At 36.9% G+C, this 1153433-nt stretch overlaps 5 protein-coding genes, 6 long non-coding RNA genes and 3 pseudogenes across 31 annotated transcripts; 4 read left to right on the top strand and 10 right to left on the bottom strand.

Moving 5' to 3' along the window:
- Nucleotides 1-259103: 259103 nt before the first annotated feature.
- On the top strand, nucleotides 259104-264031 carry LOC119871134. The gene is made up of 3 exons (XR_005356742.1): nucleotides 259104-259235; nucleotides 260648-260786; nucleotides 263548-264031. It is a non-coding gene; the product is annotated as an uncharacterized LOC119871134 (long non-coding RNA).
- Nucleotides 264032-385002: 120971 nt separating this feature from the next.
- Nucleotides 385003-391356, top strand: LOC111095143. Its single transcript, XR_005356743.1, has 3 exons — nucleotides 385003-385405; nucleotides 390225-390501; nucleotides 391225-391356. It is a non-coding gene; the product is annotated as an uncharacterized LOC111095143 (long non-coding RNA).
- Nucleotides 391357-406675: 15319 nt separating this feature from the next.
- LOC111095141 lies at nucleotides 406676-409178 on the bottom strand. The gene is made up of 2 exons (XR_005356735.1): nucleotides 407767-409178; nucleotides 406676-407011 (listed from the first exon to the last, which is right to left on the bottom strand). It is a non-coding gene; the product is annotated as an uncharacterized LOC111095141 (long non-coding RNA).
- A 12158-nt stretch (nucleotides 409179-421336) lies between these two features.
- On the bottom strand, nucleotides 421337-440300 carry CETN3 (centrin 3). 2 transcript variants are annotated; one of them, XM_038532376.1, is made up of 6 exons: nucleotides 440144-440300; nucleotides 437788-437923; nucleotides 435976-436090; nucleotides 429413-429604; nucleotides 427576-427655; nucleotides 421337-422733 (listed from the first exon to the last, which is right to left on the bottom strand). In XM_038532376.1, the coding sequence occupies exons 1-5, from the start codon at nucleotides 440158-440160 to the stop codon at nucleotides 427585-427587; spliced, it is 531 nt and encodes a 176-aa protein (XP_038388304.1). In that variant the 5' UTR covers nucleotides 440161-440300; the 3' UTR covers nucleotides 421337-422733; nucleotides 427576-427584. The 2 variants fall into 2 exon arrangements, with proteins under 2 accessions (XP_038388304.1, XP_038388305.1); XM_038532377.1 differs by lacking the exon at nucleotides 427576-427655 and having other exon boundaries at nucleotides 421861-422733.
- Nucleotides 440164-543096, top strand: POLR3G (RNA polymerase III subunit G). Of its 7 annotated transcripts, none has more exons than XM_038532370.1 (8): nucleotides 440164-440284; nucleotides 509760-509909; nucleotides 513041-513170; nucleotides 518276-518332; nucleotides 522018-522068; nucleotides 530718-530800; nucleotides 535524-535670; nucleotides 540722-543096. In XM_038532370.1, the coding sequence occupies exons 2-8, from the start codon at nucleotides 509793-509795 to the stop codon at nucleotides 540806-540808; spliced, it is 672 nt and encodes a 223-aa protein (XP_038388298.1). In that variant the 5' UTR covers nucleotides 440164-440284; nucleotides 509760-509792; the 3' UTR covers nucleotides 540809-543096. The 7 variants fall into 7 exon arrangements, with proteins under 7 accessions (XP_038388298.1, XP_038388301.1, XP_038388297.1 ...); XM_038532373.1 differs by lacking the exon at nucleotides 440164-440284 and adding an exon at nucleotides 501435-501574 and having other exon boundaries at nucleotides 530721-530800; XM_038532369.1 differs by lacking the exon at nucleotides 440164-440284 and adding an exon at nucleotides 501435-501574.
- On the bottom strand, nucleotides 483647-501078 carry MBLAC2 (metallo-beta-lactamase domain containing 2). Its single transcript, XM_038532378.1, has 2 exons — nucleotides 500589-501078; nucleotides 483647-486920 (listed from the first exon to the last, which is right to left on the bottom strand). The coding sequence occupies exons 1-2, from the start codon at nucleotides 501040-501042 to the stop codon at nucleotides 486535-486537; spliced, it is 840 nt and encodes a 279-aa protein (XP_038388306.1). The 5' UTR covers nucleotides 501043-501078; the 3' UTR covers nucleotides 483647-486534.
- A 779-nt stretch (nucleotides 543097-543875) lies between the features above and the next one.
- LYSMD3 (LysM domain containing 3) lies at nucleotides 543876-556594 on the bottom strand. 2 transcript variants are annotated; one of them, XM_038532368.1, is made up of 3 exons: nucleotides 556292-556594; nucleotides 552647-552909; nucleotides 543876-547473 (listed from the first exon to the last, which is right to left on the bottom strand). In XM_038532368.1, exons 2-3 carry the CDS (start codon nucleotides 552899-552901, stop codon nucleotides 546811-546813), a joined length of 918 nt encoding a protein of 305 aa, XP_038388296.1. In that variant the 5' UTR covers nucleotides 552902-552909; nucleotides 556292-556594; the 3' UTR covers nucleotides 543876-546810. The 2 variants fall into 2 exon arrangements, with proteins under 2 accessions (XP_038388296.1, XP_038388295.1); XM_038532367.1 differs by lacking the exon at nucleotides 556292-556594 and adding an exon at nucleotides 555673-556156.
- Nucleotides 556595-584666: 28072 nt separating this feature from the next.
- On the top strand, nucleotides 584667-1103247 carry ADGRV1 (adhesion G protein-coupled receptor V1). Its single transcript, XM_038532347.1, has 90 exons — nucleotides 584667-584812; nucleotides 617475-617659; nucleotides 619630-619779; nucleotides 621277-621372; nucleotides 623659-623763; nucleotides 625741-625854; nucleotides 628206-628771; nucleotides 629118-629388; nucleotides 629773-630102; nucleotides 636620-636796; nucleotides 639208-639431; nucleotides 643641-643767; nucleotides 643872-644057; nucleotides 644792-644972; nucleotides 645710-645873; nucleotides 647122-647245; nucleotides 648848-649114; nucleotides 653811-653937; nucleotides 654570-654787; nucleotides 655415-656158; nucleotides 658429-658802; nucleotides 669970-670146; nucleotides 674564-674744; nucleotides 675649-675851; nucleotides 680103-680232; nucleotides 682305-682385; nucleotides 683778-683917; nucleotides 685460-686069; nucleotides 689259-689474; nucleotides 691351-691566; nucleotides 692272-692516; nucleotides 693711-693892; nucleotides 694701-695512; nucleotides 697991-698200; nucleotides 704410-704540; nucleotides 705572-705671; nucleotides 706623-706802; nucleotides 707584-707747; nucleotides 711173-711266; nucleotides 713172-713250; nucleotides 713353-713491; nucleotides 714136-714277; nucleotides 718639-718901; nucleotides 721045-721220; nucleotides 722006-722130; nucleotides 724805-724962; nucleotides 725048-725194; nucleotides 725765-725872; nucleotides 728735-728999; nucleotides 729716-729838; nucleotides 735765-735987; nucleotides 736310-736514; nucleotides 741365-741511; nucleotides 744183-744438; nucleotides 746202-746404; nucleotides 747585-747761; nucleotides 748254-748436; nucleotides 750679-750858; nucleotides 754546-754710; nucleotides 755268-755385; nucleotides 757175-757295; nucleotides 758352-758490; nucleotides 758666-758851; nucleotides 759201-759433; nucleotides 762618-762766; nucleotides 765148-765349; nucleotides 765858-766077; nucleotides 768628-768867; nucleotides 770135-770284; nucleotides 771566-772039; nucleotides 774421-774564; nucleotides 777304-777478; nucleotides 778283-778418; nucleotides 780341-781449; nucleotides 785161-785278; nucleotides 786146-786317; nucleotides 793985-794227; nucleotides 799677-800084; nucleotides 805998-806182; nucleotides 811635-811884; nucleotides 812407-812546; nucleotides 814081-814241; nucleotides 822909-823009; nucleotides 917386-917502; nucleotides 930498-930676; nucleotides 1010856-1011013; nucleotides 1038628-1038749; nucleotides 1090690-1090881; nucleotides 1093757-1093934; nucleotides 1102785-1103247. Exons 1-90 carry the CDS (start codon nucleotides 584791-584793, stop codon nucleotides 1102901-1102903), a joined length of 18927 nt encoding a protein of 6308 aa, XP_038388275.1. The 5' UTR covers nucleotides 584667-584790; the 3' UTR covers nucleotides 1102904-1103247.
- Nucleotides 673159-673715, bottom strand: LOC100684717 (annotated as a pseudogene).
- On the bottom strand, nucleotides 760529-761000 carry LOC119870900 (annotated as a pseudogene).
- Nucleotides 783905-784079, bottom strand: LOC119871377 (annotated as a pseudogene).
- LOC119871126 lies at nucleotides 859477-889315 on the bottom strand. The gene is made up of 3 exons (XR_005356733.1): nucleotides 889181-889315; nucleotides 882087-882228; nucleotides 859477-861676 (listed from the first exon to the last, which is right to left on the bottom strand). It is a non-coding gene; the product is annotated as an uncharacterized LOC119871126 (long non-coding RNA).
- Nucleotides 924353-1023657, bottom strand: LOC102152204. Of its 12 annotated transcripts, none has more exons than XR_005356719.1 (11): nucleotides 1023443-1023644; nucleotides 1022167-1022258; nucleotides 1019426-1019531; nucleotides 1017076-1017372; nucleotides 1014527-1014696; nucleotides 1014176-1014267; nucleotides 1005077-1005211; nucleotides 1002695-1002784; nucleotides 998601-998685; nucleotides 987191-987272; nucleotides 982765-982971 (listed from the first exon to the last, which is right to left on the bottom strand). It is a non-coding gene; the product is annotated as an uncharacterized LOC102152204 (long non-coding RNA). The 12 variants fall into 12 exon arrangements; XR_005356730.1 differs by lacking the exons at nucleotides 982765-982971; nucleotides 987191-987272 and adding exons at nucleotides 993516-993770; nucleotides 1010832-1011051 and having other exon boundaries at nucleotides 1023443-1023657; XR_005356729.1 differs by lacking the exons at nucleotides 982765-982971; nucleotides 987191-987272 and adding exons at nucleotides 993516-993770; nucleotides 1008611-1008871 and having other exon boundaries at nucleotides 1023443-1023657.
- Nucleotides 1055535-1080263, bottom strand: LOC119871125. 2 transcript variants are annotated; one of them, XR_005356732.1, is made up of 4 exons: nucleotides 1080020-1080263; nucleotides 1074828-1074955; nucleotides 1072142-1072282; nucleotides 1055535-1056794 (listed from the first exon to the last, which is right to left on the bottom strand). It is a non-coding gene; the product is annotated as an uncharacterized LOC119871125 (long non-coding RNA). The 2 variants fall into 2 exon arrangements; XR_005356731.1 differs by lacking the exon at nucleotides 1055535-1056794 and adding an exon at nucleotides 1061237-1061362 and having other exon boundaries at nucleotides 1080020-1080258.
- Nucleotides 1103248-1153433: the final 50186 nt, after the last annotated feature.

Genomic DNA, 1153433 nt, shown 5'->3' with positions numbered 1-1153433 from the left:
AGCATCTGCTTTCGCTCAGGTCGTGGACCTGGGACCCAGTCCGGCATCGGGCTCCCCACAGCAAGCCTGCCTCTTCCTCTGCCGATGTTTCTGCCTCTCTCTCTATGTCTCTCATGAATAAATAAATAAAATCTTTTTTAAAAAATTAAATAATAAAAAATAAGTATCAGTGGTGGGATAAATATGAATCACTATTTGCTTTCTAATGTACTATTGTATTTTCTTAATTCTTCCAATTTTTTTACATTAATATGGGAATAATTCAAGAAAAGGCTGATTTTATTTTCTCTGCATATATATGGAATATATTCCTAGAAGTCTTTTGGCTCTACTTAAGCCAGCTGCCTAGTTTGCCCCCACAATACTATCATAGTGGAGTTAACCTGTAGCAAACAGGCAGCTGGAGGCAGTTGGCAATTGTAATAGGCAGTTATCAAAATGGCATTAAAATTATATAAAACTACAAATAACAACAATCTTGATAAGTTTTTAAAATATCCTTTGAAACTATTTCACATCTGGAATGGCTAAATTGAGATGATCATCACAGGAAAATTAAGTCACCAAAAATAATACGATAATAATCCATTACAACACACAGCAGCTTTATATCAGCAATGTTAAGCTAATGGGAGAAGTGCAAAAGTCTCAACTCTATCACCATTTAGCCTGGAATAAATAAAAACTTATGACAGAACAAATTAAGGAGTGAACGATTTAATACCGTAATTAGTAGTGAGAAATGTAAAAATTAGTAATTATTGAAGAAACCATATGTTTAATGTATTAACTGTAGCTATTAAAACTGTATTATATTATTTTGTCAGATTATGTAATGAGTGAGATTTTTCCAAAGTATAAGCTACTTCCTGGGAGGAAGATTAGGTTTTGGGAAAGCCTCATTATTTAGGCCACAGTTAACTGTACATTAGTTTCGTATTATGGTTTGCACACTGGGAGGTCTAATTCAATTGTAAAAATAGGTTTTTAAAAGAGTTTGATGAGGTGTCAAAAAACAATATTTAGCAACTGGTAATTCCTGGGCACTGAATAAATCTGGAGTCTCTATGCCTGCCAGGATCGAGTGAGATTTTAGGAGATAGACCTGGGAAAGTTCCAGTTGTCCCTCACTCATACAGGAATCCTTTGCCAGATAAGACTTAAACCCATGCTCAGAAATGCTCAGTATATGAGGTTAATTCCAGAATATTCCCAGGAATACCCGTATTTGCTAGATGAGACAAGGTCCATTCATAACCATAGAAATACTTGAAGAAAACTACATGCAGACCCCACCAAAATTATTTAGGATATGTTTAAACTTTCATGGGTTGATACAGGGAATATTCTTATTCATTGAATTATTAATTCTTCACAGAAGATTAAACACCTCCACTATAGCATGTGCTGGGATATACTTCCAATTACAGGCCTTATATTTTATTTGGGAAGAGATTAAATATAAGCACGTAAACAGGCATGCATACGTAAATGAAACTAACTCAAAGTTGGGTTAAATGCTTTGAAATACATTCCCAAGGGGCTAAAAATATTATTGGGTACAGGATCTCTTTTACAAAGCCTCTGAGGAAGTAACATTTACAACAACCTGAAAGAACAGGAACCAGCCTTGACAAGTATACCAGGAAAGAACATTCCAGGGAAAGCATGTGCAGAAGAATTTCCTGGAGTAGAATAGAATTTGGTGAATATTCACAAAACAGAATTCCATCATAGCTGGAATACATTGGAGGGGAGAGTACCTGTCACACACATACACAAAGACACACATTCATACACCCCACACATACACACTGATTGTTCTGAAATACAGAGCATGCAAAATTGGAATAAGGTGGATACAGAGCTATAGAAACCGATAAACTTTCAGAACCACAGACTTATTCAGGTTGGTTTGTAAACCATAAAATTCAATATTATAAGTACCAGTTTAATGATTTTAATAAATACATAAAATTGTGCAACCACCAACAACCAGCTTAAAACTCTTCATTACCCCAAAAAGTTGCCTCATGTACTTTAATCACTACTCCTTTCTCCAGCCCCAGACAACCAGCGACCTGCATCTTTTCTTCTTTTTCGTTTTCTAGAAATGTCATATAAATTTAATCACGCAATATGTAGTCTTTGTGTCTAGTTTCTTTCACTTACCATTATGCATTTGAGGTTTCTCTTTCATTTCATGCATCAGTAGTAGTTTGTCACTTTTTATTTTTGAATTATATTTCATTGTATGGATATACCACATTTTCTTTACTCATTTACCAGATGATGGACATTTGGACTGTTTCCACTTGGGGGCTATTATGCATGATGCTGCTATAAATATTGGTTTATAAGTCTTTATATGAACACAAGTTTGGGGTAGATAATTCGGAATGAAATTTCTTGATCATATGGTAACTCTACGATTCACTTTTTGAGAAGCTGCCACATTGTTTGAGCCATATGTTTTTAATTCCTTGCTCATAGACTAGTTTGAGAGGATGATAACAATTACTGGAGAGCCTACTGGGATACTTGAGGAACCTGTACCATACTTCTTTTACCCCAATATGACACTCTAACATTACAAGGAGTGTGGATATGAAAATAACCACTATTGCCATCCACAGATAGGAGAGTTCAGAAGAGAACGAAGTGACAACTTTATGAAAAGTTCACATGAACATTAACTAATTAAATGTTTTTAATGAACCTCACAGGTCATCATGTTAATACTGGGTCAAAAAAAATTTCTTCGAATTATTGGAACTAAGATGTGTGTAGAGGCCCACACAATTTGGAAATGCACTTTGTGCTAAATATGTATCCACTCTTCTCTACTAATAAGAATTGTTTCCATAATCTTAAAGTATTTCTAGCTGCCCATCGTCTCCATCTGAAAAATGGACTTTCCCATGATATCTTTGGATCCCCAAAATTTTAAAGGTAAATTAAAAGCTAAATGGGCCTGTTAGTAGAGAGGGGCAAAACTGATGAAGACAATGTGAAATGACTTTCTATATGAGGCAGAAACATGCACAACGCATAAAGAAAAAGAAACTAAATATATCTGATGTTGTTATAAAGGAAAACAGAGCCAAAAGCAATTTGTCTGTGCTTCTTTCCCATCTGTGTGGCTCCTTCAGTTAAACAGCCAATGTAGTCAAATCTGATCTGCTTTCCCATTATAAAAGTTGTAGCTTAACTAGGAGCTATGCTGGAATGTCTAGATAAAGACATCTTTACATAAATACTGTATATACATCTATGTTTTATACATATGCTTTCTACATGTGATTTTTATACACACACCCTGTTTTCCCATCTTCAGGTAATATATTAGCCCATGAGAAACATTCAAAGGGAAGGTTTTCTCTCAGAGCTAAGAGAATTGTTCTTTCTCCTAAACTTGACTCTAACACTAGAAAAGCTACAGAGAGTTATTTGCCTGTTCTTGTATCAGAAAAGAAAGTTCTTAATCTCCTTTACAGTCAGGAATGGAAGAAATAAACTGAATACTTTAAGAAATATTCCCCGGGGAAATAGGAGGTATATGTACTGTGGTCCATGTCCATCTGACTGAGACTAAGAGGCTGAGTCCAACATTAAGAGCTTCTCATGAGGAGTCAAAAATGACATCAGATAGCCTTTCCTTCAGACTAGTGCTCCAACCAGCTGACCATCTAGCTATAAACATTTGCCCCAGCTGTATTTTCCCACTCCTGGATGATTGTCTGCCTGGCAACAAGACGACAGAAGTACTAAGCCAAAATATCCTTATGTGGGCATAGCTGCCTCTTCATGGCAGAGCCAATTTGGAACCTATCCATTGGCAGGGATGTCCCAGAAGCAGCCAATTTTAGTTCAGCTTCTTTAAAACCCTGGATTGTAAACAAACAGTAAGATTTTCCACTGTGGAAGGGAGAATAATGAGAAGGATACAGAAGAGATGTTAGGTGAGCCTAACACCTAGATCACTAAAGCAATTGGGAATTAAAAGAATGAGCTGAAACACTTCAGGGGTAAGGCCCCAGATCTTTCACTTCTGAAAATACATGAACTACTACGTGGAGCTCTTCCCTCCTTTTTCCCCTGCTCTCAAGTTATTAAATTTCCATATCCTCCCTTGCTTTTTCTCCTCTTTCTTCTTGATATTTTAAATAGCAGGCCAAAATTGGACACGTTTAGTAGTTGCTGATTTAATGGTAAGGGGTAGTTGCTGTAATTGTTTGAATAGCATTAACATCATATCATGGATTTCACAAATGAATTTTTCTAGATTAAATGTTTTTTAAAAAATCGTATTTTTTTAGATTCAACAAAATTTAAGGCAGGTCCAGTTATATTCATTCCATAAATAGAGGTCTTCTAGAATCATCTCACATGTCACACTGCCCTGTAGTATGATAGAGTCAAAAGAGTAAGGAGTTTAGAGTCAGGTAGCCAAGCTAGAATTTAAAGCCCATATTACTTATTGGTTTACTGAGTGTCCTAAGGCAATAACCTTGAGTTCTCTGAGCCTTTTCCTCTTAGCAAAAAAGGGAATAATAATGATGATTACTTCGCAGGGTTGCTGTAAAAACTAAATGACTCTCTGTACCCAACTATTTGATAACAAATAATTATCAGAGTTGTTTATTACACATTAATGTATTAGCATGCTATTAATGTGAAATGAATGTGAAATTGCTGACGACCAGCTCACAATATGGATGTGATAAAAAAAAAAAAATCGTTTCAGTTTGGAGTCAGTAAGGTCAGTAAGGTACCTATGGTCAATAATATCATCTTAAAATTTGATGCATTGAGCATTATAACTTACAATGTAAAAAATACAGGTAACCCAATACCATCTGTTAATTGAGGAAATACAGTAAGAAAAAAAATGCCATCTTGAATTTAGGATCTCTTTTAAATGCATTTGTATTTTATTGATCACAGCAGTATTTATACGTATTTAAGAAAAAACATAGTACATTTTCATGTTAGAAATATTTTTCAGATTACTAAAAAAAAAGTTTGGTGTGCATATGGATTGGTGGGTTCTGTCCAACAACTCCATCACTCCTCACAGTCCCTTGGCACACAGACTGGGAATCACCAATGTTGGTTAAGGTCAAAATAGACAAGGGAGCTTTACACTTACTAGCTCTGCTTGCCAAGTAGAAATGCTAACCTGCTCTTTCCCAGGATTTTTAAAAAAGCATTTGAAGATATTTCACAAGATAAATGGAAATGGGATAAACACAAGGCCTTAAGGAAAATATACTTCTGGTGCATTTATTAAGCACTTGGATCTGATGCATGACACCTGCTTGAAACTCAAAGAATTATCACAGGCTTTGCCGAGGAAGAAAAGACAAGAATTATGACTGCACACAGGCTCATACTTCAGCAAGTCAATGTTTTTAAATCAATGAAAAACAATCCAGTGATTGTGTTTGCTTCGAAGAGAAAGCAATGTAAGATGACATACAGTATTTCAAGCTGTTCAAATTACTGATGGCAGAGTGGCAAGATATATATCCATTAAAACCAAATAGTCGTTTCAAAGTATGTTGGCCAACAGAGATAAATAGTGTCTCTCTGAAAAATATAAAATAATTTCTTTACTCAGAATTTTGGACCCTATAATGCTTTCAACCACAAGTACCTCTTACTTATTCAGAAATCTTCAATTTTGCATCTTCATTCAGGATTTCTTGAGTTAGCTCACCAAAATCATTTCTGCCTAGCAAAGAGGCATATGCATTAGGAACAAAGTATGCATATTTCTATGCATATGCTCTCTGATGGTCTTATTCATATTAATAAATTGATTATATTGAATGAGTTAAACGTGAATAGGTACAATGTATTAAATGCAAAGGCTATTCTCATAGTAGTATTACATCATCAATACTACCACCAAGCTAGAAATTAATGGGCCATGTTTAAAAGCATTACTTTTTGAGAGAAAGAACTATGTGCAATTTATCTTTCTTTCTTGATTCTTCTCTCATCAGCATTTTCATTAATAAACTTTAAAAAAAAAAGAGAACTTTAATATACAAAGTACTAATCACCATCTTCTTTTCCTCAAAGGCTTGCATCCTCCTAATCAGTGAAAATTATCCTTTCTGTCTAGAAACTCCAAGTTAGTTAATGTGGGATCACAGAATACTGACCAATCAATAGCATTTACCAATTCTAGGTGTTCAAAACTTAAATAGATTCCTTCTATACAAAAATTTTGTACAAATGACAATTTTAAAAAGACCTTACTATTATTCCAAGCTGTTTTCCTCTCAAATGTAAGCTATGCCCCTTCTCATAAGACACAGCCTAAAAAAGAGAAATGTAAGTTCCTCAAAACTGGAAAAAACTACTTTATTTAATCTCTCCTACCATACTCTCTTCACAGAACTGACCATGATTGTAAGTCCAGAAGCCAGACTTCCATTTTCGTCAGAAACCTGGAAAACTCCAAGAGATGCTAATGAATTCTGTTTGATAAAAACACCCAATAGAAAAGAGTAGTATTTGTTGAAGGCCAAAATATATTATGATGTTTTTAAATAAAAGGTTGAAAGTATATGAATAAAGTGATTAATTCCTGGTTCCTGGTCTTTATAAAGAAAACCACATAGGATAATGAAAGATGTGAAAATGACCAAAGTTTGTACTGATTGATGGTATAAATCTCTATGAGTCTTAGATAACTGACTAGGAGAAAGCAACACATTACTATGGTTAAAACAACACTGTGGTATATTTAAAAGAATGTAAATTTGTTAAATAATTGATTAAACACTAACACTACTGTTTTAATTTTTAAACTCTGCAATTTGGACAGGCATCTTAGAGTCATGGCATAAAATATTAACTAAGAATATTAAAATTTGGAAAACAGAAAAAATGGATTTCAAATTCTAATCTCAAATTTAGTAATAATGCTGATGTACCTAAGTATTCTTTATGAAGTGCCTATTTTTTTTTCATTTTCACAATCCTATGCTTATATTTTCAGTTATGCTCAAGACCAAGTTCAGGATGCCTGGGTGGCTCAGCGGCTGAGTGTCTGCCTTAGGCTCAGGGCATGATCCCAGGATCCGGGATTGAGTCCCACAATGGGCTCCCTGAGGGGAGCCTGCTTTTCCCTCTGCCTATGTCTCTGCCTCTTCTCTTTGTGTCTCTCACGAATAAATAAATATATCTTTAAAAAAAAAAAAAAAAAGACCATTGGGTTCAAAGTACCTAAGTTGAGAATTAGATTCAGTTATGCCTAACTTCAAAGTCTGTGACCCTAACTACTATTACACATATTACTATGAAATCTTGGTTCTACTTCTAGACCTATTTCTCCCTAAGTTTTCCCCATAATAATAAAGAAACCATCACCCCTCAATTAGTCAAACCTTAAGCATGGGCATTACTCTTGATTCTCTCTTTCACTTCCCCTCTACATTCAATTTATCAGCAAGCCCTGCCTATCTCTTCAAATTTTACTCTGAATTTCCACCTCTACCAACCTGTCCTGAGTCAACATTTTCTCTCAACCAGAATACTCAATATCCTAACTGGTATTCCTGCTTCCATTTCTGCTATAATACACAGCAGACCTGGTAATATTTTAAAATGTAAATCAGATCTGGTTCCAAAGGCTTCCCACTCTGCTTAGAATAAAATCTTAAATTTCTATTCTAGCATATCAAAGCCCCACATGACCTGGTCCCTCCCTCTCTCCCAAACCTCATTCTCTAGACTCCCTATTTTCTAATGAGAGTCAGACATTAACATGCATGCCAAGTTTATCTCCATCTGTAGAGTCCTTACATTTGTTCTTACCTCTCTCTGCAGTGCCTTTGCTTAGGGCTGGCCTCGTCTTACAGTCAGATCTGAATTTATATGTCACCTCCCCCAAGAAATATCTTTCTTGACTCGAAAATCTAAAGTAGCCAGCCATTCACTCTCTATTCACTTTGCCCTATTCTAATTCTCTGGCCTAACATTTCTCACACCTGGCATTGGTTTTGTTGGTTTTGTTGGTTTGTTCATTATTTTTCTTTTTTTCATTTTAAGATTTATTTATTTTAGAGAGAAAGAATACATGGGAGAATAGGGGCAGAGCAAGAGGAAAAGAGAGAATCTCAAGCAGACTCCCCAATGATCGAGGAGCCCAACACAGGGCTCCATCCCATGACCCCAAGATCATGACCTGAGCTGAAATCAATAGTCAGAATCTCAACCAACTGAGTCACTCAGGCACTCCTGCTTACTCTTTTTCTACCTTCAATAGAACAAGTTCTATAAGACTTTGTCGAATTTGCTGCTGGACTCCCAGTGCTGTAGACACTAGATGCCCAATGAATATTTTTGAATGAATCATGAATGCTCACATGTGGAGCAATTTACCAATCACCTGCACAGGATGATTGCAGCAATGCTGACAACTATGTGCCAACCCTCCTCCCACCCTCTCTTGTCCCAATTTATAGATACTGTAACCCTGTGATTAAAACTTCAATCTAAAAAGATGCCCTTTGCTAAAGTTTGGACACCCATCTTCAATGGCTTACATTTTAAGCTTTAGCAGTCATTTACACCTCAATGAAAATAAGTTTAATGATTCTGTGTCTGGAGATAGGGATGAAAAAGTTAAAAAAAAAAAAAAAAAGCCTGATGCTATCAAGGGACTTAAGTGAGGAAAAGGGGAACTAGGGCTTCTAGACACACCTGATGAATTCAAAGACTGTCCAGCTTCTGTTCTGAAAAAAAGGAGCTCTAACAAGTGAGGTCTGATGCAGACTTCATGTCTCTTAGAAACAGTCTTCAAGTACTGACAAAAGATGGCCATCTGTTCTTCTGATGCTAAAGACAGACAAAGGGAGAAAGAATAAAATGCAGTACAGAGGGTTTGGCTTAGATATGGACAGGAATGCCTACACAGAAATGTGAGGTGTTATACAATGGAATAAGTTTCTGGAAGGAAATAGTTTTAAATTATCTTAATATGGAGCTCTTTAGAACTAATTTAGGTTTGTATTAGCAAAGAAGTCAGGAAAAGTGGACTTTATTCCTCTGTTCTTGTGAGTGACATCATTTGATACAGTGAATAAAGATATCTAAAAGCTCTTGAACAATTAGAAATCCAGGGCAAAAAAATGCCTAATGACAAATGTGATATATGCGGGACCATCAACTGCATGCTGCAGATTGAAGTCCAGAAACTCAACCTGAGCACATTAAGCTTTTGTATTCAATTCACTTGTATCAGAAGTCACCTCCTGCATAACATAGAATTTCCTAGGTGGTTGCAAGGAGAGTGCCAGAACACAAAGCAAGAAAGAAGAATGTCAGTGGTTTTTATGATTTTTCCCACTTTCTCCATATGATATTCTTCCTTTCTTCAAATCTTTTATTTGAGTATCTAACAAACCACCAACCTGCAGAAGTTCATGTTTACGATTCAAAATTTCTTCTCTGTTCTAATTTCACATTCATTCTATATTCCCAAGCCAGACCAATGCACCAAGGAATAGTTACAGGTTTTCAGAGACCCAAGAACAAGGGTCTACTCATTTTGGTTTTGAAGCTCTGGAAATTTTGTTGTTCTCAATGTTTTTAATGTTTTATTTTCTAAAAGAATTTTAGAATAGTGATATTAGTATATTCCATCCAATCTGCATGACTGCCTTATGACCAGGTACCTTGTTTACATTCAATCATGTTTTAAGGAACTGAAGGCCAAATGATGTTCAGCACACTTTCTGAATGAAGTTTGCACAGCATTTGTCGTCAAAAAGGTTGTAACTGTGGCATTTCTGGGTGGCTCAGTCCGTTAAGCATCTGCATTCAGCTCAGGTCATGATCTCAGGGTCCAGGAATGGAGCCCTGCATTGGCTTCCTACTCAGTGGGGAGACTGCGTCTCCTTTTCCCTCTGCCCCTTTCCCCACTCCTGTGCATATGCGCATGCACTTCTCTCTCTCTCTCTGCTCTCTCTCTCTCTCAAATAATCTTAAAAAAAAGAAAAAAAGCTTGTGGTTGTAAAAACACACTGACCAGAAAAAACCTGTCCAATCGACAACACAGACTAGTCTAACTGCAGAGCATCTTGCAATAATTCATTATCGGTGCATATAAAAACCAATATGTCTGGAGAATGTTTCATTTAGTTATCATTTCTATGATTGTATTTTACATTTTGTACATGGCCCATGTAAAATGACTGGCCCATGAAAATAAAATTAATAGTTAAAATTTAAAATTAATTTAAAAAAGAAATAAAGCAATAATGAATGAAATTACAGTATCTAGTGTTCAAAAGCAAAAAAATTTACATTGACAATGAGTGACATGGAAAAAAAGGAGGTACATTCACTACTTTAAAATATGACACAAGACAGCTTCAATAAAAAAATCTTCATTTTTAATAATAATAATATAATATTAATAATAATAATAAAATATAATATTATTATTATAACTTGAATAATATATTTTTATGGCTTTGTTTGGACTTAATTTATACATTATAGTGCATTTTATAATTATATAAAATGTATATTTGGTTAATTCTGTGACTCTTTTCCCAAGCACCTCAGGTAGTACTGATGCAGGTGAACCCAGGTCTACTCTCAGACAAACATACTTTACCATGATAACATGACAACAAGAAGACAGTACATTGGGTTCCTTGTGATTGTGTCACACAAATAAATGACTGGGTCAGAGAAATGACTGGCAAATTTCAGAGAACTGCAACTGGAGGGCCACCTTGGTACTGAGTATAAGTTAGTGATCATCACTGTTTAGTCAGTTTTTTTAACCACAAGATAAAGCCTGCTGATATATCTGTCCATTTGGTGCCCACATTTTAAATGTCTACATTTTTATGTTATAAGAAACTTCATTATATAAACTTCAAAGACTGAGCTCTTGAGATTTAGCTCCTGATCATATCCCAGTTACTCCACTTACCAGTTATGTGACTACAGTTATTTAACTTCTTAGTTCTAGTTTTCTTACCTGTAACATGGGAATGAAAATAATCTCATGGAAATAATAAGGATGTTAAATAAAATAATGGGTGAAGCTAGAATCCTGTGTAGCCACATAGTTGGAGTCCAGTAGATTTTAGATGGTCTTATTATTGTTATCATTATCTTGATCATTGCTCTTTTCATGATCATTATATACATTTTTTAAAATCCACAAATATTTATAAGTAATATCTATTTATAAAACACTGTGCTAGAAAAGAGGGGAAAATTCAAGCTCAAAATACCTTATAAGCTAATGGAATAATTGAGATATATATTTAAGTAAAACTAATAAAAAATGGAGAAAGCAGAAATTAATAAAAGACCAAGGAAATGTGGACAGAGTTCAGAGAAGTGTGTCATTATTTGTGACCTATGTAAATGACAGAATCAGAGATGCTTCATGGCAGAGAGGACATTTGTGTTGAGAACTGAGTAACTGAAATATGGAGATAAAGAGCTAAGAGCTTTCCAGGTAGATTGGATTAGCATAACAAAACATGAAGGTAGAAAAATATTTGGGTATGCTCTTTAACAGTGAGTTCTATTCTATGTGCTAAAGCATCAAGCAGAGCAGGACTGACTCTATTTTGGGCTGCACCCGCCTTGTGCTGACCTGCTTATTACTTAGGGCACTGCCCCGCCCTAGTCAAAGACCAGGACACACCCTAATCGGAAATCCGGCTCAGTGATACTGCCCTGCCCTAGTCAAAGACCAGGGCATACCCTAATCGGAAATCCGGCTCAGCGGACCAGCATGACTGTGCAACTTTCTGCGTATCCCATTGGCCACTGGCCCCTATAAAGTTGCTAAGCCTCTTAGTCTCGGGGTCCAAGTCCCTGCTCCGTTGCATCCGGTATACTTGGACCCAGGCTCCAGCTTGTAAATAAACCCTCGTGTGTTTGCATCCCTCTCCGCTCCTGGGTGGTTTCTCAGGATTCGCGATCCTGGGCACAACATAAAGCAGTGGGAATAGAGAGATAAAAGGGTTGAGTCGACAATATTATAAAAAATAAAGTCCACCTTCTTGGCATTTGTTAGTCTTTGTCATCATTAGTTGAAGAAAAAGATTTATCAAAAAGATAACCCTTAGCTCAATTTATATATGAGTCTGAAAATATGAAAGTGGGCTAATTACACTTTCTCCTACTTTAAAAATTTAAATTCCATTAAAGGAGAAAAGAGACGATTCTGCTGCACAACCATTAAAATTAGCATAGTAAATTTTGTATGATTTTGACAATCTCTGTTATCAGTAAATCTAGAACTACCAGACCTCTCTTGCTAAATTCCAACTCTATTTAGTTTCACACTGTGATTTTTTTAATGGTCTTATTTGTGCATTATTTCAATTTTTCATTATATATTGTGCCATTTAGTATTCTCCATGATTATGTTTTCACTGAACAGATGCACTACGGTTTCGCTGCACCAAATTCTATGATCCATAATTAGATGTCAATATGTTTTCTTTATGAACTAAATACATTTTTAGTTACTTGGACATTAATTAAAATCACATGCTGGATTGTTACATCCTTTCAACACATTTTTGAGGAAATATTTTTGGTTTACTTGAATGCTTTAAAACATTCAATTTTATACTATATAATTCTTTTTTCCATAAGAACAGATACTGTAGCTAATATATAAATATTAATTACAGAGTTACACCACAAAAGCCATTAATGAGATATAACCATTCACATGCAAAAACATTGACATTTGATGAATTAGGAGAAAAGAATAAATTTTTCTTAATTGTTCTCTAAACATATCATGATCTATATTTATTTTCGTGGCAATCCTAGGAAAAAGAATAAATGAAACAAAATTTCAGAATAATGGCAAACAATGACCACTACTGAAATACCATGGGAATAGAAGCAGATTTAAAAATTCATAAAAATTCACATACAGATAAAAACAGCCAGAATGATAAGGTGATACAGAATTCACACTCATTAGTCATGTTATATTGTACCATCTGAATATTCTCAACTCATGAATTTGAATGATGCACTTATCTCATGGAAAAATTAAGAACAGGCATTCCAAAGGAAGAAGAGAACATTTCTAGAATCCAACATTTTGTTAGATTTTCCAAATCTAACCCTAGACAGTGACTCCACTTACTTCAGGCATTCCCATCTGCTTTTGTAAATATAGTATGGAACTGACCAGACGTTAGAGGAGAAAGAGAGGCAGGCATATAGAAATTATTCTAGCATGTCTCTATCACTTCTATCTCTGTTACTCTACTGTTTACCCATTTAGATCTATACACAGCTCATGCAAAAATTCAGGTATAAAACTCCCCTCACTGCAGTTGGTATAATGGAAGCTAATGTGCTTCCTAACATTAGTTCAGATTCTACCTCAAATACAAGGCAACATGAAGAAATACACTGTGACCTATTTTGGAAACATGTTTATTCAAATGACTCTTCCCCTTGGGGTTTTAGGGAATATCACATACAGTACACTGATAGTTATCTGGTCATCCATGAAGCATCCTGAACTACAAATATTTGTATGAGCAAGGGAGCAGGAGTAGCTTCCAGTATTTCAGTATTTTAACAAATGTAGTATTTTGAGAATATGTTTCAGGAAGGGCTACTTTTAAGAATTAAGCCTACTGAACCCATAGCCACATTTTATCAGTGATGTTTACAAGCATGCTTAACAAAGTTCAAAAGAAAACTATTTCTGCCTTGGAGGGAGCAACAAAAAGTTCTTGTCTAAGGAGAGACTATTGTTTGAAATTTCTCTTATCTGAAGAGGAGATTCCATGTTTACATTTAGAGCAGAACTCGTTCACATTAGAAATGTAGAATCTAAAAAAAAAAAAAAAAAAAAAAAAAAAAAAAAGAACGAAAGAAAAGAACAGAAATTAAAAGAAATGCAGAATCTGATCTTCCACCCATACCTACTAACTCAGAATCCAGAGTTTGACAAGATACTCCTGGTGATGTGTATTGCATACTAAAGCTTGCAACGTACTCTCTAAGGCTTTCATTTGGTCAAAATATAGTACTTATAAATCATATGCTCCATGATATCCACTATCACCTAAGATACTTGGGATGAGAGATGGCTGGATAAAAGCAAATAATTGTGACATAGGCTTAAAAATATTCACTATATATCTAAAATTCAAAGTAACTAGATGCCCTGTATTTAATCTCACAGCCCTATCTGTGAAGCACACACTGACTTCGTCCCTCCAATTTTGTACAATGAAACTCACTCTAGCCTATTCTAGACCAACCTCTTCCATAGGAATAGTGTTTTGGTTTCTATCCTGAACTATTCCTCAGTTAGGAATCACTCTTGTATTTGGCTTGCATGCTGAGACCATTCCCAGGATTAAAAAATTACTTAAACCAATGGTAACTTTTTCCTCCTCCTGTAAGTTTTACTTCAATATTTGCTAGTCAAAACATAGACTTGCATTTCTAGCAATATTGTACACCCACCTCTCCACTGAAGAAACTTCTAAAATGTTAATAGGGGGATCCCTGGGTGGCGCAGCAGTTTGGCGCCTGCCTTTGGCCCAGGGCGCGATCCTGGAGACCCAGGATCGAATCCCACATCAGGCTCCCGGTGCATGGAGCCTGCTTCTCCCTCTGCCTGTGTCTCTGCCTCTCTCTCTCTCTCTCTGTGACTATCATAAATAAATAAAAATTAAAAAAAAATAAAAAAAAAATAATAAAATGTTAATAGGTATCTTCTTAAATGCTTTGATTAATTCACAAGAAAATAAGGAATATTCAGACTAAAATCTAAGTAAAAGTGGAAAATAGTGTTAAGAGGATCTCTGAAACCAGGTTTCACCTTGAGAGATTTACTAAACAAGGTAGAATTAAAGTTTCCTTTTCATAGCCTTCAAGGGCTCAAGGAACAAGAGGCATAGATGAAGTTCTGGTCAAGGTAAGGAGACTAAGAGAAAATTCTTAAATAGCTATAACCCTGAAGGTCCCACCTTCATAGCAGAAGTGAAGTTAAAGATATTCTCTGAGATTTCATAAGCAAAATCTAGTTTTCACATGGGTTTATAGCTTAAATTCATACATGTGGGTACTTTGAAAATCTCAAGCCAAAAAGCTGAATTTACATTGGTCCCAACCTACGTAATAGACACAGATGTCACACAGAGGTGAATAAAAATTCTCTTTCAAGAGCTATCTTCATCCTGGACTGAAATAGTTCCCACAGTTGCAATTTCAAGAAACTTAAGTTTATTGCTCAAAATTGCATAACTCACCAAATCCCCAAGACATCAAAAGAGAAAACAAGCACGAAGACAGGAGTGGATTTATGAATATAAAATATTAAATATACACATATTTTTAAATTAATACTAAAATATGAATAGAAAAACTGATAACTGATTTAAAAAAACTGACCAAACAGATTCAAAAAATAATCAAAGAGAATTTATGGAAGTAAAAAAAAAATAGAGATTTAAATTTTACTACATAGAATTAATAATAGATCAAGGATACAGATACATAAAAAATAATATATCAGGGATATATTTGTAAACAGATGAGGAGTCTTAGAGAAAACCCCTGAAATCTGTGACCTTCAAAGGTCCAATCTTCATAGTAAAGACAATGCTTAAAACATACGTGAACAGAAGCCAGTTTCTACATGGTTTTACTGCTTCAATTCACACAACTTGAGTGCTCTGAAAAACTTGTGCTAATATTTAAATTTATAGAAACACATACAGAAGAAAAAGAGAAAAACTAAGGTAGAGGCAGTATTTGAAAGAAAATTTCTGGAAATTATCCAATATAAATGAAAGATATAAATCCACATACTCTAAAGGCCTCCAAACTTCCAAGTTAGAAAAATAAAAAGAAATCCTCAACTAGATTCACCACAGTGAACCACACTGAAACACAGAACATCAAAGACAAGGAGAAAAATCATATGAGAATTAAAAAGTCAAATTATTTTCTATAGAGTATAAGCTGATAGTTGACTTAATTTGACAATGATTTACAGAATTCAATGGAACTATATATTCAATGTGACAGACAAAATAACTGTGAACAATTAATTTGATGAATTCAATGTTCATAACAGTAATAGTAATTATTAATTAATTTGTGGCATTGGCAAATATAAACTCAAAAACCATAATAACAAAGTCATATACCTTGGGATAGGAGATATTAGAGATAAACAATACTAAAGTCCTCATATTTTTTAACAAAAGGTGAAGCTATTGTTTAATATTAAATGGTTAAATATTAAATATTCATGTTAAATGTATAGGGTATAGTGATTGGAAGTACACAGACCATGTTGTTAATCACAATGTAATTAAATCAGAGATAATTAAAAAAGGATAACTACAATAGGGTAGTTAATCTGGGTGGCTCAATCCATTAAGTGTCTTGCTCTTGATTTCAGCTCAGGTCATAGAGCTCCACACTCATGGGGGAGTCTGCTTGAGATTCTTTCCCTCTCCCTTCCTCCTTCCATCCACTCCTCATGCTCGCTTGCTCTCAAATAAATAAATCCTTAAAATAATTCTTTTTTAAAATAAAAAAGATTAGTATAATGACCATATTTAAAATTTTTTAAAACACCATTCCAAATAATGATTCAAAAAATGAAACATGATGAAAATAATAATATATTTAAATCCAGATAATAATACTATATATCACTATTATGGAATAAAATTAAAACAGTATTTAGAAAAGAATTTAAATTTATATGTCTATTTTAATAAAGAAGTCAGATAATTAAAATAAGATAGAAAAATAAAAAATGTTAAGAAAGCAAGAAAGTTACTGGTTCATTCTATCATATGCATATTTTCTTTTATTTACTTCTGTTTTTTAATCCTTATAGATAAGCATATTTCTTATTTTTTAAAGCAATCATAAAATTGTCAATCATCTGGCACAAATAATTTTTAAAAATTTGTAAGGTGCTAAAAATAGAAATAAAAAATGAGACAGTGCTACATTACAATAAACTTCACAAAGATCATAAATGGGTTTTGTTTTATATGAGTAAATATTAAAAAACACGTTTAAATGCCAAAAAAAATCCTATAAATATAACTTAACAGAACTGTCTAAAGATGAAATAGAATATCTGAAGAGTTCTATAGCTTGTAAATAAATTAAATCTGTAGATAAATTCTTCCTGTACTGAAAATTCCATGTATGGATAGTTTTAGCAGTGAGTTTAATGAAGCAATATGGATCACATAATTAAAATCCTAAAATTCTATTCTAGGATATAGTAAAAAGTATGCATTCCTCAACTTATTTTATGATACTAGAATACCTTGGATAAAAACTCAACCCAGACAAGGACAATATGAGAAAGATAGTCTCATAATCTTCAGATGTATAAATCTAAATATATATATATGAGCAAATTAAACCTAGAAATGTGTGAAAAATTATGACTGAATTAGATCATCCTAGAAATGTATGGGTTGTCTTTGCCTTCAAAAACTAAGTATTGTAATTTATTACATTAATTGACTACAGGGAAAAATCACATGGTAGTATCTATTGGTTTAGAAACACTTAATAATTCAGAAATTGTACATGATTAAAGGGAAAAAAAAAACCCTCTTAGCACAGAAGAAATAGAAAGGAACATCCTTGACTGGATAAATATATTTGGGGGGGAAAAGGGATAAACATTATTCTTAATAGTGGAATAATCAAAGCTTTCCCTACAGCATCAGGAACAAGACAACAATACCTATTATCTTCACTTCTATTCATGATTGTACTAGTTGTTATAGCCAGCATAGTAAGGCAAGAAAAATAAATTAAAATGAAAAAAATAAAACTTTCACTAATCATGAATATATTATTGTCTAGCTACAAAGTCTAAGAAAATCAATATATATATTATTATAACTGATTAGAATTTCACAAGCCTGTAAGATACAAAATAGCACACAAAAACCCATTACACTTTTTATACCTCAGCCACAAATTTAGAATGTAAATATTTTTAAGTTATTTAATGTTTTATAAAAATATATGAAGTCTGAGAAAAAACTAACAAAAATCTGTAAAACCTTTTAGAGAGAAAATTATAAATTTTATTAAATATTAAAGAAGAATTAAATAGAGAGATGTATTTAGGTTGGAGGATTTGATCCCATAAATTCCAAATCTCCCCAAATTTATCAATAAAATTCTAAACAGTCTCTAAATAAAATTTTTAAGTGTAACTTGACAGGCTGAATAAAAGTAGAAGAGCAATAGGCTAAGACTTGTTAAGACCCTCCTGAATAACAAGTCAGAATATATCTCCTACCGAGTATCAAAAATTATTTTTAATTTATTAAAATTAAGAGTATAGTATTGCTAAAGACTAAAAAATAGTTCAGTTAAACAACATATCCCAGAAAAAATATCCACACATTCAAGAAAACTTGATTTATAACAAAAGTGGTATTTCAGATCAATGGTAAAAGTACAGAATTTACATCACATCATGTTGGGGCAATTGGTTATCCATAGGGAATACCCTTCAAAAAGTCAATACAGACCAAGCTAGGGAAACCAAAACTATAAAACTTTTATAAGATAAAATAGAACACTTCTTTATAAACAGAGTAAGGACCCCATACAAAAAGTGCAATCTATACAAGATAGGATTGAAAACTGAAACACCAGGGCACCTGGGTGGCTCAGTGGTTGAGCATCTGCCTTTGTCTCAGGTCGTGATCCTGGGGTCCTGGGATCAAGTCTCACATCAGGCTCACATCACAGGGAGCCTGCTTCTCCCTCTGCCTGTCTCTGCTTCTCTCTGTGTCTCTCATGAATAAATAAATAAAATCTTGAAAGAAAGAAAGAAGAAAGAAAAAGAAAGAAAAAAGAAAGAAAGAAAGAAAGAAGAAAAAAAAGAAGAAAGAAAGAAAGAAAAGAAACTAAAGAACGAAAAGAAGAATAAGAAGGTGAGAAGAATCCAGAAGAAAGAAAGAACGAAAGAAAGAAATAAAGAAAGAAAGACAAACGAAAGATCGAGAAAATCCGGCAAGCCCAAAGCCAGCCCATCCCTGCCCGACTCTTCCGCTCCATCTCGCTTCCGCGCCCTCCCGACAACCGCACCCTCCCTACGAAAAAGAAAGAGAAAAGAAAGAAAGAAAATTGAAACACCTTCAGATTAAGTAGTTTGTTAAACAAATGACACCAACCAGAGAAAAAGAGAAAATGTTTTCACCGAAGTAACAAAGGACTAGGATACAACATTTCTATAAAATGGGTAATAAATAAGAAAACACAGAAGAGAAAATGAGCAAAGAACTGAACAGATACTTCACAGAAAAGGAAATCCAAACAAATGAAAAAGTAATATCCAGCATTAGTTTTCAGGGAAATGTAAATAAAAACTACAATAAGGTAAGCATTGTATACCCACTAGATTGCCAACAAAACAAAACAAAAAACTTATGTCTGACAACACCAAGTGTTGGCAAGCATGTTATGCAAGCAAATATTTTATACATGTATACACTAATGGTCATTGTATAGACTGATAAACTACTTTGGAAAACAGTCTGAGCTAATCTAGCAAATTTGAATGTACATATTTCTTTTGATACATAAATTTCATTTCTAGGTTTAATCTTAAAGAAACACACATATATGTACCAGAAGAATGTTCATAATAGCATAGTTTAAAATAGCAAATGCTCATTAAAATATAATAAATCATTCAGGGTGTGATCATACAATGGAGTGCTGGAGAGTACTGGAAAGTCAATTAATTACAATGACTTGCATCAATGTCTAAACCTCTGAAACCTAATACCGAGTAAAAAAAAGCAAATCACTGAATACATAAAGTAATGTTCTATTTATTAAAATTTAAAAGGGCACTTGGGTGGCTCAGTCAGTTAAGCATCCATCTCTTCATTTTGGCTCAGGTCATGATCTCAGGGTCAAGAGATTGAGCCCTGTGTAGGGTTCTGCATTCAGTGGGAGTCTGCATGAGATTCTCTCTCTCCCTCTGCTTCTCCCACCACTTGTATGCATGCACCCTCTCTCTCTCTACATACATAATAACATCTTTTTTTAAAAAGTTAAAGGTAACCTGTAAAAGCAAGTATATATGGCTTAACAGTAGTAATATAGTTAAAAATATAAAGGCAAGCAAATGATAAACATAAACTTAGACTAGTGATTTTCTCCAAGTTACATGGGAATGAAATGGGTTCAGACAAAGGAACACAAAAGATTTTAAAGGCATAGTATTCCATTTTGTAATCCATACATAAGCATTCTTTGAATAATGATTTGTACATTACCTATATTTTATAAATATTTCTTGGAATCTACTCAATATTTGATAAAACAAAAGTATTAATATGAAGTAAATGGATTTATTAATCCTCATATTCAATACAATTGATTTTAAAGGTAATATAGTCCAAGATCATCATAGGACTAGAAACTGGAGATTCCATAATGTATCATCTGTCTACAGTATGTCAAACATTGAAAACAATTTAAACAAAGTCTCTAATTTCAATCTCTACTTGGAGTGTCACTGAATTCTATTTCCTTATTGTATTTAGTAAGTGGTGAACTAGGGCCCAAAGACTGTATGAAAAAGTCCACATGATGATTAAATGTTTATCAATATGTTACCCCAATAAGCATTTACTGAGTACCCAATTATGTAAAAGGCAATATCTAGTGCTGTGGATTTTACAAAAATACAGAGGATACTCAGTTCTTCTCTCACCTGGAATTTCTAAATAACTTCTTAGTATCTCATTCTCAGTCTTTCTCTCTCTCTTTCCCTCCCACTCTCTCTCCCCGTTCTGTTCCTAGCAAACCCACCCCAACCATCTTCTCTTTGCTCCCAGTTCCATACTTCTATTGTACAGAGCCTAACACAGTGCCCAAATGATGATAAACATTTTAAGTGGATTTCTCTATTTTTGTAAAGCCTCTGGTGGTCCCCATCATGTTCAGGGCCCAGACATTTAAATGCTTACAAGGTTCAGGTGGTCATTTAGATGAAAGAGGACTACCAATTGGAAGGAAAAAAATGGAAAGCAGAAACTCTAAGTAAAAAAAGACAGTAGCTAACCTGTTCGAGCCAAGTACTGCCTCATAAGAATAGAGGCTCAGTGTTTCAAAATCATGAAAATTGAATGTTTATTGAAATCACTCAACTTTCCAATTCATTTTCAAAATCATAAGAAGACCTTCTGACCTACAAATAGGGTAGTGTTCCCTTCTTGACATAGCATGCAGGGCTCTTCAAACTATGTTTCCAAACTAACTTCCTCCTGTCTCTTCCCACACTCTATGTTCTGCACTCAGACTTCCTGAACACGCCATGTTCTTTAACAGTTCCAAGATGGGTGTAGTTAGACTGTGGGCCAATCTCTGATCCAAGTGTGTTCACCTCTAAGGACCACAGTTGAGACACCTCTACCTGGAAGTCTTCCTGAACACCTACAGGATAGTCAGCCATGGTTTACTATATCTGTCTCCTTTTCTTTGTTCATGTACATACAGGCTGTCCCTGACTCTCATATTTTCAGCTTCTGAACAGCCAACACTTTCATGCATTATACATCGACACTCCAAAGTGCCTTTTGTATGCCAAATCCAGACTTTCATACATCAGCAGATCAACGAACATTTTGCACTAATGTGTGGTGGCACCGCCTGACAGCCAAGAGTTCTGTTTGGGCAGTCATGCCATCTTTGTCTGTAAGAGCAGGCTTTATGTAATTATTTGAATGTTTTTTGCTCTTTGCCCTTATTATTTTGCCAAAATGAGTAGAAAATGAACATTGAAAATGCTGATAATGGTGATAAAATCATAGGTCTCATAAGCTTAATACAGTTGAAACAAAGATGAAATTATTAGTCATTCCCATTATGGCATGTCTTTAACCCCAATCAGGCTCTTATTAGATTTAAACCCAGTCAACTGTGGTTCAATTATGAAGGAAAAACATAATATTAAGGACCTTGTATAAAATGCTGGAAATAAATTGTTGAAGATTGTATGTAAATGGCAAGATATAATTAAAGATTATGTCATATATACTTTAGACCTGAAAGGAAAAAGAAAACTCTGTATAACATTCAAGTCTATTTTTTTTTAATTTAACAATATGATTCTATTATGTGTTTAAAGAATGTATTATGTATGAATCCATGAATATTTGATGAGCTGTTTCATTGGGAATCATGGTGCTTTTTACTATATCCTTAACGTTTGGGTGCCCTTGATCAACTTGTTCCCTCGTTTGCTCACTCACCTACACACCATTCAGGAGTTCTAAAAATATCTAACCTTGTTTATCCTCCACTTGATAACCACCATTTCCAAAGTAGAGGCTATCATATAACTTCTGTCACCAGCAGAGATGAAATATCTCATTTAGAGCAAAGATGACACATATCTTGTGGAGCAAAGAGATAAGACCTCAAGTATTGGGGAATAAAAGAAAGCATTCTAACAATTTCTGACTCCATGGCAGGTACTATTTGTAAGGTCACTTTATTATCCTCATAAAAACTTCTCAAGGGCCATTGAACAGATGAGGAAAATGAACTCAGAGATTTTGAGTAACTTAGCCAAAGTCATACGTACACACTACTAGTCAAGATACAGGTTAAAACCAACTGTATTTGAATCCAAAATGCATCCTCTTTCAAAACTACAATGCCTTCAAAGTGTTCAGTATTACAAATACTGGTCAAGGTTTTTTTTTTATTTTTTTTATTTTTTATTTATTTATGATAGTCACAGAGAGAGAGAGAGAGAGAGAGAGAGAGAGAGGCAGAGACACAGGCAGAGGGAGAAGCAGGCTCCATGCACCGGGAGCCCGATGTGGGATTCAATCCCAGGTCTCCAGGATCGCGCCCCGGGCCAAAGGCAGGCGCCAAACCGCTGCGCCACCCAGGGATCCCCAAGGCTTTTTTTTTTTTTTTTAAGATTTATTTATTTGAGAGAGAGAGAGAGTGCACGAGTGGGAGGGGCAGAGGGAGAGGGAGAGAGAATCTCAAGCAGACTCCACATTGAGCATGGAGCTCAACTCAGGGCTCAATCTCACAACCCTGAGATCGTGACCTGAGCTGAAATGAAGAATTGAGCACTTAACCAACTCTACCATCCAGGCAACCCTGGTCAAAGCTACTATGTGCTACTATTACATGATCAAATTATGGTTTTTCTGATCCATCCTGTAAAGTTATCCCTCTGTTTATGATGATTTTTCTTTTTCAGAAAGTTCTATTGTAGCAAATTCTTAAATGGTTGGTTTGAATAATTGCTACAAAGAAACATATCATTCTTCACCCAATAGGTGGTGATTTTTTAAAATATTAAATGTTTTACACAGTTCACTTAGAGTCAATGTTTTTTTAAATTAATTCCCTTTACTCTTCTCAGGAGTGAACTTATTAGCCTATGTGCATTTTCTCAGTTTTTCCATTCAAAGAGATTCTAAATTTTATGATATATATGAAAGTGATGAATACAATGTGCAATTAGGTGAAAATCAAACTTACACTTCCTGCTTACAGTCATATGCCATGTGATACCAATGGGATCATGGCAAATTCAAGTTTTTTACTCTATAAATTGATGCTCAAATACATGAATGAATAATTGAGGATTATTCTTGTGGATGTCTTACTCCCTTTCCTCAACTTCTTGCTATCCTTTTCCTCCTTGAGGCATTAGTGCCTACAAATCTAATAAATCTATGTGTCTTAAAGGTTTCCAATATCTACCTGCCCAAGCCCATTAGCTTGTTTTCTTTGGCTTCTTTATAGAATTTAATATGTGCATTGTCCTTGCAGTATTTCTATCTTGTACTCTAGCTCTTCTGAAAAAGATTAGTACCAGAGGTTGTGAAGACTCTATTCTCTGGCTGCAATCACTTACCTGCATCTATATTTATTTCTACAAGCTGAATGTCTATTGAAGACATTATTAGTGGCCCTCCCATATATACATGAATCCCTTTTACCTGCTATTAGCTCAGATCCTCAACCTCCTCAGATCATGAACCCCACAGGATCCTGGAATCACCTAAGTAAGGTACCTGAGAGAAACACCCCACTTTGGGTGACTCTGAGCAAGTTAGTAGCTAATGTGGATACAAAAGCCCTACTGCCTCAAGATGGGAACAGACTCTCTTGTGTAATTTATGTTCCACTGTTTTCTTGTGAGATCAGGCTAAAGGTGGACACCCAAAACCAAGTCTTTCCATAGCTTTTTCCTTTCCCTGTCCTCTTCTCTCACTCACATAGAAATTTCTCCTGAACACATACTCTCCTTCTTAGTTTTAGAAATTGTCTTAGGTGAAGCTCTACTGCTAAGGACGATGAATGATCTAGAGAAGATGCCTAAAGTCAAAAGAGAGTATGTCGATTTTTTTTTTTCCTGTAATCAGTAGCCATAACCCAGTTTACTGGTTGTGTGACTACAAAATTTTAGGCTGTGGGATGTTCCTCCTAAAATCTGTTACTTGTCTGCTACATCTAACTGGAGCTAAAAATGGAGTTTAAATCCAGTCTGGTAATAAAATCATTTCCTGTCCACCTCTTCATGTCTTGGCCAAGCTTCTATATGTACCTGTTGTTCTTCTGCAATAAAGGGAATCTGGTCACATTCTAGGGTGGAGATTCAGGACCTCAACACTTATAGACATATGGATATTGTGGCCCTATGGGTAACTGAGGAGCGCACCTTTGAAAGGAGGAGACTCAGGATCAAAGAAACAATCAGAGTAAATCTAATCCAAGAAGACAAAAATAAATTCCAAAGCAAAAAGTTTACACTAAGATCAAGAGATGGATCATGGAAGTTTAGGAGAGTGAATTTAGGACTGAGCTTGATGCAGTATCAGGCACACAGTACATAGACTCATGCCTTTGGAACAAATAGTGGCCTTTTAAAACAGCTATTTTTCACATATCTGGAGGATGAAACTCTATCTACTTTCTTGGAGATCAACTGATCTGTTTTCATCGGACTGCTACAATGCACTTTTAATTTAAGATTTTTTTCAATTTATTTTATTTTATTATTTTTTAAAGATTTTATTTATTTATTTATTCATGAGAGACACACACTGAGAGAGGTAAAGACAGGCAGAGGGAGAAGCAGGCTCCATGCAGGAAGCCCGATGTGGGATTCGATTCCGGATTCCAGGATCACTCCCTGAGCCAAAGGCAGATGCTCAGCCACAGAGCCACCCAGGTATCCCCTACAATGCACTTTTTAAAACTAAACTCCTAAAAAAAAAAATAAAAAAAAAAATAAACTAAACTCCTTTTACCATTCCTCTACCATGATCCTTTAAGCTTGTGATGAGTTCTCTGCAGTTAAGATTTCTGTAGGCTCTTCTCCCTCAGTATCTGACTCCTTACTGTAAGGACAACCACACAGAAGCTGGATTTCCTGCAGTCTTGTGCTTCCAAACCACTCTCTTCTGTTGCCACAGAAGAAATAATATGGTACTTTTCAATATTAATTTTGACCATTCAAGTTATATACTATTTTTAATTGCATATCTGCTTCCATCTTCTAGATTAGACTAAAAGCTCCAAGAAGAGCCGTATTAATATCCTCTTCAAATCTTAGTGTTTTGTCAGAGTAGACCTTGCATATTTTTAAGATGGATGAATAGCTGTTAGTTATTTAACAAGAAATTATTGGGCACCCATGCACTAGGACCTTTCCTACCCATATGTATAAGTGTATCACTTTGAATGATACAAACACAATGGTCTCTTCATAGAATTATACAACTAATTGAGCAAAAATGGTTAATAAATAAATCACAGGTAGTAGTAAAGTTGTATAAAAGCAATAAAACAGAGAAGTATGAGAGAAAATAATTGGTTGGGAGAGAGGCCCCTTTAGTTAGAGTGCTGAGGAGGGATTGCCTGAAGAACTGATTCTCTGAGAAATAAAAGAGTGAGAAAGCTATGCTGGGAGGAAGCACTGGCAAGCATCAAGTTTCTGAAGTAAGAAACAGAAAGAACCATGTTGAAGAAGCAGACAGAAGGTCAGTGGGGATAAAAGGCAGAATGAGGAAGATGAGTTCCATGAGATGCAGCCTGAGAAGTAGGCAAAGGCATTCAGGCTTAGTCACTAACCTTCTTAAGATTCAGCCACATATACCAGCATGAGCTGCACAATTTGCAAGACCTGGTGCAAAATGACAATGTGAGCTCTTTACTTTTAAAAAATGGAGGGAAATGCAGTTTGAAGTACTAAAGTACAAAGATGTAACCCATTTTGCTTTCCTCCTCAATCTCTTTCAATCTGTCACCAAGTCTTTCATTTGCTATTTAAATGACTCACTCCATCAGGCATGGGGATACTTGTTGGGTAGGCACATCAGGACACCTTCCACCATGGTCCATCCCCAAACATGGTGCAGTATAAGCCCAACCCCTCAGTTCCACATGCCCTTGACTCCTCAGAGACTAAGATAATATAAGTTCTCTGACTCAGAAAAACTGTTAATACCATTTTTAATGGAAAAACTAGGCTGTGGAGAAGGTAATGCCTTAACTACTCAAACACAAATTGGAAGCACCAGAAACATAATTTTCAAGGAATAAAATACCTAAAATGATCATATACTGTCTCCTTCAGCTTGCAAGATATACCTCACAATTCCTAGATCTAGAGACAGTCAAGACACAGCTGAAGAATCTCTTCCAATTCCGTTTTTTTCCTTCACTAAATTCCTAAATCCCAAGATTTCTGTTTAGAACAGGATTTTTCTCATTCAACATTTATTGAGTACTCACCATGTGCCAGGCACATACCTGAATACATTAACACCCAAACTAAAATGCGAACCACAATATAACTTAAAATTTAGCTTCTTATATAGTACAGTGTTTTCACAATGAGAGTTCCATGTTCCCAATGAAACTAACTTTTAAATTTAGCAGTTTTTAATGTCCTAAATACTGCTCCATCTTATTTAACACCTCAAAGTCTAAGACAGATTTCCACATTTGTAGATGAGGTAACTGTAGAGCGGAACTGTTAGGTAATCGGAGGAGATGCACAAAAGGAGACTGAGCTTTCAATTCAGGATTGTCTCACTGTAAAAACTGAATTTTTCCTCTAAATCACCCTCTCCTCCTTCTTCCTCTTCTTCACTGAATTACTATGCCTCTTATATCCTCACATTCAGAAGCACTCCATAAGTCAACAACTCTGAAATATCCATTTAAAAAAAAGCCTATGTTGTTTGTATTTACTTAGTTTTAGAAGAGCTCTACTTCAATTCTTTGAATTACCTATAAGAAATGCTGAATGCAATTACTAGTAAACTGCAACACTTGCACATAGTACCCACTATAAATGTTAAACATAAATGTCTCACTGAAATACTAAAAATCAAGCATGGAATTAGGTTATTCAAAGAGACAAGATTGTGACTTAATGCTATTTACTACCTTATTTACAAGGATCATATCTTCCCCAAACTGTAACAGTTGTTTGTGCTTAAAAAGAAGTCTATAGATCAAGGCCGTGATTTTCTGAATACATCAAAAGTCTTAGAGCATTCCCAAGGATCTGCTGATTAACCCAGTAGGATATTAATTACGAACACATCTGCCATTCTTACTTTTTGTTCTTTTTCTTTAAATAGGAGTGGAGTAATTCAGTGTGTATGATTAGGTGTAGCTAGCAGTACATGATGAGCTAGATTTAGATACATTTATGAAGCATTAGATAAAATGAAACAGTTTACTAGAAAACATAACTTGTATTGGAGATTCAATGTTTAAAGTAGGGAAAAGTTGTTTTTTTTAAAGCTTAACCTTAAATGAAACAGCATATGAAGTGGTTGAATGTGAAAGAATAGATAGCTTCATTGTTTCTGGAGAACAAGAGTATTTATAGTTCCTTACTTTGTGACTCATCACTGTGCTGTAAAATATTTGGGGTATTACTCATAACCACAAAAAAGACAGAATAGAACGGTTTGATGTTAGGGCAAGGGACAAGGTGAACAATCTGGCATCTACTTGTGAACATTCTCATTTATAAGAAATTGAACAATTTCTGTAATTTTTAGCTGCTTTTCTTTCTCTGCAAAATGAACGTATCATTTAAAATAAGTGGTAATCCACATGCCTCAAATCTAAAACTATCAAAACTGGTAAAATGGAAATAAGACATAAGACTATAAGAAATGTAGCAGATTGTAATGAACCTTCCCCCCAACTTCAGATTTTTTTGAACAATGCAAGTTTATGATATTTTTGAAAGATTTTACTTATTTATTAATGAGAGATTCAGAGAAAGAGGCAGAGACATAAGCAGAGGGAGAAGCAAGCTCCCTGTAGGGAGCCTGATGAGAGACTTGATCCCAGGACCCCAGGATCATGACCTGAGCCAAAGGCATCAGACGCTCAACCAGAGCCACCCAGGCATTCCTAAGTTTATGACTACTATGAAGACATGCGTTGGGGAGCAAACATATTATTCAAAGGGCATTTCCTTCAAATGTTCCTTCTCTCTACAAATAAGATGAGCACAGAGAGAAAGAGATATAACAAAATGGAGGAAGTACTGATAACAAATGAGAAGAGCGACAGGATATAAATTCTGTAATATAAAAAAACATTTTTGCAGATAAGAATATTAATTTTTTAAAAGACTAGTAATTTTAAGTAATAGCTTATTAATAGAAAACAATTCATTTTATACCCTTTTTCTATTCTTTTTCACTAAGTACTAAATACACTCTAAAATGAAGTTAACTTTCCACAATAATATTAGTTCTTCTTAAAGAAAATGCTGATTAATTAACAGTTGCTCCAAACCATTTCAAGAATAGAGAGAAAAAATATGACCAAACATTACTATCTTCCCAGGAATATAATTTAATATTACCTCTCTTGAAAACTATAGAAATTTTTGCTTTGTTACTAACTTTTGCCTATATTAACTAGTGCATTTGGTCAATTATATTTCTAGCATTTACATCAAGACTTTCATCCTTCAGATTATATTTCGCCAAGTTTTTAGACTTTTCATTTGTTCTAAAGGATAAGCTGAACATTGGCATAATGCAGAAGCTACCTTCTAACGACAAAAACCACTGGGAATAATTTATTCTGCAATAATAAATGGTAGATGGTTGCTATGGGCTTAGAATGTGTTAGGGATACATACATCTGTATCAAAACATATGAAATAAGTATAGCTGGACTAGTTTCCTTCAAAGTGGTGAACTATCACTTACTGGCTTTATCTCCCAGGATATTAATCCTGGAAATTCCAAAGAAAACTGAAGAAGGTGAATGGTTCTTCAGTTTACCTAGAAACTGCTGAAAAATTCTGGACTAACTGAAGGAGGTTCTAAAATATGTCTGTGTGTGCTGGGAGGTAGTGTTCTCAACCTTGACAGTCTTGACATTTTTAGTCAGATAATCTTCTGTTGAGTGGGGCTTCCCAATGTACTATAGAATTTTTAGCCCTATACCCACTATATACTAAATACCAGTAGCACAACTGCAAGCACCACCCATTCCTCTAGTCATAAAAATAAAAAATGCATCCAAACATTGACAATTTTCCCTGGAAGGCATTGAGAACCATGGATATAAATTATTCCAACCCACTGTCTCTTCTAAAATCTGTATCAGGACACATGTACAGCCTCCAAATTATGATACAGCAAAAATTCTGAGTTAATAAAATGATTCATTGCAAAAATCAAATTAAGGATATGGCCTTTTAATTCAAGCCTCAGAGCCTCAAGGTAGCCACCATAAAATTGAAAGAGAAAAAGATACTAGGATCAAAAACATTTAGCAGATTAAAGGACACTGTCTAAAAAAAGAGTTTGGGATGGTCTTCTGGAACATGAAATTTACTGAAAACAAACAGTTTGGGAGCCTATTAAATTTATAAAGCAACTATATTACCTAAGAAACCACATGACTGATTGAAAAATCATCTGTTTTCTTTAAATTTAAGACTTTTTGCACCGCCACCCCGCACCCCCCTCCCCTCGCCTTCCAAGAGTGGAAATGGGCTGAGAAAAGGTGCTAAGTTTAAGATGGCACATTTCTCAGCATCCACTTTACCCAGAACCACTGAGAACAACAGACAAAGGAAGAAAGCAGAATCATGACCTAATTAAAGAAATTCCAACCCAGAGCCTGCCCCATTCCCCACCTCCTTGAGGTAGGGGCCTTCACTTTACCTGTTCAGAAATTTCACATTTGCTATGAGTCAAGGACTATGGTATGTTTCCAATCCTTCCCCATTACTAATTAGAGAATTCCGTTGTTGTGTTTGCAGAGGAGGGCAGATATAATTTGTCTTTCAAGTTCGTGGGACTCAGGAAAACATGAAGACACGATTAGACCTAATTCAGAGGCTATCATGAATCCAGAGTTCCTGGACTATGAGTTGGATTCAGTGATTGAATAAATTTTAGATCATCTCCTTGGGGAGGAGCTGAGTTTGTTATATGAGTGGGATGAAAGTAGCAAGGGGGTATTTCATGACCTGAAGGTTGGACTGAGGCAGAATACAAATATCCATATGGTTCTTTACATTCCCCAGCTTCCCTTACAATTAGATTAAAACTATATGACTAGTTTTGGCCTCCAAAGGTCTATAAACAGAAGTGACACTTATCAGTCAGTTAAACTTATTGAGGCAGTTTAGAGCACAGTGCTTCCTCTAAATCTTTTTCCCTTTGGTGGCCTCCTTGGAAGCCATATGTTGAGATAGTGGAAGCACAAAATGGAGTGGATCTCTGAGTCACTGTGTGAGCAAGAACCCCTTCTATCTTTCACCAGGTTTTGTTGTGTCAGACCACTGGGATTACAGAATATATTTGTTACTGCATGTACTCAACAGTTCTTTAACAAAGAGTTCCAGCATCATTACAAACATGGATAGAGCTAGAAAATTTGCCCCTACAGTAAGGCTTAGCTACAAACAGAGCTGACTGTTGGTGAAGATGTATTTAGGGTTTCATTTAAAATCCATTAGACAGTATGTTGTAAAGACATGAAAGAGGAGTCTTTCCTTACTCGATATATTCTTCATACCTCTACCAGGTTAATTTTTTTTTTAAATCAAGATACCAATTACACAATTTTCTTACTTAAAATCTACCCGATATTTCCCCCATTGCCTACTATACCACATCTTTTGTTCTATCACTTGAATCTTCCTCATTATAAACCTAGCCCATGTTTCTCCTTTTGCATATGATTTCTCTCCTACCTTTATCCTGCAATTCAAACAACTGGATTATCCATGCTTCCGTGTGCTCTTCTAAACTAGGACTTTTGCTAATACCATTCTCTTTGGCCAAAATATTCTCCATCTTCCAATTCATAGTCTTCCTACCCTTTAAGATCTACTCATCAGTGACATCTTCAGCAAAACCTTTCCTAATTCCACCAATTAGTATTAGAGCCTCTTTTATAGCACTAATCAAATTTTGATTTTTTGTTATGGCATTTAGTTGAAACCAGTTTTTGTTATGTCTTTGCATTACTTGAGGTACTACTAATTTATAAGTTATTGATGGCAAAAGCTAATGTAAAATAAAAATTAAATAGATGGAATGAATTGGTGTACAGAAATAACATAATCAGTCTATTGCACTAAAGAGTCTCTCTCCATTTCTTTCTTCTCCCCACCTTTACCACAGGTATTTGAAAATTCTCTTCCTTTTAGGAACATCATCATTCACATGAGTCTGGAGGCCCACTAATCCCACTATTCTTAAGCTGACAGCATTAGATAAGACACCATCTTAAGCAAGCTTCACTAGTCCTAACTATTTGGACCCTGAATATCATTGCTCTAGTACTTCCCCACTATTGATTGCTCAGTTCCTCTGCATTATAACAGTACACTGCATCAACTTGATTCAGCCCAATCAGGAGCTCGACAGAAAATGTATTTTCATGAATATTTTATTAAATTGATCTAAGCAAAATTCCACAGAGATTTAAATTCCCATCTAGGTTTCTGCATATACGTCAACCTTTGTAAACATAGCTACATATCATCCATGTCGAGAGACATATAAGAATAACTCCCAAGGTGGATTATTCACTCTGTGGATTTCTCAAGACAAATTCACACCTGCCTCTGCCCACTATCAGGTCAGATCATAGAACAATGATTTTAAGAAAATAATTATCAGTTTAAGCATGAGTGTGGAAATACCCAGGATCCTCCACTTAAGTATGCCTTGACCTACATTCTAAAAATTTGCTACAAAAAGAGCTGTTCTATTTCACCAGTGAAAGTGACTATTAGAGTCCATGGTTTGGGATATTCTGGACCTCCTCTCTTTTCCGGTGATATATCTACCAAACCATTTTTAAAAATCAGTTCAGTAAAAGGGAAATATAACATGCATATCTGTACTCAAATAATGATGATGAATGCTTAATGCACATATCTGCACTCACTTCAAGGGAAGCCCAGCAAAAGAAAGAGAATAAAAAGTGGCTAAACTATTCCCATGTCCCTTCCTTGGGTGACCAACTGTTCTGGTTTGCCCCGGACAGAAGGAAGTTCCTAGAACAAGGGACTTTCAGTGCTAAACCAGGGAAGTCCCTTCAAATTAGGACTAATCTTTACTGTACCTTTCACAGATATTAATATGATAGCCTCAGTTCTTTGCAAATTCCAAAATATAGTAACTTATTCTAGAATTCAGTTTACTTTTCCATTTCTATAAATTATGGAGACCAGATATGATCTGTTCTTAAGAATTCCAGGCATTCCTCCTCAATCTCAGCAGGTCTAAATCCCCTTTCCCAAAGTGTTTGAGTTTCTGGGTCTCAAGCCATAAAACAGTCGGGGAATTTCTCTTAAGGAATCAACTGCTCTCTGGTGGTTCAACTGTATTAGCTAAAAGAGATCCTTTGCTTCCCTATCTTTTATTTTCTGTCCCAACTCAATCACAAAATGAGAAGGAAATTGTCATGGGGCAGGAGACTTTTCAAACTTCAGATAAATTCTCTTAGCTAAACTATTCCATTTATATATCTTGGCACAAGTTAGCAGCAAAAAACCTAAAGAGACAACAAAAGAAAAATGCATGGTTTTTTAGATTTTTTTCGGTAACTTCTGAAGCGTTAAAAAGTGTTTCTATTTAAAAGCTCCTGACAATGACTGGCAGGACCTGAGAAAACTTCACAAGATGAGCCCCAACCTTTGAGAATTACTATCAGAACAGTAATTGGGAACACCTAATCTGTTTTAACCACAATTGAGGGATCGTGATCTAATTGCTACTCATTGGTCCTTCTCAAATGCCATAAGAAGAAAGTGAACAAAGCACAGATCAATACTAAACACCATGGAAGGGATACTCAACTTCAGAGAAGGGGAGAAGTTCTAATACTCCGAATAAACTGACACAATAAAAATAGGAAAACTTGTATAGATTGATTGAGTGATTACTAACAGGCCCATTAGGCCAGTGTCTTCTCAAGAATCTGACATTTAAAATCAAAAATAGGACAGGCCTAATTTTAAATTTTGCAATTAGGGAATTTAATTTAAATGTGAAGGAGAATGGGAGGTGTACATATCAACCCAATTTAGTGCAGACAGAAAAATAGACAGAAATGAAAATTACAGAGTCAATTCAGAATAGACATAATGAAGCCCATTTACCTTTGATGTAATAGATGTTTAGAATATTAATGACCCAAAGGCAAAATTTGAAGGTACTGACAGAGTATTTAAATACCAACTTTTGAACTTTCTTTATTTTTCACAAGTACCTACTAAATTACAAATATAAATATAAGTAACCATGAAAGAGTTAAACCAAAATTTTGCCAATGAAGTAACTGAACTAAGGCCCTAGACCAATCTGGTTATGATTTAATCAATGGTGCCTCGGTAATAGGTAGCTCTGATTCCCGTAATGAATTGCCTTGAAGGTTAATTCTAAGTTCAGAAAGTTGATAGTGAGCATTATTAGTGCAGAGAAAGGGAAGCAGAAAATGGGCCTTTGACATTTATCATCAAACACGGAATACACATGCACAAATCATTTACCTTTATTCATCTTTGTGTAGTAATCAAGAAAGATGCCTTCTAACTCATTTTCTTTGTCAACCAGGCAATAGTACATGTCACCCAAATTTTAAAAGAAATTACATGGAAAAGAAGGAGACTCTAAGAAGAGGAATAGCAGACATATGCTCAAATTGTGATATTTAAAATGATATGTCATAAGATATAATATCTAATCACACATATAGAAGGGAACCATTTCTTTGTGGAAAAGAAAAACACAAAGATATTTAAGCACCAGTCTCATGCCTAGAGATATTACAATTTTTTTTACAAAGTCGGGTAAAAAAATTAAGTGAAAATCCACTTCAAGTCAGATTTTCCTTTCAAACAATAATTCACCAGGAAAGATTGATGTCTGTGAGATCCTGCCACTTTGTTAACAGGGGGTCACAAGTCCTAGTAATTACCTGCTTTTAAAAAATATTCGAGAACAGATTGAGAATCTTGGACCCAACATCTAAGTGAGAACAATAAAAACAGTCTTCAGCTGCCATTACATAACTTCTTTCTTCATTATCGCACAGCAGATGATACTTGTTTCTCTGTTTCATGTTTTGCTTTCTAACCTGAGCCACAGGCCAGATTCTCCTCCTCTGTAACTCTGCAGGGATTCTTTGGTTTGTACCTTTTGTGTAATTCTGCTTGGCATTCTAAATATGGCTCATTCCCCTGGTTTCAATACATTTCTTGATTTTTACCTGCAGACCTTCATTAAGTTGAGTGCCTTGGAACAAGGGGCAGTTTTTTCAGCAGGAGAAATCTGGGGGATATTATGGGTTTGGAGTTATAATAACTAAGTTTCTATTTCATAAATTGGAAAGGGGAAGCATCTTCTTTGAAGAATGAATTTTATCACTTTGCAATTCAAACTGCAATGTATAACTATCATGTATAGTGACCACTCCCTAGATTAAGGTAGTATAGTCATACTCCATTGAGATAATTTCCAAAATGGTTTAACAAAGATGAATTACCAGATTCTAATCTTTGCCATCTGAGGTTTGCCAAAAACAAAGCTCAAATTACAATAACCTAAGCCTCTTGTCTAAGAAATATAATTTCTGAAATGAAGTCAAAATCATTTCAAATTCATCAATCTTTGTTTAAAACAGGTGGTTTTTATGTTCCCAGTATTTTACATAATGTTTGTGTGAGGTGGTCATGCACTCCCGAAGTGCCTGGCAACTGTGACATAAACCTCAAGAGACCATCACATACTCTGTGAACATTTGTAATATTTTCAACCATTACTTTTTTGAGCTCCCTTTGATGATTCATGCTAAGGGTAGAGAACCGGAAGGGATATTTTTCCTTCAAAGCCATAAATATAGCCAAAATGTATTTTCTTAGCCATACATTTCAACATGCATAAACTCTCTGGCTGATATTTCTTGCCATTTGGTCCAACTATACTTCCTGAAGACACTGTATGAAAAGAACTAGTCTAATTTAAGAAGGAATCTGTCCCTGGTAAAACAATACATACAGAAAGGAAAAAAGAAATCATTCAATTTAGCCAGCTTCCTGAAAGCCTTGATCTTAGAATCTGGTTTTTAAATAGAAAACTTAAACAAAAGTTACTATCCAAGTAGTTTTGCTCTTAGTATGTTTAGGATCACTTTATGGAAAATAAACACAGTACATTTAAATTAATTTTAAGGTCAATGACACATAATTTAAGTAGATCCCTTCTACATGCTGCTATTCCATCTTGCAGAAACCCAGGTATATTTCACTTTCATTTGTCATCAACACTGTCCTTTCTCCTTTATTAATAATTTCTATTCTAATGGTCCATTCATTTTCAGAGAAACTTACCATTATTTTTCCAGAGATTTATTATAATATATATGGCCTCCCACAAGTGTGAAAAAGCAAGATATTCTGAAAATAACTTAATTCACAAAATATGCATTCTTTATATACGTGTAGGGAACCATTTTTGAGTAATGAAGTTCTGCCATTCTCAACTGTGGTTTAAATCACCTGTTTTGGAAAGCATATGAATTTTAAGAAAAGAATGAGTGTTTTATGATTTTTTTAATTTAAAAATTTACATGCACACAAAAGAAGTAAAGTGCCTATTTACAGACTCACTACTATGTTCAGATGGCAGTAACTATCGGGACAAACACGCTCAGCCACGGAATCTGCACAACTGAGAATAGTCTCACAATCAGAACTAAGAAGTTCCAGCAGAAAACACAGTATAGATTATCATAAATTATTAACACTTCTGAGTCTAATTCAGTGGAGCTATTATTTTATTGGAAATGGAGACAAAACTCAAGAAGGAAAGTGTAACAAGTACTTAACAGGATAAACATCATGATATTATTTACTAGGTATTTGGTATATATGAAAAACACAGCCCTGAATTCTACATTAGTGGTCCTTAAAGTGTAGTTTCTGGACCAGCAATTGCAGTATCTCCTGGGAAGCTGTTGGAAATGCAAAATCTCAGGCCCCACCCCAGATCTATCTAATCAGAAATCTGGGACTTCACAGCAAATTGTTTTAACAAGCCCTCTAGGTTATTCTGATGCATGCTCTTGTTTAAGAAACACTGTTCTAGATAAACATTTTTAGGAGGTAGTAAATTCAAAAATAGACGGAGCCACAAAATATTTTGCACATGTAATAATAAAAATAAAACAAATTTATATACTGCTTTGCAAATTACAAAGCAGTTTCAAATGCATTAATCTCATTTGATCTCTGAATATTATTGTGAGATGGCCTGAGGAGACATTCACATTTTTACTTTACACAATTAAATGGAGTTTGAGAGAGATTAAATAAATTCCACAACCTGACAAACCTTGTTAATAGAATTAGATTAGAACCCAGGTCTTTAGGCAGTAAAACATGCAGGTTACTAAGTAAAAAAAAAAAAAAAAAAAGGGGGGGGGGGGGGGGGGGAGAAAAAGAAAGTTGATGGGAATTAGTACAAATTCTTTGTTTCAACAGCCTCCACTGGCATCCAAACAATGTTGTAAACTCTTTGAGCATTTTTAATTAAGTAGCATTTTAAAATGCTATGAAGAATTTACACTGTACACATCCATTTTAGATAGATATTCAAGGTAAGCTCTACCTCTAACCAAAAACAAAATAGGAGCACCTGGGTGGCTCAGTGGTTGAGCATCTGCCTTTGGCTCAGGTTGTGATCCTGGGGTCCTGGGATTGAGTTCTGCATCAGGATCCCCATAGGGAGCCTGCTTCTCCCTCTGCCTATGTCTCTGCTTCTCTGTGTGTGTGTCTCTCATGAATAAATAAATAAAATCTTGGGGAAAAAAAAAACAAATGAAATAAATTCTCAAATTTATCAAAGTTCTAGTTAATACGTTTTTACCAATAAATATAATAATGATTCATTTTTATTCTTATTGCAAAAGAGCACTTAAGGGCCCCAGATGGCTTCAAAGAGTTCTATTTTCATAAAAGCATAAAGAAGAAAGGAGCTTAATTTGGGGGAATTCAGTTTATCATTTTTGAATATCAATTCTTCAATTTATGGTATAGGAAGTAAGAAGTCTTCTATCTGGAATTTTTGTTTCCTATCTGGAAGACAGGTTCTAGATATTCTTCACAGAGTGCTTTCCTAAAGTGAGCGAGAAGACATAACCTGGACCTGCTTCTTACCATAGGTTGAGTGCATCTCTTCCAAAATGTTAAGTCACAGTCACTTATTCTAAAATGGTTTCTATCATGACTCAATCTCTTATTATGGACTCTTAATTTTAAAAGAGGAATTTAAGGATACTAACAAAGCTGACCATGTTTTCAATTCAGCTTGACACTACTCAAGACAGAGGTATAAATGTTGTTTGTTGAGTAAAACTAATACATCACAGAATCTGTGAGGATGTCTGATATCTACAGAAAGATTCAAGCACAGTGCTGGAGAAAACATGCTTCAGACTGCTGCAGATGTTCTCAGATCCAAAGCATCTTTACCAAAAACAAACAAACAAACAAACAAAAAAAGTGAGATTTTTTTTTTTTAATGACACAGGAGGACAATTTAAAAATATAGCCCAGGATTTTCAAACTGGGATCTGAGAATGTATTCTGAATAATCAAAACATCCATAGAATATTTTCTTTCTATATTATTTGTCACTGTGATGATTAATTTAAAAACAAAACAAAACTAGCCAATTATAAAGAAATTTCTTTGAGATGATCATTCACAGTTGAATAGATTGTTTTCAAAGATTGAACATGGGGACATTGGGTGGCTCTGGTTGAGCATTTGCCTTTTGCTCAGGGTGTGATCCCAGAGTCCCAGGATCGAGTCCCACACTGGGCTTCCTGCACGAAGCATGCTTCTCTCTCTGTCTGTGTCTCTGCCCCCTTCTCTGTCTCTCATGAATAAATAAAATCTTTAAAAAAAATTGAACATGTTTTTCTTTTTTTAAGATTTTATTTATTTATTTAAGACAGAAAGCATGTGTTAAAGGGGTGAGGGAGGAGGAGAGTGAGAAAGAGATTCTCAAGAGACTCCACTCCCAGGGTGGAGCCAAATGTGTGTGTGTGGGGGGGGAGGCGCTCCATCTCAGGACCCTAAGATCATGATCTGAGCCAAAAGCAAGAGTCAAACATTCAACTGATGGAACCACCCAGGCATCCCTGAATATGTGTTTGTCATTCTTTCCTAAACTAGGGTTCAAGGATGTACATCCCAATGAATTATGAGAATGTCTTCCTTTTTTTCTTTTTAAGATTTATTTATTTATTTGGCAAAGAGAAAGAGGGCATGCTCATGCAAGAATGAGGGGAGGGGCAGAGGGAGAGAATCTCAAGCAGATTCCTCAGTGAGTGTTAGCCCAGCAGGACCCATAAGATCCTGACTTGAGCCGTGAAACCAAGAGACAGACACCTAACTGACTGAGCTACCCAAGTGCCCCAAGAACGTTTTTTCTTTTTAAAAAGGAGCAGTCTATCATTCACATCTGAGAAATAAAAGTTGCAGCAATTTATTTACTGCATTAAAAGTATAATCAATTTGAAAAAAAGAAATAAATTTTCCACTAGAAAGTTTAAATAAATATGAAACATTAGTTTGAAAGCACATAGAACATAGTGACAATGGCATAGTCTAGCAATAAATTCATGCAGTGTCAGCTGGATCAATGTGATTAACCTTGAGCGATATACCAGTGGGACGAGACAGGAATATGCCACTCCAGCAGGGAAGACTATTTTATCACTAAAAATGTTTAAATTTTCTGATCCATGAATATAATATAATGAGACTGATTTTATTTGGTTTCATTGTTTTACAATTCTTTACAATCATATCTCCTCTTACTACTTGTGCCTGGTCTGGGTGCTCCCACTGCCTATGGTCTATTACTGCTGACTTCACAGCATACACAGCTCAAAGACTCAAACCAGCTATTCAATAGGGAAAGATACCCCCCCCACCCCAGTAGTGAATTAAGACCACTATATGAAGATAATCAAGATATTCCTAGTATAGGGATCTTTAAAAAGGTCAAGGTTAAAAAAAAAAAAGAAAGAAAGTATGGCAGGGAGTAAGAGGGGCATTACATTAAAAGGGAGTGGGAGGGGTGCCTCAGTGGCTCAGTCAGTTAAGCATCTGACTCTTGATTTTGGCTCAGGTCATGAGATTAAGCCCCATGTCAGGCTCCACACTGGGCAAAGAGCCTCCTTAAGATTCTCTGTCTTCCTCTCTCCCTGCCCTCCTCATCTTCTCTCTTTTGGGGAAAAAGAGAGAGAGTGAGAGTGAAAGAGAGAGAGAGAGAGAGAGAGAAGGAAAATATACAGGAAATTCTGTGTTCCCAATAATTATACTCAATGTACTATAACTTCTTCATTCTGCCTTGTTTTCAGTGATTTAATTTAGAGCAGAAAACTGTCGGGGCACCGGAGCAGCTCAGTCAGTTAAGCGTTTGACTCAATTTCAGCTCAGGTCATGATCTCAGGGTATGAGATTGAGCTCTACATCAGGCTCCACACTTAGCAGGGAGTCTGCTTGAGAATCTCTCTCTGTCTCACTCTGTCCCTCCCCTCACTCACATGTTCTCTCTCTCTCTTTTTCAAAAACCCTGAAAATTCTTGTCAGAATTTTTTAAGTAGAAAAGCTGGCCTTCTCGGACATATCAAAATAAAGATAGCCAGCCAGATTTTTCATTGTCTAAGAACAGAGTTAAATATATGGAAAGAAAGGAACTCTGATGTTGACTTTGAACTAGAGATATCAATATAAATAGATATAGATAATGAAATAGATATAAGTATGTGTACATTATATATACATAATAATGTGTTGTGCCTCCTGAAAAAAAAAAAAAAAAAAAAAACCTAGAGGCAACAATACTCCAAAAGCAATGACCACACTTAGCATTTATACCTTGGTTTTTAAAAATCATTCTATACTACAGGAAACTGAGCTTCTTGGCTAATTGGCTGATGCCAGGGTTGGGACTGGGAAAATACAAAATGTTTTTAGAATATCTTGAGTCCAGACAGAAAGAATTTTTGTCTTGCCCTCAAATGAGAACATGTCAAGATACACACACACACACACACATACAGTTTCAATGGGCTCTAACTGGCCAATCTGAGACAAACTGTACATCAAAATAAATAATGATAGTAACAGCATATAACTCATTGAATTAAATGGAATATAAGAATCTATGAGGCCATTCTAATATAATAATACCTAATTAAAGGGGGGAATTAAAAGATCATCCTTAAATAAAAGTACAGCTAATAAATAAAAAGATATCAAGGGATGCCTGGGTGGCTCAGCCGTTTAGCCCTGCCTTCAGCCCAGGGCATGATTCTACAGTCCCAGGATTGAGTCCCATATCGGGCTCCCTGTATGGAGCCTGCTTCTCCCTCTGCCTATGTCTCTATCTCTGTCTTTGTCTCTGTCTCTCTGTGTGTCTCTCATGAATAAATAAATAAAATCTTTTTAAAAATTTTTTTTAAAATAAAAAGACAACAAATTAACAAATTCATTATATGGAAATAATCATTGTGATACTATTTGATTCAGGCACAAATCATCAATGTATACTAAAACTAAAGGGTGAATATTTGATGAGACAGGATATTTACAAAGTCTCAAAGTATCTCTCCACAAGATACTTATTAATTATGAAGGGGGAAATAGTAACTTTATGGGAGAAACCTGGCAGACACCACCTTAACCAAATGATCAAAGTTAATTCACCAGTAATGGCACAAATGGACATCAAATGCCTCCTGAGAAGGACACATCACGTCTGTGGTATTCCTGCTAAAAATGCATAACCTAAATCTAATCATGAAGAAATATCAGACAAACCAAAATGGAGAGACACGCTACAATATAACTAGTTTGCACTTCTTAAAAACATCAAGGTCATGAAAAACAAAGGAAGACTGGAAACTATTCCAGAATAAGGGAGACTAAAGAGATATGGCAACTAAATGCAACATGAGATCCCAGATCAGAAAAATAATAATAATTTGCTATAAACATGACTAGGAAAACTGGCAATATTTGAATATGTTCTTTACTATCATTTATTATATATTTTTATTATAAGAATATTAGATTGGATTTAGGGAAGGTATAAGTTTTCCTTGATCTCCTCTTAGGATCCCTGGCTGAGTCAGAAAATGAAACTAACAAAGACAGATTAACAGGAGAAAAGTATACAAATTTTACTGTATTTTTACATGTACATGAGAGCCTTCACAAGAGAATGAGACCTACGGAAACTTTCATACCTTTTAGACAAAGAAGCCATAAATTTATGAACAACTGACAAGACAAAGGCTTTGTGCTAGAGGAAGTGAATGGTGAAGAAGTTTCTAGGAAGAAAAAGGTTAGCTTATCAAGATTTGTTAATTTCCTGTCTCCAGTAATATGAATGTCTTCCCTCCTTCCAGTGCTGGGAATGTACCTACACAGGGAATATTTACCATCTTTCAGAAAAGAAAGGCAAGAAGGGAGAGAGGTCAATTATCTTTCTGCTTCTACCTTTTTCTCAAACTCGCTCATTTTAAGATATTCAATATGCCAAGGTGCCAAATTCTGGGGTAATATGTTCTGAACCCTATCAGTATCACTGTCAATTTCCTGATTTATAGAACTATACTCTGGATATTCTTGGTTTCTCCTTTCCTTTCCTTTCCTTTCCTTTCCTTTCCTTTCCTTTCCTTTCCATTCCATTCCATTCCATTCCACTCCATTCCATTCCATTCCATTCCCCTTTCCTATCCCCTTTCATTTCCTTTCCTTTTTCCTTTCTTTTTTCCTCTCCTCTCCTTTCCTCTCCTCCCTTCCCCTCCCCTCTCCTCCTCTCCTTTTCTTTCTAGAAATACACAGAAGCATTTAGATGTAAAGGGACACCATACCTGTACTTATTCTCAAACAGCTTAAGAAAGGTGGTGGGGAAATGATTACTACTCAGGGAAGCTGAGTGTATCCTTAAACACTTGTACTATTTTTTCAGTATTTCTGAAATTTTTAATTATTTTAAGATGGAAAGTTAAAAAAAAATATTCCCCCACTTGGTGGATATATAGATTATGGCATAGAAAATTCAGCCAGGAGGTTAAAGAATAATCTCAGGAGATAATGGTGTTATTGTTACTAGTCATAGGGAAGCAAGAACAAAGGTACTTTAATCAAGGAGAATGATCTTCTACTGGAAAATGCAAAGTAAGTACTAAAATAGAAAATGAAAAATGCAAAGGCATAGTAAGAAAACACCATGCCCTTTAAAATGTATGTAACCATTGAAATCTAAAGAACAACATCTTGGCAAACTGGAAGGCATATCTAAAGTTTTCTGGGAGAAGCAACTTAATTAACAATTGCAGTTTTTTTTAAAGATTTTTTTTATTTATTTATTGAGACAGAGAGAGGCAGAGACACAGGCAGAGGGAGAAGCAGGCTCCATGCAGGGAGCCCGACGTGGGACTCGATCCCACGTCTCCAAGATCACACCCCAGGCTGCAGGTGGCGCTAAACCGCTGCGCCACCGGGGCTGCCCTTGCAGATGTTAAAGTCAATCTATCTTTGGGGAATTCAAAAGGACCGCGGTGTCAGGGTATCTAGGTGCTACTCAGAAGACAAGCAGATGTTTTTATTCATCTTAAAAAATGAAGATCTTAGAAGAGGAACACAAATTTGACATTATACAGACAAAATTCTGAAACTGATTTTCAAATATTTAGGTCATGAGACTGAAAGGATCACTAAGATCAAACCAAATCAAATTAACCTTATTTCTTTTTCTGAGAAGTCCAGTAGATATGCAGGTCAGGATGCAGGTCTTTGCTACCAAGAAGCCACTAGCAACATTCTACAGTGAATCATCATGAACAAAACAGAAGGGTATGGGTTGATCACACATTCTAAAACAGTTGACAGGAGGTGGGTTTAAAATCATTTAGATCATTATTTCAAAGTGGATTCAAACTGGAGAGAATGATCTTATACTGTAAAGGATTCCATCCTGCTCAGTATGCACTAGAAAGGCAAATATGCCAAATTATTGGACATGGCTTCAGAATTGAACTATAGAAGCAGAAATGAAGGATATTTTTACAAGTTGGAATTGCTGGTGGAAGATAACAAGGCTACTGGTTCAATAAATTTTGCCTGATTATAAACTATAGAAAATTTGGAAATTACTGAAAATATAAAAATAAAACATAATGACCAACATAGAGATTGACATTGCCAGTATTTTGATGTTTTTTCTTAATTGTGTGTATATATGTGTATGTGTATTTTTAAGTGGAAACATACTGCGCATTCATTCATGATTTAGCAAATATGTACAGCATGCCTGCCAGTGCCTGGCACTATTCTACGCACTGGGGACAGTCAGCTATAAATAAAACAGACAAATACTCTTGAACTTATAAAAGTTACAGTCTATATATACTTGAATACTTTCTTCACTTAAAATTACAATGAAAGCATCCTTTATGTCATTAAATATTTTTTGAAAATGATACTAAATAACTGCATAATGTTTCATTAATGCTATTATGATGCATTTAACCATTTCCCTACTGTTGGATGTCTAAATAATTTAAAATGTTGTTGTAAATAACACTGGACAATTTGGGGAACAAATCATTAATCTTATTACTCATTTATTTCCTTATGATTCACAAAATGTTACTAATGTTCAATCCTTCCTCTATATTTATACCCAAACCAGTAATAAATGAAAGCTTGTATCTTTCCTTACCATAAGTGTTAAATTAAAATTTGAAAACAACCAACCACCATTTGGCAATTTGATGGGCTAAAAATATTTATTTTAGTGAGATTTCAATTCACATTTTTATTACAAGGGCTGGAGTTTTGCATGTTTATTGGTCATCTTCATTCACTTTTTTGTGAATTGTCTGTCATGTTTTTTCTATTGGTAAATAAAAATGTCTGTCTAGTTTACATTATTTATAAACACTCTTTATATAGGTAGGGAGAATAATTCTTTGACAAGGTAAACTTTAATATGGAAAAAGAAAAAGAAAAATGGAGTTAATCTCCCTTTCCCTCCTTCTCCCTTCGTCTCTCTCTCTCTCTCTCTCTCTCTCAGACACACATACACATCCATGCAGAAGATGAACTCCTAACTTAACTGCACTTCATCTCAATTTCAAAATCTCAAGTTTTGAGATAATTTAAGTAAATAATGAACAACACTGAAATGTATGGGGGGAAAAGCGATATTAAGAGAAGGCATGTATTCAACTGTGGAAAGCAATAGTTTTACCAGTTTTAAATAAAAAAGATCCCCCCTATTTGAGTGTACATTTTAAGAGGGATATCAACATACAAAGGCTTTTCAGAAGGCAGTAATCAGAAACAGAATGGAGGGGTGCCTGGGTGGCTCAGGTTCTAATCTCAGGGTCCTGGGATCAAGCCCAAACCCCATGTTTGGCTCCCTGTTCAGTGGAGAGTCTGCTTGTCCCTTGTCCCTCTCCCGCCGATCCTCCTCTCCACTTGTGCTCTCTCTCCCTCAATCCCAAATAAACAAATAAAATCTTTAAAAAATCAGAATATTTTAAAATTATATTGTGTCAGCAAAAGTAGAAGTGAGGATATTTATATTCACGAATGTAGTTTTTTCTCTTTCCAACTATAAGAAAAAGAAAGATGGTGTATACCAGAATGGACTAATTTTGTATACTCCAGGGCCCTGAGCTAGTGTAGCCCCAACAATGGTAGAATCTCAACAAATAACTAAATAATTATTAAATGCATGTATCAATGAGTGAGTGAGTGAATGAATCACCAAATGAGGAAAACTAATGTACTAAAACAAGTTTCAATATATATGTTTTTAGTGACACAAGGATTACCTTTCTAATCAGGAGGTTTTCCCAACAAAGGAAGAGCTGCCTCAAGGAATAATAAGCACCCCAGCATTTTTAAGTATAGAGGAGAAGGAACTGGGGTGCCAGAAAGATGAGTTAGCATCCAGCCAAACATTGAGTAAGACCACTCTTACTTCTAGGATTCTTAAATTGTATGAAAGAAGACAAATTTTATATATATATATATATACACACACACACACACACATATATATGTATATATATTCCATATATATATATTCCATATATATGTGTGTATATATATATACATATATATATATATATGGAATCAAAAAAGAAATGAATGGAATAAAAAGGAAGCTGAGAAATAAATAGACAAAACTCTGATTTCAAGCCTGAGGTAAAGAGAATAGGCTGAAGAAGAAATTATTGGAAACAGCCGAGTATTTGAAAACCAATTTCAAATTGGAAACCTGAGTGTCCAGAGCTCAGATTTTCAGTGTCGTTTAAAGTAATTCATATCTGTTTATACTATTTTTTGTATTTTAGAAAGGAATCATAAGTTTGAATGTGATATTTGACCAAAATGTTGAATGAATAGAAAGTGTTAGTGAAGTACACTCCATTCATATTCAAATTTTTTGGTTTTGTGGTTAATGAAGAGCACTCAATAAATATGATGTTTCATGATTATTAGCATTCGTCATTTAAAGATAGCTGCATTGACAGAATAAGTTATTCTAGAAAATGGGTATAACTAAAATGAGAATTTTCCTCTAAACTTTTCTACCTAATACATTAACTGCAATCATGTTTCCAGCCAAATTAATCAAAGAGATATATAAACTATTTAAGACGTTTGAGTGGGAGAGCCAGAGCCACTCTTTCTAGGCTCAGTCTGCCAAAAACCATTGGAGGCGTCTCTATTTCTAATATTAGATACTACAATTGGACCTCCGCCTCCTGTCTCCAGATAGCTACTCAGTAGGGCCGACTTTCTCTCGGCTTATGCGAAGCTAGAGGAGAACAGGATTTGTGACATTCTGGGATTTTGCCAGAATTCAGGGGGAGGTAGGACCGAGGCTGAAGGCCAAGTGACACATCCACTAGATAGCTGCACAAAACATACCCTCATGCTTTTGTTGATTAAAGTGTCATATTATATTTTTTTTCCCCAAGCGTGGGGGTAGGGAGGAAATAATCTACTTTTTGCAAGTATCTCTCCAAGAAAAATAGTTCCAAGTTGAGGCTGGTATACTGTGAGGGGGAAAAAAAAACAACTAAAATAAAAAGCTTAGCTGTAGTTCATTAACTTTAATTGGTTTTGGTTGCCTCTCCTCAGGTTTCCTGGATCCTTCAGCTATCTTCTCCCCCAACTCTCTGCTTCCCCTTCTTCTACCTCTCGCCTCCTCCCCCTCCAATCTGGCTTTCCCTCCTTCCTGGCAGCAGTTGGAGCTTTAATTTGATAGTAAAAAACTGAATCCAAAGTTACAAAATTCTTCAGATTCAACTTCTTTGAAAGAAAAAGAAGTTTTGGAAAAAGAATAGGTCTCTCAGCTTCCAACCAGCACTCCCTCAAAGGCACAGGTCTCCACAGGCTGCAGGTGCTCTAGGAAGGTGACATGGAGAGGACAAATGCCTGAAATCATTTGTCTGTTTAAAAGTGTCTTTTGGAGGACTGACTCAGTACAGGCACTGTTCTGGGCCCCTAGAGGCAAGCAGAGAACAAAACTGAGTCCCCATTCTCATGGAACTTACAGTTTAGTCAAAAGACAGGGAAAAAAAAAAATGAACCACTATATTAAAACCTGTTAATGAAAAATGCTGTCTAAAAAATAAAAGCATGGAGAAGGAATTAGAGCATCGGAGTGTGCCTTAGAGAGTTTGGTCAACAGAGGCGTCTCTAAGGAAGTGCCTCTTGAGCAGACACCTAAAGAAAATGAGAGTATAAACCATGTGACCCTAGACAAGGGAACACACAGCAGTAAGAAGGCCAATATATCTAGAGTGCAGTAAGCATGAGGGACATGAGAGAAAATGAGGTCAGAAATAAATAGAAATATATGTGTCTGTCTCACACCCCTATCCCATGGAAAATAAGACTGCATTTTATCAGCCATGTTTGATATTTAAAATGTGGCTTCAGAAATTACAAGAACCTGCCTATTTTAGATCCACTTAGAACTCCCCGCATATACAGATTCTTTTTAAAACCAAAGCAAAAACAGAAAGGAATGCTAAATTGCTTTTAGGTCCACTGGATGATTTCCATTAGCCTTGACTTATTTTAAGCTCAAGGCACACACAAGTGCTAATTTTCATCACTAATGTAGTCCAACCTGATCTATCCAGGCAGAATTGCACCTAAACCTCAGACTTAATTCAATGCTTCCTAATGGAAGTAGAAGTCAATTTTGGAAGAAAAAAAAGTTTTGGAGAAATGAAATATAGCAATAATGACTAGGCAAAGAATATTGTCCTGGACCATGAAAACAGAGTTCTAATCCTAGTATATGATAATCAGAAAGTGATTTTATTTCTCTGAGTACTCACCTGTGTAAGAAAGGCATAATGAGTTGATGATTTCTACATTAAACTTCAAGTAGATTCAAAGATTTGAAATAGATTCTGGGATAATAAATCCATAACCATGACTTATTATCCTATGATGACACTGTAGCAAACAGAATAGTAGTCAAAGCTGACAATTGTTCCTTATGGAAAAAAAGACAATGTAAGAATAAATGGAAAAGGAAAAGCAAAACAAGGAAAGATTTTGAAAAGAAGAAAAAAAGGTTAGGAAAATGAACTAAAAATGAAACCTTAAGCCCAATATAATTCTATAGATACTCAAAATACTCACCGAATGCTGAGAGTAGAACAGGAAACGAGGAAGTGGATATAGTTCAACACTAGGAAGACAAAGAAGTTCTCTTAATAGCAGCTTTTCCACCTTTAATCTCCCCTATATCCCATAGGGTTAAAGTCAAGTTGATTCAAACATGTCCCAGGACCTTAAATATATGTATATCACTAAAAATTTATATATAGTTATACACAAAATATATTGTATGTATTCTATGTACATTTATATAAAATATTACATGCTATACATATTTGACACATCTGTATACACACAAGGTCACTCAAATTAAAATACTGGCTGAGGTCCTAACCTCTGCTGTGATGATATTAGGAGATGGGGCCTTTGGGAGGTAACTGAGTTTAGGTGAGTTCATGAGAGTGGAGCCTCCATAATGGGATTAGTGCCATTACAAGAAGAGAAAGACACTAGAGCTTCCTCCTCTTCATCCCTCCCCTCCACATGAAGATAGAAGAAGAAGGCAACTGTCTGCAAGCCAGGAAAAAGGTCCTCACCAGAACCAAACATGCCCACCTTGATCTTGGACATCTCAGCTCCAAAACTGTAAGAAAAAATGATAGATGTTGTTTCAGGCACACGGTCTATGGTATTTTGTTATAGGAGCTTAAGCTAAGTCACACTCATTGCTACATTGTTCATGAGCTATTAAATCAGAAAGGTCACCTATAAAATGAATTTAAACCCAGAAGTCTTTTTTTTTTCTTTTGAGAAGAGAGACATATTAAGAGATTTTACAAATTCTATATTAAAAAAGATAACAGGGGCAGCTCGGGTGGTTCAGCAGTTTAGTGCCGCCTTCGCCCCGGGGCGTGATCCGGGAGGCCTGAGATTGAGTCCTGCATTGGGCTCCCTGCATGGAGCCTGCTTCTCCCTCTGCCTGTGTCTCTGCCTCTGTGTGTGTGTGTGTGTGTGTGTGTGTGTGTGTGTGTGTGTGTGTCTTGTGAATAAATAAATGAAATCTTTAAAAAAAAAAAAAAGATACAGGATGGGCACCTGTGTGGCTCAGTCAGTTGAGCATCCAAATCTTGGTTTCAGCTCAGGTCATGAACTCAGGGGTCGAGACTGAGCCCACCAGAGGTCTCCATGCTCAGTGGGGAGTCTGCTTGAAGATTCTCTCCCTTTACCCCTCCCACATCCCTTTCTCTAAAATAAACGAATATATCTTAAAAAAAAAAAAAAGATATGGGGGGAGAAAGAGGAAGTTAAGTAGAGACTTCAAGAAGACAATGCTTCAGGGCTCCTCCATTTTGTATTCTTTCCCTTCAGCATGTTCCCTCCTGGGCTCTGGAGAAAACTATCAAAGGACTCTATTCTTCCAGAGAAAGAGGGATGAGATAGAATTTAGGTAAGAAAAGAAAAAAAGAAAAGAAAAGAAAGAAAAGAAAAGAAAAGAAACAAAAGAAAAAAAAAAAAAGAAAAGAACAGAAAAGAAAGAAAGAAAGAAAAAAAGAGACCCCCCCTTCCCTCCCCTCCGGACATTCCATCACCTTCCCTTCCTCCCTCCATCACCCCTCCCCTCCCCCCCTCAATCCCCCCCCTCCCTCCCCGCCCCCCTCCCCTCCCCCCCCCTCCCCCTCCCTCCCCTCCCCTCCACCCCCCTCCCTCCCCTCCCCCCCCCCCCCTCCCCTCCCCTCCCCTCCCCTCCCCCCCTCCCCTCCCCTCCCCTCCCCAACCAGCTACCAAAGAAAAAGAGAAATGAAATTAGGTACAGGGACATTGGGTCTAGCAAAGATAAGTGTCCAAATCCAAGAGGCTGATACTGAAGCTTTCCCTATCCAGAAAACACTGCCCCCCCCACTATGACAAATGGCATATATTTGCCAGAATTAATATTTAATCGATAGCCATTTATGTAGTAACATGGCCACTCAGATGAAGGCTTTTAAAAAATTGAGTATTTGGCTAGTTGTTTCTCAAATAATCCTCAAGCTACCCTTTTTGTAAATCTATGTTCCCTAGAATTTCTCTTCTTCCTAATCTTAGTCTGACTTACTTTATTTGAGAAACAGGATTAATTCTGTTTTTAAAAAGTGGAGGGGGCACGAGGGTGGCTAAGTCCGTTGAGCACCTCACTTTTGGTTTCAGCTTAGGTGGCTCAGGTCATGTGATCAATCCCCCTATCAGCTCTGGGCTCAAGCAAGGAGTCTGCTTGAAATTCTCTCCCTCTCCCTCTGCTCCTCTCCCCTGCTCATGCTCTCTCTCTTCAATCAATCAATCAATCAATCAATCAACCTTAAAAAAGGGGGGGGAAGGGAAATCCTGCCATTTGCAACTACATGGATGAAACTGGAAAACATTACGCTAAATAAAATAAACCAGACAGAAAAAGACAAACACTGCATGGTATCACTATCATGTAAAATTTTTTTAAAATTATACTACTCAGAAACAGTAGAATGGTGGTTGCCAGGGGTTTTGGGGTGGAGGAAGTAGAAAGAAACTGGTATAAGGGCACAACTTTCAGTTAAGATGAATAAAGTCTGAAGATCTAGTGTAAACCATGGTGACTATAGCTGGTAATACTATACGGTATAATTGAAATTTGCTAATAGGGTAGAACTTAAGTGTTCTCACCAAAAAAGAAAAGGTAAATATGTGAAGTGATGGAAGTGCTAACTTGATGGTGGGAATCCTTTCACAATGTAACAAATCTTCACATAGTACACTTCAAATATATGTCAATTTTGTAAATTAAGCCTCAAAAGGTGAAAAAAAAAAGAAAAATTAATATTTTATGATAACTGTGAAATTAGGAATGGGATACTTGTTCCCTGAAAGTTCAGAATCAAAACATGATTTTAAAAGAGTATAAAAAATGCAAGACACCTGGATTGCTCAATGGTTGAGCATCTGCCTTTGGCTCAGGCCACGATCCCAGAGTCCTGGGATGGAGTCCCACATCAGGCTCCCTGCCTATGTCTCTGCCTCTTTCTCTGTGTCTCTCATGAATAAATAAATAAATAAAAATCTTAAAATAAATAAATAAGAGTATTAAAAATGCAATTAATTTGCTCTTACATGGATCCTTTGCCCCTAAGTACTCTACTGCAACAAACCTACAATAGCTTTTCTCAATTATTTGATCATTAATTAGCACCTATAATTATGAACCACTTTTATGCCTAAGCATACTATTTTTCTAAGAAAGGGCACACAATGATAAAACCATATAACATCAGCACATTATTTCCAGGGTGTTCTGGGTGTCAATAGTCAGTCAGCTCAACCTCTTTTCCATTACATGTAGAGCTGCACTACTGGATAAGGATCACTTCATATTCTGTGATAATCTTGAGCACCATGATATCTTTAATCATCAAAGTCTGAATCATGCTGGCTCTAAGCTGATAGGAGTAAGAAAGCATATTCATAAGTATGTTTGAGGAAAAGGATTATAACAAAATGAAAAATCAGATTTTAATTTTTCATGCAATCTCATCCTGATAAAACCTACCTTAATTTCTTTTCTAGCCTTTAGGTGTATAGTAAGAAAGAAATGTTTTCTCTCAAATTTACTGACAAAATTCCCTAAAAGACTTTACTTCTGGTGTCACCTCTTAGTTGCATTTTGTGAGATAAAGGCATAAGATTATATTTTCAGTTGCCTTGATCCCCTTATGTGGCTATTGATATTTACAATAATTTGCTACTAATATGTTTCTTAAAAATAAAAATATTTTACAATTTCATGTTCCTAAAATTCATTAATTATGTATGAACATGTAAGTATGAAGATGACAGTGTCATCCAGTATACACAACACACCTTCTCTTGAGCAGAATAATAAACCATTTATATCTTGTGATATCAAGTCATCACAAGTAGATTTGCTACTCTTTGAACCAGTTATCTTGCATACCTTCATTTCCTGTACCCCATACTGGAAGTTAACTGAAATTCCATTTCTGGAATGTAATTCCTTTAGTTTGAATTCTATTAAAATTCAAAAGTATTATAGAATGATAAGAATGAATGAGTGAATGAAAGGATGAAACTGCTATTAATATGGGTTTCAGGTTCATTCTTGAGAACTGACTCAGATTGTGAGGATTTATGGCCTCTTTCCTATAACTGAATAATATTCCATTATATGTACAGACACAACAACTTTTTTATCCATTTATCTGATGAAGGTTGTTTTTCTAGCTTGGCTATTATGAATAATGCTGCAGTGAATATGGGGATACAGATATCTCCTTGAGATAGTGATTTTGTTTTCTTTGGATATATTCCCAAAAGTGGGATTACTGGATCATATGATAGTTCTATTTTTAGTTTCTTGAGGAAAACCCATATTGTTTTCCACAATGGTTGTACCAGTTTGCATCCCACTAGTTACACAAGGGTTTCCTTGTCACCATAGCCTCACCAACATTTGTGAACTCTTGTCTTTTGGTAATAGACATCCTAACAAGTGTAAATTGGTATTTTATTGTGATTTTGACTTGCATTTCCCTGACATTTACTGAATGTTAACAGTACCTTTTTCATGTACCTGTTAGCCATTTATATGCCTCCTCTGAAAAAATGTCCATTCAGGTCTTTTGTCCACTTTTTAATTGTGTATTTGTGTTTCTGCTATTCAGTTGTATAAATTCCTTGTATATTTCAAATATTAACCATATTTAGTTATGGTTATATATCCATATATTGGACATATGGCTTGCCAATACTTTCTCCCACTCTATAGATCACCTTGTCATTTTGCTGATCATTTACTTTTTTGCACAGAAGCTTTATGGTTTGATGTAGTCTCACTTATTTATTTTTGTTTTTGTTCCCTTTGCTTTTGGTATCAATTCCAAGACTTTATTGCTACAATCAATGTCTAGGAGCATGCCCCCTTTGTTGTCTTATAGAAGTTTTGTAGTTTCACATGTTATATTCTAGTCTTTAATCCCTTTTGAGTTGATTTTTATGTATGGTATAAGACAAAGGATCCAGTATAATTCATTTGTATCTGGCTGTTCGGTTTCCCCACACCATTTATTGAAGAGACTATCCTTTACCCATGGAACATACATGGCTCCTTTGTCATAAATTAATTGACTAAAGGGGTGCCTGGATGATTCAGTCAGTTAAGCTTTTGACTCTTGGTTTTGGCTCAGGTCAGGATCTCAGGGTCAAAAGATGGAGTCCAGCATCTGGCTCTGCACTCAGCAGGGAGTCTGCTTGAGATTCTCTCCTCTCTCTGCCCCTCCCTCTGCTTGGGTATGCTCATTCTCTCTCCTCTGTGTCAAATAAATAAATAAATAAATCTTTAAAAAATTTAATTGACTAAATATGCATGGGTTTGTTTCTGGACTTTTTGTTCTGTTCTATTGACCTATGATCTGTTTTTATATCAATAAATATACTGTTTAGATTAGTAGAGCTTTGTAATATAGTTTAATATTAGGAAGTGCAATGCCTCCAACTTTGTTCTTCTTTCTCAAAATCACTTTAGTTGTTTACAGTCTTTTGTAATTCCATACACAATTTTAGTACTGTTTGTTCTATTTCTTTGAAATATGCCATTGGAATTTTGATGGGGAGTGTACTGACTCTGTAGATCGCTTTGGGTAGTATGGACATTTTTATAATTTTTCCAGTCCATTAGCATATAATATCTTTCCATTTATTTGTGACTTCATCAATTTTTTTCATCAATGTTTTATAGTTTTCAATGTACAGTTCTTTCATCTGCTTGGTAAAATTTATTTGTAAGTATTTTATTCATTTTGATGTTATATTAATGGAATTGTTTTATTTTCCTTTCTGACCATTTGTTTTTTGGTGTATAGAAAAGCAATTGATTTTTATATATTGATTTTGTATATAAAACTTTCCTAAATTCATTTTTTAGTTCTAACAGCATTTTGATGGAGTCTTTAGGGTTTTCTATACATAATATCATGTCATCAAAAACGAGACAATTTTACTTTTTTTTTTTTTTGCCTTTTATTTTACTTCTTGCCTAATTGATCTGCCTCTAGTACTATGTTGAATAAAAGAGGCAAGATTAGGCATACTTATCTTGTTCCTGTTCTTAAAGGAAAATCTTTCAGCTTTTCACCATTGAGTGGGATGTGTGCTATGGAACTGTCATATATGCCCTTTATTATGTTGAGGTACATTCCTTCTGTACTCAGTTCACTGAGAGTTTTTAATTGCAAAAGGATGTTCAATTTTGTTAAATGTTTTTTTCTGCATCTATTAAACCATGATTTTTAGCCTTCATTTTGTTAATGTCGTATATCACATTCCTTGATTCACATACATTGGACTATCCTTGCGTCCTGAGAACAGATTCCACTTGGCCATGGTATGATTCTTTTAATGTATTTAAAAGTTTTAGTTTGCTAATATTTTGCTGAGGATTTTTGCATCAGTGTCTTATTTATCAGGGATACTGGCCTAAAATTTTCTTTTCTTATAGTGCCTGTGACTAGTTTTGGTCTTAGGTAAATTTTGGCCTCATGAAATGAGTTTGGAAGAGTTTCCTCTGTTATTTTTTGAAAGAGTTTGAGGATTGGTATTAATTCTCCTTTGAATGTTTAGGAGAATTCATCTGTGAAGCCATATACTCCTGGATTTTTGTTTGCTGGGAAGTTTCTGATTAGTGATTCTATTTCCTATTCTATTACTGATTCTATTTCTCTCAGAGGGAATTACAGATTTTTTATTTCTTCATGGTTCAGTCTCAATAGTTTTAGGATTCTAGAAATATACCCATTCCTTTTAGGCTGTCCAATTTTGTTAGCATACAATTATTCATAGTAGTTTCTTATAATCTTTTGTCTTTCTGTGGTATCAGCAGTAAATATCTCTTGTTTCTGATTTTATTTATCAGTCTTCTTTTTTCTCGGTAAGTCTAGCTAAAGGTTTGTCAATTTTAACTTCTCAAAAATCAGCTTTTAGTTTCATCTTAGTTTCATTTTGGTTTGATCTTTTCTATTGTCTTTCTATTTCTCACTTCAGATCTGTTAACATTTGCTTTATATATTTAGGTGCTCCAAAGTTGAGTGCATAAATACTGACAATTATTTCATCCTCTTGATGAACTGACCGTTTTATCATTATATAATGACTTTATTTGTCCCTTGTTAAAGTCATTGATTTAAAGGCTTTTTTACCTGATAGAAGAATAGCTATCCTGCTTCTGGTTTTCATTTGCATGGAATATTTTTTTCCATTACTTCACTTTCACTTTATGTGTGTCTTTAAAGCCAAAATGTCTCTTGTAGGCATGTAATTGAGTCTTTTTTTAATCCATTTAGCCACTCTATGTCTTTTGATTGGAGAATTTAGTTCATTTACATTTATCTTTTTTAAGATGTACTTATATACGTTAGAGAGAGCATGTGTGCAAGTGGAGGGTGGGGAGAGGGAGAGAATCTACAAGCAGACTCCATGTTGAGCATGACCAGCCCGACACTGGGAGCTGGACACAGGGGGCTTGATCCCATGAACCATGACCTGAGCCAAAACGAAAAAGTCAATGCTTAACCAAGAGAGCCACCCAGGAACCCCAGTTTATTTACATTTAAAGTGATTATTGATAGGTATACACTTACTATTGCTGTTTTGTTCTTGTTTTTGGCTGTTCTACAGTTCTTTTGTTCCTTTCTTTCTCTTTGCTTTCTTACTTTGTGCTTTGATAATTTTTTAATGGTATGTTTAGATTTGTTCTTTTTATCTTTTGTGTATCTACTGCAGGTTTTTGCTTTATGGTTACCATCAAACTTACATAAACTATCTTCTCATTTTTTAAGCTGGTAAGTATTTGAGGGTGTGCCAAGACCCATCAGTGTTCCAAAGGAAGGATGCAACCTTCAGCATGTAGATGCAACCTGATTAGAAGCTGTACCCTCTGACAGCATCTGAGAAAATATGTATTGAAGCCCTTTCCAGGGAAAAACTGCGAGGTGGGCATTTTCACCTGCTTCTTCCTCTGCACAGAGTCCAAGTATGTAGCTGCAGGGGGACGTATGGGGGGGGGGGTGCTTCTGTTTCTGTATAAAAACTATTTCTTTTTTTCTTTTTCCTTTTTTTTTTTTTTTTTTTTTTTTGCCATAGACCTGTGGGACTCATGAACGCAAACCCCACTGACTATCAAGATGATTTAGCAACCCATTCCTTGGGTAGCAGTTATAAAAGTTAGAACACAAGATGTTTGGACAAGCTCATACTAGCAATTTGGCTTTACTGTTGGAGTGAGCCAGAGGGAGGAGGTAAGGGAAGTGTCCACTGGCTTCCTTGCCCTCTGGGAGAACAACAGCTGGCCCCTAGATGCGTGCAAATTAGAAGCTGGACCCTCAGGCAGCGGCTTTTAAACTATGCATTCAAACCCTTTCAGGGAAAGACAAGGGGACAGGTCTTGCTACCTGTTCCCCTCTACCCTGAGTCCTGGGAGGATAGTTGCAGAGAGTGCTTGCACAGCTATTAAGAACTGCTTCTTTGCTTACTACAGTCTTTGGATCTTGCAAAAGTAAGCCCCATGCACTTTCAGATATTGGGGTTATGAGGGCTCATTCCTAAAGTGGGAGCTTAAAAGTGGGGTACTAGAAGTACAGTAAAAACTCTTTACTGCCCAGAAAGAAGCTGGGAATTAGAGGTTCCCTCCCAACTGCAGTCACTGTGTCAGAGATGGAGAATATGGCAAGAGTATGTCTCAATCTTTCCTATTTGTTTCAATATATATATTTTTTCTCATTTGCCCAATTTGTAGGACTCACTCAGCTATTTTCTGAATTTCTCTCAGAGGAAACTGCTCCACGGGTGGCTGTATGTTTAGTGTCTGTGGGGGGAAGGAGTTTAGAAGCCTACTATGTCTCTATCCCTACTGTGCTGTTATCTTTTAATTGTGCTAGGGATTGATGATTACCCACGGCTCATCATGAGTCTGTTTCTCAACCAGAGAAAAGTCTGATTTTTTTTCTTTAACCAATTTATATACTGTTCTTCAAGCTGTTATACATGTTCCTTCCTCTATAAATCAAGTATTTTGAATATAATTTTTTATATCAACAAATATATTTTCAAGCAAAATACTGAACTTCTGAAGTGCAAAGATATTTTAATAAAAAGAGTGTTAGCCCTCTGAACTCACAGCCTAGTTAAGGAGATAAGGATGTCAGGAAATAACCATGTTATAAGCAGGCCCATTTCTAATATTTGCTGGACCTGCACAAGCATACAAATGGAGGTTCACATACCCGATGTCTATATACTTTTTAAAATCATAAACTAAGCTACAAACATTTGAATAAAATGTTTTATTATTCTACCTTGACAAATATGCCTTCTTAACAACATGGACTACCAGGTTCAAATTTAGAATTCCTGAATTCCTCAGAGTTCCAGGTTGGAGATCAATGTCATCAAACAGGCTGCCCTTCAGCCCCAGGCCTATAATATTCTTAGCCTTCTCTCACCACCCTCAGCTCTGTCTTTTAAAAGTGTGGCACATGGGATCCCTGGGTGGCGCAGCGGTTTAGCGCCTGCCTTTGGCCCAGGGTGCGATCCTAGAGACCTGGGATCGAATCCCACATCGGGCTCCCGGTGCATGGAGCCTGCTTCTCCCTCTGCCTGTGTCTCTGCCTCTCTCTCTCTGTCTCTGTGTGACTATCATAAATAAATAAAAAAAAAAAAAAAAAGTGTGGCACATGTCTGTGGACACCACAGGCAATAAGTCCAAGCGCCAGCCACATTCCACCCAACCTTCAAACTTAGTGGTGCTCACACCAACTGCATGGACTACTCTCAGATGTAAAGACCCAGAAAAGGATCCTTGGCAGTTTCTGGGTGGGAAATTTTATGGTACCAGGTATCCAGAGTATAATTCAGAAAAGGGGAGATTAGTGCTTAGGGTAATAATCTTTTGACCACATGGACATCTCTCAAATTAGGGGATGGTCAGAGACCTTTAAGTCAGGGCCCCTCTAGCCCATAGTTGGCACAGTTGGGGGTGGCACTATGTACAGTTATCTTAAAAGAGGTGTCCACAAAAAGCTAGTGGATCTCTGAATGGCAGTTCTTCTTTGCAGAATTGGGGAAGTTTTCAGAGAAGAGATGGCATTTGAGCTGGGTCTTACAGCATGAGTGGGAGTTTGCCGTGCAGAGAAAGGAGGGAAGGGCACTCCAGGAAAAGAAACAGCATATGGGAAAATACAAAGTTTGAAAGAGTGGCATATTCAGAGAATGGTGAGAAGTTCCTTGTGGCTGAAGCGTAGGGGGCATGTGGGAGATGAGAAGAGATGAAGGTGGCAGGGTTTGTGGAGGGGAAAGATTGGGGAGGCATCATGATGAATGTCGTTCTCCCAGGAGGCACTGGAGATTATGTAATGGTAGCATGGCACACTCTAGGATCCGCCTTGTGATTTCAGAGAGGACATCTGGCAATGTGGACAGATTAAAACTGGGGAGACTGATAGGCAGTTGCACCCAGAAAACAATGATGCATAAAGCCCCTGTTATCAAGCATTGACAGCCTATATATGAACATTCTTTGTTACACCTAATCTATGGGATTGGAAAAGAAACATGAAGAATGAAGAATGAAGAATGAAGAATAAGGTCTCAAATGTGCAATAATCCCCCCAAACAAAGCCATGTATATTAGGACAGAGACCCAAAATGAAAAGTACTTAAGAGGGAGAATCAGTAGGACTTACCTAATTGGGTAAGGAAGGAGGGGAAAGGGTAAAGGGAGGACTGAAGATGACTCAGAGGTTTCCAGGGTCAGTAGTTTGTGACACTGTTAACTGAGATGAGACTATGAGAAGGGGAACAGCTCTTCTAGAGTTGGCAAAATTCACTTCATTTCTATGGTATTATCCTAATGTGGAAGTAGACTGTCAGATCACAAGATTCCTGGCCTACACTGAAAAACCCCCAAAGTTTTGCAGTTTTTCCTTTTTCTATTTTTTAAACTTTCTGTCCTAATCCTTGTTGAAAGATTGTATTTTGTCTGACCTTTGTGTTGTCAAAGACCCAAAAAGACCTATAAATCAAATTATGCTATACGGTACAAGATTGAACGAGGATCAAAAGATGGACTCAGAGATTCCTCTTGATTAAAATGTGGAAACTTCAGGGCATCTCTGCTATTATTTCTTTCTTGGTTGCTTAAGAGCCCTAGCCTAATAAACTGAAATTGTCGAATTTTGACCTCCAAATAAGAGGTATAACTGCCAAAATGTGCAAAAGAGGCCTTGAGGTAATCTGAAAGAATAAGGTGTTTGTTTTTAATCTTTCAGTCCAATGGCTTTATCTTCCATGAAATACTAATTTTTTTGAAATGCTCATTTTATATTCTCCGCGATCACATCAACACTGTTGGAAAATCTCTTTATACCAACTCGGTACATGTCTGAAATATACAGGCAAACTTCAACTCAGCCATTTAAATTTCTCTCTCCCATTTCTCCCAAACCTTTTGGATAGTTTAAAGGATTCTAAAAGAAGCATTTACAGCTAGCTCAGTCCTAAGAGAACAACTGAGTAGCCTGACCTAGAAATAAAGCTGGCATCTTTAGCTGAGGCCTGGTAGAAATGCTGGAGCATGTACCAGCTGTGCTCTGTGGAGTTCACCTCCCTGGCGTGGGAAGCAGAGCCTCGCCTACTGTGGCAGGGCTGGGAGGGGCTTTCTCTGACTCCACTTGGGCTGCCGGCATGCTTCTCACCCTCCCAGCCTGTCAATCTGGTACCACTCAGTGATTACTAAACAACAGCCAAAAAATCAAATACAACAAAAACAATATTAGCCCAGGAAGGAAAACGACGATAAGTAGAATATAGATATGTTAGTGATTGCTTTCAGTTTAATAGAAATATTTCTGTTTCAGCAACTTCAGTTATATAGATATCTGTGATTGGGACTGTCATATACAAAAACAATAACGAATGTATTTTTTTTTTTACATTCTTTCCAGCATAGAATTTTTTTCAGGCATATAATTTTAGAGACTAATTTCTTCCAATTATATAACCGTATTAAGAATTTTCTCATAATTTTTAAAAATATTTTTATTCCTCCATATTTTGGTTGCTAATTAATTCAAGGTTTGGGGGTTTGTTTTTTGTTTTCTTTTTTTTTTTTTTTCTTCAATAAAAACATACTTCTGAAAGACCTCAATTATTTGCTCTCCCTAAATGTTTTTCATTGCAAGGATTAGAGGTGATAAATCACATTCAGTTTATCTCCTACGGTTTCTTCTAGCACATTGTCAACTCCCCTCTCACCCTCATGTGCACACCCCCTGCATAGTAACTGCATATGGGACAGTGTAAAGGCTGTGGGATAAGTGACACTATTAGCACAGTGTGGTGGCTTTGATGTGTAGCTCTCCGCAGGGTTGCCAGAAGAGTGACAGACTCCTGCTCTAATGCAAAGACTATTTCTCATTTACTCGGTTCACTTCTAATAGTCTTATAGATGAAAAATTTTACATCCTTGGAATTAGATTATTAAGTGCCAGTTTTCTGTATGCAATAAGACTTTTATTAAAAATAAAAATAAGGAAATATACTTTTACAAAGAAAAATACTCAAATGTATAATACTGGTACGTACCAAAATGAGGTCGATCATTTTTACTTTAATCACCACCACTTCACACTCAGGGGTAGGGGTACGGAAAACTCAAAATTTTTCTGTGCAATTTTATAAGGCAAAAGCTGTCCTACTCTCCCTGCGTGTGCCAGTGTTCTACAAATGTAGTTTGCCAGTTTCTAAGCCTTGAGCAAAATGCTGTTCCTAAACAGGAACAAAAAAAAAAATTAATGAATAATTTTGTATCTAAAAATGAACTATATTAACAGTTGAAAATTGGAAAAATAAAAAATAAAAAAATAACGATCCAAGGCACCCAAGAAAATAGAGTGGATTGCACTCTGTGAATGAAGAAGGAGTTAACCAATGAGCAGTTAACCAGTAGGTTTAAAACAGAAGCCAACCTACCTATAAATGTGGGAACATTTAAAGTGTGAGAAAGCTGTTAAAGGGGACTTAAAAGAACAAAAAGTACCATTTGTTCCCCTAATTAACTTTGAAGAGTCTAATTAAGGGCAACATAAAAGCCTAAGAAATGCTGGTTATTAGGCATGTACTTTAACTTGATCAGTGAGATGGTATTCTTGTAAACAAAGATGCTAATTTCACCCAGCCCAAAATAAACTTCTCTGCAAATATCTCACAACATAATCATGCAGTACCTTGGGAGCAGAATTCCTATCTAGTATAGGCTGCCTCTTGAGGTTCCTAATTCTCGGCATTAATGGTACTCAATTTAAAGACACATGGGAGGATAAAGAACATTCTGATAATTTGGTCTGAACACAGAGACTCCTCAGAGGAGTCTTCTTTATGTCATATTATGACTTGCCTAGGCAACTCCAAGAATTGGCCATTTTAATCATAAATTGGTAGAACTTTAGATCCAAAGTGGAGAGGAACAGGACAAAGATAAGAGTGTTTATATGTGATTAAAACAATACACCAGTATTATTCAAGGTTAAGTTAGGCTTTGCTTTTGCATCAGGAATATGCTTTGATTTTAGTTGGAACACTCAGATTTAGAGAAAAAAAAAAACATATCCCTTTTTAGAGAAGGAATCTGCCAGAATTATAAAAGTTATTATAATATTAGAATAACATTCTAATATTATAATAGATACAATTGTATAGATACAATGATGTTTTTATCTAGTTTTTATAAGTATTGAGAACCCTCATCCCAGAGTTTAAAAGTGTGACTTCTGGGAACCTGTTTCATGTTTTGATTTGGTGAAGATCAGTGTCTTTAGTTGGGGAAACCCGGATGGAGGTATTTTCAAGGAATGTTTCACAGGAATGCTGGAAAAAGACTGTTTTAAAAAGCTCTGCATTTCTTATGAAAAATGTATGATGATTCTTATTATTGTCAACACCAGTGCTAAGCACAAGTGTGTCTAAAAGTAGACAACTGTGGCTTTATGATACATTCCCATCAAATGGGATTCCCAATCTTTCTTAGTGTTTTGAACTAGCCATAGCCAGCAGTAGCCTTGCAATTGGCATACTATTAAAACTAACCCTAAAGCTTGCAGTTAGGAAAAGAGTAGCTTCTGTGATGCTTTGAGACTTTGGTTCTAACATCAGCACTCAAAAGGACAGCTTGCAAAAAAGGGCAGTGTCTAACAGCCTTGAGATGAAGGATTACAGATTATAAATAGAATGAGTTTTAAATATATATTTTGGCATACAGATACTCTTAAGCATTTTCTCCTGCTGGAATCTCAATAGCTGACTGCCTGTACTTAACCTGGCAAAACCTGTAGGAATAGCTACTTTGCTGAGGGCCTTCTGCACCTGGAGAACCAAATGAATGTAGACATTATAGACCACAAAACTACACATACCAGAGTCAGACTGGAAGAGTTACACAAAATTAAGCACCCTAGACTTGGTAACAGAGTGACCTAAACTTTAAATGTGAAAACAATACTCCTAGTTGTCTCGTGCATCAATATGCACAGGGTATGTACAGAACTGTCTGTACTATTACAAAACACCACGTGTATGTTTTTAAGAATAGCAAAAACCTGGGTAGAAAATAGATGTAAGGGGCAAGAAAACATTCAGAGGACAGAGCCACTGAATCACTTCCTTTAAGCTTAGATCTTTTACTTTTACTTTACTGAGATCTTTTAATTCAGCCTTGAAATTAATATTTAGAAATTATGGGGCCCATGAAAATTATATTGCATTGCTCCAAACTGCAATTATCTTGTCTGATTATACTCCTGCTGCTCCCCACCTAGCCATTTCCATCCATTTCTACATCCTTTGCATCATTTAGGTATGAGAATGCCATCATCTTCCAGAAGCAGAAAGAGAAACTCAGGTTAACCACACCAAATCCCTTGCAAAAAATTGACAAGAACAAAGGGCAGAATCCACTTCAGATCCATTTCCAAAGCACTACCTAAAATTTTATAAGCCTTAATCATATCATTCTTAACTACTTTTATCTCCATATTTCTCCATCACCTAGTGATAGGAATTATCCCCAATAAAAGCAACGGAGACAAGAATCATTTCTTCCAGTGACAGAGATTCAAATATAAACATTATATAGGTTTTTTTTTAAGATTGTATTTATTTATTCGTGACAGATACAGAGAGAGGGAGAGCAAGGCAGAGACACAGGAAGAGGGAGAAGCAGGCTCCATGCAGGGAGCCTGACGTGGGACTCAATCCTGGGTCCCCAGGATCACACCCTGGGCTGAAGGTGGCACCAAACCACTGAGCCACCATGGCTGCCCCTCTATAGGTTTTTGATTAGAATATTCCTCTCTGATTTGACCACGGCTATTTATGGTATTTTTCTGCTACACTGGTCTGTGAGCCTTCGATAGGCCTATAGCACTCAATGTGTCTTTACTTGCAGCAAGAGACTAATTTAGTGTTAATTGCTCAATATTGTCATCAAATAGTCCGTGTTGTCTGCAACACCTCACTACCTGCGCAGAGCTTTGGGCAGGAATGCTCTCAGTCTGCATATATATCCATTTATTAGCCTTTTAATCCATCATAGCCTTTCTTTTCCACCTTAGCCAAATTAACATCAACAACAACAAAAATTCATCGTAACTGAGAACACCATAAGTGCTGGCCTGTAAGTAATATATGGATCATTCTCCACTCTTTTCTAGATTACAAAGTTGAGGGAGAAAAGAAAGAATTGAGAAGACTGAGAGGAGGTACCTAGGTCTGTATTCCAGATCTCTTTTTCAATGTAGTGCATATCTGTATACAGATTTTCTCAAATCCTCCACCCTTACACCCTAGGGGACTTCTGTAAAGGAAGAAGTACTTCTCTGCCTTTCTCCTTATCAGAGGTTAGATGATTACATATAAGATCACTTAGCAAACTGAACATTCCTCTTCTTATCAAAACAAAATCAGGAGTCATTTCAATACCCTATGAAAAGCCAACCTTCTGCTTCCTCCCAGTTGTTTCTCTGAGCATCTAGAAGCACGCTCCCTTTTTTTTTTTTTTAAAGATTTTATTTATTTGAGAGAGAGTGAGAGAGAGAGCACAAGGAAAGGGAGAGGGAAAAGCAGACTCCACACTGAGCAGGGAGCCCAATGCAGGGCTCAACCCCAGGACCCCAGGATCATGACCTGAGCCAAAGGCAGACGCTTAACTGACTGAGCCACCCAGGCACCCCTAGAAGCATGCTTCCTGTGGTTATCTTACTCAGGTTTGGGTCCAGTCCTGATAGAAAACAGAGAAAATCTTCGTAAAATTCCATTAAACATTTCTCTTCAAAGCTGCATTTCTTACAGGTGGTTTTTGAAGGCGTACTTACCAAATTCCACATTTGTATTGAAAGGCACTGAATATGCTTTCCCTCCAAAGAATATTTTCTAACAGCATATTCAGATAAGCTGTGGGAGCCAAAGTTTAGCCTCCAGAGTACAATACCTAAGATATGTTGTCAACCTGTGTCTACCTTGCTTGATACTTGGATGGGTGAAATGCTTTATAACCAGATGTTCTAACACCTCAGTATTATTTATGACTACAAAAATACTTCAACAAGCTTCGTCAGAATACATTTTTGTTGTATTTTGTTGTGTGGGGATCAATGATTTGAGATGGGAGTTACAGACACTCACAGCCACAGGTAGCAGCCTGTTTCCTGCCATAGTTGGAAGGAAACTCACTGACGAGCATGGTGTTTACCAAGACACAGAAGAATAGCACTACAACTCACTTTTTATTGCAATCCATACTTCAGGGTTTCTACACACAAGAAGCAATGAAATTGTACTAATCAATCCATATTCCGCTTCCCAATCTTCTCGTATGGACCAACCACATCTACCCAGGATAAGTAACAGAAGGTTGGAGTCTCTTTGTAGACATAGGGCAGACAGGAGGTAATTCAGTCTCAGGGATATAGACTTGGATCATTGAGAAAATGCTATATCTAATCCACTGAGCTAACCATTTGGACAAGGGAAGAAGTGGTGTTAGAATAATGTGGGTGGGCCGACACAAATTTTTTGTAAGAACTGCTATATTTCAACCATTTAGATTGACACGTCCCTGAAAAATAGGTTTCAACAGCATGCTGCAGGTGAATCTAAATTGCACAAATGAAGGAAAAAAAAAGAAAAAGAAAGGTGCTAAAGATAAAAGTGCAAATTTACATACCATCTCCTAAAAGTTATTCATTATTAGCATTGTGAAATACCTGAAAAACATTTGTGATTTCTGTGCGACTTGTTTTATTTTTTAACAAAAATTCTGCGTTGGTGTTAAACAGATTTTCAACCCTCAACAAACCAGATGGCTAATCCAAAATTATTACATGAAATATGAATAGGAAACTAAGAACTGTACTCTACAAAAAGATAATGAGGATTTTTCAGCATTTACATTTTTACCAAATAAATTATTTCTATTTCATTGGTATCTACTTTGTAATTGTAACAAATAGTCCCAGTGATAATTACCAAATGTCTATATTTAGGGAAAACTAGCACATGTGTATCATAAATAATAGCACAAATTGATATTTCTGAATTGCCTGTTTTTCTAGATATAGACATTTGGTAATTATCGCCAGAGCTGGCATGTAAAGAGGTGTTCAGACAATTTTAAAAATGCATATTGCTTACTCAGACTATGCACTAATGATATTCTGCAATGAAACCCCAGATTTAGGTTTGGTATGATAAGGTGAGATCTTGACCCAATAGATAATAAAGGAGAAGTATACACTTTGGCTTCGTGAGCACAATAGCTTCCCTTTAGGACCACCTAAAGCTGTCCTGTCAGTGCCTGATAAATCACTTGTTAATCTAATAATGGTCCCAAGGTGAAACAACTTTGACCTTAAAACGAAAATGTTTACTGCTCAAATATTATTTTTGTACTTTGGCACAAAGAAGTTCATTAATTCTGCATCGCTTTGTCTGTCTCCTGCAGCTTTTAGTTCTGACTTATTGCCTGACTGGCAAAGAGTAACTTCCAACAGAGAAAGGCTATGCACAACTTGGCCAGAAAGGGCTTGCTTTTGGCTCCTCACCTGGTAAAACTGCTGTCTATGGAGGCAAGTCTCTTTTTCTGCTCAGGTAATATGCAGGATATACACAGACAGCAAATGCAGGCAGCAGATGGAAGGCTTGCTTGATTCCGTCCACTATCATGTCTGGCCAAGCCTTGGCAAATACTATTTTCAGAGCACAGGGAAACACGTGAAACACCATCAGCCATTACCAGGTGACGCTAACAACAGTGATGGAAGCTGTGACTTGAGCAATGGGGAGGACCAACTGGCTGGTGGTAATGTGGAGCTACTAAACCGAAGCTCTCTTGCTTGTTGCCACTGTGAGAAGATGATGCAGCTCAGTGGGCTGCTAATGAGAAGCACAAGAGGAATATAAAGGCAATGCCAACAGGCGTAAGAAAAGGAAGGAAGATAATTAAGAGACAGCATTTAAACTTCAAGTGAAATCTAAATTCTGTAGCATGTGGATTAAGGAACAGGCCCGCTTGAACTGACTTATAGTAAGAATTTAACAAATATGTATGTGATGCTTAGGCGATAAGAACAATAATACAGCATAACAAAATAGTTGGAATGGAAAGACAAGAATGGAATTTATTAAAAAACATAGTAACACAATTAGATCAAATATCAAAAGGACCTCAAGCTGGGATAAGTTAGTATGGTAGGTGCTTGCTGGTTCTTGACAGTTTTCTAAGAATTGGATAAAATTTTTCTAGATTACATGTCTTCCAATAATCTACTAGTTCAATTTAGATAATGAAATGTGCAAAATTATATAATTAAATGATTCTTCTCTTTCTTCTCACACATCAACTTACAGGGCCATTGATTCACATATCTTTTTTGTTGTAGTTGTTAATGAGTAATCCCTCATGAGACATAGTATAATGATCTCATATTGTGATAGAGACAGAGCTTACCTATTATTCCACATGCTCCCTTGCAATGCTTTTCTTCTTCTCCTCCCCTGCTTCCTCCTCCTCCCCCTTTCTCTCCGTCCTACTCCTTCTCCCCTTCCTCCCCCCTCCTCTTCTTTTCATGTGGCAACTTTTCATGTGGCCAGCTACAGTAATTCAAACACCAGTAGGTGTTGCTGTCAAGGGATTTCACAGATATAAGTAAGAAGCCACAATCAGCGGAATTTAAGTAACAGATTATCTTGGATAATTTGGGTGGGCCCGATTTAATCAGTTGAAAGGCTTTGAAAACAGACGTGAGGCGTCCCTGGGACAGAAAGAAAAGTCCTCCTTTGGATAGCAGCTTCAGCCTGTGCCTCTGAGCTCCAGCCCACTTGTGATCCTGATTTCCTTGTGGCCCTCTCTATGGATTTCAGACTTCCCTATCCAGCCCTAACAATTTTATAAAACAATTCCTTATAATAAATCTCTTAGTATCTGTATCTCCTAATAGTTCTACCTCTCTAGTCAAACCCTGGCTGATATACCCCACACATTTTCCCAACCTCCCTCGCCATTAGTTTGAAGCTGTGTGGCTAGTTTGGCATATGGACTAAGAGGTGAGAACCGACACATGTCACTTGGATACTGAGGGAGTTAAAATAAAAGTCGGTGTGCTGCCTCTGTCTCTTCCTTTGTCAGGGGCAACCTTAGAGGCCATATGTCTAGATGATAAAGCCACAGACTTCTAGAAGCAGCCTATAACCCTGAGTCCTAAAAAGGAAGTGTCCATTGAATTACATCCAACTTGGTAAAACTGAGAAACAAATCTTCCTTCTATTAAGCTTCAGATTTCTTAACCTCATTTACAGGTTTGTTTATTAGGTCAGTATAGCTTTCTTAACATATTCCCGATTTTCCTTCAGATCTCTATATTCATAGATGGAAGGTACCTAGGCAGAAACTACCTAGGCACGTTTTCCTCATAAGTTACAAAGAGTAGCACTAGTACCGAATCATAGGAAATTTTATTTTTGTTGGCAATGATTTACACTAAAAGTAAAACAAAGGTGGAAAACAAAAACTAGGTCAAAAGCATAAGCTGTAAATACTGAATTGATAGTAACTATTTTAGCAGAATCTTTGTTATTTGTAAAATGAATTTTACACTTGTTTGTTCTTAGTTTCACTGTAGCCCACATTTATTAAAATCCAGATTCTCCCAGGATCACAGAAATGTGTAAAGGGCACCACACCACAGGAAGGAGGAGGAAGAATTAACACCCTATTATTGGTGTTCAAGGATGACGAAAGAATCCACACAATAAACTGGAGAGATGGTTGACTGAAAAATACCAAATTATCAACTCTTCAGTCTTACTGGATCCTATTCTATTCAGCTGGGCTACTGATGAATAATTTCAGATTAGCCTCCTTGACTTGTCTACAGTGTTACAACCCTATCTGAAAGTAACAGATGCCCTTCTATTTGTGCAAAGTATTATTTTTCTTACAAAGAGGAGAGTAAGAACACTAAAACTTTCACCAGTAGGAAAGGTGATTATTCCAATGGTGGAATAATAGGCAATTTTAAAATTATTTTCTCTGCTCTCCTATTTTCCAATTTTTCTAAAATGAAGATGTATTATTTTAAATCAGGGGAAACTTTTATAATATAAGCACAATAAAGGAATTAATTAAATATGAAATACTGAGATAAGCATTGCAAAAGATAACATTATAAGTACAGGTCCTTGCATTTATTATAACGTTTGCTTTCCAGATAGATTTTCATCGAAAATTCACAGCACTTGGATTATTAATAAATACCTTTTCTACAGAATTATCTAAAGTATTTTTTTAATGAACATCTAATCTTTCCCTAGCAACTAATTGATGACTTTAAGCAGTAAAATCTCAACTTGAATGCACATTTCTCATTTTAACAAATATCTACTTAGCTTCCTTAGCAGATTTTTTAAAAACAAATGGGTAGGACTAAGTCATAATTAACATCATCAAATGTGTTTTATGATAAAAGATGCTACTAAATGCATAGATACACTGGAAAACACTTTATTTCTAGTCAGTATGAACATTATATTCACTTTCAAAATGTGTAAATATTAGCTTCCACTACCTTCTGCTAAGCAAAAGTAGGGTTCAACTAGTCCCCACCCAAATGATCATAAGATCTTTATTTGCAGGAACTTATTAACAGGTTTTAATGATTACTCAATTGTCCTACCACCACCCCATTTACCTATTTTTCACTATTTGTTTATTTTTCTTGGTGATACCCTTGATTTTGTAATTGTATTCTATTAATTCCAATTATGTCATGGAAGTCATTTCTAGCTTATATATACATGTTATTCCCTTTCATGTACTATATTTGCCAATAACTGATTTTGTCTTTTCTCCATTTTAAAATCTTTACCAATTGTAAGGTCGATTCAGATTTATCTTCATGGATGCAGAATTGGCATAAGTAACTAAATAAGTAGGTAAACAAATAGATAAATAAGTGAATAAACAAATTTTGAAAAACTAACCTATTACAGAGACCAGCTAATAGAGTTGAAGGCACTTCGTGACTTGTAAAGATTTAAAAGTGTTCAACCTTAGAAGTGAAGGGACAAAGGAATATGAAGGTGGTTTTGATCCATTTGAAGTTTTAAGGTCCCTACAAGTTGAAAGGGAAAGAATAAGCTACTTTATGATGAGGGGGTTCAGGGCAGGCCTCCCCAAAATATGCCACTTTGCCATAATGATTATTTTGAATTTAAATTATTTAAGAAACAACTGATGCAAGAAGGACACACTGACCCTCTGTCTCTCTGAAAGTAGGAAGTAAGTCTCTCATATGAAAGGTATCCTTTCTGAAGCAGGAGAGAGATATCCTTGGTACCAGAAATAGGGAATTTAGGGCCAACGCTATAGTAATAAACCCCGTTACTTCTTCACTATTTTACTACCCCAAGCTCAAACTTCTCTCTTGCCAATTCTTCACAAATCTATTATTCTTGGCTGAAATATATAAAAGTTGCCTGTTTTGGTCTCGTATCTCTATGAGCTCCCACAAATAAAAAATTAAATGTTTTTCTCCTGTTAATCTGTTTTATGTCAATTTATTATTAGACCAGCCAAAGAAGCTAGGAGGGAAAAAAGGAAAAGTCCTCCTCTCCTACAACAATTACTGTCTGATCTGTTCTTCTCTGACTTCTGCCTAACTTCAGTAACTCTTTCCTTCTTTCCTTTAACCCTTAATTATACACCAACCTCAAAATACTGAAATGTTACTTTTACTATGTCACCGGATCAGTCTAAAGACCAAATATAGTTTTGGTTTAACCTGTTTTACCAAGAGGCTCCACGTTTCTTGAAGCATTTTCTAGACTAGTTTTGGGGTTTGTTTATTTTAGAAAAGCTCTTTAATGTTTTTCAAAAGATAAGTAAATAAGAACAATTACACCTTTTTCTTAACGAGCAGAAGGAATCAAGGGTGTCCCTAAGGCTGTGGTGACTAAAAGAGCACCTGAGGTGAGGGCAGGGGACTGTCTCCTTCTGAGGTATTCTGCTTTGCTGTAGAAGTGCAGGAAAATGGAAGCTTTCTGTATCTTAATAAATGTAGTCATGTCATCGCTACCATAAACATGTGTACCACCCTGCCACTAGAGAAAACTACAGAATTAATGACTTTGGGTGTCTATCTACTCTTCTGGATCCCATGACTCTGACCACAGTGCCCACACCCCTATAAGTGGTTTTTGAAATTAGAAAGCCACATATATTCCCAACCATATATACAATGCATGTACAGAAATACAGCAAAAACAGCCCCGTGACATTTTCAATGAACACTTACCCAAAATACCAAGTGACTGTTTGCTGTTCCAAGACCTGTTTACTGAGAGACATAAATATAAAAATACAAATAAACATGCAAATAAAACACATAAAGTCGTCTCTTAGGCAGAAAAAATCATGTTCACCATGCGCAGTTAGTTGTAATGATGTAACCAACATTTATTTAAATTCTAAAATAATGACCCAGTCACAGAGTATACAAGTTTTTTCATTTTAATTTTTTTTGGTCTCCCAATGCTGAGTTACCGCAGGCATTACCAATCCCCATGGGGAAAATGGAAAGTTTTATATGATGGAGGAATTAAATAATAATGATAAGAGCCAGCCTACGAATCAACCCAGTTACTGGCTTAAACAGGGTTTCTTCTATACTAGGGTTTTACAGAATAAAAGAGAAACTATCTCAGATGCCAAGGCTAGCATAGATATGCACACAGAGTAGTCCGCCTGTTCATCTTGAAATATGTACCACATGTACAAAGAAAAAAAAATAAGATTCATTATCACTAATTAGCTAGCATGTAATAAAACCCAATGACAATTTTTTACAGTTCAGTATCACCCCTCTACACTACAGCTGAGTATTTTTCTTCTTCCTGAAGTGCCACAGCTGTTTCTGATTCTTTTACTATTGTTATAATTTAAAGACCAAGAAGTTTGTTTTCATTTGCACTGTATTAGATTTTCAAACTATTTGCTAAAAACTGCTCTCTAATTTCTGCTGTTACTGTTCTTCTATTTGAATAGCATTAAAAAGTCAACCTTTTCCTGGTGTTCCAATTGAAAAAGTACCCCCAGAAAAAAGTAGGCTGACAGAAAGACAACAGTCAAAATACATCGACCATTGCCCTGTAGAATTAGACCTTTATCATGTCTGTTCATCCCCCAATCAACTAGCTCGTGGTTTTATCAGATCTGCTGGCTTTTTAAAAAGAGTAAATCAAATGCCAAAATGGGCCACAAACAGGATGTAAAGGGGCATATTTATATATTTGATACACTATACAAGACCTAAAGAACTTAACAAAAATGCAATACTGTGGAAAAGTGTTACTTTTTATTTTCTGTCAATTTATGTCTTCTGATTTACACGATACCAACTATTCACCAAATCTAATAGCATTCCTCTCTCTCCATAAACTGTGCCCTGCCATACATTCTTTTCCTGATGGAGGAAGAGTAGGACACATTTCCTTTATCACAATTATCACCAAATAACTTTTGTACCCACAAAGTAGCTGCTTGGCCTTGCCTAAATTATTTAACCTCCCTGTGCTTCAATATACCCACAAATGAAATGGAGATAATAATAGTTTCAACGCTATAGGGCTGTTATAAAGATTTTTTTTTTTTAACTAACAAGTACAAAACAGGACATTCCTGGCATGCAGAGGACTTGATTAATTGTTAGATACTGTCTTATTTTTATTATCATTATTCTTTCATCATCATCACATTTCTCAACATAGAGTTTATCACAAATTTCTCAATCATGACACTCCTAAACTAATCAAATATTTCAAGACCATGGAGCCCAAAAAGATCTTACAGTAATACCAGAACCCTGTCTATGGTAGAGTTCCATTCTCATGATCATTTTTAATATTCCATATTTGGATTAAGTCATATACTTCCATAACAAAAGAAATTTCTCCTAAATTGAATTAATTTTTCAAATCTTAACATAAATTCTATACCACATAAATAAAAATTACATTTGTGGGTAGAGGTCACTTCTATTTAGAAACTGGAAATATTTAATTATGTCTTGTAATTCCTATGAATTTTCTAGAGAATAAAATATTAGTTGGAAATGTCAATTGAACAGTTTAGACTAGTTTCTGTTAGATCTGTTAAGTTGTACACATGTGTTTGTATGTATGTGAAAATACAGCCAATCTCCAGCAAAAGAAATAAATCAGGTTGGATTTTTATCATAACCTGTTGATTAACTACTAGCAATCTGTCATGTTTTGAGTCACATTACTACAGAAAATGGAGCGTCGCCTCCTGGAGTGCCCCTTTGAGAACCTCAAGTTCATGGGAATGAACAGTAGAAGGGACCTTTGAACTCTTTCCCACAGCCAAATGACAGCTGTGATTCTTTGGCCTCAGCTTGCCTTCTTAAGCTGATTCGGTATGAAATTTATGGTGCTTCCTCCACAGTATCCCATGCCAGCTCTGAGCATTTATTATCCTGGCTAGTTATTGAAGGATATATGTTTTTCCTATCATCCAGTTTGATCAAAATTCCAGCCTATAAGATAGTAGGAACAAGGCACAGCTGAGGAATGAGGTAGGCGTGTATTGGATACGCTGCCAAGTTCTGTTCCCTGCATCTCAAGTACAAACTTAAGCACACTTTGATACTGTTTTTTAAAAAGTCATGATAATGCTTCATTTTGTCAACAAATTTCTCACATCAGAACAATATAGAGGAGAAAAAAAGACATCAAAGTGGCAGATGAAGAGCCCAAATTCATTTTACAGGAATGTTAGGTTTCAAACTTTTTAAGCTTCTACTACTTATGAGAAGTGGAACCGTTGGTAGTAGATTCCCTAATCTCATTATGCCTCAGCTTTCTCACCTGCAAAATGGAAATAACAAAGCATAGTTCACGGCATTGTGAAATTCAAACAAAGTAATATACATTTAAATATTTCATACAGAGATGATTTCATGAACATTTGCTTTTACTGAAATGATCAATGAACTTTGGGTTCACATGTACTTGCTTTGGTCTTTGTTGAGATTTTTTAATTACTGACTTACCTCTTGAATACCTGAGTCTTAATTAGCTTGTGTACTAAGTCATTTAAAATTGGAAAATTAATTTTTCATCCTTAAATTTTAAAAATAAATGAGTCTTTATTTGTATGATGAGTGTGTTTCCATTTTAAGTATGATGAGCATACTCCATTTTACTCACACATAGAGGCATTACTATATTTACACAGAGAGGAATTATTATATTGGTTTTTATTATTAGCTTTATTTTTAGTTTTGTAGGATTTTTTCAAAACTATAAGAAAACAAATGTCTTCATGAATTTTATTGCTATATCCCAAATATGAAACTTTGTACCAGCATTAATTCAGCCAATATTTATTGAGCACCTGCTTTGTGCCAGACACTCTTCCTGGCACTGTGTAGTCAATGGTGAAAAGGCATGGTCCTTGTATTTAGAAAGCTTACATCACTGAGGAAGGTAGACATAATTTATACATAATAACAGTCTGTGTAGGGTTATGGAGGAAAAGTAACAGGGTGATATGAAATGACAGAAACGAATACTGGGAGAAGTGGTTTGAACACAGCCCTCTGAATAGGGCTTTTAGATAGGTAGCCATGAAATGATCTCTAAGAAGTAGCATTTAAAGTAATTCACAAGAGGCACACTTGGGTGGCTCAGTCAGTTAAATGTCCAATTCTTGATTTCAGCTCAGGTCATGATCTCAGGGTCACAAGATCAAGCCCCATGTCAAGCTCCATGCTGGGCATGGAGCCTGCTTAATATTCTCTCTCCCCCACCCAGCACTCCTCCCCCAACCCTGCTTTCTCTCTCTCTAAAAATAAAAATATATAAATAAAGTGTTTCACAAGAGATCAGAGAAGGACCTAGCCACATGAAACTTTGGAAAGGAGCATCCCAAGGTAAGTTAATGCTGTCAAACATTACAAGTGACCTTGGTGTGTTACTGGAACACAGAAAAACAAGATGGTGCAGGACTTGGAAGGCCATGAGTAGAAGCTGGTTTTATCTTAGCAGTAATGGGAGATCATTGGATACGAAATGGTCTGATTAGTCTTTGAAATAGAAGTTAAATAAGAGCACTATGAAAAAACCAGCAGGGATACTTGTTAGAAGTTAGGAGACAAACAATAGAGATGTGAACCAAGAGAGGTAGTGGAAACAAAGAGAGGTAGTCATATTTAAATACTATTTGTAGATAGAATCAAAAGGATTCTCTGATGTATCATATTTGAGTGTCGAAGGCAAGGATCAATGATGACAAATGGTGGTGCCATTTGCTAAGATGGGAAAGAAAAAAGTGAGGTATGAGAATGAGGTATCAGAATTTATCTTTTAGGACATGTAATATTTATGACGATCATTCGACAAGCATGCAGACGTAGTTAGGGCTGAGCTCACTGATCATCAAAGTTGTCATCGTATCGATACTGAGGAGTCAGTTTTAATTTAGCCAGAAATGCTTTATAATGATTTGATGCAACAACAATAAGCCCCTCCCATATAAAATTCCCTTAATTAAAGTGTCAAATATTTACTGGGAAGAAACGTTTCCTTGTTATGTGACAGGGAAAGAGAACTTTGGCTGATTGAAATTACTCTATTAAGTACATAGCCATGTGCACCTTTGTCATTATCTAGGCCTGAGACAGAGTCACATAATCATGTCAGGTGTGGGACATGGAAGATTTGGATAGAGAACAAATCAATCAGAAATCTTAGGCATACAGAGAACATTATTTAGTGTAGAAAGTAATTCCAGAGATGGCATCTAGGATAGCTAGGTAGGGTGGAACAAATCCATATCAGATGTAAAAGATAAACTTCTTCAGAGATTTCCTTTGAAATGGTAATAGGTCCAGTGAACTCTTAGTTATGGAATCATGAAATCTTGTGTCTCCAAATATCTATGCTACATATTAAACTCCTCCAATTCACATTTATAAAACAATCAACAATTCACCATACACAGACTTATATTGAGCTTTGCACTTGTTCTCTTCATTCTTTTCCTCAAATACTGTGTAATAAAATGTAAAATGAGGGCAGCCCGGGTGGCTCAGTGGTTTAGCGCCGCCTTCAGTCCAGGGTGTGATCCTGCAGTCCCAGAATCAAGTACCATGTTGGGCTCCCTGTATGGAGCCTGCTTCTCCCTCTTCCTGTGTCTCTGCCTCTCTCTCTCTGTGTCTCTCATGAATAAATAAAAAAAATCTTAAATAAAATAAAAATAAAATGTAACATGAAAAAAAAAAGGCACCCAAGGAGAAGAGACAGTACAGTCAATATATTCCATGTTTCAGGATAAACAAGGCTTTGTAAATATCCAGAACTACGATTATTTCTGAATATCACTTAATATAAATCAGAGCTGCTGTTCATAGAATGTTGAAACATATCTTGAACAATTTTCTACTCTCTGTCTAAAGGATAATACTTCATAAGAAAGGTGAAGTGTGTGTGTGTGTGTGTGTGTGTGTGTGTGTGTGTGAGAGAGAGAGAGAGAGAAAGGAAAAGAGAGAGAGAGAGAGAAGACATTTTGAAACACATCCAAAATATCATTTAAATTCTAAATCCTAGCATGGAATCATAGCAATTGGTCTTTGGAACCCTGGTGATCCCTGAGCTGGTGTTAGAGTTCTAAGTCTGAAGTCTTCCACAGTGTGGGGTAGTGGAGTGCTGCTGTCCTGCAGCTGAGCCAGCAGAGTTACACTTTCTTTTGGTCTTTCCTTCTGAGCTGCTACACAAAGACCAGGTTTGGAGCAGGTTCTTAGAGCATGAAGCCATCAAGACTGAAGCTTGGTGCTCCAAACACAGACACATTCTCACTTCCACGAATGTTTAAGTAAAAAGAATGTGCTGAAGGAGGAAATTGCTCTTTTTGTTTCCTTCCTTTCATTTTCTTTTCCTGCACAAGCACACCTCATATGGTGTTTTGACTTACAGAAATTGAAAATCAAAGACTAATTCTGAAACTGCTAATGGTGTAAAAAGAGGATTTTCAAAGAAAGTAAAAATTTTTTCATTTCCATGGAAAAACTTTTGAAGAGAAAGTTTTAATCCTTTACCTTAGAATCTTTCTTCTGAATGAAACATATTTGGCAAAGATTCATCAGAATCTTTCAATCTGTTCAAAAAAAACCTGCCATCACAAGCTGAAACTGCTACTGTTTCTATAGATTGTATTTAAAATTAGTATAATTTCTAATACAGAAATATTCCCCTATATAACAGATTTTCACTTAACAAAATACATTGATTTCAGATAATGATCACTGGAATTAACATAGTTTACAATAATGAAATAAAATCCATACTTCTCTTAAGCCAAGGAAAAGAGAATAGAATGGTTAGACCAAATAAATTGAAAATTTCCTGGTTAAGGGGATCCCTGGGTGGCTCAGTGGTTTAGCATCTGCCTTCCGCCCAGAGTGTGATCCTGGAGTCCCAGGATCGAGTCCCACATCGGGCTCCCTGCATAGAGCCTGCTTCTCTCTCTGCCTGTGTCTCTGCCTCTCTCTCTCTGTGCCTCTCATGAATAAATAAATGAAATCTTTTAAAAAAAGGAAGGAAGGAAGGAAGGAAGGAAGGAAGGAAGGAAGGAAGGAAGGAAGGAAGGAAGGAAGGAAGGAAGATAGATAGATAGTTAGTTAGTTTGTTTCCTGGTTAACTATTGCCAGAAATCAAAGTTAAAAATCTCATCCATCTCTGGCTTTTTCCAGAGCTTTCTTACCATAGCTCTGAGATCTGGCAAACCAACCATGAAAATTAAGAAGACTCTTCTCTAAAATATTACCCCTGACAATTTTGGGAGGAGAAATTACATATTTAGACACTTTGGGGAAAGGTTGGTGTCTTCTAGTGGCATCCTGTCCAGTTTACTGGTATACACTTTTGGTGTTAGCCATTGGTATTGAATCCTGTACACTTAGCACCTTGCTTACTGCCCACTCCACAGGAGTGAGAGATTAAGTGGTTGTGTGCACAGTTACCTTCTGAAATAATAATCCCAAAGGGAACACAACTATAGTTGGTTTCTTTGGGAAGAAGCTCACATGATTTTATGAAAATCATTCAATGTGTTCCTTCATTTGACTTTTGTAAAAAGGAGAAAACAATGTGAGGCCTGCAAGGAGATATTTATTTTTTAAAACTATAGGAATAAGTTGGTCAATTACCATTTGCTGACAGATTAAATAACCTAAATCAACCTTCAAAATGGGTAACAGAATCTTGATGAAGAGTACAAATCAAAATGCTTTATTTACTGGCAAATTAAAACTATCCCAGGGATTGTGGAATAAAACACTCCTCATCTCTGTTTCCACTGTTCAAATGCTTCCTCTGCTTTGTGAGCCCCTTGGGAAATCACAGTTCTCTTTAAGTTGCACTTTCCCCTTCAGCCAAGTAAACTTATGATGCAATTGCACTGCCATTTAATCCAGTATAATTGTAGTAATATATACAGTGGGGTCCACTCAGCAACAATGCCCCTCTGCCCAGGGGGGCAAAAGCCTTGTGGAATCTGGGCACTACAGTGCTAGGAAAGAAGCTCCCATTGCTCGGGATGCTGAAATCATTTCCCCCAGTGGCTGGAACTGAGAAATATATGGGTTTCCTTTTCTTAAGAGATGACAAGCTAAGTAAATCATTATGGGGAAAGACTGCAGCAGGTTTCTGGATATATGCTAACAACACTAATGCTCTAGTAAAAAAGAAAGGGGGCATAAAAAAAAAATATTAAGACTAAATAATGCTGCTGACAACAAGCTTGTCTCTCAGTGGTCATAATATGTTTTCACTCTCTTGCTCTCTTCATCTGCTTTTCTCTGGCAAAGTGAGAGGTGAATCACTTTTGTTCTGCTGTGATTATTTTTACCCCTCAAAACATAGCTTAAGGGCTCCATTTTAGGGCATAATTGCACACAGAGCCAACTTGCTCAAAAGGTTAAAAAAAAAAGAACTCCTTTAGTCTCAGTAAATATCAAGCAGCAGATGAGTCAGGTTCAAGTGAAAGCAGAAGAAACATTAACCATTTCTTACTAAAAAACAGTACATACTTCATTGTTCCTAATCAACCTCGCTCAGCTCTTTATCTGTACTTCAAGTTTCCTCTATGCAGTACACACAATAAAGTCTCCATCTTTGCAAATAGTTTGAAATCCAAAAGCATATTTGTAAATCAGTGTTTGAGCTCAAAATGTGTCTTACTATAAGGAAAAATATCACATGGTGGTAAGATTTCTAAGCTAAGGGTGGTTAATTTAACTTTGATGTATATAAAATGGTGAGCATTGTATTTGTGGTGAAAACTGCAGAATTCAATATTCTTAGACTACTAATAATCCTATACAAAGAAAAACATTTGAACTGGTGCTTTGAGTTTTTCAATGTGGAAAGCTGAAAATTTGAGTTTTAAAAGAATACTAGATTTGGGCAGCCCGGATGGCTCAGCGGTTTAGCGCCAACTTAGGCCCAGGGGGTGATCCTGGAGACCTGGGATTGAGTCCCACATCGGACTCCGTGCATAGAGCCTGCTTCTCCCTTTGCCTGTGTCTCTGCCTTTCTCTCTCTCTTTCTATGTGTGTCTCTCATGAATAAATAAATAAAATATTCAAAAAATAAATAAAAATAAAAATAAAAATAAAAGAATACTAGATTTGGTTAGAGGCCTCAAATCATTGCCTCTATGAAGGACACTAAATTTAAGAGTTAGGTTTTGATATTACAAAGAACAAAATGATAAAATTCAAACCAATAATTTGTTGACAAATTGCAAGTTACATCATCAACACGTGTGTTTATTTTGCATGAGTCTTCTTCTATGAACAAGAGGCTGAATCACACCTGCCAATGATTTTATTTCAATCTCCACATCTATTGTAGGTTTCAATCCTCTTTGGGCACAAGATGAATGAAATAAAAAATAAACCAAAAAAAATAAAATAATAAAATAATAATGACCACTTTGAAGCTTTCTTGAATCTTGTACTGCATCTCATACCTGATCAATGAGAAGGGTCTACCTTGAGCTACTTACATTGCTTGTCTTCAAGACCTGCAATAACACAACATGCCGAAGTTGTCCCCTTTACTTGTTTGGACTCTTCAAATTGGACAGTGGAGGGGAAAAAAGACATACCAGACTGAAGAGAGATGCAGCATGAGGAAAACCATGTCATCAACAGGTTTCCCTGCTTCTACTATTTTTCTATTTCCACATAACCCACAGGGTTTTATGAGATGTTGCATCACAACTCGGTCCAGATCTTATGTATTCAGTGGCTTCCATTCATACTTGGAGAAAAATCCAAACTTACTACCCTCACCTTCCAGATGTCATCTGACTACCTAGCCCCCCTCACCTCTCTGAGCTCAGCTGACATCACTCTTTACCTCATCCCCAAGCTCCTCCACGTCTGAGTACCACTTTACTCTTTCTTCAGCCTGAAGTGCTCTGCTCCAGATCTTTGTATAACCTTAACACAGTTTTGCTCTCTGTAAAGTATCATTTATTATGTGACCACTATTTTTAAAACTGCCCCTGATCTTTCTAGTTTCTATCATTCTGTGCTGCTTTACTTTTTTGAGATAATTTATACCTATCTGAAATCATATAACTTATCTTACTTGTTTCTCTTTGTTGTCTTTTTCCTCTCCACTAGATTATAAACTTCATGAGGACAGGGACTACTTATGTCATAGCTAACATTGTTTCCCTACCACCTAGCCTAGCACATAGTAAACAATAAATATGTATTAAATGAATGAACAGCTACTTATGTTAAAAAGACATCCTTGAATTTATGTTGATGTCTGTAATCATTACATTATTGTTAAATGTTATTATAATTAAATCATATTGTGACCTAGCAAAGGAAAATCACACCCTTTTTGACTGAAATGCCAAGTTCAAGAGGTGAGAGTTCAAGACACAAAGTCTGAAAACACTTTAAGCTGATTCTTTCACAAATGAACTGAAAGGAAAGGTTAAAGGGATCGAGTTTTTAGTCTACCAAATAGAAACTCTAAAAGATTAGTTAATTATTGTCTTCACATATATGGAGACATTTTTATCATGAAAATGTCAAGCTTTTTCCATCTATGAAGGGGAAAGAAAAGGAAACAGATTTAAATTAAAGCTAAAGGCAATCAGGGTGAACGTAAGACTCACTAGGCCACAACAGAATGGGTTACTAGTAGTGGTTGGGGAATATAGGGGCCAAAATTCTGACAAGACAGAGTTGAAAACATCCTTTCTGAACACATGGACAATAATTTGAGTGAGACGTGGGCACAGTTGAAATTCCCAGATGGCCTCATTTTGGTAAGGAATGTGTTGAGCAATATAAGGTTACACAAACTGATACATGTTTACATAAAATAGTTCAAATTCATACAAACTCTATAAACACATTTCACTCTTTTAATAGTCCTCTGCATCCATCTAATATTCTCTACCTGTCTGTCCAAACACACAGCTTATCTTCCAAATAGGAACTGAGTGCATCATAATTCTGTCATGGCTGATTTCTCCTTCTCCCTCCTCTCCTCTTACTTAGTTTATACAGTAGATCCCATAGGAAAACCAAAGATAAATGTCCAAACAGAAAACCACCTGTTGTATAAGAGGCATTGCTCCTATCTATTCTGTGATATCAGAAAAACAGTTTTTCTACTCCAAAGTTAGCTAAAAATAATATTGACAGTTACTGAATATGTATTATTTGTGAGGTGTTTTTCAAAGGGTTTACATGAATTACCTCACTCAAAACTTACAACTATTTAGGAAACAGAAAGGTAAAATTCATTTGTTCAAGTTGACTCAGACAGTAAAGGACAGAGCCAATCTTAGAACCTGCCCTGTTTGCATTGGCTATGTTCTGAACTCCTCTGCTAGATTAAAGTGAAATAGAGTAGGTACAGACAATAATTCACCATACAGAGGTGGCATTTTCATTTATCAGAGAACATTAGCATCTTCCTGAGTCCCATGAGAAAGTGATTATTCCTTTTTTCCTCCCATAATCTCTCCTTTGAGAATTCCTTCCCATCCAACATTATCCAAAATTGGCGACCAGCCAGTAAGTATTTTTAAGTCAATCCGTTTAAATATTGGACAGACAACCATGCTGAGACACAGAACAGTTCCAAGAGTGTGAACTGGAGAAATGCCTACAGTCTCCAGCTCTGTTTTCAGCATCCCCTCATTGTGCTCTCTCTGAGATGCCCAATTGGGATTATAGTCATATGAACTCTATCCAGATGCATACTCTAAAAAGCATTGTTATTCTGTGTAGAGACATAAATGCCATGTTAGTTGGGGCTTCTTGAGGGCAATAGGGCACGATATAAATATTTTTCAAGTGTGCATAATGTTTGCCCTAACAATTCTGCAAATTCACAAAGAAGATAATCACAATGCACACAAAGTTTAGTTAAAATTAAGGGTGTTCATTGCAGTGCTTTTTATAGTATTAAAAATAAATGAAAACAAACTGAGAATCCCCACATAGTGGATTGGTTAAATCAGTAATGGTACATCCATACAAGGGTATTAATATGATGTCTAAAAAGAAAAATTAGTTTCATTTAAAAAAAAGTTCATAATATATTAAATGAGAAAGCAATAAATAAACAATATGCACATTATAGGCTCATTTTTGCAAAAATGTTAAGATGTGTATAAACGTGCTTAAAAAAGGAAAAGTTAAACATTAAAAAGTTAATAGCTATCATTACATGATGAGATTGTATATTAATTTTATTTTTTATTTTTTGCACATATGCTTTCTAAAGCTTTTTTTTTAAGATTTTATTTATTTACTAGAGAGAGAGAGTATGAGAGAGCACAAGTACAGGGAGAGGCAGAGGCAGAAGCAGGGTTCCCGCTGAGCAGGGAACCTAGATGCGGGGGTGGATCCCAGGATTCTGGGACCATGACCTAAGCCGATTTGGGCAGATGTTCAACCAACTGAGCCACCCGAGGAACCCCGAAACCTTTTTTTTTTTTTTTTTTTTTTTTTTGAGAGAGAGTGCGTGCACATATACATGGGGAGAAGAGTAGAGGGAGAAGGACAGAGAATCACAAGCAGGCTCCAAACCCAGCATGGAACCCGAGGCAGGCTTAATCCTACAACCCTGAGATCATGACCTTGAACTGAAATCAAGAATTGGACACTTAACCAACTAAACCACCCAGGCGCCCCACATATATATACTTTCTAAAAATCACATGTATTACTTTATGAGAAAATCAAAAGAAAGAAAAAAAATGCAGTCTACTATATTGTCCTTGCATAAAGAGCATAAACTTTTGTTTTTTTAACAAGATTACTATTTGTATCAAATGATTTTAATAAAACTGTATGCCTAGGGATTTGGCATTTAGTCAGAAGTAGAAAGAAAGATTTATCATAGGTTTAAGATAATGGAAATTTCTTATTTTCATCTCTTCATGGAATTGTGAAAGAAAATGTGACATTTGATATTTATAGACATAGCTAGCACCTGAGCAACCCCTATGTGGCAGAATGGATGGAGGAAGCCAGCCAAGGTGCCCAGAAAGAAATCACTGAATACATGTTAGTGAGTTGAAAAACAGCCAGAAATTAATTGAAAGTGAAATATAATGAAAGACACCATTATGCAGAGTATTAAAATATTTTTAAAGCAACAGAATACAAAAACTAATCCTTGTATATAGATTTCCATATATTCAGTATATGGGAAAGGTGGCATTTCTTTTTTTTTTTTTTTTTTTTTTTAATTTATGATAGTCACTGAGAGAGAGAGAGAGAGAGAGAGAGAGAGAGAGGCAGAGGGAGAAGTAGGCTCCATGCACCGGGAGTCCGACGTGGGATTTGATCCAGGGTCTCCAGGATTGTGCCCTGGGCCAAAGGCAGGCGCTAAACCGCTGCGCCACCCAGGGATCCCAAAGGTGGCATTTCAAATCAGCTTTAAATGTTGAACTCTTTAATAAACAATGTTCAGATAATTGGGGAAAGAAAAAGAAGAAATTAGATTCCTACCTCACACCATTCAATGAAGTAAATTTGATAAAGATCCACATGTATACAGCCAATTATGTAAGAAATGAGAATAAAATAGTGCAATGTGGAAGTGGCTTTTGATGTCATACGTCAAAACTGCCAAGAAAATTAGTGACAGATAAAAAATAAAATATAATCTAAAATTCCTGGGATGCAAAATATACATTAAACAATATAAAAGATAAGTGGCACTTTGGGACAAATTGTAATGTTTAATGCATAAAAATCAGCAGACATTCTTAGCACAAAGGTAAGCTCTCACAAAACGATAAGAAAAATAGAAAGGGTGTATAGGAAAATAAGCATAGGATAAGAACAGGCAGTTCAAGAAATAATCCAAAGCTAATCCATGAATATAAAAAAAAAAAAAAGAAAGATTCAACATCACGAGTAATTGAGTGAGCACAAAATAAATAATGAGACACCATTTTGATCCCTGGAAGATTAACAAAAAAATGTTTTAATTAGGAAAAATATTAGGGTTGGCAATGCTGCAGTGAAATGGAGATGTTCATACACTGGATTAATGGATTATACTTTGAAACACCTGTTTTGAGGGTCAGAATAATATTACCTATCGAAAATTTAATTGTACTTCTAGGCATCTACTCCGTAAGAAAACCTCATAGTTAATAAAGACATGCATCCAGCACTGTTGTTAGTTGGTAAAACTACATACTAATCAACATGGGAATGGCTAAAGAAAATACACTACCATATACACACAAAAAGCAAAACTTGTATGTACTGTATATATTTTACAAATAAATATATGCACATTAACAAATGCAAAGATAAACCCTAAAGCAAGCATAAGTCTAGAGAAGTATAATCTCTTCACTATGTGAGGGAAAAAACGGATGAAACCTAGGTTATTAAGTAGAAGTCTGAACCGCAAAGTACATTATCTTTTTATATGTGAAGAAAAACTCACTTCTTGGTTTCAGAGAAGGACCTGGAGAAACAAAAATTTTCTATACAATAAAATCAGATGATATTTTTTTTCCTTTTGAGAGTAAAATTCTTGCTCTTGGGAGAGAAAAAAAAAAGAGGGGGCAGAAAAACATGGTGGAAGGGACAAAGGAATTCTAGGAACTACAATGAATAATTTCATCCTAAATTGTTTGTGCTGCTGTGTCATCAAATACACTGTCTTCCCAAGCTTGCAAAATCATCTGCTCTACACAAAAACTTGGTGTCTATGTAGAGGGCATGTGGTATAGGTACATGTGTGTGCAAAGTAAGGAAAAGGTCTGAGGTTCCACGCGTTGGTTGGAGCCAGGGCAGAAATAAAGAAACAGCTAGAAGAAAGGGAGAAATGAGGAAAGTAAAAAGAAGCAAGGAAGTCAGAGCCATGAAAATGTTAAGTCTACCAGTATTACTCAAAAATCTTGGAGGTGACATGTTCTTACTATAGGTCAAGTAACAGGGGTTCAAGAATATCTTGCCTAAATCATAAAAAGCAGAGATATCTTAGCTAGTACACAGGTCACAAATGTTTGTAAACATAATGGTATAATGTTTACAACATTCAAAAACTATAAAAGGAATATTATACTGGTATAAAAAATATCATAGATTAAAAGGAGAAAGCCTCTTCAGAGGCCTGGGTGGCTGAGTCAGTCAAGCGTCCAACTCTCAATCTTGGTTCAGGTCTTGATCCACACTGGGTGTGGAGCCTACGTAAGAGAAAAAGAGAGAAACCCTCTTCTCACTAGCTTCTCTGTCATTCCCACTCATTCATACAGTGCAGCGTTCTAGGCATTCACGTATTCATTGATATATAGAGAGGCTGAGTTGAACTGTTACTATTATTAATGTTGATGCTTCCTGACTTTCCATGAACTGCTCCACCCTGACAGCCTAGCTAGGATATACTAACAAGTGATACACCAGCTATCTCTATTTAGATAGGTAAAGGAGTATAATTGTGCACATTAATTGACCAAGTAGAGAACTGGAGAGTCCTAAAATGTAGTCAGGCTTACATGTCCAAGTGAACCAGAGAATGAAGAGAACTGCATCTACGCAGAAAATGAGATCAATGAATAAAATATTGTTTTGTAGAAATTGAGAAAAAAATTGTCAAGCTGATCAGATGTATTGATTATTAAATTCAGAAAGTCAAAAATCTATTTCTTAGTAAAACTTAAGGCAAGCTCAAGTATGACCAGAGATAGTGTCTAATAAAAAACAGAAAGACTAGAGACATCATGCATGATGAAAAGGCATTGACAAAGATATCTCTAAATATCTGACAAAACCAGGGATAGACTAAGAGTTAGTTTGCTGCTGGTACCTATTACCTCAACATATCAGACATTACTAATTGATCCCACCCTGTTTTCCATTTATGATAAATTCATAGTCCTTGTTTTTTTAATTTGTTATTTAAATTCAGGGATCCCTGGGTGGCGCAGCGGTTTGGCGCCTGCCTTTGGCCCAGGGCGCGATCCTGGAGACCCGGGATCGAGTCCCACGTCGGGCTCCCGGTGCATGGAGCCTGCTTCTCCCTCTGCCTGTGTCTCTGCCTCTCTCTCTCTCTCTCTCTCTGTATGACTATCATAAATAAATAATAAAAAATTTAAAAAAATTAAAAAAAAAAAATTCAATTTAGTTAACATATAGTATATTATTAGTTTCAGGGGTATAATTTATGATTTATCAGTTGCATATAATATCCAATGCTCATTACATCACGTGCCCTTCTTAATGCTCATCATCCAGTTGCCCCCACCCCCTACCCACTGCCCCTTCAGCAATCCTCGGTTTGTTTCCTATAATTAAGAGTCTCTTTTGGTTTGTCTCTCTCTCTCTGATTTCATCTTATTTTATTTTTCCTTCCATTCCCTTATGTTCATCTTTTTTGTTTCTTAAATTCTACATATGAGGGATCCCTGGGTGGCGCAGCGGTTTGGCGCCTGCCTTTGGCCCAGGGCGCGATCCTGGAGACCCAGGATCGAATCCCACATCGGGCTCCCGGTGCATGGAGCCTGCTTCTCCCTCTGCTTGTGTCTCTGCCTCTCTCTCTCTCTGTGACTATCATGAATAAATAAATAAAATCTTTAAAAAAAAAAAAAATTCTACATATGAGTGAAATCATATATTTGTCTTTCTCTGACTGACTTCTTTTGCTTAGCGTGAACCCTCTTTTTCTTTTTTTTTTTTTTTTTTTTTTAAATTTTTTTTTTTTATTTATTTATGATAGTCACAGAGAGAGGGGCAGAGACATAGGCAGAGGGAGAGGGAGAAGCAGGCTCCATGCAGGGAGCCCGACGCAGGACCCGATCTCGGGTCTCCAGGATCGCACCCTGGGCCAAAGGCAGGCGCCAAACCGCTGCGCCACCCAGGGATCCCGAACCCTCTTTTTCTATCCATGTCATTGCAAATGACAAGATTTCACTCTTTTCAATGGCTAATATTCCATTGTGTCTGTGTGTGTATACACACATCTTCAACCATTTGTCTGTCAATGGACATCTGGGCTCTTTCCATATTTTGACTATTGTGGACACTGCTGCTATAAATATTGGGGTGCACGTGGCTCTTCAAATCACTATTTGTGTATCCTTTGGATAAATACTTAGTAGTGCAATTGCTGGGTCATAGGGTAGCTCTATTTTTAACTTTTTGAGGAACCTCTATACAGTTTTCCAGAATGGCTACACCAAACTGCATTCCTACCAACAGTGTAAGAGGGTTCCCCTTTCTTCACATCCCCACCAACATCTGTTTCCTGAGTAATTCAGTCCTTATTAAAAAACAGCCCAGGCAGCAATTACCAATGGATCATAATTAATACAAGAGATAAAATCTTTTCACCACTTAAATGACTGCACAGAAATGTGCAGAAATAAAAATATCTCTAAGATATCTCCTTACCAAAGAAGAATGCAACATATATGGAATATATATATTCCAGGAATATATAATGCATCATTATATGTGTATAGCTTTTACTCCAAAGATAAAATAAATTCCTGTCAATCACTGTGTCATCAAGTATTACAGGACAGAGATGCCCTCAAAGCTATAATCAGGAAAAAAACCCATGTCAGTCTCTAAATTTTAACAATAACAACAAATAGCCTAGTCATGGTATAGAAATATAAAATGCCGGAAGGAATACAGAAGATCTCGTTCCAACTTTCAACTTCCTCTCTCCTGCCTCACCACAAAAAAAAAAAAAAAAAAAAAAAAACTCGAAGCAGGAATTACCAGCTCCCCTGACAAACCCATCAGCCTACTCCACTCCTAATCATGCAGAGAACAAAAATCTCCTGCTACACAATATTCTGTGCCTGGGGGAGGGGGGGCAGGATTTCTGCTCAAGATCAGAAGAGCAGAGAATTGCATTTGTCCTAGAGAAGGCTCTTGCAAAGTTTCTGCTGAATTGAGCTTTACATGCGGGTGGAAAACCTAGTGTAAGGCATGTGGTTGCATTAATTATAAGATTTCAATTTGACAGTTTAATTAGGAAAAGGAGAGTTAGTGTAGGGCTTGCAGAATTCATGATGAATCACATACTCCAACAGACTTCATTTTCATATTTCAATTACACACATTTCTAACTGATGAACAGCAACATAGCATTTTCTGTTTAATAAATGTGATATCTGTTGGAATTGATAACATTAGTTCAGTAATTACTGAGCCATTATTGTCAGGCTTTTAAAAAACATGGAAAGAAGCCTTAGTTATTAAAGTTTAGCATCAGCACAAAACTACATTTTCAAATGTTCCTACTAAAGAGCTTTTTAACAGTGCATTAGCTATCCCTTACATGGAGAAAGGTAAAACTCAATAGCAGATATTTGCACAGGATTGATTTTGATCTAATCACACCTATTTGATTCCCTGACATACTACTGTAGTTATTATGTTCCTTCTAAATCTTTACTCAGAATTTCAGACCAAAAAAACAAAAAACAAAAAAAACAGGGGAGCGGAACTTAGATTTGAGTGACATAATTTAATGCAAATCATGCAAAGATTCTCATATTTACTTAAAATAATAACAAAATATAACAAAAAATGTATTTTCATCAATCTAAAGATAAATGTAGATTCAAAGGGGAGCTAACTTTAAGTGACTCCGTCTGTCAAAACATGTGGAAACTTATGAGTCCATTCTCAGAGTGCCTGCTTTGAGTACTGGGAACGAAAGTTGAAAAGCTGGGTACGTTCATAGATGCACTAGGGTCTTTTCTTTTGCATGGGGTTATGAACAAACAGAAGTTCATTAAATCAAATACAGATGTCAATTTCCTCAGGGACCAAGAAAAAGATCATATCCTATAATAAACACAACTGCATATACTAGATGAAGCACACTTCTGTTTTTAAAATTACTTCCAAATTTGTTCATAATGAACTTCTGTCTACCTGAAATACCTGCTTACTACAGTTTGTCTTCCAAAAATCTTGATATTTTGCTTAATAAAGTACATTTATGTGTTTGCGTAACATATATATGTAACAAATATTTGATACAAATATATATATTTATATCAAAAGTGTTTCTAAACATTCAAATCACAAAACATAGGTAAGAAAAACAGTCTTGTAATATACTACCTATTGCTTGTTAGAATTATGGATGTAAAGAGTTTGTGTTTTGTAGTTTCAAAAAGTCTTATTTCTTCACACGATTGGTAATTCACTTCTATTAGTTTAGGGAGAAACTAATAGAGTGGAATTGAGTATTTTGTTGATTGCTTCAGAATGTTAAATACGGTAATGACTTTAAAGTAGCCAGCATACTGCCTAACACATTGCTCAATAAACGGTAAACTCTGATTATTGTTAGCAGGCTTGATTTTCTTGTACAAAACTTAAAATAATACAAAAATATAAAAGTATAAAAATTATAATCACACAAAAGTAAAAAAGTCTGAAAATTATTTCACATTTAAAAAGAAAAATCAGAAAGAGGGCATTCCTATCCACAAATGGCACTTAGAGAATATTTAAAATTAACATTCTTACTTCCTTCTCTGACATGAACTGCAGCTTGACTAATGGTCAAAGGGCTATTTTCAGGACTTAGAATTGCTCTGCCCTGCCAAGTGGTGGCAATCTAGAAGATGCAAACAAAAGAAAATCAGAAAAGCATATAGTATTTAAGGGCTAGAGATTTTCACTTTTCCTCCTGTTGTAAAGTAACTGAGGCCTAGAAAAGCAAACTTCTTTTTTCAAAATAACAACAGCTAATACATGTCAGACTAGATTGTTCTGTCTATCTTAGTAAGAGTTGCCAAAATATGGCCCACAGAGCTCAGGAGGCCCCTAATTCCCTTTCAGAGCCCAGAAACTCAAAATTAGTTTCCTAAAAATCCTAAGATATTATTTTTTTATTAACTATTGACATTTACACTAATGGTGCAAAAGAAATAGCAGATAAAACTGCTGGCACCTTTGAATGAAAGCAGTGGCACCAAACTCTATTAGTAGTGTTTGCATTCATTGCTGCCATGCTCACTATAAATAAAAATAAAAAACCAGCTTCATTAAACTTCAAGTTTTAAGTACACATCTGTGTATTTAAGGTTAATGGTAGTCTTTGGGGGAAAGCACTATGTGATTGTTCGAGTTTCCACTAAGCTAGACATTTTTCTCAATGGGACAATTTTTTTTACTTGAAAGAATGAAATCTGGTTATTCATATTTGCTTATTTAGAAGACATTACCTTGGAATTGACAAAAAGGACTCTGTCACTTCAGGGAAAATTATCTGGACAATATTTTTGCCAAAGGTAAAATTCAAGCTTTCAAGCATAAGTTACAATTTTGGAAAATTTGCACCTGTCATCATGACATCATCCCAATATTTAAAGACGTTTTTGATTAGTTGCTGATGACATTAATGAATGTACTTCATTGATATTTTAAAACAAAACGTGTGAGCCACTGGTAAATACATAACTTAATAGACCATTATTTTCCAAATCATCAATAATGATGTTATAAAATCATGTATGGGTTAAAGATAAATTTAAAGTAAAAATTGTCCAGTAGAATTTAATGTAATGAGTACAGAAAGTTCTTGGCATGCTTTCAGATTCAACAATGCAAATTACCTTTAAGATTATTAGCACTTGTTGAGTTCTGGTGTAGTATCAAAGAAGAATATTCATAATTGTCTGAAAATGCTACTTAAATATTCCCTTCTAACTATGTATGTGTATAATACTAGATTTTCTTTATATTACTTGACCAAAACAACACATAACAACAGACTGAAGAAGCAAATATATTTTCTATTAAACGAGACATTAAAGATATTTATAAATATGAAAAAGAATGCCATCTTTCTCATTAAATGTGTATTGAAAAATATAGGCATTTTCTCATAAGTATGTATGCTACATTGTACTTACAACAATGGCTTTAAAATTATCTTTAAATCAATACAATTCTTCAGTATTCTTAGCTTTAATTTCTAATATGGTATATATTGATAGTTCTCACAAAAACAAAAGGTCTTTTTGATCTTCAACAATTTTTAAGTATATAAAAAGCTCGTAAGTCCAAAAAGTTTGATAACCACTATACTGTGTTGTCCAACAGAGATGACAAATGGGTTTCAAATAGCATATAAACTTGGTAATGGCTGTATGGAATGGACAGAGAGGGAACTAAAACCTATGTTTTGAGCTATGAAGATAGAAAATTAGAAAATGTGGTGTTCAACATTCCAGATCTTTCAGAACATTCCAGATAGTCCAATATCCTACTCAACTTTCTCTTCCTCACAGCGTTAATTAAGCACAATACCTAGACAGAGTAGATGAATAAATGTTTAAAAATTTAACTAAGTCTAATAAAAATCATGTCAATAATTCTTTCTCACAAATTCTGGTACAAGATAGAGGGCCAATGGTTATGGTTCTAGGAAACAAATGCTAAAAAGGAAGTTTCAAGGTGAGGAGAAAATAGAGTGGACAACTACAAAGGTTGCATGATATCAAGGGAACAGAATAAACTTCTACCCTTAAGGAAATTTTTCTTAAACCTCTTAATTAGTGCCGAAATTCATTTTTATAATTGAAGAGATGGCCTTTTATTCTACAATGAAATCCCAAAATACAAATATTCTAAAGAGAGGTAGCATATTAATTTGAACTCACAATAAATTAAAAATGATTAATATTATCCAGGTTTCAAAGTGACATGATCAAAAGGAAATGACAGGGTAGTAGATCCCAAATGAAAGACACTAAGAGAAGATAAAAGAAACAACACTAAGTGGAAAAATCAAAGATTCAAAAAGAAATGTTATTTCATAATTTGATATAAGGCCAGTCATATTTTCAGATTCCCTAGAACAATAACAAAATTCTAGTCATGTATTTTCCAGCCCATACAAAGTACAGTAACCTACATAGAATAAAAATCTACTAAATAATATCCCAAATCTAAATCTAGCCTACTGGACTCCTACATGGCAGCTAACATTCTATCAAGTTACTGCACTGCATGTCTAGTATGAAGACTTCAACAAGACTTCCCTCCTGCAATGAAAGGAAAGAAGGGAGACTTTCAAATACACAGTGATGGCTCAGCATAATGGAAATAGAACTAGAGTTGAGATAAGTTAACTTGGGTTCCACCCAACCCTGACTATCGATCATTAGCCCTATGACTTTGGGTTAAGTTTTTTATGCTCTCTTGGTCTCAGTTTTCCCTTAAGGGAAAGGTTCTAATGATCTTTTTTTGAAATATAAAATGCAATAGTTATAAATTTAATTATTTAGATAGGAAATTAACATTTCTGTCACAGACATTATTTTTAGCATGTCTCATTGGAATTTTGTAGAACAATATTTCCTTCAAGGAAAATCAGAATACAGAATATTAAAAGCATTTTAATGAGACAAATTATGTGAGGAGAAAAATCTATATTTAAGCAACACTTTTGTTTATCTCAATTTTTCATTAACCAATTAAGTACATATACTTTCTTACCCTGCTTTCCTGAGCAATGCCCAAAGGGCTACTACCTGAATAATAAGAAAAATGCTTATAAAGAGTTTAAAATGGGAATTTGTTTCTATCAAAATCCATCTCTGGCTATTTCCTAGGGGAATTTTAAGAGTTCAAGATGTCAGAATCATGCAATTTCCAGCCCTTATAAAAATGTTACACCATATAGAATAAAAATCTACTCTTCTTCTTTCTGTTACCTCAAGAAATACCAAAAATAATTTTGTGTGGTACAGTGTTTGTCATTTTAAGTCTGCTGACAACTATGTTTAGTCAAGGTTCCCCCATTGTTGTTAAATATGACTTCAATCCTAGAGTCACTTTAGAATAGAAAGAGTAGTCTTTTCTAATATAATGGCTAGTGTCACATTACGAACTCTCAATCACTTTAAAAATCTCCCTGCCATTTTTAAAATGTGCTGTACCATGATGTAAAGAGCGCTGGATTTTATAGAAGACTGATGAATCACTGAACTCTACCTCTAAAACAAATAATACATTATGCATTAATTAGATGAATTTAAATAAATAAAATAAAATATGGTGTATCAATTTTTTTTAAAAAATACACTTTTTACCAATAACAGCTACACACTAGATTTCATAAGACCACCAAAACGACCCATCATCCAAATTCTCTGCCTGGGCTAAGTTATCAGTTACTACCTCTAATCCTTCCTTTTACTTTTAGCTTCTCTTTTTTATGTGGAACTCTCTGACATCTGTTGATATTTGTATGAATTTCCCCTAAGCTCCTAAAAAAGAAAAGAAAAAGAAAACCTAACAAACACAATGTAATTAAACACCAGAAAACAGAATGGCTGTCAAATTATCCCATGATTACAATAGATTTATTGGGAGAAATTTTCCCTCTTACTTGCCAAAGGCTGCATAACTGACAGAATTATTGACTTGGAGCATGAAATGAAGAACACTTGTCAATATGGAGCATTTTTTTTTAAAGCCAGTTAATCAACAAAGATTCCTATTTGGTCTTCAGACAGAGTAGTGCACAGTAATAATACTTTAGGTTATAAAATTTGCTCTTTGTGCTGTACTGCATATGGACCATCGCCTTTGTGCCAAAGATCTCATCACTCACTTTGGGTTGGGGGGAGGGAGATGACTTTAAGAAGATAAAGTCTGGGCTGGTCACCATGGTAATTCACATCCAGAATAATTGAAATAATGGTCTCCAGACTTCATTTGTTTCTTATGTTCTTTTTTTTACTGGAGTTTCTAAATTATTTTTAAAATTCCAGGAAAAGCATTTGTAACAAATATAGAAGACCTCTAAAATTTTGCTGTCCTTTAAAATATGAGTCAAGGATCAATTATCAAAACAAACTCATCCCGTTAATCAGTTTACAAAGGTGCAAATTATTTGTTCAGAATACAATGCCAGAGAGGCTGCTTTGTTTAATGACAACCCTAACAGCAAGAATCCCTGGGGCAGGAAGCAAGTAATCAAGAATCCATCTCTGAAACTTTGAGAATGCTGGCAACAGTCTATTATAATGCATAGTTACAGGGAGACCTTGTACAGAAAACAATACACTGAAATAGACCAGACTTGTTATGAAACAATAAACTTAAATATAGCTCTGGACCTGACTGGCTAAGTGATTTTCGCCTTCTAGGATCGAATTTAACACTCTAGGCTAAATATTTCACACAGATTTTTTACTGTCCACTTCATATGCCTAAACGCATATACCTTAATCACATCTGGTATGCAATTTTAACAACGTGTGTGTCCACAAAGGGTCATGACATCATTAAAACCCAACTTAAATGGCTAAAGGAGCTGATGTAAAGATTGTTTGGTCATGAAACAGATTATTTGAGTGCTTCCAGTGCTCACTCTATATTAGAAGAGATAAAGGATACCAAAAAAAATTGTTTTAATACATTCCACAAACCCAGGAGCAAGAAATATGTATGCAAGTGAAATATCAAGCGAAGAGAGGCCTAGGATTTGAGAGAAAGGAAAAGAGGGAGGCTGAACTGAAAAGAGCTGGGTTTGGATTGAGCTTAAACATTAAAGAGGCAGAGAAGCAGCTACAGCAGACACTGAGGAAAGGTGTAGAACTATACATTACGTAGAATAGACAGTGAGTCAGCCACCTGGGCTAAAAGCAAGGGTCCCTGAGAAAGAACAGCTAGAGGGGGTCAAATCCAGCAAGGCAGGTTGAGACCCCACTGTGCAGAATATAGGGCTGGCCTTCTAAACACAATTCCCTCCCCCCCACCCCTTTTTTTTCAGCACAGTATCTCATGGCTTTGGGAGAATGCTGTGAGGGTTTCATGACAAGTATTATTTTCCCCAACTCAGAGGTGGGGTCAGGAATGCTGGGAAGAGGTCAGGGTCACACAGAGAGTGACACAGGGAATGACAGAGAGTCCTGTTTCCCAGTCCAGCCATCTCTCAGCCAAGATACACTACAATCTCCCTGCCTCTTTCCCAGGTTCCAAAATACTGAAATGGAATGACCGTGCTGGAATGAGCTAAAATACTGGAACCGCCCCTTATTTTTTCCTTTCTCTGTGACGAGAAAGAAAAGAGAGGAGGACTATTGAACTTTAAACTTCCTGATAAACTCTAATGTGGGAAAGTGCCATTTTTAGGTTTACATGAAGGAGTTACCTCTGAGAATGGCCTCTTGGCCTGTGAAAAACTAGAAACATCCCAGGAAGTCACTGAAATGTTGTAGCACTGTGAGAATTTGTATAAAAATAAACACTGGATTATTTCAGGCCTACTCCCTTGAGAAAATGAACCAGAATTACTCAGAACTACTAGCCTAATCTTGACAGAACAGAGGAAATTAACAACTGAAGCCAGATTTTTTTCCCTTCAAAAAAACCTATTTGTGATCTTTGGAAAATGAAAAAAAGAACCAGGTTAACATGTGATTCAAATGACCCTGAAACCAAGATGGCTGAGTTTCCTGATGAGAAAATGCAGCGCAGACCAGCACTTCTTAGAAGGTGTCTGCTGGAAGCCACAGAAGCACAAGAGCTGAAATTCATGGATTCAAAGAGGCACATAATTCAGCTCTCTGTAAACTCTACTCTCTAGTGCCTGGGAGATTCTTTAAAGCTTTGCTCAATTTCTTTTTTTCCTCAGGAGAAATAAAGATTTAAAAGCCAAAGAAGCACACGCTATATCACTGTGGAAGCTGCCCCCAAGTTTGACTAAAGTACTTCCTTTCCACTGAAAAATAATTTCCCACTGAATCTCTGGTTTGAAAGAAATCTCTTTTAGGTTGCCAAGTCAGTCCACAATGCACTTCATATTTGTAACAAGAATGACTAAAAGGCAGCTCAGAGTCATTTATTGAGATGTTAAAGACAATCACTTCTTGGCAACAGCACATTATATAGTTTATTTAGTTCAATCAGTACAGCAGGTATATTGTTCAGTACCTTCTAGGGCCCAGCGCTACTCCTTCAGCTGTAAAAAAGGAAGGCCCAAGCCTTCTGTTCAAGAAATCAAGCCACTTGTACTCACAAGCAGAGAACTGTTAGTGTCATAGCTTCCTGACTTGTACCTTTCTGGGGCCACAGAGACAATCTGGGGACATAACAAAAAGCAGAGAAGGAAAATGAAGTCAATATCACGCCCCCTTATCCCTTACACCTAACTAGGAGCACTTTATTCCTGATGTAGAAAATTAACTCATGAAAGAGAAAGAGATCACAGGAAAGGCCACAAGAGAAGACAGAGCTTCTGCTAAAACTAAATGATTGGCTGGGCAGTTTGAGGTTATTATGCTTAATCACACAGAAAAATGAAAATTTAAGTGGCTTTTTTTCTTTCCAGGACTGAGTGTGTTCCTGAGAAGAGCCTGTTCCATTTAGGAGACAGGATCTCTATCATAGAGAGCTCAGTTGTAAGGACTCCTCTAGGGGATCCATGAGTGGCTCAGCGGTTTAGCGCCTGCCTTTGGCCCAGGGTGCAGTCCTGGAGTCCCGGGATCGAGTCCCGGGATCGAGTCGAGTCCCGGGATCGAGTCGAGTCCCGGCATCGAGTCCCGAGTTGGGCTCCCAGCATGGAGCCTGCTTCTCCCTCCTCCTGTGTCTCTGCCTCTCTCTCTCTCTCTCTATGTATATCATAAATAAATTAATTAATTAAAAAAAAAAAAAGGACTCCTCTATCCACTTCTTCCACACAGAATAGGTGATCAGGTCTACCACTAGAAACTCTGACAATGGAAAAGTCTTTTACTTTTGTAAAGCAACCACATCCATTTTCAGTGTGATCCACATAATGAATCAATGTATATGATTATTTAGTGAGGACTCCATTGATTATTTGGGCTTTTTTTCTCTTTCTTCAGCAGCATAAAAGACCTCCCCAGATGACCCAAAATATGAGCTAAGGAAGGGTTCTGGTGCAGACAAAGGGGGAGAGATCTCAGCTACCTGCCCATGCAGTTTTCTTGTGCTTTCTGGTCTGCTCAGGCCCAACACAAATTTATCCTTTATTCTTACAGTTCCACCCAACTTAAAGCCTTCAGGCATCCAAAAGAATCTCTACTAGGATCCAGTAACATCTCAGGAGCTATTTCCCCACTGCAGATGGCAGGGCCTTGCTCTAGAATTGTAGGACCATCAATATGATTCTCGCAGTGGGCTTGCCATAAGCTGTGGACTGCATCTTTTCCCACTACTGACATCTCCAGCATCTTAGACTCTGCTAGAAAGTATAGAGGATGTTTGCTCACCTTATAACCTTAATCTGCTGCAAAGTCCTTTCCCATTCTAGGCCCCACTCAAAGCTAAGCCTTTTGTATCATTCACATATCAGCTAGATCATTATTTCAAATATGGAACGTATTGCCTCCAGAACACAAAGAGGTTTACCAAATGTTATGTCTTCTTTGTGGTAGGAGATAAAAGAAGCTATTTGTCTTTAATTTTAGATGAAATATCCCAGCATGCCCTTGACTACCATATCTCTAAAAACTACAGACATATCAGATCTCTGAATCTTCAGTGGGTTTGTTTCCCACCCTCTGAGGCACATGTGCCTTACTGAGACCTCACAGCATACTAATCACATGTCTCTCATTCTTATCAGCTTTATTAATGCAAGATAAACCAATGTGATGCTCTGTGGAATGTCTGATTGTTCCAGGTATCTTCTATGTCAATGACAGACAGTGGGAGAGTTAATATATACCTGGAACAAAACTTTAAAAGTATATTATTGCCCTTTCCACATTAGTTCAAACTTTTTCAAATCTTTTTTTTGACTATGATAGAAAAGAATCAATTAGCTACATCAAGCCTCATGCCATATACCTGAGAATGTATTCTTTTACTCAAGCAAAGATAGCACATCCAGCACAGTGGCTTCACTCAAGTCTATACTTGGTTGAGCTTGTGGCAGTCCACTTCTCAACAGTCTATTCAGTTTCTACAGAGACCAGACTTGTGAATTAAATAGAAATATGATACAGACCACCATTCCTGCATTCTTAAGATCCTCTAATCTCTGCAACCCTTCCCAGAAGTCAATACTGGTTTAGATTCACTATCTTGGTGGCAGGAGGAGGCAATTCCAAAAGCTTCTACTTGATATCCTCTACTGTAATAGTTCTTACTCCATAGTCTAGGGATTCAGTTGGTGTTATTACAACAGCTGATTATCAGTGTCAATTCAGACTCTGTGTCAAATAGTCCTGGAAATATCTGGCATTTCCTTTCCCAACAGCATCGGTACTCAAGAAAATATCCATAGATGCTCTTGGGAAAAAATTAGGGGAATCATTACAGTATATACTTGACGCTGTGTTGCCAAGGGTTCTCTGGGGAATTTAGTCTCCTCAAAAATCATTGGACTCTGTGTCTGAAAACTAATTCAGGAACCAAAATTGGGTAGGAGAATACAGCTTCTGATTAGAGCAACCACCATCAGACACCTTATCAACATTCTTGTCTTTTTTTACATAGCACATATTAAGTAGCTCTCATAATAGTTGTCTATTTTTGACCTAGGAAAGCCATAATCTATTAACCACAACCTTTCCTATGGACAGCATCCTTAGCCCCTTACCTTGCCTTACCCCTCTTACCTTGCCAATTCTTTTTTTTTAAGATTTTATTAATTTATTAATGGGGGGGGGTGCCAAAACATAGGCAGAGGGAGAAGCAGGCTCCACGCAGGGAGCCCGATGTGGAACTTGATCCCTGGACCCCAGAGTCAGGACCTAAGCCAAAGATGCTCAACCACTGAGCGACCCAGGTGCCCCTTTCCTTGCCAATTCTTAAATAATTGTGACACCTTTGGCTTTTAGGGATTAAACACAGCTTATTGTTTCAGAGACCCATTATTCTCATGAGGTCATGAAGATTCCCAGTTCACTGACTCCTGCCATCAGCCCCAGCCTACAGAGAAAAGCTACCACTACACCTCTCAGGGTTGCTGACAGTCCCCTTACCAATGAGTTTCTGATGGTCTTAGTGAATGGGGTGTCCCCTGGGACCTCCCTGCAACATAACTCTCTGGTGGGTCTTTTGACCTCACATAATATCTGCATGCCAGCATGCCCACTTCCCTGAGCCTTGCAATACCTTCCTCCACTATCTGCCCCAGCAATTCAGGCATTTTATTGTACAAGTATGGGCCATCACTGTCTTCAGACTTGACCAAACACCCTCAAAATCCAATCCTGTGGCCCCTACCAGTACACACTAGCTCATCCTTGCAATTCCCTCAATATGACTGTTATAAATATGCCCTTTCTTCTAATCCTCAAATCCCCAAAACATCTCTGATTTGTCCTCAATAACATTAAGATCAAGCCATCAATTACACAGTCATAATAAAGAACACAGCGATTCATTTTTGCCACAGAAGTATGTAATTTTGGGATCCCTGGGTGGCTCAGCGGTTTAGCGCCTGCCTTTGACCCAGGGTGCCATCTTGGAATCCCGGGATCGAGTCCCATGTCGGGCTCCCGGCATGGGGTGGAGCCTGCTTCTCCCTCTGCCTGTGTCTCTGCCTCTCTCTCTCTCTCCCTAGGTCTATCATAAATAAATAAATAAAAAATCTTTAAAAATTTAAAAAAAAGAAGTATGTTATTTTAATTCAAACAACTGTATGTATTCAGATACTTTTAGAGCAGACAGTGGTTGTTATATGTTCTGATTCATCCTAAACCTGGTCCCCTCACAGCCCCAAAATGGCTGCCAGTGGCAACTAGGCCGGACCACTGTTTTGTTTATGTCTAGAGGGAAAGAAAAAGAAAAAAAATATTTTTATTTTCTGCAAGCAGAGATAAAAACCTGTTCTTCAGTCTGAGGAAGGCCATTTGGCCAGCATACCCATCACTAGCACTAGACCATGAGAATAATTGGGAGCTGCTGTGGCCTGAGTGGCTTTACTTTAATTCATTAACTCCAATCATAGTACGTAGGTAATTTTGTCTTTTTATATTGCTTTGGTTTATTTGTGATATTTGGCTTTGTTGTTTTGTTTTATTCTATTTTCACAGCTATATTCCCAGTGCATCAAGCAGTGCCTGGCCATAACTGGCATTCACTACATATTTGTTCAATGAATGAATGAACTGATTAATTAAAATGCCCTTCTGAAGCTGAGGATAGGTGAAATCCTGAACAGACTTGAGGAAGTCGTTAGCAAAGGGAAATTGACATACAGTGGCCAACAAATATAATCTGCCTTTCTATTTTGAAGCCGACTTTAATTTTTCCTTGAGCTGTGGGCTGCTCGTACCTATCTCAATAAGAGAAAAACACCATTTCAACTGATGAGAGAACTAATCAAACAAATGTTCTTTGTCCCTAAGAGCTAGTTCTGCCTCCATTTGGAAATATTTAGTTTTCTTGGTATTAATCAAAGTTAAGGTACTTTTTTTTCTATTTAAATAACTAGTACTTACAATGCTCTTAAGGAGGTGTTGTAATTTTAAGACCATCATATACTCATATGTCTGATATTCAAAATAATCACTCTGAAGCAATATAATATCTAATGTGAGAATTCAATATCTTCTGCCATTAACAACATCATTAATAACAAATGTCTGTTTAATTACTCTTGCTAAGATTAAAAAGGCCATTATTCTTGTAACTTGAGAAATTCATTAGCTGGAAAAGGCTGTTTAATGCCAAATGCACTCCTTAAAGATGCAGTCTTCGATATCTGAAGGTATTTCTGACATTCATGCATTTGCATTACTTTAAAAAAGCACTACCCAACTGTGCTGAAGATCATGCTGTGACAATAAGCAAGCACTGTAACATTTCAAAATCAGAAATGAAGCTACAAGACATTTTACAATACCATACAGAGTCTGTTCTTTCGAATATTTAAATTCCACACACTGAGCCCATTATTCATCATTCACCTCTCACTAATTCTGTGCTCAAATGAGTCTTGTACCAACACAGTGCATCCTAAGGTACAGTTAATATTCATAAGCACCTCCTCCAAAGGGATTCAGAGCCATAACTTAAGATCTCTGCAAGTCAATTTTAAAGTCTGAGACTTCAAGGAATTTAGACCCATTAAATGAAAATTACAAGATGGGATTTAGATCAACATCTTTCTTAATCCACTGTTTCAGCTCAATATATTTTTAGCACAAAAACCTGCTTAACATTTAGTAAAAATTAGATCAGTGACAGTATACTCACAGAAAGCAATTCAGATTGCTTCAGTAGTAATGGTTATATACAATATGCTGTATGACTCTCTCACTTTTTTGCCATGGTGAACAATAAATCAAGAGTCATAAAATGAACTACAGTGAAGCATCTCTTCTTCTAGGATCTATCTTCTTACTGAATTTGATTTACATTTCATACTCATGTTTTGGGCTCTGAGAGACAAGATTTCAACAACAGAGGGGCAGGAAGAATTGCAGAGTCCAAGGCAACTAAGGTGAATTATTATCTGGAAGGAAGTTGCTGTTCAGGAGGACAAAGAAGTATAAGTGTCTTGCAAAAGGGAATGCTTCTTCTTCTTACCTTTCTTCGTAATCTTAAGTAAGTATAAATTGAGTACCTCTTCAGTGTCAGGAATTAGCCTACCATCTATTCAGAGTTGAATAAGCCATGGTGCCTGCCATCATGGAGCTCTTAGAACTTGGTTCACATTGCTAAACCTGGAGGCCAGTGGATACAATCATGTTGTAAGTGCCTGTGCTAGACATTTGTGCAGGACATAGGACACAAACAGGAAGTGAGAAGTTTTGTACAGTCAATAAAAGCAGTTTAAAAAAACACATAGAAGAATTCAATTTTGATGCTCTTAAAGAATCAAAGAGGGTTTTGGTCATTTTTTTCCTACTGCTCTTTCATGTGATAGGGAAGATTGGAAGAAAGGTCAGTCTGATACTAACACTGAGCTTTATCAAGTGAGTTTGATCCTGTTCTTCCTGGACACTGGAGCACAGTTTGTCTTATTTCGTTTGTTTGTTTGTTTGCATCTGGCACTAGACCCAATAAACTCATAATTTTAGCACCATTTGCCACATTGCTTCTTGGGATACTTACCTTTGAGATACTCACATATCCTTCAAACATGATTGATTGATTACATGACTTGCCATCTCTAAGATTTTTACCATTCTATAAGATATATATTTATTTAAACAAAAGGAATTCCAATTGCAATAATCTTTTTGGTCCTCAGAAATTTCAAGGCAGCAATACCTGTCTGATTTCGCATATACAAAATGAAGGTAACAAGAAAAGTACATTAATCTTGGCATGTTTTCTTACTTGGAACTTTTTACCAACTTAATGCTTATGAATTTTAATGAATATAAGTAATGTAGGGCCAAACATAAGATACTAAGTGGCATCTTCATCTGTATTGACAACACTCTTATAAACACACACACAGTGTTTTTAGGTGACATGAACTGCTCTTTGACCTCGGCTGGAGCTTACTGTATTTAGCTATGCTACCCATTCCTGAAAGAAGTCCAAGGAACAACAGATAGAGTTTTATCTGGGACTCTTCAGCAGTTATAGTTCTGATACAGAATCAGAACAGGAGTCTATGACCATGGAATCCCCTCAGGCTTTTAAAGACTGCAAATAAACACAATGAGTCTCTTAGGGCTGAAACCCATCTTCATGAGAAAGGTCTGGTGTCCAAGCAGTGCTCAGAAATAAGGTTGAAAAAAAAAAAGAAATAAGGTTGAGTCTCTCCAGGCATCAGTTTCGCTCTGTTTTCCTTCTAACTTATGTTTTTATTTTTGAAGTTTCTAGTGAAGGAAATCGTATATAATTTTTCAAAGAACGAAAACTTTAGAAGGTGCATTAAAATAATTCAAATATACTACATGTTTTCCTTAGAACTTTCCCTTATTCTCCTTCAACTTTCAATAACCCTAGTCCCTTGAGCTAGCTCCATAGAAGACAAAAGGGTCTTCTTGCCAAACTTACCTGATTTCATTGTCAGAATAGAACATTAGCCTGCATGACTGGTGCTTTACTCTTAGCATGATTTTCCTCATACACATACACAAACACATGCACACAGATATTTTAAACTTGAGTTTGCATTTCCATGGGAACTAAATAGACGTTTATAGTACAGATAAAAATGAAAAGAGAAGAGACTTTTTTTCTTCTATAAAAGAATCATTTTTATTCTGTAAAACTCTACTGGGAAAAATTTAAAAGGTAAGAGTATAACTCCTTAAGTGGAAAAAAAGCTTCAGTTTTTGCTCTGAACATTAAAATTCACACCAAATTGGTTGAAAGTCTAGCCCAGGAGAAGAAAATGTGTGTGTGTGTGTGTGCATGCGCATGTGTGTGTATACATATGCATATATATTATAAAAATAGACAAATATGTAATGTTCCAAGTTATTTAAAAATTGTGAAGTTTTTACTTTAAAAAAATCCATGAGAATAAAACATATTGAAATATTTTACATGGAAATTAATTTTCAGTGAAAGCTTTCATTTCATGAAATAAATAGCTTCACAAATAGCACAAAGAGTTTCATATTTGATAAACCACCTTGAATCTGAATCTTTAGTATATGGTTTTAAGACTTTGGAGGAAAAATTTGACAGGGTCACAGCTTTGTATTCAAGACATGGTAATAAGTAAAGGATAGAATGGACCATGTGATTGCTAGTATAGTTCTAAATGAAAACCTTTAATGCTAGTCTTATGAAAACAGGTGAGATTTAGTATAAGGATAAAGGAACTCAAGAAGAGAAATGCAGCTGAGCTTCAGGAAGAAATATACTGAAAGCAACGACTAATGTGTTATACATAATTTGGGAAGTCATCTCTCCTAATCTCTCATCACCTACATCTTTTTACCCATATGTTTATTCTACTCAAGATCTCAGCCTAATACCAACTCTCTTGGCTTCCTAAATCTTTTAAATAAAAAAGTTCCCTTAAGTTCTTGATTTTATAAAAGAGCAGTCAGAGTGAAGCCACAATGTAATAGGTATAAGTCCAGTCAAACACTCTGATGGCATATTTTGGGTAACATCCCTAACTTTGGGCCGATCAACTTGGCAAGGTGAGTAAATGCACATCATCTGCAAGTGATTGCCTCTGCTGTTAGTAGGTGGGCCAAAGGAAATAGCAGTATTCAGAAAAGTGGCAGGCAATAAATTCAACCATCATCCTTGTGCACCACAAAGATTTCAAAGGCCACCTGAGCGAGAAGTACAGCCAGGGAGCAATCACAATAAGCAATGAAGGAGTTATTTGACCAATTCTTTAGCTGTGGATTAAGCAGAAAGTCAGAAACCTATGCTGGAATGAGTGTATTGGGAGATAAACTATGGCAGGGAGAATTAAGGAATTTTTTTAAATGTCAGCTACTTAAATAATAGAAAGAATAGTACACTTATTAATGTATACAGTGATGTTAGGATGTCACCTAGGAAAGTTCTCATGGGATCAGAGATCCAGAGATCAGGGATCAGCCTCAGAATCACATAGATTGTCAGTGAGAATTTTCCTTAGGTGAGGCCCTGTTCCTTAGATTTGCAGCACCTGAAAGTCCTCTCTCTAAGGCAGATGCATGTTAACTCCCCCTCTAAATAAGTCACAAGACTGATAAGTTCCAGTGCAACAAAACACCGCACATTTATATATAAGTTATAGATACATAGAGTGTGATATAAATCCAAATGCAACACACACTCACATGTGCCATAATATTCATGTGAACATAACAGACACATTCTTTCTTAAAATTCAGAAAAGTGGAAAACAACTTCTTAAATGTATCTTACTGACAACATTGCATGTGCTTAGAAAGTATGTAAAACAGATGTTTATAGCATTATTTGTATAGCAAAACATGGGAAAAAACCTAAATGAATTGCATGTTTGTTAAAGTAAACAAAGAAAAAAAAAGACAAAAAAAAAAAAGAAAAACAGACTCTTAAATACAGAAAACAAGCTGTTGGTTGCCAGAGGAGAGATGGGTGGGGAGTTGGGTAAAATAGATGAAGAGGATTAAGAACACACTTATGGTGATGAACAATTAGTAATGTACATAGAATTGTTGAACCATCATATGATCATTGTACACCTAAAACTAATATAGCACCATATGTTAATTATACTTCGGTTAAAAAAAGTAATTTAAAAAAAGATCACACTCATACACACACTCAAGTAAATGGAAAACTATACAACCATTTAAGAAATGTTCTTTCTCTTTAATATGCAATACTGCCTTTTAAAACAGACACATGGGAAATAAAATTATAATCAGAACACCAAGTTAACAATTTACAGTGAGAAATACATTTATTTCAGCAATCAGAACTCTCTTGTCCAGATAAACAGTCAATTTTCTTCCTAAAAGCAGACCTATATGGAAAACCAAATAATAATCAAGAGCTTGCCCAATGAGCATGGAATTAGAACACAAGAGGATTTAGTTAGCTAAATCAATGTTTAATGGCATCAGGATAACAGAGCCTTATGTCACCATTTGCAGATAAAGGAGATGGTATTTTATTAAACTTGGCTGTTGTTAACTACAACTCATTGTAGACTTTCCCGCAGAAATTATGGTTTAGTAAATGGGACTGCACAATACCAAAGCCCTTTAGCTAGGGGAGGCTCACCTCCTTTGGGAAAGCTGCATGGGCACATCCAAAGTTTATCTCTGTGACTTTCCTTTCTCTAAACTTCATAGACAGATACTCCCTTTATTGTCAGACAAATTCTCTGATACCCTCATTTGGAACAGATTTGCCTATGGTGTATCTTTGAAAAAGCTTAACATTTCCCAGTTTTGATGCAGTTATATAAAAATTTTAATTTAGAAGGCAGGGGGAAGATGGTGGCAGAGAAGGAAGAACCTAGGCTTGGGACACCTGGGTGGCTCAGCAGTTGAGTCTGCCTTCGGCCCAGAGCGCAATCCAAGGTTCTGAGATCAAGGCCCGCATCGGGCTCCCCGCAGGGAGCCTGCTTCTCCCTCTGCCTGTGTCTCTGCCTTTCTCTCTCTATGTCTCTCATGAATAAAAAATAAATCTTAAAAAAAAGAAAAAGGAAGAACCTAGGCTTGCCTCATCCCACAAAAAACATCTAGATAATTATCAAATCATCCTAAATACTCCCAAAAAAATCAGCCTGAAGCCTGGCAGAACTAACTCCACAACTAAAGGCACAGAAGAGGTCACACTGAAGAAGGTAAGAAGTGTGGAGAGAAGTGGATCATGGCTGCTGTGGTTGGGAGGGAGCCACCAACGCAGAGGAGGGTGAGAGACAGATTAGCACACAGGGGAAAGCATGGGAAAATGAATCCCCATAGCAATTGGCTTGGAAAGGGGAAGGCCAAATTTCCTGAGTTCTTGCAACCAGTGGCATTTAAAGCCTGCAGTTTTAAAGGTCAGCATGCTTGGCTCTGGGAGAGTTGGGAAGACATGGGTGCTGCTCTTGGGAAAAAGGCAGGGCAAACAGCCTGCAGACATAAAGCATGGAAACCATGTGAAGAGTACATGGGGCACACAGTGAGGAGGTTAGCTGCTTACCTCAGAATGTGTCCCAGAGTGGCAGTGTTCACAGAGAGACACCTCCATGAACAAAGGAACTGGCAGGCACCATTTCCCTCTCTTCCCCCTCAGCATAAGCATAGGGCCACCTGCAGGAACCAGTGTAGCATCAGCATTCCCCACCTAACTTGCTTAGGCCAAGCCCCACCACCCTCTCCCTCCATGCTCTGAAGGAACCACCCTTCCTATTCATACTTGCCTCAGTCTCAGCCCAGCCCTCCCTCAGAAGATCAGCCCAAACTCCTGCCAACACCATGTCTCCTGACCCAGGAGTTTTATGAAACTTCAATTCCTGTGGCAGCAGTGACAGGTCTCATTTCACAAGACCTAGTTTAACACGTAGTTAAAATGCACCACATTCGAGCCAGGGACCAAAGAAACACTGCCCACTATAGGCAAAGAGAGCCTCTGCAGATGACTTGCCTGAAGGATAAAGCATGCAGGACACAATAACAGACTGCAGGCAGCACATTAGAGACACTCTGGAAGTGCCAGCCCTTGAGGAACAGGGGATACTACACAGCAAGGCCATTACCCTCAAGAATGAGAGATGTAGCTGTCTATCCTAACACACAGAAACAAGCACAGAGACTTAAACAACATGAGAGAACAGAGGCATTTGTCCCAACTAAAAGAACAGGACAAGGCAGAGGCCAGATATCTAAGCAAAACAGACATAAGTAACATGTCTGATAGAGAATTTAATGGCAATGGCCATAAGGATAATCAGTGGACTTGAGAAAAGAGTGGAAGACAGGTGTAAGACTTTTAACACAAAGATAAGGAAAAACATAGCAGAGATAAAGGGCTCATTAAACAAAATGAGAAACATGCTTGATGGAGTAAATAGCAGGATGGAAGAAGGAGAGGAATGAATTAGTGACCTAGTAGACAGAGTAAAGAAGGTAATCAAGCTGGACAAAAGATACAAAAAAAGAATTATGTAAAACAAGACTAGACTTAAGGCACTCAGGGATTTCATCAAACATAATAACATTCATACCATAGGAGTCCTAGCAGAAGAAAAGAGAGAAATGGAAGCAGAAAATGTATTTGAAGAAATGATAGCTGAAAAACTTTCCTAATTGGGGGAAGGGAACACATCTAGATTTAGGAGGCACAGAACTCCCAACAAAATCAACAAAAGCAGATATATTATAATTAAAATGGCAATAAATAGTGATAAAGAAAAACTTTAAAAGCAGCAAGACAAAAGAAGTTAGAAACTTAGAAGGGAAAATGCATAAGTCTAGCAGGACATTTTTCAACAGAAACGTTGGAACCAGAAGGGAGCAACAAGATACATTTAAAGTGCTAAATGGGGGGGAAAAAAGTGCTAAATGAGAAAATGTGTAGCCAAGAATACTATATCCAGCAAGGTAATCACTCAAAATAGAAAGAGAGATAAAGAGTTTCCCAGATAAACAAAAAATAAAGGAGTTCATGACCACTAAACCAGCCCTGCAAGAATTATTAAAAACTATCTGAGAGAAAAGGAAAGACCAAAAATGACAGAATGAAGCTAGAAAACAGAAAGGCAGTATAAAAATGAATCTTCCGGTAATTCAGTCAATGAGTTCACAAAATAAAAGGATGCAAAATATGACACCATATACCTAAAACTTGAGGAAGAATAAAGAATGGGTTGAAACTTAAATTACTATCAACCTAATATAGACTGTTATGTGCAGAAAATGTTATATATAAACCTAACGGTAACCACAAATCAAAAACCACTAACAAATTTGCAAAAAATAAAGACAAAGAAATCTAAATATATCACTAAAGAAAACCAGGAAACCATTAAAGAGTAAAAGACAAGAGAGATACCTGGGGACTCAGTGGGTTAAGTGTCTGCCTCCCGCTCAGGTCATGATTTCAGGGTCCTGAAATTGAGACCCCTTGTTGGGCTCCCTGCTCAACAGAGTTTGCTTCTCCCTCTCCCTCTATCCCTCCCTCCATTTGTGCTCTACCAAGTAAATAAATAAAATATTTTTTTAAAAAGAAAAAGACAAGAAAGAATCAGAGAAAGTCTTCAGAAACAACCACAAAACAAGTAATAAAATAGCAATAAATATATACACATCAATAATTACTTTGAATATAAATGGACTAAATGCTCTAATCAAAGACACAGGCTGACAGAATGAATTAAAGAGCAAGACCCATCTCTATGCTGCCTACAAGAGAATCATTTTAGACCTAAAGACACCTGCAGATTGAAAGCTAGGGGATGTAGAAACATTTATCATGCAAATGGATGTCAAAATAAAGCCAAGGCAGCAATACTTTTATGGGACAAAATAGACCTTATAACAAGAGACAAAGAAGGACATTATATAATAATTAAAGGGGACAATCCAAAAAGAAGATGAAATCATTGTAAATATTTATGCATCCAACATGAGAGCACCCAAATACATACAACAGTTAATAAGAAATATAAAGGAACTAATCAATAGTAATACAATAATGGTAGGGGATTACACACCCCACTTACATCAATGGACAGGTGATTCAAAACGATAATCAACAAGGAAACAGTGGCTTTGAATGACACACTGGACCAGATAGATTTAAAAGATACATTCAGAACATTCCATCCAAAAACAGCAGAACACAGTTTTTTCAAGTGTATATGGAACATTCTCCAGAACAGATCATATTTTAGGCCACAAAACAAGCCTCAAATAGTTCAAAAAGATCAAAGTCATACCATGCCTCTTCCTGATCACAATGCTATGAAACCAAAAATCAAACATAAGAAAAAATCTGAAAGAGAACAAATACATGGAGGTTAAATAACATGCTATTAAACAATGAATGGGCCAACCAGAAGATCACAGAAGGTTAAACAACATTCTACTAAACAATGAATGGGTTAACCAGGAAATAAAAGAAAAATAATAAAACAGTGAACAGGCTAACTAGGAAATAAAAGAAAAAAAATAAAACCATACATGGAAACAAATGAAAATGAAAACACAATGGTTCAAAACCTTGGGGATGCTGCAAAAAGAGTTCTAAAAAGGAAGTTTTTAGCAACACAGATCTATCTCAAGAAGCAAAAAAAAAATCTCAAATAACCTAATCTTACACCTAAAGGAGCTGGAAAAAGAACAACAAACTGTAAAAATAGCAAAGGAAGAAAATAATAAAGATTAAAACAGAAATAAATGATATATAAGAAAGTGAATCAGTAAAACTCCAGGACCAGATGACTTCACAGGCAAGTCCTATGAAACATTAAAAGAAGAGTTAATACCTATTCTCAAACTATTCCAAAAAAAAAACAGAAAAGGAGGGAAATCTTCCCAATTCATCCTATGAGGCCAGCCTTACCCTGATACCAAAACCAGATAAAGATACCATTAAAAAAGAGAACTACAGGCCAGTATTCCTGATGAACACAGATTTAAAAATCTTCAGCAAAATACTAGCAAACTGAATCAACAATACATTAAAAACATCATTCACCATGATCAACATGAGATTTATTCCTGGGTTTGCAAGGGTGGTTCAGTATTCACAAATCAATCAACATGATACATCATATATCCATCCACAAGAGAAAGGATAGAACTACATGTTCACTTCAATAGATACAGAAAAAGTATTTGTCAAAGTACAGCATCCACTCACGATAGAACCCTCAACATAGTAGGTATAAAGGGAACATACCTCAACATAATAAAGGCCATATATAAAAAACCCACAGCTAATGTCAACTCTAATAGGGAAAAACTGAGAGCCCTTCCCCTAAGGTCAGGAATAAGATAAGGATGTCAACTCTCACCACTGCTGTTCAACATAGTACTAGAAGTCCTAGCCATGGCGATCAGACAACAAAAAGAAATAAAAGGCATACATATCAATAAAGAAGAAGTCAAACTTTCACTTTTCACTTTTTTCATCTTTTATCAGATGATATGATACTATATACAGAAAACCTGGAAGATTCCACCAAAAAACTGCTAGAACTAATAAATGAATTCAGCAAAGTCACAGGATAGAAAATCAATCTAAAGAAATCTTTTGTATTTCTATACACCAATAATGAAGCAGCAGAAAAATGAATTGAGAAAACAATCCTATTGACAGTTGCACCAAAAATAAGATACCTAGAAATAACTTAAACAAAGAGGTAAAAGACCTGTACTCTGAAAATTATACAACACTGATTAAAGACATGAAAGACAACACAAAGGAATGCAAGGACACGCCATGCTAATGGATTGGTGGAAAAAATAGTGATAAAATCTCTATACTACCAAAAGCAATCTACACATTGAATGCAATCCCTATCAAAATACCACAAGCATTTTTCATAGAGCTAGAAGAAACAATCCTAAAAGTTGTATGGAACTGCAAAAGACTCTGAATAGTCATAGCAATCTTGAAAAAGAAAAGCAAAGCTGGAGGTATCAAAATTCTAGACTTCAAGTTACATTACAAAGCTGTAGTCATCAAAAAAAGTATGGTACTGGCACAAAAGCAGACATATAGATCAATGGAACAGAACAGAAATTCCAGAAATAAACCTATAATTATATGGTCAATTGATCTCGACAAAGGAAAGAATATCCAATGGGAAAAAACAGTCTCTTCAATAAATGCTCTTGAGAAAACTGGACAGCAACTTGCGAAAGGATGAAACTGGACCACTCTTACACCATACACAAAAATAAATTCAAAATGAATGAATTACTGAAATGTAAGGCCTGAAAACATAAAAATCCTTTTAAAAAGAGCACAAGCAGTACTTTTTCTGACATTGACTCTAGCAACCTTTTTCTAGATCTGTCTCCTGAGGCAAAGGAAACAAAAGCAAAAATGAGCTACTGGGACTTCAAAATAAGAAGCCTCTGCAGAGCAAAGGTAACAATCAACAAAACTAAAAGGCAACCTGAGGAATAGGAGGATATATTTGCAAGTGACAATTCCAATAAAGAGTCAGTATCCAAAATATATAAATAACTTACAAAACTCATCACCCCCAAAACAAATAATCCAATTAAGAAATGGGCAAAAGACATGAATAGACATTTCTCCAAAGATGAAATCCAAATCACTAACAGACACATGAAAAGATGTTCATCATCACTTATCATCAGGGAAATGCAAATCAAAACAACTGTGAGACTGATATATTTGACTCATATCTGTCAAAATGGCCAAAATACAAAACACAGGAAACAGTAAGTGTTGACGAGGATGTGGAGACAAAGGAACTTTCTTGCACTGTTGATGGGAATGCAAACTGATGCAGCCATTCTGGAAAACAGTATGGAGTTTCCTCAGAAAGTTAATAACAGAACCACCTTACAATCCAGCAACTGTACTAATAATATTTACCCAATGAATACAAAAATGCTAATTCAAAGGGATATGTGTACCCAATGTTTATAGGCACATTATAGTAGCCAAAATATGGAAGTAGCCCAATTGTCCATCAATTGATAAATGGACAAAGAAGAAGTGGCATGTTATTCAGCCATAAGACAGAATGAAATCTTGCCATTTGAAATGACATGGTTAGAGCTAGAAAGTATAATGCTAAGTGAAATAAATCAATCAGAGAAAAGATAAATGTCATATGATTTTACTCATATGTGTAATTTAAGAAAAAAAAAGGGGGGACGAATTAAAAAGAAAAGGAGGCAAACCAAGAAACAGACTCTTAACTATAGAGAACAAATTTATGGTTACCAGAGGGGAAGTGAGTAGGAGAATGGGTGAAACAGGTGATGGAGGATGGGTGAAAAAGGTGTTGTGATGAGCACCAGGTGATTAAAATAAAAAAATAATTGAGTGAAAAAAGCAAATTATGGGGAAAAAACATTTTTGGTTTAATTTTCTAGGGACAATCTTATTTCCTTCACTTTCAAATTCTTTGGGGAAGCTTCACCTTAAACCTCGTGTGATCAATCTGCAGATTCTCTTATACATTATTCTTTGGTTCCATGGAAGTCCACTTCAAACGAGAGAAACTGGATAACTGACTACTGGATGTTTAAAAGTTTCACATCTCACCCTAGCTAACACAACTACAAGCCATCCAGGAGTCTTCACAGTGAGCCACAAGAAGAATGTAGAACCACCCAAGAAACAAATCCAAATGTAGAACTTGACCCTGAAAAAGACAGCTCGTGATTCATATCCAGAGTGAGGTCATGACATCAGAAAGTGACAATATTTGAAATATTCTGGTTGGCAATATCATAGTCCTGGGTGGTATCTTGGTTTAGATTAGGAACTCAGTCAGTGGCTAGATAAATGTGAAAATGTGCCAATTTTCAGAAGGAAGATATACTGTTAATTCACAGAAAATATTAAGCAAAACAAAGCTGATATACCAAGATCAATAGCAGACAAAATAAAATTCACGGCAATTAGTATTAATAGAGATAAAAGGGAGCCTAAATAATATTAAAATGATTCACTAATAAGAGATAGTTGACTTCACAAAGAGATAGTTGACTTCACATATACCTAAAAAGATAACTTTGAATAGATTTTTTTAAATACTTACAGAATTACAAGAAAAATACTGACAAAACCTCACTCAAGAAGGGATATTTTAGCATTTTTCTTTCTGAAACTAACAAAACAAACAAAGTAAAAGAGATATATACAACTTAACACATTTAGATGTCTCTGTTAGAAATATTTAGAACACTGTGCTCCCCAAAATACAAAACATGTATCCTTTTAAAGCACAGATGGGAAATTTTACATATATTGATGGAGCATTAGGTCACAAGGAAATCTCAACAAATATAAAAAAAATTATTACCACATACACTATGTCATCTGACCACAAGTGAATAAGAAATAAATAATAAAAGCACCATACAGTATATGTTTGGAAACTGAAAACACATTTCTAAACAGCTCTTAAGTTAAAGAATAAATCTCTAAATAAAGCATATGATAAAGAGTAGATCATGAAATAATGCATTGGTTAAAGAGTAAAGGGGAAATTATGAAATATTTAAAATTGAATAGCAATGGAAGAATTGCATTAAAATAACTAGTGGACTGCATCTAAGGCAAAATTTAAAGGTAAGTCTATAATCTGAAATAGATTTGTTAAAAAATAAGGATGATTCAAAATAATTAGCATTGAATTCAGAAAACCAGCAAAAGAGCAAAGTAAAATAAAAAAAAATAGGCAATATGGTAAATTAAGATAGTAAAAGAGAAACAATTACAGAAATTAGCAGTGAAAGTTGGTACATTAGAAAAACTAGTAGAAAAATACTTCGAAGACTAATCAAGAGAAAAAAATGCAACTATTAAAAGCTTCAAAAAGGATGAATATAGAATATAACCACTGAAAGAGTAGAGATTTTTAACATCATAGTACTAAAAGCAAATAAAGGATAATATATTTTTTAATTTCAATGAAATTTACTTTTCTAGAAAAATACACATTATCAAAACTGACTAAAGAATAAATGGAAAATTAAAGGGGTCATGAATATTCAAAAACACAAATCATTAATCCAAAAGCAGTTCCCATGAAAAAGATATGAACCAGAGACAATATTAGAAATGATGCTACAAAGCCTTCAATAAACAGATAATTCCTATCTTACAAAGTCTGTTCAAGAGATCTGGAAAGAGAAAATGCTACCCAACTTATTTCATGAAGCTAACATAAGTATGATTTCCAAACCAGGCAAAACTATTCATGAAACCTTAAAAAAAAAAAAAAAAAAGGATTCTAAAATTCATACCTAAGAGTAAAGAGCCAAAAATAACAATGGCAATTCTGAACAAGAAAGAGGAAGAGGAGGGGTTTACTGAACAATGGAACATAATACAGAGCCCAGAAATATATGTGCGCACAAATGGCAACTTTATATAAACCAAATATTTATACTTTGGTGAGAAAAGAACAGATTATTTAATACAAAATTCTGGGTCACTTCACTAATTACATGGAAAACAATTTCCTGTTTCTCTAGGACAGGAATATCAAGTAGAATAAGGAAACTGGATCCCTCTATATACCACTTACAAAATCAATTCCAGATACCTTCAGAAGGTATTATGTAAAGGATAAAACTTGAAAACTTTTAGGAGGAAATTTGAGAGAATATTTTAAGGTCACAGTAAGGAAAAAAGTGTCTTAAATAACAAACATAAAACAGGGTAGAAAGTAAACTGGCTATAGTAAAGTTTAAAACAAGGCTATGACAACAGATTCCATAAACTTAGCTAAAAGATACATTCATTTAATTTCAAAACACTCTCTTGGAAAATGTAATTGTATCCTGTATAACAAATGAAAGTATTCATAATATAAAATATACAACAAATAAGAAAAGTAAAGTTATCAAATAGAAAAATGGGCAAAAATTATGTACATTCCCAAATGAAGAAAGTTCATGTCCAATAAATACATGAACATGTACTCAATCAACCTCCTCCACTTGAATGTGGGAAATTCAAATTAAAAATAACATGACATTTTACCCAAATATATATTGACCAAAAAAAATCTTTTAAATGCTAAGAGTTGGTCAGAGTGTGGTAAAGAGGATCTAATATACAATGCAGGTAACTGTAAATTTGAAGAACAATTTGGCAATATCTCATTAAGTTAAAGATATATATACATAAGGTTAGTAAAACATTACATGTACTAAAATGCACTGATTTTGAAAACATAAATTTGAATTAAGGAGTTTACAAAATGATGTATATTGCATGCTTCCATCTATAAAACTACACAAGCACATAAACAATATTCTCTATTTCATAGATTCATACATAAGCAGCAAAAGGACAAAAGAGGAAAAATATCCTTCCGAAGGATACAAACCAACTTAAGAGTGGTGACTCAAGAGTGGGAAGAGAAGAGGATGTGCAAGGACTACAGCAAGGGGGCCATCAATTTTATCTGGAATTCTATTAAAGTCTGAAGCCAAAATAACAAGTTATTAAGATGCTTAAAATTTGGTAATTATATGGGTGTTCACTGAATTAATCTTTATAATTTTTTATGTTTTTATTATGTCACAACTTAAATAAAATTTTGAAAACTTCAAAAAGAGAATAAAGAGATATAAATGGCCTCTGTCTTAACATAATCCCTTTGGTATTGCTTATCTAAATCAAGGTACCCATAGCCCTTGGAGCACACAATACTGTGCTGAGGACTCATCAAAGTCACATAAACACATTACATCTTCCAGGAACATCAATGTTGTTCAGGCACTGGGGAAATACACATAATTATAATAATGTAACAAATACATATTTCCATGAGTGAGAGTTTGCGTTGCCTTTTATTACCTGTAACCATCGCACAGGTATCTCCTCCATTCTACCCTTTCACCACAAATGTGTTCACTATCACCTACAGCTACCTAATTGCATCTGTAAAAGCAATGCCCTAGAAGAATTCACAATACCCCATCAAATTCCCTTAACAACAGAAGAATCTATACAAAGATGAAGAGCCCAAAGGGAGGACATAGGGTCATATGGATTTACCCAACATTTGAACTATTGTATTAACAATCCTCTTTCTTGGGGATCCCTGGGTGGCGCAGCGGTTTAGCGCCTGCCTTTGGCCCAGGGCGCAATCCTGGAGACCTGGGATCGAGTCTCACGTCGGGCTCCCGGTGCATGGAGCCTGCTTCTCCCTCTGCCTATGTCTCTGCCTCTCTCTCTCTCTGTGTGACTATCATAAATAAATAAAAATTAAAAAAAAAAAAACAATCCACTTTCTTTAGCTTCATGATGTTTATGTTCAGGTATAATATAGTATGATAAATGCCAGTGAATTTCTTTTATGAATTGTGTTTTGGTGTGATACATTAATCTCATATTGAGAGACAAGGTAAACAACCTCACAAAATTCTAAGAACACTGCTAAAAATGTTCATGATACTATATAATGTCATTTTATGAAGATTCTCAAAAGTAATTTCCTTCTGATCTTATTCCAATGAAATCTTTGTTTTTTCCAAGTCCTTGATTTCTCATTACATTTTGAATAAAGTGAACTATAGAAGAGATCACACTTCTGAGTAAGAATGAAATGTGGCTCTCCGAGTACAGGTAATGAATGCTACTGGTGTCTTTTTCCTTTTTTTAAAATGTAATTTTATTTGTTTGTTTATTCTTTAAAGATTCTTTAAAATGTTTCTGTTTTGTTTAATTTTAGGGAACTCTATAAACTGCCTTAAGTCTGAAATAAACTATAGTAAATAAATAATAGCCCATAAAATAAAAATATACACTTCAAAATTTATGAACTGGAGATGTATTTTTTGCTGCTTAATTAACTATTTGGGATTTTTTAATCAAGCCCTTTTCTAATTTTTATTCTAAAATTCAATGTTTTTTCCTTTTATTTTTGATTTATTCTTAATCTGACAGTAACTGTACTCTGAATTTTTGAGTAATGAACAATGTAGAAGGCATTGATATTTGAGTAAAAAAATCATGAAATCAAGAACTGACTCTGCCACAAATGAGTTATACAATTTTGACCATCTTAGTGGGATTTTTATAAAACACACTTGCCTTGGCAAAATGTGTCCACAGGTATGTTTTTAGTATTAAGTAGATAATGTATATAAACCATATTTTAAATCATAAAATTGCCTAAAAATATAAGCCATAAGAAGAAAAGTAAATATCCCAAGTTTAACATGTAAAAACCTAAATTTAACTTCTGCTTCCATATTTACTGTGAAGCCTTGGGCAAGTCTCTTAACCTTTAAAATCTCTGAAAAGTAGGGGTAATAAGCTACTTCAGAAGTAGCTGCTAGAATTACATAAGGAATAAAAATAAAACTCCATAAAAATAAACCACTATTTTTATAAGTCACTCTTTACAGAACACATGATTATTAATTTTGTATTGCCAGAGTCTAAGACATTGCTTAAAATATAATTGCTATTTAGTAATTATGGTAAATTGAATGAACTACATTTTAGAATATAAAACACTTGTGAAATGGACCTAGCTTTTTAATATATATTTTATCTCAGAACTGTTTTTCTGAAATAACTGATTGAAAGCAAAAAAAAAAAAAAAAGAAAAGAAAAGGAAAAGAAGGAAGGAAGGAAGGAAAGAGAAAGAAACTAGGGAATTCCATTTATACACGCAATGACTTTTCTGGTATTTTTCCTACTACACTGATTGGTACATTAACTAGATTTCCAAACTATTTTAAAATAATTTTTTTGCAGAAAAAATAAGCTAGGGATGCCTGAGTGGCTCAGTGGTTGAGCGTCTGCCTTTGGCTCAGGGCATGATCCCTGGGTCCTGGGATTGAGGGGATCACAATCACAAAGGGAGCCTGCTTCTCCCACTGCCTATATCTCTGCATCTCTCTCTGTGTCTCTCATGAATAAATAAAATCTTTTTTAAAAAAAGAAAAGAAAAGTTAACAGCATATAAAATAAAATAACCTCTGTGTTTTAAGTGGTCTTTGGGGAAATATCTCCCCACACATATTTCCTTTTAGTAAACCAGTTTATCTTCCTGCATATCAACCAACATTATCATCTGTTCATCTGACAAATATGTGTATGCATGTTGACTTCATAGGTACATATGTATGTGTGCATATTCATTATTTCTTACTATGTATCATATACTGTATGCTGAATATTATGAATGAAGAAGGATAAAGGGAACACAGAATGGAGTATGTTAGGGGGAGGTTTCCCATTTTACCAAAAGTGGAAAGGAAATGATTCTTTGAGCAGTGACCTAAGTAAGATGAGGGAGCCAGCAGTGCTGATAGCTGGTACATGTGAACTTTCACATAGTAAGTAAAAGGCTAGAGGCTGGAACCCCTCCATATTTTTGGAGAGCAATGAGGAAGTCCATATACCAAGAGCAGAATGAACAAGAGGAAAATTACTAGGAGATGAAGTCAGAGAGGTGCTGAGGGGTAAGTTGAAGGGTGCTCGATGGAACTATATGGATTGAGGGGTTGCATCTCGAGCTAGATAAAATGGGAAGAATGTAGTGAAACTGAAAAGGAGCATGGAACTATGATTGTTAATTTTATGCATCAACTTGACTAGGATGACAGGTTACCCAGATATATGGTTAAATATTGTTTCTGGATGAGATTAACATTTGAATCCTAACAAAGCAGATTGCATTCCCCAATGTGGTGAACATCATCCAATCCAATAAAGGCCTGAATAGAACAAAAAGGTGGAGGAAGGAAGAATTCATTCTCTCAGTCTGACTACTGATTTGGCACATCACTCTTCTGCACTGAGAGTGAGACTTTTATACCATCAGCTCTCCAGCTCTCAGGCCTTTGGACTTGGAACTTATACTATCAGCTTATCTGGTTCTGAGGACTTTGAGCTAGAACAGGAACTGCATCGCCAGCTTTCCTGGTTCTCCAGCTAACAGATGGCAGAGGTGGAACTTCTCAATTTCCACTCTTGTTTTCCAATTGCTTATAAATAAATTCTTTGTAGGTATAGACAGATTGAAAGCTAGAGAGAAAGAGGGAGAGATACTATTGATTCTGTTTCTCTGGAAAACCCAAAATGATGACTACAGTAAATTATTTCCAAATATAAAGAGAGAGTAGAAAGCCCTCCCCTAGAGGCCCTGGTGAAGTGAAAATCAAGATGAGAGCCAGAGGTAGAGCAAAAAGGAATCAAACTTGAGGAGGAGTCATGGAAACTCTAAATATCTATGCAGAAATTTGGGAACATTAAAAAGTTGCAAGTATTGGGCAGTGTGGAGGAGGAAATGCAGTCTAGCACCAGTAAAGAGAGGCAGCAAGAGACATAAGCCAGAGACAGTGCTCTCATTACAAGCAGTCTGCATGTAGAGGCCTATGCATACCTTGATGAAGAGTGATGGAGGTTCTGAGGGGAATGGTGAAATAACAGAAGCCCAGGATCAAGATCAAGAAATTTTAGGATATGAGGGCAATCTGGCCATGACATCTGTAACCTCATGGATCTCCAGGGTTGATGTGCCTGATCTGGCTGGCTAGACGAGTGTCCCCTTCTTCCCTCACCACTCCACATGTATCCTTCCCATAACTGCATGCTCAGTCTAAGAAATGACCTTCCCTGAGAGGGGATCTTTTTTTGGTCAAGGATATGCAAGTAGCTGCACTCTCCTAGTAGAACTCCAAACAAGCTCTTGATGTCCATTTGTAGGAGAATATAGGGTAGTCAAGCTTCCAAGACTCTACACATCTAAATGAGGCACTGCATGTGGCAGTCTGCCTTTCTTTTTAAATAAATAAATGAAGTTTTTTTGTTTTTTTAAGAAAAGAAATTTTAGTGAGCTTTTAGTATGCTTGTATGCAAGTAAGTGGGGCCATGGACTTTAGTGTGGCTTCCTTCATGACAACCATAGAGGCCATATGAGACTACTCACATTGCCCATTGCCATCAATCTACCCAGATGGTATCTGGGGTAAAAGAGGAAATCCAGAGGACTAGCATTGTTATAAAAGAGACTCTTAAATATGAAGAGGCCGGGAGACCAATGATTGTGAATATTTCTTCCTTAACACCCCTCCCTGCATACTTCTCAGTGATAAGAGTGTCATAAGAAAGATGACTTATAGACCACACAATTCAGTTGTAATTTATGAATTGTGAATCCACTCCATGCCACATTTTGGAAATCTCAATTTTATATGTTGTTTACCAAAGATTTATGCCATACATTAAAATGAGTTTTCCTACTTTGTACAAGCAGATGTGACCAATAACATCTAGTTAAAAAAAATAACGATGCTTAAAAGTAACTTGACTTTATAATAAAATTTAATTGTTTGAAAGTTTGATAGGGCATCTTACTACATACAGTCTACTTAGTAGGCAAAATCTGTTGCCACTGATCATTTGCTAAAGTGCCCAACATTGTCCCGACACCTCAACTTACTGAATGGGTCTACTAAAAGCATGAGCTATATAAGTCCTGCAAATAATTTTTTAAGTATTAGAGTAACTGACTGAACTCTTCCTAAGGTTTACTATTTATAGTCAATTGAAACCAAAACACTAGATCTGAAGCTTACTGAGGAACTTTATCATTTTCTTCCTCTCCATTTAAGTTCAAGTCAGATAATATTTTGAAAGTTATATTTACTTGGATAATATCAGAAAACCAGCCTAAACAAAGTCCTTCTCATGCTATTAGTCCATTGCTATTTTTTGTATGCATTTTTTTCCCTCTTCCTTACAATCCTTATAACTTAATCCTCACTGGGGTTCTTCTGTATTAAAGCAGATAAGCAAAAGTGAATCCTTATATTAGCCGGAAGGCAGCAGGCATGAGAAGAAAAAAGAAGTAGTGGTCACAATCGAAGGACATGCTTTTCAATAGTGGCTCAGACATTTTAAAAAAGCTTACTCATCTCCTTTCATATCTGCTAGTATGACCACCTTTTTCTTCTTTTTTCAGATTGCCTTCAGGGTTATCTGCTGTTTGAATGTCATTACAAAAGTCAGGTCTGCTCAGGATCATGTCAAATAATCTATCCCCGTGTCCTTATTTTAACTCCCCATTGCTTCTTCCCAGTCCTGCACTCTGGGTCCTCACCCATACATCATGTATGCTTCCTTGCATCATTTTCTCTCTCATTATGAGTACCTATGTTATGCAAACCCCTCAAGAGTGTCTCAGGTTGTAGTTTTGCTGTGAAATCTGAACAAATACTAAGCCTCTAAGGGGGAGTAAAATAAGGCATCCTCAGAACGTATTACCTCTACAGTTTATTACACTGGGATTTCTAATCACTTAACAAAATATAATTTCAAAAATTAATTATACTTTATACATACTTTACAAATAAATCCATACTTTTAAAATTACATGCTGCTTTAACTTTGTCTGGAATCTTACCTTCTGCCCCCATATTTAACAGCTTAGTTATCTACTGTCTAAGCATTTGCCTTACATTTGAATAATACAGTTTAATCAGATTTTCTAAAGCTTTTATTAGATTATTTTAGAGTGGCATAAATAATGTAAAGTAAGCCTAATTTCATATTAGATACCTTCTGTGGTTGCTCATGCAGCTCAAGTTCTTTTTTTTTTTTTTATTTTTTTAATTAAGGCGATTCTAGCAGTCACTTCTGACTTCTGTGGCATCTTCCTACAAATCCTATCTACTTTACTGCTACACCGAGGTTCATTTGTGTCATTCAAATCTTTGCTCTTTAAATATCCACTTATAAATTTATTATGGCAATACATTCATATCTTTACATTTAATCTGAAACTTCGATAACAAGCAGGAGATGGAATAAATGAATAGCAGACACACTTGACAAAATTAAAATGCTCTCCTGTCAGTGCCCATATGAACTATTACAATGACAGAATAGCATTTTAATTTTGTCCAGTTCTTCTTTCTCCTTTTCACTCACATTTCTCCTTCTCCAGCTTGCTGTGGAACCTTTGATAAAAGACCCAGACTTTAAGTGCCCAACATCCTCACAAAAATGTTGGAGGATGTTTTAGAATCATGGATTTTGAATGACAGAGATGAACTTCGCTGCAGCACTGCTGCAGTAGGGGATTTATCATTTTGTTAATTAAGGAGGGTTTTCCAATAGTCACTCCAGAAATTGCCTCTGGAATATCATTAATTAACAATCTCACTTCCACCATGGGAGGGAGGAGGAAGGCCAAGCAGCAAAACTGACAAAAGGAGTAACTATTAAAATACACACACATACAAATTTGAAAAGCATAGAGAAAATTTGGAAAGAAGGCAAATTATTTAAAGCTGGTATTATAGGATCAACAGAGTTAACAAAAATCCAATTCATAGAATTAAAGCTATCTCTGTTCACAGGCCTTGCGCTAGACTCTAAAAAAGTCAACAGTTCAGAAACTCTTTACCTGAATTAAATAATTTACCATGTTGTTTGGAATTTGCATGTTTTTTTTTCCCCCACAATGACTGTTACCTTTCTAGGGGAGAAGAAAACAAGCCTTTTTTTCCAGTTTTCTTATTTGTTGAGTATCCAGGTAACAAACTACTTAAAATCAACCAAACAAAACTTGATAATTGGCCCCTATCCCCATCTGAGCCACAGAAGAATGTAACCATGGCAACCTGTCATTTAGAACAGACCATCTCGTGTACCTTTCAGGATTTAAGTATGTGAGAATCTATCCATTCCTAAGTAGAATTACCGTGCCGGGAACATTTTGTTCTTTATTGTAAAGGAAGTATGAAGCCAGGTTCCTAAATAGTTCTCAACAAGGTATTCAGGTGAAAGAGAGGTTCAGTAGCTGTGAAGATGCACATACATACTCTAACTGAAGTTCTTTCTGTTAAGGAATAAACAAGAAGTGGACTTTATGAAAGGGCAGCAATTAAAGCCACTACAATTGTAGCAGGGTAGCCTGCTGAAACCTTAGTTCACAAAGTAAGAAGCTTTTATAGTTAGAATGCAGTCACAGCCAGACACAGAATCAAGTCACCTTGCCTTGATTTAAAGTGGTTTCCTGTAGGAACATTTAGCATATAACAGTAAGTACTATTCCCCTTACTTTTGTTGTTGTTGTTGTCTTTCGGCAATCAAAACTACAAACAGGACATCACCTGTCTGGATTACATAATATCTGAGAACAATTGTTTTTATTTCTAGTGACAGAACTTAACCTGCCAGGTAATGATCTTAAAGACTTCATCTTCAGTTGTCCCAAACTGGTGAAAGAGTTTCAAAAGTGGTCCCTTCGGGCACCTGGATGGCTCAGTCAGTTAAATGTCTTGAGTCTTGATCTCTGCTCAGGTCTTGATCTCACACTCATGAATGAGTTCAAGTCCCAAATGGAGCTCCATGCTGGGCTTGGAGCTTACTTTAAAAAAAAAAAAAAAAAAAGTGGCCCCTTATTGACAAGAGCTAGTCTCTTTAACTGTTAAAATATTGTTAGTTATGATTAAAATATGTGATCAGTTTTAATTCTATCAATGAAACTGGCAGTCAACTTCTCTATTTCCATTAGAATAATTTTAGAGAGTAAGAAGACAAAAAAAGAACTTACTGAGTAGATATTTCAAATTGTGAGACTAACAGGAATAAAAAAAGTTTTCTTAGAGCTGGCCGTACTCTCTATGTAGTTTCTACCTCAAGGCTACAATGAGTATGAGAAGAGAACTCAAGGGTGAATTTTGTACTTTATATTTATTAACATGTTGTCAGCCAATTTATATTTCTATGTCATTGCTACTGGAGATTACTGTGAATATGGCTAACCTTTTAATCTATATACAATATCAAAGCAGCCGTGATAATTCTCTAATTCCTATTCAAGTCAACAAATGTGTACTGAGCACCTATTGTGTGAAAAGTACTTTGCAAAGTATAGTAAGGCATTCAAAGGAGCAGTGGATGATTTCCCATAAAGCTAGTATAACTTTAGTATTCCCTTCCATCTTTTTGCAAGGATCTGGCAGGAAAGCTGGCAATTTTTTAATTAATAGAATTCATAATTTTATTTATTTAAATACTTTTATTTTTATTTTATTTATTTAAACAATTATTATTTTCTTTTAAAAATTCTTCTAAAATGGTATGACCTTTAGGTTCCACAAACCTAGATGTTCATCTCTATTATCTTCCACTGAGGTTTAACAGAAATTTAACACTTGCACATTCTTCAGTGTGAAACTATTGCAAGAAGAATGGTGAGGTGCTGACTGATGGTGCTGCTAGAGGTTTGGAGACTTTTCACGGGGAAAAATAAATGTGGCTTGCTTGGGGAACATAGCACTGAAACCTAGAATAATTTAAAGGAGTCTCTGTTTTACTTATTGGGGCATATATATATATATTTATTTTGGGGCATATGTATATATTTTTTTAAGATTTTGCTTATTTATTTGAGAGAAAATATGAGCAAGGGGAGGAACAGAAGAACAAACACACTCCCCACTGAGCGGGGAGCCTGCCCGGAGCTCAATCCCAGGACCCCAAGATAATGACCTGAGCTGAAGTCAGAGTTTTAACCAACTGGGCCACTCAGGCACTCCTGGGGCATCTGTATTTAAAATTAATTTTAATATGTATAAGTTGTTAACATTAAATTTAGGAAACCATTTTAGAAATTCCCTCTTGCTAGCAAATATATGAAGTCTAAAGTAAAAAAATATATAAATGGTATAATTGCTAAATACAAGGGCACTTGTAATCCTAATAACGTTTTGTGTTGGCAGCAGGCAAAATATTTTTATATATTAAAGCCTCGTGAGGTAGATCCTATTATATTCTCAACTTTACAGAGGATCCTGGGGACAAGAGAGATTAAATAAATTTCCTAAAGTTATATTACCTTTATTTAAAATCTCACAAGAAAAAAACAGACTGTTCAGTCACTATTTCATCACAATAGATACAGGGCTCTCTTATGGAATCTTGGTTTGGTATTATAAATTAGTTGGGCTGCCCCTGAAAGAAATTTGACAACATGTGTTTTTTTAACTATAGAATTTTCATACCTTCAACTCAATAACTCCATTTCTAAAATATTAACCTAAAGAAATATTCTGAAATTAGACAAAGATTTATATCTAAAAATGCTTTTTCAGTATCATTTATAACAAGAAATAACAAATATTCAAAATTAGAGATATATAAATATAGTGGAATGTAAGGCAGATTTATACACTAGAATGATATACAGCCATCAAAAGTTTGTTTAAAGTTTTACCTAAAATTATGATATAAAAGTATTAAAGACACAAAAATGCATTTTAAAAAAAGGACTGGAATAAATTATGCCAAATTGTTTGGGTTTATGGCCATCTAGGTGGAAAAGTTTTGTGTGCAACTGAAGGTAAGAGACTGAACCTGGATTTTAAGACATTATATCAGGCTCCAAAAGGGAATCATCGAACTAATGATGAAAGTCAGTCAGCAAGACAGCATTACATGATATTTACATGTATTTTTTTTCAACTTTTTGAAGCTTTTTTGGACTTCTGAAATCTTATTTTTAAGTCTGTATTGTGTTTATAATAAAAAATTTTTAATGTGGGATCATTGAAAACAGAGATGTCGAAGAAGGATTTCAAGAGGCAGTAAGACTTAAGCTGGATTTTGAAGCATCAGCAAGATTTATATGAAGAAAGATGAAATGGCAATCCAGGCTAGTCCTAGGAGTAAAAGCTTGGAGTAGAGAATGTTCCAGCTGCACCTGTGAGAAAATGTCTTACTTTGATCTTAATTTGATGGAATGCAGGATTCTCTTTGGAAAGATAGAAAATAAACTTTAGCAATTAGCATGTGCAATTTGATGCCATCTTGAAGATTCTCAATGTTATCTAATAATAAATTGTAGATCAGTACCAACACTGAGCTACGGACTAGCATGTAAAGCTGTACGAAGATGAAAGGAGTGGCAATGTGTGGATGAAACAAGAGCTCTGGAGGTCTGGAGAGTAGAGAGTACCCTACTACAATCTTCAAAGCACAGGATTATTAGTCTTGAAACTAGTGTATTCATAATGATAATAGCAAAGAATATAAAAACCTCAGAGAGAGTTTAGGGAAAGAATCATTAGCACTTGATGGACATGAATATATGCGATTAAAATGACGGGGAGGGTACAGACCTTGAGTTCTGGTGACTTCAGTGATACCATTTTGCCCATAAAGGAGAAAGGCATAGTTTATTTGTAAAGAAAATGATCTCAAATTTTAATGTTTAGTTAGAGGAAATAGGCAGTCCATCAAGGGAACAAGTCCCAAAAAGCAATCAAGATACAGACCTCTGACGCTGGGGTAAATGGAACAAAAGTTTCTCTTATGACTCAAACAAAGCTTTGAGCCAGAAGAGAGGAAAAAAATAATCAGCTCTGCCTAGTACCATCAGAGGGTGTTAGCAGTTACTCATTTTAAGCGTCACTTTGCAAACAGACTTAAACCAACCTTTTGGAACCTAACCAAATTATAAATAGAAGTAGTTCTGTGAAGAGGAGGGCCATCAACATGGAAGTGAAAGTCAAAACCATGAGTCATAGTTGATCCAGGGAAAGTATATAAAAAGGAAAGAGAAATGGCCAAGAATTAAACTCTGAGAATGTTCACAGATAAGAAAAAAAGAAAGAATAACTTAACTCCAAAACATAGTGCCTTTAACTATTTAAAACTCTAGGATGTAAGGCCAAATTTGCTTTTCCGGTCAGATGTGGATAACACACATTGAAACTCTAGAAACAAAAGCCAGAGGAAAATAAAAAATAAACCTACTGAATTAGAATTCAGGGTCTATTGTTTACTGAAAAACAAGAAAACTCTTAAAATCAACCAGTAAATGTGTTTCACAAAAAATCAATCCATCACTAAAACAAAATGTCTTTAGGGTAAATAAGATGGAGTTAGTTACATTTTGGTTTCAAACTCCATGACCACGAGATTAAATAAGAATATATTTACCTAGTAAATAGCCCAATTAGCAGAATTAACCTGTAATGCTGAAACTGAAATGGTTATATTTTCCTTCTAAAGATACACATGTAAGTCAAAAGGACATTAAAAATAATTACCTACGTAATACAAATTTTAAATCTTTTATATGTATTTTTTTTAAGATGGCAAATACAGTAACCTGCTTTCTCTTTAAATATTCCTTCTCTAGCTATGATTTCAGAAAGATAAACTCTACTCTTAGAGAAGCACACATTTATGGGCTCTCAAGATACGATTTCACTTTCACTTGAATTAAAGCAATTATGTTCTTTTTCCTAATGGCCAAACCCAAAAAGCCCAGTTAAATTGAATCTGGACAAAGGTACCAGGTCTTGAGAGCACTTATTACTGGGAATGTAACATGTCTTGTCACCAGAGTTAGAGTAAAATACAGCACCAACCATGGAGGTAAGAGATTGTACATCAAAAACAATTAAAAATGTTAAACATGTCGGGGTCCTGGGTGGCACAGTTTAGCTATCTGACTCTTAATTTCAGCTCAGGTCATGATCTCAGGATCATGAGATTGAGCTCTGAGTCAGCTTCTGTGCTCAGCAAGGAGTTTACTTGAGATTCTCTCTTTCATCTCCCTCTCGAACCCACCACCCCACTCAAGCGCACATGCTCTCACACACTCTCTCTCTCTTTTAAACAATTTTTTAATATTACACTTGTTCTATAATGTATGACTAAAAAAAATAAAGCTCCTATTAACATACCTTTATTTACATTTAAAAATCACCCAATTTTTCTGTATTTTTTTCAAGTCCTAGTTTAAACAAAAAAAAGCAGTGCAGATAAAACCTAAAGTCCTCTATAACCATCTCTTATTCCCATTTCACTCCTTACCTCCCTAAGGCAAACTCTATAAACAGATTTCTACTTAGAAATCTTAGAAATTGGTCAATCTCACTAGTAGCTAGGGAAGTGCAAATCAAAATAATGAAACAACGATAGATAGATATAGATAGATATAGATATAGATATAGATATAGATATAGATATAGATATAGATATAGATATATAGATATAGATATAGACAGATCTCGGATTGGCTAGAAGTTACAAAGTCTAACAGTGTCAAAGCTCAGTTGAATCTTTGAGGAAGCAGGGATTTTCTTATACATCTCATGGGAATGTAAACTTGAAGGCATCACTTTGGGGAGGAATTTGCCAAAATCTTATAAATGCAGAATGTGTTTACCCCATAACAAGACAATTTCATGGCTAGGTTATAAACTATTCTTTCCTCTTTCTGGGTATATAGAAGAATTACACTCCTCAGTACCTGTGTCTTTAGGTGGGGCTAGTTCTGGGCAATAACTGGGAGACAGAAATGGATGTCACATGTTGCTGGATATATAATTATGAGTGTAAGACCTCTAAGCTACTACTTGTCTTGCCAAGATGATCTTGGAAGCATATGTTAATGTGTCAGGGACATCAGATTAAGGCAATCAAGGCAATGCTGAGCCAAACACAGCCAAAGCTGCCCCGGAGAGTCACCTGAATCCATAACAGATTTCATATGAGCAAGAAACAAATTCCTTTTGTGTTAAGCCACTGAGATTTGGAGGGAGTTCTCTATGGCAGCACAAAAAGCTTACTCTGACAAACACAAAAATATATACATCACACAAAAATTCTCACATATACACAAGGAGATATGCATCTTTGATGCAACCCTTGCAATAGTACAAAAGTGATGAATATCTCAATGTTTATGAGTAGTGAGATTGATCAGTTGTGGTATATTTATACAATGATACAATAACTGAAAATACAGAAAAATTTATGTGTGCATGAATTAATCCTAAAAACACAATTTTGACAGAAACAAGTTGCTGAATGATAAGTATAATATGATAATGCTAGAACATAAACTCAATTAGAGGAGGAAATCTACTACCATATTCCCAGTGCTTAAAACATCCTGGTAGGTGAGAGTAATGACTCAGTAAATATTTATTAAGTGAATATACAAATGGTTATTATTTTGAAAAGTTTAGAAATATATACTACATAATATCTATGGGTTAATATATGTAGCAAACATGTACTAGAAACATTTTGTTAGCTCATTTTCAGCTCAATAAAGAAACTATGACATTAGCTTAATTGCCTTGTCACTCTCAAATTAATCTTTCTTTCTGTTAGGACATTCCAATTTGACATTTGTTGTTGACTTTAGGCAAGCTACTTAATTCTTTTTTTTTTTTAAGATTTTATTCATTTATTCTAGAGTGAGAGAGAGAGTAGGGGGAGGAGTAGAGAGAAAAGGACAAGCAGACTCTGAGCTGAGCATAGAGCCTGATACAGGGCTTGATCTTAGGACCCTGAGATCATGATCTGAGTCAAAACCAAGAGTCAGACTTTTAATCAAATGAGCCACCCAGAACCCCATAAGCTACTTAATTCCTTGTTGCCATGGTCTCCTCACCAGTAAAATGAGGATTAAAATATAATATTCATAAAATTCTTGTGATGATGAAACTAGATAATATATAAAGTGCTCAGAACAGGGTGATGCATAAAGTAAGCAATCAACAATCACTAGCTGCTCCTGCTGCTGCTGCTGATTACTGCTATTATTTCTCATCTGGCCTTTAAAGCAAAGGTAAGTCTATTTTTTTAATTTTTTTTACTTGTGAATCATGATGTACATATTAAAAAATAAAATTTTCTCTTCTGTTTGCTTCTTGGCAATATATTAAGTTTTTAAGTAAACTTTTCCAATATTTAAACATTTATAGTAATAAGGAGTCCAATGGTCTAAATAAATTTTTGAGGCTGAAATACAATGGGAAAAGAAAATAGGTTAAGGAAAGAAGTTTTGAGGCACTGGCTTTCTTTTCTTAACAGTTTCCCAAATTGTTCCATTTCACACTGCAAAGCTGGATAAAAGAAAAGGTGTGTGTGCGTGTGTGTGTGATACAAAAAAAAACATTGCCATCAGCCAACTGAAATTTAGAGGTTAAAATGAATTGGCAATGTGTAGAAGTTCAAAATTCAAAGTTATTTTCTCCACTGATGAGAATTAACTTTAGTTTGGGATTGTACTCTTAAGAGTGACAATGACCCTTACCAAACTTTGTGATCACCTAAACAGACTCTCTTACATTAATCCTTCATAACTATATCTTTCTATTCTGTTTCTCATTGACAACTACTTAGAATTCTAATGTGATGGGGCACCTTAGCTCAGTTGGCTAAGCAACGGGACTCTTGATTTCAGTTCAGGTCATGATCTCAGGGTCTTGAGATCAAGCCCCATGTCAGGCTCCATGCTCAGGAGGGAGTCTACTTGCAATTCTCTCTCCCCCCTCTATGTCTCCTCCTACTTTCTCTCTCTTTCTCTCTCTCTCTCTCTCTCTCAAATAAATAAAATCTTTAAAAAAAAGGATTCTAAAGTGAAGACAAGTTGGCCATATTTAATCTTTTGTAATTTGTAATAATAAGATTGTTATTTCCAACAATGCTTTGTTCTATCTTGGGTCATGTGAAAGAGTCGCAGTTGATAGTAGACATCTGTTCACCACAGTATTTCTTCAGATAGAGTGTTCCTTTTGGAAATATGCATTAGTTAGGAAGTGACAGTGGGTATCCGAAAGAAGTAACAGTTTACAATGCCCTACTTTAAATGAACACAGTGGTTTTACTGTTTTCATTTGGAACAACTTTTGACTACTCTGTACACACCTGCAATTAAAATAATAGATACAAATTATTTTTAAAAACTAAGAGACTTCCCAATATCAGGCAAAGAAGTTTACCCTATAGCTAAAGTTCAGTGTGAAAACAAGTAACATAAACATGTTCTATGTCCATTGCACAGTTTTATTTGTATCCTTTGAACCCTCTGTGTTCTATGCTAATATCAATAATTTATAAATGTGTGTGTTGAAAATAAAGCAGATAAATATCAGATATTTTAATTTCCAGAAAGCAAATACTGCTATACCACTAAACTTTATCCTTGGAGAGTTTTATATTTCATAGATATGGATAGAAATAAAAGCTCATTAACAAAATAGTTTTTACCCAAACCATTACAACTTCATCATTTTGAATCACAGCTCATTAAAACAATTATAATCAAATGTTTCATTTCTTTTTTCCCTTGCGAGAAACAGCTGAAAAGGTTATGTTTGTTTTTCTTTATCTAAATCTCTACGGTGATATAAACAAGCTACATAGATTTGTGTGCTGTTTTTCATTTATGTTTCAATGTGTCTCTGATGCTAGTTTGAGTTTTTTCATATTTATTTTAACATTATTTCAACAGGATTTCAGAAGTTGGTGTTACAAGCATAGTTAAATTAACAAGACATTTAATACCATCCTCTCAAAATTCAAATATTGGCAGATGATTGCTTAATGGAATTCACTTACATGTTCCTGCAGGTGTATTCTATTTTGGATCTCTCTAAAGTTGTAAGAAGATAAATTCTCAATGGTTAGTTTTAAGTCTTCCTCATACTTTGAGGTCCAATATAACACACCACATAACCTGAGCAACCCTGAACAACAACAGAATAAAACCAAATCCTGGCTACAACCAAAGCCATACATATTGTAAGAGCCACAAGTCTCTAACTGAAATAGCCCCAATCTCTCCTTGTATTTTTTTTGTTTCTACTTATTCATTCTAAATACATTTAAATTAAGTATAAATCCATACTTAAGATTTGATTCAGATTGATTCACCCCAGGTCTCTGAATTGATAACTAAAAAGAGACTTGCCACTAGGATAATTTTTTAAGATTTTTTTTTTTTTTTTGAGAGAGAGAGAACATAAAAGAGAGATCAAAAGCAGGGGGAAGGGGAGGAGGGAGAAGCAGACTCTTTACTGAGCAGGAAGCCAGATGTGGGACTCAATCCCAGGATCTCAGGATCAAGACATGAGCCAAAGACAGACGCTTAACTGACTGAGTATTCAGATGCCCCAGAAAGACATTTTTAAGCAGAAGTTTGGCATCTGACTGCAACTTCTCATATGAATGCTATTCCACTGTAATATGCTATATTTTTCAACCATTTCAACAATATGTATAGTTAGAGTTTTAATTAGCAATTAACAAGTGCACAATTACTGACTTAAGTTGACAAAACTCTAGATTCAAAACTAATATTTTGCATCTTAACCTACATAGGGTAGGCAAATGTTTTGTATTTTATGTTTAAATATTTATAATTTAATAGATATTTATAAAGAAATTATTCTATGTAGAGTACTGTTCAAAGTGTTATGGAGAAATATAACAGAAAATCATCTTCCTGAAGCTCATGTTCACAACCAGAAACACATCAAATTTCTTTAAGATTACTGCATGTACAATTTTACTTCTTTTTCATCAGTTCTTTCCCAGTGACATAGGCTATAGACTTGCTAGTCATACATGAAAAAAATTAAGAAAAATAAAATTTTCTTTTTATGTGGACCAAAAAAATATTTTCTGACTTTTTTTCTCTCTAAAGTATACCCAATCCAACTGAATGGTTGTGTAGGCAAGTCAAAGAGTATAAAGCAGATTAAGTAAATAAGATGAAAATTCCAGGTTACTATATTATATACTGGATCCATCTTCCTTTTAAGTTTCAAATCATGAATAATCAAAGGGAGGTTATATTGTACCACGATGTTTAAGGACTTAAACTGAGTTGACTTTCCTTGAATGACATGGATTTCTTTCTAATGCATTTATGTTTTAAATGGTCAATAAAAATACTAAATGATTTTCTGTGATATAACTTCAAATTCTTGACAATATTTCAAAGTTGCAAAGAAAATCCACTTTCATCCAACAGGTTTTTATCAATGTATTTGCCATGAAGCATAAATGGTTAAATAAGGGTGACAAGGTCCAAACAATGGAAGCTAGCTAAGTTTACCTTCCATAAGTCAATTTGTCTGTCAGTCTATACAGCTCAAATTATTCAGGTACCCAAGAGCCCAGATAAAGACTCTCATTCACTTTGGCTTTAAATATGACAGATTTATCATTATATTAGTCTTTTCTATAATCAATACCACATGTAACTAATTACTAATTATGAGACCAGTATCTATTAACTTTAAAAATGTAATTAATCCATGCTCACCTTTATGCTATAGATAAATCCATGTTCCCCTTCATGCTAAAGATAATCCACATTCACATTCATGTTTATTAGATAAGTTGACTTAAGTGGTATAGAAAATTAAAAATGTACTAAAACATATTGAAAACTGAAAGAAGTTGTTTCACCATGTAAATGAAAAAAGTGAGGCCCAGAGGGCAAGTGACTGGCCAAAGGTCAAGTTACAAGCTACAGAGATGGTACCTGAACTCACGTCTTCTGATTCCTAATTTAGCTTTTTTTTCATTCAAACCATATGTTTCCTTGAGCATGACTATGTAACAAATGACCCCAGAACCTAGTGACTTCTTTCATACCCACTAAAATGGTTATGATCAAAAAGACATATATTAACAACTGTCGGTAAGGATGTGGAGTGATTGGAATCCTCATATATGACTGACGAAAATGTAAAATAATATAACCATTTTGGGAAACATGTTGGCATAACTCAAAAATTGAACGTACACAACCCATATGACCCAACAATTTAACATTAAAATAACAATAACAATTTAATAATTTTTTAACAATTAAAATAATAACGTTAAAAAACGTACACAACCCATATGACCCAACAATTTAACATTAAAATAACATTAACAACCTAAATGTCCATTAACTAATAAAAAATAAAAATGAAATAAATAAAAAGGTGGTATATCCATACCATGGAATACTATTCAGTCATAAAATGAGTGAAATACTGATATCTGATACAACATGGATGACCCTTAAAAGCACTATGCTAAGTTAAAGAAGTAAGCCACAAAAGGCCACATACTGTATGATTCCATTGATGTAAAATGTACAAAATAGGTAAATCCACAAAAATAGAAAAAAAAGTAATGTTTGCCAGAGGATAGGGAGAGGAGAAGAATGGGGAGTAACTACTAATGGATATAGGGTTTCGTTTTCTGGTGATGAGACATTATTAAATTAGACAGCAGTGACGGTTACATAAACTTGTGAATATACTAAAAGCCACTGAACTTTATGCTCTGAAATAGTGAAATATATGGCATGTAAATTATATCTCAAATAATATAATTAATATAATATCAAACCAAAATATCTCAACAAAAAATATTTTTTTAAAAACTTGATTTAAAACTATAATAACATATATCTTCCTAACAAATCTGCAGGATTGTCAGGGCTTTGTGTGAAATCAAGGTTGGCTAGTACTGCTCTAAGACTGAGATTTGGAGTTATCTGTAGGCTCACTCACCTATGTGTCTTTGTGCCTGGGCTGAAATTTGCAAAGCTGGTGCTGAATCAGTTAGAGATCCTCTTTCTCTACAGCAGCTTTAGGGCAAGCATACTGCCTACACATGGCAAGTTTGGCTTTCTTTGTCATACATCCTGAGAAAGAAACACAAGCCTTTTATGACTTAGCTTCTCAAGTCATGCTGCATTACTTTCACCACCTTCTCTTGCTAGAGGTGGTTGTTATATAGGTTGGCCCTGGCTCAAGTGGGAAAGAACATAGAACCTACCTCTATGTGGTGGCAGAGTATCAATGTTACATTGCAAGAAAAGCATGTGGGCTAGGTGCAACTACCTTTGGAAAATGAAATCTGCCACACCATACTTAGTAGTCATTATAAGAAATCTAAGTCTACGACATTAATATGTGCATGTCTTCTGGGGAGAACATACAACAAAACAGCAATAACAAAGACATTAATTGTGTGGAAAAAATGAAATATTGGCCACTTTGAACCAACTTTTTGGTGATGCCAACAAAATAATTCCTGCTTCCCTCTTTCAGATGTCGACTCCACACATACACCCTATACCACTCATTCTGCACTGGTTTCTAAAATTTCCTTGATGACAAGTATTTAGTAATTCCTGGCCTCGCTTTCATTTTGTCTCTTTGATTTAATTTAGGTAACTAGGTTTTAGTGTGTTGAGTTTGAGGTAGTTTTCTTTTACAAACTAGAGAAACACAAAGTAATCTTTAGTAAGGTGGAAAAATATCTAAAATACAGGTTATGAGTGAAATCTTAACACTTCCCCCTCCCCAAACCAAAAAAAAAAAAAAAATTTGAATCAATAGTACATAGAAACTCTTATTTACTTACCATCCTGAATTCAGCTTCCATGCTTCGCCCATACATATAGTAATAATAATTTGAAAGCAATGGGAGAATGAAGATAGAGTGATATCATGATTCTAAATTTTTGCTTATTTGGTATTTTTTCTCTGAATATGAGTAATTCAATCTTCCCCAAACTGAAGATATATTTAAACAAAAGTCATTGTTTTCTACAATCAGCACTGTTTCACCCTCTACATTACTTAAGATATGAAAAGTTATGCTGTGATAACAAGCTCAAAATTTCAGTGGCTTAATACAATAAAAGTTTATTTTTTCCATTATGCTAAGCCAGCTACTAACCCAGGCAACTCTTGACACAGCTATACTCCAATCGAAAATCTGTAAATCCAGGCTAATCCGATTTTGTGGTTTATCATCTCAATCCCTTAGGATCCCAGAGATTGCTTCCACAATCCCGGAGACAAAAAAAAAGTCTAGAGATGTCAGCAGGACCTCACACAGCCTCAGACTAAGAGCACCACACATGACTTTTGTTCATGTTACACTGGTTAGAATTAGAAATTAGTGCCTCTTATCTGCAAGGTAATAGAGAAGTATGTCCTTTCTTGAGGAAGAAAAGGAGAATCTGTATTAACAAATTATAGAGATGTCCATCACAATTTATTATGGTTCCTAATTCAACTGGAAAAGAAAACACTTAAGTAAATTCATAGATGCCTCTCAGACAACCACATTAGAAAGTCAAATGGTCTGAATCTTGCTAAGATCCACACTTGCTACAATGATTACTGTAGAAATCTCCTTTATGCTCACCAAAAAAGCAGAGAGTGAAAGGGTTATTAGATATTTTCTATCAGCACAAAGATGGTGTTTATAATTCACAACAACTCTAGAATTTCTGCATAAGAATACTTTAAAAATAGTAATTTCTTGTAAGATAGGGCTTTTACCTTAAAGGTCAATATTCATAGAAGGCACACTCTATTTGCAAAATTGTATGCTGATAGAGGTTTGTGGGATGCTAAAGTGCTGTCCCTGAATGTAGCATGGGTGACGTTCTGACATCTCTTCTGTTAATTTATATTAACCTGAAACTATTAATTTTTATTAACCTTTAACATTTTAACTAAAATATTTGTTTCATCTACTAATCTTATATGTCACACAGATTACTAAACATGACCTATGCCCAAAGCGATCACAACCTGCTTTCCATGGCTCTGTCTGCTAACACTGTCCATTCTGTCTTCTGAAATAATCTGCTACAGTATATTCTTATGGTTGATATTTTATAAACCAACTGCAATTCTGTGTTATAAACTGCAAACCATTTAGGTATACAAACATAGTTCAATTCAAATGCCTCTGATATGGCACTGTAAAATATCTGTGGAGGTGATGATTCTAATTCTGAAATATTTTAGAATTATAAAGTCCAACTGAGCTACGCTGGAAATAATAATCTCCACTAGATTATTACTCCTAGAGTAATAATTTCTAGGATTTATTGAACACTTACTATAAGCCAGGCACTACTCTAAATACCTACTGAGTACCTACCAGTGCATACTTCAGAGATACTAATCAGCACAACTCCGAGATACATCCTAAGATTTTCCAATTTTACAGAAAAAGGTTATGTAACTTATCCCAAGGATACAGTTAGGTAATGGTCAAGAGTTCAGATCCAGACACTTTGAGAGACTTTTGTCCTCTTTCCTACAGGCAATGTAGATAAAGTGGCAGTTTGCAACCACAGGAAACATATAAAAGTGCTGGTTATGGTTTGATTTATTTCCTTCTCTCTTCCTTATCATTTCATTCATCCCAACTTAATAAATTCTAGAACAATCTATTTTTTCACTTCCATCCATCACATTATTTGGAGCCACCAGCATTTAGAATTGGGGAGAAAAAAAAACAGCAAAAGAAACAAGCCGTTTACTTGGGGTAGCTTAATGTGTTTCCAGACCCTGAACTCAAACCCCAGTTACTAGGACTCTGGAAATGACTCACCAGCAAGAATATAATGCTTTTTACTCGTAACATACGGAAATGAATTAATACCTTATGGTTCCCTATCACAAATGTCACAAGGACATGAAGATAGAGTGGCGTAGAGAAATTGAGAACAGCTGTGTTGGTGCATCAGAAAGGAAAGCTGAATCACCTGAAAGCCTCCTGAAAAGGACTAGAAAAGGAGCCCCTTGATAAGAACTTTTGTTACATTTCTTCCATTATTCTTCAAGGTTGCAGTATTTCTAGAACTTTTAGGATAAAATTTAGGATAATAGATATTTGAATTTTCTTCAAATGTCTTTTAAGATATGGCTTCCTTAATAAAGAGTTATATCATTAGGCATCTAAATATTTTGGGTCAAAGTGCATTGAAAAGGAAAAACAAGAGTCTAAATGTAGGAGGAATACAAACACAATATTCAGATTTTCTTCAGAAATTGAAAGTACAAAAACACTGTGCTTTATGGAATTCTTTATTAATCAATACAGCCAAGTCCAAGCCTGCAAAGTGTTAATGTCTGATACTACAGACATTTAGTTATTCCAACCTCATTTACTTATGTAATTTTCCCCTAAAGTCTTCCTGTTTTCTTCCCTCATTTGTTCAAATTGTATCCCTCACTTGGGACCAGTTTTTCTTACTGCTTCCTTGATGGGAGTTGTCTCCAGATCTTTGAACTCATACTAGTTTCCTCTTTTTAATAAGAATTCTTGGACCCGGGCAGCCAGGGTAGCTCAGCGGTTTAGCGCCGCCTTCGGCCCAGGGCATGACCCTGGGGTCCCAGAATCGAGTCCCATGTCGGGCTCCCTGCATGGAGCCTGCTTCTCCCTCTGCCTATGTCTCTGCCTCTCTCTGTGTGTCTCTCATGAATAAGTAGATAAAATATTAAAAAAAAAAAATTCTTGGACCCTTCACTGCCTCTACTTTATAATAACTGTTATGCTTACCTGTTATGGTAAAATCATTAATTTCTTTGTACTGGAACATTAATTTCAGTTTTTCTGGTATCACTCAAAGGATATAATGCTGTGTTTTCCACTAAGTTAAACTTCAACAAGTATGTCTTGAATTTAACTGAATTTTTGTTGTTGTTTTGTTAATTATATTTCAAAGTATTAAAAGGTAGATGTTGCCGTTTTTATGATCATGCAATTTTAGCGAAATTATATGTCATGTACTGGAGTTATACTTTACTCAGAGGAATGCTGGCATTAAAGAAATAGATTTCATTTATCAATCTATCTTCTCCAATGGGAAGGCAAATCTTCATTTAAAAGTAAACTGACTTGTATGTTACATTTGAATTTCAAAAATAAAATCATTGTACATTTATACTTTTGAAAATCTGGATTCCTTAAAAAGCAAATCGGGATGTCATCCAGTGAAAATTACTTCAGAAAGCACTACTTAAGAATAGAGTTTGAACTGACCCTAGATTTTTAAATATACCCAAATTTAAGAAAGTCACAAAAAATAAGTTACCACAAAACTCTTTTGACTAATTATAGCTCTCTAAGATTATCGTTAATCATACAAATATAAGCACTTATTTAAAAAGAACAAAGTTCTGACATACTCAATATGAAGCCTCTGAGCCACTGGACATTGAATTTCTTCCAAAAATGAATTAGTTTATTTAGCAATGTCAAGCTGTCAATCAAATTGTCATTCATCTATCCAAAACTGTCAAGTTTGATAAGAAAAACAACTTCTAAAAGAAGGAGAACTAATAAGAACCACGGGGCAGTATTAAAATGGCCTTTTGAAAATGGAGTCCTTAAGAAATGCTCTATAGATTATTAATGGCTATCTTTATTTCAGTACCTGAAACTAACATTTAACAATCCTTCTCTGGGCTCTGTGCTCAGGATTTCTTGGGCTTAAGTTTTGCTTTCTTCTTATGAAAGTCTTATTTGGAGAAATGTAGCAATTGTGGCAATCCTGTTCCCATCACTATATCCTATAATGAAGTGGAATCTACAACTATCCTTAGTTGCTCTGCTCTTCGTCAAAAAACTATTATCACATTTTCTCTTCCAGCTATGATATAATTATAACCAGTCATATTCTTTTGTGTCAACTCAAGTTCTACTGTTTTTTGAAACAACATAACCAATCTGGCTATCTTAAAATATATCTACATATATACCACTCTGAACTTGTAATGAAGGGTGTTAGTTAGGTCTATTGTCATTGAGATTTAAGTGAACAAATTATTTTCGCAGAAGAAAGGAACCTCCAAAGTGTTGCATAAAATTAAGAGGTTGGCTTCTATTATTTTATGTTAGAGCCAATTAATGCCAACATGAGCTATTAGCAAAAAGTAATAGTATCCTGACTATAATACACATTTCTCATGATAAGCTGATTCTAATATTAACCATGGGTCCACTGTTCCCACTAGATATGTGTTTGCTCCAAAGATGAAAGGGATTATGAGAGTTAAAAACCAAGGAAGCAGACGAATAAAAATGGTCAAATGTTCCTCCATGTTTCTCCCATAATATCAAATTAAATAATATTTTTGCCTTTTATATAAATTTAATAATGCATTGTATGACCAACCTTCAAAAAAAAACTTGAACTCTTTTTGTTTTTTGCTTCAGCTGCATTTATCAATGAGTAATGCATCATCCAAATACCTTTTAGAAATTAGACCTTGTATTCCATTATGCATTCAGACATTTATAGCTGGATGATAAACCTATGTGTATCTCTGGGAGTTGGACTTATAAATCAGTGCTCACTGTAAAAATATTACACTCATATTTGAAATTATTGGGGTTCTATATCTTGTTCTGGCTTTTCCAAAGAAATATGAATTCTTTGAAAAAATATACAAATATTTGATTAAATGTACAACGTACTGTTTCCTTTATTAAAGGATACTGAGTTACATGGGTCTCCTTCTAGAACCCAGATGATTTACTAACCTCTCCACTAATAAAAGATTCAGAACAATGGTTTCTCCCACACAGCATATCACCATAAGCCCTACAACTTCCCTAATTTCTTTGAGAAAATGCGTTTGAATAAAATTGTAGAGAAATAACCTATTTATCTACCATTCTGTAGCTATAAACTTGTTGGGGAAAGCGTTAACTTATCAGAGTTGGGCTTTTCAAACCCTGCCCATTCCAAAGGAAAACCTGTCTTAAGAATGGCCCTTGGCCTGGCTCCTGGGAGATGACCTCTGACCCCTGGGAATATTCTGCATGCTAAGAATGGTTTTATACGACTGAAGCCATACTCTTACTTCAGTATGATCTGGGGTGGCTCTGGAGTCTGACTAGCTGAGGTCAGTTATGAGGACGCCTACATGACATAGCCCTAATAAAGACCCTGGTCACCAAAGCTTCAGTGAACTTCCTCGCTGGTAACACTTTACATATTCTGTCACACATTATTTCGGGAGCATTAAGCACATTCCCATCCAACTCCACTGGAAGGGAACCCCAGAAGCTTGCCAGTGGTTTTTCCCAGACTGCCCCACAAGCTTTTCTCACTCTGCTGATTTTAATCTATATCCCTTCACTGTAATAAACCATCACTGTGATTATAACAGCTTTTCAGAGTTCTATGTGTCCTTCAATCCTCAAGCCTGAGGATGGTCTTGGGGACCCTCAACATAAAATCCAATGCCAGTTTTCAAAAGAAATGTATTGGTTTCAGCCAGGTCCCCATTAATCTGCACTGCAATTACTAATCAGAATTTGGAGACCCACCCAGCCATTTTGCAGGCTTTTTTGGTTGCTCTCCAAGCCTGCTAGCACAGTCATATTATTCCCTTCTCCGCCATATTCCACACTTTGTGGTATGTCCGCATTCCTAAACTTGGATTCCTAAACATACTGGTTGATAAAACAGAATGTCTATTATCAAAAATAATGGGAATAAATTTGTGTCTTCAGAAGTGGTTCACTAGTAATTACAAGTAAGATCATATAAATTTACAGAGAATAGGATTCAGGATTTTCAAGATATAAAAATCCCAACAAAAATCTTTATTATGACCAGAACTAAAGAACTTGCCCCTTATCATTGATTTTAAAAGATTCTTCTCTCTCTCTAAAGTTGAGAGTAAGTCATCACTTCATTATGTTATCTAGGCAATATTAATATTTTCTCTGAAAGACTTTATTTCAACTGGATACGTGCTTTTTTAAATCTATATAACCCATCTGCACTTTTAATTTTATACAAAATGGTAGGCATTCATTACTTTACTTGGATTCAATTAATCTTTCACACTAAAAACTAACCCTCAAGTCTCAATGAAAATAAATCAAGATTTATATTCTAATTAAATGACATTTTAAAAATCATAGGTATGTAGTTTTCAGAGATTCTTCATAGTATCAATCTCTATTTTTACTGTGTTGCTGACATGGAGTTTGTTGATTTTTCTAAATCGGTTGAAAAAATTATAATATCTCTCCAAAAATCCTAAAAGGATTTTTCAAATTAAATTTGAGGATCAGTAAAATATACTTGAAATTGATTATCACATCATAGTTTTTTTTAAAGCCTGTGTCTAAAATTTAAATATAAGCAAAACAACAGAAAAGTAAAATATTCCCCTCTCTGCCAATCTCCAGGACTGTTATTTAGATATTAATATCAATAAAAAGAAATAATAATTACTGAATAGTATAGGTGCATATGAATAATTTCCTTTCATCAGTTCTGTCCTTCATACATTTGTAAAAAGTAAAGCCTATAGCTATAAAAGGACAAATGATGATTATATCTGCAAGATTCTGGGAAATGGTGAGAGTGTTTCCTTTTGTATAGAGAAAGAGAAAAGTCTCACAATTCAGGGACAGGAAGCTATGATTTACATAATGAACATGGCACAGAGACCCACAAAGTAGCAAGACTTAGATGGCAGGAAAATCACATTGGCTTAATTCCAAGACACCAGGCACATCCCTGGAAAATTCTGATGTGCCGGAATATAACAGTATGTACTTTTCCCAGAGCCAGAATCAGTTCAGTATTTGGCTTTCCCACTTATACTTGGAACATGGGATTCTTTTTCTCAAAGCCTATCAGGGTTCCATTTATGTTTAGCACCTGCATGCAGCCTATGGGCTCTAAGAGGGACTTTTTACATATAGGTATGAATTTCTTAACATACAGTCATTTTGTAACTTAAAGGTATAATATCTGATAATCATGAAGATAAAAGTGTTACACTTATATAATTAAAATAATCCCCTTTAAATAAGTTTCTACAATTCTTTCATAACCATAAGTAGTGAGAAATTGCTCAGCAATATCATATACAATGATAAAAGTTTATCAATAATAAAATCCAGGCCACTCTATATTTTTTTTTTTTTTTTTTTTTTAAAGCTTTATTTTTTTTTTTTTTAATTTTTTAATTTAATTTTATTTTATTTATGATAGTCACACAAAGAGAGAGAGAGAGAGGCAGAGACACAGGCAGAGGGAGAAGCAGGCTCCATGCACCGGGAGCCCGATGTGGGATTCGATCCTGGGTCTCCAGGATCACGCCCTGGGCCAAAGGCAGGCGCCAAACCGCTGCGCCACTCAGGGATCCCCAGGCCACTCTATATTACCAGACTTAAGAAACCAACCTGTGAAGTGTGAATTCCAGCTCTACCATTTACCAGCTCTGTGATACTTAGTAACTATTATAATCCCTTTAAACACCAGTAAATATGGATAATAATTAGTAAATAGGGGTAATAAATTTAGCTAACTTAAAGCTAAGGTAAAACTGAAAAGAGTATGAATGGATATAAAACACTTTTTCATAGTGCTTGATTCAGACCAAGTGTTCAATTAAAGCTACTGAGGTAAGAAAAAGGCTATGAACATGAGAAAGTCCACACCCTTCCTTCTCTCTTTGCCAGTCATGTGGAAAACTAGATGGGAAAAGAGAACGAAGTTAGTACATGCAAATTCTCAGAAGAAAATCATGAGATGAACAAACAACTTTTCTTCCAGAACCTCCACTCTTTAAGACAAGATCTAGTGAGCAAAATAGCAGAAACAGGTGGACATAGAGGAGGGTCCTAAATGGGATAAAACTGAGTAGTTCTGAAGAATCGGGAATGTTCAAAGATAGGAAAAGACAGGAGATAAGTGTTAGTGTTGACAAAAATCATTAGATGTTTATTAACCGAAAGAAGTATGATAAAAGATTGAAATTTTTGCCTGAAGCCCATTTTTTTCTAATGTACACATTCCAGAAGTGGATTTTTGGGGTCACAGATTATAGAGGTGTTATGGGCTGAATGTATCCTTCCAAAATTCATATGTTGTAGCCCTAACTCTGAGGACTCAGTATATGGCTATATTTGGGTCAGAGGGTCTTTTAAGAGGTAAGTTAAATGAAGACCATAAGGTAGGTGGTCCCTAATCCAAACGACTGGTGTCCTTATAAGAAAAGAAAATTTGAGCACACAGAATACATCAGAGATGTATGAGCAAAGAAGGACCAGGTGAGGACACAGCAATGAGATGGCCATCTGCAAGCCAAAGAGAAAGGCCTCAGGAGAAACCAAACTAGCAGACACTTTGATCTTGAACTTCCACCCTCCAGAACTGTAAGAAAGTTTATTTCTGTTGTTTAAGTCATCCAGTCTGTGGTATTCTATGGCAGTCCAAGTAAACTAATACAAGAGATAAATATTTATATTAGCTATTAAGGGGCAATAATATGCTTAGTGGTTAAAGTAGTTTGCCTGAAATCAGAATGATTTTGACTTCTCAGTTCAAATTTTAGTTCTATTACTTTGTTTGTATGACCATAAACAAGTCGTTTACTCCCTATCTCAGTTTCTTCATTTAAAAAGGGAAAGGGGGATTCATTATAATGGTGTCTACTTCATTTGGTTGTTATCAGACTTCAAGGAACTGAAATTATTAACACCTAACACAGTGACTGGCATATAATATTGATCAATGATCTTAACTATTTTAATTGGCTATTATAATTCTCCTCAAGGGTTCTCTATCCTTCTGACTTGCAGCATTTTCAAAGACTATGGCAACGCTGTGGAGAAAGTCTCCAGGTTAGCAGAAGCAATTCTGGCTGTGGAGCTTTCGAGGGACAGCTTACTCCAAGTCATATATCTTCTTTCATTTCAGTTACAATGAGAAAAGGTCTTGGATGCCAGGACCCCAGGATCACAACCTGAATTGAAGGCAGGCGCTCAACCATTGAGCTACCCAGGTGCCCCGGAAGTATGATTTTCAAAATGAGACTCATCATTGGTTCTTGAGCAGGAGGTTAAATTAAGCAGTGTTCTAGAAGGGATGTGCAGAAGAAATTAAAATTGGGGCTGTGAACAGAAAAACCATCACCCTATTTGCAGGTGTTACATAGTAAGGACCTGAACTTGGTTTGTGGCAATAGCCATGCAAAAATAGAAAGCAATGAAAAGTGTTGTGAAAGGAAAATCAGATTTGGCCACTCATTAAATGGAAGTAGAAAAGAAAAACAAACTAAGATTCAAAGAAGATCGAGGCTCCTTGAGTCTAAGTTCATTGGCTCATTCAGAGGCTATCAAGAGAAAGTAGCAGGAGGAGAAGATCCTGGTTTTAAAAAAAGATTAAGTTTGATTATATGAAATAAAACTAATATAAATACATTTGTGCTATTTTTACCTTAAGAAAGTAAAGTTCTCATGATCTAAAATAACAGGGACCAAGGAGAAACATCTTTGAATTAAAGATACATAAATTCAACATTATTTGATTTTCAGTGAGCCAGGCAAGCACATAAAGAAATTCCCCCCAGGCAAACCCTTTGCTATTGACACAAATTACTATTTGACAAGGGATTAGAAAAAAGAGTCCCAAGAAAAAAATAAAATGTAAACAGTGCTTTATCCTCTTCCTTTCTGCTTTTCGTTAAGTGCCTTACAAATTGTGAGCTAATTCTGTTTTCAGAGTTTTAAAAACAGTTGCTTGATGTTAGCCGTTTCTAGAGACATAATGCACTAGTACCAAATTTTCAACTTTTGTATTTGTACAGATACTGTAATTTATGTGACTTGGGAATAGCTCTTCACAGGAGACCTAGTTTTAAAATACCAACATCAGAGACGCCTGGGTGGCTCAGTGGTTGAGGTCTGCCTTTGGTTCAGGGTGTGGTCCCAGGGTCCCAGGATCGAGTCCTGCATCTGCTTCCTGTGTGGAGCCTGCTTCTCCCTCTGCCTATGTGTCAGCCTCTCTCTCTCTGTGTCTCTCATGAATAAATAAATAATGTCTTTAAAAAAATACCAACATCAAGTTAATGAAATTTCACTCAATTTTTAGGAATTTCAGAAATATGGAGATTTTACAGAGGCACTGAGGATTATTTGCAAAACCTTTAGCAAAATCTCCAGAGTTCTGTTGTTTTTTGTTGTTTTTAATAAGTCATTATGCTTCTACAGAAGCCAGCATATTCTCTGGAATTTTAACAGATGACATTCTTCACTTTGCCAGCATAGTACTCCAGGATATACAACAGATCAATGAACTACTCCAGCAGAGCAATAAATGGGGGCCTGAAAAAGTTAATGCACTTCTTAAATGCCAAATTCTTATAAAGTGGCTTATTTTTAAAGATAGATGTCAACCCAGAGTACTATACACATTAAATTCTTTAATGACAGATATTACTTAATAATATAAAGCTAACAAAGAAAAGTAAACACACTTTGGGAAATAATTTCTTTTTTATTTTTCTGACTTTTTAGGAAAATAAAAGTCTGATAAAACCATTAAAACTTTCTACACACCTCCTGAAATATAATTAAATGCAAAGGAATGTTGGTAATTTCTGCATTTTGGTATTTTAGTCAAGTACATAAAAGCAAAGACTAGGGACACCTGGATGGCTCAGCAGTTCAGCATCTGCCTTCAGCTCAGGGTGTGATCCCAGAGTTCCAGTATTGATTCCCACATCGGGGTCCCTGTGAGGAGCCTGCTTCTCCTACTGCCTATGTCTCTACCTTCTCCCTGTGTCTCTCATGAATAAATAAATAACATCTTTAAAAAAAAAAAAGAGCAAAGACTAATTTACTTGCTTTTAGTTGCTCCAATATTATAAACAAGTGGATATATATATATATACATGAAATATATACTTGTTTATATATACATATACATACATAGATACACATATATACATATCTAGTTGCTTGTTGTTTTACTATTGTACTTCATATATGTAGTTCCTTTTTTTTTAAAGATATCTTTAATGAATGAATGATATCTTAAATGAATATCTTTAACGACTTCAATCCATTTAGAGGTGAATCTTTACTTTGGAAGCCCTTGCTTTGCTGTCTGCCTTTTCTTCTGCTTAGCATCCCCTTTCTTCTCCCTTTAGGGTCACTCATTCATCTTTCAAAACCAATTTCACAAGTAACTTGCACAGGGAAATACTTTTGATATCCTGAGACTTGAATCAAATCCTCTTCATTTGACCATTAATTCAACAAATATATGAACACCTACTATGTGCCAGGTACTATTTTACACATGGAAATACAATAGTGATCACATTAACTAAAATCCCTCCTGGAGCATACCTCCTAATGAAGGAAAGAAGAGAGAGATAAAACACCAAATATACCACAGGGAATAATGAAACATGTAAGTGAAAGGAAAACACAGGATGGCAGAAAAACAAAGCAGGCTAGGGGAGCTAGGACATTCCCATCAGTAGGGTCATTGCTGTTAAATAGGATGATCAGGGAAAGCCTTAAGGATACAAAGGCATTTAAGCAGTAATTCCAAGGAAGTGAGGGAACAAACCTCTGTATATTCAAATGGAGAATGCTCCAGACTGAAAGGACTGCAAGTGCATAAAGTCTGAGGTAGGAATGTGCTCAGTATGTGTTAGGAACTAGAAAGGATGCCTTCACAATTGGAGCTCTGTGATTGCGGCAACATGGTGAGGAGAGGTAACATGTGAGGCCTCTCACCTAACAGACCTCGAGAACTTGAGCATTTGCTCTGAGTGAGCTGGGAAGCCACTGAGGGGGTTGAGTTGAAGAGTGTCATAATGTGACATAGGTTTAAATGAACTACTCTGATTTCTGTCTCAAGAATGGGCTTTAAAAAAAAAAAAAAAAAAAAAAAGAATGGGCTTTAGTGGGACCAGGGAGGAAGCTAGCAGATCAGTTAAAATTTTATGGTGGTTCAGAAGAAAGATAATAGGGGCTCCCTATGTGTTCCTTTTGCAAACTGACCACAAGTCCAGCCTACCATTATCCTACTCCTCTACTTTTTTCTTGATAAAAGTGACATCCCTAAAAGGAGAAACAGAATCTCTTATCACTGTATCATCAACATTTTACAAAAAACCTGGCATATTACAGTGCTGGGTAAATGTTTACTGAATGAAAAAAATCTATTAACAGAGACTTTAAAAGAAATTAAAACCCTGAACCAAACCAAATATCATGGCTTTTTAAATGGAAATATTTACGTTAACGAATAATTTGGGCTGATTCAGTGGGGGGAGAAAAAGAACTAGTATTAGCCTATATTTTTTGAGATATTGGTCTCCAATTCCATGCAGTAAAAATGCAAAGGAATAAATTAGGGCTGTGAACCAATCCCAGAAATGGCAACTAAAGTAATAAAGGTAATGGATTTTGATCAGTACATAAAATAAAAATCATAAATAATGTACATGAAAAATGTAAAGTGACATTAATAAATAAGCATCTGTTTAATATTATTAAGGTCAATTGAGAAAACCTAATTGTAGTAAATATTTTAATTAGTGTTTTGGCAAAAAGCATTTGAAATTTGAAAGATAAGGAAAAATTTTATGAATAAAGGTAGGTTTTAATATCCTACTCTCATAGTGAATCACAAAGAAAGCACTTGCCTATGTATTAGTTTGCTATTGCTGCTGTGACAAATCCCCATAAACTTAGTAAGTTAAAACAACACAAAATTATTAGCATAATTTGTAGGTCAGAATTCTGACACAGGTCTCATTGAGCTAAAAATCAAGGTGTTAGCAAAGCTTCATTCCTCTCTAGAGGCCCTAGGAGACAACATGTCTCCTTGTCTTTTCCAGCTTCTAGAGAATGTCTCAAATTATGATACATCCATATGATGGAATACTATAGAATCATTAAAATTAAGTTTCTGGAATTTTTAGTTATACGACAAAATATTAAAAGTGACAAGTGTTACAAGCCACATTAATATATGCAAAACTACTTCAACTATACAAAAATATATAAGCATGGACAAATAACTGAAAAAAGGTGTGACATGACTTCTAAATGTTGTAGTTATAAGTATCTATTTCTTCCTTATGCTCTTTTCCTAATTTTTAAATGAACTTGTATAACTTTTAAACTAGCACATTTTTAAAAACAGCACCATACATTTAAATTAATGTCCATGTTTTCATACAAATATTTCATTATCTCCTTCTGATACTTTCTTCTCCCCTTTTCCTCCAGTCAAACATGGAATTAAGACTTTGTTTCAATTTAAATGAAAAAAGGCAAACGTTGCATCGTACTCTTTCCCCTTTTATTCCATAGCCTAAATTCTTCAAAGTACCATACCCAATGCCATTTGGATTTTCTGATTTAAGTTTCAAAGATATCCTATTTCTACGAATTCCTCTTACTCTCTAGCTAGACAGTAGGTAACCTTTTCAGAAAAAAACAAGATTTTTAATTTTAACTCTGCAAGACATTCTCTTAGCTTTCAGATCTATTGAAATATTATAGCATCCTAGAATTTCTGGTATATACAAAATTGAAAGGAGGTACAAAACTATGAACACTTTAACAAGATGAGTAGTTGTGGGGTGGTGAGGTGGGAGGAGGGATGAAGAGACAAAACACAGAGGACTTTTAGGGCAATGAAAATATTCTGTATATTAGAATGGTAGATACATGTCATCATACATTTGTCCAAACTCACAGAAGTTTGGACAACATCAAGTGAACCATAATGTAAACTAAGAACTTTAAATGATAATGCTGTATCATCATAAGTTCATCAATTGTAACAAATGCACCACTCTGGTGGGAGATGCTGATAACGGGGGAGGCTCTGCATGTGTGGGGCAGAAGTACATGGGAAATCTCTGTAGCTTTCTCTCAAATTTGATGTGAACCTAAAACTTCTCTAAAAGTGTAAAATCTTTACAATTGAAAGGACAGGTAAATTTTTAAAAAAGAAATATAACGTTGGCAAATTGAACCCCAATTTAAAAAAAATGAAAAAGAAAAAGAAAGAGAGAGAGAGAGAGAGAGAGAGAGAGAGAGAAAGAAAGAAAGAAAGAAAGAAAGAAAGAAAGAAAGAAAGAAGAGAAAGAAAGAAAAAGGGAAACTCACACCTCCTCATCTATTTAAAACAACAGGAAAATTAACAAAGCTTTGTCTTTCATCTGCCAAATTTAGCTACTACAAATAAAAGGCCAACAAAATCATTTCAGCCATTTTGTTTTCATACATGTTATACATATGTACATTTGTGCATATCCATACATCACTTTCAAACAGGAAATAAATAGCCTATTATTAGATAAATCAGGCCGGGAATCAAACATATTCTCCTCTACCACTTGTCTTTCGATAATCACTCTTCTCCCACTTTGAAAAGAAAAAGCATACCCATCTTTATTCATCTAGAATCTCACAATGGTGCACTGCACTGAAGTATACATTTCTCTGGTGCCTATCAAAGGAACAATTTGAAATACTGATTATCTGTGAAGACTTCTTTAATCAAGGCACAATATACGCATGCCATAGCTCTGTATCTGTCCTTATATTTATACCTATTTCCACTGAGGGCTAAAAGTGAAATTAAACACAGGAAATTTGGCCCACATTGGAATCATTTGAATTTAGATAAATTCTGAGTAGGGTAGCATGAGTGAAGCAATTTCCATTACCTACTCCATCTTGTCCTTTTACTGCCTATGGACACTACCTCTGAGAGAGAGACCATGGGCACATAGGCACAAAATACTAAAGGTGAAGCCACCTCACTGGCAAATTCATGTTAAGACTCAATCCCTGCTTTTCCCAGCAAAATCACCTCTGGAAATCAAATGATGCAGTTATCATGAAAAAAATACCAATTTTTATAAATTTAAAAATGAAGTAGGACATTGTGTGACAGCCTGCCTTGGCTGATCTATTTGACAATGAAACTAATCTTTCCAATTAGGTTTAAGATGAACATTTTCCATGAACTGAAAGAGTTAAGTCTACAACTGAAGTTTTGATATAAAAAAAATATAACATACTTTACAAGAAAAAACTACTTTATCAAAAAATATGCATTGGCATAAATGTATTAAAATAAATGATACTTTATTTCACCAAACCTTTCTAAGTATACTGAGTTAAGCAAGGCGCCCTCATGTGAAAAACAGGAGTGACTGTCACTTGAAAAACTTTGGGAAAGCCTTTATATTGTTGATAAAGTTCATGACTAATAACTGGATAATAAATTATTTTGCAAGAGAGATGATTCCTAATTCTTTGCTTACAATGAAATTGAAAGAGACCTTTATCAACTTGACAATTAAAATTTTAGTAACATATCCCCATTATGATTTTTGACATATGACTGATAAAAACTTAAAATAGTAACAACTCGATAAAAAAAATTTCTACCTACTTATTTAGGTGAAAATATTTATCAATGTTTTCAACTACAAAAACAAAAAATAGGAATAGAAGGGGTGCAAAACTTGCCTCATTCTAGTAATATATAAATTCATGAAGATATAATACTTTTCATACCAAAAAAAAGACCTGCTACACAGCAAAAGCTGATAGATTAAGTAAAATTTCTTTCACAGAAGCTGTGGTAAAGATCAATACATGTTACCACCCATCCTCTCAGTACAGAACTTTCCTGTATATTCCATCTGGTATGAATTTGTTCTTTCCACTTTCCTCAGTTTCTTCACTAACAAAAGCAGACACCTGTGTTTTTTCTTCACTTAAATGACTTACGCATCCCTCCTTTGACAGCGTCTAGAAGTAGATGTTGTTTTGCAAGCCTCTTCCATGCATTTAGTTTTTTCACTTTTACTTTTTATTGAGATACAACGTAAAGTGCATAAATCTTAAATGTACGGCTTAATTAATTTTTGAAAACCATATGCCTTTGAAACTTCCTTCCAGATCAAAATGTAAAATACTATTTAACACCATAGGAGCTTCTTATTGCATCTTCCCAGTCATTGCTACTCACCCCACACACCGAAGGGTAAGCACTGTCCTGACCTCTAATAGGTAAGTTCTGCCTGCTTTCTAAACTTTACACCTCAGGATCATACAATATATCCTCCTTTATGTCTGGAAATTGAAGAAAAAAAAGTCATTGGATGAGAGAATATATTGACAAAACATAGTTGACAAGAGACTTGTACCAGGACATATATGTACAAATCAACAAAAAGACAGGCAATCCAGTTTTAAAGTGTGCAAACGATTTGAACAAGTATGTTACTAAAGAGACTAACCAAATAATATTTCATACATTTTGAGTACTTTCCATTTACCCCGAGTCTTTTGCGATCTCAGACGCCAAAGCTTTCAGTTCCCTTATTTAAATTAACTAATCTCTTCATTCACATATCCATAAAACATTTGTTTCATATCTCCTATGTTCAAGGCACCATGTTGTACAATGGAAAAAAAGATAAATAAAGTTCCTGGCCTCGGGGAATGAAGGGTCCAGTAGTTGAAATAAGCCATACAAAAAAAAATCCATATTAAATAGCAATACTGGCCATAATAGAAATAAAATTATTGACTGTTCCTACTTGACATTAGGGGAAGGTAGAGAGAATTGATTAAAGAAGAAAAGGTGGGATCCCTGGGTGGTGCAGCGGTTTGGCGTCTGCCTTTGGCCCAGGGCGCGATCCTGGAGACCTGGGATCGAATCCCATGTCGGGCTCCCGGTACATGGAGCCTGCTTCTCCCTCTGCCTGTGTCTCTGCCTCTTCTCTCTCTCTGTGTGTGACTATCATAAATAAATTTAAAAAATTAAAAAAATAAATAAATAAATAAATAAATAAATAAATAAATAAATAAATAAATAAGAAAAGGTGATATTTGACAGATTTAATATCTTGTGTGATTAGTGTCATACACCTAAAACAAAACTTAGACAAATATCCCCAGGGAATGTCTCTCCTGATGATTTTCTTTCCTATGCTTCTCTCATCGTGGAAGTCAGACGTCAGCCCTATGAGAAGAGGCTATAAAAAGCTTTATAGCAGTAATTTGCTGGATCAGAACACCAAGAACCATTTTTACTTTTAATTCTACTCTGACCTTAATACTCCAGAACTAGGTAACTCTTTTATCTGAATCACATTCTACAAATTATTGGATCTTCTAACCCTTAATCCTAATATCCTACTAACTGCATTCCTCACATCTACCTATAAACCTTAATCTAGCATTTTTAATGCTTAGATCACCATCCATTATCTCGTCTTTCCCTCCTGTTCCTGTATGTTATATCTGGAACCCTCAGTTAACGGTAGCTATATCTATAATATGTCTATTTGTTTGTTTTGATTTTGGAATTTTTTTCTTTGTGTTTTAAATCCATACTCACTTCCAAAAACAACAAACAGACCTGGGTCTTCCTCTTGAGTTTAGACACCTGGTTTTCACTGAATTCTGAACTATGTCCACTCTCAAGATTCAAGGCTTTCTCAGCCTAGCCCATCTTACAGCTATGGAAGTGCCAGCCACAACAAAAGGAAAAGAGGAAAGGAATTTTTTAATAAAAGCATACCATGAACACAACCTATTCTTTTCAAATCAGGATATCAACTTTGAAATTGTTGCATCTCTCACCCAAATGTACTTCATGAATTTCCCTTATGCTTTGTAATAAACTGAGTCATAACCGAGAACAATTTTCTCAAAATCTAGCCTACCTACATCAGAAAATCCTAAGCATACTTACTTTGATTAAGATCCTTAGACCCCACTGCAACCTACTGAATCAGAACCTTTGGATCTGAAGTTCACATATCAGATTTTTCCCTAAGAAGCTCCAAAGGTGATTCCAAAAGGTGGTCCAAAGAGTCCAAAGTCTTAAAACAACTGAAATGGAACAATTCCATGAACAGAATGAACACTAACCAATTTAAGGCTTTATTTTTACCTACTCATGGATAGGCACTATGGGAGAAATTCAAAGAAACTCTCCTAAAGAGGCAGGGATGACTCTGATACCATGTAAATAAACCCAGGATAGCTTCCCTTAAGGGATGAGAGATCATATGTGAAGATACTCCAGCTTTCCCTTCTAAAGCAGCTATGTGACTGAGGCCATCCGAGATTATCTAATCCAAACCTAAACTGACTCAGATGAGAAAAATTATCCTACTGATGCACAGGATTATGAGAAAAATTTTTAAAGTGTAACTTTAAGCAACTAAATTTTGAAGTGGTTTGTTATACAGCAAACACTAACTGATACACCCACTAAAATTTCTTTCACAGAAACTTTGTGGTAAGGGCTGATACATTTTACCACCCATTCTCTCAGTGTAGAACAATCTTCCTGTATATTCCATCTGGGGTGAATTTGCCTTTTCCACTTTCCTCAGTTTCTTCCATTCATTCACAAAAGTCTTGCCATTTGTTTTCACCTTAAGAGGTTCTAATCATTTTTTAAATTTTGTTTACTACATTTTAATTGCACTAACCCATCATTCACCATCTACTACATACAATGTTTTATAACAGGGTCAAGACATTCAATGAAGTTCTTTTTACATGAGCACAAAAATTGGGAACTGCCTAAATCACTAACAATAGAAGGATAGCTAGATAAATTATGGAATTTGATTGAAAAAATATTCAACTACTGAAAATCGTATTCTTTAAAGAACATTTAGTGACAAAGAAAATGCTTACAATGTAATAAAAAGTGAAAAGGTTTAAAAACTATACATATAGCTATTCAAATACCCATATATAGAAGGACATGCACTGGGATCTTAACAGTGCTTATCTCGAGATAATAAAATAACAAATGATTTTACTATCTTCTGTACTGCTTTTCTTTATCCATAATATAAATAAGCATTTATTGTTGTGCCCAAGATTGCGAATCCAAGAAACCACCAAGGAGCCAAGACCGATACAAGCACACGAGGGTTTATTAGCAAGCTCGAGCTTGGGTCCAAGTATACCCGACACAGTGGAGCAGGGACTTGGACCCCGAAGTGGGTTACGGCTGGGTTTTTTATAGGCTGGTCTAGGGGATTTTCAGAAGAGGTGAAGGAATTTCTCAAGTTCTGTTTACATTCTGATATGGGGCTTAAGGGCATTGAGCTCTGTTCTCATTCTAATATGGGACTTTCTACCACGGGCGTGGGCTCTGTTGTCTTTCTGATATGGGATTCCCTGCCAAGGACATTGAGGACGTTCTGCAGTTTTTCCCATAAAGTTCAGCTCTTATTCACAGGGGCCTAAGATGGCTGTACTTGTGCTAATGCTAAACTTTAGGTGGGATGGCCTTAATTCTTCTTGGCCTCCACATTTATTACTTTCATATTTAAAAAAACATTAAAAATACATAAATGAAAAAAAATACATAAATGGTATTCTTGCTTCCTACCAGTTCTCCAAATTAATCTGTAAAATCTTTCTAAATTACATGAATAAAAACAAAAATAATAAGGAAATGTTATTTTTGGCCACAAGAGCTTACATTTGGTCAAAATGGTATCTAATATATACACTGTTTTAGATGAAAAAATTAAAAACCAAAAAAATATATATAAAAGAAAGGTACTGCTACAGGAGTGCCTGGCTCAGTTAAATGTCTGCCTTCAACTCAAGTCATGACTGCAGGGTCCTGGGATTGAGCCTGTCAGGATCCCTGCTCAGTAAGGAGTCGCTTCTTCCTTTCCTTTTGTCCCTCCCTTCCATTCATGTTCTCTCTTGCTATCTTTATCTCTCTCTCTCAAATAAATAAAGTCTTAAAAAAAAAAAAAAGGTATTGCTACAGCCCCAACCACTCATGCACATTCACTGCTTTTACATATAAATGATCACACTGTGTTTTTCTCAAAATACAATTTTTCTATTTGATATGGAATAATGCATTAAATTTCTTGGGAGTTGGGATAACTAACCCATGCATCTGTGCAAAGCAGTTCTTTTACTATATACTGCTAGAGCAGAGACATGAATATTGTACTCTAAGTTATGTTTGTTTTCCATAGGAGTGTAAGATTAACAATTGTGAAACTACCTTATGTGTCATCTAGGATTCAGCAAATTAAATATATTATGGTATCAGAGACAGCTATCTCATTGTCAGAGTAAAGATTAATAAATAGGATAAAAGAGAAGGCTAGAATGGATCTGGTGGTTTGGATCAGAAAAGGATTAATCAGTATAAACTCGTTGTTGCTGTTGTTTTTAATACAGATAGACCTAGAAATAGATATAAATGTGTATGATGCATGTGTATGTGCACGCATGTGTGCATAAATCTTTTTCATATATTTATGTTTGTGTGTGTGTACGTCTTTCCTAGTTCTGTCCACTAAGAGTGTCTAGAAGAAAGATTACCCAATAATAATGAACATGCCTAACACCACATTTTGTTTTCCAAATACCATTTTTCAAAAAAACAGTCACCAGGGCTAGGCTAGGGAAAATGCTGTCAAAGGTTGAAGAGTATCTTCTGACATGATGCACTGAGGACACAAAATTACCTATTTTTGGCAAAAATGCATTACATCAACTCTAACATGAGATAACATCAGGCAAATTCAATTTTAAATAGATTTACTCTACCAAATATTGGCTAGTACTCTTCCAAGATGTCAAGATCACAAATGAAAAAGTATGACTGAGAAAATGGCCCAACTAAAACAGACTAAGGAGCCATGATCAGGGTTAATTTCCAGGCTTTGACAACTGTATTATAGTTATGTGAGATGTTACTGTATGGTGAAAATGAGTGAAGGAACTCTCTAGGCATTTTGTAAGAGTTTTGTAAGTCTGGAAATACTTGAAAATTAAGAGTGTAAAAAAAGATTTACTGTAGGAAAGGGAAATTTATTTTGATATTGAAAACTTTTTAAAATGTTGTTCCTAATTCTGTATTTAATTATCATTTTATCTTTTTTAAAGACCTTCCTTATTGTACCACTAATGCCCCTATTGGCAACAAGAAGAATCAAGAATTAAATGTTCAATGGTAACGTTTTACCCTTTCTTCTTCCAATACCTTTATTCTATCCTTTTAAACTTGAACTGGATTATTCTACCATTAAACCTGTAGAAGAAAGAAGCCCTTGCTTATCTCTCTAAAATTTATGTATTGTACAGCTTTTTATATACTTCCAACATCACTGAAATACTATAATAATGTGATTTTGGACACTATGGTTAAATAATTGCTATTGTCTTCATAGTTACTCAGAATAATGTAGTTAAAGTATTATTCCAAATTCCATAATAATTAGGGTTGTCTTGTTTGCATGCTACTTTCATTATTAGTTCTGTTTTTCCTTATTTTTGTCTTCCTGAGGCAATGCTGCTGACTTATCTCTGGAATGTAGTGGCTTTTTTTTTTTTTTTTTTTTTTTTTGAGTGCTGCCTCTAGTGGAATGACATGACAACTTAAGTGTTTTCTTCCCTTTCTTTTTTTCTTTATTTTTATTTTCTTTCCTTTTTCTTTTTTTTAAGTTACAGTAAAATACACATAAGATAAAATTTACCATTTTAACCATTTTTAAATGTACCGTTCAGTAGCATTTAATATATTCACATTGTTGAAAAGTTCTAAGGTTTTTTGTTTTTTTTTTTTTTAGTTTTACTTATACATCCAAAAAAGATGCAAAACAAAGATGATTTGCTTAAATTTGGAGGACTAATAAGGAGATTAGATTTCCTGTACCACTTTTTCAGACATTATTTGGAATCATTCACATGAGAGATGAATGAAAGGATCAGAACTAATCTTGATCTCAACTGATTAGGAACAAAAACGAAAAAAAACAGAAGTAGAGAACTGAAATAGTTATGTACCTCCTGTATAGAATTTGTCTAGCCAATAAACTCAACTGTCCAGAATACAACTTTACCAGAAAAAGTAAGTATATAAAGGTCTCCAAGATACAAAATTAGTGTAACAAAATTCATGTTTTTAATTTTGTATACTTTAGGCACAAAAGAATTTCATGCCTTCAATCAAGATTTTACTCTTATTTGGGGCACCTGGGTGGCTCGGATGGTTAAGCACTGGTCTCTTGATTTAGGCTCAAGTCACGATCTCAAGGCCCTGAGATCAAGCCTCTACAAGAGCTCCAGAATAGCAGGGAGTCTGCTTGAGATTCTCTCGTTCCTCATCTCTCTGCTCCTTCCATCCCCCGCTCCAGCACATTCATACTCTTTCTCTCTCTCTTTTTCAAAAATTAAACAACAACAACAATAACAAAAAGAGCTCTTACTTTAAGGGCAACACAACATACTTGGCTACCTGGTGTCTAAAAATAGCAAATACGAAGTAAAAAGAGGAATGCTTGTAGGCAATATTGGTAATATACTGAAAATAAGTTATATGTGGAAAGGATGACCATGAAAAGCAAAAAAAATGAGTGTATTGTTAAAGAATTGTGAAAGAATAAAAATATCTTTCATATCTCAAAATTCCTGGAGGCTATAAGAAATTAAAAAATGTTTTAATAAGTGATTCTTATAATGATATGTTCAGCATATTCTATTTTTAAATACAGGTAATGAAAATAAAATCATACTTAGTGTGGTGGTATCAACAGGTTTGTTATCAGATATATACCACATTCAGAATGTAAAAAATAAAGTGGCTTTTCTTTTCTTTTTGTGGTTGTTTTAAATGTGGGTGCTTCACACTAATGTGGGGGAAGGGAGACATACTGATGCAAAAAATTGCACCAGAATCTTTTTCCCCAAGATATTTCACAAAACTAGTTATCCTAATTCTCTGATTTAAAACAAAATGCTAGAAATATGAATTCCATTCTTTAAAAGTTCATTTTTTTCTCTAAATGTTGACTTTCCATTAAAATGTTACTAAACATATAGCATTAGAACAAGATGACAACACAAACACTGAAGAAAAATATGGAGAGATATTTTTTTTTTTAGACTAGAAATGCTTAAAGACATTCACTGAGAAATGACCACAGGCATTCACAGAAGATTTTATGTCTCAGAAGATGCCCAATTTGACAACTGATTAAGGCTTAAAAGGAAAATCCCAATAAAAACGGAGACTATAAAAGCTCCACGAGGCAAAGAATCCTGTCTCTCATTACCATATTGCCAATGCTTATTATGTAGAGCAAAGACTTTATACAGCAAAATTAGGACCCAGATGGGGTGCTTTCTACACACTATTACTCTTCATTTTCTCAAGTGTTCCACTGAACTACTGAGATATAACACCTGCAGCAAATAAACACAGTTCCTTTCTAGACTTAAAGTAATTTATTGCAACAGACCCTGTGTATCTAAAGTAGTATTATATTTGTTGTTGTTTTTAAGCCAGCTCACAAAACTTCCTGAGTTTTTGTGATGATAGCTTTATTAAACATTTCAATAAGCATATTAGCACCATATTAACTGTGATGTACACAAAGCACAATTTTTGGCCTAGTACACCTCCTCAAACTCTATGTCTGCTTTAATTATAGCCAATGAAAGAAATTTCAGAATCTAGGTTCTCTATATTCTTGCAATGTTTTAAATTTAATATGAATAACTGACACTTTTCATTCATTTCTTTATCAAACATGTACTGAGTGTCTACTCTTAACCAGTTACTCTACTAGACACCAAAAATACCGCGGTGTGGAAAACAAACACAGCATTTTCTTTCATGAGTCTTATACTCTGGTATGAAAAACAGGTAAAATATGCAACAAAATTAACAAAATTTTGAAATTGTAAGAATAAGCAGCAGGAGAGGTGAGAGGGAGGATCTAATTTAGTCAATAAAGTTTTCCCGAAGAGGTGACACTTCAGCTAAAATTTGAAAAAATTATGCAGCACATAGATTGAAAAGAGATTGAGAAGACAATTCTCTAAAGCTGGAAGGAGGGATCCCTGGGTGGCGCAGCGGTTTAGCGCCTGCCTTTGGCCCAGGGCGTGATCCTGGAGACCCGGGATCGAATCCCACGTCGGGCTCCCGGGGCATGGAGCCTGCCTATGTCTCTGCCTCTCTCTCTCTCTCTCTCTCTCTCTCCCTCTCTCTGTGACTATCATAAATAAATAATAATTAAAAAAAAAAAAAGATAAAGCTGGAAGGAGACTGTCATGTTAAGGAATTGAAACAAGACTGAGATAGCCAAGATCTAGCAAAGAGGTCATAATACAGAGTAAGGTTTTTCCCTAAAAGGGCTGAGAAGCCATTGAAGGAAGTTAAAGAGGAGTTTATATGGCTTTATATATTTTTATTAGTTCTTAAACTAAATTAAATAAACACTGCTAACTTAAATTTGATTTGCTCTGAAGTCTTCCATAAGGCACTTGAAATAAAGGTTTCACCAATCTTTATTGTGAACCTATTTGTGTTAAAGTAAAACTCAATTTTAATGGCGGTTTTCCAAAGTCACTCCTAACTGAACTCTTATAAACTCACAACCACTTAGGTCCTTAAACATCCTAGTTGGAAGCTCTGTTTTCCCTCTATCCTCATCATGACCACGGAGATCTACAGTTCCCACTATAATATGACAAAGTGCATTAACTGTCTGCACCAAGGGGCTCCATTAGTTGTGTTGGCAGTTTTTGTTCTTCCTTTCACCTCCCTAATGAGGCCCAGTCCCACTCACCGATGTCCTATAGCAGTCAGACAAACCACTGTCTCAAGTTCTGCCAGGAATCAAAAATAACATTAATTGCATTCTATATTGTGTATCTATATTTAATGATAATGGATAATATCTCTGATGACATTTTTTCAAAATTTGTTTCTCCATTTCCCCTTCATTTGGAAAAATGCCTTCCCGAGTATCTGTCTACCTCGCTTGTTTTAAGAATGTAAACGCTCATTCATCCTTTGACTCCTATATTATAACCTACTACAGAAGTGCTTTAAAAGATCCTGATTTTACCACCTGGAAAGAGAGTAGGCTTCATAATTGTTTAGGAGAGTTATCTATATAACCCCCACTGGGAGCCCATGCAGCTAACATGATTCTGCAAATGGGCTCACGGATATCCTGGCAACTCCTCAAGGGAACAGGAGTCTTTTCCCAGGGCACAGGACATTTCAGAAAAGGGATAAATGGAGATACCTTCTCCTTGAGCACTCCTGAAGCTGCATAATTTATATCTTTCAGGCCCCAATAATCCTTACTTGTGGCAGTCATGTTTCTCTAGGCTTTACAGTTCCACACTCTTTCCAAAGTAACATGAAAAGGTGCCAGACCAAGATATAGGACATGACTCTTCACAACGTTCCCCTGCAGACTCTTATGACCTGCATACACCAGCAAGACTAATTATCTCTCTGAGGACACAGAATAAGCTAATACATGCAAAAATATCCTGAAAGATACAAAATGGGGTATAAACATAAGGTACTAAGAACATGGCTTATTTGCTTCTGTATTCCCACTGGCTAACACCAAACCTGGTGTATAGCAGGCTCAGAGGAGATAGGTAAGTAGATAGGTAGGTGGATAGATATATATATAAATTTTATATGTAATATGATATTTATGATAAACTATACATGAAGGTAGAGAATAAATAAATCTAATAACTGCATTTTTGAGTACCAACAAATTTAGCTAGGTAAACTTTGAAATTCTCATCTTATATTTTATTGTTATCATCATGAAAATATTTTGTATTTGTTTTTGGGGTTATCTCACCTTATCTTTTCTATAATCTCCTATTACTCAACTTTCCCTAATATACACATATATATATCCAAGGTCTTCCCCACTGGCACATGGTGCCCCCCTTCCCACTCCTTAGCACCTTAGCTCTGTTTACCTCTAACCTTTTTCTAACCACTTTCCCATCAGCTATTAAGTGGAAGAGCAGAAATTCAATTCCAGGGATGTCTGTCTCTAACACTCTTTTCACTAATCTCTGCTCCTTTCCAAGGAATTTCTGGTTTTGATGACTTAACATTGATGGAAGGATTTTCCTGGAATTCCTCATACTGCTCATCATGTGGTACTGTCTCTCCTCCCATTAGTAACTGCAATACTATTTAGAAGTCACCTTTATGTATCAGGAAGCAAATGCTTTGAACTTTGAAAAACTTGAGTTTGAGGTGTTGAATTGAAAATGAAGTCATCTGAAGACTGAGATGAGGACAAAAATTCTATCTTGTGTTGTTAATTCTTATGCTCTTAAGCCAGTGAGTGTGAGAATCAGACTTGAGGAGTATTTTAGAGATACAGCCAGTTGTCTTATCACTCACTGACTCAAGAGCAGTCCCTGATGAGTCACACATTGCTTCTGTCACAGCACATCGGCCATGAGCCAAAAGTCATCAGTTGCATGGAGAGCTGTGCTATCAGTGATTCAGAGCATCTTTTCCCTTTTTCTTCTGAGGACCAAAAAGGATTCAGTTAAAGCACAAAGAATTTAGAATGGATTTGGATAAGAACACAGAGTGTAAAAGTGGTAAGAAAGTGAAATTTCCCAGTGCTAACATAAATCAGAGGTCCTCCCCCTTTATTTTAATTAAAGGATGAGGCAGTTTAAGGTGGCAAAATAGGAAAATCCCGAACTCACCTTTTCCCATGGAGACAACAAATTTATAGCCGTGTGTGGAACAATTATCTATGGAAAGATTCTAGGTAGCTAAACAGCTACTCCACAACAAAGAATAAGGGCCAGATCAAGATGGTAGGACAGTCAGAGATCATCTTGTCAAAAGCTCACCCCCAGCACAGTGACCCACCATCAGGAAGGGTCTCACAAATATGGAACTCCATCCTGAGGAGTGAGGGATTTGTACTCCACATAAGACACCCCAACAATTGGGACCTATATCAGAGAGATAATGTTTCAAAGCCAAAATGTTTGGCTTTGAAAACCAATGGGCCTTATATCCAGGAGAACCATAGGCTATAGAGAATGGAGATTATGCTCTTAAAGGGCTCCTGTGCAAACTCAATAACCCCAGGATCCAATGCAAAAGCAGAAGTTTGAAAAAGACCCAGATCATATGTGAAAAAGATTCATTTGCTAACCTTAAAGCATCTGCCAGAGGGGCAAAAGCCTGTTGAGACTCTCTACAGAGATGGAGGTACTAGCAGGCACCATTTTCACATTTTCTCTCTATTTTGCTAGTGCTGGCACTGGTGGGAACCATTTTTGCACCATTTTCTAACACGCTAGTATACTCCCCAACGTGCTGCTGCCATGCCCCACCCCACTAAGGCAATGTGTGAGGGCCTCGCCCCCCACCTAGGACCTTCTAAGCCAGGGTACACATACACAGACCACACAAGAGACATGCCCCCTGGAGCATTGGACTTTAGTAGCCAGGAGGGGTTGAATTTCTGAGATTTCGGGCCTAAAACAATCTAAGTAACAGTTCAAGAGACAACCAAGAACTAGGGAAGGTAAGCAATAAGGTTTATCTTGCTATAAAGGGTAATCCCTTCATGACTCAGAAAGATAGCTATTCATCTAACACATAGAAATAAAAACACAGTTAAGCAAAATGAAAAATCAGAAAAATATGTAACACATAGAAACAAATACACAGTTAAGCAAAATGAAAAATCAGAAAAATACATTCCAAATAAAAGAACAAGATAAAACTCCAGGAAAAAAAAAAAAAAAACTTCAATAACATAGAAGATAAGTAATTTATCTGATAACAAGCTCAAAGTAATAATGATCAAAAAGATACTTGCCAAACTTGGAAGAAAAAGGGATGAACACAGAGATAACTTAAAAAGAGACAGAAAATATAAGAAAGTATCAAAACGAATTCACAGAGCTGAAGAAAATAACAACGAAAATAAAATATGCTAGAGGGATTCAATAGAAGACTAGATGAAAGAGAAGAATCAGTTATCTGGAAGACAGGGCAGTAGAACTCACCCAAATGGAGCAGCAAAAAGAAAAAAGGAATTTTTAAAAATGAAGATAGAATAAAGGACCTAAGGAACAACATCAAGCTGAACATCATTCACATTACAGGGGGTCCCAGAAGGATAAAAAAGAGAGAAAGGAGTATAAAATGTATTTGAAGAAATAATGGTTAAAAAATTTCCCTAACCCAAGGAAGGAAATACATTTGTATGCAGATCCAGGGATTCTGGAGAGTTCCAAACAAGATGAACTAAAAAAAAACTCACACCAAGACATATTATAATTAAGATGTCAAAAATTAGAGATTTTTAAAAAGCAGTAAGAGAAAAACAACTTGTCACATACAAGGGAACCCCCAATAAGATTACTGGCAGATTTTATGAGCAGAAATTTTGTAGGTCAGAAGAATGTGGCATGATATATTCAAGGGGCTGAAAGAAAAACACTTCAACTAAGAATATTGTACCCAACAACATTATCATTCAGAATTGATTTTTTTAGACAAGTAAACACTAAAGGGGTTAGTCTTTACTAAACTAGCCCAATAAGAAAACTGAAAGGGACTTCTTCAAGTTGAAAAGAAAGGACACTAGTTAGTAATAAAACCTATGAAAGTAAACATCTCACTAGTAAACGTAAACATTAAGTAAAGGAAGTAAATTACTCACTTAGACAACTAGTAGAAAGGTTAAAAGACAAAAGCAGTAAAAATAACTATTAACTATAATACTTAGTCAAAGAATACATGAAATGAAAAGATATAAAATGTAATAACAGAAACATAAAATGTGGGTAGTGGGAGTAAAAATACAGATTTAAAATGTGTTTAAAATTAACTTGTTATCAGCTTAAAATGGACTTTTATATATAAGCCTCATGGTAACCACAAAACAAAGACCTATAATATATACACAGAAGACAATGAAAAAGGAATCTAAACATAATACTACAAAAGTCATCAAACCACAAAGGAAAAAAATGAGAAGAAAAGAACAGAGAAACTACAAAACAACCAGAAAACAACAAAATGGCAATAAATACATATCTATCAGTAATTACTTTAAACATAATTGAACTAAATTCTCTAATCAAAACACGTAAAGTAGCTCAGTGGATTAAAAATAAACCATCTAGGGCAACCCAGGTAGCTCAGAGGTTTGGTGCTGCCTTCAGCCTGATGTGTGATCCTGGAGACCCAGGATCGAGTCCCACGTCGGGCTCCCTGCATGGAGCCTGCTTCTCCCTCTGCCTCTCCTTTCTCCTCTCTGTGTTTCTCATGAGTAAATAAATAAAATATTTAAAAAATTAAAAATAAATAAACCATCTATATGTTGCCTATAACAGACTTACCTAAGATGTAAGGACACGCACAGATTGAAAGTAAAGGGATAAAGAAAGGTGTTTCATGCAAATGGGAAAACAAAGAATAGCTGGGGAAACAATACTTGTATCAGACAAAATAGACTTTAAAACAAACAAAAAAAAAAAAAATGTAGTAAGAGACAGGACAGGCATTACATGATAAAGGAGTCAACCCAACAAGAGGGTTTAACAAATGTGACTATCTATGCATCTAACATAGGAGTACCTATATATATAAAGCAAATGTTAAAGGACCTAAGGAGAGAGATCAACAGTAATAATAGTAGGGGACTTTTATACCCTACTTATATCAATGTATTGATCATTCAGTAGAAAATAAACACCAGCCTTAAATGATGTATTAGACTAGACAGATTTAATAGATAGATACAGAACATTCTATCCAGAAACAGCAAAATACACAATCTTCTCAAGTACACATGGAACATTCTCCAGGATAGATCATATGCTAGACCATAAAATAAGTATCAATAAGCTTAAGAATAATGAAATATAACAAGTATCTTTTTCTGACCAAAATGGTATGAAACTAGAAATTACAACATGAAAACTGAGAAAAATCATAAATATGTGGAGATTAAACAATAAGATCCTGTACAACCAATGAGTCAATAAACAAATCAAAGAAGAAATTTTAAAAAATACCTTGGGACAAGTAAAAATGGAAACACAATGGTCCAAAATGCTTCGGATGCAGCAAAAGCAGTTCTAAGAGGAACATTTATAATGACACAGGCCTACTTCAAGAAACAAAAAAACCTCAAATAAACAATCTAAGTTTACACTCAAAGGAACTAGACAAAAAATAACAAAGCCCAAAGTTAGTAAAAGGAAGGAAATAATAAAGATTAGAGGTGAAATAAATGACTAAAGACAAAAACAAAAACAGAAAAGCTCAATGAAACTAAGAGCTGATTCTTCAAAAAGATAAACAAAACTGACAAAACTTTACCTAGACTCATTAAGAAAAAAAAAAGGTTCAAAAAGTAAAATCTGATATGAAAGGAGAGAAATTATAATTAACACCAAAGAAATATAAAGGATCATAAGAGACTACATGAACAATTACACACCAACAAACTGGACAATCTAGAAGAACTGGATAAATTCCTCAAAACCTACAATATTCCAAGACTGAATCAAGAAGAAACAGAAAATCTGAATAGAATGATTACTAGTAAGGAGATGATTCAAGTAATCAAAAAACTCCTGACAAACCAAAGTCCAGGACCAGAGGCTTCACTGGTGAATTGTACCAAACATTCAACAAAGAGTTTATATCTATCCTTCCCAAGTTCTTCTCAAAAATTGAGGAGAAGATTCTTCCAAACTCAAGGTTGGCATACCTTGGTATCAAAACCCAGACGAGGAAAGAGAAAGAGAAAGAGAAAGAGAAAGAGAAAGAGAAAGAGAAAGAGAAAGAGAAAGAGAAAGAGAAAGAGAAAGAGAGAGAGAGAGAAAGAGAGAGAAAGAGAAAGAGAGAGAAAGAGAGAGAAAGAGAGAAAGAAAGAAAGAGAGAAAGAAAGAGAGAAAGAAAAGAAAAAAGAAAAAGAAAACGAAAACGAAAATTAAAATTACAGGCCAATATCCCTGATGAACCTTACATGCAAAAATCAACAAAATATGAGCAAACTAAATTCAACAATGCATTAAGAGGATCATATACCATGATCAAGTGGGATTTAACTCCAGGAAACAAGGATGGTTGAACATCTGCAAATCAATCAAAGTGTTATAACACCTTAACAAATGAAGGATAAAAATCATATGATCTTCTCAGTAGATGCATAAGAAGCATTTGACAAAATTTCAATCCATTTATGATAAAAAGTCTTTAACAAAGTGCGTATAGATGAAATGTAATTCAACATAATATAGGCCACACATGAGCAGCCAAAATCTAATATATTGAACAACAAACTGAAAAGTTTTTCCTCTAAGATCATAAGCAAGATAATACCCACTCCTGCCATTATAGTATTGGAAGCCCTAGGCAGAACACTAAGCAGGAAAAAAAGGCATCCAAATTGGAAAGTAAGAAATAAAACTCTTTTTTTTGCAGATAGCATGTTTTAAATATAGAAAACCCTAAAGACCCCACCAAAAACCTGTTAGAACTAAAAAACAAATTAGGTACAAAATTTGCAGAGTACAAAATCAATATACAAAATTTCTTTGTTTTTATATATTAACAGCTATCAGAAACAGAAATTTAAAAAAAATTCCATTTATAATTTCATCAAAAAGAATAAAATAACTAGGAAAAAAATCTAACCATGGAGATGAAAGACGTATACACTGAAAACTATAAGACACTGATGAAAAAACAGAAAGATAATACAAATAAATGGAAATATATCCAATGCTTGTGGATGAGAAAAATTAGTATTACAAAAATGTCCATATAACCCAAAACACTAGAGATTCAATGCAATCCCTATCAATTTCAGTGGCATTTTTCAGAGAAATAGAACAAACAGTTCTAAACAAACAAAAAACCTCACAGCTACAGAAACCAGATTGGTGGTTGCCAGGGGGAGGGAGGCTGGTTGGGTGAAATGGCTGGGCACAAACTTCCAGTTACAAAATAACTAAGTCATGGGGATGCAAGGCGGCTAGCTCTAATCAATAACATTGTATGGTAAATATGAACATTTCTAAGAAAGTAAACCTTAAAAGTTTACAGGAAAAAAAAAAGATTTTTCTTTGTAGCATTGTATTGTGAGAAATGGTAACTAGACTTTGTAATGTTTACAAATCATTTTATTGTATACCTAAAATTAATACAATGTGTCACTTATACTTTATATGTTTTAAAAAAGAAAAAGGAAAGGAAAACTCATTTCCATAAATTTTTATCAGGTGGAGCTGGGAAAGGAACTGCCAAAAAAACCAATAGGCTGAAAGCAAGACAAAGATCACTCCTCCCAAATACAGCCCCAGAGCCCATCCCAAACCTCTGCCTACAATTTAAGGAATTGTAATAGCACAATCCAGTACATGTGTGAAACCTACTAGTTCAATTTTGAAGTGTTACTTGGAATCTAGTGAAACAAAGACTTTCTGAAGAGAATTTTTTTTTTTTTTAGAACACAGTTTTCCCAAATGATTGAATGCCATTTTATTTAAAAGCGGAGAGAGAACCATAAGATACCTAGTAATAACTTAACCAAAAAGGTAAAGGATCTGAAAAGAGGTAAAGGTTCTACTCTGAAAACTATAGAGCGTTTATGAAGGAAATCAAGGAAGACACAAAGAAATGGAAAAATATTCCATGCTCATGAGTTGGAAGAACAAATATTGTTAAAATGTCTATGCTACCCAAAGCAATCTATACAATGTAATCCCTATCAAAATATCATCAATATTTTTAACAGAGCTGGAATAAACAATCTTAAAATATGTATGGAACCAGAAAAGACTCCAAATAGCTAAAGGAATGTTGAAAAAGAAAACCAAAGGTGGTGGCATCACAATGCTGGACTTCAAGCTGGAATCATCAAGACAGTATAGTACTGGCACAAAAACAGACATATAGATCTATGGAACACAAGAGAGAATCCAGAAATGGACCCTCAGTCCTATGATCAACTAATCTTTGACAAAGCAGGAAATAATATCCAATGGCAAAAAGAGAGTCTCTTCAACAAATGGTGTTAGGAAAACTGGGCAGACCCATGCAGAAGAATGAAACAGGACCACTTTCTTATACCATACATGAAAATAAACTCAAAATGGATCAAAGACTTAAATGTGAGACAGGAATCCATCAAAATCCTAGAGGAGAACACACACACAGCAACCTCTTGGACCTTGGCCACACCAACTTCTTGCTAGACATGTCTCCAAAGGCAAGTAAAACAAAAGCCAAATGAACTATTGGAACTTCATCAATATAAAAAGCTTTTTTGCACAGCAAAGGAAACAGTTGATAAAACTAAAAGATAATTGACAGAATGGGAGAAGATATTTGCAAATGTCTTATCAAAGGGCTAGTATCTAAAATCTATAAAGAATTTATCAAACTCAACACCCATAAAACAAATAATCCAGTTTAAAAAAAATGGGCAGAAGACATGAACAGATATTTCTCCAAAGAGGACATACAAATGGCCAACAGACACATGAAAAAATACTCCACATCACTCACCATTAGGGAAATATAAATCAAAACCACAATGAGATACCACCTCACACCAGTCAGAATGGCTAAATTTAACAACTTGGGACACAAGAAATGTTGGCAAGGATGAGGAGAAAGGGGAACCCTCTTACACCGTTGGTGGAAATGTAAGCTGGTGCATCCACTTCAGAACACAGGATAGAGGTTCCTCAAAAAGTTAAAAATAGAACAACCCTATGATCCAGCAGTCACAATACTCAGTATGTACCCAAAGGATACAAAAATACTGATTCAAAGGGGCACATGCACCCCAATGATTATAAACAGCAACGTCCACAATAGCCAAACTATGGAAAGAGCCCAGATGTCCATTGACAGATGAAGGGATAAAGAAGATATGGTGTGTGTGTGCGTGTGCGTGTGTGTGTCTATATATATATATATACACATATACATATATACATATGCATATATACATACACATACATACATACAACGGAATATTACTCAGCCATCAAAAAAATGAAATCTTGCCATTTGCAATGATGTGGATAGAACTAGAGGGTTATGCTAAGTGAAATAAGTGAGTCAGAAAAAGACAAATATATGAATTTACTCATATGTGGAATTTCAGAAACAAAACAGATTAACATAGAGGAAGGGAAGGAAAAATAAAATAAGATGAAATCAGAGAGGGAGACAAACCATAAAAGACTCTAAACTAAAGGGAACAAACTGAAGGTTGCTAGAGGGGAAGTGAGTGGGGGCTGGGGTCACTGGGTGATGGGCATAAAGAAGGGCACTTGATGTAATGAGCACTAGGTGTTATATGCAACTGATGAATCACTAAATCCTACCTCTGAAACTAATAATACACTATATGTTAATTAAATTGAGTTTAAATTTTAAAAACGAAGAGAGAAAACTTCAATAGGTAAATTTTTTAAATCTTTGAAAATCTGTAATTCTGATGTTTATTAAAATAAATATATAATACAAATCTTTTTATATATCATTAGCTCTGGATATTTCTATTGTTAACAATTATATTCTGTGAAGCTAAAACAAAATAAATGCTACAAAAGAAGGAATGTCTTGGCAACTTGAGTTCTACAACCAGCTATCTGCATTGGACATATAAGCTAATAATCTCAAGCCAAAGGTATTTTATAGAAATAAACGAATATTGCTGTGTATTTGCCTTCCTAAACCTTGAGCATCCTCTAAAGGAAGTGATACAACCCAGTTGGTCAAGAGTTGTTTAGATACTTATGCAACTGAATTTAATTTCAAATTAATCTAGTATTTTGAATGCTAGTTACACCTGAATTTTTTTAAGGTCTTCTATTTTTAGTACAGCATAACTTTAGTAGCTGATATTGGGTTCTCAAAATGCACTACAGTAGGGGAGGGGCGACCAACCAACCTCTTAAAGAGAGTAATACAATGAATATACATTTGTCTATCTATCCTCTCTGGAAGATAGGAATGCAAAGAGTTTTTATTTCCTACTCTTCACCCAGGGCTAGAACTTTATCAGGTCCCTGCCAGAGCTGAGTTCTGCTAGTTTCAGAAGGAAATCTTGTAAGCAGTTTAGTAAATTCTAAATGGAAACCCTGGGGAATCTGACTACACAAAATTCAAAAGTAATAGTTTAATAATTCAAAACAGAACCTCTGTGTCTCTCCTAACAGTATGTTAACCTAAGTAGAAAGATCTCTAGAGTTTCAGCAACTCTAATTGTGCCCTTTTTGCCCCTATTACCTATAAGCAATGTTTTCTTAAGAACATTAACAAAGCAACGTGTGAGCTATTTGCATATTTAATCATAAAAGGGCCCAAATCTTACTTATATGTGTTTGTTTCTTGGAGCCCTGATAAAAAGTTTCAATAAGTGTCCAGTCATAACATTCCACGTGAAAATAGTTTTAATTTTTGTAGTCACAGAACAGCTCCTGAAGAGTTTCCTTGCAGTTTAGTTAAACCAATATTTAGAGAGCATTCTATTAAGCAAAGACTCTCAGCCTCCGGTCATATAAAATGTATAAATTATGGTAGAAAAGAGAGAATAACAATTTAAGAGCTATTTGAAACGTAGGTTCATAGACAGCTATAAAAATTGAAAGTGTGATTGAAACAGACTAAAGTATATAAGTAGACATATACCAGCACCCTATGAACTCCTCAGGGAGGAGGCAAAACACTTGTGGGGCTCTCTCAAGCTTCAGTGCATTAGGAGCCAAAGCATTTTCTAATTCTGAATTCATGGGGAATAATTACAGCCTGGGTGTTCTTTTTAGGAAGCTCCAGAAACATTTGCTACTTTGAAGACATTTTTTCTTTAAAATTGGTGATTTTTTAAGCATAATTCTCAGAGAATTATACTTCAATGGATAAGTCACATAAGAATTTATATAAAACACTGTATGCCATGGCAATATCAATTAAAGTTTCTGCGGTAGATATACAGATAAAGGATAGATGATAGACATTTTAGGCTTTTGCAAGTAGGCAAATTTCAAGATTTATTCAGTCATTCTCAGGAACTAGAACAAACTAAAGAGAAGAATTCAAGGGTTAAATCCTTCAGGTTTTTATCTTACATCTGCCTTTATTTACCATATTCCCCATACACAAATGTTTCTGGAAGTCAAAGTGTTTTTTTTTTTCTTATAATCTGAGTCCTGGGGCTTAAGGAGCATGGCTATCTAGGGTCTGACAAAATTCTCTCTACATGTTGCATCTCAAATTCACAGAAGAAATCACTTTGGATTTCCCATGTTCAGAACAATTTATTTTGTGGCTTATTCATGGCCAAATTTTAATTTTGGCCTGTTACTGTATTTTACCTGGTAATTATATAAAAAGGAAATCTTATAAATAGATGATAATCAACAATAGAAATCTATGTAACACTTCCTAAAGCACAGTATAACTGATTTGCATACTTCCATTCTACAATATCTATGTTGTTACTGACAAGATGGGTAACAATTTAATTTTTTAAAAAAAGGTCGGGATCCCTGGGTGGCGCAGCGGTTTAGCGCCTGCCTTTGGCCCAGGGCGCGATCCTGGAAACCTGGGATCGAATCCCACGTCGGGCTCCCGGTGCATGGAGCCTGCTTCTCCCTCTGCCTATGTCTCTGCCTCTCTCTCTCTCTCTCTCTCTCTCCCCCATCCTCTCTCTCTGTGTGACTATCATAAATAAATAAAAATTTAATAAATAAAAATTTAATAAATTTTATTAAATTGTCATTTAATAAACTGACACAAAAACAGCCATCAAAATTATGAAATTTTGAAGTAATTCTAACTCAGCTTTCATAGACATTTTAATTGTATTAAACAATGCTTATCAGTGATAAAATACCCAAAATTTATCTACATTAACTTGCATTAGTGGGTAATAGCATAGATTTTAGAGACAAAAGCTGAGCATACTCCACACTGCCCTGTTTTGATTCAAGTGTTTTAGAATCCATGGTTTGAACTTCTACTTAAAAGACGATACTTGTGGGATAGTAAATTAAAATAGTTTTCATATGTTCTTAATTATCTACAGTTGAGGCGGCAAAAATTTTAAGTTGTTAAAGGGAAAGAGATACTTTCAAACCCAAATCAGCTAAATATTAATAGGCTGAAGCTAGAATATCAATAATCAAAAAGATGTCACCTTAAAGACACTTGATTCCTATAACCAACTGTTATTTGCTGAGTTTACTTGTTATTTTTGTCTTTAGAGAGGAAATTAGTATAGTACTTTAAAAATTACCAAAAGAATTTAGATGATTGATTTAGCTCTCTTACTTTTATTCTTTTATAACACAATCTCTGAGGTTTTACCATGTCTATCTTGATACTTACCTTTTAAAGCTCATAATCTTGACACCAAAGTTGGCCAGCAATATATCTTTATTTTATTATAGGTCTGTTTTGTTCTAGATACCTGCAGCTTTCTCAGTCCTATTAGGCTCATATTATTATTTTTTTTAAGATTTTATTTATTTATTCATGACAGATACAGAGAGAGAGAAAGAGAGAGAGAAAGGCAAAGACACAGACAGAGGGAGAAGCAGGCTCCATGCAGGGAGCCCAACGTGGGACTCAATCCCAGATCTCCAGGATCACACCCTGGGCTGACGGCGGCGCTAAACTGCTGGGTCACTGGGGCTGCCCTTGGCTCATATTACTTTTTTTTAAAAAAACCTGTTCTTTGTAGAAATTTTGGAATATCTTACTATTGAATATCTTGCTCTTGAATCTCTCCATATATGCTAATTCAGTGTCTCATAAATGTGGAACTTAAATGGTAAGGAAGTCAATTGAAGTAAGATTGATAAATCAAATATAAGGCATTAAATGTAACTATTTCCAAAGAGCATTTGGAAAGGGTCCTCATTTACTCTGAATGGACAGAACTGGTCAATAACTGGAAAGAATTTCTCAACCCTAATATTAGTATCCCAAAGAAGTGGGTAATCTTAACCCAAAAAGAAATATAATAAAAATCAGGAAATTTAAGGCTTGGAAAATGGACAGGTTAAAAGTATCAAAGGCAAGATCTGTGTAGCTGGCCAAGTACTGAAAGTCAGATGAATCTCAGGCGTTGTTGCAATAGTGTTTATAGGACAATCACAGACTTCGAGAAAAGTTATAATTGAAATCCACTAAGCCACTGTGTCCCAACTTTCTTTCTTCCCATTGTATTCCACATGTCAGATAGTGCTTACAAGAGCCATACAATTCAGTGGCAAAATTAGACTTGTTTAAAAAAAAAAAAAAAAAAGGAAAAGATAAAAGTGAAGAAATCTGAAGAATAAACCAAATAGTACTAATATCTTATTTTCATTAGCACAGCATTCAAAACATATTTATAAAACATGAAAATTAAATATTTTTAAAGATGTCAAAATAGTTTTTATAGGGAAAAATAAATGACTAATATTTTCTTTAATATTAAACCATGTTTCTTAAATACAAATTTTGAACTTTCTAGTTTCTAGAATTCTACTTAACAAATAGCATTAATAAGTTGAGCAACTCTGTAATACTAAGGAATATTCATAAGTAAATATAATTCTTTTATTACTATATATAACATACAGGCTATAACATTTTTATACAAAGAACATTCTCAAAAAGACAATTGTATTAAACTCTAAGCACCAATGTTTTATTTGGTCTCACCTTCTTTTCACTAGAAATGTATTCATAGGTAAAATTACAAAGACAATGAAAGTAAATGTAATGTCATTTTTCACAAGTTCTACAAAATACTCCAAGCCACAACTTAGTCATAAATCATTAATGGCTGGTCACTAGAGGTTACTGTGTAGCTCTGTCTCTACTTGTGATCTCTCTCACCCTTCTCAAAATCATATCCAAATACATATGAGGGCATGAGTGCAAGTGACAGCATTAGAGGAATAACCTTGACTCCTTTTAGATACATGAAAAATTCATGTCATTCACAAACTTTAGATCTTTGACTATTATTAGTAACATAGTACTTGCTACACACCCCCAAATAATACAAATATTCTAGTTCTGCCCCCAATTGAAAACACTTTGATGAGATTGTTAGCTCTTTGAGTTTCCAGGATTAGTTCTCAGCATATGGCACAAGAAGGGCACACTGTCAGCATTCAGTAATTGTGGTTGGAATTCAACTTGGCATCCGTTAGGTGACCCTACCATTGAGGAATGGTCTCCCTTCACTAATTGCAAATGAGAACTGCCAAATACAATTTGGTCCTCCAGACTGGCTGTCAGCACTTTTAATCCATATTAAAGTAAGCATGCTTACAAAGGAAAAAAATAGCTTACTTTTATAGTTTTTAGAATGATTGATAAATTTTTTATACATATATAATATTTTAGTCTTATTTTGTCTCTTTATTGAGATTCCATCAAAGCAGAGTAAGTGGGGGTGGCTACCTACATCTGAAAGTTTTGTGTTTATAAACGTGTATGTGTGTATATGTTAGAAAAAAAGTGGCATTGTTTAAAAAGGTCTCTGGAAGAAATCTAGGAGAAGAAAGATGTTGATTCTATATGATGGATGACATAAAGGATAAATCTTAAAATCTGGGATTCACAATTTATATTGATTCCTGGAGAAGACATTTTGTGTCCAATTAGGCTGTCTCAATCTCTCACAATTCAGTTTCCTAAATAAGTTTTTAAAGCTAGGTTATAATAACAGATGGGCCCTCATTCTCCAATCCTTTTTTTCCATTCAAGAAACAAAATCTTCAATTGCAATCTCATTCTCAGTTGAATGGTTAAAAGAATCAATACATGATACCAAACTTTCACAGAAACTTTAAAAGTTACAAAAACTTTGTAAAAGTTTTTTAAAAATTGCAAGGAACAGAGCTACATTTCTTTTAAAACACATTTTACTTCAATGAACACATGTAAAAGCGCCCCAATGGAAGCAGCAGCTACCAGATCATATTGAGCAGGTCTCTTTTGTTATCTGTGGATAATTATGTCCAAGATTAGTAGAAAAATGTTTTTTCTCCTTTTTTGGCAGAACTGATCTGGAATGCCTATTTAAATTAGGACAAAATGCATTAGCATTTCATAAAACTCCCATTTTTTTTTTAACAATGCAGCAATTTCCTAAACTTCTACAACCTCAACTGCAAATTAAATTTCTATGTCAGTGCCAGGTTAATTTTCCAAAAACACTTTTTGAAAAGAGGTTTATTGAATGTTCCTTATGTGCTCAGCACTATGCTAAGCAATTTTCAGGCATTATCTCATTAATTCTCACACCTATGAGGTAGGTACTATTAAAATTCTCATTTTACAGATGAGAAAAAGCAGCTTGGGGAGATGTCACCATTTGCTCAAGGTTGCAACAGCTATTACATGGTAGAACTATATTTTAGACAGAGGTCATTTTAACTTCAAAACCCACGCTACTTATCATTGTGCACATTTCTGTGTGAAAAATCTTCACTTTGGGCTTCTTCTTGCATATAGACAAAAAGAGCTTGTAGAATCTCACCTTTAGAAACACCTCTGGTGATCCTCTAGTCTCCTAGTCTTACCTCTCTGTTCTCTGATGGCTCTAAGGCTAATGAAGACATTGATGGTTATGAGGTGAGGATAGTATCTTACTTCTGCTTATTTGTCAATGCACAGAACTCTGCCTTTAATACAATAAAAGGGCAATTGGTCTTTGATGCAGACAAATTCAAAACAAGGTTTTTCACAGGATGGACCCGATCTGGGCTTATTTAATGTGTAGTCATTCAAGAAATACAGTTTTTACTGATCATCTATTACATGCTTTTCTAATTTTCTTCCCCATTTTCCAATTCAAGAATTTTTGAATGAATGAAACAGGCACATAATATATTCCCTACACAGTAAGTAGAAGTTACCCAAAATTCAAAAGCACACTAGAGATATAGGGAGTTCATTTATAATCCATATCCTTTAATAATTCAAATGTAAAAAAGAAAGCTATACAAGTTTTAAAAGTTCCTTAGTTTTAAAGGCAACCAGTTTTTCTTAGGCCAAATAAAGCAGAAATAAAACCATCAACTTATTTTTACCACTCTAATGGAATATCTACTTTAAAACACTCCTAGAAAAGACTAACTCTAACATATAAAATTAAGAAAAACATTTATTACTACTTTAAGCAACATGATATCTAATATTCTCTTTCATATCCTGAAAATATATTTCCTTAGAATCACTTTTTAAAAGAAGCTTCTCATATATGTGTGTATGTGCCTATGTGTATACGTTTCCACTATTTTACCATTCCAGACCTGATTACATTGTTATGTTACCCATTGAAAGGTTTACAAAACATGAAACCTCATAACCTCTTGACAGATTTTCCTCTCTCTTCTTAACTGGTAATGAAAGAGTGAAAATATGTGGTGAATGATATCCAACCTGAGGATCTGTCTACAAAAGAGAAACAGACATTTTAAATCCTTCTTCCTCTCTTTTTCTCTGAAAATATAAAGAGGACAGTTCTCCATGGGGACTTTTCCTTTCAGAGTAACAATACTTGAAAGTTGAGAATTCATCCACTTTCACCACCTGTTTAAAATGCCCAAGCCTTCCTTGGCCTATTGCAGCAAGTGGTCTGTAAATTTGAACAAACTCAGATTTCTTACATTCCTCCCACCTGCCACATTTTCTTAACTGAAAGCAAAAAGTGTTGCAATTGTATGTATTCCCGTGAGCCTGAAGAGATTCACAGAGTTCTAACAGACATTGCTTTACGTTTTTAAAATAGGACAAAGCAGTCTGAAAATAGTGAGGTTTTGGGGTAGATCTGTTTTTAAAAAGACTTAAATATGGTAAAATCAATCTAAAAACTGTTCTAGGCAGCCGAGAGGCTGGGGATAACACGAGCAAAGGGAATAAAGAGAGCGCCGAAGAGCCAGTACCAGTTGCTAATACTTAATCTCTTTAAATAATGAATTAGCTGCTCATATCTAGTGTGGCTGCTAAGAGAAAGCACTTTCTTTGTGGAGTGAAGTAAAGCTTGAATACCCATGAATTATTCAATATAAAGTGTGCCAGTTAAAATGCCTTGATATTGGAAGTCAAGTGTAAGATTATCTCTTGTCTGTCAAAAAGCATCTCTACCGTGTTACTGAGCCCTAGAGGAGGGGCCCAAGGAGGGGGAAAAGAAAGAAGGAAAGCCATCCAGAAACAACATAATAAAGCACTAAGCATTCAAAATGAGCTGGTAGCAGCTTTCTCACTGTAGGGAAACCTTTATTGACATGCCCTCTTTAAACAGAAGGCATTGCTTACTGCCTACTGTCACTACCTCCCTGTCCGCCAGGATGCAACACGGAAAAGTTGACTAACTCTTCCATTGGAGATAATACTTACTAATTCACCACGGCTTAATTTCCCTCACGGTGCCTGGGTGGCTCAGTCTTTAAGCTTCCAACTCTTGATTTTGGCTCAGGTCATGATCTCTGGGTCATGGGATCAAGCCCTTCCTAAGACACTCTCTCTCTCCCTCAGCCCCTCCCCCCACCCTGCACATATACACACACACACACACACACTTTCTCAAAAAAAAAAAAAAAAAGCTTCCCTCCTACTTTACCTTTTGATCAATTTAGAATTTTTAAAGCAAAATGATTAACCACAAAATATACTGGAATGTAGACCACAGAAAAATCTCAATGTACAGTACTGCATTATTACTCTATGAAGTGATTTCATATTCAGCTGGATTTCTTTTCATTGCTGGAAATTCTTCAAAAATTTGCCTTTTTTTAATAATTTGGGGAAATAATTTGGTACATAAAGAAATCCAAATCCTAAAGTCACTGTGCTCTTTTTAAAAATAAAGTACTTGGAAGCTAAATATGCTCTATCTTCAAAAAGCATTCATTAAGCACTAGTTATGGGAAGGCACTGTTCTAGGTCCTGAAAATAAAAAGATCAATAAAGGTAGTCCTGGCCCTCCAGGTATTTGCAGTATAGAAGAGGAAGCAGACATATACACATTAAACCTATAAAATGTCATAGATGATATGATAGAACATCTCAAAGGATAGAGGGCAATTATTTGAGTGGGGACAATCAGAGAAAACCCATAGAAACTATAATTCTAGAGGCTAGATTTGAAAAAAAAAAAACATGAAAGATGTTCATTTAGGCACACTGGCAAAGGGTCTTTTATTATAAGGGATGAGGATGAGTAAAAGCAGTGCAGTGAAAGCCACCTGTCATGTTTGGAGAAGTACAGCCTTCAGGGTATGAGTGAGGCATCATTTAGAGGAAGGCAGGTAATAACAGGCTAGGCTACAGACAGAAGGCTGATTGTGGATACCATGCTAAGGAGTTGGAATTGTTCTCTAAGCAATAAAAAATTCAAAGTGTTAAGCAGAAGACTTACATCTTAAGGTTCTCGTTGAGAAAGATCCCTCTGATGATGAAGTGGACAGCAGACTAAGAAAGTGCAAACTGGGAATGCGGGGGACCAGCTATGTTCCAAGAACTAATACCAGGGCAATGAAAATGAAAAAGTAAAAATAAAAAGGGTTGGTGAGGAATGGTAGTAGCTGAGGGATCTAATCCGACTGCCATGTATCTGATTCAGATGAATGAGTAGAAGTGATATTGTTCACTAGAAGAGAATAGGTGGGATGGTTAGGAGATAAAGATAGTGAGCTCAGTTCTGGATATGATAAGCAGAGATATCCAGCAGGGATTTCATCATTGTAATCTGGAGTTCAAAGTGGTCTTGGCTAAAGATGGAAATATGAAAATCATCAATTTACACTGATCAACTTACAGTAAGTGAAGACATAGGGATGGATGAATAAACCAAAAAAAGTACATAAGACTCACAGAAAACCTGTGAATACATGTGAGGCACAGGAAGAGTACAGGTCATAAAAAAAAAATTAGAACTTCCTAAAAACTTCTTCCTAGAGAAGTAGGAGAAAATTATGAATGTATATTTGACATAAAGGGATAAAGAAGTTTTAGGTGAAGAGAAGTGGCCCACAGGTTCAAAAGTCCCTTTAGAGGTCAAGTTTGAAGAGGATTAAAAATTACCTGAAGGATTTGGGATCACTGGTGACTTTTTTCATGGCAGCTAATTATTAGTGATAGGAAAAGAAACCAAATTATACAGGATTAAATAGGATCAGAAGAAATTCAAAATGATGAATACAGATAATTCTTCAGAAAACAGGTACAATAGGTGGGACAGTGGGTTGAATTGTTTCCTCTAAAAAGATATTCAAGTCTCACTTTCTGGTACCTGTGATACAGCCCTTATTTGGAAACAGGGTCTTTGGAGATGTAATTAGTCAAGCAGGCAGTCCTGGGCACTCCTTGGCCTGTAGCTGCATCACTCCCATCTCTTGCCTCTGTCTTTTCGTGGCTATCTTCCCTTTGCAGGTCTCCAAATCTCTCCCTTCATATAAGGACATCAATCATACTGGATTAAGAGCCCACCCTTCTCTAGTATGACCTAAACTTAACCAATTACATTTGCATGAATTTATTTCCAAATACAGTCACATTCTGAGGTACTGGGGATTAGGATTTTCTTTCTTTTTTAAGATTTTACTTATTCATTCATGAGAGAGACAGAGACAGGCAGAGAAATAGGCAGAGGGAGAAGCAGGCTCCCTGAGGGGAGCCCGATGAAGGACTCAATCCCAGGACCCCAGGATCACAACCTGAACCAAAGTCTCAAGACACTCAACCACTGAGCCACTTAGGTGCCCTGGTTATGATCTTCAACATATCTTTTTGGGGGACACAATTCAACCTATTATAGTATTCTAAAGACAAAGTAATCTAGCAAATAGATATAGATGTGGATAAGAATATTAAAAAGGATACTGATATACAGATATGAATACATGAAATAATTAAGGCCTAGAGGTTCACATTTTCAAGTCATACAGCAAGTCATACAGCATGAGAATACAGGTCCACTAATTGCCAGTTAGCTGCTCTTTCTCTAATGCCAGCACCCTTTATAGTTTATCGAGTGGCTTCATCTGGTCCTATGGATATTGTCCGAACTCTTTAATATGGTCTAAGGATGTGCATTATCTGGCCACAGCTTTTACTCAAGCTACTTCTCCTACTCTCCATGCTCAAGTCACACTGGCCTTCTAATTTCATAAACTGGCCTCTTTCCACTTTAGCCCCTCTGGCACAGGCTAATTCCTCTACCCAGAAAATGATACTCAATCATTGGTCCTGCTCACTTCTCTTCATTTTTCACATCTTACCAGAAAGTCATTTTCTTGAGAAAATCAATGCTGAGGTTAAATCTCCTACTATATTCCTTTATGGCATCCTCATACTTTGGAAAACTTCTCACAGGTATAATTAATGTTTTTAAGGGTTTAATGTACATTTTCTCCCACAAATTGTAGGCTCTAAGAAGCCAGGAAACATGTTAATCTTCCCCAAAGCCCAGCAGGCATTTGCTATGTATTTACCGAATGAAGGAAGAGAGTCTTGATTTCCCATCCTGTCAGATGACAAGGCATGCTGGACATGGTGAAACACTTGGATCCCTGCTGTTCCTGCAATACACATTTCCACAGGGGCATTCTTTTCAGGACATTCATTCATTCATTCTGGACTCCCCACACCCAATGTGAGGCTTGAACTCATGGCCCCGAGATCAAGAGTTGCAGGCTCTATTGACTGAGTCAGTCAGGTGCCCCATTCTTACCCAAGTTATCCTCCTTACCTTCTTCAAGCTTTTTTTTCCCCAATATCATCTCAGTGAGGACTAGTCTGGACTTACCATAATAACCCAATCCTGACCCTGCTTTACTGTTTCTTTTATCCATAGCACTTACTACTTTCTAACATATTATAATTTACATACTTATTATTTGGCTATTATCTGCCCTGCTAGAAATGTAAATTCTAGGGCAGAGATCCTTGTCTTTTCTATTCAATAATGTATCCCAACCACCATGTACTGGCATGCCCGACATGCAGTAGACCTTTCAAAAATGATTATTAAATAAATGTATTCCAGCAGCATGAAGAGGCATTACTAAAACTATCTTTATAAGAAATCAGTACAGATGCTCTGCTGCCTACATAATAATGTAAAAGAAATAGAAACAGGTATATGGTCTGAATTTCATTTTGATGCAACTCTTTTTTTTAGAGTAAAAAAAAATGGCTATATTTTGTATGCTTTGTGGTCCACATAAAAATGTCAATTGCAATCAAGAAGAGAAGTATTAAAGTAAGAGTAATAGCTAACCTCTGTTTTCCAGTATTATTTGGGAAAAAAAAAAAAACCTAAACATGAAATTCAGTAACTAAACTAATCTCTGATCCTTCCTGACAACTTAAATCACTTGACATATTGCAATATTTTCTGTAATTTTCAATGATTTGCTTAAAGCCAACTTCTACCTACTACTCTGCACATAAAGTAAAGCCAGCTTAGATGTAAGCACTCTGTGGACATTTCATAAATCTAACAAAACTATAACAATAAGCACTGTCCCAACGTTTACATTTAAATTTAAAGCTGTAGCACAAATTGTGGTAGAAAAGAGAATCTTGGAGCAATTCAAGCTAATATACTAATTCATGTGGTAACCCCCCTTTCATGCTCTCATGATCTCTTTTAGTACTCAACTGCCTGCAACTGTTCAGTGAGGACAACACCATAATGTACCAGTTGAAGGCACTCCAACTGCCTACCACACCCTTGTTGGCTCACCATTTCAGCTGCTGCTTCCAATACTGCCTTAATCTGTTGAGACTGCTACAACAAAATACCATTGACTGGATGGCTTATAAATAACAGAAACTTATTCCTCACAGTTCTGGAGGCTGGGAAGTCGAAGATCAAGATGCCAGTAGATTGACTGTCTCGTAAGAACCCATTTCCTGGTACACTGACTGTGGTCTCTCCTCCCTCTACCCTCACATGGCAGGAGTGAGAGAGCTCTCTGGGGTCTCTTTTATAAGGGGATTAATCCCATTCTTGAGGGTTCCCTCTCATGACTTAATCACCTCCCAAAGCTCCATCTCTGGTTGTCATCACATCAGGGATTAGGTTTTACCATAATAATTTTTAAGAGGACACATTCACTCTCTAGTAAACACCACTAATAAGCATTCTTGAACTCCAGCTCCTCCAAAGTTACTTTGCTGCTTCTGTCCATATAGCCTTCACCTTCTCCTTCACCGCTTCTACTACTTGACACTACCCTGGATCAATACTCCACATTCAAAAACACCAACAAATGCTACCATTGTTATGGTCCCCCAGAGTAGAAGAGTATTTGGTCATGATTTGATGGTGCTCTATAAAGTGTTCAAAAGATCGTTGAAAGTTATTTTTAATGTATTTAACTGTCTGTAGGTAGACAATATGCTTTTAATATGCTATTTTCCATTGATTCATAGAAAAAAGTTTTCAAATATTTGGACAAGTTTTGAGTTGCAGAACTCACAAATGTTTAAATAATAAAATGCATATTTTACTACCTTTAATGGTGGTGGGGAGAGGATTCCAGAGGGGAAGAAAACAACAAATGATGAAAAAGTGAAAAATAAGGGACAAAGGTAGGGAGAAAAAGAAAAAAAGAATATTTGCCAAAGAAACTATCCTGTTATAAAGCTGAGTATTTCACATAGCTTTAAAATTAGGACCACTGTTCAAGAATAATAGGCATAGAAATCCAAATCTTTTAGGTTAGAAAACATCAAGGAAGAAAAAGAAACTGCCCAAAAAAACAAGAAGGAAAATGCAAAATGTGTAAAATACCCCGAAGGTAGTTGTACATACGTGTATAACTGGCATTTTTCCCAGTTGAACCCATAAAGTTGCTATTTTTCTCAGTAGTAAGAAATAGGCCTAACTTGCCATGATGAAAAAGAATTCCCTTTAAATATTAAGACATACTAGATTTCAACATCTCCCTCATTGCTGACATTCAGTAAATATTTATTTTTACTATTAATCTCAAAAAATCTTGGAATTATGTTTGTCAAGGATATGACAATCTTAAAGGAGATCTCCAAGTAAAAATATAACTTCCTTTTGGATAATTTCAAAAAGAAACTAAGTTTGAAGCCTGGCAATCATTTTAGGTATTATGTTGTCTTTGTATCTTCCATGATGCTTCCAAAATTTAGTGAAGTTCTTTTCCTACTCGGAGATATCCATCTTTGAAAGACTAGTATAAGATAGATCTTCAGGCCTTTTGAAACCAAGTCCCCTATATTACAATATAATTCCAAATTGCTATAAATTCAAAAGGATATGTCAAGAATCTTGAGTTTGTGTTCATAATTGACTGTTTTCATTTTTTAAGCAATAGGATATATGGATAATTTGCAAAATGCATTTTAACTATTTTTTGTTTTTCTCTTAGTTCTCACATTAGATATAATTCTAAAATTAATGCACAGTTTAAAAGCTTCATTTCAAAGATATAGCAGTGGGTGTATATTTAGAGAATTTTAGAGAATTTTTATTCATTGAAAATAAGTCTACTCAGAAGGTATACTGTCGATTTTCTAACAGACATGTATCTTATTTATTTTTTTATTCTTTTTCAGGTTTTTATTTAACGGACATTTAAACAAAATATTTCTCCTACACCATTACTTTTGACCAAGGTATAATCATCAGGGATTTTTGAAAAGAGATATTAACATTAAAAAAGAAAAAAATATTTATGTATCATGTCATATAGATCATATAGCAATCTAGCTGTAGCTGCCTTTCTCTTTGATTTCTCCTTCTTCATTACACATACTAAGTGATTCTATCTGTAAAAGGTTAGGCAAAATCTTCTGCATTGGGAATTAAGAGTCTCCAAAAGCTAGTATTACAGAGATCAGCTAAGTACAATGTTTCCTTGTGGCAAGTAGGACTTTATTTTGGCAAACCTCCAAGTCAGAACTATGAGGACCCCCTAATAACATAGAAAAAAAGCAAGTTCTTACCAAAGAGGAATACACACACACACACACACACACACACATAATTTCATCTACTTGGTTTACTTTAAAAAGCAAACCCACAACTTTGAGCATTGATGAGCTTGAATTTTCATATTGTATCAGATTTTCTAAACTGTGTGTGTGTGTTTTCTATACATATTTTACATATATGCGTATATATGTATTTTATGAATACATACAAATCATATACATACATATACAAATCACAGTTACAGTCTTAGTAGAATAGGAGGTACACCCTAGTTGTGAATGAGAACAGCAAGAGACCAGTTAAGTATACTACCTACCAACCACATCTCAGCAGAGACCAGCCAATCCTCACCCACCAGCAACACACCTGTAGCACCCTGAAGCAAAGACCAGCACAAGATCAAAGATCATCCCCTCATACCCCAGTGCCTCAAATCATTGGTATTTCTCCTGAACCCAAGGGCTACCTTGAGAAAAAGAAAAGGGAAAAAAGAAAAAGGTCTGTGGAATAATCAGAGGATCAATTAAACTGGAAGAGAGTGAAGTACCACAAACACTACAAGCTTAAAATTATAGGTTAGGCTTTTTTTCCTCTACTACATAGCACAGTTGGGGTCAGATAGGGGGAGATACCAGTAAGCAAGATTACAAGAGTTGTAGAATAAAGAAGTAATGTTTTCTTTGGCCATCTCATAGACCATGAATACATCTTTAAACCACTATAGAACCAATACACATTTGAGATTTAAAAAGATGAGAAGTACATATATAATCTTTTTTTTTTTTTTTTTTTACCTTTCCCCCTTGGTCACTGTACTATATTTCTTTTCCATTTTCCTCCCCTCTTGTGTTTATTTGTCTTCGAAATAACATAAAAACTGAAGAAAAAAAAAAAAAACAGAACGGACTTTGAAAGTATTTAAGTATTTGTTCTGGTCCGCTGTTTATCATTTGGGTACCAAAACACAGAAATTACATCTTTCTGTACCTTAATAAGCTCAATAAAATGGGGATACATACAAATTCACTTCAAATAAAGTTAAGAGCAAGAGCTTTAAAAAAAAAAATGCTTGCACTTTGCAAATGTTATACAATATAAATAATTCTGTATTTTTCCAAGTGTTCCCAAAAGAGAATCAGGGCCTTGTCCTACTCTCTAGAGGTCAAGAGAGAGAACTCCCTCCTGCTCTGTTACATTTCCTAGTACCTATTGACCGAACCAGATGTTGGCAGGTATAAAATCTGAGACAGCTGGTTATCCAACCCCTTAGGGCCAAATGCTCCAAAAAAATCACTTTTTTTGCAGCACACATCCTGATTCAGAATCTCTAAGCTAATTATCAGGGTTGTGATTCTCAACCTAATCATTTCTCCTATGCCTCCAGAGTAAGAGGGAATCTCAAAATTAACACTTAGTATGCGGAATTGTACACAGACAATATGCAGATGGCCCACACAGGTTTAAATCCTTAAGGCAGTTTCCACTTCTGTTTACACTCCTCTTAGGTTTATAAGTTATCAGAACTATTTACTGAGCTCCTACTGCATGCAACCCACTTCAGAGTGACACCAAGAACTAACCTGTTTCCTACCCCTTACTGAACTCAGGATTTGAAAAAATTATAATGCAGACAAAGATGCAACTATTCAACTGACAATGCACAAAAAATAAGGAAATTTCACAAGTATGCAGGCTTAAGTTCATGACTTTGGGCATAGAGCAGCTGATAACAAGAATTATAGGCCATATTGGGTTTTCTTCTGGTCTGTAGAGATACCAGACCAGAAAATCTGGAGTCATGTTTCAAAGAATACAGGAAACGTGAAAGAAGTAGGGTTTGGCAGAGAAGAGTATGAAATTATCCTGATCATAGCAGACAGTGACTGCAAAAAGCACAGAGAGGAGAAACAGAAAAGGGATTTTTCTGACAGCTGTTGAAATTTTACTTAGTACTAAGATCTACAACCCATATGCAATCATATATCTGTATCATCACACATACTGGGGACAGGGCAGCATAATGGTTAAGAGAGGAATGATATTATCTGGGGTCAAAATCTGGCTCTCCCACACAGCAGCTTATTCTCAGTTTCTTCCTAAGTAAAACCAGAATAATAGTGGTACCTACTTCATGGGGTTGACATAACAATTAAGAGATAGCACATATGAAGCCTACCACAAACACTGAGTAAAGTTAATTGTTAATGTTGTTTTATTGTTATTTAGAAATGGATTTCCTGTATCAGTCTTGGAAAAATAGGAATTCCAAACCTATTTTCAATCTTCTTATCATGTAGTAGAGTACCTGATACTGATAGTTTATTTATAAAAAGTAGAAAAAGACTGCTTGCTCACCTCTTTAAATATATTATTCATTTATAAAATAACTATGTTAATAGTTTAAATCAAAATTCTTTGGGGATTCTCATTACCAATTATCATTATCAATTAGGCAAGGAAAAATTAAGACTCCGATAAAGGATATGTGCCTGAGAAGAGAAATGAATATGTGGAGGATGTATTTTTCTCTACCTACATTCCCAACTGGGAGTGGCATGGATTCTTACCGGGATACAGATGAGGCTGGGTAATTGATGAAACTGAGATAAGCAAGAAGAGGCTTGCTCTTGATCTTAGAAAGAATTATTAATACGCTTTTACCATGTGTGCCAGGCATTGTGTTAAGTATTTTACAAACATTGGCTCTTGTGAACTGAGATAAGCAAGAAGAGGCTTGCTCTTGATCTTAGAATTATCAATACGCTTTTACCATGTGTGCCAAGCATTGTGTTAAGTATTTAACAAACATTGGCTCTTGTGATTCCCCAGACCTAAATTGTAAAATATGAGCTACTGTCACCACCCCTGTATGATCTATGCACACCTTAGCTTGAGAGGAAGAGCGTCTTGATCAGTCTCATAAGTAGCAGGGGACAGAGTCAGGACCTGAACCTAGGCCTACCTGGTGCTAGTTCAGTTTCTTATCTACAATGTGACACTGGGAACTCTGAAGGAGGAGCCTAAGAGAAAAATAAACCAAAAAGCATCTGTGAGACAGTGTTTTTAACTTAAAAGCCAGAACTGTTCATTCTCCTGTTAGAAGCCCATTCCTCTAGAAATGTGTTTAGTTTTTATCATGGATATTATGCACATTTTAGAATTTTTTCTGAGCACTTGAGTCTTCAGAATTATTCTACTCATGCTGGGAATCTACTACAGTATTTTGTACAGCTTAGTCTAAACAATTCACAGGTGAAAAGGAAACTTAGCTTAACTTTGAAAAATTAAGCTTAGTCACCAAAAGCAAGTACATACGTGAATAAGTAAGATACCAAGGAAATACATACATATACATATATATATGAATGAATGAAGTATTTGGGATAGGAAATCAGACTTTTAAAAAAAACTGCTTATAACCATGAGATACTTCCCCATATTCCACGACATTGTCAATTTCTCCGTCAATACATGTCAAAGGTTGAAAACACCCCTATCTGGGAAGACCATGGTATCTGAATGCTAAACAAGAGTGTATTACACTGCCAAGAGAACCCCCCCCAATCCATGAAATAATAAATCATGTCAATATTTATCTTTGGGTTTTATTATATCAACCATAACTTATGTTTTGGCACAAATAATAAATTACTATATCCTCACGGTAAACAAAAAATTAAACATGACACCTAAAGCAAAAGTCCCCCAGCACATACACTTTGATCCCTCTTCAGAATAAAATTATTGAAATAAGGTATATCCTTCTAAACATCTTTTTATGTATGACTCAAACTGTGATGCCTGGACCAGCAGCAACATCACCTGGGAACTTATTAGAAATGCAAATTTTGGGGAACGGCCTCAGTGACTCAGTGGTTGAGCGCCTGCCTGGGGTTCAGGTCATGATCCTGAGATCGTGGGATCGAGTCCCGCATCGGGCTCTCTGCATGGAGCCTGCTTCTCCCTCTGCCTGTGTGTCTGCCTCAGTCTCTCACAGAGTCTCTCATGAAGAAAAAGAAAAAGAAAAAGAAAAAGAAAAAGAAAAAGAAAAAGAAAAGAAAAAAGAAGGAAAGGAAAGGAAAGGAAAGGAAAGGAAAGGAAAGGAAAGGAAAGGAAAGGAAGAAAGAAATGCAAATTCTTGAGTTCCATCCCAGATCTAACGGATCCTAAACACCGTGAGTGGCACCTGGAACTGTCCTTGGCAGACTCGCCTGGGTGGCTGACGCCCCCTCAGGTTTGAGCTGCCCAGGGAGCTCTCAGTGCTCCCGGGCTCTTGTCCTCCGGGCCTCGCTCATGCAGCCGTCGAGTCGAGCCTCATCTTCCCCAGACAGGCCATCCTACCTTCTCCCGCCAAAGCAGACGCAGCGGCAGCCGCTGACCGCAGTTCCGCCATCTTGCTCTCTCAAGGCCTGGTCCTCAAACGCGCCAGTTGAGGAGACACGGCAGCGGCGCGAACCGCGCGGGCGGGCCGGGCCGGACAGCGCCGCCCGGGGGCCGGAAGTGCGCAGAGGCCTGTGGGAGGCGGGCTGACCCCGGGCGGGGGCCTCTCCTCAGGGCTCCCGCCCGCCTCGTCCTGTCAGCCTAAGCCCACCAGTGCCTCCCGGACGCGCCGTACGCACGTGAGGGAGTCCGGCAGCTCCCGGTGTGCGTGTGCGGCCAAAGCCCGGAAGCTGATGGCGCCGGAAGATGCTCCCACCGCCCGGAAGTGGCCCTGCGTGGGGTCCGCGCGGCCGAGTCCACCCTGGGCACCCACCCTAACTGACCTTCTGAATGTCTCATCTTAAAAACCTCTGACAATGTGAATCTAAAAGTATGGACCATGCAGTTAAGTTTTTATTTTTCCACCTTTAGTTCAATTCCTTTTTTTTTTTTTAACTCCAAGTAAATGGGTAGAAACAAGAACTGTGACTTACTTCACTAAGTACCAATAACTTTAGAACACATATTTCAGATCCCAGTTAAATTAAAAGTTGAGTCAGGTGGAACACACAATTACATTTCTCCACCGTCCTCATTAAATTTCATTTCAATGGGGAATGCTGTCATTTCTTCCAGTTTTTCCTATTATATTCTTATTTTAGGCCAATACCAGCATACTCTGCAGCAAGTACTTGCAGATCCTAAGTAAATAGCGTTATATTACCAAGGAGCGGCGTGTTTAATTGTTTCTAATTTTTCTACACAGTTATTGCTTTGGTGTGAATGATCACAGATTGTTTCAAAACAGACCCCAGGTGACTACTCGGCAAAAGTCAATAGGCAAAGCTGAGGCCTAAAGTTTTCTCTTGGGGCAGCTCTGCAGTAAATTGTGTTCCTCACAACAGCTTCAACTATCTAATTTTTCAAATCTTGCTGGAATAACAAGTGGCAAATTAGTCTATCTGTCACATGAATGCTATTTGCAATTTACTTATAGTACACTCTTACTTCACGGTCAAGTTTTGTCTTGATGTTATTGACTTAACAGGCAAGTATTTATCACACTTACTGCTAGCAAACATTAATTACCTTTGACCCTGCTGAACCTCACACCCACTTATGTTAAGAAAACTTGACGAGGTTAGAGTTAGATGATTACAACTCATTGTGTACTAGCAATTCCTTAGTATAGAATGTTGCATCCTTAGGAGTCCACAGACTTATTCAAACATATTCAGAAATGTGAAGCAAAATATATCTAACAGTAAAGTACAACATTCCAGAAGAAACTGGCCAGTACTATGAAAGTAACTTCAATAGTTACACCTTTTCTTTTTTTTTTTAAGATTTCTTTTTTTTTTTTTAAGATTTTATTTATTTTTTCATGAGAGACACAGAAAGAGAGAGAGGGGCAGAGACACAGGCAGAGGGAGAAGCAGGCTCCACGCAGGGAGCCCGATGTGGGACTCCATCCCAGGTCTCCAGGATCACACCCTGGGCTGAAGACAGCACTAAACCACTGAGCCACCGGGGCTGCCCAGTTACACCTTCTCAAAACTGATGAAGCTCAAGTATTTTAGAGTGCAATATCCTGTGTCTGTGTTAATGTGACCAAGGTCCTGATGGGAAGCTGCAACACACCCTTTCTTAAAAATAATAATAATAATATAAAGACCATGTGATCTTTACTTTCTGGGAAAACTTAGATTTTATGTTTTATGTTCAAAATTCACTGCTAATGAAGAAAAGTTAAAAATTGTTTCAGATGCTAGAAGGGTTCTGAACACAAATCAAACAGTGGATAGCATTAACTATTTCATTTGTAAAATTATCAGTATGTCCAAAATTTATTCTATACATATATGAGTGTATGTTCAATGGAATCATGGCTTAAGTTCATTTAACTTATGCAAAATTAATTATATACATTTAAGAATTTAAAAAATAAAGGGGGCAGGCGATTCTCCTCACCTTCCCACTCAAAGAGCATATAGACTGGGATGTTAGAGGGACACCTGGGTGGCTCAACGGTTGAGCATCTGCCTTTGGCTCAGGGCATGACCCCAGGGTCCTAGATCGGGCCCTGCATCGAGCTCTGTATGGGGAGCCTGCTTCTCACTGTCTGTCTCTGTTTCCCAACCCCCCCCCCACCATGTCTCTCATGAATAAATAGATAAATCTTTAAAAAAAAAAAAAAAAAAAGACTGGGATGTTGGGAGTGGGAGATGCAGCTCCATGGCCCCTCAGTCATCATAGTTCGTGTATGCCTTTCATAATCTGAGCATCCTATCATGCTGAATATGATTCTGAGGTTTAACAACATGCATTTTGATGTGAGTGTGTCCTCTAAACAAGTTAGCTAGTCATTTGTTTCACAACTAAGGAAAGAGCAATTTTTTAAACACGAGGAGGAAAATATGGATATTTTGGATTCAATGAGACAATAGCTCACATCCATCTCCCATGTAACAACTTCTGAAGGGAATTAAAGTGTTATTTTGATTCTATGCAATTTTTGCCCCTCTTGTTCATATAAGAACCCAATCTACATATAAAAGAAGAATTCACTGTACCTAAAATTCACTGCAGCCATCTATTATCACATGTTCATACCCAAGTAGTATGAGAGCGGGACTGAGAACAGTAGTGCCAAGAAGCACTTTACCTCAGTGCAAAGTAGATTATATTTGCATATTTATAACTGACATGGAAGCATCGCATACCCATAATGCACTGCATACTCATAATGCAACTTGATTTAAATATGTAAATACTGATAAATATGAATATTTACATCTCAAAGAAGATTTTACATAGAAGTAGAGCATATCCATAATGTAACTTGATATTTGCCTAATATTATACCACAATCAAAAAGTTAGTGCTATCAATTGGAGATGCCTAGTAAACAAGCTGTTCCCCACCACGCTGAAAAAGCCTGCCTCAATTGAACTCAGTTTGATTCCATGCCAGGAGGTTCTCCAGGACTGAAGACAGAGGGGAATTCAATCAGAATTCTTCCTGGACAGATTCACCTTTCTTCTTGATCATTCTTAACACAAATGAAACCCAAGTGTGGTTTTAAAAAGTCACAAATATTTACTGAGTCCCTACTATATGTATAAGGAGCTGTCCTTGTTACCACAGGAAATGTAAGATATTTTTACAAGAATTCTAACTATCCACTTGGAAACAGAATTATATCCACATGAAAAGTTACAAGTAAACTGTAGGGTGGCTAGAAATCTATTGCAGTAATCTATGGAAAAAGTGATGATGGCCCAAAGCAGGACAGTAAACTGGGAATATAATGGAGAGAGCCTTTAGAGACACCTAAGAACTAGATTAGTCTTAGTAAGTAACTCCAGTTGGAGTGTGAGAGAGAAGTTAAACTGCTCTCAGTTCTAACTTGGGATAGATGGTGATAACATTAAACAAGACAGAGGATTACAGGAACGAGAAAAGGTTTAGGTAGGGAAAGAACACTTTTTTTTTTTTACTTTGTTGTTTTTGGCTTTGTTTTTTAAAATTAAGATATGGGGACCTTTTTAAATATGAGTATTTTGGAGGAAGTTGCAGATCATCTATCTAAAGTGAAATAGCAGGATCTACTGATCTATAAATCACTGTCATATAGATGATTATTCATTCAATGAATATAAATGAAATATCCAGTGAGAGTACATGCAGTATAAAGAATTGAATCTAGCAGTGTCCACATTTAGGAGCTTAGAGCAGAAATAAAAATGATGACATGGAGCGAAGAAAAACTCATGGAATAGAAACTGATGAATCCAAAGAAAAGAATAGTTTCAAGAAATGAGAGCTCAGTAATTTGTCTGCTATTATGTTGAGGTCAAAAAAAGACAAGAACAGAAAATATACTGATATTTATTTTAGTAATTAGGTCATTTGTACCTTGGAAAAGATAAGAAAGGAGCAGGGGAAAAACCATATTTTATGCTAACAAGACGGAATTAGGGGTTAAAAAATGGTATTAGAACTATAGACCAATCATCCAAACAAGAAAGGAAAGAGATCAGACGGTCATTACAACAAGTTAAGAAATGCATTTTTCAAGGTAGGGGAAAACCTTCCAATAACAAATCACACAGTTTCTCTCGAGAGCAGTTTAAAACATAATTTCTTTAGATCCCTCCCCCTTCTTTCAAACTCCCTCACTCACACTCTCACCACTAGAGCCACACTTTTCTGGTGGAGGCATGTCAAAGTTTGACATGATAAGTGTATGTCACAACTGTCCCAGCATGAAGATGGCCGAGATGCCATCCAACCTTCCTTAGGGTTCATCTTTATGAATATATGGAAGAAGTTGTCCCTTTTATTCTAAGAACTGAAGGTATGTGCTAAGATGAAAGTTCTTCTTGATTTAGTGGAAAATGGAAACTCCAGCTCTAGCATGGGGGCTAGTTCCATCTTGGAATAATGTTAAAGAAATACAATACCAAATCATGTATCCAGATGGTAAGCCCTAGGCCAATTTGAGTATAAATACTGTCTAAGTAGAAACTAGTTAGCAGAAACTAGTAAACAGGGGTAACATGAAAGTTCAGCTCTTCTTTGTGTACTTAATACAATACCTAGCATGAAGTTTCAATTACTATTTGATTGAACAGCATTTTCTAAATATTATACCAATCTAAAATTACTCTACCAAACAGCTTGTTATAGTGACAGAAGCATAAGACTAGGACACAAAAGGTTAGGGTTTTAGGTGTGCTCCAAAAATTTTTTTAAAAAAAGATTTATTTATTTTAGAGTGTGTGTGCAAGCTAGGTAGGGAGGTGAGGGAGAGTGGCAGAGGGTAAGGAGGCAGATAGACAAATAGATTCCAAGCTAAGTGCAGAGCCCCAACACAGGGCTCCATCTCAGGATCCTGAGATCATGACCTGAGCCGAAATCAAGAGTCAGGGGCTTAACCAAGTGAGCCACCTGGACCATTTTAATAAGTCTTTTATCTCTCCAATAGTTCTCTCATCTGCATTCCCATTCTGCCATACTTGACAGGTTTTAGAGGGGCACTCATGAAAAAAATGCACATGAAAATGCTTGGTATATTTTTCTATACTATACAAATATTAAGGCAATTTTTATTATTACTATTAATATATCATTTAAGATGATCAGATGTTGATATAAATTGTGCATTCTTTTTCTAAGTTGCTTTGCTACAAGTGTTATTTTATTCTTATTTACCCCTGTTTATCTAATCCCTGTTTGAAATCTGCTAAACTATTTGCCTATTTATCAGGGTGGCCCTAATTTGGAATACAGAGACTAATGGCATTGGAAAATTGCACTGAAAGGAGCCACCCATGTATTATGATAGATCATAAATATGGATGACTAGAAAGTAAGATGCTTCGCTTAAGATGCAAATTAGCAAAGAATGAGATGCAGTGAGTTGTGCACCAGAGATTCAAATCCTGATGGAGAAGTCCCTGTAGGGTCACCGACAAAAAGCAGGTTTCTGCTGTCACTCCCCAGTGAGACTGTAGACACTCCCAGGGCCTGTCATGCAACACTAATTGAACAGGATACTAATAGGAGAGAAAGTGTGCCAGCCACATCCCTGAGTGTGGAGCCACCAAGTAGAGTCTGGGGAGGCACTCCTTGCAAAAATCACACAGGCACAGAACCACAACCCAGAAATCCACAGCCAGGCCAATCCTAGCAGCAGAGTGGCTGAGAAACTGAGAAAGGCAGAAAGGGAGAAACGGAAGCTTTGCAGGAAATGCAAATGGTCATAATAAGGATAAACAGTCCTCAAGGAAACTCTAGTGCTCTGTAATCCAAACTCTCCTCCCTGCCCTCCCACAACTTGCAAGGTTTGTCACCTAAGTCCCCGATCCTGCCACCCTTCCAGATAAGATTCAGACAATGAGGTCCTGGCTGTAATATATCAAACAACAAAGGTTTGCAGTATGTCTATTCATGTAGACATAGTAATAGCATATGAATCTGTAATCTTGAGTATGGCCAATAGCAGAAATAGGGGAAGAATTTAGAAGTCAAACAGGAAGATGACCACCATGTAAAATAGAATTACAAAGTGTCTGCCATAACAGTCCCTAATAGAAGCAGAAAGTAACCAGAAACCTGGCTTTAGTTTCATATGTACTCGCATTGCCTTCTTTTTACTACTGTTAGTTCTCATATCTCTTCTCCCCTGTCTCTGTTATAAGTCTCTTCTCAGAACCAAAGTTACAATCCAAACAGGTCACATTCTTTGCAGTAATGAGTGGGAGATGAAAAGGCCAAAAGAAAGAGGGAATATGAAAAAGTAAAAGTGGGAGCAGAAAGTAAAAAATGACAGTGAATTAAAACACCATGGTTTCGTTGTCATGACTCCAGTCACCTACACACTTTTCACAAATTCTAGAACATAGGCAGGGCCATGTTCATCAGGATCACAGTCTCAGGAACACCAGACCTGGAAACAGGCATCTCTCAAGTCTGCCTTACATGACCCTCTTCCCAGAAACTCATCTGTTAAACTGAACTGCAAATTTCTCAAAAGCAGATCACTGATTCTTTCTGCTTCTGGTCACAAGATGAAGTCTTTGAAGGAACTGCCTCTCACCAAACACAAGAACTTGAGATTTAAAAGAACCAAGAAAGGAAGATAAACAAAAACACATTTAGAGCTTCTACTCCCTTGGTGGATCAGATTTCATAAATGACTTTAATAAAAGAAAAAATTACGATTGAGGAAATTTGTAATTTACCCAAGTCTTGTTTAACACAAATAAATTCAAAGCACTTTCAATCCAACAGCCAAATCATTTTCTTAAATACATGAATGGATATATCAAATGATACTTATTCATTAAGAGATCTTCACTCAGCCTCAACTATAATGAGCCTCAATACATCAGAGTCTTGCCATCAAGAATGCCATCTCTAATAACTAAAATCTAGGGGTGGGAATAGGTTGTGTGGAGGAGTACACATTAAACCAAGATACCTGCTATTACATCATATGCACGATAATCCCAAGTGTATAACCAGCATGAAGAACAGATGCCAGGTCACAGAGCAAATTAACCTGAGTGTGATCCACGGTGTTGACAGGAGCTATCAACAATAGCTACAGATCATAAGTCAAAGGAGGACAAGTAGTAATAATAATAGCTCACATTTATTGAAACCTTACTATTCGTCAGGCACTGCTATCTCACTTAATCCTTACTACACTATCATGAGATAAGCATTATAACTAGGAAACTGAGTTTTGAGAGATTAATTTGCTCAAGGCCACACAGTGAATAACTGGCTAGATTTTGAATCTGGGTACTTGACACCAGAGCTTCTACTAACCCCCATCCAAAGTTTCATCTTCCAACCTTGCCCCTCACTGAAAGATCCTTCTATGAACTTTCATGATCTATTCTTCTAAATGGGTCTCTCATTTTCTCCCCTGAGTGTCCTTCCTTCTCTTATACCACTTTTGTGTCTATTAATTTCTCCCTCTTTTCTTAACATTTCTCTTTTCTCTCCCTCTTCTTTTTCCCTCCCCCCACCTTCCTTCTCTTTCTCTCTGTCTCTTTCTTTAAATCAAATTGAATATGGAGTTCAAATAGTTCTTAAAATGATGACTATTTTATATCCTATATTTTCAACTCAAAATGCATATTGGCACTACAGGAAAAGGAGGTATTCTTTTCTATATCTAGTTCTCTTCCTCCACAGAGGAAAATATTAAAAATAAGTAGCTTTCTACTTCTTTGTGGCCCCTCAGTGATCTGTTTCTGGAATTGAGACTTATTTACATCAAAAGGTTTCACACTACCCACAACTGATGCTGTGGACTGAATTGTGTCCTTCCCAAGATATGTATGTTGAAGCACTAGTTCCCGCGCATCTATATTGGAAATAGAGCCTTTTAGAAGTCATTAAGATTAAAGGAAGTCATATGGGTATATCTCTGATCCCATAGAACTAGTATCTTTGTAAATGAAGAAGAGACACCACAGATCTCTATGTTTCCACCATGTGAGGTCACAGGGAGAAGGTGGCTGTCTGAGGCCAGGAAGAGAGCTCTCACCAGCAACCAAATCAGCTGGTACCTTGGTCTTGGACTTCTCAGGATCCAGAACTATAAGAAATAATTTTTTGTTGTTTAAGTCACCCAGTCTATGGCATTTGTTATGGCAGCCCAAGCTAATATAATTGGTTTTAAAAATATGGCTTTTCTTTATGCAAAAATTTCACTGCTTAAATTGTTAACACTATAATTTCAGTATGGGCATTCACATCATTACCAGTTTTGAACTTACTGAGTCTTGGTTAAGATGTTTCCCAGACAAAGAAGAAATACATTACAAAAATGCATGTATATAAAACATCTATTCTTTAAATCACACCAAAGATTTACCTGGCTACTTAGGACAGAAAACCACTTCTCTGAAAAGCCAAGAGATTTTGACAGATGTAATGTAACCTGGATCCCTCCTATAACAATAAATAAATAAATAAATATTTTTTACAAAACCACACACACACACACACACACACACAACACATACACACAGCAAGAAGAAAGGAAGGAGGAAGGAGAAGGCCCTAGATTTATATACATGTGAGTGTGAAATTTGGTGATCTTTTTTCCTGTTATTTTATTCAATATATAATAGATGACCCTGCTACCAATTCTATCTATATATGATAAAGAAAAATAAACTATGCATCCAGCTATCAGGTCCAAAAACTGGAAACAACCTAACACAAGAAAAATATTTTTTCAAAGTCCCTTTATCTTCCACGCTAACAGTAGTGTGTATGCTATTGTTTTGCAGCCAGTTACTAGAGCTGTTGAAATATTAAACAGTATGAAGAAAATACCAGCAGTTTTAATTATTCCTCCATTGGGAATCTTTGGCTTCATTGAAAGGGTATAGGAGTTGTTTAATGGCCAAATAGCAAAATAAAAAGCAAATGATACAGAGAATACCTGCATCAACATCTAGGTTTCATGAAACTTCAACATGAAGTTTGATAGCCTCTTGGATGACCTGAGAGGGGAAGAGTTACTGTGAATCCCTACCTCTTCTTCCTGTGAAATAAGCTGAGAAATTTGAGACAAGGGGGCCTTGTATTTGAGCCTGACTCAGACATGCTTTTTCTGATTCAGCCATAGCTTTGTTTGGAAACCTGTACGTCATGGCCTTGGCGGGCCCCCAAGCATCCTCCTATGCAGTCTGCTATTTTTCCTCTAGCTTACCCAGAATAGCTGGGCAGAGATTTAGTACAGTTGGTATGCCGGTGTTTATAGGCCAAAGTGCTGTCGACTTTCTGTGGGCAAGCAGAGGTGCTTGGAGACTGGCAAGAACAAAAGGAAAGGTGCTTCTGGCCTTCTGGTTTTGTTTCCTGGAAGAATTAGAGATCCACTTTCCCTCTTCCAAACAAGCCCAGGCTTAGAAGACCCTTACCATGTTGAACCTCCCTCATTATCTTCTTTCATTCTCTGAAAAGTCATTATCCCATTCTGAAATCCAAGTGCTTAGGTTTATAGTATATCATTAGTCATATATTTAAACGTATTTATTTATTAGGATCCTACACCGGAAAGACAGGTATAGAAATTTCCCTCCAGAGAATTTTCTGGTATATTATTTCTAGGTATTGTATTTTAAAATGCAAAGGCTGATATTTGGGGGGAGAAATGGAAGGAATAAAGATCCTATCCTAAGAAAAGAAGAAAGAGATTTGCTAACTTTTAACTATTCTATCTAGAAACTTTGTTTCTTTCCACTTATGATACAATACTTACACCTTTGTTTGCTGGTTTTATAGAAATGGAGACATGATTCTTCACTATAGTCTCCTCTTTTCTGCTCATTGTAGCCCAATAAAATAAGAAAATGGTCCCGATCTTACTTATCCATCACACTCTCTTTGGCAAATTGCTACTCCTTTTGCAATTTCCCAGCTATACCATTGCTGTTCCATTAGGCCATGCTATGAAATAACATTCAAGTTGGTGCCTTGATTCAGGTTTCACTCTTTGAAGGCCCAATTATAGATCAAGCATATGTCTCTGCCATGAAGAAAAAAAGGCAAGAACAAAATTACAGATTATACTCAGGAAATCTTCCCACTTAGAATCCCTGACTTCTTCCTGCAGCCATAAGAAAAACCACTCATGGCTCTCAGCTGCTATTTCTTCTCACCAGGGCAGGATTATGGAGCTTGGATGCCCTAAGCACTCTCCAGGTCCTTGCTCCTGACCCGAATGCATCATTAGAAACAAAACCAAACAATGAGTGACTGTTTTATAGTTTCCAAAATTACACTCATATGTATGAGTATAACATATGTTTATATATGTATGTAAATATGAAACTAGGTTCTGTCTACATCTACTAACATGTGCATTGTGTATCTGTGTTTGCTTTGCTGGGCTTGTAAGTGCTGGGGTGTGGAGCATGACTGTGTCATGTAATCATACTTGAGGCTCCTGGATTGGGTGCTGGTCTTCTTACTTTACATGTGTATGAAATGACTGACCGAACCTGACATGGCTCATCCCTGCAGAGAATATCCTAGGGAAACTGTGAGAAAAACATCAGAGAGGATCAAATAGCAATGTTCTGTCCAGCTGCCAATGTAGTAGCTCCCTAATAATAGGTTGGAGGCACCAGGAACACTAGATGTTTACATTTATTTTAAAAACACAAGCTCCAAAAGAGAGCTCTTCTTGGCACAGTACACAAACATTTATAGTGAACCTTTCATCCCCAGCCCTTTTTTAAGCATTACCTCATTAATCTTCAAAGCAGCTATACAAGGCAGGTAGAACTATTTTGCTCTGCAATTTTAAATGTGCCACTTAATATGAGTAGGAAAGTGTGCAGGGACAGCGCTACCAAGGTAGACTTTCAACAGCAAAGGTCACTCTCCAGAGAGGAGGAACCTCTCTGGCAACTTCATCTGGCCAAGTCTTCCCATCCATTCCCATCTCTCCGGAACAATTACCTACCTCTTTTAGGGCTATATCCCATCTATAGGAGCTTCCCATTGTCCCTCACCCTTAAGTTCCCATTCAAATTTGCCCATCTTTCTAGAATCCCCATAACTTTGCCTTTAGTCTGAGCAGCACTTAAATCCAAAAAATGTTCTGTGCTACACGGTCAATATGCCCTACATGTCACCCTACTATTTATATCTTGACAGAGACCTTTAGGAAGAAGACATCTTAATACAAATAAAATGAAAGGAATATGGGGGATCTGGGTGGCTCAGTCAGTTAAGTGTCTGCCTTCAGCTCAGGTCATGATTTCGGGGTCCTTGGATTGAGCCCTGTATCAAACTCCCTGCTTGTTAAGAAGCCTGCCACTCCCCCCTACTTGTACTCAATCTCTCTTTTTCTCTCTCTCTCTCTCTCTCCTCTCTCCCTCTCTCTCTCTGTCAAATAAATAAATAAAATCCTAAAAAAAAAAAAAAAAGGAATAATACCTTAAGCAGGCAGAGCCGGTGAATGTCTCTTACATGACATTAGACATTGTAGGATTTACCTTATTATTGAGTCTGTCCAGTAAAAACATAAAGTGGGTAGATTAGAATGAAGCTTAACCATCTCTTATTCTTCTTTACCACCTAAAAAATTGTGTGTGTGTGTGTCTCTGTAAGACTAATACTTCCTACATCTCTACTTCTGCACTCTAACTTTCATCAACATATAGGTCCTCTGTGTTTTCTTTTAGAGTTTAGATATTAGTTTGCATTTTAGATATTCCATTTATTATTTAGTGGAGAGATACCTGGTGTTCTGCGCTTTCACCTTTAAGAAAACTGACTATCCACAGCAGTTCTGGAATGATTAAAAGCATCAGAAATATTATTATATCCTTACTGTAACCATTTAGAAATATTAGCTTTGAGAGGCAAAAGAGAGTTATCTAACACAATTTATTGGTTTGTGTGTGACTTCCTTCCTATTCTAAAAGAACGCTAGTTCAGCTTCATTAAATCTTCTTCATACTTACTGAGTTTTCTCCTTAATAGTGTAATTCAGTTTTAATCACCTGACCCGACAATATGGCTTGTCAAAGGCAGAATTTGCCTCCTAGTGTATTGAGAACATTTGTTGTATCTTTACTTAGATTATATCTCAGAAATTACATTAGAGGCTAACATTTAATCTATATAATGACAGTTCTGTTGACATCCCAAGTCTCTCTGTGCAATTTGCATACAAAGATACCAGCTAATCCAGGAGGATTCCTCCGGGGACAACTTGAGAAAAAGCAAATTTTACATTAACCTAAGGAAAAAAAGTCAAGTCCCCACTAAGAGTAGACTTCTGGGAGAAATGAAATATAGGACGAAAAACAGCTTCTCAATAGCTTCTCTACTGTTTAAAATTGTAACCTAGGGCAGCCCAGGTGGCTCAGCGGTTTAGAGCCGCCTTCAGCCCAAGGCGTGATCCAGGAGACTAGGGATCGAGTCCCACGTCAGGCTCCCTACATGGAATCTACTTCTCCCTCTGCCTGTGTCTCAGCCTCTCTCTCTCAATCTCTCTCTCTCTCTCTCTCTCTCTCATACATAAATAAAATTTAAAAAAAAAAAAAAAAGGATTGTATGCTTAACTGACTGAGCCACCCAGGTGCCCCAACCATAAAATTGTACCTCTAACGTTTTTTCGATGATGAAATTCTAAATTGACTTCCATGCTTATATTCAAATAAGCACATATATCTCCAGTGCCCAGCACTGTGTCTGACTATAAAGATGCTCAGCAAAGTTTTGCTGGAGAAAAAATGAGTACAGAAACATTCAAATGTCAAATATTAATAATTTTTGGGCTATCTTCCATTTTTTATTAACCAGAACTCAGCTTTCTTCCATTAGAGGAAATCATCAGAATTGGCAATAGTTTAATTATATTTGAGAAGATATACAAAATCATAATATCTATGCTTATAAAACATGAGCCAAAAAACATCTAACGGTCTAAGTATGGCCATTCTCAACTGCCCTCTATTTCCTTTTTAAGCGCCACTTAAATGTTCCCATATTGCCAATTCCAGATATGTGTCTTAAATAAGTAATAAGATAATTAGCCCTGAAATACACACACTCAATAGGCTAACAACAAAAATAATAGAAGACCTTGAGGAAAAAATAATGCATTATAAAAAGAAATCATGAAGACCCAGTGGAGAGTAAGAAAAGCTGGCTACAGGACAGAATCAAATAAGCATGTACTGTGGTGTCCATGATTCCTCTTCAGCATGGCAATTTCTGAACAAAGCAAGGATTGTCATGGAGATCAGGAGATCTGGGATCTGGCCTAAATGTAAAACTACCCTGCTCTGAAGTCTGAGCATGTGATAGTCTCCTGTCTGAGTTTTGTTTTGTTTCCTTGCACACTGCAGACACTGAAGAAATATTTGAACCAACTTTCCTCATCTGTAAACATGATCATCTCAAAAATCCTCCTTTCCAAAACCAGCACGCAGTGATTCGAACATTCTGTTTCGCTGGCATGAAATCAGACACTAACTCCAATGAGAAGGGGGGAAAAATAAGAGGAAACTGTTGCTTCTGCATCAACTATCTCTAAAACACTAGATCCAGCCCCAAATTGACATGAAGGCTTCCTATTTTCTCTAATACTTAAATGCCTTATGTCCAAAATGTTTTACTTCACACTGAAAATTTGAATATTTTGAATTTTAAGAAACCACATGGGCTTGGTACTGTGTTCGTACTTGAGGTGCATCCTTACATGAGAACCAGTATTGGAAGCCATGTCATAGTCTAGCAATCAACAGGATAGATCAGGCTAGAGTGTCCTTAACCTCAGTTCTCTCCCATCAGCATCCCTATAGCAATCCAAACTGAGATCTTCAAGTAGCCAGCTGACTCAGTTGAGTAAGACTGACTTGGCCCAGCCACCATCTAGATCCATTTAGACCTGACCATTCAATAACTATTTCTTGTCTCCCTCCTCTGCATCTGGTACTACCTTAGGCAGTGAAGATTCAGAGCTGAACATTACTTAGCCTTTCCTTCAAATGTCATAGTCTAGTAGTTCATATACAGAAGTAAAGAGAGAAATAAAAACCATGATATATGTGCTAGGATGGGATAAGGACAGAATGTACAGTAGTTCCTACAAGAGGCATCTGAAAGTGTTTGGATGTAAGAGGAGGCAACATCTGAGATCTACATGTCAACTGGAGTAGAATAAAATGACAAAATCTTCAGAAAGAGGCACCCCTCTGATAGAACAAGAAGTCCAGTGTTGGCCAACATTCATATAGCAACAGACAATGGGGCAGTGTTTTTCTCCATCCACCTACAGAGTCCTACCTAGGGAAGCTGCTAAATATGCAGATTTATAGGATCCTCTGCAGCCTGACTGAATCAGAATCTCTTGGGGGTGTAACCCAGAGTTCTGAATTATAAAAGTTCAAGTGAAAAAATAAAAAATAAAAAAATAAAAGTTCAAGTGATTTTGGTGAAAGCTGAGGTTTAAGAATCACTGCAATACCATGTAGCCTCTTTATAGACACGGCTGCCAACATCCAGCAGCTGAAAATGGTCACGGGTCTGCACAGGAAGATAGTCAGCAACAGAGAATCTTGAGTGTGTTCCCAGCCACTAAGTTACAGTTTTAGAACAGATTGGAGTTATGGGGGGAAAAAAAGACTGTGAACTTGAACAAATGACCAAGCCAGAACTCTAGCAAGAGGAAAATGGACCAGAGCTAGAAGATAGAGTAGGACCATGTCATAGGAATAATGAAAAAGTTTAAATGATAATTAAATCCTAAGATCAGAGACAAAATGGTACGATGAGCGATCTTTCCTGAGGGCCAAAATATTGGGCCAGGTCTGTGTCTAGGAGTCAACTGGACTCCAATGATGAAAGAAGACAATTTCTGGGGTGTCAGCGTGGCTCAGTCAGTTGAGTGTCTGCCTTTGGTTCAGGTCATGATCCTGGGATTGAGCTATAAATTGGGCTCCCTGCTCAGCAGGGTATCTGCTTCTCCCTCTGCCCCTCACCCTGCTTATGCACTCTCTCTCACTTGCTCTGTCTCTCAAATAAATAAATACAATCTAAAGAGAGAGAGAGAGAAACAAACAAACAAACAAAGAGGGCAGCCTAGGTGGCTCAGCGGTTTAGCACCGCCTTCAGCCCAGGGCCTGATCCTCCATCCTGCATGGAGCCTGCCTCTCCCTCTGCCTGTGTCTCTGCCTCTCTCTCTCTCTCTCTCTCTGCTCATGAATAAATAAACTTTTAAAATCTTAAAAAAAAAAAAGGAAACAAAGAAGATAGTTTCTGAGGCCTGATAAATCAGGCCCATATACCCTGGGAATGATAACATGGTGTGGTATGCCAGCTGATGTTATAACTTGGTATTCTAATAAAGCCATTGAAACCCTTTTGCCCTATTATCATTCTCAGTGCTTGTAGATACATAGTTCTCAATATTTGAACATTCCTGTCCTTTATAATTAAGCAGAATCTGTTCATATTCCTAATGAGAACCAAATCTCAAATTGAGGTGCCCTCCAACAGGATTTGAGACCCATTTTTCTGATATTGAGATCAACACAAGTTTGTGATTGTAATTTAGAATCACTGATCAATGCTGGCCTTTCTAGTGTAACACAAACAAACAATCAAAATCCCTTTATTCCAAGCATTTTTTTCTGACTTAAGCTGCATTTAGAGCGTAATTAATTTCACTTGTTGTTCCTAAATGATTAGCATAGTTTCTGCAGGTCTTAGGATCAGTTGAAGGAACTATAAGCAATACTGAACAAAAAGCCCCAGCTGCGTCCTGTTATATTAATGAATCCAACACTGGTATTCATGGCTTGGTATAATAGGCTGGTTGACATTCAACCATCTCCAATACTTATGGTAGTTCTAACCGAAAGGTGTACAACAACCTCTTCAGCTGGTTTTTTTTTGTTTTTTTTTTTTTTTTGTTTTTTTTAAGTAAGAAAACAAAGTATAATCTATGGCATGGGCTCTGGAATCAGAAAGATTTGATTTAATCTTGCCCTGCATTGATTAACTTATGTGAACTTGGCAAGTTATTTATCTCCAAGATGCTTATCTGTAAAATGATGGTATTAATATTACCTAGCTCTCTAGCTCATTGAACTGCTTTAGAGATTGAGATAATCATATGTAAAGCATTCGGAAGAGCTCATGATAAGTTAATTATTACCATTCTTGTCCCTATTGTTATTGAGGCCACCCCAGTTTATAGGTACTATGAACTCACATACACAGGAATCATCTGTGTTTTACTGGGATATGTCTTCTTTTGATAATACAAAGTGCCCCACAGATTTCCTGTGGAACACCTATGGGAATGTTGCCCGTACTCATGACCAAGTGCAATCTATTATACTGTGGTCTTCATGATGTTCTGGCTTTCCTGCTTGGTGACCTGAGTAGTGTCAAAGGTCCATAACTTGAGACCACTGTAACTGCAGCTGGTACCAATGCTCATGTCTGGGATGCCTGAGTGTCTCAGTGATTGAACCGATGCCTTTGGCTCAAGGCATGATCTTGGGATCCTGGGATCAAGTCCTGCTTTGGGCTCCCTGCAGGAAGCCTGTTTCTCACTCTGCCTATGTCTCTGTGTCTCTCATGAATAAATATTTTTAAAAAAAAATACTCATGTGTGAACCTACAATGTTGCCCTTCAGTATTCTCAGAGCTGCAGTTCACTGAAGACCCAGTGATGTCACACTCCATCACTTTGAGCAAGTTGATTTAGTACCAGCCTCCATAGTTTCTGGTGAGAATAGTTTTTTCAACTAGTATGTGCAGCCCCACCCTTCACAGAGCTCAACTGTAAGTCTATGCACTGAGTCAAGTTAACTATTTCTGAAAGGAACTCTAAGCTATCCCTCCCATTTCAAATTCCTTTCACCAATTTCCACAAATCAGTATGTCAATAAGCCTTTATAACAGTGATTACTGGAAGAGAGTACAGTTCAGTTGTAAAAGTAGAGAATAGAGTCAAACTAACTGGGTTTAAGGGGGAAATGACAGCCGCTCTGTGCCTTGGAGTTTTTTGGGTTTCTTTTTCAGCAATAAAATTGATAAAATAATTAATCTAATCAACACAAAAATTTAGGGGCCTAAGTAAGATGAAGTAAACAAAATGCTTTAGCATGGTGCCCTGTACATAACATTGGCTCAGTAAACGGTAGACTTGGAGATTAGCTATTATTCCATTTCTGGTAGTAACATATGGATTGAGTGTTTGTGTCCCCCAACTAAGACTTCTTCCATAACCTATCAGAATCACAAATATTTCTATTCCCATAGGGATTTTTTGCCCCTCATTTTAATGTTTACTAAGTACTTGACAGCTATTGAAATAAAATCTCTTAAATTATGAGAAAATTATATGGAACTTTGTTTTTCAAAACCAATAACAAATTATATCCTATGTAAGGTTAAAACATCGGGTTTACAAAAGATGAATTCTTCATTTCTATAAACTTGCCACCCAACCAAATAGATTGACACATAGATTTCATTACAGTTTTATAACCATTGTTCCCCAGACTTATTCTCTTGTTGTAAAAATTAACCACGAAATATGTCCACATAAATATGTATTAAAGCAGCTCAACCCATAGTAATAACATTTATATATCACCTAATAATATAAAATATTATTTCACTTCTGTAATTTAAGCCTCACAACAACCATGTAAGGAAAATACAGTGGATACTGTGCCTATGTTATAGATAAAAAAAACTAACGCACAGAGAGGGGATAGGTCATTTGTACTAGTCACCCAGCTGGCAATGGTGAAGGCAGCACTTGAATCCAAGACTTTCTAAATCCTACAGTGATGCCTATTTACTGTGATACTGTTGGTAAAAATTAAGTGTTTGCTTTAATTTCGCCATATTGTATTTTGATATGCCAGTCCACTACCCTCCAAATCTTCCCAATTCACTTACTAAACATTTAAAAAGAATTCATTCCACCACGTACTACAATACGATGCCAAGTATCATCAATTCCTTCTCCTTCTCTGACCTCTCTTTTGAGCTTCTTACCTGAGAAAGATTGTGGACAAAGAGAATCCAGAAAGCAGTTTAGGAAAAGAGTCAGGAACCATGGATCACCACTGAATTCACCAGAGACTGGCCACACTGGGTTTTGTGAGGCTCTGGGGGACCTATGGGAAAACATTAAATTGAGAATAAGAACTATGGCTGAATTTCAGATTGTGATCTCTTTCTTCTTCCTTCTCCACCATAGGTTCTCAATTCTAGTTGTACCTTAGAAATACCTGAGGAGCTTTCCATATTCCCAAAGCCTGAGCCCCACCCAGGCCAATTAAATCAGAATCTATGGAGGAGAGACCAGGATGTGAACAAGTTATAAAAACTTACAGGTGCTTCCAAGGTGCAGCCAGGGTTTGAGAACCAGGCAGTAGGCTAACTTCACAACTCAAAGGCAAGGCTACATTGGGAAACAACAGTGGCTCTTAGGATAAGCACTCACTTCTATTATGGAGAAGGGCAAAGACCATGAAAGAACTGCTGTGCCTGGTCCCTGGAAGAACTGGAATCTGGGTCAAAAGACAGTCAGATCCAGAGTCAATGTACCAGCCCTGGCAGCAAATGCTAAAATAATACAGTGAAAATTTTTTATCTCACCCGGGGTAAGCCTCCATTCCTATATGTTGCCTGAGTTCTTTCTGCGCAGAAAGATTACTCCCAATTTTCATTGTGCCTTCTATGACAGTGATGTTAATGTTAGGGGTTTGGGGTTTTTTTTAGGATGATTCTTCATTACAAAAAAAAAATCATTCAAAATTCACTCTTTTTAAAAAAAAAAGATTTTATTTGTTTATTCATGAGAGACACAGAGAGGCAGAGACATAGGCAGAGGGAGAAGCAGGCTCCATGCAGGGAACCCAATATGGGACTTGATTCCAGGACCCCACGATCACGCCCTGGACTGAAGGCAGATGCTCAACCACTGAGCTACCCAGGTGCCCCTCAAAATTCACTCTTTAGAAAGGAATCCAGAAATATAAAACCTAACATTTTATCCCCATATACATATATATATATATATATATATATATCCTTTTTTTACTCTCTGAAATTTCTTTCAAACCTGGATGATTTTGTGAGGTAAAATCTAACAACAGTCTTAATTATAGGTATTAAATGTTAGGGAAATAAATATAACAAGAAAAAATAAATATAACAAGAAAAATACATTTCACATTTGTTATATAGTATGTTTAATTTATAACTCCAATCCTCTCATTGTCATAACTGCTGATATTTATAATATACTTAAGGTCTCAGCATTTATCAACCTTTCTTTAAACTTAAGTGACCCATTGTTTTTTGCACCATAACTCACATATAAGAAAAATCCTAAATTTGTCCTTGATTTATATGACTAAAAATATTTTTCAATGTGAAATCATTCTTTATGTGTTTGCAGTATATTTCAGATGAAGATGTAGTTTTTTTGCCACTATTCTGAACTTCTCCCATCTGCCCTGATAAAAATACAAGTTATAGATTCAAGAATCTCCATAGGAATTCTTTAACTCTGTATCAACAGACAAAGAAATCATTCTTGAAATACATCTGATGACATGATAGACTGGTAAAGTCAAATCTCTCCAGAAGCAAAAATTAACTATGATTACTTGATGTAAGACATCACTCAAACCAATCAAATGTTATTTTGGGAAATCATAAATTTATATCCAGCGTCAGTTTGTCACTCATTAAGTTCTTATAAGAATGATTAGGAAATTATCTTAATAAGTAAACGTTAGTCTTAACCTCTTCTTAGTTTGATGGCTTAAAAATATAAGTTTATATCAATCCATTGAGTCTCACTAAAAGTCTCTGCCTGCTTGGAGAGTTATTTATTGTATTATTAGTAAAATTTATCCAAGGTGAAAGAGAAAATTCTTGCATTGCTCCATTATGCAACAAATCTACCTATAACATGTTAGCAAAGGCTTTAAAATATGGTTCTACAGTAAATATTAATAAATATTGACCAAGTAGATACTATGTTCCAGGCACTGTGTGAGATGCTGGGAATATACGAAAACCTCATTATCGAAAAGTGTTCCCCTACACAAAAACTCCGGGAGCAGATTGCAGTCTTGCCAAGGTGTCGTTCTAGTGACTGACATGGATCACCACCTCCAGCAGTCAACAGTGACAGCAGGCAAAGCAGCTTAACAGGGAGTTACTGATTTTGCAGCTGTATTTTGCTTGTCGCTCCTTTGAAAGATGCTTACTTTGAAGATCCTGATCGTGTGGAAGAGAGGAAGCACGATATAACCTATAAATTAAGGAACAGAGAGATTTTAGGGCCACAAATAAATCACCTTGCCAGTAACTCAAAGAGATCACAGGGGAGGTAAACAGAATGAAGAAAATACAAAAAAGGTTCCATGACTTGATGATAAAGGAGTCAATTTCTTCTCCAATAAACATTTTTTAAAGCACTGCAGCAAGAAGAGAACTGAATAGTCTCCCTCTCACCCCTTGTGGAAAGGAAGAAAGATCCAGTCAGAGGAACTTGTCCCAGCTCTTTGAGGTACCACAAGGAATAGTTCTGGTAACAACTACCTTTTAAGGAAAAGTATGTGCTTCTCAGATTTGCTTCCAAAGTACTAATCAGTACTCTCTTCCACCCTTACTAAACCTAAAGAAAAACAAATTTCAGATACGTTACCGGTCATGTATCAATTCCTAGAACTGAGAATAACAAATTTTCTTAGGTTGACTATTCCTCAGGATTATGCAGAATGTGTGTATGAGTCTCTGGGTTTTATATCTGCAGAGATTTCCTCATTTTCACAAAAATCATGAAATAAGATGGTGATATAACTTACATTTCCTCCAATTTGTTACATTTTAAATATTTTGAACATGAAGACAATGAGGCATTGGTCATAGAAATTGTCTAAAAAGAGGACCATGTTAATGACTCTTAATTTAGCCTAATCCACCTAAATTATAGTAAAATCTCATTTAATTAGACTTCATTAATTTTAAATGTGACAAAACAACATGACATTTGGCTGAAGTTGATTTGTTGACTTCTAGATATAGATTTGAATATCAGTTTATCACTTATATAAAAATTGGTTAAACTCTCTTTACTTATCTGGAAAATGGGAATAGTCTCTTATCCATTTTTACTTTTTCTAATCACCCATACTGTTAACACTCTATTGCAATCTATGAACACCTTGTGCACAAAATCATACAAAAGCCTCCGGTTAGAGCCTTCTGCCACCATTCTTGCCCACCTACCCCCTCAAAATTATAGGCTATTATTTACACAGGGGCCATAGTGATATCAAAAATCTAAGTCAGAGAATATTACCCCTTTGTTTAAAACTCTGCAATGACTTCTTACTTTACTCAGTGAAATTCAAACTCCTTCCCATGGCTGACAAGGCCTACCTGAACTCCCTGCCCACACCACTTCCCCAACCTCATCATTTTTTCCAGCTTAGTGAGATGTGACTAAGATTGCACATATTTAAGATGTACAGTGTGGTGTTTTCATATAGATATACATTTGGAGGTGATTACATTTTGAAATGATTAATGAAGCTAATTTAAAAATCCATTACCTCACATGGTTACCTCTTTTCTTTGTGTGTGTGTGTGTATGTGTGTGAGAGAGAGAGAGAGATGAAGGCTTAAGGTTTACTTTTTTAGCAAGTTTCAAGAATACAACACATTATTATTAACTAGTCACTATGCTGTACATTAGGTCTCCAGAACTTATTCATCTTATATCTGAAAGTTTATGCCCTTTCACCAGCATCTTGGTATTTCCCCTACCCTACGGCCCCTAATAACAAGCATTCTGCCCTGAGTTTTACTTTTGTAGATTATTTCACTCAGATTAATATTCTCCATTTTTGTCCATATTGTCACTGATACAATTTCCTTTTTATTAAGGGTGAATAATATTCCTCTGTGTGTGTGTGTATCTATCTCCCAAATGTCCATTTATGGATGATGAGTGGATAAGATACACACACACACACACACACACACACACACACATATTTACATGTCAGTTTCATTTGAGATCTAAGAAGATCCTGCCCTTAATAAATGTGGTTAATTATATAATAGCTGGTACAAAAGTCCTACTAATTTGGTATTAAGAGTTATAAACTTAAAAATCACAAAAGCTAGGTGTGGTGATTTTAAATATGGCCCCAGATTCTTTCACATTTCTTTTTATTTATTTTTTAAATTTTTTATTGGAGTTCAATTTGCCAACATATAGCATAACACCCATTGCTCATCCCATCAAGTGCCCCCCTCAGTGCCCATCACCCAGTCACCCCTACCCGCCATCCACCTCCCTTTCTACCACACCTTGTTCGTTTCCCAGAGTTAGGAGTCTCTCATGTTCTGTCTCCCTTTCTGATATTTCCCACTTCTTTGACATTTCTTACATTGGGTGTGTCTACCTCTCCTTTATTTGAATCTGGGCAAACTTAAGACATTTACTTAGGGAGCTAAGTCACTATAGATGATGAGGCTTCCACCTCATTCTCTAGGAAAACGCACTGGGATTAAGCTAAGCACCATGTAAAAATTTTGACCACTCCAAGATCTCTGGTGAAGAGGACACATGTAAGAGCTCTCATCAACAGCTAAGTTTGCTGCTGCTGACCAGCATTAAGCATCAGGTGTCTTGGATCTCCAACCCAGTCAAACCCACAGATGACCACAGCCCTGGCTGACATCTAACAAAAACCGCAAAAGAAACCCCAAGGGAAAACTATCCAAGCAAGCCCTTCCAAAATCTCTGACCCACAAAACAGCATAAGCTCAAATAGTTGTGGTGTTACACTTCTAAGCTTGGAATCAATGTATTACAAGGTAATAGAGAATCTTACATGAAGAAATGTCAAAATTGACTTTCTTGTCACATACTATTTTCACCTGTATTGTTCTGACTCTACTTGCCATGTGGTAAGAAAATGATTCATGTAAAATTTGGCCATGTATAACATTGACTTTGATTCACATAAAAGGATAAAAAAATATTAAAAATGGGAAGTGTTGATTTAGGGCCTCCTAAAAATGGAGCCCAGGGAGATTGTGGCTCATGAGGAGCACTGAGAGCAGGGTGGTCAAATCACAGGACTGTGCGCCAAGTCCAGCCCACTTCCTCTTTTGTATAAAATAAAATAAATATGGCCCACAATGCCTAAAAGGTTTACTGGCTTAACCTTCACCAGAGAAGTTTGCCAATACCTGAGTTAGAAAATGGCAAAATTGAAATAGGAACTTAATTCCTCTAATTCATAGACCAGTATTCTTATTCTCATATGCTGCCTGATAAGAATGTTTCATTAACATCAGCATATTTTAATGAGCTTATTTCATGATTCTATGAGTTTAATTTATATCAGTACTTCTTAAATTTTCTAGGAGCTTTCTCTTTTTGTTTTTTTTTTTGGGGGGGGGAGACCGTTGTTTTCGTACTTTTAGTTTTGCTTTTGAAAAGAGAGGTGTTAGTCATAAGAGGGTAAATTATATTATTCAAGGTCTTCTGTGATACTATCAGAGAGGAAAAGAGAAGAGAACTGATATCCTGGATTAGGGGTCAGCAAACTTTTTCTCTAAGGGTCAGACTATTTTTGGCTTTGCAAACCACATAGTATGTGTCACAAATACTCCACACTGCTTTATAACACAAAAGCAGCCACAGACAAGGCTTAAATAAATGGGCATGGCTGTGTCCAGAAAGACTTTATTTGCCAAAGCAAGTGGTGGGCTAGAGTGGGCCTCCAGGCCTAGTTTACCAACCTCTGTCTCAGATAATCTGGGGACATATGAATGTGTAAGAATGCAATGCTGCTGCTTACAGTAAGCTCGTGGGTACAAATTCAACCGAGAGAAGTAGGGGAATATCAAACGTGACATTCATGTAACAACAATATTTTGCCTGTGTACTACATGTTTTGTTCCCTATAGTTTAAAATAATACTTAATATCCAGACTGGGCATACTATTAAATTAGATTTGAGTGAATATTACCAACTGTAAGTTAAATTTCAGTCTTTATTAGTACAGCTTGAAAGTCTTAATATTTTTACAGTTGATTTATTTCCCCAAGAAATAAAAGGAGACCATTCTAGATGTCAACAGCCCACTAAACAGCTACATCCTAACTGTAGAATCCTAAAATGGGGTCTGTTTTCACTCCGTTGCCAAAGTTTCGTGAACACAGTCTTCTCAGACAGTGTGAGATTTTTTCTTGCTAGTTTGTAGAACCTATGAAGTTCTCCCAATACCAAAAACAAAAACCAAAAAAAACAAAAAAAAAACAAAAACAACAACAACAACAACAACAAAAATAAATAAATAAATAAGACTTATTCTTACCAATTAGTAGAGGACATTCCACTTTCAAAGAGAGAGAATTTCTAACTTCCACAGGACTTTACACCATCATATATTTCCTAGACATGTTGTCACCCACATAAAAAAGGCCCGATGCCATCTAACTGCAAACCACTCTGGGACAAAGTGGATAAGGTGAGGAAGACAGTAACCCAGTCTCCATCACACTTGGTTGAAGGAGATATTAAAGTAGACTTTTAGAAAACACAGAGTATGCTTTATTTTTCAACTTAAGGTAAATGCCTACTTGAACAAAAAATAACAAAATTTTTTCCAGTGCTAAAAGCAAATAAGTGGATTTTCCAGAGTTTCAAAAAGAAAAAGAGGATTTCCTTTGTGCCTAAGATATATATAGATCTCAAAAAGATTTTTTAAAAATGCAGTGATAAAGTAAGAAACCAATCAACTACAAATTCATAGTAATGTTAATTACATTATTATATAAGTGTGTATATGTAATAATAACTATGAAAAGCAAACTAAAAACACAATATTACTTTCAACCACTTCAGTTTAAAGAATAGGAGATTTTGAAGTGTTTGCTTTGAAAACTCATAGAATTATCCACATGTGAAAAATCCAAAATTGCTGTAAAGTGTAAAAATTATCCTTTTCTCCACCTACAGGTAAGTCAAAATTGCTGTGCAAATTTTCTTCAAACTTCTTGAAAAGTAATTATCCGGAAAGGAAAATCTCTGAAGCTGCACAGTGAAAACTTGAGAGACAGAAGAAGACTTCCTGGTGCCTGCATCTACAGAGCACAGGCAAAACAGACCACCCGCCCTGCGTGTGCACACACACACATGCTATACACACATACTCTCTACAGCATGTTTATTAACTCATTCAACACAACTTTATTGGGTGTCATGTTCATTAATTCTATATGATGTTACATGTATGAACATGTGTACGTTATGTGAACGTAACCTTATGTATGAATATATCTGTGAAAGCAAAGCCAAGAGAAAGGCCTTACCTGTAAAGAGGACATATGCAGGTAAGATGACACCTTACCATGAAAGGACACCAGAAATTATCCTCTGAAGCAGGTTATACATGCACCATTCTTCTCTACACCTTTCAAATCAACATTTTAAAAAGATATATTTATTTATTTAAGAGAGTAAGAAAACACAAGTGGGGGAAGGACAGAGAAGAATCTCAAGCAGTCTCCCACTGAGCATGGAACCCCACAACCAATGAGATCTTGACCTGAGTCAAAATCACGAGTCAGATGCTTAACCGACTAAGCTACCCAGGGACCCCTCAATTCAACATTTCAAAGTGAAATTATATGAAAATATTTCTGAAGTTGCAGGGAAGACTGCTTAAATTTGTGGTTTTTCAGGTTGTAATTTGCAGTGCAACCGCACCACTGTTTTCACTGGTAAAGTAAGAGGAAGAGAGCTGGCCATTCACTTTTCTCCTTAAGGTCTGACAAACTTCTACTTCAACAGCCCTTTCATATTGATGAGAAAAGATACCAAATTAGAGTACTAGGGGTGAGATCCTGCTCATGTGGGAAGCAATTCACACATTAGAGATAAGGACTGCTCTTGTCAGAGCGACCCAGCAATCTCCAGCCTCACAGGCCACCATGTTTGTTTGAGTTAGCAGGTAGATCATAAGGATACAAGTAGGAAAAATCCAACATGGTAGAACGATAAGCAGCAACTTCTGCAAAGATGAAAACACCCTAGTAATTACAAAAGTCAGACCCTAGATTTCCAAACTAATAGAGATCCAGTCTTAATTCTGATTTAGAAATATGCACACATTTTAGAAGTTATTTCCCAAGAGAAGCAAGCAGGAAAAAAAAAATACCTCTGGGTCCTAGGAATTAAGAAAAAACAGTTTAGTTTTTAAACTGTCAGAATAATACCTTACAGAATGCAAGATGGGGGAGGGGATAAAAGAACATTCCCTCCTCCATTGCTGCTCCCAGGGAGACCAACCCTTCCCTTACTAAGAGGAAATGGCCCACTGTGAAAACACAGGGCCAACCATGAAGCTGAAGAACCAAACAGACCTGACTACTTAAGATCCAAAAGTCTCCCCAAAAGACAGAGCACTGAAAAGAGGGGAACCTGGGGAGTCCAGAAAAGCATCAGAAACTGTCCAGGCTTGGGACACCTGGGTGGCTCAGCAGTTAAGCGTCTGCCTTTAGCTCAGAGCATGATCCTGGGATACGGGATCGAGTCCCACATTGGGCTCCCTACATTGAGCCTGCTTCTCCCTCTGCCTGTGTCTCTGCCTCTCTGTGTGTGTGTCTCTCATGAATAAATAAATAAAATCTTTTAAAAAACAAAAAAAGTTTCCAGGCTTGGAAGCAATTGCTTTGCCACCTTTAGCTCCAAGCTTCTTGCAATACCTGACTTTATACACCAAGATCCCTTTATCCTGTCCTTTAGAGCTAGCACCAGACCACGTCTGCTCACCTGGTCATCCTTTATTCCCGCCTAATCAGCTCATGACGTCATTGCAGATGGCCAGACAAGGCTCCCTTCTGGGCACTGAAGGAATAAGCTCAGACACACCACCCATGAGATATGCCACTTTGGTATATTGCTTATTTTGAACTGAAAGATACTCAAAAACAGCAAATGCAGAGAGGCTGTCTCTCAACCTGTCTTATCTGCCTAAAGATTTCTCCAAAAGGAATTCAATTGTTGTAAATCCCCTCCCTAGGAGTTTACTCACCGGGGGAAGATTGATTCTGGTCACAGAAGAGACTAGATGTTGACACCACCCCCTGACAAACTGTCACAAACTACCAGACCTCCTATTTATTCCAAGGGTCCATTCATCTTTGTTAAGTGGCCTAGATTCCCACTAGCTCACATTTTGGGGAGGATTTTTATTTTTCCCTGTGATTCCCCCCATGTATGTAATGTTAAAAATGAATAAATACAATAGAGCTTTTTTTCTCTTATTAACCTGCTTGTGTTTTATTTATTTCCCGGACCCTGCTATCAAACCTCAGAGAGTAGAGGAAAAAACTTTGTTCCCCTACACAATTTCCTCTCAGCACCATCTCATCTCTGCCAGGCTGCAGGCTGCCCAACACAGGCACTTCAGAAGGAAATTGTAAAAGAGGATGAAAATGGCCTTTAATATCTTGAGCAAGATGATAACTTCTTGATAGGTTGCGCCATAATGGCACTTTTGTTAAATCGTAAGCATCTCAACGTCACATTCATTTGAAGAAGCCTTTGCCAGAAAATCATCACGATTATCCTAATGATAGTGGCATACAGGGATTTGTTCCATTACCAAAGGATGGGAATCCTTTACCAAAAGTAAGCCGTGTCTCTAAGCCACTCCTGAGCCTCTGCGCAGGTCAGCTGCCAGTTCACCTTGACTCAGGAGCCAGGGCCCAGGCAGCTAGAGCCTTCTATGCCTCAAATCAGAGGGTGCTGGAAGTTTGGCCTTTACCAGACCACCCCACGCCCACTTTCCCCAGCAGAGGTTGCTGAGAGCAAAAACCACCCGGCTCAGCCATCACAACTGGTCCACAGCCAAGTTGGCTGAAACTTGCCTATACCATACCCAGTATGGCTAACAAGAACCTTTGTTCCTAGTACATTTGATCATCAAAATAGCATTGCCTTTCCCCCTAGAGAAATGTAATTTTGTCTCTATTACAAGTAGTTTGATGTGTGGTAATCGAAGGGAGACACATTTTAAATTTGAGCTTTATGTTGTGACTAACATTAATTTAAATACCCTACATCAAAGGGCTGTGCTATTTCTCCAAACTGCTTTAAAACCCACCATGATTTTTTGTTGTTTCAAAAACCCACAGTGCAATCTGCAATGCATTATAAATTTTGAGCACAGAATCTTATCTATATTTTCTTGTGCATTCCAAAACCCCCCAAAATACTGATCAGAGACAGTTCCCACATTCCAAGACTAGTGCCACAAGCTTGCTGCAAGTTGAGAGAGAAAAGATTGAAAGTAACAGATGTTTGAGTTGCCTAGTCTTGTTATTTTCAAGACTTCATCAACAATGCAAAGTTTTAAATTAGAAATGTACTATAGTTCTATTGTTCCCTATGGAAATTTCTAACTAAAACCAGAGTCTAAGAATTCATTGTCAAACAAAAATTCTAACTTTGCTTTTAAGAGGGTGAAAAAAGTAACCTCTCCGAAGGGAAGAAAGTTCAGTCTGATGAGTCCCCCCATACACACACTCCAGTCAGCACCACTTAGGGGAGCAGGATTCAATGAGTGGCAACGGTTCTCCCACTTCTCGCAGACTTGGTGACTCCATGGGGTGGGCGCCCTGGGAAAAGGGAGGCCGTGGGGGATGCTCACAGCCCCACTACAGTGAGAAAGTTTTGTGGGTCTGTTCTCACTACACTCAGGATGGTTCCACATGCGGTATCCCGACTTGGTTCAAAGAGCAGAGAGCTTCAGAAGCCTCTCCAGAGAAGGTTTGCCTGCATCAATTCCCCCATCCATACTGCTCATCCCCTGCTAGGTTTTGTGCAACCGGGAAGGAAAGTTATTAGCTCCCTCCTGGACTCAAAGGGAAGTATGAGCAAAGTCCATTGTTTGCCCTCAAATCTGCATCCCTGGTGGCTGTTGGTTCACATATTAGCCTACTTCAAAGAGACAGCAACACAGGGCTTAAATTATACAGGATTTCAGAAGAGCTCAGATCCAGGGTTTCTAGCTGAGGATAGACCAACCAGTGAAACTGATAAAGCACTGACAGTTTGAATTGAATAAAGATTTATAGAAGGAAGTCAATATATTGTTGTCATTATTGTTGTTCCTAAAATCCTTTTGTCCTTTTATCCCAACCCTTTAAAAACACTCCTGACTACTCTAGCCCACAATGATCCCTCTGTTCTCTAAACTCTTAAAAAAATACGTATGGTATCTGTTGCCAACTAAGCACTTTATTATATACCCACCTGTATTACTGTCTGTATTATATTTTTAATACTGACTCCCTAAATTGATTTTGAGTGTCTCAAGGGCAGACAAAATGTCTTACACTTACTACCGAGGACCTATCATGGAGATAGTGGGGATGGGAGAATCCAAGAGAACCATTTGGCATAAGCTTCATATTCAAAAACAAGACTCAAATTTAGATTTTTGATGATATCTCCAAATGAGATTATACCTAGACTTTCATAGACATACTGGCAAGAGTTTTAAAAAGAAGCATTCCATCCAACAACTTTAAATTCATCACAGTTTCTATGATCCTTTTTTGGCATTACTTTATTTTTTAATATCCCAGGAGCCTCAGGGAGAGAGAGAGAGAGAGAGACAGAGAGACAGAGAGATGGCTCAGTTTGCCTCAGATTTTCTGTATTTTCTGGCACCGTGTTACAAAAAATATGCTCCGAAAATATTCTTTAAGGGTCAACAGACAATCTGTGGCCGGAAAGAGAAAAGTACGAACCTGGCATGGCACTTTCTTATGCCACAACCAGAAGTCTGAGACCCAGTGCCACTGAAAAGGGCCCTAGGTAGGCTGGCTAGAGTCCATCTCCAAAGTGATTTTGTCTTCAGGGCCCTCTGTCCTTCCATCCTTCTGTAGGGAGGAAAATATTATCAAAAGAGGGAGGATGCCTTCTTCTTTTTTAATGAGGTACCCTCTAGAAACTTGGAGATAAGGTGGCCTTTCTAAGTTTAAACCAGCAGAATCCAGAGACAATGGCTATGCTTACTTAACCAGCTGTGAGAGACAGTCATACAGGAGACTGTCATGCATGGACATGGGGATCTAAAAATCCCAGAACTCCCAATCAACGTAGTCTCTCGAGGTAATCTCAGGGAAGCAGGACTAGAATGTAATTGTAGCGTTCAAAATAACACATATTCTTAGAAGAAACATAGTGTGAAGCAAGTGTATGAGTAGTAAAGGGAAACACAAATTTGTCATGAGTTCATTGTGTAAGTTCATTTGTAAAGAGACTCCAGGGCAGCTGGTAATCTTCTGGTGACATGTCCAAAACTGCCCTTGGATCTCTTAGGTACCTCTTTCTGCTCCATTCTTGATTTTAGCTGATGTGGTAAACATTAGTCCTGTTTGCCAAATCTTTCTGGCTCTCTGCCTTCTGGAACTTTATAGAAAGCCATTCCCTCCTTCTTCTTTGCAGCTAGGCATGGTCTTGTAACTTGTGTTTCAGTCAATGAACTGTGAGTGATATAAGAACTGGTGAACAATTCACCACATCTCCATTGTCCTGCCTGGCCTAACACAGACCATAAAGGGCAGAGATGAAGCATTCCTCTTCCTGGGCCCTGAGTGAGAATGAGAGAACTTCCTCGCTGACTGGTGGTGACTATTCGCTATGAGGAAAAAAATAAACCTTTATTATTTCAAACCACGGAAATCTTAAGATTACTTTTACTACAGTATAATCTACCCTGTTCTGATTGATACGTGCAGGGAAGAGCTAAAATGGTTAATCTGCTACATCCCCAAACTGAAGTAACTTTGGCAGTTACACTATTACATACCAGGGGATTGTAGAAGCCTCCGAATAAGAAAGGCTCATCTTGTCACAGCATCCACTGGACTCGTTAATTTAAATGTTATTTTTATACTTGAAAGCTCCTAAGAGAGTAAGATCTTAAATGTTCTCACTACAAAAAAAAAAAAATAGTAATTATGTGACGTGATGGAGGTGTTAACTAATGCTAGGCTAGTAATCACTTTGCAATAGAAAAGTGTATCAAATCAACACACCATAAAGTTTAAACTTATACAATGTTATATAACATTGTATATCCCAATAAAGCAGGAAAAAATTAAGCAAGTGTTTAGTGGAAAAAGAAATGAAATGTTATTTTTGTGTTAAGATAAACATACACAGACAAGTGCAAAGTCTCATACATTTTTAAGAGAAAATAGAAAATATCAAAGAGTTTCGGAAGCATAGGTTTAGGGATGAAACAAGGAAATTAGAGCAGAAAAGGGACCTTTGTGAGGAACTTTGAGAGCCTCAGTGAACAGAAGAGGAAACTGAGATGCAGAGAATCTACATGATTCATCCAAAGTCTCCAGCCACTTAATGCAGTCCTGGTAAGCTGATTCCAGTTCAATACTCTTTGCCACACCTCGAGTGTGTAAGATAATGATTTTCCTAGTATTCTCAACGACACAGGGAAGAAAGAGATTTTTGTGCAAAAACCAGGCATCTTATCTTGTCTTCACTGTTCACTTGCAAGTGATTCCTCAGGTTGGTGGCAATAAGGTGCCCAGGAGATAGCAATGGGGTGACCCACTATTAAACTGTCACTTGTTTATAGAGAGATCTAATATTCTGTTTTCCTTTCCCAATTCCTCACTTTATCTAGGTGGACAGGTTTTAAAAATAGAGTTGTCTTCCCCCAAGGTCCAAAATTTTCCAGTTTTTGATCTTTATTTTTTTAAGATTGATTGATTGATTTGAAAGAGAGAGAGAGAGAGAGAGAGAGAGAGAGAGAGCATGTGAGGGAGAGGCAGAGGGAGAGGGAAAATCTTAAGCAGACACTGCTGAGCGCAGAGCCTGACAAGGGGCTTTATCCCAGGACCCTGAGATCATGACCTAAGCAAAACCAAGAGTCAGATGTTGAACCAACTGAGCCACCCAGGCACCCCACAGCTTTTGGCTTTTGATCTTTATAATCTAATCAATTATCTGCACTTTGAGATAATTAAATATAATGAACTATTTAAAAAATACATATATATATATGGGGTATATGTATATACCCCATATTTATTTTTTTAAGATTTTATTTATTCATCGGGGCGGGGGGGCAGAGACAGGCAGAGGAAGAAGCAGGCTACATGGAGGGAGCTCGACGTGGCACTCGATCCCAGGTCTCCAGGATCACGCCCTGGGCTGAAGGTGGCATTAAACCACTGAGCCACCTGGGCTGCCCTATATATATATATATATAAATATGGTACGTGGGTGGCTCAATCAACGAAGCATCTGCCTTCAGCTCAGGTCATGATTCTAGGGTCCTGGGATCAAGTCCCTCATCAGGCTCCCTGCTCAGTGGAGAGTCTGCTTCTCCCTCTCCCTCTGTCCCTCCACCCTCACTCTCAGTCTTCTGGAGAAATAATACTTAAGATAACTTGGTTTGAAACTCTAGAAGCAATGATATGAGCACTGGGTGTTATACTATATGTTTGTAAATTGAATTTAAATAAAATTTTGAAAAAAAGAAATTCTAGAAGCAACCTAATTAACATTCTTTGCATCTATAAAATCAGCTTATAACAATTTCAGTTCAGTAACTCATAAAAGTCAACATTCAAGTTCTACATCTTGTAAGTAGGCCCAATTTCTACTCCAGACATTACTGAACACTGGCACTGTGAGAATGCTCTGAGCCATGTTATAGTCCTATGTCATACAATGTCCCTGAGCATTGACTCAGGTTCTTGCCCACTCCCCTCTTTGTGCACATTACTCACAAAAGAGGAATTTCTTTTGCTTTGGCTCAAAACCCTGTCATTTTTAGAGAATAAAGCTTTAACAAATCAACTTTTATTTCCCTATTGTCCTCTCAGTAAACATTTTTTTTTCCTGGGATGCTCTTTACATGAACAGTGTTTCTAAATCAGTGATGACCACCTGAGTCAGATTTTAGTGATTCTATTGTTATAGCAGCTATGGAAGGAAAGTTCACAAGAAATTCTCAAAAGATCCCAAACTGAATGCTCCAGGAACATTCCCATTCTACCTGTCCAAATTTGTCCCCACTGCTCTTTACCAAAATCTTCCCTCTTAGGGTCATCTCTCCAGCAGTATTCCACACTGATTCCATTTTTCAAGCTTTCTCATATTATTTTAACTAATGCACACACCCCATGTTTGTTGCAGAAACTCTTCTCTCTGCCCATCTAAATCCTAACAGCCTAACTTTCAAAGCCTAATCCAAGTTAAAACTTCCTGGAGCACTCTCCATATTAAAATCTACTCTCAACAATAATCCAATTCTGTGAATTCTGACAGTAATTTCTGTGCTTACCATTAATTCGGATGTTTAGTTTCATTCTGCTTTGCATCATCATGCAATTGCTTCATTGCACATGTCCTGGTTCTTTGATTTGATCAAAAGCCCATGGAGAGGAGGAATATGTATAAATCAAAGAATGAAATTCATCAGGAAAAGCCTACATGGCAAATAAAATCTTCATATCTTGTCCAATTCTTAGTTCATTCACTTTCAAAAATATTCCATATTATCTACAATGACCCAAGGAGGTAGACAGAGCTTCACCTCTATCCATCCACCACAAAAGCCATCCCCAATGGTTTGCCCTTTGGAGTCAGACTAAAACAAAGGCCAAAACTCAGATGATTCAGCAAGCCATTCTACCAAATGGACTATTTCATCAATGAAGCTGAAACATTGGCCAAGGCCAGGTGGCGTGAATTTTACAAAGCAGCAGACAGTGGTGATGTGTCATAACCAGAGAAAATCAATGCCCAGCCACTATCAGCTGCAGACTCTGCCCTCATTCCCTACAGGTATAATCTACTTCCAGAAATAGTAAGCATCACAAAGATGGCCACAGAGCACAGGCATCCTTGACACGTCAGGAGATATTATCTCAAAAAAGGCAACACACCTATGTCATATAGGCAAGTTTCTCACTGTAAATAAAAGTAAAGATGGGGCAGCCAGGTGACTCAGTGGTTTAGCGCTGCCTTCAGCCCAGGGCCTGATCCTCGAGACCCAGGATGGAGTCCAGCGTTGGGGTCCCTGCATGGGCCCTGCTTCTCCCTCTGCTTGTGTCTCTGCCTCTCTCTGTGTCTCTCATGAGTAAATAAATAAAATCTTAAAAATAGGGGATCCCTGGGTGGCTCAGCGGTTTAGTGCCTGCCTTTGACCCAGGGTGCGATCCTAGAGTCCCGGGACCGAGTTCCATGTCGGGCTCCCTGCATGGAACCTGCTTCTCCCTCCTCCTGTGTCTCTGCCTCTCTCTCTCTCTGTGTCTATCATAAATAAATAAATAAATCTTTTAAAAAATAAATTAATACATAAATACATAAATGCATAAATAAAAGTAAAGATGGAAGTAGATTTCTATTACCTTGGCAGATAATATGTAGTTCTATTTATGTTTCAATGTTTTGGCTGTGCGGCAGGTTTAGTAGAGAGTGGAGAATTTTTGGTGTTTTTTTCTGCATTAGTCAATAATAACATTGTAAGATGACAAATCAGTTCACTTTTCCCAGCATCATAGACTGTGTGCATGCACGCACACACACACACACACACACACAATCTTCTTTGTACTTTACTTTTTTTGGTTAACGTTATAGTCAACATGCAGCACAGGTGGTCATCCATACAGAGGAAAAATGCTATTTTAAAAGCTGCTGTCAGTTTGTTCCTTTTGTTCTAGGGCAGCAGTTTTCAACTAGGGGTGACTCTGCCCCCAGGACACATTTGGCAATGTCTGGAGACATTTTGAGTTGTCATGACTGGAGTGGTGATGCTACTGGCATGCTGCTAAAATCTTACAATGCACAGGACAATCTCCCACAGAAAGGAATTATTACATTCATAATATCAGTAGTGTCAAGTTTGAGAAATGCTGATCTAGAGGTAAAAGCAACATATAATTTTAGGAAGAGAGTGCTTTGGATTTAAAGGAAATTACTTTAATCGCCTTTGTTTTATGCAAAAGAAAAACTGAAGTCTTATTCTGAAATAGGGAATTTCAGACTAAAGTTGAATGATGGCTTTATGAACAGCATCTCTGTGGAAACCAGTATGTTGTTAACTTCATTTTAAATTCCTTGGCTAGGATGAGAAATGAAGAAGGAGGCAGGAACAAATGTCCCAGATTTCCAGGAAGAACTGATTTGAGAGGACTCCCTTTTAAGATAAAATGACCTTGAGTAATGTCACAATAGACAAAGGGCTAAGCAGAGTCAGTCAAAAGAATGCTTCCTGTGATGAGCATGATTTGAACCAGTGGTAAGTCTTTCTTTTTCATATTATTGTTCTCTTCTAATACCCCCCAAGCCTTCCAAAGAAGTTTTGTAAAGCACCACTACCTACTACTGTTCATTGTGTTTAGGGCATAAAGATTATCAAGACAAGGATTTCATTAGGGCAAGTAGAGGTAAATGTAAGGAGAGAGCCAAGGGAAAATGGAAAAATGGTGATATCCACATGCAAGTCATAACCCGCAGGGCCTAAAAGAGAAAGAAGATTGGGTGCACTCACCCAATAGCCTAAGGGAAGTTCTGCAAGGCCGTAGGCTAAGTCTATGAGCCTAAGTTGACTGTCAGAGGCGTCATGTGTCTCCCAGGAAAGAGTCTGCCCTAATATGCCTCCCTAGCTCGATTACTGGCTAGAAAGTGTGGCCCTGGTGTGAAATGGCAGAGTGTACCAGCTGGGGAACCTTGGTCAATTACACTAACTGGACTCTGTTCGGTATATTCTCACAGTCATCTCACAAATATGACCATCACCAGCTATTGGACTGTGTCTTTTGGACACCAACTTTCAACCCCATCATCTGTTCAAATGCCTTCCTTTTTGTCACTTGCATTGATGCTTTAATTATTGATCAACAGCTCAGTAGTAGTTTCCACCCAACTGAGAGTTGAAAGAAAAAAAACAAATCCTCTATGATTGCCAGAGTAGTAGGAGAAAACTAGTAGACTTCAGAGTGCTCCAAACCAAGAAACCCTTCACCTATATGATACTTTCACCTGAAACTGACCCTGACTGTGCTGCTCAAAACTCCAGCTCAGTACCTTAGCATGTCACCAACCTCTGTCATGCAATGACTGCCAGCCCCCTTTCCAGACTTGGAACCACTCCATTAGAGACCCATCATTATCCACTATAGAACTAAGAGAAAATTGAGCTGAATAAATTATTAGCAATTTCATAATAAACTTCAAATCATCTTCCATACATTTTCCTCAAACTGCCAGAGTAATTTGTATATTAAACATTTAGATAGTACCATCCTTCCTTGTCAAGACTCCCATCTGAGAGATTGCTAAGCAAAGAGGAGACCATTATATTCCAGGAGAGTGTAAGTTCAGAAAGGCCTCAAGGCAGACCGTAAGCTGGAAGACTTCTCAGAAGTTTGCCAGCTCTGAGATTTTGTGATTTTATGATTTCAGATGAAGAACCAAATAAAATACTGAGAAACTTTCCCCACGACAGAAAAGAAAGTCAGTGGAAAAGCCAGCATTAGAGAACGCCTGGCTTCTTCAGCTAGCTCCTAAAACATGAAATATATTTTTGAACTATAGACAATCAGAACGTCTTCTAGAAGAAGTGGACAGTAGAAGATAGTATTTGTCTGCATTTGCAAACAATTCCAAAAACAGTATGCAGAAGGACAAGTGAGCTTAAAAGACCATCATGAGATTTTCGGTTTGAGTGCTGGACAGAACTTCAAGCCTGCCTAGCAGTCATGTTTTGAGTAAGTGTGGACCTAAATTCATTTCGTCCTTATATCTTACACAGTATGTTCACACCTACCAGCCCCAAAAGAAGAAATATTGATACAGTGATTTTAGACAAAGTTACAGTCAAGTTGGCCTAAAACACAGAAACGCCCTTTAGTGTGTTCTTCACACAAATCCATATGATTTTTCGTTGCTCTGACATTAAAATTACTGTACATATTGTTCCCATCTTCTGTTTGCCTAGTGCAAGAACACAGAAATGTTATTAACTCATAGAGTGAGTGCCGATGCGCATGCGCGCGTGCACACACACACACACACACACACACACACACACTCATGCAGGCACACAAAAAAAGCTCAGCTTGTCAACAGCTTTGGCGGAGTAAAATACAAATGATAATTAGAAACATGTGTCCCCAGCAAAGAGGCACAGAAACTAAAAGGTCATCTTTTTCCAAATGACCTAATTAGAAAAGCCTGGAGTGCTGGCTACAGTATAATGGTTTTACACAGCTTTTAACTCAGACTTCCTGTTTTAAAACAGTGCAATTTACTGCTCCTGTAGCAAATATGAATTGTCACTTAATGCCAACAGAATTACGCCTCACAACACCACCTGCCTCCAGCAATCTCCTCATTGTTAGACCCATCAGCTGAGGGCTGCTGATTTACCATCCCAGAATGACCATTTAGAACCTAGTGCCAGGATTGCTGCCAAGTTGAGAACAAGGATTTCATGTAGAAGAGAGCCCACGAGGTACTTTACATTAATGCCGATTGAAATATGCATGAATAGAGCAAAGGGAAAACAGTTGTTCGGAATCCGACTATCAGTGAATGCTTCTTAGATTCTTTTTTCCTGGTCCCAGAGCTAAGATTTTGATGCTGAATAATTTTAATTGCCAAGAGACAATAGACACACACTGGCTGAAAATGCCGCGTGGTAGAAACTCACACAGGCACCCAAATAGAATTGTCGTTTTAAATAGATGCCTCTGTAAATTTGTATTTAATCTCTCTCATATTTATTCAATATGTTGTGATGTTTCATTAAGTATTCATTTCGCTTGTCTGTTTCATTGCCTCAGTTCTCCCAACTGCAACACCTACCCAATGCTATGAGGAAGAACGTTTATCCTAGACCCTAAAGAATTTGGGTCTAGGATGCAGTCAATAACAGCAATGGGTACTCAGCTATGAACTATTTTTCCCAACCTCTCACGAATGGAAGGGATGAGTACAACTTCCGAGTCACCTTCGTATAGACTGTTTGCCTTGAATGCTCTCTGTCCCCGTCACTGGCTGTGGAATGGTGATGACTGGAGCCACCCTGGGTGACAGAGCTGCTCGGACAGCCCCGCACTATTCACCCATACACTTCTCTGTGAGAGAAAACCCAACCTCTATCACTCTTAAGACTCCATAGAGCAAGTACACTTTGGGATTTTTTTTCAACTCCTACACATCTTTTTTTTTTTTTTTTGTAGTTTCAAGTTTTTATTTAAATTCTAGTTACTTAATAAATAGTGTAATATTAGTTTTGGGAGTAGAATTTAGTGATTCATCACTTACGTATAACACCCAGTGCTCATCACAGCAAATGCCCTCCTTAATACCCATCACCCATTTAGCTCATCCTCCCAACTACCTCCTCTTCAGCAGCCCTCTCTCTTCTTTTTCCTTCTATGCTGCTTCATTTTTCTTTTTTTTTTTTTTTTAAGATTTGTTTATTTTAAGAGAGAGAGGGTGTGAGCAGGGGGAGGTGAAAAGGTAAAAGGAGAGGGAGACAAACAGACTCTTCACTGAGCAGGGAGCCCAATTCGGGGCTCCATCCCAGGGCCCTGAGATCATGACCTGAGCTGAAATTAAGAATCAGTCACTCAAATGACTGAGCAACTCAGGTGCTCCCATCTATTTCATTTCTTAAATTCCACATTGCGTGAAATCATAGTTGTCTTTCTCTGACCAATATATTTCGCTTAGCATAATACATTCTAGCTCCATCCACATTGTTGCAAATGGTAAATTTCATTCTTTTTTATGCCTGAGTAATATTCATATATATATATATATATATATATATATAACATCAATTGATGGACATTTGAGCTCTTTCCACAGTTTGGCTATTTTTGATAACACTGCTATAAACATCAGGGTGCACGTAAACCTTCAGATCAGTATTTTTGTATCCTCTGGATAAATACCTAGTAGTGCAATTGCTGGGTCATAGGGTAGGTCTATTTTTAACTTTTTGACTGTTTTTCCAGAGTGGCTTCACCAGTTTGCATTCCCACCAAGAGTCTAAGGTTTCCCTTTCTCCATATCCTCACCATCTGTCGTTTCTTGTATTGTTGATTTTAGCCATTCTGACCAGTTGGTGTGAGGTGGTATTTCATTGTAGTTTTGATTTGTATTTCCCTGATGATGAGTGATGTTGAATACCTTTTCATGTCTGTTAGTGATCTGTATGTCTTCTTTGGAAATATGTTTATTCATGTCTTCTGCCCCTTTTTTAACAGGATTATTTGTTTTTTGGATGTTAAGTTTGATAAGTTCTTTAAACTCTTTTATTTTTCTTAAAGGTTTTATTTATTTATTCATGAGAGACACACAGAGAGAGAGGCAGAGACATAGGCAGAGAGAGAAGCAGGCTCCATGCAGGGAGCCCGATGCAGGACCCAATCCCAGGACTCCAGGATCACACCCCACCTTTAAGGCTGGCGTTAAACCCCTGAGCCACCCAGGCATCCCTGATAAGTTCTTTATGGATTTTGGATACTAGCCTTTTATCAGATATGTAATTTAGAAATATCTCCTCCCATTCCAAAGGTTGCCTTTAGTATTGTGGATTGTTTCCTCCATTGTGCAGAAGCTTTTTATATTGATGAAGCCCCAATAATTTATTTTTCCTTTTGTTTCCCTTGCCTCAGGAGACATGTCTAGCAAGAATTTGCTATGACTGACATCAGGGAGGTTGCTGCCTGTGTTCTCCTCTAGGATTTTGTCTCACATTTAGGTCTTTCAACCATTTTGAATTTATTTTTGTATTTGGTGTAAGAAAGTGGTCCAGTTTCATTCTTCTGAGTGTTGCTGTCAGTTTTCCCAAAACCATTTGTTGAAGAGACTGTTTCCAATTGGATATTCTTTCCTGCTTTGCCGAAGATTAGTTGACCATAGAGTTATGGATCCATTTCTGAGTTTTCTATACTGTTCCATTGATCTATGTGTCCATTAATGTGCCAGCACCATACCGTCTTGATCACTACAGCTTTGTAATCTAACTAGAAGTCTGGTTCTTCGGAGTCTTTTGCGGTTCCATACAGATTTTAGGAGAGTTTGTTCTTGCTCTGTGAAAAATGCTGGTGCTATTCTGATAGGTACTGCATTCAATGTGTAGATTGCTTTGGGTAGTAAAGACTTTTTAACAATATTTATTCTGCCAATCCATGAACGTGGAATGTTTTTCCATTTCTTTGTGTCATCTTCAATTTCTTTCATAAGTGTTCCCTAGTTTTAGAGTACAGATCTTTTACCTCTTTGGTTAAGTTTATTACTATGTATCTTATGGGTTTTGGTGCAATTGTAAATGAGATCGATTCCTTAATTTCTTTTTCTGCTGCTTCGTTGTTGGTGTATAGAAATGCAACAAATTTCTATATGTTGATATTGTGTCCTCCAACTTTCCTGGATTCATGTATCAGGTACACTTTGTCACAGCAGATTAGCCTGTACCTCAGCTGATAAAACAGATGCATCAAGAAGTTGCACCCTCAAAAAAAAAAAAAAAAAAAAGAACAAGAAGAATTTGCACCCTCTTATTTTTCCTTTGATTTTGTGTGTATCTTAAATTGTTGAATTCATTAGTAAACCAAAGAGAAAGTGATTTTAGGCTAATCCTTGCTAATCCTCGAACCTAAACCAGTCTTTAAGATCAAACAGAGTTCATGAGATCTTTTCTGTAAAATAAGAGGATGAGTGTTGTTGGGAGTTTCAAAATCCTATGTTCTAAGGTTCTATACTGCACTATGACTTGAAGTAAATCAAATCTCAATTCATTTTCATGCATTATATCAAAAGAGATATACCTAAAGATTCTGTTTTTATAATTTCCCAGATAGACTTTTGATACATGCATTTCCTTCATTTAATACTTCCTTTGTAATATTTTAAATTCCTCTCTTTTTACTGGCTCCTCCCCATATCCTTAGTCACATAAAGGTCTATTACAATTTATAAAATCTTTTTATTAGCTTCTTCTGCTCAGATAATTTTATTTTACATATTCCTTTCTCTGTCCAAATTTCTCAAATGTGTGGTCTAAGCATTTGTCTGTCTCTAAGCCCTCATTCTCATTCTCTCCTTAAATCCCTAAGACTTGTGCCTCCCTCCTTCCAATCTACTATGATTTTAAAATATAACTACTCTATTTTCCCAATTCTTATATCCCTGAACCATTTTATTTATACATGCAACAAACATTTGCTGAGCCTCTCCTGTGTATGGTGAAATAAAGGAATTGGGATACAAAGCAAAGTGCTTGAGGATTTCGTCATTCTGGGCTGTTTTAAAGAATCTCCTAGGATTTGCCTCGATTAGCATGGAAACGCCATTCTGCTTCTTATACTTCAGCTCTGATTATTCCACAATCTTTCTTGGCTGTTCTCCCTCTTCTAATAGCCCTTAATAGGGGTTTCCTCCCATGCTCAGTAGCAGGTCCTCTGTTGTGTCTCTCTACTCTCTTCCTTTGGAAATAGTATCAGTTCTCCAGCTTTCAGTTATCACTTCTTAGGAATGATTCTCAAAAAAAAAAAAAAAAAAAAAAGGAATGATTCTCATCTGTCTCTAGGCATAAAATTTCACCCAAGTTTCAGTAATAAATTCACAATTATATCTCATTGCCAAACTGCCCTTGATGTCATGTCCCAACATGTCCAAAACTAACATCCCAACATGTCCCAACATGTCCAAAACTAACCTAATTCAGTTTCCTTACACATACTCCCATCCCCACATTCTATCTAATATATTCCCCTACTGACAAGTACACTAACTTCCTTAGCTTTCCCTCTCTCTTCATAGGTTAGCCACACCTTCCTATATAACAGTAGAAACAGAAGTTTCATTTGAAGTAACTTATTTCCTTGGCTGCTTTAATTTGAGCAACTCACTCATGGTAACCAGAGAGCAAGCATTTGCCCTTTCTCAGAACATGGTTTCTTCTATGCATTGCCAAATAGTTGGGAGAACAAATGAAGGAATGTCAATAAGCAATTACATAATTTACTACCAACATTAACCTGACAAGAATTAGTGGGAGAGGTAATATGCTCAATCCCCAAAGAGTTCTCAAATATTCAAGCTTCAATGGATATATTTATAAAAGCATTTTACTGCAGAACCAATTAGATGAGCACTCCTTGTTCCTCCCATTTTTGTATTATTATATAATGGGAAACTACATGTTTCCTTTCCTTTCCTTGACTATGGTTGATGTTAAACTTACCTGTCTATTGTCCTCTTACTTTTGGTTCCACTTTATGTCAGAAACCTGTTTTTTCTTGATTATGTGTTATACGTTTGCCTATCTAAAAACAAACAAACAAACAAACTATGAGACCTACTTTTGTCTTCTTTTATACCTCATTTCACACACACATACTTCTTGTTTGCTTTATCATTTAGAGTTCTCAGAAGCAAGTGGACATAGAAGGGTTCTTAAAGAATGTATATAGAGTGTCCAAGATCATCGAAAGGTCAGGCTTGGAGGCTACTTAGGAGCAATGCCCAAACCAAACTGCAGGACCACCCAGAAAAGCCCCACTTACACAGCCTAGGGCACCCAGGACAGGACACCAGAAATCATTCTACTGCTGCTCTGGAAGGCCAGATGTGTCTGCCACCATCTTCTCCTGAAATGACTTACTCATCATGCCTACTTTTTTCCCCACTGTTCACTTCTAAACTAAAGTCTCCCCAGTGGCTGTCTGATTGGAGATACCTCCGTTACGTGAGTACATCATATCTGCAAGGGAAGTTGTGAAAGTGAATTACTGCCCTCAGCTTTAGAGAAGGACTAACAGGATAAGTTACAGGATCAAATTAGAAAAGGTATCCAAGGATTCTGTGGAAATAAATAGTTCTGACACAAGAACACTACATTCACTGGCGTCTCTTCCCAACTTCTCTCTTTACCAATATTGCTATATTTTACCAAATAACCAGGACTTCTACTATAAGTCATGTGTACCTTTTTTCTCATTCAGTTCCTGGATCCTACTAATCAATAATTATTTTCAAGTCATTCACTGCTTGCCCAGCATACATGTATTGGTGCTAGGGGGATTCAGTATATGTGCTGCCAAAGTGAGCACGGTGCTGGGGGATTCAAAAGAAGTAGAGCCATAAATTAAAAAATCTGGAATTATCCTATAGAAAAAGATAAAGTATTATAAATGGCAAAATAAATGAATTGATTTATTATAACAGAATTTTGAGGAGAGATCTATCAGAGTAGATAAAGAAGACAAGAAAGGAAGATTTTATAGAAGAATTTAGTACTTCAGTGGGCCTTAAGTTTGGACTAAAGACCAGGACTGTATATACAAATTCACTGTGTTCTTCCCAGGACTTCACTAAAATAATAGCAATAAAATAGAAAATTATGAACCTATAACAAGTGATACTTACTCAGGAACAATGATCAAGCCACAGTGAGGGAATGTCCAGGAGAGATCCTCCAGTGATGCCCAGGCACTCAGCATAGAATCTGGAGAGGATCCATCAGCAGACATCAGGTTTCAGCAAAATTATAGAAGATGTTAAGTAAATAGGGAAATAATAACCAATGTGGACAAAACCACAGATTAGAAAGCTTTCACAAAAGGTTGCAGCTAATAAAGAGGTCAATTAGCCCCCACAAAATCTAGACTCATTTACCATGTACTATAGTGACTGGTCTCTACACCATAGGAAAGAGAATGAATGTTTTACCTCTGGAAAAACTGAATAAGCCTGGAGAAAGACCATAACATTCTGATACATAGCACTTCTCTAGTCATAAGCATCAGCTCCCCGAACAATAACTTCAGAATAATCCCTTCTAGTCTATGAGCCACATCCAAAAATACAAATTTGCGTTCAATTTTTTTTTTTGGTCTTTCTTTTAATGTAAACAAGATCATCAGATTTGGGGAAAAAATTGTTCAAAGTGTAAGAAAGAAGTAAAAAATCAGCTCAAATATATAACCACAGAGAAAGCAAATACTGAAAATATTTTTAAACCCCTTAATCATTACATTGTGATTGGACTAAAAAAAAAAAAAAAGGTGCTATAAAAAAAAGCGAGAGTCAGAGAACAAGAAAGAACACTTGAAAATTAAAAATACTAATGAAATAAAAGTGTAAATGATGGGTTAAAAGATAAAATATAGGTAGATTGAAATGATAAAGCAAAACAGAAAAAAAAAGATGGAAAATCTGACAGAAACTATGTAAATAAAAGGTTGTGATCTAGGAGGTTTAAGAAATGAAAGAGAACAGAACAGAATGGAGCTAAAGAAATTATCAAAAACAAGTATTAAATTTCCAAAGCTTTTCAGAGGGGTTTCCACCTTCAAATACTCTACTAAAAGAACAGAAATATTAATAAGTAAATGGAAATAGTCATACCAGATATCCTAATAATATTTCAGAACACTATTTAAGAAGAGGAGATTCTCCAAGGTGCCTGGCTGGCTCAGTTGGTTAAGTGTCCAACTGGCTCAAGTCATGACCTCACAGTTGTTGTGGGACTGAAGCCCATGTTGGGCTCCGTGCTCAGCAAAGTGTCTGCTTAAGATTCTCTCTCTCTCTCTCCTTTCCCTTTGTCCCTCCCATAGCTCACAGTCTCTCTCTCTCTCTCTCTCTTTCTCTCTCTCTCTCAAATAAATAATTTTATTTAAATGAGACAATCCTAAAATTTTACTATAAAAAGAAGGGGAGAAAATGGAGCAATGCCTTCAAATTTCTGAGGGAATATAATTTTCCATATTGATTTTTATAGAATTTTGCCAAACTACAAACTATACAATTAAATGTCTATGTATAAAGACACTATCAGACATGCAAAAACTCATACAATTTTCCTCTTATGCACTCCTTCTTGGGAAGTTATTTGGGAATGTGCTTCAGCAAGAGGAAGGAGTAAACCAAAATATATAAGCTGATAAAGTAAATCCAAAAAAATCAGTTGATTCAAACCAGTAAGGTATTGAGGGAAGTTCTAAGATTACTGTTTTATTGCAGGTTTGGTAATAACCATCCCACATGGCAAAAGAAAAAAAGGGGGGGGGGGTCATGAGGACATTAAAAGAAAAACATTTTAAAAACTTGAAAAAAAAAACACCTGATATGATAAAGGGTGTGAAAAGTTATTAGAAAGAAACCATGACAAGAAAAAAAGGGAAGATTTGAAACTTCAGAAAAAATATTCAGAAAAATAAGAATAGCAATTTTCTTAGATCTAGAGAGAACAACATTCACACAGTCATAATAATGAAAACTGACTTGAAATATCACATTACTGTATAGAGAGTATAGAAAAGGGAAATGAGGAGTGTAAGAGGCCTTTATCCTATGTTCAGGGCCTAGAACAATAGTTTCTAAAATTTTTCATCACAAAATATCAGCATAAAGAGTTAAATGACTTAAAGCGTTAAAGATTCTTTCCTCTAGGATATAGTCTAAGGGTTGACGGAGCAAGAGAGAGTTAAGTCTTTTTTATCAGCCTGTCCGTCCATGCTATTTGCTTTTACCACGTGTTAAATTTTGTCTTTAAGGGGCACCTGGTTGGGCATATGCCTTTGGGTCAGGGCGTGATCCTGGGGTCCTGGGATCGAGTCCCACATCGGGCCCCTACAGGGAACCTCCTTCTCCCTCTGCCTGTGTCTCTGCCTCTCTCTGTGTCTCCTATGAATAAATAAAATCTTCAAAAAAACTTTTTTTGTTTTTAAAGTGCTTTTGGTTTTTTGTTTGTTTTGTTTCTTAAGTAGAGAGCTTAAGGCAATGACTAGGATTCAGCAGAACCAAGGCGGGAAGGCACATCAATATCCTCCAGGAGAAGTGAAAAAGCAAAAGTACAGTGTTAATCTCAGGCACCGTGAAACGCCTTGTTGACCAGAACTGAAGGGTCACCCTAGGGTAAAACACATTTTGGGAGAAAAGGTGAGGCTAGCAGCTTATTGGGAGCTTTCAGAGATACCTGGAGGAAAGCAATGTTTTAGGAAGATCTGACTGGCTGTAGTGTGCAAGATGACAGACAGGAGAGAAAGATTCCACTTCCGGTGCCCCCCTCCCCGCCGCCCCGTCTAATACATCTATGGTCAATTATGTCCGCCAGTTCATTTTCCCCTCATAATCATAAAGCGTAACCATCATGCACACCTCTCACTTGTCAACTGGGGCCATCATAAAATCCAATTAGCATTCAGGGCTTTCCATGATCAACAGCAGTGGTTCTCACTACCAGCTTCTCACTAGTATCATCTAGGAATACTTAAAAAAAAAAAAATCATTTCTGGGCAACATCTCACACCAGACTTTCTGGGTAATGGTTTTCAAAATAAGGTCCGCAGACTAATAGCACCAATGTCATGGAAACTTGTTAGAAAGTAAATTCCTGGTTCTCACCCTATAACATTGAGTCAAGCGGGGCCCTCCAGGTGATTCTGATACTTGCTAACCAAGAACCACTGCTGTATGGTATACTGGTTCTGGGTGAGGCTTTGAAGTCAGGCAACCAATTATATGATGCTGAACAAGAGGCTTAGCCACTCTAAGCCTTGATTTCCTCATGCAAAAAAAAAAAAAAAAAAAAAAAATGAAGATAGGAATGTCTACCTAACAGGTTTATGGAAATGATTAATTTGAATAATAAATTTAGTGTATAAGAGCTCAATAAATTATTTTAAAATATTAGGGTTTAAAGATCTATATACTATGTAAACTATGTACTTTTAGATTACATACTATATGAACTATAAACTATATTCTTTTATATTCTCTATGGTCCAGGCAAGCCAATCTACTTACCATTTAATACACCTGCGTCCACATTCTATTAAATGTCAGGAAAGTGGTTTTTCCCTCAAGAAACTTGCATTGTAATGGAGACCCACACATGCTCACACACTAATAAAATTTAATAAATGCTGAAACTCATATTCAAACAAAATGCTAATAGAATAAAAAGAAATTTCAAATTAAGTCTTCCTTAAAATGGCTCAGAGAACAGCTTAAGGGGGAAGGTGGAACTGAAAGGCTGCCAGAGTATCAGCAGCTAGAAAGGGGGAGGAAGAGAGTAATGCTAACAGTCACAACAACGTGTGGCCAGTTGAACAGAACTCCTTCCAGCACATTTAATGTCCTACAATGGCACATCCCTCCTTCTCTTACTGTTTCCTCCTCCAGCTACAGCTTAAAATTGATTTTAAGCTACATTTACCCTGATCATGAGCAGCACAGGCAGTCTTCTGTGGACGAACATGGAGCTCATTACATGGAGTGTCAGGGGCATGCGTGGACCTGCAGGTGGGCATTTCAGCACGCTGGCCCCACCGCCTTTCTTCTCTTTGTGCCCTCTCCCCTTCTCATCCAGCTCCTTTCTACTTCCCACCATCCTGCCCTCACCCACATCAACTCTAGGCCTCTGAGCTCCAATATTTTCTATACTGAGAATGCTCTTCCCCTGGTGTCTCTCAAAAATCACATTTTATTTTTGGACTAAAATTCAAATGTTATCTTTTTTTTTGCAAGTTTCAGATATCCCAACCAGAACTAGAGTATTCCTAAGTAATCTCAGAGCATTTCTGTATTTATATCATAGGCCTTAACATGTGCATGCTTTCATACAGCCACCAATACACCTCCTACTATATGTATGAAACTTTAAAGAGCAGGGATCATATTTTGTTCATCTTCTTATGGTCCTCTACAGTTCTTTATAATAAGTTTTCAGTTCCTGTTAGTTGAATCGAACTGAATTGACTTTTTGCCCAGAAATCTTCAGTTATACCCTTGTGTCTATGTCATCATGACCAACATCAGAATCTTGCCATCTTCTGTGGCTATTTAGTGCCCACTCAATTTTATTCCCTACTTGACCCCAACACAAATACACCAATACAGTGACTCAGCACGGGCTGCACCTTAGAATCCCCTAAATAGCTTTTTAAAATTCCATTGCCCAGGTCCCCAAGTCTCTCCACCAAATATTTTGTAAATTGGTCAAGGGTAGGGTTTAGGTCTTTGAATTTTATTTTAATTTTAAAGATTTATTTATTTATTTGAGAGGGAGGAGGGATAGAGGGAGAAGAAGAGAATCCTTAAGCAGATGCCCCCTGAGCACAGAGCCCAGTACAGGGCTCCAGGCAGGGCTCTATCCCAGGACACTGAAAGCATAACCTGAGCCGAAATGAGAGTTGGTCCCTTAACAGACTGAGCCATCCAGGCACTGGTAGGTCTTTGCATTTTAAATAGCACTCTAGAGTATTATAATGTGAAACCATAGTTAAGAAATGAGCTAGTGTATTTGCCTCACTTTTTCCTGATAGCAATTCATTGACTTATATTTTTTTAATTCATTGACTTTTAGTAATGTTTTCATGTTTTTCTACCTATTTTGGTGACTTTTAAATACCTCTGTGTTTGTACAGGATTCACGTAGTCTCACCTCCTACAGAAACTAGTCTTCTCCCGCACTATCCCTAGCTACTCCAATCTTCTAGTTTCACATTTAATGAGTTATTATTTCATAGTTTCAAGATTAGTGCTTGACTTTCTACTACAAATGCCTGCAGGGCAGGAAATCTGACTTAAACTTGGTAAATATGCCACACTTTCAATTATCTCTGATTCGATCACATTTTAAGATAAACACTTCGTACAAAATAAATAAAACTAATAAAAACTAAATGTATAAATATATTATGATTCTATTTCTGTAACATACTATTAGGAGCCCAAACTCTAGAGTCAAGAGAACTTGGATTTGAATCCTAGCTTCAGCACTGGCTAGCTGTGTCAACTTGGGCAAGTTAACATTTCTGAGTCTCAGTTTTCTGATATGTAAAAAGTTTGTAATACTTCATTAAATTGTTGTGAAGATCAATTTTTTTTTTTTTATGATAGTCACAGAGAGAGAGAGAGAGAGGCAGAGACACAGGCAGAGGGAGAAGCAGGCTCCATGCACCGGGAGCCCGACGTGGGATTCGATCCCAGGTCTCCAGGATCGCGCCCTGGGCCAAAGGCAGGCGCCAAACCGCTGCGCCACCCAGGGATCCCCGTGTTGTGAAGATCAAATGAAAGCTTAGCAAAACATTTGGCACATAGTAAGCAATCAGTTCATAAATATAAATATAATTATTATTTGAGTGAAATCTCATGCCCAACTCCTTTTAAATCAACACTTTCTTGAGAAGCATCTACCTTGTAAGTATTTTCTTCAGAAATAAAGATAAGTGATTCTTTATGCCTTATTGCTATATCTAACTAGATTATTTCCCCATATCAAAGCTTAACTGTGTTATTATTATGTTAGAATGTTCATTACATGAAATGTTCCAAGCAATTTCAATGCTTATGGATATATCATTGCATTATATGCAGTTGCCTACAATTTACAGATTTTAATTTAGTTACCAAATAGTAGGAAATTCTGATTAAGAATTCGCCAGAGGGGAGAAACCAAATTGAAGGGGAGTGAGGTCCGTATCATGGGCCATTTAGCGGAATTAAACCCAGCTTCCATGGGATGGTACAGAAAATGATTAGAACGCTACATCTACATCTCCAGTTACTACAAACATTGAGTCGATTACCAACCAATCTGCATCTCTACATTTTCACTCTCACCACCCATGACTTCAGAACATTTCAATAATGAAACTCTACAGGGAGAAAAACTTTGAGTGTTTTTCCTTCACCTTGTGTAATCTCACTCAGCTATCTCACATTGTTGCATTGCCCTCAAATGACACCGCTGAGAAAGATGGAAAAAAGGGAGGAGGAAGGGAAGGAGTCAGAGAGAGGAGGACACAGGGGGAAAGATCACAGATCACAAAGCATGTAACTATAAAAATCAATGGAAATTCATTATAAAAAATGCAGGAGAAAAAACTTTCAAGTTTATTTACTTTGCTCTGAACCATACTCTTCAAAATAGTTTATTATTTTGCTACTTAGAAAGTGCTAAGAGATTTCTACAACAGAAGCACTTCACTGTTTTATTAGAGATTATTTTAAAATGAGCACTGAGCAATTTATAGAAAAATCCATGTTCTCTTTGGCTCGTGTGATTCAACTCTACCTGTTAAAGGCTCAATAAACTGTTATTGCTTCATATTATTGAATAGTTGCAACTATAAAAACAAAAATATAACAGCTTCACATTCCCATTCATTCTTCACATTTCATCTCCTTCTAGAGGTTTATTCTTTCCTTAACCAATGTCTTTACTTTCACTGTGTACACAAATTCACATTCTTTAAATAGTGTTTTCAGATCAAAGTACAAGTTTTCATCTGAAGTGTTTGTGTTTAGCAATTAAAAAAGAAAATGTAGCTTGATGAGTTCAGATTTTTACTGTTCAATTTCACATACTTGGTACAACTGAGGAAACTTCAAATGTAGAAGCTATATAATATGCACGAACTGTATTTTTTTTTCCCTCAGAGCACATACTGAAATCATTGGCTTATTGCCTGAGAATCAATTAACAGAATTTTTTTAAAATTTAAGAACTCATCTTTGAATATAGAAATTGCAAACATTTTTCTCTTTTAAGTTTTTGGTTTTTGCTTAGCAAATTTAAGTAAAAAACAGAAGTAGTAGCGTCTGTTGTTTCTGCCTAATAATTAGTACAGGCGGCAGGGTTACAGAGGTTAACATGAGGAAATCATTTGTTTCTGCCTACACATAGGAATATGAAAACACTTTTCAATGTAAACATACTTGAGATGCTGAGGTATATTGTGAAGAGTTAAACTGTGGGTCTTGTGTAAATTCACTTGTCTGACAAACTAGAGCATGTTTCAAAGGTTATCTATGCCTGGAAGCTATACCAGGCAGAGAGACTCTCCCCCACGCCTTCTTTATGTGCATTTGGGACACAGCGGCAATGATAATATGTATTATGAATGAAGTGCAGAAATTAAGAGGAGCAAAAGAAAGAAATGGTCTTTTTTTCCAGTTAACACAAATTGGTTATTGCTTCTTCCTGTGAAGGCCAAAATACTTTAACTATTGAGAAGTCAATGAAATAATTTTCCAGTCTTATGAATTGACACAGCAGAATTTATCTTCTTAATTTAAAAACAGATTTTGCAGTCAAAATAATCCCATCAAGCCTTCAGTATTTGGTGGCAGTGTTTGGTAGCAGCGTTTTGATCTTTGAGAAAGAATACACAAATTAGGATTATTTGGGGACACACTCACCACAAAGTGACCAGTTAATTTTTAGAGTCCACATTAGTGCTAGCATAGCAACACCTACTGGTACGTTTATGAAGTAAAATTGAAACCAACATGGCCAGAAATCGGTTCCTCCATCTTAATAAGAAAAGTTACAACCTGTTTTTTTTACCTGTGATATTGACGCATAAAAACAACTACTTCCAAACTAAAGAATGGAAAGGAAAGCTATAGTTGTTGAAGAAAAATAACTCTCTATGTTTACAGTGCCACTAAGGTGAATGTTGCACTTCTCTGAGGTTGCCATTCAGCCTGCTTCTAAAAAAATGATGCCATATAGTTCATGTTTGAGGCTGAGCTCCCTCCCCCTCTCCCCTGCCCTCTTTCCCTCCCCCTTCTCCTCCTCCTCCTCCTCCTCCTCCTCCTCCTCCTCCTCCATCTCTTTCTTCTTCATACATTCTTTAAAGGCAGTCTACACAGTTACAGGAAGCCATTCAAGAGAGTACTGAATGGATTGAAGTAAGCTAAGAGGCATCATGTTTATTTTTACCACAGATATGAAGTCTAGTCACCAAACAATGAATAATACAGCATGTAATGTCATCGTCTGCCAACTCTACCAACTCCTAAACATCTTAACTTAAAGAGACCACATAGAGCTGCAGAGAGTATAACAAGCACCAAAAGGAAAATAACCCAGAGCACTGCTAATCCCGAGGTTCAGTAGAACTTGACCTCACGATATTTAGAAAAGCCATAGCCTCGGTTAAATCCCTCTGTTCTGTAATAATTTCTTGAAAAAAAAAAACAGCCCCCAAAAAGTGAACATTCTTGTTCTTGTGGCTTCTGCCACATGCTGCTAGTTAACCAAATTGTAAGCTAGGACACTAACGGGCTGCCCTCTGTTTTCTCAAGAAAGGTAACATAAAGTTTTCGTTCATTGTCAAGTGGTCCACCAAGAGAATTTAGGAGGTAGGCAATATGAACTCTGTACTAATCCATGGAAAGGCCAGGCCTAAGGGGAAACAAAGAAGATCCAACCAAGGCAAGTCTGGTCCATCTCTAAAACCCTGAAATAAAAACCCTTTCCCTCCTCAATGAGGTAGTGACTCTTCCTTACAGTCTTCAAGGATCATATAAATTGAGCATCTGCTACTCCTAGTCTGCAATTTTACATTTCAGTTAAGTTGGACTCCGTAATATTTCTATTTCTTTAGTTACCAGTGTGGATACATTCATAATCTCTACAGACATTTTTTTAAAAAGATGTTATTTATTTATTTATTCAAGAGGAAGAAAGATAGCTAGAGAGAGCATGAGCAGAGGGGAGAGGGATAAGCAGACTTCTGGCTGAGCAGGGAGCCTTGATCCCAAGACTCTGGAATCATGACCTGAGCCGAAGGACCTAACTTACTGAGCCACCCAGGTGCCCCACTACAACAAATTTTTAAGTATTCCATTTGGCCTAAAACTCTTGAGATTTATGGCCTTTTAAGGAACACTGGGGAATTTTGTGCTCCCAAAACACAGATACATGTGGGTTTTGTACAGAGCTGGCTTGAGTCTTGACCTTTATCACCTGATGCCTGGCTTCCTAGGGCCACCTCCTAATTGCTCTCATTAATACTAAGCTTAACTCTTTCTGAACATTCCTGTCAGATTTGCTTGTCTAAAATCCTGCTCTCACCAAGTCAAGTCCCTTCTCAGAAACCTTAGCTGCTCATCTAGCCCAAGATTCTTCCAAATCCATAGCTTAATGTGTGCTGTTTTCAGCCATGGTTTTTTCACCAGCCCCTTAACACAAACCTTCCTCCCCTATCAAGCCAACTGGCAAGTTACTCTGCTTCTGTCTCTTGTGCACAGGTTCATAAACATTGCCTCCGTGTCCTAAGCAGTGCTGTTTGCCTCCTCCTTGCTCTGTTATTATAGCGTCTACTCCCTCACCCACCCCCGCATCAGTACTTTTGCCATTTCCTCTGGGTCTCTTCTAGAAACTTCTATATAGACTTCAATAGTTTATTCCAACCCCACATGGAGAATTCCTGATTTCCTTACTAAGTTTTTACTGTTTGAGATACATACTATCTTGTAATTTAATTTTTCTTCTGTATATGCTCCTTCTTCCTAATGTGGTGATAAACTCCTGTAGGATAGGGATGGAACTTTACACTTTTGTATATATAGCCTCTGTAACTCCAAACACAAATCAAAAGGTGAAAAGGGCAAAAGTAAAAAGTTTCAAAATTACTAGAAATACACTCTGAGAATATGAAATAACATCTAGAATAAAAAATAACTCCCATGTTTAAGCATTTTCACATGCATTTGTTCATTGAGTGTAAAATATTAGTATCTCAAAATAGAGCCAAGAAATTCAGGGAACTCTCATAGTTTCCACAGGAGAAGAAAATGGAAAAGCCGGTGGAATCAGAATGTGGGGTACCTATAATATCTTTTCAATGACTCAGTAACCTTTACTTATTTAAGGAGAATCCATCTCCTGAAATATTGCCATGGTATATTTTCTATAACTTGGAGTGGTATCACTGTACTTTTCTTTCATTTTTTTATTATGGCAAAATAGATATATAATCACTGCTACACAGAGTGGCTACTTCGTAATTCAGACCTCCCTAGTTTTTCCTCCCTGAATGTCCCTTTTTTTTGCTTTATAAAAGTTATATCTTTGGACTTTTGTACTTACCTACTAGGAACATATCTTGGGAAAAAACTGGGGAATCCTTTTAAAAACTGCTTTAGAGGTTCGTGAGATGATAAATGTAAAAATATGCTCTGAAACATGAGTCACTCTACAAGTTCCATCTCTTTTTATTATTGCTACAGTTATTATGGAATATTCTTAAAAAGTAAATTTTTCTCATAATACAATGCATTTGGCATCTCAGCAATCAAACCGTCTTCTACTAAACCCTCTTTTAAAGCATATTGAAGGTCCTACGCATTCCAGTGGTCTGTTTTTCCCACCGTGACATCTCAAATTATTGTTTAGGGAAGTCAAATGTTATGATCAATGGTTTGTGATGAAGTTGCTTTTGGATGTTCTTTCACTGCAGTATTTCTTTCCAGTCATCCGTTTTGAGCTAGCATCACTCAAGGTTCTCTAAGGGTAAATGATAATAAGTAATCTTCAGAGCCCCAGAGATCAGCAGGCAAACCGTCCTCCCCACAAACGTTATTAAGTTAGGGGACTTCTAAGAGGAAACTGAAAGCAGGAATGGGCGGTGGAGAAGAGGGGAAAACGTGGCATTCGTACCATGTCATTTCCATATAAACTACTACGTGAACCAAAGTAACATGCCTAAAAGCTAAACAAAGTCAGTACAAACTCTGTTCAAATCACTGGCATTGAGGAAGATAAATAAGCTACTATTGATCTGCATCCTCTTTGCTCTTTAGATCTCACTAGACATGACACAATGGTATTTCCCTCTGGGACCCAGTGTCTTGATCTGAAAACATAACCAGTCATTTCTCAGCGAGGGGGAGAGAGTAGTTTTGTTAACATCTGTTTTCTAGGCTTCTTTATTTTTAAGTTCTTGTTGAAACCTCCTTGATCTGCCTACCAGGGAATTGGAGCACATACCATGTGCCTGCTGCCTAAATCTCTCTTCTCTTTATTTGTTCTACAGAATATTGATTTAGATTTTGGCCTATTCGCATCACTTTAAACTTTTAAACACTGGCTCTTATAGCTAGAGGAAACACTTTGCTGATGCTAAAATGATCACCCAAGAGAACTTATTGGGGAAATACATAGACCAAAATTAGCCCTTGGCTCTGAATGTACAGCTCCCATTGAAACCAGTGGAAGCTGAACTCTAAGGATTTGAAGACACATTTTCCTTTACATTGAATATAAAGGCTTTTTGAAAGGGTTGGGCTTATTTGAGTTCCTGTTAAAGAAGCTGAATTAGCTCTTTGTCATATTATAAAAAGAGAGGCAGCATTGCTTCTCCAATTTGTCTTCTAAGGGTTCTTTTGATATCTAACAAAATTGCAAAGACACCCTTTTTTGTTTCTCTACACTGATTGTTTAATATTACAAAGGACCAGGCATTACACCAAGCACTTTGAGTTTTCTGTAGTTCCTACGACATTTTACTATAACATTCTCTAGTCCTTTACAACCCAAGTAGCAATAAAAACAGAGTAATGTGTAGAATCAAGATAGGAAAAGGAAGAAAAGATGGTAGAAAATCAGCAGTGTGAGATCCCTGGGTGGCGCAGTGGTTTAGCGCCTGCCTTTGGCCTAGGGCGTGATCCTGGAGACCGGGGATCGAATCCCGCATCGGGCTCCCGGTGCAAGGAGCCTGCTTCTCCCTCTTCCTGTGTCTCTGCCTCTCTCTCTCTCTCTGTGTGACTATCATAAATAAATACAAATTAAAAAAAAAAAGAAAGAAAATCAGCAGTGTGATACTTTAATAATAGAAAAAAATTAAGTTCTGACTTTACCAACTGACCACATACATCCTTCTCACTCTTCAGAAAGCTCTTTCATCATGCTGTGGATAGTGGTGTTGAGACAGAGCAGTTTTCCAAATGCCTAGCGGTGTAGCCAATCTTACTGCTAATAAGTGTGAATTAACAGGCACAGACTGATTCTAAGAGTCTGTGGCTCTATACATTCTGAAAGATGCAAGTGGTGTGGCTATGCTGACCACAGGAAGCCTCCGCACCAGTGCTAATCCTCCCACAGCAAGTGGGACTTCTCCAGGATTCATCCAGGTGCCCATATAGCACAATCAGGTTGCTAATTTATTCAAAGGAATGTTGCCCTCTTCCCATCTGATCATGAACATAAAATGCATGTCATATACTTTGAGGTAAGCGAGGGCCACAGCCTTGCCTCACTCAGTTTTGCATCTCCCATCCCTAACGTAATTCCTACACAGAACCAATTAACTAATGTCTCTCAAATTCAAATGATGAATGAGAGATGCCAGATGATACAAGCAACCTTATGGGTTCATAAAAAAACAAATTTTGAACGACCTTCAGATAATTTAATCCGTTTCTCTGCTTATAAAGTAGGACTACACTTAGACCATAGGCCCAGTCTAAGTGATAGAGCAATTTCAGGAGCACTGAGGTGGAAGCCTGACCTACCCTAAGAGGGTGATAGAGGGTTTCCTGGAAGCCTTGAGTCTCGAAAATAATAAGAGGGTGTGTATACATATTCCAAGCAAAGACAACATGCAAGCCAGAGGCAGGAGCAGGAACAATGGCACAGAGATATGAATCTATGTAACAAATATGAGTCAGGCTGTGGAGAGCTGGGCAGAGACCAGACCATCAGGAACCCTGGCTGACAAGTTAAGGGACTTCAAATTTTCCCGTCGGCCATGAGCAATCACTGAAACACTATTTAGGCTAGATATGACAGGGCCAAAGGTATTTCAGATATAACACTTTGGATGGCTGTGGGAAGAAAGAGTTAAGGAGAACAAACCTGCAAGTATGTAAGTAAATGTTGGAGATGTCACAGTAATTCAGGTGAGAGAAAATGAAGGCAAAAACAAGGGAAGTGTGAGAAAGCGAAGTCAACAGGCCTTGGTGACTAATTATCTGGGAAAGAGAGGGAATTGGCATGATGAAGACAGCAAAGAAGTTGAAAGACTAATGAGTCAAAGGTTTATGACTTGGGTGACTGACTGACTACCTGGTTACTGTCCCTACCGAATGAAAGGGAAAATACGAAAAACAAAAACAAACAAACAAACAGATGTTGTGAGAAGCAACATGAATAAAATGAGGAGAGTTGTCATGTCAAGCAAACAAGAGAACAAAGCACTTTTTTAAAAAAAGAGAATATAACAGGTAATGGGTATATTTAGCAAGAAGTCATCATGGATTGCAATCACACAAGCAACTTGATCTTGTCTCTAGTCCCCTTAAGTTTATTCAGCGAACATAGCAATTCTTCCCCTCTGGAAAAAAAATTCAGAAGTCCTCTCACTTTTCTGCTTATTTTCAGGTAACTGAAACTGTAACAATCACTTTAAGTCACAAGCACATTTTTAAGTTTTTTTAGAAATAATTAGACATTCACAGGAATTTTCAGAGAGGCCCCAAGTACCCTTCACCTACATCTCCCCAATGATTAGTTACATTTTAGATAACTATAGTGTGCTATGGAATTCAGGAAATTGACATTGGTACAATGTGTGTGGTGTAGTTCCACATCATTTTATCCATCCCTGCAGTCACAATATCAAACTATTTTATCATCACGAAGATCCCGAACTGCCTCTTAAATGTCACTCCTATACCCTTCGGCCACCACCCCAAACACCTGGCAACCACTGATCTGCTTTCTAACTCCATAATTTTGTAAATTCAAGAATTATGTTTAATGTAACCTTTTGAGATTGGCTTTTTTTCACTCGGCATAATGTCCTTGAGATCCACTAACAAGTTGTGTGTATCAATGTTTTATTTATTCCTTTTTATTTCTGAGCAGTATTCCGTAGTATGGATGTGCCAGTTCATTTAATCACTCACCAATTGAGAGCCATTTTGGTTGTTTACAGTTTTTGACTATAACAAATAAGGGTGCTATGAATGGTCATGTGCAGGTTTTTGTGTGGACGTTGAGTGTTCATTTCTCTGGGATTGCTGGGTTGTATAGTAAATCCATGTCTATTTTTTCAAGAAACTGTCAAACTTTCTTAGAATGGCTTCACCATTTTATAATCCCAACAGGAATGTATGAGAGATCCAGTTTCTTTTCATCATAGACAGCTTTTTATGTTCTCATTATGTTCTCTTTTTACTGGGCTAATAAGTGGTGGTGATATCTCATCATGGTTTTAATTTATATTTCTCTAATGTCTGGTTATGTTCAATACTTTTTCACATAGTTATTTTTAATCCATTTATCACTTCAATGAAATGTCTCTTCATTCTTTTATCTATTTTCTGGTCGAACTGCTTTGGGGTTTGTTTGGTGGGGTTTTTTGTTGTTGTTTGGGTTTTTGGGGGGTTTTTTGGTTTTTAGTGGGTTTTTTCACTATTCAGATTTGAAAGTTCTTTACATATTTCAGATATGAATGTCAGACATATGTTTTGCAAACACTTTCCTCTTAACAGAGACTTTCACAGAACAAAAGTTTTAAAATTTGATGAAGTCCAATTTATTATGCTTTTCTTTTATGGATAGTACTAGTAGTGTGATACCTAGGAACTCTTAACCAAGCCCTAGGTCTTGAAATTTATCTTCTATTTTATCATCTAAAAGTATTATAGTTTTTATCTTCATTTAATTCTATGATCCATTTTGACTTAATTTTTGTACAAGTAAGGTTTAGGTCACAGTTCATATTTTTACCTATGGATAGCCAATTGGTCTATGGATAGCATCATTTGTTGAAAAGACTATCCTTCCTCTATTAAGCATCTTTTGCACCTTTGTCAAAGATCACTTAGCCTTAGAATTTTTGTGGAGCTATTTTGTAGCTTTCTATTCTGTTGTATTGGTCCAGAAGCTTATCCCTCCACCTATAACATATAGTCTTGAATATTATAGCTATATATTAATTTTTGACATTGGGTAAAATAATTCCTCCCACTTTATTCTTTTTCAAAACTGTTTTACCTATAATATACCTTTTCTTTTTCATATAAATTTTAGAAATAAGTAGAAAAGTTGTCTTAAAATTTTCTGCTAAACTGGTACTTAGATGAGAAAGAGCAAGAATTTGTTATGTGTATGTTTTTGCTTTGTTTTTGTTTCTACACCCATTGGTCTGGATTACTGACTTCTATAGTCTTCAGTCTGAAGACTACTAGCAAAAAGAAAATCCAGGAAACTCCCCGTGCTGTCCCTCAGGTCCCAAGTTCCCTAGTTAGTCTGTCTTCTCTCCAATGTTCACAGTCTATGTCTGTTTTATACATAATGTCCAGGGATTTTTAGCTCTACTTAATGAGGGGAATATGGAAAAGAACATCTAGTACATACCTTTGGAAAAATAAGTCCTTCCAATCATAAACACTTTCTGTCTCAATTAAATTACTTAATTTTTCATTTTCCCAGTTAAGACCTCTACTTTAGGAAAGGAAGAGTAGTTGACTTCTTTTTTTTCTTTCCATCCTTCCTTACCTCCCTCCCTACTTTCTTTGCCTTTGCCTGTCTGCCTTCCTTTCCTTCCCCATCTTGGAATTTCTATACTGCCACCAACTTGGTAACCACAGCTTCTAGCCCCTCTGTGGTTGAAGGATTTAAAAGAAAGAAAGGTAAAAAGGCATCATACTCTTTAGAACAGGTGTCTATTTCAAGTTGACTCTTTTTCTTATGGATACTTTCACAGCTTCTCAAGAATCTCTCCACCCAAGTCCCCCTGAATGCCAGTCTCTTGTCATAGGAAGTACCTCCTTTTTTGGCCAGGTGCTACTGATCACACTGCAACTGCAGATTCCAGGTAGTACTCTCCATTGCCACTTGCTTCCATGGCTCTCCTTAGGCAAGATTTCTATTTAAAAGTTTCCAACCACCACCACCAAAAAAAGTCCCCAGGAAACATTTCTACTGAGAGTTCCACATCTATTTCTTAAAATCTAAGTTCTTTTGGCTATGATGGATGGAAGAGAAGTACTGCGTCAAGATCCCTAGACATGGCATCTATGTAGCTGCCAAAGGCTTTTAATTTTTTTCCCAAATGGAAGTAAGGCTAGTCTACTGTGTCCCTTTAATTAGGAAACACTTGGGGGATCCCTGGGTGGCTCAGCAGTTTAGCACCTGCCTTTGGCCCAGGGCGCGATCCAGGTGTCCCGGGATCAAGTCCCGTGTCAGGCTCCTTGCAGGGAGCCTGCTTCTCCCTCTGTGTCACTGCCTCTCCCTCTCTCTCTCTCTCTATCTCTCTATCATAAATAAATAAATCTTAAAAAAAAATTAGGAAACACTTATAAAGCACTTTCCCCACCCTTCCTGGCAGGATTTAGAGGAAAAAGAGAGAAGGAATCACACCTCAGCCTTTTCCAAAGAAATGCCATTTACTTGGGTGCCCGGGTGGCTCAGTCAGTTAAGCATCTTTCTTCAGCTCAGGTCATGATCTCAGGGTCCTAGGATCAAACCCCACATCAGTCTCTCTGCTCAGTGGGGAGCCTGCTTCTCCCTCTCTCTCTCTGCCTGCCACTCTGCCTATTTGTGCTCTCTCTCTGTGTCAAATAAATAAATAAAATCTTAAAAAAAAGAAAGAAAGAAACCCCATTCACCAAATCATCTTGAATTTTTAGCTCTCCACCTTTTTAAATGCTCAAAATAAACAAAAGGCTCACGAATCCTAAACCAGTTCTCTATCACTCCCATTGAAAATACGCATAATCATGTGATACCTCTCCCTGGCTTATGATATTATCATACCTGGTATGTGAGTCAACTTTTACCATTTAACACCTTGTTACACAGTTACAATAAGGGCAAATTCAGTAGGCATTTCATAAATATTTGTTGAATGAATGTGATATTATTGCATTTATTTACCACTTCCCTCAATTGATTAAAACAAAATGATGAGCTCCTAGAAAGAAACTGAATTTCTTCTCAATCTTAACTAAGATATCTATACATAAACTACACATAGTAGGCACTCAAATTGTAAATTGCTGAATTAGTTACACAGAAATACTACTGTTTAACCAAAGGTCAAGTAGCATATAATGAATTAGATGGCATGCAGTAATCATGTGTTATTGAATTTGGTGATGATTTACTTATTATCTGCAATGGGTTTCTGAAAAATATTTCTCTTTCCATTAAGGATTTCATTTTCAGCATTTGCTTGTCAGTTAAATCCTCACATCACTAATGTAACTTCTCATCACAGGCAAAATTGAATATTCATGCCTAGCTCAAATCACTGTTACTCTGGCCTGTTGCTTTTTTTTTCCCCCAGATAGTTAACCCATCATTTGTATGGAAAATTTATTACAGTTTTCCACTTATAGACTCTCTTTCATTCTGTTCTGTTATATAAACTGTAAATTTGCTAAGAAATTGTATTGGATTGTTATGGAGGGTGGGGGGTCATAAAAAATAGACACACAAGTAATAATCTTATATTTGTTCCACCTATTGAGATATTTACTATTCTTCTTACTTTTGCTGAATATTCCTACATGTAACAGAATTCTTCTACCACTGAAGTGTTCTTCTAAAGTTATATATTCATAATAATGAAGAAGCTTATTAAAGATCAAGGCAAATTAACCAGTGTAAGTACTTTCTATGCATATGGACAGGATGAACTGCTATGATGTCATATCACAGAAAAAGTGTACTGTTCTTTCTACCTGATAAATAGACTTGCAATTTAACTTTTTATTAGATTATCTGGTAGTAGACCAATAAATGTACTCTAGCATCTTTTGTAGATGTAATGAATTCTTTGTAATAAGAGATTTCATGACAGCCATTAATAAACTTCACTAAGAGTAAAGAGAGATGGCTGAGGTTGGTTTGAGAATTATTGGATCTGCAGATTAGTGAAATGAATGAGTCAAGTTCTACTGTATCAAAAATATTATCCATAATAATTTGTATGCTAAACAGTGTATAATGATTCTGGCCAGCAGCACAAGAAGCCACCATTAATTCATACTGATAACCCAGGGCTGGCATGTTCCTTTACTAGGCAACTTATGAAAATAAGTCCAAATTATTGTTGATGTTTAATATTAATTAGGCTCTCTCTTGCCCTGTGGCTTTCCCAAATAACTCTCTGATAGTAAGTAAACCATTAAATGGCTAAGCATGACCTGAAACAATATGTGTGCCATCAAGAGAGTAATGCAAAAGGAGAATTGGATTAACGGAGTCTCATAAACAGCATATTCCACAGAAATATGCTTACTTTCTAGGAGCTTACATTCTGAAACCTGACATTCATCATTGATATGACACACATTTTAGCATAAACACTCCCTAAATGAATATTAGTTGCATATTAACAATGTAACCCCCTTGTAATGCTCTCATAGAAAGCCAGAACTGTACAATTCATTATCAAAAAATATCTTATTATTAACTAAGCAATAACAAGCACAAAATCCCTAAGTATATTCAGGCTTCAGTTATCTACTATAATCCACACAGCATCCATTCTAGATGTTTCCACATTATAATTATATTCAGCTCATTCTAACCACACTCTTTCATAAAGAGGTACAATCACCTTGCATCCTCTCTGTTTTCTTATATCCCCAGAATCTCTTCCCTCTCTCCTTCATGACAGTTCCTATAGTTCCTTAAAATCCATTTGCTTCTCACCAACAACCCCCCTACACCTCAGCGTACCCTCATATCTCCTATTCAACTTTGGACTAGTTGCCAATGTTTTATTCAGTTTAAGAAACTTTTGTTTATCTGTTTGTTCTTTAGGATTAGGTGTTTTTGTTTTCTTTTCCTTTGAAGGAGATGAAGGAGGCTTCTTTCAATGACTATGACTTAGAATCAAGCAACCACAAGATAATCAGAATTTTTAAATGCCAAGGGTTATCTAATCTCAGAATATACAAATCCTCTGAGTTATTATGCAAAAAGTCTTTGTCTCTTCTTTTCCCTTGTGGTACTTTTACAAAAGGCCTCTCACTGTTACCTTAGCTCAGTTAGAACCTGGCCTGCCTTAGAAGGCAGATGGCTATGTGCAAGGAACCAGTATGGTGGTAGTGAGGGGGAGCAGAGGTTGGTGGCAGGGAAAATAAACTCTATCCTGCCATAATACAGATTAATAAAAATGTTGTCCTTGACCTTAAAAAAATGTATTTGTTAAGGTTGATTCACCAAAAATGAGATAAACCAACAAATAGAATCCTAGAATCTTATGGTTATAAGGGGCTTGAGAGACCATCTTGTCTATGCTTGACCATCTAAAAATACCCTTCAACTGTCTTTCAGACAAGGAAATTAATTCCTTGGGTGAAGGTCAATAATTTGAGAGAATGATCATCATTAAAGGATTGTATTTTCCATGCATACAATCAGGCAACGTGTTGTATGAAGAGTTGAAATAGCATGGCTCTGGGACCTAGAATATTACCAAAAAGTTAATAAAGTAGGTAGCAAAGAGCAAGGGGCTAAATAACATGCTTGGACCTGGTCAAGGTTAAAAGCAGAAATTACCATCCATAGAAAAATGACTAAATGTAAACTCCAAATTACACTGACAAACCAAAGCAGTCTCTGGAAATTTAACAATCTTAGCTGTAAAGTGATGGGTTAACAATCTACACTTTCAGGGGGGAAAAAAATGTAAGAGGCCAAAATAACAGTGATTTGAGCTAGGCATGAATATTCAATTTGCCTATGATGAGAAGTTACATTAATGATGTGAGGATTTAACTGACAAGTAAATGCTGAAAATGAAATCCTTAATGGAAAGAGAAATATTTTTCAGAAACCCATTGCAGATAATAAGTAAATTATTACCAACTTCAATAAAATATGATGATGAACACGTAAACCTTTAATGTCTAACATTAGGCATTACTGAACAATAGAGGTTTCAGAAAGATGAGCACCTTTTCATGTTGCTCCTTTTATTTTTAAAGTATCCACCTCTCCTTGAGATTTCTTTTAGCTACTAATAAAAGAAAAGCTGTTAGAGGGTTTTAAAGGTATTCTTTACTTCTTAAAGAATAAGGGAAATTGGAAGGTTCCCTTTTTTCTTACTAATAAATGTGATTTTTAAGAGAAGTAGGTGATTGTGTTTTCTTGGACATGTCAATAAACACATATTTATAATTTGTAGTTTAAATTTTTACCAATAGACTTCCACTAAATTAGGCTTAAAACAGAATTTATTTTATCATATTTTAAATCTAAAGTGTCAGTGTTCTCCAGTCAGTGTTACTTTGTTATTCTCAGGGGCAAAGAAGAAAAACCAACCTTTCAGAAGGTTCTTGTTAACAGTGTTACTTCACAAAGCAAAATGTATTCAGAATTCACAGTGGCTTGGCCCTTCTGGAGGAAATCCCCAAGCAGAGGACAATTTGTCAGTCAACTAACTGTGCAAGTTTGAACAGACACTGATTCCTTTCTCATCCCGGTTTACTATCTCAGCCTCTTACCGGATTAGAAAATCATCAGGATGAAACCCACCAGGATGAAAAGAAAATCAAAGACCCGTTCTGAAGGAGACTAGAAAAGGAAATCTGTAACTGCAGTAAGGTGCTAATTTCCAGTATCTACAGTGACTGAACTAGAAAGAAAGAAAGTAAGTCGGCCCAAGGTGGTGGGTACTTGGTTGGGAACCCTAAGAGTCAAAATTCCCAAGAGCTTTTTGGCTACAACAGCCTTCGAAGTTCTGCAGATGTCCAATCAGAATGGACTAATCTCTCCTCCACATAGTGATCTGAGGTAACGGTTACCTCAGTAGAAGCCAGGGTAATTTACCACTGAATGCTTGGAAGTATCTTCCTGATGCTTTCTGCTGGGAATAAAAATTAGGGAAAAGGGGGAACAAAAATTATTTGGAAAATAATTTCTTATCTTCTCTTGATCCCGGATTGAATTAACACGATTCTAATAGTATTAAGATGGGAATGACCTCCAAAAATAAATTGTTTCCATACTGAACATGATCTTACTTAGCATAATACTGGTTCTGAGTAGTCCTGAGTAAAGAACTCTATATATTCTCAGTGAGTACTTTTCATTGTATACAAGTATTCCTCTGGACTTGTATTACAAGTATTTCCAGTTGGGAAATACTGCCCTGAGCTGTAAAAAATTAAGTGAATCTTCCTTTAAGCAATATTAGCCCTGGTATTTGCCCACTAGATTTCTGTCTGCTTAGATCCTTTATCTTTCTAGTATACCTTAATGATTCAAGTTGAATTTAAAAAGAAAAAGTAGCCCTTCTATCAAAAATCAACTAGGATAGCTGAATAAAATTATAAAGAGGCTTATAGTCTGTTTTTTAAAAACATGAAACCTGAACTGAAATGACAAATGGCCACGAAAAGGGTAATGTGGCCAAATCACACAGGACATAAGACCAGGACTAGCATATGCCCCAGCCTATAACCCATTTTATTAATTCAGCACAGTGGCCCAAACCACAGACCTACTTTTTCTCTCCATGATTGTCCAAATCTGCGTCTAATTCATCCACTCTACTATTCAGCACTCTCAGAACTCCTGATTTATCAGTCTATTCCCTCTTCCTTTTCCTATCTCTCTTTCTTGATTAGATGCCCTGGTTGTGAATTGTTTCTCCCCTTCACGCTTCAGCTACTATGACCACTACCCTACTCTTGGATACAAATCTTATCCCTGATTTCCAGATCCACATACTACCCTGGATCCATCAGTTCTCTGGATCCGTCTGAAGGAATCAAACAAAACCCAGATCTTCAAACTACTAATCCACACATCATTCTTTTTTTTTTTTTTTAAGATTTTATTAATTCATTTGACAGAGAGAAGGCACAAGTAGGGGGAGCTGCAGGCAGAGGGAGAGGGAGAAGCAGACTCCCTGCTCAGAAGGGAGCTCAATCCCAGGACCCTGGGATTATAACCTGAGCCAAAGCAGTCGTTTAACCAACTGAGCCACCCAGGTGACCCACACACATCATTCCTCATGTTAGATTCACACTCACTATCTCTTCAGTAAATGCTCTCATTTATCTTATTCAAAAGGATAGTCAAGATGGCAGGTTTCCAGTTGGAGCAGGGGAAGAGGGAAGTATGCAAACAGTTTAACATAGCAAAAAATATTATTTCCCTATATTTGATCTTTGAACTAACCAAATACAGTATTAAGCTTTTATTTTAGTTTTTAATTGAAAACTGTATATTTAGCAACCGATTTATCACAACTTGAGTTTATACTGGCCAGGATGATCACATAGAGTTATCCAGCATAAGCAATAAAATTTCTTGTGTAATGGAAATCTGAGTTTTCCAGATAGGCATTGTATGAGAGGAAAGAAACTTTTCCTCTTCCCTCTAGTGTTAGTGCCAGGGTCTGTGAATTAAATTGAGAAAAGACAGAGTAAGAAGAGAAAAAAGAATTTATTTACATGTATAATGAGCATGCACATAGGTGAATTCAGTGATGAGTAATTCAAAGGAGTGGTTAAAATTGGGGGCTTCTATACCATCTTAACAAAGGGCAATAAATTATGGAGAAATGACAAGACAAAGAAAAAGGATTTGGGCTTCTAGGGATGGTAAATTGTAGGAAGGTAAACATGTGAGGGGAAACTAATGGAAGGTAAGAGTTATGTGAGTAAGGTTTGTTTATAAGGACTCATCTCAGTGCTAACTTTCTGCCTCCTATGATAAGAGTTGTTCTCCTTCTGGTACAAGATGGAGGAGGGAAGCCTATCTTCACAAAGGGAAATGCATGCCCTGCTTTTAGATAGAAAGAGGAAAGGGAGAGAGTTCCTCCTGCATTGGCTGTTTCTTAATTGTCTTCAGCTCAAAATAATTCTTATGCCAAAGTGGCATATTTCAAGGTGACATATTCTGATTCCCTTCAGCATAAAATGGAATGAAAAGAAAGTTATATGCATTTGGAACTGTAAGGATAAAACACAACCAGGCTTCAACCTAGAAAAAAAATTATTTTAAAGTGATGGCTTTTTATTTCACTTTGTGTGAACTGATACTTGATTCATATCCTATGAACCATATTTGATTCTACAGAAAATAGGAAGACTTGAAACTATAAATCAAGAGATTAAAAATATGAATAATCCCTAAATTCTCTATCTGTATAGCATATCTAGACAACTTACCATATTTATCTTCCTTACTAGGGAGTTACACAAATGTATATATGACTGTTTGGGTCCTGAAAACTTCAAGTAAAAATATTTATGCTCTGTAAGTAAATGCCCCACTGCTGGCAAGATGGTCTTCTCATTTATTATAGCTGCTAATATACCTGAAAAATGGATAAGCAGCTTTTTCCTAATTATGAAAAGTAAGAATCCCTAATGAAAGAATGAAAAAAGGATGTTTCTCAGAGCAAGTATTAGAGGAGAACTTATGTAATTTTTCACTTAATACCAGTAGAAGGCCAGGACTCTGCTTATTCTGGTGATGAGTATAAGGAAGAAGTGAGGAGCAACAAAACTCAAGGATAAGCTTACAGAATTCCAGACCAATTATAACAGCCTCCAGCCTTCCCTCCTCCTCTCCACTCTTCTTCTCTCTCTCTCTCTCTCTCTCTCTCTCCTCCTTTCCCAATCCTTGTAATCAGTCTTTAGTCTTTTTTTTTTTCTTACCCAGAGAACTAAGATTTGGGGTAACATGAATATTTTTTAATTTTAGTCTCACGAGTTTTTATGTATATGATGCTTCCTGCCAAATAGCTGAGCCATTAGAATTATAGATCTAGCCTGAAACATTGTGTGTTGTCCTTTAGTTGACCGTCTGCGCCAATGAAAGGCACTGTTGTCAAGGCATGCCCCTTTGCCCTTGTGGTTACCATTTTACTCCAAAGGATTTCCAAGGGTGAGCTATTATATTGCTTCAGCTACTGTATTCACCCTACTGAGTCACATTTTGGCCAAAAGCCTAATAGAAGGCAGAGTCAATACTGAATTCAGATGAATTTATTCTTCAATATTTTTTAAAAGACACTTTTATAACAAGGCCCTACTGGCAATTAACGGCAATATAATTGACAGTTATAAAATCAAAATAACATAGACACATGTGTCACTTAATTTAAGTAACACTTTAAAAGAAAAAAACATTCTTATGTAAAATGAATTCCTTTTAACCTGTCATTGATTTTAATCTAAATTCAGATACACATTCTGCTGGCAAAAATTTGCCCTCTGTATGTGGTAGTAGTTATAACTAAGAATATGGTTACTTACGCAAAACCAAATATTTAAAACAAAAGTAATATTGTTCTGATAAAACATTAACCAAACCTTCAAAATTATGATATAACAAACAAAAATAAATAATAAGACTCTACTATAATACCCTGAGAAACTCTGGAAGTACATCTCATTATGCCTCATTTGATACTGCTTCTCTCGAGAAAGCAAATGTTAAATCTAAAATATCCCACTTTCCCCAGGCTTCAAAATACTCCCATGCTTTAGACAATCATCTTAATTTTTATTTGTACTTTAAACACAATTTGAAGAAATTGATCTCTAAGCACTTAGGTTTAATAATCCTGAGTCATTTGGCTGTTAACTTGTTGTGTTACCCTGGACAGTTTACTTTAAATCTCTGGATTTTAGTTCCATTTACAGAATTAGGAGTAATAGGAAGTACATACTTCACTGGTTTTTCACTTTAAGGTTCCTTAGAGATGCTTGAGAGACAGCAGGAGAAAAGCTCAATTTTGTCTCTATCATGTACTCAGGTCCCACACAAGGACACCATGAAAAATGGATTGTTGGATATTTAACTGACTCCAAAGGAGCTATCTCAAATAAACATACGACCTAAGTAAAAATAGCATCCTAGCTATGTAAACATAGCTTCAAGACGAGACCTCAGCCATAACATACCTACAAACAAATTATTGCCCCCAAATCCTTCCATATAAAAATTCTTAAGCCACCACTGGACCCACTTACTATTTCATTTTAAAAGGTTTTTGGGAGAGCTTTTGCTATTTTTTTTTATTTATTTTTTTGAAAATGACTAGAGTATTCAAATAATAATGGGTTTTATAGTTAGTCCAGTTAGGACTCATATTTGCATTCTACTTTCTGTGAATCTTGGGCAGATTCTTTAATATCTTAGAGCTTCAGTTTCCTCATTTTAAAACCAAGAATAATAATATCCAACTCACAACGTTGCTGGAGCAATTAATAAAATACATATTAATTAATTAATAAAAACATATAATGGATGTTAAAAATTGGGTGGCTCTCACTGGGCTGTGAGAACTTCCCAGTTCTTCAAGCTAGCACTTCCAAGATTTCTGATAATCCCCGAGGCAATTATACACATTGTGTCCTTTGCTTCTGAGACTTTGGCTTCCTTAAATTTTACCTCTGCCTCATTACACAGGAAAATCTGTCTCCTCATTTCAGTTTTCTCTAGTGTTCATCAGTAAAAGCATGATCACATAAGGTGGTTCAAATATTTCTCTCTCTTCCTGACTTTCTCTCCCACATCTATCTCTACATTCCCATGCCTCCCTCCAGGAGTGGCCTGGAAGCTTTAATTTTTTCTCTCTCTATTATGAAAAAAACTTCTCTTACTATAAAACTTTGGCAATAGTTATTATTCATATCCGGATTCCAGTCCACACATTGTACAAGCATTATTTTCAACTGCTACCAAAAATATACTTGTAAACAACTTTAAGCATTGTGATTATCTCCCCAACACTTATTCTATCAATCTCTCATTATTTAATAGTTATGGTGGTTAAATTTAGTTAAATCTTGCTACTCAAAGTGTGGTCCATGGACCAGAAACTGGCAACTTCACCTGAAAACTCATTCAATACGCAAAATCTCAAGACCCACTCCAGACTAATGAGCTGGACCCACAGATAACCCCATCTCTCTTGCCACACAATCCTGAGAGTTCAAGCAACTCATGTCTAAGCCAATAAGTGTCATAAATTCCTGGTTTCAAGAATCAGTCTAGAATGTGGATAATGCTAACATTCTCCAATCGGAGTGATGCTCCGGATTCCTGCTTTGTGTTTATCAGCAGAGCCTTTATCTACCCTACCATATTATACCTTACACATGAAGAAGCATGGAAACCAAACTGTTCTGTGCCACCACCTTGTAATGATGAAGGAAGAAATAGGAGGACTAATCCAATGCAAAGACGGTCTCAGTAAGTCTGAATGGAGTGGAACCAGAGGTCTGATGAACTGTCCTCCAAATCTCACCCTACCTTTCAACACACAATCAAGCAAATTCATTTTCATTTCTAAAGCTGGGTGGGAAATCATGACCTAGAGCCAAATCTGGTTGGTACTGCTTCAAACTCAGAATGATTTCTGCATTTTAAAAAAGTATAGGAAGGAACTCTGAAACTAATAGTACACTATGTGTTAATTAATTGAATTTAAATAAAATAAATTTTTTAAAAAGAAGCGAATTATAAATACCAAATAAATGCTGAGAAAAAATTTAAAAATAAATAAAAAATAAAAAGGTATAGGAAAGTAGGAGGAGGAAGAGGAGGAAGAGGGAGAAGGAGGAAGAAGAAGAGGAGGAAGAAGAAGAGGAGGAAAAGGAAGGGAAAGAAACAAATATATGGCCCACAAAACCTAAAATATTTACTATCTGGCCCTATATAGTAAAAGTGTCCTGACCCCTAAGCCAATTGAAGCATCCAAACAGATGCTGTCTCTACCTCTTCATGCATACAAATGACCGGCACTTTGCAAACAATTAATATTAGTTCTCACCTACACCGTCCTGCTAAATTCTCCCTTCTCTAAGATTTTATGATATAACACATAAAATTAGCAAGTGAAATACACAATACTATGTTATATAAAATCATATTTCCTTACATCTGTAATGCTGTATATCCATCAGGAGATTGTTGTACTCTACAGTAGTTAAGGGGACTAGTTCTAGAACTAGAATGCCTGAGACCTAATCCTAATCATTCACTAGCTGTGAGATTGTGGGCAAGTTATTTAGCCTTTTTATGTCTCATTTTCCTTATCTAAGTTGGAAATAATATTAATAGCACCTACCTCATTAGGTTGACATGATGATTAAATGAGTTGTTATATATAAAGGACTCCAGATTGTGCCTAACACATGGCAAAACAAATCAACAAAGGTTATCTTTATCACATCTCTGCTTTATAATTTTCTAAAATGTTAAAATACCAATCAAGATTCATCCTAATGTTAGTAGAGAGATGTAATTGTTCAACAGATGCTCCACAACTGTGGGGAATAAAGAGCAGATTGTTCCCAACCCTACAAACTTTCTCTAGCTGATCACCGATATCCTCACCCATACTTTTAGTACATTGTTCTTGGGTAATGATGGTTTGGGGTTGGTAAAAGCATACTTTGTTGCCCATTGGTTCTCAAATTATGGGCATTGGGAAATGAAGAAAGAAGACTAAAAAGGTACCTGGAGAAATTGCTATTCTGCTTTCTCCTTTATTGGTTTAAATGCTAATCAGCCATTTCTAAAAACAAGAAATTTCCCCTAGAGCATTCCTTTTGACCTTTCTTAACTTCCTCTCCTTTCTTTCCCTCTGATTTTATTTTTAGATGGATATCAAACAGGAAATTCCAGTCCACTAGGAAATGGTGAATTTTCTAGCTAAAGAGCAGAGGGTGGAGCCCATTGGGAAATCAGTAATGGAGAACAGACCAGAGGTTTGGGCAGAGGAAGAATGGATAGATACTGGTAAACCAAGAGGCAATCTCTTTCTTTTTTCTCCTACTAGTGATGAAACCAGTAGCTTCCATCTATGCCTAAAGAACAAGTTAAAAAAAAAAAAAATAGACCAGTTGATTTAAAGCAAAATTCAAAAATCGAAAGACTGGCAAGACCTACAGAGCAGATGTAGCCACAGGACTGTTCTAATGCCCCAATACCGGATGGATGAGGGTGTGTACGGTACCAAGAGACATAACGATGATTTGCCACTTACTGCTAAGTGTTGCCAAATGTGCTTTAAGTACCTTATGTACTGGAAATACACTGCAAATTACTTTCTTTATGTTGTGAATAGGAAAAGGAGCTTTTTCTTTCTTTCCTGTTTATATTATCGATCACTGCATATTCAAATCCACCTCTTCTGCCTTGTAAGAAATTGATGTCTAGGGTGTACTTAATAATACTTTGTACTTTCAGGGTTTGAAACTGTAAGATTTCACACAGTATGACCTTTCTGAATGAGTTTATTAGCCTGAATGTAGTTTCAACTTCTTAAGCCAGTAAATACAAAATCTTAAACAACTGCTAAATTTTTCACAAATTATTTGGGATTCTCAAAGGTAGCACTATAGAGTTAGTTGATTCTGGATTAAAGAATCCACTGGAAACTTAAGTCCACAGATTGATATTACTAAAAGCCTCTAGCATTGGTTCCTGTAGTGTAAGAGATCTGGAAGTAGACTTCCCGGCTGGAAGAACAGCATCTTTGCTTAATGCTTGCACATAACAAGGAAAAGACTGTTATACACTTACATTACCAAACTGGTTAAGTTCACATAACAAATGTAGATCATAAAACTCCTTCTTATAAAAATAAGGATTCAGAAATGATTTAACACTATGAAAGCTTTCATAAAGTTTTAACCTATTAAAACTCATTAAAACTTAAGGTGCATTTTTAGTTGGCCCTCTATTTTTCTAGTCAAGTAATACTTGCTTATAGTAAAAAATGGAAACAGTACAAAAAGGTAAATATACCCAAATATTTGACTCCCTTGTACCATAGTCACCATCACAGAGGAAACTATTACTAATAGTTCATTGCATCCTTCTCAAAATTTCAATACAATATAGTAAGAGGTATCCTTCTTTAAACCCAAAGGGGAACATCTTCTGCACTTTTTTTTTTTTAACTTAACATTTTTGGATAAACTCTCATCCTACAATCTTTCAATCTAGTACTCAAATCCTAAAATCTGAATACCATAACACAAGCGCCAACTGTCATTTATGTTTCTCAGTGCACCTTCTACTTATCCAATATATGCTAAGTGAAAGAATGGTTGATCAGACATATATGAGAAACACTTGAAAAGGTAACACTTTAAAAAAAGTAAACAGCCTTCTTTCTTGCTGAGCTTTCCAGACTCCTGAATGCACTAGTTTTCATAGTGGCTCAAAAAGTTTAGGGCAGCCCGGGTGGCTCAGCGGTTTAGCGCTGCCTTCAGCTCAGGGCCTGATCCTGGAGACCTGGGATCGAGTCCCACGATGGGCTCCCTGCGTGGAGCCTGCTTCTCCCTCTGCCTGTCTCTCTCTCTCTCTCTCTCTCTCTCTCTCTCTCTGTGTCTTTCATGAATAAATAAATAAAATCTTAAAAAACAAAGTTTAGGGACGCCAGGGTGGCTTAGCAGCTTAGCGCCGCCTTCAGCCCAGGGCGTGATCCTGAGGACCTGGGATCGAGTCCCACATCAGGCTCCCTGCATGGAGCCTGCTTCTCTCTCTGCCTGTATCTCTGCCCCTCTCTCTGTGTGTGTCTCTCATGAATAAATAAATAAAATCTTAAAATAAATCAACTGGAGTAAAAAAAAAAACAAAACAAAGTTTATGCAGTACACTACATTTCACAAATTAATTTAAGCAAAGAGTTTCCTCCCAGAGGAGTACCTTTTGCAATTGGTATTCCAAAGAACACACTTTGGGAACGGCTTAACTACAATACCTAGTTTAATCATCCTAAAAATCCTGGCAGATGGGTTCTATTATGCCCGTTTTATAAAATAATGAAGCTGAGACACAGGAAATTTAAGTGACTTTCCTATGGTCACCAGCTGTTAAGTGACAGAATTGGCATCAATCCACCAACTCTAGAGTTTCCTTCCCATAGCACCCAGAGCTCATCATCCTTTTAACATCACTAGGCACTAGTAATATTCAGGAAATACACCTTGTCTTTAATCTACCTGAAAAGGCTGAGCTTAAACATATTTTGACAGTGTAGGTCTGGATACCGGAAGGGCCAAAATCACACTATATATAAAATGTGCAACAGGATTTTAGAGAAGAAATGACTGTGGACAGAGGAGCCCAGGAGAGGCTGGTCTGTCTGACCTAGAACACGTTAGTCACACCCCTCCACAGCCAGTTTCATCAGCTACAAATCTAACATAGTGCCCTTCTGGTAGCATTTCAAATCAGATAAATGAAAGCTTTCACACAAAGCCTGACTTCTTAGTCAATGTTGGTTCTTATTGCCATCTTCAAAATTTGTCTCCAATTTCCTTCCACCCCTAAACTTTATATTATTTGGAGAATGGATCATATTGTAGAAAATCGCATATTCTTACTGCATGATTCACATCAATTTCTAGCTTCCTGGAATTCAAAAATGCTAACTCTTTAAAAAATATATTTTTCTGAAATAAAAGTTCAAAAATGTTTGAAGATTTCCAAATCAAAAAGTATAGATATTTGCAAAATAAGTATCAAGCCCTGTAATTTTTGCTCACAGATTAGAAAATGGAAATGGCAAGCTGAAACCAGTCAGAAACAATTATGGCCTCAGATAATGAAGATGGGAGAAAGTTCTTGCTTGAGGTCAGCAAGTGGTGTGGAGGAAGAGCAAGGAAGACACAGACTTCTCCCATTTCCCACTGAATCAAAATGGAAAGTGGATGGGAGGAGTTTAGGAGATGTCTATCGGACAACTGAGCAGCAGAATAGAGGGTATCACTATTCCTCCATAAGGTATCAGAATTCTCTTGGCGTCATAGTTTTCTCTTCTAATCACATCCACAGCCCCAGGAATAACAAAATCCTGAGACATTTGGTTTCCAACCTTTGTTTTTAGTTGCTTCTTTAACCATTACCAAGCTGACCTATCTCTTGCTATTTCCTGAATTTCTGACAATGTCTCCTCTTCCTTGCCATAGTTATCTATGACCTCTTACTTTTGGCAGAGAAAAATGTCATTTCTTGGACTAGTTGGCCTTTTGTTCCAGTAAGATGCAATGTCTCCTAGTAAATTTCTATAGTAATATAATTTCTAGTAAATTTCTATAGTAATATAATTTAACATCAACTACATACTGCTTATTGCCTTGCTCAATGCTTATTTTATACAGGACTGATCTCCCACGCACTCTCACCCTTACTGGATCTAGATACCTTTAAGGAAGGAACCGAGTTGCAGCTCATACATTCTTCAACTATTGATTTAATTTTCTCACCCTGAGATTTTAGCGAAGTTTTCATAAGACATTTGAGAAAAGATTTTTAAATATTCATTATTTATTTTGGTAATTATACCTAACACCCCTATATACTAGCTTACACATTCTGTTGGCTTTAACTAGTATTCCAATCACTGCTGCGGCAACCAGTTCTCTGCAGGCTTCAACCACTTTCAAGCTAATGTAATCTGGCAGGACTTCACTCTGAACAATGGACATGGAAGCCAAAAAATAAAAAACTTTCTCCACTCTTTCCACCATTAGTTCTGAGATATATTTACATGGTTTCTCAGAAAGTGCCATGGGATTGAAAAACCAGTTGCCCATCAGCATGACCAACTTGATAACACATTGTTGTATTGTCTCTTCCTTCTTCCCACTTCAGTCCCCTGTCCTTAATCTCCAGCACTCTAAGAGTACATTCTCACATAGGCCTCTGTCTCAAGCTCCAATTTTGATGGCAAGTTGGTGTATTGATCAGAGTCCAGCAGGGAAACAGAAACCACCCCAGAAATTTGAACAGAGAAAATGTAATATAAAAAATTATTGGCTTCTACCAGAGGATTAACTACAAAGGGATAAGAGAATAGTAAAGAACATGATAAGAGCAGATAAAGGAAGCAGTCACTACTTCTAGGGCCAAGCGAGAGAATAAATCTGGAAGAGGGCTCTCCCCAAAGCTAAGAGTTGAACTCATTAGGGAGGTATGGCTGTGGCCTTTGAGTAGCTGAGGAGTTAGCTTGACCACCACTCGTCAGGGCTGGCCAGCAGCAGACTGCCTGGTGGAGCACCAGAGACAAAGAAAGCCATCCCCTGGAATGTCAGGAAGGCTCTCTGGGAAGCTGCCCCCCAAGGCTAGGTGAGATCCTTTAGGAAGCCATTACTGCTGTTGGTGAACTAGCCAGAAAGCCACCCTCTGGAGTATTGGTGAAACTCGCTGAGAAATGACCCCTGGCATCGGTAAAACTAACAGGAGACTGATCACTACTGGGAGCAAGAACAAACAAATACACTGAAAAGATGAAGAGAAACCCCTTTCTCCTGCAGTGACCTTCCAGTTCTTTCTACCAACAAAGCTAACATTATGCCAGCTAGCTAAGGAAAAATGTTTACAAGTTCTAGCTCCGGTAGCACAAAGCAAGGACAAAAAAGAGTGGATTGAGAACAGACAGGCAATAAGTAATAACTACCACACAAGGCAAAGACAGCTTTCTACCAATGGGCAAAACACGTTTTTTCTCCCTGGCCATTTACCAAAGTAGTTGGGACAAGGGAGCTCAGCCATGAGCAGAGTTTCAGGCCAGGTCCTACCCAAACCACATCCTACTCACTACTGTTCTTTCCCCTTTGATCCTTTCCCTGTTTCCCAGTTCACAACTGCACCTGGGTCTTCCTTCTTTCATGACTTATACCTTCCACTCAATCAGCTCCTCATACCCGTGATTGTGTGTGAGAAGTGTTCTTACAGCTCAGTTTTGACCACAAGATCCGACACAGGCCATGCCAGCTAATGAGCATCTCTGCCACCAGGGAGAGACAGTCAGCACCTACCTTTCTCTCACACTTCCATTCAGATATAGTTCTTACATGTAAGGTGCTAACTGAATCCCAGAAGTCCAAAGTGTGTAGGTGATCTCATCCCGTCAACTTCTTTTGTACTCAATAAAGCCATCATAATCACTGTTAACCTTTGGACTGGTAACCTCTATTAATCAAAATGTCACCAAGGTCTTGTTACTAAGACATTCATTTGGAAGTCAGACAAATCTGTGTTCAAATTCTGGCTCTGGCTCTACCATTTGTTGTCATGTGCTCTTAGTCAAATTTTTAGTTTTAACCTCATTCTCTTCTGTAACATAGAGATAAGGTTTGCTTTATAAGGTTATGTCGAAAAAATTTTTTTAAAAAGGAACAAAAGGCATTCACTCACCTAACAAATATTTGTTGGACATCTACTATGTGCCAGAAATTTTGCTAACCACAAAGAGAAAACAACGTATGTAAATATCTGGCTCTTAGTAGAAACTTAATACAAAAGAATTTCTTTTCCTTTCCCTTCCCTTTATGCCTGAGAACATCATCCACAGTAAGTAAGCAACACAATTTAGTTATCATTATTCCTCTTATTTGTGTTTCTTTGTTTTATAGGAAGCACAATAGAAAATTCTTTAGAGATTACATTCGTATACTAACATCACTAGGGCTAGTGCCTGTAAGGATACTCAGGTGACTGCTATGCATAATTAAGATCATTGTTAGTGATCATATATGCTCTTTATTGCACTCATTATAAGTAATAGTACATATGTCAAATACCTTTGACAATCTTATTATTTCAAAGACTTTTGTAAGTGTGAAACAGTTACATTTTATGTATGGGGATGGAGAGGTTAAATCATTTGCCCAAGGTCACTCAGTACATCAGTGACATAATTACTAGCTAAACCCCAGGCTTCTGGTGTCCTGGTCCTCCTTCCTCGCCCTCTCCTTGAGAAAACATTCGCCTACAGGGATGCCTACTTGCCTTTTACTCTTCTCTTAAAAAAGTACACTGAAAAAAAAAAGTACTTGCATTTTTCCCCCAAATCAAATTAATCAGAAAATGAAATTAAAGTACATTTATTTAGCAGAAAGCTACTCTTTCCATTAATGAGAATTTTATTAAATATAATAAAATATTTCAGGCAATTCCTTTCTTTCTGGTGTTTTTTTCCCACTTCCTTTCTCAGATTTATTGAAAAGCATTTTTATTAGTGCAATAATAGGCTCCAGGACATGCAATTATATTGAGATGCTGACACTTTCCTGTTAGTTGCAGCCTTTGGCCTGAGGCCAAACACTGAACCCAAGCACATGAGTTTCTATGCGAGCAGTCCTGGCATGTCATTCGTGTGCATTTGTCCTTACAGCAACCTCCAATTTTCATCCACTATAGAGAGAATTAACTAATTTTTCCCTCCCATTACAATTAATCCAAAGAGATACTCTCATCTCTCTTTTAGGGGAGACCAAAAATTCCTTATGAAATTGTTGGAGGATGCATTTAAGGACAGACCTGATTAAAAGCTTTTGACTTCAGTTTCATGTGGGGAAATACTATAAAGGGTTTCATTACTTTATGAGTCATTTACAAACATGAAATGCAAATGCTTGTGCCTTTGTCATGAGTATTCTTTATGGCCTTCACTTCTGTATGTTTTTTTATTACAAATCCTCCTCCTTCAAGCTCTAAACCAGAGTATCTCAGAGTAAAAGTGTAGATATTAACTATAAATAAAATACAGACCCATACCTCTAAACTTTCTTTAATTGCTTAGGCAAGAATAAACTATCCTTTAAAAAGAATAAAGAAACGACCAGAGGATGCTTCTGAATACACTCCCACTTTTTGTTTAAAAACATTAGTTCTAATCTTAAAGGAGTGAAATCTCTTATTCTTGCTAGATTCTGTGCCATAGACCTTTCCCACATATCCCAACCTCCTTCTTTGAAATACTCTATGTGTTGTTAGAAAATCCACATGTGTTGTTAGAAAATCCACCTTAAAAACTTAGCTTTTCAATTAGATATAAAAAATGAGAACACACACAATTAGACTCCGCCTTCTAAAGATGTCTCTGGTCAAAATGAGAACAAATCAAAGAGCTAAGTTGGTTCCTGTTTTCCTGAGCTTTGCCCAGAGATGCCCTGATGACCTTCAACCCCTATAGGTCGTATGACTGTTCTAATAAAGCTTGGGAGTGTTTTGGGTGTGACTTCCTCAGCTGGGAAGGATGGAAAACACTTGTTTTTCAGACCTAAATTTGGTGTGGGGGGCTCCTGAGAGAAGTCCCAAACACCTGTGATGCCCATGAACCACAGTCCCCTAGAAAGTGACCATATTTCCCTCTTTTTCTAATGACTATGCTTAGTTTCCTGGGGTCATTTCAGTCCTGTTAGATTAGGACCCTGACTCAGTGCAGCTCTCATCTGTCTCTCTTCCTGAGCACTGGCCAGACTCCTACTTGAATCTAGCCAGACCTCCTTGGAAGCAGAATGTCCCAACCTGCTGATAGAAATCATTGTGAGCACTTTACACATCGTTGCCAACCCAGATCAGGCCCTGCAGGCAGAGTCCCTTGGACACTGGATGAACTCTGCAAACTTTCCCTTAAGTTAGCCCTACAGCCCAGTACCAGGCAGATGAAACCCTAGTCCTACCCAACTGCCACCCCAGCCACTGCCCTCCAGAGATCCCACAAAACTCTAAGTAAGTCTTATTGATACAAGTGATGCAAAACTCAGAAATGACCATTTTCCATTATTAGGGAGTTATAAAGGAGCAAAAAAGAGATTTCTAGAGAGAAATCTCAGATTCAGAATGATGTGAAGTTGGGAGCAGTGGGGTGGAGGGGAGGAGAACTGAATTTGTAACCAGAATAGCCTTTTCGTAACAGGTGGGAAGTTATGATGAGGTGATGCTTTGCTGACCACCAAATCACCTCCATTGCAGCATCCCAGAGAGCTAGGATGGAGGAAGGAAAACTGCTTGGCAGATAGGAATAGGTAAGGGCCTAGTTTACAGGTAACAGATGAGGCTCCAAGTCACCTCTCCCTTACATACAGAGTATAAGACAAGGAGCCACATTCTCACACTGATAAAGCAAGATAATACAATCTACACACTAAAACATTTAGTTACTCCATTCTTTTAATGTAATCATAATATGATTAAGCATATAAAACATAGGAACATTCACATACATATGTGATGTGATCATACCTATAGATAATGGTGATTCATTAGATTTATCACAGACTGATACCTCTCTTATCAGTGAAGACATTCTCACCTCTTAACCACAGGTATACCCCTCTATATATTCCCTCACAGCACTCATAGTTTACCTGAGTTCTATTCCCTTCCCACCTGCCCCCACACCCAGATTACAGGTATTGATTGTTTTATATGTTCTATCTCCTACCCTTTTCTTTCTATCATCAGCCAGTGAATCACTGATTCACCTTTCTCCTTAAACCAGCTTCCTTGTCTCTTTACATATCAATATTTTACCGCTTTCTTTAAATAGTCTATTCAAGGATAAGAAATAATACCCATATAATTTTGCCCTTATAAATATCATTCAAGTACATCAAATTTTCTTTGAAATTTGAAATTACTTCTCTGTTTTTATTCAGAGCCTTAAAATGACTTGACAAAGACTAAATGTAAGCAGGTATAACTAATAAATTTTCTTCTAAATTAATATCTGAGTAACTGTGTGGATAATAATTGCCATTCATACCAGTAACAGTTTAATTTTGAAGCTAGACCCAGAGAATCCTAAAGATCATACATATTGGGAATTACTCTGTTTGAAATGCTTATTTCATTGGAATCTGGTTCTATAAAATATTTCAGGGAACCTGTTTCTAAAACAACATTGTAACACTGTATCCTAATGTTTACGTTTCAAAACCATACATTGGTCACATTTTATGTATAAAATAAATGAAAACTTTGCCCGATTCAATAGTCACATAATTTACATGTTACAAAGGATGAGCATATTACTGCTTACAGCTTAAGTGTCAACTCCAGGCAGAAACAAAGAAAATACAGTTTCAATATTTGGTCTACTTGACCCACCCGGTTTGAATGGCGGAATTATTAGAATTTTTTTTACTTAAGAGGAGTTGCTTCAAATTTTGAACATAAAGTGAGACTTCATTTTCTCAATCCCAAAATGAGCAAACAGTGCTCAAAGTTAAAAACAAAAATAAAAAATAATTTTAATACCTGCAAATTTTAAAGAGATTTACCAATGATTTCGGAGAGAGACCTTCCCCAAGGCTTACTAAAAGTCAGCTGAGAGGACTGTACCACTTAACCACTGCCATCCTACCACTGCCTCCACCATAGATATTAGCCATAGCCAGGAAAAAGGAGGAAGAAAGAGTCATTAGGATCATCAGCCTTATGAGAAATTCAGAATTCATGGTGAGAAAAGGTTCTCTTGCCTCCTCATGGGGGAAAGGAAAAGGGTGCCTTCTCCCAACCAGACAAATGAAGAGGGATCCAAGAGAATCACTTGTGAAGTTCAGAGGAAGCTACATGGAGAAGGAGCTCTCAATATGATAGTTTTTGAGGTAGCAGACTTGCTCATCACCTGTTTCAAGAGAGAAAAAAAGAGAATTGGGGATGTGGATAGTAGGGTGGGAACAGCTGGCAAGTTCACACCAGTTTTCCATGATTCACATGAACAGTGAAGACAGCAGTTGGCCTGAGCTATCTAACCTGAATTCCACCCAGACAGGAGACCACCATTCAAACCTAAACCCACACAGCAAGGAAATCAGAGTGAGGTAGCTCCCCTAACCCCCAGAGGTCTTTGAAGAACTTGCACACATGCCCTCAAAGGAGCCAACCTGCAGATACCCACCATGCTGGCGTCCCTATATGTGAGCCAGGCAAGCAATGATAACTAAGTGAAAACTGGTTAAGGGACACATCCCCTTTCCCCTCATCCCATCTCCTCCTACAATGCCAAAGGAGCTAGACCCAGCATAGGGAAGAAGACAAGACATTCAAAACACATAATGTGAGACCCTCCCTTCCAACATGCTAGAGTGAGAACAAGAGCAGGCCTCATTCCCTTCCTCACTTCTGGCCAGCTCTGCTCCTGAAGTAGGGATGGTGATCCAATTCAAATCATTCAGTAAACTGAAGATTTTAACTGAACTAAACTGATTCAGCCCAGGAAGTTACGCCATTTGCCTAGAATGTGTCTATGGGCTCCACAACCCAGACAGATTCTTAACAGTACACTTAAAAGTAGATATTAAAGGGTTAATAATCCACTTGCTTAAAACTCTTCAATAAAGCAGATACATTTTTATAAACCCTAAACATGAATTTACCTAACTTGGATTTGTATTAAATTACTACTGTGTACTCTACTTTTGAAAAGTATGATGTTCTGGAATTTGAAAGGGTAGGTGTAACAGTGGTTTCCAATATGTCATAAGAAGGAATATTAATGAATTTAGCCTAGATGAGTAAGAGAGGAATTTGTAGCTATGCCAGATGATAACCTAGGGTCAGCCCATACCCAGCTAAGTCTAGCTGTACTGGTCTCAGTCACAGCAAGTACAAATTCTCCATGTTCTTAACTAGTAAAATGAATGATTTATTTAATATTCTTGCTATAGTGCACTTACCAAAAGTCCAAAACTAATAAAATCTGCCTTTGCTACAAGCAGGAGGCACCAGTCCAAACTTTTCTATTTGTAAATTACAGGCAAATGCCCCATTTATAATTCAGCCATGAGTCAGTTTTAAAATGAACAGAGCTACAAATACAACCACTGCCTGCACAAACACAATTGCTTTGGTTGTATAAACCTAAGTACTTAAATTTATACCCATTTTGCTCAGCTTTGGAAAGCACAGAAATCCAAGCTTAATACTAATGGTAACAAGTATGATATTTTGATTGGGTTTTCTGTGCTTGTGAATATCAAGGAGCCCATATTATTTAAAAGTAGAGTCCTTCATTTTCTCTCATGTTAATAGCAGACGGTCGTAGCACAAACACAGTTCATCAAAGCTTTCTGTTGAGAGGAGCCATGTTAAAGCAATAGTGGGTCAAGCAGCAAACAGAGCCAAATTACACAAGGTGTTTTTGATCATGGCTTCTTTCTTGAGCAAAGAATGGCAACACATACATAGGATATCAGAGGTTGGAACAACCTTCCAATCGCAAAACTGAAATTCTGATCTGTTTAAGGTATTTTTTCTATAATTATGATAGTTCAAAAAATAATAATAATTATTATGATAGTTCACAAAATCAAAATCCAAACACCCAAATTTATGTCTGTATCTATGATATTTGGGAGCATATTTAGTATACCAGTGATAATAAAAACCAGGAACTCATAAATATGATTGTATTTAATAAAAATTTAAGCTATCTGGGTGTGTGGGTGGCACAGTCAGTTAAGCATCTAACTCTTGCTTTTCGGCTCAGGTTATGATCCTAGGGTCATGAGATCGAGCCCCGTGTTGGGGGCCACACTCAGCACAAGGTCTGCATGTGATTCTCTCTCTCTCCATCTCTCTCTGTCCCTCTCACTTGTGCACGCACACACTCTCTCTCTTTCCTCCCTTCTCAAAATAAGTTTTAAAAAAGCCTTAAAAATTAAAAAACTAAAAATAAGAGCTATAAATCAATATCAGTTATGCTAGAATACAGGTTTTATGAAAAACTATGATTATATCTCTTTTTTTCTTACTTCATTCAAATAATTTAAGCTTTTACTATATAAATTTATAATTTAGCTTCATAAAAGCAACAAATTAATTTCTTTTGTTTGGATTTCTGAAGTCTCTGTTTAAAGAGAAAACAAGTTGGTGCAAGCAATTTAACTCCATTTTTTCTCAAAATAGTAAAACCATTTTTCACCTACAGAATTTCAAGAGGATTCTCCTTATAGAGTTAACTCATCCTATGCAACTGCTCCCATCGACTTTGTAGCCAGTGACAATGTGACTATCTAAGTATTCTAATGATTCCTGATGGGAACCAAATTTAGCTACCGTTCAGCTTTTCACTATTCTGACACTTTATTTTGAATCAAAAATAAAAGTACAATCTGTTTTTCTGACCTGAGCAGACACAAATAATTCATAAGTTCAAAAAGCTAATTTTAATATTAAATATAAATATATACAGATACATATATTTAGTTTTTGTGTATATTCAGGTTGTCTTAAAAATAAGATGGAAAACAATCTGCAAGAATTGTTTCTTCTATCTGTTTTGATAAAGCTTGTAAATAACACTATACTCATGAGAAATTTCAATCGCATAAGGTTTCTAGTTTGACATTTAGGCAAGATAAAGGCTCCACATTCTTTACTAAATAGCTGAAAATTCCTTTCCACTTCTCAAAAGGATGGAAGGAAAGAAGGAAGCAAAAATGAATCTTATTACAAAAGCTAGCACAAATCAGTAAACTATTTAGGTAGTGTAATACTTCTGAGAGTAAACAGATATTGTAGAAAAAGAGGAGAGGCTATTGTTCAAAAATTAAGAGTCATAAGGAAGTTTACTTTCTTTGTCAATAAGTGTCTACAAAGTGGCTTCAATGTGCCAGACACTGTCCTAGAAGCTGGTGAAACAGCAATGAACCACATATATAAAATTTCTCTCATAATAGAGCTTGTATCCTACTGGGAAAGGCAGATAATTAACTATTTAAACCAATATAAAATGCAATGGTAGGGAGTAATAAAAGCTAGGAGAAAAAATAAGCAAGGCATGGGATAGTGAGATGTGGGCAAGGAGATTTTGGTGAGTAGGTTGGTCAAGGATGGCTTCCAGCAGAAGTGACCTGTCTCCAAAGACCTGGAAGATGGGGAGAGTGCCAGAGGAGCATCTAGCAGATCATTCCAGGAAGGGGAAAGAAGAAAACCAAGGTAGTGATTTTCTCTTGATCACTCACATATGATTCACATGCCAGCCTTCTCCAGCTCTTACTGACCCACTCAATTTTTATCAGCTTTTTAATAATAATTTCTTACTGAAGAATGGCTATGTTTTCAGTGCATTAAAATGTACATCATATAAATGTGCCCTCTTTTTAATAATGTTTATTTAAGGGAAAGGATCTTGGAGACAAAGCAGTTCATACTCTCATATTACAGATGTGGAAACTAAGTTCCAGAAAGGCTCTATGGTCTGCCTACTGTCACATAACTAGTGGATAGCAGAACCAGAAGTAAGTGTAAATCTTAGCCTGACACATCACAATCTCTCTTGCCTTATAGTTATTTGCATCTATCTCATTTCCTCAAATTGACTCTGAGTTTCCTAGGAATAAAGAAAAAAAAACATGTGTGTATATGTAAATGTATGCATATATACATATATATGGATATGGATATGGTCCAGAAGGATGCCTTTCATACAACTGTTTGGCAATTAATACCTCATGAACAAATATTCTTCTAAGTAAGCCATTTTTCAAAATCCCCTCAGATTTCTTTAAATCTTACATTATCTCTTTGGTAAACTTATTTTGTCTCTCTTACTGGAATTCTTCAAGAAACTGATAAGGATCTATTTCGCTTACTATTCTGTAAGTGCCGATAGGATTAAGCATGGTTCTTGCCAAATGGTTCATGATCTAAATTAGAAATAAAGATAGAATATAAACACAGAGGATACAGTAACATGTTCATTTCATGCCTGGATAGTCCTGCTGAATAATATGTAATTTTGACAGTAAACCCTTAAGGAAGAAACTATATTTACTGTAGAGACCTGAACACGTCTTTGGCATGAAATAATCAATACTGCTAACTCCCTAAATTTAGGTAATATGCTCTCAATAAAACACACTGATCTTTGTTGATTGCTATATATGCTATTAATACACATTTTCTTACAAACAATATTAGGCTTACTATACTTATAACACATATAAATCCAAATTGGGGCTACAAAGGCTATTATCACTTGATCCCTATAATTTGTCAATAATAACAAAATACACTGTTATATGGCATGGGAATATATCACTGGGATAGTTGACAGTTGTTAAAGAAAGTTCTTCCTAAAGTTGTTCTTCCTTTATACAAACAATATAAAAAATAATTAAATCCTTGCAGAAAGACAGCAATAAAAAAAAAAAAAATGACCTGGTTTCTGTGCCCAAGTTCCCAGTGCTCTGCAGAGCATAAGTTAAAAGTCTCAGCTTTTCCACCGTGCAATTCAGAGAATGTGGTGGGAACAGAATTTGAAGGCAACTCAGCTGGAAAATATCTTAGATGAAATATTTTTATCAAGCACTTTTCTCATGTGAATTTGCTTCTAGTTTGGTATATACCAGTCACCAGAACATGGCATTCATTTTACCTCATGTCTTGAGGATTTTTTTTTATTAATCAACAAACCGCCATATATGCCAGCAGCACAAAAGCAAAAAACAAAGCAACCATGTTTAACAGGAGCTATATCTGTTATAAGGTCAGTAGACAAGAGTCATATTTTAATATTCTCAAAGGTCGTGTCCTATGATAAAATAACAATGAGGAAAACTGCTTAAGGCTCTCTGCCCAGTTGGCTTTCTTCTCAAAATCAGATTCATTATTACCCCTAAGGATTCATTTCTATTTTTTAAAGATACATGTCAAGTTTGATAGCTTTTTATTCAAAGTGAATAATAACCTAAATATTAAAAGCATGTTTTCCCCCAGATGTGCTGATGTCTCAATAGGTTTGTTTTAATATCAAGGAAAAACAAAGCACACAAACTGCTTATCAAATTAACAGCCTGTAGAACTGACGTCCTGGAGAAAACAGCAGCCTATCTAGTAGGTGTCATCTGATCAAAAATATTTCATATATACAAAAAAAGAAAGTTAAGAGAACTGTATGAAAATATGATAGCCAGAAAAACAACCAATCTAGAAATTAACTCCTTAAATGATAAAACAAAATTAAATTAGTTATCTTGAACCCATTAAAAGTCTACATTCCAGAGCAGTGATTCTGAATTGCTCTCAAATTTCATTGTTCTGGGATAGGGGCCAGGTATCAAGATTTTTTTTTTTTTAATTCCATAGGTGACTCTAATGTGCAGAGATGGGAATCAGTATACTATATTAACAAGAAAAACTGAAATAGAAAATGGGATCTAATTCCAAATAATTTCTCAGAATACAACCATAAAGCAAAAAGGAAAATAAAAAAGAGCCTTATAAATCTAATCCTGTTCATCCAAATCATCATTTAACTTTACTTAACACTGATCACCAACTAATCAGATCCAGTAGAGGTGAATCTTCCAAAGTGCAGCCAATACTATACCCTCCAGGCCCATCACAATCCCATAAACTCCCTCCCACAGAGTACTAAGGAATGTTTTTCTCTCATTTGTTGTTGTTCTATCTGGACTGTATCTGGCTTCAAAATTGCCAGAGATCACACAAGACACAAAAGAGATGGTCGTTCTACACTTATTTATGATGATGATGCTGGTACAGTCTTAGAAGCCCTTCCTAGAAGATTAGCCTACAAAGAGGAGGTCGTCTCTGATGAAAATTTGTCACATTTTTTCAAAATTACTTGAGGTAAAGACTCCTGTGTTTTTCCAAAAACCCAGAATTTCTCATTATTTTAACAGTCACCAAGATTCAAAGATAGGCAGGGAAGAATGAATTAATCAAGATGTAGACTTTCACTTCTTTTTTTTCCATAGCTTTATTGAGGTATAATTAATGTGAAAAGTACATATTTGATGTATACAATTTGATGAGTTTGGACAAGTGTATATACCTATGATGCCATAATCAACGTAAAAAACCCATCCATCAGGATGCCTGGGTGGCTCAGCGGTTAAGCGTCTGTCTTCAGCTCAGGGTGTGATCCCAGGGTCTGGGATCGAGTCTTGCATCAGGCTTCTTGTGGAGAGCCTACTTCTCCCTCTGCCTATGTCTCTGCCTCTCTCTCTCTGTCATAAATAAATAAACCTTTAAAACAAAACAAAAACAACCATCCATAGCTTCCAAAAGTTTCCTTTGTCCCTTTGTTGTTGTTGTTGTTGTTGTTGTTGTTGTTTTTGGGGGGGTGTTTGTTTTATAGTGAGTACTCTTAACATGAGCTCTATTCTCTTTATGAATTTTAAGTGCATTTTTAAATACCGTATGTTTGGGGATCCCTGGGTGGCTCAGCGGTTTGGCCCCTGCCTTTGGCCCGGGGTGTGATCCTGGGGTCCAGGGATCTAGTCCCGTGTCGGGCTCCCTGCATGGTGCCCGCTTCTCTCTTTGCCTCTCTCTCTCTCTCTCTCTCTCTTTCTCTCTCTCTCTGCCTATCATGAATAAATTTTAAAAAATCTTTTAAACAAAATAAATAAATACATACATACATACATACATACCATATGTTTAACCATAGGCAATATGTTGAAGAACAGATCTCTAGAACTCATTCATCTTCTATAACTTTAATACCCCTTGAACAAGAATCCTCCATTTCCACTTCCCTTGGAAATCACCATTCTACTCTCTGCTTCTATGAGTTTGACTATCTTATATTCCTTCTCTAAGTGGCATCATGCAGTATTCGTCCTTTGACTGACTTATTTCACTTAGCATAATGTCTCCCAGATTTATCCATGTTGTCACAAATGATAGAATTCTTCTTTTTTAACGCTGAATATTATTCCATTGTATATTTTCCACATTTTCTTTACTCATTAATTCTTTAATGGATATTTGGATTATTTCCTTATTTACGCTATTGTGCATAATGGTACAATGAGCTTTGAAGTGCAGAAATCTCTTTGAGATTTCAATTATCTTGAATATATATATCCATAAGTGTAATTCCTAAATCACATGGTAGTTCTGTTTTTTTTTTTTTTTTTTTTTTTTTTTTTTGGTAGTTCTGTTTTTAATTTGGGGGACTACATCAAACTAAAAAGCTTCTGCAGAGTAAAAGAAACAATCAACTGAGGAAAAAAGGCAATCTACAAAATGGAAGAAAACATTTGCAGACCATATATCTGGTAAAGGATAAATATCCGAAATAATAGCAAAAAAGTTAACTCAATCGCAAAAAAATACGTAAACAAATTAAAAAATAACCTGATCAAAAATGGGCAAAAGACTCAAATAGACATTTTTAAAAGAGGACATACAGAAGGCCAACAGTGTATGAAAAGGTGCTCAACATCAGTAATCATTAGGGAAATGCAAATCAAAATCACAATAAAATAACATTACATCTGTAGGATGACTATTATCGCACGCACACACAGACATATACAAAAGGTAGCAAGTAAACAAATGTAGATGAGGTTGTAGAGAAATTGGAGTCCTTGTATACTGTTAGTGGGTCTATAAGATGGTGTAGCCACTATGAAAACAGATCTACACCTGATACCAATGAGCCTATAATTTCTCTATGTAGTCACAAAAAGAAAAGAAAAAGAGAAATAGACTGGGTTAGAACTTCATCCTTTAAACCTCTTTTTAGAATTAGTAAATAATTCCCCTTCAATTTAGTCAGAAAACACATCGTCTGCTGTTATCCCTTTTCTACAAAGAAATAGGAATATTGTATTTTCATGATGGGGTCTATGTGGCTCATAAAGATACGTGTGTCAAAAACAGTCTTCAGAGAAAGATAACTGAACAGAAGGACACAAGAGGTGGGGGTGGGAATGAGAAGAAACCTTGATTTATATTTTTTGTCCATTTCCACATTGTAAAAACTTCCATCATGGCAGAGCTCAAGCTTCCCAATATGATGTCAACCAATTAACATAATTCTGAAAATGCAATAATTGGTTCTGGTGAGCCAATACATGGGGATTTCAGCACATTGCTGTGTATTAGTTTCCAGTTTGTTTTACCTAATTCTCCCTTGTATACATCCTAAAAGCTTGATCCTATTGAAGTAATCTTTCTCCACTCACAAATGCTAAAATATATTAAGATTATATTCTATGGGAAGACATGACTTGAAGGAGAAACTCTCCAGTCAAGATTCATACCCTTTATTTTATGCTACTTGCCCCATTTCTAGTCCCTCAGAGGAATCACATTTAGAATCTCATTCTTAAGATAAATTTGAACTTGGTCGTTTTAATTTGGACATAATATTGTGGTATTATATTGTGCAAAATGTTGTCAGATTTCTAATCCTAGCTTTGCAGGTCCAGGATTTTGTAGCCCTGAAGGAAAAATCGCAATGCCCATGCAATCTTCAGTAGATTGCTATTAATGAAGGAAGTATTCTCCGTCAAGCAGGGGCAATGTTACTATTAACAGTGGAAAGTGCAGGAATGACATTCCAGAATCTCTCATTAGGAATTAGAAAGGGCAGAAGGATATTTTGTAACATAAATTACAATACAGATCAATTATATGACCCTATGAAATTTAGCAATCAATAACCAAAAGTTTATTTATATAAATTACATAAATAAATATAAATTAAAAATCATATTTTAAAAAGATTTGTTTATTTGAGAGACAGAGTGTGAGTGCATGTGTGAGCAGGGGGAGGGGCAGAGGAAGAGGGAGAGAGAGAATCTTAAGTAAGCTCCATGCCCAGCGCAGACCCCACAATGGGCTTGATCTCACAACCCTGAGGTCATGACTTGAGCTAAAATCAAGAGTTGGAGGCTTAACTGACCGAGCCATCCAAGTGTACTAAAATAAAGCATATTTTTAACAAATTCTTTTTGAAGTCAGGGAGGAACTTCCATTTCCTTGGATGTTATATAAGTTAGCCCATTCTCAGTAGGTACTGGAGGAACACTAAGAGAAAAAGGAGATCAAGAAAGGACATTTAACATTTGTTAGTTGATGAGATCTGGTTGTGACTGGTCACTTTAGTTATCTTTTAATATATTCTTTGAGTCTCCTCAGGAGGGACATGAGAACTTAGGAGAGAGAGGTATTTTCCCCAAATTTTTAGATAATCTCTTGTCATTTGTCCCCTCCCAAACACATCTAGTCATAGATACTAGGAGAGCGTCACTCACCTAGTAAAAGAGGGAAAAAATACTGAGGGAGGAGAACCATTCTACTATACCTGGAACAGAGATGTATTCGTTGCAGGCTAATATAGGGCAAAACACAGTTATTAGATAAAGCAAAAACCTGATCTTATATTGGGTTTGGGGGAAGCACAGAGTCCAGAGATTGGCCAAGTTTTAAAAATGTGAGTATAAAGGTACTGGCTAACTTTCAGTGTGTTTAGTGATTGGCTAGCTTTCAGAAACATGGATACAAGCGCAAGGCTGCTGATTGTTTAGGAAGGGTGTACAACCAGTTTTGTGGTTCCTTGCTGACAACTTGGTACTAGAACCAAACAATTGCTTCTTGTACTTCCTTTCATGAACTTGAAGAACAGGAACACCTCAGTCTCAATCAGAACAGTGACTGTTTCAATCTATTATAGAATTTCTGACAAGTAATACTTTCCTATTACATTTTATAAGAAAATATGTTGTCTTAAGAAATTAATTTTTACCTCATTAATAAACACTAATTAGTATTTACTAATAGGATAATCCATTGTATTTTTGCAATTAATCATCAAATCTCTCATGTCTCAAATATGTGATTAAATCTAGCTTTAAACCTGAGAGAATAAGCCTGAATAACCAAAGTTAAAAATGTTAAAACATGGACTATTGCATTATTGCATGTGATAGCTTGAGGACTTTTGTCCGGTATTTATCTACACCAAAAATTGGAAATTTGGGAATCAGCTGGATCTGTTCAAAATCTGTCATTTACTAGATGTGTAGCTACAGAAAAATTAGTCACATTTTCTTCACTAAAAATAAAGATAGTAATAACTTTCAATGTTGTGAGAAGTATATATAGAAGAGATGTCTGCACTCACATACAATACATTGTTGAAATTATAACCAGAAATGGAATGTGAGAAAAGTAAATGATAATGTTCCATGTCACTGCATCTATAAGAGTTGTTGCTAAATAATGATGAGGATGTTAATAATAAAATTATGTAAATCCCAAATTATGTTTGGCAGTATATTTCTATCATTTTTATATATGATTTTATCTTTATTTTTTTCCCCAGGTTAGGTTGAGACAGAAGTTTTGCCACTTTCGGGACACTTAATAATTTCCTCCCATGTCTTAATTGTACTTAATTGATGAGACACAAATTTATTAAGACTAGTGATAGCATTTTCATTTTTCTATTTCCATAAGGCAGTTAGAGAAAAATATAAAATATTCAACTCATTGCACTAATTGCCAAAGACAGCAAGAGTGCCAAACTCAAATCACTGGCTAAGAGACAACACTGCCAATGCAATACTCAAAATATCCTTTTATCCACTCAGGTGTGGATGCTGCTGCAATTTGTTATGGAAGAGATACTGCACTTATATAGTAACTATTAGCTACATGGGGCTGTTTAAATTTAAAATAATTAACATCAAAACTTCAAATTCAATTTCTCACTAGCCATATTTCAAGTGATCAATAGTGACATGTGGCTAATGGCTGCCATATTGCACAGTGTGGAGAAAATTTCAAAAATCAGAAAGTGCAGTTGGATAGAGCTGACCTAGAGACTTTTCCTTGTGTAATGTTTGAAAATGTAAATATTTTCTGAAGCCTGTCAATTCTTCCCTCATTATTTTTCATCCCTTTCTATTCGCACAGCTATGACTTTCTGAGTTCAGGATCCTCACAATTAGCTATTGCAATAATCTATTAAATGGTCTCACTGTTTTTAGTCTCTTCCCTAGCTAATACATCCTATAAACTAAAGCTGATTAATTTTTCCCAAACAATGTATTTTTCCCCATCCCAAACTTTCAGAGTCTTCACCTTAATCATGATATACGTGCTAAGTAAAAGTGTTCAGTTCGCAAGAATCTTCTATCAACTGGTTTATTTCCTTCTCCTATAAAGGGATTCCCAAACCTATGCAAGTCCTCAGTTTCATCACAATTATCAGTTCATTGTCCCCTAACTATCTTTTGCCCATTTCCACTTTTGCACAAGCTATATTTTTCTAACTGGAAATACTTATAGTTTCTATCCCACGTGCTTGAATGTTATGCCATCATCCTATCAAATCCAGTTTGTCTGATTATATCCATACTGCTGAACTTGACCACCTCATACTACCTCTATTAACCCATGTTGGTGATCTCTCCACTCTGTCTTTATTGACTATCATATTTTTCGATGTTCATCATAGCTGCTGTCCCTCATATTCAAGGAATTTACAATCTGTTTTCTAGAGAGAATTATATATCTATAAACGTAAACAAGACCTGTGGGAGGTTTTTGTTTTGTTTTGTTTGTTTTTTGTTTTTTTTGCCCCTAATCCTTCTGTGACTTCTGACCTCAGTAGCATACCCCTTAGTCTCTTACCCTGGGATCCTCTCATCCTGACTCACTATCTTCTTTTGCAGAGTCCTGTCTCCCCACCGTCTGCCACAAGTTTCATGAAATATATATATATATTTTTATTTATATATTTATATAAATTTATATATATATACATATATATAAATATGTATATATATATACATATTAAAGATTTTATTTATTTATTCCTGAGAGACACAGAGAGAGAGGCAGAGACACAGGCAGAGGGAGAAGCAGGCTCTGGGCAGGGAGCCTGATGTGGGACTTGATCCTGGGACCCCAGGATCACACCCTGAGCCGAAAGCAGATACTCAACTGGTGAGCCAACTCAGGCATCCCATGAAGTATATTTTTTAAAGTAAGAGATTGAGATTTTATCTAGAAAAGGTAGAGAAAAGTGGTATTTCTTGAACATTAACACTGTCTTTTCACAAATGATTATTAGTTACATTTTATAAAGGAGGTTCAGAGAAGTTATGTAAATTTTTCTAGGTTCCAGCTAAGAAACGGTAGATCAGAAATTTTAAAAACTTTTAAAATCTTTTAACTCAAAGGCACATCTCCTTCGAGAAAGTGCCTATGCTTTTTCCTCCAGAGCCAATACTTTGAAAAGTACTCAAGGCATATAATCAAAAGTTATCTCTGTGATTTCTATCTTCCTCTGAACTTTTAAACATGATCACAAAAGGAAATCCATCCCTGTCATTGGATTAAAAGTCAAGCAGTCCCCATGATTTTCTAGTCTCTTCTTGGTAACAGAAATTCCTATGGTCACTTTAATCCTTCACTAAGACATCACAATATTTAATCCAACAAATGAATGAACCCTTCAAACTTCATTCACAACTAAGACTCTTACACTGCTCTCCATCCAGCAGATGTGCCACCTGCCTTCAGGAATGAAATGTGGTTCATTTCTTCTCTCTTTCCCTCACTCGTCTTATCTTTCTCCCTTAATCAATAACTGCTGTTTCTTGACCTTCCAGGTTCAAATACCCAGTGGTAGGTAGGAGAGGTAAAAGACATAGAAAAGTTCTCAATGACTTTGCTGTCATGGAGAGACACCATGCTCTTCAGACCTTGCAGGATCATTCTCTCATGGGTGCTTTTGCAGATTCTTAGGAGACTTTCAGGCCAGACACCTACAAAAGTGATTCCCTTGACCAAGGCAGTGTCTCACCCACGACTGGCTGCCCCTAATCCTTCTGTGACTTCCGACCTAAGAGGCCTACCCCTTAGCCTCTTACTCTGAGATTCTCTCACCCTGATAAATCATCTTCTTTTGCAGAGTCCCATGTTTAAATGACTTCAGCTTGTGTTTTTACTGAATTTTCCCCATGGCTACAATTCATGAACCTTTGCCCCCTTAACAGAGGCATATACAGAAACTTTCCAGACCTGTTCCTTTTTCCTTAAAGGCTGCTTTAGGTTACTCAGGCATGAATCAGACATCAATCTACTCTCTTCTTAACTGTAAAAAACACGGAAACTGAACTTCTCTCAAAAGACTCCACTCACTCCTATATAGAGGAGAGGTGACACCATAGCACTTAGAGTTCTCTCCCAAACTCCCCTCACAAAATCCTAATCTCTCCCTTCTTTCTTGGTCCTCAACATAAGTTTCAGAGCAATCTCACTGATTCTCAGGCAAGGGGTCACTCTCATAATCCATTCTCAAATGTAGCCTCCAGTGTCTTCATGCCTCAGCCAAAGCTAAAAGAAGAATCTCGTTTTAACATCCTGTTACACATGTTAATGTGCAATTACCTCAGCCAGAACACAATCTCTGTTGTGGGTTATACACTGTATTGATCACAAAGTGGCAACTTATTTCTCTAAAATACCCATTTTCTATGTATCAACTCACTCTGCACCCATTCAGTCACCCAACTATTTTTTTCATGGCAACCTAATTTTTCTTTTTACTTTTTTCATCACTCTCTATATATTATATCTTCTAAGTACTTAATTATATTTTGTTTTAATTTTCATCTCAAGCATTATTCATGGCTTTCTTACTGTTTTCATGTTTCACTTTTTACCTGGATAATATTGTTCAATAATATTCCTCATCTCCACACATTTTGAGTCAGAAAAAAGGAAAAGTAGATATTGTTCTCTGCCTCTGATTTCAGATAAATTGCTAGTCTTATTGCAAGTAGTAATCTTCACTCATCCAGTTGTCTTTCACAAATAGAGCAAAGCAGAATCTGCTTCTAAGTTAAACAAAAAGCAGAAATCAGAATGTCAAATTATAATTGGCATATCCCAGACATAATCAATATTGCCTTTTGCAAGTTCCTCCCACAGTAAAAGCAAACCCTGGTTAGCGCTGGCCAAATCTTGACTAATTTGGCTTCAAGTTATTACCATACTTAATATCTCTGAATCAACAGTGATGACTAAGATAAAGTGAACTACAAGAAATGATCAGTCTTCATTGCAAAAACTTTTTCACTTTGTGCCAACTATTGCTGGTGCACCTGTTTTATGTTCAGAGTGGGAAGAAAATCAAAAAGACATGGCCAATTTTGAAAGAAACACAATGTTTTCAATGTCTCAAAATAGCTCAAATACATAGCATTGCTTCTACTACTTATTCAGGCTACAAGGCTGATTAAGCATATGTGTAAGGCAGCATGCAAATAAAAAGATTACCTACTCACATCACACCTTACTCTCCCAGGTCCCAGTTTCTTATCTAAGCATTGATACTGCACCAAGTAGAGGCAGAGAGAAACCAGTAATCCAAGGGGTTTTCAATGAGGTATACACAAGGAAGCAATATGAGAGGAATTCCAGCTTTCTGATACTGCATTTGTTAGGGACTCTAGAAATAATCTAAACCTATACCTGCTTTTTAGGGGCAGAACTTAAATTTTAGTTAAAGTAGATTGCATTGGTTAAGCTAACATAATAGTTCAATAAAGCCTCTGTGATCTAAATCCTAGAAAATTAAGGAGTGGATTTTATACTAACTAGAGTCAGATTTTTCCCAAAATTGTCATCCTAGAACCATGACAGGACTCAGAGATTGGTGATAAAAATGTATTTTTTTTTAGGATTTTATTTATTTATTCATAGAGACAGAGAGAGAGAGGCAGAGACACAGGCAGAGGGAGAAGCAGGCATCATACAGAGAGCCCGACGTGGGACTCGATCCAGGTTCTCCAGGATCACGCCCCGGGCTGCAGGCGGCGCTAAACCGCTGCGCCACCCGGGCTGCCCTAAAAATGTATTTTAAAGGATACTAAGTGAATAAGCCAATATCATTTGCCTAGAGAGCTCACAGAAGAAAAGTGGAAATGTGAAGAATCATGTTCTAGATTCATTTCTCAGTTTTGTGGGTCCCGCGGGTCCTCTCAGGGTTCAGGACAAAACGTGGGATTAGATACGTAGGGACAGTCTGAGACTTACATTTGTGCAGATCAGATATAGGCTGTGTGTGACAACATGAGAGTATGCACAATCACCAAGCATACCGGATGAGCACACTGTAATGACACTAAATATGACTCAAAACTGTGGGTAAATCCCTAGGAAGAAAAGATATCTACAGTTTTCATACAAATAACGAAAAATTCAAATCAAGTCAAAATTCAGAGTGTATGCCCAAGAAATATGGAATAGGAAGGGGTTAGAAGTCCAGATGGGTAAGGATCTACGTCCAAAGAAGATTTCAAGCACCCAGTAGCAGAATAGTGGAGAACATGACGATGCAATGCCTCCTTGCTGGGTGAATGCACATTATTTATATGGATTTTTCTCTATTGATCAAAAACGTCATTTCCCCTCATCTCCAAGGGAAATTTTTTAAATGAAATTGATATACTGACATTTTAAATAATCCACCAACATTTCCTAAAACTCTTAGGTCACTTTTTTGGGCAATTGATTCATAAACTAAATTTCAGATCAACTTCCTATACAATGGAATGCAAAAATACATTTCGTTTAAATATTGGGACAAAGTAACCAGGATACAACGATGAACAAACCATAGGATTTGCCTTACTAGAATTCATAGTGTGACAGTGAAAATACCCAAGCAATTAAAAATGTGATGAATGTTAGGAAATGAAAGCTATGGGAGTACCACGTGGAGAACTCAGCCTAATATACGGAATCAGAAAACATCTCCTAGACACACTGATATCGAACTGAGATTTGGAGACTAAGTCTACATTTACCAGGTGAAAATTTAAAAATATATGGGGGTATTTTGGACTGTCACCATGACTGAAGAGGCATGACTCAACTGACATTCATAGGAATTAACTGCCCAATAGCCAACTAACTCATGAGAAGAAATAACATATTATTGTTGTCTTCAGCCATTCAGTCTTGGGGTAATCTGTTCTTCTGCCTTCACATGGCCTAGGAAGGGGCTGATAAAGTAACAATGGTCTTCTGATCGTCCTAAGAAACTACTGACGGCAGAGTCTGATTTCTTATGCTTTTGCAGACTAAAAATTGTGAGTGCTCAAGAATGGATCAGGCATTTAAGTATTTTGTTGCCACAGTGATGGAGGGTGCTATTAGCATTTTGTGGATGGAGCCCAAAAATGCTGGACACCTTGGACCACAAGAAATTATTCAGCATCTCTTTTGACTTGAGAATATCATGCCAAATATTCAATTAGGTGAAAAATTTGAGCTTACAACTTAAGTTTCTTTTACATATAAACACAGCGTATACTTGACACAGTTTTTAGATCCACAACACTGGAGGAATGTAACTACTATGGAAAGTGAAAGAAGATTGCATTTTATTTTGTTTGAAAGCATACTTATAGTTGTTCATCATTCTGGAAAAATCACATCAGTGCACACCACTCATGGCGTCTGGGCTGCCAGTATAACACAACTGTGTCAGTTTGCATTAATATCATTAAATCCACAGCAATTCTTCAAATGGGAGCATACATCTGACTACTTCATTATGTCTTTTAGGATCACTTTGCCAGAACATTTACATATGGAAATACATACTATTTTAATATTAATCTTTTCATTTATTTCTCCTCTATGTAGAAATGGTCATATTATTGACTATTCGTGGATTTTGTTTCAGAAAAGTATAGATAACATTACCAAACAAATATTGTGAAAAAGAGAATTTTGTAAAAAGAGGACTATGCTCTCGGTCACTTGGATAGCTCAGTTATTTGAGCATCAGACTCTTGATTTTGGCTCAAATGATGATGATTGAGAGACCAAGTCCATGTTGGGCTCTAGGCTCTGTGAGGACTCTGCTTCAGAGTCTTTCTCTCTCCCTCTGCCCCTCCCACTGCTCTCTCTCTCTCTCTCTCTCCCAAGTAAATAAATAAATCTTTAAAAATAAATAAATAAACAGAGGACTAAGCTCTGAAGGAAAAATGTATCCACCATGGTCCATCAAATTCCTGTAAACATTTTTAAATGTTGGCATTTTAAAACAAGATGTTATCTTTGCATCAAGCTGATAGTTGCCCTATTCTTAGACAACTCCTTTAGAATGAGATATGAGTTAAATGTGCAATGTTTACAGCCAGTCATAATGCATACAGCTATTGAGTGCCATCCATGTGTCTCACAGCTTGAATGAATTTCTTAAGTTTGTCCCTATTTTCCCCCGAACCCAAAGACAGGCTTTCTTTGGTCATTATTGCAGCCCAATCTATTTTAGTCAGGGTTTCAACCAATTCTTCTATTGAATATCAAAATTGCCTTCTTTGAACAATTCAAACACGAATCAGCATCAGGACTGTACTCCATCCACACAAGTTCCCTGAATTAACCTTTCTCACTTTCCTCAAGTTATTTCATTTTCCATCTTTACTCACTGCTTTATCTATATATAGATTATTCCCATAAAATTCCAAAAGATATATTTCTTGTATGTTGAATTTTCCAGCACTCTTACAGTTTCTATACTACCATCTACAGTGCCATCTGAATCTTCAAATCTCTCCTGGTCACTAAATCTTAACTCAATGAATCCCTAAATCAGGTACCCATCTCCTGATTTTTGCCTTTTCCTACACAAACACTTGTAACCATCAGTCCACAATGAGTTCTATAAAATATTTTTGTCATTCAAGAATAAACGTGGGAGGGATCCCTGGGTGGCGCAGCGGTTTGGCGCCTGCCTTTGGCCCAGGGCGCGATCCTGGAGACCCGGGATCGAATCCCACGTCGGGCTCCCGGTGCATGGAGCCTGCTTCTCCCTCTGCCTGTGTCTCTGCCTCTCTCTCTCTCTCTCTCTGTGACTATCATAAATAAATAAAAATTTTAAAAAAAAGAAAAAAAAGAATAAACGTGGGATATTTTCCAAAACCTTAAGTTTTTGTGTAATTTAGGCAAATCACTTAACCTCTTTTGGCCTTAATATCCTGATATGTAAACTGAGGTTAATAAAAGGAAATTAATCTAGCAGAGTTATGAGAATTAAATGAATTAATACAGGTTCAGCAATTAAAACCGTGTTTACACATAGTAAGCACTATATAATATATTATTATTATTACATGCAATTTTGCAAGCTATATTTTACAGTCTAGTTTGGTGTTTAAAGGCAATAATTTTAACTATACTTAGTAAAACACACTAATTCCCACTTAATTAGAAAATGTGCTGATTACACAAATATAAACATGCACTATAAAATTCTAGAGTCCCCCAGGAGACAGAGAAAAATCTGGCCCATTTCCAAACAATTTGCTTCAATACCAGCAGCATGGGTGAGGCAGTCAGCAACAGTCACTAAGTAAGCCCTTGGCTGGACCTTGGCATTCACTGGGGTTTTGGTCCAACTAAGGCAGGGTAAGCCCTCCAATTTGGCAGCATCACATGTTTGCTCCAGGTTATAGGATGTGAAAAGTCATCCACTGGGCTTTCTAGAAGCTTTGGTCTCTTGGGGAAGATGGCCCACCATTTAAGCAGTTGTTCTGTGCATGCCAAATTACTATGAACTTTAAAGCCCAGAGAAGGTAAGAAATCAGCTTAAGGTCTTACCAGTATGAAAATTAATCAGAATAATGTTCAATTCTTCCCCTTAGCCTTCAAATCTGTGCTTTAATTAGACTGGTGAGGGGGAACCAGACAATAAGCTGAAACCAGTCATGAACCCCATTTCATTAAGCCCCTAGGAAACTTCCTTATTAATTGCCTACCCAACATGCCTTTCTTGACTGATAAGTTCATCCAGTTGTACAAAAGTCCAAATTAGAATTCTAATTGTATGGTTGAGGTCCTGACATCATGTGTAACATTTCACTCCAAGATTCTCAGGAAAGAGCCAGGTGTGTCCCAAGCAGTTAGTTTCAGAAGTTAAGATTGAGTGTGAGAAGGAAATATGAACACTGCAAAAGAACAGGACTTAAATCACCAGAAGAGTGATGGTTTAAAGAGGCGCTGGTTCCCATGTTCCCACCAGGGACACTAAGAGGATCTTGGCCTTCAGATAAAGGTGGACTGTAGGGAGAGACAGAGGTATGGGTCACAACAAGAGCAGAGTAGCCAAGAGATAGTGGGTAACAGGCAACAGTCATGGATTTTTATAGCCATTGGGCAGGAGAAAGATGCTTTTCTAAGCCTTTGGAAAGAAAAGTCAGGGCTTAGGCAGTAGAAGAAAGAAATATAAGAATTCAAAACACAATGAATGAGAGATTCTGTCTTCATACCCTTCCCTTTTCTCTTTCCCTCAGTGTCTCTCATTCCTTAACTGGCCATGATATAAAACTATTTTTATATGACTTGTGAAATGTATATTTATGCATCTTAATAGGAAATAGATTAAACTGCTTGAGCTTGGAGGTTTGGGGCTTTTCTTTCCTTTTTTGGGTAATGATCACTTGCCCTCCAGGAAAAAAAAAAGTAGCTACTTTGAGTAGCTACTTTGCTAAAGCAGTAAATTGTATAGCATAGTTACCAATTTTTTTAAAGGACATGCAATTTATCTGAAGAATTTAGTTGATTGAAGATGTGAATTAGCATACAGAAAACTCATCACTTGGATGGTTCACTCAATCATAGAGAGTTACAAAGTTACAGAAGCAAAATAATGATTTCATTGACAAGTCAAAAATATTATCTCTATTTCTTTCAATTGCTTATTTTCTTAACAAAGAGATTTCAAAACCATCCTTAGTGTGCTTTTATTCCCCTTTATGCCTCGCGCCATTTCTTAAAAGGATATTTATTAAACATTTTAAATGATATCACTTCCTATTTGTATGGGGTATTTGTTTTATAAGATGTTTTCATATCATGGCATTTGACAATCACCACAATTCTATAAAGGAGATAGAAAAGTCATTTTTTACTTGAATTCTATAGATAAGGAAATTCAGACTCAGAATATGTGACATTCCAAGCATTCATATTGTTATGATTGGTGGAGCTAATATTCAAGGAAGGATCTTCCAACTCTAAGTGTAGTTAGTGTATTTCCCCTATGCCACAGGACTTTAGTTAGAACGACCAACCAAGGGAGATCACAGTTGGAGCAAACGATTTACAACTATGCAAGAGATGAAGCCATGAGTAAAGAGAAAGTACAATACTTAGTTCTTATCTTTAAATAATATGTTTTCATGTCATTTAAATATATGCAAATCTAAATAGGAGAGACAACCAACCACTTTTCAAGGGTTATATTGACAGAATATAAGCAGTGCTTCTACTCAGAGAATACAGAAAATATTAACAGCAAAGTGGGGTCAGATAATCCCCACCAGTTCACACCCCAACATAACCAGACATATCCAGACTAGCTCACTGCAACCATGAAATCTCAAATTTCTTAAGTGAGACCTTATGTTAATACCCTGAGTGTCCTCAACTCTTCCAACTGTATACAATCTCCCCTACATTTAATATTTTTTAAGAAATTAAACTTATCTCACAATATGATGAATAAATAAATCCAGTCTCAAACCTACCTACTCCCCCAAACATCCTCAATGTTCCCTGCTACATTATTATTTTCCTGCTCACCCAACGGTGAAATATGGTCCACTTTTCCGTCAATTCTCCCTTGCCTCAAGTACCAATAATAAAAGGCAATAGTGAATAAAAGGCATTGTCCAAAGTATAGATTTTTAACTATAGATTAAGTGGACTGTGTCTGAAGATGGAAGGCAATATATGGAAGCATCATGCAAACCAAAAAATTAAAAATGTATTTCAGACATCCCTACCTCCTAAGTGCTTGTGCCAATCCATCAGAACAATTTCTTTTCCACAGGCAATATCTTCTCTTCAGGCCCTGGCCTCTGGTCATCTCATGGCACTCTCTCCCCTCTTGCTTTATAGCTACTGGTTTCCCCCCATCACTTGCCCATTACCCTCTCCCTCTTTGGAAGCCCTCTTTTTAAGCAGAGCCAGAGCCAGTGAGCCTTCCCTAGCAGACCACAACCTGAGACCTATCTTTTCATACTCAAATGGGCCAATTACTTGCTTTACTAAGAGTAAATAAATAAGTAAACATTAAAAATCTCTCCCAAAGTAAAAGCGTGATTAAAACTTTTGGAATAACTTAATTTTTCTCTCATCAGGAAAATCTTGATGTTTATCTTAGAAACTCCAGAATTTCTAGTAGAAATATTCTAGTCTACTCTATAAAATAACCATTTTTAATATAAAGTATTATATTAAGGGACTTTTCATCAAGTAAAATCAATACTCGGAATATATTCACAAATAGCAATTAAGACAAATACATGGGAAGTTACAGGAAAATAGGGTTTCGCTCAAAAAAAAAATTAAAACACTCCCTAGAGTTATTTGAAGTCTCACAAGTGAAAGCCATGCTTTCACAAACTGGAAAATGTTAGAGACACTAGATAAAGACTTATGAGATGGGGCGTGGAGAGAAACATCCATTATGTAGAAAGTTGGACTCCACAGTCTCTAAAGTCCCTCCTAATCCTCAGAGTCTAGAGGCCTAATTTCAGTGCCAATCAGGGCAGGAGTCTCTGTACACTTGCAGCCCTGCCTGTGGTTTGTAGTGTATCTCTGTTGCTTGGTTCAAATTCTTTACTATGTCCTAATATTTGTACTTAATAGTCAAACGATAATAACAAAGCACATTACAAATTTCATAAAGAAAACATTTAGAAAGTTGTTTACACAACTAATCTGATTCATTGGTACATATGACCAAGACTTAGTTACATTTGTTATTATGAATAATACTTGGAGATAAAAAAATTTGTTCTAAATATAATCTTATCTAATTAAATATGTTAAGGATCACTAATTACATATATAGAGTTAAGGAAAAAAAGAAGGACAGTCTTCAAACATCTACATATCAGCTGACTCACACAGGAGAATAAATAACAAGCTCTGTATAGAATTTAGGAATTCAGGGTATGGAATCTATAATCTAGTGGAAACATCCTTATGCCATGTGCCTCATAAAATGCTTCCCAGAAGTCTTCTTTATATTATTCATAATTATATGGTGTATATTAGAATTATGCTAGGTAATACCAACAATTTTAATTAAGTGAACACTTACAGTTTTTGTTTCCTAACCCTGCAAATCAAGTAGCAATTATGAAATCTAGAGTATTCTGTATTCATATCCTTGACAATACAATGTGAAAATGGTCAGGTATCCAAACTGCTTTGAACTTCAGATAGTTTTCCCATAAGAAATTCAGATTTAAAAAAAAAAAAAAAGAAATTCAAATTATCCCCAAGCTTTATAAGCCAATTTTCTTTGGTATAGACCTATTTATTCAACCAACCAAAATTTACTGAGTATCTATTAAGTGATATATACCAAGTTAGAAACTAAGGATAAAAGACACTATTCCTAATAATACCATCAACAACAACAGATGATATTTGTTACACACACACGAAGTATGCACCAGGCAGAACTATGCATTTAATTTGCATTATCTTTTTTAATCAATAACCCATCATAACAGATTTAGTTAGTTTTCCTGGTCACACATTTGATTAGGAGGTCTGCATAACTCCAATGGCCACATTTCTAGCTACTATTCTATATACCGAGATACACAAAAAGATGAACCAACAGAGATAATACAATAAAATCATACAGTAGAGTCAAGCACACAATGTAAGAAAAATCTCCTAATTCAACCCAGGAAGGGGGTGACTGAGTCAGACACAGGAGCCATACAAGTGCTTATCAGAGACAATTTTTGAGCTGAGTCTAAAGGAATGATTTGGGGAATCCCTGGGTGGCGCAGCGGTTTAGCGCCTGCCTTTGGCCCAGGGCGCGATCCTGGAGACCCAGGATCAAATCCCACGTCGGGCTCTCGGTGCATGGAGCCTGCTTCTCCCTCTGCCTATGTCTCTGCCTCTCTCTCTCTCTGTGTGACTATCATAAATAAATAAAAAATAAAAAAAATAAAAAAAATAAAGTCTAAAAAATAAAAAAAAAATAAAGGAATGATTTGGAGATAGCCAGAAGATTGAGGATGAAGGGGAGAGGCAGGAAGAAGGAAGGGAATTTGAAAAGTCACAGAATTATGAAAGTTCAGGTGTATGTTGGAATTCACATTTCAGTGTAACTTAAGTAGAAATGGCACGAGATGAAAAGAAACAAACAGGTAGCTAGGAGGCATCAGTCATTTATCAAAGACTTTGTCTGATTTGCCAATAGATTTTAATTGTATTTGAAGACAATAAAAAGTCAGCGAAGAATCTTAAGCAAATGAATGAAGTGATCAAATAACGCATTTAAGAAAAATCATTCTAACTGCTTTTTCTTTTTCTTTCCTTTTTTTTTAAAGTAGCCTCCACACCCAGCATGGAGCCCAACACAGGGCTTGAACTCACAATCCTAAGATCAAGACCTGAGCTAATATCAAGAGTTGGACACTTAACCAACTGAGCCATCCAGGTGCCCCCATTCTAACTGCTTTAATTAGTCAATAGACACGGAGGAAAGCAGATGGATTCAAGAAATCAGTTTAGGGACCAGATGAGGGTGAGAAGAGAAAGAACAGAGGAGAACATTATAGATACTCAGTAAATTTTGGTTGATTGAATAAATAAATCTATACCAAGGAAAATTGGCTTATAAAGCTTGGGGATAATTGAATTTCTTATGGGAAAACTATCTGAAGTTCAAAGCAGTTTGGATACCTGACCATTTTCACATTGTATTGTCAATGTGAAAGGAGAACATTATAAAAATGTCCAGGTTCTGACTTAGTTAAATGGGTTAATGGAGGCACATTTGCTGCAATAATGAAGAAAGCAATAGACAACTATAGGGTAAAAGAGATGTTCTGTTCTGCTTTAGATTGTTGAGACCTAAGGTTGAAGATTTCAATTATTTTAAATTTAAATAAAGATTGAATCAAAATTCCTCAGCTTTTCACTCAGTGACCTCTCAAATTCAGAAATCAAAAGAGTAGAAACAGTGGCCTTTGGATGTCTAAACTTGAACCTCCTTTACACTTGGAGAACATAGAAAGGTGGAAGGAGAGGGACGAATATTGAGTTTCTCTCTATTGGCTTATATCCTATCAGCAAAGGAGGGAATCTGTTGTAAGTGGTACCAATGATCTCTGGTTGTGAACATGTGAATGAACACTAGAAACACTGGACCTAGGATTCCAAGGTGAAAGCAAACAGTGATGATATAGGGGTGGCTTGCTTAAAGATCTTACCTACTCAAGTAAATGTAACTGGGATATGAAAATTGAGCCAGAAGCTTCGGATTCTAAATCTCCTACCTTGATGGACAGATCCTTCTTATTACTATAGATAATTTTCCTCTGAGGTCTATTTCATCTCCAGTTTATAAATATTTTTGCTAATATCCTGTCTACCATCATCTTGCATGCTTTCAAGAGGTGGATTTGTGGTATACATGTACTTGACTAATAGAAACAGGGCTACAACTAGTACTTAATTAGAAGAAGATCATTCTTTAGGATACACAAATTATATAAGAGCAACACTTTGGACAGTGAATTATTAAATGTTCCCTAGCTGGGATAGACCAACTAGCAAATGGTACCCCCCGCCCTTCCTAGAGACAGACACAGTCTCCTAATAGGGTGTAGTTTCCAGTCCTCAGCCAGCCCTTCAGGAGAACATAACCAGACATGGAGACCCTCAATCCAACTAACATCCCATGTTAGAATCTTTACAGGCAACAAAACACAATCAATATTTCACAGCCCCAGGGCCATTGCATTGCACAATGCCAGGGGATACCAAGCACACGGAAAAGTTGTGAGGGTCCCCCTGAAGTTGTTCCACATGGCTGCGTTGCATTGTATTTCTCATACAGTCATGTGGGTGGTTGGTGGGCTAGGGAATCTCTGACAAATGACACTTTTCTTGCAAACTCTTCCCTAATACACATCGTTTACCAGATATCTGATTTATCAATTCTACCTCTCGATTCAATATGTATTCAGTATTCATAATCTAATAATCAATTCAAAGTACATCTTGAATCCATGTCCTTCTCTCCATCTCCACCTTCTTATCAAGGCCCCATCCTCTCTCAGCTTTACCGCTGTTCTCATGTTTCTACTATTTTCCCTCCTCTGGTATATTTTCCACAAATAACCATAGTGATTTTCTTTCAAGAAAATTCTAGTCATGTCAACCCTTCTTAAAATTTTTCGATGGTTCTCTGTTTCTCTTAAAATAATATCCTCAATCCCATGTCAGCAAAGTCTCTGCGTGATCTCCTCATGCTCATGCTGTTAGCTTTCCCTGGAGTTCTCTTCTTTCCAACTTCCAACTGGCCACTCCTGCTAACTCTACAGGTGTCAACAGAAATGCCACTTCCTTAGAGAAGCTTCCTAACCTAAATCAAGTTCCATCATGAGGCAGTAATCCCTCATCTTCTCTTGTGCAATTTATGATTAAGTATGTATTTGTATCCTGGATTGAATGCAACTCCCAGGGTGTAAATGTTTACGGAGGGGGTAAGTGCTGCCAGGGCAAGAGCAGTGTCTGCTCTGCTAAACACTGGATCTACTCACTGTACTAGCCCACCCAGTGCCTGCTATTTTTGATGGATAACGGAGTGGATAATGGGCTCATTAGCCATTAACCCATCAGCCCATTGTTCCAAAACATTCACAGTAAGGATATATGGCCAATGACTGGAGTCTAGGGATCTCAAATATCCCTATGTATGGACAGGCCTTATGCCCAACCAAGTCAATTCCCAGCTACCCAGATGAAAAAAGAAAAGTCCATGTGAAGATGAGGGTAGTATTTGTAGCAGTGGTATTGAAGGTAGCAGTGATGTTGACAATGGTGATAAAGAGAAATCCTTATTTCCTACTCACCGTTTCCTGAACAATTTTAGTAACCTATTTTGATGTCAAACTTTATCACAGCCGAGTTCTAACTTCTAAGCATATAAACTACAGAACATAAAATCCTCCTCTTTGAGAACCATAGGCAGTTTTGACAATATATTTGAATTCATTAACCTCTTAACTCTGGTACAAGTCCATATTCACAAGTATGACAATGATTAAGTTAATGAGTTAATCATTCCCTTCTAGTTACAGTCTTTCTTAATTAGTTGATTTAAATTGGGGAGTGGGAGGAGGAAGGGAAAGAATCTTCTGTGGAGTCTATTTTCATAGTGCCAGATAAAATTTCTGAAGGCTTTTTTTTTGAAAGATTTAGAAATGTAGACATCTTTTCCATACCGTTTATGATTTTTTTAAGCTACCAAGTCCTACTAAGCCGATTATCATATTTTAGCAAAATAAATCACTTGGCAAGCACTTCTTACATGCCTGCCCTGCAGAGACCATACCCTTAAATCGGGCCCTCCAGGAAACACCAAGAGGCCAAGGGGTGTGACATGGGCTTTGCAAGCTTGCAAATTTCAAATTTGTTAGTCATCTAACCAAAAATTAAGGGCCATGGATCCGATTTTCAGGATCAGCTGCATCCCCTTATAGGGCCTTAGTTCACATGCACTAATCTGTTATGAGGTTTTAAAAAAAAAAAGAGTAAAAAAAATTTCCTCTTATGTCCCCACATAAATTGAAGCAAACCCCACAAATGCCCTATCATTATAATATGCAGACATTGTTCAAAAAATATTATCGGCATTTTAATTCCCCTTTCTCATTTATGATTTTAAGAGCTCTCTCAAGCAACCTTAAATAAATGCTAGATGAGTCTCAAATTTCCTCACTTCAATAATTGTTCTCTTATTGGTGCTCTTGTGAGTTTTTAAATATCTTTGCCCTTCCCCCTACATGGTGTACATAACTGGGATAATGCATGCTTATCCTGAACCTTGGGAGTTCAGGAGTCCTTATAAAATTTTATATCCCAGTGTCTATAGCAGAAAGAAGCAGAAAAGATGAGTTATTTAGTAAAAGAAAATGTAGCTAAAGAAGTTGGATGATCATACCAGAGATTCACTTGAGTGAAGTGATTTATACACACCTTCTCTTTCTACTTCTGCTCTCCTCCAGTCCCTAAGACATTTCTCACTTTTTGCATCTATGAGTCTATTTTACGTACCTCACGTAAGTGGAAGTATGCAGTAGTTGTCTTTCTGCAATGGGCTTATTTCACTTAGCATAATGTCCTCCAGTTTCACCCATGTCACATGAGCAGGATTTCCTTCTTCGTTAAAACTGAATAATAAAAGCAGAGAGTGGAATGGTGATTATCAGGGACTTGAGAGACGGGGAAATGGAGAGTTGTTCAACTGGTATGTAGTTTCACTTAGGCAAGATGAATGAGCTCTAGAGATCTGCTATACAACACGTGCCGGTGGTTAATAATACTGTATTACTGTACAATTAAAAATTTGTTAAGTGGGCAGAGCTCATGTTAAGTGTTTTTACCACAAAAATAATAATTATTTAAATTTCTCACTTTCTCTCCCTCTCTTCCCCTTCATATATATTTTTTTTCTTCTTACTAATATGTTCAATTCTTAAGATAAAAATCTTACCAGGATGAATTGATTTTTTTTCTTTCTGCTACTTTTTAATCAAACACAAAACATGCTTTGATTTAAATATTTTTAGGGTTTTTTTGTTTGGTTGGTTTTTGTTTTTGTTTTTGTTTTTTTACTATGCATTAGTCTCCAGGATCCAAAGAAATAAAAACGGGAACTCCATGACACTATCATCTGGAAACATTGGAAAGAGAATTTTTTCTTTAGAAGGTTTTTGAGAGATCATCTAATTGCTTATATATTTTTACAAATTTATCTTACTTTACAAATGAGAGTATTAAGGCCTCCCTGGGAGTGAACTGCTGTAATTCTCTTTAGTAAATTTAAGGATTATAATAAAGAAAGAAGGCTTTGTGAGGGCAGGAATTTATTGAAAACTGAATCCTTTTTCCAAAAGGCCAATGACCCCAGGACTTCTACATGGGTCTACAGAGAGGTTTCAACCTTTGTTTGATTTCTACTTGGCTTACACATTGCTCCCTCCTCCCCATGCAGGGGGAATGGGGTCTCAGTGTAGCTCTGAGGTCCTTAATAGGACCAAGGAGAAGAAAAAGGGGGTATGTGGGAAAGAAAAGCAAGCCAAGCACTGACTTTGCACTGACTTTGCACTGACTTTCCTGTCATTTGGTTACTGATTTGCATTTTTTTCACATATTCTGAAAAACAAAGAATATAACAATTATATGTAAGAAATCAAGAACACTGTTCTGAAAAGTATTAACCTAACATTTTCCACTTTAATACAAAAGAACAATTTTATATTGCTTATATCTTTTACATTTATTCATATTATATTGATTCTAATCTTATTTTCACACTAGATTAGAAGCATCTCGAAGGCAAGCAACTTGACACAGGGCTTGTATATACTGCTTGGGCAAATTATAAGGCGCCAAATACACAGGTGCATGAATGCTGAAATGAACGTTAGTTCGTAAGCAGTTCATAAGAAGGAAATGTTTCCTATTGATTTTACCTGTATTCCAGTAATTAATTCAAAAATGCATTTACGAAATATTTTTGATAACTATACAAGTGTTTCTTGTTTATCTGTAATTTTCAAAGACTAAAAATTGCAGAGTATGATGATCCCAGTCTAACCTTGTGTGTGCCTACCTATGAGGTTATGTGTACATTTATTCATGCGTGTATGTGGGAGGAAATGTGTGTGTGTATAATATGTGTACAAATACACGAGAGAATGGAAGGAAAGAAGCATCTCTGAGCACCTGAGCAGCCACTTGGCTGAAGAGGACTACAGCCAGCATGGCTTCTTGCCCTTGAGATTAAACACTTAATCAGTGCCTGTCTTAACACTTGCAAATCAAAAAGCTATTGATTTGCAGCTTCCCTGCTTCAGAATGTGCTACTGGTCCAGAGAGTATCTGGCAAGTGGGAGAATCAGAGTGCAAGGCACTGAGGGAGAGGGTTGCTCCGCTCAAAAACAGGGCACAGGGCTTCCGTCTTCACGATGCATGTAAAGGAAAAGGAACAGCAGCAGGACAGAGAGTAGTATAATGCATCCAATGTGATCAGACAAAGAAAAATAAGTCCCCAACAAATAACAATGTGCAACTATGAACTTGACTTGATGCAGCACGGGATAAAGAAATCATTTAACCATTATAAGTCCAACAGATCAATATTAAGCAGTCAATGTTTAAACTAAAAAGGGCATTTTTCAGACTGGTTTATGCAATTTGACAATTTCGCTTTCTAAATCAATTGGTTTAAGCAGATTGATCTATGTCACCACCCAAGTTCTTTCCACATGGATATAGTCTAAGAATGTTACAAGAATCTAAGAAAGCACATATGCAGAGTCATTTCATAGATGACTGACCAAAACTGAAATTTCCAACACTAGATAAAACAATTACAATTATGTGGATGGTGGTGGAAATTGTGTATGTAGTTTAAGGCTCTAAAACATAGGATACCTTCGATGTGTATCCAGTTTTGTTTTATTTTTAAAGATTTTATTTATTTATTCATGATAGACAGAGAGGCAGAGACATAGGCAGAGGGAGAAGCAGGCTCCCTGTGGGGAGCCTGATGCAGGACTTGATCCCAGGACCCTGGGGTCAGGACTTGAGCCGAATTAGACACTCAACCCCTGAGCCACCCAGGCATCCCTGAATCTAGGTTTATAAAGCTGCCCCCAGGCAGCCTTGCCCTAGAAGGTTCAGGGACAAGGTAGCAGAGACTCACTGAAGCATCTCCGGGCTATGAAAGGGGCTTTCAGGCCACAGCACTGTCGCGAGTTCTGAGAAGTCATTCCCAGGGAGAGGGACCACATTCGAAGAGGATTGACAGTTTAGAGTGAAAACAGCTTTCAAAGAGACTAATCTTATAAAGTCTTGCAAATGAATAAGGGCAACAGGAGTAGGTGTTCACCTGCCAGTCTCCGCCGTGCAAGATGAGAGCCTGTCTGCACTCACACATGTGCTGACTTAAAAAAAAAAAAAAATCACATAAAAAACAACATCTTTGCTTCGGAGACGTTTTTAACAAGTATTACAGAAAGAGCACCAGCTACCAAAAAGAGTTGCCAAGGCCAGAAGGAGCCATCAATCGAAACAGTTTACATTTCAAAGTTTTTCCAAGAAGAGTGAAAAACGTCTCCCTGCCTTGATGGAAAACAGAGGCGCTGTAGTAGTCTCTGCGCTGCCTTCCCGGGGAAAGCTTGCCTTCCCTAGAGAGGCCTTTTAACCTCAGCTTGGTACCTAGAGGTAGAGAGAAATAGAGGTGTCTGCCTCTCCTGGAGCTTATGCTCTGAACAGTTTACCAGCCAGTGGAATCAGGATGAAAATCTTCCTTTCATGAGTTTGATAAGAAAAAAGCCTAATTGCTCTTGGGCACTATTTGAGATAGTAGGTCACTTTTGCTTCTATACTCTACCTCCTGACATCACTTAACAAACAATTATACATATCTGCTTTGGAATGCTCCCCCCCACCCATCCCTGGAGATAATTCAGGAATTGACTCTTACTTATCTCAGCCTCTTTTACAAGGGAGGAAATGAATGCTAACAATGCTACATTTTAACCAGGGTGTACATTTTTTTGTTTGTCCCCTAAAAAAAAAAAAATTTTTTTTTTTTCAATTTGAAAGAAAAAGTATGCATGCTTTTCTGTGGCCCTGGGAAGAAAAAAGAACATTTCTTAAATTTAGTAATAATTTTCAAAAGGTACATAATCTAATGGATACTTTTGTTTTTAGATTTTAATTTTCTGCTTAATTTTTCCATGACATTACCAAACTCCAAATCTAATTTCCTGAATCTATTAGAATAAATTCTGCATACTTTCATTTTTCGTTCTAGAAGCAGGTCAAATGGAAACACTAGTCTAAGAAAAAAAATTTAATTTCATAATTAAGACTTGGCGAAAGAAGATACAGTGAGAACCTTTTGTCATTGATTTGTGTCCCATGAAAATGGTTGTTTGTGCATCTCCCTCCCACACACAATATGCCAAAAATCCCTCCACTAGATCCAAATGTGTCACCACATTTCTTTGACCGGTAAGCAATTTGTACAACCATAAGGAGGACTCAAATGCCCTGATTGCCCAGAAGTATTGCCATGACTATTTTCTTAGATTGCAATAGAGGAGATTGAAAATGACCACATGACCATAGTCTCTTTTTGCACACACAATACATATGACGTTCATTATGATTAGAAAGGTCACAGTCACTTTCTTAGATTGACCTATTGATATAAATTACATAATATCACTGAAAAATATTACGAATTTCCATACCAACGTCCTTTGTAAATACCACTGGTTCTCAATGAACTCCTTCTGACCTCCTGGTCTGAGGCTGTCACCATATGATGTACATAATTCTCTCAACACTGATCCATTACTTCTGCTCAGTGTTGGGGGTCAGGCCAATAGTGTAAAGTCAAAGATAATTAGCAGCCCTATCAATAACCAGCTACAGAATTGCCGCCTAAGTGACAGGCCAGAAAAGCCAAGAAAAGAGGTAGCAATATAAAGTAGAAGAAAAGTGCTGGTACATTCTGTGGTTCGAGCAGCTGCTATGGACTATCAGCATCACCAGGAGACCTCATTGCATTAGCATAAATTCAAATGACAAATGCACAGTGCTATTCAGAGACTCATTAATTTGCAATGGGTGCAGTGCTCATGACATATTAGTGCAAAATTCAAATGTCTTTGTAGCGATGTGAATTTAGTTGTGAGACCAAAGTCGCTAAAATGAAAATGTGTGGCTTTTTTAGCAGTTTATTAAATTATGAACTGTGATGACTATATCCGTGCATCTTTTTAAGCAGATGAGGTCCAGCGTGCTCCAGCGGCAAATCGCATGGTTTGTGTTGATATTTTCCTGTCAGACAATTTCCAAGCAGCAGATAAGATCCTAGACTGTCTGCTTTGCTCTGCGGCGTGCGGACTGAGAGCTCCCCCTTCTGGACAAATGTCATGGCCACTCTAAAAGAATACAGGACCATTTATTGTCTTCTTTTTAGATCTTTTAACAACAGGTTTTGGATGCAAAGAATTTCAGTGACCGCCTAAAGCCAAAAGAAAATAAGTTGGTATCGTTTGTTGTAAAGGAGAGTAGGTGATAACTTTCTACAAAAATGAGAACGAGTCACCCTCAATTGAAGTTGGTCTTACATAATTTTATATGAAGCTACTCCAAGACCTCTCATTTACAGGCATCTTTTAAAAAATAATTGCCTGATTTATGTATATGAAGAATATATGCAAAAATATTAAAAATTGTCGTATTCATATCGCTTCCATGATACCATAAACAGCTTACAATTACTAAGCAATTGAAATTGCAATTGTAGAAAGAAAAAAGCATGCATATACATAGACAGAGCCTGTTAAACAAAGCTACCGAGTGTATATTGTACTCAGCTCTACTGAATGAGATTATGAACAGACACAGACAAGGAAAGCCAGATCATACCTGTGCCACTTGTGTCTGGTGGACTAATTTCTCTTTTTAACATAACAAATCTTCTACCCAATTATTTCAAGCCAGTCAAAGCAAATGTATCACTGTTATGCCTTTTAAAAATTGGCATCCAATATATACATAAAAAATGACTCAGAATAGTACGATAATGGGACAAAGGAGGTTAACTTTGTCTACAGCATTGACATAACTCAATTATATGAAATGTCAACACCTGCACTTCTCAATATCCAGAACTCATAATTTCTTAGAGCAGCCCTGAATCTTCATTTATATTATACAGATACTCACGTTCATAGTTAATACTTATAAAGACATACATTTGGCATTTTTCAGTAGAAGCTATAACTTTCCAAATGATGTGTCATACCTCTGCATAAATTAAAAAGCAGGTTACCGTTTGAAAACTGCTTTGAGGAGAAGTAAAAGATTTGCCCTTTGGCCATTTGAACTAACTAATCGCCACTAGGCTATCAAAAGTGTGCTTTTGCAGATCCTTTAGAAAAAATATGTTTATCACTTTCTAAACTTTGAATACATTATACCACGTAAAAAGGAGACTATGTCATCCTATTATTGCTTCTAGACTTAATTACGTACTCTCAGCACTCGATTTATGGTGAATTTGGGGAAAGCTATTCCACTAAAAGCTGTGTACTTTTAAATTACGTTTTATAATATCATTGATGCTTTGTGTCATCTTCAACAATTAAAAGTAAGATCATTGTAATCTATTCTACTTACTTGAAATTGAATTGGTCTTGAGTTATTTAGCAGGCTCATTTTATTTTACAGTAACTGCTACATGAAAGATACAGAGCTAATGAGGATTGAGAAGGATTGCTGTACATTAAACATGTGGAGAGAGCATGTAACTCAGCAATATCAAATTTGTCACTGTAGCTGGATGTCTAGGCACTGTTTTTCCCTTTTACGTTCCCTTTCACCAAGTAATTAGAATCCTAGACTCACAGAATGTTAGAGCTAGAAGGGCCATTGTTGATCATCTCTCATTTTGCAGACACAAGAAGCCGACTGAGAAAAGTTCAGCAAATTTACCAAGATCTAACAGCTAGAAAGTGATAGAATGGTGAAAAAAGCTCTGGTCTCTAGACATTCCTTCTTAAACTTTAGCACACAAAAGAATCACCTAGAGGGACTGTGAAAAGAGATTGCTGGGGCCCCTCCCAGAGTTTCTGATTCAGTACTTGGGGAAGGGGGGTTCTCATTTCTAGCAAGTTCCAGGTAATACTGCTGTTCTTCCTGGTCCAGTCATCACATCTTGAGATCTTAAGAACTACTGCTCTCTAAACCAGTTTTTTGTAAACTGCTGTTATCTTATTTCTAATAACTTCTCTAATCATGATAAGCAAAAACACACTCAAGAATACCTCATTACTTTTCTGTCATCTCTCTAGTAGAGGGCAGGGGTCATACCTACAGCGTAAAAAGTCTCGAAGGGCACAGGAAGGAAGAAAGAAAGAAAGAAAAAAAAAAAAAAAAAGAGATACCCAGAGCCAGAATAAAGCATTCAGGGACACTAAACACTGAAAAGATTACGTGGCCACTGAGATGAATCGCTATCCTTATCCAACCCATCTAAATCTCAAGGCAGAAAGCAATATTAAACCACACACAGTGTAAAAGAAGACAATCAAAGCCTTAAAGCATTAATATTCTCTCCCTCCCCCTTCCTCCCTCTCTCTCCTTCTCTCCCTCCCACCCCTACCCCCAGCCTCAAAGGCCTCTGTCACTTATACCCTAGCATCTCCTAGTGTATCTCTCAAGCTATTCTAAAGGCAGCTCCTTGTCTACATTTCTAAACTACCCTTTTTCATTATATCTTACCATGATCACTTGTATATTTTGTGAGTGTAAAATGATGTTTGAGCTGCAGTTTTCTTAAATTATGACAGAGTCTACTTAGAAGCCAAATGGAGGCAAGATGGCCTTATCTCCATTGCCTTCCCCGACGAGCTATCAATATTTATGCAAACACAGAAGTTTGCATTGTTTTCAGACTCTAAATAAAATAGCATTTACAGACCTCACGAAATCAAAGTGCAACTCATCATTACCTATATAATATTGTCAAATTTAGGTCACAAGAACCAGAAAGAAAGAGTTCCTGGATAAAGTAGACTTGAAATTGCCGGTGTCTGAAGAACCAGCTCAGAAGAACAGAAATATATTCAAGAGAAATTTCGCCCCGGCATTTGCTAGTTCCTTAGCCTACTGCACAGAATTCAACAAACCTGCTCAGCACTCTGGTCTCACAGTTGTAATATCATTGCCTTTTTTCCTAGTTTGGAAGATGACTATGATGAAGTTAATCATCAACAACATCAACAACAACATATATATATATATATTACATATATATATATATATGTTTTTAAAATAGTGTCAGTTTGGAAAATGAAAGTGACCGATGATAGGAAAATATTTTAATTCTACATATAGCCTTTCTGTTCTCTCTGCCTTTTTTTATTACGGTATATAATTACCTCTTTTTTCATAAGATTTTAAGACTTACCTTTTATCAGTTCTAGAAACTTTTGAATTCATGGAATAGATCTTATCTCAATTCATACCATAAATACTGCATTTTTCCAAACATAAAGAGTCCTCCCCCAAAAAATAACATCCCTATTTCTAGAGTTCTTTAGTAAGTTATGACATTAAAAATCTGCTTTAAAATATTAAACTTCTACAGAAAATAAACTTTTCATTTCAAAATAATTTTCAAATATAGTTCCCAAGCAAATTTACTATGCTTTTGCCTTATATTTTCTACCATCGTCCCCATTTTTTCAGATAAGTCAACTAATCACAGAAAAATTAACATAAAGTTTCTCATGATTACAGGTGCACCCATGGTGTTGCTGAGCTTACTATATGCCTAGAGCAACATTTTATGTTCACCATCATTTCACCAGACCTTCTAGTAATACCCTCCTAATCTCAAATTCTTCCCCACTCAAGGTGCTTTCTTTTGCATTTCTTCTTCAGGTGTAGATAAAATAGACCTCCTGTTTACCACAATCCTTGAATGCTATGACATTTCTGAATTGTAACAAAACTTTTAATTTCCTCTGTCTAAATTAAGCTGAATTATTTAGTGTTTCAATCATCACTGTAAAAAAATCATGAGTGGCAAAATGGAATTTGTTTATTTAGGACAAAAGACTATGAGAATATGATTCTTCTTTACAAGACAGTGAAATACTTATTCCTTCAAAAAAAACTCTGTCCTTTCAAAAAAATTTAAGTGAGATCAAGTATTGTAACTCAGAGGTTTTTTGGCAAAAACTTTATTAATGTAAATGGCTAAAATCTAGCCTCATGTGAATACTAAAGCAGATAAAATAGCAGTCTATTAATTCAGGTTATCTGCTCTACAACTGCATTTTTATTTATACCCTTTCATTTCAAAATATATGCGCATATACTATTTTTATCCCTCAGTAAAAATAAAGCCAGATATTTTCTGGTATATTAAGCAAGTCTTTTTACCTGTTTCTAAAATCTTCTCTCTGATATTTTTAAGACAGTTATCTTACACAGACTCTAGAAATGCAAAGGCAATAAAAATGAATCATTTTGTCTCAAGCAGGAATCTTTATTAATGAATATGTGAACATTCTCTGTACAATTTAATATGCTATACCCACCCATAAAATTCTACAAAGAAGTATATTTTTGTGCATAAGCTGATTGGTAAATTTGATTTTAATAAGAAATCAGTAAAATATGCATATTACAAATGAAGAGAGTACAGGTTCCTATCTGCCATTTATAGTAAGATCTTATATTTCAGAGCTTAATAATGAACCTCCCTGGGGAAGATTTAATAAAGCAGGTGCTCTGGTATTGCAGGCACTTTTGCTTTTCTGTCTCCCTTTTTATTTCCTACCCCCACGGGGGAAAAAATCTCAATAAGATTCATGACCCTGTTTATCAAGGATAAATCTAGTATAGTCTGGACTATATACCACCCAAGCTGACCCAGATCTCCAACCCAACCCACTGTTTGTCACTGCGTTTATAAAGCACAACGTGCCCTGTGAAATTATATGTTTAAGCATTCTCTCTCCATCCTTACCACAAGAAGTATAAAACCAGTTTAGAGTAACTGTCAATAGTACAGTGTTTCAAATTTTTAAAAATACAAGTTTTGGGGGGAGGGGGGAATAGATCTTAACTGTTCTTTTCTCCTACAGAACACTGAATGTCTAAAACATGTTCAATCCTGTTAATGCTTGTCAAATATTTCACAGTTCAGCTTTGTTCAGATTTCTTACTGACTATGAAAAATCAATTTGGTGGGATTCAGATTCTAGAGCTGGAAAAGACCTTAAATGACCTTGTTCTACCAAATCTATGGGTGAAAAACTGAGTCCAAGAAAAATAAGTGATTTGCCCAAGGTTTTGCAAAGAATCCAGTTTAAAACTCATGTCTACAAGACACCTAGTTCAGCATCCTTCTCATTGCTCATTTCATCTGATTTTTTTTCTTTAATAATTAAACAATTTCAAAAGGATATATAGTGTGATTTCACAATTAAGATACAGTAGTCACATTATATCCAGGATAGTGTAGAATTTTACTTGTGCAGAATTTCATTTGGTATTTAGTCATTATAGTCGAATAGTATCATTATCTTTCAATTACAGAGATCAATTCTATTCATTAGCAAAATAAAACGCTTGCAGAAGGTCCACATGAATTCCTCAAAGCTGCAATCTTCCTAATGTCAAAAGTGAAATACATTTCATAAAAAAAAAAAAAAATTTAACAAAAGTATTTGAGGTTAAATCAAACTGTGCAATCCTCACTGACCTGAGTTATCACAGATCTACTTTAGAAAGTGTATTTCAAAGATCTGAAAAGGAGAATACATGCCATGACCAACTAATAATAGCCATTTCCCCCTATTTCATGGTTTTAGCAGTTTTTCCAAGAAAGATTAGGGTCACAGCATATTATAACATGACTAAAGCATTATAAGTATAGATTCAAGCTAAAATGACTTAGAGGCTACATAAAAGGAAGACTAGATTAATGTTTAAGCCTTACAAGAGGATTCTATCTACAGGTAAAAACAATGGCCCAAACAATATAGCTATTAAAGGTAGTGGCAATCCTATCAGGCTTTCTGAACTGACAGGCTTAATTGCTATGCAAGCAAACCCAGCCAGCTCAGCAGAGCGAACAGCAAAGAGATAACAATATTATCAATCTAAATTGATGCTAATATCCTCTCAATAAAACTATATTGGTGTATCTTGGAAGAAATCATTTACAAAAAAATATATTTATGTTCAATTATTATACAGTTGTCATATTAGAGTTTCTAAGATGATATGAACATTTCAGTCTTAAATTGTTAGAATATGTGAACCAAAATTATAGGCTTTGGCTTCCCAACATATTTTTTATTGTAGTTTTTTCTAAAGTAGTAATTGGTGATCTGCTCAGACTATAAAATGACCGACCATACTAATATCACAACTAGTTATGATCATGGTATAAAATAGGCTTGCAATAAATGGGATTTTTCCCCCACTAATAGGGACAAAAATTTAAAACCAAAAAAGTTGAAGGTGGCTACATTATGCTTTTATACATAAACCCTTTTCAATATAAGTCAACCCTTCAAAGTTTGGTTATGCAACATAAATATTACATTATCTCATTCTTCTTAGTAATAATTTGTTTCATGGGACACAATCCCTGGAATTCTAAATTAGTAGAAACTCAAGATGTTAGTTTGCTAATATAGTAGAAAGACTTTTTTGTGTCACACTGGACAAAGTGCAGTAGTAGTCAGGAAGCCTGCACAGTGTGCAAAGCAGGCAATTAGGTAAAACGGGCGATCAGGGGTGCAATGAGTTGTCAGTAAACAAGAGGAAGAACCATGTAAGAAATTAAGAGAACAGAAACAGATATAGCCTAATAAGTGAAAGAACCCTAAAAAGGATTAAAGAAAAGCCTGGCCTAGATACTAAACTTCTGAGGAAAAAGATAATACTGTTGTCTGATGGGAGGGGAAGGATGGTCGAGTGACTGTGGGATTCTCAATGGGCAGACACTGAAGCAACTCTGTGCCCAGCTATGGGGACTCAGAAGGGAAGAGTTGTGTATGTGATTAAAAAGAGGGGCACTGAGGATCCACTAAGGAACACTCAGAGTCCTCTTCCTTTGAAAGACCACATGGGTGAGCCCCAGCCATGTTTGCTGCAGCATGGACTAGCAGATGGAGAAAGTCTGAGGCTCAGCAGCAGCAGAACTCAGTGAAAAGCAAACTGATAGCAGTCAGGGACACAAAGCTGATGCAGGGAGCATCTGTATGCCTGAGTGCTGTTGGGGAGGGGCTTCCTTTTGTCTGCATAACCCCTAAAATTCTTAGATAAACATGTAAACTGGTTGGCCCCAATGCATGCCATTTTGTATTTCTAACCAATCTGACACATGGAGGCTTGAGCCAGTCCTAACTGAACCTAGCAAAGAAAAAGCTATGCATCAAGAGCCTGGAGGCTGGTTTACCCAAATTCTGTAAGTACCATAGTGTGCTGCTGTCTCTTCTACTTTAAAAATACCACAACTGACGGTAACTGCTACATATGCAGATGAAACTGAAAACTCCAGTCAATGACTTGATGGGTTCTGCATTTTTCACCCGAAAACTTAGTGTTTTGGATTATGATATTTACAAGTAAAGACTTTATGCCACAGAATGTGGTGGTGTTCCTACTCTTGCTCTCACACTTTGCTCTAGAAATAATTCCATGTTATTAGGGATGCTGATAGTCAAACTGTCCTGAATGCTACCATTACTTGGAAATTTCCAGCAATGCCCTGTTGTTTCATGAAATGTTGCTCAGCATTTTTCACTTATATTCACTTTTTAAGAAGAAAATAGAATCAAAAGAAATGCTTAGAGATATTTATGTCCACTTAATTTGACTTAGAGATCAAGGAAAACATTTTAACCATGGAGTCTAAAAAATACTAGAATGTCTAGGAATGCAGCTTTCCATAGATAACTTTAAAGTAGAAAAATAACAGGCTATCTTGAACAGCTTAGATGTCTGTTTAAGGGCAAGCACCTAGAAAAGATAACTCTGTAAATTATTCTAATCCTCAGTGTCTCAAGTGACACATTTATGCATGTGCACTAAACCACAAATGTTACAAAGAACTCTAAAGTCCCACTCAATCATCACCCCAATCCAAATCCACTCCTAAGAGGTAAGCATTGTTACCAGTTACAAGTGTATTTCTCTAAACTATTTCTTATGCATTTATAAAGAATAAGTGTATAACTGCCTTTATACATATAATTAGTGCATTGGGATATATCTTTTTATTTTTTTTTTGCTTTTACACAAACAAAGAGAAGATACCCTTTAATTCTAGCATTGCATAATTTCATTAATTGTTCTGAGCAAAATAAAACATTTCCCCGGAGCTACCAGCCTGGAAGATAGAATTGCACTTTGCTCCTGAAATAACCTATTAGTAGGAGCATCCCTTGACTAAGGAGGACAAATCTGCTTTAGTAGCCCCATCATGTCCTCAGCAGCCCTCTGACAGTGTATATTTAGCTTCAGGCTCATCTACAAACTACGGATGTTATTCATAATCAGTATCCATTATAAAAATTTGTACCTGGTGAACCTCAAAGCAAGTTTCTGGATCACACACCCTTCTGGTCCAGGAACCCACTTTACTCATCTTTTATCGCCACTGCTTGTTAAATTTGCAATGCACACACGTACAAGCATGCAGCCATGGAGAGAATTAAACCCCACACTGTTGCTCCCTTGGGGAGAAAGGAAGGAAAGAAAAACAGGAAAGTCAATATTCAATATTTGCTGTGGTTATTTAAGTATATATACATTTGTGTGTTTCCCCTTGGAGGTTGCTTGATAGAGGATGGATTTACAGAAACTTTAAATAAGTAGGTCAATCGCTATAAGACACGCAGAGACTTAACTTTTTTTCCAACTCTATTATTTGGGGCTCTTTGATTTGAAATTAAAAGGCTTAAATAAATGCTTGGAAAGTATACTGGATGGCAGTATTTAGCAATCTTGTTTTCTTTACATAACGTAACACACTAATGGACTACATTTTTCTTTGCTTTTTGCCATTAACTCTGAAAATAAGCAAGTTACTGTCCAAATCAGAGCCAAAAACACCACAGGGTTTCTGGCTGCAAAGGGACACTTCATGCATAAATGTGGGAAAGGAAAAAGTTGATAAACAGCCAGTTGGGAAGTGTGAAGAGATTATTTTTATTTCATGGTGTTTTCAGTGTGTAGTATCTCAGATGTTCAAAAATATATCACTGTGCCTGAAAGTTTACAATCCCCATAGTAGATATTATCCAATGTAGTAGATGTGAAACACTTATAATGAGGACGCTCTCCTCTTGCTCTTCCTCTTTCTTTCTCTCCCTTTCTCTACTCCAAATCTAATAGGGTTAAAACGCAGCTTTGCAGAAAGCAAGCATAGGCACATTGGAATTTTAATGAATGGGTCCATGAGATGCGGTTCCTAAAAAAGTGAAACAGATGCTGCCCCTCTGCTGCTGTTCTCTCTCCCTGGTTATTTTTATTTCTTTGCCAGTCAAAAGAGTCTGGTACTTCAGGGTGATTTTCCTTTACTAACCATCCTCTTTCCAACATTGAACACCAAAGTATTATTGTCAGACCTCAAGGTTTGCAATCAGTGTTTTAACAAAATGGGGGGGGGAGCCCTAACAATTACAATCAGCATTCCACTGTTAATTCTGTAGAAAAAAAATTTATATAAATTATATATAAATTATGTATATATATGTATATATAAATGCACACACAAATGCCTACACACATATACAATATGACTAGCCTGGATCTCTGAAATGATAAAAATTAGTCATCTGACCAAAGTTCCAACCTTCAACATCTTTGCCAGGTTTCCAGTGTGTGGTACACATTTTCAGTCTATGTGAAACATTACCTCTGCTAGTTTTGCTCATTAGTTCATTGTTCTCATTGTCATTGCCTCTGATTATTTTATTAATTATGAGCTCAAATTTTTTATTATTATTTATAGTCTGTGCTACTTTTATAATAGAGAAAACATTTGAAATTTAATAAAGCAAAACTATAACTGACTTATTTAATCAATAAAGATGTGTTGCTTGGGAGCATAAATGGGAAGTTAATTTGTTTTGCAAAATAAATGCCACAATAAGGGAAAGACAAAAAATAGTCAAATTTCTCTTAAAATAAAGGACAAAATGGAGAATATTTCCATCTGATATCTTGGAATAAGGAAGAATGAAAATATAATCAATTGACCATTGTACAATCATACAATTACACAATATAAATAGGTGTATATGTCTACCTCCTAAAACAAAGCTATTTAAAAACAAAGAAATTATCACATATGAGCTCAAAAGTACTCACATCTATAGGATACATCTTTTGCACACACATAATCTGTTGAGGGAACATTCTGAAAGGCAGAGACTTAGAGCTTTTGTGAAGCTAGAAAACAATTTGAAACCACTGTCTAGTCATAATAGGTAGTGATTACCTGGGTAACTCCCCTAGATATCCCATGCCTGTTCATTAGTTGCAAACAAGAAAACTCAGGATAAAGCTTGTTACTTGCACCCTCCATCCAAAAGAAATCAAAGTATATTACAGTATTCCCAACTTAATTTTGGAAGCTAGTCAACCCTCTGTTTAAACTTCTTAAATAATATTGGTAAAATAGTCAAAAACACAGACTCCTATCTGTTAGCTTTCCAAAGACATGTGGTCCTTCTGTTCTTAAGCAAAGAAAGGGTTTATTTCTAGTAAATAAATTATTTCATAGGAAAATTTTTTTTCATAAAGATAAGAATAATACTTTTCAAAGGAGTAAGGGGGAAAAACCCAGTGTGCTTATACTACATGTCCGTTTCTTCTTATATTAGCAGCTTTCTATCAAAACAAGGGAATAACCTGTTCTGATGATATTAAAAGATCAGCCTCTGAAGGATAGTGGTGCTTGACAAATACAAAGTACAAAACAGTGATGCCTCCTTTTATAACTTGTGAAGTTTGGTAAATTCAAAATAAATCTAAGAAATATGATGGACTAAGGAGAGTGGGCGGGGGGGGGCGGTGTTGGGGTCACTGGGTGACAGGCACTGAGGAGGCCCGAGCACTCGATGGTCACTTGACCGGGCATTTGATGGGATGAGCACTGGGTATTTTATACTATATGTTGGCAAATTGAACTTAAATAAAAACAAGTGAAAAAAAGAAATATGATGGACTCAGTAGCATCAGGAGAAGTGTTGGATGCAGAGAAAAGTCTTAACCGAAAACTCCCCCCAAATTTCCTATCTCATTTTATTTAATAAATAATCAGTTGATGGAGTAAGGGGTTGGGTGTTAAGGCTTCCTTCTTGAGTCTGCTTAATTTAGAAATAACTAAGCAAATATGCTCCCATTATGTGTTAGATAGTGATATTCAGGGTGCCTGGGTGGTTCAGTCAGTTCGGTGTCTCTGGCTTCGGCTCAGGTCCTGGTCCCAGTGTGGCTCCCTGCTCAGTGGAGGTCTGCTTATCCCTCTCCCTCAGCCCCTCCCCCACCATGCGCACGGGGTCTCTCTCAGTCTCTCTCTTTCTTAAATAAATAAAATCTCCTTTTAAAAAAAGTGATACACATCTTCGGGTCTTAATCTTTTAAGGAAATGGTCTTATACATAGATGGCCACTCCCAAATCCCTGTCCTGGGTGACCTCTCAGAGCTGTCCTGCCCAGAAAATGAATTCCATGGTTTTTCAAAAATATTTAACAGAGAATTACCACATAACCCAACAATTCTACTCCTAAGTATGTATACCCCCCAAAACTGAAAACAGGTGTTCAAACAAAGACTTGTGTAAGAATGTTCATAACAACATTATTCAAAATAGCCAAAAGGTGGAAACACCCAAATGTCCATTAATAAAAAAAATAAACAAAATATGGTGTATCTGTACAATGCAATATTACTTACCCATGGAAGATAATGAAGCATTGATACATGCTACTACATGGACGGACCTTGAAAATATGATGTTAAGTGAAAAAAGTCAGACACAAAGGGGCCTCTATTGTGATCTCATTTATATGAAATATCCAGAAAAGGCAAATGCATAGAGACAGAACACAGTTTACTGATTGCCGGGGGCCAAGAACGGTGGGGAATGCAGACTGATTCCTTAATGTGTATGAGGCTTCCTCTTAGGGTCATAAAAAAATGTCCTATAACGAAATCATGATGATGGTTGCACAGCACTGAATGCTAAAAGACACTTAATTGTAAATGGTTAAAACGGTACATTTTATTTTATGTGAATTTTAGCTCAATTAAAACAAACAAACAAACAAAAACTCAAACTAAACTCCAGTGCTTGTGACCTGGCCCAGAAAGTCATCAGAATTGGTGTGTGCCTACCACAAGTGAGCTGGGCAGCCAAGATTCTTCACAGCAGCAAGGGAGATGCTGTTTTTAAATTGGGTAAAGTTTCCCCCTTGAAGCCTAAATAAACTTCCTTGAAATGTGGCCCTAAAGGCAAAAACCCTAACATGTTGACATTTATTAGTTTAACAGTATGCATTTTCAAGAGTCCTAGATTTTGGATTTTTTTTTTTTTTTTTTAATTTAGCACTTTCTACCCTTCAGTTATTTGGCCATTAGACAAAAGAAAATTTTCAGAGGAAACAATGAATTGGCTTCCTTATGAGACAACCATATATCCAGTTTCCTGGAAGACTTCTAGTTTACATCTATTGACCTAGAAACTAATAGTAGTGTCCATACCACTTTCAAAACTGTTCCAGTCCGGCGGGTACATTAAATGGTCTCCCTACTTCACAGGGACCACTGTTAGGTTTCCCTGACTGATCTGTCCAACATGAGTCTTTTTCTGTGCCAGCTTTGATCAGTTCTCTGGCAAGTTAAATGTGATTTGTCTTAATATATGCATTCTGTTTGCCAAGGCATACATAGCATGTTTGGACAATATGGTCTCATTTCATGATCTTTTGCTCTTATTTTTTCTTCATATCCTATGGTAAAGCTAATCGTTTGTGGGAACCACAATGTTAGGAATGATGCCACAGCAAACTTTCCTTATAGCAATAGGATATACTTTTTAAAGTGGATTAACTAAAAAAAAGTCTTAATAAACTCAATTTGGGTAGACCCTAGTGTTACTATATGGTAGTGTTGGGCTAAATCTAGATGAAGTTTCACACAAGTCTATTTGATAGGATCAAGTCCTATAGTTGATTTCATAGTTGTCTTCCTATGCTTACTAACATGCCTTTAGGTAAAAAGTAATCATCTTTAAAAAAAAAAAAAAAAGATTTTATTTATTTATTCATGAGAGACACAGAAAGAGAGGCAGAGGGAGAAGCAGGCTCTATGCAGGGAGCCCGATGTGGGATTCCATCCCAGGACTCCAGGATCACACCCTGAGCCAAAGGCAAATGCTCAACCGCTGAGCCACCCAGGCGTCCCTCATCCTTCTTTTTTTATTTTTTTAACCTATGCAGAGTTTTAAAACCTATGTTCATACAAGATTAGATCAGAGAAGTAGGTGGGCTGAGAAGACAGGAATGGACTGATTTTGAAATTAGGTTACCAGTGAGCATATTAAATTTAATGCCTTCCTCCTAAACAACGCGATCTGCTTCTTATATCTACAAATTTCTTCTAGAAATTTAGTGACATAGTGATCACACACTTCAGTATTTTCTGTCAAGATCATCCTAAATAAAAATTAACCAGGCAGTATTTTAGTCGGCTTCCTTTGACTACAAGAGAGGTTGGCATAGGCCATTGTAAGAGCAAGAAAGTTTGCTGTGAGATTATTACCCAGGGACTTGAAGAAGCAGTTACTCTCTATGTCTGCCTCCCGTGGGCTAGGTGGTCATAATTACTGCCTTCTTTTGCCTATTCAGAATGTAAGCTCCCTAAAAACTTTGGTTTCATTATGGTCTACTCTGGCACTGACTTCACACCATCACATCCTTTCAGCTCTAGCTCTAGCTCTTACTTCTTTCCATTAGTTTAGGTCAAATAACTAAAAAGGAGAGTCTAATCGGTCCAATTCACCTTGTATTAGACCATGGCATAGGTCACTGGCTCCTCTCTAAGACAGCTGCCCCTATTTCAGATTCATTACCCTCTGACTATGCCCCCCAAAGCAAGATAAACTGTTTTGGCTAGAGAAGAAAGGTTGAGTCATGTAGTATAGTTAAAATCCTCACCACCGCCCTGTCAGCAGGGGTTTAGAGCAAGCCGGTTCCCTCAGAATGGGAGATTCCATATGCCCAGAGCTTTTCTCTCATGTTTTCCTCTCACTCCCTCCAGCCCATCTCCATGAAAAGCTAGTCCTGGAAAAATGTTTTATCACCATTCCTGGTCAACCGATCTTAGACCCCATTCTTATTACCTCTAACTCTTAATTAGATATCAAATATTTCCAATATCAATAGTTAATGACAACTTGATCCTGCCCTCAGGAGATTACTTTTAAATTAGTGACTCCTCAGAGCTAATGGCAACATATTGAGAACCTCTCTATACTGTTAGAGAAATATTTAGAAACAAGAACTTCTGCCGAGCACCTTCCCAGCCCCCAATCACACTATATCTGCGTGTGTGCATTTCACCAACTCAGATGTTCTTGCTTTTCCATTTCATTCAAACCAATACCCAATCAAGAGATGTTCTGCTTTATGTTTATCATTCCATAATTGTTTCAAGGCACAAAAACTAATAGTCTTATTTAAAGTCTTATTTTGAAAGTATTCTTCAATTATAAATACAAGGTGCATCCGGAAAGTCCTTTCTGGAAATTAAGGCAAGCCATCGATCAGGATGGAGGATAGGATCAAGCATACTGTGTATCTGTGCTCTCTGTTGCACAGTCTGTAAAGCAGTTTCTATGAAATGCTTAAAATTGAAAAATATCTACTATGGGACTACTTACTATAACATAGCGGTGCAAAATAATCTATTTCTTTTATAAAAGTGATCTCCCTGCCTTGGAAGAGCCTATCATGGGTATTCCCACCTTTACTCAGTTTCTCAAGTTGTCTAAATGAATACCTCATACAGAGACCAGGGAAAATAGCAAGTGGGCAGCCCTAAAAAGCTTCTCTGGACAGAAAAAAGAAAAAAAAAATCCCATAAAATTTAATGCGTTAAGAAAACATCTTTCCTATCTCTCTGGTCCCCTAAGCAAGCCTACAGAATTTTGTTGTTTGTCAATGCAGAGGACAATCAGGGACTGTAGCAGTAGTCAAGGTTCAGGAGTGAAGTGTAGGAAGCAGAGGGAGGCACCCAGAGCAAGTGCAGAAGATAAAGGCACACCTATCTTTAAGGAGCTGCGTCTTTAGGCTATCCTTTGTTCTTTCTGTTTTCCTAGGAAACTGCATTTTGGTTATGACACATGGAGAGGAAGCAAAGATATCAGACAAGGAAAAGGGGGGCAGGGGTAGATAAAGAGCCTGGCATTTCAGTATGTGAGGATTTTCCCATCTATAGGAAGTTAAAAAAAAAAAAAAAAGTTTTCTCAAGGAAATTTAACACTTTCATACTATGATTAATGTATTAACACTTAAAAAAATAGTGATATAAACTGTAGCTAATTCTGTGCTGAAAATACTGTATTCAGGCACAAATCATGCAAAGAGTCCTCAAATGTACAATGAAATACATTCCTGGAAGAGGAGCCATCAATTACATGGTGCCACTAGATTAGATTTTTCAATAGAAGTAATGTCATAAGTGGGCGGAGGAACTTCGTCCCTGGCTAAAGACTGACGTCAAACATTTTATAGACTAGGCAGCAAAAAAGCTATTTAATCTCCCCAGTAAAATGTTTGTTTTAAAATTGTACAGATTAAAACCTTCTAAACTGTACTGAAATTGAACAGCACCCCGTTTTGAATTCCAGCTCTATCATTATCAAACTATATCATTTCAGTAAGTTTTACAGGGAAACTAAAGAGATCCCATGAAAAACTGCTTTTTTTGCTCCTTTACCTGGTTCTAGTTTTGCTAAAACCTACACTTCCACCCTACCACATGCCTTATAAAACTGATAACATATGTCCTCTTTGTAAAGGTCAAGGAGTTAATGATTTCTTTGGAGTCTTCCAGCACAATCGATAATATCTAAGGAGTGACTGGAGAGAGTCGTCAAGGACATTTTCTAAGACTACTGACTCACCATGACCCCTGCCTCCAGGGCATAAGTGACTTACGGAGGACACTTGAGCACTGGTCCTTGTTTTGGTCAGTTCCTAGAGGCCTGAGAGGACACACAAACCAGATCCCAATCCTCAATAAAAACCCCAGATCCCTTGGGACACCTGGGTGGCTCAGCAGTTGAGCATCTGCCTTCGGCTCAGGGCATGATCCCATGGTCCCCAAATCAAGTCCCACATCAGGCTCCCTGCATTGAACCTGCTTCTCCCTCTGCTTATGTCTCTGCCTGCCTCTCTCTTTCTGTCTCTCATGAATAAATAAATAAAATCTAAAAAAAAAAAACAAAAAAAAAAACACGGGCCCCAAACAAAGACAAGACTCATTTAGCTTTCCTTTCTGAGTCTCCCAGAGGCTCTGTCCATATCTACACTCTCTATATCTTCAGTAAACTCTGTTCTTACTTCCTCTCGGCTCGATTTTGATTTTTATTGTACCCAAAGCCAGGGACCCTCTTGGCTGGTCCTGTGGGACCTCCTCTGGGTCCCCAGACTGGACCTGCCTGCCTTAATCCTCTCAAACTCAGTTTTCTCATCTATAAAATTGGATTATAATGATACCTACCTCATGGAATAAGAATTTAGGATAAAATAAGCAATATATTTTCGTCTTCATTCCCGGGCTTCTGGCCAGAGCTCCTAAAACCCTTACAAGTCCTTCACTGAAAAAGGTGAAAGGAATATCTTTTGTTGTAATATTTGGTTTTTGTCCCTGGATTCTGATATGGCTAGCTGTAGAGGGATAGAGGTGAAAGGAATATCTTTTGTTATTTATAACAAAATCTTTTCAACCACACCTGAGTTTATGTTAATGAGGTGACGTTTGGAAAGCCCCTAAGAATGGGAAGGCTTATTGCCAGAGGAATCAACAATGGGATTAGAGGTTGGAACTTTCAGCCCCATCCCCCCAACATGCCTGTGAAGGAGAGGGGTTGGGGGAGTGAGAGACGTTAAGCACCAATTGCCGTGATTTAATTAGTTATATTTATTTAATAAAGCCTCTATCAAATCCCTGGCTAAAGGGGCTCAGAGAGCTTCCAAGTTGGTGAAACCATCAAGGTGCAAGGAGAGTGACCCACACAGAGAAGTTACTGAAGCTCCACAACCTTGCCACATATATTGTCTTATGCCATTTGGCTGTTCCTGGGTTGTATCTTTATTTTTTTTTTAAAGATTTTATTTATTTATTTGAAAGAGAGAGAGAGAGAGAGTGCAAGCTGGGTGAGGAGCAGAGGAGAAGCCGACTCCCTGCTGCACAGGGAGCTGATGCAGGGTTCCCTCCCCAGACTTCTGGATCATGACCTGAGCTGAAGGCAGACACTTAACTGACTCAGCCACAGAGGCACCTCCTGAGTTGTATTTTTATAAAAACCAGTATTTTTATAATAAAGCACTTTCCCGAGTTCTGTGTGAACCATTCTAGCAAATTATCAAACCCAAAGAAGGGGTTGCGGGAACCCCTGATTTATAGCAGGTCAGCCAGAACTACAGGTGACAATTTGGCAAGTGACATTGGTATCTCAAGCCGGGAGCACACACTCTTCTAGGACTGGGTCCTGAACCTGTGGGGCCTGCACTAATTCCAGTCAGTGTCAGAATTGGGTTAAATTGTAGGACACTCAGTTGGTATCCACCAAGAAATGGAGAATTGCTTGGTTTATAAAAATCCATACATTGGGTGTCAGAAGTGTTATAAGAATAGAGGGGAGGAGTTTTCCTTCTATACGGTGTTTAAAAAAGAAACAATAGGTCCAAAATAGAGTGACTTGTGCTAAACCCTACATCAGCAACCAGGACTTAAAACCTAGCCTAATTGTAGTTTCAACTTCTCCCAAGATTGGAATTTTAAGCCTATAGTCCAGAATTCCCTGATCAATACTAGAGAGGAAATCTGCCTGATAGACCCATGCCCACTCCCTTTCCCAAAGGAAAGTGACCTTTCCTGAAATAATTCTACCTTCTGCTTATGACAGAATTTCCTTTCTCCTGACCCTTCTGCCTATAAAAGGCTTCTATTTTCTACAGATCCTCAGAGCTCCTTTCTACTTGCTCTAGATGGGATGCAACCCAATTGTTGAATAAAGCCAATTAGTTTTCAAATTTAATCAGTTAAATTTTTGTTTTTAGCAAGGGTATTATAAGAGTTAAATAATCTATGCAAAACACTTAGCAATGCCTAACAAACACTATGCATTTAATAAAAGTTAGTTGTTATTATCATGTGTACTTATTAAGAAACACGTTCCTGTCTTGACACTCAGCCTCTAAAACCATATCACATAGAGTCTTCCATACTTATTTCTGATATCCTTTTTTTTTTTTTTTTTTTCTGATATCACTTTTGTTCAGTCACTTAACCAGGCTTGAATCATACCTCTGGCTTCCAACAGCCTCACTGTACCCTCTTTCCCTGTAGCCATTATTTCAGCCCCCAACACTTAGTTGGGACCTGCCCAGATGAGCTATGCCTCCTGCACCAACCTTCCCAGCTCAGTGAAAGGATTTAGGTTACTGTAATTAATCATGTAAAGTTATATTTAAATAATCCAATATAAACGTATACAATACTATGTTCTCATATTTTTCCCTAATTTAATTCAATCTTGACTCTTCTCTTACTTCTATCTCATCAAAAACTGTTCCTTCCTGAGAACTTTTCATTTCAATAAAAAGCCCTCCCCCAAGTTCCCCAAATTCTAGAGGTCAAGTCCTCTTTTTTTCCACTCCCTAAATTCAATTCACTGCCAAGTTCTACCCCTGCAACTGTAAAATATATTCTGAATCCTTCTCCTTTTATCTGTATTATTAACATCTTTGTCCATTGGAGAGTCAGCATCAGTATCATCTGGGAACTTGTTGGATATTTCTTAGGTTCTGTCCCAGAAATACTGAATCAGACATCTGGTGGAGGGAAAGAGAGGAAGGGGCCTCAAACTTTGTTTTAATAGGCTCTCAGTGTGATTCTGATGAACACCCTGGACTGCAAACCACTGTTTCCAACAAAACCACCATCAGTTTCCAGTGTCAGGGTATGGGAACATTTTAACAGCCTCTTGAATCATCTCCCTGCTTCTCCGCTTGTTCCCCTACCATCCGTTTTCCTCACAGCAACAGGAATAAGATTTTTGACCTGAAATCTTCCAGTGATTTCTTATGTCCATTAAACTAAAATCTATTCCCCTTACTCTGGCTTACAAATTCCTACATGACCCAGCTACCTGCTTCTTCTCCAACCACATGCCCTCTATCTCTTTTGCTCTAGCAACAATGATCTTCTCTTTCCATAACTTAAACGTATCATGCTGGGCCTTTGTAAAAACTTGTTCCTTTGCTGGTATCATGCTTTTTGTTCAGGTCTCAGCTACAATGTTTCCTCCTCAGAAAGGTCTTCACACTAGTTCAAGCTTCTGGGGTCTAATAATTAGTCACTAACAGATAACCAACATTCATTCTCTACATATCACTTGCCATGATCTCATAGCTTTCTTGTTTCTTATTTTTAAATTCATTATCTTTCCTCTACTAGAGTAGGCTTCGAGTAAGGACTTTGTCCATGATGTTCACCTCCGTTCATCCATAAACCAGAACAATCATGGGCATATAGCAAATGTCTAATAAATAATTACTGAAATAATTAATTAATTGTAACAAAGCAGCAGAGGAAAAAATACTTCCAACAGTATCAGGGAATTTGGAAAGTCTTTGAGGAGACTGTGTCAAGTGACTAAAACGAAACAGAGTAGGACAATGGATCAAAACTAAGCTTTGGAGTAAGATCCAGCAGAGCTCAAATCCCAACTCCACCTCACAAGGTACAGGACCTGGAGAAAATTTCTATTTTTTAAAAAATATTTTATTTATTTATTCATGAGAGACACACAGAGACAGGCAGAGACATAGGCAGAGGGAGAGGCAGGCTCCCTGTGGGGAACCTGATATAGGATTTGATCCCAGAACTCTGGGAGCATGACCTCAACCACTGAGCCACCTATGTGCCCCAATTTCTATCTTTTTTTTCCCCTTCTCTTTTTACCTTTTCAACATCATCGCATCAGGGGTGCCATTGGGAATAGCTAAAACTATAGAATAGGAAACTTAGCACATGGTAAATATACAGTAATTATAACTTGGAACCTTACAGAAGATTTGGAGCTCCTTGAAAAATATGTTATATATTGCATATGAAAGGAATGTTAATCAAAATGAAATAAAGGAAGAAATTTACCTATAATCTTGTTACCTCAAACAATTTCATCTTGTCATTTCCTTTTTATATACATAGAATATTTTTACATAATAAAAATCCTATAGTACAATCAATTTTGTAATTTCTTGACTTTTTGAAAACTCAATTCAGAGATGTCTCTTTTTCTGTCTCATTTCAAAATCTCCCTCAAGCAGGCAGAGAGAAGCGATCAAGTTGCTGGTCTTCCCTGCCTTTGAAGCCAAAACTTTTACTACCTTCTTGAACTGCAATCTCTACATTAGCGATTTCATCTTGCACTCTGATATTATGAATGTCATGTCTTTAAAATGCATGAGCCAACCTTTATTTCCACTAAAAGTTCCCAGCCTTTGATCATTTCCCATCCTTTTGTCTCAAAAATAACTGCTCCAGGTTTTGACTAGAATAGTGGTCAACTTACAGACACACATTTCTGTGTTTGATCATGAATCTACAAAATTAAAAGCCTTTGTTCTCATTGGAGCAGTGTTAGTAACAGGGAGAGGAATGAATCCTGGAGGCAGATGGAATCTGGAAGTCACAGTAGCATGATGACTATTATTGTTCCAGAGAAACCCTGAGTGCCATAGTTTTCAGGGTATTCTATTCGTGGTCATTCTAAGTACTGGGAAAGGAGATAGTGTAGTGAGAAAATCATTGTAAACTGATGAATTCTCAAAAGTGTTTAACGGGGAAATGTGAAAGTCTCCAAATTCATAATCTGTCTAAACAATATTAATCAAATGGTTGGTATGTCCATGCAATATGTTAAGTGTTGGGGGAGATTATGATGATCAAAAATAAATAAATACATAAAACTGAAAACTAAATATGGTTCCTATCCCCATAAATTTATAACCTAGTGTATGAAACAATAATGAGCCCAAGAAACATACCAATAAACATAAATTTATAACTGAGATGACTACTGGAAAAAAAGACACATAGTGTTATAAGATCATTAAATAATTGGATCTCACCTAGATTTGGGGATAAGAAAGGCCTCTCTGAGTAGAAAGAATTTGAGCTAGATCTGAAAGTAGATGTTAACTAAATGCTTTGAGTTGGTAGGTGGGAATGAGTGTGCAGAACATTCCAGATAGAGAACAGCATTCACAAAGGCCCTGAATAAGGAGGAATAAGGCATGTTAAGGGATCTGATAGGATGGGGCACCTACGTGGCTCAGTCGGTTGAGCCTCTGCCGTCAGCTCAGGTCATGATCTCAGGGTCCTGAGATGGAGCCCCACGCCAGGCTCCCTTCTCAGCGGGGAGGTTCTTCTCCCTTTCTCTGTGCCTGCCCCTCCTCCTTCTTGTGCTGTCTTATTCTCTGTGTCAAATAAATAAATAAAAACTTAAAAAAAAAAAAAAAGGAACTGATAGGAAATCAATATTATGACCAAAGCTGTTCAGAAGGTCAGCTGAAGCACACTGCCAGTCAAGGTTAGATATATGTGAACCAGTGATGGGATTCTAACTCACAAAGTCTGTTACTGGGCTTAAATAAGCTAAACGAGAACATCCTGGTAAAGTTCAGTGCATGGCACAAAATGAAGTGCCTTGTAAGTGCTCTCTATTATTATAATCATTTGTCATTAGCATGTCTACTGTTTATACATTAACTATTTTCCTTGTTTCTGCCACTGTATCAGGTCAGTTCAGGTTGCAATTGTCCCTCACAAGGATCCCTGCAATAGCTTCCTTCAAATCCATTCTCCACACTAAATCTTCTCATTCCCACATGAAAGAATTTAGGGTTTCTACCTCTAGATATAGATGGAGATCTAGACAGAGATAGAGATGATAGAGATAGAGATAGAGAATATTGTTTTGGGATATGATATACTGCATGTAAAGATTACAAGATTAAAAGCCAGAAGTTATTTATACTGGCCAAAATGTATAGAAAATATAATGTCATTATTTCCTGAGACTGGTACAGAGGGTTTAAATTATAAATTTAAAATACTAGGTGGAATTAAAATATTCAGAGTAATTATAATTTTAACTAAGAATCATCTGTCAGGTACAAGCTGTAAATATCAAAACCTCAAATAGGGTAGCTAGGTAGATTGATAGGGTAAGGAAAATCACACACAGAGGGAAGATCTAGAGAGGCCAGGAAACCCTCACTGGATGCTCTCGTCACCTCAGAGGAGGACCAGCCTTTAGTAATATCCCTCCACAGTGAAGCTCCAAGAAAGTCACAGCTCTCTGCTCCTCTCAACCAATCTAAAACCCCAGCCCAAGTGTCTCCCTCACTTTCTGACCCAGGATTTTAACTTCCTGTCCAACAGGTAAGAGGTGAGGCTGGGAGGAGACAGAAAAGCAATAAAATGAACACTTGACGGACCCCAACGTGACATTTCTTCCTTTACTTTCAAATTACTCCTTCCTAGCCTCCAGGTAAATACCAACTATAACAAAGGAACCTAATCAGAGGACTCTTCAAAACCAAGAGAAGAACCAAAGTAACGGAGGACTTAAGTGATCCAGACCCTTCTAACGAGTCACCATTGCCTCAAGATAAAATCAAAAGGTCTCAGCACTCCATGTAGGGCCTCTTAAGATCTGTACATTCTGGTGCCTCCAACTTCACCTCTCATTACAACTGCACTCACAGAACTCCAAACAATCCTAATCATAGCTTTTAAAACTTCTTGAATAGACAACACTAGAGCCCACCTGTGGTCTTGGTGCAGATGTGCTGTTCTCTGCCTAGAATTTGTTTTCTCCAGATGAGAAATCATCTCCTATAAGAAGTCTGTCCTAGATGGCTTATCCTGGGATTTTGCGTCCCACCTAAATGCCCCATCTAAAAAAAAAAACAAAACAAAACCGACCCCCCTAAACAAAAACAAAAACAAAAACTACCCAAAAAAACAGTACCCTTCTTTCTATGCTTATCATGCTGTATCCATTGCCCATTTAATTTTTGCCCCAACTAGATTGTCACTTCCATGAAAGAGAGAAAATAATATCCTCACTCATTTCTTTTTCCATTCATCTGCCAAATTGAGGACTTTCTTTATAGCAGTGAATAAATCCCGTCCTCTAGAGGCTTATGTGCTTCATTTAGCTTGTCTTTGTAACATGTAATAGAGAACCTAGTATATAGTAAACACTCAGTAAGTAGGCAGAGAGGAGAGTTTGGGTGGATAGCAGTTGTTCCTGATAGTGTTATTGATTGGGAAACCCCTGAGAACAACATTGCCTGGAGGATGAGAGTTGAGAACATTTACTTTGTTTGTAATATTTATTTATTTTTTGGTTACTGAAAAAGATATTCAGTATAGAGAATTTTAAAATATATATACTAATGAGCATGAAGCAGTAAGTAGAAAAACAGCTAAAACACACGAGGGTTTTATTAATATTTCAGTGTATTTCTTTACAGTATGATTCTGTCTGTGTATGTGTTAATGTAGGGGTATCCTTGTATGCATACTTTTTTTTTTAAGATTTTATTTATTTATTCATGAGAGACAGAGAGAGAGAGAGAGAGGCAGAGACACAGGTAGAGGGAGAAGTAGGCTCCATGCAGGGAGCCTGAAGTGGGACCCAATCCTGGGTCTCCAGGATCACACCCTGGGCCGAAGGCAGGTGCCAAACTGCTAAGCCACCCAGGGATCCCCATATGTATACTTTTAACAGCTTTATTGACATATAATTTATATACTGCTCACTTTGCCCTTTTAAAATGTGCAATTCATGTTTTTTAGTAAGTTCACAGAGTTATGTACCCATTACCACAATCAGTTTTAGAACATTTACTTCCTCCCCCACAGAAACCCCAATACCCTTTCATTAACAACCACTTCCTACTCCCTCCAGTGGCCCACCACCCAGCCCTAGCAACCATTGGCTACTTTCTGTATCTACAGATTTGCCTATCCTGGGCATTTCATATAAATAGATTTATACAATTTGTAGCTTTTATGACTTGCTTCTCACTTAATATGATGTTTTCAAAGCTCATCCAGGGTGTAGCATGTACTTCATTATGTGGATATACCATATTTTTTAAAAGATTTTATTTATTGGATATAGCATATTTTATTTATCCATCAATTAATGGACATTTGGGGTTTTTTTTCTACTTTTTGGCTATTAGAAATAATGCCACTGTGAATATTTATGGACAAAAGTTTGTGTGGATGTGTGTTTCTATTCCTCTTGGATACATACTGAGGAGCAGAATTGCGGGGCTATATGCTAACTCTGTGCTTAACATTTGGAGGAACTGCTGGCCTGTTTTCAAAGTAGCTACACCATTTTACATTCCCGCCAACATGTATGAGGGTTTCAATTTCTTCTATACTTTTTAAGTTAAGATCTTAGTGCATATGAAATTGTGCCCCATAGCGTTAATGAGGTTATAAGTGTCACCAGCAAGACCCCCACTGACCCCAGGCTTCTTCACAGGAATGTTAATCCTTTCTTTTAGAGGCAAACAGCTGGAAGAGCTCCTGCTGGCCTAAACCAGTTAGAGCTCAACCTGCACAGATGGACCATAAAGTGTCCAACAGTTACCTCTACCTCCTTCTAATGTTAAACTCTCTACCCAAGTTGAAGCATGGATATACATATAGGCATGTTTCCTAAGTACAACATGTGCAACCTTATGCCCATCTCTACATATAATGACAGAACTCCTTCCGGAATATTCATCCTAATCCCAACAAACAGAACCCCCTGGCCCTCCCTCCCTTGTTCTGGGAGTCAGGACTTTAGAAGTTATTCCCCATGATCTCTTTATTCACTGCACATAGTTCCCAACTCCACTGGTGTAGTCTCTATCTGTGACTTGCCAAGGAGCAAACTCTCATTAGTTGGGTTACACATAGTTTTGTGTCCTGCTTTACAAACTACACGAGTGCTTCTCTCTTTAAAAGAATTTCTTCTTCTTTTTTTTTTTTTTTTTTTAAGATTTTATGTATTTATTTATCTACTGTGAGAGAGCTGGGGGTGGGGGCGGAGGGGGAGAGAATCTCAAGCAGACTCCTTGCTGAGCCCTATGCAGGGGCTCAATCTCATGACCCTGAGATGGTGACTTGAGCAGAAATCAAGAGTCAGATGCTTAACTGACTGAGCCACCCAAGCGCCCCCTAAAAGAATTTCTTTTAAGGGTATATCAGTTGCTCAGGCTGCTGCAGCCAAGTACCATAGACTGGATGGCTTAAACAACAGAAATGTATTGTCTCACAGTTCTAGAGGCTAAAAAGCCTAAGATCAAGGTTCTGGCAGGGTTTGGTTTCTAGTAAGAACTCTTTCCCTGGCTTGCAAAGGGCTACCTTTCTGCTTTATCCTCAAGTGGCCTTTCCCCGGAGCACTTGTGAGAAAAGAGAGACATTTGGTCTCTCTTCCTCTTCTTATAAGTACACCAGCCTCAGATTACGGCTCCACCATTATGACCTTATTTAACCTTTACTACCTCCAAACAAAGTCACATTAGGGGTTAGGGCTTCAACATACAAATTTCAGGGGGGCAAAATTCAGTCCATAGTAATGGCTAAACAATAGTCTACTGAAAAATTCCATATGAAAATAATGCTCCAGGAGCAAGATACTAAAGTTAAGAAACTTTTTCCTTAAAATATATTATTTGCAAATTTCCTTTAAAATTCATTTTGTTGTGTTAGCTACATACCCTTCACGTCCAAGTGTGGATAAAAGTGTCTTTCTGAAATTTCTCACCTGCATCTACTTGCAATCTGGAAGAACAGACTTCACACTCTTTCAAAAGATATTTAAATTTTCTGTGTAGCTCAACTGTTGTTGTCTCTAACTCCATTTCTATGCTAAAGAAAATGATGCCTTTTACACCATTGAGAGCCTGAATAATCTTGAAAGTTTTCATATGAACTGATGAAGGAAAAGAGGCCATCCTAGAGTTAGCCTTATTGGAAGCTTCTACTAAGCAAAAAACTTTAGAATTCCAAAGAAAACTAATTGGAACCCTGAAGCAGATGGGAAAAGCAGAAATTTCAGAACACCTTTGTGACCTCATTACAAGCATAATGAAGGAGGAAACGATGGAGTTAATTAGAAAAGAGGCAAGAAAAAGATTAAATGAGAGTACAAAAACAACAAAATGTAACTCACAGAAAGGGAGGCATTCAGCAAGAAATAGAATATGCTGATCTCTGCAAAACTATTCAGAACCTAAGAAGATGGGAGCTAGAATCAAACAAAAGGAATATAAACCAGGTGGCCACTGAGGATGAAAAGTCTGTAGAAAATACAAAGGGCAGGCACCTGGGAAGAAACTGGCAGATATCTGCATCAAGCAAAAAATATAGCCCTAGTAGCCAGGGGAATTTAGCTGGTTATACAAGAGGAATCATTCTAAGTTGGGTGGCACTAATTGTGTACCTGTGTAGGTGATGGATAAAACTCATGAGTTTCTTAGCAGCCATAAAGAGACATTAGTCCACATTGGTCCTTTGCCACTTAAAACCATCTTAAACTATTGACATCTTTACTAATTTCCACTACGTGTAGAGACTGAAAATTACCTCTAAAGATCAATGATTATTTTCACAAGCAATATATGTCTTTCGGATATAGTCTGTAGACAGTAAATTTTAAAACTTGTTAATAAGGTGGCATTTTACACATGCAATTTGTCCATCTATCTACGATTCACATTTGTTTTGACAGCAGCAAAGAGATAGCGTCATAGTCCCAATTTCACTGCAAAAGTTTCTGATAAACATAGACTGCCATGCTTTATGATTCAAATATAATCATGTTCCTTGTGTAGACTGACGGTTTAGATTGTGAGGAATAAGAGAAGGGATCAGGGAATTACTCAGTTTATATGAGCCAAATTCTAGCAGGTTCAGCCCCAAATCTTGTTTCTGAATTATATAGATGCATTAGATATGATGAGTACACAGACTAGATATTTTCCACATATTTTTTTATTTATATTTAAAATAATTCATATCTACATGCTGTGGTTGAATTGAACATGAAACCATGAGATATCATTTGCTATAATTCACCTTAATACCACAGCAGTAATAAATTTAAGGCTCCAGGTTTTCACTCATGCACTGCCCCAGGGATGTCCAAGCACCAAATTGAACTGGCCAGTCATTTTTGCTATACTTATCCAGCTCTGTGTATCCAGAATGTAGGATTTCTTCTAGCTCATGATTGATACATGAATAATGTAGAGGATACATTTCTCACATGTACCACATCTTTAAACCTCTCACAGCCACTACATTTTAAAGGTAAATGAAAAGTTAATGCTGCAAACTTCCTTTACAGTGTAAAGGAAGAACTGAAAATTTGAAATATAACCAGAGAAAAGGGTCAAATTATTTTGAATATGATTTTTGCAGAGTTGATTTTACTCGAGACAAAGGTAGTATCTTGTTGGAACTTATTTAAGAATTTATACCATGACAGTCTACATTACTTAACGCCATCATGACAATTGTTTCCTAGCAATTAGTATCTCCTAGAAAGTCAGAACCTCATTTTATCTAGTCCACAAATCTCTTTAATCACTCCACCTCCAAACCCTTCCAATTAACTGCCTGGCCAATTCCAAAGCTTAAAATTCCTAATTATTCTCTTCTGCTCTGAGACAGTAAACAATTTCTTTTAAAAAAAAAAAGTCAGATAGCAATATGGACTGGCTTCCACAAACTCCTACTATGTGTTTTTCCTGAATGGCTTTTAACTTCCAAGATTGCTACCACCGAATCAATAGCACCAGCTGTCCACATGTCAGCTCTGGAATCATTCCTGGCCCATCTTTTTTATAACCTCATCCTAATCTTTTTCAAGTTTTTTTTTTTTTTTTTTTTTGTTAATAACTTTGGCTCCTTATGTAGATTTCTCTCTTGACTGGCCACTTGGATTTAAACTGTGTTTTGTTTTGGTGTGGGGGGGTAGTTTTATGTTTTTTTTTTTTTAAAGATCTATTTATTTTATTTTTAGAAAGAGGGAGAGAAAGAGAGCGGGGTGGGGGTGGGGAGAAGAGGGACAGGGAGAGCGAATCCTAAGCAGACTTGGTACTGAGCACAGAGCCCAAGGCAGAGCTTGATCCCACAACCCTGAGATCACAATCTGAGCAGAAACCAAGAGTTGGACGCTTAACCAACTCTGCCCCCAGGCGCTCCTAAACTGGATTTTCAACTGTAGTTATTTGATTTTGGCTTTGCTTTTTGATAAGCCACATTCAGTGCAAAATACACTATTTACTCTTTGAGGATAGGTCTTAGTCACCTTTAATTCCCCCACACAAAGATACCATTGCAGTCACTGAATGGTATCCTGACCCTATCACCTACCTGAAAGTTCCTACCTAACCTGGTGCTCCTTCTTGGCTCCTTCCAGGTGGGGATCCATTCCAAATATTTTTCTTTCTTTTTTTTTTTTAAGTTTTTTTTTTTTAAAGGTTTTATTTATTTATTCATGAGAGACACAGAGAGAGAGAGAGGCAGAGACACAGGCAGAGGGAGAAGCAGGCTCCACACAGGGAGCCCAATGTGGGACTTGATCCCAGGTCTCCGGGATCACGCCCTGGGCCAAAGTCAGGCGCCAAATCACTGAGCCACCCAGGGATCCCATTCCAAATATTTTTCAATCTTATTCAGGCCTCAACATTACTTGATAATCCTTTTCCAATTTCTGGTTTAATTTTATCATGTTTCCTTCTGTGTTCCTCCCAGCTTCTACCATTCTCCAGAGAGTTGCCAAACACTCTACTAGACTAGACACCCTACTCCACTAATCAGTCCAAAGTCATTCAACAATATAAAGGCTCTCACCTTCTTAACATTCTAGGGGCAAGAATCATTTTCTCAAGAGCTGAGTTTGGAATGTCCATCTGGAGCCCTAATACTTGATGCTACTTGCAGGATCCTTGCAAGAATGGCAAAAACAAGGTGGTCTCCAAACTTAAGGCCCCCCTCCCCCATCTGGAGTTCTGCTAGCTAAATTGGTTTTGTTTGAAATAGATGGAAAAACTTAATAAAGTGTGTAAAACATTGAGGTACAAAGAAGGAAAAAGGGGTTACTGATATCAAATTGAGCTCATGAAGATCTTGGAAAACATTTTAAACATTCATCAAACAAGGCCTGAAAGCCAGCATCAGTCTCTAGGAAAAGTATGAGTAAACAAGCAGCAGTGAGAACTGGGTATACCAGGATGACCGTGCAAATAGAGCAGGGTGGGGAATAAAGGCATGCCTCTCCTTTGGTGGAGCTGAGCTAGGTGACAGCAATGCAGGGTGATGACAGGGGTAGAATGAATAGGATTGACTGAGTCCAGAACAAAGTGTCAACAAGGCCTCTGCTCTCACAGCAGAGGGGAAGAGAGGAAATAAGCCCACATTATTAACAAATCCTGCTCCTTTTAAAATAAATCAGGAATTCTATTGTTATAAATTGAAACATAGTCTTACACATTTTATTCTTATTCTTATTCTAAATCAGAATTACAGGCATGAAGCAACTATGTTCTATATTATATATGAAAGTTTCATGGACATATTTGGCAGCAGGTGGAAGGCATAAGGGTACAATAATAACACCACCATTGTACCTATATAGTATTTTATCTCATGCTTTTGGACAAAATAGTTAATTTTAAAATAACAGTATATATGTATAGTATTTTGTTATATAATAACAAAGACTATAATACTATATACATATATAAAATCTCTCTATATATATACATACATATGTATGTATATATTTATATATATAGTATAATAACCAATACTATAAAATGATATTTGTCTCCAAGCCTTCCACTAAAAGACCTATCATCTTCCTTTCACTTCTGGCTGGCTTCTAAGTTCTTCACACAACTCTTTGTGTGTGATTGGACTTTTAAGAGTACTTTTCTACTCAGTGAAGACCTTGCTCTGTGGTTCCTCTTTTCACTGCTTAAAAAGAGAAGCCATCCCTTTAGCCTCCGAGGCTACTGCTGCTTTTTGCTTCTCTACCTCCATTATCACCCCAGTATCAGTGTTCAGGAACATATTCTGCTCATTTATCTCATCCACTCTCAAAGCTTTCTCAATAGAACCAAAACTTCTATTGCACAGTCGCCTGAAAGCAACCAGGTAAACATCAGTTCACATTTTCAAATCTCAAATATTATGCAACGTGCAAGTAAATAGAGATTAGGGACCTGCTCATTCCAGCTTCCCTAGAGAACTACAGCAAAGAAAGACAGTCTGTATTGTAGGCAATCACTTACTGTGTACTCAGGTACATAGATCATCACAGAGGAAAATTTTTTAAAAAGTTGATGGCACGCAAAGGCCACTGAATAGTCTACTGGGGTTATCTTTAGGTTCAAAACCTGTGGAAGGCAGGTAAGTATGAAGATGGAGGAAGTAGTAATGGACAGGAAGGGATGAAGAGGAGGAGAAGGAAGAAAATAATGGTGTTCTTATTTGAAAATACATATGATACCACCTATATATAAATTGACTTAATGAAACGAAAAGTATATTTGGAAAACAACCACTGCTCAGTTAGAACCTAGATAACCACTTACCTTGATGGCTTATTTCATTCCCACAGTTGTCACTTTCCCCTAGCCATAGAGATACAGGTTGTCAAATAGAAGATACTGTAAGTTTACCTACGTGTCACTTAAGCTTTTAGCCATGTATAAATACTTGTGTTGTTCTACTTCTCTTCCAAGGCTGTAGTGCCTAATCAAACCTTGGTTTTCTGAGGGAAACCAGTGTTTAACAAATGTTTAAAGATTATAGAGTTAGTGATCCTTCAGAATGCAAAGTAATACAATTAGGATTCTTTTAAATGGTGCTGTACTACTCTTTCTGAGACTACAGACTATAACTTCATTTCTGTAAAACGTTTATAGTATATGTGTGTGTGTATATAACTTTCGAAATGTAACCATTTGATATTTTAAATTTCCTAATACTAAGCGTGAATCGATTTCAAGTAATAGAGTTCTTTTGCTTCAGCTAATTCTTTGGTCTCTGTCTTTAATGTCTTAGTGCCACATGATAAGTGCAATTCAAACTGAAATAGAGCTAGATAACACAGTATGATATAATTAGAAAACTCTTGTCCCTTGCAAATATAGCATAAATGTCTCTGAAAGAGTTAATGTAATTTCCAAAAATACCAAGCCAGGGACTATAGGAAAGCAGTGAGAAAACTGGTTCAATATGCTATTGATTTGTGGAATTCTTGAGTTCAGAGCAAGAGTTCCCCACTTGGTCTATATAGATCTAGGTATTCCTGGAACCAATATCCATAGTTCAGACACAGCTCACTAGAGATCCAGCAATCTCTAAACTTTGACTAAATTAATTGCAGGATGGTTTGGTTACAGATGCACAAACAATGGTGCCAATGTGCTCCTGTAAACCTTAGACCCTCCCATGCTAACCATCTTGCTGTGAAATGTCCAGATATACCCCAGGAGCAAAGTAAATAATGGGATTTAATAAAAGCAAATAAAGTTTAACATGTTTAACGTTTTGAATCCATTTCTTTCCCTAATATAGCAGCAGAAATTTAAAGCAAATGCTTTAATTGTGCATTTCCTCTGGCCAGTCTCATTCTAACATTAAAACAGTTCCTCCTACAACTGTGTCACTCCCACCTGCCAGTACTAATGTAGTTACAGGTCCAAATTTAAAGTATTATGGAAGTTGGTGTTCCTTTTCAATGTACATTTCTATATACAAACAGGAAGAAGTTAAGCCTAGACAAAAATCTGCATCTCTTAAGACATTTGTCCTTTTTGTTTTTTGAAGTATAATTAACATAGGACATTTTGTCTTAAGCATTTTCCTCACACTTCTTAATCTTCTTCATAAAATTGCTTTGTCAAATAAAAGCTGCTAAATTCTTAACAAAAATAGCAGAAGATTGTAAATAAATAAAGAACAGTTAAATAGTTCCTTGTTCCAAATTAATACATTTCTCATTATATTTTGTCAGTGTAGTTACAGCTTAACAGATATAAAAGGGCTCTCCGAAGCAGCAGTGTAAACAATAAATATTATCTAAAAATGAAACTCATTTTATTAGCTATTTAGGACTTTCTATTTCTTTTGGCTAATAAAGTGAATAATTCAAATATTACATTTGAAGCTGAATCATAAATCCATCAAAGAAGCTTATTTTCCTTAAATCCCAACTTCCAAAACATATGGAAAATTGCCTTAAGGTAGAGAAAGTTGTTGCCTTTATCACACTGTGCATCTAAATTCCCAAGATGATTGATTTAACGAGGTTTGCACATTAGAAAGCTTTTCCATTGTTACAATAAGAGGAAATCACAAGAAAGATTAATGCCCTCCCCATGGTGCCACTGTATTAAAATGTCTTTGAAATGTCTTCACTCCAGGAGCACTTCCTACCCATGCCAGTGCTTAGTAAAGATGGTCTCAGTGTAAAGAATTTATTAGCAATGGCGATGAAGCTGTTGTGCTGGAAATAAATACCTGTGACATGCTTACTTTCAGAGAGAAGTATAAGCCAGTCAGTTTCCAAACAAAATTTGATTTCATGGCTTGGTTACAAGGAGAGCACATCTCTGAGGTGCTTGCAAGTGAGGCCACCCACAGGTCTGCCATGGTATCTAGGATCTTGTCACAACAATGCAGTGTTAGCAAACGGGAGCTCAGCCGAGCAATCCTCCTATCACTTGGAAAGCTTCTCACACTTAGAACCTTCCTGGTGTTTTCTCTGAAGTGACAATGTTTTTCTTACCCTTACCTTCCCTCTTCTTCACAGACACAGAAGAAAAGAAAACATTTCAATCCACTCTTACAAATCACTGGGATGATGACATACACACATGAATCTGTCCCTTCCTACAGATTATATGTATATATACGATTATATAAAAGAGGTGACTTCAGAGAATAATTTTTTTGAAAACCTAATTAAGCCCTATATAGCATATGTAATCAATCATTCCACTAATAACATTAACAGGGCACCAATCATGTGCCTGGTATTGTGCTAAATGCTGGGATACACACATGAAACAATTTATGAACCAAGAAAATATTACTATTACATGAAGTAAAATAATAAAGCCCAAAGAGTGTAGCCCATAGAACAACAAAATAAGTTAGAAATATTGCAAAGCAACAGAATTGTGACGGACAGTTACTAAAATGTGCATGGCATAGAAAGACAACTGTTGGCACAGATCAAATATTAAATCACCAACCACAAAAGCAGGAAGGTTTCTATGTATCACTTCAGTCTTACTCCCTGGCATTCATGCATTTCTGTTTCTTTGCCTTGACTCATGCTCCCTTGGTTTGGAATGTTTTCTCTCCTCTTCATCAATCCAAGGGATGCTCTCCTTAAAGAGCCAGCTAAAACCCCACTTCCCCATGTGGCAACTCCAAACCCCAGCAACCTCTTTCTTCTGTGAATTCTTAATACTTTTCCTAATCTCCACCTTATATTTTGGCAAATGTCCTATACTGCTTGCTATTGTTTTCCTAGGTTAATTTTACAATCTTAACTACCTTGCAACTGTAACTTCTACCTCCCCACAATACTTATTACAGAAGTGAACACATTATTACATGCATTTAATAAATATCTGACAATTTGATTTGTGCCAGGATGGCCTGTTACCAAAAGGTTTCATGAGGTTACAAAAAAGTTGAGAATTACAGATTAGAAACATGTATTTACTCGCCACTTTGAAGTAAAACATGAAAACAATTATCAAAATATATAGAAAACTCAGACATTGAGGTACAAATAATAGAGAGGTAAGCATTTAATTAGGTCATCAGTTTCAAACAGTAAAGATAAGAATTATGAAAAATCCACAAACACATATAACAGGAACAAATATTAATGTGAGAATTCATAGCCTCTTTGCCTTACTCCAAAAATTCTAGCATTGCTTCCTGGACATCTGCTTCCCTTGCATTGGAAAAGTTAAGATATACTCTGTAGATTAACGGAGATCATGAGACTATTGGGCACAGAGGCAGAAGCAAGGAATCTATACACATGAGGCATTCGGGGAAAGAATTAAAGAGAGGATCAAGAGCAGGGCACTCGGGTGACGCAGTTGAGTAAGCAGCCAACTCTTGGTTTCAGCTCAGGTCAGGATCTCAGGGTCTGTGACATCCATCCCCATGTGGCTCCATGCTCTGTGGGGAGTCTGATTGAGATTCTCTCCCTCTCTTTCTGCCCCTCTCCCCCTCATCTCTCTAAAATAAATAAATATTAAAAAAAAAAGAGAGAGAGAGAATCAAGAAAAAAGCTATTGAGGAAGCTGCTGGTAAGAGAGGTAGGGGTGAAAACAAAAATTAGGTTTTCAGTTCTATTCAGCTACTACTGAGCAGAAAGACTTGGAAAAGTTATTTAAACTCTTTAAATTACAGATTTCATGTTTGTAAAAATCAGAGTAGTAAAACCTAGCACACAGTGTTGTTGGGAGGATTAAATGAGTTCTTAGCCTATCATTGATTCTCATTAAATGGAGTAAATTTAACAATATTATTATCAATAGCAGGTTTTGAAATTTTGACTGATAATTATTTAAAAGAAAAAAATGTATAATTTATTCCTACTTGAAAATGTTTCATCTTACATATCAGTATATCCGTAGGCAAGTTATAAGAACTGGGCATAATTGGAGGAGTTAACTAGACCAGAGACTCATCCAGTGTGATGATAGTGCAGAGTGAAGCCAGGTGAGCCGGGCAGACAGTAAACTTTCCACACATCTCCTTTCTCTCTATTTTGCAGTTCACCTTTCCCTTTCTTTTCACTATTTCAACAAGCATTGTTGCCCTCTTCCTACTTAAATCCTACAGTCACCTAATCCTCTTTCCCTACATTTTTGCATGTTCTCTTTCATCTACTCTATTACCTACACATATTGCTCCTGGGACCACAGAAATGCAAAAATAAAAAGAAAAGTATTGACTTTCTGCATGTAATAAACTGAACCACATGAAATCATCATTTTGTAGGTAAAATCTAAACAAATAAACAGTATGTTTATAATAGTATGCCTACAACAAATATCTCCTAATGCTCTTACTATCTTGAGGTTGTGAAAAATGAAGATAACTTCACTTTGGTAACATTGCAAAGTCATGTTCAAAGTGTGGTGAAATTTCAGTTGGTTTTGAAAAACCTTAAAACTTCCTTGCATTTGGCCAAGATGTGACTACAATTTGTTTTTTTTTTTTTTTGTGACTACAATTTGTAAGCCAAAAGCTTTTTCAAAAAATAAGCCATAAAAAACGGGTATGTGCGGATATACAGTTAGGATTCTTTGGTTTTAAGCAATAGAATGCAACTCTGGCTAACTTACGCCTAAAAAGTAATGCAAAGAAAGGTAAAGGATAGTTTATAGAATTTTTAAAAATCTGAACAATCAGTTCTTGGAAAAAAGAGAAGGTCAATTATGAGATCTCAGGAGCAGAAATTCATATTTAGAATCCTTAGGGCGTTCCTAAGAATGGTAAAACTCCACTTTAAAAAAAGTTAATAGAATTTATTGTTTTAAAGATTTATATATTTGAGAGAAAGAGAAAGAAAGAGAGCGCACAAGCACTCACACACACCTGAGCATGCAGAGGGAGAGAGAGACTTTTTTAAAAATATTTTTATGGTTTCAGTGTAATTAATATTCTGGGTACATCTTACCTGTTTCTTAAAGTATTTAAAACATTTAATACAATCTTAAAGTTTAGGCCTCTGATTTTAATGAAATGTTTAGTGTATTTAAATTTGAAATCAGTGGGTTTTTTTGTTTTGGTTTTATTTAAATTCAAATTAGTTTACATATAGTGGGATTTTTTTTTCTTATTTATTCTTTTATAGGGGTATATTCCATAAGTTTCCCCCATTATCAGTGTCCCCCCCAGAATGATACATTTGTTACAATAGATGGATCTACAGTGACACATCATTTTCACCCAGAGTGCAGAGTTTACACGAGGTTTCACTCTTGGTATTGTCCATTCTATGAGTTTTGACAGATGTGCAATGACATGTATCCCCCATTCTGGTGTCATACAGTGTAGTGTCATTCCCCTAACAAATCCTCTGTTTTTCACCTATTTATCCCTCTTTCCACCAACCCCTAGCAAATAATCTATTATTATGACATGATCTTGGCTTTCCTCTGAACTCTCTCTCTCTCTCTCTCTCTCTCTATATATATATATATATATATATACTTTTTTTCCCCTCAACTCTCAGAAAACCAACATAGAACACTCCTTTTCGTTAGACCTAATTTTCTTCCTACTCACATATTGCCCCATAATCAATCCCTTAATCTGATCTCTTATGACTTCACATATGTGAACAAACCAATGAGGAATCTGACCCTAGGTATTCAAGACATCACCCTCATATTGTATAGGAAAGATACAAACAAAATGTACTCATCCAGGCTTTTTAGGATTTGTTTTTTTCCACTAACCAGTTGTTGATGAATGGCACATTAGTGCAACACTGCCAGCTGAGATGCCATGTGGAAAAGAGTGAAAGAGGACCCAGGGATTTTGCTAATGTCACTCCCTCTTCATGCCCCTCGGCCCTGCTGTGGTGTGGGTATTTGTCTCCCTAGCGCCAGCTTCTGTTTACTAAGTGTGAGATGAAGGTTGAACATCAGCTAGTAAGGTCATTTGTCATCCTTAGGATGTGCCAATGAAATGACAGTGAAAGTTCCTTTCTCTTTGGTGAATTCTTCCCCCATTAATTGTATACATATGATCCAGCAAAATGCAATTTCTAGTGCCTTCTCTCAAATCTGTTCTTTCCTCAGAGTGAGATGTCTACAGATTTCTGGCCTTGTTTTGCAACATAGTCCCATTCACACAAATATTTTGGGGATATTAAAGCAAAATAAGCCACTAAAAAAAAAATAGAATATAGCTAACTTGGGATAAAATCCTGTATTATGGAAATCTGAGCCATCTCTGCTAAAATTATCTTCCCAATGTTCTTCTATGCTTCAATCTCACACAGAGGTTTCAAATATTCACCAGGTACCTTGGGTAGCAAGACCTTGGGTATTGAAATCAACCCCAGGAAAGGTTTCAGGCTGTGGAATCTTAGAACAATGGCAGGCCATTGAAAAAGAAGGAAGTAACACAAGGTAAATTCACTATTACAAATTGCAATGGATTTGGTTAACATTAAAAATAGATTCAAAGAAACTAAAGAGTACTCAGAATACACAGGTAAAGGGTAAGGTTTATTTTAGTAAATTCAGTTAACTTGCTAGTGATCAAAAAACAAGCAGGTAACAATCCCATGCAGATAGACAGTAGTGTTCCACCTTACATTGTTATTGCCTACCCACTAGCAATTTATCTGCTTTTTCTTTACTAAAACCACCCAATTCACTCAAATATTAGGTCAGCCATGTTCTTCTCAAAAGACTGGGTTTGTGTGATTCAAGTCAATTTTGGTAATTTCATTTCCCTTGCAAGTGATTACTTTAAAAAAGGGCATGTGTTGCACAAGTGCAAATAAGAAGTAAGGAAAATTTTTGAAAATGGTTGATGGGTGGATTTCATCACTCTTGGGATGCCTGGGTGGCTTAGCAGTTGAGCACCTGCCTTTGGCCCAGGATGTGACCCTGGAGTCCCAGGATCAAGGCCCATGTTGGGCTCCCTGCATGGAGCCTGCTTCTCCCTCTGCCTATTTCTCTGCCACACTCTCTGTGTCTCTCATGAATAAACAAATAAAATCTTAAAAAAAAAAGAAAAGAAAAGAAATTCATCACTCTTAAAAAAGGAACGGGAGAAAGTAAAATATTAGGAAAAGAAAGTATAAAGCATGTATTCTCTCTCTCCTGAATTTTGAGTAACCGAATAGTTGATGAGGAAAAATTCTTTATTCAAGAATTCCAATTAATAAATACAACCATTAAGAGATAATGAAGCTAGGCAACAAGCATCAGTAGATGCCAAAATATTATGCAAAAGTTGACATGGAATTTTATAAAGAATGGAACTATTGACAGCTTCCAAATTCACAGATGAATCATAATATCACTAAAAGTAGAACCACCAGACATTATCTGTGCTCTGATTTGAACTTTTAGGAAGTATCCAGTATCACTTATGTAATATTCTTGGAAAACAAAACAAAAGTAAATCTAAATCTGTTAAAGTCTCTATATTTAAATGTCTAGTTTGGAAATATAAGGAAGAAGATCAAGTTAAATGCATCACCAGGAAGCAATCAGCCCAATCCAGAATATGGATAGTCTACAGGATAAATGACACAGATCCTTCAATAAAACAAATAGAAAGAGACAGTTAAAGACTAAATAGGCTTAGAGAAATATAACAACCAAGTTCAGTGCCTGGGCCTTATTTGAACACCTTTATTTTTTCTCTAGATAGTTGGGGAAAAATTGAACACAAATTAGTGTATAAATGATTTTAAGGAATTACTATGACTTTTATATGGAATAAAGACATTATAGTTAAGTAAAAATGTCCATATTTGCTAAATGCATGCTGAAATGTTTATAGGCAAAATATGTGATGCTTGATGTAATATACTTAAAAAAAGGAGAGGAAAGAAATAAATGAAACAGATTGGCAAAATGTCAGTAACAATTAATAAGTAACAAATGCTCTATTATTTCAGATAATTGTAAGGTGAGTTTCCTATTATTTGCAGCCAAAAATATCCTATGTCATCCTAAGTGTTACATAAAGTTATTATATTGCTGTTTTAAAAATTCTCTTTTTAATTAAACAAGTAATTGCACATTCATTGAAACAAGTGACTACACACTCTTTGAAAAGGAAAACAAACAATAGAAAAGAATATAGGGCACAGAGTTATTACTTCTCTTCATGGTCCCCCCAATCTCTTAGTCCTTATCAGATGTGACCACTAACACATTTTGATTTAAATGTCATTGGAATATCTGTACCTATGTTTGCCTAGATCATACCGCTTGTGAGGACTGCTTTGTGAGTCCCTGTGCCTGTGCATCTGTGTGTATCCTCGTGTGGGACATAATCCTTTTGGCACAAAGGACTTATCTTTTCATTCACCTATAATTATCTCCCCAAGTGGCTAATGTAGCACTAAAATTTCACCCGGCACTCAGTAAACAGTTGTTTATAGGTGATACTGATGTTAACAAGAATAACTAGGCTTATAAGAATTATTTCCAAACTGCACACAAATTGAACTCCGAGTCTGAAAACGCAGTATTGCACCTTCCCCATCCCCACAGAAAAATAACAATAGAACACAACCAAAGACACCAGCAGGTGTGCAACATGCAAATGGCAAGCATGGAAACTAAAGTGACTGACATTCTGAAGACATTTTCCAGCAAGATAAATTGTCAAAGCTGAGAACATTTGAACAGCAGGGCACAGCAAAGAGGCATTACATCTTCACATTTCAAGTCATTTGGCTGTGCACAGCAGAGTTACTTGTAAAACTTAGTAAAGAGAAATCTACATTAACTGTTGAGCCATCCATAGGACTGCATTTGGTTAGGAGAGAGGGCATATGTGCCCATCTGTTCCGGATCTAGCTACCTTCCCAACCTTCCCTCTCTTGTCATTTTTAGAATGTAAACATTTTGAATGTAGGGAGGAACTGGGTTCTGTGGTATGTTCTGAACAGTTTCCAGCACTTCGAGCACTTAGAACATTTTTAAGGAATAACAACATTTTGCATTGGACTGGAGGGAATAGAACTTCCCCTTCATTTGCTAAAATGAGAATATCTTTTATTCACCAAAAGCTGTTCTTTGGCTGACCAATTTAGTAAAAGAATAAAGAACTCCTCCTCTCATGCTTAGAAGAGACCTGTTCTTAAACAATGAAATGGTAATTCAAAGAGACATGTAGCAGCAGACAGCCAGTTTGTAAAAGTATTTCTCTGAACAAGAAACATAGTTGTGGAATGTAGATGCTCAGTTGGGCCCAGCCAGGGGTTCTGTTTTGAAAGGTTCATACTCTCTAGAGCAGAAGTAGGAAAAAAAGTGTGCAGTATTTGGCCAGTTGTTCATAAAAGGGACAGAAAACTTTTGATTCCACATGCCCAAGTTTCAAAAGGGGGAGTGGGTTGGCGTCAGTCTTGTAGAATCTTTAAGAAGTATTAGTAACCTGTTTCTTAAAAAGAAAATAAAAAATTTTTAAATCTCATTTGAATTTATCCTACAGATATCATTGCTGACGTGTGAAACAGGTATAAAAATAAAGTATGTCATTATGCACTGTAATAGTGAAATATTGGAAACAGTATAAAAATCCACTAAGAGGGGACCAACCGAGTGACTTATACAGCATTTATATAGTGGAATACTACGTAGCTATAAAAAAGAATGGAAAAGTACTCTATATAGTCACAAAAGGATTTGAGTGCTACAATGCTAACCTTTAAGAAAAATACAGAATAATGTGTGTAATATAGTGACAGCTTTATGATAAAAAATGGTAAGTACCTGTATTTGTAGCAAGTATATGCATCAACAAAACTCTGTAAGGGCACATTTAGAAACCTCACAGTAACTACCTGGCAAAGAGTAGGACCAAGCATGTGAAAAAGGACTGGAGGGCTGCTTTTCATCATGTAGTTTTTCATAGTTTCTCATTTTGAATCACAGAGCTCTTAATAATTTTAATGAAGTTTCTTATAAACCTTTATTAAAATGTAAAATCAATTACAGACTAAATTTCTTCTTTAGAATGATTTTTTAAATATATTCTTCCAACTACTACAAAAGGAAGGCCATGCTGCCTCTCCTGATTGCCTCAAAAAATAAAAAATAAAAAATAAATCAGAGCTAGTAAAAGGATTTAAGTGTACAATACACTATTTTTCCCTAGACAGCTGATAACCTGAATATATAAATATTTGAAATGGTGAGTTGCTAATGTAAAATGAAAGATGTAACCTCAGGGGTAGAACTGAATTCACAAGGGAATGACTACAATTTAGAGGAAGAAAAATACATATAGTCAGACTAATGCTGAAACCTCAATTGTGTCCACAGAGACTGTAAACAAGAAGTCTAGGTGAGTGACAAACATTATAAGATCTTCAACAATGAATGCTAGTTTATATGCTCCATTCCATTTATGTCAATAACACTTATATTTATGGAATATATAGATGGCCTCACCCAAAGGCCCTATTACCATAGAAAATAAAAGTGTGGGATAAAGGGCAACTTTGCCCCTCGTCCCTGGTGAAAATAAATTGTTGAAGATACAACCTAGTCAAAGAATAAATGCCTAAAGGCCTCTGTTAAAAGTTTTAACTTAATTTCTGAAACCTTTTGTTGCATCTTTATTTTCTGTTATTTCTCAATTGTTTTGAAAATAAGTACCCATACTAGTAGGGGAAATAAGAGCTATATTAGGTTCTGTCAAGGCAATATGGATCCTTTTCCCTCAATAATAACACATAACAAAACAATTCAAGTACTATTGTTGCCTTCATTTCACTCTTTTATTTAAAAAATGTTTAAGAGGGGCACCTGGGTGGGTCAGCAGTTGAGCATCTGCCTTTGGCTCAGGTCATGATCCCAGGGTCCTGGGATCAAGTCTCACATCAGGCTCCCCATTGGGAGCCTGCTTCTCCTTCTGTTTATGTCTCTTCCTCTCTCTGTGTGTCTCTCATGAATAAATAAATAAAATCTTTTTTTAAAAAATTAAAAAATGTTTAAGAAAATCACCAATACTTTTTAATATTAATTAAATGAGAAATAAACCAATGTTACACTTTAAAATGCAATGAACATAAATGATAAACCAGTCAACATTACTGTATTTGCTATTTAATTTATAAGATACTAATTATAAATGTAAATCAGGATAATGGAGGTATAATGTTTTCTTAAGTGATAAATAATTACATATTGTGATTCATATAAAAATATTGCATTTAGGGGGATCCCTGGGTGGTTCAGCGGTTTAGCGCCTGCCTTTGGCCTAGGGCATGATCTCAGGGTCCCAGAATCGAGTCCCACATCAGGCTCCCTGTGTGGAGCCTGCTTCTCCCTCTGCTTGTGTCTCTGCCTTTCTCTTTCTCTCTCTCTCTGTGTGTTTCTCATGAATAAATAAATAAAATATTTTTAAAAATCTTGCATTTAAAAATGAAATCACTTTTTCAAATCAAGGAAAATATACTTGGGAAGATTGGAGCCTCTCCAAATGACACCTAGAAGCATAAACATGAGTTAATAATCTGAGCGTCACTTCAATTAAGTGTTTGTGAGGCGTCAGATGTACAAGAAACTATGGGGAAGAACAAGGGGAAAACATGCCTCAACAAATTATTGTTAAAAGATATTTTATTTCTATATATGATTTTGAGGTTTGTTTTAAATCAGTAATCTTTCCTAAATTCCAGACCACAGTATATCATTGAAATTTATACCCAAGTGGCTATTAATAGTTGCAACTTGAATTATAAAAGGCTCTTCAACAATTTGGGTATGCCGTACTGTGGACAAAACAAACAAAAATCCAAATACAAAAGTACAAGTGCAATCACTCATCTTAATATTTTGCTCTATGTCTCTAAATATCTGAAAGTAGAAGTAAAAACTCTTGAGGACTGGAAAGCTCTTAGAGGTTTCGGTAATCCAGCAATCCTTGACAGATGATCATTTACACTGGATAATTGGTGAGTGCTCTCAATGATGGGAAATTAACAGCCAACGGTTCCTTGCTGAATAGTTCTAATTCTTATTGGAAAGGTTTTCCTGGTTCCAATAACTAGCCCCCATACCTTACACCAATTATTCCAAAGTAAACAACAAAAAATTCTCTTTCCCCAACATGGCAGCCTTTCAAATATTCAAACATTGCTGACATGTACCCAGGTTGTTTTTGGTTCCAAACCAAACACCTTCACATTATTCAAGTGTTTTCTTATACTTTCCAGACTTTCTACCTTCTACCTTCCCCCTTTCTCTTTGATATTCTCGTATGTCAACATCCCTCCTAGTATGACACCTAAACCTGAATATAACACAAGTTTGGTCTAACTAGCAAACACTGCCCCAGGAAACGTCTCTCTCTTGATGGGGATCATGCCATGCCTCAACTAATGCAGCCTGTAATTATATGCCTTAGCAGTCAAAATGTATTTTCTTTGTCTCATATTGCATTTAGGATTAACCACAATGCTAATAAGGTCTTGGCAATATGATACTTTCTGACTATTTATATTATTTTAATAATCATAGGACTTAACATTAATATCTGCAAAATTTTATCTGATTGGTTTTATTCCATTTTTCCAATGAGTATTAATCTTGTTATCCAATATATTCACTGTACCTCAAAGTTTATTTTAATTGTATTTATAAGTTTGGGAACTGTTTCCAAAGCAGTAAAAAAATTAAATTAAATTTTTTTGCATTTAGTTCACAATTATATATAATCCCAGTTAATTGCATTATCATGTATTTCATTATCTGCTCAAAAAGCATATAATGAGCAATTGTCAAGTGAACAAGCCAGTCTCTACCATGGAATATTGCTGACCCATCAATTTAGCAATCCCTTAAGAGAAATGAAAATGGCATTACTTAGAAAGGACTTTTTGCTAGTGAATACATGCTGCCACCCAGAGATTATATTTCACATTTCTATGCATCATGTACAAACTTATTTCTTCACCAAAAAAAAAAAAAAATCTACACATATGACCATAGAATTTGGAATGCAAATGTTCTGAAGTGTGAGATTTTCAAAAACCTAAACACTAATGAAATTACTAAGAACAATCAAAAGAAGGAACAGAATTCAAGGAGGATTGATTACTCAGTTCCAGTTATATTTGGATATCCTCTACCCAGTTCTATCTCCCGTGTAGTAATAACATAAGATATTCCAGAAAAGATAGGCTTCTTTTAAACATGAATCTTATTAATGTTATTCAAAGTTGCATGTGTGTTTGTTTAAACGGCTACTCTTCTGTCAACACTTTTTATCTTCTTGGCAAATAGAGGAAGATGCTAGTCACAAAGTACTCTTCTTTATGATAGTATCTATGGTGAGCAAATGAATGAACTAATAAACAAGAAAAAGATGGGAGAGAGGGAGTGAGAATTTTGTTTACTAACAAATTAGTCCTGGTTTTTTAAAGATTTTATTTATTTTTGAGAGAGAGAGAGAATCAATGAGCAGAGGGAAGGGCAGAAGGAAAGGGAGAAGCAGACTCCCTGGGGAACCTGATGTGGGACTCGATCCCAGGGTCCTGGGATCAGGACCTGAGCTGAAGGCAGATGCTTAACTGACTGAGCCACCCAATTGCCCCTACTAACAAATTAGTCCTGTAGCTCTCTCTCTCTCTCTCCCTCTCTCTCTCTTTTTAAGATTTTATTTATTTATTCATGAGAGATACACAGAGAGAGGCAGAGACATAGGCAGAGGGAGAAGCAGGCTCCCTGCAGGGAGCTCAGTGCAGGACCCAATTCCAGGACCCTGCGATCACGACCTAAGCCAAAGACAGAGCTCAACCACTGAGCTACCCAGGCGTCCCTGTAGCTCTTTTTATTAGGGTATAAATGCTTTCCTTAAGTGGCTTATCTTGGGAGAGTGAATTCACTAAGGAGAGGGGCACAGAGGCAGTGAGAAAGAGGTATACCAATGACAAGACAATACCATCCAAATCTTTCACACAAGTTCTTGGACAGAGTTGGTTAACTTACTCCAAAAGAATTTTTAATTTTTAATAATGGGATATAAACCCTTTGAAATCTAGTCTGTGGATTATTTTTTTTAAGATTCTATTTTGTTTATTCATGAGAGACAGAGAGAGAGAAAGAGAGATAGGCAGAGGGAGAAGCAGGCTCCACGCAGGGAGCCTGACGTGGGACTCGATCCTGAGACTCCAAGATCATGCCCTGGGCTGATGGCAGGCGCCAAACTGCTGAGCCACCTAGTGATCCCCCAGTCTGTGGATTAATACAGAAACATCACAAGCCAGTTAAGAGACAGTGGTGTACCTATATGTAACATTTTAGAAGTCTTAATTAAAATTGTAAAAATGATAGAAATTATGCCTTCAATTATTTTTAAAAATATTCTTTTCTTAAAAATGATTTTAACAAAAGGCACTTCTTTTCCCCAGAGAAAAAAGTATACTTGAAATGAGTAGATTTCTGAAAAAAAAATAACTGAGTTCATGTAACTGTATAAGAAAACATTCATTATAGTACAGGTAGACTATTTAGAGATTAACTGGTCTAAAATGCCACATATTGTGAGATAAAGACAACTTGGTATCACAAAGCAACTCTATAAGGCAATCCAAAGATAAGGTTCAGAGATCATGGAAAAGTCTCAGTTTGACCTCTGCAGATTCTTTTCTTTAAAATTTCCTTTAGATTTTTTTTTTTTTTTTTGAGAGACAGAGGGGCAGAGATAATGAGAGAGATAGTAAGAGAGAACATGAGCGGGAAGGAGAGGGAGAAGCAGGCTCCCCGCTGAGCAGGGAGCCCAATTCAGGGCTCAATAAAAAAATTCCTTTAAATTTCCATTTTCATTGCAGCATATCTGCAAACTCTTGCTTTCCTTGTGGATGATGAAGCATGACATATCTAATTATTTCTCACAGAACAGTGGAAACTAAGATTTAGAACTATCGGAAAGATACCTGATATATTGGTTTTAAGGATATAAGAGTGAACTGGAGTTGGAATCTCTGGGGATGGAGCTTTCACATCTATATTTATAGAAAGTTCCAAGCATGCTTCTGAAGCGCAGCCAGGTTGGAAAAGCCTTCTACTACAGCGGATTGTAGGGAACTCCCTCATGGTTTAAATTAAGATTAACCCAGACTTTGAAACTACTCAAGTTGGGCTATTATGTTCTGATGTGATTGTTTGGAGCAAAGACACACCAGAAATATTCTAAGACTGGGGTTTCCTTAGAAAGAAGTGGAAGTGGGAAGATCCAGGGACAGGAGAGACCACCTAAGACAAGTGTGAGACTGGGATGGTGATGTCTCTGCTCATGCTGGGCCTCACAGTTCAGAGTACAGGATCTTGGAGCATTAAGAGTAGAATGTGCTTTTAGCTATGGGATATGCTGAACTTCATTCGTGGAAGCCGACCAGGAGCTAGACTAGAAAGCACATGGGAATGGACAGGGCATTGACGACTTTACCTCCATTCCGTTAAAGGATCACGTGTGCGGGGAGTTTGCACAATATTGCCCAATTATCCTTCTATATCTTATTTGTGTGTGTGTGTGTGTGTGTGTGTGTGTGTGTTGGAGTTTGCTAAATTTTATTCTGCTTTAGGACACAGATTTTCAAGAAACTATAATCCAGATATCCTTTACACCTGGTACAAAAAAAGGGGGGCAGGAAAGTTTTATCTGTCATCTCTTTTCATTTGACGTCTTCTCCATCAATAGCTCAGGATGAAATGCAAGGGCTCGCACGTGCTCCAGGCCCTGATAGAAGCAAATGTGTGGAAACCAGCAACTGCTGCTACAGTGTTCAAATTTACATGGACCGTGGAGATGACTTTGCAGGTAGCGTCAGATTCAATGATGAGGCTACATTTCATGTAAACAAGAAGTGTATCACCATAATATTTGCATGTGTACACTGAAAACTAACATGCTGAAAAGAAACATGCAATATCCACAATATTTAATGATTTTTGTGCCATTTGATGCACAAAGTCCTTCAGACCCTTCTTTTTTGACTGATGGATCTCATGACTAAATGTGCCAATATCGTGCATTTTCCCATGGCTATAGGTAGCCTCTTTAACAATTTGCACAGATGTATCCTTAAGATTCCTATTGCTGGGTAAAAAGGAACAAGTCACCTCTTGTTAGATACTGCCAAATTCCTTCCTGAGAAGTTGTACCATTTTATACCTGCTTCCCCCAGTAATATAAGAAAGTGCCTATTCCTATACGCTTACTAACAGAGTGTATTACCAAACTTTTCTATGTTGATAATCTGATAGGTGGTACATGCACCTTGGTGCCATTTTAACCCATCTTTCACTTATGACTGAGATTGAGTATCTTCTCATATGTCTAAGGATCATGTGAAATTTTTCTTTCTGTGCTGTCTCTGTTCATGTCCTTGGCTTATTTTTCTATTGGGTTGGTGGTCTTTCACTTCTCAACTTCTAAGAATTTAAACATTCCCTAACGTAGCTTACAAATTTAATACCAAGTCCAATAAAAATGCCAATATATTTGTCTTTTTTCTGAAATAGACAAGAAAGGCTGTTTTTTTTGGGGGGGTTACATCTTGCTTGTTTATTTTTTTCTATAACTTGAGAAACAACTTGGGTTTCTATAAGTATATAGAACAACATATACAATTTGCATATTTCTTGTTAAGTTTTATCTAGGTACTGTATTTCATCTTTTTTCTTGCTGTTGTAAATGGGATATTATTTTTGATGATATCTTTTGACTCATTTTTTGTGTCTGTTAAGGCTATTCATGTATATTAATTTCATATCCTGTTAACTTTCTGAGCTTTGTTTGTAATCATTTTTAAATAGATTCTCTTGCAATTTTCCAGTTATTCATTCATAGATTGTCTTTTCTTTCCTATTCTTGTTTTAATTTTCTTCTTACTTACTGTGCTAGTTAACATTGCCAGTAAAATTTTAAATAGTTGTCATTGTCTTATTTCTGAGGCCAATGCTTCCTTATCATGTAAGATGTTGTGTTGGGGATGACACACAAATATGCACATATGTTTCTACATTTCTACATATATTTTATCTATTCATTGCCATTTTATTTTTTTATAAAGCAGAAATGGAGATTGAATTTTCTCAAATGTTTTTTTCAGCATTTATAGACATAATCATATGATTTTTTCCCTTAATTCTTTTAAATTATAGTATTAAGCCATCCTCACTTTTCTGGAGTAAACCCCTACTTGGTCATGAAGTGTTCTTTTTAATGTATTATTGAATACTGTTTGCTTATATTTTATTGAATATCATTGCATCAATATTTAGAAGTAATATTGTTCTGTGGGGTTTTTTTGTCTTATGCAACTTAAGTGGTTTTGGTATCCATGTTAAACTCACTTCATAAATGAATTTGGATACATACATTCCTATGTTTTCTTTATTAAACTGGAACAGCTTAGGGCAGCCATGGTGGTGCAGCAGTTTAGCACCGCCTGCAGCCCAGGGTGTGATCCTGGAGACCCAGGATCGAGTCCCACGTCAGGCTCCTTACATGGAGCCTGCTTCTACCTCTGCCTGTGTCTGCCTCTCTCTCTCTCTCTCTCTGTCTCTCATGAATAAATAAATAAAATATTTTTTAAAAAATAAATAAACGGGAACAGCTTAAATAGCATAGAAAACATCTAGCCATATAATATTTTAACAGTTTGATAATTTTTCTATTTCCCCTAAACTCTTCTTCCCCCACCTTCTTTTCTTCCATCATCAAATTTAAGTCGATAATTATTTTTCATAATGCTTATTTTCAGAATCTTATATATGCTTACAATTCTACTACTTGATTTGTCACCTTAAAATGATATTACTCACTTCCCACTTATGACTTACAGAGCATTATTGGGCTTATTCTACTTTCTACTATCTGTACCCCCTCACCTCCCATTTTCCCTCAGGTGTTCCATTCTTACATCATCAAGGCATGTGACAATTGTACACCATTATTTCACCTTCATCCCTCTATATATTTGCTCTATTCTTGGTACTATATCTATGTATTTTTTACCACCAGTTATTGCTTCCTAGTTGGAAAAATGCATCTGCAAGTTCTTAAATGTTTTAGATTTTTTATCTGAAACTTCCACATGTGAAGGAGAGTTTGGCTAGATGTATATTTCTTGACTCCTACTTTTTTTCTTGAGTACTCAACCCTACAACAGTCTCTTAACATTGAATACATATTGAATATTGCTATTGAAAAGTCTGATATAACTTGATTTGACTTGGACTTCTTGCCTAGTTATCCAGAGGACTTATTATTATTGTTATTGTTGTTTTATTTATTTACTTTTAAGTAATCTCTACGACCAACTTGGTGCCCAAACTCACAAGCCCAAGATGAAGAGTTGTATGCTCCACTGACTGAGCTGGCTGGGTGCTCCCAGAGAATTATTTTTTTATTCTTTAAAGTACAATAATTTTATTAGCTTGTTTCCTTAGGTCTTCTTTATATTTGTTATGTTTTTTATTTGTTATATGTTTGTATATCTTCTTTGTCTTCTCTATCATTTTTCTCACTACCCTTTTTTGTGTTTTCGTCTTTTTTTCTTATTGTCTTCCCCATACCCTTATGTTCCTTGTGCTTTCTGTAATTAATTTGCATTTCTGAAATAATTGTATCTTTTTCTTTGGTTTCTTTCCTGAACTCTGTCAATTCCCATTTTCATCTTCCTATTTTCTGGCCATCTTTTCTCTAAGTTCCTTTATTTCTATTTCATGATATTTTTATAGCTGCAATTGTTTTATATACATATAGCATTCCTTTCTTCCATTGCTAAGCTCTGACTTTTCTTTCCTAATGACAACTTTGTGTGGATGTAGCAGTTTTACATTTTTACTCATAACTGAATATGTTTCTTTGTCCTGGAGAAGAGAGGTAAAGGTTGCTTTTCCAGTTTCTTAGCTCAAGGGATCTGCCCGTTGTTGTTGCTGTGACAGGTATATTCTTTAATGACTCCTAGGGCAACTTTCCACACTTCTCCCTGCTTCTTCTTGCCCCAACACCCACAGCAGTTCTCACTCAGGGAGGGCTCCCTCCTTTGGAGGGTGAATATTCGCCATTACATTTTGTGTTCTGCTTCTGCTATAAAAATCTCACTCCCAGTTCTGTCCTATAGCACCTGCCACCCTGCAACACCATTTGGTATCCCATGCTGTTCTTGTTTCATATGTTCTTCCCCAACTTATATTTTGTTTGGAGTTTATAGACCTTCCTAACTCTCCCAGTTTTACTGAAAGAGTAGAATGTGGGGTTGTAATTTTTGTTGTGGGCTCTTGTTTTTACCAGAACCCAGAATTCCTCTAGTATATATGTCAAATTATTATCTCCATTGTTCTTACCTTGTGTTATCCAGGAACCTTCAGTTAATTTTGATAAAACTCAGAACCAGGTCTCTGACAGATTGTAGAATGCTAAGAGAAGCATCTATGCTCATGTGTGGTATCAAATAAAGAGTGTGGAGGCTGCTCTTAGCCTAAGGATGGGCAGCCATCTGAGACTAGAGAAAGAATTCAGAGTAGAAGAAGGCTAGAGTCAGAGAGTGTATCTGCAATGTGGAAACAGCCAAAATAATACATGATGTGTTATTATCACTAATATTATTATTTAAGAAACTAGTAGGTAAAGTCAGGCACCCCTGCGAGTTCTTGTAGAGGAAAATAATAGTCACAGCAACGAGAGCTAATACAGAGTACCTGCTATGTGCCAAGAACTGTACTAAGTCCTTAATGTATATTAATTCATTTATCTCTCACAACACTACGAGATAGTTAGTGCTCTTATCCCTATTTTACAGATAATAAATTGAGACACATAAAGTATGAGTAATTTACAAAAGATCACACAGCTAGTGAATGGTAGAACTGGGATTCAAACCCAGTCTGCTCCAAATTCCATGCTCTTGACCACTGTGTGATCTGTATCTGTCAATCTTTTTGAAAAAAAAAAAAGAAAAGAAACAATAAGGCATCTTCAGGAAAGCTGATTTTTAGATGTGTCCAAAATAGAGAACTGTACTTCTTCAATTTTTTAGGATGCATACCTAAAGCTATCTCTAAGTGGTAATGTTATTGTGGCTGCAAGTGAGTAACAAGATAATAGGTCAGAGACTCTTCACTTCAGGTATATATATGTAGAATAAATACTACTCTGGTATTTTACAACCCAATGGTAAAAATTCAAATCTGGAAGATAGTCATTTAATTGAGAAAGTAAATGGTTTACTTCAAGATGGCAATGACTTGACGTGCTCCACATTTTAAATAGAAAACCCAGTTAATTTGGGGGGGCTCCTGGGGGGGGGGGCTCTAAGCATCTAACTCTTTAAAAAAAAAAGATTTCATTTATTTATTCATGAGAGACACACAGAGTGAGAGGCAGAGACAAAGGCAGAGGGAGAAGCAGGCTCCTCACAGGGAGCCCGATGTGGGACTCAATCCTGAACCTGGGGATCACAACCTGAGCAGAAGGCAGATGCTCAACCGCTGAGCCACCCAGGCATCCCTAAGCATCTGATCTTGATTTCAGCTCAGGTCATGATCTTAGGGTGATGAGATCAAGGCCCCCTATCCTTCCACAGGCTCCAATAATGATACTGGAGTCTGTTTCTTTCCTTCTTTCTCTCTCCTTCCATCTGCCCCTCCCCCCCAAAAGCGTGTGCTCTCTCTTTAAAATAATTAAATACATTTTTTAAAAATTTAATTTTAATTTTCTAACAACTGCCACGATCTTAACAACCACCATTGACTTATTAGCCTCACAGTCATCAGAAAGTATAGACTCTCATAGACTATTCAAGTTCTTGATCCCAAACCACTGATCTTTCTGAAAAAAAAAAAAAAAAAAAAAAAAAAAATATATATATATATATACACACAAATGTGTATATACATACACACACACACACACTTTCAGGAAAGCTGATTTCCCATCAACATTTTGAAATATTTTTATCAGAAATGCCTAAAAAATGGTTACTCTGATTCATATAATAAAATTTCCTAAAAATTTTTTGAGGAAACTCACAGTTTCAGAATTAAAAATTTCTGCTCACCAGAAAAACACCATTAAGAAAATGGCAAGACAATGGCTAGGAAAAAATATTTATAATACTTATATCTGAAAAATGATTCAGGATATGTAAAAACTCTTGTAAATAAACAGTAAGAAGATAAGCTAATAAAAATGGCCAAAAAATGTAAATACTACAGAGAAGATTTGCAAATGGTCAATAACAAAGTTTCTTTTAAGTGCTTAGCATTATTAATTTTTAGAGAAAAGTAAATTAAAAAACACAGTATCATTCCAAATAGACTGAAATAGCCAAAAAACTTTTTTAAATGATAATGCAAAATGTTGGCAAGGGATCAGAGCAACTAGAATTCTTATACCTTTCTCATAGGAGTATAAATGGTACAACTACCTTGAAAAATAGGTCGACAGTTACTTACAAAAGCAAACATATATCTATACTGTCATAGTGATTTCACCCCTATGTACTTACTCGAGAAATTAAAACAAATGTCCACACAAAGCCTTACATGGGGATATTTATAGCCAAAAACTGGGAAACAATCCACATATCCATCAACAGGAGAAAGAATAAATTATATTCATACAATGGAATACCATTTGGTAATAAAAAGGAATGACTTCTGAAACACACACAGCATGGATGAATCTTAAAAACATTACGTTGAACAAATGAAATAGGATACATAAGAATATCTATTGTGTGATTCCTTTTATCTAAAGTCCAAGAATAGGTGGTCTGTGGTGATAGATATCAGAAAGTGATTACCTCTTGAGGGTTGGGAGAGTGACTAGAAACAATCCTTATGGGGATCCTTTGGGGATAATCTAAATGTTTTAATCTTGATGTTTATACATGTGAATTCAATTATCAAACTCATCAAACAGAACACTTAATATCTCATTTTATATTTTATTTACATTAAATTTTATTTTACTTTTTATTCTACTTTTTTTTTTTTGGATGAGAAATATACCTCAACAAAAAAGGGGGACATTAACAATGGTTATTTTTCATTTATCTATCCAAAAACATTTTTTGAGTAAAGGTAGTATAATTATATACGATTTTAAAGTTTAGGCTTTTAATGATAAAATGCAATATATTTCCTGCCACTAAGGATCTTAAAGTTCATTATTATTTCTTTCTATTAAAAACAAGGGAAGACTTGTATCTGGAGTGATCCTTAAATTTTTTGGCTGGTAAGGAAAGAGCCTAAGTCCAGATTACTTCAAATAATAAGAATATTTATTGTGAGCATGCACATTCACATAGTCTCCAGAAAATCCAGAAGCAATCATGGAATAGACCTCTGGAATTTGGAACAGCTCAAAAACTGAAAGACTCAAACCACGTATGGGAGATAGCCTATCACCCCTTCAACAGAAGGGTTTTGTCGATCTCCTTCTGTTACTCACTTGTATGGGTATAGATGTATGTTTACAACTTCTGCTTCTTCCACTCTAGCTACCAAGCCAACTATCTCACTCTGTGCTGTAGTATGTCTTTTGCCTCCTGCTTATGATGCATGATTTCTGCTTGCTCATAGCTTACTCTCTAAGTGACAACTGCTTACTTCAGCTCACTTAGCCCTACTGCTGCTAATAAAATAATTCTTGTCTTCTCCATATATCTTCAGTAGGATGTACCCAGATAGAACATCTGAGTTGGCCTAAATAATCATCCATGTTTCTACACAACTTTTTTTCTTTTTTTTTTTTTTAAGATTTTATTTATTTATTTGAGATAAAGCTCAGGAGAGAGCACAAGCGGGGGTATGGGACGCAGAGGGAGAGGGAGAACCAAGCTCTCTGCTGAGGGAGCCTGATGCAGGGCTTGATCCCAGGACCCAGGATCACCACCTGAGCCAAAGTCAGATGCATAACTGACTAAGCCACCCAGGCATCCCATGAAACAGAACTTTCACGCAAAGTTACCTCATAGGCCATTCACTGGACAGCCTGTAGGCTAGCTGCACTGAGCTAGTTGCTCTTCCTTGGGTCAACAAGCTTGACATAAAGATAACATAGGCAATACTATCATAGCAAGATACAGGCAAGAAACTATATATGGCTTTTCCTTCAACAGAGGGTTTCTTAGGAGCAGAGCAATCTCCTTTATTTTTTTTTTTAAGATCGTATTTATTTATTAATGAGAGACACAGAGAGAGAGAGGCAGAGACACAGGCAGAGGGACAAACAGGCTCCATGCAGGGAGCCTGACATGGGACTTGATCCCAGGTCTCCAGGATTCCAGCCCCGGCTGAAGGCGGTGCTAAACTGCTGAGCCACCCAGACTGCCCTTATTTACTCTTTTGATTCTCATACACTCTATGAAGTAAGGAAGAGACATATGTGGAATAAGTCAGTTGTTCAATGCCAAATATCTGCTAAATGCCAGAGGTGGGGGTTTGATCATAAGCAGCCTAGCTCCAAAGTCTGTTTTAACCACTATGTTGTTTGGCATCTTTGTAGCTATTTACCAATTTACTAAGATAGAATCTAGTTTGAAAATGGAGGGCTTATTTTGTTTTGTCCTGTTTTTTTTGTTTGTTTGTTTTTTGTTTTTTTTTTTTTAAGTAAGTTCTACACCCAACATGGAGCTTGAACTCACAACCTAGCAACCAAGAGTCACATGATCCACTGACTGAGTCAGCCAGGTACTACTGATGACAATTTTAAAGAAGATAACAAAACCCTACTCTCAAAAATGACTACTTCCATGGAAATGACTTGATTAAAACTGGTAAGAAGCCACTAGGAAAGTGGCTCTTTAATTATTACTTTGAGAATAACATCTAAGTGACTCTATATCTGAAGGGGAAAAAAAAACCCACAGGCTCCATTCCTGATACTCTCTGAATATTAGTGATGCGAGAGAACCTTCTTCACCTGTAAAGTGGAAAATAGATACAAACAAGAACCAAAGTCAGACCCACAAGGCAGCAGCTGTTCACTCACCAGCAACATATGCACCTAGGAAACACCTCCCCTCCCCTCATCTTACCTTACATTGTTATACAGCACCTAATGATTTTCAAAGCATCTCTACTCCTATTTTGAGCTTATGTAGACTCACTAAAGTAGGTGGGCCTTTTCATCCACATTTCCAGATTATTATGCACAGGTGCCCAGAGGCTAAGTGATAGTGCAAGGCCACATAAAAAGTTAAATAGTGAGAAGGGATGAAGACACAGGGTTTCCTGTCCCCAGATGCAGTATTTTCCCCACAGTATATCACTAACGGACATGTGAGTGACAACCCAAGTGCTTTCACATAATAGAACAATGGGACAACTTGGCCAGGCTTTCCAGGTTAGGTCCTAAGATCAATAAGTCAGACCCCTAAAAATACCACCCTACATATATGGCAGTTCATCACTTCTGATTTCTTATCCAGCAAAGATTATAATTCATTTGGTTTTCTGTGCATTTGCCTTTTGAAGCCATCCATCTATTCACCCAGTCAGTAATAACTGGATATTACGAGAAATGTTAAGTTTGTTAACCAAATGTACACTTAAGTTTTCATGGGGGCAAATAAAAGACTCACATGGGTTAAAATAACTCAATTTCCACTACAAGTACATCCCAAAACATTAAAATCAGTTGTCCTAAACCAACACAAATGATCCACCTATATGATATTTAGGTATAACACAACATTTTACTAATAGTCTATTTTTACAAAAGCGTGTTTTAAAAATGAATTAAATAATTCTATGATTTCTAAATTATGAACAAAAACACTGTTTAAATTTCCCAAGAAATTTATCACTCATTAGGAAATAATGCATTTGTTTTGAAAATCAAACTGCATTTGATCAAGACTTTATGGATTCAAATAATTCATTCAGGAAATACATCCCCAACATAGTTTCTTTGTATGCAGCAAATACTTTCTAAAGTTCTCACTCATTCAGTTACTTATTCATTCAAAAACAGTCACTGAGTACCTGTTCTGAACTATGCTTGACACTAGGGATACAACAGTGACAAAAAAACAAATTAAAAAAAATCCTTGCCCTCTTGGAGATAGCAGTGGGGGAGGAGGCAAGCCAAATGATAATAAACAGAATGAGACAGTAAAATTTATGGTATATTAGATGGTGATGAATGCTAAGAAAAAAATAAGAAAGAGGGATCCCTGGGTGGCGCAGCGGTTTAGCGCCTGCCTTTGGCCCAGGGCGCGATCCTGGAGACCCGGGATCGAATCCCACGTCGGGCTCCCTGCATGGAGCCTGCTTCTCCCTCTGCCTGTGTCTCTGCCTCTCTCTCTCTCTCTCTCTGTGTGTGTGACTATCATAAATAAATAAAAAAATTAAAAAAAAAAAAAAAAAAAAAGAAAAAAATAAGAAAGAGAAACCAGATAGAAGAAGCTGCATTTAAATAGGGTGGCCAACACATCCTAGTTTGCGTGAGACTGAGTTTTAAAACTCAAAGACCTACGTCCTAAGAATCTTCAGTCTTAGGCAAAACAGAACACTTTGTCGCTTTAAATCTACAGTGAGTGGGGCCACCTGGGTGGCTCAGTTGATTAAGCTTCTGACTCTTGATTTTGTCTCAGGTCATGATCTAGGGGTCATGGCATCGGTCCCCTCCCCACATTGAGCTCCCCACTCAGCGGGGAGTCTGCTTGGGATTCTCTCTTCTCCCTCTGCCCCTCCCTGACTCAGGTGCACAAGTGCTTGCTCTCTCTCTCTCAAACAAATAAATCTTTAAAATCAATCAATCAATCTATAGTGAGTGGTCAGAGGAGGCATACTATGAAGATATTATTTGATTAAAAAACACATTCCAGTAGAGGAAACAAAAATGCAAAAAAGGCTGAGGCAAGAACAGGCCTAGCTTATCTGAGCAAGAGCAAGAGCAAGGACCAGTGTGGTGGGAAGTGGTGTAAGCAAGACATGAGAAAAGCAAAAGAAAAATGAAACTATGACCCAACAAAGTGCTTCAGGGAAATGCTCAGTTTCCTCAGAAGGATGAGGGAATATTGTCAATACTGCTACTCCTTACCAGGAAGAAACCTGTCGTGGATCCTGGTTGTTCCAGTTCTGACTTGTGGGACTTCTGGGGAAACCAAGGAGCAGAAAGGGACAAGGAGAATATTTGAGGAAGTGGAAAAAAATGAGCCCAGTCCCAGGGTAAAAGATTCCTCCCACAGATACATCTTCCTCAAGGAAGTTTCAGGTTAAATCCTTGGATGTGCCTGTGTATTTATCCCATCTCTTCATTTCTTCCTCTCTAATCCTGTTCAACTAGGCTCCTTCTGTTTGTTGACAATTCAGGGTTTTAAAGTTAGTACTACCACCAGGCATTCCTGCTAATGGAAGAAATCCAAATTCTATTTGGCCACGAATACAATTACACCCACAGAAGTATATTTTTGCTCCCAGCTCCAGTCTTCTTTTTGCCAGGTAGATAATTTATACAGAGCTAGAAAAAGATTGCTTAGGGGCAAATGACACAATATACTTGCCACAGATAGATACAGCACCATCTCAGAGACCAAGACACTAAGCAGTTCGCTTAACTTTTCAACTCCCATTTCAGCATCCTTTTTCATTTAAATGGAGTGGATATTTCTTTACCGTCTACTAGTTCCAGAAGGGTGTCACGAGGACATCTTTAAATGCTTTAAACTACCCAAGATGAAAGATACTTTAGGAGGAGTATGCGATGCTGTCACTGAGTCTTCCTTCTCAGTAGCCCTATTTATGTGTCTCTCTTTTTTATTTTCAACAAACATAATCATGAAGTACACCCATTGTCTGCATACTTGGCAAATTGGCTAACTATGAATTTGTGTGCTACTTCAGGTGTTTCATCCATATTTATTGATATTCATCAAATAAGCAGGAGTAGTGATGTCGCCTGTTGGCTCTTTTTTTTTCCTGCTGCTCTAGTTGCAGACGAATTAAATTGTCTCTCAGATGTTATCAGCAGCTGTCAAAAAGCATACCTTACTCAAAAATCTGTTTTGTATTCAGAAAGCATGAAATCGCACAAGTCACTCCAGCAGCAAATTCGATAGTTATCTATAGCTGTTTATTGAAGGCCAACTATGTGTCAATCACCAACTTCTTAAGATTGTATCTGGGGGCATTCCCAGGAATGGGTAACCAGCATATGAGATAAATGATTTCAAAGACGCCCAACAATAATCCTTCCCCTTAATGTATTTTCCTAAACAATTACACTCTAAATAATGTAAGACGGCCCATTAATAGTCTCCAGGCCTTGAGTGGAGGCTTCACAAATAAATGAAGCCCAAACACCCTCAAAAGAGGGATGGAGGGATCCCTGGGTGGCGCAGCGGTTTAGCGCCTGCCTTTGGCCCAGGGCGCGATCCTGGAGACCCGGGATCGAGTCCCACGTCGGGCTCCCGGTGCATGGAGCCTGCTTCTCCCTCTGCCTGTGTCTCTGCCTCTCTCTCTCTCTCTGTGACTATCATGAATAAATAAAAAAAATTAAAAAAAAAAAAAAAAGAGGGATGGATTTAGACTTGGAGGAGGGGGAATTAGAGGATAAAAGCAAAAGTATAAGAAATGCACATGAGGGACATTGAACTGCGTATGTCAGAAATGTAAAATCTGCCTAACAGGAAAATGAAGAGCAAAAATGAAAATACTGTATTTGAAAGGGCACTTTTTTAAGGTACCTTAAGTCATTCAATTTCTACAAATTCACAACTGCTACTTTGCAAGAGTTCCTAATCCAGCAAATGTGTACTCTCTAGAAATTACTCATTATGAATATTAATATAATATTAATATAAACATAGTAGGTTTTGTTGTTGTTCCACTCTCTTTTTTCTTTTATTTTCTTTGTGTTTTGTTTTGTCCCCTTTCCTTGGAAAAAATAAAATAAAAGAGGGACGCCTGGATGTCTCAGCAGTTGAGCATCTGCCTTTGGCTCAGGGCGTGATCCTGGGGTCCTGGGATGGAGTCCCACATCGGGGTCCCTGCATGGAGCCTGCTTCTCCCTCTGCCTGTGTCTCTGCCTCTCTCTCTGTGTCTCTCATGAATAAATAAATAAAATCTTTAAAAAAATAAATTAAAAAAATAAATGAGAGGAAAGTAAAATGTTTTACTAGAGCACATACACACACACACACACACACACACACACAAACATACACTAAGGAAAAAAGTTTGAATTTCTGAACTCATTTGTCCACTAGAAATAAGGAGCAATTCATTTAACTTTCATATATATTGATCTCCTAATCTATAAAATGGTTATAATATCACCATCCTTCTCTTATCACAGAGCTACTTTATCATGTGAGATAACACACACAAAAGCACTCTGAAAAATATGTCGCTATGCAAATATTAGGTGGAAATCATTATTTTTCTTGTAATTAAACTATTAATTTTATGCTCCCTTCTGTTCATCAAAGGTTGCCCTGAACCAACTTGCAAAAAGAAACCTTTTGTGTTTGCATATATAGTTGCTTTCTGTCACTTCCATAAGAGCATATGCTTAGGTTTGTCCAGCCTCTGGCAAGCACATCACTCCACCCTGTGTAGCCAGAGGGAAAGAATAGTCCTGAATAAAAAATAATGGTCAAACATTCAATTGACATAAATTTCTTCTGGTTCAGGCACTATTTGTCATGATGAGAAGCAACAAGGCTACGCTTGTATAGGAAGTTCAAAAGGAAAATTAAGAGAAAAGAAAAAGAAAAACCTGAGCAATCATTGCATATTTTTCCTTTGAGGGAACATTCCTCAGTCTGTGTTTCAAGAAGGTATTTTTGTTAAGGATTTTTTTTTTTTTTGTAGATTTCCCAATATGTAACCTTATAATGATGTAACCTGCATCTCTATAAATTATATAGCATGTGTCAGAATCAAATGCTCTTAAAATATTATCAAAGGTTGCTAAATATATTTTGCACATTCCTTCCTAACTCTATGTTATACAGTAATTGATACAGAGCCCACAAAACATCTAAAAATACTTTTACAGCAAAATAAATGCCTGCAATTTCTTTCTACTCTATGGTAAACGTGGACCACAAAAACCAATATAGAAATTCAAAAGTACAATTCAGGAAGCAAAGGAAAGGAAAGATAAAACAGTGGTCTCCGCAACTCAAGGTTTACTTCATCTCCCCCCCTAATTACCAAACTACACATGGTTGAAAGGGAATCCATTAGAATTATGACCTTTTTTCCCCAAAGATATGGAAGTATTTTTTTCTCTGGTCAGGAGACCAAATTTGAATTAAACAAATATGAAGGAACAGCAAACAACGTGGTTGGACACACTGTTGTTTTTCTATCCCACATCCACTGCCCCTTTCTCCTTCCTAACAGAAAGATGATTTTTCTTAAGTATCCACGCCTCCTCTCCATGACTCAAGGGAGGATACCCTGATTTGTCACCAACTTTAAGGGTACTTATCCATGGAGCAAATGAAAAATTGTGTAATTCTCAAAACTGCTTTGAGCCCAGGGTAAGACATGTCCTCAATTACACCAGACTAAAGTGAACCACTTGGTTCCATACCTGAGGCAGATCTCACTCTAGCCTGCTCAATGTGAACAAGAAATCATATAGCTCTGATGGCCCTGATGGTAACCATAAGGGAGAAATAGGAAAAAGATGAAGCTGGTGCCACATATGCCAGAACACACAAGAAGAAAGAACCTGGATCGTCAATGACTTGACACCAGGAACTGTATGACAAAAGCCTGCCTTACTCTTGACTTGCCAATTCTATAAAATAAATTACATAACTGTTTAACCAATTTAGTTTGGATTTGTTGTTGTTACTTGCGGCCAAATACATTGTAATTATTCCTTTTAAACATTCTTTTATTCATGCAGCTTCTTAATGAGTATAGCTGTTAGGTAGGTACAAGCAAGGGCAAACATGCACGCTTACATTCATTGTATTATATGCAAGTAAGGAGTCCAGCTAGTTGCTCTTACTAGGGGAGCAGTCAACAGTGAAAAGGCTTCATGTGTCTCCATATGAAAGTATCCACTTTAGCACTTGCACAAAGCAAATAGTCACTCTTCCCTGCTAGGAGTAATTTAAAACACCATTCCCATCACCGATGTACAAGAAGTATTTATGTACAGGAAATCTAATCATTTTAAGAGTGTACAAGCTATTTCATCAGGGAAGAGTCTTTTCATTCTTCCTCTGTATCTGATCTAGCTCTTCAGGTTTTAATTTCACTGCCTCTTCTCCTGGGAAAGACCTTGACCCATGATGACTAACCTAAATGCACTTCTTTGACATGATATGCCCATTTTTGAGAATGATATGTTCCCATAGCATTCCCAATTTACCCCAAACCCCACTCTCTATTATATGGCAATTACCTATTTGTTTATTTGTACTCTCCACTAGCAAGTAAGAATCCCTAAGGCTGGGATGGCATCTAATTGACTATTACATCCATAGTATCTAACACAATGCCTACTCATCATAGGTGCTTAATAAGTATTTGCAGAATGAACACTGGCCCAAAATGCTTTGAATAGAACAAGACAGAGAGCTGCAGCATAATATAGCCATTCCTTTTAGATTTAATAGGATGGAGCGCCTGGTTGGCTCAGTCGGTAGAGCATGCAATGTTTCATCTTGGGGCTGTGAGTTAGAGCACTGCGTGGGTATAGAGATTACTTAAAAATAAAATCTTTTTAAAAAAGATTTATTTATTTATTTGAGAGAGAGAGAGAGCGGGGGGAGGGGCAGAAGAAGAGAGGAATCTCAAGCAAACTCTCTGCTGAGCATGGAGCTGTCATTGCAAGGTTTGATCTCATGACCCTGAGGTCATGATCTGAGCCAAAACCATGAGTCGGATGCTTAACTGATCGAGCCACCCAGGTGCCTCAAAAATAAAGTCTTTTTTTTTAAGATTTTATTTATTTATTCATGAGAGACAGAGAGACAGAGAGAGGCAGAGACACAGGCAGAGTGAGAAGCAGGCTCCATGCAGGAAGCCTGACATAGGACTCAATCCTGGATTTCCAGGGTTACACCCTGGGCTGAAGGTGGCACTAAACCTCTGAGTCACCCGGGCTGCCTCAAAAATAAAATCTTAAAAAAAAAAAAAAAAGATAGAAAATTAAGTGAGAAATATTTTGGAAAAAGTAAAATTTCCAAAAGACTTTAAGGTAAATTTATCAATTTGTAATTGTATATTTCAAAAATTTTAATAAAGGTTCTGCTGCAAGAAAATAAATAAATCTTATGCTATAAAATATGGAAGAAAGAAAAACCAGGTTTACAGCAGAGAAAATGCCTTTATCCACATTGTCTAGAGCTATCACCAGTTTCTTAATGAGAAGGAACTAAACATGGAGATTAGAACTCATTTTATGTCCTTTATAGTTTGTTGTTCTTAAATACAGCTATACAGTTCAGCCATTTTTAACAATTTTGTAGGGTTCATAAATAAAGGTCCAGATTAAAGGATCCTTTCAAATAGTTTTGATATAGTCAAATCCTACTTGGCTGTTTTACCCTAAAGACTGTTGCCCAGAAATGATGATTTCTATTATGAATGAAGCTTTTAATAATTATTATCTTTTTAAATTTTAATCACTAGTAACATTACTCTGGGTGCATATAATTCTAGAGGTCAATTACTATTTAAAATGGATAAAAGGACTACTAAAACTATTTTATTACACTATAATTTTGGTATCAAATAATTACAAAAACTCAAGCTTCACTAGAACTTGGAAATCTCTTCAAAACACTTTTCCAATAGAAGACTTTGTTAAAAATAAAACTTGTATTATGCCATTAGAAAATGTCAAAATATTAATAATATAAATTGTAGCAGAAGGCTTTCATTTTGCCTAATTAGAGCAAAGAAATTTGTTTTGTTTTTAAAGTAATATTTTTATTCATAAACAGCAACACCCCAAAGAGGCCATAAAGGGTGTGAAGAGCAGATTTTATGAGAGATAAAGCAGAATAGTCATACTAGATTTCCAGAGTATTTGCATTTGGTTTTTATTTGATGCCTATTTATACTTATGTGATAGCAAGATTTTCCAATTTTATTTCTGTTGAAAGATAATGATTTTAGCTGCACACCTCAAGATGACACCTATAGAAGTTTTAAGGTGCCCTTAATATGGATTCTCCAGGTATAATTTATTAAAAGCAAACAAAGTAGATTAACTGAATTTCTTTGGAAGGTTATCATTTCTATTCATAAACGTTTCCTGAAAACCTGTTGTAGTTACTACTCAGCTCCTGCGTGGGTGCAGGGGAGTTGAAGAGGTGGTATTTAAAATACTTTCATCTTGCTTCCTAGCACCTAGATTCTTGCCTTTCACCAATAGAAAGAACGATCAAGAGATGTAAGGAGAGAGGACAAAGTCAGTGACCAAAGCTAGCTTCATAAATGCTAGGGCCCCTTTGGGCCTCTTATAACCATATGAAGGGTTCTGGTTCACTTTTATTGAGCATGTAGCCACTTAAATCTGAGCTTGTTAATTGGGACAGCCTATTCTGTTATTTCATTGGTGGTTGACGGGTTGATTTTTGTTGCTGAGGAAAGAAAGATATTATTCCCTAGACTACTATTTGTATTACTAGTTTGTTGCTATACTAGTATGTTTCTCTTAGATAGTGACTGTTCTTGTATGCCACATTAATACTACCTCCAAATATATTATATTTGTGTCTCAGTCTCATGCTCTAGTTTTCTGTCTCACTTCTCTTCTCCAATCCTATTCCCCTATGGGAAGTCACTTTTGAAAAAAATAGCTAATAATATTAAAAATGAAATTTTACACCCTACAATTATATGCATCCTGTTTTTGAAAAGAAGACTAGATAGGAAAGAAATCCAAAACCACCAATAGATTGTACCTACATAGCAGAGTTGAAATAAGAGATATATGACTACCAAGCTGACTAACTTGAGAGAGACTAAGTAAAGTTCCAAGAAGGAAGGTATTTGGAGCCTAAATTTTTGTGAAACTACATTTCACAGTGCACCACATAGACCAAAAAGCTTATGTTAAGTGAAGAGAAGTGGAAATATTAGAAACCTGACATATGAAAGGGAGAAAGGTAAAAGTTAGTTACAATCCAGAGATTAAATGGGAGGAAGGTGGCACTGAGAACAGTGAGAAAGAAATCTGAGAAATCAGAAATGCTGCTGTCCAATCCCAATCTCTTCTATAGTAGGCACAAAGGAAAAGTAGATAGTAAAGGGGAACTAAAGAAAGAGTTTATTTAAGAGAAGAAGAATGTTATCATCAAAAGTGGAAAAGTTAATAAAGGGAAAAATTAAGTAAAGTGGGAGTGCAAATTATAAAAATAATTGCATGAGATCTTGAATATTTACTTACACATACATATATGAAATATCTATTTAACAAACTGAATGCAGAACAATGGAGAACACATTGGGGCCCCTTTATGGAGTGGAAGTCAGTCTTAGGATCACACCTCCCTATGCTTGCTAAGACATTAATGTCAAAACCTAATATTGATATTAAATAAATCACTGAGTCTTTGCTAAAGTCTATAATATATACCTAGAAATAATTTTCTAAAGATGTGTGGATAAATGTGAATACTCATAATAGTGTGCTGTGAGTACTACTATAAGCACTTTTTCCTTTTTTGATATTTCAATATCCAGCAGTGTGTAATTATATAATGTCAACCTGTTATGTTTGAAAATAATACCCCCACAGGGGTTGGCTTATATCACAAGATCTTTGAATATGAATGTGGTTATAAGAATTTTCCTTTTGATTATACCTATGTTGAGGTAGATTGTTGCTATAGGTTATGGTAATAATACTTCACATTTTATAGCCTTTTCATCCAAGGATTTGGGAGATGCTGCTAAAAATAGGAGAGCTAAAATTCAATAACTAGAAAACCTAAAGTTGTGGTTCTTTACTTATTGTGGAACATTTTTGCTTACAAAAAAGTAAGATTATTTTTTTACTATTTTTTCAAATTTTTCTTTGGTAACACTGAAGAAGATTATGCTAATATAAATGTAGAGGCAATTATAAGAAACATACATAATGAATTAGAATATATATAATTGAAGAAAAATTTATATCTAAAGCAAAGATAAGCAGTTAAAAATTGCTTTGAACACTAATGAAAATATGCTATATTTAAAAGTAAGATGACACAAGTGAGCTTCTTTTTTATAATTGCTTTCTTGGGAATATAACTGGACCCATGTTTGCAAAACAGTAGACTATGTCTTGAGTGTTAGGCTAATTCACCACTTGGAATTAAATGTACAACTACTCATAAATATAATCCATTGAGCAAATCCATGATGCAAATGGCAGCTCATCTTTAATACAAAGAGTAGACCAAAGAGAAGGACTAGCAGAGGAAGAATATGATTTAGCTTGTCAAGACACAAAAAAATATTGCACGAGTGTTGTAAGTACATTCATGTGTAATGAAAATAATGAGGCTAGGGTATTATACTACTTTAAGGAAAAATATTTATGATATTTAATATCAACTACTGTGCATCTCAGACTGAAACGGATAGTATATGTAAGGGACACTTGGGTGGCTCAGAGGTTGGGCACCTGCCTTCAGCTCGGCCGTGATCCCAGGATTCGGGATCAAGTCCCATATCGGGCTCCCTGCGGGGAGCCTGCTTCTCCCTCTGCCTGTGTCTCTACCTCTCTCTCAGTCTGTGTCTCTCCTGAACAAACAAAGAAATCTTTAAAAAAATAATAACATATTAAAGTGGTAGAAATTCAGAGTATCTCAGGATGGTTTGAAATTGAATTCATGTTTCAAATTCCATTGTTTATTCATTCGATAAATATTTAAAGAGGCCTATTGTGATCCAGGCACTGGACTAAGGGCTGGGGAGAAAGCCAAAAGTTAGGCAGATGAGGTCACTGCCTTCATGGACCTAACAGTCCAGAAAAGAAGACAGATCCCAAGAAAGCAAGTGCTGTGAGAGCCATGAAAAGAAATGCAGGAGCCATGAGAGTATTGAACAGAATGGCTGTGGGAGAGAGCTGTGTAACATAAGCCATGAAAGATTGAGTAAGAGTTAGGGCTTAGCAAGGTAGAAGCACAAAGGGTAAGAGGAGGAAGAAGGACGCTTCCTGAGAGAGGGACCAAGGATTCTGAGGCAAGAAATAGCATGACAAATCAGGATAAGCCAGGAGTCTTCAAATGCACAGTCAGCACCAGCTGGGCAGTAGGCATGTTGGTTCACTGATCTATCATCCTAGTGCCTAGCACAAAGTAGTCAGTCAATTAATATTCGCCAAATAATATTTGGTTGAAGGATAGATGACTAAGAGAAAATCAGCACGAAATAGCTCTAGAGTTAATAAGGGCCAGACATGCAGGACCTCATAGAAATATTAAGAATATTTAATTTGGGAGCACTTGGGTGGCTCAGTCAGTTAGGCATCTGATTCTTGATTTTGGCTAAGATCTTGATCTTGTAGTCCTGGTTGGAGCCCCACATTGGTCTCTGCACTAGGTGTAGAGCCTAAAGAAGAAGAAGAAGAAGAAGAAGAAGAAGAAGAAGAAGAAGAAGAAGGAGGAGGAGGAGGAGGAGGAGGAGGAGGAGGAGGAGGAGGAGGAGGAGGAGAGGAGGAGGGGAGAAAAAGAAGAAGGAGGAAGAGAAAAAGAAGAATGTTTAATTTTATCCTAAAATGGGAAATCACTGAAGGTCCTGTGCTGGGTAGTAGCATATCCAGAAAGATGGATATCCAGAAAGTAGCATATCCAGAAATATTATCATATTTCATCAACTCTAAGATGTCATTTTATATATACATATGACTTACTTAAAAAAACAAATACTAATTAAACTACAGATATAAAATCAGTTGTAAGACTTCTCCCGATTTCAAAGAAATCCAAATATTTAAAAAGTATGTATCGCATATAATGAAAAATAACATGTGGAGAATGGATTAAAAGTGGGAAACCATGGGTACAGAGCAACTAGTTAGAAGGGTACTATCATGGCTGCTTCAGTGACTCAGGGTATTGCAGAAGTGTAAGAATGGACCATAATTGGGATGCCTGGGTGGCTCAGTGGTTGAGCGTCTTGCCTTTGACTCAGGGCCTGATCCCAGGATTCGGGATTGAGTCCCACATCGGTCTCCCTTCATGTAGCTTGCTTCTCCCTCTGCCTCTGTCTCTGCCTCTGTCTCTGTGTGTCTCTCATGAATAAATAAATAAAATCTTAAAAAAAAAAAAAGAATGGACCATAATAATGGTAGGTTGGAGAAAAATGAAAGAAGGAAAGCTATTCAGGAAGTAGAACTGTGAGCATTTGTAATAGCTGAGTATTAGAGTGAGAAAGTCGAAGGCATTGGGAGGATTGTTAATTGAACTGGAAACATTAATATGGATACTATGAAGTAAAATCTGGCCTAGAGATATAAATTTGATTTATCAGCATATTGATCATGAACTATATGCTCATGAGAACTTTGCTCATCATAGCAAAGAGATTTTTTTTCTAGGGCAGCAGTTTTTAACCAGGGCCATGACTCCAGCTACATTACTGAGTTTGGGGTGGAAACGATCATGATGGAAGACAATAAAACAAATCAAAATATTCTTGACCTAATACAAGAGAAAGAAATGAGGGTCTGATGAAAGCATCATCAGTGGAATGGAAAGAGGGTTCAAATTGCACAGATATCATAAAGATGGTTCAAATTGCACAGATATCATATCATAAAGGCCTGGGACTTAGTGACTATTTTGGCTGTGTAGGCTGTGAAAGCAGAACCCTTCACAGGTTTCCGGGTAGCACAGTGCCATTAACTATAATAAGGAAAAAGAAGAAGAAAGAAGAAGCTTGCACAGAAGACAATGAGTTCCAGTTTAATGCCGGTTAGTAGTTGACTCTGACGTATAGAACATCCAGATAAAGATGTTCTATATGTCAATTTTAGTGTTCAAACAAAAACAAAAACAAACAAACCTACAAACAAAACTGGGGACATTCTGATCTACCCATTTTGTTCAAGAAGAGGTATCATCACAATATCTGAGAGTTTAAGCTCTACACTTAAATGGACTTGAAGCCAGTCTTGGCTCCAGTGGCTACTGGGTAAGAGACCTTGGGCTAGACACTTGACATCTCTAGGCCTTGATTTCCTCACTGGTACACTGAGGATAATATTTAGCTTCTAAAGGTGTTTTGCAAATTAAGTAAGATACAAAAATATTTAGAACAGTGTGTGGCATGTATAAGCATTTGATAAATTGCAGCCATTTTATTATCTGTTTTGGTGTGGAACAATTTTGTCCAATGTCGATAACTGTATTTATTTTTGTCATTCTTACTTCAAATATGTATTGGACCCTTCTCTGTGGGAGATACTGGTAATTATCTGCTTCTACTATATCTCTCATCCCTTATTCTAATTATCTGAGTTACTAGCTGCTATTCCTCATTTTTTTCATCTTCTTTGTATTCTTTGATGTTTTACCTTCCAGTCTGGGTTAAAATATCAGCAAGACCTCACATGCATGTCAGCAAAGAATCATACAAACTTTCTTCCTAATAGACCAAATTAAAGGATATAAGGAAGACAGACATAATTCAAGGTAGAGAGAACCCAAGTTTGGATCAAAAACTTCTATCTCTGCATGGGTTATGTATTAAAAGAGAAAAGCAGGGGCACTTGAGTGGCTCAGTCAGTTAAGTGTCTGCCTTCAGCTCAGGTCACCACCCCAGGGTCCTGGGATCGAGTCCTACACTGGGCTCCCTGCTCAGCAGAGAGTCTGATTCCCCCTCTCCTCCTTGGTCCTGCTCTCCCTCACAGTCTCTGTTGCTATCTCTCTTTCTCTCAAATAAATAAATAAAATCTTTTTTTAGAAAGAAAAGTAATCTCAACATCAGAGAGAGTCAGTTCCTCAAAATGATTTAAATCTCTTTTTCTGCTACTATTGGGGGGAAATTGCATCATTAATTTGTTATTCTTTTTTTCTAACATTTGTAATTTTAATACCAACTTGTACCTTTCTTCCTCAGGGATTTATTCCTCTTTGCTACTATTTTGTTATCATTAAAAGGTTCTGAAAGAAAGTCAGTTTGAAGCTATTCTTGCTTATGCTTTTATTTTCTCTACTTGGTTCTAACACTAGTTTTTAAATTCTGACCCAGAGTTGCCTGTTGGAAACTGCCACTGTTAAAGAAGAGGTCACCATGATTTATAATAGATCTAGATATATATTCTTTTGTGCTTTCTAGATTTCCCTTTGCTTACTTGTTTTGGAAAATTCTACAATCTGTCTCTAATTGCTAATTGATCACTTACTCAGCTAGAACTTCACTACTTTACTTTAAAACTGTTTCCTTTTTAAAAAAATATTTATTTATTCATGAGAGACACACAAAGAGAGGCAGAGACATAGGCAGAGGGAGAAGCAGGCTCCCTGTGGCGACCTCAATGTGGGACTCGATCCCAGGATCTCAGGATCACGACATGAGCCAAAGGCAGATGCTCAACCCCTGAGCCACCCAGGTGCCAATAAAATTGTTTCCTTTTATTTATTTAATTTTTATCTTCCTCTGGTCTGTGTATGCCTGTAGAGTACTAAGAAAAATATCCTAAATATCAATATCCTGGTTTAAAAAGATTCCCATGTCAGAGCCACCTGTTGTTTCTTTGCCCATAGCAGACAACCCAGGATCCCATGTGGAATGGGAAATCTCTCATCAGTTCCTTCACTAAAGAACACACACTCCAGAATTAAAACACAAACATATATTTCCCGTATTTAGAAACAACATTTACTGGGCATATTTTTATGTGTCAGCATGGCACTCCTTTGTCAAATGTAAGAGCCTGTAATCCAGTTGGGAGAGAAAAAATACCATGGAATAGTTCAGAGGTCACCACAAACACACACAATATGAAGTGCAAATTTGAAGGGACAGTAGATAAGCTGAGTATACAAGTCACTCAAAGGGAATACAGAGCAAGTAACTGTTTCTGATCTAACAGGGTGAAAGAGAGTTCCTAAGGAGTAGAAGTTTTTAAAGTAAGTTCATCTGTTAAGAATTTAACAAACGAAAGTAATTTTGGTTCTTTCAAAAACAGGCAATGAAGTGGATGTTTCAGAGTTCCAAGAGATACAGAAACCAATGGAATAGTTTGAGACCCATTTTATTCTCAATGCGAATAATATTATACAACATCAGATGCTTTCTTTTTTTTTTTTATTTATTTATGACAGTCACACAGAGAGAGAGAGAGAGGCAGAGACACAGGCAGAGGGAGAAGCAGGCTCCATGCACCGGGAGCCCGATGTGGGATTCGATCCCGGGTCTCCAGGATCGCGCCCTGGGCCAAAGGCAGGCGCCAAACCGCTGCGCCACCCAGGGATCCCCCACATCAGATGCTTTCATATTGGTTTCAGTTCTCTGATTATCTGGATATTTTTCCTGCAAATGTTTAGCAGATAACTGCCCTACCTCTTAAAAGGGACAGAGGCACAGACAAAGAGGTTTTGCCTGAAAGTAGGTGACAACATCAAAAAGAAAATATGGTCCTTTATAACTCTCATGGAACAAAAATGTTTAGAAGTGATAGCAGCTCATCATAACTCCATTTCCTCATGTGAAATTGCCCCATAGGCAGGGCCTTCTCCATGCTTTAGTAGGAATATGAAAGTGAAGCTGGTATGATCTTTAAATGGATTTTCTTACAGAAATTCTCCAAGCAATATATGTGTTATATTTGTTACAAAATGTTTAAATTATCTTCTGAAAAAGATCTTACTTTTTTCCTTTTTTTTTTTTAAGTAAATCATTAATTGTGTGGTGAATACAAGGGGAAATTTTTATTAAGGGTCAAAGATATATTGAGACGAACCAAAGGGAATTCTGGAAAGCCCCCCAAAAAACAAAATAAGAAACTTCCCAGAAATTTTCAGACTTTAGGTAAAAGCATAACATGAGGGTTAAACAAGAAACTTTATTCTCTATGAAAGAAAATGGAAATAGTCTATTGGAGAGAATAATCTTGACTTAGAGAAGTCTCAATTAGAAAATAATTTGTCCATAATGCAGTATTAGTAATTTCAAGCATAATGAAAACTATATTAGTAAAATTACATTAGATTTTGAAAATTTATAATTCATTATAGAGTGATAAGAATATAAGAATTTACTGCTAAATAGAGAAGGCAAAGATGTGTTGCAAAAATTCCTATTTCACAAAAAAAAAAAAAATTCCTATTTCACAAATCAGTTAGTTTTGAAAAGAACTGGGTTTCTTCATGCTTGTGAGTAAAACCTAAAATTTGAAGTAAAAAAATACAAAAAACAAAAAACCCCACCTCATTACAAAATGAGGGCTTTCATGACAGAATTTTAGTTCTAATTTTATCATTTACTTTGTTCCTTTAGTATTTTTTTCTTTTTTTCCTAAGATTTATTTGTTTATTTTTAGAAAGAGTGAGGGAGTTTAGAAGGAGAGAGCACATCTCGGTCTGCATGCTGAGCACGGAGCCCAATGCAGAGCATAATCCCAGGACTCTGAGATCATAACCTCAGCCAAAACCAAGATTCAATGCTCAACTGACTGAGCCATCCACCCCACTATTTTCTTTATGTATATTAATCCTTGCTATGGAAATTTGTTATGATATATACAAAGCACCTAAAGCATCCTGTTAAGTAAAATGGATTAAACAATTAAACACACCTATTCTCTGGTCCTTCCCCAAAACTCTGTATTAAACAACAACAACAACAAAACAAAACAAAAAAACACACATGCACAAGGAGAAAAAAAACAAATTTTAAGTATAAATCCTCAAGGACAACAAAAATGAGATGAAAGAGAAGAATGTAGGAGACAAGAGATGACAAGATAAGATTAAAAGCTGAAAAGCAAATGGATGAAAGGTAAGTGTCTCAAATATCAGAAAAAGCTGAAACTAAGTCTACAATCTAATTGTGCCACAGAGCTTGAAAAGCCTCAAGAACTAGCAGCATCCAGTATTTCTGAAACTGGGTATACAATGGGACTGCAAGTAAAATTATAGACAAATCTCTCATCCATTTGTTCAGAAGGCTGAAGTTTACTCTGTGGAGACGATAAACTAGGGAGGTTTTGAATCCAGGGACAGATTACAGCTCAAGGTATGGGGAAGGTATCAAGTTGATAACAGGGGCAGTGAGTGGAAGTTTACATTAGAACAACTCCATCCTCTACTTGCCTCTAAGAACACCAGCAACCATACCTACCCCAAATCCCAAGACATAAGATTAAAGATTCTCTGAATTAGTTCAAGGAAAAAACACATAGAAATAGAAACTCAAGAGAAAGAAATTAAACATCAAAGGATCCATCTAAGAGATTTGATATCAAAATATCAGCAAGTAAAATTATAGACAAATCTCTCATCCATTTGTTCAGAAGGCTGAAGTTTACTCTGTGGAGACGATAAACTAGGGAGGTTTTGAATCCAGGGACAGATTACAGCTCAAGGTATGGGGAAGGTATCAAGTTGATAACAGGGGCAGTGAGTGGAAGTTTACATTAGAACAACTCCATCCTCTACTTGCCTCTAAGAACACCAGCAACCATACCTACCCCAAATCCCAAGACATAAGATTAAAGATTCTCTGAATTAGTTCAAGGAAAAAACACATAGAAATAGAAACTCAAGAGAAAGAAATTAAACATCAAAGGATCCATCTAAGAGATTTGATATCAAAATATCAGGAATTGTTGAAAGAAAAAAAACAAGCTAAAATGGAAGGAGATAAATTATTAAAGAATTAATGCAAAAAATGTGAAATACTGAAAGTCAGGATTTGCAAATTAAAATCTGGGTGAGAGATGCCTGGCTGACTTAGTGGCTAAGCATCTGCTTTTAGCTCAGGTCATGATCTCAGAATCCCAGGATTCAGTCCCACATCAGGTTCCCCGCAGGGGGCCTGCTTCTCCCTCTGCCTGTGGGTCTGCCTTTCTCTGTATTTTAAATAAATAAATAAATAAATAAATAAATAAATAAATAAAATCTTTATTAAAACTTTTAACCCAGATTTGTTTCGTTTTTATTTTTTAAAAAGTTTATTTATTTATTTATTTATTTGAGAGAGAGGGACAGGGGCAGGGAGAGGAGGGGGAGAGAGAATTTCAAACAGACTTCCCACTGAATGTGCAGCCCAATGTAGGCCTCAATCCCACAACCCTGAGATCATGACCTGAGCCAAAATAAATAGTTGGACACTTAACCAACTGAGCCACATAGGTACCCCAAAACAGTTCTTTGAAGGCATTGAAAACAACTAAGGCAGCCAGGATTTCAAGAACTAAGATCATAGAGAAAGAGAAATGCGCTGAAGTGAATCTTATATTCACTGATGGTCCTCAGAGCATTTGTTCATTTGTATTGTGTGGTTTTGAAGCTGAACAAAAAGGTTTGGTCCGGAGTTTGTTGTTAGTTTCAATGGTTTGGGGAGACCCAAATTCAAGTTCAGGGATGGCCAGGCTTCCAAAAATTGAGGACCCAATATCTTAAAAAAAAGGGGACCACACGGGGAAGTAAACTTGACATTCCCTGGAACTTTTTTTCCTTAAGGTATTCGTAGATTCTTAAATTTGCATTATTAGAAGCTAAGAAACCAAGCAAAAATCTGCAGTTATAACCTAAAAATGAGAAAGAGTATTTAACTGACCACAGTGTCAAGAAGACGAAAATTGGAGTTCAAAGCCCAAGAAGGATAAGAGATCTTGAAAAACACTTCCAGACTTTTAGCCAAGACCCCCAAAAGGAAATACTCTAGGAGCAAGAACAGGCTGGAAATAGACTATTTCCAAATGCATAAAGGTGATCCATCCCTCCTCCCATTGCCTGCTAAAGAAGAGAAAATTCTCTCTGGAAAAAGATAAAAATCATCCAGAACCTCTATAAGTTTTAATTTACAATGTCCAGCATTAAGTCAAAAATCACCAGGCATGAAAGGAAGACAAAAATGACTAAAAACAAAGGGAAAAAAAGAAAACAGAAACAGATCCACAGGTAGTTTAGGTATTATAGTTACCAAATGGACTTAAAACAGCTATAATAATATTCAAGGAAATCAATGGCAAGATGAAGAATCTCATCAGAACTATCTAGATTAAAAAGAATCTGATAAAAATTTAGAACTAAAAAATAAAATAACTCAGAATAAGAAATCAGTAGATGGGTATAGTAACAGATTGGACAAGCAAAGGAAAGGATTAATGAATAAGAAAATAGTTCATTAGAAAAAAAAAATCCAAACTAAAACATAAAGAGAATAAAAGAACAGAAAAGTCAGAAAAAGCATTAAGAGTTAAGCAGGGCACAGTAAAAAGGTGTAACAGGTTTAAAATTGAAATCTCAAAAAAAAAAAAAAAAAGGAAATCTCATGATGACAGTTATAGGGCAGGTCTATATAGCAACTAGTACATATTAGAACAGAGCAGAGCTCTCAAGAAGAGATATTTCTAACACATAGTGAATACAATGGTCACCCAAAGTATTAGAATTCAGTTCTGTCACAGAATTGGATGATGGATTAGTGATAGTTACATAGAAAATTTTGAAAAAAGAAAAGGAAATTTTTTATTTCAGAGAAAACATGTTATATCAGAAAGAAAATGAAATATAATATATGGTTCAGTATGCATAATGTTATATGCTCGTAATAATAAACAAATGTTGACTTAAGTAAAACTTACAGAATTTTACTAAAAGGATGAGAAAGGAGAGATATTTCTGTGTTGAAAGCATGGGATACAAGAGAGTTAACCCATAATTTTCTAGAGCAGAAAGTCAACAAATAATATTTAAAACTGACAAATCAAAAGTAACAATAAAAGCTGTAATTTAGATATATGGAAGCAAATTTTTTTTTAAACAGTTAAAAATAATTAAAAGTAGTTGCCTCTGGAGAGAAGGAATTCATAGAGAAGAGAAATAAAACAGGGGCAGCTATTTTTTTTTTTAAGTCTTGAAGTATTGTTTGCTATCTTAAGCATATACAAGTATGACTTTAAAAAGAAAAAAAATTAGGGTGCCTGGTGGCTCAGGGACATGAACATCTGACTCTTGATTTCTGCTCAGGTCATGATCTCAGGGTCATGAGATCGAGCCCCATGTTAGGCTCTGCACTTAGCATGAGTCTGATTTGGATTCTCTCTCCCTCTCCCCCTTCTCTTTCCCCTGCTTACACTCTCTATCTCCCTTTAAAATAAATAAATAAAATATTTTTATTTTTTTATTTTTATTTTTATTTTTTTAATTTTTTTTCTTTATTTATGATAGTCACACAGAGAGAGAGAGAGAGAGAGGCAGAGACACAGGCAGAGGGAGAAGCAGGCTCCATGCACCGGGAGCCCGATGTGGGATTCGATCCCGGGTTTCCAGGATCGCGCCCTGGGCCAAAGACAGGCGCCAAACCACTGCGCCACCCAGGGATCCCAAAATCTTTTTAAAAATTAAAAAAAAAGATTACAATACAAATATCATCAAGATAAAAAGATAAAGCACCTAATAAAATGACTGCTATATAGTAGGCAATCCATAAATATTTGTTATATAAATTATACAATCTCAGGGAATGTGGTAAAAGGTAAGTAATCTACATTTGTGGAGTTCAGGATTCTTCTGGAAGAACGAAGCATTTTCTGAAATTATGCCCCTTTGTATTCCCTGAGTGTGTCTTCTGCCCCCATTTGCTGGAGTCTCTCCTGATAACTATGTAGCAGTACTGTCCTGCCTCAGAGCAGAGCAGAGTAAGCAGCTGCCTACACAAGGCTATTTGATAACAGTAAATTGTCACATGCTTATAAACTAATAATATGAACTGTCATAGGCCTAGATTCTTCAATTTGTCCAAGTTCATAGAGGTTGGTTACTAACCAAATTGTGAGGTCAATTAGCTTTCTTCCTTTGATTATTAAACCCTAGAGAAACTTCAAGTCCTGATTTGATCATGCTAAGTGGTTCAGATTGTGGTGGCAAGCAAGAAATCCTCTATGTTAAAAAGTTGGAATAGTTTATCCCTCCTCCTCCCCCCACTAAACAACAACAACAGAAACCCATAACAGTCACATTTCACCTCCAAGTCACAATAGGGTCTGTTTAGGTGATCATATATCTAAGAAATGACATTTATAGTGTGGCTATTTACAGCTTCAAGTAGCACAAGCAAACCTGATAAGAACCTGGAGAAATAAAACTAGTATATAGCAGAGGCTCAATGTTAGGATGGATGGATGGAAGGACCAGTATTGACTCAGAGGACAAAATAAAGCACACAGCAACTTAATCTTAGACATGTCGAGTCTGAAAACATGAAGTTAGGCAATACCTCATATACTCCTTCCTCCCCAATTTTGGGTCCAAACAGGGTTATCTTATACCGTCACAGATCTCAAAGTTGGAAGGGATATCAGAAGATCATTTTATTCTCTTTAACAGGTGAAGAAACAAAAGCTTTAATAAGTCAAGGTAAAGGGAAATTCTGGGAAGATGGTGGTGGGTGGTGACAGTGGGGTAGTTTTAAGTCACCTCAAATTCTGTCATAAGAACAGAAAAATAGTTAAGACAACAAAACTAAAAATCCACAAACAAATATCTAAAATAAAATGGGTAATAAGATATTCTTTTGAATCTCCAAATCAAATAGTTGGTAATAAAACATCAACAGTTAAACAATCAGTGTAGAGTTAGCATTTCTGTGTAAGGAACCAGAGGGATGTCTTGACACCTGAGGACAACAAATCCCCCAAATCACTGGGGGAAAGTGATGCAGACCAAGATTAAGAGTTTGTCCTACAAAAATAAAATTGTTGCTTTAGAGATGTATGTTGATTTAATTGATATCACAGAAGATTCATATACTGTAGTCTGTAGATTATGTTCAGGAAATCTGAGTATTTGTAAATCATCAGGTTATACCAGTCCATTAGTTGGCAGTTTTTAAAAATTGCTAAGAAAATAAGTAACAACCTGAAAGACTCTGTGTGTGTGTGTGTGTGTGTGTGTGTGTAACCTTATCTATAACAATGTATCAATATTTTTATATAATCTTTCCTTCAGACTATTAGTTTTGTACTCTTTTGGCACCAAAGCAAATAATTCTAGAAAATCACTATATTTTAATTTTAAAATCATTTGGAACTATGAAATTGACCTTTAAAAATACTAATGTTTCAGGTAAGTGCTCAGGTATCCTTTTAGCATCAGGAATACATGTTCTCATCTTGCTAATATCAAAACTGTTATTTTCCTCTCAAAATGCATGAGAAGACCGTCCAGTATACATTGATATGGTGCCCCGAGGATGTCTCTATTTATAATGTGGGGTATCTCATGAACAATTCTGGTTCCAGGCAATAGTGCTCCAAGGCAGAACAGAGTGGTCTGTCCCAAGTGAGTTTCTTAGGTGGCCCCCTATGATGCAAATTGGGCTGCCCTCAAGGCACCCTATAAATTTATTATAAAAATCTAAAATAAAAAAAACACAAAATAACAAAAAAGTTTGTCTTAACTAAAATGGAAACTATTCCCCTGAACTCAGTGTAACTTTAAAATAGAGCAGAGCAACAGTTACTCTAAGAAACAATAGAAGAGTCCTCTAGAACTATTTTATTAGGAAATTCCATTTTATCAGGAAGAAGTCTGTTGTTAGGAAGAAGCACTCTAGCACTGGTATCTTGTCTATAACTCTGAGAGAAAAAAAATTCCAATTTTAAGTTGCTAAAGTGACTATGGTGCCCTATGTGCTTTGTAATCATTAATCATTTGCAATCAATCATTATGTTGCATTGTGGTTAGACTTTAGCATTAGCATTGTTGCAGTTTACTGTGCCCAGAATTTGTTTTAAAAACCTTCTTATGGAAATCCCTGGATGGCTCAGTGGTTTGGCGCCTGCCTTTGGCCCAGGGCACTATCCTGGAGTCCCGGAATCGAGTTCCGTGTGAGGCTCCCTGCATGGAGCCTGCTTCTCCCTCCTCCTGTGTCTCTGCCTCTCTCTCTCTCTCTATGTCTATCATGAATAAATAACTAAAATATTAAAAAAAAAAAAAAAGAAAAACCTTCTTATCACTTACTTTGATGTCTCCAGAAATATATATTGGCAAGAACTAGTGAATAGTTAAATCAAAATCTTAAACTACCTTTTAAACTCTAGTTATGTGAGACATCTGCTTCTGGTCATGATTGAGTTAACACAGAATCTTCCACCTTAAACAATGAGAAAATCTGACAAAAATATAGGAAAGAATTATTTTTAGACATTGAGCGACAAGCAGCACAGGAGTGTGGTCCCTAAGAAAAGGCACAGTGTGAGCTCTACCATTGTTCCAGCTTACTCCCTGAGGGCAGTTTCCAGTTTTCAGAAAGAGAAGGAAACCCTAATGGAGCCTTGTGGTCTTGCTCAGTTGAAGAGACAGAAGTTGAAATTCAGGGAAGCCAAGACAGGTAGAATTTTCAGAGCAAAGTACCAGAGAGGAGGGAGCTACACAGATAAGAGATTTCCAGAGCTCTGTGGAGGATTTCCCACAGCCCCCACTGATGTGTGCAAGAGAAGATAGTACCTTTGACCAAATAAAGCAGCAGCAGAAAGCAGTAGGCCAATTTCCACTCCTACAGGACCAGAAATTGTGCCTGCCCCTACCAACCAGAGTGGGAAGACCTCAGTATACAGGAAACCTGAGGAAGTATCTTCAGATTACACTGCCTTTGTTGCAGAGCCAAATTAGCCCTAGATTAAAGGCTGTTCAGGATCTGCCTAATAAAGCTTAAAACTCAACCAAGACAAAATACAAAATATCCTATTTATAGAAATACCAAAAAATTTAGCACTCAAAAACAAAAGCACAATATCCAGTATCCAAGCAATAGTCACTACACATGAAAAAAAAAAAGGGATACACGAGAGATAATAGAGTTAGCTAATCACGAGTGTGATGAGAGAAATGAGGTGTTTTCTTTTAATGGAACTTTCAGAGATGAAAAATTAAGTACCTGAAATAATAAAACATATATATATATATATATATATATATATATATATATATATAATGATTAACAGCAAATTAGGAACTGCAAAAAGGGAAAAAGTGCATTTGAAGACCTGCAGTAGCAACTATCCAAAATGAAGCAGAGAGAAAAGAAAAAACTAGGGGAAAAGGTATCACTGACCCTCCAGATATAAAGTTGTCTGATATGTATATAATAAAAATCTAGGGGAAAGCCAAGAGTATGGAAGAGAGAAAAATACTTGAGAAAATAATGGGTAAAAAATCTCCCAAAGTTGGTAAATTATACTTATTTTTAAAATTCATAATATCTCTGAGAAAATTCTATTCTCCAATGATTGATAAACCTAACGCTTGACTTAGGGGAGACCAAAAGCCAGAAATTCAAAGCTAGTACTAAGAAAGTCAACACAATGTCTTAACTATTTTACCAAAAAAAAAAAAAAAAAAAAAAAAAGAGAGAGAAAAAGAAAATAATTAACAGCCATAAAGAGTGAATTAAGGTTGAAATGTCATGTGGTATTTTAGCCTTAATTCTGAATTTCCTTGTTCTCATCGATCTAAATCAGGCCCTAATGATATTTAAATGAAGCTACTTGTAATTCCCATAATAGGCAAACAGAAGGGAGGTTAAAATAATTCTATTATTTCACAATGATGAAACAGATTGAATATTTCAATTATTCTACTTATTATAGTACACATAGAACAATGCTCTGTAATCTGCTTCGATATATATAGGCTCTTTAACCACACACGGTGGGACTAATACAGTCAATTTGGTTGAGCTCCACTCGCTGATTCAGTGTTGGAATAAAGTACTTCACAGATTAGCTTAGTCTGCAGCACTTAAAGGTCAGGATTTATTGTAATGTAAATCACAAAGCAATTTTATCTTGACAGAGATTACATACTGTTACAATATTTCTCGCTGAATCTAGTGATGCGTTTGCTTTTTCTTTGCAACTGCTGTGCAAATTGGACCGTAGCCCAGAAAAGAAAAAGAGATGGCAGGCTGCTTTGGCTTTTTAGAAACAACTTAATTCTCTTCATTTTTCAAAGTTCCACAAGAAAAAAAAAAAAAAAAAAAACCTCTGAAGATACACATAAAATCATACATAAATACTTGTAAACCTTTATAAACTCTAAACTCCAATGCACACAGATATCTGTGAATGACCATCTATCAAATATTTTTATGTGTTTTAGAAAAAGTATAATTGCTAAGGGCTGACCTCTAATCATTCATACTCAAGTGTCTTGATACATTATCTAAATTGTCTCCATTTTAAGCAAACAAACAGAAAGAATAAGAAGCATTCATTTCTGATGAGAGAAATTACAAAGAAAAAGAAAACAGGGTAGAAACAAAGTGAGGTGAGGAGGATTAGGGAGGCCACTGCTGACAGTGGTCTTTGTAACAAATGCTGGGAGGTAGAAGGGCAACACCCTCCCAATTTTTCTGTTTCTTTGGAGCCTGCACTTCCAGAACAGACTGGGACCAGAAATGGGGAAAGACCTTTTTGATTACCAGGGAATTAAATGAGCTGTTCAAACAGTTCAAGGAGTTTTTATTCCTGGAATTCTCAAGACAAAGCAAACTGTTTCCCAACCTAATGTCTCTCAAAAAGTAAATATGAATAAAATGTCCCCACAAAGCTAAAATCAGTGTATTAAATTTTGCCAAGTGTTGTCAATTGTTCATAGATAGTTTACATTAATAATGTATAAAAATGATGGTGAAGCCAAAGACTTACCAGAAAACGTATCCAAGCCTAATCTTCAACTGCAATTACTCCATTTCTATTCTCCTCACCTGGACCACAAGTGGGCATCTTAACTCCAATTCTCACAAAGCACTTTTCCTGGAATGCAAGGTGATGTATTATAATACTGTTTATCCCAACACGGAGTAGCTTGATCTTTCATCCTTCTGGCTTATCTGGTCAAGCAGGGCTTCCTGCCTGTCAGTCATGCCAGGTCAACCTTCCTATAACCGTAATCTCATTTTAGTTTGATTTACTTAATTGTTTTTCTTTAAATCAATCCAAATGTCGGTCTAAATAAACTTATTTAAAAAGTTTTACTTCCAAAATTATAGGTCTGGCTCAATAGTTTAGAAAAAATAATGTTTGCTGTATACCGCTTGAAATAGTCTCATGGGCCAACACCTGTTGTCCATGTAGCACATTTGGGGAAACACAAGCTACACAAAGAGTTGTGATTATAAGAGAGAAGCGATAGAAGTTCAACTTGTATGTGGGCAATAAATGATATTCGTATTCATAGAAGGCAGGCATCCCTGTCTACAATAATGTACACAGTTAGGCATTTGCCATCTGAAAATTCTCTCTACGGGAGACTAATCACACATCCTAGGTTGTTTGGGACAGTCCCCATTTTATCTGTGCTGTCCTGAAGTTCCTTCTTTCACTCTTGAAAGTGTCCTGGTTTGGATGATAACCAAAAGGGTGGAGCAAATCATCCCCAGAAAACCAGACAGTTGAAGATACTTTTTCATTGGCCACATTTTTGTCTTCAGCTCTTCTGTACATGTTATTTTATTTTATCTTACATGCCGCCCCTGTGAGTTGGCAGTATGTAAAAATTACAAATGGGGAGACAGGCTCAGAGAGCCTTAATGACTCGGGGTTTATGCAGTGGTTACAGGACACAGCTAGGATTCACGTCCAGGTCTCTGCTCCACATGGAGGGATCTTTTCTAGGGGATCAGGAGATGTGGGGGTGGAGGGAAGGAAAAGGGTATGGTTTGGGAGGCAGAAATATTCTGAGAGGGACGCCTGGGTGGCTCAGCGGTTGGGCTCGCCTCCCTCCGGCCCAGGGAGTGATCCTGGAGTCCTGGGATCAAGGTCCACATCGGGCTCCTGCATGGAGCCTGCTTCTCCCTCTGTCTGTGTCTCTGCCTCTCTCTGTGTGTGTCTCTTGTGAATAAATAAATAAAATCTAAAAAAAAAAAAAATATTCTGAGAAAAAAAACATTCCTTTTCATTGGATTTGAAGAGATTAGAGCAAGAAACAGACATGTCTGCAATCTTGCCACGTTCCCATTTTGAAAAACTCGTTTTCCCATAAAACTACATTATAAGTACTGGTTGGATTGCTAGGATCATAGTACTCGCTTCGGCAGAAAGCAAAAAGAAATGAAAGAAAGAGAAGAAAGAAAGAAAGAAAGAAAGAAAGAAAAAAAAAAATAAGGAAGGAGTAAGGAGGATTAATGAAGGAATGACGTAAGTAATCAGCACTAACCAATCCCTCCCTCCCTACCTCCCTCCCTCCCTCACGCACTCTCTTACTTCTCCTTCCTCCTTCCTTCCTGCCTTCCGCCTTACCTTCCTTCCTTCCTTCCTCCTTCCTTCCCTTCCTTCCTTCCTTCTTCCCCTTCGTCCAGTAGGACATCCTCCAGGATGAAAAGATGCCAGGATTATAATCAACAGGCCTTGTGAATCAAATGGACTTTTGTGTTCTGCCTTGAAAATCTAACCAAACACTTAATCACCAGTTAAGTTTTAGAACTCAGTTTGCCTTTTTGATGCTGCAAAGAAAAGAGGGAGACGGAGGGAAAGGAGACACCCCTGCGTGAGAAGAGAGGAAGCAAAGGGCAGGACGCTGACACAACAGTCAGCCCGCCTCTGCGCCCCTCCCTCCTCCTGCACCAGGGCGCGCTGCCAGCACATCTCTCCCCCCAGCTCCCCTGGGGGAGGGCCAGAAGCTTTACATTACACCACTGGTTTACACCCTGAGAAACGTCGCGGGAGCTGCAAAATACACTTTGAAGCAACTTTCTAAAAGGCACATCTATATTTACCAATGTGTTCCACATGATTAAACTGTGAAATTTGTCTCCAGTTTGGCAATACCTTTGAGAGATGTTGTGCGGTTTAGGAAGAAAATGCCTGTGAAGTGCCTGAAGTCCCACGAAGGGAAAGCACCATACACATCCGAGGTGCTGTTACATGCCTCGGTGCTAAAGTGGTGCAACAGCAAATAGAATAGCGTAAGTTATGATGTCACAATGTTGTCATGCAACATCATACACAGTGAGATCAAGAAAAATCTGTTTTTGAAAGGCCTCTTTTCCCCTCCTCTTCTGCATGTTAAAGCATATGGTATCTGAAACTAGTTCACAGTGAACTTCATTTCTGCCGCTGCTGTAAATGAAGTATCTTCTCAGGCAGATGTCAGTGCTAAAAGTTTGGTGCTCATAAATACCAAATTTACATAAAATCTATACAGTTCTTTTTTCAAAAGTCTTTCTTGGTTGATGTAGGCTGATTGTCTAGGATACATAGGTCACTTTCTTCTTCCTGAACCGATTATACATTCCCAAATTCACTAATTTGAAAAACAATAATTATGAGTAGGGAACAATGACATTCCTTGAGGTCTCTCTGGTCGTAAATGTCATGTGCCAGGTTGAAAAGAGACAAAAAATTAGAAAGTCAACTCAGATATTCTTGGACTGATAATTTAGGCCTAGGATTCCAAATCCTAGAATCCTTATTCTTATAAGGATAAGAAATGAATCTTGCATGTATTCTATTCCCTGAAAATATCACCAAAATAATGTGTTCTTAAAGCAAACTTGAGTTTATTGCTTGCCACAGAAGTGAGGTCACTACTACGACAAGAATCTTGGTGTTTCAGAAGAGGAAAAGTAAAGATCAGATACGTTTAAGATTTGGAGTTTGTTTTAAGATGGATCTTTTGGTGTGAGAAGTGGGGCTTGATTATAGTTTAGGATTGGTACACATGGAAGGGGGAAGTTTGCAAAGGGGGCTTTCAAAACAATTCTTGAAGAGTAACCAGCTGTTTGATGTTGCTTTAATTTGAGTAGTCTAACATAGGTTTAAAAGGATTTTCAGGGGGCACCTGAGTGGCTCAGCGGTTCAGCATCTGCCTTCGGCTCAGAGCCTGATCCCAGGATCTGGGATTGAGTCCCTCATCGGGCTCCCTGCAAGGAGCCTGCTTCTCCCTCTGCCTGTGTCTCTGCCTCTCTCTCTCTCTCTCTCTCTCTCTCTCTCTCTCTCTGAGTCTTTCATGAATAAATAAATCTATAAATAAATAAATAAATAAATAAATAAATAAATAAATAAATAAATAAAAGGATTTTCAGGGGGCGCCTGAGTGGCTCACTTGGTTAAACATCTGACTCTTGATTTCGGCTCTGGTCATGATCTCAGGGTCATGAGATCGAGCCCCACTTTGGGCTCTGAGCTCAGTGCAGAGTCTGCAGGAGATTCTCTCTACCTTTCCGTCTGTCCCTCCCTCCATTCGTGTTCACGTTTCTCTCTCTCTCTCTCTCTCTCTCTCTAGACCAATAAATCTTTTAAAAAAATGATTTTCAGGAACTTTCTGGAATTAACAGTAAAGTTATTAGCAACTTGATCTTCTCAGACAAGAACTTGCTGAAACAGTAAAATCAGGTTGATGAAAAGAGTGGGATTATAACACCACCTTAATGAAGCATCTCAATAGTAAAGTCTTATTAATGTAAGCCATAAACTGTTCCAGGTACAGATGGGCTGCATTTTCAATACATACAATGACTAGTGTTATTCAGATTCTACTGGAAAAACCCAGACACCAAGAGCAGCTGCTTTTTTGAAAAAAGGACCCACTTTAAACTACCAAAAGCCGGCAAAGTCTTCCTTTCAGATAACACCTAGCTTTACCTTGTGTCATTGATAACTATATTCAGACTGATTCATTTTTTTCTTAAAGAAGTTCTTGCCCTCCAAAAAGTCACAGTCAATTCTTGCCTTAGGGATTATTCCTTTCTTTAACACAATATCACATACCTCTATGTATACAACATAGTTTAACACTTTGGGGATAAACCTCAAGTTCTTAAGGATAAACCCTTCATTGTCATGGCCATAACAAAAATCCTGATCATATTTTTATACTTCTTAAAACTTTTTAGTAAGTCTTTTTTGTCTTCTAGATGACATCTAAACTTCTCAACATGCTTCTTGAACTTTATTTCTCTGTGTTCCTCTTTCATTCCACATCTAATGAGTACATACATAAATTCTATATGGCAATCTTATTAAACTACTTGCAATTTCAGAATATAACTGGCTCTGTCTTCCCTCACTGGAATGTCTTGTCCATGCATAGCTGTGTCTATCTTGTAATTAATTGTCCATTTATTTGCTAACCTGTTCTTCTTTGTCAGTAAACAACTTAAAGGTGAGTATTATGTCTTAGCATACTGTCTGGGAAAAAGAGGCCACTCAAGATATTTTTTCAAGAGACAGTCAATAAATGGACAGACCAAACCTTATGACTGTGAAAAGAAAGATCACAAAATGACAGGATCTCAAAATAAACATCTGATAGATCCTGAAAAATGAAGAATAATTTTCAAAGTGTTAGTTCCAAATCAAAAGTAAAATTTAAGAGAATTAAAATAAAGCTTGCACCAACCAGATTAATAAATGCATTCTGTTGTGAGGCTAGGGAAAGGCAAGCACTTTCATATATTACTGGTAAACCCTTTTGGAGGGGAATTTGGCAATATCTAACAAAACTACATGTGCATTTACCTTTTGACTCAGCTATTTCAGTTCTAGGAATTTACCCTGAAGATACACTTACAACAATAGAAAAATACATATGTACAGGGTTATTCATCACAGCATTGTTTATAATTCTGAAATATTAGAAACAATCCAAATGCCCATAAATAGAATAGTGATGAATAAACCATGCTACATCCATACACAGAATTATGCAGCTATAAAAAAAGAATAAGGAAGATCCTTATGCACTGATATGGAGTGATTTCCACCGATACATGGTTAAGAAAGGGCAGCAAAATGCAAAAAAAGTATCTGTGGCACTCTCTCATTCATGTAAGAAGAAGTAAAGGGAAATATAAGGAAATACACATGTATCTGCTAGTTTTAGCAAAAAGACACATGGAAAGGATACACCAGAAATGAATGAAATTGAGTAGTGAGTAGGAACAGAATGGAAGGGGGGCACTTGGGTGGCTCAGTGGTTGAGTGTCTGCCTTTGGCTCAGGTCATGATCCTGGAATCCTGGGATCGAGTCCCACATTGGGCTCCCTGCATGGAGCCCGCTTCTCCCTCTGCCTGTGTTCTCTGCCTCTGTGTGTGTGTGTGTGTGTGTGTGTCTCATGAATAAATAAAATCTTAAAAAAAAAAAAAAACAAGAATGAAAGGAATGGAGGAAAAGGAGCAAGTAGAATGGATAAATGGGATTATCTCTAAGTATATCTTTTTATATAATTCTGATTTTTAGAACAATGACATTGTTTCACATACATAAAATACAAACAAATGTTTAAAATCAACCAGGACTTGCAGAAAACCGAGAATGGAATATAAACAGCCACAAATGAGACCAACTATATTAGAAATTAATGATATAACCCTACTTAAGGGCACAAAGGAAAACTAACCTAAGTAACTTTAGATAAAAACATTTTTAATATATATTTTAATTCTAGAGACAAAAGAAACTGTACAGAAGTACTATACACTAATTAATAAATTATTCTGAAACTATATTCTAGGATTGAGCAAATAAACATACTGTGGACAATGAAAGCCAGGCATCTATTTTACAAATAATGAAAGGGGCTAGAGTGGATCCAGGGGTGTTGGATTAGAATTGGAGATATTGGTATAAACCACAGTTTTTATCATACAGAGAGATGGGGAAAGAGAGAGAGAGAGAGAGAGAGAGAGAATGTGTTTCCGTGTTATGTCCACTAATAGGGTTTAGAAGCAAGGACACCTGAGTAGTGATGAACACATCTAGCCCTCAGATCTTGATTTCTAAAGACATAAATAAAGGGAACCAGGACTTATTGGAGAAAAGGCTAATTCCAGGGCTAGAGAATTCAATATGGGCATGGAACATCTAATGGAACCAGAAAATATGGAAGTGTTCATATAGATAACACTCACACACATATACAAATCCTACAAAACCTAAATGAAATAAAAGAGGAAAATATACAAAATTTAAAAAAAATCACTGCTGAGGAGCACCTGACTGGCTTAGTTAGTGGAGCACACACTCTTGGTCTTGGGGTTGTGAGTTCAAGCCACACATTGGTGTAGGGAGCACTTACAAATAAAATAAATCTTAAAAAAATTACTGATGGCAAGGGAAAGTATGGAGAAAAATAAATATTCAAATAAGGTGCCTAAATTAATTCATTTAACCTTTCTTTGATTTTTTAATTTTACTTTGTCTAGGTATACAGATCCAGCTTCCCCATTCACTTATTAAAGGGTGTTTAGAATCAAAGCATAAGCAATTATTTATATCATGTACTCTAATACCATAAGCATGACAAAGGAAACATTCCATCTGCTTGATCATTTTAATCCTTCTTCTCTTTGCCTATTATGATCATTACAAAGAAAGATTAAATACTACATACTTCAATGCTATTCTCAAAAATAATTTCTAAAATAAAAAATAAGGTCCAGTTTTATGCTCATGAACTTACAATAGAGATTGGTAAGTAACTATAGACAGCATTCCTTTGCCTTCTCTGGGTTGTCCTGGAGATGGGAGGGGGGGGAAATGTAATTCTGGTTGCCAATACCAGCTTCAGGTAGATGTTTTTTTTCTTTTCTTTTCTTTTCTTTTTTTTAATGTAAAAGTTGACTACTCAGAGAATTGCATTACCATATATTCATGCTAATGGTGGGTATTATGACAATTACTCAGTTACTGCCTCAGTCAGCTCTTCTAAAGTTGCTTTTAATGTTATTTAAGTCTTCTATTTTTACTCACTTTTCCATCTGCTTTTTGTGTCTCTCTACTAGTGAATCCAAGACACCTGAGGACATAAAACTTAAAATTCTCTCTTTTGCACATCCTAAAGAATGGATCGGGGTACTAGCTTCAAGAAGATACAGTTTGAGTAAGAGTCTGCTCGGTGCCTTGCAACTTTGATATACCTCTCCATACAAAGAAGAGATAGATCAATATTACATACTGTGAATTTAAAGGAGAACCAATTAATCAGAAAAACACCTTTACTCATCTTCAAACTACTTATTAGAAAAAATTAAACACAAATAAATTGATAATCTGAAAATGGTAAGTACCATTAATCGAGTTAAATTAATCTAAATATGTTTTTATATTGGCCAGAATTTTTCTAAGAAAAAAGTAAACAAATATAAGCATCTATTTGTTTCATCCTTACAATAACTTTATAATGTAGTTATTATCCCATTTAACAGCTGATGCTCACAGAATTATTAAATTTGCTCACATTCACTTAGCTAGTAAGTGGGAGAAGTGGAATTCACAATTCAGTTTGATTTCAAATCCAATGATCTAACTATACCACATACACACACACACACACACACACACACACACACAATCACTTTGCTTTCGAAGCCAATGATTTTTCTAACTATACCCTCCCCAAACAGCCCTAATAAAACCTGAAAAAGATAAAAGCAAAATTGTTGACAAAATTTTAAATTTTGTTAAAACTAAAAACTGAGCATGAGAGGCAAAAAACAACCCTAGAAAGATAAAACCAACACAAACAGCACTGGACTAGAAGTAAGGAAACCTGGGTTCTCAACTTTTTCTCACACTATACCTCTCCACTCTTCTAATACCTATCTCATTAAAACCACTCATTAAATATTCATTGCCACACTGACTGTCTACCTAAGGGTACAAATAGCCTTTAAAACAAAATAAACCCACCATATTATAATAAAATTTCAATTAGCAAGAACAATTAGGAGATTGTTTGATATAATCTTTGATTAATCACGAATGACAAAATTCTTTTTGTAGATCCAAGTTTGCTATTGGACATCTGTTTTCTAAGCAGAGCAAATTTTATGGTACAGAAGAATTACTGGAGAACTTGCTATACTGCAGATTCTGGGGCTCTACCTTAAGAGATTCCACTTGAATTTGGTACGTATGAAAATAACTGGAGTGATTCTGACTCTGATCTTTAAGATGAAACTAAGAGTAATTACGTAATTAAGTAAAGGGTACAGAACATTAAAAAGCCTTTTTAAAATTTATATATTCATGATAGACAGAGAGAGAGAGAGAGAGAGAGAGGCAGAGACACAGGCATTGGGAGAAGCAGGCTCCATGCAGGGAGCCCAACGTGGGACTCGATCCCAGGAGCCCAGGACCAGCCCCCGCCCAAAGGCAGGCGACAAACTGCTGAGCCACCCAGGGATCCCCAAAAAGCCTTTTTTGATGACAAGACTAGACAACACCTTAGCCATCATTCTGACCATTAATCATTTTTTTCTACATCTCTGATGTTAAAGACACAGAATCCTGGACCAAAATCTAAGAGCTGATAACCCTGGTTTTTACCTTTCTCCTCTAAGGAAAGTATATATAATTGAAGTTCTATTTGCCAACATATATTATAAAACCCAGTGCTCATCCCATCAAGTGCCCTTCTCAGTGCCCATCACCCAGTTACCCCATTTCCCCCCCACCTCCCCTTCTGCTACCCCTTTGTTTTCCCAGAGTTAGAAGTCTCTCATGTTTTGTCACCCTCTCCAATTTTTCCCACTCATTTCCCCTCCTTTCCCTTACAAACCCTTCCACTATTGCTTTTCTTTTTTTTTAAGATTTATTTATTTATTCATGAGAGACTCAGAGAGAGAGAGGCAGAGACATAGGTAGAGGGAGAAGCAGGCTCCATGCAGGGAGCCCGACGTGGGACTCGATCCTGGGTCTCCAGGATCACGCAGTGGACTGAAGGCGGCGCTAAACTGCGGAGCTACCGGGCTGCCCCTCCACACAGTTTTCCAGAGTGGCTGTACCAGTTCATATTCCCACCAACAGTACAAGTACATATTTCCACATCCTCTCCAAAATTTGTTGTTTCCTGTCTTGTTAATTTTCGCCATTCTCACTGGTGTGAGGTGGTCTCTCATTGTGGTTTGCATTTGTATTTCCCTGATAGCAAGTGATGCGGAACATTTTCTCATGTGCTTGTTGGCAATGTGTAGGTCTTCTTTGGTGAAATTTCTGTTCATGTCTTCTGCCCATTTCATGGTTAGATTGTTTGTTTCTTGGTATTGAGTGTAATAAGCTCTTTACAGATCTTGGATACTAGCCCTTTATCTGATAGGTCATTTGCAAATCTCTTCTCCCATTCTGTAGGCTGTCTTTTAGTTTTGTTGACTGTTTCTTTTGCTGTGAAGAAGGTTTTTTATCCTGATTAACTCCCAATAGTTCATTTTTGCTTTTGTTCCCTTTGCCTTCATGGATGTATCTTGCAAGAAGTTGCTGTGGCCAAGTTCAAAAAGGGTGTTGCCTATGTTCTCCTCTAGGATTTTGGTGGATTCTTGTCTCACATTTAGATCTTTCATCCATTTTGAGTTTATCTTTGTGTCTGGTGTAAGAGAATGCTCTAGTTTCATTCTTCTGCACGTGGCTGTCCAATTTTCCCAGCACCATTTATTAAAGAGACTGTCCTTTTTCCAGTGGATAGTCTTTTCTGCTTTGTTGAATATGGTTGACCATAGAGTTGAAGGCCCATTTCTGGGTTCTCTATTCTGTTCCATTGATCTATGTGTCTGTTTTTGTGCCAATATCACATTGTCTTGATGATCACAGCTTTGAGGTACAGCTTGAAATCTGCCATTGTGATGCCTCCAGCTCTGGTTTTATTTCTCAATATTCCCCTGGCTATTCAGGGTCTTTTCTGCTTCGACACAAATCTTAAGATTATTTGTTCCAACTCTCTGAAGAAAGTCCATGGTATTTTGATAGGGATTGCATTGAACGTGTAAATTGCTCTGGGTAGCATTGACATTTTCACAATATTAATTCTTCCAGTCCATGAGCATGGAATATTTTTCCATCTCTTTGTGTCTTCCTCAATTTCTTTTGGAAGTGTTCTGTAGTTTTTAGGGTATAGATCCTTTACCTCTTTGGTTAGGTTTATTCCTAGGTATCTTATGCTTTTGGGTGCAATTGTAAATGGGATTGGTTCCTTAATTTCTCTTTCTTCAGTCTCATTGTTAGTGTATAGAAATGCCACTGATTTCTGGGCACTGATTTTGTATCCTGCCACACTGCCGAATTGCTGTATGAGTTCTAGAAATCTTGGGGTGGAGTCTTTTGGGTTTTCTATATAGAGTATCATGTCATTGGCAAAGAGGGAGAGTTTGACTTCTTCTTTGCCAATTTGAATGCCTTTTATGTCTTTTTGTTGTCTGATTGATGAGACTAGGACTTCTAGTACTATGTTGAATAGCGGTGGTGAGAATGGACATCCCTGTTCCTAATCTTAGGGGAAAGGCTCCCAGTATTTCCCCATTGAGTATGTTATTTGCTGTGGGCTTTTCGTAAATGGCTTTTAAGATGCTGAGGAATGTTCCCTCTATCCCTACACTCTGAAGAGTTTTGATCAGAAATGGATGCTGTATTTTGCCAAATGCTTTCTCTCCATATATTGAGAGGATCATATGGTTCTTGTTTTTTCTCTTGTTGATATGATCTATCACATTGGTTGCTTTACGAGTGTTGAACTAGCCTTGCATCCCAGGGATAAATCCCACTTGATCATGGTGAATAATCTTAATGTACTGTTGGATCCTATTTGCTAGTATCTTGTTGAGAATTTTTGCATCTGTGTTCATCAGGGATATTGATCTGTATTTCTCCTTTTTGGTGGGGTCTTCGTCTGGTTTTGGAATTAAAGTGATGCTGGCCTCATGGAACGAGTTTGTAAGTACTCCATCTCTTTCTGTCTTTCGGAACAGCTTTAGTAGAATAGGTGTGGTTTCTTCTTTAAACGTTTGATAGAATTCCCCTGGGAAGCCATCTGGCCCTGGACTTTTGTGTCTTAGAAGGTTTTTGATGACTGCTTCAATTTTCTCCCTGGTTATTGGCCTGTTCAGGTTTTCTATTTCTTCCTGTTCCAGTTTTGGTAGTTTGTGGTTTTCCAGAAATGTGTCCATTTCTTCTAGATTGCCTAATTTATTGGTGTATAGCTGCTCATAATATGTTTTTAAAATCATTTGTATTTCCTTGGTATTGGTTGTTATCTCTCCTTTTTCATTCGTGATTTTATTGAGTCTTTTCTCTCTTCTTTTTAATAAGGCTAGCTAATGGTTTATCTATCTTATTAATTCTTTCAAAGAACCAACTCCTGGTTTTGTTGATCTGTTCTACAGTTCTTCTGGTCTCTATTTCATTGAGTTCTGCTCAGATCTTTATTAACTCTCTTCTTCTGCTGGGTGTAGGTTTTATTTGCTGTTCTTTCTCCAGTTTCTTTAAGTGCAAGGTTAGCTTGTGTATTTGAGTTTTTTCCAGTTTTTTGAGGGAGGCTTATATTGTGATATATTTCCCTCTCAGGACTGCTTTTGCTATATCCCAAAGATTTTGAATGGTTGTATCTTCATTAGTTTCCATGAATCTTTTTAATTTTTCTCTAATCTACTGGTTGACTCTTTCATCTTTTAGCAGGATGCTCTTTAACCTCCATGTGTTTGAGTTTCTTCCAAATTTCTCTTTGTGACTGAGTTTCTAGTTTCAAAGCATTGTGGTTTGAAAATATGCAGGGGATAATCCCAATCTTTTTGTATCGGTTGAGACCTGATTTGTGACCCAGTATGTGGTCTATTCTGGAGAAAGTTCCACGTGCACTTGAGAAGAATGTGTATTCAGTTGTTTTCAGATGGAAAGTTCTGTATATATCTGTGAAAGCCATCTGGTCCAGTGTATCATTTAAGGACCTTGTTTCCTTGGTGATGTTTTGCTTAGAATATCTGTCATTTGCAGAAAATGCCATGTTGAAGTCTCCTATTATTAGTGTATTATTATGTAAGTATCTCTTTACTTTAGTTATTAATTGATTGATATTCTTAGCAGCTCCCACATTAGGGGGATAAATATTCATGATCATTAGGTCTTCTTGTGGGATAGACCTTTAAGTATGATATAGTGTCCCTCTTCATTTCTTACTACAGTCTTTAGCGTAAACTTTAATTTATCTGATATGAGGATTGTTACCCCAGCTTTCTTTTTAGCATCAATTTGAATGGTAAATAGTTCTCCACCCCTTCATTTTCAGGCTGGCAGTGTCCTTAGGTCTAAAATGAGTCTCTTGTAGAGAGCAAATAGATGGGTCTTGGTTTTTTATCCAGTCCAATACCCTGCGTCTTTTGATGGGATCATTTAGCCCATTCACATTCAGAGTTACTATTGAAAGATATGAATCTAGTGTCATCATAATACCTATTCAGTCCCTGTTTTTGTGGATTATTTCTTTGGGCTTCCCCTTTCTTTTACAGGGTCCCCCTTAATATTCATTGCAGAGCTGGTTTGGTGGTCATATATTCTTTCTGTTTCTGCCTATCTTGGAAGCTCTTTATCTCTCCTTTTATTCTGAATGAGAGCCTTCCTGGATAAAGTATTCTTGGCTGCATGTTCTTCTCATTTAGGACCCTGAATATATCCTGCCAGCACTTTCTGGCCTGCAAGGTCTCTGTGGAGAGGTCTGCTGTTAATCTGATATTTCTCCCCATAAGTTAAGAATCTCCTGTCTCTTGCTGCTTTAAGGATTTTCTCTTTATCTTTGGAATTTGCAAGTTACAATATTAAATGTCAAGGTGTTGAACGGTTTTTTATTGGTTTTCAGGGGGGTACCTCTCTATCCCCTGGATCTGAATGCCTGTTTCCTTCCCCAAATTAGGAAGGTTCCTAGCTATGATTTGTACAAATATACTTTGTGGTCCTCTCTGCCTCCTGGTGTCTTCTGAAACCCCAATTATACGTAGATTCTTCCTTCTCAGTGTATCATTTATTTCCCTTAACCTTTCCTCATGGTCTCTTAATTGTTTTTCTCTTTTTTCTTTCAGCTTCCTTCCTTACCATCAACTTGTCTTCTATGTCACTCACTGTTTCTTTTACCTTATTAACCTTAGCAGTTAGGACCTCCCGTTTGGATTGCATCCCACTTATTTTTTTAAAAAATTTTATTTATTTACGATAGTCACAGAGAGAGAGAGAGAGAGAGAGAGAGGCAGAGATGTAGGCAGAGGGAGAAGCAGGCTCCATGCACCGGGAGCCTGACGTGGGATTCAATCCCGGGTCTCCAGGATCGTGCCCCGAGCCAAAGGCAGGCGCTAAACCGCTGTGCCACCCAGGGATCCCCCTCACTTAACTTATTTTTAATTTTGGTCTGATTAGATCTAAATTCTGCAGTAATGAAGTCTCTAGTCTTTTATGCTTTTTTCCAGAGCCACCATTAGCTTTATAATTGTGCTTCTGAATTGGCTTTCTGAAATCGAATTGTAATCCATATTCTGTAACTCTGTGGCAGAGAGTACTGTTTCTGGTTCCTTCTTTAGTGGTGAGTTCTTCCTTCTAGTCATTTTGCTCAGTGCAGAGTAGCTGTGTGAGTGAGCTGAGTCAAAAATATCAACCACAACCTAAGTAAATTCCACCCTAGATGACACTGATGAGGTCAGAGACCAGAAAATGAAAAAGAAGATCAGAACAAAATAAAACAAAAGGACCACTAAAGTGAAAAATAAATTTTAAAACAAAGTAGTAAAAAATAAAAGGCAAAAATCCCAAAGAAGAAGAAAAAAGAAAAAGAATAAAAGAAAAAGGGGGATCCCTGGGTGGCTCAGTGGTTTAGTGCCTGCCTTCGTCCTGGGGCATGACCCTGGGGTCCCAGGATTGAGTCCCATGTCAGGCTCCCTGTGTGGAGCCTGCTTCTCCCTCTGCCTGTGTCTCTCATGAATGAATTAATGGAATCTTAAAAAAATAAATAAATAAAACAATAAAAAAGTAAAGAGGAAAAGAGAAAAAAGGAAAAAAATGGGGGAGGACTAGGGGATGGGATGGTGGTGGTGAAGAAGTAGCAGTGGAGAGAGAATGTTGTCTACCTGAGGGTCCTAGAGGGTGATCCTCTTGGTTCTGAGGGTATTTTGTTCTGTATGTTAGAAGATGCTCAATCCCAAAATTATATAAAACAGCAATACTTACAGAAAGCCCCAACATTGACCCCAAAACATAAACAAGATAACAGAGGGGGGCAGAATGGGGAGGAAGAGAGAATATAATCTCACAGAAAAACCAGCATCATATTCCACTTGGTTCTGGATGCATGTTGGTCATGTTTTAGAAGGTATTAATGTCCACCATTGTACAACAAAATAAGGCAGGGGAAACAAAAACAAAAACAAAAAACCCCAAAACCCATATCTCATAGATCTCCCAAAATTAAATTGAATATGTTGAAGGGAATCAAGAAGTGAAAAATATATCTAAGACTTGTAGAAATATGAAAGTCGAAAAGGAAAAAAATTAAAAATGAAGAGCTGGTAAAATATTGTTGTTAAGGTGGGAAAAGAGAAAAAATATTGGAAAATTTTAGTCTGATACAAAAATGAATTGTGATGGAAAAAGGAGGGGAGAAAAGAATAGGGGGGTACCCTGGTTCTATATACTGTAAATCCCTCAACTTCCCCTGGAGCGTTCCAGCGCTGCTCAGTCAAGAACTTGCTCTTCCCCTGTCCTTTCAGCCGGTCTCTGGGGGGAGGGGCTGCTGTGCTGATGCTCAGGGGTATGCACCTGGGGAGATGCCCCCCCCTTGCCAGGTGCCGGCTCAGTGATAGCTGTTGACCCCCTGAGGCCCCTGTCCCCTGGCGCCCCGCTCAGTCCCAGGCACAGGGTGACACCAGGAGGAACAACCCCACTGTCTGCGGCCAGCCCTCCAGCCCTGGAGTCAGCTCCCCCAGTAACTCCCACAGCTCGCTGTCCGCAGGGGCCTGGGTGCTCCGGCTGTGGCGGGGCCGCTGACCTGCACAGCTCGCGGGTGCCCCATGGCAGGGGAGTCCTCCCTGCCTCGGCCTCCCTGCCTCCACCCACCCCGGGCGAACACAGGATCCTGGCTGTGTCCCCTCGGGGGCCCTGGGATCCCGGCCCTGTGCCGCTGGACCCGCTCCAGGCCACTTCTCTCCCCAGGGATTGGGGCTCATCCCCCCTCTACCCGGAGCCCCCCCACTTCTCCTGAGGCCCCGGGCCGCGCTCCAGCCCTTCACCGAGACCCCGCGGGGTGGGTGCGCTCCCCCCAGCGCCCTCCTCCCCTGGTGACCCCGGGACTGGAGGCATCACCCCCCCGCGTCCCCCCATCTCCCCGCTGTGCACTTTCCCTCCGGGAAGAATCCAGCGGATCGTTAAAGCCCCAGCATCTGGGGGGCTCTCCCGCCCGAGGCTCCCCCCAGCCCGGCTCCTCGGCCCGCCCCCTCGATGCTGTTTCATTTCTCCTTCTCCGCCCCCGACCTCGTCAGAGGCGAAGGCCCTTCCCGCTGCAGCTCCCGGTTCTCTGCTCACCTCCCAGGTGGAGCTCGTGGGTGCTCAGGGGGGTGGAAGGTTGCCCCGGGAGCGGGTGGGGGGGGGGTGAGGCCCCTGTTCCTCCGCCAGCCTGCCCCGCCTCACGCAGAGAATCAGGAAAGTGTATGTTAAAACTTCAAACTGAGGTTAGTTGCCTTCTGGTAAATTGAGGTTTTGAAATTTTCATTAGTCAGAATTATCTGAGATGGTATACAAACTGAAAATTGGTATTATTAAAAACAATGTTCATGAAAAATCATTTCTCAGGATTTATCAAGAATGCATAGGCACAGTGCAAGCATTACACAGTGTGCACCAGACCCACTCTTTCCATCTTTCTATTTGAGTAGATCATAGGCTCAGCAATTCATGGTTACAACAAACAGTGCAGAATCAGTCGTCATGGTTGCTGATAGATATTTTAAGAATTAATCTATAAGTGGCAAAATTTAAAATATATATATTAAATAGCTGACACAAGAATTATTCTTCGAGAGAGAAAGAATTATATTAGTTTAGGAAAATATCCTGCTGACCCATTTAGATGGAAAAATTTAGGTCAGAAGGAAAAAGAAGAAAAGCAGGACTAAATTTCTTTGCATGAAAAAATGCAAGAAATTTGGAGAAGGGGGTGTTCCTTAAGAATGGAGGAATAATGAAGAAGGATAAAGAGAAACCATATAGCAAATACATTGAAAGTTACAAGAAATAGCCAAGTTGGATTTTTTGTTTCCCTTTAAACAGAACAGTGTTTAATGCAATTTAAAGCTGTCTGAGATATAAACTTTTTTTTATCTCTCCAAACATTCAGTGAAGTCTGCTATGCTCTAAATTAAGTGTACTTTTCATTTTAATGTCTTCTGAATTCTTCTATTTTTCACGTATACATTGACATTCATAAATAATGGAACAATAATATGCAAGTACCTTCTGAACTCTTTAACATTTAGTATCTCATTTAATCTTCAGAATAATTTTATAAAATAGGTACTGTTATTAAATCCATTTTACAGATGAGGAAGCTGAATTCTAGAGAGGCTAAATAACTTACCTAGAATGATATGCTAGTAAGGGATGTAGCCAGGATTCAAACGCCAGACCTCACGCTCTTAAACTTTACTAGTTCCAACTTATGTTCAGAGCTAAATGAGTTCATCCTTCCATAGATACACACATAAAATACATCCTAGTCTCTTTATTTAAATAGGATAGGAATATCAAAATATGAGGAATATTCAAAATATGGGTAATATTGTCATACTACTATCATTTTCAAAATATTTTGAAATCACAAAAAGTAAAAACTTAATAATAATAATCAATTTTGGCTATTGAATTCCCATCCAGTATTTCTACTTCTACCATATTATCATCCTTGAAGAGTTAATCACTGATTAGTTTATTATTATTTATTATTAATTAAGTAAAAACTAATTATTAGTTAAGTACTAAAATATAATCTCTATACTAGTTTTTAAAATACAGCCATAAGTTTCTTAATACTCCTCCCTCCAAAAGGTGGAGGCTAATTCCGTTCCCCTGAAGGGTGGGCTGGACTGTGAGCCACCTAGGAAGTGGATCCTGTAGTCTCAGTCAAGCCTTCAAATGACTGCAGCCCTAACCTTGACTGCAACCTCATGAGAGACCTCAAGACAAATCCACCCAGCTAAGGCACTCCCCATTTCCTAGGCCCACAGAAACTATGTAAGATAGTAAATAATTATTGTTTTAAGTCATCTAAGTTTAGGATAATTTGTAGAGTAGCAATAGTTAATTAATACAGTCCCTATGTCAGTGATTATCAAAATGTGGTCCAAGACCAGCAGCATCAGCATTTCCTAGGTACTTGTTAAAAAATGCAAATTCTCAGGCTCCACACTAGACTTACTGAATCAGGACCTCTGGGGTTGAGGAGCAGCAATTTATATTCTAACAAACCCTCTAGATGGTTCTAATGAACACTCACACTAAAGTTTGAGAACCATTATGCTAAGCCTTCAGTAGTTTGACTAACAATTAATCTCAAACCTCCTTAATACCAGCCCCAACTCCTACTTCCCCAGAAATCTGTGTTTATTCTTGGAATATAGTATAATATTTTAGCATCAGATTGTAAACAAGCCTCTTTGTCATGACAAAATGTCAATTCTGAAAGGGTAGGACTGCCTATCTCCACATTGTGCCCAGCACACAGCAAATGTTCAATAAATATTAGTTGGATAAATATACAAATGACTAAATATATACCTTGCTTGGTAAAGAGTAAAGTGAAGTCTTATCTTTTTTCTTTTATCGTCACTTGAATTCTTTCAAAGTGACTTCAGCTAAGAACATCTGCTGTTATGGTATCCATGGAGGTGAGAGTACATAAAAGTATAGATTAAAATGACTAAGTAGTATATAAAAGTATAGATTAAAATGACTAAGACTAATTTCATCACATATGCTCACTTAGGTGGTTTGTGGAGTTGTCCAACACAAACTGATAATCCATCAATTATCAGTCATCAACAATATGATCCCCCAGTGGATACTTATAAGGGGCTGTTTGAATACCAAAAGAGGATTTGAGGAGCCTGGCAAATGCCAACATTTGCCTAGCATTGTTCTTATCATTCTTTTCTAAAACATGTATTATTAGAATATAGTAACTCCAGGTGCCTATAGGAATATATAAAAACTAACAGGTAGTGATAAGAAGCCCTCAAAATAAGATAACTTGCTGAGTTCATAACACTAATTCTATAGCATTTTTATATAGTTAAATGAAAAAAAAGTTATATTCAAATAATTTTGGGTTACAAAGTTAAACAACTTTCATTCCTACTGGACTTATCACAGCTTTTGAAATTCTAATGTGAAATGTGAGTTTCCAAGAGGTGAATGTAGTGAGCAAGCCTCGTACATACAGCAGAGGACCTTTTGGAAGAGCAGCTTATAAAGCTAATACTTCAGAAAACACTGCCCAAACGTAAATCTTTAACAATTTCTTTACTTACTTGAGTTTGAAATTTGAAATATATTGTTTGATTTATAAAGCATCTTTTCTAGTGATAGTTAAATCATTTAAATCACTATTTCATATAATTTCTATAAACTTTACTCAAAACCCATTCTCATCTCCATATGTTATTATATAGTCATTGATATTATGATTGTATACAAAGTAATTTTTTTATTATAAAGTACAATTTGGTTGTGAAAATGACATGCCCCAAATCACGTTTTCTCTTTATATTATTAATTTAAATAAAAACCATATAGAAATATTTTAATAGCTATAACAGCTCAAAGGAATAATTTTATGAAATGATTGTAATAGTTAAATCCTTTGAGGGTATACTACTAATCTAATTGTACTAATAATACACTAGGGCAATGATTTCCAACTATACTGTATTTCAACTTCTATCTGCAGCCTACACGTTATAGGTTGTCAGCCTCCTTCTGAGAGCAAATATGTCTTCCCCACCCAGAGATGAGTCATGGAACCAGTGTATTAGTCAGTAACCCATTGCCGTAGGCCATGATTAATTGGGCCAGATTTGGATACTACACTAAAGCTTATCCAATCAGATTCACTTTCCAGGAAGTTGTATTTAGGATTAAACCATTCTAATTTGTCTCTGCTGGTGGTAAAAACTGAGTCTATATAAATTTGGGAACTTTGGGGGTGACTATTTAGATGAAAAAGAAAAAATCAATCTGCAGAAAAAAACAATAAAACATATACACCAAACAAAGTGTGTATGATCTTAGAAAAGTGCTTCATAATTATCTATTTTATAATAGCATGCCTCTTGTTTATAACGGATACTTTGCAGATTTAACAAAGAAAGGCCCTTCAGTTTGCTCACAACTTACCTGAAATAAAACAATATGATTACAAAGTAGTAGGTAAACTGTGAGTCACAGAATTATACTTAGATACTTCTAGCTTAACATAAATAAAAATAAGTAAACAAATAAAAATACATTTGCCTAGCATTCTCCATTCTCCAAGGTCAAGGTTTCAAAGATCCTTTACCCACATCTAAAGCAATGGCTCTATTTTTGTAGATGGCTTTTGTGGCTGAGCCACAAAAGAACTCACACACTGCTCTCTGACCCTCTATGGGCAGATATGATTATAGGTAATGGGCCCTTTGTAAGGAAAAACTCACTTCTGTGTGCTTCTCCTTTACTCTCACACTGCTATCACACTCACAATACTTCTGACACCAGATGTGTGGAGTTTTTTTGTTTTGTTTTTTTTTTCCCTCACATCAAGCAGTTTTCTGTGACCCCAGCTGGGTGTCCTACAATTCAATTCAATTCTGACACTAACTAGAATTAGTGCAGACCCTGCAGGTTAAGTGGTCAGTCCTACAATACTGCCCCCAATTTTAGATGCCAATTTTAAGTAGTAGGTTTCCAGGTTGCCCACAACTTCCGTCCAACTTAGCTACAAAGTAGAGGTTCCCATGACCCCTCTCCTCAGATTCAATCATTTGCTAGAATAGCTCAAAGAATTCAGAGAAACATATAGGTCTACAAATATAATAAAGGATATGATAAAAGGATACAGATGAACAGATAAAGAGATACATAGGATAAGATCTGGGAAGGTCTCAAGCACAGGAGATTCGATCTCCATGAAGACATACCACCTTCCAGCAGAAATGTGTTCACCAATCTAGAATCTCCATGAACCCTCTACTATAGGGGTTGTTATAGAGGCTTCATCACATAGGTATGATGGAATATTACCTATTTCCAGCCTTTCTCCTATCTCTAAAGAATGAAGGGTAGTGCTGAAAGTCTCAAACTTTTAATCATGACTTGGTCTTTTTGGTGACCAGCCTCCACCCAGGAGCCTACCTGGAGTCAACTCATTAGAACAAGGCATTCCTATGACCCAGGAAATTCCAAGGACTTTAGGAGTTCTGTGTTGGCCATTCCTATTGCTCAGGAGATTACAAAGGTCTCTGTGTCAGAAACTAGGGTTAAAGATAAATGTTAGGACAAAAAGATTCTCCCAGCACCCCTATTTACAGGGGTTTCAAGAGCTGTGCGTCAGGAATGAGGGTGGGGGTTAGAGATCAATATATTTTTTATTACTTACAGCCATGCCAGAACAACTCCCACAATCTTATGAACTGCCTATGACTGATATGACCCACAGAGAAAGCTAAAGTTAAAACCTAGGACATTCTTTGCCCTAGAAGGGGTGGATATTGAAAGTATAAATGACTCAATGTCTGAGATTTCAACTCTTCCTGATTCATTAGAGTATGATAACCGTTTGGGTTTTTTTTTTTTAAAAATCAAACAATTCGTTTGAAAGACAAAATATTCAGTGAGTGATCTGTGGATGGAAATCTGTGTTAAGATATCTAAATATAATAATTTTTGTTTACCTTTCTCATTAGTTCAATGGGACTGCACTATGATATGAGAATTAACTTCTAAAATGTTGTTTTAGTAACTTAACACAACCTGTTTAATTCTTCCCACACTAAAGATGAAAGGGGGAACACAGGAGATTTCAATCCTATCACTAAGTCACTAAGAAACCCAGGCTGTAGAAACTCCATCTTAACACAGAGTTTCATGATCATCACAGCAAGGGAACACCATAGACAGCAGACAGGCCCTTACCCTTCCCACCTCTGGTTGACACGTAGCACTTCTGCTCAGATTTCATTAGCCAAAACATGTGACATAGTCCACCTAACTTCACAGGGGGTGAGACTTTCAATCCTTCTATTGCCTGGAAGTAGATTGGAATACTTGTGAATACATTACGACATATTTTGCATTTGAGCACCTGACAATTCACATTTCTTAGTAAGAAGCAGGAAAACACTCAGACTCATACAGTTTCCTCTCACTTAAAGTTCAATTCTGGCCCAAGTATTTCTACTCATACCCAGCACCTCAAGCATTTCTGAGCTAGCTTCTTATGATACAGAATTCACTATGGGATTCTAGGATTTTAGCACAGGCAGTAGCAATCTTTCAAAAATCAGGGGAAGACAATTTGTGTAAGTAAGGGAAAGAGTGAGGAGTTGAACATCTCCTATCTCTGAAGTTCATCAGTTTGACATCTTTAGAGTACAGGGGACTTAAAAAACTCTATAATTTAAAAAGCAATGTATGCTCAGAAATTTTTAAAAAGAAAAAAATTAAGACAATTAAAAGTACTCCTTTATACTAGCTGGAAATATCAACTTCTTATTATAGAGAATTTTAAAACATATGCAAAAGTATCTAAGTATTTAATAATGATGCAATGGGAATTCATCTGCATCAATATTTGTGCAAATCTCTATTTATCAGATTGGATTACCACAAATATATTAACAATCAAAAAGTGCAGAAAAATTTCAAGTCCTTAAAGCATATTGCTAACTTGTAAAATCCATGAGGTCAGGAACTATCTTATTTGCTGCTGGGTCAGCAGAGCCAGAGAAGTGACTAGCGCGTAGTAGACATTCACTAAGAATATGCCAAATGAATGAATGAATATCTTACCAAGGGGCTTTCCAAAATAAACTGTACTTTCAAGTACAATTATTCCCACAGAAAGTTAAGTCTATCACTTGTCACCATCTTGGTCTGATTATTTAACTAATTTATTTCTTCCTAATACTTAGTAAAGGAATGGGTATGTTTAATGAGAGTTATTTCCAGGTAAGTAGTAGATGGGAGAAGGATACAAATTTACCTTTCCCTCCAATTCCACTCAAAATTTCCCTGGGACTTTAGGATTCAATAATTTTTGTTAACTTTACAGCAAGAAAAAAATATATACTCAATAGGTTGAAAATATTTATATTTTCCTAAAGCCTGGGTAGGGAACAGGTGCTTATAGGTGAACATAAGTAATGAAAGTAACTGGTGTGTGTGTGTGTGTGTGTGTGCACATGCGCTTGCTAATGGCTACAAAAACACCAATTACATTTTGTCTTAGATTAAAAATTGTTCATTTTCTTCAAATTAATCCATATCCAAAATGCATATATTGCTTCCCACACAGTACTGTGATCCCAGAACAGTCTTTAACAAAATCTTTAGCCTGCCTGGCTCACTTTCTCTAATACAAACGAAGTATACATGTAGTAGTTTGTTATCGAGCTTCTCTATCTCAGTTCCTAAATTAAGGCCTTTCAGAGAGCTTTTAATAATATAGTCCCATGCTTCTAGAATTACAGGCAAAGTTAAAAATCATTCCTCCTTTGCCTTTCAACAAATTTCAGTTCTCTCCTCTGTGTGCATATAAATTCTATTAATGCTAATGGAGGCGATGCACGTGCATACGGCATGAAATATATCTCTAAATCACACTTTAATCTTTAGCTACATAACTCTGGCGCTTGTTCAAATGATACATGTGCCTCAAATACACTCTATATGTCTGTTATTTCTCATCTGAATATTAAAATTTATTCATGTATTTTGAGTAGCTATTACAACATTTTGGCCAAAAAAATCTCTTACTATTGTTGTACATGTGTTGAGTTTAAACTGAGTGCTAGATGAGACCATAAACATTCCTGATTTATTATTATGCAATTAGAATGTAAATTCGATTCCTGACCAGGTTATATTTATTTTTAAAAATGAAAATTTTCTGTTGTTTTCCACCTGGTTCAACATATGTAGTAAAAAGAAAACATAATGCAAACAAAATAAATATATGTAACCTGGTTGCTTGTTTCTGTACTGAATCATGGTTATCATTACATAATAAAAAAACATTTTAATGGGTGCATTAAAAAAAAAAACTAGTTAAAGGACATCATATTTGGTTTATTTACAACAACAGTATTTTATTAACCACATTAACTTCTTAAAGTGACCAGCTAATTTTACATCATTTTTATGCAATCCTAATTAATGTTCATGTAACCGTATCATTAGCCCTTTCTCAAGAGGATCTTCACATTTTTTATTTCATATTCCACTTTCCCGACAATTTTTCACCAAAAGGTGAAAAAAAGGAAGACAATCCAAAAAAAAAAAAAAAAAAATAGAGCAAAGCCAAAATTCATATCATTTGAGCTGAGGATAAATAATAATTCTTCTTCATAACTGACCTCCTATTCTGGAGCCATATTCCTTTGGACAAGAGCAACTTGCCACTTAAATGTAATTCTGTCTATCTTCATCTTGAGCTGTGAATATTCAGTTAATGCAAAGTTCAAAGTCCTTGTCAGGATTGTTTTTCACCTTCCTTCAGTCATCTTCTTTCCCCTTCATCTTCCTGAGAAGAGTAAAGGCAGGTGAAGCTTTCATATTCTCAGGCTCTAGTTTAAGGGAGCTCCCCTGTAGTGCTGCAGGTTTTGTCAATCCTTTTGGATGCCTTCCCAAAAGACTCTGGCCTTAACCAAAGTCTTTAGGCATAAAATCCACCTTCTGCAAAAACTTCAGATTATATGGAATTTGCACATAATATCAGATCCTTCACCTAGCCTCATTCTTCACCCATCTAATCTCTTACACAATGAGTGACCCATTGGCTGTGGCTTCATCTCAATTTCAGGATTCCCTAAAAAACTTTCAATTTCTTTTTTTGTTTTTTAAGATTTCATTTATTTATTCATGAGAGACACACAAAGAGAGGCAGGGACATAAGCAGAGGGAGAAGCAGGCTCCCTGTGGGGAACCTGATGCGGTTCTGATCCCAGAACCCTAGGATCATGCCCTGAGCCAAAGGCAGACGCTCAACCACTGAGAGCCACTCAGGCATCCCAAAAACTTAAGATTTCCTAGGCTATCTTGAAAAAGTAGAATTAAGGGTCCCTTCACTAGGACTTTGGGTGTTTCTATCACCCTAATTTCCACAGTAACCCTCCCTAAATTTAAACCTCAATGTAGGGAACCAGAATATTAATCTCTGATTTACCAGCTACCTTTCTCTCTCTCCCCTTCCCAATGAAATAATTTTCTACTTCCTCTTCTTGTCACAACAGAACTATTGCTAAAGTATACATATCTTCCCTATTCCATGACATTTACCTTCTCCTCTCTTCTTCCTTGGTAAAATAATCCTGACTTTTTTCAAGTATGGGTCAGAGGTGTGTTTCAGAGGAACCTGAGCTTCTCTCCATCTTGAGTATTATTTGGATTAAGGGAACCCTGGTAATTCCATTACTCTGGCTTACTTAGTTTAGGAATGACATGCTATGCAATATGGTCACTGTGATGTAATGAGAATTGTGCTGGGGGTTTCTGGGAAAGGGTTCCTTTCTTAAAGAGGGATATGAATATGGATGTCTTTTCCTATACAGCCTTTGGATGTTTCTGAGGCATGAGATCTGGAACTGGTGAAGTCAGTTATCTTGTACCTAAGGAGAGAGTAGTCAACATAATACAAATTGCAGCTCAGAATAAGGATAGGAAACTCTGGTCCTTAATAATGTCATTGAGCCATTGAACTAGACACCCTACCCACTAATCAACCATCTCAAGGTTTCTTTTTATGTGTGAGAATATTTCTTCATGGTTAAACATTTCTAGTTGGCTTTCTATTACTAATTGATTATATCTTCCATATCAGAAGGGCCACAGGGAGACAAAACAGAGGCCAGATAAAGGAAACTATATGGAAATACAATATAAAAATATTATTCCCGTAACAAATATATAACGTCTCTTACCAAGTGCTGTAAGAACTATGTAGTATCACTTCACAACAATTCACTTTGAAGGGGCTCAACTACAAAAGAGTTATTGGTGAAATCAGGTTCCTACCCAGGAGCAATGAGTCCTAATCAGCTATTTGGACAGTACTGAGGCTGGACTAAATTTAGCCGGCATTCATAAAGAGTGCCCAAAGTGCCATTAATCCCCCTTTGATGGCATCTTTGATAGAACCCCAGATGTCCACAGTGCTTGAAAGAGAACTCCAGAGAGTTGTTAATCACTCAGATGAAAAAAGGCAGGAGGTAACTCTGATTTTTTCAGACACTGCCCTTCATTTTTTTGGTCTGTACTTTTACCAAATTTAAGGAATTGATGAGTTCTACAAAGATTTCACTTAAAAAAACAACAAGACAAAAATCTCTCTTCCCTACTGTCATATCCTGCTTCCCAGAGGCTCTTTAAATTGAATCTTATGGTGTTCAATCCAATCTTTCAATAACGATAATCTATTTGTTTGCTAAGACTGATATAACAAAGTATCATAGCCTGGGTGGCTTACGTAACTCATTTATTTTCTCACAGTTTTAAAGGCTAGAAGATCCAAAATCAAAGTGTCAGCATGTTTGGTTTCTCCTAAGGCATTTCTCCTTGGCTTGCAGACATCCACCTTCTCTGTGTGCCATCTGTGAGAAGGAAATGCTGTGTCCACACATGGTCTTTTTTTCTGTGCCCATGCAGCCTTTGTGTATGTCACTGTATGTCTTAATCTCTTCTTCTTCTTTTTTTTTTTTTCTAAAGGTTTTATTTATCTATTCATGAGAGATGCATAGAGAGAGGCGGAGACACAGGCAGAGGGAGAAACAGGCTCCATGCAGGGAGCCTGATGTGGGACTTGATCCTGGGACTCCAGGATCACGCCCTGGACTGAAGGCAGGTGCTAAACCGCTGAGCCACCCAGGGATCTCCAATCTCTTCTTTTTATAAAGACACCAGTCAGATTAGATTGGGGCCCACCCTAAGAGTCTCATTTTGACATAATTACCTCTTTAAAGGCATGTGCCTGAATCTTCACATACAGTCACAATGTAAAGTACTGGAGCTTAGGGCTTCAACATATGAATTTATGGGGGCACACAGTTCAGTCCATAACAGATAACATAAAATGAAAATATTTATATAGTAGCTACTATATAAAGTATGTTGATGTTCTAAGCTCACATTTATATTATCCTCATAATAACTATGTGATATAGTGTTATTATGATCTCTCTCTTACATATAAATACTGATGCACAGTAATTTGCCCAAGATCATACTTCTGGAAAGTAGCAGAGCTATGAATCAAACCTAGGTAGTCTGGGCTCAGTTTATGCTCTTAATACTAAAGTTTGCTCCATTCTTACATTACTAGTTCTATCTATAGAAGATAAACATTTATTTTCTCTAATTCCACCATATATGCTTATATGAGCATATATACACATATATACAACACACATTTCCTTAATCCTCCCAATATTATTTCATAAATTTTGGTTAGATCAATATTCAATGTCTGCACTTTATGATGTGTTTTTTTGGAGTCCAGCAATAAGGAACATTATTACTACTTTTTTTTTTGCATAGATTTTCATTTCCCTGGAATTAATAATGGTCTTGTTTTTACTTTTGTTTATTTAAACCCCAATTCTCTGAAAATTGTCAAATCTCTTCAATTTTTTATTCATATTAGGTATTCTAGTAATTTCATCTTCTTGAATAATTTCTGCCAGACTCTTCTTACCTGCTGCCATCTGAACTGGCCACTCTCTAAGCCTAGAGCACAGCTACCATCTTGGTATTGCCCTTAAATCCACATCAGAGATTCTGTTTTGCTTCTGTGTTGCTGGTTCTTTCATGGACATCAGATTTTTATGTTTATTATTTATACTCCCTCCTTTTAGGGAAGTATATCTTCCAGGAGCTTCCAGAAAAGACAAGTGAAGAGGTAAATATTTTGAGAACTTTTAGGTCTGCAAATGTTTTTATTCCACTTCACACTTCATTAATAGTTTAGCTAGGTATAAAGTATTACCCAGGAAGTCATTTTTCTTCACCATTTTAAACCTATTGATCTCCAGTCTTCAAGCTTCCAATGTGGTAAGAAGTCATCCTGATTTATAATACTTTTCATGTGGCCTACCTATTCTCTCTGGAAGTTTATAGAATCTTCTTTTTGCTCCTCAGTATTCTGAAATTTTGCTATGAGGTGTCCTATATACATAATTGGGCCAAGCACTCAACCTTGAAACGAGTTCTTAAGTTCTGTGAAACGTTATTGGATTATTTTACTGATGATTGCTTTCCCATTATCCTTCCCATGACACCCACTTCTGTTCTCTCCTTCTGAAACTTTTATTCAGATGCCAGATAATTAGAATGACCTTCAAAACATCTTTTCTTTCCTCTTTGTCTTTTTCTTCCACTTTCTGAGATTTTTCTCAACTTTATCTTCCAGCTTATGTACTCAATTCTTTTCACGTCTGCCATCATATATTTTCTTTAATTCCCAGAAGCTTTTTTATATTCTTTTAAGATTTCTTCTATGGTGTCTTGCTTTCTTTTTAATCTAATGGGTTTAGTATCTTATCTACCTGCAGTTATTAATCTTTTTCCCCCCACTTTTTTCTATTTATTTGTTTTGAATTCTGTTGTGAGCAGGGTTTCCTGAGACTGAGATTTAAAGGTGGATAGTTAACTGGGGAGTGCCTTCAAGAGCAGTACCTTTAAGTGACTAAGAAACTAAACTGTGATGCATTTGCAACAGCCGATCCCATAGGAAACTCTGGACCTGGGATGGCCTTTCAGAGGTGTTCCTGAGGCAAAGGAAACATATCTTTGTGCCCACAACTCAAATCCTGTATCTCAACCAGACTGGATATGGTCTGCTCTGGGGAAGAGATGGAAGCCCAGGATTAAGGAATACTCTATAGCCACTCAGCTGTGAGCCCTCAACTCAGCATAACAGCAGCTGGAGGAAAGAATGCCTCAGTCCTTGAAGGGCAGAAATGAGCAATGCAACACAGCATCTACTATACTCTTTATCTTTTATGATTAAAAACTCTCCTTGGTTACTTAGTAACCTTGTTTTTACATATTTAAAAGTGGAGGTACTAAAACGTTGTTTAAAAGCTCCTAGTTCATGCTAGCACTCATCAACCATGAGATTTACTGTAGGGTGTTTGGCTGGTCATTTCATTGGGTTCTCCAGATGTCTTTTCTCGTGACTGGTCGGATTTCATAATGAAGCATCTTCAGTGGAGATTGGATTTTAATCTGCACACCAAGTCAGAAAAGAGAGGCAAGGGAGAGGGTCTTGTTATTTGGTATACAAATGCTCAATTAATCACTTCGTTTTCATCAAGTTACTGTCCCTTTCCCCTCCTTCCCGGTACATTTCAATCCAGAGCGTTTTGTGGTGAGTTTTGTTTATTTTTTTTTGTTGTGTTGTTCCCCCCCACTCCAGAAGCTAAACCTGAAGATTGGGGAAGAGAATTTGCCTGGTCATGCAACTGAGGACTTAACTGCTTCTTAAAGAAGCTGCCAAGCAATCCTATTTATAGCCCCACCTTCAATCTCAATTCCAGAGATACCTGGGAAAGCTAATTCCTGAACCTCTTGGACAATCTGCAGTGTGAAAGCTTCTCAGCATTTCCATCAGCAAAGAATTTGGCTTTTTAGGTCTGCTGAGTCAGTACCATTCATTCACCTGCTTTCCAGCTTCCAAACATTTGCTCTTTCTTCCTCTTTGGTTCTTTGTCCTTTCAAGTGTATGCCATTTAAAAAAAAAAAAAATCCCTTTATTGTCATCTTGGGGAGCAAAAGTGTGTCTTCTTAAGCTCTGGCTTATATATTCTCTTTCTCACTTTTAAAAATAGGTAAAATATTCTCATGGTTCTAAAGAAAATATGTCTATCTGTTCCTCAGCTATCCAGTTCCCCTTTTGCTTCCAATTCCAAGCAGGTGATCACTTTTTTAATCCTTTGTGTATCCTTCAAGAGCTTATGTACACAGAAAAATGAATATATTCTTATTCTTCCCTTTTTATGCATTATGTAACTTAAGACTATTTGGTACCTTGCAGTTTTCATTTAACATTGCTTGAAGCTCTTTGCATATCGGTATAAAGCTTGCTTGTTCTTCTTAACAGCTGTATAGTATTCTATTTAATCAACCTCCAACCAAAGGACATTTGCTTCCAATTTTTGTTATAATAAACCTATGAATAATCTTAAATATAATTTTACATGTGTACAAGTATATCCATAGGCTAAAGTTCAAAGAAGAAGTTGCTGAGCCAAGTGTTGTCTAGCATTTATAGTGTTGATAGATGTTATCAACTGCCCTCCATGGTAGTTGTACCAATTTTTAATCCCAACAGTGGAGAAATGTCTGGTTTATCTACTTGCCCCAAATCCCAGCATTTAACGGAGTTGATGAAATTGTATCTCAGTGCACTTTACCATGCATTTCTCTTAGTGTAAGTAAAACTTTTCATATGTCTAGGACACACTTTCATTTCATTTTGCTTAAGCCATATTCCTTTCTTCATAATGGAGAGTTAACACTTTTCTTTGGAGAGAAAAATGGTGTGTGTGTGTGTGTAAGCAGAAATTCAAAGGCATTATTACAACATTTGGAACCAAGTGTATTATTATAGTATCTACAAAAAACATCTCTTACTATATCTAAAAAACCATGCGTTGATATTTACTAAGGACAATGGAAATTATTTGAAGGGTTATCTAGAGCAAGGTATTTCTCTTATAGAAAAGCATGTCTGACTAGAAGGCACACTAGCTCAAATTAGGAGCTCACTAGTCTAGGTTGAGGAAAGATGCTTAGAATAATGGTTAGTCCATATATAGGATGGTTAAAATAAGCTATGTTATTGTGGCAAAAATATTGGGGCAGAGTATAAGATATTACTCAAGTAATGTAATCACTCTTGGCCTTGATTTCCTGATCTGAAAAATGGGAATAGTATTATCTCCTCCACAGAATCTGTGAACTCTACTCACCACTGAGAATTATTACTGTAAATTACTTCTAATCAATAAAATTAAAAAGAAAGTAGTAATATGAGTCAGGTAAAAACAGCCAGAATATAGAAGTGGAATTACTTGAACAACAAAAAATATTAGGAAATATTAAGAGATATTAGTATGAATAAGATATGAATATGAATAAGAATAAGTAAGAATAAGATAGTAACTGATGCTAAGAAAACATATATAATCAGAAAGCACAAAATAGAATGTCCTCACAACTAGAAGTGAAGCAAAAATACAGATTTCCCAATTTTGTGACTATAAAACTTATCCATTTTGTGATTATGAGTATTATAATATTCATATACTATATGAATGAAAACATTTCATAAAAAATGTAAGCCTTTAAGCCCTAGACAAAAGCAAGTAGTTGGTAATAAAATAAACTGAATTGGCAAAATTTAGAAACGTGTTTTGTGAAAAGAGTTTCTCTGCTTTTATGTAGGTTTATCCTATAGATATTTTGAATAAATTATTCTCAGCTAAAGACTGAATTTATATTTTCATTTTTAGTCATTCTAAAAAAAGGTTAACAAAAAACCCTCATAACTTATATCTCGATTTTTATATCTTAATATATAATTAAAAATAAAAATTATAAGATGTGAAATACCGCTATGTAAAATATAACATTTTTTCAAATGTATGTATACTTCTAAAAAAATGAAAATTATTGTCATGTAACTGACATGTGAAATGCATGTTCTTCCTCAGATTTAATTTTTTAGTTGCAGCAATAGGTCCCCCTGGTGGAGGCTGAAAATATATTTTGTCCTATTTTTCTCTCCAAACCACTACTCTAATTTGAACAGATTAAGTACATTCTTTCTTGAAAAAAATGCGTAAGGAAAGGTTTAAGAGAAGAATGGGCTGATTAAAGATGGAGGTTAGAAGGCCTCTGGTTTGACTGTTATCTGTTCTACATGTAAATCTGTAGATAATTACCAGAATTAAATTCATAATTACCAGAATCAAAACCCCTCCCCCGAAAAAGAACACCCTCAAAACAAAGATTCAGTTACTAGATTAACAAAATTGAATATGCAACACAATAATGGTTTCAAAAATTAGATTCATAGAGGGGCACCTAGGTGGCTCAGTCGATTAAGGGTCTGACTCTTGGTTTTGGCTCAGATTGTGATCTCAGGGTGGTACAATTGACTACCCGCCCCCTACCAATCTTCTGCATGGGATTCTCTCTCTCTCCTTGCCACTTGCACTCTCTTGCTCTCTCTAAAACGAATAAATGAATCTTTAAAAAAAAATTAAGATTTGTAGATTATGTGAATCTAGCTAATGATTCCTTGTATCGGTCTGTATCTATTAATGCATTCAAGGCAAATGGGTCCTTAGGCTCTAAAGCACCATCAGATGCAGGGATGAAACAGGTCTCAAAATGAAACTAGAACCAACTATTCCCAATCAATTCCATCAGTAGATACTAACCCACAATCACCTTAGAACAGTCTAGAACTCAGATTTCATTCTGTGCCCTTTTGAAAACTGAGGTCAAGCAGCATCAGTACCAGGGCAAAAATAGAAATTTAGAGGATTCTGTCTTTCTTTAGCTGTTCCCCACATGCTAGATATCCTGGATACTCCAGAACATCCAAGATCAGATTATAAGCCTATAAATCACTTGAACACACAAACTGATAACTATTCAGTAGTCCTTTGCTATCAGTCTCTCTCTGCTACTCATTATTTTAACTCCTGCCTGGTTCTCTCACAGCACTCCTAAATTTCTGGCTTCCTTGAGGCCTAGGAACCACTGAGCAGCTACTGATATAGTATATTCCTCGATGCTTATTCCCTAAAATCCTAAACCACACTTCAGGATACGTCATACAATATAACAATCGTAGTTTCCTTTAATTTCATGTTTCTAGGTTTTCTTTAGAAAATAGAATATGGAGTATGTCATTAGGCAAATAAAGAGTATGTGAATTAACTAGCACTTCAGAAACTTCTACATGGATACTCTAAGTCGTATTCTAAATCACGCTCTCTTTTATCTTTCCGTCCTCACTCATCTTTAACCTTGGTCTGGATTCCTGGATCCAGTTTCTTGACTATGTAGGAATTTTAACTAGATTAACAACTCTAAGGCATAGCAAGGGATTGGCATTTTCCCTTTCCTACCGTGCTGGGACCTGGGGGAGGGGAGGGGAGTGCTGAAGAATGAGGAGGGGTTGCTATAGGTTCTGTCCCCACTTTAATGAGAGATACTTCTCAGTTAATTTAGCACTTCTCTAATCCCAGGGAGACAAGGGAAGAAGGGGAGAACAAACATGGTAAAAAGGCAGCAATCTGTGATGGAAACATGTCTTGTCCAAAGTCTCTGGTGTGAATTAGCCACAGTTAATCTCAGGGTTCAAATGTACCTCCAAATAACTGAAGTTGACTTCAATTTATCTCTTCTTCCTTCTATGTGGTTTGTGATCTATTGTTTCCAACTTAATAATCTTATTGTATTTATCTAAGGAAATTTGCTATAGATCCTTCTATGGAAAAAGACGAAAAAAATTTTATAAAATAGAAACAAAGAACTTTCAGTAAAGATCTGCCTCTTTTTTTTTTTTAACATGAATTAATTTTTAGAAGTGAAGACCCTAATAGCTGATAAAAATCAAGATTAGTTTAAGATAAATTTTAAAATGTCCGTGACCATAATAGCTTAGTAGAAATTATGATTTTTAAGCTTATTTTGACCAAATGGAATTAGTTAACAGTATTATTTCGATGAAATGTTAACGGTATATGATTTATAGGTTTATAGAATTCTCTACTTTGAGATACCTCAGGCATATATTTCCTTCAAAAAGACTTAACACGAGATCCCTGGGTGGCGCAGCGGTTTGGCGCCTGCCTTTGGCCCAGGGCGCGATCCTGGAGACCCGGGATCGAATCCCACATCGGGCTCCCGGTGCATGGAGCCTGCTTCTCCCTCTGCCTGTGTCTCTGCGCCTCTCTCTCTCTCTGTGACTATCATAAATAAATAAAAATTTTAAAAAAAATTTATTAAAAAAAAAAAAAAAAGACTTAACACTTGGCTTACTTATCTGGTTATGAATACTCCAGAAACTAATGTGAGTTTAGAATTTACTCCCAAGCATATCCTAGCTACTTGGGTCTGGGTACACTCGAGAGTTCCCAAGAGGCCTTGCAAATTCCAGAATTTCCAGGTTAAGATCGCAGAACTATACCACCTTGGCCCATAGTCCAATAATCCCAACTACAGGATAAGTATAATTATAACAATTTTTTTTTAATTTTGCAATTCAAAAAACATTTTCATAATCTATTTTTCCAAAACCAACTGGATACTAAATTTTCTAATTTCTAATTTCCCGGTTTCATATTTTAATCTTTGCAATAGCAGTGAAACCAACCTGTTAGATTTGAAGTTTTCCTTCATAAAGAAAAATTTTAGAACTCAAATTTTGCTTCCCCCCCCCCCCCCCCCCCCCCCCCCCCCCGCTTTAAGTGAGTTGTTTTTATTGCCAGTGTTGAATAATGTCCCACTATCCCTTAGGACTTAGATTAACAACAATTATCTCCCGGCAAGACTGGTATAGAAAAGGTCCCCTGGAAAGTCTAGTTTAGGGCCAGCTATTTCAGGTTTAATTGAACATTTTATTTTAATGGAAAGTGAAAAAAGGAAAATGTAGATCTTGCTTAAAGTATGGTTAAGTCTACCTGCTTGGCAGGGACTTTAAATGCATGAACTTTCAAGACAAGCAAATGCGTATTTTCTAATGAAAGATTGCTCCTCAGTAGGCCAACCCCAAATCTTTAACCTGCTGTTAAATTTAAGGAGGTCCTCAATGATAGGGAATATGATTTGGAAATATTTTTATCACTTAGCATTTAGCTGATGTATGTTGAGTGATTTTTACTCTAAAGAGCCATCGATCAGGAGTAGGCCTGCATCAGTAAGTCAGCAGAATTTATGTTCTACAACAGTACACGTTACCTAGCTGTCAGGTTTACATGGACCTTTTGGAAGACCTCGGGGATATAGAGTCTATCCTAATGCCATACAGTGAAAATGATCGCTCTTTTCAGAGAACACAGTGGTGTGTTGGACAAATGTTACAAGCATATTAAAAGTAGAAATGTCGGACTCCAGGGATTCCATTAAGTATCCTTATTTCTTTCATTATAGAATAAAAACCCACTTTAAAATATTTTTAATTAAGTATAAAATGGAAGTAACCCTGCTGATCTTTGATTCTATAAAATGTCAGTAATCTTCCTAAAATTATCATATAACAAAAAAAATCTTACATATTCTCAGATTAGCACAAGACATACAGGTTTTCCAGAGTTCTGAAGAAAAGGGTAATTTGGATTTTTGTCGGTAATTAGATAATATTATTAATAGCTCACTTAATATTTAGAGTACACCTCTCAGAGGTAACTCTAACAAAAAATATATTATCAGGCAGCCTGGGTGCCTCAGTGGTTTAGCGCCACATTCAGCCCGGGGCATGATCCTGCAGACCCGGGATCGAGTCTCACGTTGGGCTCCTTGCATGGAGCCTGCTTCTCCCTCAGCCTGGGTCCCTGCCTCTGTGTGTCTCTCATGAATAAATAAAATCCGAGATTTGGTTTTCCTAGTTTTCTTTTTTAAAGATTTTATTTATTTATTAGAGACAGAGAGAGAGGCAGAGACGCAGGCAGAGGGAGAAGCAGGCTCCATGCAGGGAGCCCGACGTGGGACTCGATCCTGGGACTCCAGGATCACGCCCCGGGCTGAAGGCGGCGCTAAACCGCTGAGCCACCGGGGCTGCCCTGGTTTCCCTAGTTTTATATTTAATTTCATATATATAAATTTAACCAGTTCTATATTTCAATCTTGGATAAAGCTTTCAATGAATGCTTTAACTACAGGGCGACAGGTGACTGAATACAGAATCAGCAAACATAAACAAATTACCTATTTCAACTGAATATGGGGGAACCTAAGCTGCTTAATTAACCAAGATCCTCAAGACCTAAACTGTCATCCAGATGACTGCCATATTTCCAAAAATTCCTGCTTGCAACCCAAATCCTGAACATGGTTTTCCTTCTACTACTAAAATAACCTTTACTGACTCCTCCTTTGACCAATGCCTTCCATTAAGACCTAGAAGAGCTTTACCTTATATCAGCTTCAGATCCATAAACCCTCCTTTCCAGCTTGATGCCTCCCATACATCCTTTTACCAACCATACTCCTAAACCCAAGCTTCCTTCCATTTCCTAAGAATTTAAGAGTTTTTTTCTTCATTCAAGCAATTCCCCCCCCCAAAAAAAATCTTCACAAGGGTAAATTGAAAAAAAAGTTTTCCTAAATTTTACTTTCAAAATGAGTCTTTTGAGTCTTCACTACTCAACATGTGCTTTCTCAATAATTAAGTGCTTGATATTCTATTTCCATTTAATATATTTTTCCCCAAACATCTAGTTTTTCAATATGTTGCCCCCCTAACTATAGACTAAGATTATTAGCTTCCAGAGGTATGGCAACAAACACTAACTCACATGGAATAACATAATACAATGAACACCAAGCTAGATTAAGCATAAGTGTTTAATCAGTGCTTTTGCTGCTGAGCTTCTGTAATCAATGTTTTTGCTGCTGAGCTTCTGAATTCTAGATATTATCTTTTAAAGGTCTTATCCTTTACACCTTGAGATAGTATATAAAAGTCACTGTAAGGAGACAGTATAATCAAGTGGTTATGAGTAGGCTCATAAGTCAGAAAGCTTACGATTAAATTCCAATTCCAATTCATGTTACCTGGAACAAGTAACTTAAACTCTCTGAGCTTTTGATTTTTCTTGCATGTAGAAAAACGTTAATCCCACAGTATCCATCCCAGAAGGTTATTAGATTATATGTATATACCTATGTGTACACCTGGTACACAGCAGCACTTAATGTTCCTAATTTTTTAAAGACATTTCCTTTATAAAACTTAGCTGCACAGCATACAGTATTCATGCAAAAAAAAACAAATCTTTCTATACTTTCATCTAAGTGCAAAGGAAAAACAGGTAGAAACAATAACCTGGTTCCAAAGATGTAACATATGGCAAATTGTGCTGGTTAACTAAGCTATCTTTTTTTCCATAGCTCCAAACCACTAGTCTATGCTCAACTGCATAATATGGGGATTAGAACTGTGCAAACTACATTTCTCCTTTGCTGACTTTTTGTTAGCATCCCAACAAATGGGAGGACTAGAAGAGTGAAACAAAGGCAGAAGAGAAATTTTGCTATTTCCTGCTTATTTTTCCTGTCAAACTTTCCCAGGGCAAAAATTCATTCCAGTAGCAGCACTTGGTTCATCTCCAGTTTATCATTCCCCACCAGTACTAGCAGTACTCTCTCCTCAAATGTCCCTAAGTCCCTGCATTAAAGGACCTTTTCTCCATGCTTCTAATTTCTGGTAACCTCTATCTTTCATTCCCTTGGCTCTAGGCATGGTACTTGCTTTAGCTAAGTGTTCCCCTTCTGAATTTTTTCTTCTCCAGTATCAGATCAACCTATTGCTCATCTAGCCTATTAAAACATCTAGTTGTATCCTTTTTCTTTTTTTTCAAGATGTATTTATTCATGAGAGATACAGAAAGGCAGAGACAGGAGAAGAGGCTCCATGCAAGGAGCCCGATGTGGGACTTGATCCCAGGACTCCAGGATCACAGCCTAAGCCGTAAGACAGCTGCTCAACCACTGAGCAACCCAGGCGTCCCTACTTGTACTCCTCTCATCTGAAATCTGACATTGATATTATTCAGAAAGGGGTAGCAATAAATTTTTTTTGCCTTTTATATAATGTCTTTATATATTACATAATTTAAATTTATTTAAAGTGATTTTAAAATTTTTGCCTTCTTCACAATGGTGTTCAGAACACTGTAAATAACTTTTTCTTTTTAAGAATACATCACTAGTAAATCCCCAAGAAAATTTACTTCCAGGGACTAGAATCAGATATGTGGGCACATTGATGTGGGCACATTAACTAAATCTGAAAGTCTTCCATAAAAGGCACATAGGTTCTTTAGAGAGTAGGCTCTGTTGTCGTAACAAAGGTGAAGGAAAAGATCTAAGCTGACAAATCCTAAACTATCAAAGCTTACCAAGACACCAGAAGAGCAATAAACTAGACAAGTTTAGCAAAAACCAACTATTTTCTTACATCATGAAATGCACTGCATGAAATAGAACTATAACGATAAATAAGACTAATACCCACCACCACCTTTCTTCTATTAAAGCAAATTCACTATTATTGCTATCTCTACCAGCTATTTTACTGGCCCTTCAACTCTACAGATACTGATTATTAACACTGAAAAAAATTATTCATACCCTTCTGCAGGAGGAAACTTCCACAAATATTAAGAAATGACGTGAGCACTTTTCCCTCAGCCCTCAGTAAAAAGAGAAGAAACAAAATTACTGGTATCCCTAAGAGTAAGTACTTAGACATTAGGAATAAAGAAGTTATCTCTGTAAGTGAGAAAAAGTAGCTTGGATTTTTATTCCAATAAAGTGGCAGAAGACAAGAAAGCCTAGATTGATTGATTAAAATTTTATTTATTTATTCATGAGAGACACAGAGAGAGTCAGAGACAGGAGAAGCAGGCTCCATGCAAGGAGCCTGATGTGGGACTTGATCCTAGGACCCCGGCCGGGATCACGACCTGAAGCAAAGGCAAACGCTCAACCACTGAACCACTCAGGCATCCCAACCTAGATTTTTTGTATCTGTTTTAGTCTTTATTTTTTTTATTCTTTAATTTCCTGGAAATCAACATACTTTGTGATCAATACATAGAAGGCAATTCATCAGTAAGGGTGATAAAAATTTTTTAATTTCAAAGAATATTTGCTGCCCTGGATATTGTTACTACTGTGACACTTATTTCATATTCAAAATTAAATTTTAGTATGATGAGCAATTAGCTTACTTTCTACTTAACTATTTGAAATGGCATCATTGTTATGTTGTTCCCTACTGATTTGTTTGTAAAATTTCTAGTGGGTAATTCTTTATGTAATACTCTCAGAAGCACACATTTCAAGTGCCTCAAATTATTACTGTACTTTAAATTTAAAACAAGAAATCTAAAGAAAGATCACTGAAATAGACAACTTTCTTCCAGAGAGCCCATACCATCAGGAACCAGATTATTAGTGAAGGATCAGCAGAGGTACCAAATCTATCTCCCATAATCATTTGTTTCCCCCACTAACATACATTTCTGTAAGGCAGAGGAGCCCACTAATACCTGGAAATTCTGTCTCTACTGTTTCCTGGTGAATCATAGAATGTTCTTTTATACAGGTAAAACTATCTTAAATGATTTCTGTGGCTTAGTTTTCTACTTTCATCATTGTGACGTTTAATTGAGTGATAATTATTGTAACAGATCAAAATTCCAAAATTTCAATCTTTCACTTTGTCAAGAAACCAGATGATTCAAACTGTACTCAATTAGTTTAAGAGGGAAATATCCAGATTTAACTGTCATAACTTATGTTAAGACACCAGAAATGCTATAGAACATAATACATGAGGATAAATGGGTCTATATGCACATTTTCTCCTTCCAAACTGAAAGACATGACTCTTAAAAAAGGAATTATGCCTCAATTGAGTCGTCATCTTGTACTGAAACATGAAATGCTAAAGTTACAATGGAAAGATGTGCTATTCTATTGTTATTTGTATTTCAGTTTTTGTTTCTGAAACTAGTAGTATAAAGAGAAAAGATATAAGAAAGATACCACTGGTTATAGGTATTTGTAATTATAAGACAGAAAATTTACCATACTTTAAAATACTACTAAAATAAACATTTTATTAATGAAAGTCTGTAACGTGTACATCAAAACAAAAGTGACTGCTGATGCCGAATAAAAAACTTTCAGAGAATGTATACCACATGATTCAATTTTTTAAACTTTATATATATATAAAAGCTGTACTATAAATACAAAGTTAACCTATTAGAGTGCTAACAATACTGTTCATACAAAGAAACTTAACAGTAGTAAAATATGAATACATAAGACACTTATTTTTGGTCCTTTTGGAAAAAAAAGAACTAAGTTGGGTTTTTTTTCTTAACATGGCTCCAAGCACAAAAATAGAATATGAGATGAGAACTGCAACATTCTTAGTGTTTATCCTTGTAATTCTTTAAATGTCACCAGTCATAATAGCAATGAACTCCTCTTGATTTACTGTGGTAAGAAAGAAAATGTAAGTCAGAAATATAAATTTTTTTCACAGAACAATACTAGTATTTTATATTAAGTACCTTCAAATTCTACATTATGCAAAATTGTTAATAAACCAAGACATACTGTTTTGCTTTTACTTCTTTGATAGGAAGTTGATCATGTTTACTAAGTACAGCCTCATGAGTACAAATATGTAACATGTGACAAATATAAATTAATATTCTATAATATTACTGAAAAGACATGATTTAAGTTATAAAGAAGTCCCTCATAATCATAATATGTATATACACTTACAAAAATATTTTTAAAGCTTGACATTTTTAATTTCTTAAATGGTTAAATCTTCTTTATAATCTTTATTCTACTAGTTCATTTAGTAAATCCTTCATAAATAAGCTTAAATCTATCATGCATATATATTTGAATTCTTTTTTTTTTTTTGTATATTTGAATTCTAAAGGAAAATATATTAGATTTAAAAAGTCAAATTGCTTTTTGAACTTTTATACATTTAAAAGCCTACTAAAAAACCAAAAACATAAATAAAAAAAATTGAAACCAGCTCACCAGACTTCAAAGTATCTAGATACAAATTTAATCTTAATTAGCAAGGTAATATAGCAACTATACTACATGGATATAAATACAGAAATAATTACTCATAAAAGGCAAACTGTTAGTTTACCAAAACCATCAATAAAATTCAGTTGGAACTTACAGTTTATATAGTACAAGATTTAAGAAAGCAACCTAGAAATAGGTAACAATCTTATTAAATATAATTTTTTTTAAAGATTGTATTTATTTATTCATGAGAGACACAAAGAGAGAGGCAGAGACACAGGCAGAGGGAGAAGCAGGCCCCATGCAAGGAGCCCTACATGGGACTTGATCCTGGAATTCCAGGATCATGCTCCGGGCAGAAGGCAGGCGCTAACCCGCTGAGCCACCCAGGGATCCCTAAATATAATTTTTTAAATGTATATATACATATACACACAAATTAATAGAGATGTTCAAAAAAGAATGTTTCTTTTTGGTAAAACAGGTGACTTCATGGGCTCCAAAACTTAACACATACCCTAACAATGCACAATTTATGAATGATCATTTTGATAATGATAACAAGAACAATGTAATGAGGAAAAAAGAAACCTGGGTTCCAGTCAGAGCTCTGAGACAGAACAGTTCTGTGTCTTAATTTCTTCATCTAAAAATACTGAACTACAAGATGATCTTTTATGTTGTTTCTACCTGGTAATAAACAGACACCAGGGTTCCTGTTCTATTGTATCTTGCAATTTAAATGAAGATATTAGGTGATATTATAAAATTATTTTTAGTTTTCTTAGCACAACAATGGCATGATAATTATGAAAGATAATATCCTTATTCTTAGCAGATGCATGCTAAAATGTTGGGAAGGTCAAGTTCATGATATATTTTTCAAATGATCCAGAAAAGAAATCTACTACAGACAAAGCAAATATAGTAAAATGCTAATTATTGAATCTAAGTAGAAGGTAGAAAGGTGTTCATTGTATTAAATTAACATTTTTTTCCTCTGTGTTTGAGAAGATTCATAAGGAAAAGCTAGAAAAAAATTAACCAATAAAAAAACATTGAGATAAATATGTACATCAAGAATGAAAAAAGTATACCGGTTCCAGAAACCACAAAGAAAATCAGTTTCAATAAATTATGTAAGTCATGTTTCATAACTGAAACAGAGAACTATTGCTGTATAACACAAAACATGATCTATTATTAAAAACCACATATCTGTGTTGAAAAACATCATAATGGGAAAAATCATTACTTCTGAGAAAAATTTATGTAAGAATAAATCTTGACTTGGGCTCTAAAATAAAAACAGGATTTGGTTTAACAGGAGGTGGAAAGAAAGCTAGGGTAGGAGAACACCATCAGCAATAGTTAAAAAAAAGAAAATAGTGTGAAAATAAACTTGAAGGAGTTAAGAATGAGATGTCCAGAAGCTGAAAATGAATCAGAATCCAAAGATTCCAATATTAAACATCTATAAGACACTATGACAGAGTAGAACAGAATATATAACCTGTAAACTTTCAATGATCTTACAAATTGTAGTAGTGATCTTTAACTTTGGCACTTAAACACATGTCTCAGTATGTTATGAAAGCTATGGCCCCTTTCTCTCCTACTTTAAAAAAGAAAAAAATAATAAGGGAAAGGAGAGGAACTGAGGGGGAAAAATTAGAGAGGGAGACAAACCATGGGAGACTAACTCAGGGAAATGAACAAAGGATTGTGGAAGGGGGGATGAGCAGGGGGTTGGGGTAACTGGGTGATGGGCACTGAGGAGGGCACTTGATGAGATGAGCATTGGGTGACATACTATATGTTGGCAAATCGAACTTCAATAAAAACAAATTAATAAGAAAATAAATTAAAAAGTACAAAATATATAAAAGTTTAAACAATCTCATCATTACACACTTTCATTTAAGAACCTGTGACTTAGTAAATCTAGACTGAGGTATCTAGACCAAAACAAGAAATAAAGTATGTTTTTAAGGAAAACAACATAAAGTAACCTCGAATGATTTGACTATAAATTATTTTAATAGCATAACAGAGCCATGATTAAATTATTCAAAATATGGAATACATGATTTGTTCCTTAAAGACCTAGAACATTTTTCTCTCAATCTGTAAAATTTCAATACTCAAATTTCAAAATTAAGTTTCATGTATCTACCTGAAACCACAAAAGTTAACTTTTCTTATATTTATGTATGAACACTTTAAAGTATTGTAGCAGTTAAACATATTTTAATCTATTCTATAATTTCCACAGCCTAAAAACAGATTACTTAAAACCAAAAAAGTAGAAAGCTGAAAGGAAGAATGTTGCTAAGGAAAGTAAATGAGCTCCTCAGGTACCAGTGAGCCTTTCAGACAATTAAGAAAACCTGTAATGCCTTTGTACATTTAGTTTCATAACCTTCTCTATCAATATTTATATCAAGTTCCTATATTTAATGTAGCACAATGCCTCCCTTTAAATAGGCACCTGATAAAATACTTACTGAATCAAACACTTCATTTTCCTCTACACCGTCTTTTAAAACAAAATTTTCATAAATCAATCATTCCATAGTGTATATCTGTCTTTTAAATAAATATTTTAATAAAGATCTTATTTCTTTGAGAGACAGAGAGCACGAGTGGGGGGAGGGGCAGAGGGTGAAGGAGAAACTGACTCTGCTGAGCAGGAAGCCCAACGTGGGGCTGGATTCCAGGACCCCGGGATCATGACCTGAGCTGAAGGCAGATGCTTAACGGACTGAGCCACCTAGACGTCCCCACTCTGGGTTTTTAAATGCTGCTTTTATTTTTTCAAAAGATTTGGGCAGCCCAGGTGGCTCAGCGGTTTGGCGCCACCCTCAGCCCAGGGCGTGATCCTGGAGACCCCGGATGAAGTCCCAGGTCGGGCTCCCTGCATGGAGCCTGCTTCTCCCTCTGCCTGTGTCTCTGCCTCTCTGTGTGTGTGTCTCTTGTGAATAAATAAATAAAATCTTAAAAAAAAAAAAAGATTTACTTTTATATATCTTGAGAGTGATAATGGGGAAGGGATTCATTCTTTCTGTATCATTGCCACAGCTCTATTTATATTTTACATTGTATCTTCCTCTCCTTTAACTCCTCATTCACCATATTTATTACTCTATATACACAATCTTTAAAAAATTTCATTGCTTCTAAATACTAAAGTGTGAAAAATTCATGAAGACAGAAGAATTACTAAAGTCTACAAAAAAGACAGTAAATACTATGATCTTTACTAGTTTAACATGTACAAAGAAAACAGGTTATATCTAAACCAAACTGCAGCCAAAAGTATCCAAATTAACAAGTTATTATAAAATGTGACTTGTGCTTTCTCAAAAAATGGGCAGTTTTTCATATAGCTGCAGAGATCCATATAAAGCAGTAGTCCAAAGCCAGACGAAATAGATTATAGCTCTCATTGTTTCTAAATATGAAAATGCCTTTCAAGAATAATTTCCTGGACTTGCCATAAGAGTTATACTTAGTATGCCTTGTTTACGAAGTAGATAATGTCAAATAGCTACTACAAATTCTGAATAAGTATTTTTATCAATTGCAAGAGCATTTACACATATAAATAAAAAATAGCAGTATATGTATTGTATACACTGGCAATACTATTATTCATATGGTCTACAGACAATATTTGATGCATACACCTAGACTACATGCAATACTTCAGGAGGACCCCACCCCCAGAAACTCACATCTCAGATTGGAAAGTATTAGATTAGTTGAACTTAATATAATAAGAACACCCTCTCCACACACAAAAAAGACAAATCTTAACAATAAAAGACTATGCATTACTGTATTTTATTTGTAATCAATCACTTGCAAAAATGAGAAAAAATGTTATCTGCCTATTGATCATTTGAATAAGTACAGTAGGATGCCCAAACAACAGTTGTACAGTCACTTAATGTAAAGCAAGCATTGAAAACCAAAGAAATGTTTTAAAGATGCACTAAAATCTTCAAGCAATGGAGCACAGGTGTGAACTCAGAGATTCAAAAGCAGCAAACAAAGCAGACTAACAAGGGATGCGAGAAATGGGCACATTTTCTAGGCAGTTTCACATCAAATTTGAATTTAAGAGGCAGCTTCCTAATTGTTATTTTCTTCTAATGTCAAATGAGGCTAATAACCAAAATCTAATTTGCATGTGCCTAGTACAGGAAAAGAAAATAACTATCTTTTGACACAGGTAAAAGCCATTACTAAAGATTTATGAACTAGACATACCAAAATTCTCTATGCCACTGAAGATAGTACCCTTACAGAATGGAGTTGCTTTAAAGCTAGTTTAGGGCAACAGCCAACAACTGTGGAAGACACAAAAATTTTTAAAATATTAAGGGAGTGGATACTAAATCCAAATATTAGAGTGACATCTTAAGAAATCATTTAAATGTCCTCAAGTTTTAATCATCTTTGTTTTAAAATATAAATAAATCTATCAATACCATTTAAAGAACTAGTATTACAAAGTATTATAATGCTCAAATAATATTTATGTAACTATGAGAAAGTATAATAATGCACAATTCTAAAGGACAATCTACAAACCTGAACTAATACCTAGTCGCTACTGTCTCACCTCCTTATTAAAGCATGCCAGTATTTCCAAGGTAATATATGTATTATGTATATATATATAGTTGATACTGTATCAATATATAACTACTGTAATACATATTCCTGCTCAGGGCTTTAAATCAATAAACATCAGAACACTTACTATGTTCAAGAAAATGCAGGGGAATATAAACATAAGTTAAGATACAAAAAATGGAAAACAAGCTTCCATTTAAGCACCTTCAAATATCTTCCTTTAATACTTAGAACCACCCTGGAAGGTATCACCATTCTCATTTTAATAAATGGGAAGCCAAGACTTAGGAAACATTGAAAACTTGCACAACCTTACATAGCAACTACATAAGTGGTAGAGATTCAATTCGAATTCAGATCTCTATGATTCCAAAGCCTTAGGGCTTTCACACTATGATTCCATAGAGCTCTTATGGGACTTACAATATACTAGAGAGATACACATACATGTAACTAACAGAAGGCATTGCATAAAAGTGTCAAAATACTTTGTTCTTCTAAATGATTCACAGAGACCACTAGAAAAGGCTTTTGAGAAAAAGATGGGGTTTGAAATGATCCAGAGAGAAAGACAAACATTAATTAGCAGACAGAAATTGGCAATTAGAACATCCGAGGATTAAGGAATGGCATGACGAAAAAATGCACAGTATATACAAGTGTTTTCAGGATAGACTGTATTTGGTCAAAGTCTGTATGTGTGGGAGGTGAAGGTTAAAGGAGAAAAGTGGAAGACCACAGTGGAAAATAAAACCAGATAGTTAGGGCAGAACATATCTTAGAAAGCTTTGAAATTTACTCTGTAGGCACTGAAGAATCATTCAGCATTTGAAGAAGGTAATGACATCATCAAACCTGTTCTTTAGGAAAAGTTATCAATAGATTAAATTAGAGGGTAGAGTCCCACAGGCTTAGAGGGCAATTAGGAAGTTAGAGGAACCACATCTGCCTTCTTCATTGTGTAGCATCAGTTAGCACACAAGGCACGGTATCCAGCAGGCATTCAAAGAAATAATGAATGAGGCTATGATAAAATTCCTACAAAGAAATTAGGGCCTGAACTAGGGCGGCAGCAGTAAATAAAGATACAAAAAAAGATTCAAAACATTTAAAGGGTAGAACCAATAGAACTTACAGATTAGAAGTGTATGTAGGTTAACAAAGAAGGCATTAAAAACTGATAGTTTATTGAGTATCTGAAATTTTGGTGATGCTTCATCCTCGAAGAAAAGTACCTTCTTGGTACTCATATTACTGGAACCACATATTACAAACAGTACAGTTGGTTTTAAATCATTCTGAATTAAATTATGTGAAATGTTTATGCAAAAAGCCCATTACAAGAAGACATTTACACCAAACACAGACAGTCTGCAATGGGTCTTGAAAATCATTTGATTTTAGAAAAATTTACTATATGCATATATCAGGAATAATACCTGGAATATATGTTTTACCCAAAACTTACTTTCTCCATCACCATCTTTATCAAATTCTTCTATCATAGCCCGAAGTTCTTCATCACTCATGTTTTCACCCAATTCTCTGGCAACACGTCGCAAATTCCTCAAGCTTATTTTACCTGAATCATCATCATCAAACAGTTTAAATGCCTTTAATATTTCTTCATGTGGATCTCTTTCCAATATCCAGTCTGTCACTACAGTTAAAAAAATTGTTTTTAATTTAAAAACACTTTGTAATCACAAATGCATTCATCTGTTAAATCAACTAAGTATTAGATGAAAAGTTATGAATCTTTCAACATTTAGTTTGATAATAAACTGCCAAATCAGAGCCCAAGAAACCAAAAAGATAAACGTGAAATTACAAATATGAAATCCATATTTTAAAATTTAATCTTTACATTATCAACAATTCATCCTATTACAAGAGTAAGCAAAACTAACTCACATAAAGGCAAAATAAAACGGATTATATACCATATTTATTTAAGGTCTACTATTATCAAGAATTGTACTAGGCTCCACTGACAGCAAGCACAAAAGTCTAGGAGTTTGTTACTTAGTCGTAGAGATGATATGCCAACAAAACAATTCAGACTCGTTAGATAAGAAAAGTTGGATGGCTGAACTTAATAGTAACATTACTGTTCTCAAATTAAATTCAATTTAAAGGAAAAAAATCATGACAAATTAATAAAATGCACTGCCAAATTGATAAAGACACAATGTCAGATGAAAATTCCGCTGATATCTTCATGATTTAAGGAACTTCCTGGTTTTCCAAAACACAAAAACTAGTTTTCAAAAGGACCATGATTACAGTAATAAAGTCCCTCCACTGAAAAAAGAAAAAGAAAAGGTCTGGAAAGATATCCCAAAAGCTATGCCCATTTTGTTCAGCAAGATAACTCTCAGACAACTAAAAGTGAGAAATATCAGATCTCAATAGTAATAATGTATTTTGGTAGGCTAAGTGTAATAATATCTAATAATATAGTAAGCTTAAACAATATTTTCAGTCTTTAATCAATAGCCACAATAAAAAAATTTTTTTTCACAATAACAAAAATTAAAAAATTTGTGGTAGAAAATTTTTTAAGTTACTAGATCAAATTCTGAAAATATCTAAGTAAACATCTCTGAAGCAATTCCACATGCTAGTTGACTACTACAACAAAAATTATTTATGACTTTCACTGTGCCATTAAAAATAATTCAGTCTTGGTGAGGTTTATAGAATCATTAAAAACTTGCACCAGTGTTTGTAGATGGAAAGTACTGGAATGTTTAATGCACCCAAAAGGAAGAATACAATTCAAGCCCACAAAAAATTATTATTGTTTTGCTGCAGTGTCATATTTGGTTGAGTAAGCTTTATTTTTTGTTTATTTTTTTTAGATTTTATTTATTTATTCATGAGAGAGAGAGAGAGAGAGAGAGAGGCAGAGACACAGGCAGAGGGAGAAGTAGGCTCCATGCAGGGACCCTGACGTGAGACTCGATCCCGAGTCTCCAGGATCAGGCCCTGGGCTGAAGGCGGCGCTAAACCACTGAGCCACCAAAGCTGCCCCTTGAGTAAGCTTTAGAATAAGCACCTATTTGAGCTAATGTTAAATCGTCTACATATATATATTTAGTAGTTTTCTATTATCCATTAATTGTACCCAAAAAGTCTTTCAAGTAACTAATTGAAGTATATTACTATAAGTATGCAAATCACCAAAGCTCATAAATATTCAATCAAAAAGGAGTTGGCATATATACAGCCATAACACCAAAATAAAATACCATGCTTAACTCTATGGCTCATACTCAACTTATTTTGAATTTAGTCCCAACAAAAAAGCAGGACAAGGAAAAAAAAAGTGTTAAGAAATTTTCTTCACCAATTAAATAATTTACATGACAGGTGAACCAAAAAAGCAGCTTGCTGAAAGTATTAATGTACTTAAAGAAGCAACAGGGTGATGTGGGGAACAGATGGGGCTCCAAGATGTATAAATTCTTATCCCACTAGTGCTTTAATTGTGTTAGTTACTTCAGACTTATGTGTATATATAATCTTTTATCAATACTTTGCCTTAGAATACAACTTTTCTTGGGAATTATAAATACCCATCATTCTGGACAGCTAAAACATTGTAAATTTATGGTGACTCTCTTCCATGCTTTCATGCTCTACTCCTATTCCACAAAGTAGAATTTAATTACAAGAAATACACTTTTTTTCCCCAATGAAAATAAATCACTAGCATACAGTTAAGGTGTGTTCAACCTAATTCACAAATCTCTGTCCTTGTAATTCTGTTTTTAAAAAAACTTATTACCAGAATTATACTTCCTCAAAATAGTAGGACCTACACATTACAAAAATTACTTAAAAACATAGCACATTAAAAGTTTATCAAAAATCATTAAAAGTACTGCTAGAAATATAGCTTCAGGTGTATTTCTCACTGCCTTTTAGGTTTTTTTTTTTTTTAAAGATTTTATTTATTTATTCATGAGAGACAGAGAGAGAGAGGCAGAGACACAGGCAGAGGGAGAAGCAGGCTCCATGCAAGGAGCCCAACGTGGGACTCAATCCTGGGACTCCAGGATCACACCCTGGGCTAAAGGCAGGCACTAAACTGCTGAGCCACCCAGGGATCCCCGCCTTTTAGGGGTTTCTATCCTAAAATACAAGTTACTTTAAACTTAACTTTTTTTTAAAATAAAGTATCTTTAAAAACAAAAAGATTTATTCATTTATTCCTGAGAGACACACAGAGAGAGGCAGAGACACAGGTAGAGGGAGAAGCAGGCTCTATGCAGGGAGCCCGATGTGGTACTCAATCCCAAGACCCCGTGATCACACCCTGGCCGAAGGCAGATGATGCTCAACCCCTGAGCCACCCAGGCATCCCTAAACTCAACATTTTGGAACCCAAACTCCTCCTACTATCACCAAGATAGTGTTTGATGCCCCACCTCCAAAAAAGATAACAGCACATTTAACAGATAGTCTCCCATATTTGAAGTCTGAACATTTTGAATCCCATAAACCTAATCAATGATTAATTACCAGAATACTGAGGATACTACCTTTTTTACTCTTAAATGTGTGTCTTTTCATTCTCACCACCCTCAGCATAAAAAGTCTATTATTTTCCTGTCTGCAGTCTCACTCCCCTGAAACCCATCTTTAATACCCTCAACAGTTACCTTTCTAAAATATATCATCTTCTCTTCCTCAGAAACTTAAAATGATCATCTGCTGACTAAAGTCCATGCTTGGGACGCCTGGGTGGCTCAGCGGCTGAGCATATGCTTTTGGCCCAGGGCATGATCCTGGAGTCCTGGATCGAGTCCCGCATCGGGCTCTGTGCATGGAGCCTGCTTCTCCCTCTGCCTGGGTCTCTGCCTCTCTCTCTGTGTGTCTCTCATGAATAAATAAATCTTTAAAGAAAATAAAGTCCAAGCTCTACATCTGATGCAAGACTTTACCTATTTGACCCAATCCTATCTTTCCATTTCCCTAACTTCGACAGTAAGAACTACCTGAAGTTTCTCAAACATACTATATACTTTTACTATACTGCTCTTTGTTGCTGTTTTCTTTGCCTGCAGTGTCTTTCTGTACTTGCTCCCACAATCTCAAGATAAAATGCTAGTCACATTCCCAAAGGCCCAAATTAAAAATCCCCTCTGCAAAGTCTTCTTCAATTGCTCGAGACCAGGAAATGACAATTCTTTTTTTGTTAAAGGCCAGATAGTAAATATTTTAGGTTTTGTGGAGAGTATAAGGTCTTTGACTCAACTACCTTATCTGCCAAGACAGCACAAAAGCAGTATAAAAGACGAGGTACTGTGGAAGCAAGAGCTGAATTTGGCCTAAGGGGTGTAGTTTGCCAACTCCTTCTCTAAACAAAATTATAATTTACCACAGAACATTATAGTTTGTTATTACCTACATTCAAATAGTAAGCTCCTTGAAAGAACCTTAGTAACTTTTAATTCCTCTCCCTCAACCCATTGAAGTACCTAATACCAAAAACTTCAGCAAATGTTTGTTAAATAAGCAAAGCAAAAACAATAATAAATATTCTTTTCTAAATAGGCAATGGAATGATTAGTTTGTGCCCAAAAAAAGAGGGAGTACAAATATCTAACTTATCTTGGTCTTATTTTGAAGGAGCAATTCCTAAAACGCCTTTGTTACTCACTAACCTCAAGCTGTCTAGATTCTTAAGTTACATTAAATATATTTTAATATTTTTTTCTAACAGTGGAAAAATTCTGGTTTAATATTAGACTTCCTCCAGAAATAGCTGTGGAACAGTATCCTTCAATAGTAATAGATAATACATAAAATTATGTATTAACCAGAATCAAATGTTCTGGTTCAGAGTTACTTGTTCCAAAGTATAAAATAGACACTCATTTGTGGTCAGTTATCATTGAAAAGTAATTAACAAATGGAGAAAATATACAGTTCTTGGCTGTTTGATTTCTAAACAGTAATAAATTTTTATTTGACTACTGGTATTTTCAATAGGTAGCCTTTAAGATAGCTAAAGTATGTGCTAAGTTGGTCAAAAGTTCTATCTTTCAAAGTCAGAGCAGATGTTTAGCCATGGTCATTTATTCTGGAAAGAACCCAGTATCAGCGGCTCCAATAATAACATAGAAAAATGAAGGGTAAGGAAAGGGTGAAGATGGCATGGGACTCTGACTTCAACTGCTAATAAAATCACATTTTAAAACTGTATTTACTTAAGATGTTATAATATGTTGCATAAAATCATTAATGACGATGATACAATGCCTAAAATAGCCTGCAACTATGAAAAAAATGTAATCAGAAAAACATGAATACAAGACTTTTTATGTTCAAGTGGATACATACACAATTATTTCCGGGTACTAAAGCAAAGTGAAACAAAGACAATTTTTTAAAGTAATAATAACAAATACTAAATAGTACTTACTATTATAGCTAGGACCCCTTCTAATAAACATTTGACATATTTTATGTATTAACTTATTTATTCCTCCCAAAAATCACAAGATACTACAACTATCCCACTATATATAGCTGCAAATGAGTCAGAGACAAGAAAAATGACCAAGTCATACAAAAACCAATATCTGAACCCAGGCAATTTGGTTCTAAAATGTCCATGATAAACCACTACATTGTATCAAATGTGCCTGAACTGTAGCTCTTTCCTAATAGTATCATTGCCACTATATCCTAATACCTGTTTCTATAAATTAACAATCTAAGTTGGAACTTGGACTAAGATCACTAACTGTAGAAGAACTTCAATAATGAAAGACTAAAAGAATAAAGATGGTTCCCTCCCCCTTCTCAAGTAAATAAGTCTACAGATTAGGAAAAACAACAACAATAACAACAATATGCTCCCCAAGAGATGAGCTGCCTTTCTAAACAGTTATTTCTTAATTTATAAAGTGGGGATATTCTGTGTTGTTCTTCCTTTCTCTTTTAGGTTTATCCTTTAATTTTCCTCTTCCTCACCTTGGTTTTGAGTTTTCAAATTAAAAAAATAAAACCAATGATTTAATGATATGAATCTATCTTTTCCAAACTCCCATTTGTTTTTGCTTTCTGTACTGCTTCATGCAGTACAATATTCATGCTGAATATTTACACAAAAGGTTTGTAACTGGATTTGTTTCTAAATTTTTAAAATATCTTAAAATAACTATATGCTTATATCATGACCCATATTAAGTATTACTGCTTTAGAAAATTAAACTCTGAATAGATGCACATTCTATGTATAATATTCTATGCAATATATTTAAATCATAATAACAAAGGCCTTGCTTTCCAGAATCTTCTATTCTAAAAAAGCTTGATATATGCTATAACTAATTCACTAAAATCAACTATATAAAAATTCAATCATATTAAGCTCATGACACATTATGCTTAGTTGGTTATTCTAAAATGTTTTCTCCTGCTTGAGTTTGCCAAATGCCTTTATTACAATCCTCTCCCCATTCTCAACTTTAAACAGATGACTTTATTCACTGAGATCAAGTCATACAGAATATGCAGCCCCTTATAAGCTTTGTCAACCTGAAGGCATGCACTTCATCTTCAGCCAAAGATACCAAATGCTATAGGTTTTCTCTTCTCCCACTCTGCCAACAAAAATCACACACCAGAATGGTCTTAGGAAATATTTTCCAAACAAAAGGATACCAAATTTTCTGTTTTAGTCTAAGAAAATAATTTTTTGATCACCTTTTTAGTTTTATCACATGATATAAACTTAGGAAGACATCATTCCACAAAAAGCTACATAATAGTTCCTTAATTAGAATCTTCAGAACAAAAGACAAAATGATAAATCCCATAGTGAAGCTGTAAATCTTATTTTTTTCTTTGAAAATAAGTAAGAAGAGTGCCCCCAAATCCCTATAATAATATCTACATTATACAGCAATGTTCAATAACAAAATTCCATAACCCAGAGAATTAAAAAAAAACTAATATTAACCAGATAATTTCCTAACAAGTGCTAATTACAAAGACTATTAAAATACACACCAACTTCATTAAAATCTTCAAAGGTGATTTTCCCTGTGGCTTCTCTGTCATAATCTTTAAGAATCTTCAGTACATCAGCTTTTTTTACATCAAACCCCAAGGCTCTCATTGCCACCTTTTGGATTAAAAGGGAAAAGCAAATTATAAAGCACTCTTTCAAAAGAAGTGACTTCCAATTCTTAAATAAGTTTTTACAACTTAAGAGATGTCAGCACATTAATAAAACATTTAAATCTTTTGCAAGTTTTATGTCTCTTAAAAAATCAAAGTGATAGCTTTTCTCCACTACTGAAATAGCAACTTTTTCATTTACATATCCTTTTTTATATGACAAACCAATCAAATGTTTATAAAATACACCATACAAGACTGACTTACTGTACAAATCATTTTAACAAATTATTTGTTCTCAAATGATTACCAAAATGAAAAAAAGTATAGCATAAATATTAAAAATGTATACAACAGAAGAGATAAAAAAATTAAAGTAAGAGTTATCATGAGACTCTACATGATTAGTTATTAAGTAAATAGTCCAGGCCCTGAGTTTAAAGAAAGAAAAGATCTTGTTACTATTAACAAAAAGGAGAGACAGGATACTGATTAAAGAAATCTTACTCGGAAAGGTTCCATTTGTTCCCTGATATATGGATGAAATAAAGTAGAAGAGCACTGAGAAAAGGATGACTGGCATTAAAACAGATACCATAATATATAGGCTTAAGGACAGTGAACAGAGCAGCTTACCATACCTGAACCGGAAGAGCTCAGGTGGAAACAAGTCCTTAGCAATGAGAAAAGTAGGTAGTAGTAAAAGTGTGGGGAGTATTCAATAAAAATAAAAGGAATCTGAACTTTATGCAGTGTACAATGAGGAGCCACTAAAGGTTTACGAACAATGAATAATAGGAGGAAAGAGTCTTAGAAAGGTGAATCTAATGGTAGTATACAGAGCAAACCAGAAATGGAGAAAACATTTAAGAAGATCCAGGTATGAAGTAAGATCCCAAACCAAGATAATAACAATGGTAACAAATGGAAGAGACAGGGCAGCCCGGGTGTCTCAGCAGTTTAGCACCATCTTCAGCCCAGGGCGTGATCCTGAGAACCTGGGATCGAGTCTCAGTCGGGCTCCCTGCATGGAGCCTGCTTCTCTCCCTGTGCCTGTCTCTCTCTCTCTGTGTCTCTCATGAAAAAATAAATAAAATTAAAAAAAAAAAAAAAAATGGAGCTACCAAAATGTCGCCTTTCTCATGCTGAGTGTGAGATCTGTACTACCCTAAACTTTAATTTTCCCTCACATCTTTATAAATAATTCTAGGCCCTAAAGTTGACATTTTCCCCCATTAGCACTGCGTTGACATCAGACATCACTTATATTGTTTGCACTAGAGAAAGTATGTACAGAATGTATTACTAACGTGTTCCAATTAAAAGAACACTCTCACAATGTGAAAAAAGAATGAGTCATACACAAATGAAAAAAAAAAAAACCCAGCAGTGGCAAAAATACAGTAAGAACTGTTTAAAACCTATAGTTTGAAATCTTTTTATTACATGAGTGAAAATAAGGCCCTACCATAGTAATATACTTTTATATTTAAAATACTATTCGCTTCACAGTGTGAAAAGGAAAGTCTAAAAAGATGCTAGTATTTAATTTTATTATAGCACTTAACTGTGAACATCTCAAATGGTTTCATATTTCCACAACCAGTTTAGTTAAAATACTTTAGATGGGTTATTTTAGCCAACTATAGAAAATGCAAACAATTTTAACAGAAAAATATACATTTTAAAGTACATTATTACCTTTAGTTCATGATAATCTATTGCTTCATCTTTGTCTGTGTCAAACAGTTCAAAAGCATCTTTAATTTCTTGTTTCTGTTCTTCAGAGAGTTCTCTTCTTTTTTTTCTCTTTGTTTTGTCTACTACAAGCTCATTTCTATGAAATGAGAAGAAAAGTCTATTCAGTCTACTTTAATTCTATTCTCCTACACATCTAGATAATTAAAATTTCAAAATGCGACAAAGAAATTAAACAAGGAAGAATTTTTTTAATTTCTAAAAAGGAATTATTTGAGAGAAAAATGAAATTTTTCTTCCCATGAGTCAAAGCCTTGCTCAATCCATAGTCTAAGCTGCTATAAATCTGCACTTTCCAAAACTGAAAAGTGTTACATGTTATTATAAGAAAAAAAGGACCTAACTTTCTTTCCTTCTGGCTTTGTATTTATTCTGATATTAATGTGGAAGAAATAACTGTGAATAAAAAAATTATTCATCACAGAAATCGCAACAAAACTAAAGCACTCCTACTTATTAACATTACTCTACAACATAGTATTAAACTAATCAAAGGAAAATTCATAATTGAGGATCATTGCATATTTGGCTTACTTTTGAGAGCATTTATAAGTTATCAAAATTACTACCAAAAAAAGCGTATCACTTAACAATTAACTTACAAAGTTTGTGGCATTGTGGGTTCAAAGTGATTTACAGTACACATTGCTAAGTTTGGGGCTTTATTTATAATTTCTTCCATTGATATTAACAAATCAACCGAAATACTGAAGTCTAAATATACCATGAAAATTAAAAGCCAAAACAAGAATGTTTGTGCTAATTTTCTATATTTTTTAAATTTCTTAAAAGGAATTATTTGAGAGAAAAATGAAATTTTTCTTCCATGAGTCAAAGCCTTGCTCACCCCATAGTGAAGAGTCCATGGTTTTCTAAATTTCACTTGTAAATTTAGATATAGCTTCTCCTAAATCCTGGAAATTTCTTGAAAGTAGATTTTATTTAAAAAGGCAGAAATGGGGATCCCTGGGTGGCCCAGCGGTTGAGCACCTGCCTTCAGTCCAGGGCGTGACCCTGGGGTCCCGGGATCGAGTCCCTGCACCGGGCTCCCTGCATTGGAGCTTGCTTCTCCATCTGCCTGTGTCTCTGCCTCTCTAACTCTCAAGAATAAATAAATGTTAAAAAAAAAAGGAAAAAAAAAAAAAAAAGCCAGGTATGTCTTAAGAGATACTCATCTTAGTGTTCCAAAATTTCGAATGGTGCCGCAACATCCGTACAAGAAGTTTGAAACCAATTTCCTAACACTTTGAAATGTAAAGCCTAGTTGATTTTATTTAATAAAAACACCTTACCTATTTGCCTGTGTTTTGCTTTCTAAAAACCTACCACAAAACCGTCAAGAGACAGACGATCAGAAGATGACCAGGAGACCTATAGTAATAAACAGAGCGGGGGGACAACCTTTCACAAGACACCTGACTTCGCGCGAACAGGGACCCCAGTCCCCGCGGTCACCTTCTCTGGACGGCCAGGTCAACAGCAGGACCCGCCACGGGGTCGAGGCAGGGCTGCCACCATCATCTCCCAACCCAAAGCCGCACCTGTTCAGAAAGGCGTAACCACCTTTTTTTTTTTTTTTTTTTTTTTTTTTTTTAAGGTGCAACGTGTAAAAACATCTAGGTGCTGCTGCTGCTGGGGGCAACGAACGGGGTTAGAGATTGGAAGTCAATGAAAGGTAAACAAAACTAAAAAAAAATTTTTTTTTGAGAAATCAATTAAAGTCATTTATATGGGTCGCCCGTTATATCTTAAAGCAGGGCCCCAGGATAAGAGCAAGGAAGAGTTTAAAGCTCTTTCCAAAATTTATAGCTCGGTCTGACGGCTGCAGGGGCTGCAGGGGCTGCAGGGGCTGCAGGGGCTGCAGGGGCTGCAGGGGCTGCAGGGGCTGCAGGGGCTGCAGGGGCTGCAGGGGCTGCAGGGGCCGGAGACCCGGAGGGCGGAGCTGAACCCAGGGAGGCTCCCCGGCCTGACTTCGCGGAGAAACACCGCGAGAAGAAGCATCGCGATATTTCACTCCCTCCTCCCAACTAGAAACCCATCTCCTCGGTGGTGCAAAGCCCGACGCGCTGATACAGACGCTAACTACCTCGGCACAAATGCACGGGACTCCTCACCTGCGGAGCACCAGGGCCCCCAGGGTGAGGAATCCGAGCCAGGAAGGCTGGCCGAGGCTCCTCGCCCTCATCCCAAAATGCATCCCCTTCCAGCTCGCCTCGGCCCAGCTACCTCCCTTCTACACACGCCAGCCCTGGGGCCCGCTGCGAGGTGTGGAGGGCATTGCGGCCTCCTCATTACCGACCTCAGAGCTAAACTCATTTTCTCTTCGGACAGAGACGTTCCCCTCGAGAACGACTTTAACGCCCTGCCCAAGGCAGCACGACTTCCACAAGCCGTTCAACAGACACCAACGACCTCAGCGGCCTCAAGGACCTCCCACAAGGTAGACGCTTCGGAGTCGGATTGGTTGACGTTGCTAACAGCCCGCCCATTGAGGCGGAAGCGTCCCTGGTCCTCTGCTCTCATTGGGCGTGCTTCGCGTCAATCAAAGAAGCCGCTCGTCCCTCTTCTTCTGCCCCTCCTCCCCGCCCTTTATTGGCTTGTTGAGGTTTCCCGGAATCCTTTGCGGAGCGAGGGTCCAGGTGTCTGCGTGGTAGTTTGGGCGGTAGGTGGCTGCACCTTGCCTCCCGCTGGGTGACCGCCGACGAGATGGACGGCTCCGGGGGAGAAGGGAGGGAGGGAGGAGAGGCGCGCCGCGGGGCCAGCCTCCTTAGCCGAAGGGAGGGAGCGGCTGGGGAATGAGGCCTGCCGAATTTGACTGCGCTGTGTTCTAAAACCTTGGGTGGCCTGAGTCCATGGGGAGTTTGTTTAAAACGCAGATTTAAACGTCCCGTCCTCCCAATTCTGATTTTAGTAGGTATGAATTTGCATTTTTTTCCCCCTTACAATCCCACGTGCTTTTAAGGCAGGTGCTGTCGCTTATAGATTGTATATCTAATGGGTTGGATTATTAGGCTACTTACGGTAAAGCGGCACTTGACGGTACCTTAGCTCCCTTCTCCCTCCCTGAAGGGATCTGTTCTCTTGCATCCTTTGTTTTACAGGGTTGGAAGCTGCTTATACACGTTATATTATCTTAAGCTCCAAACTAAGTTCTTGAAGCTCACCTGGGTAATTTGTTTACTTGTTCATCACTCCTACTAGGCTTTCTTCAAGTGCAGGATGGTATCTTTCATTTAACGCGGATCCCAGTGCCTGATACGGTGCCTGATGCACAGGCGCTCAATGAATATTTGTTGCGTTGGGTGGGATCTTGCTGTGAAAACCCACAAATCACTGAACTAAGTTGTAACCCTTATAAAGGAGTGAAATAGCCTGAATATGGCGTTGAGGCAGGGTAAGGGGGAAGATGTATAAACACTATGGGCTATGTATAAAGGATATATATATATATATATATATATCCTCAACATATATATGTTTATATATGTTTTTATATATGTTTATATATAAATATGTTTATACGTATAAACATGTTTATATATTTAATACACATGTTTATGTTGGGATCCCTGGGTGGCGCAGCGGTTTGGCGCCTGCCTTTGGCCCAGGGCACGATCCTGGAGACCCGGGATCGAATCCCATGTCGGGCTCCCGGTGCATGGAGCCTGCTTCTCCCTCTGCCTATGTCTCTGCCTCTCTCTGTGTGTGACTATCATAAATAAATAAATATATATATATATGTTTATGTATATATTTATATATGTGTTTAGGTATATATTTTTATTATATAAACATATATATATATATATGTTTAAAGAAGGGAGAGAACCAGTAGGACAGAAGAAAGTCTTCTTGAAGGATTTGGCCTATATGTTAGGCTTAGAAGGATGAACTAAATTTGGACAGGTAAAACTAGTATGATGGTGTAACTCTAAAAATTAAAGGTTAAAGGAAACCCCCCCCCAAAAAAAAAAAAAAACAAAATTAGAACACCTAACCTTTTAAAGTATTTCTATAAATCACTGTTGACTCGAAAAGGAAAGGTAATATTGCCACTAATACGGTTTTTGGTAGTTTAAAAGGAAGGTTGGGGCACCTGGCTGGATAAGTCTGTAGGGCATGCATCTCTCGATATCTGGGTTGTGAGTTCAAGCCCCACGTTGGGCATAAAGCTTATTTTAAAAAAATAACAAGAGGGAGGTTTACAAATTATTAAAGTACTTTATACGACTTCATGCTGCCAATGAATTTTAATATTGAAATGAAATAGTCACTTTCCAAGGGAAACAGATGACTCAAAAAAGATAGAAAACTGAATTAGGTCGATAACTATAGATAGAACTGAATGATAGGATGATGCCACAATTCCATGCTGTAAAATAAAAAGGCGTCCAACCCACTCAGAGTTCTGGGTGAGTTTAAAAATTCATGAGGAGCAGGCGCCTGGCTGGCTCAGTTGCAGGAGCATGCAACTCTTGATCTTGGGGTCGTGGATTCAAGCCCCACGTTGGCTGTAGAGATTACTTAAATAAAAAAGAAAAAAACACCAAACAACTTTGAATTCATAAAAATTCCCAAGGAACTAATTCTGGTGCTTTAAATTCAAAGTATGATGAAGAACTTAAATTTTGAAGCTTGCACAGAGAACATTTAAAGCATTTAATATCACTGACTGTATGCTCCATGATAAGAGGGTACATGTTGGGATGCCCGGGTGGCTTAGCAGTTAAGCGCCTGCTTTCGGCCCAGGTCGTGATCCTGGAGACTCAGGATTCAAGTCCCATGTCAGGCTTCCTGCATGGAGCCTGCTTCTCCCTCTGCCTGTGTCTCTGTCTCTGTCTCTGTCTCTCTCTTTCTCATGAATAAATAAACAAAATTTAAAAAAAGAGGGTGCATGTTACTCACCATTTTATAAGCTCATGTTTCATGTTCGCTATGAACATATGTGCAAAAATTTTAGATGTTGACAAAATCAATTTGGGATTGTCTTAAGGGAACATTTCACTATAACCAAATAGAGTTTATTTTTAAAATGCAAAGGGATGATTCAAAATACAAATCTGTATTAATTAATCATAATTCTGGATTAAGGAGATTAGCTAAACATCCAAAAAGAGACTCAAAAATACTCAAAATCTATTTCTAATAAAATATATGTTAATAAACCAGATATAGGAGGTACATTTTTAACATGAACAACATACTTCAAATATGCTAGTGTTTCTTAAACCTGGTAACTGCAACACTAGAACTTTATAGGATGTGGGCAAATAATTTGGGAAAATAGATTTTTAAGTGTTAAAATATTTTCAACAGGATATCTTTCCAAGGGAATGACAGGAAAGTTAATGCATCACTTCTACATAATTGGGAGAATTAGTGACATGTCCACTCCTTGCTACAAGGGAGGCTGGAAAAAGAAATTTCTAGCTGGGGACACCTGGGTGGCTCAGCAGTTGAGCATCTGCCTTTGGCTCAGGGCATGATCCCAGGATCCGGGATCAAGTCGCACATTGAGCCTGCTTTTCCCTCTGCCTGTGTGTCTGCCTCTCTCTGTCTCATGACTGGATAAATAAAATCTTAAAAAATAAAAAAGAATAAAAACTCTAGCTGAAAAACTGTGTGCTCTGCTAAAACTTGGGGTCAGATCATCTATTACTAAAGATAAGATAGAGGATTAACATCTCTGTCACAAACATCATTAAAAGTTATCAACACTCTCTAAAATTCTAATCAGTGATGTAATAAAAAAGAAAAAGAAGTGATATATAAGATAAACATCATGTATCAGACTATTAGAATTGAAAATAATTCAATAAAGTAGCTGATTTTCAGAAAAATTTGCAAAATCAACAAGCAAGTTAAAATAATAGCAGTATGAAATTCCTACAAATAAACTTAAAAAGAAATCTGTAGGATCAGTAGGTAGAAAATCACAAAATTTTACTAATGCACATAGATCCATAGATTTATCTGTAAGTTTAATCAAAATGAAAATTCTCCATTTTTAATTTTTTTAAAGACTTTATTTATTGAGAGGTCACATGCGCACACGAAGGGAGGGGCAGAGGAAGAGGGAGAAGCGGACTCCCCTCTGAGCAGGGAACCCAGTGTAGGGTTTGATCCTAGGTCCCTGAGATCATGACCTGAACTAAAGGCAGATGCTTAACAGACTGAGACACCCAAGCACCTCCATTTTTTCTTGAATAATAAAAATTATTCTAATGATCATCTCAAGGATAATTGGATAAAAATAAGTTACAAAATGGTGAAAAAGAATAGTAATACAAAAATCACTCTATAGGATATTAAAATGTATTTGCTACTATTGTAATCAAAATAGTAAGTCCAGAACCAGAGCCAAAAGTAGATAGAACTTGTGGTTTAAGAGGATAGTAGCATTAGTATTTGTTTAGTCTTGCTCCTGAAACCTTAATAAAACAATAGCTGAGAAATAATTTCCAATACTAAAGTGATCTGGAGAGCTAACATCAACAGAGAAGATATTTCAAAAAATATCTGAAAGATCGGGGCACCTGGGTGACTCAGTGATTGAGCATCTGCCTTTGGCTCAGGTTGTGATCCTTTGGTCCTGGAATGGAGTCCCTCATGAGGCTCCCAGCAGGGAGCCTGCCTCTCTCTCTGCCTATGTCTCTGCCTCGCTGTGTGCCTCTCATGAATAAATAAATAAAATCTTAAAAAAACATATATCTGAAAGATCCAAAGAGACATGGAAGCCTGTTGACAAATGAGACAGATCATCAAAGTCTCAACTCCTTAGAATTTCAGATGACCAAAGCGTCAGAGTTGATCTGCCTGACAGAGTCCCAGAGAGGCCCTAGGCTTAGAGTTGTCTGGCACAGAATGGGATGGAAATGAGAAGAGAGCCAAATGTAAAATTTAAAAGCTGTTTAGGAAACCATTGCACTCGAATTGTTTCAGATTCCCTGCCCCGGTATAGTCTCTCTTCACATCTATCTAGACTCCCATTCTTAAAAATGAAGAATCAAAAACTGTCAGAGATAAAAAGAAAATCAACAGCATGAAAGATAAACTAAGGAAAACCATTATCTAGGAAGACTCAGAGTCAGCTTAGGAAGCAAAACAAATTCATAATAATATTAAGTTTCCTAAGAGGTAGTCAAAAAATACTATTTTAGAGAACAGCATACTCTTGAGAGAGGAAAATTCTGAGAATAATGAAAGACTGTTGAAAATAAGCATATGATTGACAAAATCAAAAATTTAATAGAATGATGAGATAATTTAATTGAGGAAAAACTCCAGAACTTGGAGATTTCAAACAAAAACATGGAAAAATTGAAAAAAACATGGAGGATTCATCCTATAGATCCATCATATGACTAATAGGAATTCCAGAAACAGCAACAAATGGAGAAGAGGTAGAAAAATATCAAATAAATGAAGAAAATTTTCAGGAAACTGAAGATCAGTACAAGTTCTCAGATTGATAGTCCTATCCCACCTAGTACTGAGCAAACTAAAGTGGTAAAAGAAATTACATATCAGACATTTCAGAATATCAAAACTAAAAAGGTTAACTTTCAGGGACAATCTGCTCTCCTATAAAACAGTAATAATTGAACTAGCATCAGATTTCTCATCAGAAACATTAGATGCCGGAAAATAATAACTTCAAAATTATAAGGGAAAATTATTTTGAACTTAGCATTCCATTCCTTTGCAAGACAAAAACCAAATGTGAGAATGTGATAAGGATTTCAGAAAGTTCAATCATTGTATATACTTTGAGAGTTGTCCTCCAGATCACATAATCCAGAGGTACTCCAATATTGTCTATCACTCTTATTTTTATATAAATAACTATAACATAAATATGTAAGATTACATAGAGGATAATATAATTTTAAGAGTGTAGTATATACATATACTTACCATAATTAAAAAGAAAAACCCTCACAATGAAAACAAATGTGATAGTAAAACCAATAAAGAACAAAAAAAATGTCAAGATTTAAAAAAAAAGTAAAGGCAGGTGATTCAACCAGTTAAGCATCTGACTCGATTTCAGCTCAGGTCATGATCTTAGGGTTGTGAGATTGAGCCTTGCATCAGGCTCTGGGCTCAGTGGGGAGTCTGAGACTCTTCCTCTCCCCTTACCTACCCCCTCCTTCAAATAAATAAATAAATCTTTAAAAAAAATAATAAGCCAAATAATGAAATAGGAAAAATATTTGCAAAATAGAGGACAAGGGGTTATTTTTCATCATATAACAAACCTGTTTATTGTGCAGTCAGACCTTGACCTGTTCTAAATGGAAAGGAGTTTATTCTCTTTTTTCGCCAGTTGCTGCTTCAAGAATATTTTATCAAATTTTTTCTTTCCTGTTGCTTTATGTTTAGGGCATATGTTCTAGCTTCCTTTTCAGTCATTTCATGATTTTCATATTGATTATAGGAGTAAGTTCCATTTCTATAAGTATGATTTTCTCTCTGGTATTAAAATGTGCAATGTTGGGGTGCCTGGGTTGTCAGTTGAGCATCTCACTTCAGCTCAGGTTATGATGTAAGGATCCTGGGATAAAGCCCCGAGTCAGGCTCCCTGTCATTTGGGGAGTCTGCTTCTCCCTCTCCCTCTGCCTCAACTCATGCTTTCTCTCTCTCTCTCAAATAAATGAATAAAATATATTAAAAAAAAGTAATTAAGGTTAAATGAAATCATGAGAGGGGCTTTAGGGGCACCTGGGTGGGTCATTGGTTGAGCATCTGCCTTCAGCTCAGGTTGTGATCCTGGGGTCCTGGGATCCAGTCCCGCATCGAGCTCCCTGTGGGGATCCTGCTTCTCCCTCTGCCTATGTCTCTGCCTCTCTCTCGGTGTCTTTCATGAATAAATACATATAAAAATCTTTTAAAAAGAGAGGGGCTCTAATCTGACAGGAGTGATGTCCTTATAAGAAGTAGAAACACCAAAGGATGTACACCCACAGAATAAAGTCTATGTGAAGACAGAGGGAAAAGGCAGCTATCTGGATGCCAAGAAGAGGCTTCCAGAAAAACAAACCCAGGTGGCACCTTGTTCTTGAATTCCAGCCTCCAAAACTGTTAGAAAACAAATTCCTGTTGTTTACCCACCAAGTATGTGATATTTTATTATAGCAGACCTAGAAGACTAATACAATAAGAAAAAATTGACAAACTGTACTCTATGACAATGAAAATTTCTCTATGGCAAAACACTACATTAAGCAAAGTAAATAGGCAAACAAAAGCATGGAGTTAAGGTAAACGGTATTAAAAATCTTAGAATCATTGATTTGTGATGGAGAACTGTATCTTCATATATTTCCAAAGTAACACACAGCATGCATTTTCTGGTCCCAAGGGAGAAAATGTTAATTTTGCCACAGGGTGTCACCAATCTAATCTAATGGTCTAAGTTTGCATCACCAATTGGAGTATTACCAGATATTTTTGTCTGCCCATGTAATTCAATAGGAAGTACTCAATCTTAGATCTTTTATCCAATAATGTTTAACCTGAATTTAATTAAATCTTAAAATCTAATTTCTCATGTAGAGGAAATTTAGGGGATAGAAAAATCACTTTCAAAAAGAAAAAAAAGAAAAAGACACTGTGGGGAAACAATCAGACAAATCCAAAAAGTGATGCAGTCTATAGGACAACTGGCCATTCTCTTACAAATCAGTGCCTGAAAAAAGGGATTGATGTGGATTAATAGGGACTTAAAAGACATCACCCAGATAGAATGCTTTGTCCTGGACTGACGCATGGTTTGGACAAAGTAGCTATAAAAGGCATTTTGGAGACATTGACAATTTGAATATGGATAGGAATTAGATGTTACAAAGAAATTTCTATTTCATCAGGCATTTCAATAATACTTTGTCCATTTATGAAAATGTTATCCTTTTTAGAGGTGGAAACTAAAGTGGTTGAGGTGAAATGTTCAAAATGTCTCTAAAAAGGAAACTAAAGTGGTTGAGGTGAAATGTTCAAAATGTCTCTAAATTACTTTTTTTTTTAATTTTTTTTCTCTATTTTTTCTAAATTACTTTAATCAGCATATAAACATCGTCTTAATAACTTAAAAGGTACAATGATAAATTCTATGAAGAAAGTAAGAAGGAACAGTGAGAAAGGAGCTGACCATGGGTGGAGCACTATAGCATTGAGAAGGTCTGTGATAAAGTGACTTTTGAACTGTGACAGTGTAGGTCCTCTGAATTGGAGATAACAAGATAGGATCAGTCATAAAAGAGACTAGGAAACATCTGTGAAGGATAAAGGTGCGGTACGCAGAAGACAGGCGAGTCTTCAAACATCAGTACTGTCCTGAAACCTGGAAAAGGAAAGCAGGAAGGAAGGATGACTGGGTGGGAAGAGCTTCAGGGTACAGTGAGGCTGTGAGAATATTTTAAGTCAATGAGGAGACCCAGAGGAAAAATGGCTGTGTTGAAGAGTCCTGTGTTAGGCAGGAATAGATGAGCTCTAGTATTTGTTCTGTACTCCGTCGTCAGCTAGACTCAGCTCAGCATAAACGTGGCCTGAGTGTGAGTAGATCAGAAAACATGGCAGCTGAAAGGCGCTAATGATGCTCCTCACAAAGGAAGATCTGACCCATACACCTTCCTTACTGTTTCACAATCCTTCCAAAAGCCAGAAAGGACAGTATACCAAAAAGAGGAAATGGCAAAAGCAAAGGCCCTGTGTTAGGAACGGTGTTGGCATAATCATGGAAAGGAAAGAATTCAGTAAGTATGAGGTATGACGAGAAGGGCAGAACATTCCAAGAAGTCGGATTGATAAGTAGAGTCCTAATTACATAGAGAGTCTAGTAGTTTATGATGAGGGATACATTTTATTTCAAGTGTAATAGAAATCCATCAGCAGGTTTTAAGCAGTGAATCATTGTGTTCTGATTTAGGTTTTAGAGGCAAACTTCCTGAAACATGAATCTATATTCACAGCATCCATTTCCTCATATCTCATTTTCTTTCAACCCACAGCAAATCTGACTTATATTCACCTCTCTACTGGAAGTGCTTTTACTAGGTCACCAAAGACTTCTTAATTGCTCAGTTCAGTTGCTTCTCTTCAGTTCTCATCATGTTGTCCCCTGGGTTGTATCTGCATATTGACCACTCCTTAAAATTGCTCTCATGGCTGCTTTTTACTACTCCTTCATAGTTTCCTTTGATGGCTTTTCTTTATCCACTCCCTAATTGTTTGTTTGTATTCAGAATGACGTTCTTAATACTTTAATGCTATTTTTAAGCATTCTCGCCTCCTAAATTTCAACAATCACCACATAGTGAAGACTCCAAAAATTCTTCGGTTTTTTCCACTAACCCTCAACTCTCAATCTTTAAACCTAGATTTCCACTTGTGTCATGCATTTCCATCATAATGAAAAAGAATATACCAAAACAAAGATAATTATCTTCTTCTAAAATATTTATGTATTCTCCATCCTGGGTAATGGCATTACAGTGAATAACATTAAACTCATCACTATTGTCAAAGCATAACTTTCAAATTTTAAATATATGATTATTATACAAATAAATAATATTTTTAAAAAGATTTTATTTATTTATTTGACCGAGAGAGCAAGCACAAACAAGAGGAGCAGCAGAAGGAGAGGGAGAAGCAGACTATCAGCAAGCAGGGAGCTTGACATAGACCTTGATCCAGAACCTTGAGATCATAACCTGAGCCGAAATCAAGAGTTGGGCACTTAACTGGCTGAGCCACCCAGGCATCCCTCAGATCTATTTAACTTTTTACTCAGGAAACCAGCAAGATGATAAAGCTGGTTCACAGAAAAAAATAGAAAAACCCAGTATACCTAGGCAGTCACAAAAGACAAACTGAAATAAGTTGGCTAAATTACAATGTCATACAAGTTAATGTCCTACAAGTCAAAATAAACTATAGCCTTTGGAGTTGCATTCTCTACTAGACAAAAATGTTTTGTATCTCTAGAGGGCAAGAATCTATAAGTTAACATTTTACACAGTCTTTGCTGTAATCAGTAGCAACTAAAAAAGGTAAACCTCCTAGAGAATTAAATTATCATTGGGTGGAACTATTAAGCAATATTCCAGAATAATATACAGCCATCCTTTGGCATAATTTCCAAGTTTCAAATAGTTTTTCTTAAACTTTTATATGATCCCACATCACCATGTGGAGCTATATTTTAAAGGCAAATCTGATTCCTATGCCTATGTTTCCCTATGAAAAATGTGAATAGTAGACAAATTCAAGTAGTGCATAGAAATGAGAAGGAGTAAGATTAGAGAAAAGGCTTCTGATTTTCAAACTCAGTAAATCACAATAATTAAGAGAGTATGACATTGGAGAAAGTGGAAAAATACATCAATAGAGTAGATCTACTCTAGTCTGTTGATTCATTATAAAAACCCCAATGGAAAAAGACCTTAGAATAAATAGAGATATCACACAAAAAAGGAATAAACATGATTCCTACCTCCCACCAACACAAAAATTAACTTGAGATGGATGATAGACTTCTATGTGAAAGAAAAATGTAGGATAATATCTCCGTGACTTTGAGGCAGATAAGATTTCTTAAACAGGACTTAAAAAGCATTTATCATTAAAATAAAAAACGACAAACTGACATCCTCAGAATTAAAAATTTCTGCTCATCAAAGACACCATTTGAAAGTAAAAAGACAAGCCATGGAGTGGAAGAAAACATTTACGGTACGTATATCTGACAAAACATTACAACTCAATTATAAAAAGACTGAAAGCCCAGTAAGAATGTTGGATAAAAGATTCGAATAAGCAGTTTGCCAAAGTGGATATCTAAATGACCAATAAGCATATGAAAAGATGTTCAACATCATTAGTTATCAGGAAAATACAATTTAAAACCACAATGAATATTATTGCAAATACACCAAAATGGCTAATATTAAAATAAATTTAAAAAAATTTTAAAAGACTAATAATATCAAATGGTAGAAAAGGATATGGACCAACTCTCAAAAATTGCTGATAGGAATATAAAACGATACATCTACTTTGTAAGATTGTCTATCTCTACTAATGTTAAAACATTCACTTATCTTGTGACACAGTAATTTCACTCCTAGGTATATATCCAAGGGTAGTGGTATGTTCCTCCAGAAAAACTTTCACAAGAATGTTTGTTGCAGCTTTATCCATAATAACTCCATACTGGAAATAGCCCAAATTTCCATTAACATGTAAAAGGACAAACAAATAGAAGTATACTCATATAAAGAAATACTACCAGTGATAAAACACACACACACACACACACACACACACCCCAAACTAATAGTAACATTGACAATAAGATTGATATTCATGGATGTTGTTTTTAGGGAAATAACTCAGATACAAAAGAATACATGCTAATGAGTATGTTATACCCAATCCATTTATATAAAGTTCAACAACTAGCAGAACTAAATGTTTATAGTTTTCAGAATAGTGGTTACCTCTGGGCAGGCAGGGATGGGGTGGTAGTGGTGTTATATACTGCAAAAGAACATAAAAGAACTTTAGATAGTGTTAGAAATGCTCTATATCTTGATCTGCATGGTGATTTCAAGAGTGCATTAAAAAATCATCTTTGTACTTAAAATTAATTCACTTTATGCATTTTACTAGGTTGGTTATCTATCAAAAATATTAGTTTCTCACAAGGCTTTTCATTGCAGTTTTTGCAAAGTTAAGGAAAAATAGTCTAAGACTATAAAAGGCTAAGGGATGATGAAGCAGTGAGAATTAACTTCACTTTAAAGAAATTTGTGAAGAGAAGCATAATATTAAGGAATTAATAAAGATAACAAGTAAAAGAAAGTTGTTTAAAATTCTTTTAGAATAGGGAATGCTTTATTCAGGGAGAAGAAGCCAGTGGAGAGGTATAGGTTGAAGCTGGGAGTGAAAGAGGAGAAGGGAAAGTTGATAAGACTAGATATCTTGGAGTGAAAAATGAGGAATTATCTAAATAAAGAGAAGGAAGATTAAGCAAAGAAGGAGAAGTAGGATGAAGAAATTAAAGGCCTGTAAAATAGAAGATGACTTAGGGAGTTTCACAGACTTTGTCTCAGTCTCCTTAGGAAAATATAAAGTAAGGGCATCCACTAAAAGTCAGGAGCTGGGGGGAAAGGATAACAGGAAATAGAGTAGAGGGCTTGATGAAGCCAATTACTTTTTCATTAGCTTTGAAATCTGGGCAACATCTTTACTTCTTGAGTTTCCTCATCCCTATGATAGGGATTCCACTCACTTTACATTTATAGGAAGATTAAATAAGCTAAAGTGTATAAAGTATTCACATAAGATAATCAATGAATACTAGTTCTCCTTTAAAAAGGACTATAGTTGCTGAAAATTACCCTCCACAAATAGCTTGAAAAATAGAATAATCTGGAGTCAGAATAAAAGACCCAGTGTAGATAAGGAACCTAGTTACTTCCTTAACATCTGTGGAGGCTAGGGCAAATGAAGCCTCATACCTTATGTAAAAATATTTTAAAGTTATAAATCAAGCTAATAAGATGTTAAATAAAATATGTTCTATCCTCCTACTTTGACAAATATAGCTCCATAATGACCTGAGGTCTAGGTTTGAAATTAGAATCTGATTCTTGGTGTTCCACACTGAATCCTGGTAATGTGAGAAGAGCCAGACTAAGCTGGCCTTTTCTTTCTTCTTCCCCCAGTAAAAGGGGCCTTTGGTGTAGGTGGATACTCCAGCCTGAAAATCCGAGCTCCATTCTCACCTTTGGCAAAGAGCAGCCATTTGGCCACCATTAAGCTTGGGTTGTGTACTCCAATGGCATTGTTCTTGCATTCAGCTCAAAATACTTATGTCAAACAGGCATGTTTTGAGGTAGCATATTTTGCTGCCCTTCAGGTGAATATATCTCTTGAGGTGCCTGGGACTGTTCATCTCATGTAAATGCAGCATAGTAGGGCCAGAGTGGGTTCCAAAGCATGAGGCTCTGAGCAGAGGACTCTTGTGCCCAGAACTGAAAACCTTATAGTGAGTCACATTCAAGTCTAGGATTATGCATATTTCCTGCTTCCAGCAGTGAATACAGGTAGACTGTAATATTGTTGACTAGAAAGAGCAAAATATTCAAGACAAAAATATGCTAAAAAATATAATGAAAATGAAGTAGAATCTGTAAGTCCTTATTAAGAGACTGCTTTCCACTTAAAAAGTAAGCCATCTAGCCTTTTTAATTATTTTGTTGGATTGAAAGCTTTCCTATGAAGCATTGCATAAAACTGAAAATGATTTGTTAATCTCAGATCTCTTCTTCAAATCAAAATATTTAGTAACCAGCCGTGGTCTGGTAACCAGCTTTTGTGAGCTTTGGTTAAAGATAAAATCTCATAACCTCTTTTGTCTGGCTTTACATTTCTTAAAACCAAACAAGTTGTATTTAGATATTTGTGTTTATAGATTCATAGGATGTCTTTGAATCCAAATGGTGTTCTTATCACAACAGCCAAAAACAAAGGGTTTTGTATTTTTTTGATGAATTCTCATTAGTAATGAGGCACTAAGCATGCTCCTGAATACAATGTAGAGGTGAAAATTAATAGGGTTATTTTTAGCTACCACCTACATGCTATAGGCAGAAAACATCAAGAGCAAGAGGGAAATAATGGTTCTTTTAGTTTAATAAATCATAATATTCCTGAAAAATTCTTCCTCCTAAAATTGGTGCATCTAATTATATAAAGTGATTACTGTGGCAACAGCTTAGATATGAAGAGAAAGAGAAAGAGAGAGAGAGAGAGAGAGGGAGGAGGGAGACCGAGAGGGAGGGAGAATAAATTAGGCTATTAAACAAAAGGAAAAAAAAGTATTTTGACTAAAGAGCAAAATGTGGGAACTGCTGACTAGAAGAGAAAGGAAACGTTGAAAAAGTTCTGTTTAGGGCTTAAACCAGTCAATATCTCAACATTAAAGTACAGGTAAATTTTGTAAATGGAGATAAAAGAAACTAAGAATCATAACAGTGTCTTTCATAGGAGAGGGTGAGGAAATATGTACTTATTTCTAAATTATATAATAAACTGCAAGTGAAAATTTGATAGACTATAAAATGCTATGTACAATAAGAAAGCTAAAGATTACATGTTACATATTATAATATTAATGTATTATATGTTATATAATATAGAATGTATAATATGTTTCTATATTATAACAGAACCCAAAATATGGCTGACCCTTGAATAACACAGGTTTGAACGGTGGGGGTCCACTTATATGGGAGGTTTTTAAAAATAAATACAATATATACCATAAATGTGTTTTCTCTTCCTTATGGTTTTTTTTAAAAATATTTTATTTATTTATCCATGGAGACATAGAGAGGCAGAGGCAGAGCTCCCTGCAAGGAGACTGATGTGGGACTTGATCCCAGAACCCCGGGATTATGACCTGAGCCAAATCAGATGCTCAACCACTGAGCCACCTAGGTGCCCCTCGTTATGGTTTTTTAATACCATTTTCTTTTCTCTAGCATATTTTATTGTAAGAATACAGTGTATAATACATATAACATATAAAATATGTGTTAAGAGATTGTTTATGTTGGTAAGGCTTCTGGTCAAGAGAAGGTCAACTTAATTATTAGTAGTTAAGTTTTGGAGGACTTGAAAGTTATATGTTGATTTTCAACTGCGCAGCAGTGGGAGGGATGGCAGTGCCCCTAACTCCTGTGTTGTTCAGGCATCAGCTGTATATAAGACGGATCACATAAAAAGATCTACAAATATCTTGTAAACATATGACTTGTTCAGCGTCTTTAAAAAATAAGGAAAATGCTCAAGTAAACTGTAATGAGATACCTGTCTTCACTTGCTGGATTCACAAAGATCTAAGTTTGGAATTACAAACTTACTATGGAGAATAGCAGGAAGAGTCTTCCTTAATCATTGTTTCTAGTTAGTTAATTTGGGGCAACCTTTTTGGAGAGCCTTGGAGATCATATGTATCGAAATTAAAATATACTTTGAACTAGCACTTATACTTCTCAGAAATTGTTCTGTAGATATACTTGTATATAAAGTATGTGCAAAGCTATTCATTACAGCTTATAAAAGAAAAAGATTGGTTCTCATGGAATCACCGTGAAGAATAAAATTTGAGCTTTTTAACCCAAATCACAGCTGGCCCATAGTAGAGCTGCTTTTGTGAACTGAGCAGCCCCCACAGAGTGTTGATGCAAACTGGTTGCATGTCACTACCTTGGTAGAAAACAAGAAGGCTCCCTTGGTAGTAATTGCACATGATGTGGATCCTGTTGAGTTGGTTATAACTTCCTGCCTGCCCTATGTTATAAGATGGGGGTTCCCTATTGCATTGTCAAGGTGAAAGCCAGGCTGGGGCATCAGGTCCACAACAAGACCTGTACTACTGTCACTGTCACTGTTAACTCGGAAGACAAAAGAGCTCTGGCTAAACTGGTGGAAGCTATGAGGACCAATTACAAAGACAGTTATGATGAGATGCACTATCACTGGGAAGGCAATATCCTGGGTCCAAAGTCAGTGGTTTGCATTGCCACATTGGAAAAGGCAAAGGCTGAAAAACAGGCTGCCAAATGGGCTAAGTGTATGCTATTGGATTTTCTGTACAGAAAAGTAATAAAAAGTTCTCTTTCAAAAAAAGAGAAAGATTGGAAAAATATTGTCCATGAACAGAAAACAGGTTAATACATTAACTTACATCCATAGCATGGAATTATTATAAACTTGTTAAAAAGATTAAGATAGATCTGTAGAGGTCACCTGGGTGGCTCAGTTGTTGAGCCTCTGCCTTTGGCTCAGGTCGTGATCCTGGGGTCTGGAGATTGAGTCTCGCATTGGGGCCCCCCGCAGGGAGTCTGTTTCTCTCTCTGCCTATGTCTCTGCCTCTCTCTGTGTGTCTCTCATGAATGGATAGATAAAATCTTTCTAAAAAGACATCTGTAGATACTAATATGTAATATTTTTTGAATGTATCATTAAGAATAACCAGGGAGGAAATTGAAGCAGTCATCAAAAACCTCCCAAGACACAAAAGTCCAGGGCCAGATGGCTTCCCTGGGGAATTCTATCAAACGTTTAAAGAAGAAACCATACCTATTCTACTAAAGCTGTTTGAAAAGATAGAAAGAGATGGAGTACTTCCAAACTCGTTCTATGAGGCCAGCATCACCTTAATTCCAAAACCAGACAAAGACCCCACCAAAAAGAAGAATTATAGACCAATATCCCTGATGAACATGGATGCAAAAATTCTCAACAAGATACTAGCCAATAGGATCCAACAGTACATTAAGAAGATTATTCACCATGACCAAGTAGGATTTATCCCCGGGATGCAAGGCTGGTTCAACACTCGTAAAACAATCAATGTGATTCATCATATCAGCAAGAGAATAAACAAGAACCATATGATCCTTTCAATAGATGCAGAGAAAGCATTTGACAAAATACAGCATCCATTCCTGATCAAAACTCTTCAGAGTGTAGGGATAGAGGGAACATTCCTCAACATCTTAAAAGCCATCTACGAAAAGCCCACAGCAAATATCATTCTCAATGGGGAAGCACTGGGAGCCTTTCCCCTAAGATCAGGAAGAATACAGGGATGTCCACTCTCACCACTGCTATTCAACATAGTACTGGAAGTCCTAGCCTCAGCAATCAGACAACAAAAAGACATAAAAGGCATTCAAATTGGCAGAGAAGAAGTCAAACTCTCCCTCTTTGCCAATGACATGATACTCTACATAGAAAACCCAAAAGACTCCACCCCAAGATTGCTAGAACTCATACAGCAATTTGGCAGCATGGCAGATACAAAATCAATGCCCAGAAGTCAGTGGCATTTCTATACACTAACAATGAGACTGAAGAAAGAGAAATTAAGGAACCAATCCCATTGACAATTGCACCCAAAAGCATAAGATACCTAGGAATAAACCTAACCAAAGAGGTAAAGGATCTATACCCTAAAAACTATCGAACACTTCTGAAAGAAATTGAGGAAGACACAAAGAGATGGAAAAATATTCCATGCTCATGGATTGGAAGAATTAATATTGTGAAAATGTCAATGTTACCCAGGGCAACCTACACGTTTAATGCAATCCCTATCAAAATACTATGGACTTTCTTCAGAGAGTTAGAACAAATTGTTTTAAGATTTGTGTGGAATCAGAAAAGACCCGAATAGCCAGGGGAATTTTAAAAAAGAAAACCATATCTGGGGGCATCACAATGCCAGATTTCAGGTTGTACTACAAAGCTGTGGTCATCAAGACAGTGTGGTACTGGCACAAAAACAGACACATAGATCAATGGAACAGAATAGAGAACCCAGAAGTGGACCCTCAACTTTATGGTCAACTAATATTCGATAAAGGAGGAAAGACTATCCATTGGAAGAAAGTCTCTTCAATAAATGGTGCTGGGAAAATTGGACATCCACATGCAGAAGAATGAAACTAGACCACTCCCTTGCATCATACACAAAGATAAACTCAAAATGGATGAAAGATCTAAATGTGAGACAAGATTCCATCAAAATCCTAGAGAAGAATACAGACAACACCCTTTTTGAACTCGGCCACAGTAACTTCTTGCAAGATAAATCCACGAAGGCAAAAGAAACAAAAGCAAAAATGAACTATTGGGACTTCATCAAGATAAGAAGCTTTTGCACAGCAAAGGATATAGTCAGCAAAACTAAAAGACAACCTACAGAATGGGAGAAGATATTTGCAAATGACGTATCAGATAAAGGTCTAGTTTCCAAGATCTATAAAGAACTTATTAAACTCAACAGCAAAGAAACCAACAATCCAATCATGAAATGGGCAAAAGACATGAAGAGAAATCTCACAGAGGAAGACATAGACATGGCCAACATGCACATGAGAAAGTGCTCTGCATCACTGGCCATCAGGGAAATACAAATCAAAACCACAATGAGATACCACCTCACACCAGTGAGAATGGGGAAAATTAACAAGGCAGGAAATCACAAATGGAGAGGATGCGGAGGAATGGGAACCCTCTTGCACTGTTGGTGGGAATGTGAACTGGTGCAGCCACTCTGGAAAACTGTGTGGAGGTTCCTCAAAGAGTTAAAAATAGATCTGCCTTACAATCCAGCAATTGCACTGCTGGGGATTTACCCCAAAGATACAGAAGCAATGAAACGCCGGGACACCTGCACCCCGATGTTTCTAGCAGCAATGGCCACGATAGCCAAACTGTGGAAGGAGCCTCTGTGTCCATCGAAAGATGAATGGATAAAGAAGATGTGGTTTATGTATACAATGGAATATTCCTCAGCCATTAGAAACGAGAAATACCCACCATTTGCTTCGACGTGGATGGAACTGGAGGGTATGATGCTGAGTGAAATAAGTCAATCAGAGAAGGACAAACATTATATGGTCTCATTCATTTGGGGAATATAAATAATAGTGAAAGGGAATAAAGGGGAAAGGAGAAAAAATAAGTGGGAAATATCAGAAAGGGAGACAGAACATGGAAGACTCCTAACTCTGGGAAACGAACTAGGGGTGGTGGAAGGGGAAGAGGGTGGGGGGTGGGGGTGACTGGGTGGCGGGCACTGAGGTGGGCACTTGACGGGATGAGCACTGGGTGTTATTTTGTATGTTGGCAAATGAACACCAATAAAAAATAAATTTATTATTAAAAAATAATATATCATTAAGTGAGATAAAACAAAGTTCAGACCAGTATAGATAACATACTATCAATATGAGTTTAAAATAATAATAATGAGAGATTACAGCCACTTCATAATGTCAATCCTTTTCAGCCAAAAACTACTAGAAATACCTGTAGTTAAACAAGTTGCATTTTTATTTTGGGGTTTTTTTTCCTCCTTCAAACATCATGAGGGAACTCTCTTAGAGTGTAAAGAAGAACTTGGCTTTGGTTGGATGATTTTGAGGGGTCCAAGGAAGTAGGGGAAACTATATGGTTGGAAATCTTAACAAATTTTGTTATAGGGAGGGCACCCTTTAGGAAGATAAAGCTATAATTTCATGACATCTAGGTTCCCCACCTGGTCTTTGCTGGCATTAGTGAGGGTGGGGCCATAGTTTCTTTTACAGTAAATTGGTTATTTTCTAAAAGTTTGCTGTCTTAATGAGGCTTCCCTTTTCCTGGTCCTTTGGCTCAAGGGAACAGCTTTTGCTGAGTCTTTTTCTGTAGAAGCCTATTGGTATTTCCAGGTAACAGGAACCTTTTGGGAGAATAATCTCACTGAAAAAGCCAGACTGTAGTGGGCTGAGAAAGAGATGACCAGGGGCCTCCTACCAGGTAAAGAAGACCTACAGGAGGTATACTTAAATGTTTAATTTTGTTGCTAACATTCCAAAACCATGAACAAAGAACAAAATCTTTTGATTTCTGGCTTCCTTAAGGAAACCAACATTTAGTATCACAGATGCTGTACCCCTTTACAACCAAGGCATTGCTGTCCCCTTTCTGTGGGATTTGAGCTCTCTCTCCTTTTTGCCATAGTCCTCTTCACTCATTATTTTATTGCAAATGTACTGCTTCATTTTGTGAATTATGGCCTATGAGTATTTGAGTTCATTTATATACTAATGATATTCAACCTGGAGTGTTATGACACTCTAGCGTGGGTCTGATAAGTGAGAGAAAAAGGCATAGAGTCATAGAACTCAATGTGATTTGTCCACCACATGTTGAGAACTATAGTCCAAACCACCTCTGTGGCAATTAATTCTATATTCTATGCCTATTGTAATGTCTCATGCAGAGTTTTCTTGTTCTATAAGTGCTAAGTGCCATATGAATGAGTGGTGTGAGAATAAATGCTCAGGGATTCAGAGGAGGGCACAATTATTTCTGCAGTCATTAAGACAAAGAATTTTTTAAAAGTTGGGTCAAAATTTTATAAGAGAAGAGAAATAATTCCAGATGGGAGGAAAAAAAGAAAAAAACATGAGCTTAGGAAAGTACAAAATATGTGTAAGGAGTGGGAAAGTGGACTAGTATATGTGAAGCTTACTCTCCTTATCTAAGAAACTCTAAAAAAAAAAAAAAAAAAAAAAAAAGAAACTCTAACTCAGGATTTGATAGAATCACAGAAATGCTAAAACTAGAAAGGAACTTGCAGATCAAATTACTTGAAACCCTTCTTCTCATAGACAGCAACCAAGGTTTTGAGAAGTTGGGTGATTTGCTTGATGGCACATAGCTAATTCGTAAAGGAATTGAGATTAGATCTTCGGATTTCTAATGTTCTTTCTTCTATGTTTCCCTTCAATGTGGGTTATTTACATTATTGGGAAGGAGAGGAAATTATAAGCTATATACAGCTGAGTTCTGGATATGTTATTTTTAATGACCTCAAGTAGCAGTTGCCCTTTTCCTTTCATTACTCACTCACACTTCAAATTCTCAATCAGGAATTAAATTTATAAAAGTGCCCAGGAAACCTGACACATAGAGCAAAGGGTTAAAAATAGTTGATCTAGGGGCATCTGGCTGGCTCAGTCTTTGGAGTTGGTGATTCGTGGTAAGTTTGAACCCCACATTGGGTTTAGAGATTACTTAAAATCTTTAAAAAAAGAAAGACTCATGTATTTATTTTAGAGAGAAAGAGAGTGCAAGTGTGGGGAGGGGCAGACAGAGAGGGAAGAGAATCTCAAGGAAACTCCTCACTGAATGCAGAACCGCATGCGGAGCTCCATCCTCACCACCCTGAGACCGTGACCTAACTGAAATTGAGAGTTAGACATTTAACAGACTGAGCCACCCAGGCACCCCAATTTTTAAAGATTTATTTATCTATTTGAGAGAGGCAAGGGGAGGGGCAGGGGGAGAGAATTTCAAGCAGACTACCTGCTGAGCATGGAGCATCACTTGGGGCTTAATCCCACAACCCTAACAGCATGACCTGAGCCAAAATCAAGAGTTGAATGCTTAACCAACTGTGCCACCCAGGCACCCCAAATTTTTTTAAAGATTTATTTATTTAAATAAAACATTTATTTTAAATAAAATCTTAAAAAAAAAAAGAGTAGTTGATCTATCATACCACTTTCTGCCATTATGTCATTACATTTGATTTCATTCAAAAGTGACCTGCCCAACTTCTAAATTATTCACAACTACCACGCTCCGAGAAGGAGAGGAAACATTCTAGCAGGCAAGTCTCAGGCTCAGCCTTTATAATAATAAAGATTGGAATCTGAAAACAAAGGTCTCAAAGTCGTCTAAAAGAGCTTGACATACTACCTCTGGCTTTCACTCCACAGTTGGTGGTGCCTGGTTTACACTTTAGAATTTGAAACTGATGATATAGCATAGTATTGAAACCACAGGCTTTGGATTTGAATCCAGGCTATAGCATTTAGCAGCTAAGTGATGTGGATAATTTATTTAACCCCTCCAAACCTCAGTTTGCACATATATCAAATGGTGTCATTGTGTTGTCAGAACTGAGTACCTCAATTCAGGTTTCCCCCAAAGTAGACTCTGAGACAAGGATTTGGATTCAAATAGTTTATTTGGGAGATGACCCAGGAAACATGCAGAGGGTGTGACAAAGTGAGACAAGAAAAGGAATCCTACGGGATCCTCCACCACCTAGGAACTAGGAAGAGAAGGTAACCCCAACCTCCATTCCTCATTGGTTGAGGGTTGCTCCTGGGTTATTATTTCATGGACACTTCTGGCTTACCTTGAGCACAAGTCAGGCACACTGCAGGGCCCAAGGAAAGCCCTCACACAGAAAAGTTCACAGCTTGAAGTAAGAAAGAAGCATTGGGTTTTCACAGGAACCATCCACCAAGGCTCTAGGTGATTTCTGGAGGGTGCTAAGGGAGCATGAGCAAAGCATGAGCAGCATCTTCTATAGTGTTAGAGTGTGTTTGTCATAGTAGCAAGAGCAGTCTTCCCAATTAAAAAGAGGAAACACTATTACCAAGAAGATGAGAGGAGTAGAATCAAACCAGAAACCCAGAGTCAGACTTCACATTATCCTCTTCCTCCCATCCTCCACCTTTTATCCCTATCTCATCAATTTAATTACTTTAACAATCTTTCCCTTCTCTCTTCATCCCAGCAACACTACCTGAAAGCAGGCATATCACATTTCTTGCTTGAATTATCACTACAGTCTCTTAACTGGCTTTCCTGCCAGTCATACTTTCTTGCTCCACTTTGACTCCCACTCAACCCATCCACTAGGTACTCTGAGAATGCTTTTTCTAAAACCCAACTCTGATGCAGTCATCCTCTACTTCACTACTTCAGATACTTCAGTGATTCACCATTTATTTCTGGGTAAAATTAAAATGAAAGAAAGAAAAAAAAAAGATTCTTCATGGTCTAACCCTGTTTACTTCCCCATTCCCATATCCCCTGTGCCTCACTCTCAACTTCCAAATCCCAGCCAAATATAAGAAACCTTCTTTGGTGCCTCATGTATACCACATTTCTCACTGTTCAGTGCCATTTTCCATGCTCTTCCCTATCTTTCATCACGTAGAAAGTACCAGTTTTCATTCAGAAACTCAAGGATATTTAACTTTCAGTATTGGTGTGCATCAGTGATCAAATAACATATCTGCATCTCTCTCAAAACTTACCATTCACAGGAGTGCCTGGGTGGCTCAGTTGGTTAAGCATTGGACTCTTAGTTTTGGCTCAGGTCATGCTCTCAGGGTTATGGGATTGAGCCCCACCTTGGGCTTTGCACTCAGCGTGGAGTATGATAGAGATTATCTCCCACTCCCTCTCTCTCTCTGCTCCTCCCCCTGCTTGCATTCTCTCTCTCAAATAAATAAATAAAATCTTTTTTTTAAAAAAACCAACAGCTTACGACTTGCAGGGTACCTGGGTGTCTGAGTTGGTTAAGCATCTAACTTTTGATTCCAGCTCAAGCCATTATCTCAAGGTCATGAGATAGAAACCTGCATAGAGCTCTCTCTCTCTCTCTCTCTCTCTCTCTCTCTCTCACACACACACACACACACACACAAAACAAAAACAAGAAACTTAGCACTTGCATTATAAATGTCGATTTATTTTCTGTTACAAATTAGACTGGTATTCTTCATAATCAAAATACTGACCCTCTGCATTCTTAACAAGTTCCCAAGCTAATTTATATTCCCACTAAAGTCTACGAATCATTTTATTATATTAAGAGCTTCCTAAGGGGAAAAACTTTCTTTTTTCTCTTTAATTCTAGTGCCTAATATAGTACCTAGCATGTAGTTGGTATTCAATAAATAACTCCTGGGCCCCTGGGTGGCTCAGTGGTAGAGTGTGTGCCTTCAGCTCAGGTCATGATCCCGCATCGGGCTCCCCATAGGGAGCCTGCTTCTCCCTCTGCCTGTGTCTCTGCCTCTCTCTCTGTGTCTCTCATGAATAAATAAATAAAATCTTAAAAAAAGAAAAACAAAATAGGGCAGCCCCGGTGGCACAGCGGTTTAGTGCCGCCTGCAGCCCAGGGCATGATCCTGGAGACCCCAGATCGAGTCCCACATCAGGTTCCCTGCATGGAGCCTGCTTCTCCCTCTGCCTGTGTCTCTGCCTCTCTCTCTCTCTTTCTCTCTCTCAATGAATAAATAAATAAATCTTTAAAAAATTAAAAAAAACCAAAATAAATAACTTCTGAATTAATTACTACAAGTGTTTAAGTTTTGAGTTATTTCTGCCCTTTCACAGAGACTTTATCTGGTTGCCACCTATGGTAATAAGACTCACTAAAAAATCATTCCTTGTGCCAATGGTATTAGAAATTGGAAATCCCCTTGGTCATCTGCCAATCCTCTAGTTAAGTGACTATTAAATCTGACCTGCTGTTCTGCTTTTTCACCCTTGATTGCCTTTAAACCATTTCCATCAAAAGTGTTTAGTCTTACTAGTTTTGTTAACAAAGTCTAGAAGAATGATTCTCAAACCTACATATGTCAGAAAGACCTGGAGAGTTGTTAACAATAGAGACGACTGAACCCCAATCACACAGATTCTAATTCAGTATTTTAGAGAGAAAAGGCAAAGTTCTCTCCTTATAGTAAGATCTTGGAGATAAAAAATTATCCCCTGTAAAAAATAGATCTACATATTCTATAAATAGAGAAAAGGTTGACATTTCTACAAACTGATAGACACTTATGTTTTATTTCCTCCAAAGAAATACTGTGGTCCGTTTTGAAGCTAGTTACTAGCACACTTTACAAATAGCTCTTGAAGTTTAGAATTACTGTATTTTGCCTTGATTGGCTTATCTAGTAACTTAATGTACCAAAAGGAAATCCAGTGGCTAATTTTCTTCTTTCACTTTTGGTAGATATAAAGATAGATTGCATACTTATCAAAGTTAGCCAAGGAATTCAGAGTATGATCATACAGTTTGGTTCCCATGTGCTCACATGACACTCTTCCTGCGCACAACCTTCCTACTAGATGACAAAATCAAATCTTGCTCTAAACTTTGAATCTATTCTTATTTTCCAGAACAACCACAGCAGGATCTGTAATAACCTGAACCCTTGACAACAACAAGGGGACGCGGTGCTTCAGGATAGGGTGAATATGCATAGTAATATGCCTTCTTTCTCCTTACCTCTCACACTCTGCCCCAGGGTGGCATGGCAGTCAGAGCCATGAACATTTTCAGAACAGATGATTTATCATTTTATACAGGGATTATAAACTGAGTCTATCTGTCCCTCTGTCTGTCTAGTTTATTGTCTCCCCTCTAGACTTTTATATCTACTCCAGAAGATGTCATGAAAAGACATTCTTTATCTTATTTGTCCCTGGTTGGGATGTATTCCATCAGGTCCTGTCTTGATCAATGATGAGAAAGGAGCTCTCCTCTGCTAAATTCGGCATAAGCCATTATGGTCCCCAGAGTGTAAAAATGCTTTACATGTGGAGTCAAAATACTCAGAATTTTTTTAGTTTCTTTTTGATGATACCTGGGTACATGATCATCTGAAAATACAAGGGGAACCTGGGAAAATCCCTATAACAGCCAGATGAAGTCAGAGTATTTTTTGTGAACTATAGTCTCTCATACTGGTATTAGAAATTAAATAGTTCTGTAATACAGTAGAGCAATCTCGTTTTACACAGACTTAAAAAATATACCAATACAGAAAATAGATAATAATATCTGTGGATTTTTCTATCTGTACTGTAAAAATTCTGATGGACTTATAATTCTTATACATTTAAATGTCAAAGTTTTTTTGGATTGGAGAGTTTTATAGAAATAGATTTCTTATTTTATAATCAAAGTCAATGCTAATATTTTATTTTATGGAATATCTTTCCAAAGCTAATTTTGCTATAATGGAATATTAAATAAAAGCAAAGGATTTTGGTATAAGAACCTAGCTTTAGACCATGTATAATATATACCAATTTATTTTAAACTGTACTTTTTAAAAGCTTGATACGAACTATTAATTTGATTACTTGATTTTATGATTTGATTTAGGCTGTTTAACAAGTTCTTCAGTGAAACATTGTCTTTTATATATATTTGCTCCAATTATGACAGCATCTTTGCCTGTTCTAATTCATATCCTATTGAGCTTAATAAATGAGAAATATAACCTGAAAAGAAAAAAAGAGTGGCCAAGTCCGAAACCTTAATTTCAAAAAGTGTATTAATCATTGCTTTCTAAAAACTAATGCTTTTTCATTTAGCACCACATAAAGAATTAATGGAAACTTTGAGAAAAATTTTTACTGAATTTCTTCAACTAAACCACTAGATGGCAATATCTTTGTTTCTTTGTGTTTCCCCTAGACAAATGGCTCTTGAAGAAAAACACTGTCAAATGTTTTAAAGCTCTGACCTCAGCTACCAAATTGCTGTTCTTAAATTTTAAAGAAAGATAACTACAGAGGAGAAAACTCCAGTCCAGTTAAAGAGTACTTTATTGTGTTCGGGTTGTAATGAATTAACATCCTTTGCTAATAAATAGAGAAGTCTCTGGGTCGCCCAGGTGGAAGAGGATCACTCTGCTTCACTTTGGAACACACAAGCTTCAAGAGTCTAGGCTTGTAAGGAGACCAGATACAGAAACACCACTGAAACAGCACCCTCAAATCAGTCTTCATTACTTTCCACTAATTTTTTTCATTTCTTAACTAATTTTACCATCTCTAAAATTTCTTTTTCTTCTTTATGGATTAAAAAACACAGCCAAAGTTGGAAGGTAGAGTGTGAGGGCAGATAAACCTTCTGGGGGAGATTCCTTTACCACAGATAACTTTACATACTGAAGTAGAAACTATAGTCACTATATTCAAAATATCCTTTTTACTTCAAGATTATTACCTCTAGTTTTTGTGTAATTTAAGTTTACATATTTAGTAACCTGAGTTTCTTTTTCATTTGGAACTATTGAAATATAATCAAAATGTCAGGTATTTAACTGCTAAGGTATTCAAAAAGAAACAAATACTTTTTACTCCACAAAAATATAAAATCAAGACATGTGAAAGATTTTTTTAAAGATGTATTTATTTTAGAGGGAGAATAATAAACTGGTTGATAAGCTATAGAGCAATAAAATTTAATACTTATGGTAATCTTTTCTACAAGAAGAAATGAATTTTGCATCTACAAGGCAAAAAAATTTATTTTCATTGCTGTATACAATAATTATTTTCATTACTATTAGTTTTATATAAATTAATTTCTACTGTATTGAAATGTAAAACAGCCTCCTCAATAGAAAGTGATCAAAGATATACAACTTTCTATAATCTGATAATCTCCAGAGGATCTGCAAAACTCAGTAATCTCTTCTGCTCCTATCCAAGTAATCAACATTTTTTCCAAATATTACCATTTTTAAAAATAGTTATGTTGTGGGCAATACTGGTTAAAGAAAGAACCATAGTATTCCATGTGTTGCAATATTAGGGCAAACCACAAGGAGGCATTTTTTTTTTTCCAGTAGATTTCCTGCACAAATAGTTACAAGGGCCAGTGGTTAAATCAGGAACACTGTTGTTAAGATTTGGAATAAACTCATTAGCAAACAGTGGGGTCTTTAATTCTAGAAGTAGATGTCAGAGGAAGAGAGCAAAGAATTGTTCCTAAATTAAAGGAAAATAGAAATGACTTATCTGACTTTACTCACTATTTTGTGACGTGCTGCCACAAAATATTATCAAATGTGGAGATGTGTTCCAATTACTCCAGAGATAGATTTGAAAAAAGGTAAGAGAATACAGTACATCTCATGAACTAAGTAAAAAATATCAAGGCTTGCAAGCACAAATGTCTATAAGGGTAAGGCAGATAAAAATGAGGAAAGCAGGGGGGCATATAAAACAGCAAACAGTAGGAGAACTATGACATACTGAGAAGCTTATGCCCCATGTAAAGCAAGAGACTACTATTTGGACCCAAAAATTGCTGCTATATGGAGATAAAGATCCCAAAAGGCAGATTTCAGATTTTTTTTTGAAGAGAAACCAAAAAATCAAATTGTTATATGGATTCTCCTGATTTTTTTTAGATGCTGACCACTTAATAAATATATAAGTAAATACATACATACATAAATACATGAATAAACATGATGTGTTTTTTTTCTTCCTCTCCCCCCAAAAATTTCCCTAAGAGAATTTTATAGAATATCTCTCCTATTTGAAGTCTGCTGAAGGGGCAAGTTCTGAGAAGAGTGTGATTGGAGAAGTAGTGGCTAGAATTGAAGTACAGTGATGAGCAGGTAAACAGTAAGTATGTGCAAACTGTATACCTGTGAGCCAGCTGGGAAACAATAGAAATGGGTTCCTTTGGGGACTTGGACATCTCATAACTTCAGGAAAACTCGAGCTTCAAAGACCAGTTATGTTACTTTTTCCAGTCCCAGTGCAGCAGTGCTGAGTTCACTGAATGGATCAATAAATATTTGCTGCTTGAGTTATCATTCAGATAACAAGTCAACTGGAAGGATCAATATAACAGCATTAATTGTCAACTTTTTTGGTAATTTAGACACTATGTATGTACTGTCTTAATTTCCTAAAATCAGTGGGAAATGGAAGATGTGAATGATTTTTTAACATATTTCAGTGCAGAACTGGATATATACTATCTATAGCATGCTTTACTCCTTTATCCCCTAAGGATGTCACAAAACTTTAATAATGTGTATTTTAACTGACCCGGGCTTCTGTAAGGACTTATATTAGATCTCTACCCCCACCACAGCCTATTGGTCCACTTGGAGATACCTGACCTAAACTGAACCAATCAGATTCTTTTTCTTGAAACTTTTGGATACAGCTACGGAGCCAATGAATGAGAAGATGCTAAATACTCAACTGAAAGATCAGGGGTGGACCTACAAAGGAGAGCAAATCAAAACTAAGTGCAAGATAATTTATAGGGGAGCAGAGATGCCACAAGTAAACTCAGAAGCACAGAGAGAAGCAGAGGCCAGATGAAAGGAAAAGCTGGGTTTTTGAAATGGCCAGTTTTCTCCTTTAGATAAACCTTTCTTTACTGATGCTAATTTGAGTGTGTATTTGTTACTCCAAACACACAATTCATAAACACTGTCTACTAGTTGTGGCAGTGCCAGATGAAGGAAACTCATCTTTGGCAGACTGGAGAGACTTGTTAACATGACCTGAGGACACAGTGTGGTCTCCATGGTGATTCTTACAGCAGATTCCCCAGTGCTTTTTATCTATAACTCTGAAGGTAAATTGAAATGTTGCTAAAAAAGAAATGAAATAGAAGCTCAGAGTCAAACTGAGTTTTCCTTGGCATTTGCTATGTAATTCTCTCAACATATGTGTATTTCTATTAAAAATATCAAACTCTTGGTAACTGCTAGTCTTATATGTGAAGGTTGTAATTTTTGCAGTTTTAGCCATAGAAAAACATCATTTTATTATTTAAAAATTAGTCCATTTTATTGTCTACATAATGGCCAGGCTTTTCTTTTTACGATTTTATTTATTTGTTTGTTTGACAGAAAGAGAGAGAATGCGTGTATACAAGCAGGTGGAGTGGCAGGCAGAGGGAGAGAGAGAAGCAGACTCCTGCTGAGCAGGGAGCCCAAAGTGGGACTCGATCTCAGGACCCCGAGATCATAACCTTAGGTGAAGGCAGATGGTTAACTGGCTGAGCCACTCAGTCACCCCTGGTCAGGCATTTTTAAAAGCTTTAAATAACCTATATAACTCAATGGAAACAAATCACCTCAATATAAATATATTCTTGATTCCTTGATCAATGACTCAGTTATTTTTCTTTCTTTTCCTCATTGTATGTCATTTTTTTACAATAGCTCACCATAATATCTATCTGGCTTAATAATATAGAACACATTCCCAATATTTTTGTGTATTCATTTGTTTATTATCACAATATTTACTTTAGTAGGAGGTATTTTGTAAGTATTAAATAACTAAGAATTAAAGGAAATGATAAAAGATGCATATATAAGCACAAAACAGTTTTTTTCCCTAAGTTTTGTTTATTTAAGTAATCTCTACACCCCATGTAGGATTTGAACTCATGACCCTGAGATCCAGAGTCACATGCTTTCCAACTGAGCCAGTTGGGCTCCATTAAAAGTTTTCTATAAACATTTTTTCAAGTCTTATACTAGCAAGTAGCTTTATAATTATATCTAACTATACCAACTAAGTGGACAGTTATGTTATACATAATTAAATTTCATTATGTTATTTTGCTATGAACCAGCAATAAGAAGAAATAGACTCTTCAGTTTCTCTATGTCTAGTAATAAGCTTCCCTGTACATTAGTTTCAACTATCAGTAAAACATATAAGTATTAAGTGATATTGAGCTGGAAAGTACTATTGAAACCAGTGTTTTAAGGGAAATTCTTTTTTTTTTTTTTAAGAGTTTATTTATTATTTCATGAGAGACACAGAGAGAGAGGCAGAGACATAGGCAGAAGGAGAAGCAGGCTCCCTGCAGGGAGCCTGGTGCGGGCTCAATCCCAGGACTCTGGGATCATGACCTGAGCCAAAAGCAGATACTCAACTACTGAGCCATCTAGGTGCCCCATAGGGAAATTATTCTAATGATAGTGCTCAGGATTAGTTATTAATATTAACATTGCACATAAGAATCCAATCATTCGGAATAATTAGGCTCACATATTGAATAATTCTAGCCTACTCAAGATTGGCCTGAAATAGCGTTCTGTTGGCTTCCTCAGTTATTCATTTGATATATTACTGAGCACCTGTCTTCAGCATGTTTGTCTTATCCAAAGAGCAACAAGGGGCGAATGGGACAGGAATTGGGTGAACTGGGGTAGAGTGTAGAAGAGATTAGAGAGGGAAAGGGATGAGACTGGAAACGTCTTATAAAACTATATAGACCATCATAAGGGTTTAACTTTTATTTGGGATGAGGGGAAAAAATTGTTGAAGGTTTTGGGTAGAGGAGTGATATGACCCACCGTGTGAAGTTTAAAAGGTCACTTGGGATCCTTGTTGGGAATACACCGTGGGGAGTCAAGGGAGGAGAAGGGAAACCAGGAAGAATCTGGTTGTTGCAGTAATTCAGGTGACATTTGATAGGAGCTGGGGCCAGGGTAATAGTGGTGGAGATAATGAGAAATACTCAAACTCTGAATCTGAAACTAGATTTTTGAAGGCAGAGCTAATAGGACTTGTCATAAGTGGCATATATCGGTTAGGAATATCAGTTCTTCATTGGTGATTAAGAAAAGAAATATACCTAGAGTGTTTATTTGTTTAATGCAAAGTAATTCCAGAAGAAAGCCATCCATCCAGTGGTGATATGGTAGCTCTCTATAGTTATCAGGAACTCAAGTTCCTTCTCATTTTCTGCTTTACCACTGTTACACCATAGTTTTCTTTCTCAAGGGCATAGATGACTGAGGCCTTTTTCATGACTGGAAAAGAGAGGAAGGCGGAGAAGTAAAAAATGTCTTCTATTCAGCTAAGTTGAATCTTTAAAGCAGCCTTTCCATAAGTCCTACACGACATTTTGACTTACAGATTTAGCTAGAATTTAGTCACAAGGCCAGCCCTACCCTAGAAGGAATGTCTGGGAAATGTAGTCTTTCAAGTGAGAACATTATTACTGCCCCCACCCCAAAACCCTGCTGTTCCATTACTAAGGAAAATAGGAAGAATGGATACTGGTGCTAACTAGCACCCTCTGCCACATGGCTGTGAACTAATTTGAAAGGTCAAAGTTGACCAGAAGGAAAGGACTTTTACCCTTTCTATGCCATGGGCATCTTTAGCTCTCCACTGAAGCTTATGACTTGCCTTCTCAAAATACTGTTTTAAGTATATGGAGTGATGCATAAGATTACAAAGGCAGTGAATTATATTGAAATATCATTATCAAAATAATAAAACTTGTGATAAATATATGTACTTCTTCATAGTTCCTATAATTCAGAGCAATGATAAATACTAAAGATATTTCGAGATCTCTGTAACAACTGTAATGTAATATAAAAATATCTGTGATTTTTGTTGGTAACTAAGTCACAGATACTACCAACACTATTGTGGTTGATTACCTGTAATAATAATCCAAAGAAATACTAAATTTCAGTTGTACATTAGTGGTATGATAGATGTAATTTTTTCCATTCAAGTTTATAGATTCCTTGATCCCTTGAACCTTCATTAACCCAAAGGTAAGGACCACTTTTCAAAAGATTTCAGTCTGTGCAACCAGCAGGACATGGATGGAATTATTGAGATTTGAAAGAAAAAAAAAATCCAGAGTTCATCTTCAGATATGTTGAATTTGAGAGGTCTATGTTATTAGTTAGGACTGGATTCAATAAAAGTAACAGGAAGATCCAAACCACTAATGGCTTAAAATAGCATTAACATATAAAAGCCTGACACAGATGATCCAGAGTTGATATGATGGTCCCACGGTGTCAGTTACCCAGGATCCTTCTGTCTTGTTGTTCCACCATGCGTTTTTTGGTTTCTAAGTTCCCCCTATGGACTCTGCAGTCATTGTGTCCATTGTAAATGCCTACAGCAGAATTCTTGCAAGGAGTAAATATTTGTTGAATGAATACGATAGAGATTCAAATGCAATCATCTTCCAAGAAGTAACAGTGCAGGTTTTAAGAGGGAGTAAGATTTTTAAGAAAGAGGGATCCCTGGGTGGCTCAGCAGTTTAGCGCCGCCTTCAGCCCAGGGCCTGATCCTGGAAACCCGGGATTGAATTCCATGTCGGGCTCCCTGCATGGAGCCTGCTTCTCCCTCTGCCTGTGTGTGTCTCTGCCTTTCTCTCTGTGTCTCTCATGAATAAATAAAATCTTAAAAAAACACTATTTGGCAATTAGCCAAAAATATTAAAAAAAAAAAAAGATTTTTAAGAAAGAGAATAGCTCTGTGTGTGTGTTTGTATGTGTGTGTGTGTGTAAAATCATGTATATTTGAGATTTTTTTCTTAAAAACCCAATTTTATACCTAAAAGCATGTGTGTATACATATATATAGTCACATGCACACCACACACACAGAGAAGGGCCCACATTTAGAAGAGCTCTATACTTGGTTTAATACTCTACGATTGCCAACTAGCAATTCTTCATAATTTCTGAACAAGAGACCCCACAAATTATATTTTAATATCAGTTTGGAACCTTAGATGGTCTTCACATTGTACTTTGTCCCCTAGAGAAAACAAAGTCAGATAAAATTGAGTGAATGGTCCTAGAATATCAGGAGTGAGTTGGTAAAATTGCAGGTTTTAGCTCCCACAAAAAATCTCAGTTCCCATCAAATAACATATATTTAACATATGCATATAAAATTATTCAACATAAGCCTTATAGGTACCTAAAAATAACCATATATTGTGACTTGATGGAATCTAGAATAATACTGCTTTACTGTATTTACTATTTTTACTATAATTCAAAACAAGAATTTAACTCTTGTACTTGTCAGAAAAAGCTCTTAAGTGAAATTCCAAGTCTTGAGATTATTCTATCTCGGATGGATGGATGATAGCAAGAAATAAAGTTTAAAAAGAACTTGGCAGTAAGACAGAGGCTGATGGCAGATTTAAAAAAAAAAGGATTTTGAGAGATTGTATCACGAGGAATGCAACTGATTGTTCTAGTTGCATTTATCAGCTACCCTTCCATCAATCAAACATAGGCTGCTCTTCATCCTCCAAACCAGTCAAAGTGACTCACTAGCAGTTCTGAAGCATGATTGGAGAACTGGTTTGGACTGCGTCTAAATACAGAAGAGGAGTGGGGCACTGGGTGGCTCAACTGATTGAGCCTCAGACTCTTGATTTTGACTCAGGTCACGATTTCAGGGTGGTGAGATCAGGCTCTGCACTGAGTGCTCTGTGGGGAGTCTGCTTCTCTCCTCCTTTCCCTCTGCCCCCCACTTCCAAGCACATGCACCCCCCTTTAAAATAAATAAATAAATCTTTTTTAAAAACCCAGAATATGAGAGACTAACTTGTCACTTGTTGCAAAGGATTTTTAAATTTAAAAATATGTTGAGGGCAGCCCGGGGGGCTCAGCGGTTTAGCGCTGCCTTCAGCCCAGGGCCTGATCCTGGAGTCAGGGATCGAGTCCTACATCGGGCTCCCTGCATGGGGCCTGCTTCTCCCTCTGCCTGTGTCTCTGTCTCTGTCTCTCTCTCTCTCTCTGTGTCTCTCATGAACAAATAAATAAAATTTTTTTAAATAAAAATATGTTGATTATTCCAATCCAAAAGACCCAGGTTATCTTGGAAAGGGTAGGGGAAATAATATGGGTTAACAAATGTATTAATTAAAGTTACCTAAGTTGACATTCAAAATATAAATATAATAATATTTCTAACAACAGTTCTTAACCCTCTTCCAAGAATCACATTAACCAATGAAACTTTTAAACACTGAGATATCTAGGCTTTTAAAATTACAGATCCCCAGATATATTGTTTAATTAGCTTATGTGCATCCCAGGCATTCATATGTTTAAACATTCCTACATGAGTCAGATGTTCAGTCAAGGCTGAGAATTGTTATTTCTCTGTTTTCTATATAAAGAAATTAAAATATCAGTCTACTTTTTTTCTACCACACAAATACCTCTGGATTGTTTTTTGTTGTTGTTTTATTTTGTTCTGATTTTAAGTTGGAGGATAGGTCTGTGATTATCTGACTTAAACTTTAAACTTAACGGCAAACTTGGAATTCATTTTTGTTGAGTCCTGGGATTATGTAAAAAAGATAGGCAGTCACTTGCAGAATAATGCAGAAATCAACATATGTTGAGCTGATTCACATGGTTTTATTTCTGTTTTTAATTAATTAATTAATTAACTTATTTATTTATTTATTTTTGAGAGAGCGAGCACAAGCAGGGGTGAAGGGCAGAGGGAGAAGCAGACTCCCCATCCAGCAGGGAAACAGATATGGGGCTGGATCCCAGGCCCCTGAGATCAGGGCCCCAGCCAAAGGCAGCCCTTAACTGACTGAGCCACCTAGGTACCCTGATTCACATGATTTTAAAGAAGCCTTGTGTGGCATAGCATGCTCCAGGGTGAGTAGCAGCAGGACTTTATTTAATAGTAGTGAAAGGAACTTTCATGCAGTGCAAGGAAAGCCACGTCTAAGTTCAGCTAACTGGACACCTTGGGAAATAAGGCATTCTGGATGGCAGTTTTCTGGCTAACTGGATGATCTTTCCTTGAAGCGCCAAAATCTACTTTAACCATTTGGAATGTAAATAGTTGTAAATTGTGTTATATATTTGCTGTTTTTCTAAGAAATTTCTTGAATATAATCCTTTGTTGATAGTATAGAATCTTTATCAGAGTAATCAGTCAAGAAATTGTAGTGAAAGTTGGAAGTGGTCAAGTTTTATCCAAGGTCAGTATCCAAGTTATCCAAGGTCAGTAGAACTTGACTTTCTAACTTGAAGGCCCAGACTCATTCTAATCATGGCTGTTAAAAGATAAAGGGTGGCATGTTAAAATTTTTTAAGAGTTTGGGCAAAAATCAATTCTACTAAAGCAGCATCCAATCTAGCAGATAGAAAGGAGCTTTGAGGAGCTGTACAAAATCAAAGACTTATAGCCAGAAGCTAGTGGGAACAAGGAAGTTATACTAGACAAAAAAACAGATTAGTTATTCCAAAGTTACTTTTCTTTAGCAGATGGCAGAGGTTTCTCAGGGAAATTACCTAACAAGTACTGATCAGGTAATTGCTGATTGATTGGTTTAAGATTCCCTTTCTGGGAAAACCAAAACTGTAATTAGGTTAAGTCTCAGTTTGGTGACATGGGGCTTAGCATAAATGACTCCATTTTTAGGTTGTTGTCTAGTTTTTAGCATGGCCCAGAGCCATGATCATATAGGATTAAACTTATAAGATGTTTACTGGGGGGAGGGTGGTGTAAGAATGCCAAATTTGATTATGATTCTCCCATATTTTTCAGTATCACTGTAAATATTGGTGTAATGACAACTAGCACATTTTTCCTAATTTTCAAGCTTCAAGGGAAGCCAGATAAAAATTAGAAACAAATTATAGCTTTATCCTGAGAAATCTTTATAACTGAGACTCAAAATTAACCATCAAAACTAAAATTTTCTCTGTTTATGGAGAGTATACAATAATGATTGAGTGTGGGCTTTAGAACCAAACTACCTAGAATTTGATCCTGGTTCATTTATCTGTAAACTCTGTTTATAGATAGCTGCTAACAAAGGTGTGGAGGGAGGCAAGCTATTAATAGTACTTGCTTTATAGTACCTTGTTGTGAGTAGCAAATAATATAAGTGAAACAAAACAGTGTTAGTCATATGAAAAGTATTGTAAAGCAGGCCAGTATGAGAATAAGTCATATTAAAGGATAATTTTCAGAGATGGCTAAAATAATGGCTCCAATATAGATATAAAATGAACATATGTCAAAGATTATATTTAACTTATTCTTTTTTTTTAAGTTTATTTAAGTAATCTCTATACCCAATGTGAGGTTTAAACTCATGACCATGAGATCAAGAGTTGCATGCTCTTCCATCTGAGCCAGCCAAGTACGCCTATTTAACTTATTTTTAATGAGAGAACTAGGAAAATGTCACAACTGTTTAAAAGGAGAATTCAAAAAACAGAGATATCTGTAGACCAAAAATATTGAAATGAATTTGTAGAGGGACATAAAACTTGCTTTTTATGATAAATGTCCCTATTCTCCTTCTGCCAGAAAGAATTCATTTGCATGTCTATAGACAATAATTTCATGCATTGTTATTTACTCTTCCTTTTTTTAAAAAAAAAAGATTTTATTTATTCATGAGAAACAGAGAGAGAGAGAGAGAGAGAGAGAGAGAGGCAGAGACACAGGCAGAGGGAGAAGCAGGCTCCATGCAAGGAGCCTGATGTGGGACTCGATCCCAAGACCGCAGGATCACACCCTGGGCCCAAGGCAGGCGCTAAACCGCTGAGCCACCCAGGGATCCCCTGCTATTTACTCTTCCAAGGCAAGGAAACTAAACCCGAGAAATTCTCCGACTTGCATTTCAATAAACAGTATCCATTAATTTGGGAGAATCTCTCCTTCTTGAAGTATCCAAAATATCCTAATGTTTCTGGTCTGCCAGGAAACAAATTTCTTACCACTTGTAAGTCTGAAACTGTCTTGGTTCCTCCAGGTTACTGTTACAAAAATACTATAGACTAGATGGCTTATAAACAGCAGTAATGTATTACAATTCTGGAAGCTGAGAAGTCTAAGATCAAGGCAGATTCCATGTCTGGTGAAGCCCTTCTTCTTGGTTCATAGACAATCACCCTTTCACAGTGTCCTTGCAAGGCAGAAGGGATGAGGGAACTCTCTGAAAGCTCTTTTGTATGGCCATTCATCTCATTCATACAGATTCTGCTCTCATGACCTAATCACCTCCCAAAGTCTCCATCTCAAATACCAGCATGTTAGGGATTAGGTTTCAACATACAAACTTTGGGGGACCCAAACTTCATTCTATAGCAGAGACTGTGCAAGACAGGCACAGGCCGGCTTTCCTGAAGGGACTCAGTAGGCAATGGGTGCACAAGTAAGGGTAGTTTTAATTCCCAAAAAGGGGCCTATAATATCTAATTAAATGAGTTCCATTCTTAAATATGACATTGTAGTGCCTCATTAATGATTTTTCCAATTACATCCTAACAAAAAGGGGGACAGATTCTCACTGAAACCATGCAAATAACTATAGTACCTTGCAAAATACGTGTATCATTAAGAGTGTCTGAATGTTGGGGCTGGGTGTGGTCAATGAGAAGCTGGTATCTTTTAAAATATTTTCAGTTTACAAAAAGTTTATTAAATTGCTGTGGACTACAGATAGCTTAAGAAGGAAAGAGAAGGGCCTCTTTATAGATCTAGAAAATAGAACATTAAGATAATGTCAACAATACTTTAAACAAATAACCACAATAAAAATTTCCCTTATCAGTTTTTTCAGTACTGTGTAAGAAATTCTTTTTCACTACATCTTGAAATGGCAATCTTGTGAAGCCATCTGCTTCTCAACAAAGGGTTCTAGAATCTTGACTTTAGTCCCCAGTATGCTCTGAAAGTGGTCCAAGTGATATCATGAAACGCCTATATCCAAGAGCCTGTTCTTTGAAGTGTCAATATAGTCTGAAGTAGCTGGCACATTCCTTTTCCATTGGGCTCTGAAATGATTCCTTCTTTGTTAAATACACACACGGAGGCCTGTAGCTGATTTGTTGTTTCAGGCCACCATAAGAATAAAACAAAACTATTCACAGATGAGAGACTTAAAATGGCTATGGCTAATGTATTACTAATAATTTTCAAATTTGAAAGGTCTAATGAGTACTCATAATAAGATAAATGTAACAAAGAAGTTGGCTGTTTCTATTGCATGTAAATCAAATAAAGCCATTTCCAAAAAATTGACAAAATGTCCTTAAGACAATGATTAAACCTATTTTCAGAGGTCAGTGAATGTTAAAACGGATCCATAAAAATAGATGATCATAAAAAACAAACAGAAAATAGATGATCATAATTTTGAAAAGAAAAAAAAATATTGAACTATAACATATAATCCTGAGAAATAATATACCTAGTATACCAGGAATATTAAATGACTGGATTCAGTATATCTGGCATAGGTCCTGGACATCTATATTTATTTATGTAAAACTCCATATCCATACCAGGTTGAAACCACTGGCCCATATAATACTAGATTCAAATTATAAAGTAAGACTTTGGCAAGAAGCATTTTTTTATTAAAGATTTTATTTATTTATTCATGAGAGCCACAGAGAGAGAGAGAGAGAGAGAGAGAGAGAGAGGCAGAGACACAGGCAGAGGCAGAAGCAGGCTGCATGCAGGGAGCCCAATGTGGGACTCAATCCCGGGTCTCCAGGATCACGCCCTGGGGTGAATGTGGTGCTAAACTGCTGAGCCACCCGGGCTGCCCAGCAAGAAGCATTTAAAAACATAACTGAAATTATGACTAAAAATATAATAATATAGTGTTGTCTTCTTTTACTAGGCAGCATACTGCCAGGTCCCTCATAAATACAGAAAAAGTCAATAGAATTATATTTTAGTCATTTTGATCAGTGTCTTAAGTTAAAACTCATAATGGGAAATGAGGCATTGGCAAATCCCGGGAACATCCCATGAAGTATATAAAAATTTAACCTCAGGAGAAATTAAGTGTCGTTTCTGATTGGACAACTCTTCTCTTGCAACTCATCACAAGTGACATCAAAAGAACCTGTGCTTTGCTCTGCTGCCTTGGCTGCCCTCTGTTCCATTTAGCCTCTCATGTCCCCAGCCACATACAAATATTTCTTTGAGTTCATAGAATTTTTAATAATAGTGAAAAAGTAGAAACAGCCCAAATGTCTATCAACTAATAAATGAATAATCAAACTGTGGTATATATGATCAAATATTATTTGGCAATAAAAAGAAATGAAATAGTGATACAGGCTACATGAGTGAACCCTGAAAACATACTGAATGAAATAAGCCAGACTCAAAAGACACATGCTGTGTCATTTCATTTATCTGAAATGGCTAGAAAAGGCAAATCCCTAGAGACAGAAAGTAGATTAGTGGTTACCTGAGCCTGGCAGGGAGAGAAAATTCAGAGAGATTGCCAGTGGGTACAACATTTCTTTTTGGGGTGATGTTCTGGAGTTAGATAGTGATGTTGGTTGCACATTTTAGTGAGTATACTTAAAACCACTGAATTGTACACTTTAACAGGGTAAATTTTATGGTACATAAATGATATCTTAATAATGGACATCTATTTTCTTTTCTTTTTAAAAAAATTATTTACGAGAGACACAGAGACATAGACAGAGGAAGAAGCAGGCTCCCTGCAAGGAGCCAAATGTGGGACTCGATCCCAGGGCCCTGAGATTGTGAACTGAGCCAAAGGCAGATGCTCAATCCCTAAGCCACCCATGTGCCCAATAAACATCTTTTTAAAAAGATAGTGTGGAGCAAAGGCAGTCAGTGTATCTGTTTGTCAGCTGCACAGAAGCATGAGAGACCTATGGAGAATTGTCTCCCACTGTTTCTATCCAAGTACATAGTATTTTTTTAAAACAGTTTTCCTTCTATGTGTTTTGAACCTATATATTCAAATATATATTCATATATATTTCTGATATGTTTACATATGTTTCCTTACATATTTTAAGTGTATGCCTAGATATTTAAAAAATATTCAAGTACATATTATTATTATTATAAATTATATATTTGAATTCATTTTTGTTCATATAAATAGAGACTATAGATTTTTAAAAGTCTTTTTTTTTTTAGAGGAGTTTTATGTTCATAATAAAATTGAGTAGAAGATAGGGATTTCCCATAGGCTCCCTGCCTCAGCATGCATAGCCTCTTTCATCATCAACATCCCCCATCAGAATGGAACATTTGTTACAATTAATAAGTCTACACTGACCTATCATAATCATCCAAAGTTCACAGCCTACATTAGGGTTTACTCTTGATGTACATTCTATGGGTTTGACAATTATACAATGACTTGTAACCATCATTATGTATTCCACCTATTTATCCCTTCCTCCAACCCCAACCCCAACTCCTAGCAACCACAGGTCTTAAAAAAAAAAAATTATTTATTATTTTAGAGAGAGAGAGTGCACAAACGAGTGCAGTAGGAAGAAACAGAGGGAGAGGGAGAGAGAGAATCCCAAGCAGACTCCCTGCTGAGCATGGAGCCCAACACAGGACTTGATCTCCTGACACTGACATGGTGACCTGAGCCAAAGTCAAGAATCAGAAGCTTAACCAACTGAACCACCCAGACCTCCCCACCCCCACAGGTCTTTTTACCATCTCTAATGTTTGCCTTTTCCAGAATATCATTATAGTTAGAATCATACAGCATGTAGTCTTTTCAGATTGGTATCTTTTACTTAGTACTAAGCATTTCTGTTTCCTCCATATCTTTTCATGACTTGATAGCTCATTTCTTTTTAGCACTGAATAATATTCCATTATCTAGATATAGTACAGTTTATCCATTCACCTATTTTTTTTAAAGATTTTATTTATTTATTCATAGAGACAGAGAGAGAGGCAGAGACACAGGTAGAGGGAGAAGCAGGCACCATACAGAGAGCCTGACGTGGGACTCGATCCCGGGTCTCCAGGATCACACCCTGGGCTGCAGGTGGCGCTAAACCGCTGAGCCACCAGGGCTGCCCTCCATTCACCTATTTAAGAACCTCTCAGTTGCTTATTTGCCACTGGTATGTCTTCTTTGGTGAAGACTATAGGTTTTTAATGTTGATGTCATATATTGCTATTTTGTTAAATTCTCTTACTGCTTTAAGTGTTTTTTTTTACCATTTATTTTCCTTTATTCTTTTGTTTTTCCATAAGTTGTTGGCTTTGGTGTATATTTTTAAACTTAAGAGTAGAACATTTTAGAGGTCTATGTGTAAGAGAGGCAAGGAACGGAGGCCCTACAATTGTGAACTGCGTTGTAAGGTGATTTCACTGGGCTCTTTCTTTGGGGATCCCAGATTCAGTATCATTAGGTCTTTTAGGTGTCAAATTTTTCTTTCTTCCTTCCTTCCTTCCTTCCTTCCTTCCTTCCTTCCTTCCTTCCTTCCTTCCTTCCTTCCTTCCTTCCTTCCTTCCTTCCTTCCTCCCTCCCTCCCTCCCTCCCTCCCTCCCTCCCTCCCTCCCTTCCTTCCTTCTCTTTTTCTTTCTTCTTTTCTTTTTGACAAGGACTGCACTGGAGCTAGACAACAATTTGTGGAGAATTGACATTTTAACAATGTTAAGACCTCTATAGATGTCAAATTTCTAAGAAAAGATCTTTCCATCTCTTGCCTGGAGGATAGAATTGCCAACATTCTTTGAGCTAGGTTAGAGGACTCTGGGAGTGTGAACTTTAAATATGTAAACTTTCACTGTACATAAACCTTTGCTAAATCCCTCTCTTTTCATCATAGGACCCCAGTTTAACAAGGTCTAGTTTCCTCTGAATAGAGATCCTGCCTTAGCTTTTCTACATAATAAACCTATAGTCAGGACCAGATTACAGTTTTGTGGGACCTGAAACATGCAATTTGGGGGTTTGGAGAGAAAGAATAAAAAATAATTTATCTTTGCAAATTAAAAAAAAAAATGACGATCTGAACATATTTCTTGGGCCCCTCTCAAGCCTTGGCAGGTGTCCATGCAAGTGCTACCCCCTAGCTACAGATTACTTAACTTCATGGTAAATCTAAAATAGCCTCCAATTTTACCCCCCAAGATGAGGGCGAGGAAATTGCTTAGTAGTGTAGTTAGGAAGGGATTTGGTGGTCTAAATTGCAGAGAATTTAAATAAAAAAGACCTTTACCACAACTCCTAGAAGTGCCTGGTACTTTCAGTTTATCAGCCTTTTGTCGGGGTGAAGGGGTGTTGTCTAAGATTGCTTCTTGGTTTCCGCATTCATTCTGTTTTCTTGGGTTTACCAAGTTAGTTTTTGTTCATCTATCAGCTTTTCAGGATCAGAATGTTGATGCCGTTGTCTTCTTTGCCATTCTTGATGTTTAGTTTTTACCAGTTAAAAAAAAAAAAGATTTTCTTGTCATTTTACTAAGTTTCAGAAAGGGGCAGAGGTAAAGGTGTATGCTCCATCTCCCATTCTGAACTCAAAATCAGAATGTGCCAAATCACACTCCAAAACTGCCCCCTTCCCAAGTGGCTGGAAGCATTTTATACTTTGAGCAGCACAGCATGAAAATATCCACTTACCCTTACCTTTGCCAGTATTCCATGTCCTCAAATTTTCCCTATCTGGTTACAGTGAACTGTCTGATGACTTATGCATTTTCCTGATTACTGCTGAGGTTCCGCATAATTCTGTGTGTTTATTGTCCTGTGTTTCCTCTTCTGTGACTAACCTGTTCATATAATTTACCCATTTTTGTAATAGGTAGTACTAAAGGGGAAAAGAACATGCCATCCCCAAATATGCCACTTTGGCATACTGATTGACCGTGAAGGCAAGTGGTAAAGGCAGATATAGGAAAGTCCCTCTGACTTTTCCCTCTCTAAAATGGGGCATACAATTTCCCATGAGAAAGGTGCCCTCCCTGGTATCGGGAACAAGAGAACATTCTTATCACTGGAGACAGGGAGCTGACACCAAGATTAATCTATATCAACAAACCTTCTAGAATAACCCTTGTCTTTCATTATTTTCCCTCGTCTATTTCCTAATCATTTTTCCACAGTTTATCAACCCTAGCCCAAACCCCCTTTTCCTGTCTCATCAGTCTCTACAGTTTATTGTTCTTTGTTTAAATGATATGCAAACTCTCAATCCTATCCACTTCTTTGGGTTTTTTCATTTCTTATATATATAAGCCTTTTACATACATGTAAAAATATTAAAATCCAATAAAAATTGTATGCTTTGCTCTCATTAATTTGTCTTTTTAAAGTTTAATCCTTGGGCCCAGCCATAGAACCTGAGGATAGAAGAAGGGTCTTTCTTCCCTTATAGTAATTGACCTTTTTCTTATTATTTGTAGGCATTCCTTATAGCTTTAAAAAAAATTTTTTTTTGCTGTTACACAATTTGTGATTATTTTCTTCTAATTTATCTTTTTCACTTTATGGCATCTGTGTTCTAGGACATTTTAAACTTTGATATAATCCTGCTTTTTGTTTCTATATAAAGATCTTCCCTATCGTAATCTCTTATCACGATTTAAATTTTCTTTTAATATACATGTGGTTCCATTTTTCAAATTTAGGTCTTTATTCCATTTGGAATTCATTTTTATGTTGTCGAGGGTCTTTTTACCCACAGTAACAATTGGGATACATTCTAGTTTATCTTTTATCCATTGATTTAAAATACCGGGGAGGTGGTTGGGGGATGGGGTAACTAGGTAACAGGCACTGAGGGGGGACACTTGATGGGATGAGTACTGGGTGTATACTACATGTTAGTTAGCAAATTGAATTTAAATTTTAAAAAATGTAAAAAATGCCATATTTATTAACTATTAAAAGTTTATATGGGCATTTTCAGTTTCTGGATTCCTTATGCTTATCCACAGAGTTGATATCTTATTTATTACACATTTTCAAAACTGCACTTCACCTAAGAAATATCCTTGTTAGAAATTAAATGGGAATTTGCTAATATTAGAAAAAAATACCAACTAGAGATTGAAATAAAACATCCACTTTAATATTTATCACACAAATGTTTACTTACACGTATCTGAAAATTATAAGACAATTTTTGCATGTCACAATTATATTACTATTCATATAAGAACTACACATAGTCATTTATTCAACTATATCAGGATAACACACAAGGTTTTTGTTTTTTTTAGACTTCTTAGTTAAAAGCAAACACCAAGGAAAATGAATTTCCAAAGATTAAGTTATTAACAATATAAATAAAAATTATTTCTAAATGTCTTACATTTTGACAACTTTGAATTATACTTACATACTCTTAGTTCCAAAACCATAAATTATAACACGGGTCACTGTCAGGGTGAAAATATATTTTTTTAAAGCTTCTTTTAAAATATGCTATTATTATGCTTAACATCACTTGATTTATTCTTGGCACATGTGGCATCTGGAAAAGTAAAAATACACTTTGCCAATTTTATGTTATTGTGCAGGTACAAGAGAAAGAGCACAGTTTGGGAGGCAGATAGACCTGTGTTCAATTACCAGCTTTGTTCAAAGTTATGTTGTGTGAGGCTGGTCAATTACTTCTTGGCACGGGGCCAGGATTAAACCAAATAATGCATATTTTAAAATGCATAGCATGGGCACTAAATGAATGATAGATCCTTTCCCCAATCTATTCATACTGAAACAAAAGCAAAATATCAGTCTTATGTTTTTGTCCAACTTGAAAAACTGAAAAAAAATTGGAAATTTAAAAATAAAATTAACCATGTTTTGAAAAATTGTACTTTCAAGAAATAAAGCCTTCATCAGGCTTAAATATTTCTCAATAAAACTTAGTGCCTACTATACCCTGATTTTTTTAAAAGTCCTAAAGTATGATAAAATGGTCAATGGTTAAGGACTTTTGGTTTTCTTTTGTGCTACTGATATAAAAATAATGGCTATATTTAAGGCTCATTAAGTGATTGTAGTTGCCCTGAACCAAATCTATATTCTTGATGTTGAACTATCAATTGAAACAGACCTACTGCCTTGAATGAGAATGCTCATTTGGTGGCAGGTGGCAGTACAGCTTGACTCATATATACAATCACAAACCCACCTTTCTCATGCTAAATACTTGGTGTTTGGATGATCTAAGATTCCTGAAAATTAAATTTAAATTGTCACAAGGAATAGCCTACTTCAGACAGCAATGCTTTCCATCCCTGTTCTTGGCTCTTCTTGTCCCCTACCCTGACTACCCAACAAATCATCTTTCCAAATCTGACTAAAAAACCTCTCCCTCAGGAATCTTTTCTTCACCAAACTCCACATCCCTCCATTTATGTCCCTGAAACTATTCTGTAATTTGTATTAGCTTCAACCTGCATATAATATTAGTCATGTTTTGTTTGCTTTCTACTTCCAGCTAAGATGTAGTCTCTTTGACTTTTTAAACTTCCACAGTGTTTAGCACAATACTGTGCATGTATGTATTTATGTGACTGTGTATATGCATATGGTGTGTGTGTGTGTGTGTGTGTGTGTTGAATGAATAAAAGACTAAAGAACCTGGGTGGGTATAGGGTGGGAACATTTACTAATTTTTCAGAAATAAAAATTTCCTAAACCTTCTTAAGACTAAAAAATCTGGTTTCCAAAGCTATCTCAGTTTGGGTTTGAACATGTCAATAATAAAAAAGGCAGTGAAAAACCTGTTTAAAAAACCTTTATGAAATATTCCAAAAGGCTTTTTAATAAATTATAAAGAGCACCAAACTAAAATATTTTACTAAATAGTGGGTAACCTTTCTTATAACTTTATAAATGTAGACTTTTTATTCAAGACAAAGAATACTGAACAGGAATAGGTGTTGTGAATCAGGATAAAAAAGGCAATTAATCTAAGTCAATATCTAATGTGTATTTTGCAATTCATCTGAAAAGCCTTCTGTGGTACACATGTATGTTATGGTAAGTAAAAGAATGATTTATATCAGGATGTTGTAGATCTCTATAGTTTTCTGATACTATAAAATATGATACATATAGTGAAGCTGCTATTTAACAAGAAAAATTTTGTTTATAATAGCTGTTAATATTAAAATAGGATATAATAAAAAATTATTTTCAATGTGTATATTTTCAAATTTGCCTGACAGTGTCCTTTTGAGAAATCTGACAATTTGTAATTAGATTACAGACATTTGAATTTCATTTTTATGATCGAAAATATTACACTCACATAACAAACAACGCTATATAGTAGCTTTTTACTGAAGCACTCTGCAATTTATATTTAAAGCTTTGCAATAAAACAAAATTCATTGTACTCTGTAAGTAAAATTATACAACATATAATACACACCATAATTACATTAAGAATAAATAAATGAAGCATAAAAACTCTGTGCCATAACAATGGATTATTTTAGCTGTCATTCTAAATATTAATTTTTATGTTTGTATTGAGTCCTAATGTATTTTAAACTCAAGAACCTTTATCTTTAAAGAATATACTCAAAATACCAAGTTTGGAGTATAAACATAAAATTTTATGCCTCTTTCTCTAGGTCACGTAGGAAATAAAATAAGACAAATGGAAGGCAAGGACAGTTCTTTCTGTTACTGCAAAATGCCTCTTTGCTTTCACATAGATTTCTGTGTCATTTCTGGAATATTACAAGATGACAAATATTACAAGACGAGAGCTTGGCAAATTATAAAGCTTATTTAAGTGATTTCTTATTTGGAAGAAAGGAAAAAATTTAAACAAAGAACTTTTGGCTTACTCATTCTCAATCTTTTTTTCGCTAATAAAGCACTTCTTGAAATGCTCACTATTAATCATTTTAAACAGCACAAAATGAATTTGATTAATTTACAGAATTCATCACAATAGGTCATCAGTATAGATACTAGGGTGAGGTCCTAGAATTTGTTACACGTAAGGCTAAACTCGCAAGAGATCGCATGGCAAAAGTAGAAACTTTGTGACATATCCCAGCTTTTGAAATATAGTTAGAAGCCAATCGAAAAAGCCTTTCAGCACCAAAGGTATTGAAGTGCCCAGGAAGCACCTTCTCTACCAGACCTCTGTCCACTAATTCTATCAGACGTTCACAGGTTCCAACATAGTCACTTATCCTGCTGTACGGGAGCCAGTCAATCAGTGATCCATCATACACGACGTCTCCACTGAAGAGAATCTTTCGGTCTTTGTCATGTAAGCAAATACTGCCCCTGGAGTGACCAGGCATGTGCATAACAGTGAGCTGTCTGTCACCAAGGTTGATCACATCCCCTACAAATGGAAACAGATTTTACAGATAAACATGTTGTATACTTGCTTCAATCACTTAAAGAATAAAAGAACATTAGATGGTTTCAAAGAGGTTGTAGGGAAGGATGACACTTAATTTTATTTCAAAAATACAGTATTTCTTAATGATTTAAAAATAAGTTGCCCATATTTCATTTCTATTGTTTGCTTGACTAGTGTTTGTCAAGTGAGTTATGTGAAACACTATTTCTGCAGGTTGTTAGGATACATAAAAAAAGGGAAGATGCTGTAGTCAAAGAGTTTTGGAAACCTTTCCTTCAAGGAAAATGAAGCAGCTTCTTTTTTTCTGCAAGGCTTCTGACAACTTTTTAATATGCTAATCTACATTGTAGATATACAGAAGGGAGATATGATTGTACCATTTCTCAAACTTATTTGACCACAAAACTAATTTTTCAGTAAATCCATGGTACCAGTGTCCTGATGACACAATTCATGAATGCTGCTCTTTGAGGTATGAGTGCAAAATTGCTGTTTCACTGCATTTAAATCAGTACTAATTTAAGTAAATCATCATAATCTTAAAGTTCCATATGGTTATCTTTAGTGCAAATATATATACATGCAGAAAAAAAAATCAAAGACATATAGTTAAAAAGTTAATAGGGGGGATGCCTGGGTGGCTCAGTGGTTGAGCATCTGCCTTCGGCTTAGGGTGTAATCCCGGGGTCCGGGATCAAGTCCCACATTGGGCTCCTTGCGGGGAGCCTACTTCTCCCCTGCCTATATCTCTGCCTCTCTCTGTGTCTCTCATGAATAAATAAATAAAATATTTTTTAAAAAGTTAATAGAGGAATTAAAACAGTGTAAAAATCAGAATTTGTTAAACCTAAAAAACAATAAAAGAGGAAAAGAGGGATAGATAAGAAATAAGGCATAGAAAACAAATAACAAAATGGCACACTTACATTCAACTATATCAATAATTACATTAAATGTTAATGAGATAAACATTCCAGTCAAAGGCAGAGATTATCAAAATAGATTTAAAAAGAAAGACATGGGGCGCCTAGATGGCTCATCGAGTAAGTGTCTGAATTCCATTCAGGTCATGATCTCTGAATCCTGGGATTGAGCCCCCTATCTGGCTCCCTGCTTAGCAGGGAACCTACCCTCCTCCCCCGCCATACACATGTGTGCACTGTCTCTCTCCCTCTCAAATAAATAAATAACATCTTGAAAAAATAGTAATAAAAAGCAAGATACATATGCAGTCTGTAAGAGAGGACCTATAAGGTCAAAGACAAAAAGAGGTTGAAAAAGTTATACCACATAAAGATTAATAAGAGATCTAGAGTGGCTATTTTAATATTAGACAAAATAAGGACTATTAGTATAGAAAAGAGGTATATTTTATTAGGATATACATTAAGTCAACACACTAAAACATTATGAATGTGCTTGTACCTAAAGTAGAGACTAAAATTCACAAAGCAAAAACTGATAGAACTGAAATAAGAATAAACAGTTCAAGAGTACCTGGGTAGCCTAGTCATTTAATCCTCTGACTCTTGATTTTGGCTAAGGTCAGGATCTCAAACTCATGAGATCGAGCCCCATGACAGCTTAGTGTGGAGTCAGTTTAGGACTCTCTCCCTTCCCTCTGCCTTTCCCCTAGAGCCTGCTCACACATGCTCTCTCAAATAAATATCTTTAACAAAAGAATAGGGGGGAAAAAACAAAAAAATAAAAAAAAAAAAAACAAAAGAATAGAGGATCTCTGGGTGGCTCAGTGGTTTAGTGCTTGCCTTCAGCCCAGGGCGTGATCCTGGAGTCCCGGGATCGAGTCCCACATCAGGCTCCCTGTATGGAGCCTGCTTCTCCCTCTGCCTGTGTCTCTGCCTCTCTCTCTCTGTGTGTGTGTGTCTCTCATGAATAAATAAATAAAATCTTAAAAAGAATAAACAGTTTAACAATTATCCTTAGAGATTTAAATATTCCTCTCTAAATAATTTGTAAAATAAATAAGTAGATAAATAGTAAGACTACAGAAAACATGAACAACACTATCAACCAACTTGACCTAAGTAACATATATAAAATTCTTTTTCTTAAAAGAGCATATATTCTTTTTACTGCACATGGGATATTCACTGGGGTATACAGTGAGGCCATCAATAAGTCTCAGAAAATATGAAAGGAATAAAATCATAAAAATATGTTGTTTAACTACAACATAATCAAATGAGAAATTAGTAACAAACATAAATATGGGAAATACCCAGATATGCACAAAGTAAGCATCACGATTCTATATAACTTATGGATCAAGGATGAAATCCCAAAGGAGATTAGAAAATCTCTTGAATTGAATGAAAATAAAAATAAAATGTATCCAAATTTATGGGATGCAGCTAACACAGTGCTTAGAAAAAAATTTATTGCTTTCAATGCTTATTTATAAAGGGTTAACTGTTTAAAATCAGAGTTTCTAACTAAAGTTTCAATCTTAAGAAGTTAGGAAAAGGAGCAAATTAAGTACAAAGTAATTGAATGAAAAAAAATTAGAGAAAACACAAAGTTCAAAAATTAGGAAAGAAAGAAAGGGTATCACTATTACTCTAAGGAAATTAAAGGGAGTATATGGGAATGTTATGAATATCTTTAAGTCAACAAATTTGACAACTTAGTTAAAATAGATTCGAGAATGGTGAATAACTAACAAGACAGGAAACAACAAATGTTGGAGAGGATTTGGAGAAAGGGGAACCCTCTTGCACTGTTTTTGGGAATGAGAACTGGTTCAGCCACTCTGGAAAACTGTATGGAGGTTCCTCAAAGAGTTAAAAATAGATGTGCCCTACGACCCAGCAATTGCACTGCTGGGGATTTACCCCAAAGATTCAGATGCAGGAAATCTTGGCAGGACACCTGCACCCCAATGTTCATAGCAGCAATGTCCACAATAGCCAAACTGTGGAAGGAGCGTTGGTGTCTATCAACGGATGAATGGATAGAGAAGATGTGGTCTATGTATACAATGGAATATTACTCAGCCATCAGAAACTACGAATACCCACCAGTTGCTTCGATGTGGATGGAACTGGAGGGTGTTATGCTGAGTGAAGTGAGTCAATCGGAGAAGGACAAACATTATACGGTTTATTCATACAGGGAATATAAAAAATAGTGAAAGGGAATAAAGGGCAAAGGAGAGAAAATGAGTTGGAAATATCAGAAAGGGAGACAGAACATGAGAGACTCCTAACTCTGGGAAACGAACAAGGGGTAGCAGAAGGGGAAGTGGGCGGGGGGATGGGGTGACTGGGTGATAGGCACTGAGGGGGGCACTGGACGGGATGAGCACTGGATGTTATGCTATATGTTGGCAAATCGAACTCCAATAAAAATAAATAAATAAATAAATAAATAAATAAATAAATAAATAAATAATAAATAAATATTCTTAAAGACAAATTACCTAAAGTGATTGAAGAAGAAATCGAAAATCTAAATAGACCTATATAAAGCAGAGAAATTGATTAATAATTTAAATCTCCCACAAAGAAAAGTCCAGGCTCAAAGATGGCTTCATTGGTCAATTGTGTCAATCACTCAAGACAGGGAAAGAATCTAGACTTTCAGAGTATCAATGAGGAGGGAAAGTTTTCAAATGCAATTTTAGACAAAGACAATGTAAAAAAAGAAAACTACAAAACAATATTCATAATGAAAGTAGTCTCAAAATCTATATCAAAATATTGGCCAATTAAATACAGCAATTTATAATAGAATAATGATCAAATGGGGTTTATCACAGATATGTAAATTTGGTTTGATGTCTGAAAATCAAGTAATGTAATATACTATATTAGTAAAATAAAAGAGAAATGCCATATGAACATTTCGATAGATGTGGCAAAGCATATGACAAAATCCAACCCTTACTAGTGATAAAACTCAGCAAACTAGAAAGAGAAGGAAAGGTCCTCAACTTGATAAAGGGCACCTATGAAAAACCTACAGCTAATATATCACTGAATAGAAACACTAAAGGTTTTCTTCCTAAGGTAAGAACAAGGCAAGGATGTTTACGTTTGCCATTTCTATTTAACATTACACTAAAGATTCTAGCCACTGCAGTAAGACAAGAAAAAGAGAATAAAGTCACACAGAGTTGGAAAAGAAGTAAATCTATCTTTATTCATAGATAAGATTTTTTTGTAGAAAATTCTAAGAAATGTACAAAAAAAGAGAATTAAAAGGCAAGTTTAACAATGTCACGGGGTACAAGATAAGATACAAAAATCAACTGTATTTCTATATATTACCAGTGAACAATCAAAAAATGAATTTAAAAGCCATTTCAGGGAACCCTGGGTGGCGCAGCGGTTTAGCGCCTGCCTTTGGCCCAGGGCGCGATCCTGGAGACCCGGGATCGAATCCCACGTCGGGCTCCCAGTGCATGGAGCCTGCTTCTCCCTCTGCCTGTGTCTCTGCCTCTCTCTCTGTGTGACTATCATAAATAAATAAAAATTAAAAAAAAATAAAAGCCATTTCATTCACAACAGCATCAAGAAGAATAAAATACTTAGGGAGGAAAATCTAATAAAAGATGTCTTTTATATCTATACACTGAAAAAGTATAAAAACACTATTAAGAGAAATTAAAGACCTAAATAAAAGGAGAGGGATGCCATGTCATTTAACTGGAAGCCTCAAAATTGCTAAGATGGTATTTAAATTTGATTTTTCCTATAGCTGCACTGTCCAATAGATCTTTCAGAGATTACTGAAATATTCTGTATCAACACTGTCCAATAGGGTAGCCACTAGCCTCTGGCTAATGGTACTTGAAATAAGTCAAATGCACTAGAATTTTAATTTTAATCAATCCTAAGTAACTCAAATTTGTATTTAGGTAAGTCTCATATGGCTAAGGGCTACTGTAATCATAAGTATAGATCTATAGGTTTAATATAATCTCAGTCAAAATCTTGACCTTTTTTGCAGAAATTGGAAATCTCAATTTAAAAGGTATATGAAAAAATGCAAATAAAAAAATAGAAAATCTTTGGATCTTGGGCTAGACATAGCTGCTAGATATGACACAAATAAAGCATAAAGAAAAATGACTAATTAAACTCATCCAAGTTATCAACATTCTTGCTTAAAAATATACCATTAAGAAAGCAAAAAGGCGAGATGCCTGGGTAGCTGAGCAGTTGAAAGTCTGCCTTCACTGAGGGGGTGAATCGGGTCCAGGGATGGAGTCCCGCATTGGGCTGCCTGTGAGAAGCCTGCTTCTCCCTCTGTCTGTGTCTCTGCCTCTCTCTGTGTCTCTCATGAATACATAAATAAAATCTTAAAAAAAAAAAAAAGAAAAAAAGCAAGGTATACATTGGGAGAAAATATTTGCAAAACATACGTCTGATAAAGGACTTGAATTCCAAATACATAAAGAATATTTATAACTCAAGAATAATACAAAGATAATTTTATTATTTTTTTTATTTTTTAAAAGATTTTATGTATTCATGAGAGAGAGAGAGAGGCAGAGATACAGGCAGAGGGAGAAGCAGGCTCCATGCAGGGAGCCTGACGTGAGACTCAATCCTGGATCTCCAGGATCAGGCCCTGGACCCAACGTGGCACTAAATTGCTGAGCCACCCGGGCTGCCCAAAAGATAAAAATTTTTTAAAAGAAGAGATTTTAATAGACCTTTTAACAAGGAAGATATTTGAATAGCAAATAAGTACCTGAAAATATGCTCAAATTAATTAGTTATTAGGGAGATGCAAATTAAACCACAATGAAATATCACTACTTGCTCACTTGACTGGCTAACATAAAAACAGACTGACAAAATCAAGTGTTGACAAAGATGTGGAGAAACTGGAACTCTCATCCAGTTTGGGATGCATTTGGGAATGTAAAATGGTATAGCTACATTGACAAACAGGAACTTTCTTAAAAAATTAACGTCCACTTACCATAAGATCAGGAATTCCATTCTTAGGTATCTACCAAGGGAAATGAAAACATGCATCCACACAAGACTTGCATGCAGATGTTCATGGCAGCTTTATTAGTAACAGCCTGAAACCAAGGGTGCCTGGGTGTCTCAGCAGTTAAGCATCCAGCTATTGATTTTGGCTCAGGTCATGATCTTAGGGTTGTGAGATTGAGCCCTTCGTTGGGCTCTGCACTGGGCATGAAGCCTCTTAAGATTTTTTCTCTCCCTTTGTCCCACCACCGTACTCATACATGCACACAAGTCCTCTCTCTCTCTCAAATAAATGAAAGATTCAAATTTCCTTCAACAGGTGAGTAAATATGTTATATCCATAAATGGATTATTTCTGAGCAAGAGAAAGGAATGAATTATTAAAAGGTACAACATGGACAAATCTCCAAAACATCATTCCACATGAAAGAAGACAGACACAAAAGATCATATATGATTGAATTTGTAGAAACTTTTCAGAAAAAAAACAAAGAAACAAACAAAACACCATAGTGACAAAACAGTTCAGTGGGGCCAGGAGTGAGAACAGGGATTGTTCTGGTATTTTCTTGAATCGCAGTAATTATGTTAAGATGGATTCAGACACTCAACTTTTTCTGCATTCTAGTCATAAGGGGCCAGCCTCCTTTACAAGATAGTTGCTCTATATTTAAAGTGCCTCTGGGGAATCACAAACCACTGTCATTTATGTATGGTTGGCAAGTAAGGTAAGAAATTATAGCTAAGTTAGTGTAACATAATAGTTGTTGGAGATCGATTTTTTTGTAAGTGTATAGAAAGAAGGGGAGTGAGGGAAACCCTCCCAAAAAACAGCTGTAGCTAATTGGAATCTTACAGATCTTTCCAGGTGATATTCAAGATATTTAGCAAGGTAAGTCATAAGTGCCCACCTATCAAAATGGATACCAATTGTAAGCAGTTGATAAGGTCATGATGGCTAAATATCAGTAGATCTGCCATTACTCTGTGGCTTTATAAATGCCTCCCATATGCTTATAATGCTCACATATATAATTTCATCATGACTGCTCTTACAAGAATCAGAATTGCCTGTGAAATGTATTTATATATAAATGCCATATATAAATATATAATACACATTCATGAACAATATCTTTCCAAGCCCTCACCCTGACCCAGTTGTATCAGATTGCAGCCATACTAAACTTCTCTAGGCTTCTCAAATACCCTTTCCCATCTTGGTATTCCCCAACCTTTTACTTCATTTTTAATCAAAGAAATATATGTACATATTTCAATTAAGATATCCTAGAAGGGCTTAAAATATAAGAAAAAGTTACTTGCTCCATTCTGACTCTGTCTCCAATCCTGCTCCAAGAATCCACCACTTTTTAACAATTTTTCTTCTGGTAGCTGCCTCTACTGGATATACCCATCTCTAAATAATTTTTATATTTCATTTCTTGATTTACCAATTAGATACACTGTACTGATTTCATTCATGTATTACCATTTCTTGGTTTTTAAATTTTAGATGATATTGATTGACTTCCACTACGAAATACATGAATTTTTAGCTCTTTTACTCTTCATCTCTTGGAACTATGTATTTCTCATCCTCTCACCCTGCAAAAGAGTAATGATTTAACAGCTCCAATGTGGAGGTCTTTATGCCTGGCATAGTATCATTGTTCAAAGTATCATCTTTGCCATTATCCTGATGCTTCCTTCCAACTATCTCTTGTATTAAATCTCTTGTTTCCTGTATTTCATGTCTCCCTCTTGCTTTACTTCCTTATTTTGAAGGGAGTAACTAAGATAAAATTATTATTATTTTTTAAAGATTTTATTTATTTATTCATGATAGACACACATAAAGAGAGAGAGGCAGAGACATAGGCAGAGGAAGAAGCAGGCTCCATGCAGGGAGCCCGACGTGGGACTTGATCCCAGGATTCCAGGATCACGCCCTGGGCTGAAGGCAGGCACTTAAACCACTGAGCCACCCGGGCTGCCCAAGATAAAATTATATAGTAGTAACTTTCTAAGCAACAGCATGTGGGAAACAATCTTTTTGAGTATATGACTGTTAGTGAAATGGATGCAGAATTCTAAGCTGGAAATAAATTGTATTCAAATAAGGCATAGTTTTCCTTCTTTAGCTCCAAAGCCATTATGATCTGTGCAGATGACTTTTTTTTTTAAGATTTATTTATTTGAGAGAGAGAGAGAGAGAGAGAAGTATGTGTGGGGGGTGGTGACAGAGACAAGATAGAATCTCAAGCAGACTCCCCACTGAGCACGGAGCCTTACACAAGGCTTGATCCCAGGATCCTGAAATCATGACCTAAGCTGAAACGGAAGAGTTGGACACTTAACCGACAGAGCCACTCCAGGTGCCCCTGTATAAATGACTTTTTAAATTAAAATTTCTGGAAGTTTGATTCCAGTATTCTGCAATTTTACAATAACATGCCTTTGGTTGGGTGTGTTTTCATTCATGCTAGACACTCTGTGGGTTCTCTCAATCTGAAAATTTATGTCTCTTAATTATGGGATATTTTCATGAATAATCTGTTATGTTTTCTTTTCCCCCACTTTCTCTATTCCACTTGTGCTTCTTTTATTCCAATGTTGAATTTTCCAAACTGGTCCTCTCCTAGTCATCATTTTGCCTATCTGCTCTTTTCTTTTTAAGGTTTTCAACTTTATCTTCCAGTTCTTCTAAGAAACTTCTGCCATTTTAGGGGCATCTGGGTGGTTCAGTTGGTTAAGCAACTGACTATTGATTTCAGCTCAGATTATCATCTAAGGATCACGAGATCAACCCTCATGTTGAGCCCCACATCAGGCAGCGGGCAATTTCTGCTTCTCTCTCCTCTCTCTCTCCCTCTCCCTCCCTCACCCTCTGCCCCTCCCCCTGTCACAAGTATTTTCTCTCTGAAATAAATAAATCTAAAAAAAAAAAAAAAAAGAAACTTCTGTCGTTTTAAATTCCAAGAGCTCGTGTGTGTGTGTGTGTGTGTGTGTGTGTGTGTGTGTGTGTGCACATACTGTTCTGTTGCTTATTTTTAAAGCTTCCTATTGGGCAGCCCCGGTGGCGCAGCGGTTTAGCGCCGTCTGAAGCCTGGGGTGTGATCTTGGAGACCCTGGATCGAGTCCCACGTCAGGCTTCCTTTAAGGAGTCTGCTTCTCCCTCTGCCTATGTCTCTGCCCCTCTCTCTCTGTCTCTATGAATAAATAAAATCTTAAAAAAAAATAAAGCATCCTATTATCTCTTGGATATCTTTTTTTTAAAGATTTTATTTATTTATTCTTTAGAGAGAGAGAGAGAGAGAGAGGCAGAGACACAGGCAGAGAGAGAAGCAGGCTCCATGCAGGGAGCCCGATGTGGGACTCAATCCGTGGTCTCCAAGATCAGGCCCTGGGCTGAAGGTGGTGCTAAACCACTGAGCCACCTGGGCTGCCGTCTCTTGGATATCTTGAATGCAATAGCTTCTGTTATCCCCTGATGCTATTAATGATAGTCTTCCGCTCTCACTAGCTTTATGCTGTGTATTTCAGTATTTGATCTCATGTTAGACGATTTTCTCAGATTTTTCATAATGCTTGGTTGCCTGTTTAAGAATGGGCATGAAAAGGCTGCTTAAAACACATGCATTGGAACTAGTTGACCAAGGCTTCACTGTAGAGACATCAAGCCAAAGACTGACTTAAGGATCATCATCTTAGTTTTTCCTCCAGGGCTGAATACATTTGCCAGATAAGATTCTTCCAATTTGCTACTTAGGGAGTAAAGATCTGGCTTTCATCCTTCTTGAAAACTAGTAGGAAACATTCTCTCTCTCTCTCTCTCTCTCTCTCTCTCACACACACACACACACACACACACACACATCTGTTTTCCATACTGAATTCTGAGCTCAAAGGTACTCAGCATCCTTCAATCAAGAAACTCCTCTGCTTTACTCTCCCCAGAGAACACACTAACCGAATGGGCATTCCAGAATTTTAACAGTTTCTTAAATGGTTTTCAACTAATTCTACTTATTTTAGTATTCTTTCCTTTGCCTCCACTAAGGTACCAGCTACTGCTAATTCCTGGGTCTTTTAAGGTTCCTGCAGTACAAACTGGATTGGCTCTTGATTTCCCCTCACTGTCAGGAGATAAAACTGCTGACTCAGTCATCACATTTACTCTCCAGCGTCTAAAATAATTCAATAGAGATTTATAGTTAAACAGACAAACCATGGTCCCTTTATTCTAGTCTTAGGTTTGGGATGGAGTCAAGATAGATGTGTTTTTCAATCTGCTACCTTTCTGGAATCGATTTTTTGTTTTTAACCTCCCCAAACGATTTAAGTCCACCTGTCATAACTGCGTAATTATCTTGGTGACTCAGGGCAAATTGTTTAAACATATATAATAGGGGACCAAATGTCTACAATTCATATCACTTGAATATTGTGAAAAACAGACAAAAAGATGTGTGCCCAGTGAAGAAGAAGGTGCTCTATTTACCTAAAGTTTATCTATCTTCTTATAGGAGGACACTATTTCACTATTAGTAGGGGGAGTTGTTTTTCCATCAAAGATGACATACTGGATGATGATCTCTCCTTGTCTCTCATAACCCAAAGTCAGCTTTTGGGTTATTATACAGTGCCCAGATTTATGCTGCCTTATGACAGGTGAACATCAAGTCATTAACTGTAATGTAATAAACTAATGACTTCAGCCTCCTTATGCTGTAACTAAAGCAATGACTTTATGTTGTTTGGGTGTGTGCTGTTCATGTGTGTGTGTAACTATGTATGAGTTTTTCATATAAATATTTTATATCTCCTTCAAGGCATTTGGATTATGATAACAGCAAGTTTTAGCAGGCCACACCATTCAGAAGAGAAAGGAAATTAATATTCCTGAAAAAGAGAAAATTAGATTCTACTTGAGAGGTGAGGCATTCTGCTTCTAATGAAAAACAACTTTTAATTTTAACACACTATTTTCAAGTTTAGGTGTTTGGTAAATATTAAGCTTTTTTTTCCACACCTGCAGAGGTGTAAAGCACCACACAAGTAGCTTGCCAGGCCTCCCTGCAGTTCCAAAATGCTATAATGCTACCACCATCAACTGGAATTTAGGAAACCTGGGTTCTAGTTCCAGCTCTCAAACTGACTATGTGACCTAGGCAGGATATTCAGGCCTGGTTGGACTCTTCATCTATAAAATAGTAATTCTTAAAATTCTTTCACAATTGGGATGGCTGGGTGGCTCAGCGGTTGAACCTCTGCCTTTGGCTCAGGGCATGATCCTGGAGTTGTGGGATCAAGTCCCACATCAGTCCCTGCATGGAGCCTGCTTCTCCCTCTGCCTGTGTCTCTGCCTCTCTCTATTTCTCTATTTATCATGAATAAATAAATAAAATCTTTAAAAACAAAAACAAACAAACATTCTTTCACAATTGATTTCCTATTGCTGGCACAGGAGCAAAAGTAAACAAATCAGAAATAATGTATTCATTCAGACCAGTTAATATATATTAAATACTAATGCAAACATTTTTTTTTTGGTCTCAGTGCTATAATTAATTTACTTTGAATACCTATCAAGTGCATGAAAATCCTATCTCTAAAAAGTATCAATTTTATCAAGAAATACAAGAAATACTGTGAATGTACTTTTCTTTCCCCTCAAATTGTCAGATAATGACTCCCACATAACCAGTCTTTTTTTTTTTTAATCTTTAGATATAATATTTTAATGAAAAGACTTTTTGGGTGGGGTGTGAGGGAGAGAATCTTGCTTTCTATTTTTTTTTTTTTATATTTCCAGTGATCAAGATCTTATTTATACAATAAACTGATTTTTGTAAAGATATTACATTATTTGTCATATTGGTCAGTCATAAAGTAGCCTTATTGTGCTGCAGCAACAGGATTTTTCTACCTCTTGGAGGAACGTTTTAATAAAATTGGTAATTAAAATGTGAAAAGAGGGGATCCCTGGGTGGCTCAGCAGTTTGGCACCTGCCTTCCGCCCAGGGTGTGATCCTGGAGTCCCCGGATCAAGTCCCACGTCCATCAAGTCCCACGTCGGGCTCCCTGCATGGAGCCTGCTTCTCCCTCTGCCTGTGTCTCTGCCTCTCTCTCTGTGTGTCTCTCATGAATAAATAAATAAAATCTTTAAAAAATAAATAAATAAATAAAATGGTTTCAAGATAAAAATGTGAGAAGGGGGTTTCACATCCTACTCAGAATTACCATAATATGTTTATGGGGTAGTATTTATGATGTACATGCTTTAATCCATTGCACCTTGGTTCAAATCCTAGCTTTTGTCACTATCATGCTCTGTGGACTCTCAGCAAGCCTATTTATTTATTTATGTATTTATTTATCTAAAAAAAATTTTTTTTGAAGATTTTATTTATTCATGAGAGAGAGAGAGAGAGAGAGAGAGAGAGGCAGAGAGAGAAGCAGGCCCCATGCAGGGAGCCCGTCGGGGGACTGGATCCCTGGTCTCCAGGGTCAGGCCCTGGGCCAAAGGGAGCGCTAAACCACTGGGCCACCGGGGCTGCCCTCGGCAAGCCATTTAATTAGGGGTCAGCCACCTCGCTTCAAACGTGCTGTGAAGATAAAATGAAATCAACAAAGCATTCTAAAAAAGAAAAGAAGGAAATTAATATACAAATATTGCTCTTGTGGCTAATTACCTCAATTGTAAGTGCCTGCTTGGGATTGAGAGGGCTGGGGCCCTACTCTTACATTTTATCCCATTAGTTTCTCTCCGATCCGCATCTCGTCTTTTATTACAGAGCCCAAGGCTCTCCATGCATCAGACCACATACTTCACTATCACCGGAAATAACCTTCTTATTGATTTTTCTCAGGCCTTGCTCGAAACCAGACCATATATCGTCATCCTGTAAGAATCACATATTCTACTTTTTTACGTTCGCTATCAAGCTTTTCTCTAATGAGGCGACATCAAGGACAGAAACCCATGTGGAAGACGAGGCTGCACGAGCAGACTGGAACCGCTGCTCTCCAAGGGCTTTCTGAACCTACAGGTGGGCATCGCTCATGCCCAGCGGCGACCACCGACGTAGCCCGTGAAGTCAGCCGTTCTCGAAAGCACAGAGCATGTCGTGAACTCTATCAAGAGTCATTTCTTAAAAGTCTTTTCGCTAGAAAAAGCTCCTGGAAACCAGACCGGTGTTCAGAGAAAAGAATGGGACCTCCCTAGTCGCAAGCCCCTGTGAGGTTACCAGTGTACCCGACGCAAGAAACTGGCTGGGGGGTCAACAGTGGCGGGGTTTCCTCGATGTGACAAGGAGCCAACCTAGGGCTGCAGCATGCATCCGTCCCGGCCTAGGGCTGCAGCAAAGCATCCCTCCCAGCTTAGGGCTGCAGCATGCATCCCTCCCAGCCTAGGGCTGCAGCACGCATCCCTCCCAGTTTAGGGCTGCAGCACGCATCCCTCCCGGCCTAGGCCTGCAGCACGCATCCCTCCCGGCCTAGGCCTGCAGCACGCATCCCTCCCAGCCTAGGCCTGCAGCACGCATCCCTCCCGGCCTAGGCCTGCAGCACGCATCCCTCCCAGCCTAGGGCTGCAGCAGCACGCATCCCTCCCAGCCTAGGGCTGCAGCACGCATCCCTCCCGCCCTGAGCAAGCGCGCGCCCGAGGGCCCTTTACCGTCTTGCAGGACGAGGCTGGGCTGCACCGCCTGCACCCGGAACTGCCTGGCCCTCCAGCCGGGGCTGGGCGCCCGCACCACCTCGCTGTCAGACAGCCAGGTCACCGTCTCAAAGTTGTCCCCGCGAGCCAGCGCCTCGGCCTCGGCGTGATGCACCGCCACCCGGTCGAACTGGTAGAGGCCCCCGGAGTGGTCGAAGTGCACGTGGGTGGCCACGGCCAGCAGGGGCCGGCCCGCCGCGTCCCCCCCGGCCCCGAGGTCCTGCAGGAGGCCGGCGGAGTGCAGGTACTCCGGGAGGCTGCGCAGCCCCAGGCCCGTGTCGATCACCACGTCTTGCTCGGAACCGCGCACCAGCCAGATGTTGGCGCGGTTGCCGGACTCGTAGAAGCGCTCCTGGATCCAGAAGATGCCGTCGCCCAGGGACTTGTGGGCGTACCACTCGAGCGCGGACATGCTGGGCAGGGGTGCGGCCGCGCGGGCGCCAGGCGCTGCGGCGGCGCGGGGCGGTCGGCCCGCAGCCCGGGGGGAGGCGCAGAGACGCGGCCCGCAGCGCCCGCCCGCACCCGCGGCCGCTGGCAGCGCTGACGCCGGGGCCCTGCCGCAGAGCGGAGGCGACCGGAGGCCGCGTCCTCACCCGGGCGGCCTGACTGCGGGGCAGGCGCCAGGTGCTCCCGCCCACCGCGCGCCGCGAAGCTCCCCCTGCCGGCGCCGAAAGAGTCAGGCGAGGCCGGCGGGGCGGGTACGGCGCCTGCCAGGGGCTAAAAAGCCTCTCGCCCAGTGGGCGGGGCCGGCGCGGGCGGGGCGGGGCGGGGCGGGGCCGGGCCGGGCCGGGCCGGGCCGGGCTGGGCGGCCGCGTGGAGGGCGGGGCGCGCTGCTCCCGAGGTGGCTCCGGCCTCCGGGCGCCCGCGCCGGGCTCGCACCCCTTCCCTGCCGCCCGGCGCCTCGGCTGCACCCGGTTGCCCCAGGCTCGGGGCTTAGTGAGCAGGTAACGGGGGGAGCCCTTGAGGGCTTGGGAGGAGGTGGAGAGGGCGCGGGGAGGAGGCGGCGGAGGTCCGGGCTGGCGAGCCCCTCCAGCGGTTCTGGATTGAGGGGCGTCGGGGGATGGCTTTACCTTTCCTTCTCCTGTAATGTCTTCAAAGTCTTAGAAAACCGTCCTTTCCCCTTCCCGGGACTGCTTGCAGCGAGTTACCTAGAAGGGGATTTAGGCTCCCTCACTGATGCTAGATTTTTTTTTTTTTTTCCCCAATCTGGTGGCTCTGGGATCGTGGCTCAGGCACGAGTCCCTGCCGCAGACTTGCTGCCTGAGGACACACCACCCGGTACGTTGCCTTAACTCATGGCACTTTGCCCTGTATCGTGGGGACAGGATTTGTTCATAACATTTTTCTGATCTTCCAAAAAAAAAAAAAAATGAGATTAATGAGATTCTGTATTCCTACCCCCTAGCCTCCATTTTTTTCTTTTTCTTTTTCTTTTTTTTTCTTTTCTTTTTTTTTTTTTTTTTTTTTTTTTTGGTTAGTTTGTTCACTCTTGAAAGAGAGCAAAGGAAGTTGTTAGAGAGGCTCAACTAAGTAAAGGTGGAGGCAGTCGCACCTCGTGAGACCAGGAAACGTGCATAATGTCTGGGCGTGGCCCAGCCAGCCTCAGAAATCACCCCCACTCTGAACACCAAATCCCTGTCCCCAACCAGCTACCTTCAGCTACTGAAACACCGAGTTAGGCTTCAAAATTTCCCTTGAGAAGTTGACTAACCTCCCTCCTCAGCCAGGAAAAAAAATTATAAAGATACCCATGAGATAGCATCATACAAAATAATTAGGAAAACCCTTATTGTGGCAGCTACTAATAAGCCTTCATAGGAGAGATGTACTGTCTTCCCTTACACTCCTAAAGATGCAGCTTTTCTGAATATTTTCCTAATCTAGTTAGAATCTCTGCAGTCACTCTGTGCAGGGCTATCCTTACATGCAAAGTCCTGAACTAGATGATGTGTGAGAATAGAACTGGGTGGGGGCAAAAAAAAAAAAAAAAAAAAAAGTTGTGATCTGGATTCTCAAGAATTTGAGGGAAGATAATATCTATGTGCAAATATTTGCAATGTAAAGCAATATGGGATCTATACCACAGAGGAAGTAAAAACTAGATGCTATAAGGATACAAACGGAAAGGATTGTTGAAGAGTGGTATTTGAGCAGGACTTAAAACACCAATGTTTATTAGGATGCTCTCAACCGGGAAGTACAGAGCTTTCTGTAATTTGGGTATTTTTCCTTTAGAAAGAGGGGGGAACCATTGCAGGAGAAATGGAGGGGTATCCTTTCTAGGCAGTGAGCTCAGCAATAATGTGCCCAGTATTTATTGGACTTTTGCCAGGCTCTGGTTAGTGGTAGAGCATGAAAATGTGAAAAAGTCTTCCTTCATATTTACAGATTCTTCTGCTTGTATGACACTTCCCCCTGGCTGGCTGTCCCTTCTTAGTTCTCAGTGTGGCCTTTCCATTTCCTGTGCTAGACTATGAGCTCCATGAGAGCAGAAGCTTTGTTTTCCCAGTATGTAGAAGATGGTCTGACGCAGAGGGTGCTTAATAAATACTTGTTAAATGGATAATGGGAGAGCTTCCTGGGAAAACAGACAAGACCTGACAATTACAGCACAATTTCAAAAAGGATAATAAAAGCAGTGTAGTACTTGGGAAACAGGGAAGGAGAGACCCACCTCCATGTTGGGTGGAGAAAATGGTCACAGAAAAGTATCGTTTGCACAGCATCTTAAATGATGCTGGCACTTGCTCAGGTGGATATGAGAGGAAGGCATTCCAGACAGAAGGAATGCTACATGCAAGAGCTGGTGTAGCAGAGTTGAGAGTGTGTAGAGTATGGTGTGCAGGGGGCCAGAGGCAGAAATTCAGACTCAGAGCTTTGTTAGTTAAGGAGAATGACACATCAAGGTTCATGTTCTAGAAAGATGATTGAAGAGTAGATTGAAAGGGGGAGTCTGACCATGGGAATATATTTGTTCTATGTTAGAGATCCAGGTGAGAGCTGATAAAGGCCTGAACAAAAGCAGGTGAAGGAAGGACAGGCAACATGTAAGAGAGATACAGCCAATAGTTCTTCTATTGATGAGGGGATTGAGGAGGTCAGTGTGACTATCGGATTCTGATTGGGGCAATTGAGGTGTCATTCATCAGGAAAGATAACTGTGACCTGGCTTTCATTGCCTTCCCGCAGCTTCCATACCTACTTACATCTGCTTGTACATTTATTCACCTAGCTAATATCTGCAAGGGACAGTGTGAGATGTGGAAGACAATACATTTAGGCCACAGCATAAGTCATAAAATGTTAGTGCTATGAGGAATTTTAGGGATTAGCTCAGGCTCTGCCACAAGGTTGTCTTTGTAGTTGATTAGAATAGGCTTTGCATTTCAGCTCTTGGATGCTTGAACTACACCCATCACACTATCTCAGAACAGTTCCGAATAGGAATTTTCAGGAGACATTCCAAAATGGAAGATGATGCTTCTGACTTTGCACTTTTAAATTCAGTCAATTTTGCTGCTACTAATTGGCTTCTTTGTAAATATTAAAGTCATCTGTGGGATTAAAAAAGTCTTCAACTAGCCTGAACCTGTGTTTCAGGTAGTATAATGCAGATGAATGAACAAGGGAAAGGTACCTGAGGCTTTAACCCAGTTCTGGCTTTGTTAGGAATTACCTGTGTGTCTTTAGGCAGTCAGCTAGCCTCTCAGGGCTTTACTTTCCTCTTTTATAAACTGTAAAGTATAATCTGAAGCAGTGATTCTTAATTTGGGCTACATGTTATAATCTCTGGGAATGCTTTAAAAAGTCCTAATGCAAAAAAAAAAAAAAAAAAAAAAAAGTCCTAATGCCTAAAGCCTATCTCTAGAAATTGTGATTTTGTTATTTTTTGTTCTGGGGTGAAGCCTGAGTTTTGTTGTGTTTTCATTTTGTTTTTAAATTCTGATGATTCCAGTGTACATCCAGGTCTCCAACTTTATAGTTCTGGAAGTTTAAGAACAACAACAGTAATAATAGTAGGCTGACTGATTTGGGTAGATTTGCTCATGAAATCATATGACAGACAAAAAAAGAAAGAGCTTAACATTAATTGTAGAGCTGTTGCTATGTAGAGAGCACTATGCTAGACAGTGGGGAAATATAAAATCTCCACTGTTAATACAGCCAAAGAAATAAGCAAACAAAACATAAGTGAAGCTCATTCCCTTTAGGAAAGGCCCATTTCCCAAAAGAGGTACTGTCTCTGTTTCTTCCAGAATTAAAGAGGAGCAGGGTGTAACACCTCAATTTTTAAAAATCCATTTATTGTAACAGGAGGACCTTTATAAGAGCACAGTGGGATGAAATGACTGTTGTGGATTTTGAGGGGCTTAAACTGGATCTTAAGGTGAAAGGGGATACAGTCTGGAAGGGAGACAGAGGGAGCAGATTGCAGTGGAGAGAATGGTAAACAAGACATGATGATAGAAGGAGTCAGGAGGATAGGTGCAGCCATCTTAAAAGGGCCCTGAATTCTTGGGTAGGGAGTTTGGATTTAATTCTGTAGCCAAGAGGGAAGATGAGAAGAGTAGCATCATCAGAACCATGCCTTAAGACTAATAATATGGAAGAATGAATTAAAATAAATAAAAGAACAAGGGATACCACAAAACTTGCAGTCAGTCAAAAGGGAGGTAGAAGGGTTTACCCTGGAGTATGGTAGAGGAAATGAAATTGCAGGGACGCTTGGAAGGAAGAATTAGCTGTTAGATTTGATAGGAAGGGTGGAACAGAGTGAGGAATCAATACTGATGCACTTCTTCATATCATCAAGTGTTGGTGACTGGGAAAGAACATACCGCAGGTAGGCATATAGGGACGTAATACCTAAAAGGCGAGCTAGTTGGTGTATGCAGAAGGTGATCTCAGTATCTTAAGTTTAAAGAACTTTCAAAATATTCTTTTGATAGTGAGAACATGGACTGAAATTCAAGATAAAGGTCAGTGCTGGAGATAACAGTATGGGACAGGTCATCAAACCCTGAGTGTGGATGTGTTTTTTGAAGACCAAAAAGAGCAGAAGACCAAAGATTGGATCTCAAGGAAATCCATACTTAGGAGCTTTAAGCAGAGAAGTAGACCAAAAAGAAAGTCAGTGGGGTAGAAAAACCTGGAGGGTTTTTGTTTGTTTGTTTTTCTGAGGTCTTTTTTTGTTTTTTGTTTTTTAAGTAGGCTCCACACCCAGCATGGAACCCATCGCTGGGCTTGAACTCACAACCCTGAGATCAAGAACTAATTTAAGATCAAGAGTTGGATGCTTAGCTGTCTGGGCCACCTAGCTTGTCCCAAAACCTGGAGTTTTAATAAAGCCTAGGAAAGAGGGACTGACAAAAGGGAGGAGGCAGCAGTGAGCCCTGTGCTTTGGAAGTCTAAGAGCATGACAAAAGGCCAGTGTATTTGACCGGTGGAGACCAGTGGGGATCACTGGGGCCTTTGCATTTCAGCATCTTTGTGAATGTAGTTCCCATCACAAGTAAGGTAAAAGCCAAACCCCTACACAGCTCACGCAGGGCCCCACAAGATCTGGCCTTGCCCCACCTCTCCTTGCCCCTCATCCTCACTGGTGACATGGGTTTTTTGTTCCTCAGACACCCCTAGCATGTGACTTCTTCCTCTGCACCTGCTCTTCCTTCTCTCTGTAGCCATCTCTGTCTCAACCCTCCCTCCTGTGGCTCACAGGCCTCTTCCAGCATGCTACTCAGATTTATCCTCCACACAAAGCCCTTCCTTGTGTGAAAAGCCACACCATATCCCTTTGTTATTCTCTATCCCCTTACCATGATTTCTTTTTTATTCAGGGCTGTACTGATGATTTTCTAGGGCTGCTATCACATTTTACCACAAACTGGGTGGCTTAAAACAACAGATGCTTATTCCCTCGCAGTTCTGGAGGCCCGAAGTCTGGAATCCTGGCGAAACCAAGGTGTCGGTAGGGTTCATTCTTTCTGGAGGCTCAGAGGGAAGATTTGCGCTGTCTCTCCTAGCTCGTATGTGCCCTGGCACTGTTGGGCGTACCTGACTTGCAGCTGCAGCCGTGTAGTCTCTGCCTTGATCTTCACATGGTGCTTTCCCTGTGTGTGTGTGTCTCTCTGCCCGCATTTCCCTCTCAGAAGGACACCTGTCATGGATCCGTCTGAGGATCAACTATGACCTCATCTTAATGTGATTCCACCTGCAAAGACTTAATTTTTTTATTTTTTAAAGATTTTATTTATTCATGAGAGACACAGAAAGAAGCAGACACAGGCAGAGGGACAAGCAGGCTCCCCACAAGGAGCCCGATGTGAGACTCGATCCCGGATCCCGGGGTCACCCCGTGAGCCAAAGGCAGACGCTCAACCGCTGAGCCACTCAGGCATCCCAAAGACTTTATTTCTGGGTAAGAAAGGTCACATTCTCAGGTACTGGGGTTTAGGAGTTCCAGCATATTTTTTTTTTGATGGGGGGGGACACAACTCAATCTACAACAAGAATATGTACTATTATGTTACACACTTATTTATGTGTTTGTGTTCTTTCAGGCACTGAAATATAAGCCCTTAGGACAGGGACACAGTTTTATTCGATGCTTTCTGGGTCCTGCCAGAGTGCCTAGAATGCTCAATATTGGTTGAATCAATGCCTCAGTGAAATTAGTCTCTCTGAAATAGACGAAGATTTGGATAACGAGGAAATAGGGAAAGTTGGTTAAAAAAAGCCCTTCATTCAAGAAGCTTAGGAGGTTGAAAAAAGAACAAGGCAGTGGTTGACTCAAAGGATTCCAAAGATTGAGGCTTAGGGCTCACCTGTGAGCCACTTTCCCTATGAGACAGTTACTAGAGTCTAAGAAATACCTCTCAGCTCTGCAAGAGAAGAAAAGGAATTTGTCAGCTTTTCTAGGTCCAGGAGAACTGACTTATAATAGTCAGACTAAAAAGAGATGAATCTGAGGCCAGAGTGCCATGTAATCATTAATGGGTGGCTCAAGAGCTAGGATTGACTTTCCTGCCAAGGGCAGTATATTCACTAATGATACCAATTTATGCACCCAAAGGTGCTTGATAAATATGGAAGTTTAGAGGCAGCAGAGTTCGATATTTCTCCAGGGATATTCTATCAAGTGATGGTAGCTGATGTACTCTCTTTTTGGGATGAGTTTTCCCAACTGTTTGTGAGAGCCACCTCCAAAGATTCTGGTGTAGACTTGAATACTTGGAGATGACTTGAGATTCGGTGTATTTAACAAGTTCTCCAGGTAATTCTCATGATCAGGCATTTTGGGAAATGTTACCTGGAATTGTTCTTAATCCTTAGTTAGTGGCAAATCCCAGCTTAGAATTAAGCCCAGTGGTCTCAACCGTGCCTACTGGGCTCCCACAATTCATTTCTTAGAATGAAGGTGTGTCTTTCTGCTCAGCAGTTGTCATACTTGGGAAATCTGCTTTCTGTGGGCTTAGTATATGCTTGAGTGACTCAGCAAATGAAACGCAGCCTTTTGATTATTCTCCCTCTCTTTTATTGGGGACAGATGGAAGGAGCTTGATTACTAAAATAAGTCCCTTTCCAATACAACTTGTGCTTCATTTGTAACTCAATAGTGAGTGACGGGAATTGAATCCTGATAGAATTCCAATTAGTAGATATAGAAAGAATGAATTTATAATCTGTAATGGAATAACGAATCTGGACCCTGATCACAAATGACTGCTAAAATCATTAGGTACAAACTGTTGGGGAAGTTTATACTAGATGAAACGGATTGACAGTACCCGAAACCACTGACCAGAGACCATCACTGAGAGAGACATTTTGCGTGCATCCTAATGTGATGCAGTAGGAAGAACAGAGCATCTCTTTCAAGTGTTGTTTCAAAATAACTAACTCAAATTTGAGCAAGCCTCTGGTCCACCTATTAGGAAAATACAGGGAATAGATGAATGTATTAAACCACATTTCATGTATTCAGTTGTTCAGATTCAGAAATAAGAGAATGTACAGCCTTGCTACTTCCAAACTGTGGACTGCAACCAGCGACATCGATAGCTCCAGAGAGCTTGTTAGAAATGCAGATTCTCGGCCAGATGAATGAGAATCTGCATTTTAACGAGATTCTTGGATCATTCTTAATGTGCCTTAAATTTGGAGAAGCATTGTACTGGAAATGACCTCATGCTTTCAACAGACAATGGAAAGGAAAGAGAAAGAAGGGAACTGTTAAGTGATATGGGAGGATATATTACTGCTTTGTTGGGCCTGCAGGACTGAATGATGCCCAGTATTGTCAATGGGAAAAGAGATTTAGGGGATGTATTCTAATCATCACTACAGTCAAATGAAGGCTTGTAGTGGAAGAGCCTTGGTATGGGGATCCCTGTTAATATGCTGCTGACTTGGTTCTCACACTAGAATATAATCGTGTTTCAGACGATTCAGAAATTCAGTGCAGAACTTGAGTATGTGACATCTCTATTGTCCCCAAAGTTTGAAGAGTACAGGCTTGTCTTACCTTTAATCTATTTCAGATGTTTTTCTCTGAACTGCAGAAGTTTTGTTTTTGCCTGAACAAACTTCAGAGCCTCTTGAGCCTGTTCCCATTTCTAAAAGGACATTGGATTGGATCTCAAGGAGTCTGTCCAACACTCAATTTCTAGGATAAATAAATCATTTAAAAATCTCAAGTGTATATGACTAAGATAGTGTATGTGACTAAGGATAGTCATCAAATTGAATGAAAAACCAAGGCAGACTGTCTTCATCAGCCAGACCTTTCCTTGTCCACACTTTTCACATATGTCTAAGATCTTGATGCCAAATTACGGGGGGGAGGGTGAGGGGTGGGGGGGTGGAGAGAATTGCATCAGCTGGCTGTGCGGTGGTCCAGGCAGCACCTCCAAGGAGACCCTTTGAGCTGTTGACCCAGGGCGTAAGATGACGTAGTTGAGCCCATCCTCGTTTTACCTGCCAGGCATGACTAGATTGGTCTACCATATGTTTATTTCTTTACAAGTTTTACTTTCCAGAAGTATTTTAAATTGGCCATGCTACTTAAGGAGCAGAGTTTTATATTTTGCTTTAAAATGTTGGTTTCCTTTTTTATATGATGTCTTTCAGAATTTGCCCACTTTTCTGGTATAACTAATTCAGATGGCTGGGAATAAAGGACGTGGACGTGCAGCTTATACCTTTAATATTGAGGCAGTTGGATTTGGCAGAGGTGAAAAGTTACCTGATGTAGTATTGAAACCACCCCCACTATTTCCCGTAAGTACATTGGAAAGTGGACTTTTCAGGATTTGTTTTTTCGTGTTTCAAAGAAAATTACAATTCTATATAGGACTGAATATAGGATATCATTGTAATATTTAAATCTAAGAAAGTAAAAGAGAGTGTGATTGGCTGCTGCAGTTCTTACCTGAACCTCTTCTAATTTTAACACTGCTTTCTTAAAACGCAGAAAAAACTGTGTACACCTTTTCACAAATCTACTCAGTACTATGTGAACTAAGAAAGAATTCTTTTTTTCAATTCCTGCATCTTCTATTGCTATTTTTGATGTATTCCAACATCAAAATAATATTTCTGAAAGTCAGGCTAGGTTTTACAATGATCCCCAATGGACCTTACTCTACCAGACTTTCACTTAATGATTTTCTTCTCATCTTGTATCTATAGAATTTGATTTTGCTCCCTAGAATACCATTTGGTCTTTTATTCCCTACTCAACCTTTTTTTTTTTTCTTCTTTCTCTATTTTTAAAAAGTCATTGTGAATTTTGTTGTTTCTCACAATCTAAGTGTTCCTACTGCATTTAGTGTTGCTTTTAAATTTAATAAGTATGCTGTAAACTTAATTGATGTAATGTTTAATCTAATGCTTTCACTTTGCATTTAGTTTAAAACATAAGCTTACACTTCCAGGTATGTATATGCTTCAGTATAAAAGAATGAAAAAAATCATAAATAACCAGATATCTCTCAATCCAAGAAGATTTCCCCTATTTCTTTTTTTTTTTTTTGGAAGTTCAGAGGCAGTTTTCTCGGCCAGATGAATGAGAATCTGCATTTTAACGAGATTCTTGGATCATTCTTAATATGCCTTAAATTTGGAGAAGCATTGTACTGGAAATGACCTCATGCTTTCAACAGACAATGGAAAGGAAAGAAGGGAACTGTTAAGGGATATGGAAGGATATATTACTACTTTGTTGGGCCTGGGCTGAAGGCGGCGCTAAACCGCTGAGCCACCCGGGCTGCCCAACTTTCCCCTATTTCAAAAGGGAAAAATCCCTTGTCAAAAGATATATGTAAGCTGGGACGCCTGGGTGGCTCAGCAGTTGAATGTCTGCCTTCAGCTCAGGTCATGATCCTAGAGTCCTGGGATTGAGTCCCACTACAGGCTCCCCACCAGGGAGCCTGCTTCTCCCTCTGCCTGTGTCTCTGCCTCTCTCTCTCTGTGTCTGTCAAGAATAAGTAATAAAAAAAAGATTTATGTAAGTATAGGACCCTGAACAAATGTATCTAGGGATGTAGGTATCATATATAGGGAGTGTCTATTTTTTGCTCTTGATATTTGCCTTTTTGATATTTAGTATAGCCTGAAACAATAATAAACATCTCATGTATAGGCGTACTGTCACTTTATACATTTATTTTTTTTTAAGATTTTATTTATTAAAATTTATAATTTTAGGCGTCCCTACATTGATTTCTTTTAAAATAAGCTATTCTCATATGTGAGGTTACTTCTAAACACTGGTAATATTAATACTTATTGTTGTTTTATACTTGGAATTAAATTGAATTCCTTGCTGCTGGCAAACTGGCTCTGTTTGATATGGCCTTGTTGATGTCTCTCTAACTTTTCCTATCGCAGTCCTTCTCTCTCCCTAGCCATCTTGGTCTCTGTGTTCTCTCAGACATTTTCCTCTGCTAGTTTTCCTGGCTGGAACCATCTATTTTCAAGTCTTTCTCTGATGGCTTCCTAATTTTATCCAGAGCTCTGCACAAGGTGACTTCTTGAGAGGTCATGTGTGCTTACCTTGTCTAGATTAGCTACCTTCAACCTTCATGTACTCAGTTGGTCACTCTTTCTTCTACCCAGCTTCATTGTTTTCATGCCACTTATCACTACCTGAAACTGTGTATTTCCTCACTATTTCCTTATATCTTGTGTTTTTCTTCCCTAGAATGTAAGTTCCATAAGGGTAAGAAGTATCTCTTATTGTCTAACCATGTTTGGATTATAGTAAGCACTTAATAAATAGTTGTAGAATTTTGAAAATGTACCCTATATTTAGCTCTGGTACTAGAAATGTCTTTTTTTTTTTTTTTTTTTTTTTTTGAGAAATGTCTTTACTGAGACACCTGGGTGGCTCAGTGGTTGAGCGTCTGCCTTTGGCTCAGGTCATGATTCTGGGATTCTGGGATCAAGTCTCATATCGGGCTCCCCACAGGGAGTCTGCTTCTCCCTCTGCCTATGTCTCTGCCTCTCTCTGTGTGTCTCTCATGAATAAATAAATAAAAATCTTTATTAAAAAAAAAGTCTTTACTACATACCCTGAGGCCCCACTTTTTAATAAATATATATTTTTAAAATATATGTGCATATACATATATGTGTGTGTTTGTAATTCTTTAAAATTGAAGACTTAGAGGGGCACCTGAGTGGCTTGGTCACTTGGGCATGTGACTCTTGATTTCAGCTCAGGTCATGATCTCAGGGTCATGGGATCAAGCACCATTGTTCTCTCTTCTTCTCCCTCTGCCCCTTGCCTGCTTGTACATGCTCTCTCTCTCTCTCTTTCTCTACTGTCTTAAAAAAAAAAATGAAGATGTAGATTCAAAGCCCTGCTTTGTCATTTACATGTCATATGAGCTTATAGATTGTTTGCTTCACAATTTATTTATTGTTGAAGAGAAAATATTGATGATACTTTAAATGGGATCATGGATGTTGAATATTGAGGACATCCTGGTTAGCATAACCACTTGCTAAGTAATAGCTGCTACTTTTAATCTTTTTTTTTTTTTTTTTTTTAACTACTACTCCTATCAATACCACAGCTACTAATTGAGGTTAATAGGAAACTAAAGCAGTAGCTCTCATTTGGGTGGCTTAACTTCTAAAGTGTGTAATCACGGTCAACAGACGGTATAACAAAATAATTGGTGTGGTCAGTAGGAAAATTAAACAGCTTTCCTACCTCTAAAATCAGAGCAAAGTAGGAAATAAGCTAAAAGGTTAAAAAGATTACAAAAGCTCAACATCTTTTCAGTTGATTGTAAAACTTAGTGCCTGTAAAATGTAGTTTTTCAATAAAACTAACATTTTCCTGTTTATAGACAAAAAGGGATATTTAAAAAATTTATTTTAAAAAATTATCTCTTAAAAAGGATACAGATTATAAACCAGTGCCACTGAAAGCAGGAGAGGGTGAAGATTACATGCTGGCCTTGAAACAGGAGTTGAGAGAAACTATGAAAAGAATGCCTTATTATATAGAAACACCCGAAGAAAAACAAGGTGGGTATTGGACTCTTTGATTATATAGTTGAATGTATACAGATGAAACAATGTTTCATGGTCATTTAATGCTGATTGATTGATAGATTTACTTCAATCAGAAATTATCCACCACCTTGAAAAAGCATGCTTAATGTTGATTTAACAGAAAATGTATTTTAAACTTTTTAATACTTTATTTTTAAAATTACCTTTCAAGAGAAGTTTCATATGTTTGGTGAAAATGGTGAAAAACAAAAATATTAAAAAGTAAAAATCACCTGTATTGCTTATGTGTAGAGATCTACTATTAATATTTTATTGGGTATTCTAGATTTTTTCTTTTTATAAAATTGGATTCACAGTCCTTTTATCTTTCTTTTCTACCCAATAGCATGTTATTAGCATTTTCATATATCCTTAACATTCTTAGAAAATATTATTTTTAATGGCTATGTTGTATTTCACTGTGTGTGTGTGTGTATAAATATAGCATTATTAATTGTAAGTAGTTCTGATGTTAGATTTAAAGTGTTTTTTTGCTCATATATGTGTTACTATCCTTGTACATAAATCTTTATGTAAGTCTCTGATTATTTAGTATTTTGTTTGAAACTTTTAAAAGCCTTGACTGTATTTTTGCTTATGATTTGTATGTCAGATATAATAGGAAACATAAAGCATGTACTTATTGGTTATGCCAAGGACAGAGAAGAGAAATTACAATTGGAGAAGGCTTTATAGTCTCAGACAGGGAGTGGGAAGTGGTTTTAGAGGAAGAGAACCCATTCCTGAGTAGATATTAAGCACAGTAGATCTATATTGATTTTCAGTTTCTGCCCTCAGAGGTTGAAATTAGAGAGATCAATATCATCCTTGAGTTCCCCAAACAACATCATTAAAGCATGAGAAATTCATACAGTGTCATCTCATTCCATTAGTATTAAAAATGCATTCCATTTTCACTCTCTCTAAATGACTTAGAACTGGCTAAGAGTCAAAAAAGAAAGTCTTATATAGTAATATTATCTGTGCTTGTAATTATAAGAAGCATTTTAGACAGGATCGTTTAATTTATCAAACATAGCTGCTTGAAGTTGATATAATGGTTTTATAAGACATTTTTATCTCAAAAATACTGAATTCCTTTTTACTTTCATGATTATGTTGTATGCTTTTATCTGAGTTCACAAATGAAATTAAAGCACTTGTTTTAAAAATTTAAAAAAGTAAGATTAAATGAATTAATAAACATCCATTCTTAGTAGAAAAAATAATAGTATAGGGTATAATCTTATTAAAATTCGTGTTTTCTCTAGACCATGGAACAGATTTACTTAACTAAGTGTGGTCATTATTAAAGCATGGGTCTAATTTACAAGTATATCATATTTGAAAATATATCTGTGAGTCTTTTAGACAGGGACCTTAGGAACATAATTTTGTTGCTGCTTTGTGGTAATGGTTGGTTTGTATCTTAAGAGGCTCTTTATCTTTGATAACTGCACTAAGTATTTAAAAATACAAGGAATCTTTGTTTCTTTTTCTATATGGAGAAAATGTTTATGTAGATTTTTCCAAATTGAAACAAGACCTTCTCTTTCAAAATACTCATATTTACTTTTCTTTTCTGATGTTTTTTAAAAACTAGGTTAAAATGAAGTTTTTTAAAAGAGCATACATATATTTATGTGTGTTTGTAGGTTAATATATATATACACATATAATGTGTGTTTATGTATATACTCATATATGAAATGTTTACGTACTGTGCACACCATGAATGAGAAAGAATCAGCCAGACTGAACAAAATTATGCAACTGTCAGAGGGAGCTGTATTCTCGGTCATGTTGTATCACCGTTCCCTCATCAGCCTTCTCCTATCACCTACCACTTATGTACATCAGAAAGGAGATACTTAGGGACTAATGTAAAGAACTAAATAAGGTCTCAAGGCTTCCTCATTGTCAAGTGGCTAGTGGCTCAGGGCAGTGAGATCACAAAGAACTGAGGGCATAGAATAAAAATATTTCTTGTGATGTCACAATTTGTTTATAATATTTTTGGGTAGAATTATAGAAATTATTGGTGCTTTCTTTACAATGAAATTTATTTTTTTTAAGAAAAGATTTTACTTATTTATTCATGAGAGACACAGAGAGAGAGGCAGAAACAGGCTTTCCGCAGGGAGCCCGACATGGGACTTGATCCTGGGTCTCCAGGATCAGTCCCTGAGCCGAAGGCAGCGCTAAACCGCTGAGCCACCTGGGCTGCCCAAAGAATTTTTTTTAATGGAAAAAAAAAAAAAAAGGAAAGAAAACTCATTTTATCTTAACATTACCATATTGGCCCATTGGACTCTTATAAATCTAATATGTTCTGGAATATTAGTGATCTTATTTTTCCTTCATCCTTAAACATCTTACTATTTCATCAGTATAGATATTATTTCATCATTACTTGTGAATTATTCCCCCCATCCTGGAAGATAAAAGATTAAAATATCCAAAAAAAAAAAAAGGAAAAATGATGAAGTTGCATTGAAGGGTGGTGCAGTATTGAAATAAAGTCAGCACTATTACATTTTCTTTTAGTGTTTCTATTGTGTTGCACATAGTATTACATTAATTTTTAGGAAGCTATAAAAGAAGTCTAGAGAGACTCTTGTCTTCGTGGCTGTTTTGTTTGTGTTTTAGTTTTCATAGAATATAATTGAGATTTCAGAAGTGTTCATTTTCTGCCCATAATGGCAAAGAGAAGAAAATTGAGAGAGGAAGATGTTATACAATCACTAGACAAATCAGAATATGAATGTAGACGCAGTAGCTCTTTGGATGCTAACAATGATTGTGAAATTGATTGTGTAAGTGAAATCTCTGAGCTTCAGATGACAATATTCTAGATGAATTTTCTCAAACTCAAGAGTCAGTGGGTAAAGAATATATCTCTAAGAATAAAAAGGAAATATGGCATCCTCACACAATTAGTCCTTGAAAAGTGCCTCATCACATATTTTGTGATAAGAACATGGAATATCCTGTTTGTCAAAATGACGTGACCATATTTTTCTTTTTTATGATGTTTACATATCAAAAGTTATTTGATATAGTTTATAACTGGAGAAATGCTGAAGGCAAAGACAAAGATGATCAAGAGGAAATAGGTTATGTAGAAATGAAACAATTTGTTGGATTGATCATGTTAATTGGTAATTATAAATTTAATAATGAAAATGTTTTATAATTATAGACCAAAGAAGATGGCCGGGCCGTCCTCATTTCAACACAGCTGTGAGCCATCAAAGCTTTTTAAAGTATTACATTTTGAAGATGCGAATATAAGAAGAATTGGAAGCTAGAATCTATTAGAAATGTATTTCTAATCTAGAATCATTTTGATGCCTTTTTTGGTTATAGTCACTCTACTGGGTATAAAGTGGCATCTCCTTGTGATTTTGATTTGAATTTACAAAGTAGCTATGATGTTGAACATCTTATGTGCTTTTTACTATGCATATCTTTGGAGAAATGTCTGTTCAGATCCTTTGCCTCTTTTTAACTGGATTTCAGTAGTTGATTTTCAATATTGCTTATTTTTCTAGAAGCTTACTACTGAAGGTTAAATTTTTCCAAAATATACAATCTGTTGTGGAGAAAAATTTTAAATGCAAATCTGCCATTTGCATCGACTTCTTTTACCGATAAAAAGCTTGATAATGGGGCTTGAGAGCAGGGTGCCTGGGTGGCTCAAGTGTTTGCCTTTAGCTTGGGTCGTACGTAGTCTCGGGTCATGGTCTCGGGGTCCTGGAATTGAGTCCGACATCGGGCTCCCGGCTTGGCAGGGAGGCTACTTTCCCTTTCCCTCTGACCCTCCTCCCAACTTGTGCTCTCTCTGTCTCAAATAAATAAAACCTTGAAAAATAAGTAAATAAATAGCTTGAGATCAAGATTGAAGTCAAAATAGTTAAATACCTAGAAAAACTTGGTTTCTTGGTCTTACTGATCCACTATTTATTTTAGTTATCTTTGTTTAACACTATGGTCTTAGTATTATTTGGAATCATTTTCTTAACATGGAAGAGAAATCAGTACATATTTGGGCCTTGCTTTTTATGTTTTCATCTTTAGTATTAGTTTCCCTATTTCATGTCTATACTCCTCAACCACATTTTATGATGAACCATGTTTTTAGGCTATGGTACTATGGTGTTGCTTGCCAACTTACATTGCTAGGAAAGGGTTTGGGCCCCCATTGAGGGAGTTTCTTGTGGCAAAGTGAACAAAGCAGCAACAAGAACCACTCCATTTTGGGCAAGCACAGAAGGTCCCTGCAGAATTGTCAGTAGTTGGCATAGAATCTTGCAGCTTGTTCTTTCATAGCCCACCAACCTTACTTTCTCCTACCCTTTTCTCCATTCTCCTCAATGGGTTGTGAAGAGTAGCTCTTGAGAAGCCTGTGTTTTAATATGTGTATCAAGCACTGAAGTTGACCATACAGCTCTCCATCCTCACTTAGGTAGTTAATACATCCCAGTTACACAAGATTTGAAGAATGGAAGCTGGAGGCCAGTGTCACAAGACTTTCTTGCTCTTTTATGTAGGTGACTTACTGACCTGGCTTTGGGCTTTTGTGAATAATCTCAGAGATGAATCAGGTTATCTGATTTTAAAAACCATGATTAGGGGCAGCCCCGGTGGTGCAGCGGTTTAGCGCCGCCTGCAGCCTGGGGTGTGATCCTGGAGACCCGGGATCGAGTCCCATGTCGGGCTCCTTGCGTGGAGTCTGCTTCTCCCTCTGCCTGTGTCTCTGCCTGTGTCTCTCATGAATAAATAAATAAAATTTTTAAAAAAACAAAACAAAACAAAAAAACATGATTAGGGTTTAGGTTTCTGCTCACTCCCAGCTATTCATACCCAGTTGCTTCTTGCCACTTCCTTAAACATATAATATTTATTGAACTTTTCAATAGGTGTTTAGAAACACCTATTGAAATATATGTGTATAAATATAGGAGATTCCCTGTGTGTGAAATAAAAGATGTTATCTGGTGTTTTTAGTTATGGAATGGCTTAAATCCAGGCTTATTCTTGACTTTTCTAATGAACACTTTCTTATTTTTTTATAGATATTGAAAGATATAGTAAAAGATATATGAAGGTGTACAAAGAGGAGTGGATACCAGGTAATTATAAAACTGAAAATATTGGGCAGCCCAGGTAGCTCAGCGATTCAGTGATGCCTACAGCCCAGGGCATGATCTCGAAGACCCGGGATCAAGTCCCATGTCAGGCTCCCTCCATGGAGCCTGCTTCTCCCCCTGCTGTGTCTCTGCCTCTCTCTCTCTCTCTGATGAATAAATAAATAAAATCTTTAAAAAAAAACCCTGAAAATATTAAAATAATTTTTAAAGTTTATCTCCTTACTCCATATATTTTAGGGAAATTTTTCTTTTTTCACCATAGGAATTTTTGCTATAGGAAAGTAGGCTGGTTCTTTTCCTATAATTAATTAGTAATGCATATCTTTTGAAAACTAGGATGAAAAGATTTTTATATTTTAACAAGGAAGAGTTGAAGTGTTTTTGAAGTTTTAGAATACTCTTCTATAAAACAGGACTTGCTAAACCCGTTTGAGCTTTCCATTTCCATTTACTGCAATCATAATTTTAATCTACAGTACCAGTAATACTTCTGTGTTTGTGGGGGATTTTATAGCTTTTGAGGAGAAAACAAGTCTAGTTAAAGGATATTTTAAGCCAAGCTCATCGATCTTCCTTTCTTTCAAGCAGACATAGACTATTTTTATTTATTAAGATGCCTTTTCAATAAAACCATATCTAAGAGATTTTTTTTCAACATTCACAAATTTCCCTTAGACACAGGCAAGATGCAAGAGGTCAGAGAGATTTCATCCAGCTCTTTCCTTTTGTAGATTAAAAAAAAACTCGATAGAAATGGAGTGATTTATCAAGATGACTTGAACAGTAGTACTAGAACCCAGGTCTTCTCATTTTAACTCACTTCCCTTTGACTTCTCTGTCTTTGGTGTTTTGTGAAAACTGCATTTACGTAAGAACATAAATGGCATTTACAGCATTATTGCTTGCATGGGCTATAGTGGTCCTTTCAGTGTGGATCATTGAAAAGCTTGAGTTTCCCTTGAACACTCTCCAATCTCCTATTTCAGTTCTTTCATAGCTGCCACATCATAAATATTAATCTCCTGAAGGATTCTCTTTACATACATATTCATGATTATCTATTTTACTTATAAAAGCAGAAATAGGGCAGCCCGGGTGGCTCTTCGGTTTAGTGCCTGCCTTCAGCCTGGGGCGTGATCCTGGAGTCCAGGGATCGAGTCCCGTGTCGGACTCCCTGCATGGAGCCTGCTTCTCCCTCTGCCTGGGTCTCTGCCTCTCTCTGTGTATGTCTGATGAATAAATAAATAAAAATCTTTAAAATAAAAAAAAATAATAATAAATAAATAAATAAAAATAAAAGCAGAAGTATATCCAAAGCCAAATTTACTAGTTCAGGCTAAATAGCTTGAGATAGAAATGTTTTCTACAAAATACACTGAGTCTTTATTAGCAGGCAGTGTTGTGGTGGTTTTTTTTAGATTATTTATTTATTTATTCATGAGCGACACAGAGAGAGAGGCAGAGAGACACAGGCAGAGGGAGAAGCAGACTCCATGCAGGGAACCCAATGTGAGACTTGATCCCGGCACTCCGGGATCATGCCCTGGACGGAAGGCAGATGCTCAACCACTGAGCCACCTAGGCATCCCCAGGCACTGTTTGTTTGTTTATCTATCTACCTATCTATCATCTATCTATCTATCTATCTATCTATCTATCTATCTATCTATCTATCATTTTTATTATTTTTTTCCAGGCATTGTTTTTTAATCCATTTTCGTGTTGCTTCATTTTTCTGATTAATTCTGTGCTTAAAAAGGAAAAGAAAGTGAGGTGTCTGGGGGGCTCAGTCAGTTGAGCATCCTGCTCTTGGTTTTGGCTCAGGTCATGATCTCAGGGGTAGGACTGAGCCTCACATTCGGCTCTGCATTTAAAGGGGAATCCCTCTCCCTCTGCCCTTACTCCCACTCATACGTGTGCTCTCTCTCTCTCTCTAAAATGAATAAGTAAATCTTTTTAAAAAATTGAAAGAAAATGACAAATTAGAGGCATTATTTAGCTAATTCAGGAAAAAAAATTATAGTTGTTTTATTTAAGATGGAGAGTATAGGAGGAGGAGTAGAAGGAGAGGGGGAGAGGAAATCTCAGGCAGACTCCTCATGGGGCTCAATCTCAGGAGCTGAAATCAGGAGTCTGAGGTTCAAGTGATAGAGCCACGCAGGTGCCCCCAGGCAAAATTATTTATTAGAGAGAATTTACTTTTCCATAGCTATTTATATTTTTAGTTATAAAGTTTTTGCATAATTATTAGAATTATTTATTTAATTTTGCATGTGTTGGGATTGTGGTCATATATTTTAACTTGCCTTATTATATAAGAAATACATATCAACTATAGAAAACAAACAAAATACAGCATAGTCAAATAATAAATAATGCATAGGAAAAGCAGCTGCAATCCCAACACCCACTAAGAATTATTGTGATATTTGTTCCCAACCTGGAGGTTTCTCTACACAAATATTAGATATATAAAAATATTTACATGTTAAACCTGGGTGGCTCAGCAGTTGAGCATCTGCCTTTGGCTCAGGGCATGATCCCAAGGTCTGGGGATCGAGTCCTACATCAGGATCCCCTTGAGGAGCCTGCTTCTACCTCTGCCTGTGTCTCTGTCTCTCTCTGTGTGTCTCTTATGAATAAATAAATAAAATCTTAAAAAATATATATATATTTATATGGATTATTTTTCTTGTTATGAAAATTTCTGTATTTAAAATTGACTAGATAGGGGTGCCTGGGTAGTTCAGTTGGTTAAGCATCTGCCTTAGGCTCAGGTCATGGTCTCAGGTTCCTGGGATCAAGCCCCACGTTAGGCTCCCTGCTCTACTCCCTCTACTCATGTATGCTCTCTTTCTCTCCCTCTCAAATAAATAAATAAAATCTTAAAAAATAAATAAAATAAATAAATACTATGTAGCTGTTAAAAGAATGTTATAAAAATTTTATAGCACCATTTCAAAGTTGTTGTTTTTAGGTTTATTTATTTTTTTAATAATCTCTGCATTCAGCAGGGGGCTTGAACTCACAACCCCAGGATCAGAGTCACATGCTCTACTGCTGAGCCAGCCAGATGTCCCCCCAATTTTTTTTTAATGAACTCTTTCTTCTTCATAGGAGAAAATACATCTCTATTATCTTTTGATTCCCAGGCTCAGTACAGTCAGATATTAAGAAATTTTATTTTCATTGCAGAAGCAACTATCATGTCCTTTAAATTTTTTTAAAAAGATTTGTTTTTTTACTTGAGAGAGGGGTGGATAGAGGCAGAGGGAGAGAGAATCTTAAGCCCTGGGGCTTAATCTCACAACCTCAGATCATGATCCGAGCCAAAACCAAGAGTCCGATGCTTAACCTACTGTGCCATTGGGCACCCCTGTTATGTCCCTTATTATTTTTAAACTATTTTATTTATTTGAGGGAGAGAGGGGCAGAGAGAGAGCTAGAGCAAAGGAAAGAGCAAAGGAATAGGGACAAGCCGACTCCCTGCTGAGCGGGGAGCCCAACTCAGGGCTCTATCCCAGGACCCTAACATCTTGTCCTAAGCCTAAGTCAGATTTGCTTAACTTACTGAGCCACACAGGTGCCCCTTGTCATGTCCTTTAGTCATGTTGAGTGCCACTAACCCCTAGAAGAAATTACAATTTTTTTTCTTTTGTACGTGCAGATTGGAGAAGACTCCCAAGAGAAATGATGCCAAGGAAGAAGTGCAAAAAAGGTACATTGACTAATGTAATAATCTAGGTTAAAAAAGGTTATTTATTGCTCAAATTCTAATTATGGAATTATCAGTCTGAAGTTACACTCAGTGTTCTGAATGCTTTTTCTTAAGATACGTTTGGCATTTGGTTATTTCATTAAATCTTTTTGTTGTTGATTTTTGTTTTGTTTTTGTTTGGTTGTTTTTCCTTTCTTTAATTATGGAATTTTGATGTGTTAAGAAAGATTTTTCAAATATGCAGACATTTTTTCAATTTGAAATTTTGCATATTTGAAATTCTTTTAGTGGTTATACTGTCCATATTTTAAGGTTTTTTAAAAAAAGATTTTATTTATTTATCTGATAAAGAGAGAGAGCCAAAGAATGACAGGGAATGGCAGAAAGGGAGCGAGAAGCAGGCTCCCTGCTGAGCAGGGAGCTGGATGTGGTGCTGGATCCCAGGCTCCTAGGATCATGTCCTGAGCTGAAGGCAGACATTCAGCCAACTAAGCCACCCAGGCACCCCTATATTTTAAGTTTTTAACTAAAACATTCATAACTGGTAAAATTTGAGAACTGGTAGATTAGAACTTTATGTTGTACATAAAATACCAAAATGAAAGTTTCCAGCGTGTTATTCTTTCATAATTCCACTGAGTAAAAAGTTGTTGAGCAACTACTATTGCCAGACACTGTGCTAAAAGGAATAAAACAGTAAGCCAAGTGGGAATAATCCTTGCCCTAATGGGGCTTACCGTTCAATGGAGTAAAAATATTGACCAAAAACACAATGTCCTCATTGGGAGGTCAGGGGAGTTTTTTTGAGGAAATGGAATTGAAGTCCAGATTGAATGATGAGTAGGACTTGGGTGGGATGTGGTTGGTGGGAGAATGTTGGAGAAAGACCAGGTTTGTGAGGGGTAAGTCATGAGCAGTTTAAAGGTAATCTTTAAGGTTCCTTTGAAATATACAAATAGAAGTGTTGAGCATGTTGCTGGATACAGGGTGGGTGGGCCTCAAAATGGAGATGGTAGTGATCAGCATAGATACTATAATTCAAACTATCAGGAAGGAAGGATGAGATTATCTGGGGTAAAATTAGAGAATTAGAAGAAATGAGGGCCCAAGCCTAAACTTGGAGGAGTGCCAAAATCTAGTAGGCTCATAGAGGAGATTCAATCAGCAAAGAAAAGAGATGGAAAGAAAGAGGAGAGGAAAAGGAGAACCCAAGAGAGTGGAGTTGCAGAAGCAAAAATAAGCAAGAAGTAGAGACTATTTTAGGTCACGTGAGTGGCTCAGTTGGTTAAGTGTCTGCCTTCAGCTCAGGTCATGATCCCAGGGTCCTGGGATCGGGCCCCAAATAGGGCTTCCCTACTCAGTGGAAAGTCTGCTTCTCCCCCTGCTTGTGCTCTCTCTGTCAAATAAATAAATAAAATATTTAAATTTTAAAAAAAGAAGTAAAGTCTGTTTCAAAAGGTGATCAACAGTGTTAAAGGAGGTTACGCAAAATTGCTGTGAGGTCAAGTAAAATAAAGATTGGAAAATGTAAACCAATATTGACATGTTAATCATTGTTGACCTTGTGAGAGCTTTTTATTTTTTTTTTAAAGATTTTATTTATTTAGAGCATGCAAGTGGGGTTGGGGGAGAGGGATTCGTAAGGGTAGAATCCAGTTTGGAAGGGGTTAAACCGTAAATGGGAATTTAGGAAAAGGGGACAGCAAGCATAAGTGTTTGGGGAATTTGGATATAAAGAATAAAGAGAGAAAAAGGAAAGTAGCCAGAGAGGTTAATAGCAATGGGATTAGAAACTAAGAGAAGAAATTTCCCTCCCTTTTACCCCTCTCTGGTATTTTGTGTTTTGCTTTTTAATATACTTCATTTTCCAGAGCAGTTTTAGATTCATAGAACATTGAATGCATAAGTACGGATTTTCCATATACTCCCTGCCCCCACACATGCATAGCCTCCCCCACTGTTAACATCCCCCATCAGAGTGGTGCGTTTGTTGCAATCAGTGATCCTACCTTGACGTACTACATATGGTCTTACACAGAGACCATAGTTTACTTTGGGTTCACTCTTGGTATTATACATTTTGTGGGTTTGGGCAAATGTGTAATAACATGTGGCCACTGTTTGAGTATCAAACAGGGTACTTTACTGCTTTAAAAATTCTCTGCGTGGGCAGCCCGGGTGGCTCAGCGGTTTACCACCGCCTTCGGCCCAGGGCCTGATCCTGGAGACCCAGGGTCAGGTCCCACGTCGGGCTCCCTGCGTGGAGCCTGCTTCTCCCTCTCCCTCTGCCTGTGTCTCTGTCTCTCTGTTTCTCATGAATAAATAAATAAAATCTTTAAAAAATAAAAATTCTCTGTGCTCTGCCTTTTCATCCCTTCCTCCTCCTTACCCTTGGCAACCACTGATCTTTTTTACGGTCTCCATAGTTTTGCCTTTTCCAAAATGTCATATAGTTGGAAACATACAGTATGTAGCCTTTTCTGATTGGCTTCTTTTAGTTAGTAATATGCATCTAAGTTTCTTCCAGGACTTTTCATGGCAGACAGCTCATTTTTTTTTTTGTTAGTGGTAAATAATTCCATTGTCTGGCTGTGCCACAGTTTTATTTATCCATTTACCTACTGAAGGACATCATGAATGCTTCTAAGATTTGGCAATTATGGATAAAGTTACTATAAACATCTATTGTTGTGTGGGCATAAGTTTTCAACTTCTTTGGGTAAGTACCAAGGAGGATGATTGCTGGGCTGCATGGTAAGAATATGTTTAGTTTTGTAAGAAACCACCAAATTATCTTTCAAAGGCCCTCTGCCATTTTGCATCCCCCCTGGCAACCAGTGAGAGTTCTTGTTTTTATACATCCTGGCCAGGATTTGTTATTGTCATTGTTCTGGATTTTGGCCATTCTGAAAGGTGTGTAGTAGTAGCTCACTACTGGTTTAATTTGTGTTTCCCTGGTGACATGTGATGTGAAGCATCTTTGTGTACACCTACTTGCCATTTGTGTATCTTGTTTGGCAAGATATCTGTTACGGTCTTTGGCCCATTTTTTAATGTTTTTGTGTGTGTGTGTGTGTGTGTGTGTGTGTGTGTATGTGTACGAGCTTAGTGTTGAGTTTTAGGAATTCTTTGTAAATTTTGGATAACAGTCTATAGGAATAAACCCCTCTGGCTGCGAGTTTCTCCTTTTACTCTGATACTACTACCATATTCACAATATTTCTGACACCAGATGTGTGGAATTTTTTTCCCCGCAGCAAGCAGTTCTCTGCAACACCAGTTGTGTCTTAAAATTTAATTCAATTTCAGCAGCAACTGGAATTAATGCAGACCCCACAAGTTAAGGGTTCAGCCCCATAAGACTACTTCCCACTTCAGATGCCAATTTCAAGTAGTAGGTTCCCCACATTACCCACAACTTCTGTCTGACTTGGATACAGATCAGAATTTCCTATGACCCTCCTCCTCCCACTTGGATTTCATTTGCTAGAATAGCTCACAGAACTCAGGGAAACATTTCGGTTTACCAGTTTATTTAATGAAGGATATGATAAAGGATATAGATAAATGTCAGATGAAGAGATAGATAGGGCAAAGTCTAGAAGGGTTCCCCGCGCAGGAACTTGTGTCTCTGTGGAGCTTAGGTGCACCACCTTCCCAGTATGTAGATGTGTTTACCAGCCTGGAGACTTCAAATCCGTGTACTTTGGAGATTTTTGTAGAGGCTTCATCATATAGATTTGATCACTCATTAACTCAATCTCCTGTCCCTCTCCCCTTGCCCAGGGAATGTGGAATGGAGCTGAAAATTACAGTCTATTAATCATGTTTTTTTCTGTCTTTTGACCAACCTCCATCCTGAAGCTATTCAGGGGCCCACAAAGAGTTCCATTCTTAGATCAAAAGGCACTCCTATCACCCAGTAAATTCCAAGGGATTAGGAACTCTGGCAGGAACCAATTTCAAAGACTAAGTATTAAAACAAAACATGCTCCTAGTGTTCTTATCACTTTGGAAATTATAAGAGTTTTAGGAGTTCTGTGCCAGGAACCAGAAACAGAGACCAATATATATTTTTTCTATTATTTCACAGAATCCTTTATCAGATCTGTCTTTTGCAAATATTTTCTCCCAGTCTGTGGTTTGTTTTCTCATTCTCCTGACATTATCTTTAATAGGGTGGAATTTTTAGATTTTAATGAAGTCTAGCTTATCAGTTATTTCTTTCATAGACTGTGGCTTGCTTTGGCAGTGTATCTAAGAAGTCATCACCAAACCCAAGGTCATCTAGATTTTCTCCTATGTTATCCTTTAAGAGTTTTATAGTTTTGTGTTTTGCATTTAGGTTGTGATCCATTTTGAGTTCATCTTTGTGAAGGATGTAAGGATGTACCTAGATTTATTTTATGCAACACCATTTGTTGAAAAAACTATCTTTTCTCCATTGTACTGCCTTTGCTTCTCTTTCTATTTTTATATGGGTCTATTTCTGAGCCCTTTGTTCTGTTCCATTGACCTGTATTTATTCTTTCACCTTTACCACACAATCTTGATTACTGTAGCTTTAGAGTATGTTTTAAAGTCCAGTAATATCAGTCCTCCAATTTTGTTCTTTCCTTCAATATTGTGTTGGCTATTCTGGATCTTTTGCCTTTCCATACAAACATTAGGAACAGTTTGTTGATATTCTAAAATGACTTACTAGGATTTTGATTGAGTTTGCTTTGAATCCATAGATGAGGTTGGGAAGAACAATCATCTTGATAATACTGAGTCTTACTCTCCATGAACATGCAGTAGGTGTCCATTTATTTAGTCCTTTGATTTCATTCTTCAGAGTTTTGTGGTTTTCTTCTAGACTGTATACACATTTTGTTAGATTTATATCTAAGTATTTCATTTTGAGGCATGCTAATGTAAATAGTATTAGATTTTTTATTTCGAATTCTGCTTGTTCATTGTTGGTATACAGGAAAGCTATTGACCATTGTGTATTAACCTTGTAGCCTACAACCCTTCTATAATTGGTTATTAGTTTTCAGAGTTTTGGCTCATTCTTTCAGATTTTCTGCATAGATGATCATGTCATCTGTGAATGAAGACAGTTTTATTTCTTCCTTCTCAATCTGTTGAAAGCAGTGATATTAGGGAACTTTTTTACCTTGTTCCTAATCTTAGTGGGAAAGTGTCAAACTTCTCACCATTAAGTATGTTGTAGCTATAGGATTTTTTTGTAGCTGTCTTTTTTTTTTTTAAGGTTTTACTTAATATATTCATGAGAGACACAGAGAGAGAGAGAGAAAGAGGCAGAGGCAGAGGGAGAAGCAGGCTGCCCATGGGGAGCCTGATGTGGGACTCAATCCCTGGACCCCGGAATCACTACTTGAGCCAAAGGCATATGCTCAACCACTGAGCCACCCAGGCATCCCTGTAGGTGTTCTTTATCAGCTTTAGGAAATTCCCCTCTACTCCTTGTTTACTAAGAATTTTTTAGTCATGAATGGGTGTTTGATTTTGTCAAATGCTTTTACTGAATCTTTTGATAGGATCATGTGATTTTTTTTTTCCTTTAGCCTGTTAATGTGGTGGATTATGTTAATTGATTTTGGAAGGTTGAACCAGCCTTACATACCTATGATAAACCCTACTTAGTTGTGACATATTATTCTTTCCATACATTGTGGGATTGGATTTGGAAATATTTTATTGAAGATTTTCACTTATATTTTCATGAGAGGTACTAGTTTTCTATTTTGTTTCTTGTAATATTTGTCTGGTTTGGTATTAGGGTAATGTTGGCCTCATAGAATGAGTTAGGAAATGTTGCTTCATCTTGTGTCTTTTGAAAGAGAGGCCCCTCCCTTATTTAACAGCTTGAGTTACATTTTACATCTAATAAAATGCATATATCTGAAATATATAATTTGCTAAGTTCTGACATATTTATTTAAAGTGGAAATATTTTTATTTTGTTTCATCTCAGAACTACAATATATAAGAATATTTATTTATTATTATTTTTTAAAAAGATTTTATTTATTCATGACACAGAGAGGCAGAGGCAGAGGGAGAAGCAGGCTCCATGCAGGGAGCCCAATGTGGGACTCAATCCCAGGATACCAGGATCATGTCCTGGGCCAAAGGCAGGTGCTAAGCCGCTAAGCCACCAGGGATCCCCTATATATAAGAGTATTTAGCTTGCTTGAGTATAAAATATTATATTAAAAAACCCCAAAATATTGTATGTCGAGATATAATAGTTTATCTCCTGTCTTTATACCTTTGGCTTTTATTGGGCAAATATGTTATTTTTACAAACATGCATTAATGATACTGGTGGATCATGTCCTAGTGGATCACGAATTTGTAGCAGTCCTTAAAGAGTCAAAAAGAATGTGTCTGATTTGGAAAAATAAATGTTTTCAAATACATCCCACTGACTGCTCATCCCTGGAACTTTACATACACATTGATAATTAGGAGAAAGTCCAATGTGTCAGAATTTCCATTTGTGAAAAAATAAAGCAACAACCACAAAACTTTGTTTCCATTCTGAGCTTTTTTTTTGTACATTGTGTAATTTTTTGTGTTTTATTCTCGATAAGCTTATACTTTCTCTTTTGTTAAAATGACCTCCACTTCCATGAAAGTAAACAGTACCCAAAGAGCCAAAGCTGAAAAAAAGTTTGTTTCTTGAAGAACCAGCTATTGGCCGGTATTGAAAGAAACCAAAAAAATTTCAAATATATGCATGTATCTGGCTAAAGGTGGGGAAAAAATGCATGTTAATGTTTTGGGGTTAAAACAGTCTTTTAACAAATTTTGGTAATTTTTTTAAGATTTATTTATTTTAGAGAGAGCGAGAGACCACATGAGTTGGGAGAGGGGGAGGAGAAGGAGAGGGAGAGCAAGCATTTCAGCAGACGCTCCACTGAACACAGAGCCCAACACTGGGGTCTATCTCACAACCCTGAAATGATGACCTGAGTCAAAACCAAGAATTGAACACTCAACCTGCTGAGCCACCCAGGTGTCCCAACAAATTTTGGTAATTTGACACTTCTCTCCCAGTTATAGGTAAAAGAATTCATGATTCTATAAAACCAGATTGATAAGTAGCAAAAAATGCTTAGTGGCTCTTCGGCAACTGACTTTCTTACTTAAGAGATAAGTAGGGTTTATTTTTATTTGTATTTTTTTTTTATTTTTAAGATTTATTTATTAGCGAGAGAGAGCAAGAGGGAGGGAGGGGCAAAGGAAGAAAAAGAATCCTGAAGTAGACTTCCCACTGAGTTTGGAGACAACACAGGGCTCAGTCCCAGGACCCTGAACTGAAATCTAGAGTCAGCGGCTCAACCTGCTCAGCTACCCAGGCACCCCTAGAGATCGGTAGTTTTTAATAAGTTTATTTATCTGACCATGTTCTGTAACAGCCATTTAACAGACTTATGTGTTACGAAATTTAAATAATTCGACAAATGATTCTTAGAAAAAAAGACTTCATGATGTGAGTAAATTACATTCTTAGCTAATGTTTTCTGGCATCTGTATATGATACTACAGTTTATGTGCTTCAGTTCAGATTAAATAGCCCTTACTCTCAAGGGGAACAGAGAAAGTTACCCATGATTAAATGTCACCTTTCTTTAGAGCAAAACTTCAAATACATGTATGTTTGGGGTTCTGAGCTCAGTGACTCCATGAGGGGCAATTAGGTATAACACAGTAAATTGTAATTCCGTCACTTATGGGCCATCCACCACAATCTAGAAATTTCTTCTTCTATAGGTTAAATGTTAATCTTTAACAAAATTACATCTTTCTTAGCCATATTTCTCTCTGTTACCAAGTAATTTCTAGGTATTTAGTTTGATTTGGGGGAAGGACTATAATACTTTTTGATCACAGTGGGACAATTTTGTAGCTTATCCTAATGCCTTGGTAACTGACTGGCAGGATCTATATGTGAAATAACTCTCCATTCCATGCAGTTGTAGAATAGCTTCAAATGCATTATTTTTTTAATATGGCTTTAAAAATATCACAGAGCCATTAAAACATTTTATTTATATTGCTTTGAGTTTTCAGATCCATGTAACAGGTGTGTTGAGTTTAACCATTTTAATCTTCATTCCAAAGATGAGGCTTATGTTCCATGAGTATAACTTCTTCGTCATTTCTTTAACCATTGTCAAATGTGTATTTATTTGGCACTTGTTTTTTTTATTTTCCAAACCTGGTCCAATTGCCCTAGTTAAAGTACGCTGATCAGTGAACAGGAAGCCAGTATAAGATGATATATTTGTGAGAGTCTTTCGCTGGTCCCCTGGTGCTTCTATTGGACTTAAGTTTTTAGTATTTACGCCTTAATAACATTACTTGCCAGTACAAATTTTCAGTACTGGTAAAAAGATACCTGGTTACAGTGTTAGAAAACATTCTATGAAGTGATTATCATTTACTTCTTATCATGGAAAACTGGTGAGGCATACTGGTTTGTTATTCTTTAAGAAAATCAGTTCAGTCTGCAAACTCTGTGACTACCCACCATGACATATCACTATGCTACACAGAATATAAAGAGGCAAAGAAATAATGATAGACAGCTGCTATTATAGAAATAACGTGTTAACAGTGGTTTTACTTCAGCAGGCCCCAAATCCGAAAAGGCGAAAGATACAGGCAAAGGCACCTCGCTCACTAATACTGCAGATGTGTTGAAAAAAATCGAGGTAAGGTTTCCTTCTTGCTACACAAGCAAGCTGAAAAAGTGTCGTGCCTCCCTTCGCCTTTTTCAGTCTTTCCACCTTCTCTCACTTTTTAATATCCACCTTCTCTCACTTTTTAATAATACGTGGATTTGGCAGAGCCAAGCCCCGCACACAGGGCAACTGAACAGATTTGAACATTCTTAGCTGGGAGATGAAGAAGTCTCATCCTATCCTTCTTTTTTATTATTTTTTTAAAGGTTTTATTTATTTATTCATGAGAGACACACACACACACACAGAGAGAGAGAGAGAGAGAGAGAGGCAGAGACACAGGCAGAGGGAGAAGCAGGCTCCCTGCGGGGAGCCTGACGTGGGACTCGATCCTGGGTCTCCAGGATCACATCCTGAGCTGGAGGCAGACATTCAACTGCTGAGGCACCCAGGTGTCCCATGTATATGTACTTTTTTAAATGCTTTTTTTGTCTGTCTCATGGTAAGTGTAGAACATTCTATTGAGAAAAACACATTTTATGGAACTTACTTTTTACTTTCATTGCTGTCCATATTTCAAAAATAGAAAGGTAAAAAATCCTAAAGGTTAGTAAACTGAAAATTTACCCTCCCATCCCTGCCCATAACCATCCAGTTCCCCTCTTGACAATCAGTATTACCAATTCCTATTGATCTTTCAAAAACATTTTCTGCATAACAATACCAGATTTTTCTTTTTCAATGACAAAAGCTAGCATATTACACTCTTCTGCATTTTTATCACTTATAATCAGAGATGGTTCTAGTCTATATAGAGTTTGCTTCATTCTTTTTTTTTTTTTCCTTTTTTAGCTGCAGTATAAGAATGAACCCTAATTTATTTAACCAGTACCCTATTGGGCAGCCTGGGTGGCTCAGTGGTTTAGCACGCCTTCTGCCCAGGACCTGATTCTAGAGACCCGGGATCAAGTCCCACGTCAGTCTCCCTGGGTGGAGCCTGCTTCTCCCTCTGCCTGTGTCTCTGCCAATCTCTCTGTCTCTCATGAATAAATAAGTAAAATATTTTAAAAAGTAAAAGTAACCGGTACCCTATTGATGGGCATAATGTTCCATCTAGTGTTCTGCTATTATAAACAGTGCCATAGTGAAATCATATTAAATATGACATTTTACATATGTAGATTTCTTGAAGTGGGTTTCTTGGGTCAGTTGTTATATGTATTGGATAATATGGAAAAATATTGACAGATCATTCTCCATGGAGGTTATGCCAATTTATTCCCACTCTCTATGCATATATTACCTTGCATTGATGGTGATGATGATGATAATGATAGCAACTAGTGCTTATTGAGAACTTATGTACCAGGCTCTTTGATGAAAGCTATTTCTATACATTATGTCCTGAGGACTCCATAACAACAAAGAGAGGTGTGTATTATTTTTCCTTATTTATAGATGAGGAGGTCAAGGCTTTAAAACTTTTACTTGCCTGGTCAAGTTGGCACAGCTATATAGTAACAGAAACTCTTATTTTTGAGCTTTTTTTGGCCAGTACTTGAGCTGGAAGTAACATGTCTGAAAATAATACCAGGAGGGTATTGAAGGAATAGTGATAACGGTCAGGTGTAACTGTGGTGGAGTGATGATGCATGGGGTTGCAGAACTAGCCAACCTGTATTGATTGAACAGAGTCTTACTGTTTTTAAAGCTTCCCGGAAAGAAGTTGCTAAGATGACTTGTGCAATAAGGAAGATTGATCTGATGTGGTTTCTCATCAGAACAAATTGTGTTTCCCGATTTTCTACACTTGAACACCTTTTTCGTTTTGCACATTGTTAAAACTGGAGTTTTAAATCTGGAAATCTAAATGAGTTAGCTTTATTTTCTCTCAGTTAAAGAGCAAAATTAGCATCTCGCTGACTGTTATTGTTCTTCAGCAAAAGTAGTTGCAAGTTTTATTGTAATAAAACGTCTGTGGGTGGAGAGGAAGGGAACAGTCAAATCTCATGATTAATGTGTGAATAATCAGACAGCAGTAAACTAATATTTGAGCTTTTATCTGCTTGACTTAGAAGAAGCTGTCTCTACAGGGTGGCTGCTTATTATTTAAACTGGAAGAATTGTTCCCTCTCTATAAATTAACTGTTTGCAAAGTGTTTCCACGATGTGTTAATCACATTGTTCTGTAAGATAGTGCCAGTATATAGTTAAATCTCACAGAGAAGAAAATGGAGACTAATAAGTAGATAAGCCAAAACTAGTTGCTAAGTGCAAAAAGAAAAAAGTAATAAGACAATATGTGTGGCTCTGAGATCATTTTTTTTAATTGCATAAATCTGCTATGGTTAACTGATTTAAGTATTTTATGGATTTGATTTGGGTCTTTGTGATACAAATAAAGTTGTTTATTTAAAAATATTTGAGGTGACAGTAATGGAAATAAAGACTTCCTAGTCCTACAGAGCAGTGAATGATTTTTATATTTTGAAAACATATTCCATAACTGGTTAAATAAGTTTATTGTTAATTATGAAATAATAGCTAATAGGATTTTTCAGATACAGTATATACCTTGCACAGTGCATTTAAAGTGTACTTAATAAATACAGCACTATGATTCTCTTTTAACTACACAAAATTTGTGGGTTGTAGGCCTCTTTACTGCAATTTGATTAAAATAAAAAAGAAAAAAGTCCATATGTTAATATTGGTGTAGCATCATTCTGTGTGGGTATGTGTATATATATATTTATAGACACTTTAGAAGATCTATAAACACTATTTTGTTTACTTGCAATTTCCCAAAGGGATTATCAGTTAGAAAAACTGCACACAGTATATTGTAGTAATAACTCATATAAGGCAGCATAGGTCAGTGTGAAGATAAATCATCTTATGTCTACATTACCTTGACTTTATTTGTTCTGCCTCAGTGGAGTGAAGTACGAAAGGTGAAACTTGAATTTTGGTTAGAAATTGAATCTATCTGATGTAGTGTTTTTATTGCCTTTGATCTCCTTAAATTCAAACTTGAATGTAATTAAAGAGATTTTAAAAATAAATATTTAAGAGCCAATAAAGGAATCGCGAAGTTGTAGTCACTCCAGATACAAAATGTGTTTTCTCTCTATATGTAGTCTACAAAGCAAATATAATAGGATGGAGCATTTGCAGCTATATGAACTAACGTTCTGATTATTGTTTAAGAATAATCATATCTTAGCTAAAGTGATCCTGTGCTTTAAGTATGAGTATTAATATATGAAATTATTGTTGTATCCACTCCTATAAAGCTTGTGGAATTCTCTCACTCGTGCAAATTAAGCATAGATCAATTTAGTGAATGGATAGTGACAGTAATGAAAACAGACCCTTTTTTATCAAAGGGAAAGAAATGTTGGTAGTCATAGAAATTTAAAGATGTAACTGTAAAGTTAAATTTGTTACGAGAAAGTAGCAGTGATTTTAACAGTGAATAAGTGAAGCCATCAAGCAATCAAGGTTTCCTAACAACATCTCTCTTTTGCCTCCTGAGTTGCTAGGAAGTGCTAATGTTGACAGTGGTTTTATTTTCTTTTTTTTTAAGATTTTATTTATTTTATTCGAGACAGAAAGAAAGAGAGTGAGCACACAGCTAGGGCTGGGAGCAGAGGGAGAGGAGAGGGAGAAGAGACTCCTGGCTGAGCAGGGAGCCTGATGTGGCGCTCTATCCCAGAACCCTGGGATCATGACCTGAGCCAAAGGTAGACGCTTAACCAACTGAGCCACTCAGGTGCCTGACAGTGGTTTTAACTGTTATTTGTTTGTTTTGTTTTTAGCAAAGATTAAAGTTTTAATCTCTTTCTCTTCAATCTGCCAGATATGTTAAGAAGTAAAAATTCCTGGAAATAAGTAAATAATGAAGGAGAACAGAGAGAAAGATGGGGATAATCTGCAAGCAGGATAATCCACACCAAATGATTATGTATTAATTGTTTTAAATGATCTCTCTTTGGGGCACCTGGGCGGCTCAGTGGTTGAGCATCTGCCTTTGGCTCTCAGGTTGTGATCCTGGGGTCCAAGGATCAAGTCCCATATCGGGCTCCTTGTGGGGATCCTGCTTCTCCCTCTACCTGTGTCTCTGCCTCTCTCTCTCTCTCTCTGTATATATCTCTCATGAATAAATAAATAAAATCTTTAAAAAAAAATTCTCTCTCTTATAAACTAAAACATAGGAGCAGGAGCACCTGGCAGGCTCAGTTGGTAGAGCATGGGACTCTGGATATTAGGGTTGTGAGTTCAAGTCCCAGGATGGGCATAGAAGTTAGTAAATAAATAAATAAATAAATAAATAAATAAATAAATAAATAAATAAAATTTTAAAATGTAGATATTTTTGAAATGTTACCGTTATATTTTCTTTTCTCCTTTCATATTGAAAAGATAACAAAGTAGCATTCTGAAAGTTTCTCTCTATAAACTAAATCAACATTTTAGAAGAAGGTAGGATAGAAACCATAAAAATAAGTCATTGTGCTTAGAGCCGATACCCAACAATACCTGAGACCTAATTATAAAGTAACAAAATCAATGAAAATACTAGTATAATGACAGGACAGAGAGTTCCTCCTTTCTTGAGTGAATTCACAGTTTCCTAGGTAGTGGTCTGGAGGATTAGAATAAGGTTATAGGTAACTGTTTTCTTGAGGCTAAGCAGGGAGGTCAAAGTGTAGTGGTTTCCATTTAAATTAATGAAGTTCATTTATACCAGGAATTGGAAAAGAGAGGTGATGGTGAAAAATCAGATGAGGAAAATGAAGAGAAAGAAGGAAGCAAAGAGAAAAGTAAAGAAGGTGATGAGGAGGAGGACGATGATGCTGCAGAACAAGAGGAATATGATGAAGAAGAGCAAGAAGAGGTAATGGTTTATTTGGGGTGGGTAACAAAGTTACAAAGTTTACGGATTATCTAATAAGGAATTGGATATATGTTATATAATTAAATTAACAAACCAAAACCAAGTCAATGGCAATGAAGGATATGTTATTATCCCTGGTATCAGTTCCTTAGTTCAAGAGAATTATTATAGCATTGAAATAATGATACCAAACTGAATATAGGAAGTGAGAATAAGTTGATAGGCAACCCTAAGTGGAAGTCCATAAGTGAAACAAATTGATTGATTATTTTAAGATTTATCTACATAAAAATTTAAATATGCCATTACTGTAATTAAGGACTTAGTCATTTAGGGTGTGAAGAGGAAATCCTTGGAATATCATCATGTTTCAAGCCCCAAAGTTCATATGGACCCTGCCAGAGAACAGTTATGATCTAACCTCAAGTATTTGACTGAGTTAGGACTTAGTAGTTTGGATTTGGGATTTCTAACTTCTAGAAACATGCATGGTGCATTTCAAAATAAGCTAGAGCAAATAAGGATATTTTTGAGCAGGGTAACTTTGTTGGTCACAGCATCTTTGGGACTTAGTAGATACCTCATGCAGTAACCCTAGTTTCTTTCTCCTTTCTTCTCCATGGCAGTGAACTTTGTCTTCACTCCATTTTAGCCTCTCACAGGACAATGAATCTTTACTTTACCTGAAACTGCTATAACTATGAAATCGTTATTATTCATTTACATTAAATTTGGTTTGTTTTAGAATTTACATTAGTGTAAAGGGAGAGGTACAGATCCATTTTTATCTATTTCCAAATGGCTAGCCAGCTGCTAACCTCATTTATTAAATAAATTGCTTTCTTCATTGATTTGAAATTCCCCTGTATCAGCTATTAGATTTCCCACTTCTATTTAGATATATTTCTGGGACCTGATTTTTGAACTATCACTCTGCTGTTCCAATTAACAGAAGCTTCTGATTATTTGTTAATGTTTCTAGGGAGAATTTTCCTGAGTATTCTTTATTCTTCCAGATAAGTTTTAAACATTTTAAAACTAAACATGTCTTATTGTCTCCAACTTTCTTTCCAGATCATTCACTTTTTTATCCCTGCACTCTGATGTGATTGAGACTGCCAGACCTCTGATTCTCTATTTCCTCTTTACTAGTTCCCTGTCTCAATTTCCTTCCCTAAGGGGCCTAGACCCTTGCTCACCCTTAAGTGCTTCCTTGCCATTACTCTCATCCCTTGTCCTCTCAGCACATCCTTGAGAACAAGGTAACCTTTGATCAATTCCACTGTCTCCCCTCCAAACCACCTATTGAACTTTTCTGAGGAGTCACAGAAACTGATGCCACAAAAACAATACTCACTAGCCACTGTTGGCTGGCTCACATGCTGGTTTCTCTGTTTCTCTTATCAAGTCATTTGTCTACATCAGTTTAGATCATCCCTTTTCTTCGTAATCCCTCTCCTTGACTGCCTTTCTTAGTAGATAATACCTTCATACAGAAAATGAAGCCATATAGAAGGAACTCCCCTAATTTCATGTCATCTGCCTTCAAACTAAATGTCTTTCTTCCTCCCCCTTCATTTTCAGTGGAAGAAGTAGCCTTCATTTTATTTGGAGCTAATTGTCTGGCCTTTGGGGGATCTATAATCCTTATATCCCTTCCTTTTTTCATATTTTCAGGGTTTTTACCTACTACTTACTGCTTCCATTCATGCATTAAAATATGTTCATCTTTCATTATAAAGTATGTTGCCCACATTCTCTTCCAGGTGTCCTGGTATCTCCTGGAAAGCCGCTTAGCTGGCTTCACTTGCTCACTCCTCCCTACCCTCCTCCATTTAGTTCTTTTTAATGTGATTTCCATGTACATGCCATTGAAATTATTGCCACCAAGTTCACCAATAGACAAATTTTAGTCCTTATTTCACTTTTCTGCAACATTTAACACTGCTCACAACTTCATTATTAAAATATTATTTCCTTTATTTAAATTCAACAGTTTAAGGCAATTATGGCATCAACTATATGCCAGGCATTGTGCTGCATGCCAAGACATAGGCAAACATTGTTCCTTTTCTTGCTTTTTGTGACACAACACTTCTTGTTTTTCTCCTATTTCTGGTACTTTTTCATGGTCTCTTTTGAGTTCTTCTCTTTCTAATCTTTAAATGTCAGTATTCTTCAGACTTCTTTGCTTGGATTTCCTTTTCTCTCTGCAATCTCCCTGACTGCATCCCTAGCCAAAATTTCAGTTGCCCTGTATATACACCTATTAGTCCTCATTTTTCTTCATTCACCGTATAATAATTGTACACCAAGCGTATGCTTGGAATTGTACTAGGCAAGGGAAATATCAAGATAGATACAGTTCTCTCATCAGGGATATGGGTATAGTGAGGAGACATACTAGAAAGGAGACCCTTACAATACATTGAATAATGCTATAGTGTAATATAGTAGAGGATGCCATAGGGGTACGTAAGAGGGGCACCAAGCTCCGTTTTAGTGATATGAAAAAGATATCTCACAGAAGACAGTCTGAAGACTTAATCAGATCAAGATGAGAAATGGATGGGAAGAGACTTGCAGATAGAGGAAAGAGCACGGAGAAGTTTTGCAGGTGATGAGAGTGTAGCCTAACAGTGTGGACCAGGTAAGTCAATGTGGCTGGACTAGAGAGTCCAAGTGGGAGTATGTGGAGATGTGAAGCGGAAGAGACAAATACAGGATCTTAAATACCAGGCTGAGCAATAGGACTTTATCCTGCGGGCTATGAGGAGCCTTTGGAGCCTTTGAAGGGTTTAAAGCAGTGGAGTGATTTTATCAAATATTTGTATATTAGAAACCTTGGTTGCTTGGATTGGAAGGAGCCATGGTTAAATCATGCTTGAAAGCTTGTTGCTATGAACCAGTGATTCTCAACCAAGGTATATTTGGTAATATCTGGAAACATTTTTGGTTGTCCCAACTGGTCTTAGGGGTTGTGCCATGCTATTGTCTTTGAGTAGGTAGTGGCCTGTTTTCTAGACGAGACTGGCTTTTGGAATGCTCTGTTTATAAAGTCTGCTTGAGGTCTAGTAATTTCAGAATTCCATGTTAGGCTTTAGCAGAGTACTAAGCACAGTTTATATAAATGTATTTCATTCAAAACAAACAAACAAAACCTTTCCACTTTAATAAAGGATATAGGTTTTGGGTATGAGGCTGGGTGAGAGATGGAGAGGGAAGCTCAGTTAAAGACTTTCTAGATTTAAAATCATCTTGGCCCTTTTTAGCAATTAATGAAAAATTCATATTAACTAACTTACTGGACATATTGAGAATTTGATAAGCATTATTTTTGAAGAGTAAATGGAACAAATTATCTATGTAACACCTCTATGTAAAATGAGAGAAATGCAGACTTTTTCTTTCTTCGGTCTTTTGAATAATGTAATTAAAGAAAAAAGCAAGGGTTCAAATGAAAGCCAAGAACCATTTAAGCCATCAGTTTCAAGAAGTTCTCACTTTGTACCTGCATCAAGATTATTAACATCATGAAATTACCTAAGGTGAATGACTGAACATACTTGGAGGTGCTCACATCTGAAGCATAAGTTGTATATGCTTGATTTGGAATAGTGAGGTAACCTTCCAATCTCATTTACAAGATGATCTCATTTGAACTCTCAGCCATGCCACCCCTCCTCTGTACACTAGCTCCAGGCTACAGCCAGGCTTCTAGATGTTACTGGATTTCTCGGCACCAGAGAAACCACGCCATCTTCCTAGAGATGCTATGGAAACTTACTGGATACAGAAACTTACAGTGTTTAGGGAAGACAAAGTAATGAAATCTACATCTGAATAATATATCTTGCATTATTTATATAAATTTATATATTAAAAAATCCCACCATGCAGATACTAAAAAAGCTGATATCCAGATGACCTTTTCAGAATAGTCTCTATTTCTTACTCTATCATAATTCCTGCTATAGAGAGCAGAGATGTAGAGATTAATTTTTTTATGGCAGATTTCAATGATGAATAAAAATCTAGTGATGAGTAAAATAAAAAAAACATAGACTTTATCACCCAGCTTTAACAATCATCAATTTATAGCCAGTCTTTCAACCACTCATTCATTCACCCAATCCACTCTCACTTCCATTCCCCATCCACCTTGGATTATTATAAAAAGCAAATCCTAGACATTGTATCATTTCATCCATAAATATTTCAGTGTGTATTAAAAAATTAGGGCTCTTTAACAACATCACACTATCATTATTACACCTAAGATGATGAATTTTTGTCTGAAAAAAGGTAATTTTCATTCCAATCAAAATCCAAATACAGCCCATACACTGCAGTTGGTTTTAAATTTCTAATCCACATCCAAAATGGATTTTTGAATTTTTGACAGAAAGCACAGAAATATCAGGAAGGAATCATTTACATGGATAAGTCTTCCCCAATCTTAATAATTAAGTTGTTCCCAGGTGCTTAGTTCTTCTTAACCTCAAGGAAACTGTGGGGCCCTCGATGGAATATGGCATTTTCTAGGTTTGATTTGGTGTCTGGAAGCCTGTTTTTTGATAGGAAGCAAAAATCCCTGTACTCGAGTTCAGTTACATGGCCTAATTGAAAACCTTTCAGGTGTAGTTTAATGAACGTTAACATAAATTGGCTGTTTCTTGAGCGTCTGTACATTTGTTTGGAGTGTTTAGTGGTTTAGCTAACTAAACCCCATGTGCCATCCTACTAAGGTGTAAGGAATTCCAGGTGTCTATTCTACTAAAGTGTAACGGAAATTCCTGCATTTTCTCTTAACTAGTTGGTGCCTAAAAACAGTAGGAGGTAATGGCCTTGTGGCAAGCAGCACAGGTGGATGGGAGTGAAAACTAATGTTTTTTTTTAAGCACGAAATAGAGACTTTTTAAGGTCTGTTTTATTACCCAGACTTGATATTGATAAACTTAAAGGGATCGCCTACCTTATATTTTTTAATAATTATCTTACTACTCATTCATTTTAATGTTTACTGAAGAATAATATATCATTTCACTTAGGAAAATGACTACATTAATTCATACTTTGAAGATGGAGATGATTTTGGTGCAGACAGTGACGACAACATGGATGAAGCAACCTATTAAGCTATGAAATTTCTCCAAAAATATCTTTCTGATACCACTTCTGAACATTTGGACAGCCTTGTTTTCTATTTCTGATATTTTTGTTCTTGTTTTGTTGGACAAATATTTGCTGTCAAAATACTCAGAACCACTTAGAGTTTACATACTGGTTATCTTACCCATTAGTCTCTGATACTGTCCCATTCCTTTTCAACACCTCTGTCATCTTATGTATTCAGATGGATTTTTTTGGTATCATTTCGATTTCAATGTGCCTAGAGTTTTTGCATCTTTTAATCTGTGTATTCACATTTGGACAAATTATTCTTGTTGAACTCGATCTGTTGTAAAACTGTTACTAGTCATCATAGTGGATTTCTGTCATCTGAAAGTTGACTTCATACTGCACAGAGAGCACTTTAAAAACAAAGAAACTTGAAGCTAATTTTCTTTTACTTTTGCATGGGTACGTTCTGTGCTGCATTAGGACTACAGAAACCTGAGCTCTTAACAATTGCACATTTTATGAGAGTGGAAGTTTTGTGATCAAAAACAGACACACACAGGAAAATGCTGATCTGAATGGTATGGGTTTCCCAGCTCACATCTCAGCCCTTAACAAAAACCTGGGATGAATATTAACAAATACTTGAATTTGGAGCCAACTCAGTACCATATATTGATTAATCATCCCACTATAAGTTTGATATCTTTGAATAGTTGGGCTTATGAAAAATTAAGATATCTTATTTGTATTTTACCAAAGTGTAGAGAAAGTGCTAGTCATATAAATCTCACTGCAGAATGCACATGTTTGAAATCTGTGAGGTGTAGTTGCTATTACTAAATTTCACCAGGACTCCTAGTTATCCAGCCGATTTATATAACAATGCAAAATGCAACTCAGGTCATTTTAAAATTAAGATTAATTTTTCTTGTTTCAATTAAAAACTGGCTCCCTTGCCTTATGTTTTGGCAGGGAAAATACCTAAGACCCCCAGCCTCCAAAGACACACAATTGCCAAAGATTTTCAGTGGAATTTGTATTATATATTTTTTAATGATTTATTAGTATTACTTTCCAAAAAGAATAAAGAAAATAATTTTTCCCCTTTAGGAAGATACTACCCATCACCCTCTAATCTTGAGAATCAAAGCGGTAGATTCTATTTCTACCTTTACTATTAGTCTCAACTTGAAAATGAGCTTGGTTAAGTTTTCTGTGCCTTAGTTTCCCCACCTGTAAACTATTTCCTATAAAAATTGCTTACACACTAAACAAAATTTGCCATGTGTATTCATTGATACCTTAACAGAAATGATCGCTTAGTTTGGTTTTTGCCCTCTAAAAAAGATGTGGCCTTGTGACTGAAAACAAACTTTTGGAAAACTAACATGTTTTCCTCACAAAATATATTATAACCTGATTTTCCCATCTTATATTCTGGAGGGGAGGACTGAAGAAAATTTATATTGTCTTGGACCATTTTGTAACATGACTTTCTCAGGAAAAACATCACTTTCAATTTTAATACCTCCTCAGATAATTCAAGGTGGGTGTGAAGACCATTGTTAGTTCAGTGCTATATCAATCATATGTGCGTTACCTGTTGAAGTAAGCTTCTGGGGAATTTTAAATATTTTAAATGGAAAACATAAAAAGTCCATGTTAAAACAGCAATCTGCTGGACTTAAAAGGAGAAACTCAAATCAAGTTTCTAGTTGTGATGGGCAAATTACATCACTTAGGATTGTAAAGTAAGACATTGATGTTTTAGTCTCTTACCTCTTTAGTCTAATACCATTTAATTTATACAAACCTGATTTCAACGGCTCTGTTGACTTGCTTTAATATAAATCTGCAGATAACCCTGTGAATTGGTCAAATGCACTAAAGATCTAGGTATTTTTATTCCTAGCTCTCAATTTTGCCTCCAGTGTTAGTCCAGCAGATGGTAAGACAACCCATTTGGGCAAGGACTTGCTCCCAGGAGGCCCCAGCCATCTGCCTTAAGTGCAGGGTCTTCCCTCTTTGGAAGATCTTTTTTATAAGTTTAAAGTAGACTAAACGGTGAAGACAGGGAGTATTTAAAGGTTGCTTTACCAGTATGAATCTTGTCTTTCTGGCTTAAAATCTCAGAGACTGTGAAGTTAGTTATTCCACAAGAAGGTAAACTTTAATGCAGAGATAGCCTCTTGTATATAAAAAAGTACTTGTTGGTGAAGTGTCTTTAAAATTGCTATATTAACAGGCAAAATTGTTTTGTTGCTTATTTTTCTGTTTACACATTAAATTCTTACAAAACAAAGTTGTGTCCTTTTGTTTTATACAAACATTATTTTGAACCTCCTTAAATACGCTTGAGAAAAGTAATTTTACCTAATAACTATTTATTGAGCAAGTATGACAGTTACCAAATACTCTTGAATAAACCACCCACAAAAGAAAACTCTAGGTGATTAAAGTGTTTACAAATAAAGAGATTTGGCAGAAGTATAATATTAGTGTGATCATTAGTATCACAGACTTACAGTGGATACAAGAGAATGCAAAGAAATTTAGAGGATCTTGTTAACCTTTCCATTCCTACCACATTCAAATGTAGTGTCAATGGCTTTGCCTTAATATGCTTAAAGCCTCTGGAGTTAGTAAAAGCTTTTTATTAAAATAGGAGTTTAAATACAATTTTAAGGGGAAAAAGGATTACATCACAAATTCCTCCAATAAATAAAACTTCAAACAACTTTTTCAATTACTTTTGCTGCTGGTAATTTAAAAAAGTATCCTTGAAGTGGAAAGATTGTTTCATGATAAAATTTACATATAGAGCATTTTGTTAAATGCCCGACCCACAACTTGCTAAGCAGCCATGAACCAAGCCTCATAAAGTCTTCCCTGATATCGAAGAACATCCAAAGAATATCAATCTGAAATCTGTCTTCATCTGTGTCCTATAAATAATCCAGTGGACTTTATTTCTGTATGACAAGGGGGAATTCTATTTACCTTACACAGTATCTCTACATAAAATAGTTTTTAGAAAAGAAAACATGTTTGCTTTTATTCAATTAAATTGACCAGCTTCCATTTTAGACTGAATAATAAAATAGAAACTTTATTATATTTGCATATCTTTTAAAATATGAAAAATAAGGGGCAGAAAGTTTTAAAAACCAGTTTTACAGATGTACATGCTAATAATGTTCTACAATTGCATTTTGCATTTGTATAAAATACATCATACAAAAGATTTATAGTATTTGCATACATAAAAAGAATTAAATAAAGCATTCAGATATTTCTATTATCTAACAGTGCAATATGCACATACTTGGAAGAAAAATACTGATTTCCTGAGCAACGATGTTGTAATTCAAAATAAGAATGATACTCATCATAATGCACCATTTAAATACAGATTTCTAAAACCTCCACATTTACCCTGTAATGCTTTGACTGGATCCTGGCTTCATGATATTTCTGAAACACCCTTCATACTCCCATATAGGTAATTTTAGAAACAGATACCTTAAAAAGAACTAATTACTAAGTAGTGGTTCATTTAAAGAATTCTTGCTGAACAAGTGAGTACAGAAAAAGAAAAGCTTTAAAAAACAAAGTCCTTTGGAAAAGTTCATTTAATATCTTCTTTCTAATTCTAATACGGCCAGCAGACTGTATAATCTTTTAATCTGTCTTTTGAAAAACTAATTCCATACTTTTCTAGGAGTAGGATGGCAAAAACTTTAAACAGCATTCAACTGTTCAAAACAATCTTAACCATTTATACCCAGGTTTAAGAGAAATAATAATCTGTCCTAAAAATAGATTTTTCTTCATTTACAACTCCAATTTTTTAAACAAACCAAACAGAACGATTTGTTAGGATATATATAACATACATACCTTCTAATGTAAAGTGTCCAAGTAAATTCAAATAAGGGTTTCAACACAATTAAAACCCACAATATCAAATAATAACTTATTAAGTTTTACCAAGTCATCTGTATTTGCTATAAATTTTGATGTATACGAGTCGTTTTTAAAAGCTAAAATTATTCTAGAACTATTAAATGCTTAGGAAAATTTTTAAATGACCCTTAAAGATTAAATTCTAAAATTCTATATATATGACATATATAGAATTATAAAGAATTCAAAGATATAGAGAAGGGAAACTGCCTGATTGTGTCATAAGGATATGTTAAATTTCCTTCAAGGAACAGACACTGCAAGACAGAAATGGTTTTAAATCAAGTACATAGTACACTTCACCACTTTAAGTCACTTACTTTGGAAATCAGACCTATCACAATTTCAAAGTAGCACTAGCAAAAAGGAATTACTGACTCTGTGTTTTCATCAATTTGATGTAAACAAAGTTCTAAATTCTACCCTAAAATAATCCATTTTTCTTCCCTAAAACTTGATTTTTCGGCAAGTGTAATAAATACAATGTAAACTGACCAAGTTAACACTGAGCATAGATTAGAAAGATCATACATTTTTTTTAAGAAACCAAGGCACATTAAAATAATTTTTTAAATTCCAAATTAAAAGAGTTACTCAAAAAATGATTTTGCTACAACTTCTATATTAACATTTTTCATTAATTGTCTAAGGTCCTCTAATACATGCAAGGGCTTTAATTCTTGACTTCTTTGTCCTGTCTTTTTATGATACTTTCCTCCTGAAAGTACATGAAAACCTCATTTACCATACTTATTCACTCCTCCCCCTTTTTAAAAATCAATATTGGAGTTGCAAATATAAAATGACTGGTCAAAACCTGAAACTAGGAAATAATGCCCAGAAAATGAGGTGGTATTATATAACTTAAGATACATACTTTATTATACACAAAACAGACAATTCAGACTCCACCAAATCTTTCTTCTAATGAATCATTTTGGTTAACATTTTTAAAACACATACTTTATAAAACTAAATGATGGAAATCAGTAGGCAAATGATGCTTAGTTAGCCAAACTATGTCTGATCCCCGCAAATCTTAAGAAGTAGCACTATCAAGCCCTTTCAATTGATCCACACACCTCTGGCCTCTGTTCCCCAAATTAATGCTACAGTTCAGAGGGGAAAAAAAGGTCTAAGTTGGACATTTTCTCTTTGAAAACCAGGTTAACGGATCAAGAAATAATTTGTTACTGTTAATGCAAAAGGGCTCTTTCACCTTTGCTTTTGCTTATTAATCATTTTCTGCAACAGACCTGAGGCAGCCCATGAAAATCTGTTTTAATAAACTTATACTGTTGTGCTTGATAGTGAAGGTGGAGACGAACTTACACAGCATATGTTATGAATCCTGTTGGACCATATGAAATAATACTTAATTTTAATTCTAAAAATTGTATTAGCTTACGTAAAGCAATTATCATAAGGCATTAAATGTAATTAAGGCATGTTACTGCATGTAACACAGCAACAACTTATCACAGTATGTAAGGATTTATTTCCTAAATAATGCTAATTCGTCTAACACTTTTCATTAAAGAATTACAAAAGTGCTTTCAAATAACAGAGGCAAATATAATCACTTAAAAAACAGAAGCAGAGGCAGTGAGCTTTAAGAGACAAAGAATACTTTTAGGTCTTGACCCAATCCAGTGTTCTAGTGACCAAACGGCAACTTCTTAACTAGAATACATTATTTTGGGGACTTAAGCCAAAAAATAATTCCTTGGAAAATAAAACTTAAACATAACCAACCTTGAATAAGAAAAATGATGCATTTTCCAAGTTAAGAACTTCCTAGACCCATATTTAAATTCATTTCTGCTTTAAGCATTGATACAACAGATACATGGATTCACAACTCTCAATAACAACTAGCAACTGTAAGAATTTTATACTCAATTTGTAAATGGCTCCCCCAAAAGGGCAAAAAACAAAAGCATCTTCAATCTCCCTAACTTCTGCCCTTAAAGTGGTTATTGAATATAACTGATTCACCACACTCCAGATACACATGATCATTAACAATGTTATTATTATGAGCTAACTGCTATGTCTTGTGTTGAGCAGCAGGTGATTGAGAATCTTGACTATATAGTTTATGATCATGTTGGCCAAAGGGTATTCCTTTAGTTGGACCAATTCCATTTTCCATTTCTCTTTGTTGTGATGGAGGTGTCACTCCTGAATGCAAATGTGAAGAATCCATTGTTGAATGGTGACTAACATCCACTTTCGCTAAAATTTCATAATACAGTAAATAAAATACTGGCGTTATTATACCTACTATCAACATTATCACTACAGCTGTCCACCACCCTATTCCCCAGTCCGCTCCATAATAAGGATCCTTACGTTGAATGTTTTTGTTATCAGGTTCAAAACGTATCTGTTGTGCTGTTAAAGCAGATACCACCTCATTAAGATTCTCTTTTTTGGTGTCTGTACATTTTACTATTTGTTCTATGTCTCGGTCTACTTCTTTTAAAAAGTTATCAGCTGACTCACTGGAAGAAAGAGAATCATTAGGTGGCAAAATTTCCTGTTGTTCTGGAACATATTGAACAGATGAAGGACGTGAAGCCTGTCTTCCTTTTGGAGGATAAAGTGTTTCAGTCAATGAACTAAATTTTTTAACTGGAATTTTGATAGACCTAAGGGCAAAAAAGTCTTGATCGCTGATGAGATTGTTAACCCTCTTGATATCTGCTACCTGTTAAAAAAAAAAAAAAAGGCAACATTCAACTGATCTCTCCATCAAAATAGAGGTAGCAATAGTCATTTATCTTAGTTACTCTGGAAGGGAAAAAATAGTGGAGCTTAATTATTAGTAGTATTATCACACCCAGAGAGATTTTGTAGATAACAGTTCTACACCACTTTTGATCTACTAGTCTTAGGAAATCACTACTTACTTTTTACTATCACCCATGTATTATTAGCACTAATGGTAGGTATTTAAGTAGGTTGTGGGATCATTTGATATTTCTCTTTGTATATCATGCACAAATATCACACTTTCTATTGTTTTTAAACCATCTAGGAAGGAAGGATTACAAATATGTTCTTTCTTCCAGTCTGGCAATTAAAAGTGTAGGCAAATGTCAACTTACACTAAAACTACTGTATTTTATCAAAACTAAGATGCCATCAACTCTAAGATGTGCCATTATTTTACATATTGCTTAGGGGGGAAAAAACCAAAACACCAAATAATGAGGATGCCACCATTCCAATTTCAAGGATGTTAAAATGTTTGAAAAAACATGCACCTCAGGAATGATACTATAATTTATCTCCCTCACTTGTGTTGATAACATTTCCCCTAACTTCTCAGTGTTCATGCATTATTCAATTACCCCCAAGATCAGTCATTTTTTTCTAAGCTTTTTCTATATATTATATAATCTTCAACCTGTCTGTATATCCTATCCACCAGCCACTGTCAAGAGGGAGATCATGGGAGTGCTCCTCAATTACCAATTATAATGGTAGGCTCTCCCACCATCTTTAAGTGATTAGTCCCATTCATGATTTCTATCAATGGCTTAACCTAAGCCCTGATTATTTATCACCTGACTGATGTCAGAAAGGCAAAGTGAGTCTAGGATAAAACTTTTTTGGCTTGGTCAACTCAATGGATGATGCCATTTACTGAGATATGGAACACTCTGGAGGGAGAAAAGAAAATAAACGCAGACTTTATATATGCTGACTTTGAGGTGATTGAAATATCCAAGTGGGAGCTATCCAACAGACAGTTACAGGATGTTTGAAATTTAGAAGAATGATCTCAGGTAGAAATATAGATTTATGGATTGCCAGCAAAAATAGTAATTGAAACCACAAAAGTAGACAAGTTCACCAAAGAAGACTGGGAGAAAAAGGTGACATATAAAACATCTCTGAGAAATGTCAACATTTGAGGGATATATTGAATAAGAGAATTCATACCAGAGATTAAGAAAGAGTGGCCAAGGGGTGCCTGGCTGGTTTAGCAGGAGAGCATGTGACTCCTGATCTCAGGAGTTCGAGCCCCAAGCTGGATGTGGAGATTACTTTAAAATAAAATTAAAAAGAAAAAAAGAGTGGCCAAGAAACCAATATGACAGTAGTTAGAAGTATGGACTCTCTGGGTTTGAAGGATGGCTCTGACAACTTTCTAGCTATATGATCTGGGGCAAGTTGTTTAACCTCTCTGCAATTCAATTTCCATGTATGTAAAATGACCGTAATAACACTATCTACCAGATAGGGTTTTGCAAAGATTAATAAATTAAAATGTATGAACATTTAGAATAGTGATATATAGTGTGTTGTAATAACTCTAACATTTAGTATTTATATTTAATATATTAAGTATAATTAAATATTACTAGCAGGAAAATAAAAAAGATGCAAAATCAAGGAGGCTGAAGAGGGCTTTTAGGAGGAAATGAATGATGAACTATCAACTGCAGATTCCTGATCACAAAGTCCACTGAAGAATGAGAGCGTTCCTGGTTTTTTGGTTTTTTGTTTTTTTTTTAAAGATTATTTATTTATTCCCGAGAGACGGAGACATAGGCAAAGGGAGAAGCAGGCTCCCCACAAGGAGCCGGATGTGGGACTCTAACCCAGGACCCTGGGACCACACCCTGAGCAGAAGGCAGCCTCAACCACAGAGCCACCCAGGCATCCTGAAGAATGAGAGTTCCTGTTGGAAAAATCAATTCCCTGGAAGTGTACGTGTGGAAGGAGGATGGAGGGAGGATTCAGAGTAACTATATGAGACAATAAGGAAAAAGGATGCTTTCAAATTTACAACCTCAAGACTTTTTTTCTTAGAGCAAATAAAGATTCATTTGATAAACCCCAAAGTCTGACCCCATTCTCTTTAAATGTTCATTTGTTTGATATTGTCTATTCTATTAACTGCTTCATATTGTTTTTAAACCAGGCTTCCAACTTTTAGTAGTCTACCTAGGTTCTCACTCTGAATATCCCTGTTATTTTCTTTTATACTGACTTCCTTGTTGCATTCAGGATTCCAACCTTGAACTTTGTCCTCTTGTCACTGTTTTATGACATATGTTTATGACATATATGGCATTATGTTTAGTAACGTCTAATACTGAGTACTTATAAGTGGAATACAGCACTAAGTACTCTGAAGTGAAAAATCCTGGAGTGCCTGGGTGGCTCAGTAGGTTGCAAGCATCTGCCTTCAGCTCGCATCATAAACCCAGGAACCTGAGATCAAGCCTTGCATCAGGCTCCCTGCCCAGTGGGAAGCCTGCTTCTCTGTCTCCCAGCTGCTCCCCTTGCTTGTGCTCACGTGCTGTCAAATAAACAGAATCTTTAAAAAATAAATAGAGAAATCTTTTTGTAAGGTTCACCAATTTCGCTGGTTGAGCTCCTGGCAAAAGGGAGCACTGTTTAACTCCCTGTTATGTCAATTTTCCCTACTGTGGATAGTGCCTTCTTTTCTCTAATGGTAAGCTAACTGCCCGTTCATCATTCTTCATTTTCAACGAGGAACCAGCTAAAACATCTTGGGAATACCCCCAAATGATGTTCTGTAAATTTCTCTATACTTACTGCACATATTTTAGTCTAAGCCCTGATCAATCTTCACTTGAATCATTCCACTAACCGTCTCATTGGGTCCCCTCCAACTTGCCAGCAGGCTTCCCTACCATTTTGCAGCACTCTTTAAAACTCTGTAATGGTGTTCTTAACTACACAGATCAAATTTTTCCTCAGGTAACACAAAGTGCTTCTTCCCATCAGTCTATGCCACTCATTTCTGGAAAAATGAGTGGAAATCTATTAAATTTCCTCTGTTGTTATTTTCTCCTATACCTTTCTCTTTATATACTCATACAGTTATATACTTTTTCTTGTTCACCTCATTTGAAATATGACCTATTTTTAATCATTGAGATGGCATTTCAAACTTGTATTCTTCTAAGATAATTTAAAAGGTTCATTAAAGGAAAACCTATGTCTTTCTCTAATAAAGCTATTGGACCACACTCTTCTCTTGGACCTCCACTTTGATAATTTTAGCCTTATCCCTAATTTTAAATCTTGATTACTTTCTATCAACTTTCTTAAACATTTTCTATAACTTATTTACTTTCTAAAGCACATTCTGTAACTTTTCTACAAACATGTATCACATGGTTATTTATGCTAAAAAATGAAATCAGATATACTAAGACCTCATAATAAATAGTGTTGCTATATGTGAACAAGTTGCAACCCCCCAATCTAGCTCTTATTACCTCATCAAGAAATGCATTCCAATAAAATATTTTATTAAATTTTTAAATAAATATATATCTGTTTTGATCAGCTGAATTGCAATAATTACCCTATTCAGAGAAAAATAATACACAAAACTTCATGGCCAGAGGAAATTTTTAAAAATTCAATTTAAATTTACATATATTGTAAATATTTACATATTTATTGTATAAATAAATTTATAAATATATGTTTCTATTGCAGAGAACTATGACAGATAACCAATAAAAGGCTTTCAAGTACAAAAATATAACACATCATGAAAGACTGGGGGGGGGAGGATAAAAATACTAATCAAGGAGAAAAAGGAATGATAAAAATTTCATGCTATTAAAAAAGTGCATATAGGGTGCCTGGGTGGCTCAGTGGGTTGAGCATCTGACTCTTGGTTTTGGCTCAGGTCAGGATCTCATGAGTCATGAGGTTGACCCCTTGTCTGGTTTCCCACTGGGCAGGGAGTCTGTTGGAAGGTTCTCGCTCTCCTACTCCCTCTGCCCCTCCCCCCACTCATGTACTCTAAAATAAATTCTTTCTTTAAAAGTACATTTAAAGAGTTTTCTAACGGTCATATTTTTAAATATCAATATTGACAACATTCTGGAAATTATATCCTTTAAATCATTAAAAAGTATTTAAGCTTCCTTTAAAATGTGTAAGGTGATACACAGTATGTACATTTCAAAATTCTGCTGGAAGTATGAGAAAAGAATGTTTGAAAAAATATTCTAACAATTTCCATATAAATGTGTTCACGTGAAAAGATTTCATGCTAAGGATGCAAGATGGACATAATGACATATATAAAATGGGTTTAATGTTACTGAAATAAAAATACACCTTTCCTTCTATCTATCAATTCTACTTTTGGGAATCTATTCCACAAAAATAAAGGTACCACCCTTTAAAGATAGAGCTGTGATGATATTCACCACACTATTCAAAACATGGGAGAAAATCCCGACTATGTTATAGAACAGCTTCATAATTATGATACGTTCATACCATGCAATATTATATAGCTACATAAAACAGAAGTTAGATTTGTAAGACAATAAAGGGATGTCCATGATATACTAAGAAATGAAAAAGGCAACTTGAAGAGTAATAGACATAAAAATAAACCAATTTTTAAAAACAAAATCACCAATGCCCCAAGTGGTTTAAATATATGTAAATATTTATACTTATGTACGTATTTTACTTCTATAAAGCACAAAAAAAGGAATGAAATACCTTATATATATACGTATTTTACTTTTATACAGCACAAAAAAGGTATGAAAAGAAACACACCAAAGTGTATCATTTCAGGAGCTGAGGAAGAGAAAAACTTTTCCTTATGTATTTCTATATTCTCTTACAACTTGAGTAAGGAGGAGAGATAGCACAATTAGGTGTTTTTCAATACTGAAAACAGAATCAAGAATTTAATTACAGTAATCACTTAAAAATGTAAAAAGTAACATCTACCAACATAATACAGATTTCTATGGGAAAAAGGGGAAAAACAAGATAAAAGAGCACAAAACTTATTTGTTTGTGCTAATGAACAAATTATTTTGGACGGCATTATCCAAAATCAAATTAAGACTTACCGTACAACAGTACTGAAGGGCTATTGCATTTAAAGTATCTCCTTCCTGTATATCTTTTGTTAATACTATAATGTCATCAAGTCTATCTCTTGATGTACTTCTTCGGATTTTCTCTTTTCCTCTGGATCGAAGCTCATATACTTCAGCATCCTCCTCCAACACATCACTGTCTGTACAATTTCCAAATGCATGTACTTGACCACTTGAATGAACTCCTGGAAGAGGAAAACTACGGTTCTGATGTCTCCCTGCCATGTCAAAATCTGAGGAGGAAAGAAGGCAGAAAAAACTTTAGAATGTGCCTCATCCATTTAACTGAGTTACAAGAATCTTATATTCAGGACCCCTTTTTTAAAAAAAGAATGATTTTAGTTATTTAAAAATTTAGGTTGAAGTTTTACAGATGTTAAACTGCAATTAACATCTGACAGCAGAGACAATGGTACAGGAAGAAGAGGTAATTCATTCTTACAGACTATCCCAAAACATGGGGGTGATAAACATTTTCACAAAAGTAAATTGCTATTTTTTTAAGGTTAAAAAGCTAAGCTCCTTTATTCTGAATATGAATAAAATTAAGGAAATATTTTTGTATTATTAAAAACCTGTGATCATCTACTACAATTTATAGTTCTGATGGACTCAAAGAATGTTTTATATGTACAAACACAACACTTTAATGAACCCGAATATCCTGGCTTGTTCTGCATTTTAAGTGCTTGTGGGATTGAAATATCTTTTTTATTATCTCCCTACCTCCCTGCATCACAATGACTTCAGTATTTTTTTTTACTTCAGTATTCATAATTAGTACAGTATGTGCCTTCATATAGGTCATAATTTTGCCCTCAACCAAGGATTCTTATTCCTTGGAAGCTTTTCACCAACCTCTATCAAAGTCCTTGTCCAACTCAATTTATGGTCCATAAAGACTGAACAAATTTTATGTCACTACATCCATTTCAGAAAAGACATTCTAAGACCAAGCACTGACTTAAGGGAAAGGCATACATCAATGAATACTTTTTGCTTACTGGCACAGGCACTCTCCACTCCCCTTCATCAAGCTGAACTGGTTCTCATTAAAAACAAATGTAACAAAAACATATAAAAACTAATTCCACATTCCCAGTGCTAGCTTCATATTAATTGTTCACATAAGAAAGGACCTAGATTGCTTTCAGTTATTGTTTTGAAAGATGGAAAGAAGTAGACAAGTAGTGAAAGGCATTTTGGACATAAAATGTCCAAATTAATTATGAATTAAGACTTCATACTGTGACTTAGACTGAAGAGAGGTAAGACATTAAGGATCATGCCAAGATTTCTGATTTGCATCACTGAGTAAATGGTGATGCCATTCTCTAAAATACCGTACACTGGAAGAAAAGCTGGGGGGGGGGGGAGGCTGAACAATAAATCATAAATTCCTCTAATATAGCCCCAAAGAATACCAAATAGCCAAGTGGGCTATAGAGTCAAATTCAGAAAGGGTTAGAAATATAATTTCCTGGCTCATGTGCATTGGTAGAAACTGAAGCTGTGTGGGTATAGATGAGATTACCTAAATAAAGTATAGAATAAGAAGGGGTGAAGACAGCCTTGAAGAGTTGCTACATTTGGTATGTGAGTGAAGGAAAATCAGCCTGCAAAGAAGATAGAACAGGCTATTCAGAAGAGGAAGAAAGCATCAAAACAATGTGTCATGGAAGGCAAGCCCAAAGGGTGTCTTAAAGGACTTCGTTCAGTTGAAAATACTACAGACAAATACCAAGTGAAAAAGAAAACAAACACCCTTCAAAAGTCTGAATTTGTAATATGGATGACAACAGATTACATTCTGCATGTAGGCACATACATATATAATTAACGAACTATTTAATTCATTGAATTTATTGATTGTTGAATCCAACCCCTGAAAACCAGTTTCTAATCCTGCTCTACAGTAACACTGGATTGCTTTTAAAACCCACGGATTTCTATGAGGGTAACACAGACAACTAATAACTAATTATTAAGTAGACTATTTCACCCATCCGCACCCCCTCGGGTACTCTTACCGTGAACTGGGGTTCCTAAATTCACAGCCACCAAACTGAAGAAAGTTACCAACACTGTACATCTCTAAAGCAGTTTTAAGTCCTGATCACACCTATTCCTTCATGGAATTCTAAGTGACAAGTCTAACAAGTTTAAAGACTAAACTTGTTATCAACTTGTTATACCGTAATTCACAATGCTTTATTTTTAATTTTCAAGAAGTTGAAAAAGAATCTCCCCTTCACCTAAAATGGGTAATAGTTTTATTTCCACTTATTTAACCAGGTCTTTTCTATCTTGTGTTTTTAGTGTCGGAAATGTCTGTGAATCCTGTGCATTCGTAGGCAAAACTTTACAGTCATGTACATTTTCCTGGGGGGAAAGGGGGTTAATATTTGTTTTCCTGTTCTCAGAGGAGGGGTTTTATGATTTTAAAAATTTAAGAGCCATCTAATATACAGCAATTTGCACGTGGTTATACTGACACACGTAGGCTGCCCTTTTAGACTGTCTCCCTAATTATTCGTTCTTAGAATACCAAACTGGCTTGGAGTGGCTGAAATCCACTGAGCAATGCCCAAAAGCCATTTTACACATTTGTATCAAACTTTCTCCGTGGTGCACCGCTACATAATACTTAAAAGGCTAGCACTTCATCTCATCATCTCTTCACGCTCCTGTGTAATCAAATGCAAGCAGCGGAGCCCCACAAACTGGGTACCTTTCTCTGAATAACCAAAAACTGGCTGCGCCTCCGAGCGAAGCGGAAAAGCTAGATTCCGGCGCAAGCAGGTAATTACCTAAGCCAACCACACACAGGTTACAAAGGGCACAGTACTCAAGTCATCGGGCTCGATTTTCTTCAACCTGTCTTAATTCTCTTAGAGGTAGGAAAAAATGCACGAACTCTCTCTTCTGAAAACTGAGGGGGGGGGGGGACCAACCCTGCATGCTGCCTAGATTTCCAAGCAGTCGCAAAAACTTACGCAATGGATACGTTGCTAAATAAAGCATCCATCAGCTCGCTCTGAACTGAGAGTGGCTTCCCACACACCTTCGTTATCTGCAGCGGCTGCTGCCGGGTGTTTCGCTTCGGTTTCCCTTAAGCAGAGAGCAATAAAGGGGCCGCAGGGCGCGAGCGGCCCCGCACCGCGATACCATCACAGGGGCTGCATCCGCCTGGGCCAATCCAGTTTTTAAAGACTTCACTTCCCGCTCCTCCGTCCTCCTCCACTGCACGCACCTAGGGGCCTTATTTCTGTCTACTCCTCGAGATGACCTCAGATTTTCATGTCACGCCGTGTATTCAGCATCAACAACACGTTGTGTGGGGAAAAGAAAGCGCTTAGGTTCCAAACGCGGCGACCCGGGAATCCGGCAGGTGGGAGGAGTCCTTCCTCCGGGCCTCAGTTTCCCCGAGAGTGTGACGAGGGGCTTTGGTGCGGCCGCGCCGCGAAGGTCGACCCCGCCCCGGGAGCCGAGCCCCGTGTGGCCGCCGCGGCTCCACCTGCGGCCGCAGGCTCCGCGCCATCTCCCGCGAGAGCGCAGCGGGGGCCGGACCCCCCCCGCCCCCCGCCCCCCGCGACCTCTCGCCGCCATCTTTACCTGCTCCGTTAGCAGCGGGGACGCACCAGGGAGCCAGCTGCCAGGTCCGCCGCCGCGGCTCCAGACCCGGGCAGACTCATGACCGAGCCTCCGCCCGGGGCCGTCCCGCGTCCCCGGCCACCACCGCCGCCAACGTCTCCGCCTTCCGGGCCGTGCGCCGCCGCCACGTCCGCAAACCTGCCGTGCGTCATCGCGTCAAGTGGGCGGAGGTGGGAAGCGGTGGAGGAGGAGGGCGGAGGTGGGGAGGGGCGGGGAAGGAGGCAGAGGGAGGGGACGCGGGGCGAGGACCGGAGCCGGCGGGAGCTCCCCCAGCCTCGGGCTGCGCCGGGCGCGCAGGCGCACGGAGGCCGGCGGGGGCCCGACTTCCGGCCCCGCCCGCGTTTCCTCCCCGATGCCCCGCCCCTTCCGCCCCCGGGAGCGGCGCGGCGCGGCGGGCGGAGCCGGAGGGCTTCCCGGAGACCCCGGGGCGCGCGGGCTGCGCCTTTGTCCCTCGCCCCACTGACTGTCTAGGAAATACGCGGCCGCGGGGGGCCGGGAGGAGGGAGGTTCTTAAGGGCTTGACGGCGTTGTTGTACATCTCTTCCTGCTCTGCATCTGGAGGCTTCTGTAGAGTGGAGGACTGAGCCCCGCAGCTCGGTGTTGACATCCGTGTTTTGGCAAATTGCGCCTTGCTGCTTCTTCCTGTGGAAGCTTCTCGATGTGCGGAAGAGGCCACATACTGGAGAGAAGTCTGGCTGGCGGGGTAGGGTGGCTGCAGTCTTTGCGTTTATAGGCGAGGAGAGTGAGCCCCCTAGAGTCCGGCCCCGGGAGAGCTGGGCCCTCAGGCTTGCTCTTCCCCACGGACGCGACGCTTCTCTGCAGGCTGTTAGCTCACTTGGTTCTGAAAATTAACTGAAAGTCGCAAGTCTGTGAAACCAGTCTGTTAAATCGCAAAACTCACGACTTCGTACGTTAGTTTTCTCAAATTTACTAAAGGAGTACGATCATCTGTTTGAACCTACGTAAGTGACGTAAGGCGTTTTAGTGACGTAAGGCGTTTTAGTGACGTGCGCAGCGTTTCCCGATGTTGACGTCACAGACTTTGCAGACTTGGGTGACTGGCATCTTACGAGGATGTACAGGTTAGGCCCAAACAGCTGCAGGTGCAGGGTGCAGAGCGCTTGTTTTCAGAACGTCTGGGTTATTTATGCATCACGAATATTTATGCATTAGGAAGCTCTGTTTTAAATTACTTTCAAAGAGTTTGTTTTTGCTTGCTGGGAAAATGCCTTCCGCAAAGTTTAGGAATTCTGCACTGCAGTGTTTTTCTTTTATTTAAGGAGATAGGCACTGGGGTCCACAATGCTACAAAAAGAACTGCAGGAGAAGACTTTTTTTTTTTTTTTTTTTTAAGTTTGTTGGAGCTGTTCTGTGTGCTGTTGCCCTTGTGACACCCGTCTGTAACCATTTATCACGGAGACGTTTTCTCATCAGTAGACAAAAGATATATTCCCTACTTGATATGTAAGGCTTCAGCTGCCCAGCCTTCATGAATGTTAATGTGAATACAACCTTCTTTCTGCATGTAGGTTACTTTTCTTATTTTAATGTCAATAGGCAGTGGAATCCATGTGAGAGCCTGAGTGATACAATTTCAAGCATTTCTACAGCACTGCTACCTGTTTCCTTTCTATAAATATATTTTTTTCCAATATCTGCATGATCTTGAGTTGTTATTTATGTTTAACCAAAGGTGCGGTTATTGAACTTTTTATAAAAAGATAGTAATAGAACTGTATTTTATTATTAAAATATACAAAGGAGTCAGTTAGCCATGAATTTTGGCCAAGTTCCAAAAAGCTGGCTGGTAGGAACAAGTACTTTGTCTTTGAGAAAAAGGATGTCCCCAGAGCTCAGCAAAGCCAAAAGGGTTTTCAGTTTTTTTGAGATCACATCTGACACAGTTTTCATTAAAAGGCCATACATGAAAGAATATGTAGTTCCTAAGAACGTGTGTTTCTGTTACTAACTTTAAGGTTTTGTGATTTGCTCCAGAATAAAAACAGTATTGCAATGAGAGTATAAATTGATGCAACTGGCTAGGAGTGTTACTTGGCAATATCTATCAAATTAAAAATGTAATTGACTAAACTATTAAATGGTTAAGTAATCACCTTGGATTCACTTCGAGATTACATATGTATAAAATTTAATAGATATGTCCAGGAATGAAAGCGTTCCTACAGTAATACCCCCAAAACCTGAAAATATTCTAAATGGTCATCAATAGCGGACTAGATACTTCTTGTACATTTAAATGATGTAATGCTATGCTTTTAATGTTTAACGTCAAAAGAATGAAGTTAATCTGTACTTTCTGATTTATTTATTCATTTACCTAACAAATTTTTGTTAGTTGAAAAGTGTATGCAAACCCTGTATTCAAAGCAATGGGGACACGGTGCTTAAAAAGACAGTTTCCAAAAAAAAAAAAAAAAAGACAGTTTCCTTGCTCATAGAGCTTCCATGACTAGGCACATGGAAAAATCTCCCAAGTGTATTTTAAAGAGAAAAAGTAAGTTACATACATATAAGAGGTATGGTGTTGGGGATGCCTGGGTGGCTCAGTGGTTTGGCACCTGTCTTCAAGCCCAGGGCATGATCCTGGAGACCCAGGATCGAGTCCCACGTCAGGCTCCCTGTATGGAGCCTGCCTCTCTCTCTCTCTCTGCCTCTCTCTATCTCACATTAATAAATAAATAAAAATATTTTTTAAAAAAAGTATGAGGTTGTTCCTTTGGACTAAAATTTTAAATATATCTCTCCCATCCCTACCCCTATACATTCATATATCTATGCAGGGAGATGCATTTAATTTTTCTTTCTGGAATATTACTAAAGGAATTTTGAACAGTGGTTGAAAAGAAGTAGATGTGTCAGGGGAATAAAGAGAAGACTCTGCCTTTTCTTCTTAGACCTCTCTGTATAGACCGAATTTTTATTACCACATGATTACTGAACATATTTCATTATTGAATAACTGGACTTGTTTTATCTACATTTAACCAATAGTCCACCATCCATCTCTTCCTAGTTACTCTTGAGTCTGTTTGTCCTTTTATATTCAAGTAGTGAGGGATCCCTGGGTGGCGCAGTGGTTTAGCGCCTGCCTTTGGCCCAGGGTGCGATCCTGGAGACCCGGGATCGATCCCACGTCGGGCTCCCGGTGCATGGAGCCTGCTTCTCCCTCTGCCTGTGTCTCTGCCTCTCTCTCTCTCTCTGTGACTATCATAAATAAATAAAAATTAAAAAAATATATATATATTCAAGTAGTGAGTGCCTGGAGAAAAGAAGCAAATCGAGTCCCTTTGGAAAATGAAAGGATAACAGAACACTGAATTCTTTTTACATTTTTCTTGATTTCCCTCTGCCAGATTTCTTTCATCCATGCTCTTTTACTCTCTGCTCCTTCCTATATCCTTTTTTTGATCTAGCTTTATAGGTCTACTTTCCAGAAGCAAAACTGGAGAAAAAGAAACAACCGTTGTACACTAAGGAAATGATTCAAGTCTAGTGAATTTAAAGTTGTGTTATGAAAAAAAATAAATAAATAAAAAATAAAAAATAAAGTTGTGTTATGGGTGAAACCTGAAAAAAAATTTATTTCCCTCTTCTGTCATTTTCATATATATATATATGATCTATATAGAGAGAAAATTATTGTGTCTCTTCTCTAAAAGTCTTGGAGAAAAAAAAAAGACTGCATGATTTAGATATGTTCTGCTGGAGACAAACCAGATGACCTCCCTAGTTGCCATTCACCCTGTGATTTTAAAACATAGTGATTATTATAATCACAGTTCTGCCATAATGTGGATGAAAGAAGAACCAAGGGTACTTCAAGAGTCTAGAATTGCTTATAAATACTAGTAAGTGGGCAGCCTGGGTGGCTCAGCGGTTTAGCAATGCCTTCAGCCCGGGGTGTGATCCTTGAGACCCAGGATCGAGTCCTGCATGGGGCTCCCTGCATAGCGCCTGCTTCTCCCTCTGCCTCTCTCTCTCTATGTGTCTCTCATGAGTAAATAAATAAAATCTTTTAAAGAAATACTAGTAATTCAGGGATATTAATTATGACTTGAAAACAAGCATTCCAATGTCTCTGTCCATACAGCCTTACTAGATGAAAACTAGTCTCACAAATATTATTCTTAAATTCATTAGCCAGGTAGTTGGTTCATATAAAAATGAGTAGTTACATGTTTAGAATTAGGTAGACTGTAACTTAGTATATGTGCCAAGGAAGTGAGCACAAGTAGGCTATAGCTTAAATACTGTTTCCCATAAACTTTACAGTCACTGTGGTCACATAGGTAAATTGGTGCAGGTGAATGCCCAGGAACCTGTAATCTGCTTGCTGTTGTGCCTTCTCCTGCAGAGACCTGGATCGTCAGACAGAATCCAATTAAATCCACTTCAGCAAAGGAAAATATTAAAACAGTGACCCAGCTTATAGAATTTGGCGAGGGCAGAAGATGATTATCTGAAAGTAGAGAGTAAGTCAAAACAGAGTCCAGATAGTGGACATCCGGTTAGATTTTTTTAGGTAGTCAATAGAGTGCTCATGGAGTCAGGACGATTAGAGGATGGGGAAGCATAACGGGAGAATCGAAGAGGTAACAATGTCTTTTCATTCTAGCCTCCGCTTGACCAACAGTATCTGAAAAACCAAGCTAGAAGTTCAAAAGTAAAACCTTTATGCCCTTAATATAAAGAATCAGGGATCCCTGGGTGGCGCAGCGGTTTGGCGCCTGCCTTTGGCTCAGGGCGCGATCCTGGAGACCTGGGATCGAATCCCACATCGGGCTCCCGGTGCATGGAGCCTGCTTCTCCCTCTGCCTGTGTCTCTGCCTGTCTCTCTCTCTCTCTCTCTCTCTCTGTGACTATCATAAATAAATAAAAATTTTTAAAAAAATTAAAAAAAAAAAGAATCATAGGACAATGAGGTGTATATGCCTAAATGAAGTAGTGCGTCTCTGAGGAAATACTGAAAGAAATTACATCTATTGAATTGGCAAATATTAATTAAGTATCAACTGTATTTAAGGCCCTGTTTTAAGCACTGGGCATACGTACTCATATAGGTACTCAAACAAGCAAGCCCAAATCATTGCTCTCGTGGAGCTTATATTCTTGTGGTAGAAGAGAGTGAAAAATAAAATGAGTAAATGAAACTGTGTTGGAGGGTTTGGGGTGGGGGGAATTTGTGTTTGTGATGATGGGGTGCGTAAGAAAAGGCAACAGACTAACACAGGCCTAAAGAAAGTAGTATAAGCCATGTTGGTACTTGGGAGGAGGACTTGCTCAGCAAAAGGAACAACCAACTGCCAGGTCCCTGAGAGGAAGTATGCCTAGTGTATTAGAGAAACAGCAAGAAGACTAGCAGGGCTCAAGCGGACTGCACAATGTGGGAGAGCAGCAGGAAATGAAGTTAGAAGGAGGTAAATTGGATGAGACTTTGTGGACCATTATTACCAGGACCCGGGTTTTACTGTGAGCAAGATGGGAAACCATGCAGGGGAGGGTTCTGAGCAGAGGAGGACACTACCTTTGAAAAAGAGCACTTAGGATGGCTAGGGTGAAAGCCGGGAAATTAGTTAAACTACTGCAGTAACTCAGGCAAGAGGGAGGTTGCCTGGAATCAGAGAGAATGTCAAATTTGTCCAAATGATTTGGATTAAAAATACTTGGCCTAAAAATATTTTTTCAAAGGGCCCGAGTGTATGAGGTTGCACAATTTTGGCTTTGAAGATATTTTGCACTGGTTTCTTCTTGTATACTTTGATTCGTGAGTCTGTCCTTGGGAGTCTTTTCCCCTGTTAATTCTGAATAAGCAAGATTTACCACCTCAGCAATTGCTGGATCTAAGCAAAGTTTTCCTTCTCCCTCCTCACCAGGAATTCTTCTATTTACAGTTAAGGTTGTTTTTCCTCCCCTTTTTTCCCCAAGCTTTAATCCTATCTGGCTTCTAAATCCCTTCTGAATTGTTTGAAGCAAAAAATGCCTGCTGACTTCAAAGAGAATTTCACACTTGGATTTACTTGGTGGGGTATAGAGCAAGTAGTGAAACCTTTCTTTCTATGCAGAATGGTGTGTTTGGCAGTGATATATGCTGATCAGTGAGCAGTCTGTAAGAAGAAACACATTGAAACATTTTTTTATTTGTTGTTTTGAAAAGGACTTACTTTCCTTTAGAGTACTTTTCAATTCTAAATATAATCTGTTATTTTGCAGGAGAAGCAATCTGTGTTAACAGAAACTCGATCACTTGCTTCCCTCTCACTACTTTGTCCTTAAAGTTGTACTAGAGATTTGGTTATCTGTAGTGTAACATAATGTAAACGAATGCTTGGCTTGTACAGGTCTCTCGATCTTATTGTTTCACTCATTTCAATGAAAGATAAATATTTTACTACACCAGTCCTCAAAAGAAAATTCCTTGTGTGTTATTCTTGGCTTTGTGAAAAACAATTTATAGAGGCCTTATAATTAATACTGATACAAAAGAAGGCATTAGCTTGAGAAGGAATTATTCTTTGTGTAAAAATATTATGGTTGCTCATAAGGCAAAATCCATAAAAGTGTTACATAATACTAGTCTCATAAAATAGATATGCTAGTCCTGCTTTATTTGATCTTCACAACTAGATGGGATAGAACTGGGAGGTGAATGTGATGTGAATACACAAAAAGGTTTATAGTAAATTCTTTTTTCTTCCTGCCTTCCATGAACTATATTAGCCTTTCTCTAAATATTGCCCTTTATCCATTAGAATTCTAGTTTCATAAGAACTGGACATAGGGACTGCTGTTCCTCGTTGGGTGGGTATAATGAAAACACCCAAATGCATTGCTAAGGGACTGGAAATTTTCATCAAGGAGATTATTATAAGAATAGTAACATTTATTCAGTTAAAAAAAAAAAAAAGAATAGTAACATTTACTTCTTTTAACATTTCTGAATTTGAGAAAGTCTGTAAAACTGACATTTCAAAGCTGTACCAGCCATTGTCCAAGTGTGGTCTTGCCAATTCCTGAGAGTCTTCTTTAGAGTCTTCAAGGTCAAAAATTTTTTTGCAATAATCCTAAGAAGTTATTTGCCTTGCTCACTGTGTTATCATTTGCACTCATACTAAATCCATAGCATAAATCAAGGCAGTAGCACCAAATTGTATCAGTAGCCATTATATTGTCCAATGCTACATACTCATTAAAAAAAAAGGTTTTCTTGAGAATATTTGTTGATTATTAATCTTAACCCCTGACTGCATTTTTAAAATTATTCTTTCTGGGCAGCCCAGGTGGCTCAGCGGTTTAGCGCCGCCTTCAGCCCAGATCATGATCCTGGAGACCTGGGATCGAGTCCCACGTTGGGCTCCCTGCATGGAGCCTGCTTCTTCCTCTGCCTCTCTCTCTCTCTGTGTGTGTGTGTGTGTGTGTGTGTGTCTCATGAATAAATAAATAAAATTTTTTTAAAAAAATTATTCTTATAAAAGGGGAAATACGCATAAACCTCTTTTTACTGCATATTAAAATAACAATGGTTGTCAGGCTGGAGGAAAAACTCTTGTGCCCTTGTTTGATTTGGGAAGTGAATAATCCATTGTTATCATAGGGCACAACTTTTATTATTTTTTTAATTTTTTAAAATTTTAAAAGATTTTATTTATTCATGAGAGACACAGAGGGAGGCAGAGACACAGTCTGAGGGAGAAGCAGTCTCCCTGCAAGGAGCCCGATGTGGGACTCAATGCCGGATCCCGGGATCATGCCCTGGGCCAACGGTAGAAGCTCAACCACTGAGCCACCCAGGCGTCCCAGGGCACAACTTTTAATAGAAAGAATGGCAGAAAAACTATGGTAAGACTTAAATATATGGTAGCCATTTTCCTGAAAATGAACAGAATAAGTCAGTTACTTCAAGAAAAATAAGAATTTGCTATCATTGATAAAAATTAAAGTATTATCTCAAGCAAAAATTAGATTTTAGAGAACTTTATTGCCCCTATAGGCTTCCTAAAATTGAAAGAATTATGTGATAAAATTGGTGGTGATAATAAAGTGGTTTTTAAAATATCATCAAATGAAAAGTGTCAACACTTGGAAAATCTGCATAACTCAGAGAATCAAATATCTTCCAAATGTACAGTGTTATAAAATCATGCAGAGATGAAAGATCCATTCGAAGTGTAAGGCCAAAGGATTTCAATGTGACTAAATAATGCTTAATATGATTCAGATGCCAAAAAAAAAAAAAAAAAAAAAAAACCAAAAACAAAAAAAAAATATGATTCAGATGCCACATTGCAATGAACATTTAAGAAACTATCACTTATTCAGTCTTGATATAGTATCAAAGATGAATATCCACAATTATCTGAAAAACCACTGAAAATCCTCCTCCCTATCTTAACGAAATATTTATGAGGGTCTGGATTTTTTAAAATACTTCAACCGAAATGATATATAGAAACACATTGAATGCAAAGCAAATATAAGAATCTACCTATCATTATAGTTAATAAATGCAGAATGCAAAGTTGCAGGATTCAAGATCAACACATAAAAATCTCTGATATTTCTATACACTAGCAGTGAGCACCTGAAAAGAAAATTTAGAAAATAATTCCATTACAAAAGTATCAAAAAAGAATAAATACTTAAGAACATATTTAACCAAGAAGACACAAGACTTGCTCATAGGAAACTGCACTACAAAACAATGCTGAAAGAAATGAAAGGATATCAATAAATGGAAAGCAATTCTGTGTTCATGGATTAGAAGACTTAACACTGTAAAAATGGCAGTACTCCCCAAAGCAATTTACAATTTCAGTGCAATCCCTGTGAAAATCCTAACAGACTTTTTTGTAGAAATGGAAAAGCTGGTCCTGAAATACATAACAAAGGGCAAACAACTAGTCAAAACAATCTTGAAAAAGAGAGGCAAAGTTGGACAGTTCACACTTCCTATTTGAAAACTTACTCTAAAACTACGCTAATGAAAACAGTATGATACTGGCATGAGGAAAGACCTATGTTAATAATCTATACATCTGTTGATTTTTGACAATGTGACAAGACCAATCTTTTTTTTTTTTTTTAAGATTTTATTTATTCATGAGAGACACACACACAGAGAGGCAGAGACATAGGCAGAGAGAAAAGCAGGCTCCATGCAGGAAGCCCCATGTGGGACTCTATCCTGGGACTCCAGGATCACGTCCTGAGCCAAAGGCAGATGCTCAACTGCTGAGTCACCCAGGCGTCCCAGACAAGAGCATTCTAAAGAGAAAGACCGTCTTCAACAAATGATAGGACAACCGGCTATCCAAACATAAAAGAATGAAGCTGGACCCCTACTTCATACTACATACATACAAAAATAACTCCATATGGATCAAAGACCATAAACTACATAAGACCTAAAACTACAAAAATCTTACAAAAAGGCATAGGTATGATAAACTTTCATGACCTGCAACTTGGCAATGGTTTCTAAAGATATGACACAAAAGCACAGTCAACAAAAGAAAGATAGATACATTGGACTTTATTAAAACTAAGAATTTGGGGGCACCAAGGACATTATCAAGAGAGTGAAAAGATACCCCAACAGAATAGAAGAAAATACTTGTAAATCACACTTCTGGTCTAGCATATAGAATATATGGTGAACTCATAACTCAACAACAAGACAAACTCTCAATGAAAAAATAGGCCAAGGACTTGAGTAGATAGTCCTCCAAAGAAGATACATGAATTGTCAACAAACATAGGAAAAGATGCTGAAGGATTTGTCATCAGGGAAATATAAATCAAAACCACAATGAGATGCCACTTCATACCAAACAAAATCTGGTATAAGCACACACACTTCAGGTGATCCCTGGGGGGCTCAGCGGTTTAGCTCCTGCTTTCAGCCCAGGTCATGACCCTGGAGACCCAGGATCGAGTCCCACATTGGGCTCCCTGCATGGAGCCTGCTTCTCCCTCTGCCAGTGTCTTTGCCTCTCTCTCTCTCTCTCTCTGTCTCTCTCTGTCTCTCATGAATAAATAAATAAAATCTTAAAAAAAAGCACATACTTCAAACAGGATATGGTATATACATAGAATTTAATATTACTCAGCCACAAAAAGAAATGAACTGCTGCTATATGCTACACCGTGGATGAACCTTGAAAACATGCTAAATGAAAGAAACCAAACAAGAAAGGCCACATACTGTATGATTCCATTTGTATGTAATATAATATCCTGAATAGACAAATCCATAAAAGACAGAAAGCAGATTAGTTGTTGCCAGGGGCTGGGGTAGGGGGGAATAGGAAGTGACTGCTTAATGGCTCCAGGTTTTCCTGTTGGAGGGTTGAAAATGCTGGTCATGGTGAGGATCGCATAATATTGTGAACATACTAAATGCCACTGAACTGTACACTTTAAAATGATAAAAAAATGATAAAAATGGTAGATTTTATGTTACATGTGTGTTACCACAATTATAAAAAAATACACGTGTCAGAAGTCATTAGACAAATTTGTAAAATGGTAACTGATGCCACTGATCTCACTAAATATTTTTGTTTTGGAAAATACGGTTTTCATAAAAATAAATTATTGACGTTAACCTGAAATGGATTTACTTTTACTTAAAGTAATAGATGCATATTTTGAATCATTCTTAGTTTTAGTTGTTAAATATTATAAATAAATATTATAAATATTGATGGCTATTATACCATAATTAAAAACTTGAGTCCTCAATTTTTAAGAGATTAAAGGAGTCCTGACTTTTCAAAATTTGAGAACCACTAAGCTGTGCTGTAAAGTGAAGCCTTATTAAAGCCAAGTTACTGTGTGAGTTTTAAGGCACAAAAATTTCTAATATAAGTCAATTGTGAATCTAAGTGTTACGGATTAAAGTATAACTTGTAAAAATATCCTTCTGACCATATTAGTTAACACAGTGTAAAAGTAGAAGTTTGGAAACTATTTTATTAGTGGAAGACATGGTTTGCAAGGAGGAATGGAGAAGTTAAAGAAAAACAGGTATTAGGATTGGAAAAGGGGAGCAGTAGGTGAAGAGTGTATTAGATAATTTATGATTGAGTACATTAACTCAATTTGACAAATGTATACTAATTTTAAATGAGATTTTTTTCCCATTGTCTGGTTGTTTGTGCTAATAATCCATAATTTACTCTTACAGAATTGTTTATTATGTGCCAGGTATTGTTCTAAGAGATTTATGATGTGTATAACACTATTATTTATATTTGTAAGACAGTATTTTAAGGACTAATTTGAGAATAAGTTACAGATATGACACTTCACCTCTAAATACCTTGGCATATGTCTCCTAAGTACAAAGACATTCTTCTATAAAACCACAAGCCATCCCTCAAGTATAATACTGAGAAAATCTTATTCTTTAATATTCAGTCTACATTTACCCAAGATTGTTCTGATTTTGTTCTTTGCCGGGTTTTCTTTTTGTGTTTATTTACTTCTTTTCAAATGAGATCCAGAATTTAACTAAAGTTTACAGATTGCATTTAGCTGTCACGCCTCTTTAGTTTCTTTTATTCCAGAAAGTTCACAAACTCCCCTCCCCCATTGCACTGTTTTTGGTCCTACATGACTTTGATATTTTTGAAAAATCTGGACTGCGGTTGCTCTCCATAGTGTACCTCAATTTGGATTTGTTTGATTATTTCCTCATGATTACATTCAGGTTAAATTTTTTTTGGCAAGAATTCCACATTGATGATGTTGGGTACTTCTCAGTGCATCAGACCAAAAGGTACACTTGTCAGTTTGCTTCATTGTTGGCAACCAGGCACCTCGGTACTTAATATATTTAATTTTTAAACAACGTAGGCTGTAGCTATTGCTTTCATTTCCTTTTTTTTAAAGAATTTTATTTATTTATTTATTTATTTATTTATTTATTTATTTAGATTTTATTTATTTATTCATAGAGACAGAGAGAGAGGCAGAGACACAGGCAGAGGGAGAAGCAGGCTCCATGCAGGGAGCCCGACGTGGGACTTGATCCCAGGTCTCCAGGATCACACCCCAGGCTGCAGGCGGTGCCAAACCGCTGCGCCACCAGGGCCGCCCCGAATTTTATTTATTTATTCATGAGAGACACAGAGAGAGATGCAGAAACATAGGCAGAGGGAGAAGCAGGCTTCTTGCGGGGAGTCCAATGTGGGACCCATTCCCAGGGCCCCAGGATCACTCCCTGAGCCGAATGCAGACTCTCAACCACTGAGCTACTCAGGTGCCCTTGTTGGTTTTATTTCTTATAGATTTCAATACTTTGTACATAAGTACAAAGTTCAAAGATACTGAGACATTAGGTATCTTGTCTACGATCACATAGTTGGCAATAGTGGAGAGAGCTCTGAACTCAGATAGTTGTTCCAGAATCTGCAAGATTAACCACACCACTCCCTATGTTGTAAAAAGACTGATAACCGACTTTGAGATTCTTGGTTCTTCACTGACCTTCAGGGTATACAAGTGGAGGCTAGAAGATTGGTCTTGAGGCCTGGAGTGAGAATTTTTTTTTTTAAGAGATCTGTCGTTGTACCTTCTCCCTCTACTACCTCTAGGCTAAAGTGGTGGAGAAGTAGAGAATCACTTGGAAACCTTGACCTGTAGTTAGAGGTGGCTGACTCATCCTGAAAAAGTCAAAAGGTGAGTTTGATCCTGTCCTGCTGTCAGCTATGGCCGGGGAAAGATGCGATGTTCTAAGGGTCAGTTGTAGACACAACAGAAGGATCTAAATTGTCTAAAGAGGGGCACCTGTGTGGCTTAGTGGTTGAGCATCTGCCTTTGGCTCAGGTCGTGATCTCGGGATCCTGGGATCAAGTCCCGCATCAGGCTTTCTGAATGGAGCCTGCTTCTCCCTCTCTTTATGTCTGTGCCTCTCTCTCTGTGTCTCTGAGACCATACCCAAGAGATCTGTCTAGAGGGATGAGGTTGACTCCAACTGATGACTGGAAGGTAGAGACTGGAAGGTTATTTACAAGTGGCCTGCCCAGAGAAACATAACCCATGTCAGATATCCCCATAGATGAGAATCTCCAAAGAACTCATTCATGAAAGAACCTTTTTTTACCTCTATATATCTCCTCTGCTGAATGAGCCATTAAAGAACAGAGTGAAAAGTAGAGGAGTTGGGAGGGACAGAAAAAATGAGTGATTGTGTCTTCCTTCCTCACTGCAGGCTTTGTAACCCGGGTCAGGCCCAAGCAAGAGAAGAATTTGCAAAACTTAAATGGAAAGTTAAGCTTTGCTCTGCACTATCTGAGAATGAGACTATTTGTTAATAATTGAAAATGAATGTGAAATGTGGGGCCCACCCAAGATCTCATCCTGGGGACAGAAAAGAATTTTGAACAGTGTGTGTGGTTTTTTTTTTTAAGGTTTGTTTATTTATTTGAGAGCAAGCGAGCAGTAGAAAGGTGCAGAGGGAGAAAGATAAATCCTAAGCTGACTCCCCACTAAATGAGGAGCTTGCAGGGAGTGGGGATCTTGATGGGCTTGATACAAGGCTTGATCTCAGGACCCTGAGATCATGACCTGAGTCAAAACCAAGAATTGAGCACTTAACCAACTGAACCACCCAGGTACCCCTTGAACAGTTCACATTTAATGAGTCAGTGGTGAGAAAGAACAGGATTGTGTTAATTCAGTAAACTGGCTACTTAGGTATTGAGCCCTTTCCAGTATTTCCTCCTCAGGGTAGTCACATACGGAACACTGGAAAAGAACTACTTTCTCAGGCAATGCCAGAGTGCTTCTGATCTTTGATTCTGATTTGGAACACATTGTTTAATGGTTATTCTCCTGTCAAATTGACCAGAATTGTGTGTTATGTTGCCTTTGTGTGAACTGCAAACAGAACCCTTCTGATTGCTGGGTGGAGTAGATTATCACTGACAACATGAAAAATGTTCAGTAATGGCACCCAAATTCTGCCCCTGCCAGGGGAGTCAAATACCATTGTCTGAGCATAGGCTAAGCATTTGTTTGGATATTGATTCCACTCTGGCTGCTGAGCTCTGGCACACAGGCAGTGCCTATCCATTTCCTCATCCCCCTTCCAGTGCTATCTATATTTTTTATTTTAAGATTTTTAATTCATTCATTTGAGAGAGCGAGCGACCACGAGGGAGAGCACAAGTGGTAGGACATGAGGGGAAGGAGGATCAGAGGGTGAGGGAGAAGCAAACTCCCCACTGATCAGGGAGCCCAAATGGGGCTTAATCCCAGATCCCATGACCTGAGCCAAAGGCAGTCACTTAACCAACTGAGCCACCCAGGAGACCTTCCAGCACTATATATTTAATCTAGATTGTACAGGCATCCCTGAGTGGCATGGAGTTTTTTTTTGTCTTTCAACTCAGTCCCATTCTGCCTTTCTTCTTGCCTCCCTCTTTTCTCCTCTTCTTTCAAGGGTGGTCCCAAGATGAACTAGGTTCTAATCTTTTTTGTCTTATCTTCTATTTCCGTCATGAGGCTTTCTTTTTAAACCCTACAGGAGACTCATTGTTTCTGATTGTAGATAGGATGATCATCCATGTGTTGGATTTGCTCTGGCCTCTAGTCTTGTTAGTATCAAGCTTTACTCAATTCCACTCCACCAGCCTTGGACTTCCCTCTGAGATGCTTCAATCTGTCAACATTCCCATGGTACCTATCCCTGGGACCTTCAAGGTACCCAGAGGGAGAAGCCCTGGCATTTAGCTCTTACAAGGGTTATAAAAGCAGAGTTGGTCTGGTGAAGAGCATCCTCCTCCTATTATCATCTCAAGTGAGGAAGGGTTTCCCTTAAAGTGCCTTTTGATGCTGAGAGTAGGCTTCAAAAGACTAATGAGTGAGAAATTTTGGTATATCCAACTTAAACAATTCTTGATTAAGGGGAGAAAAGGAACATTAATTGACTCACATGTTTACAGATGAGGTGGCTAAGAACATTAAACAACTTAAAATTAGATAAATTACCTAAAACGGAATAAAAATTAAATAAATGACTCTAATTCCATTGAGTGATGATGATGAAGAGAACAGGCTGTTTGAAATCAGGAGAATTAAGTATTAGGTTGAATCACATGAAATTTCTATTATTCAGCCATTTTGCCCATGGTTGACCATTTTAACATAAGAAAGTACCAGTTTCAAAAAAAAAAAAAAAAAAAAAAGAAAGTACCAGTTTCATATGGTTTGGCCTAATATTGATGTTTTAGACGTCTTTGATAGTAGTTCTCCGCTGTAAATGCTTTTCTATTTGAATGATAATATATGTCAGTCCAAGTTCTTTTTTCATATTATTTTCAATTTCTTCACACCACCAGTAGAGTGCATTGGGTGCCTGGCGATATCAAAGGAAATTTTTATAATAAAATGTATGCATAGATGCATCTGGTTATGATTTGCTTTTCCTTTTCTCCAATTGCATAATTCAAGTTGATACTGCATAATTCTTTTTCCTTTTATTCCATTCCATATGGTGGCAGAACAAGTACCAAAAGATGAATACCTTCAGTACCTTTCATATCAAAGCTGCAGCTCTCACATTCTGTTCTATTGATACTGCATTTTGGCAGTGGATAAAGGGACACCGTTCAAGTCTCTGCTCATAATTGGTTTTGTTTGGGGAAGATTTTCTTTGAACTACTGACCACCCGTGATTTTATAATTATCGGAAATTAACCAGCTCAGCATTTCTGGTAGGAAATACTCACAATTTACTCCCTTGGTTTTTGAAGAAATAAAAAGAGAAAAGAATGCAGGAAAAAAAAAAACTAAAAAGTATTAGAGAACTCCATTTTGTTTGGGAGTATTCCATGTGGGATTGCTCTAATGGAATGCTAAATCTGTATTTGTCTGCATGGTACTCTTTCAAGCATCGTCTCAAAAGCCTTTTTACTTTCTCAGAACCCTACAAAGAAGAAAACTCAAAAAGAAATTTGATTTTCTGAAAGGTGAGACCATGCCAGTGTAAGTTTTCTGATATGACCTGACTTACATACAAGCTACAGGCAAAGCATTAAAGCTTTCTTCAGAATACTCTTTTCTTCTTTTTAGCCACTTACTCGAGACTTAATCCATATAGCACACAATTGACTCATTTGAAATGTGCCATTCAATTCTTTTTATGTATAACAAAATTAGTTTTTTAAAAATTGTGGCAAAATAAATATAACATGAAATTTGTCACTCTAACCATTTTAATTCCACAATTCAATAGACTTTATTACATTTACAATGTTGTACAACCATGATCTAATTCCAAAGCTTTTAATTTTTTAAATATTTTATTTATTTATTCACGAGAGACACAGAGAACGAGGCAGAGACATAGAGGGAGAAGCAGGCTACCTGCTGAGCAGGGAACCTGATGGGGGACTCAATCCCAAGACCCCAGAATCATGACCTACGCCGAAGGCAGACACTCAACCACTGAGCCACCTCAGTGCCCTTCAAAACTTTTTTGTAACCGTAAACAGAAACTACAGAGAATATTCTTATATGACTTTCAATATGATTTGAAACTCCTATGGCTACATAAAATTGTTTGAGTAAAACTTACTGGACATTTGGAAGGTAGAGTACTCCAAATGGAAGTCTTATGCTGCTGGCAGAGATGTCTGTATTAAGCGGACCAGGCACCCCTAACTGTACAAAGTTTTCAAGGCCCTGCATGATGCCCAAACATACCATCAGCCAAACCTGTCTTCCCACTGGGCTTGATTTTCTCTTCCATGTGGGAAATAGACAGTGGGAGCTTTGTTCGCAGTGGCTTTGTTTGCTTGCAGCCATTGGTAAAATAAACATTACCTCAGTGCATAAGTCCTTGGTAGAATGGGGGGGGGGGGGACGGTCCTGGGAGAGCAGATCCTATAACCCAACACAGATGACTTCATCATGTTATCTGGTTTTGACTCACCCCATTGAGGATAATTACATTGCAGCATACTGTGCAGATCCCAATAGGACCAGTCTAGGTCATGGGATGTTAAACCATAGAGTCCTCAGCTCTGAGAAGTGATCTAAAGGAAAAATAATGATGAGAAGCTTGCCCTATCTCACTTTAGCTTGGCATGACAGGTCAATGATGCTTTAATGACACTTCAGGATCTTGTCAGAAAGATCTATAACTAGGAAAAGTTCTCGTAATTTCATCTTTGGATGGTGACCTCTGCACTGAATTTGGTCCATTGCTAACTGAAAATACACACGGTGAGTGCTTGGATTGACAAATCAGATTCATTTTGTGACCCAATCCACTAGAAACATATGTGGTTATAAAACCATCTTTGAAGAAATCTCAGTACTTTTAAATAGAACAGGCCAGTTTTAGAATTCTGATGAATGGGGAAAGTATTGGTAAATGTTCATGATTAAATAGATTTAATAGATTATATGCTTATCCTGGTTCTTGTTAATTATGCTTCAAGATGGGATATACAGGGATGCCTGGGTGGCTCAATCAGTTAAGTGTCTGCCTTTGGCTGAGGTCATGATCCTGGGGTCTTGGGATCAAGCCTGGAGTTGGGCTCCTTGCTCAGTGGAGTCTGCTTCTCTCTCTCTCTCTCTCTCTCCCTCTGCAACTCCCCCCTGCTCAAGCTTTCTCTCTCTCTCTGTCTCTCTCTCTGTCTCTCTGTCTCTCAAAAAAAGGATATGTATATATGTATATGTATACATATATATGTGTGTGTGTATATATATATATATATATATATATATATTAAAGAATCTTAAAGATTTTATATCGAGATGCCTGGGTGGCTCAGCGGTTGAGTGTCTGCCTTAGTTAGGCTCAGGGCATGATCCTGGGATCTGGGATCAAGTCCTGCATCAGGATACCTGCATGGAGCCTGCTTTCCCCCTATGTCTCTGCCTCTCTCTCTGTGTCTCTCATGAATAAATAAATAAATCTTAAAAATAAATATTTTTATATCAAAGGCATTACATCTCTCCGCCCTGCCCTCTTCCCTGACACCTCCCAAGGAATTAGCTATTTGAATTCAGCATTTGGTAAGTTTACCACAGCCCACAGAGTGTTTCTGGAAACTTTAAATTCTTTTCCACTGTACTATCAGGCCTGTAAATGCAGGCTTATTACAAGATAATTATGCAAGGAGTGGAAACCTTATAATCTATCCCCATAAATAAAGTGCAGACAGAAATCATAATCTCAGCCCAACAAGAACTCAATGTTAGGAATGAAGGATTTGTTTGCCTCGCCTGCTCCCAAACCTCAAGTAATAAATCTCAAAAGCTTCAATATTGATTCAACAAAATGAATGGCTGAGTCATTTCAGAAGGACTCTGACAAGTGGACAAATGCTGCCATGGTGACATTTTGATATGCAGTGTGGTTACTGAGCTTCGCGGGTTTCCTTCCCCTGCCATTAAAACAAAATGACAAACCATGGGAAGTACCACACACAGCGGGCCTATACCAGAGGCAACTAGGGAAAAAAGATTTAATTAGCTGTTCTTAAAGGATTAAAGATTCCATATACATTCACATTTGATTTATGGGGAAATTCCTTTTAAAATATGAGAAAAACTGTTCTGAGACATGTTTCTTGTCAAGAAATAGAAACCATTATTAATCTAAAAAAGGTCAGCATTTTCTGTGAATGTTTTAGAAATAAATTTCTTGAGGAAAAATATTTTTGACTTGGGAAGACAAAGAATTAAAATATTTCCCAGAGGACATAAAATTGTATGTAATTTATTCTTTGCTAAGTAATGTAATAAAATATTGTACATGGCCATAATAAAAATAAAATACATATCTATAATCAAATACTATTGCATATGTTTTAAATTTGTAAAGAGCTGAGACTTTTTTACAGAGCAATATGTACACTTAGCTATTACTTAATATTCATTTGTTAGAGCTATTAACAATTATATATATATTTGCTTCCTTATTAGTATAAAAGATATCCAGTTATGTTAAATACAGAGACAGTCACATTATAGCAATGAAAAGAAATTGTTTAAAAATTTTAATGGGAAAATGCTTTAAAATACATAATTATGAAGTTGTAAATTTATTTGTATATAAATACCACTGTGGTGTATTAGATTGGCTAACTCAGAGGAAAAACTTTTTCAACTACACTATAATACAGCTAGAAGGAAATAATTGTTTTTATTTTATTTCAATGTTTTTCAGCCAGTTATTGAAATCTTACTACATATCAGACTTCACTATCTCATTAAACCTATACACAATTCTGTGTAGTGGGTATCATAAAAATTTCCATTTTGCAGATAAGGAAACTAAAGTGTGAAAGAATAATACATTTATCTAAGTTTGCTCAATTTATCTACACTGTATTATCTTTTTGCATCATCTGGACCCAATCATAAGAAAATGCTTTCATTTTTGCTCTTCTATGCCTTTAGAAATAGAAACTGTGCTACTGATTTTACAAAATCTCAGATATGTTCTGTAAATCTACTTCTTGAGGAAAAACATTTTTAATCTAGGAAGATGAAGATTTAAAAACTTCGCAATAATAGAACATAAAAATCATGCAATTTAATTGACTCTTTGCTTTTTATTTATTAATTTTAGAAAAATTATCAAGAATATAGAAATTTTTAAGCAGGAGACATAACTAAGTACAAAAAATATTTTATGTGAAATATTAACTTCCTATACAAAAAGCAAGAGATAGAAAGGTTTTGATGTTGTTATTGGGTCTTGTTTTGTTGTCATCATATATCTGGTTTAAAATTCTAAAATGCCCTCTCAACTTCTGTTGTTTGTGACGGTCTAGGTTGACTGCTACCTTGGTAAAACCTCAATCTTAAGGAAGAACTAATCTTTTTACACTCCATCTATGTAAAGACCAAATCATTTACAGAGAAGCCTCTGACACAGAAAGTTAGAGATTTTAAAACAATCATGATACATCATGACAAACTGGCCACCTCTAGGTAACTTGTTAAGTAGTTTCTAGAAAAGACCCAGGATAATCAAAGGCTTTGGCAAGCCAGTAAAATATAGAGACCGTGACTCCTGTGAGCTGTTCAGCCTCTTTCAGTTGGCTTATTGTATAGTTTTCTGGACAGCGGCAGTCCGCGGCCCCAACTTGCCAAACCAGAACAAACCAGGGTTTAAAACACTCCTCTTTGCTTGAGAAGATGGGGAGCCACCTCCCCAGCCACTGGAGCTGTGTGTGAGCCTTTTCTGCAATTCTCCTTTGTCCTGGCTCCTCCCTCGCACAACTGTACATATGTCACCTTTTCTGGGGTTTTAGTATCCATTTTGTTTTGTTTTTAGTCTGCACAAGTTTGATCATAGAAGTCTTGCATAGGATAGGAAAGATGTGAAAAATGCCTCTTAGGAGCCATGGAATTGAAACCTTCCAGCTCTTTTAGGCTTCCAACTTTAAGCTCTTTTCTGATATAAGACTTGAACCTGCTAGAAGGACTTACTCCCCTCAATTTTCCAAGACCTTCTACTTTTCAATCCTCTAATAAGGTACATGTTTTTTTGTGGGGTCCTCATTGTTGGAACAACTCCAGGGGGATCCCAAGAATTGCACAACCCCTGCATCCCTGGAGGGAATGACACAGGCAGGCATGGCCCCAAATCAGAAGGATCTCAAACCCAAAGAAATAAGTTTCTTCCCCACTAACTGCCCGGTTGGCATTTATTTGACTTTGATTTTAGATCCATAGCCAGGCTTTCATTCTTCTTTAGAACAGAATTGCCAAAAATGATGCATTTTGAGGAATATTAATGGAAATCACATGGGCAAAAAAAATTCTGTGATCAAAAAAAAAAAACCAAAAACCCCAAAACCCCAAAACAGTGAGTTAAACAAATTTAAATCGGTTTATTTTTTATAATAGTGAGATCTTTTTACTATTTTATCATGTTTCATGATTTTCTAAGGATGTTCCCTATATTTCTGGTTTAATTCTGACTTTTGCCCTTTGCAAGTTTGGGGTAACTGAAATCCATAGTACACGCTTTCAGAAATGTTTATCTAACTAGTTTACTGGGGGTTTTTTAATTCAGTGGAGTTTAAACATGAACTTCAAACATATACATGAAAGTATTATCGTCTCTAGACTCTTCCCTATCTGTTCCATGTCAAGTAATTCTTTTCCACTATGTGGGGGAGATTCCACAACTTCATTATATGGCAATCTCAGATCATATCCTAAGCTTCTTCCTGTTCATTACCTGAAATGGGGCAGAGGCAGGGTTAGAGCATGTGTAGAGCGTGTGTGTGTGTGTGTGTGTGTGTGTGTGTGTATTCTGATTTTAGAATTATCTCTCTTTTCTACCTACTTCATTTCAAGGCTTAACTCTTCTGAGACTCCCTGGTTGTCCAGTGGTTAGGACTCAACACTCAAGGCTTAGCTCTTCTAATACTGAGAATTGAGGGGCAGGCCAGGAGCACAACTATCTCTTTGACTGCTTATGGACATAATGGACATAGTGCCCTTTTTTATGGCTCTGGCTATTCTCTAGCAGATGAGCTAACCCCTGTGTGACTGGCATGCTGACTTTCTGAAAGGCACATGGATAAATTTGGTGCATTCTGTGAGCCCTCCCATTTGCATGGTTCCTTGAAGTGAGTTCTTCCTTGAGCATTTTCTTTCAGTTATTACCTGAAGTATACAGCCTCTTGTTGCTGGAATCCTCTAACTGCATGCACAGGCTGTCCATCTCTAGGGGCAGGTATTGGCAGGATTATGCTGCACTGCAGCTTCTGTGCTATCACAATCTATAGGAGATCTATAGAGATCTTTGTACACACTCTTGTACAAAGGTGAGAGTGAGTCTGCTGACTTGCACTCTTTCTCTCTCTCTCTTACCATCTTTCTTTCCTAGTTCTCTTTCCTTTTCATGGCAGGGCAAATCAACAAATCTACCGGACCTGAGCTGATAATCAACAGCAGAATAAGTTGCCAGTCCTCCCTCTCTGGAGAGGAGGAGAGTTAAAAAAAGCCTACCTCTCCTCATGGGTGATTCTTCTTTCCCCTGGGGTGACGATGGAGGTAGATAATTGTCCTATATTGTCATTTTACCTCTTAAAAAGCCCTGGGAGCAGAATCTGGTCTCAGTGTTTGGCAGCTTTCTTTTGAAGTCAGGTATTTGTTTCTTTGGTTCCAACTTGGGCTAAATCCCCAGTTCTAGGGGAGATGAAAATGGCCGATTCAGTACATTGACTTATAATACTGTACAGAGTTCAAAGCAAATGAACAAGTAGCCCCAGTTGGTACATATGTTGATAATAGCTGTTAGCTGCTTCTTTTTTTCTTTTCTTTCCTTTTTTTGTTTTTGCTGTTGTTTTCAAAGAGGGTGAGAATGAAGAACTCCAGGCAAGACTGTTAAGGGTAAGAATTTAGATTAGAGCAAGAAGAGTTTAGCCAGGATCTGAATATATAGATGTTGTGAAGCTCATAGAAAATATTGATCAGTGGGGAATCTTGGGTGGCTCAGAGGTTTAGCACCCGCCTTCAGCCCAGGGCGTGATCCTGGAATCCCAGGATCGAGTCCTGCATTGGGATCCCCACATGGAGCCTGCTTCTCCCTCTGCCTGTGTCTCTGCCTCTCTCTCTCTCTCTCTCTCTCTCTCTCTGTGTGTCTCATGAATAAACAAACAAAAATCTTAAAAAAAAGAAAATATTGATCAGAAACTAGGCAGAGAAAAAAGAAACAGTATATTACAAAACGAGTACCTAGGACAAGGAATAGTCCAGATTAATTACAAAGAATCAGACTAGAATATATATAATATGTCCTTGTGGAACAGGACAGCAAAGTCAGCTAAGAAAGCTTCTTGAGCGACGCCTGGGTGGCTCAATGGTTGAAGGTCTGCCTTTGGCTCAAGGCATGATCCTGGGAGTTCAGGATCAAGTCCCACATCAGGCTCCCTGTGTGGAGCCTGCTTCTCCCTCTGCCTCTCTCTCTATGTCTTTCATGAATAAATAAATAAAATCTTAAAAAAAAAAAAAGAAAGCTTCTTGAGGACTGGGACCACATGCCAATTCATCTTTACATGTCCAAAGCATCATATATCACTGGCAATAAGTGTTTGGTGAGTGAATTAATCAATTTCAAATACAAGTATCAAAACAGAACCTGATAACTAAAGTACCTTTGCTTCTACATAGAGCAGGGGTCAGCAAACTTTGGCCCTTCAGCCATTTCTGGCCGCTGCCTGCTTTTGTAAATCAGTTTTAATTGGAACACAGCCATGCCCATCTGTTTACATATTGGCTTTGGGTGCTTTCCCACTACAGTGGCAGAGTTGAGTATTAGTGACAGAGATTGCATGGCTCACAAGCCTAAATTATTTACTGTCTGGCCCTTTGTTGAAAAAGTTTTCTGACCTCTGCTGTAAAGGTTTAAAATTATTTTTATATATGTTTTCTGTTCAATGTGACTTGATCACAGCATGGCTAGGTTAGATCCAGAGCTAACTGGGAGCACTGTCTGTTCTGTGAGGCAGGATTACAATAAGTCCTGGGAACCAAATCAGGGCAAGTGTGACCGATCTATTAGAGACAAGAGGAAAGTTAACTGGATGCAATCCAATAATTTCATCTCTCCCTTCTCTGAACCATCTTTATATGCTCTGACAGCACTGGTCACATTGTACTTTCAGTGATCACAATTTTGTATCTCTTTCCCCTATTCAAAGCAGGCTACAGGAGGGAAGTTCATTTTCAGAGTGTCTACAATACTTCTGGTTAGATAGGTACTCATTTAAAATATGCATTGCAGCCAGCAGGACTATGGTATTATCTGAAAAAGAGGAAAAGCAAGGTCTGGCAGCTCAGAGGCTGTAGGCTTTTATGTATTGGCAAGCAAGAGAGAGTTAAATGAAAATCAGTTTGGAGTAGTGTTCAATTAAGTGGTAACACCAAGGATTAGCTCTGTGTGAGAGTGTTCCAAGAATCGCTCAGATTTTCTGAGGCTTTGTATTCTCGAAAGGTTCAAGAATACTTGTGTTTTCTGACCTGGGAACAGAATGTCAGCTTCAAGTATGCTTAGTTATTAGATGGATTCTCTGATCCCTGTGTTGCAGGAATTATTCTCTTTGGCTCACAAATTCTAACTGGGTCTGACACGGGCCTCCTCCTCACTTATCTGTCTGGTCACATCATTCGTCCAACAAATATTTCATGAGCTATTACTATGTACCCAGGCTCTTTGAGGACTTGGGTTTAAGCTCTGTTTTTCCTTCATGGAGTGCTAAGATGATAAACACTACATGTTATTGAGAACTTTACTACATATTGGTGTGCAAGGGAGGAGAGAAGGGGGAATAGTAGCCTGGGTGGGTCTGATGGGAACATGGAGAGAAAAAGGCGTCTGAGTCTGGCAAGCTCCTGACAAGTCTTAATTTGTTTCCTCTCTGGTATCTAAGGCCTAAACAGAAGAAGCCTCTGGCAGACAGATTTGGACACTCTTGCAGTAAACATCCTCCTTTTACTTTTTTGGAGGTGAGGCAAAGTGGAGACTGCCTAAGCTTGCTTAAATTCCCTCATGTATACCTACTCTTTGATACCTGCACTCAGAATGTCGATTATGAAAAATAGCCTTTTCAAGGAACTACAAAGATCTTTGGAGATTTATAAGGCTTAGTGTGCAAGGCTAGCTAAATTGAAGGTAGAAAAATTGTATGACACCAGTACTTTTCTTATAGGGTTTAAGCAAACTAATTACTTTTTGACGGTGTGAAATTCAGAGTTCCCGAAAAGTGATTTGATGGAGATTACTATAGAGGAAAAAGATTTACACTCCATCAGTGCAGCATTTAGGTCGAGTTAGGAACTTGGCTACCTTTGTCTTCAGAAATTTCAACTTTCCTTTCAACACCCTTCTCTCTCAGCAGCACCTGCCACCTCCCACGTCTACATGCCCAGGAATATACTTCCTTTCTATTTTCCTTGTCAAAGCATGACTTGAAGAACAAAATCTCTCAATGTTGCAAGTGGAATATCTCTGTTATAAGTGTACCTGTATTTTAATATGGGATCAAGTCATGTTTTCCAATGTAAAATTGTGAAGCACCAGGACATAGGCTTTAGGAGCCATAGTTATATGGCAGTCTTCCAGGTTCTTTATGAAACCCTATTCTATTATGTGCGCCTGCCTGCCCTTCCTCCTTCTCTTCCAAATGTGTTGTATTTCTACCACTATATCCTAGAGCCTATTCTAGCCACTAAGGTAATGAATAGCAAATGAAACATAGGACCTACCCCTCATGAAGGGTTTTTTTTTTACAAGTAGACAAAAGCGCCTAAATAAGCAAATAAGGTATTTATTAGGATAAATGATATAAAGAAAATACAACAGGGTAATGGCTAAGAGTGCCTATAGAAGTTATTAGGACGATTCTTGTGAGGAAAGGATAGTTCAGCTACTTCTCAAATGAGGGAGATGATAGAAGCCAGCCATATGAATATCTCCATCAACAGTGTGCCAGGTAGATGGGAAAGTTAGTGCATAGGTTCTCAGGAAGGAAGGATTTTGATGTGTTTGAGCCACAGAAAGAAAGTGAGCATGATAGGAATACAGTGAAAAGGAGAATGGTACAAGACGAGGCTAGAGAGGAATTTGGGGGCAGAATCATGTGGTCCTTTTAATCCATGTGAGGAATTCAGATTTAAATGTGTTGGGCATCCAGTGAGTACTTCCCAGCATTTGATAGCATCTACACCATATTATCACATACTTGTGCTAAAAGTACCAGCTATTCTGTTTCCTAGTATTTTATTTTTCAAGGCAAAGATCATAAGCTCTCTGGAGAGGCTCTCACCATTCCACATAATCTCTTCCTCTTGGAACACCTCTAGCACTTTCTGGGATGCTCTATTTTTTTTGCTTGGCATCTTCTGCTTTTTTGGCTCATTAAACTTTCACCCTAGACATTACGAGCCAGGGCACTTAGGGTTGTGTTGTAGGGATCACTGTTTTACCCACAGTGTCTTCAGGGTCTTCTTCTCCCTAAACACTCAGTAAAAATTGTTAATGAATTACTTAGTTCCCTGAGGCAGCTTTAAGAAGGAGAGTGGGTTTAAGGTTTCATTTCAATTCATAACAGTGCACAAGATGGTATCCTACACAGAGTAAAAATGCATGCTGAGTAAATCCAGTTGTGGAGAATGTGTTTCATCACAGGACCTGGTGAAACAATGATAAAGCCAGAATAGGTTGATAGACACTGACTTTGACAGGGTCTTAATAAACTAATGTAACATTTAGCCTGAAATAAAGCCTTTTTATGAGTTATATAATAAAACTGTTGTTGAATATAGAATATTGAATAATGTAGAAGCTGTAAATCTTTGGGGGCATATTAACAACACACGTTTAAATCAATGTCTAGAAAACATTTTTCTGGTATTATATTTTTCTGTTTCACATTATCACCACATGAATAACTGATTCACTGTCTTGGTGATAAATTGTCTGCATGTTTCAGTTTCCGTACTGTAGGTTATAGTAAGCACATCTGTGTCTACTCTTTGACTATGCCCCCATGGATTTACAGTTTTTAGACCCCGTCCACCTTTGTAGTTGAGCATCACAGGAAAGCTATTCAATGCCCTTGATCATTTAGGTTGCTTTTCTCACTACCTACTCTCATGCTTTGAAGTGCAGCATTTGCATTCCTACAGTTTCTGTACCAGAACCCTTTTGTCTGAATCATCTTTGCCTTAGTGCCCAACTGTTTGTTGACTGTTGCAGCTGTGCGATGTGATGCTCGGCAACAGTCCATAATAATGCTAAATTAGTACTGCTTGAGAGCAGTTTGCGGCCCAAAGTAACTATAGCAACTCAAAGTAACTACCTAGTTATTCCAATTGAGATTCATTACAAAGGGTACCCTTATGCCCTGTATTTGGAATTAGGAGACATAAGACCTACTCCTGTTTCTGACTTTAAGCCATTTAATCAGCATTGATGTTAATTTTTTTCATTCATAAAATCAGCAGTGAGGGACGCTTGGGTGGCAAAGCGATTCAGCGTCTGCCTTTGGCCCAGGGAGTGATCCCGGAGTCCCGGGATCAAGTTCCACATCAGACTCCCTGCAAGGAGCCTGCTTCTCTCTCTGCCTGTGTCTCTGCCTCTCTCTCTGTCTCTCATGAATAAATAGATAAAATCTTAAAAAATAAAATAAAATCAGCAGTGACGTAGTGTTGGACCGCTAATTGCTAATCTTTAAGCTCCTCCCGGGTTTGCAACTTCTAAGAATGCTGCGTGTGCTTTAAAAAAAAAAATCTCTGATGTAGATAAGCATTTGCACTTTGCGGACCTCGGGAGTTTTACTTAGGCTAAGAGTGCCTATAGAGTTCAGAAATTCAGAGTTCCCGAAAAGTGATTTGATGGAGATTACTATAGAGGAAAAAGATTTTTTTTAAGCCCTGGAAATAATTGCCAACATCTTTTTTTTTTTTCTTCAAGATTTTATTTATTCATTCATGAGAGGCACAGAGAGAGAGAGGAAGAAACACAAGCAGAGGGAGAAGTAGGCTCCATGCAGGGAGCCCGACATGGGACTCGATCCCAGGTCTTCAGGATCACCGCCAAAGGCGGGCACTAAACCGCTGAGCCACCCAGGGATCCCCTAGTTGCCAACATCTATTGGGGTTTAACACGTGTCAGCTGTAGCACTGCAACTCTCAGTCTCATTCATCTTGTCCTTCTAACAACCGTAGGAGGGAGGAATTTACCTGTATGTTGACCCGAGTCTGCGCTCATAAGTACAAGTAAGGGTAGAGTCCTCATTTCTAATATTTCATCAATTTGTGCGCAAATTCTCATTTTGAACATCTCAATGGGGTGCGCCTGTCAAAGTTAAAATAAATGTCTGTAGCACAGGGACAAGAATCCGTAAATGGCCTTTCTCAGAACCCTGGGAATTGCTTCCAGGGGCGTACCCAGGGCGGAGCGCCCGCCAGCCGGGGGGCAGGGTGGGGTGCGTGCCGCGCTCGTGCCTAAGCGGACAAACTAGAAAGTTCGACCAAAGAGCGCAGCAGCCCAGGGCGCGGGGCGCACCTCCGCAGCCGCGCGGGCCGGGCCCAGGCTCCGGGTCCCGCGCGCAGGCAGGTCGGCCTGGCGCCTCGCTGCCGGAACAGTCCATTAGCGGTGGCCTTTGCAGGGTGTTCCCGACGCCGGAGCGCAGACCTGGCTGCCCGCTGCGCAGACGGGGGCGCGCTGCCTTGGGCGGCCACCCCCGCTCCGCTGGTCAGGTGAGCGCAGCCCGGGGAGCCGCGAGTCCTATTGGAGCAGACGGAGGATGCAGGGGGGCGGGGGGGAGAATGGAGCCAGCGTCCTGACCCGACCGCGGGAGGCAGAGCCAGCAGCCCCGGCGAACCCTGGGGACGCGGGCGAGAGGCAGAACGGCGGCGTGCGAGGGGACCGGCGGGGACCGCGGCGCGCGCGGATGTCGGTGTCCCCAGGGCTAGGTAGGCCGTGGCCGCGGGTGCTGCTGCGAGCATCCCGGGCTCCGGGGAGGGTGGCGCGCCGCTCGCGCACCTGTTGCTGCGGGCGGAGGCGGAGGCGGAGGCGCGCCGCGGGCTGAGGCCGTGCGAGGGGCGGGGGGGCGTGCGGAGGCGCCCGCGTCCTGCCCGCATATTCTCTGCGCCCTCCCCGCGCCCTCTCCGCGTCCTGCCCACACTTTCTCCGCGCCCTCCCCGCGCCCTGCCCGCGTCCTGCCCGCATATTCTCTGCGCCCTGCCCGCGCCCTCCCCGCGTCCTCTCCGCGTCCTGCCCGCATATTCTCCGCACCCTCCCCGCGTCCTCCCCGCGCCCTGCCCGCGTCCTGCCTCGTCCTCCCCGCGCCCTCCCCGCGCCCTCCCCGCGCCCTCCCCGCGCCCTGCCTCATTCTCCCCGCGTCCTCCCCGCGCCCTGCTGCGTCCTCCCTCGTCCTCTCCGCGTCCTCGTCGCGCCCTCCCCGCGCCCTCCCGCGTCCTCCCCGCGCCCTCCCCGCGCCCTGCCGGCGTCCTCCCTCATCCTCCCCGCGTCCTCCCCGCGCCCTGCTGCGTCCTCCCTCGCCCTCCCCGCGCCCTCCCCGCGCCCTCCCCGCGCCCTGCACGCGTCCTCTCTGCGCCCTGCGCGCGCCCTCCCCGCACCCTGCCGGTGTCCTCTCCACGTCCTCCCTGCATCCTCTCCGCGTCCTCCCCAGTCCTGCGGGCGTCCTCTCCGCGTCCTACCCGCGCCCTGCCCACGTCCTCCACATCCTCCCCGGGTCCTGCCCGCCGCCCCTTCCGAAGCAGCCTCCGCTCCAGGAAGGCAACACGGGAGTGAGCGGAGGCGAAACTGGCCTTTCTTCTCTTCTCGGCTCGTTTGAAACCCCAGCCCGAGCTTTAATTTTAAAAAGTGTGCTTGGAAAATAACCGACCAAGAACAGCGCCCCATAGGTGATAACTAATAATGGGAACGTTGAAATGGACTTAGGGAGGCTTGGGTTCAAAAGTAACCACCGTGTAGAAGAATTTTCAGTAAAATGTTGGTTTCAGGGAGTTTGGAATTGGTCTGGAGCTGAAGAATAACATACTTTTTAAAAGAGCTTAGACATTCTTTAACGTCTTCAAGAATCTGAATTTTTTTTTATTAGAATTAAAACCAAGAAACTATGCTAGGACTCATCTTAAGGTGCAGTATTAACGTACTCGTTGTAACTTTTATTTTAGACTGACTTTTAGCATTTCACAAAATCCACAACCTTTAAAAATGTGTGTAATGTGTTTATATGTAAGCTGTGGACTCTTAGAAAGTACTCATACCGACTCTTGAGAGTGCAAAGTAGCCATTAGGATAAAGCTAAAAAAATATACCGTAGGTAATATGGCATTATTTAAAAATTCTTTCTGAAGTTATTACTTTAAGCTACTAAAGTGCTTTTTCTCCTGTGTATCGTTTATCAAAACACTTAAGGTGGAACAAAAACAAGTAATTAAAAACAAGATGTTCTAGTTGAGATACAGGTGAACACCAACAATTTATTTTTGGGTGATTTGCTACAGGGAGTACCAAATACTCCCTGAACTGTGACATAATAAAATCTTTTAAATATATGCAATTAGATACAAGTCCTGGCTTGCAATTAACTTACAGTGACTTTGGACATTCCTCCATTCTTCTATGCCTGACTTTTCCTAATTTACAAAATAAAGGGATTGGACCAAGTGACCGAAAAGACTTATTTCAGGTAGAAATAGTAAGTCTCAAGATTATAACTTTTTAAAGGAAGTAGCCAACATGTATACACTAAAAATAAGTATGTCTAAATTCTTATCTCAAAGTTATTTCCATACTAAGTGACGGTAGCAGCCACCCCATACTGAATGCCTGTTATTTAATGAATTCCGAGAAGACCTCTATATAGGTTATTTAACACTTACCACGAGACATAGATTAGTATTATCCCAATTTACAGATAATGATACTGAGGCATGGAAAGTTTAAGCTCCTTGCAAAAGTTCCCTAGTTATTAAGAGCTGATCAAGGATCTTTCCTGAGGGCTCCAAGCATCTACAGTATACTGAATGTGATGATTAAAAGCTGAAATCACCCATAAACATCAACTAAGAACTCATCTTAGACTAAAATGTAAATCCATAATGAGTTGCAAATTAATTAGGGAACAACATTGAATCTTGATATCGGAAATAGAAATGGTGTATCAGTCAACGTTGATTATATTTTAATAACAGCAGTTAGTTCTATGCTGTGTACATGTCAAATATTGAATGCCAGTTGTATTCATTGTCAGAAAATGATAATGTGAGAAATGTTTGGACTATAAATACTTTTATGGTAATAAAAGTAATGGTTAGATATAATATGGTAAGGCAGAGGCTAGTGTTAAGCACAGTACTTCACATATCTTTCTACTGCTGGTGTCCTTGCCCATGCTCTACCCAAAGAAAAAGAGTGTTCACAACAGAATTAGCTGTGACTAGACCCTTTTGTTCATGTTCCCACGATGAATGATAATAGTGTACTACATTTATTGAATGCTCACTGTATATTAGAATTCTAGGCTCTTTAAAAAGAGTAACTGTATTTAATCATCAAATACTATTATCCTGATTTGCAGATGAAAAAACTGAGGCAGAAAGATCTATGACCAGGGAGGACGGACAAGGAAAATACATTTTGCCTTAGGTTACGTATATGATCCTTTAATGTTCAGAAAGTCATAGGCTGTGAATACACTGTTGCACTCCTTAAGCACTGGGAGGAAATTTGGAGTTAAACTAGACAACCCCTTTATTTCATATTTGGGGAAACTGAAACATAGAGGAGTTGAGAGACTTAAAGTCATACATTCTCTTTTTGCATTTATGACTTGAGTCACCTGGATATTCCCATAAACTAATAAGTGAGAAGCATGATGACTGATTAACTTGGTTATTACATGCTTGATATTGACACTCAACCAAACACTGCCTCATGCTCTTAATATTTCTCCTGCTGTTACTGGAAATCTCAAGGTCTCCCAGTTAGGATACTAAATCTTTGAGGCCAGTGACTATATTATATATTTATCTAGTATCTCCAGAGTTTAGCAAAGTGGCTAATATATTGAATTTGTTACAGGCTTTGTTACCTATTTATGTTTGGTAAGTCATTATTTTATGCCCTAGGTCCAAAAATCTGCACAAAGCAGGCACTGGTGCAGTCATTACTTTCTTTCATGTAGATAATTTACAGATGCTTTTAAAGCATATTGAGGTCCTTAGATTTTTTTTTTTAATTTTTATTTATTTATGATAGTCACAGAGAGAGAAAGAGAGGCAGAGACATAGGCAGAGGGAGAAGCAGGCTCCATGCCCCGGGAGCCCAACGTGGGATTCGATCCCAGGTCTCCAGGATCGTGCCCTGGGCCAAAGGCAGGCGCTAAACCGCTGCACCACCCAGGGATCCCAATTGAGGTCCTTAGATCATGATTGCTTAATTTGATTATAAAATGTAGTGTGACCATGGTGAGAGAGATCTGGCTGGGCATTCCCCTGATTTTGTGGGAAAAGTCCAACAGCTTAGCATTGCATGCAGTTGAATATATATTTTTCTCTCTCTCTCTCTGACCTGGAAATAACTTTTTTTTCTGATTGTAAAGATAATATAAAATCATGTAGGAAATTCAAACAGTACAGGGGAAAGACCCCACCCCCACCCCCCCGGGAGTCCACTATCCAAAGATTTTGATGACCATCCAGCCAGAAAGATGTCTTTTTTTCCCCCCCATAACTCTTGCTGAATCAGGGTAAGAGCTGAATTATTTATTGGAACTGTTTCCGATTTAAAGTTCTACTTGGTATTCTTTGACTCCCAGGCAGCTCAAACGTTATACAAATGATGATCCTTGTTGCAAAGGGAAGATAATAAGACTCTATCTCCTACAGCATGATATAGTACAAAAAGTTGATTTCCCTATGCATGCATGCCCGTTTTTCTCCCTTCACAAGGCAGGAGTCAGGGGACAGGAGGCATCTTTGCATGTATGGAGAGTTCCCCAATGTGTCAGGATGTCAGGCCACACAAGAGGCCGCAGCACCCGAGCTCTGTTGCCCTGAAGGAGGTGTGGTAGAGGAGGAGAAGGGTGGAGCTGGGACACAGGAGGCTGTGGTAATACAAAGGCTGTGTTTTCGGATTCCACTGTGACACACTATACACTTTCAAATGTACCAGACCAAGTCCCTCCCCCAGCTGCTGGGCAGGTGGTCATGGGGCCCTTTCTGGTGCAGTGAGGCGTAAGGCTGGCTATACCTCAGAATGAGGGCAGGATGCTGATAGGGCATTTCTCATTCATTTATTCAGGATTCTGAAACCTCAAATGGACTCTTTTTCATATAAAGGGGGGAAATTGGCTGTTGGAATAATTCTCCATAGATGAGTTTTGAACTAATACAAAAATTATTAGGTATAAAGGGAGGCTGGGGTCTCTTTGAGATGGGCAATGATAACTCTTTCCGTGTGCATTTGAATATAATTACATTGAAAATATTAACGTTTTAAAGATCGTATTATTTGATTACTTTAATTCAGAAACTTATTTCTTACTCTTGCCCTTTTCCTAGGTACGTTTTCTTGATTTGTGCTATATATTTGAACATAGAATTCTTTCATGCCTTACTTTATTAGGGGCTTAACATGGCTTAAATCCAACCATCTGTTCGCATCTTGGCACTTCAGCGCATTGGAGGTGCTGGTAGGGGCTAAATAAATTTCCCACATTTTAAAGGTTAGGGAAAGAGCTACCTTTATGAATAGATTTCAAATGATTCTCAGCAAGACAATAGTGCAGAAGTGGAGTAAAAATGCATTTCATTCTCTGAAGCACAGGGTCCCCTGTCTGTCTTTAGTTTTGCTGAAAGGCAATTAGCATTTCAACTAGCCAATTTGGTTACATGCAATGAAGTACTTGGGTTTATAATTTGCTGCTCTCTGTCTGAGGCAGTTGAGCTCCAGCTCTTATGTAATCCTCTCCAAGTAGCCTTCTCTCCAGCATAGTTATTGTTGCTGGTCTTAAATAACTAATCAACAGAGAGTTTTCCTTGCCTTCGACTGTGGGGTGCCATAAGGCAAGGAAAATGAAATGCCAAGCTAATAAGGGGATGATTGTAATTATTAAATAGTCATTATTGAAATGTGGCACAGGTTGAAAGATGCAGAATAGCTTCAAATAGAATGGCTTCAAAATACAACTTCAAAAAAGGCATTGTGTGGCGTTCTTAATAGTTTATTTCTGCGTGTAGTAGGCAAAGTGAACAGAGGGTATATATGTTCTACAGGGAATTAAGTGAGATGACTCAAAATTAACAGAGAAGAAGCAGTTCTTAATTATTTATATTGACTTTGCACTCTTTCTACAAGAAAGAATTCTGTGGGGAATTTGTGTAAAAGAGAGAAAAAAATTTTAAGTGTTATAACAGGTGGGCAAGTGCTCTGAAGCACACTGGAAATTATTCAAGGGTTTGTATTTGTGCTAATCAAAGATAAGATTTTGTTAGCTTCTTTAGTTATGAATTCTGATAACTAGGTAATATTAATATACTTCTTGCACATACCATATTCTTCTTAAGGAACCACTCTATGTTTTGATAATCCTTTTGTTAGGATAATTGAAATGATATTATCCTTTAATCCACCATGGGGCAGTAATTCAATTTAGCTCATCTTTTTTATGCAACACTGTTTTTGCAAAGTTGTTCCTATGTAATTATTTGGAAATAAAATTATTTCTTATTTTTCAAAGAATGTTTCACTGAAAGAAGGCATGATCACGAGAAATGTTTTAGATATAAGCCTGGCAAGTGATCAATATAATTTAAGAACGTATATGAAAAAAATTGCATGACTTTTCTATTTCCAGCCTCTGATATAAAGACAAAGCCATATCTGCAGCTATAATTAGAGTCATTAGTATATTATGCAACTAAATTCAGTAGTGTTGATGAACAGGAATGAAATAAAGAAGGCTTACCTGTCCTCTGGCAGACTAGTCAGCTAGAGATGGAAAGTGTTATGGAAAAAGTGGGAATTGATCTGGACTTTGAAGAATGGTGGAGAAGAGGGAGTGGAGAGAGGTAGAGAGAAGAGCGCAAGGAGTAGCTTGGATCAGAGTGCAGAGGGAGGAGTGATCCAGGTATCTTGTCCCAGATACACATTAGATCAACTTGACTGCAGCTGTTGAAAGAAGAGAAAGAGATGGCTAGAAGTGCAGCATCAGTTGGATTTATTTATTTATTTATTTATTCATTCATTCATTCATTCATTCATGAGAGAGAGAGAGAGAGAGAGGCAGAGATACAGGCAGAGGGAGAAGCAGGCTCCATGCAGGGAGCCAGATGTGGGACTCAATCCTGGATCCTGGGATCAGGCCCTGAAGCAGAGGCAGATGCTCAACAGCTGAGCCACCCAGGAGTTGCCCCCACTTTAAAAGTGTGTAATTCGGTTGTATTTGATATATTTACAGAGTTGGACAACTGTTATCACCGTCTATTGCAGAACATTTTTATTACCTCAAAATGAAATTAGGTACTCCTTAGCTTTCCCTCCCCATCATCTCCCACCCCCAAGTCCCTGGCAACCAATCTGTGTGTCTGCAGATGTGCATGTTCTGGACATTTCATGTGACTGGAATCATACAGTCTGTGGCCTTTTGTGTCTGCCGCCTTTTACTCACCATGGTGTTTACAGAGTTATCATTCTGTAGCATATATCACTACTTCATTCTGTTTTTGTGGCTGAACAATATTTCTTTCTATGAATATATGACTATACTGCCTTTATCCATTCATCAATTGATAGACATTTGGGTTGTTTCTAATTTTTGACTATTATATTATGGACACTGATATATAAGTTTTTGTGTGAACATGTGTTTTCAGTTCCGTTGGTTATATATCTATGAGTGGAATTGCTGGGTCACTTGGGAAGGTGGATACAATAGCCAGGATGCAATCAGGAGAAACTTCTTCCTTTTCTTTTATACCTTCTTTTAAGCTCATGGTTACATTATGGGGCAGATGAATCAGGTATGGCTTGAAGGTTCATCACTTGGAACTTACGTTGCATAGACCTCTGTCAATTAACTAAGACATTTAAGACAAGATTAGATTGTGAGAAAACAAGAGTTTGCAGCCAATGATTTTTATTTTTTTTTTCCTTATTTATTTATTTATTTAGGCCAATGACTTTTCCCTCACCACTGGCTATAGGTTGTCCTAAGAAGGAATTATGCTCCAGGCTGACATAGTAATTGATCTATGTTGGATATGCTAATGTCAGAAATATGATTGGATGTTATCTGATGCACACTGAACTCAATTCTCTGATGACTTCTGTGTTTTCTTTAGGGATTCATCTAAAGGATACTGGTTGAACTACCAAAATGAGAAAAAAATTATTTTTGCTTCTAAGTCAGATTACAGAAGGTTTAAAATGTTGTTTTGTTAATGAGGGCAATTCAATAAATCAGTTGATTGAGAATTGGGCTTTAAGTAAAAGACAAGTCCAGTTCACTTATGTATAGTGTATTAGATCTCGGTAATTCTGGTTTGTGTGTGTGTGTGTGTGTGTGTGCATTTATGCCTTTGTTTATCTGAAACCTTAACTAATTTCCTGAAAGAGTCTGGTATATTTTATAAAGTAAACAAATATGAACAAACAAATTTCAACAAATTTGTTTAATTTTGGTGGAGGCAAAATATTTTAAGGTTTTTTGAAAAAAACCTAAAAAATATATTTGGTTAGTATCTTGTGATTTGCAACATAGATCCATATGAATTAATTCATGTAATCTTAACCACATGCTTGTAAGTTATTAACTTTTACTTTATAGATAAAAAGAAGAATTATGGACAACCCAGGTGGCTCAGTGGTTTACGCCGCCTTCAGCCCAGGACATGATCCTGGAGGCCCGGGATCTAGTCCCATGTTGGGCTTCCTGCATGGAGCCTGCTTCTCCCTCTGCCTGTGTCTCTGCCTCTCTCTCTCTCTCTCTCTCTCTCTTACAATCTGTCTCTCATGAATAAATAAGTAAAATCTTAAAACAAATTATAGAAGTCAACAAAATTTATTAAAAACAGGAACAAGCTCAGGTCTTCGATTTGATGACCAAAAGTTGTCCACTCATTAATAATCATAGTAATATCATAATCTATTATTTTTTGATGGCTCACAAAAATATTAATTGTTAATTTTAAAATGAATTGACTTATCTTAAATTTCCTGATATAAATAGATCTGTTTCATCAATTAGCATTACATTGGAAAACTCACTATAATAAAAATATTTCCAAACTTCAATCAGGACTTCACTTCTTTTGAACATTTGTTACCAAAATTATAAATAATTAGAGATAATCTTAGAATATCATTACAACCAATTTGATCCTGAGTGGCAGTTTTACATAATAATTTAAGTACCTTTCTTGGAGAAAGTCAGCAAACTCAGGAAATTGTTCTTGTTTTTAGGTGATTAGAATGCCCTAACTTTTGTAAGTCAGTACTATATGTACTACTTGAGACCTCGAAATAATATAATTAAAGAATTTCCAGAAGCTGTTTTAGCTTAGAGGATTTTATTTCATCTTCTTTAACTTCTCACTAATATTCATGAGTGCTGTGATATTGGGGGTTGGCCATTCATTCATTCATTCATTCAGTGTTTACTGAAGCACTCTAAACCACGCTTAGTTGATGATTTCTACTTTTACATTTTATCGTAGCTACTGACCTCAAAATTCAGATTTTATAGTGATTTTTAACATTTTAAAATCCCAACCATTTCATTGGCACCATGTTTCTAAATCTTATAAATCTTCTTAACCCTACTCTTCTAGGCAGCTAACACCTTTTCCCTCCCTCCCCAGCTCATTTCGACACAGGAGATGAATTTAAGCATGGAGAGAGTTAGGGCTGCATATTTGCCTTTTTTCATTGCTTCTACTCTTATTAAAGTATCATGTCAGCCACAAATAAAATCTATGCTGAGAACTAATTACTTTGCAAAATGGAAAATCACTGTGAGTGTGAAATTCTACATAATATGACCATTCTTATTACATCATTAAGCATTGAGTATAGGGCTGATGTCTTTAGTACACCATGTAGTGAGTAGGCTGCCAATAAGAGGCTGGGTTTGATTATAGAAGAAAATAAGATGTGCATTTTTCACTTAATGACTTTTTATATGATAGGATGTTTAGATATAGTGACTTTTAAAATTGTCTTTCCTACAAGATCTTTCCTAGCAAGATTCCTTTGTTAATAGAGAATATTAATCTAGTATTTAGTTAAGAGCATGGGATCTGGACCTTGAGTGCTTAGATTTGTATCCTGGCTTTGGATTTTTGAGGTCTAATCTTAACAAATGTATGTATGTATGTATTTATTTATTTGAGATTTATTTATTTATTCATGAGAGACACAGAGAGAGGCAGAGACAGAGGCAGAGGGAGAAGCAGGAATGCAGGGAACCCGATGTGGGACTGGATCCTGGATTCCATGAGCCAAAGGCAGACACTGAGCCACCTAGGTGTCCCTTAACAAATATGTTTAATCTGTATGTCAGGCTCCTCATCAGAAAATGAGCATATTAATAGTACCTATCTTATATTTTAAATGGTTGCTATGAGGATCAAAGAAGTTTTTTTTTTATTGGAGTTTGATTTGTCAACATATAGCATAACACCCAGTGCTCATCCCCTCCAGTGCGCCCCTCAAGGCCCGTCACCCATTCACCTCATCCCCCCTGCCCGCCTCCCCTTCCACTACCCCTTGTTCGTTTCCCAGAGTTAGGTGTCTCTCATGTTCCATCACCCTCTCTGATATTTCCCACTCATTTTCTCTCCTTTCCCCTTTAATCCCTTTCACTATTTTTTATATTCCTTGAATGAGTGAAACCATAGAATGTCCTTCTCTGATCGGCTTACTTTACTCAGCGTAATACCCTCCAGTTCCATCCACATTGAAGCAAATGGTGGGTATTTGTCGTTTCTAGTGGCTGAGTAATATTCCATTGTATACATAGACCACATCTTCTTTATCCATTCATCTGTCGATGGACACTGAGGCTCCTTCCACAGTTTGGCTATTGTGGACATTGCTGCTATGAACTTTGGGGTGCAGGTGTCCTGCTGTGTCACTGCATCTGTATCTTTGGGGTAAATCTCCAGCAGTGCAATTGCTGGATGGTAGGGTAGCTCTATTTTTAATTCTTTGAGGAACTTCCACACAGTTTTCCAGAGTGGCTGCACCAGTTCACATTCCCACCAACAGTGCAAGAGGGTTCCCCTGTCTCCACAGAGGATCAAAGAAGTTAACACATGTAGAGGAATTAGAATAGCCTAGCTTTTAGCTATTAGCTAATATTGTCACACGTGAAACCCAAATTTTTGATGATTAGAGTATATGAAGGATAACCTAACCTCTTCCTTTGCTCCTTTTGCCTCCTCTAGATTCCTGAAGAGGATTTAAATTTACCTTGAAGCTACTAGAGCTCAAGCGTCAGCTCCTAACATTTCTTTTCTTACTTTTATTTTGGATAAAATAAAAACTGATCATCTGTCACACAAACCCCACTAACATGCTAATTTTATGATATAAATTCTTTTGGATCCTTAGCACATTAATCTCGTAGTCTTTTTATTTTTTAAAGATTTATTTATTTGTTCATGAGAGAGAGAGAGAGGCAGAGACACAGGCAAAGGGAGAAGCAGGCTCCATGCTTGGAGCCTGACGCAGGACTTGATCCCGGGTCTCCAGGATCACGCCCTGGGCTGAAGGCAGGTGCTAAACCGCTGAGCCACCCAGGGATCCCCGTCTTTTTATTTTCTAATATAGGTACTTCCTTAGAGAAATCTCCCTAAACTCTTTGATCAGGTTTTACATCTTCAGTTTTTGATGCTGAATAATTGCTGCTTTGATGATAATGATGATGATAATAATAATAATTATTATTGTTGCTTTAACTCATGATCCTTTCTAAAGCCTTTTATTTTTTTAAAAAAGATTTTATTTATTTATTAGAGAAACAGGGAGAGAGGGAGTAGGGGGTAAGGGAGAGAGGCAAGCAGACTCCCTGCCGAGGGCGGGGCGACAGGCAGCTTGGTTTCAGGATCCTGAAATCATGACCTGAGCTGAAGCCAAGAGTTGGGTACTTAACTGACTGAGCCACCCAGAGCCCCTCTTTCTAAGGCCTTTTAAAAAGTTTCCAAATGATGCTGCTTTATTTTTATCTTTTTTTAAAATATTGTTATTTTTTTAAGATTTTATTTACTTATTCATAGAGACACAGAGAGAGAGAGGCAGAGATACAGGCAGAGGGAGAAGCAGGCTCCATGCAGGGAGCCCGACATGGGACCCGATCCCGGGTCTCCAGGATCACGCCCTGGGCTGCAGGCGGCGCTATAAACCGCTGTGCCACCAGGGCTGCCCTATTTTTGTCTTTTGATATTGTTAATTTATAAATGAATTTTATTGTATTCAGAACGCAAGCACTAGATGCTATCCAGTTTTTGGAATTTGTTGTCAATTTTTATTAACCTTTCCTCTGTGCTCAAAATAGCATTGTATTCTTTGGTTATTGGGGTATATTCTGTATGCCCATCAGATGAAGTTTAATATAACTGTGGGGTTCATGCCCTCCATATTCTTCCTAATTTTTATGTACTTGACATATTAAGTACAGAAAAAAGGGAGAGAGAATACTAAAGTCCCTCACTTCTCTTTGGTGTTCTAGCAGTTTTTTAAAAATATATTTTGAAGCTCTGTTTTAGCTTGTCTCCTAAGTTGACATTTTTTTTATTGTATACTGTCTTTGTATGCTTTTTGCCTTGAGTCTATTTTGTCTGTAACAGACGTCAATAGCATTTCAGTGACATTTGCATGTTATCTCATGAACTTCAGGAAGAAGGAAATGATCCCAGGAAGGTGTAAGATACAAGGAATGTTGACTGAAGTCGAGAATGAACATTTGGATAAACAAAGAATACTCATGATTAAATTTTATAATTCTAATGTTACATGTTGAGAGTTAAGTAAAATAAGATAGAGCTTATATTGTAAAATTAGCATGTTAGTGGGGTTTGTGTGACAGATGATCAGTTTTGAATATTGTAAGATCCTTTTATTGTTTAGTAGTAAGGTGAAGATATTTATCCTTTTATTGTTCAGTAGTAAAGTGAAGATATTTAACTCTAAACGTTTAAAGGTGTATAAGGCAAAAATGAAATCTCTCAGAGAACAAGCACATCAGTCCCAAGCACAGTGAAGGGAAGCAAGAGCAGAAAAAACTGCATAAGAGCAGGGCAAAAAGCACAAATAGAATGGCAGAGAAGGATCTAAATGGAAGACTAATTATAATACGTGACTATAAATTAAACTCAGTAAGAGCACAGAGACTATCAGAGAGGGCCAAAAATAATAGAAATCAATTACATGTTTATAAGGGACACATGTTAGACAAAAGGATACAGAAAGAATGAAAGCAAGAGGCTGCAAAGAGACATAACAGGCTCTAACAATTTTTGTGTTTAATTTTGTACACTCTTACTTGAAGAGTAGCCCCAAATTGTATATGCTTCAGTCATAGCTAACCACCCTAAAACTTAAAATCTAAAATAATTACTTTGCTCATAAATCTACAACTTGTGAGGGTTTTGTGAGCACAGGTATCCTTTGTCTTTTTGATTACAGCCCTTCCAATAGGAATAAAGTGATATTTGATTGTGGTTTTGATTTGCATTTTTCTAATGACTGATTAATCATGTTGAGCACTTTTTTATGTACCTGTTAGCCATTTGTATGCCTTCTTCTAGAAATGTCTATTCATTTCCTCTGCCAATTTTTAAGTCAGATTGTTTTTTGGTTTTGAGTGCCTCAGTTCTTTATATATTTTGGATTTTAACTCCTTATCAGTATAGTATTTGCAAATGGTTTTATTCTGCTGCCTACCTTTTCATTTTGTTGGCAGTTTCCTTCATGTTACAAAACTTTTTTAGTTTGATATAGTTTTACTTGCTTGTTTTTGCTTCTGTTGCTTTTGCGTTTGGTGTTAAATTCAAAAAATAATTGCCAAGACTGATGTCAACAATCCTACCCCCTCTATAATTTCTTCTAGGAGTTTTATGGTTTAGGTCTTATATTCAAATCCTTAATTCAATTTGAATTGATTTTTTAAATCTGATTGTTCCATCCACTAAATGATGACTTTAAAATTATTTTACTAGAAGTCACAAACATGTGCTTTGTTAACTCTGTCATTCTTTCCACATTAGCTGGAATTATTTAAGGAAGAACTTTTCCTTAGTGGCTAGGCTATTTGGTTATTCTGAAAGGGAGTTTACCCAGGATAGATAAGATAAATATTTAATTCTTACCTTTTAAATGTTAATTTCAGAGTAAGCCATTGATGCTCCAGTTACTTTTAGTGGTGACCAGTGAAATTTATTTTTGTGTTTATTTTAGTATCCTTATAAACATAGGGATTTATATATTCAACGTGTTTCAAAGAATTGCAATCATTACCTTTTAGATGCACAGAAATTTTAATCTTTGGCTAATAGGAGCCCTTTCATGTTCCTTTGTCCCATTGATGTAACCTCATTAATCTTTAATAACTTCTTTGGTGGTATAAGATGACAGGTTCATTTTGCATATTTTCCTCCCCAGATACCAGTTAATCCTATAAGAAACTGGTTTTTCTGGCAAGTGGTATTTAGAGACAAAAATCTGAGCACTAGTGATGCTTATTGTTACTGAGTTGTCATTACTTCTAAGCCTTTTTTAAAAGATAAAGTCAGAAATAAGTATTTTACAAAGAAAAAAAGTCATAAGATGGTACTGGTGTTTCCAGTTTAAGTTTAACCTTCCATGTACTTTACATAATTTCTTTGGTTTTATTGTCATTTCTCTTTTGTCATATGTAATTACTTCTTATTTGCCCTATCGTATAAACATATATAGTTTTAAAAATATATATTCTACAGCATATAAAATGTGGTTCCAAAATGTATATTCTACAATATAAAAATATAAACACAGTAATACTGATATTGCCACTGATAAAAAGAATACTGATCTTTGCAGCTATGTTTGTCATTAGAATTTATTCTATGGTCAGTCAAAATACTATGTTCTGAAGTCACTGGAAGTAATTATTTTGTCTGTGTGATTATATCATCACTTGATATACAGTTGCTTTATTTCAGTTTGTCTATATGCAGTTATTTTTGCAAAGAAACATTGGCAACATAAATCAAGGGCTAGTAAAAGTGGTTATCTATAGGGAGAGGAAAAGAAGAGGTGGATGGAAGTGAGAATTCTCTAAATATATCTTGTTTCATATATAGATATCCTTTTTTTTAAAGCCAGTTGATTAGCCTAAATTTTATGATTGAAGGAAGGGACAGTTACTGTGATAAAAGTGAGGACACAGTGGGTGGTATAACTTCAAAGTATTTTGTGTCCTGGACACATTCATCAAAGGCAAAATAATGAAAGAAGCAAGTCTGGGGGAGTCATTGCATTATTAGAAAAAGACTTCCTTATTTCAATTTATGACAGCAGAGCTCCTAAGGCAAAAACTCAGGAGATGAAAGATACCGTAGTGATGCACAATGAATTCTATTAAAGGGTTCCTTTTCACTTGTGAATTTTCTTCAAAGGTAAGTTTTAGGTATAGAGAATTTCTTAGAAGAATGTGAAAAACGTGTGTGTGGGAGGGAGGACGGTTCTCTCTTCAAGGAATGCATTGCAGCTGAAGGAAGAAATTGAGGAATGGAAGATAAGGAGGAAAACATCTTAGGAAAAGTAAAAGATGATGAGAGATTTGTCTATATTCTTGATTAATATTTCTGCCTTTTTCATTTTGTAAAAACAATTGGGTAATAAACACATCTGTTTTGATAATGGATTGAAAATATATTCATGTAACTCTAAGAGTGTAATTGTTAGGTTTTAATTGAGCTCCAGGAGTTTATATCCATAATTCACGTATTCTTCATTAGTTTAAATAATTAAATAAAAATTAAAGTGACATTTGATTTGGGAAAATAGTATATATTAAAATGGCAGGATCAAGAACAGAAATGTTCAAGTTATTTATTTGCTGCATCAATAAGCCACTTCAACATTTAATGGCTGAAATTAATTTGTGACGATCTCTCATAGCTCTGGGGTTTAAAGGGCTTCCCTGGACTCTTCTTGCTTGGGGTCCACCATAAAACTGTGGCCAGAGAGTCACTGAGGATGAAATCATCTAACACTTAGTCACTTCCATGTCTAGGTTGTGATGTCATGTCTGGACAACTTTCAGTTGTCCCTCTTTCCATGCAGGTTCTCCATGTAGCTAGCTTGGAATTCCATAAAACATGGTGGTCTCAAAGTAGTCAAATGTCCTACATTGTGGTTGGCTTCTTTTGGGGTAAGCACAGGCAGTGTTTATAATTTTCTATAATACATATTCTTTTTTTTTTTTTTTTTTTTTTAAGTCTTAATGATTTGGAATAAAACTAGGCTTGGTGCAGAGGAGGATGCAAAGATAGACAAAGTATAACATTCCTTCTTAAGTAGGCCAAAGTGTACTGGATGATGGATGCAGCTGTAAGCCAAAATATAATATTATAAGCCATTTATAAAAGAACTGAACTACAGGGATGCAGAGTTAGAGAATAGAGGAAGAGGGTGGGTTGGGAGGTGTAGCATTTTGTTTTGGTTTGAGACATGTTTGAGGGACTGGTAGGACATCTGTATGGACATACCTAGCAGTTAGTTGAAAGTGTCTTGAGGTCAACATGTAGGATTGGGGTTTTATTTAATGAAGATTATTGCCTACTATAGTCAAAATAGTTTGCTAGATATTGTGGGGGTAGCTACCTGGGAGTATCTAGGTAGTTGACAATATGAGTCTAGTTCTGTAGGATGTAAATAGGTATTGAGGGGAAAATTGTTCTGTCGTTATTATAGATTTGAAAAATGATGGATTAAATAAAGTCAAATCTATATTTAGGCCTTCTTGGTGTTAGTTTAATACATTAAGTAATTTGAACATTTAATAAATGTTTAATAAACTATACTGTGTATAGTATCCATACAAATTTATTTCCTAAAGATAGTTCACAACAGAATTCTTTAGTTTGGCCAAAATTTGGGCCTAGCATCCATAGAACATGCTTTGGGGAACACACTTCTAAGAACTGTGAAAGTTTAAAAGTTGGAATTTAAAGTCTTTTATAGGAAAAGCTGAGATGTCTCAGAGGAAAACTTTAAATTTGATATTGAAGGGATGGATAGAGTTGAGATGAAAGCAAGGCTGAGGATGGGGGATTGTTTGTAAGTAAGAGGACTGTATTTGGGAGACAGGGAGGATTGGAGAGAGGGAGGGGGAGAGAAGAGAAGAGAAAGAGACTAATAGGAGTAACGTCTTAAACATGAAAGAATGGAGTCAGAAGCATGGATGGTGCATTATTCTTAGAGGAGTATGGGTGTTGCATTTTTGGAGATACTGGAGGTGGAGGAATAAAGAATTCTGAGGGAAGGGAGATTGTGAAAAATAAACATTCAGATAGGCAGTTAATATTGATGGGAACTCTGATATATCAGTGAAAGCAAAGAAGAATAAACATTAATTTCTAATGTATAAAGATGTAGAATTCATTTTCCATAACTGTTCACATATCACTGTGGCGGGTACAATTGGGAGGTAAAAACTGATCTAGAAATTTGCCTTTTCTTTACCTAGGAAAAGCCTTATTCAAGACAAATTCTAATTTAATATCTTGATTTTGCTCATATTTGCTGCTGCATGTCTAGGTCTTAGACAATACCTGGCGTATTGTAGAGACTGGCTATTCTTCGGATGTTGCCAAATGAATGAATGTTAGATACAGCCACAGCTAAGACCATCACTAGGGTCCACATTCCTTTAAGCTCTTTAAAAGTTGTGTCCATGAACAGAAAGACTAAGCTCTTGAAGGACTTGGCACTAAACTATAGTTAAAGCGAACTTGTGAGGAACATTGTGGACTGAAGATAGCACTAAAGAAGTCGTAGAGGCAGTTGTGTGGTCATTCTCTGAAAGATAGTGCTGACCTATGCCAGGAGCTGGGCCAATGTGGCATGAGGGACACAGACTGAAACAGCAAGCCTAGGCAGATGGAGGAGGACCAGGTTCAGACAGGGCAGTGGGTTCTGAGGCGCAGTGGCAGCTGGATCACTGTAGACTGGGAGACTCCATACATCCTTTAGGAATGCATATGCCACTGGAATTCTTGGAGCCTGCAAATAGGGGGCCTCCAAGAGGTAAAGCTGGATTTCCTTGCAGCATAACTCATGGTGTTTGGAGTAGGATATAATTTAATTTGGAGAAATAATGTCATGGTGACATATTTGTCACTAGCCCAGGGCTAGTTCATACTTGTTACATATTGGTGATTCCAAGGATTTAATATTTTTCATTACATCACAGCCATAAGAAAATTTAAATCAAATTTAACCCTGTCATTCCCCAGCATAGTAGTGAAACAGAGTTTGGGCTACATTTGAAACAACAGAAATAAGCACCTAAAAGAATGGAAATTTAAGGTAAGACATTAAAAAAAAACTGAGATGATTTAGAGTGAAAAATTTTCAAAGATTTTATTTATTTTAGAGAGAGAGAAAGAGTGTGATAGCAGAGGGAGAGATTAAGGGGGAGGGAGAGGGAAAGAATTCAAGCAGACTTGGTGCTGGGCACGGAGCCCAGGGCTTGACCTCAGAACCCTGAGATCATGACCTGAGCCAAAACCAAGAATCAGACACTAGACTGAACCACCCAGGCACCCCAAGAGTGAATGTTTTGAGAAAAGAGCAGATACAGCTATAAAACATGTTCAAGAAAGTGAGAAATAGTATAGTTAATATATTAATAGGTATTTGCTTCTCTGTAAAGATAAATTTAAATCAAACCTAACAGATACCTTACTTATAATGAAAGATCACAAGAAAAAAATAAAATGAAAAATCAGAAGATCTTGTAAAATCTTTTATACAGCTCAGACCCATTCCAATGATCTGTTAACTGACAAACTCCTAGGTTCTCCCTGAACTCAAAAATTTCAAACTTTGACATAGAATTTTTGAATGTTCTGATAAAAATTTTGAACATTTTTATTAGTAAAAAAAAACAGACTGAAATGAATCTACTCTGAAGTTAGTGGCACTTTCAGGGGGGCACTTAACAGTTTTGAATGGATTCAATGAAGAGTGTTTTATTCATGTTTGGAAATTTTGACCTGTTTGGTAGAGATACTTTTGTAATCTTACCAGGCATTGTAGAGTGGAGAGAGGAAAGTAACTTTGCAGGGGAGAATCCTGACAAATACTATCTTAGATAGAAGTACTAAATCATATTGATAGTATGTACCTTTATGTGATATAACGAGAATGTTACTCTGCCTCATTGTCTCCCTGCAAAACCCATAACCTCAGTCTAATTATGAAGCAAATCATCAGACCAATCTCAGTTGAAGAGCATTCTGCAAAATACCTGACTAGTACTCTTCAAAACTGATAAGGATATTAAGAATAAGAGAAATCTGAGAAACTGTCACAGCCTAGAGGAGCCTAAGAAAACATAACTAAATGGAATGTGGTATCCTGGAACAGAAAAAAGGACATTAGGTAAAAAGTAAGAAAATCTGAATAAAGTATTGACTTTAATTAATCAAAGTGTATTATGTGGTTTTCTCATTTCATTGTGAAGATAATAAACACTTTAAAAATCATGATATAAAGTTATAGTTGTGGCTTAGTAAAAGCTGGGTCGTTAAAAGGTTTGTGTATACCTAAAAGGTATAGAAAAAGAACAATGCCCAAAGTTAGTACAAAGAAGGGAATGATAAAGATCAGAATGGAAACAAAATAGAGACTAAAAAACAATAAAGAACAATGAGACTAAAAGCTGCTTCTTTGAAAAGATAAACAAAACTGATAAACCTTTAGCCAGACTAATCAAGTATATGAGAGAGAGGACTCAAATAAAATCAGAAATGAAGGAGGAGAATATACAACTACAGAATACAAAAAAATTACAAGATTACTACAATAAAATTACATGCCAACAGATTGGATAGCCTAGAAGAAATGAATAAACATGATTTTCCCCAAGGGCACCCGGGTGGCATTGGGCTCTGTGCTTGGCACAGAGTCTGCTTGAGGTTCTCTCTCCCTCTCTCTCTACCCCTCCCACTCATGCACACTCTCTCTCTGTCTCTAAAATAAAGAATTTTTTTTTAAGCAACATATGAACTTCCCAGATTGAATAGGAAGAAATAGAAAATATGAACAGACTAATAACTAGTAACAAAATTGAATTGGTAATCAAAAATCCTTCCAGGACCAGATGGCTTCACAGGTGAATTCTGCCAAACATAAAGAACAGTTAATACCTTTCCTTTTCAAACAATTCCAAAAAAATTCATTCTGTGAGACTAGCATTACCATGATACTGAAGCCTGACAAAGTCATTACAAAAAAAGAACATTACAGACCAGTATTCTGGATGAATATAGATGTAGAAGTCCTCAACTGGGTATTAGCAAACTGAATTCAACAATACATTGAGAGGATCATTCGCTAAAATCAACTGAGATTTATTTTAGGGTTGCAAGGATGGTTCAATAGCCACAAGTTAGTTAATGGGATACACCAGGGTGATTAACAAAATAAAAGATAAAAATCATATGATCATCTCAATAGATGTAGAAAAAGCACTTGATGAAATTCAACATCTATTCATGATTAAAAACTCTCAACAAAGTGGGTATAGAGAGAACATACCTCAACATACTAAAGGTTGTATATGATAAACCCACAGATAATGTTGTATTCAATGGTGGAAAGCTGAAAACTTTTCTGCTAAGATCAGAAACAGGACAAGCAAAAAAAAAAAAAAAAAAAAAAGAAAAAAAGAAAAAGAAAAAGAAAAAAAAAAAAAACAGGACAAGCATGCCCACTCTCACCACTTTTATTCAACATAGTACTAGAAATTCTAGTTATAGGCATCAGAGAAGACAAAGATGTAAAAGTCCTCCAAACTGGTAAGGAAGAAGTAAAATTCACTATTTGCTGTTGACATAATATATAGAAAATCCTAAAGACTCCACCAAAAAAACTATTAGAATAAGTGAATTCAGTAATACTTAAGGACACAAAATCAATATACAGAAATGCTGTGTTTCTGTATAAATGTTGCTAATGAAATACCAGAGAGAAATTTTTAAAAATCTCATTTACAGTTGCATTAAAAGAATAAAATACCTAGGAATAAATTTAACCAAAGAGATGTGAATGATCTAAACTCCAAAAACTATAAAGACATAGGTGAAACAAATCAAAGATGGCACAAATAAGTGGAAAGTTATACCAAGCTCATGGATTAGAAGAATAAATACTGTTCAAACTACCCAAAGCAATCTACATATTTGGTGTAATTTCTATCAAAATACCATAGTACTTTTCACAGAACTAGAACAAAAAATCCTGAAATCTGTATTGAACCACAAAATACCCTGAATAGCCAAAGCAATCTTGAGAAAGAACAAAGCTGGAGAAACAAAGCTTAAAATCCCAGATTTCAAGATATACTGTAGGCTTTAGTAATCAAAACAGTATCATACTGGCACAGAAATAGACACATGGATCGATAGAATGGAATATAGACCCCAGAAGTAAACCCACACTTATATGGTCAATTAATCTGTGACAAAAAAGGCAAGACTATAGAGTGGGAAAAGACAGTATATTCAATAAATCTTGTTGGGGAAATTGGATAGCTACATGCAAAAGAATGAAAATAGGGATGCCTGGGTGGCTCAGGGGTTGAGTATACAACCTTTGGCTCAGGGTGTGATTCCAGAGTCCTGGGATCGAGTCCCACATTGGGCTCCCTACATGGAGCCTACTTCTCCCTCTGCCTGTGTCTCTGCTTCTCTCTCTCTCTCCCTCTCTCTCTCTCTCACTCTCTCTCTGTGTGTGTGTCTCTCCTGAATGAATAAATAAAATATTAAAAAAAAAAAAAGAATGGGGCAGCCCCGGTGGCTCAGCGGTTTAGCGCCGCCTTCAGCCCAGGGCCTGATCCTGGAGACTGGGGATCAAGTCCCACATCGGCCTCCCTGCATGGAGCCTGCTTCTCCCTCTGCCTTCTGTCTGTCTGTCTCTCTCTCCCTCTCATGAATAAACAAATAAAGTTTAAAAAAAAAGAATGAAAATAGACCACTTGCTTATACCATACACAAAAATAAATTCAAAATAGACTAAAAACCTAAATGTTAAGACCTGGAACCATAAAACTCTCAGTGGGAAATATAGGTAGTAATCTCTTGGACATCAGCCTTAGCAATGTATTTCTGGATTTGTCTCTCCAGGCAAGGGCAACAAAAGCAAAAATAAAAAAGGGACTATGTCAGGCTGAAAAGCTTTTGCACAGCATGGTGAAGGAAACCATCGACAGAACAAAAAGGTGATGTACTGAATGAGAAGATATTTGGAAATGATATATCTGATAAGGGCTTAATATCCAAAATATATAAAGAGCTCATACAGTTCAAGACTTTAACAAATTTGGGGTGGCTCAGTCAGGCTCACTGCTCAGTGGGGAGTGTGCTTCTTTTGCCCCTCCACACTGCCCATGCTCTCTCTCTCTCAGATAAATTTTTTTTTAAAGCAAGGAGCCTGATGCAGGGCTCAATCCCAGCACCCTAAAAACACGACCTGAGCTAAAAGGCAGATGCTTAACTGACTGAGTCACCCAGGTACCCAAATAAATAAAATCTTTTAAAGAAAATTTTAAAATCCCAAATTATCCATTTAGAAAATGAATAGACATTTTTCCAAGGAGGACACATAGATGGCCAAAAGATATATGAAAAGGTGCTCAACATCACTGATCATCAGGGAAATGCAAGTCAAAACCTCCATGAGGTATTACATTATGGCAGTCAGAATGGCTAATATAAAAAAGACAGAAAGTATTGAGTATTGGTGACAATGTGGAGGAAAGGAAATGCTCATTCTCATAATGGAGGTATAGCCATTATGGGAAACAGTATGGAGGTTCTTTAAAAAACTAAAAAAAATAGAAGTATTGTATGATCCAGCAATTCAACTAATGGGTATTTATCCAAGGAAAATAAAAACACTTGAAAAGATATATACACATTTATGTTTATCGCAACATTATTTACAATAGCCGAAGTATGGAAGAAACCTAGGAATCCATCAGATGAATGGATGGTGAAGACGTGCCGTATATATATATATCACAGAATATTACTTAGCTGTGTAAAAGAATGAAGGTTTGCTGTTCACAACAACATGGATTGACCTAGATGCTAAGTTAGATAAGTTAGAGAAAGATAAATACCATATGATTTTACTTAGCTTGAACAAAGCAAATGAACAGACAACAAAAAGAAATAGACTTGTAAATATAGGGAACAAACGTGGTTGTCAGAGGGGAGAAGGATGTGATCAGCATTTCATAATGTATGCAATTGTTGAGTCACTGTGTTGTATGTCTGAAGCTAATATGCCAAGTATAATTCAATTGAAAAAAATGAGTAAAAGATTGATTGTGGTATTAAAGGCTGAAGATGATTCTGGGCTACAGCATAGTTGTGACAGTAGTTTTGACCTCAAAACACCTTCAGGCCCTCTTGGTCTGTCTTTTTTGTTTTTTGTACACTTTTGTTTCTCAAGAGGAACCTCAAGTTATTATAGATAGAATACAAACTTATTTTTCTAACTCTTGAAAAGTACTGTTCTCCCTCTCTGGGGTGATAGATGTGACCAGATAAAGTTCCTAGGTCTCTCTTCTACTTGTACTTTCCATGCCAGTTACAGTATGTAGAGGTAGCTGATTCTCTGGTTTGAGTTTTGCAGACATTCCAGAACATCAGGAGCCCCACTGTTTTGTTCTTCAAATACAGTGTTGCAACTCACTCCTCTCAGACCTTGCAGTGCCAAGGTGGCTTTTCATTATACTTTGCAAATGTCCCTAGGTTCTGGATGTTTCCATCTTACCTCACACATCCTCCTTTCATTCTAATGTTGCTATGGTGATGGGGGATGGGTGGGAGGAGAGCCTCACATAGGACAGCCTAGGATGCCCAGCTTACTTTCTTTGTCTCTTGGCCATTGGACATTGAAGGAAGCTGGTACTTCATGGTGTACTGGAATGCATTTCCAAATACCCTAGTGCTGTAGCTTTTCTATTTTCCTTTAACAGTTGAGGGAACTTGGGGCCCAGAGAAGTGGATTAACTTGTCTATTGATGGTAAAGATGGGAAGATGGCAAAGACTAGAGGTGATTGGGGACTCAGCCTCCACAAGGGGCACTGGCAGTGTCCAGCTAGAGACTTCATAGCTCCTATTGCAGGATCCCCAACTAGGTACTGTTAGGAATGCTCTCCCTTTGTCCTGAAAAATCAAATTCCTGGGATCGTACAAGGGGGCAGCCTGTAAGTGTGTGCGTGTATGTGTGTGGACACACATTTGTCCTACCTTTGAATGGCATGAATATAAGAAATATTTTACTCTCCTCTTTGATCCCAGTTAGAGGAGACATTGGTGTGGTTCTCTTTATACTTAACAGTTGCTGTTCAGCTGGGGCTGACTGATACATGTAGAAATGTGGACTCAGTATTTTCAAAATAATCTAGAAATCCATTTTTAAAATGTGACATCCTCAAATATTAAATCTTGGAAAAATTCTTTTATTAATATTTTGTGGACACAATTTGACCTAAAAAACATGTCTCTAGACCTCTCTGGGTGAAACCTCTGGGTTTCAACATGAAACATGAAACTATCTACTTTGTTCTTTCCCCTACCTGCCATGAGCACATATAATTTCTTTAGAAATGACAGTGCTTAGATTCTTCATTGGAAACAAATGATATTCAATAAATAGGTACCAAATAGAAAGAAACACAAAAAATGGCTGAGAATTTTTTTAAGGTAATACCAAATCTCAGAGAAATGAAAGACGAACTAATTACAGTTTTCAATTAGATCTTTTAATTTCAATAAAATTGCCTTTGTGATTTTTGCCTTTGAATTTTATGAGGAATTGCAAATTATATTTTTACAAAGAATGAGATGGCAAAAATCTATCTTTAAATTCTTATGACCTTTTTTCATGATTCAAGAAAATGTTTTTGAAGATAGAGGGGTGCCATCTAATGGTGGTTCAAGAAATCTTTGTTTAGACACATGATCCTTATATTTCCAAGGAACAAAAAGGCAATAGTGTCTTAGTTTTCCTTGACAGAGATAACTTTAACACTCGTCGTTGGAATCTGTGTGCACACATCTTCACTGATTTTATTGCTTCTGAATTTGCCTCCTAAGATTTAGAGTAGTGAATCTTTCATGTGGTGCTTTGCCAAAGTGGGATACAGAGAGCACAATTGAAATCCATAATCTTCTGGAGCCCCACATGCTCTAAAGTTGAAGCTTCTGCACATTGTTCTTCCTGTTTTCTTGGTGAGCGTTTGTAATTCAAATATGAGCAGCTTGAATGGCTTTTGTGATCTAGTTGATGACTCAAGCAAATGGGACTGTATGGTCTCATGGAAAATGTCAAGCTTAAATATTTTGGAAATAGAGAAATCAGGAGTGAACAACATACATTATTTAAAAGATTTTACGTCTCAAGCATTTGCTTACCTGGTATGTGTTTAGTAACATGTTACTTTTCTTGGAAGTTTTGGTTCAAGCTGTACAATTGTTTACTCAAATGGTTTTGTGGAACCAGCATCCTATGCAGGTGCCAAGGTGATTTGTTCTGTGCCCTTTCCCACATATGTTTAAAACTTCAAATTTTCATTTTGGTCTTTTATTCTTAACCATATTCAGATAAACAGATCGATGTATTCAGCACATCCAATCATCCTTTCAGTCTCTTACTTTTAAGCATATGCAGATAATCAAGAATTGCCAGGGATCCCTGGGTGGCGCAGCAGTTTGGCGCCTGCCTTTGGCCCAGGGCGCGATCCTGGAGACCCGGGATCGAGTCCCACGTCAGGCTCCCCGTGCGTGGAGCCTGCTTCTCCCTCTGCCTGTGTCTCTGTCTCTCTCTCTCTCTCTCTGTGACTATCATAAATAAATAAAAAATTTAAAAAAAAATTACCAGATGTTTGTAGAAATATTATATAGAAGATCCATTCCAGATTAAATAACAAAGCAGAAAAAAAACAAAAACAAAACAAAACAAAAAAAAACAAAGCAGCTTAGAGGTAACAGGGACTATAAAAAGAAAAGAAAACTGAAAAAAAAATTAGTACTTTCTGAGAGACAAAAGAAGGTATTTGTTGAATGGAAAAAGAATAGGATACCATTAAATTCTTGTAAATTGAAAACAATAGCATAAATAAAATTGGTAGAGGAAATTTAATGATGAATTAAATTCTCAGGGCAAAAATCAAAGATTTGGAAATTAGCATAAAGGTTTAAAAAATGAGAGGGCCAGTCCCAAGATACTAAGATCAAATAGCAAGCGTTTTAGGGATTTTAGGATGAAAGAGCAGTGAAAATGGAAGGGGGAGGATTCATTGAAGAATAAGGAAATTTTCCATTTGTGAAAGTTGAATGTCAGACTGAAGGGGGCCGACTGAGTGCTCAGACAAATGGGCAAAAATAAATCTATTTCAAGAACAATCCTGTGAAATTTTATAACACTGTGGACAAAGAGAAGAACCTTCCAGAGGGAGGACAAAACAAACACATACAATATTTTATAATCAAAATTATTTTGGATTCTATACCCAATGAAAGTGTTAAATGGAAGATTAAAATACAATAATTTCTAACATACAAGATATAAAAATGTTGTTTCTACACACCCATTCTTAGGAAGTTTCTGGAGAATATTCTCCATCAAAACAAAGGAATAAGCCAAGTAAATCAAGAAAGAAGGAAACATGGAATAAGCAAACAGATCAAAGGGAAAGAATCAAAGGGAATCCCAGGATGATTCTTATGTTCCACGTGTAGAGGTCAAGAAGTCCTGATGAATGTAGGCTTGACAATGTATGGTCTAGGAAAAGTGCAGGTTGTCAGACTTGTGTCTTTTTCCCTAGAAGGTGATTTGATGGGTATAGTAAAAGTCAGTGGACACAGTCATTTAATTAATGAGATCTACAATGGTGATGGAGTGTAGTTAGACAATTATATGTGTTTCTATCATGAATGTCAACATCAAACTGTCATATCTATTTCTCTATCAACCACCATCTTGAGAAAATGTGCTGATTCCTGTAGTCTGTATGCAGAAGAAAACAAAATCTGTCACAAGAATTTTCTCCTATAGACTTACAGCTTAATATATGCATAGAGTCTCTCTTGTGAAAGACAGATGAAGTTGATAATTGTAATTGACTCTGAGTAGGAGAAGCATATGGCTGGTACAGGCTGGTGTGAGGGAGACTTACTTTTTAATATTGTGCCAGTGTATATATGTTAAAGATGAATAAAATAAAATATATTACTTAAAAATTTTAAATGAATTTTAAAACAATGGTAATAAGCTTTATGGGTAGTCCCAATAACTATAGAGACTATCTCCTTTTTTATTTAAAAATATCTAGTTTTTCCTGTATTTGTATCATCAGCTTACTTTTTTTTAAAGCTTTTATTATTCATGAGAGAGAGGCAGACACATAGGCAGAGGGAGAAGTAGGCTCCCTGGAGGATCCCCATGCGGGACTTGATCCCGGGCCCCAGGATCATGCCCTGAGTCAAAGGCAGGTGCTCAACCGCTGAGCCATCCAGGCATCCCTCATCAGCTTACTTTTTATTGAAAGCTGCAAATTTGGGCAGCCTGGGTGCTTCTCCCTCTGCCTGTGTCTCTGCCTCTCTCTCTCTCTCTCATGAATAAATAAATAAAATCTTAAAAAAAAAGTTTAAAAAAAAAGAAAGCTGCAAATTTAAATTCTGTTTTGGTATGGAAGAAGGAAACCATCAATTTTTTGTAGTACTCACCCATATTAATAACACAAGAATTCTTAGAAGCTGAATAATTTATGATATGAGTGATGAAACTTCTCTTGTTCCGTAAGAGTAACTCTATAGCCTTAGAATGCCTGTTAGTAAATGTAATAGAATTGAAGTAATTCTAAACTAGAAAACCTTTCTCCATTAGGATCATATTTTCAGTATCAGTTACCTGGTGGTCGCACTGTGGGAAGATGCTTGCTATGGCATTGACAAGGCAACACTGAAACAAAGGGTCAATGCATCCCTTCAATTCTGCACTAATAATGTTTGTCATTTCACCATATCCAGTCACTCACAGGGGTTGTACAGTTGTTTATTCTGAAACTTAAAAAGACAAAGTTAACTTTTATTATTTATTTATTTATTAGTTAGGTGGGGGAAGGAGGAAGGAGCAGAGGGGGAGAGAGAGAATCTTAAGCAGGCTCTACCCCTAGCGTGGAGTCCATGGTGGGACTCTGTCTCACAACCCTGAGATCAGGACCAGAGTCAAAATCAAGAGTCAGAGGTTTGACCCATCCAGCCATCCGGGTACTTTGACAGGATTAACTTTTAAATTGACCAAAGGTTTTGATGAAAGCTGATTACTGCAAAATCACTCAAATCAACTTCAACTTTTTAATATATGTTTTTCTTTTTTTTAAATGTATGTTTTTCTTTATATTGTCATCTGTTGGGTGCTGATTCTCATTTATTTTATTCTATTCCTTATTCTATTCTGTTCCTATAGACTTACTGAAACTTAAAATAGCAGGCTATTCCCATTTACTCAGAATATGCTATATGTGCTACCTTTCCTAAGGTACCCAGTAATAAGAGGCAAGACAGGAGGAAGATAATACCCTTGATAACCAGAATTTAGAATTCTGTGATTACTATGACATATTGTGTTGGAGGATATTATTTTATAAATGACATTTAATATGTTGTGTGCTAAGTAACCCAAGTGGAGATTCAAGTTAGTGAATACTAAATTTCCAAAGAGAAGGAAGAGCTGGCATTCAGGAAAACAACAACAACAACAACAACAACAAAAACGAGAGAAAGGAATTAACTCCATGCTAATTTAAAGAAGCATTGGGTTCCTTGTGACAATCAGAGTGAATCAACTTATTCAGAACACTGGGTCAGTGTGGTGTATTCCTGTCCTATTTTGTTTTATTGTGAAGACATCTTTGGTTTGTCTGCATGTCCTGGATTTCCTTACTAGGCATGTTAGTTTTGAGGAGGAAGGGAAAATATAGATAGTGATAGTAATTGCATGGGAGCAGGAAAGATAGGGACCAGGAAAGGTAGTATGGTATCCTTTCATAAAAGTTTAGAAAGATTAAGACTGTTGAATATTGGAAGGATCTTCCACTTGGTATATTCTGACATGGGTTCATAGTGTCACAGATTGGAGATTAATGGATAAATATTGATGTTGAAAGTGACAGAAACTTCATTCTAAGCTGGCGGCTGAAAAAAATGTAATTTATTGCCTCAGTGACTGAAAAGGCCAGGGTAAAGCTGGATTCAGAAAGCTGAGCTTGATTATCAAGACTTGGCTCCTTTCCACCTCTTGGCTCTGTCTTTGGCTGTGTTGGCTTCATTTCCAGGCTTTGGAGGAAATTGGCCCCAATCAAAATGATCTCAAATCCAGTAGTAGAGGGAATCTGCATCCTTAGCCCAAGCGAGAATCTCAGAATTGTCTTTTGGGCTTTGGTTGGTCTGATCTGAGGCATACGCCCATCACTGTGAATATCGTGGAGCCAAGAACCATATTTTATGGATGTTTATATCCTCCGCGATGAGCCCAGGGTGCTGCACAATGCTTGCTATACAAACGTCATACTACATTTTAATGTGCTCTTCTGAAAGCAACCAATTTGCATTGTAGGAATTATTCTAATACATTCCTGATTTTAATTTTGAAATATTTTTTGCAGAATTAGATGACTTGTTGGATAGGCTGAATGCAACTACTAGAATCTAAAAACTGAGGACTTTGTTCCTAGATCAAGATTCCATCAAAACTTCATAGTAAAATTCAGGAAACAAGCAAGAAAACAACAGATATCTCATATTGTTTTAGTATGATAAGAAATCTGTTCAGAGATGAGAGATCTGTTGGTAGGAACAGGTTTCATTCCCTTTGACTCATACTGAGCAAGTGTGAGGAGAACATATATGATAGTTGAAAAGAAGAGGGTTTGAATACTGGAACATCATGCCACTGCAGAGCAGCAGAATGCCTTAATAATGCTAAAATTATTCTTTTACAATTGTGACAGAATATGAATATTAACTAACTTTAAACACATGTTGTTTGAAATTCATTTCATAGAGAAGTTTAGAATAGGTGATCTGATAGGTTATGTAAAACTTTTCTTAAATCTAGTAAGAGAAAAGTGACCTGAAATAGACAGACTTACCTGTTGTGTCAGCTGCTAATGCCTTGTCTTCAGTTTAATAAAAGGATTTCCAAAGACTAGATTTTTAGTATGATAGAGGAAAATGTACCTAGTTACTCTAAAAAAGAAACCAGCATTGGTGTAATTATGTCTGTCTTCTAATGGGAACTTCACTTTCAAAGCTTTTTCTTCATCTTGTAGTCTCTATTGAATGCCAACTTTGCCTCAACAACTTTTCTTACAAGTTGAAAAGATGAAAGCAGGGGAGATTCAATTATCAATGATGTCACAGAATTTGAGGCATTTCCAATCATGCTTGTTTGTTCATTTCACATAATCTCAAAATTCACTGATGTGCACCAATTTAAAATGAATTTACTGACTTAACCACAAGATCTTGGAGCTCTAATTGCCTGGGAAACTGCAAGAATGCACCGTTTGAGCTCATTGGCCCTGATATTAAAAGATGCTGTTAAATATTTGAAGTAGTCAAGAGAACTGTAGTTTCTGTTAAATAAATGTAATGTTTATTAGAATAGTATAATGTGAAGACTTTTAGGAGACTTGTAATTATACAGCTTTATGGTAGTTTTGGTTATTGTGCATGAGTTTAAAATATTTGACAGGTTGATTTGATAGTTTGGAAACATGTAGCATAAGCAGTTCACCAAATTTTTTAAGATAGAGACATCTAATTTGTAGGAATAGAGACAGTATAGTGTGGTTATGGGGTAGAGTCTGCAAATGGACTGCTGATCCACTTGAATCTTCAAATCCTGCCTGGTCACCCCTTAGCTAGGTAACACCGCATGTGTTCACTGACCTCTCTGTGCCTTAGTTCCCTCAGCTATAATTGGGATTAATGCCACTAGTGTCTTCTTCACAGGGATATTGTGAAGGTTAAATATGTTGTTATTATATAAAGTATCTACAACATCAGTACTTCTGCATTAGTTATTCTGATTACTTTCTATAGTAATATAGGTCTTTGCAGTTCTTCAGGATATATGGAATCTTAGAATATAATATAGTAATATATAAAAAATATATATAAGGAAGTCTGTAGTAAGTCCAAGCATATTGCATTGAAAAATTCAGTAATTACATCAGAGATGCACATGCAGCCTGTCGTGCATCCACTCCGGAACACACTCCTCCCACTCTTACACTCTAGGACAGTGTATGTCAAAGTGTATCTCAAGGATCCGTTACATTAGAATCAATAGGGCTGTCTGTTGAATGCAGATTCCTGGGCCTCAACCTAAATTCCCTGGATTAGAATTTCTGAGTGTGTGAGTTACCATTTTAACCAACCATTTGAGTTGATTCTTACGCAGAACAAATTTTGAGAACCTATTTCATGATTCCCCCTTGTCAACCTGTAATTCACTTCCGCTCTTTCTCACTTCAGGTGTCTTCTTATTTCTCTCGAAATTCTGTCACATGTCACATTCAAGGAATTTTTTCTTTGAGATTCACAACAGACCAAAGTTGATCTTTTTCTTCCACATCCAAGGCCAAGCTCACTGCCTCCTCACCCCTCCATTCTGTATTCTCTTTTTCATGCCTAGTTCATTTTTTTTCCCACTATTTGTCATAAGTGAGGTGTGAAATCATTCTGGCTTTAGAATTCCACAGAAGATCTTCACTTGTCTTTGGTGGCCCAGAGCTGTTCCTAATCTCCTGCCTCAGGCTTTGCCATTTTCCTTCCCTTTCTCTCATTTTTTTTTTTTTTTTTTATTAACTTTCTTTTGGTTAAGGTTCCTACCTTAGATGTCAGGGAAGAGACACTGGTTTTATTTCTCCTCCCAAGTCCCTTATCTCCATTGCAAGTGAACATTCTTAGAGAGAAGGCACAGGTGTACAAAATGCCTTAGTCCTCCAGGATCTCTGTCCCTGTTGGCCTGTTTCTCCTTCCTGGACTCCATCTGACCTCTGCATCCCTCTCTTTGGATTTTGCAGCCATAAATACGTGAGACATCATTAAGCAATCCCAGATTGCATTGTCTGAATATACTTGACTGAGAAAATTGCATTTAAACTAAAATATATCAAGGTTTGGTGGTTTCTAAATAAAGCCATGTGTAGCTAGGTGGAAGTACCACATACATGAAAGTTTTATTATTTCTTGACCAAGGTAAAGATTAATAGGAAGCATTTTGGCTCATAGAGTGCATAATGCAACTCTCCTTTAAAACACATGAACTTGTTATGTTCGTGTGACTGATCACATAATCCATTGGAATCTTAATGATCCGTGAGATCAATTGTTCACATTTTTAGAGGAACATCTACATTACAAAACAACACTGCTTTCAAGAGTCCACTGCACTGTTGTGCTTTTGAAAACACTTGAATTACACAGTGCTGAAAGTAGGAACACTATTGATGAGTCATAAACACACACATTCTAGTTAAGAAGGAAACATAGAAGTTATGGAAAAGAAGGAAATACTTTGCCAAATTTGCTTATTTTTAAAACAACATAGACATTTTCTAAAGAAATGATATTAGTATTTTAGCTAATAAAATGGGAGAAATTTAAGTCCTGGAAATTTATGTTGAAAGCATTAGCATTTCTTGCAATAACTAAAACATTTTTAAAAACATTGTCAAGACAAATTTCAGGAAAAGATAGACACAACCAAGAAATCAATTTATTAATAAAGTTTTAGCTTCAGCTGCTTTTATATACCACTTTTAAGAATTCTCTCATATTTGTGTGATCATCAAATAAAAAGACAAAGACGCCCCATTAGGATTATTGATCCCATTTGAATTTTTTAGCTTTAGCTGCATTTTACAGTTTTATTTGGAGGAAATATGGGCTTTAATTCCATTTCCAAAGGTACTGCTTTATGTCTTTCTTAGAATAAATTAGAGGGTCAAAAAATTTTTAAATGCTAATTTAATAAATATGTTTAAGGCTACTGATAACTATTATCTTGATATGTAAGTTAAAGAACAAAAAGTAGTTACGAATTGAAAAAAGAACCACAGAAGAGATTGTAATTTTCAACTTATTTCTTTGATCACACATTTACGTTGGACACTTAATATTTGATTTATTTATGTCTTAGTTGCTTTCTGTCTAGCTCTTCACTCTGTGTTTATACCTGTAGGTAACACAGTCTAATGAAAATATATTAGATATGTTTTGTGAACAAAGCTTTTTTTTTTCTCATAGGGATGCCTTCTGCATCTTTACTAGTAAATCTCCTGTCAGCTTTATTCATCCCTTTTGTGTTTGGAGAGACAGAAATAAGGTTTGCTGGACAAACAAAATTTGTAGTTAATGAAACAAGTACAACAGTTATTCGTCTTGTCATCGAAAGAATAGGAGAGCCGGCAAATGTCACTGCGATTGTATCGGTAAGAAATGATGTAGCTCTATTCTTACTGAAGTAGATGATATGAAATTTTTTAGTTTCAATGACAGAAATTTTTTTTAACTGTTTGAGATTCTGAGTAGTTTCATTATGATAAATGATTTGCAGTTACACTATTCCACTTATATTTCGTATAGATTTTATACAGTGCCCCAAGGTAGTATATGTACTTGACAATAGTATTTAAAGATATAGACTGATTATTTTTAAATGTTCATATATTTATTTTAAAACGTAAAAAACAAAGATATCACTAAGTATTTCTAAGTAAAAGAAAATTTGAGTAATTTGAATTCAAGTCCATATCTCTGCTCAGATATTTATTTATCTGATATTTATTTCAGTGGTTTAGGGACAATAAATAAAATATTTAAAAGCAGAAAAGTGGCAAATTAAAAATGAATTTTGTCAGAGAGCTTGGGAGAAATGAAGTACATTAACTTAAGTAGAAGTTAGGCGTGGTTTGTTAAACTGTCAAGCTATCTTGCACACAGTTTAGTCATTGGATGGATTATGTATGCATATATTTGTGTTTAACCTGAAAGTAATGTCATATGACCACTAAGAATATTGCGCTAGTTGAGGCCCAAAGCACTCAAAATTTTCTTTCAAAAGTAGGTTTTGAAGCAATAGGTTAAATTAGCACATCGAGAAACATTGCAAAAAGAGATAAAGAAGAAAAACAACCTATGAAATAAATCCAGTTTTATAATTTTGTGCATTGCTTTTAGTTTTTAATTTATGACGTGCGTATATATTTACTGAATTCATTTGAACTTGAGTATACATTGGTACTTGGTAATCTTTTATGCATAATTTTGATTGTATCATAGGAATGTTCTGGGGTTGCCCTGTCATTTTCACAGCTTCTCTGGATGGTGACATTATCATTTCCCAATCACTTTCACCTGTTTTTCATTGAGGCTCCTTCCAATATTTGCTGCTATAAATGCTACTTTGATGAAAGTGTTAAAATATGTATCAATTTTTGCATATTTTGGATTGTTAAGTCATGTTTTGGGTTGGATTACTCTTATTTGTTTCAGTAGCTCTTGATAGTTAATGCTTTTCTAAAAGACTCCTACTTTCTATGTTAAGGAGTACAAGTTCCTTAAAAATACTCTTAACACCTTGATTGGATATCTCAAGTATTTAAGCTTTATTTTTATAAGCTAGACATTGAGTATAATTTTTCTATACATGTTCTTTATTTTTTATTTTTACTAAATCATAGTTTTTTCTTAGTAGCTAAGTTCATTTTGAGTTGGTTGGCAAAACAAATCTCATTTAGATCTGCACAAGAAGTTGCTTCTTTATAATTTCATAATTATTGTTCCCTTGAAAATTTTTTTTTTCCCTTGAAAATCTTATTAGAAATGTCTGTGTTACAGAATGAGGTCTTAAAATGTTAAGGAAAAGTTTATTGGTGACTAATAATTTGGAATGCTAAAGGAATTGGGTCTTTATTTGAGTTACGGGAAAATATAAATAAAATTTCAGTTGAAAGTTTTGGAAAAATCATTTCTTTGAAATCCATATGGTAAATAATTGATTTTCCTGATATATTTTGGCAGGCTATTTCCACCTCTTCTTTGGGAGCATTTTAGCTACAATTTATTTTCTTGTGAGTTCTTCTGTTATCCACTTCAGACCAAGAGGCAGGGAAAAAAATTCACATCCTTACTTTGCTATATACTTATTACTTTTCTGTGTAATGATTTCTTTACCTTCCAGAGCATAAGCAAATATTTTTTGTTTCAAATCATTTTAATAATGTTTTTTGAGGATATTTTTATCAGTTGTTAAATACTTGTTTTGTTTTTGCACATCCTATCTGTAAACATCAGTGTGAGTTGATGATTCCTGTTTTTTGTGTTGATCGCTCCAATTAGTATCCGTTTTGCTTGTCCTAACACTATGTTATAAGAACTATCTATATTTTGCATTTGATAGCTGTATGGAGATGACACTGGTGACTTTTTTGATACATATGCTGCAGCGTTTATCCCTGTTGGAGAAACAAACAGGACAGTGTACATAGCAGTGTGTGATGACGACTTACCAGAGCCTGATGAAACTTTTATTTTTCACTTAACATTACAGGTAAGTCCTTCTTGCCCCTCCCACCCACCTGTAACTCATAGAAACCTTGCAGTGCTTAAAAATATGTTTCTCTGGAGATAAGCCCATCTAGAGACTGGAAGTGGTTTTCGTAGAACTCAGAACTGACAACCTCTTTGGCAGTTCCACGGTCTGGTTATTATTCCTCAGACAATCTTGTTTAGAAGATTCTACAGTTAGTTTTTGGATCCACTCAGCTTATTTAGGAATTGCCGTGACAGATGCTCCAGAAAACCTGTCTTCCATTCGGCCCTTTTCTCTTTTATCCCTCCCCTGCTACCAGATGCACAAAGAATGACCGAGACTTCTGAGTTCAAAGGAAAGGGATACAAAAAGCAGGCGTGGAAGTGGGAGGTCCCTGCGCCTTAGAATCATTTTGGACTGCCCCTGGGAAAAATGGTTGAATAGCCTAAGGTTTAAATTGTCCTTTATGGTTTGATCTATTAGGTTGAGGTAATGCCTGCTAACACTGCTCTAGTTAATTTTTCTGAGTGGCATTGAGAATTTTTTTAAAAATGATTATGTCAATATAAGTAAAATTTTTGTGAAAATGATACTTGAAAAATAATCCTGTTTTGCTTTTATATATTACTTTTTTGCATATTCCTTTATGGTTCTGTTGCATATCAATAGAAATGTTATAGAAATGTTTTCCCTTATTGATTAGAAAAGATATTTTATGTATTTTATTTTTTATTATTTTTAAAATATTTTATTTATTTATTCATGAAAGACATAGAGAGAGAGACAGAGAGAGGCAGAGACACAGGCAGGAGAAGCAGGCTGCTCGCAGGGAGCCTAATGTGGGTCTTGATCCTGGGACTCCAGGATCACGCCCTGGGCCGAAGGCAGGCGCTAAACCGCTGAGCCACCCAGGGATCCCCTAGAAAAAATATCTTAATATTTCAGCTTTAATTTGGTTCTATGCTTTATAGAATAAATCTTAAATTTTAGGACCTTTTGTAGTGTAAGAAAAAATCATATTTGAATAGAATTTCATACTGCTTACTTCTCTGTTACATTAGTAATGATGTTAGAGTAATTATGTCATTACTAGCCAGTGATTACTTATCCATTATAATGATTTATATTTTAATAGCCAGTGATTAATGTTTTTTAAAACTTTTTGGAAAGTTTTTATATGGAACTTTTTTACCATGTTAACTTAGTTTGAATATATTTTCTTAATCTGCATTAAAAGTGTGCTTGTATTTTTACATATATTCTAAACAATTACATAAAGAGAGAAACTTTTAAAATGATTCTCTGGGCGCCTGAGTGGCTCAGTTGGTTGAGCAGTTGAGCATCTGCCTTCAGCTCAGGTCATGATATTATGAGATTGAGTCCCACATCAGGTTCCCTGCACAATCACTGAAGAGTCCTCTCTCTCCAAAATAAATAAATGAATCTTTTTAAAAAAAGACTCTCTGTTCCTCATATTTTTAATTTCATTAACTTATTTTTGGGCTTTTATTTTAGAAACCTCCAGCAAATGTGAAGCTTGGATGGCCAAGGACTGTGACTGTGACAATATTATCAAATGACAATGCATTTGGAATTATTTCATTTAATATGGTATGATTACAATTTGATTAGTCTTGTGGTTGCTAGATGATAATTATTTAATTTTTTGGTTATTTTTCATGATGTCACCTGATATCATCCTGCCATTTGGTATTTAAATAAAATTCACTCGGTCTCTATCCATGTCCCACATTCTATAGACTATTCATTTGTTCTGCCTAGGATTTCTTTAGATCGAGGAGGTAAAGGCCTGCTTTCTGGATGTTGTCTTCTTACTGTGCTTTCATAGGACAGGAGGGGCAGAGGAGCTCTCTGGGGCTTAAGGACACTAATCCCATTTCTGAGAACGAGAACTTTGCCATCACGACCTAATCATCTCCACAGGGCCAAACCTCCTAGGATTTGAACATGACTTTGGGTTGGTGTGGGGGAGGGGCACAGACATTAAGTCTGCAGCAGATTCTATAGTCTAGTTTCTTTTGCTTGATTTCCTTAGCTGCCACTTAAAATATTGTTTGTCAGCCTCCTCTGAAAGTTGGGAGATAAGAAAAACTTACTGGAAGAGTGCTGAAAAAACCTACAGTAAACTTAGAATTGAATAGAATGAAGATATTATAGTTCTTAAAAATTCTGTAGTCAATCCATACCCTGAGACTTTTCTCACTAATTAATATTTCTTAAAGGATGAAACTCCTTATCATCCCCCTTAGTTTTGCTCAGCAATTCATTTTTTTCTCCTTGATCATTGTATTCCTGTGTCCCTGGCCAGTATGTTCAGAGAGTTTTATCTTTAGAAACAAATACTCAAAACAGATTCCCCCTTGAGAGAAATTGTTTCCAGCTCTTAAAACAAAATTTATCTTGGATACAATTGGATTTTGCCACTAAGTTTTAGACTACAATAACCTTCCTGATACTGAGTCTTTTTGAATCATGTTACTAATTATCATTACTAAAAGATGATGTGAAACTCCCCAGCTTTTTATTTATTTTCCAATTTAGATTGCTGCTACAATTGCTGTATTATATGTCATTTTCTTACCTTAAATTATCTTTGAAACAAGGAAGGCTGTAGATAAATATGATCTTTTAATTGCAGTATCTTTATTAAAAAAGATGTGGATAATGTCAATATAGTAGACATTTTGTGACCTCCATTATATTGTCATTTACAAAATTAATTAAATTAATTAATCAGTCATTTCTATTTAAATGATAGGGAAACACTAGTTAATTATGAAGCAGGCTCCCTTAATTGCTTAATTTTTCTCCTACTGTCTTTCTTCTATATTCACTCCCAACTTATTACCCCTAACCTCATACTGACTTGTTTAAAGGTTTCATTTCTTTTCTTTTTTAAAATTTCTTTTCTTTTGCTCTCCCTTCCTCCCTCCCTACTTCATTCCTTGCTCCCTTCCTTTCTTCTTCCTTTTGACATACTACGTTTTAGCCTCTGGGGATGAATCCTGGTCTCTAGCATTGGTCGCAGGTCCCTGACTATTCCAGGCAGCCCAGACTGGCCACCTGACCCATGTGGTAAAAATTAAACAGAGTAACTGTTGAGCTCACACTAGTTGCAAAATAGGCTGACTTTGATTCCTGGCCTGGATAATAATTATGTTGATGATGAAGATAACACTGATTATGTTTGATGTCTTTGGGACAGGCATTCCTATCCCTGTTTATGGAGAGGGACACTGAGACTTGGTGTCACCATGGAGAGATGGTCACTGCCGCCCTAGCTAGCATGCACCTGGCTTCTTCCCTCTTCCTCTCTAGGCCTGGTTTCAGGCAGCCAAACACATTTCAGCATTTGAAGTCCTGACTTCTTTCCTTCAGTGATCATGTCTTGAAAATCTTTAGCAGTTCTTTGCTTTTCATTGTCAAGCAGACCAAGGAGGAGGGCATAGTGGATTAGAGCAAAGCCTTTTGGTGGAGCTCCCAGTGGGTGGTCCCAATGAGCTGCTCTGGTGTGGAGACACAACTTGGTTTTGGGACATCCAGGGCCCTTGTGAGCTTTTGAATTTCTCATCTTTCAGCTAGATGACCTTTAAGATCCTTCAGCAAAGCAGCTAGCTAATGAATGGTAGAACCAGGGCAGGAACTTGCATCTTTTGCCCGACTAGTTTTATGTTCCCTTTACACTATTATTTTGAACCTTTTAAGCATTTTTATTAGCTGCAGTTTATTAATGCTGGGAATGCTACCACATTCTTAGCATACCATGTACCATGTAGATTAATTTGTCTATGTAAATACAGTATTTCTAAGGTAACAATTTGTACCACTTCTACCTCTGGTTGATGAGTGCCTGATTGCCTTTGCTCTTCCCAATAGCCTTTTTCAGTCACAGTGAGTGAGCCCAGGGGCAGAAATGAATCTGTGCCTCTTACTCTCATCAGAGAAAAAGGGACTTATGGAATGGTCACTGTGACTTTTGAGGTAAGTATACTCTGAAATTACTTTAAATGGTAAGACTTCAGAGTTTGTATCAGGTGGCTGTAACTTAAAAAATTAAGGTCTTTTGTATAATAAGCATGGCCCTTAATAAAAATGAAATAAAAGTAAATATCTGATAAATTTTATGGTTAATAAAAAATGTTTTGCTTGCTGCTCACATACAGTATACTATCATGAAACACAATTTATCATTTTATATACAAGGACAGTAATAAACCACAACATAAAATAATAGTAATGTTAATCCTGTAAAATTCATAGAACCTTTATGATAGGGACTCCTGGGTGGCTCAGGGGTTGAGCATCTGCCTTTGGCTCAGGGCATGATCGCAGGGTCCTGGGATTGAGTCCCACATCGGGCACCCTGTGGGGAGGCTGCTTCTTCTTCTGCGTATATCTCTGCCTCTCACTCTGCCTCTCTCATGAATAAATAAATAAAATCTTTTTTTAAAAGAATCTTTATGATAAACCTTTTCAAGGAATAAATTTTAAAAATGCCCATGGATTACTTAGGCTTATGTAAAATTATTTGATGTCTAGTCTTCCCCCATTTACATTCCCCATTTAAAAAAATTCTCAAATGGATGCTGTTAAGAGCAGTCACACTTCACCATGGAGGTCCATAGATGTTACAGCATTTGACATGAGTAAGATATCATGTCAAGAGTTTTTCTTGTGCTTGTGGAGACTTCCATCATAGAATGGTTATGTTAATTTTATAAAAAAATAAAATGTCATAAGAGAGTAATTCATGAAAAACATTGTAACCTAATTAAATATGCAATAGTCTTGCAAGTTCTACAAAGGAAGCCTTAAGGAATGTTTCATGTGCTTAAAAATATGTGCTTATGCAGTATATTTTTGAAAATGCATTGAATACATGTGGGAAGAATTGGAAAAAAATTGGCTGTGGAAAGGATAAACAAAATCACAAATTCTGAATGTTATTTTATGGATGTCTAGAGTCACTTTCCTGAGTCTTGAGCCTTTGTTTTATAGAAATAATTACAACTAACATTTACTAAGCACTTAATGTTGCCATATTACTGTTTTAAGTGCTTTACACTGATTCTTAGTTCACATAAAACCAGTGTCTCTTCCCAGAGCCCCGTCTCCTTCATGCCCTTCTTAATTTTTTCTCCATAATACTTATCATCATCTGAAAAATACATATTTATTTGTCATTTTTCCCTTTCATTAAATGTAAGGTCCTTGTGGGTAGGGAGCTTGCTTGTTCCCTGCTATAGCCTTAGCATGTGAAAAGGATCAAGCACAGAGTACTTTTCAAAAGGAATGATTTTATTGCATCTTCACATCTAGCCTGTGAAGTGGCTGTTACTATGCCTATTTTGAGGATGAGGAAAGTGCCACTCAGAGTTTTTTAATATCTTGCCTGATGTTACACAGTCAGTAGTGGTACTACCATTTGATTATATTACTTAAGAGAATTTACCAATTTTGAGCACCTTCCTCTTAAGAAAAGATAGATTTTTTTCCCCTCAGGTTTAATATAATGGCTGAGAAGAAAAGAAAGCTCTAGGAAACCATGTAGTTTAATGTGATTATAGTCAAGATCTATAACTATTTTTTAGGCCTTGACTGTTAACTAGAAGGGCAGACTCACATACGGTTTCTATAATTCTTCTGGCAAAAGGGTTTTTTTTTTTTTTTTAAGATTTTATTTACTTATTCATTAGAGACACACAGAGAGAGAGAGGCAGAGACACAGACAGAGGGAGAAGCAGGCTCCATGCCGGGAACCCAACGCGGGACTCGATCCTGGGTCTCCAGGATCACGCCCCGGGCTGAAGCCAGTGCTAAACAGCTGAGCCAGCCGAGCTGCCCTGGCAAAAGGGTTTTAAGTAAACTTCAGATTTTTGTTAGTCGAAGTCACAGCAATGCTTTCATACTCTTGTGAAAATTTTGTGTTTATTGATGGCACTGTGTGTTTCTTTGCAGGTAGAGGGTGGCCCAAATCCACCTGAAGAAGATTTGAGCCCAGTTAAAGGAAACATCACCTTTCCCCCTGGCAGAGCAACAGTAGTTTATAACTTGACAGTACTTGATGATGAGGTGAGATAATGTTAAATGCTTCAGTGGAACAGGGACCGTGCCTGTAGTACAGGCATGTTAGAGAACATTATGTCAAGTATTAAATTGTATTCAGTATTTGAAATTATTCAAGAACATAGTCCTATGTAAAGTTAGCGTATTGTACTAACTAGTTAGTATATACTTTAGATATAAATAGTGATTTTGGAATCTATTTGGTTAATATTTTCCTGATTTATTTTATATTAAATTGTATATCTAAAAGCTGATGAACCTGAATATAATTGGCAACCACATTTAATACTAAGACTTGAGCATTTTATAAACCTTGATAATTGATTTTTGTTAGTGATTTCAGCTTTGAGCTGAGGTAGTGCTATACCTATCCTTATGCTGGATAGATTTTTTTTTTTTAATTTTTTTTTTATTTATTTATGATAGTCACAGAGAGAGAGAGAGAGAGAGAGGCAGAGACACAGGCAGAGGGAGAAGCAGGCTCCATGCACCAGGAGCCCGATGTGGGATTCGATCCCGGGTCTCCAGGATCGCGCCCTGGGCCAAAGGCAGGCGCCAAACCGCTGCGCCACCCAGGGATCCCATGCTGGATAGATTTTACTATAATTTACTATGATTTTACTATAAAAACAAAAAAAAATTCTACTGTAATTGGTGTTATTTTGTTTGGATATTTTAAATGTTCGTATTCATGGGAAGGCTTTAATTGTTTACATTTCTCATTGAAGTTACCAAGGATTGAGATACATGACACAGCTCAACTAAGAAAAAAATGGATTTGAACAATAATGTGCAAAGATATCTCTTGTGAACTAAATGAGAGAAAACATAACTTTTCTATGAAATAATCTTGGTAGTATCAGAAAAAAAGAGATAATAACATAGCTGGGAACTTATAACCATCTCTCTATCTTCCTACAAAAAAATCATAAAGACACATCACAACAAATCCCCAGGGAAGAAAAACAAATGAATTAGAAGACATTATTAGAAATTGTTTCTCTTGAAAAAACAAAATATTAGGTGGCATTGATAACTCTCTTTCGTCTGGTTCTTTAATAAAAACCTTTTGTTTTTAAATACTTGAAAAGGTTATAATTTAAGGCAACAATTTATTATACATTTTAAATAGAAACTTAAAAGATCATCCTCTGAGATCTAATGTATGGCATGGTGCCTGCAGCTAATAATACAGTATTGTATACTTGAAAGTTGCTGAGAGCAGATCATAAGCATTCACTCACTCACACCAAAAGAATCAACTATGTGAGGTGATGCATGTTTTAATTCTCTGGATCTCAGCAGTTATTCTAAAATGTATATGTGCATCAAACCATCATGTGTACACTTTAGATATATTACAATTATATTTGAATTATTCCTCAGTAAAATTGGGCAATAAAAACATCATCAATCAAAACATAGCACTTTTTGTTTTAGATAAATAGCCTTACCTCTTATATTGCTGTAGAGGTAAAAAGATTTATTTTTTCCCTTTCACTCATAAAATAGAATTTATGTGGTGCTGAGGTGACTTAGTCAGTTGAGTGTCTGCCTTTGGCTCAGGTCATGATCCTGGGGCCCTGGGATCAAGCCCCACAACAGGCTTCCTGCTTAGGGGAACCTGCTTCTCCCTCTGTTGCTCCCCCGCTTCTCTCTCTCTGTCAAATAAATAAATAAAATCTTTTTAAAAAAATAAACAGCATAGTGAAGATTATCCCTAGGATTTCTATACAGTTGCAAAAAAAAAAAAGAAAAAGAAAAGTTTAACAGTGTCATCATTTGCCTGATAATGACTCTTATATAGCTTGTTCTCCAGAGGCATGATGTATATTTTGGAAATCATATGATTGGTTTGATATGATTATCTTGTGAATTAGATATCATTTAGAGAAAAGAAGAATAATTCACATGGTTGAAAACAGTTTGCATGTGATGTTTAATGTAGTTTTCCAGATTTTTAGATATTATATATCTATAATAATACCATTCCAGATTCTTAAAAGTTCTTATATATTATTACTGGATTACTGTCATGTTACTTCTGACACTACCAATTTGATAAAACCATTAAATTTTATGTCCAGCTTTACTGTCAAATCATTAGCATTACCTAAAGAGTGATCAGGTTCAAAGACATTATGCCTTTGCTTTAATACCTGACCATACCATTGCTTTATGAACTTTTCCTTCCCTATCCAAAATATATATGGACAAGCCTCTGTATCTGCTCCCTTCAGTTAAAACATTTTTTGTTTCTGTGTTTGTACTGAATCATAGTGACTTGGTACACTTTGGTTTCTTTGCAGATATTTTGGCTATTGATATTTTTGCTACTGTTTATATTTTTTTGATAGGTACCAGAAAATGATGAAATATTTTTTATTCAACTGAAAAGTGTAGAAGGAGGAGCTGAGATCAACACCTCTAGGAGCTCAGTTGAGATAATCATTAAGAAAAATGATAGTCCCGTGAGATTCCTTCAGAATGTTTATTTGGTCCCTGAGGAAGACCACATACTCCTAATTCCAGTGGTTCGTGGAAAAGATGACAATGGGAATCTGATTGGATCTGATGAATATGAAGTTTCAATCAGTTATGTTATTATAACTGGGAATTCAACAGCACATGCCCAACAAAATTTAGACTTCATTGATCTTCAGCCGACCACAACAATTGTTTTTCCACCTTTTATTCATGAATCACACCTAAAATTTCAAATAGTTGATGACACCATTCCAGAGATTGCTGAGTCATTTCATGTTGTATTACTAAAAGATACCTTGCAGGGAGATGCTGTGCTATTAGGCCCTTCTATTGTGCAAATCACCATTAAGCCAAATGACAAACCTTATGGAGTCCTCTCATTCAACAGTATCTTATTTGAAAGGACAGTTGTAATTGATGAAGATACAACATCAAGGTATGGTTTATTTTAAACCTTCTACTATAATTATTTTAATGTATTATTCTAAGATTTAGTATTTGTGATGTTGGACATAGTGCTGAACTCTCATGAGCTTCCACCATGGTTTCCCTATTTTCTTTCTTATTTTCAGAGTGATTTAAATATGCAAGTTAACTTATATTATGATAGACTCCTGGGACACATCTATGTGTCTACCCTTTCATATTAAAAATCACCATTCATTCTTTATTATATGGATTCTGCTTTTGCCAATATCCGATGGCCCTGTTGACATTGAAAAAGCCTAGCTAAGGGAAACACAGTATAATATGTAACCATATATATTTCTTTAAAATTCTAGATTTGAAGAAATTACAGTGGTTAGAAATGGTGGCACCCATGGGAATATTTCTGTGAACTGGGAATTGACACGGAATAGCAGTGATCCCTCACCAGTAACAGCAGATATCAGACCAAGTTCTGGAGTTCTCCATTTTGCACAAGGGCAGATGTTGGCATCAATTCCTCTTACTGTAGTTAATGATGATCTTCCAGAAGAGGCAGAAGCTTATCTACTTCGGATTTTGCCTCATACAATACGAGGAGGTGCAGAAGTGAGCGAGCCAGCTGAGGTAGATCATTTGTTATGCTTTACTTGTATACATATTTCTGTGTCACAGAAGAGCCAAAGAATGTGATCACACAAATCACTTCTATGTTTAGTTTGATGAAGCAGGAACAACACTGGTTTTGGAAATGGCGTTTGTTTCTGTTGTTCAAGATTGTTCTGTAAACAAAAGATTTACTTTTCAAAAAAAATTCCATGAACAATACATTAGGAAAGTTATCAAATCTGTTTTTGATTCACCTTTTACTCTGTTGCATATAAAAAGTGATCATCCTTAGATATGACATGTAAATCAATAGTAAAAATCAGAATAGCCTAGATATTACACAGTTTGATATTCTCAGCTGTGAGAATTCTACATTTTAATATTTTATTTTTCTATCTGCAGCTTTTGTTCTACATTCAGGATAGTGATGATGTTTATGGCCTAATAACATTTTTTCCTATGGAAAACCAGAAGATTGAAAGTAGCCCAGGTGAACGATATTTATCCCTGAGCTTCACAAGACAAGGAGGAACTAAAGGAGATGTGAAGATGTTTTATTCTGCACTTTATATTCCGGCTGGAGCTGTGGACCCTTTGCGAGCAAAAGATGGCATCTTAAATATGTCCAGGAGAAATAACCTCATTTTTCCAGAACGAAAGACCCAAGTCACTACAAAATTACCAATAAGAAATGATGCATTCCTTCAAAATGGGGCCCACTTCCTAGTAAAGGTACTTTAATAATTAAAACAATTTCAATGTTGGTTAAACGTTGTGTGAGAAAGTTAACTAACCATTATCTTGTCCACGTTTACAGTTTGGATCTACCATTGGTTACTAAAATTTGTTGAGGGAGTCCAAAGAGAGACTGTTTCTGCTCCTAAGTCATATAAGGATAAATAAAACCAGAGTTCTACTAAAGTTAATATTTTAATCAGGTGATAAAAGTACACCAACTTGAAATGCAGGTTAGAAAATAATGGGTAACATAATGGAGTAGCACAGATTGTTAATGGAGGAAGGGGAGGAGAGGAAAGATTGAGAGAGAAAGAGAAAGAGGTCTACCATTCTTTTGAGTTGGTTTGGGAAAATATGACATAGGAATAGGGTTTGTAGATAAATACTGTTTTTTTCATAATGGATGCTGCAGAAGAAACATTACAGAAATAAAGAAGCAATATGAGAAAGATTGTGTAGATATTTTTCAGTAACATGCTAAAATCTATTTCTTTGTCTATTAACTACTGATAGAATCTCTGGATTCTTATCTTCTTAATAAAAAGAAGTTAGGGCCCCCTAACATATTCTTCCACTTTGTCTTTTTTTATTTCTTAAATTTTATTAACCAAAACATTATTTTTATTGCCAAAATTAAAAAAAATCTGCACTTACTTATGTTAGTTTGGTTCTGTTTTCCATGGATTTGATATTGATTGATTGATTCTGAAAATTAGAAAGCAATAAAGGGTGGTTATCAAATTTTGGTTATGTAAATAAATTTAATACAGATTCACCTAGTATGAGTGGGTTGATAAAGAGTTTATCATCCTGTATCACCATACACCTTGCTAACTGAAATATATGTCAAATGAAATTTCATATTCCATTAATTTTTTTGAATCATACATATTTAAATTGGTCTCATATTTTTGCCTAGACTTTGTTTTATGGCTTATTTTTGCTTCTGTAGTATTTCTAACTGCTCCCTTCCTATATGCCACCCTCACCACATTATAGCTTCCAGCTGTTTTGTATATGTTGGAGGGTGAGTTTAGCCGTACTAACTACTTTCTACACTTACTTCACACCTGCTACTTGGGATGGTTTTTACTGAGCTCCTGAATTATCTTGATCTCTTGATTTTTCCTACGTGGATTGTGTTTTGGTTTTGTTGTAGTATATATTCCTCAAATACATGTGCAGAAAAGGAGTTTACAAGGTAAACTTTTTGAGTCTTTGAGAAGCTAAAAACAAAACTTCAAACTCACATTGATAATTTTGCTTGGTAGAAATTTTTAGATTAAAATAATTTGGGAGAGTGCCTGGATGGCTCAGTTGATTAAGCATCTGACTCTTGATTTCAGCTAAGGTAATGATCTCAGGATCGTGAGATTGAGAGCTACGTTGGGCTCCACACTTAGTGAAGATTCTCTCTCTCCCTCTGCTTCTCCTCCCTTTTCTGTCTCTCTCTCCTTCTCTAATAATAATAATAACAATATTTTTTTTCTTTAGAACTTGAAAGGTATTGTCTTATAGCACAGTTGCTAATGAGAAATTTGAGGGGAAACATTATTTACTTTTTTAGGTAACTTGCTTGTTATCCCTGGAAGCTTTTTTTAATTTATTTTTTTAATCTTCTTGGTGTTCTGAATTCTACAGGACTGTGTCCCACTTTGCTTAGCACTTGGTGGGGTAGGCCCTTTTATTCGAAGACTTGTCTTTTTTAAAATTTGTTTTCAACTGGGCCACTGTTCATGCTGGTACCATTTGTGTATTTCTTGAGGACTCCTAGGGGAGGGGGTCTAGTAGGTGACCTGTTATGGGGATATATGATTTATCAGTATATAGAGGATACTTCTTTGTAATACGTGGACCCAGAGGGAGACCTTTTGCCATTGTTTCTAAAGGCTTTGTCACTAGCAGTGGGAGATTCTGTTCTTCATCTTTTATTATTATTATTATTATTATTATTATTATTATTATTTTGTGTGTCCCCTCAAAATGGGGAACTTATGGTGTGATGCATACTTCTGTCTATGAGGATAACCCATTCTTTGGAGGACCCCTGAATTTCTCTTGGACTGAAGAATGAAGAGAACATGGCCTTGTACACAGTTGTATCTGCTTCCCCTGTGGCTTGTGGGATCCCCTTGTGAGATGAGTGGCCAGATGGGCCATTTGGATCTGTGAAGTGGAATTGAGCATGTGGTCCAGCCCATGGCTCTGGCCATGTTGAACAAAAATTTTAAAGGGAATAGAATGCTCCAAATTCACATTTGGAGATATATTTAGAAAAATTTTAAAAAGGTATACTTTTGGCCTTATAAAAAATATGTCACATGATTTTGGTCCTAACAATACATGGAAGTGTATTGGAAGTTACTAATCTTAGCAGTTTGCACTTAGGGTAGCATTTCCCAAACTTAGGATTTCAAGAGTCTCTGGGAGATAATAACTTGTCAAGAGGAGTTTCAGAATTTAATGGAGCTTTTTGTTTTTATTTTTGGTGTCAGCTCTGTCTTTTGCCTTTTCTGCTGTCCGTGTCCTTTGGATTCAGAGCAATCTCATTAATATGCATTGTCTTAGTTCAGGCTGCTATAAAGAATACCATAGACTGGTGGCTTAAACAACAGACGCTTATTTCTTACAGTGCCGGAAGCTGGGAAGTCCTAGGTCAGGGTGCCGGCATGGAGAGTGTCTGGTGAGAGTCCTCTTCCTGGTTTGCAGACTGATGTCTTATTGCTGCATCCCCTCATAGTGGAGAGGGGGCAGGAAACAAGCCCTGTGGCCTCTCTTCTTATAAGGCACTAATCTCATCGTGAGGGCTCTACCCTCATGACCCAATTATCTCTCAATGGTCCCATCTCCAGATGCCATCACACTGGGGATTAGATTTTCAATACATGAATTCTGGGGGAGCACAAACATTTAAATTCATAACATATGTTTAAGGTACGTCAGTATTCAGTTCTCCCTTCTGTCTGTCTCCAGTCTTGCATAGGGCACAAGTGATATGAGAACCAAATTACTAACCCAAGTGAAATGAAGCACAGATTTTACAGTTGCTTTTGCTTTCATGGAAGCCTGGGCATCTTGACATTCTTGTAATTGTTGTAGTGATGCGAGGTGAGTTTAAGGACTGGCGATGCAGTAACATTGATTTTGAGTTGTGGAGAACTTTTCTATCCCCATTTTAGCTTTCCGATTTATTTTCTCATGCTTTCTCAAGACTAGTTTTTACTGTGGATACAGACCCCTCCATATCTCTGCCAATATTAGTAACCTTTCTATTAAGCTTTTAGTCTTTTGAAAATATCCAATATCTCTATCTAAGTAGCTGCAGAGAATCTCTTGGTAAACAAAACCTTATTAAGGACCTTCTCTGGATCAGGTATTGGCAGAGCTATTTTCAGCATTCTATATGAACAAGACAGATTTTATTCTTGTTGATACTTGAAAAGTGGAAACTTGAAGAAGCGTGTAATATCTAAATTTTGGTGATGCCGATTAAGAAATGTGTTTGCACCACTAATTCCAGACTCAATTCTTTCTCTCTCTGTATTCAGTTAAAAAACAAAAGGTCTTACAGTGCAGACAGTTAATTTAACAGTTTAGAAAAAAAGACGTTATTAGTCACTGACACAGTTCCTCGAGGTTCAAAACAGCTGTAGGTTCTGGAAGGCTGGTTGAAATTAGAAGGTTGTGTAGTTTGTACAGTACATAATGGATGAGCAACTCAAGAATAGGAGGCATCAGATGCTGCATGGAAAGTTGAATGAAACTGAAGAAAGGAGAATCTGAGACATGAGCTCCTCATTCTTCACTAACCCTCACAGCTAAATACATTAGTCTGAGATACAACTTCTGGCAGGCTTGGGGTTTACTAATGTGCTGTCCCAGTTGCAGACCGTCTGAAAGCAAAGAACGACTCTTTATGAATGGGGCAGTTTGATTTAGCAGATGCTTAAGGAACCCAGACAAAAAGGCTTAGAGACTAGGAAACAAGCCATCGAAAATTAGCATTTTCCTTTTGATCAGTTCATTTCATAGCCTTCTATATCTTCTTTGTATTTTTCAAAAATCCTAGATTTAGAATTCTATAGTTTTTTTTGAAAATGTAAGATACGACTTATTTTTCTCCTTTATTTTTAGAAAGTTTTAAGGTAAAAATATATTAATGTTTTAAATAGTATTATCAGTGTAGCTCTTTGCAAATATATGGGAATCAGAGTATTCATTCACAAACACATGCTTCCTCACACATGACCAAGTATTTCAAAAACATCTTTGCCTCCAAACAATGCACACCTTATATCTATATGCATTTTATATATGCATTTAAATACATATATAAATTAAATATGTATTATATATACATTTAAATATATCCATTTTATTTATTCCTTGTGATATTTTTTAAGATAAATAGAAATTTATATGTATGTATATTTTCTCTAGATAGAATGACAGATAAGTGGTTTTTGCCATTTATGTTTTCATTGTATTTATTTTATAAAGTAAATGCAGTATGCTAAAGAATTACATGTTTTATTTCACTTGACTTGGTCTGCGTACCATATTTGGCAAAATTGGTCAGTCTAATTTTTTTTTTCTTTTACTCAAATGGCTACTTACCAAATAATGGAATTTTTCCTATCTTTCTTCTGTATATGGTTTTTAAACTTTTAAAAATATTTGTTTGTTAGAGAAGGGGAAAGACTGGGATGGGGAGGGACAGATGGAGAGGAAGAGAAAGAATCTTAAGCAGACTCCATACCTAACACCAGGCCTGACGCAGGTCTCGATCTCACAACCTTGAGATCATGGCCTGAGCTGAAATCAGGAGTCAGACTCCTAACCAACTGAGCTACTCAGGTGCCTCTCCTGTTTGTGATTTTTAAAGCAAAATGTGTGACTTTAAAAAGGCATTTCCTGGAGCATCTCTCTGGCTCAGTTGGTTAAGTGTCTGCTTTCGGCTCAGGTCATGATCGAGGGTCCTGGGATCAAGCCCCAAGTTGGGTTCCTTGCTCAATGGAGAGCCTGCTTCTCCCTTTCCCTTTGCACCTCCCCCCGGTTCGTGCTCATGCTCTATCTCTATCTCAAATAAAATAAATAAATCTTAAAAAAAGTCTTAATAAAAGGTGTTTACTTTTGCCCTCTGAAATATATATCATTTATCATAATATATGACATTATGTGTGGGATCAGAACTAGCTCTGTCCATTTGTGGAAAATCAATTTAAATCACAAGTCTCTTCTGGTGGTTACTTATGGACATTGTTTCCATATTACAAAGCCTAACAGAGAACTCTAAAGAGTGGGAGATCCATATGTCTTACTAAGTTCAGAGTTACTTTTCAATTTAAAATATTTTTTGTTTTTTAAGTCCTGTAATGATTATCTGTTTCTGTACTCCTCAAGTGGACACTGTATGGATTGATGAATTGAATTTTGGAAAGTTAGAATATAATATGTTGAAGGTTTGTGATATACCAGGATTGTTGTAGAGCTCTTTTTTATGTTGGAGGGATGGGCTGACAAACATTTACTGCATCTTACCTATAGTTTTGGGTCTACATCATGAACTGAGAAAATGCTGAGAAGAACACAGACTCACAAGGGTTTTGTTGGGAAGTAAAAGTCTGGAATGCACAAAATGATGATAAGCAAGCAACATGTGAAATTTATGATGAAGTTCTAAGTTTAGGGAGAGTAGTTGGAGAAGTTCAGAAAGATAGAATAAAAAGGTCTGGAGATACCAGATCTTCATGAGAGAGAGGGAAAGAAACTAGTCTTTAAGAGTGGGTGCATTTTGTACTTGTGAGATGATGAAGGGAGGCCCTAGAGAACACCATGGAAGTTGCTTTAGTGGTCATGTTTGTTAAACACAGAGATACTATGTGTCATACGTATGCTGTTTTTCAATAAATGAAAAGACAGGTTATGTTACATTTGGAGTTCTGAATGATCTTCTGATATTGAATTTCCTCTGGCAGGGAAGTGGAGTGGGCAATTGATTGGAGATGTGGGTCAGTGGAAGAGAAGAAAGAGATGTGGGTACCCTCAGTTTGGCTTTAAGGTCAAGGTAGTTGGGTATAGGTGATGAAGAGGAAAAGCAGATGGCAGTGTGATGATGTTAGTGGTGAGGGGACATGGAACAGAGACAGTGGTTTCTGATTTGAACATTCTAACTATAATGTCTATGTGACATTTCTGATGTCCAGGGGCAGTTGGTTACAAAGATTTGGAATTCAAAGGAGAGATCCAGAGATTACTAGGGAGAGGGTATGAAATTATAAGATAAAAGGCTTAGAAAGAACCCTGGAGAGTAATAACTGAAGAGCAAAAAACAGCTCAAGAAGCCAGTGCAGGAGATTGAAATAGGATGGTGAATGAAAGAGGAGATGAAATTGCCACGTTTGTGACCTTTACCACATTTACCTTATTGCCCTGTGCTATTAAGACTCCTTTTTAATTTAAAAATTTGTTCTTTTCCATTTTTAATGTGTTTTTTGTTTGTTTATTATAGTTGGAAACTGTGGAATTGGTGAACATAATTCCCCCAATCCCACCTGTAAGTCCTAGATTTGGGGAAATCCAAAATATTTCTTTAGTGGTTACTCCAGATATTGCAAATGGAGAAATTGGCTTCATTAGCAATCTTCCCATCATTTTACATGAACCAGAAGATTCTGCTGTTGAAGTGGTAAGTAGGCTTTTTCTCATTGATGGGGCCTGATAAGAGTCTGAGGTAATGCAAAGACACTATTCTTTTTTGTATAGTTAACATACAGAATGAACAGATGTTAAAAAGCTTCACCATTTACAGCAAGTCTTCAACATATCATTTGATACAAGTAACTGATAAGTATATGATTCATCATCTTTTACCATATTTGTTAGAGTAAAATTAGAATTAATTGCTCATGGCCACAATTGGGTATTTTGATGTGAATGCTTTTAGATAGTGCTATGACATTTGCCAGAGTGATAGCCAAATACACACACACGCACACACACACACACACATACACACTTTTTTATTGGCCAAGTCACATGTATTGCAGGTATCCTTGACTTATTCCATTTATTAGTATTCCTCATGCTTGTCTTAGGCAGGACTAGGGTGACTGCTTTGGGTACTATAATTGGTGGTGGAAGTGATGGTGGTAAAGTTGTGGAATGCCAAATCTGAGGAATATTATATTATATGGAATTATATATATGTGTTGTATATATGGGTTAATTATATATATGGGTTAATTTTTGTGTGCATGCACACCCACACACACAAGCATGCTTACATATGTAGCACCCCTACCTGCCCCCTACCCTGATTGAATTTTCCTGCCATCTATCTAGGGATGGCTCTGACTTTCAGCTTTACCATTACCTGTGTCATGGTCTATCCCTGAAACCTTCTCTAAGATTCTCATAACTTAGATTTGATTTAAAGTGGGTTGGAGTTCTGATCAAAAAAGAGAATTGCTTTTGTTATGAAAGTCTCACATCAAAATATAGTGTCCACAGCTTTCTTTGTTTTTATATTTGATTCTGTAAATTGGCAGAACAGCTTATTTTTCAAGATGGCTGTGATTCTTTTGTATTTTTTGTTAATATGTTGTTTCTAAAAACTAAAAAACAAAAACATTTAGAGAGTGAATTGCTTTTATCTGCTGTCAGTTTGCCATTTCATATTTTTCCCTTGAGGGAGATTAGTTTTGAGGGAAAGTTTTGGACTCTGTGAAACTGTGTTCTTCCCCTCTGGGAAACAGAAAGGGTAGAAATTTCCCTCAGTTATCTTTCTCTCTATCCAATCCATAGCCCAGACTACACGCACTCCCTCAGGGTGATTTAAGGGCTCAGCCCTCTGTTATTTTTTTTTGTCTGCCCTAAGTATCTTATTTTGCTCACTAGTCTCTAGCCCTAGCCATTGCTAGTCAAATTAACAGGATGGTTAGTGAGGAAAATATCTTCCATTTTTCACGATGGGTTGTGTTAAAAAGCAAAGAACAAAGAAGATACATTTTTAGGGGCTTCAAAAGAATAGTATAGCTACCATGAAGTATTCATTTATATTCTTTATTTGAAAAAAACTTTATCATTATCTTCAATGTTTCTTTTATTTTATGTATTTGAAATATACTGCACTTAGGTAAAACTACCAAATATAATTTGTTTCAGAATTACTATAATAGCTGTCATTTATTTAGCTCATACAGTGGAGAGGCACTCTAATCCTCCCCACAAACTTGCAAAATAGGGAAGCCCTAGCTTCATTTCACTTGAGGAGATTGAGGTCAGAGAGGTTAAGTAACTTGCTCAAGGTAACCCAGAACTATGATTGAGTATCTGATTTTGTTTCTACTGCATTTTTTGTATTGGTTACAAACATTTCTTATTCTTATTTATATTATTATTATATTCTTATTCTTGCCTTCATCACTTTAGGATGAATTTTTTTCTAATTTTCTAGTTTTAATTACAAAAGTTAATCTTTGTTTATATTGTGATATTACATTAATTCCTTTTTTGGAGAAACTCTAATGGAAATTTAGTATTTAGCCAACATGTTCTATGTTTTTCATGATTCTTTGGGTTTAAAATATTCTTTTTATTAAGACAAATAACAGGTTAGGGATATTTTTGGGTAGGGGCAGTTTCACAGATAAATTTGGTTAGCAAAAACTAATAAAAATAGTTTTATCTAAAATTATTTTTATGCGGGATCCCTGGGTGGTGCAGCGGTTTAGCGCCTGCCTTTGGCCCAGGGCGCGATCCTGGAGACCCGGGATTGAATCCCACGTCGGGCTCCCGGTGCATGGAGCCTGCTTCTCCCTCTGCCTGTGTCTCTGCCTCTCTCTCTCTCTCTCTCTCTCTCTTTCTGTGTGACTATCATAAATAAATTTAAAAAAAAATTAAAAAAAAATCTTGAAAAAAAATTATTTTTATGCTTAAAGAGAAGGCAGGCCCAGTTGTATCTTAATGTCATTTAATGGTTGGCTTCTCTGCAGAATACATATATATTCATATAACATGTGCATGTACTAACTGAAAAACTTACATAAATTTGTTAGCATATATTTCAGAAGAAATTGTTTCATTTTTTTTTATAAGGTATACATTCCTTTACATCGGGATGGAACTGATGGCCAGGCTACTGTCTATTGGAGTTTAAAACCCTCTGGCTTTAATTCAAAAGCAGTGACCCTGGATGATATAGGTCCCTTTAATGGCTCTGTTGTGTTTTTTTCTGGACAAAGTGACACAACAATCAACATTACTGTCAAAGCTGATGACACACCAGAAATGAATGAGACGGTAACACTTTCTCTAGACAGGTAATAACCCGTTTAGATTATGTTTATTTAGTAACATGTGTATATTATATGTTTGAGTCCCATGAAATAATTTTGTTTTTTGTTTTAATTCTTTCCTCCATATAAAGTAAAGAGAAAAAACTAAGTAGGTAGCATTTTCTGGGCTTCTGACTTTTCTGTTTTTTTGTTGATGGCTCTGGTTAGACTGTGAGTATTATAACGTAGTAAACTTTTACCCTGCTATTCATTTTGGGGAAATATTACACACAGAATTTTTGGAAGGTATCAGATATAACATAAGCATAGTTAATAAGTTGCTATATTAAAAGAGTAGGCAGCAACAAATCCAAAATGTTAGGTTAAGTAGACAGCTCTGCCTCCTTCGTTTTCAACAGGGGAGAGGACTAGAGCTTTTTTGAGTGAGTAAAAAGAAAGCATTAATCTTCATATAATGAAATTCTTGATTTCACATAGAATTTGAACACTAAATAATACGTATTTTTCAAAGAATCAAAAATACAAATTTAAGAGGTATTTTTCAGTAATAATAAGGATTTACTTAAGATTTCTCAGTGGGTAATTTATATTAGGAAAATATTACAGTCTCTCAAAGAGAGATTTTTTTTCAGTAATTCAGAAAATCTCCAAAAATGAAAAAAGTTCTTTGTTTAACTGATGTCAGTTAATTAAAAAAAAAAAAATCAAAACCAAGCTTATCAGCTACAGTTTCCTATATTAAAGTTGATATATATTAGAGAAGTTTAGTGTGACTGGAGGGCTTTGCAAAGTTCGTATTTTATAAACAATAAAAATCACATATAAATTCAGCTGGCATTATATTATACTACATTAATGAGGTAATAATACTCATTTTATGGAACCCCCTGATCCTCTCTATATTCTACTAGTAGGTTTTTCTTTGTAGGTATTTTGTGCAAACACCTTCTATAACCCTGATAATTAGCTGTTCTTTATTTTTATGTCAAAGAAAAATATAGAATGTAGGGAGCAAATCTAATAAATGTCAGCTGTGCAGTTTGTTGGTTTTCATAAGCGCATTCTATCTACTTCCCTTTTTACATAAAAAGTAAAACAAAACAACAAATCATATAAACAAAAATTAAAAAGCAAAAACCAAATGTAGCAGACACACTGTCTAAATGAGTTATGCTTTTAATATGTGTGTCACATTAAATCTTAAAGAAAGGTATTTCAAATGATTTTTAAACATCAGTGAAATGTAATATAAATGAAAACTGAAAATTATCGTTTTTTCATTTACATCCTTTTTCCTTTTAGTTAGGTTTGAGAACTCATTAAATCAATGGGCAGTCGTCAAAAAAAAAAAAGAAAAAGAAAACAATATTTATAAACCAAAGATATAGCAATTCATAAAAATTCTTAGCTCAGTTTCTGCTTTGGCTAAGAGTTTAAAGAATGATTTAAATTTCACCTTCGAAAGTTTATAGTAAGTAAATTTTTAAAATATTTTTTCCAAACAGTCATTTTTTTTAAACTTGATCATATAAACTTTTATATTAATTAAATATAATTTTTAAGCGTTTATTTCTTTCTCTCCTATGGACAAAAACAGTACAAAAGGAAGTATAAATCATGGGGTAGAGTATTTTGGAAATTATTGGTTACACTCTTCAAATACAGGAAATTCATTCAATTTTATATTAAAATGTTTTAATTCAATTAGTAATAGTGCTTACTTATATTATCTCAATTGTGCATGAGTAATGAGCAAGTAACGTTTGAGTGTTCTAAGACATATTTATTTATTTATTTTTTCTAAGACATATTTAATTAAGTAAATGTGAGAATAAAATCTATGATTTAAAATTATATTTTATCTAAACTTCCATCTCAATTTTGCAAATTTTTAACAAAACTAAAATGAAAGAATGAATGGTAGTAAGTGTTATTACAATGTTATGATATAATAATGCAACAAAAATAACACTTTATTGTGGTACATTATACACTCTCTAAAGTCAAATTCAAATGCAAACTCTCTATTTAGTAGGGATAAAAGTTGCTCTGGATTTAAAATTTATTATGCTTTCAGAATCATAACAGTTAAAAATATTTTACTGGTTAGTTTTCTCCAAATCAGAAAAAATTTCACCATGCCAGTTTATTTCAGAAAAATTTTCATATATGTAGTATATAACTTCATATTTATAAATAGTATTATTTGACTTTAAAAATGAAGCACTACGGTTGTGCATGTAGTCATGTGTTTTTCAAGGCTATTTGAAAATGAAATACATTGGGGATTTGGAAAAGCATTTAGATTTCCTGATATGAAGTTCTATTTAAGTAATATTTGTCAAAGTTAAAAGATAAAATGCTATCTATGGCTTCTTAAATGTATTTCTATGTAAATGATGAAAGGTATGTATTTCTTTGCGTCTAGAGTTTTTTATTTTTTCAAAGAACAACTGGCTTTAGATCTGAGGATGAAGATTTTTGTTTTTTTAAAAACCTCATTAAAGCTACTAAGTAATTATAAGTCAAGCTGAATGAGATTTGCTCAGCTGCTGTGGCTTGTGAGCATGCACAGTGCTTGGCAGGCCCCAGCGCCTTGGAGCAGGCCTGGAAAGGAATGTCTTCAATGGGTGTTGACATGCTGGCTGGCCATGGGGTCATCTTCCCTAAGTGGGAACTGCTGAACCTCTTGCTAGCATTTGTCAATAGCAAAGAATCCAGTGTGCACAGTTCCCATAAAGTGAACATTACTAGCCTGTGGGGGGAAAAATGAAAGGCTTTCTTTAGCTTATTTTTAAAGCTCGTTCACATTTCTAGCAGTATTAGTGAGATTTTGGCAAATGGTGTCTCTGTCTCCTTTTTTCCCCTCCCACACTTCTTTCTGTATTGACAGGGTAGAAACAGAAAGGTTTGTCGTGTATTTTGGGTAAGTGTACAAAATAATGCCTGTTTTGGGTTATTCGACCTTTTGCTTTTCAAGCCATTGTTTTGGACAAGGCTGCGGTTCTGCATGACCACAGGTCTTGAGAAATTTTGCTTGATGCCTGTGCATGCTTTGTGTGCTTTCATTTTCTAATGGTAAGGGGAGCGTGTATGAAATATGGGTATATTTACTATGAAAATCACATGACTGCATTAACAGTATAACAAATAACTGTCCTATTATTTGAACTGTCTCTTCTGTGGTCATGAGTATGCTAGGTGTTGGTTGTCAGATTTCCAAAAGTAGCAGAGGATGCTAATTCTGATTCTCTATTACATAGGAAGTGAGCTGTCTTTTCTACATATTAATTGTGGTTTCACTGTAATTTTGAGGTCTGATCATGAATACTTTGTAGTTCAACAGAAAGTGACATTTTGGAAGATTTAGAGCAGATTGCAGAATTGAGAATTCTCGAAGAGTATGCTGGCTTTTATACTCTCAGAGCTCTGTGTCCCAGTCTCTTTGATCATTCTAATTATACACTGAGCATAAAAACTAGAAATAATAAAAAATTCTTGTTTTAAATTCTGTTCTTTTGAGAGATGTATAGGAGTTGTTTAACAAGTCATGCATCTCAGATCCATTCTATTCCATTTTTTTTGTGTATGTCCTATATTTTCTTTTATAATAACAAAAGATAATGAGGTTAAAATTGAGATGAATAGAATCCTATGAAAGGCCACAAAATATTTCTAAAATATAATCATAATTTCATTTATTTTTGATTAGTGTGGTTTGCTTTAGTCCATACAGTTATCCAACTTTTATTTAGTTAGTATAATCTTATGTCTGTTCTTTTTTTAAAATTCAAGTGCATATAAAATTAAAATGATTTTATTTAAATGTATTTTCTAACTACATATCACAAATTAAATTTTCCTAAAACTGTAAAAAAATTCTGTAGATTTAGTACTTTATAAAAATATATTTACAGCCTTTGATTACTTGTTTTTTGGTGTAGTTAGACAATAGTTTTGGTGTATTTTTGGTGTACTATGACAATATTTGATTTCAGTCAAATATGAAAAATATAATGGATTAGAAATAAAAATTCTTCCATAAATATTTTGGGTAAAAAGTATTGTGATCTTAGGTAATTTTAATACACTTACATTCAGTTTAAGTTTTAACTCCTAATAGCCTTCATATTCATTATCTGGAAGTGTTGTAAATATTGTAGATAAGGCTACAGAATTCAGTAGTAAGATTATAGGTGGCAGGTCCCTTTCTTTTCCTTCTGACTTCTCCAGGGTCAATGTGGAAAATCAAGTGCTAAAATCTGGATATACTAGCCGTGACCTAATTATATTGGAAAATGATGACCCTGGGGGAGTTTTTGAATTTTCTCCTACATCCAGAGGACCCTATGTTATAAAAGTAAGTATGAAAGAAACTTCAATCCATTCTACAATCACAACTTCAGAAGAACAATCTTGAAGGACTTGAACTTTCATGGATTTTTTTTTTTTTTTTTTTTTAAGGAAGGGGAATCTGTAGAGCTCCACATCACCCGATCCAGGGGAGCTCTGGTTAAGCAGTTTCTTCACTACCGAGTAGAGCCAAGAGATAGCAATGAGTTCTATGGAAACACAGGGGTGCTAGAATTTAAACCTGGAGAACGGGAGATTGTAATCACATTGCTAACAAGATTGGATGGGATACCAGAGGTATAGGATTTTATTTTTTTTCTTGTGCTTTTGTGGAATGCTAACAATATCTAGTTTATTATGAATATGATATTTTGAACATTGACAAGGAGATACAGGACTAAGAAAGGATTGAGAAGTACTTATGTTTGCAGAAGAAAAAAAACTTAAAAAACAAAGTAAGATTCATTCAACTTTGAATTACATATGTTTGTCCTACATAAAGAAATAACAAACGATCTGAAATGTGTATGATCAGTTTTCATCTTCTTTAAGCTTTATGTTCAGCCTTATATTAATGTAACCTGTTGGAAGTTTTAATGATATGGGTCTGAACTGAGGTTTTTCTGTAAAATCACTGTTTAAAAAGAAATCAACTTAAGTTTTATATTAATGGAACACATACTGCTCTATTGTGTTTGCACACCAGTACGTAGGTAGCTTTTTCAGTTAATTTTTATTTACTTTTATTAGTTTAAATGACTAGATCATCAATGTAAGGTCTAGTCTTCTTACTATTTTAGTATAGTATCATGGCTTATCTTTTCCCTTTCTGGATAATATATATTTTATATCTGATGTCTCCCTGAATTGAGGAGAACGTTAAACAATGTTTTTAGAAATTATATCAATTCTTTTGTTTTTTCAGTGAGTGGGATATTTCTGAAAAATAGTATTAATATTCTTGAATAGATATATTTTTATTTGCTTTGAAATAACTTTATATTTTTCCTAATTTGACATGTTCATTTTAGTTGGATGAGCACTATTGGGTGGTCCTTAGCAGCCATGGTGAACGGGAAAGCAAGTTGGGAAGTGCTACAGTTGTCAACATAACAATTCTGAAAAATGATGATCCTCATGGGATTATAGAATTTGTTTCTGATGATCTAATTGTTATGATAAATGAAACTAAAGGAGACGATACCTATAGTGGTAATTGATTCTGCTTCTTATATTCTAGTACTGTTTACTGAAGGGGAAATAAATCCATCTTTTAGTTTATTTCTTTAGAAAATAGTTATTTTTAGTTGTCTATCTGCCTTAAAAATTACATGTAGTATAGATATCGGCATTTTAAAAAAATTATCATGTAGGATTGCTATTTTTATTTCTTACATCAGTATTGTGATGACAACTGATGTTTTGGGTATATTTTTATTTCAATTTAATTATATGTGATAGAATTCAGACACTGAAGAATGAGTTGAGTCAAATAGGAAAGACTTTAAAACTGAGAATTATTGCTAGGGAAATATTGCAGTGGCCTGAAATAAGAAGGTGCTTATTTTTAGAGCAGTGTCTGTTTAGGTAAGAAAATTGCTTTTGACTGTGCAACTTCCTCTAGCTGCTTTTAGCAAATATCCTTGTAGAACTTTGTCATGGATGTACCTAATTAATTACCATTTTGTTCCCTGTGCAGAATGATTTTTAAAACCCCAAACTGTGTGATAGAAAAGACCAAGTCCATTTATTTTATAAATTTTTATACCTACAGAAAGAAGACTAGGTTACTACATTTAGATATATACCTTGAGGCTATCTAGTTAAATGATTGACTTTTATTAAAAAGAGGTCTTATTTTTACTTTTGTTTTTTTGAGCAGTTTCTTTACTCATTTTTAAATTGTTAACTATGTATTCATATGTGTTATGTACATTTGTTTTTCACAGCTGTTTATGATGTAATAAGAAATCGAGGCACCTTTGGTAATGTTAGTGTATCATGGGTGGTTAGTCCAGACTTTACACAAGATGTATTTCCTGTCCAAGGGACTATTTTCTTTGGAGATCATGAATTTTCAAAAAATATCACCATTTATTCCCTTCCAGATGAGGTAAATGTTGCTTATGTAACTCTCTTTATTTGTTGTCATTGCTTAATAATCATTTTTTATTTAATAATTAGACATCTGACAATATATTTTGTTATGAAAATAGATGATAAAGAATGCAGGTATGAAAATGTCTAAATAGAAGCCAGAAGAGAAATATTTTTGGTTTCTCTGATGGCATCTTTAACTCTTAGAACTCACAGTTATCAGTGACACTGTGTAGGTGCTAATTATCAGGGATTCAAGTTGAGGTTAAGTGCTCCACTTGCACTTCAAGCCTTTGAAGATAAGGGTACCATCTACCAAGCATCCTGTTGGTGCATTCTCACCAGATGGATCAAGGATCCAGGGTGGTGCTCATCTTATTGGTAATAAAGAGAAAGAACTTAATTACAACAGGGATGGACTTTTCTGAATGGAGCTATACTTTAACGGTCACAGAAACCTGCCTCCTTTCCCTCAGGCTTGTTCATTGAGACACAAAATTCCAACACTTTCATTTTATTTTATTCTATTTTATTAGATTTTATTTATTTATTTATGAGAAACACAGAGAGGTAGAGACATAGGCAGAGGGAGCAGCAGGCTCCCCACAAGGAGCCCAATGTAGGACTCAATCCTCTGACCCGGGATCACAGCCTGAGCCAAAGGCAGACTCTCAACCACTGAGCCACCCAGACCTCCCCCAACACTCTTCATTTTAGGCTGCAGAAAATACCAGCTTACGTGGATAGAATGAAAGAGAAACAGTGTCCACCCAGAGATTTCTATAGGCTCAGAGAATGGTGGGGAATCTCATCTTTGTAGGACATGGGAATAAGGCCTTTATGGGTAAAGCTTCAGTAAGGTTTGTTAAGAGATCTTTGAGAGCTAGCTGAGCTTTTGTTACTATTATGACCTCTTCTAAATGCACCAGAAAGTTATTTTTCTGTGTTTTTTTTCTTGTAAACAACATATCTCATCTTTTTACAGAAATAATGTGACCTATGTAGTATTTATATTTTCAGCTTATATAAGGCAAAATATCTCTATTTCCATTAAATTTTTTGATGAGTCCAAATAAAGTGGCTTTTTGGATGATATGCACATTAAAATGGTATTTTTGGGTCTGAGTCCTACTTGAATCAGAAATGGCAGTGAACATTAGTACCGTCATTAATAGAGTTTTTTTTAAGATAAATAATTTAGGAAAATATGATAGAATTATTTGTACAAATCACCTAACTTAAAACATGTGTAACATTTTCCAAGATTCCAGAAGAAATGGAGGAATTTACCATTACTCTACTTAATGCCACTGGAGGAGCTAAAATAGGAAATAAAACTACTGCAATTCTAAGGATTAGAAGAAATGATGACCCCATTTATTTTGCAGGTGGTATTGCTATCTTTTTTGAGTGAGTTTACATCTTTTCAAACAGTATAGATATGTTTTTGATGGCTTTTTAATTTTATTTTTTAATTTAATTTAATTTAATTTTTAAGGTTTTATTTATTTCTGAGACAGAGAGCAAGAGCACACAAGCAGGGGGAGCAGCAGGCAGAGGGAGAGGGAGATAGAGGGAGGTGCAGGCTCCCTTCTGAGAAAGGAGCCCCTGATGTGGGTCTCGATCCCAGGAAGCAGACGCTCAACCAACTGAGCAGCCCAGGCATCCCTTGATAACTTTATTAACTGAACATTTTCAATAAAACACAATTGAAGCTTGTTTAAGTATAATTTCATGATTTGCGTGGATGCTCATTATTCAATCTGTTTGATGTTTTATGAAATGTTTTTAAAGGTCTTCTGAAGGAAAAATAAAATAAAACAAGTACTGTTGTTAGCTTTGTTCTCCCTCTGCCTTCAAATTTCAAGGGATTTCTTTTGTGTTTGTGCAAGAAAGGTTACTCTTCCTTGAAGCTTCTTCCAGTACACAATGTAGCCAGTTGAGGGTCCGGGTATACCTAACAGATGCTCACTTAATACCTCATCTCTTTTGGATATGTAAATTAAGGCTTCCCTATTTGCATTTTAATTCTTTATTTAGAACTCTCTTTGCCACCTGAGACATTTCTTAGTTTTTCTTTTAATTCCAGTATAGTTAACATGCAGTGTTTTATTAGTTTTAGGTGTATAATATACTGTTTGGGTACTTCCATACAATACCTGTTGCTCATCACAAGTGCACTCCTAATCCCCATCACCTATTTCATCCACTACCCTACCCCCTGGTGACCATTGGTTAGGTCTCTGTAGGTGATTTATTTTGGTTTTCTTTGTGAGCTTAATTGGTACCTAATTCTTTTTTTTTTAAAAAAAGATTTTATTTATCCATTTATTTGACAGAGGGAGTGAGTGTGCACAAATGGGGAACAGCAGAGAGAGAGAGGGAGAAGTAGGCTCTCCAATGAGCAGGGAGCCCAACACGGTGCTCAGCTCCAGAACCCTGGGTTGAGGGCAGATGCTTAGCTGACTGAGCCACCCAGGTGCCCTGGTGTCTAATTCTTTATTAAGCCCTTTTTGTAAGCCATTTTTACAATTGTAGGAATCTTTTAGAGCTCTTGAATTTTATGGATTCATATTCTTAACCTTCAGTTAACATGTACATAATGAACTAGTCCCGTATTCAGCCTTCTGCTAACTGCTGTGGCAAAAATAAAATATAAGGTACCTGGGCTTATTCTCAAGGAAGTTACAGTCTAAATTTGGAAATGAGGCATATGAAACAGTAGGCCAAGGATTTCAGATAGCACCTAATTTGCTGACAAATTAGGAGTTGAAGACCATGGATTTTGTAGGAATTAAGGCAAGGGGAGAGTGATTGACTAGAAGTAATCAGAGGAGGCTTCATGGAGGATTTGGCACCAGAGCTCAATCTTTAAGCAAAGACACAATGGAGAATATTTCTTGTGTGGGCAGGGAGAAACATCAAGTGATAGGAAAATATGTAGATAGAATCGGAAAAGCTCACATGTTCCTTCTTCATCAATATTTCAGAACCTCGTGTGGTGAGAGTTCAGGAAGGTGAGACTGCCAACTTTACAGTTCTCAGAAATGGATCTGTTGATGTTGCCTGCACTGTCCAATATGCTACCATGGATGGGAAGGCAACCGCAAGGGATGGAGACTTTGTTCCCATTGAAAAAGGAGAAGCCCTTGTTTTTGCGGTTGGAAGTAGAAAGCAGAGGATATCTGTATTCATTAATGAAGATAATATTCCAGAAACGGATGAGCCCTTTTATATAATCCTCTTTAATTCAACAGGTAAATAAATGATATTTTTATGGCAGATTTATTCTTTCAGTGCTTTTTTTTTTATTAAGTATGTAACTGTCATCTGTGACTGTTCAAGAGCAGAATGTGTTCTTGAGGGAGAGTGAAGAATATATGTGTTGAATCTTCATGTACCTGGTACACTCTGTGGCATTATTTGAAATCTTTTTTCACAATGGAGCATGGAGAAGAGTATGATATTATATAAAGAATAGGAATCTTCTAGCTAAAGCTACCCCGAGCCTTGTTTAGTAACCCAAGGGCCTAGGGCATCAGTATTGTGTAAGCCTGTGTCCTTCGAGCATGGTGTGGGGCTTACTGTCTGGGAAGCTGCATTCTGTTTAAGGCTGAATGCAACGGGCTGTTTGATAATTCTCTGGAGCCACAGCCCTAATGTATGATAATTTGCAAGGGGGAAAAAGACAGACTCTTTCTTTTTGTCCGTACTATAAATGAAGCACGATGTTTGGACCTCAGTATTTGGGTCCTGAGAATACTTTGACCCGACTTTTAGTAAATTGGAGGCGCTGTAGCTTGTTTTTATATTTATTCTTTTAAGTGTACAAAGAACTATTTTTTTCTGAACCTTTTGAGAGTAAATTGAAGACACAATATCCCATCACCTCTGAATACATTAGTGCATTTTTCTACAAAGACATTCTCTCACATAACCACAGCATAATCATTAATATCAGGAAGTTAACTTTAATATGGTCATTGGCTCAGATCCCATTCAGATTTCTCCAATTGTCCCAATCATGTCCTTTCTAGCAAAATTATGCTTTGAATTTAGTTGTGATGACTCTTTAATCTCTTCAGTTGGAGTAGTTCCTCAGTCTTTCCTTATGATCTTTATAATATGGAAATTGCAGGCTATTTTTTTGAACATCACCCATTTTGGGCCTGTTTGATATTCCCCCATTATTAATAGTCTCAGGTTTTGTATTGTTGATGCAAATTCCAGAGAAGCGATTCTCTGTTCTTACCATCTCTTCAGTTGACACATGATTTCGTTTTGTCCCTTTATTGCAGTGTTTAATTTGACCACAATATAGATGGTGACTGCCAGGCTTCTCTACTGTATTTTTTTTCTTTTTCTTTTTTAAAGTAATAAATATTTTGTGGGGGAGATACTTTATGTAAAAATCCTATAACTCATCAAACTTTCACCCTTTATCAGTGTGGACTCAGGATTTCTATTTAATGCAGCGGGTTATATTTCACTATCACTGTTTGTTTTGGTGGTCAAATTTTCCCAGATTTGGCTAGTGGTAGCCTGTCTGAGATGACTTCTTTGTGTTTTTGACATGTCCCTATTATCCTGTGAGCATTTTCTTACTTCCTGGCACAGCAAGCTGTTCCAAACTCATACTTTTCTTGTCACAACCCTGCAATTAGTCATTTTTCCAAGAAGCACTGGTTCCTGTTAGTGAAGAATGTTATTTAGAAACCAGAATCTGGTGCTCGCTGGGCTGATTGTTGCTGAGCTTATGCTCCTCCTGGGCCTTTAGGGTGACAGAGTGGGAATATTTTTATGCATGTATTTCCATATATATACATGTGCATGTTTACATCTGCAGTTTTATGTCCAACTGTGTGTATTGAAAACCATTACTTCACAACAGCATTTCCATCTGTGCCTAGGGTTTGCTCTAGCTTTCTTTCAATATTTGTCCCTTCCTTCTCTGACAGTATGAAATTCAGCCCCCTTTATTTTTCATTTATTTACTTCTTTGATCAATTCCCCCATATCCACTTTCCCATTGCTTCTTTTACCCTCCTGCCACAGTGAGGTTGCCTTTCTTATCCCCCTAGGGTTCTAGCTTACTGCTCTAGAATCTTCCCACCGCCACGTGGATGGATGCCTTTGCCCTCTGCTCAGAGTCCAACATCCAACACTAAGGTTTCCTCGAGTGGAGGTGCCCTCTTTCTCCCACCTTATGCTAGGTCACTGTTATGCCACAATAATCCACCGTTTGTATGAATGCCTGGCTTGTGCTTTACCTTGTACCTTTTTTTTTTTTTTTCTTTTTTTTTTTTTTACCTTGTACCTTTTGGATTGAAATGTTCAGAAAGAAGAAAAGAAAGAGATTATTTAATTTGTGTTTGTGCTGTAATTCTCTACCATTTTCCTTGTCTTTATCTCTTGTCAGTTGTGTCTCTCTTCCTATTTCCTGTTTTTCTTTCTCATTTTCACACAGCTTAGTATAAAAATCAAAAAAGTAAAAAATAGAAACTGTCATCTTATGAGGAAAATTTTAACCTTGTAGAATGCTGGCCACAAAAGAAGTTTTGTATTTGCAGAAAAACCACAGTTAGGCCTTATGTAGATGAACTAACATTTTGACGAATTCAATCATTGTCCTAGAATTAATTAATTAATTAATTAATTAATTTTTTTGTCCTAGAATTTAAATGAAATAAATTGCTACAGGTAAAAATAACTTTAGTGATGTAAAAATGGAAAACAGAAAGTTTTGTTATCATATATAGAAAGTGGATAAAGAAATGCCAGATCTTAATACAGTTTGCTGTAGGAATAAGTTCTTTTTTTTTAGGAATAAGTTCTTGATTCCATTTATTACTTTGGTGTCTTTCTGGGCAAAATTATTGTATCCTAAGCATCCCTTTAAGCCCAGAATGTCACTGGGCTTTAACTGTTATCAGGAAAAAAATGTCACTGTGATTAAAATAGTGGATCAGAACATCCCAAACCTCTTATAAAGATAATGGAAAATGACTGTGCAAGGAGAGGATTGGAATTTATTTTGTAAAATGTATCATTGGGGAAATATATATTTGTTATTAGAAGAGAAAGGTGTCACTGGATGACTAGCCTGAAGTACACTGCCACTGCATTTGTCTCCAGTGTTTTTCCACGTGGTGACAACTGAGGATCTAATGACGTCAGCTATGAAGACTTGAATGACATAATTTGTGCTTTTACATCCCTTCCTAGTTCTTTCTCTTCCACTTTTCTCTCCTCTTTCATGACATCAAAACATTGAGGGTCTGAGAGGATCAATGGTGGGAGGGCTGGAGGTGGCATCTCCAATGTGACGTCATGCTGGCAGTGTATATTTGTGCCTGATGTTTACTCTTCACAATATATATCCAGAGATTTAATTATTAGGTCAGAGGATATGGCCATTCTCAGAGCCCTTGTTAAATATTGTCAGTTCTCCCTGTGGAGAGACAGAATGAGTTTTTCGTACCACCTCTGATATGGTGCATGACAAATGCACATGATAGCAGAACCCTGACAAAGTGAGATTTCATTATTTTTATTTTTCTTAGATTTTATAATACAGTTTTTTTTATCACTCTATATTGCTAGCCTTTTCTATACAATGATTTACGGTCACTTTTTGTGTATTTTTCTCTTTTCATTGGCTACTTATCAAGTAAGTCAGTACAGTTGTATATTTATATAATTTATTTTTAATATGTTGGGTTGCTACATATAATTTATGATTCTATAATTTTAGTTTTAAGTGTTTCCCTTATCTAATTTTGAAAGTTTTATTTCTTTCAGTTCAGCTAACATTCATAAATAACTTTTGTGAGGGTTCCTGGGTAGCTCAGTCGCTTAAGCATCTGCCTTCAGCTCAGGTCACATGATCTGAGTGTCCTGGGATGGAGCCCTGCATCAGGCTCCCTGCTTAGGGGTGTGTGTGCGTGTGTGTGTGTGTGTGTGTGTGTCTGCTTCTCCCTTTGTCCCTCCCCTTGCTCATGCCCTTTCTGTCCCTGTCTCTCTCTCCATCTCTCAAATAAATAAATATCTTTTTGAAAAGTAACTTTTGTGTACAAATTATGGAGCTCTACTCTGCTAGAACATAAAATTTTTTAACAAGCATCTATTCAAGAATTCACAGTAAAATTATGTGTGCGTGTGTACTAAATACAATAATTGTTATGATAGAATGACAAAATAGGAAGTGCTGTGGAAACACAGTGGAGATGTTCTTACCTTAACTTTGGAATTCAAGAAGAATTCCTGGAATATGTGTTGCTTGAGCTGCTCCTGAAAGCCAACAAGTATTGAATAGAGATGAGGACTTTTGCTTGCATAGGGAACAGCAGGAGCAAAGAGAAAGAGCTTTGGATCTCAGGGAAGTGATGAAAAGAGACCTAACGTCCTGGTAGTAACAGTACTGACATACTGTGGCTGGAATTCGGGTAGAGGAGGCAAGTTCAGCATCATAAAGATTGCTTTGTTCTGTGTATGACCAGATCATACTGCTACCTAGATTTTTTTTTTTTTTTTTTTTTTTTGCTACCTAGATTTAAAGGGAAATTTTCAAGCCTTTCATTCCAATTAATATGAACAGGAGTATTTTTATGTTATGGGATAATCCTTTCATTATTTTTATTAAATAAAAGAATCTTCCACAAAAATTTGAAATGACATAAAGCTATGTTTTTGATTTATTAAACTTTGAAGTAATATTCCTATTGCCAAGAAAAGATTCATGGGTCTTTTTCAATGAAGTACGTCTCCTGGAATTAAATATTTCCACAAAGACAGTCACATTAAACTTATTCAGGCATCTCTTTTTTATTTATGACCTTTAGTGAGAAAATGCTTGCTGAAATTTGAACTTCATTATAAACTTTTTCATAATTTAAAAATATGAATTTACCAACAAGTTAACCACATCTTTGTTATTTTTATTTTTTAATATAGGTGATACAGTAGTATATCAATACGGAATAGCTACAGTGATAATTGAAGCTAATGATGACCCAAATGGCATTTTTTCTTTGGAGCCCATAGACAAAGCAGTAGAAGAAGGAAAGACTAATGCATTTTGGTAAGCAAATTTGGATAAGGTAAATTCAAAATTGAGTAACATAAGACCTTTAAGTATGCATAAATTTGAAATATTGACAATATTTCAAAAATTTAAAGTTGGTTAAGAATTGGATAATTTCAGAGTTGGTAGTCTGAATGAATGGTCAGCTTTGTTTATGCTGTTGCCCTTTGTTTAAAAAGAAAAAAACCACTTTAGCTGGTAAACAGAAATTATCATTCCTGCCCTTTTCACCCCAAATTCTGTCATCTTTCAGGACGGAAAGACTTGAGTTATCTGAGGTCTTCTGTAACTCTTCTTTCTAATGATACGTGACTACCCTCACCCTGTCCTTTGCTTTTGAAGAACTTATGCCGGCTCTCATCTCAATATTTTTCAATTGGTTTTGAAATTTACCCTTCAGTTTGCACTTTGAAGTCTATGACTTTTAAGACTGCTTCTCTTTGTTATTTAAAGTTCTGCCTCATTCTCTTACTATGAGATTCATCATGGTTACTCATCAAGGACTGGCTGGCTGGTTTTTATTACAGACCATAAATATTTCTGAGATAACACAGAAAGCTATCATTAGGGTAAAATTCACTACTTACAAATTTTTCATAAAAATTAATTTTCTTTAATTTGTTATATAGGATTTTGAGGCATCGAGGACACTTTGGCAATGTTTCTGTGGCTTGGCAGCTGTTTCAGAATGATTCTGCTTTGCAGCCTGGACAAGAGTTCTATGAAACTTCAGGGATTGTTAACTTTATGGATGGAGAAGAAGCCAAACCAATAATTCTCCATGCTTTTCCAGATAAAATTCCTGAATTCAATGAATTTTATATTCTAAAGCTTATAAACATATCAGGTGCTGTGTTTTTCCATGTTTTTTATTTCACTACTGAAATTTAATGTTTTAAAAAATAAATAATTAGAGCTGTATAGAAAATGCGATTAATGAAGAAGTAAGTGCATCTTGATTTTCTAACTTTAAATGTCAAAACACCCTTTTTGGTAGAAGTGTTATTTTAAACATCCATTTTGTAGTCTTAGTTTGGCTAAGTTTTATGGATGGAGACTTTACATTCATCCTCAAACTTGTAACTAGATTTTTTCCACACCAAGTAGAATATCTTCAATGAAATATTAATGGAAGTTATGAGGTACAGAGTCATGATAGCTTAAAGCTTGCTCTTTGTGCCATTTAAACAATTTAAACAATCAATTTTCCCATAACTTTTAGTTTTAAGCACAGGAATTAAAACTCTCTAGTTAATATTCTCTTTTAGGGCTTACTTGGTCAATAATGAAATTATTCTGAGCCAAAATACCCCTGAAAACATGATGAAAACCATATGGGGACACAGGTGTTCATTGATCGATCAATATATTATTTTACCAGAAGTTTGCTAGTCAAGTTCCTTTTGTCTTCACCTTATACTATAAAGGACTTTAAATTCTGATTTCTTATTTATTATAAATCATCTTATTACAGGTGGATCCCCAGGTCCTGGGGGCCAACTAGCAGGAACCAACCTCCAGGTGACAGTAATGATTCCATTCAATGATGATCCCTTTGGAATTTTCATCTTGGATCCAGAGTGCTTAGAGAGAGAAGTTGCAGAAGATGTGCTTTCAGAAGATGATATGTCTTATATTACCAACTTTACCATTTTGAGGCAGCAGGGTGTGTTTGGTGATGTACGAGTAGGCTGGGAAATACTGTCCAGTGAGTTCACTGATGGTTTGCCTCCAATGATAGATTTTTTGCTGGTTGGGATTTTCCCCAGCACTGTGCATTTACAACCACACATGCGGCGTCACCACAGTGGAACAGATGCTTTGTACTTCAGTGGACTAGAGGGTGCATTTGGAACTGTTAGTCCAAAATACCATCCTTCCAGGAACAACTCAATTGCCAACTTTACATTTTCAGCTTGGGTAATGCCCAATGCCAACACAAATGGATTTGTTATAGCAAAGGATGATGGTAATGGAAGCATCTACTATGGGGTAAAAATTCAAACAAATGAATCTCATGTGACACTTTCTCTTCATTACAAAACTTTGGGTTCCAATGCTACATATATTGCCAAGACAACAGTCTTGAAGTATTTAGAAGAAAATGTTTGGCTTCATCTTCTAATTATCCTGGATGATGGTATAATTGAATTCTACCTTGATGGAAATGCAATGCCCAGAGGAATCAAGAGTCTGAAAGGAGAAGCCATTACTGATGGTGAGTGTCATCTTTATAGCAAGAATACTGAATTTTGAATTTTTAAGAATTTTGATTTCTTAAAAAGAGCTAATAGGTCTTAAAAATCTGCTTAGGTATTGGTTTCATTCCTTAAAATAAAACTTATACCTACCAAGACCATAAGTTCCATACTGAGTGTTGCAGAAATGAATAGGCAGCCTTTCCCCTTGGCCAAAAATAGGTTCTGGAAGGGAGATATTTAAAGAGATCACTTCAGTGTGTTGTAGGAAGAAAGAAAAAGATTATGAAGGAGGAATATTTATCCTTCCATTGGTAGCAGGAGGGATGGGGGGCATGATAGGAAAAAGAGCAGAGATATAGAAATGTGAAAGAGCATGTTGTATTTGGGGAACTGCTGCTTGGGAGGTTTTGTTGGAAGCGAAAGGTGGTGGGCATAAGGTGAAAGAGGAATCAAAAAAGAAAACTTACTTTTAAAAGTCCAGCAATTACAGGGGTACCAGTAGGTAAACTGGTGAAATCTGTGGAGAGCTTTGAAGAAATAATCTTTGTTGTCTTTAAGCTGGATTCCATGCTGTTTCTTTGAGAAATATATTTTTGTGCATATTTAAGCATAAATATTGGTTATCTCCATTATAATCACCACTGTCCTTCCCAGCCCCTCCATCCTATGATGTGATTATTTTTTGTTTAGTAAGAAGTTAGAACAGAATATATAATTATAACTTAACAATCTTTTCCTTCTGAACCTCCTTCACTGGATATCTGGTTGTATTTTTTGTTCCTAGTAGAAAAAAAGATGGGCAAAAGGAAATAACATTCACACACTACTGATTCCAACTATAAGTATTATGCGTATAGCACTCTCTAGCATTAAATTAATCACCTTTTGATTGTGTGAATACATTGATTCATTTGGTGATGACACGTTGGTAGAATGAAAGGGGGAAAGATTGGGGAAAGTGAGAGCTGGCGGTTTCTTTTCTCTATTTAGCTTACTGTAAGGAACTTAGATTGTTTTTGTAATTTGTAACTTGGAAAGAAAAAATTTTAAGTATATTTAAAATTTATTAATGAAATGTAATATATGCTATGTATTATAAAATACATAAAAGTATACATATCATACGTGTGCAGGTAGATCAATTTTTAAAACTTTAAATTCATTAGTCTTAGCACCTGTGGAGCTAGCCGCCAGATCATGAAACAGCATTCCAGAAGCCCCTAGGCTCTTCTCCAGTCACTGACTCACCACCGTGCCCACCTATTATTGCCATTTCTAAGAGCATAAGATGAGCTTCTCCTGTTTTTTACTTTGTGTAAATGGAATTGAACATTGTGTATACTTGAGTGCCTGGCTTATTTTGCCCAGTGTTGTTGATAATGTTTATCCATATTTTTGCCTGTTGTAGATATTTTCCTCTTATTACTAAAATAGCTTAGAACCACTGAGAATGTGTGGGGACCATTGTGATAATAATGTGAGGATACTTGTGACTACTGTAAAATAGCTACCTGGATAGTGACTTGTAAAAACTGCCTTGGTTGATGATTTTGATAAAAAATATTACTTGTATTTTTTCCTCAAAGCTGCCAGGTGATCAACTTATATAAATGTGTTATTTGAGTTGTTGGAGAGGGAATAAGTAAAGAAATAAGAACTGGTGAATTTTCAAAAAGAGTTGTTATTGATATAGAGTAATGTAATTGGGCTGCATGTTGTGATTACCATGAAAAAAATCTCTAAGACTTGCCTATGATATTTTTCCTGGGAAGGAATACTACTTTTTCTACATCTATTGCATTACTTGTTTGGGTAAGGAGTTATATTTGGTCCACTAAAACTTTTGTTAAATTCTCATAGCTTTATTTAACTCAAGATGCATTTCTAACAGATCAAGCCTTGAAGTTCTTGAAGAATAGTAGTACAAAAGTCTAAAAAATTGTGACCGAATTGAATCACCCCATTTTTAGATGCACAAGGAAAATTTTAAATTTCCTGGAAGAAATGTCTATTTAAATATACACTCATATATACCTGTATACATATACACACATATATATACACATGTACAATATATCCTTTAGTGCAAAATATCTTAAATCCTAGCAATTACTAATTCATTTTTCATCATAACAGAAAATAACTTTTATTTGATTGTATTCTTATTGTATGTTTTACTTATCTAATAAAAACTCAACAAAATTGCACCACTCTTTTGAATCGCACTTCTAATGTGGGACAGGATACTTGTGGATATTGTAGCATTTAGACCCATTTCTAATTTCAGGTCCTGGAACACTGAGAATTGGGGCAGGAATGAATGGCAATGACAGATTTACAGGCTTGATGCAGGATGTGAGGTCCTATGAGCGGAAACTGACCTTGGAAGAAATTTATGAACTTCATGCTATGCCAGCAAAGAGTGATTTACACCCTGTTTCTGGATATCTGGAGTTCAGACAGGGAGAAACTAACAAATCATTCATTATTTCTGCAAGAGATGATAATGAAGAAGAAGGAGAAGAATTATTCATTCTTAAACTAGTCTCTGTGTATGGAGGAGCTCGCATTTCTGAAGAGAATACTACAGCAAGATTAATAATACAAAAAAGTGACAATGCCAATGGCTTGTTTGGTTTCACAGGAACTTGTATACCAGAGGTAAATAATGAGCTTGGGGAATTTTGGAGTTAAAAAATTCATTGTAAAAAAAAAAAAAAATTCATTGTAGGTGGAATTGTTTGGGAGTGGTCTTTCTGTTTCTTGGTAAACATGCTTAAGTATCTACTCTAAGCCCAGAAGTATGCTAGAGTCAGTGGTTGCAAAAGTAAATTATAAAGTCCTTGCTCTTACAAGTTCATGGTTTGAATCAAAGGCTTAATCAGCATAGAAATGATAACAAGATAGCAAATGAAACTTTGGCAGTTATCTTTAAAGTTAATGCATTTCACAAAATGTCATTTACTTTGGCTACTTTTTGGATACTGTATACATAAATGAAATAATATATATTGAAAGCTTCTATGAATAATAGTAATTGAAACTATTAAAATGTGATTTTTTGAGGGTTTTTTTTTTTTTCACATGTGAAATGTACTTAAGTAGTTGTAACATTCTTCCATGTTGGGTGTAATGCCTTCCTTATCACCCTTCTTGGCCAGCTTCATTCATTAGACTGTTTTACTGTCTTTATCAGTTCTTTCCAGGTTTTCAAAGATTCGTAATCATCTTGGTTTCTTATTCAGTAATGTGAGATCTCCTGACACCACTTCACAGGTGTTAAGTATGACAGCAGCTCCATGCCCGTGAAAGGATGCCAAGGAACAAGAGTCTTTCCCTTAGCAAGTTGATTCTTGTAGATTTAGAAGGGCATTTTTGAAAATTGAAGCAATTAAGAAAATTATGAATCAGTAGAGGGTGAAAAAAGTATCTTGTTCATAGGCCTGCCTTTGCTCAAATTGGGGAGCTATGTCTCTGAAATGTCTTCTTGCCCTTCCTAGCTCTTTGGTTTGGTGATAATCATAGAGATCTTCAAATAATGGGCATTTTCTATACCAGAAATAAAAGAATATCCTACACTAGGGAGGACAAATGTCATAAAAATCTATAACTTAAAGAAGAAATATGTTTATCTATAATAATAATACTTATAAATAATCATTAAAGAATTTTACATGTTAAATTTTTTATATACCTTACAATCCAGAATACAGTTGCAAAAAATATTAGTTATGATTCTCTCCACTTAGTAAGGTTAGAAACTGAGGCCTAGAGACCTGAAAAAATAACCCAAGTTGAATTAAATAAGACAGGATCAAATGCCTCTTTCAAGCCTGGCAGTTACTAGCACTAAATAAATATTAATTTTACTTTTTTTTTTTGTCCTAAGATACAGTGGGAAGAACTGGAATTTGAACCTATGTCTTGTGACTTCTGATCTTTATCTTTAACCGTATATTTTTAGTATTATCATCTCTATTTTAAAAAGACAGGTGGCTTCCATCAGGTTGTGACACCATTAGGGTACCGTATAAAATCACCTTCCCTTTCATTCCGTTTACTACCTGGCACCTGCCTGTGCCTCTGGCTTCCTCTTGGTCCTCATGTTGGTCAGACTCCTTTTTGGTCAATATGTTTCAGTCAGAGTTGCAGGTTTTAGTTCCAGTCTCAGGGCATCAGGGCTTTCTAGCCTCTCTATTTGGAACACTCTTGGTCCAGATTTTCAGAGTCAGTCATTCAAGTCTCAGTTTTAAAGACATCTCTTCAGTGAAGACTTGCTTCTTTAAAGTAATCCACCATTCCCTTCTCCCAACTGGTTGTTCTCCATCCCTTCACCTAGTTTTACTTTTTCTGTAGCACTGATTACACTCTTAAATTTCTTTTATTATTTAAAAGTTTACTTATTTATCAGCCATCTCTTCCCACCAAAGAGATAAAAGAACTCTGAGTGTAATAAGGTCTTATTTATTGTATTTCCAGCACCTAGAATGGAACATATTAGGTACTCAATAAATCTTCATTGAACTTCTATTTTAATAGTAAGGCATGAAAAGGCTCATTGTTCAAACCACAAACACATTTAGATTCAGTTAGCTGCCTTAACAACCAGGCTGAAAAAACAAAAACAAACCCCAGAAGTTTTAAAAACCTGTCCAAAATGGGGAATAGTTTTTGAATGTTTCTCTGGCTTCATGGGCCATTATTGTGAGTTTTCAGTTTTTTCTTGTCTCACAAGTTCCTCCGATAGATTATGTTGGTTCTGGTTTATCTCCACATAGGTATGTAGCTTTGCTGTTTTCAGAAATCTTGGAATTTGAACAGAATCAGTAAGACTTTAATGGCAGAAGAGAGAACTTTGTTCTGTAGGCCACAATACCTATACTGTTAGAACTGCTGGAAAGGAAAACAGGATTAGTTATTCTCCAAGCCCAAATAGAGGTAAATAGAATATATTGGAAGGAATAAAATACAGACAGTTAATATAAGAGAGTACTGTTGAGTCCAAAGATCCAACATTGGAATTTGTCAGTAGTATTATAGCATTTTCATTCCTGAAAATATTAAGACTATAAGTATAGAACTCTTATTTACTTTCATCTTGGTGTGATTTGAAGACAGGAGAAGTATAAAATATTTCTATAATCATCATCAATAATATTTATTGATTGCTTACTGAAATCGTGATTCAAAGTGCAAGGTAGACCAATGGATTTTAATGTATTAGAGTCTGATTTCATATTGCAACTAAATTTGAAGAAACTACCATTTGTCAAATAGGTATAATGTGGAGGAGGAATATCCATAACTATCTGCCAAGACCATTTAAATACTCCCTTTCCAGTTACATATATCTCTGTGAAGCTGGATATTTTATATATCTTTCAACCAAAATAACAAGTGGCAACAGAGAAATTGATTGTGAAAGGAGGTATGAGAATTTGTCTTCTATTAAGCTAGACATTAAAAGACATTTACAGAAATGTAAAACAATGCTCCTTTGTCACTAGTTTTTTTTAAGAATATATAGCTATTCACATAAAATACATTGCTTATGTTAGCATGTAATGAGTTTTTATTTATTTATTTATTTGTTTTTAGATTTTATTTATTTATGCAAGAGAGACACAGAGAGAGAAGCAGAGACACAGGCAGAGGGAGAAGCAGGCTCCATGCAGGGAGCCGGATGTGGGACTCAATCCTGGGTCTCCAGTATCCCACCCTGGGCTGAAGGTGGCGCTAAGCCGCTGAGCCACCAGGGCTGCCCTGTAATGAGTTTATTATTGCTATTTTAAAATGAGTTAATTTGCCAATATTTAAATTCTTTTCTATTTTCATTAGTAAAAGAGTAAATATAATCAGATTTCATCAAAATAAGCAAAATATCATCAGATTTCATAAAAATGGGGTTTTTAGTAATTTTTATGAGTGTTTAGGGGTCCTGAAACTGAAATATGTGAGGATTGCTGGTTTATGCTAGGCTTGGAATTGTCTGGAGGGATTAAATTTTTTAGTTATCTGATCGATTTTCAGAAATAAAAACCACTATCACTTCCATAGATTCTTCTCATTGTGTTGTTGCAGTGACATTGAAAAGTTAATTTTTTTTCTTATCCCTTTGGAAATGCTGAAGGCAAAAGAGATGTTTTAAACATCTTTAAGAAGTCTTTTTTTTTTTTATGAGTCATAGAGAGAGAGAGAGAGAGAGAGAGGCAGAGACATAGGCAGAGGGAGAAGCAGGCTCCATGCACCTGGAGCCTGACGTGGGATTCGATCCCGGGTCTCCAGGATCACGCCCTGGGCCAAAGGCAGGCGCTAAACCGCTGCGCCACCCAGGGATCCCTAAGAAGTCTTTAAGACTTCTGTCTGAGTCATGTTATGCTTTTACAGTTTCATAGATTCATGAAGTAAAATAATACAAAGATTAAAATGAAAGCATAATCACCTCTAAAATAATGAGAATATGACATAGTCTATACTTGCCATATTGAGAGAGTTGATCATTATTTTGTAATTTGCTCCATCTTAACCAGGTACACCATATTTTACTAAATAGCAGGTTGCTTAATAAATTATAATTGAAAGAATGCATGTAGTTGAGAGCCCTGATGGGGCTGCGCCAATAGTCCTCTGGATTCCAGGTGGTATCTATATTGAACAGATGACTGAGTTTTTTTGGATCTGTAGCATAGCAACCACATTCTCCTGTTTTCCTCCCATGTTTTGTTATTCTGTGTAATCTTTAATGTTACTTTCTCTCCACCTTATTTTAGCACTATTTTTGTATGTCCTATAGTTGTGTATATCAGATAATTATAAAGTAATGAGATTGCCTTTCCTAGTGATTCATAGAGCTTGCTAGTCTCATTTTTTTAATAATACTTGGATTGCATTTTATACTTCTAAACTCACAGCTTATGAATAAATTTAGAGACATTTTGAGACGATCTTTGTAAAAAATGAAGTATTATTTAACTTGGACTGTGGTTTTTTTAAGTGCTTGCCATATGTTATGTGAGTAGATTCCTTTAGATATGTGTGTGATATTGATATAATCTGGTATCACAGATTTTTACCCAAGTGTGAAACAAAATAAAAAATTAATTGGCTGTGTAATTATTAGGCATTAGCTTTCATCTTCTCTTCTAACACAGAAAGCCAATTTATGGCTCAGTGCATTATTTTTTTCTGAGAAAATATGCTTCAAAAACTTTTCTGATTGTTAACCTTTATAATTACTCTTCTGCAGATCTGAAGATTGAGGAAATTTCTTACTCAAAACAGTAGTGGCTACTATTGTTCCTTGTGAAAAACTGAATGATATTGGTTTTGAGGATTCTTTCTTGATATTATGCTTCTCATATACTGGCCTGATCATTTGCTTTCATCATGATTCCAGAGGCAATTAGATGTATATTTTAATAGAAAATATATTTTAACTTTATTTTCTATGTCTTAATTATCTTCTGGTATTAATAATTCCATAATCTGGTTCAGTATTTCCCAAAGTATTGCATGTGATGACAATAATCAGAAATATCTAATATATATTCCAGAGCACCATTCCTGATTGGGGATTCACTCCATTTCTTTTCTTTTTTCTTTTTGGATTCACTCCATTTCTGAATCAGAATCTCTGGCGGGGAGATGGGATGGGACTCAAAAAGCTGAATTTAGAATTTTTTTTAAAAAATATTTTATTTATTTATTCATGGGAGACACACAGAGAGAGGCAGAGACATAGGTAGAGGGAGAGGCAGGCTTCTTGTGGAAATCCGGATGTGGGACCGGATCCCAGGACTCTGGGATCAAGCCCTGAGTCAAAGGCAGATGCTAAACCCCTGAGCCACCCCGGTGTCCGTAAGAAATCTTTTAAAATGAAAATTTTATATATCTCTATATAAAACCAGAGAAAATAGAATAATGAACCGCAGTGACCCACCATCTAAGTTTCAAAATTTATTGGCCTTTTGCTGATTTTCTCTCCTTTATTTTGGCTAAAGCTATTTTTATTTATTTATTTATTTTTAAAGATTTATTTATTTATTTATTCATGAGAGACAGAGAGAGAGACAGGCAGACAGACAGGCAGGCAGAGGGATAAGCAGGCTCCATGCAGGGAGCCCAATGAGGGACTCGATCCCAGGACTCCAGCATCAGGCCCTGGGCTGAAGGCAGACACTCAACTGCTGAGCCTCCCAGGGATCCCCTGAAATTATTTTTATTTATATTTATTTTTTTACGATTTTATTTATTTATTCATGAGAGAGAGTGAGAGAGAGAGAGAGAGAGAGAGAGAGAGGCAGAGACACAGGCAGAGGAAGGAGCAGGCTCCGTGCAGGGAGCCCGATGTGGGACTCGATCCCGGGTCTTCAGGACCAGGCCCTGGGCCCAAGGTGGTGCTAAACCGCTGAGCCCCCCAGGCTGACCCCAATTTTTAAAGCAAATTTCAGACACTGTCATTTCTCTGTAAATTTTTTAGTATGAAAGGTAGATTTCTATGGACCTTAAGCATTTGAAGCTTTTTCCCTATTGGTGGTTTGTAATTTACTAAATAAGTTATTCATTAAATTTTGTATTAAACTTATGTATAGGGATCCCTGGGTGGCGCAGCGGTTTGGCGCCTGCCTTTGGCCCAGGGCGCGATCCTGGAGACCCGGGATCGAATCCCACGTCGGGCTCCCGGTGCATGGAGCCTGCTTCTCCCTCTGCTTATGTCTCTGCCTCTCTCTCTCTCTCTCTCTCTCTCTCTCTGTGTGACTATCATAAATAAAAAAAATAAATAAATAAACTTATGTATAGCATATATTTGTATACAGTTGTATTGATATGACAGTCTTTGTTTTTCTTTTTCTTTTTTTTAAGTTGAAAATAGTAGCTAATACATTTTGATTAGGGCTTTACTAAATGAAAGCATGGTTAAATAGCTTTTCCTGTGTGATTACTGCAAATAAAAAGCTCCTTTCTTAGTCTTGGGTGCTACATAGTAATAATGATTATTGACTTGGTGAAAAGTTGTAAGGAGACATAAAGATTCCTGAAGGTGTCTTTGGCCATGCCCCTTGCTAAAAAGGGAAAGGTTGAAAATATACACATCGGGATTAATGGCTTATTAACAGAACTCACTGAAAATGTCCATTCTAGTTAAAAATTTGGGGTGGTATAATGGAGCAAATGTGTTCGCATTGTGATAGGAATCAAAATGGATGGGGATTTGTATTTTTCAATATGTAAGCATATGTATTTCTTGATAAAAAAAAAGGAATGTAGCATTATTTTTTGCAGTTGTGTATGTGTCTGTGTATTTGTTAAGGAGAAGAAATATAACAATTGTTCAGTACTTAATATATTACTATAGGTACCATACAAGACACTTGTTGAATCTCCACCAAAATCCATGAGACATTATGATCTTCATTTTAAGAAGAAATCATGTGATAAGTGGTAGTACAAAGAAGCTCAGGATTGTTTGACTTTTCTTTTTTTTTTTAAGATTTTATTTAACTATTAGCACAGGCAGGGGGAATGGCAGGCTGAGGGGAGCAGCAGGTTCTCCCTGCTGAGCCGAGAGCCCGACGTGGGCCTTGAGCCCTGGACCCAGGATCAAGACCTGGGCTGAAAGCAGACGCTTAACCGACTGAGCCACCCAGGTGTTTTGGGACTGTTTGCCCCAACTTAAAGCTGTACTCTTTCCATCACACGTTCATGTACCAGCAGCTGTGGTGAATATGCTGCTGTAGATGCCTAGGTAGAAGGTAGGAATTAAATTAGATGCTTATTGAGGACTTGGGTTTTTTTTTTAATTTATTTTTTATTGGTGTTCAATTTACTAACATACAGAATAACCCCCAGTGCCCGTCACCCATTCACTCCCACCCCCCGCCCTCCTCCCCTTCTACCACCCCTAGTTCGTTTCCCAGAGTTAGCAGTCTTTACGTTCTGTCTCCCTTTCTGATATTTCCCACTCATTTCTTCTCCCTTCCCTTATATTCCCTTTCACTATTATTTATATTCCCCAAATGAATGAGAACATATAATGTTTGTCCTTCTCCGACTGACTTACTTCACTCAACATAATACCCTCCAGAGGACTTGGGTTTTGTTTTTATTTTATTTTTTAAAATTTTTATTTATTTATGATAGTCACAGAGAGAGAAAGAGAGGCAGAGACATAGGCAGAGGGAGAAGCAGGCTCCATGCACCGGGAGCCCGATGTGGGATTCGATCCCGGGTCTCCAGGATCGAGGACTTGGGTTTTGTACTGCTTCCTCTTCTCTACAGCCTCAGGGTTGGAGGGCCCCACCTTCAGAGCAGTTAGTTCTGCCATCATGTGATAGAAGGGCTCCTAAAAACATTCCTACACTATGCCAAAGTAAATAAAGAAAACAGAACTTAAGGGAAAAATAGGTTAGGAGAACACTACTCAAAAACTTGGTCAGTGGCATGTAAAAAAGGAAGATAGGGACCTAATAAACAGTTTTACACAATAGATGTTTAATACTTAAATACTGCAAGAAATATGGTGTGTACCTAGAGAAAACTTAAGTTTCCTTGCAAAAGCATGTGTCAGAGGAATTGCAGATTGTGTATTCTTGTGAAATCATGGGAAGAGGGTTATCTGCCATCAAAGGGAAGGTTGTCACATTAGATGCAATTAAGTGTGGCTAACAACACACGTGTTGGATTGAGGTAGCTAGTAGATGTTTCAGGTATGTTTGTGTTCCCATGTGGCTTGTTTCAGGTTGCTGCAGTTTTCTGTGTTCACCATTTCTTGAAGATGAAATCACATAAGCAAATGTGAATCCACATGACAGATTATGGATTATGGGTTATCTACATTATGCTCTCTGATATATCAATTGCATGGGAACAATTTTATGATTTTATTTTATTTTTTAAGATTTTATTCAGAAGAGACAGAGAGAGAGAAAGAGGCAGAGAGACACAGGCAGAGGGAGAAGCAGGCTCCATGCAGGGAGCCCGATGTGGGACTCGATCTAGGGACTCCAGGATCATGCCCTGGGCCGAAGACAGGGGCTAAACCGCTGAGCCACCCAAGGATCCCCCAATTTTATGATTTTAAAACCAGTGTTATAGCATAGCTGATTATACTTGGTCCATTTCTTTCCATCTATAGTTACTTCTTTTGTCATCCCCTCTAGTCTTTCAATAGCATTTATATAATGATGTATTTACATACCATTTGTATGTAACCTTAAATACATTTTACATTGATACATCTCAAATTTATGTCAATTGTGGCCTCTCTCCAAAGTTCCAGACTCATTTCTCTAGCTGCCCCCTTGACACATCTCTTGGATATTTAGTAGACATTTCATACTGGACATATTTAAAAGTCAACTCTTTGCCCTAGAACCTGTAACTAACTGATGGAGGAGGAAAAATCAAGCCTGCTTCACACAAGCCTCACTGGCTTGATGTGTTGCTGCTTGTAAAAGTGGGCCACCACTACTCTAATGCTCCGTTCAGGAGATGCTCTGAAGGATGAGGGCAGAGCAATGAACAGCCCACTTAGCCATTCATCTTCTGTGAATGGAGAAATGGTCTGAAGTTATGAAGATCCGTATTTGCAGTACTAATGACATAGTGGTCTGACAGGGGCTTGAGATCACCAAGACTAGGGACAAGGAGGTTCTAGGGAGAGTGACGTGAATAGGCGCATGGAAGTAGGCACTAAGTGTGAGGCTTTTACTCCAGAGAGGACAGAAACTCCTTATTATTGGAATTAACACTTACTTTAACTGATGAGTTTATGTTCTTAGTAGTTCTGCTAGACCATCATCTGAATGCTAAAATAATGCCTGCTGCGTGCCCCCAGAAGCTTGACTCAAAGGGACTCCCTTTATGTGAAGGAGGCGTAACAATAGGCACACAGTCCTAAGATTCCCTGCCCTTACTATGTGTCACATCACTTCGGAAGCAATTGGCTTCAATAATGGGTTGGGATATTAAAGACTCAGCTAAGGGGACGCCTTGGGGGGCTCAGTGGTTGAGCGTCTGCCTTTGGCTCAGGGCATGGTCCTGGGGTGCCAGGATCGAGCCCCGCATCAGCTCTCTGCGGGGAGCCTGCTTCTCCCTCTGCCTGTGTCTCTGCCTCTCTCTCCATGTCTCTCATGAATAGATAGATAAATCTTAAAAAAAAAAAAAAAGACTCAGCTAAGTTGCCAGCTCAGGGATCACATCTTGTAAGGTGGGGGTATTGTCCCCCATGATCCAGTATGTTATCCAGTGACTGATACTTGTTCAGTGTTCTCAGTACCTGGACTACATGGGTTCAGAAGGCAAGACGTAGAAGTAAGAGTGGCTTTATCTCCATCACTGCCAGTGGCCACCTGCCAGAATTTGTGTTTCCCACTCTCATGCTGGTTCTGGTTCTGCCTGGGTCAGAGGTGTCTGCCAGGAGACACACTGGGGGCTCTGCTGAACAACCACCTGTCATTTTGGGCTTCTCATGTCAGGGACCTGGAAGCAAATAAAAGAGTTATAGTATTGTCCCAGGAGTGCTTGGTCTTGTTTACTAAGGGCACCTAAGGTTGCTATTACTTTTCGAAGCAGAAGTGCTGATGGTTGGAGAAACTTGGGATTTATTGGAACATCTCCTGGTGTTTCCATGCTCATTGATAACTGTTTTGACTATTGCCTGTTTGTGGATAAATTTAAAATCTGTTCTTTCCAGCCCCAGAGTTGGCACCAAAGTGGCTCTGTCTAATGCTGACAGAGGTGCTTATGATTGATATGAAAAATAGAATGACATTATCTAAATTAGGATTTGTATTTTGAGCTTTATTCATTCAGTTTCAGTACTTTTTTCTATGAATTATATATCTGCTTACTAACATAAAAATAAAATTGAATTTAAAAGACTGAGAATTTAAGAGTATGAAAACTTTTTTCTAAAAGATCTTCTGGAGCGCCTGAGTGGCTCAGTCCTTTAGGCATCTGACTCTTGATTTTGGCTAATGTATGATCTCAGGGACATGAGATCGAATCCCATGTTGGGCTTTGCACTAGGGGTGGAGCCTGTTTGAACTTTTTGCTCCTCCCCTGCTCATGCATGTGCTCACTCTCGCTCTCTCTCAAAAAAAAAAAAAAAGCTCCTCTAATTCCTTGCTTTATATAATTTTTAAGTATTAAGTGTTACAGATAAAAATATTTTCCAGGTGAAAAATACCTACAGATGTGTGTATACATGTGTGTATACATGTATACATGTATATATGACAAAACTATCAAAAAATATTAAGCATAACATAAATGCCCTCGTTGACCTGAGTCTTATCTCCCCAGTAGACATTTCTCAAGGCTCTCGCCACTTATCACTTTATGCTATCCTTAAAATTATTTCATGAAATCCACTCTGTTACTTTTTATCCATGCCTAGACTGTTCTCCCTAGTAGCATATTCTATCCTCTACCCCTCACTTCTGCTCTCCCCCCCATTTGGTTTGTCTATGCTCAACTTATCATAAAACTTTGAGTTTGTCTTCCTTTTTAGATTTATCCAGAGAACAGACTGTGCTTTTTTTTGGTAATCTTTTGTACCATAGTGTCCAGCACAGTGGCTGGCACACACATGGTATCAGTGAATGAAGTTTATGTACAGTTAACTGCTTATAAGAATTATTTTTGTAATTTCTGTATTTTGTAGCTTTGTAAAATCTATAAAACATGATGAAAAGATTGTGGAGTTCTCAGAGTGTTAGAAAGTTAAAGAACTAAGGTTACGGTAAAAGGATTCCATGAAAGCATAATAATTTTATCACTGATTTGAATTAGTATATACTTACAAATAATTTATATTCAATTTCAGATTGCAGAGGAGGGATCCACCATTTCATGTGTGGTGGAAAGAACCAGAGGAGCTCTGGATTATGTGCATGTGTTTTACACCATCTCACAGATCGAATCCGACGGCATTAATTATCTTGTTGATGATTTTGCTAATGCTAGTGGAACTATCACATTCCTTCCTTGGCAGAGATCTGAGGTAAACCCTACCTTTTGTTTCCTTGAAAGCCTCCTGGAAGGCTTTTTCCTTATCTGTTGGTTCTGTAATTTGTTTGCAGGGTGTTGCTATTTAAGCAATTTATAGAGAATTAAATCATCATGTAAATATCATGGTTTAAAATGTTTTTGTACTTATTAAAGATTTTATTTAATTATTTTAGAGAGTTGTGTGCTGGGGTAGGGGTAGAGGCAGAGGGAGAGGAAGAAGCAGACTCCTCACTGAGCAAGGAGCCCAACTTGGGGCTTGATTGAAGGACCCCAAGATGATGATCTGAGTCGAAAGCAGATGCTTAATTGACTGAACCACTCGGGTGCCCCTGTTTTTGTATTTATTTATGTAAAAGAAAAGCAGGATTTTTGAATGATGTATATTACAGTTTTATCTGTTTTTTTTTAAATCTCAGTGTAATAAAAATGGTATGGCTTGAAGAGTTGTCAGTGTGAGTTTTTTATTATTTTTATTTGATACAATGGGAAATGTAGAATTCTTAATGGTACTCCACTTTCAAATACGCCACTAAAAAATTCTTGTAACTGTAATCTCAACATTATTTTTTTTTAATTTTTTTAAAATTTTTTATGATAGTCACAGAGAGAGAGAGAGAGGCAGAGGGAGAAGCAGGCTCCATGCACCAGGAGCCCGATGTGGGATTCAATCCCGGGTCTCTAGGATCGCGCCCTGGGCCAAAGGCAGGCGCCAAACCGCTGCACCACCCAGGGATCCCTCAACTTTATTTTTTAATATGGAAAAATGACATAATTTTCTTTGCTTTGAAAATACAAGTCATCTCCAATTTTATCAAAACTTTCCATGAACCATCATTTCATTTCTGAATAGATGCTCCAGAAGTAAGTGGCACTTCTTGCAAGTAGAATCAGAATGAGACTGTGTCCTCTATCAAATATTTTAAACAGTCTTTTAATCTATCATGTTAGAGTAGTCACATCAATATAATTTAGAGTAGTCACATCAGTATAATTTTTCATTAAAAATATAATTAGTTTATATGTCATCAGTGATAAATAGTAAAATGGCTTAATGCTTGCAAATAAAATCTTTGAGAAAATTTCTAAGGGATTTAGGAGTTAATTGGGTGAAAAATATAAAATTGAGAGAAGATATATTTAAAGAGTTAACACTAAACAGGAATGATCAAATCTCAATAACTTTGGGGAAGAAGGAGACTAAATGGTTTATAATAAAATTTCTCCTATAGCAGGTTGCAAATAGATCCATGATAAATATTTTCCTGGTCTTTGGTAAAATGAGGAAAAATAGAACATCTAGCAAGTTTTAATAAGGCTTAAAGTATTCAATTTAAAGGACTGTATTTAATCTGATACCATTTTTTTCACTACCCTTCTGGATTTAAAGTTTTTTTGTTTTTAATCAAGTAATAATTATATTATATGGTCCTTTTTAAATTGTTTTAACATTTTTTAATGTTTCTATTTGGAAAACGGGGCTGATCCCACAAATTTTCCCTTGGGAAATTTACCAACTATAAAATGAAAATATAACTTGAAACCATTGTTGTAAAGTGGATTCATGCATATTTTGGAAGAGATAATAATCACATTTTGATCAGGAAAATAGTTATACATATTCTTGTCAAGATTTATTTAAAATATTTCCTCCTATCATTTCATTTTTAATTTTTTTAAAAAAATAATTGAACTTTAGAGCAAAAATAATAACACTGAACTATGGGATTGACTTATAAGACTACTGCTAGATACACCAGCCTCTCATTCTTACAAAGCCAATGACAGGGTCTTGAGATGTCACTAGTGCTCCAAGACTGTGCTTTATAGTATGCACAGCAGTAACGTAGCCTCCACTTTGCTGCTGCCTTCCAGATATCTGGAGGGTACAACTAACTGAATATACTTAAATCATATCTGAAAACCTAGCTGCAAGGGAGTCTGGAAAGTGTGTGGTATGTCTGTGTGTGTGTTTCTTTAAGGTACAGGAAAGTATATTGAAAATGTCTTTTTCAAGTTTTTTTAAATGACCCATTAATTATAAAATCAATTAAGCAAGTTATGAAGACTTTAAAAATAGAACAGAGGGACACCTGGGTGGCTCAGTGGTTGAGCATCTGCCTTCAACCCACGGTGTGATCCCAGGATCTGGAATCGAGTCCTACATTAGGCTCCCTGTGATGATCCTGCTTCTCCTTCTGCTTGTGTCTCTGCCTCTCTCTCTCTATCTCTCATGAATAAATAAATCTTTAAGAAAAAATAGAACAGAAAGTAGAGTATATATCATGTAGTAACATAAAGGTAAATACTTTTTTGGTTTACTGAGTTACTATGTAAAATACATTTATTTATATCTTGATAGGGTCTTCATTTCACTAAAATGAATGATTACTTTGGTAGCTTTAACCCCTTAAAAATATTTGCTGCTTTATTTTTAGTGTACATCTTGATGTTTTGGTGTTACTTTTCAGAGCAGCATTTGTTAGCTTGCTTCCTAGGGGCAAGACATTTTAAATCATCAAGCTAAATATTGTTCTCTTTAGTTTAAAAATGATGACATGATTTGGGTAGTAGGTGTCATTTTTACACTTCCCTCTCAGTATATCGGCTATGCCATATATTACTTTTTTATTTAAAATCTTGATAAAAATGAACATAAATACTGAATTCAGATTCTACCTCAGACCTACTAAATCAAACTCTCTAGAAACACTACATTAAAAAAAAAGACCCATCAGTTCTGGGTCTTTTCTCTCCAGAACAAATCTATTTTTCTTCATCTCCACTGAATCTGCATTAGTTCAGAATCTCATTATTTCTGTTCAGTCACTTCCTATCTCAACTCCTAGCATCCTTTCTTGCCCTGTCCACTCTGTTTACATTCTCATTTTGTCAATTTCCTGCTTATGATTCTTCAGTTTCATGCCACTGCCTTTGGAATAAAGTTCAGTTTTTATTAGCATGTGAAAATGTATTGCTGTCATGTTTTTATCATCAAAATTTGTGATCATGGTCTTTCCTTCTTGGCTTTGTATAAGGCCAAAAGAGAGACATTGGCTACTTTGACAATTTTAAAGCCAGCTCCAGGAATGTTACCAACAGCGTGACCCTTTGCTATCATATCCAGCAATCAGAACTACATCATTTTCCTGGAATAAAATAAACAGTTTGCTTCTGGTGTCAGCAGCAATCACTAAAAATACCTGTTCATCAAATAAAAATTGGAAGAAACTATTTTAGAAATAAAAACTGTAATAAACTGAAACACCTCAATAAAATTGAAACAACCATCTTTGGGTACAAAGGCTGTGCTTTTTTTTTTTTTTTTTTTTTCATTCTTCATCAGCTGGACCCTGACCCAATTCCTGATGGCACAGTTTGGCTATTTGGCTTCAACTCTTTTTTTTCCAGCATAATTCCCTTTGAGTGGGATGTACCTCTAAAAGCATTGGCCTTCAGGACTCTGCCCAAATGGATTTTCTTGTACTGTTTATCTTGGCACTTCTGATCTCGACAGTGGCTATGGAGCTTCTTGACTGTATGAAGACCACAAGATCTGCTCATCCTGCTGGTACCGTGGGCCTGAGCAAAAGAGTCATTTTCTTTTTTAATGATAGTGTAAAAGATCCCTGTGATCTGACTCCTGATTATCTATCCAGCCTTATCTCCTGCTTCAGCCGTGGTGGTCTAATTGCAGGTCTCTGTGCGCCTTATTCTTTCATGCACTGTGCCTTTACAAGTGTTTCTTTTACTTGGAATGCCCTTCCCATTTATAATTTCAACTAATATCTTAAGACTTGCTTAAAACGTATCTGTTGCAAAATCTTTAGAAGGTAGAGTTGGTTGGGTTTTTTTGTCTGTACATAATTCTGTCATGACTATTAACATGTATTTATTTTAAATCTTGCAACATTTTTAGTATGTGCCATATATTAAACACTATAATATCTGTATCTTGTAATTCAGAACTAGACAACAAATCTGCTAACTAGCATTTTACATTGCATTTTTAAATGTTTTCTTCGTAGATTCTCTCCTACAGTAGACTGTGAGCCTCTTAGGGACTGGAGCCATTTCTAACCCTAGCACATTGTAGGTGTGCTAATGCTAATTCAGTTAGTAAAAGAAGGGTGAATTGTTTTTTCACTTCAAATTTTGACTTAAATTTTTTGGAGTATGGCTGAATTATTATTAATTTTTGGAAGGATCACTTGTGCCATAATTGCAAGGTCCATCGTGAATCTCTTTCCTAAAATGCGGCTACTGTGTATGTCAGGCATTCCTTAATGGATCATGTTAAATAGTAACTTCAATTAAATATAACTTAATTGGCTGTTCTATTTTCTTCTGTTAAGTGGTAAGTAATTTCTGTATACCTCATTGCTTCATGCCTTTGGATTTTTACATTTTAGGTCCTGAATCTGTATGTTCTTGATGATGATATTCCTGAGCTTAATGAGTATTTCCGTGTGACGCTGGTTTCTGCAGTTCCTGGAGATGGGAAGCTAGGTTCAACTCCTACCAGTGGTGCAAGTATAGACCCTGAAAAGGAAACAACAGATATCACGATCAAAGCTAGTGATCATCCATATGGTAATCAAGCCCTTTGCAATAATCCTCTCTTCTCTGAGTGTACTTGGTCTAGTTAAAAACTTCTTAAGGAACTTTTTGCAAATGATTGAAATAGAACTTCTTCAGGCCCTCTAACTTCTAGGCTCTTGAAGTTCTGAGCTGCCATTATGAGGGACATTGTTTATAAAAGAAAATAAAAAGATCAATTTCTGAAGTTTAAAAATATGTTTTGCAAAGTACATACAGGATTATTTAAAATGAAAAAAAGTATTCCTATTCATGGCTTTCAAAAAATTTTTTTAATTAAAAAAATTATCCTATTGTGATATGTTATCCCTAACTAATTGAAGTACTTTGTAATTTATATTTTATTAAGCTTCAAGAATTGGAGTCAATGCTGTTTATGTTAATTCCTTTTTGTGCTGCAAAGTGATAATTTTCTTAATGGGGGAATAATTATAGATATCTGTCCTAAAAAATTGAGACTATTTTTCTACATTGAAAATTAATAGTTCTTTTGTAGGAATAAAGCAAGAACAACTATTAAAAGGTCTGTGTAGGAAACTTGGGAGACTCCTCAACTCTGATTTTCTTAGTTAAATTTTTCTTAAGTATTTTGCAAATATTTAGAGTGGCATTAATCATGTTCTGCTCTAAGTCCAAGAATGAATTTTAGAGATACAAATATGAGATTCTTTGGGCAGAGACAAGGAAAATTATCATTTTAACTTTGAGCATTTTGAAAACTCATATTCTGTGTCAAAAGCATGTTAATTGAATCTTCACTAAAGTCTTTTCTAAATGAAAGCCCTCAAAATTTTATTCTGGTGATCAAAATAATTGTGCAAGATTGTTTCAAATGGAAAAGATGTTCTTCCACAGATCATGGGGGCCCGAATGTCCTGCCTTTCTTTGTTTCCTACAGGCTTGCTTCAATTCTCCACAGGACTGCCCCCTCAACCTGAGGACACAATGACCCTGCCCACAAGTAGTATTCCACACATCACTGTGCAGGAGGAAGATGGAGAAGTGAGGCTATTGGTCGTCCGGGCACAGGGGCTCCTGGGTAGGGTGTTGGCAGAATTTAGAACAGTCCCACTGACGGCATTCAGTCCTGAGGACTACCAGGTAAATTGTTTAATCCTTTGGAAGTGGTGTGTGCCCTTGTCAGACTCTGTCCTTCTCTTGGAGGCCTGGAAGGGACTTGCACTAGTCCCAGGACATACTCAACAAGGAAAATAAGCACTGACAGCTCTCTCACCTTTTACATTTCTGTGACTTAAGGTACTTCAGTCCTTTGAAGCCTGACACTTAAGTAGTATTATACTGATGATTCCACTTGCACCTTGTATTTATGATAGTTTTCATTTCTCTTCTTTATTTTAGTGTTACAGGTTTTGATCAGGTATATTAACAATGGTTTCTTACACATTTAAATCCTCTTATTGGGGCATCTGGGTGACTCAGTGGTTGAGCATCTGCCTTCAGCTCAGGTTGTGATCCCGGGGTCCTGGGATCAAGTCTCACATCAGGCTCCCCACAGGGAGCCTGCTTCTTCCTCTGCCTGTGTCTCTGTCTCTGTCTCTTTCTCTGTGTCTCTCATGAATAAATAAGAAAATCTTTAAAAAAAAATCTTATTTATGTCCATCAAATGGGACCAGATTTGTGAAGAAATTATATGTCATGTCCTTTCCATTTTAATTATATTTTTCTCAAGTGAAAAGCAGTGTGGTGCTGGCAAACAGAAACTGGGATTTTGAACCAGACCAAACTGGGTTTAAACTGCTCTTCTAAATGTGTGGCCTTGGGAACTCAAATCTTCCTGACCTCAATTTCCTGATCATTAAGAGGAGATGATATCTGCTGGGTAGGATTGCTCTGAGGATGGATGGCAGCATTTTAAGTGTCACGTACTGTACATGGCACATATACAGTGACAGTAATCACTGCTTATTCTTATTATCACCAGTATTCATTCATATTAAGCAAATGCTTGTAATTTCTTCTTGGCTGTACTTCTTAGGAAGTATTTTATATCCTTCAACATTTCTGTTTTCCCAAAGAATCTTTCAGTTTAATAATAGTTTCCCTGTTTTTCTCCTTCCTGCGAAGACCTGCACAATGGTGCAGTGTCCAGTAATTTGTATAGCCTTTCTGCTCAAACTTCAGAAATCTCGGCTAATTGAATTCAATTAATTTTAGCTGTAGTCCAGTTGGCAGAGTTTTTTTTTTTTTTTTTTTTTTCAGATTTCTTCTTTCCCAAACTTTTTTACTTGGGCAATATATATTTCTCTTCCCTTGACGTTACACCTTTAATTTGGTATATAACATATTCCACAAGAATGACAGCTTAGTTTAGTATTCTCTGCATTTTCTTAAAGAAATACTTTAGTTCTTATATTGATAGTGTCCGGTTCTTAGGTAGTCTGGAAAGCCCCAATCTCCACTTGGATTACCATTTTCTTTAATAACTAAAACCAAAATAAAACAAAACCTATGCCTCCTTCTTTCATGACTATCAGAAAGCTACTACCCTTGAAGACCTCTGTGTTGAGTTTTAGGGTACTTGGATATCCTGTCTGACTTTGGATTCACCACGTTGAACTGTGATCTTTGCTTTGTCCCTGAAAACTTGATAAATAATTTGTCTCCACTTCTCTATGATGGGTCAGCTGTCTCTGATCTGCATTAGCACAAAAGTAGGGCTTCTTAGGCTGTGTGTGTGAGCATGTATGTATTGTGGGAAGGAGGGGAAGTGCCAGGAGAGATCATCTACAGGAGAGGATACAGTTGAATATCAGATATCATTTTTCTTTTTTTTTTAAGGATTTTATTTATTTATTTATGAGAGACACAGAGAGAGAGAGAGGCAGAGACACAGGCAGAGGGAGAAGCAGGCTCCCTGTGGTGAGCCTGATGTGGGACTCGATCCTGGGACTCCGGGATCACGACCTGAGCCAAAGGCAGATGCTCAATCACTGAGCCATCCAGGTGCCCCAGACATCATCGTTCTTAACCTTATTCTCATATACTGAGGTACAGGTGATCCGCACCATCCAGGTGCTTACTTCCAGCTCTTGATAGTGATATGAAACAACTAATTAGTGACTGAATCACAGTTGTAGGCATATTCAGGATTGGTACTCTGGGAGAGAGGTGGGTATTGACATAGTCAAGGTAGTTAAGGAGGCCTTGTTTAGGGAAGTGATACCAATGCAGAGTGCTGAAGTTTAAGGAGGAGGAAAGTAGTAAACTAAATGAAGGGGGAAAGCACTACTAGAGACTGGTAAAATAGCATGAGTAAAATGTTAAATGGTCCTAATGAGGAGCAGAAAGAAGACCAGTGCTTCCTGGAGTGTGGAGAGCCAGGTGTCATGTTAAAAGATAAGATATGTGGGCACTGGGATTTTGCTAGGCCTTAGAGATCATGTACTCTTGTGCCTTATGTTTTAAAAACAAAGAAGTAATTGAAAGGTATTATGTATTTATAAAAGATCATTAGTCTGAACTGAGGAGAAAGAATTGAAAGATACAAGCACTAAATATAGGAAGACCAGCAAGGAGTCCATTTTGTAGAACAAGGCAAAAGGTGTTATTAGTATCTTGAACTAGGTAGGTAGTGGTATAGATGTGAAGGAGAAGATGGGCTCAAGAAATGTGTCAGAGTTAAAATGGCAGGATTTGAAGATTGTTTAGTGCTAAGGATAGGCAGAAAAGAGTGTCAAAAGTGACTCCCTAGTTCCTGGCATGAGTAACTTGCTTCTGTATAACTTAGTACTGTGGAGAGGATTGGATAAAGCATAGATTTTTTAAGGGAAAAATCATGAATTAAAAATCCTGACAGAAATTATAAGAAAACTTTGAAATAGGAATTAAGAGTTAAGTCTGGATATCAGAGTTTGGAGACAGAATTTGAGACTGGAGAATAATAAATAATATTTGAAGGCTAAGTGTATAGTAGCCTTGTCTAGAGAGAGAGTCTAGAGAGAGTCTGATGAACAGAAGTTTTTAGAGGTTGTAAGGAGACTGTTAAAATCAACAAAGAACACTAAAAAGGATGAGCTAAAAAGGAAAGGAAAAATTGAGAGTGTGATATGGAATATCAGAGAAGAACATACTTCTGGAAGAGGGAATGGCTCATTGTGTTGGATATTGCTAAGGTCAAGTTAAGATGGTTTCCTAAGGCAGTCAAATATCATTTCTGTTGTTATGACTCATAGAGTTAACTCCATTGATGACTATCCTCTAGGCAGAGTTAATTACTTCCTTCTTGAGGTAACTGTATGCCTTTTACATCAGTTATTATTCTATCTGGATTATATTACATGGTTAACACTCCTTATAGAATCTAGCTAAAATTTATCTTGGCTGCTTTTGAATCCCAAGCATCTAAAATGGTACCATGTCCATGATACCATGCATTTGATAAATATTGAAAAAAGTAAATAAATGAGTGAGTAGGTAAATTGGTACTTCAGTTTCTCAATTTAGCTTTAAGGTCATTAATAGCTACTGAGAATGAAATATAGTTTACCCACACAAGTTAATAACACTAGAAAAATTTAAACAACTTTAAAATATGTTCTCATGAGTTGGGGGAAAAAAGGGCCTTATGACTTTGAACTTAACTTTTTGCTATAGTATGTGAACTTTTCTGATGAGAGATCTATATTATGAATTGCAGCTGCAAGTATAATCAAGAAAGTGTTAATGCCCAATAGACTGGTCTTTATTATTATTTGGAGAGATTCTCAGAATAAAAACGTGAAAATGCCATTGTTATACATTGAGTATTTATATTACTTAGTGATATAATTTGAACAGTTCTAAATATACTTGGTCAAAAGTTATGTACATTTCATTGAATTAATTTAGGAATTTGTGGATGTCACCTATTCAGATTTCTCATTTGCCTTAAGTACTTTATTTTTTTTTTTTTTACTGAATAGGCAAACAAGAGAAATAAAAATCCATCTGCTTTACCTAGTTGAATATTTATTTAGAATTTATATTGAACACTATTCATATCCATTTAAGTGTTTTCAGGTTTATATTTTATTTATTTAAATTATCTTGGTTTATTTATTTGAGAGAGAGAAAACACATGGTGGGGAGGGGCAGAGGGAGAGGGAAAGGCAGTCCCCCCTGAGCAGGGAGCCTGAGGCAGGGCTTCATTTTAGGACTCTGAGACCATGATTCAAGCTGAAAGCAAATGCTTAACCAACTGAGCTATGCAGGCACCCCTCAGGTTTATATTTTACTTATGTTCTTCTGTTTCAGTATTTTTAATAATTTGGGACATAGAAAACACTCTCATCTTGCACATTAACACACAGAATAATTCTAATCTAGTGGATAAATCTTTTATTTGTATTTCAGAGTGTTGCTGGAACCTTAGAATTTCAACCAGGAGAAAGATATAAGTACATTTCTGTTAATATCACTGATAATTCTGTCCCTGAATTGGAAAAATCTTTTAAAGTTGAGTTACTGAACTTGGAGGGAGGAGGTAAGCTGATGACTCAAAAGTATTAAATATTTGCTTGTCTGTATGGAAAATTTCCCCAAATTTCCCTTCCCTGTGTTCCCAAAACCCCAGGTGAAAGCAAAGGAGGTCAAGCCAGGGAATAGATTAAAAAGCGGCCACAGCTTGGATGACTGCATAAAGCAGTAAAAATATGCTGGATGGTGTGTTTGGAGGGTGACATGTAAAAATACCATCTTTGTTTGCCCTCCAGAGACAAGTGCATCCCCAAATCATATTTTTGTGAAATGACTTCATTAATTAGAGGTCACTATAAAACATTTGAAAAGTTGTTGTTTGTATCACTTGTAGTTAATAATACTTAATGTGATGGAGAAAACGTTAATGATCATTATTGTGTGATAAGGAACATTAAGTATTCTTTAGAAGTAATATTTCTGATCATAGTGATACTTGGTATTTTATGTGGAAACTTCTTCCTGTATCTCTAGATTATACATTGTTAGGTATTGTGCATGAGTACTCACTTGAAAACCTATCTTGCAGCCTCTTAGTAAACAATAGTGACAGAGAATTTCATTTTTCCCTCAGTGAGTTGGGCTTGGAGTAAAGGAATCTAGACACTGGCTTCTATTCCCCAAGTCATAGCTAGGGACTAAGAAATGCAGTATTGTTAGGAGCTAAATTCACCTGAGGGTTAAGGGAAAAATTGTTATTTCATATTGTTTTGTCTTTAAAACCAACTCTACATAACATAGACATCTGCTGGGTGTTTTATGTTATTCAGAGTGCATCGGTGTTGAACTTTACCCTCTCTTATGACTTGTAGATAATATGGGGGATGCACTGGATATTCTCTAAAACTCATTTTGCCTCTTAGTCCTCTAAGGTTATTTCAGATTTGGGGGGCCATAATGTTTGGTGTATCCCAGTCTGGCTGATGGGAAGAGTAGAAGAGCAGAGCAGATCTTAAACTCGTATGTCAATCAAGGATACTGTAGAAGCACATAGACATGGATGTGGACTTGCTTCTCTTACTCCTCTTCTCTTCCACCATTGTCATTGTTACACTTCCTGTCTTCTTTTTAAACTGTTAGTAAAGAGTAAAGTAATGGGTAGGGTATAAGATGTATTGGAAGTGAAGGTAGAAGCACTTTCTCTTTGTCTTAGTCCTTATATGTTGCCAAGTGCTTTATTTTTTACATTATTTATTTGGTCTTTAGAATAGTCCTGTTAAAGGCAGCACATTTTTTTTAGGTGAGAAAACTGAGGTACCAAGAGTTTTAATGACCTGTTGGAGGTTTTACAGTGGGTATTTCTCACAGCCAGCCTGAAACAGATTGTTGTAGACTGCTTATCTAGGGTTCTTTCTACCATGTCAGTAGCAAAAGGGTGATCAACTCTGAGAATGGTAAATAAAGTGGGAATTTGAACCTTTGGCTGGAGGGAAATGTTAGACACATTTCCCTAATTTTGAGTTGATTGAGGTGAGTGGTAAGGTGACTCTGTTATAGTCATAATCATAGAGGCCTAACCATGTGATTATACACAACCACAAATATTTTTTAAATGTTTAAAATGTTAAAAACAATTTACATTGCTTTAAGTATGTGATTTAAAAAGACGGTTGGGCAGCCCGGGTGACTCAGTGGTTTAGTGCCACCCTCAGACAAGGACGTGATCCTAGAGACCTGGGATCCAGTCCCACATCAGGCTCCCTGCATGGAGCCTGCTTCTCCCTCTGCTTGTGCCTCTGCCTCTCTGTCTGTTTCTCAAATAAATAAAAATCTTAAAAAAAAAAGTCAGTTGGTTAAGTTGGCAGAAATGGGAAATACCAATTACAAATTACTTGGAGTATTTCCTAATGCTATGGATGACTTTTCAATAAATTGGTAGCTTGACTAATGTTATACTTTTACATTATAAAATAGTGTTATACTTTTACCACTTAAAAATATATTTTCTATGGAAGAATGCATGTCATAGGGTGACTATTACTACATTTTCATCTTTTCTGGATATGTTTTAAGAGCTCTCCATTTTCTCATTGTGTTGATGTGTATTGTGTGGGTGTGTCTCTGTGTCTTCTTGTGAAGTGACTGAATTCTTTAGGGTTGATGGCAGTGGTAGTGGTGACGGGGACATGGAATTCTTCCTTCCAACTATTCACAAGCATGGTAAGCAGCTCTTCCAAGGCCCTTTACTAGTCTACATTTTATTTTAACTCTTCTTTTTAGAGACAACAATACTAACCAATTATTTATACCTACTGTGTGCAGGTTCTTTACATATTTTATCTCAGTAACCATAACAGCAACTTTATATTTACTCTGTGTTATAGTTACCTACCTAGAAAGTGATCAAGCCAGAATCAAGTCCTTGCCTGCCTCCAAAGCCCAGATTTCCCTTAGTATGAACCCAATAGAGTTTCTTGATTCCAACTATAATAGAAATTTTGCTTGAATATCAGTCATAAAATGATTTTTGAAAAATATTTTACATAGCTTTGAATACCTGAAAAGAGAGAAATAGAACATTTATATTTTTATGTTAAATGTATCATGCTTATTGTATTTACAGAAAGAACCAGCAGTCTTTACATGTGGCATTTAATCAAAACAGGAAAAAAGAAATTAAAAAGGCAGTAAATGGAGAGAATAAGTTGTCAGTGAGTGGGAGGGAATACTCAAAAGAGAATGCATTTGATTCATATGCAAGCATGAGTCAGCTTTTTACCTCAAATACTTTTTTTTTTTTGTATTGGGAGAACAAAAATGCATAGAATACTTATTTCTGGAGGGAGAACTTTTTCTAATCCTCAAATGTTCCTTTTTCACAATTTCAGGTTTTATATTTTAAGGTTAGAACTCATGTTCCCACTCTTCTCATTCCTAACTTTCATCAGTGCCTCATGTAACTACTGTATTTAATTACTGTGTTACTTTTGGAATTGTTCATTTTCTGTCTGTATATATTAATACAACATAATAGTTGAATATACTTCTCAGGAAAAAAATTCAGTATTTCTGTAGGTATTGGCACTTCTTTAGTTACAAGACTGTTACAAGAGTGTTTGGGCGCCAGGAGAGGTAGATCTATAATATCATAATATGATAATAAAATAGACCTAGAACTCATGCACATTTAGAAACCAAGAATCTGTTCAGTCAGATTGATAAAAATCATAAGGAAACTGTTTCATGAAGGTAAGAGTCATTTTGGCTCCTGTTCTTCTGAGGTCAGCAAAGGTCGTGGGAGACTTTCCTCATATACTCTGTGTGGAAGAATGTTCTCTTTCATAGAGCAGAAAAAGAAAAACAAGTTTTTCTTATTCATCTCCAAGTGCTTATACAGCACTTGTATATCATGGTGGTGCCAAAATAGAGAAAGGTCATAAAAGCATGAATATGTGTGGCAACCATTTGTGTCTGCCTTTCTTTCTAAAACAAATTAGAATGTACTCAATGAATGGTAAAACTCTTTTCAAAAAGTTGTTCCTTGGCTTTTCCTTTGGTTTGTAAATTACTTATTAACATTTTCTTGCTATTTGTTGGAACTTATTCATGCAGCCAGTCTAGGAGTGGCTTCACAAATACTAGTGACAATTGCAGCCTCTGACCATGCTCATGGTATATTTGAATTTAGCCCTGAGTCACTCTTTGTCAGTGGAACTGAACCAGAAGATGGGTACAGCACTGTTATATTAAATGTGAGTACATTTTTTCTTCCAGTCTTAGACACTTTCTGTTCTTTTAAAACTTTTATTGTATTATGAAGGTGTCCTTTATGTTTTTTTTTTTTTTTTCCTTTTTAGGTAGAGGGGAATGATCCTAGTGGAACACACAATACAGATCGATAATTGAATAGTAATTTGACATTTGTCTTTGTATGTAGTTTTGTATATAAGTTTGTCTTATGAGTTTGAGGACTCCTGACTCTTTAAGGAATATAGTAGAGTCATACAAGTATTAATTTATATAGATTTTGATTTAATTCACTTAGGCTGTGGAAACAAATGTCTCCTAAAGCTCACTGGCTTAATATAACAAAGATTTGTTTTTTTACCGATGGTGTTTTTGGAGCCTAACTTGACAGTCACCAGTTATTGAGGCATCAAGGATCACAGAGGTAGCACCTCAGCAGGTGCTTCTGTCTTCACGGAGGGGGAAAGTGTGGATGTGGAGAACTGCATATGGCTCCTAGAGTTTCTTTCTGGAAGTGATTCATAACATTTCCACATTTTCACTTAGTCACATGATCAAAAGTCACATGACCATGCCTAATGTTAATGGGTAGAAAAATGCAATCCTATCTCATCTCTCACCCAAAAGGAAATAAAATCCAAAACATTTGTGAACAGCAGTTCATAATGACAACTCTATATGATGTGTGTGTGTGTGTGTGTGTGTGTGTGTGTGTACTTCCTCCTCTGCTTTGTTCAGTTAGGAATTAAGTTGAATTCAATTGTTAAACAACTGGGAGGAGCTAGAAGCTTGCTCAGCCTCCTCAGATTTTGTATAAATAATGAAGAAAGATTACTCAATGGCAGATTTTCAATAAGTTGTTGTGGAGTAATTTGAACAATCTTAGAAAGGATAACTAATTATTCAAAAAAAGAAAAAAAGAATTAAGGGAAAAAGATTAAGTTTTCTAAAATCCCTATCTTGACTGTTATTTTAAGTTAACGTTTGTATTTAAAGCTATTTTTATTCCCCTTAATATATTATTGGCAAAAGTATTGCTGAAGTATATTTTAGCGAACTTTAGGAGAAATATGTTTTTTGGTGAGTTTTTCATATTATATTGAAGATAAAAGAAAATATAATTTGTTTTCAAAAATGAGTTTCATGGCTAACTTTTTAGAAAATATCACTCATTTATTACTTACAATGAAGTATATACCATCTTTGTAGTAAAAGCAAAAATTTTCATGAGTATGCTTACATATGATAATTACATTTGCTTCATTACTAATTTATGATTGCAGAAAACATACTGCTGTAGTTTAGTTAGTAGCTAAAAATGTTCAATCAATTTGTAGCTTTGTGCAATAATCACTTTTTAAGTACTCTGAGGGTCCTCAAAGATGGGTAGTACTTGGCCTTGCCTCCAAGAATCTTATATACTTGAGAAAAACTAGTAGAAAATAAAATAAAAATTTAATATCTTGCTATCATTCTATATTTACAAACCTCTAAATCAGTGATTTTAATCTCTCTTTTAATACATTTTGCTATTAAATATTTTATAGATTATAAGAAGCCATGGAGCTCTGTCTCAAGTGACTTTGTTTTGGAGCATAGGCTCTGATCCTGATGGCGATCTTGCCTTCACCTCTGGCAACGTCACATTTGAGATTGGGCAGACGAGTGCCAACATCACATTGGAAATACTTCCAGATGAAGATCCAGAACTGGATAAGGCGTTCTCTGTGTCAATCCTCAGTGTCTCCAGTGGTTCCTTGGGAGTTCATACTAATGCCACGTTAACAGTTTTGGCTAGTGACGATCCTTGTGGGATCTTCATCTTTTCTGAGAAAAATAGACCTATCAAAGTTGAGGAAGCAATGCAAAATATCACGCTGTCAGTGATAAGGTTAAAAGGCCTCATGGGGAAAGTCATAGTCACATACACAACGCTGGATGATATGGAAAAACCGCCTTATTTTCCACCTAGTATAGCCAGAGCAACTCAAGGAAGAGACTATATACCAGCTTCTGGATTTGCTCTTTTCAGAGCCAATCAGAGTGAGGCAACCATAACTATTTCAATTTTGGATGATGATGAACCAGAAAGATCGGAGTCTGTGTTTATTGAACTACTGAACTCTACTTTAATAGAGAAAGTACAGAATCGCCCAAGTAAGTAACCATTAGTGTGTTATTATTATTATTGGAGGTAAGAATCCTAAAAAAATAAATCAAGAATTGGTATAGTAGAAAATTATATAAAAATAGTAAGCTCCAGTTTTGAAAGTATTGCCTTACAGAAGTTTATAAGACAAATGGAAGTGGGACACCTGAAAACATACGATTATTTTTAAGAGCCCCTTATGTTCCCAAACTAAGTTGTTAAAAGCTGCTGGGTAATCCGGTGCAACTGACATCTAGTACTATTGTATTATATATTATAGCTTCCAAATCATTCTAGAGTCAATCTGGGGGTTCCAGGGGCAGTCCTGGTAGCAAGATCCTGAGTCTCTTTCACCTTGATCCAGTCTGAAAGATTCCTTCACCCATAGAGCCTCTTTGGCAATGAGCATATGGATACAGCAACTGCATGAGGGAAGGGGGACAGAAGTGTGTAGCAGTAAGAAATCCTGTACATTTGTGGGTCACTAAAAGTTAAGAAGGCACTGGTTGGCAATAGGAATGGGGAGTGACCTATGTTAGGCAGATGATGTGGTGCGGCAACTTCTTTGGAAAAGTAGCAGCCACTTCCCCTGGGGTTGTGGCTCAGTGGCTTTTAGAGTTAGGTGTCTACAGGTAGAGAGCAGACCTTATGCTTGCAGAGCTGAAAGCAGTTATTGTGTTATACCTTGTTCATTAGTCACATCTCTCTAAGAGGACATATACCTTTAGAAAGTTGTTTTTAAACAAAGGCAAGGATCTAGATCTCCTGGAATAAGAGAAAAAGCAGATGAAGAAATATTAGTGATATTAATTCGATATCAGTTTAACATCAGTTTTAGGACAATATTTATAAGAAGACAAACAAAACATTCTAAAGGAAACTGGAATTACATATTCTAAAAGTAAGATTCCAAGAGCTACATGTTGACTGTTGACTGTGTTTTGCCATATAGACTAAGGTTTCTCGTAAACAAATTTCTTCACCTTACTGTCATACCTTTATGGATATACTATATAGTGAGCAACATTCTTGTCCACAATGTAGGTAATTGCAGATCAGTATTATGGAAGGAAATTTACTTTATAGGACAACTATTAACATTAAATATTCAGGTTATAGTCAAGGTTAAAATTCTCACACAATATCCATCCTTTTTTTCCTTAACAAGATTTAGGATCAGTTCTAATAGCAAATAAATTGTAATAAAATCTAGTGACTAGTCTTACTAAGTAAGAATTATAAATAAATAAACAAAAGGATTATAAAGTAAAGCCTGGTTTCAAAGAACTCACAGTTTATTGAGCGAGATAAAAATAAAACCAGAAGGGAGTATCAAATATAGCAGTGGCTAGGAGCTATGTGTGTTGGTGTAAGATAACTTATCTTCCAATATATTGTAATAAACTATTGGACATAAACTTTTTCAGCCCCAGTTTCCTTATCTTTTATACCAAAATACATTGGGGCTTGAGTACAATAATGTATATGAAAATTTATGCAGTATCTGGCACATGGTAAACATTCAGTAAATATTAACAGTTATTGTTAATAACAAGGTATGCAGGATATCAGTGTGCTATGGGATAGGTGAGACAATTGACATGTAATTTATACTTGTTATGTCCCTGGAACCAGGTAGCATATTTGGGGCAATTCACAATAGGCATAAGATAGATGTGAAATAATTAAAGAATAATTAAATGCAAATCTGTGTGATGTTGACTACAGTGTAATAGGCAAAATCAGTGTAGGACCTGATAGGGTCTCTGTTACTGTACTCTGAGTATAATCATTAACTTGGAGGAGAGCACTGTGAGAAGACTGGTGATCAGCACCTGGATAAGCGCAGAGCACAGTATGAACAGTTTGAATAATTGAAGGTATACGTGGCTTGATGAGGAATTGTATATAGGGAGCAAGGGATTACATAAACCCTCACAGGATGCCTCTTGATGTGTCTAGCAGGCACTGGCATGATACCTTATGTGACTTCTTCACCGTCTATGTGCCTCTGATTACTCATCGGTGAAATGTGGACAGTGTTACCTGCCCCATAGAGGTGGCGTAGGGATTAAATGACTTGACACAAGAGAAGTGCTTAGAACAATGCCTGGCAAATTCTTTTGTAATTTAGTTGTATTTAATTATATTGGTTTATAGTTTTTTATTTTCACTATGATATAATTTAGCATGGTCTGTGGGTTTCTATCACTGAAATTAAATGGTGTTACTGTTTTTAGATTGTCCGAAAATGTTACATTTTATTATCACATATTTCCAAATAATGCAGTTGTTAGAGATACTCTAAATATCAACTCAAAATTGTTTACTGCTATTAAGTTTGTTGATGGTTCTTCATTTGTGTTAAGAGGTCATTTTTTACGTTGTTTTGGCAAGGGTGGTAGTTGGAATTGAACCTAGAAGATAATTTAGAGAGAGTTTGTAGAAGGTCCTAAATGCCTTCAAAACAAGTTTTGCTGTCTCCAAAATCAGTGGAAAGTGAGAAGAGAGCCTTGAAAGTATTGAGCACACTTTATTGTACCAGCATTGGGGTAGCACTGAGGCTGACTTTGCACTCTGCATTCTGCACTCTTAACTAAGATGGGACAAAAAGGAATGGGTTTGTGAGCAAGGACAGGGAAACAGAGAGGCAGTAATCTAATTACAGTATGATGATTTGCAGCTGGTCTTTGAGGGCACGAAGCTTAATGACTTTCCTACTCAGTTTTGCAACTGAAATGCTGTTTTTTAAAATTTTTATGTCATGCTGGTAACTAATTAGAAGAGCACAGTCCTGTAGGTACTGTTATTATCTGTTGTAATATTATGTAAAGTGATGATTGACTGGAACTCCATAAACTGTGAGTTTTGACACATTTCCAATGCTTATTAAAATATTCCTGTAAGATAACTATTCCTTTGCTAACAATTCTGTAATAAAAATCTCTCTAAAATGTAAAGCTACAAGAGAGCAGGGACTTTGTTTCATTGATTTTTGTTAACCCAGTGTCTAGATTAGTGCTGGTACATAGTAGTCAGTACATATCTTTTTTTTTTTTTTTTTTTTTAATATATAAATAGTAGAGAGAAACAACAAATGAGGCTCCCATTTGCTGATGGAATCTTGCTGAGGTTTCCTGATGACTTTTGGCCATCGGGTAGAATTTTGATATACTAGCCTTTCTTCTGTCTTTCAGTTCCAAATTCTCCACGTCTTGGGCCTAAGGTAGAAACTATTGCTCATCTAATCATCATCGCCAATGATAATGCATTTGGAACTCTTCAGCTATCAGCACCAATTGTTCGAGTGGCAGAAAATCATGTTGGACCCATTATCAACGTGACTAGAGCAGGAGGAGCATTTGCAGATGTTTCTGTGAAGTTTAAAGCTGTGCCAATAACTGCAGTTGCAGGTAAGAAAAGACCTCCAAGGAGCAGTGAAGTGGTTTAGAGGGAAATTATATCCTTAATTAACCAAAGCCACTTACAGATGTAGTTAGAAAAATCAACCAGAAAAAATAATTCTCTTGCATCTTTTTAAAGGCATAAAAATAAATCTTTTGTCTTGTATTTATGACACAGATTTTATAGAATTTTTTTTAAAGATTTATTTATTTATTTATGACAGACATAAGAGAGAGAGAGAGGCAGAGACACAGGAGGAGGGAGAAGCAGGCTCCATGCTGGGAGCCTGATGCAGGACTCGATCCCTGGACTCCAGAATCGCGCCCTGGGCCAAAGGCAGGCGCTAAACGGCTGAGCCACCCAGGGATTCCCAGATTCTGTAGAATTTAAAAAAAAAATGTTAGCAAAACTGTATATGAATTTTAAAGTTAAAATGACCATAGTGCCAGGTGGAGTGCCAGGTGGCTCAGTCAGTTAAGCATCTGCCTTTGGCTCAGGTCATGATCCCAGGGTCCTGGGGTAGAGTCTCCCACACACCCCCACCTCCCAAGCATGGGGCTTCCTGCTCAGTGGGGAGTCTACTTCTCCCTTCCCCACTGGCCCCCCACCCCACTTGTGCCCCTGCTCTCTCTCTCTCTTTCAAATAAATAAATAAAATCTTAAAAAAAAGGTTAAAATGACCAAAATTTGCACAAACCAATGAAAAGGAAACTAGGGAAAGTATTGTTAGGCTTTCTCTGTGTGTACTTTTTAGTTATTTGAAAGGGATTCATGTGTAAATGATCCTGAGGAATGCAGGATAAAATGTGCAGCCACATGGTTGCAGTGCTTGGCAACAGTCTTGTCTCTCAACCCATTTATCTTGCTTGTTTATTTATTTATAAAGAATGTGGAAGAGGCAATGGCTAGCATTAACTATTCTCTGTAAGCAAAATGATTTCATTGCCAAATGCAAACATGAGGAGACTGCCTTTTTTGTTGGTGCAGTTAGAGCATCTAGAGGGAGATCTGCCCCGAGAGATTCAATTAGAATCTTTCTAGCATGCATTTAAAGGAACATGAGTGTGAATGGATAGGATAGCATGTTCCATTCTTTGAAATAAATCATCTGGATATGATGTTTGCTTGAAAAGATAATAAACCAGTCTCACCTAGTCCCTACATGGGCTGTGTGTGTGTGTGTGTACGTGTGTGCATGCGGAATGGGTAGCCTAGAGGAATGCCTGATTGTCCAACAGTAGGGATGAATCGATGTTCTAGAAAATTAGCCCTTAGACTTCATACGAAGGCTCTCTGCTTTCCCTTCCCAGCGTTTGACCAGAAGCAAAGCCACTGCCAATCTGAGCAGTATGCAGTAGCAGCTTTTAATCCAATTTTTAGGAAAACCCATAGTTTCCAGCTATAACATTGATGATGCGGACATGCCTATGTCTGTGCAACAGTACAACTTATCTTTTTAGTGAGGTCAGAATTCTCGTTCTGTTCTTTGTTTTAAAAGTATTGTGAGTATTTTGTTTCTCTTTGTAGATAAGAGGTTATCTTGTGGTAACAGATGACGCAATGTATCTTTGTCTCAGGTCATATCTGTATCATATCTATATCATCTGTGTCTGTTATGACAAGTAGAAATTATGTACCTGACTTTCTAAAAATAAAGGATAGCCTTGAACACCCTCTGGAGGTTGTTTTCATTATTTTATGATCTCAGATCTATTTTTTTCTGGGAAGAGAAGTAAAATCTTTTTGTTTACGATATAGTCAGTATCCTCAAAAAAGCTTTACAAGTGTATCTGTGGAATTTGATATAGTATTCCACTCATGTATGGCATGTTTAACGATCATATTTGGGAATAAGTCTCGGCATTTTGCTTTTTATTTTTATAGGTGAAGATTATAGCATAGCTTCATCAGATGTGGTCTTGCTAGAAGGGGAAACCAGCAAAGCTGTGCCAATATATATCATTAATGACATCTACCCTGAACTAGAAGAATCATTTCTTGTGCAGTTGCTGAATGAAACAACAGGAGGAGCCAAACTAGGGGCATTAACAGAGGCGATCATCATTATTGAGGCCTCTGATGACCCCTATGGATTATTTGGTAACCAAACTAGTTTGTGCCTTTGTTTTAACTTGTCAATATAGATCATGCATTTCTTTATTTTTAGGGACTTAGAATTAATTTGATTGTGTTCCCCTTTTTAACTGGGTGTTACTGACATATAGGGTATTTAAGCACCCGCCCTAGTAGTGGTTAGTGGTCATTAAAAAAAATAAATCAGCATCTTAGCATAAATACGGAAGGGACCAACTTTTAGGCTTGTAAGTCAGATCTGGCTTCTAGATGTGTTTTGTGGATCTTTGACAATTCTTTCAAAAATTAATTTGCATAAATTTACACAAAAATCTGGATTTCTGGGCTTTCTTGACTAGCAGGAAATCTGGCAGCATTGTGCCTCCCTTCCTGCATATCATCAGTCGTGAGAGCAAAATAGCAGTTGCCTCTGTGGACCAGCAGTTAGCCACAGAACTCACTAGACCCACTTCACTAATGACTGATACATGCCTGACCGCTGTGGGATTCTCAGTTTGTAACTTCTGCTTCTGTCATAATGAGTAATAATGTGGAAATTTTGGCAGGCCTGAACGATTAGTATCACAGCATGCTACTCTGACTTGAGGGGGTTTAGCTATTTATATTTAGACTGTGTAGGAGAAAAAACAATCAACTCTAGGCGATAATGGTTAGCTTTGTGTTGCCTCAGTTTCACTTTATATTTGAAATTAATTCTGTTCTGCCCTTCAGGTTTTCAGATTACTAAACTTATTGTAGAGGAACCTGAGTTTAACTCAGTGAAGGTAAACCTGCCAATAATTCGAAATTCTGGGACACTCGGCAATGTTACTGTTCAGTGGGTCGCCACCATTAATGGACAGCTTGCTACTGGTGACCTGCGAGTTGTCTCAGGTAATGTGACCTTTGCCCCTGGGGAAACCATTCAAACCTTGTTGTTAGAGGTCCTGGCTGACGACGTTCCGGAGATTGAAGAGGTGAGAGGAATGGCTAGTATAGAATGACACTGTAAATTATACCTTGTCTTATAGTGACTAGAACAGATAGCTGTTGTGGCATTTATAGAGAATGTCAAGTTAATTATTTCTGCAAGAATTTTCAAAATATGGTAGTGTAAAAGTGATTCTTACAGATAAACAAAAACAATATTCTACAAGGTCTTATATATATATCACAGTTCATTAATGTAAATTTTTTGTACAATGACGTATTTTTCCACTTTTTTGTTTAGTGATTAATATATCTTTTCATATAAACTCTTAATTTGTTTGTATCCAGAGTCCCTTTTAGCTTGAGTGTGAACCAGTCTTAATTAAGTTTAGATTTTGATTTTCTACTCATTTACTTATTTATTGTTTGATCATTTTGAATATTTCCTACATGACAAATACCAGCTAGACATATCTTCCTGATATTTATTTTTCATGATGAAGAAGCTAGGTGGCAAATAAAAATAGAGTCTCAATAGGAAAGTTGATTCATTACTAACATATATTAACTGAAGATAATTTTATATTATGAAATTCAAGTATTATTAAAGCCTAGGTCTCATTTACTTTTAATAGCATTTATTTTTAATAATACCAAGTTTTCATAGAGGTCCATAACATTTCTTTGGAATCCTAACTGTGTCATTTTTCAGTTTTGAAATATTAGATGTCAGTTAATACATATAAAACACTTCTCTTTCCTTTTCTCTGAATTTAGGCAGTGTTATGATATGATGGCTTTTGGTTTAAATTTTGTGAGAATTTCCATTTAAGACAATGTGGGAAATGAAACATAATAGATTAGCTACTTACGAAACATACATGCAGTATTTTCTCTAAATAAAAAAACGTATAGAATGGACATAAAAATGTATTATTGAAATGGTGACTATAAACAAGGATCTTAAAATTGATTCACAAATTATATAACTGAATATTAAGAAATTTAAATGGCCTGTTATGTATAATCGTGCTTTATTACTAAAAGCTGATAATGTATTATTCTGTTACATATTGGGTTTATAAATGTAATGGGGGGAATTCTTTTGAGTCCATTCATATTACATTATGTTTTGTTCTTGTCCTTGTATGAATTGTATTTTGATGATTCTCCACCTGCATCATTGTTATTTTAATTTCAGAACTGGGATTCTGTTAAGGAAATTTTCACTGTATTTTTAGGTTATCCAAGTGCAACTAACCGATGCCTCCGGTGGAGGTACTATCGGGTTAGATCGAGTGGCAAATATTGTAATTCCTGCCAATGATAATCCTTATGGTACAGTAGCCTTTGTTCAGTCGGTTTATCGTGTTCAAGAGCCTCTGGAGCGAAGTTCCTGTGCTAACATAACTGTTAGGCGAAGGTATATGAAATAATAGCTTGCATCTGTGGGGGGATGGGGATTGTGGGTGGTGGGAAATGACCTCTTGTGCAATTAAATAATTTAGGTTTGGTGGTGGTTATATAATGTAAATTACTTTATAGGTTTGGTAATTTGTTAATTGAATTTTGCCTGTCAATATGAAAAGCCCAATATGTTTATCATACCTGTTATTAGTGAAATAGATAATAGATTATACATCACTGGGCTTTGTAACCACAGAAAGTTATTGCTCTAATCTATGATTTGTTTGAATTAGATCTTCAATACAACTAGCTTCCAAAGTAAAGAATATTCAGATGCTGCATGAAGTGGTTGGTTTTCAGTTTTGTTTTGTTTTTTTTCTGTGTGTGTGAGAGGCAGTGTAAAGTTCACTGAACTCCTTCAGAAATAGAGAATAAGGGGTCTTGGGAATTGGTGGCAAGTAATTGCATTTTCTTACAGTGCACTCATGCTATTATCATTATTTGTTTCAGTGCAATCTGGTAATGAAAATTCATTTTCTAATTCTGTTTGATAATTCTGAAACAAGATTTGCATATCTTGCAGAACCTCTTTATAGCTTGGTCAACAATAACGATTGTTTAATTGAAAATCGGCAAGATTCACTTACATGAGAAAATAAAATGTTGAAAGATAAATATATTTAAGGAACATGATTGTGTTTGTACTTTCACTTTACATACTTTAAAAAAAAGTGGAAACTGCAGTCCATATTTTCCTTTTCTATGTAATCCGCAGATTGCTTTGAGTGCTTAACCTGTCTTTTAATTGTTACTCCATGTTTTAGCGGAGGGCACTTTGGTCGGCTGTTGTTGTTCTACAGTACTTCTGATATTGATGTAGTGGCTCTTGCAGTCGAGGAAGGTCAAGATTTACTGTCCTACTATGAATCGCCAATTCAAGGGGTGCCTGACCCGCTGTGGAGAACTTGGGTGAATGTCTCGGCAATGAAGGAACCCCAGTATGCCTGTGCCACTGTATGTCTCAAAGAACATGCATGCTCAGCGTTTTCTTTTTTCAGTGCTTTTGAGGGCCCTCAATGTTTTTGGATGACATCATGGATCAGTCCAGTGGTTAATGACTCAGACTCCTGGACCTACAGGAAAAACATGACCAGGGTAGCGTCTCTGTTTAGTGGTCAGGCTGTGGCTGGGAGTGACTATGAGCCTGTGACAAGGCAATGGGCCATAATGCTGGAAGGTGATGAATTTGCAAATCTCACAGTTTCTATTCTTCCTGATGATTTCCCAGAGATGGATGAGAGTTTTCTAATTTCTCTCCTTGAAGTTCACCTCATGAACATCACAGCCAATTTTAAAAACCAACCAACCATAGGACAGCCAAATACTTCTACAGTTGTCATAGCACTAAATGGTGATGCCTTTGGAGTGTTTGTGATCTACAGTATCAGTCCCAATACCTCAGAAGATGGCTCGTATGTGGAAGTTCAGGAGCAGCCCCAAACCACAGTGGAGCTCATGATCCACAGAACGGGGGGCAGCTTAGGTCAGGTGACAGTTGAATGGCGTGTTGTTGGTGGAACTGCCACTGAAGGTTTAGATTTTATAGGTGCTGGAGATATTCTGACTTTTGCTGAAGGTAAGTGATGGTTCTAAACGGATTTCAGTTTCCCCTAGTAGAGTTGTCATAGTTAATTTTTCTGATAATGGCCATTCTTACTGTGTAGATTCTTGCTAATATATGTAAGTGCAACGTGGTTTAAACAAGAAGTTAGTTAGATTGTTAATGGTTGACCCATGACGTATGTAGGATGATGTGTATCTCTTTTAGTTTATTAAAAAGAGAAGGTTTTCAAGGAATGTATGGATTTTATTCCTTTATAGTACTAGCAGTGCTTATAAGTCAACAGAGGCAACTCTAAGGCAAATTCTAATTTTCTAAGGGAAATTGCCAGAGTTCATACTGTTTATCTTTAGAAATTATTTTCATTGAAGATTTATCCTGATTTGTCTAGTACATGTAAAAAGAGCTTCCCAGTTAATACTCATTTTCCTAGTTACCAGTACTTCTTGCACAGGATAATCTTCAATGAAAATAATTTGCATAATAAATAGTATGAACTTTGCATAAATAGCAAAGTAGCATAAATAGTATGAACTTTGATGATTTCTTTCATATTAAATTAAGCATAGGGATAGGTCAATTTATAATAATGTTCTTAGGCTTGGATGGGATAGCTATTGTAAATTTTTGTGAATAATATACTTAAAGATAACTTGGCCTAGAGATGACAATTAGGGTCAGATTCACTGATTCTTTTTCAGGAATGGCTGAATCATCTAATATTTGAAAGTTTGGAAATTTCATTTGTTCAAATAAACATCTTTGGGTGGAGAAAGTTATTTATTGTTTAAATCCTGATTTGGGCAATTATAGATTCCATATAGTTTTTAGCAGTGTTTTTCTGATAAGAAAAATGTATACTCACTATATACAAAAAATGAAGGAAATAAGAGTATTCACGATTCCATGTCTTAGAGCAATTCATTGCATCTTTTTTTTGTTTGTTTGACTTTTTTGCGTATACTATTTTTGGAAACAGTAATTGGGGGTCATGATCATGATTCATATGTAGTATACTTTTTGAAATACCTAATAAGCATTGTGTTTAGAGTACATTTTAAAAATAGTATGTCACATTTCTATAATGGCTATTTCCTAGTAAATCATTTAGGTAATGATGGAATATGATCTGCTTGGTGGAGGTTGGGATAAAGGTTGGTATTTGGTAACATTTCTTCTTATTTCAAATAAAATAATGGAAATTTAATGAGAATGACTGGAGTTGAAAATTTGAAGTTAGATTTTTTTCAGTAGCTTTAGTAACTACAATGAAAGTTTTCATATGAAGTAATACCATTATACAAGTTAGTATTACCTTGAATTGTAACTTTAGCATCACACAAAATGGACTATTTTTAATAGCGAACCTAGATTCTTAGGTAATCTATAATCTTTTGATGCAGTCTTGATACTGTGAATTGATGAAATGCAGCAGGGTCACAAGAGAACATGCATTCATATCCCCTTTCTCCTTTTCCCTGCCTTTTCTCATTTCACTCTTTCATCATCTTTCCAGAAAGTGGCAAAGCAATAGGTGGAGGATAATAGGCTGAACTGCAGAAGCCATGTTGAGTTTAGGGGTGTTCACTGATGCTTTATATGCTAGTGGGGTCCTAGACCAAATTGAAAAGTAGATTGCTTGAGCCTTGTCACTGTCACTCATTTCTGAATTCCCTTTTTACCTCCTTCCTTCATTTACCCACATCCTGGAAACTGGTATTTGATGCTGTCATCTCGTTTTTCCAAAGATCTTATCTCATTCGGGCTGGTTCTTTCACTTGGAATTTGCCATCCCTTTCCTGTTTGCCATTTTGACCACCATTCTCTTAGTGTTCCTAATCTTTCAGGGAGGTATTGGCTTGATTACCTGAAGAAATAATGTGTGAATCCCATTATTCACAGTAATGCTAGAATGAGAGAGAGACTACATTCACCTAGGGAGAGATCTGTTTCTCAACAGAAGGTGCTTTAGAAGTACTTTTACTAGCTGGGCCATTGTTCTAGGCAAAAGACCAGGAATAAAACTGCGATTCTTTGAAATAAGTCTACCCTTTAGGGACGCCTGGGTGGCTTAGCGCTTGAGCGTCTGCCTTCGGCTCAGGGCATGATCCGGGCGTTGGAGCCCCGTATTGGGCTCCCTGCATGGAACCTGCTTCTCTCTCTGTCTCTGACTTCGCCTCTCTCTCAGTCTGTGTCTCTCATGAATAAATAAAATGTTTAAAAAATAATAATTTTACCCATTAAATTTTTCCATAATTCAAAATGTCCTTCTCTACAATCTGTTCATATTAATAAAATTTTACAGTGTTTTATATGTGAAGGAATATAGATTACCATACAACATTTGCTTACAGTTATACTGATATTGCTCATAATATTCATTTACATATTTGTACCTAACTTTTTGAAGTGGAAGTAATTTTTGGGTCTTTGTGGATTCTCTGTGTTGATGATTTTGTTACTTTGGTTTTTATTCTATTAATTTTTTTATAGGTGAAACCAAAAAGACCGCCATCTTAGCCATTTTAGATGATTCTGAGCCAGAGGATGATGAAAGCATCATCATTAGTTTGGTGTACACTGAAGGGGGAAGTAGAATTTTGCCCAGCTCTGACACTGTGAGAGTGAACATTCTGGCCAATGACAACGTGGCAGGAATTGTTAGCTTTCAGACGGCTTCCCGATCTGTCATAGGTCACGAAGGTGGGTTCCTTTTTTTGCTCAGCATATTCATTCTTTTTTCTATGGAGGTCATTTTTTGCTTACTCTTTTAAAGTTTCCAGTGTGTTGTGTTCGTTTGTTTGTTTTTTAATCCTTTCATTACTTTGTAGAGCTGTGTACGTTAGCATGCTTGGAGCTTAGCTGGGAAGGGGTCTGTTTAACTACTTAGGAGCCTTGCAGATTCTAGCTTGTTTCCCTCCACTGATGCAGTTTTAGGAGTTAGTCAAGCTAGGGAGGCTCAGCTTTCTCATTTGTTAAATGACAAGTATTACTTACTTCGTAGTGAGGATTACATGAGTTAATGAACACTTATCACAGTTCCTAATAAGTGTATATGTACTTAGTGGTAGTAATTGATATTAAACAGTGAAACACTGACTCCTTATCCAAAACAAATAGTAGGTTGTAATTAGAGAATATTTTAGCCTGGATTTTTGTATTGTTTTGATAGATTTTACAAGTGAAGTGCCAAACTAGAAAAAAATTAGAAAGTGTCAATTTTTTTCCTTAAGAAATAGAAATTTTCTTGAATCTTTACTTAATATTTTATGTCATACGTAGGATTTTGTATATATAGACTCGTTTTAGCTTCAAATATTTTAGCAGTGTAGATGACTGCTAAAGTCTTTGACTAAGTCTGTTTGAGATAAAACTGGTATTTATAGCCTGTGTTTCACTATAGTCTGTGTTTAGAAAAAAGAATAAATAGAGAAGAAATGACAAGAACATGTATCATGTATTTGGACTTCTATTTTACAGATGAGAAAACTGAGAGGCAGAGAGATTAGGTGACTTGACAATATCATATAGCTCGTTAGTTGCTGTGCTGGAAATGTAATATGTTTTAGTGTGCATTACTTCACTGTACTCCCAACTTGCGAGTTTAACTTACCAATGCAAATGTCTGAGCTCTTTTCCAACACTCTTTCCTTTTATTAGGGGCTTAGAATCTCATGCTGTCATAGCAGTAGCGAGTAAAAATGACTAACAGGTTGCTCTGAATCCATTCTAAAGACAGATCATCAACTCTCAAAAAATTATTTGTAATACAAATAAAAAGTCACTGCAGAAATTAATGTTAGTAATAACAACAATAATACTTAGTGTTTTCTGTGTGCTGGACATTATTATACTTAATTTGAACAACAGTCCTATAAAGCGGGTATAATGGTATACATCTCATTTTCCCACAAGGAGAGTGCATTTTTGAGAAATTAAGTAGTACAGTTATTCATAGTGTAACTTAACCCCAGTATTGTCTGAATCCAGAGCCCATATTATAAGAAAATTTGTGAGAAGAAACTTAATCTGCTGCAGAACTCAACTTTGCAGGAACTTCTGGTAAATATTTCAAGTGACTCTATCTCATGTTAGAGGTGGAAATTGGTTTTTTAGAGATAATAGTTGAACTCAGGAAAATTAATAAGGTGTTTGTGGTTAGAGGAATAAAAGCAAGGTGTCAAAGATGGAGCTGTATGGAACACAAGGCTAAGGTGTTAGGAAAGGAAAAAGACCTTTTTGGAGAGAGAGAAGGCTCTGCCAGAGGTGGGAAGAGACTAAGATAAGAGTGTGTTTTCATTAATTATCAGAAAGAAAATAATTACTGTGTCTCATGATACCATAGGCAACCAGTGAGATCAGATTACCAAATAGACTGGAGGAAATAGTGGTAACTCTAAGAGGATTTTAAAGGAGAATTTGGGGTGGGAAGCAGGTACCTAAGGATGTAGAGGCCTTTAAGCAGTGTTCCTCAAAGTAGGGGCCTCAAGTCAATGCCCATCCATAAAGTGTTTGCTACTGATTTGTGGAAAGAGAAGGTAAGAAGTTCAAATAAGCCTTTCTAGAAACTTATATCTTAATTTTGCTGATAATCAAAAGCATTATCTATGGACTTGTAATTTGTATATCAATATGTTTTTTTTCAAAGAGTTTCCTCTTTGATTAGTAATTAAAATAAATGGCCATGGCCTAAATTGGTAAAAAATGTGCATTATCATATTACTCTTTGAGCATGAGTTTGGTACTAGAAAGAAAACACTGAGTTGCTTTTATTGCTTGCTTGTGTGCTCCCTAGATTTTTCATATTTTCTACATAAAAACTGAGGTGAATTTTTATTCCTTTCCTATGCCTTTATTCCCAAGTTTTTTCTAGAGTCTAAGTTAATTTTTTTAAAGCCACTGTATTGAACCTCAAGAATTCAGAATCTGTGCGTATTTTTTATGTTACCACAAGCTTGTATAGAGAAATGTGTATCAAGTGTATATGTTTACCAAAGTGAATTAATGAAAACTTAATGGTGATTCTTCAAGATAACTGCCTAACAAATAGTATTAAAAAATCATGCCTTGTGGTCTTAAACAATGTTAACACTGCTTTTGACCAAGTGTTGGAGTTTCATTTATGTGAATAGATTTAAAATGTGGACCATACTGAACTTCTGATTCTACAATAATACATTTTCAGTTCATAGGGAGAAATTGCTTTAGTGTTTAACAATGTACTGGATTCAGTAGAATTATGTTTCTCTTTTTCATGCTAAAGCAATTGGACAGATGCCCAGTAGTAAATATTACTTTCTTTCAAATGGAATGGGCAAATTTAAAAATATGGGACAATAGATTTTTACTGTGGTTGAAAACTATGTATACGTGTGCCCTTTATAAATCCATGTTAGGTGTTTCATTCAGTCATCCAGCTTGGCAGCATCGTAATCATCATGTCGTATTCAATGGATTTAAAAATTTACCTTTTTTTCAGAGACACTTTGAAATGTTTTTAGACAAAGATTGGAACAAGAAATGCAATTCTTTTTAAAAATATAGAACCTGCTATATTAGAAACACTCAATTTTTTCTTGGTTTTTTTTTTTTTTTTAAGATTTTATTTATTTATTCATGATAGTCACAGAGAGAGAGAGGGGGGCAGAGACACAGGCAGAGGGAGAAGCAGGCTCCATGCATCGGAAGCCCGACGTGGGATTCGATCCCGGGTCTCCAGGATCGCGCCCTGGGCCAAAGGCAGGCGCCAAACCGCTGCGCCACCCAGGGATCCCTCTTGGTTGTTTTTATTGATAGTTTGTGTCGTACAGTATTCATATCTCTATAGTTTAAGTCATCTTCTATTTATTGTAGAGGGCAATTAATTTGGATGGTCCATGTATATAGCATGTATACATATATCTGTTAAAATACATTTCCTGTGTTTTAATTTTCCATTATTATTACAGTGTAGTTGATGTTTATCTTTTAGAAAAACTCCTGGTTTGTTTTGGGAAATAAAAGTAGACAAAACACTCAGGGTTATTAAAATACATTTTATGTTTACATTTCATAATCTGCATTAGGTTAGGCCTAGATACTATGTGACAGATCCATTTTAGAGTTGAAGATATGTATCACCAACTTTTGGTGGACTCTGGATTTTATATCAAGATGGACTTCTGGTAATGTCATCAGACTCTTCTGTGGGTACGGGCCCTATTTAGGCTTTCATCCTGGGCAAACACTCGAAGATAGCATAGCACACAAGAAAATGTTTATATGAAAATTATAACCTACTCTCTCTGGGACATTCTTTTGGTCCTTTCCTTTATATTTAAAAGACTAAGGATTTGTTTCTTAGCTTTCCTTTTTTTATGACTGTTCTTTGACTCCTCATCTAGGTAGAGGGTAACTTTCTGGTAATTTTTCCCAGGAGACATTTTAATAGACCTGGTCCTGGGAGTCTGCTTTAACGAGGAAAGTCACAACCTCCATTTTGAATATTTGTTTGGAAAATTTGCACACTCTTCATGATTTTTCATATGATTTGTAATAGACTCAGCTTACAAAATTGTATTCAAGGAATACTTTCTTTATCTTTTATTTGTGTGTGTGTGTGTGTGTGTGTGTGTGTGTGTGGACTGCTTCAAATTGTGTCTCTTGCAATATTTCCTTGCAAGTTACTTGCATGGTAACTTGTTTAATTTTTAAAGGTGATGCTGACTAAGTGATATTAGACTATGAGGCTTTTTTATGTAGAATTTGTAGGAGAATTTTACTTTTTTTCTCTCCATAGCATTTCATTTTTTTTTTTTGCCTTTTAATGGTATATTATTCCCAATTCTCCATGTAAAATCTTGCAATCCTTTTTTATTATTATGATTAATAGTTCCCCATCAACATGGATCTTTATTGACCTACATTTTGTTTTCTTGCCATTTGTGTTCATAATGCATTTTTAGCACTGGATCAAGCTTCTGTTATTTTCTTCTTGAAGTATTAAAGTTTTGTCACTTAAAAAAATCTGAAAAACCATGACTGTGTAAATATTTTTATTTGTGTCACCAGACCTCACTGTAGGTGAAAGTGCTTAATTACTCCAAAGCTCTCTTTGTGTCTCTCAGTAATAAACTCTTTGTTTAATACAAAGCTACCCTATGGGAAATTGTGCAAGGTGTACAATAGAGGAACTCTAGGATTTCATAGTAGTGTCTATATTTTGTTCATATGAATTATACAAGTACACAATTTTTCAATGATAACTGGCAATTATGGCTGATTGCACAGGCTTTCAGTAACTCTGAAACAATCTGATTCCTAACTAGCAGTCCCTATATGGTTTAAAAAAAATCCCAAGACATAGTCTACTAATATAATGGTGATTAATTTTTTTTTGTATTGAAACACTTAAAAATGTATACATTGAAGTGTTTGAGGAAGTGTGGTTTGGAAATCTTTCTGATCCTTTGCCTTGTTTTCTGTTCTCCCCAGATAATTCATTGCACTAACGTTATGTGTGCTTAAATTTAGTATGAAAGTTTTAGTGTGTTTTTTAGTAACTGAAATTAAAGATAATCTCTAAATTAATTAATCCATCATATTAGAAGAAGTCTATTTTAGAAATATTTGTTCTTTTATTATCTTCAGAAATAAAAATTATAGTTTAAAAGATAGAAAAAGATGTTTATATTTTGTCATATTTCTCCTGTCCTTGTTTAAAAAATGTCAGAAGTGTTTGCTTATTTGTATAACTAAGTAATAGTGATATTTTCCATGAATATGCAGGGATTTTAACTATACATCTGTGCCACAAAATTTAAATAAGATGTGTTCTTTTAAAGCCCTCTAAACACCACTCATATCATTTCATAAAAGTAATTATTTTCTTAAAACTTCTTTTTAAAGATTTATTTATCTATTTATTTGAGAGAGATTGAGGGGAGGTGGTAGTGGGAGGGGGAGAGAGACCTAAGCAAACTTCATGCTGAATGCAGAGCTGGATGTGGGGCTCGATCCCATGACTCCAACATCCTGACCTGAACCAAAACCAAGAGTTGGTAGCCCAACCTACCCAGGTGCCCCAAAAGTAATTATTTTTTTAGTAATACAGTTCATTAGTGTACTTTGTTTTCATTATTGTATAAGACTTTTGAATTAAGTGCATTTTCAGCAAGCCATGTGGCCATCAGCAGTACTCCCTAGGAACTTACTTTCCACTTTCAGCAGTTTAAAAGAAATGATTGTCATGATTTTCTTCAATTTTACAAAGTATTATGTGGGGATAAAAACCAGGAATGGAAACTATGAAGCATCTAAAATACCTCAATTATCCAGGAAGGAAAACTTTGGTGAAGTTACAGAGGCTGATGTACAAATTTGACATTTTCCTTTGTATTTCTTTTTATAAAACAAAATCATTGATGGTATATGTAAGTTACAATTTAAAGAAATGTGATTTTCAGGTATTTGCAAGCATTTTTATGCATGCACTGTGTAAAATCACATTGCATATCAGTGTAAGGAATTTGTGTCCTTTGGAGAAGTGAAGGAAGAATTTACTTGTGTTATTACTAGTTTTGACCATAAGGACTTTATTAATTTCTTTAAATTACAGAACATTTGTGTTCTGGTGCATGTTTTGGAGTGTATAAAAGTTTGTGTTCCCCATTTTAGCATGTGCTTTTGGTAACTTTTACGTATTGAACTTCTTGAAGTTCTATCTAAATGAAAATACTTAAACATGGGATCCCTGTGTTATTAATAAACAATAAGCATGTATGAAGCTTCTGGAAAATTTGAAACAGAACAGTCTTGTAATGTTTTTGGAAAAGGTGCCATAATAGTTGCATGTTTGGGATTTGGGTTTTGTTGAGTTCAGATGTTGCTTATTTTCTATTAAGCATTTATCAGTCTGTACATTTCATTTGCAGGAGAAATTTTGCAATTCCATGTGGTAAGAACACCTCCTGGTCGAGGAAATGTTTCTGTTAACTGGAAAATTATTGGGAAAAACCTAGAACTCAATTTTGCTAACTCTACTGGACAGCTCTTCTTTCCTGAGGTAATACCACAAAGAAAAGATTTAACACAAATTCGTAGAGAAGACAATGTATTTTGAAGGAAATGGGAAAACTCCGATTATGTAAAACAAAGTTTAACAGAAATTGACAGGGAGCTTGCTTAGAAACCTAGAGGAAAAAAAAAAACAGTACTCAAAGAGGTTCTAAGACTTACAACGTGGGTTTGTATTTTCCTGTGTACTTGGCAGATCTTCTTGAAGGCAACAACAAATGTCAGCTTTGCATTTGAGCCAGGCTTTCTTGCTGCTCCCCTGACCTCCCACCTTTGGTGTCCCCTGTGTCGTTCTAAACATGATGGACAGTACTTGTCTGCTTCTCTTAGTCCTCCCTGTCTTGGAACTCTATGTGCAAGATGATAGCAAATATAGCTCCAAAAACAAGTATCCTTTTATGTCCTGTTCACATTGTATTTTTGAGGTTCCATTTAGAAGCTCTCTGATAGTTTGAAAGAAGGTGATAGGAAATAACTTTATAAAAACATTTCTTGGATAGGAAATCAGCACCATTTAATTATAACTCTCTCATCTTCATCTCCTTCCCATACACACTTAGTATGAATTCTTGTTGGATTATACATTTAATTCTTTTTTTCCTCCTCATTTACACTCCCTTGATATTAAGCTAAATCCCATAACTTTCCGCCTTAAGTAACTACACTGGCCTCCTACTAGCTGCTTTTCCTCCAACACCGCCTTCTTTTTCATGCTTCCATTTTCCCTGTTCATCATTGCCATAGAAATCTCCCAACGTATTGCTTTGTCTTAAATTTTCAATATTGGGTGAGATCTACATTCACTAGCTCAGCATTCAAGATCCTCCACAATTAGCCCCTATCTAACTTATGCCTGATTTCCCATTCATCAGTAGTTTTTATTTATTTTATTTTTTAAGCCACAGAATGCTTCCTTAAATGAAAATATATTTGCATGCACAATTTATAAATCTAATCAAAGCAGGAGATATTTTGTGTTCAGTGCCAATAGGGGGGTGAATTTCTTTCTGTTCAACATAGGGGTCCTTGAATAAAACAGTCTTTGTGCATTTGTTGGATGACAACGTACCTGAGGAAAAAGAAGTATACCAAGTCATTCTATATGATGTCAGCACACAAGGTAATTCAAAATTCAGTTTGATCTTTTTTTCAGGTATAGCTGTTCTTTTTAGAAAAAAATAATACTTGCCATCTCTATCTTTAACAACTAGATGTATACTAATTAAAAAGTATTACTTTATTTTTTAAAAAGTATTACTTTAAATATTATCTATCCCATAAAAATGTTAGGTCTAAAAAAAAAAAATGAGCTCCAAATGCGAACACTTCTCTTTGTGGACTCAGGAAAAACCTCTAAAGATTTTGCTAAGTATTTTCTTACAGAATAAAATAGATTTCCAAAGGAAGAATTTTTCTGTGATTCATTTTTATTAGCAGACCAATTTGGATTTGGACCAATTATATAGGTAATTCAAAACTAATCACTTCGAGCAAATTATCTGGGTACTTTTTTCAGTGTCTACTCAATTTCTGTAATTCAGATGACCATTATAGCAAATAATAACAGTAATATGTCAAGTGAAAAAATTTTATGATTTACCGTCTAGAAAAAGAAAACGAAGTAAGTCAATCGGAGAAGGACAAACATTATATGTTCTCATTCATTTGGGGAATATAAATAATAGTGAAAGGGAATATAAGGGAAGGGAGAAGAAATGTGTGGGAAATATCAGAAAGGGAGACAGAACGTAAAGACTGCTAACTCTGGGAAACGAACTAGAGGTGGTAGAAGGGGAGGAGGGCGGGGGGTGGGAGTGATTGGGTGACGGGCACTGGGTGTTATTCTGTATGTTGGTAAATTGAACACCAATAAAAAATAAATTAAAAAAAAGAAAAGAAAACGAAAATGTAGGTTCTGTTTGTCAACCTGAAGATTTCTGTTAAAGGAGCCAATGAAACAGAACACTTCATGGGTACTTCAGTATGTTTCAGAGAGTGGGGCTATCTTTTAAGTATTTAGAGGTTAATGCCAAATCACCGTTAGATTTCTTATGATCCCTGTTGTTTGTAGGAGTCCCACCAGCAGGAATTGCTCTGCTTGATGCTCAAGGATATGCAGCTGTCCTGACTGTAGAAGCCAGTGATGAACCACATGGAGTTTTAAATTTTGCTCTTTCATCAAGATTTGTTTTGCTGCAAGAGGCTAACATAACAGTTCAGCTTTTCATCAACAGAGAATTCGGATCTCTAGGTTTGTGTTACTAAGTGAATGGGGTTTCTAGGCAGATTCTTTTTTAATATTCTACTTGTGTGGATGAAAGCCATTGCTAAAATAAGTCAGACAGGAAAAAAATATTTGTTAATTCAGAACAGGACTTTATAGCTTCTTTATTTTTGAAGTATATTTATTATTATTATTTTTTTAGTAATCTCTACATGCACTGTGGGGCTCAAACCCACAACCCTGAAATCAGGTGTCACATGCTCTTCTGACAGAGCCAGCCAGGCACCCCTAACTTCTTTATTTTTGAAAGATTAAAACAATTACCTATCATCACAGAAATACTGTGTAACGATCATAAAATCTCAGCAGTGTATAATAATAGGCTGGCTCTGGGTCCACTACCATATGTTGGGGTTGGCCAAGGGTTGCCCTACTCCACATGTCTCTCATTCTTCTGTGATGATTGGAGGCCAAAGAAAGCAAGCAAAAGAATGCCAGACCTCTTGAGATCTGGGCTCAGAACTAGCATGTAATCACCTTTACTTTGTATTAACAGCCAAAGCAAGTCACAGCCACACAGGGGACGTACTGCATTGCAAGTCTAGAGGCAGTGCAGTACGTCCCCTTGCCCACAATGGACATCATTGAGCCATTACATGGCAAAGGCCAAGGGTAGAGGAGGAAGTAAGGAATTGGGGCCAACAATACAAGCTACTGTAGATGTTAGGAAATAAAAAGGCTATAACACTCTGATATTATTTTAAGAGTTTAAATAATTATAAGATCTTTTATCATCTGATTCAATTAGGAGCCATTAATGTCACCTATAGCACAGTTCCTGGAATGTTGAGTCTAAAGAACCAAACGGAAGGAAACCTAGCTGAGCCAGATGTTGACTTTGTCTCAGTAGTTGGCTTTCTGATTTTAGAAGAAGGGGAAACGACAGCAGCCATCAACATTACTATACTTGAGGTAAAACTCTTTATTTTGCTATTATCATATTAAATCTGAATAACTTCCAAGAAAGTAGAAATTCATGGAATATTCTGGTGCTTTTAAATCAGGTTATTTCTTTTTGTGAATTTTTAAAAACCACACAGGAGTTTCTGTTCTCGTCTGAATAGGCTGGTCTGCTGTTGTGTATTTTATTATAGAAACATCTCATGATAAAGAGAATTTCCTTAGAGCAGTCACCTTTAAGATAGACATTGGCCTAAGAAGATTCCAGGAGAGCATTTTGACATTTTGATTATTCCAAAGGATTTATTGGACCAGCAAATCCATGTAGGTCAGCCTTTTAGTTATTAAGGACTGGTTAAATTAGAGATAGAAACTCACTAGAGGCTGTTGGTATAAAATGTGATTACGGTCAACTTAAAGTTATCACTGGTGATTGAAATTGCATTTTAAATGATTTTTCATATTGTGAAACCTCATGCTGTTTTGAGACTCAGTGTTTCAGCTACCTTGAATACATTTCCAAGAGGTTTATGAAAATAGTATGTATGGAGGTGATAGGAGATGATATGTAGGGTGGAGAGGGAAGAGAATAAATATTGCTATAGGAAAATTTTTAATTACTATGTATTTTGGGGTTCTGTTTTTGAAAAGATTTTATTTTCTCAGAGGCTTTTTACTTTTACAAAATTATTAGTGGTGTAAACTATCCACCATCTGAAGTTATTAACTCCTGTTTTGTTGATTACCATAGCACAGTGACCTAATACAATAGTATGAGAACTCTAGAGCCGTAAGATAAAAGGTAATATTTAGCATATGACATGGAACACACGATTTGATAAAATAAAACTTTAAACCAAGTCTTCTTTCAAATATATAATCTATTAATATAATGGAATACAAACAAATGGATTATTCCTTAGATATGATAGTTCTTAAAACAGAAAATATGTAGCCAACCCTCTTTTCTTTGCAGAGTCTAGTTTTATGAACACAGGATCTCCAGTTTCCGTTTTTTTCTCCTTAGCTCTTTGTAGCAATTTCTGTTCCCTGAGTAGCATGAGAGTAAGAGACTGCAGACCTGTATACACAGAAATCAGCCAGGCCTGGGTTGATGGTGGGGACAGTGGTCAGTGATGGGAGGTAGTTGTGTGAGAGTGAGGAACAGTGGGGATTGGGGGGGCTTCCCTTTTATATCATTGATTCTGTAACTCCCTGTGGTGTATATATTATAGAAGATAGTTTAGAGACTTTCTTATTTTTTCATAGGAAATACATCTCCATAAATAAAATGAATAAAATGTATGAACTGACATTTTATATATACATATATGTACATAGACGTATAACACACACATATGTACAAACACACATTGGATTTTTATGTAAATATTGTTGGCTGTCCAGTCACAATTGATATGGGTTTTGCTAGTCCTCAAGTTTTGAGCACCTGCCTTTTTTTCATTTTTCATATGGGCACCAGTGATTAATAGTAATAGTGTATTAAAATTAACCGTCACAAATATCTATCACTTTTTAAGGACCCTCTCAGGCCAGGCACTCCATACTCATTATTTTTAATCGTTTTTACAGTTCCCAAAGTAGCTGTTATTTTCCCCATTATAAAGATGGTGGAAGTGAGGCCTTTAAGTTGAAGTAACTCACTTAAAATTACAGAATTTGCTGTTGGATCTCCAAAAACTGCGAAGCTTGTTATTTTTTCCATAGTATTCTGCTCCACATTCTAATTATTGGATTTTGACATAATTTAAAATCTTTTGCTCCCAGTATATTTAAAATATATTAGGTTGGTATATATTTCTATAATTGGTTTACATATTATGTTAGTCTAGGAAAAATGATACATTAGCAGTCTTATGTGGTTTAACCTAACAACTTATCATATAATCAGGTATAAGTTTATACTTTTATTATTTTTTAATGTCAGCTTTATTGAAGTATAATTAACAAATACTGAATGGTATCACTTATATGTAGAGTCTAAAAATGTATATAAAACTATAAGATATTTAAAATGTATATTGTGGTGGTTTTATATATATATATACATACATACATAGTGTGTATATATACATACATACATATATACACACATACATACATTGTAAAAGGGATTCCCCCTGTTTGACATATTCAATCACCTTACATGTTTATCTTTTTTGTGTATGAAAATATTTAAGTTCTATTCTCTTAGCAAATTTCAACTATATAATACACTGTTGTCAACTATATAGTCACTACATTTTACATGAGACACTCAGACCTTACTTATCTTATAGCTGAGTTTGCATTCTTTAACCAACCTCTCCTTTTTTACCCTGCCTCCAGCCCCTGGCCCTGGCAACCAGTTTTTTACTCTCTGTTTCTATGAGTTTAATGTTTTCTTCTCTTTTTTTAGACTCCACTGATACTGCATGATACTATGCAGTATCTGTCTTTCTCTGTCTGGCTTATTTCACTTAGCACAATGCCCTTTCGATTGATCCATGTTTTTTGCAAATGGCAGGATTTCCATCTTCCTTGTGGCTGAATAATCCATTGTGTTTCTATATACCACATCTTCTTCATTCACTTACTCATTGATAGACACTTAAGTTGTTTCCATATCTTGGCTATTGTGAATAATTCCACTAATATGGGAGTGCAGATATCTCTTTGATATCTTGTTTTTGTTACCTTTGGATATATACTCTGGTATGGGATTACCTGATTATATGGTTGTTCTATTTTTAAGTTTTTGAGGAGCCTTCATATTGTTTTGCATAGTGGCTGCACAGTTTACATTTCCACCAACAATGCACAAGGATTCCCTTTTCTCCACACCTTCACCAATATTTAGCTCTTGTCTTTCTTGATAATAGTCACTCTAAGGGATGTGAGGTGATGTCTCATTTTGATTTTGATTTGCATTTCCATGATGATCAGTGATGTTGGGTACCTTTTCATGCATGTATGGACCACTTGTATACATCTTCCTTGAAAAAATGTTTATTCAGTTCTTTCTACATTTTTAAACCAGACTTGTTGTGTTTTGTTTTGTTATGTTTTTGCTGCAGAGTCGTATGAGTTCTTTATATATTTTGAATATTAACCCTTTATTACATATGTCATTTGCAAATATTTTATTCCATTCCATTGGTTGCCATTTCATTTTGTAGATGTTTTCCTTTGCTGTGCTGAATCATTTTAATTTTAATATAGTCCATTTGTTTATTTTTGCTTTTGTTGCTTTTGGTGTCAAATCTGAAAAAAATCAGAGCCAATACATGTTTATTTTTAAAATTTTAAATATTTTTATTCTAGGTTTGCATGTTTAAGCATATATATATTTATTAGATAATTTTAAAAGCTGCTTTTGAGAGGTTATTACTTTGAGAACATAACTATGGGGGATTTAATGGATATAATTTTTGCAGGATGACATACCAGAACTAGAAGAATATTTCCTTGTGAATTTAACTTATGTGGACCTCATCATGGCTTCTTTAACTTCATTTCCTCCTAGACTAGGTATGGTATTTGTTTTCATTTATTCACTTCAAACAAAGTAAAGTGATCACTGTAATACTTGTTAATCTCAGCTATAGAAGAAAATATGGTGAGCTTTTAGATTTGTTTTAATTTAGAGAGTGTCATCTATTGCAGTTTTATATACTGGAGATTGTAAACACATTTAAGGATTAATTATTGTGTGGTGCTTTTTAAATTTTAAATTTTACAACTATTTATAACTGAATTTGTAATCTTCAAAATAGAATCGGTTCTTAGGAAGGCATTTTTTCCTTTTAAAATTTCATTTGCTGTTTTCATTAGATCTCCAGAGTATCAGATGATTTTATTTTCCTTTAGGTTAAGCAGAACATTTGTTTGCTTGTTATGTTCTCTGCTTCTTTTTTGACCTTTTACCTCTTTTTTTTCATGCTTTAGAAAAGACTCAGTTAATTCATTACAGACTGAAAGGTAAAACTTGAACCTCAGATTAAATTTATGTAGATTAAAAAGATGTATTTTTATTTTAAAACACAAACTTTTGTTCGCGTTTTAGACATTTAATATCAGGGATTTGGTGGAAACTTATAGGTGTGATAGCCCAGGAGGTGGTGGTGATGAATAGCACTGTGATAGCCTCTTCCCCATCCCTTGGTTAGAATGTGCTCTGGACAGGGTGGAGGCTGATTAGGCGGCAGGTTAGTCTGGGTTAAAGGAGGATAATCATGGCCAAGAGGAATGAGCTAAGAAACAAGGGTTCCTTATTCACTTTTGAGGCTCCGTATGACAAGGATTTCCTTTGGAAATAATGGAAGGGAATCACCAGTTTTTAACATATTATTATTATTATTTGAAAAGTTTCAGTTCTTTTGCAAAAGAAATATTTGACTCCAGTGACTAGGCTGTTGATATGAGGCATTTACTAGATGATAGTTATTAATGCAAATAAAGCTAATGGATATTTTGTATTTCTTTATACTCATATTAGGGGTCATTTAAATAGTTTAACTTTTGTTTAATGCTTTCTTAATGCCCCCATTTCAAGTGCTTTATTTGTTAGTACCATCATTCCTTCTACTTTCCCATTTTACAAATGAGGGAGCTGAGGCTTTGAGAAGCTTAGTAATGTGCTGGGAGCCACACAGCTAGGAGATGCTGGAGCTGGGCTTGTGCTTTGTAGCCCCTAGTCTGATGGGCAGATTTTTATTTTATATTCTTTTTTTTGGTAATGTTCTCTTTACTCAGAGAGAACGACACTCTCCCTATATCCCATCCCCACCTAGGCAGCTGCCATAAGTATTCTAAGAGTAAAGTAGAGCCTCTGAGTTTTAAAAGGGAAAGGCCAAAAATATTAAAAAACTAAACAGGAACAGAGTTGGTTAATATTTCAATACTGAATAATGAATGATGGTAACATACCAAACTTGGTAGACAAAGTACAAAATTAAAAGGGGTAAGAGAAATTTACTTGAGTCTGTTAGTCTCTGTCCCCCTAACCTCTTCCCCTTTTTCCCCTCCTGTCCCAACTTGTATCCCTGTCTCTCCCTGCATCTCCTTCTTATACCTGTTTTTACTCTGCAGCACTTCCTGCCTGTCTCTTCCCATTTCTTTCTCTTTTCTTGCGCTTTATACTCCTCCCAATGATCTCTATTATCCTTTCCTCTTTTTATTAAATTAATAGAAATAAAACCATAATCTCAGGTGCCTATTTTATATTGTTCTCAGTTCATTAGATTTCTATAAGTCAATGCTCTTGTTAGCAAAAAGTTTTCTTAATCAGATAGCATAAGCATTGATATCTTTATTTTCTTAAACATCTTTTGAGTGATGTTGACTATTTCTATATGAAAAATTATGTGATCTATATGTCAAATAATCTTCTTTGTAATCATTTTTATTTAAAAATATATTTCTGTTTTTTTTCAGATTCAGAAGGCTTGACTGTACAAATTATTATTGATGCCAATGATGGTGTTCGAGGCATAATTGAATGGCAACATAGTAGGTAAGACCAAGGCTGTGTGAGAGTCCTTTTCTGAGTGTCAGATTCCTTATCTACTGAATAAAAGCTAATAAGGAAAAGATTAATGTATTCTGTTTATTTTAGGTTTGAAGTAAATGAAACCAAAGAAAGTGTAACATTGGTAGCCCAGAGGAGCAGAGGGACTCTTGGCCACGTTTCCTTGTTTGTGTATGCCCAGAATTTGGAAGCACAGCTGGGGCTGGATTACATCTTCACCCCAATGGTGAAATCCTTGAGAATTATACTGAATTGGGTCTTGTATAAATAAATTAATCTTAAAGTAATAAACTATTATGTATTCCATAATAAATTAGGGTAGAAGACTTCTACATTGTGGAATAGCTTCCCTCACTATTTTGGTAAAATTTGTAAATTGAATTTTTAGTTCTAAATATTATTCTGCATTTTATTTTATTCATCCATTTTGTTTTAATATTTGATACTATTTTATTCACTATCTTTTTGCAATATTTGAAAATGTGTACACAAGTTATCGTGTCAAATAATTTGTCATCATATTTTATCAGAGTGTTCCAGAGTGTTTCTTGAGCTTCTTGAAAATTTTAAATCTTTTATTTCTTTGTTTTAATTTACTGAAATACCATTAGTGTTTTAAAATGCTTTTTTGTGTCTGATGCCTTTTATTCTTTAGTCAAATACTTACTTTTTCTCTTCTCCACAAGTTTTAATTTTTAAACTTAATGTCAATTTAAATAAAAAGAGATCAAAAATTAAGGGAAAAAATCCCTTATTTTTATTTAAATAGCTCATTTCATGTTGCCACCCATGTTGTATTTCCTGTCAAATATCCTATAAAAACTGAACACTGTATTTAAATATATTATCTACTCTCACTTTCTTGACCAGATTCTTCATTTTGTTGATGGAGAAAGGTATAAAAATATTGATATCATGATTCTTGATGATGACATTCCAGAAGGAGATGAAACATTTCAGCTGATTTTAACAAATCCTTCTCCTGGACTAGAGCTGGGAGAAAAAACAATAGGTATTTGATAATTTTTCATACACAGTTCACTCTCACTCATGCTGTTTTCCTAATATGGAGGTAGATGTTGAGGGATTAGGGAGTCTAGATAGTTTTCTGTGCTTAGAATTAAAAATATTATAGTAGACATTTTGGAATTCTTGTGTCAGTATAACAGTAGTTGTGTGTGTGTGTGTGTGTGTGTGTGTGGTGTGTATGAAACAAAAAAGTAGGTTGGTAGTAAGGTAGTAAGAAATTAAATCATTTCTGTAGCTTTCATAGGTTTTATTTAATTTGTAAATGTCTTTCATTTGAAATTTGAATACTGCTCTGGTTTCCTATTTAACAATAGAGGGAATGACAAGGTTTTGATGTCATCCCATTGCTGTATTATCTCCACATAGAATTGAAGTATATTGACACCTAAGATGTTATAGGGGCCATAATTGTTATGAAAATTCATCTAGTTTACTGCTTATTAGATATCCTACTGACTGCTTAGAGATGATAAAAAAGAGAGGAGAATTCATGTAAATCCAGAACTATGGGATTGGAAGGGCTCTTTAAAAGTCACTTAATTTAGTTCCCATGGTAATATATAAGTCAGGTGGACTTACTCTTCAACCTCTTGTTTAAGTTAGTGGCTGACTGTTCTTTGGGATTCCCTTGACCTAATTAACCTTTGTATTCCTAAATTATTGGCCCTTATGTGAAAAAAAATCTGATTTGTAGAAAAAAGAAATAATTTTGAATAACCCAAGAACTGGTTTTCACTTTTCTTGCCATATTAATGAAACAGATTGATATTTCTAAGTCTTTCGAAACTTTCTTGAGTCAATGGCCATTGTTTCAAATTCAGAGTATGTCGGAAGTGTACTCTTTTTTTGTTGTTGTAGAACCTAGTGGGTTGTATGTAAAGGGTTATAGGAATGGACATAATGTGTTGGTTAAGAATCTTTTATGTATAAACCATAGAAAACCCAATTCAAGTGGACTTAAAGATAGTTTATTGGCTCATTTAATCTATGGGTCCAGAGACATACAGCTATAGATGAAGTGGGACCAGGACTTAACATGCCACCTCTCCTTGCCTTTTGGAGTATTGGCTTCATTATAAGGCCAATGTTACTTGTCACAAGATAATTATTCACGTCATTCTTTTACACTCCACATAATAGGAAAGAGGAGCACTCAAACTCAAGCCATTCTTAAAGAAGTCCTAATATAATTCTGTTTGGAATTATGAAGGTTACATGCCCACCACCATGAGTAGGGGGAAATAATATCTTGTTCTCTGTTTATGTTATGCTTGTAATTTTCTTTTCTTTCTTTCTTTTTTTAAGATTTATTTATTTATTTATTTATTTATTCATTCATGAGGGAGGAGAGAGAGAGGCAGAGACACAGGCAGAGGGAGAAGCACGCTTCATGCAGGGAGCCCAATGCGGGACCCGAACCCAGGACTCCAGGATCATGCCCTGGGCCCAAGGCAGGTGCTAAACCACTGAGCCACCCAGGGATCTCCTGCTTGTAATTTTCTATTTTAAAATATAAAATAATCCTCAGAATAATAAGTGCTTTGGAAGTGGGTAATTTCTTAAACTATGCCCCACTTATCAGCCTTACACTATTCCCAAACTTTTTTTTTAAAAAAAAGAATTTATTTATTTATTCATGAGAGACACACAGAGAGAGGAAGAGCATAAGCAGAGGGAGAAGCAGGCTCCCTATGGGGAGCCTGATGTGGGACTCGATCCCAGAACTCCAGGATCACATCCTGAGTCAAAGGCAGACGCTCAACCACTGAGCCTCCAGGTGCTCCTATTTTCAAATTTTCATTAAGTTTCAATAAACATTCTTATATGTAAATCTTTGTATATGTGAAGAACCAAGTACATCTGTTGAGTACAAAGTGTTGAGTGGAAAGGACATCAGCTACCTTCTATGTTACTCCCACTCCAAAATGTGTATATAAAATTTCTGTTTCTCTACATTCTTAACAGAAATTTCTATGGACTTTAACATTAAAAAATTCTAATGTATAAAAGAAATGTGGTTGTATTGTACATTTTTTCTTCATTTCCATGTTCATTTATTAGGTTGATCCTGGCAATTTGTTTTTTGTTTGTGTGATTAGATTTTTATATCTCTTACTGTGTTTTTCTGTGGCATCTACTTTTTCTGGTTTATAGGAATAACTCCTATATTCTGAAGTCAGTCCCTTGCTTATTAAATGTTGTAGTTTCTCCCAGTCCCTCATTTATCTTTTAGTATGATGTCTTTTATTTAAAATTGTTTAAAATACTTAAAATATCATATATTTTCTGATATGCTTTAAAATGCTATTTAGATATTTCCACTCAAAAGCTATAAAATATTTTCATAATTTTGATACACATTTAATTATGTAACATATCACTAATTTATTCATTAGTGGCAAATGAGGTAAGGCTACAACTTGATTTTTCTCCTAAAATGTATAATCAGTTCCCTAAAACTTTATAGAGAATGAGACATCAATTTTCCATTGATTTTCAATGTAAAACTTATTTTTGTTTGTCTATCTGTGTCATCTGTTTTTCCTGGACTCTGTTCTATTTGCCTGTTCATGTACTAATAACAGTTTTATTTGTCATAGTTCTGAAAGACATTTTATTATTTTTTTAGGCCAAATACTTTTTATTTTTCTTTCTCTAAATCATCTCACCTATTCTTTCAGATGTCTTCCATTATGAACTTTAAAATCAACCAATTGAATTCTGTAAGACAGTGTTTTGATAGTGTTGGGGTTGAAGTTTTAGGTTAATTTGGAAGGACTCAACATCATTATAGTATTGTTTTTCCATTTAGAAATATGATACATACCTCTCCATTAATTTAGATCTTCTTTTGTTTTATTGCCTTAGTTTGTGTTCCCCAAAAAGCAAACCCTGAGACAAAGATTTGGGTGGAAGTAGTTTATTTGGGAGATGATCTCTGGAGGCATAGTGAGAAGGGAAGAAGTGAAAGAGAGAGAGGAAAGCTGATAGAAGACGTGCTAATGAAGGGGTACTGCTTTGGGCAGCTGGAGCTCAGTCCATGGACACTGAGTTGAACAGAGCTCAGGGCGATTGTCCTAAAAGGAGGGAGCTAGGCTAGTCATTCCCCAGCTCCTATCCTTCACTGTTTGAGGATGTTCTTGAGTATTCGGTCTCCAGGAGTTCTGGCCTTATTCCTGCATCAGCTGATGCTGTCCTCAGCTAGAGAGAGGCCAGGGCAAGACGAACTACCGCAGGGGGTATGGGTGGGACACAGAATCTGCCACAGTCCTGCCTTAACACTTTATATGTTTTTTTTATGTAGGTTCTGTATTTTTTACCTTGATTCCTAAGTATTGCTACTATTATAAGTGATGTCCCTTTTCTGTTATATTTTTTATATAGTTACAGCTGATGTATAGAGATAGTATAATAACCTTTAGACGCATGCTCCGTAGCATACTTCCTAGCACTAGTAACACTAGTTCTACCACTTTCTAGCTTGTGAAGTTCCACAGATTACCTGTCTGTGCTTCAGTCATTCCATCTGTAAGATGAAAACAGTAATAAAATCAACCGTGTAGGGTGGTGAGGATTAAATGAATTAATACAGTTTAAGCAGTTAGTAAGTTCTCAGTAGTATTAGTTGTTTCCATTGTTAGTATTATCACTAGTGGTAGCAAAAATAGAAAGCTCTTGGTTTTCAAAGGTTACTCAGCTTATATTTTGAACTCTTACAATAGTTTAATAATTTCTTTCTCTTGGTTTTCTTTTTTCTTTTAATATTTTATTTATTTATTCATGAGAGACAGAGAGAGGCAGAGACAGAGGCAGAGGGAGAAGCAGGCAGGAGCATGATGTGAGACTCGATCCTGGGACCCCAGGATCACGCTCTGAGCTGAAGGCAGACACTCAACCACTGAGCCACCCAGGCATCCCTCTCTTGGTTTTCTAAGAAGCCAGTCATGTTGTCTAGAAAATAGTGTACCAATTCTTTGTTTTCATTGCTCTTGTACCTGTTACGTGGCTCAGAGCTCTAGGACAATGCTGAATAGTAGCAGTAATGACAGGCATTGTCTTGTTTCTGTTATTAATGGTGGCCCTTCTGATGTTTCAGCATTGAGTAAGGTATATGTTACCGGCTTCCTAGGTTGAGGAGGAAGCTGCCTTTTATTCCAAGATTACTGGCTATTTTTATATCATAAGTAAATAAGGAATTTTATTAAATGCCTTTTAAAATTTCCCTTGCTTTTAAGGTGATCTAGAGAAGAATTGGCTTAGTTTATAATGAAACATCTACATACTTCCCAGTACTTATAACCCACTCTATTTTCATTTACTGCTTTAATATTTTTATTTCAACAGCCTTAATTACTATCCTTGCTAACGATGATGGCTCTGGAGTCCTATCATTTAACAACAGTGAACACTTTTTCCTAAGAGAACCAACAGCTCTCTACGTACAGGAGAGTGTTGCAGTATTGTACATTGTTCGGGAACCTGTGCAAGGACTGTTTGGAACCGTGACAGTTCAGTTCATTGTGACAGAAGTAAATTCCTCCATGGAGTCCAAAGATCTGACCCCTTCCAAAGGCTACATTGTCTTAGAAGAAGGTGTTCGCTTCAAGGTATAGTATGAGGCTTTAATGAGAATGAATTGCATTTATGAATAATTTTAGAGGAGCACCCTAGGTCCTAGAAAGAAAACAAAAGTACCCTTAGCTTAGATGACAGGTAAAGATTAAATTACTGTGTGAAAGTGTTAACAAGTGCTATATAGTCTCCAGAGAGTGCTGCTAGAGAAGTTTGCTCTGTTAATATGGTAGTGAAATATACAAATAAGGAAAATGCACATAGTGCTATTGTAAATGTTAAGTATTTAAGTAGCATACTTCACTTTGTATTATTCTTAAAACATAAAGGAAACTCCAAGCCATTTACTATAGTCACTAAACCCTAGCAAGTCATCCTTTTGGTCACATTTTCATTTGACAAAATATAATTGCTTACTTTAGCCTGCTTATGTGAGAGGCAAATATCCTATGTGAATACGAATAGCTTATTGGAAAAAAAAATACTAGCCTTAGGTTTAATTATAAATGTGATCTATACTTACAGAAATTTACCTTCTGAAACTCCTTTTTTTGTGTATTGATAACTTTCTGTTCCTGCAATTAAATTTTATTTATTTATTTTTTATTTGATTTTTTAAAATTTAAGTTTGAAGTAGCTAATCGCATTAGATTAAGATAATTTTTAAGCTTGACATATTAAGTATAATAATTATAAAGTGGTGGCTCAGCGGTTGAGCATCTGCCTTCAGCTCAGGGTGTGATCTTGGTTCTGGAATTGAGTCCCACATCGGACTCCCTGCAAGGAGTCTGATTCTCTCTCTGCCTATGTCTCAGCCTCTCTCTTTGTGTCTCTCATGAATAAATAAATAAAATCTTTAAAAAAATCAACAAAACTATTTCATCTAAAAAGAGTCTACCCAGTATTTAACTTTCTATGTGATCAGTTTGTGTACACTGCAACATATTTTTGAATTCATATTTATTTGCATGTAATATTTTTTATGTTCTTGGAAATTTGAACCTTTGATTTAAAAATATCTACATGGTATGTTGGTAAATTGAACACCAATAAAAAAAATAAAAATTAAAAAAATAAAAATTAAAAAAATAAAAATATCTACATGGTGATATAGATATAAAAGAATTCAAATTTAAGGTGTTTAATGAATTTTCCACTGCTTTACATTCTCAGGCTTTTTCTCCTTTTTAAAAATGTTTACAATTTTATTTACTTAATTTTTTGTATATTTTTATTATTTTTTTTCTTTAGAGACTTTTTTCACAATGTGTTTAAAGATCTTTCCGTTCATTAAGCAAATTAAAATTTAAAGCAAACTGGAGTAAATAGATTTTTCTTTCACCCACATAATGGTCTTTGTTTCCTCATGTTTTTATTTTGAAATATAAACAGTAAAGTCCCAAAATCTCAAACGCATGGGTCAGCAACTTAAATATATATACGCACACACACACACACACACACCCATGTGACCACTACTCAGATTATAATATTGAGCATAACCATCATCTGGAAGTTTCCTTCTGGTCCTTGCCCTCCCCAGAGGAGACTAATTTCTGATTTTTGTCACTGAAGACTCAATTTTGCTGATTCTTGAGCTTCATATAAATAAAATCATATAGTGTATACTCTTTTGTGTCTGGCTTTTTTTGATCAACATAATTTTTCTGATCTATTTGGTTACATGCCTCAGTAGTTGGTGGTTCTTTATTGCTGAGTAGCAATGCATTGAACAGACCATTATTCGTCTATCCATTTTTCTGTTGATAAACATGTGAGTTGTTTCTAATTTGTGCTTACTATGGCTATAACTGTTTTTTTTTTTTTTTCAGTGACTCCTACACTAAAATGAGACTAATGCAGTTATGTAACTAGGGCAAGATAAAGAATTAGCAAAAATTAAGACCTAAATTTATTTTCTTAATCTTCATATTATTTTTAAATCATGAGATTTATTTTTAGACAGTGCAATATATCAGAGTGTTGAAAATCTTGAAACTGATAACTTGAAAGTCATAATAACTATTACATATTATAGGGATCAGTATTAAAATAAAAAAGAAGTCATGTTTTCCAAAACATATTATTTTGTTGTCAAAAATGTTTAGCAGATCTCCTTGTATCTATGTTGCAGAAATATTGTAGTCTAGTAACTTTATCTTTTGATTTTGTTTTCAGGCCCTACGCATTTCTGCCATATTGGACACTGAACCAGAGATGGATGAGCATTTTGTTTGCACCTTGTTTAATCCAACTGGAGGTGCCAGGCTGGGGGCACATGTTCAAACCCTGATAACAGTTTTGCAAAATCAGGCCCCTCTGGGGTTATTCAGTATCTCTGCAGTTGCAAATAGGTACAGTTTATTCATAAGGAAATTGTCACTTCTGAAGCTAGGTAGGAAATACCTTTTGACATAAAGAAAGTGGAGAGGGAAATTGACTATTTCAAAGGGGACTTTTAAAATGAGCTCTGGCAGATAGATCTGAGAAACATTATGCCCTCTTGTAACAAGGAGCATCAAAAGCCTAATCATGTCCTGTATAATGGTATTATTAGAATTCTTATTTCCTCAGAATTCACACTTTCAGGTAAAGGCTTGCACAGTTTTGTGTTGTCAATAATAGTAAAAAGCAAGAAATAGTATAAAAATATTTAGCTACTCAAACCAAATGAATGATTCTTCAAGCATATATTAATATGATTGTAGTTTGAAAATTCTTCTGGAAGCAGACACATATTTGGTTTTTTATTTCTTAGAAAAACTTCAGTAGATCTAGTTTTAGTAATAAACTAAGAATTTCTGGATTCATTTTTTTTTTCTTTGTGATGTTTTTAGATTATATGAGAAGAAACTAGGAATGGCAAAACTTTATTTTTTTTAGAATATACAGTATGAAGTTACTGACTGATTATTTTCTTAAGATCATAGTATCAGATCCTAGTGCTTTTTTAATCCTCATAAATGAATATTTTGAGCTGTAGAGTCTAATTTTCCTGCCATGTGAAATTTGTGGATGAATCTCACCTTGGCTTATGTAAATTTAAAAGTATATTAAATATATGCTAGCAATGTGATGTATGTATTTAATATGTAGAAATTATGTTCTTTTTCTGCTTTTCTGCAATCCATTTTTTTAGAGCCACCTCTGTAGACATTGAAGAAGCCAACAGGACTGTATATTTAAATGTGTCCCGCACTAATGGCATCGATTTAGATGTGAGTGTGGAATGGGAGACAATATCTGAAACAGCTTTTGGCATGAGTACGTTTGATTTCTTTTGAAAACAAAATTCCATAACCAAGAAAGATTGCATGTATCAGATGTACATTCTCCCCCCATGAATTGTATCCTATGGATCTGTTGAAAATGGAGAACAGATATCTAATTCTTTTATCATAGCCACAAATATTTATTGAGAGCCTATCATGTGCCAGACACGATACTGAACTCATGGTGCTTAGAATATAGGTGGAGACAGAAAAAAAACCAAATAAGTAAAAACCAGTGTGTAGCTTAAAATTATAATAAATATTTTAAAGGAGTAATTCTCAGTGTTGTGAAAACATAAGCGAATGCTTCTCAGGAGTATCAGTGTTTGAACTAGGACCTAATGATGATTAGGGATTGATTCTGCAAAGTCTTGAGTGAGAGGGACATGGAAAGAAAGTGAGAAGCTATTCAGGTACACAAGTCTAGAGGCACACAAGAGTGTATTCGTGAAGACTGTAGAGTGAACATTAGGGTTAGAAATAAGGAGGAGTGTTGAGTTTGGAGAACTAGGTAAGACCTGATAGTTCAAGAACTTGAAGAATATGTTACATATGTTAGTCTTTATTGTAGGGTTAATTGAAAGTCTCTGAGTGGTTTAGGCTGTCAGGAGAGTTGCTGTGTGTATTTGTGGGGTGATATGATTATATTTGCATTTCAAAGATACCATTCTTGATACCATTGAAAGAATGACTTGGCACAGAAGGAAAGAGTGGATGAAGGGAGATAAACAAAAGGTCAGCCCATATGCTGGCTAGATCTAGGTGATGGATTGGGTATGAAGGAGATACCAGAGATGATTCCTAGATTTCTGGCTTTTGTGGTTAGAGGGAGAGTCATGATCTTTAGTAAGAAGAGGAGTCTGAATGGGAACTAGGCATTATTTTGGTGAGGTGGAGTAAAATATGTGTGATTTAACATATTATGCATTTGAGTTACTTTTGAGAAGTTTCTCCAGACTCAAAGGCCAGTCTCTGTTACAGAGATAAATTTGGAAATCTTTAGCATGTAAATTGGTGTGAAAACCTGGGAAGAGGGTCTATAGGTAGAGAAGGGAAGAGGACCTAGATTGAGTTGAGTAGGCTCAAATTGAGTTACCAAGGAGAAGAGGAGGATATAGCTATAGCAAAGTATATGGAGAAGACCTGGTGAGAAACCCAGGGAATGTGGGATTGCAGATAGCAGCACAAGAGTATCTGAACAAGGAAAGAATGGTGGCTGTGTCAGTTGCTGGTGTAGAAGCCCAGTAAGATAAGAACCAAAAAAATATCCATTGTAGAGAAGGAATAAAATAGCAAGAGCTATTTGTGTAGAGGGATAGGAACTGAATAATATTTTGAATGGTGGTAAAGGAATGGCATCTTCAAATGTATGCAAACATTTCAAGAGGTTTGACTGAGAAGGTAGGACCAAGCAAAGGAGGTAGTGTGGTATAGGATTCAAGGGAGTTTGTTTGTTCATTTGTTTAGTTTGGAGAGACCTGAGCATATTTACATGCTGATGGAAAAGGTCTATTAAGTAGAGAGAGATTGAATATTTAGTACAGAAAGAGATCATCAGTAGTGGTATAATTGTCTAAAAGACAGGAGGAGATGGGATCCAAAAAAGAAAGACTATGATTTCTACTTCATAGTTATCTCATTATTGTTTGAGATCTGCATGTGTTTTTAGAAGTAGTTGTGAGAGTACATGTTGGAGATTCTTAAATGTCAGCATTGTTTATTTTTCTTTCACCATCTTTCTGAATTATGGTACGGAAGCATTGGGCCAGATGGTCAGGACTTGAATGTAAAACATTAAGAATCAGTGTGAAAGCTGTGGTGTACCTTTAAAAGATGACAAAATAGGAATGAAAATACTGGTTTTCTAGGAAAGGAAATCACTAATGGATAGTACATATGAGGCATTTACATGATTTCTTGAACTGGTAATCTGAAAATGATCAATGATTTATAAGGGGCCTAAATTTCAACCTTGACATTTGTTCTTGCTGTTCACACCATTAGCTTAAGATTTAAAAGAACTTTCTTTAGGAAACTGGTGTAATAAAACATAAAGCTTTTTAAAAATTATTCTTCATGGGATAGGGATTTTTTGTTTTTCTCTTTGTTTAAATGTGGTACAGAATTTTAGGACCTATACTTGTGATAGCATGTTGATTAAAAAGTTAACAACCATTTAAAGTAGGTGAGTGTGCTTTGGTGTATATACATAAGAAATATATAAGAAATCCTTGATATCTGAGAAATCACTGGATGGGCATAGTTTCAATTTGATGGTGTAACTTTTTAAAACCCAACATTTAGCCTGTTTCTATAAAACTATATATTATGTAAACATTTCTCAATTATATTTTCATCATCTTTATGAAAGTTAATAAAAATCATGTAGAGCATATTTCCCTTTAAAATATATATTTAGTATTTTAAATATACTTTGGAAAAGCCTATGTGGATTTGGATCAGGGTTTTAACAATTTTTAAGAAAATCATTATTTTTAGTTATTTTTAAGTTCTCTAGCTTATAATTTCTCTGACACACACACACACATCATAGAAGGATCTTTGTTTTTGGTAACAAACTCACTTGTCTCACTGTTTAAACAATAAACTTGACATAAAGTTTTGAAGGGATAACACATTAATAAATCATGATTTATGTATTTCAGGGGGAATGGATGCTGTGTTTTCCATAGTTCAGAGTTTTTTGGATGCATCAGCTTCTGGTTGGTGTTTCTTTACTTTGGAAGATTCAATATATGGTGTAATGTTAAGAAAATTGTCTTCTACTATTTATCGTTGGCAAGGGATTTTTATTCCACTTGAGGTAAACATCAGTCATTTTATAGTACATAAAATGTACATGTAAATTTTGGATGTCTCATGAATTACTGTTATTTCTTATTTCCTAGGATTTAAATATAGAAAATCCTAAAACTTGTGAGGCCTTTAATATTGGTCCTTCCCCTTACTTTGTGATTACTCATGAAGAAAGAAGTGACGAAAAGCCTTCTGTTCACAGTGTGTATACGTTCACACCTGGATTCAAATTATTCTTGGTAAAAAATATTTTCATTTTTTTGTAGATTGCTTTATTTATTTATTTTTAATTTTTTAAAGATTTATTTATTTATGATAATGTGTATATATATATATATATATATATAGAGAGAGAGAGAGAGAGAGAGAGAGAGAGAGGCAGAGACACAGGAGGAGGGAGAAGCAGGCTCCATGCCAGGAGTCTGACGTGGAACTCCATCCCGGGACTGCAGGATCGCGCCCTGGGCCAAAGGCAGGCGCTAAACCGCTGAGCCATCCAGGGATCCCTAGATTGCTTTATTTAAAGGAAAAATCAGATTTGTAAGATTGATCTAAATGGAAGATAATATATATTTTATATTAATGTAAAAAAATTTTTTTATAAGTTGATACACATTTTAGCAGAGTGTCTTAGTCCAGGAATATTTCTGTTTGTCTTGAAATGATACCTACGTATTCATACCTAGTGCTCAGAATGATTTTTCAAGTTTTAAACTTCAAATAGTGACTCATACTAGTACTGTATTCAGAGCCTTTCCTACTAAAATTCTTCTTAAGTATTTATTCCCTTGGTTTTGTCTTCCTTGCAGGTACAAACAATCATTATTTCGGAAAGTTCTCAAGTAAAATATTTTAGTTCAGACAATCAAGATTATTTAATTGTCGCAAGTCAAAGAGATGATTCCGAATTAACTCAGGTTTGATTGTTTTAAAGTGAATTTAAAAAAATAGTATATTTGAAACTCATCAAAGATGTAATCTGTAGGTTTAGTATAAAGCCCCCCCCCCATAATTTGACTGTGGTAAAGTAATAAAGTAGGATGTAGATATTAGTCACAGTTAATTATTACACAATAGAATTTTCAATATTGTCATCAAGAGCCAGAGCAAGTGTAGTAATAAGCATGAATATTTAATTTGAGTTTAATGGCATTGGAAAACATTATGGAGAAAAATCATATAACTGGACAGATGGTATAACTAAAAATTCATGATTAACATTGCCAAATGGGCACTTACCATCACCCGAGAAATTCCACATTTCTCAAGTGAACTACATTTCCTAATCCTAATAATGCCTATTTGATAATTTTCTCACTTCTCAGACTCCCATACCTGCTTCTCATCTCCTCATTTTCAGCTAATGACTGTTGAAATGAAAACTGCAAGAGAGGACCTTAGTCATCTTTGAAGACCAAATTCAGAAACTCTCTTGCAACATAGTCTTATTCCTCTGTCCTGTTATGAAGGAAGCTTTCCATCTATAAAAGCCAGGCTCCTCTGGCCATCAGAGGGTTTAGTTACTCCCTCTGTGCCTGGCATCACTAGCGTCTCTGTCAGATTATTGCAGTCAGCATAAAGGCAGGATCTCCAAGCTTCAAAAGAAATTTCTCTCCTGATCTCACCCCCTTCTACTTTCTGTTTCCTTTGTTTTCTCCCCTCTGTGGTTAGACACCTTGAAGGAATTGTCTACCTGCTTTGTCTTACCTCATGGTCACTGATGACAACTGGATGTTTTTCTGTGGTTGTCTTGGGCTGCTTCCTGTTAGCATGGGACAGCTACCTCATCCTCAAATTCAAACACCTCTTCTCCTAATTTCTAAGATACCACACAGATTCTCCTCCTGTCTCTCTGTGCCACCCCTGCCAGTCTCCACTGCTGCTTCCTCTTCCCTTTTCTGAACTCAGATGTCTTGGAGTTTTCCAGGTTTAGTTTTAGTTCAGATTTCTTTTCACTCACTCCAGGTACCTCTGTCAATCCTCTGTCTTTAGGTGTCAGCTATAGACTGTCTTCCACTTTTCTTGGTAGCCTTTTCTCTTAATTTCTAGACTTACATATCTAACTTCTGATTGGCATCTCCACATTACATGTATTTTAAGTATCTAAAATTTAACATATCCTGAACTGAACTTTGATTTTCTCTGTGAAACTTGTTGCGAAGCTTGCTTTCCTCTCAAAAAATAGCAACCTAAAAAATGCTGTTGCTCAAGACAAAATACTGACACACATCTTTCTTGATTATGCATTTTTATTCATTCACATATGATTCATTAAAGTTTTTAATTATCTCTCCCAGTAATGTTTTGAATACAGATATTTCTTTCCATCTCTGTTTCTCCCTCCCCAGCCCAGGTCCCATCATTTATTTCTCTCCCACACTATCGGAGTTGCCTCCTAACTGGTCTTTGAACTTCATCTCTGACTCCTCACATCCATTCTCCATCCAGTGGCTGGAGTAGTCTTTTAAAAATATTAATTATTTCATGTTATGCCTCATTTTAAAACTATTCAATGATTTCTAATTATACATAGAATAAATTCTAAGTTATTTAACATAGACTATAAGTAGCATAACTTTAGTTCTTTATCTACCCAGCACAGGACTGGATTATGTCTGTTGTCCTGATATAATTGTCAGTTTTGTCCCTTTTGCTCTGTAATGATCCCCATGATACATTATATGGTCAGTCTAATAAAAGATACCTTCAGATTTTATCTCTCCAGTCTTACTGTCTTCATCCCTCAGCACTATCAACCGCCTTCTAGGTGGACCAATCTTCATTCAGTTTATGACAAACATGTTTTGCCTTAGAAACTTTGTCATGTCATTCTTTGTAACTTTATTTCCCTAGTAACGTCAGTTACCTCTCATATCCCAATTGTTACCTTCAGCATTTGTTTCAATTAATAGTATATTTATTTAATTATTGATATGTTTATCATTTGCCTTTCCCTATCAGTTAATAAGATCCATAAGCAGAAAGGCCACTCTGTCCCTAACTGCCAGTCTCACATAGGTTCCCAATTGTTGAAAATTTTTTGTGCAATTGGCCAGATTGTATAAGAAACCAGGTGGATTCAGGATTTTCTTTTAATTTTAGATGTATGAACATTCACCTTAAAACCTTGTATACATTGCCACCTTCAGGACTAAAGCGTTTTAGTATTTCTCTTTATATTCTATTGCTTAAATAGCGGGTAAGGAATGATTTTATAGCATCAGAAAGTTTCTTATCCAAATCTGAATTTTTTTTTAATTTTTTTTAAAAATTTTTATTTATTTATGATAGTTACAGAGAGAGAGAGAGGCAGAGACACAGGCAGAGGGAGAAGCAGGCTCCATGCACCGGGAGCCCGATGTGGGATTCGATCCCGGGTCTCCAGGATCGCGCCCTGGGCCAAAGGCAGGCGCCAAACCGCTGCGCCACCCAGGGATCCCTGAATTTTTCATATTTAAGTTACTTCTCTCCTGTTTTTGGCTTTCCCTTTGACTTGTTGCAACTGACCCCTACCCAGATGTGCATTTGAAATTGATTTATTTTCAAATAACTTCTTTTTCACTTATTTCTCTGTGTGTGCTTACACACACACACATACACCCCACATAAAAAAAGGAGAGACAGTGAGAGAGCATCAGTTTTGATATTTCTCATTTATGAAAGTATTCTACTAACTAAATAAAGGGGACTGGAAGAGTGAATATATGATTTTTGCATAAATTCACACAAGTGCCAAATTCCTAATCACAAAGGGTTTTGTATTTGAACATTTCCCACAGGTCTTCAGATGGAGTGGAGAAAGCTTCATGTTACATCAAACACTCCCTGTCCGAGGTGTGCTGAGCACAGCCTTATTCACCAGAGGAGGCTCTGTGTTCTTAGCTATCTCCCAGATTAATGCCAGTCCAAATTCCCTTTTACTCAGATGGTCTGGCAGTGAGTTTATTAACTTTCAAGAAGTGCCAATCAATGGGACTACACAAGTTGAGGCCTTGACTTCAGGCGATGATATTTATTTGATTTTTGCCAAAACTGTCTTTCTAGGTAAGGAGATAATGCATACATAGTTGTCAAAATTATCTAGCATTTGTGTCATATGTTCTATGTGAAAACATGTAGCTCTTGGGATAATTTTTTGCTAATCCATTTCTTGATGGATAATGTATTGACTGTCAGCTACAAATGGATTTTGGAAAAAAACCCCACATTTTAAGTGATATGTCTATAATCTTTAGATTATGAACAACTGCCTTAAAGTTATATTAAAATAAGATTGGGGATGAGTATGTAAAGTGGAAATATCTCTGAATATCCAAAGTGCCAACAGTAATATTTGATAGTTACAATTTATGTGACTGTACTTGGGGACCCATGAGTAATCTATAGTAGTAATAATTAGTGTTCAGCAACTTTTGATAAGACTATTTGAAAATATTCTCTTTCTTCTGCCTAGTGAAACTTTCATAGGTAAAATTTCAACATTCCTAAAAAACAACATGTCACTGTTTTTTCTTTAATATCAGATCATGATTAATCAGTGGCCAGCCATGTATATCCTTCATCTGGTAAATGTGAAAAGACTTCTGAAGTATTTTCCTACTAGGTTGTATTTTTGCTTAACTAAATTAATTTGGAGGAATATCCTACTAAACTTGTTTTTTAGATTAAATTTAATATTTTAATAATTATTATTGTGTAATTTTGTCATTTTTTCCCTATGACTTTTGCCTTCAGATTTGACTTTTATTCCATTATTGTAGGAAATCAGAATTCTATTGATATTTTTGTCTGGGAAACAGGACAGTCATCTTTCAGATATTTTCAGTCCCTGGATTTTACTGCCGTTAATAGAATCTACTCCTTCACACCAGCTTCAGGAATTGGTAAGGGTGGTTAAACTGCTAACTAATCTGAAATGCACTGTAGAAAGCTAGAATAATTTTAATCATATTGAATTAGAGATGGTATCGCATTGCCAGGCACTGGGTATTTTAATGAGAATATAAAATCAAGATCTTAACAGGAGTATTTCTGGAAATACTAGAAGCTCAAAATTTTAAAATAGGCATTGTGCTTGAGAAGAATTAGAATAACGGAAATATGGCAGAAAATATTAGTGAAGGATAAAAGTAAGATAATACATTTCTTTTACCTAGAGAAAAATGAAGCATGACATTACATATAGTATATGTTTTAAATATAAAAGTATAAGAGGTTAACATGTATCTGCATTGAAGTATTTTTAAAAAGTCAGAAAATTATTGTAAGGACTCTGCTCTCTGTGTTTACTTTCTCATCCTTCCAGTCTGATTCCTTCTTGGTTTTCTGTACTTTCATCCACACATCAGAAACATAATCAATATTTTTATTCACAGTGGTTTCCAAAACAAAGTCTATTAGTGAGAAACCAAGGGGTGAATGTTGTCCAGAGGCCGTAGGATTATTTCAGAGTTGGTGAAGAATCACTTGGGTGGGCCCATAGTAATAAGGCTCAGAAGGCAGCAGCAGTTGGCACAGTGTGCTTGTGGGACTGCCTCCCAGAGCAGATGTGAACAGAGCAGGGGGCGTGCTCAGTGAGTCAGCGTGTCTCCTGTTAAGATGCCCAGAGGAACTTGGCAGCCAAACCAAGTAACTTAGCCGTGAGTCTGGATGAATCAAACACCCACTTTTAAATTGAGATATAGCAATTTTGTATGAATGAAACAGCACAGCTTATGATTAGACATTATATGTAAGTCATTGTTTAAAGTTATAAAGAATTTTTTGCCTTCAAAGGTTTAATGTCTGGTTAGAGAAGCAAGAAAAATATTAAGATAATTCAAGATAGAATACCCGTCCCATTTGCTCTATGAATGGTAGAATTGAAGTGGCTACGAGGTCTCCGAGGGGAATTTGAGCTAGGCCTGGGTAGGCTGATTGGAAATGTTGTGGGTAGAGGGAAAGGTGTGAGCAAAAGAGAAAGGTAGAAGTATATATGATGTTGCAGGCACAACGAGCAGACAAGAGTGGTGGAGACAGAGTATTTGACTCAGGTTGTAGTGGTGATAAGGTTGGAAACACACTAGCATCTACACAAGAAGGTCTGGAATGTCAGGCTCAGTATTTGACTGTATTGGATAATTCAGTGATTCCCAAGTATTTTTGCTGTAGGAAATTTAAGAATTAAAAATCCTCTTAAAAATTTAAGGATTTCATATGGATTTTATTTACTGATATTTATTGTATTCAAAATTGAAGACGAGAAATTTTAAAGATACTTATTAGTTCAATTGGGAATAATAGCAATGAGCGCATTATATGTGAACAAAAGTAGCATGTTTATTTAAAAAAAAAAACGTATTTTCCAAGACAAAACTTTTGTAAGAAGGGTGGCATTACTTTCTTGTTTTTGCAAATTTCTTTACTGTCTAGCTTAATAGACAACATCGGATTCTTAAGTCTGTGTCTGTATTCTACTTCAATATTATTGATTGTATGGACTCTAGAAAATCTCACATACACTCATGGAAGAATGAGAATAATATAGACAAGTAACATCTTACTATTACTACAAAAATAGTTTTGACTTCACAGACCCTCCTGAAGTGTCTCAGTGACCGCTAGGGGTCTGGGGACTACACTCTGAGCATTATTGGGGTAGAGAAATCCTTGAAGGCATTTCAAAGGCAAGGAATGATCAAAGGGATGTTTTATAACTCCACCTAGCTTTGGTGTATAGAACATGCTGGATGCAATAGTTTGCAACTGCAAGAGTCAATATAGAAGCCTCTGCAGGTGGTTAGAGACGTGGCACTGAAGAAATCAGTTAGAGGTTTAGATTTTGGAGTCATCGATGCATTCAGGTAGTTGAACTCATAAAAGCTAAAATCTACAAAGTAAATGATATTGAGAAGAGCAGAGGATTTAGTGCAAATATAGGAGTCTGTTCTTGTCCTTTTTCTCCTAGGTGCCTGGCTGCAATTTTCTGCGTCAGGCAGGATAATCATTAGACACTGTCTCCTTCAATCACCTCAGTTACTGACCAGGAATTTTATCTTATTTATTTCTCATTTTTTATGGATTATCTGTTTAATTGTGCTTTATTTCCATGTGCCCTACCCCTCCTTGGCCTGGTGTCCCAGACCCTGGCCACCTCGTATCTGGTCTGTTACATTATCTGGCCTCCACTCCAGGTTCACTCTGTTGTCAGAGTCCTGTATCTGTCTCTGTTCTGAGCATCCTGTCCGTAAATAACTTCTCTTTAATTGTCAGCCTCTTTAATTGACAGGCCTTAAAGCTGTGATGCTATCCTGTGAAATATAGCTCTGTGACTTTCTTATCATTCACTCAGCAGTTGATTTACTAAATAAATGATGTATCTTTCATCATGTATTTGTTTAGTTTGTGTCTACTTGTCTTTTAATTTTGTGGCTTTATTATTTTTGCTTTTCTTGTACATCAAGTTTTCAAGTGGACTAACTGTATCTACTTGAGTCACTTATTATAATTCAAAATAGTTTCCTAATGAATGTTTTTAAGGATGACAAGTGCTGCCTGAATGGGCTGCTAATTGAAGTTATAGAATTCCCTTTAAAGATTTTTAAAGAAAGAGAATAGGCACACTTTCTAAAAGAATTTTTGAAAAATTCTGCCAGAGGCTTGTTAAGGGACCCATTGTAAGGTCTTTTTATTCCTTTTGTTTCTGTGACTTGAGGTTGTAGAAGTATGAAAAGATTATAAGTAATTATTTAGGATGGCTTATTATAGATCCCCTGAAAGCTGAAATTATGCATTAAATAATATTCAAGGACTTTCTTATTTTGAATATGTCAAATATTAGATTGGAGCCATGACTGTGAGGATTACATATTTATTCTGCTTAATGACTTGACAGAGATTATTGGGTGGTAACTGAATTCTTTAAAGAGAAGAGGAAGAATGAATATGACAAAGGCTGCAAGGACATATAAACTTGTCTTTCCCTTCTTCCTTCCCTCCTTCATTATTTAATAGATTTTTTAAGGTGCCATTTATGTACCAGGCATATTGGTGGGCCCTGAAGAAACAAGGGTAAACAAAATCTTTTATAGCCTCTTCTCTGAAGAAGTTTTAACATGCAGTAGGGAAGGAAGACATGATATGTAATTACACAAATAAGTTACTAGCTACAAACAGATAACTGCTATGAGAAGATAAAGTGCTCTTGTCCCAGAAAATGGAGAAAATTTGACGAGGTCTAAGGGATGTCCAGAAAGTTTCTATAAGGAAGAGAGATGTAATTAACACTGCTAGAAAGACACTGACCCCACCCCCTCTCCTTCATTTCCCAGCACTCTCCACTTCACCAAAACTATTACCTTTGAAAATCATCATCTGTGGAAATCCTTGGATGAATTCATCACTTTCTTCATCCCTGTGTAGTCATCATAAGAAGCCCAGGTTCCCTCGGGAGAAAGCACCTCATCCCATATGGTCTGGGTGTGCTCTGGACGACATGAGCCCTAATTTATAGACTAGAGGCCCAACCGTCCACTCCTCCAACTCCCCAAATTCTTCCACAGCATCCCCCAGAACAGATACACTCTTAAACTTCTCTCAAAATGTCCCTCATCTCTTTGCACTGGAGTCCCACTCTCCTGAGGACACTGCTTCCCATGGACTCTCTGACTCTCTATGTGCACTCTCTGACTGTTCTATGTGTTACTGGTTTCTTCTTTTCCCAGATCTCTAAGTGGTAGGAATGCTCACTCTAGCCCTTGGTCCTGGACTCTCTCTGTACATTGACTCCTTAAGTTATCTCAGCCATTTGCCTTCCTTTGGGATACTTTTGTTTGTGTATAGTTTTGCTAACTGGAAGGGAATTCTATAATTAATACCAGTTAAAATTCTGCTCCCCAGGGTAGAGACTTGGGGTTTTTATCCTTATAAACTTTTGGCCCAGTTCTATGATCTGGAGCAGTACAAATGGCTATTTTCTGAGAAAACACTCTCTGCATATGAAAATGCAGATTTGAGCCCCCTACATTTCCTACTCTGAATGTCTATTTATCTATTTGGGGCCTTCCCATACTTACCAGATTGGGAGGAAGTGAATAAGTTATATCTCCAAGGATTAGGATACATAATCAGTAATGCTCAGAACACTTTGTGATTTTAGTTGAGCCTATAGATTGATTAATTGATGATTTATTGAAACTATAGAATCATTTAAACTTGGAAGATGTGAGATCCAGCTGAGGAATTTGCTCTTTACTGAATATCTCTAGTTTATAGAGCTTTATGAAACATATATGGTCATTTTTAAAAAGCATGTTTATTATTAACATTTTTCTTGTTTTTTACCTTTTATGCAACATTTACTAACCTGCAATAGTACTTAAATAATTACCATAAATAAACATAATGAGTAATTCTTGATACTTGAGAGTAGGGATATGGATCTTCCATTGTAATCTTATAGACTAAAATGTTTGTGGCTTCTAGTTCTGTGTGCTGTTTTAATAACCAAACCCATCTTAGTTGGTATCTTTTATGTTCTGATGTGTTTCTTCAGGTTCTGGAATTTGTGCGTGTTTCTAGATGGTTTCTTCCCATTTTCCCTAGTTTTAAGTCTGAAGATTGCTTAGTGGCGTATACAATGTAGTAAGCTCCCTGACTCTGAATTTCCCCTCCTATACAATGTACTAAGCCCCTTTCCCCTCCATATTTGCTAATATTTTCCATTGGATTGAATCATTAATAGCTCTTTTTTCATTTCAAAACAAGTAACATTTCAAAAAGCATTGATAGCATGTACTCCGAGATCATAAATCTGTTCATATCCTTTGACCTAATTATCACCTTTAAGAATTTATAAGGTGAAGGGGCATCTGTGTGGCTCAGTTGGTTAAGCGTTCAATTCTTGCCCTCAGCTGAGGTCTTGATTTCTCAGGGTTGTGAGTTCAAGCCCTGCATTTGGACTTCATGCTGGATGTGGAGCCTACTTAAAAAAATTTGTCAAGTGAAAAGAATTAATAACTGTCTCTAATTAATATTGGAAAATAAAAAATAATAATGTAGAGAAATTAAGTATATTTTAAAGATAAACTCTATAGATTATGCATTAAAATCATAAGTTTGAATGCTTTGTAGCAACACTTAAGAAATGCCATATAGGGCACCTGGGTGGCTCAGTGTTTGAGCATCTGCCTTTGGTTCAGGTTATGGTCCCAGGGATCGAGTCCTGCCTCAGGTTCCCCACAGGGAGGTAGCCTGCTTCTCCCTCTGCCTATGTCTCTGCCTCTCTCTGTGCGTCTCTCATGAATAAATAAAATCTTTTAAAAAAATAAAAAAGAAATGCCATATAAATATAGGATTAAGCTTTTTAATTAAGAATTTTTATAGTCTGTTTATAATTATGTTCATCATGAATTCATATGGATGGTGGCTGGAAAGGAAAATATAAAAATGAAATATTTAGTTATGGGATTATGCATGTCTTTCACTTTTAAAAATATCCTACTATGCTATCCAACAAATAAGTACTGAGATGAATATAAAGAGTCCACAATCCACTTGGGCTTGACTATCCAGTGGTTTCTTATTTAGTAAGTGAATTATGGGTTTACTGTTAGGCTGGTTTAGTCACTCCATAGCATTATAAAAATTACTATTTACACATTCAGTTATTTCAAGTAATATTTTGATTTTCAGAAATCAGGTCATATCAGTGAAATCAAAAATCAAAATGGAACTTTGAGTATGGAAAAATTCTGTTTTGGTACTGCGATGGGAAGTGTGCACAGTGACATACATGTTTTACTATAATTGTCTTTTCTGTCCTTCCCACAGTCCACATCCTTCTTATTGGCCAAGCTATGTCTGCTCTTTACTGCTGGAATTCAGAGCTGAATCGATTCTCTTTCATTCTGGAAGCCCCTTCTGCTCGTGATGCAACTTCTGTTACAGTAAAGTCCCTTAATTCAAGCAAGAATTTAATTGCTCTAGTGGGAGCCATCCACTCATGCATATATGAGCTGGCCTACATCTCGAGCCAGTCTGACTTTATTCCAGGGTAGGTTCAACATTTTATATAGAATCTCTTTATGCTCACCATAGTTTTATATGACACTTAATTTCTGAGTGTTTATTTAATGACTGGAAATATACAAAATATAAGAGTAATTTATAATCTAGAAATTTGGTTATATACCGTATTTCTTATATCTATTTTATCAAGTTAATCAGTATTATGAACATTTTGTATTATAAGTTTATTTATGAAATATGATTTTTCCAAATGTGTAATATCAGTGTTCTGAGAGTTTTATGGGTATGTGTATGTATATGCCTGAGATTTGTTGCAGCCGACTTATTTGATATACTTCTTATGCTAGTTCAGGTGAACTGATATTTGAACCTGGTAACAGAGAAGCTATAATAGCAGTAAACATCCTTGATGATACAGTTCCAGAAGAAGAAGAATCCTTTAGAGTTCAGCTTAAAAATCCCAAAGGAGGAGCAGAGATTGGTATTAATGGTTATGTAAAAATAACGATTTTGTCTAATGATGATGCCTATGGAATCGTTGGATTTGCTCAGGTAAAGATCCCACACTTAGAAATCAAAATGATTTATTATATTTATTTATTTGTTTGTTTGTTTATTTATTTATTTAGAGGGAGAGCATAAGAGTGGGGAAAGAGCAAAGAGAGAGGGAGTAAGAGAGGGAATCTCAAGAAGACTTTGCACTAAGCACGGAGCCCAATGTGGGGCTTGATCTCTCAACCTTCAGATCATGAGCTGAGCTGAAATCAAGAGTCAGACACTTAAGTGACTGAGCCGTTCACCCCCCATTCACTCTGCATTTTACAGTGAACTTTACTGATATCTTATAATTTATAGTCCTACACATTGAAACCTCTGAGTCTACTTGCCCTAATTTTTTTTATTATACTGCTCCCTCTTACAAGATTGACTTTGAAATGTTACCAGTTGGCCCTAGTTCTAGGATTCAGCTCCACTATTAGCCTTAACTCTAGAGGGTGATTATGAAGCAGATTAAAAATAGACTGTATACTGTGTTTTCTCACATACCTCAGCTACTGACCTTTGTGTATTAGAGAGAGAGAGAAAGAGGGAGGGAGGGAGATGTTTATAACTATACATGTATGATGCACATGAAGGTGCTTTTTCCTGAGGAAAGAGAACTATGCAGATCTTACCAAGTTAGCTTCCATGCTCAGACTTCATATTCCTTTACCCATAAGCAAAATGTCATCCATTTATATTGTATCATTTAGCCCTATTTGCCAACTCTATCTTGATTTCTTAAGTAGAGTTATAGCTGCAGCAATCATTCATCTTTCTCTGAAATATTCTCCAAGGAAAACCCAACTTAAAGTGGCTTAAACACCAGAAACATGTCCACAGAGAAGATGGGCTTCAGGGTTGGGTTGGTACTCTACTGTGTCACCATGACTCAGATTCTCTCTCTCCATTTTGCCAACATAAAGCTGATTCTTCATTGGTTGTTTGAAAGCTGATGTTATTGTTAGGGCTACTGCTTTCTTATTCATGTCCAGCTGGGGAAAGAGACAAATGTGGCACTTGGGATAAGGAAGGGATTTCCCAGATGCCTCTAGAGAACTCTTCTTATGTCTCCCTGGCCAGAACCAATAAGCCACTCCATCTGTTCATTAATTTATTCATTCATGTAGCCATTACTTAGCAAACTCTTCCTATGTATCAGATACTGTTTCAGATGCTATCAAAAAATAAAATAGTAAAAAATCTCTACCCTCACTGTCCCAAATTGTAGAGGAGGCAAAGGGAGACATACAGTAGACAAAGACATGTGAGACATCTCTACTATATCTGATGGCAGTAAGTGCCCTGGAGGAACGTTAGGCGGGGAGGCCAGATGGACAGTGTTTTAGAGGGGACTGAGGTTGTGTGCAGAGAAATAAAACATAGGCTGTCAGGGAGGGAGGCGCTGAAGAAGTGATATTAGAACAAAGGCCTGGGGGAGAGAGGTGAAGAACATTCAAGGCAGGGGAGCCATGAACAAGATGAAAGGCCCTGAAGTGAGGCCTCCATTTGGTGAATCAAGGAAGCCACTGTGGCTGAAATCCGAGTTTGAGGGAGAGATGAGGCCCAAGAGGTGAAGGGCCAGGGCCCTGTTATGGGCTTCCCCAGTAGTAACCACGGGTTTGGTGACTTGCTAGGAGGACTCAAAGGATTCAAGGTTTAGTCATACTCATACTAGGATTTATCTATTACAAAGAAGAGGATACAAAGCAAAAATCATCAAGGGAAAAGACTTATGGGACAAAGTGTGGAGGAAATGAGGGGCAAGTTTCCAAGAGCTCTCTCTCAGGGAAGTTATACAGGACACATTTAATTCTCCCAGCACTGAGTTGAATTGTGACAGCATGTGAGATGTGTTGCCATCCAAGCTCATTAGAGACTCAGTGCCTGGGGTCTTAACTGGGGACTAATCATGCAGGCACCCTCAGCCTGACACGTGCCAAAATTCCAGACTCCCAGAGAGAAAGTAGGTGTTCAATATAAACCCCATTGTGTGTACAGTTCAAGCATAGGGAGCCAGTATGAGTCCCAGGAATAGTGGGAATCCTCCTAAACCCAACTTCCTAGACACCGGGTGAGGGCCAATGTTAGAGCAGGCCTTGGAAGGATAGGGAGACTACTATGTGAACTCAACTCCTGCACAAGCTCCTGCATACTGTAATGAAGTTAGCCCCCGAGGGAAAGGGTTGGAGTGGAAGAGCAACTTCATCTGGCTCACATTTTAAAAGAACCACTCTGGCCATAGAATTGAGACTCGATTATAAGTGGGCAAGGACAGAAATAGACAGGAAACTAGTGCAGTAATTCAGCAAAAAAACCACAGAGCTACAGGAAGCAGACATTTGCCTTTCAGTGACATAAGGATACCTGTAGAAAGAGCAGATTTGAGGGATGAGATGAGTTTTGAATGTGCTAAGGCCCTGAGTCAATTGTTTGCAGGGGTGGTAAGATCACCCTGTTACCCAGTCTAGCCCCTCTCTGGAGGTAAAGGCAGGTCAGCTTCCTCTGAGGCAGCTCTGCCCAGTATTATATTGTGAGCCATATACATATCTTTAAGTTTTTTAGCCACATAAAAAGAATAGAAACAGGTGAAACTCTTGTTAATGTTTTATTTTACATAACTCAACATATTAACCAACATAAAATGATTGATGGAATAATTTATATCCTTTTTCTTTATACCGTCTTCAACCTCCAGTCTGCATTTTACAGTTATAGACCAGTCACATTTTAGGTGCTCAACAGCCACATGTGGCCAGTGGCTCCTGTGTAGGACAGTGCAGCTCTAAGGCATGAGCTGTTGTGGGGAAGGTTAGGAAAAAGGAAAATTATCTCTGTCTCCACCAGGTCCTCACATGACTTGTTTCCTCATTTTTTGCCAGTCTCTGCTGAAATGACACCTTACCAGAAGGGCCTCCTGGATTAAAAATTGTAACTCCCCACCATCATTCTGTATCTATTTTCTCCTGCCTTGTTCTTAATGAAACTGATAGTGGGCTTTTTTTTTTTTTTTTTTTTTTTTTTTGTCTATTGTCAGTTTCTTTTACTAGAATTCAAGGCTGTGAGAGATGACTGAGTTACTGCTTTATTCATAACTTTATTCCAGAAAAGTGCCTGGCACATAGGAGATGCTTAGTAAGAACCCATCGTTATGCAGGGGAGAGGAGAGAATGCTCACATGGCTTTCTCAGGGTCACACAAATATATAGGGCAGAGCTGGGGAGCCTGGAGCAAGAATCAACATGCCCTACTACATGGTCTCATCTTCTCACCTTGGAGCCCTGCTGCAGCTGGGGAGCACATTTCTATGATAGATTTCTCCTTTTGGAAGTTGTTCTAAGATTATTCTAGAGACATTAAAGCACTGTGGTTTAATCCTGGGTTCTTTTAGTCCGTTCAGTAGAATTTCTCAGTACAGGCCTCTTGTGTCTGGACAGCCTGTTCTAAGTTAAGATTTAGTAGATAAAGAGAGTTTCTTGATAATTTTTGGCTGTATTAAATCCTTATTTTTCTAACCCTTATCAACAAAGGGCATTGCCAGAGATACTTCTGTTTGAAAATGCATATATTTTTTGTGAACAAATTATATGAATATTTTATTTCTTTAAAGATTTTTGTTTTTAAGTAATCTCTAAACCCAATGTGGGACTTGAATTTACAACCCCCAAATTGAGTCACCTGCTCTACTGATTGAGCCAGCCAGGTACCCCTATATGCATGTTTTTAAATCAAGATATTTTCTGTAGGAACTTTGAATACTTTGAGCAAGATTTTATAACTATGTAATATTTGTAACAATATGTTAAAATACAGTGTAAAACACTGCCTGCCATCTGATATCCATCCGATAGACTATTTGCATTCCATGTAGAAGCTTTCAGAAGCTTTAAGAAATTCATGGAGGAATTTCTTTTCAGATTACCATTGTAAAAAGACAAGAAAATTAAAACTATTACTGGAAAGATTTTTGAAAATCTTTATACTCCACATTCTTCCTTTATTACTTATGGATAAACTAGGGGTATTGTAAGAAGGAGCTATGGATAAACTAGGGGTATTGTAAGAAGGAGCATTAATTTTGAGCAAAAGCTCATTCAGCAGCTGGCAAGCTGTAGATGTTAGAGAAGGAGTTCCAGTCACAGGGAGGTAGAAATCAGTCTGGAACAGAAGAAAGAGACTGCAGAGTCTAAGTGAAAAAAGGGCCAGGGGATATTTCTGGCAGGAAAAATAGTTGTAAAGACCAGGGGCTAAAGATGAAACACCATCAATGGAAACCGCAAAGCCTGCAGAACATTTGAGAGGATATGAACTTAAGGGTAAGAGGCATTTGTAAATGATCAGAAAGAGTGCCCTGATTCTCATGATGTCTTTACATTTGACTGGGATTTTAGAGACTATGTAGACCAAAAGCTTATTTTAAAGTAGAAATCAAGACCTAGAGGGGTTGCCAGAAGTTATACAGGGGAAGAAGACTTTCCTTATTTCCTGACTATGTCCTTTCATTTCTATGAACTCTAGATGCTATGTATGATGCTTTCCAAAAGGTATGCTTTTGGAATGTGAAAATATTATGTTCATTGAAAAAATTTGAAAATAAGAGCAACAAGAAGACAAAGTAAAAATAACCCTATAATGATTAACATTTTAATTTACTTTTAGTTATTGAAAAGTGTATTTCAAATTAAAACATGGTCATCGTATATTGCTGTGTTTTATAAAACTATATTTTTCACTTGTATCATGTTGTTTTAATGTATCATGTTGCTTAGTAGTGTGAAGTTTGCACACACACAATAGCATGAAATAAAAACCTACCTAGGTAATTTCATCTAATCCCTTGTGACTTCCTGTGTGTTTTCCAGAATTCATTATATAAGCAAGTAGAAGAAATGGAGCAAGATAGCCTCATAACCTTGAATGTTGAGCGCTTAAAAGGAACGTATGGTCGTGTAACCGTAGCGTGGGAAGCTGATGGAAGTATTAGTGATATATTTCCTACTTCAGGAGTGGTATGTAATTTACAAAATTGCAGGAGAGTCACTTTTAAATTATGATTACTATTGATGCATGGGACCAAACCCTACTTCAAGGATGAAGTGTTTGAGTTTAACCATGTCAACACTGGAACCTATTAATCACTGTAGAGAGGGATACAATTTAATGTTAGCTTTAATGTTAGTTTTAATGTTGTGATTATTGTTCTTTTTTTCTGTAATTCCAAAATTGTCTGTAAAAAAAATCATCCCTTTTGTTGGCCAAATTATGGATGTGTTACAGTTTCAGAAAGATAAAACCAATCAAACTGGAGATGGAAATATGGTTTCAAGATTTGGGTAAAATGGAAGCAGTAAATAGGGCACAATTTTTTTTAAGTTTTTATTTACTTATTCATGAGAGACCCAGAGAAAGGCAGAGACATAGGCAGAGGAAGAAGCAGAGAGCCTGGGATCCCTGGGTGGCGCAGCGGTTTGGCACCTGCCTTTGGCCCAGGGCGTGATCCTGGCGACCTGGGATCGAATCCCACGTCGGGCTCCCAGTGCATAGAGCCTGCTTCTCCCTCTGCCTATGTCTCTGCCTCTCTCTCTCTGTGTGACTATCATAAATAAATTTTAAAAAAATTTTAAAAAATTAAAAAAAAAAAAAGCAGAGAGCCCGATGTGGGACTCGATCCCTGGACCCCAGCCCTGGGATCACAACCTGAGCCAAAGGCAAAGACGCTCAACCACTGAGCCACCCAGGTGTCCCAGTAGGGAACAAATCTATGTAAGGTAGACATATGTATGAAAAAGTAGATTAGAATTGCTGAATGATGTAAGTTGAGTTTCCTGTAGACAGACTCTGTGATTGTGGGTGAATTCCTGGGGAGACACAACTATAAGGAAACAAGGAAGGTAGGGATGTGCAGAGGGGAATGTTGATCCCTGGGTAGTTGTACCTGAGGTTGAGTCTCTGAGGAAGTTCTGGAGCTGAGCTGGTCCTTTGGAGTTGTTTCAGTTAGAGCAAGGAGGCTGAGATTTTGCATCCCTGTTTTAGCCATCCTAGACCTCACACCACATTGAGTGGGGCATAACCTTGAGTGAAAGTTTGCTACAGCTGAAGGCAGCTCCCACTGAGAAATGTAAAAGCTGTTATTCCCACTAGCTGGGGGATGGGTGCATCAGTCCCAAGAAGGGATTTGGGCAGAGGATCACTTTATCTACTCTTGGAAAATAGTATAAAATTGGGGCACTGGTTGAAGAATGGAATCAGAATTGGGTCAGAGAAGCAAATGGAAAGAGAGAGTTTAAAGAACCTTTAGTTCCTAATTGGAAGATGGGTGGTCTTCTAGACTCATCTCAGGTTTCATAGATTTATCCCTGTATTTTCCCCAAATACTTCGTTGAAGAGTTCCTTTAAAAGATCTCTCATGAAATTATCTCACAAAACGACAAGTGAATGTTATGACCCACCATTTCTAGGTTTCTGTATCGTTTGAAAGGAGATTAGAGCTTCAGTGTCTTAAAAATGTTATGGCAAATTTTATTGCATTGAATATTTACTTTACACAAATTACCAGATCTATTTATACAACTATATAAGTTGTATTTATCAGGTTCTGTATGTTCTGAATTGTATTTTCACAAATAATCTTTCTTATATAAACATGACTAAAATGATTTCTATTTAAATGGAGAATAGTATATTAAATGTAGACTATATTTGGAAGAATTAATTGTTTTATTCAAGATTCAGTAAACCATTGATATAGAGGGCCAGATAGTGAATATTTTAGACTTGTGTGCTATTATAGTCTCTTTCCTAGATACCCAACTTTAGTTTTCTAGCACAATAAAGTGTTGAACAGTATGTAATTGAATGAACTTGTCTGTATTCTGGTAAAACTTGATGAAAAAAAAATGGATTTGGCCAAAGAGTAGTAATTTTCTGACCCCGATTTTATTAATAAAGCTCTTGAGTTTATATCAACTACCTTCTTAAGGTGGAGAGATGAACAACAAAATGGGCCTGGAATGCTAGTTTGAATGATTGCAGTATGTAGTCGTGTTGCTAGAGAATAGAGCAAATGGAGAGAGCTGGGAAATAATATTCAAAGAGCATACAGAAGCCCTATCAGAAAGGATTTCAGATGCCTTTTAGAAAATTTGGATTTGACTATAGACAATAGAGGCACAGCAGGAGGAGAGAGATGCTTTGATTTGTATCTCTTTTAATCTTTCTCTACCTCTATTTTGGTTGATTCATTGTTAAATTACACATCTATTCAGAGTTTAATCAAAGGAAATAGCAAACCTGGCAAAATTTTTGTAGGGAAAAATGTTTAAACTTAATATGTCAACTTTTTTTATTTCTACAGATTTTTTAAAAATACGGTATCTGGGACTTAGACTCCCAGAGAGACCGTGTACCCTATATTTTAATAGAATGCAGCCTTCAGGATGTGACAGTTCAGCTGCATGTTTTATCAGATTGAGTTTCCATAATGGTTTACTTTTTTTCTTTTTCCTACAATCTTCCATTTTTAATATGAAAAACATTTGAGTGATTTGTAGAATCATATTGTGTCACTTAAATCCCTCTTGTTATATAAGTTGTGGTCAGTATTGAAAGAAAACTTAATCTTTTGAAAATGCACGGTGATAATTACAAAATAAATAAAATCTTCTTTCTTTAAAATTTTAGATCTCATTTTCTGAAGGTCAGGCACTGTCTACAATCACGCTGACTATTCTTGCTGATGATGTTCCAGAGTTATCAGAGATTGTGAGCATAACACTCATTCGAATTACCACAGAAGGAGTTGAGGACCCATCAAAAGGTGCTACCATTGATCAGAAAAGAAACAAATCTGTGATAACGACTTTGCCCAATGACTCACCTTATGGCTTGGTGGGTTGGCATACTGAATTTCTCTTCGTTAGAGTAGCAGAGCCTAAAGGTAAGTGTTAAATATTTTTCAGGGTCTAGTAAGTTTTACTGGGTAATTTCATTGTAATGTTTACTAGGAATATAAATCCCTTCATATATATATATATATATATATATATATGTTAAATATATATATATATATTTAACAGATCATATTCAATCCTTTTTACTTTTTATCTGTTTATTAAATTTTATGATCATATAATCACTCAGCAATAGTGCTATAAGAAACATCTTTACTCTTTTGAGACCTTGCTATCGTAATAGAGACATTAATAGTTTAATCATTACAGTAAAGGTGATAGGTTTTTATTTTACTTTCTCTTCATTCTTTACTTATCTCTTCTCTTTTTTTTGTTAAGATTTTATTTATTTATTCATGACAGACAGAGATAAAGAGGCAGAGACACAGGTAGAGGGAGAAGCAGGCTCCATGCAGGGAGCCCGACATGGGACTCAATCCCGGAACCCCAGGGTCACGTCCTGGGCCGAAGGTGGTGCTAAACCGCTGAGCCACCCGGGCTGCCCTGTTCTCTTTCTACATCCAGATACCTCTAGGTAGATTTTCAACAGTTATAGGGACAATAAGCAACACAGCGAGAAGTATTTGGAACTCAGGGTATTAATTGTTAAACCCAAAGCAGTAATTAGAATGATACATTTTTTGTGAAGTGCTAAGTAACCAGTCCCTATTTCCCTTAAGCTTAGTGCTGAAATCTTTTCCTAAATAACTATTCGAGCAGCTGTAGGATAAATAGATTTTTGTAGATAAAGGCCATTTGACTTATTTGAACAAATATATTTGAACATATGTGTATCTTTAGTATGCAGTGTGAAGCCTCTAGAATTTTCAGACAGAAATGTGCATATCTTTCAAAGACCTTTCATTTAAATAGTTGATGTGAAAAGAATGGCATATAATCATGTACCTGGGCCTTTATATGACTGTATATATGGGAAGAGAAGTGGGAGACTTAAAATATGTTCACTTATTCATTCAAGAAACATTTTGAAGCACCTAATAAGTGCCACAAATTGTGCTGTGTGTTCTGGAAACAAAAACACAATTTTAGTTTATTAGAACGATTGACCAGTGGGAAAGATTGACAAGCATTTTTTGGCCCATTTATATGGCAAGTAAAATTTTAAAAAATGAAAAAAATTAAGTTAAAAAATTCATGCCATGAAATACTTTGATTCTTGTGATAGACCCCTCATTATAAGAACAAAATTATTTTTCTTCTAAAGATTATTAAATGAGTTTGTGTGTTTAATTTTTCATTTTCTTTTTTTTTTTTTTTAAAGAACTTTATTTATTTGAGAGAAAGAGGCAGAGAGCAGAGACCCCGTGCTAAGTGCAGATGCAGGGCTTGATTCCCTGACCCTGCAATCATGACCTGAGCCGAAATCAAGAGTTGGAGGCTTAACCACCTGAGCCACCCAGGGGCCCCATAGTTTTTCATTTTTGAAGAATCTTCTTAGCATTTGTAATTAACTGTCAATCTGCACATATATACTTTCCTAAGACTTTCAGCCGTTTTCATTAAAGCTCATGTTATATGCAACATAGGAGAGTGCGTTAGAGAACCCAAAATTAGGATTCACAACTGGGATATAATGTGTAGCAATTGTCAGCACAACTTTAGAGCAAGGAGGATAAAGCGCAGAATGCTCCTTGGGAGAATACATTAGGGTAGTATAGAACATTCCACCTTAAGTGCTTGGAGTGGTATCGAATACACAGAGAAAAACTTGTTTACTTGTCTTTCTCAGAGAATGTCACCATTCTTCAGTTACCAATTGTTCGAAATAAAGGACTGCTTGGGGACATTGCCATTCATTTGATAGCTAAACCCAATTTCTTATTGCAAGTCAATAATCAAGCTACTGAGAATGAAGATTATGTGCTACAAGAAACAACAATAATAATGAAAGAAAACGTAAAAGAAACTTATGTCAAAGTTGCCATTTTGCCGGTAAGTTTAGGCTGCAGTGAATCTGATGTAAGATAAAGGAAAATGCTGTTAGAGATAAAAATGTGATTAAAAAAAAAAGAAAGAAAAGTGTGATGCTCTTAAAGATAAAAATCTTTGAAAAGGTTGCTCTCAAATGTAAAATTGTGAGTATTGTAACTGGAATATTGTTTGAATGACCTCTGAAGCATTGAATCAGGATTTAATTGCATATCTGATTGGATCCACTATTTTGTTGGTTGGTTTTGTTAAAGTATTGAGCAAATGAATGAAATGCCCAAATTAATCAGATTATTTTTATTGTTGGTTTGATAGGGCAGTATTTTCATGTCATGATACAATTACTCAAATCAAGAATATTCTTCAGAGATTTTAGATCTGGTATTAGTGCTCTTTCATGTATGTAAGGAGAAAGGTGTATATATCTGTAATGATTCACAAGAAACTGACAGTAGTAAATACTGTTATTTATAATATTATAACTAAATATTGTATATATTACAATACTATATATAATAATATTAAAATAAATACGTCCTATATTATTAGACAAAGATAACGTTGCAGCATAGTAACATCAGTGTTACTAATAGTGTTATTAGTGATAATAGATAGTAGTACCCTCTGGAAAGGACATTCTGGGAAAGACATGTGGGATGGGACAAAACATAAGTTTCCTGCCTTGTTCATTATGTATTATTTTTGTCTTTTGAAATTTTTTATTACCTATTCCAAAACAAAGTAACAGTGTTTAATAAGTTAATTAAAATATAGGAATAATGTCTAGATTTACAAGTCTAAAGCTTTCACTTTTAAGATGTATGTAGCATTTACCATTTTTCCTATATTTGGGGGTGTGTATTATACACAAAAAACATATTGATAGAATATGGTCAGAATTGTGTGACGGATTTTTAAAAATTATTTTACTTGCTATTAAGTATTAGGCTTCAATTAAAAACTGACCAGTAACCTTGAATATCCCCTAAGATTCTGAAGTTGTCAGTGGGAATGTGTTAAAATATGAAAAGGAATCTTTTTTGTTTGTGTGAAAGAGCTTTTCATTCCTGTAGGCAGCCATTTATTTCTCACTGAAAAATATCAGGTTTCCAAGGCAAATTCAGTGTATTTTTAAAAATAGAACATAATCTCTCTCCTGTTCACCCCTCAACCCCCACCCCAGGATGATGCTCCCGAGTTGGAGGAAGGATTTATTGTCAACATCACTGATGTGTACCTGGTGAATTCTGACTTCTCTGCAGGACAGCCAAGTGTGCGGAGGCCTGGGATAGAAATAGTTGAAATAATGATTGAAGAAAATGATGATCCCAGAGGAATTTTTAACTTTCATGTTACCAGAGTGAGATAAATTTCAATATATTTATAGTAATACAGAAGCTTCTACATGCTGACTTGACCAATGTCATATATTTTCTGCAAAATAATTGGCTTTCCTTGTAGATATTTATAAATATCTGTCTTAAAATTTATCTTATAGACTAATTCTTAGTTCTCTTTGTGTTAGAACAAACGATTAAGCAAGATTATTTTCATTACACTTAAATGTAAGAGTCCTAGAGGCAACTGTCTGACTCAGTTGGAAGAGTGTGCAACTCTTGATTTCTAGATCGTGAGGTCAAGCCCAACACTGGGTGTAGAGATTACTTAAATGAATAAATAAATTGAAAAACTTTAAAAAAATGTGGGAATTCTGAAATTTATTATGTATGTTTATATCTGATGATTGATTTGTACTTTGAAGGGTAAATTAGAAGAATAATTCATTTAGAAAGTGATGACACATAAGAAGTTAATTTTGTCTTGTATTTTAACTTATTTTCTTTACTTAAAGGATGTTGGTGGAGTTATTTCTGCCTATGAAGTGCCTCCGCCCCTGAATGTTCTTCAGATTCCTGTAGTCCGGCTGGCTGGAAGCTTTGGGGCAGTAAATGTTTATTGGAAGGCAACATTGGACACTGCTGGCCTGGAAGACTTTAAGCCATCTCATGGGATTCTTGAATTTGCAGATAAACAAGTATGCTAATCACGAACATATTAACAATTTTTGGTTGTACTTCAAACATTTTATAGATATTCACTGAGTGAATGTGCATAGTGTATTATACTTTGTATATCAAGCCAAACAGAATTATTATTAGTTAACATGTTTAATTTGTTAAGGGACATAGGAAAAGAACATAAACAGGCAAGAATCCCACCCTTTTCTGAACTTCCCCACCTGATTCTATTTTAAGCAGAAGTTAAAGGGGAATAATAAATGACTTAGAAGTGCCTAAGAATGTATTTTAAAAAGTGCCTGATGAATTTCACTATTCCTATTTAGGTTAATTTATTTTATTTATTTCTTAATGCTTATCAGTATAGGTATTTATTTACTTATGGTTTGCACTAAAAGTGTGCACATTTATTACTTTTAATATCTAAAACTTTTTGTTATAATTAAAAACAAGACTTTTTAAAATGATAGAAAAACTAATTAAAACTGGAAAAATTGAAAAACAGTATTTTAGATTTGGGCCAAAGCATTCTCTAAGGGTTATAAGTCTTGCAAAGTGGGCATTTTGTAATATGTAAGTATAAATGTTTTCATAAAATTTTAAATCAATAAATGGAAAAAGCATGTGAATAACCTTGCAAATGTTAATAGCCTCAAATGGCAATATCCACCTACACAAAGTCTGATTTTGCCAAGACAAATTTGTACAGTATGCATCAACTTATTAGTTGCTGCTGAAAAGTAACCATACAGATCTAGACTTTCCTACACATAATGGTCTATGTTGTTAATATTTGAGATTATGAATTTTTAACAAATTTAGAACTTTGAAACATTTCCTACTAAAAGGTGGGGGGAAATGCAGATTTTTTACACTAAAAGTAGAAAGACATTGATTTTTCATCAAAATAGCCTTCCACCTTTACTTATTACCAACGTTTTATTTTGTATATAAGGTTGAAATCCCATTATTTAACAGTGCCTGAAGATCATCATCATTCTTAAAGTTAACATTCTCTAGGGTGGGTACTCAGTATTTTACAGTATAGATTTGAGGTGCAGACATTTTATTTTATTTTTTAAGATTTATTTATTTATTCATTCGTGAGAAACACACAGAGAGAGGCAGAGACATAGGCAGAGGAGAAGCAGACTTCCCGAGGGGAGCCCAATGCAGGACTCAATCCCAGGACCCCGGGATCATGCCAGATGTCCAGCCACTGAGCCACCCAGGCATCCCAAAGTGCAGACATTTTATTAAGCTTCCATTTAACATTTGGTTTTGCTTAAGTTTCTGCCTGTGAGTGTAAATCCAGTTTTCTTGCTTTGCTCTTTTATTAAAGGATTTAGGTAGATTTAGGTAGAAAAACTTCATTTTCTGGTAAATGTCTGTGTCAAAATACTGGACTTTCCCTCTGAGATATAGGAAAGATTTTACATGTGGAGATACAACTGGAATATTTTTTTAAAAGACATATTTATTTAATAGAGAGAATGGGGAAAGGGGAAGGGCAGGAGCAGGGGAGGGGCAGATGGAGAGGGAGACAAGCAGACTCCTCACTGAGCAGGGAGCCTGATGTGGGGCTTGATCCCAGGATATTGAGATCATGACCTGAACTGAAACCAAGAGCCAGCGGCTCAACCACCTAAGCCATCCAGGTGCCCCACAACTGGAATGTTTTTATGACCAATAGTGAAATCACAAGGTGGGCCAAGTTTTACTTATTTGTAAGTTATAAAAATGTTTAACATGGACCCAGACAGATGAATGACATCCTGATCATAAATATGTAAGTACAGCAGATTTGGGTTTTCTTCCTACCATTATAAGAGTGATGTTTGAAACCAAAGGGATTTATTCTAACTGCCAAAGACAATGGTAATTTCTGTGATTTATGCTTATGCAATGGTTGTTACACCCTGTGTGGCATTTTAAATATTTTTGTTCAAGAATCAGGCTTCATGCTTTTTGTATACATAAATAATGCTATATTTTATTACATATATAATTTCCTTTATCTTGAAAATAATAGACTGTAAATTTCTGACTTTGAAAATCTCTGTAATCTATATATTTTTAAAATAGTATTATGAACATAATTAGACAAAAAATACTTTTCTGTCAACTAAAAGTTTATATATGATCAAAAATTGCTATTACATTATATCCTCCTTGCTTCTTACTCTCTGTCCTTCCCTCTTTCCCTCCCTCCCTTCTTCTTTCTCTCCCTCCCTCTTTTCTTTCTTCTTTCTTTTGTAGGTTACTGCAGTGATCGAAATTACCATAATTGATGATGCTGAACTTGAACTCATGGAGACATTCAATATTTCCTTAATCAGGGTAGCTGGAGGTGGCAGGCTTGGTGATGATGTTGTGCTAACTGTTGTTATTCCACAAAATGATTCTCCATTTGGAGTATTTGGATTTGAAGAAAAGACTGTAAGTTACATGTATCAGGGAGAGGATGCCTTCTTCTAGACTAATTTTTGTAATTTTTAGAAGAAAGATTTATTTTTTAAAAAAACTGTTACTGCTCACTTAATGATTCTCTGCTCAAGAGTACTTAGAGTTGGCTATTGAATTAAGGGCCAATCTTTTCATGTATGTTTGTTTGACAGTGATGAGTACTCTTACATCAGCATTTATGAGGAGGAACAAATTCTTATTATTTATTTGTTTGTTTATTTTTAAAGATTTTACTTATTTATTCATGAAAGACACACAGAGAGAAAGAGACAGAGACACAGGCAGAGGGAGAAGCAGGCTCCATGCAGGGAGCCCAACATGGGACACCATCCTGAGTCTCCAGGATCACGCCCTGGACTGAAGGCGGCGCTAAACCACTGAGCCACCTGGGCTGCCCATAAATTCTTATTTATTGGGTAGCATAGACTAGATCCACTTTTTGTCCATACGTTCTGTTCTCAGTCTGTCTTGCTGCCAATCCCCCATTCTGGTCACAAGCCAAGATTCTAAAATAGATCTAAGTGTTACACCCTAGGATACATTTAGCTGAGGGGGGGGGGCAGGGATTTATTTTGCCCACCCTTCTGATACTCTCTTTTGACTTATATTGAACAAACACCACAGTCACCCTAGCTTAAGTGTTTGTCTCTTCTTTCTTCCCTCTTACTTCCCAGGGCTATCTCCTTCCAAGACTTGCAAGAGGGAAGGCAATTATTTTTATCAGTTTAACTGCAGAGAGAGAAAAAAAGCTTAACCAATCATTTATGCAGCCAGATTTGGTGGCTAGTACTAAATGACCTCTACATCTTAAAAATAAAATGAATTTTTAAAACTATACCATAATTATCATGATGACTTTATGTTATAATTTTTAAGACTTTATCTTTCAAAGGAAATTCCAGGATGCAATAATCATAAATACATGTAGGTAATTCTGACATATACAAATTTTCTGGCTCTATAGGTCACCAGTCTCTTTATTTGATCATTTATAGATAATCAGTAATTCATCATAGGTCATTTTAAAATAATAAACAGTTTGCTCTAATGCTAATTATCTTTAATGTTCTATGGATACAAGGCTAAACCTATAAGCTTGCCTGTTAGGGCTGGGCTTCCCAGATGCTTCAAAATTTAAATAAACTGTAATAATTGCCTAATGATTTGATTATTGAAATTTCAATTTCGTAAGAGAATGAGACCATAAGAGGGACAGGACACACTTCTGCTACAGTTTAGTGAGACCCTTTTGGGGAAGGAATAAGCAGAAGTGTTTGTAAGGAGTGGTAAATTCACAAGAGAGTGGCTGTGAATGTTTGTTCAGCAAAATGAAAGTCTGGGAAACATAAAACTATTAGCATAAAGAAGAGAGTAAGGGGATCCTTGGGTGGCTCAGTGGTTTAGCACCTGCCTTCAGCCCAGGGTGTGATTCTGGAGTCCCAGAATCAAGTCCCATGTTGGGGTTCCTGCATGGAGCCTGCTTCTCTCTCTGCCTGTGTCTCTACCTCTCTCTATGTGTGTCTCTCATGAATAAATAAAATCCTAAAAAAAAAAAAGTAAAAAGTATCCATATTATTATTAACTTGAGATATGGATATCATTAATATTTTGTTGTATCTCAACAATGCTTTTTTCTTTGCATATGTGAAAAGAAATATTTTAATCCATATAAATATGTAATTTAACTTTTATAACTTGTCTCTGTTAGCTTCTGAGGTTAGATAAAATGTTTAGGGTTTCAGTCAAATCTTCAATGGGAAAACCTTAAAATAATGTTTCCACTTTTAATTTGATCATGCTTCTGGACTCTTAGGTGTTAGACTGTATGTTTAGAAGCTTATCTCACTGTCAGGGAAAATGAAGAGTTATATTGCTACTCATAAATAATTTTTGTTTCTTCATTTTATCTTAACTACTGTCATCAACTTTGGTGCACATTTGGTCTGGAAATTGATATCTTATTGTGATAACTTCAAATTTCCAATTTGTCTTGTGATCCAGAAGTAAGAGTGAGGTTACTCAATCCCTGTGTTATTTCTTATAAGTGACGAGTAAACGAGTTAACATACATAAAGCACTTGCAACTGGGATGTACACTCAGTAGGGGGCCAGTTACTGTTTTTTTCATTATAATATCAGGAGCAGCTTGTTGCTCAGCACTTTGTGGCTCCTTCTTTTATATTGTTTCTTACTGCCAAAGGCCCTTCTAATACAGAATTTATCTTTTACCATGTATCTAAGATACACAGTATTATGTATACAGTGAACATTTTATTAGCATTATTTAATGAAACATTAGATTTAGAACTTAAGAATAGTGAGGAAAGATTGTTGGTAGAAATCTGTCAAAATGAATAAGCTGCTCCCAAGGGCAATATGGTAAGTATACCAAAGCACTGACCATAACAGAGGCTCAAGAAATCTGTTTGTGAAACCTCAACTCAAATGTCATTATCTATGGAATATCTATGGAAACAAAAAGGACTTACATATGAATTAGAAGTTTATAGTGGATTTCTTTTTTCTCACTTTGTTTGCTTCTTATTTGATATTTCTCTTCTCTGAGAAGTGGTATGAATAGCAATGGATGTGGAGTCAGAGCATCTGAACCACAAGAGGAGGTTCCTCTTCTCCAACTATGTGCATATATCTAGCCCTTAGATTTCTTCGAGTTTCTGTGAGGCTTAAATAAAATAAAATGTATGCCAGAATTGACATAAAATGGAAGCTTGATAAATATTAGTTGGCTGTAAATCTCTGCTCTGGGTACCAGTACAAAATCTCAGGAAAAAAACAACAACAACAACTTTGTATTAGGCATTTCAGTGTCTGTCTTAAAAGTGGAAAAGATTATGTTATATTTTTATATTTACATAACAGGTGGATATTATAGGCTCAGTTTGGACTTTGTTTTACAGAGTCAGTGTATGCAATTCAGTTGCACTAAATCTCTTAGTAAGGATCTTGTGTAAAAAATAAATGGTACAGGTAAATCAACATACTGAGTTTCCTTCTCTCTTTATGGCAGGTTAAAAAAAACCTCTTTCAAATTTGGGTTTACTAAATTGGCCGGCTGTAGATAATTAGGAGGGCACATTTGGTCTGTATTATGTGGGGAGCCTGACTGCCATTAACAAAGAATCCCTAAATCCTACTTCCTTAACATAGTAAGAGTTATTTCTTCTTCATGCAAGAGTCCTACATTTGTGTTTCTGTTGGAGGTCTTATGGACATCTCCTCTCCAACTGGCATCTTAGGCACTGGACTCTTTCCTTTTGTGGTTCTGTCTTCTTTAGGTCCTGGGAGTCCTCTCTAGTCACTCAGCAAATGAGGAAAAAGGAATGTGGAATGTTCTGTGGAAAGCTGATGGCCAGACTGTTAGGAGGAGCATACTTAATTTCCCACATGCTCTGTTGGCCAGAGTTCAGTCACATGTTCCACCTAATTGCAGGAGATCCCAGGAAATGCCAGTAGCAGACCACCTAGTACAAAGAAGGAAATGGGGTTTGGTGAAACATTGTTTTTTTCTGCCACATGATTATAAGATGCCATGAATAGAGTTCTAAATTGAAAAGTTGCAGTCATTGTCAATAGAAATAAGATTGTTTTTCCTGCTCTTTTTTTTTTTTTTTTCACCTAACTGGATTTTCTTTCTTTTAGGTAATGGTTGATGAATCTCTTTTGTCTGATGACCCAGATTCATATCTGACATTGACAGTTGTCCGATCCCCAGGAGGAAAAGGAGCTGTTCGACTTCAGTGGACCATAGATGAGTCAGCTAAAGATGATCTCAGGCCTTTGAATGGGACACTTCTTTTTGATGAGGTACAGTCAGCATCAGGATTCCTGTAGGTTTACTTGAACTTATGTTTGTTTTATTCCATAATATTGCTTATGAGTTCATATGATGGTATTTACTACAGCTGGAATTTTTTTGAAATCATATGCATTTTGTAGGACAATGACACACATACCCCTACATGTCTGAAATCAGATTTAATTCAGACACTGCCTCCATCCCACCATCAAAACTTCCTCTCTCAACATTTCCTGTCCTGACTGAGTACAAAACCAGTCAACCAAGCTGGACATCTGGGTGTCCCCATTTCCACCCATTCTGTAACCCTTGCATATATTTTATCACTGGGCCTGGTCAATTTTCAGACAATGTAGAGGTTATGCTAATTTTTTCCTATTAAAAACTTAAATGAGATTTATGGTCAGAGTTAATTTTTATATAGTAATTTGCTCCAGAGGCAGCTTGTAATTCTAAGGTACAAAAAAGACACACTTTAAAAATGCTTATGAACATAAGGATTATTCCACTAATGAGAAAGTTTGGCACAATCTAGAAAACTTATTATTCCTCTCATTTGATATAGACAGAGTCTCAGAAGACCATTGTATTGCACACACTTCATGATACCATGTTGGAGGAGGACAGGCGTTTCACCATTCAGTTGATATCATTTGATGAAGTAGAAATATCTCCAATAAAAGGTAAGAGAAATTCATATTTTTGGAACTTAAAAAGTAGATACTCAGAAAAAATATAACCAAATAATCAATAGTTAGAAAGTTAGGTTTTATAAATTCCTAAAATATTTGCTATAACATAAAGATGTCATTTTGTACATATATTACAGCCAAAGAAATTTTAAAACTAAAATCTAATACCTGATATTGGTAAAGTCGTATGTCAAAAATTTTATAATACTTAGCTGTGTGATTTTTTTAAAAGATGTTTATTATAGTACTGTTTATAAAATAAAATATGGAAGCTTCCTAAATTGTCCATCAATCAGAGACCTGTTAAATATGACAGGATACCATGTAAGTATTCAAAAGGATATAGTATAAAAAGCCTTAATTATGTTAAAACTTAAAAACAATTAGTCGACAGTAGACTTCATAACATGTTCAGAGTTATCCCATTTTTGTCGTATGCACGTTTTAAATGTGTTTGGAATTATTTACTTGAAATAGTGGGTTTTGATTACCTATATTTTCTACACAAACATATAATGATCACATATTACTTTTATAATAAAATATTATTTTAAAACCTAGCATATTGTGCCTATTTTCAGCCTACTATTCCTATTTTCATCTGAAAGTGATTACTTCAGTATTTTGACATTTTAGAAACGGGTGTTGTAATTCTCATTTGCCTATGGTCTATATGAAAATTTGTTTCTTAGGTCTGGATAAAAAGGATTAATGGTTCTAAAGTGGTTTCATAGTGGTACAAACAATAATACCCATAAAAAAATGCCCAACAACTTTGCTATGAAAGCTTAATGACTGTTACACGCCCCTTTTTTGCCATTAAGAACTCCATTCTACGTGAGGGTGTGTGGCCAAAAAAGCAGAATGCCATGGCCAAAAGATTGTCGGAATTGTAGAGAAAAAATCACTGTATGGTAGTTATTCTTTTTGCATTTTCATCTAGAGAACTTTCTAGCAAACTTGTGAGAGAATCTTCTTCCATACATCTTAAGTTAGCTAAGTTGTCAACACCACATTAAATATCAAGATTGATGACATAGACTAACTAGCATAAGAATATACCCGTGGTTCAGGGTGAATTATATATCGATATAAAAAAATTACTAATGTATTTCGAACTGTGACATACTTGGACATGAAAGACCACTGTTGGTTTTATTAATCCACTGCCAAAGAAAGTGAGAGTATGGTAATTCAGTCCTTTGTTTCATGAAACCCTAATACGAGCTTCTGGAAATGATTTTCTTCAAGTTACTGCTAAATTATAATATGAGTACCCACATTACTTGGTATGATTTTTCTTTCCATTAATATTTGACACATTTTTATAAATGCTTATAAGCAAGTAGTAGAGTCAGAAAATTAAAAAGTAAAAAAAAAAAAAAAAAGAAAATTAAAAAGTACCCAGAAATTCTTACTTTTGCCACATAAACCAGTTGCAGTGAACTGCAAAATGGTTACTGCAGAAGTGGATTAATGCAAATGGTAGAAGAGTATTTGCTTATCATGGGAGTGATAGTCAAATTATTACCCACTCTTTCCTGCCCTCTTTCATTAAAATATGATCTAGGGCAAGTTACTTGCCTCAATGTCTTGAGTGCCTCAGTATGCTTAAATAATTTCATTGATAAAATGAAGATAATGTTAGTACCTAATTTATATCATTGTCATGACAACTCATAAGATTAGCATATGTGAAGTGCTGAGAATTTTGTCAGGCATGTACTAAGTGATTACATGTGTTTGCTACATACATGTTACGTATCAACTTCCAACTTAGGTAGTGCATCAATAATTATTCGGGGAGATAAGGGAACATCAGAAGTTGGGATAGCTCCGTCATCTAGGCATGTCCTCATTGGAGAACCTTCAGGAAAGTATAATGGTACTGCTATCATCAGGTAAGGGCTTCTTGGTTTTTTTTTTTTTTTTTGCTTAGGTGTAGATTTTGAAGTTTTATTTAAATCACTAACATTTTTGTGCCATTAAGTGTGCTGTTCTCATTACATACATATTTTTCAAGCATCATCATTTTATATATTGGTATCATCTTGTGAAAAGTAGAAAAAAATTTTGGCAAAAATTGAAGATATATCCTGACCTTGTCTTGAAGTTAGATCTTAAAGAGTATTTAGGGAATGTTCCCTCAACAAAAATATATTGATCATACAGTTGTGTATTGACCTCTCTTGATAGTAGATCGTGGCCACTTCTTGGGTGATTTGCTCAACCCATGACAAGGAAAACACCTTGAGCGTCAGGAGATCTGATGCTTTTGGCCTTGGTCTGTCACTTACCATGTAAAATAAGAGAGTTCCTTCATCTCCATAAGCTTGTGTCTTAGCTACAAAATCATTCCATTGAAAATCCTCTGGATCAAACATTTTATGATTCTAAGTTCTCTAAAATTAGGGCCTATTGTGTAACTAAAGTAATATGACCATAGGCAATTTTGTTTAATACAAATTTTCTCATGAAAAGTGGGACAACTGTCAATGAAGTCACTGAAATTGAGTTAATGTTTTATCTTTTTGGTAGTTTTCTGTTAGTGTTGTGTGTATGAAGTGAGAACTGTATAAGGCTTTTTTAGAGAACTGTATAAGGCTTTTCATATTTTGCACCTTGTATATTAAGTGAAAAGTTTATAAAATTTTTTTAGAGAACTGTATAAGGCTTTTCATATTTTGCACCTTGTGTATTAAGTGAAAAGTTTATAAATATTTTTTTAAATCCATTTAAATCTTACACTTTTAATGGTTAGGTTTTGCCAGTATCGTCAAAGCTCAGTAAAATATTCCTATCCTGCAAGTATAAAGCTTTCATTTGGTTTATAGTTGATAGATAAGGCTATATAATGCATAATGTTCTTGAAATAATGAAAATTGTTGAAAGACAGAAAATGTTTAGGAAAAATTACTTCAACAAAAATGTACTGCTTCTCCATTTGTGTATTATAGCCTCATTCGTGGCTCAGCCATTTTGGGGGAAGTCACAGTGTACTGGAGGGTATTCCCTCCTTCTGTGGGAGAATTTGCTGAAATATCAGGAAAACTGACGATGCGAGATGGACAGTCTGCAGCAGTTGTAATAATACAGGTATCAATATGACTTCTTTCTGCTATGCCCCTCGTTGTGTGTGTGTGTGTGTGTCGGGGGGTGGGTTGTGGTTGGGGGTGGTTGGTATCTCTGAGTTTGTTGTTGCTGTTGACATCACAGGTGTTTGTCTCTGAATGTTATGGATCCTGCTATTAATGGCTCTTATTGTCCTTAGGCTTTGAATGATGATATTCCTGAGGAGAAGAGCTTTTATGAGTTTCAGCTTACTGGAATCAGTGAAGGGGGATTACTGAGTGAATCCAGTAGTACTGCCAATATCACAGTGGCGGCCAGTGACTTTCCCTATGGCCAATTCTCCTTTACACAGGAGCAACTTCGAGTATCAGAAGAAACCCAAAGGGTAGAGTATAAAATGCTTAAAATCTTAAATATCATATTTGCTCTTTATTTTGCACGTGATCCTTTTTTTTTTTTTTGCAAAGCTGGATTAAGCTCTAATTTAAATATGAAGACTTAATGTAGCAAGATAGGTTGTGAGTGATCTTTAAAAAGTGTTTCCTTGTTCATATTACAGAGTTTTCACAAACTGTTGGATTTGCTGCTAGCATCATTATTTTAACACATGCTTTATAAGCTTTTATCAATTTCTATATGAACATAACCCTGGTTATGAATCTTTAGTTAGAATCTTTAGTTAAAAACAATAAAAATTAAATATCCAAATCAAATAAAAACTGCTTCTTGCATAGGTGAACATCACAGTCATCCGTTCAGGTGGATCATTTGGCCCCGTGAGACTCTGGTATGAGACCGTGAGTGGAACAGCAGAGGCAGGCTTGGATTTTATCCCTGCGGCGGGGCAGCTCCTCTTTGAAGCAAGGGAGATGGCGAAAAGTGTGCACATTGCAATACTTGATGATGGTCTTCCTGAAGGCCCAGAGGAATTTTCTCTAGTAATTAAAAAGGTGGAACTCCTGGGAAGGTAAAGTTAAAAAAGAAAATTAGGAAAAACAAAACAAAAATAGACTGAGAGAGAGAGAGAATGTGTTGTATAGGAAACTTGCTCTTTTTCAGATTTATGTGACAGTGGGACAGGGTGTAGTAGGGAAATCATGACAAAGACTGTTAATTTTGCCAAGTTCTAAAATTTCAGTTTTTCTTGAAAGTTGAAAGTATGTTGTTTTTATTATGAGAATTCACTCAGATTAGTAAGAGAATTGAACATGGTATGGGCTTGTGATAATTTGGTAGGGACTTGGAGGTCAAAGTTCAGCTAGCATGGTGGAATTTACTTTCCCTTCCATTTGTCTCTACACCTGAGGGCTGAGTGCGAAATTTCTTTCCTTGGTGTCTCTGAAAGCCATGCTGTCTTCTGTGGGGGTTGAGGTGGATGCTTGCCCTTTGGCAGTTTTCAAGTGGAGAAAAATGTGAGTCAAAGTTAGTCAGCTATTATTGTGCATCATGTTTTTATCAAAGATCAAGAATTAATCATATTGAGGCTGTCTGGCTGTCTTATTCCCTAATTTAGGGGGAGCAGACTTGATTAACAAGGGTGGGAAACACCTGAAGCATGCTGAAATACCCATGAGTTGAGTAGCCCAAGGAGCACCTCTGGTTTTTTTTGTTTTGTTTTGTTTTCAAGGATCAAAATTGAATTATTTTATTAGAAGACTTGAGGAGTCAAAGCTGAGGATTTCTTTTTTTTTTTAAATTGGATTTCAATTTGCCAACATAGAGCATAACACCCAGGAGCACCTCTGTTCTGACAGATTATACAAAACCTTCAACTAGAATAATGTTTGCATTTATATAAGTCTTAAAGGAATTTTTCTTGCACATGAAAATGATTTTGCATCTGTTTTAGTTAGAAAAAACTTTGAAGGCTAAACTATTTTATTGAGTGATTTAGGTAGAAAATATATTATTCCATGTGGAAAACATATTGTAGGTTTGTGTACACTTCAAATCTTAAATTTCCCAGAAATGATTCTGTTTCTGGCAATAGGAATGATTTTTTTTTTCCCCTGGGAAAATACCTTTATTTTCTTCTGGAGTGTGGGCAGATGTCTAACTAATCTCAGAACTTCTGGACTTGCTTCTTGGTGTTGCAGCCTTCATGACCAGGAGCACGTTGAAGCTCACAGTCTTGCTCAGGGGCCAGCACTTGCCCACTGTGGCAGTGTCACCGATCTGGACATCCCTGATGCAGGGGGACAGGTGCACAGATATCTTCTTGTGGCATTTCTCAAAGTGGTTGTGCTTTTGTTGTAGTGGAGGTAGTCTCTGTGGATGACAGTGGTCCTCCGCATCTTCATCTTGGTCACCACACCAGCAGAATCCACCCGCAGATGGATACATGATCAGCATAGGGGCCCTCGGGTCAATATAGGTGCCCTCCATGGCCTTCTTGGGCATCTTGAAGTCCAGACTGATGTTTTTGTAGTATAGTGGGAGTGTCCCCTTACCAGTTTCTCCAAGCAGGACCTCTGCTTATTTTGAAAGAAGGTTGCCTGGTTTTGGTTAGGCAATTCAGTCTGAATGGCTGCCATCTTCCCAGCCAGCTGAGAAAAGGAAAACTGGCATTGGGAATGAATTTGAACTTGTATTCAGTGTGTTAAAATTTGAGCTGATCATGGACTATTTTAATGAGGTAAGTGAAATTTAGTCATTAGTTCCTTAAGTGTGAGAGACTATCTGTGTTATTGACCAACTAGGACTTGGAGATTTTGTCCTCCGTGCTACCCTTTTAAAAAATGATTTCTGGGATCCCTGGGTGGCGCAGCGGTTTGGCGCCTGCCTTTGGCCCAGGGCGCGATCCTGGAGACCCGGGATCGAATCCCACATCGGGCTCCCGGTGCATGGAGCCTGCTTCTCCCTGCCTGTGTCTCTGCCTCTTTCTCTCTCTCTCTCTGTGACTATCATAAATAAAAAAAATAAAAAAATAAAATAAAAAAAAAATAAAAATAAAAAATGATTTCTACTTGTTTAATTCTGAAAAAAACAAGTTTTTCCTTCTAGGTAAATTTCTAGCCTTCCTTTGATTTGGAAAAGGAAAGTAATATAATCTCATTTTGCCTAGCTGCTAGAAAATTCACTGCTTTCATATTAAGGTAATCAGCTAATCTACAGTCCATCTCAGGCAACTGTTAACATTTACTCTTATCATTTAATATTTTAATCCCCGGGGCACCTGGGTGGCTCAGTGGTTGAGCGTCTGCCTTTGGCTCAGGTGGTGACCCAGGGTCCTGGGATCTAGTCCTTCATCAGGCTTCCCGGAGGGAGTCTGCTTCTGCCTCTGCCCATGTCTCTGTCTCTCTGTCTGTGTCTCTACTGAGTGAATAAATTAAGAATCTTTAAAAAAATGTATTTTAATCCCCATTTTTTTGTTTTTGCCTTATATATTGCCTGATTAACTAGCTTTCAACCTTTTGAAACTAGCATAAAAATACCAGGTAAATAGAACTTGAGAATTGAAGAAAAGACTCAATAAAATGGTTTACTGCCATTTTTCAGTTTCAGGAATTAAAGTGATACGGAACTCTGGAAGTCAAAACTTTTCTTCAGTTAGAATAATATCAATAAAAAAAGTGACTTCCTTAGCAGAAACATGTCATTACCCAAGTAAACTACCATCTGTATTAAAGAATAGAGGTATTGATTGTAATTGGTGTCCACAGAAATATTTTCTTGGAGCTTGAAATTTCTGTAGTGGCATGACATCCGTTTTCTTTTCTTTTTTTCTTTAAAGTAACTCTTCCAGCCTGACGCTGTGCTTTCCTGACTCTGAGTGCACTACAGCCTCATGTACATCTCCTTCCTTGGCCTGTCACTGTCGGATGAGTGTAGCAGTGCATTCCTAGCCCAGAGGTTCATTTTACAACTTTTCCCCAATTTCCTGATAGTCTTATTATCTTCCCATTGCCTAAGTTTAATAACCTAATTTTGGTTTTGGTTTCATGCAGGCAGTGATAATTGGGAGCGGCACAGAAGTCTATTTTAGACATTATTTCAGGAAAAAAAGTATATTTTAGTGTTGGAGTTCTTTAAAATATTAAAATGCTTAATAGGACTAAGTTATAGGAGCCAAGAAGACCCTTTAGTTCATACTCAGCAATTATGTGATCATTTTATTTTCTTTTATTGTTATTTTTTCATGACTTTGCAAGCGGGTATGATTTTACTATCCAAGAGAATGGTCTTCAGGTAGATCAGCCTCCTGAGATAGGAAACGTCTCCATTGTCCGAATTATAATAATGAAAAATGATAATGCAGAGGGCATCATTGAATTTGACCCAAAGTATACTGCCTTTGAAGGTAAGTTCAGTAATCTTATAAATTTACCACTACTTTCTGAATTACAAAGTACCTGAACATGACACTGTCAGTTTGAATCCCCATGTGTAAATTTTATCAGTTTGCTGTGTGTGTGCATGCATGCATGTGTATACGCATACATGTACACCTTCATATACATTTATGTATGCATTTATATATTTATTTTTTAAAATCTATTTTGAGTTGCCCTTGAGCAGTGTTGAACCCCACTTGTGTATGGCAAAACTGAATGGTAAGGAACAAGGCTTTAGAAAAACTATTTAATCTTAGGATTTTTGAAATCCTAAGATTTCAATATCTTATTGAAATATAAATCTTTTTTTAATAATAAATTTATTTTTTATTGGTGTTCAATTTACCAACATACAGAATAACACCCAGTGCTCATCCCGTCAAGTGCCCCCCTCAGTGCCCATCACCCATTCACCCCACCCCCCGCCCTCCTCCCCTTCCATCACCACTAGTTCGTTTCCCAGAGTTAGGAGTCTTTATGCTCTGTCTCCCTTTCTGGTATTTCCCACACATTTCTTCTCCCTTCCCTTATATTCCCTTTCACTATTATTTATATTCCCCAAATGAATGAGAACATACACTGTTTGTCCTTCTCCGATTGACTTATTTCACTCAGCATAATACCCTCCAGTTCCATCCACGTGGAAGCAAATGGTGGGTATTTGTCGTTTCTAATAGCTGAGGAATATTCCATTGTATACATAAACCACATCTTCTTTATCCATTCATCTTTTGATGGACACCGAGGCTCCTTCCACAGTTTGGCTATTGTGGACATTGCTGCTATAAACATCGGGGTGCAGGTGTTTGAAATATAAATCTTAAGATTTATATTTCAGACATCTTTATGAATCTTTCTCATTTATGAAATAATTTCCTTTGTGACTAGAAATCAGTGAATATTCACTACCTAATGAATAATCACCTTTAAAATTACTGTTTTACTGGACTGCAGATGCAGGTGGTGTCTGGGCAGCTACTCATACTTTCCTGTGACAGTTCCTAATAGCAGCTGCCTACTGTTCTTTGTCCTCTCCTCCTGTAGAAACAGAATGCAGAAACTATGCCTCTATGTAACAGAGCTGGTTGCTTTTCAGATTTTATTCAGAGGCATATTACTTTCAAAATAAACATATTCTTTTCTTGCTGCAATTAGTTTATTGACTTCATTGACTCGATCAAATTCATTGTTTTCTAGCCATTTTTAAGTTCATCAGAAATCACTTTGAAATTGATTAATACTGACATTACGAATAAAGTCATGGAAGATATCACCATTTTTGTGAACCTCAGTTACAGCTAGTAAAAGTCATGCTGCATTTTGTATAGCAAGTAATACATAAATGACTTAGAATTTTTTTTCTATTCACTGATTTCTGTTTGATTCATTGTCTTTGGGGGGATTTGGAGCAATGCATATTTATAATTATAATTAAATTCAATATTATTTAGCCATAGCTAATATGAACTGTTGTCTAATATGAGCATAGCTAATGTAAACTATTAAGTGATATTTTAATTTGCAGAGGTTAACATGGCTTAAGAGGAAAATAAATTTTTGGAAAGAATTTTTAAGTTGAAATTAGACATTGAGGATACATTTTCAGATTCTCAAATTTCACAGGAACTTAAAATATAATAAAATTGTATTTTTATTTGGATTTTTAAAACATTCATATGATTTAATTAACATGAATGTCAATTATTTACATTTTGTATGTTTCAACTAAATGTAAAAGCGATCCAGAACACTTTCCTTTGAGTACACATATTTTAAGTGTTTTTCATATTCATCTAGCATTATCTTGGAAAGCAAGGATCATTTATTTGTATGCAGCACACAGAGGAAGTATACCTATGCTAATGATTAAATAGGTTATTTGAGTTCTAACTTATACTACTCACTATAACTTTCAACTTATGGCAAATTATATTTCTCATAAAAAATAAGTCTTGAAAATTTCACTATTTTTTAAAAGATTTATTTATTTGAGAGAGAGAGACAGAGAGAGAGAGAGTGGTGTGTGTCTCCAGCTGGTGGGGAGGGGCAGAGGGAAAAAGAGAGAATCTCAAACAGACTTCACACAGAGCAGGGAGCCTGACACAGGTCTAGATCTTACTACCTTGAGATCATGCCTGAGTCGAAACCAAGAGTCGGATGCTTAACTGCCTGAGCCACCCAGGTGCCACTTAATATTTTTTAAAGTGATAAACGAACTCTTGGAAAAAAAAAAAGAGAGAGCTTGCATTGTACTGTTATTTTTAGTCACTGTGTTTAATTTGACTGAATCTTGTAAAAGCTGGTTGCTTTGTCCGGCATACCAATTAGTTGCGTGTTCCTGCTACAGTGGAAGAAGATGTTGGAATGATCATGATTCCAGTGGTGAGGCTGCATGGAGCTTATGGCCCAGTGACTGCTGATTTCATCTCTCAGAGCTCCTCTGCAGTTCCTGGCGGTGTTGATTATATCCTGCATGGCAGCTCAGTCACCTTTCAGCATGGGCAGAACTTAAGTTTTATAAATGTCTCCATCATTGATGATAGTGAAAGGTAATACTATTTAGTAATGCTGAAAATAATATGGGCATCTGTAGGGCATGATTACTGTGTTCTAATCCTTACTTACGTTTTGCACTGATAATAGAATATTCCCACTGAGAAACAAGTGAGGAACTTTTGGGGGGTCCTTGGGGTAGGAAAGAACGGATTAGGAGAACATTGGGATTTTATGTTCACTTTTTCATACAGAGGGAAATAATAACTTTTGCTCTTTTATATTTGAAGAGTCTAATCAGAATGTAGAAGCATCCTGCAGTTCACTTCCTTAATGCATTAAGCAATTCAAAAGAGAGGAAGAAAGTCTAATAACTATTGCAGGTTATATAGTATTAAAGTTGATCATTTGTGCTTTTTAGCTGAACACCCTCTTCTTACCATTTGGTGTATGAATGCAGTGTCTTGAATATGTATGACCAATTTAGAAAATGACTAGTTATTTGGGTTTTAGAAGCATTTTAATATGTTTAGACTCACAGAATTCCTCCTCCTTGCTATGCAGTGAATTTCCAGAGCCCATTGAAATTTTGCTCGTTGGAGCTACTGGCGGAGCGGTCCTTGGGCGCCACCTAGTGAGCAGAATAACGATTGCCAAGAGTGACTCTCCCTTTGGCGTTGTAAGATTTCTTAACCAAAGCAAAATTTCTGTTCCTAATCCCAATTCCACAATGATTTTATCCTTGCTGCTGGAGCGGACTGGAGGACTCTTGGGAGAAATTCAGGTAGAGTTATTCTTCCCATGTTTTTAAAAATAATTTTGATGGCTTGAATATGGAGTTGGATTTTCTTACTCTTCAAATAAATCCATTTACTTATTCACAATCAGTAATATTTATTAATTACCCATTAGGTGTTAAGTGGCTCCAGTCCTATGAACTACATAAAAATATATAAGGCATAGCTGTTATCAGGAACTCTTGAGAGCAAGTTAGAAATGAAATGAAGAATTCTGATAAAATGCATTAGGTCAAGTATTTATTGAGTGCTTTCCATGTTCCAGATCCTCTTCTGGGCACTAGAATATGCTGGTGAATAAGACAGACCTCATCTCTATTCTCTTAGATTTTTCAGAACAATAAACAGATAAATAAAAAAATATATGTGATGACACTTAAGTGCTCTGCAGGGATGTAAAATTGAGAGACACAATCTGAGTGACCTGCTGACTACTCTAGATTATATGGTGATATTGTGATATTTAAGCTGAAAGCTTGATACTGAGAGATGGTCATGTAATTGTTAGAGGGATGAGCCTTTTGGCAGAAAGAATAGCCATGTGTATCTACAAGCCTGGCATGTTTGAGGTGTGGAGGGTTGCATGTGGTAGAGGACTTGGAGGGGAGGGCACAGGATAGGTCAGAGAGGTCAGTAGGTGTTTGATCATAGAGACTTTCCCAAACCAAATTAAAGAAGTGCTCGCTTTGGCAGCACATAATACCAAACCAGATTAAAGGGCATTCTAAGTGCAAATAGGATTCCATTAGAGAGTTTGAAGCAGGGGAATGGTGTTGATGTCACTGGGTTGCCATTTTAAGTAGCTCACTTATGACTGCTGTGGGGGAAATGGAATATCGAGAAGCCAGATTAGAAGCTGGGGGGCAACTAGGAGGGTCTTGCCCTCTGTCATCCAAGGCACAGCTGACAGTGGCTCACATGTGTGGAAATGGGATGGGGAGAAGTGAATAGACATTGAGCATGTTTTGGAGGAAAAATTGGGCTAGTGGAGGTCGAGGGAAAGAGGAATCAGGAATATCTGCCAAAATTTTAGTTGAGCAACTGAGTAAATTATAGTGCCCTTTACTGAGACCTGCAGAAGCTTGGGGGAGGGGATCCCTGGGTGGCGCAGCGGTTTGGCGCCTGCCTTTGGTCCAGGGCGCGATCCTGGAGACCCGGGATCGAATCCCACGTCGGGCTCCCGGTGCATGGAGCCTGCTTCTCCCTCTGCCTGTGTCTCTGCCTCTCTCTCTCTCACTGTGTGCCTATCATAAATAAATAAATAAATAAATAAATAAATAAATAAATAAATAAATAAATAAATAAAGCCTGCTTCTCCCTCTGCCTGTGTCTCTGCCTCTCTCTCTCTCACTGTGTGCCTATCATAAATAAATAAATAAATAAATAAATAATAAATAAATAAATAAATAAATAAATAAATAAATAAATAGATAGAAGCTTGGGGGAGAATCAGGATTTCTGTTCGGTCTTGTTAATTTGAGATGGCTACTGGACATCCCAGTGGAGGGCTGAGTGCATGGGGGAATGTGTGAGGATGGGTTGTGGGGAGGTCAGAAGCTGCTGACACATGTGGAGGCATTTGAAACTATGTGGCTGAAGGAGTGGTGATAAGGGGTGTGAGAGATACAGCCTGAAGTCCTGGGCTGCCAGCATTTAACTATCTGAGGAAGGAGAGCTAGCAAAGAAAATTGAGATGTAAAGGCAAAAGGGAAGGTGTACAGAGGCCATGAAAGGTAGGATGCTGTGTTTCAAGAAAGAGGAAGTGATCAGCTATCCTCAATGCTGATGAAAGATAAAAGAAGCAAAGCAAAATCCCCAGTTTTCTTTCCTTGTGGATATGAAAAGTGTATAATTTTATATTATAGAAATATTTAAAATGCATTTATTGTAAAATTTTGTTTCTTATAACAATTTATAAAAACTTATGTTCATCTTGCTCTAAGAGTTTATTTAAGTATATTTAGAAGAAAGTGCACACCCAGCAGATTTTTCATGTGGTTTTATTGTCTTACGCAAATAGTTTTTGATTGACAGAGCCTGTGCATACAGCAAGACAGTGTTGTACTCATTTTTTAAGTTTGTATTTCTCTAATATATGTATATTTAAAATATGTGCTTTTACATTTTTATTTTCCTGTGTGGTGACAAATTACCATGTATTCATACGTTTCTTATTATCCATGAAAACTGATATCCTGTAAGTATGTAGTTTATATTTGCAAATATTCATATTTTTAAGAAGATGAGGAATTCACTGGCAATATCTTACAATAGTTTTCATGTGTATATATATGTATATATATATATTTTTAATACTACATATCCTACAAAGTAATTCTTTGTTTAAAATTGATTATTTCTGAGGCACCTCCCTGGCTCCTTCAGTAGAGTCAGCAGCTCTTGGTCTTGGGGTGGTGTGTTTGAGCCTCACATTGGGTATAAAGATTACTTTTAAAAAATTTTAAATAGATGGATAGATAGATGATAAAAATAAAATAAAATTGATTACCTCTATTAAAAATACAAACACCCTGCAGGTGAACTGGGTGATATTAGGACCCAATTCTCAGGAAGCCTTACCACCACAGAACAGAGACATTGCAGACCCAGTGAGTGGGTCCTTCTATTTTGGAGAGGGAGAAGGTGGTGTGAGAACCATCACTCTGACAATCTATCCTCATGAAGACATTGAAGTTGAAGAGATTTTCATTATTAAACTTGACCTTGTGAAAGGAGAAGCTAAATTAGACTCCAGAGCTAAAGATATTACAATAACAGTAAGTCTAACTTTATTTTTTGCACAAAATTTTAGAGTAATGGATTTATCAGAAGATGCATTTTACATTTGTTGAAACTCCTTGGGCTTATGATGAATTGAAAGTTATAAAACCAAATGAATCATAATAATTCCTATGGGCCAGACTTTCTGGTTATTATGTTAGTTTATTATATAGCCTGATTTTTGGTGATTACTCTTCAAAGGACTTTCATATAGTGATAAATACTTATTTTCCACTCTGAGAAAATCTGGTGTTTGGGGAATATTTTCACACTGTCAGAAGTTATTTGTTATATCATCCTAAACGTCAGACATCTTTGCCATGAAAGTGCATAAAAGTTACTAACTCAGTCACAAGTCAGATTGTTGGAAAGAAGAATGGTATTTGTTCAATTCACACAGTGATGTGTTGGGTCAAATCTGAATCGAGCATATTTGCTATGAATGAACCATTCAGTCCATCAGGGGTAGGAAGTGTCGGGTATCAGAGCTACTGAAAACAATGCAGAGAAGTGCTCTTTTTTTTTAAGTTTGGAAAATATTCTAGTTTGGGAAGAGGGAGAAAGGGAAAGTTTGATTTTAAAAACTTGGCTCACATGTGTATGATGGTCAACAAGTCCAAAATCCACAGCACAGGCTACTAAGCAGGATGGTCAGGAAAGACTTGCTGTCGTGATCATGAGTTTGGATTTTGGGGAATAGGCTGGAAGACCGGAAACTCCGGCAGGATTCCTAAATTGTAGTCTTGAGGCAGAATTCCTTTTTCTCTGGAATTTCTTTTCTTTTCACTAAGGGAAACCTTAGTGTTTGCTCGTAAGGCCTTCAAGTTACTGGCTGAGGCTGACTCACAGTAGCAAGGGTAATCTCTTTTACTTAAAGTCAAAAGACTGTAAGTATTAATCACATCTACAAAGTACTTTCACAATGACAAGTGTTTTACTAAACAATTAGCTCTGGTTATGTGAAGGAAACATGAAGCAAATCAAGCCAAATTCAGGCAGTGACGTATTATCCTTTTGAGACCCTACAAATTAGTTTTCCAGACACTCCTTTTGTCCTTGGGGAATAAGAACCTACTTGTTTTAGATGACAGTCGGTGTACTAAAGAAGCTTTTGAAAAATCAGGTAGCTAGGCAGATGAAATTCAAGTATTATTCCCGTGTTTCTTTCATTTCTTCAGCTTATCTGTCTATTGATTTGTTGGGTAATGTAATTTCATTTATAGTTGTTATACACATTATTCACTCTGTTGTCTCTATTTTTAGATACAGAAGTTTGGTGATCCAAATGGGGTTGTTCAGTTTGCTCCTGAGTCTTTATCTGAGAAGATCTATTCAGAGCCATTGGCTCTGGAAGGGCCCCTGATTATTACTTTCTTTGTCAAAAGAGTCAAGGGCATTTTTGGAGAAATTACGGTAACGTGTTTCATTTGATTTTTAAGTAGTGTAACAATTTGCCTAACAAATGTGGTTGTGAAGGACAGAGAACTGTGTTCTGGTAAAAGTTTTGGAAGTGACATGAGTGAGTTGCAGACAGGTTGAGAAGATTCATTTCAGTACCTTTGGGTTCTCCAGACAACACAAACCTCTCTTTCTAGATTCAGTTACACTTAAGAGTGAAAAGATCTTCCTCACAGTTAATCATGAAGAGTATATGACTGAACTATTTTGTATTTCCTTGTTTGCTATAACATTTAACTTTTCCTCCTTCAGTCCCTCAATGATTTTTGTAAATTGCTTAATATCTTCCTCAGGGCTTTATTTTCTCAGTATAGATTTATTGGTTTACCAGCTGTTTTTTAGCAGGTTGCATTTGCGTGTATATTGACATAGAATGTTTGGAAATGTTTTTGTAAATCATTGAGATATCTGTCTGACAGATCAAGGTTATTTGTTTGCTGGCAGAAATATATCTTTATGGATTACAAAATATCTTCATGGATTTAACCCTTTTCCTGTATTGTAGATTAACTGATACTTCCTCAGTGGAAGCTTTTTGGTTAGGAGCCCAAAAATTCTTGGAAAATAATTTTTTAATTCTTGAAATCCTGTTGATACTCCCTTTTTGTTAAAAGGAAACAAAAACAAATTACAATATAAAGCATCAGATTATCTACTCACTTTTTACCTTCAAGTATTGTCTGTGGTTCAGATACCTATCAAATATGTATTCGGACCTTTTGAAGGTATTTGTGGAACTGCCTTTTTTTTTAAAGATTTTTAAAATTAATTTATTCATGAGAGGCACAGAGAGAGAGAGAGAGAGGCAGAAATACAGGCAGAGGGAGAAGCACGCTCTCTATGGGGAGCCTGATGTGGGACTGATCCCTGGACCTGGGAGCACGCCCTGAACCAAAGCCAGATGCTCAATAGCTGAGCCATCCAGGCATCCCTGGAACTGCCATTCTAAAGTTAATTTTGCTTTGCTTTATCTCTTCAAAGTATGCTATTATTTCAGAAGTAGGTGAAGTGAGATTTTGTAATCTATTGTCCTACAAATTGCATACATTAGCCTGAAAGAGTTCATATACTTTTGTGATGCTAATGTCATTCCTGCATACTTTCTAAACTATTTGGGGCTTTGAATATAATGACAATTAGAATTTATTTTTTGTATATTATAGAGGAAAAATAAAGGATTTTGATTCAATATAATGAATTATGTGACTTTGTTGGATTTTTTTCCTTTTATTTTAGGTTTACTGGGAAATAAGCAGTGAGTTCAATATTACAGGAGACTTTCTTTCAACAAAAGGATTTTTCACTATTGCTGATGGAGAGAGTGAAATGAGCTTTGATGTTCATTTGCTACCAGACGACACACCTGAGATAGAAGAAGATTATGTGATCCGGCTTGTTTCTGTAGAGGGAGGAGCAGAACTCGATCCAGAACAGTGCATCACACGGTTTTCTGTTTCTGCAAATGATGACCCACATGGAGTATTTGCTCTGTATTCAGATTACCAGTCAATCTTTATTGGGCAAAACCTTAGTAGATTTATCCAAATTAATATAACCCGGCTTGCTGGAACATTTGGAGATGTTGCTGTTGGATTTCGAATCTCATCTGACCAAAAGGAGCAGCCAGTTGTTACTGAAAATGCAGAGAGGCAACTGGTAGTCAAAGATGGTGCCAGATACAAAGTGGACATGGTGCCAGTGAGGAGTCAGGTTTGTATCATTTCTTCTGTCTCCTGATCATTCCAACAAAACTCCTTCATGATCAGCTTATATTCTTACTGAGATATTTAAATGTAATCATAGAAATGCATAATAATTATTGGATGATACATGTGCAGATTATAAATGAGTTAAGTATATTCCCATTTAGAGATAACATATTTTTGTCTCAATGGTATCAGGCTCTTATGTATTACTTATGCCTATAACTCTGTATTCTTTTGAAAATTGACTCAATGCCCTGACCCTGTTGATTAATTTCTAACCTCCATTTCCTATTTCTGAAAATTTTCAAGGCTGGAATAAAGATTGCAAAACTGGGGAAATAAAAGACTGCAAAACTGGGGAAATAAAAGATTAATTTAGCCAGAATATGATTGTATTAAGTCTCATTTACAAATTAGAGTTTTTAAAAAAATGCAGTGTGCTTGAATTATGTACCTTGAAACATTTTCCCATATATATCTATCTAACATTCCCCTCTGAATGCATTCAGAAATTTAAAACTGTTAATGAATAGCAGAGGACATTCCTTTAGCTTCTCTAGGAATAACTTTGTATTATTCTATAGTGAGATTTCATTTGACCATAAGACATGCTACAGTGAAGATCTGATTATTCTGTTACTTTAGTAAGCGATGTGATGTGAATAGTATAAAACTATTATCATGTTGCATATGGGAAAACCAAAATATGTGATGTATATACTAGAGGGACTAAAACCCTTGATCTGCCTAACTCTCAGACCATGTCCTGTAGTGAATGGTGCCTGGACCATTTTGAAGGATGCTAATCCTCTAATTATTTCCTTTTCAAAGCTGAATGGTATACAGTTAACCTTGGAGCAACGCAGGTTGAACTGTGCAGATTCACTTTTACATGTGGGTTTGTTTTGGCAAATGCAGGACAGCACTATAAATGTATTTTCCCTTCCTTATGATTTTTTAAATAACATTTTCTTTTCTCTGACTTACTTTATTGTAAGAATACAGTAACATTAAAAAAAACTTCTAAAATATGTGTTAATCAACTGTGTTATAGGCTTCTGATCAGTGGTACGCTATTAGTAGTTAAGTTTTGGGGGAGTCAAAAGTTACACAGATATTTTTTTCCTTCTTACTAATATCTCAGTCTTCAAAGAGCAATGCAGTATATCTGGAGCATGAAGGAAAAAGGGAACTACGGAAAGAATCCTCCCCTTGATTTATGCACATGTCACACCTTAGCAGCCCAGTTAGTGAACTGCATGGGCGAAGGGTAGCTCTAGAGGACACGTGGAAGGCACATATTTGAAGTGAGGACACTGATTTATTTCTGTTTCCTTAGCACTTGATCTGTGAGTCATGTTCAGTGAATGTCACTTTGCAAAAATGAAGATTGATTGAATGAATGAAACACCTGTTGTCCTCGTGTTACAAAACATTTGAAACTATTACAGTACATATTTTGTACATTTGGAGGGCTTTGGTGTATGTTTAAGTACATTATATTTAAAAGAAGAACAGAGGGACTCCTGGGTAGCTCAGCAGTTGAGCATCTGCCTTCAGCTCAGGGCGTGATCCTGGGATTCCGGGATTGAGTCCCGCATTGGGCTCCCTGTGAGGAGCCTGCTTCTCCCTTTGCCTGAGTCTCTGACTCTCTTTCTGTGTCTCTCATGAATAAATAAATAAAATCTTTAAAAATAATAAAAGAAGAACAGACTCCACAAAAATGGTTATTTTTATGTTTAATAAAGATGTATAGTGTTGTTAGTATTATCCAGGTTATGGGATAAATTGGGGGATTATCCATTATCTATAACAATGTTTCTATGGGAATATATTTTTTCAATTTCAAAAAAAGTTAGGGTAACATTAATTTTTAAATTATTGAGTTAGATTTGAAAACTTAAAAAATTGGTAATCTCTTTTGTTAGTAATTTTTACTTATCCAAAATATTCAAAGGTATCAGTTACCTGAATCGTTATCCATTTTGAGTAAATCTCATTGGAGTATTTAGTTACTCCCAATGAAGAAAAAAGTGAGTTTTGCTGATTTTAGGACCTGACTCTATCCCCCAGTGAGCTCTTTCATTCCTATAGTACATGATTCTATTACTAACACTGCTTCTGTGATTCTCATCATTCTCAAGGCCTTTGGGGACACATGGAGGATTTGCAAATTTGTGGTTTTTAGGTTCTATCACTCATCACCCCACGGTCTTCATACTGCTGATTTGTTTTTATAACCTGAGGGGAAAGGCATATATTGATGAAACTGTACAAAAGTACCCTGAGGCAGTGCGCTAATGACTCACATCAAATGTCAGTATTTTTCTCTGAAAATTATTTTTTTTTACTACTAAAAATGTCATTGATATTGTTTGTTTATAGGTCTTCCTATCCCTGGGCTCTAATTTCACCTTGCAGCTGGTGACTGCGATGCTTGTCAGTGGACGTTTCTACAGCATGCCAAAAATTCTCCAGGAAGCAAAATCTGCTGTCCTTCCTGTCCCTGAGAAAGCCGCCAATTCTCAGGTAATTGGTCCTCAGTGTGGGACCATCCAGGAACCACTAGAGGGCAGCTTTTCACAGCAAGGACTAAAAAGATTCTTAGACCTAAAATTTCTCAAAATTACTATTTCCTTAAATCAATATCAAAAGTAGACATTATGAATACATTATATGAAAATAATTTGCCAATTTTTGACATTTTCATTTTTGAAGATTTAGAAATTTTCTGTCCCATGGTGTCTGAATATAAGAATTTTTAAAATAATGGTCACTTAGAATCAAAATCTCCAGGGTTTTTTTTAGGTTGTTTATATTGAATATTTAATATTGAGGTATTTTATGCTAAATAATTAAAATTAGAACAAAACATCAGTTAATGTTCCAGATTTTTTCATTTATTAATATTGTGATTATTTGTCTTTCATTTTTGAGACTCTTTTTACCATGGTAAGTTTGTGTTGGTGGAGATAAATGCTAGTGATGAAATCCTGTGACATGATTGCCCCTAAATGTTTGAATCTTCCACCAGAGTTCAATGTGGGAAAGATTGTTTCCTAATCATTTCATAAGTTCACAAAAGAACAAAGAATAACTTAAGGGCTTTACTTCCTCTGTAGGCCGTTTCTGTCAAAATGGGAGCAAGACAGGGCTGTTGTTTCTGTCTCATGGTAATGTGTGTATTTTTGAGACCATGATGAGTTAACATTGCATCATGTTCTTTCAGATGGGAGCTCCTTCAGCTTAAGGCAGGCCTAGTCCAGTATGTGGATGTGTAGTCTGCGTAAATGATAGCCAGGTCTGGCCAGAATCTTGTGTAATAGGAGCTTTGACCGTTAACGGTATGCTCTTCAGAAACTCCCTTCTGGGCTGCTTCTCCACAGGGAATGGATTTGCTTTGCTCCCTGAATGGAACTCATCAGCGTTAAAAATAACTGAGAATAGTGAGTTTTCTTTCTTCTGCATCTCATCTGTTCAAGAGGGAATGGAGGAATAGAACTTAGTAATATTTTGAAGTTTTGCTGTCTTCTTTTCACTCATATATAAATCATTATAAAAAAAGATTCCTTTCAACATGAACCGTTCATTCGGGATAGCAAAATATTCCTTACTCTTTGTCCATGCACATGATCACATGTATCACCGCAAAGGGAAAGATTGGGTCCAGTCATGATGTATTCCTTTCCTTGGTGGATGCTCTGTACTCCTTACCAGTATTTGTGTGTGTGTGTGTGTGTGTGTGTGTGTGTGTGTGTGTATGTGAGAGAGAGAGAGAGAGAGAGAGAGAGATGTAGCTAGGACACTTCAAACAGCCTCTAGCCATGTATCAAGAATTATCTTAGATATGCCAAAGGTTCAGACAATTGATAAGAAGAAGCCTCACTGTAGTAGGGAATCTAGACTGGTTTCAGGTTGAAGTTTCGTTTTTGTATTTCTTTTCTTTTTTTTTTCCTGTCTGTCACTCCAGAAGCTATCTTCACTTTTCTGCTACTTTCCATTCCAATTTAAAATGGAGAAAATGAGGGGCACCTGGGTGGTTCAGTCGTTTAAGCATTCAACTCTTGATTTCGGCTTAGGTCATGAATTCAGAGTTGTGGGATCTGACCCCACATGGAGCCTGCTTAAGGTTCTCTCCATCTCCCTCTGCCCCTCCTCCTCTTTCCCTTTCTCCCTCTTTTCTCCCTCTTTCTAGAAAAAAAGAAAGAAAAAAAAGAAAAGCTAAAAAAAGAAATGGGAAATCTAGTCTTAATATAGAACCGTCAGTCATATGGTATCCCAAATTATAGATATTAGGACCAAAAGAGGTAAACTGAGTTATGCAAGTCACAATATGAAACCAGGAATCTAGTTTTATTTTTACTCATTGGCCAGAACTTATTTTATCTATAAATCATTTATAAATCACAGGGTTCCCTGAGAAAGTTACCCTTAAAACAAAATCTTACTTGATATGGATAAAAAGGTGTTTATTTTTAAAAAATCTTTGGATGTTGCTGATCCTCCAAAAAAAAAAAAAAAAAATTAAACTGAATCAAAGAGCTGAAAAGAACCATAATAGAAAATCTAGTTCATGGTGCTTATTTTATAAATGAAGATTTTATTATCATATCTTAGAAAGAAGTCAGATTTCAGTTACAGATAAACCAGGTTCTATAAAAACCCACAAACAAGTCATATTAAAATGCCATTTAAAAAAAAATAAAAAAATAAAATAAAATAAAATAAAATAAAATGCCATTTTTAATCTTTTGCTTTTATATAACCATAATTGCATTTATCTCTTTTTGGATATTATAAATTCAAAGGATTACATTTTGATAAAAAAAGATATAAACTATAATCAGAATTTTTAAAAGGGATAAATTTCCAAGTCTCAGATGTCATTTCATAATTGAATCTATTTTTTTTATTAGAGTTCAATTTGCCAACATTTAGCATAACACCCACTGCTCATCCCATCAAGTGCCCCCCTCAGTGCCCGTCACCCCGTCACCCTCACCCCCCGCCCACCTCTCTTTCCACCACCCCTTGTTCATTTCCCAGAGTTAGGAGTCTCTCATGTTCTGTCTCCCTTTCTGACATTTCCCACTCATTTTTTCTCCTTTCCTGTTTATTCCCTTTCACTATTTTTTATATTCCCCAAATGAATTAATCTATTTTAAAACAAGAAAATATGTTATGTAAACAAAGTTGGCTTTTAACTCACTCTTCAGAAAACAAGAAGCTTTAAGGAGAAACAAATATTCTAAGCATGTTTTTCCTCAGGTTGGATTTGAATCTACTGCTTTTCCACTCCTGGACATCACTGCAGGAACAAGCCAAGTTGTGATTTCCAGGAGAGGCACGTATGGCTCTCTCATGGTTGCCTGGGTGGCTGGATATGCTCCTGGATTAGAAATCCCCGAATTCATTGTTGTTGGCAACATGACCCCAAAACTAGGTGAGTTGTAGTTTTTCTAAGATCTACCCTGTAGAACATATAGATGTGTGATCGGCCGCTAATTTTCTTGGCTCATCCTTACTCTGGGTAGTAAACTGCTTGTTTTGTAATACAGTGCTCCCATATTTTAGTGATCAGAGTCCAGTCGAAAGTTGGAAACAGAGATTAGATAATGGACTCAATCTGGAAAGTCTCTGAGGGGCAAGTAAAACAAAGGGAGCATTTCAGAAGCAGTAATGGTGGTATATACAAATGCTTGAATCAGAAACCAACTTATATGAGAAAGGAAGGAGATTGAGTCACACAGTCTACTTGGTAAAAATGGGACTCTTTATTCAGTCAAATTAAAAACTCATATGTCACTTGGAAAAAGTGGTCACTAAGCAGACTACTCTGTTGATATACTAGGAGTTTGTTAAAAGTAGTTCTAAAAACCTATTTGGGCCCATACAATGATTTGAAAAGATATACCTTTGTATTCAGTTACATGTTTACCTGAATATTTCTGACAATAGAGCGGCTGTGGCTTCATCTTCTTTGTTTTTTAATTATACCATGAGCTCTGTGTCCATGAGATGCAAATGTTAGATGATGTGACCACTACTGTGCAAAATAGATAGAAATTGAAGGTGAAATTTTGATGGAGAGGCCTTCCTTTAAGTTTACTTACCCTCCTCCCCAACTTTTTAAATGTGTAACCTTTTGTGGACTGATATAAAATTTTGGAAAAGACTGTATTTTACTACATATTTAAGAGTTGAATCCCAATGTAAGAAATAATACCCTTCTCCTATTCCCTTTCAGGGAGCCTTTCATTTTCCCATGGAGAACAAAGTAAAGGAGTCCTACTGTGGACATTTCCCAGTCCTGGTCAGCCAGAGGCCTTTGTCATTCACCTCTCAGGAGTGCAGAGCAGTGCCCCTGGTGGGGCTCAACTTCGGTAAGACCAACTTGAGTTTCAACCAACAAAGTCTCTGAGGAATAATCTGGAATTTATCACTTGAAACAGAAGAAGACACAAGGATCACTTTGCTTGAAGCAGATGCAAAAACAGTTTTAGTGTAGAGCAACACATGGCCTGCATGCCAAAGATGCCACAGAGGGAGAGACTAAGTTTCATAGAGTCACCACCACTGTTTGCTTTTTTTTTTTTTTTAAGATTTTATTTATTTATTTATTTATTCATGAGAGACAGAGAGAGAGAGAGAGAGGCAGAGACACAGGCAGAGGGAGAAGCAGGATCTACACAGGGAGACTCAATCCCGGGACTCTGGGACCACACCCTGGGCCGAAGGCAGACGCCCAACCACTGAGCCACCCAGGCATCCCACATTGTTTGCTTTGAAGAGCATTCTCTCTGACCTCTCACTCAGTAGTGTTGGTCTGGAGTAACATCTCCAGTAAGAATCATGATGGCAAAGTCACCTATTACTAAAAGACTCTGTCTTTTAAGAATTTTCTGAAAAATACCTAATTTTCAATTAATAATAAGAATAGGCATTACAGGATTAATCTGACTTTACCAGTAGCTCTTCTGAGTTTAACTTAAATCAGTATATTTGCAGATATATGTGTCCCAGCCAAAAGCAATTTACTTTTCTCATACCTGGGATGGGTTTAGATTATAGTATGCCATTTAAAAAATGTTTGGCAAAAAAAAAAAAAAAATGTTTGGCCACAGAATGTATTGCTGGGTAACAAATCTAAATGCCTTTAGCAACAGCAATAGTTAATAGTTTTATGGTACTTACCCTAGGCCAGACATCCCTTTAAGATATAGATAGATATAGATATAGATATAGATATAGATAGATATAGACATAGATATAGATAAAATATAAAAGATATATATGTAGATATATATATAAAATTCATGTGTACATATATAATTTATATTGTTACATGTGTCTTATATATATTTTATGTGTATATACATATATATATGTTTACTGTTACTCTTCACAACACCCATATGACATGGTTACGATTATTAGTCCCATTAGAGAAAAAGAAACTCACTGGTAGATATATAGCAGACATAGCATCACATAGTTAATAAGATTGGGACTGTGATTTGAACCTAGGCCACTGGTCTACTGCCTGAGCTCTTAGCCACTATACTATGTGCTGAGTGATGGATGCTTGACACTAGAGAGTGATGGGCTCTGGTGTGTCCTGCCTAAAAGATTAAAAAAGCTGATTAAAAACAGATTTTAAAAAGCCTGTCAGCCAAAGAAAATACATCTGTGGCCTGAATTCTGTTGATGGGCCACCTGTATTAGCTCTCTGGCATAGCTATTAATTCCCAACAAAACTCCATAGGGAAAAGCTAAGGATAAATCACTGAATCATGGATGTTTCTTCAAATTCATATGTAAAACTTTAGCAACAGTTGTGTGAGAGAATACTTCCATTACTGGTCACCTGGAAGAAGCAAGGATTTTGCATCTAATATAGACAACTATTTCTATTTGGTAGATAAGAAATTCTGGCTGACATCCAAGGATCTTGATTTTTTTTGGCTCCCTGTGTACTGATCATAAGAGAGAGCCTGATATTTCAGATTCTTGAGAGAGCTTCTTTGGGATAAACTGGAGAAAGTGACTAGAGACCTATAAGCTTTTCACTGTGCTACAACTTGTCAGGGCTTGTCACCTACAATTGCAGCTTCTATTCTTAAATTTCGTGTGTTCTTGTATATGTATCAGTAAGTAAGTAGGGGGTTTTAGGGAATTTGAAAGGGCAAGACATTCTCATGAGAAGCACCTTAAATATCTGACAAATGAATCTCTACAATAGTATTCCTGGGTTGTTTTTTTTTTTTTATCATTTCTTTCATGTTTTTTTTTTTTTTTTTTCCAGATCAGGTTTCACCTTTGCTGAAATTGAACCAATGGGAGTCTTTCAATTTTCCCCTAGTTCTAGAAATGTCATGGTGTCAGAGGATACAGAGATGATCAGATTATATGTCCAAAGACTATTTGGGTTCCATGGTGATCTTGTTAAAGTTTCCTATCAGACAGTTGCAGGAAGTGCAAAGCCCATGGAAGACTTTGAGCCTGTTCAGAATGGGGAACTACTCTTTCAAAAATTTCAACCTGAGGTTGATTTTGAAATAATCATTATTAATGACCAGCTTCCCGAGGAAGAAGAAATTTTTTACATTAATCTAACTTTAGTCGAATTTAAAGCATTGAAAAGGTTTGATGCCAGTTGGAGGCCACGCCTGAATCTAGATTTCAGCGTAGCATTGATCACAATTTTGGATCATGATGACCCGGCAGGAATGGGTATTTCTTTCCCTAAGACAACTGTGGCTGTAGCAGTTGACACAGCTCTCATTCCTGTAGAAACTGACTTCTCAACCATGTATCCTGACACAGTCAAGATGACAGCTGTTCCACAGCCCACCGAAATGGTTGCCATCATTACCGAGGCCACCGGTGTATCTGCCATCCCTGAGAAACTTGTCACCATTCCTGATACATCTACCTTGTCTGAGAAGCCTGATGTGGCCCTTCTGACTGCAAATGTTTCCATCCATGGGACATTTAGTCTTGGGCCACCTATTGTTTATGTTGGAGAAGAGGCGGAAAATGGTACATTTAATACTGCAGAAATTCTTATCCGAAGAACTGGTGGGTCTACTGGCAATGTCAGTATAACAGTTAAAACTTTCGGTGAAAGATCTGCTCAGAAGGAAACAAATGTGTTGCCCTTGCATGATGTCGATGGAATTTCCAACCTAACGTGGGCAACTGAAGAAGAAGATTTTGAAGAACAAACTCTTACCCTTAAGTTTGTAGATGGAGAAAGAGAACGTAAAGTATTGGTTCATATTGTGGATGATGATGAGCCTGAGGGGCAAGAATTCTTCTACCTGTTTCTCACAGACCCTCAAGGTGGCGCACAGATCGTGAAGGGGAAGGATGACCATGGATTTGCAGCTTTTGCCAGGGTTGTTATTACAGGTATAGCTCTAGAGTAATGGAGGTAAAAATGTGTTCGTGCTACAGAATCTGTAATAATATTATTCTGTTTTAAATTTAATTTGAGAGCCTGAATTACCTGAATCACTCCTAGTTATTTATTAAAACATTGTTTTTTGTGGCACAGACCCATAACATGAACTCATGATATTGCTCTGAGGCACCAAGCTAGAATTTAATGCACTGTAAATGTCACTTAACTCAGAGCCAGTTAAACAATCTATAAAATTTATACTTTCACAATATAGGGAAAACCTTAAAAATGCTTAAGTCCATATTCTTCCTCTGGAAAATATTTAGTTATCGAAATGTATGATTGCCTATCCTGTTGTGAAACCTCATTCTGAATTTCCAAACCACTTTCAACAATCTATCCCAAAATCTAAGTCTCATTATTAGGAAATTCTTCCTTTATGTTGGGGAGTAGATTAAAACCATTTTCTTTAGGTCTCCCTTTGAACCAGTGTTGGTTTATATAACTTTTTACTCTTGGGTGTATATATTGCAATCACTTAAAATTTCAATGAGTTTTTAAAGAGTTCCTTGTGTATCTTATAAAATATTCCAGTGATAATTTTTAGTTTTTCTCTGAAACCATTCTATATTTCTTAACATGGTTTAGCTCAGCTTGTCAGTTCCCTAGAGTATTGACAAGGCCATCTTATGATTCTTACCTACTTTGCTCTTTTTAAAAAATTATTTATTTTTTTTAAATTATTTATTTATTTATTCATGAGAGACAGAGAGAGGCAGAGACACAGGCAAAGGGAGAAGCAGGCTCCCTGTGGGGAACCTGATGCGGGACTCGATCCCAGGACCCTGGGATCACGCCCTGAGTTGAAAGCAGATGCTCAACCGCTGAGCCACCCAGGCTCCCCTGCTCTGTTCTTCGTTTATAAGCATTTGTGAATTTTATATAGTGCTTAAAAGTTTCAGATGACACCATGATAAAATAATGTAGTGGAAAGAAAACAAAATGTCATGAAGCCTTTATTTATGGCCCAGATCAACCATTAATTGCGAGACTTGATGAAATCATTTAGTGTCTCCTCTTTATGTTTCTCTTTTATAAAAGGAAAATTTTAGAATAAACATCTTTATGGTCTACTTTTAGGATTTGATGCCTTCTCCTAGAATTTTCATTTTATTCAGCCATTCAGTAATAATTCAATCACAGTTTTGCAATTGTGTAACTTCCATTTATATCGAGCATCATTGCATTTATATTATCCAACAAATTTATACCAGTCAGAATTGTTATTTGTTCCTTTTCCTCCAGTTTATTGAGTATTGTAAACTCTAATTCTATTCTCCAAGTTATCTACTGATTTTGATTCACATTAGCTAAATACCACCTATATTTTTCTATTAAAATTATTTTGACACTCAACAATCTCCTTCCCCATTCCATGGGCATAGATATTTAATTGTAGTTACTTGAATTCAACAAGGGGATGACACTCAGAATGTTTAGCATCTGTTTTGGCAGAGGCACAGACCAGTCAAAATGATTGCTGGAGGCTCCTTGCTATCCTGAGCATTACCCATTTGTTATTGGATTGTGGGGAGACCTTGTAGTCCTGGTTATGGTGATAGCAGAGGGTTCTTTGACCGCTCAGGAAAGCAGCTGTTTGCCAATTGGAATGAAAGTGTAAGTATGGCATACCAATACCAATGCATACCAATGGGGCATGCCAATATCATCCCAATGTGGCATACTAGAACCTTCCCGTATATCATCCCCAAGTCTAAATCACCAGGCAAATAGTCAGTAGTTTGAGCCTTGATGAGGTAGGTACTCTAATATTTACCTTCCCTACATAAGGTACATCGATGACACACAGATGACGAATGATGGACTTCATACTTCCCTCTTAATGTCATATGATGACATTTGCATGGTCATATACACCAAGTTTCCTTATTTATTTGTCTTCTCCTCTCCTGGATTTTTTTAGATTTTATTTATTTATTCATAGAGACACACACAGAGAGGCAGAAACACAGGCAGAGGGAGAGGCATGCAGGGAGCCTGACGTGGGACTCTATCCTGGGTCTCCAGGATCACACCCCAGGCTGCAGGCGGCACTAAACCGCTGCGCCACCAGGGCTGCTGGTCTCCTGGATTTTTAACGTAGTATTTAGTATTTCCCTCTTAACCACATCATTAATTTTTCCCATTTCTCTTATTTGTAGCTAATCTTCATAGTCTTTTCACATTTAGATTTTAGAACTAACTTTCAAAATAATATCAGGAAAAAATAGTTTAGTTTTAGGTTTGATCATTAGCACATTAGAAATCTTGATTCATCTTACTAGAAACTTGACATCAAATTTATTATTATAGATGTGGTAAGGGAGGTATTATGTTCAACAGAACCAAGCTGAATGCTACTACACGGAAAAGAAACTGCTTATGCTTGTGAGAAGTTTTAACCTCCTGTTTGGAGAGATCAAATTCCCACAAAAATGACAAGGAAACAATTGCTGCAGAAGGAAAAAGTTGATGGCAGGTTCTGATGCAGGGCTAAGAAGTGATTGTAGTTTTCAATTAGCAATAATCGCGCCTCTGATAAACCTCATTAGCTACAATACTGCCACTGCGCAAAGCTAAGAAGTGATCCTAGTGATTAGTGGGTGAGGATGATGATTGGCACTCTGGCTGCAACAAGGCCCACATGAGACTCCAGGCCAAAGTGGTTCATCACATGCATGTCCGTAATTCATAGGTTCCACATTTACTCAAAGTTCAGACCCACAGAGCAGGCCCTGGTGACTACTGGCTCTCTGCCATCGGGACCCTTAGATGGTTTTTCTGTTTCCTTATCCTGACCCCTAACTTCAGAGTTTCTGTCAGAACCTTAGCAGTTAGGTTTTGAGATGATGGGTGCAAGTGGTTTTTGAAGTTTATAGCTTTGGACTTATTGCTTGTAGGATCACTTTGCAAAACTGGGCCACCAAGATACCAGAAGCCGCAGGAACTGTTTACTGGCATTTCTCTAGTCTGAGAAGCTAATTTATGAGCTGCCAAAGATTTGGACTGACTAGATCAGTGTAGTGTGGGCAGTAGGTTTGTTCCAGTTTAAACATGATTGGTAGTGTGATGGTGCATGTAACTCAAATGTTTCTTTTACTAAGAAACACTTAGAAGAAAAAAAAAAAAGAAACACTTAGGAGCTCAATGATTATTCTGTTTTTCCCTGGGGCAAATAATGTGTAACATAAATGCTCTTATAGGAAGGTAAATCAGTTAAATAGAATTCATTATTCAGTCAGTATTCATGAAACACTTATAATATGCTGGGCACTGCTCTTGATACTGAGGAGATAGCAGTAAATAAAAACATTTGTACTCTGGTAGGATATACTAACTTCAAACAGTAAGCGTGTGTAAAACGTGAAGGACTATCAAATATAAAATAGTCTCATAAGAGAGAGATGAGCATATATGTCATTGTGGGAAAATAGGATTTGATGTTTTCTTTCTCCTAGCCTAATGTTCTCAAAGTTGGCTACCTTGATATTATAATTTCACTTCCACTCTATTTTTAGTATAGATCTTTAAAAATCGTAACTTGCCCTACTCACTTGTGAATTTCTCACTTTTATACTATCTGAGCTGGAAATATTAGTGAAGCACTGTAGATCTTTTAAAGACTTAAGCGTATTGTAACCCTCCATTTTTCTTCCCAGGGAGTGATCTTCACAATGGAATCATAGGATTCAGCCAGGAGTCCCAGAGTGGACTGGAGCTGGGTGAAGGAGCTAATAAGAGCAGACTCTATCTTACTGTCACAAGGCAACCAAACAGGTATGTTGATATATATGTAAAAGATGTAACATCCTGTGTGTGTGTATATACAGTATCTTAAATTCATAAAATGCTAGAGACAAGAGGAAATGCTAATAGAAGGTCATGTGAAATTTGGTATGTCAGTGTTGAGATGCTCTAGTTCTTTATCTATGGTTTAACATACTTGGATAATGAGTATAACCTAGGGCCACCATGAGTATTTTGTAGTTTGTGAAGTACCATACGGATGTCAGATTATATAGATCATCACTTCAGCATATTTACTATTCTCTGATCATGCTGCATATGTAACTGTTCAACATTAGGGAAACTTGAAGCACCAAAATTTTGCTTGCAAATTAATACTCTACAGCACACGTCTTCTGAATGCTCATCACAGATGTGCATGTGGTGTGCACCCATGTACATGGATATAAATCTTTTCCATTTTGGGTATAAGTTCTCTGGAAATGTAGGTCATCTCTTGCCCTTTATTTTTATAATAACAACCATTTTTAGCAGTAGTGTGTTTAGAAGAATTCTTGACAAATGAGGAGCGTTTACTTGAAGGCTGGGGTACTCTATAATTTTTATTATCAAATTCTTGGTACACAATAGGCATAGTAGGCAGAAAAGTATTCTTGTTTCTACATTCTTGATAAATAGTAGTTTAAGAAATACTCAGTATTGAACTCAGTGTGGTCAAAGAATGCCACATAAATGCTGGCCTTAATTAATTTCTTAACTGTAATGAGGAGAATTGGTTATTTTCAGCATTATCAGTGGTCAAGGAAGTGCTGTGCTTTGGGTGAAGAAGTACAGTTAAGCACAGTGCCGACACATTCTGCATTAGACACATTTGCATAGGTTTTGCTTTGTTCCTAGGGCCTTTGAAGATGTCAAGGTCTTTTGGCAAGTCACATTTAATAAAACTGCCACCATGCTCAAAAAAGATGGTGTGGACCTGATGGATGAACTTCTGTCTGTGTCAGGGGCCACAACGTGTACAGTGGGTCAAACAAAATGCATGATCACCATTGAGCTCAAACCAGGGAAGGTAAGAAATGACAATGAACTGTATTTTCAACTTCTAATTAAATTTTTTTGGAATTAGTAATTTTAAAGTCATTTTATTGAAATTTACATATTGGTTATATGGAGATTCTCTGTGTCTCGCCTAGCCATCATATCTGAATTTCTTCTCTGGATAATAAATTTAAGACTTACAAATTATTACATTGTGAATTTTTTAGTAAGCTCATCAGTTGCACAGTTAAAAGTAGTGTTATATGCCAGTTATATCTCAATAATGATAAAAAAAAAACCTATCAGTTTTCTCCATTTCTGTTTCTTGTCATTTGCAAGACTCTTCCTGTACCACGTGCTCATGGGGTGAATGATTCTTAAGTTATTTTCAGCCAGATTAATATCTCTGGAAAAAAAAATCTCAGGTTTCTCTGAATGTTTAATGGTATGTTCTTATTGTACCCATTTCTAGCCAAATCATACTCTATCTGTAGACTTCATCCATAGAATGAAAGTTGTCTCATTCTTTATTCATATATAGTTAGAGAGTTCAGTTTTGATCTACCAAAAAAAGAACTGAGGCCATGCTTGGTGAGTGTTTAGATAAATTGTCTATGCATTTATATTGCACATGGAACTTAGGAGGATAAGCATACTCCTGTCTTTCCATGGGAATCTGCATTATTCATGTGGTATTAGTCACTGATGACTTACCGGAGCTAGTCATTTAGTAATGTGTGAGACCTTTTTCTTTAATGTGACAATCTAATGCCTAAGGAAGCACTCAATGGTATTTTTTCTTTGCTACTTAATTTATTAAGCTCAAATATTTAATACAGAAACTAGCCATAATATTATGTTTTTTCAAAGGTACCATGTTTTCTTTGTCCATGCCAGATACTTTATTTATTAATGGCATTAAGGATTTATTAGTTATCTTCTTAGTTCTAGTAGTGGTATCATGGATATATATATATATATATATTTATTTATATTTAAAATTTTTAAACTTAAATTCAAAAATTCAATTAATTAACATAATGTATTATTAGCTTCAGAGGTACAGTTCAGTGATTCATCAGTCTTACATAATACCCAGCGCTTATCGTATCATGTGTGCTCATTAATCATGCCAGACTCTTTAAATAGCAGAAAAAGCAGGCACAAATGCAATTAATTCAAAACATATAATTATGCATAAATCCATTCTAAATAACAACATTGTAAATTTACTTTTTTTTCCTACTTATTTTTTCACTTTCTGAGGATTACTCTACCAGTTATATTGATCTTCTCTAAGGTTACAGTAATACTTATTTTCATACCTCCCTAGAATTAAAATAATTTTATTGGTTCCAAAAGAGAAATAATACATATTTCAGAAGGTTGCATAGTCTTGGTTGTCACTACTTTGTTCTTTGTTTGGGTTATGTGTCTTGGTTCTTGTCTAAAGTCATTTCAAATGAAAATTGCTGGTTATCTGGTTGGGATCTATCTTAGGACTTCACTTGTTATATCATTTTTTTTTCAAGTTTATGACTTACAGGTTGATTTATATTTTTAAGCACCATGTGTTTTCTCTAGAATGATTTGTTCTTCTTTTTTTTTAATATAATTTGTTCTTTGAACTTTGCTGTGTCAGCTTTATATTAACCATTGCCCTATTACTTTAGAACAGGGAGCTGGCCTACTAGAGGTATTAGAAATATACACCTGCCTTGCTAGTATCTTGTTATATTTGGGAAGGCAATCTAGATGCTTCATCGTGTAAAAGATAAGATAACAAATCTGTGTTCTTAGTACACCTCTTTTAGCTCATCTCTTCTATGACACTGGAACATGCGGTTGTGTAATCTTTCAACTTGCGTGCAGCTACCAGCATTCTTTCACTTCTGACTTGTTTTCCTCTTCATTCCTATGTGTTTCATAGGTCATAGTAATTTATTCTTGGTACAGTTCTTACCTTTCTAGGAATTATTATTTTACTCACAATTTTTTTGTTAGCTCCTTCCTACTTACATATAAAAAGAATGTTTTTTGTTCTTTAATAAATGAATGCATAATCATGTTAGTTAGCACTCTTCTTCACATTAATATTAATAAAATATTAAGTACATACTATTGTATTTACAGTTTTCATTATAACGACTTTTTTATGCACTACCATAACTTTTCTCCTTTAAGTACCATTATAGACTCAAATTCAACTAATTTTTTCAGTTAAAAAATTTTTATTTTTTATTGACACACAATGCTACATTAGTTTCAAGTGTACAACATAGTGATTCAACAAGTCTATATGTTTTACTATAGCGTCATAGCTATAGTATAACAAGTATAGCATCATATAATGTTATTACGGTATCATTGACTATATTCCTTAGGCTGTGTCATTCATCCCTGTGACTTGTTCATTCCATAACTGGAAGCCTGTATCTCCCACTTCTCCACCCATTTTGCACATCCCCCCACCTCTGCCTCTCTGGCAACCACCAGGTTGTTCTCTGTATTTATGGGTCTGTTTCTGTTTTTTGTTTGTTTGTTTATTCATTTGTTTTGTTTTTTAGATTCCACATACAAGTGATGACATAATAGGGTATTTGTCTTTCTCCGTCTGACTTAATTTTTTTAGCATCATATCATCTAGGACTATCAATTAATTTTAATTATTTACTGAATAGCTTTCTTTTTCCTACTCAAATAGCCATGGCATGGCCACTGAAAGCCCTATTAAGGTGATCTTTTGTCTTTTCATATTACTTTAAAACTCTCTGGAAGTATTTTTGCTTTATAGCAATAACATATATGTTCCATAGCCATACTGATTTTTCTTAAGACATCAATCAATTACTGTCCAAGGAATTGATTTCTTTCACCAGAAACAGTTTTAGAAATCTAAATATATGCTCTAGATAGGCATAGAAGTTGATGGTTGGCAAAGGTGCTGGTGCTATAGATCACCTTGGTAGTGATAGAGCTAGGAAATAAATTTTTAAAATATTAAATTCCCACTGATTTTTTCTAATTTAACATGCTATCTTTAGCATATTTTACTTTTCTTGAGAAGTAATTTCATTAGCTGCTAATACTTTTCTATTGCACTGAAATTTCAGTATTCAAAACATTTGATGATGTTATTCTACTTGAAAACATTTAAGTCCTCCTCTAGGCATTTTTCAAATGATTTTGTGACTTCAACCCCCAACAACCTCATGTTTTCTAACTTTCTCTTAGGGACTAATCAAAATGCCACTTCCTCCATCATGCCTCCCCTTATATCTCCAGTTGGAATTCTTTTTTTTTTTTTTTTTCTGTGAAAGAGAGAGCGAGCATGAGAAGGAGAGGGGCAGAGGGTGAGAGAGAGAGAATCTTAAGCAGGCACCACGCTCAGTGCCGAGCCCAGTGTGGGACTCTATCTCAGAAAACTGAGGTCATGATCTGAGCCATAATCAAGAGTTGGACACTTTACCAACTGAGCCACCCAGGTACTCCTGGTACTCCATTAGAACATGGTTTTTATTCATCTTTACATTCCTCCCATCATCTTTCTCCAACACAACAAATATATGTTGCATATTTGGAGTTATTGACAATTCTATTGTGCATTTTATTTATTATTTTATATATTGTGCATTAATTCTGTTGTGCATTTTATCACAAAAAGGATTTTTGATGAATTAGAATCTTGGATGGATCTCACTAGACTTAAAATATCTCTCTCAGACACTGTTGTCAACCTTATAATTGTAAGAAAAAAGAAGTTTTGAGATCAAAGTCAATTCAGTTCTATATTGCTGTTTAAATAAATGTCTTTATTAGCCTTTTGCTGACTCGGTTCTAGTAAGGTGAGACTAGTTTGTATTTAGAGATAAAAATGATTTTCATGCAGTGGAAATGTCAGAGACCGGGGGAAATGCAGTCTCCCTCTGGGTAGCCCCTTATGGGATTCGATCCCAGGACCCCTGGGATCACGACCTGAACCAAAGGCAGACGCTCAACCACTGAGCCACCCAGGCATTCCTGTACTTTGTCTTTTAATAGCTGGGAAGGCAATGAGAGCAAAATGCTTTGAAAATTAGCTGCTTCTCAGAATGCAGAAGAAAACTCAACTCTATGATTTGAGCATTATATTAGAAAGAGAAATAAGAGGTAAAACCTAATTCTTTTTCTTACCTAACTGAAACCGCTTAGATATAGGTTTAGCAGCATTTCCCTAGTTAGGAAAAAGGATATGTGCATATCCTACAGTTAGCATCCTACATACTTCCCACCACATTCTCTTAATCCATAATGATAGTATCTTTAGTATCTAGGGCTTCTTTTGGTATCTCCTGCCCGTAGGGCAAGTTCAGAGGAAGCAGTCTCTTCTCCCATCCACAACTCTACCCAGCCTATTTTTCCCTTCCTTTCAGCTTCTCTAGGACCATCTCTGATTAGCTCTTTATTTTTCTCTCTGCCTCCTGCAAGTAGACACTCCCTTTAAATAAGATTAAAATGCAACTTCTCTTTCAGTATCTTTACCTATACATAAAAAAAAAAGGCAAAGTACAGGTAAGAGTAATATACATTCAGTAAGAGGAAATTTTTAAAGAAGGAAGAAGGTTATAGTCCTAGAAGAATGAAAAATATTTTTCACAAATGTATTGTAAGCTTTTAATATGCATTTTAACACCTCACATTTTGTGACTAGAAGGAAACATCACTTTATGATGTTTTAAATTCTTTTATGTCTGATAAACTGATACTTAGAGATATAAATGAGACTGGTTCCATGGCCATGTCCTTTCATAGTAGGCTTTGAGAGATTATTTGGAGGTCCCAGCTGACCTAAGAACCATCTCTTCATTTTTAAATAAAGTAAGGGCTTCAAGGATCCTGAACTTATTCAGGAAAGTGGTGGTAAGAGCTTGGACTCTGATGATAGAAGACTTAGTTCAAATCTTAGCTCTTCTGCTAGTTAGCTGAGTGACATGCGACAGGTTACTTAGCCTTCCTGAGCCTTCTGTATTTGATTGGGTTAGTAACAGCGTTCACTGTTAGATTAAATGAGGTAATGAATGAGAAGAGTTGCTTGGACAGTTCTTAGAGGGAGTTGCCCCTTCATAAGAGAGGGTTGTATTACTGTTATTTAGGATGGATGGGAATGGAGCCTAAGGCAATTCAGGGGCTTGAGCAGTTGCTACATTAACACTAGTGGTTAGGGAGGGAGTAATTACAGCCCAACAACGCAACACAGCAAACACAACACATTCATCCATAGAATGACATCACTGATTAATGGTGGTTTCTAATAGCTTCAATCCAGTCTCCCAACGTTTGACATAAAGTTTTTCTACTCTGTCATATGTCCAATGACTATTTTCATTTTGAAGTTACGAAGAATTTAGGTAAATTTCCTCAGTCAGCTACTTGGCCAAGATTAGAACTTGTCTTTTGAATTCCAGACCATTTCCCCTTTCTCTGCTGCTTTATTGAATGGTTTTATATTACCAAAATGTGTAAAAGTGATAGTGAATTAACTCAGGAGGCATACTCTTAACCCACAAAATCTGGTTAAAGTCAACAGATTACTAAAAATTTGCTGCAAATATTTTTTTAAAAAATTTAGATATTATTTTATTATTACTTTGTCCACTTCTGAGCAGATGTAGGGCCATGAAAAATAATTATGTACTAGTTGAGCAAAAGCTCACCCTGGAATGCTTCTGACCTAACCAGGAAAGGAACTTATGGCAGTTAAACATGAAATGGGTTCTTGTGAAGTCTCCAAGTCATGTTGAAGTCTAGGGAGGTGCAGATATGATCTGTGAGTTTTGATTTCCCAATAAGATTCAGAAATATTGTTTGAATAGAGTATTTTGTTATAAGATTCATTTGTCTCTAGTCTGATTATGTGTTGGCACCCATCAATGTGCTGTTCAGTTTTAGATGATTCTTTACTGAGATTATAACATTTTCTTTTGACTCTGAGTTTTTATAAGTAACGTTCTAATCATCATCACAAAGGGAAGAAATATTTCACTGGAAAATAAAGGCAAGCTTCTATGTTGCAATCTATTGTGCTGACATCCTTAGTTACATGAAATTACTGTGAATTCAAGCTCACTTGGCCTTTAGGGAATAACAATTCCTGAAGACGTTACCTATACTTTCCTCGTGTTTTAGTTCATTGTATTTGCCGAATTTAGTTTCTCAAAAGTGAGAAGAATACTCTCCATATTTCAATATTACTGACAGTTGATCAGGAAAAGTAAAGAATGATATGCGCCATGGAGAAGCTAAATATATTTCTTCAAATAATAAAATGAAATTAAGTTCATTTACTGTTTGACTAAAATTCGACTTACCCTTGCATGATATTAAAGTTTGTTGTATTGTTTCATGACATAATTATTCTTATCAAAATGATCATAAAGCAAATGATGAATAAGGCCCCTGATTGGTAAAAATAATGTATTATATCAAATTGGACAATGACACAAGCAGTTGAAAAATGTATAAGCTTAGCTTCTTTGAATTATGCCAGAAAGTTCACAGTACTGCTAAGATTTTTAGATTATTATGTAAGAATAAATAAGTAAAAACAGGTGAGTAACAGTATGTTACAAATTGAATTCAGACTTTAGAGAATAATTTTTTTGAGATTGCTAATAAAGAACTGGGATGAAACATGACAATCTATAACCAGCAGACTAAATTTAGACTTATTTGATACTGAATTTGGGTAAATTTTGAAAAATACATAAAATTACAGAATTGACTATTATAAATATTTGGCCATATTTCTGTATAATCTTTTAAAAATAAAACCTTACAAAGTTGAGGCTCTCTTTTCCCCTTATTCTCAGTGTTGTTCCCCAGCTGGACACCCTGCCCTGTCCCCAACCCAACCCCAGCCAGCTACTGTCACAATGATATTGGGAGCATTTGTTTTTTTAATTTGAGATATAAGTATTTTTTCAATTGTTATTTTATTTATTTTAATTTCTTTGAGTATAGCTGACATACAATGTTACATTAGTTTCAAGTGTACAACATAATGATTCAGCATTTATATACGTTATGTCATACTCACAGGGTAGCTACCATCTGTCACCATACAACACCATCACAGTACCATTGACTGTACTCCTTGTGCTCTGCCTTTTATTCCCATGAGCTATTCATTCCATAACTGGGAACCTATTTTATTTAAATCTTTACCTAAATATGTATCCATCACATTCTGTAGTAAGCTTTATCTAATTTTAAACCTTACATTTATTGTATTGTGCTATACATATCATTATGCAACTTGATTATTTTTACTCATTGGCATGTTTTCAGGTCCATCCACTTTGAAAAATATTGAAATAGTTCATGACTTTTAGCTACTACAGAGCATTTTATTGTATGAATATGTTTTATTTATCCTTTTACTTATTGAAGTACATATAGATTGTCTCCTGACACTGATTTTTCTAGTAAGAAGCTCAGTCAGAGAGAGTAAAGGTGTTTCTTAAGGAAAATCCTAAAAAATAAACCCTGTGGTAATCTAACATGAGAGCTTAATCCTATGATTATACAGAATGTATCTCCAGATATGTATTTATTTTTATAATTATGTATATAAATAAAACTATTTCTTAATACCAGAATGATCTAAAAATAGAAACATATTGGTAATCATCCTTCTTTTTTTAATTTTCTAATTGTCAGATACCTCAAGTTGAAATGGTTTTTTTTGTGGAACTGTATGAAATAAGTGCTGGAGCAGCAATAAACCATAGTGCCAGATTTGCACAGATTACATTCTTACCGAGTGACGAACCTCAAAGCCTCGTGTATTTTTCTGTGGGTTCTCGGCTGCCAGTGGTTCATAAGAAGGCCACTTTAATCAGTTTGCAGGTGACCAGAGATTCTGGGACAGGACTGATGATGTCTGTTAACTTCAGTACCCAGGTGAGAGCATGAATATATATTAACCTACATTAAAGTTTTCTTCTTTACCTATAACTTACATAATGAGAAAGAATAATTGATAACATTATTTTCTCATAATGCCATCATAATTTGCCCTATTATTACATTAAGCTTTGTCCTTGAAACAATTCAGTTATTTCACTTAAGTCATGTTTTAAAGTGATGGTCTTTTGTATTTCTTTTTTTGAGAAAGGTAACAATACAGTGCAAAGTGTCTTACATAAATCTCTTTTATAAAATCTCTAGGGAGTTAACATTTTTCCAGAATGTAACTGTGGAAGACCAGAAACAAAAAGTAAGATCTATAAAAAAAAAAAAAAAAAAAAAAAGTAACAGACTTTGTTATGTTCTGTATGAGAATGAGAAATAGTTGAAAATCTCCTTCTCTAAAACATCACACACTAATTGATCTTTAGGTTTCTTTAAATCCCTGAGTTCATGGTGTCAATGCCACTCTTCACATCCCTCCTATTAGACAATCTTGAGGTGAAGGGAGGGAGTAGATGGGTAACCAGGGACTCTGCAAAGCAATGCTATATAACACTAAGTGACCAGACCCTAGGATTGGTCCAAATTGCACCATATACCTTTCCAGCCACCTTCACCGTCCCCGCCCCCCCCCCCCCCCCTTATTTTTTCTCTTGACTCCTCTAACTCGAAGAAATCCAGTTTGGAAACCACTATTCTGGTCAATGCTGCCATTTCCCATTTCAAGATTCCAAACCTGGTGACTCATTAGGGTTTCAATGGTGGTTTCTGTTGTGTTTTATTTATAAACTGCAACATAGTACGTATTTGGTTGTGTCACTGTTGGGTGGCTCAGTCATGTAGAACAAGTACAATTTATGTGCAGTCAGTTTCAGTAGCAATTACAGAGTCAGGGATGAGAGATTAGAACCAGAACTGTGGATAGTGAGCTGTCTGGAAGCTTGCCAGGCAGAAAAGCTGGTCTTTGTGACAGTCCACAGCTTGGCAAACAAGAAGACAAAACTATCATATGAGACTCTAGAAATAAACTCCATTCTACATAGCCTTGAAGTGGTATGAACACGAAGAGAGGGATCTTGATTCACATTGGGGAGATTTTAGTATTTTTTCTCTTGAGCATTGAAGATAGGAAGAGAAATGGGGATAAAACATGTGCTTCATTCTTCTTCTGTGAAGTATATCATCATATGCTCACTACTTTGTAGAGTGGAAGAAGGGGGACTGGAGATGAAGAACAGGTAATAAAGAGATCTGAGGTACATTATAAATTAGTTCATGCACTCAAAGGAGAGAGAGTTTGAAGTTGCCAAAATAAGAATCTGAAAATGCCAGTATTTCTGTCAGATTCACTTACATTCTTTCTAGATTCGTCATAAATGATTCCCTGAAAAACACATGCTATCACTAGTATGTAAGTCATAGCAGTTTTATAACACTCTAAAAATCAACATGAAGGATCCCTGTGGTGATAAAAGTGTTCTGTATATTGACTTTATCAATGTCAATATCCTGGTTATGATATATTATAGTTCTATAAGATGTTACCAAGGGGCGATATTGAATAAAGGGTGCAGGAGAGCACTCTCTGTTATGTCTTACTACTGATGTGAATCTATAATTACCTCAAAATCTAAAAAATTAATTTAAAAATTTAATGAAAGTCTCACTTCTCTGGTATCATTTTATTTTCCTTTTCCTTCACTGACACTGCATTTTTTCTCTCTGAATGCTGGACATACAACTAGAGACAAAGACGTATAATTCTCTTTTCTAGTAGATGGTGGGAATGAGAAAATAATTATGGACTAACTATTCTATTACAAAGATATCAATTTTCATTGTACTTTAAATAAATTACAATAATATACTTAACATAGGAGCTGTAACATACATACCCTTTGGCAGGTCAGTGTTCTCAGTACATAAATACTACAGTCTTAATATAAGTTCCCTTATATCTATGTGTTTATGACATAAAATTAAAAGATATAAGGATTTGAGATAGTGAAAATATCACTGATTCCAGTTATCTTTAAATAGGCCTATGGCTAAGCCATCTTTGAAAGCCACATCCAAATACTTTTATTTATATATACATGTACTATAACACAAGTTCAAGAGACTTTTCTTCTTCTCCCATTGCCTGTTCTTTTCGAAATATATTACTATATTGATTTTTGTTGTTGCTTTTATTTTTTGAGTTTTTATTTTTTTAAAAGATTTTATTTATTTGGGAGAAAGGGAAGGGGAGGAAGCATAAGCAGGGGGAGGGGCAGAGGCAGAGGGAGGAGCAGGCCCCCCACTGAACAGGGAGCCTGACCTGAGGCTCAATCCCGGACCCTGAGATCATGACCTGAGTGGAAGACAAACGCCCAAGTGGATGAGCCACCAAAGAGCCCCTTGTCATTGCTTTTAAATTGCATAATCCTTGTTTGCTTTTGTAATATGTATTTTTGGAACACAAGAACATTTCAATTGTTCCTTTTCCTTTAAAAATCTGAATTGTGAAATAAATTTAACAGAAAACAGTGGACAGAGTGTATATATGCAGTTTATAATCATAAAAGGACCACCATCCAGTTTAAGAGATCCAGCTTTACTGGACTCATAGAACTAGCCATGGTGAACCCTTCTCTGATACCATTCTTCTTTTTTCTTATAAGATAACTCTCCACTTCTTGCCAGTAACTTCCATCCTGAATTTCATGTTGAAATATTCCCTTGCTTTTATTTATGATTTTATCACCTACCATGTGCTGTATAGGTTTACCTCTTTAGGAAACTATGCAAATGAGATTCTTCCGGTTGTATTGTTTTATGGTGTGCTGGTTTTGCTCATCACGTTTCTGTGCAATACCCATGCTGAAGTTTGTAGCTCTTACTTCTTCTGTTAGATAGTATGCCAGTGGATACTGTATGCATTCTGAAGTCAATAGGCTATTGTGTTGTTTGCTTCAGGGAGATTTTTTGGTTTGGTTTGGTTTTCCCACCGCTGTGCTGCAGATGCTCTCGAAAACCCTTAGCTTCATCTGCTTTTCATTTTTTTTTTTTTTTTTTTTTGCCAAAAATGGTCACTTTTTCCTTACAGAAGCATGCCCTTCTCCTTTGTGCTTCTGGAACACCACTTTTTCCTACTCTTAGCTCTTCCCTCACGACAGCTCCTTCCTGTTGCCTGTGTTCGTCTTCCTGACCAATACATGCTGGGGTCCACCAAGACTCATTCCCTGGCTAGACCACCAAAACCTGTTTTCTTTAAATATTGTATATAAAATGAGAACTGCAGTTTTTATTGCCAGCCTCTTTACCACCCTTGATCTGGACTTATATCTGATTGCTCATACTTGATATCCTCATTTGAATGTCTAAAAGGCATCTCAGGCTTACTGTGTATACTAAAAAACTCTTGATTTCTCCCATAACAGTATTTCCCCCAGTTTCCCATCATTCATTTGGGCAAACAGCTATCCTTATTCTCCTCTTTCTCTCCACCCAGCATGGAATTAACCAGAAAGCCCTACTGACTCTACATTCATAATATATTTCCATTTGGAGCACTTCTCACTCTTCCATTCATACAGCCTTATTCCAAGCTACCATTGTGTTTGCATGAAGTAATGAGAAATGTCCTATCTCTTCTCCCTGCCTCCATGCTCATCCCCTGCTCTAGCACAAGAGCCAGAATACTCATGAAAATCTAAGATAAAATGTGTCATTCTCCTGCAGGAATCCTCCATTGTCTTCCTGCCACCCTTTATATAATGTATATTGTCTGACCCTGCCTACCTCTCTGATGTCAGCTTCTAATCACATCTTTCATCCTTCTAATCTTTCATCCTTCTAATCACACTGACCTTCTGGTTCTTCCTCTGACATTCTAAGATGGTTCCATCTCAGGGCTTCTGTAATGCTATGCCTTCTGCCTAGAATATTTGCCCCCAGGTGTATGTGGTCTCTTTCCATCACTAAGGTCTCTGCTCAAATATCACATCAGGAGCTTCTATGACCAGCAGTATTAAAATAGTACCCTTCTCATCACCCTGTATTGCCTTACGTAGTCTTATTTTTCTTCAAAAATTCCTCCTCATGTAAAATTACATTGTTAATTCTGTAACTTTCATACTGTATGCTAGAATAGGTGCCATGGGGCAGCCCGGGTGGCGCAGCAGTTTAGCGCCACCCTTGGACCAGGGTGTGATCCTGGAGTCCCGAGATTGAGTTCCACATCGGGCTCCCTGCATGGAGGCTGCTTCTCCCTCTGCCTGTGTCTCTGCCTCTCTCTCTCTGTTTCTCACGAATGAATAAATAAAATCTTAAAAAAAAAATAGGTGCCATGAATGCAGGTATTCTGGTGTTCACCTCTCCATCCACAGTATTCCACCTGGCATAGTTGAGTATCTGTTGGCTCAGTAGTAAATAAATATACATTACTTTTGTTCTTTCTTTTTTTTTAAGATTTATTTATTTATTCGAGAGAGAGAGAGAGAGCAAGCGAGCATTGGGACAGGCAGAGGGGGAGGGAGACAGAGTGCCCGGCAGACTCCGTGCTCAGAAGAGAGCCTGTTGTGGGCCTCAGTCCCACCACAGGGAAATCACAACCTGAGTTGAAACCAAGAGTTGGACGCTCAACCTATTGCACCACCCAGGCAATCTCTTTTGTTCTTTCTTGATTAAGTTCCCATGCTTCACTTAAAAAAAAATCTTTTAGTGGCGCCTGGGTGGCTCAGTCAGTTAAGTGACTGCCTTCGGCTCAGGTCATGATCCTGGGGTCCTGAGATCAAGCCCTTGTGTCTGGCTCCCTGCTCAGCAGAGAGTCTGCTTCTCCCTTTGCCCATCCCCCTGCTTATGCACTCTCTCTCTCTCTCTCTCTCTCTCTAATAATAAAATTTAAAAAAAACTTTTAATAACCATGGTTTGAAGAAATTCACAAGTCTATACAGCCAGGACCTTAATCTTTAGGGTATTTTCACATCTTAAGTGTGACCAACAGGAAATCAGTTTCTTCTCCTTTGTCCGCCTCCCATCTTCCTTCCCTTAATTCCTTCCTCCATCTTCCCAAAATTTGCAGGTGAGAATGAAAATGTAAATATCCCTTTCCTCCATACTGCTGTTGTGCAGCATGTGTTGTTTAAAGCACAGTTTTTAAGTGTGTTCACAATTCCAGAACTTCCACAAGGCAGTAGTGCCATTTCTTTCCTAATCCTCATCATCGGCATGCTGCAAGGCATCTGTTTTTCCTAACATCATCACTATGATGTATATTTTTCTCCCTAATTTATCTTAGTAGCTTAGAAGAAGTATAAAACCCATGTTTTAGTATTAATGTTGTTATGGCCCATCAGTTTGCTTAAGAGAAATAAGATTTGCTTAAGAAATAAGAGTTTGTTCAGGACAAGATCAGAGGTGTTACAGTTTCACTTCAATGGTGGTGTTTAATTTCTAGGAGTTGAGGAGCACTGAAACAATTGGCCGTACTCTCATCTCTCCAGCTCTTTCTGGGAAGGATTTTGTGAGAACTGAAGGGACTTTGGTCTTTGAACCTGGCCAGAGAAACACCATGTTGGATGTCATCCTAACACCAGAGACAGGGTCTTTGAATCCATTTCCTAAACGCTTCCAGATTGTGCTTTTTGACCCAAAAGGTGGGGCCAGAATTGATCAAGTGTATGGGACAGCTAACATCACTCTAGTCTCTGATGCGGATTCGCAGTCCTTTTGGGGACTTGCAGATCAGTTACAACAGCCCCTGGATGATGACATTCTTAACAGAGTACTGCACAGCATCAGCCTGAAAGTGGCCACGGAGAACACGGAGGAACAGCTCAGTGCCGTGATGCATTTAATAGATAAGGTAAGAAGCCCTTGCAAGCGTTAGCAGTCGGGTTAGTTAAATTTCATAAATTAAAAATAAAACAGTTATAATGTCAGTTGTCATGAAATTATGGCAGGGTTAAGTTTCTGAACATAAGAGTGAAATGCACCAAGCTGATACTACTTTTCATGGATGTGACTGCTGTGTGTCTGGAAACTTCAGTCTTAAACTTGGAGAATGATCAGTATTCTACTGCAGCAGTAAGGACAACCCAGCATCTGAAAAGGAGCATCAGATGTCAGAAGCTAAAAGCTCTTTCTGATTCTCCAGAAACTGGATGAGTCTCTCTTAAGTTGCATCTCAGTTTTTTGAGTATATAAAAAGAGAGACTTGGCCTAGGTTACATAGTTCTTCCACGTAACGGGAGCTGTTACCCTCTGCTTGTTCCCTGTTCCTCCTGGGCCCTGAACACTCCCTCAGAAAAGGAGAAATAAAGAATGACCAGATTGGTGTGGACTTAGATCAACTTGGGTTTAGTTTTAACACATTTATTTATTTACACATCTGCGAATGATGAAATGGAGATTATCCTAAAAATGTAAGTAAAAGAAGAGATCTGAAAAGAATTATTATTAAAGGAAAAGACTCATGGGGATTTCTTTGGGGCTTTCTTATTCAAGATATTTCTTATCAATATATTTATATACAAGAATGAAAAATATTGAATACATACATGTGAATTTATAAATACTGTATTTTTACATGGTGACCCTTAAATACTTAAAATGCTAACAATGGGTTTTTAGATTATCATGCCTATTTTACTTCTCATGCTGTCTTTTAAATACGATGCCTGAAGGGTAGAAAAGAAAATTATAAAGTACACAGGCAAGAAGAGGAAGCCTTGCCAAATAGCTTGTAAAACAGAGAGAAGTGACTGCTATTTCATGCAAAGAAAGTTCTAGAGATAAGAATTTACTGTGGGAAATATTGTTACTTAAATTTTCTCATGATGAAATGGCATAGGACAGTAACAAGTTGATTTGGCTAAGAAGAGGGAAAGAATGCACAGTGGCATTTTAGAAAAGATAACCTTTATTCATATGATTTAGAGAAGAAAAAGATTCTGCTCCTTTTTTCCCCCTCAATGAGTTATATAAGAGAGCTACATATTATTGGTCTAGAATCAACATTTCTTTTTTTTCTTTTTTAAGCTTTTATTTATTTATTCATGCGAGACAGACAGAGAGAGAGAGAGAGAGAGAGAGAGAGGCAGAGACACAGGCAAAGGGAGAAGCAGGCTCCATGCAGGGAGCCCGATGTGGGACTCGATCCCGGGTCTCCAGGATCATGTCCTTGGGCCAAAGGCAGGTGCTAAACCACAGAGTCACCCAGGGATCCCCCTAGAATCAACATTTCTTTAACTAGCATTGTCAAGTAGTACTTCTTAATTGGTTTTTGTTGAGTCTGTCATGAATAATGAAACTGAATTATGAATGAAACTCCTATGGAAAAATGTAAATTTTTTTGAATAACCATTAGCAAACATGATTATTTTCAAATCATGTATTGTTACTAAAATATTTTTTAATATTGTGGCATATTGTCTTCTCAAATTCAATTTTTATATGTATGTCATTACTGAGTAACTGACTTATTCGATAATTTATACATTTTATGTTTTATATAATGTTATATGTAATAATATATAAAGAAAATTGAAAAATTCTACTCAGCAACATGAAACACTTGAATAAATAGAAACCTATACCTTGTCCCACAACAGAAAGACTCAATGTCATAGAGTCAACAGTTTTCTGTAAATTAACCTATAATTCCCTATCAAAATAGCAGTAAGTTATTTTGTTTTGTTTTGTTTTTTAACCTGGACAAAATGATACCATTGTTGACCTGGAAAAAGAAACATGTGAGAATGGGCAGAAATTTTATGAAAAAGAAGAAAATGGCAGTGATCTCACCACACTAAATATGAAAAATGTATTATGATCTTACAGTGATTAAAACAGGGGGTGATGCTGTCTTAGGCATAGATATTGACATGAGAGGAATAGAACAGAAAGTGCAGAAATAAATGCAAGCACATAAGAAAATCTCAAACATGCTAGAAGTGACATTTCAGATTAATGGGTCAAAAATTCTTATTCTGTAAATGTTACTGATACAGGTGATTTAACCATGTAAAAGAAAAACAGAGCTGGATCTGTATCCTAAACCCTACTGCAAAATAAATCTCAGACATATCAGAGAATTGCAAAAATGAAACCATAAAAGTATTAGCTGAAAACATGGATGAATCATTTGTAATATATAAGTTTGAAGTGGAGAAGTTAATTCTAAAGCATAAAACAAAACCCAGAAGCCTTAAAGGAAAAGAGTTTAACAAACTTGACCATATAAAGTTTAAACAAAATTTCTCTCTGCATATACCATAAGGAAAGTCAAAAGACAACTAATGTTATTTGTCACTTATATCTCAGTAAAACTTAGGTGGTGAGGGAAAGTAAAAAAAAAGACAACTAATGGTTGTGGGAAGCATTTGTGCAAATACATGTGTAACGGAATGTTTATGTCAACATTACTTATAATAACAAAAATTGGGAAAAAATAATAGCTATTAAGAAGACCCTGGTGTGTTCCTAACATGCAAAAAAGAAAGAAATTATATTTTAGACATTTATAATAATGCAAATAAGACAGTAATGAAACAGGCCTGAAAATGTAGATAATCACATATAATTAGGTTAACATTTTAACATAAAAACACAGGATGCCCTGTTAACCAGGAATTTCAGGTAAACAATACATTTTTCAGTATATCACAAATGACAAATGTTGCATGGAGTATTTGGGATATACTTGTATCAAACAAATATTGGTTGTTTATCTGATATTTGCTTAGAGTCCCCTGTACTTTACTTGTCAAGCCTTCATATATCCCATGTGTACCTAATACATATAGACTTCTAAGATATCCTCAAAATCAAGAGTATAGAATAGAGCTTCCAAATACTAGATTCAACTTCATTCTCTAAGGTCTTGTATTTTGAGTGAAATTGTTTCATATTTGTAAGTTTTATTTTTCCCCAGATTCTAACTTTTTAAAAATAGAATCTGTTCCCTGCTGTGCCTTTCTTTATATGGAGAACTCCATAAATCTTAGGTATTGTTATACTCATCAGAACAGAAGAAACAAGTACTGTACCCAAAAGAACAACAGCTTTAAATGATTCACTATAAAGATTTTCTGGATAAAATCTAGCTGTGGCTTTTGGAAAATTTTTGCTGTGACCTAATATTCTATCCCTTCATTTTCCTACTATGCATGGTGCAATGAAAATCATTTAAAATGCTGTTGGTTGCTTTAACAATATTATCAGTCTTTTAAGACCGCTGGGTTTGATATGCAAATTTTTAATTTCTTTGGGATTTGGTTTCCAGGTCATTGAAGCTTGTAAAACATGAGTCAGGGGGTGTTGCCTCTTATTTTGTGTTCTGGAACAATTGAAAGAGCACAGGAATACTTTGTTCTGTGAAAGTTTGATACCCCTCTTCCCCCAACAAAGTTCTTTTTTGTTTTCTCTCCTGACAGTTTTAAAACCTTTTCCCATGGTTCATTCAGATTTTCTATATTTTTGTAAGTCAACTTTGATAATTTTTAATTTAATTTAATTTTTTATTTATTTGAGACACAGAGAGAGAGAGAGAGAGGCAGAGACACAGACAGAGGGAGAAGCAGGCTCCATACAGGGAGCCTGATGCGGGACTCGATCCCAGGTCTCCAGGATGAAGGCAGCGGCGCTAAATTGCTGAACCACCTGGGCTGCCCTGGGGGTTCTTTTTATTGTTGTTTATGTAAAATGGCCTTTTATGGCCAGAATATTTCATCATATACTTCTTTATATCATAGATCTTCTTTTTCAAGAATTATTTTTTACATTTGGTTTATTTTATAATCACGCTGACAGCGATTGAGACTCAGCTAATGTTTTGAGTCAGAGCAGGGCAGCTGTCACAAGTGTCTCCTGGGTTTGACCATTCACCATATTCATGCCCTCAGACAAATTAGGCAGCCTCTTTCTGCTTCATTTTCCCTACCTGGAAACAAAGTAACACCAGCACCTCTCTATCAGGATTGTTGTGAAAACTAGAGAAGTTAGGACAACTTGCTGAGAATAGCACCCAGACAAACCGGGGGTTATATAAATGGCCTTTTTGTTGTGTTTTTTTATGTGCTTTACTAAAGGGAATTTTCTGTTGCCCTTGAATATGAATGAAAGTTTGCATGGCTCTAGAATTCTTAGATGACAACCTTTAATTCTTAAAACTGCACATGTTCTTATTGGCTTCTGGCATTTCATTTACAAAAAAAAGTCTGATGTCAAACTGAATTTTTGTCTCTCTGTTAGTAATTTTTCTTTCCTATCTGGTTTCTGGTAGAATTTTTTTTAACACTTGAAATAATATTTAAAACTCACCCAGATGCATCTGGTGGTGTTTCTTTTTTCGGGTATAAAGCAAGCTCTGCATTTTTAGACATGACTATTTCTTTAGCTTATTAAGGCACTGTGGCTTTCTCTCTCTCTTTCTCTCTCTCTCTGCTTCTATCAGCTCTTTTATATGCTTGTTGTATCTTATAGATTTGTTTTATTTATCTGTTATATTTTCTCTGAATTCTGGGAGCGTTTCCTGAGCTTTTTTTTCCATTTAATGTATTCAGTTGATTGTTTCAGGAGTCAGTGGGCTGTTTGCTTTCTTCCTTGTAATGTTTATTTGATAAATTTTTACTTTGTTAAATTTTTACTTTGTCTTGCTGCCAGATAAGTAAATACATTTACTTTGTATTTTTGTCATCTTTTCTTTGTGGATTATTCTCCATACTTACTCCATACTGTGGATTCTCCTCCTTACTTTCTTTGCGATGGATATTCTTATAAACTTAGATCTTGAGTTCAGCTATCACCTTGGCACTGTGTAAATTACAAAGCTTTAAAAATAATATGGGGAACATAGGGAACTTCCTCAATGAGCTCACCTGGTAGTAGCGACAAACAAATCATTTCAGTGCTGTCAGAGATTCATTATAAAGGTATGTGCAAGTTACACAGAGAGTGATTATGTATATTGGCAGGTGGGGGTACAGTGTATAAATCACAGAGCAAGTGGTGACTAATTTGGATTTTGAAGGATTTATAGGGACTTCTCAGGTATAGAAGAATAGTGGGATAACAAATCAATGGCTTTACACCCATGCTTAGTCAGACAATAAAGATGTGGTCCTTGACACTCTGGCAAGGAAAAACAAAATAAATCATGAAGGCTGTTTTCCTCTTACTCTCCTTGTCCCTCAAACAACAAATAACCTAGTTCTTTAAGGTAGGAGGGCTCATACTTCCAGATAAAGGCAAGAGTGCCAGGAGCTGCTGACTACTCTTAGTTAGAAAAAGAGTCTTTCATTTGATGTTTTAGAAATTTGGTGGTAGGTAGTGGATTCTGTTCATGGAATGCCAGGTAATCAAGAATAATCTTGCTTCCGTTGTTGGCAAATATTCTTGTACTTATTTCTTTGGTTGTTGAACAAAAGAAAAAGAATTCTTGGGGTAGATATAAAAGTGAGATTAATTTTAATTCATGATGTTAATTATTGTAATAAAAAAATAAATGAACCATGCAACTATTTTGGGCTTTCTCTAGTTATCAAATAAAAAATATTTTGCTGATCACAACTCTTCTTTATAAATGGTTATGCTTTTTTAAAGTACAAGTGTATTTTTAAGTGTATTTGAAATATAATTTTGATCCCAATTTTTCCTAGATTCCTCCTTATTTTGCTTATTTTAATAACTTAATAAGGAACATGTACTGTACCATACATATCATTAAAGCAGTTTTATTTTTGAAGATATTTTTTCATACTGGAATTTTTTTTTCTAGATAACTGTTGAAGGAAAAAGCCAAGTGCTCAGTATTGAAAATCGAAATCTTTTTTATGAGATTCTCTGTGCTCTTATTAACCCAAAGCGCAAAGACACCAGAGGATTCAGTCACTTCACTGAGGTGACTGAGAATTTTGCCTTTTCTCTGCTAACTGATGTTACCTGTGGCTCTCCTGGTGAAAAGTAAGTGTTTTTTAATAATAATACCTTATATGTGTTCCTTCACGGTGTATGAAGTACTATGCAATGCAAAATGACATTTAAATGTAACTAGGGATTAAACTGTCAGTGCATTGTATCTTTTTCCCTTTAAAGATAATAATTCATTCATTCATTCCTCATTCATTTATTCATGTAAGAGCTGGAGGGGGGGGTGGGTCCGAGGAGGCAGTGAGCAGACTCTGCTCTGAGCCAGAGCCCCATGCAGGGTTGGAACCCGCGACCCTGAGATCAGGACCTGAGCCAAACCAAGAGTCAGATGCTCCACCGACTGAACCACCCAGGCTCCCAATGCATTGTATCTAACGGGCAAATGAAGTAATTATTTGAAGAAAGCATAGTAACTATGTCAAGAAAAATGGACTTATACTGTCAATAGTACATTCCTCTTGTTGTGAAGGATTTTTTTTTAAGAATTAAAAAAATATCTATTGCTTACTCTTATGATGATAAAAAATACATTCTTTTATGTATGGAAAAATCCTTTTATTAAGGAGAAAAAGGAAGGTGACTCCAAATTTTAGACATGTTTTGATGTGCTGTGGCAGTGGAGTCATGGTTCAATTTTAGCCATTTAGAAGCAGCTCTCCTCGTGTTGTTGACCTGTTGAGTAGTTGTTTTGTGGTTGGAGTTTCATGACAGAGTGCAAACAAGAGGAAAAGGAAAAAATAAAATGTTCATTGTGTTCATTATCAATTTTATAATTAATTTTGTAACTTTATGTTAATATTCTTCAGAAGATATGGTGTTTTAAATTGCATTCCAAAGGTAAATTGAGTCACTATAGTACCAAGACTTAAAAATTTTTAATTTCTATTTGAGCTAACATAAAAACGGCTAATAGAAATTGGTTAGAAATTGAGAAATTGAGTGGTCCTTCCACTTCTCACAGAGTAATACAGGTTATTTAAAGAGCAGTGATTTTGAGGGGCACCTGGGTTGCTCAGTCACTTAAGCAACTGACTTGGTTTTGGCTCAGGTCGTGATCTCATGAGTCCTGACATTGAGCCTTGCCTCCAGGAGGAGGGCTCCTGGCTCAGCAGGGTGTCTGCTGGAGATTCTCTCCTTATGCCCCTCTCACCCCCAAGCATGAGCACGCACTCTCTCGCCTTCTAAAATAAGTAAATAAATCTTTAAAAAGAAAGCAATTACTATTACTTAATGGGACATATCTGATTAGGAGTGTTTATATGGGGCGTCTGGATGGCTCAGTCGGTTAAGCATCTGCCTTCAGCTCAGGTCATGATCCCAGGGTCCTGGGATTGAGGCTCCCCCACCCGGGAGCCGTCTCTGCTCAGTGGGGAGTCTGCTTCTCCCTCTCCCTCTTCCTCTGCCCCTCCCCCACTGAATTTGCTTTCTCTCTCGTGCTTGCTAGCTCTCAAATAAATTAGTACAATCTTAAAAAAGATAAAAGTGTGTAAATCTTTATAGCATTTATTATTTATTTGCTGATGAATGCTGTCATCAGTGTTTATTAAGTCACACTGAAATTCAGGGATATTTTGAAGACTGTTTTTTAAAAATCTGGAATAATAATTTAAATCATCTATATAGGGCCCTTTATGAACTCTGACAGGTTAATTAAAATAACATTCGGATATGTAAAACTTTTAACTTTAGTTCTTAGATCATAAGACATACGAAGTTCAAAGAGATAGTCAATCCAGATATAAAAGGGTTATAAGAGAAATCAAGGAATAAAAGAAGAGCTGATATTAACTGTACCTCTGCTCTAGTCTTGACATTGTATTAGACTGAACAATATGAAGTTGCCTTTTTTTGTAGGTAGAATAGTATAATATATTGGAGACTATATGTTTCAGCATAATCCTTACTAAAAATTATACATATTTTATTCTTATAAAAGATCATTTTAGCATCTGGTCCAAGGCAGGGTTTTTATTATTCCTGTTTGCAGACATAGAAACTGAGAGACCTTAAACAGCTTGTCAAGGGTCGGACCATTAGTCATGGTGAGGCCTCAATCCCAGGCCCGCCTGCATCCACATTCCTTGCTGGCCACCATGCCTTGTGGTCAGAAGAGACTGTAACCACTTGCTTTGTAACAAAATCTCCACTTCCAGCCCTGTGGCTATAAAGTGCCCCTAGACTTTTTTATCCCAGGTTAGTGCCAGGGTCAGTCTTGAGGTGAAGGTACAAAACCAGCATCCTTTACACTGTACTCTTCTTTCAACTCTGATGAGTGAGTCCTAAGGATCAAGGTTTTCTTTTTTTTAAGATTTTATTTATTCACGATAGACACACAGAGAGAGGCAGAGGCATAAGCAGAGGGAAAAACAATCTCCCCACAGGGAGCCTGATGTGGGACTCTTCGGGTTCATGGTCCCAGCCTAAGGCAGATGCTCAACCACTGAGCCACACAGATGCCCCAGGTTTTTCTTAATGGTGTTTATCAGAAAAGCTCTACATAACTTTTTTGGAGGCCCCTTCTCTATCCTCAGTACTGGTCCTAAGCGTCTATCTCAGAGCAGTGATTAGCAGTTTGGCTACTCAGTGCCTTTAATACATGTCTCCAGTGTCTTCAGAAACCTCTGAAATGGATCATTTCTTTACTACAAGTAAGTTTACAATGAGGCTACAGTGTGTGTGGTTAAAAATATCCTTTCTTTTCTCTCTTGAACTATGTTCAGCTGTGTTGTTCAGTGAAGCCAGATAGTTCATAGCTTTATAATTCCCCATAATCCCAATTCTTTCCTTTTGTTTTCCCATATTTGTACAAGATCACTAGAATATTAAGGTTGTTTTAGATGCGAACCATCCACCTGGCTGTGAAAGTTGGTTTCCATATTTGTGCCCTCCGCATAGGGAGAATTGAAGAGTGTAAGATGCCCAGAAGGAGTTACCTTTTCTCCCTTGTTGCTGAATATGTTCTCAAGCTTGGAATGGTATCTGGTTTGTGGTGGATTTTCAGTGGTTATAGTATAACGAGTGAATAGAATAAATAAATGGATCAATATGTTTACTGCCATGTGTTTCCTCTCCACAAACTTACCTTTCCTTCCAAGTTGTCTGTGGAAAGGAAGCAGCACATCCAATGGCAGTCAGCCAAGAATAGTGTGGTGTCTTTGGGGAAATCATGAGCCTTTAAAGATTAAACATACAATAGGATTCATATGTGTGTGAAAGAATCAGATTTTAGAGGCAGCATGTTGAAGACAATGTCAAAAGTTTAAGAATGTGATAAATCAAGGAATAGGAGGACTGCATAGGAGATCAATGTTCAGATAAGATGAGCACTGAAATTAAGGCACAGACTTGGGGAGGATGGTAACTTGAAAACCGTTAAGTGGAAGAATTATCATCCAGTGACAAATTAAACAGAAAATAAGAGCTATCAACACTAGTTTTTTTTTGTTTTGTTTTTTTTGTTTTTTAACCTGGAAAACTCTAAAGCTGGTGACTATGCTGGTATGTGTTATGTATACATTATCTTAAGCAGTATTCAGGAGCATCTGCTGAGAGTGAAAGATTTGGGAATTGAGCAGGGATGTTGAGAATGATGACATCTAGAGCAATTACTTGGAAGCCAAGTAAAAACTGTCAAGTGGCACTGAGGGCACAGCTGTGGTTGGTCACTGGATTTGTAGTGGTTCCAGTCTACATATTAATGTGGAGTTCTCCCTCTGACTTCAACCAGGATGTAAAGCAGATTGTGGGATTGATCAAAGAGAATGTGGTAGAAGGGCATGGATCTAGGAGTGTCAGTGAGAGTATAGTCATTTGTAAGTGAGAGGGGCCAGGAATTTGGCACACTAGTGTCAGAGGTAGGTAGAGTACTGTGTGTGTTAGATTGGTCTCAGATGCCAAGATACTGGCATCCAGGATGTCTCTGATGGGCTAAATCTCAGTAGATCCAGGGAGAGTGGGTGGAGGGTTTGCAACCATGTTGGTGAGATTCATTGGTCTCAACCACACTGTACCTGTCAGGGGGTGCTGCAGTGGCAGCTTTTAGCTTACCGTCACCAGTGAAGATATGGGAGGCTGGATGGGATGATGAAGAGATGAGTTTTTGGTGAGCTGTTGTGAATACAGATTGAGATGTTTGGGGAGGAGTCTTGAACAACAGAGGTCAGTGCCTGTGTGAATGGCTGGATTAAAGATAGATATTTGAAGGCACTGATTCAAATGTAGTTAAAGTTATGGAAGATTTTTTTTTAAAGATTTTGTTTATTTATTTGAGAGGGAGAGAAAACATGCATGAACATGAGTAAAGGGAGGAATGTGGGGAGAATGGGGTTTGGGGGAGGGAATCTCAAGCACACTTCAGGCTGAGCAGGACCCCAACCTGGTGCTCGGTCTCATGATCCTGAAGTCATGAGCTGAGCACAAACCAAGAGTCAGAACCGACTGAACCACCTAGGAGCCCCATGGAAGATTTTTTTAGAGAGAGGATTTAACTAGAGGAAAAAACCCTTCCTCTTTCCTTTTCTTCTCAGATTTTCCGTTTACAATTCTCTGCTTCATTTCCCAGGTTAGGGATTTTGATAAGGTATCATTTAGATCCATGATTTAATTATTCATACTCTTTTTCTGTTGTGGTCCATATAACTTTTAACATTTAATGCATAATTTTTATCCTAACATCCCAATATTCTCCAAACTTCTTCAGGCAGGATTCAGATCTGATTTATTTTTGTATCTCTTCATTGTTCATAATCATAATGGGTCCAAGACAAGATTTATCAGGTTCCTTGGCAGAGTGGTAAAAAAAAAAAAAATTAGACTTGTAGAACCTCTAGCGTCCTCTTCAGACAAGGATTCTTCTGAGTAAGTCTGGGGTATGATCTTTTTTAAACATACTTCCGAGTGATTTCAACACATACTGAGGTTTGGAAGCACTTTCACAGAGCACAGGATCTTAGGCCTACAATGTTTAAACAGGGATGTCATAGAGTGAGCCCAGGTCTAGGTTGTTTCTCTTACCAATCACATGATTAGACTCAAAATGCTCTAACGATAGAAAGAGATGAGGTAAACTCTTGATGAAAACATGCTCTAGGTATATAAGGCTTATGGTATTCTTAAATAAAGCAGAGTTTTCAATTTAGTGGTGCACCCTTTCCTCAAACTATTCCACCAGTACTGATGTGACTAAAACAAAAAAGTACATTTTATGGGCACAGATTATATCTGATATCCATTAAACAGCTTTCCTAAACCCGTGTTTTAGATTACAAGGGGATCAGGCCAAAGGATGCAGAAAGTGCTGTGCAAAAAATCATGACCGTTAACCACAAAAGAACTGAAAGTGCATTGTCTTTACTGCCTCTGAGCTAGGAATGCTATGGCTGTGCATAAAGAACAGAACCCCTGTGTACATGGATTTTAACAAATATAAGTAGATGCGTAGGTAAATGCATGCCATTTTAGCAGAGCCTTTGCTTTTCTCTTCTAGAAGCAAAACTATCCTTGACAGTTGCCCATATTTGTCCATCCTGGCTCTTCACTGGTATCCTCAGCAAATCAATGGGCACAAGTTTGAAGGAAAAGAAGGTGACTATATCCGAGTTCCAGAGAGGTTATTGGAGATTCCAGATGCAGAAATAATGGCTGGAAAAAGTACATGTACATTAGTCCAGTTTACAGAGTATAGCAGCCAGCAGTGGTTTACAACTGGAAACAATCTCCATGCCCTGAAAAATAAGGTAATCTATCATTTAAAGAATTCTGTGGTTGGAAACAGATTTTTTTCCTTAGCAGACACACTCCTCAGAATGCATTTACGTGATCAGATTTGTGGGAAGGACTACACATGGTGAGCTAATTATGAGACATGTCCCATCTTTATGGACTATTTGTAGAATGTATAGTCTCATATATATAGTTGGAAATATTTCCTTCACGTTTTATTGAGAAAAGCATATATAGTGGGGGAAGTAAAAAATGTAGCCTTCACTAATATCATATCATATTCCTCACTCCTGATTGAAGTTGGACATGGAGTTAAAGGGAGCATCATCAGCTGAAGGCTGCTCAGGAACTGAAATAGAGGTAGAACGTTTGCAATGAAAAAACATACTCCCCGCATTCATAAGGAAACTAATAATATAAATAGTGGCGTTAAGCAAGTGACTAGAGTAACTAGGAATATGAATCAAAGTTCAGAATTCAGTCATGACATTTATTTTAAAATATCACCCATTTCTCTGTGCGTTGTGGTGCTGCAGGTACTATCTTTGAGTGTGAAAGGTCAGAGTTCACAGCCCCTGACTGACAACAATGAGGTCCTCTACAGGATTTATGCCGCTGAACCTAGGATTATTCCCCAGACGTCTCTGTGTCTCCTTTGGAATCAGGCTGCTGCAAGGTATTTAATAATTCTTTAAAATCAAATTGCAGTCCTTCCCTGTTCTATTACCATTGAGCCCAGCTTCTGTACCGAACAGAGAGGGTGACCTCAGGTGAAACTTGTGGAGTGGAGACAAATCTCTGCCATAAAGATGACAAAGCAGCATAGGAAGTGGCCTAGCATTGTGCAGGGAGCAAGTGCAGCCCAACAACCTAAATGTGTGTTTCGCACACTATTTACTTCTTTATTATTACTGCTTCCCTTGAACCTAGCATGACTTCTGCTCAAATCACATAACCTTCCTGTGGTTATTGGTTAATTTATTGGCAGGAAAGGAAATTTTCTTTGCCCCTTCCATCTGGCTTATGGTTCTGGCTCTGATGCTCTGTGTTTAGAGAGATTAGCAGGGATTTATAATTCTAGTCCACATATGGCTTGGAGTACATTTTGGAATTAAGCCATGCACAGGAATGGGAGAACAGAATGATTCTTCTGTAGAAGCTCATTGGCCTCACCTGGCCTCAGGTTTCTTAGCAGTTCTATCACCCGGAGCTCAGTTAATGCCGGAAGGTCAGGCGTTGCTTGCCCAGAGGGTAGAGGTTCCAAACCAGTCACTTGGTTCTGTTTATTTCTGACTTTCAGCTGCACAGACTAAAATTCTAAATACATTTAACAGCTTTGTTGGGTAACCAACTGTCCCCCCAAACAGCAAAATTCTGGTTAGTCTTTTTCTTTGTGAAAAAATAATTTTCAGCTGAAATTTTGCATGCCTGGTGACAGATCTTAAACTTAATACATAGGTACTGTGCCATCCTTAATCCATAACTCATAATGAATGTTTCAGACTTGAATCTGCAGTGAGGGTTAGGTTTTACGCCCTTAAAGGAAAGGATTCAAGATGCACTGAAAGGGAGGAGACCCCACCAGGGGTCACGGAAGAACGCTCAGAAGGCTTGGCACGTGACATGACGTTTGCTGTAATCATGACAGAGTTTTTATGTTAAAAGCCAGATCTTCTAGAAGAAACATTCAAAAGAACCCTAGAAAGCATTTATGTAATATATGTGGCTTCAAAAGAGAAAAACAAAAAAGATGAAGAAAGTAATGTGGAAAATCTTTTAAGGAACTTACGTGATTTGAAATACAAGGAGTTGTGAAATGAGGAAGGGTAAAGAGGGTGTGTGTAGTGGCTCTGCCCATCCTTTGGTATTTTCGAATGTGAGGAAGGCATGCCTTCTGATGAAAACCTGGGGTGTATTTGCTTCAGATTAGGCACTAGCACTGCTCTGTTGAGAAGACCAGCTTCTCTGGTATCAGAAATGCTTTTGCAGGTTTGGTGAGTATTTAGGCTGCTTCTTAAGGTATCTTGTGGGACCTATTGTGTCATGTCTAAGACAAGATGTTCCCTCCAGCATTTTTCCTTGAAAATTGGTCTGCTTGATGCTTGAGTAAAGAACACTTAAGTTCACCAAGTTATTTTTACCTTAAAAGCCATCTCAGTACCTCACGTGTTGATTAAAGAGCATTAGTGACCATTGTGTTTTTGCCCTAGCTGGTCGTCTGACAGTCAGTTTTGCAAAGTGGTCGAGGACACTTCAGACTACGTGGAATGTGCCTGTTCGTACATGTCCATGTACGCAGTCTATGCCCAGACCGACAACTTGTCTTCATACAATGAAGCTTTTTTCTCTTCTGGATTTATATGTATCTCAGGTCAGTTGTGGCATTTTTACCTCAATAGTTTTGAACATTTATAAGAATGAAAGTCTGTTTTGCCATGTTTGCAAATGTACTGTAATTCATCAGTACTAGGAAAAGATAAACTTTACCATTGTCTTATTCATTACTTCATAGAGTGGATGTTTATAGAAGGCCAACTGCGTAGTGATATAATGAATAACGAGGATATAATAAAGGATACAGTATAATTATATAGTAAAGTATAATAAGGAAGAGACAGTTCAACTCATAAAATATAAAATACAGCGTGAGACAGAAGCTAGATAACAGGCAAAGGTAGAGTTAGTGTTGTGAGATAGAGGGCAGGTTCTCCAATAGAATGTTAGGATTGTCTGAGATAAGATATACAAAGCATTTTTTATATTCATTTAAAAAACCAAACATACAGTCTAGGAGTTCTAAATATACTCAACCACTGTGTTAAAAAATAAATTATCTCTTACCTTCTATATCTAGGCTCCATTTCTGGAAGAATGGGAACCCCAATTATATTAATGTCTGTCAAATTATTCACCTGTACCTTAATTTTTGAGAAGTATAAGACTATTCTCATTTGCTGTATTATGTAGGTGGGAGTCTGAGAATTCCTTAAACTGGTTTTCTGCTGCCTATACTCACTCGTTCCATGCTCTTAGTCATCTTTTACAATCCTCTGCTGCTTCTGTGAACAATGAGCTATACAGAGAACTGCGTCTAGGGTACCTCTGGAGCCAGGTTGCCTGGGTTCAAATCTTGGTTCTGCCAGTGGCTAGGTGTGGGACCTGGAGCAAATTATTTAGTTTCTCTATGCCTCAGTTTCTCCACCCATAATAAATGATTTTAAATTGTATTATTATAACAGGGTGGTAAATGTACTAGCTCAGACATTTCCAGTATCCTGCTTTAATAATGTTTTGTCTGTAAATGTGATTATCGCTGCATTTGTGTCTTTTTTTATTTGATGTGCAAACATCCTCTCTAATAATCTTTATTATGAAACTTTTGTGGCAGTAGACACAAGTAATTAATTATTATTTTTTATCCTAGTTATTTAAAATCTTTTCACTGTAATTTCTTTTTATAAGATTATACGTTTCTCTTAATTTATCTTAATTTTAAACCTAACAGATTCAATAGCAAAAGTTAATACTTTATTTATTTATTTTTATTGGAGTTTGATTTGCCAACATATAGCATAACACCCAGTGCTCATCCCATCAAGTGCCCCCCTCAGTGCCCGTCACCCAATTAGTAATTTCTTATTCTTTATAGAATCTTTTATAAGGATAACCTTTCTTGCTTGATAGATTCTTCTTGGTCTACATAGTTCCAAAATCATATAAAGACATCATATTTTATTTCAATGCTAATATATTTACAAAAATCTCATAGACATAAATCCAAAAGGTAAAATGTTGCAGTAAAATCTAGGTATAATTTTATGTATTTCCATAGAGACATAAACCCAAGTGCTGCTGTGACTCACAAAAATCCCTTGGTTGTTCTAAATACTGAACATCAAAACAAAGTTTTAAAAACTAAAGAGATAATGTCTTGATTCTATAGAGGACTAGTAGGATTGAAACATATTTTCTTGGAAGAATTGTTAATGAATATATCTGTTTTGCAAAATCAACATGTAAATATCAGTATCTGCCTTTATTACTTTTAACTTAGAGTTACATTTCAAATACTGGGTTTATTCCACCTCCGTCCATGACATATTGTAGTGTACATTGCATGGTCTGTAGATTAGTAGGAGACATAAAGTCCTGTGTTTGTATCTCAGTTTCCACTCTCATGGGAAGATAATTGTCCATCCCTCTAATAGGCCTGAGGAGCTAGAGATGAGAATTTTATGTATCTTACATACACATTTCATTTATTTATTTATTTTTTATTTTAATAGGCTCCACACCCAATGTGGGGCTTGAACTCACAAATCTAAGACCAAGAGCTGCATGCTCTACTGACTAAGCCAGCCAGGCACCCCTTACATACACATTTTATAATTTATGTCAGATCACAACAAATGTCCATCTGAATTTGGAAGCAGTCTGACCAGCTCTTTTCATGAAAAGTGGCAATGTACAATTAGGCACAAAGTAAACCTTTTTATTTAAATCAGAACAGATTACGGTGTCTCCATTCCAGTTCTAGTTTATAGGTCTGGTTACTATACTAGAGCAGAACAACTAAAATGATCAAAGTATGTGAAATGGGCGTACAGGCCAAAAAGTTTAATTATTTCTCAGCTTAGAAAGATGAAATATGAGGGTATATCTGTGGCTTTTTATTTTTTAAAGATTTTATTTATTCATGAGAGACACGGAGAGAGGCAGAGACATAGCCAGAGGGGGAAGTAGGCTCCCTGCAGGGAGCCCAATACCGGACTTGATCCCAGGATCCCAGGATCATGCCCTGAGCCAAACAGACGCTCAACCACTGAGCCACCCAGGCGTCGTCCTTATCTCTGTGGCTTTTAAAATTGTAAACAAGTTTACCAAATTTTAAGAAATTAGACAAAGGTTATACTTTGAAGCTAAAAAGATAGAAAGAGAGGACAATTAAAACATAACTGTGCACTTGATATAACACTATAAAACTCACTGTCAAAAGTGACTTGAAAGAAATGCAACTTAAAATAACTTTAAATGATAATGCCACAATGTCATAATCTTACAGTGTAATTATTACAGAACCTATGCATGGTTTGAGGTACACAGTACTTTCTGGAGATATTGTCGAAGAAGCCTACCCTGCTTTCTGTAACTGTTGATACTATACTTAGACAATTGGGTTGGAACCAGAATGATTTTGACTTTCAGAACAATTCCTACAGCCTTGTGATCTGAACAAGACCATGTAGCATTCCATAATCCATTTCAGTTTTAATATCAATATGTGAGCTTGGTCTTATGTGATGCACTTGCTGCACTTAGCACTTGCTGAGTCTCTTATGTTCTTTTAAGCTGAGATTTTAAAGATGGACCACAGACCTCACGTCTATTTCATTTGTTCTTTTTTTGTTTTCTTATGGTGAGAAATCATTTAACACAATAGTCAAACTAAAGCTTTCCCTTTTAAGTGGCTGATGGCTTTATGTACTTGACAGATTACTAAGTGTATACATGTCAACACAATGTCAGTTTTACAGTTAGGTAACAGAAAATAATTGTCTATAAATTGCTAGATAATAAGACTTACAGGATAAATAAATCAGTACAATCCAAAGTCCTCTGAGTCTTGCTTATTCTTTTGTCCAAGGTTTATTAAACTGCAAGACTTCTAGTTATGACTTTTATGTTTTACAAGTTGAGATTCTGATAGTTTTTCCAGATGCCACCAATTCATTTCAAATTATTTTTTGAAAGTAAGAGATTTTTCTAAAATTTTTGTCACATTCTTCCAAAAATATCAGGTTTACACTGTAATCATTTTCCTAAAATAACCATTATGGTTATGGGGAAGGTATATCAAGACAGCTTCATTCTATCAAGGGGGAGAGTAATTATGAACATGAAAAATAGAAAAAAATATTAGAATTTTTTTTCAAACAAAGTCATTTGAAGAGATAACTGTGAGTAGTAAGTCAAAGAGCTTAGTTTTAATTCTGACATAGCATAAAAATGTTGGATTTCTCTGTACATGTTGGTGTATTATTTAGGATGCACTTGGCTGCAAGTAACAGAAGACAACTCCCATTTCTTAAACAAATCTAGTTCAGGGTTGATTCATTCAGTACCTTAGTGGCCCGACCCCCATCTCATTTTTCTGTCTTGCTCTCCTCAAAGATTTTGTTTTCTGTCTTGCCCCTACATGGTCTTGAGCTGGCTACAACTCTCAGCGTCACACGACGGCATCTTGGCTGCCAGAGGAAAGGCACTTACTTGGATCCTGTTTTAAGAGCAATGAAAACTTTCCTGAAAACCACCCAGAATGTTTTCCCATACATCTGTTTGCCTAGAATTATGTCCTCTGACCTTTCATAAACCAGTCCGTGTCCGAGAGAGGCTACGACTAGAAATACAGACACAAGCAGTAGTAGAGCAGCAAGCAACTACCTTTTTGAACATTGTGTCCCCATTGCTCAGCACAGCCACTGATGTGTAGTAGTTTCTCAATAACTAGCTGTTAAATTAATACATGAATGAATATACATTATTGATTGACATCCCCCAATAATTAGCTATTCTTGTGACTGTGTAAGTCAGTATCATGCTTTGAACTCCCAAACTATCTCATTTTAGCATTTTTTAATAAGAATTTTTCTGAAATACAGCATACTCTTTTTTTTTTTTTTTTTTTTGCTTTCACTCAGGATAGTTTAATACAGCACTCTCCCAATAGATCTTGCTGTAATGATCGAAATGTTCCATCCTGTCCAATGTGGTAGCTACTATCCACACCTCATTATTGAAATATGACTGGAACAAGTGAGGAACTGAAGTTTTCATTCTATTTAATTTTAATTAATTAAAATGTAGATAGCCATGTGTGGCTGTTGAATCTTTCAGAGTCAACACTGATTCTCTGGAGGCTGGTCTCCCGGCAACCTCATCCCTCTGGAAGAAATCCTTCCCCCACCCAACACAGACCTTGTGTTCTCTAAGGTGATTCATATTGACTTATTTTCAGCAGAGAAAACTTTTCAGGTCCTGACAATTTTGTTTTCCTGTCTTTAGCTTATTATTATTTAGCAGTAACCAAGAGGCACCATGCTGAGAGGAGAGGTACAGAAATGTGGTAATCAATAGAGATGAGCAACAAAAAGTTCAAAAAAAGTTTAACAGTTACAGCTAGCATTAGGTGGGAAAATAGAAAAAAAGGAAGCTAATAACCTAATAACTGATTTAATAATATATAATGAGCATTTGGTTTGGTTGAGATTTATTTGTAGAGAAGACAGATACATAGGGAGGTACAAAAGTTACAAACATTTTACAGATATTTCATGGCAAAAAGTATGAATATTTGGTTAGTAGAGGGATAAACTGGTAATTTGGAAAGCATATCTGATTCTTAAGGAATGCCAATAGATAATTTTATTGGATATGCATATTCATATACAAACATTATGTATGTTTATACACATACAAATATTTAAATGTTGTATGGATAGTTAAGATCTTTGGTCCAGTTTGATGATAGCAAAAGAATCTAGCAGTTCCATAGAGTTTTTCTTATTTAAGTCAAAGATTATCCATGTTGTTTTGTTAAGGGTGATTTATCTTCCCCCTCACTTTCTAATGATACAGAAAAGTCATTTGTGTTAGTGAAATAATTGTTCTTTTTCAACTGAATCTGTAACCCACACTATATGTGGGGAAAAAGTAAAGGGGAGGGCACCTGGGTGGTTCAGTCAGGGCAGTGTCCGACTCTTGATCTCACTCACCTCAGGTCTTGATCTCAGGGTCATGAGATTGGGCCCTGCATTGGGCTCCATGCTGGGTGTAGAACCTACTTAAAAAAAAAAAAAAAAAAAAAAGGAAAGGAAAATTATCCAGTCAGCTGCTTGTTGTTTCTACGTAATTGCCAACAAGTCAATTTTTTAAAAACTTTAGAGTACACCTTTACTGATAATACCTGAAGTTTTTATACTTTATTTTTATTTTATTTATTTATTTTGTAAAGATTTTATTTATTTATTCATGAGAGAGAGAGGAGGAGACACAGGCAGAGGGAGAAGCAGGCTGTATGCAGGGAGCCTGATGTGGAACTCAATCCGAGGTCTTCAGGATCAGGCCCTGGGCCGAAAGTGGCGCTAAACCACTGAGCCATCTGGGCTGCCCTATACTTTATTTTTTTAAAAAAACATTATAGTTATAACATTTTGTACCCTGTGATTTACATATTTATATTAAAGGAATTTAAACCAAAAAATGTATTGCTACTTAAAAAAAACAGACTTGTGGACTTAAATCACGTATGCTAAATGCAGCTATTTGATATCAGATAAGAAAATAAAAGAGGGGCGCTTGGGTGGCTCAGTTGATTAAGCAGCTGCCTTCAGGTCAGGTAATGATCCCAGGGTCCTGAGGTCAAGCCCCACATGGAGCTCTTTGCTCAGCAGGGAGTCTGCTTCTCCCTCTCCCTCTGTAAGTCAGTACATCTGCTGCTCCCCCTGCTTGTGCGTGCTCGCTCTCTCTCTCTGTCAAATAAATAAATAAAATCTTTAAGAAAACAGAAGTATTAGAAACTGAAATATTTATTTCTTAAATCTAAGGTATTCAGTATCCTTCCCAAGGCCAGTTGAGGCTAGGGAACAGACTGCTTGAGGTTTTTTAGCACCTTTTCCCCTAAGTAAAAAATGCATCCAGAGAACTATCATGCATTATAGTTATAGGCTAATAGAATCTAGCCCATTTTCCTGCCACTGCCTTTGAATCCAGGACCGCCACCAGGTGTCATGCTAGCATTTTAATTGAAGCTTATATACTTAATTAAATATTCTTGAGCTGGTCAAGTTTAACTGTACTAAATTTATCTTGTGAAATGTGACTATAATGGAGAATTACTAAGTTAAGGGAGAAGGCCTTGAATAAACTCTTCTTGTGAACTAGGAAAAAAAAAGTTGACTCATGTATATTTCTTTGTCCAGCACTAATTCCCTTGCCTCACATTGCTACCATCTACCATAATAAATGTACAGTAAAGCACATATTTGTGATCACATGGCCTATTTTGACAAAAATTTGCAAGGCCTTGCTTTTGAATCAGTATATCACACACACACACACACACGCACACACACACGCACACACCTTAAACCTTGAGTTTAAACTAGCTTTGATCATCACAGGAAATTAAGTATAAGTTCTGGTAAGTTCACAGCATCAGCTTCAGTAATTTATTTATTTATTTTTTAAGGATTTTATTTATTTATTCATGAGAGATGCAGAGAGAGAAAGAGAGAGGGAAAGACATAGACAGCGGGAGAAGAAGGCTGCATGCAGGGAGCCCAAATATGGGACTCGACCCCGGGACTCTGGGATCATGCCCTGACCCAAAGGCAGACATGCAACCACTGAGCCACCCAGGTGTCCCAGCTTCAGTAATTTATATACTACCTAAGTAAAGGTACAAAGTCAGGCATGACTCTGCAGTTTCTCAATATTCTTTGTACCTGTGTGGGTGGATTTTGGAGGCAGCCCCAAGACCTGCACACCTGTCCCAGAACACCCTAGAGCAGCCTTCCTAAAAATGGATTACTTTAGATTTCTTGGCCAAATTTCTAGGCTAAAAGCCTTGACTAATGCAAAGACTCCCTTCCTGTGTGGAACTTCATCTAACTTACTAAAATCTAAACATACCGAAAGCCTTTCCCAAAAGGAGTTATGAGAGTCATTGTTGCAAAGAACATTAATCATAGACCCCATGTGGGCATTTTGCAAATGCCCAATCCACTTATGCCAAATGCAGTTTGTTCCGTAGCTTCAGAGAAGATAATGAAAAAGCAAATGTTGAATAAATGCAGTGTTTCCTGTTTGTTGTCAAGGAGGCTTTGATAAGTGAGGTGTAATACATATAAAGTACATGGCAAAGTAGCATATACATACCGATTGCTATGTTTTGATAATTCTTAGACAAAATAACTGTTAAGGAGGAGAGGGATTAAAAGGCTTTTAAAAGGCTTACATGAAAAAGCAAATGGGTTACCATTTGCAGCACATTTAAATTTTAGAACAGGAAATATTTTTAAAATGTGTATTTACTCAGGGTGCCTGCGTGGCACAGTTGGTTAAGTGGCCAACTCTTGATTTCAGCTCTGGTCATGATCTCAAGGTCGATCTCTGTGTCAAGCTCTGCACACAGTGTGGAGTCTGCTTGAAATCCTCTTTCCCTCTCTGTTCTCTCTCCTCTAAAAGAAATAAGTAAATCTTAAAAAATTAAAATATGTATACACTCCACATTTAAAACATGGTATTAAAAGAAATATATATGAATTGCAAGATAAAAGATTTGTGTTAGTGCTGAGTTTCTAATCATCGCCTTGAAGTAGCATAAAGAGGTGAATTCAAGTAGCTTTAAAGAAAATAAGAGTTTTCTTCACTCAGAAATGTAGATGCTTATTTTAAAAGTAATCTCAGGAGGAAAAACACATTTTGTTCCTGATTTTGGCACCCAGTAGCGTAAGGTAACTCATAAAATTCATAATTACCACTGTCGTAATTACATAACTATTCCTTCTAGATAAAAAGGGAGTAATTACCAAGCCTGAGTTTTGGTCGTACCATTCACAATTTTATGCCTAAAAAATCCTATTCACCTCCCTAAATATCTCTATTTAGCCAAGCCACCTGTTCTTAGAAAATTAGATTGGAATTTGATTCTTTTCTTAAAGAGTAAAACTTGTCTAATGGAAACACAGAAAGCCAGAAGCTTAATGAAATTATTAATTTGCTTAATATGGGTAGTCTTTTTACTAAGGAAATGAATATGTAGCTATTTGAAAATTAAAGTTGTCTTTTGGCTTTAGTTGACAACTGTGAAGATTTTCTATGTTGTGTAAAATGGAGTAGATTAAATTTGCAGTATAATCGTTTCCAGAGATACCATGCAAGACAGTATAGGCAGACTACAGGTGTTCCAAAGATTGTTGCTATACTACTGTTTGTTCATGGATTGTAAAATCACATGTGGACTTTTTTGTTCCTACAGGTCTTTGCCTGGCTGTTCTTTCCCATATCTTCTGTGCCAGATATTCCATGTTTGCAGCTAAACTTCTGACTCACATGATGGCTGCCTGCTTAGGTACACAGGTAGGAGAGCTCAGGAGCTTCTAACTTGCATAAGATGTTCATGTTTCTTCTTTGATGGTCCTTGAACTGCATGTATAAGTAAAGTTGAATCTCAACTTAGTTGAAGTAAGCTTGTTTAGTTTTGTAGCAGAGCAGGATGGAGAAGGACCGTGGTAAGAGGAAATGAGAATTTCAGGGCCTAAAAAGTGTATTTTGTAAATTAGAAGTAGCTTAATATCATCCCTTCCAAGAAAATAGCTGCTTCTTATCACGAAGCATTATATTCTCAACTCATATATGCTAAATATATTACTAATGTGTTATATGTATTAATATTAGCATATTTTTAAATCTGTTGGAATGAAATATGCTCTGTTACAAATCCTTTTAGATGGGGAGCATTAAGATGATATCTATTTTAAAATATCTGGATAATACACAGTTGACCCTAGAACATGGGATTTGGGGCACTGACTCCCCATTTAGTCAAAAATCTGCATATAACTTTTGAGTCCCCTAAAACTTAACTACTAATAATTTACTGATAACTGGAAGCCTTGCAGGTCACATAAACATTTGATTAGCATGTATTTTGTATGGTGTATGTATATTAAATACTGCATTTCTACACTAAAGCACGCTAGAGGAAACATAATATTATTTTTTTAAAAATCACAAGGAAAAAAAATCACAAGGAAAAGACATTTACAGTACTATACTGTACTTACCAAAAAAGATCCACATGTAAGTGGACCCGCATAGTTCAAAATCATACAGTTTGAGTCACCTGTATTTTGTTTTGTTTACTATATTAAAAAATACAATTTGGTAGAACATTCTTTTCTGAAAAACTACTCAGGTGTTAATTGAGGAAAATATAACATGAGAAACATATTCATTAGCATGAAATTTACATTTTAAAACACAGAGACGGATCAAAAGATGAGATTAGATGTCCTTTCTGTCCCTGAGGTCCTCATGGTGTAGAGCAGTAGAGATATATATAAATGTGATGAGCTTGAACTTAGACTATTTGCAAACTACCCTGTGAAGGTGGATGATGACTTCATTTATTTTTCTGTGAAGGTCCAGGAAGTCTTCATAGAGGAGATGATATCTGAGTTGGGACTTGAATGAGAAATTCTTGTAGTTTGTTGATAAGGGAAAGGTGAGCACAGATGTTTGTATAAGCAAAGGGGAAAAAGCATAATCACTTTGAAGGCTGTAATTATAGATCCAGACAGTAGGAACACACTATACAATATTATTGTTGAGAGAACTTTGTATTTATTTTACAAAGTAAAATCTTCCCTTTTCTAGGTAGTTGGGACCCTTCTGGAGTGCAAAAAATACTATTTCTTGATTGGGTCCTGCTGGTTACATGCATATGTTCAATTTATGTAAATTTATTGTGCTGTACGCTTAGGATTTGCATACCGTCTTTCAGAGTGCTAAAAGCATTTTATTGAAGTCTGAACAGAAGTTTTTAAAATAATACTAGTGGAGGAGCTGAAATATAAAATGGAAACCTACCTGAGATACTGGACTCCTGTTGACATTTTTTGTCCCAGGAGTGAAAATGGCACGTGTAAATTTCAGAACTTTATTTTTGAGGGAACAATTAAGTGCTGGATTCCAAGCAGAGGATTCCAGATTGCGTTTTTTAAAGTACCTATGAGCTATGGGAGGTAACAGCTGTTACCAAAAGGGGGCTTGCATTGAATTTGACAACGCTATTTATATTGCCTTGGTAACCTATCTTAGCTGTCTGATCTTGTCTTTGCTTCTTGTATGTAAGATCTTAGAAAACCCGCCTTCCATAATTAGAGTTTACTTGGCTGCATTCGCCACCCACTCTGGTGATTTTTTGGCAGCAGAATTTGTACAAGTCTTAATTATAGCACTGTAGAATTACAGACAACTCTTCAGTGTCCTAGCAGACAAATTTGCTCATGTCTAGGGATGTGAAAGAAGGACCCAGGATTTATATGTTGGGACATTGCCTTCTGATTCACATTGTACTTAACATTAATTTTAGAGGAGAAGGTTAGTCAAATCCATGTTTTTCAGTTTATTTTTAGAATAGATGAAGCAGTGTGGCATGAAATATTCTATAATGTGTGGCTTGTGACATGAAATAACTAAAAAATCATTTCCATAGTGTATTTTGGTAGGAGGAATTGGTATATTGTTGATAGAGAAAGTACTGTTTCTTCAAAATGGTGTACCTATCTACTATCTACTTTGATTTTTAAAATACCCTCTAAATTACAGAGAATGGTTATTTCCCTGAAAATCTTTTAGCAAAGGCTTTTTAAAATTCTCAGACTCTCCAAAAAAAGAAATGAAGCTAGCTACAGGAACTGGGGCCCGCCCTTTCTGCATTTTAAAATCGTGTTTATATCTCCAGTTAGGGAATCCGGCCAGTGGGGGTATTCCAGTTCCAACCTCGGATCTCTCATTTAAAATCCTCCATCAACGTTATGTTGACATCCCTGGAGTGTGAGTTTCCTCTTGAGAAATCTTCAGAAACACACTTTTGGCTCGTCATTTTTTGGCTACAAGAATGAAACTTCTCTAGCTGGCCCTAGAACGTTTGAGTTGCAATTACTCACAGGTCAGCCAAAAGCATTCAGTTTTAAATCTTTAGTGCTTACCTTAAATAGGTTGAAGGGCCTTTGTGGGAAAGGAAAGAATGGAAATGTGATCATCTCTGACTTCCTTTCAGAGCTTTGAGGGTCAATGAGCAGGGCAGTCCACAGTCAAGAAAAATGTGCTTCTGGCTTTACTTCTCTACTAGAAACCTATGTAAAAATGTATACTTATATTATATATACATATATCCATAATTTATTATAAAATATATGTAATCCATAAATGGGGGAAGTAGACAAAAATCCAAAGATTATCCTTGTTTTAAAAGTCAAAAGATTGGGATCCCTGGGTGGCGCAGCGGTTTGGCGCCTGCCTTTGGCCCAGGGCGCGATCCTGGAGACCTGGGATTGAATCCCATGTCGGGCTCCCGGTGCATGGAGCCTGCTTCTCCCTCTGCCTGTGTCTCTGCCTGTGTGTGTGTGTGTGTGTGTGACTATCATAAAAATAAAATAAAATAAAAGTCAAAAGATTCTGTTTTAATCTGAAGTTTGTCATTCTAGCATCTTTGAGAATTATTGATTATAAATTACCAGCAGGTGGCAGTAGAAGATTTTTTTTAATGTTTTTTTTTTCAGTCTAGCAAAAGTGGAGTTCAGGAGAAAACTTGAGAGATGTTTTTACAGCCCTTCTTTGGGCTAGAGACTATTCTTCTGCCACATAGCAAATGTACATTTGTGGCTTCTTACCATTGTTTTTTTTTACCCATTTTGTTCAGAATTATGCTAAGTAGACTTGTAGGCTTCTCTAAGAAAGCTTGTACATCACTAGCTTAAAATATATCTTTCTGTCATTTATCACTTTCAGTTAAATTCAGGAGTATAATGTCTTCCTCATTATATTTTTGCTGTGGATGACTTTTAATAAGTGTGCTATATATACAGAAATATGTGTTCATTGAAATATCACAGGTAGAAGTTTTGAGATAAGATCTGTATTTTCAGTATTGCTTATTTTCAAAAGTATGTATTTTTCTTCAGTGCCAAGTTAATACTTCTCACTTACCCAGGAGAAAATTGCTAAAGGACAAGAAATTGTGAGACCACTCCAAGTATGAAGTGAAAAACAGCAAACAAATTTTCATGGCATTGGGTGATATTTCTCGGAAAAACATCTAATTATATCTTTGGAATTTTTATCTTAGAATCACATTGCCAACTCATGTGTGCCCTGATAAGGCTGGTAAACAGCTAGGACAAAGAACAAGTTTGCAGTTCAGGGTTCTTAGTTCTGGGGGTTCTGTTAGGAAAAGCAATTCTCCAAATCTAAAAAAAGAACAGAAGTTTTCTCATAGAAATCATGGTGATAAGATAGAACTGCATTTACCCTGGTTGGTAAACTTAACAGAGGGAAATATTTGGGGGTTTTTTTCCCTCTGTTTTTTGTTTGTTTATATGGCTTAAGCACAGATTTTGAAACTGAAGGGTAAATTTATCTAGAAAAAAAAAATGGATGTGAAAATGACTAAATTGGCCAGACAGGCTGTACATTATCTGAATTCAGAAGACACTAAATATCTGAGAATTTTAAATACTTAAATTTAAGTTTTTGGTGGCCATGGGATGTGCAGGAGTTTTAACTATCTAAGCCTTCTCCTCAATAAAGGACAAGGGAATTGCCTTAAAATTCAGAAGATTGTTCTTTGGTACTTAGCTGAAGTCGGCCTATCCTTGTTTGTCCAGTATTATTCTGCAACATCTGGGGGTGTCTTTCTCCCATGTCCTGTTGTTTCCCAGGGAGAATGCTGCTCACATATTCCTGTCAGCAGGTTCTGCTTTAATCTACCGCCAGTGTCATTTTACTTTGAATATCTAGCATCTTTGAGACTCAGAATCATTGCATGAAGCCAGAAGCCATGTGTAACCTCTCAAATACAGGCTCCTTCTGGCTACTGCAGACCCCGGGTTCTCTCCGGGCTGCTTGCACTATTTTGTTGAGACCACCAGCTCGGAAAAGTCCTTGTGTGTGTACTCCAAAAACATGTATCTAACAAGTATGTTTTTATCACTCAAAGCAGCGCGAGACAGAAACAGTCAACTAATCAGAACACTGGTTGGAAGTTTTGGTCAATCACTCGGTCACCAGGGTATCCTATGTTATTCCTGCTTTCGTTACTAAAGGAAAGTGTGTAAGAGTTTAAGTACAAGGGTCAGAACTAGATCTTGTTTTGAGGATTGGGTACTTGAGAAACACAAAGGGTCATTGTTCAGTAGAACATTTATGATTTTGTGTTAGTGCATATGTAAATAGATTTAAAAAGTGTTTCTTACACTTCCGTGTTGGCATCCTACTAAAATTCGGATACTGAACCCAGTAGGTCTCTGGCGGGTTTCTGGTCAGGGCTTGCTAGAAGGTTAGGTTGACCATGTTATGACCCAAGCACATTTCTGGTTGTTGCTATTGCTGCCTCTCCTGCCGTTGCTGTTACCATTACTAAACACACACTGTCAACCTATTTTCCCTACTATGAAAAAGTATTTAAGAACTGCCGTTAATTAAATTTTTACTTTCATTTAAAGTGCCATTGTCTTTGAAACTACTAACAAACATTTGTCTTGCCTTCTTGAAGGAAAGACTTCTGCTGTTGCTCTTTTCTTGTTTAATTCCCCTTCCCTGCTCCCCGCCCCCGCCCCCTCCTCCAATCTCTAGGTTACTAAGAAAAGGAAAGGTACTTAGACAAGCAAACTTATGTACAACTCAAAGTGCAGACTAGGCTTTTATTTCGGTCTTTCTCATAGCATTTCATAGTTGGAAGAATTTCTCAGTGTTGTTTTTGGACATAAAATAAGCCACTAGAAAGAAAGTGTAGCCAGCCCCTCCCCAATTCCTTCTTTCCTCTAAAGAGCTTGAGAGTGCCCCCACTTAAATGGTATTAAGTATGGAAGCCTTCTATTTCTGTCTTTTGTACAAAAACATTCTGTTTTTAATTGTGCCTTTTCTTCACGTAGAGATTAATTTGGTGAACAAGAATGAAGAGTGTTCTGCACACACATATGAATATGCATTTAAGTTGAATTGACTAATCTGTTTGTGTCTTAATGGCCAAAATAGTATCACATTCATGACTGGGTTCAGTTGTCCAGTAGTGAAATCAAAACGAATCAAAATTTGAGCAAATCTTACTTATCACAGGTGAGGAGCATCATACATCCATAAACTCAACCACTTTGAACTCATCTACCATATACACAGTTTTGAGATTATGCAATGGGAAATTCCAGGCAAGATATGCACACAGGAAGTATGTAAATAAAAGTCTAAAACAGTAACCTCGTTGTAAGAACCAAGTATGTACATAGATCTCTTCTCTAGTGTACTATATAGAACTCCATAAGCTGTGAACAGGGGGCCTCAGTTTGAAAGTCTTCATGGAGCAAATGGAATCGACCTGGTTGTTTTAGAATGTGGCACATTCTAGGAAGGGGGATAGATAACAGTGAGAATAAAAGCACGGAGGTTGTAATGGACCTGGGGAATTCCACTTACCTGAGGCCTGCCCCTGTGCATGAAGAAATAGATCCGCCGAGTACAGGTGAGGCCGTTTCAAATTGCCTGAGAACCGTGGGGAGTCACCGATGGAGTCAGTCCAAAAAGGTGCAGTATGAAAGGGGTGTTTTTAAGGATTAATCTGGCAATTAGGGATTAAATGAAAAATGGATTAAAGTAGACGAGAGGCTGGAATTAGGGAGATGAGTTTAGAGAAGCTGGGTAGGGCAGCTTTTACCATTATCTGCTTGGGATGGGTTGTGAGCTTGGACAATGGTAGAGGTAATGAGAATCCAAAGGATGAAATAAGAACTAATAATAATAATAAAAAAAAAAAACAGCCTGTTTTGCTTTATGAAAACTTTCGAATTTCACTTCTGTCTTTAAAGCAGTAAAATTTAATTTAATAAATACTATTGCAAATTTAATTGCAAATTTAATTTAATAAATACTATATAATACTTACTGAGTATCATATGAGGTAAGGATTATGATGTAGGGACTGATATCACTCCTGTTTTATGGATGAGGCAGTAAAGGCATAGAGACTGTAAGTTGCTTGCCCTGAGTCACACAGCTGTAAGTGCAGAACCAGCAGTTGAGCACAAGCAGCCACGGTCCAGTCCTTGCCTTTAACTACTATGCATACTGCCTCATAAATCAGGAATTAATGCGGTTAACTCTATCATAAAGAAGGTAGATGGTTTTTTAAGGTGCCTGCGAAACTGGTGGTTGCATTTGACTTAAATAGAAAAGGCAGAAAAGGTTAGGATACATTGCAGTTTGCAACCTTAGGGGTTGAAGATTTCTATAGCAAATTTCAGCTAGTGGCTTAGGTGTTACTTACATAAATGTGGAGGTCTTGACACTGTAAAATAGGTTCTCTGAGACAGGTTGTGTAGAGAACCTGTGAGTTTAGAATGCACAAAGCTGAGGTCACTTATGGCACCAAGCTAAGTTATATATATGTATTGCCTCATTGTTATAACAACCAGATGAGCCGGGACCTGCCATCATTCCTATTTTACAGATGGAAAAATGAGACTAAGTTCCATTACCTGTCTTAACCTTCATTGGTAGAATGTGGCAGCTGGAAGAAAGCTTCAAACGCAAACTCGAGGCAGTCTGGCTTCGAAACTCACGTGTTTAAAACACTGTGCCATGTGGAACGAGAAGGATCATTAGATGCAGATGATTAAAGCACAGTTAAAGTTTCTGAAGCCAAGGAAGGGCAAAAGGTTTCAAATGGAAGGACTGAGCATCAGTGGGAGGTTAGTCTTCACATTTGGCAAGAACAAGGTCACTGGAAACTTGGAGAGAGATGATGAATGAGACATAAAAGGTTAGGGAGGAAAGGGGTGGGGAAGAAATTGGGAGTGGCTGATTCAGACTGCACCTGAGAGAAGTTTGGCAGTGAAGGAAGGAGACAGTGGGCCTGGGAAGGGGAGCAGCTCAGGTGCCTCTGATCATAAAGACTTGCTTGAAGGGAAGGTGGACCCTGGGGCTACCAGCTACCATCGGCCAAAAGGGCAGAGTTCCCCATCTCCCCATTGGTATTTTCCTCTTTTGAAAGAGAGCTTTAAAAAAAAAAAAAAAAAGATTTTATTTATTAATTCATGAGACACACACACACACACACACACACAGACAGAGAGAGAGAGACAGGGGCAGAGACACAGGCAGAGGGAGAAGCAGGCTCCATGCAGGGAGCCTGACATGGGACTCGATCCTGGGTCTCTAGGATCACTCCCTGGCCAAAGGTGGTGTTAAACCACTGAGCCACCCGGGCTGCCCTGAAAGAGAGTTTTTATAGAAAATTGATGAACGGGTAATAAGATCAAATGCATTTCTCTTTGGTCCCTGTTTTTATTTATACTTTTTGATTGCATGGAAATGTTTTTATGCAAGTGATACCCTGCTAGTGTGCTTAGTCTTATCATGTTACATCTAGAAGATTAGAGCTATAGTTGGTCCCCTTCCCCATTTCTTCGATCCAAATTTCTTTGATGACTTTATATGTGAATCTGCAGTTAAGTAAATTTGTAGCTAGTGATTATCAAATAATTTTATAGTCTTTTCTGCAACCAGAAGTATTATGGTATTCACAAGTTACGTGCTTTGAAGGGTTAAAATGATACTGGTATTCAGAGAGATGGAAACTTGAATATTAATCCAAGTATTGAATTCCAGAAGAAATGATGTATTTTATTTTTGCTTTCTTCTTGAGTACACATTTTCTTTATTTATCCAATTTTTCACTCTTAATACTTTAATAAAGAAATCCAGCCTTTTTTTTAGCATGCTTTCAAAATTCAGCTCAACCATAAGCTGTTCTCACTAAATTGAAAATAAGTGGACGCTGAAGATACAAAAATAGTATCACAGTCACACTACTGGGAAATTCAAACTTTCCCAAGTGCTGAAGTAGCAAAGCAACAGAAAGAGTGAGTAATATTCTGAATGAGGCTACAGTGACATTATCATGTTTGCAACATGGCTTTTGTTACTAGGAAAATTTGTGAGGCAAATCCAGACTTTACCAGAAAATACCGGTTTGGAATCTTCTATTACAGCCTCAGAAACATAAACTATCCTTGACTTTTAAAAGACTACTTTTGATGTCCCTAACTAGGAAAAATCAGGATCTGAGAAAAATTGTTTTCATGAATATTTAATGATAGCTTTAAAGAACTTTAAGTAACAAATATGGAGTTTAGGGGGAAGAGACCTAGTTTTGGAATTAAAAGGATAAATGGAATAATATCCTTGAGCTGTATAAAAAAAAAAAGTCTTTGGAAAAATAAGAATGCCTGCCCTGTGGAGTTGTTAAAAGGATAATAGATGGTGTTCAAAGAGCTTGAAACACAAGACCCAGAGAACAAGGGAACAAAGGAGGAAAGCGAGGTTGATTCCTGCTGCCTGCCGCACAGCATTCAAGAGGCTCTTTGGATTCTGCTCTGAGTTGAACACTTCCTAATTCCTTCTGGAGCACAGAGCCTGGCTTTGTGTTCTTGAGGTTTTCTTAAATCAACTGTGAGGGAGGGGACAGTTTTGTTCAGCCCCACCCTTTTGAAACAGTCAGCTCTGTCTTGCCTGTTGCCACCCTTCTATTGTACTGTCCTAGAAAAGTGTTCTGCTGGTCTGCATTATCTGTAGACACCGTATTAATTCTGCTTTGTATATATATATTTTTTCTTTTTTTTTTAAGATTTTATTTTAGAAAGAGAAAACGCATGAGTGTGATGGGGGTAGAGGCAAAGGGAGAGGGAGAGGGAGAGGGAGAGGGAGAGAGAATCCCAAACAGACTCCCACTGAATGCAGAAGCCTACTTGGGGCTCCACTTGAGGCTCGATCCCATGACCCTGATCATGACCTGAGCTGAAATCAAGAGTCAAACACTTAACCACCTGAGCCATCCAGGTGCCCCTACTTTGTTTATATTTAAATTGAAAAAAAAAATAAATAAATTGAGATTTTTCCCCCCTAATCTTGAGTATTTTCTAGGTACTTGTGTCTTTATTACTTGTGTTGAGTTGTTGAAACCTTAGGAACTGGAGACAGGTGTGTGTGTGTGTGTGTGTGTGTGTGTGTGTGTGACTTTCATATATATATATATATGCCTTTTCATATATGTTTAATAGGTATATATATGTCTTTTAAAATATATATATGCCTTTATATATGAAAAACATGAAATACGTATATATTTACATATATAGTGTGTATATTATGTAAGCTTGTCCATGTGTTGTGTATACATTTGAAAATTGAAATAGGCTTATATTTCAAAACTGCAGAAATATTGTGATGAAACACGTGGTACTAAGTACTACCTACTATAAACACTGATATGAATAAATTCCATGTAATCCTTACACTATGAGGTAATTAGTATTATTTTTATTATCTCTATTTCACCTGAGAAATAGGAGACCCCCAAACCTTATGTTATTTGCCCCCCTTTGCCATTCCTCATCAACTACATCTGTCAGCTCCAAATCCTGATCTCCCTCTTCACCCTACTGCAGAGGACACCAGAAAACTCTTTGGTGGTGCCTTTCCTCCCCTTCCATGGAATGTAAGATCATGGGCTCTGGGAGACGTTTTTAAAGCAGTTTGGTTGAGATACAATTCATATGTCCTACATTTCACCCATTTAAAGTGTACAGTTCATTGACTTTTAGTATACATGAAGAGTTATGCACCCATCACCACAATTAACTATTTTTTCTGGCTTTATTGAGGTAAAGCTAACATTTACTCCTATACTAATCATATTAAGGGGTCTCTCTTCAGTCTTGTTTTTATTTCTCTGACACCTTGCTTCCTTTTGTACATCTTTTGAATGACTGGCCCATACAAAATTGGTTTTTAAATTTACAGATTCATCTGTACATCCTAGGAAGTTGTGTCTTTGAGCTTAGCTCCTTGCTCTACCAACAGAATGTCTTACATTTAGTTGCCTATCTGCCTAGCTAAGCTTTAAGTTCCTGAGCTAAAAGATTCTTCTTCTTTTTTATGTCATATGCTATGCCAAATGATAAACAAGAGGGCCAAAATAACAATACCTATAAAAGTAAAGCAGCCTTTCCTATAGGCTTGATAGTTGTGTAGGGTCTAAAACCACCTGTCCAGCAGAGCCCCATTTGGATCCAATCTCCCAAGTACATAGCTCTTTGTTCTGCCGGAGACGGGAGGAACTTGGTTTCAGGCACTGTGTTTTGGTTGTAAGGGCGAATGTTGTTGCCAAATTGAGACATTTACATGTTATGTGTCGACAGCCAAATGCACTTCATGGTCAAATTTCATCGGCGGAAGATGGCACGTGTAAGAGATCTTATGGGGCTAGGTGTGGAAACTGAGAAATTCCATAGCAACCCCAGACTTTACCCCTGAGCCCCTCTCTAATTCATTTTATGTCCTCAGCCCTTCAGGAATACAGAAATCAAAGTTGCAGGAAAGTGTGAAACTCTGAGTTCATATTTTCAACTTCTTTATATTTAATTTTTTTTTCAGTATGGATTTCCCTTTTATAGAATATACATAGTTAACTGCATTTGGGGATTTAAATGTGTTTTATCTCAGTGCTTCCAGAGTTTATCCTAATTGTTACCATGTTCCTGTAAACCATCTCTCTTATGCAGTAGCCTCGAAACTATTCCCCATGGTTTGACTCTGGCCCTGGCTTTATATAGTATGTTCTCTTCTCGGGAACAAAAGTAGTTCTTTCAAAGATTTAATCACCTCAAGTCATTCTCTCACCTAAAATCCTGCATTGACTTCCTATAAAAGGAAGCACTTTTGACCTTTGTCCAACAGACCCATGAAGATCGTTCCTCCTGCCTGCTTTGATCTCACCACCTACCATCTCCACCTGTTCACCAAGCACCAGGCACAGTGGACACTTTTAGTTCCTTAAACTGCTACCTCCTTCTTGTCCTGAGTTCTGGGTTCCAGTTAATTCTGAAAAGTTCTGCACCAGTGTTTACTTATTCATAAATGTAGTCATCTATCCATCCTTCATTCACAGCACATATTACCTTAGAACAGCCTCCCTGAGCAGCCCCCCCATCCCACAATATCACATCACTGTTATGTTTACTTTATTTTTTTTGTGTTTACTTTATATCACAAATCAGTATCTGGGTTCTCTTGTTTATTTATTATCTTCTGTCCTCTTCCTCACTTCCTACTTCTCACCTCCTAGAATAGAAATTCCATTCCGTCTGGAATTGCCTATCTTGTTCATTGCTGTTTCCAGCACCCATAAAAAGCTTTTGGCGCATACTATATTTTCAGTAAGAACTAGTTAAAATAATGAGAAAAGCAATCAGGTGCAAGGAAATTGTAGGCTTGCTCCTAAAAAAAAATTCTTCAGCGATTTAAAACGAAGCTATCACCATTTTCTCATGAAAATAAGCTCAATTCCTTAAAGAAAAATCAGAATTAAAAAGATTATTCAAATTACTAAAGAATTGTAATGTTGTAAGGTCTACAACTTGTAGACAAAGTGTATTATAAATCTTGAGTGCACTCAATTCAGAATTAGTTTTTCCAGAAAAATAGTTATAGAGAGAAGTTAAGATCCCAAGTCAGCCACCAAAGTCTATTCAACTCTTAATCCGGTTGTTATGGATCCTAATTGTACTTTGTAATTATCCTTCATGTTAAAACACATCCTGATGTCTGATTGGGAACTTCAAGAAAACCCTTGTTACTCCCACAGCCTGTCCTTTCTTCAGAAGCCCGCAGAAACAGATCACAGAGGCCCAGCATTGGGAGAGAGTAGGGGCAGGTGATACGGAGTTAGAAGTGAGAGGCAGACTTTTGGAAGCCTGCTTCCTGAGTTCAGGGAGATGTTTCTGCAAGTGACTTGGATGACAGATGTGAAGGTTTCTGATTCTGGTGGACGATAGTACGAGGACAGGGATCTGCCACTTAAAGCAGCTTTATTAACTTTTTATTGAGAAGAAGCGGAGGTAAAGATGAGAGAACAACCACTGAAGTATACAGAAGAGTTTTCTTAAATCTCTCTGTATTCCATAAATGTTTTGCATTAGGTTGAGTCTAGACACTAAGGATAGATAATAACGAACTCTAATAGCTAATTTTAATAAATAATTAGCTCATAAATGTCTATAGTGCCAAAGTAGATAATATGGGTCATTAAAATAAGGATCAAAGTAACAAGGTTGTCATACTGATAGTGTGTTGGAATTAGAGCTGAGATGAAATATCTTAACATACTATAATATATCTAGACATAATGAACAATCCTGCCATGTTTAGGTCATGTTTGTAATTATGACGAAACCACTGATTATTTCTGAGTTTATATTCTATTGGATACTACACTCCCAAAGCCTTTTAACTTATGAGTAGCTGAAGGTATTTGTTATAATGCTTGGCTTAAAATCAAATAATTGATGAGACATAACAATCATAAAACCTTGTTCCCTCCCCACAAAAACAAATTTTAAGAACTGAATTCTTTGCACTAAGGAATATGGTTTTATACCTTGGAAACCCTCAGATAAAAAGTTAAAAAGTGTTAATTTTCTTTGCCTTCTTGAACTAGAGAAGTGTTCAATAAATATTTGTTTTAATAGGGCAATATAAGCATTTTAAATTATATAAATAGAGGCTTGTAGGTATTGCTTACACTGTTTCTTCCCTCCACAGAGGTACAAAGGCTGGAGAAATCTAAGAGATTAGCCTCAGGAAGTCAGAATAGTTGGATTGCCACTGTTTTAACTCAGATCATGATCATCATTACTGTTTACTCATTACTTACCTGTGAGATCTCAGAAAAAAATGGTCTATATTATACAAAACAGTCCACACTTGAACAACCTATCACTCCAAGTTAAGGGCTGTTCTTTTCAAAGTGTTTGTTAGGGTTGATTATTGAAGGCTCTTGTGTGAATATAGGAAAGTAAGATGAAGGCAAGTCTGTCTGCCTCCGCCTCTTTGAGTCTTAACCAGAGCTGCAGAAAAAAATCTGTTTATTCTCTAGATAACAAAAAGAAGAGAATCTTCTCTGAATTTTTTGTAGAAGCCCAATTTCAATTTATCTCATTGTATATAACAGCTATTCATTGTTTCCATTCTGCAAATATTTAGTATCATATGTAATATATCAGGTTTTTTGCTAGAACTACAGACATAAAGGTAAATAAGATATATCCTCAAGCAATTGATAGTATACTAGGAAGGGAAGAAACATGTAAATAAATGAATGCCATGGAGTTTTATAGGCATAGGATGGCAGCCTATACAGCATGCAATGGGAACAAAAAAGAAGAAAGGGAATTATTAATTCTCTCCAGGATGAGGGGTGGGGTTAGAAAATCTTTTATGGAGATGAAAATGCTTAAGCTGTCTTGAAAGATATCTTCACCAGGTAGATTCTATATATAATTAAAATACAGACATTAGTAAAGGCAGAGGAATGGGCTGTGTCTGGCAGGATTAATGATGCAAAAAGGATTGCTCTATACTGGATTATATTCTATTTATTTTGCAAGGCTTCAGGATTGTTCAACTGGTTATGGGGTGCTGAGTAAAAAGGAGAATTTCTTCTGTGGAAGATCTAGAAGAGACGGGGAGTAGTCTCCGGACCTGAGCAGAACTGATATTTGTGGAAATGATAATTTCTTACTGGTTTTTCAAGGATTAGAATTTGGGTACCACATATACATTTTCATGTCTCATGAGCATTTTTCTTAGAAATGTGTTAAATAATCTCATCTGAAAAAGCCACTGTTCTATGGCTTTTTCTGTGTTCCATTTCTATCCCACTACTCCCCCCACCAAAAAAAAAAATCAGAAGTGTCTATTCTGTAAGGCGTCAGGTTCTGTAGGGTTTCCGATTTTTGTTTTGTTTTTCTTGTCTTTTAATAATGCAGAAGATAATACCTCCTTAAAAGTGAAGCATTCATTACACATTAAAATAAAAAGCTATTTCATATTTTAAAGAATAGTTCCTCAAAATGACTCCAGTGAATTCTTTGTCATTAGTTCAGGAGAAGAAACAGGAGAAAGCTAATCAGGTATAAAGTGTGTTTTTCAAAGTTACTTTGAATGCAATCTGCTATGATCATATCAAAGGCCCATAAAGGCATAAATTAATGTAGTTTTACATATTATTTTAAAAGATTATTTATTTATTCATGAGAGACACACACACACACACACACACACAGAGAGGCAGAGACATAGGCAGAAGGAGAAGCAGGCTCCATGCAGGGAGCCCGACGTGGGACTCGATCCCGGGTCTCCAGGTTCAAGCCCTGGGCTGAAGGCGGCGCTAAATCGCTGAGCCACCCGGGCTGCCCTGTAGTTTTACATATTACGTATTTAAACTTGTATAAAAATATTAATACAACAGTATATTTTATATGTCTTTTACATAAGCCCCACGGACAAATTTCAGAAAAACACGAGAGTGAAGTTATTAACTCCGGTGTATAACTGTGATATATCCTGTATATATTTTCCATAATATTACCTTTTGTGACTCTACTATTGAATTCATGCTTATAGGGTAAAGATAGAATTCAGAACATAGAGAAATACAGTGAAAATACCACAGGAAAATATTTGTGTCATGGTTGAAAATTCAACATGTGTACCTCTCTTCTAAGTTATTAATAGGCCTGAGAACAACAGTATAAGCAATTTCTCCTAAATAGAAGCGAGTCTGAGAGAATAGACTTCCGTCAGAAGTGGCTGCTGTTAGGGAGAGGGGAAGCTGGATTCAAACAGTTTTGTGAGAAACTGGAAAAGAGGAAGCAATTCAGCTTCACAATCGGTCACTGATATTTGGTTTACTCTCTTTGGAGTTTACAAGTGGCTGCCAAGTTACGCAGAACGCGCGCAGCCTAATCCTTGGAGGCCTCTCTTCCAGCTGATGTCTGCGTCAGTGGTGGCCATGAGAGAGGAAGCAACTTGAAGAAAAGATTGTTTACCACTTGAGTTTAACATGGAATTAGAAGGCTAAATAAGTGGTTTTGAACACCACTGGAATGCTGTTTTGTATACATCTAAAAGACATAGTGACTCCCGAGAGCTACTGAACCTCTAGTCCTCAATGTGGATTAGGCACCTTCTTACCACTTCTTTGGGGGTAATTATGAAGAGTCCAAGATCTGCTTTTAATAAATACCTCTTACATTTACAGTCATGTATAAATTCTGTGTGAGATTAGACAAATAATCTAACAAACCCCAAAGTTATCAAAATCATGTCCTCCTCCAGATTATAATCTAAGGAGTGCTGGGTATATTTATAGGTCTATCAGACGAAGGAAAACAGAAGTTTGAAATTGGCTACATAAATGTGGTAGAGCTGTCACCCATTTTTTGTTGCACATTACACTTTTTCCCACTTACAGATTATAGTTTACTTGAGGGTAAGGACTCTAACCACATTTGTTTGTTAAATCTCCTTCTGTGGACAAAGTGGAACAAATGGGAAAGAAGCCATTGACCAGCTGCATGTGAGTAATTCTTTCCCCAGGATAAGCCCACTTCAGCTTTTAAGTGGAGAATGGCTTGGGGAAGGTGTTGTAAAAAGAAGGTCACAGACTCAGACACGTTTGAAATAAGGCTTTTATTCCTGTTCTCCAGTCTACAAACCTTGCTGAAGGAAGGAAAGGGAACATCCACCAGCAAAAGCAGGGTAGGGACTCCAGCTCACTTCTAGGAGTAGGACCTAGGATTCCCACACCGACTGTCTTTCCAAAAATTGTTTTGAGTTCCACAGAAGTGATAGACCTTTATATTCATAAGTAAACCCACTTCATATACGCATTTAAAGAGCAATCTGCGTGCACATTTTGAAAACCAAAAAAGTATCAGTAAACAAAATCGACTATAAATTTGAAAGGAGATTTGAAAAGAAAGAACAAGCAACTTTCATTTAGAAAAATAAATGAAGTACGACAGGAGAATAATACAGTTAAGATTTTTGTTAAAGTTAAAAGTTTTCTTTTACTTTTAAAATGTGTGACATATAGATATTTTGATTATGGAAGCACTGATTCCCTCATCAAAAGAAGAATGGCCTTTCTTCCACCCCTAAACAAGATTTTTCTTTTCTTTTCTTTTTTTTAAAGATTTTATTTATTCATGAAAGACACACAGAGAGAGGCAGAGACATGCAGAGGGAGAAGCAGGCTCCCTGTGGAGAGTCTGATGCAGAACCCGACCCAGGACTCTTGGATCATGCCCTGAGCAGAAGGTAGATGCTCAACTACTCAGCCACCCAGGCGCACCCCTAAATAAGATTTAGCCTTGTTTCTTGAAATTTAATTTTTTTAAATTGTGCTACTTTGATTTGATCTTTCCCCTTCATTTTCCCAAATCAAAGTGGCATATAGTTTAAGTTTTAATTCAGTTAAATTATTTTAAGAAGCCATTTTTAAGTGGCTTTTAAAAAAATTTATTTACATAATTCTGAGAGGGGTAATTCTGAGTGGCTCAGTCAGCTAGGCATCCAACTCTTGATTTGGGGTCAGGTCATGATCTCAGGATCGTGAGAACAAGCCCCACATCAAGCTTCACACTAGATGTGGAGCCTGCTTAAGATTCTCTCTCTGCCCCTGCCCCACTTCCATTCTCTTAAAAAAAAAAAAAGTAATAATATTCTTTTTGAGCTTCTGGTGTGATCCAGAGATTTTAAATATTCTCCTCCATTTTATTTTCACAGTAGTGCAATCAGTGGCCATTAGTGTCTTCATTTTATAGCTCTGTAATCTGAGTCTCACAGAATATAATTAAATCTGCCCAAGAAACCATAATTATGAAGCAGGACTAAGATTTGAACCCATGTTTGTGTCTTTTATCCACAAAAGTGCCCACAAATGTGTAGAAATGTGCATAGGTATATGTATGTCACATGTATGTACTTTGTTATGCACCTCATCCTTAGTTGATAATTGATGGAATATTTTCTACTTCTTGGTTTCTACTAAGTGCGTTGCCAAGAAACTGCTGGATGCCACCTGTGCAATTTTTGAAAAGAAATTAAATGATGCACCCCAGGAAGGGATCACATTTGCTCATTATTTCTGGCTTAATCAAGTTAATGGGAAAGAACCAAAAAAAAAGCCAAGACCAGCACCTGTAACCAGTGTTGCCGGAAGTCATGCCCCTGTAACTTTGACGTGTGTGTATATGTGTGTGTGGCAAAGGGTCTAATTATTGAGCTGTTAACAATATAATTTAGGTACTCATTAAATGTGCTACCATTTAATAGACTTGTCTGATCACAAACCTTCATTAAAAGTCTTAGAAAGGGTTTTTTTTAAATCTTGTATTTTTCCATACAATTCATCTCATTGGATAACTGAAGAGAGATGGACTTTGGCTAGTGGTTCACAGTAAAGAATGAAGACTGGGTGTGTGACTGATACTAGAATTTGTAATATTTCTCTGCTGTTTTTATAGTATTGCTGCAAATTTTAGAGATTGGAAAAAAGAGACACAAAGAATAAAATATGGAGCAAATTTATATTTAACTTTTGAATACAAGCTATCTTTTACTAAGGATTAAGCCATCAGAAGAACTTCTAAAATTCATGTAATGGGAGAAAATTCCAGATTTTCTCATAGGTTTTTAAGCAATTACCCTTTCCATTAATATGTTTGCCTCCAAACAGAAAGCTATTCCTAGATTTTAAATTTTAATTTAGTCTTTTTTCATATTAATTTGCTATTTTTATCAAGTATAATTATTTTAAAATAAAGATTTTTCTCATTTTTGAAGCCAGTTTTACAGTGCTCTTCAATGTTTCTTTGTGTGTCTTTCTCATTCATTTTAGCGGCGGGGGGGCGGTGGGCGGTGATAGGCAATAACATTTTTTAATACTCTGTTGAATATCACATATTGTACCTTTTTGAAATCTCTATTTTATAGATATGGAGACAAATAAACTTAGCCCTCATCTCTTGCCTCGTAACTGATGAAGATGTAAATAAAACTTACATCTTAAGACTTAGAGTTTCTCTTTACTACACATATACCCATATATACTTTTCATGATAAATTTTTAAAAATTCCTCTCTGTGATATTTTCCATTTAAAAATTTCAAGAAAGCTTTGTTCTGGATGGGAAAGTGCCACCTGTGCCCAGACAAGCCTTTGGATGCACTTACTACTTACCTGCTTAGACATGATAAATTGCTCTCTAGGCTGGCATTTTACATATAGAAAATGAAGGCCTTTAAAAAGAATCTCTTATTGAAGTATAATTAACATTCAGTGTTATATTAGCTACAGGTTTATGATACAACATTTCAACGATTTTGGTTTTTTTTGTTTGTTTTGTTTTGTTTTTTGTTTTTTTTTTCCATTTCAACGATTTTGTACATTAGTGCTCATCATGATAAGTGTGCTCTTAATCCTTTCTATTTCACCCATTCCCCATGACCTTCCCTCTGGCGACCACCAAATTTGTTCTCTGTATTTAAGTCTTTTTTTTGTTTGTTTGTCTCTTTTTTTCTTTGTTTGTGAAATTCCACATGGGTGAAATCATATGTTATTGTCTTTCTCTGACATGCTTCACTTTATACCCTCTGGGGTCTATTTATGTTGTTGCACATGGTGAGATCTCATTCTTTTTTATGGCTTAGTAATACTCTAGTGTGTGGTGTGTGTGTGTGTGCGCGCACACGTGCATGTGCACACATGCATATGTGTATGTGTGTGTACACCACATCTTAATCCATTCATCTATCTATGAATACTTGCATTGCTTCCATATCCTGGTTATTGTAAATAATGCTGCATTAAACATGAAGGTGCATATATCTTTTCAAATTAGTGTTTTTGTTTTCTTTGGGAAAATACCTAGTAGTAGAATTACTAGATCTTACGGTGATCAGTATCATATACAGATCATATCTTTTATGGAATATGAACAATACCCAAAAGTACACAGATGTTTTTAACCAATAAACAGATACATAATAAATACATAAAATTTATAGTGCTCTCAAAATTCTAAAAATTCCATCAATAAATGTCCTCAAAATCGTTAAATTAAAAACCCTCACTTTAAAAAGTGTCTGTGACGATATTATATATTACGCTATTAATAATTCAAGATCTTTAAATTAGGGTAGATGTTTTTGACAGTAATATTTTCATCAAACTGGAGGTTCAGTAAGAAAAAAAATTCTATCTCGACCTTGCAAGTTCAGGCTTTGAACATAATCTTAGCGGGTCTGTGCCTAAAACTGCTAGTGTCAGTTGTCTCTGCATTGATTTTGTTTGTTCAAAGATATGATTGTGAAGAATTGTGATTCTTCCTAAAATATTTTCAGATAAACCCTAACACATCTTTAGCAATAGAGATATCATACTAAAAATTACACGTTCATCTTCAGGAACCAGTGGGAAGGCCCTATCTTATTTCTGTCTTCTAAAATAGCTGCATGATATTTCAGGCCTTGAAGAGGATGCTGTACTAGAGAGGCAGCAAGTATATATTCATTCTTAAGTACTTAGGCCTTTTTTTTTTCTCTTCTTCTATTATTTCAATAGACATAAAATCTGACATTGAAGTGCTGATCTTCAGATCCCTATTTAGTACTTGGAATGTTTTTTATTTTAAATCATGATCCTTTTATGAATTGGTCACTCTGGAGATACATGGTTTTTTGTTGCAGTTTCCATATTTAACTGGAAGCAGTACTGGTACAATGCTAGCTTGCACTCCTGGCAGGAAATTTATTTGCATATGTGCAGAATATACCTCTAACTGCCACTTCTCTGCTTTTTTTTACTTCTTTGGCATTTCACCTTCTCACACCCCCTTTTCCTAACTCCTCACATTAAGGCCATCATTCTTACTTGGTGACTGTCAGATGTGTCCACATGCACTTCATTTTTTTTTTTAACAGAACTGTGATATGAAGAGGTGAGTTATAGTAACTAGCACTGCACACTCTTGAGGGGGAAGAGTTATACACATCTGTTGGTGTTGATTTGCAGGGTGGGAAGTCATAATGAGCAGAAGCTGTGGTTGTATACATGAGTCCCCTTCTCGTTCTTGTGGGGCTCCTGTTTCATACATCATCCTTAGAATTACTTATTCCTCATTGCTTTTCTCCTTCTCTTCCCATTTCTGTCCCTTGTTATCTTTATTGGCATTAACCGAGTGTTTTTTTTATTTTTTTAAGAAGTTTTACAGCCCTAAACTAGGATTTCTCAACCTTAACACAACTGACATTTTGGGGCAGAAAATTTGTTGTGAGAGACTATTTCTGTGCATTGTAGGATGTTTAACACCATCCTGGCCCTTACTTACTAAATGCCATTAGCCCCCACTTCCCTGGTTGATACATAGAAAAATGTCTTCAGGTGGAATCAGATGTTTTCTGGGGGTCAGAATCACCCCCATTTGAGAGCACTACCCTAACAACTAGTCTAATTTCTTTCATCATTTCTTTCTACATGTTTTATGAAATTATCCTGTTGCTTTAAATTACAGAACAATGATCTCATTTGACTTCAGGATGTTGGTTTCAGCACCACTGTGCCTCATTGCCTCTGATTCTTTTTGTTTCATATCATGGTCTCTTCAAGAGCTGCTAATACATGTTCACAGTGTTGTTTTTGTGTGAGATAGTGAAAAGATAATGTCAGTGACACATATACTGGGTTGGGGGGGGGCAGCTATGATAGTTGATTGCCCTATAAGTCTAACTACTAGTTTGGAGACTATCTTGGTGATTACTCTGCCTTCTGATATGCTACCTGTCAATTTTTTTTTAAACCAAGCTACCAATTTCAACTTTTTGTGAAAAGTAGACCCCATATTATTGTTTTGTTCCAATAGCCCCAAAGCACAGACCAGGTCTTTTGACTGTCCTAACATTAGCACTGAAAGTTCTGCATTCTGGTAAACTTTTCCATCGTGAAAAATCCAAGATAGCTCAAAATCCTACGTGATATTCTTTTTATTTCCTTTGCAGTCAGAGCATCTTAGCCCTACTTTAATTTCTATTATTCAATGGAGTGGGAAATTTAGTGCAGGGACACTGAGATCCTGGGAATGAGGTAGATCCATAGTTGTGGTATGCGTAATCTCACAGTGTTTCCCAAAAACTGAGTTTGAATGTTTACCATGGACCTCCTGGCCCCGTCTTGGTTTATATCTGGTTCCGCTACACTTTTGTATTGATTGCCTTGTACCTGACAGTCTTTGTTTTGCAACTCTTCATTTAAGAACTGCTTCCCACTTTATTTGATTAAAAAAAATCTTTAGTTTTGTGTAGATTTTTCACAAGGCAAATTAATAGATATATTTGTTCAAGATTTCTTTCAAGGGTACCTGGGTGGCTCCATCAGTTGAGCGTCCAACTCTTGATTTCAGCTCAGGTCATGATCTCAGGCTCTACTCACTGTGGAGTCTGCTGGAGATTCTCTCTCTCCCCCTCTGCCCTGCCATCCTGTTTGCATGTGCTGTCAATCAATCAATCAATAAAATCTTTTTAAAAATTTCTTTCAGCTATCCCATAATATGAAATCAGCTTTATAAGGTAATTTACAACCTCTTGGCATTGTTTCTAAATGGCTGCTTGCTCCCAGGAGATTAACTCAAAGAATTCTTAAACTGTGGAGACTTTACAGGTGGAAGGATAACAATCTGTGTGGTGTTGATTAAGGATCATTAAAATTATCTTTCCAAAAAAAAATTATCTTTCCATACTTAATATATCTCCTCCATAATAATATAGGAATATTCCAACATTAGCTCAATTCCTTCCAAGTTCAAGTTTGTATCCACAAGTCTGTTAAAATACAAATTTGTGGGTGATAGCAAACTCATCAGCATATAATGTGCGATCAGCTCATTATTACACAAGCCTACATGAAACGCAATGAACTTTGAGAAGTGATCAAAGGGAGAGTTATGAGGTTGGTTTGTCTGACACAGCTAAGGACTCAGCTGTGACAGTTCCAAACAGAGCAGTATGGAGACATGGAGTGCTAGGAAGGGAATTGCTAACAGTATAAATTGAGAAAAAGAAATGAATCTGCCTCATAATTTGTCTGAGCCTCCTTTTCTTAACCTATTATTTTAAGGGGTTAATAAATAAGTAGGGTCCTTAGGCTAGTTGCCTGCTACAGAAAAGAAAAGAAGAAAAGGTAGTGGTGTTACTCATTCTCTACCCTTGGTAATACTGAGGTGGGTTGGCCAAGGGCTTGTTAACTCTAATATGGTCAATACCAATCCTATGATGCTGTCTCCTGATTTCAAGATAGCAACAGTCATACTTAGAAGACATGAACAATCCTATTGCTGATATTGTTTGTGTTTTCTTCTTGCAATGACAAAGCACAAATTCACAGAGCACTTGAACCAACCTATAGTCTGGAGGCCTGTTTTTATAGGAACTTTCTCAAAGGAACTCTTACACAGCTTTGCTAGTCATACCTAATAGATACCTTTCAGTTTCCCTTTGAAGATGGTGTAGATTGCATGGACCGCTTTCTCCTAGGTGGTCTGTGGCTTCAGTTCTTCAAACCCCTCTTCTTGCCAGCTACCAATTGCTGGAGTTTCTCATCTTACTGCTAGGCTCACTTACTTTCTGTTGCTATAGCAGTACTTAATAGAATGGTACTAAGATGAGATCCACCTAGAGAGTTTTAAAAAAATGCAGATTCAAAGTCACCATCCCTAACCTACTGAATCAGAATTGCCCCAGGAAATTTTTCTACATGGTGAAATTGTAGATATACTACTCCCCACTCTCTCCATCCATGATCTCATCATTAGCCATAGCTTTAAATACCATTTGTTTGCTTCATTATCTGTAAATTTATGTCTTCACTACAAACCACTCTTTGAAGCTCTGGTCTTTTTTTTTTTAATTTATTTTTTATAGGTGTTCAATTTACCAACATACAGAATAACCCCCAGTGCCCGTCACCCATTCACTCCCACCCCCCGCCCTCCTCCCCTTCTACCACCCCTAGTTCGTTTCCCAGAGTTAGCAGTCTTTACGTTCTGTCTCCCTTTCTGATATTTCCCACACATTTCTTCTCCCTTCCCTTATATTCCCTTTCACTATTATTTATATTCCTCACATGAATAAGAACATATAATGTTTGTCCTTCTCCAACTGACTTACTTCACTCAGCATAATACCCTCCAGTTCCATCCACGTTGAAGCAAATGGTGGGTATTTGTCGTTTCTAATAGCTGAGTAATATTCCATTGTATACATAAACCACATCTTCTTTATCCATTCATCTTTCGATGGACACCGAGGCTCCTTCCACAGTTTGGCTATCGTGGCCATTGCTGCTATAAACATCGGGGTGCAGGTGTCCCAGCGTTTCATTGCATCTGTATCTTTGGGGTAAATCCCCAACAGTGCAATTGCTGGGTCGTAGGGCAGATCTATTTTTAACTCTTTGAGGAACCTCCACACAGTTTTCCAGAGTGGCTGCACCAGTTCACATTCCCACCAACAGTGTAAGAGGGTTCCCTTTTCTCCGCATCATCTCCAACATTTTTGGTTTCCTGCCTTGTTAATTTTCCCCATTCTCACTGGTGTGAGTTGATATCTCATTGTGGTTTTGATTTGTATTTCCCTGATGGCAAGTGATGCAGAGCATTTTCTCATAAGCTCTGGTCTTATATACATTGTTGCCCCTCATTTCTCCTGTAGATGTTTCAGAGGTATCTCAAACTTAACATGTTCAAACAAAATGCTTAATATTCCTTGGAACCTGTTCGTCCCATATTTTTCAATATCTCAATAATTGGGGCCATCTTTCCCAGAGTTTCTTGAGCATTATTCATCCCTTCCTGCACATTATCCATAGTATCCAACCTATCAGCAAGTTCTGTTGATCCTACCTCCACATTATGCTGTAGCTTCATATACATACCCTTTTCCAAATCCCTCCACTACCTTTTGTTCTAGCCCACCACATGCCTCATGTAATTCCTGAAATTGGCTTCTAATTGGTCTCCCTACTTCACCTTTAACTTGCTTCCTACTGATCCTCTATATTTAGGAGCCAGTGTCATTTTTTGAAAATGTCATGTAGGTCCTCTCTTGAAACCCTTTAATGGCTTCCCACTCCTCTTCAGATTCAGTTCACATATCCTAGTATGGCTTCTATAACAGTGGACCTCACCAGTCTGCCCTCGCCCCCAGGACTCTGCCCCTCACTCACTATGCTCCAGCCACAATGACTTTGCCTTGGTTCCCTGAGGGTCCCCTGTCTTGAAACCTTTGTGGGTACAGTGGCCTCTTCTGGAATGGTTTTTTCCATCGTCCTTGACTCTTCACATTACAGATCCCTTCACTTGAGTCAGGGATCAGGTTAAGTGTCACGTTCTTAGGGAGACCTTCCTCATCCTCAGCACACAGTATTCTCCTGGTTAATTTTGCCATTCCTTTACAGTACTGGGCATGTTGTGGTTATTGATTCATTTATTGCTATTTCCCTCACGAGAACCATGGCTACTTCCATCACTACTGTACACTCGTTATGTAGAACAGTGCTGAGCCGATAAAAACCACTCAATGCATATTTATTAAATTATTAATTAAGGTTTAGATTTTGTTTGTCCTTAATGTAGGGCCAATAAATATTAGATGGGGAATAGAATTTGGGTGAGACTTTTAATAATAACTGGTTTTCATATTGAAAGTGGAAACCTATGAACTCAAACCTAGTATGTAGCTGTAATAATTCAACTCTACACTACATTTTATTTGTCATCCTCTTAAATGGTTTAACATAAATATTTAACAACATTAATTAGCCAACATTTAACTTCCTTTACTTGTATAATTCACAGTAATATTTTTGTACCACAGTTTTTAAAAATTCAGCATTCCTGAAATAATTTTTTCACTTACTTGGAAAAAGAACAAACACAAGTTTGACCTTAGATGCAGGTATAAAGTGGCCATTTGCCCACATACTCTTGACTTGAGGGAGATTATTAAAGCAAAAACTACTAAAAGCTATTCACTAACTCTTGATTATTGCTCCTGAAATTTCACCATTTTGAATATTGTCTTCTCTGAGTTCGGTTAAAATCACTTGTACATGAAACAATCATTACATTATCAAAGTTCAATGTACATGAGATCTGTTGCATCACTTTTATCCTAGTAGAACTGGATACCAATAAAATCTTTTTTTTTTCTATAAATAGGAGTGAACTTTAAGAGAAAATTGATCCCCATGTAACTATGATAGCATAATTTTATTGTTAAACAGAAATATTTGAGTAGGTTTCTGCCTATTACCACACTGTGAGCCCATAAGAGCACAAAAGGAGTCCATCCTTAGGATATGACATGATAGAATTCACAAAATTGTATTGAAAGAATGAATAAATAAATAAGTAATAGCAACCTTTTGTGTCTGGTGCCAGTATTTAAAATAAAAAAATGTGTACAATTGAAATAATGTTAAAATATGCATAAATATGCTTATGGACTTTGAAGGAAGAAATATGTCCTAATTGACCTTTTTCACTGATAATACATAAGGTGTTAGAGACTGAATACCAGGTGTCAGTCATTTGGTGTTTCTAATTGTTGTAGTACAAATTTGCTTAGTCAGCTCTTCCATGAGGTCCTTTGGGTTCGTTCGTTCTTTCTTTCTTTCTTTCTTTCTTTCTTTCTTTCTTTCTTTCTTTCTTTCTTTCTCTATTGAAGTATAGTTGAAACACAATGTTATATTCGTTTCAGGTATGCTTTCTACCTTGATCTAGCCATTTTCACCTTCTATGCTTGGCTTATTTTTGTTAAGTGGTACAAATATTGAGTAACCTGTATTGACGTTGGCACACTTTCACAACCCGCCTGTGGCCTTTCTCCTCATTACCTTATCTGACACTCTTTAAACTGTATTTTTACAATTCTTGCACAACTGATTCTAGTGAAATAAAGAAGCTATCATTTTTAATCCCCTGTCTGCTTTTTTTTCTCACAGCGTAAGCTGTGGCTACTTCTGGGGTATCATTAGCAAGTTGAAAGCTGAGTATCACATTTTGGATTGTGGCCTCTTATGAGTCATTTGTCTTTTGAACAAGGTGTGTCCGATGTTGGAAAGAAATCATAGCAAAGTCTATGGAGTGCCAACAAGTTTTTCAAAAGGAGTTGCCACACCCAAACCTAAAGCATTTTTTCAACAGCTAAGATTAAGAGTAATTAACATTTAATATACCCCCACTTATATGTCCATTAAGTTACCATGAAAATTAACATTTTAGCCATGTGTGTCAGCACTCATTTAACTTATTTATCTTTCAAAGTTTGGTCTTTATTAGAACAGTCTTTTCTCAGCAGAGATCTTTGTTTTAGATTGACTGCTTTTCTATAAAGAGTAATCCTGCTCTATGGAGGCTGATGGTCTAGATGAACTGATGTCAACATCAGGTCTCCATTGTTCATTATGCAGAGAAGGCTCATTTGGGTAGTGAGGAAAAAGAGCTTAATGCTATGACCTTGTACGGATCATTGCTTTCAGAGCTGAAATCTCCTCCTAAGTCAGTATATTCTTTTAGAGATTACTTTTTTGTTGATATTTTGGTAGGAGGGGGAAATTCCTTGGTAGACCTGTCTTCTAAGACTCTAAAGTATAAAACAGAATTAAAATGTATTTTTTTAATCATTTGTTCACGTTTTCTGTTTGGGTAAAAGTAGCCATATTTTTTTACTATTATATGGTTTTCTATGAATATTTTTTAATGCGTAACTTGGGATTTAACATCCTTCTATGTACTTGAGAAAACGCTATCTGATGTATATAAAGTTAAAGAGTTGTTAAAGTATTTATTAGTGTTTTTGTATGAAGATAATTGTCCTAAGTCAAAAAGATAAACCCTATCATAAGTACGTACCCACATATTTGATGGGAAGCCTGTGAGGAAAGAGGGGGATGATGGAAAACATTGTCTTTTCTTGCACACTTAAAAGCAGCCTATTCCCTCCTTTGAGAGACTTTGCATGCATACTGTAAACCACTACAAAAATCCTTCATCATTCTGGCTGCTTACTTCAAAATCCAGTCTAGTTGATCAGTCTTGCAATTCCTGGAACTGGCACATTATTCAAGGTATTATCACTTCTTAACTCTAAGGGGAAAAAAGGCTCCCCCTTTTTTCTGCTCTTGATTCTTTAATTTCATTAACATAACTTGAGATTGCTTTAGCTCTTTTAGCTATAGGAAATAAATCATAAAGATAACTTTAGGTATTGAACAGTACAAATCATCTTTCACCTTGTCTGCTCTCCCTATGTTAGGTTTTTGAAATGTACGCAAGCTCCTGTGTGCAGTCTGGCTTGCATCCTTGTGGCTGTGCTGTTCTGCTCTGCATGAATGTACTGTGGCCTGTTAGTTCCTTCCTGTTTTGATGGACACTTGGATGCTTTCCACACTTTCGATCTTCCATGCAGTGTTTCTGGGACCCATGCAGCATAATGGTTAACAGACTCCAGAACTGGATTGCTTGTGTTTGTGGTTCCACCAATTATGCAACTTTGACAAGTTATAAACTATGCCTCAGTTTACTCATCTGTAAAATGCAGTACGTTTTCTAGGGGGTAGGTATGTTATGAGCATAATAGAGTAAAAACACAGGAAGGACTCAGCAGTGCCTGATGCTTGGGGGCATGGTACAAGTATTGGCTGTTACATTTGTTAACACAATCCTTTTCCATGCTTCCTGAGGTATTTAAGTGTGACACTTTCTCTTGGGTAAATACCTAGAAGGGTAATTTCTGGGCCATAGCATAGGAATACCTTCAATTTTACTAAAATAAATAAATAAATAAATTATTCTCTGAAGACATTGTACCAACTTATATCTGTGGTACATAAGTTGCTTTTTGTCCTCCACGTCAAGTCTGTTGTCAGACTTCTAATTTTTTTCAGTCTGGTGGGTGACAGAGTAGCTCTCTGTTACTTTAATTGACATCCCCTAATAATTGTCCTTTCTGGGAATGCCTTTAATGTTCTTTGCTTAAAACAAAACATACAATACTGTATTCCAGCATATGAAATTAAAATATAAAGAAACTCACTTTTTACCTCTAGGAGGAAGTGACAGAAGAATAAGATTTATCTGTACCTGTAAAATTTTATTTCTTTAAACAACAAAAATTTGAAGAAAATTTGGAAAAATGTTTATTTCTTATATTTCCTACTCTTATGAGGAGTAGCTGGTTATATTTTTTATTATTTTATATATTATTTATATTACATATAAATAATGTATAAATAATGCATTATGTTGTCATTTTCATAATGTTTTCAATATTTCATAATTTTTAAAAATCAATTTAGGTTTCATTATCAAGCTAGGGAATCATGTTTGGGATTCAGCAATTAAAAAGGGATAGCAATATTTTAAATATATTTGATTAAGAAAATTAGTATGCACATGTTACTATAAGGAAACCAATTACTTGCAGTAACATTTTAATCATAAAAGTGTAAATGGTAGAATTAAAATAATAATAGCATCCCATTTATTTTTTTTAAAAGATGGAAAATATATTTGGAGAGAAAATTCTCCAGCTTCATGACAATAGAGGATGATTATGGTGTGACAATATAATAAAATATCATATAGGATATTATATTTTAAATGTTTTACTGAATATGTTATGAAAATTATGTCAGTAAAACTTTACTTGAATATTATATAAAAGTACCATTTTTCTTAATCTTAGAATGATTTCTATTTTCGGTGTCTTTTAACCTATTTTAGGTTAAATGTGATGTTATTGCCAATATAAGGAGGCAAATGGCATAAACCCATCTGCTGTCATTGTTTATGTATGTATATAATATTTAATTTGGCATGCAGTGCTATCTTTAATAATTACTTAATTTAATTAACATGGGAACCTTGATTTTAACATGGGCAAATGATATATATGATTATATCATCTATAATAGATAGTTTTCTTATTTACATTGAAAAGTTATGAGTTCACAGCAAAAAATGCAACTTTAATTTTACCCATTAGGATTTAAAAGCTAAAGGGTCAATTTTCCTGGACAGTGTTGACTAGAATTTAAGTTTTTGAGGAAAGTATCAGGTAATCTTTTGTGGATTTAAAAAATCGTTATGGATGGATCTGTTCAATTCCTGTGCTTTGAAGTTCTCACTATATTTCTCAACATGTTTCCCATAATGAATTTTAATATTTAAGAAGATCCTTGATTTGATTATACTAGTACTCTGATTCAGATTTTCCAACACAGATTATATTAGTTTATGAAACATTTCAGGGATAAAAGGATAGAATAATATGTAATGAAACTATTGGTTTCTTAATTTTCTAGATCCCAAAGTAACAAAGTCTAATAACATTCAGACCTGGCAATTTGAAATTTATGGCAATTTGAAAATTAGGTAAATTGTGGATACAGTAGTCAGATTTTTTTTAAAGATTTTATTTATGTATTTGAGAGGGAGAGTGAGTGAGTGAGTGTGGAGTGAGGAGCAAAGGGAAAAGCGGACTTCCCAATAAGCAGGTAGCCCAATGCAGGGCTCGATGCCGGGACTCTGGAATCATGACCTGAGCCAAAGGCAAATGCTTAACCAACTGAGCCACTAACACACCCCTACAGTAGTCAGATAGTTTAAAATAACTATATTGGTGCACCTGGGTGGCTCAGTCGGTTAAGTGTCCGACTCTTGGTTTCAGCTCAGGTCATGATCTCATGGGTCATGAGACTGAGTCCACATCAGGCTCTGTACTCAGCGGGGAGTTTGCTTAAAGATTCTCTCTCTTTGCCCCTCCTCTCTCTCTTTCTCTCTCTCTCTGTCTCTCTCAAATAAATAAATCTTTTAAAATTTTTTTAAAAATTAAAACATCTATATTGAAGCATATTTGAAAAAATGTATACACATTTAAAGTGTACAGTTTGATCAGTTTTGACACGTATGTACACCTGTAAAATCATCAATACAATCAATATTGTGAACATACCCATCACCTCCCCAAATTTCCTCTCACCTTCTGGTAATCCTTCACCTCACTCCCTCATTTCCAGCCCAACCACTGATCTCTTTCCTCTCACAAAAGATGAATTTGTATCTTCTAGACTTTTACATATTTTTTTTGTATGTTAACACCATTCATTAATACTGCACAGGTAAATTCCAAACCAGGATATAAAAGTATTAGACACTAAGTCTAAGTAATTCTTACATACTCATTCTTTCCTTAAGAAATGTCCAAAACACAGCTTATTTCTAACTATAATCTTCAATCAAAACTTAGCCAGTTGACTTTGGCTTTTGGCCATCATGGGATAAGACGGCAGCTAAATTACAAGAGGATGTTTGTATTGGTTACCTATTGCTGCATAACAAATTATACCACAACTTAGCAGTTTAAATGACAGACATTTAATTCTGAAGGTCAGAAATGCAAGAGTGGCTTTGTTGGGTGATTTTGGCCCAGGTTGTTTCATGATGTTGCAGTCACATGATTGGTGAGGGCTACAATGCTTGACCTCACTAAAAATTCTCTTCCCAAGATGGCTTACTCATATGCCCAGTGGCCAAAGGCCAAATTCCTCACTGATATATTGTCAGAAGGCCTCAGACCCTCATGTTTTGGCCTTTTTCTGGGTTTGTTCAACATAGTGTTGAGCTTCCTGCAGAAAGAATGCTACAAGAGAGAGAATGAGCATGATCAAAATGAAAACTGAATTATGTTGGAAGTCATATACCATTTATTCTCCCAAATTCTGCTGTCACTCAGAACAATCCTGGTTCACTCTGGGAGGGGACTACACACCTGATTTACTGTAGGATCTGGATGTTATTGAGGCCATTTTGAAGGCTAGCTACCAAATATATTTAGGCTATTTAAAATCAAGTTTTAAGACTTGTATAATCAACCCATAAATCCACATTAGCCATTTGCCTAAAATTTATGGGCTGATTACATAAGTCTTACAATTTATTGAATAATAATTTTAAAAGCATTATTTACTTAACACTTTATTACCAGCATTTGAAAGTAACAATACTGCATTTCCTTGAAATGCCCTCTATAGGGGCGCCTGGGTGGTTCATTGGTTGAGCATCTGCCTTTGGCTTAGGGCATGATCCCGGGGTCCTGAGATTGAGTCCCGCATCAGGCTCCCCACAGTGAGTCTGCTTATCCCTCTGCTTATATCTCTGCCTCTGTGTGTCTGTCATGAATAAATAAATAATATCTTAAAAAAAAAAAAAAAAGAAATGTCCTCTATATTGTGGTGCCTGACTGGCTCAGTTGGTAAAAAATGCGACTCTTGATCTTAGGGTCATGGAGTCAAGCTCCACATTGGGGGGTAAAGATTACTTAAAAATAAAACCTTTAATAGATAAATATCTGTATTTTAAGAACTTTCTGTTAAATCTGATAGATTTCATCCTTCAGTGTGTACGTGTTTAGTAGGTATATAAGTATTTATGAGAGTTTCAGAACAAAAGATAACCATCTGTATCAGTTAAACCTTAAGCATATTATAAAAGAATCTGAATCTATTATATGTAGTTTTATTCTCAAAAATTAGGGGATCCCTGGGTGGCGCAGTGGTTTAGCACCTGCCTTTGGCCCAGGGCGCGATCCTGGAGACCCGGGATCGACTCCCACGTCGGGCTCCCAATGCATGGAGCCTGCTTCTCCCTCTGCCTATGTCTCTACCTCTCTCTCTATCTCTGTGTGACTATCATAAAAAAAAAAAAGTTATACTCAAAAATTAATAATAAGGGGGGACACCTCGGTGTTTCAGCAGTTGAGCGTCTGCCTTTGGCTCAGGGCGTGATCCCAGGGTTCTGGGATCGAGTTCCGCATCAGGCTCCTGGTGAGGAGCCTGCTTCTCCCTCTGCCTGTGTCTCTGCCTCTCTGTTTCTGTGCTCTAATGAATAAATAAATAAAATATTTTTTAAAAAAAGAATTAATAAGGGGCACACCCGGGTGGCTCAGTTGGGTAAGCATCAGACTCATGATTTCGGCTCAGGTCAGTCATGATCTCAGGGATCGAGCCTCACTTGGGCTATATGCTGGGCATGCAGCCTGCTTAAAATTCTCTTTCCCTTTCCCTCTGCCCCTCACCCATGCTCATGCACATGTGCATGTTCTCTGTCTCTCTCTCTCTAAATAAAAAAATAAACAATGTTAAGAAAGATCAGCTAATTCAATGTTTATTTTTCACAAGTTCTACTGTAGCAAAAAGTTGTTCTTATGGAGATTGTTATTATTCACACTTCTCAATGCATTTCCAATATTTTAGGTGTAGATGCATTTTTAAAATTCTTCACCAGTGTTGCTTTGAAAACTGGTATGAGGAGACATAAAAAGGAGGATTTGAATGTAAAAATAAATCCCACTTAGAAATTCAGTATACTTTTAAAAGATCATCTAAAGCTAAATTATAGCTTATACTTAAACTCTAATGAAGACTCAAAATATTAATAGATGTTCTCCTATATTACTAGTAATAGAGTATGTGACTCAAAATAAGCCCCCATTGCAAACAATGAAAACTAAATTGAGCACAGCATCAAAAATCTGGCAGTAAAATCACTTTGCCCCACCCTGTAGCACATGCTGTTCCCAAGGAAGAAGCAGTATGTTCTAAGGCTTAAGGTTTGGCAAAGGTTCTCATCATTCTCAGACCTCCTTCAAACTCCCAGATCTGTATTCAATTTCATTATTCTTTTCATACCCCTGCCTTCCCCCATCTGCTCTTGCTGATCACTTTACAAAACATCAGGAATACCTGCACAATTTAATGTAATTTTAATTGCACCCATAACACAGCAGGATATAAAATGAGTTGGTGAACTAGCTTGCCTTTGCTTAGTGAGTTGAAGACTTCTAAGGGTAGTGGGGGCCACTGTATGTTGGCTGACAAAACTCAGTAGCTTAATAAGCTTTGACTGTTCCCTTTCCGAGATAATTCTTTATTTCCCTGATATTTCATGACTTTGTTAAGAGTGCATCAGTCTGACACTGCAAGGCACATTGACCTCTCAGACTCCATCAGGCTCCCTGAGTGTAACTGGCATAGCACCCAGACATGGGCATAGCACATGACAGGGTGCAGGGTCCCAGGTATCTATTCCCAAGAACAATTGTGGAACCTAATTTATTATTTACCTTGAATTTCTTCAAGATAATTTTTAAACGATTATTTATTTATTTATTCATGAGAGACACAGAGGGAGAGCCCGATGTGGGACTTGATCACAGGATTCCTGGATCACACACGGAGCCTAACTGCTGAGGTACCCAGGTATCCCCTTCAGATAAATTTTAATTAAATTAGGAATGTCAGTATTAAGAAGCAAGGTCTTGTTTCCTAAATTTGGTCCTTAAATCAGAATGCTTCCATTCATTACATTAATCAGTATTTATTGAGTTTCCAATAAAGGCCAAGTGACCATGTTCACAGTGGTAAACAGGAAAAGGCAAGGTTTCTACTCTGAGTATAAAATACCTTAGCATTTGACACTGACATAAGGGGGTAAATAAACACACATCAGGTAGTAGTGAGTGTTATGGTCAAAATCAGTTGGAGGGATTTGCCGTTACAGAAGGCATCATTGTGGAAATGACATGTGAACTGAGAGGAAATGCAAAAATTGAGCCAGGAATGTTTGAGGCAGAGAAAATAGAAAGTGCAAAGGAAGGCCCAGAGGCTAGAACAAGCTTGAAATGCTTGAGAAACAGATAGGACAGGATAACCATCACTTAGTGTACAAGATAGGAAGCCTTAGAAAATGGGGTTAAGAGGTAGGCAGGGCCTTGGCATAGCATGTCTTTAAATTTTTAAATTTATTTTCTTTTTTCTCAGTTTAGTAAAATACATAGACCATCTGCCTCTTTGTAACAGAGTAAAATTTCACATTAAAGGACTAGCTGCTGAACATGTCATTGTTTTGGCTACTTATATTTGAAATAACTTAATTTGCTGATGATGTCTCCAGTTTGAGAGATGTAGTATAAATAACATGGAGCTTACAGCCAAGATCATGTAAGGCATTGGTAAGCAAGCAGGAGTAACATATCAATAAGATAGTATCTACACTTTGCCTTAATTGAATACTGCATTTATCTATTAATTTTATGCAAATAGTTGAACTGGAAGCTGTTTTGTTTATAGATTTGTACTCTTATTAGAATGAGATGTGCTGTCCTATATCTAGGCTTAGGAGTGCCTATAGGGTTGCAGATAAGTCTTTGAACGCCAGCTTCTAAATGGTGGACTATCAGTCAAACTAAATGGATTTACTGCAGTTGAAAATGTAAATTGTTGGAATATATATATAGTCATATAAAATATTTTGTTTTTGAGAGAGATGAGACAGAGGGAACACGAGTAGGGGCAGGGGCAAAGGAAGAGGGAGAAACAGGCTCTCCAAGGGAGCTCTACACGCTACAGGGAGCCTGACACAGGGCTTGACTCAGGACTCCAAGTGGGGCTCCATCTCAGAACTCAAGAACATGACTTTCACCAAAGGCAGATTGTTAAGTGATGGAGCTACCCAGGCACCCCAAGGAATATATACTTTTTTAAACTACCGTGAATTAGTTTAAATGCAGTAGATCTGACATTTCTGAGATATTTCAAAGTCTAAGGAAAGAAATTTATCCCTTTATGTTTCTTGAACTAAATTTCTCCTGAAGTGATAAAATTTAAAATCTGATGTTGCAGCAAATTATTCGCTACTTAGTGTCTAAACATTGGGGTTCATTCTTCAGAATTGAGACAACTGACAACCATTCAGTGTATTTGGTCCTTGACTGCTATGTTTTTATCTTTATGATTTCAATATATATAAATATTAGAAGTGAAACTAGCATAGTAAAGTAAATATCCTTTGTGAGTGAAAAAAATAAGCAGTCTGATTTCTCAAGAAAAAACCTAAAATATATTCTTGTTAAGAACTTCTTGTCCTTACCAGCACAAAACAGTATTGAATGCACAAGGAGAGGACTGCCAGGGTGAAATGCCCCTTATGGTACAATCTTGTTGGCAAGCTGACCAACACAGGGTGTAGACTATGAAGGCCCAGGAAGCACAGACCTAAAGTTCAGACAGATTATGAAATTTGAGTCCCAGCTTTACAGAATGATTTCTTTTATGTGTATTTACTTCCAAAATAGCTACTTCTCATTAAGACTCCTTCATTTTCTGTCGTTTGTACCTGTGTTTTAAAGAGGAAGATGTCTTACCTGAGACAAATAGTATTGAATCCAGAATGCCCCTGAGCCAGCATGAAGTTTAGCACATTTAATATATATTTTGTATAAATATAAACATTTATAATATAAATTAAAAGTTAATTTTATAAGTTGAGTTCAGACAAATGAAAATTAACCTATGGAAGGAGAGATATCATATATATACCATTTATATCATATATAAATATGATGTACTGTCAGTGTTGATACAGAAACAGGAGATGTGTATTTTATAGCCTTACTTGCTATTTATTAATTTCATACCTGTTTCATCAACTATGAAATTTGAATAATATCCTGTTAAGTGTTCAGAATAGTAAAGTGTGGATGAACATATATATGTATGTAATTTTCATATGCTTTAGAATTAAATTCATTATATGAGGAGTCCATAAGTACCACAGGCTTATTAGCACAGTGCCTCACAAAATATCAGCATTCAGTATGTTAACTCTCATTGACAGCCAAGTTTTTCCTTTTGTATCCCCAAAAGGTACTTGGACATTTTGCATTCTACTATCTTAATAATATATCAGGACTAGATCAGCTTGAAAATAATTTTTTACCTATGTGCAGTTAGCAATCAGGAAAATAAAAAAGTGGGAGGAGGAGAGAAATACATTTATTTTCCTTTTTTAGGAGATCCCAGATGACAAAAATTTACTTGCCTCTACATTTACTGGCTTTATTCATCTGAACACACAAATATTCCTTCTTTGAAGGCTATTATTTTTGTCTCTAAGGCTCTCTTTGGCTCATATTTGCTTAGTAAGAGGTTAAGAAACTTTTTTCCCTTTAGAGAATGTGTAAATAGGATGGTGTGCTCATGTAGCTTAACACCATAGAATAAGGAAGCACAGCTTCAGGGACTCACTGTGACTTACTTAGCCTGTAGCAGTAGTGATGGAGGAGGTCAGAAGGTGGCTTGCCCTGTCTACTCAGCCCCTGCTGATTGACCTGAATCTGACTTTCCTGGGGTTGATTGCCTTTCCCTTTGCCTTAACCAGTTGCCTCCAGGCCCAGCGGGATCTTGAAAGTAAGACAGAGAATTTCAGGTGAACAAAATTGTTTGGCAAGTATCCTAAGAAACACTCTTGTGTAAGTGGGTGCAGCGTTACTTTTCCAAGTGCTTCGAGTTCCATTGTCACCTAGGTACATTCATATGCCTTAATCCCTGAGAACACTTCAGAGTGTTCATGTGACTTTCAAGTTGGTTTCCTTTTGTCATGGTTGACTAGCTGATGCTGAAAATCCTTTGCAGACAAAGAGAATGGATAACACGTTCTGTCTAGAATCAGAACATAAGAGTAGCCAATGACTTCAATCACTGAGCTTGGGCCAAGAAGTGGAGGATCTCAGCAATTCACCTTTGTTGGGTCCTCAGTGGTCATTTCATTGCTTTATGTGCTTAACATATTTTAATTTACCTCTTGCTTTTCAAGTTGGTCATCGAAATTTGTTTTTAAAGTCTGGTGAACAGACAAGTTCCACAGCTGAATTCCCTTAGTCAGCGTTGAGTCATTATTCTTCTCACTTTTGCAGCCATGTCATCATTGGGATTTGGGATTTGCTGAAACACTTCCCTCCGAACAAAAAGTTTCACAACTTCATGTAGGTTAGCATTTTCATTGTGTCTGATTTTTAGCATGCTCGATTAAGTTTAAATGCTGGTAACCAGTTGAAAGTAACCAAACCAAAGGAACTGGGAATAGTGTCACAGGTTCTTGGAAATCAGTTATGGTTAAAGATTAGAGCAGACTCTGCTGCTGCCTGTCTTTTTTATGTAAACATAAAGTTCAAAGGTCACACATGAATTGGAAAAAAAAGTATTTAGCTTCTGCAAAACTTTTTTCTTTTTTAACTCTTTCTTTAAATAGTTTCCTGATCATACCCTGTTTGCAAAATAAATGAAACAGTTGAACTTCCTGGATGCGGGTTTTAGCAGAAATAACATCAGACAGCGAACTTACTGGCAAATCAATCACAGTATTTTTCACCTGCAGTTGAAGATAGGCTGCTCTGTCCCAGGTCAACCACCAGACCTTGGAGATACTGTTTCTGGCCTTGAGTCTACTTAGGGAACAGATCACTCTCCGTACCTGTCTGAGGTTTTGTTCTCTACTCTATCTGGCCTTCAATAGGTAAACATCCCCTATGTGGCCAAAAGCAACAAAGTTGAGAAAACTTGGCTGAATCTGGAAACCTGTTATTAGTCTGTCTCTTCCCATACCAAGAGCCTACATTCTTGCTTGTTTCCCAGGGTCTAACTTCAGGCCCTGTTCTCTGCTGGCTGTGACCTCAGCACCTCTCTAATACAAGAATTCAGACTTTTGTCTCTCTGCCTCATTTCATCCTCTTTGCACCCTACTACTAATCTTTCCACTGCAGATACTTTTGGTTTCTCCTTTCTTTGAATGGACTTTTAGGTTTCTCCAGGCATGCTCTGCCCACCACCTGTACCTTCCAGATTTTTACTCTCCATCCCTTCCATACCCCTGCCACTTCCTTAATCTTAACTACTTCATTGAGCAGTCTGGTATCAAGAGTGAGCTTCTTGCATTTTAGCCTGTTGGAGTTTGAGCCAGCTAACCTTCTCCATCATCTAATGGACCTCACCAACTTCTACCTGGGGTGATGCCATCAGTTCTTTAGAAGAGGATACGGCTGGGGGCCTGGATGGCTCAGTCAGTTAAGCATCCGAGTCTTGATTCCGGCTCACATGGTGATCTCAGCTCAGTTCTTGATCTTAGGGTCATGAGTTTGAGTTCGAAACAGGGCTCTATGCTGAGTATGGAGCCTACTTGAAAAGAAAAAAAGAGAGAGAGTATGGCTTTGTGCTGATTGATCCTTCTGTTTTCTCTTCTTTGACTGACTATTCCATGTACTTTTTCACACCACAAATTTCATATTGGATAGACAGTATATATAAGAAGAACACACATACTTCTTTTATTTACTATTTGAGTAAAGTTATATCACCTAGTCCCTGTTTTAGATGTCACTCCACCAATCTTGTTTAATCTGTTAACATGGGATAGAGACTCAATGATAAATAGAGTGTAATAAATTTTACTAAACTGGAAGTAATACTTTAGAATGTCTGCTCTTAAACAGGAATATCTCCACTGAGATGAGGATTTAATAGTTCTCTGAAAAGCATTGCTTGGATGCCCAGACTTCTGCATATAGACTACTGCCATTCTTTTCTTTGATCTAAAGCCATGCTTCTCAGACTTTAATGCGAATATGATTTGTATACAAAATAAATAGACAAATATGTACCTTGAACTTTATAGGCAAAATCACCTTTGAAAATCCCTTTTGTTTGGCCCTTCACAGAGGGTTTTTTTTTTTTTAATCATTTGCCAAGATTTAAAAATCAGGAAATTTAAACAGAAATCTATATTTTTACTTCAAAAAAAATTTAAACCTGATAGCACCACTACTTGCATTTCTTTGCAGCAATTATGAACCGGCTGCAGGGAACAGCTGCCTCTTGACATGAGTATGTGCTTGCTGGTTTGACAATTCCTGTCCTGCAGGCCTCACTCACTTACATTGGCTATTGGGCCTTATAGGCATATGCATTTGTGATCCTTGTTTTAAAAGGAGAAGAATTAAAACATACAAAAAATTACAAAGAAAAAAATAATGGTCTTATATTACCACCACCCAGAATAATGTTAGGTTTTGGGAAACTTACTTTCAGGGATCCCCACCCCCCAGCCCCATCCAACAAACACCATTTTCCACCTGCAGAAATTATTAGAATGGGCAGGAGTTAATTTCTCCCCCAGCAAGTCCCCTCATTCTTAAAGATTTTGCTACTTTGTCCCTCAGGAGATGTAACAATTTCAAGTTTGCAAAGTCTAGTCACTTTGGGACAAGAACATTAGACTTCCTCCAAATCAGGGACTTTCCTGGTTCCTAGTTACGGATTCTTTTTGGACACTAGGCCCAAGCAGAAAACATGATTGTCAGTTGATTTCATAGTGGTTTAAATGAGACAAAGGCACAGTTGTAAGTACTTTTAACAGGTTAAATTATGATTATTCATAAATGGGGAACATTTCAAGGCAGTTAGATTTGCCTTAGTTCTGACCTTACCTGTATAGGAAGGTATATTTTTCAGATTCTGGCCAGGTTCAGACCAATGGAAGTAAGTGAATACAGTCAAGTATTCATCTAGACCAAAGTTGAGAAATTCAGCTACCTTCCTCATGTGGTGTGATATCTCTAGCCCCACCTCTATTGCCTTCAAACCTTTGTACCAAAGAGCTCTCCCCTTGGGAATGAGTGTGAACCCATCTGACTTTTGCTCAGACTACTTACATAATTATCAGCTTCTGATTTGTAGTTGCTTTGGATTTTAGCAGTTCAATCATACTCAGAGGATTAGGATGCAAATAGTTTTTTAAATTAGAATTTAGGCTGTTTTGTTTTCTTCCAAGAGATAATTTGATCCAATATATGGCTGTGATATGTAAACAAATGTATGATAAGGATGTAAAATATATTTTCCAAGGAGATAAAGTATAGAGTTCAAAACTTTGGTCTTTAATTAGTGTTCAGCTGATGTCAATATATTCCTTCCTAAACATATGCATTGTCCCAGAAAAATCACAGATTAGATAGAATTCTGTGAAGATAGAATTCAGGAAGCCTCACCATGTCATAGCATGGTTTCTGTGGGAAAGTACACTCTGTGAAACACATATTAGAAAAGAAAACAAGGATGCTGGGAATCTGACTTTCTTATTCAGCCACAACCCTAGAGCGTGGTCTATGTGACAGTCATTTGTGGTGATAGATGCCCACAGAGTCTAGTGTTCTTGTTGTTCACACCTTGCAACTCAGGCTAGAGCCCTCTCCCCTCCACTTTTCCTAGCTCCATGAAGTATATTTGGCACATTTTGGCACCTGCAACCCATCTCTATCCCTATTTCTCTCTCTCTCTCTCCCTCTCTTTCTCTCTCTCTCTCCCCCCCCCCCCCCCCACCATTCTCTTCTGTTTGTTCCCACGTGTGCAGTATTGGTGAACTTCAGAAAGAATGTATTCACTTACAGCAATAGGCCATTTCCGTTTGTCTTTCTGTAACAAATGCTTATTGTTCTTATCTTAAAGATGAATTTGAAAATCCATTGTTTGTCTATAATCAGGTAAATCACCATTGTTATTATTCCCAAATATACATTTCTATAATTCAATGCTAATAGCAAATTCTCCTAAGAGAGGACACAAGATTAAGCAGTGTCTGTACACAGCCCAGTTTCAGTGTTACATGAAATTGCAGGTAACTGGGATTTTGCTTTGAAAACCAGCAGGAAGTCCAGTACAGCCAAGTTAGGGAACAGAGGGGATGGATGGAGAAGTAGAGGGCAGATAATGTAATGTCTGTTTGCTTATGATAAACAGTTTTTGTATCATTCTGAACGTGATAAGTCATTATAAAGTTTTGGCTGCTGGGTGGTGGATGGGTTGTGGTGAATAGTAGGTGGTGGGAACAGTGAACACAAACAATGAAGACAGCTTTGCTAGAGTCCAGGGGAAAGATAGTGATGGCTTGGACTAGGGGGTTGGTAGCCAGGAGAAAAGGTTTCGGGTCGGCACTGAATTTTGAAAGTAAAGCCAACAGGATTTGCTGCTGGATTGGATGTTGCCTGTGCGAGAAAAAGAGGAGTCCAAGAGGACCCCAAATTTCAGTCATGCAGTCTTTACTGATTCCTTGCCTTCTACACATCAGTTATCCAAGTCATTTCCCCCTTTCAGAAATCAACTGTAAGCCCTACTCTATTCCTTACTCACTTCTCATCTTTTCTCTCACCATCTACCTCTGGAAACTTACAGATTATACCTGTTTTGTGAACTTTCTAACAGATTTTGAAATCCTTGATCTTTCATCAAACTCTTCTGATTGACCAAAGACCACACTCTTTCCACATAGTTTATTCAGTTGGGAGGAAGAGTTTCCATAGCTGTTCTGTCCTCAGCCCAGGTACCTATGTTGCCTCCTGGCTACAGTGCTCTACCTTTTAATTGAGAAATACTAGTGCCTCATGTCCATTTATATATTTGCTCTGCATGTTTAATTCCATATTTTAATATGTTCATCCATGTAAGAGTCTGTTTTGATTTTTAACACTTAGAGGGCAATTCCTGCCTTCCTTATACAGTTAGGTTCAGAATAAATATTTTTTAAGTGATGAGAACATTTCAATTCCAATGTAGTGGCTAGTGGCTTGTTTGGTAGGAATTTTAATCACACGTTCAGTATGAATCAGTCTCTTTTCTCCTCACATTTTAAAGTGATGTTGTACCTGGGTTTTTCTGAAGGCAGCACTTTGCTTTCAGTTTTCAAGGACTGGCCTTTGAAAATTCCGTAAACCACACTGAGTTTACAAGCTCTCTGTTATGCCAACATCATACCTTTGCCATTCTACTACGTGCAACACCTATTTCCCAATATTGGAAAGTCACTTTTGTGTTAGAAACTCTTTGAAAAAGGATGGGAAAATCCTTAATTTAGGGGAAAAGTGATATCCCATTTGCTAGTAATAAATCTAGAATTTTCATCAAGCTGACTTTAATAATATGTTTTTATGAACCATGTTTAGCAACGGGAATTAATTTCCTTTGAGTATCACCATGGACTTTTAGAAACCAAGAATGATTTATTTGCTTTGTGCCTAAGATTAACCAAGTTAAGAATGGAAAAATCCTATTAGATCATAAGAGACTGTTCCCTTCCCCACTGCAGGATTATGTGCTACAGTATATTTCCTAATCTTTGTTCTTTTTAATAACATTCTTCCTGTATTCATTTGAAAGTCATTACCCCAAAATATTTCCATGAAATTATGTTGTGCATGATTTCAGATAAATTTCTTATGTTTGTTTTACAATACACACCAAAGTTTATTTTTTTAAATATTGAGCAATATTTATCTCTTTCAAATGAGACAATCATACTAGCTCTCTACAAGTTTAAGTAATAACAGTATTTTCTTGTACTTGAGTAACTTGCACTATAATTTTGGAATAGTGATATTTTGTTTGGAACACACTGTGGACTATGTGTCATTTGTCAGATATACTTTACAAAGATATTAGAATGTGCCCTAAATGGAGAAGGAAGCAAATCAGGGTACATTTTCTTTTTTGGCTTTCTGTTTTTTAGTATATAAAAAAGTCAATAGATTAATGATCCATTGGGACAGGGATAACTCAATAAAGTGGTAGTCCATATTCTCAAGTAGTATAGAAAAGCGCATATAGACTTGCCAAACCTCAGCAAGTGAATACTGCTGTGGTCCATGATTCCTACACAGTGTCCGGTCAGGACTTAATTTGTTCAAAGGTAAGAAGAAAATATAACTAGGAAATAGTGTAAGTTAAATTAATCAGCAAATTAGTTATTAGGTATGTCATTATTTAATACATTAAATGGGGCTACTGTGGACATTTCTTTTTCAACCTAATGGTGTGTGTGCTTTGAATTATTCTCAAAGATAGTGTGAAAATCTATCTTTAAAAAAACCAAATAGCTAAGTTGAGAAACAAAAGAATAAGCCTGAATGTCCTGTATCACTTAAGTTGAATTTGCATATTATCTTAGTAACAGCCTGCAATTAAATAATCATCTAAATCAATAAATTTACTTTTTCCCACCAAACCACATAAAATCTACTAACTTGCTACTTAAAAATTGGCTATGGCTCCTCAGTGCTTCCAAGATGAAGTCTAAACTCTAGCACAGTAGATGCTTCAACACCAAGCCATGGTCTCCTCTTCCATCCCTTCTCTTTTTCACATCTCCCACTTGCCCTTCACCCAAATTCCAGTGATCTCACATCTTTACTGCTATGGATTCTGCTGACAGCTACAGCTTCTTCCCTTTCTTTGCCTGGTGAATCACTATGCATTCTCCATTGCCCAACATCAAATGGCTGGGCAGTTTTTCTCAGCTTGACTTCGTGGCCGTGAAATATTTTATATTCTCTGGGTTTTTCTAAGGCTGAGATGATGTTTTTTTCATCTCTGTATCCCTCTCTTCATCTAGTACCTGCCTCACTGTCTGCTGACTATTTGATAGCAGGGATATCGAAGGTATTTCTGGAGTTTGTCAATAAATGAATGAATGAATGTTACAGTAGTCCATCCATGGGTGGATACTAATCAATGCTTTAATGAGTAGTATACAATGTTTTCTATTCTGGTTCTTCACATTTCACACAAGTGAATAAATCTAGACCAATTGTATTTTGGTACAGAAACCATTTTTCTTATTTGCTTACCTTTACTTTGAATTCAGCAGCAGAATTTTATTATAATTATCTTAGGAAGTTACCTGATCTCACACAATTATATACTAAATATTGTGCGCTTTTGCCCTTCTCTGCATTTGTTTGGGTAAAGAAGGATATCGTAGCATTCAAGGAGCTCTCAGAAACACTTGAGAAACACTCTACTAAAAATCAAAGTATAACATGAATCCGAAGCTCTTTGGGTATTTGGAATCTCTTTGGGGAAGCTAAACAGAGAAAAAAAAATGAAATGAGGGGATAAAAAAAACAGGGCTGTACACAGTTGTGTTAAAATGCTCGAGGATGAAATAATTGCTATAGACATTCAGAGAGTGATGTGTTGAGATGGATAAAAAAAGATTAAGGGAGAGGGTGGCATATGAGTGTGATTTTAAGGGTGAATGGGGGCAGAGTGCTGCAGGAGGTTAGGAGCATCATAGCAGAGGTACAGGCTCTGGAGAATATTTCCTTGATCCCCCTTCCTTACTTTACCTTTACTCCAGACACCCCAGTTTGCCTGCTGCTATGCACAGGATCACACTAGCCAAGTTCTGGGAAAGGATCCAGTAGGAAACATGCAAGAAACTTCCTGGCCATAACAAAATTGCTTCAGTATCAGATTGCTTTGTTGCTTGGGCCTCACATCTGTTTCCTTGTCCTTTCACCAACCCCTGTGCTGGTTAAAGTGGATCTCCTGATTCCTGCCTCCTTGACCTTGTTACCATTCCAGAAGCCTTGCCATTGTGCCTTGGGGTTCTCATCTGCCTGCCTGATTTTTTTTAACCTTTAGTTTCTGAGCTCCTATGACCTGTATGTTCTAATTTCTGCCTAGCTGAGGTTCCTGACTTGTTATTCTCACTCATATCCTTTGCTTGTAAGGGTAGCTGGTTTACCATCTATTTGGTCGCTGACCTCTAGTTTTCAGTATAGTTGGCTTACTAACTTTTTGCGTAGACTGCATTTCCAACCAGAAAATATTGTAGTCTCAGTTTCCTGCCCTGCATCTTGTTCTGTCATAACAATCAGCTCACTTACCATGAGTGATTCATTTATGGGAATACTGAAAAAATAGGATAAATCTGTGAAGGGATTTCCTAGATAGGTTGAAGTTTTTATTTCAGGCTTGGTGCCAGTCATTTTTGAAATGGGGAGTTTGCACTTCAAAAATATGCAGGATGATTTATTGGGTTGGAAAGAAATTATTACAATGACCAGTTCAATGTGTTTTATCTTAAAATTTTAAAAAGAAATACAGTTATTTAAAATGCAAAAAACTGAAAGATATAAATATTTAAAGTAAAAATAAATAAATCCTACAAATATTTCCATTATAGGTTGACCCACATTACTCTGTATGCCAGATGCTCACATATCAAATGTGGCAACAGGTTTGTGGAGGGAGGTGTCTGAACTCCACATCTTTTAAGAGCTGACAGTGGAGTCCTGACCTGTTTATTCACTTTCATCATATTTAAGGAATTGCATTTTATGTGTGCCTAGATTTACAGATTGTGTTTTTAGCTTTAACCAGAACAGTGCCCAAAAAATGATCAAGTGCCTGAAAAATATTCTGGCCTACAGCCTACAGATTGAAGGTACTTACTGCATGTGATACAACCACATTTACAGATCTTAGGCAGCTGAGAGCTAGTACTCCTAATATAAACTCTTCCTTAACTACACTTAGAGCAAAAATAAATGGTATTTTAAGCAATTATAATAGAAATTCCACCAACAAATATTGGTAATTTCCAAGAAGACTATTTGAAAGGTAGATACATATAAATATCTTTTATTGAAAAACCTCACTCTATGTATGTATTTTACTTTGAGATAATAAGCACCGTGAGCATGGTATTATTTAAAAATAGTGTTTATTTCACTTTTAGACTTAACCTGTAAAATTTCTACTTTTGCTCATGTTTAGTTATATATTCTGAGAATAAATATATATATATATTACATATAAATAATATCTGTATTTTGAGTATATGATCAAAAAATCTTTGGTGATTAGGGTTGTTGACTGCTCATCTGATTGAAAATGTTTGGGGGATCACAGGCACTCGCAGTGGGGGCTGGTTTCAATCTGGGAGTGACTAGATGAATTTAGACTTCTCTGAAGTTTATTCTAAAGAAGTTAAATATGGAATACCATTTATTAAATCACTAGGTTCTCATTTGAAATCATAACAGAATAAATTTTTAGGAAAGAATTCTCTTCTGCTAGAAAATTAAATTGTATACCATTTCCCTAAATATAGCATAAGTGTATATAAACTAATTTTGAGGAAGTAGACACACACACACACACACACACACACACACACACACAGAGACACCTACATATATATACACCATTGAGTTTTGCTCTAAGTGTAGTAAAGAAAAAGTTCCTCTTTAAAGTGTCACCTATGACATGTGATTGCATCATGAGAAGTACCTTCAATCTGCGAGTTCTTTGCAAGAATCTTTTTAAAGATGTATACATGTTTTCCTTGCTATCCAAAAATTCACTTTATGCCACTTTGCTTTTACAAAAGACCTATACTAGTAGCTGTTTGGACTAACCAAAAGAAATCTGAAGAGGATTTCACTGTTACAAAACGGTAACTACCTCTTTGCTTTACTCCATTTTAGCTTATGCAAGGCTCAACAGGAACGCTCTACTTTTAGATAGGAGGACAAACTTGCATATATATACTTTTATATATATAAAACTTTTTGTTTAAATTCAATTTTGTTAACGTATAGTGTATACACACACAAACACGTTTATATATACACAGAGAGACATGCACACACATATACTTTTCACAGTTCTTATATTTAATGCCAAGAAACTGCCTTTGACCAAAAATCTAATTTTTTATCAAGAGTTGGATGCTTAACCGACTGAGCCACCCAGGCATCCTGGGAATATATTCTTTGATAGCAGTGATGGCAAGTTCTTTTGTCAGTGTTCTCTATTCCTATTACAATTCTCATCAGGTATTTGAACTTTGCAACTCATAAGAAACAAGATGACATTAACCTAGTATGAGATGGTCCTTATATTAACTAAGTACTAGCCATACATTTTTTAAAGATTTTTATTTAAATTCAAGCTAGTTAACCATACAGTGTAATATTCATTTCAGGTGTACAGTACATGTTTCAACACTTTTATACAGCACCCTCTGCCCATCACAAATGCACTCCTTAATCCCCATCACCTTTTTTCACCCATCCCCCTACCCACCTCCCCTCTGATAACCATCAGTGTGTTCTCTAATGTTAATAGAGTCTGTTTCTTGGAATACCTGAGTGGCTCAATTGGTTAAGTATCTGACTCTTGATCTCAACTCAGGTCTTGATCTCAGGATCATGAGTTCATGCCCCATGTTGGGGTCCATGCTGGGTATAGAGACTAAAAATAGTCTTTTCTTGGTTTACCTTTTTTTCCCCTTTGCTCACTTTTGGATTTTTTTTTTAATATATGAGTTGAGCCTGTTTGACCCTATGCTTATTATATTTACTGTGTATATGATGCTACATTCACTGCATGTTTTTCACTATGTGATTTATTGCCTTTACTATTGTTTCTTTGAGCATTGAGGGAGATTTCCATCTTTATTCTAGTGATTATCTTTGTACTATTACTTCTTTTAAAAAAAACTTTTTGTTTAAATTCATTTTTGTTAACATATAGTGTATTATTAGTTTCAGGGGTAGAATTTAGTGATTCATCAGTTGTATATAATACCCAGCGCCCATTATAAGTGCCCTCCTTAATACCCATCACCCAATTACCCTATCCGCCAGCCACCTCCCCTCCAGTAGCCCTGTTTGTTTCCTATAATAAGAGTCTGTTATGGTTTGCTTTTCTCTCTGTTTTTATCTTGTTTTATTTTTCCTTTCTTTCCCCTATGTTCATCTGTTTTGTTTCTTAAATTCCACACATGAGTGAAATCATTATATTTGTCTTTCTCTGACTGATTTATTTGGCTTAGCACAATACCCTCTAGTTCTATCCATATCATTGCAAATGGCAAGATTTCATTCTTCTTGATGGCTGAATAATATTACATTATACACACAAACACACACACACACACACACATACACACACACACACCCCACATCTCCTTTATCCATTCTTTTGTTGATGGACATCTGGGCTCTTTCTCTAGTTTGGCTCTTGTGGACATTGCTGCTTTAAACATTAAAGTACATGTGCCCCAATCACTATTTTTGTATCTTTTGGGTAAATACCTAGTAGTGCAATTCCTGGGTCATAGGGTAGTTCTATTTTTAATTTTTTGAAAAATCTCCATATTGTTTTTCAGAGCAGCTGCACCAGTTTGCATTCCCACCAACAATGTAATAGGGTTTCCCTTTCTCTGCATCCTCGCCAACCTCTGTTGTTTCATGAGTTGTTAATTTTAGCCATTCTGACTGGTGTGACGTGGCATCTCATGGTTTTAATTTATATTTCCCTGATGCTGAGTGATATTGAGCATTTTTTCATGTGTCTATTAGCCATTTGCATTTCTTCTTTGGAGAAATGTCTGTTCATGTCTTTTGCCCATTTCTTGATTGGACTTTTTGGTTTTTTGGGTGTTGAGTTTGATAAGTTCTAAATAGATTTTGGATACTAGCCCTTTATCTTCTATGTCATTTGCAAATATCTTCTCCCATTCCATAGGCTGACTTTTAGTTTTGTTGATTGTTTCCTTTGCTGTGCAAAAGCTTTTTATCCTGACAAAGTCCCAGTAGTTCATTTTTGCTTTTGTTTCCCTTGCCTTTGGAGAGACATGTTTAAGCAAGAAGGTGCTGTGGCCAAGGTCAGAGAGGTTGCTGAGTACTGGCCATATATTATTTAATATTGAAAAATAGAGTTCCAATTAATGTGTTTTCTGTCCATTCTACAAATAAACCTAGAAAACCTTAAGGATCTATAGTAGAGAACTGTGACATCTTAAACACATTGAATGAGTTTACCAAGGAAGGTAAATTCTATTAAATCAGAGTGGCTCTATTTTTAAGTGAAGTTCTTCAGGAAAAAGGGATAGGTAGCATAATGAGAATTCTATTTTTAATTTATATCACTTTCATATATTGACAATGGTATGACTCCTTTAGACAGACAACTAGACATTTAGCTTTTGAACTCTTTCATAGTCTGTAAACATTAGGATGTACCAGTTTGTGTCTTAATCCAAACATTCCCATCAAGGACTCATGTGCTGAATCCATGATCAGTTACCTCTATTTACTCAAAACCTATTAAAAGGTCTTATTTGGATTTGTTCTCTTAATATCATTTTATATATGGTTTACCTAAGAGAATAAAGCTTATATTTGCTCATGGTAATTTTTATTAATATAAACAATATAAAATGAATCACTCAAAAGCTGACTTTGAGACTTGTCATATGTTATATTAGGATTTTGATATTACACACAAAATATATAATGTCTATCCCCTTTATTTATGTATTTATTTTGGCCTCAGTCTTCTTAGAGCTTTCTGAGGCTCCAAAAGAGTCTAAATTTTTGGAATCAGAAACAATGTCATATACTTTTTTCCCTTGTCCTGTCAGGAAGTAATTAAAATGGAAAGCTTCCAAATCTCCTCCAAAAAGTGTCTTCCAGTAGCTTAGGCTGAGAACCCCTATGCATAAGAGGACAGTTCAAAGTGTCCTGTTGATTGGCCCCATAATGGTCAGATTGCTGAGTGTACGGTGCTTCCAATCTGCCTGGGTTCAGATTTTGGCTCTGTCAATTCTGAACTGCATGATGGTAGCAGTTGACTTACTGAACCAATCTCAAGGAATTGTTATGAGCATAAAATGCAAAAAAGTATATGAATGCCCTAATGAGGTACCTGAAGCATGGTAAATACTTCATAAATAAAAACTGTTAATTTTGTCATTATGATTATGGAGAAGAGAGAATCTTGTATAACAGATGCGTATATGGAGAAGAGAGAATTTTGTATAACAGGTGTTTAAAGAGATAATTAGACTCTCAAGACTACTGGAAAAAAAAAAAAACAGCAAGCTTGTTGTAAGTGCTAATACCAGGTGATTTTATAATGAAGGAGGGGGGAGGAAAGGAAGAAGGGAAGCAGGTGAATAGGAGGATTTGAGTCAACTTGAGGCCTGAGTAGCCTTTATGATTTTAAGTAACAGTACCAAGCATTTTTCTTGAGGCCTCCCAAGCATTTTTCTTGAGGCCTCCCACTGAACATTATCTTTTGCTCAAGGTTAATTAAGTCTGTATTGTCCATATTTATTTTTGTATAGCAGACATTTGGGACTTTGACGTCCCAAATGAAACATTTTCATTCCCTATAACTTTCAGGTTTATGCTGTATGAAAAACAAGACTAGATAAATAGAATAAGTCTTGAAGAAACTATTTTCTGTATTGAATGAAATAAGAAAAATTGTTCAGAGCAAACCCTAAAATTGAAAGAAGCCCATTCCTATGTTTGATGAAGAGAATTGGAATATTTATAAAGGTTAGAAGCACATATTAAGAGTTTATAGGCACTGTTCACTTTAATATATATTAACTTGTTTAATCCTCGTGGTGACCCTCTGAGTAAGTAGTTATTGCCATTTTACAGATAAAGACATTGAGGCACCAAGAATGTAACTTTCCTGGGGTCAAACATCTATTAAATCACTTAGTAGCTAGTTCTGCTCCAGAGCTCATGCCTAAACTTGTGTCCTGTCAACTCTCTTAACTCCATCTTATTCTGTGTTCTGCATGTATTTCTGATGATTAAAAGACTCCATGTAAAAATGCTGTGCCACACTTAACCAGGAGTTTGTGTTTGGGGGTAGATAATTGGGCCCCAGGCAAGTCATGTGCATCATAGACCGCAGAAATGAAGGCCCAGTGCCTTCTCAGTAATCAGTTATTACTGAAGCAGGGTGGAGGTAATCTCTGTATTTATTCAGGTCCAATTTTGGAATGGAAGTGTCTTCTCTCTCAGGAACAGCAATTACACCAGTAATCAGAGAATCCGTGCTCTTATGAATTTCACTCATACCCAAAGCATAAACCTAAATTTGTAGACTCTTTTTTACTACATTATCCTGTTATATCAATATTTACCATTTTCTTAGAATTCTTATTTTTATGATTTTGGTGGAAGTTATCCAAGTACTTAGGTCTAAGAGAAAATTTTCTTTGGAAAAATGGTAGCATAAAAATAAATTTAGAAATACTGATTAGCATACATATGAAATTGTAAAATGCCCTCAGTAGGATTAGGATTACAATAAAATTTTAAGAAGTGTCATCAAATTTTATTTTTTCTCAATTGCAGGAAATTGAAATTTGATGAGGAAACCTAGATAACCTCCATTTGGAATTGTTCAGTTCTGTGCCTTCTAAACCACATTTATCACAATTCATGTATCTCTTCCCATGGCAAAGGAGTTTTCAAAATATAATCACAGGGGCGCCTCGGTGGTTCAGTTAGTTAAGCATCTGTCTTCAGCTAACATCATGATCCCAGGGTCCTGGGATTGAGTCCCACATCAGGGCTCCCTGCTCAGCAGGGTGGGAAGCCTGCTTCTACCTCACTCTCTGACTTCCCCCACTCATGTGTGCATGTGCTTTCTCTTTCTCTCTCTCTCTGTCAAATAAAGAAATAAATAAAATTTTAAAACAATAAATAAAATATAAAATATTATATATATAAATATTATGTATATGTGTGTGTGTTATATATATATATATATAAAATCACAGAGAGTTTCCTATCTATAAAACTCATTCTGAGAAGAGTTCCATGTAAGTGTCAACAGGAAAAATGAATCAAAAGGCACTTTCAGGATACATATGTTTATTTTATTTGAAAATATTTAAAGTCTGTTGTTCATAGATACATGATACATGATACTTTTGTCATGCCTCAACATCATGAATCTTTATAGGTGAATATCATGCTATAGGGTTTTGCCACTGTGGTGTGAGCTTTGAAGATTTTTTTTTAAGATTTTATTTATTTATTCATGAGAGACACAGAGAGGCAGAGACATAGGCAGAGAGGGAAGCAGGCTTACTGCCGGAGCCCAATGCAGAACTTGATCCCAGGACCCCGGGATCATGACTTGAGCCAAAGGCAGGCACTCAACCACTGAGCCACCCAAGTGCCCCTGAGTTTTGAAAATGTAATAAGATCCTCTTAGCATGGTAACTTTAACAGTGAAAATCTAACCCTTTGTTCAGTAGAGGATGGGACTATCTTCATGGATCCAGGGTTAGCTGAATACCACTAACCTTCAGTGAGGCTTTATTTTTTTTTAAAGATTTTATTTATTTATTCATGAGAGACACTCACAGAAAGAGAGAGGCAGAGACCCAGGCAGAGGGAGAAGCAGGCTCCACGCAAGGAGCCTGATGTGGGACTCGATCCCGGGTCTCCAGGATCACACCCCAGGCTGCAGGCGGCGCTAAACCGCTGCGCCACCCGGGCTGCCCTCAGTGAGGCTTTAAATTGTGCCAACTATTGCGCTAAACCCTTCTTGTCTCATTTAATCCTCACAACATATCTATAGTGAGCTACTCTTACTGTCCCTATTTTAAAAATGATAAACCTGAGGCCCAGAGAGTTTATTTAGCTTGTCTAACTAAGGTCACCAAATATTAGGTAGGGATAAACTGCTTGGCCTTAATTCTGGACCAGAGAATTTGGATATTATGTTCAGTGAAGCATAAGTATTACAAGTGTATTCCTAAAAATTATGTAAGTAAAATTTTTGTAAAAATGTGATTACTATATCTAATAATTAATCTTTAATAAAAGAAATATCTCTCCTGTTTCTTATTGATTTTCACTTACCAGCAGCTTCCAGATCCGGTTTCATTAAGTTTGTAGGTCAAGTGGTTAATAATCTTTTAACAGACTTTTAAATCTACAACTAAGTTTATTTATTAACAGTAACAAAACTAAAACAGCCTCTTTTTCAAGAAACCTTTTCTAATTAATAGTAGTCATGTGATTATGATGTTTTGATTACTTTTAAGATCTCCTAAGAGATGAATTCTCTAAGTGAATATTGGAACATTTGTGAACAGAGATTTTATCGTCTCTGCCTGTGTGCTTCCCTCAAAACTGGATAAGTTGTGATGTTTGTAATTTTTTTCTTTTTCTTTAATTTTGAGAAATTTAAGCATATAAACTTTCTTTTTAATATTCATTATTATTAATTTGTGTGGGGATTATTATCTAGAAAATACTAACTTGTCAAAATAGCACTCTTAAAGTAATCTTAGGAAAGGTAATATATTCAGATGTAGTTTAAGGTAACTTATTTTTAATGATTTGCTATAGGGTATTATTTATCACTTTAAGACAATAAAAATTAAAAATAATCAGTATTCTGCTTTAAAAGCACCTTGATGTTAAAATAATTACTTTAAAGCTTGTTGTGTTGAGTGACTATGGAGTTTGGCTTAAGAATTCAGAGGTTGTTTAGTTCCCCTGACTTTAGTATTACATATTAATCTCTGTGGCCTTTGCTCTGAAATCTGGGGAAGAACCACATGAACTGAGCATGATGAGGTCCATGACCTTGTTTGTTTGTTTTTCCATTGTGTCTGAAGGCTAAACTCTTTTAGAAACGCAAAAGCACTCTGCAAAAGTGGACATTGACTGTGAGATTGGTAGAGAAGGGGGTGGGAGCGAAGTAAAAAAAAAAAAATACACATGGAGTTCTAAAATTAGCCACTGTTATCAATGCACTTCCCCTGAGGGGCTGCTGGCTCTCCTGTGGTTGGGAGGACTCTCCTCCACTTCCACTGGGATGCACTGAGGAGGATCCTAGCCTCCTGGTCACAGGCTCTGCCCTTATATAATGTACTACATGGTTGTGCTTCATCCTCAGAAAAATTACCAAAATTAACTTCAAAAGAGCAGATCGCTGTATTTTACTTATTATTATACACATAACTAACAGGCCAGCATTCCATAATTCATATGTGTAAACATTTAGACTGTAATGATGAGGCGTTTGGCCATACTTAGCATTATTTGTTGATACTTTCAAGCCCTTAAACATTTTTGATCCTCTTATATTTGGGGTGACAGGTTGTGGTTTAGATAGGTATGGGCAGAAACTTTTGACCTTTTCATAGCATTTCCAGAATATCTTCTTAGGGTGTGGACCAGCACCAGGGCCTGGAGAATTGGAAATTTGCCGGGGGTGTTTGGATGTTTTATGCCTTTGGCCTCCCAATGACTATTTAGTAGAGCCACTTTATTATATTTTTATGGGATTTCTTCTAGAATCCCATGCCAGTGAGTTAATTGAAAGTAATGATTATATTTAACAAGGCAATGACAGTTTTTAAAAACATGGATTTAATACAATAAATTTTCATTTGCAGTGGCACTTTAATAACTATGTCATTTAAAACATTAAAAATATGAAGATACTTTCAAGGCATCTGGATGGCTCATTTGGTTGAGCATCCCACTCTTGGTTTTCAGCTTAGGTCATGATCTCAGGGTCGTGAGATTGAGTCCTGCCTGGGGCTCCTGCATTCAGTGGGGAGTCTGCTTGAGATTCTCTCCTCTGCCCCTCCCCGCTCCTCCCACTTGAACGCACTCTCTCAAATAAATAAGTATTTTTTTTAAATGAAGGCATTTTGCAATTGATAGCATCATTATACTAAATAAAATCTAAAGGAAATGTAAATTTTCAACCATCCCACTACCAACAGATAAATCGATTAGTCCTCTTTGTGGTGGAGCCTGAGCACTTGAATTTTTGGGAAACTCTGCAGGTGATCTCATGTGCACTCCAGGTGAAGAATCAATGTTTAAAAAAAAAAAAGAATCAATGTTTTATATATTTTCAACCACAGTGTATATGTTATTTTATGTTCTGTTTATATATTCTGTTTTACTTAATGTTATATCAGATACTTTCAGTGCTCTTTCATAGTCTTTAAAATGTTTGTTAGAATGTATATTGATGTAATTTTTTGAATCGTTCTTATTAACATTGCTTTTTAAGTCAGTAAGAGACAATGATGCATTATCATTTAGTTTTTATTAGATCGTTTACTGGCCAAATCAAAGAGAATGAACAAACCTTGCTGTTCATTACTGCCACATTGCTTTCATAAGGGATGTGGCAATCACAATACTATCAGCAGTGAGTGCTTATTTCAGCACAACTTTCCTGGAATTGGGAATTATCATTTACTGAACGTGTTTTAAATCCCCATCATTTTCAGGGCTCCCGAAATAAGAAGGGAAAATACCACAAAGAGCTACATTCATAAATAAAGCCATGGGTAATTCCCTGGAAGTAGGGGGATATAAATAGTGCTGTATCTTTAATCAAATAGATACCAGTAGGTTACTCACATTTAAAAGTGACTTTCCAAATCATTATCATCAAAATTTGTAAAATATAAATTAGCTACCATAACCAAGAATGGATAATAATTAACTACCATGACTTATGCCAACCATATGTTAGCAGTCAGAATATTCAAAATGAGTAAACAAGACTTCGGTGAATCAAAACAAAATGAACAGATATAACCTGCTTCACATAATTAAGGTTTATACCATGCACTGAATCTGACACACTGCTGAAGAAAAGATTTCAAACCTGACAATCTCTGTAATTAAGTGGACAAACTTCTTTCCTTAGAAGCATAAATCAGCCAGAGTCTCATTTTATGTTGTCTATTACCCCCTTGGCTATAGGAAACATGCTTTCAAGCAGAAAGTAGGCAGTTGGCTAATAATCACCTTAAAAATGCAGACATTCAGAGAACATCTCTAAACTTTGGAATTGCACTCCTCCTCTTCCTCTTCCTCACCCTCCGTCATTTTTATCATCATCATCATTTTGTAAAAGAAGCATTTGTAAAGTAGTAACTATGCTGAGTAGTACTTTTTCTTTTTTGATTTAATCTTTATCATTGCTCTTAGGTGTTTCACTGCTCCGTTTTTTATTTTATTTATTTTTTAAATTTTTATTTATTTATGATAGTCACAGAGAGAGAGAGAGAGAGAGAGAGGCAGAGACAAAGGCAGAGGGAGAAGCAGGCTCCATGCACCGGGAGCCCGACATGGGATTCGATCCTGGGTCTCCAGGATCACGCCCTGGGCCAGAGGCAGGCGCTAAACCGCTGCGCCACCCAGGGATCCCTGCTCCGTTTTTTAGATGAGGAAGCTGAATTGGGAGGATAGAACACTCAATTCAATGTTGTGCAACCAGTAATAGCAGAAGCTGAAATTTGACTGAAGTAGGGCAAATCCCAGTGTCTATCTTTCCAACCATTGCAATCAAACATGTAAGTGGATTTTCTGAGACTGGCTCTCACAGATGGTGTGTGGTTTTGTGCTGGATCAGCCCAGTCCAATGGTCGTGGAAGGTGCTAATTTTTGGAGGACATAGCCCCAGAGTTTTGAATCAACTCTGGTTCTAATGATCCACCAGAAGACTTTCTTGACTTTCAAAATGCCAGTAGTGGTTTTATGACAGGAGATGTCTACTAGACTGGACAAAGATCCAGAAAGAAAATAATCTAAACATCTCTTTCCCAGAGACCTTTTTTTTTTTTTTTTTTGAGACTGGTTCTCTTATTGACATCCACATCACTAGGTTTTAATCTTTGGGCTACTTTCAGCGATTTTATCTTTTGCATCTTACATGTCCATGAGTCACTGAATTCATTTGAGAGGTAGTTACAAAGATTAGTGGAAAGCCTATTTTGAAAGTAGCTATATCTGAGTTTGAAATCCAGCCCCACTACTTACTATTTTTATAACTTCCATCAGCTAAGTTACTTAATGTCTCTGTCCCTAGATTTTTTTGGTCCTTAAAATGTATGTAACAGTAACAGTTTGCAATATTGTTACAAAGATTAAGAAACAACTCGAGTTTGAAAAATGAAAGTTCTTGTTCAAAGTAATCTTTTTCCTTGCTAAAATGTACTACAATTATTGAATGTATTTATCTGTGATTCAGGTGAGGTTTAGTTTAAGCTTTGAGTATAGTCCCCTTTAGGAAATAGATAAAGAATGCCTGGGTGGTTCAGTCAGTTAAGCATTTGCCTTCGGCCCAGGTCATAATCTGAGGGTCCTGGGATCGAGCCCCACATCAGACTCCTTGCTCAGAGAGGAATCTGCTCCTCCCTCTGCCCCTCTCCTTGCTCTCCTGCCTCTTCCTCAAAGTTTTGAAACAAAGGAAATAGCTTGATAGAATAAATATAAATATTTTGAAAGAAATATTTTGCAATATCTTTTGAAAATAGTTTGTTGGCTTCTTGAATAAAAAGGATTCTTTTTAGGGCACCTGGGTGGCTCAGTCAGGTAAATATCAGACTCTTGATTTTGGCTTAGGTCATGGTCTCGAGGTCATGAGATCGAGCCCCAAGTAGCACTCCATGCTTAGCAGGGAATCTGCTTCTCTCTTTCTCCAAAATAAATAAATAAATCTTTTTTTAAAAGAGAAAAGAAAAAAAAAAAGATCCTTTTTTCTTTCGAGTCAGTTTAACTTCTCATTATTCTAAATTCAGCTGCCCCCTAGAATTTACATAATTTTATCAGATATGACTTATTTTAATATGTAAATTGGGAATGATGAACATTTTATAGTTTATTTCTCTAATGAGCTAAGCTAATCAAGAAATTTATGTTTTGTTAGATGAATTGGAGAAGTTATAATCTCATTATTATCTTTTCCTCTAATTATTGCAGAAAACTGTTTTTTCTCATTATAAAACAATTAGAAGCAATTATAAGTTTTTAATAAAGTGAATAATTCAACAGAAATTGTGTAGTTAATATTTAAAGTGTAAATATGGAATTTTACTCCTTTAAGTTATAAAATATCTAACCCAAGTTCCTCTGCACTTAAAAAAATCCCTCTTATAATAAATGTCATTACCAAACTGCCACTTGCCAAATGTAATTGTTCTCCATTTCACATCTTCTTTTGATATTGTTTACCACATCCTACTTTGTGCAACTCTTTTTAACATTTTAATTAGTTTCAGAATTTTATTATGAAACATATATAAACTATTAAAAATGTGAGAACTCTTGTGCTTCCTCCCAGTGTAATAAATGAAACATTATCAACGATTCAACTTCCCTGTATGTTCCTCTTTGTAATTTCCTCCCTGCCTAAACAGAAATGCACCCATTATCCAGAATTTGATATAGAAAATTCTCCTGTGTTTCTTATACCTTTATTGTACACCTAAACAATATGTCCTGTCATATTTTTGTGTGTGTTTAACCTTTATATATATGATACCAAGGTGTGTGTGTGTTCTTTAGTGCGTGTTTTTATATTTTTTCACTTGACTTTTTTTTTTTTTTGAGATTTGCCTTTTAAAAAAAAATTCTGTGACACTAGTTGTCTATTTGCTGTCTCCCATATTTGTCCTACCCATCTGCTTTGGTTGTACCCTACTCTTTTACAGATTTTTTTCCCCAGGGTTCCTGTAACCGACAGCCTTCTTTTCCTACCGCACAGCCTGTACCTATCTATGCATTCCCTGCCTCACTTGGCTTCTTCAAAACTCTTGTATTCTTCTGAGATCCAGGCCTGTTTGTTTGTCTAAAAACCTGCTGGATATCTGCAACAGGATATCCTGCAAGTACTCTAACCTTCATCTTTCAAAAAGTGAATTCATTATTTTCCCCCTAGACCTGCAGTTTCTTCTGCTTTTCTTTAATTTGAATAAGGACACGCCGTCAACTCTGCAATTTGTACTGTTAAATTTAGATATTTTGAAACCCCTAGTATTCTTTACTCTTCACACTACTTAAACCACTAAATCCTCTAGAGGCAAAAAGCAAACACTAAGCTGCTAGAAAAAGACACATAATAATACATAATAACTAAGACTTAAGCTAGTGAACATTACCTTATTTTGTTCTTTCTTCTACAACAGTCTGAGATGAGCATCCAAGTCAACGGGCAGCTCACGTGCACATAACCCTTCAGAGACTCAGATCACAGTAGCTCTTCTGTTCCTCAAAATATGACCGCCAAGGTTATGGTTCCAGCTAGGGGGAGAGGGGATAGAGGAAAACTAGGGTCAACAGTTGACTCTTAAGCAAAGCCTGAGTGCATATCACTTTCATTCAGTCTGCTGGCTACAAGGGCTCTCTTGTTTTCTTAAGTGGGCAGCCACCCCCTGGCCATAACTCTATACCACAAAATAAGAGAATGGATTGTGGTGGGCAGTCTTATATCTGTGCCACACATAGAGTCATAACATCTCTCTCAGGGACTTTCCTTTCTCATTTCATTTACCATTGTTGAGTGGAAGGTTCCATGCATGTCTGTTAGGTCTAGTTGGTGCATTGATCAAGGCCTCCATTTTCTTACTGAGCTTATCACATAAACATCCTTTTAAAAATGTACATTTATTTATTTATTTATTCATTCATGATAGACACAGGGAGAGTGGCAGAGAAATAGAAGGAGAAGCAGACTCCTTGCAGAGAGCCGGATGTGGGACTCGATGCCCAGACTGGGATCATGACATGAGCCAAAGGCAGAAGCTCAACCGCTGAGCCATCCAGGCATCCCCCTTTCTAATCTCATTTAAATGTCACTGTTGTAGTCCAAAGTTTCAACATCTCTTGTTTAAAATATTTCAAATAACTTTTTGCCTAGTCATGTTTATTTCTTCCAATCCACTTCCCATGCTAATGTCAAAATTCTTTTTCTAAAATATTGGTATTCTGGGACACCTGGGTGGCTCAGTGGTTGAGTGTCAGCCTTCAGCTCAGGGCATTATACAGGGACCTGGGATTGAGTTCCATATTGGGCTCCTTGCAGGAGGCCTGCCTCTCCCTCTGCCTGTGTCTCTACCTCAATCTCTCTGTTTCTCTCATGAATGAATGAATGAATGAATGAATGAATGAATGAATGAAAATATAAATAAATGAATGAATGAATGAATGAATGAATAAATAAATAAATAAATAAATAAATAAATAAATAAATAAAATATTGGCATTCTGTTGTTTTTCTTTAGGAAAATAAAAAGCTAATGCATAATATAATGAGTGTTGACAGAAATATCATACTTACAAGCATCAGATTTGGTAAGAGACTAAAACTTAATTACCCCTATCACTATAAAGAAAGGATAATTATATAATATGGTAAAAATCCTAAATATCTCTACAGTAGCAATCATATTATAATATATAAATGTATCAGTATGCTATACACCTTCAATTTATACTGTATTTTATATATATATCAAAATACATGTGTATATTGAATGTATATCAAATATATTCAATTAAAATAATTTTTTTAAAGTATAGTATCCCTACAGGGTCTTTTCAGAGCTTGTGGAATAAACTTGATGATACTTGACAGATGCATAGAACAGTCACAATCTGGCCTCAGGTTACTTCTCTGACCTTGTCTCTTGGCTCTCTTGTGCTTGCTTACTGTGACTTAATCATGTTATGTATTTTCATAGCTGTGTATCTTTATTTTTGAAATTTCCTACGACTAGAGCTCTTTGTCCCTTTATTTTGCAGTTGCCACCTCCTATCAGTGGCTTTCCTAGATAACCTTCCACCGAAGCAAAGTTCATTGCTCCTTTACCTACACTGCCAAGTATTTAAACCTTCACTACTCAGAATATGATCTGCAGACCAACAGCACCAGTATCATTAATAAACTTGGTAGAAATGCAGAGTATCTGGCCCCCTGACCAGTAAACCAGGATCTGCATTGTAACTAGGTCCCTTGTGATCTGATACAGTTGGCACACAGGCTTTAAAATCAATATGATATATATCATATATACCATATATATATGGTTTTTCTTTTTTCTGTAATATGGTTTGTCTAAAACATATTTGGCAAAGAAATATGTTTCTTATCAGTACTATTTTAAGGAGAGATCATGGTGTGATTCTTGATGCAACAGCTTCCTGAGCTACAGGGTCAGGTGTACAACCCTCTCATTAGAAACATTGATGCCAATATTTACTTTCAGTGTTGGTCTAACAAAACGAATATGTTGCTAGAGGCAGGTGATGGGTCCTTTGGCAAACTATGAATAAAAAACAGATATAGTGAATGAGAAGGCCAAGTTTATAAAAAAATGTTTTTATTGTAGACTTCATTTTCCAAGAACATTTCTACACAATCTTCCAAATTTATAATGACCAAGTGGTAATATCCTTTCATTGTTCTGGTGGTTTTGTGCATATATTGTTACAACTCAGTACTTAATATATGAATTTGTGTAAATGAAAGAATATTATTTTGTTGTGTGTATGGGTTTATGCTTTTTAAACCAAATAAAAAGTTGGTGTTAGCCAGCCTTTTACTTTTTAAATATTAGAGAATTATTTCTAGATTTATGTGAATCCATATTTCTGAAACTATAATTCTTCGCTTACATGATAATTTTTTATTACCCTGATCAACTTGGTCTTCCAGTTTTATCAGTTACTTCATTTAATGAAAAAGAGGAACTATTGTGATTTCAAGACTACTAATTTAACCTGAATGTCAAAGAAAGTATCTCTCGCAATATAAGAACCTGCATAATGTAAAGTATTCAACTCAGTAAACACTTGCAGAGTGTTCACTATGGGTAGCACATGGTGCTGGGGACTGAGGTTGAACAGTGCCTGACTTTGAGAAGGAGAAACCTAAACAGGGACACCTGGGTGGCTCAGCGATTGGACATCTGCCTTCAGCTCAGGACATGATCGCAGGATCCCGAGATGGAGTCCTGCATCTGGCTCCCTGGAGGGAGCCTGCTTCTCCCTCTGCCTGTCTCTCTCTGTCTCTCTCTCTCTCTCTCTCTGTCTGTCTCTCATGAATAAATAAATAAAATCTTAAAAACAAAAAAGAAACCTGAATAAATCATTTTAGCACCATGAGAGCTCCAAGGGGGGCCACTTTGCTCATCACAGGGGCACTTGGGAGAATGCATCCAAGCTGAACACTGAAAGATTTGTAAACTTTTGATAGATGAAGCAAAGGAGGAGGGTTAGAAGAGATACTTCCTGGAATGTGTCCAGGTAAGAGAGAGTGGCACTGGTAAAAACAGGTACTGCTGCCAGAGTGTCATGTGTTGATGCAGAAAGAGGATCAAACAGCAGTTTAGGATGACTGGAGTGTAATGCAAAATAGGGCAGAAGTGCAAGATGAGGCTGGACTCATAAGCAAGAGCTAATCATCAAAGGCCGGGTATCAGAGAAGCTTTTAATTTTACCTTTGATGAGGAGATAGTGAAGATTTAGAGTAGAGAATAATAGGAGAGGGATCAGTTCTTCATTCAAGAAGTCATCCAGCACACTTAAGTAGCTCCCATAAAACAAATTTCTTTTCTTGGGTTAGGTCCTGTCTTGCTGCCCCAGTTGATGAATATCACTAGACCAAAAATGTTTGCTTTCCTAAGAGTGATACAGTTCTAATTAGTGAATATTTCAAAATCCCAAAGTGTAAGAAAAAATAACCTTCACTGTTATATGCATGCTTCTGTGCTAAACTTTATATAAACGATTAAATTCAAGTTATAGAAAGTGCAGTATGATTCAACAAACATGCAATTACATTGACAACACAATTTCCTTTTTCTAAAAGAAGATTGTATTTCTTTATTTGACATAGAAAGAGAGAGAGAGAGACAACAAGCAGGCAGAGCAGGAGGCAGAGAGAGGGAGAAGCAGGCTCCTGGCTGAGCAGGAAGCCCAATGCCAGGCTCCATCCCAGGACCCTGAGATCATGACCTGAGGTGAAGGCAAACTCTTAACCAATCGAGTCACCATTTCTTAAGAGAAATATATTAATAATTGCCCATTCCTACTTCTCTGATAGTCCATAATCAGGTTCGTTTCCTAGTTAATGGGCAGATATGAAATAACTATTTTTGGCCAGGCATATGCTTGAAAATCCTCTATTATATATTGACTAAGAGGAAAAGCATTGGAGTTTATTTGGACACCTGACATCTTAAATTTAACTGAATATTTAGTGGTCATAAAATAAGTGATCCATAGGCGTAGAGAGACAAAGTTGGAACAGCAAGGAAAACGATGAACGTTATCTTTCTACTCACTTTGTTTTCTTTTCCTTCCCCATGTAAATTATTATAAATTTTCCATTTGCTAGAAAGGATTTCTCAAGCATTGCTGGCCAGTTTAGTTTATTTTCCTCGTGAACAAATCTGTGTGTAATCATTTTAGCAGGTGAGAGAATTCAAGGAAGTGGTGACTTGCTAGGAAATGAGTTTGCAAGGCTGTGAAATTTTTGTTGTTAGTGGTATGATTTCCCAAATATCCCATTTCGTTTTTACGTAAAAGGTACTTTTCCGTCTCATCACTCCTACATTGAGTATGTGTACCCACTAGGAGGCACTCTTTGCAAACTCTCTTTCTCAGAGCATTGAAAAGACTTCCCCAGTAAACTCTGGTTATTTATTCATCTTTTCTGATTTTCTTTCTAAGCTAAAAGTTTTTGTCTCAGACTCTATTTGCAGTGGAGATGGGCTTTCTTGGTTGTTGAAAGAAAAGAAAAGAAAAAAGAAAAGAAAAGAAGAAAAGGAAAAGAAAAGAAAAGAAAAGAAAAGAAAAGAAAAAAAGAAAGAACACTTCCAAATATTTTGATTGGTACCTATTTTTTTAGGTACTATTTTGTGGAAAGAGATAGTTGTTAGATAATTTGTTAGAAAAACACAGGCTATAGGATATCATATATTTCTTAAACTTTTTAATGTTGCCTTGAAAATAGTGACTCTCTTGTCAACATTTTTTTTTTCTTTTAGGTAGAAACGTAGAGATCCCTAGGTGTATCTTAGTTATTGGCAGTTGATTATACTAAGTCACAAAAGAATGCAATGTCACAAAAAGTAAATATTGGAAACAGTTTTCTGATTTAAAAAAAATCATGAGAGACTGTCAGATTGGTGTGCGGTATATATACATATACATACATACAGATGAGAATGACCAGACTTAGAACATTTTCATAGTGGCACATGAAGGTCACTCTCATCGTTGCTGGTCATACAACTCATATGCATAGTTGGAATAATGATTACATGCAATTAAACAAGAGTTATTAGTCATGTCAGAAATAATCACACCTTGCATGTTAGAGGTAGTAAACTAATAGAGCTGTTAAATGTTTAGACAGTTTCAAATTTCTGTTACCCGAGATTATAACTGAACATTTAAAATGTACTGCCTATTGAAATTGGCTGGTTTACTTAAAAAGCATGATTTTTCAAATTTGTTGTTATATCAGTGTTAGAGACCTAGCTCCATCGATTCATTCATTTATTGAACGCACACTACATCAGGTCCTGTTCCTGACTTTGTTTAGAGACATAAACATCGAGACAAAATTCCTGTACTTGTGGTGTTTATATTTATTGGCAGTGGTGGCAGGAAGCAAGGGTGCATACCAGGTTGGGATGAAGTGCAATGAACAAGGATAAAGCAGTTGCAAAAGGAAAGAGTAGTAGAAACTGAGCTACTAAAAAAAAAACCAAAAAAAACGAAAGAAAAACTGAGCTACTTTATAAAGGAGAGGTCAAGGAAGGGCTCTCTGAGAATATATCATTTGAGCAGAGATCTGATGGACATGAAGATGAAAGCCATGCATGTAACTGGGGAAAAGCATTGATGAAAGGGAAAAGCAAAAAGCAGGCACTATCCTGAGGTTTATACTAGGAACAGTAAAAGCATGAGTCTGGAATGTGGAGTCAGGGGAGCAGTTGCAGAGGAAGTCAGGGAGGTCTGAGAGGGCCTAGTAGAGTCTTCCAACCAACGGCATGGCAAGCCACTCAGAATTTGTGCAGAAAGCAGGGCTCACTTGACTAACTTTGTAGAGGGTCACTAACTTCTGAGACGAATCTTGACGATACGTGGGGCTGGGATGAAAGTAGGAATACTAAGTCATTCTGCAGTTGTCTAAGCAAGTGATGATGGTTCTGCATAAACTTGAGGAAGTTCCTTAACTTTGTTGAGACTGTTCCTCGTGTTAATGTGGGGATAATGGGACACATGTATCAACTTGTTTGGAGGATTAAATGATAGAACCTCCTGGTCCCATTGAACCAAGACTTTGTGGAGCTGATTCATTCAGAAGATCACCTTTAGAGTTTTATACACAGGCACACACACACAATCAAAATTGCACCTTTGATTATTTCAAGTCTGTCTACTTAGTATCCTCCCAATCTTTTGTCTTCTCTGTCAAATATTTTTTTTAGATTATTTATTTATTTATTCATGAGAGAGACACAGAGAGAGGCAGAGACAGAGGCAGAGAGAGAAGCAGGCTCCCTGTGGGAAGCCTGATGCGGAACTCAATTCCAGGACCCCGGGATCATGACCTCAGTCAAGGCAGACACTCAACCACTGAACTACCCAGGTACCCCTCTGTCAAATATGTTTTTCACTTTAATTGTATTTCTCATCACAAGTAGGTTTCTTTGACTGTATACCCCACCCCCAATTCACAAACCTGTGATGGTTCCCTGTAACCTTAGCTTAAAGTCAGAACTTCTGGATTTAGGATGCCTGTAAAAGCCCTGCTGTCCAATCCTCTTTCACTTTCTTTAGGTTTCCTGCCTAGGATGTCAAGGGTATGAATCTCTGTCCACCCACACAGATACGTGAGGAATCTAACTCTGTTTGATCATAGCGCTGAATTGGGCTTCATTCTGCTGGGTGATGAAAATTTCATCTGCAATTCTGGGCTCCCTTGGCCATTTCCTATGGCTGTACTTAGGTTCTTGGAGACTCGTGTAATAGTAAGCCATTTTGGGGGGAAAAGACAAGGGCATCCTCAGTCTGATCCTCTGTGATCATTCATTGGTAGTTCCAATCTGGCTGGCAACCCTGGGATGTCTTCCCGTCAGCTGCTACGGAGTAGGGATGGAGGTCTTCACTTCTCTCTAGAGTGAGGAGTTTAACTCAGGGTAGGTGGTTCTGGGGCTTTGTGTCTCCCTACAATACTCACTTCAATGTGTGCACTCCTTGGGCTCTGACTGATAGCAGTGGGGTGAACAACAGCTCTAACATATTTGGGCAAGTTTTGCTCTGTAATATAGAGAGGAGAGATTGATTATGCTCTTGAAGTTTATGGAAATTCATAGTCCATATGTTCAACAGAAAAAAAAAAAAAGCCTGAGGAAAAGGGAAAAGGCATGTGATTTTCTAATGGTTTGTTATTGTTTTTAACTCTGTGAGTACCACAGTCTTTACCTTTACCCCTTTACACACATAAGGTATGTATTTACCAGGAAGGTGGACTGAGCTTTTAAAGGTAGATGCTCAAATGTCTTGTGTCTTGAAGCAGTATTTCTAAGAATGTGGCTTGCTTGAGAACCAACTCTTCAGAGTTACCTGGAATGCTTGTTAAAAACCAGTTATTCTAAAATTTTTGCTTTAGAATCTCTCGTGATGAAGCTTGATAGTTTGCATTTGTAATAATTTCCAAGATGATTCCTTCATACCTTAGACTTTGTGAATCTCTAAATGGCAGAAAAAGACATTGACTGTGTTCTGCAGTGTTCTCCCAAACAACTTTTTTCATTTCTTCTGGACTTAGATATTTTAGATTATGGATCAAATTTAGTTAATTATTACTAGATTATTAATTTTTTATTTTCTATTTGTAGCATGAACCGTGGTGTTCCTTCTCATGCACACACTTCTACCTGTATCTAAACCTATACCTACTTCTATAATTTTCATATATATTAATATGAATATTTTGTATCTCTGTGACTTTCTTTTTTTAATTTTTAATTTTTTTTCTCTATGACTTTCTTAAAGTGACATCAGTTGTATGTCTAAAAATCTTCCTTTTTTCATACCCAATGGTGTTTATTTCTGCCTCTTTTCTTGATCAGCCTTTCTTACGGTTTATCTATTATATTGACATTTTCGAAGATCAAGCTTATGGTTTTGTTTACTGTGTCTATTTTTTCCAGCTGTTTACCTTTCTTTATTATTTTTCTTCTAAATTTGTTTACTTATTTTTTATTTAGCTTTTGAATTAAATGACTTTTGAGTTTTGTAAGTAAATAAAATTAAATCTATAAATTTACCTTTAAGTATCACTGTAGCAGCTTTCCAATACATTTTGGTACATTTGTTGTCCTTTGTAAACATTTTGTGATCTCCATTTTAATTTATTGAATTAATCTGGGAGCATGTTTTTAAAAAATTAAATGTTTTTATCTCTTTACTAGTTTTTTAATTGCTGATTTCTAGCTTAATAATATTGGGTCAAAATATATATGATACCATTTTAAAAAAACTTGTTGATATTTTAGGGAGAATCTAGTTCCTAGTCCATTTCTGTGAGTATTTTTTCTTACCTTGTCACACTTTCTGTCTGTTTAAACTTTTTACCCTTACTATTTTTTATCTGTGTGGCCTATTAGTATCTGATAGAAGTGTTTTAAATCTTATATTTTTAAAAAACTGTTTGCATGTGTCTATTTATTTAAGTACTCTCTATATCCATTATGGGGCTCAAACTCACAACCCTGAGATCAAAAGTCGCAGGCTCTTCTGACTGAGCCAGCCAGGCACTCCTTAAATCTTTTATTTTGACTGGATATTTCTTACTATCTCCTTTTAATTCTGTCAGGTTTTGCCAGATATGTTTTAAGATTACATTATATTTTTCATATATTTTTGGTACTTTTTTTCTATAATAGGTATTCTTTTATATCCTTTAATGCTCTTTTCTTTTAAATCATGTTTTGTCTGATTTTTTAATCCTAAGATATCCTCTTGTTGCCATTTTTAGTATATTTGTCTGCTATTTTTTTCATGCTTTATTTTCAACCTTTCTGTTTTTATTTTTGATGTAATTCTTGTAAGCAGTTAATAGTTTGATCATTTTAATTAAATCAGGTATTCCATCTTTATTAATAATGTCTATTTATTGTGATTACTGATGTATTAGATGGAATTCTACATTATTTCTTTTTTCTGTCCATCATTTTTTTTTCATTTTTCTCCTTCCCTATTTTCTGTTTAATTGATAATGTTTTCTTTAGCCTTTTCTATGTCTCTGAAAATTTGGAAATTGTGGATTATATTGCATACTCATAAATTTTAACATATATTTAATTGTAAAAAAGTAACAATGTCTGTAGTTATTATTTTTATCTTCTTTCTAATCATAAAAAGAATCTTGCCACTTTTTATTGTTTGTATATTTTTTAACAAAAATTATTATCATGTATCATTCTTTTAGTATATAGATAAAAGTTTCAATGTGTATAATAGTTCCTTGCTTTGGGTACTGTTGTTTCTTGTATATTACACCTTCCTGATGAGTTTTTCTCATTTTAAATTTCAAGGTTTGTATAAGAATTTGCTGATTCTGAGCACCCCCCGTGGCGCAGCGGTTTAGCGCCGCCTGCAGCCCGGGGTCTGATCCTGGAGACCCAGGATTGAGTCCTGCATCGGGCTCCCTGCATGGAGCCCACTTCTCCCTCTGCCTGTGTCTCTGCCTCTCAGTCTCTCTCTCTCTCTCTCTGAATAAATAAATTTTTTTTAAAAATCTTTAAAAAAAAAGAATTTGCTGATTCTTATTTCATTTCTGACTGTATACACAGAATATAGCCTCTTGCTATTTTTATTGATAACTTTGTTTTCATTAATTTCCGGTCATTGTTAACATACTCTTTTAAGATCTTTGTTAGGGATGCCTGAATGGCTCAGTGGTTAAGCTCTGCTTTTGGCACAGGGCATGATTCTGGAGTTCAGGGATCAAGTCCCACATAGGGCTTCCTGAGTGGAGCCTGCTTCTCCCTCTGCCTGTGTCTCTGCTTCTTTCTTTGTGTCTCATGAATAAATAAATAAAATCTTAAGAAAAAAAAAAAACCTTTGTCAGATTATGAAGTTAATTTTATTTAGAGTACATTTATATTCAATTTGTTGGTTTTACTGATTGCCTTTTGTTTGCATTAGATTTATTGACATGTCCTGAAATATTGCTTGACAGACTCACTTTTGAGTGGCAGATTTTTTGTTTTGTTTTGTTTTCTCCCTTCTTCTCCTCTCTTTTCCTTTCTTCAACACCTCTTTGTGTCTAATAGTTTTGTAGTATCTTCCACCTAAAACTTAGAGCCCCCATTCTGGAACTCAGATTTACAGTAATAAAGTTAATACTGGGTATATGGTGAATCTAGTCTTGGAGCCAAATTATGACATGGTTCTTTTCTCATCAGGCAACTATATTGGTATTTTACTAAGTCCTACGACTCTGTAAGACACTACTGTGGGCAACATTTGGCAGAAACTGTTCTGGTCTTTTTTCAGGTAAAGAAGCACCAAAACATGCCATGCCACCTGCAGTTTCCATTTCCTGTGAAACATTTCTTTTTTAACTCTGCAGGAGCCAAAATATCTGGTATCTCTGATACTCTAAACTCATAGCCCAACAAAGTCCCTACTTTTGTTCCATTTCTGGTTCACAAAAATGCTTGATTGTATTTGTGGCTGTACTGTAAACTTTACTCCTTCCACTTTTTTTTCACTCCATCATTGGTATGTATTTAGAATAGACTTTCCTGTATGAAGCCTTTGTGTGTCTTGAACTGGAAGTCCCAAACAGCCTGTTTGAGAAAGAGGGAAAAATTTAAAATTGTATTAGTGTTGTTATTCAGTAATTTTTAATGTCAATTAGGACAAAAGCAGATTCTTATTTACTAGTTTTTATTCCAGTTATAGTTGTACTTATTGCTCTGAAAAATTCATTTTGACTAACTTGAAACTATTCTTATCTATATTTCCTCAGTCTTAGAACTGCTTATTTTTTAGGTTTTTTTTTAAGATTTTATTTATCTATGAGAGACAAAGAGAGAAGCAGAGACATAGGCAGAGGGATAAGCAGGCTTCCCACAGGGAGCCTGATGCAGGACTCAGTCCCAGGATTCCAGGATCATGACCTGAGCCAAAGGCAGATGCCCAACCACTGAGCCACCCAGGCACCCCAGAAGTGCTTGATTTTAACTTGCATTTTGTTGCCTGAGTTAACACACTACCATAAGTGTTGAAGAATACATTTTTTTTGGAAACAAAAGATAACAGTGAGGCCAATAATGTTTAAGTGTCAAAAGAGATATGATTTTACTAAAAGCTTCCCCACTAAATGCTTCTGTTAGGGCTTTCTGTAATTTACACTGAATCATGTGACTCTACTCTGCCATCCAGAGCCTCTGCTTAATTCTCCACTCCCTTTCCCTCAACAAATCATTTATTGAGCATCTATTAAATGCCAGGCACTCTTCTGTGCACAAAATGTGAGTGTATGAGTCATATAACACTTCTACCTTCCTTGAGCCTACATTCCAATTTATTGTTAATAATGCCTAGGATTAAGCAGGGTTAATCACTAAACACAGAGGAAAGTTACAGTTCTGAGATGGGTTATGGGCTTCTGGTAGAAGTATAGTTGATGATTCTAGGATTCGCTTTCATAATCTTTCAACTCAGAAACTATATCTAGAGGAACTCACCTCTATTCTTCATGGCACATTCCTGGGACACTGATAGAAGAAACACTCCCCTATCTCTGTGTGTATCTCTACATTTTCTATTAATAAATCTATAGTAGTAGAAGACTATCAGTAACTCTAATGCTATAGCTATGGATTTAAAATTAATCTAGAGGATTGATTATCTGTTTTATTTGTCTATAAATCAATGTGTCATTTTTAGAAAATCAAATCTTTCAGGTTGGAAAACAAAGTCAAATCAAGACAATAAAGGAAACATATTGTCAGAGTAAGCCTTGGGATTATGTTTTAAAACAAAGTAGTCAAAGAAGAGGCTCATTTTTAATGAGGTACAAGATGTAGATCAGAGTTTGATTAATTAAGTAGCTGTGTGAGGAGTGACGCTTAAAAGCAGTTTTAGGGAATGGGTTTTCATTGACTTACCTCATTCTGTTCTGATTTGCTCTTGTGATTAAAGAATTTTTGAGCAATGATGACCAGGTTAGTTTGAGTTCATTATTCAAATATGAGGGCCTGACAAATGGAACACTAAATAGAATGTCAGGAAATCTGAATTCCATTCCAGGCTCACTGCTTACTTTCCATGCAATTTGAATTTCTTCCTGCTTGTGGAATTATGGATTAATGTTATTGTGAATGAAACGCTTTAAAGGACAAGGATACAAAGTACTATGAAAGTACATGGGGAAGGGCGCCTGGGTGGCTCAGGCAGTTAAGTGGCTGCTTTCAGCTTGGGTCAGGATCCCAGGGTCCTGGGATCAAGCCCCGTGTGGGCTCCCTGCTCAGCGGAAAGCATGCTTCTTCCTCTGCCTGCAGCTCCCGCTGCTCAGGCTCGCTCTCTCTCTCTCTCTCTCTCTCTCTGTCAAATAAATAAATAAATATTTTTTTTAAAATGGTTTTTAAAAAGAAAGCACACGTGGAGAAAAAGGATAATAGTTTGGAGGGGGAAACTGTAGTTCATCTGGGAATAATGCTTAGAATTGATAAGCAAGTTTTCCTTGGAAGTTTAGATCTTGTGCTCTACAGGTGGAAGAGTAGTATTTCCTTTCACTTGGTTTTAAAATAATTATATCTAATATTCGAATAGTGATTTCCAGGTTTTTAAAGCACTTTCTCCTTGGAATCTTCCATGATCCTTAAAAAAGCCCAATAAGTTAGACCATTTCTGTATGGCCTCATGAAAAGCAGAAAATCATATTTTCTCACAGAGCTTAAGAGAGATTGGACATATATATATCTCACCCTTCAACATTGATGCCATTTTAGAGTTCCCCATGCAGACAAGAGATCCTGTCATTCTTACCTTACTTCACCTCTTCATGCAGAACAGAAATAACATATTTCCCATACATACAGCTTGGTGTTTTTATTTACCTTAGGCCTTCAAAATGGCATTGTTGACTTCTTTTCTCCTTAAGAACTGGTCCTATAAATAGTTCCTAGCATTTGTTGCACACTAGCAGAACAGCGTAGGAACTGCATTTGTTTCACAGAAACAGTGTAAGCAGAGTAACAATCTTCCACTCTCCATGGAATTTTTTTGTTAAAGATTCTATTCATTAATTCATGAGAGACACAGAGGCAGAGACACAGGCAGAGGGAGAAGCAGGTTCTATGCAGGGAGCCCTACGTGGAACTCGATCCCAGGACTCAGGATCACACCCTGAGCCAAAGGCAAATACCCAACCGCTGAGCCACCCAGGCATCCCTCCATGGACTGTTTTAAGGTCTTGGGTATAAATTTGATTCTCTTTTCTCCAAAATATGAGTTGCTTTAGGAGCACACTGTGTGTGTGTGTGTGTGTGTGTGTGTGTGTGTGTGTATGTGTGTATCTGATGTATCACAAACAGAAGATACATCACTTGTGTCATTCTTTAGTTTTCTCTAAGAATCCAAAATAAATTAAAAAGGCACAGCATATTTGACATTTACTCAGAATTTATGAGTCATCCATGATTTTGATGATGTGCTTTCTCATTCCAAGTTTGTCCATTTCTGGCAAAGGGATGATACCCAGGTGAGTTGGCTGATTTTAGTACCATGCTCTGTTTAATTGTAAACATATACTCTGGGGACAGACAGACTGGAATTTGTATACTCCGCTAAGCCTGTTGCCACAGTGACTGTGCTTCTCAGTCAGAATTCCTAAGATGGAGAGGGAAACCTGTGTCAAGAGCTTCAGTCAGGCTTTAGGTTATATATGGCCAGTGGAGATGCCGGGTTGTGGGACTCAGCTTCTGAGGTTACATCACAAACTCAAAGGCCTTCATAGGCCAGTCACGCCATAAATGTGTGAATGAAAACAAGTATAAAGCAATGTGGAATGGTGACAGACAGGGCATAAGGACTACATGCCCTGCCTAAGGGCTTTCTCATTCAGATTATTAAAAGCACTGAACTGGCCAAAGAAAACACATGTGCAGACAAAAGTTCACTTTCTAGCGTGTGACGCCTGCTGGTAAGCCAAGTTCAGTTCTATCGGCTGCTCTGGTTTGATGAATCCTATTAGATTTGTCAAGCGTATATTAGCATCTAAGAGTGTTCTGAAGCCTTGAGTGAAAGAGTCAGAGTCACTGGCCCTATTCCACTGGCCTCATCTTCTCTCTGTTCCTCTTATTCCCCAACAGCACGCATACGTGCATGCATGCACACGTACCTGGTCGTGCACAGGCCTAGAAACTTGGAAGCCTGAGGCCAAAAGTCCACTCCTAACAGGCTGCTGTATTAGTCCTCAACCCAAGCAGGGACACTGGACTTAATATAGGGTGTGGTGGCTGTTTTAATATTAATTTTTATTTCATCAGAATATAATATTTCTATGCTTTCAGTTGCTTGTATTTTCTTTGAATTTTGGTAATGACATATTCTGAAAACAAAAGTTGCTTTGGAATAGTTTTCCTTCTCAAAAGTACTGTTAGGAAGGGACATATTCAGTACTTAAAATAATTGATTCTAAAAGCAGTGCATTGCTTATTATAATGCCACCACATCAGGGACATTTTCTGGTTCTTCCTTTGTTGAATGACTCAGGACTGTTCTGTTTACTCTTTTTGTCTGTCCAGTAGAAAAACAGAAAAAGTTAGGATATTTGAATGGACTTTCCTTGCATTCTTTTCAAATTCAGCACTTAAATATTTCTGTAGGACTTCGTAAACAGCAAACAGAACAGTTACACAGAATGACTTATGATTAGCCAATGGGTATAAGCTATTGAACAGAACCAGGAGAATGGGTGAAAGACAAATATGTATGATAATAAATAGTAAACATGGAATTATATTCGCTTCAGGTTAATAAGATCTTTTCAGGCAATTACATCCTTGAAGAGGTAGTGAATGATACACCGTGATGTTTTTCAGTCTGTGGGTTAATTGAACAAGCTACGTGGAAGCAAAAAGCCATGCTCCCTGTTGTAACTGGAACAAAAGCTCAGAGAAAGAGAGGAAGGATGCTGCAAACACTGGAGCCAGCCAGTTTAAACCGGCGCTAGTTAGAACTGACAGGGAGAGGAGAGGTGGGACCAGCAGAGAGGAGGGGCACTGGGAAGGGGAATTACATTCAGCCAATTCCTCATTTCAGAGCTTCACCGGAAGGTTGTTTAGAAGCTCTCATTTGAATGCGTGGTTATGGGCATAATGTTCTCACAAACTTCTTATTCTTCTGTGAAAGAAACACAGAAATAGCTGTTTGTACTAGAGCAGAGCTTTCTACATTTTTTTCTCCTGGGATTTGCCTTTTTTTCCTCCTTTCCAGAGTAGAATATGAATGCTGGTAAAATAGCACTCTTAGTTTTGAACATTTCCTCAGAAAAAAAAATAAAAACAAAGTATAAACAAAATCTGTTCTAGAGAATTCCTAATAAATTCATGCCAAATAAAAGCACTGTTTTAAATATTGTAGGCAGATATCACCGATATCACCATCAAAAGAAAACAAAACTATACTTCAAAATGATGTCTAATTCTAATATTATAGAATATGCATTAGGGATGCATGTTTGCTCTAAATCAACAAGAGACAGGAAATCACTTATAACCCTTGTGAGGATTAAAGTCACTAAAGATTTTCTTAGGTAAAAGGAAATGAAATTGGTTAATATTAAATGATCAGTCTTGTGAAAATTTCTATTGCAAATAGCCATTTAAAAAAGTCAGAATGACTTTCAGGAATGAGTTAAACTGAGTGGGCAGGAGGGTAGATATGGATGGGGCTTCTGGTATGCTTCAAACTCATGATTCTCAAATCAGTTCTATCTCATTAATTTTGGGTTTTACTACTACTAGGCAGCCATCCAAAATCACTTAAAACTTGCTAAATGGTTTCTACTCCAAGAGTCACTGCCAACCCTGTCCCCCAACTGCAAATACAGAAATTGTAGATAGAACTGAGAGCACCATCCAACTAAAATTCTCAGCCGTACAGGTATCCTGAGGAATTTAAAAATTCAACTTCAGAACGGACTCTTAGGCAGAATAGAGATGGTCTAAATGCAAAGGCATATGAAATAAAACCCATAGCTAACTTAATATTGTATTTTGACATTTCATTTATAGAAACCATCTAAGCTTAACTTATACATGTTATTGTAATGATTTTGGAAGTCCAAATGTAATGATGCAGTTGATTTTAAATTTTCCACGATGATTGTGATCCCAGAAAGCCTGGGTGATCTAGTCTTACTTTAGCCATTGATTTCAATCTTTCTTCTCACAAAGCCTTATATTAGAGCAATATACAAGAAAATGATAACTTTTCTTTATTTTCCTCCTCTTTGGTACATATTGAGTAAGGAACTCTCTAGAAATAACAGGGTTTACCTGTTATTTAGCAAAAAGGCTAGCTAAGCTAATCCAAAAGAAAATAATTAGAATTATTAACTAGCCACCCTTTCTTTGGTGATGACTCATTGACACCATCCACTTACTATGTTATGAAACATGTTATGAAAGCCAACCTTGTGTATTGTAGCTCTAAGTAGTAAGATGATAGCAAAGAAGTGCCTTTGGCCGATAATCTTTGGCCAGACATACGTACTTGATAATTAAGTAACGAGGCGGGGCAGCATTCGGTTAAGAAAACTCTAAGTAGCAAACACAATAAAGAGTTAGTTCTGGAAAAATAGTGGGCCAGATGTATTTGGAGAAAGAGCCATAACTTGGTTTGTTCACTGAAGGAGCAGTAGAACTGAGTAGAAAGGCGGGAAAACAAATGTGAGGTATTTATAGAAGACTGAGGAGTTTTTCAGAGTTAATGATACATTCTGAGTTTGAGACTAGTGAAAGCTTTAAGTGTACAGATAAAGTGGGGTCAGGTTAGAGATTGTAAAGTTAATCCTTATAGAGATCAAGGCTCACAAACCCAAATGCCTACAAGAGGCCAGACAAACTCTTTAAGGTGAGGTTCAAGGGATTGACAGGTAACTGTAAAATGTGTGCCCCTTCTAAGTAGAAGCCACTATTCAACTGACTGATTCAAGAGCATCTTACTTTTCAAGAAAAATCAAATACGTGAACTGTGTGACATATCTGGATTTTTAAGGCAGTGAGTAAAAGAAACAAAACCTGTCTGGATGCCGTGACGTTATAGCCACAATTTGTGTAGGAAAACTGTGAGCCTTGCAACCTGTTCATCGGGCCACAGATATGGTGAATATTTTAGGAAGGTTGTCACAGTTGTTACCTATTGGTAATTTTGAATGGACAATAGCTACACCGTCAAGGAAGCCTTTTCTGTTCCTTCTCCTAGGAGCTATAAATAGTCCCCAAGACTCGGAGACTGATTGAGCTGGTCCTCACATGCTTCTGTAGGGCACTTTGGGTAGGAGGGGAAATCGTAGAGTAATTCTTCAAAACTGGCCTTCTCCTGTCACTCATAAAAATGTCCTTTGTCAGCAGTATCTGCACTGCCTGCCTCTAGCCACATTTCACTTTTAATCACCAAGAACAGTGAAGGATGAGTGGGTGGGTTGGTTAGTTGGTTGTCATGAGGATGTCCTGAGAGCTAGATGTGATGTGGAGGCTTTAATCACTGGTTTTCAAATTAAAAGACCTGGAACCATTCTGCTACTTCCTGGCCTTAAGATCTTGGACAAATCATACAGCCCCTTGAACCTGGAGAACTCTTTGCCATCCTGGGGCCATGGCACCTGCTATCTATGTTCCTTTGGCCTGCGAAACTTTTTTTCTCACATTTACTGATTGTTGCTTTCTTGCCCTTAAGATGACTACTAAAATATCACTTTTTCAGAGAGGCTGCCCATGATCTTCCCCTCTAAATGGAGCCTGGGGCTGCTGTAACAAAGTACCACAAACTAGGCCACTTAAAACAACAGAAATTTATTCTCTCATGGTTCTAGAAGCTAAATGTCTGAAATCAAGGTGTTGGTGGAGCTGTGGTCCCTTCAGAGAGTCTAGGGAAGAGTCTTCCCTTGCTTCTTAATCATTTTTGGTGGGTGCCAGCAGTTCTTGGCATTCCTTAGATAGTGGCTACATTGCTCCCATCTCTGCCTCTGTCATCACCATGGCCTCTTCCCTGGTGTGTGTGTGTTTCTGTGGAGTCCTTATAAGAACACGGGTCATGGGATTTAGGGCCCACCCTAAGCTGGTGTGACCTCATCTAAACTGATGACATCTGCAAAGACCTTATTGCCAAATAAAGTCAACCTCTGAGGTTCCAGGTAGACATGAATATTGGGGTGACTCTATTCAAATTATTGCAAGACCCCTGTTTGACTCTCTCCTCCACTGTGTTGACCTTTTGTAGTTATATGCTCATTTGCTGGCTTATCTTCCTGGCATGGAAATGCTGTAAGGGCAGGCTTCGAGTCTCTTCTGTTTCTATCTACTGTTTGTGCCTGGGTCATTATTGATATCTAAAAGTGAATCATAAATATTTATTCAGTGAATTAAATAACCTTTTTCCCTCAGGGCAAATTTTCTTTATTGGTAAAAAGATGGGATTGGAACTGCTGGTCCTTGAATTATTTCACAGTGCAAATAATATGTGATTCTGGCCTTTCTTTAGACGTTGGGTGACGCCAGTTTGGTCTATGAATCAGTGCAGCAGGCATTTGCACGAGATTTTAAAAAAATTATGATTGCAGTATGTCTTTTATTTAGAGTTCTACTTGAAGGGAAAGGGAAAAAAAATAAACACATGACCCTGAAATGACAATTCATTTGCCTGATATTAAAGAGAGAATTATAACAGGGACAACCAAATTCGATACTCTGATTGTGTTTTAAGTATAAGGAACATTCATTCTGGATTATATAGTAAATACAGGGCATATTATGAAAACTAGACCCAGAATCTAAATGTACTTCACGCAATGTTCACTTTTACCTTCAGAGTGATTGATGCCCTAAAAGACCTTTTTAAACTTCAGAAAAACAACTTTATTTCATAGGAATATAATTCATTTCTTTTTTAATTTAAAAAGATGTGGGACAATTATTTTTCATAATTTATCAGTTTGAATTATTTAACTGAAAAACAATTGGAAATTAGTTATCAGTCTTGACACTCTTAACACTACAGTGTTGCTGAAACATACTCTTTGGGACCTTTAAATTCCATCAGGAAAAAAGTCCACTTAATTCTACCACTGAGAAAATGGGCTTTTTAAAAAATTAAAACATGATTTTGCTTGCATTAAGTTTAGAATGTTTATTTTTAAAAATGCAATCCTAAAAAATATGCAGTTCTAAAATTCCTAAGCACTTATAATTTAAAAAGAACATGTCAGTGATAAAAATGGTAAACAACTAACTATATTAATACTTTAGGCTGTTGCTATTAGTGAATATAAAAGCTGTTTATAAGCATTTTTTATTTTGCTAGAAATATCACCAAAATAGTCATAGTTTTGGTGTCAGGTAAAAAATCATATGTCAGCTATACTTAAATTAAAACTTTTTAAATAAATCAGATAACTTGATGATCCCAGAGTCCTGGAATCAAGCTCCAAGTGGGGCTCCCTGCTCAGGAGGGAGCCTGCTTCTCTTTCTCTCCTCTGCCTCTCTTCACTCTCCACTCCTGTTCTCATTCGTATGTTCTCTCTCTCTTTCAAATAAATAAAATATTTTAAAAATCAGAAATAAAAATAAATCAGATGACTTCAATTCAGTAGATTTTAATCCAGGCCCTGTGTATATGTTGAAGATAAAAAGCAAGATAGTAAAAGGCACTTCCTAGCCCATGAACTGAATTTTCTTCTATTCCAAAGACAAATTTTTCTTTTTTTTTTTAGTATTCTAAACTAATCACTGTAGTAGGAAGACTGGAAAATTGGACCCCCAGTGACTAGGAGGATGGCAGGACAGGAGCCAGGAGTCAGCTATGCCCTTTTATTTCCCATCTTCTCAACCAAGAAGAGGACTTTGGTCATGAGCATAGGTGAAGAAAAGAGAGTAGACATGACTTTCCCTGTCGCTGGGAAACTCTAGAGACTGTGTAATAGGGTACCCTTGCATATAATGGATGGACTTGGTTTAGAGTCTCACCCATGTATTCTGAGATGATTTTGAATAATAAGTCAGAAGGAAGCTGAATTGTATTTTAGAGCAGTATTGTAAGGTACGTTAGCTTTCACCCACCTCTACCTTCTGATTTTAAAATGGATTGTTTCCATTGAGTATTTGGAAGTGACTCAGTAAAGTACATAATGCTGTGATGTGAGGTTTCTTGTACTAAGGAGAGATACTTTTATTCATGTTTGATTAACCATTTTCAGAATAATACATTGTTAAACAAACTTTGTACTATGGTTAGTCCATGATTCCTAACAAACTTTGTACTGTGGTTAGTCCATGATTCCTATCAGCAGCTTATCAATTGAATGTTTTCTACATGAAGAATATGTTCACTAAAATGTGGCAGTCACTTCAGTGGAAATGTAGTGTATTGGTGCACATTAAGGTAATTACACCATAAGGTTCTCTGTGGAGTAGTCCATGTGAGAGATAATAGTGGAAAGGGAGGAGGGATTGACATATTCAATTGACATTTGACAATTGTCAATTGACAATTCAATTTTAAAAGCATAGCTGATAGAATTTGAGAACTAATTGCAGAGAATTAAAAAAAAGAAGTCAAGGGCTTGAGTAACCAGATAGGTTATCGATCACAGAACATAGGAAGTCCTTCAGTGGATAGGAGCAAATTTCCAAGTAAAGTCTTGTAGGGAATGGTTATACCTGAGTATATATCTCTGATTAATTCACATAATCAAAATCAATCTTGTTGAAGTTTTAAATTTAATACAATCTGATCATTATTTTTGCCACTATTTACTCATAAATATGAGCATTTCCCTTAAGTTAATGTAATTTGTTTTATTATAAGCCATGGTTGTAATAGACACAGAAATGTAAAAAACAAAAACAAATAACTTTTAATGGTGCAAGCAATAAAATGAAAAGGTCTCCAATTCAGATTTTGTTTCTGAATCACAGATTTGTAAACATTTCCAAATGAATTGGTATCCTGCAAAAAAATTCAAAATGTTTATTTAAATGAGGTAAAAATGTTTATAAGTGTATTGTTCATAAGTAATAAATTATTAATTTAAATAATAAATGCTATTTCTTTAAGTTGAATAATAATATTCAACAAATATTTATTAGATTCTCACTAGATCTTAGCCAATGTACTGTTAAGCATACCTCAATAAAAGACATGAGCCCTGCCCTTTGCAACAATATGGATGGATCCAGTGAATCAGAGAAAGACAAAGATCATGTGATTTCACTCATATATGGAATTTAAGAAACAAAACAAGTGATAAAGAAAAAAAAGACAAGAAAGAACAACTGGTGGGTTGCCAGAGGAGAAGTGGGTGGGTGAATGGGTGAAATAGGGTGATGGAGATTAAAGAGTACACTTACCGTGATGAACACGGAGTATTATATAAAACTGTTGATCCACTATACTGTACACCTGAAACTAATATAACACTGTATGTTAACTGTACTAGAATTAAAACAAAAATTTAGCTATTTAACTTAATTTGAAGTACAAATATGAATTGAAACTAATTGTGAGAATAATGTGTGCCTTTATGTAATAATCATTATGACATAATTTTGTGGCATAATTCTAAAAGGAGAAATGGTACAAAGAATTACATAACAGAGAAAGAATATGGTAATAGCTATAGGAAATTTATTTCACTTTTTATTCCTTAAGAACCTGAATGAAAGATAAAAGCTTTTTTCTTTAAAGGCCCATAGAGCGGCCCCTGGGTGTTTCAGTCCATTAAGCAGATGCTTTTGCTCAAGTCTGCCTTTGGCTCAGGTCATGATTGGCTCCACCCCCAGCTTCTCCTCCTCCCTCTGCCCCTGCCTATACTCTTTCTCTCTCTCTCTGTCTCTCTCTCTCTCTCTCTCAAATAAATGAATAAAATCTTATAAATAAATAAAGGCTTATAGAAATGTATTTGGTTTGTCTAATTGTGAATCAAATTTTTGCTATGCTTATTTCATTTTAGCTATGCCAATGCACTGATCAAATAATTATCAATAATAATTAAAAGTACTTCTTACATTGAAGCAAATACTAAGATAACTAAATCTTAAGTTGAAGTTGATTTTTAATGATAACAGAATATATTAGATATCCACATATTGTGTAAAATCCTATGGAAAATATAGGACTTCTTTCCTAAGCTTTTTCTTTTTTTTTTAAACTTTTATTAAGCTTCAGTTTCCTCCTCTGAAATATAAAATGGAGGCAATGATCTCTAAATTGCATGGGTTATTTAGGGATAAGATGAAATAACGTCTTGTAAGGCATTTAGTATAGTACCTGGCATGTAATAACCATTCATTAAATGGTAATTATTATTATTGTTATTATTACTGATATAAATAAATGAGTGCTTTTTTGGCTCTATACCAGATGAAAAAGACTAGTCTTGGTGGTAATGCATGACTCATAAAGATCTCTTCCTCAGAAAGAAAATTACTTAGAAAAGAGAAGAAATAAAAACACAATAAAACACCTCTAAAAATTTCTGAAAGAGGGGCTGAGTTGGTTTGTCTTGTTTTTGTTTTGTTTTGGCAAATTCTACCATTGTTTCTTGCAGAATGGCCTTTTAAAATGTCTTTATTTGTGAGGACAGATATGCCAAGCAGTCTACCTTTACCAAAAATGAGCTATGACAAAAATTGTGATATGTATAAGGGTTTTTTTTTTTAATGATAATTACCAACAGTTGATTGACTGACTGAAGTCACATACTAAAACAAATAACTTGGGCAGCCTGGGTGGCTCAGCAGTTTAGCGCCGCTTTCAGCCCAGGGCGTGATCCTGGAGACCCGAGATAGAGTCCCAGGTCGGGCTCCCTGCATGGAGCCTGCTTCTCCCTCTGCCTGTGTCTCTGCCTCTCTCTCTCTCTGTGTCTCTCATGAATAAATAAATAAAATATCTTAAAAAAATAAATAAAACAAATAACTTAATCTATGTACATATACAATCTAAGTGGACGCTCCCAATCTCCATCTGCTTCTGATTCTGAGTAATAGTGACTGATTTCCTTAAAGGTATGTGTTTGTCAATTTTAATTATTGGATGTGATGAGAAAACGACATGCTTCATGTTCTGCCAATCTTGTGTTATTTACAGCAGCAGGGACAAGGATATACTAAAGACCGGACATATACAGAATGTGCCATTCGAAAACTGTAAATGTTGATTGATTTTGGTACTGTATTTTCACTATGGCAACTATAAAAAAAGTAATCATGATAAAAACCTGTTCAGACCTGTTTCTGACATTCAGAGGTTGCCAGAAACTATTGCATTGCATAATATACCTCCCTGACACACCTAAGGCATTTAGTATTCAAGGGTCTTGGATTCCATACATTTTATATAACTGTCAAAGTAAGTATAAAACATAGAGAGTTGGGATTTGTAGGAGAAGGAAGGAAGCAAGCAAGCCAGTTAGCTAGCTAGCTATGAATGTAAGCATAATAGATTTTGTGTTCTGTGACATGGAGACCATAGGAAAGGCATCCAAAAATATTTAAAGTATTCCAGTGAAAATAGTTATATTGTTAAGTGTAATGTTTTTAATAAGAGTGAAAATTCAGATTTGGTATTGACAGAGTATTTAACATTCCCTTAAAGGCTGAAGTAGTGAAAAAGATGCTAGCCCCGGGTGGGGCAGGAGGGTGGAGAGTGAGGTCGGGCAGGGGGAGGGGAGAGATAGTAAATGTACTATGTAATCTCAAGGTAGTGAAAAAAGATATGAGAAATTAAGTATGGCCTTATTCCAAGTGTTTTGTTTTTAGGGACATACTACAGGCAGTCTACTGAGCATACCAATAAAAAAAAATGATAATCTTTCCTTTTCTGGGTTCTACCTTGGTGCATAAGGAATTAACTATGATCATTGAGTTCAATTGATGTTTTATGTTTAGCACTCTGTTAAAGTTTTTCAAATAGTTTTAAATGTTTCTTCAAATAATTTTAAAAGTTACACAGATAATGCTGATTAAAAGTTAAACAAAGGAGAGCCTGTCACCACAGAATGAATGCATTAGTCATGGAAATGTCATTATACTTTGTGAATTCCATTATCATTGGCATTGCCACATTGGCAATGGCCAATACATCAGCAGCATACAAAGTTCTCTTTGTCTTTAGCATCGGATTAATGTTATACACAATTTTCTAATGAAAGGGATTTTGCAGACATTAATGATTTACAAGTAGCAGAAATAATTTAGAGCTCAGCATTTTGTGTGTTTTTTTAATCTTAAAATATCTTTCTTTTGTCATTGAAACAAATGTTTAAAACAGCTTACTCATCAGTTAACTTTGGAAGAAGAGAGTAAAAAAAACTTTTCTGATCAGGAGATGCTAAGTGCATTAGAAAATGAGACCTATAAAAATTCACAAAATAGAGTAAGTGGATGATTTAGATTCAAATGCTGTTTAGTTACGCTCAAGACAGAGTACCATAATAATAGTAAATATTTTAACTTCAGGGAAAATAGGAAATTAATAACAAGATCTAAAAGGTATTAATACCTGCAAGATTCTGCTTCAAGGCAGGATGAAATAATGGGGACCAGATTTACCCTCAGATCTGAAACAAATGAAAAAAATGGAACAGTGTACAAAACAATAATTTCAATAGGCTAGCCATCAGGCAGTGGAAGAATAAGGATCTCTGAGGTATAAGAACAAACAGGGTGAGTTTAATAATTACCCTGGAATACTGTCTTATAAAATTTTCTAGATTTTGACACAAAAAGGAGGAACTGAAGTGGAGTCTGCAGTCACAGAACTAAGGAGACAAGATGGGAGTCTGAGGAAACCAAGGTGACTAAAGTTTTCAGACTAGAGTACTGGAACAGAAAGAACCCTGGAGATTTGCAAAGGGTTCTTAGTGTTCAGCTGAGTACTGACTAGCCCATGTGTACGAGGAAATGACCCAAGTCTAAGAAAGCATCCCCTAAAAGGCAAAAGAGAATAATGGGAGGTGCTTACACAAAGACAAGAATAGTGTCTTTTCCCACTATTAAACTAAAAAACCACAAGATCCACAAACCTGGGTAGAGTACACAGAAGGATCTTGCATCAGCCCTGTTAGAATGAGCAGCCTGAGCACATGGCCCAATACATCTTAATAGCAAGAATTGAAAAGACCAAACTGCTTCCACATGCATCCTAGGACAAAGCTCAAAAATATAGGAATACAAATATCCAACACCCACAGGGGTAAAATCACAATATTTGATATTCAATGAAAAACTATAAGACATGATGAAAGGCAAGAAAATATGACACAAAATTAAGATATTAAAACAATAAATCAACTAATACTGAAATTTTTCAGGTGTTAGAATCGGCAGACCACGACATCAATACATTTATGATGGTTGACTCTATGCATTCAAAAGTTAAGCAGAAACATGGTAGATATTAAAAGTAAACTAAATCAAAATTTTAGAAATGAAAACTGCAAAGTGTGAGATGAAAAGTACCCTGGTTGGGATTAATAGCAGATAAGAAATAGCAGAAGGAAAAATAAGTAAATTTGATAAACAGCAGTACTAATTATTCTAAAATGAAAAAGAGGGATCCCTGGGTGGCGCAGCGGTTTAGCGCTTGCCTTTGGCCCGAGGCGCGATCCTGGAGACCCGGGATCGAATCCCACGTCGGGCTCCCGGTGCATGGAGCCTGCTTCTCCCTCTGCCTGTGTCTCTGCCTCTCTCTCTCTCTCTCTCTCTCTCTCTCTGTGACTATCATAAATAAATAAAAAGTAAAAAAAATAAATAAAATAAAATGAAAAAGAGAAAAGGAAGTCAAAATAAATCAACAGGGCACCCGTGAGCTGTGTTGAAAAAATTAAGCATTTCATATATGTGTAATTGAGACACCAGAAAGAGAGGTGAAAGAACACTTAGTGGCTGGGCAAGGCATTTTAAAAAGTAATGATTAAAAATTTCCAAATTTCTTAAAAACAGAAGAAATATGAAGAAACTATACAAAAGCATATCATGATCCAATTGAACAAAACCAACATACAGAGGAAAATCTAAAAAGCAACAAAAATTAAAACCAAAAAAAACCATACAGAGGAAGAAACAAAAATTTCATCAAATTTCTTGTCAAAATTATTTCTGTAAAACACAGCAGAGCCTCTCTCTCTGTGTCTCATGAATAAATAAATAAAGTTTTAAAAAAACATAGCAGAGCAACATGTTTAAGTACTAAAGGAGAAAAAAAACAGTCAACCAAAATATTTTTCAGAATAAAGGTTGGGGGTACCTGGGTGGCTCGTCAGTTGAGCATCTGACTGTCGGTTTCAGCTCAGGTCGATCTCAGAGTCTTGAGATGAAGTCCTATGTACGGTTCTGTGCTCACCGGAGAGTCTGCGTGAGATTCTCTCTCTATATATCCATCTGCCTCTCCTTCCCCCTCTAAAATAAATAAATAAATTAATTAATTAATTAATTAATTAATTAAATATTTTTTGAAAAGAATAAAAGTTGAATAAGATGTTTTCAAATGTACAATAGCTGAAATAAATTATCACCAGGTAATTCTCAAGATGTAACAAACAAAAATTGAGCAGCACGATGCTGGACTTAAACTTCAGCACACAAAATCAGATTACATGCAATTTAGAAGGAGATTTTCAAATTGAATAAAAAAGCAAGGCACAATTATACACTGCCTACAAGAAACACACTTCAAAACTTCAAATATAAAAACAGCTATTGGTTGAAAGTAAAAAGATGGGAAAAAATTGGATTGACTCTATTTAAACAACAAAGTAGATTTTAGAGCAAGGTGATACCAGAGAAAAAGAAGACCATTCCATAACATCAAAGGGGTCAGTTTATTGAGAGGATATAATTACCCCTAATATTCAGGTACTTAATAACTAAGCTTCCAAATATACCAAATATACTATGCAGGGCCACCTGGGTGGCTCAGTCAGTTAAACATCTGACACTTGATCTCAGCTCAGGTCTTGATCTCAGAGTTCTGAGTTCAAGCCCCACATTGGGCTCTATGCTAGACATTGAGGCTTTAAAATATACTTTTTTATAAACTACTTTTTTGTAAATTATATACATATATTTTTATATCATGCAAAAATTTATCAAACTACAAAGAATACCTGACAAATCCACAATTATAGTTGGGAATTTAAAGACCTGTCTTTCAAAAATTGATAGAGATTTTTAAAAAGAACAGTTGGGAGAGCAATTTTAAAATATAGAATATTTTTAAAGGTTATCATCCAACATGACCTATTGAGATTTATAAAACACTCAAACCAACAATAGTAGAGTACACATTTTTATAAAGTACACACAAAACCTAGGCTAGTAAATTCACAATGACTAAAGTTATAGAGAGTATGTCCTCTGACCACAATGGAATTAAACTAGAAATCAACGGAAAGATCACTGGAACATCCTCAAACACTTGGAAACTAACTGGCACACTTACAAATAATCCATAAGTCATAAAGAAATCAATAGGGAAGTTTCAAAGTATTTTGAACTGAATAAAAATGTAACAATATATCCAAATTTGAAGGATCTTGCTAAAGCAATATTAGGAGAAAGTCTATAGAACTAAACGCCTATGTTAGAAAAAGAAGTAAGGTTTCAAAAATATGACCACATAAAAAGAAAAATAATTTTTAAATTAAAAATACATAGAAGAAATGAATAATAAAGAACAGGGCAGAAATCACTGAGATAGAAAATGGCAAAACAATAGAGAAAAATCAGTGAGACCAAGAGCCAGTTCTTTAAGAAGATCGATAATGTGACCAATCTTTCAGAATGATCAAGAAAAAAAAAAAGAGATCTGAATTACCAATATCAAAACAGAAAAGTGGCATCACTACAGATTCTAAAGATCTTAAAAGAATAGTAAGGGAATATTGTATATACCAACAGATTTTCCAATTTTGGTTAAATAGAAAATTACTTAAAAAGACACATATTACCGAAACTCATTCAAGGAGAAGGAGGTTTTCTGAATAGCTCTATATGTATTAAAGAAATTGAATTTATATTGAAAAATTTTGTCACTGAGAAAACTATTGTCCTAATGTGCGTTTTATTGATGAATTTTATCAAAAATTTAAGGAAGAAAAAATTATGAATTCTATACAAGTTTTTTTGGGAAAACTAAAAAAGAGGAAATATTTCCCAACTCCCTAAAACTAACATTGCCCTGATACCAAAATGAGACAAGGACATTACAAGACAAGTACTAATCAGTGTTCCTCATGAGCATTGATGCAGACATTCTTAATATAGTTTTAGCAAATCAAAAGGACAGTACATCACAACAAAGTGATAACTATCCTAGTAATGCAAAGTTGGTTTAATATTTGAATATTAATCAAATCAATGCATCATATTAACAAACAAAACTGGAATAAATGTTTTTGTGATTTCAATAGCAAAATAGTGTTTGCCAAAATTCAATATCTATTGCTGGTAAAAACTCCCAACCAAGTAGGGATAGAGGGGTGTTTCCTTAACTTGATAATAGCATCTATAAAAAAAATTACATAACTAGCCTCCTACTTGTATTCATTTGCTAGGGCATCCATAACAAAATACCACAGACTAGATAGCTCAAATAAGACACTTATTTCCTCGCAGTCCTAAAAGCTAGAAATCTGAGATTTAGGTGTTGACAGGGTGGATTTCATATTGAGGCCTCCCTCCTTGCTGTCTTCTCCCTTTGTATACACTTGGTCTTTCTTCTGTACATGTGTTTGCGTGTATTTTCTCCTCTTATAAGGAAACTAGTCATATTGGATAACAGCCCAACCTAAAGACTTCATTTTAATTTAATTATGTCTTTAATGACCTCATTTTCATATACAATTATATTCTGAGTTACTGGAGGTTAGGACTTCAACGTATGAATTTGAGGGGGGCACAATTCAGCCCAAAGAAATACTTAATGGTGAAAAACCGAATGTTTTTACCCTGAGATCAGAAAAAAAGCATGGGTATTCATGTTTGCCACCTCTTTTCAATATTGTATGTGTGTGTATACTTTATATCCGTTGCCAACAAGTACAGTTAAGCAAGAAAAATAAATTAAAGCCATTATTATTAGAAAAATAAGCAAAATTCCATTTATGCAGAGATGACATTAATCCTTTATGTAGAAAATAATGATGTTTTCTACAAAAGAGCGACTCAAACTAGCAAGTGTATTCTGTAAGTTTGCAGGATGGAAGATCAATATACAAAAATCAATTGTATTTCTATATGCTAGCAGTGAATATCAGAAATTAAAATTTAATGAAATAGCAATTACAATAATGACAGAATTCTCAAATACTTAGAGATGAATCTTTTAAAAATATATGTAAGGACCTGTACATGGACAATTGCAAAACACTCCTGAGAGAAATTAAAGAAAACCTAAGTACATGGAAATGTACCCAGTGTTCACAAGATCGAAGAGTTGAACTGTTAATGTGTCAGGTCTCAAGTAAACACAATTCCAATCAAAACTCAGCAGGCTTTTATTTTTTGTAAAAGTCTACTCTCTAGTTCAAAAATTCATATGGAAATTCGGATGACTTGGAATAACCAAAATTTCTTTGACAAAGAAGAACAAGTTACATTCTAATGCTACCTATTTTCAAGAATTATAGCTACCGTCATCAAGATGAAGTGGTGTTGGTGTAAACACAGACAAATTGATTGGTGGAACAGATTAGAGAGTCCAGAAGCAGACTCCCACATATATAGGCAATAATATAAAGGTAATTCAGTAGAGAAAGGATAGAAAAAAATTTCAGAAAAAATTATACCAGAAGGTTGGATATCCACTGCAAAACAAAAAGCTTTGGACCATATATTCAAAATAACTCAAAATTGATCAAAGACCTAATTTTAAAACTTAGAATTATAAAACTTCTAGAAAAATATATGGGAAAACCGATGTGAATTTGTGTTAAGCAAAGTTTTCTTAGCTATGATGTCAGAAGTATAAGCTATAAAAGGTCAAAAAGTATGGTTCAATGCACAATTGGGTTTCACCAATGCTAAAAACTTTTGTTCTTGGGCAGCCCTGGTAGCGCAGCGGTTTAGTGCCACCTGCAGCGGTTTAGGGCATGATCCTGGAGACGTGGGATCGAGTCCCACGTCAGGCTTCCTGCATGGAGCCTGCTTCTCCCTCTGCCTGTGTCTCTGCCTCTCTCTCTCTCTCTCTCTCTCTGAATAAATAAATAAATCTTAAAAAAAAAACTTTCGTTCTTCCAATTACATTATTAAGAGAATTTTTGAAAACAAGCCACAGAATAGAAGGAAATATTTGCAAATCAAATGTCTGAGGAAAGACTTGTATCATGAATATAAAAAGAACTCCTAAAACTAGACAGTAAGAATACAACCCAATTTTAAAAATAGGCAAAAGAGGGATGCCTGGGTGGCTCAGCAGTTGAGCGTCTGCCTTTGGCTCAGGACATGATCCCTAGTTCAGGGGTCAAGTCCCACGTTGAGTCCCACATCAGGCTACTTGTGAGGGGCCTGCTTCTCCTTCTGCCTATGTCTCTCTGTGTTTCTCATGAATAAATAAATAAAATCTTAAAAAACAAATAAAAGGCTAAAGAGCTAAACAGGCATTTCTTCAAAGAAGAGATACGGATTGCAGTTAGACACATGAAAAAATTATCAATATCATTACTGATTAGGAAAATACATATTTAAACCACAATGAGGAACAACACATACCTATTAGATAAGAAAGGCTAAAATTTTTTTGACTAACTAGAACAAGTTTTAGTGAGAATGTGGAGCAGCTGGACACTTATATATTGCTGGTAAGAGTGGAAAATGTTACAACATTTTGGAAAATAATGTATCAAATCCTAAGAATATTAAATGCACACTTGTCATAGGATCTAGCTATTCCCCTCCTAGACATTTATTCGAGAGAAATAGAAAGCATATGTCCATACAACGACTCATGCATTCATAGCTACTTTATTTGTAAAAATAAAAAACTGGAAGCAACCCAAATATCCATCAATAGGTGAAAGAATACATAATTAAAATACTACTAGGGAGGTACTATGAAGGTCATGAGGAAACTTTTGGGAAGAATGTATATGTTAATTATCTTGATTGTGATGATAGTTACACAGGTGTATATATGTCAAAACTTGTTAAATCATACAAACTTTAAACATGTACCATTTGTTGTCTGTCAATCATACTTCAGTAAAGCTGTTTTAAAAACGATATGCTCAAACCCATGATAGGATCTGTACAAGATAATGAGTACTTGCTATGTTTTCTTTTAAAAAAAATGTATTTCAAAATAATTATAATAGAGAAGAAGATCAAATCATTGCCTCTAAGGAGTTGACAGTTTTCCAAGAGATTAAGGCTGTTTTTATCTAATAGTTGGGAGAATTGAAGTTTATAGGAAAACCAACCTTTCTGTTAATAAAATCCTATTTTAAAAATTCAGAAGAGGGAAAATTTGTTTATGGTTAAAAGAAAATAGCCATATAGCCATGATAGAGTTGACATTTCAACCATGGCTTGAAAAATAGACATAATTTCAGCAGGGAAAGAAGATGAGAAACAAATTCTAGGTAGGAGAAGGAAGAAGAAAAAGGCAAAGAGATGATGGAACATGTTTTAGGAATAGCAATCAGTACACTTAGAGTAAAATGTTTGGAAAGGTCTTGTGGAAGATAAGCATAGGAAAAGTATGTGGGGCAAATGGGACTTAGAGGCCAAACCAAGACAATTCTTCTCCTCTGAATATTTCTTTGACTCTCACAGGCGGAATTAATCAATCTTGACTGTATTCCCCTAGTATTTTATTCCATACTCTGTGATAACACCTGTCACATTTTATTGCATCTTATGTGTGGCTCTTCTCCTAGGCACTCTCCTATTAGAAAGGACATCATTTGGCTCATTACAAATGCTCAATAACAAATGGTTTCCCACTTTAAAAAAAAGTTATAAGTATAATTGATTAAAAAGGATTGAGAGGGGCACCTGAGTGGCTCTGTCTGTTAAGTGTCCAACTCTTGATTTCAGCTCAGATCATCATCTCAGAGTTGTGAGATGGAGCCCCATGTCAGACCCTATGCTCAGCACAGGGTCTGCTTGAGAGTTTCTTTTTTTTCTCTCTCTCTCTCTCTCTCTCTCTTTCTTTTCCTCTGCCCCTTCCCCTGCATGTGCATGCTCTCTCTCTTTCTAAAATAAATAAATAAGATATTTTTTAAAAAAAGAATTGAAAAAAAATTGGTATAAAAACGATGACTTCACATAATTAACATGTGGGTTATACAAGAAAATAAGGGAAGACATGCACCTTGCTGCCATGCCACCATATTTTCCATCTCACATACATAGCATAATGCTTTGTAGGTAGTAGGTACTCATCTACTTACTGAATGAAGCAATACATGAGTGACTGAGAACCTCTGAAAAAAAAACTTTTTCCTGTTCATGGGGTGTTTAATGCATCCATAGACTGACTGTGAAGATAACCTTTTTTCTGGTCATCTCTGTGTGTTTGAGTGAAAGAACATGGTAAAAGTTCATTTCTTCTGAGGTTATATGCCTTAAAGATATGTGTGCTAAATATGCAGGAAATGGCATTTTATTTTACTTTGCCATTTAATTTGTATTACAATCCAATTTAATTTAATTTTAGATAAGCCTAGTTACATGTAATTGCTGGTTCTCCCAAGTATTCTTAGCTCAACCTTTTTGTAGCAGTGTGCATTGTGACAGGTCAGCCTTCTGTTGACTAATCTCCTCCCATACAGATAGAAGTATTTCTCATAATTTAAAGAACATTCTGGAAGAATGTTCATAGTTAACAAAAGTAGATTTGTAACTAGTATTTTTACGACTTAGATAAGGAGATTAAAACATAATGAAATGTGAAGAAGTATACATTAAGAAGAGAGTTTGGGGTATCAAAACTATTCTGAGAGTAAATGCAGTTTAAACAATAACCTGTACTAATTTCTTTCAAAGAAAAGAATTTCTTAAGGTAATAACAATTATTCAAATTAGGATGCCATTTATAAATAGTTTCATAGAATGGTTAAAACTAAGTATATTCAATTACGGTTTGGATTACACCATTGTTTTACATAGCAAACTGTTCAGGTTGATTAGAACAAAACCACCAAATAAACTTAGATACAACCCATATTATAGAATATGAATTAGGCTCAAATTTATTTTAGGTACACATATAAAATCTTTAGAGAAATAGACCCCACTTTGAAGAAAGAAAGGATATAAAAAGTTTTTTTAAATTTTTTTTTGGCTGAATCTCTCAGTTTGTGCATCCAACAGCTTTTAAGGCAATTTTGGTGCTTAGTATTCAATATTAGTGTTTTAGTGAAAGTGCTCAGTGAATATTTGTGGAATTTAGGAAGAGTAAAATTATGATCTATAATATATTACAATTCAGAAGTTAGCAGATAAAATCTAGGAAAATCTACTCATGTTTTCAAAATAAGCTTTAGTAACTGAAAAGCTGCTTATGATATGTCCTAGAAAGGCAAATTTGTTGACTTTATTTTTTCAGGGAACTCATTTGTACCAGACTATTAGGAAATAGTGAGACATAAATTTCTACCATCTGCTCTTTTTAAAAAGAAAAAAAATACTGTTGTGTTAAAATGCTCCAAATCCAGGGCTAAATAAACAACAAGTTGAGTCAAGAATGCTCCTCATTTAAAAAATAATCCTGGGGGACGCCTGGGTGGCTCAGCGTTTCAACGTCTGCCTTCAGCTCAGGACATGATCCCCGGTCGGGGGATAGAGTCTCATATTGGGATCCCTGTGAGGTGCCTGCCTTTTCTTCTGCCTATGTCTCTGCCTCTCTGTGTCTCTCATGAATAAATAATTTTTTAAAATAAAAATAAAAAATAATCCTGGAATCCTGGGGTGATAAGGGGTGTTAGAATATATCTTTTTCATCTTCTTCCTACTACTGATGAAGAAATTAGTCCCATAAGGGTAAACTGAGTTTAGTGTCTACAGCTTAAAAAAAAGGGGGGGGGAAGGGTTGTTGTTTTTTTTTTCTTTTATACCTGGTACAGTAAGCACTCAAATAATTTCCAAGAGGGAAAAGTCACTTCAGCATGGCATGAGATATATATCATTGTAAATTTTTTAATTAGCATTTTGGTTTCTTCTTTAATTGACTAAGTAGTCTGGTGACAGTGAGTCTTGCCCTGCAAAGTGGAGACATTGGGAGCATGTAAGGCCTCAACCCAGATCCTGACAAATTCACCACAGTGATTCTACTACCATAGGGCCACCATTGGGTAGATATTTTCAAGGAGATTTAATGACACAACCTTTGGAACAAAGGAATTGGGGAGGCATACTTCATTTGAAAATAGAAACAGCACTTAGTTCTATTGTTTTAATTTGGTTTTGAGCACATTATTTATTTTTTAAAAAATTCAAACAGACTTAAAAGTATTTGTGTTTCCTTCTCAGAAGTGAGGTTTTGAAGCCTAAGTCAGCTAGTTTTCTTCTTGTAACACCAGTCTGTCTTTTTGGAATCGATCATTCTTTCTTTAAACAATTATTTATGGAACATTTGTATATTCCAGGCATAGTAATAGCTTATTAAAATGTAAAATATAAAATCAAAAAGGCTTGGCCCTAAAAAGGGAGTTTATTCCTTAAGAAGTTATGGTATACTAATTGCTTCAAATTGTCCCTTCCCATCTCTATTTGTCATAACAAAACTTAACACAGTAAGCACATATAAAAAATACAAAATGGTAGAACCCCCAAGAGTGTTTCACCTCATTTATTTATTCATTTACTCAACAAGTATTTATTGAGTATCTACAGATGACAGTAGCTACACTTGTGGTGAACACAGCAGGTATAAATTCATCAAATCACCAAGTTGTACACTTGAAACTAAAATAACATTACGTCAACTATATTCAAATAAGTGGAATAAAGAGAATAAAGATAAGAATCTATGCATTGCCATTTTTTGAATGACTGCTCACCATCGCAATTTGAGCAACAGATCAACTATTTTCCCTTTGAGTCATTGAATCCTAGGTTCTGATAAGAAAACAGCTTGTTTTCTTAATATTCTTGATTAATTTTAACATGATTTTAAAATACAGGTATTTGTTTCTTACAGGTTGCATTTCTGGTGTCCGCATATGCAAGTCCCCAGCTCACAGATGAGAGCTGTTCGGCCGTGGCTGCTGTCACACATTATCTGTATCTTTGCCAGTTTAGCTGGATGCTCATTCAGGTTGGTATTTCATTTCCTCCTCCCCACTCCTTCTACTTTCCAGTGACTCTGCATGGAGAGTCTTCCTACCTGCTATACTTTATGCTGAAATGGAAATGATTCCATATATCCATTACCACATTCCCTTGAGATCAGGGGAAAGAAAACTTTATAAGCCAAACAACATTAGAAATGCCTGAGTGGCTCAGTTGGTTAGGCATCTGCCTTTGGCTCACGTCATGATCTCAGGGCCCTGGGATCAAGCCCTGCATCCGGCTTCTTGCTCAGCAGGAAGTCTACTTCTCCTTCTCCCTCTGCTCGTGCTTGCTCACTCTTGTGCCCTCTCTCACTCTCTCAAATAAATAAAATAATTAGTTAATAATTTATTAATAAAATAAATAATCTTAAAGAAAAAAAAATCTCATTTGGGGAAATGAGAAGAAACATAGTAGGGGCAGAAATAAGGGAGTGGTAGGTGATGAGGCCTGTGATGTGGACCCACAAGCCCAGTAAGGAATATGAACTTTTTTCTAGGGGAGGTAATAGAATTAAATCACATGATAATATTTGTATTTTGGAAATATCTCCCTGTTTGTAGTGAATTGGTGACAGAAGAGTTGGTATGGGAACTAAGCTGTTTCCATGCAAAAGAACAAGGTGGTGTTGTGGCCAAGCTGGGAGTGGCCGAAGCAGCAAAGGGAATAAGATAGCTTTTGAGATTTCTTTATTTTCTCTAAGTATAACAATAGAATGTAGAGATTGGTTAAGAAGAATACAGATGGTTGAACCAAAAATGTTCCCCAGGTTTCTGGTGTGAGTGGCTGAAAGGATGGTGGTGCTTTGAACTGAAATAATGACACCTGAAAATTGCAGGAAGGAGGATAAGAATTTTAGGACATACAGAGTGTGAAGTTCCTCCAGTGAGAATTGTGAGAGAAGTGGGATACACAGGACTAAGTCTCAGAATGGAGGCCCAGGCTATATAAATACTTTAGAAAATTGTTGACTTACAGTTGAAAAATAAATCCACTGCTTTGGAAGAGAGAAAGTACAGGGTGAGAGCTGAAGAGTTCTAGTATACTCTTCTGAGAAACTAGTAAATGTTGGGAAGAGACTTGAACTCTTCCTTTTCTGACTAAAATCCCAAATTCTCTTTATTGTCCTATGCTGATTTACTTGATAAAGAAGCAAATATGAAAGTTGGATCCAACTCGTCAATTAAATGGCTCAACTAAATGAAATGCTGCCTTTGGTGATGCTTTCTTTTTTTTTTTTTTTTCTTTTTTTTTTTTTATTGGTGTTCAATTTACTAACATACAGAATAACACCCAGTGCCCGTCACCCATTCACTCTGATGCTTTCTACATAATAGAATTGTGAAATCTTTCACATGATAGAAGTTGTTTCATATGTGTTTTTGAGTATGCTAGTGAACTATTTTATGTAAACAGATGCATTCAGTCATTTGCATATTCTTTTCTTCTTGTTGAATAAAAGGGTGTGGGGTTTTCACTGTACAGCAATAGCGAAAGCATGTGAGAATACCATAGTGACTCGTGGAAGGGATATTTTCCCAGGTACGATATTATAGTTGTATGCAGAACTGAACTGAGTTACTTAGTTAATAGAAGTAGTTGCAATAATTAGAGCTCTGAATCTGGGTTTGAATTCTGCTTTTGCCACTATCTTTGTAACCTTAATCAAGTTACTGACTCTTCCAAGGTTTTGTTTCTTAATCTGCATGTGATAATAATTCCTTCTGCATAGAATTGTTACTTCATGGGTCTTAGCTCTAATAATGGAAAGTTTATGGTGTTCTCAGAATCCCCCCAAATTAAAAAGTAGAGTTAAATCTAAAACATATAACATAAAACTTAATATTTGCTGAAATCAAAATATTTGCTAGACTCTCAGCAAAATTTTTTAAGAGTTTATCAATGCTGAACTTCTTATGTGCACTTTGTGCATGTTGTTATTTATCCGCTTGGACTGAGGTCCCCAGGGTTATGTGGATGATCTTTGTCCATGTCCCTGACTTACTCAGTTTTTGATTAATGACTCGGATGAAGACACAGGAAACTGTCTTATCAGGTATACAGATGATATGGAGCTGAAAAGACAGCTGAAACAGTGAGCTACCTGGGTTAGGGATGCAGATAGAATCAATATAGAGAAAGTGCTGTGACAGATGGAAAACTGGAGTGAAAGAGACATAATCGGATAGGGGTTAGGATGAACAACTTGAAATATTAATTTAACACAAACTTATTAGCAATTTAATGTGTGACCAGATTGCTTAAAACAGTAACTACAAAAACAACACAGACCTAGGTTACATTAATAACAGCTTGGAGGCAGGTGAAGGAATCGTGGTTACACTGTAATCTACAAATGTTCAGGACAAGCTTGGGACCCTGTAACTACTTTTATGAATCATGTTTCACCAGGAGCATTAAACAGCCAATGAAAGTTGGAAACAGTCCTGTAAGAAACTCTGAGGTTACTGGAAATAACTAACCTGGAAAGAATTTAGAGTGATGTGATGGCTGTCTACAAATACTGGAAGGGCTGCTCCAGGAAGGAAAGAGTAGACTACAGGTCCATTTGAAGGAATGGAATAAATGGGTAAAAAATTAGAGAAGCAAAACAATTTTTTTTAAAGAAGCAAATTTTGATTCAATTAAGAACTTTGATAGCCAGTAAAACTGTCAAAATTGAAGAGGCTGTTCCTACAGGCAAAAAGCATCCCGTCAATGAAGTATATTCAAGCAGGGGGAAATGACCAACTTTCAAACATGCTTTTCTGCTTTGGGAGAGCAGTAGATGGGATCGCATATAAGATTTCATCCAACTTAAAGAGACTGGTATATTCTGTATCTCTTTTTCCAGTCTTAAGTAAATAAAATTGTGGCTGATGAACATTTAGGAAGCTAATTAGATTTCTCTATGGCTAATGGTTAGGAAAACTATTTAAAGTACCAGTGAAGTTTAATGTATTTCAGATGGTACACCACACATTTTTCATGGTTTGTGGTGTACCACAAGAGGAAAATTTAATAACTTCTGATTCTAGGTAGGATACGTCTAATGAGTTATTTTGTGGGAAGAAGTTGTCACTTTACCAACCTGTGTTTTCCTATTTATAAAATAGTCTACTAAAACCTTTTTTTTTAAACTAGAATCCATTTTTAAAACATTATGTAAAAGATTAGGCTCCTGTTAATACAATCCTGCTAGTCAATTAGGGCGAAAATTTTTTGAAAAAAATATTAACATTTTAGTGATTCTACTTCATATTTTTTAAAAGATTTTATTTGTTTATTTGATAGAGAGGTGAGAGAGAGGTCCAGTGGGTGGGGAGGGGCAGAGGAGAGGGAGGAGCAGGCCCCCCATGGAGCAGAGAGCCCCATATGGGGCCTGATCCCAAGGCCCCAGGATCATGACCTGAGCCAAAAGCAAATTCTCAACCAACTGAGCCACTCAGGAGCTCCCCTACTTCATATTTTTAACAATATAGGAGAGAATTTAATATATGTATGTGTGTGTGTAGCTTATGACAAAAAGTTAACCCTTAACTTTTAATCACTGGGCTTAACAATTACTGTTTATTTTGATCTATATTATATCTTCAATCTTAGAAAAAATGTGCTTAAGTGACTTTATCTTAAACTTTTACTTTTCTGTCATATACTTTTGATACATTATAATGAAATTGGATTGTATTTCAGATTAGCTAATGGAAGATTTTATTGGTAAACAAGTTACGTGACTTTTCTAAGTCTAGATTTTCTTATCTGACTAATCGAATTCGTAGTAACAGTACCTGTCTTTGGGGATTGTGGAAAGATAAAATGAATTCTTACATGAAAAGAGCTTGGAATTGTGCCTGGCACAGACTCTACACTCCATACATATTTATCATATTTATGCAGTATTATTGGTTAAGCAAATATGAGTGACTAATATTTCATAGATTTTGAAACATATTGAAAACTCTGCTTTTCTAATTTAATTTACACTTTTTTTTTCCCAAAAGGGAATTTACTTGATAATAGCGGGGAGAGACTTAGAGTGAGGCAAACACCAACTAGCCATCAAGTTCCAGCAAGCTAAATAAATAACCTCTAACCTCTTACTAAAGTATATGCATGGCTCATTGTGGGATCTGCAGCTGGTGACCTTCACTCTGTGTCTTTAGGTCTCCTCCTTTTTCTGACAGAGAAGGTATACCATGCATGATGGGACTATAGTAACAAATTATCTTGCTTATTTTTTTTAAGCAAACAACTCTATTCCCTGTTAGGCCATGGAACTTGACTTATCCTTCTGTTTGCTCATCATGTAAAATCATCCTGTGAAATTACTGAAATAATTTCCCACTTCCTTAAGACATCAGGTCTTGCTACTTTGAGAAAGACTGAAGAATTTAGTCATATGTTTGCTCTATTTTCCTAGTTTTTTATTGTTCTATCTTCATTTCCTTCTTCTATTTGACTTGCTTTCATTTTAGAAATAGCATATATAATGGTATAAAACATAATCAGACACTGAAGAGAAATATAAAATGAAAAATGCATGTTTCTCCCTGTTTCACACACTCTCCACTCTCTGCTTTACCCTCAGCCCTATTCCCGAGGGTAAACACTGCTAATGGTTTCCTGTGTATCTTTCCAGAAATATTCCACAAGTATACAAATGTTTATAAATATATAAAAAGTACATATGTGTATGTTCTTATGTGTAGGTATAGTGTGTGTATATATATTTACTTATATACAGTACATACAAGTTTATATATATACATTTATCAAGTACAGATACACTTTTTTCCCACTCTATAATATGGTTATTCCATAGTTTATTTTTCTAGTCTCTTATTTTTTTTCTAGTCTCTTATTAATGAAATGCTAGTTACTTCCAGTTATTTTTGCTCTTATAAACAATGTTTCCCTGAACATCCTTGCATCCTGAATATTTATTTACTTATGGAATATTCTTAGAATAAATCTCTAGAATTTATGCCTTTACTATTAACATTTATATGAAATACACGATGAGTTGGACTTCTAGAGCATGAGTTAATCCACGAAGGAAATAAATCACAAGCAAATTATTTGAGGTATAGTATATAATGTAGGTAAACAGAAACTTAATTTTTTGTGTAATCATTTGGCCCAATTTTATGATCATTTCCTGTCACCAAATCATATAGCAAGTCTGCTTCAATTATGAACAATATCCAAACCTTAGCTTGCTCTTGCAGTTTGTTGATTGCATGCTGAGGGAAACAGTATAATATTTTATTTTGAAACTAAAGCTTCCTTGAAGAACATATTTTTTAAATGGTAGAATAAAGTTAGAAATCATTCTATAATTATACTTGACCATTTACATCTTGTGTCTTAGTTTTTTGGTAAAAATCAGACTATGAATAAGCAAATACACATTTTATTCCTTAGTAAAAAGGCTACTTAGTGCCAGGGATTAGCAACAAGAAGAGAAATGCTAAAACTAGCCATGTTTTTCCTTTGTCACTGATTTAATTGGGCAGGCAGTGGGGGAAAAGGGGGGGAAGGTGACATCAAAGATATTAAGGACAACAGACTGATAATTACCTAGATAAAAATGACATACCCAGGAAATACTGAATTATCCAGTCCTCAGAAAGCCTTGTAATTTATCTCATGCAAAAGTTGCTAAGAAAGAGAGGGGATAACTGGAGCAAGGACATGTGGTAACATTTCTTAGACTTCTCTGAAATGAGTGACTAAGAATGGATAATAATGACAGAATTAATAGCATCCATGATCTCTGACTAAACTTGATACTGTAAATCAGTCCAAGGTTCGTGGTGATACAATTAATAGCCAAGTATTGAATAATAGACTAGATACAAATCTTATCCCACACAGCTTAAAAATGTATGTTCTAAAGGACTAGTATCCAAAAATGTATAGGGTTCAAGCAACCTATTTTGGGGGGGGGGGGGGTTGCAACCTATTTTTAATTAACAAAAAACAAAAGCATTTCACTTTTATATTTTACAAATATACTAATATACATTGTATTAGTATTTATTATATATTATATGAGTAAACTAATGAATTTGTGTTAATGGAACATATGAAAGCATAATTATAACCTATGATAATTTATTTTTTATTAATAATAAATTTATTTTTTATTGGTGTTCAATTTGCCAATATACAGAATAACACCCAGTGCTCATCCCTTCAAGTGCCACCCTCAATGCCCGCCACACAGTCACCCCCAGCCCCACCCTCCTCCCCTTCCACCACCCCTAGTTCATTTCCCAGAGTTAGGAGTCTCTCATGTTCTGTCTCCCTTCCTGATATTTCCTACTTATTTTTTCTCCTTTCCCCTTTATTCCCTTTCACTATTATTTATATTCCCCAAATGAATGAGACCATATAATGTTTGTCCTTCTCCGATTACTCAGCAATTAGTAACGACAAATACCCACCATTTGCTTCAACGTGGATGGAACTGGAGGGTATTATGCTGAGTGAAATAAGTCAAAAAAAAAAAAAAAAAAGAAAGAAAATAATTAATTTAAAAGGTTGTCTTCATTTTTCCTATGTGGACATTGGAAAATAGTAGCCACTGTTACCATTGAAAATGTTACTGTAAAAATAAATAGACATGTATATATAAGAATGTAAGTAGGGACGCCTGGGTGGCTCAGTCGGTTAAGTATCTGCCTTTGGCTCAGGTCATGACACCAGGGTCCTGGGATGGAGCCCTGCTCCCTCAGCAGGGAGCATGCTTCTCCCTCTGCTTCCCTCGAGCCCCCTGCTCCCTGAAATAAATAAATAAAATTTTAAAAAGAAAAAAAAATAACGCAAGTAAATATGTTTACAAAAACACAGTCGTTTAGTTTATTCCTATCTGTATTTGTCCTAATTTGTATCTGGGTATTTTGGTTGATTTGCATCTTAATTAGAATCAGTTTAAATTCTAACAGCTTCAATTACTAGTTTTGAGAAATACACTTCTTCCATCCTCAGCTTCTTCCTGTGTGTAAAGAAAAAAAAATTGTGATAAAAGTTAGGAGAACAGTTGTCTCAAATAAATGAAATATAGTTTATTATGGGGTCTACATTTATCACCCAATGAGTAAATAAATATTGGTTCCATTCTTCCTCTCATACACTGTTGCATTTAACATTTTAAAATTTGCACTAATTAACTTTGACCCTCTTCACTAGGAGTGCAATCAAATCAATTAAAATTGTTGAGCCTCCTAAAAATCTTTTCTGGCAAGATAGCATATAACTGAGTAAACTCTAACTGAACCAAATTATGAAATTGTTAAATTCCACAAAAATTGTTAACTCAAATTGTATAAATCTTCATTTGTTTGGCATTATCTCAATAAATACTATATGCAAAGCATTTTACTGAGTACTATGAGGTCTACATAAATCTACCACAGGTCACAGTCATGTTTGAGCATTTATATTCTGATGAAACCTTTATAAATTCTCATTTAGTGATAGCAAAAAACAGAGAGAAAAAGATAATCTCCATACTTTTATCAAAAAAAGGCATCTTCACTGTAATACAAAGTGTGTGCTGGGGGAAATAAAAGAGGAAGAAAAGCTCTCATGCGAATAATATTCTCAATATTTGTGTGAGTCTGTATGGAAATAAATTGTAATCAGTCCCCAGTTTTATAACCAACCAAAATATGAAAAAACTATACTTTTCTCTGATTGCATCTGTTTCCTCATCTCTGAATGAGAAGGTATGTGTGGTCAGATGGTCAGTAAACTCTGCATTACTTCTAAAAATCATAGGCTGTGCACCCATGCAATTAGTGTTTCTATTTGAGGAATTGTAATTTCTACAATGATTCCCTCACAAACTATGAGTCAGGAAATTGTTAATAACTAATAGTTTAACCTGTCCCTTTACCAGAGGAAGAAGTTGAAACCCAGAGGAAGCAAATAATATTAGCCAAAAACATACAGCTTACCCATGCAAAACCATGTCAAAACCTAAATCAAGTCACTAATCACCATGTCTTTTCAATTTTTTTAAATCATTATTTATAGTATTCATTATTTGAGAGTTTATCTTTTGAGTGTGTGTACCTCTACAAGTTCTCCTTTTCTATATTTCTATAGATTGTATTTATGGCAGGAAATTTTCACAAATATCATTAAGTAGTTTTCTTTAAGTTTGTTAAAATGGGGGACACAGGGGGTGGCTCTGTTGGTTAGGTGTCCAACTCTTGGTTTCAGCTCAGGTCATGATCTCTGGGTCCTGGCATCGAGCCCCACAGTCTGGGGCTCTGCACTCAGCAGGGAGTATGCTTGAGACTTTTTTCTCTCCCTCTGCCCCTGCCCCTCTCTGTACTCACATGCATGCACTCTCCCTTTCTCTCTCAACTAAATAAATTTTTAAAAATCTTTAAAAAAATAAAATAAATTTGTTAAAATGGACTTTTAATTAAGTTCTCCCAAGTTACAGTCGCTTAGATAATCTCAAAATGCCAGTAATTGTGTTAAGTGTACAAATTCAAACACATCATCCTTCACTGGTGAGCATTAATAGAAATAAGGTGGCAATTCAAATGCTGCATTGTTTACAAGTGACATTTAAAAGGTGACTGGTAACATCACTGATTTTAAGGCAAAACATTTATTCAGTTGTCTCTTTTGAAGTGTCTAGTTTGGTTATTAAAGCTGAAAATAATTTTGACTTTTAGGGCTTGCCTTCAACCTTCATTACATTAATGCTAGGAACATGTATGCTGTGTGTTTGAAGTATAGTCAAGTCAGGTTGGATTAATGTAGTTGGGAGATTATACACATATATTATATATTACACATATTACTATTTAACATATTATACCTATTACTATATTTTATATATATATATTTTTATATATATATATATATATATATATATATTTTTTTTTTTTAGAGAGGGAAAGAAGGGTGGAGTGGCGAGGGACAGAGGAAACCTTAAGCAGGCTCACGCCCAGCACAGAGGCCAACACAGAGCTTGATCCCACAACCCTGAAATCAGGACCTAAGCTGAAATCAAGAGTCAGATGCTTGTTTAACTGATTGAATCACTCAGGCAACCGCAGGATAATATTTTGGCTAAAAATGTAACATGACTACATAAGTGATGATGTCTTGGTATGGCCCATAAGATGATTCTGACAAAATTTTTAAAGCTTAGAGATAGAAATATAGAGACCTAACGATTAACATTTTCAGTTCACAGTCAGTCATTAGCAGGAAAAAAATTCATATGGGCAGGGAATAGTAAGCCATGCTCAGTCCACTTGAATCATGTTTGGTCAAGAGTGACACCCTCTAACTTGTATTGAGTTCTCAAAATTTCATTATCTCCGATACTGGATAATCACACAGACACCAAGACACACAGATCACATATGCTATGTGCCTGTCAACATAAAATTATTATGCAAACATAATGGTCTTTAAATACTCTTAGATTACAAAAAAGGAACCATGATTACAAGGAAAAGAAATAGCGCTCCATTGTTTTCTCTGTCTAGAGAATGGTAGTAACTAAGGGTTTTAATTCCACTGCTTTTGAATAATAATATATACCTCAGTCAATTTCTTTTTTTTAACAACAAAGAAAATCTAAATTGAGCTAATTTAAGCAAACATTTAAATCATAAAATGAATAATAAGCATATAAGAGAACTTACTGAACCCAAGAACCATAAGAACTTTTTCTGTTCTTCTCTAAAATCACACTTTCTCTCCACTGTGCTTTTGCCCATCCCACCACTAAAGTTCATATGTCCTCTTTTTTCAGTTGACCAGTTTAGACTGTCACAGAATTTCAAGGAATTCATGATTGGCCCAGGATGGGATAAACTTTTACCCCAGATCAAATCAACTATGGATGAGGAGCAGAGTCATGAACCCACTCTGCATATGTTGGGGTGGGATGAGATAGGGTTCCGAGAAGGACAACTCATGACCTAGACATATCCAAAAGGTACCTACCATACTACATTAAATATCTTAAAATTCAAGTAAAACTTGAAGTCAGCTAGTCAAAAGGAATCTTACATTTGGGCCATATGGTATTTCAAAAATAATTCAACATTCTTTAATTACATAGTATTCTGATTCCATAGCAAAAAGAAAAAAAATACAATGGGAAATATTGTCCTTAGACTACACCTCAGTGGTTGGATTCTTTTGGGAAGAAAAGGAATTTTTTTTTTTAAGTCAACAAAAGCTTGTGACTATAGACACTTGTTTTGCTTAAATGACTGTTCACCAATACTGTGCCTTGAGCCCTTTGGAGCAAATCTAACAAACAGTTGTACTTATTTCAGTCTTATCTGATTCTCTGGTAAAGGCCAGTTGCCCTTTGCGTGTACAAATCTAACAAACAGTTGTACTTATTTCAGTCTTATCTGATTCTCTGGTAAAGGCCAGTTGCTGAAAGGTTGGGTGATTCTAACGTCCATCTTCGTAAAAGCAGACGTTTTGGAAATATTCCAATCTCTATCATGATGAATCAACTTAGCAGTCATTTACTATGCCCTCCTTTCTGATTCTTCCACCAGCTACACCCCTGAGTTACCGTCTTACATGGATACACACAAACATCTATTTAAAATAAATAATTACAGGCTTCCTGCATGGGGCCTGCTTCTCCCTCTGCCTGTGTCTGCCTCTCTCTCTCTCTCTCATGAATGAATACACGAAACCTTCAAAAAATAAATAAATAAAATAAAATAAATAATTAATCCTTTTATTTTGGAGATGGGTTAATCATGCTTCCTTTGCCTGAATTTTCATTCAGGCAGTTTGATCTCAATGTCAGACACTTGATATGATCCCACTTAGTTGGGTGTGTGTCCCTGTAGTAATTATGGAAAGAAGGGGGAAAACCCTATTGGACTGGATGATTTGAAAAAGAAGTTAGAACAAATTTACATAAGCAACAACTCAAAACATGCTTCATAATTACAGATATACAGATGTACATAAAGATATGGAGTGCTGACAGGAAACAAAATTCAGAGACAGAAATATCTAAGTAACCAAACATTTTTAGTTTTTCCTGGTTTAGCCCAATAAATATTAATCCCTCAAGGCTGATATGGTCCAGATAGGCTTACTCGGAAGCCTCCATAAACAGTGCCTAAAAGCCTTCCTGTGAACATTAGGCATGCTTATTTACCACACAGAACGAGTTTCCATTGTATCACAGCTTACTTTAGGTCTTAAGCTATTTATCTTTTGTTTTTTACACTGTCTAACATCCCAATAGGAGATTTAAAGGAGGTGGCAACATTTTTCCAAAGGTGACTATGTGCTCAGCACTTTATACATAATATTGCATTTAATCTTTATAGTAACCTCATTGTATTCCTGAGGAAACTAAAGCTATGGGATTGTTGCTACTTGATACTGATTATCCCTCTGATGTACATATAATTACATGTATGTATATGTATGCAGATATATGTAATTTATCTCTACTCACACTTTTTCCACTGTGTGACCCTGAGAAGGGATTTATCTAGTGAAGATATATCATTGTGCGAAATACATATGACATTTAGTGTTGTTTCTGTACTAAATGATAATTAAACGTAAGTGCTCTAATGGCAAAAGAACAGAAGGCGGCAAAACATAGAAGCTTCAGATTTGGCTTAGGTGTAGGAGCTAAGTGTGGTATTTGGGACCAATAAGAACATTTCATTGTCCTGCCCTGTTTATCTAATGTGTCCCCTTAGTCCCTTGACTCTCTAAATACTTATATTTTTTATATTTTTATCTTAATAAGAAATAATCAATATAACATGATATAAATATAAAATAGATATTTTCCTTAATGGCCTCTTTCCCACTTGTTTGGAAACTAACATACAAAAAAGTAAATAAAAACTCCACCCCCCCTCTTTCCCTGCTATATCCCCTGTACTTGGACTGGTCCCTGAAATTTAAGTCAGGTAAATGAATGAAAAAATATATATATAAACTGAAAAATAAAAACAGGTGCAAAACCTACCTCATTGCAGTACTTTTTTCTCTGTGGAGTCATTTTCTGTTTACTCATCTATGTCTCCTGCTGAGAACTGACATGGGGCTATCTTCACAATTATATGCTCATTCCCTGGAAAAGAGTCTAGCCCTGTCATACGATAAGGCCTTAAGAAAAATTGTCAGGGGTGCCTGGCTGACTCAGTCACTTAGTGTCCGACTCTTGATTTTGGCTCAGGTCATGATCTCAGAGTCGTGAGATCCAGCCTGATGTAGGGCTCTATTGCTCATTGGGGAGTCAGCTTGAGATTATCTCCTTCTCCCTGTGCCCTTCCCTCCATGTGTTCCTGCAAACTTCCTAAAATATGTAAATAAAATCCTTTTTAAGATTGTCAAAAAGTCTGGAACAAAGGGCTATATTCACTTCATTATTATGAAGTTGTTCACATGGGAAGTAGGTTTGTATGTTTCTTCAAAGACACATGCATGGGGATCCCTGGGTGGCGCAGCGGTTTGGCGCCTGCCTTTGGCCCAGGGCACGATCCTGGAGACCCGGATCGAATCCCACGTCGGGCTCCCGGTGCATGGAGCCTGCTTCTCCCTCTGCCTGTGTCTCTGCCTCTCTCTCTCTCTCTCTCTCTCTGTGAGACTATCATAAATAAATTAAAATAAAAAAATAAAAAAATAAAAAAAAAGACACATGCACAGAACAATCACAGATGATTATAGCTGAGAATAAATCAAAGCAAACTAAGGAAAATAAAAAGTACAATAAATATTTTTCAGTGTTTCAAGATTTGCAGGTATCCTGAATTTCTTGGGTGGATGAGGGAATGAAAATGTGAACTAATGAAAAAAAATCAAACCAAAAATAATTATCAAGTAATGCTAGCTAGCCCTTTGTTAGTCAATAACTCTTTGTCCAAGCCAGGTGAGTTTGTGTCCTGTGCCATTAGATCAGAACTTGTTCATTTTATGTTCTGTTTCCTTCCTTAGTCTGTGAATTTCTGGTATGTGCTGGTGATGAATGATGAACATACAGAGCGGCGATATCTGCTGTTTTTCCTTCTGAGTTGGGGCCTTCCAGCTTTTGTGGTGATTCTCCTCATAGTGATTTTGAGAGGAATCTATCATCTGAGCATGCCACAGATCTATGGACTCATTCACGGTGACCTGTAAGTACATCCAGGCAGAACTCATTGCCTTCTTAGCCTCTGTGTACCCAGACAGCGTTATTGGTAGATGGTGAAGCAGTTGACTGAGCAGTAGAACTGAACAAGTAATACCAGGAAGACCTTTGCTTTCCTACCAGACTGACTGACTCTCTCCTTCCTCTAATTATCCCTTTAAGGAAGAAACTATTTGCCTTTCTAGTTTCTTTGATAGATGCAATTTTCTCAGGTGAGTTGATGTATTAGGCAGTTCACAATAATTTGTGCCGTAGCATAACTCAGTTTACTAGATTGAGACAAGAATACTCAGTAAAATCAGGCAACTATGGAAGTTTTGATGAAGAGTAGAAACTGAAAAAAATACAGAGCATGTTATCTAAGGACTCTGATATTTTGGAGGAGGTTGGTACAGGGTGGATGGCAGTCACTGTCATCCATAATATCCTTAAATACTGAAAGACTGTATCAGAGTGAATGGAGAGTGTCTGCAAAAGTTCACGGGAAGGAGACAAGGTCAACTGGGACCTTCTTAAATGTTCTTACTAAAGTACACTGATAGTCTTAAAATGTAATAAATCTCTATACACACATGTATATACATGCCTTAATCCTGAATCTGGTATCTTTTTTTTTTTTTTACGATGCCATTTATTTATTTGAGGGAAGGAGAGAGGGAGAATCTGAAGTAGACTCTACACTGAGCACAGAGCTCAATGTGGGGCTCAGTCCCACAACCTCACGATCATGTCTTGAGTCAAAACCAGGAGTTGGACGCCTAATCAACTGAGCCACCCAAGCACCCCCTGAATCTGGTATCAGGACTCTTTATTGATTCTGTATACAGGAAAGGAAAACACACACACACACACACACACACACACACACTTTTTAAGTAATAAAGTTTAATCAGGTTCTTTTGTGTAATGAAAAAGTAACATTTCTAAGTAAGAAAGAATAACTTATTCACAATCTTATGAAGACAATTTTACCTAATTATCTCACAGATTATTATGAAGACAAAAATTGATTAATAGGTGTAAAAAATCTTTGAAAGTAAAAGTACTATATAAGCAGAAGCCATTTCAATACCATTATTGCCGCTGATCAGTTATAATTGTCCATTATTATGTAATAAATAATTGTTGTTATTGATGTATGCAAACATATTGCACTGACAGGCAGTCACACACACATATCCCACACTATGTTCAACCAAGAAAACTAGCTAAGTAACACACACACACACACACACTGAGGTGCCATATATAGTAATTTTCTATTGAGATTCAGTAAGATTCCCTCATACTGATTATAGCGTTATAATGTGTTTTGTGCATATAAAATTCTAAAAGCCTAATCTTCTTAGAAGGGAATTATTATGTCTTTTTAATATTATGTTATGACATTTTGTTAGCCCTGGCATTAATTTAAGTCTTGGGCAGCCAGGACAAATTTCAGAAAGTTCAACATCATTCTCTGTCAGATACAAAGGAACCATGAGACAAACACTGGTGGCCAGCTGCCCATCCCTTTCATGAGCTTCCTGGCAAGACAGAACTTATCTGGCAGCAGTTTTAGCATTACATGTGTACCCACCCAGCCTTGATAAATGGGACCTGATGAAAGTGATATTAATTAAAAAAGAATTCTTTGGGTGCTTCTAAAGGGATTTTTAAAGAGAGAAATAAACTATTATACAAGAATGTCCAAATCGACTGACTGTTAAGATATTTGCCTTCTGAGGCTTTTGCAAAATATTTTTTATTATCAGCTCAATTATAGTAAGTGAAATGCAAAATACATTAACCTCTACCTGGTTTTAATAGGGATTATTACACCAAAAGTGACTGGGTTTTTTAAGTAGGTTACTTATGTCCTCCATTCACATAGAATTCCTAAATCATCCCTATGTAAATTTATTATAGTTTTAAATTTTTTTTTAATTCTGTATTTTTATTTTCACTTTAATCTCAATATAAGGATACAAATTACTATATTATTTATGTAAAATCTTGTGTGTCTATATCATCATTTAAAAACATACCTTTTCTCTCACAGTAATGATAGGATTTGTGGTTGGGTGAAATAGCAGCTCATTTGTTGTGTAGTGGTTACTTCATAGTAATAAAATATTTCTTTTTATTAAGATTTTTCTCTAAGTAGATCTCTAATGCATCAGTATTTACAGATTGCTTTTTTAAAAATGTTTTTGTCAAATTTTAGAACCAAGATTATGATAATTTCATGAATTCAGGTAGGAAGTGATCTCTCTTCTCCTATTAGCTAGAAAGATTTCAAGTTTGGTGTTATTTCTTCCTTTATATATACATTTTTTTAAGTAAGCTCTATGCCCAACATGGGGCTTGAACTCAATGACCCCAAGATTCAGAGTTGCATGGTTGGGCACCTGGGTGGCTCAGTCAGTTAAACATCCAACTCCACCAAGCCAGGCTCCTGTGTAGCTTGCATGTGCACTCTCTCTCTCTAAAATAAATAAATAAATCTTAAAAAAAATAAAAACACGATCCTGGGGTACTTGGGTGGCTCGGTCAGTTAAGCGTCCCTTTGGCTCAGGTCATGATCATAGCATCCTGGGATGGAGCCCCACATTGGGCTCTTTGTGCAGTGGGGAACCTGCTTCTCCCTCTCCCTCTTCCTGCCTCTCCCCCTGCTTGTGTGCACTTGCTCACTCTCGCTCACTCTCTCTCTCTGTCAAACAAATAAATAAAATCCTTAAAAAAAAAAAAAAGAGACCCTGATTTCATTTCCTTTGGATATATACTCAGAGGTGAGATTGCTGGATCCTATGGTAGTTCTGTTTTTAATTTTCTGAGGAACCTGCATACCGTTGTCTATAGTGGCTGCACCAGTTTTCATTCCCATCAACATTCTGTGATCTTTATTATTTCCTTTCTTCTGCTAATGGTGTGCTTAGTTTGTTCTTTTTCTTGAGTTCTTGAGGTGTTGTTAATTTGTTAGGTTGTTAGGTTGTTAATTTGAAATCTTTCTTTTTTCTAACATAGATATTTAGAACTGTTTTGTCTGCAATCCATGTTTTGGTACATTGTGTCTCTTTTTTTGTTTGTTTCAGGATATTTTTTATTTCCCTTTTGATTTCTTCTTTTACCTATTAGTTGTTCAGGAGTATATTATTTAATTTCCACATATTTGTGAATTTTCCAGTTTTCTTCCTGTTACTGATTTTGAGTTTCATACCACTGGTATGAAAAGATATTTGGTATGATTTCAGTCTTCTTAAATGTGTTAAGACTTGTTTTGTAGCCTAATATATGATCCATCCTGGAGACTGTTCTGCGTGCCCATTAGAAGAATGTATATTCAGCTACTTTTGGATTGAATGTTCTGTATGTATCTGTAGGTCCATTTAGTCTAACTATAGTTCAAGTCCAACATTTCCTCATCAATTTTCTTACTGGATGATAAATCCATTGTTGAAAATAGAAATTGAAGTTTGCTACTATTATGGTACTATTGTTTATTTCTCCCTTCACATCTGTTAGTATTCCCTTAATATATTTGGGTGCTCTGACATTGAGTACAGATGTATTTATGATTGCTATATACCCACTTGATGAATTGACCCTTTATCATTATTATATCATGGCTTTCTTTATCACTTGTTACACCTTTCGAGTTGAAGTTTGTTTTGTCTGATATAAGTACAGCTCCCAGCTTACTTTTGGTTTCCACCAGATGGGATATCTTTAACGTTTTTTTACTTTGAGTCTATTTATGTCCCTGAGGCTGAAGTGACTCTCTTGTAGGCAGCATGTAATTAGATCTTGTTCGTTTGTTTTATCCCATCAGCCACTTTGCCTTTTAGTTGGAGAACTGAGTTCATTTATATTTAGAGTGTATATTGATATGTAAAAACTTACTAATGCCATATTATTATTTTATGTTTTGCAGTTCCATATTCCTGTCTTCTTTCCTTGCTGTCTTCTTTTATTAATTGATGGTTTTCCTTAGTGGTATGTTTTGATCCCCTTCTTTTTTGTGTGTCTACTATAGGTTTTTGTTTTGTGGTTACCATGAGACTTGCATAAAACATTGTTCAGATATAACTATTTTATGCTAACAACCTAACTTCAATCACATAAACTCTACCCTTTCATTTTACCCCTCTTTTTACAACTTACCTCTTTCTACATTGTGTATTCTTTTAAAAATTGATGAGGCTGTACTTATTTTCAGTCCTTTTTTCTTCAACCTTTATACTAGAGTTATGTGATTGACATACCATGACAATACAGTGCTGAGAATTCTGAATTTGTATATTTTCATATGTGTTCAGGCTACCAAAAGCATCCTTTCATTTCAGCCTGAAGAACTCCTCTCATCTTTTTTCATAAGGAAGGTCTAGTGATAATGAAGTCCTTCAGCTTTTATTTGTGTGGGGAAATCTTTTTTCTTTTTCATTTCTGAAGAATAATTTTGCCCAACTAGGGTATTGTTGATTAGCACTTTTTTTTTCCCCCAGCACTTTGAACATATCATTCCACTCTGTCCTGGCCTACAAGGTTTAAGCTGAGAAATTCACTGATAGCATTAGGGGGCTTCCTTTGTAAGTTATAAGCTTCTTTTCTTTTTCTGCTTTTTAGATCCTCCTTGTCTTTGATTTTTCAATTTTATTATAATGTGTTTTGGAAAAGTTGAGTTCATTTAGGGACTTATATATGCAGAAGTCCAATAAACATCTTTACCAGAATGACACGCAGCTATCTTATATTTAGCCTGTTTAAAATTGATCCTCTAAATGTGTGCTTTGACCTGTATTTCCTAAGAAAGGTCCACCATCCACCCGTGTACCCAAGCTGTGAACTTAAGAGTTTTTCTACTTCTTTTTTCTTACACTTCACATGCTATTAATCACAAGGTATTTTTTAAAAAAGATTTTATTTATCTATTCATGAGAGACATGGAGAGAGAGAGGCAGAGACATAGGCAGGGGGAGAAGCAGGCTTCATGCAGAAAGCCCGATGTGAGACTCGATCCTGGGACTCCGGGATCATACCCTGAGCCAAAGGCAGTCGCTCAACCACTGAGCCACCGAGACGTCCCAATCACAAGTTATTTTCTAGCCTAACTTCTAATTTACTTTCTCATTTTCATCTTCATCTCTTATTTCATCATTGTCTCTTCCATTCATTTCTGTCATCTTTGATCTGTTGGGTTGCCTCCTAACTTGTGTTCCTATCTCTAATTTCTTCCTTTTTTAATTCATCCACTAAATTCTGGAATATGGAAATGATCATATCACTCTGATACTCAAAACCCAACAGTTACTTTTCATTATCTTCAAGATCATGGATTGTTAGGTCATCCATAGTTGACATGAACCTGTTAAACTAGCTTCTTTTAGCATCCCTCACACCCATCCTCCCCAGCTACCCTTTGTAATGAAATCATTTGATATCTTCCATGATCTCTTGTGCCTGATACCTTTGAATATATCTTTCATGTCTCAAATGGTTTCCTTTCCCTTTTTCTGCCTATAACATACCTATATTTTCCTTTAAATATCAACTCTGTGGAGTATCTAGTTTCAGATTAAATACTACCACATAGAAGCCTCATTAGACTTAGAGCCTTTCATAAATCCTATGATGGTACAAATCATATTATATTGTGAACATATATTTGAAGATTATATCAGGTATATTAATTGAAATTCAGACTAGAGACCAGTGATTAGTAACTGGTAACATATGGTAAAAGTTACTAAATTTTCAAAAGATGTAGAGCTTATTTACTCTTTAATGTAAATAACTGAAAATAGGAAAGCCTTAACAACCCAAGGACGTATATAGAAATGAGGGATTAGAGGTAACTTTCATGCTTTCTCTATGCTGTAACATGCGTATATTAAAATTTTACATGATGATATGATTATCAAAATGTATCTAGGGAAGCCTGGGAGGCTCAGTGATTGAGCGTCTGCCTTTGGCTCAGGTCATGATCCAGCGGTCCTGGGATCGAGTCCCACATCAGGCTCCCCACGGGGAACCTATGTCTCTGCCTCTGCCTCTCTCTGCCATGTCTCCCATGAATAAATAAAAAAATAAAATCTTTGGGCAGCCCAGGTGACTCAGCGGTTTAGCACCCCTTCAGCCTGGGCATGATCCTGGAGACCCCGGATCGAGTCCCACGTCTGGCTCCCTGCACGGAGCCTGCTTCTCCCTCTGCCTGTGTCTCTGCCTCCCTCTCTCCCCCCACCCCTGTCTCTTTTTCTCATGAATAAATAAAATCTTTTTTAAAAATCTTTTTTTATAAAGTATCTAAAATACTTGGAAGTCACCATATAATACTGAATGTCTCAATGCTTTAAATACTTTATGACTGTCATATCTCATAAGAAAAAATGTTCTTATATGTACATAAAAGATCAAATTCTAATTTACCATGACTAATGGATTTTTTAATCTACATTTAAATCACACAATACGATCTGGAGAAAGGTCCTAGAGAGATTATAAAATTCAAAACTTGCTTTTGTCTGTTAAGTAGAAAATCCAGTATAGACTTGTTATTGCTTCTTTGTCACTGAGCCAGATGATCTTATGACTCCATGAAGAATCATACTATACTCAAACTTAACAAAAAAACTAAACTAAAATTAAGTCAAAGTAAAGGAAATCTGGCCTTGATTGATTTCCATTGATTGCCAGAAATAATACTATTGAGAATACCCTAGAAGTAGTCTCTACTGAGTAGTTTATAGAGTATCTTTGGAAGTATTCACCTGTTTTTTTTGGATTTGCTTCCTGGCTACATTAGGAAAAAGAAACAGCTAAAGAGAAATCCCTAAGCTGATTGTGTAAAGTGTAGAGGAAAAAGAATATAGAACTGAGTCAAGAGCCAGGGTGTAAGTAAAGGGAATGTAGTCCCGAGAATTGTCCCTAAATAGATGAAAAGCCATTGATTTGGGCCCACAACTCTGTGGCTATGGAAGGATAGAACAATTAAGAAAGTGTCAGAGTCATGCCATCCAGAGGAGAGGACAGTGAAATTATACTTATGTCAGTATTTCTTTCAGCTGCAGTACCCTGACACATTAATAAAGGTAACAGTAAAACTGGCATAATGATGATAGGTTGGTTTGTGCTTTGAAACACTTGCTTTTTTCTCTTTCTTACTAATTCATATGAATTCAAACTTAAACAAAAATCAGCTTATACTTATAGAATAAATATTACATGCAAAGGACTAAATGAATTCTCTTCTATTTAAGCTGAGGATTTGTTAACTCACAATGAAAAAATAAATAACTTAATTTTAATATTGATTGCAATTTTTTAGTTTTTTTGGTATTTCAGTATCTTAATCTTTTAGTATCATGTTTTACTCTTGATATTTTTAACAGATCTTAATTATAATCTCTCCTGATTATCCTGATCCTGAACTGAATTACTCATTTTATAAATTACCCAATCCTCTGAAAACAATCTAATTTTGCTAGCTATATTAGGAGAAATGTTGCTAATACAGAGGACAAATCTGTGTTTTCTAAATTAGAACTAAGTAGAAGTAATAGAGCTCTATGGGAAGTATGATATCATATGAGAGTCTTTATCTTTATTAAATTACTTAAAAAGAGAATCATGAAAAAAATGTTTATAAATATAGGGAGGCTGTTTACTTATTGTCTGAGGATTAGAGAAAATAGCCATAAATCTATGGAGGAGGAGTATTGTCAAGATCTCTTCATAAATTTGCACAGGTGTGGGCTGTATTGTTGCACATGGGTATGCACACACACACAGAGCGTATGAACGTAAAGATAGCAGCTTCAGACAACCTTTCTCCATTTATTCAGAGCTCCAAAATAAAGAGGTATTGGAAGTATGCTCTCCTTCAAGGTCTTAAAATCACAGTATTGAAGGGCTGGAAAATGTCTAGCTTGCCTTAATAGAGTCCTCAAAAACATGATTCAAACCCTGTTCAAAGTATCTTGAACTTCTTTTTCCAGATATTCAGTTTATTTGACCTTTTAATGGGTACTGATGAACAACTCATTCCAGTTATCTTATCTCATTCTCTTCTGTTAGCTTTATCTCTCCTAGCAACAACCTTAGCTTTTGTGACTACTGCTTTCTCTCTCTGAGAAAAATTCTATTAGGTGCATTGAGTTACATCCCTCATGGCTTCTCAGTCCCTAGATCCTTCTCTTTTCAGGCCGGGCAAAACCTGGACAAAAGAACTTTATGAAGCATTGAAGCCAGTCCCCATGGAATCTTTGGGTAACCTTCACATCACTGCAGACAAATGTTCATTTACTTTATGGTTGAACTCATCTGTGAGAAAAAACTTACTTCCTCCCAGGGCTTTTTCACATACAGTAGAAATCTTTTAGATTCCAGCACAATGTTTAGTTGCTGAGTTTGTACCAAAAACAAACAAGAAACAAAAAATAACCTCATATTCTCAACTTGATAAGCCAGTTTATCACAGTCCTTTTTTTTCCAAGCTAAATATTTCTGATTTGTTCAAATATGTCCTCATATGGCACGTTTTTGCATCATTTCGCTATCGTAGTAGCTCTCCTCTAAACTCATTCTTTTGATATCAATCTTTTTTCTTCTTACATTTTATTTTTGAAAGAATTTTAAACACAGAAAAGTTGCAAAAATTGTCAACATTCACATATGCCCTTCATCCTGGGTACACACATACATACTTACATAGCTATAGCACAATGTTCAAAGCAGGATATTAACTGTGATAAAGAACTATTAACTAAATGACAGACTTTGCTGAGATGTCACCAATTTTCTCTGCAGTGCCCTTTTTCTGTTCCAAAATCCAATGCAGGATTCCACAGGTCATTCAATGATTGTGCCTCTTTGTCTCCTCCAATCTGATAGTTCCTCTGTCTTCCCTTGTTTTTTTACTTTTTGATGAGTACTGGTCAGTTATTTTATAGAATGTCTCCAAACTGTTTTATTTAATGTTTTCCTACAATTAGACAGAGATTGGGCATTTTTTGCAAAAATTGCACACAATATAAAAGTATAAGTTTTTTGTGTGTGTCAACATATTTTCAGTTCTCCTGGATATATACCTACAAATAGAAATGTTGGGTCATATGATTTAACTTACTGCTTTCAAGAGTCTCTCTTTGTCTTTCAGCAGTTTAATTATGACATGTCTACATATGGTTCCCTCTGGTTTATCCTAATTAGAGTTTATTGAGCTTCTTGGATGTGTAAAATATTGTTTTTCATCATATTTGGAAAGCTTTGGGCCATTATTTCTCCAAATATTCTTTCTGCCCCTTTGTTTCCTTTCCCAGGACCCTTAAAATGCATTCGTTGATAAGCTTAATGATGACTCAAGAGCTCTGGGGTTCTGTTGATTTTTCTTCATTGTTTTTCTTTTTGTTCCTCAAACTTGATAATCTCAACTGTCTTATCTTCATACTCCCTAATTCTTTCTTCTATCTGCTCAAAACTGCTATTGAGCCCCTGTAGTGAAATTTTTTAGTTATTATACTTCTTAACTCTATAATTTTTTTTAGAAATCTTTTTCTCTTTATTGGTATTCTCTTTGCTGAGACATCATTCTTGTACATTCATTCAGTTCTTTAGACATGGTTTCCTTTATTATTTTGAACATATCTTAAATAGCTGATTTAAAGTCTCTATCCAGGGACCCCTGGGTGGCGCAGCGGTTTGGCGCCTGCCTTTGGCCCAGGGCACGATCCTGGAGACCCGGGATCGAATCCCACGTCAGGCTCCCGGTGCATGGAGCCTGCTTCTCCCTCTGCCTGTGTCTCTGCCTCTCTCTCTCTCTGTGTGACTATCATAAATAAATAAAAATTTTAAAAAAAAAATTAAAAAAAAAATAAATAAAGTCTCTATCCAGTAAATTTGACATCTGGTTTTCCTCACTGATAGTAACTATTGCTTGCTTTTATTTTCTTGTATATGGGCCATACTTTCTTGTTTCTTTGCAGGTCTTGTGATTTTTATATAAAGCTGGATATTCTAAATATTATAATGTGGAAAATTGAAAGTTATATTCTTTTTCCTCAGGTTGTTGTTTCTGTTCATGATAGTAGTAGTTGTTTATTGGGTTTTATAAACGAATTCTATAAATGTATAAAACTAAATTCAATAAACATTCTTTTGTGATATGTAGCCACTGATCTATGTTCTGTTAGTGGTTGGTTAATGATTGATAGATATTTCCTTAAATGTCTACAACCAAGAAATCTCCCACTCTTTGCCAAGGGGCTCTGTGTGCATGTTAGAACATGACTTCAACACACCATCAGGCAGTTGACAACTCCCCCTTAGCCTTCACTTCTGCTTATGTAGACACTCAAGGTCAACCAGTGGTTAGAGAGCTTAAGGCCTTCTTGGGTCTTTCCTGAGCATAAGCACAGCCCTAGACATGTGTGTGGATTTCTAAATTCCCAGGAACATATTGGAGCTTTTCAGGACCTCTGTGGACATCACATACTGCAGATTTTCTGTTTGTTTTTTTTCCTAAAGATTTATTTATTTATTTGAGAGAGGGAGAGAGTTCTGGGGAGGTGGGAGCAGAAGAAGAGGGAGAGAGAGTCCCAAGCAGACTCCAGGCTGAGCATGAAGCTCAACACAGGGCTGGATCCAATGACCCTGAGATCATGACCTGAGCTAAAATCAAGAGTCAAACACCCAACTTACTACTACACCTAGGCACCACACCCCAGCTTTTCTTTTCTTTTTTAAGACATTATTTATGTATTCATGAGAGACATAGTAAGAGAGAGTCAGAGACATAGGCAGAGGGAGAAGCTGACTGCATGCAGGGAGCCCAAAATGGGACTTGATCCTGGATCCCAGGATCACACCCTGAGCGGAAGGCAGATGCTGAACCGCTGAGCCACCCAGGTGTCCCCCACCCCAGCTTTTCTTATAAGCTTTTTGGTTTGCTGTTTGTACCAATTGTCATTGTCCACTAATTTAGACAGCCATGAAGTTAAATCACTTGCCCTCCATTTTTTTAAATAAACAATCCCCTCCCACCACGCCTTAATTCTTACCCCTAACCAAAGAGCAGAATTTCTGCACTGACTCTGGACTCTGAGACAAGTCAAATACTGGGATCCTTACAAGTTGGGGCTTTCATTAGAAATGAAACTTTGAAAGAAATAACAGCTGCATTCTTCTTGCCACCCGGGTTTCTTCCCTAGTGACTACCAGATTGTGCTGGGCATGTGAGCTGTTATTTTTCAAGGCTACATGAAACTAGAGACCAGGGTATGAAACTAGAACAAGTTAAACTGCCTTGAAGCTTGCTGTTCATATTAAAAATCAGCTTTTGAGTCTTAATTCTAGTACACAAGCATTCAACTATTAAGTAAATATATGCTTCATTCTTGAACACCCAGGTACTGAAATGTAGGGACCTAAAAAAAAGTATACTTTAGCAAACTTACTCTACCAAATATGTCTGGAGATGTAGCTGTAAAATTTTCTTCAATTGGAGTACGTGGAAAAAACAGGAGCTTTGGAGGTAGATAGATATGGAATTAAATACTGACTCTACCATACATATTCTTACTCTCTGACTCTGCACAGGTTACCCTCTGAGAGTTTAAAGTTCCCCATCTGTGGAGGGGGTATGATAAAAACCTGTATCACAGAACTATGACATGGATTGAGTGAGATGATGGATATGCAGTGTCTGGTACACAGGAGGGGTCAGTTTGTGAAAGCCTGATTTATCAGTCTGTGAATGTGTGGCTCGTATGAAATAGTACATGTAACCTATCAGATAAGCCTGCCTAAATACTATCGACCCTATAAATTCTTTTTTTTTTTTTCAAAGATTTGATTTATTTATTTGAGAGAGAGGCAGAGACAGAGAGCACAAGCAGGGAGGAGAGGGAGAAGCAGGCTCCCCGCTGGGCAGAGAGCCCTAAGTGGAGCTGGATCCCAGGACCCCAAGATCATGACCTGAACCAAAGGCAGACACTTAACCAACTGAGGCACCCAGGTGCCCTGACCCTGTAAATTCTTAAAGAATTGCTTATCCTTTTATTACCTCTAGGTATTCTGATACTATTATTTAAATTATTTCTATCCTTTTCTTTGACTTTAAGATTATAAACAAATACAGTCTTTAATATTTCTGAAACTCAGAGGCTTTTATCAGCCTCTGATGTTGAAATTTTTTGTTTTTGTGATAAACAAGGGGAAAAAATACCTCTGAAGCTTTCCATCTTTTATGATACTGTCTCGTTTAGTTTTGCCTGATAGAACAGAATACCACATACTGGGTGACTTAAACAACAAACACTTATTTTTCATAATTCTGGAAGCTGGAAGTCCAGATCAGAGTGCCAGCATAGTGAGGTTCTAAGTAAGAGCCCTCTCACTGCTTATGTCCTTGAGTGGCCTTCTGGGGGCATGCACAGAAGGAGAGATCCTGCATTTCCTATTTTTATCAGAGCATTAATCCTATAGTGAGGCCCCCACTCTCATGACTAAATCTACAATAATTACTTTTTAAAGGCTCCACCTCCTTTACATCACTCTGGGGAGTAGGGTTTTAGCATATGAATTTTATGGCAGACAGAACATTGATTCCATGGAAGGTATTTTTATAGTTTATCTACATGTGAATATAATCTGAAGTATATGATTAACTATCCATTTAGTTCCAAGGAGTCATTTTTGGTAAGGCTGTGAGTTGTGAAGAATAGTAAAACTTTAGTCTCATTTTTGATGAAAGATGAGGAGCTATATTCTTCTATATTCAGAAACAACCAGGTTTATTCTAAAACTATCTCAGTAGTGTCATATAAATATTTTTATTTATGATGACTTCATTAGTATCATTAACAAATCTTTCCAAGTCTTTTTTTTTTTAAGATTTTATTTATTCATTCATGAGAGAGAGAGAGGCAGAGACACAGGCAGAGGAAGAAGCAGGCTCCATGCAGGGAGCCCAACATGGGACTTAATCCTGGGTCTCCAGGATCACGCCCTGGGCTGAAGGCTGGTGCTAAACCGCTGAGCCACCTGGGCTGCCCTCTTTCCAAGTCTTCATACTTACTGTTATAACAGTGGCATTTTAATGTATGACCTCCCCTATAATTTCCACCCAAAGATAACTTGTTTTTTTTTTTTTTGCCTTTTTTCTGTGTATATGCACACACTCATACACATATGCATACACAATCACAACAAAAGCAGGGTATTTATTATATATACTATTTTGCAATTTACTTTTTATTTATGTGACAGTTTTCTTTAGCAGCATATATATTAATCAGATTCTGGCCTAAAATGTTCTATTATGTTTATTTCACCAGCCCTCTATTGGCAGACTTCTGGACTATGTCTAGTTTCTTTTGTTTTGTTTTTTTTAATAACACTGTTGTAATGAATATACCTGTAAAGCTTTGTTTGATATACTTGTGTTAATATTTTCCATAGGATGAGTTTTGAGCAATGGAATGGCTCACTTAAAAAATACATGTATAATTTTTTACTTTAAAATATATTACCAAAGTATTTTCTGAAATAGATGTACTTCTGCATTCAAATCCCAAATTACAACAGAGCCTGTTGCCCCACATTCTTGCCAATTCTGGGCATCATAAGTTTTTTTCAGTGTTTGCCAATGTGAGATTTTATCAAAAATATTTTTTAAATTTTCATTTCTTTAATAATTGGTATGTTTTAATAGCTTCATTTATTATGTACCAAACATTATACTAAGTACATGGTCTCATTTATATATCTTCGCATAGCTTTATTTAGTATTTTTCTTTTATCACTTGCTTGTTCATCTCCTTGCATTAATTTTGCTGATTGTTTGTTCATGTTTTCCAATAATTTGAAGAGTGTTTGTTTCCTCTTTTTCTTTTTTTAAAGGTGCGGTTGGCTATATTAGAGCTATTACTTTTGTCTCCCTTGAATTTTTATTTCTCTATTAACACATCATTCTCCTATCAATTTTCAAGGAAATTTTACATTTTAATGTATGAAATGGGCTTTTGTGTGATATCAGATCATTTCAGAGAATCATTTTAAGTATTTTGTGTGCTAATTAAATTTCCAAGTACAATAACAGTACAGTTAACATGTTGAGAACATTTAAAGTGATTTACTCAAGGTCAGAATGGGGGAAATGTGTTGCAACGAGAACCTCAGCCTGTATTCATCCTAATTTATTAACTAGAGGGAGAATCAGGAAGACTAATGATGACTTTTTAATGCAAAATGCTAAGAACTTAGGCATTAGAAATACCAAGCGAAATAAAGCATTAGTAAAGAGATAATTGTAAAACTGTAGGAGGTGGAGTTATATTGGTAGAGACACTTGTGAAATGGCATTTTATCTTCCTTATTTCCTTTAAAAATTTTTGGGATCAAATGAAAAAGTTGGTCAGCCTCATTTTCAGATGTTCTTTATTACAAGGTATTTTGCAATATCTCAAAAATTCTCATTTGAAAAACTGAAAAAGCTTCTACAACCACAAACAGTCAAGTGTGTATTAGTCCAGGAAACAAATCAGTTATTTATAGAGGAAGTTCTGTTAAAGATAATTCTAATGAAAAAGGAAATGCCCACAAATATAAACAGTGTGTCAAACAGGATACTTAGTGCAACTTAAGAAAGCTGTTCCTGGTTTAAAAGCCTTTTCTGACAGTTTTTGAGTTGTATTTTTTGGTTCTTAACTTCTCAGGATAAGAGTATCTGCCTCCTATTTCTTTTTCTTAATATAATTTTCTTTTCATGTTATAAAATTAATCAGTGTTTTAGAAATTATGGAAAACTTAGAAATATAACTTTTTAAAATAAAAATTAGATATATCTCCATCTTTCCAATATTAGCACTTCTAATTGTTGATTGTTTCTATTTATCAGTTTCTGTTTATCTGTTTGTCTCCTCCCTATTTCACTTACTGCTGTATCATTAGAATTTCCCATACCATTAAGTGCACCTCCACATTTTTTTACTGGCATCACAGTATCTTTCTTATGATAGAATATCATAACATTTGTCATTTAATGTCCAGAATAGGCAACTCCTATTATTCTATCCAGAATAGAAACAGAAATGGATTAAAGGTACAAGGATTAGAGGTCACAGGTACAGGATCTGTGGGATAATTCTGGGCAATGACTACCAAGGAGTTCGAGGTTCTTTCTGGGTGCTGAAAATATTCTGGAATTAGATGATGGTGATAGTTTCATTAACTGTGAATATACTAAAAATCATTAAATTGTATACTTTAGAAGGGTGAAAAAAAAAACATCGGACATTTAAGTTCTTATCACCATTTTTAATATTTAAAAATCTGCAGCAAATGTGCTATGTCACATTTCCACATCACAAGACTCCCTAGAATGAAATCGCTGAAGATAAGAAGTTTTTAGAGATACTGAAATTACAAAACTATCATCCAGAAAGGTTGAAAATACAGTCTTACTGATATTTCTTGAGAGTACCAGTCTCCCAACACCAGTGCTAGTCTTGATTGTGAGCTTTATGATTTTGACAGGTAAATGTGATATATTAGGGTTCTTCAGAGAAATAAAACCAATAGGATATAGATAAATGAGAGATAGATGGTAGTTAGAGAGTATAAATTTATTATAAGAAATTGGTTTATGAGATTATGGAGGCCAGCGATTACCACAGTCTACAAGGAAAGTCAGCAAGCTAGAGACCTAGGAGAATAGATCCAAAGTCCAGCAGGCTTGATACCCAGGAACAGCCAGTGTTTCAGTTGGTGTCTGAGGCAGGAAAAAAGCCAGTATCCACTTCTAAAGCCATCAGGCAGAAAAAATTCCCTTTAATTCAGGGGAGTGTCCGGTTTTTTTGTTCTATTCAGGCCTTCAGCTGATTGGATGAGGCCACCCACATTAAGGAGAACCATCTGCTTTACTCAGGTTATCTATTGATGTGTTAGTCTCATCCAAAAACACCTGTGCAGACACATCCAGAATAATGATTGACTATCTGAGCATTCCATGGCCCAGTCAAGTTGCATATAACCAACATATGCAATGAAATATTGTTTTTATTGCTACTACTTTCATGAGACCAGAGAGTTTGAATATACTTTTTGTATATTTATTGGCCGTTTGTGCCTATCTTAGAAATTGCAGAATCCTGGGGCACCTGGGTGGCTCAGTCAGTTAAGCATCTGCCTTTGGCTCAGGTCATGATCCCAGGGTCCTGGGATCCAGCTCTGTGGTGGGCTTCTTGCTCAGTGGGGAGTCGTCTTCTCTCTCTCCATCTGCCCCTCCCCCCCCCGCTGTGCAAGCACTCTCTCTCTCTCTCTCAAATAAAATCTTTAAAAATAAATAAATAGTCCATATTCATTGTTTTTCTGTTTTTACTATTGATTTATGAGAACTTTGTTTCTATTAAAGATATCTTCCTTTGTAGTATTTGGTTAAATATGTCAAATTGTGATTTCCATCTTTTAATTGTAGTAGAATCTATCCATCTTTTCTTATATATTTGTATACTTAGAAAAGTCTGTGTTCTTTCAGTATGAAGATTTTTTGTTGCCTTAGTTTCAGAAAATGTTTCTTCAATTTACATCTTTAAAAACCTCTTTACGGCAGCCTGGGTGGCTCCGTGGTTTAACACTGCCTTCAACCCAGGGTGTGATCCCGGAGTCCCAGTTTCGAGTCCCACATTGGGCTCCCTGCATGGAGCCTGCTTCTCCCTCTGCCTATGTCTCTGCCTCTCTGTGTGTGTGTCACTCATGAATAAATGAATAAAATCTTAAAAAAAAAAAAAAAAAAAACCTCTTTATTCCTTTCCATTTGGGGCAGTTCTTTATTTCCTGAACACCAATTAACTTATTGGATCTTTCTGTCTTTCACATGTGCATTATGTTCTCAATTTTTTCCCCTTTGTGTTTTTGTCTATGTTTTTGTCTATCAAACATTTCCTCCATTGTGCTAATTCTGTTGCAAGCAGTGTTTATTTTATTCGATGCTCCTAAATAATTATTTGTGCTTGATATTATTTTTCATATCAGAGTTCAGGAAATATATTATTATTATCTGGCATTTTGTATTCAGAGAGTAGCTTGAAATTGTTTTTCCATTTAGGTAAATTTATTCTTCACCTTCTTGAATGCTTATAGATCTTAAAATTTTCTTTATGTAATGTAAAAGTTTGTTTGGAACATACAGTTTAGCTATTTTTTCTTTAAATTTGTCTAGTACTTGGTGGTGCCTTAAGTCCACAGATATGTTGTATTCTGCTCAATTGAATTTTTTAGTCTGAGACATTTTCTTTACTATTTTCCCATTGTTCTAGAATCAGAGATACCAAAGTATTTTGAGTACTTATCACTATACCTTATCTCTTCTATGATTATAATAATCACACTTTTTAAAAAATCATTTTTCAAGTCTTGACTTTTTCTCATGTGTCCTGGCACAGCTCTCAGATTTGTCTGCCCTGTCAGTCATCCCAGGACCCTGGAATCATGCCCTGAGCCACCCAGACCCCCCTGGAATCTCTGTAAATATCAAGCTTAATTTAAACTTCATTTACATAGTAACATACATATAAAGGTCTATATACACGGCAGAGTTAACCGTAATTAATAGCATGCTTCTGCTATAGGTTTTTAGGACGGAAATGCTGTTTTCATCTACCCTCATAGCCTCGTTGTCTGACGCTTTAAAACAATGGAATACATGAAAGAATGTAAGCCCTGAAAGACATTGCTGCCAGATTTTATCTGTCTCTTTGCCTCTGTAATATATCTTTCCCAAGAGCCATACCTCTCTGAGTGCCGTGGCCTAACAGTCCCTCTTGCTCCTGCTGCTTCTTTGGATTTGGTGAATTGTAGGCTTGGAAATAATGGATAAAGATCATTAGTACCGAGGTGCCTGGGTGGCTCAGTCTGTTAGGTGTCTACCTTTGTCTCAGGTCACAACCTCAGAGTCTGTGATCAAGCCCCACTTTGAGCTCTCTGCTCAGCAGAGTCTGCTTCTCCCCCTCCCTCTGCCTTCCACTCCCCTTGCCTGTGCTCTCTTTCTCAAGTAAATAAATAAATAAAATCTTTAAAAAAAAAAAAAAGATCATTAGTACCAATTGGAGGGGTGCAGGGCTGACAGAAGGAGAGGAACTCTGGCTGTCTCACCAAGAAATTCCTGTGAGCTGCCCAGCCTCCCAGTTGATAGAGATTCCAGCCCTTTGTAGCTGAATGAATACCATGTGAACCATTAGGTAACTTATTTTTTTCCATGGGAAATTCAGGCGCAAAGAGGTGCAAATCCAGAACGATTACAGGTAGCACAGCCGGAGTTAAACCCAGTGTGTGTGACTCATCTGTAGACCCAGTGCTGCTTCCACACACACGCATACTGGAAATCCTATTCTGCTTGAAACAGTAACTGATATATTTTATTTAAATATCTGACAGTTATTCAGGAGGTAGAGGAAGCAGTAAGGCAAACAGCTTGACATAATTCTGTTTTATTCTAGAAATAGAAATGATAAGATCCAACAGAAAATAACCCTCACCAAATGGAGCTCTTGATAAACAGAGAGGGAAATCCTGAACATAATTAGATATGTGTGCACACTAAAATTTAGGAAGATCAATTTTGAAACAAGATAAAAATTGAATGATATTTTGTGACCAGAGACTCTGAAAGTAGTAGAGGAGTGAAAGTTTTAAGAAAGAACTTCAGGGGTGTCTGAGTGGCTCAATCTGTTAAGCATCTTCCTTTAGCTCAGATCATGATCTCAGGGTCCTGGGATCAAGCCCCACATTGGGCTCCTCGCTCAGCAGGAGCCTGCTTCTCCATCTCCCTCTGCCCATCTCTCTGCTCATGCTCTCTCTCAAGTAAATAAATATTAAAAAAAAAAAAAAAACAAAGAAAAAGAATGAACTTCAGTTGGAATGGTTGAAAATAATTTTAAAGAGGGGGAAACTCATCAGAATCAATATGGGTGTGTGAACTATCATTCTGGGGCAGCTCAGATGAATGAGGGCAGGCATAATGCAAGAAAGTATGAACACACAGAAAAAGAATGACTAGTGTAGGAAAAGGGAAACCTAAATGAAGTGAAACTTGCTAAAAAATGATAAAATGACAACTAGAGGAAAGGAGGGGTCATTGAAAGTTGTTATTCAAATTAAAAATACACTCAACAGTGGAGAAAACTTCTATAGGGTGGCTTTTAATATTAGGAAAAGAAAAGATGATTACATTCGATTTTCCTTTCATTTTCTCCATCAAGTAGAAAGAATCTCTAGAAGGGGAAGAAGGGAGCAACCAGTAAAAGACTTGAACTCTCAAAGAAGTGAGCTGATTATGGGAGTATCTAGATGTTCTTAATCAGGTCACCTTTGTCTTCCTGCATGAATAATATTCAAATATGAGAGAACCTGATAAACTAACATTGAGGAATGTGGAATATAAGACAGTTTGGTAATAGAAAACAAATGGAAAATAAGCAGATAATTGTCCTCAGTTTCATAAATTGGATTCTCAATCTTCCTGGTCCTTAAAAAAACCTCCAATAATATTAAATTGATTCTCAAGGGGATATCTGGGTGGCTCAGAGGTTGAGCGTTTGCCTTCGGCCCAGGGCATGATCCTAGGGTCCGGGGATCGAGTACCTCATCGGGCTCCCTGCATGGAGCCTGCTTCTCCCTCTGCCTATGTCTCTGCCTCTCTCTCTGTGTGTCTCTCATGAATAAATAAAATCTTTTTAAAAAATTGATTCTTAAGAACATTTATAAAAAAGGAAAATGGTGATAAATTAAAAGATAGCATGTAGGTGCTCAGTTGATTGGGTATCTGCCTTCAGCTAAGGTTGTGATCTTGAAATCTGAAATGAAGCCCCGCGTCGGGCTTCCTGCTCAATGGGAGTCTGCTTCTCCCTTTCTTTCTGCCCCTCTCCCAGGCTTGTGCTCACTCTCTCTCTCTCTTTCTCTCAAATAAATAGGTAAAATCTTTAAGAAAATAAAAATTAAAGAAAATATGTAATATTGGACCAATTTCCTTTATAAGGGGTATACCAATATAATCAGGAGAATGCTATAGACATTGTAATCTATGGCATATTTTCCAGCTTTCTTGATGACACAATGGTGAACTACAGACTGGGTATAGTAGAGTTGTTTTATGCTTGCTGAAATAAGTATACCTAAAGAACATTGATTGATTTACTATTCATTTTGAATTCTAAAGGTAGAGAGAAATTGCTGGGAAGCAATGGCATGTCAGGAGGAGAATGACCATGATGGTTAGGAGGGTATCACAGAACATCACATAGATGGTTCATGGAACCTATCCGTAGGTTAGGTTAGGTTAGGTTCATGGAACCTATCTGCAGGGCCTTGTCTCTAAAACACTGAACAGGGCAGCCTGGGTGGCTTTGGTGCCTCCTTCAGCCCAGGGTCTGATCCTGGAGACCCAGGATCGAGTCCCACATCAGGCTCCCTGCATGGAGCCTGCTTCTCCCTCTGCCTGTGTCTCTGCCTTTCTCTCTGTGTGTCTCTCATGAGTAAATAAATAAAATCTTATAAATAAATAAATAAATAAATAAATAAATAAATAAATAAATAAATAAATAAATAAAAACACTGAACAGAACTCCACTTTCTTCAAATGTGTGAAGAACTGACATAACAAAAACAGAGACCAGAAGAGTCAACTGGGAGAATCAAACATTGATTAGAAGTTAATTAAATGACCTCTAAAGTTCCTTTCCCCTCAGTATTTTATAATTTGATTCTCTTTTTATAAATCTGATATATTGATACATATTTTTAATTGCTTTTAAAATACACTACATTCAATTTTACACTAAAAGAGCATACTTTGTATAATTTTTTAGAATTTATTTTAAACTTTAAAGCTTATCTATGTTTTAAAGTAAATGCTCAATAAATATTTAATAAATAACTTTGGTGACCAATTTGCTGTCAGATTCTAGTTGTTGCTCTAATATCACCTAGATATAACGGATAACCCAAAAATTGACTTCTCCTAAGGGAAAAAGATGTCCCAAGATACTTACCCAAAAAGAAATTTAACAGTATTTTAAAATGTATTTTAAAAATGTATCCAAAAAATGTATCAAAAAAAGTTTAAGCCAACAATTATAATTTGTTTTCCATTATTATTTATGTTGTGAAAAATCTGCTTATGCTGCATTCTCTAACCTTATCCTCACCTAGGTGCTCAAGCTATTAATTTTGGAGTCATCTTTAGCATTTCTACTTTCCACATGCTGTTAGTCACAGGGCTATTATTCCTTTTGATAACACTTAAAACCTGTTCTCTCCTGTTATTTTCTATTTCCTAGGCCTAATTGAAGTTCTTGTGATCTTGAAGCAAGTCTATTGGAATAGCCTCCAACTCAGTTATACTATTCACTCCCCATTTTAATCCTTTCCCTATCCCATCACTGAAGTTCATTCTGAAACAAGATCTGCTTAAAACCCTTCAACAATTCTCTGGAAAAAAAAAATCCAAACGTCTACACACAGCAGGCAATGCCCTTAATGCATTGGCCCCAATCTGTGTTCTTTTAGCCCTTTATAGCAGCTCATGCATAAGGTACTTACAAGAGTACCCCAGAGTCATAAAGCCTCAGAATAGACATGGCTTATCTTCCTGAAGTTTATTTTATTTAAATAAAGGTAGTTTAGCTGATAAATATGTTAAAATATTATTTTTGTACGAGGCCCATAATATTATGCTCTATGGAATTTGAATGGGAATGCATGAACAGGGTCTTAGAGGGGCAGATCTAGATTCTATGCAAACTAGAAAAAGAGTAAAATACAACTGGTTTCCAGGAATTAGGGGGAGAGAGGAATGAACAAGTGGAGCACAGAGGATTTTTAGGATAGTAAAATCAGATGTGTATGTAGGTATATCAGATGTATGTACAGAATGCACAACACCAAGAGTGAACTGTAGTGTAAACTATGTACTTTGGATGATTATAATGTGTCTGTGTAAGTTCATCAATTGTAACAAATGTTATCTTTCTGATGGGGAGATGTTGAATATGCAGGAGGCTATGCATATGTGGAGTCAGGGTGTCTACAAGAAATCTCTATACTTCCCCCACAATTTTGCCTTGTACCTAAAACTTCTCTAAAAATACAAACTCTGTAAAAAATAAACAAAGATATGGAGCATTTATAATTTTATACATTGCTTATATTTCTGACAGAAGGAAAGCAGGGATCTAGTAATAATTGGAAACATTTTCCACAGACCAGCATCTGAGTGTATGCATTCTAAACTTTATTTGTCCTTCTGTCGCTAGACTCAGCTGGGTATTTTAACATTTCTATATGATCTCTGACCCTGCATGTCCTTTTCACTGATACCAAGGGAAGTGATGATACAATGGGTGATGGCCAACAATAATTTTGTGATAAATGGATGTAACTCTTGGAATATATTCTATCCCAAACACTGGAGCAAAATGTGACCCCCTCTGTTCTCCCTCTTTGCCACATCCCAAATTAGCAGTCATTCCAATACCACCTAATGCAAAAGGCAGTGTTGAGATGGAAGTTGGGATTGAAAAGACAGTGGTCTTAACTAATTGCAATTAAAATATTTTGGTTTTGTAAATTTTCCAGAAACCCGTGACCAGGAGAATGTACTGCTAAGGCCACTCCCTGGGCCTTGAAAGGGCCTGTGCAGATGAGTAGCCCTGAAACTTAAGCTTGATTAGCTTCATGGTACATCCTCCTCTAGTTCAATTAAGAAGGACCAAGCATATTCTATTGATACCTGATCATTAAATATATTGGGATCCTAGGGAATATTAGAAAACATATGTCTGTAGTGTGGCTTTCAGTGGTTAGAGTCATTCCAAGAAGTTTCCTCCCTTAATCTCTGTTTCCTTTTCTGTCCCCTTGGTCCTGCTCCATCCTGCTCCTGCTCATTCCTCTCTATCCTAAAAGCTCATTAGTGGATCCTTCCATCCTCAGAGCAGAGTGTGTGTGAGGGATACTAATGTTTTCCTTGATAATACTGATTTCCCCTCATACCTTTAAATAGTTTGATGTGCTTAGAGACCTTTCCCCTTCTAGTGGAAAGGTTAAGATGAAAAAAAGAAGGCAAAGAGGACAGAACTCTATCCAAGTGAAAATATGTGAGAGGGATAATGGAAAATCTCAACGAATTTTAAAGTGGAATAGATAAAAATGAAAGAAATTCCTCTAAGCAGTGGGCCTTTTCAAGCTACAACCTACAATCACCAGAATTACCTGTTCATTCTTTGTTGTTAATAGTTCTAAATGGAAAAGGCTAAGGAACACTATTCTAGACATATTTAATTGTTAGCCATTTCTAGAACATGCCGAGGCATTTCATACTTTACTCTTCTTTTTTGGAAGACAATTTCCAATCTTTTTTGCTAAATGAATTTTTACTCAATTTTTAAGGTCTACTCAAAGGTTGTTTATTTTATGAGACCTTCTCAGAACACCTCAAACAAAATTAATTTTATCTTTCTTTTCCTGTAATACCTTTAACCTCTATTATCAATGATAAGATGTCTTACAGTTAGAAATTTACCTACTTCCCATTAGGTCATAATTCCTATGAAGGCAAAGTCTTATTCTTCTTTGTAATCCTGGAACCTACCCTGCCAGTCTTATGTTGGTAAATGTTTAACAACTGGTTTACGGGAATGGGACAACTGATTTGTAGCACTCATTAGTTTCCATAGCTAGTTTCAAGCTACCAGTGGGATATCACCAAACACAGAGGTGGAAGGAGATGCATACTAACACACCATTATATGAAATTTCCACCACATAGTACAATAGATGGATGGGTAATAATAAAATGTAATAAAGTAATAAGAAAGTAGTTAGCTTTAACTTCGCTTTTAATATAATTAACTTAATTATAAGTGTATATAATTTCATTTTTAATATTTTTTAACAACTGGTTCACAAAATTCTTAAAAATTTAACAGTCAATTCTCATGAGCTCAGACAAGGGAGACCCAGGCACAGCACAGTTTGTAGCTCCATAGAAGTAAATGTGAACAAATCCTAACAATCATTTTCAAAAGATTCAAGCAAAAAAAAAAAAATTGTATTGGTAGTAGGGTGGGAACACAGATTCTTCCCTCAAGTCGATACCGATGTTATCTTCAGATAATCTTATTACATCTGTGTGTGACTTCAGTTCATAAGAATCTTCAAAATGTGCTGCCCATAGGGGCAAATCACAGGGTAACACAAAGACTGTTGGCTATTTTTCCTAAGTTCCCTCCAAGTGTGACTTTTTCCCCTATATAGATATGAGGTGAAAGGAAGCAGAATACGTTCTGCTCTCAGAATCTCTGCAAAATCACCTTTCATCAAGGAGATGATAAAGAAAGTGAATGCGGTATCCACAGCTGTCAGTACTTCCTCTGATAAAGCTCTTGCTCGCCCATCATTGCCATCAGGCCACAGGTCCTCATATTGTACCTACTGCCCCGTTGGAGAGAACTAACATGAGACAGAGTGAATCACTCAGTTTGGGCATGTCCCAAGAATGACTTACTGCTGACTTCCCTTGACATGAAATAAGATATTCCTGGTAGATTTCAGAATGAATTTTATTTTTTATTCCAAAAGTTTAGCCCTCTGATATTTGTTTAGTCATACATTAAATATCTGTCTATAACAGCTAGAGCCCAAAATTGGGAAATAGAGATTTTCATTTGTTAAACTGTAGCTTTTGGGTTTTTCTGTTGTTGTTGTTTTTTTTTAAGATTTTATTTATTTATCTATCTCAGAGAGAGAAAAGAAAGAACACAAGTAGGGGGCAGAGGCAGAGAGAGAGGGCGAGGCAGGCTCCCCACTGAGCAGGGAGCCCGATGAGACATTCAATCCCAGGACCCCGAGAACATGACCCAAGCCAAAGACAGACGCTTAACTGACTGAGCCACCCAGGCAAATCGAAAGCTGTAGCTTTTAAATATGATTTTAATCAAAGAATCTCATGTAGGTTTTCTTTTTCCATTTTATAATGGCAAAAGAGAGGCAAGTCAGTCATGTCATGAAATTAAGTTATGGGGATGCCTGGTGGCTTAGCGGTTGAGCATCTGCCTTTGAGTCGGCATGATCCTGGAGTCCCAGGATTGAGTCTCGCATCAGGCTCCCTGCATGGGGCCTGCTTCTCCCTCTGCCTGTGTCTCTGCCTCTCTCTCTTTCTCTCTCTCTGTGTCTCTCATGAATAAAGAAATAAAGTTATGTACTGTGTGTATTAAGTTGTGCTATAGTGCCTGTGGCACTAAACTGGGTGGATTTCAGAACACTCTTTCACAGTCTGGTAGGGATTTGGACTCAGAGAGAGAATAAAAGCATCAGAAAATTAAGAACATACACTTAAATATGTTTCAATAAATTAAGGGCAGTTATATGAATATGAATATATAAATATATAGTCCATGTGCTTATATAATATATAAATATATATTCCATGTGTTTCTAGAACACTGCAAGTTGCTTCATTTTCCTGAGTTCCATTAAGGCATTCAGAAATGAAGGGATTTGACTAGGTCAAGGTCACCCTAGTAATATTGTCATCATCTTGACATCTCATTGATAAAAATGTGTCTGTGGTGGGTCACAAACAAAATAGTCTTTAAATGTGAGTTACTGAAAACTAGCTGGGTTAAGAAATAGATGTTAGTAGAGGAACAAAATGAATGGGCATGTATATTGAAAAATGATCTCACTTTTAGCATTTCTGAGAAGCAGTAATTTCATACACAGTTCCTAGGCAGATCAAAAGAACCACCTAAATATGAGCACACATCTGTCCATCTTCTAAAATAAGGGGAAATGCTTGAGTGAATACAAAGGTTGTGTTAAAACACCAGCCGTGTTCTCAGAGATCAGATGGTCTTTGATGCATTTTTCATTGACTCTTGTTTGCCCTGTCCAAACCTAGTTATGGATTGTAAATCAAGTTTCATTTTCCTCTGAGTCACAAAATTGACTATTTGAAAATAGAAAAATCAGTGTTCACATTTATTCAGATAGTTGTGTTGTGTTTTGTTTTAGTGAGCTCTACACCCAAAATGGGGCTTGAACTCAGGACCCCAAGATCAAGAGTCACATGTTCTACTGACTGATCCAGCCAGGTTCCCCTGTTCAGATAGACTTTTGAGGGGTCAAAAACAAAATGAAAAGTTTTAGTCAAAGATATTTTCAGATATTAAAATCACTGAAAAATGGACACTTTAAGTGATGGTCACTCCATTATATAAAGAGACTTTGACGTCTGAAAATTCCTAGCCAGCTCTTATGCTACTTACGTTAGAAACCTAAAAATCTTGTGTCAGCCTATATTTGTATCCTAGAAATCATCTTTTATTCAACTAAAGTATATTAATCATAATTTTTTAATATTTTCTGAAATTTTTGAAATATTTAATAAATATTAGACAAAGTCAGATTCTTAATAGTACTAAGTTCTGTACTGTAATAGTTGACATACTTTGTTTCCCACTAGACTATAAATTCTCTGAAAATAAAATCCAGACATTAACTTTGAATTTTCAGCATAGTATGCAAATTACTAAGTATTTGATAATGAATGATTTCTTAGAAAGAGATAGCAACATATTTTATTAAATTCTATTTATATTACTAATGCTAATATACCTAGAACAAATCCATAACGATATACATCAAACCACTAACAGTGGTTTTCTCTAGGAAATGGGATGGGGAGGGGGTATCAGAAGCCCTTTACTTTCCTTTGGACTCTTCTAAATGTGTTTATCACAAACTTGCTTCACTATTTTCATAATAAAAATGCTTAAGGCCAAAAACAGTTGTATCTGAAAGCTTTATGGGTGGGAAAACTTGGCAAATATCTAACTCCTTGTTATATGTCTGTTGAAGTCTTCACTACATTTTATTACCACTTCGTTTTCAAAGGAAGAAAAACTGAACTTGAACATTTTTGTAATCAACAACATATCATTTCCCGTTCTTTTCTGGCTTCTTAGATTTGGCCTCTCTTCATAGTTTCTGTGACCCCTTCCCTTTCTCCCATGGTTTCCATGGTCAGTCATGAGCACCTGAATGAGTGGCAAAAAAAAAAAAACACAGCTGCCCAGATCCTAGGAGAGTTCACTCCACATTTTTCCTCATTCATTTAAAACACTGTTATGGGGACACTGAGTGGCTCAGCTGGTTGAGTGTCTGCCTTCAGCTCTGCTTGAGTCATGATCTCAGGATCCTGGAATCAACCCCCACATTGGGCTCCCTGCTCAGTGGGGGAGCCTGCTTCTCCCTCTCCCTCTGCCCCTCTGCCCCTCTGCCCTGCAAGTACTGACACGCTCTCTCTCTCTCACTCAAATAAATAAATAAAATCTTTAAAAATAAAAATAAAATGCTGTCATGTTCACAATATTTACTTTTGTGGACTCTTTACATGTATTAGTATATTAGTGTATTGTGTACGTATCCAACATTTCCCATCTAACTAGAATATGACAAATGTTAAATTTCTCACTTATACGCACTTTTATCAATTATCTCTTATGACACGGCTATGTTTTCCTTTCACAAGTCTCTTTCTATCAAGATTTGGTAAAGCAAGGAATAAAAAAGTGGTGCTTGCTTACAGACATGGTGTCCCACTTGTTAGGCTACTTTATTAGCTTTGAGTCTCATTCTCTTGATAGTAGTAGCAGTGAACTGATCTATCCATTCAAATGAAAACACTTTCCTCCCTGGAAAATGAGCCATAATCCCTTCGATTCTGAGAGTTTTCCCAGGTTTCAAAACTTAGCTTGACTCTGTTTCCTACCCTCCACTCTTCACATCTAATAAAAATATCCCCTTCTTTTTGGTTCTTTCTTTATGGTACATCTCACATTTGACCTTTTCTTTCCATTCCCACTACCAGCACTTAAATCTATGACCTGAAATATTGAAATAAAAACAAGTTCAGTACCTTGCTGGCTCCCCAGGTTTGTCTAATTGGGGCCAGGTTAGTCTGCCTGCCGCTGTTGCAATTCTCCTGGTGACCAGTTTCCTAGTTATTCCTAAATAAATTTTGATTTCCCTTAACCTCACTTTCACTGTCCCTGGACACCTTTTCAGCTTGGTCTGTAACTGTGAGACATTTCATTTGTTTCAGTCTAGTTGGAATGCTTGTTATTATTCCCCTTGCAACAACTTATTCTGTCCTTTCTCTACCCATATGCTTATGCCATTTGTTTTAATAAATCGCCTTCAGTCTTCCTTTCCTAACTCTGTTAAAATCTTATGTACACCTTGGGGTTTAATTCCATGACCTTCTAGAAGCCTTGCTTCATTTTCATTATAGGCAGGCTTTCTCTCCTATGAATAGCTTTCTATTTATTTAAACACTCTTATGGCAGAAACAGAATTGCTTATATCATTTATGTAGGTTTCTTTCTCCCTATTACTTTACTCACTTACTATGTGTCATGGAGTGAGCTGATGCTGAAGGAATAATGGAAAACAGGAAGCAATTGTTTCCTGCCTGAGATAGAATCAGTGATAACGTATATTCATAAATGTTTAAAATTGAGATGCCTCTAATATACATCTCTTTTTAAATTTCTAATCCACATTAATTGACTGATTCAACCCATATTTTGCCTTTACAACAACAGAAGATCGTTTATTCATTCAACAGAGATTCCTCTATTTGGTTCTAGGCATCGAGTGGTAGGAAATTCTTCAGAAATCACCAGATCCTGGGAGTGCCTGGCTGGTTCAGTCGGTAGAGCATGCAATTCTTGATCTTGGGGCTGTAAATTTGAGTCCCACGTTGGGTACAGAGATTACTTAAAAACTAAATCTTAAAACAAAGAAAAAATAATTTACCAGATCACCACCTACACACTTTGTTTCTGTCTAGTAACCACTCCTGCACACTTCACACACCCATGTACACACAAATGAAGAGACAAATACCCATACATGGATCCAGACTTGTGACCCATGCCTCTTTCTTGGCCTCTTTTTCTATCTGAATTTCTTTAAGCCTATTATCATTATATTATTATTATTATTATTATTATTATTATTTAAGATCTTATTTGAGAGAGAGAGCAGAGTGAGAGAGCACGAGTAAGGGGGAAGGCAGAGAGAGAGGGAGAGGCAGAGAGCCTGATGCAGGGCTCCATCCCAGGACCCTGAGATCATGACCTGAGCCAAAATTGAGAGTCAGATGCTTATCCGAGCCACCCAGGCACCCCTCTCTAAGCTTATTACTGATTCAAGAAGAGAAAATCTCAGACTTTGGAAGGAGGGGACATGCTGGCCAATATTTTATAAAAAAATGTTCTCCATCTCCAGGATTATCAGTTGAGGAAGCAGACATCAATCCCACAAGTATGCCAAAGAGCCAGGTTGATGAACTTTAGATATCTTGTAGCCAATGGTGAGAATAAGAGATTACTCTCATCCACTCCAGTTTACATAGACTCAGTGAAGCTCACTGGAATGGAAGATAATGTGACCAAAGCAGAGAAAGCTATTTGGTTCATTTACTCATGTCTTTATTCATTCAGTAAGTAAGTATTAAACACCTTTTATGTGCCAAACCACTGTAGGAGTTATTGGAAGTATGGTAATAAAAATAGTCTGTGACATTATTCCTAGTGATAGTAAAGAGACAAGGTACAGGGTTGCAAAGGGAGGGATAAAGAGGGAAGAACAGAGAAGAGGACTTTAATATTAATCAAGATTATCATATGTTTCATCTTTTTTATTTTTTAAAGAAGAAATGTTATTGTTTTTTTTAAGTAAAGCCTATGTGGGGGGTTGAACTCATGACCCTGGGATCAAGAGTCACATGTTTTACCAACTGAGCAAGCCAGATACCCCTAAGACTGTTGTGTTATTGTAAAACTTCATGGTGTCTACAATAAAATTTGAGGAGTTCCAGGGGGAGAACCATTTATGGAACTATTGTCCCTTTACATTCAGGGCCACCCAGCAATCCATAAGAATTAATGTTTTTCAAGCATGACTTATGATAAGCGTGGCTTTCAAAATGGATATATATGACTCATGAGGAACCTTTTTCTACATGCTGCTGCCAAACTTTCATTTTGACTGTACATATGTTTTTCATAAGAGATGTTGTTTTCTCCTGCAGTGTTGACCAGCTACCAAACCATGTGAGCTAAATTTAGACCACAATTGGCAGAATGTGTTCTAGTGTAAAGAGAGTGTAATAAATCAGGTACTTCTTGTAATTCTGTGGTAAAAATCAGAGTAGAAAATAAGCACCAAAAATATGTTAACTTTTTAAATTAAAATATTATCAGTGGATCCATGGGGGTCTGTGAGCTGCCTCTTGCTTTTGTCACCTGTAGGAAAGCTGAAGCTGTTTATATTGTGCTGCCGCTTCAGCAGTGAGTCAAGAACACTTTATCCTCCTGTGGCAGGGATACAGGGGGTGACTGCAGACATTATAACCAGTCACAGCAATATTACATACCCTTTTTAACTCTGTGGCTCTTGATAAATAAGATTCTATGAGAAAAGCATCAATTTGTGGACATGGCCGCAGCGATGTGAATTGCTGGCCATTAGGTTGGATGTGTGCCCTTGGATGTGAATTAACTCCCAGGATGTTTCTCAGTGTGCGGTTCTCAGATGATTTGCTTCACCTGAAAATTCTGATTCCAAGGCTCTGCCTATGGATATTCTGATTCCCTCAGGTCTGGGGTGCGCCATGAAGGTCAACACCCCGAACAAGTCTTCAGAGGACTCTAGCACAAATGGAAGTGCGAAAGCCATGAACTTAGAAGGAAAAGAACCTCTTCCTGTCAGTCAATATAACTAAATTGTTAATAGAAATCACACTATAAGGATTACATGTACAGAAGTATGAAATATATGTCATACACTGAATGACAGTGTAAAACAAGTTTATTTTATTCAAGTATTCATAGTCAGCCCTACCCAGTTTTTACCAAACACATCTGAGGGCCTCCATATCTACTTAGAAAAAGAAAGGAACGCACAGAGACCTAATAAAGAACCTGGTCCTGAAAGGGAAAGGAAAACCTTTTCTGCAGGACTGTCTCCTTTGCCTTCTGACCTTGTCTGTTTTGAGAGCCTGATGTCCTGCAGGAAGTCCCAGGTGGGCTTCCTGGGATGCAATTTCATACCCTGCCAGCTCTTCCTGTCCTTAAATACTTGTTAATTGAAGCTTTAGACAGCTGGGGTAGCCAGTGGAGTTTCTCGAACAGTTCTCTCTGCTGTCCCAGGACCTGGACAGAGATTCCATGGGAGGTGTCATCAGTAAACTGGATATGGGAGATTTACATAGCAGCCTAGTAGGGTGAAGGTTTTGGCAGAGCCTCTTCAATAGAGGTGTTGAAAGAAAAGTTGAGATTTATGTTACTCAATATCTTGACCTCAAATAGTATTTGCTTTGGGTTTGTAGGTGTGAATTGCCCTTCTAAAAAGTAGCAGACACTCTTATATTTGCTTTAAAGCAGCTAGAAGAAAAGATGCACTGTACATTCATAGAAATAAGTGAGTTTTAAATCTTTTATGAAATAGTCATGTTGAGATTCCTTTAAAAAAAGTGTGTCCTAAAACACATTGATACCAATTTAGTAAAAATCCCCACATTTTATGAAGCGAAATTATATTACTCCGAATTCATGCTGATACAAATGACAGAAACCCAACGCAAACTGGCATGGCATAAGCCTTAAGGATTGTGTGATGTAATTGTCTGTGAATGATAGCTTCGGGCATTGCTGGATCCCAGGGTTCAAGATGTCACAGCACGCTGACTTTCACCATCTAGGGATGGAGCCCATGTCACAATTATCTTTTAGTCATCGTGCCACTGGAAGGTGCTTCCTGCAGGGTGGCAACATGATGGCTCATGGCTTCAGGCTATCATCCTTTCAGCCTAGCAACCCAGATGAAAGCAATTTTCTCTTTACAAGAGTTCCACAAAAAGTCCTAAGTGTAAGTCTCATTAGCTTCATGGAGTCAGTGGGACAGCCCTGAACTTATCCCTATGGGTGAAAGAGCAGATAGCATGAATTGCCCAGGTTGTCGGCCCATCCTTAGAGCAGTGAAGAGTGACGTCAGCTGTGGCCAGATCACATGCATCTCAAAAAAAATTCTAAAGTGCTGTTATCAGAAGAAGAAGGAATAAAGGCTGGACAGGCAACTAGCATTTGTGTTTATCAACATAGGTTCATCATAATAAATAAGTAGTATGTAAAAATCTACATGAATGCAATCCTAGAGTTAGGAAATGTGAGGGAAGTGGCAGAGATCTTTTTGACATCCACCCTTATGATTGCTGTCTACTTTGATCTGGTATAGATGACCGTTCTTGGCTAGAACACTTTTCATTATCTCTTCTTGCCTCAAACTCTTTGATAAATATGTCACACTTTGGCGCAAAATGAAACCAACTTTAAGATTGCTCTTTTGTACCCGTGGCTAATGGAAATAGAGGTGGTGGCTTGAGCATTGGTGTGCCATTAATTTAATTAGGTTACTTCTCCTTCCCTGGAGGGAGATTAAAAGTGATGCCATTAGGTCCCCACTTTTTTGCACAGGAATCTGATGATTAGGAAACTGCTTTATTAAAAAAAAAAAAAAGAGGAAACTGCTTTATTTTTTTAATTATAAAACTCAGCAATAGATGTCACCCAGATAAAATATTTGTTGGTAAAGAACTGTCATCCAAGCACATCACCTTTAAAAGGTAAATGTTTTTAGTTCTTTGCATTTTAACTCTCTGAATTTGTATAACTATTTACATATGTATGGAAAGAAATCTAATTCTTCTTTGTCAGAATTTTTTCATTTATTTGTCTAAGCATTTCCTACTTTCTGTCCTTCTCCCACCACCACAGACTTCCCCCCCACCCCAGTTTTTGGTACTTCTTGTATAGTTGTCATTTGAGCAAGTGGAATTTTAAAATTCTCTTCAAATAACTGAGCCTGTCTAAGGTGATCATAATAGGTGACGTTTAAGAAAAATTGAGAGAAAATACACTAATGTTTCTAACTTATAATTATTTTATGGCTTATAGTTATGGCAGGATGGCTGATTTCTTCCCCCTAGATTGCATATGATGCTACTATCTGTGTAACGTTAGCCGGTTTATGTTATTTCTGGGCAGGTTCCAGTAATCATTCTTGTCAGGCTGCCATGGGTGTGTGCTTTTGTAAGCTGGCCTTGATCCCAAGGAGTGGGACTAGGAATCCAACATGTGTCCAGTTCCATTCTCAGCCCTCTAAACTATGCAACTTTCTTAGTACTGACATATTTACTGGCCTCCATGATCTAATCAGCTGGCCACAGAGAAAAGAATTTGCCAGATAGCTTCCATTTGTAGATGACTTTCCATTTTGGTAACTACTTCCATGTACATTATACCACTTGATTTTCAAATAGATGAGCTATCAGTATCCTAAGTTTTCAGGTAAAGACTAGAGCTTAAAGACCTTTAGTGACTTGTGCCAAGTTACATAATTAGAAAATGACAGAGTCAGGGCTTTGACTCTGGACTGAGTCTGTGTTCTTTCCATCATGCCATCGCCTGGAACCCATTCTGGCATTTGCAGACAGTGAGACAGATAGGCATGTGTGAAAGACCCATTGCCACTGTGCATGTCACTCAGGAAGGCTGCAGGGCTGAGGAATGTACAGGCACTTCAGTTGGAAGGCATAGGGGCTTGACAGAAACTGAGACACTGAGAAGACACCAGAAAAGAGGAATGAACCAGTAGGAGACATTTTAAAGGACTCTTAAATCTACTGAATGCTATTGCCTTGACATCTAAATCTCTGAGATATTATTTAAGAGCTACTGACTATGGGGAAAAGTTAGTCCTTATATTACCTGTATCACAATTCAAATAAAAGAAATCTTTTCATTAAATGTCACTTAATTTGGAATACATAACACTTTGAATTTTTTCAAGCTACTTTATCTTCAGTTTACTAGCATGTAAATGAGAATTTGCTTTTATCACTTAAATCCTTTTTATATATTTTCAAAGTTGTAATGTAAATTTAGGCAAATATTTCCCTACAGAAAGAGACAAATCAATGGTTTGGATCCCTAAGGACAATTATTTTAAGTCCATTAATTATTGCTGGGACTTTGAATTGCAAAAGGAAAATATCTAATGTAATTTTTGTCTTGTTTTAAGAATGTCAGTTACAGCTGTCACAGCTGATAGTTTTGAAAGACTGTAATGCAAAATGGCATGAGTTTGTCAGTTTCATTCATCAATACATAAGATACGACTTGAATTCTGACTGAAGCCTACTATCTTTCTCTTGGTGATATTATTTTGCTCTCAATTTCCTCACAATGTTGTATTTACAAAGTACATAAAATCCAATTTGAGTGGCTAGAAGCAGATCAGATGGTTTTATGAATTCAGCTTTATTTATATTAGGTGGAGAAATTAAAGCTAAGATTTCTGTGCCCATGAAAGAATCAGAGACCTAATTAAGCTCACAAGAGAACCAGGTCAGAGATTGCTTATCTTCCACTTTTCCTGTATGAAATAGTCCTATTTCATCAGCTTTCATATGAATCTTTACCAAGAAAGTGCAAAACAGAGGAAAGCATAAATAACACTGGCTCTCCTGAAAAGATGGCTGCAAGTAAACATGGTGCGGTTGCACACCCAGATCATTGCAGCTGTGTGGCACAGATTCATGGTCACTCTTGTCCTGGCTTTTTGGAAAAGACCAAGGCAGTTCTGAATTTTCATTTAAAAGAAAGATAGGGGAATCCCTGGGTGGCTCAGCAGTTTAGCGCCTGCCTTCAGCCCAGGGCGTGATCCTGGAATCCCCGGATTGAGTCCCACGTCAGGCTCCCTGCATGGAGCCTGCTTCTCCCCCTCTGCCTGGGTCTCTTTCTGCCTCTCTCTCTTTGTGTGTCTTTCATGAATAAATAAATAAAATCTTTTTTAAAAAAGAGATAAACAGATATAACAATGGAATAAAGAAATGTTGAGATACTATAGCCAAGACTTCACATGGGCCCCTGTCACTGCCTGGTAATGGCCCTGTATTTAAAATAAATAAATAAAATAAATAAATAAATAAAATAAAATAAAATAAAATAAAATAAAATAAATAAATAAAATAAAAATAATAAATAAAATAAATAAATAAAATAAAATAAAGGATAGTGTTTGGTAGAAGGCATGCTATTATCTGCACCTGGAGCAGCTCAGACCCTGGGAATTCAGATCTAGATGCTTCAGGTGGGCAAGGATACCATATATCCAGGGAAAAGCCAGTGAGGTTTATTTTTCAAATGACTGCCTCCTCATGAGAGTGAGTCAGGTCAGCACCGTGATTAATGTATTCCTCAGTCAGCAAAGATGGCAATGGAAGGTATGGATATAATGACAAGGATTTAAAATCATGCAAACATTCGATATAGCATGCAATTCAAAATATTTTGAAATTGGCCAAAAGAGAAAGGAATGATTCATTCAGTAATCACAATCCTTAGAACAATTCCATTTTGCACTAGTTAAAATGGCATAATCATCATTCTTCCAGCCTTATCTGCCTGATTCAACCAAGGCAGAGGCCATCTGCCATATGTGTCATACAGTCCAGGCTCTGTGGCAACAGATCTTTATGAGTAGATCTTATAGCCAAGTTAAGCAAAATATTTCTACTAAAACTACACTTAGGTACTTTCATCTGCTTGTAGAATGTCCAAGGAACCCAGATGAGAAGAACTATTATAATTACCACCTGGGAGAGTAGAATAGTTGAGCTACAAAAAATTTCTATGGCTCATAAAAACTTTTCTCTCTTTCTCACTCTCTCTCTCTCTCTCTCTCTCTCTCCATGAAAATAGGACAAGGAAAAAAATTCTTTGAAAGATTTGATTCAGGGAAGGCTCAGTAGAAAGTAGCCCTGTACTTTAACATTTAGGGAAAGGAAAGACTCCAACAGTTTTTTTTAGTCCTGGATACATTTGGGTTCTTATTTGTGTAACTAACCCTTGTAATCACACTGAAATACAGAGAGCTAAGATGTTGGTTTGGCCTGTGTTTTCATGAAATGGCTAACATCCATTTATAGGCCATAAATCCTTCAAGTGTTTCCACTGTGTGGGTTTATGGAGTCCCACCCCACTTATGAATAACTAGAATGGGGTCACAGATAAGCTTGATTACTTGTGGGAGAATTTGGGGGGTAGATGAATATAGTAATTTAGTCTCCCTTAATGTGAGGACTGAACTTGTTCCAACAGGTTTACAAGCTATAGTTTTAGCATGCAGCTTTCTGCATTGCTATTTTAAGGTATGACATTTAAAGGAGACAAAAGAACTAAAAATTACTAAATTTAGGTGTGGAATCCTAGGACTTCTGAAAGGAAATTTGAGATCCTATGGATATTTCTATAATTTTTTAAATCCCCTATTATCTCAGGTCTTACTTCCATTTTGTGTGAGTTAAAATTGAAATTATTTCTTTTTCCATATTGAAGATCCTGCAGATAAACTTAAGGCCTACTGATTTTAGAGAGGAATTGGATTGATGCTTAAACAGAAACCCTTATTTATAAACAAACTTACGTGTTACAGTTTTACAGTTAATAAGCCAGTGTTTAAATGTCTCCTCTCCTTATTTTTCTGAGTTAGGGTTTATTTTTCTGGACTGGTTCAGATTTAGTTGCCAGAATAGTAAGTTGAAAGATACTTAGAAATGCCTTCTGGTATCGGATTTAGAATTACAAATCATATTCCTACCATAGTTTCTATCTCATAATCCCAAAAGGATCCTGAGCCACCCCCAAGCTCCAAAGGTGACTTGGTAGGCCGGGGACCCGGAGTCCTAGCAGTGATTCCCCTGCAGCCTTGAGCAAGACTATTAGAGCCTCATTTCCTTTTTTAAAAATACAAGTGTTTTATACTGATGGAGATGGGAATTTTTTAAAAAACCAAGAATGTTTCAAGAATGCCTTAAATATATTACTTTGTTTATTTTTGGAACCTAAATGTAATAATATATATAAGCTAGTAATTTCCCATAATGGAACTCTGCAAATTAAAATTTATACCTTGATATTATTGGCCAGTGGCTCTCAGTCTCACATGAGGCTTTGTTTTTGTAGCACTAACTTTCAATAGATTGCAGTGAGGGAGCTACTCTTTTAGGTACAAACTCTGCACCCAGAAGCAGGTCATCAAATGCTTTAGCACCAGGTTCTCCATGAATGTGCTTTGTATCGTGGACAAGGGGGCAGCCCCCTTTCCAGCTGTGCCTGTTTCCTGGGATGAGGGGCTCTCTACACCAGACCCTTTTTCCAACAGCAGGGCAGGTGGGGATCCCACTATATGAGGCCAACCAAGGGCTTCACCATGCTAGTGTGTCCTCCCACCTGGGAAGGATTCTGAACTAGAGGCATTGAGTCATAATCCTTCAGAGGGTAACTGCACCCTGCTGGCTCCTCAGACAAACACATACACGAATGGAAAGCTTTTTAAAACTAGTGCGATTGCCCTCCTCCCAACCCCCACGGTTTCTCTTCCCATGGTTTCTGTCTGCCATGGTCCACATTAGTCCAGATGCACAGGATCATCCTTCTGACATATCATCAGATCAGTAGTAGCCTAACCCTAGATCACAATGCCTCCATCAATGACCTCACTCCATGTCATCACATAGCCATTTCACATCATCACAAGAAGGGTGCATAGAGTACAATAAGAGATTTTAAGGAAGAGAGAGATCACATTCACATAACTTTAATCACAGTATATTATTTTAATTGTTCTATTTTAGTTATTGTTATAATCTTTCACATGCCAAATTTGTAAATTAAACTTTGTCCTAGTTATGTATGTGCAGCAACAGAGTATACATAGGGTTTGGTGCTGTTCATGGTTTCAGGCACCCACTGGGGGTCTTGGGCCATATCACCCAGGGATGAGGGTAGACAGCTGCTGTACTGATGCATAAAACCAGTTTCTGCACGTAGGACCAAAGACCCAGACACAAGTAGGTTCTAAAAACTCCCCAGCTGATTCAAATATTCAGCCAGAGAATTCCTCTTCTCTAGACACTTAAGCCTGTACCATCACTTTCTCTTAGCTGTTTAGTCTCTTGGTGATCTTAGCCATTTCTTCCATTGTACTATTAGCCTTCTGTAGTGTGTGATGATTTTTGAGACAGAAGAGTGGCAGTGAAACTGAAGCTTTGAGCATTTTCAGTCTAGTTGAAGAAAGGAAGTTCACATTAATAATATCCTGTTTTAGAAAGGGAAGTGATCTCTGTACTCCCTAAATTATTTTAGTGAGATTAATAAGGCCTAGGCTAATGCTCTATTAACTCCCCTCCTTACCATGCCAATATTTAGAGTTTGAGAACATTATTTTGCTTACTTCCTTTATAAATCAACACCGATTTGTTTCTCTCTTGAGATTTAACAAAAAGCAGTGCTCAGTTACACACAAATTTTTAAAAAACTGAACAGCTATGCAAAATGACTAAAAGGTAAAAAATAAAATTCCTAATCCTTAGAAAATGCCTCTGAATGTGTGCATATTTTATAATGAGAAGAACTAGGTTCCACTAAAACTTTATCTCGTTGGCTTTTAAAAAAAAAGTCCGTTTTTTTCTCAAAGACACAAACATGAGCATTTCTGTGCATAAGAGGCTAAAGAGGTTGAGACTTTCTTTTCAGTAGAAAGCATGTCCTTTCAATTTCTTGCCAGGCTAAGTGACAGATGAGACAATTTACATCCACTAAAATTTCAGAAACTTGATGCAGTAGCCTTGGCAACAAAATTCTACCAAATGAAAAGCATCAAATTGCACAGGATGGTGTGCATAGCCAGTGGGTCTCCACATCGACTTCCCTGGGAATTGTGCCAAGATAAATGGCTTTAAAGTTTCCATTGCTGCTTCTGAATTATAAACTGCAGATTTTGAGCTCTTATGAGACTAGGAAAGTTGATAGCCTATAGCAAGCTTCTCTAACCAACCCTGGCAAGCCTGAGACCATTCCTGATCCATCAGAGTAGAAGACCTGCTACTCATTCAATTACAGTATCCCTTCTCTTCTACTTCAGTCTCCCTCTCTTCTCTCTAGCATTCCCTTGCTGTCTTCTTTGTCCATTTGCTCCTTTTCTGTGCACAGTTCCTCACCTCCTCCCCCATACAGACCTTAACTAACTTGCTTAAAAATCACACAATTAGGACAAAATCAGGAGCCAGCATACTGCAAAAACAAAGTTGCCTAGGGGCATGAGGGAGGGTCCAAGGCCATGTCTTACCTAAGTCGATAATGAAGCATTTTAATACCAGTTATCAAAAGGGATGCATAAATACCTTTGAAAGAATTTGAGATTGAGTTTGAATGAAAAATGTAGTGTAACTGATTTAGTGTATGACATATAGTTTGTGGACATATAGTTGCAACAGTGGAGATGATTACTTTTGAATACATACAATCTTTTTTCTGTTGGGAGAGACATCAAGGAAAGGTAGGCTCTCAAATAAGATGGTTTGTTTTAGCTGATGTCTCAACGGACTGCTTGGGCAGAAGAGAGCCAGTAGTGCACTCTTTGGCCCACCTTTTAGCTACATGTTCAGAATGGCAGCCTGCAAACCAGGACCCGCACCAGTCAGCAACCACGTAAACCCCAAATTCTCATTTCCATGGTGGGGCATTGCACGTGTTCCAGTTAACTCCACTGATAGCCTGGACAGGGCCTTGAAACAAAGCCGTTTTAGTGGTGGTGTTCCACTGAGATTGGTTCCTACTCTGGATATACTGTTAAAAAATAAAGCATATGACATAAAAAAGCTTGGCAGGCAAGCTTCAACACAGAAAAGCACCTCAAGGGGCACCTGCGTGGCTCAGTTGGTTAAGCGTCTGCCTTCAGCTCCGGTAATGATCTCGGGGTCCCAGGATCAAGCCCCACATTGAGCTCCATGCTCAGCAGTGAGCCTGCTTCTCTCTCTCAAATGAATAAATAAAATCTTCAAAAAAAAAAAATCACTTAATCTTCAACAAGGTAGAGGTGACAAAGTTGAAGAATTGGTCATGTTATATTGATGAGATGATAACTAAAATGCCATGTAATATTAATTATTATTACCTGCTTACTACAGAGTGCTGCTATGAAGTACACACTACTATTATCAATCCCATTTTAGAAATGAGAAAAGCTACAAAGTACCTACATAAAACGTGTATGAGTCACACAGCCAGCAGGCAGCCTTGCTGGGATGGGCGCCTGCTTCAAGGCCAATGCGTTAAGCCACAGACTACAGCTCTGTTAACCTTTAGGAAACTTCCATGCCTTGCAAGCAAGATTAAATGTTTGCAAATGCTTTGCAGCAGAATAGGTGTGACACTGGCAAATGAAATGTAGTGTGTTTTATCAGAGCAGGGCACGAAACAATGCCCTTTAAAAAAATAAAGCAGTCAGAGATCATTTGACCACTCTGGTGCTTTGTAAATATTAATCAAACTACTATTTTTAAATCCTGTGATTTAATTATTATATAATATTGCTTTCTCTCTTGCTACAACTCCCTTACCCTGTAATCCAACACAAGTCCTGGAAAATGGAAAGATTCAAGATTAAATCTCTGGGCTCGATATTGAGGAGTAGAAGGAACTAAGTATACACTATTAGTATAAAGTGTACACTTTGGATTGGTGCCTCCTTGGATTTCAGTTAATAGAGGGAATGTGTGTAGTGTTGAAGCTCTTAGGGAAGTTTAATAGCGCTTTGAACATGAACATTCCTGAACTCATGGGCAGCATAGCCATGGAATTTAGGGGCTTGCCAGAAATACCTGGCAGGTGGGGGATGGGAACACTCAAGGCCTCAGTTAAAAATGGCTAACCTAGGGGTAGGAACAAATGTTTTCATAAAGACAAGTTAATCTCAGCTCTAGTATGAGGGTAGGACCAAAAGTCCACAGACTAGAAACTATTCCTCTCTCTATCATTAATGAGCTGTCCAACTAGAGGAAAGGAACAATCTCTCAGATCTTCATTTTCCAAACCATACAATAATTAATGGACTAAGTAATGGTTGCTAACCTCTTTGATAATCTAATAAAAGCTCAGAGCTCACTCTCTCGAGAAATGTGCAGGCATAAATTCAGTGAAGTTCTCGAGCTCCTAAGCCTCATCATAGAACCTAGGTTAAAAACGTAGATTAAATCTCACATTCTTTACAATGCCTCCTTTGGTGATTCTGTTAATTTATAATGCTGGGAAGTTGAGATATGGTCAGTGTACTTCCTCATTTGGGAGCAAAGCAAAGCCAGCTTTCCAGAATATGGAAAGATATGGGACCAGCATGAGAAAGGGGGTCAGGAAGATTATTGGGTTAGTTGGAACAGGTACCCAGTGGACAGAGGGAGGTCATCAAAGTGATAAGACTCCACTCTGTGCTGAGGGCAGATGGAGTGACTCACAGGAGAGGGGCCAAGTGAAAATTTTCATTTTGCTCTCCTGCTCTAGTATACTGTGCTGTATGCATTGGTCCAGACCCTCTAATCAGGATCTCATTAAGGAAAAGCTTAGCATTGTTTGGGCTCTCTTTCCCACAGCAGAGCTAAAAGTAAACAGCAGGCAAAGATAAACAAGGAACACTGCTTTTTCCTCTGTCATACAATAGTAAGTCTAATTTATTGACAATATTGTTGCTATGGTAAATACTGAATCTTACAATGAACTTTTTAAAGAGCTTGCTGGTTTCTAAGCTTAACAAAGGCAGCAGACTTTTTTTTTTTGTCATTAATGGAATTTGTTTTCTAAAGCAGGATTTTTTTTTTTTAGAGGGGTGGGCAGAGGCAGAGGAGGGAGAGAGAATCTTTTTTTTTAAGATTTCATTTATTCATTCATAAGAGACACAAAGAGAGAGAGAGACAGAGACACAGGCAGAGGGAGAAGCAGGCTCCATGCAGGGAGCCTGACGTGGGACTCGATCCCGGGTCTCCAGGATCAGGCCCTGGGCCGAAGGTGGCACTAAACCACTGAGCCCTGCCGGGCTGCCAGGGAGAGAGAATCTTAGGCAGGCTCCATGCCTGGCACAGATCCTGACACGGGGCTCGGTCTCATGACCTGAAGATCATGGCCTGAGCCAAAACCAAGAGTCAAATGTTTAACTGACTGAGCCACCCAAGCGACCCACCAATCCGGATTTCTTAAATAACAGTCTTCGTGTGCTGGAAGACACAAGAGACTCACTTGCTACTCATGTCCAGTGTTTTGTTTGTTTTATTTTGTTTTGTTTTGAATTCTCTAAACCAGTGAATGGCTGCATTTCAACTTCCCTCTGCTTTTGTTTCTTATAAAAAGAAGTAGAAAGACAGATTTGTGAGTAAAGAACAGAATTGTACATCCCTGGTTCTGAATCTGTTTTGAGACTGTTTGGATCTTGGTGTGAGGAAGGATTCCTACTCAGGTCTCTGAAACTATGAACAACTCTACTATTCCTCCTCACCCCCATACCTAGTTATCTACCTAAAGTTAGATAGAAGAGCTACCCCATAGAACCTGGAGTTCTAAACAGAGCCCAGGTGGCCTGTATTACAGTCCTGGTTGTGCAAGAAAATTATATTTACTGAGATCTGCTTCGCCATTCCTTCTTGGCTGATTGCTTATTGACTTGTGGCTGTAATTCCAAAAGATTGTAAGCTGACCTTGACATCCTTAAAGTTGGTTTTGGTATCCTTTTATTTCTTGCTTTGTTTGTCTGACCCAGCCCACGTCCTGCCCCTAAATAAGCTTATTATTCTCCTCATAATAAGGCCTCTGTGTATGTGAGCAGACTTACCTAACACATCAGACGTATCCTAATCGTCTGGTGATGCCTTGCCTTGCTCCAGTGTTAAGGCGTCTCCGCCATGGAGGACCAGCCTCTTTCAGTGCAACCTGTTGCAGACTTACCATGGCACCAGACACGACTGAGCCAAAGTCCAACGATTGAAAACATTAGATATTTTTTCCTTCTTTTTTTTTAAAAAAAGAAATATACCACAGGCACAGTGCAAGTGTATTATGAAGTTTAGTGTTTATGCTTTCCACCTGTGTTTTTATACCCTTCATGAACTACATTAGAGTACTAATTTCTATAATTGTACCTTTCCATCTGCAATTTGCTTGTTTAATCAACATGCTTCGAGGTTATTCCAATGTGATGCACATACCTTTAGTTTCCTTATTTCAGCTGTTCTCCTATATGCACAGGTATGAATATAATAGAACTTATTTCTCCGATTTATTGCTCTCAACAGATGCACATGTAGATTTTTCCCTAAGTCTTCTTGTTATAAACAAGTGGTTCAGTGAATATATTTGCATATGTATTAGTACAAAAATTTCACTGGAACATGCAACTGGAAATGAAATTGCTGGACTTCCTGTAGGCACATCTTAAACAGTAGTCATTGGCAAACTGCTCTTGAAAGTGGTTTCAACAATTTACACCCCACCAGACATGTAGGAGCATATCCCCATGGCTGTACCAACACTGGGTACCTTGTTCTTGCAGATCATTGCTCATTTTCCTACTGCATTGTTTGCCGTTTTCTTATTGATTTGTAGAAGTTTTAACTTTTCTCATGGCAGTGACAATTTGTCAATTAAATGTGTTGCAAATACAAGCTTCTAGTCTGCCGTCTTTTGAATTCTGAGTATCAAATGAGGTTGCTGTGGTCACATTAAGCAGTATTTCCCTCTAACACTTAGAGTTTTGTATCCAGCTTGAGGGGGGTAAAAAATCTGTCCCAACATCATAATCTCTTACATGCTCTTCTAAAATATTTGAAGTTTTACTTTTTCCATTTAGGTATTTTATATTTTATCCAGACAGCCCGGGTGGCTCAGCGGTTTAGCGCTGCCTTCAGCCCAGGGCGTGATCCTGGAGACCTGGGATCGAGTCCCACATCGGGCTCCCTGCATGGAGCCTGCTTCTCCCTCTGCCTGTGTCTCTGCCTCTCTCTCTCTCTCTCTTTCTCTCTCTCTCTTTCTGTCTCTCATGAATACATACATAAAATCTTAAAAAAAAATAGAAAGAAAGAACTTCATTTTCAAAGTGGTTGCAACTGGAGAACAGGAGGAGGATGTACAGAGCATATACATATTTGAGTTTGGCTTTAAAGAGTGATTAGTGATTAGGGTTTCAAAAGGTGAAGAGAGAGGATCAGGTTGGATGACAACTTAAGTCAGAGTCATAAGAGCTATGTGGATGTTCAGCAACTGGTGTCTATAGCAAGGGGAAGGAGTGGAATGGGTCATGGAGGGAGAGGTGTCTGTCAGACTGAGAAATACCAAGGGTGCCCAGTGACAATTCTGCAGGGCATTTGGATTAAAAAAAGAAAAAAGATATTTTATTCATCTGAAATATATTTTTGTGAGTAGTGAATGACAACCAATTGTCTCAGTACCATCTATTGAGTAATTTATTCTTCCCCTATCTATGTGTCATGTACTAAAATTCCCATTCACATGTGGGTAGGCCTTCTTTTCCATTTGCTTATCCTTATACTAAGATCATATCTGTTTAATTGCTGTATTTCTCCTTTAATCTGTTATGATGAGATTCTTTTGACATATATCCTTATGTAAAACCATCTCTGAAATACTTGGATAAACCATATTTTGTTTTGGTCTACTCTTGGATTCAAATTACTAACATTTAATTTCATTTTCTTTCCATGCATATGCAAAAGCAAGATTGGTTTATAATAATTCTTTTCATACATTTCTGGTCTTTTGGTTTCCAAATTATAGTATCATCAAAAACTGAGGTTGAAAACTTTCTGTTTTATGATTCAGTTTGTATAAAGTGGAGTTGTCTTTTTTGTAAAGGTTTAACACTCATTATTGCCCTGAAGAAATGGAATAAGTCTTGACTTTAATTTCTTTAATAGTTTTTGGTCTATTCATGGTTTCTATTTAAGTCACTTGAATTTTTTTCTAGAAAATAATTTACTTCATCTGAATTTCAAGCATTTTTGCATTAAATGCTTCATATTATTTTCTTATATCTAAAGTTCTATTCCTTTTTACATCCTTAACATTGTTTTTGTGGCTTACTTCTTTTTAATTATCAATTACAGTATCTTTTCAGAGAAGTAGCTTTTTAAACTATTACTTCATTCATGTGATCAATAAACTTCATTGAGTAATTGCTGTACGCTGTACTCTGCTCTAAGTGATCGGGGTAAGGGACAAAAAAGTGAAAAATAAAGAGATCCTAGATCCCTACTCTTGTGGAGTTTATAAGGCAGAGACAAAAACAAAACCAGAAAATACAATATAATTAATTATATGGGATACTATAAGATAAGGGATGCTATGGGAAAAATGGGGCAGGGTAAGCAGGATCAGAAGTGCTGTAGGGAATGAGAGGATATGTGGGCTACAATTTTAAAGGAAGTTTTTAAGGATAAGAGAGATGTCACTGAGAAGATGACATTTGGGCAAAGATTTAAGGAGGCAAGGAAGTTAGTCATGTGGATAACTGGGAAGGAATATTTCTGGCAGAGAAAGCAGACAGTGCAAAGATCCTAAGGCAGAAAAAGCATGCCTGAGATGGCTGAGGATTGCAAAGAGAAGATAGGGAAATAGGTAAGTGTAATCACCCCGAGGCTTACACTGAGAGAGATGGGAGAAATGATAGGATCTGAGTTACAGTTTCAAATGTAAACGGAAGCAACATTGAGAAGTTCAGAGGCTACTGCAGTAAATAATAGAAGCAAGAGATACTGGTCACATGGCCCAAGGTGGTAGCTTTGAAGATGCAAAGGTGATGTTGGCATCATCTATCTGTGCTATTTTTGTTTATTTCTATTTCACCAATGTTGGCTTTTATCTTTATTGCAGTCTTCCTTCTACTTTTTTTTTTTTAATGGAAGCATAATTGACACACAATGTTAGTTTATTTAGTTGAATGATTAACCAGCTTTTCTTGTCTATTTTGTTCAATTAGTTATGATTAAATGTGCTATTTGGCCAGGTTTCTTAATTATATGGTTTATTTTTTCATTGTTTTCCTCACTTTTGGTTTTTGTCAACTTGACCTATCAGTTTCTGAAAGAAATGAAATCTTACAATATGACTGTGAACAAGTTGATTTTATCCTATATCAGGGTTTGCATTAATGTATTGGAGACCATCTTGTCAGGTACGTGTAGGTTCCACATCATTATATCTTCTGAGAGAAATGGTTCTTTTATCACTAAGTAATATACATTTTTGTCCCTATGAATGCTTATAAGCCATGCCTTCTACTTAGTTTCGTATTAGTACTACTACCCCAACTTTCTGTTTTGCTGTGTCATTTCCTAACCCTTTACTTTAGACTCTGTGGGTGATTATTTTTAGGTAGAACTCCTATGGCATATATCTGGATTTGTGTAAATCAAATCTATAACCCTATTAGCTAGTGGGTTTAATTCATTTCTATTTATTGCAATTGTTGGTAAGCTTTGAGTTATTTCTAACTCATTTTGTATTTTCTATAAATCAAGCTTTTGGGTAGCTTTCTTTTACTGTCCTTTCCTTGGTTTGATTAAACAACCCACGGTTTGTTTACCAGTTTGTATAGTTTTTTATTGTTCAAATGTAAGTAACATACAGTGTTATGTTAGTTTTAGGTGTACAGTAAGATTCAACAGTTCTATACACTATTTAGTGCTCATCATAAGTATACTCTTAATCCTCTTTACTTATTTCATTCACATCCCCATTCACCTCCCCTCTGACAACCACCAGTTTGTTCTCTAGATTTAAAAATCTGTTTTTTTTTTTTTTTTTGGATCTCTTTTTTTCTCAGTTTGTTTGGTTTTGCTTATTATTTACTTCTTTATTTTTTTGAGAGAGAGAGCAAGGGGAGGGGCAGAAGGAGAGGGAAACTGAGAGAATCTTAAGCAGACTCCCCGCTGAGTATGGAGCCTGCCACAGAGCTTGATGGCATGCCCTGAGCTGAAATCAAGAGTCAGAAGCTTGACTCCTACTGAGCCACCCAGGCATCCCTTGTTTGTTTTGTTTTTTAAATTCTACATATGAGTGACATCATATGTATTTGTCTTTCTCTGACTTATTTCACTTAGCATCATACTATTTAGATCCATCCATATTATTGCAAATGTCAAGATTTCATTCTTTTTTATGGTTAATATTTCACTGTATGTGATACACATACATACCTTCTTTATCCATTCATCTATGGATGGACATTTATGTTACTTCCATAATTTGGCTATTGTAAATAATGCTTCAATAAACATCGGGTGCATATATCTTTTTAAATTCATGTTTTCATTTTCTTTGGGTAAATATCCAGTAGTAGAATTACTGAATCAAATGGTAATTCTATTTTTAATTTTTTTGAGGAACTTCTATATTGTTTTTCTTAGTGGCTCCACCAGCTTGCATTCCCACCATTCTGACAGGTGTAAAGTGATATCGCATTGTGGTTTTGATTTGCATTTCCCTGCTAATTAGAGTTATTGAGCATCTTTTCATGTGTCTCTTGGACATATGTATGTCTTCTTTGGAAAAATGTCTATTCATCTCTTCTGCCCATTTTCTAATTGGATTACTTGGGGATTTTTTGCTATTGAGTTGTATAAATTCTTTATATATTTTGGATATTAACTCCTTATTGGATGCATCATTTGCAAATATCTTCTTCTATCTGGTGGATTGTCCTTTTGTTTTGTTTTTTCTTTTATTGTTTTTGGGGTTTTGTTTATTTTGTTTTGTTTTTCCTTTTGTTTTGTTGATAGTTTCTTTGCTGTGCAAAAGCTTTTTGGTTTTGGTGTAGTCCCAATAGTTTAATTTTGCTTTTGTTTCCCTTGCCAAAGGAGACATAACTACAAAAATGTTTCTAGGCTGATATCAAAGAGATTATTGCCTAAGTTTTCTTCTAGGTATTTTATGGTTTCAGGTCTCATCTTTAGGTCTTTAATCCTTTTTGAGTTTATTTTTGTGTATGATATAAAAAAATAGCTCAGTTTCATTCTTTTGCATGTAGCTGCCCAGTTTTGCCGGCACCATTTATTGAAGAGACTATCTTTCTCCCATTTTATATTCTAGTCTCCTTTGTTGTAAATTAGTTGACCATATAACTGTGGGTTTATTCCTGGGCTCTGTATTCTATTCCCTTGTCTGTTTCTGTGCCAGTACATATTGTTTTGATTACTACAGCTTTGTAGTTTATCTTAAGATCTGGGATTGCTTTGAGCTTTGAAGAAATTTTCAAGATTGCTTTGGCTATTGGGGGTCTTTTGTGGTTCCATACAAATTTTAGGATTGTTTGTTCTCATTCTATTTAAAAAATGGTGTTGGTATTTAAATAGAGATTGTATTAAGTCTGTATATTGCTTTGAGTAGCATGGACATTTTAACAATATTTGTTCTCCCAATCCATGAGTTTGGAATGGAATATCTTTCCATTTGTTTGTATCATCTTCTGTTTCTGTGATCGATGTTTTATTGTTTTTGGAGTACAAGTCTTTCACCTCTTTGATCAAGTTTATTCCTAGGTATTTTATTATTTTTGGTGCAACTGTAGTGGGATTGTTTGGGTTTTGGTTTGGGGGTTTATTTTGAGAGAGAGAGAAAGAGAGCAAACAGGAAGGAGATGCAGAGGGGCAGGGAGAGTGAGGGAGAAAATCTTAAGCATTCTTCTCACCTAGCACAGAGCCCAGTGCATGGCTCAGTCTCAAGACCTTGAGATCATGACCTGGCCCGAAATCAAGAGTCAGACACTTAACCACCTGAACTACCCAGGTGCCTCTAGGATTGTTTTTTAAATTTCTCTTTCTGCTACTTTATCATTAGTATATAGAAATGCAACACATTTCTGTATATTGACTTTATATGTGTTTGTATGATTTTAAAACTAAAATATATATACTTCACAGAAATTTTATAGTTCATGTCTTTAACCTTTTCTTGAATGATACAAGCACATGTATTTTCTTGTGAGGTGTATAACTTTTTTATTGAAAGTCCAGCTAGAAAAAGGTAATTTTATAAAGGAATTCCTTGTGCCCTTTAATGGATCCTGCACAATTCACAGCTTCTAGACCTGTTTTATCTTAATTTCTCAGCTTGATGTTCCTAATCTATAGGAACAATGTAAATTTGGATGCAATATCTACATGGGGGCAGGAGCTGGAGTTCAAATCTCTGGCTAACAACTATTTTCCACTTCCTCGTGGCAGTCAGCAAAGATTTTTCTGGTCCCCCTTTCATGATGTTAGCAACCACTGATAGTCTCTGGAATTCTGCATTAACTCCGTCTTAATCACTTGCAGGCCAAATCCTGCCATCTCCACACGAGCACATAACCCAGGCTTCCCTGGTTCTGATGTGCTCTGCAAGCCACAGGACTGTACCTTACATTAACAAATGTGTGACTTTATTTTAGACACATGAGGATTTGTGGCTTTATATATTGAATTAGACTATATGGTTAAATTTTTATTATTCTTGTGGAAGCTTTTCTGTTTATTTGTTTTAAGTGAGCTCTATGTCCAGTGAGATCAAAAGTCGCATGCTCTGCCAACCAAGCCAGCCAGGTGCCCCTCTTATTTATTTTTTAAGCAATTTATTTGTTTGGACCAGAGGGAGGTTCTTACATGTTAGTACAATCAACCATATTGACTTGAAGTCCATTTTCTACATTTTTGCTTTATTTTTTTTTAAGATTTTATTTATTTGAGAGAGAGAGAACCTGAGCAAGGGGGAGGGGCAGAGGGAGAGGGAGAAGCAGACTCCCCGCTGAGCACGGAGCCTGATGTGGGGCTCGATCCCCAGACCCTAGGATCATGACCTGAGCCCAAGGTAGATGCTTGACTGACAGAGCCACCCAGGTGCCCCTCCACAATTTTACTTTAGACTGATACTCAAAATCTTAGTGCTATTATTTTATATTTCTGATGCTGCCTTATTCAAAGACATTGTTTATTTGAAATTCCTGTTCTTCTTGTTTGGGATCATCAAATATTTTAATTCCTTTATATAAGGGGTATAAAGTTTAGTGTGCAGAAATTCTTAACCAACTGTAGTTTTGTGATATCTTTAAAAAAAATGATTTTATTTATTTATTCATGAGAGACACAGAGAGGCAGAGATACAGGCAGAGAAACAGGCTCCCTGTGGGGTCCCGGGATCATGACCTGAGCCAAAGGCAGACGCTCAGCCACCAAGCCACCCAGGTGCCCTGTGATATCTTTATTTTTTACATGAGTATTAACATTTAGAAATTTCTAAACTTTTTATTTAACATTTTGTTGGGTGTTCCTGAGAACATACAAACAGTGATTGCTTTCTCTAAATCTTCCGAAAGAAGCTGGAAGACTAAGTCCAGGGTAGGCCAGGAGGTTACCCAAACATTTTTCTGAGGCTTGTGAAAACAGTCAGAGTCAGTTTAAATACAAAACACATTGTATTTCAATCCAATAAGATCTGGTGTATAAGCTTTTTGAATGGGTTAAAATCTGAATAACAGGGATCCCTGGGTGGCGCAGCGGTTTGGCGCCTGCCTTTGGCCCAGGGCGCGATCCTGGAGACCCGGGATCGAATCCCACGTCGGGCTCCCGGTGCATGGAGCCTGCTTCTCCCTCTGCCTGTGTCTCTGCCTCTCTCTCTCTCTCTATGACTATCATAAATAAACAAAAATAAATTTAAAAAAAAATAAATAAAATAAAATAAAATCTGAATAACACAAAACTTATGGAATAATCTTCCTCAGTCATGACAGCATTGTAACAAGGCTTTCTGAACATTCAACAGCAAAAGAGATTCAAGAAGAGTGATGTGACGTGGTAGATTATTAACATCAATTAATCAGTTTTGTTTTAGAAAAGGATCCTTCTAGAACTTTTGTCATATCCTCTGTCTTCCCAGTATCATTCTTCCATATAATGGTTTTGAGAGCCTGACTTGATCCCCCATCAGAGGAAAGGTGAAGAAAATGTCTTCATCCATTTCTCCATGAACACTTGTGCTTTGGATTTCTGCATCTAGCAGTTCCTACGGTTTTCTTCTGTCTGTTATGTACACAGACATGAAACATAGATTCTTTTTTGCTAATTTGTGTCTTGCCGCATTCTACAAGGACAAGTCATGGTAAAGAGAAGATAAAACAGAATAGTAAGCACTTTGCTTGGCATCCTTTTTTTTTTTTAAGATTTTATTTATTTATTCATGAGAGACACAGAGGGAGAGGCAGAGACATAGGCAGAGGGAGGAGAAGCAGGCTCCATGCAAGGAGCCCAATGCAGTACTCGATCCTGGGTCTCCAAGATTATGCCCTGAGCCAAAGGCACACGCTCAACCGTTAAGCCACCCAGGCATCCCGTCATTCTTATTTTTAAAGATTGTCTCATCATATGCAAACTCCTTAGTGATTATTTCTTATTCCAGCCCCGTCCTTCTATCAGGAAGCCTGTCCTGTGTTCTCTGCCCTCTAACCCTTTTATGTGCTCAGTTCTCACTGCCTCCCTCTTGAACTGCCCCTGAGAGGAACCTTTTTTTTTTTTTTCATTTCCTTTGAAGAACAAATCAACTTTTCCTTGGTCTCACCTTTCTCTCGAGGCCCACACCTCATGAGACCCATTGACCTCCCAATGGCTTATTAAGGAGTTTTGCTAACCATATTATATCCTTAGGAAATGTTCTGTTTATCGTATTTTGAAATAATATATTTTTCTTCCCCAAGATGTTTCAAATCTATTGTACAACTTTTACTTAACACTAATTTTCTGAAATGCTTTGACTAACTCTGATGTTAAATACAAAAAAAATTAAGAATGTAATTTTCAAGAATGTGATTGGTAAACTATTATTGTTTTGTCTTAATGTTATTAACTAGCCCAATTTACTGAGGTCAAATCAAAAATATATGAAGACCAATATATAACAGCAAAAAGAATCCAAAAAAATCTTGGAGTTTTAATCAAATTAAAAGCCAATATAGTTTGGGGATCAAGATCATAGATAAATTCACATATCTACCTGTGTAGTTTCTTTTTTTAAAAGACTTTATTTATTCATGAGAGACACAGAGAGAGAGAGGCAGAGGGAGAAGCAGGCTCCACACAGGGAGCCCGATGTGGAACTCAATCCCGGGACTCTAGGATCATGTCCTGGGCCAAAGGCAGGCACTCAACCACTGAGCCATCCAGGCTTCCCTACCTGTGTAGTTTCAAATCTTCTTTCGTCACTCACTATTTATGTGACCTTGAACGACTGATTTAAGCTTTCTGTTCTTCAGTTTTCTCATCTGTAACATTTAATAATAATAATAATATTACCTACCTCATATGGATGTTGTAAGTAATAATTGAGTTAATACATTCAAAGCTCTTAGTACAATGCCTGACCCTTGTTAGCTAAGATTTACATCCTCACACCACATATGTTATCTTAAGGACTTGAGAACAAAAGTATGTCAAAAAGAAGTAGGCTGACAGACTAGGATTTTTAGATTGTCACAGATATCTGACATTTAAAGTATACTCAATAAGGAAATCACTTGTCTTTCAGCTTAATTCCAATATATGCCAAATAAATCTAGAATATTCACATGGAAGTAAGGCATTCACCTTTACATTTTTAAATATTCTTAAAATATTTTAATATTTTAAATATTTTTTATTAATTTTTTCCTGACCTCTTGAAAATTTGACTAAAGCAATTATTTGTTTTAAAAAAATAAAGCATGATTACTTATTTCAAGAGCTGTGTTAAGGCAATAGTGCTTACATACTGAACTCGTAGTTCCCATGAAACCCATCCTGATACCCCAGATTAAGAATTCAAGGCTTAGGGATGCCTGGGTGGCTCAGTGGTTAAGTTTTGCTTTTGGCTCAGGGTGTGATCCTGGATTTCAGGGATTGAGGCTCACATCGGGCTCCCTATGAGGAGCCTGCTTATCCCTCTGCCTATGTCTCTGCCTCTTTGTGTCTCTCATGAAAAAAATAAATAAAATCTTTAAAAAAAAAAAAAAGAATTCATGGCTTAAGAATCTCTGGCAGAGGGGTATCTGGGCGGTTCAGTCAGTTAGGCTCAGGTCATGATCCTGTGTGGGGCTCCCTGCTCAGTGGAGAGCCTGCTTCTCTCTCTTTCCCTCTGCCCCTTTCCTCCCCCTGCCCCGCTCATGCTCTTTCTCTCTCTCTCTCTCTCTCTCTCAAGTAAATAAATTTTTAAAAATCTTTTTTAAAAAAGAATCTCTGGTTGGAAATCAGATGCAAAAAAGGGTTTTGGTGTTTTTTTTTTTTTTTAGCTGTTTTTAATGTAAAGAATTACAAGACATAGATGACCCCCTTGGAATTAGAACTCTGATGTATCTAAAATTTTACCCTCCTTGCTAGCTAACAAATTGGCTTGCCACAGTGCACGAATACTGCCAGAAATGAGAATTCTTGGTCAAAGACAACGCAATTCATGACCTGGCAAGCAGACAACTCAGGTTCACATAAGTTCCCCTTGCACACCCTCAAGACTCAGGGTTAGTGCAAAGTAGTCTGGGTGGATGCTGTGCACATAGTGCACTTGCATCATACCTGAGGATTCTCAAGCTTAGGAAACCTTATTTTTTTATCATGGGCTGCAAGCAAATCTCTCTGATCTTCACACTAGAGAGACACATCTTTATGATACTTGACAGCAAATAACTCTGTCCTCTGCTCCAGAGGAAAGTACTATCTCTATCTTCCAAGGCTTTCCCTACATTCTTGAAAACAAAAGCTGTCAGTGCCTGTGCTTGCAAGCCATTGCAGAAACAGACCCTTGGAGAACTGTGTCCCAATATGTGTACTACTATGTGTTGGGGAAAAGATACTGTCATATTTTATTTGGGGGAGGGAGAGTAAAGTTAGTTATGTGGATAAATAATCAATGATCTCTTCACTGTAATAGGAGTATGAAAAGGACAGTGATTGCCTTTGGGAAGCTTACAGGCTTTAAACAGATAAGCCTCAAAAGCTACTACCATTTAGATGAATTCCACCAGAGGGAATTAAATGGATTTATGAAATTGTACAATGGAGGAACTTGATTTTTAGTTGATGATGTCATAAGAGGTGTCCCTGAGAAATAACATTTGAAAACAAGGCCTATCAGAATAGTAGCAATCGTTAGGTTAAGAGTAGAAGGAAAATCCTACTGGAGGAAGGAAGCCTGGATTACTGGAGGAACTACACAAAGGCCAGATCAGAATAAAATAAACAGAGGCCAGATTGGATTTTGGACTTGATCCTGATAACATTGCAGTCACTGAAAGATTAAGGAGAAAACACGCCCTTATTATATTTGAACTGTAAAAGCCCCCCTCCCCCCAACCATCATTATTGTTAATAGGGAAGAGGTTGTAGGGAAATCAATGATGAATACAGAGAGTGGAGGTGAAAGCTTAGTTACATAAGCCAGACAAGAGGTAATAGTGACCTGTGGATAGATAGTGGCATTGTAGATGAAAAGAAATGAATGGGTTGAAAAATATTTATAAAATATAGTTGTCAGTCCTGGGTGATTGATTTGATTTAGAGGGAGAAAAGTCATGGACAATTCTCAGATTTCTGGCCTAGGCAACTGCACAAGTAGAGTGGCTAGAAAGAATTCACTAGTCTCTTGGGGATTCATCTCATAAATTCACTTCTATTTCAGTGACAGCTAGCATTTTAGATATATGCACATAAGGAACCTGATTCTCTCCAAAACTCTTAAGAACTAACTTTGGTACAGATGAAAGATGAGCTGTAGGGGATTGAGATGTCACATATACCTCCTAACATCAATATAGAACTCAGTTTTGCTTGAATTCTTTGAAGAAAGAATACCCTTATGTTATTTGGTAAAAAAAAAAAAAAAAAAAAAAACTATACCTCAAATGTTCCTACCAGTATGATCCCTTCCAAATAGCACAGTTTAAATTGGGGTATAATGCCATCACTAGCTCTCCCCGAATTCCCAATGTGTTCATTTTCTCATATTGTCTTACTGCCCATGGACATTCCAAATATATAGGAGATATGTAACCATATCAAATATGTATTGAACCTGATGTTCACAATGTGAAAGTTATTTCGTGGGATTTAGAAGGTCCTAGCATCTTCTTGGAGTATTTAAAATTGCATTTCACAAAAGTCTAACTCAAACTATTCTAGGAAAACCCATAGCTCATGTATATAAAAGCCTTCAGAGCGGCTGAAGGAGTCAGGCAGCTCTGAATACAGATGTCATCAGAGTTGTCTCACTCCATGACTTACCTGTGAGTTCCTTTATTACTTTCATTACTGGCAGGTTTTCTCCATGAGGCAGGAAAAGAGACCATCATGGCAATTCCCAGGCCACTGATCTTTCTGATTTCCCAATGGAAAAGCAATATGCTTTTCCACCATAGTGGGAAGACACTGTTGGAGTCATTTCCCATCTCTAATCAGCATGGCCAAAGGATGAAGCACTGACCATCCAACTAGGGTCACCTGTTTGCTTGACTAATTTAACCAGAACTATATGTAATCTGTACTCTGTAAGAAGAGGGGGATATGATTCCAGAACATGGGAAAGGGATGACAGAATGGCACAGAAACTAACAAACAACAGATGTCCATTTCAAGTAGAGAAACTGGGAAAGTGCTGAATTATCATGGGATGATTTCAGTAAGGGCAGGTGTAGAATCACAGCTCTGAAAGATTGAAACAAGGTGGATAGATGCAAATGAAGAAGAGGAAACGGTGCAGGAATACAAACAGAAGATGAAAAGACTGTATTGTGCATTTTTTGTGAATCAGTAGGTGCCAAAGTTTTGAAAGCAAGGAAATAGATACATTAAAAACTATGTACAGAGTAAAGGAATGATTATGCTTTACAATTTTACTACCCTTAAATTAGATGCTTGTCTCTAGGCTGTGGCTTTCACCTAAAAAAATAGACTGAAAACAAATTAGAAAGGCTTCAGAAGTGTTCTACAAAGATGAGTAACAGGGCAGCCCTGGGGCTCAGGAGTTTAGCACCGCCTTCAGCCCAGGGTGTGATCCTGGGGACCCAGCATCAAGTCCCAAATGAGGCTCCCTGCATGGAGCCTGCTTCTCCCTCTGCGTGTGTCTCTGCCCCCCTCTCTCTCTTTGTCTCTCATGAATAAATAAATAAAATCTTTAAAAAAATTAGTAACAGGTAGAAAATGAAATTTAAAAATCAATAAGTAGGTATGTAATGCTTTGTCTATGCAAAATAAGGCCTTTTGAGAAGGATGAAAGATGTTAAGTTACTGTCACAGTAAAAGAAAAATGTACTATTTGTGTGTATATGTTCCAATTTATTTTAAAAATGGCTATTTTTCTCTCTGCATCTGTACTTAAGATAAAACCGAATAAAAGAAATTTGAGCAGATGCATAAAACATTTGGATTAGAAACCGGGAAATTTTAACTGGAGTCATTAAGTGTTTGTGTGAATACAGAGCCTTCTCTGGAATCTTTTAAAATAGGGTTCTTTCTCACCTGTTAGATTGGTGGAGGACCCTGCTGCTCAAAGTCAGAGCAAGAGTTCAAGGAGTATTGGCTTCACAAAGGCAGAAATCACCTGTTATACAAATGAGCAAGAGTTTGTAGACTCTAAAATATTTGCTGAGTCAGTGTATGTTGATGCTGACTCCTATATACACTCAATTCTTAATTATCTGCATATGGAATCTGTTTTGTGGTTCTATGAACAGATACTATATTTATGCTGGTGTTGTCATCCCGCATAGGCTACTCCCAGACTGCCAAGTTTCTAGCTACTGTGTTTTCAGTGAATAGAAGTGATATTTGCTATTAATCCAAGTAAAAGATTAATGACAATGTGATACTGATATAATTTCCAATTATCTGCAGTTTTGGGTCACCTGGTCCATTGTCTCCATCAATTATTATCATCAACTACGAGTTTATTTTAGCACTAATTATGGAGGATGAAGTTTATTAACATCCCAGGTTATACTGAAAAAAAGCACGTGGTCATTGCACCTTGATGAATGCATTCAATATTGAATCCAGGCCAAAATGGATTTGAGTGATAGAATTTAGGTTTAGTAAAGAAACTGAAGTCCCATCTCCTACCTAACCTCTCCTGTTGGCATCTCATTATTTAAGTGATGATGAGATTGAGGCCCAACTAAATTGAGTGAATTGCCCAATGTCAAATAACCTCCTTAGGGCAGAACCTGTACTAGAACCACTTAAAACAGGGAAATTTTCTGAAGTCAGAGGCCTAACTTAATGGAAATATTAATTTCAGTGGGTTAGTATAATCTCTTAATACCTTAATACCATCGGGAGATTTCAGTGACTTCCAATTTTTTTCATGATGCTCTAAAAACACATTCAACACGTACAAATTAAATATGTGCTTAATATTTTTGTTTTCTTTCTCCTTATATATCAGGAACACCTTAGGGAGCACCTTCGATTTGAGGAGAACTTCAGAGGTATAATTAAAATTAGCTCTCCATCAGGAAATAGTTTTTAGGATGAAGAAATCTGATTATTTAACTACTTCACAGAGGTTTGAAGTTTGAGGCTAATAGTTTGATTCTACTGACTTACCTAAAATCTAATTACTCTAGTCCATACACCATTGGCCCAGGAAGACATGCTCACTCAGCTCAAAGATGCTCCCTAAGGTCTGCCTAAACTTCTCTCGAATCAGTTGAGTAATTAATGCATTATGAAGAAATTGTGTTTTGCTGGGTTTTTTTTTTGAATAATTAAAAAATCCAGTGTCATATGATTGAGAGTCATCACAAATGATAATGAATCATAATTATCACAGTACGGTTAGTGTACATACACACACACACATACACAAAGACACACACATTTCTTACAGCCACAAAGTAAACTGTTTTATTTCCATCACATGTGGGCCAGAGCTGCCCATTTGGACCTCACAAGACATGTCTACCTCCATCAATATTAAAATAAAATAAATGTTGCAGTGCTTTGGCATGATACATTTGGGTTTAAGCCAATCACATCACAGAGAGCCATCTTTAGATACTAAATCAGGATAATTTAATCTGTATAAAATTTCAGTATTAGAAACTATAGCAGTCTTTAAAAAATAATACTCTACACATTAGCAGACAATATCTGTTCTGTCTCTTCTATGCATTTCTAAAGTTATGTGTGTCAGGGCTTTAACAAACATTGCTTGTAAACTCATAAATGAGAGGTACCCTAGGAAGCAGTCTCTATGATGGTGTCACATGTGATTCCAAGTGCTGAAAGGGTCCACTGTTTGTTCCAACTCTTTATTGAAATCCTGATTTCTGGCTTTTTATTTTTTCTTTCTTAACAGAACAAACAAGCTATAGTTTGAGCTAATCGTAACACCAAGCATTTTTTATTAATGTGTGCTCAGCAACAGCCTGAGCCTTGTGTGGTTGCTTTATCAGCAGTCTCCTGTTCCACATCTGGGAAACGCACATGTAATTCTTTTGAGAGGAAGCACCAAAGTTCCCTCTCTACTTCATTATTTCAGATGTAATCAAAGAAGGAAACCTATGGTGTGTTCTTGGCTGTCATACCATAGAGTTGTCTATAGCCTGAACACATATCTGCTGTGTTTATTTGCCTTCCAGAGGAATGTCTATTCTATTCTATTCTATTCTATTCTATTCTATTCTATTCTATTCTATTCTATTAGTATTATGGTATTACTATTATATTCTTTACATATATATGTATGTATGTATTGTTTGTACACTACATAAACATGATAGATAGATAGATAAAGAGATAGATAGATGATAGATAGATGATAGATAGATTCAAACTAATAAATCTTTTTTTAAAGATGTCTTGATGGAGGTACTCTTTGAAGCTCTAGAAGTTTTTGCCACAAGTTTTGTGGGGGGTTTTCCCTAGCTTTTTTCTTTTTTTTTTTTTTTTTTTAAGTAGGCTCTGCATTCAGCATGGGGCTTAACTCATGACCCTGAGATCAAGAGACGCATGCTGTACCAACTGAGCCATTTTGCTGTGTTTGGTAAGGAGACATTGCTCAGTGCCCAGTCCTAAGAGCCTCCTTGTTTAAAAATGCAGTGTGGTACAGAGATTAGAGGAGGGACTTGGGAGTCACACTGATTGCTTGGGTCCAAAATCTGGTTGTTCTGCTTCCTCCTTGAGTTCAGCCTAGAACAACTTATATAACCTCTTTGTGCTTCGATCCTCCTGTTTGTAAAATGGGAATCATAATACTAGTAATTCCCTCTTAAAATTATTGTGAGGTATTAAATAAGTTATTCTGCTCACTCTGCTCCTCTACTGCTGAAAAGAGCACCTAGCGCTTAGTCAATGGCGGTTACATGTTCACACTGCACTCATACCTCACGCTGAAGAGTGTCTATAGTGATTTACGACAGAAGCCTGATCTTTTAGTTTGACTTCTTAAAGTCAGTTTTGCTTTCATGGTACATGAAGTTTAACATACATTTGACACAGAAAAAGAAAATAGACCTTAACCATTTAAGACGTTCCCTCACACACGAAGATAGCAATGCTTTCTATCACTGGTAATGAGTGTTTTTTAAGTAATAATCACTTAGTATGCATTTTTTTTTCCATGTTACTATCAAAAGAACTTTTTCATGTTCAATTTTGAGCTATTCAACAAAGAATTGTTAAGGCTCTTGCTTTGTTTTGGAGCATACCTCAAGGTAAAATAGCCAAAGGCTCTTTAATCTAAGCAGGATAAGTAAAAATAGAGATGTCAGAAAAATGAAAGACCTAACCCAGATAAGAATTGCACTTGCTTTGATATTGTTATTTCAATATTTTCAAATAAAAAATAAATTGACTTTGCTTTTAGCAATCTTATTTAAGTAGAGACTGGCAGTACCATAAAGGTAAGAGAAAAAATATTTTTTGTCTCTCTAGCCTTTATCATGTGCCATTATGTACAGCACTGAACAGTATACAAAAATGAGCAAACCATAGCTCTGCTTTTGAAAAGCTTATACTCTGTTTGGAGCAATATGACACGAAAACAACAAGAGATTGTACAGATCAGTAAATCATTAGTAATATGGAAATTCAGGTAAAGGAAAGATCATTGTGGGTAGATTCGGTCAAAGAAAACTTGAGGAGAGGGTGATGTTTTAGCCAGGCATTAAAGGATGAGAAGCATTTTACTAGGTAGTTTGGAAGGAGAGGAGAACATTCCATGCATAAATTCCAGGCTAGCCTGAGCAAAGAAAAGAATGGGCAAAATAACGTGGCTCAAAGGCCAGAGCAAACTGTTTGAATCCAGGATCACCCAATGGCCAGAACATATTTTACTAGTTTATTAATACCTTGTAAATGTGATTATCACCCTCTCCAACTAGATCCTTACACCTGTGCATTCAAGTTTTTCAATGAATATGAGGCATGGGCTTTAGTAAGTTAGCAAGTACAGTATTTAACTCTTAAAAAAAAAGCAGTGTATTTCTACTCATATTTAGTTAGAAACCTTGGTCAATAATAAAATTCTCAATGTCCCCTTACAGATCCTGCTGATAAAGAATTAGAATAATAACCTTCCCTATTGGGTACGTGTGGTAACAATGAGGATTTTTGTGTAGAAACAAGGTGGACTCTTTCCTAATGTAGTGAAGCAGTCACTGGGTGATATCCTACCATTTCTAGACCGGCATTAATTTGTTTGGGACAATAACATGCGGAGAATACCATTGGAATATTACTATCTATCCTTGTTGTTCGATGGAGACATCTGTGGTCTAGTTCACTGATTTGGTCATAGAAAACTCTCATATCTCAATTTTACTTCTTATTGAGAGACTATCTCTCTGACCCTCTCACATAATATGAGCAATATTATTAGCAATTAACAATAAAGATCACTTTATAATGACCTTATCCTATTTCATCTTCTGTCATGGCTTCATCACCCATCAGATGTAGTATATTTAGGGCAGCCCTGGTGGCCCAGTGGTTTAGCGCCACCTTCCGCCAGGGCCTGATCCTGGAGACCCAGGATCAAGTCCCATGTCGGGCTCCCTGCAGGGAGCCTGCTTCTCCCTCTGCCTGTGTCTCTGCCTTTCTCTCTGTGTGTGTCTCTCATGAATAAATAAAATCTTTTTTAAAAAGTATATATATTGTGTGTGTGTGTGTTTCATATTTTTCTGTCTCCCAGGTATCTATGCTAGATTCCAGCTGTGGTCTAAGGAGAATTTTTACTTTTACATTTCTTTCTAATCAGTTAGCTCAGGACAAGGTTGGATTTAAAAGAATTAAGAGGAAGCAGTATCGGGGCACATAGGTGGCTTAGTAAGTGTCTGACTCTTGGTTTCAGCTCAGGGCATGATCTCAGAATTGTGGGGATCCTCTCAGGTTGTTGAGATTCTCTCCCCCTCTGCCTCTGTTCCTTTACCTGCTTATTCTCTCTCTCCCTCTTTCCAAATAAATAAATACCTTAAAAAAAAAAAAAGGAAAAGGAAAGGAAATAAGAGGAAGGAAAGGAAAGAAGGAAGGAGGAAGGAAAGGACAAGTAAAGGAAAGAAAGAAAAAGGAAGGAGAGAGTAGGATGAGAAGGAAGAATGGACCGGAAAGGAAAGGAAAGGAAGGCCCCTTCCCTTCAGAAAGGCTTCAAAGTCTCACTTCCGCTTCGCCTCCCTTCCCCTCCCTTTCTCTTTCAGGAAGGAAAGGAAATGAAGGGAAAGGGAAGGACGCAGAATCCACAGGTTCTAAAAGGCTCCAGGAGGGCAAAGACTTTTGTTGTGGTGATTAGTCACTGCTCTAACCCTGGAACCTTGAACAGTATCATACATCTAATAAGTGCTTAGTAAATATTCAACAAATGAAATAATGGAGGTAATAGTGCTTGTTTTATGGAGTCGTCATGAGAATTGAACTAAAGATTGTGTGTAAAAGTATGTAGAGAGCACCTAGTATGGGACACGGAACCCAAAAATCCTAAAAGGACCCATATGGCACCCAGTATTGCCAAACCTGACTCTTCAGTGTATGAACTTCAACCCATAACCTGAGAGGTACTGATTAAATGCATGTTTTAAATGTATTTGACTTTTGAAAATTATATTCAGCATCCTTGTTTTCATAATGAGTGATTTTTTTTACATTGATGCTCACTTCATGATTTCATCAGCAGTTGGATTTATGTGTGGCTTATAAAACCTTTCATATAAAAGATAGAAGAATGTCCTAAACATTTGCCTAACTATAGACAGAGAACTGCCCGTGGCTTTATTATATCAGTATCTTGGTACTGTTTATTTGGTAATAATTATATTTATACTATAAAATGAAGTTTCTGGCTTTCCTTTTAAAAAAAAATTAAAAATCAATCAATCTCAAGAAAGACCGGAGACAGTGTTCCACTTGAAACTCCGAGCAAATGCAAATGTTAACATGCAGTGAGTTTTTATGAGGATTAAAGGGAGTTAAAAAGAATAAGGCATCTGATTTTAGCATGTGTGACAGCCCGATAGCCTATTTTCTTGAAACTTTCTCCTCAAAAAGATGCCTCTGAGGATCTAACTTTCCAAAATTGCACAGTGTGTCATTTATGGGATGGATTATAGTGTTTTGTACTCTGTTTTCTTGATGGCTTTGAAATATAGGAAAAGCTCGGCTTTGCCATGTTTCTTTGCAAGATAACTGCATGCTGACAACCATCCTGCTACTGGGCTCTCAGGAGAGTCTGGCTTTATACTTAGTGTTTTAAATAACTCGTGTCTAGTTAAAGATGTTTATGTCAGATTCCAGTTATAGTTTAGGGAGAATTTTTATTTATCAGTAAAGGACAATTTTACATTTAAAAGATAGAAATGTAAGCAGTTTCAATATCAAGAGCCCTCTTCTCCCTTCAGAAATATTGCCGCTCCAGTCTTCATCAGTTTGCTACTTTTATCCAATACGAATACTCATCTTCAGTTGTTTTGTTTAGTTTCAGGCCACTAAAGGAAAGTGGAATTTTTTGAGGCCCAGTGAATACTACCTCTACTCTACTTCCCAAGCCCCTCCAGTCAGCTTTGATCTTCCAGGTCATACCTTGACATCTTCACTGGGTCGAAGGGTCCTGAGAAGAGAGCATTTGGTTCAGTAACTGCTTCCTTCCTGATGCAGCTGTGATTTCTGGATTATTTGGGGCACTTTTGAAATTCTTACATGGCAGCTCTCTTGAGCTTTCCTCCATAATTATCCTTTACACAAACTATAGTAGAGGGTTTGTGAAATGATGTGTCTCCCTCTCACTTCAGGCCTTTTTTCTAAAATTGGTAAAAAACATAGTCCGTGTATCTTTAGACCAGTCAAGCCTGTGTTTTAATTTTCTACAGTTATTAATTCAAGTCCCTGCCCCCCAAAAATCAGGGCATGTACACAAATCCTTAGCCTTGAAAGTTTTATAGCCCCAGAGGAACAAAGATTAATCATAATTATGTTATCTTCCTGAAAATCTCAAGCCATGCTTCCCTTTTTAAGAGCCCAGATGATTCCTGAACCAACAGGAAGCAAAGCTGAGAAATCTTTGAGCATTGCCTTTTCTTTGCCATTGTCTGAAAAAGAGAATATGGCTTTCCCAAGACTGTGCAAATGATTTTCTTCTCAGGTCATTTAAGTAAGAAACATCCTTCTCAAATATCATTTCTTTATTGGCAAATATGATTTCCCCATCCAACTTCCCTGTACACAATAACTCACTCCTTCCTTTGAGCTCCTGCCATGCTTCAGGCGACTGTGCTATTGCACTTAACATATTGCATTAAGATTTGGCATGAGCCTCTCCTCTATGCTAGTCTCTAATCTTCTCCAGGTCAGAAGGCATGTATGCAGAGAGCCTGGCTAATAGTTTGCACATACTTGTTGCTGAATGAATGAATGAATGAATAGCAGTCATGTGAAAGTCAATACTGAATTTTCCGTGAATTTAAGATCAACAACATTGTCCATTGTAAGACATAGTAACCAGGTTCCTCCACATTGGAAACCATTGTCTTCTCTTGAACTACTGTGGGTGTGTGCATGTGTGTGAGTGAATGCACATTCGCCTCTGAAACACCTGCATATTGGGATGCATGTATGACTCATTTATAGGAAATGGCACTTTGGTACCCTATTTCTGATTTAATCTTAGTTTATTTTTTATTTGCCTCATTTCTCTCATTCTTATTTTTGTTTGTATAGAGTATGTTTATAAGCTACTTAAAACCCTTTTAGAGGGAACACCAGGTGGTTCAATCAGTTAAGTGTCTGACTCTTGGTTTTGACTCGGGTCACGGTCTCGCCTTTGTGAGATTGAGCCTGCTCGCATGTGTTTTTGCACACTTGCTCCCTCTCTCTCAAATAAATAAATAAAATTTTTAAAAATAAAACCCTTAAAAAATAAAATAAAATAAAATAAATAAATAAATAAAAAATAAAACCCTTTTAGGAACATAAGCTAAACTTGAATATTTTATAGAAATAATAAAGAAGCATAAGAAAGGTTCAGTGCCTCTTTGCTGAGAGGGAAAGTAGGGGGGAAAAAAAACCATCATGAGGATGTTCTTTGCTGTTATTCAGATATTGAAATTACATGATAGGAACCTTTAACAAAGCTGCCTCAACTGCCAAAGAAAATATCTTCCAAGTATAGTAACATTGCTGTGAAAATAACAGCTTAGTCAAAGTAGGGGAGGCCACTGAGACAGTGTGTGCTCTTACCTCAAAACAGCAGCTGTAGAGATTCCCTGAGTAGTTAAGTAATCTCTAGCCCAACATAAAGATTTAATCCCACCCGAACTTTCTGTGATTTTAAATCTAGGATTTTGTATGCATTATGTGGGTTATCTTGGCAGAACCAAATGGATATTTAAACAGATGTATTTTAAAGATCGTATATCCTTCCTGCTTTCAAATGACCATTGACCAGGGCTTTCACATTTAAGTCATTGCTGTGGGTGTTCAAGGAAGTACTTGCTCTTCTGAGAAATGGTGTCAGACGCTATGTTAGAGGTGTTGATGATTTTGTGGATAAACTTGCTTTTGCAAAAAATCAGTGACATTAACCAAATATTAGGGTATCATATGAAAGGATTAAATAGTTAAATGCCACATATAATTTCTATACAAGAATAAATATAACAGTGTTTCAACAAAGAATTAAACCATTTCACATGCTAAAGTAAATTATAATGGGTACCCTTTATTGAGCTCTTACCACATGCTAGGTACTATGCTAAGCACCTTAATCAAATTAATCTTATTTCTCACAGCACATTTATTTAAAAAATAGATTTTATTCATATTTTACAAGTAAAGATTCTGAGGCTCAGAGAGGTAATTTCACTTGCCCATGGTCACATAGCTATTAAAATAGTAGTGCCGAAGGTTCAAAGCCAGACCTGATTCAGAGTCCACACATATAAGCACTTGGCTCTCTCACTCTGTTTTATGAAGTTATCATTCTTCCTTTTCCAACTTAGGATGTTGCAGACAGTAAGTAGTAGGTTTTGATGTATTTTCACCCATAATCAAACCCAGTTAGATTAGCCTCTGTTTTTGGTGATAGCAGGCAGCAGAATCTTCAAGTGAGTGATTTAGAGGAGGTGATATCTTTGAACTCCCTTTCACACACCTGAGTAACAGGCTTCCAAATGAGTTACGAAGAACAGTCTTGACATTTGATAGGATTTTATCATTTAAAAGCACATGATACCATCCCAGATGATATGTATATCCCACTCTTGAATTTTAAGCATATTTTTAAAATTATTTCCAGGGGTGCCTGGGTGGCTCAGTCAGTTAAGCATCTGCCTTCAGCTCAGTCAAAAACCCTAGGTCCTAGGATCAAGTCCCTCTAACCCCATCCCTGCCCCACATCAGGCTTCCTTCTCAGCGGGGAGTCTGCTACTCCCTCTCCCTCTGCCTCTCCACTCTCCCCTTTATGCTGTCTCAGGAGTGCACACACTCTCTCTCTCTCTACCTCAAATAGATAAAATCTTTTTAAAAAATTATTTCCATTTCATGGCACATGGAAGTTTTTATTTGAAAAGAAAAAAGAGAAGTAAGGGAAAGAACCAACCATCATAAAAGGAAGTTTTTATGGCCTAGCTCTACAATTAAGAAGTTTTGCTACAAGTTAAAAAGAACCTCAGCCAGAAATCTTTAATGCATGTTAGATCATGACTTTTTTTAATTAAAAGAAATTCAGAAAGTTCGTGAAGGAGATAATCTTAAATTTTTTAAGGCAGGTTTTAGGCTCTTTGGATTTTTCTTACACATTCATGGTTATGCTCAGAAATTAATATCACTCTGCCATTCCCATTTTATTTCATTGCCTTGAAATCCTGTTGTTGAAATTGCAAGACTTGAAAATAACAGGAACATCCTGTTGTCAAAAATAAATTCCTTATGATAAAATACTAGTTCAACTGAAGCCAGTTTTTGTTTTTGTTTTTTTTTTTGTTTTGTTTTGTTCTGTTTTTTTGATTTTTGGGTTTTTTTTCCTTTAGGGGGTGAAAGAACCTCAGTGGAAGAGGGGCTTATAAGTGACAGAATGTGACTTTGGATTCACTGCCCTTCTCATATCTTTGTTACATCTCCAACTAAGTGGGACTTCATCTTTTGTATGAATTTTTACATTATGCAAAAATTTTAATGTGTGGTGTCATTAAAGGAAGGGGAAAAATGTGGAAGGAAAAAAAAACAAACAACTTTCATGGGAACGGTAACTATTGTCCAAGCTGCCTGGCTCATGACTATTGTGTATTATATTCAGAAATATGCCTGTTTATCATTCTATTTTATAATTGGTTCAGTAGTCCCCCAGCTCCTAGGAATTCATATGAAGAGTAAAATAAAGCACCGAAGACACTTCCTAAGAAAGGGATTTTTAGATTTTTAGCAGAATGTTACCCTTGCAAACATTTTAGGTTATTTTTCTCCAGTTCTACCTGTGCCTCATTTAAAGCATTGACTTAGGGGGCACCTGGGTGGCTCAGTGGGTTAAACATCCGACTCTTGGTTTCAGCTCAGGTCATGAACTCATTGGTCTTAAGATTGGGTGCAGGCCTACTGGGGATTTACCCCAAAGATACAGATGCAGTGAGACGCCGGGACACCTGCACCCCGATGTTTATAGCAGCAACGTCCACAATAGCCAAACTGTGGGAGGAGACTCGGTGCCCATTGAAAGATGAATGGATAAAGAAGCTGTGGTCTATGTATACAATGGAATATTACTCAGCCATTAGAAATGACAAATACCCACCATTTGCTTGGATGTGGATGGAACTGGAGGGTATTATGCTGAGTGAAAGTAAGTCAACCGGAGAAGGACAAACATTATATGGTCTCATTCATTTGGAGAATATTAAAAATAGTGAAAGGGAATCAAGGGGGAAAGGAGAGAAAATGAGTGGGAAATATCAGAGAGGGAGACAAAACATGAGAGACTCCTAACTCTGGGAAACGAACTAGGGGTAGTGGAAGGGGAGGTGGGCGGGGGATGGGGGGATACTGAATGGGGCACTTGACAGGATGAGCACTGGGTATTATGCTGTATGTTGGCAAATCGAACTCCAATAAAATAAATAAATAAATAAAATAAGTAAATTTAAAAAAAAAAGATTGGGTGCAGGCATGTAGTTCAGTGCTCACTGGGAATCTGCTTGAGATTCTCTCTCTCTTGCTCCTCCCACAGTGTGCACACTCTCTCTCATGCTCTCTCTCTCTCAAATAAATAAATCATAAAAAATAATAATAATAAAGAATGCCTTAGGAGTTCAGACAGGTGCTAGGCAAGCAAGCCTCAGAAGTTCTTGTACCAAAAAAAATAAAAATAAAAATAAAATAAAATAAAAATAAAATAAAATAAAATAAAATAAAATAAAATAAAATAAAATAAAATAAAAAGAAGTTCTTGTACCTTGGTTTCTTCACCTGTAAAGCTGGAGGGCAGATGGCTGGCCTTCACTATCCTTTTAGTCCTAGAATTCTGTGAAGAGCATTTTCTAAAATGAAAGAAGGAAGTACAGTTATCCATCTGGTGAGCCTCGAAGGATGATGAGCATTCACAGTGCTTGCTTTCTAGCATTTAACACTGAGAATCCCCCAGAAGCCACCCTATCCAGAATGCAGGCTCCCAAGACCCTAGACATTCTCCCTTTTCTAGAAAAACCATCAGTGAATTGGCTTTCTTGTCTTGCATCCTTTGCCTTTTCCTTGAAGGCTTTGAGGATCAGGAATACAGCAGGTAGGAAAGCAGCAGTTCAATCCCTAGGGAAGCCCCTGAACCAACAGCTCTGTGTGCTACTGCTGACCCTTCTGCGCCAGGCCTGCTCGTCAGCCTGTGGTGGTGCCATCATGTTGTGTGGAACTGCCTTCTCTATTACTTGCCTCTCTTTTGAATGACCCCTAATTACCTTGACTTTTCAAGTTAGAACCAAGTTTCAACAACTGGTCTTGCAGAAACACACATGAGTCATAGGGAAAAGCTGCAAAGGGAAAGTTTTCCTCCTTCCCCTCTTGCAGAGCCATTGTGGACACAGGCAGATCTTCTTATTTGCATAACTGAATCACTAAACATGTGCTGATTAGTAAGGAATTGGAAAGGGGAAAAACTGATATCAAACCCCACCTTCTTCCATGAGGTCTTCTCTGATTACCCCAGTTAAAAAAACTTTCCTATCAAAATACCTGGGTGGCTCAGTTGTTGAGCATCTGCCTTTGGCCCAGGGCATGATCCTGGGGTTCTGGGATCGAGTCCAGCACCAGGCTACCCACCAGGAGCCTGCTTCTCCCTCTGCCTGTGTCTCTGCCTCTCTCTGTGTGTGTCTCATGAATAAATAAATAAAATATTTTTTTAAAAAAAACCTTTCCTATCATTGACCTCAAGAGTGTTAAGCACTTTCCCTGACACATAAAAGTGATAAATGTTACATTTATCTCTCTACTATTTGGAATCTTTTTCAAATGCAGGTTAAGTCATGTATGTGTGTTTAAGAGAGTTTAGGGATTAATTTCAGAAAAGGAAAGTATATAAATATGAGGATTTGGGGCTTAGTAATAAATGATGATAATAATGAGAAGTATTTTATTGTGCACCCACAGCATGCCAGGCTTTGATCCAAGGTCTTTACATGTATTAACTCATTAAGTTCTCACTCCACTCCTATGAGGGAGATGCTCATTCTTTCCATTTTACTTGTTAGGAAACTGAGGTAAGGATCAGCTCAATACTGGCCCAAGTCACCATGTCAATAAAAGGTGTACCTCGATTGGCTTAAATAGTCTGATTCCAGAGCCTTCATTCTTAACAGTACACTCTTTTTTTTGTAGGCCGTATTACCCTAATCCAGTGAGATGCCTCTACCTACTTTGATCTTCCGCACACTTAGACCCTCAATAGCAATATCATTTACCATCTTTTGAGAAACTTCTTTACACACATCATAAAGGAGATCACTTTATATCAATCTAGTGTCTAGTTTAGGGCTTTCCAACCTGGAGCTTTTCAATGTTGCTTCTACAGCTGTAATCTAATCCTTCAGATAGCAAAGCTTCAAGGAGAGTGAGATGTGTCACTTCCCCCCATCAAAACTGGGGATTTCCCACAGAGTGGATGGAATTTGGGCTCCAGATTCTTTGCTTCTTTTTGTTTTTTTAAAAAAAAGATTTTATTTATTCATGAGAGACACAGAGAGAGAGGCAGAAACACAGGCAGAGGGAGAAGCAGGCTCCATGCAGAGAGCCCGATGCGGTACTCGATCTCAGGACCCTGGGATCACATGCTGAGCCAGAGGCAGACGAGACGCTCAACCTCTGGGCCACCCAGATGCCCGCAAATTCTTTGCTTCTATCTTTACTTTCCTTTTCTGAAATTAATCCCTAAACTCTCCCATTTTCCCTGGATATTGTGGCCCATATTTCTTACCCTTCTAAACCGTTATTAGGTATCCCTCATGTGTTGGCAGTGCATTTATGGGATTTTATAAGTCTCTTTTAGTTGCATTTTGTTTTTCCTGCTCCAAGGTCCTTCAGGAAAGGAGGACCTTTTATACTTCTTATGTTTTTATCTATAACTGTTACCTTGCAGGACACATAAAAACACTAAACAAGGGACACCTGGGTAGCTCAGTAGTTGAGCGTCTGCCTTCAGCTCAGCACATGATCTCTGATGTGCTAACCCATTACTCTGAAGATCAACATCCATAAATATTTGTTCAGTAAAAAATCAGGATATCAGAATTGAAATGGGCTCACCAAGAGAGCTGAGTGTTGGAGTTAAGACAAAACTACAATATATACAACTTAGGATAATGACCTTAAATGCTTGACAAGTCACTTCATGTAGTCACATTTCCCTTGTTTTCTCAATAGTTAAGTTAGCCCTGTTTTCAGGATTTTAAGATTTAAATTTTACTAATAGCACAGGAAGAATACAGTATATTTTAAACACTATGAATGAGTTCACTTAACATTGTCTTAATGATTTGTCATCAGCATTTAGGAATACCAGTTTTTGCAGTGTGCTGTACATGTTAGTGGGACTATGGGTAATTCAAGGTGGAGGTATGATTGAGCACTCACTTATGCAGGGAGTCCTCTAGAAATTTTCTCTTGCAGCATATTTGACCTTCACATAAATTTGGAGAGTCTGTGGACCTAATCTCCAGGACAGTATAATGTGGCTACTGATCAGTAAAATGTGTTCAACCAAAAGTTGGTTTATTGGGGTGCCTCGGTGGCTCAGTCAGGCATCCAACTCTTGATTTTGGCTCCAGTCATGATCTCAGGGTTGACATTCATTGAGGAGTCTGCTTCTCTCTCTCCCTCTGCCCCCCTCCCACACCCCCTCATGTTCTCACACGTACACACATTCTCCCTCCCTCTCTCTTTCTCTAAATAATAAATTAAATATTTTTTATAAATAAAATAAAAGTTGGATTAGCCTTCTACCAAGTGATTCTTGCCCTTTGGAGAAACCATTGCCATGGCTTGTCAGAGTTTGTTGATCCTTAAAATATCTGTATCATCACTAGAGTGGCCACAGGGATGCTCTTGTCAGCATAGACCTACATTTCTACCTTTTCATATTTTTCATGGGCTCTAATGAAACATATGCAAGTGTATTGTAAGAGTATTTGGTGAAGGAACACCTTAAAGCCTACCAAGCCTTCATCAGGAAAAGGAAATAAGGGCAGCCCGGGTGGCTCAGCAGTTTAGCACCACCTTCAGCCCAGGGCCTGATCCTGGAGACCCAGGATCGAGTCCCATGTCAGGCTCCCTGCATGAAGCCTGCTTCTCCCTTCTGCCTGTGTCTCTGCCTCTCTCTCTCTCTCTCTCTCTCTCTGTGTGTGTGTGTGTGTGTGTGTGTCTCATGAATAAATAAATTAAAAAATCTTAAGGAAGAGGAAATAATATTCATGATAACACAACACACCACCTGCAGTCTCTTCTACACTATTCCTAAATGTTTTGAGTTTATTGAAATCTCAGGCTTAAAGCACAAAAAAATAAAAACTTCATTTACAATATTAATCTAGGATGGAAAGTACTGCCTCCTGCCTATGATGTGATGAAGGCTCAGCCTCACCTGAAGCTGCTTTCCTGCTGAAGGTTACACTCTAAGGCTCTCTGTCCACAGGTGCAGTCATGAAGCAAAATAGAGGTTGGGAGATACAAAAAGACAACCAATTTTTTTTGGACATTAATCTTGTATTTCAGCTTATAGATCTATTTTTTGTCAATATAGAAAGACGTATAATTTTACTATCTTCAGATACAAGAAGGGGATATAATTAGTCAGAAAAAAACTTTTTAGCCACCCATTTAGAGGTTTGGTGAGTAATAATAGGTAAGGGCAGGACAGCTTTGAGCACACTACGACAATGACATTTTCCAGTACCAAACAATTTTATTTTATGAGAACATAGAGCATTAGTACATGCAAAAAAATAACAAGTCAGCCTGACCTTATTTTGATTAAATTCTGAAAGGGCTTGATTCACTGGAACTTACCTGGAGCAAAGTTGGCAAGCACGGTCCAATAGGCTGATTTCAACAGAATCACCAAGTTGTTCAGGGAACAGACTGCTCGGACTTGAGTTTCTTGGAAAAAGAGAAAAAGACAAGGTCGTTTGTGGAATCATGATTTTTAGAATGTTTTTCATTAACTATCTCTAACCTTTGTTTATGATAGTTTGAGCCTACTATTCATCTTTGGAATTTATGTGTAAATATATTTTACCTTTTTAATGAGCTAGGGATGTGGGCAACTATCTCATTCAGCAAGAGCTAATTAGACACAATAAAAGGCTGGGTTTTTTAATGTATATATCTGCTTGAAAATTTTAGACAATTTAATATTTGACAAACTTAAATATCTGCTTCTTTTTTTTTTTAATTTTTATTTATTTATGATAGTCACAGAGAGAGAGAGAGAGAGAGGCAGAGACATAGGCAGAGGGAGAAGCAGGCTCCATGCACCGGGAGCCTGATGTGGGATTCGATCCCGGGTCTCCAGGATCGTGCCCTGGGCCAAAGGCAGGCGCCAAACTGCTGCGCCACCCAGGGATCCCAAATATCTGCTCTTTTTGAAGTATATGAAACAATACTGCTCTGATATGTCCATGTTCTTCCTTGTTCAATCTTTTCAACTAATAGAAGCATAGAGATATATTCTAAGTACTGGAAAATGAGACTGATTCTTATTTTTTCCTTTGGCTTCTTCAAAGGCAGTTGTCAATGTGTCTGTCAAGTTAGATAGCAACACTAACCTGGCCTAGCCTGAGCTCTAAAACCCATGATCTTCTACTCCATCTTCAAGAGCAACATTGTTTTTAAGCAACAGTGTGTCCTCACTCCTTCTTTCTCTATCACTTACTCACTCACTGTGTTTTAATTGTGGCCATTATAGTTGCACATAAAAACCCACTAAAGCTACTTAAAGAGGGTGGAGTTACAGTCTCAGGCATTCTCATAGAATTTCAAAAGCCAATGATGAGGTATAGTTGGACTTCAGAGAACCTGAAATTAGAATGCTAAAAACTCAGGATACCTGGGAGGCTCAGTGGTTAAGCATCTGCCTTCAGCTCAGGTCGTGATCCTAGGGTTCTGGGATTGAGTCCCTTGTTGGGCTTCCCCACAAGGAGCCTGCTTCTCCCTCTGCCTATGTCTCTACCTCTTTCTCTCTGTCTCTCATGAATAAATAAATAATAAATAAATAAATAAATAAATAAATAAATAAATAAAACTAACTTAAAAAAAAAAAAAACCCTCTTCATCTTTCATGGATCACAGAATCTCTCACTTCTCGTTTTAAGCATCTGAATGTTCCTCCAACCCTTCCTTGTCTCCTCTCCTTCTGAATGGGAAGCACAATGCCCAGGCATCTTTCTGTGCCCTTCCATGGCTAGCACTGTACATAGTATGTGATAGATATTCAAACGTTGCTTGGGTTATTATTGACCCAGGCGCACATGAAATGCGGGATTTTCTGTACCTACCCTTTTTTTGGAGTGATTTTTAAAAAGTACTAAAAATCAGTTACATCAGTGAACATTTCTTAAGGGTCTGATTATGCAACAAGCATTTCTTAAGGAGAAAGAAATATAAAGAAAATATTATACTTCCTGTCCTCAAGGAGGACACTAGCATGTTTACCACCAGCTCTAATATGTCTCTACTGGAATTGTAGAAATAATTTTAGAATTGTAGGGGTAGCAGTGAAGATAAATGAGCCTGCTTATGCTGCTAGCAGTTTGCCCTCCTGTAATCCAGACGTCATTTTTCCATACATACAGTGAGGCTAATGGGATTGTGTAGATGTTCATGTGTGATAATGCATATAACAAATGCCTAACACATAAAAAGTGATCACTGCTAGTATTAGGAGTAGTGGTGGTAGAATTAGGAATAGTAGCAGTAAAAAAAAAAAAAAAAAGGAATAGTAGCAGTAATATTTAAAACAGTTTTCATTATCCATCTAACTCACTCCAGGAAAATACTTTGTTCCTTCCCTTCCTCTCTAAGTCCATACAATTACCCTTATATGCAATTTCACTTTGTAGGGCTTGTCTGCAACATAATCTTGTTTTTTTGTTTAAAGTTGAAACTTCAAGGAACATGCAATTTAAAAATTCAGTCAAGGGGATACAGTTGGTTAAGCATCAGACTGGATAGCTCAGTTGGTTAAGCATCAGACTATTGATCTCAGCTCAGGTCTTGATCTTAAGGTTGTGAGTCCAAGCCCTGCATTGGCTTCCACACTGAGCTTATAAATAAGTGAATGAGTAGATGAATGAATGAATGAATGAATGAATGAATGATTTCGCTTGGTATGAAAACCGCTATATGCACTACAAAAGGAGGACAGAGAGAAGAATAAACATATTTTCCTACCTTGCAGCTAGTTAAATCCAAACTGTTATTTTTCTCTTCTCTCTGATGTCATCATAAATGTATTCAGTAGGAAAAATTAATGTGCTTGAAGTGTTTCTCTAAACCTCTCTGGCCATGTTGGATGAGACAGGAAATCTGTACATACACACAAATATAAATTCACAGGTGAATAAAAAATATGTGTTAAATAATATCATCTTTGGAAAGAAAGTAAATTGTACATGCACAGAAGGGAATATTGAAATCAGAAGTATTGGCCTAGATTTTGTTTATAACTGATAAGCATCTATCTAATAGCATCCGTATTCTTCACCCAGGGCCAACAGACAGATATATTGTACATTTTTTTGATGATTTATTCATTTATTTGAGAGAGGGAGAGCGAGCAGGGGGAGAAAAAGAGGGAGAGGGAAAGAGAGAGAATCTCAAGCAGACTCCATGCCAAGTTCAGAGCCTGACACCAGGTCTGTCTCAACAACCCTGAGATCACAACCTGAGCCGAAGCCAAGAGTCAGATGCTTAACCGACTGTGCCACTCAGGCACCCCTATACTCTTCACACAAAGTAGAAACCAGTTTACAATAAACGAACAATTTTTTATTTGTCATACATTAAGTACATTTCTAGGGTAAAACTGACAGGCCATCCATCTCCTTTATCCCCGGATAAAGTAACATATCACCAGGAGTTTCCAGGAAGAAAAAGTTGGTTGAAACAACAAATGTAGCTGCTGATGTAGGTGCCATCAGTAAAGAAATTTTAAGGAGATTTACCTTGGGGAGATTGGCATGTGGGCCTCCGAATCATTACTGTTATGATTGTCTTACTGAGGAGAAGTACTGACAAAGAAGGCCTTGAGAAAAAAACATTTAGAGTTGACCCTTGAACAACATGATTTGAAATGTGAGGGTCCCCTTATATGCGGCTTTTTAAAAATAAATACAGTTCATACTGTAAATGTATATTCTTTTCCTTATGATTTTTAATAACATTTTCTTTTCTGTACCTTTGTTCTTTTTTTTAAGATTTTTTAAAATTCATTTATTCATGAGAGACACGGAGAGAAAGGCAGAGACACAGGCAGAAGGAGAAGCAGGCTCCATGCAGGGAGCCTGATGTGGGACTCGATCCCGGGACTCTGGGGTCACACCCTGAGCCAAAGGCAGATGCTCAACTGCTGCGCCACCCAGGCATCCCACTTTATCCTAACAGTACAATGGAGAATACATATAACATACATATGTATTTTAATGCACATAATATGTGTTAGTCAACCATTTATGTTATCAGTAAGGCTCCAGTCAACAGTAGGCTCTCGGTAGTTTTTAGGGAGCCAGAAACTATACGTGATTTTTTTTTTTTAATTAAGTAGGCTCCATGCCCAATGTGGGGCTTGAACTCATGACCCTGGCATCAAGAGTCACATGCAGCACTGACTGAGCCAGCTAGGCACCCCTATATGTGGATTTTTCAGTGGAACAGGCAGTCAGTGCCTCTAACCCCTGCATTGCTCAAGGGTCACCTGTATTTTTTCATCACCTAGTTCTTTTTTCATTACCTATGTAACCCAGATGTTACCCTGGATTTCTTCAAGTCCTCCAGTTTGCCAGGGTCAACTTGTTCTTTAAAATATAATTTAGGGACACCTAGGTGGCTTTGTCAGTTAAGTATCTGCCTTCGGTTCAGGTCATGGCCCCAGGGTCCCGGAATTGAGCCCCACATCGGACTCCCTGCTCAGTGGGGAATCTGCTTCTTCCTCTCCAACCCAGTCATGTGCTCTCATGTCTCTATTACTATCTCTGTCTCTCTGTCTCTGTCTCTCCAATAAATAAAATCTTTAAAAATGTAATAAGCACATTAATTTATTTGGACTCGAATCACAGTCTCACACACAAGGAGTTCCCTGTGTCTCTCCCAGTATGTTTAGCAGTTGTGAGTGGAGCTTATGTCTCTCCTGGACTCCTTTGCTTCTGAGTTCCTTCTTATGCTGATTTCATATGGGAAAAAAGAAAGTGAGATATCCCATGGTACCCACATAATTTTTTTTACATCAAGTTGGGTAATGTAAGTGAAAACACTTCAATAAGTATAAAGTGCTACCTAAGGGAGGTAATCTCAGTAAATTAGAAAGTGATGTGGGCAGCCCGGGTGGCTCAGTGGTTTAGCGCCGCTGCCTTCAGCCCAGGGTATGATCCTGGAGACCTAGGATCGAGTCCCACGTCGGGCTCCCTGCATGGAGCCTGCTTCTCCTTCTGCCTGTGTCTCTGCCTCTCTCTGTGTGTGTTCTCATGAATAAATAAATAAAATAAAATTTAAAAAGAAAGTGACATAAAGCATTGTGAATGCTCTAAGAGTAGACCAGAAGGGGGACGACGAGGTTAATGAAACAGAATCTACTTGTTTCATCTGGCTGAAAATAGAGAAAAGGATGAAGCTATGAAGTTTTGAGAAGATGTTGAAATAAATTAGATTGTCTGTGGGTTATAATAAGAAAGGAAATTCACTCATGAAACTTTGAAAGGGAACAGCAAAAATTAGTCATGTGATTGCAAGAATCCCGTAGTGTGCAACGCCAGAAGAGAGGAGGGCCACCAGAATACTTTGAAGCTGGGTGAGCTGGTAATTATATGAGCCACACTTTCCTCACCCTTTTTAAGAAAGCAAATCCACATAGCTTTTGTGTCATTTCTCTGGCAATTGCCAGATCTGTTCTTGAAGCAGTAGCTGCCAGAGCGCTCATCAGCTGCTTCCACAGCTCATGTGTGTATAGCATTCAGTCTACTTACTCAGTTCTTACATTACATTCACTTTTTCCGAGAATTTGTTCCCAGCCTTTCTTGAGAAACTATTTCTAATGTAATATTCAGTTTCCTAACTCCACACATCACATTCATGTGACCTAATCTTCAGACTACCTGGATGTACTATATATCTTATTCGATGGGACTGAAAGAAATTCTGGTTGGTGAGGCTTGTGTGCTGTTGTTGTTGTTCTTTGTTGTTGTTACTGTTGTTGTTGTTGTTGTTGTTTAAGGGTAGACTGTACTTCATTTATCTTGGGCACTTTTAAACGTATGTCAGAAGTTTTATTCTACACAGTAGAAATTCCATACTGTATTGATCAGAAACTTAGAGTAATACCTATTAGCTTTTTTTTTTTTTTTTTTTTTTAAGATTTCATTTATCCATTCATGAGAGACACACAGAGAGAGAGGCAGAGGGAGAGGGAGAAGCAGGCCCCATGCTGGGAGCCCTGAGCCAAAGGCAGACACTTAACCACTGAGCCCCCCAGGCATCCCAATACCTATTAACTTTAAAGGAAAAGTTCAAGGAGGAGAATTTAAAAGAAAGTGTTGTGGAATGACATAGCCTGCTCCACCTACTTTCCATAGACATAGTGGGGGGGGGGGGTCCTGACTACTGTCTGCACTGGTGGGATACCCTTTTAGCCCTGTCTCATTTGCATCTGTCTCATTTGATAGTGTTTTAGAAGAGTTGTCTGGATCCCTAGTCCCTAAGAAAGGTGGTACTTACATAAGGCAAATCATTTTTTGTTGGCGGAAGACTGGCATGGAGTGACAGCTACACAGAAGTGGGCACGGGCAGGGCTATGCAGTATAGCAGTGCTGAGGTAGCCAACAAGGCAGGAGGTGCTGCCAACGGGACCAGGCATGCTGTGGGCCAAGGCCCTCCCATCGATGATCTGGCCCCACGTTGACCATGTGGAGGACAAACTTTGGGCACTCTCAACAGCCCAGTACTTATGAGAGGCCATGACTGTACAAGTGTACAGCTCTGAAGAAACAGAAGAAAGCGGGTCACCTCAGAATTGGATAATTTTCCTGCCCCCTTCTCTGAAAGAATGGGCCAGCATAGCCAAGTAATTGTACAAGCAGGGAGAACTGCAAAGATTTTTTAAGAGCCATGTATGGAACTTAGAGGATTACCTTCCTCTTCCCAAGAGCCACTGCAGACTTGCCTAGTCCCTTCTAACTTCCTAGGGGTTCACTTTGCCTCATTTATTTTTTTTTAACCAGGACAGTGTGCCATTTGTTGGGTTCTGCTTTCAAGGGTTGTCTTCTAAAGTAAAGTTTTTAGGAAAGCACTTCAAACAGAGACATGAGAACCAAACTTGGTCAGCCACAGAACAATGTAGATGTTGAAGAGTCAAACCTCTGCCACAGCACTTGGTATGAAGTGTTTATGACACCATGAACAAGTCATAATAGATTCAGTAACTCTACTTTACAGATAGAAGTTGAATTGTGATGACATTTTTCAAGGTAAAAATAAAACATTGAGGCCTATGTGAGTTCCTTTGTCAGTATCCATGTCGGTCTAAGCAACTTTCAGCCAGACTCTGGCAGTGAATCCATAATTCAGACGAAAACAATTGTTTAAAGCCAGTGTACAGAAAATGAGTAGCCAACATGACTACTATTTTTAGTGCAGAAATATATTCAAGATCAAAGCCATTAGCATTTGCCTGTTTTATTTAATCATACGCCTTTTACCTGGAAGATACAGGTCTTCTGGCATACAGATGAGTGTACAGGGAATGATTCAGGCTTTGTGCTGTCCAAATTAAATTCTAAAAGCCAGGATATTCATCATTCTGACATCTCTTTGCAGATGCAGAATGTGTATTGAAATATCTCTTGAAATGTGTCTTGTTTACTTGAGGAATACATTTACCAGATCATGTTAATCAGAACTAATACCTAAGTAAGGTCTTTAATAATGTATCTCTTTTTAAGTTTAAAATTGAGGCACTATTTTTCCCAGTTGCAAGAATGGCTGTTTGTCCTGATTACCTATATTTTGGATTTTGAGGTTTCCTTCTAAATAGTTTTACTCTTTCATTGAGTTTCCTTCAGAATCCATTATTTTTAGTTATACTGTAATCTAGGTTTATAGATATTAAAAATGAAGAAGTCACAAAAAGACATCTGAAAGGAGTTACTCCCTACTATTAAGATTTCTTGTAATTAAAAGTATTTTAGTATTATAAGTTGTGGGAGGTGTGTTCTTTATACCTCAAAAGCACAGTTTTAGATATTGAGATATTTATATATTTAATAGTCCTCCATTTTGACATTCTTTGTGAAGGCCTTTATGTAAAGAACAAGAGGATTTTATGACCGATGGGTAAAAAATTCTAGTTATATCTCTGAAACCATTTTCCATGGATTTTCAGTGTTCCCAAAATAAATAATGTGAGTTTACCTTGGACCTCACTGATCTAAATAAACCCAGTAATCATAGATACAGTTGTACAGAACTTCCAAATGGAAAGTTGTCATTTTCAAAAGAATTAATGGCTCTTGGGGAAATGTATAACTTAAAAATGACAAAACTGTCTTTCACTCAAAAAACAAGATTGTGGAAACGACAGAGCCCTAGGAATCTTCAAATTCGCTTTTCCATGATGCCACCTTTTATGCGGCGCTCAATGAGACCTTGGTCTATTAGAGCCAACCAGATGGAAAAGCAAACATGCTCTTCTCAGATTTATTCTATCACAACCTCTGTTAAAGTTTCCTGAGCACCTCAGGATGCACATGTTCCGTGGAACTGACTGACTTCGTGAAGCAGTGGGTTAGATGTAAGCGGGTAGCCTCCACTCAAACAAAGCTTCAATCTGGCAAACCAAAAATTTGCTTTTGCCCACGTTTCCATACAAAGAGTTAGTATAAAGTGATGACGTAACACATTCCAAATTTAGAAATGTTTATATTGAAGCTGTCTGAGTTACCTCGTCGCCTCTTCTCTCTTCCAGGTGTTTCATCCCAAACATCTATGCAGCTCTGTTCACCGCGGCCCTGGTTCCTTCAATGTGCCTGGTAGTGGTGTTCGTGGTATTTATCCATGCCTACCAGGTGAAGCCACAGTGGAAAGCATATGATGATGTCTTCAGAGGAAGAACAAACGCTGCAGGTTTGGAAGGAACCCTACTTATACTTTGGAGATGGGAACTTTTTAGTGGTGGGAAAATGTCACGGAATGATTGTAACCAAGCAAAAAGAAGAAAGGAAGGAAAGGAAATGGAAAGGGCAAGGGAAAGGGAAAGGAAAAGGGAAAAAAAGAAGTTAGACTCAGCTTCCAGCTCTGAGGCCATAAATTAAACTATGGCTCTCTAGTTTCTCCTGCTTCTTGACATTTCCTGAAATGTCCCTTTCTTCAGGGCTCCATAGGTTTTATTGCTGGTTCCAGTTTTGTCCTTAAGATATTAATGTTCAAGTAAATGCCTCACAGCCTTGGGAGCTGCTTCCCCAGGCTTTCTTCAAGTCAGGCAATAACAACCTGTGTTCAGCCTGTGAAATCTATTCATTTCTTTCAGCTTCTGAAACTTCATCACAGACAACCCTCGCTAACGCCCTTGAGTGCTGTAGTTTGCATGTGGAGTTCTGATTTGTGCTGACAGATGTTTAAAAACATATGTGATCAGACAGCTTCATAACTGGCTACACATGTCTGGTTACTTAAGAGTGCAAGTCTTTCCAGCTCAAATTGGCTTTCACTGCAGCTCATTTTTTCCCTTTGAATCATCCTTAACACAGGTTTTTATGGTCTGATTCTTTTTTGTTGTTGTTAGATTAGAGTCTCTTAGGAATTTTCTTAACTAGGAACAGTAACCACACACCTACACAGAGAAAATTCCCCCTAAAATGGTGAGTGGTGGGGATGTTGGAGAGAATCTTGTGAGCCGGGGCTGGGGAGCCCTCTTGGGCCAAAGAGGAAGTCTCCTCTTTTCTAAGTTTTTATAGATCTAAAGCCAAATGAGTGAGAGGAATTTTCACATTTTAACTGCTTTCGAAAAGTTTAAGCAAGATACCATCTATGAAGTCCCTTGAAGAGTGTCTACTACATTATTAGCTGCTCAATAGATACTGTCACAGGATAAGAAAATGAGACCCTCTAATGTATAAAGAACCTTCCAGTTTTTGAAATGGATCAGGAACACTTGAAAAGATTTTCCTCATGATGTAAAGAGAAGGGACTTTTTGATATTAGTTTGTGGGGTAGTTTGTAGGAGAGCTGGATCTAGCCAGCTCTTCTTTCTTCTTTCCATTTAAATATGCAATCATTATGTGGGCAGAAATATTATTTAAGGTTATAATCAATCTTAAATTATTCAGTAAAAGAAGCAATATTCAATGTAGAAATCCTACTTTTTCATGGGACATAGAATTTATCCAAAAGCTGTGCTTTTATTCAATTTGGGACTCATTTTATTAAAATACATATGCTTTTTGAACGGAAGGTTTGTTTCTTTCCCCAAATGATAAGATTTCATTTGTTTTCCATATAATATAAAAGTGCCAGTGTTTTCATGTTTTCAATAGTGATAACATAAGGTCCTAGCCTAATGAGTTCATTCTTTTTCATAGCTAAATCACCTTTTGGATATGATCCATCATGGATATAGTAGATAATAATACTCCAATTATCTGAGAATAATAGCCCTCAAGCATTAAACATAATGCTAAAAGCTTCAGCACTTGTTTCTCAACTAGGGAGACCTCTTGCCATGAAATATTAATAGAAGCATTGTTCTGTTGTAGCTTTTCAAGCAAAAAAAAATTATTTCTAATTCCTCCATCCCCATAACATTCAGTCTAATAGTCAATATTTCACACTTGGACTCATATTATTTTGCTGATTGGTCACTAGTCTAGTCTTTCTTCTCCATCTCATTTTCTCAGATATCTGTATTTCAAAAATGTAAAGTGGATTCTCTCATTCAGCATTACAGCCTTTCAGGTTTGCACTCATTGCCTGAGAAAAGTCCGGTCTCTTTGGATGACAATACAGGAGTCCCCACAGCCTACTCCTGCGCCATCTGTTCATCCCCAAGTTAGTTACTATCAATCCTGCATTCTGACCATGCCATGTGTTTACTCTTTCCTAAAATTACCTGATCCTATCATCTTTGGTTATGTAAGGAGACCTCTACTTTGAACTCTTCATCATTAGTTGATAAAAGCCATGTGTTAAGTAATGTGGGGAAATGTGGATGAGAGAGAGGTGGAAGGGGCTTATTATCCTTCCGTAATCTTCATTCACTCCCCACAGCTGTCCAGAATAAACCCATAATCTAAGTAAAAATGGTATGCTGGTATGCTGGATAAGCACAATTTAATTCCTCTAAACCCCCCTTTCCAACAAGGTACTACGCAGTCTTTTATAGCAGTTCTGGAAGTTCCCAACATGCTACCTCTTCTCTGAAACCTTTGCAATTGCCTCTTCATAGAACCACACCAAAGAAGAATTGCTCATTTCCTCATCTATGCCTTTAAAGCATTTTGTCCCTACAGCCATTATAGCACTTATCTTAGAATAAAAGGGTGACTTCCTTTGGTGTGTGTGGTTGATTTCCTTAATAAATTATGAATTCTTGGAGTGCAGGGACCATTTATTATTCATCTCTGTATCACCATGGCCTTTTAGAGTGCTCAGTGGAGAGGAGTATAGTTAATATGTGTTAATTTTAATTAACTATTGTTAATAGTTGATATAACAAATGAATAAATTAATAATCATAAATGCAGGGATGCCTGGGTGGCACAGTGGTTGAGCGTCTGCGTTTGGCTCAGGTCATGATCATGGGGTCCTGGGATCGAGTCCCGCATCAGGCTCCTTGCATGCAGCCTGCTTCTCCTTCTGCCTATGTGTCTGCCTCTCTGTGTCTTTCATGAATAAATAAATAAAATATTTAAAAAAAAAATCATAAGTGCAACACAAAATCGTTTAGGTTTGGATCCTTAAGCTAACTATAGCATTAAAAAGAAGAGGAATGTTATATCATCAAAAGTAAAAATTAAAGGATTTATCTCCTTGATCTGTTTTGTAGGTATTCCTTTGAACATTACTATCATTGGGGCTATAATTTTTTTCTGGACTTCTATGATTCCCAAAATTACGTGTTCAGCATTGACTGCTGGCCTAATCTTTTATATTTTATTTGCAATCTGCTATATCACACTACATTCGAATATGCTCCACTTCAAATTCAGATTTTCTAGAAGGAAAATCTACCTACCAAGAAGCATTTGATACTCTTTTTGAATCTTTGTGCTAAAATTCCATTGCACTGACCTGAAAAGTGTCCAGTTGGGATGGCACTGTAAATCCATGTGTTGCCCTCTGCCCTGCTCCATAAAAGCCTTTACACAGGAGTTAAAGACAGGCTATAATAAGAGAAAATATTTGTTAAAGCGAACATCTCTGTGGATCAGAAATAGAGCAGACACCCAAAGTAGTAAACTGGACTGAAACCATGGCCCCAGTGTTTTCGTCCTTAAGCTGGTGGATACAGGAGTAGCTCAGCTGCTGTGGGATGAATTAGGACCTAAAAGATTTCACCCAAGGCAGGTAGAATGGAGCAATAGCACCTGCATGAAAGGAGCCTGAAAAACATCTGCCGCAGTAGCCTTGGCTTTGACTTACAGGAAATCGGGATTCCAAGGGGAAGGCAAAGCATCTCATCCAGTATCCGGGTCAGGTTTGCAGACTGAGTAGCTGTCATATCCACATGTCACCATAGGGACAGGAGGCCCAAGACATCAAACTAGTTCTCTTTGAACAGGAGAGCTGAGTGGAAACACCCCATAAAGCCACTAGACAGAAAAAAGTAGGCAGACAATGAAAACAAGCAAAGAGACAGATGCTTTCTACTCAAGATTACTTGTGGTTTAAAAGTTTCAAACATTGGAGGAAAACCAACAGCCCTCAAAATCAGCAATCAAAAAGATGAATTTAAACCAGAAAATATTTTAAATATAGAATGAACTGTAAATAACTTTATAAGTATGTTAGGACACTTATCAGATATAGAACAGGAGTCATCAGACTGTGGCCCCTTGGGCACTCAACGTATTTTCCCCATTTCATTCTTCTTTAACAGCTTCATTGAGATAAAATTTACTTGGCAAAGTTCATCTGTTCAAATTGTGCAGGTCAGTGGTCTTTAGTATATTTATATAGTTGTTTGACAATCATCATATTCTAATTTTTCAACATTTTTATCACCTCAAAAAGAAACTCCATACCCATTAGCAGGCAGTCCCCATTCTGTACTTCCCTAGGCCCTAGGTAACTATTAATCAACTTTCTATTTCTATAGATATGTCTATTCTGGACTTTTCCTTTAATCGGATCATAGATTATGCAGTCTTTTGTGTCTGGCTTCCTTCATTTAGCATAATGTTTTCAAAGTTCATGTATATTATAGCGTGTATCAGCACTTCGTTGTTGTTTTTTTTTAATTGACAAATATTCCACTGTATGGATACATTACATTTTGCTGGTCTGTTCATCAGTTGATGGTCATTTGGGTCTTTTTTCACCTTTTTGGATATTATAAAGAACACTGCTATGGACATTCATATGCAAGTTTTTGTATTTTCATTTCTCTTCAGTATATACTTAGAAGTGGAATTACTGGGTCACATGGCAGTTCTATGTTTAATATTTTGAGGAACTGCCAAACTGTTTTCCGAAGTAGCAGCAGTGACCTGTTTTTGTAAGTAAATTTTTCTTGGAACTGAGCCAAACGTATTTGTTTACATATATTCAATGGCTGCTCTCACAGTGCAGAGTTAAGTATATGTTGTTGTAACTGGGACTGTGGTCTGCAAAACCTAATATATTTAATATCTGGCCATTTACAGAAAAAGGTTAACCGACTCCAATGTAAGGAAATATTTATCCACCAAAAACATTTAAACATAAAAAACAAAAATAGATATAAACAATATAAAAACAGGCACATATGAAAATCAAATAATTTCAGAAACCTTGGTAATGAAAAACATACCCTTTGAAATTTTGAAAGATCTTAATATTAGGGCAGCCCTGGGGGCTCAGCAGTTTAGCGCTGCCTTCAGCCCAGGGCCTGATCCTAGAGACCCCGGATGGAGTCACACGTCGGGCTCCCTGCATGGAGCCTGCTTCTCCCTCTACCTGTGTCTCTGCCTCTCTCTCTCTCTCTCTGTGTGTCTCTCATGAATGAATAAATAAAATCTTTAAAAAAAACAAAGATCTTAATATTTGAGATAAGCCCTAAATGAGAAGCTGTGACGAGGAATGAATTAGAATCTGATGCTAGAATTGAGAAATTTACCAAGGTAACATACAGAAAAGAGAAAATATGAAAACTAAGGAAGTATGAGAAGAGACAGCCAAAAGAAAAGAATATAGGGAATGGAGAAAAAGATTTGAAGAAGTAATGGTTGAGAATTTTTCAGAATTGAAAGAAAATGGACAGAGTTACACATGAAATAAATATCTACATTGTACAAGAGGAGTGGGGAGAGAATGCTGAAAAGGCCAGTATATTAGCAAAATATTAAGCACATTTTGAAAGTTCTCATGTCTGTATTTTTGAAAAACTGGAGAATGAGCACCTTTTCTTCACTTCTAATATTCTTATTGTTGTAAGTGGCACCAACCCAGCTTCGGAGTTCAGATGCCACCATCCAAGCACACACCACTAAGCTCTCTGCAAACCTAAGCTTCAGAGGCAACATGTAGTCTCTTCTTCGCTTTCCTCTGAGAAACCTGCACTTTTCACACCCCATGTACACTTAGTACCTGAGAGGGAAGTTCTAATTAGTCTCAAGTATATCCCACTTAGTCCTGCAGTTCCTTTTTTTCCTAAGGCAGCTTAGATGGTTTATAATTTAGTTATATTTTGCCCTGCATTTTTTTAACTGGATGAGCATTTTTAGATAGATAGTATCATGAGAAATAGATACATAATGAATCAAGAACTGAAAGTAAATCTCCTTTTCTTATAAAAAGCACAGTTTTCTAGTCTTACAAATTATGCTTAAATTTTGAGTATTTGGGGTCATACACTACCAAGGGTTTTTTGTTGTTGTTGTTGTTTATAAATCACTTTTAACAATGAGAAGGAAGGGTCAGTTTGTAGTTTCCTTATAGCCAAGATGGGTTTTGTGTTTAGGTAACTGGAATGATTATGATTATTTACTTACCTTTGAGTTTTAGGTTTGGTAAATAGATGTGATTAGTTAATTCCAGCATCAGACCTCTTTGAATAACTGAAAAGCTTGCATCAATCATTTCATTAGGCCTGGAATCTTCTATATCTCTACAGAACTTTTCTCCAAACTAATCACTCTTATGCAGGTTAGATGTGTCTGACAACAGGAGCAATTTTGTATCAACACTGCTGCATTTGGTTATGACCAGTCCCTTTGCCCTCTGTATTTTGAGTGACTTTTTTTACTCCTGCCAGACTTTAATTTCAGAGTTCAGATAAACAATGAAATCTAAGGGGAAGAAGAGACAGAAAAGGTGCTGCCAGTAAATAAAATACACTCTTGTGCTAAAGTCTCCCAAAGATGGCCACTGTCAACCCCTTCCTTTTCCGAGTGTGGTCTGGGGCAGTGATTACAGCCTGGCATTCTATGGCCCTGTCGCTGCCAGACTGCTGTGAACCACATTTTCGAAGGTCAGTGGCTCCTAATGAGATTCACTGGCCTCCTCCTCCCTTCAGTGGGGTGAGTGTGCAGTGAGAATGAGTCAGGAAAAAGGTATGTTCCCTGAACTAGATTTCAGTGTCTGAAACAGCATTTTAAACAAAGCCTATAATTTTAGGGTTTGGTTTTGATCTCTGGCAATGATAAGCTTTTCTCTCCTTTTAGGCTCATTAGAATTTACTGGTTCTTTCTGAATCATCATCCAATTCCTATGTGAGGAATGATTCATGGATCAGGGAAGGAAAATTAATTTGAATAAAAAGAGGAAGTAGGTGATTACAAATCTCTTTCTTATGAAATCCCACACATATGTTTCAGTATGTTGTATAAAAACATAAAGGTGGCTTGGTCCAGCTACCTATGGATAAGCATAAATCCGAGGTGTGTGGAATCTCTGATACTATAATGACCACTTCTCTACTTGGGAGCATATTCGAGGATAGATGCTTATTTTTTTCTGAGGCTCCATTTCCTCATATTTAGAGTGATCACTATATGTGGGACACCTGGGTGGCTCAGGGGTTGAGCATCTGCCTTCGGCTCAGGGCATGATCCTAGGATCCGGTTTCAAGTCCCACATCGGGCTCTTTGCAAGGAGCCTGCTTCCCCCTCTGCCTGTGTCTCTGTCTCTGTCTCTGTGTGTGTGTGTGTGTGTGTATCTCATGAACAAATAAATAAAATATTTAAAATAAATAAATATTGCATCGAAATTATGAAAAATCATTAGAAACTTGTTATAATTAATATATGATGTGTCGTCCCTTATACCCTAAAGTTGAGTGGCTTTTTCTCTCTGGACATTTTGAAAATTTCAAAAAGAATTTCAAGAAACTCAGTGAAATCCAAAGGAAAAAGAAGAAAGGAGGGACACCCAGGTGGCTCCGCAGTTGAGCATCTCCCTTTGGCTCAGGGTGTGATCCCGGGGTCCTGAGATCGAGTCCCACGTCGGGCTCCCTGCATGGAGCCTGCTTCTCCCTCCACCTGTGTCTCTGCCTCTCTCCCTTGTGTGTCTTTAATGAATAAATAAATAAAATCTAAAAAAAAAAAAAAACACACAAAACAAAACAAAAAATAAATAAATAAAATCTAAAAAAAAAAAAAAAAAAAAAGAAGAAGAAGAAAAGGAAAGAGCTCCTGGCAAATGCGGTACAGTCTGTGTTGTATTCTCTAGAGATGGCCGCCGTCCGTTATTCCCCTCCCTTTGCATGTGTGCCACTCCTTACATAAAGCAGTGGAGTCTTTTTTCCCCTCCCTTGAAATCTGGATTGGCTCTGGACTTGCTCAGACTAGTATAACATGATTGGAGTGAAGCTGTCCCATAATGGGCCTAGCTTTTAAGAGGACTAGCACTTTCAGCATCCTTTCTCTTGGAAGTCAGCCACCAGAAGTCCAATTACTCTGAGACCACCATGGTGTTAGGAACCCCAAGCTAGTAGTGTGGAGTGGCCATGTGAATAGACATGCTTGGCAAGTTGTTTCAGGAATCCCAGCTCTGATTCCAGACATGTGAATGAAGAAGCCTTCTTGTAGGTTCCAGCCTGAGTAGCCACCACACAGAACAGAAAAATTGCCCAGTCCAGACTGTAGGACTGTGAGAAATCATAAATTATCTTAAGCCACTAGGTTCTATAGTGCTTTATTATGTAGCAATCAATAGCCGAAACACTCTGGTTCTAGGAGCATTATTATTCTCACATCAAAATGTCAAGTATGTGATTGTCACTTCAAATTTTATTGCTTGCATAAATAGACATGGTTTATAAATAAAAATGGAAAAAAATATAATTTTTTTTCCCAAAGCAAAGTTGATGCTTCCACTAAAGCAAAGTAAAAGTAATCTTACCTAGTAACAGTATGTGCTTGAATAGGATCCAGAATGACCAATATAACAGGTTTCACATGTCCTTGGCAATAAGCTGCTTGTTTGCAGTCTACTCCCAGTTCCATTGCTGAAAAGAAAATAAAAAAACAATGCCTGGGGACCTAAGGAAAATCCCAGAGCTTCTCACTAGACAATGAACAATCTCTTCCACTTGAACTTGAAAAAGCTTTGTGAGCACAGTTCAGTCTTCCCACATTTTACCAGTAGTGGTAGAGAAAATTCAGAACATTTAAAGAAACCTTATAGATGCTCATCCTCTGCTTAGATTTTTATCTAGGATGTCAGTCTTCAAAGACTTGAATTAGAAATCTTTGAACCTGAAAGATGATGTGTAATCACTGAATGTTTGTTTTCTGCAGGATTTGATAATATTTTTTAAAAACTTTTAGAACAATAACATCAGGAATCAGTTTCCTAAGGCTTAGGACATCCAAATAAAAAGTAAGAAATAAAATAATAGAGTTGAGGGGGTGCCTGGGTGGCTCAGTCAGTTAAGCATCTGCCTTCGGCTTAGGTCATGATCCTGGGGTCCTGGGATCTAGCCCTGCGTTGGGCTCCCTGCTTGGTGGGGAGCCTGTTTCTCCCTCTTCCTCTGCCGCTCTCCCTGCTTGTGTTTGTGCGTGCTCTCTCTCTCTATCAAATAAATATTTAAAATAAAATAATAGAGTTGAGAGAAAACTTAAATTTCTGTTTCAACTTCTGATTTACACATATAACCAAAGAAAAAAATAGGACTGATAATTTGTAGAAAAGCTGGGTCTTGCTAGAACTCAAGTTTGCTGAATATCTTTACCTCAGTGAACTGCCTTTTACCTATTCTCATTGGATACTGATGAGGGCAAGGGTAGTGCTCTACTGAGGCTGTTTCAATATGCAACTGTTAAATTCAATTTACATTTGTTTTCTAGGTGGGCAGAGAGCAATGAGCATGCATGAGATAAGGTTGAAAGAAAGAGTAAAGAGCTGACCTACATATAAGTAGCAGGTGTGAATTATGCCCTAGTGGTCATAGTCATTATCCTCAGCACCACTGACAATTAAGGCTCACCGTATGCTAGCCACTGTGCTAAGCATTTTGTATATATATTATCTCAATTTTTACAAGAATCTGCTGAGGCAGATATTATTATTCCTGCAATCAGACAAGAAAATCAGGGAAATGAGAAGCTTAGAAAAGTGTCCAAGTTTTAAAGCTGTTAAATTTGAACAGTTGGGATTAGAGCCACTGGTGACTCTCATGCTCTCCAGAGCTGCCATTACTGCTAGCACTGGTACTTCACCCCTTCTCATTTTGTTATCAAAAGTTTTATTGAGGGCCGTGTGACTAGTTCAGTCAGTAGAGCTTGATCTCAGGGTTGTAAATTTAAGCCCCATGCCCAGTTTAGACATTACCTAAAAATAGTCTTTAAAAAAAAAAAAAAAGTTCCATTGAGGGGCACCTGGCTGGCTCAGTTGGTAGAGAATGTGACTCTTGACTCATAGGTTCAAGCCACAAGTTGGATGTAGAGATGACTTTAGAAAAAAGTTCCGTGGCACCTGGGTGGCTCAGTCAGTTAAGCATCTGCCTTAGGCTCAGGTCATGATCTCAGAGTGCCGAGACCAGACCACATCTATCAACCCCATATCGTGTTCCCTGCTCAACAGGGAGTCTGCTTCTCCCTCTGCCCCTCACCCCACTCATGCTCTCTCTCTCTCTGATTCTCTCTATATATCAAATAAAGTCTTTTTTAAATGAATAAAGTTTCATTGAGAAAAATAACATGTAATTATTAAACCTAGAAAACACTAGTTCCATAAAAGTAACTATTAGACTCCATTTCCCAGAAGGAATTTGAAGTGACCTGGTCTGGTAAATTATTCCTTCAATTTCAAATTTCCAAGAAAGACTGCCCCCTCTCTGTATAGTACTAAACACACCTAGTTTTCCTCACTATTCTCATAGAGTGCAGACATAATGATAATAATTAACTTTATAGAGCTGTTTGAAGGATTCAATGTTAATTCATATAAAGTGTTTAGTACACTCTCTAAACCATACTAAGCACTCAGTATGTGCTAGTATTTTTATTAGCATAACAACTCTTTCATGTGTAACTAATATGGAATACAGTCAGATATGTAGCTCCTTTGTCCTGTTTATTTCCTAAATATCTCTCAAATATGCCTTCCTTTTTTTTCTTCATGATTATGCCCGGTATATCAGTCAGCTTGGGCTACCATAACAAAATACCTTAGGCTGGGTAGCTTAAACAATGGAAATTTATTCCTCACAGTTCTAGAGTCACATCTGGGGGCTGGTTACTTCAGCTCCTGACACAGCCCTCTTCCTATCTTGTATGGTCATCTTCTTGCTGTGTCCTCACATGGAAGAGAAATAGTTCTCTCCTGTCTCTTTTATAAGTGCACTAATCCCATCACAAGGGTTCCACCCTCATGACTTAATAACTCTGTAAGTCCCCATCTGCAAAACCATTACACTGAGGGTTAGGGCTTCCACATACAACTTTTGGAGGAACACAATTCAGTCCGTAGTGCCTGGGCTATATTCCCCATCAACTTATACCTAGACAGTTGAGACTGATATTCTCAATTCTTGTCTGTCTCCACTCCACACTGAACTATCTAAAAAGTGAAACCTGATCACATCATTAAAATCATTCAGTAGTAATAACTGTAGGATAAAAGGAAAATGTCACTCTTACCTGCATAAACTCTCTGTGTACTCCAGCCTAAAAGTGCTGTGATCTCTGGTAAATCTGGACTTAAACAACAGGGCTGAATTCACCCTCACTTGCTGAGTTCATCAGTTATGGTGGTCAGAGAGGAGAGAGAATGGAATTGAAGTTAATTTCCATCTAGATACACATTGTGAATAGGCTTCAGTTGGGTGTTAGCAGAAGATATGGCCAGCGTGGCATACATATGGTCAGTGTCTAAGAGCATCACAGTGGCATTCTTGCTTAGGTATGTTGCATACTCTTTGACCTTCAATGCAGTTGGCATCTTCTACTAACATATGCATACCATTGCCATTCCTCAATTTGACCCAATTGTTTATAATTTTTGTACATAGGCTGCATTTTTATAGATTTCTTTGACAGTTTCTCTGCAAATTAATAAGAAGTTTAAATTTTAATTTTCCTGGCATACTCCATTCTCTTAAAGGACTTCCTCCCACCCCCACCCTTCTTTATCCTGGAAAAATTACCAATGAGGCATTTCTTCCTTCCCCTTTGAAAACTACATAAAACAGTTATTCATGTTTAATGCTTTGATCTCAGGGTATATTCATTTATTTTTTAAATCAATAGATGACTGAAGTCTTCTATTCAGCTGTTGGCTGATGAAAATAAAATTTCTGATTTTTTTGTATCACTCTCAAATTTGTAGTCAGACCATTGCCAAAGAATGTATATAAAACTCTACTAGAGAGTAGAAAAATCATTTTTCAAGGCTGTTTTATCTTGGGATATTTATGGCATCAAAAACATTATGCTCTAGGAGCCACCTCATTTGATGTCATTTTGGTGATCCCGTAATACACCATGACTCTCTGTAGTCAGCCAAATCCTAAATTCTTTGGTGTAAATGCCATTCTCAATTTGCAACTTTTTCATGTATTATTTATTGCCATTTTCATCATTTAGAGGGAGTTCCAGCTTATGACTCCATGCCTACACAGTTCTTTAACATATATATACTTACAAAATAATTGCTTGATCACACATTAATCAGCTGGTACAATGTTAAAGATAGGATCCAGAAATAAAAGAAAACGGAGTTGCTAGAATTAGGGAAATAGGAAATGGGGATGGGTAATCTACAGAATTAGCAATTGCACCATAAATTTCTTTTAAAAATGTATAATTGGCATAATGTCTGTGATCATAATGCCATACTTAATAGTTTACATATTATAAACTATTTACATATTATAAACCATAGTGGCCCGAGGAGCAGGGAGCAGCTCCCACTCACCTGTGACCTGTCGCTGTGTGAGCACCTACACTTTATACACTGGGGTACTGGTGAGAGTCGGATAGTTCGGGCTCTGTGAGCCAGATCAGGAGCACGAGTGCCTGCAACTGCCTGTGGACGCAGACTAGCACCAGGCAACGGTGGAACCCTGGGGCGCCACAGTTCCGCCCACAATGGGGCCCCGTGTCATCACTGTGGTCGGCGGGGTCCAGTCAGCCCCTAGCCCTTCACCCTGAAGGCCAAGGGTGTGAGGGGAGTTCCTGTCACCACGCTGGATGGGAAGGTATGCAGGCACCTCCCACGTCCTTAGTTCCCACCCTCAGGCCCTCCAGGCCACCCACCCTTCTCAGGAGACTGGTGTCCCAGCTGTCCTCCCATCTCCAAGGGTTCACAGCATGGATTTTGCACTTAAGAACATTCGAGGGGCTCCTGGGTGGTTCAGTCGGTTAAACGTTGACTCGATTTTGGCTCAGGTCAGAATTTCGAGGTTGTGGTGTGGAGCCTCACATGGGGCCTGAGCCCAGAAAAAAAAAAAAAAAAAAAAAAAAAAGGAAGTTTTTTGGGGGGAAAAACTTCAGGAAGTTGAAAATGACATCTTTATAAGTTGTTTCCTTTCAGAAGAAAAGTACATTATCACCATATCAAAAGTGAAGTTTGAGTTTCATTGGGCCAGAAGGCAATAACAAACTTGGTCTGATCCTTTCACAAAAGTGCTCTTTCAGTTACCTTATCATAAGTGAAATGACCTGCCTCATAAAAAAAATCACTTTCCTTACAACCAGTTCCAAGAGGCCACTCCTTCCAATTAATAGGATGTCAAAAATATCTGTGCTTCCTTCCATAAAGTTACTATGTCCCTGGGTAACAATTTTTCCTATTTTTAAATCTATGCTTCTTGCTTATACCGCCCTTTTCTTATTCATCTTCCTGTGGCTACCATTTCTCATGCTAGCCCTCCTTCCTGGATCACAATTTCCCTCTCCACATCTCTCTCTGAACACAACCTCTCTCTGCCTGTCTCTCCTAGTTTCTTATTTCCACTTGTTCTTCATTCTCACTGTGACCTCCCTTCCCTTGACCCTGTGATGGGATAGTCCAAGAATATTCTCACTAGCTCTTTTGATTTCTTCACTGACTTGCCTCCCTCCTTAAGAAATTAGCCAATCACCAGTCCAGTCTATGCCACACACTTCTTTCCTGTTTATTAACTAATTGGTGCTGCTCTGTAATGGATACTAGTTTATTCTAACCGAGCCACCTCTGCTTCTCAAAAATCCTTCGGATTATCTCTCATTGATTCTTAAGTAATCTTTGAAACAGATTTCACTGTGCTTAACTTTGGTGCTTATTACATGCGAGTCTCACTCTCTCTTCAAAGTATGAAAACAACGTGATGTTATCTCACTCAGCTGTCCTTATTTTTATCTGATCATTTATCTGTGTTGTGTCCCTTCTTTGCCACTTTCCTGCCATTTTTAAGTAAGGCAGTAAATAACTCATTTTCTCTGAAGGCAACCCTCCCCATTGTGCCCTTCATCTGTTTTCCCTTTTCTTGGAACTTGCTTCATTAAATTTTCCACAGTTCAGTCTCTCTATCTCTCTCTCTCTCTCTCTCCCTCTACCCCCCCTTCTCCCCCCCCCCCCCCCCACATCTTTCCTCTTCATCTAAAAACAAGCATCACTTTTCACTGTCTGGAAAGAGCTTACTCATAATGCCATATCAAGTTACTTCCCTGCCTTTCTCCTTTACCAACCAACTTCTTTTTTGGGGGGAGGGTGTAGGTAGGGAGGGGCAGAGAATCTCAAGCAGGCTCATGGAAGCCCAGTGTGCAGCAGACACAGGGCTCGATCCCATGACCCTGAGATCATGACCAGAGCCAAAATCAAGAGTCGAACACTTACCCGACTGAGCCATCCAGGCGCCCCACCCACCAGCTTCTTGAAGAGTACTTCCTGTACCCTTCACCTTCTGTTCACTGCTAAGCCTCAACAGGATCTTGCTTCTTCTCTTTCATTCATTGCCTATAACCCTGGACACCAGATCTACTGACTTCTCTCCTAATGTCCTTATCCTTATACTCTTCTGCACAGATCAGTACTGGTAACTGCTCTTCACTGAATAGTCCCATCTCCCTTGGTTTTTATGATACTTTTTTTTCCCCTGCTAAATCCCAGACCATGCTTCATTCTTCTTGTGACTCAAAACTCTGGAGTATATATCTTTTCCAGGGATTGCCTTGGCCTTTTTTATTATCATAGTGGTAATTTTCAAATCTCTGGGCTCGAGCCCAACTTCTCTTCCTAACTTCTTCCCTGTCCTCTCCCTGAGAGTAATATCTTCTCCTCAAGTACATTTTCATCATCTTTGCTCTTCCGCCTGCCCCTACTCTTCTGATGTCTCTATTATTCTTTCTCCTCCTTCCTTTTCTTGCTCCTTTTAATCTCCTGATTTTCCTAACCTGAAGCCAATGTAACTTAACTCCACAGTCATAGATTTTTAGGTCAGTAATTGTCAGATCTGACTGATCCTCAAAATCAGACTTTCAGAAAGGTACCTGATGGCTCCATCAGTAGAGCATGTGACTCTTGAGCTTGGGGTTGTGAGTTCGAGCCCCACATTGGATGTAGGTCTACTTAAAAAAAGAAATCAGACTTTGAAAATTATGGTTTAATGAGAGGCCCCTGGGTGGCTCAGTTAGTTAAGCTTGTCCAACTCTTGATTTTGGCTCAAGTCATGATCTAGGATCATGAGATGGAGTCCCATGTCTGCCTCTGAGCTCAGTGGGGAGTCTGCTTGAGATTCTCTCTCTCCTTCTGCCAATCCCCACCCTCAGATGCATACATCTTTTTTTTTTTTTTTTTTAATTTATGATAGTCACACACAGAGAGCGGGGGCGGGGGGCGGGGGCGGGGCAGAGACACAGGCAGAGGGAGAAGCAGACTCCATGCACTGGGAGCCCGACGTGGGACTCGATCCCAGGTCTCCAGGATTGCGCCCTGGGCCAAAGACAGGCGCCAAACCGCTGCGCCACCCAGGGATCCCGCATGCATCTTTTTTTTTTAAGTTATGGTTTAATGAGTCTCCCTATAGACTTAGAATTAGAATCTTCAGTGATCAAGTCCTAATATCTGTATAATTTCAAGTTTCTCATTGTTTTCTGATTTGGGGGTGTGACTATAGAGTCTCTGTAACATTTTGTGTGCATCCCATTCTTTCCTTTGTAGGGGCTCTCATCTGCCCTTCCCTTGCCCAAGGCTCTCCTTATTTCCCACTTTGACCACAGCTGGAGTTGCCTAACCAGTGCCCTGGCTGCAGCATTCTCTTTGCCAAATGATTTACTTTCCTATGAGATGATGCTTGGTTTTGATAAGGCCACACCTCTTTCTCAGAAATTTTAAATGGCTTGCCTTTCCTATAAAATGATTTTGTATTGCTGTACCTAGCCCACAAGATGCCTTCCTGACCTAGCGCTACAAACGCTCTTTTCATTAAGCACCTTCATTGACCTTTAATTCCAATCAAAAGGACTAATTTACACTAATTTACGCCTATGCCTTTTTTGCCTCTTTTGCCGATACCAACTACCTTAATGTCAATATGTACATGCTCAGATAGAGCTCAGCTTCAAGTCTCAGCTGAAATTCCTTCTCCTCTCACAGGACTTGGTGATACTACCAAGGCGAGTAACTGTCTCTTTCCCTGGGTTTCTATTTAACTTTGTCTCTCTCTTCTAATACTTATCTTCTGCCTTTTATTATAGGGTGTGTGTGTGTGTGTGTGTAGTATTTGAAAGAATATCCATATGTGATTCATCCTCTTATCTGTCACATTTTACCTAATACATTTTGATACTTGCTAAAACATAATTCTTGAAAAACAAGCAATAGCCAAAATTTACATAAAACTATTGAGTGTTCTGCATTTCAACCATTATATCCTTACTGGATACAGAGAACCTTATTTGGGAGATACTAATATTACTCTCATTTTACAGATGAGGAACTTGTGTCCCAAAGCAGTGAAGTGACTTACCAAGGTCGCACAGCTAGTAAATGGCCTGCAAGTAATCAGACTCCAGAGTCCATGCTCGTACCTGCAATTCTATTTTTCTTAGGAATAAATCCCAGTCAACCTCAGTCAACCTCAGTGCATGCCTTTAAAAAAAAAAAAAATGTAATTTACCAGGGGCCCATATTCAAAACATCTTTTTCTTTTCATTGAATTTGACAGAAGCAAATTATAAAATTTATTATCAATAACCTTCAGGAAAGCAAATGATGTGATTCATAATTAGGATGCACCAACCTCCAGAAAGAAGTCGAAATTGGATTGTAGGGAAGGGCAATCGCTGAAGAGCAACTTAAAGCCCTATTGTACAGTTCTGTAAAGATAGTGTAAGTCAAAAAAAAAAAAAAAAAAAAAAAAAGATAGTGTAAGTCAGTGTGGTCATAAATTAATAAGTGATAGAAATGAACAATTTTTGATCCTTATACTCATTTAATTATACAGTTTCTAAGAAGTGTGGTGGTTTCTCTCTCCATCAGTTTCCCCCTTAATGTCAGTGTATTTGCAAATAAACACTCAATCTGTGGTTATATTAAAGCTGCTTTACCAACCTGGAAAAAAAATTGTTTTTTACAAATGTGTTTCACAAACAGTCTAACAAGATAAACTCCACCTGGTTTAAAAAAATAATAACAAATGAATAGAAACAAAAAATGTAGCAGGATCTGTCTAGTCTATTAAAGATGGAATCAAAATAATTTTTAAATAAAGATGGACTCAAATAGTAAAAATGGCTCCTTTTGGGAGCTTGGGAAGCACAGTAACCCAAAAAACGATATGGCTGCTCATTAGTCTTATCTACTAATGCCAAAACTGTGGTACCTAGAGTTAAATAAATTCCAATGCTCTCATTTGTTTTCTTTCCCTGAGGAAGATAAATTTAATTTTTTTAACTTTTTTATTTGTATGTAACACAAGGTTACAGTAGTTTCAGGTATAGTAATTAATAGTAATTCAGCAACTCTACACATTATGCTGTGCTTACCACAAGCAAAGCTCCCATCTGTCACCCCACAGCACTGTTACAGTATCATTGACTATATTCTCTGTGCTGTACCTTTAATTCCCATGACTTACTCATCTCGTAAATTGAAAGCCTGTACCTCCCACTTCTCTTCACCCGTATATATCCACATCTTCTTTATCCGATGCTCTCCCCCTTGGAAAAAGAAGTGGAAACATACAGCTTTAAGCCAAGGACAAAATTAAGTGGTAGCATCTATCTTACAGTTGCTACTAATATCAGACACCTGTAAATCAGTCTAACCATTAACAATTTAAATTCCAAATGAAAGACGAGAAAAAGAAAAAAAGCTGGAATTAAGGTCTCACAAATTTTAAGGTCTGTCTGCATATGACATTGACAACCAAATATGCAAAGATTTTAATGGTATACCAGTGGGTACGATTCACTTTGATCAAATTATTTTGATCACTAGTACATAAATATTGTCAGTATAGATATTACTGGTTTTTTGGACAGCATCCTTCTTTGTAAATGATACACATGGCATTCAATCTGGTGATTGCCCTTCTTTCTTAACACAATGGTCCCTCTTTTTTTCTCTGTAAGGGCTTGGTCCAAGGTTGTAATGAACAATAAGATATTAGTTTACTTCCATACGGATAAAACTCCCAGCCACACCTGTGGGTACTGTGCCAATGAACAATGATAAGCCTCTGTATAACACACACATCATACCACTTTATGTTCTGTTATTATTGTGCATTCCTGAAAACAGCCCTATATGTGGTTTTGGTGTTAGTTTTCTCAGTTTACAGATATAGCTATATAAACAGAGAGTAAGTAATATCCCTAATGCTTTTGTGAAATATATTACATTATTTCTAAAACCAGACAATGCCCTGATAATCTTACAGCTATAGGGAGAAAAGACGCAATTAAGCACAAAACAGAGAAGATCCAAAGGATTTAACTAAAGTAGACTTTTTAGAATAGTAATATAGTAAAAGAAATAAAAATAAAATAAAATTTTAAATTTGTGTTACAGTTTTGTAATATGATAGCCAGAGAACCGAATTAAAGGAAATAAATGTGAGGTCAGCTGGCATTTATCCAGAATGAGGGTCTACCAGAAAACAATTCTAGAACTGACATATTTAACACACTGTAAAAATATTTTCTTGAACACATCTTTAGTATTAATTTTTATGAGACATTGTGTCAGAATTGACTCAAGACTTCAGCGTTGAATTTGAGCCTGTTAAATCCTAATGACTGCTATGTGATGTCCTATCAAACCATCTATAAAACATAACTGGCTATTCATGGCCAAATACATAGTAACCTAATTTCCAAAAATTATGAGGCCAAATAGCAAGATTCAAAATATAGATGTAGGCAGGTTGAAAGATGCATTGTATATTTTCATAGTATTATAAAAGCTAAGTGTGTTGGAAATTGTTGTTAGGTGCCTGAGCATGCCTGGAGATGAGTGTTTTGAACTCTTTAACGGCTGAGTAACTGGTAATGTAGTTAGAAAACTAGGTTAAGCCAGTCCTTAGATGTTAGCTGGCTGGCCTCATGCTCGTTTAAAAGATCTCCTAAAAATTCTTGTCATAATGTCATTTTGTGAAATATTTATGAGGTGTGTTAAAAATTACTTATGTTGGCTGTGAACCCAATGATAATTCTTCCCATAGTTCCGAGACATTTTCCTCACAAGAAGAAAACATACCATTGAACCTTTTCCTTAAGTATCACAGACCTATTTTACTCCCCTCAGTAGGGTATTATCTAGCAACTTGGAAGGACATGGCTCAAATGGAATCACTCTAATAACAGTTTGTGCAAGGTCCATGTGGGTATGTCTCATCTAACTTGATTATTCTCCTTAGATTCAAAATTATAGTCTGCAAATTGAAAATTATATATAGCTTTTGCAAGGCGAGACCATAATTCTAGGCTTGTACTGTTTTTTTTTCATTCCCAATAAATCACACTCAAAGTGGGCCTGACACTGGACTGTCCTTTGGCGTCCAGGAAAGCCCTAAGTCAATTGTTGACCAAGTGCCACTTGCTGTTTAGGTTCTCTGCAGACCTTGAGATTCCTCTGAAAATTTGCTCACATTCCTCCTCTTTACACCTGGAAAGTAGACCCTGGGCCAGTATTGATTGACTCTCTTCTCTGCCTGCAGATCCAGTTTTTCACCTGTGCAGATCCTTCCAAATTAGGCTGGCTTCCTTCATATCTCAGTAAGGGTCAGGGTAAATCCCTGCCAGAAGGTGGTAGGTGGAGGCCTTCACTATCAGTTATGTTGACTGTACCCACTGTATGTCCAAGGTGTCCTGCAGGCTACTTGAATTACCTTCTAGAGTAGAAGTTTACAGTTGTGAGTCACAAGACATTGGTGAGACTCACTGGCAGCATTTTTAAGCAGGATGGGAAGGGCTAGAATAGAATAGAAAAGGGGAGGGGAGTGGGAGTGGATGGAAGACACTGAGAGGTCCAGTCTAAATCCACCGGTCAGGAAGTTTTCAGTGATGGTTTGGATATGGTGGAAATCACAGTCCACAGTCTGAAAGCAACCCTCCTCCAAGCGTGATCTTCAGACTACATCAGGTAAACGGAAGGGTTCTTTTTTTTTTTTTAAGATTTTATTTATTCGTTCATGAGAGACACACACAGAGAGAGAGAGAGAGGCAGAGAGACAGGCAGAGGGAGAAGCAGGCTCCATGCAAGGAGCCTGATGCAGGACTTGATCCCGGGACTCCAGGATTATGCCCTGGGCCAAAGGCAGACGCCAAACCACTGAGCCACCCAGGGATCCCAACAGAAGGGTTCTTTAGCTGAATGGGTTTGGGAAATTCAGGTACAAAAAAGTTCAATGTGTTTTTTTCTTATGTGATTTTGGGACTCTTCAAATATGCAGGAAGGGGCTGTGTATAGCCATGCGCTATTTCCTGAACTTGACCAAAGTCATCATGGTCATGAGAATGAGGATGATAGTAGGTAAAGCTTACTGAACATGTGCTTTGTGCCAAGCTCTGTGACAACAGCCTTACGTGTATGCTTTCTCCCCCACATTCCCCATGTGGTGCCGCATTTGAGGGGAAGGGAGGCATGGGGTTCAATCTATGGGACTGGTGGTACTAGTTGTACTCAGAAGGAAGAGAAAGTCTGAGAAGAAGGATACTAAATTCAGCTTTGGATGAACTTAGCTGAGATGTGTTAGGGATCTCCAGGCCTGGAGTTCCAGAGCTCAGGAGAGATGGAGGTGCACATTTGGAAATTGTCCCAAATCACTCATCGAAAGAAAGTGACTGTGGAGATTTTAAATGTAGTCAGGATGGCAAACGGAACTGAAGAACCTGGTGGGGAGTGGAGAGCAGAGATGTATAGTCTAGCCTGCTGGAACAAACATCTGAGAACTCTTAAAGCCCATCAGGAGAACAGGGAACCTATCCTAAGTCCTGTGGCTCCTATCCCCAGATACAGTTGTAAATGTTTGTAGATTCCTTATCTCCTCTACCCATAGCATCCTAATGCTGATTTGGCAGTTCTGTGAAATCTGTGTCCTGTTGTGTTCTTCTATGACTTGAGGTTTATTTGCTGAGAACGCTGGTGGGTGACCATGCATTGTGGGGTCAGTGTTAACTCTTGTTAAGAAAAGCTTAAGAACACAATTAATGTGTTCTCACCAAGAAATGGATCAGATCAGCGAAACTTCTCTGCCTCCAAGTATCTTTTAATTTCAGAGTAAAGGCCCATAATTTAGAAATAAAACCTTTTGATATCTTTTTTTCAATTACCTTTTTTTCCTCACTTAAAAATAATGCATGCCTGTTGTTGGAAATAGCCTCATAAATATCTCAAATCTACACATTATTTCACAGCTGTGTTCCTTGTTTTACATTGATGAGTTTGTTTTAGTAGCACATCCAAATTGTTAGAATCAGAAGGTCAGTGAGGTAAAATTAAAACAAGTACTTTAGAAGATTGTAAACACAGAATAAATTTCAGCCTCATGTAAATGAGGTGTGATTTCCATAATAAAGCCATTATTGTTGTCACTGGTGCATAGCAATAAAGTCAGGGCTGCAATTACAAAGAGAAGAGATAATACAGCACCATACTTTCTTTAAAAATGGCAATTAAATTCATTGAAATCATATTTTCCACTAAAAAATAAAGAGATTTTATGTATTCTCACTGGAATCTACAAAATCCCATAAGTAGACTTCTTAATGATAGTTGTACTAAATGACACATCCACTTGCTGATTTTTTCCTTTCCACAAGTTAATTTCTTTTACTAAAACCTTTTCAGACTACTTTGTTTTTCACATTAATGACTCCTTGCTAATTTAAGTATCTAAATTGAGTACTTGGAGGATTTGATTTTTTTTTCTCCCTGTCAAAAACCTCCATCTTAACACAAGTCTGCCTTTTTTGGCATAGCCTTTTAAAAAAATTTTTTTTTGTAGTAAAATATACATAACACAAAATTAACCATTTCAACCATTTTCAAGTATACAATTCAGTGGCAAAAAATGCATTCACAATGTTGTGCAACCATCACCACTGTCCATTGCCAGAAGCTTTTCATCAACTCAAACGTAAACTCTATGTCCAAAAAACAAAATTCCTATTCCCCATTTCTTCTAGCCCCTGGTGACCTCTCTTCTCCTTTCAGTCTGTTTTAGGCACCTTGTATAAGTGTCATGTAATATCTGTCCTTTTGTGTCTGGCTCATTTTACTTAACACGATGTTTTCAAACATTCATCAATGTTACAGCACATGTCAGAATTTCATTCCTTTTTAAGGCTGAGTAATATTCCATCATATGTATATGCAATAGCAAGCATTTTCATTGCAAACATTTTCACCAAATAACTAATAGACCAGAAGGCAATTTGGCCATAAAATATAAAGTCAAGAAAAATAAAACAGGATTCATTGAAAAAGAGATAATGAAATATGAAAAATGAATAACAAAATTAAAGACTTTATTGTGAAATACAGAATACTTGAATTTATTTATTTTTATCTATCTATCTATCTATCTATCAACAGACTCCATGTCCAGCATGAGGCTTAAACTCATGACACCGACATCAAGAGTTACATGCTCTACCAACTAAGCCAGACAGGCACCTCTGCATACATTTAAATGAGTGTAGATTCACTGTACAGATAACAGGCTTTATTTTGTGGCGTGCATTTGTTTTCCAAGCCTTTCTTTCATAGTATTATGCTCTTGTTGGTTTATTGATTCATCATCTTGTTCAGCATCACCCTTTTACTTGTTTCACTAAAATTTCTTCTTTCATTAACAGAGTTATTGGTTTCCAAATACTAGGATGCATATTTGTAACTGAGCTTTGAAGTGCGTTGTGAAAGCCTTCTACACTGTTGGTTGTTCTTGGCATATTGTCACATGTTCGTTGACAGACGTTCCAAAGTTCTGTGGGAAATGTGGGTTCAAAACTCTGCCAGTGTATAGACCATTCTGAGGGCCAAGATTTGTATAAAATGGAAGTACTATGTCAGTGGAGAAATGAACCCAACCGTCAACCAGTTATCTCTTTGTTTTTTTAGGCCAAAATTGCTTAATGGCCAGTCAGTTGCTTAGCTAAACTGTTTGCCCCAAAAATGCTTGCAGCAAAAATGTTTATGGTAAAAATACCTAGAACCATTGAAATTCTTTTTTCTAACTAATTCACCTCTAATCATAAGTTTCTAACATTGCCAGTTATAAATGCCTGCTTTAGTAAGCATTGACTTATACATACAACAGAAAAGTTATGACTAGTTCACCAAATATGAAATGTCAGCTTGTGAAGTATGAAACTGAAATGATTTTCATTAAGTGCGGCATTAATTTTCAGTTTGCCATGTGGAATTTACAGTAGCTGTTAAACAGCAACATGCGCCTCCCACTTCATCACCATCCCCCATTCCCAATAGCCCTTCTCCTGTGGCCAGTTACTGTACACCCTAAAGAGGATGAAGGTACCTCCTCAGAGGTGGTTAGCCATAAAGCTGATGAAATTTAAGTTTTAGGGCCTCTCCCTTGCATAGGCCCCTTCAAAGATTTTATACCTAATTTTTATGTTTTGGCAATTCTTATTTTTTAAGAAGCTTCTCCAAGTTTTATAAACTTCAGGTCCACAGAATCTGGATGTGCCTCTGGATATGTTTCTTCCTTCTGAAATCATGTCCTCATCATTGTTGCACTGCTGGAAAACCAGCCTGGGGTCTGTTGTTCAATATACTGAGTTATTTATGACTGACTTTCTTTCTTGCAGAGTTTCTGATCTGGGGTGCCAAGCTACCACACTTTTCTGTGGAGTTCCAGAGAAACATAGGCCATGGATGTTTCTAGTCAGTCCCAGTATGCTCTCTTGGCTCTCCCGCTGGGCTTTGTCAGCACACAGTACTTGTTTGGCTCTAGGCACTTCAGAGGAACAGGCAGGCCAAATTTTGAAAATCGGGTTCCTAGTTGTTCATGCAAAATATGCATGTCCTTTTGTACTCTGCACAGAGCCATAAATAGAATTTTGTACTTACGCAGTGGGAACAAAGAATGCAATTGCCAGACTTGGTATCTAATCTTTAAAAAGTTTAATGAGCAAAGCATAGGAAGTTTCCTAAATATTAGGGTATCTTGTCATAAGTAAAAATGAGCCTCTGGCCCCTTATCAAATTGTGTGATTTCATTAAACAAAAATAAATTTTTATAAAATTTAAATAAATTTTAATATATTCTCTCCTGTCAGGCTGTAAAGCATTAATGACAAAGGAATTATTCATCTGTATAAACTGTGTTTATTATTCTTTATTCTTATTTTCTCTGTAACCTAGACCATTTTATATTTTTTATGAAGGGTATAGTTGGGAAGGTACCAGCATACTGCCCTTTTAAAGGCTTTTTTCTCCTCAAAAAAAGGAATGCTCAGGTTCCCTGTTCCTGCTCCCCTCCCTCATTCCCTTTCCTTCCTTTCTCTTCTAGTGTTTTTCCTTTCCCTTTCCTTCCCAAAGAATCCCATCCTAAAGCCCTCCTCATAGTTAGTATCCACAGAAAGGTGTTCAAGCAACAAGTGTAGGAACCCCTTCATTGTGAGGGGGGCATTTGTATGAGGTGTGGGTCATCTGTGCAAGGGAAGGAATGACGGCACCAGGATATATACTAAGAATAATGAGAAATAGATTTCTTAACAGAGAAGATATTTACAAAAATTAAAAGGAAGAAAATTGGAATTAACCCTGTGGTGTTGGATTGAAATTAGAAGTATTGGTACAAAAAAAAAAAAAAGTATTGGTATGACCTACTGAGGTTACTAGAAAGCTCTAGTACTCTAGTCATCTAGATGTAACTGTGTGTGTGTGTTCATATGTGTAACTCCATATATTGTCTAGCTCTGTCTGCTAAGAGGGCTTAGGGGCAGAAACACCCCAATAATAGTATACCTAGCACCCAATCTTGGTTTCTAAATACCATATTCCCCCCAAAAGAAACCAGAACTGGATTAGGGAAAATACAAGATGAGTGTAAAACATCTGGTCGGGCCAGAAATCAAGGAAGTACTTACAGAATGATGAGTACATCACAAAAGGCACAGAAGCAGTCTTGCAGGGGCTCCCATTAGTCAAATTTAGGATATTTGGGGCTTCGACATAATAATAATGGACAATAACCCATTAAATAAATTGAGAATCTATGAGACCATATTATAAAAATAAATAAATGAGTAAATCCAACATTCGATAGGAGAAAGGGTATTTATCCACACAAATACTTAGTAATCACAAAGGGAAACAGACTAATAACTTCATAGGGGAGAGCGTATACAGCCACTACCTTAATCAAACAACCTGAATGAGCAGCCTGAGTAATGGGACAAACTGAATTTTTGTGCTACCCAACAGAATGCTATAAAAAGAACCCAGCATCCCTTCTGTGATTTCTGCCAAACTTTATAATCTGAATCACAGGAAAACATCAGATGAACTCAAATTTAAGGACACGCTACCGGAAGAACTGGCTGGTAATCTTCAAAAGTGTCAGTCTTGAAAGCCAAGGACACACAGATGCAGGGTTTGGGATTAAAGCAGTCTGCAGAAGCATGTCAGCTGGACCTTCCTGCTACAAAGGAGATAATGGGAACAATGGACAAATCTTGAACGGGATCTGAGGATGGCAGTAATAGATCAGTGTTAATTTCCTGATTTGATGGCCCCATTGTGTTTTTTTAGGAGAATATCTTCGTAGAAAATATACATTAATGTATTCAGAGAGGAAGGGCACCTGGGTGGCACAGTCAGTTAAGCATTCGACTCTTGGTTTTGGTTCAGGTCATGATCTCATGGTCATGAGATCAAGCCCCATGTTGGGCTACATGCTTAGGAGTCTACTTGAGTTTCAGTCTCCCTCTCCCTTTGCCCCTCCCGTCTCTCTCAAATAAATAAATAAATCCTTTTTTTTTTTCTTAAAAAATTAAGTATTTAGACAGGAAAAAGAAAAAAAAAAAAAACAGAAATAAAGTATAGGGACACCTGGCTGGCTCAGTCAGAAGACAGTGCAACTCTCCATCTGGGGCTTCTGAGCTCTAGCCCCATATGGGGTGTAGAGATTACCAAAAATAATAATAATAATGAGGGCAGCCCAGGTGGCTCAGTGGTTTAGCACCGCCTTCAGCCCAGGGCGTGATCCTGGAGACCTGGTATAGAGTCCCACATAGGGCTCTCTGCATGGAGCCTGCTTCTACCTCTGCCTGTGTCTCTGCCTCTCTCTCTCTCTGTGTCTCTCATGAATAAATAAATAAAATATTTAAATAATAATGATGATGATGATGATGATAAATTTAGAAAGTGTTACTTTAAAAAATATATTTAAAAAATACAGTATTCAGAGGGTGATGTGGGATTCGGTTGGCAACTTTCAAGTGGTTCAGTAAGAAAAAAAACCTTTGTTGTCATACTGTACTGACAGCTCTTCTGTGAGTTTGAGATTGTTTCAAAATAAAATTTTTAAATTGCTAAAGTGGAGTTATTTAATTGTTCTGATTTCCAAAATGCATGTAGATTCCAGGCAGCAATTGATAATGTTGGGTATACATGGACCTTGAGGTCTGTACTAAGAGTTGTCGGTGGTCCACTCAGATGTCTTTCAACAGCTTGAAATATATTTATTTGCAGCTGCCATGATCTGACTTGCTTTCCTAATCTTATATAGCTTGCCATGTCAATGATAAAATCCCCCTTTTAAGGTTATTATTCTATAATGTACATCTCAAAGACAAATGGAAAGAAAGCGTAATGAAGTCGTTGGCCCCGAAGAAATCTGTCCTGAAAACTACTGAAATAAATTGCATGAGAAACAATGGGTAGAGAAAGCTTAGTGTTGACAATAGCCAACCTGTCACTTCATCTTTGCTCTAACATTAACTTTAAAGTTTGGTGTCTTGGGACACCTGGGTGGCTCAGTGGTTGAGTGTCTGCCTTTGGCTCAGGTCATGATCCCACGGTCCTGGGATTGAGCCCTACACCAGGCTACCCACCAGGAGCCTGCTTCTCCCTCTGCCTATGTCTCTGCCTCTCTGTGTCTCTCATGCATAAGTAAACAAAATCTTAAAAAATAATAATAAAGTTAGTGTCTTTTCTGTTAGTAAAAAAGAGATGAGAATATCCTTTTCCATGACACACAAACTGCTTTTTGCATCCTTTCTGCTTTAAAATTCGAGTCAGACTACACTAATTTCGGGAGCACATCGCTGCCTGCCTTTTTCTGGTGGAGAGCTCTTTCAAAGGGGATTTACCTGGGTTTGAAATGGGATTGCACCTCTGTAGTTGTTGACGGCACTTCCTGAACAGTCCAGCAGGTGGTAGTCTAGGAGAGGAACAGTTCTCATTCTTCCCCATCCCCCTCGCCTACCAGCAAAACAGAAAGAATGTAGACTCAGCAATGTGCCTTCTCTTCGCTGGCATAAGAATGGGATTTCCAAGGTTGTTCTTTCAAAATGGGTACTTAGGCATACAGAGTATCACAAAAAAAGACCCAATTTGCATCTGTGTGTATGTGTGACTATGCAGTATACCAAAGCTCAAAAAAAAAAAAAAAAAAAAAAACGTTTTGTTTTTTTTTTAATTTCTAGAAATTCCACTGGTTTTATATCTCTTTGGCCTGATTTCTGTGACATGGCTTTGGGGAGGCCTGCACATGGCTTACAGACACTTCTGGATGTTGGTCCTCTTTGTCATTTTCAACAGTCTGCAGGTAAGCTTACAATTTGGTTACTGATGGCACACGTGTATCCTAACGAACACGGGGCATGGAGTTTCAAAGTCAAGGAATCAGGTGTCTACACACAGATGAATTCTTAAATACAACGTCATGCCGCGTTGTAGAATAAAATGATGGGGGCAGCTAAATCTTTAATAACTGAAATATGGCTTCCAACTTGCTGATTGTACAGATAGGGAAGACATAAAATATTTACCCTCCTTTATTTAGATAACATCTGAGTAACTACAGAATCATATTTCTCTTTCAGCAAGATTGATGTTTGTAAACTTTTCAAATGGTAGCCATGGAGGACCTATGCACATACTTGAATGGTGGCTGAATCTAGAAGTTAGATCGATTGAGGAGTGAAATAGCAGTGTTCAAGCAGTCCACGCTCAAGTCTGCTTAGTGAAATGAAAGTGTTTTGGTTCACTGAAAAATGATTGACATCCTCTAAGTCTGGCAGTGCCCAGACTAAATTAGTTTTGTGAGCGTGCTTGGATAGCTAACTAGAAATTATATAACTGTAGCAAAAATTAAAGCTGACTTTTTTAGTGCTTTTGTTAAAATGGAAAAAAGTTGCACCCTGAAATTAACAAATGGAACAAATGAACTCATTTTCCTTATTTTCCAAAGTGAAAAGATCTGTCCAGACCAAAATAATTTCTTGAGTTTAGCAAAGATATCTCTAAACAGTCCTTATTTTGACCACCATCTCACAAGGAACACGTGTAGAAAAACCTATTAGGATTATAGCATACAACTAAAATAAGACTCAAAGCATATTTATTTCGATTTAATTTTGAGGAGACAGTTTATTCAGTGACACCATATCTTCCAGCAGGGTGCCTAATCAAATCATAAAATGGATTTAGGAAGGGCGAAAATACAAAGTAACTTGAAAGTGTGGCATCAAGTTGATACAAGTACATACACAGACATCTCGCTTATAACAATAGTGATAATCAAGTGCCTACTGCTGGCACATTGTGTTAGCACTACCAGTACCAGGATGAAGGTGACAGGCCTGCACCTCAAGAATGTGATGATTCAAGACACTAAAACGATTACCGGTAAGAATACACTCTGGCAGGTGCAAACAAAACATTTTAAGAGCTGAGTGAATGGCCTGTTTACTCCTGCCTGTGCTAGCATTTGAGATGAGCCCCAGAAGTGAGCCGCTCAGGTCAGAGACCCTGTCAGGTCACCTTTGAATCCCTAGGGCCTAGTGAAACTAACACCAGGATCCACACTGACAGATCCCGGATGTATTTTATTTGGTGGACACACAACAGTACACAGAAATTGCTTGCTATTTGTTACAGACTTTTAAAATTGAGAAATCTCACATAAAAACCCAAATTTCTGGCTTTCCTTTAATGACAGTACTTGCTTGACAGCAATTCTCAAGTCCTAAGTAGATGCTTCCCCCTTTAGATGGGGTGTGTGACCTTATTACACATGATAGACTGCATTCGTTCATTTCACCTGCTCGTAAGTTTGTGACACCTTTAATGGTGATTGAGTAAGTGATGAGTGTATGGTTAGAGATGGGTATTTCAGGCAGAGAAACAGCATTAGCCCGGGCAGCACAAAGGGAAAGTGATTCATCTTGCCGAGATTTAGCAAGGAGCTGGGGTGGGGGTGGGAAGAAGAAAGGCTTTGTAGTCAGGAAGGTAATGCTGGGCACAGAGGCGGACAAGGGAAGCTTGGCCTCCATGCCATGTTACTGTGCTTGGGATGGGATGTTACACTTCAGCTTTTAAGCAGTGGGAAGCCATCAAAGTTGGAGTTTTTGTTTGTTTTGTTCTGATTTTTTGTATTTTGTGAGTTTTTTAGTTTTTAATTTTTTTTAAGATTTTATTTATTTATTCATGAGGGATACAGAGAAAGAGAGAGGCAGAGACACAGGCAGAGGGAGAAGCAGGCTCCATGCAGGGAGCCAAATGTGGGACTCGATCCCAGGACTCTAAGATCATGCCCTGGGCTGAAGGCAGGTGCTCAACCGCTGAGCCACCCAGGTGTCCCTTAATTTTCTAAATTTTGACTGGAAGTGACACATTGTACTACTTGTTAGAAGGATAACTAGAAACAATTAGGAGGGTATTGAAATGTGGAACAGCTCCAGTTAGGTGAGCGACTATCATATTCCAATCTCTAACGCTCTGGCAACATATCTGCAAATAGAAAGTAGGTGGTAGGTTTGTAAATTGTAAAGGTAACCATTAATGAAATTTGGCTAGCCAGTAAAATGTAGGAATGTGGAGTATGAAAGAACAACATTATTTAGAAATGCCCAGCTTCGGGCACCTGAGTGCCTCAGTGAGTTAAGGGTCCTACTCTTAATTTTAGCTCAGGTCATGATCCCAGGGCTGTGGGATGGGATTCCCCACTGAGCATGGAGTCTGCTTGAGATTCTTTTCCCATCCCTCTCCCTCCCTCTCTGTTCCTCCCCCTTGCTCACGCATGTCCTTGCTCACGCATGTGTTTGCTCACTCTCTCTCTCAAATAGTTAATAAATAAATAAAATCAGAAAGAAAGAAAGAAAGAAAGAAAGAAAGAAAGAAAGAAAGAAAGAAAGAAAGAAAAGGAAGGAAGGAAGTGAAGAGTAAGAGAGAGAGGAAGACCGGAAGAAAGGAAGAGAGACACTCCCTCCCTACTCCTCACGAACCCTAAGAAAAAAAAAAGAAAAGAAAGAAAAGAGAAAGAAAAGAAAAGAGAAAGAGAAAATGCCTGGCTCAGGTGAATGGCCAAGCACCAACAACTTTAGTCAACATGAAGATCACATCCAGTGCAGGGTTCTAGGAAATCTGCACTGAGCTTGGTGAGTTGGTAAGATGTGGAAGACAGTGGTAAAGCTACTAATATTTCAGTAACTAGGTATTGGGAGAGGGCTAGTGAAAGTGATTATTAATGAAAGGGAACCAGGTTAGAAGAGTTTGGAGTTGCAGATAGAAAAGAAAGCTTCAAAAGAAGACAATATTAACTCTGTCAAGTGTAGCAGAGAAGGTAAATAGGATGAAAGCTGAGGGCAGTGTGGTCCAGTGTAGTGCTCCCCATCTGGTTTGTGGACAAACCAGTGGTTTGTATCAGAGTCACACGGATGACTGGTTGGAACACAGATTGTGAGGCCCCACACCCAGACTTTCTGATACAGTGCATCTGGGCAGATCTGAGAGTTTGCTTTTCTAACAAGTCCCCAGATGATGCTGATTCAGCCGGTCTAGGGACCACAGTTTCGAAACTGCTGATAGAGTAGAGCAACTGGACTATCTGGTTGACTTCAGCTGAGTCACGGATACAAATTTTTTTCTACTTTCTATTTTCTTCATCTGTGAAATGGGGATAAATACTATTTAGGATTACGATGTGATTTAATTAAATAGCATAACAAATATAAAGCAATCGTACAATATTTCACACATAAGGAATGGTTATTTTTATTGAAGAGTTTAATTGAGAACAGAGAGAAAGTAATAGCTTAGGAAGAACGTTTGACTGGTTGGTTCAAAGATTTTTTGTTTGTTTTCTTGTGTCAAGAAACAACAAAGGAGACACTGACAAGTGTAAGAAAGATTCCGCTGTGGCAAGATCATGGACACAGCAGGAAGAACAGAAGTGATAGAGGGCAGGGGAGAGGTATTTTGCTCTCTGAGGCTAGGGAAGGAGGGAAGAATAGGTAAACATGGAAAAACCATTTTAAAGCTAGAAGTGTGGAAAGTTGGAATTTGCATCTAATGCACTCTTTTCTCTGAAAGTCAGGAAGCAGGGACATTTGCTGAGAAAAATATGTTGAAAGCTTGAGCTAAAAGCAGTAAAAGGTGGGACGCCTGGGTGGCTCAGCGGTTGAGCATCTGCCTTCGACCCAGGGTGTGATCTCAGTCCCGGGATCAAGCCCCACATCAGGCCCCCACAGGGAGCCTGCTTCTCCCTCTGCCTATGTCTCTGCCTCTCTCTCTGTGTCTCTCATGAATAAAACAAAACTGTTGGGCATTAAGCAATATTTCACGGGGAGATATAAAAGAAATCATAATGGTCTATTTCTTAGAGCACCTTAAAGCTAAGTGTATGTAAAAACTAAAAACATTTCAAATTCACATGTAATGAGCTTAATTCCATCTATGTGGCACTATTGAAGCAATGAGTTTCTGTATCACTCTGGCACATTAGTACATTCCTGGTACCAGGACTCAGTGAATCATTCCTAAAAAGAATACCTGTTAAGAAACATTTAAAAATATGATTCCACTAGCATTTATTGGGGTTCACTTAGTTTATAAACTGCCTCATATCTTTAACTTGAGCCTTTTTCATGGAATGGGACTATTCTATGACTATATAGTAGCAAGATCTTCCAAGTATGTTCCATGAAGACCTAATGGTTATTATCTTTTTTTTAAAAAACTAGCCTTTGTATTTTTTTAACTGGCTTTTGTCAACACAGGCAACTACAAAAGTATATATCTTATGCTTGGCTACTATGTTTTGCTCAAAGGAAATTACTGCCTTGTTTTTTATCCAGATTATTATTATGTGATAGGTGCTCAAAGACTAACAGATGAAAGGTATCTTTTTATAATATTCTGAAATTTTAAATATTTATTATTTGATGCAATTTTTAAAAGGGATTTTTTTTTTCAGTAAACTCTATCCCAACATGAGACTCAAACTCACAACCTGAGATCAAGAGTCTCATGATGGGATGCCTGGGTGGCTCAGTGGTTGAGCATCTGCCTTGGGCTCAGGATGTGATCATGGAGTTCTGGGATCGAGTCCCACATCAGGCTCCCTGTGGGGAACCTGCTTCTCCGTTTGCCTTGTCTTTGTGTCTCTCATGAATAAATAAATAAAGTCCTTAAAGAAAAAAATTCTCATGTTTTATCAACTGAGCCAGCCAGGTGCCCCAAAAAGAGAGTCTCGGGAATTTTTTTTTTTTACCTGAGTATAGTTGATACACAATGTTACATTAGTTCCAGGCATCCAACATAGTGATTCACCATCTCTATACATTATGCTATGCTCAGGACAAGTGTAGATACTGTCACTATGCAACACTATTATACTATCGTTGTGTTCTCTATGTTGTGCCTTTCATTGCTGTGACAGGAAGTCTGCTGTATCTCCCACTCCCCTTTATCCATTTTGCCCATCTTCCCCCACCACCTCCCTCTGGCAATCATCAGTTTGTTCTCTGTATTTATAGGTCTGATTCTGCTTTTCCTTTGTTTACTCTTTTTTTTTTTTTTTTTTTTTTTTTTAGATTCTACATGTAAGTAAACTCATATGGCATTTATCTTTCACAGTCTGCCTTATTTCACTTAGCATAATACTCTCTAGGTCCACCCATGTTATCACAAATGGCACAATCTCATTCTTCTTTAAAGCTGCATAATATTTCATTGTGTATAAATAAATAAATAAGTAAGTAAGTAAGTAATCCCAGTAGTTTATTTTTGCTTTAAAAAAGGGAATCCTAATCACTTGAAATATTATCAGGAATTTCTTGATCACCTTCTGAAGATTCAAAGTTGAGCTACCAAGTATCTAATACTTTTGAGCATTTAAGAAAATGTTTATGAAGTATTTTATAAAGCATGATGGATACAAATGCAAAGTGAGGTTAGAAAAATTGTCATTCTAAATATGTCTGCTATTATTTTTATTGGTTAGTAATCTTATTGACTGTTGTGGTGCAAGACTCACCTCCTACCAGCTTTCTAGCTCTAGTACCAAAGGAGCTTATTCCTGAATAGGAACATCCTATGTAGGACTTAAATTACCCTCACCCTGGATCACGGACAATGCAGAAACCAGTCACATGGTGACGGGTACTCTGGCCAGTCCTGGGTCATAAGCAGACTCCATTGGTAGAAGGAATTGAATTGATCTCATTGATCTCACAAAAACCACATAGAATGGAGTTCCCAGCAGAGGAAAGGATGCTTTTATCATAAAAAGGTACAACAGTGGTAGGTAGGCCTGTAACATATGTCCACTATATATATTTTCTAAATTTTCTTGTTCATTCATGTGAGTTTGGAAAAGGCCAAAGACAGCTATTGTCAAACCACGAGGATACTTCATCTGTGTAGTGTCAGTTTATTATGAATATCATCTAACCAAATGATGATATATATAACTCTGTAGAGTCCACAAGAAATTCATAAGGGACCACACTTAATATGTTTAATATTTTTCTAATTCCATTATCCATTAATCCAATAACCTTTATTTTTTAAATGAATTGAGTTTGTTATTTCTGAGATTTGTGCTAATGTTTATACATCACAGCTTTCTTAGACTCTTTAGTCCAAGGTATAGCCAAACTGTGTAATGATAATGGGAGTAATCACCAGGCTTGAACTCAGCTGGTAGGCACTGCTCCAACCCTATCAGTTGCTCGGGTATTGAAACAGCTAGTGCTTTAACTCTGTGCATGTGTCCCAGGCTCTTAGCCACGTAAGCTAGGAGCATCCCCAGGCTTCCAGCAGCCGAAAGGCTAATGCTTGGCCAGATGGGGAGCCTCCAGGAACCTAACTGCAGTTCTAGACCTGCAGCCATTCTGATGGGTCAGTGTCTGTGCCACACTGCATCAAACATTTTACGTATCACTCCTAGCTTAATTATGTTCTAAGGTATTTTCTATTTTTAACCTGAACCAGTGAGATTCAGACTTAAATAACAGCATTTATTTCATATTTTCTTCTAGAGCTTTCTAGTGCGAAATCTAACAATTTTGTCACATGTGTAGGGAATCCCATGTAGAGATATTAAGGGTGACCAGAATATCAGGCAGGAGCTTCTTGAAGATGCTGGAAAACAAGTTTTTGGAGGAGATTCATATACATAGAAGAACCTTTCCAAAAACTGAAATGCATTCTTGGAATGCATAAGTTGGCAAGGGAGCCGAACTTCACATAGTATTGGGATGTGACACTTCTCAGGATGGGAGTTATGAGACCACATTGTTTGGAGTCCTATTTGACTGTCTCTCTGTAACTGGCTTATACGTGTTCGTTTATACGAGCATCTGGTCTCGAGATGTTCCCTGGCAGTTTTTGAACTATTCGGTATTCCAGAGAAGGGAGTCACAACATGGTATTTGTAGCTAAAAATACATAGCCTATGTTCAAATTTAAGATCAGCTGGTTAAAATCGTTTTTATTTCTAGCCCCATGTCTTCAAACAGCTAAGTGGCTGGGAAGTAAATAACTCAAAGGTGGAAACAGTTTCTTCTACTTTTTTATTGTATTTTGGTGGCCACTAGAGTGCTTTGAACACATAATGCATCTTTTATACAGAAAAATAGTGTTTCTGGGACTCCCTGGTGGCTCAGTGGTTGAGCGTCTGCCTTTGGCTTAGGTCGTGATCCTGGGGTCCTGGGATGGGGTCCTGCATCAGGCAACCCACAGGGAGCCTGCTTCTCCCTCTGCCTGTGTCTCTGCATCTCTCTCTGTGTCTCTCATGAATAAATAAAATCTTTAAAAAAAATAAAGAAAAATAGTGTTTCTTTTCTTCCTCCTTTCTTTCCCTCCTCCTTCCTTCTTTCTTCCTTGCTTTCCATATATCTCTTGTTATATGTCAAATTTCAGTTTTAAAACTAAAGCCTTTTTTTTAAAGATTTTTTTTATTTATGAGCGAGAGTGTGCGTGTGCACCAGAGGGGGAAGGGCAGAGGGAGAGCAAGAGGGACAAGCAGCCTCCATGCTGAGCATAAAGCCCAATGCTAAAAAAAAAAAAAAAAAAAAAAAAAAAAAAAGCCCAATGCTGAGCCCCATGCAAGCTCAATCCCAGCACCCTGAGATCATGACCAAGCCGAAGTCAGATACTTAACTGACTGAGCCACCCAGGTGCCCGAAAACTAAGGCCTTCTTTAACGAAGAAATTTTCCCAAATTCAAATAGTCCTTGAGTTATCATGAAATGGATCATGTTTCTTTGTTCATAAAAACATAGAGTTCATTGCAAACGGAATAGAAAATTAATAATCGTCCTTTAATTTTCTTCTGTGAGAATTCCCCTTTAGCATCCAGAGGGGTTCAGTGCAGGTGTCGGCTCAGATACAGTACATACTTAGTCTTGGCTGCTTCCTTTTGAGGATAAACAGCTCTTGGGAAATACACATTGTTAAATAATCAGTTACAGAGGACTAATTGTTTCAAGGCACTCCCTTTGCAATTGCTTTCCAACAGCCAACAGTAATAAGAAATGTCACTTTGTTTCCATTGGAGACTAGCACATGAACTATTCATGAAGAGTGGAAAAGCAATCTTCCCAGAAAACCCTGGAATAAACATGGTGAAGCCAGGGGAGGTTGGGACTCTCATTGATTTGTCCCAGAGCCATGTCAAGTTCAGTGAGGAAAAAAAATAAAAAAAGGCTACACTCGTTTTGTAGCATGAGATGCAGAGACTAATGAATGCCTGGTGTGCTCTTCAAAACATCCCAGAACATTTCTATAACTTTACAAATAAATATACAGAAGCTAAGACAAGGAGGTGTACTTAAATTGTCTTGATTAGGTCATGCCACTGTCCAATGTTCAGTAACATCTGGGCTTGTGAGACAATCTTTGTGTTTTCCTGTAGTAAACTTCTTAACTCTATTTGACAATGAGTGACAGTGTCTAACATTGCCTCCTCATTACCTGGTTGATTGGCCAGGCTGGGCTCTTTGGACAGACGGCAGGAGTTTTACTTCTGTTTGTACTAGTTTCTGTAAATAAAAGTGTCAGGGTCCAATTGGCCAGTGGATGTCTTCCATGAATACAGTTTTAATAATGAAGAGATTGTAGAGCCTACCTTTTGACATCTGGCCCTATCCTTGCAAAACAACAGGTGCCTCCATTTTTCCTGCCTTAATGCTTCCATTTCAGAGTTTTTTGTGTGCCCTTTGGAACCCATTTATTTATTTATTTTTTTTTTTTTCTTTTTTTTTTTTTTTATTTCAACCAAGTAGCCATGTCACAAGCGGTCCTGGATTCTGTAGGCCCTTACCTTACCAGTGAAGAGATCTAGCACACTCTGGTCCTTGAAAATAGCAATCGTATAAGAATTAGAGTAAGCAAGTCGTATACCTCGTTTTGTTAAAACTGTTTTGGGAGAGCAAAGCAAACAGTTAACATTTGGGGTTATTTTCTACCTTGTCATTCAGATTCTTTGCCTTAGTGTTAATTCATAATTTTTCCAGGGTCTAAAATTTTATTCTTATCTCTTACTCAAATATTGGGGCGGGAACAATGCATTTTTTGTACATACTTTTTATATGTATATAATTAGATGTATATAAATTCAAGGTTGAGCTGCGGGAAGCAGTAGAATGAGCATGCAGTTAAGTGTCATGAAACCTCTAGTCTATTGAATGACTTGACCCCTCTGAGTTTTAGTTACCTACTTTCCAGATGAAGGTAAAATCCAAAAACGCCTTAAATTTTTTTCCTAAGGATTATGTTAAAATTTATGTATAAAAATATAATTTGTGGGGCACTCAGGTGACTCAGTTAGGTAAGTGTCCAACTCTTGACTTCAGCTCAGGTCAAGATCTCAGGGTCCTCAGATCCAGCCCCATGTCTGGCTCCACACCCAGGGTGGTACCTGCTTGAGATATTCTCTCTCTCTGTCTCTCTCTCTCTCTCTGCCCCTCCCTGCTCACGCTCTCTCTGTCTCAAAAAAAATGTATATGAGGGCACCTAGGTGGCTCATTGGTTGAGTGTCTGCCTTCAGCTCAGGTCATGATCTCGGCATCCTGGGATCGAGTCCTCACATGGGGCCCGCTTCTCCCTCTGCCTGTATCTCTGCCTCTCTCTCTGTGTCTCTCATGAATAAATAAATAAAATCTTTTTAAAAAATTTATATGTATATAATTTATAAACTACATAACATTTTATGTACTATAAAGGAATAAATAGACAAAAAGAAATGGTTATCTCGGGAACTCTATAAAAGACAAATGAGAAGCCAAGGAGAGGAGATTTGTAAGCTTAGCCTTTAAATCCTCTCTTAAGCCACTCATTGTCCCATGAATGATCTCATCCCCTCACTCCTAGGTATTCCCTTCATGCAGGGGCCATAGCTCCCCTAGGTCTCCCATCACAGTGTTTGTGTTACGACATGGATCCACTGTAGTCATTCATCTGCTTTGAACTGTGTAGCAAATGCCTCAGGTCCAAGCAGGTAACTTTATGTGAGTGACATGAGTTTACTGCCAGACTGTAGGGTTTGGTGGGGACTGCAGAAGTGGAGAGTACAGACCCTGCTAAAAGCACGAAAATGACAAAAGCAAACATGGTGTGGGCCAAACAAAAGCTCTTCCAGGGGAAACCCCCCTGGGTCCAGGAGAACCTGGCTTTCAGGCTTTGTGATGGTCAGTCTGTTCATGGTTTGCCCCCTCCTCTTGGGGCAAAGCCAGGTTTGCTCGGGGGATCCCGGTGACTCAACTGAAAACGTCCTGTGTTTACTGGAACTTCTCCTCCGTGGCAGTCCTGGGACTCTGTTTTCTTGTCCTCTGCTGCTGTGAGACTGCTGCATGCTCTGCTTTGCTTTTCAGACTCAGGAGCGGCTGTATTCGAGTAGCTTCTTACCCTTTCATCCCACACCATAGGCAGCTTTGGAAGTGGCAGATGCCTTTATAGTTCCCTTTTGCTTCAGAATCTTGGCCCCTCAAGTCCTAGTACATTTGAACCCTACGTTTTTGTGTCCCCAACCTGGTCAGATTGCTGCAGGTCCCAGGCTGCAACTGTCTGTTCTGCCTCGAGGTAACTCTCTTTGAATCAGAAAATCCCCTAAAGGAAAGAAAAAAAAGGCAGTGACTGTAGGGCTCCCCGCTCTCTGGGTTTTGCTTGTGTCCAGGATCGCGGCCCCTGAAGTACTGGCTGTGTGGATGTCTTTCACCCGCTGCTTTGTTACTGCTCGTGTTGTCGTTTCATTATTGTATGTGTGTGTCTGGAGGTATTTTCTCCGACTGGTAGAGTGGCACCCAGTGAGGGTTAATCTGATGTAAATTCCATCGGAGCCAAGAGCAAAAGTCTCAATGAATTTATTTTAACAAATCGCTAATAAATGTTTAACACAACCTGAGTGCATGTTGATAAATGAATTTAGAGCTTCTGCAAGTCATCAGATATGGAGTGGATAACCTCTAAAGACACATGCACTGTCCTGGTGCTCCTGGGAACATGAGGAAGGAAGTCTGTGCCTGGAACTTGGTTTTTTGGGTTTTGGGGGGGTTTTTGTTGTTGTTGTTTTTAGTAATCTCTATACCCAGTGTGGGGCTAGATTTCAGAACTGAGATCAAGTGTTGTTTTCTCTCACAGCTGAGCCAGCCAGGTGCCCCTATACCTGGAACTTCTTAAGGTCAGCTGATGAGGTGCACTTTATGTCTTGTACATCTCACACACACACACACACACACAGAACAAGTAAGATCTTCATGCCTATTTCACAAAACTGGAAGAAACCAGTGAGGAAAACAGATAATCCACAACAAAGAGCAACTAAAGTTTGCATGTTCCAAAAGGTTACTGCTCTAGGAAATAGGTCTACCATCTCAAAATGTAGATTTAAAAACATGCCAGCTAAAATCCTAATGAATGGGACACCTGGATGGCTCAGCGGTTAAGCCCCGCCTGCAGCCCAGGACGTGATCCTGGAGTCCCAGGATCGAGTCCTGCATTGGGCTCCCTGCGAGGAGCCTGCTTCTCCCTCTGCCTGTGTCTCTGCCTCTCTCTGTGTCTCTCATGAATAAATAAGTAGAATCTTAAAAAAAAAAAATCTTAATGAAAAAAAGTTTTAAATGGCATGAATTCAAATATAAACTGAAGTTTAAAAAAAAAATCTCTTTAGATAGATGGATCTCTCTATCCTGCAGAATAAATCAATTCTATGCCACTGTTTTCTTCCGCAAATGCAATTTCCTCTGCAAACAGCTTTAGAAATTACATGAAATAGTTTAAAATACTTTGGAATACAAATTTATAGTTTTGTGATCTTAGCCAAGTTCTTTATTTTCTCTGAAATGGGGATACTACGACTTACTTTATAAGGCATCTGTGGAAATCAACCAAAAAATATTTTAAGTTTCTAGCACATAATAGATGTTTAGTGACATTCACTGCTTTTATCCTGTCCCTAATGTGACCATATGCATTTGGTTTAAGATTATTTTCCCAAAAACAGAAACCCTGAGCTCCAGATCTTCATAGCATGTGTTTGAAGCCAGTTAGCTGTGTTTCTCTAATTGCTGATTATTTAGTCAGTTTAGAACCTGACAATGTCACAGGCCACATTCACTGAGCTACCATTTCCATCATCTTATTTGGCTATAAGACCCCAGTGTATAGATGCTACATAAGTATGATGTACACATTAAATCTATTAGTTATAATTTGTCCTTTGTTCTATAACATTTTGGAACATTTGGGGGCAATACATCAGGCTCTCTGTCAGTCTTGGGAACTCTTTTTATAAAGTGATATGATTATATATATATATTTTTTATCCTCACTGTTTGAGCCAGTATTGTAACACTGCAAATCTTGTCTTTGTTCATTGAAGAGCATTAACCTTAGATAAATTTTAGATAAATGTATTCATGTGTATATATATATTAAACTACATGCCTCTATGCTCAATATATATTATAATAAAAATCAACAATAACAACTAGTATTTATTAAATGCTTATTATATGGAATTATATCATTAATTTTTACAACAATCCTGCAAAGTAGATACTATTATTCTTGCCATTTTACATATGGAGAAATGGAGGCTTACAGAAATTAAGTAACTTAGGCAAGATCACACATCCTGTATACTACAATCAGTTCCCCCACTGGGCTTTGCAAGGCTGGAAGACCATAGAACCCTTATTGTTTACTTATCCCACAGTACCTTAGCAGAAGGCTTGTCAACAAATGCTTATTGAATCAAAAATTTTGCTAAATTAAAATACGTTAAATAGTAAAGTGAATTAAAATGCATACATAAGCATAACTAGCATGAATTATTGTTTGGTTATCTTTCACTTATAAAAATGAAGGCATTTCGGTAAATGTTCATCTAATTTAGCACTTATGGCCATTGCCAAGTTGCATTCTTCCCTCATTGGCTTAGTTGAAGATCATTATTTTTTTTAAATATTTTATTTATTTATTTATGAGAGACAAACACACCCACAGAGACAGAGAGAGAGAGAGAGCGAGAGAAGCAGAGACACAGGCAGAGGAAGAAGCAGGCTCCATGCAGGGAGCCTGACATGGGACTCAATCCCGGGGCTCCAGGATCAGGCCCTGAGCTGAAGGCAGTGCTAAACTGCAGAGCTACCCGGGCTGCCCAGTTGAAGATGATTATTGAGGGAGCTGGAGAGCAGTAGCATCCTACAGCAGGCTCCATACAAGACCAAGGATTCCACAGTGAATATTCTCCCACAGGTTCTCATATCCTTCATTTCCCTAGTACTCTAATTAGGCCAGTTTCAATAGAAGTGACTGAGCATCAAGTCAAGTTAGCAAGTTAGGTTCCTGTTGCTTGCTGAGGAACAGAGACAAGCACAGAGACAACAGAAATGGAAACAAACAAAATAAGTGACTCCTACCCCCAAAACTCTAAAAAGAAGCGTGGAGTTGGTGTTGTGTCTTTGGCTTCCTTATGTCCATCCCCCTCGCCTTCTCTTCCTGTCACTCTGTCCACTTCACTTTGTAAAGCCCAGGCTTTCCAGTTGCTGCTACACCTGAACTGCCTTCAATCTAGATCAGTTGCCTAGTCTATCTTTTTAAATATGGTATAGACCTCATTAGACAGAAGAAAACGTACATGGGAGACACATTTAGAGGCTGAGACAGGACTGGAAGAAATGAAGTCCTAGATTGCATGGCCCAGGCTCTAAGAACAGGCATCTAGGAGGATGCCTGTTCCAGGAGACCCAGAAGCCATGTGCACTGACCTAAACAGGCCAGATACAGTACGTTTCCCAAACCTCCTGTGATACTCTCGCCCATGATCTCCACTGTTCTCTGAAGTCTGTAACACACAATACCTTTCCGTGAATGTCAACCGAGTCCAAACATGACAGCAAATGCACAGTATACTTAACATTTTTCTAGGAAAACACTTGAAGTCTCTAGCTTTATTTTTCTACAATTAATTGATTGTTCTTGTGTGAAGACAAAGACATAGTAAACTTAGCACTAACTGGGGCTAGATGGACCATCTGAAATGATGGAATTGCAAAAGGAAGAGAACGGGAACTGTGGATTCATTGGCTATATGCAATCCAGAAATTGTCCCAAATGTGCCTGGGGTCTCCTAAAATGAAGGGAAGACATTGGTGCTTGAGAAGTCCTTGTATCCCTTTTGCTTCTCTGCTCTTTCTCCTCTTTGAGCATATATGTAGCCTCTTGTTGGTTGATGTGGTTGTAGCATTTTGTACTGAAGATTTGTCATTTTGTCATTGAATATCCACTTCCATCTTCAGCACTAGCAACAGTTAGAGAATCTCCAGTGGAATAGTGCAGAAAAGGAGTTTACTAGAAGTATATAATCTGATAACTACAGCTATATTAGTGACCTGATCACCTGCTAAAAGGAAGCTTTTCAAAGGAATTTTTTCTTTTTTAAATGAAGATTCACAGGCAGATTAAAATTGAATAACTATATATATGATCTTTCATCAAAAAGCTCTCAAATATTTTTCCCCTTCAAAGCCTGGGAAAATAATAGTTCATGGGGGGTAATCAGCACTATTACAATGAATTGGAGGGGCTATAGTCTTGCTAAATAAATTTTATAAGAGTTGCAAATGTTACTGAATGACAGGTGATATGCTCTTAAGTTATCTGGTTTCATGAAGAATCACTGTAAAGATAAAAGGGATATGTCTCTCTTCAGTGCTCATCCCAAGTATGAAAATTTGATCTGGCACTTCTGAGCCCATGAGGAATCTACTTTGTTATTCTATCATAACAGGACTGCATTAGTAATAAGTTAATTCATAATAATTTTTGTAATATTAACAATAATACATTTACATTTGTCAGTGTCTTTTAGAAATGTTTATGCTTGGGGCTCCTGGGTGGCTCAGTCATTTAAGTGGCTGCCTTTGGCTCAGGTCATGATCTTAGGGTCCTGGGTTCAAACCCCACATCGGGCTCCTTGCTCAGTGGGGAGCCTGCTTCTCCCTCGGCCCCTCCCTTCTTCTCGTATGTGCACACTCTCTCTCTCTCACATAAATAAATAAAATCTTTTATAAAAAAGAAATGTTGGGATCCCTGGGTGTCACAGCGGTTTAGCGCCTGCCTTTGGCCCAGGGCGTGATCCTGGAGACCTAGGATCGAATCCCATGTTGGGCTCCCGGTGCATGGAGCCTGCTTCTCCCTCTGCCTATGTCTCTGCCTCTCTCTCTCTCTCTGTGTGACTATCATAAATAAATAAAAAATAAAAATAAAAATAATAATAAAAAAATAAAATAAAATAAAATAAAAAAGAAATGTTTATGCTAGAAGCAAGGTTTAAGTAGTCATCCCTATGGAAGCTTTTCAGTATATTGTATTCCTATGAGATACTTCTGAGAATTGTGTTTTATTTCCAAATACATACTGGCCTAAGATAAAGTGTTTGGATTGTCTCTCATAAGTGCCCATTTGAATGTCTCTCATAAGTGCCAATATGACTTTATGTGCATGCAGTCTTCAGTAAAATGAAATTATATGCTACAAGTAAATGAATATTGACAAATTACTGCTGAGTACAATAGTTGACTATAGATTCTCTACTAGAACCTCCTCTCCATTCTGTTCTTTACCCATGAGCTCCACTTCAAAAATAAATTATCAAATAAATAATCAGAAAAATGTTAAAAGAGCATAATATAGATGTGATCTGCAAGTACAAGAGATATCTTGAAGAATGGGTGCCTCGTTGCTGCAAATTTTCTGGACTTGCTATATTTATCACTCACATTTTGTGTGTTTTACAATATGTGCTTGTAAAATCTTCATTTTATCTTTTTCTCCATGTTTCAATATGTTGTTATTTATGTCTGAATAATAAAAGCCACAGTGTTTTGCAATTGGTAGGTTTCTCTTGGTACACTGTAATTTAGTACTTTATTCTCTGGACAGAGTCCACAATGCTTTCTTTTTAATGCCTCTAAACCATGTAAATCAAATGTTTTATTAGGAAAAGTAGAGTCAGAGAAATAGAAAGGTCATCTCTACCAAAACAAAACCACATTTCTCTGGTCTTTGATACTTAACTTCATCTGTGCTCTTCCCTTTTAGCATGGAACACACATTTTTAATGTAGAAGTGAATAGAAACCAAATATAAAATCTGGTTGAAATATGGCTCTGTTTGAATTACTGAATGGGTTCCTTAATCAGTGTGAATTAGCAAAATCATATAGATAGATATCCCTGATCTTTTTTAAGATTTTATTTATGATAAATAAAATCTTTAAAAAGTAAAATTTAAAAGTGGGGCACCTGGGTGGTTCAGCGGTTGAGCATTGCCTTTGGCTCAGGTCGTGATCCAGGAATCCTGGGATTGAGCCCCACATCAGGCTCCCCGCAAGGAGCCTGCCTCTCCCTCTGCCTATGTCTTGCCTCTCTCTGTGTGTCTCTCATGAATAAATAAATAAATAAATAAATAAATAAATAAATAAATAAATAAAATCTTTTTAAAAAATGATATTTTATTTATTCATTTGATAGAGAAAGTGATGTAGAGAGAGAGAGAGAGAGAGCATGAGCATGAGCAGAGTGAGGGGCAGAGGGAGAAGCAGACTCCCCACTGAATAGGGAACCTGATGTGGAGCTGGATCCCTGGACTCTGGGATCATGACTTGACCTGAAGGCAGGCGCTTCACCAACTGAGCTACCCAGACGCCCCTATACCCCTGATCTGAATCCTCACTAAAACACTTTTGCTATCTCTTGTCTCCCCTTGTGGAGCTGAGAGAAGCAGGCTAGTTCAGTCACTCTATTCTTACTGCTATGCTCATCCCTCTGAATTTTCCAAGAATCCTCCCGGCTGCTACTACTACCCCTCCTGTCTGTAGGATTCATTCCAGTTCTTTTTCTTTATACTTATCTTCTTCTGAAGACCTAGAGAAATGGTCTCTCATTCTGAGTACAGAATTCTGAGAGATCCTGTACTTCAATCTACTGGTATTCAGTTATACCCCTTATAATTCCCTTCTTCCATTTACAACAGTCACCAACCCCTGCCTACCCTTTGTTTCCTGCTTCTCTGGATTACTATCTCCCATGACATATATTGCCTTTTTGTCCCTTTCCCTACAACAACTTGGGAAATTCATGGGCACCAAAAATATTTTTATCAGTCTATCAGAGAAGGAATCTAGGGTGGAGCAGTTAACTTGCTAAGTGACTAATTTTTCTTTCTAAAATTTTTAGTTTTCCTTTTTCTTTTCATTTGGGGTAAGATTGTCTTTGAAAAACACAAAAAGAAATACATTTGAAGTTTATTGCTCTATAGCCCAGACATAAACAGACATGTAAGGATTGGCCTGTGAATTGATTTGTATTGATGGTTCATAATAACCCACAAAGTTTTGAACTAGGAGTTAGGAAGCACAGAATGTCACTAAATAATTGGGTGACTTTGACCAAATCATGAAGATGGAATTTCTTCTTCTATAAATGAATGGAATCAGCATCTTGCCTAACTGGAAATTTATGATTCTATTACAAAACTTTATAACACTGAATAATGCTTTATGTGAGAAACGAAAAAGTCTTAAGAGACAATGCTTTTCCCATTCATTCTTTTCATAACTTTTACCAGTACATGAGTCCTATTCTGCTATTCTTCTGTTTTGAATTAGAAAGGAGGGCCTGAGAGTGAGAAGAGCCTAGAGTAACAGGCCACTAAGGGAACTAAGCCTGGATTTCCAGCAACAACCACCCGTCCCAGGTCTATCCCAGTGGTCTTCTGAGACGTTACTCTTCTGTCTTCATTCGTAGGTGCACTTCAAGCTTCTCTCTGTTCCATCTCAGGCATCTCAGGAGTTTGCTAGACCCTGAAATATCAATCACAGGATTAACTGAAGAGCACACTTTTAGATTTAAAACCTCAGTTTTGCTTTTACTAAAACGCTTTTCCTAATCAGTACATTTTAAATATTTTAATAACTGTACAAATGATTACTTCATAATTGCATGCTAACTTGATGATACTGGGGCACCTAGTTGGCTCAGTCCATTGAACGGCTGCCTTCAGCTCAGGTCATGATCTCAGGGTCCTGGGATCCAGCCCTGAGTCAGGCTCCCGCCTTGGCGGGGAGTCTGTTTCTCCTTCTCCCTCTGCCCCTCCCCCTACTCATTCTCTCGCTCTATCAAATAAATTTTTAAAAGATTTTTAAAAAATAAATAAATTGATAATACTGACAAGAATTCCCTATCACTTATATCATGGGAAACTTACCTAATTTCTCTAAAGCCTCAGTTTCTATCTTTCTGAAAAATGTGAATAAAAGTATCTACCTTAGCACCGTTGGGAGGATTGAGTAAAATGAATAACATAATATATGTGAAGCATGGCCAAGCGTGTGGAGCTGAAGGAATGCTCAGAAAATATCAGCTACTCTTATTGTGATGGTGGTGGTTATCATCTAGTATTATTTGCAGTAATTCTTAGCAATAATAATAATAATTGGAGAAGTGCATAAAAAAACTCTAGAAAAGCCAGAGATGGCCTCATGAAAGATGTGGTCCTAGAGCTGGACTGCAGAATACACCAAATTTGGATGAGTTTGAAGGAGGGGGAATTCTTTTCAGGTTCTTCAGATAAAAAGATGTGCAAAGGCACCAGATGGAAGAGAGCATGGTCATCTTTGTCTAGCTAGAATGAAGTTTAGGCAGGAGAATAAAAGGAAACAGCATTAAAATGGCCCTGGGGTAAAGGTGGGGCTGGTGAGAGGTGACTGGAGCAAAGCCTTCGTGACACATTATTATGGGATCTATTAAAACAATTTAAAGGGCAGCCTGGGTGGCTCAGCAGTTTAGCGCCGCCTTCAACCCAAGGCGTGATCCTGGAGACCTGGGATCGAGTCTCATATCGGGCTCCCTGCATGGAGCCTGCTTCTCCCTCTGCCTGTGTCTCTGCCTCTCTCTCTCTCTATCTCATAAAGAAATAAAATCTAAAAAAAAAAAAAAAAAAAAAAAAAAAAAAAGATTAAAAAAACAATTTAAAGAACTTACAAAACAAAAAAACGTCCTCAAAAAATCATGTTTCTGCAGATCCCTTAACCACCACGACTTTGACTCCTGGCCTCTTGTGTTCCAGCCATAAAGACAGCCACACAGCAGGGAGTTTCTTTGCTGGAACAAGAACCTAGTGGTTGGTGCTCCTGCCCTTCCCACTGTGCTGGCTGCACAGAGCCCGGAGCAGCATGAAAGGAATCGACCATAAACACGTAATATGTACATGCCCTGAATAAAATTGTAACCCAGAGTGCAGCTGTCCTGAGACGGGGCCCCTGACATCAGCCTCTCCTCCAGCACCAGCCACCCGCTGAGCTGAAGGGCGGGCGCTGGGGTCCGGGATGCTGCCGCTGGACACTGCACAGAGGGCCTAGGTGATGCCTCGGGCCTGGAGCAGGTGCCTGGGGGAGCCTGAACCAGCATTGTTTGCACCCCTCCCAAAGCCCTGCCAGTTCTCGTCTTTCCCTTCCCATCACCATCTCTCTTTCATCAGCTCTAATGGCTTATCCTCCTTTCTCGCTCGACATCTGTTTTCCATTGTCTCCCGTTGTTCTCCCCATTGTTTGTCTTTCTTGATCATTCTCACAGATCCAGGGCTCTGTCGCTAATCCTAAAGATGACCAGCTACGGCTTCTCCCCTGAGAGAGCAGGCCTTCCACTTACCAGGACCCAGCTCTGCCCTGGGGTGTAGGGGGGCAAGCCCCAAACACCCCCCCAATAGTGTTCAGCGGGGGCTTTTTTCTGTTTTAGGAGACCTGGTGAATTTCGCAGTACAGGAAGGGCTCGGAGAGATAAGACAGGGTCCAGGGGGGGCCGTCGGGGAAGCAGGTGCGCGCTCCCAGGAGCCGCGACTCGGGCAGGTGCAGGGGGCAGGGGCAGGTGCAGGTGCCGCGGGGAACCCCGGCTGGGCAGCTGTTCCCACAGTCAGCCAAGAGCCGCTGCGAGTGTTTCCGCACCCCGCTGTGCAGCCAGCGGGTGCCTTGCTCCTCGCCCCGAAGCGCTTTGAAAGTCGCCCCTCGTTGTCTTTAGCCTCCCTGTTCCCCACTTAGCACCTCGCCCTGCCGCGATTTTCCTGCCGCGGGGTCATCGAAGGCAGCCTCTGCTATTTTATGAGCAGAGAGCTGGCAACAGGCCTGAATCCGGAGCCTCAACGCAGGCTCCATAGTTTCAGGTTGAGACAAAGACGTGTTTTCTCGAGCTCTTGTCATCTTGACTTCAGACAGCAGGCCATGCATGTATTGATCACCTGTGCAGCCCCCTTTGGGGCCCGTATTGAGAAATAAAATCCTGCACACTCCCCCCCACCCCCCCACCGGGCCCTTAGAACGCTCTCCCTTGGCATGACTCTATCTTTTTCCTGACACAGAGTTGGCTCGATTGTGCGAGCTGTGCATCTTCCTCACTAACAAGTCCCTCCCAGCCTAAGCAGCTGCCGAAGGCCCAGACACAAGGACATCAGAAAGCGGTGGCGTTTTGCCTTTGCTGGGCCCGTCATGCCTGTGCAGCGCTAGGGCCGTTAGGAGGCACATAGAAGGGGGTTGGGGAAAGGTGAGAGAAGAGCAGGAGCCGAACACTGCCAAATACCTACTGAAAAGAGCATACCCCCTACCCTGGTTCTCCCTCAGGTACTCGGGACGCTTACCCCAGAAGGTGCCTGTTCCCGGGTCTCCAAGGGCCCGAACGCAGACCAAGCTGGGCCCTGTGGTCAAGAGCCAGGATGCCCGGTCTAAAGGGGCAGCAGCTTCTTGGCTCTACTAAAGCATTTGCTAGACAGGAAGCAGATCCAGTGTCAGCCAGATCTTCTGATTTTTCTACAGAGGCCAGAAACCAAATTTTTATGAGAAATCTCCTAATTTGTTAATGTTGGCGACTATTAAAAGACAGCCTTTAAATACCGTGAAGGCCAATCAAAACCTGTTGGCAGGCAACGTTCAAGCTGCCAGGTTTGGACCTCTGGCTTACCTAGTAGGCACACGCTGGAAGCTTCTAAATGACCCAGAGGCCTCCCCCCCCCCCCCCCCAGAGTCCATGTGGATCAGGGATAGGAAACTTTTAAGCTCTGTCTTACAAATTCTTGATACCAAACATTTTTAAAAATCAGAGTTGTTTTAAGAATTCCTGGACCCCTTTTCTGAACATAGTCTGGAACAAGCCCCAGCTTCCCGGGTGGCCTCAGGATGATCCATCCCCTCAAGTGACCTCCAACCCATGGCTGGTCCAAGAGGGGAAAAGGGAGATGCTGGCCATTCGGAGCCTGTTCTGGATGACTGCAAAGCACTGCGCTCACCCTTGCTCAGTTCTGTAGCCCCGGAGCAGACACAAATCCAGTAATTCCTGAGAGGTGGGGAAAAGGCACATGAGGGTTGGAAGATAGGCCAGAGACTTTTCAGCTGTGCTTGGCAGGCTGAGGTATGTCCATGCCGAAGGGAATGAGACGCTGTGGGAGACAGAAGAGACAAAGGAAGCATAGAAAGGGAGGTGTGGGGCAATTTATTCCTGTTCCTCAACTGTAAGTAAGAACAAGCCATCAAAAGCAGAAGTAGAAGAGCTGAAAAACCAGACCATGGGAATGTTCAGGGCTCCTTCCCAATATGATCCTTGAACATGCCCATCCATCCACCCGGCTATTGGAAATCTTTGCCAAAAATAGAAGTGGTGCCAAAGACTGGGATAGAGGCAACAGACTATTTTTATTCCAAGTGGAGGAATAGGCCACGTAAGCAGACGAAAACATAGAGCAACTCAAAAGAAATGTCAGCCCCTGAGCCCATGGGTGTGTTTCCTCCTCATGGCATGAGATTTGGGCAGAAATCTGTCTCACCAAGTCGGGACCTGCACTTCGGGCTTTCTCGAGCTGCGGTTCAGAAATGCAGCACAGGATTTGAGACAAAAGCAAGTCTTTCATGCCCAGTGTCATCTGTGTCTTATGTTTCTTTCTTTTGTTTTAATAGATTTTTTTTTTTCCCAGAGTGAAGGGGATGACGTCAGGCAAATATGCGATACAGGCTCATCTAATTAAAATTTTGTTTATTTACTTGTGATTTTAAAAGAATATGAAGCATACTTGTGAGACATTTGTGTCTGGAAAGAGTTGAGCAACTCTAAAGCTGTAACGTGTGGCGATTGGTTAAAAATTGCTAAATTATGTGTCTTTATTTTCCGCGAAATGTCAAATGTTGTTCTTTTGCTTCTATAAAGGTCAATATGGCTTAAAGAGAAAGGGGGCAAAAAACCAAACTTGGACCATTAACTTGTTATTGAACTTTAGAAGTGTTTTATTTACCAGTAAAATTAAATCTAAAAATGTTGTGGTGGCTCTGGAACAAGAAAGACTAGATTGCAACAAAGTTAATGACTTTGTGTTACTCTCCTCTTCTTTCTGGGCCTTTCAGTAAAAAACAAAAGGGAGAAAACGAGTTAGACAGCAGAAGTTATTTATAATTACTCTGTGTATACATATATGTGGAATATATATTCTGCTGCATGGATGGGGTGTCATAATTTTTTCCTTATGCTTTCTGCCCTTTGATGTTCTTGAACAGAATAGAGCTGGGGAAATAAAATTCTTTTGGTAAATACATTTCATAGTGGTATTTACTAATGGTAAGCATGGACTGACTTCTCAAAGAAGTCATCTCCTTTTTAGAAGCGATGATCAACAACCATATACACGCTCACACACACACACACACACACACACACACACACACGGCTAGAAAAGGAGAAAGCACTCTTTGTTCTAGGTTATTTCCAAATAACCATTGTTATTCGTTAGTACCATTTGATCTGGTCATGAGGCACTACTACCTCATACCCCTTTTTGGGGTTGGGGGGGAAGTAAAAATAATGAAAGCACTATTTAACAGTTCAAAACCATAAACGTCTATTGAACTGCATCTTCTAATCCTGTTGCGAAGGCTGAGAGTAGTCTGGCAAAATGCAGGTCAGAAAATTTTTGCTGTCACTGACAGACACATGCTAGTGACGTGTTCAAAATAGAATACGCAGAAGTTTATCTTTTTTTTTTTTTAATTCCAGTGTAGTTAACATTAAAGTTCATCTTTTGTAGCTCCTCACCCACTTCCCAAGTCTTTCTCCTTCTCTGGCCCCCTGCCCACGACCCCCTAATTTGTGCTCTTTTGCTGAACGTGGCTTACTGTCCATTAATCCTCTGTCGGCAGTCCCACAGTGCTAGTTTCAGGTGTGCCTCTTGCCATGATATTGGCATTTTTTAAAAGATGGTATTTATTTATTTTGAGAGAAAGAGAGAGAGTGGGTGCAGAGGCAGCTAGAGTGAGAGTGAGTGGATGGGGAGGGGCAGAGAGACCCTCCAGCAGGCTCAGTGCTCAGCATGGAGCCCAACACAGGGCTGCTTCTCCACCCTGGAATCATGACCCAAGCCTGACCCTGGAAAGTGGATTGCTAAGGCACTTGGGCTTTACCAAGTTGACTTCCTCTCCAGGAGTAGAGAAACAAGAGAAGGCCTGGGAGTCCCCCTTTATTTATTTAAATTTTTTGTTATTGAAGGCGCCTGGGTGGCTCAGTAGGTTAAGCGTCTGCCTTCAGCTCAAGTCACCATCTGGGGGATCCTGGGATCAAGCCCTGCTCAGTGAGGTGTCTGCTTCTCCTGCTGCCTCCTCCCCCCTGCTCATGCTCTATCTCTGTCTCTGTCTCTCTCTCTTTCTCAAATAAATAAAATCCTAAAAGGCAATTTCTTATTGAAGTATAGTTGATATTCAATGTTATGTTAATTTCAGGTGTACGACATAGTGATTCAACAATTCTACACAATATGCAATCAAAGGAAACCATTCACAAAATAAAGATGCCACCTACTGAATGGAAGTCCCTTTTTAAAATGCCAGCAATTGGGGCTCCTGGGTGGCTGAGTCGGTTAAGCATCTAACTCATGATCTCAGGGTCATGAGATCCAGCCCAGTATTGGCCCACTTGATATTCTCTCTCTGCCCACCCCCCCAACTCGCTCTCACTCTTTCTCTAAAAAAAAAAAGAAGATAGCAATGGAAGGTCCATTTTCAGTTGTTTGGTGCAGACAAATTTAAATTTTCTTTAAAATTTTTTTTCCTGAATTGACTCTTCTGTTTGTATTATTTCTGAATCGTCATCAGTGAGTTCCATTACATTATTAGTTTCACAAAGTGAGGGTCTATTAGAGTAGGTATTTTGGTCTGTTTTTTGGCTTTTATCCTAAAATTTCCTATTGCATTTAGTTTCCATTATATTTTGAACTCATCTACCCAAAAGCGCCTCAACATTATTTTTAAACATGTTTGTCTTGTTTTTCTCTCACAGTTAAGTGTGGTTAGTATTAGGTTCATTATGTAAGGTTCCATTTTCACTTTAGGCTCATCTAGTATTACTGCATCAGAAGGAAGTTAAACTTAACATCATTTACCAAAACAGGTGTAACAGGAGGAAAACGAGGACAGAGATACTTGATGTGGAGATCGAAAAGTTTAGCCCTAGTGCAGACCCCTGAAGTGAACACAATGAAGGACTGATAAGATGGCAAGTGGGACAAAACAATCAGGGTAAAATGTACTTTTCTTAAAAAAAAAAAAATTGTTCATAACAGACTTCAACGTATTCATTTTAGAGTCAGGAAGAAAACTTCAGATTGATTGGTTTAGTTTAGAAAATTGCCTGAAAATATGTGACTCTAAAGTTTTCCATAATACTCTCTTATATTTGAGTTCATGTGAATTTTTATAATTAACTTCTGAAGATCAATGTTAATTTTTTAGTATCAAAACTATCACTTCGAATGTGAGGTTTAAAAGTCTCTAGAACTGCATGGTCTACGTTTGGGAGAGACAGAGGAAGAGGGAGAGCTAGAAGTGGCCCCTCCGACACTTGGGGTTTCAGCAGCTTTGTCAGGGGGTGTTGCAGACCTCAGAGAGGCCGGGCTCAGTCCTGGCCAACAAAACTATCTGGAATAAAAGTAACAAGGTGGTCAGAGGGGAAGTCACATGCTACTTTTTGCTCTCCCTTTCATTTCAGGTATTCTTAGCCCTCAGGTCTTACCTCTCCTAAATTTATGAAAGTAGATGAACATGACAACTAGTGCTCCCTAGACCTGTCAAGATAATCCTTTAAACTACATGCTGCTAACATGATATGTAAACACTGGTCTTGAAATTGTCCACTTGGAGTGGGCCATGTAATATAATTTGCCTAAATGACGCTTCTCTGAACAGATCAGGAATGCAGTTAGAAGAACAGTGAAAGCTGTAATCTGAAACATCACATCCTAGAATCATTAGGGTGAATAACCAGACCCATAAGAATGCATTGAAAACCCCGAAGAGGGATGCCTCAGTGGCTCAGCGGTTGAACATCTGCCTTTGGCTCCGGGCATGATCCTAGGTCAGGGTATCGAGTCCCACATCAGGCTCCTTGTGAGGAGCCTGCTTCTCCCTCTGCCTGTGTCTCTGCCTCTCTGTGTTTCTCATGAATAAACAAATAAAATCTAAAATCAAAAAGCAAGAAAGAAAGAAGAAAGAAACCCACCCCAAAGAGATTGCTCAGAGAGAGCCCAGGCAACATCAGTCTTGGTAAATGACAGCACAGAGTGAAGGACCTGGAATCAGACAGGCTTAAGTGTGAGTTCTAGGTAAAGTGCCATACCTAAGTCCCAGTTAATGAAATAACAGTTGTAAAGTGCTTAGCCCTGGTGCTTGGTGCGTAAGCAAACACTCAGTAAAGATAGTTTCTTTTTTAAAAAAACAAAAAGGAAACAAGAAAGGCAGAAAAAAGTTGCATGGTCTTAAATAATTTTCCAAATTTATTTTGAATAAATGCATTTATGCTAGAGCTTTTCATGGTAACCAGATCAACAAAGCACGGAAAGTACTATTGCTAGGGTATATTGGCTGGAAAGAACAAATACTGAGATTATGGCCATACACGATACAGAGGGATTTTATTTCATTCCCGTCTTCTTGCCTTAGACTGTGCTGATATGTTCATGTGTAATTCTGTTCTCCTTTTTAAAATTTTTCCAGATCTTCCCTTTCTTAAGGATCCAGCTTTAAATATACCACTTCCTTAAAACCTTCTGTGCCTCCCTAGTTTACCATAATCTCTTCTGATGCCAGCCCCCACATTGTATTCTGTATTTTCGCTTATTTGGCACATCCTACACTACCTGGGGCAGTTCCCCAGCCATTTCCCTGAAGACCCACTCTCCTGCTCCTTTTATACTGCTGGGAAAGCTTAATTACAGGGCTGGCACAAGGTCCTCAGTAAATTCTTGTTGAATTAAATCTCTTATTTGAAATTTCCAATGCCTGCATTCCCCTCCTACAAGTCCCAATTTAGGGAAATCTCTTGAAATGACTCACAAGTTTTCACACCTCATCCCAAACTGACATTTTCAAATTATTTACATGCTTCCTAGCTTTCCAGTGTGTACTATCAAAAGTGTTTATATTAAAAGGACATACTTAGTTATCAAACATTTATCCTAAGAAATGTGGTGATAGCCAGCAGCATTGTCCTGCCGAAGAGCTAAAGGTTACATGCTTTGCTTCTAATAATAGATTTAGTGGTGGAATTAGGAATACAAGTAAGGTTAGCCTCCCAGAGCAGTCTGGTGGCCTCAGGCAACCAGGAAGGTGAAGTCGGTGTCTTAGCTAACTCACTAACTTTACTGGAAGTGCATATTTTCCATGTGCCAAGTTCAGTAACTCATGGAGTAAATGTTTGTTTTGCTATGCTTTGAAAAGTTGCTTTGCTTCTTGTAAGTTTTCTCGGTGGAAGAATTCCAAGATATGACCTAATCTATGTTTGCGGCATTGAACTAGAAACAGGATTTGTTCTGTGACTTGGCTCTGTCATTTATGGGCCACTTCTGTAGGGAGGGTGTGTGGAAGCAACAGGAGAAATGCCTGGCCTGTTAATGCCAACAAGCAATATACTCATAAAGTTTTTGATTTTCTAACATCTGAAGGCAGGCATCCAACCTTGCAGAACAGAAGGTATCCATCTTGCAGATCATGGTCACTCGTTCCCAGAATTACAGTAACCAGGTAGTACGTAGGATCACCTCAGAGGACTTTCCCATAACCTCCACAAAGAACACCTCTGTACTTTCCTGTAGGTGCTGTGGTTTGACTCTTTGTATAAACTCCCTCAGGTCAGAGATGAATTAGCCATTACTAGTAGGGAAGCCTATTGCCAGTTCGGGCTATTTGTTATTAACCCTTGAATTTACTCTGTAGGCATCCTATAAAGCATTTGAGAATTTATGCTTGTTAACTAATGGTAATCTTTTGTCTTAAAGATTGATTTGAGAAAGAGAGAGAGAACAGGAGGGAGGGGCAGAGGGAGAGAGAGTCCCAAGCAGACTCCACACTGAACATAGAGCCCAACTTAGAGCTCATTCCCATGACCCTGAGATCACAACCCAAGCTGAAACCCAGAGTTGGTTGCTTAACTGACTGAACCACCCAGGCACCCCAACTAATAGTGATCTTATTAAAGATTTGAGTTATTACCAAAGGAACTACTAAAGAGTTCATGTCAGGGCACCCAGGTGGCTCAGTCCATTGAGCACCTAACTGTTGGTTTCAGCTCAGGTCATGATCTCATGGGTCATGGGATCAAGCCCTGAGCAGGTCTCTATGTTCAGCTGAGAATTGGCTTGGGATTTTCTCTCTCCCTCTGTCTCCCCCTCTGCCCCTCCCCCCCTTCTTTTCTCATAAATAGATAAATAAATCTATCTATAAATAAATAAATCTATCTATCTACCTTTAAAAAAAAAACAGAGTTCATGCTATAGAAAAGTATCTCTTAGCCGGATAAATAATCCGTAATCACACAGTAGACAAAGCAAAAGCTAGATCTTATTGATGGCTATAATCCTGGGTAAGAAATTAGGAAACTAACTTCATAGATGACACCAGTACTTAGCCTGAACCATTTTAAGTCTTTTCTGTTTTCATAAGATCAATCTGGGTTGCTTTTGAAATCAACAGACTGGCATGCTATTGATTCACAACCTCAACAACTTTGTTAACCCTTTTTAAAATAAAGTCACTCTGGGGCTCCTGGGTGGCTCAGTCATATAAGTGTCTGCCTTCAGCTCAAGTCATGATCCCAGGCTCCTGGGATCAGCCCCGCAGCTGGCTCCCTGCTGAATGGGGAGTCTGCTGCTCCCTCTCTCTCTGCCCTCCCACCCCTCCCTCCACTTGTGTATGTTCTCTCTCTTTTTTTCTCGTTCTCAAATAAATAAATAAAATCTTTAAAAAATAAAGTCACCCTGATGTTAGAACTCACTAGAAGTATACCAGCTTTACAGTTCTTCAGAGTTCCTCATGCCCCCTCAAGCAACACTCTACAATATAGTTTAAAATCTAATCACACTTCTCAGAATTATAATTTTGAACAATCAACAGGATTCATTTTGGGTTTGTAATGTACTCATTGGGAACCATATGGCCCATTTAAGTAAACATCTGTGATTCCCTTTACACTGAAAATAAAGTGCTACATGAAGATTTTATTCAGTCTGATATCAGAAGCTTCACTGCTCTTCTCTACCCGTTACTCTGGCAGGAACATGTTTGGTCTTCTTGTACTTACTACCCTTTCCTGCCTCCTCTTGCAAGGGTTCTTCTCTGCTTAGTCCCAGCCACTTTTTGGTGTATTTCCTTAGATCTACAAAATATTTTTTTTCCTTATCACTGCATTTAAATGCCAAAATATCCTCACCTTTGTTTTTCTCTCACTGACCTGTAGCCACTTGAAGATAGGTGTTACATGTTTTATCTCTGTTCTAAACCTCTTCAGATATGTTGAGTGAATGAATGAACCCATGAATGAATAAATAGTTGAATGAATGCTAAGAATATTGAAAGGTTTATTGTACTTTTCCAATATGTTTAGTTATACTGGTGTATCTCAAATTTATTTTTTTAAACATTTTATTTATCTATTCATGAGAGAAATAGAGAGAGGCAGAGACACAGGCAGAGGGAGCAGCAGGCTCCCCACGGGTTGCCTGATGCAGGACTTGATCCCAGGACCCTGGGATCATGACCTGAGCCAAAGGCAGATGCTCAACCACTGAGGTACCCAGGCGTTCCTGGTGTATCTCGAATTTAAATAACTGTTTACCACCAATCTTCCCTTACACACACACACACACACACACACACACACACACACTGGGGCAAAAATAGTAAAAACATGAAGGCCCATTCTGCTGTATTTGCAGTAAACTGATAATGACCACACTAATTCCAGAATGGTCTATCCTTGGTTCCCAGTACTTAGCATTTGAATCATCACCATTGTTCAGTCCCAGGCAAATCTGAAAGGACAGGATTCACTGGGAAAGAAATGTTGCCTTAAGTTCCTAGAGGATTATTATAAAAACAATGAGGCAAAGATTCTTTCATGTTGGAAAAATAAAACAAGACTTCTATAATTAAAACCAAAAGCTATAGCATAGATGAGAAAAAGCAGTAATCAGCCTAAAATGGGAAAAGCCTGGGTTTCAAATATTTAATTTTCTCTGAGCTAAGAAATTGATGCAGACTGTTGTGGGTGTTTTAAGATCAAAATTATTTAGACAGATATATATAGAATGTTTTGCTATTATATTTATGGATTAGAACTAGCTCCGAAACTCATTTCCTTTCCTTATAAACAACTATGGTTGACATTTACTCGAGGTACTCTTTCTTCTCCACCACATATAATTGTGATCTATGTAGCAAGAAGAGCAAAAATCACTATTAAAGATCTGTTTTTTAAATTTCCCTACTACCATTCTCAGCCATGCAGGCCATGATCCAGGCTAACTTAGAAGGCACTTTGGAAAGCACGTAGAATATTTCCCTTCTTGTCTGTTCTATAATCACTTCTCTTGATTGGATTCAGCAGTATTTTAATGTTGTATAAGATGTGGTATTGTTTGTTTTCTTTCAAGTATATTTTAGAGGCTGAATTTATCTTTGGGGACACCATAGATCAAAGTTTGATCCTTAACTTTGTAGGCTGAAAAACAGATTTGACAAGGCTCCAAAAGCTGATTCACTACTCAAGTATTCATGATGTATTAATTTACAATGAGATTTGTGTGTGGCTGGGGAAATGGACCACTTGTCTATAGAAAGTAAACTCATAAATTTAACCTTCTTTGTGATAATACCCAAGAGGAAACTGAATATCTACAACTATGTTGTATTCTGTAGTTATTTAAAAAATCAAACTGTAATTCTAGAAAGACCCATATAATCCAGTCTCCAGCCTTGATTTTGCAGATGAGAAATTGGGACCCCAGGCTTTCACAGCTACAAATGACAGAATTGGAACTAGAATCCAAGATTGCCAGATAGAGATCTATGTACTTTTTACAAACCCTGCTGCTGCCCTGATTTTGGAGTGGGATGGGTAGTGGTACCCATGGTAGTGGTAGTGGTAGTGGTAGTCAGAAGTTGAAACTAAAGATGGTCCAGGGGTGCCTGACTGGCTCAGTTGGTAGAGCATGCAACTTTTGATCTCAAGGTTGTAATTTTGAGCCCCATACTGGGTATAAAAATTAGTTAAAGTCTTGGGCTGCCTGGGTGGCAAAGTCAGTTAAGCCTCCAACTCTTGGTATCATCTCAGGTCATGATCCCAGGGTCCTGCGTCCAGTCCCATGTCAGGCTCCCTGATTGGCAGAGGGCCTGTTTCTCCCTCTCCCTCTGCCTGTCACACTCCTTCCTTGTGCATGCACGCTCTCTCTCTGTCAAATAAATAAATAAAATATTTAAAGTAATTATAAAATTAAAAAGTGGTCTAAATTCTTTAGTTACTATAAAATTAAAAAGGAAAACAAGCTTAAAAGGAAAATTTTTTATGAAGCTAAAGTCATCTGATAAAGCACCTTTACCTCTACTTTGGTTGGAGGACATTGGTAAATTTCTAAATTTAAAAATGGAAGAGGAGGGGCACTTGGGTGGCTCAGTTGGCTAAGTATCTGACTTCAGCTCAGGTCATGATCCCGGGGTCCTGGGATCCAGCCCTACTTTAGGCTCCCTGCTCAAGAGGGAGTCTGCTTCTCCCTTTTCCTCTCCTCACTCATGCTTTCTCTCTCTTTCTCTTTCTCTCTCTCTCAAATAAATATTTTTTAATTTATTAAAAAAATAATAATACAAATAAAAATGGAAGAAGACACCAAGAAATAAAGGATCTGGGTCACAGGTTCATGATGAAGAATCTCTTGACAGATTCTTGACTCAAATGGCTAAACAACCATTTGTCATTGGTTTCCTGAATGTTTTGTCTTTGTACAACAAACTGTTAGGTTTAGTTTAACTATTTACATTCTAAATCTGTCTCTTTTTTTAAAGATTTTATTTATTTATTCATGAGAGACACAGATTGAGAGAGGCAGAGACACAGGCAGAGGGAGAAGCAGGCTTCATGCAGGCAGCCCGATGTGGGACTCCATCCCAGGACTCCAGGATCATGAGCTGAACCAAAGGCAGACACTTTAACTGCTGAGCCACCCAGGCATCCCAATCAATGTGTCTTTAGTTAGAAGTCCCTTTGGGGTTTCCAATAAATTTGCGTTTTGTTATTACCTTCATCAGTAATATACTTACAAATCATATTTTAGGTCATTTCTACAAAGATTTCAACACATAGCATCTCTCATCACTTATTCATTCAAAAGTACTTAAGTCAGTCACCACATCAGGTTCTGAGAGTAAAATGGGAAACAAAACAGGAATGGTCCCAAACAGAGCTCACAAAATCAGAGACTGCTTCTACTGTAGGAGGCAGATTTTAATGAAATAATCACACAAACATTGCCAAAACCTGTGATAAGTTCTACAAGAGAACAATATAGGGTGCTATGAAAGCATAAACAGAAGGAAGTCATATAATTTGGGAGATTGCTGAAGAAGTGAGATCAGAAGGCTAAGTAGTACCAGTCCTGAGGGAAATTAATGCATTCTCCAGCCACAGAGAACCTCGCACGAGGGAGCGGCCCTTAGGACTGCACCTGGCCATCCTACCTATGTAATACACAGTCATGGGATAATTGGAAAAATTAATATGCAAAGCCCTTGGAGGATTTGAATTTAGAATAGTGTAGCTGGATGTGGAAAATACAAGTGGGGGACAGCAAAGAGCTTGGAAAAGTAGGTAGAATCCAGGTCTTCTAGAGGCTTATAAGATATTTTAAGACTGGAGCCTTTATCTTAGAGGAGGAGTTAGCATTAAAGCATTATAAGCAGTGAAGTGGAATCTTCTGTTACAGAGAATTATTGCAGGAGAGGAGGGCAAAAGGGTAGAAGCTAATTGATACAGAGATTCTTGCTTTGGTGAAGGTGTGATGTCATGGTGTCTGACTAGCATTTTAGCAGTGGATTTGGAGGGAAATCCAAGGTTCAAGAGATATTTTGGAGGGAAAACTGCCAAGACATGGGGGGTGGAGATTGAATTGCAGGGTAGAGAGGAGGAGAGAGAAGGTGCCATCCCAGGTGTCATGTCCAGTGCCGTCCTTGTGACTTCAGTATGTGAAGCCCACCCTACATAGCTTCTGGTGCTCTCTATCTCCACAAATACCTCCTGGTCCCACCTGGACTTTGACCTTTCCCTGAACTACCTCACTGCTCCACTGTAAGGGAAGCACAAAGACCGGTGCTGCTAGCCACTTCAAACCCACATTTCTAAACCTGCTAAAGAGAACTCTGTGTACTTGAGGAAGTTACTGAAACTCTCTGAACAACGGCTCATAGGATAAAGGATGATAATACATACTTCATGGCATTGTTGAAAAGTTTGAATGACAGTGTTTTCAAAGCCCCTGATATGTGATTGGCACATAGAGGAGTGCAATGAAGTAGAAATTTCCTTTCCTTTTTTGTGTGCTGATTTTTGCATCTTATGTTTCTGGAAATCCCACTAACTTTGTCTGATTTACTACTACAATAAATGAGAATGTTATTATTATTTTTTTTTAAGTAAGCTCTATGCCCACCATGGGGCCGAACTCATGACCCCAAGATCAAGACTTGCATGCTCTACCAACAGAGCCAGTCAGGCACCCCAAAAAGAGTATGTTTTTAATAGAGTACTTATTTTATCAGTTTTTGTGCAGAGGTTAAATCCATCATACAACTTATTAAAGACACATACTTACTGTCAGTTTGGCAGTAAGTGGTATTCCAAGGCCAGGTTCCAGTGTGTGTGTATGTAGGGGGTTTCCCATATACCACCAACAAGGAGTTCTCAGGACGCCAACTGGGAGGCCTGCTGTTGAACTCAATTCTAGCACTAGCTGCTGGAGATAACATCAGATTCCACAAGTTAGAGGTTCAGTCCCACAGGACTACTCCCCCACAACCCCAAGTCAGATAGCAGTCATAACCCAGGTAGTTACCTGTACTTGTGACCAACTGGCTATAAATCAGAGGTTCCCAAGACCGCTGCCTTGGTTTCAGTTAATTTGCTAGAGCAGCTCACAGAACTCAGAGAAACAGATGACTGGTTATTGTAAAAGGATATAACTCAGGATCAGCCAAACAGAAGAGATGCACTGGGCAAGGCAGGGAAGATGACACAGAGCTTCTGTGTGCTCTCCAGGCGCCCCACTCTCCCAACATCTCCAGGTGTTCACCAACCTAGAAACTCTAAACCCCATCCTTTTGAGTCTTTATGAAGGCTTCATTACATAGGTGTGATTGATTACATCATTGGCTATTGGAGATCAGTTCAACTTCTGGCCCCTGCACTTGTCCCCAGAGGTCAGGGGTCAGACTGAAAGGTCAACTGTGTAATCACAGGCTTGGCTCCATGGGCAACTGGTCTCCATCCTTAGGTACTTTCCAAAAGTCACCTCATTAACATAACAAAAGACAATTTTATTGCTCTCCTCACTAAAGGAAGTTCCAAGGATTTTAGGAGTTTCATGTCAGAAACTAAATGGAAAACCAAGTCTATATTTTTTATTAGAAATTGCAATGTCACAGGCAGTCAGTCTGCTTGTAGGATGGAGAGAGTGCCCCTTTCTTAAAATGTAGCAACTATTTTTTTTAAAGATTTTACTTATTTATTTATTTATTTGAGAAAGAGAGAATGAGAGAGAGAGCGCTCACCCATGAGCAGAGGGAAAGGCGGACTCCCCACTGAGGAGCGAGCTCCATGCAGGGCTCCCTCCCAGGACCCCAGGATTATGACCTGAGCTGAAGGCAGGCGCTTAACCAACTGAGTCACCCAGCCCCCTAAAATTTGGCAAGTATTAAAAAGGAAATGTAAATACTTAGTATGCCACTGACTTCAAGTTTGTATCTTAAAGATTTAATAAAATGAAGAGGATCCAACTACCATATCTCAAGCCTATTAATTTCACACATGGACATAAAATATGTAGGAAAGAGGAATCAATATGCTGTAAATGTAAAATGTGCATTCTCTTATAAAGGTGGTAAAATTTAAAGGGAAAGTACAAACCACTATGTGCAAAACTACATAAAGGAAACCAAATTTTAGGGTTTGGGATTTAGTTCCTTAATTTTAGCAAATTTTCTTTTTAGATATAGCTATTGCCTGATAGACTTAAATTAAAACTATATTTAAACCAATCAAATAGTAAAATGTGTCATGCTTTTTTACATATACTCCCAAAAGCTTTAGACACACACAGAATTCAGCATTTATTGTCTTTCCCATAACATGCCTTTCATCCGCTCCCACTAGTGGTGGTGGTTGTTCCAACTTGGCCTATAAAAATTTGTGAACACATACCTTCATACTTAAGTGAAATGAGTCACAGAGCAGATGCCAAAGAGAGTACCCCAATTTAAGTCTTCCAGAATTTCTAAGATGTGTTGAGGAAATGGCATAGATAGTACAATTTTACTCATATCTTAGATAAGAGTAAGCCCTTAAGATGTAGAAGCTGTTCATAAAGATATCTTGATTTTTCTTTTTTTTTTTTTTAAGATTTTATTTATTAGAGAGAGACAGAGGGTGTGCATGCTCATGCACCCATGATGAGGGGAGGTGCAGGGAGAGAGGGAGAAGCAGACTTCTTGCTGAGTAGAGGGCCCGATGCGGGGCTGGATCCCTGAACCCTGAGATCATGACCTGAGCCAAAGGCAGACACTTAACTGACTGATCTATTCAGGCCCCTCTGATTTTTGTTGTACACATTTTTTTTGGACTTCATAAATTCACTTATCCACTCAACAAATATTTATGAAAAACTTGCTGTTTGTAGGGTGCTGTGCTGGGCTCATAGAAATGAAGAAATCCCATTATCTTGCTTTTGGACATTTACAGGCTACAGTGTGATATAGGAAGCCAATTAGAAAACCAGTAGGATAGAGCCTAACAAGTGCCGTAAAGCAGGTGCAGTGAGAGGGTCTGGTTACCCAACCCAGTATGGGCTGGTGGGATGTCCACAGAAGTCAACAGAGGAAGCCAGTACTTAACTAATGGGTAAAGCTAGCCAGGCTAGGCAAGGAAGAGGAGCAGAGGGTAAAAGGAGGCAAACCCGGGAGAAGCTAAAGCACATTTGGAGGAACTAAAAGTGCCTGATGATTCATGTGCCTGGAGTGGGGAGTCTCAGGCAGGGAGTGGTAACAGGCAAGGCTCAAACACACAGAATGCTTTATTAACCAAGTTACAAATTTGTATGCTTTACTCTGAAGGTTTTGGGAACCACTGAAGCATTAACACCCTCCCTTTTGTGAAATGACTCAATAAAGAATAAGTCATAACAGTGAAGAAACTGATACCCATACCCATGCCTTAAGAAATATAGTCAAGAATTGTATTTCTAATCACACTTAAGGCAGAACAGCACCTTGGTTTGTATTCTTTACCTCTTCTGGGAAAGAAATGGTTCTTAGCCATGTAAAATATTTAACCGCGAAGATCCTGCCCGGCCTCACAATGTGACATTATTTCTCTGAACACAGCCATGTGGTGGACCACCTCAAATGGTAGGAATCTGTTATACAAAGAAATAAATCAACCAGGTTAAGATTGAGACCAATTATGGAAAATCCTTTTGGCAATTAAAAATAATATCACCTTATCTTTAAAAATACATATATATATCTCTAAAGATTTTATTTATTTATTTATTTCAGAGAGGGAGACAGCACAAGAGAGAGCAAGGGGAGGGGAAGAAGCAGACTCCCTCTGAGCAGGGATCCCAATGTGGGGCTTGATCTCAGGACCCTGAGATCATGACCTAAGCTGAAGGCAGATGCTTAACCGACTGAGCCACCCAGGCACCCCTAAAAATATATTTTTATGTTTATTTTATTTTATTTGAGCTTCCTAATAACCCATTGATGTAACTGGTGTTGATATTCCCATTTTACAGACGAAACACTGAGGTTCATATAAATAAAGTATAGCTCAGTATAGCAGTATTCAAGTAGCACAGCTACATATTATGCTAATTAGTATATAATTATATTTATTATATTAATACTACTTATTAGAGATTCAGTCCCAAGATATCTGACTTTAAATCCTATTCTTTTTTTTTTTTTTAAAGATTCTATTTATTTATTTGTTTGAGAGAGAGAGTGCTCACACTCACTTGGGCATTTGAGTGGAGGAAGAGGGAGAGAGAGAGGGAAAGAGAGGATCTCAGGCAGACTCCTCACTGAGTGTGGAGCCTCATCCCCCAACTCTGAGATCACAGCCTGAGCCAAAATCAACAGTTGGAGGCTTAACGAACTGAGCCACCCAGGAGCCTCTAAATCCCTACAAGAGAATGGTCATAAGCAATAAAGAAAATTAAATTTTGGGATATACTAAAATCCTTGTTTAGATTTCTTTTGTTAAGTTATCAGTCAAGAATTGAACACTCTACTTCCTTAAAGAGTAGAAGCTAATGAATAATGTCCTTGGACTCCAAATATAAAACAATATAATACCTTTTCCTAATTTTTGTGTTTATTTTGGTCTAAGAAAAAAACCCTATTTAAAAGGTTGTTTTTTAAAAAATAAAAGGAAAATAATTTCTTGACTTGAAATCATGGTATTTAAATACTAGAAAATTTATCTTTCACTCTGGTATATATGTATGAAATTTGTGTTCTAAGAATTAGCTGTGGAATAAATACATGAAGTCTTTTTTTTCCCTTTGAGTTTCCTTGTTTTTGTTTTTGTTTAAAGATTTTATTTAGGGGATCCCTGGGTGGCTCAGCGGTTTGGTGCCTGCATTCGGCCCAGGGCACAATCCTGGAGTCCCGGGATTGAGTCCTGCATCGGGCTCCCGGCGTGGAGCATGCTTCTCCCTCCTCCTGTGTCTCTGCCCCTCTCTCTGTGTCTCTCATAAATAAATAAATCTTTTTTTTTTTTAATTTTTATTTTTTTAATTTTTTTATTTTTATTTTATATTTATTTTATTTTTTCATGAGAGACACAGAGGGAGAGAGAGAGGGGCAGAGACACAGGCAGAGGGAGAAGCAGGATCCATGCCGGGAGCCGGACGCGGGACTCAATCCCGGGACTCCAGGATCGCGCCCTGGGCCGAAGGCAGATGCTAAACCACTGAGCCAGCCAGGGATCCCCATCTTCGAGTTTCTTTGTAAGAACATTAATACATGTCCACATATGAAACTTGCCTAGTATTGCAGAGTTGAAAAATTCTGTTGAGGAAGAAGTTGGAGAGTGTGGACCTACATCATGGCAGGCATTTTAGGCCATAGGACTTAATTTTATTTCCATATCTCATATTTTTAACTCTACTGTAAGTTTTTTGAAGCAAGTACTACATCTTTTACATTATTTGTACGAATGACAAATTTCCCATGCATTGGACAATCAAAAAGGCATGCTATGCAACATTATTTTGTTGAGGAAAGATAAAATATTTGGAAGAGCATCCCCAGGTTTCAACAAGGCCTTTCATTGAACCCATCTTCCACTTCACTCATTTTCCCTGAGGCAGTGATATGAAATTCGGGGAGCTTGGAACACTGAACCACGTGAGTGAACATGAAGTACTTTTGGAGAGAGGACTGAGGCTGTCTGGTCACTGCCTGCAGGGGAACCCACAGTGCACTACTAGGTGGACACTCAGTTCTTCTGTATTAACTCAATGAATGAATCAAAGATAATCAAGAAATAATTTAAATTGCAGACTATCATCATGTCAAGAAGGCTTGTTTGGGGGACACCTGGGTGGCTCAGTGGTTGAGCATCTGCCCTTGGCTCAGGGTGTAATTCCAGGATCTGGGATCGAGTCCCGCATTGGGCTCGCTGTGAGAAGCCTGCTTCTTCCTCTGCCTGTGTCTCTGCCTCTCTCTCTCTCTCTGTCTCTCATGAATAAATAAAATCTTTTTTTTTTAAAGAAGGATGTTTGGAATCTGAGGAGTTGTTTAAGGTATACCCAATAGCTCTGCTGTGTCAGACAGTATAGCTTTCACAATGCTGGGCCCTTGCTGAGCCCTCACTAACCCCACTAAACTGCCTTGTAAGGCACTATCATCGACACTTGAGTGAAAGAAGGTGATGTTAATAAAAATGCTGAGACAACAAACTAAACCAGGAGTCCCAAGCAAACCAGGGTTGTCCCAGTAAACCAGGATCTGAGGTTACCCTAGCAGTTGCCCAACTATAAATCCAATCTTCAGCTCTTTTTCAAAAAAAAAATGCTTACATATGAAAACATGTCCTTACATAATTAACGGGTTGGAGAAAATAAACCCTCTCTAGAAACTTAGTTTTAAGAAAGTTCATATCCAAGATAAAGTGGTTATTTCTGAGACTTAGTGTAATTCTAAGATTTGGTGTAAATTTTGGAGGTTTCTTTGGCTGCTCTGTATTTTTTCTTTCTTTTTTTTCCTTCTTTGCAATAAACATTAACAATGAACTAGAGCTGCTTTATATTTTTGCCTTTACAAAATTAAAATATCCTTAGATTTCTTTTTTTCAGAGTTTTGTTGGTAAATCAAGTATTTCATGGAGCATTCCTGGAGAAATTTTAATGTCTTTGTTTCTCTAATTATTATTTTTTTTTAATTTTTATTTATTTATGATAGTCACAGAGAGAGAAAGAGAGAGAGGCAGAGACATAGGCAGAGGGAGAAGCAGGCTCCATGCACCGGGAGCCCGATGTGGGATTCGATCCCGGGTCTCCAGGATCGCGCCCTGGGCCAAAGGCAGGCGCCAAACCGCTGCGCCACCCAGGGATCCCTGTTTCTCTAATTAAAACGTTACAACAGAGGGGCACCTGGGTGGTTCAGTCAGTTAAGTGCCAGACTTGATCTCAGCTCAGGTCTTGATCTTAGGGTCACGAATTCAAGCCCCACATTGGGATCCTTGCTGGGCAGAGAGCCTACTTTAAAAAAAAAATTACTAACAAAAGGATATTAAATGATTTGTCCCTACTAAGTAGCTCATTAATCAGCAGAAAAGAGTATTTGAAAACAGTAACAACATATTTGATACTATATATTCTGGCTCTTAATATCTGGAATTATTATTGATTTCTCTTTAGATCCTGTATTATCTTAAATCTATGAATGTGAATATTTCCAGGAGTGTGACACCTCAAAGAATTTTTATTTATTTATTTATTTTTACCTCAAATAATTTTTATCTGCTCTGGAGATGTCCTAGAATTTGCCAGTTTGGCCAATTATAATGACAAACCTATTCCTGGCCTCCTCGGGGCATGATTTATACCTGTATTTCAGTAAAGCAAAACATGAGGTGTTGAGTTCCACATTTCTTTCTTTCTTTTTTTTTTTTTTTTTAATTTATTCATGACAGACACACAGAGAGAGAGGGAAAGAGAGAGGCAGAGACACAGGCAGAGGGAAAAGCAGGCTCCATGCAGGGAGCACGATGCGGGACTGGATCCCGGGTCTCCAGGATCACACCCTGGGCCAAAGGCGGCGCTAAACCACTGGGCCACCTGGGCTGCCTGAGTTCCACATTTCTATAAAAGTCTACACAGACTATGTCATTATTTTGAAATTGACACTTGAAAATTCCTAAAACAAGATTATTTAAATCATCTGATACTTGATTAACCACGTTGTGATGAAGAATTCCTTCAAAGTTTACTAGGGTGTGTTTTATTTTATTTTTTATTTATTTTTAAAAAAGATTTTATTTACTTATTCATGAGAGACAGAGAGAGAGAGAGGCAGAGACACAGGCAGAGGGAGAAGCAGGCTCCATACAGGGAGACTGATGCCAGACCCGATCCTGGGACTCCAGGATCAGGCCCTGGGCCGAAGGCAGGTGCTAAACCGCTGAGCCACCCAGGGATCCCCTTTTTTTCCTTTTAAAAAAGCAATACAACAACTAGGAGCCTCTGGAGCCCAGCAACCTTTGAGGGGCCCTATTGGCAGCCCCCCTGAGGCCAGGGCTTCTGCCCAAGCCTCTCCCTGAAGCCACTAGGCAGCTTTTTAAATACCCCAGGACCTTTGCCCAAACTGTGGACCAAATGGAAAAAAGGTTTTGTAGCAAAAAAAAAAAAAAAAAAAAAAAAAAAAAGGCAGTATAGAAGATTTAGAAGCCCACTGACTATCTGCTTTCAGCAACTTGTGGGACAGGAAGTCAGGGATGCAAAAATTGGGCATCTCCGGAAAGGATCTTGGTGTCAGAGAAGATGTAAAATTGACAGGAAGGCACACCCACATTCCTCTCTCACTGTAGAAAATGTATTCAACATTCATTCAGGACCTTCACATGGAACACCTGCTTCAGTTCTCAGTTTAAAGGCATTGAACTCTGTGCTACATAGTCTTTAGCTCTGAATAAGAATCATAATGAATGAAGTAGGTGGAGTGGAAGGAAGAAAACACTACCATCCAGGGTTAACAGAGTTATCAAGCTAGCTGATCGCACTTCGTGACTCAAGTGATTCCCTCACCTCAGGGTACCTTATCCTGCACAGCACTATATATTATATATTTCGGTCTATCCTCACGACTCTCTCTTTCGTCACTGTTTTTCCCAGAGACATTTGTTACACCTGAAATAAATAAGTGCCTCTTTTTGCTTCTTCTTGAAGTCTATTCTTGACAGTGTGGCCTACCTCATTCTTCTGGAACGGAATCTTCCTTGGGTTTCCCGTGGTATAGTTAGCTGTGGCTGTCCTCCTCTCTGACCTGCCTGACCGGTCAGTTCTTGTTTATGCCACTGGTTCCTCTTCCTGTTCATGTCCTCCAGCTGTTTTTAATCCTGAGCACTCAGCCTTTTCCTCTTCATTGTGTCTTCCTTAAAATAATCATATAACCACATGGCTTCTGCTTTTACCACCCCACTTAGCCTCTAACTTTGCCTTCTTCCCTGGTCTCCAGGCTGGTACTTGAAATAACTCCATGTGTTTTCACTTCTGCATGTATGATCTTTAGTTTACACAGCGAAATTATTCCTTCTCCTGTTTTTATTGGCACTCGGTCATCCAGTTTTCCCCTTTTCATCATCAACCCTATTCTTTGGTCACCTACCACTGTCCAAACAATTGGGCTTCATCCATAGCATGGTTAACAGATCCCTGAATGATAAATTTTTAAGGTGTGGTTTTTCAAAAAGGCATTTTAAAGGCTGTTGGAAGGACCTATGTTTAAAAGTACTAGTAGAGGGGTGCCTGGGTGGCTCAGTCGGTCATCTGTCTGCCTTTCGCTCAGGTCATGATCTCAGGATCCTTGGAACAAGCCCCGAGTTGAGCCCTGGATCGGGCTCCCAGCTCGGCGGGGAGTCTGCTTCTCCTTCTCCCTCTTCCTGCCTCTCCCCGACTTGTGTTCTTTCTGTCAAATAAATAAATAAAATCTTAAAACAAACAAACAAACATAAAAATACTAGTAAAGAATGGTTTCATGCTTATAAATATTGGGGGGAAACAGGAGAATAATATTTTGTGACTTGTGAAAATTGTATGAAATTAAAAATTTCAGGATAGTTTCAACAAAAATCATTATGTCCTGCTAAGTCTAAAATGTTTACTATGTGACTCTTTTCAGAAAGTTTGCTGATCCTCGGTTTAAATGATTAGTGTCCAATGGGATAAGACAACAAATTCAAAAATAAAAAAAAAAATTTTAAAAGACAACAAATTCAAAACTCTAGTTTGTTATCAGGCTTTTAAAAAACAAGATGGAAAATAATAAAATAAAATAATAAAATAAAATAAAATAAAATAAAATAAAATAAAATAAAATAAAATAATAAAAAAAATAAAATAAAAAATAAAAAACAAGATGGTTACACACCCATGAAACCACAATAATTTCCATTACCCCAATAGATTCCCAGACCCCCCTGTAGAAGCTCTCTCCCTCTGCTCCCAGAGCAGGGCAACCACTGGTCTGTTTTCTGTCCCTGTATATGAATTTGTATGTCTAGGATTTTGTGTCAATAGAGTCATGCAGTTAGTACTCTTTTGTGTCTGGCATTTTTTTTAACCAGCATACGGATTTTGATTTCTACTGATGTTGTTATGTGTATCAGTAGTTTTTTTTTTTTTTTAATTGTTATGGGGTTTTTTTTTTCAGCTTTATTGAGATATAATTGACAGATAAAAATGTAGGATATTTAAAATGTGTATTATGTGATTTGATCTACATATACACATAGCAGTCGGCCAGTTTGACTCATGGCCATAGTTTGCTGGACACCTTGTAAACTTTTTACTGTTAGACAAAACAAAAAGCAAACTTTTGAATAATCTTTACTATGTAGAAAAACCAACAAGAAAACATGAAGACAATTTAACCATTTTGTTACTATTGTTGTTATTACTATCATTAATATTATTTCAGTGTACAAACTTTGGGTATTTCCAGTGCCTTTAGCAGAGGTTTCTCAGAATAAACCAAAAATGGTTTCAAATTATATTTTTAAGAAGTATTTAGAGATACAACGTGATTTAAATAAATAATCATTGTACAGTTTGGTATTTTTATAATTTTAATTAGAAAAATCTGTTTCACATTCAAAGCTCATTCCAACTCAGTTCTCTTTACCAGTTCTTATTAAAACCAGAAAAAATTGTTCTCGGGTTCCAAACTTCTGCATTATTTAGTTCCATCTCACTATTATTATGACCACCTTCAGTCTTTGTCTCTCAATCCTACCATCCAATTCAATTTATACTTCTGAAATTTTTCTAATCTAGGGATTCTCAAAGCAGGAGGTTGGTGAGGTCAGGGATTTGAGAAGTAGTCTGGTTCCTGATAAATAATATCATGACCGATTAATGTTCCATGCTTTGAAACTTAACAGAAACATGATGAACAATGAGAATCTCAGAGATGAACCTTCTTTTCTAGACCTCCACAGTAAGTTCAAGGGAAAAGGCTGAAGGAACAGGAATCCTACCTAGAGATGAGATTGCTGAGACATGACCTAGTAACTATCCCTTGTTTCATGAATATTTATCGCAAAGAAGACTAACCAAATGTTTCTTATGTCCATAAGTGACATGCAAGAATTACGTCCTTAAGTTGCAGAGAGAAACTTCGCATGAAAAAAAAATCTTATCTATGGTCTAGATATATATGATTAAAATACATAAAATTGATATTGTTAGATATTATGAAATTTAATTTTTTAAAAGATATTATTTATTTACTCATGAGAGATACAGAGAGAGAGGCAGAGGCATAGGCAGAGGGAGAAGCAGGCTCTCTGGGGGGAGCCTGATGTGGGACTCAATCCCAGAACCCCGGGATCCCAACCTAAGCCAAAGGCAGTTGAGCTCAACTACTGAGCCACCCAGGTGCCCCGAGATTACAAAATTTAGAACAGACATCTTTCTAAGCCAAATCTTGAAAGTAAATTACACTAGGTAATTGCCTACCCTATCCAAGTAATTCATAAAAACATTCAGATAATAATTGTTCCTGTAGATTTCGAAGCATTTCAGTTTGCTGACTAACTGATGGCCATCAAGATAAATTCTTGTTTCCTCTCTCTGATATGTTTAATGCACACATTTGATTGTGGGTTCTTATAAAAAATAAGAACCTCAACAAAAGGGACTGAAACTGAAAACTAAAAGAGTTAAGAAGCAAAGAACAGGGGATCCCTGGGTGGGTGGCTCAGCAGTTTAGCACCTGACATTGGCTCAGGGCCTGATCCTGGAGTCCTGGGATTGAGTCCCGCATCCAGCTCCCTGCATGGAGCCTGCTTCTTCCTCTGCCTGTGTCTCTGCCTCTCTCTCTCTCTCTCTCTCTCTCTATCTCCATGAATAAATAAATAAATAAAATCTTAAAAAAAAAAAAAAAGAAGCAAAGAACAATGAAACTCCTGCTTATCTCACACCTGAGAAAAATATACAAGTACACAAATACTGGATTTATCTTTTCAGTTCTGCCATTGGCTTGAAATCCCTTGTCTTTGCTGCTAAATCACTAGTGATACAAAACAGCAGTAGGTCAGCAGCCCAAGAGGATGCAAAGCCAGAAGCAAGAGATCACAGAGACTTCTCATGGTTGTCTGCCAAGGGAAGAGTCAGAGCAGAGAGCTGTGGAGCACTTTGAGTAGAAGTAACTACAAGAGGCAGCAGCAGCAATATACAAACCCACCCCCAACAGAGAAGCCAGACGCAGCCAGGAAGCCACCTGGGCACTCAGCACCTAGTAAGCCTGCCACCCAGAGGCGCACCAACCCAGAAAAACAGAGACCCAGCCCGGAGTGGATGCTTGGCTCTCCCATGAGAGTCTTGGCAATGTAGCATGTGAAATGGAGAGACCAAACCAAAACAAAATTTTATTAAGCAACTACTGGACTACCTATGGTGAGAGAAATAGAGGGCTAAAACCAACACATGCCTCCAACTCACATCTGTCCCCACCCCCATCCTACTCTCTCCCACTGCTGAAATTTAAAAACCATGATCTCTTCTTCCACAAATATTTCTTAAGCTCTTCTTGTGTGCCAGGGTCCATGCTACAAAATTAAAAATACAATGGTGAACTGGACATAGTCTCTTGCTTTCTAGGACAGCAAGATGTCAGCTTAATGGAAGATACTCTGTTTTTTAATCCCAAATTTGTGATTTTAATGAAGATTTCAATTCTCTATTTTCTTTATCCTGTTTTGTGCACTTAGACTAGTTTTGTTTGGGCCATTTGTATGATTCCACTGTCTATTTCTTAACTGGATTTTATAACAGATTTAACATTTATCTGGAGGTTTTGAAATTGTACATTTTTCCTATGGTTCCCAAAATATTATTCCTATTATTTTAATATCTTTATGTTTCAAGGTTTTAAAAATATGGAAAAGAAAAACAATAATAAATCCACATGTCCATGTTCCCATTATATAGAATTGATCATTATTTAATATACTGGCAAATTTGCTTTAGTTGAAAAAAAAATCACTGAGAAAAAAGGAAAATATTATTATAAAGAATTGGAACAAAGAATAAAAGTATAAGAATTAAAACCTTTTTTTAAAGTAATCTCTACACTCAATGTGGGGCTCAAATGCACCCCAACATCAAGTCACATGTTCTATTGACTAAGCCAGCCAGGCACCCTAAGGTTAAAAACTTTTAAAATCACTTCAAACTGCACCCATAAATAATCCTCATTAAGTGATCATAATGAAAACAATGATAGCCAGGAGTTTTCCAAATGTGATAGTAAAAACCACAGATCCAAAAAGCTTAGAGAATCCTCAACACAGAAAATCATACCTACATGTATCATAGTCAGACTCTTGAAAATCTAAATAGGAAATCAATGTTCCCTTCACTTCCCCAAGTGAAGGGAACATTGCATACAAGAAAATGACAAAAATCAACATTATTCTTATCAGAAATTCTGGAAACCAAAAGACAATGTGATGATATTTTGGGGCACCTAGCTAGCTGACTTGGAAGAGCATGTGACTTTTGATCTCAGTGTTGTGACTTGGAGCCCCATGTTGTCTGTAGAGATTACTTAAAAATAAAATCTTAAAAAAAAAAGACAATGTAATGATTTGAAGTCCCCAAACAGATGAACAACCTGATAACCTAGAATTCCATATCTGGTGAAAATATCTTTTTAAAATGAAAATGGAATAAAGACATTTTCAGGCAAATGAAAGATTTTATTTCTAACAAATCTTAACTACAAGAAATGCTAAAAAGAAGTTCTGCAGGCTGAAGGGAAAGAAAAGTGATATGAGAAAAACCCGCTTCTATAGAAGGAAATCAAGAGCACTCAAAAGATCAAATAAGGCATTAAATACAAAGGATCATTTTTAAAACCATTCCTATTATATTCATATGTATGTCATTAAGTCTCTTTAAATACCATTGGCTGTTTAAAAATAAAAGTGACATTAAGTGAACACACTAAATATTGAATGTCTAGTTAAAAGTAAATTTTAAATATGTAACCATATTAGATAGAGTTGCTATAATGTACAAGACCTAATTTCAATTTACTTGAATTTGTCCCAAGAAAAACTAAAATGGAAGAGGAATAATTGTTGAATTACAAAAAATTATTCTATACCACAAAAGGTACTCTAGACTCACTTGGCTGGCTCATTGGAAGAGCATGCGACTAGATCTAGAGTTTGTGAGTTCAAGTCCCACGTTGGGCATAGAACATAAGAAAGAAAGAGAAAGAGAGAGAGAGAGAGAGAGAGAAAGAAAGAAAGAAAGAAAGAAAGAAAGAAAGAAAGAGAGAGAAAGAGAAAGATAAAGATCAAAGAAAGAAAGAAAAGAAGAAAGAAAACGGACCGATCGCTCACCCTACGCTATCCACTTCGTCAATGCCGTCCTTCTGTGCTTTATTGCTTTGGGTCTCACCTCCCTCCCACTCCAGAAAGAAGAAAGAAAGGAAAGAAGAAAAGAAGAAGAAATGAAAGAAAGAAAGAAAATAAATTATAAATACATTAAAGAATTAGAATCACTGTTTTTATAATCTAAGTATTTTAATTTTATAGTATTGATTGATTCTATGCTATAGAAGATGATAGAATCATCAATATTCAGATCTCCCACCTCCTCTCTCCCAAACTTGGGAATTTTTTTAGTTAGTATTATGCTTTTTAAGTTGTCTAGACTTAACTTTTTCATTTGACCCTCTGTAATTCTCCTAATTTTTCTCAATATTGGTTTTATATCTAAATGCATAGATACAGATATTTTTATGATTTGTTTGCCATCTTCACATTCTGTTTTTTCCTCTATGGGAAATTCATGTCTTTATTGGTCATATTTTATTATCATGGAATTTGGGTTTTCCTCACCCAAGAAGATACATGGACTCTGCATTGCCTGTATTTTGTGTGTGTGTGTTTGATAATGTCAAATGCTATATTGGCTGGGTATAATATTCTTGGACAACTTTTCCCCTCAGAACTTAATAATTATTCCATTGTCTTTTAACACTAGTAGTCAATTTAAAGAAGTCTGAAGCTAGTCTAAAATTTTCCACTTATTAAGAGATTGGCCTTTTTTTCTACTCGAATATCTTAAAGTGTAAAACTTAGTAAGGCTACAGTTTGGTATTAAGGAACCTGTATCAAAATTTCTCTGGTACGTGGTATTATACTTCAAGCTGCAGATTCAGTTGCATTTTTTCCTTTTTTAGGAAACTGTTCTTAGATTAACATTATGGATTTTTATTCATCTTCAGTGACATTCACTGGATTCCTTAATTCAGGGACAGCAGTGAACAATTTTTGAGTATTTTTTTTACCTGTCAGCCTCTTTAATTCCTTTAATCTCTTTTTCGCCTTAATTCACTGGAATTTTATATTAGCAAAATCTCTTTGTTTTCAAATTCTCTGAATCACGATATACCTTATTCATAGTTAATTCCAACTACTGACAGCATAGTTAGTTGTTCAACTTTTGTGGCATACAGTGAGATGTGTGGTGTCTGTATGATCAATTCCTCATTGCCTATAGAACTCTAGCTTTGTATTCCTCAGATGTTTAAGTGGTGGCCCCACTATAATCTTTACATTTTAGTATCTAGACTGATGGCAGGTTAGACACCATCACCTACATATTTTTATCATGTATCATTGGTCAAAACTCTTCACCAGAAACTGAAATAAGTATGAGAGGTCATGCAGAGACAGTATGTCAGGTTGCTCAACACACTTAGCTCAGGATTGCTGAGAGCTCTTGTTGGATGGGTGTACTGGTGGAGGATACAGTGTGAAGTCTGTCACATGAGCTCCAATTTGCTGTGAGTGCATGATCACATTCAGAACATGAAAAAATTAGTGAGCTAATGCTTTGCTTTATTTAGCGACAATTTAAAATTAAAGGAATGGGCCTGGGCAGCTGTCTAATGGGTTCATTAAATGTATTTGAGACTTTGACCCCTTTTTTGTAACCTGAAGGAATTATGGGTTGAGAAAGACAAGGACCAGGAGGATTGCTGACTGAGAGCTTGCATGACTGATAGTTTAAATACCTGGATTCTGCTCTCCTCTGAGATCTTTTTACAAGCCCTGCAAAGATTAACTGCTCTTGTTTGAGGGCTGTATCGTGGCCCTTAAAGGGAGACACTCTCAGATTGAAGATGAGTCCTCCCAATTAGTGTGAAGTCCCAGATTTCACTTCCTTCAGGGGCAGGCAGCTTAATCAACTTCCTGTTTCACTCAGTTCTCTGCCTCCACTTCTCTGTCAAATATGTAAAATCGTAGTGTTGATTTTTTCCTACTTCACCTGAAACTGATAGAAATTATTGAGGAGCACCTGGGTGGCTCAGTCTGTCAAGTGACTGACTAGTGATTTCCACTCAGGTCAAGATCTCAGGGTCCTGAGATCAAGTTCCACCTCTGCTCAAGCACCGCAGGGAGTCTGCTTGAGATTCTTACCCTCTGCTCCTCCTTTTGCTTGCACGTAGGCTCTATATCTCTCTCTCAAATAAATAAATAAATCTTAAAAAAAAAAGTTATGAGATAAGCAGCCAAAATTTCCTGCACATTTTTTTGCTCTTTGAAGATGTTAAGAGCATTTATTAACTCTTTTGGACATTATGAACTCATTTGTGTCTCACTCAATGTTTGCTAATAAGTTTAAATTCCTGAGTAAAAAAAAAAATTTTTTTTAATTGGCCATAGGGGCGCCTGTGTGGCTCAGTGGTTGACTGTTTGCCTTCAGCTCAGGTCATGATCCTGGGGTCCTGGGACTGAATCCCACATTGGGCTCCCCACAGGGAGCCTGCTTCTCCCTCTGCCTGTGTCTCTCCCTCTCTCTGTGTGTCTCTCATAAATAAATAAATTAAATCTTAAAAAAAAAAATTGGCCATAGTGGGTATGGTTCATCCAGCTATGATCTAACTAAAGACTTTGGAAGCATTTTTCATCTTTGTAGTAGGAGATCCAACAAAATAAAACAGCAATGCCCAGAAAGAATTCCCCTCGGTCAGCCTTCCCTAAGTAAGGAATAGGAACAACAGGTGGATTCTATAGGTCCTGCTGCTAAAAGAATTTAAAAAAAAAAATTTTAACCCGTTATTTTGTAAGAGCTTGTTGTCTTTATGAGCAGCTTGAGAGGAGGAATCAGATGTTTTCTCTTTGCATTTCAGTGCTTGGCCTGGCACATAGTGGGTGGTCAGAATATTGGATTGAATACTTGAGATTCTAGATTCTCTCTTAAATTATTTTACAGACCAGCATACTAGGGAGAGCCTGAGATTTAACATGCAGCATTTGAAAAGGGATTTGTTTTTAGAAATCTCCACAGCTGAGTACTTTGGATTATGAAGGTCTCTTTTCTATATTTGCCCGACCTGGCTGGACACAGGCATATGTCACATAATCTGCATTTAACCATTTTTTTCTTTTCATTTTAGCAGTGTTTATGTTTCTTGAGGTACATCTGAAAGATCCCAAGTATTTACTGTATATGTAAATATTCTTTTAAGAAAAAAAAGAAAACACATGTAGTTTTCGCATGCAAGTTATTTTCAGCAGGCAGTTCCTTTCCTGCAGCACAAAAGGCTAGATATAAAAACAAACAAGAGGGAATGTGCTTTTTTAACAAATGGGTCCTTAGAGATGGGTTTTAAAACATGGTTTTTGTTTCCTGATCTAGCTTTTACCCTATCACTTTGTAACACTTAGAGAAATCCTGAAATAAATCAGTGACATTCTCACAGCTTTAAGGCTGACAGTTTAATTTTTTTCCTGTTTTGTCTATTGCTGTGGCCAATGTAATTAGGTCATACCCATGTGAAAAATTACTTGTACGAGAAAAATTTTGGATGTGTATGTGTGTTTTCAGGAAGATTTGTTTCTGCTAACATTCACATCATCGTTTGCATATGAAACTAATTTGCTGATCTTACATAATTTAAAATATTAATGTTGAGTTAAAAAAACACAACCCTAATTCAAAAGGAAAAAAGTTTCTATTATAATTTTATATTGTAGTAAGAGTAATTATATTTTAAAATATTTGTAGCAGACAGACCACTGATTTTTTTTTTTTTTTAATGATAGTCACACAGAGAGAGAGAGAGAGAGAGAGAGAGAGGCAGAGACATACACAGAGGACATACACAGAGGGAGAGGCAGGCTCCATGCAGGGACCCCGACGTGGGACTCGATCCCAGGTCTCCAGGATCGCGCCCTGGGCCAAAGGCAGGCGCCAAACTGCTGTGCCACCCAGGGATCCCCCAGACCACTGATTTTAAAACATATTTGTTAATTATATACATTGGATGCCAACTCTGGAAGGAGTCATTCTAGCAGAAAGGGGAGAAAGACCTAATTTCTCGTTTTCTTCTTTTAATAAGCTGAATGTCTTGCTTTCACTTCTGTGGATTAATTTAAGAATTTTAATAACTATTCTTACTTGCTTCCAAAACTTAAACACCAGGATTAACAGATACAAAAGCCACAGTTTAACTTATTTTATTGGCTGAGTGTAAAGGTCAAAATTACCAAGCATTATAGAAGCACCATTAGAAGTATACAGTAGACCCCTTGTAGAAATCATGAAGGACAGCCAGTGTAGGCCATGTCTGGAACACAAATACAAAATTTGAGTTGCTCCCAGTGACAGAAGCAGAGCAATTGTCAAGAGTTTGACCCGGTTGAGAAAGAATTTAAAGGGCCAGCAGATCTTTCAGCGCTCACAAGATAGCTTTGTTGTCTCCTGTAACATTTGCTGAGAAATAAGGCACGCTAAATATTAAGCAATTCCCCAGAATTCCTCTGAGTCCCTACCCAGTGATTCTGTTTTCAAATGAAATAGTCGGTGAGCTAAACAAAATGGGAAGGCTCAATTAGTGCTGCCCTTCTGGAAGTCTACAAGGTGATTGGAGCGCTAGTACCTCATTTCAACCTTTTTGCTACAAAAAAAAAAAAAGAGAGAATAAGAGAGATCGACAGGAAAAGAGTGGTTTTTTGAGAGGCAAGAGGTTTGCTTTCTAAAACAAGAGCTACACGGCTAATCAGATATTACTTCTGAAGTTCTGTTTTCATGTCTTAGTAGGGCTGGATTTCAGAGTCGCTTGTGTTCTAATCAAGAAAAATATGATTTTTTAGGGAGAGGGCAGTTTCCCCAAATAACACCGAATCACTTTTTTTTTTTTTTTTTTTTTTGTGACATTCAGAAATTTACAGGGGCCTCTTGCTCAGCTTGTAATATTTTCTGTAATTCCCTGCTTTGGGTAGAATTTGGAGAACGCTTGCAGAAAATTGACTGTGCTTACAAATTACAACCACCTTTATTTTTCAGCTGCGGAAGCCGGACTTCCTTTAACAAGCTGGTGTTATTTTCTTTTGCAGGGACTTTATGTTTTTGTGGTTTATTTCATTCTACACAACCAGACGTGTTGCCCTATGAAAGCCAGCTACACAGTGGAAATGAATGGGCACCCAGGCCCCAGCACAGCCTTCTTCACACCGGGGAGCGGCATGCCTCCTGCTGGAGGGGAAATCAGCAAGTCCACCCAGAATCTCATCAGTGCTATGGAGGAGGTGCCTGCCCTCGCCCTTGCTCTTGCACTTGCTCATGCTGTCCCCTCCCTCCTCTCCCCTCTTCCCCCTCCCTGCCCCCCTCACCAAGAGTGACAGAAGGCACTATGTGACTTTCAAACCCCTTTCCTACCAGTAGCCTCTGATCTATGGTATTTGATTGGCTTACTCTGATATCATGCCTGTTATCTAATTCTTTTTCTTCCTTGTCCTGTGAGCTGTACTAACCAGCAGTTTGTACTGGGAAGTCAGCGCAAAATTTGTCATCACTTTCTTCAGAATCTTCCTAATTTAACGTGGCAGTGACTGAATCTGCTTCGGAAATGGTTTTTTTAAATACTGTGTTCTTCCTAAAAATACTATCTCAGCTCTCTTTCTTCAGTCATCCCAACTCATTACTTTGATCCCAACAAACACTCAGTGAAAAGAAAATAGGCTAAAACTCCCTTTAATTTAAATACCCGAAAATATTTTAGGACAAGAGCTTGGAAGAAGGCTTCAGCAGCACTACTAGGAAATCTATCTGGGACGTCCTCTGCGAGATCCACCTCCCATTGTCCTCTGCATTCTGTCCATCTCGTTTTGCTTTCCTGCGTCTAAATCATATTGCCACCAACCTGTCAGCAATGCTACCCATAGCCCTGGGACCACCACTCAGATTTTAAAACCTACCTGAAGACATTTGTCCAGTCAGTGATGGTATGCAGGTCCCTGGCCAGTTCTTTAATGCCTCAGGCGTGCTTGCTTATACCATTCCTTACATAGCTCATATTCCCTCTCTGTATTAAAGAGCCAAGGGGCATGGGGGCGGGGGCATCTGGGTGGCTCAGTGGTTGAACATGTGCCTTCGGGCTCAGGGCATGATCCCGGGGTCCTGGGATCCAGTCCCACATTGGGGTCCCTCCATGGAGCCTGCTTGTCCCTCTGCCTATGTCTCTGCCTCTCTCTGTGTGTGTCTCTCATGATAAATAAATAAAATCTTCGAAAATAAATAAATAAATAAATAAATAAATAAATAGCCAAGGGAAGGGGCGCCTAAGGGGCTCAGTTGGTTAAGTTTCCAACTCTTGATTTCCCTTCAGGTCATGATCTCAGGGTGGTGAGATTAAGCCCTGAATCAGGCTCCCTGCAGAGCAGAGCCTCCTTAAGATTCTTTCTCCCCCCTCTCCCTCTGCCCTTCCCTCTTCCCTCTCTCTAAAAAAAAAAAAAAAAAAAAAAAAAAAATTAGAAATAAAAAAATAAGGAGCCAAAGGGAATAGTACTTGTGTTTGCATCCTGAAAAATGGCAGGCAGCTAAAGTGCATCTGTCTGTAAGTTAATGGCTTACAGATAGATAAGTAGGTAAAGAGGTAGGTGGGTAGAGAGATAGATGATCTATCTGCTCAGTGATTATTTTTTGTCTTCCATATTAATGTAGAAAGGAGTTTTATTCATGTCAGGTTAAAATTAAGGTTAAGTGATCACAAGTCAAGTACAATATTTAAGAATTTAGTTTTTAGTACCCTTAAATGCTTGGAAATATAACACCATTTCTATATCCCCAAAGTTCTTAAAATGGAACTTTTTTCACATCATATTTGATACCAATAGAAATAGATCTTTTTGGAATGAGACTTTAAAAAAATTTTTTTTTTGTCCTTTTGATTGTGTACCCAATGTAGCATTTGTCTACATCTGGCCTATACAAAACAATAGCCATTAGCCATGTGTGGTTACTTAAATTCAAACTCAGTAAAATTAAAGAGCATTAAAAATTCAGTTCATCACTCACCCTGGCCACATTCAAGTGCTCAATAGCCACATGGGTTCGGTAGCTGCCATAATGGAGAACGCAGATGTAAATATTTGTGTTGTCACAGAAAGCTCTGTTGTGCAGTGCTGGTCTAGATGTTCAGCTTTTTACTGAAATATTTTAAGGTTTAATCTTCTCTCACAAGATCTCTACAGTCCTCAGGTCACTTTTCTCAATACAAGGCATCCCTGCAGTCTCTCAGAATACCTTCTGTTGGGAGGGAGCAGCTGTGACAGTTTAATTCCTGCGTCTGAGCCACCACTTGAATGTGTGTGTGGGGTGTTGCATGATGCCATACCCTTAAGTGTGCTCCACATTCCTCAGAGGCTTAAAATTGGCCTTGATCCAGCTGTCGATGAAGGACTGTCAGAGACATTCTAGGAAGCCCTGCAGAGAAGGGAAGGCATGAGGAAAGGAAGGATTAAGGGATTGGTTATCAGTGATCTTGAGGGATGTGGATATATTTAATCATTTCAGGTGAGAACTATCCTCTTTATCATTTGATCCAAGGATTATGTGAATACTTTATAACTGGAAATTTCACTCCCCTTCCCCTCTTTTGTCCACCATGCCCCATCCCTCCCCTCCAGTTCTTAAATTCTTAGCAGTTTTCTTTTTATACATCCTACAAAAACATAAAACATGTTGTTTGGGTTAAAAAATAATTTTCTTTCGACGCATAACAGCATAGAGATCTATAAGTAATTTTTTTTTAAGATTTTATTTATTCATGAGAGACAGAGGGAAAGGTAGAGGCACAAGCAGAGGGAGAACCAGGCTCCCTGCGGGGAACCTGATGTGGGACTTGATCCCAAGACCTGGGGAGGACCTGAGCCAAAGGCAGGCACTCAACCACTGAGCCAGGGAGGTGCCCCTATAAGTAATTCTAATAGAGAAATTGTTTAGGATCACCAAATTGGGTTCTCTCTAAGGACCAAAGGTAAAATTAAAGATAGATCTCTAAAGAGTTCAGCAGTCCCTTCGCTTGGCCCCTGTAATGAGAATGTGGAGCTAAATTAAATATCAGAGTAAATATGTATGTATTGATATTATGGTTTCCTTTTCTCACTACTCTCCCCCAAAAAGGTGCCCCCTGACTGGGAGAGAGGATCCTTCCAGCAAGCCAGTCAGGCCAGCCCTGACTTGAAGCCAAGTCCACAGAATGGCGCCACGTTCCCTTCCTCTGGAGGATATGGCCAAGGGTCACTAATAGCCGATGAAGAGTCCCAGGAGTTTGATGACTTGATATTTGCATTAAAAACTGGTATGTATGAAAAAAAATCCTGGTATGTATGAACCCACAAACCACATTAGAAATAGGCACTCTTGCTGTGCTACAACTTGTATCTTCTTCCCATGAAATTGCAGAAGTACAGTCAGTCACCCCTTAGCACATCCTGATTCTCATGACCCATTCTTAATCCCAGCAAACTTTAGGATATTTTGTTCTTGGCACCAAATATAACACAACCTAAAAATAATTTACAATTTGCTCTTAAGAAAAAGCCATATTCCGACTAAATGTAAATATCTCTGTCCTGGAATCCTGATATAACACCAAGATACCACTGAGACAAATTTAATATTGTAAAGACAAGCTGGTGGGGATCTCACCCAGAGAATTTGCCTCTGACCTGCCAAAGACACCTGGAGTGTCTCTGAAGCAAAAAATGTCAAAGGCAATGTCAAAGGCAAGATAATGGGCCACATATAGTTCTACTGCTTTCCAAGCACCATCATGTATCATATTTCATTGGTTCCTCCTACATGTTCAACCCCACTCAACCTGTGACCCTAATGGATGGTTGTTCTCAAATCAAATATGCAGGATGTTTTCTTAATTTTTTTTTTTTATTAACTAAACTATTCCTGAATGTGGGGCTCAAACTTATAACACTGAGATCAAAAATTGCGTGCTCTACCAACTGAGCCTGCCAGGCACCCCTACAGTTTTTTTTCTTTTATTCTTTCCCTCAGAAAAACCTCAAACTGCCACTGTTATAAAAATTACAGGGCAGCCCGGGTGGCTCAGTGGTTTAGTGCCACCCTCAGCCCACGGCATGATCTTGAAGACCCGGGATCAAATCCCACATTGGGCTCCCTGCATGGAGACTGCTTCTCCCTCTGCCTGTGTCTCTGCCTCTCTCTCTCTTTCTCTCTTTCTCTCTGTGTGTCTCATGAATGAGTAAATTTTAAAAATATATATTTAAAAAAAATTTCAGTGAACTTTTCATTTCTAGATGTACAAGCAAGAAGATATGTCCTTACTCAGATGAAACTATTAAGATAATTATTCAAAGTGCATTTTACTGTATATCCCCTGTATTAAGAATAGTGCCTGGTTCCAGAGTGGCCAGGTGGGACACCTCTGTGACCCTTAATTTGTTTATTTATTATTATTTATTTTTTTTAAAAAAAGAGAAAAGAAAAAAAAGAACAGTGCTTGGCACTTGGTAAAACTTTTGTAGATATCATTGGAAAATGAATGAATGAATGAAAAAATGAAATTTAGAGTTTGCTTGGTGGAATAGACAGTCACACAAACATGACATAAAGAAGAATAAGTAAGTGTGAAACAAGTTACTAATTATTCAAAAGATCAAGGAAATTTTTTTGAACTCTCTCAGTTGATTCTTGAAAAATATGTGGTTTTAAATAGGTAGAGAGTGGACAAAGGGCATTGCAGACTGAGGGAATAGGATCAGCTGAAGTCCAGGGCTTACAGGTGCGTGGCCTACAGGTACTTGGGGAGAAGCAACCCTGTAGTGTGGCTGGGGTGGAAGGGGAGTGCAAGCCAGGCAGCAGGAGAAAGGCCCACAAGGTAATTTACCTGCATTGTTACTGACTTACTGTAGTCCCCCAACTGGGTTTTTGTGAACAACCTCCTTGAGATATTTATAGTCATCCTCAATGGGAGGATCCTCTGACTGAGTATATTTGGGAAATTGCAAGGATTCACAATTCACATTAGCATTTAGCAGCTCTGAAAAGTCCTAGAGTAAAGAAACCCACTTCACTTAATTTAACCTGGTGTTTCCGGAACACATTTAGTAATAGATTCATTTTGTGGGAGCAGAACACTTGCTGGTATTTTACATAACATTAAAATGCTATTCAGAAGCCATGCTAAGGAGTGGGATTTTTATAGAACCTAGTGAGCCATGGAGGTTTTTGAGGAGAGGAATGGCATGTTCCCACTGGTTTTTGAGGCAAAATAACTCTTACAAAAGTATGAGGAATAAATTTAGAAGCAAAACCAGAAAGGCTGGGAGATTATTATAATCGTCCAAGGGAATGAGATTTGGGCCTCAGATCTGGGGAGTGGAAATGAGAAAGAGAGGATGAACACAAGAGGAAGGCTGAGGGAACACAGAGAGGACAGTTCCCAAAGGCTTCTGCTTCTCACTTTGGTGGCTGAGGAATTGTATAAGGAGCATGTATTCATTTGTTTTAGGGGGAAACTGATGAGTTCAGATTTGGAAGTATTGGTTATTAATCCTGGGGGTCTTAAATATTCAGGGTTGAAGGATCTTAGCCGAGGGTGCAGGCTGGAGGTATTTGTTTGACATGTATCCATGTAGAGACTACATTCAACACTGTGGGAATAGACAAGTTTGATCTTGGGAGCGTGAAGGAGAGAGAGAAGAAAAGGGAAGAGAAGAGGAAGGGAGAGGAGACAAAGGAAGGGCAATGAGAAGAGCATCCTGTATAATATCTCTAAAGATTGAATAGGGGCAACCTGGGTGGCTCAGTTGGTTAAGTGTCCTTAAGTGTCAGTTAAGTATCAGTTGATTTCAGCTCATGTCATGATGTCAGGGTCGTGAGACCAAGCCTGGTGTTGGGCTCTGTACTCAGTGCAGTCTGCTTGAGATTCTCTATCTCCTCCACTCCCATCCCCCCGCCCTTGCACTCCACGTTAGCTCTCTTGCTCTCACTCTCTCTCTCTGGAACATAAATTAAAAAAAAAAAAAAAAAAAATGAGTGAATAGAAGAGGATCCCACAGAGGAAACTGCAGCATGGTGAGAAAGAAGTAAAGAGAGAAGTTTCATGAAGGAGGGAATGAACAGCTGTCTAAAATGTTCACTAGCAGGACTAAAATGGGTCTTTCAGATTACTAGTAATTCTCAGGGACAATTATGTCCCCAGCACTACAAAGTTGATGTTGTGACACTGGAAACATAAAATGAATTCTTGCAGCATAATTAAATTAGATGTGGGTCCTATATATATCACAAGTATTAAATGCATCTAGTTCAGGAATGTATGGAATGACTTGCTTACTTATAGATGAGTTTAGCATTCCTTGGAACTCACTAAACTCGTTAGGAAATAAATACTTTAAAAGACCGAAATAAGAGTCTCTAGCATTGGTTCCCTCTATTTTTAGAAAAGGTACTATAATAATCAAGCACCACCCCCAAGACACTTCATCATAGGATATGGGCAAATCAAAGGAGCAAGTCTACGTGCCATTCCATTTACAGCTGAATTTAGAGTTGACACGTAGGCCTAGATTTGGCCCAGCAGAGGGTTTTGTTTGATTGTCATGGCATTTTAACATTTTTTAAGCCCAAATTTTAAAATTCAGAGATATCCCAGGGTACCTCGCAGTCTCAGTAGTGGATCATGTGACACTTGATCTTGGGCTTGTGAGTTAGGGCCCCACACTGGGTGTAGAGATTACTTAAAAAAAAAAAAAAAAAAAAAAAAAAAACAGAGATAGCCCATAAAAGCCCAGAATTTCTTTAAAAAATAAAATTCTAGCAACAAAGTGCTTAAAATCTAGGCAATCTTAAAATCTCTTGATTGGAATTGAGTAATGGCCATCCCTTTAGACAGCACATGAGCTCTTTGATTTGTCCAGTGCTCACCAGACCTGTGTCACTGGTTTATGCTGGCCGACCTAACATTTGGGTTTGCAAACCTTGATCTATTACCAGTCCACTTTAACCATGGGCACTCTAAGTCTAGTACTGGGAACAGTGGGTCTTCCAAGTCTTTTCATGTAAACTCTTAAACAACTTTGGAAAGCTATGTAACCCTTTGCATATATATGAAAATCTAAGGATTTTCATCATAAGTTTAAATAGTTTCAAATAATGTGATTTCCATTGTACTATAGATTTTAGTGTTTAAAAATGAAAATTTCACATTATTGTTTTAAACTAATTCAGAGCAATCTAAGTACCATAGCAATTTGATACACACTTATTCCTTTTTTTCTTTTAGATATTTATTTATTTATTTGAGAGAGAGAGAGAGTGCAGGGGAAGGGTCAGAGGGAGAGGAAGAAAAATAATCTAAAACAGACACTGAGCTCAGCATAGAGCCTGACTCAGGGCTTGATTCCAAAATCTTGAGATCATGACCGGAGCTGACATTGAGAGTCAGACACCTAACTGACCCACACACCACATATTCATTTCATTTTTAAATTATAGGAGCAGGCTTTTCTCTTACAAGCTTATGGGCTTTTCTGCCTTCAGCTCAGGACGTGATCCAGGGTCCTGGGGTTGAGTCCCGCATTGGGCTCCCTGCATGGAGCCTGCTTCTCTCTCTGCCTATGTCTCTAACTCTCTTTCTGTGTCTCTCATGAATAAATAAATGCAATCTTTTAAAAATAAATAAATATATGCATACATAGAATCTTTAAAAATAATAATAAAATAAAATATTAAGTGTTCTTACAAATAATTATCAAAAACTCTTCAGAAGAGTGCACATGGGAGTGCTTAGCTGGCTCAACTGGAGGAACATGCAGCTCTTGATCTCAAGCTCATGAGTTCAACCCCCACATTGGATATAGAGATTACTTAAAAAAAAAAAAAAAAGTTTATTTATTTATTTAAGTGCACATAGAAGCTAAAGATCTAGGAGTACATTTTCTTTAAGCTGTCCTTCTCACGCCACCCTGGACCCTTTGAAAAACCTTCATGTACCACAAGTTAAAGGAATCCCATTGCTTCAGACACTTTATAAAGGAATTCAGAGGCACTGACCAGAAGCATTGTATAGTATTAGATTTTGAGGTGGGACAGCCAGCTCAGTGGCCAGATTTTTATGTTGATCCAAAGCTGACAAGATTCTAGAATATGTCAAGCTTGGAGCGTATTGAGCTTAGAAACAAGATTTCCTTCACAGAAGGCCTCTTCCAGAAAGACTAATCTGATTCCCTATCAGCCTTCATCCCTTAGCTTCCTTCCTGGTTTTACCTCAGGCCAAGGACATAAATGTCATGGTAAACATTTCTTTATTGGAAACCTCAAATGATTTCTTTTTCAGTCAGAAGAAAATAAATGACAAGTCCTTGAATAGAAATGAAAACATTCAGAATCAAGGCCTAAATACTCAAATTCCTCTAAGAACTCATTAATAAATTTCTCTTTCAGATAGATCACATAAAACCACAATGACTTATTTAACTTCAAAAACTTCTAGAGACCAGTGTGCTAAATAAAGTTAAATGGGCATCAAAGCGGAGGAGCAAAATTTGGAAAGATTTTTTTTTTCCTTCAGAAAAAGGTTGAAGGAGAATGACCTTTGTATCACTGTCACATTTGAAAAATCTGTAGAAAATAGGAATGGGCCGTGGGATCAGAGAGCCCTGACTTGGCATCCTAGTTCTGTAATGTACTATCTGTGTGATTTTCAGCAAGGGACTCAAGGTTTCAGTTTCCTCATTTAGCAAATAAGAGTTATTATAATTAGCTTATAAATTTTCATGAAGGTTAGAGATTGTTAATGTGAAGAATCTATCACTATCTGACAGATTTGAAGTTCAGTAGCACATTGTATATATTATTTGTTGGGCTCAGCTTATTATGCTTAAAAACTATTTGAAATGTTCATCATGTATTCCAGAACACCTGGGTGTTCGTTGCACCATGGCTATAAGTGAGGTAGGAATGGCATTGGGGGTGAGCCAAGAAGGTAAGCAATGTATTCTATAGCTGAGGTTGCATACTCAAAGCCTAGAGGACAAGGAAGCAACACAGTAAGAACTGCCACCACAAGAGGCAGTGTGGTATAGAAGAAAACACCTTACATTTGGGGTTGAAAGACCATTGGATATCTGCATTCTGTGACTTCCCTGCTGTGTGACCTAGAAACTCACTGAACACCTTTGATCCCCAGGCGATCCCTGCATCTATTAAACAAGACTAATAATCATCCCTTTCCTAACTAAAGCGTGTTGAAATATCGAACAAAGGAGAGGTACTAGATGAATATAAAATATTACTTCTAGTTCCTGTGTTCCTCACTGTCTGCTCAGTAGGCTTCCACTACAGAACACTCTAGTGTGCTTTGTCAAGATGGTGGGCAAACACTTCCATATTCCTAATGAGATTTGGAGCAGGCAGGCAGAGTCATTGGGAGCTGATACTAGTTCATTCATTAAGCCCCACTCTGCCCTGATGGTAATTGTGGTGCCCTCTCTGCTTCTCTGTAGTTGATCCCATATTGGGCAACTTTGTTGTGTAGCCCTTTTGTTCCTCCTCACCTGGATTAAGCTGCTATGGGCCTCGGGGTCCCAGTTACCTTCTCCTTATACAGTGGCCAGTGTCTTCCTAAGCTACTGAGTTTCTTCCAAGAGGGACAGCTCCCCTGTTCCCTGGGCAGAGAAGAAGCATGGGCCTTTGGCCCTTTTAAAGCATAGCAGCAGACTCAAATGTTATCAACCAAAAATCATAAATGATTCAAGAGGGCTAGGTAAAAACAGGGGCAAACAGAGGGTAGCTCCAGATCTGTGTTTTTGTCAAAATATTGTCATTGGGAACATTCTAGTTCTTAACCAGAGGAAAGAGTTCATGGGTGTTTGTCACACATTTTGTTCTGTGACTTACATACATTATCTGGGGGATACCATATAATTTATTATCCAATCCAGGAAAGTTTAAGAGAATAAAGGGGATGTGATTCTGGTATAAACTAGGATTTTTCTTTTCAAATACTGTATCCCTCACCTCCTTGTTTTGAAAGAAGGTGAAAGAACTATCTGCAGGAGGGTGTGAAAATGGGCTTTGGTGAATGGGCAGGAGGAAAAGACCCTCAGGCTGGAATTAATGTGGCATGTGCAGGACCAGACAGGAGATCTGATCACTTTGAGAAAGCTTTCCAACAGGTACAGGCTGAAATCTATTTAATAGGGTAGAGCCAGATTAGGAAGTATCCTGAAAGCCAACGCCAGACTTGATGCAGTTGGTGATAGGAACTGATTGTTCCTGGGAAGGAGAGGGCAGTGGAATGCGGAATGGATCAGAGGAACAGAACGGGCAAAAAGACTGAAAGAGACATTGGTAAGAACTAGAATGCAGAGCATGGTTAATTAATACATTCAGCAAACATTTATTGAACACCCACAGTGTGCAGAGCACGGTCCTATGAACTAGAAGATAGAAAGATATGAGGGACATGATGCAATGAGGGAGTCAGACATGATAAAAGAGAATCATCATGTTTCTGTGGATGGCAGTGGTGACAGCTGAATTGATATTGACAGAAAGAATGGAGGCAGCCAAATTAAGGAGGTGGGGGGTAAGAGCATGTTGGACAGAGGTGGAAATAGTAGTGAGATGTCAAGCTAGTGAGCAAGCAGGGGTCAAGCAGATGGTGTGGGCCTTGAAGCAGGGCTGAAGACAAGGTCTCCAGTGGTGACCGGAAGGAAAAGATTCAGGAGGAAGCACAAGAGCTCTCTGGAAGGAGCCAACAAATCGGAGGATGAGATGGACAACTGCAGTGTCCCAGAAGCAAAGAGTGGATGTGGGGTTCCAACAGCAGCCTTTTGCTGAGACATTGGAAAAGACAAACCCAGAAGAGGGAGGGCTCAGCTGCAAAAAGGCAGTGTGTGTGTATGGGGGGGGGGGGGGGGGGGGGATGCTTCCTGCTTCCATCCCCAAATAAGTTAAGAACCTAATCCACCATCTTCCCACACCTACCGAATCTCCAGAACTGTCTTTCCTGTATCTCAAACAGAAAGGGAAGTCACAGCTACCCAGCAACTGGGTTTTCACTCTCCTTCTTGTTTGTAGAGTCTAGTGCCCAGCGGAGGGGGAGGAGTGGGAGCCGTAATCTCTTGTGATTCAACCCAGCAGCACACCCCGTGACCACATCCCCATTCTGTGTATGTGTGTGTGTGTGTTTGTGTGTGTGCGCGCGCACAAGCGTGAGAAAGAGAAAGAGAACATGAATTCGTGGTCCTCTGCACATTAGAGAAGAAAAGAACGAGGCATTACTCTGGCACAGTGTTAAATTCTCTGAATTATTCTGAGTTGTAAAAAGAGTGGTGAATAGTGGAAGTTCCTCAAAACAGAGATTCTGGGCGCTATCTGTAATTAACAGCTAGCCTTGTGGGATTTGTGTATGGATCTGTTTTGGTACCGTGTTACACAATTATTTTTATCTTGGGATCAGATCTCAGTCATTCAGAGCCGTGTCTTCTGAGCGCTGATATGACAGCATGTGTTGTCAATACATGTCTTTCTTCTCAGATCACTGCCCACACTGGGTCTCAGCGGAAGGACCCATTAGGTTCAGTACACGTGGGGTTAGAGGTTTGGTTTTCTAACTATAAACCCTACCCTCCTGCTAAAAACTACTTGTTGTGTTTTTGTTTTTTTTTTAATAAGCTCCCAGTGGAGAAATGCAGTTCTTGGGAGTAAGTTACACATGTCAACCATGTGGAAACAGAAAAGGTTGAGAACCTAGACTTGTGTCTTTAGAAATCACTTTTTACTTAAAAAACTACCAAAAGGAATTTTAATACAGGCTTATAATTGTTAGGTTTAATAATATTTAGTCAAGCTGCACCTGGCAGACTCGGTCGGTAGAGCATGCAACTCTTGATCCACTTTGGGTGTGGAGCCTACTTTAAAAAAATGATAATGATGATATGTATTCGAAACGTATAGCTCACTATATACCAATATAATAGAAATAACCGTGTGTCAACTTGATGTAACTTGATTCTTAATTCACTGCACTAATGATTGGGAATTTTGTGTTGATTCTTTTTCCTCTCTCCCTCTGCCTGTGTCTCTGCCTCTCTCTCTGTGTCTCTCATGAATAAATAAATAAAATCCTTAAAATTGTATATATATTCTTCTTCTCTTACAGGTGCTGGTCTCAGTGTGAGTGACAATGAATCTGGTCAAGGCAGCCAGGAGGGAGGCACCTTGACTGACTCTCAGATTGTAGAACTCAGGAGGATACCCATTGCTGACACCCACCTCTAGTGCTTCAGTAACAATTAGAATGATGCTTTCCTGTTTGTAATGGCTTTGTGCTAAACTCTGTAACTTTTTTTTTTAAACTCTGTAACTTTTATACACACAGCTATATAATAGGAACCTGTGAATTGTACTGGACGATTAACCCCAAGGTGATTGTTTTTTTTTGGAATATGAACTACTTACCTGTGTGCAACCTGAAAATTCACTACTATGATGAAAGATGGGATCAGTTTATATCAATTAATAGTTCACACATATTCCAAGAATATTCATTGTTTTTTAATCATCTGACCTGGCTAACATTGTTTAATAAAAGTAATAAAAATCAATAAAAACAATAGAATCCATTTGACATCACCCAAGCTCATTATTTACGTGGAAATGTGTATGAGCAAAGAAATGCACTATATCTAGATGAGGTCAAGCCCTCTATTTCTTCCGGTATTGATACAGGTCATCCAGATTTAAGACTTCACAGCTTCTAGAGGATTTTCATTCCTAAAAAACATAAAATTCATTGTCTGTTGAAGATTCTTCACCTACGTATTGATGGGGATACTGCAGTCTGCATAGTCTTTCATAGAAAGTATGTATTTCTGCTCATTATGAAATTAGGGATCTGAACATTTTCCAAAATAAATGTTCTGTTCCCAGTTAAAAATAACCACTACATCAAGCACTTCAAGCACAGCTAAGACAAGAAGCATTCAAACAGTGTAGTTTGTTTAGGAGAAATATTTCTTGGTTTCCATTTTTCAGTCTTTGTCTCAGAATGAAAAATCAGAAAGTCTATCTCAGAACAAACACTGTTGTGTTCATGATGATTTCATTTACTATGGTTCCAGAAAAATCATTAGGAACAGAACACATTTGTCCTAAGGAAGCCTTTATGACCTTCTGTTTTTGAATTCTTCAGTATTTCTGAGAAAATCAATGATTTCTCAAGAAAAAAATTAAGAAATAATTATCTAAAAGAAAATTTTGTTTTGTTAATAATTTCCTATAAAGCCATAAAACATCACAGTGCCCTATAGTCACTGTTAAGGATGGCTTTATTCTTTATAAAGCCTGAGTGGCATTATTTATCTTGATAAATTATTAAATGACTCTTCTGTTAGTCTTCCCCCCTCCTATCTCCTCCCTCTTATATTGAGTGTTCATGGGTATATTGTCATTGTAGGTAGAAAACAAAAGCTGCACTGCAGAATCAAATAGCATAACAAGGCTCCATCCTTGGTGAAGTTTTAATCCTTTTTAGGAACTTTAGAAATAGTGGTAACAAGATTGCATTTATCTTAAGTGACAAATAAGTTAATTGTCTCACCGATTCTACATACATTGCTCATACAAACATACATAGTCTGTTTCATTATAGGGTAGAAGCAATGGATGAAATTGGTTACAATATGTAAAATATAAGAGAAAAATGTAAAATTGGTAAACATATTAAAATTGTTCATAGATTTTAATGAATTGGGGGCTTAGGTCATGATTATTGAAATGTGAGCTGTCCTTGTATGGAATCCAGGAGTCCTATCACTGTAAATATTTTCCCCAGATAACTAGATTCTTATTTGTCACTTAAGATAAATTCAGTATTGTGACCACTATTTTCAAAGTTCCTAAAAGGACTATAACCTCACCAATGAGGGATTCTCTAACAAAGGCAATTGCCAATAGCTACTTTCATTTCTACATGTTGTCAGAATTTGGGGAAAATCTGGCCCAACACACGACAAATCGGGGATACGTTTTCTCCTTCGGGTGACTGGATTTCTAGTGCTGTCCAAAATGCCATCTTGATAAGGAATCAAAAGGACCACCTGCTAGTGTTCAGCATGATTCTTTTAAATATTGGAAGGAAAAAAAACAAGATTTCTAGAAGCCACAGTGCTAAAATAAATAAGCTTCCTATTCCAACAGCAGCAATATTTTGCCATCCTGTTTCCTCCCAATGTAGAGTAAAATGGGACACTTGCCAAAGAAGTATAGTACTATGTAGAAAGAGGCAAATCAAGTCAAATTCCTCAAAGTGAAAACTAAAAGGCTGGGACTATAAAACATTGTGGTCTTTATCTTTCAGGGGGTTTGGACCTCTTTTTCTTCATGATATTTTTAAAGGAGCTTTATTTGATATGATTCACATTCCATACAACTCACCCACTTAAAGTGTGCAATTCAATAGTATTTGGCGTATTAGATTATTGGGTTTTTTTTTTTTTACATTTTTAAAAAATATTTTATTTATTTATTCATGAGAGACACACACAGAGAGAGAGGCAGAGACATAGGCCGAGGGAGAAGCAGGCTCCATGCAGGGAGCCTGATGTGGGACTCCATCCCAGGAGTCTGGGACCGTGCCCTGAGCTGAAGGCAGACTCTCAACCGCTGAGCCACCCAGGCATCCCTATTGTTTTGTTTTTGTTTTTGTTTTTTAAGATTTTATTTATTTATTCATGAGAGACACACAGAGAGAGAGAGAGAAAGGCAGAGACACAGGCAGAGGGAGAAGCAGTCTCTATGCAGGGAGCCTGACATGGGACTCAATCCCAGGTCTCCAGGATTGCACCCCGGGCTGAAGGCAGCACTAAACTGCTGAACCACCGGGGCTGCCCCTACTGGGGTTTTTTAATTGTAAAATATATGTTAACACAAAATTTCCATTTTAACTATTTTTAAATGTGATTTTTAAATTCAATCACCTTAATTAAATTTATAATGCCCGGCAGCTATCCCCTCTATTTTCAAAACTTTTTTCACCACCCCAAACAGAAACCCTATATTTCTTATCTCCATATTTTCTGTATTCTCTCGGTAGGTGGCTAACATTTCCTTGGGTGATGGCTCTACTTCCATGTTTTTGTGATTTTAAAATTTGCTTTTTTAGTTTTTTTTTTTTTTTTCAATTTTTATTTTTTAGAAAGTTAGAGATTTTCCTAATCTAGACACAAGTGCTGACAGGCATGCAATTGAGTATGGAGTGGTGGTGATGCTACTAAAATTCCTACCAAGACAGGAGAACAAATAAGTGAAAATCTTAGTGTGCAAAACACAGAAAGAATTTCACTCTGGTACTTTGAGTCCATGTTCAATTTATTGAAGTATCTTGGGTTTTGTTTTGTTTTAAGACATTATTATTATTTTTTTTTTTTAATTCATGATAGTCACAGAGAGAGAGAGAGAGGCAGAGACACAGGCAGAAGGAGAAGCAGGCTCCATGCACCGGGAGCCCGACGTGGGATTCGATCCCGGGTCTCCAGGATCGCGCCCTGGGCCAAAGGCGGGCGCCAAACCGCTGCGCCACCCAGGGATCCCGACATTATTTTTTTTAAGTAATCTCTAGACCCAATGTCAGGCTCAGACTCACAATTCCAAGATCAAGAGCCTCATGCTTCATCAACCTCAGCCAGCCAGGTGCCCCTGTGGTGTCTTAGGGTTTAATCAATATTTCCATGTCTCCCAAATCTGATCAGAGAAGTTGAAACACATAATTGGGGTATGACTGGAAAAAGAAAATGCTCTTCAGGAACATAGTTCCCAAGCAATTTCACCTTATGTTTACCAACACTTAAGATGCTCCTTGAGTTTAGCCTTAAGGCCTCTGGATAGATCTGTTTGAGGGTAGGTCTCAATCAGATAAGTTAAGTGATGTTAACCTTCTCATAGCAGCTGAATGCCAGAGTAGATTTCCTCTAGACAGCCTGATCTTGGTAGGAACAGAGAAAACAACAGGGCATCCCTATGTTTCTATGGCCTTTTAATTGCTGATGGCATGGGCCTAGTCTCCTCAGTGCTTCTCTGGTAGGATGTTAGTAAAAGAACCACATTGTCTATAAGTGGTATTTAAAGAATGAACCAAGTTACTAAATCTAGGAACTCTTCTATTATCTTGAATCTCTCCTAGGCTTTTTGACTAATAGAATAAGTGAGACAGATGAGTGATATTCTTACTGATAAAATGTAGTTGGTACACTAATGTTATTTTTATCTAATATATCTCATCTACCAAAATTGTTTTTAGGGTATCTATCTATCTATCATCTATCTATATACCCAACGGGAGGCTTGAACTCATGACCTTGAGATCAAGGATTGCATGGTCTTCCAAACGAGCCAGCCAGGTGTTCCTCACCTACCCAAATTTTTAATCTCATAAAAATAATTTCAATACTATAGTAGAAAACTAAACTCAACTTTACAAAAATCTAGGAAACTCCAGATGCTTTATTATAATTATAACACATGCTAGCTGGCACATACTTGTGAATATATGCACAATATTCCTGAGGGGGGGAAAAAGCAAACATTCCTTTTTACTGCTGTCTGTAACTGTTCAAATCACTTTGACAAGTTTGGCAACCCCCTTAATTGGGAATTTACTACACTGGAGATAAAAGAGTCTAACAAGGAATATATTTAAAGCAATCATGATGTTCACTAATGCTTCAGTATCATTGATTTAGGGCCAATAAACATCTTTTAAGAAGATTACATAGTTGCAGGATAAGAAGCAAATGGAGAATAGCCCTGTTTCCCATCATCTATGACAATGGGATGCAGTTATCAAGTACTATTACCATGGTTCTTGGGAGTACTATAGGATGCTTCCAATTTAATTCCCAGTCTGGCCCCTGCTGGGGACTTAACAGCTGAGTCTAGCAGCTTTGACTATCCCATGAGCACCAGTGTTAGAGCTGAAGTCCCTAAAAATGACTCAGCTCGAGGAAATTGTTAGCACTCACAGAACTGAAATAGTATTTTAGTCCTGTGAGAAAACAGATAAACACTGCTTTCTAATAGATAGAAGATTTCAGGGGCACCTGGGTGGCTCAGTCAATTAAGTGTCTGGTCTCAATTCAGTTCATGATCCCAGGGTCCTGGGATTGAGCCCCACACTGCACTCCCCACTCAATGGGACTTCTCTTTCTACCTGCTTGTGCTTTCTCTCTATTTTCTCTCTTTCTCTCTCTCAAATAAATAAATAAAAATAAAATGAAAAGATTTTAAATTAAGCAGCATAAATCATACTTTTTTCTTTAGGAGTTTATAAGCAAGATCACGATTTTGACCTTTTAAAATATATAAGGATGAGCTATTTTTTTCATAACATTAATGAAGGGAAGAGACAATGCAAATCATTTCAATGTCACTTATTTTGGGTTTGATTATGACTATGATTATAGTTATTTTAAAAATAAAGGTATATATATGTATATGTCTGAGAGAGAGATTGAAAGAAACAATTCTGGGAAGTCAGAGCAAGAAAAGCAAGGAAATATTGATAATAACAATTTCCATTACAGTTTACAAGGCATGATTTCAAAAGATTTTGAAAAGCTGATTAATGAAGTATATGTAACTGTCCATCATCCTGCCCCATAATATATATCCTTACTCTATATCCATCAAAATCATTTTTTTAAGACTTGCCACATTACAGGGGAGAAGTAGTATTTATTTATTTATTTTAGAGAAAGTATGTGAGAGGGGATGGGGTGGGGGAGGGGTAGAGGGAGAATGAGAGTGAGAGGGAGAGCGAGAGGGAGAGTGTGCGTGAGAGAGAGAGGGAGGGAGGGAGAGAGAGAATCTTAAATAGACTCCACATTCAGCATGGAGCCCAATGCAGGATTTAATTTCATGACCCTGAGATCATGACCTGAGCCAAAATCAAGAGTCAGACACTTAACTGGCTGAGCAACCCAGGTGCCCCAGAAGTAGTAATCGTTTAATAAAATACTAGAAAGAGTAGATGAGAACAGTAAAACAGATTAGAAAGGTGCTCAAGAGCTGTCAGGGGCATTATAGTTCCTTTCTGGATTATTCCATCAAATAATGCACAGGTATCATGTAGTAAGTGGTTTGTTCCTTATTTTATTTATTTATTTTTTATTTTTTAAAAAGATTTATTTATTTATTTATTTATTTATTTATTTATTTATTTATTTATTTATTTATGATAGACACAGAGAGAGAGAAAGGCAGAGACACAGGAGGAGGGAGAAGCAGGCTCCATGCCGGGAGCCCAATGTGGGACTCAATCCCAGGACCCCAGGATCGTGCCCCCGGCCAAAGGCAGGCACCAAACCGCCAAGCCACCCAGGGATCCCCTGTTCCTTATTTTAAAAGGTGATCTTTACCTTCCAGTTTCATCCATTTGGTCACATATTGCAAAACTTCCTTCTTTTTTAAAAGGCTGAATAGTATTCCATTGTATGTATATACCACATGTTCCTTAGCTGTTCATCCAAAGATGGACCTTTGGGTTGTTTCCATATCTCGGCTATTATGAATATACTGCAACAAACATGGAATAACTTCAAGATACTGACTACAGTTCTTTTGGATAAATACCAAGAAGTGAGATTGCAGGATCATATGAGAGTTCTATTTTTATTTATTTTTTTTTTTTCTTGAGGAACCTCCATACTGTTTGCCATTGTGGCAGTGCTGTTTTGTATTCCCACCAACGGTGTGTAAAGTTTCTAATTTCTTCACATCCTCACCAACACTGGTCTTCTGTTGTTGTTGTTGTTTTATCATGGCAATCTTGACAGGTGAGATGATATCTTGTGATTTTGATTTGCATATTTTCTTGTGATTAGTGATTTGATCATTTTTACATATGTCTATTGACTATTTGTATGTCTTCTTTGGAGAGATGCCTCCATTCAGGAAATGACTCCTATTCAAATCCTCTGTCCTTTTCATAATTTCATCATTGGTTTTTTTGCTATTGAGTTGTAGGAGTTCCTTATATTTTGGAGATTAACCTCTTCTCAAATATATGGATTGTAAATATTTTCTCCCATTCTGTAGGTTGCCTTTTCACTCTTTTGATAAGTGAAATAACCTAGTGACAGAAAGACAAATAGTGCATGATTCAACTTATAGAAGCCATCTAAAATAGTCAAAATCATAGAATCAAAGAATAGAATGGTGGTTTTCTAGGGCTAAGGGAAGGATGAAATTGAGAGTTACTAACCAATAGTCATAAAGTTTAATTAAGCAAGATGAATAAGCTCTAGAGATCTGCTGTACAATATTATACCTATAGTAAAAAATACTGTACACTTAAAAATGTTTTTAAAGATTTTATTTATTTATTCATGAAAGAGAGAGAGAGAGAGAGGCAGAGACACAGGCAGAGGGAGAAGCAGGCTCCATGCAGGGAGCCCGAAATGGGACTCGATTCCGGGTCTTCAGGATCACACCCTGGGCTGAAGACAGCGCTAAACTGCTGAGCCAGGTTTAGCTGCCCTGTACACTTAAAATTTTGTTAAAAGGGTAAATCTGTTAAGTGTTGTTACCCAATAAAATAAAACTTTTATTATTTTATTTTTAAAAACTTGCCAGCAGGGCTTCTTAATCACTGTAATTCACTGCAACTGCTGGCATTGATAGAAAAGGAAGTTCAGACAATTTTTAAAAAGTTTTTCAATCTCTTCTGAAATCTTAGTAACCCCTCACAGAATCCCTAATGCCATCTGCAGACCCTCATTTGAGAAACCCACAGTAGATTGTAAGCTCATGAAGAGTGGGAAATCCATCTTACTTGTTTTGGTATCTAAAGCACCTCACACAATGCCTGGAACAAAATTGATGCCCAATAGATACATTTGTTTAAAAAAATCATTTTTATCCTGAGAGCATGATTTTTCTTGATCTTTTATATATTTAAGTAGAGATGTTTTGCTTTTAAAAATCCAAATGGATAGCAGTTATTGAACAACTTAGATGCCATATCATCTTCATGTTAACAGCAGCTTTCATTTTCAAAGCTGTAATTTGTTGAATTATAACTACTAATTCATTCCGCTGCCTAGTTATCTAACGAGTCTTGAAAACCACTGAGGTCCTCTGGAAAACTTAATTTCATTTGGCAATAGCCTATATAAAAAGTTATGAAGTAGGATTTTTTTAAAGGATTCCTTGGTAGGGGCAGAAGGGAGGCCAAATTGAGAGTAAACAGACAAGAGGCAATATTTACTCTTCATATCTCATTGTTATCCATGACCTATTAGTCATAAGGGTTTTGTGTAGAAAATTACATATGCATGAGTATTTTGTAACTAAAGGGTTATAATTTGCAATCTCTCTCATACTTATCTGGTTCCACAGTAGGAAGTCAAAGAAGTGTGTACTGTGTCATTCATGGTTGATTCATTATGCCTGTACTAAATACATTTGAAATAACAGTCTGCATTGTAACACTCAAACATAGATAACATGTAATTTCTAATCTTAGTGAACCAAGATAATAAGACTAATTGTTCTCTGAAGCTAAGAAATCAATGTCTACCAGATTAATTGTAAGTGTCCAAGATTCAGAAGAACACACTATCATCTCCATAACACAGCAACGCCTCTATTCCATGCTGTCAGGAATTAATTATTGATAAGAGTCAAGACTTCATATCCAGCCACCATGTGATTTCTCAGGATGGCCCAAATGATTGCGAATCAAAAGTCATTACTTTTTGCCAATTTCCAAGATAAAGACTGAACTGTGAGTAGAATTTTTCTGGTAAAGGACAAAAAAAATACATCTGAAAAAGTAACATTTTTAAAGGAATAAACATTTTAAAGTCAGAAAAAAAAGAGAATTTTGATAAATTGCTCCAAATCACAATTTGCCAGTGTTTATGCTATAGCATAAACAACAGAATTGCCAGAATGGAAGATAACTAAACAGATGAACAGATTCTATTTGACTTTATCTTCAGTCCAGGTATTTTAAAATGCTATAAACTACAACAGTATAGAATATTTTGCAAGAAAGAAAGAACACATTTGCTTAATCCTACAAAATTTCTTTGTCTTACTATGTAAGACTGCTACACATCATACTGAATGTTTTGGATCTTTACCCTTTTTGTTTTATTTACCCTTTCCCCCTTTCCTCATTCAAGAAAAGATACAAGAAAGAATTATCTTTTTTTACCCTTTCCCCCTTTCCTCATTCAAGGAAAGAATACAAGAAAGAATTTTTTTTTTTTAAAGATTTTATTTATTTGTTAGCGTGAGCCAGCGCGAGAGAGTGACCGCACAAACTGAGGGGAGAGGGAGAGGGAGAAGCAGGCTCCCCACTGAACAGGGAGCCCGATGCAGGGCTCAATTCCAGGACCCTGAGATCATGACCTGAGCCAAAGGCAGACGCTTACCCTACTGAACCACCCAGGGATCCGGAAGAAAGAATTTCTTTAAAAGTTACATTAAAGAGGCCCCTGGGTGGCTCAGTGTTTGAGCTTCTGCCTTTGGCTCAGGTGGTGATCGCAGAGCGCTGGGCTGGAGTCCCTGCATCAGGCTCACTGTGGGGAGCCTGCGTCTCCCTCTGCCCATGTGTCAGCCTCTCATGAATAATTAAAAAAAAAAAATTTTTTTTTAACTCACACTAAAATCAAACGTTTAAAGACAGCATTTCACTTTTTTTTGTTGTTTGTTTTTGTTTACTCTGGGAAAATCTGATTACAAAATAAGGAATGCTTATTAAAGATAAGCTTATAAGAGGTAGTGCATGTGTCTGCTCATCAAAAGATAAAAAGCGCCATCAAGAAAACGAAGATGCGGGGTCCCTGGGTGGCTTAGCGGTGTGGTGCCTGCCTTCAACCCGGGGCGTGATCCTGGAGTCCCGGAATCGAGTCCCACCTCAGGCTCCCTGCATGGAGCCTGCCCTCCCCCCCCCCCCCCGCGTATGTGTCTCTCATGAATAATAAAATAAAATCTAAAAAAAAATAAAACTAAGATGGTGAGCAGCCCCGGTGGCTCAGTGGCTTAGCACCGCCTTCGGCCCTGGGTGTGATCCTAGAGCCTCGGGATCGAGTCCCACGTCGGGCTCCCTATACACGGAGCCTGCCTCTCTCTCTCTCTGTCATGAATAAATAATTAAAAAAGAAAAAGAAAAAGAAAAACCAAAGATGGCTGTTCCATCAGGCCACCCCATCAGGCCTCCTCAGGGCCTCAGTCAGCACCTGGTGATGGCTTAGCTGCTGGAGGCCGGCCGTGCAAAGGCACTCATGGTGCAGAGGCCATGCGCAGCTGGACGCAGCACGGAGAGCGACGAAAAATGTGTTTCTCTTTGTGTTGTTATACTATTCCAGAGTTTGTTTAAGATCGATAGCAGCTCTAACATGTTTTAGCTGCTCCTTAACCCAGAGGCGTTGCCGCGGCCGCTGGACCCGCCACCTGAGCGGCGGCGCTGGGGGCGCGGTTAGAGACGCAGGCACACCAAGGCCCTCCCGCAGCTAGAGCTCCCGGCGCTGAGCCTCCAGATCTCGCGAGGAACGGGAATCTCTCCTGGGCCCGCCCGCGGCAGCCCCGCCCCCAGGCGGCGCCTGCACCTGGCCAACGGCGCCTGGAACGTTCCAGAACCGCGCAGGCCGCTTCCGAGGGCTGAGCCCCGTCAGGACGTCAGTCAGGTACCCAAACGCTCGGTGTGTTCTCCTCCCCTCACGGGGGTGTTTTGTACGCACATTCTTTCCACGTTGTAGGCGAAGAGACTAGATAATTTTTTCTTCACACGATTCCTACCTGCCCCCCTTCCTGTCAAGTGTGTGTGTGTGTGTGGTTTATTTTTTTTTCTTAAGACTTTATTTATTTACTAGAGACACACAGACATGGAGAAGCACAGGGAGCCCCATATGGGACTGGATCCCGGGTCTCCAGGATCACACCCCGGGCCGAAGGCAGGCACCAGACCACTGAGCCACCCCGGCGTCCTCCCGTCAGGTGTTGAAATACGAATTATTACATCTTCCATCCTTGGTTATCAGAAGATCCCTTAATAAATCCCAGCGCTGTCCATGCCCTCGGAGGAAGTAGAGAGCAGTTCTGTTTTCTGCCTTCTAGGATTTTTACCAACAGAGCAAATACATTTTCCACATGGAGGAGCTAGAAAGACCCCTCCTCACTCAAGTTTCTCAGTGCAGTTTGCATTTGTGGCGAAAGCATGGAAAAGTTTGCACGTGAGTGAATTATTTTGCTATAAAATAGGGACCAGGGTAGCCTGGGTGGCCCAGGACCTGATCCTGGAGACCCGGGGTCGAGGCCCACGTCGGGCTCCCTGAGGAGAACCTGCTTCTCCCTCTGCCTGTGACTCTGTCTCTCTCTCTCTCTCTGTGTGTCTCATGAATAAATAAATAAAATCTTAAAAAAAAAAAAAAAAAAAAGATAGGGGCCAGAAACAAGATGGCATGACCTTTTCCCCTCCCCTCCTCACTCCGGAGGATTTTGTTTCGTTCTTTCTCCCTCATCCTCCCCGGACTTCCTCTCCCTCTCTCCCTCTTTGTAATAAACACAAAACCTGAAAACTGTAGGAAGTCTGAAGTAGTTGTTAGTGGTTAACGACGTAACAAGTTCGAACAATTATCCCTGGTAGGTTCCAGGATAATTTATTTTATTTGCGCAGTAATCAGTTCCCTTTGACATTCAGACTGGTAGGCTCTGCCTGCTGCTAGCTGGGAAACCCTATAAAGGAAACTACTTTCCTGGATTGGAAACAAAGGAGCTTACACAAATAAATATGACCAGTTCCGGACTCTGCAACTAAAAAAAAAATGTATAGAACATATGCTAGATTTTCATAATACACAATATTAAGACCAAATAAAATGAATGAGTTTTATGGGCCACTGGGTAGCTGAGTCAGTGAAGCCACTGACTCTTGATTTCGGCTCAGGTCATGACCTCTGGGCTGCTAGATTGAGCGCTGCAGAGGGGCCTGCTTAAGATTCTCTCTTCCTCTCCCTCTGCCCCCACCAAATCTCTGCTTGCTCTCTCTCCCTCTCTAAGAAAAAAAAAAAAAAGAATGAATTCTAGTCAGGGGAGGAGGGAAGTCATTAGTTTTTGAAGGGTCTACTTATTTAAGTAGATGGAGTTTTCTGAAATAAAGTAGGAATTGAATATGCCTTAAAAACAGATGAATTGGGGCACCTGGATGGCTCAGTCTGTTGTATCTGACTTGATCTTGGCTCGTGTCATGATCTTAGGGTTGTGTGAGGAGCCCCAGCTTGGGCTCCCTGCTGGGTGTGGAACCTAAGATTCTCTTTCTTTCTTCCTCTCCCTCTGCCCCTTCCCCGCTTAAAAAAAAAAAAAAAAAAAAAAAAAAAAGAATTGGGATTTCTTTTGTCATACAAATATAGAAATCAAGGAGTAAAAGATGCAAGCACTTTAAAAGACTTGAAAAATTTGGAACACAAAGATTCACTAAAAATTGGAAAATGATTACTCTGGAAAACTTCCTTTGCAAAAAAATCCAACATTTTCTAAAACCCCATTAGATTTAGCATCCTATGATTCCATATAAGTAAACTCAGATGCTGCTTCGTTGCCACACGGTGAGCAGCTTATATTTTCTATTAACAAAACACATGTAATTACATACTTTTCTTGGTTTACTGGTACTATACTTGAGATTATATGCTTCTATCTCATCTAATTCATAGAAATCTATAGGCAAAGTTCAGTGGATTTTGTATTTTGCTCAACTACTATCTCTAGAATACAAAATTGTCCATTTGGAATTAAATTCCTTCACTTTCCAGAATTTAATCTATTTGAAAAGTTTTGTTCCTCTTGGAGAACAACCATTCTTCACAGGATTTAGATTGTAATAAATAACACTGTGGCCACAAATTAGAAACTCCCGAAAAATGACAAGCCTTTTAATTTCAGTGATTTGTATTTCTCTTCACATCTACACCTTCTAAGCATGGTTGCTGAAGACAGACCTTCAGAGTAGAAAGTACCAGTTGGAAATATAATAAATTTCATGCATTTCATCAACTTGGTTTCGGTTGTCATGTGGAATAATCTGTAGAACTCAAGGCTCTGTATGGCTCTTGGAATAAACAATAGTTGCTTTCTGTTTTAGGACTAAACTGTGTCACATAAAGCAGAAAGGGGACTTGCTCACACTCTGCCTGCTTCAAGGCAAAGTAAAAATTAAGCTCAGCATGTCATCACATACTTACAAGTGACTTATGAGAGCCTTCTTTATAAATAGATTTTGAGAGTGCCAAGGTTTCCCAGTGAAATAGGAAACCATTAAAATGGTTTATCATTTTCATTGTGAGAAAAACAGAGACCACTCATTCCCCTAAGGCAGTAACTGACCCTTCCTGACTGTAAAGGAGTAATAGAGGATGGCCCAAACTCTTAAATTCATTTCCAAATAGGTGGACTTTTAAAAACATGGCTTCTACAATGATCCCCGATGGCAGTATGTGTGCTCATGACCTACAAAAATACACATGATAAAAGATTTAATAAGCATCCTTTGGATGATGTTGATGGGTGATAGTTCACAGATCCACCTTATAACTCTAATGCTTCATTTCAAAGATGACAATATATTTGTTTTTAAGAAAAATGTGAGGTGCCTGACTAGCTCAGTCGGTACAGCATATGCCTCTTGATCCTAGGGTCATGAGTTCAAGTCCCATGTTGGGCATGGAACCTACTTTTTAAAAAAATGTAACAGTGGTAAGATTAGAAGTTTACATGGTATACACGCTCTTCTATGGTACACATTTTTTGGAGAGTGAAATGAATGTACAAAGAAAGTTCTTGTGAAGTCATTTGAGAGAGAATATTTTTAGAGTATGTTTTTTTTTTTTAATTTTTATTTATTTATGATAGTCAGAGAGAGAGAGAGAGAGGCAGAGACATAGGCAGAGGGAGAAGCAGGCTCCATGCACCGGGAGCCCGATGTGGGATTTGATCCCGCACCTCCAGGATCTCGCCCTGGGCCAAAGGCAGGCGCCAAACCGCTGCGCCACCCAGGGATCCCTAGAGTATGTTAAAAATATTAATGAATAAGGGCACCTGACTGGCTCAGTCAGTAGAACATGCAACTCTTGATCTCAGGGTGGTGAGTTCAAGCCCCACATTGGATGTGGAGCCTACTTAAAAAAAATGTTAATGAATAAATCAGACAACTTTTTAAAAATATTTATTTGAAAGAGAGAGAGAGAGGGTATTATGCTGAGTGAAGTAAGCCAGTCGGAGAAGGACAAACATTATATGTTCTCATTCACTTGGGGAATATAAATAACAGTGAAAGGGAATATAAGGGAAGGGGGAAGAAATGTGTGGGAAATATCAGAAAGGGAGACAGAACGTAAAGACTGCTAACTCTGGGAAACGAACTAGGGGTGTTGGAAGGGGAGGAGGGCGGGGGGTGGAAGTGAATGGGTGACGGGCACTGGGGGTTATTCTGTATGTTAGTAAATTGAACACCAATAAAAAAAAAAAAAAAAAGTCGGATGGTTACCCAAAAAAAAATAAAATAAAATAAAATAAAAAAAAATGAAAGAGAGAGAGAGAGAGAAAGAGCATGGGGGGGGCAAGGTGGGAGGAGTAGAGGGGCAGACAGAGAGGGATAGGCAGATCCCCTCTCCAAGCAAGGAGCTCAATGCGGTACATCCCAGGACCCAGAGACCACGACCTCAACTGAAGGCAGATGCTTAACCAGCTGAACCACCCAGGTGCCCCAAGATAACTTTGGTAATACAACCCACACTTGATAGCTAAAATATGTATAATAAAATTCTACATATTTTATATATACAAATATGTAATATAAATTTTGAAAGTAGGCACCTGGGGGGTTCAGTCAGTTAAGCATCTGCCTTCACCTCAGGTCATGATCCAGGGTCCTGGGATGGAGCCCTACATCTGGCTCCCTGCTCATCAGGAAGTCTGCTTCTCTCCCTCCCTCTGCCCCTCCCTCCTGCTCATGCACTCTCATTATCTCTCTCAAATAAATAAATAAAATGTTTTTAAAAAATAAAAAGCATGTATTTGTACACCATATGCATATAAATATACAGCATATACATTATAATTATATAAATATGTATTTATACACACTCATCTTCACACAAACACACATCACACATAAACACATACATGTACATAAGTCTTTAATAGTGTTCAGAGAGTCTCAATTTCTTCTTTGGCTTTTCTGTATTTTTCAAGTTTTCTACAAAGAACACGTGTTATCTTTGAAATCAGAAAAATATTGTACACTTTAGTGGAAATTATTTAAGCCCTGAATTTAGCACAGGTGGTGTTTAAGACACTTTTTTTTTTTGCTCAGTCAGCTTCTAGTGAAACAATTCTAGCTGGTGAGGTTTTTTGTCTTTTGTTTTTTTTACAAGATTTTATTTTTTAGGGCAGGTTTACAACAAAACAGAGAAAAGTAGAGATTTCCAACATACCCTCTGCCTCCACACGTGCATAGCCTTATTATTATCAACATTACTATTAACATACACTATTATCAACATCACTCACCAGAATGGTACATACACTTTTTACAATGGATGAACCTGCATTGACGCATCATAATAAGCCAACATTCAAAGTTACCTTAGGGTTTACTCTTCGTGGTATAAATTCTGTGGGTTTGGACAAACCTATAATGACATAATTCGGGCAGCCTGGGTGGCTCAGTGGTTTAGTGCTGCCTTCAGCCCAGGGCGTGACCCTGGAGACCCTGGATCGAGTCCCACATCGGGCTCCCTGCATGGAACCTGCTTCTCCCTCTGCCTGTGTCTCTGCCTGTCTCTTGCTCTCTGTGTCTCATGAATAAAAAAATAAAAATCTTTTTAAAAAATGACATAATTCATCATTATAAAATCATACGGAGTATTTTCACTGCCCTAAAGTCCTCTGTGTTTCCGCCAGCTTATTATCCCCCACCACTGGCTGGTCAGATTCTCAGTGAGAACCTCAGGTGCTGTTTCTGGTGGAAATGACTGATGCTCTTTGATGTGCTTTTATAATATGCCTCACAGATGATATTAGGTGAAAACAATGATTGATTCCCATGGCCACCATGAGCCTCAGGACCACTGGAGCTGTGGGTACTAGAACTTGTGGACTCTCTATTCATAACTCCCTCCCAGCTAAAGGAAATCTCTAATTTGGGCTTGGAAAAGAAGGCAGAAGAAAGGAAGCCCAAGTCGCAGGAAAGGTCTGTCACTGGCAGTTTATAGAAGGAACAAAGGAGAGCTTTCATTCCAATCAATGGGTGCTACAATGTTAGCATATTTTAAAGATAATAACATATATTTGATGGTCACAAATGAATTATTCCCTGAAGAATGAACATTAGGGGTATTATTTCAGACTTTTGGATTTATTCCACATTTTAGAAAAAAAAAAAAAAACTCTGCTATATTTCAAAGGAAATTTCAGCTTTAAATTTTTACCCTTCAGCTGTTTGGAAATTTCAAATAACTGTTCCAGATCTGATCACTAAATATTTCTTTTGTTGCATAGAAACTGACTTTTAAGTCACTATATTTAAGTCCTAAAGAGCAAAGGGAAAAACTCATTCTCTCTTGCCACTTTCTCTGACTCCCAGGCCCAGCATGCTTCATATTTAATTGCAGACAGTCCAAACATTCTCCACACACAGTGCCCTTCCTCATAGCACCTTCCACTCATCAAGTTTAGGGCTTTCGACCTCAATTTCTCCCCCTGGTATTTTGAAATACATGTAGCATACCTCATTCTGAAAATCTTTTATATATTTAAGAACTTGATATTTGATCTCTGACTTTTCTTAATATTTTCAAGTAAACTTAATTTATTGCACTTCATTTATTTACAGTTGCATCATATATATATTCTTTTAATTATAGTTGTCAAAATATGTCAGTTTACTTTTATAGAAACGGAGGCCCATTTAGAGGTGTCCTGCCTAGTTCTAAAATGTTTTCTATCTCAGGAGGCTCTCTGTGCCCCCATGCCATCTGTTTTCTCCTGCCTTTCACCCCCCTTCCCAATATCCTTCTCTGGGTAATATTTTCCTTCTTACTTATTTTTTTATTTACTTTGACAATATCAAACCCCACATCAGAATCAAAGAGATACCATATGAGGATATTGTAATAAACACCAACTTTCAGGGGCTTAACATAATTGTATTTCTTGTTATGCAAAGTCCAGTATAACTCTCCTCCAAGCAATGACTCAGGAGTTACGGCTCCTTCTGTCTTGTGGTAGCCTCATCTTTTAGACCCTCAGAATCCTTCATTCTTAGCAGGTGGCCTGGGAAAGAGAGAGTGGAAGCTTTCGTGGAGTATGTTGTGAACAGAACTAGAAGTTCATTGTCCAGAACTCAGTCAGATGGCCCTGTCTAAGAAATGTGTTGAGCTGTGCGCCATAAAGGAGCAGATGCAGAAGAACACAACCGCCTCTCCCATAGTCACACCCTCTTAGGTGACCAAACCTCATCTAGGGCATGTTTTCATGTACACATGGCTCTTCCCATTCCAACCACCCTGGGCACCCCAGTTGCCCTTTCTGTCTTACCTTTCTGGTATTATCATTTTAACTCACCCACAGCTATTCCTCCCACAAACCCAGTACATTTCTTCATGCCAACTCTTCCCACACTCTACCTCAGGTTCCAGGTAGGAATCAAATGCTTTCAAAACTAATACCCTTGCTTCAGATCTTCTTGGTCCCTTCAACATGTATAGGGAATAAAAAATGAGGAGAGAAATAAGTAAACAGAGTCAACACCAGCTACCATAAGGACCCATAAATACAAAGTGTGAGAACCAGTAAAAATGGCTATGAGGAGAATTCTGGAAAAGATAGAAGCTAAAATAAGAACTTACAGTTTTTCAGAAAACTAACACAGTAATTTTGATACTCTCATACATGTTTACAATCCTTAAAAATTCCCTGAGATAAAAAGATAAATCCCCTGTGCCAGAACAGACAGCCTAGGGGTAGATACCAGAGTTATGAAAGAGTCCTCCAAAGAACAAGCTGCATGAGGAAACATCTTGCAATTTTCAGACCTGAGGTCAATGCCCCAAAGATGAGTTGAAATATTCTGAAAAACAATCTCTTACACTAGACGTCACTACTAAACCAGATATTTTTCTTCCCCAGAAACAAAAGAAAAAAAAGCTCATGATGAAAAGACCTCACTGTTCTTCTGAAATTCAAAATCATCCAAATACTGTTGGAAAAAAGAAATAGAGGGAGGTATTACTGCATTTCTTAAGTCTTTGTTGGTATCCATCCAATTAATTATATACAGTAAAATAAAAATGTTCCTATTTGACTTAATTATGATAATGATACATTTTTTTTAAAGTGCATGTTAATGGTTTTTCGAACACCTTTTGAGGTTTATCATACCAACCTCTTTTTATCTCTTCAATGACTTATGGGAGTATGATGGTCCTTCTGACTTAAATTGACCTATTGTTGCTATTGAAACACTTTTTTAAATCAAAATTAGGGATCCCTGGGTGGCGCAGTGGTTTGGCGCCTGCCTTTGGCCCAGGGCGTGATCCTGGAGACCCAGGATTGAATCCCACGTCAGGCTCCCGGTGCATGGAGCCTGCTTCTCCCTCTGCCTATGTCTCTGCCTCTCTCTCTCTCTCTGTGTGACTATCATAAATAAATAAAAATTAAAAAATAAATAAATAAATCAAAATTATTCTTTTTTTAAAAAATAGATTTTATTTATTTATTCACGAGAGACAGAGAGAGAGAGGGGCAGAGACACAGGCAGAGGGAGAAGCAGGCTCCATGCAGGGAGCCTGACGTGGGACTCGATCCTGGGTCTCCAGGATCAGGCCCTGGGCTGAAGGCAGCGCTAAACCACTGAGCCACCTGGGCTGCCCAAATCAAAATTATTCTAAAGCTTCACACCAGGTCAGATTTTTCTTGGCTGAATGGGGCAATAGTAGGTATTATAATTACAAGTGAAGAAACAATTTAGATCGGAATTAAAAAAAAATTCCCTGGCTCTTCTACTTACAGGAAACCATAGATTATTCTTTTCCAAAGGGGGGAGGGAAAAAGAAAAAAAACCTTGTGTGAGTAATAAGACAAATTTTTACACAACCAATAACATGAGCTCGACAGATGTTGTTTATAAATTCTTTTACTTGTACCATTTCCTTGGGAAATTTTTCAATTTAGAAAAAAGAAAAGCATTTAAAGTGCAAAAGAAAAGACACTTTGCCATTAGGACCTTTTTGCCATATGCAATAGACAAAGTTCAAATCATTTTTAACGTTATAGTCTAAACTGTAAAATATGAATAGTATTATGGCTGGAATCTTTCAGTTGCAGAAAAAAATCCACTTGTAACCAGTTTCAGTGATAGAGGAAAATTGACAATTTATTATAAAGTTACAGGTTATACTATAGAACTCTCTTCTGTATTTGTTTCTTTCTCTTTCTCCAGACTAGGTTTCTGTGCTTCCTGGGTTGAGAACATATACCAACATACATACCCGCCATGTAAGAGAGTACCTTAACCTAGTCTCAATTCTTTTTTTTTTTTTTTAAGATTTTTATTTTATTTATTTGACAAAAAGAAAGCAGGAGAGCAAGCGCACAAACAGGGGGAGCTGCAGGCAGAGGGAGAAGGAGAAGCAGGCTCCCCGCTGAGCAACAGCCATGTGGATGTGGGGCTCTATCCTTGGGATCATGACCTGAGCTGAAGGCAGATGCTTAAATGACTGAACCACCCAGGCACCTCCAAGTCTCAATTCTTAATTCCCACAAATGTATCTCAGGTTTCAGTTTGAATCCGGTGGTCAACCTCTAGTCCAATCAACTTTGGCAGTAGCGGAGTCATTTCATAGAAATGGAGATTAAAGGCACAATGCTGGTAGTTTAAGAAAAACACGAACGGCAATAAACAATGGCAAGAACAGAGTTAGAATTAACACCCGGGAAAGTAAGCTTCCACAGTGATTAATCAACTACCCTACCCGCATTTTTTTTATTAATCTGACTGATTAACTTTGTTTTAGTAGCTTGTTACATGCAATCTCGATAAGCTACTTAAAGATCGAGGTTGATGTACTAGTTCCAGCACTGCCTTCCTCAGATATTGCACAAGTTTGAGGAGGATTCTTGAAACATATTCTACCCAATGTCTGTCGGGCTTGCTCCCTGACTCCATATTATGTGTGTAATCTGTACTGCCACACAGGCTCCGAATTGCTTAGCTTCAGCGCACTCAGGCACAAAGATCATGATATGGATTTTTTTTAATTTATTTTTTATTGGTGTTCAATTTACTAACATACAGAATAACCCCCAGTGCCCGTCATGATATGGATTTTGATGTAGGAAAGATGTTAGCGTTTGAAGCCAATGGCCAAGAAAGAATTCTTGAGAGGTCTTTGGTGCAAAAAGGTGATTTTACTGAAGCACAGGGACAGGAGCCCTGGGCAGAAAGAGCTGCCCTGGGGTCATGAGGAGTGGCCCATTAGGAGTTTAGGGCCAGTGTAAGCCTCCTGGGTATTTTGGAAACAAGGTTTCCAGGATCCTTGAAAGGGCTGGCTATTGTTAGGCAATACTGTTTAGTAAAAACTCAGTCATGAGACCCTTCAGATGTATATGGTGAGTCATATACTTGGGGGATGACTGCTGACATGTATCTTGGGGGTCGAGATAAAGGGGAATTTGTATATGTTATAGTAGACTTACAGGGTCCTGGGGGTTGGGCTAACATTGCCTTTAGCAAAGCATCAACACTGAGGCAGTGGAGGCCCTAGAGGAATATCATCACTATGCCTGTTTCAAGGACTTGTCAGTGGGCTGTATGTAGGTAGAGTAGTAAGGAAATTAAATAACTTTTTCTTCTGCCTTTGTTTCCCACATGCGGTATCATCCTTTGGAGTTCACTACACATCAATCCTCTTCATATGTTAGAACATCCAGGGCCTTTCCCAGTTCATTATGTTTTCAGAGCTGTAACCTTTTTCAGCTGGATGCACACTTATGGAAGCCAGGGATCAGGTAATACTGTATTAATTTATCTGTTGCTGTATTGTACAAAAGCTTCCCATCTTAAAACGACACACATTACCTCACACAATTTCTGAGGATCAGGAATTGAGGAGGGGTTTCGCTGGGAGCTTCCAGATGAAGGGATCTCAGGTTGCCGCGAAGGCGTTAGCCAAGGCTGCCACCTCCTGAGAAGTCATCTGATTGCTTGACCAGATCTAGAGGATCCACTTCCTAGATGGCTCACTGAGATTGCTAGTGGCAGAAGGCCTTAGTTCATCACGATGTGGGCTTCACAGGCGGCTGAGAGTCCTCATGGTACGTCAGCTGTTTTCCCTAGAGCAAGTGAAGAGAGAGATAGGGCAACAGTGCCTTTTTACGACTTGGTCTCTGAAGTCACACAACAGCTTCTGCTTCATTTTATTGGTTAGAAGCTAGTCACTAAATCCAGCCCACACTCACGAGGAGGGAAATTAGCTCTACCCCGTTTAGCATTAATTGTGTCTCCATAAACCTCATTGGCTACGACACTGCCCACTGCAGAAATCTACTTCTTGAAGGTAAGAATATAAAAAAAATTGGGGAGCATATTTTATTTTTTACTTATTTACTTTTTTAAAAGATTTTATTTATTTTTTCATGAGAGACACAGAGAGAGAGGCAGAGACAAGGCAGAGGGAGAAGCAGGCTCCATGAGGGGTGCCCGATGTGGGCCTTGATCCCAGGACTCCAGGATCACACCCTGGGTGGAAGGCAGGCCCTAAACCTCTGAGCCACCCAGGCACCCTTATTTATTTATTTTAAAGGTTTTATTTTCAAGTAATCTCTACACGCAACATGGGCCATGAATTTACAACCCTGATATCAAGAGTCGCAGGCTCTACTGACTGGGCCAGCCCAGCTCCTGGGGGGGATATAGTTTAAAATCACCATTAATTTCTTTAATGGCATTTTCAGAGTTTGTCTTGCAGCTGGTACTCAATTTTTACTATTTTTTGTTGTTGTTGCATGTACGATTCACCAAAGTAAGGTGTAACAGTGTGATGTTGTGATTTTTAATCAGAAATACCTGTTTGGTTTTCCCATTTCTGGCACAGAGCTCCTAAAATGCTCGCAATTTCCTAAGTGATAAAAGCCACAAAGGTGTCTCCTGTTATGTTAATGAGGTGACTTTTTGACCACACCTAAAGATGGGGGCCGGTTGCTAGGAGAAGGGATCACGTGATGCGAGGGTTGGCATTTTTCAGTTCCACCCCTTAGCCTCCGGGGAGGAGAGAGCCTGGGGGGGTTGAGTGAGTGGCCAAAGGCCTGTGATTTAGTCCAATCCTATCATAGGGAAGTCCCTATAGAAATCCTGAAGGGAGGGGGTTCAGAGAGCTTTCAGATTGGTGAACAGTTGGAGAGTCGGAGAGGGCATGGGAGCTCTCCGCTCTTCCCCCCCCCCCCCCCATGCTCTTTGCGTCTCTTCTATCTGGCCATTCCTGAGATGGCTCCTTTTGTAGTAAGTAAAACGTTTCTCTGAGTTCTGTGAGCCACTCTACCCAGTTAATTGAACCCAAGAAAGGAGGGGGTTTTGGGAACCTCTGTTTTACAGCTGGTTGGTCTGAAGCACAGGTTACTATGTGGGCTTGCTACTGGCGTCGGAAGTGGGGTGGAAAGAAAGACATGGGCCTGTAGAACTGAATCCTTGGTCTGTGGAATCTGACCGTACTTCTGGTACAGTGTCAAAACTGAGCTAAACTGTAAGATAGCAAGGACACCTGGGTGGCTCAGTAGTTGAGCGACTGCCTTTGGCTCAGGGTGTGATCCTGGGGTCCTGAGATCGAGTCTCACTTGGGGCTCCCTGCATGGAGCCTGCTTCTCTCTCTGTGTCTCTCATGAATGAATAAATAAGATCTTAAAAAAAAAAAAACGATTGTAAGACACCCAGCTGATGTCCCCAGATAATTGGTGGTGTGGAGACCACCTCCCAACACGTTGGAAATTGGGTGCTCAGAACACCAAAAGGAGCAAATCCAGACCATGTCTCTAAATGTTTGCTCTTGTTTCCAACTTTCTAGAAAAGTGTGTTTATTTATTGCATCAATTAGTGTTTAATTATGCATTTATTAATACATGTATCCTTTTCTTTGATAACCAGATTATTTGAGCCTAGAATTCAACCCAGAGTAATTAGAATTTCCGGAGAGTAGGGCTTGCCATTGGTAGCATGTATAATTCCTCAGGTGATTCTAACATACTGCTAGCAACAAGAACCACTGAACTAGATAATTTTGGATGTCATTTTCAGTTCCAGCTTTCTCTGATTTATTCTCTTCTATAATAGTCTTGTGGCGGTACAGCTGTTCCCTCATGCAAGAGCTGTGCAAGAATGGATCTATCCAATACCCAAGGACTTCCAAAAGACAGTACAAAAAAAGATAATCGGTGTTTCTCGACCTCCTGGCACATGGTGTGTTTTCAAGTTTTTGGTTATATGAAAATTATATTCTCAATTGCTGATTCATTTCCCTGACAGAATGCCCCCGAATACCACTTGAATCTGTTTCAGTTGTTAGATTGTGACTAAGATTATAACTAAATGAAGCATAGAATCTCTCTCTGCTGGGGTAGGAGCAGGAATTCAAGAGACCACAGTGGATGTCTCAAGATTCGCCATAAGGCAAGACCTGATATGCCTTAAAAACATTTCTTGGAGTTTGCTGGCTGAGCTTATAACTAGATGATTTCCTGCTTCATATAAACACTAGACCGGAAGGTAAAGATAGAGGCCTCCGCTTCCTTCCCCACCTTCCTTCTGTATTTTTATATGCAGAGCTTTAACAAAGTCATTTCTCTTTGGCTGGCTACAGACAGACTTCTCTCCTCTGGGTGGAGCTGAGCTCACTGAAAACAGGGTAATTTTGAAAATACCACACCTATAATTGAAAAGGATTTCGGAAGGCCTTTTATGATCTATCTTTTTCTATTGCCTCTTACACCATCCAAAGTCAAACCAGCTGACTCCAGAACCCAGGTGGCAGCTGTTCAGGCTTGGCACCAAATAACTCTTGGGACTCAGGGCATGACTCTTCAGTGAGCTCAGGCGCAACCCATGAGGCATCTATGACTACTTTCTAATTATTTCCATTGCAAAAGGCCCTGAGTTATTTGATGAATCATGTCATTTTTATTGAAACAAGCCAAGGGTGTTAAAGACCTATGGCCACACACACACACACACACACACACACACACACGAGTCATGGGTTCCTAATTAGAGTCCATACGAAGCAGATCTATACATACTCACTTTAGACTTGGATCATGGGCACCAAGGATGGTGACCAAAGGCAAGGATCTGGTCACCTGTACCATACATTTCAGGAAGGGTAGGGATTATGGTTTCTTAAAAAAAAAAAAAAAAAAAAAAGGATTACCTTTGGCTAAAGATAGATTGATGCAAAGGTGACTTTGACAAATTATTCCTTCCACTATCAATTGTGCTATAATAACACAATAATTTTTGGTTGCCAGCAATATGCCAGGCACTGCCTCCTGTCCTTTGTATGCTTTATCTTATAGACTCCTCCCAGCTTACCTAAAAGGTATTTAGTTGATTATCCCTGTTACAGAAGAGGAAACAGAAACCCAAAACAAAAAGGGTCTTTAGACCCATTAGAAACTTCCACCTCAATCTCTTCCTCTCTATTCTCTTGCTTTTCTCTTTCTGTTCCACCTTCATTTCTCTCTCCCTCTCTCTTTCCCCCCCTTTTTTTATCCTCCTTTTGATTTTCCTTTCATTTGCCTCTCTGGACTTCAGAAGCCAGACGTTCAGAATCTTTGAAGCATAAATATTGAACTCAAATAAAAAAAGACAAGTATACTCCTAGTCAATGTGAAAATGCTGTGCAAAGATGGAGAAAAGCCAGGTCAAAAGGACAAGTGTTTACTCTGGACCAAACCCTTCCCCCATTGTACTGTCTTCAGAAGAAGTTGGCTACCTCACCCGACTGCCAAAACAAGTTTGAGGAGGGAGAAGTAAACACACTAACCTTGCGACAGCATTTGCCACACCTCCTACCCACTTACAAGGAGAACGGGATGGTAAACAGCACCTCTACTGATGTAGTTTCAATTCAGCTCTCAGCATTGTACAGTCATGAGGCCAACTACCCTAAGGAATCTGGAGGATGCAGACATGTGAAATTTTAACCATTATAACACCTTCCATTTGTGTAACTTTACAGAGAATGTTCTCACATGTCATCTCCTGTAATCAGGTACATTATTCATTAAAGGGTTTGTGAAATTTGAGAGAAAGTGAGGATGGTGTTACCCTAAATTAGCTTGAAACCAAAACTAAAAAAAAAAGTTTAAAAAAAAGTCCGATCTTTATTGTCCATTCTCATAGTTTTTAAAAGTTATTTCATGAAACAGAAAGGACTTGGCACAAACTAGAGCTATCTCGGGAGAGACATCTGTCTAAAAAGCCCTGAATAGGTCCCTCCAGTATATGCAAGCTGGCAATATTTAATGCAATATTAGACTCTTCTGGCTCCCTGTAAGACCTCTCCCTGTAACCTAGAAGTATCTCCTGCTTTCCTAGACAGTTTGTGAATGGGAAAGATCTTAAAGTTAAAGGACTGAGACATTTGTATGGAAATTTGGGGATTTGGATCAGGAAAATTGACCTAAAGCTTTAATTAATCTTTACACTTGTCTTGCAACCTATAAATATATTGATCTTTCCAGAATTTGTAAAGGAAACTTGTGTGAGATTAATATACTCTCCTTAATCCCTACCTCAAGGAGACTTCTTTCTAGCTTCACTTCCCAGCAGTCCATGCCCTTCTCATCTGCCTTGTACAGGTGGTTTATCAAATGGAAAGAACTGAATAGTAGTTCCTACCAGACACTAGAATTTGCAAATCCACACAAGAATTATTGCCATAATACGTAAAGCAAAGTTGGGAGCCCTCACATCCTAGAAGCAACACCTGTTGAGAAATTTACCTTAGTTTCCTTCTGAAGCAGGTAGTTGTAGTTAGAGCTCTACTTTTGCAAATTAGGCAAATAAGCCTTTTATTCAGCCAACATGTTAAATGTTGATCTACTTTTATTTATATGAGGTGAAGCTAAAATTTACCTAAGCCAAGACACTTCTAAGATCTAAAGAGGGGCACAGCGAATAAGCCTGGACTGCTTAGTGCAAAACAGGACATGTGTTCAACCTGCCCGTAAGTGAACATTTGAAACAGTTTTTCTCTGTTCCTCATAATATTTTTATTTCATCAGAGTGTGGCAAGGATATTATTCACTTTCTTTTTTACAAGAAGTAAATTCGTTCCACTTTCTGGGAAAATAATACAGCGTTCTAAGTCTCAGCTAATCTGTTTTGAGCCTCCTCCTGTATTTTATTTCTGTAAAACTGAGATGTAGGTTTTCTGCATACCTACATTTCTGTGAACCCTCCAGGACATTATTTTAAAATCGCTGCAGTCCTTCCCACTATTTCAACATTTATTCAAAGACATTTAGTTTTATTTTGAATAACTTCAAAGTTTATTTTGGAGGTAAAGTATCAGCTCTTCCCCCCAATTTTCCAATTTTTAGTTGTGTAATGGATTTGCCTTTTAGAAGAATTTCAAGTTGCCAAACACATTATCAGTTTACTGTTCATTATCAGATGTCATAAACTAACTTAACTCCAGCCTCCACCCAATGTGTCAGTTGCTTGCTTAATTTGCAGATACATAGCTATAGAAATATAGAGACAAATATATATATGTGTGTGTGTGTGTGTATATATATATATATATATATATATATATATATATATTTAGGTAGATAGATAGATACATTTTATTGGGCCTAACTCAAACACTTAGGGGGAAAATTGGTTTGAATACTCTAGATCTTAAGAGGGGTCATTTGGCTACATTTTAAAATTTAAATTTTATTTAACAGGGTATTGTGTATTTGTTTTCTCCTACTGTAAACACTCCCCCCCCCCGTAAACATTTTTTTTTTTTAAAGATTTTATTTACTCATTCATGAGAGGCACAGAGAGAGAGAGAGAGAGAGAGGCAGAGACACAGGCAGAGGGAGAAGCAGGCTCCATGCAAGGAGCCCGATGTGGGACTCGATCCTGGGTCTCCAGGATCCGGCCTTGGGCCAAAGGCAGTGCTAAGCCGCTGAGCCACCCAGGGATCCCCCAACATTTTTGTGAGTGTTCTTAGATTGTTTGGAACTGGGTGAAGTACAACCAACCACCTGTAAGGTTGTGATGAAGGAAAAAAAACTAGGGTGTTGAGAATTGAGACATTCAGAAGTTGAAGCAATGGTGGATTAGAGGAGAAGATTGACACAGCACCTATAAGAAATGGGTCCTCCAAGTTGGATTATAAGGTACTACTTATGAAATAGGTAAATCAATAGGTATGATTTACCTATTTTTCTCCCCTGTATTGGCATCCAAATATAAGCTTTCTTTTCTGTGTTGGTCGACATGGTTCCTTGACTTAAAGGCATTCATTACTTTAAGGAATACTAGAATACTTGTTCCAATAAAATTATCAGCCATTTATGAATATTCTGCTCTAGTATCTAACTTTTTTTTTAAGATTTTATTTTTAGGTAGTTCCTACATCCAGTGTGGGATTTGAATTTATAACCCTGAGATCAAGAGTTAACCTGTTGTACTGACTGAGCCTAGAATCTAACTTATTGGCAGTGGGAAGCTATTCAGGTTTTTCTAAGTGGGCAATGACATGATCAAAGCTGACTTAGTAAGATTAATTGGTTAGTGAATAAAAGAATAACATATAGTGCTTGCTCTGGAATACAGGTTGTATCATTTAATTTTTTAAAAAAGATAATTTTATGATATGTTCTTCAGGTGAAAAAAATCAGAGTTATTTGTGTTGAAATAAGGTGCCTGTGTTCTTTTAACTATGAAAGAGTAGAGCCTAGAAGTCAAACTCCTGCAGTATAGTCCAGAAGGTTGTCTAATAATCCATTACCCTCTTACTCACTAGAAAAAGACAGCTGAGGGACGCCTGGGTGGCTCAGTGGTTGAGCTTCTGCCTTCAGCGTGATCCTGGAGACTCGGGATCGAGTCCCACATCGGGCTCCCTGCATGGAGCCTGCTTCTCTGTCTGCCTGTGTCTCTGCCTCTCCCTCTCTCTGTCTCTCATGAATGAATAAAATAAAATATTTATAAAAAAGAAAGATGGCTGAAAGCCAGAAAATGACGTATCAAACGATTGTAGTAGTCCTGACACAAAAGGATGAGACAAGGGGAAGGAAGGGTAACGGAAATGTTATGAAGGGACAGATGACAGTTCTGTGATGTTCTTTGAAATTGTTAGATTATAAAGATAATAGATGTGATTAGCTTGATTAATAGGAATAACATGGCTGGTAAACACTGATTAAAAAAGAGAGAGACTTTGTTGGATAGGGGAATAGTTTTTCCTTGGACATTTTGAGGTGAAAGGATATCTAAGATAAAGACATTTGGCATGTTGATACTTAGTTTGCAAAGCAAAATAAAATACCCCAATTAATGTTTGCTATGTTTCTCCATGTGTTCCCCCTTATTAAGGGGAAATCCTATTGGTAGAATGTATAGGATATCTCCTATCACAAACCATATATAAGAAGTATTATAATTTTTTTGCAGAAATGATACTAGGCTCTTGAGAGCTTAAAGAATTCGTTCAAGATCACATAGCTTGTAAATAACCAAAACTTCTGTTTCCTTGGTGATTGATAATTATAAGTCAGAATACTCCTCACCAGTGATGCCTTTCCATCCCTTTAGGCAAGGAGAGCTCAAAGTGTGAAGAGGAGGAGAGAAGTAACAACAAGTAACAGACTAACTAATGAATAAATGCATGATACGTAAATTTCAAGAAGAAAGAAATTCTCTCCACCTGGAATTTTCTTTTTCTGCTTTTCCAATAAACTATGTGGGATGTTTTAAAATATTACCCCAAATTTACCCTTTTTCCTTTTTAACTTTTGTAAATGAAAAAAGTCATTTGCTTCTAATCCCTTTGTTGTTATTTAGCAATTTTTAATATACATTAGTGTGATCTTAAGATACTTATACTTCGAGCCTTTATAGATGTTGGTCTTGGGCTAGGAACTACAGCTGTCTGAGAGGATTGGGTAGTGACTTTCATTCTGCACTTTGTTCAGAAATCCCTGCTCAACTATGGTAGATGGTTCATTGGGCAAACATGTTAGACACTCCATGTGTCTTTGTGTTTGTATGCATGTTAACTTGTCTTTTAGCTTTTAAAGCACCTAGTTGTGGGAACAGGTTTGTTCTTGCTGGTAATGGTAAGTCAACTTCACCTTGTTTGCAAGCATTTTAATTCTTTCCATGTAGATATTAATTAATCTAGTTTATTGACTGGAAGCTATAATTCGACAGCAAAAGGAGAGCAATGTGGCCTCTTCCTTTTGACAGATTCATGTCCATTGGAGTACATCAACAAACGATGACCTACCCAGAAGGTAACTGAAGATTAACGAGGCTTGGTGATGTTTTATTTTTATTTTTATTTTATTTTTAATTTTTATTTACTTATGATAGGCACACAGTGAGAGAGAGAGAGAGGCAGAGACACAGGCAGAGGGAGAAGCAGGCTCCATGCACCGGGAGCCCAACGTGGGATTCGATCCTGGATCTCCAGGATCGTGCCCTGGGCCAAAGGCAGGCGCTAAACCCCTGCGCCACCCAGGGATCCCTTGGTGATGTTTTATATAAATTTTTAAGCACTTATTGAAAAAGTGCTGTGGTGGCCATAAAAAGTCGATCTAATCTGTCTATTCTCAGAATCCTATTTCATAAATTAACTTTTTTTTTTTTTTTTTAAAGATAGTGTGGGTTAGAACTCTGTTTTCCAAAACTTGGTCAACATGTCTTTGAGACCAGTTTAAGTTATAGCTGGTGTGAATTTAGTTATTCCCTTAAATACAGGTCAAATTTCAGCCACCTGGACGGCTGAGTTCCAGCCCTAGAGCTTCTGATTTAATATGTTTAGTTGAGGGTGAGGCCCAAGAATAAGCATTTCTATCCAGTTCTCAGGTGAAGTGGATTCCCTGGTACCACACTGGGAGAGCCACTGCCTTACGAAGAGTTCTCTCTCACCAGGGGGCATGGGAGCAATAACATCCAAGAGAAGTTGTGAAAGCTTCTCCAGAGAGGTTAACATGTGGTCAACTTAAATTAAGTCTGTTTTTGGTTTGTTTTCTTATTGTTTGTATTTGTTTTGGAAAGGAGCTGTGAAGAAAGAGAGATGATTTCTGATATTCCTGTCTAAACCTCATGTTATTTGATTAAATTTCTATCAATACACTCTTCTAAATCTAGTACCTGTGCTTTACATCCTCCCCACCCCCGCCCCCCAAAAAAAGAGAAAGCCAAATCTAAATGTTGTGGTCTCTTTCCTGCACTTAAAAAGTTAACAGTGCCAAACTGAGTTGCTCAGGTCAGTGAAGGGTAAAACCAGCATTTGGAAATGCTGTGAGAACACAAATAGTTTAAACTGTAGAAGAGGCCTGAGGAAATGACAGAGGGAAAACTTTCCGTCCAAGGTTCCAGTTGCCAAGGAGTTTGTGTAGGTTGCTGGAGACCTCACCCCTCCCTGGCTCCTCTGTGACTCACTGTGTCCCTGGGAAGCCTCACGTTCAGCAACTGGAGGAAACTCCAAAATTCCACCTTTGATCTCACTGGGATGAAATGCACCAGAGAACTTTGTTGTCTGAAACACGCATGTTTCTGATCTAATGGACAGTAGCGGAGTCCATACTCAGATTCCTAGAAGCCAGTCTGGTTCTGGCCCAGGTGCAAAGGTTGGATTAGAGAAAGCTGTGTTATGGGTTTGACTGTGGCAGCAGGAGCAGGGGAGGGCAGGCTTGCAATCAGCTTGGACCCCGCTTAGATGTCTAGTTGGGTTTGGTACATCAAAGTCACTCCTGTTACGGTCTTGGATTTCAGCTCCACTCCCTGGAAGTGGAGTGGGATGCCTCCTACAGATCAGATGCCCCGCACATCAAATAGCTTTTCTCTTTGGATGACTCTTATTTTTGCCATGTCACATGCTGCCCTCGCAGGTCCAATTCAGTACTCACCGGAGGCAGGTATGTTAACTTGCCTTTCCCAAAGAGGAGAGCATAACCCGATGCTGCGGTGCTGAATCAAACCGTTTCTTGGTTGAGATCTGTGCTTCTCCTACTTTAACAGGCTTGTAAATTACCCGGGGCTCTTGTTAAATAGAATCTGATTCGGTGGGTCTGGGTTGGGGCCTGAGATTCTACATTTCCTTTTTTTTTTTTTTTTTTTTTTTTTTTGGAGATTCTACATTTCTAACAAACTTCGCTGCTGCTGTTCTGAAGACCCCTGCTTTAAATAGCAAGGGGATTAGTCCTCAGCCCAGGCTGCTCAGTAAGATCAACTGGAGCAGCCGTTTGTTTGCTTGCTGTTTTTGAAGAGTAATACCCAGGTGCCCAGAGATTTTGATTTGACTGGTCTGAGGTGGAGCCTGGTGTTTTTTCGAGTTTCCTAAGTGATTTGTTACGTAACCAGGATTGAGAAAACAAATCCAAATTAATTTTTTCAAACTGAGTAGTAATCATGAGTGGGTGGGTCAGAATCAGAAATAACATTATAAATATGGTTTAAATGAAATAGAAATGAGCAGAACACAGTAGAGCACTTTTTAGTAGTGTGAATATTGTTTTGTGACACTTTTCGGCTCTATCCATGTAGATATACAGATCTCGATGTTAAATATATTACAGTCAAAATTTTGAGAAGTCTCTTGGAGTTACCGAACTCTGCCATCAGTGTGAAAGTAACCTAGACAGACACTATGTCAACGAGTGAGCATGGTAGTGTGAACTTTGTATTTAATTCAGTTTTTAGACATCATGAAATATTTTCTATTGGTTACTTTTCAACCATTTAAATACATAAAATCGTTCTTAGTCCATGGGCCATCTTGATTGCCAACTTTGAGATATCTTGTTTTTTATTTTTAAAAAAAGATTTTATTTATTTATTCATGAGAGACACACACAGAGAGAGGCAGAGACACAGGCAGAGGTAGAAGCAGGCTCCATGCAGGGAGCCGGATGTGGGACTTGATGCTGGGTCTCCAGGAGCACACCCCAGACTGACGGCGGCGCTAAACTGCTGAGCTACCCAGGCTGTAGCCAAGATATCTTTGTTTTTGACCCTCAACCTGATTTAATCAGTTACAACAATTACTTCAGCTTGCTCTCAAAATAGTCTCCTATTATGATTGGCTACTTCATCCTTTGTATTTTCATTAAAAACACCTGGATTTAGGGGTGCAGCCTTTTGTGGTTGTTAATAATAATAATAATTGTTATTGTGAAAACAATATAGTATTTGGGGCTTTAAAAATCTGTGTTCAGTGAGGTCCCTGGCCAGATCACACACAAGAGCATGTGACTCTTGATCTTGGGGTCGTGGGTTAGAACCTCATGTTCGGTATAGAGATTACTTAAATAAAACTACAACAAAAAAATATCGATGTCGAGTCTTATGTTAAATATGACAAAGTAATTTTAGCAAATAACTGAATCACTGGATAGAACATATGTGTCTTTACACTTTTGTGTAGCAGAATTTCATTTTGATAATGAAATCCCAACACTTCGATTAGTAAATTGGCAGTTGATTATAAAAAAATAGATTTAAAAGTATGCCTTAACAATAAACAATTGAAGACAGATAATTACCAAATGTAAGCAAGTTGCTTACCAGAAAACATAATTCTTTCATACTATTTACAGAAAACTTTTGTTCTTGAACAGAAAACTAAACAATTGCAGTGAAAGCCATGGTTAAGGCACTACTTCCTTTTCTCAGTCACTTGGCATGCCATATAGTATAGTAACCTGTTGATGCATTTTGTTTTAGGCCACTCATGAGGCCAGAGATAAAAGGTCTTGGGTACTTTTTGGGGTGAGGGAGAGTGTTCTGCTTCTTTTGGTTATAGTAATAAATACTTCCCGAATGCTCACTATGTACCTGGTCCTCAGCTCAGCCTTTGAAGATGTGGCAGTTCAAAAAACATACCATGACTTTTGAATTCCCAGAGTTTCCAGTCTAATGGCAGAAGCAGCCATTGGGCTGTTAAAGATAAATCTAATTACCAATTATGTTAAAACCAGATGTAGGTGCTATGAAGAGAATTTGACAGGAGGGACTCCATTTTGATTCGGTTTTCACAGGAGGCATCACTGAGGGGCCACATTTCAGTTGAGGCCTGGAAGAAGCAGAAATTACTTGGGACAAGAGTGGAAGAAACAGCTTTCCAGGCAGGGAAGATGGTGTGTAAACATTGAAGGGGAGAAGCAGGGGGCCGCTTCAGAGGGAAGTGAGGCCATTGCAGTCAGAACTGAGAGAGGAAGAAGTAGACCCGGCCGTATCACACACCTTGTGGCCAGGTTAGGACACTGGCTTTTATTCTGAGGTTAATGAGAACAGATTTTTAAGGTTTTTTTTATTATAGAAAGTAGTAATGTGAACAGATTCGCATTTTGGACCTTCAGGAAGACTAAAAGGTTTGTTTTGTCTTCAAGTGCCAACAGAGTAGCACATGGTAGCATATTAACTTGCTGGGGTTTTTGTTTTGTTTTAGATAGAGAAGATGTGCTTGATTGGGAGTGGGGTGGGGCAGAGGGAGAGGGAACATCTCAAATAGGCTTTATGTCCAGTGGAGCTCAATCTCACAACCCCGAGATCATGACCTGAGCCAAAATGAAAAGTTGGATGCTCAACTGACTGAGCCACCCAGGCACCCCTAGCTGTTACCATTAAAATAAATACCCAGGGCAGCCCGGGTGGCTCAGCAGTTTAGTGCTGCCTTCAGCCCAGGGCATGATCCTGGAGACCCAGGATCGAGTCCCACATCGGGCTCCCTGCAAGGAGGCTGCTTCTCCCTCTGCCTGTGTCTCTGCCTCTCTGTCTCTTTGTGTGTCTGATGAATAAATAAATAAAATCTTAAAAAAAAATACCCCAAATCACTCTGGCTTTGCTTAGAAAATACACAAGTGGAGGAGGTGCCAAGAATGAAAGTGGAAAGACCATTGCTGTGCTCCTAGCAAGAAATGGTGGCATTTTGAACAAGAGGGGCAGCGGTAGAGATGGAGCAAAGAGATGGTCAGGTTATTGACTGGATATAGAGAGGAGAGGAGGGAAAAACTAAAGATGACTCCCAGTTTTTGCTGGAATCACTATGTGAAGAGGAACATGGGAGATGACCTAGGTTTCAAGGAGTAGATTAATCAATTTTGAAAACTTAATTTGAGATGTCTATGAAATTGTCAAGGTAGGACACCAAGGAGGCAGTTAGGATGTCTATGAAATTGTCAAGGTAGGACACCAAGGAGGCAGTTAGGTATAGGGGGCTAGAAATCAAAAGAGACCATTAGGATGACAATATATATGTGGAAGTTGTTGGCATCTGTGTCATTTTATTTTTTAAAGATTTTATTTTTTCATGAGAGACAGAGAGGCAGAGGGAGAAGCAGGCTCCATGCGGGGAGCTGGAGGTGGGACTCAATCCCGGGACTCCAGGATCATGCCCTGGGCCAAAGGCAGGAGCTAAACCACTGAGCCACCCAGGGATCCCCTATTTTTTATGATAAGTGCTAATTTACTGCCTACTATGTGCCAGGCACTGCTCTAATTACTGAGACTATAAAGAGAAACAAGGTGAACTTTCATAAATGAAATCCTTTGAAGATATGGTACTTAAATTAACCAGAACATACATACAGTTCAAGAGAATCAAAGAAAGTGGAGTGCCTCAAGGTGACATCTGAGGAGGTGAAAATGAAGACTGAGAACAAGCCATTCAAAGATCTGGAAACAGCATGCTCCTGACCAATGACACAGCAATTGCAAAGTTCCTGAAGGAGAAATGAACATGATGTGCTTGAGGAAAAGTGAGAGACTTGGTATGGCAGGAGTGAAGTCAACAAAGAAGGAACTAGAAGAGAGGGGTCTGAATCATAATGGAGAGTCCATGGAATAGTTTCAGTGTGACGGGAGGTCATTAGAGGATTTTGAACAGGGAAGGACATTATATGATTTCTATTTTTCATTTTTTTAAAGATTTCATTTATTCATGAGAGACACAGAGACAGGCAGAGACACAGGCAGAGGGGGCAGCAGGCTCCATGCAGGGAGCCCAACGTGGGACTCTATCCCAGGACTCCAGGATCACGCCCTGGGTTGAAGTAGCGCTGAGCTACCTGGGCTGCCCCGATTTCTATTTTTCAAAAGCTTCTGTTGAGAATAGATCATAGGATCTAGTGAGGAACAGGGAGATCCATCAAGAAACTAGTAGAATCCTCCTATTCATATATTAGTGCTATAGGCTAAATTATATCTTACCAAAATTCCCGTTGAAGCCCTAACTCCCAATGTGATGCTCTTTGGAGATGGGAGTTTGTGGAGTAATTAGGCTGAGATGAGATCATGAGGTGGGGCACTTAGATGAGGTAAGATTTGATACCCTTATGAGAATCAACACCAGAGAGCTTGCTCGTTGTCTCTCATATATGAGGACACAGCCTGAAGGCAGCCATCTGCAAGCCAGGAAGAGGATCCTCACCAAAAACCTGATTGTACCGGCACCTTGATCTCAGACCTCCAGCCTCTAGAACAAAATGATTCATGTGACAGGTAATTCTAGTGACAAAATAAATGCATGCTCTAAACTGACCGGTCTATATGGTATTTGTTATGGCAACCTGAGCAGACTGATAGAGTGAGAAAGCAAAAAATGATTTGTGGAGGCTGGTACGGCCTGTCCCTTACCGAGTTAGCTAATCTGGGCAGGGTTCTGATTTCCACTGTGAACAAAAGTAGTGAGTTTGCCTGGCAAGAGCAAGGAATTACTCTGGCTTGGACTATAATTCAGCTCTTGAACAGGAGGACAGCTTCTAAATTCTGCAGCTTGTTTCCCTTCTGTCAGTTTCCCTGTCATGTTCATTTTCTGTCTCTGAGAAAGGCCGAGCCATCAATGTACAGAGAGCATTTCCACAGGTTGTGGGATTAGACAGTTCTCCAAGGGCACTCACAACTCCATCTACCACTATTTATTAGATCACTCCGAGCCAGAAAAATCTATTGATGAGTAGTAGCCTATGATAGGCCATTGCAGCCATAGCACAGTGTCCTGAAATAGTCACCCATCATCATGGTTATGTTGAGATTGTTTCTCACTGCACTGAGTACATTAAAGGGCTGTATTTCTACCCATCAAACAGAGTTCTGGTGCTGGAGCTCCTCAGAGATACCCGCAGTGAATGAAAGGTAGCACTATGACAATGATTACTTTTGGGAGAGTGCACAGGAAGATGCCAGCTGTGCTGGGCTGTGTAACAGAGTGGGTGTCAATTAAACTGAAAATCCAATCAGTTAACTTTAAATTATTTAAATTTCCCCATGAAGCAAAATTGCAGGTAGGCTGATTTGTCTTGTTCAGTTTTCTCACCATACATACATTGGGGAATAGGCTGCAGTGAGGCATAGATAAATTGCTATTCTAGGCTATTCCTAGGATACCTGTTTCACAGCAGTGCATTCAATGTCTGTTTTTCCTTCTGAGGAATGCAGAGGCCTGGAAAAAAAAAAGATTTTTTGGTTGGATGTTTGAACCTGTCTGGTTTGTTCTCACCCTGGGTCACTGAAGAAAAGCACCCTACCCCTGCCATATTAAGTGAATCACAACCAGTGTTTAATTACTGCTTTCCCAGGGCTGAGTCAAAGCAGCTCCTTTGACCTCTAGAGTGAGAGATTATCAAACCTGCAGCATACATTCAGTGGCAACTGAACCTGGCAGTTATGATCTGGGATACGTGAGAAGCTGACAAGTAGCCTGAAAAGAGGATTCTATTCCAAGCCTTTGCTATCCTAGTGAAATCACAACACAACCTGAAGGAGCCCTAAAATGTAAGGCCTCAGTTGGAATCTACACTGTCATGAACTTGTGATTGTATCCCCACATTACTGTGCCTCTGTTACTTCCCACACAGCTGCTCAGGGAACGCACTGAGATGGCAAGAGAATTTTCTGAATGCTTCTCAGCCTTAAAGGAATGACAATGAGAAAGGTGCTAAAGTTTTTCTCAATTTTATTCTAAAAAGAAAGATGACCAATGCCTGGGTGGCTCAGATGATGATCGAGCCCCATGATGGACTCCCAGCTCAGCCAGGGGTCTGTTTCTCCCTCTGCCTCTGCCTCTCCCCCTGCTTGTGTGCTCTCTCTCTCTCTTTCTCTCTCAAATGAATAAATAAAATCTTAAAAAAAAAAAACCCAACAGACTAGATGACCAGAGACGATAGTGCTTAACAAATGTCTATATACTTTTCACATTCCCCAGCCTCCCTGACACATCTGGGCCATGTAATTAGCTGTGGACATAGGATGAGGGCAGAGGCACTTGGTCACTTCCAGGCCTGGCTCCTTAGGATGCCCCACCCATCTGATTCTCTGTCACCTTCCTTGTTGGAGGCATGTACAATTGTATAATGACAAGATGGTAGAAACTGCTAGATATGTATCAGACCAGAGTGCAAGGGAGAAATATACATCTTTGTTATATTAAGCCACTGGGATTTTTGGAGTCTGTGCATTGTACCTAGCAGTGCTGATGATCCTGACTACTATAGACCATCTTCCTGCTGCCTCATGAATTGGTATTCAGGCACTGTACCTTGTCGTAGTCTGACCACATTCGAGTAGTAGTAAAGCTTAGGCTTGGACTAATGGGTAGGAAAACTCAGTTAAATGCTTGCAGTTAAATGCCTTATGTGCTATTGACTATACATACAAAGCAGTGGGCTGGAAATTGTGGGAAACACCAAAAAAGTGTAAGTGAATTTCAAAGAGGATTATGTGAGAGCCAAGGGAAAAATGGTTAATAGATGAAACGGTTAAATAACAGTGGTTCTTATAAAGAAATTCAAAATATGGGAAGTCTAGTGTGATTTGGACTTATCCAAAGAATCTCCAGGTGTAGTCAAAGGCATAGCCCCGAATAAAACAAACAAAAACAAAAGAAAACAAAAATAGTAAATGGTTAAGTGATTCTTTTTTTTTTTTTTTTAAGGTTTTATTTATTTATTCATGACAGATACACAGGGAGAGAGAGAGAGGCAGAGATACAGGCTGAGGGAGAAGCAGGCTCCACGCAGGGAGCCCAACGTGGGACTCAATCCCGAATATCCAGGATATGGCCCTGGGCTGAAGGCGGCGCTAATCCACTGAGCCACCCGGGCTGCCCTGGTTAAGTGATTCTAAAGAAGAGTTTTCTCTTGGGATCTGCTCATGTAGAGTACTAACACTTCAAACAAAGCTGATGAACATAGGGCTTATGGTCTTCATGTATCCTCAGGCCTTAGAATGGATTCTAATTCTTATAAAAATTAAGAGCCTACCCTCTCATCAAAAATCCTTACTTTTTTTTTTTTATTTTTATTTATTCATGATAGTCACACGGGGAGAGAGAGAGAGAGAGGCAGAGACACAGGCAGAGGGAGAAGCAGGCTCCATGCACCGGGAGCCCGACGTGGGATTCGATCCCAGGTCTCCAGGATCGCGCCCTGGGCCAAAGGCAGGCGCCAAACCGCTGTGCCACTCAGGGATCCCAAAAATCCTTACTTTAAGGATGTCTGGCTAGCTTAATTGGAAGAGTATGCAACTCTTGACCTCAGGGTTGTGAGTTTGAGCCCCACGTTGGGTGTGGAGATTACTAAAAAAAAAAAAAAAAAAACTCCTTAATGCTACAGCTTCTCAAAAAAAAATAATATAGAAACAGCATACAGCATGTATTAAGGGCAAATCAAAAAGAGCAAAATACTGATAATAGGTTGGAAAAAAAAATCCAGTATATGAGAAACTCTTTTGGAAAAGATTTAACAGGCCAATTCAAGAATATGAATAGGACTATAATGTGTAATATGGATTAGAAAAGGTGATGGACACTAATTATTGCTTTAATAAAAATCAGATATTTTCTTAGGCAACTTGAGGAAATTCTTAGAATAGGTAAAAATCTATGTTAAAAAAGAATAAATACATCCTAGAATAAGTGGTAGGAAAGCCCAATATTGGGAGTGTATATCAGTATGAGCTTATCTAAAGTTTAAGAAAAGATTGTCTCTAACATAGAAACCTGGAGACATGCCCTGTGTACTGTTTTAATTTTATGGTAATCAGAATCAATATTTGAGTCATAAATGTGAACATTTCTAACAGCAAATAAAATTGATCAAAAGGTGTTTATTAAGGGTCTATAATACATATCAAACTACTTATGACACAGATATTGCCTTGCTGTGTGAGAAAATAAAAACAGATTCCAGGTAGTGAAAGAAGAAACATAATAAGATGATAATAAAAGATTATAAGTATATACACTGTTTAAAGATCAAAGCTTAAATGAGCTCTAGGACAGCAGATACAATAGAGTCAATTATTGAGTTTATATGGGCACTAAAAGGAATAAAGGCAATCTGGAAGTTAAATTTTTGTTTATGTAAAAAAAATAAGAATATAAAATGCCAAGCCACAAAGATGCTTAATTTCTTTGGATAAGTATATCTGTTTTTTAATTTTTATGCTTTAAATCCTTACTTCAGTATTTTACTCTGAAGGATAGAGGCTATTTGTCCAAATCCTACTTTCCTTGTGTTCTCAGAAATCACTAATACCAGGACACCTGGGTGGCTCAGTGGTTGAGCGGCTGCCTTTGGCTCAGAGCGTGATCCCAGAGTCCTGGTATTGAATCCCACATCAGGCTCTTCTCGAGGAGCCTGCTTCTCCCTCTGTGTATGTCTCTGCCTTTCTCTCTGTGTTTCTCATGAATAAATAATCTTAAAAAAATCCAGTAATATCTTGGGGGAACTTCAAAGGAAGTTGTTTTATAACTTTGCTGGTTGATTTTTGTGATTTACCAAATGAAATATAGATTATCTGTAGAAATGAGGTTATCTCATTCATTAAGGGTATTAACACATTTTTCTTTAGAACTGTAAATTCTGCATTTGTAGAGATTTTTAAAAAGATTTTATTTATTTATTCATGAGAGAGGCAGAGACATAGGCAGAGGGAGAAGTGGGCTGCCTGTGGGAAACCTGATGCGGGATTTGATCCCAGGACCTTGGATCATAACCTGAGCCGAAGGCAGATAGATGTTCAACCACTGAGCCACCTAGGGGCCCTATAGAGATCTTTTTCTACAGATACATCACAATAGTCCAATAAGGAAATTTATTATTGCTATGATGCAAATAGTGAACCTATTTAAGTTTAGTGTAAGATAAACCTGGGATTCCAATTTATATTTTCTGACTCTACATCCCTTGTCACCTCTCTTTCTAGGAAGTACTTATAACTAGAAGAATGCCATTCTATTAACTGTCTACTTGAACAACGCGGATAAGTAGCAGGTAACCTATTTTAAATAGGCAAGTAGAGACAAACTAGAAAAAAAAAATTTTTTTTTATTGACTTGACTGAAATGACACAAAGTTGGTGGCCTTGAAATAAAAAATATTTTATTTAAATCATGAGTTATAATGAAGTTCATAAGAGAACTAGTTGAGAAGTAGGAAACAACATGTATCCACAGATGGTCTAAAATTGTGTCGGTTTTCAGATGAATCAGATGTACCCAGTAAATCGTGTTTACATCTCTGGTGTTTCCCCTCTTTTTATACTAGTGATCCTGTTGGTTTCAAAGTTAGTACAGAAGGGACTTTCTTTGTGGAACCCGTAGTTAGAAATGGTTTCATTTCAGAGCCAAAGTACCAGAACCTGCCACAGTGATTCTGAACAAGGGAAAAAGAGGCTTCCTTTGTACCTCATCCCTCATTTAAGAGTTTGCCCCTTATCCCCGGGCTTTCCCAATCCTTGGGATTGATTGAGTTTCTTTTTGAAGTGTAGTTAACATACGATGTTTCATTAGTTTCTGGTGTACAACATTGTGATTTGATAAGTCTCTGGGCCATGCCATGTCCACCACCAGCATAACTGTCATTATTCTCTCTAGGCTTTTTCATCTTTAGTGCCTTTCCCTTCTTTGCGACCATCCCCAATCCTTATGGACATTTTCAAATCTTTGTCCTAAGAGACTCTTTCCTCTATCCTACATTTCTTTCAGTCTCTAGCCATCTTGCAAAATTTCTAAAAAGGAGACTTTTGATGGTTTCACATCTGTGCCTTCCTCTTCTTCACCATACTCTGGCTTTCATTCTTGCCCCCATTCCACTAAACTTTTCCTCAAGAGTTCTCCAAAGACTTGTGTATCAGCAAGTATGGAAGCATCTGGGCCTTACTGTTGCAGCATTTAATATGTTTGAGTACATACTGTGATTGTACCGTTCTGGACTTAGGGCCTTCCTCAAAAGTGCTTTCCTCCTTCTGCTTTAGTCTCTTTTTAAAATTTTTATTTTTGTTTTAAAAGTTATTTATTTCAGAGAGAGAGCAAGTGGGCATGGTGGGGAGGGTCAGAGGGAGAGAAAATCTCAAGCGAAGATTGCGCTCAGCATGGAGCCCAGCTCAGGGAATCATGTTGCTTTCCTTCATGCTTCTGCTGGGACCCTGATACACTGATGATTCTCCACAATTTATCCCCACTTTTCTCTTAGATTTTTCCATTCATGAAAGACAGAGAGAGGCAGAGACATAGGCAGAGGGAGAAGCCGGCCCCTTGCAGAGAGCCTGATGCAGGACTCTATCCCGGGACCCTAGGATCATGCCCTGAGCTGCAGGCAGACCTCAACTGCTGAACCACTCAGGTGTCCCTATACCCACTTTTCTAATCTTTGCCAACCAGAGCCTGTATTTCTTTGCAAACGAAGGCTCACAGTTTCCACTTGGATGTGCCTTGGTCACCTCAGGATCAGCATTCCCAAAACCAAATTTTTTCTTCCTCCCAATTTTTCTTCTACATCTTGCCCCTTTTGGGGGACTAGCATTACCATTTCCCTATTCACCCAACATAACTCAAGTCATTTTTGGTGTTTCTTCTACCTAACTCCACTCTTTACGTTATTTAATCCGTTTCTCAAATTCTTGCCCTCTTCTTTCTCTCCTCTTATTCCACTCTAGCACAGACTTTCACCATCAGTGTCCTGGACAACTGAGAGCCTCCTGGCGTGTCCCTTTGCTTCCAGTCTTTCCTAATCCAGTACATGGATTATGATAATCCATAAGCATTAAAACTGTTTCCTCTCATCAAATATTAAGGTAGAATTCAATGGGAAAACTCATTGCAATAACATTTTTGGTAGGGAAAAAAAAACCCCAGTACTGTTAGGTTAAAAAACTGCATAAAACCTAATCTGTTTTCCACATGACTTATGGGCAGAGGAGTATTTGTAAAGTGAAAATATGTTCCATCACTTCCCTGCTTAAGACTCCTTACTGTTATATTGTCTTCAGACTCAAGGTTAAGGAGAACAAGGGTCTTACCTTCTACTCCTTTCTTATCTTCCCACATTTTTCTGCTAATTTGTGTTTAACTTCCAGAGATCACTCTCCTCTTTAATAATTCTGTGCTTCGTACATTCTGCTTTCCTGCCCAGAATGGCTTCTGCCCACCTGTTCTTTGCCTGTCAGATGTCTATTCCTCCTTCATTAATTTGCTCCTCTCTACCTTTCTATGCTCGTATCTCCAACACTCTCTTTAAAGTGAGCCCTTCCCTGGGACGCCTGGGTGGCTCAGTGGTTGAGCATCTGCCTTTGGCTCAGGTCATGATCCCGGGGTCCTGGGAAATAAATAAATAAATAAATAAACAAACAAACAAACAAACAAACATAAATCCTCATCAGGATCCCCACAGGGAGCCTTCTTCTCCCTCTGCCTGTGTCTCTTATGAACAAATAAATAAAATCTTAAAAAAAAAAAAAAAAGTGAGCCCTTCCCAAACATCTTCCAATCCTTTGAAATTACTCTTTCCTACTTGAGGGCTTTTATACATGCAATTCTGCCTTGAATACTCTTTCCCTGTTTAGTTTGCCTGACACTTAGCCTTCAAAATTCAGTTCAGATGTCACCCCCTGTATGCTTGACTTCCGAGCTATCCTCTGAGCTTAGATGATAGCGTATTTTACCATTATCAAAGCACTGTACTGTATATATTAAATATAGTTTCTATTTGATTTTTACTGCAATCTATTAATTAGGGCACTACTAGCTATTGTAGGAGATAAGCTCCTACATCTAAGTAGCTAAATGCAGTAGAGGTTTATTTCTGGCCCCCAAAGAAGTCCAAAAGAGACCTTTCTAATTGGTGACTACCCTGAGCACGAGACGTGGTCTCAAGTTCTATCTGGTGGCTTAGTTGGTTTCAATACATGTTTACTTTGAAAAAGGGGAAGGAAGTGTTATGGGCTAGGCCTGCTACTGTCACACACGACTTATGTCCATAAGCCATTGGGCTCAAACACATGGCCACACCTAGAAAGGTTGGGAAAAGTAGTCTAGCTGTGTTCCTAGGAAGAACAGCAAATGACCTGGTGAGCAGTCATCTAGTCTGTGCTAGAGCTGGACACTGCTTTGTATCTATCACTGGTGTTGATCATAATATATAGTTCTTGAATGAATGTGTAAATGTGAGATAATAGGTCTTAAAAATCTCAGCACTGAGGAGACTATTCTAATAATCCATAAAATAGCCCCTAGGGAATCTGGACAGATTCAGAGAAGGACAGAAGAGATTCTTAAGGAATTGGAAATGAGGTCTCTGTGGAACAGTTGAAAGTTTTGGGTTGTTCTTCATGAAATAAAATAGCCTAAGAAAAAAAATTCCTCATACTTTTCTAAGTTATCAAAATCTTAAAAAGTACTCCAGATATTATACTTATTCCACCACCAAACTTGGTTGGTTGGTTGTTAAAGGGTTTTCAGAGGTGTACGTAGGTATAACTAGGGTTCCTAACAAGAAACAGTGCCTATAGTGATCTTTTAAAAATTTGTAGGTTGGATGAGATTTGCTGATATTGCTAAAGTAACATCATTTACTTATGATGTGTAAATCTTTTTAAAAAATATTTATTTGAGAGAGAGAGAGCACACTCCAAGTGGAGGGGCAGATGGAGAAGAGAGGGTTGCAAGCAGAGCCCACAGCCCTATGTGGGATTCCATCTCAGGACCCTGATCACTTCCTGAGCCGAAACCAGGAGTTGGATGCTAAACCAACTGTGCCACCCAGATGCCCCATGATATGTAAATCTGAAGAAACATTTTGTCCATAGATCTTTAGAAATGCTAGGTGGTGAGATATTTATCTTTTTGTTTGTTGTAATTGTAGAGAAGAATGTTAACTTTTCAGATTAAAAAATAAAATCTGAAACAGGATTTACCCTCTTGATGCTACATTATAATTAGTTTTTCTCTTTTACTGTGTGCAATAAAAGATAAGAAAAGTTGGGCATAATGAACTAGGGTAGAATTTCTATGTGATTCTTGCTAGCAGTTCTCAGGTTAGAGTAAGAGGGGGAAAAAGATGAAGAGAGTGCTTGATATCATGGTTGGTCTAAAGTTCTGAGGAGGAGGTTTTATTTTATTTATTTGTTTGTTTATTTATTTATTTTTAAAGATTTTATTTATTCATGAGAGACACAGAGAGAGAGAAAGAGATAGAGAGGCAGAGACACAGGCAGAGGGAGAAGCAGACTCCAGGCAGGGGGTCTGACCCCAGGACTCGATCCCAGACCCAGATCACGCCCTGAGCTGAAGACAGATGCTCAACCGCTGAGCCACCCAGGAGTACCCGTATTTCCTTCTTTTAATAAAGAGCCCAGTAATACTGCTTTAGTTTATGTCACAAGTAAAATATATGTGAATAAGCTGTATAATTGGAAATAGCATAGTATGGATACTGGGGAAAACATTGGGATGAGAATCAGGACACCTGGGTCCTCCCAGGCCTGGCACAAGCAATATCATCCTAACAAATATAAAACTAAAATGAAAACTATCATGGTTATGAATCCTGTGTACCTGAAGATGAGACATTGCAGGAATTTTCTATGTGAGCACTAGAGCCGAGTGATTAAAAGTGGGGCCGTGGAATCAAATGAACTTGAATTTGCTTTGTGACCCTCACATATGAATGTGTGTGTCTTTGGGAAAGCTACCTGGTCTGTCTAAGCTTTAGGAAATGAGGATAATGTAATGAAACGACCCAGTGCGTTGCAGATGGTTAGTTTGAGAGTAAGATGAAATAATTGATAAAAACTTTTAGCCAGGGATCCCTGGGTGGCGCAGCGGTTTGGCGCCTGCCTTTGGCCCAGGGCGCGACCTGGAGACCCAGGATCGAATCCCACATCGGGCTCCCGGTGCATGGAGCCTGCTTCTCCCTCTGCCTGTGTCTCTGCCTCTCTCTCTCTCTGATGACTATCATAAAATAAATAAAATTAAAAAAAAAAAAAAAAAAACTTTTAGCCAGTGCCTGGCCCTTGCTGACCTAAGATTATTATATGTGCATTAAAAAATTCTGCATTCATCTAGTCGCTAATGCTAATTTGTAGACCAATAATTGGTCATGAAACAATCTCCATGAATACTTAGCTTTGAACAACTTCAAGAACATGGCATAGCGTGTATACTTTATACAACACAGGTTACTTGATTCTACTTTCATAAAGAAAAAATAAAACTGTTACACTGAGAAAACGGGTTATTTATAGTTGAATAATATATTTTGCATTAATTAGAATTGCTAAACATGAGAATGGCTTATTTTGTCCCAAGCTAACTTTACAGACATTCAGAAATTTCTTGTTAGTATACAGTTGTTTCTTTCACTGTCTCCATTTTTAAAGATCTCAAATTTTATATGTAACTTGATAAAATAAGAGAATTATAGGCACAGGAAATCCTTAGTAAATCAGGCTAGGCTAAATTGGGGAACTGTTCACACACATGTGATTTGCTAATAATGCAAAAATTAAATATTTCAGTTACAACCAAACACTTCAGGCATAAAGTCGATTTTATCAACCACAACCACTGACCAGAGAAAAACCTAAATAGTTAAATTTACTTATATTTCCACGGATAGTCATAATATTAAAAAATAAGAGTTTAAAATCATAGATCCTTTGTAACAATTAGAAGTACATGAAGTATATTTACTTCAAAATGCAAGAGAGTGATAAAAGTTTGTCAGGGACTATGGTGTAAAACTCCTTTATATATGTGTCATAAGAAAGGCTCAAAAAAAAATCTTGTAATAGGCTAGTGTTAACTCTTAAAATGTTTACTGTAAAGAATTTCTTACCTTACAAGGTAGTGGGCAGACTATAAGGGGTGAGGTGGAGAGAAATTAGTATTGATTCTAGCCTCATGTACACATAGATCATTCACTCAATATATTTTCAATCACCTATGGAAGATACCATGCTTGGTACAGAGATTAGATTAGATCAGATTGACTGTAACACGATATTTATAGAATGTTATACAAACATAGGAAACAAGATAGATACAGTCACAGAGAACAAGATAGATAGTCCCTCCCTTCGTGGAACTTAAACTCTCCTTTAAAAAGGAGAGACCTATATGAAACAATAAATCCTGGTATAGTTGGAATTGTGACAAATACTAGGAAGATGTACAGAACACTGATAGAGTACAATCAAGGGAGACTGTCTTGGTTTGGAGGCATCAGGGAACATCTTTACATGAAGTGCCACTAAGCAAAGCCCTGAAGGATGAGTTGGAATTAGCTAAGAGAAAGCTGAGGCCGGGGCAGAGCACAGTGAGGTATGTGTGCAGCAGAGGAATTTCTTTGTTCAGAGACCCAGAGAAAGCAGGTATAGCTGGAAACAGGCTATAGAGTTAGACAGGGTCCATGATAAGATTTTGGGCTTTATCCTAATAATGGCGTAGAAGAGACAGGAACAGGAAAGTTAATTGTCTTTGTATTTTAAAATCTTTCCCCCCTCTGGCTGCACTTAGGAGGAGAATGGTTTCAAGGGGCAAGTTGTTGGGGAGACAAGGCCTTTTACATTGGTCCACAGTGAATGATGGTGGAAGCTTGACCGGGGCATGCAGGGGGCATAGAGAACAGTGGATGGACTTAGCTTCCTTCTGAATCCTGGAAATTTCCCTTACTTTCCTATGAAATCGGCTATGGATTCTAAAGGGAATTTACTGTATTTTACTACTGTTTTTGTTTTAGAGCACTTAGGCCACAAGTCTACTAAGTCTTCTCCTTTATATGGCTTTGAAGAAAGGATTTCACATTTTATAAAAGAGAATCTAGACCTAGGGAAATGGTGACGACTCTGATTCCTCTAGCCAGCCAGCGAGCAGCAGAGCGGAGGGAGAATCGAAGTTGTTTTCTCTGCCGTGTCATAGTAAGCTACATCTCTCCTGTTACACAGTAACAGGGAGGGGAAATGAATCCACTTCCTTTTAAGGCCTGTACATAGTGTGCCTTGGTCAGGTGAGCTTACAACGACTCAGTCCAGGGCTTCATAAAAATAACCCAAACCTATGTTGGAGCACTTTTTGCTGAGACCTCATAGCGCAGTGAGAACTTTGAGGCTAGAAAGGCATAACTCTTATGTATGGTCTATTATTTTAAGTTCATGACACATCTAGACCTTTATTCCTTATCTGCAATGCTTTCCCAGTTCAATGAAGAGTACCTAATTTTTAAAGGTCAGGTTAGAGTGCAACTGAAGCTGATCCAACCAGAGAAGTGTTTCTTCAAATCAAACATTACATAAAATTAATTTCAAAGAGAGTAATAAGCATTTTTATGTTACATGTAAATACTGTCAAGCCAGCTTGAAGCTGCTGCTTAAAATTTAGTGTGCGTAACAGATGGACCACTTTAAATAAATACACTCCATGTATTGTATTTAGTATCAGTAGTTACTTTCCTGTCTGTGCCCAAGTGGTCCTTACGAATGCCCTCTGCTGTGTGCCTCAGTGTGCTGGCCATCTCTATTTAGGACAGAAATCATCAAGACTTGGACAGGAGCAGAGGTGGAAAAAAGGGAATCCTTTTCCTCTTTAGAAGGGAAGTTAAAGTTATGTTAAAAATAGGAAAGGGAGAGCATCTGATGGATCAAGGAGTTAGAGGAAGAGGAAGGGAAGAGAGAATGGATGGAGATAGGAAGCAGGAGATTGTAGAGAGAATAAGATGCATCTCATTATGTCCTTTCTTTTCCCCACATCTTCATTGTCTTCTCACTTAGAAACACATTCAAATTAGCTTAAGTGGAAAACAGGAATTTATTGGAAGGACACAAGAAATATTTGACATGAAACACAGTTTAGATCACAGGAAGGACCAGCATCCATAGCAGCACATTAACAGGTTCCAAGAAAATTCTCTCCCTCTGGTTTTCTTATTTTGCTACTTCTCCCTCCCTCTTTTATTTTCCTGGCTCTTCCTCCCTACCCCCAACACATAGATCCTCCTCTCTTCTCTGTGTTCTTCATTCTTTTTCTATGCATGTGGGCCCTCTGCCTGTACATTCTCTTGACATGACTGGTTCTCTGGAGCCCCTGAAAAATCTCTTCATTTCAAATATGCACCTCTGCATATGCACCTCTGTCCCCCAGTTGCAAACTCCCAAGTTAAAATAGCTGGTTGGTCTGGCTTAGGTCCGGTATCCTTCCATGGTTCCATCAGTTCTGGCATAATTGCCAAAGTAACTATTCTTTTTGGACGTGTGATGAGCTACCAGGTGGTAGAGAAGGAGAACTGTGGGCTAACAGCCCCCTTAATATGTATATACATATACATATTAATATGTATTCCCTGGTAACCCAGCTCCGAGCTTTCAGCCATTGTCCTCAGTTTCCTGCTCTAATCACAAGAGTCTTCAACCTCTTATAATAGAATTTCTCACAGTATTGTTTAGATCATTTGCATCAAATGCATTAACAAAAACAACAAAAATGCAGATTGTCAGGCACTTATGGCCCTTACCCATTCCAGATACCTTGTGTATCAAATGTACTTTGGAAGTGGGCAGGAAAAATTCACTGTTATAAGACCCTTTCTCTTGGAAAACATGCCATGTATTTCAGGTAACACATAGTCTAACTTCTGGAATAAACATTGCAAATAATAAAACCTAGTGATAAAAATATATACCACTTTGAACGTTAAAAGGATATTCATTTTCAAATTTCAGAAAGGAAGGAGACGATACTATCCTGAAAAAATTAACATGCAGAATGTTCTTTGCCATGGTATTTGCTAAGTGCATCTGCAATAACAGTAGGTCTTTAAGGAACCCAGGAAATCTGCATTAGTTCAGTCACATTTCTGCCTCTTCCGTATCCATCTTGATGACTCTCTATTTTGAGTTTATTTTCTATTCAATTTCAGTGCTATTCAGATACTCCTGACATCCCTTTCTCATTACAACTATGCACTAGATCTTATCATCAAATGCCACTGTTGCCCTGTGAAAGTCATCCACGACAAACTTGGGCTAATCCTTCTTACTGACTGACTGATCATTAATACACATTCTTCTTAGACTAGATCCTCTCCCTCTCTGTTCTGTGAGCCTGTGTTTTTCAAATTTGAGTACATACATCCCTGGAGATACCATTTTATATCAGCAGCCATAAGATAAAGGTATTGCTTCTTAACTGAAACATTCATTTAACTGAAGATTTAATAACTGGAAAACAGCCTAAAATATTTTTGTCTTAAACATGGGTATATTACAGAGAAAGATAAAAAACATCACTTTAAATTTTAAGAACAAAGGTGAGCCTTCAAAAAATTTGTGCCATGTTCCCGATTCCCAATTTGGGGCACATATTTACCTCAAAAATATTTTATTAATTTAGCTGATCTTAGAACACATATATTCAACAAGTTGGTATTTTCAAAGATCAGCCTAAACAGTGAGAAAGCTTATAGAAAAATGCAGAGTAGTCCCAGCTGTCATCTTCCCTCTCTAATTCTTTTTTTTTTTTTTTTAATTTTTTATTTATTTATGATAGTCACAGAGAGAGAGAGAGAGGCAGAGACACAGGCAGAGGGAGAAGCAGGCTCCATGCACCGGGAGCCTGATGTGGGATTCGATCCTGAGTCTCCAGGATCGCGCCCTGGGCCAAAGGCAGGCGCCAAACCGCTGCGCCACCCAGGGATCCCTTCCCTCTCTAATTCTTACTGAGCCCCAAGGGTCTCTGGTTTTCAAGGGGCTAGGTGGGAGCCAAAGGAAAACGTTTTCATTTTCAAGTAAGTGTATCTTTCAGTAGAATTTCAACAAAGTAAATATCCTCTGGAGCTGGTTTCATAAGAGGTTCCTCTTATGAAGACTGGCTCTAACCAGTTCTTGGGAAATGTGCTTACAGACAGGGATTGCCCAACTGATTTCTGTAGACAAGAAAGTACATAGGGCAATAGAGGTCATGCCAATGAATGTATACTCTATAGACATCTTTATGAACAGACTAATCCACTCAACAGTGCCACATATTTGTTACCAGGATTTAGATAATACTCTCCAAAGAGCATAAAGCATTCTTCATAAAAACTTAAGGGTAAACAATGTTGTTCATTCTTTTCCTGCTGGCAGAATGAAAATGACCTCTGTGGGAGTTATGACCATATAGATAGCTAGAGGAGACAGCTGCCCACACAGTTTAATTTGAGGGAAGCCATAAGGTTCTGACTGTTGGAAAATATTTTCCCCTTTGATTTCCCAGAACATAGC

This window comes from Canis lupus, chromosome 3 (assembly GCF_011100685.1).
Source record: "Canis lupus familiaris isolate Mischka breed German Shepherd chromosome 3, alternate assembly UU_Cfam_GSD_1.0, whole genome shotgun sequence".
NCBI classification, from domain to species: Eukaryota; Metazoa; Chordata; class Mammalia; order Carnivora; family Canidae; genus Canis; species Canis lupus.
This window is presented reverse-complemented; position numbering and strand designations above follow the sequence as displayed.

Excerpts from the sequence above, each read along its gene's own strand:
- CETN3 (XM_038532376.1), bottom strand. Across the intron at positions 436,091-437,787 it reads TAGATTATCATGAACTAAAG|GTGGCAATGAGAGCCTTGGG; the intron begins GTAATAATGTAC and ends TTAATCCAAAAG. Across the intron at positions 429,605-435,975 it reads TGAAGATTTTAATGAAGTTG|TGACAGACTGGATATTGGAA; the intron begins GTGTGTATTTTA and ends TTTTAACTGTAG.
- MBLAC2 (XM_038532378.1), bottom strand. The coding sequence starts at position 501,042 with ATGTCCGCGCTCGAGTGGTACGCCCACAAGTCCCTGGGCGACGGCATC. Across the intron at positions 486,921-500,588 it reads CAGCCTCGTCCTGCAAGACG|GGGATGTGATCAACCTTGGT; the intron begins GTAAAGGGCCCT and ends TTCCATTTGTAG.
- POLR3G (XM_038532370.1), top strand. The coding sequence starts at position 509,793 with ATGGCTGGGAATAAAGGACGTGGACGTGCAGCTTATACCTTTAATATT. Across the intron at positions 513,171-518,275 it reads AACACCCGAAGAAAAACAAG|ATATTGAAAGATATAGTAAA; the intron begins GTGGGTATTGGA and ends ATTTTTTTATAG. Across the intron at positions 518,333-522,017 it reads CAAAGAGGAGTGGATACCAG|ATTGGAGAAGACTCCCAAGA; the intron begins GTAATTATAAAA and ends TTGTACGTGCAG.
- LYSMD3 (XM_038532367.1), bottom strand. The coding sequence starts at position 555,700 with ATGCTTTATTTAGCAACGTATCCATTGC. Across the intron at positions 552,910-555,672 it reads TTTAGCAACGTATCCATTGC|ATTTTGACATGGCAGGGAGA; the intron begins GTAAGTTTTTGC and ends TTTCCTCCTCAG. Across the intron at positions 547,474-552,646 it reads CCCTTCAGTACTGTTGTACG|GTAGCAGATATCAAGAGGGT; the intron begins GTAAGTCTTAAT and ends TTTTTTTAACAG.
- ADGRV1 (XM_038532347.1), top strand. The coding sequence starts at position 584,791 with ATGTCGGTGTCCCCAGGGCTAG. Across the intron at positions 704,541-705,571 it reads GACAGCTCTTCTTTCCTGAG|GGGTCCTTGAATAAAACAGT; the intron begins GTAATACCACAA and ends TGTTCAACATAG. Across the intron at positions 757,296-758,351 it reads AATGGTACTGCTATCATCAG|CCTCATTCGTGGCTCAGCCA; the intron begins GTAAGGGCTTCT and ends TGTGTATTATAG.